Source organism: Anser anser (genome assembly GCF_964211835.1).
Source record: "Anser anser genome assembly, chromosome: 2".
NCBI classification, from domain to species: Eukaryota; Metazoa; Chordata; class Aves; order Anseriformes; family Anatidae; genus Anser; species Anser anser.
Window position 1 is genome coordinate 52,922,480 of NC_139721.1, and position 1,100,807 is coordinate 54,023,286.

Here is a 1,100,807-nt window from a genome sequence, read left to right on the forward strand (position 1 = left end):
ACTCAGCGAGTCAGGAGTCATCCTTTCACTTACCTGCAGTCCTTTGGTAGTAACCAGGACTAGGTGGAAGTCTGCTTCAAAGGGACCAATGGATCTGGTAGAGAGGCAAATTCTTTGCACTGCCAGTGTCATGAAAGAGAGGGAGCCAACTGAGAGACACAGAACACAGATCCAAAATATTAGTCACGCTCAGTTCAAATTCAACACCACACAGAAATTACTTGTGAAATCAGTGTAAGAACTATTTTAAGACTTTCTAATCTATAATCATCTTGCTGTTCTGAGCATTACTGTGCTTCTTAATATTGCTTTAAATTTTGATTTAAATCCTCCTTTAGAGTTTGTAATGACTATGTCTTTCATTTTTAAGTTGCTTTCTCTTTTTATTGTATTGGGAGAATATAAGTATGATTAGAAGAGGCGTTTTGAATATTGAAGTGAACTAATCAGATAGTCAAACCTAAAATAAAAAGACTTTTATATACAGTAAGGGAATATATGTAGTAACTTCCTTTTAACTTTTCTTCTTAGTTAGCATTAAAGTCTAGTCATGAAGGGAAAAAGTTAAACACATAAATATTTATACTGACATAGCAGACTCCACTCTGATGTCATTTACATTTACAGGAATAAAAACTGTTTTATACTGCTATCCCACATTACAGGTCCAGGTAAATCTGGAGAACCATTTATGGATTTGCAATAGCCTAAATGAAACTGAGACCTTAAAAGCTTACATTTCCACTCAGTACTCATTGTACACATGCATATTTCATGATTATCGCTACTAGTCATTGGCCACTTTCCCATTTGCAATGAGCTACTGTGCTGTACATTTCTAATCTAAAACATTTTTCAATCTTCTGCTGAAGATTGATTAAAGACAAGGCTGGTGACTCTTTGAATGAGTACCGAGTGACATAAGAACAGTTGTGTGCTCAGCTGGAAGATATTCCCCTGATGAAAGGACACATTTTTAACATGTGACTGGCAGGTAAACAACAGCAGCACATCTTTAGACACAGTTGTCTACATCCGTAAAGGCACTCCTTCAATTTTCAATACCTCTCATCCCCCTGTGTTGTGGGAGAGAATGATGTTTGCAAGGTAATGAAGGCCTAATCCAACAAACTCAGACATCGAGAGGTATTCATGACTCCTTTGTAAGTGACAAATCTATTGTTAATGATCAAGCAGTTTCTAGTATTAAGGGAATGCTGGATTGAACTTCCTTACCCATTACAAGATCTAGCACTTACCATGTGTTGAGCTCCTCCATACTGAACATGTGCTGTTATAAGTGACAGAGCACTGAAGAGACTGTAAAATTGATCCAGCTGAGGTGATAACATATCCTTTCCCTATTCACAACTCAGTTTTTAGACTCAGCTAATACAAGTGTTTGATGTTTGTCTGTAATGCAGGATGAAGGGATGGTCCAGACACTCAGAAGCTGTAAAATACAAGAAGCGGTAGAAAAGATAGAAGCTTGGTTTAAGAAGCTTAAATCCCTTGGGTAGATGTTGTTTTTTCGTGGTTAGGATTTGCTAATTGAGATGTCAGCAGTTCTACTAAAGAAACTGCCCTGCTGTGAAATCCATCATTAGCAGAATGTTGAAACAACAGCATCTTCAAGAGCCTCTAGCTGAGGGGCCATTCACCTGACTGAGGCACCCAGAGGAAGCATTGGCCATGGGAGCAGCTCCCTTCTTGAAAATGCTCCCAGTGCACATTTTCATTTTCATGCTCTGGTGATCACATGAAGTCCTTGGTATTATTGCAACTTTCTGAAGGACAATGCATATTCAATGCATATTTTAGCAAAATAGTTGCTATGTTTTGCAGATAATTATGTTTTTTAATGGCTTGTCTTAGTTTTTCTGAGCCAGATCTCAGCCAAATCTGTAAGATGTCTATCTTTAGATGTCTAAAAATCTGTAAGATGTCTGTCTTTAAGATATCTGTAAGATGTCTATCTTATGCCTTTACCCTCTATTACCTCAACAGGAAAGATTTCTGAAAGAGAACCAAATAAGCAAGTTGAAAAGCATGATACATTGGCGTGCTTCAGGATTTACCCTATTTGAATCAAGGAAATGGAGGTGAGATTGTGGCTGCAAAAGGTTGCTCAAGATATGGTTGGCAAAGACCTGTCTGAGGTAGGCTAATGTAAAAAAAAACACAAGGTGGGATGTGAAAGGAAGAGGAGATGCAGGATAGATACTGATCTAGAAACAAGAAGAAAATGCAGTAGCTTTCAGTCCTCCCTAAAGTGTTGAGAAAACAGGATGCTGACATTATTGTTCATGATCATTTCATCTAGTAAGGTGGTGAGGCTTAGGGGTTGCCCAGAGAGGTCGTGGAGTCTCCTTCTCTGGAGATATTCAAACCCTGCCTGGATGCCATCCTGTGCAATGTGCTGTAGGTGGTCCTGCTCAGCAGGGGAGTTGGACTCGATGATCTTCAGAGGTCCCTTCCATCCTCGGTTATTCTGTAATTCTGCGATTTTCAATAATTGTAGCTGACTTTGCACTGTGAGGTGGTAAAAATGGACTCATACGTGTCTGTCTCTTGACCATGCAAATGCTTGTGGTTTTGTTTTGTTTTGTTTTTGTTTTTGTTTTTTTTTGGGGGGGGGGGATACTTTCTGCAGGATTCCTCAGGGTTTTGCTATTCTCTCCTTAAATTGATGCTTGAAGACTCATCCTACTGCCTTGGTGAAGGACAAATTAATGGGGAATTATTACATTTATGGTGAGTATATGTAACACTTCGTAAAAGTGTTTACACAATTACACACTTTGTAAAAGCAGGGCAAGTCTGTGGAAAGGGAAGGGGGCGACAACAGGCAGGTCACAACTCAGTACATTTGAGGTCTGAAGTGCTGTGCAGATCTTCAGATCTAGTTGAAAGGAAACACGTCATTCAGGATGAGAACTCGCCTCTGCACCATTGCAGCCTACTGCGTGCATGGAGGAATTGTCCAGCTGCCTTATACAAGGTCATGGGAATTAAAAGACACCTGGCTACTTGGCTAAAGCTAGATGTTTGCAATGTGGGGGGTCAAATTCAAGGTAAAAAGTCCATACCAGTGTTTTCCATCTGATAAGATTCAGTAAGAGTCTTAAATGCTAGTAATGAAAAAAGAAAGGGGTCTCAATCACAAAATAGATAGGGTTCAAATAGAGTTTGGGGGAATTCTGGATTAAAATTTAGTCTTGACACAGACTTTGTTGTAGTTTCTCTGTGATTTTTGTAATGTGTCATTTCAAATTTATCAAGGGTTGCTCCACGGGAGTATTGAAGAATGTTAAACCTTTTAAAAAGCATCAAAAATGCTTGAACCTACAAGATTATTAAAGGAATACATATATTGGCATTTGTGAAACACTTGTGCAAGGGGAATGGGTTGTTTTTAATATTCTACCCACATTAAGATCTGGATCAACCCAAGTAGTTATTTTACATTATTTTCACGTGGTATAGGAGGTGTAAGGCTTCCTGTCATTCAGTATTCTGTGGAGTATGGAATAGTGACAAACAGGGAATGGTTGTTTTCTAATGTTTAGATTTTAAACGAGAAACTCTGCTGATGTTAGTAAACATTCACAAATGGAGAAAACATCTCATGAAGTGTATATCACACTCATCAGTAACTGTTGTCTACCACTCCTTTCCTCTACTAAGAAACTTTGTGGAAAAAAGTTATAGAAAGGAAAGATCATTATAATTTTAATTAAGATCATATGCAATTATGCATGAAATCTTTTAGTCTCTTTCTGGCATGCTGTATGCACACCACTGTGAAATAAAATAGAGTATTATTTGCCTATCCTTCTACAAAAGGTTTCCCTTCAAAACTGTCTAAAGCCAATTAGCTATGTCTCTTTGCCTGCAGCATGAATATCAACACATACTGTAAATCTTCCCAGTTCTCTCATTTCCTTTGGCTGTTTAAACTGTTTTGAGACAGTGAGTAGCAAACAGAAAATATGTTACTGCATTCTGCATGCTTCTGCAATTATGATGCTTTTCTAAATGAAGATTATACTTTTCTACTTTCTTGCTTTGTCTGTCCCTCAACAATTGCTGATTCTGTAGAAGACAACTTTATGCCAGTTAAAGCAGTCACACAGTCTTTCATCTGCAGACAGGTCTGTTAAAACCTGATGCAGCAGCCCTGCCTGCCCAGCCTGCAGCTCCTCCTGTGGGTACCGCTGGAGGTTTACTGGTCCAGCTGTGGCCATGCCCCCTTTCAACTGCTGGTTCCTCCTTTATCTCTCCCCAAGCTCCACTTGCTGCAAACCCTCATGCCTAGGAATCCTGACCTACTGAAGATATCTTTTACAGAATTAAGTTAATCACACCTAGAGTGCTAATTTCTCTCCACAGGCAATGCAGCGGTAGCCACCCGCCAGATTCCTAGATTTGGGTGGTGAACCACACCCAAAATAATAAATGATGTCTTCATAATTTGAGCAGCAAAAATAAGTTTACAGTACACCAATGAGAAGTCCTAGGCTAGCTGTGACTAGGTCAAGTTAGAGTTCGGTCCCTGCAAAGCTGAACTGCCTTTTGTTCCGCAGTTCCTTCCCAGGTCCTGGTCCTGTGTTTGCCTTCATTGCTAACAATTGTTAGCTCACAGGTTCTTTGCCATGACCTGTGAAATTGTCTCCAAAAAGAAATTTATGTAATTTAAGCCATTCTCCACATACGTTGCAGTTTCCAAAAGACAATTTATTCTGGTGGACAACTGGTGAAAACTGAATGAAATTTGTTCTCTTCTGCCCTAGCAAGTCTTCCAGCACTACCCCATGAAATGTATAATCCTTAGTCACCTTCATAAGCTTTCATGCCATACTTCCAAAAATGTATGCAGCATACATTTTGAATTTCACAATGTGAGAATACCACTCTACAATAAAACCTCACATAATTTTGCACTATGGAGCAGAAAAAATCATGGGAAGATCATGTCTTAGTGTCACAGAAACATAGGGCTAAGTGCCTGATATCACAGACCAGACCAGTCTGCTCTCAAGGAGGCTAACCCAAAGAACCAAGTGTGGGGAGCACCCTGCATGGCCTGCACACCAGAAACCATCCCTAGAGGGGATGCATTTGTCAGTGATGCTATAGCAAATGAGCCCAAGTTGCACCCAGGTTAACATTCACCATTGCAGTTAAAAGACATAGAGAATATGGAGCTTAAAATGTTCATATTTATTCTCAGAAGACTGCTGGAGATTTGATACTGGACACTTTTAATCTAGGTTTTATCTATTCTGGCCACTTCTTATCTCTAATATTGGTTTTTATTACTGGTTTGCATCAGTACTGTAATTGCACCTCATGCTTTTATGAACATTACGAGCAGTTTTTTCCCCCGAATCATATCCAATATTACATGTTTGAGGATCTTAATTCAAATGTAAAACATTCTTATTCAATTCAATACCTCCAGCTAAAGCCAAACATTAACAGTACCTCATGTATAGAACCTGTATGAGGAAAACAGCATGAAAAAGCAAAATGTCAATCCAATGCCCAGCAAAAGATGGTCATTAAGAAGCTGCACTGGGGGTGTGGTGTGGACGTCAAAGAAATCACTATTACCACATGCAGAAATTCTTTATAGGAGACCTTTAACTGAGGTAGAAGTCAAAAAAAAAAAAGGGTGGGGGGGGGAAGGAAAGTATAAGTTATGAGACTCCTAAAACATCAGACATAGCCTGACCTTAGCTGTATCCCTCCTCTGGACACCAAGCCAGGGATACTGCTGGGCAGCCCAGTGAGAGGCAGGCACGGGCAAGCTCATGTGTCTTCAGCACCACCCCTTACTTTTTACAAGTGATGATGGAAATCACTTGCTGTCAAACTCAGTGTTTGTCTGAATGTCAGGATTATCTCTACCCATCAGATTTTGAGCATTTGCTAAAGATGAGTTCCAGCGTGGGGGGCTGTGAATGTATAAATAGAGTGTGATGACTACAGAGACAGATCTGAGCACTCTCCTGGATTAAAAACCAGCGTGGACTTAATTCTCCACGCTAAATACCTTGTTGAAGAAGTAGATTCATTGACATCAGTTTGTACAATTATGATATCAGGTGAGCTGTCAACATGCCTCACTGCTAAATTAAGCTATGTCAGGAAGATTATGTCTGATTATAGGTTTAGATGGAAAATGAAATCAAAAGTTCAGTGGTTTTTTGTCATTGATACATTTATAAAACATTTTACCTCTCCTAAATTACAAAGTATGAACAACTTTGAGTTCAATTAAAAAAAAAAAAAAGAGGAAATTATGTACATTTCATTGTTCTTTACAACAACCAGGAGTTTTAATTACAGAAAACACTCATCAAGTATTAGCGATCGAATGCAGATAATATATAACACAACAAAATGGAATAAATAATCTGAAACCTTTCCAGACTAATAACTAATTTATGAATCAAAGAATAATTGAATATTCTCCAGTATCTTCCCTGCTTTCAACTATTTAATCCAAGTACCTTCTTCAAATGAGAAAATCTCTTTCAGCTGAAAAATGCTCATGTTTATTAACACAAACATCAGAGGACAAAAGCAACTGCTAGATAGGAATTTGCATAACTGAAAACTATGATTGTTTCATAATTCTCTTGGCTGGAAGATTTTTTTTTTTAATCATATCTTTTTTTCCTTGACATTTTTCCTTTTCCTTACAATCCTCCATAATTTAACATAACTCACTAGGGGCAGCTGCATGGTCTCAGCACATGCTACTCTAGTTTCAAGTATTTAATTGCTCTCAGAAGTGCAATTAGCTACTGCCTTTTATCTGCCTTTTTATCTATACATTTTTTCCTCAAAATTATGTAATTGGTGTAATATACAAAATATACAATTTCATGTGAAATATCTGTAAGACAAGGTACTGACAAACCTCTCATGTTTAAGAAAAAATATGATTTCTGATGAATCTAAATGAGGAATGTGTACATATTTATAAAGCAAGAGAAGTCTTATTTCATGCATTATTACATTCAAATAAGTAAACAGTAATTAGAACAACAAATCATTTTTTGAAATGTCTGTGGAATGTGTTATCATAAGAAATAAAGTTTTCATTATTTTCTTAGAGATAGGGTAGCATTTCATGAAATACGTGTATAATTTTAGCTATCCATCATAAAACATATTTCTCAAAAGTGTCTCTTCTCAACATACATCGTTTATTTTAGTCCCAGTGTTTCACCCAAAAGTGACAATTCCTGGAAATATAGAGATAAAGATGACAATGTTAAAAAAAAAAAAAAAAAAAAAAAAGACTGCCCTTACAGTTTTCAGCTTGGAATATAGATAATAGCTATTATAGTTTAGATATTTTTAAAGCATGGGCTAAATATTCAGATTACATAAAATAGATCACACTGCTAGTTACATGATCTTCCAACAATCCAATTCACAATCAGCTTTTCTGGATCACAACTGGGACTAATGACCTTAGTATCAGACTGTATATCTTTGAGAACCGTAGTGTTGATTTTCATGTTTCTCTCTCTGTCACACGTGGTCTTCTTTTCCTCTCTTTAAAAGATAAAAATGTATATGTTTTCAGTTTTTAAGTAAATAGTGTGTTATGGATGACCAACAATACAGTTCTATATGTGTTTATCTGCTCTCCATTACTTCTACTTATATTACTTTTCTGTTATAAACTGCATTTGGTGTCAGCCACAATATCAGTTTGATCTGTTTGAAATGAAACATCTGTTTTTTCTAGTTATATAAACCTAGTACATGAACAGATTCTACCTACTGTAGAATGAATCATAGTATTAACATGGTAAACTGAAGGTTAATAGTCTCAAATTTATTTTTCATAATAAGACTCTATAATTGTTAATGTTTTCCAAAATCAGGAATTATTTGAGCAATTTGATCTAAGTCTTTTGCATTCCACACAGGATTCATTTTGTAACAAGGGCACAAGTTGTGGTGTGACACACTCTGCCACATAGCAAGAATTTTTCTGCTTTCCTGATACAGCGACCCACAGGATGAGCAGCAGATAATGGGCGACTGTTGATGACACACTTCTAAAGAGCACAATGCATTGCAAGCAGGGGAGATGAAGTCTCTCTGCACTAAAAATCGATAACAGCTTGAAGGGAACCAGAATTTCTGCTATTACTAAGAAGCAATCCACAGTAACAACAGCAAACTAGTCCTCAGCACAGCTATTAAAAGCAACCTCAAAAAATACATGTTTATTGTTTAAAACAAATCTATTCAGATTAAAAAATAATAATAATCACACTTTTTCTAAACAGCTTTCCTGTAAGTAGAAAAAAGTTTAAAATCTCCTCCAGGATTTAGTGCAGATGCAGACAGGAAGTTTATGGCTGCAGATTTCAGGCTATTGCTTCTGCTTATTTATTCTGCCCTGAGCCAAAGGAAGGGAAAGGAGCCCATGACAAATCTGCTGTGTTTCTGTCTTTCTACACTTGGGGAGGGTGGATGATGCTGGGAGATGGCAACAGCAAACTCAAAAACATTTATTCTTTCCTGGGAATTCAGAGTGAGTTCCAAAAGGCTACAGTTTATACAAGATTTCAGCCCTTGTGGTCTTCAGAATTCCCTGTTTAAATTGAAGAACGGTGCATCGACCCCATAACAAAATGCTGTTGCCCTATGGGTAGAAAGAATTATCTGGTAAACACTGTTGTATGTAGCTTTTAATATCCAGTTGCTGATCAACAATACATCTCTTCAAATTGATTACAGACATATTTATTATCTAAACTATAAAGAAACCATAGCTAATTCATTGTTTTAAACATTTCCTCATATTATAGTAGACTGGAAATTAAATTGGTGGGAATGCTTCTCTAAATCTCCTTTTTCTTTTCAACGTAGTCCTACTTTTACAAATGGTCAAAAAAATTAGGATGTTTCTGTCTCTGCACTACACAGTACTGATTGTCTCATGCTGTAACTTCCTTTCTACAATAAACGTGCTATAATAAGGTGACCAGGAACACTCACCTCATTAAGAGGCACAAATATGCACATGCTATTGCTTTGCTTGTATCTCACACTACTGGTCAAATCAGCTGTTCGATCTGTGCAAAGACTCACATGCTATTTGTTGTAGCATAATTTGTTTGACTGCCTCCAGGGAGCATTTAATGTTATTATTTTTCTGTTTATTTGCTACCTGGGAATGAGGGTAGGATAGGGCCTGGAGCAACACGTCTTCTGCTGTGGAAGCAGTTTTGGTCCTTATGATACAAATGCAAAACACTACTGCAATGTTTATTAGCGCAATTCGAAGTATGGATTTGAGCCAAGCAGAAGAGCTGCTAGAGGCTCCCTGAGAAATAATGCCAAGGATTTCTTTCTTAACATTCAGCATTAAACTTCCAATTTAAAAAGCAATCCAATATGCTGCTCCTTAGTGGTGATCTACTCTTTCCCTTCCTTAACCTCTTTCAAACATAGGTTGGCTTCTATAATTTCTTTCTGTCAGCAGTACTTCTTTCAACCCATCTTTGCAGCTTTCTAACAGTTCCTGCTATTCTTTTCTACATTTCTGATATATCAATATCTTTCTGGTATAGGGATGCCTTGAACTGAGAGAAATTGTTCCAGGTGAGGTCACACCAAGGCTTCATAGAGAAAAATTACTATTGGCACTTCTCTGCTTGATGGTGACATCCTTCACAGGCTGCAATTTTAAATCATAGTGGCCATTTTATCTGTTATATCAGCTTTCATTTCAGATTTAATATGCAGGCTTAACAGTAGCAAAATTACCCATCTGTCAAGGAAATAGGGCTGTTGTGTGCAGTGGGAAGTCATCTGAGACTGTAGAGCCAAAGCAAAGTCTAATTGCATGTCTGCACATACGTATGTTAACTCCCTGGTTTGCTCCTAGGTCCTCAGATGTCCTCAGATGCTGTAAGCAGTACAGCATTTTTTTCAGACTGAGCGAGCTAGCTTCCTTTGAAACAAAACCTGTTGTGGTTTTGGGGACCATTCACTGAAAAACCCATCCTAGAGGTAGCATAAAGCAGACAAATGTGTTTGGCCACCTTTCTTCTTAGGCTTTGCTCTCTCAGTTGCCTTCTACTGAAGAGGCATACCACACTAAGGTATGTCACACTTTGGGGTATGTTGGACATACCCTCAAGCTTCTGTCTTTGAGTTTGGCTCTTATCCTGTGCCATTTCCCTGAGCACCCCTAACTCATAAGCTTGCCTAATTTCTTCTTTAGTGTTGTAGAGGAGAATTTTGTCTCTTTTGTCCTGGATGTGATTCCATTGTATACCTAAGTAGGAGATACATAACGTTAGTCCATGCTGTAAGTATGAGTTTGTAACAGTATTTTAATTCTTCTTCCAGCTATGTCAAGGCAACTGAAGAATATTTTGCATTCTGTAAGGGAATAAAAGCATAGTGAAAAGTTGAAATGCTAAGAATATAAACCAGCAGTAAGCTGAAAACTTTCAGGTCCCCATTTCTCTGCTACCAGTCCTGCTGTTTTTGAGAGCCCATAGTCTACAAGGAACTATCACAAATGAGCATAAAACATGAAAAACACTTTGGACCTCCCTTCTATCCTGTGTACTGTATGATTATAATCTAATCTTTTGATATAATTTATGCACATGTTGAATGAAGCATGTAATATCATCTTAAACTTAAAATGGGTGCTAACCAACAGAGGGTAAACTATGCAGTCAATCATACACAGTATAACTCACCTATTACCTTGTTAATATCAGAACTAAATATTCTACGGAGAAATGTTCAAAGTACAAATGAGATTATGAGGAGGAAATATCTTCACATACCTACTAAATCATTTCTTCTTCCATTTACCCCAATTTTTTATTTTTTATTTTTACTTTGAAAATCATTAAAGGAAAACGCAAAGCCAATGCAAATCTTGTAAATTTCTGTCTGCAGAGAAATCAAAGTGTGCCTGAATTTCCCACCACTAACAAGTATTACTCTGCTGCCCAGACAATTTAAAAGGATTTATGTGGTCACCACTGCTTTCCCTGCTTTAAAATTTTACTGTCGTATCTTAGTAAACATGAGTTGAAAAACTGAGAATGTAGAAAATCAAAACAACAACAGAAAACCCACGGCATGGAAATGGGTTGCTGAAGAAGTCAGAGAAGATAAATTTCAGCAGGAACAATGCCATGTATCAAATAGAAGAGAAAAATATCTTCCTCCAGGCAGTACAATGTATTTTGTTTTTATCAAAAAACAGCAATGGCAATTCTGTAGCCAAAGATTAGCCAATCAAATTCAACAGCACAAATCAAAAGAGTTTTCTAAAATAACTCATAGCAATGATGCAGACTCAAAATGAGTACCAAGAATATAATTCAGGTGCAAACCACTGCAAATCATAGACTAGACTCTGTCCAATACTCATTGATTCACACTGAGGGTGAACCCTGCTTTGTAAAATGATGCAAAATCTTGTTTTTCATCACCTGGCTTTCCTAGGTACTGGAGAGTAGGGCTGGTAGCAAACCCACTCACTCTCCAGGATGAGAGATTGCCAACTGCTGGTGTTTGCAGGGACAGGAGCAAGAAATGGACAGTGTACTCAGGAAGAACCATTATAAAAACCACTAAATTCTGAAAAAGGGCCCCTGGAAAGCCAGGAGCCATCTCTGATCCTTTTTGTAACCTGGCATGAATCAGATTTGATCTAGTCTAGCAGATAGTGAAATCTGTCTCAAACTGGATGTTTGGAACAGCCCACTGGATTCTTCTTAACATCAGTGGGCATTAGGGCTGAACACAAATGAATTTCAGAAACAGGACATGTTAGAGGAATTAATAATAATAATAATAATAATAATAATAATAATAATAATAATAATAATATGTTTAGTAAGTCCACTCTCTTTAGCTAATTTGTGACTGAGATGAGAACATACAACACTCGCTTTATATTTGCTTTATTTTTCAATTTTTTTTTTAAATCTCATTTGTAGATTATTTATTCCCCTTCAGTTCCTTAAAATCACAGAAGTCTGTGATTTTATACCTAGACATAGTGACTAGCATTAACTCTTCTTCTGTTCAGACTTTTTAAACCATTATTGACTTTCACACAAATTAATTTTATTTAGTCAAAAAAATATATTTTTGTGATTAAGTAAGTCTTGGAAGTTAACCAGCACAAATCTTGATTTGCTTAAACACTTTGAAAATGGTGTTAGAAATGGATGTAAACATTGTCAACATAAACTTTTAATTTTAATTTTTTTTTAAATTTTTTTAATTTTTATTTTTTTTTAACTTTTTAAAGTCAAGGAATTATTGCAATAAAACATTAATCTGTGTAACATCACATGTTTTTCTTTCTCTGCATCTCTAATCCTTGCCAAAAAACTTCAGACACTGAAGTAAAATAGATAGCACCAGACTAGTTTTGAACTTGTATAAGATGAAAGTCTCTCTTTGTTTAGAATTTCTTCAGAAAACAGTAATTCAGACTGTAAGTTGCAGAGGCTAGGTAGACAGTACAGAAAAGTAGTCTGGAATGGCTGAAATACAGAGATTTGGCTCTTTACAAAGTCTTAAAACTTTGTCCGAGAGAAAACATTGACATCCGAAAATATACATGCAATAATCACAGACTAGATATTCATATTTCATATTTGACTATTCTCTTCCACCCCAGCATCTTGTAAGTGAAGCAATAAGTGGATCTATATGCTCTAGAAAGAGTGACTAAGTGATAGTCCATTACCACTGGAGTGTAGTAGAAAGCATTGTGGTCTTCAGAATGAAAAAAAAAATAAAAATAAAAAAGGAGTGGGGAGGTAGAAGATCATTATGTTGTTCAATAAAAGGAAAGTAATATCTATGTATAGAATGGCTGGTATCAGAAAGACAACAATTTCTGGAAACAGATAACTAACGAACCACAACCCACTGGTACAGCTGTGTTTCATTTTAAAATCATTCTTATATGCCTTTCTTTGTTCTCTAATTTTGTTATTTAATGTACCCATTTGAGATCTTCTGTACATACATCTGTCAGGTGGAATACTATTTCAGTGTGGTTACTAATCGTTTGGCATAACATGAAGAATAGCTGATCCCTAATGGAACCCTCTAAAAGATTCTTTTCATAGGTAATTCTGCTTAATATCATTTTTATGGCATTGCAGGGTTGTATTCCTCAGCTTCTTTTATTGCTAGGAATGTTTGTGCAAAGCACAATTATATTAGTATTATTATTTTAAATTTGTAGGGCATTTTCCATCTGAGCTATTTCAATGCATTTATGAAAAATATTTAGCATGCAGTAGATGTATGAGGAGAATTTAGACTTCCCATTTCTAGTCTTACTTCTGCACAGTTGGACCCGTCTTTCTCATCTGTCCTGTAAGCTGCTGGAGTTCATTATCACCAGTTAAAAATAGTTCATCATAGAGCCTAGTTCATGTAAATGGACAAAATTATGTGAAATGTGTAATTTAAGTCAATTTACATCAACAGTTGGTTGACATAATATTTTTTCAGGCTGCAGTTTTTACAAACCAAAGAGATTATTGCTGCTTATAGTTGGGATCCGATCCCTTTCTTCCACCATTACCTCCTGTCCTCTTTCAGTATTTGCTTCCTTGATCATTCAGATGGAACAGCAAATAAGGTCCCCTACCAAGATAAAGTTTTGCCTTTAGGAGCAGTAAGATGTACTCTACTCTTTTCGTCTTTGGATAAGAAACATAGAATAATTTAGGCAGAAAATATTTTTGGGTTCAAGGCCCTGCTCAAAGTGGGGCTAGCTCCAAAGTTAACCTGGGCTGTCCATGGCCTTGGCCAGCTGAGTTTTGATTATGTCCAAGGATGGATGTTCAACAGCTTCTCTAGGCAACATGATCCTGGGATTAACCACTCTCAATGTGAAGACATTTTTCCTCTTACTTAATTTGAACGGGTATAAATCTGCTACCATCATCCCGATGGGGGTTTTAGTCTCATTGCTGCCAGTTAACAAGGATGTCTTTTCCTGCCCAGCTTCGTCCCAGCGAGCCAGCCATAGCCTATGTAGGGGCTGCGTGGGCTGTCCCCTCCCACATGCAGGGCTTCACATTTGCCTTTGTTGGGCTTCATGAGAAGCCCATCTCTCTGGCTTTTTGGGGGCACTCTGAATGGTGGCCATGAACCCCAGCATAGCTACTGCTCCCCACAACCTGGTGAGGCCCACTAACTTGTTGAGTATGCATGCTGTTTCCGTTCTACACTGGTAATAAAGATGCTGAATGAGATTGGCCCTGGTGGTGACCTCTGAAGAGACTGTAATCAGCTGCTGATTACACTTGGGACCATCATGCTCAGCAGTCCAGCTAGTTTCTCACCCACTTTAAAGTTCACCCATCCAGTTCACATATCTAAAAAAACAAAACCAAACAAAGCAAAAAATAAATAAATAAAAATAAAAAAATAAAAAAAAAACACCTTCTGCAAGAAACTAACTCTTCAAAGGTTTAAAGGTCCATTAGCTGGACTGTAATTACTCTTTATTCTTTTACCAAACTTACCTTTACAAATCATGATGGATATAGGTAAAATGAATACAGAAAATTAAAATTAATGACAAGAACTGCTTTCATTTACTCCTCCTTTCTTCTAGCTATAGGAAACTATGAGCAAAACACAATGCACTCTCATTGCTTGTGAGGAAGATCATGCTCCTCTGATGTCAGAGCTGAAGGGTTCCCTCAATTCTGGCCATGGCAGAGACATCCTTTGGGAAGGGAACAGATCAGCAGATGAGTTGCTTACAGGTATAAGTTCCTAGAGCATGGGGCTTAGTTTCTGTATTCTTGTTTCAGACCTATGTGTAGTTACAGCACACATCTACTCAACTATACTTGAAGACAGGTGATTAGGTGAAGTAATCCTCCTCTGAAGTGCTGCAGATATTTCATTTAGTTAGGCTTTGAAAAGAGAAGGTGACAAATCAAACCCATTCCATCTTTCAGATATGATATCCCTTGCTCTTCACCAAGAGTACTTCCATTCTTGATTACTGTTTTTTCAGAGTAAGTGCTCTCCTCCTGCTCCTGGAACAAAGTGTTTTTTTCTCAGTTTTTATTCTCCCCTAAAGAAAAAGCCTGTTTCAGTTATATTGGGTATCAAAATTACCATCAAAACATAATTTGAAACAGTATGTAATTATTTTTTCATTTGCAGATCAGTCTTTGACAGACATGCCTGAAGGCAAAATAGATTCATATCCTTATGAACCTTCTAGCAGCTGAAATCAATAAACAGCTTATACAATGTGCAAATTGCTATTTCAACAAATGAGGAAGGCTTAAAATAAATCTCTGAAAAGTAAAGTAACTAAATTAAACTCTGAACAGTGAACACATCTAGTGGCAGAGAAAACTGGGCAGTCGTTTAATAAATCTCTTTTTAATTGCATTCATTTCATTAAAAGAAATATTTACAAAATGAATAAAACGTGGTTTGGTTCCTCTAGATATTACACTAAATCAAAACAAGTACACTGACTAACTTCTAGAAATCATACAAGTTCAGCCATGCCAAGAGAGTAAGAAATGGGAACTTACATGCTATCCAATACCCAATCCTCAGTACCCTTTCAAATTATAAAGGAATTTAGGTACAAATTGTGCTGTAAATAGCCAAAACTCCATTGCACAAAATTGATCTATAGTAGTGATCTATAGTACACTTCCACAGTAGTGTATCCTTTGGGCTTTATACCTGCAAGCTTTGCTAGCACAGAAACATTACTGATTTTGCAATGAAATAGTACATCTAGGAGGGATATTCAAAGAGTTCAAAGTTGAGGCTTTTTTCAGAATCAGGAAACTGGATGTTCTGAAGAATCTGGTTAAAACTAGCATGTGAATCAGTAGGTCAACAAATTATGAGAGAATGTGTTTCACACAGACTGCTAGCTATCTTTAGGACACGTTGATGTCTTTACCTGTCCATAAAGAAGTGTTAAAAAATCCATTCTTAGAATTTAGTGCGAGGTCCTAGCCTTGCAGTCTTTTTATCTTCCCATTTAGTTTATTTGCCCAGCTTCACTAGTCTGAGGAATAGAAAACAGTGTTGAAAAAGGAACAAAAAAAAAAAGAAGTCCAAGTGGAGTACCATTTACCAAGTACTCCTATAAGTATGAAAAAATAAATAAATGAATGCAAATATAAGTAATAAATAATAAACAATAAACAATAAACATAGATATAAATGTAAATGTAAATATAAATATAAATAATATAAATATACAAAGACAAAAATAAAAAATGACATGACTTTAAGACCATCCTATGTATTTACTAAAATGAAAACAAAACCCAAAGTAGGAGACTGATATTGCATCCAGAAATACTTTTGGCCAATGGAAAGCAATATCTTTTGAACCATAGCAACACTAATATTTATCATTATTCTAATTATTATTAGAATCTTTAAAGTCTACATCTGATATTCATCTATGGATGACACTCCAGGTATTAATACTTCTTTTATTATGTGATTATTTAATTTATAAATTGTGCAATGGAAGTTGAGAGCTATAGAAAAACATGATATAAACTCAGCAGTATCTGAGCAGTTTTCTATTACAAGGAGTACCTATATTTTAACTACAATTATATAATAGTAAATCAGAATGTAATGATCTTCCAAAAGACCAAATTTAAATCTATAGATGTATTTGTACAAAATGAAACACAAACAGATGTTTTCTCATTAAAATATATGCTTAAATGTTTTGGCAGACTTTTCTGTTCTCCATTAAGTAGAAAAACACTGTGCTAGTTATGCCTGCAAAGCCTAAAGCATTTAAAGCAGTAGCATTTCTTCAAGATTTAGCATGCATGACTCTCAGTTAATACTCCCTAGCTATTTTAGAAAACTGAATTATCTATTCATGTTTAAATTCTGAAATGTGTTTCATTTAGGTTGCTCATACAAAGTCTTACTGAAGCTTTTTAATCCATTTCAGCTTTAGCAAATGTTCTCCTTAGTATTTCAGCTGAAGGTCTTCCTGTTTGTCTTAATTTACTGTGAATAAATTTGTTTTTACAATTAGCACACAGTCCCCTAAAGCCAGAAATACCCTAAATTATCGTTATGGTGCATTTGGGGATGTAACTTAATTACGAAATCTAAGTACTAGATCTATGAACAAGAAACTTCTTTAAAGTATCAGGCAACTTGCAACACAGAGTTGAACTTTCCTAATGGGAATATAGCAATCTTTACTAGGTTTAACTAATGAAACCTACTTCAAGCAATGTGAGGCATTATGTAACATTCAAAATATAGGAGATATAACAGCTTCCTTTTTCTAAAAAGCTTTTATATTTTTATGATTCTGTTGAAGCATATCTGTCAATTAAGAGTCCTAGTCCTTATTTTAAACTCTTCCAAACAAGCACAGAAACTTTAGTCACTTATATTGTGACTATTCGTGGGAGCAATCAAGAAATATTGTGTGGGATTAGAGCTTTCCTCAACTTGTGGATGCTCAGGTCAACAGACCCAATTCCTCTCTCTATGGTAGTCCCACGTGAAACAACACATGAGATGTACCTGGTACAGGAAAGTATACATTTGACTGGTGTTAGACTGAGGAAATCTGTCTACCATGCTGAAAGACAGAGATCTTCCAATGACCCATGGAGAGAGGTCTGTGGAGCTAGGCATAGAATAACAAACCAGATTGTAGGTTTAGAGATGTGCGGTATGTTTTGTCATACATAGGAACCACAGGTACTGCAATAGTTTTATTAAAAGATTAAAGACAAAATTAGGTATGATGACACTATCTTGAAGTTCCCTGAAAATATATGACTATCACTGAACTACATCAAACATAACAAATTATTAGGTGATAGAGGACGGTTCAAGGTTATCAGAGGCAAGCACAGCAGGAGAAAAATTGATCTGTCCACTCTAACCACAGAAAAGATTTTCTCATCACAAGTAGGCAGAAATTTTAAGTGTTGCTATACAAGAGACTAAATATTACTACTTATATGTCTTTTAAGTGTCACAAGGCAGTGACAACAACAAACAAAATATATTTGTTAAAGCATCCTGTTGTCTAGGGTTTTTGGCATCTGTTGTGATAAATGAACCCCTTCCCAAAGAATGCATGGGGTGATGCCTGCTGTTCTAATTTCTGGGAGAAGAGTAAAGCAGTTTCTGAAAGCCTAGTCACAGCATTACTTTGCTTTCATGGTTTTGTAGCTATGACAGCATTTTAACATCACACATTTTTTTTTAATTTATTATTATTATTATTATTATATTTTTCATAACAGCATATCTTAAATTGATAGTTTCATTTCTTATGTTATAACGAAATTTCCATACATGGTTCCACCTCCACGCATGGCACCATCTGCAACCCTTATTGTTAAAAAAATATTGCCACATTAGTCACTAGACAGTTATGAAATGAATATGATCACAATGTAAGAAACAAAATTAAACAACAGATTGGCAGGGAAAATAGTTCTCTGAAATTTGTATTACCATGACATTTAAAACAGTGATGCTTGTCACTTTATTTATCAGACTTACCTTGCTTAAGTTTTGAATAATGCATTATACAGATGATCTTTTGCTAATATCTCCAGTCTTACGATGGTCTGGAACAGATACTCTAAATATGCCAAGAAAATTATAATATAGTCATACATAGTAAAAACATACAATTATGCTAGTTAGTTCTCCAAAAAGTGAGGTTTATCTGCCTCCTAATAGAAATAGTAATCTGAATGTTACCAGTTTCTACACTGGTGTTTAATTCCTCACTTTGCATTCTCTTGTTCTTTTGATACCAATATTACTTTGTCACAGTATCTATGATGAGTACTTCTTATTAGCATATTGTAAAGAAGTTACAATGATGCTAACTGGTCTGCCACTGAGGTCCCTGGACAATATGGATGGATTTTGACTCGTGTACCTGACTTTTTTTTTTTTCTTCTGAAAGTCAGGACTCAAAAGGGCAAATCTATAGTCTCATTGCACCATGTAGGTGGGACTGTTCTGAATCACAATCTCCTTTCCTGGGAGCTGGGAATAGATGCTGTATCCTGTCTTTTGGACAGAGCCAGGGAATATCATGGATTTGTCTTGGAAAGGTATGGCTTTGCTTTGAATTTTTCTTCATTGACACTCTATCTTGCTTATATATATATATATTTAAGAAAAGAGTGAACAGAGATTTTTTATTTACCCTCTCAACAGAATTCATTGCCTTGATTATTTCTGCCGCAGATTCTTCTGGGCTTTTCCTTTCCAGTACAAGTACACTTTTCAGCATCTTTTAAAAGATGTTCTTGGTACTCATCTCTGCTGTCCTTTTTCTGATCCATCCATTACTAGGGGGAGCTGATTCATGACATATATGATTCATGCATCCATTTTTATAAGGACCGTGACACTTCACTACTTAACATTCCATTTCAACCTTTAGGCATTCTAGCAATATCTTTGATTTCTTAGTGGACGCTGCACATTAAACAGCATTTTTTACTGGGCTCTCCACAACAACATCAAGCCTTTCCACTGTGTGGTTGTAATTAATTTTGAATGAGGTGATGTGTCTGAACAATTCAAATGAACTTGTGTTGTGCACTGTTTATTCACATAGGTTTGTTAGCTTCCAGTGAACATTCAGAGATATTTCCTGGGCTTTTGTAACAAGTATGTGTATGTCATTTGTGAATTTATCATATAACAAATCACTTCCTATACAAAGCATGCAAAATTAATGAAAGCGTCATAAGAAACATACAATATAATAGTTGTTTCAGAAAGGAGGCTTGTGGCAGTCCTATATTGAATGGTTGGGAGAGATACATGATTAATTAGCAAGTCATGTACAATTTCATGTGTAATTTCAGGTTTTGCTTGTAGAGTCATATCAGCGAAAACTGAAAAGTTTCTATATTGGAAAAAAAATCCTCAAAAAGAGAGCATTTTCTTTACATCTCAAAATACTGGAGACAATAGTGCCACCCCCATCTCCAAGTCCATATAAAAACCATGTTGAAGTGCACATGAAAGATACTTTAAACAATCTGAACTTTTGGTCAAAATACGTTTCAACAGTTTAACTTGCCATTCTCTTCTGCGAAAGGGAAAAAAAAATCTTCATTTTCTTTTTGCCTTTTCAAATAGCTGAATCTAACCTTACCACTAGCAATGGTTTAGCTGGAGGAACAGGTCGAGGTTGGAGTACTATATACCAAGAGGGATGCTGATCAATCAGAGCATACCAAGAAATATCAGAAAAAGTCTAGAAATAATGATCTCTGAAAAATGATAGGGTAAATAGAGTTTATTTAGCCTGTTGAAGAAAAGCCTGAAAAGAACATACTAAAAATTTTCAATGCACAATAGCCTGCTTCCCATATGGAGGGTACGCAATGTGTAGAGAGAGGAAGCAATGAACTTAGATTGCAGGCAAAAAGATTCAGTTCAGATATTAGCAAAAGTGATAAAAATAGGGGTTCTCTGGAGTTTATTGTCTGGGAATCGTGCAGTCTCTGCTAATATATCTTTGTGAAGCAGTAAGACAAATATCTGCTAGGAAGGTCATAGATCTTGTTTAGAGTCATAAAGCCAGGATCAAAAGATATTTGAGACACATTTCAATTCTATGACTTCCTGCTTCTAAGTTCCAATTCTTATTAATAGTTATATTTTTTTCTGTCTCATTCCATGACCACCAAGAGTCTTCAATCAACTCCCAGAAGGGAAATTATCTTCCTCTGATTCTTTCCTTTGCTTTTTGAATATTTGATATTTCTTCAGATTCCTGATTTACCAAGGAATGTACTGTCATTTGGTTTTCTGTCTTTGCCTATAACGCTATTCAAAAGTCACGCTTAGAGTTTCTAATTTCTCATTCATATTATTTTACTGTGAATACAATACTGAAACAATCACACTGCCAGAATATACTGTAATGTCCCATAATGTATAATGATTCTTCTAATGGTTCAGGTTTGAAATGAAATAATTTTCCTAGACTAATCACCTCATCAAAATATCATAATAGAAACCTCAAGTAGTCTCTGTAGCCTTGAATTCAAAGCATTATACCAATCTAAATCTTGCAATTGACCTTCTAATGTCCCTGTAGCAGAAATCTCAACAACTTTCAATTGAAATAATATTGCCAATGCATATTCATATATCTCATGTTGCAGCACTAACACAGCAAAGCCTCCACAAAATTTCCTTGATATTCTCCTGGGATTATTATGGTCATGTGAACATTACCCTCATGTGAATAAGGAGTGCATGAAAGTGATAAATACAACTGCTCTCCAAGGGTGCACATCAAAATGGATGTCATTGGATGTTTCTTTTTAAACTGAACAATTAGGCTGTATACACATTCAGCAAATGCTAAACTCACCTTGACCTTCAGTTCTTATATTGTTACTGGAGAAATGCTCAGCTGGTTAATATGGTTCCTATCTGTTTTGCTAATGTTTATGTCTGTTTCATTACTTAATTTAGATCTATGTCAGTTAGAATTAGATACGTCTTTGTTTTGAGGGATATGGAACTAAATGTATTTTGCTTTTCAGTCTTAACCAGAAACTTCCTTTTTTATGTAGTCATAAATAAAAGAAGCCATATGATTTTCCTCATGATAGGAGATGAAATGCCTAAGTAGAATACAAACACTATGAACAGATACATTGAGATGAAAAGTGCTATGTTATTACCCAAATGGTATTGTGCAGGTGCTGCTTAAACAAATATAAAGCTTGCTGAGCACAATGAATTCCTTACAAAGCAGAATGACAGAAAATTGTTGTTGCCTCCTTCAAAGAACAAAGTTTGAAAAATCTCTCAGGAGATTCAACTCTCTTAAAGTTCAATTCTGCCCATATTAAAACAGAATAGTGAACAAAAGTGATGGCATTATTCCACACTGACAATTTCTTTGCCAAACCAAGCTTTCTAAGAAGTTTCAGAGAGAACCATATGTATTTTGTAATGGTAAAATACTTTAAGTATTAAAATAATCCTCTTCATCTCTGAAACCTGAGAAACCTTACAAGAAACTGTGAACAAATAAAAGGATAATTTCTCTGTTTCTCTATATTTATGGCAGGATATTATCCTTAGCCTTATTGCCCAAGGCACAGTCAGAGAAACAGTCAGGTTTTAAAACTCTGAAATATTTCATTTTTGTCAGTTCTAACTGGCAGTGAAGCATTTGCTATGGATACACACTATTAAAATGCAGGAGAAGATACACCACTCTCTAGACTGCCCTTGTCTCTTAATGACTCTGTCAAAGAAATCCACTGAAATATAGCATTAATATAAGGGGCAAAGCAGAAATAATAACTAATTCTGATAATTCCTGTATAATTTAGCAAACAAAACATAACAATGAGATGGCATTTTTAAGATGCTAAAATAATCTCAACGTTGTTTTTTTATTGATCAATCAAATAAATTACCATATAAACACTGTCATCCAAAACAAAATAGTAGAAATAAAGCCACATTTCATGTATAACTCTTATTTAGTTTCTTTCCAAAACCACAGAAAGTGAAAATATCAGGGAAAGGATGAACCAAATCTCTTTTTATTCAAATATTAGTGCTTAAAAGCAAACTTCTCTTACAATAATGCAATTATTAATACTGAAATGATGAATAGACTTTTTTTAAATGGCAGAGAAAAAAGAAGCTCTAAGAAAATACCTATTAAATTTCGTGTTTTGCTAACTGATCTTAACATTCTATTTTTCATACGTATCTATTGTCTAGTAAGTTCTCAAGCCTTGACTCAGACCTCTAGCAGAGTTTCTTTTGCTGGAAAAGGTCTGTTTAATATTTGCATTTCAGGATTTTTGGACACAAATTTGGTGGCAAGGTCAAGGTAGAGGTTTTGTATTCTGAGGTAAAGTACTAATATCTTTTTGATAAAGTCAGAAGATCATACATACCATTCCTTCTGTTCAAATAATCATAAAAGCTTATGTTTAAGCAACTCATCTGTTATATTATTAATTTTGATAAGCATATTATCATTTAAATATGTAACTTGACTAGTTCATTTCTGATTAACCTATTAATGGTTTTGTATCTCTACACTTAAAGAGTGCAATTTTTTCTTCCCCTTAACCTCAAATTTTATTCTACTTTCTCCTATGGTCCCTTCTTCCACTCCTCTACCCCTTGTCTCAGCTGATAATTAAACTTTACTTTTCTGAATTTACAAGTTTCCAGAGCTCTTTGGATTTAATATAAAAATCCAGGTCTGGCTCAAGCATGGTATTTGCACTATGGATTTTCTTTAAAGTCTTCAGTTGTGGGGTCTGAGATACTCTATCTATTTTTAATTTCTCTGTGGATAAGAACGTCTTCTTTTGATCATATCTTTGAGACAGCAAATAAGATTCTGGGTATAATCTCCTAGTCACAGAAAAGTATCCTAATCTATGATTTCTCAAAGGGTACAGAAGTAAGATTTCTCATATAATAGATACGTCACTTAATTCTCTTTTAAATGTCCAGCTCCAACTTCAGACATAAACCTCAGGCCATTTAGCAACAATTCTGCTTTTCAGCTCTTAGTACCCCACTGACGTATTATCTCAATACTTACTCCTTTGTCCCCTGCTTTTGGCTGTAGTGAACATGAAGAGTTCTCTGGCCAGTGGACATATGTTCATATATTTTCTTGTATTTGTCAATATAAAGCATAGCAAACCTTTGCTACCTAGAAACTGTTGTAGTATAAACAACCTAGTATCTTCAGGAACTTGCATGGGTGTTTATCAGGGAAAAAAGAGATACAAAGGGATTTAAAAAAAGGGAGGATTTTGTTGAATCATTTATTGACATTTCAGGACAGCAGTTTATGACCTTGTCTGTCAGTCCAGTTATTTATTCAAAGACTCTTTGACCTACTGTCTTTCTGGACATTTATACAGTTCTAGTAATTAGTACAGTCAATTCTCTGCAAGTTGTTATAGTAGTGAAGAGAACAGATTCCTTACAAAACAATAGTTTCCTTGTTATTACGATACACAAATTATTTCTCTTCTCTTCCCTAACAATTCTTCAATGACCAGTCTCTCCTCAGAGGTCTCTGAAGATCCAGAGAGATGTTTTTCTCTGGTGGAATTGAGATAGCATGGATGGCTTCTGATGCAAAGAATTTTAGAGCATTGGAGGCACCCATGTGTGGTGGAGTTTAACTGCTCAGGAGGGTAAAACCACCACAGTCAGCTCTGGCCAGCAGTGGGTCCCTTTTGGAGCCAGCTGGAACTGACCCTCACCTGACATAGAGCAGCTTCTGGACTCTTCTCACAGAGGCCACCCCTGCAGCTCCCCTACTACCAAACCCTTGCCATGTAAACCCAATACACCATGTCAAATAAGCATTCTTGTCAATGAGTATCCCTTATGAAAAACTTGTTTCAATAAAAGCAAACTTTTTTAATAGTGCAGCTCTGAGTACCTCACTGTCTAAGTGAACTTAGCGTCTGTGAGTCTGCCCCTTGAGCTGCAGCAGACCCCAGGCAGGACACCAAGCCCCACACTGGCAAGGGTACAGACATAATTTTGGAAAGAACAGACATGACCTAGAGAGGCAGACTAAAAATTAATCTTTCATAATCAAGAAAAGAGACTATATAACACAAACGCCAACCAGAGTTACTATTCCTCTCTCACTGGGTGTAGGATAATACAACTACTTGTAATAATACTACTTGTAAAGAACATCAGGAAGCACTTTCACATCTAGAAAATAACTGATCAGAATAAATTGCTAAGGCAAAAAATAGTGATTTTTTTTTTTTTAAGGAAGCAGCAATGAGTAAAGACTGGATTTTAAACAATTAGAGGGGTTCTCTTAATTTACATCAGAAGACCTCCTGTTACCTTCCTCTCTCTAATACTCTCACACACAGTGTAATTCTGCTGTGCTTACTGCTTCCTCCATTCCAGGAGGAAACAAAACAAACCAACCAACCAAACAAACAAAAAACCACAGCAGCACCAGAGCAACTGATAAGTAATCAGGACTAAGATATTTAGAATGACTGATGATTTGGTTTACCTCTACTTTGGACTTCCCAATTTGAGAGGAAGTGGCTAATTTAATGAAGGCATCTGCTGGATTCTGTTTGATAACCATGTCCTTTAACATGGAGCAGTTTGGACATTCAAAACAGAGCCCTAGTAATCTCTCTATATCTTCCTCAGAATGATGATTGCTACTGTGTGCATTTCTGAAGATTCCATTAGATAGAAGTAGGACACCATTTCCCCCAGGGATAAAGGAAATACTCCTCTTTTCTCTTCTACAGAATAAAGTTGTTTCCATAGAAGAAATGGATGTACCATGCTTTTGAGAATAAGCTGCTATGCTCGTTTTGCAATTTTGTTTTAAGGAGGTTGTATGCTTCTTCTATGCACCTTGCCCCTATTGTACAGATGGGAACCTGCAGCTTTATCTCTAGGGCTCAACTGAGGTTGTTAGTCACCAAAGCTGTTGCTTCCTCCAACATGTTGTTACACTTGTCATCCTCTGCCACAGCTGCAGCAACCAAACATGGAGCAGGAGGCCCTCTTCAGGTTCACAATTATCTCTGAAACGTGTCATTTGTAAATAAAGATAGCCTACACCCCATCAGTTCCCTGTGGTTTGTGTTTTCTGTTGACTGGATGGCAGCTCCCTGCCCATTTCTTTATTATATTTTGTGAGTCACCCTTCAGAGGAATTAAGAAGTGACTATGCCTTTTTCATTTACTAGGGGCAGAAGCTTATGTGACATTTACATCATCCAAATTTGGCATCAGACCCTTGAAATAGTCTCTGAAGTTCATTTTGGTTCACTTCAACTAAATCCAAGAGTATAATTCATCCGACCTATTTTACAGTCTAGAGTGAGATGAATCACTGCCGCAAAATGCCTGTTTTTCTCCACTGAGTACAAAAGGTGTCTAAAAAACAAGCTCAGATCTAAACAGCTGTACTGCAGATAGCTAGATTTGTTAAATCTTACACAGTGTCAGAAGGACAGGCACAGTCCTAGGTAGGATTTACTTTTGATTGCCTACCTGTTTGCAGAATATTGTTTTGAAAGAGACTGTGTTTCTAGATGGTCTTTGCAATTAAGCAAGTAATGATAAGGATCATCTTTAAAAAATGGACTTTGGAGTTGTGCCTAAATGCCTAAGATTAAGGGGTCTGATTCAAGGAATGGAACTTGTAACACTTATAGAGACAACTAAAGTCCTTGGTATTAGACATACGGGACAGACATATTGGGAATCACAACAGCCAGTAGGCTCCACTATAGGACCCCTGATGATCCAGCAGAAATGCTGGAGCGACCTGAGTCTGAAGTGTCCAGAATTAAGTTATTGGCCAGTATCAATGTTGTAATTTAGAGCTTGCCCTAAGAAGGCAAATTTACACAGTTTGTGAAAGAAGAAGGCACAAGACAGTTATTCACACTAGAGGGCACTTCAACTGACTCTGCCAATACATTAAAGGCCACAGGTACCACTTTCACACATAATCACTATCACTATTTAAAGGAGACATAGAGCTTGAGGTTACCCCTCAAGCCTTCTGAGGACAGACTAAAAAAATGTAACTAATGTGACTGTTAGAGGCAAAAGAAAAAAGTAGTTTGTGGGCTCTAAGAGGTGAGGTTTGTAAGACAGGCTGACAGTGTGCTTCTCAACAATACAAGGGACAATACAACCTGATGATGCTTGGTGTGAAGGACCAAAGTGTTTCCTCTGTCTCAGGAGGCAACTTGTTTGATATTTAATTTATTTGGGAGATTTTCTATGAAGACCAGAGCTAATGTAAACAAGAAACATTAAGGCAGTTTTTTGTGCATGTATACAAAGGACATGCCTAATGCAAAGATAGTCTGGGCCTTATTAGTACCCAGCTGGCCTCTCTAAAGGCTTACATGTAAATCATGGTACTGGGAATACTGAGGTCCATGAAAGAAAGATGATGGTAATCAGCCCAAGCATCCACCAGTGGAACTGGTTTACTGCTCTTATACACTATATCCATATTACCCAGAAGGTCTCCTCCATTGATGGACTGTCACAGCTCTGCCACATAATGTCATGCTGTGCCAGTGCCCTTCAACAAGACCAGAAATGAGATAATCGGACTTAGCTGACTTAACATTTCTTGAACTATTCCTGTTTTCCAGAGGGGCTGCCTCCCTCACCCTTGTGCCAATTGCACTACCAGCTGAGACAGAGCTTGGTGCTAAGCCCAGACAGCTCCCACATTGGATATGTTGTCCACAAGAAAGCCCTTCCCCAGTCCTCAGAAGCAGCAGTTAAGAGAAGCTGATATGAATGTGTAACCAAACCAGAAAAATAAACTTATTGCTGCTAGGCCTTATTGTAATGAAAAACAATACCTTGTTTGAAGAAAACCCATGTTTCTTAAATTTTCACATATGTGATGGGAAGCACTACAAATAAGTCGTGTTTCACAAAATGTGATAGAAAATAAGTTTAAAATAAAACGCAGAAAAACAGAGACATGTTACCAATAAGCTTAGCAACTGTGAAGAAAACAGGGTTTTTTAAACAAACCTGTCTTTGAAATGTCTATGCAAAAAAAAAAAAATCTACAGAGATGACTAAAATGACATGTGAATATAAAAAACATATTGGTAGTTATGATGGGTAAGAGCAGCACTCCCTGGAAAGAAAGAGAAAAAGATAAGGTGACTGAGTAGGAGAATTAAGGTACATATGCCAATCATTAGCAAACTGTCACTTCTCCTGCCTGGGTCAGTTTTAGATTTTGGCAAGTTTCAGTTCACAAGAGCCAACTCAATGACTTAAAAGCAGTGTTAATTTTCCAAATATCACTTTCACCCTGGAAGGCTACTGCTGTGAAGCAAGGAATTGGAAATGCAAAATCATACCAATAACTGTGTCAGATAACTGTAGAGAAAAGCAATTCCTTCAGGTTCCCTGGGGTCAGCAGATCCCAGACATGTTGTGAAATCCATTTCTCCAGGGACCTTGAGCCCAAACACTAGCATGAGCTTTTGAATTTACATTGGGCTTGAAGTCCAGCCTGTGATTACTGCAATCCCTTTAGTAGTCATAAGCATTATTTTGAAGAGAGCAGATGGTTGATACTTTATTGCCCCAGTGAAAACATTATAGCAACATGGCATGTCATCCTTCTATGAAACAGGATTTTGAAGTTAAAAACTTGGTTTTCTGGATTGTTTCTGTTCATTTATACTTAGCAGTACCTAGAGGAAGATATTGTCTGTATGTTGAAGCTTTTGGAAACAGATGTCAGGACATCACAGGGGACAGGATTCCCCACAGAAGCAGGCAAGGTGGGGCCTACAGTGGTGGGACAATCAACTTTTTACCACTGCTACAGGGCAAACTACTGAATGTGTGTGGAAATCATCAGACCCTTGGTCATCAAGTGCTCAAGTCCTCAAAAATAAAGTATTTATTTTGTGGCCTTGGTGCTCTCTTGGCCAAATAAGTTAAAATGGCAGGCCAAAAGCCTACCTGAAATGTTAATTTCAGTGATTGCTAGAGATGATATGGGGAGGGGGCAGGTGTTGGAAACTGGGAGGAGCAGAGTGGTTCAGGTGCTATCATAAGAGATCTTTAACCACCTGAAGAAATCCCTCTGAGATTAATTGTGCTGTTTGATTACCAGCAGTGCTCTCCAAAGGCAAAACTTCTTGCTCTCCCTGCAGATGGTTTAAGTATTTCATGAATTCACAGCTGCACTCCGAAATATAAATGCAACAAAAATGTGCAGAAAGCTTTTGATGAGCAGCAGACTCCTTAGAAATGAAATAAAGAAACAGTGGCCTACATGGAGTACAAGCTGTCATAAAAACAACATAAGCTTTATTCTCTTAAATGAATATATTGCCCTAGCACAGTTCTTGCTGACAAGTAGAAGGGGTGCTTACATCCAACATTTTCTCTCAATAAGTATTAAAATGTCCAGTTTTGAGGAGATTGTTGTGCATAAAATCATTCACTTTGTCATTCACTTTTTAACTCAGCTTGAACAAAGAAATTTCTTTCTTGAAATTACTTTAATTAGCACTGTGATCTTCAGTGGGGCAACTGTGTTCTGCTTGTCACCCACGTGGCTGCTGTTTCCCTATATCTATAATAGGCACCAGGCATGCTGTGATGATCTCTTGACTTTAAGATGACAAATTTCCAACTTGCCTCTGGAACATATGGTCATCTATCTATGTTTCTAGAAGCAGATCATTAGTTACAGAATGGAATAGAAATGCTAAACACCAACCGAGGATGGTCAAGTGTTGATATACACACAAACAAATCTGTCTCGTTACTTGATTCCTCTGTCTCTCCTGCAAAGGCAAGAAATTTTTTGGCCTGCTCAAACTGGAAAACAAATAATTTTAAGTACCCTACAGTGTGATATTATTTTATTTTATTTTATTTTATTTTATTTTATTTTATTTTATTTTATTTTATTTTATTTTATTAATATTTTTAGTCTACAAAACTCAACTCTTGCACTTGAGTTTAGAGCTTTTACTCTAAAAAACTTTTGTAAAAAAATGTATTATGGACTTGCAGTTTCCAAACAAAATTTTGGAACTTTATTTCTGATTTGTTGAGTGTCAAGTTTGCTCAATCAGTTCAAACACCAGCATGTCAAACTTGCATTTTAATTTTATTTTATTTTATTTTATTTTATTTTATTTTATTTTATTTTATTTTATTTTTCATATAGATCACATAAACAGGTCTTGCATCATGAACTTGGATTCTGAGCCCTTAAATGCTTTTCAGCCATTTAAAAGTTAGTCAAACTTGTTGCCCAGTCTAGCTTTAATAGCCATGTAAACCTCCAAAGGATCATTCTTTAATCTCAGGACAAGTACTTGAGGTAGGTAGGATAAGACAGCTGAGATGTGTAATGTTTATTGAAACCGTCTGGATGTCTAATATAATCTGAACTTCAAACTATTGGATGCATGAAGTTCGATGAAGTCATTTAGTTAGTGACATACAAACTGGAATAGGATCTAGCTCACATTCCCACTGTTGTATTGATTCACAAATGCACACAAGCCACAATAAAGAAGTAGTACCCTTGTTTCTGGCACTAATGTAGTTATAAGCATGTCTGATCAGTCGAATAAACTTATTTTATACAGTAATTTCTGATATAATATAGTGATTTTTTCAGAATACTTTCACACTACTCTTACAGCAACAGAACTGCTCTGAATAAAATGACATTTTGCTGCTGTTTGTATTGGTCTAAGTAAACTGCATAATGTGCTTAATAATAACAGCTCTAGAATGTGTAATATGGTTAACAAACGCAGAAGATTGCAGAGAAATGTTAAACATTACAGATAGTACAGACTGGAGATATCATCTGGATATAAGGTACTGAATAAATAAAGCTTGATGACATAGCAATATAACATTTTAAACAACTAAATATCACTGAGTTTGTTCATACATTTATGGTTCAAATGATGGCAAACTATTTTGTATTCCTTTACAGTTCACCACTCAGTACAATTAAAATAATGGTATTTTTGAGCCAGTAAGCTCAAGATTCAAAGTTGGCAGATCATTTTTAAATTGGGTTCTTAGCTCTACATAATTTGTATTTCTCTCTCTCAGTCTTCATGGCTTTGCTCCTTCTCTGGATAATTGTTTGTCTTTGAAATTTTCTTGCTTTCCATTCCATGCAGATAAACCATTTGAAATGCTCCCTCTGTAAGTAAATTCCTTCTGCTGTCCCTTTGTCCAGCACATATGCTGAGCTTAGCATCAATGCTTTTATGATTGCTGAAAATCAAAGAGAGTAGAATTATTTAGACTTTTTTTATATGGATACATAAATCTTGTTGAATCAAGCATGGTAAATAAGATGTTGCAAATGCATAAAATATAACCATAAAGGGTAGGTTTCATTTCTCATCACTGTAAACAAATAGAATGCAGAAATCTAAATTAGGATGAAAGAACACTGCTCTAGAAGTGATTGTTTCCCTTACCATAATAGTTATCTATAATAGCTATCAGCTGACTAGCTGATCTGTAGATGCCTATAACAGACTCTTGAAGATAGGTATTGTGACACTCACTAGTAGTTTTTTAATTTCTCCCAATCTCAGGTGTTGCTTCGCTAAATATATTTTTAAGAATGACACAGACTATACACCTCACAATTTATCACATTTTATTTTCCCTTTTTTAGCTCAGACTTGCATCTCCACATTTCACTTGGCAGCAAAGGCCAATAAGATGCTTCCTGGAGAAAGAGTTAAACTAATGTTTCCAAAAGCTTTTGTGCAATAATGCATAATACCGGTTGCATATACTTTGGATCACATCACATGTGCCTACATTCATACCCTGAACTCTCTTTTATTAGGTATTATTGCAATATTTTTATATAGCTAAGCTGTACAAATATTGTTGTAATTTATAAGTTAATTATTTTAATTAAGGAAACATTAAGAGAGAATAACAACCTCTACACTCATCTGTTCTAATTCTGCCTGTCTTTTCTTAGTCCACCATGATGTGAACATTATGACTTTATGGGTTAATAACAAGATCTCACTGTTCTCAAACATCCTTTTATCTTTTTTTTTTCCCCCTGAATTATGGTAAAATATTCTTGTTTTGCTTTGTTTCTTTTGTTTTGTTTTGTTTTGTTTTGTTTCTTTTGTATGTGTGTGTGTTTTTGGGGGGCGGAGTTCTTTAAATCTGGCACTACAGTGCAACTAATGATAGAATAAATATTTTGCTGGGCATACAGCTTAATCAGCTGCTTTGAGAACAGGTACAATTAGGTTATTAAAACACTGCAGCAACTTGCTCACTCCTTTAGCATTTTTTGAAAGGTCTTAGTGTTGATGATGTGTGGTTTGACAGGGTGTGCTCCTGCAATGCTGTTCATATCAGAACAGTACTCTAAGGATCCTGCTTCTCTCCAGCAGCTTTAACTGTTTTTTGTTTTTTGTTTTCCTTCACTCCCAAGGTATCAATTATTTTTGCTGTATAGCTGACAAATTTGAAAGGGTCAAACAGGAAGCCAGATATTAAATAAATGAACAGCATATTATACACCAAACAGAAGCAGATGAGTGGGACTTTATACAAACCCAACAGAAGAAGATATGTGCTTTGTGGTGCTGTCTGCTAGTTTCTCACGTAAAGCTGCCCTGACTATAGTGATAGTTGATACAGAACAGCTCATATAATCATTGTCTGGAATGTCTTTTGCAACAATGATGTTTTTATTCAACAACTGTTGCTAATTGCTTACCATTGGTATTACACACAATATTAAGGTTTACAGTAGTTGCTTGCAACATTGTTCATTGAGGATGTAAAAAAATAAATATATATATTTATCAAATAATTGTTGTTAGTTGAATATCTGATAAGTTGGAATAACATCTCAAAGGTGATTATTTCTCCACCAAAAGGAATAGTCTCTCCTTTTATGAACTCTTTTTTGTTTCATAGATCTTCATTATATCTTTCAGGGAATATGCTAACCAGTAGCAGTCTTCTACACATTAATTTGGCTGTAGAAACTGTTTAGCCAAAAAAAAAAAAAAAAAAAAAAGACTCCCACTTGTGACTTGGAAGAGCTTTTCCCTAGAAAACACAAGGCAATCAAGTCACTCATAATTTTTGAAGTAAAAACTCAAAAACCTCTTTTTTGACAAAAATTTTTGAGGAAAAAAGAAAAAGGGTAGAACACATTAGCAACCAGGAAAATTAAGATGAATCACTTAACAAGTTCTTTAGACAAAGATCAACCTAAAGATGTTCCTTAGTGAATACAAACAAATGTCTGATGGCATGCAGGAGCTGTCCTGTCACTTTAGACAAGTAGATACATTATTTTCTTAGTGCACTGCAGAGAATGAATTATCCAGTTGCAGCCCTCCAAAGACTGAGTTGGAAGCTGAGACATTAATTACAGTCATCGTAGACAAATGACAGTATACTTCTGCGGTGAGATGACAAAGTTGAAACAAAAGATGGGTCTAGAATTCCTATTGAAAAGCCAGAATTTATTGAACATTTTAAGCCTGAGGCTTTCTGGGCACATCTAAATTACATATATCTGACACACTGACTACACATCTGAGAATTCACTAAGTCATAATCTTCGCTCCAAGTGGCAAAGAGAATTCAGGTGGCAAGTGTCGCTGTGTCACTGGGAGGCTGTGAAAAGAGAGGAGTGAGGGTAGCCAGGGATTTTTGGCAGACTGCAGACTGTCAACCTGAGATCTAAAGGCAAATAAGCACACTGATTAAACATTTTTTTTCCCCAAAGAAAATACCGCAATTAGCTGGAAAGGTTCTTTCTGTGGTTCATCTGTCAAGATTCAAACTAAGCTGAAAGAGTTAGCCTCATATGTGTTAAAGAAAGAAAGAAAGCAAGCCTGGCTACTTGTTTGGGGCAAGAAAGACAAATACAGAGCAGTAATGCTCTGCACATAAATGTGTCAATTTGAGCTGGAAGAGAAAAAAAATATTTTGATAAAAATGACATTTGATAAAAGATTCTGTAGTGAAAGAGGCTCTGAACTTCTTTCATAAAATATCTATTTTCTTTTCAAGAGCAATGCATACTTCCAGAGGACAACAGAAAGAAAATTCTGTTGCACTAACTAAAAGCACAGGAATACTCATGACAGTATTTCTGTCCTTGGGCCAGATCTCCCTCCAATCTACTAGAATCTTTCTTTGCATAACCTTTCTGCCAGCTTCTTATCTGCAGTCTGCTTCTTCTGACCCTTCTATATCAAAAAGAACATGTGGCATTTCCTGACTCATCTCCAAGCTGCTTACATCGCCAAACAATATATCCTAGTCAGCAGAAATTTCAGATTCTGGAATACCCCCAGTCTGCTGTCAAGGACAGACTTCACTGCTAACATCTCGCTGTCCCAAAGCGTGTGTTTAGTATATGTAAGCGGGCCTAGGTTTGTATTCACTATCTAAACACTACATTTCCTGAAATGACGAGAGAAACCATCCACAATGTTGTTATAGATTATTTCACACCCCAAGACTGTTCATCACAATCAATTTTTAAACTTACAGATTAATTATAAAAGGACCTGTGTATCCCTTTCCCAGCTGCCTACCACAACAACGTCTAGCACAACTCTTTTTGATTCTTTGAGTGCTGAATTACCATCCGATGCTGCTTCATGTGAGCAGTATCTGTTGTGCTATTGTCTGAAGTGCTTGAGTTTCTATTAAGGCATGTGCAGAACATGTAGTTGTGAAAAACATTACATAAATGTGTGATGTGCATGATTAAAAGTGTTATTTTTTTTCCACATCTCATAATCTGGAACAAATAAATAAATAAAACTCTTCCTTTACAGGGAAGTTTTTTTTCCACATTTTATAATCTGAAAAAAAAAAGTCACTTCCTTTAGAGTGCCTACCTGAATGCATATAGGAATTCATCCATGCTATTCAAGATAGCATGGATGTGGATACCACTTAACTAGGTCTTAATCCAAGCCTTGCTGAAATGAACAAGAGTCTTTCTCTTGTTCTTTTCTTTAAAACAGATTTTTAATCAGACCTTTATTCCAGAGTGCAAGTCTCAGCCCCGGTCCCTTAATGTTCACTGGACATTATCACCAATTCTCTAGGGACAAAAACTAGTCCTGTTTTGCAAGCTGTTTTTAAATAGATTCAGCTCTTTTATCCCGTGTAGAATTTCATGTAATTATTTATTCAACAAAGTAACTCGTCCTCTTCACTGTCTCCCTTAGACCTTTCTTTACCTTCCCTAAACGTTGCACTGCCTCCTGGAGGAACAGCCCTGCCTGAAGGTATTGGAAGAAACAAAGGAGGTGTTAAAAGACTGCTAAATGTTATGAGCTCTCACACTCGTATAGGCGTTCAGAGACACATCCTATAGAAAGGAAAAAAAAATGGTTTGGTGAACATCGTTAACAGTATTTTCTATATTTCTTCTGACTTAAAGAGCAGAGTGGCAGACAGATTTTTTTTAAATTGAATTTCAAAAGTTTACATTCCTTATTTCTTGGACAAAAAGCTCAGAAAAACCTATATTCACAAACTTTTCACAGAGAACAATGTCCAGTTTCATATCTTCTGTTTAAAATAATGTTTTGCTTTTTCTGATCATTGTTGGACAGTCCAAGAACCGTCCTGCACATCTACCTCAGGTTTTCAGCTGGGGTAGCTATGTTTTGACTCAATCTATCAGGCAGTGACTACTTTTGCTTTCTTATTTCCCACTGACTAATAAATGTCATTGTCTAGCTCTGCAATTACTGCTTATTCAGCGAGAGAAATGTCTTTCCTTTAAACAGACTTGCAGGGATAAGAAAAAGCATCCTCTGTCTTGTAACCCAATGCACAGTTTCTCTGAGAGCTCCAACTGTCTCAGCACTGCTTTGTGATGGGCCAGTATTGATTCTTTCTCAGTATTCACCAAAAAAAGCCCTTGTTCTGGAAGCCCTGAAAAGTATTGCTTTCAGACTCTAATGTGGCTTCCCTTCTTGGGCCATAGCCACAGGAAGCCTTGCAGCATGAATGCCGCAGCAAGAACAGATTTTAAATAAGAAACCACATATACAGATGCTAATCGCAGTATTGGATTACATAGCAAGATGAATTATGGATTGAAAACCAACTGCAGTTATTTGAAATCAACCAAGTAATATTTACTCATATTATTTCTCACTTTTTTATAATTTTAGAGAAATACTTGTGCCATAATATGGTTTCAGAAAACAAATTTTCTAAGTATGAAAAATGCAATGACTGCAATAACAGCAATAATATTTTTTTTTTTTCTGCAGTTTGGGATTAGTATATTAAAATGAAGAATCAATAAAGAGCAGAATTACTTTTTTTTCAGTTAAGAGTAGAACTGTTTTATTATTAAGGTTAAATGCAATAATGTAATTTTGAAATTCCACTGTTAGCTTAACTAAAACATTTTTCAACAGAACTGAACTTTAAGCTATTTAATTATGAAATTGAATGCAGTTGTCTTTGCTTTTTCAGCAAGATCCCTTACAAATCTTTGTAGAAGAAAAACACCGAAGACTTTGAATTTTTGCCTGTAAGAGATGGCATGCATTTTCCCCTCATTTAGTAGTCGTGTGGGATCACATTACTTCTGTGCTGTGTATCTGTCTCAGGGGCAGGAGAGGCACAAAACCAGTGCCACATGAGTCAGTTCTCTGAGGTTCAGATAGGCCCCTTCTGCAGAGTCGTCACTTCTCCTGTGGTTCTTCTAAAATATTTACAGCTGTGAAAAGAAACTTCCAAAGTCATTCCTCCATCTTTTGGCACAAGATGAATGGGTTAGTCAACTAAAATAATAATGCCTAATCTAAAATAATAATGCATAACAGACTTCTGGAGCCTAAAAAAAAAATAAAAAATAAAAAAATAAAGTTAAATAAAGATCCCTGGTATTAAAGCAAGAAAATTGTCATATTCTATAATGTAAAGGGTGAAATTCTGTCTTCATTAAAAGCAGTGGCAACATGCACACTGATTTCAAAGGAGTTAGGATTTCACTTACAGAAAAAATATAGATATTATCCCATAATATCTGATGCTACACCTTAAAAATCATGCATTACTTTGTATTCATTCTCTCATAGGAAATGTAAAGTGTATTCAGGTCTTTTCATCGGAATATCAGTCAGCAAATGAGTAGGAGTAATCTGAAAATCAGTTCCTAACAGACATGAAAACAATATAATAGGAAACAAGACAAATTGATGCTTCTTTGTGACATATTACTGCTACTTCTTATTGTTGAATGTTTTCAAGAATACATGAACATGAGAAAGTTAAAATGTTTTGTCATGGAAAAGTGAAGGGAATTTGATAATATATATTGCTGAATTATGACAAACTGCTGTACAATTTCTTTTCATTTTCTAGATGTGTGGAATAAGCCTGAAAATTTATATAATAGAGAAAATAAACTTGACGAAATGTTTGAAATCAGAGTATTTCCTAAGCCTTGTAACATATGGTTCTGTCTAACAAAAACACAGTAACATTCTGTAGATGATTTTACATGGAGAAATTTAACAAAGCAAAATCTGCTTTTGTAGACAAGCTTCTTTCCCTCAAGATCTGTAGAGATGCAAAAACATATTAAATGTATGGCTTGAACTTTAAAGCTGTCAAGCTTTTTCAAATTCATTTTTTCATACAAAATTATTTTTTCTTCCATTTATACTATAAAATAAAGCAAAGCATTTTCTAGCTTTTTTTTTTTTTTTTTTTTTTGTGAACAGCTGTGTGAAAAAATAAGTGCATAACTGAGAACAAAACTGCATCCAGGGGCTAGGAATGGAGTTGTACTCCAAAGCCTTTTATAGATATTGTAGACTTTGAAAAATCATTCCAATTCTTTTTGCTTATTAGAAGGATGTTTGTTTTTTTTTTTCTGTTTTTTCTTTCCTTTTTTTTTTTTTTCTCCAATTTATTAAACTCAGTTTAAGGTACCATCCTACCCTTTACCTTCAAAAATGTAGTATGCCAATACATTTTAGGTACACATTATGCCCTTAAGGTTTCCTGAGTTTCTGAGAAGGCTCAATACCATGCCACAAATTTAGATAGCTCTCATAATTAATACATGTAAAGGGGATGTCAGAAGTAATTTTAGCTCAGCATTCTTGGGGAATTCACTAATCTACATATTGCAATACATAGCTGCTGTCAGTTTTTAAAATGTCTTGAAATTCTTTCTCCTCAACTTTACGCTGTTTTCAGGGAAGAGACAAAAAAAAATCTGGAGAAATGTCATAACTTAATCACTGCCTCTTGCATACGTAATCAACAGTGTATGATGTGTTGTTGTGTGCTTCTTCACATGCAACCCTGGAGACAAAGGAAGAAAAAAAAATTATTTTTTAAATCTTGGACCTTTTTCATAGGTCCAGAGCCAGAGGCAAGCATATTCCCCCAACAAAAGGGAGTGGAGATTTCCCACATACCTCAGAGAGAGTCTCAGAAATGAAGAGATGAGCTGTCAAGGAGGTACTATTCTTTTAGAATATGCTTTCCTTTACAAGGTCCTATACTTATGAGGCATGGCTTATTCCCAGGGTCAACTTTTCTGAGCCTAGGCAAGCAGGAGTCTTCCAGGAAAGCTATTGTACATACACAGGAATAGCCCAGGATACATTATTTCATATACACAGGTCCAATCACCTGATAAAGCAGAGCCACCCCAAGTGCAGGTTGCCCCAGGACCACATCCAGGCAGCTTCTGAAGATCACCAATAAGGGATACACCACAACTTCTCTTGTATATATATGCAGAAATAGCCCAGAACTGCTGAGCTGTGTATGCTAGGTGGAACACATGTCAAGGAAGGATTATGTGGGACCTACTTGTACTAAAGCCAGACTCACTGTTTGGGACAGACACTCAGCACAGAACATTCTCTATAACATCAAAGGAAAATAAGGTTAAAAGAGGTGTACAATAAGTCTCTCTTTGGTCCCCCTTCCAAACCAAAGTCAGGATCAACTTATATGCACTGTTTTGCTCCAGATACAATAGGGCTGCTTCAATATCTACTTTTTTTTCCTCCCTTTACTTATTTTAGACTCATACACTGGTTCTCTTTGTGGTTCCTGGCTTGTACTGCAGAGAGAAGACAGCACAGCACAGCACAGCAGCAACCCATGCAGTCTGCTTTAATGTGCACATATCATCAAGCTTCACACTTAATTCAAATATCTGGCAAAGAAGAAGATGAAAGAAGATGCAGGTTACAATGGTTCACACCGATTATATAACATCTGCTATATAATCGGTGGAAAATAATTTGTTTTCCTCATCAATGATATTAGTTATGTTTATATAGAAAAATAAATTGAATGAAAAATAAGTTTCAACCTTGGCAACAGAACTTCACTTCTACTAAAATATAGCAGAAACTGGAGATGGAGGAAGTGTAGCCGCCTGTTGCATAAAGGGCTTTCCCAAATCATGAATATGTGCTGCATTGCTGAACACCACCTGAATTCCCTGCAGAGTGAGACCTCTTCGAGAAGGCTACAGGGAGAGAGCAAAAGCTTCTTAGATATAAAACACAGACCACTATGAACTAAGGGGAAAGAAACTTTCCTGAAATGAAAAATGAATGGTGTTATATATTGTATTTGAAACATCCTGGTAGTTTATGGCCTGCTAATTACAGTTTCACAAGAAGGTATGGGCTTTATGAGGTGCTCTTTTCCACTGTGTTCCACCCTGCTGAGTGCCAAGGGGCAGGCAATAATTCGGCAGGTTGGGCCATACATTTGTTTTATGTTTTACTTGGGGTTAGAGGAAATGAAAACTCTCTTTAAATTCTTGAAATATATATGTCCTAAGAAAATTACCCTGAAGGGGTTCTTCTTTTTATGCACAATATAAAAATAATGTCTTTGAGCAGAACTCTGCCATGACCTATAAAGAGCGCAGAATGACTTTTTGCTGTCGTCATTGTACAACTTTTAAGAGAAGTTCTTTGCTGTGTTAGAGCTGGAATTCTTGTCCAAAGCATTGAGAAGCTTTAAACCTGCCCTAGACACAGGTGTAAGGTATTAAATGTGTTGGGAAGAAACAAGATGGAGCAGAAAACCTCTGCAAAGAAAAACATAGTCAACGCACATCTGATTTAAAAGGAGTTAGTGATGAGTGTTAATATATTCTTTTAAAGCCACTCACGGTATGTTACTTTGGGGAAGATTGCTGCATTCCAAACAGGGCAATCAAGAAGATATTCACTGACAGCTGCCAGCACTAAGTTTTTGCCCATTTCTCTGGAATAAGAGTTATCTAATCACAAATTCATTGTTTTCTTTTCCTTCTGTATGAAAATCAGGCACTTACAAACACTTTTCGTCTCTGACATTTTGGGGTACTTTTGCCTCTGATTTTTTAGTAGAGATAAAATGGAACTTAATCTTTTATTGTAGCTTACTCTCAGATTAAATAATAATGCAAAATGGTGTCTGCTATTCATTTATCAGTATTTCAAATCAGCTAAGCTAATGCATAACTAGATGGTTTTTTTATCGTTCTGTGAACATTTGCACAGATGTACCTTACTCACAGGACAAAGCTACAAACTGCTTGCAAATTTCTACACAATTCTTTCTGCAAAGTGGTATTTCCCTAGTGAACCCAAAAGTTCTGAAGTATACTTTTACTTTTGATCAGCATGGTCTGGGACTGTCCAGTTTATCTTGTTACAGAAGAGATAATATCTGGAGGTCACCACTAAAGATGTTTGCTGTAGCTGAACTATTGTATTAGCTTTCCATTCAGTTGGTGCTAAACTTTAAGGTATATGACAGATTAAAACCAAATCTAAAATTCAAACAGAGGCATCCTTTGTAAAATATTAACTGTAAAGGATTTATATCTTATATGTTTTTAAGCATTTGTTTAAATATCTATATAATCTTTTTTCTTGATTTTGAGTCTTACTAAAATCATGTGGCAAGAAGAGTCAGATATCAAAAACCTTCACAAATAATAGTATCATAGAATCATTCAGGTTGGAAAAGACCTCTAGATTATCTGATTCAACCTTTAACCTCGTACTAAAGTCCAACACTAAACCATGCTACTAAGTACAAAGTCTACACTTTTCTTGAAGACCTCCAGGGATGGTGATTCAACCACTTCCCTAGACAGCCTCTTACAATGTTACACAACTCTTTCTGTAAAGAAATTTCTCGTGATATTCAACCTAAACCTCCTCTGGTACACCTTGAAGCCATTTCCACTTGTCTTATCACTTGGAAATTGGGAGAAGAGCCCAATCCCCACGTCAGTATAGCCTCCTTTAAGGTAATTGTACAGCACAATAAGGTCTTCCCTGAGCCTCCTTTTCTCCGGACTAAACAACCCCAGTTCCCTCAGCCACTCCTCATAAGACTTGTTCTCCAGACCCTTCACCAGCTTCATGCCTCTTTGGACATGCTATAGCACCTCGATGTCCTTCTTGTAGTGATGTTTCCTTGTGTTCCTTATATGTTTCCTTTAACAGTTCCAAAATCATTAATATAAAATTGTTAATATAAAGTGTTTTTCCTTTTTGCCCACAAAACAAGTTTTTGAGCAGAACAATTTATAGCTCTTACACAGAGCTAAATATTCTCTTTAATCTGTGAGAAAAGAGTAAATGGAGAAAATGTGTGGAGGGGGGGGGGGGGGAAGCTTCTGACAAACTTTTAACCTCTATTTTAACTTCTATGCATGTCTCATATTCTTTTTGGATATAAACATAGACACTTCATGATGTGAGGAAATCATTTTATAGCTCACATGATCTCTCTTCTCTCAGCCTGCTCCATTACAATCACCTTGGAAAAAAATGATTCAGATTAAGAATAAATATTTTAGAAAACTGTAATATAGTAGTTTCAGTATTACTTTCTATCACCATACTTATTCATCCTAATGCTCTGGTGGTTTCTTCAACACCTGTGACCTGAGAGCTTTCAAGGAGGTGTCTGTAATGGGCTGGCAGGTATTTTTATCCTTTGGTGGCTACCACTGAAGTGTGAGCACATCAGTCCCACCACTATGACTATCTAGCTGCACTTCCCCATAATGAAGGAGGCAATTTTTCAAGCATTTCTTTAAAAACGTAAGCATGCTTAGCATTAGAGATGGCTTGCTGGCAAGCTGACTTCTCCCTTGCTGATGAAGGGGTCTAGCAAATTCCACCCAGTGTTGCATGGAGAGATGCAAGTGGGCATCCTGCTTCCTGAGTAAAAGGACATCAGTAGTGTTTTCACTGTTTTCCCTCCCTACATCACTGGTTCTAAAGGGGACTTCAAAATTTCAGCTTGAAAGCCCATGCAATCCCCACTCCAGTGGAAAATTCTGCAAGAACAGATGCATTTTCCTGATAAATCGGGACACTTATTTTCTAGATTTGTTGTTGTTGTTGTTGTTGTTGTTATACACACCAATTTAGCTCTCCAACAAAGGAATCTGAGAGCTGACTGGTCACCATGAGGGAATCGCCAATGCTAGTGGTCCTGGTCTTTGTGTTGATCTGAGAAAAACGTGCATACCTCTGGGGTGAATTAGGACTAATTAACATGCTGTGTTTGTCTTGGATGCTAATTACCTTTTTTCTTTTTTTTCTTTTTCTTCTGCTAAAGCTTTCAGCATATTTTTGTAGCTTTTGTAAATATTGTTCCACTTTGCATTGCATGGAAGTAAATGTGATTTTGTTGATGACAGCAATTGTAATTAATTGTTATTGATACAGTGGAAAATAACAACACCGGTTTTGTTATTCTCCACTGGCATAGATAATGCTGAAGCAATCTGCATGATAAAATTAAAAATAAATTAAAAATAAATAATAAATAAATAAATAAAAACCCACAGTGCTGACTACTGTATCATCTTACATGTTTATCTTACCTTCAAACAAAAAAAATAATAATTCCAACATTTTATTATATATTCCTCTTCATTGTAAAAGTCTCATATCTTTCATATTTTAAATTGCCCCAAGACCTTTCAGAGCTTTTCAGTTAGCTTTCACATGCTGTAGTAATATGTAGTGTAGAAAGTAAAATAATAATTTTTAGAATTGAAGATTTTTTCTTCCTTGAAAATTAAAGAAACAATTTTATAAAGGCCTAAGTCAGGACTACTGATATAAGCGAGGATAGGTTTCATTGTGGCGTAAGAGGTTCAATTCCCTTGCCTTAAGGGTTGTGCTGATACAAGAGATACAGAAAACTCCAGCTGGAATAGATCCATATGGATAAGAGTTCAGTCTAAATATAAGGAGGACATAGCTGTGTAAATATTAATGTTTCAGAAGTTTTATTAAATTAGAAAAGAATTAGCACTTAAATCGCACAGTGAGTTTTAATAACATGGAACTACTACTAATTGATATAAGTAAATATGATTCATGGATGACTGTCCCTGACATGAAAAATTTTTAACTGGATAATATACCTGCCATATGTCAAGATATCAGATTTTATTATTTAAGATTAAACAGTAAAATTGCTTTAACAAGTACAGCTTCTAATTTATTGCCTAAAACAATATAGTTTAAATTTATGTCTTTAGAAATAGGCTAGTATTATTTCAATATTGCAGTAAATCTAAACAGTACTTTGCTTTAAATGCAAATGTAGCTATAATGAACCAACAAAACATGTAACCCAGATTTATTGTGGAGATCAGATCTATATTATATAATTTGCTAATAAATATGTAAGTTAGATGTCTTGAAAACATAAGGGGTGATGAGAAAAATTTTTAAGCCTTTCTTGCTGTCAGAATCAACAGTTCATCTTGTTTTTAACTTGCCAAGATTTTAAGCATGAAAAAACTTATTTTTAAATTCTATTAACTACAGTTCTGATTTCTAGCAATGAAAACAATGAAATTCATACTTGGGACAGGAAGATTCTGTTGTACTGACAAAGTACTTGATAGGTTTTTTTGATTGTTTTTGTTCTTTTTTTTTTTTTTTTTAATGATAGTGTTTAATAGGAATCAACTATCAAGTCTGGAAAGAGGATTTTCCAGTGCAACGTGCTCTAGGTGACCTTGCTTGGCAGGGGGCTGGACTAGATGACCTCTCCAGAGGTCCATTCCAGCCTCAGCCTTTCTGTGATTCTGCGATTCTGTGAATTTAAAAATGGATATATCCATGATGGTCTAAAAGCACAGGAGAGAAAATTTTTTGTCAGAGATAACATCTTCTGTTAGAAAGATTGTTATTGCTGGAAAATTTAAACTTTTGTGGACATATGTTTCAAACTGATCAGGATTTTTTATGCTCAAAGGCTTGCCTGACATTTCTAACCATATCTATTGTGCTAACAAAGACGTAGACATTGTCAGACTTCTACTTCCAAACCTCCAAACCTAGTCTTGCTTAAAACCTACACCCAATCTTACTAAGCAGTTGCAGCATCTTAAATTTTTTCAGAGTTAAGGAAAAAAAATGCAAGATTTAGTTTGTTTTCCAGGATTTTATGTAATTGATCATATGGTACAGACGGTGCCTCAGGTAGGAAATTCAGATTTATTCCAGTATATCTGGTCATGAAAACCAACAAATATGCAGGGAAAGTTCTAGAAGAATCAGATAGATATATGAAGAAATTTTTATTGCCTTCAAAGGGAAAAATAAGAAGAAAGGTAAACAGAAGATATGAGGGAAAAAAAAGATATATATATATATATATATTTTTTTTTTTTCCAAAATTGCATGCCTGTCACTGAAAATGCATCAGACTTACATTTCTAACTCCCAAGCTCTCAAGCATCTCTTCTAAATAGTACTTTGCTGCTCAGGAAACACTTTCAAAGTGACTCTTGATTAATAAGTAGCTATGTAAACTATTTAATGGAAGCACTTTTTCATAAGTATCGATACAAGAAATAATGAAACCCATGCCATTACATATATTGCATTAATAATGTTGATACTTGTAAAATATTTTTATCCTCATTTTCAGATTCTCTTTCAGAAGCTAGTGTAAGTATCTTTTCACCTCACTGTTTCCATCAATAAGTAAGGTGTGTTGAAGGGGCCTGGTGAAACTAACTTAAAAACTTAAAACTTCAGTACAGAAAAATAGGATAACATTAAGATTACCTCTAGAGGTGTCTGCTCTCTCAGTTGATTTTAGAGAAACCATGGGATAAATCTAGACATCTCACAGTTACAGTGCTGAAGTCAGATAAAAGAGTCCCAAGCTGGGAGGCAAATTGTTGCATTTTACCTTTCAGTAACTTACATTAATCTCACACTGAGTGACTTTCAATGAAACATAAAAATTTACTCAATCATAGAATCATAAAATCATAGAATCGTAGAATGGGTTGAAAGGGACCTTAAAGATCACCTACTTCCAACACCTCTGCCATAGGCAGGGATACCACGCACTAGATCATGTTGCTCAGGGCCTGATCCAACCTGGCCTTGAACACCTCCAGGGATGGGGCGTCCACAATCTCTCAGGACAACCTGTTCCAGTGCCTCACTACCCTCTCAGTGAAGAATTTCCTCCTCACTTCTAATCTAAATCTCCCCTCTTTCAGTTTAAAACCATTCCCCCTTGTCCTGGAGGTGTTCAAGGCCAGGTTGGATGGGGTCCTGGGCAACCTGATCTAGTGGCATCCTTGCCTATAGAAGGGGGGCTGGAACTAGATGATCTTTAAGATCCCCTCCAACACAAACCTTTCTATGATTCTATGATGCTTTGGAAAGGTTTTGTGTTACTGTCACATTACTTTATCAGCATTGCAACAAACATATCATTCACATTTTTTCCTCATAGATATATAAAATATTTGCCGTTTTAATCAGTGAAGAGGCTTTTAAATTGATAATTTTATGTGGTAGAACAAACAGCATATACTTTATTCACTTGTCTCCAGCAAAGGTTACCCCTTTTTTAACTTTAGAATCCCCACAGTGAAAATCATTTATCTCCTCTGAAAATTACTTTTGGCTTGTAGAAGTTGTTAAATGAAGCTGAAAACAGTTCAGTTGTACTGAGAATTGGCAGAAATGTTTTTCATTTGTTTAGATATGGTTGAATTTTCTACACATTTCTGATAGAACAGTAAAAAGACACATATGAAGAGGCATTTATACTATATTTGTAACCTTAATTTAACAGCTGAGACAGTATAACCAAAATATACGTTCATCATTTGGTACCTTTTCAATTTGTTGTAAATTTCTTGTAGTTGTTGCTTCCTGTTGAAGCTCATAGAGACAGCTGGGCAAATGAAAGTCCCAAGAGATGGGGGCTAAACCAATATAATGAACTACCAGCTCACACATTCCAGGTTTTGGCGATATTTTCTTTCTGTTAACATCACACTACCTGGAAAATTAATAATATTACACTTGATAATATGTCTGACGTTCGCATGTGTCAAGTACCTGAGCAGGTACTCGAATCACTCATCAGATTGGTGTTTGTGTCTGCTCCAGTAAAATTGTGAAACACAAGTGAGTGTACATGCACAAACATACACAAATTTTGGTTTGTGTACAGTACAGAAAGATCCTTGCTAGTTTCTCAGTAGGGTTATCAGCTCTGATTGGGGTCTCAATAAGGAAATGGTTCATTTCCATGCTCCATAAAATAATAAATACAGTCTTTTCTAGTTGATGTTTGGCCCATGGTGGGAGACAAAATGCTATTTCAGGAGGCAAATGGTCAGTTTTCCCATTCTGCAGATGCTGTAGTTTATAATCTCATATATATATATTAGAGGTATGTACAAATATGTAATATCATATGGAAGATTTCCTTTTACTATGGTGTAATGTGTATGTGCACTTCCACAAATTTTATTGTGACAGTTTCCAACAAGTTATCAAAAAAAACCATATATCTCTCAGGGTGTGTATAGTCCATCTAAAATCAGACAGACAATTCAAATACAGTCAGTCAGCTTCATGGCCACATCCTTCATACTATTGGGCTCTTAGGATGCAATCCAATAATGGCTTGATCAACTGGAGAAATGTTGGCTGGTGCCAGTGGTTTTGAGTCAGGCCTGCTCACTATATTCTGTGATGTTTTGTTACTGCCAGGCTGAAAAACTGGCAGCAATTAGGAGGTGCAGCAAGCACCTACGACCACCCACATCCTGATGAGCTGCTTTCAGGCTGCAGAAGTGTCACAGCTGTACACCCACTAGAGGGTTGAATTTCATCTTAGTGGGGCCAGCAGCACAGCCACACAAACAAAGTGGTTTCAGGGGGCAGATGGGTGCCTGTGAGCTAGGTCACCCATTATCCAGAAATGATGTTGAGGGAACATTCAGAGTCGGGTCAAATTAGAAATGATAAAGAGCATGAGTGCAGGGCAAGAGCCAAGCTAGTTACACCTATGTCCTCGTCAGTAGCCCCCCTCCACCACCCTGCCAAGATACCAATTTAATGAGCTAGTTTGTAAGGCAAAGTATTCTTACTCTGACCAGATAAAAATATTCTTTGAAGATTAGTTGAAGAAAGTTGAAAGGAGACCTTTCAGGGAGCCCTGAGCTTCATTAAAGCTGGATAGAATGGTGATAATGGATAGTCCAGGGAAAAGACTAATACGTTACTTAGAGCTGCTGTAACTGGGACACAGCAGTGGCTATAAACTAATTACTCAAGTGCAAAGTTGGTACAGTCATAAAAGACATTGATATTTCACCTAATAATAAGACCTAAGAAGTCTCTTAACGTAATCCACCAATATTTGTGATTAAATTAGTTAGGCTGAAACAATCTGATTTGTGTTTAATGAATAAATAGCTCTTTGCCCACGCATTAGTGGTGAATGTGAACTATTTTCTTATTTCCATTTAGAACAATGAAGAGAAATCTGATTTTGACTGTCCTTTCTTTTCTTGTTATGACAGGAAATAGTAAAACATCATTGACCAAACTAGTTGTATTTTCTTCCCTATTTAATACAGGGCAGCCCAGATGGCTTCATTTAAAAGGATGTTCCACTTGTAATGATAAATCTCTTAACCTCCTGACTATCAAATTGCAAACTGTATGTAGCTCTTCTGCATCATGGAAAAGTCTTTAGTCTGAATGCTGAAGAGGTATTTAACTGAAGCTTCATAAAAAGACAAATATGGACATAAGATACCTGAAATGTTCCATTCCTATGCATGCAAAGAAAGACTAATGTTCAAAAATATTTTTTGAGTTACTGGTGTTTGAATTATCCAGATATGCTTGAGAAGGCTGCTTTTTTGCCAGCTCTAGTGAAACATTTTCCAACTAATAAATGCACCAGTGACACTTATGCTATTAAAATAAGCAATAGACTTTGTGAAATTGATCAATATGTAGGAAATACACCAGTTTCTCCCTGGAACCCATCATTCTTTTTGCCAAATTCATATACATTTTTGCTTATTTTACATTCTGTTTCAGATTTTAAAGTGAGTTCTGATAAAAGCAGAGACAGTGCCAAGTCTTGCTGCATAAATTGTAGCATTTCTTTGCAAAGTTATTTTTATTGCAAATGGCAAAATTATGTTCAGTAGTTAGATGTAAAAGTTGTTGCTAGGTTGTAGGGCTTCCTCAGATTTCTTGATGCATATTACAGTGTTGAATATAACAAGAAGCGAATGAGACCCTGAAAACTTACCATCTTTTCTGGAGAATTTAAATAAACATTCTCTAAAAGAGTAACCTGAAAATTGAAAATTGGGTCATAGAATTTATTCTCTGTTTTCAGCAAGCTTCAAAACTTTGATTTCATTAGGTCTATTAAACAAGGTAAATATCCCTTCCTATTCAATTCACTGTTTATCAGCCTAAATTGAAAAGAGATTTTTTGTTGTTAATTCCTTGATTTTCCTGGAGTGTATGTCTTCTTTCAATTGAAATCTTAATATAGAGCCTAATATAAGATGTAACAGGCCATTCTTTCATGATTAGCTTTCATTCTACTTGAGACATCTGGGTTAAGATTTGTGAGTGTACCAGGTATCATTTCCTATATATATTATGAAGCTTTTTTGTATCTGTATATTGAAAAAAAATAATGATAATAATGTTTAGATCAAAGAGCTATCTACTCTTACATTCCAGACATTCCATATTAATAAAATATTAATCCTCAAACTCCTGAGTGATGTGCAATTTTCACTGTTCACCCACAATTTATTACAATTCGATTAGGAAAAAAAAGTTGCATAAATTAAAAATAAAACATTTAATCCTCTCCATATACTGGAGATTCCCTTTTTATATGACTGAACAGCACAAAAAGCCATTAGATAAGACATTAAAATAAATATATTTATATATATTTAGATTCAAACAAAATTGTCGAAGTGATACTAAGAGGTGTTACTTCTGTGTTTTGGTTAAAAGTATAAGCTTTTGACTCCTTCTAACAAATTTATATGCCTATACTTTGTCCAGCCACAAAAGCTAGGTTAAATTTCTGTGAATCTAAGGGTTTCAGAAAGACCATTTTATGAGTCCAACCAAATATCATTTTATCTGTTCAGATATTTATAAAGAGAACATGGTTACTGAAGAACAATTTCCATGACCCATGCTGCTTAAAGTTGTTAGAACCAGTCGAAGTTACATTTTTGACAATACAGCCCACTAAGTCACTCTGGGTGGGTTTGCAGGAAGATTCTGAGTGCCTTCAGTTCCTTTTAAAAGGAATAAACTTTTTAACAGCAACTTTGAATGGGTGGCTGTCCTTCATAGCACCAAAAACCAGGTCTGTCATCATTATTGTCACACATTGCTCATCACAGTTGCTTGTCTCAGAGGAAAATACATACTGCTACACTTGACACATACCTTCCCCTTGAGGTTTTCTGGCTTGCCTGTCTTGCACTAGCAATTTCCATCCATGGAGAGACTATATTTGAAATAAGGGCCTTGCTTGGAAAGTTGACAGTTCTTTTTTAGGTTGTGTAGTATTGAAAGAAGAGGGCAAGAAGGTTTCCTCTCTTAAAGATTTCTTCCTAAGAAACTTCAGTTACTTTTCATTTTGTTTCATTTATTTTCTTTATGCACATATACTGTTAAAATGCTTTGCTGTTGACCAGTGTGACCTGATCTTTGGTTATGTGAAGTTCTTGATCAAAAATGGTTTGCATTATTCATACCAAAACTCATGGGAGAGAGTAACAGAGCAATTAACAAAGTTCGCAAACAGTGAAGACTTACCCCAAATCTTTCTTGTGAAGGATGAAAAGCAAAACTGTGTAAAGGACAGATTAGGGCACAGTGCCATTTTCTGTCTGTTGATTCTTGCAGTAAATCCCAGTCATTGACAGAAATGTCCTGTATCTCTGCACTAGCCCTAGCACTCCTTTGTTGGTCTTTCCAAAATACATTCATTGAAGAGGAACACACAAAAAGCTGGTAGTTTTAGAGTTATAGGGCAGGACTGACAACTAGTGGGAACCCTCAGTATTTTATCCTGCAGCAAAGTTGTCTATCGATCATTTCCTCCTTGAAATCTACAGGGCTGGTTGGGAGGATTTTACATATATATATATATATATATATAAAATCCTCCCAACCAGCTTTGTAGAATATATATATATGTTGTTTATATATATATATATATATATATGTATGTTGTTTTATATATATATATGTTGGGTTTTTTTCCTACTTGCCTGCACTGCCTCCTGGGTCATTCTGCTCCTAGGCATGGGTTATACCCAGAACTGAAGAGTGACTTTGATCTTATGGAAGGACTTCAGATAAGAATACAGTTTTGTACAATTGCATGTATCAGGAGACAATCTTTGCATTAGGAATCTCTTTCACGCACATTTTAATTGATATAAATTATTTCAATAATGTGTTTTCATTAGGTAAGGACAACCAGATTTTAAAGACATTTAGTCAAAGAAGGACAGAGAAATGGCACTGAAATTACAAAGCAGAAATCATCTGTATATGTACCCACCCAAGAATTTGTAGCACTCTATGCACAGGTGACAAATGTTATAAACAGTTTATTTTCAAGCGGCATTTTTTCAAAAGCTAAAGATTTTGAAAATACCCATGTATTTGTGAGTCTTTAGATATAGATCATGAGAGAGAACTGTAACAAAATAAATGATTCACAAAAGCCATCACCAAGTAACATAGATTAAACAGCTGATTGTATATTAAAAAAAAAAAAAAAAAAGTAATTTCCAGGGAAGTTATAGACTTGCAATTTTTTTTTAAGCTAAAGCCTGCTGATTTTAGAGATGAACAATGAAGTATTGTGTCTGGAACTTGTATGTCAGATTCTTAGTAATTAAATAATTCTGTTCTGGTGTTCATGCACCCGTGGCATTACTTAATGCTGGCAAACTTTAAATTGGAATTATACAGGTACACTGAACTGTAAAACCTGCTGCTGTGCTTTTTAGAATAAGTTGCAACAAAGTAACAAGTTTTCTTTATATTTACATAAATATTTCTTTATTAGTGATTCAATATGGAAATGAAAACAGTACATTTTCTTTCCCAGTGACAAGGTAGTCACAGTTATATTATTATTATTATTATTATTATTATTATTATTATTATTATTATTATTATTATTATTAAACTTCCTTGACAGTTAATAGAAGAGATCTTCTATGATATTCAAAAATCAAATCAACTCTGAAATTTGCCATCTCTATGATAAATTAAATTATCTTCCTCCTAAATTCCTATCACTCTACCCATCATTAACTTCAGTGTCTTACATTAGGTTGTAATTTAATTACTATTTTATAACATTTCATTATATTGTATTCACAGAATCACAGAATCATCTAGGCTGGAAGAGACCTCCAAGATCATCTAGTTCACTCAAAAAAATATTAAGACCTGTCTATTCTACATTAGTTTACCTAATTAAAGGTTAATAGCATTTTACAGCTTTTTAATCTGCTCTTTTGTTCTGTTCACCTCTGGTTTTGTGTGTGCACCCCACTCCCTACAGGCAGCGGACTCTACTCTGCTCTGCAAGTCTTTATTTAAAAGAGAGAGAGAAGGATAGACAGGTTGCTCAGGACAGCCTTCTTTTCTGTGGTCATCTAAAATAACAGAGGCATGTTTGGTTTCAGTCCTCTTTCTAAAGGAAAATACATTTTCACAGAATATATAAAGATCCTTATGAGTTATTAACAACAAGCGCACCAACTCAGGGGTTTTGCTGAGATAACTGCATCTTACACAGTAGTCTGTGTGCCATCATTAAAGGTCATTTCTTTCCTTCAAAGGGAAAGCCTAGACTTTCCATCCATATCATATATTTTTTTGTTATAATAAGCCGGAGACAAAAGTTCAGGCTCTGTTTCGCAGTACTGTATTTTATTTTATTTGTTTAAAATTTATATCTTCTATTTGAAATAGTTGGGTGACAATTCAGAACAGTATTTTAATCTTCAGAGGATTTTGAACTAAGTGATGATACTGTAAACAGTCCCATAGTCTGTAGATCTGATATACCAAAGTGCTATACTTCAATGCAGGTGCAGAAAGCAATGCCTGCCTCTAAGTCAACTGAAAACAAAACAAAACAAAACAAAAGCAAGAAAACAAACAAACAAACAAAAAAAACTTGTTTGAAAGTATAGAAATACTCCATTCTATCAAGTATTAGCCTTGTTTTCAGAGTGCCAGCACTCATTACTTTTCTCTTCTTTAGTTTTTTTTGCCTGAAAGGAATTTTATGCAACCTAGGAAAAAGATCACTTCCATCTTTAATGGAAGACTTAAGAAATCTTTCCTTCCTGTCCCATTGCATGTGAGGTCCAGTCATAATTATATTATCCACACAGAAAGGGAGACAAGGGACTGTTTGCCTCACATCATAATCTGAAGTTGCATCCTCAAAGGGTGTGCCAACATCAGTATTTCAGTTCAGATCAGGAAAGTGTTTTTGAAGTGAATTTCCCAGTTGTCTCCATTTGCAGCACTAGTTCACATTGTAGAGCACTCTGAGAGCCCTGAGATCCCTCTGGCTAAAAGCAAAGACATATCCTAACACATGCCACTGGCCAAAGGGTTCAGCCAAGGGGCCATGCTACAGCTGATTGATGTAAAGCAAAACCTCTGAGGTGTGTATGACATGAATGCCAGTGTCTCAGCAACAGTGGTTTTGCCTCTGAGATATCAGCATATGTTCCTGCTGTGCTTCTGTGAGGCTAATAAAGGGGGCTACTCTATATTACAAGTGACTGGAAGTACTAGAAAGAACAAGATGCATCAGGGAGCTAGTGAACATGTATTTCTGAATCATAAAACCCAATCAAAGGAACAGAAAAATCAAAAATCAAAAAAATCATGCCATGTGTGGAACATTGCATTTCTCCTTTAGTCTTTGCTTTCCAGTGAGATCTCCATTAAACTATGGGTTCCCAGAGCAATTTGGCAGTCTGGCATCCTAAATAATCCAACTGCTTTCTGAGTTTTTCCACAGCAACATCTCTGGGATCTCTGTCCTGAAATTCATAATAGTAATACTTTCTTTGTTAGTAACATCACTTGGTTTAGGTGGGATTTTCCTTCTGGATGGAAGTTGTCAGACTACTTGCTTATTAAATGGTCCAATTGCCTAATGTGGAGCAAGGTCTACCAGAGACCTGAGGTCTTATATCAAAATGTCATTAAAATTATTTTTGTCATATTAAGGAAAAATTCATCTTTATGCTGATTTTTATAAAACCATGCAGAACTAGGACCTGACTGTGAGTTCACACATCCCAGAAAAAGTAAATGTATTCTTCACTTGCTTCAAATCATTCTGTGCTCAGATTCTTTCATATCATCAGTGAGAAGAAATCGTGAACTGGGAGAGCAAAGACTTGTTTGTATTAGCAGCTGTGCTTAAGTTCTCTGTAAAAATATATTTCATCTGGGTGTTTTTATCACATTCCTGTGGGATAAGAAGTGTTCTGTACAAAATTAGAAGTGACCTTTGCCTCTTGAATATTTTCAAGTGCTACTTCCTATATTAGTTCTCAGTCTGGGGCACAAGTCAGTGCCACAGCCACCATCTACATGCATCACTTGAATTGCTGATGTCACGACTGATAGCTTTAGAAAGCTGGTTCTGACAGATCTGCAATGATACTTTATCTTATTCCTTGTAGTGTCTCTTCACTTTCTGCTTGCTGCCATTTTTCCCCAGCTCTTTTTAGAGGACTCCAGCAAAGCAACGTAACTCTATTGTGGAAAGTAGACTGGTCTTGGCAAAACCTCTAGTTCACATGCTGGCCACGGTCAGACCAAGGCAGGCTTCACTGTTTTCCTGTGTTGGTAGTCTCATGATACTTTAGCTGAGAGGCAGTAGCTGCTTTTCTGGAGATAGAAAACTGGATAAATGGAAAAAACAAAACTGTGGTCTGTATTGGGAATATTAATGTCTAAGGACAAAGGGAAAAGGTCATGCCAGTTTATTATTATTATTTATTTTTTTTAGGTCTGCACAATGATAATTTTCTCTCTCTTCTTCTTATGTCTAACCCTACATTTTTACACTAAATGAGGGACTGTCACCCTAAAGGTATGTTAAACTAGTTATCTTCTAATTTCTGTCTTTATAATAAGGGGTCTGAGTAGCCATGTAGTAGTCGTGTTGAGTTGTAGTGTTATTAGTGCAACTGCTGTATCTAGTGCAACACTGAGAGTCCCATACATTTGTTCCTTGTTTCCCACTAAGCCCTTTGGGAGTCCCAAATATTTCTAGCATATCCCAAATAAGCTACAAGGAGGAAGAGGAAAACATGAACAGATTCTCATTTTAGTGTGGCAAGTTGTGAGGCATCATTAATTACTGATAGCAAGGCAGACATCGAGACAGTGTTCATGACACATGGCGCAGGGTTGATAACTGTATGCCACAGACATAGATTTAAAATTGTTCACTTACAGAGAAGGGCTGGATTGATAAATTTTATTTAGATAGCATGAAATTAATCTTTTGTTATTGTATTAAGTTTATTCAGTCTACCTTTCCCAATCTCAGCAAGTGAGGAGTTATTGGCTGTGAATCATGATTTAGGATAGATAAATACACTGAACTTTGGAGTTCAAACATAAAGCTTGACATGCTATAAGAATTACTTCATGGAAAGACTGTAGGAAAAAATAACTTTGGATGTGAAATCAGCAATGTCAAGCACATACATAAGTAATGAAACAGTATGAATTGCTTATTATTTCATAATTTACAAAACTAGCAAAAAATATACTAATAATATGTGATGTTATTTAGCTTAATTTTATTTTCTTACTGTGCAATTTGTTATTAAATATGCATATACATATTTTTCCCCACTAGAAGCAAATTCTAAATACAGAAATAAATAAAAAATCCATCAGATTGCCAAGGGAAACAAATATATATTTTATCTGCAAACAGGTTCTGTGATCATAAGGTTCTTTTTTCCTACTGTAAATATTTCTTTAACATTTGTCTTGATTTATGTGAGGTCTATGGAGACCTTAGATCCTCTTTACTATACTCAAGGAGATTACTGAGGTGTTGTTTGGATGATCTTGTGTATTGGGTTTAAGTGTCAGGGGGTTGGTAGCGGGGAGTCTGCAGGGGTGACCTCTGTGAGCAGAGCCCAGCAGCTGCCCCATGACAGATCAGAGCCAGCTCCAGCCGGCTCCAAAAGGGACCTGCTGCTGGCCAGAGCTGAGCCTCTGAGAGACACTGGTTGGGCCTCTGGGAGAGCAGATTTAAGGAAGGGAAATAAAAGAAAGAAGAAAAAGAAAGAAAGAAAGAAAAAGAAGAAAGAAAGAAAGAAAGAAAGAAAGAAAGAAAGAAAGAAAGAAAGAAAGAAAGAAAGAAAGAAAGAAAGAAAGAAAGAAAGGAAGGAAGGAAGGAAGGAAGGAAGGAAGGAAGGAAGGAAGGAAGGAAGGAAGGAAGGAAGGAAGGAAGAAAGAAAGAAAGAAAGAAAGAAAGAAAGAAAGAAAGAGAAAGAAAGAGACAGAGACAGAGAGAGACAGAGACAGAGAGAGACAGAGAGAGAAAAAGAAAGAAAGAAAGAAAGAAAGAAAGAAAGAAAGAGAGAGAGAGAGACAGAGACAGAGAGAGAGAAAGAAAGAAAGAAAGAAAGAAAGAAAGAAAAAGAAAGAAAGAAAGAAAGAAAGAAAGAAAGAAAGAAAGAAAGAAAGAAAGAAAGAAAGAAAGAGAAAGAAAGAAAAAACTACTGCACAACAACAGCTTGGAGAGAAGAATGAGAACCAGCCCTGCAGCCCCCAAGGTCAGTGCCGCAGGAGGGCAGGAGGTGCTCCAGGCAAGCAGCAGCAGCTCCCCTGCAGCCTGCGGAGAGGCCCCTGGTGGAGCAGGCTGTCCCCCTGCAGCCCATGGGTCCCACACGGAGCAGATCTCCACGCTGCAGCCCATGGAGGAGCAGTTATGGTGGAATTTAGCTGCCCAGCCGGGTGAAACCACCACATCTTGCCAGCCAGCATCCTTGTTGCCTGTGCATCTGTTTCTAATAGATGTGAACAATTTGTCTAGGTGTCCCGAAGGACACTTCTTAGAGTGCAAGAGCTCTCCACACTCCTGTGTAAGAAATCAAGCAGGGAAGGCAGGAAACCAGTGTAGCCGAACAAGCACCTGCTGGTCAAACTAAGGAGTAAGAAGGAAATGCACAGGCAGTGGAAGCAGGGACATATGGCCTGGGAAGATTACAGGGATGCCGTCTGGATATGCAGGGATGGGATCTGGAAAGCCAAGGCATAGATGGAACTGAGCTTGGCAAGAGATGCAAAAAATACCAGGAAGGGATTCTATAGGTACATTGGTCAGATAAGAAAGGCCAAGGAGAGTGTACTCCCTCTGGTAGATGAGAAGGGAGAACTGGTAACAACAGACATGGAGAGGGCTGAGGTACTAAACTTCTTTGCCTCAGTCTTCACTGCCAGTCAGGCTTCCTATGTGTCTCGAGTCCCTGAACCTGTAGATGAGCTCTGTGGAAAAGTCCCACCCACTGTAAGTGAAGAGTAGGTTTGAGACCACCTGATGAAACTGAACAAGTAGAGGTATATGGGGCCTGATGACATGCATCCCATGTTGCTGCAGAAATTGGCTGATGTAATTACCATGCCTCATATTTGAAAAATCCTGGCAGTCTTGTGAAGTCCCTGGTGACTGGAAGCAGGGAAATATTATTCCCATTTTTAAAAAGGATAGAAAGGAAGACCTGGGGAGCTACAGACTGGTGAGCCTCACCTCAGTGCCTGGCAAGATCATGGAAATGATCCTCTTGGAAGCATTCTATGATGGAGTGACTGCATCAGTTGACAAGAGAAGACCGACCAATGTCATCTACCTGGACTTCTGTAAGGCCTTTGTCATGGTCCCACATGACATCCTGGTCTCCAAATTGGAGAGATATGGATTTGATGGGTGGACAGTTCAATGAATAAGGAGTTGGATTGAAGGTTGCACCCAGAGAGTGGTGTTCAATGGCTCTATGTCCAAGGTGAGGGTGATGATGAGTGGTGAGCCTCAGCTCTATCCTGGGACCGGTGCTGTTTAATATCTTTATCAGTGACACAGACAGTGGGATTGAGGGCACCCTCAGCAAATTTGCAGTTGACATCAAGCTGAGTGGTGCAGCTGATCTGGTAGAAAAAAGGGATGCCATCCAAAGGGACCTGGATGAGCTAGAAAAGTGGGCCCACATGAAACGAACTGAGGTTCAACATGTCCAAGTGCAAGGTGCTGCACCTGGGCCGGGGAAATCCCAGACATGAGTACAGACTGGGAGAAGAATTCACTGAGAACAGGCCTGAAGAGAAGTACTTGGGGCTTCTAGTGGAAGAAAGGCTTGACATGAGCCAGCAGAGTGTGCCTGCAGCCCAGAAGGCCAACTGCATCCTGGGCTGCATCACCAGAGGAGTGGCCAGCAGGTCAAGAGAGGTGATTGTCCCCCTTGTCTCTGCCCTTGTGAGGCCCCACATGAAGTACTGCATCCAGGTCTGGGGTCCCCCAGCACAAGAAAGATAAGGAGATGTTAGAGCAAGTCCAGAGGAGGTTTACAAAGATGCTTAGAGGGCTGGAGCACCTCTCTTATGAAGAAAGGCTGAGAGAGCTGGGGATGTTCGGCCTAAAGAAGAGAAAGATCCAGGGTGACCTCACTGCGGCCTTTCAATATGTGAAGGGGACTTATTGAAAAGAAGGAGAGTGACTCTTTGCTCAATCAGACAATGACAGGACAAGGAGGAATGGTCTTAAACTAAAAGAGGATAGATTTAGACTAGACATTAGGAGGAAATTCTTCACTCAGAAGGTGGTGAGGCACCCTCTGAGTGAAGAGGTGGACAGGCTGCCCAGAGAGGTTGTGGATGCCTGAGCCCTGGAGGTGTTGAAGACCAAGTTAGATGAGGCCCTGAGCAACCTGATCTAGGGGGTGGCATCCCTGCCTATGGCAGAGGTTTTGGAACTAGATGATCTTTGAGGTCTCTTCCAACCTGAGCCAGTCTATGATTCTATGATTCTACATGCTGTTCTTAATTGAAATCAGGTTATAAAGAGTCTAGTCAATACAAATATACATTAAAACAATAAAAACATAAATACAATTTTTATATTGTCATTTTCATTAAAAATTTATTCTTTGGTCCCAGTTAACACACCAGTTAATTTATTACTTTATGTCACAGACATTCTTGGTATCTGTATGTTTTTAAAACATTAATCTATATGATTATTTGCTATATCTTTGTCTGCAGTACTAATTAGACTGTAATACAGTAGTATAGATTGACCTCGTTCTGAAGAACGGTACTTTTAAGTGATATTTCACTCTCAAAAGTAGAGAAATCTCTCTAGTACAGAAGCTTAAAATAATTTTGATACCCACATTTATGTTCTAGAGCAGGAGAAGCATAGCTGCTAAAAGTCATGTCATTAACATAACTTTCTACATTAAAGTAAAACAATCAGAGCTGATTTTTTTTTTAATTGGACAACTATGGGATTTCAGACTTCAAAGGACAATGGTTACAATAGTGAAGAGCAATATAGTTTCTATTTGATAATAAACACATATTTATGACTTCCTCGTAAACATTCTTAACACAGTTATTCAGTATGTTGCCCAGTGTGTGTGTGGGGGGGGGGCGGGAGCGAGGGGTTGGGGGAGACCCTTTTGCCTTTTCCCAATAAAACAGAGCACAGAGCAAGAACTATGAACTCCAGTAAATAAGGTGAACAGTAGCTTGAACTCTGGATCATTTCCTTAGTGCAGTTTTCTTAAAATCACTCTGATTTCTCATTTCTTCTAACATAACCACATTTTCTTAGCTTATACACAGATCAGATCAAATCCTTTCAAAATTAGCCTAACAGAGCTATTATTATTCTTTGGAGGACAAATATGTTCCTAATAGAAAGTTACAGGAGTTATTATTAATAATCATATCCTGTAATATACTCCAGGAGTCCCAGGAATTATTGAATCCTATTGTATGCTCCAATATGGAGATTTAATCTTCCCATGATTTCTCCTCCCACATAGATTACTCAGCTAAAGCACATCTCATATGCAAAAGATACAAAGCTTTTTTCTTGTGCTAGGGTCACTTACCAAGACACTTCGTCCCTGAAGAAATTACTACAGTGCTTGACAAGGGGGGAAGAATCAGAATCACAGGGTTGGAAGGTGCTTCTGGAGGTTGTCTAGGTCAACCTTGTGCTGAAAGCAGGGCTAAGATCAGGTTTCTCTTGACCTTGCCTGGTTAAGGTTTGAAAAGCTCCAAAATTTTCAATGTCATTTCCTCACCATGTTGAGTTTGACCTCTCTCTGATTTTCTTTTTTCTCTCTTGCTGAAGCTTGTGACCATTGCCTTATTCTTCTACCATGCATCTCTGAGAAGAAGCTGGCTTCATCTTCTCTGCTTCTCCTTTCTAGGTACTTGAAGACAGTAATTAGATCTTTCCTGAACCTATTTTATTCAAACTGAATAAACCCATCTCCCTTACCTTCTCCTAGTAAAATACATGCTCCATCTCCCTAACCACCTTGCTGTGTTGGACTGTCTCTGTTGATACTGTTGAGGGGAAACAAAAACCAGGACACAACACTGAATATACAGCCTCATCACAGTACCAAGCAGAAGGGAATAATCACTTCTATCCAGCTGATGTTTATGATTCTGCCAATGAAGCCCAAAGAGTTTTTTAGGTTTCATTGCAGGAACACACCAATGGCTTGTGTTCAGTAGCACAAATAGGTTTAACATAACTGGCTTGGATATCAGAGGAAGCATAGGGCGTCTGCAGTCAAAATAACATGTAGGATCAGCCAACTATCAAGGCCTAAACAATCTGAATTAGACCTGGCTTGCATAAGTAGAACTCACACAGAATATATTTTTCTCAATTCTCAGCTACCACAACGAGAAGCAATGATATTAGCTTGAAGACAGATTTAGACCCATTTCATTGGAACGGGTTGCACAGAGAAGTGTTAGAGTCACCATCCCTGGGCATGTTTAAGGAAAGGTTGGACCTGGCACTTAGGGACATGGTTTAGTAGGTGATATTGGTGGTAGGGGGACGGTTGGATCAGATGATCTTGGAAGTCTTTTCCAGACTTAATGATTCTATGATTCTGTGATGATTCTAAGACCATGTCACTTTGTTGGTGAAATGCAAGGAGAAAGGCAGCACACATAACCCAGTTAATGCACAGACACTTGGCAAATGACGTGCAACGTGGTGCTCAATGTGGTGAGTGACATTGAGAACCATTGATGGGGGACACTGCGAAAAGACAGACAGTTCCTGTCCACTGATGTCTGAGCCTGGTGGTTAAGAACAGTACTGCTGCTAGACAAATATGAGCTGTGCTCCATGAGGCAAAAGACAGGACACATACGGACTGGATAGTTATGAAAGGCTGGAAAAGCAAGAAGGAATAAATTGTAATTTATAACAGGGACAATCCTTGCCCTAGGAGCTGTTGGGATGTGGTGACTAGGTAACTGTGACAGGAAATGTTACAAGGAATAAAACTTAGAAAATACTAAGGAATAATTTGGTTTAGCTGTTAGGAGGTTTTCCTTAGGAGCTTGCAATCTTATCTCATCTATTTCCTTGCTCCAATGCAGGCTCAGCCATCATTAAGTCCATTATTCCTGGGTAATATTTGTCTTACCTTCTCTAAAAAACCCTACAATCCAGCAATTTAATTGCTTCATTACCCTTACAGTTAAAAACAAATCCTTAATATCTAATCTGATATGAAGACATCATTTTAGGCTTCCAGAAAAAGATCAGACAGATAACAGTTGGGCATGATTTAGGAGCAGCTGGCCCTGCCTTGGATCAATTTTCACTGACTGGAGAATATCTTGGGGGTTCCTCCAGCCCCACACACCATGATTTCTCTGGTTGCCATGCTGGTTTTAGAAAAATTATTTGACATTCATTTGGAAATTGTCTTTCAACATAAGCCTGAAGGGACTAATAAAAGCTGCCGGTGAGGCAAATGCCATTTAGATACAAAAAAAGCTTAAAAATATGTTGTAACAGTGACCTTCTTAGGAATGGATTTTATATCCCCCTGTATACTGCGTCAGCTCAGTGTTAATGATCTTCTCTTTTTAAAAAGGAAGAATGGTTTGTACTTGTATATCTAGTTTTACATAGAAAAGAAATAATTATAAGATTTATTTTTTTTATCAAAAAAAAAAAGCTACAGTTACCCCAGAAAATGCATGCATACAAGCATTGTGGAGGAAGGAATGTAGTGGTGTCTGTAGTCTGACACAGCAAGTTTATTTCAGAGAAAGCAATCTGAAGGTCTTGTTATAATCTGTGAACAAAGTTCACTGAATTGGATTTACCTCTCCATAAAGTTCTTCCATATCATATGTGGTGTATTTATTGCTGTTATGCTAATGGAAAAGGTACATTACTTCAAAAAGATTAGCATAAGAACACTGAGTTGCTTAAATTATACCTTTTTCAAGGCTTTGAGTGGCAGAATCGCCCTAGGCATTTTACATTTTACAATCAGTTCCTCATAATCTGAGACCAACTAAATCCCTTTGTATTATGTTTTGGTTTGTTAGTTCAGACATATTCAGATATATTCTAAAATTTGAAAGAGTATGGAACAACAGACAAAATGTTGATCACAGTAATCAAATGTTGATCACATAAATTCAATTTATTGTTATTGGCAAATAGTTAATAATGAGGTCATCTTTAATTGCTGATAAGAAGAGATAGGTATTAAAATACTAACATCAGCTCTTGAACAATTGACATTTCATAAGAATTCCTCAGTTAGTCAGCAACTTCTCAAAGCAGTTTTGAATTGAATTCTCATTGTGTTTTAAGCTAAACTCAGACAAGCTTGCAGAGACTTATTTAAAAGCATATGGAATCAAACACTATATACTTATTCTTCATTCCCTTTTATAAATTTATAAATTTTTATTTTCCCTCACAAAATTGATATTACACACACAATAATATCTGTGTTTGATTTCTCAAACTTGGAACGGATGGTATAAAAGACTGTGGAAACAGACACTTGTATTTTAGAGAAATTATTTCATTATATCCATACTTTCTGATAGATGAAGAGGGTGAATGAGCTGTGACTTTGAATGCTGCAGTCCATTCCCCAGATGAATTACAATGTGCCACTGGACTGATGGAGACACCAAACTTCCTTGAATCCAAGGAGGCTGCTGAACCTAAATGAGATGTGCAAAATCCTTTGACGATCTGAGATTTAGGGCTTTAACCAAACTCAGTAAAGCCCAGTGCTGCCCTCCTCCTCTGACTCACTGCTGTGTTCACAGAATACTAGTATTTCTTTTGTCCTCACCCTTAGTGTCTGTCAACTTCTGAAATGACCAAAGCTTTGGGAACAGAAATTGACTTTAGGGATAAATTTCCTCCCATCTATAATTAGGTACATTTAGACATCAACTATCTTTGTCTAGGAAGTCACCAAAGTTTAAGGTGACAGTTCACCTGCCCTGTGGTGCATCAGTTGGGATGAGATGGCTGCTGTGCTGGTCAAGCCATCTTCCCTTTGCTGACCTCAGCAGGGCACCTAGATGGCTAAACTACAGGAGTGTTAAAAACCCCACTGAGCTCTGCTTTTAGGACTGCGTATGAACAGCAACCAGCTGGAGCCATTAACCTGGTCAAAAGACCTTCAGTTAAAACAAAATACTAGATTTTATATAAAGTGGGTCTGGTATCTGCTGTTTCAAATGTATTTCCAGATTATGCTCTAGAGCTGCAGTAAACATGCAGAAGAAAATGCCAGCGCACTACCTTCTTCATCTCTTGTTTCACAGTCTTAATTACTACTTATGAGGCCCTTGGTATCTCAGTCCTCATTGAATGCTTAACCAATATAATGGTTGGTGTAATTTAAATTAATTAAGAAACATTAAACATTCACAGCCCAGATTTTTAATATTATAGTCTTAAAACTGTAATTGTACAAACAGATTTTTTTTTTTTTAACTGCTAATAAGAAGTCAACACAGGATATAAGACCTTAGTAGCAACTCTTTCTTGGCTACCAGACTGTTCTTATTGCAGTCTGTCACAGCAGATTGCCAGTGCCAGCTACAGACTGAAAGTTTTGCTTGATTTATAGATTTCTAGGTAGGAAAAATAAAAAATAAAAATAAAAATAAAGCAAGCTGCTGTACCTTCCATACTATGGCATGCAGATAGCGCATAAAGTGAGAGAATTACAAAATGAGACTTGAAACCTGCATAATCTTGGCAAGTCTCTTTTTCTTCCTCTGTTTAACAATGGCTTAACAAGAAGTTGATATTTCAGAACTAGAGTATGACATGCTAATAACAAGTTGGCAAGTAACAAAGTAATTTTCTGTCATGTAAATGCAATACTTAATGCAAAAAAATAGCTTTTTCTAAAACAAGTAACTTTGAGGGTGACATGATTAAGCAAGTAATTAACTCCTTTAATTCTGAGGGTACAGGACCTATTGAAAGTGATGATAGTTTGCATTTAAATTATCTTTAATCAGATAATACTGATGCTACTTACAAAATTGTAAGTAAACTGCAAATACCCTAGTAAGACAGTTAAATGATAATTAGATCCATATAAACAATATATTAACTAAAAGCCTAGGAAAGTTAACCTAATTTCCTATTTAAGCTCAAGGACAGAAGTTGAGGCAACAGAAGAGGAGCTGATCAGATGGGGATTTGAGGGACATACATTTAAACGCATTGAGATCTAAGAAAACTTAGATGGAAATTGGATCCAACATCCACTGTGTAAGAACAGAAATTCAAAACTGCTCCTTACAATATAGCTTTCTTTCTCTGCTTTTCTGAACTTACTTGAATTGCGTCAGGGATACTTTTGTCATCTTTTCTGCATGAAAATCTATGATGTACTGTTGCTTTTCACTGACCAGACCAGTAAAATATTGGATACATAACTGTTGTTCTCTTAAGACTTTTTGCGAGTGTACCCTGCTCTAAGACATTTTATTTTATTTTATTGAGTCTTGGTTAAAATGATGAGTGATATACTATTTTGAAAAAAATACACGTTTTATTCAAAGGAAACAGAAGAACATGTAGTCAGAGGATAGAAGGAGCAAAATAATTGCTTGGAGGAAAACAGGTATTCTGGGAAAGGGAAGAACTTCAAACTGCAGAGATGTGAAATGGGGATAATCAAATACAAAGAAGTGAAAAAAAAAAAAGGAAATTGAGAATAATGTTAAAGCAGGAAAAAAGTATATAGAGAACATCTCTTCCCCTAAATAATCAATGACTTAGAAAGACAAGGATGGTGGGGATATAATAAAGATGTGAAGGAAAATGGAACAAAGCAAAGAACAAATCGGAAGGAGAATGAAGGCAGGACAACAAAAAGGAAATGAGATATGGATTGAATAGAAATAAGAAGGAGAAGAAGCAATGAAAAAAATAATAATAAATTTTGCACTTAGATCATGGCACATATTTTTAGCACAAGTTCAATCTTTTGTGGCAGCCCTAATTATGTAAAATAGCAATCTGCATCCTAAATATCTAGTAAAAGCTGAAATACTGGTTTACAGTGTTTCAGAGAACACATACTGTGTGTCATAAATTATGACATTTTTCAGCATGATAGCTGTCATCATCAGTCTGTTCAGAAATTCAATGATTAAGATTTAGTTAAAGCTTGTGTAATTTTTGTAGCATTTATATGGCATTGCTCTTGTTCAGAGACAGTGATTTTTAAATGAATGGCTGACACTTGCTGATGTCCTGAAATCAATAAGCTGAAACATCAGCCAGGAGGAACAGAAGAACAGAAAAAGAATTGGTTTGCACTGTTGATGGTTGCAATCATTGCTACATCCTCTCAATGCTTTATGCATGACACCATCTCTCCTCGCAGGAGACAAAAGTGTAAATGAAGCTGGCACCTTAAAAGGCTTTGAAGTCTAAAACAGTAAGATTAAAACACAGTGTTAGTTGTTTGTGAGAAGCTTGACTAAGAGCAAGCCATAGATTCTGTACTGTTGTCACAGTATCTATCCTCTAATGTTTGGTGCATTATTTGTTGTTACACTCAGGAATCATCAGAGGCTTCTCAGTGGACATTACCTAAAACCACTATACACAGGACTGGCAACTCCAGAAGAAATAAAACAACACTTTACTGCCCTGAAGTGTTTAACCTTGTGACACCTACTGGGAATGAAATTGGCAGGGATATTTCCCTCAATACCAGAATTGAGAAGATCTTGAATGTAGCAGTAGCTCTTTACAGCCAGCAGCTTCCATTTTTAAGCAAGTAAAAACCCCAAACCTCAACCCAACTCCAAATGCTGTATTAGAAACAACCAACAACCTATATGGAATATAGGATTTCTATCTTAGCTATAAGAACTGAGTGGAGAAAAAAAAAAAAAAAGGAATAGTGTAGGAAACCAACATGTTTTTTGTTGATTGTTCTAATCACAGGGTAAGTCAGCTTTATCAAATAACTTCTGGTGTGTGGATAGTTCAACATCCAGATGTAGAAAAAAACTTGTGTGCCAAAAGGCAATCGATACTTAAAAATGACCTCAAAACATGTACATTTTTGGTAAAGTAGGATTTAGATAAATATCTTCATCTTCTAAAATTCAAGTAACATATTCATGAAAATAGTGCTGACATTCTCAAGAAAAATAAATACTGTGGTAATCTATTTAGGAAGCATCCATTTCTTTCTAATTCTCTGGTGATGAATTTCAAAAATCTTCATTTGTTGAGACGTGTTAGACATTTCCCAAATATTTAAGTAAAAGGGCTTCATTTATGATTGGTTAAGCTAGGCACATGAGTATTGCTAAAATGGTAACACTATAGATTTTTTTGTCTGCACTAAGCTTCCCAATTCTCTCTTCAAACATTTGAATAGCATGATTAGCATCTTCACTTGGCAAGGGAAAACATTAAAACTGAGATGAAACTCATCTAATTTTTAACACTATATAAATTAATATGCAGCTTCCTATAGAATGGAGTTAATCAAGCTCTTATTATTGTAATATCTGCATATATTTAATTATAGCTTTTTATACTGCACATTTTGTAGTCTGTAAGGGTAAGTAGAGTGTAGCCACTGTCTTTAATTGAAGACCTTTTCTCTGAATATTGTATACTCATTTTTTGTATGGGACTCTAAAATCAGGAAGCAATTTGTTACCTGAAATAAAGATTCCTTCCAAAAAAAATTAAGGTATCCAACACTTTTTCATGAAAATATTGTGGTTTTTTTTTTTGATAAGTATTTTTTTTCTCAATCTGTTTCTTTTCTTTTACTCTTGTTACCTTATTACCGGGTTGTTTGTACCAAATTTGGATACATTTTATTTTATTTTATTTTATTTCATTTTTATTTTATTTTATATATATTTTTTTTACCATGTGTCAAGTCTGACAGGTGTTGTTTTGTTGGAAAGTTTACAAGTTTGCTCTTTAAAAACTACAGTTAACAATGTACTGTGCCTCTGATGCAGGTTCAGTGTAATGAAAATGAAGGAAAGTTGCTACTCCAAACAAACAAAGAAAAAAAAAGGTATAATCTCTGGCACAGCAACTTCTACTGAAAATAAAATAAAATAAAATTTTAGGGGGGAAGGGGAAGGGGAAGGGGAAGGAAAAGGAAAAGGAAAAGGAAAAGGAAAAGGAAAAAATATCTGTAGTCCACTTTTTGTCTATGTCCTGCAGCAAATTTAGAGCCTTGGGACAACTGGCCAGATCCTGCTCCCATGGAGACAAAGACCTCGGTTTCCCTTCATTTCAGCTGGAGGTTGGGGATCAGTATCTGTTTTTTCCTAAGATGTTAATATATGAAAGAGGGAAAAAGCAGGCCACACAAATTCCATTCTTATATTTTCAGAGGAGAAAATTTACCAAAAGCACGCTGCAAAAGATGACAGTTAATTCTGTCACTTGTTTTCTTTTCACTTGTTTCACTTGTTTTCTTAATCATCTTTTCCCCTCTGTCTTCTTCTTCTTCTTCTTCTTCTTAAAAAAGAAAACAAAGAAGAAAAAACAAAAAAAACTACCATAATGACAGGGTTCCAGTAACTCATATTTAAAGACAAAAGGAAGAAAACTACATTGTCAACTTGTGAAACAAAAGAAGTGAGTATGTTTTCCACATATTCTCTAAGAAAAACATATGGAAGCAGAGGGATTCAGGTCATAAAAACAATTTAAACAATTTTGAACCTCTGCCTTGAGGCAGGGCTGCCAGCACAGAACAGAAGCAGAGGCATGACTTTCCAGCCTTTATAGTAATTCCTGTGTCACTTGGATGACCCAGTAGAAGATTAAGTTAAACATGGATGGTCTCATGACTTCAGAAGTGTTTAGGGAGCTGTTTGAGGGAGATCTCTAGAAAATAAAAATATCTGCTCTGCTGAGGAATATATATTACTCCCATCTATGGTACATAAATCTGGAATTAAGGATCTCAGAAACTACATAATGAAAAGCCACATCACTGGTAATGTTAAAGTGAATAGTGGAACTGTTGAAAAAATAACAACTCCAAATTTGAAATTCAACAGTCATGTTGATGAATTACATTAATTTATGTGCATACATATCTCAAGAAACCGCAATAGAATCAGACAAGAACTAAGCAGAACAGTAATTACACAGGACCTCAGAGTATATTAAGAACTATCCACCATAGATCTAAGATTTATTTACTTAATAAAGTGTGGCATTTTACCAAATCACAGAATCACAGAATGGTTAAGGTTGGCAGGGTGCTCTGGAGGTCACCTGCTCCAACTCCTTGCTCCAGCAGGGCCACCCAGAGCAGGATGCCCAGCATCATGTCCAGGTGGCTTTTGAAGATCTCCAAGGAGGAGACTCCACAGCCTCTCTGGGCAGCCTGTGCCAGGGCTTGGTCATCTGCACAGCACAGAAGTGCTGCCTGATGTTCAGAGCAAACATCCTGTGTTCCAGTATGTGCCCATTGCTTCTTGTCCTGGCACTGGGCACCACTGAAAACAACATGAAAACAACATTTTGAAGCTGAGCATTTTGCTGACTATTTTAGGAGGAGAATTCGTTGGCTTTTGTTTCTTTATATTTAGTTTGTTCATTTTTGTATATATATATATTAATAATCATAAATGAAATGTGCTGTCCTTTCTGGAGAAAAAATGTTCTATTGTTTAATTGCAAGTTATAACTGAGTGATTTCCAAGACATATTACTATAGCTGAGAACTTATTTTTTTGACCTTCCAAGGCACATAAATTCCCTACACGTTTCCTTGCAGACAGGGCAGTATGTCTAAGAGATTTCACTTATAGAGTCTTTTCGTTGTTTTGTTGCACAGACAGGTGTGTAGAGGAGGTGAGTAAGCCTGGTTATCAGATCTTATCAAACAAGTTGAAGAAAAACATCAGTTCCCTGCTGCAGAACTGCAGTGACTTCCTCTGAGCTCAGAAGATTCCTTGAAAACAAATTTTAGAACCTCTGCCAGCTAACTCTGAACAGGCAGTGACTTTGAATAAGGAGAAATATCTTACTTCTACTCTGAATCTCTACATTCTTCTAGGTTTTCTGACAGAAATGTCTACAGACATCCTCAGAAAAGAATGCCTTACAGATCCATAAGATGTTTATGCTTTTATTATGTTTTTCACTTTTTTTTTTTTTAAAGTAGCGTTCTAGTCAAATTCAAATGAAAGAAAGAAAGAAAGAAAGGAAGAAAGGAAGAAAGAAAGAAAGGAAGAAAGGAAGAAAGGAAGAAAGGAAGAAAGGAAGAAAGGAAGAAAGAAAAATAATCCCTACAGGTAAATTAAATGTGTATAGACAGGGAGACAGGGAAGGCAGTATCAAATAACAATAGATTCATTGCCTTCCCTGGTGTCTACTTCAAAGATGGTGTATTAGACTAGCAAAATATTCTTGATGATGTTCAGTAAGCGGTGGAATATTACTAGCTGATAACTTCTCAAGTTTATGTTTCTAGTAACTCTATTGACTATTGGGAGTTAAAGAACAGAAGAAAGCTTTGTGGAACAGATTGGATAGGAAAGGGTGAAAAGAAGACTCAGATATCACAGTGAAGCCATGTTTCATAGTTTATTTATCTCATACTTTAAAAATAACATTAGAGTATATGGCAGAATAAACTACATCCAGAAAGGCAGCTTTTCAGATTTATTTTAGAAAGGCACAAACAATGACTCAATAGTGCAGTTTTATTGAAATATAATATTGCAAAATCATATAGTTCAGGAGAGAGCACAACTAAGGTTAAGCAAATATTAAGAGGGACAATTTACATCAGCAAACCATACTACAATCATGTTGGGAAAAAAAAAAAAAAAAAAAAGCAGTTCAGAAATTACTAAGCATTGTCTGTTGTCCGCAGACTTAAGCATATTTCTGAGCCTTCTCAGTGGCACGTAAAGTTCAGGATTAAGTAATCTATAGTTGAGAGTTAGTTAGTGAATTCATGGAATCACTGAAGTGGTGTGGCTATTATGACTACCTAGAAAATAAGGATCCTATTGACTCTTAACTGTGTTAGTTGACATAAAACATCGCACCAGGCTGTAATATACAAAATGTGGAGCAGAACTTCAGACATATAAGCTTTAGCACTTGCTCACTTCAATTTGTGTTATATAATGGTGAGATAAGACCACTGTGCTTCTTGGAAGACAATACCTCCCAGCGTATGTCCACCCACTTCATCAGCACTTTGTGTTTTGAGAGAACGCTACAAAGACTGCCTCTTTCCTTTTTATGTATGTATGTATTTATTTATTTATTTAGGCAGTGCCAAAAGCTTGTTAGCAATTTTTAGTCCCTGTCTTAGCAAAAAAAAAACAAAAAGATTATGTCATGATGAAACATTTTATAAAGTCAGTTGAAACCGTAATAGTGAGTACAATGAGAATTCTGAAATATGAAATAACATGGGGCAGCTGTCCATATTGTAGCTACAGCTTATGTTGAATAGTGTAGGTTCTGATATTTTCTTTAACACTTCATGAGCTATTACATCTACCAGCCTCGTTCATAATCATGCCTGAACTCGCTGTTTCAGAGGAGAAAAAAAGAATTGAGAAAAAAAAAAAAAAAAGAGTTTTGAAGATCAAAATTCATTCAGGGGTGATCCAAATGAATTTTGATTGATTCTGATTATGGTAGGCCCCAAAAAATGTTAAATTCCTTTCATCAAAGGATGAATTAGAAAAGTAAATACCATCGCACTGAACACATGGCTAAAGTGGAAACACATCCCCTCACTGGCATAATTTTATAGTAGGCATGGTCTTTTTGAAACATTCTATGCTCAGGAGAATCCTTAACATGGGTGATATACATGAGATAAATATAGGACTCTGGTGGTGTTTTAGGATAAGGAAAAACAGGGCACAGTTTTATGTGCAAACACCTGGAGAGGATGGAAATTTCACCCTCAAGCATTTCTCCAAGCTAAAAAATACCCATGGTAATTGTAGCACATTATAAAAGGTGATAGACAAAGACTGTAGGAAATACATGTCAGCTTCAAAGAGAAGGGAAGGGAATAATTACAGACCCGTGAGACAGACTGATGTTTGTCCTGTTCAGTTTCAGAGTAAAGCCTTAATCAGAAAAGATTTTGCTTTTTTGGTGCTTCTGAAGCACAGTGACAGGAAAGGCTTAAAAGCTTTATTAAGAAAAAAGGAAACAGTGCCACCTAACTGTAGTAACAGTATTTTTATTTATTTATTTATTTATTTTTATCATTAAAGCTGAATAAACTGATATTTTGTATTGTAACGCTTGGAGGGAGGATCGTTCCATGTGAAACACCATCATCTGTAATTAAAATATTATTAGTGTCTGCCTTTTCTAAAATCATTACAGGGAAAAGTCTTATTTTAAGTAGAAATGTTTTCTTGACCACTTCACAAGTGTTAAAAATTGTGGTTTTATTTATTTATTTATTTATTTATTTATTTATATGTTATTTCTAGACAACTAATCTGAACAGGATTCGTACTTAACTGAGGTTAACTCAGAACATGTATGATGATGCTCAGCTTTAGGGACTCACTTTTAAACTGAATACCTGTATTAATATGAACATAATTCCACATGTGCACACTTTTTCTGTAGTTTTTTTTCCCATGTTTTCTTTTTAAACCGATCATTTCCATATTTATAAAAAAGAAGCCTATTGTGACTAGTTATCATGACAGTCCCTCAACTGAGAACAGAATGAGAGTTTTATGAAACCATCCACTGGTTTCATAAGATGACTGAAAATTGAATTCACACTGCCAAGGGAATCTGTACTTAGTATTGGCAGAGCGAATGTCCGTCTAGACTTAAGTTATACATGTCTTCGTTTCTAAAACCGTTCTAACCACAGGTATCTGCGCAAAAAAACAATACATGTAATTTGTGAGTCTCCTGCAAATGTTCACTTTCAAAATTATCTACTATAAATTCAAATTATAACCATATTTTGATTCAGTTGTTTACTGATTGCAACAAGGTAAAGATGTGACATAGTGAGCCATGGAATTTACATACATGTGTTGTCCTAAACAGGAAGGAAATCTCAGCTCTTTATTGGCATCTTGTTCTTGTACCTCCTTCTGAACCTACCACTCATCTTCATACATGCACATTTCTTCATGTCACAAAATCTCACAAAGAAAAGGGGGAAAATGTGCAGCAAATGTCCATCAGCTCAAATTGAAACTTTTGTTGTTGGTGGCAGTGGGTTTTTTGTTTGTTTGTTTTAAGAATAAGAGCTATATATATATAGCTATATATAAGAGCTAATAGTATGCTCTCAGATATGGGACTTTTAGCTACTTGCTTTGATGTTTTCACTGTAAACAAAATTTAATGTCAGTGTCTGTATCATTTTGCATGATTTTGCCTAACAATGAGCTTTGCTGACTAACGGTATTGTAGATGAGAATCTCTTTACTTCAAAGGATAGCTTACATCTGACATTTTCAAATATCATTAAAGTATTCAGAGAAGCAAAGTGCTGCATATTCTACCACAGCAAGAAGAATTATACTTGAGTTGGATGCTAAGCATGAGATAAGGTATCATTCCTAGATTTGGCATTTGATATATTTTCTTCATCCAGTACAGAAACTTACAATTATTTCCCTTTGAACTTTTTAGCTTGACAGAAAAACACCAGTAAAACATTTCTATTAGCTGTAATATTTCTATATGATCCCTTCTGAAGTTCTCTCTCACCTTTTACTTCAGAAATGTTCTGGGGAAAAAAAAATCTTGGGCTTAATCCTAGAAAGATTATGTGTATCTGAACATCTAGGGCAACCTCATATTCATTTCTGCAATGCGAATGCCATGAATAGAAGCCTTCCTTTTTTAGGGTTTTGTGTACTTTGAGTAATCAACCAAACGTAAGAAAAGAGCAAATTGTGGCTGTAGAAACAGAAAATATAATCTATGTAACTGCTTGATAAAGTTTATTCTCTTCCAGTAAAATTGAACTGTGGTTTTTCATTTGTTTGTTTGTTTAATTAATTGATTGTTGTTTTTGTGTGTGTGTTATTTCTTTTTTGAGATCCCATACTACTTCAAAAGCTTAAAAAAAAATCAATTCCATTAGTTTAATGCAAATAATAGTTTTGTCGTTAAGATGGAAGGACATCAAATTTTACTATTTTATTCAGTTTCTTTATTAGGTGTTGTTATTAACAGCTACAGTGTTAATGTGCACACAGAAAAGATTTCCCTAGGGCTGTAATTTGTTACATTGTTTTTTGACTTCAGTCAACAAATTGGGAAAATGCCACAAAGACAGTTTATGCTGAAGTCTGCGCAGCAAATAGTGAAGAAGGTGATTGTTCAAAAAATCTGATACCAGTGCTGAAATGTAGCACACATCTAACAGGGGCATTTAAATGTCACACTGCTCTTCCCTCTTGCAGTCACACTTTCTGTCTCTCACATTCTGCTGAATTCACCCTCCTCCCTGCCTCCATACAAACACACTCACACACACAAACACAAACACACAGAGTCAACCACATGGTTCATGAGCAACCACAAGATAGATAATTGAATACCACATTCCTTAAAAATGATTTTAAAAGACTATATGACGCGTGCATGTGTATGTCTTTTATGTATGTACATACACACACATACATGTACATACAAATATTGGAATATATATCAGTATATTTCATTTTGCTACAGGAAATAAGAAGTGAGTACTTTCCACATCAGCAAACAAGATAAGCTAGGCTGTAGCATCATGATCTAGAAGTCATAATGTATTTTGTGTGTTTTACAGAAAAAGGACATCTGGGAAGAAATGGCAGCATGTGGTACCCTCTCTTCTGCCTCCTCTCCACACTAGCACTAATTTTCTCAATGACAGCGACCTGATGTAGGCAAATGCCTTCTCTTACTTTGTACAGAAGTAAGCCAACCCCTTTGCAGCAGCCTACATTAGACCAAGAAGCACCCAGTAGGCAACAGTTAGTATCACACATTGCATGTGATTTTTCACCAGAGCTAGACCATGGGTCAGGGTGGAGCACCTTTCATCTGGGAAGTTTCCAGCACTGCTTAGCTGGAGTGCCATTAGCGTAACATACCAGCAGATTTTCTACTTGGAAGACATATGAGGATCGGCTGAGGTCACTTGGCCTGTTCAGGCTGGAAAAGAGGAGGCTGAGGGGAGGCCTCATCGCAGTCTACAACTTCCTCGCGAGGGGGAGTGGAGGGGCAGACGCTGACCTACTCTCCTTAATTACCAGTGATAAGACCCACGGGAATGGTGTCAAGCTGAGGCAGGGGAGGTTTAGGCTAGACATCAGGAAGAGGTTCTTCACCGAGAGGGAACTCACACGCTGGAACAGGCTCCCCAGAGAAGCCCCAGGGATCCTTATGGGTCCCTTCCAATTTGGGATATTCTATGATTCTATGATTCTATTATATTTTTAAAAGCCTTCCAAAAGAGCAAAACCAATATAACTGACAGTCTCTGGTGCCTTGTCTGGTGCTACTTTCTGGTTTACTTTCTTCTCTGTAATTCCCCAACCCACAAGACATGTTCACTCTTAATGGGGGGGCCTTTTTGCCTCACCGGTACTCTTACGTGAGGTTTCATCACGAACTGATTAAAATAAACCACCTGTATAAATACCATGGGAGAGAGCAAGACAGATGGCTACAAAACCTCCTGGTGTTTTTAGATTAGTCTCTTTTGTCTTTCAGAAATCAAAGCAGGTCCTACCCATCTAGCATCATATCATGGTGCAAATCAGAGTTGCCTCCCATTTTATCTCAACAGAAATAAAAATGGGCATATGTATGGACATTTCTGCAGTAATATATAACATATATGTACATTAAAGCACACAAACTTACCTCTATACACATAAGTATGTGTGTGCATACATACATGCATACACATATATAAACCTGTTTTCTGTTATAAAGTTTTAAAATAAAATATAAAGAGGTTATTATACCCATTTCTTGAAAATATATTTATGCTGAAATTCACAAAATAAATAAACAAATAAATAAATTGCCTTATTAGTGTGATGAACAAAATGAACTTCACAAGTCAAAGGTATTTGGTTAATGAAGAATTGTTTTAAGTTCCTCTACTGCCAAATGTATCCACTTAATTTCACTCTGAAGTAGACTTGTGTTTAAAAGAACAAAAAAAAAAAAAAAGAAATGAGAGAAAAAATTTTTCACATGTGACACAGAGCGCCTGTCTCCTTTGCAACCATCTGATCTTATTGTGAACGAAGCAAAAATTATCGTCTGTGCTTTTAAAGTCCTATTAGACTATTCATATTTTATATTATAAAATATATTATTTTATATAAATTTATATAAATTTATATAAATTTATATTTATATAAATAATTCTATAGTTTTTAATATAAATTTATATAAAATATATTATTTTATATTATATTTTATATTCAGAATAATTGACCCTGTATGTATATCATATTTACCTTGATTAACAGAACAGAGAATTGCTGGGATTCAATGGAGAACAGGTGTGTTCTTCTATATTATAGATACTAACAGCTTGAAATTAAGAAAATCATTTTTGGTGTAACTTACTTCAATGTGATCACCCTGATTTTTTTTAATTTATTTATCTTTTTCCTGAGATAATTATTCTGGGATACATTACTCCATGATATAATATTTCCAGGATATTTGAATGACAGATGAAGTAGCATACATTTTCCTAAGTATTTGTCATATCACCTCATGTGATGTGACATCTCAGAATGAGATGCTGCTCATTTTTAACTCATATTTTTGTCGTTTTTTAAAACAGAAAACTTTTCTATTACTCATTTTATTTAAAGAAATGTTACGTATGCTCAGAATTCCCCATGTGCAGGGTTTTAGCACACGTCTATTAAACTAACACTTAGGTGTTGGGATTGCACACAGAGGCTGTTATTTACACTGTATATTTTCTGCTGATAGCTCTATAAAATCTCCCAATTCATTACAAATGTTGCTGCTGAAAAGAGGAACAGAGTACTGGTCAGATCCCAAAGGATTTGTAGAACTCACTATACTTTAATGAGAGTCAGTGGGATGCAGGTACATTGCAAATGCTTATTATCACTCAAGCTGCGGATCAAATTGAAGACAAGATACAACAAGAAATGCTGACTAATGTTGGCAAAAAGGAAGATGGAAAGTCAAACAAAAATTTTCCCTAGAGGTAATACAATAAATATGGAGACATCTATGTCAGTATATAGGACTGGAGCCTGCTGCTTGTCCAGTGAAGCAATCAGAGAGGCAGCTGAACTTGATATTAGAGCAATTCCCTTGGGTAAATGGAATCAGTGGGTGAAAGATAGATAGCAAATCAGAGGTGGAAAAAGTAGAGCTAAAGGCCCTTATGCCACATTGGTTCTTGGCTGCCAAAGTTGTTCTGGTGGGTGATAGGCAGCTGGATGTGAGTTACAACAGTCTGAAACTATTCTCACTTATTATCTAGAACTGGAGAGCTGTGAAGCTGGGTGTTCAGCTGCATTATCTCTTCTCACCCTGCAAATACCTGATCTGATTTCAGCTTGGCTATTCCCATGGGTGGCGACTGAAATAGGACCCAGTAGTGAGACATTCTGGTCAAGAGGAGCTACAGGCTGACACTGTAGCCTTTGTCAAACAAGACACCTCTGAGTCAAGAGACTAAATTTGGGACACAGAGCAGAACAAGAGGTATAAGGGTGGGTAAAGGGCTCAAAGCTACCCAAGCATTATGTCAGGGCTTGTGGAGAGGTCAGGTCACAATAGTAATAAATAAATAAATAAATAAATAAATAAATAAATAAATAGATAGATAAATAAATAAATAACATTCAGGTGAAGAGGTCCTCCTGCCCTTAGCTCTGGTTGAAATCATTAGGAAATTTACAGAATGATTCTACTTCCAAAACTTTGCATCTATTTGTTCCTAGTATTTGTGCATTTCATTAACGACAGCCTGCCTTCCTGCTTTCCTTCCTCCCTTTGTTTCAATTCCATCATGGGTTTTCACATTCTTATATTTCCAGAACATGTTAATGACAGATGAAGTAACACGCATTTCCGCTTGTATCTGTCACAGCACCTCATATGCATGTTATCGCAAAATGAGATGGTGCTGGTGTTTCTTATTTATTATGTGCAGAAGCTCTAGAGATGTATTTTTTTCTGCCAGAGCTGCTGGACTTCTATTTGTTTTGGGTTGTTTTTTGATGCAGTGACCTAATTTCTGTATAGCTTATTCTTTTTGAAAATATGTCAGTGATTTCTGTAGTGGCATTACCCTTACAGTTTTCTATGCTTGTCTTTATGCAGCTCACCAAGAGCTAGATAATACATCCTAATATACTCTGCAGTAGATCTCTGAAGATGAAGAAATGCTGTTGGACATTTTCAGCAATTTTTGGAAAAAAAAAAAAAAGTATCTTTTTAATTCAGATTAATCAAATGTAAAATCACTCCTCAACATCCACTGAATTGCATATGTTCAAACTGAGTTTCACTGGCCATTTAGTAAGGGTTCATTTATTAGTTTGGTAGAACAAGCTGACAAAGAGTGCTTCTATCCTTACTGTTTAATTATTCTTCTAATTTCTACAGGGGGAGTGTGAACTTTGAGGTTACAGCTTGACAACTAAGATGCTCAAGCCCTGAATAATTTGAGATGCATTCCTACAAGGCCAGCTAGGTTTTGCTATTTGTTATATATTCTTCCCATTCATTGCAAAGAATAACATGACTGAGAAAAGAAGAGGGAAAGACTAAAGGCTTTTGTTGTGATATTCAAAATGTAAATCTACTGATGAATGTGTTCTAAAATGCCATTAACCATCAAAGTGTATTTCTGAATAAAAGTCAGCTTCTTCTAGATAAGAAAACAACAATCATTTGTAATAATCACTCTTAGTGGCTTATTGACTGTACAGACTCACAAACAAATGTGAGGTTCTTGGAACCAGCTTCTGGATATGCTATTTAATCCTCCGGCCTTTGTTGCAGAAGGATGTCTACAGTCACATTTCATGACCCTTAGGCCTTTTTCTCAGTATCTTTTGGAGTCTTTCCCAGCAAACATACAATATATATATAATGAAATCCTGATCCCTTTGAAGTAAATCACAGTTTTGTTATGGACTTCCAGGATTCACTTCTTATGTGTCTGTTGTTTAAAAATGGAAAGTAACTTCCTCGGGGAGGTTCATTAAGTGAGAACAAAAAATGTTAAAGCCACTAATATGCTTTGTCTTTGTTTATTAATAAAGCTTTCATTAGTTCTTTATACAGATAGAATCTGTCAGTTGTTCAGAGTACCATATTTTTCTGTTTATTAAAAAATGGGTATATAGTTACATGTATATATGCGAAAAATGATATACCAGGGCTAATTTTATTAAAGTATAGTATGTGTAGAACTGCTTTTGACTACAGGAATTCATATTTCAGAACCTCATTCAAAACAAAATTAGTCCCACTGTACAGCTTTTCAACTATCTCCTTCATGATTACCCTAAAGTCATTTCTCTTGCAACAATGATAAACAATGTTCAAATGGCTACAGTTCTACATATGCACTAATTTTTTGGTTTTATATTATCAGAGGATACTTCAAATGCAAAACAGATTTTTGTGAAGCAGATATCTTTCATGGAGTATTTAACATCCCATTTTGTTCAGTGTATCTATGTTAACAGAAGCTTAAAGTATTAATGTTACTCTTGGAAGATGGCTTAGTTGTTATTCATTACACTTTTGCTGTATGCTATACAAAAACAAAATTAACATAGTTACAGCTTGTTAATATATCTGGCACAAAACATGGATGCTTGGAATTACTGGGCTTTTGGCAGCAAAATACCAGTAGTGCAGTATGACAGGCTTGGTAGCCTTGTGATTATCACTCTGTGACACCTTCAGCATTCAATTTATTCATTCATTTGGCTAGTTAGCAGGTCAGCCACTGGTGAAAAAACTACATACTTAATGTTTTTCCAAAATGCAGTTCCCCACCAAGATAAGTTCATTGAGCTAAAAGGTCCTAGCCATACTTTCTTGGCCAAAAACAATTAGTACCACTTAAAGGCTTGAAAATAAAAAGAACAACTCACTCTGTCATGTCCAGGAAAGTGAAATCAAGATTGCTAATTTTCTTGTCCTTTTTCCTAAGGTTTGTTCTTATATTAACAAAAGAAAACACCTCAGAACTTCTGCTTCATCGAATACCTCTAGATAACATCTGTCGGGTTCCGCTTTTATTTTAGCCAAGAAGTATTTCTCTCTTTCTTGACTTGTATCTTTGAACATTTTGCTTTTACTCTGCTTGGAGCTGTCAGTGATCGCTTTATATTTTCTTTTTGCCTGTAATCCAAAAACAGTGGGAGGCCCAAATAACTTTGATCAGGTTAATAAGAGCAAGAAAACAGTCTGCTGGGACATTCAGTGACATGTTAGTGATGCCATCCTCATTTCTTTTGGTGTTGACTTTGTAAGGAGATTGAATGACGTTCCTTAATTTCAGAAAAAGAAAAAAAAAAAAAGAAGAAAAAAAAAGAAAAAATAAAGAAAAAATAAAATATTTGAGTTGTTCCCTTAACCTTAGATACTATAGAAGAAATAAAAAGAATATGTACACTATTAATAATGGCAGCAAAGGACAACTGTGTTGCATATGCTTTTTCTGAAGGCTGTTACCTAGTGCAGGAATACTTTGAGTTAGCATTGGCCCATACCTTTTAATGCCAATGTAGTATTGTAGTCCCAAAGCTGGGAAAAAAACAAGAAAACCTTGAAGAAGTTTCTTGTAATGGTTCAGAGTTCACAAAATTTTATTTGAGAAGACAGACATCTGCCTGAATCATAATGATTTAAGGCAAGCCTGTTGCATTCAGGCCATTTTTCCAAGGCTCACACACTGAATCCACATACACATTTTTTCCCACTTACTCTCTTGTTTTCACACATGCCAACAAGAGCGACAGTACTTCAGCAAATTCAGCAGCTAAATGCATGTCTGTCCCTTAAGTGCAAAACCCCGTGGCACATATAGCATCAATTGTGCATCTGTGTTTGAGAGGTCATGGAGTCAGGCAAACACCAATATATGTTTGAAAATCAGCCTGAATTACTCCAAGTTTATTTTACCTTTTTCCTGAGTTCCATAAATAAATAAATAAATATAATAATAATAACAACTTTGGATATTTCACTGTGACACTAACACCCCTTTATCTGTAATACTGTTCCACTTAATTTAAAGCTGTGATTGTAAGCATCTGCCTGTATTCATTTTCTGGAGAAGTAAAAGGTTTTGCTGTCTTTGGAATTCCTTTCTTTTTTGTTCTGTAAAATGCAGTGCCATGTTACACTGTTAGATGAATGAATTCTGATTACTGTATTTATATCAAAGCAAACTTCAATCTCTTCTCCAGAGATCAAGTTGCAGATATTATACCAGCCTTATTAAGCAACAGGACCTTTTGCAATTATCATCATTTTTGATGAGAGAACAGGAAAGGGGTTTCAAAGTAGCTGTTTGTTTGTTTGTTTGTTTGTTTATTTTCAGCTTTTAGCTATATATCAATTTTAATCTCACAATACCGGTGTGAAGGGACCTGGCAAGGTCTCCAGTGCAAGTTCTTTCTCCATACTGGGTCAGCTATGCAATTCCTCTGGTTTGCTCAGAGCTTAGACCAGTTGGATCTTGAAAACCTTCAAGGACAGAGACTGCACAGACTCCCTGTGCAGCCTGTGCCCCTGCCTAACTCTCCTGAGGGTAAAAACCTTCCTGAAAATCAAGCAAATTGTGTGAAACTCAAGACTGAACCTCTCTTGTTGTTGTTCATTTTTGCCTGTTGTCTTTCATCTTCCCATCATATTCCATTGTGAAGAGCCTTTTTCTGGTTTCTGGGTGTCAAGGGTCGCTGTTAGGTGCACCCAAAGCCATCTCATCTCCAGGCTGAACCAGCCCTGGTCCCTCAATCTCTCCCCACAGGACAAGTGCTTCAGCCCCAACTGACCTGGTGGCCCTCCACCTAGACTGTAACAGCTTAACATGGATACCAGAACACTGTGGGAGAAAATGTCAAAAGCCCTTCTAAAGTCACAGTAAGTGACATCTGCTGCTCACCCTCGTCACTGTATCACTGAGGGCAGCTGAACTGCTCAGGCAGCACCCACCCTTGGCAGAGCCATGACTCCTGCTCACCTTCTTCTTCATGCCCAGAAGCATGCTACAAGGAGACACACTCCATGATTTTCCCAGAGATCAAAGTGAGTGAGGCTGACTGACCTCATTTATGAATCAAAGTTTACAAATCAAAGGCTTTGGGGTCTAGGAAGGGGAATAACATACAAATATGATGTACTCATGAGAAACATTCTTTGGGCAAGTTACGTTATTTTGCTGAGCAGTTCAAATTTCATTTTCATGTTAGAGCTGAAGGTAGAAAATTTATCTGTGGTTAATAGTAGGGAAGATGTTTTCTGTTTTTTTGTTTGTTTGTTTGTTGGCTTTTGTTTTGATAAGTCTATATTTTTTAAAACATTTCAGAGAATGCTCCTGCATAGACCTCATTCATAATTAGTGCTTCTGCCAGCCTTCATAAAAACTAAACATTTATGAAAATGTTAGAAAATTTTATTCAACCTTCTGCCAGCCTTCATAAAAACTAAATATTTATGAAAATGTTAGAAAAATTTATTCAACCATTTTTACTATGAAATTTAAATATATATAGTTCACACTGTGTGCAGAGCTATTTAAATATTTTTCTTTAAATAAAAACTTTAAAAATATGAATTCTCTATGGTAAGAAATTATAATTAATATAGATTCTATTAGAGGAAGAATTAATATAAAATGAAAAATGGGTGAACCATATCTTTCTGCAGTACCTCTTTCCTGGTTTGATTATCAAGCCCTTATTTCCTTATTTCAAAATATTAAAGGTTTGTTTATTTTATTTATTAATTTTATTATCCAGAAATAATTGCTGAAGGTGAAATATGTTCTTAATTCTGTACACCACTCATATGGATACTACTGAAATGTATAAGAGAACATTAATAACTTATGCAAAATAATCTACGTAGAAGCATTGATTTAAATGCATTTTATTGTGATATTTAGTAACAATAATAGTGATGAAACAATGTAAAATGTGAAAACTACTAACAGTAAGAGTTTTCACATATGTTACATGGCCTTACATTTCTGACCTCAGCTTCTCATGATGCTAATGTGCCATGCTATGTATATTCAAATGTTGTTTAGTAGCTGGATATGTTTTTAACCTGCAGCAATTTCATCAGGAGGCTGTAAGAACAGAAAACCTTTTAATGTTATTTCCAAAACTGAATAGTTTCCTGGAATAGCAGTATGAAAAATAGTATATTATTCAAATGCATAATAAATTAATTAGTTAACTGATGCATCCTTTTATAATTATCATTGCTTCTCCTGAATATTTTCCTTTTTTTTTTTCTAACCCTTTTCATTATGCGTATGTCACTGTCACCTCTTACACATTCCACACACACAGAAGCTAAAGTTTCCCCTTTCCCAAGTGATGGCTAGACAACAGGCTGTAATCTTGATGTGACTATAGTTATATTGTATCCATGGTCTACTGAATAAACTTTGATGATAATTTGTCTCAGTAAGTGAAGGTTCACATCTTCTTACTGTAGATTTTTCTTGACAGTATTTTTTTAACATCCAAAATAACCAAAACATAGTTTTGCCCATGGTTGTAGCTGCTGCTAATCTGGCTGGCTATTTGCCATTCAAAGTTTAACTGGAATGATAAAGAGGAAGTAATCTATTAAACTAAATGAAATTAAGATGATTAAATGTTTACAGTCTCCATAATGTTTATCTTGTGTAAATAACATGAAGAATCACATACTAATAAGCCTACTGTGTAGGCTTCTCAGTAAATTGTATCACATCTATTTAGAAACATTCAGTCAACACTTTCTTGTCTATATATTTAGGCCAAATGTTTTAGAATAAATTACCTCAAACCTGACCTCAAATTTGGCTTACTTTTACAAAGAATGACCATTGATATTTAATAAATAACTGTGCATGTGTTATATAAAATTGAAGTCCTTTAAATATTTTGTCAAATGTGGAAAAGATAAAGAAGCTGAGAAATTTTCCATCATACAAGATGTGGGGGAAAAAAAATATTGTCTGTCCAAATCATCAGATTATTTGCTACTGTTTTTATTATGTGTACTAATAAAATTCTAGCTCTATTAACTGCTGCCGTAAGTAGGACATAATAAACTGGACTCATTATCTATGTACAAAGATCTAGAGCAGTAGGGATGCAATCTTCATTTCTGTGAACAAAAAAAATAGCTCTTGAATTGAATCTGTAATAGGTGCCTGTGTCCCCTTGTTAAGCTATGGAGTAATTATTACTGCTTAGAAGTGAAAGCAAATGAAATATGTATTTTAAATTGACAGATTTTATTAACACAGCTTTAGAAATGAAGGCATTTACTTCATAAAGGTCTTTGTGACTCTCAGTCTAAAACAGAGCAGACTAGAATAAGATGACTAGGGAGATGAATTTCTTCTCAGTTCATGTAACTCCCCAAATGAACAGGATGTAACTTGAGAAAAGCAACTATACAATGATAACAGTATAAAATCAAGTCATTTGGTTGTATATAGGTTTCCTCTTCATACAGCCTTTTTTTCTGATTAAAAAAAAAATAAAATCAGAAAATCTATTTTACCTAATATGAACTGCAAAATAAACTCAACCCATTTTCATTAAAATTAGATTTTTTTTCCACATACATGAACTTCAATATCTAAAAATGTCGCCACTTATCGCTAGAACTAAAACAAGCAAACAGACAAAAAGCAAACAAACAAACAAAAACAGGAAATTATTAATTCAGTACAGTTTCGACCACTAAGAGGAATACTTTAAAACTGGAACGTTAAATGCTGCTCAGATGGAAGATGAAGTCATAGAAAGCAACGACTCTGCGAACTAGGCAATTACCTCAGAATTTCTCACAAGTAATACAATTACATGATTCTTTCTTTGTAATAAAGGGCTGAAGATATCTTTAGCTCTCTAAAAGGGGATGATGGTAAGTAAGAAAGGGGCTTAGCTTTAGGTTGTAGCGGTTGACTGTGCTTCAGTGTGACTATGGAAACTGTAGAAATTTCAAAATCCACTGAAAGTTGGATCATTTCCAATAGTTGCATAAGGACTTTGGTTCATTCAGCTCCCCAAGGAGAAGACCACAAGTAGCTTATGCACTTTCTTTAGATATATGAACAAATACAAGGTCGTAAGATTCTGATGAGCTGTTGAGAAGGTCCAGCTGTTGCAACTAAAAGCTAGAGACCAAACTAATTCAACATTCAACCAGTTTAACCATGGACAGTCATGTCATCATGGTTAAATAGGTCCTCAGTGAGAATCTTTATCTTGAAACAGCACAGCTTTTAGAAAGATCTTCAGTATGTTTTTTGCCTTTTCTTTTTTGGGGGAGGGGCGGAATGGGAGGATGGATTTCTCCAACTTGTGCATGGAAAAATGTATCAGAAGAGTACTAGACAAATAATAATCATAGTCTATCTACGCTTAAAATATGTAGTTCTGAATTTCCTCTGGCATTCATGACATGCTCCTAACACTGGTAGGTCTATGTTAAAACAAGAATTATAACTAATCCTCAAATTCTGGAGTTTCATTCAGTGTCTTGACAAAGCTAAAGAGGATGCTTTTTTTTCCACAGCATCACTTCTGGTTTGCTTCTCTTTTGTCTTTTAGTCTTCCCTTGAAGCATCAGAAGCTGACCACCTCTGAAGACACATTAAAGGGCTGGGTGGCCAGTGGTCTGAGAAAGCACAAAGAATTAATATAACACCATTTAATACTTCCTGCACAACTTTCTGCCTGCTTTGATCTTATTACTTTACTGAACACTTAAAATGTGAACATGTAAGTAAACATTGTTCGGAGACAAAAAACATTTTTGTTGTGATAGTTCAAAACATCTTACTCAATATTTCCTCTGTTTTGGGCTTCTATTTCTTTTTCCTTCTGCTTTCTATTTTGCCCAATGTAGAAAAAGCTAATGTTTAAATCTCTATTCCTGTCAGGTAGCATTTTCCTTTTTCTTCATTTCTTGCTCTGATTTGTTGCAGTGATCTCACCAACCAGGGCATTGACTCTAGGCTCTAACTCATATTCTTTCCCTGCGAATGTGGTGTTATTTAGATTATATTTGTAAGGATAATTTTGTAGCATATTTACAATTTTATTGGTTATGGCATATCAGCTAGTGTGCTTTTATGATTTTATTTATCTTCAATGAAGAATATATTATATATTGTCACTTTGAAGCTGTTTATAGGAAATGCATGTATATGCATTTTTTCTGATAGTTGACTGACTGCTTTTTGTCTTGAGTAGAATTCAACCATGTGGCTAAATTGCTGGATGTATTTATTCACAGTATTTTCTAAGAATTTTTTTGCTCGACTTTACTGTCTATACAAGCCTTCCTACAAGCTAGTATCTAAGTGTTTCTATCCTTTTAATGTAGTTGGAATTTATTTTCTGATTTTGTTATTCAGTAATATTTAAATATGCATAGCTCAAAAAAAAAAAAAATCCACAATCCTCTCTGTTCATATAATGCAGTAATGACTGAAACAGAAGTCAGATTTTGTTTGGTTACAGGGACAGAATTATATTTATAGCCCACAAGGCACATTTTTGCAGCTTTCTTCATAGAGGAAGAAACTAGAAGGCACTAGGGGTAGATCTGGTAGAAACCTCTTCCTTATATGAAGTCCTTCAAAACCTAAATCATCTGGAAAGTCTGGTTAGAGAGAGCGGCACTGGGAAAGTTCTGCAATCTCCATTTGAGTGCTGACTTTAAATGCATAATCCCAGAGTTACTGTGTTCCAGGTTTTACTTAGTGACATGATTGCAGGGAATTAGGCCTAGAAATGGATGGCTGTATGTGTCTCTCAGTAATATTTATTCCTACTTCCTCAACAAAGAAAAGAGACTGTGTGATGTGGGGGGGGAGTACTGCTGTAGGAATGCAATTCATGAAATGCAATTTCATTTCTGTAAGGTACCCACGCATACTTAAGAAGTCCTTTCCCCTGTATGTGACTATTGATACTGCAGCTCTGAATTCCCTTTAAATATCATTGAGAGGATATGGTTGTTATTCTTTAGTAAAGGATACAGACTTCTTTTCAAGAGAACTGAGAGGTGACTGATGAGGAGCTTCTGAAAAGTCAGAAAGAAATACAAACAAATATACAATACAAATAATACAATAATACAATATACAATATAAACAATACAATAATACAATATAAAAATACAATACAAATTTGTATTTCACATAGGTCAAAATTTGCTTTTAAGAGACTAGGGCAAATACATAGTATATGAGAATATTTATTTGAAGACAAGCTGCTGTAAAAATAACTAAGACTTTGTTACAGATGAAAGAAAAAGGGAGAGAGAAAAAAGGCCTGTTTATATTATTGGTGTCCTATATATATACGGATATATTCATGCCCAGCTATTATTCTGAGGAGCATGTATTGCCATTTCGTTGTGTAGTTTAATCAGCAACGTGATATCTGCTGCAACTCTGCTAAACGAAATATCACTTCTCTATCAGTAAAAGAGATCTGACTTACCTCTGTACCTCTGTTAGTGTCAGAAACAGATGACATCTGTTCAGTGCTTCTTTTCTAGAGCTGCCTGAACATCTCTAGCCACCTTTTGTATTGCAGAGTCATATGGATGCTTAATGTAACAATGCTGAACAGATTTTAAATGAAAGGGGATTCCATTGCTAAGGGAGACCTTCCTTGAAATGTGGGATGTTCTGTAAATGCATTTTTAGTGCTATCTTTTCTTAGTGCATTTGACTACGTGCCATTTTGCGAATTGTGGAAGAAGAATGGAATGCCACTGCACATATATAAAGCTTATCCTTCACTGCAAAACACTGCTCATTAAATTCCCACATGAATGTGTGATTTAAAAAGGTTTTGCGTTGATAATACCCGAGCAGCCATCAGTTGCTTGGAGTTATATAGTATTTTGGAGGAAAACAGTCACGTCTAAAAAAACATCTGGTGAGAAATGGCAAGTCCTGGGGCTGTGAATGAAAATAGAATGTGAACGTTGTGTTCAGATGACTGAGTTTTGTTCTGAGAGCAAAAGTATGTTATTCAATAAAGAGATGGTACCACAGCACACTCGTCATAATTGATACCGATACAACAAAAATATACTTGACCAAAATTGTTCTAGGTTCAAATTTTCAAAAGTTTTTAATCACCTGAAAGACTCAGGAAATCTGAATTTTTCTTAGGGTTTTCCATAAGCTATCAAGTATTAAGCACAAGAAAATTAGAGGAGGAACAAGAAAACACCTCTGGGTACCCTCTGTATAAGTAGGGTACATCTGTAGCCCTTATTATGTAATTCTTCGAGGAGTTGCCATGAGCTCTGAGTAGTGCAGAGACACACCAGGAGTGCTTTGATACTCTGTGGAAGTAAAACTCTAATACCATATTCCTTCACACGAGGAAAAAATGTGTGTGTCATTTCATTACCCTTTAATTTGACATTCATTTTCTTTCATCAGAAAAAAAAAAAAACATAATAACAACTACTAGTTCTTGCTTCTTAATAAAGCATGAAGGATGTTTCTATGGATTTTATAATTAAAAGTATCTTCAAACATATTCAAAAGAGGCCAGTGCTATTTAACCAATTAGATCATAATAACCATCACCAACTTCAACGGTGGCTCTCGCAGCATCCCTCACTTCTCTGCTAAAGTTATGAACAATGTCAGTGTAATGTTTTGGGAAGAGAGAGGGGAACATTTTTCAAAGCCCTGAAACTTTCAGCTGTCTGTTGTTGTATGAGACCTTAGTGAAGACTAGATTTATTATTTTTTTTCCCACTTTTGAGCTGCCTAGTTGTTATACAGCCCTTGTTTAGAAAAATGAACAGGCACATAATAACCCCACACAGCCCTGGCCATTGTATGACTGATAACGTCAGAGCTACCTCCCAGACCTGACCAGGTTTGTTTTCATGGTAATAGGTGCTACCAAATGGTGCTGTCCAAATTGAACAGCCTCGTTGAATTTAAAGATGGATAGACAGTCTCTGCCACTTCAGGCTAATGTCAAGATTTACTGTGGTGAAAGGGGAGCATGGGCCAAAGCAGAATTTCAAATTCAATGGCTTATCTGCTTCAGAGTGCAGATGTAATGGTGACAACACTTGCAGCTTCCAGTAACAAGACAAAAATCTTCACCCGTGAGTTTTTCTTGTGACCATTAGGCCTCCTCTGTGATATTTAGGTCCTAACAAAAGGACCTGAGATCCGAGTGGCCTGTGCTGCATCCAGTCAGGGCCCATCTTGTCTGCCCAACACTGAGCACCAGAGGTCCCTGCATGGCAGAGGGGATGGCAAGGGATGGACAAGCTCATGCTAGCTGGCTTACTCGAAACATTTCACCAGGTAGGTTCCTAGGGGTTAAACTGGATATCTGAAAAATTTGACACTAAACCCAGGCTAAACATCAAACATAATCCCTTTGTAGATCTAGAGATGTGGAAAAAATATTTTTCATTCGATAGGCCCTCCTGATTTTAAAACCAAAGGCTGTTAGGGTAAATTATTCAAATAAGTACTGGAAAGAGTATGTAGGAATGTATGAGCACCAAGAATGACACACAGCCACCAGCTACAGTGTTTGTACCATGTTCATACAAACAAATTTCAAGAGACTCACTCCCAAAGTCCAAAACCTCCTCTGATGTAATTCCCAGGCACCCAGTTCAGCTGAGGACTCCATGAGTTTATGCCCAGGAAAAGGATGTCTGATAGTAATACTAGCTTCTACATTTTGAAGCCCCATCTGACATAACTGAGAATATATGCAGAGAAAACATGACAAGCCCAGTGGTGTAGGTACTGAGGGCTCATACAGTTCATACCCATATTAAATCACACTGAAAAATGGACTTCTCTGAAAGGTAACAGCAATTCTAGTTGATTATGTGTTGCCTTTGATGGAAATATATTAAAGCAATGTATGTGCTACTGACAGTGTTTTCCTTCATGTATTGCTGATTTTCTCCTGTTTGCAAGGACAGACCAGAGCAGTTCATAATTCTTTCAAGTACTATCAGAAACAGCATATAATACAGCAATTTGGAAAGGAAACAAGAATTGTATGTGGTTCTCATCTGTTATATATAGCACATTGCTTTATGTAATATATAATATGATATAGCATAAAGTAATATAATATAATATAAATACAGTTGCAGATCCTCCCTTTTCATGCACTAAATAAAGATTCTTTACCTTCAAAAAATGTCTTAGATTTCACATTCATTATATTTTTATGTTTATAAAATACATAATTGAGCTTTGGTCGTGTTAAAACCGGTAGCTCCAGTGTTGTTGGCTTTTTTAATGAATGTCCCAAAAGACTTTTTCACAAGGGGAAAAAATTTGCAGTGGCTCCTAGAAGCAAGAAACTTTTCAAAGTCCAATCTCCCATACCAACACTGTTATTTGCATCTTTATAAAAGGATGTATTTGAAGAGCCTCATGGAACACATAAGGGAAAAAGAAAAAGAGTAGGGGGTAAACATGAAAAGAACAATGCAACAAAAGAATACATCATAAACATAAAGCAAAGGTTCCTCTCACTGAACTTTTTCCAGGGCTGCTTTGAGCTCCTGCCCACAGAAGCTTTGCTTTTATCAACTTTAGTTATGACTCAGGCATTTAGTCTTTATCAAATTTTGGTACTCAGGATGCCACCATTTCACATTTTAGTATAACCTCCGTCTTGTCTGTCCCTCTGTCACCCACCGGTGAGGTGTAGATCAGCACTGATACCAGGAAAAAGTTAAAGCAATAACTTATCTGAGAGATACATAACACTTAATGGAATACCAAACATTTATGAATGTATCTACTGTAGTATAAATACTTGAGTGAGCTATATATTAAGGAAATGATCAGTCAGTCCATAGGAGTCCATAGGACACATTTTCCACACTCCTGCCATAATATCACACAGCACATAAATTGCTCAAAACTGTGTATAATTTACACCCACTACCACCTTCAACATGTAGGGGTAATGAAAAAAGACTACATTTGTTTCTGACATTTCACTTCTGCCAATATTCTGCAAGCAAACAACAGACCACCAAAGTAGCTCATTTTTCATATATACGACTGCAGGGGCTCTGAACTTCCTTGTTTTGCTCTGAAGCTTTGAAATGAATCCTGCTTGTTAACGCCTGTTCTTGTCAATTCTTGTTGACATAGAAGAATTTATTGCTGAGGGGCCAGGTGTGATGACAAACATCTGGAAACTTGACGCTTGTAATTAAATGTTAATAAGATGCAGCTCACAGTGAAGTCTACCATCAGAGAAAATACCTTTTGTTAGACAAACTCATATGGATTGTTAGTGCTGATCAGTGTAGTGTTCATATCACCTTAGCACACAGTGAAGCAAAGATGTTCTTTTAAAATTAGAAGTGTTTGATAAGTTGCCATGTAACATTGACTTCATTAGAAAAGAGCTTTCATCTGTGATGGATACAGTTATTTGAACTAATGAAAATTAAACATTTCTGAATTAGTGCATATCTTGATCGGTATATATCAACAGCTTTTAGTTGCTTAGCCTTGAAGAATATTTAGATTATTTTCAAAAGGGTAGGAAAGACACCAGGAAATTGTTCTTCTCCTTAGGTGGAACTTCAATGACATAAAAATAGCTGTGAAATTTATGATCATAACACCAAAAGGGGGGAAAAAAAAAAAAAAAAAAAGAAAAGAAAAAACTACCACCACTAGATGGCATTAATTCAGCATCCAAACCTAGAAATAGACCCACATTTCAGTGAACACACTAATACTAAGTGCAATCATAATCATTGTAATTTTCTTTTAAGTGTACTCTAGCCATTCTGCATCATTATCTTCTTTCCATCTGTAGCTAGTGTATCATTGGTTTGCATTTCAAACAGCTTCATTGCTGAGGTGAATAAATTTTTAAATATGATGTCAGTGAAAATTTTCATTCTGATGCTGTTCAATCACAGACACTCTTAGTGGAGCCTTAGGAACCTTTGAAATTATCAGGGTTCATACCCAAATCCAGCACAGACTATGGCGAACATTGTCAGCAACTGCAGAAGGTTGGAGGTATGTGTCTTCAGCACCAGCTGTTCCAAGAGCTGCTGCTCTGACTGTCTTACTGAACCTCAGATTTTCACAACCAGAGGCTGCCTCACTATCACTGCCTCCTCTGTGATGTCTGACATGAAGCAAGAACTTACACTTGTTCTTGCTCATTCTATGTCTGCTCTTTAGTGAATGAAAGGATAATGCTTCCTGCCTGCATCTTTCCTGGCTTCATGTTTGGTCAGTAGTCAGCTGAACACATCTTGGTGGGAGGCAGTGGAAAAGAGAATGGTGTCCTTTTTTCTTTTGTGAGTGGCAGCTACACTGGAAGGATATCCTTGGGGTGAAAGTCCTACCTGAAAGGTAATGGTGCCTATGTGACAGACTGGACATAAATATTCCTTATACCCTCTGTGTTTCCAATCCCTGCTGCACCCTCCATAACCACCTTGAAGTTTTATTACTTCCATTTGGGGCTGGAACAGCAAGGACCAAGCAACGAAAGTATCAGGATGACACTTATTTAGGATGCTCTTTGGACCTTTAATGCTGAAGGCATGAGCACACCAAATGTCCACCCAGATGTGCACATAGCACAACTCAGTCTACAGCCCATGGTTACTCTGACTGTGCCCTCTCAGGCCTCTATGCCTTCTTTTGTCCTCTCCTGTGTGCTGGGATGTGCTGTATCAGCAGCCATCAGTATACCACAAAGGGCTAGGTCTGAACTGTCAACCAGGAAAAATGTTGCTGATTAGCAGCAATGCTGCACAATGCAGGAGAAGGAGGGTGAGCTGGGGGCAGGGCAGAGGAATTTGTTTGTTTTCTGCTTCACTCGAAGCTGGCAGGGGAGGGGAAGGCTGTGAGGAAAGGAAACATGATAAAGTCTGTGTCAGCTGCTGCAGCCTGGGAGAATGAGACTGGATAAGAGCTGGGAGGCAGAGCCTGCCCTTACCTCCTGCTGAGGAAACCTCTTCTTTTTCCCAACCTGAGTTGAGAGCTTCTGGCCTATTCCTCTCCTCAAAGTTCCTTTTCAGCTATCAATGATTCAGCTATGAAATGATTCATCTGAGCAAGTGTGAAGACACTCTGAGTTAACCTACTATAACGTGGCCAAAGAGATTTAGATGACCAAGACTCACTTTTAGTCGCGACTTGGTCATGAAGAAGAGTAAATCCCACTGGCATTTAATGAAACCAAGAACAAGGTCTACAAGAGAACAAACATGCCTAATCAGCATCTCCAAATCTACACCCAATAAAGTCCCAAGGGGATGGCCAAACTGAGCCATCCCAGACTTCCTTATGCTCCCAAATTCCTATCAGTATCCTTCCCTGAACACTTTTCTGTCTGCTTCTTAACAAGCTGAAAGCATCCTAAATCTCTGGTAACCGAGGGGAAAGGTTTAGACTACATTAGGTTTCAAAAAGCACCTGAAGGGTCCAAACTGATTTGGCTTTCTCAGACCACGCTTACCCAATATTGTCCTAACAAACTTGTTGTTCTTTCAACTCGTTGTGTAGGAGGCTGAAGGCAGAGCAGATAAACACCTGTATCCTGTGAACTGTAATGAATTCAGAGTGACTTCCTGTTATAGGAAAGGTTTGGTTTCAGATCACTTTTCTCCTTCCAAGGACCTCATCCCTCATGTCCTTGCTGAGGGCCCCAAGTTAACATTGCACTATCAGATTTCTTTTGTGGCTTTTCTCTTTAGTGCCTAAATCAAGTTTGAAAATGGACACAGACTTTGCAAAGCTTGGCATTTGCAAAGGTCTTTGCAAAACTGCACCCTAAAAGTAGTATTAGTTCCAGTAGTTTTGTGGGATAGTTTCCAAGGAATTTTTATCTCATCTTCCAAAATGTCTAGGGTGGTTTTTAGTGTTTTATTTCCTCAGAAAATAGTTCCTAGTATGTTATCGCAGAAGCATTCACCTAGTCTCTTCTACAAAAACAGCATAATCCCAGCTCATAAATTCTGCCAATAATGAAAGCTGAATTTATGACAGATTACAAGCACATGGGTTGAGTGGATAGGTTGGACGGGTATAACGCTGGGGCCGGATGATTACAGGTGCCAAAACTTGCTTAAGTGTGCAAATGAGGTGGGAGAGACATGGAAGGAAAATCGGTTGGATTTTGTGAGGTCTCGGTGTGACTCCTTAGAGCTCCATGGTGAAGCTTTTTGGTAATCAGGAAGTGTTACATGACAAGCATTTATTTCTGTGTTTCCAGATGTGTGTTCTTTGCAGAATCATGTGTGAAGTTTGATTCCTGCCTGGTGCAAGAAACATTGAACATGTGGCAAAGAAAACACTACCCAATGTGCCATGTTCTTTAACTAAAGAAGTGTTAAACCCTGTGTGGGGAAAAAAAAAAAAATGCTCAATGCAGTTTTCATAGTTTGCCAGCTAGCAGTGAATCACAACTGTTTAGAAATTGATTTTATTTACTGTGAATTAGGTAGAGATGATTGAAGATTTTTTTTCAACTCACGCTCACTGCAAACCATAATGCTCACTGGACAATGTCATGATATGAGCTTACTTTTAATGTAGTGCTTGGTTTCTTCCTGAATAGACATTGACTTGATGTCACAGGATGAATATTTATGAACATAATATAATCTCTCTAGTTGACAGGACTTCCATAACCCAGTTTGTTCCCAGCCAGAGAGATTTTCTCAACTATATGCCTTTCAGAAGGCATATAGCAATATTTCAGTGAAGTCATTCCTCTGGTGTTCTGCAGCCTGCATTGCTTAATCTATTTACAAAATAATAATAATAATAATAACAATAATAATAAAGTTCAAACAGATCAGCAGAAATTTTTAGTATCTTCTCCAAATCTTCGGCTTTTATTATGGGAGTTTGTCAAGTGATGTGTTCATATTACAAACAGCCCTGCTGATATTATTCCCAGCAATTATGAGAGCTTTTTTAGGTTCCATATTGTAATTAATCCCTGTCAGTATTTTGTATATCTTGCTCTTCAGATTTCCTTTTATTAGAACAGACATTCATAAGGCTAGTCCTTTAACACATCCTCAAGACACTTTCCATACAGTCAACTATTTTGTATGGAAACTGGAAGCAAACACCATTGCTACAAGAGGATCTAGAGGCTAACTCATAAGCCTCTGGCATAATAATGTAAAACCTAATATATAGTCACTGTAAAGTATAGGAAGGCTTAGTGACTGTGAAAGTGCAAATCATCTGAGAGACATCTATAAGATGGGGGAGGAAGTGCACACTAATGCAAGGTGTAGGTTGAGGAGGATATCCTCTTGCACTTCTTCTCTGAAAAAAAATAATTACTGGCACACACTGATGAAGCTCAGACAGGCTCATATGAAACTTGCCTCAGTGTCTAGCAGCATGAACCCACATATTCCTGTAAAAGTCAGTGGTTCATTTTATAGCCAAAGGGGAGAAAAGCAAAAGGAATAGTGTCTGGGTCATCTCCAGGCACATATGTTGCTGGGTTGTGTGAGGTGTATTTCAGCTGCCTTTGCTCCTGCTGTGGTGACAATAACCACTTTCAGGATGTCTTCATACCCCATCTGCTGTCATGGCCCAGGGCATCAAGGCCATTCCCAACAGGCCGACACCCCCACCTCTGCCGTGGCAGGCAATGCAGCTGTAAAGGTTGGTGCCACTTGGCAACAGCTGGCCCAGGCCTAGGTGACTTTGTTTCTGCAATCCCTTGGCTTCTTCTCCTGAAAGCAACATAATCTGTGGTAAAGCAGGGCATGTAGGGGGCAAACAGGAAAACACAGCTTATCCTTGGAAATTTAATGTGCACAGTATGCTTCCCTGGCACAGAGATGCCCATGCTTATTTTAAGCTCTTTTACACATCAAAACAAGCTGGAAGCACCCGAACTGCTTTTCAGAGATGGTGCCTGGCCCACATGAAGCCTCCCCTCACAGTGCTGTGAACTACTGGCACGGGTCCCCATGCCAAAGACCAGTATAACCTCTTACCAAAGCAGATTACCAGTGTTTCCTGACTACACTTAGCCATAGACAAGGAGAATACACCCAATTTCTAGAACAGTGCATTCTCCAGCTAAAGATACATAGCATTAGAATTAAACTTTGGGTTTATTCCTCTCATAATTTAAAAACAGCTTATCTTACCAACACCAAACAGCTGTAAATATTTAACCTCTTTCTGAAGTATACAGGAATGAAATGTTCATTTGCAAGGTAGTAAAAAAAGAGCAGCCACTCTTGCATCTCTTGTGCATAAATGCTTGTTAATAGCTGCCAGAGCTCTGGGACCCAAACTCACTGCACAAACAACTCTTCATCTCGGTACAAAAATGAACTTCCAGAGTGGTGTAAGAACCACCCATAAACCTGAAAGCATTTATCATGACACAGATGTGACTCCAGCTCCTGCCATAAGATAATTAGATTTAATGCACAAATGCAGGAAGCAATATTACATGGAGACACTTGCAGTGGATCTCTGAGGATGCTTTCATAATTCAGCAGAGGAAGTAAAGCCAATTAAGTCCATCTAATGAATATGCACCAAGGACTACAAAAAGAAATCACAAAGATATCTACATGAATAAGACACTTTTGCCTTCCCATTGTGCTATCCATACATGAGAGATTTTATTTGAATGATCTTTCTTTCATTTCAGAAAATCAACATGTCCTAAGAAGTGTGAAAAGGACTGAAGGAAAGAAAAATTGTGCCTTCCATCACTGAATACATTTGAAGATAAATGCTGATTTGGTCACACTTACCATATTTTCTTGAAAGGTGAGCTCTCCTGGGGCAACGTAAACACCTTGTTTTTCAAAATGCTGTTCACTTGTGTTGAATGTTGCTGAATGTTTGACATCTGCCCCTTTCTTCCTGAGACTAATCACTGACCTCTATGTTCTGCCAACAAAAATCCTTTTTTTTTCCATTTATTTCAGCATCTACAGTATCTGTAGCTTTGGAAAAGTTTTACCTCAGGCTGTTTTTTCTTTTTTGTATTTTGGCACTAGAATTATTATTGTTTTTATGAGTTATCAAGTGCATGGCTACAAAATCAACAGAAATATTTTGAGAAGAAGAGGCGTTATTAATTTTACATTCCCACATTCTTTGCCAACAGTTAGCTTTTTACTTCCAAAGAACAAGGCAATATAAAAATAAATAAATAGGAAATAAAAAAATAACAGTTAAAAGAAACCTCAGCTTTTGACATAAGGGAGGTTACATTTCTTTATTCTCAACATTAATCTTACAATGAAACAGTGATTATCAGCTTTAACCTTCCAAAAAAATATCTGTGACTTGAGGTAAACTGTGCTTGGCTAATGAGATTATCTAATGTAGCCCAAAGTACTTGTCAAGGCTAATGACAGTGCATAAGGTTAGGGGATTTTCACATCAAACTACAAATCTCTTTCACATATTTATATAAATATATATATATATACACACATAATGAAATAATTAACTCTATTGATTGTTAATTATTTTCTACAGAGATTTACTTTATCATGTTCTTTTTTGCTGTCATACGGAAGCAACATACTTAAGGTTGCAGGTCTGCCCACAGCTGAAAGCCAGTTCATTTACAGTTCTGAGGACAGTACAATAAAGCCAACTGACTGTTGTCATGACAGCATTTAATGTACTGTGAATTAAAACCACAGATAATACTTTTTAAGTATGGTGGTTGATAATTCAGAATTTAGGGGACAGAGAGGGCAAGGGAACATTTCACAATGATGCGAGGTGCAGCCAATAAGAAAGCAGAAAATGGGAAGAGAAAAAAAAGTCAAGGATTTGGCAAGACTCACTTGTTAAGCAGGAGTGTGTGTACTTAGCAATGTAGTAAACAAACACCAGAATCTATAGGAAAAGAGAATTTGATTAAAGTTACTGTTTTATGTTGTCATTAGCATAAAATAAGACAAGAGAGTGAAGAAATAGGAAAGCAAGTATGTTAGTAAGAGCTGCAGCTTACAACTTAGAGATATTCATGTTGTCTGTATACATTCAATTTAAAACACACCATGTTAAATGACCATGTATAAAGCTGTCTTAAACATTCTGTAAAAATGCAGCTTTCTGGCGTATGTCTTTGCCTTAAACTCTGTAATGCTTTTTTAACCCACTCCTGTTGGTACAAGGGCTGCCCCCTCCAAAACACCATGTGATTCCTGGGCATGTCTGAGACAGCCTTAAAACAAATTGCACAAGATACAAACTGTTATTTTCTGCCATAAGCTACTGTAGTCTCTCCTCTGCATAGAATGCCTCCAAACCAAGTGGTGAACCATCATATACAGCAATTCAAGAAAATCCTTTTCACACAGAAATAATTGCTAGTAACAATAACAAATGTTCCTAGTCTATGCAATTTCTGTCACATCTCTTCTTACTTGGATTTTGCAGCAGATCATGTTTCTGGAGTGGTAACAAGTTGCTTTTTTTTAATTATTATTATTAAATCTTCCAGCTGTGTAAGACAGCATGTATTAGTACTGCTATCAAACATGACATGGATATGTTATGAAAGAGTGGGACAGAGACTTTTATATATTATCATGTATTCATGTCATAGGATTCTGCTCCACAGTTGTACTTTTCATGACAGGTGGTGCAGCTACATCATGAATTATCACAGTAATATGAAACTTCCAATGAAATTTATAAATTCTGAGACAGACATCTGTACAAAAGCCTAGTGTTTATCACTGGAGCACATCCCATTTTTAGCTAGGAGACATGTACTGAAAATATCATTTCGTCTTCAGTGAATGAGTGAATTTGGCATTTTTCTGACTATAGTATTTCCTTACTTACTAATTTTGATTGAAATGATAATTTTCTCAAATTATACTCTGTGCATTCAGGATTTTCAGCTTCAGGTACATATTTAAATTCTTTTCTTTTCTTTTTTTTTTTTTTTAGGTAATCCAATGATACTGAGTTGATAAGTAATAAAATCTTTTTTTTAAAGTGCATCCAATGCCCCCCCACCCCCCAAATATACTATCAAATTTTCTGCGGTTTTCTGAAAGTATTACAATAAAAGATACAATTGTCTTAGGCTCTAAGAACTCAGAACAATTCCTGGCATCTTTGAGAAAGCTCTGAATATCTTATCTTTTTTTTTTTCTTAATAGGATAAAATACACCAGTAAAACCATGAAATGATGACCTGTAAATATAAGTAATATACAGAATATTCATTTGAAAAGGGCCTGCTACTGATGGAATGTTGTAGTTTTGCTGTCTAATAATTTCCTCTATTGTTCTGACAGGCTTAATTTTCTCACATCTGATAAGGGGAGCAATATCAGAAAAGACAGGTATCAAGAAATATAGCCAATTAAAGAAAACTATATGAAAACGTTTCATTTATTTGTCTGTCTTCTGGCTGATAGCAGTTAATTTGCTGTCTATGTGTTACAAAGCAGATAATAACACATCCTGTGCAGTCTGACGTATTTCTGGGGAAGAATCCAAGACTTTGTCACTGCTAAAGAATGTGCCTTTTTCAGAACTGCCAATAAAAGAAGAGATGCACCAAAGACACTTGAACATGTAAACTAACATGATAGTGTTTTTGCAGAGATTTAGGGGAGGATCCTGGCTGATTATGGCATGGTAGCATTCTGTTGGACCATGGATAGAACTAGTTACAGAGCTTGGCTTCTGAAGTACATCTTATTTTTTCTTAGACAAAATTCCCTTGGTCCCAAGGAAGTCATGGAGGGAAAAAAAAAAAAAAAAGAAAAAAAGTGTATAAATGTAGTTCTAATTAGTACATGTGTCCTTGCTGATTGTAAACATAGTTTACAAGAGGGTGACGGAGCACTGGAACAGGCTGCCCAGGGAGGTTGTGGAGTCTCCTTCTCTGGAGATATTCAAGGCCCGTCTGGACGCCTACATGGGCAGCCTGCTCTAAGGAACCTGCTTTGGCAGGGGGGGTTGGACCCGATGATCTTTTGAGGTCCTTTCCAACCCCTTCAATTCTGTGATTCTGTGATTCTGTGATTTATTTATCTCTGTACTTAGTATGAAAAAGTGAATATATGTGAAACTCAAGGACTTTTGTTACCTCGAGCCTTTTTACTTGGAAGAATTTAGAGATGTTATTTACTGATTTTTATTTATTATTATTTTTAAGAGCATTTGAGTTAAATATCAAACCTAATAACTTTTTCTATGTAAAAGTTGAGAACCTGTAGAAAATTTGCTGTTATTCATAGAATCATATACTTGCAGATTCACAGAATATCCCAGGTTGGAAGAAACCCACAAGGATCATTGCATCCAACTCCTGACTCCACCCAGGGCCACCCAAAAAATCAGACCACATGTTTGAGAGCATTGTCCCAACACTCCTTGAACTCTGACAGGCTCAGTGCCGTGACCACTGCTCTGGGGAGCCTGTCCCAGTGCCCAACTACCCTCTCGGTGAAGAACTTTTTCCTAACATCCAGCCTGACTCTCACCTGACGAAGCTTCATGCTATTCCCTTGGGTCTTACCAAATACCTATATGTAACTGCATTAATGTCCTTCTTTCATAATGTAGGCTCAATACTGCCTCCTACTTCAGCTTGACTAATGTCATTATTAGCATGTTTTTATTGACTTGGAAGCATATTTACCATCAACATTTAAAATATTGAAATATATTGATCCTCATGTTAATTTTATCTTGCCTGTATAAAGAACATACATACTTATGTATCTACCCAGATAGCAGATCATGTAGCCTCATCCAGGCTGTCTGGCCCAGGTTACCACTAAACTACTTCCAGGCTGAATTTGAGAGAGGGCAAGTTGACATTGACAGGCTGTCTGTACAGATGACTGAGGGATAATGCTTGCATATACATTGCTCCTTCTTGGCTTATCAGTACACATGTAGCTAGCTTTATTGGATAATACAGGGTACAGTGACAGGATCAACTGAATGCATTGGTATCACTAGGTACCTTGCACATTCAGAACTTCCTGAAGGTGCTGGTACTTCACCTCTCTAGCATGAAAAACAGCTTCTAGCTATCAGTTTGAGACAGCAGACCACTTTCAGAAAAGGCTTAGATGAAACAGCTTTGCTTAAAGTGGACATTTTCTGAAACACAAAACTCCTAGCAGTAATCATTTAATCTCTTAGTTGGTTTCCTTCAGCTCCTTATTCTGCTGTTTTCTTTTCACCTTAGCAAGAACATCATAGACAAAAATTGTTGCTGCACAATGATTAATTTGATAATTAACTGTTAACTTTATAATTAACTGTTAACTGATTACCAGGCCCAGTCAGCATAGGTGTATGAAAGGCAGGTCCTGCTTGACAAACCTGATCTCCTTCTATGTCAAAGTGACATGCTTAGTGGATGAGGGAAAGTCTGTGGATGTGGTCTACCTTGACTTCAGTAAGGCTTTTGACACCATTTCCCATAGCATTCTCCTCAAGAAAATGGCTGCTCATGGCTTGGACTGGCGTACATTTCGCTGGGTTAGAATATGGCTGGGTAGCCAGGCCCAAAGAGTCGTGGTGAATGGAGTTAAATCCAGTTGGAGGCCGGTCACTAGTGGCATCCCCCAGGGCTCAGTGCTGGGGCCAGTTCTCTTTAATATCTTTATCGATGATCTGGATGAGGGGATCGAGTGCACCCTCAGTAAGTTTGCAGACAACACCAAGTCAGGTGCGTGTGTTGATCTGCTCGAGGGCAGGAAGGCTCTGCAGGAGGATCTGGATAGGCTGGACCAATGGGCTGAGGCCAACTGTATGAAGTTCAATAAGGCCAAGTGCTGAGTCCTGCACCTGGGGCACAACAACCCCAAGCAGAGCTACAGGCTGGGAGATGAGTGGTTAGAAAGCTGCCTGGCCGAGAAGGACCTGGGAGTATTGGTTGATAGTCAGCTGAACATGAGCCAGCAGTGTGCTCAGGTGGCCAAGAAGGCCAACAGCATCCTGGCTTGCATAAGAAACAGTGTGGCCAGCAGGTCTAGGGAAGTGATTGTCCCCCTGTACTCGGCTCTGGTGAGGCCGCACCTCGAGTGCTGTGTTCAGTTTTGGGCCCCTCGCTACAAGAAGGACATGGAGGTGCTTGAGCGAGTCCAGAGAAGGGCAATGAAGCTGGTGAGGGGTCTGGAGAACAAGTCTTATGAGGAGCAGCTGAGAGAGCTGGGCTTGTTCAGCCTGGAGAAGAGGAGGCTCAGGGGCGACCTTATCGCTCTCTACAGGTACCTTAAAGGAGGCTGTAGCGAGGTAGGGATTGGTCTATTCTCCCACGTGCCTGGTGACAGGACAAGGGGGAATGGGCTAAAGTTGTGCCAGGGGAGGTTTAGGTTGGATGTTAGGAAAAACTTCTTTACCGAAAGGGTTGTTAGGCATTAGAATGGGCTGCCCAGGGAAGTGGTTGAGTCACCATCCCTGGAGGTCTTGAAGAGACGTTTAGATGTTGAGCTTAGTGATATGGTTTTGTGAAGGACTTGTTAGTGTTAGGTCAGAGGTTGGACTCGGTGATCTTGGAGGTCTCTTCCAACCTAGACGATTCTGTGATTCTGTGATTCTGTGATAATGAGTGTCACTAAAGGAACTGACAAACATATCTGATGATGTTATGGGAATTTCCATGTACAGAAAATAAATGTGTTCAAATCCTAACTTCATATCAATGTTTACTCAGTAAGTCACTGACACATCCAATATTTTGTCTCCTCCCTCTTGTTTTTGCTTGTAACATTTTTGAATCACAGGCAGATGGTGTCTTCTGTAAGACCCTCTCTGTGCACTGAAGTATGAATTTCCTATTGCTCATCCACATCTCTGCTTCATGGTTCAAAGATGTGTGGCTGTCACATTGCTTTTTTCCTGCGTATTCTGTTCTGTTATTACCTATCCAACTTCCCTCTGTGAGGTGTTACTTCTCTTATAAGTGTGAAGGGAATACATTACTTCCAAACTCTGACACTTGAATCTGCTGGATTTTACAAGTCCTTGCAGTGCAACATCATTGAGCCAGGTTTCTGATAGATTAATCACTCTAACTTGATCTGGAAAGATGACAAATAATTCTATTTTCCCTTCTTTTCTCTAACCACTTCCTCCATTATTTTCCTTTGTTATTAGAATGTCTGGTTATGTGATATTTTCAACTTTTCACTTTTTGCCTCTTCTTAACTGATCTTTTTATTGTATTCTGTCTCACATCTGTTGTCCCTACTTCCTCCTGCATTGTTAATCATGTCTTCTCACACCTGCTGTAAGCTGTTCTTACAAGCCTTAATTCTGCAGTCTTATATTCAGATCAACCAAAGCATCACAGACAGAAGTCAATGCTTCTTACTAATTTGCAATGGTATTTGATTCTCCAAATCCCCACCCCACCCCCACCCCCCACTTTTTTTTCCTAGGTCGCTTTCAATATTTTCCTTTGCTGTGAATTGTGACTCCATTTTCTCTTCTCCTCCTCCTTCTTCTTTATGGAGCCTTCAACTCTTCTAAGATGGGATAAGAAACCCTCACAGCTAATATTGTGGTGCCTATGAGTAATAATAAAGGAGGGTTAAACCTTCTCATAGATACATAAAAGTTTCAGGGTCAAACATAGTGAAAGAATTTAGTGGGTAAGATTGATGGTAGCAGAACAGTTGGACTAGATGACCCTAGAGGTCTTTTCCAACATTAATGATTCTGTGATTTTATGATTCTAAGAGGATGACATTTGCTACTCAGAAAAACATATAGTGGAGCCAGAGAGAGGAACCCTCATGAATGTAATGGATTTTTTCCAAAATTTGCATGTGCAGACATCAGCATTTTTGCATATAGCTGTATTTGTATATATTTGCAGTTCTTCACCTACAGATTTACAAGGTTTCTTTTCTTTTCTTTTCTTTTCTTTTCTTTTCTTTTCTTTTCTTTTCTTTTCTTTTCTTTTCTTTTCTTTTCTTTTCTTTTCTTTTCTTTTCTTTTCTTTTCTTTTCTTTTCTTTTCTTCTCTTCTCTTCTCTTCTCTTCTCTTCTCTTCTCTTCTCTTCTCTTCTCTTCTCTTCTCTTCTCTTCTCTTCTCTTCTCTTCTCTTCTCTTCTCTTCTCTTCTCTTCTCTTCTCTTCTCTTTTCTTTTCTTTTCTTTTCTTTTCTTTTCTTTTCTTTTCTTTTCTTTTCTTTTCTTTTCTTTTCTTTTTTTTCTTCTCTTCTCTTCTCTTCTCTTCTCTTCTCTTCTCTTCTCTTCTCTTCTCTTCTCTTCTCTTCTCTTCTCTTCTCTTCTCTTCTCTTCTCTTCTCTTCTCTTCTCTTCTCTTCTCTTCTCTTCTCTTCTCTTCTCTTCTCTTCTCTTCTCTTCTCTTTTCTTTTCTTTTCTTTTCTTTTCTTTTCTTTTCTTTTCTTTTCTTTTCTTTTCTTTTCTCTCTCCATTTTTTTTTCCCCTGAATGTCTCATTTTGCAGGGTCATTTGAGTTTTTCTTTCCACCAACTACAGAGTTTTACAGGTGTCAAAGAGAACATTGCTGAAGACAGAAGGTTTACAAAGCAGGCCTGAAACCTCTGACTAGCCCATTACTTAAAGCCAGGCCCTAAAATGCATGCACACACCAAAAAAATCATGACTCAGTGATAGTTTTGTTACAGAAATGTTTGAAATAAAATAAAGTAATAAAGATATGAGGAAAAGAAAAATATTTATAAAGTTTCTTAGAAACTCAGGGTGAAAGAAGGCTGTCAGAAAGATCTTGATTTAAAGTACAGAGCTGCTGAATTCTAAAACTGCAATAAAAATAACTTCACATGAGAAAGTACATGAGGGTTAAAGAAATTACGTCTCTCTGTTTTCATCTTATATAGAGTACAAATAATTATGACAATTTATGCTTGGGCTTATTCTCATACATATAGGTACATGCCTGTGCATATGTACAGATTAATGCTATTCAGGTTCGGCTTTGGTTGCTTGGATGCTTATAAAAATGATTTCTGCATTTTTTATACCAAATATTTCAAATATAGGACTGAAAGGAAATACTGAATCATAGTCTGAAAAAAAAAAAAAGTTATGTCTGTATGTCTGTTATAGTACAGGTTTTACTTCAGTTTTGAGCCCAGCTAAATTCATATTGCTGTTACGAGGAAATGATTGTTTATATCTCTCATCCTGTGTGTATTGGAAAATTGGCAACACTACCTTGTAATCCATCACTTGTTGTGAGTCAGGGCACAGTGCATCTTGAACTGCAGGGCAAAGGATTGTATAGAGTCACAAAATATGGCATCCCTCGGAGATGAATTAACCTAATAACAGAAGCTTTACACAAACTTTGCAGAAATATGCAGAACAGTGAGTTCTCAGACATTAAATTGTATTAAAATATTTTTTCTTCTATCCATTTAAACTGACATCATTTTATTCAGTCAACTGATGAGTCACTATTGGAAACAGCCACAATGAAAAAGGAGGCTTTCTGAGAGGGCAGTGCTCAGAGATAGGAAATATAAATAACTTAGCTATTTTTGACATAAAGTTGTAATTTGGTTACATTCTATTTCACACAGTATGCAACAATGACAGTACTCTTTAAAATTCACTAAGCTATTAAATACTAAACGTATTATCTACCAATTGTGCATTGGTAATGTGGTTAATGCTTCACCACTGTCTAAATAATTACCCCACTCAAGAGCAAGGATTTGGTCATTTGCAAAGAAATTAACACTTGCAAGTCAACCCATTGGCCATTGTATAATTTTCAGAAATGTGAAGATATTGTATGCCCCTGAGAAAGGTGGGTGCTTAGGATGTAGCAAACAGCCCCCACTGAACCTTGTATTTTCTGCCTCAACATGAGTGACCAGCTGTTTCTGGGAACACAGAACACATTACACCTCTGAATCTGCTGAAGGAGGTTTCTCTGTACATTCATATTATAGTCTTACACATATCTCAGTGTTCAATTTTTGTTGTCAATTGTCTGGAGAAAAGAACAACATCTTTCCGCAACATCATCTTGCAAATCATTAGTAGGTACTAGAAAATATTAAGAGTTATAATGAATGAAGACTCTGAGATATGAATAGTTATAATTCAAGTTAATGGTGATTATGACTCAGGAAATGTGTATTCCAGGCAAATAGTAGGTTCTCTGTTTAATGATGCCTATGACAATAGAAACAATATTATTACTCCGCTAGCTCTGGCAAATGTAACAAAATCTCATGTCTGGCAAAGAGATTACACATTTCCTGTTGTTTATATTATTTCTTTTTAGGCAAAGAGAAAAGCTTAATTCTAGTTTAATTTTATTTGCTCTTATTTCCTATGCTGAATAGAAATACAAATTACAAGACCTGCATTTTTCTGTCCTGTGAAAAAGGTATTTTGACTACAATTTCACATTTGTAGCATGGCTGGAGGGAATCCAAAATGCTCTCCACCAGCATACAAAGCAAGGTGGGTTTTTTGTTTGTCTGCTTGTTTTTTGTTTTGTTTTGTTTGTTTTATTTCTGTCTCTTTCTCCTTGCAAAGTTGATAGTAAATGATAGCAATAATAATAATAATAACGATCCCTCTGTTTTCATTCTACAGCATTATTTCAACAGATCTAGTCATTTACTTGAAATCTTTACCCACAATTGATATTCACAGGAGTTTCTGAACAACTAAGAGACCACAGTGTATGTCAGCTCCCTACCGTTCTGTTCATTGCTCCTGCCAGTGATTTCTGGGCCACTATTAGGAATTTGCTAAACTTAGCTGGACATGCAGCTATCAGCAAGGTTTTAGCAACCTCATTTTTTGAGCTAGCCATTAAAATGAGGAAGATACTGGTCACTTGGGAAGAGCAACAAACTGTGTGTTCACGTTCCTATGTGCCTCAGTGCATAATAAAGCACTTTGCTTTCAAAAACCCTGTATGCCTTTCTTCTGTCTCTCAAGTGACAGCAACAACATCTCTGAGCCAGCAAGTCTATAACCTGCATTAAAGTGGTTAGATCATCCTGTCACTAATGGAAGAGAAACAGCCAAGCACAGGCCCCCTCAGTCCTGTCACAAAAGCATGGCCACTGAGTATGCTGGTAGAAATTACCATAATCGCATATTACTGGGCCAAGAATAACAGAAACTCTCCCTTTTACATCACATCTGACTTTAATATAAGCAGCTCAGGTTTCTGCAGGGATTATACATTGTTTAGTCTCCAGTAGAAAGCTGGTCTTTAAGTAAATAGTAACCAGAAGAATGTCAATCAGCTTTGTAATAAAATAGTGCATGACAAGTCAGATCAGGAAATTCAGTGTTACTTACTAAGAATGCCAGATCACTTTTTCATGATTTCTCTTGTTAATAAAGTGGTGATTGAATTAATCCTGTGTTCAGTGAACTGTAACATCATGAAAGACCACCAGTAAATGCAAGAAGTAAAAGTTGCACCAAATTAAAGGTCTTATGTTCCCTCAATATAAGTGCACATGTAAAAGTTTAAGAGTCTATTGACATGCTTCTCTGGGAACATACATCCATGCACACATACAAAGAGAACTGAAATATCCCTGCAGAATATCTTCAACACAAAATCCTATTCATTTAGGAAAAAATGGCTAATCAGAAAGGTATTTAGTAACACCCGATATTGCTCAACAAAATTAAAATCCTAGCTCATCTTTAACAGGATTCAGAGAGTTTCTCGCCCTTTTGTCGTCCTCCTTTACTTTGATGAGGGCTGGAGACTTTGGACACAGACAATGATCACAGCAGCTGTGCTATGCAGGGGCTGTGGATGCAAGTGTGGGCAAGGCAGGCTAGCAGGAAAGCAGGTGGGAAAATCATTAGTTCTATGTCCAAGGCCATTAACTGTGTGGGCAGCAAGAAAAGGCTTGATTATCAAAAGAATGAGGAAGAATACCTTGTCTATACCTGGCCTGGATTTTATCTTAAAGTGTTAATGACAAACCATTTTGACTACCCATAGCCTCTTCCTTTGGTACTTTTCTTAGTATTGCAAGGTTCACATCTCTCATGTCTCTGCACTACATAAATAAATAAATAAATAAATAAAATTACTGGTATATTACTTCAGCCTACTGGATTGCATGCAACAGTTAGACAAACAAAATCTTAAATTTAGACCAGGAAAATCTTAAATTCTCATTCAGCGTGATTCATTCAGGGAAGTCCCTACAGACACTCCCAGCAAAATCCGTTGCACTGTTGCCAGTGCAGGCTGTGTCCATCTTACAAAATCTTGTTACAAAAGCAGAGGCGGGGCTGCCCTCGTTGGTCCTACGGCCACAAGCAAGTACCCACCACATCAGCCAAGGCAGAGAGCAGGGGGAGAGCAAGAGGTCAGACTTTGTTTGGCCAATGCTTGAACCAATTACGGGTGAAAAGTGCCAAGTCAGCCTGCTGTTTACAGATGAGAATAAACTTGAGCTACTGCCTCTCTGGGACCCAAAGTACCCCTGCAAGATTATTATTTAGCATAGATCATATTTACAGGGCCTGTGAACCTACGATTTACAGGTGGTGGGAGAATGAAGAGCACAGAGGATTTGCTAGAAGCAAGCGATATTTTGTGGCAGATAACATAGATTTTGTTTGAGCTCTGATAATAGAGGACAGAGCTCCTATTAGTATATTCTCCTGGCAGGTAATGAGGCATTCATAATTATTTCTGCAGCTTGTGCAGCACACGATATCAGATATCCTGATTTTAAGAGACCAATGCAAGGCAGAAGAAAGTGCCTCTATTCCTTGAATTCTGAAGCTTGTAGAAGTTGTAAAAATAAAAGGCAAATTATTTGTTTCAGGGGTCAGGATGCAGCTCTGGTTAAGTTTCTTGCTGAAGTTGCCCCAGAACTGTTCTGTTTTCCTCATTCTCAGTCTGATATGAGTAAGCCTCTCTGCAAAATCTTCATTTCATCTGAAACAAACAAACAAAAAAATAATTTCACTAAAGAACTTTTGCTTGCTTTAATAAACATGTTGCAATACAAGCCTCTACTGCATTTTAAATGTCCTTTCATTTGGAGTGTGTGCTGTTCTGTTTTTTGTTTTGTTTTGTTTTGTGGGTTTTTTTTTTTTTTCAAAGCAGTGATTTCAGATTTTCAATAAAAGTTGTCAAACATTTCTTAAAGTTAAGAATTAGGTAAGTTGGGTTCAGCAGCACTCAGGAGGCCAAGGTTGCTGTCTGTAACTTTGGAAATTAATCCAGGAAGGAAATCTGCAGTTTCACCCTGAGAGAGAGCAAGACAGTCTCATGCTGTGTCTGGGCTTTGGAAATGAGAGTCAGGATGTTACGGGACTCTGCTAGAAAGATATTAAACCTCACGTATAGACCATTCTCCAAAGACAGAATCTTTATGCAGCTTTATAGAAAAGCTTGTAGTTGAATGCAAACTGAAACACTTCTGAGCTAATTAACTGCTCACTGTTAAAACTACTTCATTTGAAATAACCATGTACCTGCAGATAGCTTAAATGGTTAATTGTTACACACATCATATTATGGTCTACAACATGCGTAAATACATTTAGAAGAAATATTATCATGTAAAAGGATATGTAGAAGATTGTCCAGGATTTCCGAGCAAATTAATATACACTATTTTCATGACCTTAAAAGACAATTCATTTAATCCAAACTGTGTAAATTTTAGAGCTTATAAATGCTAGTTCCAGCTTATATTTCACATTCTGTTATTGCAGAGGTCTCTGAAGAATAAAAGTGTTGTATATAGGAACACTGTGTAAAATTTGCACATATCAGAAGCTATTAAATTCTTTATGGGAGTGCTCTGTAATTATTTTTCACCTTCAGAAATGAACCAGCTATTTGTCAATGAAAGAGAAGGATATTCTTTTACTTTGGTGAATGAGAAACTGAGGTAATCAAGTTGCACACTTTATCAAGACACACTCAGTATCACCCCTTCATTATCTTACCACTGTTCAATACCATTTGCCAACAATTCTCACTTAGGGGATTGTGCCAATGGAATTCTGGAATTTGCTCTGATTGTGAAGACTATTTTAAGCTGCATTGCTACATAGCCAAGTGATTTCAATGTGACACCTTCACCAGTTGTCACCTCCTCTGAAACACTAGACTTCAAAACTAGCTGGATCATTTGTGTTGTTCCAGCTCCACCTTATCCAGGATTTCCTTGCATGAGAGACTCTCAAGTCAGTTGTTTGCATCACAGATCTCTCATGGAACAAAATATTCAAGACCCGCCAAGGCTTTCTGGGGAAAAAATGATCAAGAAATTTCTTTCACCTGGTAGTATTTGATATTTTCTTTTTAACACTTCTTCAGATGAAGGGAACCTATATTCAGCTACATGAATAGAAATGTACCTGCTTGGTGACACTTGTACAACTGCCAGATGAAAACTTGTATGAGGTCAATTCCTGTTATGTAGCCATCCTCTTGGTTCCAGAAAACTTGCTCCCTTGAAATGTGTGTGAAAAAGTCTTACCCACATTTTCACGATAAAGGAAATACAAAAAATTGTGCTGAATCATAACAAAGAGCAGTCTAGAGGTTACAGCTGGCGTAAAGAGAAAGGCAGGACATATAAGGCAAGGTCTACCACCTTTCACCTTCCAGTCAGCTGCACTCTTGAGATTTCAAGTCAGAGGCTTCATCAAGAAGATACACAGTACCTCCTTTGAACCTCCTGGGGTCCAGCAGAAGTCCTGCCTCAAGGAGCCTCTCTGCTTGTTCATTCATTAGCTCTATGCAAAATAAACTCCTCACGACTGATGATGTCATGTCATTCAGCAGGAGATGAGCATTCAAATAATCTTACTTTAAATTATTTGACCAAGCAAAACAGTGAGATTGACCCAATAACACGTAGATTGCTGTCATCCTGACTGGTATAGTAAAAACCAGCACATTCATTTATCTTTCTGTATACCTTCACTTAATACAAGAGGAAGTTATCCTCTACTACTGGCATAGCAATGGCAAAAATGTCTTACAAAACCTTTAACCTCACAGTCATGTTTCTCAAAAGAACACAGAGTATAATTGTGTGAAAAGAAATTTGGGGACACTTCACTTTTGCATTTGCAAATAGATTAGCATCAATCATTTTTCCATTCTCTCCTATCAGTTTTTTGTAATACATGGCCAATGACAGTATTATAACTAATGTTCTTTCCCACAACACATCATATTAAATTGAAATATTTAATTATGGATATATTTAATAGCCCCTGAGCTAAGTATATTTTTCATAATATTAATTCTTAGTTACTCTACATTCTTTCATTAATTATAATGACATATTTTATCTGTGGAAAATAAGTCTGTCCCTTTGTGAAGGAGAGCTGTACTGTATTCTCGTCTTTCCTATGCTGATGTTTAAAATAGTGGATTAACCTATAAATATATATATATATATTTAAATAAAAAACAAAAACACTCTTGGCATATTAATAACTGCAGCTGTTGTTTTGTTTTGTTTTAAATTTTATGCTCTCTAAAAGAATAGCTTCTACTCAAAGTTTCCATGAAGCATATTTAGCCTTATTTAGTCATTTAAAAATAATTGTACAATCATTCAGCAGTGTTCCTTAAGAAATTGAAGTGGTTCTTCAGGAGAAAAACCTACTGTCAACAGCACATGCAAGTTGATAGACAGGACTGGACGTTCAATGACAGTGACCAGATGATATCTCAGCTACTAAAGTACCTTTACCATTGTAGTCTAAAAAATTGCACCTTGATCTTTAATATTTAATTATAAGCATCTCAGAATTTTAAAGATATATAAATATTTTGAAGTTTACTGAAAGAACCTTGCACTATAAACTGTCCATAGATTTTTTTCCTAAACAAATTTGTCCAATAGAACAGCAAAAAAAAATACCATGAGTGGACAGGTTGTTGTCTTTCGATATGCTGGATTTTTGGAAGGCTGATCTGTAGCTCAACAGTGTCCTTGGGAGTCTTTCTAGAGCATTTATTGGGTGTTAGAGAATGTTCCAAATATTTAGTTACATGAACAATTATTTTGGATAATAGGCCAAGATTAAAAAAAAAAAAAGTCAGTTAGTACTTGTAATTAGATTCCATCAACATTATGTAGATCTATTGTTTATCCACCTTTGAATAAAACTTATTCTGCATTTAAGCTTATTCAGTAAATCCCTACTTTTCATATTTTACTTTTAATACAGTGCAAGAAAGTTAAACATCAGTAAATACACCTGAGCATAAAGATTAACATGTATAAAAACATATACATGCAGAAAACTTTACTGTGTATTTAGTGTTTTGGTATACTACAGGATTGTTTTAGTGAAATATGAATGAACTACAATCACAGAATAATCAAAGATGGTTCCTTTAAATTAAGTTAACCACTTAGTTTTATTGTTATATTAGTAATTCACCCATCAGAAGAATAATCCCCTGCTTTAGTTCTTTCTCTGTCACTGTAACTCCAGTTTCTGCAGAAATAAAGGTCCTTGAAACAGACTTGCTTATTAGAGCAAGATTTGCTCTATGCATACCATTGCTCCAGATACATTCACTTTAATGTTCATACTCTAATTCATGATTTTAATGAACATTGTTTAAAACTTTATGATAACATTTCCTGTAGTATGACTTTCTGTAGAGCACATTTCTCCTATCCAGCAGAAAACCTGACTAGCTTTTGGTTACATCTGGTTGAATTGTATGTTACATTTTTAAAGTTTAATAGCCCTCTACTTTGTTACGAATACTTTTTTAAAATGATTTTTTTCTTTGAATGTCATGTAGGATGTGTATAGATAGTAATACTATAGGTAGAAGCATACATTCATCCATTGAATTTTTATCAGATATTAATGAAAATGATCCAGATATTACCAATAACTACTAAGAATTCTTAGTTCTACTCTTAATTCTTTATACGGTTCTAGGCCACGTAACAATCTCTCTTGCAACACTAATGGTTTTTTTTCTTTTTAAAGGAACACCTAAGTAAAGGGGTAAATATCTGGATGACAATCAGTGGCATCTGTCTGCCTTATAGAGGTAATGATGGAGTTTCCTTTGACTGCAACCCCACGAGTGGTGGACTGCATTTCATTCATGGTTCATGTTGGAGCTTTCTGTTTGTTGTTGTTTATGGATAAAGTCACCCAGGAAGTGTTAGATAAAACACATATTTTCTGCTAAAAACAACAACAAAACCCTAAAGTTTTTCTTGCATTTTTATATTTTTTTAAAGCTTTAAACAAATCTGTGAGTTTAATTATCTATTGTTTGCTTGTTAAATATGCACATCTTCTGTTTTAACTTCCAGTAATCATCATATTTAATTTAGCGTGTCTTGCGCTCGAGTCAGTAGCACAGATTTACTGACCACTCCATTATACAACTTGCATCACACTTAATTAGGAAATTCTGTCCATTTGTTAGCACAGTGCTTTACATAAGCAGCACATTAAACTATTGAGATCCTCTTTGAGAACCCATCTCAAATGTTTTATCTGACATTAAAAAATTTATGTCTGCAATAAGTGGGTTGCAGTAGTCATTAAAAGGCTGTAGATTTCAAAGCTGTGAATACACTCACACAACCGCATGAAATATGTGTTTGTGAAGCTCTGAAAAACAACTCTAACCTGTTTCTAAAATCATTATTGATTTTTTCTGTCTTTCAAGTTGTTAGCTGTTGCAACTGTAAAGAGTTCTTTAGTCTATATGAAAGAAAGCAGGAAAGGGGGACAATTTATGTCAAAATTTTGATGAAGGGAAGATTTTAATTGTGTACAGAATGAGAAAAGAAAGTGTATTCTTTGAACAAGCTAAATAGATCCTTTCAAAACTTTTCTTCTCCAAAGCAGAAATTTTTCTTTAAACTGACCCAGAAGTAAACCAAAATAAAAGCATACTTAATTGTATACCTTATTACTTCTAAGTGATAAAGTTGTCAGTCAGTGAATACTGTAGTCTTGACCTAGAAGAGAGATTAATCATTAATCTTCCTAGACTGTGAGTTAAATGTCTACACAGTCAACATCATTTATTTTAATGAGACATTTGTGGGCTTAAAATCAAGGTAAACCTGTTAATAGGATTGTTAAATCAGTTAAGTTACCCCTAGTTTAGAGAATATCAGATTCAGCATATGAAAATTGGTATGAAACTGAACCTGTATATACCTAGATAAGGAGCATGCTTTGTCAGTGACTTTTGAGACATTATGACCATGTCAACATTACTACATTTAGAGATTTTAGTATTTTTATGACATGGGAAAACCTGCCCTTTTGTAAGAGAACATGTAGGAAACTAAAGATAATAAACCAAGATTCATTCTCACTCAAAATGACCATTATAATATAATAGATTTTTCTTTATAGGAGAGGTCAAATTTTAGTAATATTTTTTTATTTGCTTCCCAAAGGATTCTTTTTTTCTTTTCAGCAAGAAGAATACTGTTTTCAATGTGTAGCTGTAATTTCAGTTTAATATAAGTATTTTACTATTTCTATTTTTTTCTCTTTCTTAAAGTCATAGTTCCTGCAGTTAGGCAACTATGTCTTAGTTTTTTAAAGCTATCACTCTGCCCTTGCAGTGACAACGAAAATGAAAGTGAACAATAATTGTAAATCAGAAAAAAAAAAAAAGAAGAAGAAGGAAAAAGGAAAAAGAAAAAAAAAAGAAAAAAAAGAAAAAGATATGTAGAGAGAGAAATTCAACAAGAAGAAGAAGCTTTGTTTCTCTGGTGGTGTGCTGTGGAGGTACTACGGTGGCCTCCTCTGCAGCAATGTGTTGCAATTGCCGCCCCTGGCCTTTGCTGCCAAGCTTGAGCAAGGGCACAGGAGGGAGATGAGCCTGAAAATAACAGTGAAGGAAAAGGAAAAAGAAAGAAGGATTAAAAACTAGGCAGGCTGCAAGACTTAGTTGATAATAGTCCAAGGTGGTGCTTTAAATGCTGGACTTTTTTCTATCCTGACTGGAGGGGAAACCATCAGTTTAACGGATATAATGATAGCTAGTACACAGTCACTGCACTAACAACTGTGTTGTACACTTGAGCACATCTAAGGCAAAACAGGTATTTCCTCGAAACTTAAGCAGACTTAGCATGAGATATCTCAGCTATTAAAAATATCCCAGTACAAGCTGACAGCTGAGTAGCAGCTTTACAGCCAAACCAGCAGAGATGTCTCAGGACTTCATAGAAAATGTAGAAAGATATAAAGGCAGGGAAAAAAAAAAAAAAATGAGAAAAAAATCCAGGACTTCTGCTGCTAATTTTTGCCAAACTAAACTGATTTTTTTTTTCAAAACAATTTTCCTTTTAAGTGAGGCTGAACCCCATGAGCAACATGGATTCTGAAATATGTATGTCTCCATGGCATCTGCACCCATGGTATTATTATAGGGCTGGCTATAAGATAAACCCACACTGTAAGAAACTTACCAGGCTCAAGTCCCTCAATATAGGTTGAGCATTAACATGAATTTTTGTTTCCCAGTAATTTAAGATGAGAGCTCTTTCAATAAAAGCACTGAGCTTCTCCTGTAACTTAAGTGTTTATTGAACATAATTGACTCAGCTTCATACTTTTATTTCACAGCAACTTATTTGATTTTAAAGACAGTTTTCTACCTCAGTTATGTTGCTCTGATCAAAGTCATATAATGCTTTATAAGTATGACCGAATTTCTATTTCTCTTCATAGAATTTAGTATGGTTTGTAATTAAGACATGCATACAATTGTTAGAAAATATAAAAATTATTTATTATAATTATATTATTTGCTTGTATTTATTAAAGTCAGAATATCTCTGTGGTTAGTAAAATGGTAATGAGTACAAGGCATGTCTTCTGCAGCAGCAAGGAGCTCACTGGCACATTCATAGTTAAGATTTAAAATTGAATTCAGAATTTTCACATTCCACAACAGGTCAAACAAACAGACCCTCCCAAATTCACAGGAGTGACCAGTGGAGCAGGTGGCATGGGCAGACCATCAAAAACAGCCTACAATCACAACAAACACTGTGTGTGTTCCTCCAGACTGGTGACCACCAAATAGTTTCAAGGTCAGTTCACATTGATAATCATATGAATTCCAAAAAAAAAAAAAAAAAAAAAGCTATGTCCACTGCTAACAGAATGAAAGCTAAGTGAGGTTACAAGGCTCCTTAAGGAAAGAGTCATTACTCAGACACAAAGGTGAAATCAAGCTGTAATGAAGCTTAGTAGAGTGTGGCAGGGAAGGGTACTGCATAATAGAAGACAAAAGCATTTTCAGTTTCATCTTGGTTGTATCTTGCTTTTAAATTTGCATTTTTTGTTTGTCTGTTTCCCCCTACTGTTTTTCATAATAGAAACTGCAAGAAAACACCCAAAGCAGTATCTTTTCATTTCAATATAGTCAAATATCTTCTCCTCATATACCAGGAAAAACCTTATATTTTGTGTATTCTTGAAACTGTTTGCATTTTCAAGGCTTTGTTCTGATTTGTGAAAGTTTTTTTAAGATTGCAAAGTATCTAATGCTCTAAAAGCATCAAGCATTGACCATTGTGATACATTTCTGAAAGGAAAATATTGGAAGAAAAATATCTTTGGATCAGTAAAAACTTTATGTTGCAACAAAATTGCTTCACTTTAGTTTTACCTTTTTCCATAATTTAGCAGACACTCTGCTAAAAGAAGCTTTAAAATGAACAATTGAATAATGTCAGGTGTTTCTTCTGTTTTGCTATGAAATAAATTTCTGGAAACATATAACTTCATGAAGCATTTCCTGTTTAATGGATTACTTTTTATAAGAACAAGCATAGGGAGTTATACATAAGAGCCATTTGCCTCAATATCCTGTCTTGGAAAGTGGTTGGTATGCTTAGGGAAGTATATATAAGATGGAGAACACATAAAGTGTAATATTTCCCCTGGTATGCCATCTCAGTTTCCAGCAATTAGGTAACAACTTCCTGAGCTGGAGATCTCATCTGGACCATCATTCTCTACCACCATTGATGCAGCTACCACTCGAGAAGTCATCCGGTCCATTTCTGTTGAATTCTGTGGTTTTGAGCGTACAGGAATTGGTGTTGTGGGAGCAGCACCAATTTGTGGCCTCATATATCTTTCTTTTTTTCACTTACAAGAAAAGGATTACACATCCGAAACAATTCTTCCAGTTCATGCACCAGTTCATAAAGTCACAAAGAAACAGAAATATACAAAAATGAGGGAGTCTGTGAAAAAGGGAGACTGAAAGGAGGATTGGAGAATATTAAATATATGTAAGCATATTGCATTGTATTAAGAAAGGTTTGAATAAGGATGAGGGAAAGAAGAAAGGCAAGAAAGGAAGCTTGCTAGAAACGTGAAAACAACTTTCAAAAAGATGAAATCATGCATATTCTAATTAATATAACTAAGAGGATGATAGAAACTTCAATATATTAAATGTAAAATGTAAAACAAAAACAAGACAGACCAGAACAAAATCTGAAATAAAAATTCATAGTAAATCCTTCAAACACATCAGAAGAAACCCAGTGCATGGTTAGTAGGGACAGCTGATGACCAGGATTTGATGCTAAACAAATTCTTTGCCTTGACATTCCCTGTGGAAATAACTGACCTCCTTGTTCTTGGAGTGGGCTCAGCAAAGGGCCTGTCCAAAATTGAAGTGATTGTAGGAAAAGCTGTGGAAGAAACTGACAAAATGAACACTAAAACAAATTGCCAGGCCTGGATCGTATCCTCCCAAGGGTTCCAAGAGAAATAGCTGAATTAATAACAGCACTACCTAACCTCTGGTTTAAGATTCCCATAGCACCTGAGGACTGTAGCAAGTGTGGTATCAGATTTTTTAAAAAAGCTCCAGGGGGACCAAGAAACCTCCAAGTCTGAGTTCTTTACTGGGAAAATTAGCACAAGTGCACACCAAGTGCACACCTTGAGAAATATAGTCTGTCTGGGAAAAGCTAGCATGGTTTCACTAAGGTGAGGACTTTGTTGTTCAATTCTCATACACGTGAAAAACTTCAGTTCTCATTTGTTTTATTCTACAAAAATGCAGAATAAACTAGACAAGCAAAATAAATTAAAATATCTTTTTGGCATCTAAGAATTTGAAAAAATATATATTTCCCCTCATAAAATGGATTATACTTTTATTTTTTAACATATTTGTCTATTAATGGTAGATCTTTTTTCAAAGCTCTTAGAAAAGTAAGATTTCCAGCTTTATGAATAATTAGAGGTCAGATTCTTTTCTGCCCAAGGATATTCTTCATGCAAGAAGAAAAGGAGAATGGAAAAGATGCAGAGTCTATTAGTTTCCTGGCCCAGCCCTGACTAAATTGATTTAGCTTCAGGGGCAGTCTACTCCAGAGCCATTACAAGAGACACCTTCACTCTTTGAAAATCTCCAGACCAGCTCTGAACTGGCATTGCTTTCTTTTTCCCTTTCCCCTCTCTCCTGATCTTTCTCTTCATGTCCTGGCCAGAAAGTACAGAATCATCCTGGCTGGAGCCTTCCTAATTCTTTGAGGTAGGTAATTCCTCACAAATTCCTTTCTGTACTTTTGTTCAATTAAACATTAGAATTCTCATTTTATTGAAGCCTCTTGGCTGTATATAGGTTGCACAAGTCACACATATTTTTCCCTGCCTCTCTATATTCAGTGTTTTCCTGTCTGATGGAACTTACAGGGGAAAACTGGCTGTGCATGTTTTGGAAACACAAAAGAGTTATGTTATTTCCCTACAGTTTTACCAGTCTACTCCCTCTCTATGACCAATAAGCCGTTATACACGTTACTTATAAGCACTGTTCTTCCATTTAAACAGCCAGTCTTTATATTCATCTGACACTTTTAAAACTAATTTACAGAGAAAAGGCAATTCTAGGCACCATAGTTTGGGGTTTTTTTGTTTTTTTTTTTTAATCAGGAAATTGGGATTGAGCTGTTGCAATTCCACCTTACAGCTTTATTACCTCTGCTTTAAGGATACAGAATAAGTATTGCACATTTCTGTTCTTCAGAAGAGTTCAGTTGCAGTGAGCTGCTATATTTGCAGTTTGCAGCAGACCTCCAGCTGAACTGGGCTGGCCAAATAAAAAAGCTTGAAAGAATTCATAAATAAGATTTGTTTGGCCAATTAATAATATGTCTTGTTTCTAGCTTCTTTAAAGCTCTCATTTCAGAAAAATCCCTTCTACAATTATCGAGCCATGATTCTGGACATTTCATGCCTCAATCCTGTTGCTTTATTCCCAAACAGTCCTGTATCTCCCTGTGCTTTGGCCAGGGCTCTACAGTGCTGCCCAAAGCCCTTCCTCTTCACAAGTGTTATCTGGAGCAAGTTCCAGCAATGAGCAAAAGGAACAGCCAAGATCTGCAGCAGAACAAAACCCCAGGACCTGACAAGTACATGAGATGGAGAAACCAGGCTGAGGAGCAGCATCCCCATGTTTGGCGGAACAGAGAAAGGGGAAAACTATGTAGCAGGTCTCCAGAGACTTTCTACAAGATCCACCCTCCTCTAAGAAATAGTAGGACATTGATGTGGACAGAATTCCCTGAAACTTCATTGTCTTCTGGCCCTAAGGTTTAACAATACCATGACAATATTAAGATTCTCTTTTTCTCTCAACTGGTGTTGCTAATCACTAACCAATAGCATTCTCTTTAAAGGACTGTAAGTACAGAGGAATGTTCGCTTTCAGAAAGTATCTGTCCACACCCCAAAATGTTTTTACTCAAGTAAACTGTGCATGTCTGAATGCCACAAATTAGAGAAACCCTGTGCTGGATTTGGCAAACATTTATTTTGACAGACAAGTTAGTTGCCTGCCTAGTCCATAATGTCTGAATAATAATAATTAATCTCCATTAAAGAGAACCTCCCTGGTGGGGAGGAGAGCTAGGAGGAGTGAAGGGTTTGCACGAGGGGATCTCATAAACTCAGTATTTTGAGCAGTAGTATGAGAAGGAGAGAGCCTTTATCTCAATGTGCACTCAGAGCCAGAGAGGATCCTGGCAAAGATTTTGGCGAGGCTGACTAAGCTGACCAGGTCATGTTGAATATTCCTATCTGCTATTTACAGTAGACAACCCGGTACTGCTGACACTGTTTTACACATTTGCATCCAGCCTGTCTGTTGGCCCTGGGCTTCATGAACACTGTAGGCTTTCTCTCAACTTTAGCATATCAAGTGCAGAGACCCTGTTTGGCTTCATCCACAAAAAAAAAAAAAAAAAAAAAAAAAACACTTTAGTACAATTGTTTGGATCAATGACACAGTAATCTTGTTTCTCATAATCTTGAAAAGGGGAGATCAGACAAATTAGACAGCCAAATTCAGAAAGAATTTATTGCTGCTAGAGAAAGCAATTGGGATTTTGAAAATCAGGACCTTAGGATTTTTACTTATTTACGGTAATAGTTTTATGCTTTTCTCAAGGCTTACGTTACCAAAAGCCCAGTGAATTCTGTCTCTTATTCAGCTCTGGTGATTATCATAGCACTCAAAAGCTCCAAGGGAGCTCTTGCTTCCCCTGGCACTCTGGAATGCATGGGTGGTTTTTCTCTCACCTTTGTTTCTCATAAAACACAAGCTGCTGAAACAGCTTTGTTTTGTCCTTTGGTTATCCTTCACGTGCCCAACTTCATTGAACTGAAATTTCATGTAGTGGTCATCAAGTTGAAGAAAGTTTATAAAATAATCATGTGGATTCCAAAGAGGACAGGGAAGGTTCCCTCGGGCTTTGTTTCATGCCCCAAGGAATGGATTCTGCCTGAGGCTAGAGTCAGCTCTGTGCCGCTCTTCTCCTCTGAACCACACTGACCTTGGGCAAGCCTGGACTTCTGAGTGGACGTTGCAGAACAGGAATACAAATGCTGTCTCTATAAGGACTGTGAATTTTAATTAAATCTTGCAAAACTCTTTGGGAAATGTTAAGTAAAGCTCTGTGAAGTACAAATAAGTAGGAAAAGGTATGCAAAGGGAGAAGGAATTATAATATATGTGATTAGCAACATGGTATCCTAATGTATTCTTGCCTTCAGATCATTCTCATACAAAGTAATGCAATTTTAAAGGGATTTTCACAAATTATGAATCAACATAAGTAACATTTGTTGAAATTCCTTGTCCACAATCTTTTAACTTACAAAATCATTTCAATATAATAAAAGTTTAAAACTTCTTCACTGAATCCCTAATGAAAGTTATGCAATTAATCACGAGCAAAATACTTCAGCCTGAACAAAATGCAAAATCAGTAAGCGTGAGGAACTAACAGGAAGTTGTAGGCATGAAACTACCAACTAAATTAGAATGGTGGATATGAATCCTTTTTTTCTTTTTAATCAAAGTGACTAATTTGGTTAGAGGGTAAGATGAACCATATCATCATTTCTTATCATTAGAAGACAAATTACAATAATGAGATTCAATAATAGCTGTGATGAAAGCAATGAAAAGGTATTTATAAATAACTCTCCAAAGTTATGATTTGTATGATCCACTACTGTGTTTGCATTAGAACGTATACATACTTAGTTTTGTTCCTTCAATATTCTGCTCCAAAGCAGCTATCAGTGGATTTCAGTAAGGAACATCTGCTAAAAGCAACTTCAATGACTATATCTAAGGAAAACAGAAGCAGAAAAGTTGGCTGATGTGACTCATTACATAGAAATTTTCAAAGAGCAGTCATAGCACAAACTTGCAGCATCAAGTTTTAGAACATCATCATGTCTGCATCATACTTTACAGAAAACTAACATGGGAAGAGGTGAATCTTTCCTGTCTTGTAACAAGACTCCACAAAATGACATAAGCAAGCATAAAGAGGGATGCTCTGTTGAACAAGCTGCAATGATACGATTCCAGATAAGTCTGTTGAAGATAGCTAGACAAACAGAGTTATGTATTTTTAGTACTGTTCATATGAAAGTACTTATATTTGCAGACATTTGTTGTAGACCCCAATAATATTTTTTCTAGCTCCATAGCTGTAGACAGTGAAGCATTTCAAAAACTTTTATTCTTTTTGAGCAGTTATTCCTTCCTATATAGAAAACTAATGTTGAATTATCTAAGTTGATAATGCTTCTTAGCTCTTTTGGTAATTATTCACTTCAGGATCTTTAATATCATTTTTTCCTTAAGGAAGAACTTAGATCTTACAGAAGAATTACCACTTTTCATTGAAAAGAAAGTGTATATTCTTGTGTTACGGCTACTCACTATATTTTTATGTCATTCTTATTTTTCTAAAATGGGTCTTGCTCTACTCTAAACATGGAATAACACTGGAAGAGCTGCAAAATGGATTGGGTGGGATCAACCTGGTGAGACAAATACTGATTATATAAATAATTATTTGGTCATTACTGCATTTTATAGTTCATTTTGTACTTACCTTAAGGTTTTTTGAACTGTAAAACCCTGCCTAATAAAATACAATTGTGTAGTTGTTTCCCCAATGAGGAATACCCCAGTATTCCTCTACACTCATATAGAAGACCAGGGGATAATTCATTTGGTCAACAGAAAGGGTAACTTCATACAGCCATAATCATGTCCTTAACTCTTCCTTGTGAGGTGCATGGTAGCACCTCAAAAACAGAACTTCAAAATGCCACAAATTTTCAGCCCACAGTTCCTCTTGTTTCTGCATATCTTATCAATGTGGCATCCACAGGACAACACCACATCACATCCCAAGCAGACTTGCAAAACTGCAGAGCAAAAAATACTGTCAGGAGCCTATTTACCATTCCTTGGGTTTAGTGGGGGAACCCACAAAAATGATTTGCTCTTCAGTGCTCCAGATCCAGAGCATCTTCTGACCTGTTGTATCTGAGTTTAGAGGGACTTGGAAATATGAGGCTCGAAGCATATCATTATGTTGAAAATAACACCCAGCCAGAAAAAAAAACCAACCATATGTTCCTTAAATCTTTATTGAAAATAACCAGAAACAAAAAATCAATAAAGAATATAACTATGCTTGTAAACTATTAAAATGGAAGAATGAAACACTGCAAAAATATTTTATTCCAATTAGTGAGTAAGGACATCTTAGGAAAAATGCATTTTTTAAAAACAATTTTCTTGTTTTCTAACAGTGGACAGAACAGTAATTGCTTCTTTGTAAGATGTTGTAGGTTCTGCGTGTGTATAAAGAGGATCTGGTCATCAGTATGCCAAGTCTTCTGGCACCAAGAGGATTATCATAGCTAATACATCCCTGAGTCCTCCATGAAGATGTAATTGTGTAATACCATTAATTTGCTGCCTTTCAGCCATCTAATATCCTTAGCAGTGATAGTACAACTATATACGGTTATACATCTTGTACAAACACTACCTTTTGGGCTGTGTTCTGAATTTTTACATCCTTTGGTAGGACTTAGAATGAATCATACCTTGGCTTGTGCCTATTGGCATCAATAGAGCACTCAGTGGAATCCACTCCCATAAGGGGAAATCTACTTTCTGTGGAGAAATAAGTCTGGAGTTTTTGTATATATGTAGGATTTGCTATATACAAATCACAATCAAGAATCTGAAGGTCTCAGTTGCAATTGAGTGTTGACACTGATTCCTTCCAGAATCAGACAGCAATTGTATCTAAAGAGATGTTATTTTTGCAGTTTTTCAGTATCTTCTAAATAACATATTCCTGTCATATTGAGAATAATAATCTTACTGACATAAATAAATCCTGTCTTGAAGCTAAAGAACACAACATCACATAACAATAGCAACTGACATTATCCTATTTAAAATATACAATATGTGTAGGATATTTCTTAGGATAACTCCAATGTAGATTGGATTCCTCTAGATGTGAACATTAAATGAGACATGCTTTATTTCACTATGTTCATAAGTCTGTAATTGCACAAAATGCAATGCATGAGGAAACTTATTATTAAAACTTTTACACCAGTGGCAAATACATATTTTTATCATCATTATATAGAAATGAAGAATGCCACAGAAATAAAAATCTATCTGACAACTAGGCTCCTTGCCAGTACTTGGAGCACAGTTGGTTTTGTTAATTAGTTCATCGCGTTTCATTCCTTGTTGTTGTCCTCTGGGTTCCTCCCTTTTAATTTGCATGAGCTCTTACATGGGCCACTTTAAACCACATATATATGAGGATTTACTGACATAATGTGGGAGGTTCATTCTGAAGGTGTTCGACATATTAAATTCAGGAAGTATTTCTGTGAATGAGCTTTCTTTTATCAGAATTTATGATTAATGTTCAAAATGGGAAAATGTATACAAGTTAGGATAAATACCATGATAATCAAAAAGGTTCCATAATTTCTCACGGATCTGGCACTATTACACATTTAAATTAATAGTCTGGGCAGTAGAGTAAGAAGGTTTTCAAATTTCCAAGTATCACTGACTGGGATTTTAAACAAGCTAGAAGTCAAAATTAGAGTTCAGTTCATAAATAATTAAAATGTTTTTTCATTCATGAAATCACATTGCAGTAAGAATGCTTAGTTACATAAGTAGAGACACAAAAAGGAATTAAAAAAAAAAAAGTCCGTGAGGCTAGTGTGAACCACAAACTGAACTCAAATTAACAATATTATTGCTCTTGAAGCAAGCAATGGGAAATGCCAGACCAGCATTTAAAAAAAAAATAAAAAAAATAGAGTTTATTCTCTACAAGACACAGGGAGATATCCTTTCATTCTCTTCTATATAAGAAAAGTCTTAGCTGGAATATTTCAGCAAAAAGCTGAACCAGATTATCAAAGTTCCTGTTAGATCTATTCCTACTGCTATTATTATTATTGTTATTATTATCATTGAGCCATAGGAACTATTTTGTGTGCTACAGGGAAATCTGTCTGGGCCATGTAATATAGTCACAGGCAGCTACCAAGTCATACCATGTCTTCTGAGGCCTGCCTGTGCTATACCAGCTGTGGCAAAATATTTTAACATGTAGAATATGTCATGTTTAATAGGCCCTTGGGAATCAGGAGGTAAGCACTTGGTAATCAGATTTGTCAGCAGTGGTGCTATGTCACTTTTAAGAACTGTTCAAGCACTAAAATCAGATCCATCAGTTAAATACAATTCCAGATTTCTGGAAACACACCATTTGTATCAAGAAAAGTTACCTGTTTGTCTACACTCATTTGTCTGATTAAACATGCACCATCACATTTGTTATTACATGAAGTGAACGGACGAGAATTCAGTTTCCACCATGCTCACACAGACTTGGCAACAATGATGATTTTGGTTTCTTGAATAATTGTGTGCCTAAGGACCATGGCACTGCTGATGCCTGCAGTGATTTTCCTGGCAGGGACTGTGTTCCCTTATTGCCTTATCTGTGCCTTGCAGAACTGCAGTTTTGCCTTTTCTGCTTCCATCAGCAGTAGCCAGAAATTTCTCAGATGTATCACCTATTGCTTGTACTTTTATCTTCATTTAAGCTCTCATTGCTCAAAATATGTCTATAATAGATAAGAGTATGGTAGGCTGATTTCTTAGACTGATTTTTAACTTCTTGATTTTCTCTTACTCATTGAAAACCTGCCTAAATCCTTCAGCCTGCCTTTATGGTTCCTAACCCATATTGTACCTTTTTTACTGTAATATCTTGCTAGTACTCCAAGATCTGCATGATTGCTAAAAATAATACCAACTGAAATGCAGAATACTTGAATACTACCTGAAACAAACTAGAAAATGAAACCCATCTTTCTAAATGTAAATCCAGCATCTTACTTACACATACTGAAGAGAATTCTATTTCTGTCTGTTCTGTATTTTCTCAGGAAATCTTCTGAGATAATGTTTAAACTATAAAGTTTTATTAAAGTCCGTGTGTATCACTCATAACCTTGTTTTGTCTTTGCAAATACTATCAGCCACTAACTCAAGATGCAGGCTTTTCTATCTTCCCATTCATAAAAGTCTTTGCTTTCCCCTCTTATCACAATTAACCTTTACTCTGCTGATTGGAGGAAATTAATTTTTTGTTGGAGAAGGATTGATGGAATAAATTACATTTTTGTATTTAGAAAACATCAGCATATGTAGAATATGGTCTCTGCATACTAAACATGGTTCTTTGGCATTTACAGCAAACTCAGTTTTAACTGTCTTACTAGAACAGAAGGTTAATGGCTTAAGATCAGGAATGCAACTGCATCTCCTGTTTAGAAGGTGACAAGATTTATTAAATTATATTTGAATAGTTGCACATATTCTTAGTGCTTTTCTGTCTTGAACATGAAATGAATTTTGCTTTAAACTTCTCCATCATTTCCATAGTTAAAATAAAACATAATTTCCCTAGGATAATATTACATTGTACTTTTCTATTTATTTTAAATCACATGGTTCTGCAGTTAGTGTTTGTCTCTGCTGAAGTGCTTCATTTTTCATTACACTCAACAGATCTGAATCATTACGATGTTGTTCCTTCAGCACTGATTGTAAGACTTATTCTCCAGGAAATTTTATCTTTTGCCCATCTGAACAAATGCTGAGTGATCCTGTGGCTCATTTCCTCATCTATCTGATGGAAATTTTGTCAAGTCAGATATCCTTTTTCAGCTGGGGGAAAAAAAAAAAAAATTGCCCATACAGATGTACCTCACTCTCATCATTGGCTTAGAGCAATAGACAACAGACAACTAACTTAAAGCATCTACTTTGTTTTAGAGAGCTAAAATAAGATAGCATACATACTAATATATCCTACCTCAAGCACTCAACATTTCATAGACTTTGTGTTTTTGAGGGATGGTTTCTTGTTTCTGCTGATTCTACAGGCTTGAGTTAAAGTTAAACAAGCTTCCTTTTAACAGTACTCAGCTGAGTGCAATCACACTCTGTAAACAAACCTGGCTTAAGATTTTCTCCTTTCAAAAAGGAGAAAAATGGGAAGATCTATTACACAAACAGGTTGTCTTTTCTCAATCAGTTATAAATGTCCTCTTATGGAAGAGCTACATAATTGCCTATTATACCATTAATAACATTATGTTTCATTACAGACATATAAAAATGTTTCAGGCTATCATTGTCTCTACCCCTATCTGAGCCAAACTGTATTTTTGATATATAACCATGTTCCACACTGGTCTGAATGTCTGTGCAGTTTCAGCTCCAAGACTTACTAAAGTGTCTACACTTTTGTTTATATGGTTTCTTCTATGTTACATTTTTTTGCTTCAAAGAAGGTAGCTATCCCAATTAATTTACTATTTAATACGATAAATATTACACAGTGCACTTTTCAGGCTTCTGTGCATTTTTCATTTGTATTTTCAATCCTTTCAGCCTTAAAACAGCCTGAATCTAAATGTAAGTGGTCCTACAGTTGAAAGTGTATTTGTTTTAGGGGCTGGAATCCCACAAGCTGTGTTTTTACTTCAAGTATAGGTGAGCACAGTGAGCATGCAGTCCTACTTTCTTGATCATATGGACCCTGCATGTGTGCCCAGGCTCCTGTTCAACTTGGTATGGAAAGGGGTAAGTTCATATATCACCCAAATGCTGCCATCCAAACATTCAGACAGGATCTCACCTATGTTCCTCTGTACTTCTGGAATTGTCTCCTCAATTGTGCTTACATTTTAGATATAATTTAAACCAAATTCCATGTACCATATAGGTCCTAGGAAACATTAACTAAATGCATTGGACAGCCAGAAATACCTGCAATCCACAGCCAATTTAGTCTTAAGAAATATATTCCCTTTGGATCTGCTGCAGAAAACCAAACTCTATCAACTGCAGGACTTTCCTTCTTCCTTTAGGTCTGTTTAGCATCATTCAGTAGAATCAAGTTTCTTTATGTATCATGAAAAAAAAAAAATTGAAATCTATCCAACATTGCTTTACTAAAGAGAGTCAGCCATTTCCTCACTGAAAACGTGAAATATTTACCTGATTAAATTATGATGGCATGTGCATCATAATTACCTAAATGAAGGTAATGATTTTTAAAGTACCAAAACTTTGATTAAACTAATTAATCAAAGATAAAGATTTGACCTATGAAAATCAGGAAGATCTTTTCCCCCACACCCTTGGGTAAAGTTCTAACAAAGGAAATGGTCTTAAAGTTCAAATACGACTTAAAGTTCAGCATGCCTTAAAGTTCAACAAATTCCGGACAATAAGAAAACCTAACTCCAGGGTACAAACCTATCAGAAACACTGAGACACCAGATTACTTGAAATGTATTATGGATCACAATTTATTGCCAGACATCAGACATTTCTTGCAAAATTTTATTACCATGAAAATATCAGTGCTTTTCATATGGCTATCCGTTTCTGAAACTTGAGAAGCTTTATGCTTTCATTTATGTTTTTATAAAATTAGTTGATACTTCACTAGTTTTTCAATGCTCTTGAAAAGCTATGTCCCTTTTCTAATTTTGAGGAAAGGTAAATTGATACCTCATTTCCAAAATAAATAAGAAGAAACAAAACAAAATAACAAACAAACAGACAAACAAAACAAAAAAACGAGAAAAAAAATGGAAGCTCTTGGTTCAGTGATTCTGCACTGTCACTTTCATAGAATCACAGAATCATTAAGTTTGGAAAAGACCTCCAAGATCATCTGGTCCAACCATCACCCTACTACCAATGTCACCCACTAAACCATGTCCCTAAGCACCATGTCCAACCTTTCCTTGAACACCACCACAGTGACGCCACCACCTCCCTGGGCAACCCATTCCAATGCCTGACTGCTCTTTCTGAGAAGAAATGTCTCCTAATTTCCAACCTGAAACTCCCCTGGTGCAACTTGAGGCCATTCCCTCTAATTCTATCACTGCTTATCTGTGAGAAGAGGTTGACCCTCAGCTCCCCACACCTTCCTTTCAGGTAGTTGTAGAGAGCAATGAGGTCTCCTTAATGAAGGATGAATCTTAGCTGAAAAATTCTGCAATCAACACCATTTTCTCAAAGAGGCTAAGCATTCAGTAGAGACAAAAGGGCACATGACTGTTGTAAATCCATCCTAAAATTGTGATTTTTTGTTAATTTGCCACCCTAAGACTGTAAAATTAATGGACAGCTATGTGTTTTAATCTCAAATATGACTGACACTTTGTATGTTAACGACTTCAGCTTGTTGCTTTCTGTAAAATCTTATTAAAACTATCTGTTACCACTTCTGTGATGGAAAGGTGATGAAATCTATATAACTATCTACAAAGAATATGAAAAAGTACAGTATACTTTACAAGTAGCTTTTATAAGAAATATCTTTATCTTTTGTATAGAATTTTGGCAAAAGAGAAATGACATCCACGTGATAGACAGCAATGTAACTGTATTATTCAAAACATCTCTGTGGGAAATTCCTAGCACATACTTCTCTTCCTGAGACAGTTGTTCTTTAACAGCCATGAGTATTTCTTGATTATCTTGTTTGTTACCTGTGTGTGAAGAGATAACATCAAACAGAATTGATTTTGTGAACAAATCTACTTCACAAAGTGCCCATGTCTCCTCCTGCAAGTCTGCAGAAAAATCAGAGCTTTTTCTTCTGAACATCTGTCATCAAGAAAAGTTTTGAAAACACCCTGCCACATCATCTGGCTTCTTTTGTAAAGATCTCTTTGTGGATCCATGAGTGATTACAATCATTTTCTTCTCCGGACTCAACTTCCCTTTTAAATGTGGCTAGGATATCAAGCATTCAGTGGAAAAGAAACCTCGATCAAGTTTAAAGCAGGACAGTTTGGAATCACCATTTGTTAACACATCAGCAAATTCCTTTCAGGAATGTGTTGTTCAGCATATTATGCTCCAGGATCAATTTGTTCTTGTAAACTAGGGTATGAATCATTTAATCAGGGTGCGGGACTTCTGAAATCACTCTAGCAGTTTGCAAATCTTGACACGTGTTTTTCCTTTGCCTAGCATTGTTAATGCCATCTTCGAATATAGTTGATACAGATACAGCTGTAAGATTCCACATGAAAAACAGGCTTTTTACTGCAGCTGTAAAGAATTGCCCTGCAGTGCAAAAGTGTGGTATGAACCAGAATTACACACCCATTAATTAGTTCTGAGGTTCCTGGTACCTACCGCATCTGAAGCATCAGCTGCTTCATAGGTCTCTCAAAGAAATCATCTGGAACCTGCATCTCCTGCTAAGACTAAAAAGACCAGCTTCTTCATTTGCACTGTACATTTATATTAGATTATATGAATATCTTTAAACTCCAGTGGATTCACTTACACTGCAGCTGTAAATATAAAGAGTCTCCTACTGAAACAAGTGTCTCCCTGCCTATATTATCTACATGCCAGATTCTCTTTAGGGAAAGCTGCTCAAAGTCCTGTTGATATTTTTGTGATATTATGTTCTCCTAAAACAAGCCTCTGAGAGCCAGTGCACTCACTCCAGCATGCTTGCTCAAGTGTGAAAAGATCTTCAGTTTAGCTCTGTTTCTGAAATAGGAGATATTACAGTTCTGCAAGAAATGTCCTTATCAATCTTATGTACTTTATCTGCATAAGGGGCAATCAAGGGTCTCTAAAACACCTTGTGCCTCTGGACAATCCTGTCACCAGCTGTGGAGGGGTCCTGTTCTCACAGTTTGTTCTTGCTATAGGTCTTCAAAGATGATGAACAGACAGCCCATCTGGAGCCTACACCCAATAACACTGCCTGCAGCCTTCTGACCAGCAGGTGTTCATCACAACCAGGCATCCTCTGTGCAAATAAAACAGAGGGAAAATCATCTTCATAAAGGAAACGGTCATTTTCTCATCAAGCTACTAACACAACTAATATCTCAAGTTATTTATCTTCCCCCAAATAGCTGAAAATGTATTCCTTAGCAGAAACTTGGATAAGATTTTGATTTTACTGGCATAAATCTGTATTGATTCTATTCACAGCCCTGGATTTACTGTTACGTAATTGAAAGAAGAATTGGGCCCTTGATATTAAGACAGCCTTAAGCCAGCTTTCAGACTCTAATTAGGTATCCACTGAAAGGGAAAACATGTTAGTTATGATAAATACTGACAGAAAAGTAGCTACACAAGCCAAGCACTCCCAATGTAATATTGCTATCCACCTGCACCTGTGCCAAACAGAAGGCAAATATAGGACTGTGAAACAAAGGGGGATCAGGAGGCTCAGACAGCAAAGAATCAGAAGGACCATTTGTCAAGCAATGGACTCTTAGTTAGTCAAAAATTGGCTATGAAAAATTCTGAAGTGTAATGGATCTATCCAACAGTTAGGGCTAAAAGACTGAATGATCTAGCACAGCTTCATAAGTCAATTGTCACAGGGAATCTGTTCTTTATAGAGGCTTCTCCTCTGACTGAGAAAAAAAAAAAGAGAACCTAGGATTTGTGCCTTGACTTCTGAAGACTCACTTCTCGCCTCAGATATACACAATTATCAGAAGTTTCAAAGGAAAAATAAAAATGTAGTATTAGGCTGCTTCAGGAATAATCCCAGAAAAGTTTATTTCTACTTTTTGAGTGTGGATTAATTTATTCTTCAGCATATGGAGGTTATATTTCAATCCAAACAATTTTAACCAGCTGACCAATTTAAGACACAATGGACTAATGAAAATCTTAAAGGCAGTTAAATTCATACACATTTCATGAAAACTGTCACCTGTCTAGACAGGAGAAATCCAGTTAATGCTCTTTCTAAACAAAAGTGTAAGCACAAAAGTCATCTTCTATGTTTTTCCTGCTGATAAGCCAATTAGTATATGAGCTGCTGGCCAAGCTTTAGCATGTACTTCACAGACCACTGACGGGGACAAGCAGGGTCAGATAGAAATAGTGAAAAATTCTGAGAATCCTCAGAAAAGATGAGGGAGGATGGATCTGAAAGTGTTGAGGAGAACTGTGGGCAGATTTCTGATGCTGAGATACAGGTACAAAGGACATGAACTGATGGGAAAGCAAGCTGAAAAGTTTGACTTTCTTCCATCAAAAGTCATACAGTAATAAACCATAGGATAAATCAATGTTTTGCTTTCAGTTCTGCCACAGCTCTAATGGTTGTAATACCAGGTCAGTCATCTAATCATCCAGTGCATCAGGTTCCCATAAAATAGGGATAAAATGCTTATTTTAGAGGTTATAGTGAGGTCATTCATTCTTGTTAGAAGACGGCTTTGCAGCATTAGAAAAAAAACTACAGAAATGCAAAGAATATGTGAATGGAACACAGAAGTGAATGTAGGCAGACATTATATTGCCGACTTAATGTGATGAATTAACAGTAAATTGGGACTGGGTTGATTTCTCATCAAAATTCATCCATTGAAAAATCTTCTTGTCATCTTAAGCCAATGAACAGGAGGCTTTTCATTTTTCGAGGCCACCATCTTCTTTGAGTAAGGACCCTTACCCACCATCTCCTCTGACAATTAGGTCTTTAAGGTACAACCACCTGTCACTGAGAGATTCCTTACCCATCCTTCCCAGGATCCTCATGCAGTTTTGAGGTTTTCTGATTTACATATGTGCTATTCACAAATTTCTAAATGTAACATTTTTCTTTATCTGAAAACACAATACAAATGAGTACAACTGAACCTCTTGGCTTGTTTGCTTAACATTTGACAACTTCAGTTATCTCTACAGACCAATGTCCGCTCTGATTTGTGTGGGACAGAGACATCCAGTTCTCAAGATATTGTTATTTTGGTAACCACTAATTAAAATGCGATATATGATTATTATGTAAAATCTGGGAACAAGGAAATATTTTTTTGTCAGAAATGATTCCTATGTATGAACGTAAAGACATTTAGGAGACAGCAAATGTCAGAGAACTAAGTCCAAGTCAAAATCATGAATTTAACCTGGAGCTCAAAATTCACAATAATTAAGTTCACCAAAATATTACGTTTTTCTCCCTCTTCCTGGACAGTTCACCACATTTCTGAAATGATCAAGTAGTTCCTTCATAGTTTGTGTTTGGCAAAAGATCTCTTTCTTTTATATTTGAAATACTTATAGTGGTATTATAGGAATATTAAAAATAAATAAGTCCTGACAACTGAGGTACAGAGAACCAGGCTTATACTACGTCCTTGTAGGCTTATTAAATATCTTTACTATGGTAGCCACAGACAACTGTTGGCATGTGGTATTGGCTGTATTTGAAGATTTGTTAATAATTAGAGAAGTCAATTCTGTAGTGGTTCCCCGTAGATTCTTAAGACTTGGTGGAGGTCATACTTCATACTATTACAACTACCATAAATATCTTTGGTCATCTTTCTAGCTCTCAAATTAGCAGCTGTTACTCCCTTTTTGAAATGACCTTCTCCACTCCGGAGATGCCAATACTCAAAATAGCAATAGTGTTTAAAGGATTGAAATGGTTTGCATTTGAATTGTTCACCCTCAGTGACAAGGGCTTTTCTCATCTAGCCAAAACATTTTTGCTATGGCTTTCTTGTTCTTTCACCACTTTTGGAAAACTTTGGCAAAAGTTTGGAAAGTTTTTTTTTGTTTGTTGTTTTGTTTTGTCTTTTGTTTGTTTATTAGTTTTCTTTGAAGATCTATTCAGAAAAACATTCTTAAGACTAAAAAAGATCATTTCATAAAACTTAGAAATGTAGGAAATCACTTCTGGTCTCAGAGCAATCTCACTCAATTCTTTAAGAACAATCTGAAGATTATACAAAGAGATTATTAATTACAGTAGTAAGGACTATGCAAAGGCTTGTCATTACTAATTCTTTTGTTGGATTGGTAAGCTAAGTCAAAAATATGGATCTTATAAACTACCAACTCATTTATTATTGAAGGGTAATATTATTATATTATTTTTTATTTTTGTCATATTCAGTGGATTTAATTGATTTCATTTTACAGGTTATTCATACCATAGCTTTTGTTCAGTTTAACAAGGGTGTTTGATTGATTTTTCTTAGGTAGAGATCTATCTGCCCTCATAGAGCATATAGCGCAGGACAGCATAAATTCACCATTTTTTAACATTACAAATGGAAAATGTTATGCCTCCATGATGTCTTTATAACCTATATGTATCCCACTGTCCTCAACAAGATGCAACACATCAGACTACTATTCAGTACTCATTATGTTCTGATCAATTATTACCATATTTTTTATAAACTAAGGTTTAATATCAGCCCAGGGATTTTGAAAAGTGTATTAAACTTAATATTTCATGCAAAACTAGGTCATATAATCATTTCACATGTAAAGTAGGTGAACAGATGGATTTCTGCTCCTGTGAGCAGAACTACATTAAATTAGAACTAGATTTGACTAGATTAAATTACATGGTCCTAATAAGGTCATTTAGCAATAGGGAAAAAAAAATCAAATAAAGAGGTCACTATCACAGAAAATGTAATCAGCATGAAATTTTGTTTAATTTTGTTTGAAGAATAGTAATTAGAGCTTTTTAGTAAGTGTCTAGTTTTTATTTTATTTTTTATAAATAGGATTGAAAATATTTAAGAACTTCTGCTCTCAACAAGCTATCTAGTACTGTCATAATTTTCTGCTATAAGAGGTCCCACTTGATGTATGGAATTTTGTCCAATCACAGCTTACATTCCACGTGGCAGATGATTAGCTGTTGTTCATAAACAGATGTTTATATTTGTCACAGGTATTTTAGCCTGCAGCCAGCAATAGCCAGACAGATGTTTTTCAGAAAACCCACATGTGCTTCACAGGAAAAGGGTTGTGTCTACTTACTGCCTAATAGCTGCTCCTCTCAGAAAAAAAAAAAAAAAAAAAAAAACAGTTTTAGTGTTATTTCTGCTACCCCTATCATGTCCCACTAGTTGCATATGAAACTCAATGATTTTCTAAGTCAATATGCATTTTCTTGATCAAATTCTTCAGCATTTTTTCATGCACAGTTGAAAAGCCTTGACAGCTGAATGATAACTGAACAGCAGTAGCAGGGAAACTTGACATAGGCATTACTCAGCTGTTGCTATTTTTCCCTGTTCCCGAACATCCTCATATTTTCAGCAATGTGAAAACATTCTCAGCCTATGGGCTTCATGCTCTAGTACCCTGGTATCTACCATACTGTTCACTTCCCTAAAGCTTACTTCCTCTGGTTATCCATTCACTTTGGCACTCTTTTTCTGAAAATAAATAAATAAACAAACAAATAAATAAATAAATGAAATTGGGGGAACAACAAGGATTGGCTGGACAAGGAACCCTCTAAAGTACATCCAGCCTTTTCAGATATCTGGGGTCACATCCCAGTGCTTCTGTGAAGCAGAACTATGCCATGGAGGTGGCCTCTTCACGAATATTCACTGAACTATGCAACAGAAAAGATTCCAAGAAACATTTGCTATTGTATTTTTATTCCTATGTGAGTTTTGGAGTGCAAAGGTAGTCAGCTGTCAGCAACCAGTGGTAAGAAAGATGGCTCTTCATTATTCTTTCCTTCAGTCTTTGTTACTAAGACTGAGAAAAACACCAGCTGAACCAAATTTTCAAAACCATTAGTTTAACACTCTGTCAGGAGGCTTTCACAAATAGTCTGGTGGCCAGTTTTCCAACTCTTTAACAAACTCTAGCAAATCTAGTACAATCACACACACACACCAAAACACCACTATCTGGTTTCACACTGCATGACACATCAACTGATTTATTTTCGTTAACGTCAATTAAAAGAGAACAGAATTTAAATATTATTTTTATTTAGAATACTGTTTTCAACAGGAAGCATAAACAAGAAAAAATGATCTCCACGTAAGACAACCTATAAACAACGATTTGTATTGTTCAAAGGCATTTTTCACACTGCAACAAGATGAGGACAGAAAACATTCCTAAACAAAAAAGCTGATGTAAATCAGGACATACAGACACAGAATATTGACCTTATTTCAAAAGTTAACTATTTCTAAAGCTACAGTTCATAGCCAAACATGAACATGAACAAACATGGCCCTGCCTTTTGCTCTTTAAAGGTAGTTAGAAAATCTTACAAAATCAGTCTCAAAAGTTCTTAAGATATGTAACAGAGGTGCATAAAAGAACTCCAGATTACAAAGGTTTTGTTTTGTTTTGTTTTTCTCCAAGAACTGAAATCTAAACTAACCATATTATACAGGTAGGTCTGTTAAGAATGATGGGAACTTTTGACTATCACAGCAAACTGCATGTGAGAAAAAAAAAAATTACACAATAATATGGAAAAAAAATAGTCAAAAGAAAAAAACTAATCCTGAAATATATTTGAGAATCAGAACTGAACTATTTTGCTTGACTTACAGTGGGGGAGTTTACCAAAAATAAAAACCCTCAAAGGGGAATTTTTATCTTAGTTTTAGTTTTTCCAGTGGTGTTTTTGGGGATTTATGTTTGGCAAGTAAACTCTGGTTTTGTTTTGGGTGTTTGAAAATGTCATTAAGAACCACACAAAACTCTTGGTGAGGAAGTTCTTATAATTTTGATAATATTGTTTGATCTTCTGGGGAGATACAGAGAGTGTCTGTGATTGGGAGAGAACAAAAAAAATAATAGTGAAAGAGCTCATGGGGAGCAGAGGAGAAATCCTCTTTGCTTTTCAATGCTTAAACAAAGTTATTGAACCAGAATTAGTTTTCTCAGGAAAAAATGAGGTGAAAATTCCTGTCATGCAAAAATGCATTTGTTCTTACTTTTAAAGAAAATATCTAAGCAGGTTTTTTTTTGTTTTGTTTTCTTTTTGTCTGGTTATTTTTATAAGGAGCTTGAATATCAGAGATGAAATCTGTGTTTTAAAGAAACTGTGTGCTTAACCTCTTTAGTTTTCCAGTCTTTCATACCTCTGCAACTTCTTTGACCTAATTCAGAAAGAGCTAAGCAAGTCACATTTTTATCAACATAGTATTGTTTTTAAACAGGATGTCAATGATCCCCCATTGCAGATAATCAGATTTGAGGGATTTTAGTCAAAATATTTTAAGCTATTTCAAATATTGGGGAGGATTCCACAACTTCATTTATTATGTAGTTTTGTGACTTTTTTATCTTTCTCCTTTTGCTGTATTAAGCAGCCCTTATAAAGAAGATAAGGAAAAAATGTTTAAATATCAGGAAACACAAAAGCAATCCCAGCTCTCTCAATTCTTCCACTTGAAGAGAAAGCCAGAGGAATTCCATCTTTTCCATTACTTGTTCTGTGTCTGACAACCTTTCTTGGAAGTTATATCTGCCAGTCCTTGCTGGACTCAAAATGGGCTGATAAAATGGTGAATTTTATCACATAAGTAGAACCCATTGTGTTATGAATCTGTGGTAATACTGTGCTTATCAGAGAAGAGAAAATGAACAGATTGCACAGTTAGGCACTTTATGTACTGACATCATTTTCATTTTTATCAAACTTTGGAAGTGAAGGAATGGGGTTGGGAAAGTTTTAAGTAACATATGTCACTTTTGAGTAGTGGAGGGGCCTAGTCAAGTCTGTTAGTGTTCCAGAGACAGGTACTCTTTCTTGTCACTCATGTAATCTACCAGAATATATCAGAGCATACAGAAGACCAGAAACATCAGGGTATAATGTCTACAAATAGCAGCACGTCATTCCCATAGGCTTCAGTTAATATTTTATAGTTCTGTAGTTTTATCTCAGATGCTATTTTCAACTCAATTAGAAAACTTTATGGACCAGCACCATCAAAAATTAATGGTTTTTGAAAATTAAATAGTGTTAAAAATACTGTATTTGTGATGCTCTGATTGAAAGCCTGTTCAGCTACATCAGCCATGGCCTGTGAACTCTTCATTCTTTTCCAGCTTTTTCTGGAGTGCCCGGAGCAAGGGTAGAAAAAAAAACCAAAACAAAACAAAAAAAGAAAAACTTCATTTTGAAGAAAGCAGGCATTGGAAAGGTATTTGACAGCTGGATGGAAACAATCCTTGCTAATGGACATAAATCTGGGCAGAAAGAAAGAAAAACCAAACTATCGTCCGTCACATAAAGTCTGTGCACATTCTGGTTAAGTGGTAAAAATATATGAGTAAATAGGTGTCATTTTCTGTGGTTGACTTAGAGTTCACATAGTATTTTGCCAACATGTGTGATACCACACTAGCTCTATATTAGTTCCTTACATATGTAATAACAAGCTGTGAATTCCTGCAGCCTTTTCATGGGACATAATACAGGACTGAACCAGAAATAATGGCTCGGAAGACTAAACAAAATGGAATTATACAGATGAATAAAAGTAATTTTGAGACCATAGTAAAACAAGAATATTAATAGAAGCATTAAAAAAAAAAAAGTCATACCTGCCAAGAATGACGTGCTGAGTTTTTATCATTTTGCTTCAGCAAGGTATTTGACACAGGAATGCTTAATGATAGTCAGTGTTGGTTTCTGGTTTATGTTTAACCTCTGAATGTGCTAACCAGGAATGTTGGGAATCATTCTGATTTTGAAATACAACTGAGCAGTTATGTGGGAGGGACTATACAGAGTTGTGGTCATAAGGTAGAAATATAACAGGGAGGGGATTTTGCTGTGGAACTTTCCTGTAACACCATCCTTGAATATTATTCATCTACTCCCTCACAAGCAAATATAAAACCTGCAGACGATGCTTAGAAACTTACCAGCAACTGAAAATACTACATATGATATGTTAAGGATTAAGTCATGCAAGATGCGACTTACCTATATTCCCTGCTGCACATTGGGATTGTCTTTCTAACATTGTCAGATTGGTTGTGAAGGTAATTGCTCAAATGCTGCCATGGGGCCATTGTGTCACTGCAAGACAGGACAGAGATCTCCAATATGCTTTGTTTTAATAGAAACATATGATTTCATATATCACAGGTTTCTCTGACTAAGATTACATTGAGATGCTGTTTAATTACACTTTTTGTCTGCTCACTGTGATGCAGTTGTCACACAAGGTTTCAAAAAAATAGTTTGAAAGTATCAAATTCTGCAGTTTTGTAAAACCAGCAGCTGGTCTAAAAAAATATATATATATAAAAGCTTTGATTTAATGAGATTCAGCTGGAAATGTTGAAGGAAAAGAAAGCATAAGCATAAGGACCATTTTAGGACTTTTTCAGTAATTCCTCATTTATTTACCAGAATTAAAAAAAAAAAAATGTTCTTCAGAGGAACGAACTGTTAAGAGATGTAGCTTGGTGGGGAGGAGGCGGAATCTGGGGGATGGAGAATTTTTAGTTCTTCTTTTTATATGAGTTATTATTGAAACAGGAATGTGATATTAGACTCCTAGCATGATTCTTTTAGATGAAACATCCTTATGGAACTCTTTGTATTGCTTATATTTGAGATGATGTTTCAGGACATATTAATTTTGTACCTACACCAAAGGAAGACCTCATGGTCAAGCCACTATTTACCAGTGCAGTTTGATAATATTGTTTCTGTGATCAGATGACACATCATGAATATTAGTTTCAAGAACTGGCTAAAACTCTTGAGCTTATGTCCTCCTTCAGTCTTTGAAGTCCCAAATAGGAAGATTATTAAGGTCAAGGTTACTGGCCCCTAAAATTACACCTTACAGCTGTGTTTTCATTTCTGGGTGTGTGTTTGTATGAAAACAGAGATCATCTGTGCATTTGGGCTTCTGTACAATGTAAGATAGATTTTTAATTTTCTTTTTTTTTTGACAAATTACCATATGCTTCATCAGAAGGTAAGAGCCTTAACGTGTAGCATTTATATTTTGCGTATATTTTGTCTCTATCAGTTCATGTTGCATATGAGCTGATAATAAAGCCATGTACAGAATTCTGTGAGAAAGCTTTTTGGAATAGGTACCTGAAATTTTGACTTAATTACAGGTTTAGTCTTTTTTTTTTTTTTCTGCTCAATTTACGATACATGACACTGTAAAAGAGCAGCACATCCTATTGGTGTTATGAGACAATACTTCTAGATGAATTAGTTCCAAAACCAAAAGAGAAAAGTTGTTTATCTGCATTTTTAATATAAACATTTTTATGTTACTCTTCTGCTTTTAGGGTGCTTTCGCTTTCCAGGAGGACATAAGGACGCCTCTAGATTACAGTGACTTCTAATGACCCCCAGGTTTTCTGGGAACTGAGGGATTGCTACGCTGCATTTGTTCATTGTCCCAGTGGTGCCCTCTTCAAGCTAAAATCCTTGTATTTTGTGGTGGAGGCTGGTGATCTAGGACAGAGCTCAGCAAGCCTAGGCTAAAATAGACACTATCTGCTTGACAAAATGGGACAGCATGCCCTCTGCAGAGGGTTATGCATCTACTCTGGTGGCAGAGTTTAATTGAACCCACTCTACACTCTGATATCTGAAGAGAGGCATTAAGATCAGTAGTGAACTAAAATTTTCTATTTTAGGCCAATAAAGTCAATAAATTCAACATTTTACAAATTTGCATGAAAAGAACAACCAAGGAATAGTGTGTTTACTTCCATGAAGTAATTAGACAGCTTGTTCACCATATGGTTATCTGAAATTGTTTGAGGCAGCTGAGACCACAGTTAGGCTTTAGTGTTAAGTGATAATGAACTTGTTAGCTGAGACCAATGCAGAGGATGCATTTACAGTTCAGTTTGCAATATTTCAAGAAAGTAAAACAAATCTGCAAATATACAAAGTATACACTTTCTGACTTCTTTATTCTCTGGACTGTGAAGTCTGTGAGATCATTATTTTAGGCCTCTCTAAATGACCTGTGCTAAAAAAGAAAAAAAAAAAAAAGCTATTTTTCTATTTTTAAAAACCTCCCTAATTCTGTCTCTCTCAACCAATCCAGGGAAGTTACCTTTTGGCTGAAAAAGAAAAAAATAAAAAGTAAAAAAAAAAAGTTTTGGTCTGGATATTTAAATATATACAACAATATGTCATATATTTCAAAATGTAGAGGTGCCATCAAGTTTGAATCATAGATTATTATGGCAGACATTGTACAAACAAATTGAGTTAATGAGCATACACTGCCCATACAGCAATGCCAAAGAAAAAGTAACATGCAAACAAGTTTTTGTCCCAGGATTTATTTTATAGCTGTGGAAAACATTTCTCCTGCCACTGGGATAAATCTGTTGCTGAGGAAGTGCTCTCTTCTCAGGTTCTCAGGGCTAGTTAGCAGTAAAGAGCAATCAAGACTGTGCTCCTCAAATCCCCACAAGAGCTAAGCCACTGACACCTCCTAAACACACTGCTACTCTTACTTTTCCTAGACGCCACCCAGCAGCTATCCTTACATTCCTTTATTCCATTCCAAAAGGGAACTAATGTGGCAAAACAGGGTTTACCAGGTTGGTCATAACTCTATGCATATGTTAGAAGAATTCAAATTTTGATTTTCAGGATGTGCTTTCTCTTGGACATACTGGAGTTCACAGAGAGAGAAGGATTGCAGAGCCTTTAAAGATGTTTCAAAACCAAAAGCCCAATGTGCAAATATGAGCATTTATAAATCTCTTTTTTTTTTTTCTTCCAAAGGTCAGAAATGTAAATGTTCATGTGAGAGAAGGAAGTGGTAAAAGGCACCAGACTGGAACTCCAAAGCCGAGTTCAGTTCCTCCTGGCTCTGCTGCAGCCTGTGACTGCAGGCAACTCTTACAGGGTTAACATTTTTCTGCCTCAGAGGGCTGCTCCTAATTCATGTGGGGGCCTGAGGTCTGGGTGAGGAGGGATGAGAGTGGGGAGTCCCTTCTGCAAAACTGCAGCTAAGTTGCTCTCTGCACCTAAGGCACTCCTCTCAAAGGTAACCCGTCTGTCTTTGCACAGCATGCCAAGGGCTGTCCAGGCAGTTCCCTGCATCCTGGCACTGAACTTCACTTCTTTTACACTCTATGAGCTACACTCACTGAAGTTATAAGATTTTAATTTGGGACTATGAAAATCAGTTACTCTGTGGTCATGGTAGGGGAAGAAAAAAGACCTCATAATAGAAGAATGAGGGGATGGATTATTTTTTTTTGTCCACACATATGAATTCAATTTCAGAGAGAAATGAATCTCAGACTGTAAGCACATGAGGAGACCTCTGAGGAGTCAGAACAAAGGGTCTCTTAAATGATAATCAGTCATTCTATCAGCCTGTGATTGTAGCAAAATGTTTTTGTTGTAAAACATTTGTCTGACACATGCTTGTAAACCTGCCAAAAAGGATATCCTACTTAAACAAAACAGACATTAGCCTCAAAAGTGGGTTTTCAGTTCAAGATACTACTGATCTTTTTCCTAACTTTTGTTCAGCTAATGTAAGTGATTGGAGAGTATCATTAAATTAAACAAGAGCGTAATTAAAATTGCTGTGTGATGCTCAAGCAGAAGCAATCAAGCCATCCGTGCCGTAGCAGCCACAAGCCCAGCCAACCTGTGTCTTGGCACAGTGGAGGAGAGAACAGGGAAGTTGCAAGCCTTCAAATGAGGCAGTTGGGAAGGGGTGCCTCCTCCCTGGACATCGAAATGTAAATTGTGCCTGTTGGCCATGCTTTGCAGGGCTGTAAGTCCAGCTTGGTGGAACCAAGGTTGTAGCCCTTGCTTTTTTCTAGCAGGTATTTTGCAATCTCATCTCTGTCTGTGCTTTCCACGAGCAAGCAGTAGTGACCATTTTGCAGAAAGGTCTGGACAAAATCTCTCCTACAGGCTCCATGCAGTTGGAATCAGCTTTGGTGACTGGTTAACTCATTGCTGGCAGAGGCACAGATCCTTACTGTAAACACAGAAGGTATAGAAAAGGAACTGAAAGGTCATCATGAGCTGGGAGGCGCCAGACAGCAGCAGAAATGGAAACAGCCCAGTGGGCCCTTCAGATCAGCAGAGCTAAGTGTTGGACAAATTCTGCACATGCACAGACAAAGTTGCTAAAAAAAAATGAAACTGTTCCAGGACATGTTACAGTATGTTTATGGTTATGCAAGTAAAAAAAAAGGTTAATAGTCAGAGTGAGGAAAAAAGGGAAGGGAAGGGAAGGGAAGGGAAGGGAAGGGAAGGGAAGGGAAGGGAAGGGAAGGGAAGGGAAGGGAAGGGAAGGGAAGGGAAGGGAAGGGAAGGGAAGGGAAGGGAAGGGAAGGGAAGGGAAGGGAAGGGAAGGGAAGGGAAGGGAAGGGAAGGGAAGGGAAGGGAAGGGAAGGGAAGGGAAGGGAAGGGAAGGGAAGGGAAGGGAAGGGAAGGGGAAAACGTTTTAAAATGGTATTAAAGCAGAAAGTAATCGGCTAAATCATTTAATTCCAACTGGTCTTGCCCCATCTATATATTAAATTTTCATATTGGCTGGAATTTTGAAAAGAGAAAATTGGGAGGTTACTATGGGTTTAAAATAACAGAATTATTAATTCTTTATTTTATTTCCATCCTTTGTAGAGGTAATACAAAATGAACTGTTCTCAGCTAGGAATCAGTCTTCAAAGTCAAAGAGGAAGGAATATATTCTGTAAGGTAGGTAATGTAATTGGTTAGTAGAATTTCATTTAAACAGAATGATGTCCATGAGCATTAGTGGCTAAGAAGAGAAGGGAGCCTTTGAACATATATTTTATTTCATTTTAATTTGGATATGAAGTTCACTAACTCGCACTAGATCCCTCAATAAAACAATAAAGACAGACATTTTAAGGTCAATTAGCAAAAATGGGTACATTGGACAGGTAAGATTAGATGGTGATCCAATGATTTTGAAGACTGTTTTAAAGACTTTATTGAAAGCAATTTTAAAGAGCTCTCTGTTAGAGGGATAACATCTCAAGATAGTCAGACTATATTAAAGCAAAGGAATTCAACCTTAACTAACTTGTTGGAATTCTTTGAAGATATTACTGCCATGATAGATAAGGAAAATTCTAGTAAGGTTTTCAGAAGGTAGTCAGCATTGCTCCACATCAAAGATTACTGGATAAAGGTATAGAACAAAGGATTAGAGCTAGCGTAGGATAAAAATTGTCTTCTGAAGAACAAAAGAGAATGATGTACAGCTATTTCTGAAGAGGAAAAGAGGTTACTGCTTATGGCAGGGTTAGTTGCTTTAAACATCCTAAAAATATTGAGGTGTGAGTAATTTGAATAGGACTTTTAAAAATCAAGGGGCATGATGGAGCATGTCTACTTAGTCCCTCACAGCTATCACAAATTCCCTGCTTCATGAAATGTGAAATTTTCCCAGTTGATTAAAATCTGATGTCACAGGAAAGCTACAGATTTCTTACAATACTCCCTTGTTCTGACAATGCTTAAATGGGAAACAGAAGACCAATGGAACAGCTCAGTGCCATGCTGGTTGAAAAGTATGGCCACTAGCAACCGTGGCTATTTAAAATATTTATTAGAGCATCTTTCAGGCTAATCTAATTTGGCACAAGAATTCTAAAAGTCAGCAAAGCTGTAATGCACAGACGGCTAGCAGACTAAAGCTATGTGCTCACTGTCAACACTGCAATTCAAAGCTATGGGCAAATAGATTAGAGCTTCCACCAGGTTCAAAACCTAGATGAAACTGTGAAATATTTCCACCAAAACTACTTTATGCCAAGATTTTACGTAGTGTTAATGGAAAAAGTGTTGGAACTTAAAGACTACCTCAGAATAAATTAGAGGAGCAGAGTGAAGAAAAAGAAAGGAAGTTAGTTTCAGATAAACGAGAGAAAAAGAAGAAATGACTGGGCATATTGAGTAGGACAGGCTCTTCCTGTCCTTGTGCTGAACATTTCTTATGTTGCCTTCTCTGTTTTCTAATCATATACTCCGGCTAAAAAGGCATACTCTGCTCTTGTGTTTTTATTTCCATAAGTATGACAACTGATACTGTTCTAGGCCTTTCCTAAAAAGTAAGTTAGTAGCATCTGACCCAAAAGCAATAACACACAATTCACCACTCAAAGCAGCTAGAGAGCCAAAGCCAGAAGTCCATGTACCAATTCTGGAGATCGTGTCTCCCTTTCTGCACTTCTGGTACACTGTGAAGCAGAATTTCGTAAAGCTTCTTACAGCATTAATTGCAACCTAAAACTGTATATGCATATCATAATTACACTGCCTTCCAATAGATTCAACACACTAACTGCAGTAAGATGTCTTTCTTGCTCTCTGCATATGAACCAAAGTCTGGTGAGTGAGCTCTGATTGACAGAAAGGCATTTTGTGAATGATTTGCTGGAAACAATCTCTCCTGGCTGGAGAGAAGAAAGAAAGAAAGAAAGAAAAGAAAGAAAGAAAGAAAGAAAGAAAGAAAGAAAGAAAGAAAGAAAGAAAGAAAGAAAGAAAGAAAGAAAGAAAGAGAAAGAAAGAAAAGAAGGAAGGAAAGAAGGAAGGAAGGAAGGAAGGAAGGAAGGAAGGAAGGAAGGAAGGAAGGAAGGAAGGAAGGAACTTTGCAAAGAAGTTATTTTATGATTTTTTAAATTTGTTTTAATTGATTTTCATCACATAAGCTGCAATAATGTTGCAGTCTAAATGAGGACATGGTTCTCAGACACATAGCTGCAGAAGTCAGATTACTTAGTAAAGGGCAATTCATCAAAGGATATGCAGCATCATGAGTTACTGTCAGTGCAGAGAAATCCCTGCATTTGTTACACAGCAAACTACATTTTATTGGTTGCCCCCTTCCTAGCTACTGCAAACACAAATACCCATTTTCGTAAGCTTATGAAGGAAAAGTTGGCATCCTTAGACACTCATTACTAGAATGCAGACTGCAGCACAGGAAATGCAGTAATGTTCAATCATTTTCCTGTGTTTTCATCCAGATGTCCAGTAACCTGTGGTATTTGCTGTATACTCACTACCAATTGTAAACACTTTAAAGTTTTATGCGGGTCATCAAACGAGCCTTTTCCAAATTTCCTGAAGAGAATTGCTCTGAATAAAATTCATCATAGAGGGAAAATAAAGAATCGAAACAACAAAACAAATCTGCAACCTTGTCTAAGAGGCTGGAAGAATTACTAAAGAAATGCCAAGAGTCTAGGAAAGTGGTTCTGGACCAAAACTGTAGAGGAAGTTTAGGGTATTGAAGATTTATGCAGACTAACCTCCTCCTGAGCAGTCCAGAATCAGTCTCAGCTTCCGGCACTTGTCCTAGCCCAACCACTAGATGTTGGAGAAGTTGCTTTGATCAACCATTTGCACTAACCTTGTTTGCAGTTACATAAATGAGTAAATCTATTTTTGTCAAATTTAGCCCAGAATAAAACTACAATAACATCTACATGAGACTACAAAGGCCATAGTTTGCAAGTAGTTATGATGCTACATACGCAATGTTTGCCATGATCAAGAGTTTTGCATAATCCATTACTTGGCTTTTAAATCCACAGAAGAGGTATTGTAAAGCTATTTAATGTATTGTTAGCTCAAGGTTGCATTTGATGAGTGTTTATCCTCTAGAGTATTCTCACAGATCAGATTGGGTGAACCAACTGGTAAAACTAACAAAAAAACACTGTGTGCACCCTGGGTTTTCCAAAGCACTCAGTTGTATGGTGGCATACACAGTGAGCAGTCCCAGCATGATGCAGCTATTCTGACTTTCTCTTTTTATTATATCTGCCCTTACTGCAGTGACTGAGATTAAACAGATGGCTCAGCTTGTGGTCATCCCTGGAAGAGTCTTGCCATCACCTGTCACCAAGAGATGTGGCACTCCCAAGCAGTCAGAGTCCTACGGGAGCAACACAAGTCTCAGGTTGACACCAGAGTTCTGGTCCAGCACAGATTTCTCCATTCAGGTGAAAATTAAAGAGTTGGTTTTGCACCAAGGTCTGCTAACACAAACTGCAGCTGGGAACCTTGCTGACTTGAGCACAGATTTAGGAATGTTTTGCTAGCAGTATGGTGCTTGGAAGTTTGAAGGCTGTATTGCTAAAGACAATAGGGTGAGGAACTCCCTGTGATGACTGTAAAGGTGTCTTCATGCAATAGCAGTTCACCCATAAACAGAAACTTTACTTGCAAGGGACATTAATGTTCCATGTCATTCCTGGTGTTTTCTAAAAGTGTTCAGAGGAAATTACTGGCTCTCTGAGTGCCAAATCACAGGGTGTGGAAACAATAGGGGGCCATAAATAAATAAATAAATAAATAAATAAATAAATAAACAAACAAACAAACAAGCATTTTTTCAGGCAGCTTTCTGACTTGCCAAAAGAAAAAAAAAAAAAAAAAAGTTATCCCTCCTGAGTTTAGTGTTGTTCCTCATTAGGGACAGAGATTTAAAATTACAACAGAAAAGTCCTTTTTTTTTTTTTTTTATTTTGTTTCCCCAGGTAAAATTTCTCTGCATTCAGATCAGCCTTCTTGTTCCAGGATCATTTCTAGCCAGAGCTTTTTCCTGAACTTTGAGTCTATTCCTAGTTTTTTCTCTCAAAGAGTGGGTGGCATTTCAGAAGGCTGGGCTCATTTGCTCAGTCACAACAAAGGGAAATAAAAATAACCAGCTGAAAAACTGATGCTACTGGAATGTGTAATACTCAGCATTAAAACAGCACAAAAGTGCCTGTCTATTTATAGTTCTCATTTTGAGAAACAGTGAAGCACACTTTGGGCACTAGGTACAATGGATGGAAAATGCATGGTCTTGCATTTTGTGTGTGAATGCCTTTTTGTTTGCTTGTTGCAATATCAGTAATTGCCTACAAAAATGGGGTTTACTCAGAGGTTCAGTTATTTATTTCATGCAAGTAAATGCCAGGTTTTACTTGCCAGATTGGTCAGCGACTAAAACTTAGATGACTAAATAAAATGCTATGATTGCTGTAATTCAGATTTATTCATATATCACTGTCATTATATCTTTGCTGAGACATAGATACTGAGCATGATTGCACAAGCAATGTGTTTCCAGTGTAGTAAGAGACCCTTAATACCTCAATCATCAAGTGATGAGACTTTGAGGAGGACAAAAGACTCCCAGTTTACTAGTATCTAATCTTTTTTTTTTTTTCCACGTGCTTCATTATCCTTATTCGAGTCATGCTGAATTACATTTAATAAATTATGACTTTGCTAGTTTCTCTCTTTATTTTCAAGTTTCTTTTCATGGTATAGTTTTCCAGTTCAGTAGAATATGAGATAGATTGAAATGTCAGCGAGTGAATGACTGTAGAGATAATGAAATTGCTGTTTGAAAGAAATAAAAGAAAACTATGCTGCACATAGCATGTAGAAGACATCTGCAAAGAGACTGCACTATTAGCAGCAGTCCAGAGATTTTGACGCTGTGTGTAACTGTAAGCCAAGCCTTACTGTGCACCATGTGGACTGATAGCAGACAGCAGTCCTCTGCATAGGAGCATGCAATTCAGAAGTGCTACAAAAGCATATTTGATGGGCCAAGGTAGATGTCTGTGGGGAACTGCATTCATGCTGTCTTTTGGTAAAGCTAGAAGCAAATCCAAGATTTCATAAATTTAGAAAGCAAGCTGTGTTCATAGTCAAGACACACATTTATCCAATACACTCCTGAACAGAATGGCAAGCAGACCCAGAAAGTGAATTTGAGATTCCCCATGGGGTGTCGTCGCTTACCATTGGTGGACTAAAGTTCAAAGGTAGAAAATTGGTGAGTATGTTTTTTCACCATTATGGGCAAACTCACGATACATTTCTACTTTATAACAGCGACTTACTTACATCAGATAAATATGGTAAAAGCAAATATAAGTGGAACCACCATCATAAGTTTTCTTTTTTTATTTCTAAGCTGCATCTGACCTCCAGGCTCTCTTGAGTTTATCCTCCAGCTGCAAAGGCACAAATCTTTCGAATTTCATGTCTCTGACTGAGATACAGACCTTAGTTTTCTTGTAACTGCACATAACCACTGCAGTGAAAAGGATATAAACAGTTCCTTAATAAAATATGTACAACTTATTTCTCCTGGTTTCTTACAAAACAATGTCCCAAATAAAAATTATTAAATGATAATAATTAGTATCTATGTTTAATAGCTGTTTCTCCTTGGGAGACCAAAATTGTGCAGGAAACAAAACCTTATCCTATATATATATAACCTGTATTCTCTCCAGCTTTGTGTCTGTTGTGTTCTGCACTACTTAATAGATATTCATTCTGAGAACAGAGGACCGTGAAAAATGTCCTATATGGTCAGCTCAGAGGTTCATCTAGCCTAGTCCTCTCTCTCCAACAGGAGGTGCTGGTTAGGAAGAACAGATGAGCTGAGCCATTCTTTGTGGGCTCGTCTCCTCCTGCTCCCCTGTACCCACAGCCCCCAGAGAGGGGCTGAGAGGGCTCATCCCTGCCTGTTCCCGGCAGTCCTCTGAGCATCTCCATGTACAACAATTGCTTTGCAAAACAGCTCAAGACTGTCCATGCTATTTTGAGACTGAAACTTATATTTGATCAAAAGTGGGGAAAAAAAACGCAGATGAGAAAGGAAATAAAAAGTTTCTGACAAGACTCTGTGATGGTGAGTCAGCAAGGTACACACTGAAAAAAGTTAATTAATTAATTAAAAAAAAAAAATCTGAACTGAAGCCAAATCATAAATGCAGCCCTGTGGATCTATTAAGGTATATTAATGCTGCTGCTTTTCCATCTGTTCCCTGAAGTTCCAAACCAAAAAACAAGTCATCTGCAGACTTGGCTCCCTCATTGTGTGAAATATTCATCTATTAAATTAATCTGGAGAAAATGGATCCATTTTGTCCCTGGTGGGACTTTGTTTTGTTTTAATAGGGTTACATACCATGGATTGTAGCCCATTGAGGCCACTGATAAATTACATGTGAATAAAAACAGAAACCAAATGAAACAGATAAATAATAACTGCATGTTATTTTTTTCCTCTAACAGAAATGCCTTTGGGATAACTGCAATTTTTTTCTGTGGTGTTGAGAAGGCTAGCAATTTACACTAACAAAATTGGCACAATAACCCTGGGAATCCTTATTTTTCTATGAGCAATATACAATGAAAAAGTTTAATGCTAAATTTCCACATCCTCAAACACCAATATATATTTCTTCTGTGAAGCAAAAGTACTGTTGCCAGTATCACAGAGGGAAAGGCTTATGTTTGACCTTGTTAAGCAAAAAATTGAAAATGTTCTTTGCAATCTCCCACATCAGTAATTCCCGAAAGCTCTGTATTGCAAAATTCCCTTCTGCCACCCTCTGATTGTCACTGCTTCCTCAGATCATCATGGTGACGCAACCAACCTCTTGGAGCAATGGCAAGAGCTATTTCTAGTGCTTTAGAAAGGTCTTTAAGCTCACAGTGTTCAATATAGTGCTTTAAAAGCAGCCTGGAAACATTTGTTCATGTGCTCAGCAAAATTATGTTCCTTTATGTGTTCCACTTAGGACTAATCTGTATGATTTAATAATTATTAGGTGGAACACCCTCTAGTCTCCCTAGACAACCCACCAGAATTAACACATACCCTCTGTAGAGAATGAATTGCTAACCAGCCACTTGCAGGGAAGATGTGGAATTTCTGTGGCTCACACAGTGTGTTCCCCACAAGTCCTCTTGTGGTTCTCTTTCTGTAGATGATTAAATGCATTATCTTTTTCTTCCTTTCCTTTACAAAAGTACTTTCCAAGCTGCTGGTTAATTAAGCTGCATCCTCACATGTGATTACAGCACAGGACTGTGAGTCAGGCAGCTAAGGATCCCTCTATGGCTACGCCATAGTTACCCTGCATTTTCCTGGGAAAGTCAGTTCAGTGTCTCTCTTTTTAAAACACAGTGTTAGTGCAGGGATTAATGAGATATGCCTTTCCCATAGTTAGGTTTAACTTAGCAACACTATAATGTAAATGCATGCCTTTATAGTATGATGTCAAAATGCAAATGGCCATTAATCATTGTGATTTCTAGTGTTTTCCTGCTGCATATTGACTTGTTTAAATATATTCAAACTTTTATTTTTAATGTGAGAGCATTCTCGTCTTAACATTCTTAACTATAGAGGCATCGGAATTAGGATTTAAAATTATAACTTACTTGTCATATAGATTATATCATTATATTCATTTACAGAGATTTAATTAGGTGAAACTAGTTCCTGTTCTTACGGGAGATATTTAGAGCTGGTGTAAGTCAATAGTCAGCTGTTTACTGTTGCAGCAGACCTAATTTTGATGTTACTAATTTATAAAACTGTCTCTATCAAAATAGGAAAATCTCTTGAGCAGAAGTCACTTCATTCTGTGATAACTTAGAGATCTAAAAGGATTGACCAAAACTCAAAATGCAGAATTTCACAGGTTCTTATTCGTGACCACAACAATTTTTCAGTTTATTCAAAAATGACAAATGAGTGAAGTTCCACGGTCAGCTTGAACATACTTGGCTGCACAATGATGGCAATATGCTCGCAGCATTTACAAAAGTAGTACACAGGGTGATTGGATGGATCCACCGAATACAGTGCAGACCCACTACTTGAACGCCTACATCATTGTGAATCTAAGCATACAAAGGTCACAATATTTTTTTAAATCCTCACCTCTTTTCAGTACACACACTGAAATTTCAGAGAAGTTCTGAGCTATCATGTTCGCATGACAAATACATGAATAAGACTCCTCCAGTGACCTCGATTACTACTTTAGTGATGATATTATCACTGTGAAGGAATGAGCAGATAAGTTTTTTCATTTTTGCATGTGAAAGGCAAAAGTAAGTTTAGTATCTTCAGGAATTTAACTGCAGAAAGCCAAAGTAGGATGGAGATATAATACATGAATATTTCAGAAATGCATTGCTCTCCTTGAACTGGACAGGAGAATTTGTGGTTTCTCTTTTCGGTGCAGATATGGGAAATTCAGTTCATTGTTAGGTCTATTGGCTGCTTAATTTTAAAAACCACAGCTCCTTATTTCAGCAGTTGTAGAATGCAATCAATGCTAGACAGCTGACATTGACTTGTCTCTAGATATGTGCCCGAGAAACATCAAAGGCTTGTGCTAACATCCCCCTACCTTGCTTCATCAATTTTTATACATAAACCTAAGAACAGAACTCAAAGTCAGGATTGATTAAGAGAGCAGCGCCCTGGTGACTAGTTCACTCAGTGCAACTTCCCAGTACAGCAGCAGAGCTTTGCTCTACTGCTGCTTTCTGGGAAACAGACTGTTATGAAATGGCAAAATGGAAGAAATCATTGGCATGGTTACAAGGAAATACCAACTACACCGTATGTAAAGTCTTCCGAAGAAATGGAACAATTTGCAGGCAAAAAATGTTACAAGAATCCAAATGTGAAACCACTTATAACAAGAAAGGGACTTAATAAATCTGTCTTCTTAACAAATTTGTCTTCAGATATTTTACTAAAGTAGCACTGTAATGGCAAAGATAGATGTATAAATCATCACCACCTTCAGCAAAATGCATTTTGCTGTTCATAGCATGTAAAAGAACATTCATTGAACACTGATGAAAGAGGAGGGGTTATGTGCATTTTCTAAGAAATTATGTATAAATCCTTATGCATACAGCTGCTAAAGCATTTGATTGGCCCTAGAAAACTTTAATTTTTAAAAGGATAATGTTATAAAACTCTGTCTGGTTGGTTTTTTATGTAACAAAATTTCTTCTTTATATTTTTTCATTATAACCTGAATTGCATAGTATGGGGTATACAAATATTTATAAATACATATATAATTTTAAGCCTCATCTTTCCTATACCAAATGCAAATATCCCAGTTCTGTTTTTTCACAAGCGTCAGGATAGACTGAAAATACTGAAAATACTCCTTGCTGTCCATTGCTTACTATTCCTCTCTTTCCACGCTGCACAGGCCAATTCCCATTTTCAGTTTGTGCTTTGAGAAACATTTCAGAGAAGCAGACAGCTTCTCCTAATGCTACTTTTCCTTAATTGACCACATTACCACCCCTTCATGTAATTTTAACTTACTGCCTCAGAGCAACAACAACAACAACAACAACAACAAAAAGACCATAGCATTCAGCTGTGGATGTCAGCTGTCCCAGCTGAAGCACTTAGATCAACATGGCATGAAGGAGCATGAACTTAATGGATGAATAAAAATATAAGAGCTTTTTCTTAAAGTTAACCTCCAGAAAGCCCTGTTGTGGTAGACAGATTAAGGAAGTTTCCTTTTCTGTACATAACTAACATGGGAATAGCATATGGGAAGTCTAATCTGGAGTAAAGAGAACCAACTTTGGAACTCCCAGAAAATCAGTGAGGGTCATTACGAAGCAAGCAGCTATGTAAACCTGTCTAAAGATTTTTTCCATACTTTGTGTCTTTTTTAAGATAAAAGAATCCACAGTGAATCACTAAATTAAAAAAAAAAAAAAAAAAGACATGTTAAAGTTCATCAGATATGATATATAGTTAAGTTGGACCTGGGACTGAAATATGTGAGGTTATATGGATGTTTAGTGTCATATGCTAATTAAGGAACTTTGAAACACCACCAATTGCTATGATACGTGATTTCTAATCTCTTCACCTAAGTAGCCTTGCTACTTAACAGGTTTGTAAAGGACAAGCACGTGTATTTCAATGTTGTTTTTCATCTCAGTTTGAAAAGTCAAAGAAAGCAGAACAACACAGATTTTCCTCTAATTTTGTTAATTTTTTGTCTTATGAACTTTTTTTATATTCTAAAAGCAGTGGCTATGTTATGATGTTACTGCTAAATCCCACTCATTTACTTGTATTCCCAGATGCCCACACAAAAGCACACAAAAACCTCACCTTTATAGTGGGGAAAAAAAAAAAAAGACCATAATCCTTCTGGGAATAGAAAACACGGAGACTAAATGAAGCATTATCCTACTGAAGATTGTTTTTCATGATGCATAATATCATTTTTAAGCAAACAGCCCTCAAGTCCCAGTGAAAATTTTCCTGACACAAAAGGCAGCCTCTTCTCAATCTTTTTTTTATGGGAGGCTTTGGTACTGAGCAGTAGAAAGTTCACATGCCTCTGTCCTTGACTTTCTTGTGACTTTGTGGCACTCTGTTTTCAGACAGTCCAGATACTTTTTGCATGCACCAACTCTTTGTTGTGATGAGCCTCTCTGCCCTCCACCACCCAAGCATCTTTCCATCGAAATAACAAATTAAAGGTAAGAGATGCCTTCTCCTCCCTCTCCCCTCACCACCAGAAAAAATAAAAAAAGAGAAAAAAAAAAAAAAAAGAAAAAAAGAAACACCATGGAGAAATACAGTGGTTCTCTTTTCACTTTTTTTTCACACAGGTAGAAAACATATTGCATACCACTGCCTAAACAAGAGGGATGAGGAAATCTAGGTGCAAAGCTAGGATGACATTTTTCTGTGTACTGCTCCACTCTATTTCCTTTGATTTAATCAGGGGAAAATGCTGTGCTTAACACAGCTTCCTTTAAAAACTTAACATAACCCAAGTTCACATTAAACTGGTCCAAAATTAACTTCAAAGTTTTGCAAATTCTGTCCAACTTTGTCCTGGCTAATTTAAGCTGGAAGCTAGCAATGAAATCCAATACCAGGAGACTTCTCTGTGATTTGTACTTCAAAGGGGAATTTTGTACTTTCCAGGGCTCTGTGGTTCTACTCCCTTATGCTATAATGGTGTATGCCCTCACCATCTCGGGACAAGAACCCCTAGCTGACAAATCCCATTCCTCTCAGTGACAGTCCCCCTTGGACTTAGCCAGAAAAGGCTGCTTTAAATTTCTATGAAATCTTTATTGGTTCCTTTCTAAGCAATAGCCATTGAATTTCTCACACGAAGATTGTTCACCATGCTACTGCCACAGTGATTACTAATTAGTAGTATACAAGTACATTTTAATATTAGTAACAATAACAACTTTTCCTTTTCATCTCTGTAAGAGTTACTAGTGGTTCTGTGTGGGTTTATTCTCCTTGTATATGGCAGTCACAGATACTCTTGTCGAGCTTTCAGCTCATTTGATATAGCCACTGACTTATGCTTCTGAAACAATAGGCTAATAAGGGTCCCATTCTCAAAATCTGGACCCACAGACCTATATATAAACATTTATTTTTTCAAATTTGTGAAAGTTCTAAGCATGCATGAGCACAATGTAAAAACTGAAAACACAATGTTCTTGACTACCTTGTGTAGACCAGCAAAGCCCCACCAAACTGAAGTGGGCTACCTGATCATGGGTTCACTGTCTGCAAACTCCCCACAGCTTCTCTTCTTGTAGTTTTTGCCTTACCAGTTGCCAAAAAAAAAAAAAATCTTCAGAATATTATTTCTCATCAAACTGGTCTTTCCGGAGTATTTGAAAGTTCTATGGAGCTTTTAGCTACCTGAAAATAAATAAATAAATAAATAAATAAATAAATAAATAATAATAATAAATTAGAAGTATTATAGTCCTGAGTACTCCAAGTATCGAAGGGTATCCTGTAGAAATACATGCATGTTAGACTAAAATGTTTTCTTAATTACTTCTTTAGCAACCAGAAGAATAAATTCACCTTTAACTAGCAGAACTGCACATATAAAAGTGAAGTAGGAATTTGGCCCACTCTGGCCCTACTTTGCCTTGTGCACAATTATTATTACTTATTACTAGTCCAGTTAAAACTTTGTTTAATGGCTGATGTGTATCTCTACTGGATTTAGCATCATTTTCAGTTTTCCATAATACGTATTCATCTAACCCCAAGAGCCATTATGTAAATAAACATTTTTAGCTGTCAGCTTGATATATGTATTTTGGCTGATTAATTTTCAAAATACCTATTGGTACTTATGCCAAACAGCCTGCTATTTCCATACAAGCATCCAGTTTGTACACCAGCACTTTATAAACCTTTAAATAACATCTCCCATGTTTATTTTTCTTAGAGAGAAAATCCTATTTAATAAATGTGGGACTCTATTTTTATACACATTGTACTACTGCGAGGGTAACTGTGCTCTTTTCTAAATCATATTGATTGATTTTTTTATTTTTTTTATGGGAAGAGAAGTTGTTAAAATAATACTAAAATATGTGCCATTTCTGACGTGGGCTTTATCTACACATAGCTTAAAATATAGAGGCATAATTTCCTTGTCTGATGGTACTGGAGAAAGACTACTCTTATGACGATAGGAAGGGCAGAAAAAAAGGCACTTTTGTGGAGTTGCAGCCAGTACTTTGTCCTCAATCTGATCTCCTAAAAGATGCTTACCTCTTTTCTGATGGCATTTGGTGACTTCTACTGTATGTCTTTCTTCAGGTGCTTAGTTTCTTGGAGTGAATTGTGGAGAATGACTCTAAAGGATGTACACAGATGAAATATACTTCCCTCCTACCCAAGAAGAGGCGTTCCCACTTTCTTTTTCAGGAAAAGAACACAAATTCAAGGTAGATAGGGGGAAAATGACACTGACAGCAGCCTCTTTTGTCATTCAGCAGCAAGACATCATCCTGACATTCACTCAGGGCTCCCCGGAGTTCAAATATGAGACCCATAAAGACATCTATCCTAATTTTGTCAGATCTTCTCTCTCTCACCAGTCAGAGAGCACCCTCAGGTCTTCAGTGGTTATTGTATTCACCACAGTTCCTCACAGGTGACACTTCAGGATATGGTCCTGTTGCCATGGGCAGTGAGTTAGCTCACAGCCTTCTCCTTGAAATCAAAATTATTTATAAGGTTACATGATGGCTCTGAGAGGGCCTCTGTGCCTCCAAGGAAGCAACCATGATTTTATCGTGTATAACCTTTAATCCAGGACACATTAACAGTGTAGCAAGAGCAAGCCTAGAGGCTCTGTATGTTCAAATATTTATGCTTCCTGGGTGAGTCTGGCAAGAAGTGCTGCCAAATGTACTGCTATCAGTGTCCTGTGCTGGCTAATTGAAAATTAACTTGGGCACTGCCTGCATGAGTTGCAGCAGCATATTTGATTGGAATGGTTGTGCCCCTCCAGGCAGGATAAGGAGCTCATGGGGAAGGTGGAGATGAGATGAATCATTTTTGTGCCCTTCAAAACCTGAGCTACCTTACCTTGTCAACTGGAGAGACTGCCAGTGCAATTCAGGCAGCCCTTCAGCAGTGCTGGTGAGAGCACCTTAACAAAAGGGGATGTGAAAGAGGACCCTAACAAGCATTTTGCACTGTACCTGTGCCAGAGATGTCATTAGCAGCTGTGGAGAAGATGCACAGGGGCTGCTGTCTTACTCCCATGCTCACAAGGCACTTGGAGACCTGTGGCAGTAAAGCAGTACTCTACAGTTGTAGACTAAAATTAGGGGCATCCTTCCCATGGCTTTGTAAGCAGGGCAATAGTTTTCAGGAACAGACAGAAACACTTATTAACAACAACAACAAACACTAAAGGAGTGGGAGGGGAAAATAAAGGGCTGTGTAAGTTTTGTTATATTATCTACACGGTTTTCTCTGGGTGTTAATTCCTAAATTGCACCCTGATCTTTTTGTTTGCTTGTTTCCTCTTGAGGAAAAACGTTTCATTATCATTTCAAAAGGTCACAAGTAAGCCTGAAAAAATACTGAGCATCTCGGAGTATATTTATTTATGGACTTGCTACAGATGAACACAAACTGTTGTAAAACGGATTCTCTCATTTCCCGGTGCCCTTCTAATTACTTACACAGAAGTATCAGGCAAAATGAAAGCTTCATTGGAGTTCAACAGAAAGCCAGTAAAGTCCCCTGCCGCAGGAATGATCTGGAGTGTAGGAAATCAAGGTTACTGTTCCTTGATTATTTAAACAGAGCACAGCCTACTTTGCTCTCGAGTCTCTCGTGTAAGCGGTTTAAATGTCAGTCCCTGCACTGCCAAACCACATTTTATGTTTGAATAGCTCTCACCAGTCACTCTGCTGCTTCGCTGGCAAATAGCTTCACTTTGCCGTGCCTATTTTGGGAGCACGAGGCGTATCAAGAAATGAGTTCTTAAACAGAAACAAAAAGAAACAAAGCGAGAAGTTTTTCCCGCGGCCGTGCAGTGCCCTGTAGGATTATCTCAGGTTTCTAGTTTCCTAGGAACGTAGTAACTTCCCCGTGGGTTGTTTTGTGGGCGGTGTTTTTGAATATATGCTAATTCAGCTTTCCTGACAGGGAGACGCGCCGTGCCGGGGCTACGCTTCTCTCCTGACAGCAAACGGTGGCGAGAGGCGACTGCAGGGTCAGGCCGCGTGCTCGCTTGCGTGACAGGAGCCCTCGCCGGCCGCCTTTGTCACCGACATGTGCCTATGACCATGGAGATGAAGGACTCGGGCAGCGTAGTCCTGACAGCCTACCACCCCCACAGCCCCGCCAGGATCCCCGGCATGGAGCAGAGCTTCGTGCAGGACGTCCCCTCCAGCCACTCGCCCAGCAGCAGGTAAAGGCCGAGGTTCGGGGATGTAGTGCGCGGGTTGGGTTGTGTGCTTCGAGGCTGCCCAGTTGCTCGGCCACTTGGTAAGCACTCTGCTCTCACACGTTTCTTGCCTCCAGCTGGGAAAGTAATTCAGCCCGGCACTGCTGGTTGTGGCCAGGAGTGGAAAATTCAAGTGCTTGTTTTAAACTGTGTAAATGACAGATTGAGCCCGTTTCCCACCCGGGAATCCCAACAAGACAATCCCCAGGCACACGGCATGTGCGCCAGGCTTCTGCTCAGGTCCTTTAGGGAAGACAGAGGGCTGGAGTGACTGAGGCTGGCTCCCAGAAAACTGGTCCTGACTCCGGATTAGGCGATTATTTGATTCCTTCCCCACTCACCCACTGGGTCAGGTCCAGCCCTTGCCTTTTTGTGGAACTGCAGTTGCTGCTTTGCACACCCCTGTACACACAATGGGAGCCTGCATCATCAGAGAACTAATCTAAATAAGAAAATTCCTTTGTGTTGCAGGAAACTAAGTATTGTCTTAATTAATGCAGTGGTGTGTATGTTTACTTCCCTGCTCTGTATGAATGCATGCATTTGCGCAGTTCAAAATTTTGCACGGTTGGGCAATTTAATTGTTTTAGAAAAATCTGACCTTTCTCCTAAACATAAGTGTCTGTTCTGTGCAGTATTCTCCAGCAAAAGTAGTGTGGAAGTTCATACTGTAAAAAGTTGAACAAAGTAGAAAACATTTTTCTGTGGCTTGACTGAAAGAATCCAAAACTGAAGTCTGAGGAAACAGTAGATATAATTGTCCCCAGGAATTAAGTCTGTGTCTCCTGTTAATAAAAATAATGATATTTACTTCATATTGTTTATTTATAGCCTGATGGTTATTTTATTTTCATTGTCATTATTTAGGTTAGCTGCATCTTCCTGTTCTTTGTGTATTTCCCTGGCTGTCTCATAAAGATAACTTCTTTGTTCTGTTAAACTGTTGTTTGAGAGCAGTACCAAAATACACAATTTCATGTTAAGAAAAGAAACAGAGCTTGGTCTTTTAGACGCAGTAGGAATGGCACTTGTTACTCAAATCAGAGAGCAGTGGTTTGGCATTGAGTTAGTGGGGAACATGTCATTTCTTCCCCAAGGAAGAATGCTAAACTGAGCCTCCCTTTAAGCCTGAGCAACGGAAATGTGGTGTTTTTCTGTGTTGCTGGTAGGTGTGCTCATTGTTTTAAAATGCTCTTGGAACTTAAGCCCAGAATGTCCGAGGGTTTAAATCACATACACATCACCTAAGAAAAGGAGAAAAGGAGAAGTGCAAACTGCAGTTCCTAAAAGAAAAAGAAAAAGAAAAAGAAAAAAGAAAAAGAAAAAGAAAAAGAAAAAGAAAAAGAAAAAGAAAAAGAAAAAGAAAAAGAAAAAGAAAAAGAAAAAGAAAAAGAAAAAGAAAAAGAAAAAGAAAAAGAAAAAGAAAAAGAAAAAGAAAAAGAAAAAGAAAGAAAAAGAAAAAGAAAAAGAAAAAGAAAATGAGGATCCTGGCATTTTGATGAGAAACATGTTTTGGAAGCTCCTGCCATGAGGCAAAGCCACGTGTCTCTCTGTGTATCTGTGTGTGTCCATAAGGTTTTGGTGCTGTCTCCCCTTTCTTGTCTTCAACTTCCTGCAGCTGTCTAATAGCAATAGCCAAATTCTGCCATATGGGCAGTCAGTGACCATCTGAGTTTCCAAAGGCTTTCAGGAGAGGGATTTTATTAACCCAGCATGCAGTCCTCTGGAATGCAGAGTCCATGAAGGCAAATGTACTGAGCTTTTTAGCAAATAGTAAAATAGGTTCTCACTTAATCCCTTCTCCATCTTCTAAGAACTGTTTCCTGGACTGCATTTTCTATACAGTTTCCTCTGCCGCCATCCTAATGCAAGCAGCTTTACTATAACCTCTGTCTGGTGTTCCTTGATCCCGGGGCAGCCGCCCGCACTACAGCGTGCCAGTTCCTTGACTCTAGCAGAATGATTTGAAAAAGCATGCAACAAACAAAGATGTTGTCTATTTTTCTTTTGATAACAAAAGCAATTAGGACGCAGAGCGTGACTTTCCTCTGAATTCTGTTGGCTTTAGTTAGATGTAGCTCTAACAAAGTCCATACTTCAGATATGTAGCTGTATGAACAGAATCAGTCTTGGATTTTAGCCTTTGATTTGATAGACTACTGGTCAGTTCTCTCTCAGCTTAGCAATCAAGATCTTTCATTTTCTTTCATCTCCCCAAAACATGTCTCTAGCTTTGGAGTGATGCTCCACAACTCCACTTGCCAGACTTGGATGTGAGTCTCTCCCAGCTATGTTTTCTCTTACACTTTCACTTTGGGAACCCTCTAAGCGGAGGTTTCTCACAGAAAGGGGAAGCTAGTGCAGCCTCTGTTGGCATTAAACTGCTCTGCTTCCCACTATTTAAGGAGGCCCTGATAAAAAAGTAAAAAAAAAAATAACATAAAAAGAGGAAACATTTAGGTACCTATCATGAACCTCAGAATTACTCAGCAAACTTAATTATTCTTGCCAACCCAGGTATGCAGCTGAGAAGTTCACGGACACAAAAGTTTACACTAATAAAGCAACTTAGATGCATAAGACCACTTGGCTTCAAATTCATCTCCAGTTCTTGAAGGATCAACCGCGTGGACATCCTGTGTTCATGTCTAAAACATACCTGTGCAGCATTAAAATCAACACAAAATATAGCAACCATAAGTATTTTCATTTGTAAACCTAATGAATGGAGAGGGTATCTGCCCAGTTATAGATTAGGTGATATTGGTGGTGGACGGCAAGGAGATCAGGACAAGATGTGCTTTAGTTACTCTGAGTGGTAGATACACCAGTGTGCAAAGGATAGTAAATTCATATGTGTAACAAATGGGAGAGCGGAATGAAAATTTGACTACACAGTGATACCATCACTGATCTGCAAAGGGAGAATTCTATCTTCCAAATTTACTGTTTTGTACTATTAATAAAAGGGTTAAGAATAGAGGCCACTAATTCCATCCATTCTCCAGAACAAGAGAGTGTCAGGGGGACTAAAGATAGCTGTATTTAAATATCTCCTCTTCAGCGATCTGTATCATTCATTTCTATCACTATCCTATTTTTCCACCCCCAGACTTAACTTCACCAGTTTCACAAATGGGGTGAGCTCTGAAAACTGCACTGCTGACATTGTTAGAGGCCCAGGGGAATTCTCCATCCTCATCTTCCTTTAATTCTGTTAATGCAACTATCAAGTTCATTTTTCCATTTTTCTCATGTGACATGTAGGCCTCTTCACTATCCTTGTCATCCACTTTACATGACTGCAATTTTTTACAGCATTCATGTTATTCATATCTTTTTGTAATGTATTGCCTTTGAGAACTAGGTATTGGGGGGTCTCTGTTTTCTTTCACAATTAGCAGTTAGTTTAATTCTGCAGCATATAAGGACAGTGGGGAAGGCTCCTGCGTTTGTGACACTCACTTGTTTTTAATCCCCTTTATTAGAATTCAGATAACACAAGTACCAGTACCAAACACCTCAGAATATCACACTACCCCTTTCATTACAGACACCAGCCCAATGCAAAGGTGAAAGTGTTTATTTGTGTTTAGTACTGGTCACCTTTTCCATCCTCACTTCAGTGAAGGACTTTACAGCTCTGCACAAATACTGCTCCTAGATTATATACAGGAAAAGTGGTGCCACAGCCATATGTCTTCATCACATCTCCTTTTTATCCTGCTTGGTAGAAGAGAGAAGTGAGGAGGAGTTATTCCTGTGCTCAGAGGAAACAGGAATGACCTCTCTACCAAATGGCCAGTGAGCTCTCTAAGGTAATTATGCAATTAGCGGAGTACAAAGCATTCCTGGGTGAGTCATGCTCAAGCTTTCCTTGACTCAAGTATGAGTTAGTGAGTTCCTCAGCCTGTTTGTTACTGGAATATCTACCAGCAAAGAGCTCATCCTGTACTGAAATTCACAAATATCTCCATTGCAATAGGTGGCTTAAGCTTGTATGGGCATGACATCAGAATCAGGGGACAGAAAAGGCACGTGGCTTTGCTCCTGCAGAATGGGTTAGAGCAGATATAAAGGGCACATCCTTACAATGAATAATCATGCATCCTACCAAACCTATGCACATGCTACAAAGGACAAAATGGACTTCAGCACCACTGAACGATGCAGACAGGACTCCTTTCATAGCTTCTCTCCTAGTCAAGAGAAAGTCTGGCATTTCCAGTTGTTTTAGGCAAATGGCTGTCCAATCTCTACATGTTCAGCATGTCTGCCTCCTCCTGATGTCAGGGGGGGACTTTCAGACAGGCATCACTAAACTGTAGACTCAAATAAGAACAGGAAAAATTTCTGAAATTTCTGTGTCACCTCAAATTACCTGTTGACAGCTTCAAGGATCCCTGCCCTGCAAGTCTAGGACTCATGGACTTGTGGCCAATAGTATAATCATTGCACCAGACAAGATCCTTGTGCAATATTCATCCCCTTTTGCTGGCCCCAAGATACGACAGAGATATGTTAGGGTGAGATAAAGTGTCCTGAAATAATGACTGTTGTCTCTGGAAAGAGTAAAACTGGAGGAGAATCCCTTATGCACCAAAACTTAGCTTGTGACCAGAGGAACTGCATGAGCAGTTCAGGTTTTATCCCAACAGAAGCAGATTTTATCACAGTGAAGTAAGGTCTGTATGCCCCGAGGCTGGGTGATCTGGGTTTAATTTCTGTCAGGCTGATTGAGCAGCTCCCCTGCTCAGCTGTATACAAGTGATGTCAAGAATGTCTTCTAAGTGATGCAGGATAAACAACCTTAACTATTTTGGATGTTTATCTTGCTCTACCATAAACTTCCACAGAAGACAAAAATAAAGAGCTGGCTCCTTTTCCACAGTAAATCTTGCAATGGCTTGAGCCTCTTGCAGTAACTTGGACTCAAAACGACAAAATTAAATTTTTAAAATGTACTAAAAGTGGTAAAAGAAAACTCCATGAAACAGAAGTTTAAGAAAATATTGTACTGGCACAGACTGGGCAAGAAGTATGTTTTGCGGAAAAATTAAGACTTTTTATAATTTCCATCAGCTTCCCAAAATATGGTTTTAAAAGTATATTTTTTATAGATGCTAGGAATTATGATTCTTAATAAAGCATTTAGTGAGAGGATGCATATAAATAAGTCAGACAATAGTAGACACGCTTTTCCTGTAGGTTTTAGAAATACCTACAGAATGTCCTCTGGGAGCCTCACTGAGGAATGTAATATTTATAGCCAGTTCCTCATGTTATGGTTGAAACTAGAGTTGGCTTCTCTGGTTTCTTTTTAGTTTGGTGCTCCTGCTGCTCTCCCTGGTACCTCCATATGCAGAGTTGATGAAAAACATCTGGCACTGTCCCTTTGATCATTCTGTTTGGTTGAGCATTTAGCCAGCTGCCCCATTCATTTTTAACTAAGTCACTTATCTCTGACTACATGAGGGCTGGAGCTGCCTGCAAAAAACATAAGACCTGAAAGCCCTGCATGCCCTACACAGACACCTTCAGATTGCATCCGGCACACTGACAGCACTGGCATAGCAAACAGCCAGGAATCAAGAACTGTGAAGTGTTATTTTTGCACAGAAACTCAAAATAATTCAGTGTAAATGTGTGGAAAATGTGCAGCAGTGGGGACTGGAAGACACAATTATGGAATACTAGTAAAAGTCGTAGGTAGGACAGTATCTGAAAAGCATCTGGTTAGCACCGTACAAATATAGAATCATGTCCTGAAATAGTGCTGAGTATCCATAGCAAAGGATCAAGTTAACGTCCTGGATTTTGGCTAACCACAGTACTAGCAGCCACTTGGCCCTCTGCAGTGCTTTGCTCCGGCTGGCAGGCAGCGCATCTGCCATCAGGGTGGGACCATGTGCAGCCTTCAGATACCATCATTTTGGGTGCCTTAAAAGAACGGGAGGGGAACCAGAAGAGTGGCCAGTGACCCAGGCAGACGGCTGTAGCATCCTCCCCAGGTTGTTGGCCCGTTTGCCAGCTTCCTTCTTTCTCTCTCTGTAGCAGCAGTTCCTATCATGGTCCTCCGAGTCCTGCTGTGTGTGCCAGGGACTCTGAAGGGAGAGAAAAAAAGAGAAAACAAGGGACTGAAAGGATGAGGGTAGCAAAGGAAGGCAGAAAGACCTGATTCTCCCCTTGTGTGCAGATAAAAGGAATGAGAAAAGAAACCTCTATCAAAAGGACGTTGTGTGGTGGAGCCGTTTAGAGTCAACCCTCAAGTCCCAACAGAGACATGTGGCAAGGGGTTTCCAAATGACATTTAAGGTGTTGATTTTGAAGTCAAAAGCTGAAATGGTTTAAAAGGTTGTTTGAAAAAGAGCCCCTGCTACTGTTAAGGACTGTTTTAGATGAGGTCAACAGAAGTGCTTGAGTTGGCATCCCTTGTAATTAATGCAAGGGAAAGACTGATGCACTGTGAGGGATCCCTCAGCTCTGTAATTCATTTCTTCCTCCCCTGTCTGTATCTGTTAACTTTCCAGACACTGCCGGAGCCTCTGGTCTCTGAGGAAAGAGAGAGGAACAAACACTAGAGCAGAGAGCCTATTATCAGCTTGTTCGTTTGAAGGCGGCTGTTTTCTTATTTAGGATGCTATGTGTAATATTCAGCTACTGTGAGCCTGTGGGATTTTCAGATGTGTGAAGTCATCCAGTGTAGCATGGACATATGCTGGAGGTTTAAACAGAAAAAGGCTGAACAAAAGAGGGACAGAAGACTCTGCTACTAAGTGTTGTCATTATTGCATTTCCACCTCAGGACTCTGAACATGCTCTGAACATGTCATGAGCAAAATAATGACTACAAGCCTTTTCATGAAGGGTAGGAGAATCCTAGCAGTGCAGAGAGATAGAAGGCAATATGTACTGAAAAACTGTATCAGATGTAGAAGTCCAGCTGGGTTGCCATCATTTATCAGCAGAAAGGTGAGTAAGAGGCAAGCTTGTTGGGGAACTGTGTTTTAAACATCTGTAGGCCAAACCTCGGGACAACTCTCACAGGTTGCTGCTGGAGATGGAAGAATCTCTACACCTGTAAGTTCTCACATTTTGCTACAGCTGATCAGAAGGATACTGGCTTCACAATGGACAGATCTGGGGGAGAAATAACTTTATACAAGGCCTGAATTCATCTCAGTAAGTGCTGTGTTTCTTGCTAACTGCTCCACATCAATGAGTCTGCAGTTACCCAGGCACTGGGTTAGTCTATGCAAATTGTAGGGGTGGAAATGGAGAGCCTCCTCCCCATCAGTTTCTTTTCCTCTAGCTAATGAAAGCTCAGAACAAAATATCATCTAGGCTTATCTTCTGGCCCAGTGATGATCATACCTAGCAGTCAAGAGGGAATTTAAAAGTGAGAAAGTCAGATCATTTTAAGGTTAGCCTTAGTATGAAAGCAATATCTGAATAATTGTAACATTCACTCTAACATGAAATATTCTTTTGTATATATATATATTCTCCTCTAATAAAAAGTCAACAATAAATCCAGCAGTGAAATATATTTTGGGATATAAGCCTTGCTCGTATACATGGATTGAGTTAATGTGTACTTAGGAGATGTGCAGTCAATGGAAGTTTTACTTTTGAATTCACTGGAAATTGGATCAAGCCATCAGAACTCACATTTATTGTCAATAATTTTGCTTAAAGGCAACGAGTGATCTGATTATGCCATCTCTTCCCTCAGCTGAGGCTGACCTCCTGTTTAATAGGATTCTTGCTGAATAAGACATCAGTATGAAGTGCTCAGTAATTAAAACATAATGGTACCTAGGCCTGTCTTCCTTTTGCAGTGCTTCCCTCTGTTATTGAAATACAGTGAAAACTCAAGTTCTAAACATTAGTCTGGATGTAATGAAGATAAATGTAAAATATGTGCTGTAGTTACAGGTGAAACATGAAGCGGGGAAGCCTAGGGCATTCTCCGAAGGTGTTTTGCAGATTTGGCTGTCCTTGGCCATTCCTAGGCCAGATGGTGCCCAGATCATGTGTGTGCAAGGAAGCGAAAGGAAAGAGCAAGCTTATCCTGATGAACAGAGACAAGGGAAGCCTTTGTACTCAGACAGCAGCAGGATTTCACATTGAAAGTGCTCCCTTTTGGAGAGAGGGTGGGCAGAAGGAAGGAAACACAGCTGGCCAAGTGCAGGAGAGAGGTCTTTTAAATATGTGACGGTCTTAAGTGTCCTGCTCGAACTATTGTGACCACCTTCTGTAAGGTCCTTCTTGCATCTTCTACTAAGAGAATTCATTTCCCCATAATCATCAATAACCTGCAGCGATCCTTTACGGCTGCCTTGCTTGCTTGCTTATTTTCCCTCCTCTCTTTCAATTAGCAAAAGCAATAAACTATGAGATTTTAAGGATAACATTACAGAAAACGTGAGGTTTCTGGAAGTATTGATTTATTTCTCTATGTGTGTGTGTGTACAGTATGCACAAGTCTATAGAAGAAGCGTGAAGCTTAGACTACCCATGTGTCACTGGCAATTCACAAAACATATGGCATGCATTAGAACTACATGCCCACAAGTCAAAAATTAACTTGAGTCTTCCTGAAGCATATTTCTTCAAGCCATCTGTTGCCTCTGACAAAGATTGGCAATTAAAAATAAACAAAACAAATGAAACTACTATGTCTCTTTCTGAAAACCCTTCTTCAGCATCCAGAACCTCCATGTTCTGTATTTAGGAAGCACACCACAGATTTTTGGGAGGGACATTGACTCTGCAGCTGTTTTTTGTGGTCAAGATACATTGCAACCTTAATGAGCACCAGCTTTTATGGCTTTTTTTAGTTAGTGTTTTTTTTGTTGTTGTTGTTTTTGGTTTTTTATATAAAACTTAGCTAAGCCAGGAATGATGTTAACTGTGCCATTCTTGGAAATGCAACAAGACCATGCAAACCAAACCAGCTTGCCTCGGTCTATACCGAGAACAAGTAAATCTGGAGTTAATTGTGTTATGTGCCATGCAGCAATAAGTCATTGTAGTTGCAAATAATCACCCATTCATACAGGGAGTTCATTGTCATAGGATATCCTTGGAGGCCCATTTTCTCTTTCCAGATTCAAACATGGGGTATGATATTCATATGGATAATGAGAATCCCTATAATTAAAAGTGTTAGTGCTATCAAGAATTCTAGAAGATAGAGTAGATTTTACTGTTCAGGGTTAAACTTCTACTTATATGGAGACTTACTGAAGCAAGAAAGAGGCATATTGTTTTTTATTTAATTCATTGTCCTTTTCTGGTTACTCTCAAACACAGGACACTGAAATTTGTGTATGCAAAGTATGTCAGGCCCAGACGTGATGCCTACATTTTAATACCCATTGAAAATCTTTATTACAGGCAGAAAGGAAAAAATTAAGTACTGGAAAAATCAAAAAGTTGTCTGACAACACAAGGTTTAGTAGTGAGGTAATAAATCCATAGACTTAGTGAATTACCACAAAATGGTTACAACATAGGAATTCAGAGTATTTTTTGGGGGGCATCTGCAAGCAAATCCAATCTCTCTTTGCCAGTGTCCAGGGGCTGTATAGCTGTGTTACCACAGCATTTTGCCCAAGCAGTGCATGGTTGCAGCTCTACACTGCCACAGCTATACAGCTTCTGACCCTTCTGTGTCCAGCCTACTGGCACAGTGTTGGAGGCTGGAATTCAAAGTGTTTAGACTAATGCTTCAGGACTGATAAGAAAAAAAGGGTATGTTTTTCTGAACAGGCCAGTCTGCTGATTAATAGGTTAGGCTGGCTATTTTCAGGGCTAGATGCTTAAAGTAAATAGGTGAAAAGCTGTGCTGCATTTTTCTCAAATATTTTGCAGGCTGGAGGAGAAACTTTATCTAACTTGCTTGAATCATAACAGAATATCTCATTCATTTATGCAAGTTGGATTCCTAGCAGAGCAAAATACAAGAAAAAGGAGTGGTGCTTGTGATATCCAGTTAGCAAAGTTTATTGACAGTACTGTAAAGGTACCTAAAATTCATCATCTGAATCTGTGCGGACTCCAGCAGAAGAGTCAAGGGTATAGCAGGGAGCCAGAAATAGTCCTGGTGAATAAATTCAAAGATTTAGAAATGTTATTAGGTTAAATTTCTTTCCCCTAGTTTAGCTAATCTGTGTGAAAAGTAGAGATCTGATTCTCCTAGAGAACAAGGCATGAAATGTCTTCTATTTCTTAAACAATAGATAGGCCAGTCAGCATCTGGCTATCCATTAGTATCTCTTTTCTAATTAAATCTCATCTGCTGGATCAGGAATATGATGATGTTCGCAGGCTGAATTGAGCCATATTTAAACACTGTAAACAAGGTTCATAACCTTTATTCTTTAAATACCAGTTTAGCTTTTGGTTTCTGATTCAATTCATGGCACTGACCCAAGGCTGCAGCTTTGCTAAAACAGGCATTGACCACTGCATAAGTGGATGGAAAAACATCATTCAGCAGTTACATGGGTATATCTGCTGAAACTATGTCTGTAATTCTGGGAAGGCGATGGTGTTACTAAGAACAGATTGGTTTAAGAGACTGCATCGAACCCAGCCAGCTGTAGTTAAACCCTCAAAGGCTGACAAAGTGCATTCCTAATTATATCAGTGGAGTGGACAGCTAGATTAAGTTACCTCCTTTGAGAGTATTGGTGATGAGTTTCCATCATAGGGATAGATCTCACATTTTATCCAACCCAAAGGGTACCTCAGGCTCTGCAACTGTTTTAATAGAAATAAACCAAACACTGAATGATACATGTTTATGGGGTTACCCTGAAGTCCGGTGAGAGACACAACCCACAACTTCACTGGATGTTGCAGTAACATTTGACAGGCAGTCTTTGAAGACTTTGAATACATTTAAACTTCTTATTGGATTCATCTTGGAAGTTAATTAAAGCAGTTTGTATCAGGTACCAGAAACAGCCAGGAGGATAATAGATAGTGGAAAGAGTTTTGAAATCTGTACACAAAATATATATTTATGGCTTTGGCCATCTTCATAGGGTCTTAAAACATTCTCTGACGTCAGTATACTTAAGAAACTGGAATAGCGAAAGATAATAAGCTCAGTAGGTATTTTTCTGTGTTTTTCTGTGATATACATTTAGTTTAAATTGTAACTTTATACCACTTTTTCCATCGTTGTTGACAATCCATAAAATGCGTAATGCCCTATAACATGGTTACAACATACCAAATTTAGCAGCCTCTGAAGATAATTGGAAAGCAATGAGAAGGTCTCAAGGATAAACAATGAACAACACAACACATATGCTGAGAGGACTGACATATTCTTTCAGAAGGGGAGGAAACTTCCTAATCCTCAATATCAATTTTCCATGTGAGGAAAAGAATTTGCTCACTTTGCAAAACTGCTGCTGTGCACTTTATGTTTGGGAGACATAAAGAAAAATCCTGTTTGCTTAAGCTAACATTTCTGCCACCATTGGCCTTTCCAACATTTAAACCATGCTACCTAAAGCCAGAGAGATGATACAGTACTCTGTACATGCCACCTGGAAAATCCTCTTTAGAATTACACGGTGTGATCAGCCGATCAGATAAGTCTTGCCTATAGAAAGGACATGTTTGTTTTAACTGTTGAACTGTGGAGGTTACAGAAAGTTGAATCTGTGTATTATTAATGTAGTTGACATCTCACAACATTTAATGTCAGATCCAAAACTCTTCTTGGCTGCAGTAGGCTTCGAGCTTACCTCAAAAGATATAAATGTGTTGTGTCGGTACTCTGCAACAAACTCTCTATCATTGATACATCCTGCAGTGTTTCTTTTTGGTCGTTGATGGTATTTGTTCCATTCTCCTCCTATTTAAAAACTCTTAAATTCCTCACAGGGATGGATCAGTTATTGAAGTTCTCTGTAATTACATTTCTATTGAATCCACTTTGTGCATATATAGGACTTTGATAAAAAACAATAAACTTCAGCCAAAAGCTGCTGAACTACACAGAAAAAGATAATAAAGTGGGGCAATTCTGTAATGGACATTCATGATGGAAAATGTTAGCAAGTTCAATAGGGTTTTTTTCCTCATAGATTCATCATAGACACTTTTTTGGATTGCCCTCAGAGAAATATACTTACGAATGGAAATATTATCAGAAGTTAGCATTGGACCCCCAAATCCAAACTAAACAATGAAGCAACACAGACTTTCCTTCCTATTCTGATTGCGTCACTGGAACCACTGCCTAATAAAGGGATTGTGTTTGAAAAAACTTCCTTCTGTGTTTTTTACAGTGCTGCGTGTCTGCATTCCTTTTCATTTGTATGCTTGATTAGCTGAAATTAAATGCAATGATGTGGATCTCCAAGCAGCTATAAAAGCTCAAACTAGGCAAAGCTAACAGCAAAAAATACTCTGCATCACCATCTTCATGGGAATTGTTCAGCAGAAAGCAGAAGAGCTGACACAAAATCATGTATGCGTTTTTCCTTCTTGTTATTTTGTCATTATGTAATTGCTCAGAAGTTTGCTCTTTAGTAGGCTTCAAATAGCTGTGTGGACAGGTTACAGAGGATGTATTTATTGTGTTTCTGCCTCCTCTGGCTGGCAGATGGAAAGAAGTGGGTAGATTTTAAGAAATTCTGTAAGTATCAAGCTGTGGGATTCTTCCTCTGCCCATGATTTTCTCTATGGTTTTTGTATTACTATTTACTTTTGATGAGTTGCTCTTTTGTGGCCTGGCAATAAGTCCTATAGAATTTTGGAACTAGGAAGGTATTTTGGTCTTTGTAATTGATGTTGTATCTCCTAGGGGTGAATCATTGAATTGATTCTGACCATAGTCATCAATTTAAATGGATAGAAATATGATTTTTAGGTGGCTAAGAAGGTTGGTGGAGATTTATATCCTTCTGTCTGTATTTTTGGAATGTTTAGCTTATGCAGAGATAAAATAAAATAATACAACAACCAATCAGACACCTAACTAAGAAATCCTCCAATCATTAAAAGAATCAAAAGGAACTCAAGAGAAAACTTACACTTGAAGGATATAAAGTGGCTATGGTGGTTAATTAAAAAGGAAATATATGATTAAGACAAAAACATCTAAAGTCTACTTTTATGACAACTAAGCATTTTAATGCTTTTGTTATGAGGATAAATTTTATATCTTGCATTTGTCTTATCATCAACAAAAATTTAGCTAATCAGTCTTTGAAAAGGAGACATGTTAGCATTGGAAGAGATTTTGGTGAGTACATTCTTCCATTACCAAGCAGTGAAGTGATGGATAGACTAAAAACATGATGAAAGTAGATAGAAGATCATATAAATTTCTTTAACTGAAGCTTATTTTAAATGAATCTTGACTTTAACATGTTGTTTTGATGTGGTGCTTTATTTAAATTACTGATTTGATCATGCAATTGTTGAAAGCAAAGCTGTTGAAAAGGTTTGTAATTGGATTATATGGAAAAGAAAGCTTGTGACTAGAATATTAAACGCTGATGGTTGAAATCAGAGCAGTTACTCAGAAGTCTAAACAAGTAACTGAAACACACAGGTGTCACCAGGCATTTCAACAACAACAACAACAAAAAATACACATTCCATATACCAGATTTGATGGGATTTTTTATTTTTTTTAAAGATCAAGTCTGTATACTTCTTTTATGTAACCTTTTAAATGACTAAGGTCAAGTCACTTATTACACTGTATTTGAATTCTGACTATTATCCTATACAATATGTAAATAGGAAAGTCCTGCTTCCCTGCAAATTATGATAAGAGAGCAGCTTCTTGGTTAGCTGTGACCTCATGCTACAATCCAATGTTTGCCTAACAAAAATGAAATTAGTTTATTTTGCATGAAGAAAATGATCTGATAATATCTTGGGTGGAAATTCCTGATTTATACACTGCTACTGACTATACCATAGAATGTTTTCTGACTTGCTTTAATTCTGAGAACTCTGAACACCTTTTGATGGATGGGATCTTCTTAACCCTAATAGCAAGATAAATAACAAGAGCAATTTTGTGGCTCCTTTGAGTTGCTATAGTTGTTTAATTTTCATTGGACGCAAATTTTATCATAAACTTAATCTTAGTGACACTCACCCTGTGTTTCCTGCAGCATTATCTAGGACTGATTCACACATTCTTTATTCATATTCTTTAGCGTATTGAGTTGAATTGTCCTTTGGTTGTGGAGAAACACCTGGGGGAATTAGTTGTGTTGTCTGGCAACTCATGAGGGACAGACTCAGGTGACATCTAAGCTTGAATGTGGGATGTGCCGGGGAGTGCTCTGGGGTCCTCCAGATCCACCTCCCAGCCCAGATCGTTGCCTCAAAGCATTACAATGAGATCAGAAAACTTTCCCTGGCTGTCTTCAGAAATGCAGCTCTGCCTATGGCAGACATACAGACAGAAATTGTAGGAAAAATTAAAAAAAATAAAAGATAGCTGCCCACAGGTTTGTGTAGCTCCTGGAATCATGGCAACTACATTATTATGTCAGTGTTTTCTGGAAGAAACTTTAGAGGAATAGGCAGATCACAAATAGAAAGTGGCTTAGTTTCAGTTTATTCTTTATTTGATAAAATACATACATATATAGTCAAATTCCCACCAATGCCACAAGTGCTATCTGGTGGCCAGATACCTCCAAATGACTTTAATTCCCTCCTACTGTATTAGGACTCAGAAATACAAGCAAGCCACTCACAATGATTTAACAAGCTACCACTTCCACTGTGGGATTTTGTAACTGTTCAAGGACCTGCTCTTAACATGGAGCAAATAAAAAGTAACTTAACTAAGCTTTTACGTCTTTCATGGCAGAACAACTTTGAATTATATCATATTTGCTATGCTCTAAACTTCCATATGACAGTTAATATGGCTCAGGGAACTTTTCCAGCAGTAACAATAACTTTGTTTCTCTAAGTTCTCACAATGAGGTGCACCTGAAAATCTTTCCCCTGGTCTGAAAGAATGCTTGAACTACTCCTAAGAAAGTGATATTTTGGAGTGATACCTGAGTATGAAAAAAATGGCATTAATGCTTTCTGCCTGTCATTCTTAGATAGGAAATAATAATAATAATAATCCATGTATCTCAAAAGTTCTGGGCCATAGTAGTTGCTGTCAACTTCTTAAATAACAGCACAGCATCAGACATCCTTGTTCAAATGATTATGTTATGTCATCCTCAAATGATGTTTGATTTACATTAGCTGTTTCACCGGCATAATCATTTATCAGCGTAGGTTCCACTGTACAAACATCTTGGAAAAAGAAAGCTGCTTGAGAACATGTGCTAAGTTCATTTATGATTTCTCTCCAAGGCCAGGAGAAGATTAATGCAGTCATGAAAGCAAAGGCCCTGGAGCCTCTGCCAGCTCCTTTTCCAGTTGCCTGAGTGCTAAAATGATCACAGAAATTTCCTCAGGAGTCTCACTGTACAGCCCACATGTGCACAGCTCCAGAACAAGTGATGGCTGCAAGCCTGCACAGAAGAAATAGCCCAAACCTGCCTGGCAGCTGGCCGACTTGCCATAATTCAGGCTCTGAGGCTCAGACGTGAGCCTGGATGGCTGTGTCTTGAGAGCCAGCAGTGTCAGCAGCACAGACATAAAGCATGCCCCATGTTGGCTGCTTGCGGTGCCCTCCCTGCAAGAAGGTGGCTCCAGCCCCAGTGGAGACGGCTCCCAGTTGGGCAGCTCTCAGTTTGAAAAACATCAAGTAAAAGCTGGCTGCTGCACAAATTACAGAGCTGAGGAAGTTCTGCAGATAGTTGTCATTGTGCTGGAAAGGAAGAAGTGGAAAGCCAGGAGCTTGTGTGAAAAAAAAAATAAAAAAATGCATCTAGGGTTTTAATTTCTTCTCACTGCCTTCTGGCAGTTGACCTCAGTGGGTGCGTGAGAGCTGAGCAGGAGTCATGCTTCACTTTGAACCCAGTTTATGAACTGGCAGACAGCTGCCTTTTGTTGTCCCTGCTCAGCCATCCTACCTCCCCACCCCACGAAAAACAAGGCATTGGAATAACTTCTGATTCAGGCAGCGGTGCTCGCAAACACAATGGCACACTCACCACACACCCACTGCATGTGCTTGGGGAACTCACTAGAAGGCAGAGTCAGCATTTTCCTCTCTTCATCAGCGTGTCCAAACTCCTGATGGTCCATGTTCGAGCACTGCTGATGAAGCCAGATCTGTGTTACAATCAAGCAGCTCTTTGCCCAGCTCCCGCTTTAACTCCATGCTTGTGAAAAGGCAGTGTGGAAATTTCAGTACATTGTCCTCTTCTCCTCATGCATGTATGGATTGCTTTACAGAAAAGGGAAAAGCAAAGAAGGGGAAAATAAGAAAAAGAGAGAGAGATTAAAATGCAAACCAAAGAGCTTACTAACACAGCAAAGCTAACATAATACCATCTGCTCTATGTCTGGTCCCCATTTGGAGCTTGATCCTGCAGGGTTCTTAGTGCTCAGGCTATTTCCTATGGCACCCTCCGGTGCATGCTTAATGTTAAGTGCTTTATGGGATCATGGCCAGAATGCTGAGCACCCCAGGAATCAGCCCTTGCTTAATTTTCCTGGTTTGTAGAAAAATCCTTCTCAGCTCTGAGCCCTAGCACTTCTGGCTGCAATTTTCCTTCCAGCCCATCCCAACCCCCATTTTTTAAATTTTTTTATGCTGAATAGTCATTGCCAAAAAAAGCCATGGGTTGCCCATGGAGGAAACTGCAGTATAGGCCCCAGGGAGGATGATATTTTATCCTGAACTGAGGTCCTACCTGGAGTTATTCAAAACTCCTTTCACTCAACACGTGAACAAAATGAAAACTTCAGCTATAGATGAGAAGGGAGAGTATGTAATAAATCCTCAGACATTGTCAGCATATATTCCAAAGGAGCAATTGGCTTTTAAATCAAATAATAATAAAATAAACAAATAAAAACTAGGGAAGCAGGCCCTGTGGTGTGCCTGACAATGTGTGCTGTATGAAATACTTCAGTGCCATAACTCCAACCACTTCTTGTCCCCATGACGTGCACCTTTTGTGTACTGGCCCCCGTTTCTTTCCAGTAACACTGAATCGTTGCAAAGAGCAGCTGTAAATTGCATCTCCAAAGCAAATTTTCAAATTGTAGAGCCAGATCTGTAACCAGTCTGAAAACTAGAATTAGAAACGGATGGCAAAGTAAGCAGAGACAGTTCTTGGGAAGTGTCAAGCCTGTTCAAGGTTCTCATTTCAGGGTTAGGATTCCTAATTCCCCTGTGAGCTGATCATTACTTAGTGCTTTAAAAATCAATACATAATGCTTTAAAAACAGCTTTCACCGTGGTATGATCCCTCCTGTGCTCTGTAACCTTTTGTGTGTCCACACATATATGTGTGTGTATGTGTGTGTGTGTGTGTGTGTGTTAGTCATCCCTGCTCGCTCTCCACATCCCCCACAACAAAATCTTACCAGCATTACAAACTTCTGGCCATCTTCAAACAGCTGCTAGATTTTCTAAGCAGCCTGCCAGAAAGAAAAACAAAAATAAAGGAAATATTTACCTCTTCTCCTCAGTTATAAAATTGGCCTAGGGCCTGGGAAAGACAAAGTATAGTCCTGGATCACTGATCAGATTAAGAGCTTGGATGTCCCCATATATGTCCATGCCCTCTGGGGCTAGAAATAATTCTTCACTGGATCAGAGCACTAGCTGTATGCCTGGCAGGACCCTAGATAGCAGCTTTAAAATTGCCATGTAATTGAGTATGGGAAAGACGCTGACTTTTTGTTGTTATTGTTATGTCTTTCTTATACCCCTAAATTTCTGAGTTAATGTAGTGAGAAAAAAAAAAAAAAAAGCAATTCCATCTCTGAAATACAGCTATCTTAGGGGTACAAAATGACATTTTATGCCTAAACTGTGGTCAGGACATGGCCAAGGAGCTTAGTGCTCTACATTGGCACAGGTAAGCTCCTGATGGTAAACAGCATTTTTCAGTGTAGCTGGTACAATGCGCAGCATGCAGGAGGCTTTTCCTTCTGACTCAGACCTCCAGTGCATAATAATAATAATAATAATAATAATAATAATAATGATAACAACAACAACAACAATCTTTTCACTACACACAGAAACAAACACAGCAAGCAGAGGTGGCATGAGCAGCAGACTGAAATTTCATGAGTTTACAAAACAGGCCTCTGTGTACCCTGGAATTGGGCCAGAATACTAGAAACAGCACTGAAGCCCTACCAGGACATGGCCCCAAATTGCAGAAAGATGGGGGAAGGAGGAAGAGGGTATGTCTCTGCCTTCTTGTACTGCCTTACTGGTACAGATGCCCCTTGGGGTATATATGCTAGTCCAGCCCATCTGTTGGTTATGGTCCAGTGGGATTTCCTGGTGGCTCTCTCACATACACACCCCCAAAATGGATGCAAGGGGGGCAGTGGGTAAAGGACATCTTTGTCAGACAAAGTTTGTATGCATCCTTTGTGGGTGACTTTGTCAGATTTCACTGCCACCTTTAAAATGCATGATTTTTCTCATCTACCATAACCCACCGCTAAGTTGATAGTGCATGTCCTGTAAAACGTAAATTGTACTCTTTACTCCTGTGAATCAGCAGAGGAATAAGAACCTGGACCCTGTGAATCACTTACCCACCACTGCATCCAAAGAGTGCTGCCTGCAGCTGGCAAAGGACTACTGCAGTCCTTAAAAGCGCTGCCAGGAAAGCCTTTCTGAAACACCACCTCTTATCAAACCTGCCCCTTTCAGATCCACCACTTTGTAGAAATCGCAATCAGCGATATTATTCCATCTTGCCAAGAAAGCCTGGCCAGTGCAACTGCTGGCACATGGGTGGGTGAGTGTGGTGACATGGACAACGAGGAGCCCAAGTGGCTCGATGCAAGGGACAATGCTGCAGGAGGAAATAAGTTTTGGCTAGTCACCTCGTAGGACTGTATGAAATCTGTGACGTTGCCATATGGCTGGTTTCCTCAGGCCTCCCAGAGGCATTTGAGCAAATGTGAGATGGGCTGAGAGGGAAAAGCTGAATGGCAGGTGACCGCTGGCCCTGAAAGTGCACTCTGCTGTCTACTGCAGTTGATGGAAATGGTGGCTCTGTGTATAGTGGGTTTGGGCACTACTATTGAAGCCAGGGATTTGAAAATCTTGATAAAAGCCTTGATCCTGAAAGCAAGTAGGAATCTCATTGTAGCCTGTGAAGGCATCATTGAGAAGGGGAATGTCCATTTCCCAAACAGATAAAAATGCATTTGGGGGCCTGAGTCTCCACTGCCTTGCACTCAGACCTGCACAGATAAAGGTAAAACACCACTGTCAGTAGTGCTAGCACCAGGGCTGCCGTGGTCAAAAATCTCAAGATTTTGACCACAATACTTGTGCCAAGCCCTGACCCTGGTGTGTCAGGTAGGTCTCCAGATTGAAGTCAGGCAAGGAAGATCTCTGCCTACTGTCACTCTTAATGCTACCGAATTGTGTCAATGGTAAACAATAATATTACACTGACTTTCAAGGGGGCTTATTGATCTTTTTTATTGTTGTGTTATTGTTTGTTTTTTGTTTTTAACTCAGGCTAATATTTTTTTTTGTTTATGTTGAAATGTCTGGTGGCTCACACTGGAGTGGCTATCACTGATTCCTTCTTTTGCACTTGCTAATTAAATTTTCTTTCCTTCTGCCCTCTTTTTTCCTGTATTGTACAAGACAGGCCTCTCAAATTCTGCCAAGCCCAGTTCTGCTTTTATGTCAAATAATTAGTAAAATTTTTAGATTAACCCAATATTTATGTTACACATGGTAATTAGATGTGTCTTTGACTTATGTATGTTGCCGTTTGAAGAAATGAACTTTGGAGATTGAACATTTGCAACTGATTGAGCTTTTTCAGAGCCATAATTATGTATACAAAGTAAAAACTTTTTTCCTTTGTCTGTTTGTGTCCAACAGAGTTTTCAGACTGTTTAGCTAAGGATTTTTTTTAAGACTTTTTACTGGAACACATTTTATGATTTACAGTCCCCCTCGAGTAATATGCAATAACAGTGCTGATTAGATTAGCATTACCTAATGGGTGAAACTAGTAAGACATTTTGTTCAAATTAGATCCTCACCTTTAAGAAGATGTTAATTGGTTGATAGGCCATTAGATGCTCACCAGAAACTCACCTCAGTTCTTAAAATAATGATTACTGGCCAAATACGAATTTGGCAGTTATGGTTACTTTTAAAGTCATATTAGTGAAGAACATCTGTTAACATAAAAATATCCCTGATACATTACAGTGGTTTAACTGTAGTTAGTTTAGCAGTGCTTGGTTAACATCTAAGAGAAGAGGGGGAACAAATGTCTTACATTTGCCAATCAGTAATCCAGGACTTTTACCCATTGCTTGGCTTTGTTTGGGTTTAGACAAAGTTCCTCTGTTTCTGTTCAAGTTGCAGTAATCCTTCATCCCTTTATGTCATGCATTCTGGTTTTCCATACTTTTTATAATACTCTTTGAACCCTCAGACCACATCATATGTTATGAATATTCTTTTTTTGGACAAGAGAAGCAGAAAATCATTTTAGACTGCGGGAGCCCTACCCCTAACACTTGTCTGTGTGCCACAAGGAGCAACACAAAGGAGAAGCAGCAGCAGAAAGACCAGTTTGGAAAGGTGGTTTGGGATGAGGAAAACCAAAATGTGAAAGGATCAGTGAAAAGGATGACTTTCAAGGGTCAGAGTGTCACTGCTGTTGAGGGGTGATTCAAATTGTACCTGAAAATCCTCTTCAGGGCTACAGCTGGTTTGGGGCAGGAGCATGGTCAGGCCATTGCTGCAGAGGAGCAAAATACAGAAGTTGGTCCTGATGAATGTGAACAACAGTAGCAGGCTATCAGCTCATGTCCTTCTTTCCCAATGACAAAACTTTGCAGTACAGAGATACTAATGGGTAATGATTTTCCTTATCTTCTTGCCAGGTGACTGATAGGGCTTCTTACTCATTTGCCCCTCACTCTGTGACCCTTCCACCAGACTGTCATCTTCTTGGCCTTCCTGGCCTTCTTGTTCTGTTTTTGATATGCAGGAATGCACAAAGCTGCAACCCAGGGAGATTCAGACTGGACATTAAGAAAAAATTCTTTATTGTGAGAGTGGTCAAGAATGGGAACAGGCTTCCTGGAAAGGTGGTTGATGCCCCATGCCTGTCAGTGTTCAGGAGGCATTTGGACAATGCCTTCATTCATATGCTTTACTTTTGGTTAGCCCTGAAAAGGTCAGGCAGTTGGATTAGGTGATCTCTGATGATCTTCCAACTGAACTATTCCGTTCTGTTCTGTTCTGTTCTGTTCTGTTCTGTTCTGTTCTATCCATTCCATTCCTTTCCATTCCATTCCATTCCATTTAGCTTTGAAAGAAATGATGTCTCTGAGGGACAGTAAGTGGCTTCCCTTGGGAATTGTACTGTAAATCCTTGAGGTTAGGATAACTAACATCTTTTCTATCAGTTAGTTTAATGTAAGATAGGTTTTGTTATAGGGTCCTAACAGGAGTATATTGTTGAATGTTACCAGCTGACTGAAAATTAAGGTGCAAAATACTGTTTTTCCAAAAATCAGAGAGACACCTGAAAAAAATCCTGTGTTTGTAAATTCATCATAAGAAATTACTCCCAGTCATATGGCTCCACATACTGTTTCCAGTGTACATACGGCCCTGGCGTGTGGCCCTCATAATGGCACTGGAAAACAAGCTCAGGCTCTTCCTGTTAATTTACTTGTGGAGGAGGTTTTTTCCACCAGGCAAGTTCATCTGTCAAGGTGACCTTCACAGCCAACACTGAGCTTCTGCAGATAAAGAATGCCTTGTCAGCTTATTTGTGAAATTCAGTGAAGTGGCTGGCAGCAGGACTCCTGCGAGGTGCAGGCACATTGCAAAACAAAACTCTTCCTACAGGCACTGGGAGGATTTTTCTATTCCACAGCTTTTGTACGTCAGTACTGCACATTTTGCAATCCGTCTTTTGTCATGCTCTATAAACCCTCTTCTCTTGCCTGTCTGGTTTTCTATCTAAATGGTCTTGGGGTTAAATAGTTTCTTTTGAAAAATCCTTATTCTGTAAATTAATGCCCTCCTTGGCAGATCTAAGACCAAAATTAAATCATAATCAATCACAGTTGCAGATAGGAGATTTCACAGATCCCCTGCCAAAGTCCAGGCAGAAGAAGTCGATCTCCAGAGATCTCCTATGAGAAGATTTAATCTTACATGGCATTTGAGGAGCTGAAGTCAAGTCTGGGCTGCCTGGCCACGAATGACTATCTTCTTGCTATCTAAATAGTTGCTTTACAATACATTACTTATTAAGTTTTGGCCATTACCATTTTTCTACCATGAAAAACAAGCCAGATTTGGACCATGTGTGCTTAATATATACCAGTGTTAACATAAAATCCAGCCTGGAGAAGAGCCCCTGATTTTTGCTCGCTAACAGCTGGAATAGATCAATATATAGAGACCCTGGAAATAGCAGTCATGTTTAAGAAGAAACCACCACATGATTATGATCATGCCAATTTAATTTCTGTGGAATAATTAATGCAACAATATTTCTTCCAGTTCCTTCCTTGTAGTTTTATTTTCATGCTTGCCATATGACATCAGTTAGACAAGTCCTTAAAGCAATTCCCCAGCAGCAGTGACCTGTTAAAACAGAAGACTGTATTTAGAAGTGGGACCAAAATAAAAGGATTTTTTTTTTTCAGGAAAAAAAAAATGAGTTGGGTTGATCAGACTAATCTACAGAGCATATTTTGAGCCAAGAAAAAAAAAGGATGCAAAAATCAGAAAAAGATGAAACATTTCATTGCAACATCTTCTAAATGAACTGTTTTGTTTCCAATTTATGCAGATTTAACTTTCAACAGAAAAGTAAAACAAAGTCAAAATCTCTGAGATCAAACTGCTTATTGTTCTTCTGAATTTCTACAGGAAAAGAAAATGGCTTTGCTTCAGATGATGTTTAAATGAAGATTATGTTCAATTACGTGTTTGGCCAAAGCCCTGAAACGTCAGTTATTTTAACAGATAATTGTTTAGGACTGGAACTTACATCCAGATGCAGCAGTGAGCTTAAGCATTTGTCTCATTGTAAGGATAATCTATGTTTTTCTGTAGTCGTAAAATGGAGTCAACAGCACGCCTATTGTATGTCTTGGCATTTAATTTTAGAAAAAAGAATAGCATGAAGCCACATGTGTCAAAATTTAACTGTTGTATGACATTCAGTATACCTGCTGAACTATTTCATCCTTTTGTCCCTTATGTAAACTGTATATGGAATTAGCGCAGAGCTGCCTTTGTACTGACCATGAAACAGAGTACTCAAACATGCATAAAGATCCTGGTGCAGTCAGATCTCTGTGTCGTGCAAATCCCCACCAGCATGAGTGGGACACCTGTGTATATGAGTTCACCACTGTTTATTTTTCATAGGCCAGCTGTGATTAGGGCTCACCATTGTGCTGATCCAGAAACAGTCAGGAAAAAAAAATATGTTGAAGCATAGTTTTGTTTATGCCTGGGCTTTTAACTTAAAGATTTGTTTAAATTGTAGTTAAAGAAAATACTGTATTTCGGAGGTAAAACGTGTTAAGTGCAAGGACACTGCAGGGAGAGGCCCACAGTACCCTTGCTTTCAAGTGTTTCAAGTGCACCTAATGCCCAGTGATCAGTTATCCACTTGCAGCCTTTAACAGCTCTTTAGTGAGTCCCTCACTGTCCTCTCCTGTTATGGACTGCAAGGGAGACATTTCATCCATCGCTGTGCTGAATTGCTCTTTGGAGGTGACTTTCCTTCCACCAGCTGTCATCAGGAGCCCATGGCAGCACAAACCTAACTCACACGTCCCACTTCAATGTCTGGTGTTAGACGAGAGGACCCAGCGCTTACTGAAACACAGAGAGTGTTTTAATTGCTGACAGCAGCCCAAGGGAAGATACTCTCATTGTGAGTTGATGCAAGCGAGCTGGCCTCTGCTTCCTTCCCTCCTTCCCCCGCCGTGTTTTTCCATACCACACAGGCAGCAAGCAGCAAGGGACTTGGTTTGCAAAAGGGAGCTTGCCTTCATATTTACCAAATGCAATGAAATATCTCCTTAATTCCTAGGAAAGCCTAGGTAGGGCACTGTTACCAAGGCTTGCCTAAATCTCATCAGAGAGCAACTTTGGGAAAAGGCAATCCAGTATTGGGAAAAGGCAATCCAGTATTGATATTTATATACATTTAAACTGTACTATACTATACTATACTATTTATGTATATTTAAACTATATTTGAGTGTTTATACAATACCTAGAATTAAGTATATAATTACCTTAATTTCTACATACAGCAACAGCTTAAGGAGAAGCAACGGTGAATCACATTTCTAAAAAGAGGGAGAAGACATCCTTGAAGGAGGGGGGCAACCTTGGGACTATTCAGCCTGGAGGTGGCCTCTGAATGCCTGTAGGAGGTGACAGTATAGATGTTTTTAGCTGGAAGGATACGGACTAGTACCACCATGTCGTTTCATGCAAAACAGTAGCTGCCAGGCAGCTGCTGGTAACCAGCAACACCATCTGGACTTACAGCATGAACAGCCCCATAGTCCACTACCAAACTCATGAGCCACCCTTTTTTCCTGCAGTTTATATTTTAAAGCCTGACCCAACAGTCCCTAAGCAGACCTACAGACAATGGTAAATGACCTGAAGCTTTCAAAATTTTCAGAGATTTACATCATTCTAAAAGCTGACCAGAAGAAACAGAAAGGCAAGATTAAGTCCAGTGTAAAAAAATGAGACAAATTTAACTTCAAGATGAACTGTAAAACAAAACCACTTCTGGTTTTGCTGTTTTCTGTCCCTTCAGGAAAGCTGTGTCTGATTCAGGAAGTCCTTTCCCTTCTCTTTTCCTTTTTTTCTGCCTTTTTTTTTTTCTTTCTCTGCTTGTTCTGATTAAATAACAGGCTTTCTTTTCCCTTTACTCTGCTGAGGGGTTTTAGCCATGTGTTTGGAGGAAGTGAAGAATATCAGAAAGCTCGTAACCAGAAAGTCAGCTTTTCCTCCTGTATGTTGAGCTGGAGGAATGATGACAGGAATGCTGCCAGTTTGACAGCTCAGTTTAAGTATTTCAATGGATAAGTAAAAGTTTGGTGAAGGGAGTTTATTTGACCACCTCAAGTGCTTTCTGTGTTTGAAAGTTATTTCTTGGGCCTCTTTTGACTGCAATAACAGCCTGTGGTAAGGAACTGGTTGCGCATGCTCTCCCCCAGCTGCAGCTCCAGGCATCCCTGAATTTTGAGAATTTTTCTAGCTTGTGGCAAAAAACAATTGTGGGCCACTGTCCGTGCAAAATCCGATGCGTGCTTTTGTGAGTATTCATCTGTGCTTCCCAGTGATCATCCCACTGTAAAAAAAAAAAATAAAATAAAAAATAAAAAAGGCAGGAAAGGATTCCCCATAAATGTTTGATTTCTTAATAGCTGTACTCTGGCTTGCTTCTCTTTCCTAGCTGGCATTGTGCACTGGAGAGAGCTTCTCATTAATTTACATCTGGCCATTTACGATTTTTTGAGTTATGTTAATGGTAGTGTCTTATATCCCTTTAGCAGAAAACACATAAATTGGCTCTGTCTTTTTCTGAGCCACCCCACAGGGACTCTCCTGAATTACAGCACAGCTAGCACTGATTACTTTTTTTATTTCTCCTCTTAGGAAATGGATAAAAGGTTTAAGTTCTGACACAAACAGGAAAACACACTAAGAGGATTTATCCTGAAGGCATCTACTCTTTAAATAGTGATGGAGCAGTGTCAGTCTGTTTCCCACAAGGACCAGAAGCTCCACTGCTCTTTGTTCCCGCAGCCCTTCTATGACTAGAGGCAGAATATCCTATCACAGGCTGTCAGATAGCTCCCAGAATAAGCAACTTTGTGATCATAGGCTGAGAAAGAGCTCACTGCCACTAGGAGCATGAAGAAGTTGAGTTTCAGAAGGACTCTGCCCTGCTGCTTTAAGGATAGCACCAAGGCTTTATTCTGCTGTGAGGTAAGATTTGCAGAATTTTCTAAATCAATAACTTCTCAGCCTCCCAGACCCTGCTCCCTCCCTCTTGTTTTCTTAAATAAGGAGTGACAGGAGGGGGAGCAAGCTGTCAGAGTTATCACTAGTGGAATTTTCCAGCTTTACCAGGCAGGAAAGGGGGGGACAGAAATAATGATCCACTGCAGAAAAACAACTAGACACAGTGCAAGAGACTGCAGAATAGGCATATGAATGTTTTGTATTGTCTCAAGTTGAAGTAACATGAAAATGCACCTCAAAAAACTATTAATATGGAGACCTCTTTAAGATTTTATTAACAAGGTGTGTTTCTGGAGTATTATACTCTGTTGTACAACTTTCTCCTCACTGTTTATGCTGTTTAAAAATGTATGTCAATGGAATAATGTTCCAGAGGGAGCAGAACCTTTACTTCAAATTGAACTAATCACATTTTTCCCCTTTTTTGTTTTTGTTTGACTTGAGGGCAGAAATTTGCCTTTTTCAGCCTTTATCTTTTGTTGCTGTGTAGGTGTTTGTGATATCAATGGATATTTCAGCTCAGTGATATGGCCATAATTTAACTTGCACAACTAGAGGTTTATAGAAACCTAGCTTTAAAGAAAGAAGAAACTTATGATATAGCATTCAATGGGAGGAAAGCCAAGTCTGACAATTTAAGTGATGCATTCATACAGATTACATGGCTAAATGAGCTAAAGTGTTTCTATATTCATGAATACTTTATCCAAATCCATATTTTTCAAACTGTGCTCAAATCTGGCTTGGTTCTGTAAACTTGGTAAGCAGGGATTTGCAGGTAGCACCAGATTTTTCTAATGGACACGTTCAGTTTGAAGGTGTTTATGTCTGGTAACCACAAAAAAATCCAGTGCAGCAGGGGACTGGTGGTGAGCAGCAGGTAAAACTGTTTGCCTGGTCATGAAAACTGGAAAAATTCAAGGGAGCTGGAATCCAAGACTTGTCCACATTGTTTGGATGAAACTGGAAGCTTATGTATGTAGTCTAATTAAATGAAAATACAGACAATAGACCATCAATCCAGCACTCGTGGACAGGACACGTAGGAATTCTAGGGAGTTTCTCTCCTGCTGTCTGGCCAGTGTGACAAACACATCTCTGCACCTCCAGAGCAAACATCAGGAGTGTTTGAGGAGTTGGATTTAGGAAGCTTCTGTTCCCTGATAGCTTGCACACGCTGAAATGGCCAGCGCAACGTTTCCAGTTCCAAAGTCCCCCTGCAGTAAAATATCATGAGCCAGGGTCATGACCATTTGACAGAAATAATACTCCTTGCCTTGGGGGAAACTTTTCAAGGATTTCTTACCCTGTTGCTCCCTTTGTATAGGCAGCACAAGGCCTATACTGAAGATCAAAGGGAAGTCACAAATGGCACAAGATGCTGCAGAGCAACACAATATGATGATCATGATCCAATATGATGAGTACATAATAGATTTTTGTTGACTTTGATCACGATGAAAGAGCAAGTACTTTCTTTTTACCATGTCAGACACAAAGTCTCACAGAAAGGAAATCTAGGCAGCTAACATCCCAGGAGGTTTGACTTTTGCTAGCTAGATTCTTGACTGATTTGTTTAGAAACAGAGAAGCAAATCAGCAGGTTGACTGTGAAATTTCTACTGTATGATTAAAATCCTAGCATTAAGAGATTTTGTTCAGCAAAGAAAGTGTCGTTAGGAGCCACAGATCTGTTCTGTCAGGTTGGAAGAGAGGGCTTACTGGCATCAGGGGCAGTGCCCAAACTGCCTTCTGTGATTTTGTGACTTCTTTTTCATATGTATGGAAGAATTCTGTGGGGTCTCCCATCACCGTTTTTGCTCCTGATTGTTCTCAGTGAAAGTGATCCTGTCCATGCAATGAAAGGGCAGCTAACTCCTAGGCGCTAGGACATTTTCAGGCAGGGCTCTGCAGTGCAATTGAAAAGTGATTCCTAATTCAGAAAATTTCTGAGACACACAGAAATATAGATGGTTCTAAACAGCTACAAATTCTCTGCTGTTGATGTTGTTTCAAGGTAATGACCAAATTCTGATGAAAATGAACCTAGCAACACTAAGCAATAATATAATTTCTTCAAGTTTTAATCACTCTTTAAAAAGTCTCTTAAAATGCATTACTTTTGAAAACATTTGGTAGTGAACTATGCATAAGTGTTTTAATTTATGTCTTTCTCCTACCCAAGAGTCCAATGACTTTGAATATCAAAGTCTGTTCCATTTTTATCTTGAATTAAGCTTCCATTTAGCAGCCAGTCAATGTTGATCCCCTGGTTCATGCCTTATGAAATATTCCATTCTATGTGTTATACGGCTTTTTCACAAAGGCTTTTAGGAGATTGCTAAAATATTCCTTCCCTTTGTTCCAATCTTTGTTGTGTATTCATATAGATATATATTTATTTATTTATATGTATGTATCCATATATATGTATAATAATCTTCTCTTTAGGGTATTGTGTGTATTTCACAAAAGAAAGCACATTACAATACAAACTGACTTTATGGTGGTCTTGCAGAAACTCCTGCCAAGCAAAAGAATAAATAACAGCTGTTTTAATCAAAGCCAAATTTAAAAGATAAAGCTTGAATTTAAGTGGCCAAAATCCCAGAAAATTGGGTGAACTTAATGCCCACAGAAAGAGATAATGAGTCTAATGGTATTCAATGAAGTTGAAGGCAAATTTTCAAACGTCTCTGTGACTTAAAATCCTAAGTGTCACCTTCAAAACCAAGTTTGAATGCAGAAGTATTTACTCTAAGTGTAAGTCCATAGGGTGTGTGCTCTAAACTCTTCAATTGCTTCTGAAAATGAGAGTTAGGTGGTGACTGCCCCCCTTAGTCTTTTTTAGATGCATAACCTGTAGTCACCTGGAAGGCCAAAAAAGATACCAACCCAAGCAGTGGCTGAACACCAAACAAGGATACCAACTGAAACCAAAGAACTAGAGTTATAAACATGATTATTCCCTTATTTTACTGAAAAGCTATCTGGGGTCTCTGTTTTGGATTAAACATGTGAAGAAGTGTTAGCCTGTTCAAAATCCTGTGGAAGCATTTTGAATCAATTGTAACTGATGTAAATATAGCGCTTGACTGGAAATATTCCAGAGTGAGAGAGCTACAACAGTTCAGCCAAGACGCATTATATCAAAAGCATGGATAAGTAATTCAGTGTCCTCGTGGGAAGGATAGCATTACAGCTTCACAACATTCATAAAGTGCCTGTGTTGTGAAAGATCTAATGCGATCATTAAAAGATGGATGAATGCCCTGTGAATCTTCACTTCCTATCATGGATCATGGCTCTTATCTAGGCAGGAGTGGGAAGAGGAGTATGTATTCATGATGACAGAGGACACAACAACAGCTTAGTTGTACCCATTTGACATGAGCATATGAGCTTTCAAACATGATTTACTATGTTTGCATAGCAATATTTATTACTTTTTAAAGGTTATCCAGCCAAGAATATGTACAGGGTTGACAAAGCTCATCTAGAAACTTCAGCCAAGCTCTGTACGACTTACAGAAGATTAGCAGTTCTATTAGTCACAGTGTACCAGACTTTTAAATCATGAACTATCTTTTGTATTTATAATCCTCTTCAGTGGCAAAACATCTGTGTGATTTTAGAGATACCACTTCACCTTCATCAGTAATTCTTATCTGACAACTTCTTGGTGCTCCTGTTATGATGAATTAGCACTTGCCCATATCATTAATTAAATGCCACAGGGGGTAGCTGTTACCAAATTCTTGATCCTGCATCTATCATCCACCACATGATGTTTTTTGACATCTGAGTTCAGATTCCCAGCTGTGACTGAGGAGCTCTCAACACAGATGAAGAGGCAATTCTCCAAAGTCCTTTTTCCATTCTCCCAAGAAGAGTTGGTGCAAGCCTAGTACAGCTTAGAAGAAGTGAGAACGAACCAGTAACTGTCAAAATAGCCAAGAGTAATACCTTCCTGTAATACATGATGTTTATTAAAGGTAGTACATCCTGGCATGGTTCTGGACCATCTTGCATTTGTACTTCCCAGGAAAACATGAATGGACATTTTGTACCTCTGTTAAGATGCTTGAAACTAAGATAATAGTGTCCATCTATATCTTCTGTCTTGAAGACTTCCTTTCAATGAGGGCCCATTTTCCTCAGAAATTTCCAAGATCTACATCTTACTTCCCCAAAGTCAATATTAAGAGACTTGAACTTCCAAACCTTATACATAAAAGTCATTTGCCTGGTTTCAGCAGGGCTGCTTGTAGGATTCAGATTTATTCAAATCACCAAAGAACTGCAAATGAAGGCACCATATTTTGTAAATATTACTAGTCTCTAGCTCCAACAGCTTCAGGAACTGCAATGTATTCGAATAGCTAGCTTTGAAATACCTGGTATGTTGCAGCTTCCCTCAGAATGTTTATGGATGAAATATATGCGATAAACCTCTAAAATAAAATAAGCAGGAGAAAAAAGAAAAAAAAAAAAAGAAGAAAAAGTAGTTGAGGGAAACCAGAAAGATGCTGTATACCATGAGCTGGTATTCCATTTAAGAGGTGATTTTTCTTATTCTGTTATTTGCCTTTTTTATAGACATTGTAGAGAAGTGTAACCTAGTCAAACATTTCCAGCTCTCACTGGAGTCCAAGGTGTTTGGAAGCATCACTGATTCTTTTGGCTCTTTACATAGAAAGGTCATTTTTTTTCACAGGCACATAGTACAAACATTCAAATAAATTAGAAAAATACCATTTTAAATTCAGGGTGTTACCTTGACTATTCCCATGAAGATGTTCCTTCTATCTCTTTATCATGAACCTAGATACCACTTTAAGATCACAGAAAATCTTTTATACCTCATTGATAGGAACTCTATAGCGGAAGTATAAGAAAATGTGGTTGTTTTTTTTTTTTTCCTTTCACTTTTCATTCTTCTGTTGAAGTCTGGAGAATACAATAAAGTAAACTTGATTTTGTAGTCAATTGTTTCCCCTGAAAATGGGAATGTCTGTTGTTTGGAGACCTGTGATCTTGTACTTGGTGTTCCCTGGTTGTTGGCTTTATCTCCTTCAAATTTACCTTACATTCTTCAGCTTTGCTCTGTCCTCTCTTCTGGTTATATCTCCCATCATCTCACCATGACCCTTCACTGTACAGATAATGCTATCAGACTTATCTGACAACTCAAGAGCTTCTTGCCAACACTTTTCTGTGCCTACATTATAAATGAAAATTCTCTAAACAAATTTCCAACAGGAGTCTACTACATACTTTTCTTTAAATTCAGCTTTGTCTTTATGCTTGCACAGTTATGCTTATACAGGCATTGATGCCCCGATGGGAAAGGTTACCAAATAATATATAATTTAATTATAATGTGAATAAAACACCCTAGATTTTTGAACACAAAGAAGACAAGTGAATTAGTGAAAAATTAGGTGTTCATTGTTTGCCTCGCAAATGTTGGTCAAAACTGTTGTAATATAGCTTACTTTTTATGGCTTAAAGGTGAAACTTCCATTGGCTTCAACAGAGTCATAAGAATTTACCTCTGTTAATATGGCCTAGCTGTTTGGGATTTTTTGGTAATTTATTTTTTCAGAATGCAAAGTATGCTTTGATTCTGAACATTTTTTATAAATATTTAGAACTAGTTGGAGAGAGATGCTGGTGCGTGACATTTCCTGATAAGGAAATATGACTGTCATATACCATTGGAGAAAAATGGGGGAACACACCCATCAGCTGCAGTCTCCATCCCTTGCCTGGTGTGTCAGGTCCTCCCTGTGCTGCACTGGTATCTCTTCCATGTGGCTGTGTGCAGAGAGCCCTTCTCAGATGCCTTCCTTGCTCCACCTCTGCTTGAGGTTCTCACCCAGCCCAGCAGCACTCACCTTCTGGAAAACGGAAGAGGTAGGGAGAGAGGAGGGTTTGGGGATAGCTGCAGATGGATTGAAAGGGAGATAGCGGTAGCGATGAGGCTTCATTTGCCTCAAGTCATCCAGAATAAAATCACGGACTATTTTGGACATTAACAAAAGCAATCAACAGGCAACATGCTGAAAATCTACTTTTCTGTATTTTCTGCGTTAGCTGATATATAAACATTGTTCTTCAGATAAAAATAGGGACATAGTGCTTTGAGATAACTCTTCCAGATACCTCATCAACACTTTTTTATTAAGCACTCTAACAAAAGAACAGTCTCTTCAGCAAATTTGGGACTCTTTCCAAAGCAACTCGTATAATCGTTACAAATGTTCTTGAGTGGCGAAAAATAGAATTATGCACACATCTTGATTTGTATTTGGCTACAATATTTTCCAGCAAATTTTTCATTCCTTCTCACTGATTCAGTGTGCCGCAAAGTACAATACACTATGGAAAATACAGTCTGAGGGTTCAGAATTGCCTGACAGCCAACCCAGAGCTGCAGAGAAAAATTTAAATGGTGAGAAGTAAATTTGTTCATGCAATTTTTGTAATCTGTAATAACTCCAGCATTAGCAGTACCACAAAGAAGGATGTTCTGAGTTTAACATAAGGGATAAATTAAACCAGTGAGTTTGTAAAAGTTTATAGCTATCTGAAAATCTGATCCAGGATGTTAATAGTGACAATGTGAAGTTGCTCCACACTCTGATGAAAGATTTAGCAGTATCTTCCCAACATAAACATTGTTTTTCAATAAAATAACTTTAAATGTTTAGCTTAAAAAAATCAAGGTATTTCAGCATTTCAACATTACTTCAGTCCAGTCCTGTGAATACTAATTAGTATGGTGTTCAAAATGTTTTCTGTGGATTGCAGGGTAACTGATAAAAGTCATGACTAAAATGTAAATGAATACATTAGAGACATTCATATTTTGTAGCTTAACCATCTCCCCCCATACAAATTAAAACATTTAAAGAAAATACACTGTCTTACGAAAGTAAGTACTGCTTGTTTGCTTAGTTCCTGAAGCCTTCAAAAAAAAACGTTTACTTAAAAGTGTGCATTAATTATAGGAAGGGACAGAGCAACAGCTGGAGTTCACTGAAAGCAAAGCACAAGGAAAACTTCAAAGACATTTTGCATGACATCAAGCTCCCATTTAGTTTACATGTTCACTCTCTGGAAGTATCTGCCTCCCTTCTTTGGTTATATTAGGGGCTTAAAGAGCTTATACTTGTAATGTATGTAATCACATTAGAAGCCTTCCAATGGATAGCATGGTCCAGTTCTTTATGCTGTTTGCTTAATTCAGCTGAAATGACTGCATTTGTCTCTTGAAGTGCTTCAGAGAGACAAAGTCCTATAAATACTCTGAGCTCATTAACGATAATAATCATGCTGGTTGAAAGGATAGGTCCTTTGATAATGCCTAAAGTAAAAATAAGTAAATATTCTTCCACAGTTACCACATCGATGTAGGCAACATTAGGAGGTGCACTGAGAGCTGTAGCAAGTTTGACCCCTTATATTTCAGTGCTTTTTTCATGACTGACAAGTATTTTCATATTTCTTTTTCTTTAGAATATCTAGTTTGTGATTTTAGAGCCAAAAGTCTCTTAATGCTGTCCATTTTACATCCCGTGTGGGTTTTAATTGGTTTGCTTCTTTGCTTGTTGGATGATTTAAGCTTCATCTGAGTTCTCAAACCTGTATATTTCCTGTAGTTTTAACTGTATCCAGTTGTTTTGTAAATAATGAGTCTGGCTAAGTGTGAGTTGTTGACAAAGGCTCATCAATTTTATTGTGAGAGAAGATCCCTAGTCTGCACACTGCCCCGCACCCTCCTAACCTCCTTAGTATTTGTAGTTGCACATGCACGCATGCATAGTGGCCTGACGTACTCCAGTGGGCTTGAGATGTTGTGATCCCCCTGGGAGTGCTTACACAGCTGTTGCTTACCTTAGAAGTGACACTGCCAGGGCAGTAGGAAGCAAAAGAGAAATACAGCTTTTCCACAGCCTTCCGTGACAGTTTCCTCACTGCCACAGACAGCCGTCTGAGGAGGAACCATGTGAACGTAGCAAAGAATATTGGCCTTGGTGCAGTATCCTAGTTTAGATAGGATCTAATGCAATTGTGCTCCCCCCTTTCATTTTCATTCATGCAATTCTGCTTCATCTTCCCTTGCTACCTGGGGTAATACACTAGGTAGCTGCTTGCACCCAGCTGCAGAATGAAATGTGTCTGCCTTATCCTTACCATACAGCTTAATCAAGCACTTCATGCCAAGGACTGGTATCTTATAGTAGTATCATAGATCTTGATTTCAAATTCTTCCCAAGTCAAATCTGAAGGGTTTGCCTTGGATTTTGGGGTGCTCAGCTACCTAGAAGTCACTCTGGATGACTGCCAGACAGATGGAATTTCTAGAGCCATCTACTCAATATGAGTAGATGAACTATATATTCAGTGCATGGGCATTGAGCCCAACGCTCCTGGAGGTTCTGATCAGCATTAAGGTGTATGTAGAGTGAACTGACAGATTCACTGGGTTCAGTGTTCAGACACAAAACATTTGTACTATACATGCACAATAGATCAAATATTTTCTGGTAGCGTGGGTTTTACTAAAACTACAGTACATGGCCCACGTGCATATGTTTCTTCCTCAAAAACCTTGGTCTGCCCTAGATATGTGGATTTGTTTCATAAAAAATAATTAATTGGGTTTAAGCAAACACCAACAGAACAGAAGAATTTGTCACATTTAACAACAGAAATGTGTTAGAAATTTTTACGATGTTTAAACTGGCTGCACACAACCACAACTTTGGCCTGCTGTAGGCCGTGTCTAGATGGATTTTATCTTGTCCATACCTGTTGAAACTTACATCTACTATATTCTGCCATGATCTGCTAAATCTTAAGAATTCAAAACTAGTGTATCATGCTGCCTCTTAATCTATAAGAAAAGAATTCTTTTCCAATTCACTTGGGAAAAAAAAAAAGGGGGGGTGGTAACAGAACATACTCTTGTTAGTGTTAATCATTTGGGAATCCCTTCTGCCCTTTAGAAACAGCCTTGTTAGGACAATGAAGACAAAATACAGTCACTTTCAGATTTTGACAGACACATTGAAACTATGTAGTGCACATAGTTCTCAGTTGCATCAAGCCAGCTCTGAAATGATGTGATTGCCAGTGTGGAGGGGAGGTCTGGGTCATGTCCCCAAAGGTCATCATTGCCAGCAGGCAATACCTAGAAAGTATACTCCCGCACTCCCCTAGCTCAAAGGGTCTGATTGTGAGAGCCCCCACACTGACACGCACAAACAGAGAGAGATTCTTCTGCAATCTCCATGCTCAGCCGCAGAGCAGTCACAATGTGACCCTTGTAGATGGGGGACTTCCGTGCCACTTATGAAAAAGTTGCGAAAGAGAGCTGAAGGAGCCAAGGTGAAATGCATTTTTAAACGCTGGCAGGTAGCACTGGTGTGCGGACTTTATAGCTGAATGTCCTGACTCCTGCTACTACGTTGCAGGTGAGTAATGAATAAATAAATGAAACTCTTTTAAGTATCGCAAGTCCTTTAAATCTTATAAGTCTTTTCTCTATTATGCCTTTAAGTCTTAATGCTAGTTAAACAAGTCCCTTTGGTCAAAAAAAAAATGCTTGTGGAGACAGAAAAGGATCTTTAAAAATAAAATGAATAGTTAACAGAAGTATATTTTGTAGAATGCTTTGTAGAATACAAAGACATGCCAAGTACCGAATTCATGTGTTTCCAAGTCTAGCTGATATAGTAATGTAATAACTCTGTGTAATAACTGTTTATTTTCAAACCCAGCTTTGTAACGAAGCAATGAGTTAATATGATTTTGGAGTTCTGTTAGGCAACAGGATGAAAAGATTCTTACTGAAATTAAGTTGTATTTTTCTTCTCACTCTGTTGCAAGAGAGGCTCAGTGACACTTCAGGGAAATCAATGAGCATAATATGTTACATATTTGTTATGCTAGATGTTAGAGAATGAAAGGTAAAACTTAAGGGTCCAACTTTCCTAACATCTGCAAAATAACCAGAAAAAGAAGTATGCAGATGGAGTTGGGGGGATATTGTCTGAGATAGACTCCGCTCTGTAATTAGATGCCACTGAGCACAAAGAGAAGGAAGCAAGCAGACAGCAAACAGCAGTGGATCTGGGTTGCAGGAAGGAACCAGAAGACGAGAGATTTGGGGGAAGAGTGCTGCCTAAAAACAAGTCATGAACTGTGAACAAAGATACCATTTCCTCCTTTGCCTACAGCTTGTACATGTTAAAAAAAATAAATAAATAATAAAAAAGGAAATATTGGTACATGATTGCTTCATAAAAATTCAGAACAGACAAAAATGTTCATAACAAAAAGGAAGAAATGTTTTTTTCTTTCTCAAGGCAAGGTAACATCCCTTTTTTTACATTTGGGAAAAGCTGAGCAGAAATAATTATTTTTTGTCAAAAGTTTAACGTCCCTTTTTTTACATTTGGGAAAAGCTGAGCAGAAATAGAGTAATTATTTTTTGTCAGAAGTTGGTGAGTCGTTATGATAAACTGAAAAACAGAAAGACAGGGGACGGACAACTGCACGGTACTCTGACATTGTTGTGTTATGAAGGTGCTACTGACTTCACTGGGCTGACTAGATACACTGATAGAATGATTACAATATGAATCGGTAGCTCTTGGTGTTAAAATGACCGGGAGAATTTACTTTCTTCACCTTCCCTACTCCTGTAAATGCATCTAATTATGGTGAAGCAGGTTCAGAACCTGCTGAATGGAGTGAAACACGGTGAGCCACAAGAGTTAGATGTCCTGTCTTTGTGTAAACAAGGATTAAATACTAGTTTTAACTACAAGGTGTCTTTATTGCTCCTCATCTATTTTATGGATTCTTTACCACACATTACTTAATTAAACCGAAAACACAAGCCTAGCTTTATCATTAGTCAGCCTGGGAGCAATCATTAGGTGTCACTGAACCAGCTCTTCATGCGGTTTGACTAACCTTCGCTTTGGGGATAGGATAAGAATTGCTCATTGGATTTGACATGGCTATCCCAAAATCAATGTGTGCTGTCAGACCCTGAGAAGCTCACTTCTACGTGATACACAGAACATAAAATGTAAGTTCAGTGGGCCTGCTTTGCTATTGCATTTCATCAGCACTGCAAACACAACACCAGTGCAAACCTGGAGTCACATGCTGTTGAATCAGCTTCCTTGTGCCCAATGGAAATACCCAGGTTTGCAAAAAACTTTCCATGGAAAGCCCTCTACACGATAGCATCATGTTTCTCCTTACTCGCACTCTTTAACTCTTTTTTTCTGTGACCAATGCCCAGCAATAGAGGTTTTTTTGATAACATTGGCCATTGTAGTATACTTTTGCCTCTTTTCCTTTTCAAGTATTTGTGTTTGTGTTGGTATTTTTTTTCTTCTATTTGCATCCTGAAAACAGTTTCAGCTCATTCAGTGGAGTCACTGTAGTTTTGTTTCATGTTTTAAGATTCACCCTTTTCTCCTAGCATTTTCCATCTAGGAAGCCAGGATCTGAGATCCCTTTTGTATTGAATTTTAGTCAGCCTTCCAGATTAGCTCACCACTGCATCTGTGTGTGAGGGAGCAAATGAAATGGAGCATGAACTTCGTGATTGCTACTTGTCTAGCAAGACTGCTGTTCAGAATTTCTGTAAGAACAACACTTGGCTTAGTAGAAAAATATATATATATATTACCCTTGTAAACTTCTATACAGACACTGAGGAAAAGGACAAACAAGCCAGAAAGCCTAGAGGGTGAGAAATCTGTTGGGAGCATAGGTTTTCTGCTGCCAGAGTTCCCAGGTGACAGGCAACCTGGGCTTGTTGAGCTGTTTCTGAGACAGGCTTGCTCAGTCAGTGCTCATTGTGTCCTTCAAGAATGAATTAAAAGCAGTGAAGAATATGCTTTGCTTCCTTAGTAGGATTTCTTTTTTCCTGAAACTGTTTTTAGCAGCTTTGGTTGGAGGAAGTGGAGACAACTGCCATTATCACATAAAAGAAAGACCACTTCCACCAGCACAGAAGCTCCAGGTATATGGGTCAAAATGGCAACTGGAGATCTTTTCAAACAAGTCAGTTTTTAATAGCAAGACTCAGAATAATTGGAGAAGGTTTGTACCAGACCAGTGGGAAGCAAATTTCAGTTGTTTACCAATAAGGATAAAACATCTCTGCCTGATCTTTCTTGTTACGGGAATTTCACACAGTGTGATTTTATCTGTACTGAGATAACAAGTCTCAGATATGAGGTTCTCAGGAGACTTTGTTCAGCTGATTTTCCAAATAAGCTCCATACTTTTAATATTGTTGTAAATGCATGTTGATTACCCGGTAACCTTAGACGTATTTGGTAAAGCTGGTTGTCACAGCAGTTGTTGCCAGGCTACATGGTCTGTTTTGCATTTAGCTTTTTGGTATGGTAATATTACAAAATAACATACTCGCTGTGGGGAGAAAAGAAACAACCCGCAAAGCCTCTTTCATCCTAATATGGTGAAATAAAAAGCATTGGTTTGAGTTAGCTGAAGTGCTGATGGAGTCAAAGCCCGGGGATCAGTCTGGTGTGGTGCCCGAAGAGCACAAGGGTCATGGTCAAGACTCACATTGGGAGGGCAGGAAATGTTTAAATTCCCTGACCATGACTAAATGATGGGAGGCAGCAATGCTGTGAGGGAAAAAGCCCTCTTCTCATCCCAGCACGCCTTTGACTCCCGCATGGTGAGAGCTTTTCTTCCTGTGAGTGCTGCTGCAGGAGCTCCGGGCTGCGCTGTACAGCAGATGGGTGGACTTGTTTTAACAAAGGTTTAGACCAACACTAATATTGGTTACCCAGTGGGCAGCAGCCTGGGGCAGAGCCCTGGGCTACAGAGGAAGCCGAGGAGGGACAGGCTGTAGCGGGAGGTCAGCACCCACCACCCGCCTGACACCAGCCCTTGCTGTAGGCTCTCTGCTTCTACAGCGCGGGGTGGAAAGGGGCCCCAAATGTCTCTGGAGTGCCAGGAAACTTTGCCTTTTTCCTTATTTGTGTTTGCTATCACCTCTTAAACAAAGGAGCGCAGCTTTTCGTAGCAGTAAGTGATTGGCTGGTGGGGGCTGTTTCCCCGTCCCAGCCACCTCCCGGCTGAAGGCACGGAGTTTTCCTGGCTGCTTCTCAGGGGTTTGGCTTCTCCTAGCTAAGACCTCTGCTTAGGGACACTCGGCACAGTATTAACTCATGATATCTGAGCTCTGCAAAGCTTGAAGCTTTGTTTCCTTGCTGGTGGTGATGCAAGGAAGGCAGAAAAGCAAACCCAGAAAACAGAGGTCCCACAACCTCCAGCAGCAAACTCCAGCAGTTAGGGTTTATCAGGTACCTTGGTCACATGAGGCTTCACAAACAAACACCAGCTGAAGATCTCACGTCTCCCCAGCGGGAGAGCTCCTCGGAAAGCACGCCAATAGCTTTAACCACATTTGTGTCGCAAATTCTTCTCGTATTTGGCGACTGGGGCTTGTCCTAATTAAAACAACAAGAGTTTCAGTAATGTGTTTAAAAACAGGCAGTCATTTGCTGTTTGTGAGGAAATAAGAAGAAAAAAAAAAAGAAGAAGAAACACTGAAGATGGCACCTCTTTTTCTGGGGGATATTTGTCTCCATAGCATAACAGCACATTTTATTCTGCTGAAATATTGCCACTTGTCTGAAAGCTTTGCTTGTCTGCAGCCGGCTAGCAGCACGTGGGCAGGTTTGGCAACCAAATTGTCCACATCACACCCCCCTGTGTTTGGAAAGAGGCAAAGGCCTGAGCTTTGCTTTCATCAAGCACTGATAACATCAGAGAAGATGGATTTGTTGTGCTGCATTGTATCCACTGCAACTTCCCAACCTTGGGCTCAGACCTAACGCATAGAGAATTGCCTGGGACCACCCAGATGACGGGAAGAGGCTCCAGGAAGCTCAGGGAAGCAGGCAGCCCTTCGCTGGGCAGGGGGGATGCAGCAGCAGCCATGCAAACAGGGAAAAGCATGTCCAGTTGGCTTCATTAAATAACACAATGTTTGTACATCCATTATGAGACCTTGGACAAGAGGGGAAACACTGAAAAGGAAGTGTCTTTTTCTTTTTTTTTTTTTTTAATGGAGTAAAAGTAATGTCTGTGGTTTTAAACAAAGGGCTGTTGGCAGGATGATGCCATAAAGGAAAGGAAGAGAAAGGGAAACCATATTTGAATTAATTCAGATAAGTGAAGGCCAGAAGAGCTTATGACATAATTTTCCATTAATTCATGTAGTCTAGCTCTCTGCCATAATTATGTTACCTCCTGACTCCTTTGTTGGTTGGTATTACTGTTTACTGTAATTACTGTAATTACGCTTACAAAAGCTGCTCATAGTATTGCTGTTTTAATAATGTGAAAAAACAAAGACAAGACTTTAGTGGTGGGTATTTCGTAAAATTTTCTATGAAGTTGTGTAACTATCTTCAGCTGTAAGAATTTACAATGGGAAAAGACAAAAACAAAGGAACAAGAATCTAATTTCTTGGTTTACTAAAAATCCTAAAATAATTTAAGGAAAGGAATCCTTATGTTGAATCATAACTTGAAATTTGATTTTTAGTGAATCAATTTTCTTTAAAGCTTAGATCAAAACCTTCCATTTGACCTGAAACATTATTTTATTTCAAAAACAATTTTTGTTAAAATTTCATTTATTTTAATTTCATTTTAAAAAAATGAGTTATTTTAAATAGGATTTTCAAACAGAAAAGGTAACTATTCTTCTGGATTAAAGTATTTCATGTATGTTTTTTTTCTTTACAATATGCACAGTTACTGAAGTCAAGTTTGTAAAATATTTCAGTGTTCCCAACTCTAACTACTTTTCCCCGAAGAAGTTTTCACTGAAGAATTTCAACAAGTAAGCAAAAAAAGGAAGGGAAAGAAAGAAAAATTGAGACATAAAAAAGTTAAAATATTTTCTCATTGCCTCATTAGATGGGTGGCAGAGTTAGGAAAAGAAATTGAATATCCTGAGTTCCCCTCTAGGGTGTAAACCACTAAAAGTCATTAAAGAGATAAATTGTTAGATGCAAAACAAATTTCAAGTCATAACTGTTATGAGCAACAGAGATCATGAAGACCACCAGAACTGTACATATTGCCTCCAACATCTTGTTCCTGCTTTATTGGTACAGCTATATTTGAAGCCCTAGCTGCACATCTTGTCTACATGCTAGAAAAAAAAAAAAAAAAAAGAAAAGAAAAAAGAAAAAAAAAAGTATATTTCTTATATCCCTCTCTCTTTTCAGAAAATCTCTTCCTCGCTGCCGAAGAATTAACAGGATGCTTTCCAATGAGTCCACGCCTCCTCCTGCATTCAGTCGCTCCAATTCTCAGGCCTCCATGGACAGCACCTCCATGGAGGACTTCTGGTGTGAAGTGGAGAGCATCAAGGAGAGCAGTGAAGATGGGCCTGAAGAAGCAACGCTTTTGGAGTTCAAACCTGCTGATGGTAAGCATGTGAACACCACTTCTTCCTCACACCTTGGCTTTGCCTTGTCTGATCGGTGATGCCCTGATCTCCTTCCCACCCAGTATGAGCAAGATTAAAATACAGACTAGTTTGAGCCAGAAAAGAGAGGCAATAAATGAAAACTTTATCTCCAGCATTAAATAATCTAAACCAAATGCTAAAAAGGGAGCTAAAAGTTCATTTAGTATATTGGAATTTTCCACTTTCTGGCTTTTGGTAGGATATAAAGCAGAAGTTATGAAAGTCTTGAAGCAATTTTTGGTTAGATATCATTCGGTGCTATCAGAAATTTGATAACTGCCTGTTTCTCTGAGATTGCCCAATGTAGATGTAATTCAAGGAGAGATTAGAAATGAGTTTGAATACACAGATGCCTATGTCGTTCAGCCTCTTCGCTCATTAAAATTCATTGATCACTTGTACAAATTATGCTGAAGGTATTATTACTTCATTCTGTTCCCTTAACATTTTCACCTCTCCTTTTTCATAATGTATTTGGAATAACATGCAATAATTTGCATTAGCTTGTTGTTATGCAGTTATGTGTTAGATGATTTGATAACATCTGGAATAGCAGTTCTCAATTTTTTTCCAGTTACGACCCCACTTACAAATGCATTATATTGTGCAACACAAAATACCAGCTCCTACTATAGGGTGAAACTGAATTTCTTCTGGGGTCATGACCCACAGATTGCTGCAGCCCTTTTGTGATCATGACCACGAGCCTGGGAATAACTGATCTAAGGATAGATTTTGAAAGAATAGTGTATTCTTTCCATGCAATTAGTAACATGAGTGACGGTGTATTTTCTTACCTTTACATGCAATAGGATGTCATTCATTCTGCTACCAGGAAAAAGGTTGAAAAGGGGGAAAGGGTGCTACTTTACTCAGCAACCAAAGTGTAACCAGTCGTGATAAGTACCCTACACAGAGGTATCTAGCTCCAACTATATATTGTTCCCATGGGGAATACCTCCAACTCACTAGTTCCGGGTAGAGCTGTCTTGGGAAGACCTCTGTTTACCAAAAGTCGCAGTCTGCTATGAGGGCCACGATCTGTCAGCTTAAGTCTAAACTGCACTTCTTTGTGATGGTCTGTGGTCTCATAAAAAGACAGATCAAGGTGTAACATTGAAACTTTTTGGTTATTGTTATAGTAACTCAGAAAAGCAATCTGCCTCAATCAGTTTGACCTCGCTGGGGAAAGGTGCCCTTGAGGCTAAAAGTCTCTTGGGTGCACTCGGCAAAAGTATTGCCAGCAGATCAAGAGAAGTGATCCTTCTGCTCTTCTCAGTGCTGGTGAGGTCGCACCCAGAGTGCTGGGCTGGCCAGCACAAGAGAGACCTAGACATACTGGAAAGAGTCCAATGGAGGGTTACAAAGATGTTGTAGGGACAGGAGCACCTCTCCTATGAGGAGAGGCTGAAAGATTTGGGACTGTTTGGCCTGGAGAAGGCTCAGGAGGGGATCTTAGCAACATGCCTAAATACCTGAAGGGAAGGTGCAAAGAAGATGGAGCCAGGCTCTTTTCAGCGGTGCCCAGTGCCAGGACAAGAGGCAGTGGGCACAGACTGGAGCACAGGAGGCTCCCTGTGAGTACCAGGCCACACTTGTGTGCTGTGCAGGTGGCCGAGCACTGGCACAGGCTGCCCAGAGAGGTTGTTGGGTCTCCTCCTTTGAGATCTTCAGAAGCTGCCTGGACGTGGTGCTGGGCACCCTACTTGAGGAGGCGGTTGAAGTAGGTGACCTCCAGAGGTCCCATCCCACCTCAGCCATTCCGTGAAAACTCCTGTCTGATCATGCTCTGCAGCTTGGAAACCCCAGAAAGCTGAGATTGTGAATCTCATGGTGACTCCTTCATGCAGCTGTCAACATGAACAGTCTGTGACTTGTATCCAGTGTCAGGGGAAGGTCGCTTATCTGTGAGGTACCAAGCCAGTTAAATTAGCAGGACAAGGCAATACAGGAACCCATGTTCCCAGTTCTCACAAGCTTCTCTGTTGCTCTCATCACTGCTGAACTAAATCTTCACAACAGTGCAAACTGTGCTGCAGTCCCATGTTATCCTTTCTCTGATTATGCCTCATTAAATTACATTGATTTTTTCCTCTCTGTCGTGAATTAAAAATGAGACCACAATGTAAACTACAATACATCTCCACACTTCATTTACCTTCATACTGTTGTTTTAAACACATATATATTACATACACCCACACACAACAAGGGAGTGCTTGTACTACTTATTAACTTCAGTAAAATATTCAGTCTGAGATTATAAATCTTGGAAACAATCATGAGTTGTATTAAGCTACTAATAGGATAATACTCCTTGCCAAGGATCAAAACACTGGAAATCGATGTGGAAGTCCCCAGGATAAAATTAAAACAAATATTTGTCACCCTGTTGAGATTTCTTTGAGAGGAAGAGGTGCAGAATCCTTAGGAAGGAACCAACAGGGTGGCAGCAGCCAGGCACCAATGATATTGTCAAAGCCATAATGCTGCTTTTTGCCAGACAACATGTGCAATAGGAAAATATCTGAGCACTTATTCTGTTGACATGTGTAACTAAGGGCAAGAAAAGTAGAAGATCATAATAAATGACACAAGGGATGAAAATGCAGGGGAAGCAGAAGTCATGGGGTGTTTAAGATGGCAGTGACATGCAGAACTCCTTTTAACACTTAGCGTTACAAAGCTGAGATGGTGTGAGTCATTTGGGCTTACATCTGAAATTCAAACAAAGTCACACCTCTTTCCTAGCAGTCTCTAAGTGAAGGAAAAAAAAAAAAAAAAAACAAAAAGGAAAAAAAAAAACAGAGAGAGAGAGAGAAAGAGAGAGAGAGAGAACTACCAGCCAGAGGGAATCCTCTCTATTATCTGTTTATCTTCTGACGGAGCAGAATCAACCAGTGTCAAGACCATGCTGTGTAAGTTGCTACCACTGCAAAAATAATGTTTTGTAAAATGATGTGATTTTATTAGCCCTCATTTAAAAGTATTTTCATAAAATTTTGAGGATTTCTAATGCAGGAATTCCTTCTCTGTAATAGTTTTACTCCTTTGGTTGTTGTCGTTATTTCTTAGCCTATTGTTTGTGAACAGTTGGAAAAGGAAATGGAAAAAAGCCAGAGAAAACAAGTCACAGGGGTGGCTGGTAAGCAGGCAGAATTACATGTCTGCTTTACTATTTTTCATAGCATCACGAAAGCCAAGTTTGATTAAAAACTAAATTCTTGGAAAGAATATGTCAGGACAAAAGCCAAAATGAATATAATTAAGAAAATGGAACATGAATGGATGTGGCTAGAACATCAACATACAGAAATGAAAAGAGGGCTTGTTAGAGTGAGGATGGCAGAAGTACTACAGGTTCAAAACTGACAGAGGAGGAAAAGGAACAGCCAGTCATCCTGTCTGTGAATGTGGAAAGTATCTGAGTGGAGACAAGCAGTTTCATGGGATACAGAACTAGTCACACCCCAGTCTAACACAGAGCTAGGTTTTTAACAGCAGATATTTTTTTAGAGCTTTGCAAAGAGACAAGGCAATTAACAATGAAGTCAGTGATGGCACTTGTGTAAGTTGCTTTCCCTTGCCCCTGCTGATGAGAACTGTAATTTTCCCTTTTGTATATCTAACTGCCAAAGTGCTGTAAACTGGTGTCCATCAATCTGTCTGCAATCTGGTGGTGTCAAGAAGAGGCAATACAGAAAGAGTGGGAATACCAGCCTGCCATTAAGATCACTTCTGTGAGAGGAACAATGAGCGTATTGACTAGTCGTTTTACAGAACAGTCTGCAAATTAGTCCATTTCCTCTTTGATGTGTTTATTTGCAATACCTTTCCTTCAGTCAAAGCTGGAATACAATTACTGTTTTGATTGCCTTGTCTCAAACAGCATATTGCTGAGCTAGGATCATTCACAAGCAGAATAAAAATGAAGGCCCTTAAAATCTCCTGTGTGAAAAGAGATTTAAAAAGGCAATGATTGTTTACTTCAGAAAGCAGATAAATAAAATGTCAATGACAGCAAAATTTGAAATTACAAAATGAGTCAGAGAAGGTAGATTGGAAGTTTCTCCCTGTCCTACAGTGACAGGAAATATTCACTCAACATAACAGTTAGCAAACCAAAACCCAAAGAAAGCAAGCAATGTTTCACACAGTGCATAATCTCACTGTGGATCCAGTTGGGAAGCAGGAATTGAACAGGACTCGATAAGCTATTAGTCACTGATCTGGGTATCAAGAAACCCTGGGGTGTAGAGTGCTAGCCAGCATTTAACTATTAGAAATTGGATGATATCTAGCGTGCAAAGTTAGCTATTTCTGCACCTTCCACCCCTGCCTGCCCTCTTTGATACCTACCCCTACTTCCTCATTAGTGGGTGGCTCTGGCTCTTAATCATCTTGTCCAAAACAAGCTATTAGACTATGTGGACATCCACCTTTTCTCAATGTGTCCTCTTCATAAAGCGTGTGGTTACTAGCTAGCTGGCTGAGGATTTTTATGCAGCTTAAATCTTCTCATCCTTCATGTGGAAACACATTATTGTATTGTATCACTACTTCAGTATTCTTGCTTATTTGAAATGGAATGACAACTTAATTTCCACCTGCCAAATGGTTTCATCTGTTATGATGTGGTTTAAGTGATAGCTGAGGGGTGTTATGCTCTTGAATGAAGGGTTAGCTTTTAGCAAGCTTACTATATCAGGCTAGGTATACTCTGCTGCCTTCTTCACGTGAAAGCATTAATGCACAGTTTACAGACACCTCCTCTGTTCTTCTCCTAAGTGTCTCCTGTGCAGAGACTGCCAAAACGAAAGCTGGCAGTATGTTGACAAAAATCAAATTAGCTTGCGCTTGTGGCCTAAGAAAGTTTAGGCATGGAGTCTTCTCAATGTATACGCTAATGCAGTGATCCTCTGTTCCACCTCCATTCCTTCCTGCCCCCCTCTCCCTCCACATCAAGCCAAGCCCATAACTTGTTCTCTTCCTCCACAGAAGGGGAGCTGGAGGCCGAGTGGCTGCAGGATGTAGGTCTATCTACACTGATCTCGGGAGCTGAAGAGGAGGATGGCCAAGCCCTGCTGTCTACTCTGACCCGAACGCAAGCTGCCGCCGTACAGAAGAGGTACAACACCTACACACAGACCCTGAGGAAGAAGAACAAGCACACAGTCCGTGACGTGCGAGACATCTTTGGCACCAATGACTCTTCTGTAAGTAGCTGATGCATCCATGGAAATGCTTACGAGCTTAATTTTTATGTGTTTTGCAAGTAGCTCATGAAGGCTTCTACCAGACAGGAGTTTTCTGCTGACGATGTACAGCCAACCAGTAACAGTTCCTGACATTAAGTCCAGGCTTTTAATGCTGTATTTGCTACATTTTAAGAGGAAGGGAAGAAACCAAATACAATAGATGGCGCACAGTTTTGTAAATAACGTGTAACATAATGTTGTATCTGTTGCCAGCCTTTCTCCTGCAATCTCCTATCAAGACTAACATTTACTCCCTTATTTTTTTTGTAAATTGGTGAGTTACTCTTGGCAGTTATTCAAATTTCTGCTGGCTTCTGGGGACACTTGTTATTTACTCAGCAGTCTCAGCAGTGAAGTAAAGCTTCTCTAATGAAGCAACTGGGGTTCAAATATGCATAAGCAATTAAACACCTGCCAGCACGATTGCAACTGGTACACTAGCAGTTACATTTCACTTACATAGGAAACAAAAATCTATTAACAGTCCATTTGTTTCATGGCTTCAGAAACGAGCATTGCCCCTGGTGGCTTCATCCACTTTTCCCTGAGGATAGCTCTAAAAGCACCAGTTCTCCTCACTTCACATTTTGATTTTGGTGAATGCAGTCACCTGTCTGAATTTAGTCCAAAGCAACATGCATGATTTTAAATGTGTGATTCTTGATATCTTAAACAAGAATGACCAATAAGCTCACAAGTTCACCTTTAAGAATTAAAGTTTTTATCATTATAAACTTCTAGGAAACACCTTTTGTCTGAAATTGTTTTATGCTTTTCTACTTGTCCTACCTTCTCTCCAAGGCTTGGCATCCTGAATGAATTCAAAAATAAAATAAATAGCTGCATAATTATTTTAAGATTACAAAAATACAATGGTTGGGGAAATTAATTTTTTTGTCTCTAATTTAAGTACCTGGGTTCTTTAGAACCTCTTGCATATATCCCATAAATATTTCCAGAAGCACCCAGTAGTTTCCTGTGGGCAGACTTTCTTGCATGAGAAATCCTTAGGCATGTTTGCATGAACATTAAAAAGCTGATGGCACTTCTTATTAGATTAATACATTTCTCCTGTTTCAAGTATCTGTAAACCTGAATGCATTTATAGTTTTTAATAATGCTGACAGAGCTTATATTTTCTAATAAATTTAAATCAGCCAAATAAATGTTGTGTCCATTCTCTTGGATGGACACACTATTGATGGTTTTTTGACCTGCTTATTTTTCTCCACTCTTTTTCACTTGCTAAAGGAATCAGAAACTTCTAATCCATTCTCCTTCAAATCATTGTTTTGCCTCCTCAGAAATTCAGCTCACTTACTTGTTCTGCACTTTGAGAACCTGAAAGATAAGGCTGAAGAAGTAATTAAGACTTCTAATTCTTCTTCCCACAGAAATATGCAGTTCTGCAAGGTACTTGCCTAACTGTTAAACACAGATGCACAAACACAGCTGCAGAACCCACCAACACCTCTCTCCAACAGACTACAAAGCAGATTGCATTTCTAACAGCCTGTAAGGTTCCAAACACCCTTTGGGCACTTCAATTGACCATTGCTCCTATCTCTGCTGCTTATTATGGGATTTAGAAAGCCCATCCTAATTATCAGCTCCTCGGGGATGGACGGGTGCATTTTCAGAATGCAGCAGACCCACATTTTAGGGGATGCTTGTGTCCCAAGCTGAGGTTGACATATTCTGAGCAGTCCTGTGTGAGGCAGTCCCAGCTGAACAAGTCCCTTATGCTCTGCTGAGTCTTTGGACATGGCATTACAACCACTGGTGAACCTTTATGATGAATCAGTTTGGGAAAGCGATCTGGATTTAAAAGAGCACAGCCCAAAGAAGAAGAGGAGTAGGGGACAGGGAGGGCAAATCTTTTCAGCACAGCTGCTGCAGAGTGACCGGTAAAAAGATAGCTTAAAGTGACATGCAGGAGATTCTTTACTTTCCAGTCCTGCTTTTTTTTTTTTTTTTTTTTTTTTTTGGTGGTGGGAGAGAGCAAAGGGGACAAAAGAAAACGTGTTGCAAATAGCAAAACAGCTCTAATTGCTTCACATAACTCTATAATCCTCCCCATTAGCAGGATGGATTTACACTTTCTTCCCAACAACCTAAGCATTACAGGAGCCCAGAGGGATGGGTCACAGGATGGATTGCTCTCTTCTGTGGCTAATGATGAGAGAAGAGGTGATTAGCTCACTGGGGTCACCTGAGACGAGATTTACAGGATGAGTGAAGCTGCATAAATAGTTGTCATCCGGAGGGTGGAGAAAGAGAGAGAGAAAAAAAAAAACGGTGGGGGGAGAAGAGAGTGGAAGATTTTTGCCCTCATTTCTTTTCCCTGTTCTGAAAAAGTCTGTCTGGTAGGCTTTTTGCTATTATTGCCTGGTGGCCAGCCTCTGTATAGGTAGGTCAACACAGAGCAAAGGGGGTCAGGGCAAGAGTGTTCCCTTAGCAGTCCAAGTGGACTGAAATGAAAGCCACGTTTCCTTACTTTTTATTCTGCTGGAAAGGTGCAGTGATTACTGAGGGTAAAATCCATCACCCCTGGTACCTTGCCCCCTACTAGAGTACCTCAGTGGAGCACCTTGCACCAGCTGAGGTGCCTCTGCTCTATTTCAGGCAGTCTTGCGCTCAACAGGCTCGACTGACAGCCACAGTACAAGGATTTAAATTGGATGGTTTATTAATCACAGTGGCCTGATTTTCCTTATTGCTGGTACCCTGCTATTACCATCAGAAACTATCAGCTCTGCTAGTGCTCAAAGCCTAGAAAAATCAGCAGCAGAATACAAATGGGGGGAAAAAAAACATTGATTTTATTATTGGAGGGAGGAATTGAAGCAACAAGTTCATTAACAGCCCATCCCTGTATGTTGTGATCAACTAAAACTCCTCGAGAGTTCTCAGAGCATTCTACTTCAGCAATGCACAAGAAAATCTTATCCTAATTAAAGAAGAACCACTAACTAACCCAGAGCTATTTGCATGAGAAGACAATCATGATGACAGCATGCGGAAATATGAATTAAACCAAAGGACTGGCAAGTTGTACCCTGACTAGAGCTATAAGACTACGTCTTTTGCTTTTATTTTCCTTAGCTGGAGGGCTGACAACAGAATTTGCTTGCTTTGGTGCTCCAATTAATTGTTTTTACATCTCCTACAATGAGGGTAACTACTAAAGAACTATCTATCTCATCTCCATCTTCTTCTTGCTGTTCTAGTTTCCTCTTCCCATTGGAAATTCCTGTGTACATTATGCTAGTAAACACTGGGTTCATTTTTAGTACCAGATCATGAGAACTGTCTAATGAATCACTTTCAGTCAGAAATCAGGATATATGAAGTCTTGACTTGACAAGAGCCCCAGCCAAATGAATAAATCTGTCCCAATTTAATTAAGGACAAAATTTGACTGTTGGCCTTTCACATTCATTAAGATATGAGCTTCCAAATCTTTTTAATCTTCATTTTTACTAAAGAAACAACATGGAACTTTAAAATTCATGCAATATAAAGGTTGTATTCCCAGCCCACCCTCTCTTTGTATCATATTATCCTAAGCTTTTATTTAAAAAAAAAAAAAAAAGACTAAAAGGTCCTGTTGATCTCATTTAGAAGAGAGTTCCACACAAGACACAAAGGTTTTTCTTATACTTCCCCTGTGAAGGCTGGGAAATTAAAGCAAGAACGTGATGCTTTTAGTTACCCTGATATTGTACATGGCTCATGACATCCATCTGCCACAAGCTCAAGCAGCCTGCAGGCTCTTGCAAGCACTGCTGGGTGGGAGACAGAGCCGTGTTCTCAACTCCCCTTTTCCAGCTCCCCTGTGCTTAGCAGAAGTTGCTTGCTTCAGCATCTTCATTATTGATTTCACCTGCATATCAAGGCTGCAAGGATTTTTTCCTTAATAAACTTGACTCGCTGTAAATCTATTCTGAATACCGTTTGTAGGGTCAGACATTCTGCACAGTGAAAGTGAGCCAGTTGCTAATCATAGAACCATAGAATATTTACCATTAATTCCTCCATCTGGATCTCAAGCAGATTTTAAGCAAAGTTTGATTTTCCAAAATCGCAGATGCAAGTTTAACCAACCCTTCCACTTCCATCCTCCCAGCTGAAATCCACTTACTTTTTTATGTCTTAAAAATGTTTGTAAAGATGTTATGAGATTTTGTACTAACAACATCCTACAGTTCTCCATTAAAATAAATAAATAAATTAAAATAAAAATCAGTGGTTTGTACAGTCTGCTGGCAAAGGAAGTCCATGTGACTCAAATCCTGTTTGCTGTCAAGTTTGCAGCCCATTAAATGGACTCTCTCAGGAGAGGTCTTATTCATGTTACATTTGACTTCATTACCCAAATAGCTCAGAGGATAAAACTGAATAAAACAACTGCAGTGTTATTTCAGGTTTCCAACTGGAAGAGCTGCCTGCCTCTTAAACATCTGACACATTTTTATCAAGGGAAGACAACAAATACTGCCCTGAGGCATCGCTGCTTGTTGATAAACTGCCAATTTAACAATTCAGAGAGCAATTTGAAGAGCTGTTGCTGGAGGCTCATCGGGGCATGTTCAGCATGTTGGGGGCTGCTCCTTAAGGCCCAGGGGGTGAGGCAGCAAATTGGTGGGCTCCAAGCAGGATAATAAACAGCCAAAAAGAATACAAGGCTGGCTGAGGGCACTGTAGTCATTTTCACTGAGTACAATTCACAGCATTTTTAAATTACAGACTTTTTTCACCCCCAAATGTGCAGGTGAGCTGCAATACCCTCCACACACACACACACACACACATGCATACTCAGATTTGTTTTTATCAGTCCCCAAATTGCTGAGCATAAGGGGCAAAACCCAGCAGCCAGAGAGAGGTGATTCTGCCTGGAAGTCATCCACTAGGCTCAGAGCCCTTTCCCCTGCTTTCACACAGCACAGAATGATTTATGGAGCAGAAAGTAATGATTATTAAAAAGATATTTTTTTTCCCAAAAACTGTATTTTCAGTTCTCTGCTAAGGTGTTAGTATATAGCCTATTGGAGGGCATCCATCAATTAACAATTCGCAAGTGCCCAAATATCCTGAAATGTAGTGAACAGCCTGGTGTCTGCCAGGTACTTGGGATGTTCAGCATGTGTCAGAGAGCCCCCAGAAAGATTTGTGACCAAAGTGATTAAAAGCAGGGTGGATTACAATTTGACAAGGACCTTTCGCTTAGTACAATTACATACAGCAATTTATTTAGCTAATTTCAGTCATTATACAGGGCAGGACTCATTAGCTACAATGAGCTGCAATATCACTGACCTCAACATGATCCAAATCTGTGCAGCCTGGGGAAGATTAATTCTCAGGCTCGGCTATGAAAAATGTACTCTGGCAAATCACAACACGTTGTTTAAAGGGTATAAGCTGAGAATGATTTGCTGTTGCTTAAACTGTAGCAGTTTCTGTCCATAGAAGTTGACTTTCACTGCAGTCTGATCATTTTTCCTTGCCTATCAGCCCACATTTGAGACAGTTCCAGTGTCACCAGTTCCTTCTAATGGTATCCAGCTTCCTGGGCAGAAGCCAGTTTGGAAATCAGTTAGCTGTGAGTATGCCAACATGTAACCAGTGTTCACTTCCTCTTAGAAAAATGGTAGACAGAAAGATCCTGTTGTGGTTCTGAGGTTAGTCCCCTCCTTTGTGTTGGGGCCATGCTACATATATTTTCTTAATATCATTGTCAGCTTATTGTCATGTAGGACCCAAAGTTTCCCATTCAAGACTAGTGTTTTAAAGACAGAGTGATGTCTCTGAGGCATCGATGTCTAAAATGTACTGAATATTGCAAGGCTTGGAATGTGGAAGTAACCTTCAAAGGGTACAGTGCAGAAGTTGCCAAAAATATGTCTCTCAGCAGTATATTTTCTTGTGGCAAATCATAACAAGAAAGATGCATATGTCCTCCATATTTCTTTTCCAGTACTGCAGAAATTGTAATGATGAAATTTATCATCTTTCTGGTTCTCCCCTATTATTCTGGTATACTAATGGTGTCGGTTTGGACACCGCTTAAACATTTTGCCCTGGCAGTTATTGGCAGTGCTAATGAAAATGATAGCTCTGCTCTACTCAGTGTCCGGATAGCTGTCAGTAGCCTTCCAGGGAATGTCCATCTTCTATTTTGAAAGCTCTTTCCATCACTACTGTTCAGGGCTTACCTAAAGGGTTATTAGTAAGTATTAATTTATTGTTAATATAATTATATTAACTTTCACAAATATGGAGTTTCTAAAATAGTCACTTAGATGTTTAACTTTGGATATAGTGCCACAGACATTTTCCTTGGTTGCAAAAGCTGTTAATTTCACTGTTCTACTGATACCTCTGCCCCTCAAGCAGTCGTATTAGAATAGATTGAGTAGCAAATGGCCAGGGCTTCTGCAGAGAGTCTGTGATACCAGGTCTAAGGATGGAAAGAGAGATGAAAAGCATCTTAAAATTCTTTGGCCATTGGGTAACATCTGAGGCCAAAGTTCAGAAGCCAGGCTTACGTTTTTCATACCAGAATTTCAAAATAAATGTTGCTACAACGTGTTGGGAAAAAAAAAATAATCTGTAAATGAAATGATTCAAAAATCATGGGGCATGCAAATGTTTATAAAATATATAATGCTTTTTAATTCACCTTCTGATTTCCATGGCTTTTGAATGCATTTGGGTCGCATTAGTAAACTCATCTCTGCAGTCCTGGGGGCTGAAATTTTACATCACTTTCAATGGAAACTGTGATCTTGTTCCAATTGCATGAGTCTAGGAGCTGGACATTAATGGAAAATGGAAAATTGTCCTGAAATGTGAGAGATCAGTCATGAAAGTTGGCAACACTGGAACTCATGTATATTATCACACTTTGGACTCCATGACAATAGAGTATTTCTGTACTTGACTGTACCGATCTCAAAAATTTTCCTTTGATATCCACTAATTTCAGGAGGTAACTAAACTTCAGAGTTGTACAGTAAGTCATTTCATAGTATCTATCAGAAATTACAGTAAAAATAGTGTTTTTGCAAACAGTAAGATTGTACATTGAGTCCTGTTTTGGTGCTACACACCTAGACTAGCAACTGTGAGAAATGTGAGTACATATGTGTGTGAGCATATAAAATGTATGCACAATGCATATAAAATATATGAACAATGTCTTTTGATTGTAAATAAGTCAACAGTGACCTGAAAATGTGTCAAAAACATTTTTCTGTCAGATACTTTTTTTTCTCAATTGTTCATCACACAAGTGCCAACACTTTGCTGGCCTGGATAGACAAGGACAGAGTACAAAAACTTGATAATTCATGATAAACAGGAAGTTCCAGCTTGACTATCTTTCTCACGAAAAGCAACAAGTTAAATAATCTAAAATGAAAATAAGGATTTTATTTCTAAGGGGTTATTTCCTCCAGACAAAACAGGAACAAGCTGTGTTTTACACTGAAATTCCTCTTTGAAGCACTTCCTTTATTACTTTCTCAAGATTTTTGTTATCTTGGTTCAATTTTTTAATGTCCTGAATGCAAGCATACATTCAGTGTTCATATGCAGTATCCCTTATTTTCAGCTAATAGCTGTCTAGACTGTGGACTAGATAAAGGCAGCCCGTCCGTAACAGAAGAGCTCTCCTATGAGGTCTCTTTCTCAGAATCCATTACGGTCCTTCCAAAAAGCCGAGAGTGGACGAAAAACCAGAGGTTCAAAAAGGAAGACTCTGCTTTGCCTGTAAGTTTGTTCTCTATATATTTCCTCAATGTTTGTGGGTGTTGTTTCTTTTGGTTTGGTTTGGTTTTGTGTATTTATTTTTTTTACCCATTAATTTTCTGCTTTATATGCCCAGCACATTGGAGGCTGTTAAGGTACATTAGCTGTTCTTTGCTATGTGTTCTTTATGGCAAATCCATATATGAATTCTTTATGGATCCTGCCATGCTTGTCTACAGTTTATGACCGATTCCCAGAGAGGTACCAAAAATAAACTGGATATTCAAGCCTGGTTTTCAGATGTACCCATCACAAATTAATATATGTAACTCAATCCACAAATATTGCACCGCCTGCACATTTTTCATATCGAAATGAAGTCGTTACTGGCACTAATACCAGCAATCATTTTCATTACTGGTCTGCTTTCCTACTTTATTCCCCCACAGATTATCTGCCTTTGTTAACACATAGGTTTAAAATTGCTCCACAGATGAAGGAGAGGAAAGCAAGCATTAGTCCTGCAGCAGTGCTGATTGCCTCCAATCAATATTCTATGCAATTACACTATAGGAGACGCTACATGAATGGCTAAAGGAAAGTTAACCATATCCTATCATCCAACAAGACCTACAGTGAGCAGTCATGCCATTTTCTGGAATTATTCATTGAATTCAGTAGATACTTTTCTATTTTCATCAGCCCTCACAGCTTCCATTACTGACAACTGGAGCATTAGGTTCATGCTCCAGATATCACCTCTTTAGTGAGATGTCTGAAATAGCTGTAAATTATTTGGAAGCATTTCCTGAATGTTATGGCATCCTGAGGTCCTGAACTAATCCGAAATTGTTGCTATCCACACAGACATTGAATTGTCTGAGAATTATCCATTTGTCTATCTGAGGCACCACCAAGGAAGCAGAACTTTAGATGTAGAATTAAACTTCCTTGTGGAAGGAGGAATAAGATACCAAATAGATTACAACTGGTATGAAATCTCTGTGTTTTAGTTTAGTTTTTGTTTGTTTGTTGTTTTTTTTTGTTTTGTTTTGTTGTTTTTCTGTGGTGTGGTTAACTTGGCATCCTTTGGAGAATAAGGTTATCTCTACATTTGTCATGTCTCTCACAAACCAAGAGTTCCTCCTTGCTCCTTGCAATAGCAAACCTCAGACTATACTATTAGACTAAACCTCAGCTTTTACTATTACACACACACACACAAAAATTGTTCTCTGCAACCATTCTGACACTAACTTTTCAGTTGATAGATCAGGAAAACTGGTGATAAACAGGGAAGAGAATGTGCCACGTTGATTATTTTGGACTCATGGATGCATAATTGATTAGTTTTAGAAAAGGACATTAGTTTTAGAAAAGGACATTAGTTTTAGAAAAGGACATTATTGTGCTTGCAGTGAAGTCTTCTGCATGCAGGGCAGCTTTCTGTACACTTGGAAGATTACACAAGAAATATTTCAGGTCATCAGAGACATAAACATTCTAAACGTAGTCAATAATTGTAGCTGTTGGTGTTGGCATTTTTCTTAGTTCATGTGTTGCTTAGTTCATTCTTAGTTCATGTGTTGCCACTCATGGTATTTATTTTTTCCTGTAATGCCTCAGACTGTAATGGGAGCCAGCAAAAAATCACCTCTTGGTCTGTTATGCAGACTCATGCTCTTAAGGACTGTCCCAACTTCCTCAAGATGGGCCAAAAGGGACAGACTGAAGTCTACACATCATACTTTTTCTGGTAGCTTTCTTGCATGCTAGTATAATCAGCATCATGGATGGCATGTACTGAGCTACATGTAGAGAAATTATAAAATACCATGTCCTCTGCAGCTTCCAGAGGAGCCAAATAAACATCACTTGCCCCATAGGGTTACATGCAATTTCCCCAACACGGAAACATAATTAATGCGACTTAGCCAAAGATTTTTCAGAATTAAAGTCAGTAAGCATTTCAGGCCTATCTAAGTAAACCATATAGTTCCGTATAGTAAACCATATATACAGAGACAACATGTCAAACAATATCACACACAATCCTTAGTCAAAATAATAGTTCTTTAATTTTCAGAGTACCACAGCTATCTTTGATGCTACATAGCTTGACTCCACTGTTTGTAAGAAAAATCACTGGAAAATTATGACAGAAGACACAACAAAGAAGCATAGCCCCAAACCTTGTGTTAACATTGCATCACATTATTATGACCCTAGAAGTCAACCAGCCAATATGAAAAATCTTTGTAGCTACCCTTTGTAATCAATTTTGGAGAGTTTGTCATTTTGTCTTGGTAAGCGTACTTGCAAACAGACTTTGTTATTCTCTATGTTTTATTCTCCATCCCCTCAGGAAATATATATATACACTGTGTAATTTTTTTTTTTCCCCAAGATGATTTACAGTGTTTTTGGACGTTGTACATCAATGGGGCTGAAAAGACATAGAAATTATTTTTGTTTATCTTCAGAAGGCCATGATCCATGTAGATCCTGTTGTATTATTAAGTCTCAGCATAAGAGTTACAATAGACTTGCTGAGGTTTGGGGAGTAAAGATTCTGGACTAAAATGCCCCAACCATCATGCAAATACATTATTCCATTCCCTGCACTCCCCAGTTTTGATTAACCCGTATTGAAAAACTGTGTGCAATGCAGTTCAGGAAGACCCAGCCTACATGATCTATATGTCCTTTGTCTTCTCCTACTTTTGAAATCTGGTGTAAATTTTTTTTTCCCTGCCTTTTTCTTGGTATGTTTGGCTGGGTTGGGTTAAATATATTGAGTCCAAATTTGTTTAAAATGGAAGGACTGGGAAGAAATCTCCAGAAGCAAAACACTCTTAAAAAATGTGTTTCCACACAATTCCCTGAAGAGAAGAGATTGTTTGCAATGGTGTTTATTTGTACCTCTGACTAACAATTACTGTTCTGAGTTATAACTAAATTAAAAAAATATATATAACACCAAAGTTCCACAGTGCTTTGGAAAGCATGCTTTATACCATACTTTGTTATTATTTCTAGCAATCGTGTCAAAAACGGATGGGTATTTGTTCTTTCTGACATTTGTACAAATGCTTATGGTGTGATCCAATACTCCTGGCTCTGGTCCATGACACTGCAGCTTCTAAAATATGTAGACATCTTCACATGCCCAATATTACTAAATATTTAGTTCAAGCCTACTTGAATAAATGATTTCTTAGCTGCTGGGAGTCATTTCTATGCCTAAATGCTTCTTGAGCAATAAAAAGTACCACTAAAGTGTCAGGTTGGCATCAGGACTAGCTGGTTTTACTGCTGGACTTTCTTCAGATCTTTAGTCTGAATTCCCCTTTAAGACCTCATAAATGAGTAGTATTATGCAAAGCAGACATGTATTCATCCCTCCCACCACCAATGGATATACAACTATATCTGTGATGATATGAGTCCGTTACTTTAACAACAATCAAAAGCATTCTGGGGGAGGAAGAAGCAAAGCGAAGTGTAATATACTGCTAAAACTGGGCAAAGTTTTGTTAGCATGTAACTCGTTCTTCCAGACCAGAGTACAGGCAGAGCACTGAGGTTAACATCTCTGCTCCAGTGACACTGCACTTAGTGGATGAGGGAAAGGCTGTGGATGTGGTCTATCTTGACTTCAGTAAGGCTTTTGACACCATTTCCCATAGCATTCTCCTCAAGAAAATGGCTGCTCTTGGCTTGGACTGGCGTACATTTCGCTGGGTTAGAAACTGGCTGGGTAGCCAGGCCCAAAGAGTCGTGGTGAATGGAGTAAAATCCAGTTGGAGGCCTGTCACTAGTGGCGTCCCCCAGGGCTCAGTGCTGGGGCCAGTTCTCTTTAATATCTTTATCGATGATCTGGATGAGGGGATCGAGCGCACCCTCAGTAAGTTTGCAGATGACACCAAGCTAAGTGCGTGTGTCGATCTGCTCGAGGGCAGGAAGGCTCTGCAGGAGGATCTGGATAAGCTGGACCGATGGGCTGAGGCCAACTGTATGAAGTTCAACAAGGCCAAGTGCCGGGTCCTGCATCTGGGGCACAACAACCCCAAGCAGAGCTACAGGATGGGAGATGAGTGGCTGGAAAGCTGCCTGGCCGAGAAGGACCTGGGAGTATTGGTTGATAGTTAGCTGAATACGAGCCAGCAGTGTGCTCAGGTGGCCAAGAAGGCCAACAGCATCCTGGCTTGTATAAGAAACAGTGTGGCCAGCAGGGCTAGGGAAGTAATTGTCCCCCTGTACTCGGCTCTGGTGAGGCCACACCTCGAGTACTGTGTTCAGTTTTGGGCCCCTCGCTACAAGAAGGACATGGAGGTGCTCGAGAGAGTCCAGAGAAGGGCAACGAAGCTGGTGAGGGGTCTGGAGAGCAAGTCTTACAAGGAGCAGCTGAGGGAGCTGGGATTGTTCAGTCTGGAAAAGAGGAGGCTCAGGGGCAACCTTATCTCACTCTACAGGTACCTTAAAGGAGGCTGGGGGTTGGTCTATTCTCCCACGTGCCTGGTGACAGGACAAGGGGGAATGGGCTAAAGTTGCACCAGGGGAGGTTTAGGTTGGATATTAGGAAGAATTTCTTTACCGAAAGGGTTGTTAGGCATTAGAATGGGCTGCCCAGGGAAATGGTTGAGTCACCATCCCTGGAGTTCTTTAAAAGATGTTGAGATTTAGAGCTTAGTGATATGGTTTAGTGGAGGACTTGTTAGTGTTAGGTCAGAGGTTGGACTCGGTGATCTTGGAGGTCTCTTCCAGCCTAGATGATTCTGTGATTCTGTGATTCTGTCGTAAGCAAGAAGCTAAGCTATGTTTCAGGTGGATGGAAGTAATATCAACATACCAGGTTAATATATAGAGTTGCAGTTCAGCTCTTTGGTGTTACCCATCTACCCTGACTTCCTTTCAAATATGAGCATCTCTTTAAAAACAAAAATTCACATGCTAATTCTAGTGCAAATAAAGATGCAACCGATCTCTACTGTAGAAATTCATTGTTCGGAAAAGCCGGTTTGGACTGACAGAGGTTGGAGACCTCTCTCCTGAAGACATGAAGAAGATCCGCTACCTCTCCCTGATTGAGCTAACAGCCTTCTACGATGCCCTGGGAGTGGAGCTGAAGAGGAACCGCACAGAGAGGGTGCGGGGACGAGGTACTGTACCATGGCATCTGCATGGCAGCCACCTGGGCACTGCTCAGCATTGCTAAAAAGACATGTGCAAGGCTGTGTTTGCTCTCTTTCATATTTGTTGTTGTTATTTTTAAGAAAATGGTCTTTTTGGAGTCCCTCTCGCAGTGCTGCTGGAGAATGATCAAAAGAAGGTTCCTGGAGTAAAAGTTCCCCTCATCTTCCAAAAAGTGAGTATAACGTGACCGTCTAAGCCACTAAGATTGGCATTTCCGTCATTTGCACTGACACCCAAAACACACATCAGATAAGAAAAGATACAAGCTTTGCAGTTTTCAAGGTGTCTTCTACAGGTCTCTGTATGTATGTCGTGTTTTGAACACCTCATGACACACAGACAATTGTTTCTCTTGCATTTTTTCTATGGTGGGGACCTCTTTCCATTTTTGTAGTTGTGTGGCACCATACAGTAAACCTTGAAAAACAAATGTCAGGCTTTCTGTTTCCCTTTCTCCTTAAATTAGAGATGCAGGCAAAATTGTATGTGTTTGTGCAGAAGTAGCACAAATGAATTCTGTCAGAAGTTTTAATTCCATGTGGATTCAAACTGCAGGTATTATTTAGCTATTATTTCCAGAGTGGATGTGGTATCTTCTCTTTGAGGTTTTTATGACAAGATAAACATCATTTATATAAGTCTTTTGACTATACATTGACATCCAGCAGATGTCTTGGAGATAGGTACACAGACACAAGCACACATACATTTACACAGATTTACAAGAACTTGACATTACAAAAAATGTCAATGTAAATACTTAGAAAAGGGGAAGTGGCAAGGAATGTCAGGGGAAAGACTGACAGATCTTGAATATTTGTATGACTTTGCAAGCAGCTTCATGGGTCCTTTGTCAAGTTACTGTTGGAAATTAGAAGGATCCAACAGCTAGGACAGAAAGTAGAGCGGGTAGTGAAACTTCAAAGCTATATGAATAAATACTAAGAAAGGATTTTTTGTTCTCGTTCAATCTAATTTCTGTTAAATCAATTTATTTATTTTTTAATAAAAACTTAGAGTGCAAAGCCTATTGCTCTATTCACAGAAATTTCAAAATAAAATATCTTGTGATCATTTTCTAATCTGAGTTCTCAGGTCCCAGAAACATGTTATCTATAATCCATTCCATTGTGCTCCTCAGGGAGAGACTTAAACATTTCTCTGAGGTTAATTTTCCTTCAAAACACCATTGTGTTTAACCCAGTGTATCTGCCCTTTTATTAATACATTTATGTGTTACTTGTTCTATAGCAGTGCCAAGTCCCAAATCAAGGACAGAGGGGCCTACTGTGTTATCGGTTTTCCGTACTCTCCATATGCCGGATTTCAGGGTCAGGGATATAGAGATCAAATTAGGAAGGCTTACTTACATGATCTGGCTTGTTTTCATTAGCAAATTATTTATAAATGTATCTTTTTCAAGTTAGTTTCAAGGAGACCTAGGTTGAAAAAAAAAAAAAGTATTTTAAAATACTTCTGAGTATTTTCCTGGGTTTTGCTTATTTTCAGCTGCTGCTCAAGCTTGAGGAAACTGGTTTAGAAACTGAAGGAATTCTTCGAGTGCCCGGATCTGCCTCCAGGGTTAAGGTAGATGTTTGTGCTAGTTTTCTGTCTCCTGGACCACAGCTTCTATGTCAAATAACACAGTACACACAAATACTAACTGTACATAAATACTGATATGTGTAGATCAGCATTCCCAGTCCTACCAGTGAAAGGTCAGATTAGTTCCTGGGAACCAATAAATCACAGAGCATGTGGTCTATTGCTTTGCATTTGTTAATGTTCTATATAAAGCATGGACTTGGTGTTGAATTGAACTAAACATTGAGCGATACTTTCAGTTTATCTCTGTCATCCAAAATTGCTGTGATCTTATCTCCTTTTTAATTTATTTCAGAAATCCAGAGTTGTCAAGCTGAGCTAACTTAAGATCTTATTCTATGTCATTTTAACCTTTGTGTCATTTTATTTCTCATTTGTCTTCTGTGATCTTACGATTTCATGTTCCAAGTGAGAGAATTTTGACCTGTCTTCACTGTTTGGCAGCCTAGAATGCTGTATTTTCACAGGCTATTTGCAGGCCATGAACACAGGCTAGCTGGTAGCCAATAACCTTGGCTCTGCCACTACAGTGCAGTAACACTTGGAAATGTTCCTCCAGACCAACTTTATTCTAGAAGCTGAAGGCCTGTGCCAGAGGCAAGATAGGAAATGAAGGTGTATTGTTTTTGTTTTTGTTTTTGTTTTCTGGGCTTTGAAGCATCTATCTCTTTTCCATATTTTTTTTTAATCCAAATCTAGCAACTCCTTATTGTGATAACCTCCCATTCACACTTTCTCACCCTCAAGATAGCTATTCTTGCTTTCTGAAGCAGGAAGGCTCAGCCTGGTGGCACATGCGCAAAAACTAATGTTGGGGATTACTAAACACTGATGGGCTGGGTATCATCAAAAGTGACTGTACAAGAAAAAGCAGCATCATGTGAAATGCACCAAAGATAGGCAGTGGCATCCTAACTCCTTTTGTCTTTCTGGATTGATAAAAGTATTCAGTACCTTGCAAAGTGCCACATCTTGAAGAAGAGAACTCCTAATTTGTCCTGTACTTGTCAGCTTCCTCATTTTTTCATATAAATACTTTTAGAGTATTATTTCACACAATCTCAAATTTCTCAGATGTCTTTGGGGAGATTACACAGCAGGGCTGTGCTCTACCTAATTAAATGACTTTCTTGTTCTTTGCATGTACTGTGCTGTGTCTTGTTCACTCCTTATTCACAGCCTTTACCCAGGGAGATGCTATGAGATATGAGTTCATCTGTAACTTTCCTGTACTGGGTGGTAAGTCAAACTGCCCACATAAATGTTTTAAATTATTTGAGTTTTGGCTTCATTTAAGTCTGTCCAACAATCCAACCAGCAAGAGAGAGGGTTTTTTTTTTCAAAGTAGATCCAGATTTCATCCTTCAAAGCCTTCATACATTATTATGACATTAGGATTTGAGGGCATTCCAATTTTATTTCATTCTTGTTTGGAGAAGAAAAGGCATATGGAAGCAATTAAAGGTTACTCTTCTATAAAACAAAGAATAGGAGAAATAAATACAACTTTTCCTCTCTAATCTAGTCTCTAATTTAGTTTGTAACGAAAGCTCCAGTGAACCAAAACTGCACAATAATCTACCGTGGGATCAGCCATGGTAAAAAAGTGGCCAAAAAGTTTTTGAAAGCACTTAGATGCATGTGTCTGTGTGTGTGTGTATGTTTCTATGTATAAATATCTATCTCTATCTATTCTTACCTGTACATATATGTACACATATATGTACACATATATGTACATGTTTCAAAAGTTTTTCTTTGTATTTCTACTGCTTTCTCAGCAGAAACATGGAAAGTAGTTCTTCTCTCCTCTTGTGATTTTGATAAGGTGAGGAGTTCTGTTCCACATTTCCCAGTCAGTTACCAAGAGAAAATTTAATCCAGGTGTTTGTATGGTTTATGGGCAAAGGATGTGAACAGAGGAAGCTGAGATAGCCCAGATTACAAGAAGTAAAATGTGCTGGTAAAAATGAGATTGTAACATTATATACCAAATCCTGAATGAGTCTCTATTTCCTTTTGTGCCAGCCATTTCACTTCATTATGTGTGACCATATTTGATATGTAATTTCCTTCCATTCAAGTGAGGCATGGTAAACAGAATTCATTTTTGAAAGCTTTTCTGTCCAAATGGACTGGTTTTTGTTGTTGTTGTTTGTTGTGTTTTGTTTTATTTTGTTTTGTTGGCTTTTTTTTTTCATAGTAGTAATGTATATTTGACAAAAGCATGATCTGAAACTTGAATATCAGCTACAGATGTATTTTGTCAAAAACAGTCTCACAAAAAAAAACATTAACAGGCTTCTTATGGATAAGGCAGCATATGGCCAGTAATAATTGTGAAAGCTGTATTATTTATGGATATCCTTACATTACAAGGACTTCCTTCAATCTTATTTAGCCAAAAACTTTCTGACAGAGCTTACATTTTCCAAACAGTGATCTGGGTTTGAAGCCAAATTCTGCTCCTAATAGGAACTTTACTGAATATTTCCCATTCTTACACATATGAAACATTGATTTGTTACCCTCCAGAGCTAAATATACCTTGGTTATAGAGCAAGATGCTAACATGGAGAACAACAGGATTAGATATGCACCCAAAACAGTATAAGCAATTCTATCTGAACTCTCTCTTGGGCTTTTGAGGTGTTTGTTTTTGTTTTGTTTTGTTTTGTTTGTTTGTTTGTTTGTTTTAACATGCATCAAGTGTAGTTTTTCTGATAATTTGATGATGATTTGCTACCTTCATTTTTTTACAAAGTGATCAAATTTAATTATCACTAACCTAAAAGAAAATATCCTTCTAAAGACAGGAAGTCATGAAGTTCAAACCATTTGCTCAGGGCCCCTGGACTAGGATGCCAACAGATTGTCTAGCAATTTCACTGGCAGTGAGGAAGAACATGCCAACTCCTTTGTGATTTAAGGGTCAAAACCTCTGGATGAGTATTTTAATATGTCAAATATGTCACTGGCAGAGATCTAGCTATAGCAAACAAAATTTAGCCTGCATTGCAAAATATCCCCAGGAATCTGTCTTGTTAACCTGCTCTGAACTCCACACAGCTGTACCAGGACCACTACTGGTTTAGGGCTACTTTAATTCAACTGTGGTATAAACATGCCTGTTGTTTGTAAAAAGATTTCTGAAGTGATCTCAGATTGCCAGGTTAGAAGCAATGACTGAAGGTCAGATGTTCCTCTTATCTTTCAGAATCTTCATCAAGAACTGGAGGCAAAATTTTATGAAGACACTTTTGACTGGGACCAAGTACGAAACAATGATGCAGCAGGACTGCTGAAAATGTTTATAAGAGAACTCCCAAGCCCGCTCTTCACAGTGGAATATCTGCCTGCTTTTATCACTTTAGTGGAAAGTAGGTAGAAAAGGAGTTTTTATGAACTGATGTTGATAAATTGCAGCAGTGCAGAAGTAGAAAGAAAAAAAGATCTACTGAGTGGCCTAAGCATTTAATTTTTCTGCAACCGTTCCTTTTTAGACGGGGAAAAAAAATAAAAAAATCTGTGTATTTAGCCTATAGTATAGATTCATTGTGTGAGTGACACAACTGTTTAGTGTGAGATTTTAACCCTTTGAACAAACAATGGTTGAGCAATATCTTTCATATGTAGGTTAATTCACACAAATCACAGATTTCATAAATGAAAATTTCTGCAAGGTAAGTTCAAGTCACTTCCTTTTAGTTAATATTCTGTTAGATCTATTATTTTTCTTAAAGTTTATGTTGAGGTCAGAATATTCATACAAGATGCATGCGATCACAGATGGCTTCAGGCCATCTGTTTTTGTTTACAGTGTACACACGCCGTCTTATTTGGAGTACATTTCGTTCATTTCCATTCCAGGAAGAGTGCAGTAGTACCCTGCAATACCTATTGACTTTATTGTAAATTCACTTGAGCTAGGACAGAGTGAGACTATCAGGATGGTGAATTTATTCGGCAGACTGGTACAGAAAAATTAGAACCTTTATATAAGGCTGCGGCCAAATTTTCTGTCTCCATGAGGTAGCTTAAAGGGCATGGAGAGGTGACCCCTTGCTGCATCCTTCACGTAATTAAGTATGCTCCTTATGAGACCCAGACTGAATGCAGTGATGACCACTTTCCAGTGTGGTGAAGACTGAACAGGAGGTATCTGTGCAAAATAAAGTGACTGTTCTTCTTACTAATAGACACGTTATCCACATCACACTTTTGATTTTCCCCCAACCTCACTCACCCTCCCAGAGTGGAAGTGGATGAGAGTTAGTGTATTCCATTCCCATCTTCTCCATCGCAACTCATTATTGCATTTTGTAACTGACATTTAGCTAGAGTGCTAGATTTGGAACAAATATTTTTTTTAAGTTATGAACAATCAGTCTCCACTCTAATAACATAAGCATTCAGCAAAATACTCAACAATATTAGTATGAAAATTTTCTGAAAACAATTTCAGTTTGAAAGGGTGGAAACTACTTGATCCCTGTACAACACATTCTGACCCAGATATCAGAGGGAATCTGATTAGCACTGAAAAATATTGGGTCCTTGTTATTTAGACAGAATTTTATATAGCCTTGTCTCTGTCTGTGACAAAGATCCCAGATGTTAAGGAAAAACCCACTCATTAAACCCAATTTATGTTTGGGAAAAAAGTTGTTGTTAGTCAATAGCTAAACATGTTAATCTGAACTGGCTAGTCATTGCTGTGTTTCTAGAACTGCTGACCAACCAGGTTTTTAGATCAAACCAATTGTAACTGGGATTTGAAAAATATAATTGTTCATGTTCTTAGAAATCTCCAAGATCAAGTTACAGCTCCAAGCTTTGCATCTGTTGATCATGCTGCTGCCTGAAGCCAACAGGGACACAGCCAAGGTAAGTTCTTTATTTGGTATCACCTGCCATCTGTGGTGCCTTTGACTTCTAAATGAGAGCCAGTTTTGTGGTTTTTTTTCTCTTAACAGTCAATGATCAGAAGTTGCACCATGAAAGTATTCATCTGTGTTTCTTATAATTTTCTTGAAAAGGTGATCAAATTCCCTAGCTGTCATTTCTTTTACAAGCAATTAGAAATAGTTACTGAAGGTATCCAACTCCAAATGTTAGTAAATGGCTCCCAGAGATCATTTATCTTGAAGCATCCTTTTAAAAGAGGCATGTTCCTTGGATAGTTTGGGAAAATAAGGTTCAGTTCCTGAGGGTTCTGTATAACTGGAATTCTCTAGGTTGAAATTAAAAGAGAAGCTGTCCCCAAGGAGCTCGCCTAGAGCACCCCGAGGGCTGAAGGGCTTCCAGTTCACTGGACCAGACTGAAGGAGGTAATCCAAAGTAAAAACTCCTGAAATATGTATCTACAGCACGAATGTCAGGGCCTCAGCCTCAGCTGTTTTGCTTCACAATCCAATGCCCACATCCCTGTACCATTCCATGATACAAACACTGTGCCTACAAGCATTTGGGGTGGTGGGGAGCTCCCAGATCTGGTTAGAGCTGTGCTCTGACCCTAAGAGACACAGTCTGGGTCTTTGGACTTGTTTCCACTTAAAGAAAACCTGGGTGAATGAGTTACCAGGGAGCCACAGATGTTTTATCAGGTCCCCTTCTCATGAAGACCCTGCAGGTTCCCAACCCAAGAAGAACTCCTGTTGGTTAGTTTAGATATAGTTTTATGAACACTTCCAGTACCTAAAGGGTGCCTAGAGGAAAGCTGGAGAGAGACTCTTTGTCAGGAAGTGTAGTGATAGGACAAGGGTTAATGTCTTTAAACTAAAAAAGGGTAGATTTAGATTAGATATTAGGAAAAAAATCTTTACTTTGAAGATGGTGAGGCACTGCAGCAGGTTGCCTAGAGAAGTTGTGGATGCCCTGTCCCTGGAAGTGTTTAAAGCCAGGTTAGCTGGAGCTTTGAGCAACATGGTCTGGTGGGAGATGTCCCTTGATGACCAAGGCAGGGGAGTTGGAAGTGCCCTTCCACCCCAAACAATTCTATGATTCTATGATTCTATGAAACCAGGTACTTTATTTACTTGTATTTATTCATGGGTGTAGGACGTGAATAACAACCATCTTCCAAGTGTTTGAAGGTCTTGCCAGTCATCTGTGAACAATGGGAGTTATTTCTTGTAAAAAAGTCCGTACAGATATGGAGCCCTATATGTAAAACATGCTAGAAGAGTGGCTTTAATTATTGGTAGGCTTTTATACTAAAATAGAAATGATGACAAAACTGAGTGTGTCTCTACTTGCAATCTATAATGAGATTTTAGAAATTTCTCCAACACATTTTCTGTTTTTTAATCCCTTGGTTTGTAAAAATGTTTCAGTAGCAATGTCAGGATACAAAGATATTGGTTTTAATGGTGTTGTCTTGCAAAAGGACTCACTGGGAGACCCCAACTCTAGCCACAGCTACAATCCATCCTATTCAGTCACACAAGTAAAATTCTGGATAAACTGCCCAAAAGGGAAACTAGTTTCCTTTGAGTCTGCCATGCATGTGCAGAAGTGACGTCAGAGAATAACCACTGAGTGCTTCTTGCTTTCATTATCCCAGAACAAAAGTCTGGGGGTTGCTGGCAGAAGTGCCTCAGATTATATCACATATAGGACTGGTGCACATTTGAAGAGACACTGATCACCCTGATGATGGTAACATATAAAATCGTGACCAGATAGATCAAAACGGACACTTTGAAACCTATGAAGAAATTAATTATTCCATTGCAACACCCTTTTAGCTTTCGTGTACTACAGGGTTCAGAGCCTTACTACTGATACTGTACTTGACTTCTATGGATTTGGGATTATGCTCTAAGTGGTACATAATTTATAAAAATGTATTTTGCTGAACTATTTCTCTGTGGTTGATGTTGTAACTGTGACAGCAAGAAATCCAAATTAGAATACAAAACCCCCTAAATTTCACCTCCAAGTGCAAACATGGCAGCTTTCTAGCCATATAGGTAGTGCATCTGAAAATACTTCATTTGGGTAAAATATTTTGAGAGTCTGAGCATAATAAGTGTTGTTTTTCCAGGCCTTTCTTCAGTTCCTGAAGAAGGTGGTTGCTAATGAAGGAAAGAATAAAATGAATTTGTGGAATGTTTCTATGATAGTTGCACCAAACCTCTTCATCTACAAAGGGAAACGTGCAAACCAACAAGAAATGCAAGCAGCTGCCACCACAGCGCATATTGTGCGGCTTTTAATTCGGTACCAGGACATCCTGTGGACAGTGAGTAATGCTGGTTCCCTCTTTTGGTTCCAGTACAGGGAAGGATTTTGCTATATACAGCAGAACTGTAGAAAACAGACTAAACTGAGCTTCTTTCTGAGAAAGATTTAACTATTCTTTAGTAACTGGCTGGAGTCTTACATATCTAGAATGAGATAAAGTGGTAGGTACCTCTGGAAGGATATTTACCTTGCCTATCTAAGACATTCCCTTTTGCATGAATTGCCCTGTAGAGGTACCTATCCCACACCAATTATTTTATAGGAGAATGTATAGGAGAATGATTTAATCTAGATGCCTAGGTGAGATATCTACACTTGAATCAAATGAAATGACTGTTTAAAGTCTAGTCTATCAAAATACGGGCCAAAAGTGTATACTACTTGCTAGACTTCTGAAAGTTGGTGTGAAGATGATGACGGTCTTAACTCTTTTCCTCATGAAAAAGGGAAGTTATGATGTAGATTGCAAAGACAGCTTCGTAATAAAGTTCCTACCATGGCAAACATCACTAAAAAGATTGATATGGAATGAAAGATGAACCACCAAAGGTGGGTTGTTAGGGGGAGCTGCTAAACCCATGTATCTTGCAGTAATAAATAGAGCTTCTGATACATGAAATTTGGTAACTTTTTGAAGACCAAACACCAGTTTTAGGAGGGGGAAAATCAACTGTTTATTCTCAGCTCTGTTTTCCTCCCTTTAGGTCCCATCCTTCCTGATTTCCCAAGTGAGAAAAATGAATGAGGCAGCAATAAACAACAGCAAGAGGCAGCTGATGTTTGACAAAGGAGTGAGAAAACTTCTGAGGAGAAAGACCATGGAGCGGGAGAGACCTGAAAGACCAGAGGTGTGATAAAAATGTAACATATCCAAATGTCAGCTTTAACTAACATCCCTCCTCTGTTATCTCATAAAAGCTTCTGGGGTGTGGGGAGGAAATTCCTATAGAGGTGTTATAAAGCTACTGCTTCTTTAAATATGTCTTCAAATTTTATTTCTATTCTAAGTGCTGCCATCTGGGGTGTGTTAGACCAACATCAGACTTTCATTCTGCCTTTCTCCTTAACTCTGCCGAATCTACATAATCCACCCCTTTGCCCTTTCTAAGTGGCTGACTTAAGTTTGCTTATTGCATCTCTTTTGCCATATATGCTCTCTTCACCATAGTAGTGATTGTCAACATTATTATTTGCCTATGCAGTTCCTCATACATAGGGAACTTGCTCTCAAGAAATTATGGTCAATGTAGTAGATAAATTCTTTAACTATATGTAAATCAAGTGTATTTTAATAGAGAAAACCAGTATGAGTGAAAGTGTTAGAATAGTGGGTTTTATACAAACCTTTAAAATAGAACGTCCCTTAACTTTCCAGTCAGACAACAGCTTGTATATTTTGCCATACAAATAAGCTGATTCCAATCCATAACATTCTGTGATTTTGTGATTTGGGAGCTATCTTGAAAGATGTGCTTCCCATCCCAATATTTTGATAAGACAAAACACTGGGGATTGATTGAGAAAAGGTGATGCACGCAGAATGATTTCTGAAATTTCCAAGTTATAAACTGTTACACACGTGATGTTTTTGTACATGTTTTATAAGAAAATGATCATATGTAGATGGTCCTTTACAGACCTGTAGATATTCTATAAATGCATGGATCTGTAGTTGGGTAATATGATGGTCCATATTAGTAGTTGCACTTACTCATGCTCTGGCCCAGAACACTCGATATTCTCCTTGCAAGTTTTGATTTTACAGCTTTACACTAACTTCCTAAGCAGAAAGAAAATCCAGTTTGCCCTACATAGACACCAAAACTAGGTCTAAATTTTAAGCATCTGATGAAGTAGTTCTCAGGTCTCTATTCACCAGATAGTCAGAGGAGAGAGGTGGATACCTTGGAGGACTTCCAGAGCTCCAGGTCCAGTTCAGGCTTAGGAAAGTCTGATACAAAGATCTTCCTCTGGTTGTCTTAAAACCACCAGCTTTTCTCCACCAACTGGATGTAGAGTTTAAGAACTTACTTGAGGAACACTACTTCAACAGACACCTCAGATGAACATACTTGTTAAGTGTAACATATAAACCAGGCAACTTGGCAAGTTGTACACATCTGTGCAACATATGCAGTCCCTATAGCAGCTTTCATGTGGTACCACCATGTAGTAACTACCTTTGGCAACCAAAACAGAGGCCTTTACGTTCTTTCATGGTGATTTAAAAGAATGGAGATAGGTGAATTACAAGAGGAGTAATCAAGGCACTGGTTGAGGCCCCTACAGATATCAGAGGATAGGCTGGAAGGAAAAAAAGAGACGACAAAGTAGGAAGGAGTGGTATTAAGAGATTGTGAGAAATAGAGAATAAACCACCTAACACAGACAACACAGAAATTGCAGAAGGGAGCATTTGGAAAAAAATAGAAATAGAGGATATGTGTGAATGGTGAATAGGTGCTAATTCAGCTTTTTGGAGAATTCATTTGCTGGCACTGTCTGAAATGTGCTGTGGGGAGGATATACGTTTATGATGCAGATACAGACATAAGTGTTTGTTTAAAAAATAGGTCTAGGTTACTCTGTGCCAAAACCGTCCTCACTCTGGAGCGAGCACAATGAGAGCTTCTAAGGAGAGTGCATTACTGTAGCCCCGCACCTTTGGAAAGACAAGTTCATTGATTGTAGTAATTGGTTTTGCATCTAGTAAAAAGGAGACTAGCCATGGCAGGTAGCTGAAATATGAAGGGTAAATTGGAAGCAAACTCTGTTTGGATAACTGAGTTGAATTTTGAGAGCACTTAACACAAACCCCAGGTCTCAGATGTCCTAAATTACACAGCAGCAGAAACTGGAGAGACTATTGTGCTCTGCTCAGCATGGTATTAACTGGATTAGCACTGGAATGCAAACCTTGCTAATTGATTTATCTGCCATTAATCATGGAAGAGTGCATAAACTTCATAGATGATTCTTTGAACCCTACACAAGGTCAAATTGCAAATTAACGGAAACCATATGGTACTTCAATATTTTACTGTACGTAAGCTTCGATGTAGCTGAAGCTCTAGAAGGTGGAAACAGACTGGATCTTCATGCATTGAGAGAATTTCAGCTTTTAAGGGAAAGGGAAGGCATTCCTATACATTTTTATATATTTTTAAATAAGCTGTTGGTCCACTGAACAATGTTAAAAGAATAACTTTAAAAATCTCAGACAACAACTTGATTCAAACTATTATTGCAGGCAATTAAAATTCAAGGGCTGTACTTTATTCTGCATGCATTTCTGTGATGTTTGCCAAGGAGTTTTTGTCTTTGTGTTGTATCTTACCATACTGTATCTACAAATGTGCAATTATATGATTATAAAATTGTTTTTTGGATAATTAAGTGAATCTATGCCTGTGATTTTTGCAAGCAACCTCAAAAAAGCTGCAGAACTGCTTCTGATCGGAGTTACAGTAACATGTGCCTTAGACTTACTCTACTGAATATTCACTTTAGGGAGCTGTCACTTTTCCCCCATACTTGCAGTCTGACATACCCGAGGGGGTGATAAGAGTTTATGCACCACTGCATTCAAAAGTCTCTATGGCAATTCAACTCAACAGCCAAACAAAAGCCAAAGACATCCTGGCTCGATTCCACTGTGAAAACAGGTGGGTAAAACAGAACATTTTGTTTTTCCTGAACAGTAATGCCAGAACCATTAACAAATAGATAGTCCCCTTTTCAGAGACTCATTGTGTTACAAGAATTCTTTTTATATTCTAAAATTGCTAATTCATGGTTACATCCGTCAAAGAAAATTTAACCACTGATTTTATTCTTTATAGTTTACTTAATAATTGGCTTCCACACAGAATCAATCTGCCCTCTGTTATGCCACCACCAGAAACATATAGGCTTTCCGCATAAATACAAAGAGATTGTATTACATCTGCCCATAAAATGTTGATGATTTTATTTCTGTAAAGTAGTAATTGTTAGCAGCTATGGGAAATGGCAAATTGTGTTTGAATGTCTTTCCTGCAGAATCTTCCAATGTTATCACATAATTCTATTCTTTAAATAAATAATAAACAGTATAATAGAAAGCTTAGTTAACTGTGACATAGTAAACTGCCTCTGCAGCAGATATATTCTGCTCTGTTTGGTAGAAGTCCTTGCGTTTGATGAGTAAATTCACCAGAGGAGGGAAAAAATATCAATTTTCTGCTTAATATAGATGACAGTTGATAGGGCAGAAGTTATAACACAAAAAGCAAACTGAACCTTTTTTTCTCTCCTAGCCGTGGATCTTCACAGAACATGAGAGGCCAGATCCAAAGTTTACATGAAGTTGGAGGAAACATAGGTAGGTCTCCTATTTGCAGATTGAACTCTGAATGTCCTTAGCCTCCTAAAACACCTCAGGTCAGTGCTGTTTTCACACAGCTGGGTCTTTCCTGCCTTCCAGTCCATCTGCAGGAAAGGTGTCTGATCCACAGTTGTTAAAATCAACCTAACGATGCCTGCTGACTCCAGCATGACTGGAGGGGCACCCTGCAGGATAGAGTGACCTGACGGCAAGATCTCAGCAGGACTCCTTACGACCGCTGTAGTCCTGCCAAATTCATCTGACCTTTCATTTACCTCTCTCGTACTCACAATTGGGCCATGGTTAAGAGATCCTTGATCTTCCTCTTGTGAACACATTCTACCTCACTCTTACATCTTTTCCTAAAATATATTTCTGTTTCTTCCTCACTGTGTGTAAGTGTTAACCTCCCAAAATATAAACACGGAATGGAGAATTCGGCCCCTGCCTATATGGATGTAATATATTTGTATTAATACATGTGCTTTATTAATATTATGATTTCCTTGCAGTAATGATTTTTTTTTCTTCTGTGTTTCATGCAGTGACATTTTTGTAATAACAACAGTGGTTTGCCAAACGCACAAAAAAAAGGTCAAAAACCAGATTTTAATTTGATATTGCAAATCCTGACTCTCTCTCCATACATCCTGAAATTCTGCATGATCTGAGTCTTTTATCAGTTGTCTGATGAGACCCATTACTTCTAGGTTCAGCTCTAAACAGTTTCCGTAGAATTATTACAGAACACCACAGACTTATTTCAACAGCAGTCAAGAACCAAAGTCTTTATTATTGCTATGCTCATACAAAGCTTAATTTGACTACTGGTTTGTTTTGGCTGGTTAAACAGGATGACCAAGAGATCCTAACAGAGATGCTAAAGACCTTTTGAAACAATCCTAAGTATTCCAACATGTTCTTGCAAAAAAATCCAGACATTTAATTTATATGTTTTTGTTTTGTTTTGTTTTTAATATAGTCCTAGATGTTCCAGGGAACCTTATTCAATCAATTCATTTATATTGCTTTCACTTGAGTAAAATCATTAGGACCCTAGCGACATAAGTAACTGGACAAAAATTTTACTATCATCATTTGTGTCACAGCAACGTAACCTCACCAGTTAAATGGCTTCATAACCCAGCATAAATCCAATGTAATCCAACAAATCAACTTAACTCAAGCATTTATTGCCTTATTATTCAATTAACGAGCACCAAATGCCTCTTTTGGTGTGAAAGGCAAATTGTGGCAAAGGCAGCAGGGACTCCCCAGCCAGCCAATTCCCATTCACCACCTCATGCAACCTTCAAACTGCCAGACTTAAAAGAGCTTTTTTTTTTTTAAAAAAAAAAAAAAAAGAAAAACAGCAACTGCCAGAAACCTTGCTATAGTCTGTATTTGTCTTTGTGAGTTCCTACATGGGTGGGAACACATGGTTTACAGAGTTGCTTTTTCAGCATTTAAAAATAGCACAGAAACTAGAGAGTTAGAGAGGTGTAATTCCAGTCTAGTACATCCAATGAAAAAAAAAAAAATATATATAGTGGCACTTGCTGTAATAGTGTTGTTAATAGTTATAGAGAAACCATAATATTTGTTTAACATTTGACTAAATGCCTCATCCATAACTCAGTGTAATGCAAGGCATCCCGCCTGGAAGTGGAAGTGAATTATGAATCCCACCAAGTAAATCACTGGCACATTTATCAAGGCCCCTATCTGTAGCCAGAATACATTAGCTTGACACACAAAACTCACTATGTGAACATCAGAGATGCATTCACAGCTGTCAACTTTTGTTTCAGGTCAGCACTGTTTGGATCCAGACGCATACATGTTAGATGTTTACCGTGCAAATCCTCAGGCGGAATGGGTGATAAAACCAAAAGCAAGCTGAAGCCCAAAGCTGCAGCGTACTGGACAAAGGCCAAATGGACAACTGTGATGCCTGTCATTTTCAGAAGCTCTTGCCTCTTGCCAGAGATGAAAACAAAATGGTAGCTATCTACAGGGTATTATTCCTTCCTACCATACTGTCCAACTGATGTTGATCATATACTACTCTCAGTATAAGAATTGTCACTCCAGTTTCTGGCCAATTTGACGTTAACACATCAGTTAAGCTTTCATATGGATTGTGCTTGTGCCAGTTGGCCCAGGAGTTGAGGTGGACAGACCAAGGTACGGAAGCACTGAAAACAACCTGTCGCATATGGAGTTGTTCGTTTCCTGACTTGGCAATAGAACAAGGATCTTTGGAAAGGAAAGTATCCAGTGGCATCTGAGGATGCATGAAACACTACCAGCCACAGCATAACACAGAAGCATCACATTCAAGAAGAAGAAGGACTCTGTCAAGCATGGAACAGAGGAGCTTGACCAGCAGCAGTGCCAAGACATAGCTGTGTGATAAAATCAAACCTTTCTGCTGAAAGTAAACCTGTGCAGTGTGCATTACTGCAATATTTACATCTCTCAATCACTCCTCATGAGTACATGGTGCTGGGGAAGGAGGGGAAGGAGGCAAGGGGGAGAACTACTGTGTAGACAGCTATACTGCTTTACGTATGTACCACTGTATATATTACTATCAGTCTTCTGAAATCGTCTGTCTGGATCTCATTACTGCGTGCATTTGTAGTGCCACAAAACATTTTCTCCGTCCTTCTTCTGTCAGACACACAAGCTTCAGGAGATGAATACTAAGTGAGAAGGGGCACATCCCCTGGCTCCATCTTTTACTTGATACACTCAGATTAAAGTCTGTGTAATGCCACACTATGAGTTATGTGTTAATGGTGCCACTTACTGACGCCATCTTTTTCGTTAAACATTATAGTTTCTTAATTTGTAATCTAATTATTTTTCTTTTGTTTATTTTAGCTTCGATGTGTAAGCAATTTTTATACTATTCAGCTGCATTGAGAAGAAGGATCTTTTTCCAGACCTTGTGTAACACAGCATGGAGAAGAAAAAGAGCTTCCAAGAGCAGAGGGATTTAAGACTTATTTAACATTTGCATACTAAGCCCTTAAGACCACAGCCAGACTAGGCCTAGTTGTGCTAGGGTTTTTACAAATACATAGCAAACTGCAGCTACTTTTACAGGTTGCATGCAGTCTATGAAAATACATAGGATGACAAGAGAACAGGGGGCTGCAACTGCCTTGAAAGTTCAGCACAGCAAATATAAGACAGGATGGTTGGCAGCCAGTCACAAGGGTGAGCATCCTTCCTCACCTAATCATCTGGCTCTGGGCTACACTTTATATAATCAAAGCATGTTTGTCAAGTAGGAAAATCACAAGGCTCCGTAAAAGAGAAAGTATTTTTTCATCTTTGTCTTAGAAAGAAAGTGGGAACTAACACCTTCAACCAACACCTTCAGGGACACCGCAATGTCCCCCCGTCATCACATTAATTAACGTATTGCACAATGGGTTCACCCACAGTGTGATCAGTAGGGCTTGTTCATCATCTGGACACACAGATGAGACAGAAGCTGGTGCTCCAGTTACCAGGTACCAATGTAAAAGCTTTCTGAAACAGATTTTCCAGGTGAACATAAAAGTACATTGTCCTACAGAGAAAGCCTGCAACTTGTGATGATCTGCTGAAGCTCTATGATGATGATTTTCACACTTAAGAAATCCTACTTCTGGTTCAAAGTTAATTGTGTTCTCCCATAGTTAACTTTCTTTGTCAGTGTTCAGTGGAAGAAGTCAACAACTAATCTGCAATTTTACCAGCAACAATAATGTCTACAGAGGGCAGATCCTGCCTTTCTGTTTTTCTTTCTTGAGATTAAAAATGATAAAATTTAGCAACATTATTTTTTGTTCACTTTAAAACACAGTGTAATTTTTATATTTCTAATTTTTGTTTTTCATAACACTAATGGGTGCGTAGTTGCAGCCAGGCTTAGACCAGGACTATTGTATTATAACATGCACTGCTTATTTTGACAACTATTTATTTTAAATATATGAGAGAGAGGAGATCTGTGGTTTGCTTGTAGAACTCAGCATTAATGCTTTGTCATGTGCTTTGTTCTTGATTTCCTTTAGTTCCCTCTGTGGCCATGGAGAATTCCTTCTGCTATGCTGCCCTCCTTTTTTAGCTGTAAAACAGGACTAGTACTTTCCTCGTAAAGGTAATGTGAGAATTAGTTGGAGTTAAATGCTGCTCTCAGCCGAACTCCATGAGCAGAGCAGGAGTTATAAACATCCATTTAGGAAGGACAAACTCAGCAAAGGGATTTTATGTGGAAAGTGCTTTGAATACAAAATGCATAATAGAAATGCTAAGCATCATTGTATTTATAGCCAACGAAAGAGCTTTTATGACTATACAGAAAGCCTGAACATTAACTAGAGAATTTGAAATGTCATAGCAAACAAGATAACTCTTTCTACAGTACTTTCAAACACATTGACTTTCACCGTCTTGCCCACTCCCTTCAGCCTGTATTCTCAATAGCTATGCAAGGGAAAGAAATGTACAGAGTTCAGGCTGTAATTTACTCAGCAACTTACTTCTGGACCTTGAATTGAGGACTGCATCAAAGTGGTTTCCTAAATCTCATTGTACTCTGCATGGGATAGAAAGGGTTATTAAAAGACTTTCACCTTTTACCACTTTGCAACTTAGAAAAGCCAAATCTGATGTAATGAAATCCATTCTGCAAACAGTTGTTTCACACTAAAGTTGCCTATAACTTTATAAGACATGCATGTTAGCAGATGAACTAGATTCTACATACAGTGCCCAGACTATTACAATGTGGCCAAATACCTGCTGTCTCTGAAACAGAATGGTTTTGTTTTTTTTTTTAATACAAACGGACCTAACGACCCATGTGTAATGTGGTTAATACTGTTACACATTAAGTTGTTTTGTGTTGTTGTGGTACACTAACTTGAATTAATATGCAGCAGACAAAGTGAACAATCTCACCAATATTTTTAAATGTGAGGTTTAAACTTGAGGCATTAGATTTCAAAATGCTAGCAGAGGTATCTGGAATTTTGCTCCTCTTTACAGCAGTTGAAGTCAAAACAACGTATGTTGAAAGCAATTAATAAGAAAGTGGTAGCAAGAAGGGAGAGACTTGTTCAAAAAACTCCAAAGATGCCTGAAGCATTTATATACTCCAATTTATATATTCTATGGTTCTACAAAGACAACATTTTGCATATCAACACATACAGAGAGAGTATTGCAAGAAATAGGTTTCAGAAACAGAGTAGAATGCTCTAACCTGTTTATTCAGCTAATGTGTGCGTGTGTGCAAATGTGTCTGTGTCTATGTATAATAAAAACTACCTCACTCTCCATTTTCCAGGAAAAACATTTTGGCTTAGAAGTTTAATATTCCAAAGCTTTCTATTATTAATTTCACCTCTCCATTATTCTTTTACATAGATAAAGTGCTCCTCCTTATAAGGGGCAATATTTTGAAATTACCTAAAAATATACATTAAAAGACATATTTGAGGATATGGATTAAACTTCATCCAAACCATGTTGCCTCAATTACTGCTTGTAATGTGAACCTTATTTGATCACATCCTGTGGTTAACAGGCAACAAATACAAACACACTGTTTCAGTTTTTATTTTCAATTGCGTTCCAGTAATGTGTATCTTCTCTGGAAAATAATACAATGCCACTAATCAAAGCAAAATGTTTGCATGTACGTTTCCCTTAAACTCCTTATTATAATGTTAAGTGTTTTGTTGAAGTAAGCCCACGTATTAGTGTTATTTGTACAGCAGATTGTGTCCATTGTATTGTATTCATGTCAAAAATAAAAGCAATAACAACAAAAAAATTCTTCAAAGTGAAACACATGGTTTTCTGATGGAAGCAGGTGACAGAAATTGCAAAAAGGTGTGATGAATCTGTCTCAAAGGCAATTCCGTTGGTATACCACCTGAAAAAGTACACAGAAAGATAAAAGACCACATTCTGCCACATTTGCTTAAGTGGAGCACTTTTGCTTCAGGAGCTTTTCTCTTGGACTACTCCAATGAACAAAACAAAATGACAGTACTTATAATCCTGCCTCACTGAAATCAGCAACAAAGTACTTTAGGTTTCATTGGAGATAGTATTTTTTTAAAAACTACCGTAAAATAAGTAGAGCAATATTGACATTGGAAGGAACTGTAAACATGCATGGAAAAAGACAAACAAAATTATGAGGCACAGACAAAAACTCTGCTGGTTCAAAGACAAAAAGGAGAGGGAAGTGACTTGTAAAGAACTACATTTATTATAGACGCATGTGTAAGTACCAGACATGTTTCACCACTGGTCAGTGATCCAGTCAGTTGATGAGTACACATTCTTACTTGAGTCAGATTCAGTGTGTAGCCCCCAAGGTATACTTGAGGAGGTGTATGGAATGGAAGTGTCATTTTAGAAAAAGACACAGACACAATAAGAAAAGAGAGAGAGAACTGCTGTCTGGCCTGTTAACTAGGGCATGGAAGGTGTTCCCTTTCATCCTGTAAGAAATACTGTTTTCCCAAGAAAGATGTATTAGTTCTCTTTGCCAAAATACACAGTTGTTGCCAAACCAGATCCCAATGGTTTCTTCACCAGCACAGCATTTCACATGCTTCTTTGTGCTGGGGAGTTGCTGCTTGTCCTGCAGCTGATCCACCTAAGATAACGTGGCTAATGGGGGACAGGACTGGATATTAAGCAGGAGGAAAAGGGATCAGGGTTACCATATAAACTATAAACAAGAAAATTCTATTCATTAGACTCTGAATTTGATACCTTCAAAATTATGCCATTAGTCTCCTGCTCCCTCTGCTGGCACTTGTACTTTTCACTTCATAACCTTACGGCCTGTTTTCTTCTAATTGAAATATATGGATTGCTGAGCTACATGAAATAATGCAGTTTATTGTAGTTTTATTACATGATCCAACATTATTACCGGTTTATAAAATGACCAAGACACAATAAAATGAAATACTGTCAAGTAATCAAGAGAACACATATTGTAAACACAGATTAATAAAAATTCCCAAAAGAAAAATACCCAATTAATGCCATTAACATTGTAGTAGAGGTATTTGTTGTTTAGAAAAAATCTAGTTAAAATTCAGACATAGAGCTTCTTACTAAAAAAGACGACCTGAGTTGGAAACAACCAGAAAAAAAAAAATCAAAGAGATGCAGGTTCTCACCAAAACCTTCTTTTCATTACAAAATGAGAATGAAAAATAACAGATCAACAAACAAACAAAAAATTAACACTCTAATCCAGACCAGCTTTGCTGCTGTTCAGTGCTCAGCCCCAGGGCAGGAATGAGGAAAGACTCCACGCAGGTCAAAAGCTTTGCTGAAGTCAAACAATTCTGTCTGTTGGCCCTTGTTCATCACAAGGTTCCTCAAACAGCCATGGAATGAGCTCTTGCTCGTGAGACAGTTTTGCTTCACATCACCTGAAAACAAATATCAAATATGTAGAACATATCTCCAATGAACTGAAACAACACAAAGATCCAGGTTACTATTTAATCGCTTCCCATCCCTCCCAAACGAGACAGAAAAATAAAAACTGAGGAGCACCAAGTTCCATTCACATTTGGATGATCTCAGACATCCCACCATGGACGGGCATTGTTGCCTTCAAGCATGAGCCATGCACTGGGACAACTTATGCAGGAATAAATTGCCTGAGGGGACAACAGGAGATAAGAGTGGGGAAAAGAGAGGAGAAAGCCATTTTACATGTGTCTTCCGAGTAAAAATTGTAGCTGACAGAATATGAAGCAACAGCTGAGCTGTACACCGTCATGGATTCCCTTTGCAAATAAGACGTGGTACAGAGTTCAACTCTTTTTTCTATACAACCTGTGAAAAATTTCACTCTACACTAAGTTCACTCTATAAGACCTATACTAATTAAGATCCAGTTAATTACCATTAATTCATTTTTCATAAAGAACCAAAACCTTGTCCAACCGAATGCTCTGTAACGTTTTAAGCTATTATCCCTAAAGCTTTCCAAATATTTAAAGGCTGAGTCTGCCCTTCAGATTTCATCACTCTATTTTCACACAAATGGAAAGATCTCAACTGATAAGCTGAAACAGCTGTTTTGATGGGCATTTGATTCTATGTTTAAAGGTACAGAATATTAAAAACAATACAAAGCCTACTTAGTAACGATGTGATACTTAAAAGGCTATAAATAAATGTATTTGTATATGCCTACAAGAAGGTTAAGCTCATGATCATCCAAATTCAACCCTCTTAATGAATAACTTATTCTGGCTCAAATTATCAGCTAATGAGTTACACTATTTAAAGATATTTCAATTAGATATTTTTTGTGTTACTATCTTTTTATACTACCATCATACTACGACCGACAAGCAGTTAATTCAGAAGGAAACACACACACATTGAGGGAGGTATATGTGCATCTGCTTCAGTTTGGCTTCTGCCTGCACAGTCCCTGACATTGAACATTAGCAAAAAATAAAGCAGATAAAAGCACTGTAGAAACCTTACTTAGATGAAAGTAAAGGGAAGCCTTAATATGAATTTGGCTGTAATAGAACCAAATATGAACATACACAGGAACGATGTTGTTAATCCTGAGAGAGACTGTGAAAGACAAGCCACACGTAGGAAATCCTTCTCATGAACTAAGGAGTCGGTTTGTGTAGGAAAGTAAAATGATTCAGCTGATCTAGCCAACACACACAACAGCTAAATGCATTCCTCCACAAAGACAGAACACACAAATATTAATATGCTGTGACCTCAGTGACAATGTGAAAAATGGTAAGTATGTTTTATAACTCAATCATGAACTTTATGACTCTGAGCGAGAGGGGTTGGGGGAGCCGGTTCTTATGAGAGAGCGAGCACACAGGAGGGAGAGTAGGAAAAAGAAATATTATTGTACCTACCAGGATAACCTCCAACATAAATGGGATTGTTTGTGTCTGCAGATGTTGACTGAACGTAGGGATTATCAGTTTGAACCAAATTCCCATCAATTATCAGTGAAATACGATGTTTGCTTTTGTTTGCTTGAAGCCTGTGCCATTTTCCATCACATAAACCATTTGTGACTCCTGGTTCATACGTAGCTGTTATTCTGCCAGCTCCATTGTTGACATGGAATAAAACCTGTATAAACAGCCAGATGCCAAGAAAGATATAAAGTAAGAATAGAAGAACTAATTTCTCTAGATAAAAATAAAATCGTGCTGGTGCAGAGATTTTCATTTTAATAAATGCTTGGTAATTATGCAAAGCTAATGTTTACTTTGATAGATAGAGTATGAGTCCTTACTGAAGTATCTTAAAAATCTAATAGACTTAGATCCATCCATGCAGTGATCTGTTGCTTAGCTTTGTATACTTGGGATTTCAATGTTTCTTACAAATACAATCAAATCCTTTTCTCAGAGAAGCTGAGACTTAAGATCTGAAAGATGATCCACTGTATCTAGTTGAAGGGAAAGAGAATGAACTGAAAGCACTTATCATTGCCAATACGTGTATTGATTTGTTTTCATGACTTTATTTTTCAAAGCAGTAGATGTTTCCTCAGCTCTGTGGTAAGGATTAATATGTAAATATCAACAGAGAAAGTACATCCCACAGAAGCAGTTATATTTAATGCTGTCTCTTGCTAGGAAGCGTTGAATAAAAAATGAGCTATTTCTGAGAAAAGAAAATACTTAAGAGCAATCAAATATGCATTTTTTACTGCAGGAGATGAGTGGTGTACTACGTATTGATTGTTAAAAGGTTTATGGAACATAACGGCCAGTGGATTTAGAGTTAATTGCCCTGAGTATTGCTCATGAATATTGAAGAAGAGATTACAAAACAGGGTGTTTTGTACATGCAAGAATATGCTTAATAAGGACAAGTTTAGCTCTATGGCAGAAAAAGCATTAAACTGCAAGACAGGAATATATTCAGTCTAACATACAAATTATCTAGTACGGGAGGTCACAGTGGCTGCAGGTTAACATAAATTAAAATTAAAAAGGAAAAAGTTCCAGTGACTTCTGCTAATCTCACATTTTATCATGATGATGATGAGAAACCTTGAGACTGACCTCTGGGGATTTGGTTCTGACATTTTGCCTCCATCACATTTCACTGGTGTCTATTTAGTGCTACCCAACAGCCCAGCAGTTCAAGCCTCTCACATTTAAGCAAGCCTTGTGAAATGAGTATGCCAGCACAGAGCAGCCTACCTTGCCATTTACAATCTCCAGTCCAATGGCATCAACCTTAGCACTGCTGACTCCAAGGAGAACACCATTCATGGCTGTTGTACGAAACTCAAGTGTGATGTTCACATCAGACCGGACTTTGTAACCTTCTCTATCTGAAAAAGAGTTATAAGCTTCTAATAAAAGATTTGTAAACCACAGTACAAAGTAGCATTCATACATGTTCACTAAAAGGCCTAAAAAGCACGTAAATTAGTTTGTTGGGATATGATCTTGTAGAAACTCTGTAAAGTTTTTCCAAAGTAATTTGTCCAAAGTCAAAATTCACATTTTGGAAAAGATAAATTTCCAATTTTTTTTCTTTTATTCATGTAGATTTAATATATTCTATCTCATTTGCTGCAGAAACAGTAAAGAGTGCAAATTAATATAATGCTTCATATTATTTGACAATTCCCCTACATCTTTTTTGTCTCAATTCACTTTACGGACCTCAACATAATATCATGAACATAGATATTCTTAGCTGCTGAAGAAAGAGATAGTTTGTTTCTTTCCCCCAAATCATTAGCACTGGAGTGCTGCATCCAGGTCTGGAGCACTCAGAACCAGAAAGATGTGGATCTGTTAGAGTGGGCCCCAGAGAAGGGACACAAAGACGGTCAGAGGGCTGGGGCATCTCCTTTTCCAACCTGAGCCATTTTAGGATTCTATGATTAGGTCCTTCACTTGTGGAAGATCACCCTTTGCAAAAATGGCCACTTGTGGACATATGGATTGAGCAACTCAGTTAGAAATACATATGCAGGGCATATTAATTACATATATTTTCAGCAAGGCCTAAAAGCAGTATGTTTTCATTACCATTAATTCAATAAGGTACTACTTCCATTTAATGATACTTACAAAGAGCAGCAAAACCACTTCCATCAAAGAAAGTCCCTTCCTGCACTGTGACATAGCATTTATTCACAGCAAAGATGGAGACAGGGCTCTCCTTGTCCAATTGCTTACTGTTGATGGTCATACTGCCAATGCAGGCAGGAATACTGTGAGTCACCTAGGCATATTGAAATGCTAGAGTTAATGCATAATAAAAACTTCTCCTATGGTCTTTTAGTGATTTACATGGTGTTACCATAAATTAAAAATTCTTTCAACAAAACACATCAATATCTAAAATATTTACATAATTACATTTCTAGTTATTATATTTATTTATATAAGGTTTTAAATGTACACAATGTCTTATGGAAGCAAAACAAATATTGTATAGGAACACGGTATACACTCTTTATAATGTACAGAAAGAATTGCGTTTGCTTGAATTCAAGCAGGGATATACCCTATGGTTAAAGACATTTCAAACGTCTCAATAAATTAACATGTAAATCAAGATTTTCTAAGACACTGTGCAAGTACATATCACCAGAGTTCTATCCAGCAGTAAGATTCATTTGAATGTCTCTCTATCACTGTTTTCAGCAATTGCAGACTCAAAGTATTAAAATATTTGTTATCCCTACTATGCAATTAGAAAGCAAGGGTGAAGAAAGTACATGTAGGAATTGAGAAATTGACTCTATTGATCTGCTATTGATGCCAGACTCCTCCCTAAGATAAAGGGTTGCACAAGGAGGAAGGTGACAAAAAAATACATTTTAAAAGCATGGATGCTTTACTCTCAGGCAGCTAATCCCAGCCTTTTAGATATTTAAGTCCCAGTTCTTAGTTGAACCCAAAGGATTTAGGTACTGAAGTTTTTGAGGTTCTAGGTCATATTTTTCTCTTCTAGTATTAAACATGTTATATTCTTCATCTGTTTTCAACAAAGAGATTGATAGTAGAAGAAATCCATTAAGAGCTATTGATAAAACACAAGGCTAGAACCTCTAGCTAGAATCAGTAAGCCATAGAAAGCTGGAAAGATTTGTATTTGGTAAAGGGTCATAACTTTCTTTGTTGTTTCTTTCTTTGTTGTTTTCACACACACACACACCCCCCTCGGAGACAGGATACTGAATCAGATGAGTTTGATGCAGTACACCTGTTCTAATATTGCCTACTGTCAGACAACAACAGCCCTTGCCCCTCCTCAAACCTTCTTACATTCCCAAGATTCTTCGCCACATAGTCTAAGGGGAGTCCTCCCACGTAGAGCTTTCCCTCCACATCCAAAGTGCTGCCATCTCCCAGGGCACTGACTGATACCAATTCATGTCCATCCACAATGATGATACCTTTTCTTTTAGCGTATTCTGTCTTTATCTGAAAAAAAAAAAAAAAAAAAAAAAAAGAGAGCATGAAAACAGTAAGCTGAATCAGTCACCTAGTCATCATTTGCCAAAAAAGCACGAAAGACAATTTTTAAAGGTTAGTTTGCTTTGATGTACTATACCGAGGCACCCTCTTGAAATTCGCTGAGGCTGAGTTGCATTTCAGAATGCAACTAAGCAGCTAAACTGCTTTCTTGCCTCCCCAAGGGCCTACACTGATTGTGTGTTAGTCTGCACAAGTTTTTCAATGTCTTCACAATTAATATTTAAAACGACTGGTTTATTGCTTTAGGATATGAGTACATAACTGAGTTTGAAAAGTGGAGTTCTGTGCTAGTCTGCAAGATTGTCCTGCCCACCAGCTGAGCCATCTTAGGAGTGTGCACTTCGGAGAGCTATGCTGCAGTTTTATGATGTGCAGTGATGAATTCGCTATGACCAAAAAGCTGTCCAGTCCTGTCTATCTTGTTCATTCATGCCCCTGTGCCTTCCTTGCACTAAAACAGTTACTCACATGCAGATGAGGTAATTGATTTGAAGTCAGATAACCATTTACTCTTCCCCAGTTACCTGTAGCCACACTCAGAATCCTAATCAGGTTCAACATGAGGTTTCATGAACATTTGTGTTGGTAAGGGGATAAAGCACTAGCAGTGGTAATAATGAGCACATGACAGAACAGAAAGAAAAAGGACTTATTTTGGCAGCAATGCATGCTAGCTTAAATTGACTGTACAACTACTGCAATAATCATCCTCAGCTTTGAAATGGTGTGGCAGCCTTAATCTCACAAAAAGGTTCATGTTTTTATGCTATTTGTAGTAAAGGTAGGTCAGCAGACCTCTCATATAGCACCTGTTCATCTCTTATAAAGGGGATAATGTGAGTATGAGGTTTTATGTAGGTATATTTAATTTTAAACAAGCAACTGTAAATCCCAGAGTGTTTTTCCCTTCAGGGTAGGCAGCAGAGCTTATCTGTGATATCTCTCTCTGACAGAAGTTCATGTTTGCTTTCTTTATGGTAGTTTTTGCTGTTTGTCATTCTACTGCTTATATACAAAAATAGAAATAACTCTGCTGATTCCCTAGGCACTCGGGAAAGGTGAAAATTCAGTGTCATCAATCACCTTGTCCCAGAGAAGCCACTTCCTGGGGTTAAGGCACCACATACGGACAAGCAAAGGGAAGCTTAGAAGGATGAATATTGTCATCCTCATCTGCCCTAAGGAAAACTCGTGTGGTGAGAGTTGCTTTTAAAACTTATGCAGACATCACAGACATTTCTTGCAAAGAAAGCCAGAGCCAACAGTCAGTGGGTTGCTCAGAGGTACTGGGCTGACACAGGCTAATGCAGGGCATCTGTACAGAAGGCTGTGCATGTTACATATTACCTGAAATTTATAGCTATAATTTCTCCCAAAACTCTCCTTATGGCCAAGTCCTCTCCTTCCAACTTCCGTTTATTCCAAATATCTACCTTTCTCTTGTTGCATCAACCAAGGCAAGGAAAGAGTGCTTCCCCATTCACACTAGCCATATGCTCAAGTGCTCATGATGTGAGCACCTATGATGTGCTCAGGTATTAAAGTGATAAGTGGGAGAAAGGAGAAACTGTGCACCCACAAATCCTTTTCATTCTGTCCCACAGTAAATTGTAGGTTTTTGGTGGCACAGTGCATGGAAAGCTCTCTGTGGAAAAGATCAGAGTTTCTAAACCTTTCTGTTGGTTTCTTCTCCAGTGAAGATGACTACTCTGTTTAAAACACAATGGGTAAACTATTTTATTCCTGATTATTTAACCTGAGATACTTGACAGTAATTGGCTACTGGAATCGATGCATAATGAGAATTTTAAATGGAAGTAATTATACTCAAATACAGTTATCTGTATGGTTTAATGACTGGGTTAAATCCTGTTTGCCCTTCAACACAGAAATTGCACAGGAAAGGAAGTGAAAAGCCATCCAAGTAACACCAGGGAAGAGAAAATGGAGTACATGATCAGTGACTACCTACCGTATGCCATTTTCCATCATTGACAACAGCAGGGTGAAATGCTACTGCTTTTCCTCTGCCTAGATCAAATGAGAAATAGAGCTGTCCCCCATGAAGCTGTAGGGCTGCATAATCAACCTGGTTCTGGTGAGCCATGTAGTAAATCAGGCCACTGGAGGCAAAGGTTCTGAGATTCAGCTGGACAGAAAGCCTAGATGACAAAAATTCAGTGTTATTGACAGATACTTTTTTCTGCATCGATAAAAAGCTTCTCTGGAGGCAGAGAACAGCCTCAACCAATTTATTTTTAAGAAAGGACGTTTTTTATTACAAAGGCCAGAGAAGTAAAATTTGCATTGTATTCTATGAAAGCATGACCTATAATGTATTTCATAATACAAATCAGTGCTGTACCTGTTAGAAATGCAAAAAGAACTTGTCACACACTGAGCTGGGTTTTAAGAGGGATGGGCTCAGCTGTTTGCAACTGCAGGCTTGCCCATTGCCCCAAGGAAGGAACAAATTCCATTACTTTTAGCCAGACTTGCTGGAATATAAATGGGAAGAGTAAGAACAGAGGGAAGCTTAAAGGTTCTAGTCTTTGGGTCCCCAAAAGCTATTTATGGAGCAGGCGTTTATTATGGAGACACCAGGTTAGGACTGCATAGCTTCAACCCTCTGCAATGTTCTTATATTTGGTAGCTAAGAAGAAAAAAAGTTCTTTTCTTTTTGCATGCAGGGGCTTCCTAAGCTGAAAGAAGCATACACAATTGGCTTTCAGGCTGTGTTTTGTGGACCTCAAACAAATGAGCCTGGCAAAGAAAGGCTAACACAGATAAGTCTCAAGAGTGATTCTTCTCAGTAGTCTTATCTTCTTTGGTGGCCTGGGGAGTAAAGCAGACATAGAAGGTACAATTGCAGAAAATCCAGAGGAGAGGGCAAGGTGTTATCTGCATCACCCAAAGAGGTAGGGAACAGCTGAGGTCTGAATATGGAAAACGGAAATCCAAAATGCTTACAAGACATACAATAGGGCTCTTAATTCTGAAGGAAAAAAAAAAAAAGCACAACTATGATAAACTCACAATCACAAACGTGTTAGGGACATACTAATTATGATGCAGTGGTTGTGATACCTTCTTCCATGAGGAACTCACAGAAATTGAGGCAAGGTCCACGTTCAAAACTCATAATTCTGCATGAAAACCATCATCCCACTTCTTGTAGCTCAATACAAGATAACACAGGTGTGCATGCATGATTCAGGAGATACTCACTTCTTCCTGACAGTAGACTGATTGAAGAGCAGTGTCAAGTGGCTGCCTTTGGCAAGTCCAAACTGACGGGCACCTTGAACATGATCAGGCAGCTCATCTTTTGCACATACTACCTGTTAATGAAAGGACTTCATTAAGAATAGTATCAGCTGTTTGCCAGCAATGCTGGATGACAGTGCACCCATGCTGAACTTCATAAGAAACAAAACAGAGCCACATGATAATCACAAAGCAGAGAGTAACATCAATTAGTTAAATTCCTAATCCTTTCAAGCTAACATTAGTCTCAGAGATAACTAGTAGTAATGATTAAGCTATGTCTCATGGATAACACTGGCCTTTTCTATTGAGAAATGATTATAGTTTGAAATGTATTCATTCACTTTTCTCTTAATTGATAGCCCTTTTGATAACGAATGCTCGAAGATGGAGTAGAATTTCAGTGAACATCTTATGGACTTAGTAGAAATATTTTCCCACTTAGCGAGGATGCACATTTTTGTTATGATTTCGGGAATAAAAAGCTGAGTAACAGAGCACAAGCCAAAGCTATACTTTAGCTCTAAGAAGGACAGCTTGTTTCTTTTTATAGCCACAGTTGTATGAAATACATAAAATCCTGCTTTCTTTTGCCACAGAAAAATGATTTCAAGATGCTCTGGAAACACTTCATCATAAAGATGTGCAGCTGCAGAAGGAGAGATGAAATGCTGCCTTCTCTCTTGGGAACAGGGACTGTGTGAGAGGAAACAGGTGCCAAGCAAGCTGTGTTCAGACGCTGTGTCTCTATAATGGTTTGTGCCTTGTCCTTGACACAGACCAGAGACTATATGTGTGTGACCAGGAAAATGTGAATGCTAAATTGCACAGCTAATGCAGACCTCAGCATGGTGTCATTTTGGCAGGAACACACTAAAGATAATAGTTACTGTCAAGTCCTTCTGTTGAGGGATTATCACTCCACTTTTCTTTTTAGTGTTGCTGCCTGAACAATGATAAACCTAACTACATTTCCCTTTCAAAAGACCTGCTATACACAGGTTTATATTGCAATTTTTCATAGGAAATAATCAATTCAAATTCACATTCGTTGACCCTCTACATACCATAGAAGAAGAAAATATATACAGCCCATATTTTGAAGATTCTCCACAAAGCTAAAATGCAGCTTTCACCTGAGTACTTTCCTAGAAGAGGCAATAGAGACTTGTTGTAATACATACTTTTTTTGAATCTGTAAGAGGCCTCAGGGGAACTGGTAAAGCCTGAACTTCAGGTTGAATATCAACGTCTTCTAGCTTTATGGCTGGTTTAGGCTTCTCTGACAAAAAGCAGCTGTCCATATCCACATATTCATACTTCATGGAAGTGGTGAAATCCAAAAGTCTGTGTTTTAAAAAGCAATACTTTAAAAAGTGAAATCCCAAATCCCTACATTTTACAAGCACAAGGAGAGTATTTTACAAGGTCTTTCACTAGTAAAAGGAGGAAAAAAAAAAAAAGGAGCAGCAGGCTGGCACAAGGAGACTGAAAATAGTCAAATAATCTGTCCATATAACAATATTCATAGAAAATATTTGTGGAAGACTATTTTATCTATGAATGCAGATGAAACTATAGTAGAGGGTTGCATTTTGTGCATTATCTATATACACGTTAAAGACATTACTAATGTTATTTGGAAATGTAGCTGGTAATACTCAGTATTAATTTTCTGCATGTTTTGATAACAGATCATTAGCATAATGCTTGTCTCATGTTAAAAACCAGACAAATGGGTAATTTCATTACAACAATTACAAACTACAATTACTAATTACTGTACAGTTTTCCAAAACGTGGCAGTTACCACTCTGACTTACTCCTTGTTAAAAATAAGATTGCTGATACAGCCACGAAAGGAGCCAGTTATTTTTAGCCCTAAGAAGCCCTCTCCTGCTGGAATGCCACCAGCGTAGAAGTTGGAAATATTCATGGGACTCATTTCTGCTGATGAACCAAGCCTCAGTTCTGAAGGGGTACTTTCATCCACTTGTACAGTTATGATCCTAAAAAGATAAAGTAGAGAAACATTCAACAAGGGCCTCAGACATTCTTATTCAAATCAACAATATTCCTTTTACCCTCAGAAATGTCCTGTTCTAAGGAATAAAGGTTTCATAACTTTGGTAATCCTTTCAATGCCTAAAACAAACAAACAAACAAAAAAGAACAAAACAAACAAAAAAAAAACAGAAGACCTTCTGTAGATAATTTTTAACATGTAGAGTTTTGTTGAGTATCTTTCTAAGCTATTTTGAGAGATATATTTCTAAGTTATTTTGATAGCTGTATTTTTTCTAATACTATTTAGCATCTTCACTCAAGTGGCCCAAGCTGTCTGGAGATTTCGAGTGCTTTTAAATACAATTTAATCCGTGGCTGTGTGCTGTATATAATTACCATATCAATCAGAACACCTCCATTAACAGCAGAAAAAACACAATTTTGATTATTTCACCTAATGATCAAGCAAAGGCAGTTCCTCAGAGAGTGCAGTGAACTGACAATGGCATACAATAATTAAACAGGTAGAACTGTTCAGTCACATGTACCTCTTATTCCGAATTAGGATGAGAGAGTGTTCTTGTCCATCACTGTACGTTCCATTAGCAGACTGAAGAATTACTTTTCTAGTACTTGTTCTATCTCCAGCATTAATATGCACTGCAAGATGACCATCAACCAGCATGATGGAAAAGAAGGGCTGTGGATTTAATCAGAAGATTATTTTTTTTAAACGCAACTCAATTTCCTGTCACTCATTCAACGTTTATTAAATAGAACATAGTTTGGACAAACTTACCTCCAACTTTGCTGTAAACAAACTTTAATGAAACTCAAAGACTAGAAGGTATATATTTGGTACCTCACAGAGTGCAAAGCTTTCTAACAGGAGACATGAAAGCTGAAAATTTCTCTGGTCACTATAAAAATTCAGGTAAAAAAAAATAAAGTCTTTTGTTTGTATACATATCTTTATTAGAGGAAGGAAATATAAAGGGGCAGGTATTCCTACTAACACTTTGTCCTTGGATTCTAGGAGCGTTAAACAGCCCTCCAGGTATGAGTTCATCGTTCATCTCAAATGCTTCACTAACTGACTTCTGGCTAACAGAAGTGGAAAGTAATACACAGTGTGTCGTTCACGTACAGATTTTTTGTTCCAAAGGTATTCTGGGTCTTTGCAACAGATCTCTGCTAACTGATCCTTCAATCATCTAGTTTCAATCCCCCTGCCCTGGACATGGATACCACCCACTAGATCAGGTTGCCCGGGACCTCTTCCAACCTGACCTTCAACACCTCCAGGGATAGGGCATCCACAGCTTCTCTGGGCAACCTGTACCAGTGCCTCACCACCCTCCGAGTGAAGAATTTCTTCCTAATATCTAATCTAAATCTCCCTTCTTTTACTTTATAAACATTTACATTTATAAACATTCCCCTTTGTCCTGTAATTATCTGCCTGGATAAAAAGTTGCTCTCCATCCTTTTTATAAGACCCCTTTAAATACTGAAAGGCCACAATGAGGTCTCCCCAGATCCTTCTCTCTTTCAGGCTGAACACCCCCAGGTCTCTCAGCCTTCCTTCATAGGAGAGGTGCTCCAGCCCTCTGATCATCTTTGTGGCCCTCCTCTGGACCCGCTCTAACAGCCCCACATCCTTCTTGTGCTGGGGGCCCCAGACCTGGATGCAGGACTCCAGGTGGGGCCTCACAAGGGCAGAGACGAGGGGGACAGTCACCTCCCTCCCCTGCTGGCCACTCCTCTGGTGATGCAGCCCAGGACGCAGTTGGCCTTCTGGGCTGCAAGCACACTCTGCTGGCTCATGTCAAGCTTTTTGTCCACCAGAACCCCCAAGTCCTTCTCTGCAGGGCTGCACTCAATGGGCTCTTCTCCCAGTCTGTGCTCATCTCTGGGATTGCCCTGACCCAGGTGCAGCACCTTTCTCTTGGCCTTGCTGAACCTCGTTAAGTTCACATGGGCCTACTTCTCCAGCCTGTCCAGGTCCCCTTGGATGGCCTCCCTTCCTCCTGTCGTATCATCTGCACCACTCAGCTTGGAGTCATCTGCAAACTTGCCGAGGGTGCACTCGATCCCACTGTCTTTGTCATTAAAGATAAAGATCTTAAACAGCGCTGGTCCCAAGACAGACTCCTGAGGAACACCACTCAACACCGGCATAGAGCTGTTGACTGTAACTCTGTATGCAGCCATACAGCCATCAGAAATATCTGATCAGATATTTATTTCTCATCTTTTGCAAATTACATTCATATAAATTTGACTTGATATTTTAAAATACAAATGGCAAAAACAAAACCAAAAAATATCTTTGTTTTCAGTACTTGCCAAATGCGCTTGTCTGCGTTGTCGCTTCTCCGTTCTCCTGCTGAGTCCAGCAAGGATGATGCCATTGCTGTTCTTTGTAGCAAAAGTTGCCATCAGTTCTGATTCTGGACTTAAAGACTTAGGTTCCAACTCAATATATCCATTGTTCAAGATGTTCACAGTACGAATAGGCTATTTTATGAGGAAGAGAAATAATTACTGGCTTTGTCCTGTTGTAGACCCCAGTGAGAAAAAGTAATTTCACACATAGATTAGTTAGTATAGAATTTTTCAAGATCAGCCCATTTCAACTCACTATATTCTTTCACAAACATTATTATTCATTGTTCCATAATAAGTATCAGATCACAAAACCTAAGGGTCTCCTACCTCCAATACACAGCCTTTTCTTACTCCATATGAATTTCTAAGCAAGTCAAAGGTTGAACGGGATATTTCCAGATTCTTGATGCATCCCACATATGTTCTACTATTCAGACCTTTCCTGAAAGACAAAACAAGGCTTTTTTTCCAAGAAGTAGTACTCGGAATCTCCTGGGAGAAAATATTAAGCTCTTTTCAATATGAAAAAGAGAGGACTTGGTTTAAAGAATGCAGTCAGGTCAGTGTTAGCAAAAATGGGGGTAATTTGGATTTTACCCTTAACAGATATCACTTCTGAAAGAGCCAGGTAGCACTGTACCCAAATAGAAATATGTAAGTGTGTGGTGCTGTGATCACAGGTCAGGCCATTTACCAAAACTTTCACCTGAATCTTCAGCTGAAATGTGATGGCTCTTGTGTGAGAGGGTAACCATAGCTCTATAATACCAAGCAATTCTTTTTCATTTCATAAGTCTGGAGGATGCCTAAGTCAGAGAAATCTAAGACTGTCCTGCCATAATCTCTTCTAGGCTGCTATGCCATTTAAAATTAGCAAGACTACATCAGAGACAAATACTGCCCTGGAATTTAACCTCATTGTTGAGAGCAAGGAGACAGTTTAATTAGTTTTTTTTTTAAGTCATATTTATCCTTTCAAAGTGAATCCACTGGAACAACTGTGGCTTTACAAGTTCAGCAGGGACGTACAATACAGAAAGTCAAAACTAGGGACCTGCATAAAATATATATTTGTAATGTTTTTTGTTGATCTGTTTACATTTAGTTCTCCTCCGTTCGAAGTTCAAAATTGAATTAGAAAAATTCCTTTCTGAAGTAGAACTTTTATCCCAAAAGTGCAGTGTTGACCATAAATGCCAGCTGGAAAGCATGAGGCTCACAGATCAGAGGAGCATCACCGCAGGCAAAGCTTGCTGCAGCAGGACACAAAGAGAAGGCGGCTGCTGTGGCAGCTGCTGCTGTGGAAATCTCCCACAGAGGGGAAAAACAGAAGGTTGTCCATGATCTGAACTGCAGTATCAGATGTAGTAGCAAAAAGCACCATATTAAGAGTTAAAGGTGAAAGACAGGTAATTCTGCAGTATACATGACCATAAGCAAGATGTCAGACTTCACTGACTTCCACTAATTTCAGTGGAATATCAGAGTTTAATGTCTTCCTCTCTGCTTATTCTTAGCAAAGGGGGAGAAGTTGGACCACACTTCACCTCACAGCCCTTGATCTCGGCAGCCCACCAATGAAAATTGGGTCCTTATCAGAGCGGTTCAGGTCTGAGGCAACCCCAGGAGATTCTCCTTGCTTGGTTTCTTTATAATTAAGGTTATATGCATCCATAACTGCCAGCATTCCTGCAAAGAAAAGAGAGTAAAGATCTAGAGGAGGACACTAATAGATTCTTCTATTTTGGCAATCTTGTTTCTAGTAAAGGAAAATGTATGCTTTTAGTCAAACACGTATAGACAATCTTCTATTTCTAGAGTCATTTATTGTACTTCCAGCTGTTCTTTTAATCTCATTCATTCTTCTCTGTCAAAACCAAATCTGGAGAAGTCTACAGCAAAATACATATATGAGAATATGTTATAATTATTAACACACAGCACTTGTAATGGATTACTTCCATCGTAATGCATTATGTCCCAGGCCCCGAAAACTCTGTTGTACAATTTACTAAGAAAATGCCCAACAGAAAATGTGCGCCCTAATATACAGGATTGGACAAAGATCCCTCATTGTTTAAGGACTATTGATATGTTTTCTGGCAGCTTCTGCACTACCTGCTCTTTATAAGATGTGCCAAATTAAGAATCAGATTTGCATTGTATTTCTGCTGCCTTATTTTAGCAAGGTAATATAGGAATGGCTGCTAAAGAATCTCTGCACTGGAAGCGTCCAGATTTGGTTGCAGTGATATTCCCCTTTGGGTGTCTTCAGTATCTCTGTTTGTAAATGTGCAGACACCTGGTTTTTCAGCCTGAAGCCTACCTTGTTTCTTGTTCCGACTGAATGAAATTTTATACCATGTTCCATTATTGTAACGATTTTCTGTTGTAAGAGCAAGAGGTCCTGAACCTAGATCAACAGTCAGTCTCACTTTGCCATCAACAAGCTCAAGGGACAAGAAATCTCTCTGGGAGAAAAGGAACAGAAAAAATATATAAATTAGTGGAAATAAAATCTTCCAAAAGGATGCATACTTGGCAGGTTTAGCCTACTGTGTGAAAAAGGGTTAATATCTCTTGTACCCAGGCTATTTGTTAGGCAGAAAACACTTATCTTTGCTATATTTAGGAAAATTAAATTCTTTGTTCCTCATCAGGATGTCTCTCCTTTGTTTTGTTGTTGTTCTTATTTAAATGAATCAGCAACCTTGATTACTCAGCAGACATAAGTTTAAACAACAAATGTCACGTTTGCTTTCTTATATTTTGATTGAGAGCAATTTGATTTGACTGTTATCATAAAGATCAAACAATACAGTGTTCTTTCTGCAAGATGGAAAAAGCTTCTACTCATCCATTCAGACCAGCAGAAGCAAAGAGTCTTTCTGTATCATATTGAAAGTGCCCCCCTCTACATTGTAAAATTTAAGTCACATATCATTGTGTAATGTTTTCAGGCAGTGAGTACATAAATCAAATGAATTATGTAGTGCCTCTAGAACAATTTGCATCTAAACAAAGCTTTGTTCTCCTTCAGGGAAAGAAAATCATCATCAAAGTATGTGGTAAACTGCATGACGTGACCACGAAGGTCTGGAGATGGGTCTAGGTTATGCTGCTCTTGGAGGCTAAATTTTATTTAATTTATTTCAGTTTACTGAATTCAAATCTCATGGTTTTAATTCAATATTTCTGTTCAATAATATATTCTCTTCTCCTCCTGCAAGCTCAATTCCAAAAGATTTTACATCCTGTCAAGATTCCTCCAACAGAGGAAAAAAACTAAAACAAGCAACAAAAAAAACCTACCACTATCTCCCATCACCCCTACTGCTTCTTGTTCTTGCCTTTAGTTAAATAATAATTAATTTTGCTCTCAGAATTAAAGTGCTGGATAATTCTTTTCATTGCTTAATTCTGGCCTTAGTATATGCGAATATTAGCTCTAAAGAGTGATCTATAAGGTTCTTGTCTTTACTCCTTTGACTCACGGTATCAATCACAGGCAATAATCTATACAAAGATAATAACTTGTTTTAATATAGATAAATTGAAATACAACATAGGAGAAAGTGAGGAATTATCAAGCGATCTAAACACAATTTTTGATAGCTTAAGAATACAATCCATTTTCTTACAGTGCCATTTGAAGTAAGATACAGAAGAAGCCCATTAGGTGAAAAGGTGCTGAAAAATATTATTATCTGAGTCACTGTTGAGCGAAGAGCCTTCTCCACAACTGAGTATCCACTGCCATCAAAATGGAATGAAGTGTCTTCATCCTGTGGGCTATAGAAGTTGAAAAGAGAGCTAAAATGTTAACTGAAGATTTGTGTTTTCCCAGTCATTTTTATATAAAATATAAGAAAATTTAGATCAGTTGGTGCAGGCCCTAGGCAGTATGATTAGAAAGTGTAGAAAGAAACTTGAATTTTGATGTTATGAATAACTAAAGGATTCCAGCCAAAGGCCACTTTCATTATAGAATCTCACAATGCATAATTTAGCCTCAGGGAAGGATATATACAAGATAAAATAATTGCTACAACATACACCCTCTTACTTTAAACTTGTCATACATTTATCAAAATGCTTTGCCTAATGGCATTTACAATAAATGTTCTATTAGCCTCTTTTTCTGTAATATAAGATTTCTTTTAAAATCTCATCCAATCAAGCAGCACCCTCTGCTGTTTCTACATGAAATGTTCTGCAAAAGAGAAAACAGTTAACTAACTCTTTTCCATTCCTTAAACATAAAAACAGCGCAGTCTGCAATACCCTTTCTCTCTGTCACACACAGGAATGGGTAGCAAGCACAGTGGCTACAGTTTTGCTACAGACTTTTTAATAAGAGTGCTTTACACTGATTTTGATCCTTGGAAAGAATAAATGTATCTTGCTACAAATTACTGAAAGGCAAACATTCCAAAATACTTTGATTTACTGGCAGTCCCCACTTTCAGTGCACAAAACAGATCACAGCCATAGAACTGTATTGAAAAAATAAGTATTAATAAGTGATAAAATTATGTACAGTTAAATTATTTGACACCATTAGCACATTCAGATTAACATATTCAGAATTGTAAGTTAATGATCAATGAAGCAATTTGTCTGAGTTTGTTAATTTTAGCTGCAACAGAAATATATATTCTACATGACTCTAAATCTATTTCAAAAGAGTAAGACAAAATACCTTCCAAAACACCCATTGCACTTGCCCTCTCTTTCCATGTAGTTCCAAAGACCGATAGATTTGCCATTCAGGGATGCTTCTCCCATGCACCCTTTAAAATGTGTCACCTTAACAGCAGGTGATTTCTGTAAGTGAAGAAATACTTTATGAATACAATTAATGTTAAGTATTCTGAAAATTATACAGCCAAATTATTGTTTATTTTCCTTGAACTCTAAATTTGTTAGATATAAGTCATAATAAAAGAACGTGGTTTAGCATAACTATTAACAATTACCATTTAAATCATAATAGATTAGATTTGCAGCAAGTAAAAAAGTGGAATAACTATGTCCTTGACATACTTACATTTCTCATTGCATGAACAAAGGCAATCTAAAAGAAGCCATGGAAGAACAAACCAAAAAAGGAGTTCAATGTGTAACATCTATGTATCATACACGCACACAGAGCCTGTCCTGGTGAATAATTTATGCAGAATTTTCCAGGCAAAACTAAATTCAGAATACTAAAGAACTTCCTTACAGCATCTTTGCTTTAGGTTCACAGTACCTGGCATTTCTTGATGAAACAAACAATTCATGCAATTATTGCTAAATCAAAGGTGTATCTCAAACGTCATAAAAATAACATATAACAGAATACTGATTTCAGAACTGAACCTTGATTTGCCCCCCAAGTCCTCCAATAAATATCAGTGTTGATTTGTTAACATCTAGTATGCTGGCTGTCCCAGGAGAGGTTGCAGATTTAGACGAAGACTTCTGATTGGAGTTCACTTCCTCTATGCTGAGTGCACCTGTTTTTCCAAACCTGCCAATTCAAGATAATAATAAATAGTTTTAGAAATCACCAAGTTTAATCCACACATGCTATCAACTTCTCTCTTTAAGGTTAAAAAGCATCTTGTAACTGGAAAACTCAGCAGATGGTTTGAGTGCTTTATGATGAGTTCATTCAATAAGTAGACAGACGTTTCCGTAATACAGCAGTCACATTAAAAAAAAAAAACAAAACAATCCTAATCTCAGTTTCCACTGAACTTATTTCTGATTGTCTTTTTAGACCTCCAGTAATTATGCCATTCACATTTTAATTACCTGGTTGCATGTATTCTGTGCCATTTGTTGTTGTCAATTTGAAGATCAGGGTATTCTACTCTTGTTGATCCAGAGCCCAAATCCCAAAGAAGAGCTACCTTACCACGTCGCATCTCCACTGCAAGGAAGTCTGTCTGAAAAACAGCAGTGGTTATTTTAATACTCCATATTGAACATGCTGCTTCCATTCTAATTTTAATTTTAACATATAGCATTGAGAAAATCTTTCCAGATTCATGCCCCCCACATCCTTGGAGTTTACTTTTAGTGAAATCAAGCCCAGTGAAAGAAAAACCGTTAATGAAACCAAAAACCTCAGCTTACAGACAAGCAGTTGAATCTTTTCTTTATAGATATGTAAAGACATGATAGTGTTTACATGCACATGTATAAATATGCACTTCTTTCTGAGCATATGCAAAGTGACCTACCAGTCTGTGAAAAAGTATTATCACATGATAGTGTGCCGCAAGGAAATAACAGCATTTTTATTAGAATTAGAGAGGGAAGGAAGAGGAAGGCAATGTGACACTAAGCTGTCATGCTCTTTTACAACTGAGTGGATGCACTGTGCTCATGAGGGCCAAATTCAGTCCTTTCTCTGTGATAAGAGACAAAATGCTTGATGTACTTCAGCATGCTATATGAAAACATCACACAGAGTGTCACACTCTGTGAGGTTAATACAGAGAATGGGAAAAGGTGGAGATTCGTGACATGGCCAAGACGCAATGCTAACAAATCAAGTACTTTTATTCTCTGCCTTTGAGGACCTCCGTGGAATCAATCAAAGGCACAAAAATACTTCCACCCCTACTGACCACTTCTGTCTGCATGCAGCCACATTTGGGTTCTTAGTTTGAATTCAAGTAGGAAAAAAAAACATATATATGGCCATTTAAAGTATTTGATTAATATCACCTCCAGTGAATGTACATCAGAAACTTACCTTTCCATTACTACCCAGGTAGAAAAGGAGGTTATCTGGTTCAGTAGTTTTCACATTAAGGGTTAGGGTGTTGTAATTTGTAGATGAAATCTGGGGTTGGTAGGCACGAATACAATCTCTGTCTGCTGATACTGCAACTTTAATCTGCGGGGAAAAGAGGAAATGGAATCCAAACAAGCTTCAGTGTACACAACACATATTTCTGGAATATGTACTTAGCTTCTGACCAACCAATAAAAGCAATTCGTTGAGATACTTTCATGTGACTTAAGTATTGCTACTGGGGTTACATCTTAGCAGTCTCCTAGGTACCACTTGAAAAAAGAGATTCCCAGATAGAGAAGAAAGAAATGTGTCATAATTCACTCATCCAGTTATGAAATTTGAAGCCAATAGATCAAACTATTCAAATACTTCAGGAAATAACAATAAATTTTTGGTCAAAAGCTCGTATGCCAAAAAAGCCAATGTAATGATTTCGGAAAATAAAGATAGAGAAATTCTCAAAGAATCTGTGTTAAAAGTGAAAGTGAAGCCAGTTAAGTCTGCAGCAATGGTACTTACAGATGCTGCCTGCTTGCGGGCTTGGCTGATGAGCTCTTTAATTTCAGACAAATTTCTGCTGAGGTTCTCTTCTAGCATTTTCAGAGGTTTCAGCTTATTAAGTAGAAGACTTGCTTGTGCTTTGACCTCTTTAACTTGTTTTTCAGCTGTGATTGCTGGCAAAACATAAATGAAACGTTGAGGCAGGTTGAAAGAGAAATGCTAAAATATTTAATTGCTAAAATAGTTAACTGATTTCTGATCGTTTTGTTTCAGCAATGTTAAACATCAGTAAGGAATATGCGTACTTAAGGGCAACCCATGAGACTCCTCTAGAGGTCTTTTAAAAAGTTAGCCTGGTTTTATTGAACTGGGATGAAACTTTCAGTCCATCAGACTTATATTTAATGCCTATTAAACTTTAATATTAGTACTGGTTCTGCAAGCAGTGACATTTCTACAGAGTAATGAAGCAGCAAACTTACCAGCTTTTGATGAATCAGTTATAAGTTCACTAGTTTTCCTCAACGTGTCATTAACTCGGGACAATGTAGACGAAGTATTCAGGAGCTTTTGATTGAAGTCCCCAAAGTGGCTTAAACCCACCACGGTGCTGGTGTTTGCAGACACAGCTAGCTCTTTCACCTCAAGCACGTATTTCCTTGTATCTAAAAGACAGTGGCAGTTCACAGACTAAAAAATAAAATCACAGCTTTCATAAATACTTGAGAGTAATAAATGCCTGGCCTGTTTCATGACAACACAGTTATAGCCATAATCAAAACATTAGAAATGCTGTCAGTTACATTCATTTTAAACTAAGAGTTATATTTTCATCTCTTTGTTTATATCAGTTTGTAAGGGGAGCTCCAAACCAAGACCTGTTGATACCTAATTTTGCATAGCCGTTGAATGCCCTGTGGCTTACAGAGTGAGAACTTTACCTTCTGTGAAACTGGAGGGCCAGAGGTAGGCTGGTGCAAACTCCTCTTGCCCAGTCAGTAAGGTGGAAAATGGCCATGGCCCTGAACTAAAAACATGGTAAATGCTCCCATACTGGTGATATAGATATGGATATAGCTATAGATGTAAATGTCTGTTCATACACATATATGTACAAATATAATAATATATTACTCAAATATATATACATAATAGAATATATTAGCAATTTCAGTTAAGACTAGTCACTTTAGATTTTCAAGTCTTTTGATTAAAAGATTAATTAAACTAAGTTTTGAATTCTGGGGGAAAAAATGTTGTTGTTTTTGTTTGTTTGTTTGTGACCAGCTCTGAAAACAATGTAGACACAGAATGATGTGATGGCGAACTTCATTCTGTCTATTCCAACAGGGAGGTTATCTGAATACATTAAGCTTCCTGCTTTTAAGTTCCCTGAATGAGTGCTGGCACCCCAAGTCACTAGTCTGAAACTCACTTTTTGCATCCTGCAGAAAGCTGGCAAGGCAGAAGGCCTATTACACCCATTGTTTTTTGATATGAGCACTTATAAAGTCAGCATACTGCTCCAACTCTCAGCCTGCCCCTTACAGTCCCTGTGCCAGGAATACTGGGAAGATGCTGCAACTGGCACAAAAGGCCCGATTTAGGTCTGCAGGGATCCTTCCTCATTACCACTACCCTAGGCAGAGGGCAATACCATCATTAATCTCTGTCCAGATAAAAAAAAAACAGAAAACTTCAAGAAATAAAACAACAAATTAAAATCCAACAACATTAAGCTATGAGTTAAGGAGGGCTGTTCTGTAATTTTAATGATGCTTTCATTTTTAACGTGTAGCTTTATGTCAGATAGCATCCTGCAATTAATGTCCAGTGTAACTTTGTCACTAATATCACCCTTTAGTGTGAGTTAAGAGCCTGAGCAATAAAAAGGGTATTTTAAAGCTCTGGACTTAGTGTTCTAATCTGGAGATACAGTAAAACCCAACAACCCATGCAGGAGGCCTTTAGGAGTGTTCATTTACCTTAAAAAAAATACAAAATAAAAAATTAAAGTTGGTAAAATATTTCAGACCCTCCTCTTCGCAACATGAAAGACATTTTCTTTACTAGCTTCAGTGAAGCTCTAGGTCTTCTCTTTATCCAAAATAATGACTTTTTTTTAAAGGGATTTTTTGGTTTTGTTTTGGAAAAACACCAAAAGAACGTTTCATCGGCTAACTGAAGTCAGCAGTTACAACTAGAAAACATTTAGATGTACATGATAAGACTCGTTGCACAGTAGAAATGATTTTGAAGCAAGCTATCAAAAGAAAGCAAAACATCACAGTTTCACATATAGTTTCTCTCCATGTGGGATCAAATATTCTAGGACTTCATTCTCTTCTCATACTAGTGTAATTCCATTGCTTTCAGATCCCCTCCTGATTTACAGCAGTTTGAAATGGGAATCAGACTACAGACCCCGTATCATAACCAAGTTATGTTTTATGGTTACTAAAAATGGCAAATATTCCTTGTAAGGCAGGAAGCTAAATGAGTCTCCAGTCTAGTTTGTTGCTATGTTTTTCCCATCAGATGATGAACAGGATTTTATTATGATTGTACTAGACCGTTCTGTAATAAGAAGAATATCAATACCGATTTCACTTACCATTAGGCAATGCTTTTAGTGTCAACAGGGAATCATTAAGCTGGTTGACAATTTTAATAGCACTTTCCTGAATCTTTTCTACCTTTTTGTTCAACCCATTCAATTCAAATACAAGGCCTGTTGGAAGAAATATTTGTGATTTTTCTGTGCGTAAACAAATACCATACAGTCCACACAAAACCTACATACAAGGATAATAAGCATTTGGTTATTTAATCAAATAAAACTTTGTTTTCTTCAACAGAAAGAGTGTTTTAAAAACATTAACCTAAAATTAATGCAGTATGTCCAGATAAACACCTGTGGGCACTGTTCCATGCAAAGCCATCCTTTTTGGACATCTCCATCAGACTGAAATGGTAGAAACAGTCAGGGAGAAAGCTATAAATTAAAATGATTCCAAGATGGCGAACCCCTATAATTTCTATTATGTTCTTGACTTTTTTGAAATATGACAGTAGCAATTGAAAGGAGGAGTAGTGTCTTTTTTGTGAGTTGTTTGCAGAATCTTTTCACTAATAATGAAAATATGTAGAACAGAATGAACAAAAAGGTGTGCATTCTGTCCATCTGAATACATAAAAAGTGTGTGTGTATATATATATATATATATTTAAAAGCCATTGATATTCAAAACAAAGACCATTTTACAGTTACTGTTTATCTCTGAAACATTCGTCTTCCGTCCAGTTTTGTTCACAACTTCCCATAGGGCTAGATGCTGCTCCTAAACAAAGTCTCAGTGTTCAAAATGGTTTTGAACTTCTGTGCTGGTTTCAGTTAGGACAGAGTTAATTTTCCTCCTAGTAGCTGGTAGGGTGCTATGTTTTGGATTAGGATGAGAAGAGCGCTGATAGCATGCTGATGTTTTAATTGTTGCAGAACAGTGCTTACACCAAGCCAAGGACTTTTCAGCTTCTTGCTCTGTCCTGCCAGCGAGCAGGCTGGGGGTGCAGCAGGAGCTGGGAGGGGACAGACCCAGGACAGCTGACCCAACCTGGCCAAAGGGGTATTCCATACCATCTGACATCATGTTAAACAATATATAGGGGTGGCTGGCCGGGGTGGGGGGCTGGCTGCTCGGGGATAGGCTGGGCATCGGTCAACGGGTGGTGAGCAATTGCATTGTGCATCACTTGTTTCATACACATTATTATTATTAATACTATTATCATTATTATTATTATTATTATTATTATTTTCCTGTCTTAATAAAGTGTCTTTATCTCAACTCACAGGCTTCACTTTCCTGTTTCTCTCCCCCATCCCAGAGAGGGAGGGGGGAGGGTGAGTGAACAGCTGTGTGGTGTTTAGCTGCCGGCCGGGTTAAACCACAACAACTTCCATGGTGCAAACTAAAAAGCTTTGGTGATCTTTGTGGAGTAATAACAAACTAAAAGGATTTCGGAATTTATAGCAGGACACTGAGCCAAAAGGCACTTTTTTTTACAAACAGACAGAAAAAAAATCAGCTGGTTATTGTATTTCAACTGTGTAGAAGGACCAAGAAAAAATTATTATTTAGATATATCGTCCTACATACTTGTACGTAATCCATGATCTATTAAATCAAATTGGATGAATGCATTTCTTCAAGAATTACATTTGTCCTTCATCTACTGCACAGTCCCTAATGACTTAATTCATAGCATTCGGAAAAACAGTGATTTAAAGAAAGCATTACTTGGAGAGAAATGAGATATATTAAAGGTCAGCTTTTTAAGTGTTTACTTAACTACATTCTTACCAAAAAAGTAAAACAATACTTGAGTCCTGAACACAAAATTAATCCCAATTGTATAAAAATGCATGTATGTTCATATGCAATATTGTAACTTACTTTATGCTCATTTAAAAACATAAAATAAAATAAATCCATCATAAGCAGGATATGGAAAAAGAAATAGAAGCAGAAATGTGAAATCTAAAGAACTGACCATTACTTTTTTTCTTCAGATTTTTTGCTTCATTTTGAAATTTGGAGCTAAGCAGTAGAGCTTGTTTTCCAAGAAGACTGAGAGACTCCTCTGGCTAAAGAAGAAAGAAAAATAACAGAAATCAGTTGTCAGAAGTCCAACTGAAAACATTTAAGTATCTTTGGATGTCTACTGCAAGTTACTGAACATTCTCACTATTTAGGTGACATTCTATTTATTATTTTATAAAGCATAAATAAACATAATTCAAGTTGCAACCTTTTGTCCATGAGTGTGACAATCTCTGTGAGTCACTTAAAGAAAAAAAAGACTGAAACAAAACCTATCAAATTCTAGTTTGAACAGTGCTACTGGATTCACTGTTGCCTTTTGGAACATCAGTAATTTTAGTTCCAGTTCTAAAAATTTTCAGCACTGAGCCCTTTTAAGTGAAATATTTGAAAATAAAAGTCTTCAAAGTATTCTTTTAACCCATTTCTCCATCTGTAAAATCTGGAAAAGTACCTTCAAGGACTCATGTTGCATGAAATTTTAATAAGACAGAGCGATATAAAATAATATACAAGCACACAAAGCAATACCATTTTGATCCCTATCACACAAATGCATTATAACATATTTGTTTGCAGGAATAATGTGCATGACACATGCAAAATGTAGCTGATTCTTTCCTTGGGTTTACAATCATGAAACATGCAAAGAGATAAAAGGGGGGAAACAGAACAATACGAAAGTAATAGTAACTGGTTAGGTAACTAAACTGGTCGGGTCTTATTAATCTACTGTTTTAATATCAACCTGATACTTTTGCAAGGCAGAGGAATGGCAGATGAGACAAAAATATGAAGTGTCCTCAAATAGGCAAAACAGCTGTGTTTGGGAATATCTAGATAGAAGAGGAATAGGGATAGGTCAAACAAGAAGATGGCTAAATAACTCTGAAGGTGGAAGGGAGCACCAGAGGACTGGAACTTAAGTCCTACAGGTATGCATGTCAGATGACTAATGATAAACACATAGAACCAAATCCAGTCCAGATAAATTTGCATTAGATGTAAAAATCAGAGTAAAAATGGTACTCTGGCAAAGAGGAAAGCAAGGAAAACAGAACATGAAATCTAGTATCATTACTGCCTTGGAGTGCAGATTCAGGATAGAGTACACACTAGCCAACAGAAAAGGCTGCCTCCATCAAGAAGACCCAGATTCCAGCAAGCGCAAGAAACATAAGAACCAATATTCCAAAATGGTAGGGAAGTTAATTAAGATACTAATATCGATACTTACCAAATCCAAGGGGCCATTCACAACTCTAGATGCATCATCTGCCAGACTCTCTGTTCTTTCAATCACACTTTTAACATTGGAGTGGGTGTAGACAGCAGCAGTTGCATTCAGAGTCACATTCCTTATTTTAGAGAGGCCACTAAACAAGAGATTAACAAATAATTCTCTTTTTATGAATCAAGCAACATAAGCAACAAGTTCTACATCTTCAGTTACAACATGCGCATCTTTCTAGAACACATGATGTACTCTAAAAAAATGAACGTACCCAACAGTGACACAAGGGCTTTCCTTACAGTTCATTATTTTGAACCAAAAAAAATCAGTTCCAAATCACCTGAAAACCTAAAGCAATTCATTTTATATTTTATTCCTTGTTGTTTATGGTGAGTTTTTCAATTTATAAAGCCACTTCGCCATAGACATTTTGCATGAAGAACAAACAAATCACATTGCCTAAACATAACATAACAGAAACGCATTCCTAGCTGGAGCTCAAAAGCAAAGCAAAATACAGAATCAAGGAGGAAATATGAACATCTGAAAGCTATTCCATATCAAATTCTGCTTTATTGGATTTGTCTGGCTGCAGCAAAATCAGCAGAGTCGCTCAGTGTTACTGAAAGCAAAGCCTTCTGTTCTTGAACTTAAAATGTGTGTCAATTTTCCAGTCTTATATGAGTTAATTTTTAAACACAAGTCTGCTGATTTTATAAGACAAAGCAGCAAGAGTCTTAGAAGTATTCCTGGGACAAAGTATTTCCATTGAAATAACTCAAATAACTTCCCAACTTGAAAATTCTAAGAGTGCATTTGAGTCCATTTGGGATTTCAACCCACTCATTTCTGCAAGATGCTTTGATAGCAACAATAATGCAGGCATAGCAAGAATAGCTTCTTGATGAGATTCAGTGATATATTGTCAAAGAAGTATTCATACACAGACCACAAGCTTTTCAAGTCATGCCATGATATATTCACTGGGCACTTAATAACTCACTCGTTACTGTGTAAGTCAGCCACATGAAATTCAAGTCTTGTCAACCCCCTCTGTAACGTTTAATAAAGACACTGTGCACTACCTTAAAGGTGAAAAGCAACTGAAATGAAATGGGGGCTAAAAACTGATTGCGTTCCCTTAGTGGATGAAGCTACTACTACCTATTTAAATTAAATCTGACAATATTGTAAATAAAGCCTCTCACGGTTTCATTTTTCTCAAGTTTGTTACCTCTCTAGTGCATCTGCAAGTCTTTGGAACTGGGCAGCGTGATCCTCAGCTCTGTATACTAGGTCAAGCACTCCTCTCACGGACATCTGCATCACCAGCTCATCCACATGGTGTCGCAAGTTGGTACTCCATAGAACTAGCCCATCCTGGTGGACCTCTAGGTTCTGTACAACAAAATGGTTTCCTCTTTTTTTTTTTTTTCAATAACAAAATCCACTTGATAGCGTCAAAAAGGATGTTAAAACTTAAGAACTTACAGAGGTAGAGTTCTTTACATCTTGGACAAGAGCAGCAGCAACATTCACTAGGATCTTTCCTTCTTTAATAAGCATGGTTGAGACTTCTTTACCTTCCTTTATATTCAGCTTTTTTTCCTATAGCATAAATCAATTGTTTTATAGTAGTCTGTACATTAAGCAGTGCAGGTAAGTTCATATATTATATAATCTTTTTGTTTGTTTGTTTTCAAACAAAGGTCTGGTTTGCTTTGAGTTTTTAAGATATTACATAGATTAACATGTTTAAATGTGTACAGTTTCATGAAAGTCAAAAAGCAACTTATAAACGCAATTTCACATTTGACATTTCTTGTGTAACACAGATTGTCCAGCCTTACATTTAATTCTCCCAGGTTGCTAGAGATAAGAGGAAACAAGCGATTGGTCTCATTGATGTTAGCCAGTGCCTCATTCACCATATCCTGGGCATCTTGCAGTCTGCTGTTGTGCTTTGATAAGAGCTGGCTTGCATTCTTTTTCAGCTCAGCAAACTCTTGCTGGGGTCTAAGATACTCTTTTTGAACCCGGAGCAACAAATTTTCTGCAGCTCTGGTAAAGAGAGGAAGTAAAAAATAAATACACTGGAAAGGAGAGATTTAGGCATGGCTTTGTTGTGGACAAAAGGGGATATCCAAAATTAATGTAAATGCACCTTCTTACAATAGTCTGTAATTTTTCCTATAATAGTATGCATACGCACACTAGGTTAGTTACTTATCTTAGCACACAAAAAATGACTGTTTGGGGGAGAAGGAGAGGAATACAGTTCAACTTTCTATGTGGTGATTAGAGGAGAAAGGGGTTAGTATAAATGACATTTGCTTGGACTTATGTGGGATATCCCTCACATCAAAACCTCTGAGAAGCATCCATCTGGGACTTTTATGTGTCTTAATTGTAGTAATTGATATTGTGAATGTAGGATCAAATCATCAATTATGAGCAATGACACTGGAAAGAAGCAACTAGCCAGAACTGAAAGATACATATGCGAGAGTCCTGAAAGTTTTAAATATCAAATAAAAATAAATGGCATCATTAGAATGACTCTTGAAACAAGCCATCTCTGTACTTATCCTTTGAAAACAGTAAGAGATATTATCTGGGTAATACCAAATTTCCCCAGATTTAGACAGTTGTTAATCTCTTCAACTGGTTTATTTGGGAACATTTGCAGATCCATTTGAACACTGCCTAGTACTGAAGAAGTTGAACTGAAAATGATCCTGAAAGTCTATTCCTCTGTTTCTCTTTGTTTCTGCACATATGCTGCACACATTAACTCCTGTGAGTGACATTTTATTTTGACATTTACTTTGTCCCTTTTAATCTGTTTTCAAATCATATAGATCTTTAGCCAAAGTAGAAGCAGCGTAGTTTATATCATGATACATTCTATCTTTTATATCGAATAGCAGATGTGATTTTGCATTTATTTCTTAAAACTAGTAATTCAGAGTCCTCAAACTCAGAAGCTATAAACTTAAAAAGAGTTACAAGAATGAAAGTATTTTACAAGACAGTGATGGCTTCTATTTCAATATATAGTAAAAAGGTTATATTCCAAATGGCTTGGAAACTCTGCCATACATGGCAAACGTGAGGAGACTTCAGTTATGAATGTTGCTTAACAGTATGTCGCCACGAGTTCAATCCACTATAAGCCATGTGGTAACTTCTGCATACCAAAAAATGCTTATTTAAATCAGTTTTGAATTTACAGCTGCACTGCATGATAAATTCTGCAGAGCCAACTCTCTAATAAATCTTATTAACTCTCTCCTTCATTCTGTCAAAGGACTTACCAGAGAACTTTCAGGAATTTCAACAGAGTATGTAATTGAAAAACTTAATTTACGAATGCCTTGTATAACAGCTCAAGCTGATGCTGAAAGTCAGAACATTCTCTTAATATGCTACAGGACATTGAGACATTTTACTAAGTGAAAAAAAAAAGCTATTTCAAGTTCCTAATAAATATAAGAATAAACAGTACATTCCCATGTCATTTTCATGTCCACTTAGCTGCTGTACAGGTTAATATTCAGTACAAAGAAAAGCACAGGAGTCTGTCAAAAAAATCAGATTTCCTACCAGCAAAAGCATTCTGTTCTGCCTAATCTAAAGGATTTAATAAAGAAAAGTCAAATTTTCAGAAATATTCCTGGTCTAAACCTCTGTTGCTTAAAGCCAGTACTACTATTCTTACAGCGTCACTGGAAGCTAGCCTTGGGCAATATTTCATACTTTTGAAGTTGGAACAAAATTTATGCTGACTGTGGGAATAGCCAATGTTTTATATTGCCAAGTCTGGCAATAAACACCAATAAATAATGAATTTTTTCAAAAGCCATTTAGAAACAGTCTTTAATTGCAGGCAAATCAAGATAACAAATACAAATTCTAAACAGTGGCTTATAATGCTGAGGTTTGGTTTGACTTCATTTCATTTGCAAATCTAGTTGATACATATTCCACTGCCGATCTATTATCATGTCCTTCAGTAGATCTGACAACTCTTGGGCTTGCAACTGACTAACTGTTCTACCATGTCTCTCAGCCATAAGGAGATACGTATTAGGGCCAGATCTGAATCAAACTCAGATCTGAATCAAACTGAGATCAGTGAGTCTTTCACTTACTGCAATGCATCTTTGTATCGCATCCAAATGAACAGTCTTTGGCTATATTATATCATGTGAGATGCAGAAATATCTTCAAATAATGTAACTCCAAATTCAGAGTTTGCATAGCTCCAGCAGGGCTACTTATCATAGCACAGCCTATTATTATGGCACAAAATTTCTCCAGATCTCAAAGAAGCAGTATTGCATAGTACAGACATATGCGAAACAAAGTTTCCAGTAGAATAGGCTTACTTCAGGAGACTTGTAGCATTGTAGTGCTGTTGACCAAAATCTTTCTTGCGCAATGCATCCAGCTGGGCAGAAATACCATCCTGAAGGCTCTGAGATGTAGCATTTGGCAGTGGGAGATCCAAGCCCAGTGTTTCATTTAGCGACATTGCAACTTCAGCAAGTACTAAATAACAGAATAAACGACTTAGTCATACCACTAGTAAAAGAGTATGTGAAACTCCTGCACAAATTGCAGCATTTCTGTGCAAATAAATAGTTCTTTAAAAAGTTACAAAAGAGATACCTTTGTAAATTGTGTAAAGAAATGGTGATATAAGCAGAATACCTTTGATGGCTGTATGTACCGTGTCAATAAACGCAATCAGTTCTTTACTTTTATTCCTGGTTTCTTGAGTCATTGTGTTAAGCTGCCAAGCTTTTTTCAAAATTCTAGATGACTGGAATAAAATCAGAGATAATCTTTGACAGTTCTGTTAAAACACTATCTATTTTAATAAAAATTGTTTACAGCTTTTACATTTTTTTCCCAATATTGAGAATACTTTCTGAGAAGAAACAGTATTTTTTTTAATAAGTCACACCTAGCTGAGTCCAAAAACTGACACTTCCATGCTTGCAGATGCCTGCAACTTAATTATTTTAAAAGTTCCAGCCTCTGATATCAGTGAAGAATTGTTTTATCAATTACTTTTTACCTACAATTTACGTAATTACCAAAGCTATTTCTTTTAGCATAAGAGACACCACATACTTTTAAAGACAATCACTCTTAGCAACAACAACATTGCTAGTGCAAGCACCTAGTCATATTAGTCACGCATGCTCAGCGAACTATAGGTACACATGGTAATCAAATGACAACTAAGGGAGAAAGGACTATTGACAATTTTCTATCTAAAGTTTTTCTGGTGTTAAAATGGAAAAAGTAACATAAATGTCGGGTTTTCAGCAGATTTGTTTCTCAGAAATTAAGGCCCTAAAACCGAACAACTTTTCTTCTCACTGGTTCTAGCATGTGGAGCTAATTTAAAATTATGTCACTGCTGAATATTTATAGCATTGTGTTTAAAATAATCAGAACGTTACTTAGCTTCAACAGAAACAGAAACAATATAAATCTCCTGTACAATATCATAAAACACTGTAGCCTGCTGAAGAATTCCACAGGTCAGGTAACTTCTTTCGCCAGAAAGACCACAGAATGGATAGAATTCTTTCAGTGAATTCTATCAATTTAAAAAAGTGTGTGTGTTTCTGTATATATATATATATATATATATATATATATGTCTAAGCAACACTCTGACATTTATATACAATGCTATGAAATCTAAAAAGATCTCTCCACAAAGGCTAAGAATAAAGACGCCAGCACCTACCTCTTCAGGCAACTGAGCAAAACCTCCCGATAAACTCAGAAGATTTTCTTTTGCTGTAGCTAATGAGTAAGTTGGATCTTCTCTAGAAACAACAGACCCCTATAAGAAACAACACACTGTAATTTAAAGACTTCATTCTGTGTCCAGAAAATTTATGGGATGAAAATAACTATGCACACTATTTAAGCTATTTTTATATTCTTTAAATGACTGATCTGCAAAACACTTGAGATGACAAAGTAGTTACATACGTAGAGTTGATGCAACAAAGCGTGTCATTTCTTTAGATAAGGAAACAAATTTCTAGATCCAGCTGTCTCACTTTCAATCAAGTAATAAGAGGGAAGCATAATGTTCTGCTTTCCTGATTCTCCATTTCACCACAGTCCGAGCTGTCCAAATAAGCTACTTTGAGAAGTTCAAAGGCCCATCAAATTAAATGTTTCCATCCAGTCCCACAGCTGCTACAGTTTCAGCAGCTTGTCAAAACAGCTGTATTTAGTGTACATCTGTGAGGATGGCCCTGGAGCTGTTTCAATGTCAAATCCAGTGCATGGCACTCAGAAGTTCAAGATTTTTGGCACTCCAATAACACAAGCAGCCCTGCCCTGTGGATCCTCTCATCAATAATAGTCTGTATATGACTTCAAGGCCACCTCAAAACTGCTCTATATGGCAATAAATATGCCATTGTACCCAATTTTATCATATTTGATACAGTCAAGGCCTGCAACAGAATAGCACTTCTCTACAGATGCAAAGCAATGTAAGGAATCTCTTACAAGGGCATGCCTGGGAAAAAGTTGGGTTTAGATTTCAGATCTTTCAGAGCCAACCATTATAAACATCACAACAAGTATCATTTTGCCCAACTTTTTAAAGGAATATGCAGGATTACCACACAGCCTTGTGTCAAATGGAAATTTCAGAGTCTCTTCCTCAGGGTGAGGAAAAAATAAGTGAAATAAATTGCAGTAGAAGCTGAAGTGCTTGAGGCTCCCGGGATAAGGCACGGCAATATTTTTTTTTAAAAGCTGAGTTTAGAAACCCAGAATTGGACAGCAAATATGCCCAGGCATGTCATGAGGAGTAAATCAGGAGGCTTTAACTAGAAAAATGGAATTACTGATGTCCTCAGATGGATTAGAGGTGCAGACACAATAAGGAGTAGACAGTCTGATAACTTTCTCATTACTGAAAAACCCACACCCAGAAAAGAAGGAATACAAGTCCCTAAGCAACCAGCCTGAGGCAAATATTCAATACAATGGAGGGGAGAGCCCTTCAGAGAATACCTGTAATTCACATAAATAAACCTAGGGATTTTCCAACTTCCAGGGAGAGTTACTTTCGTACAAGTCAAAAAGTAAAGGAAATATTTCACTAGCCAGAAGGATGGGAATACTTGTTTCCAAAACAGAAAAATTATGAGACTACCAACTTATCCTCAAGACTAAATCGCTCAAAGAACATTGTGGCTTTACATAAATAGAATAAACAAAGTCACAAGAGATATTAGTATCAGTTTTAGATCCCTTAAATAGTGCACTTGCAACAGAGTGACAGCTGGTTTTGATTTGATTTTAATACAAAAAGGTATGTATTAAAGGAGAAATTTGAACTGCTTTTTTTGTTTGTTTTTACGTATGATTTGACTGTTTTATAACTGAAGTGCTAAATAGATGTTACATATTGATTAATGTTTATGCTCCCAGAAGATGATGCTCCTACACAAATAGAAAACAGAGAAAGCAAGTCAATTGCATCCTTAAAGTATTACAATAATTTGGTATGCTTATGACTTCATGGCATAAAGGAAAGGAAACATAACTGAAGTTTTGTAACTAAAACGTTAGCATCTAAAACTAGAGGATAAGCCTACCTCTGCTGACACACAAACGTTATTTAACCCAGCTTGTCTTCAGATGTTGTAATTATTAATATTTCAAAGCACGATGATCAGAATTCAGCCTGCCTCATATTTTAAATAGATGAAATTTTAATTCAAACTCTTAATTTGCAGAACCTATCAGCACAAGAAGGCTTATACTATTCTGATTTTGTTGTGATAGAGTGGAATAGAAAGAGGCTATTTTTTCTTCTGTTTTAGAGCATCTCTTGCTAAAGTTACCGCTCAGCAGATTCTTCTTGATAAATATGCTTATTTTAGTAGTCATGAAGAAGGGAATAATTCTGTTTACCTCTGGCTTTGTGCAGAGACCATATTTACCTACAATAACTGAACCTCTAAGACCACAAAATGTGGTATTCACGCTTTGTTTAAGGCAGCAGAAAACTGGGAGGAGAACTTGCAACAAGCAGTCTGAAAGTCTCCAACATAAATATATTCTGCCTGACTTTTGTCTCCTGATAGGAAAGCAAATGGCTGCATCCAAGGAGACCTGCGTAATGGGGAAGCAGTCTGTCAGACTCTTTCTTCCCCAGGAATCTGGGGGAACAGCCTTGGCAGCTCTTTAGCAAAGGGACCAAAAAGGGACCTGGCCAGATGTTTATTTCATTGCTGAAAATTATGCTGCTGACTTTCAGTAAATCTGGGCCAATACTAAGGATCCACATAATCCAGGTGAAACATGTACATATAGCATATTCAACAATCATAAAGATGATTGAAAATTATATTCAGGCATTTATTTAAATGCTAATACAGCAAATGAAAATAAATACAGGAATCTAAAGGGCTTAAGATGTATTTCTATAACAAATGTGAAGGTCTTAATCTTCACTGTCTGTCACTTACAGACACACATATTAAAGCCATGAACTTCAGGAGGACTTCAATTAAACTTCTGGCACATGTGAGTGGCTGCAAGTTTTGCTTTAAAGGTGTGACTAAATATTTCTACTATGTGTGTGTTTGTATTACCTTCAGATGTTTTGTTGCATTCTCCAGCTCTGACAGTATCCCATAGGGCACACGGGCAATACCAGTGAGGTTCACTGAAAGTATGGCTTTGTTGAGATTATCCAAATTACTTAGCAAAACTCCTGTGCAGTTGTCATCACAAGCTAAAGAAACAATTTCAGAAAATGGAAGCAATATTAGTGTTAAAAAAAAAAAAAAAGCAACCAAATGCAGGTGTGATTTTTTTGTTGTTGTTGTTTACAGAGTATGTGCCTTTACTTTTTGTGTTAAAACTGATAGAATTCAATAATTTTGAATATATAGGTTTGTACTATTGCCCTTCCACACCTGCCCCAGAAGTGGACCTATTCCAAGCATACTCTCCTTACGTTAGCACACATTCAAGCCACATTGATCCTGCTGGCTACTGAGCTGCTTGTTATATTATGTGGGTATTGCATCTATTTAGCTGTATTGCTGTAAATACAGGGTGATGCCATTAACATTCACCAAACAGGTTCTAAAGACAGGGAATCCAAGCCCATAGTGCTGAAATTACATTTATACCCTGTTTCTTTTTCACTTGTATAAAGCAAAACCTGAGTTTTTCCAGTTCATTATTCCCAGTTCATTATAAAAGCAGATTACCGCACTTGCTGGATAATTCTGCTATCCATTGTCTCTTACAGAATTTAAATTTGTTTGTAGTACTACCTCAGCCAATTTAAGGATTAACTGCTTGTCTGGCATTATGGTTTGTACTGCAGTTTCCTCTGTGTTCACGAAATCACAGAATGGCTGAGGTCCGAAGGGGCCTCTACATGTTGTCGATTTAGTTTAACCCCCCTGCTTTACGGAGATACTAAACTCTTAATATTCCTTTTCTTTCATAGAAAGAATAGGACTTGACATAAAAACAGTCAGGGAATAATCGTGTGCATGTATCACTGGAACAGACCAAGGCCCATTGAGAAAGTAAACACGTTCACCTACAAACACATTCTTCTTCCACAAGAAGATGCCTCGCTTCACACTCCTCACAGAGCTGTCCTGTGACTCCCTGCTTACAGAGGCACTTGCCAGTAGCACGATCACAGTTAACATGAACAGAGCCACTTGGATTGCATCGACACGGATGGCAGCTGCCTCCAGGCAGCTGAGGATCACCGTAGTAGCCGAGGGAACACCTACAATGGGAGGAATGGGACACTGAACATCAAATGGGATCATCATAAAATCAGATGTTATATTTAAGTTTGAGTCACTGATAGATTTTTAATTAATAGTTTCCGAACAGTAACTAACAAGTCACTCTAAGTCCTTGAGCACATATTCATACGCCTATTTATAAACACTGAATGATCAATTCCAAGTATAAATACATTTTTATTAATCAAAACTGCCCTTGAAGCTTGGGGACAAGTGGGAACAATGTGTGCAACTCACTTTTCACAATATTGTCCTTCATATCCTGGGAGACAAGCATCACAGTGGTAATCTTGGACACCTTTTAGAACACAAGTGGGACTAAAACTGGAGGAAGGAAAAACAAATACCTGCTAGCACATAAATAAGAAAACATACAATGAGACTTTCAGCCACAGGTCAAATTTTGTAAGCAACAGCATCATTTGCTCAATATGATACAATGGGATAGAACGAGTGCTTTAAATTTAAAAGTTTGCTTTCCTGACACAAATCCATTACTGAATAATATGCTAAAACATCTAATGACCTTCAGTTTGAAAGATAAGACAATGAAAAACAGATGCTGCGTAAACAAATTGAAAGAGACCTTTCATGAGTCATTTAATACTAGAGACTTCTCCTACTTCACCCTCCCCAGAGCAGCAGAGAAGTTAGGCCTCTTGTGTGCCAGAATGGAGGCTGTCAGCTATGTCCTGTTCCAGTAGGAAAGTTGTGGTGACAATCATCACCTTAAGGATGCACTCAATTTCAAGTAAACCTTGTCTGTATGAGCCGTTTCCTACCTCTGTCTAGCCCTCTGCATGGCCACTGATAAGCACCCTGAGCATAGAGGAGGTTTCAGATTTTCTGTACTAATAGAGCCCTCTGCCAAAAATACTCCAAAGAAATCAGCATCTTGATTTATATACATTGTTTCATCACCATTTTACAGATGAGAAAATACAAGGGAGCTGAATAATACGGCTATAGTATTTATCACACTGACACTTGCATGAGAACATCAGAGTTGCCCCACTCATGCTCTGATTTAATTATCCCAAAGGAAAAGTACTTTTCAAGTTTCTAGATAAAAAGCACCCTCCACAATGTTTTGATTTTAAAAATAAGTTTACCTGTTCGTCTACCAAATAAACAGATGTGTACATTTAAAAAAAAAAAAAAAGTACCTGTTTTTCCCCAGCAATCATTTCATGAAAAGTTTCTGAATTGACTGGAGATGGCCAAAATCTTCGTAAGTACAGAAGCATTGTTTTCAGAATGATAAAAGGGAACTGCATTTGAAACTAAAATATGTCAGAGCAACTTACTCTCTCTGTTCTCTCTCACTGTCCTATGCGACTGATCTATTCTTAGAGAATAGAATGATATATCTATTAGTTAATCTTTTTATTTTAAAACTTCACGAAGTCATCACTAGATGTGAAAAACTCAGAATGCAAGTTCTATTTACTAAAATAGGTAGCTTTTAGATGACTAAAGATTAAGGACATGTAACAATAACAATCTCCTGTTGCCATAGAGCAGGGGGAGTGGGAGATAGGACGTACATCACAATGCATATAGAATGCTAAAATATACATTGGATTTAATAAGTTCTGGTTACCTAACAGGGTTGGCTCTGGGACAGGCACAAAGAGAGCAGTCGTTGACAGATCCAATTACTTTACCATAGTATCCTGGGGCACAAGCACTGCAGTAATCACCAACTGTATTATCTCTGCAGTTCTGATACACAAAAGGAATTCAGACAGTTTAAAACAACAACAAACAACAAGAGGAATTTTATCTTCTCCCCAATCCATAAATGCCTAAGGTCTTTGACAATCGCCTCTAAATGCCACCACCCATTGGTCAGCATTCTCTGGGTAGAGGGACTTTTTATGCAAAAATAAGCAGAATGCCAGCATATTTTCCATTATGTGAATGCCCTAGCAGGCAGGCTGACCTAATATCTGTTCTGAACTTCCATTAAGGTTTATATATTTCTGCTTCTATTAATCCAATTCAGTCTAGGGAATCACAGTACAAAGCAAAAAATCCTCAAAAAAAAAAAAAAGCAAATGATGGAAAAATTAAATAGGATACCTGGACCAAAAAAGAAAAAAAAAATCAGTGTTTTAGCAAAAGCATTTGACGGCTATAAGCCAAACAACAATCACCGTTAGGATTCACAGACACTATACTTAATTTGAGTATTGATCAGTAGCCAGTGCTATTAATGTTAAAACACTAAATCAGTATTATAAACATAATTTAATTGACTAGTCTCCTAAGTGACTAAAATTCAGTTTCTTTCTTTCTTTTCTCCTTTTTTTCTATGATTCTTCTACTTGTGAGTGTATAGATTTAGAGGTTAGCTGAGTACAGTAAGCAGTAACAATGCGGTCTATTACTGTATGGGAGCAGAAGTCAGAGGTGAAAACCATTTCTTTTGCCTACACTACTCAGATGGAAATCTCAAAGTAGCAATTGTAACATGTGGGTGACTTGCTACCCCTGCAATGAGAAGCTGAGAGGATGAATGACTATTATTCTTTAGTGTGAAAGACCCATGTGTTTTGGCCTCATAGCAATGAGAACCATCATTCTTACTCATGAGATTCATATTTTAGGCAAACTAATAGTTTACAAAAAGCCTGAGGGACTGAGGAAACTTACTTTAAAAAATGGCTTCAAAAATTAAATCAGCAGAAGACTTTGAACTAACCAACTCAGCACTGGAAAAGCAAAGCAACTGAAAAAAATGTTAGGAAAAAAACTTTAGGAAAGAATTCTGGTCATTGAACTGTACCAGAGAACGGACAGCATGTTGTATTTGGTTAACTGACAATTTGCTTTCCACAGGGCTGTCAGCCCACAAGACAAGAGGCAATGTGTTAGTCATAAGTGGGCCCTCTTTGCAACCTTTGTAACAAACTGAGGGAAGTGAAAAAATTAACTTAGCTGAAGCATATCCTTAGCCTACTTTATTCTCTGGAAGTCAAAAAAAAAAAAAGACTAAAAAACTTATTTAAAGAAACTTGAAATATATTCTCTTCAGTAGAGACACAGAATTTGACTTTGACCTAGTCTGTGGTATGGTGTGCCTCACTTCTTCTACTTCACCCTTTTTGTGTGATTAAGCAGACTTTGGCCAGGCCAAGAAAGTGAAGACTAGAAGTATCACAGAAAAAAAACAGATAAATTGAACTGATACACAGAATTGTTTTTAAAATGAAATTAAACCTAAAATAATTCATGATTTTGAAGACGTAAGTGCTCAAAAAACTTGAGAATTTTACTGAATGGACCCCTAAGGAAAATAGCACTCAGATTTTCTATTTTTTTCAGAGATGGAGGGGAAGTTAGCCTTTTTCCAAACAGTACATACACATACTTCTCCCAGAAACTCCTTTCACAGGTTACAGTCATTATATGCTCAGGTGAAAACAATGCAAGAATGAATAAATTGTACATACCAAGCACTTTCCAGTTTCAGGATCACAGGTTTCACTGTGATTGTTGCACTGACATGGCAAACAAGGTGCTATCATAGTATGAGACTCTCTTACACCAAGTTCTGTAGGCTTCTCCCTGTAGTATCCTGGAGCACAGCTCTGTGTGTAAGGGGAGCACAATTAAAACAAACAAACAAAAAAACATGGCTGTCAACAGTTATGAACAAAAACCATTTATGTGGTCTTTTTATTACCTAGCTAATACACACAAGAAAGAATTTGAGTACCTGACAGGAGAATCCAGTATAACCAGCAGGACATCTACATTGCTCTATAAGGTGAGCTCTAGATCTGCCTCGATGCATCTCTTCAAACTTCACTGCAATTTCCATTGAGATATTTGCAATTCTGCAAGATACATGCAGAAAACAGCGTGAACATTTAGAAAAGTCCTAGCACCATTACTATCCAAACTTTTTTATATTTCAAGATGTATATGTATATATATATATATATACACACACACACACCCATACACACACCATACATATTTTTTTGTGATCCCATGAGTCTGTGGAAACATCTGAATAAAATCTGAAGTGTTTTTTTTTTTGTTTTTTTTTTTTTTTTTTTACCTAGGTATGGGATTTCAGGACCTACAGCAAAAAAATCAGAAGTACTTCAAAGTAATATGGGTTGATTTCCACTGGTCCACTAAAGCTGACAAATCCTCCATGCAAGATTATGCAGTTTGGCCTCAGAAATGCTAAACAGAAATACAACAGCTCTGTTCCACAGATGTTTTGACAGATCTAGCAAAAATATAGTTGACAACCTGTGAATCAAATATAATCCCAAATCTGGAGGTGGATCTGCTCTACTTCACAGCTGTAAAGATGTAAGAATTTTCACTGGATGCATCTCTGCTTGTCTTGTTTGTTTCTAAACAAACAGATGGGATGATCATATACCATCTCCTTCCTTTCATTAGCGACTTAGTTCTGTTCAAAACTGCAGCAAAATGTTACAATTCTGAGGTGGGAATACTTTGCTACCACTGTCCATAGTACACGAAGCTACAGGATTGACCTAGATTTGTGCAAACAACTCAACTCAGAGGATCAGGTGTTTCATTTATTCCACCAGAAAATGAAAAACAAACAAAAACTTCAATACCTATAAAAAATAAGATGGGGAAGAAATAATTTAGAAATCTTCTAACTATATTGCCGAACCTGCAGACCACTGCATCAGCCTGTAAGGCTTTATGCTTCTTTATGGGGTTTTCTATCAAAATAAGCAGCAGACATTTAGTGTTTTACGGAAAGAAAGAGAGATTCTGCTTCACATTAAAGGTAATAAATGTTTTCTCGTCAGATGAAGAAGAGTAAAAGTCATAAATAGGAAATTGGAAATTTGTCTAATTTGAGTTAAATCTTTACTGTACGATTCATCTGGGACTATTTCTAAGTCAAATTATAGTCAATGCAGTCAAAGATTGCTTTACCTGCTTTGCTGTAATCCTTGGCCATAGGCTGCCTTGATAAGGATGTATTCAATATTGCTTAGCACAGACATGAAGTCAGAACGTGAGACAGGCTTTTCAGACACAGAATTAAAATACTTCCAAGAACCCTAGGGGAACATGACACATTATTAAAACCATGAGTGTTTAAGCTCACTTAAAGGTAAGGATCTCTTCCTCACACTCTCTTTCAGAAATACAGTCAGTGACTATGTCTATGGCTCTTGGTCCCAGAAAATCCAACATATTGCTCCATGTTAGAACAAGACTAGTTTTATATTATTTTCCTTCTCCTTTCCTTCCCTGCCCCCAGCTTCCACACCCAGTTTCTACAGGACAGCAATCCAGACCTGCACGGAACTGTGTTGGTTTTTTTTTTTTGGCTAGATCTAGAAAACCTGGATAGACAAAGAACGGGGACTTCACATCACTCTTCTTACGTGTAGTTAGAAAGACGCGTTTTAACTGTGTCCTGCCTCCTGTCAAGAAGAGAGATTAGACCTAACCTCAGCCCCATGCAGCAGAAAGTCTTAGGACCAAATGTCATTGTTCTCTCTTCTGAAACTGTCCTGTGAGCACTACTGCAACTTACTGCTCCCGCTAGGATAAGATTCAAGTCCCATGTGATAATCCTGGGCTGAGAGTATAACAGACAGGCTACAAAACTGTAAGACTGGCTGATGGTGACAATACCTGGCAGTATGTCATTTACCATTGAAATCTGAGTCTGTCTTTGAAAAGCACAAACACACCTTCAGCACTTCCAAAAGAGGAAACAATGTCAAAATGTTATCTGCTTCTATAACGAGATTTTTCCAGACATTTTTGTTATAAAATAGACCCATTTTAATCCAAGTACTCTATTTTTACTCAGCCTAGTTGAAATCAAGTATGCATTTTTTATTTACTTATATACATGGGGCTTCTCTATAAAAGCTCAGAGAATATAAATGTCCCCATTTCCACACCAACATTTTAGCTTACCTCCTTCATTTCCACCTCCTTGTCACTTCTAATTCCATTTTCTGGGGAAGGGATGTCTACGTAGATGACCAATTTACTGGTACGACCCCCTTTCATTAGAATTTGGGGCTCAAAATTTGAGGTTCCAAAGCCATCCAAAGCATAAAAAGCAACAGTATACCTCAGCTTGCCTCCATATGCCATGAGCTGTTTGGATATAAAGTTATTATTTTATTTATTCCAAGGTTATAGCTGCTAGTTGAAAATATTTTAATGACATCAGAAGATTTGAAAACCGACAGTTCTTTGATGAATTAGCAATAAAACTTGAAAATTGACTTAAACTCAGCAGTTTTTGCACCAAGGTCAAATGTGTATTTCTAAAAAGCAGGCACAGTTTCTTCTTTTATTCTTTCAAGGTGCGTAACTTTCACTTAATTCCTAAGCAGATCATTCCATGATCTATATTCTGAATCTACTGTCAAGGTTGGAAGCTCTTTCGGGTTTCTAAAATAAAATTGAATATATCACTCTTTTCCTAACATACAACCTCCAAAGAGTAACACAGTAATTAAATATGTGTGCTACCCATTTACAGGGTCAAGAAACATCTCATTAGAAAAAGGTAATGTAAACATGTTATTTGTGCTTGCTATAAATATATATAAACGGCATCCTGGCCTGTATAAGAAGCAGTGTGGCCAGCAGGTCGAGGGAAGTGATTGTGCCCCTGTACTCGGCTCTGGTGAGGCCGCACCTCGAGTACTGTGTTCAGTTTTGGGCCCCTCGCTACAGGAAGGACATGGACGTGCTCGAGCGAGTCCAGAGAAGGGCGACCAAGCTTGTGAGGGGTCTGGAGAACAAGTCTTACGAGGAGCGGCTGAGGGAGCTGGGCTTGTTCAGCCTGGAGAAGAGGAGGCTCAGGGGCGACCTTATCGCTCTCTACAGTTACCTGAAAGGAGGCTGTAGAGAGGTGGGGGTTGGTCTATTCTCCCACGTGCCTAGTGACAGGACGAGGGGGAATGGGCTAAAGTTGCGACAGGGGAGTTTTAGGTTGGATGTTAGGAAGTACTTCTTTACCGAAAGGGTTATTAAGCATTGGAACGGGCTGCCCAGGGAGGTGGTGGAGTCACCATCCCTGGAGGTCTTTAAAAGACGTTTAGATGTAGAGCTTAGGGATATGGTTTAGTGGAGTACTTAGTGTTAGGTCGGAGGTTGGACTCGATGATCTTGAGGTCTCTTCCAACCTAGAGAAATCTGTGAATCTGTGAATCTGTGAAATAAGTTCATTCAAAAAGTGACTATTATACAATAAAGGAGTGACATTTATACAACAAAGAATGATCTACAAAGCATTCCAATTATTTAATTGTCTTACCTGGTCTCCCTGAAACTGCTCTGGTAACCTCCAGTAAAATGTTTCTGTATTTAAGTATTTTCTGACAATGGTAGCATCCAGTAAAATGTCAGAAAATTGTGAAAATACTCCTTCCACTGTTCCAGTCAGGTTACTTGGAGCTACTACATGCAGAATGGACTGGTCAGGAGTTAGGGTTATCTACAACACGAAGAGCAATAGATTAATTTAATGAAAATATTCTATCCTGGTGTAATATACTGTTCACAGCTTCTTTGAGATAGTCAGCAGTCTATTTTATAGTAATAACATCCCAAGCCAAAAAATTGGGAAACATTTTTTAATATCTATTAAAAAAAAGTGAAGAATGAAAGATATGTTTTCAGAAAGAAGACTGCTTTCTTTTTTATTCTGACTCTGTGAGCTAACCTATTGCATTCAGTCTGATTCATGAAACGCATGCAGCCTTCAGCACACTAGAGTGGTACCATAAGTATAACAAACTGCATCCATACATTTATGTCACTTTACTTACGGGAATTCTCACATGATCTTCTACTTCCCAACAAAACAAGGACAGGCCAAAGCAGAAACATGGAGTACAACCCAGTGAATTGTTAGCAGACAGAGCAAAAGTTCCAGGTTTACACTCACTACACTGCAGCCCAAATACATTTTCCTGGAGGAAATAAAAAAAAAAAAAACACAGCAACACACTCATGTTACTTTACTAGCTGAATGAAACATGGCTCTTATTAGAAGAAAAAATAGTGGCTATATAAACTACATAACAGCTAGTCATTTATTGTATCTATTCTGGTTTACTATGCAGGAGATTTTATTACTGTTATTACATAATGATGTTTTATCAAAAATATGGAACATTCAAACAAAACTCATGCATTCAAATTTCTAACTAAAACTAGCAATTATGTATTTTCCATTAAAGACAGAAAAGTGTCTCCCCACCCTCCCTCCCCATCTGAAAAACAGGCTCAAAGCCAAAGAAGCTGTTCAGGATGAATAAAAATCAGGGGACCTAGTCCCATGTGTTTGTGTGCTCAGTTCTCCACTGGTAAATCCAACTTGAACAAACACTAGAAAAACTAGAGTCTGTGTTGATCCCGTCCTTAATAAGAAGATTGGAGAGAGAGGCCTACGTGAGCATACATTTGTTGCACTGAAGTAAGTTTTCTATTACCGAATCTGATACCATCTCAAAAAAAAAAAAAAAAGGAAAAAAAGCATTCTATTATATTTCTGTAATTAATGTTTCCTTTAATTCAATACAACAATGTCCATTCAAGCTACATTATTAGCAATAATACCTGAGTTATTCTTAAGCACTGCTTTGGTTATAGCATAGGAAACATACATTTGAACTTGCAACATAATCAAATTAAGCAAAATGTTGAAATTCTCCATTTCACATTTATTGGTTTCTTCCTATTATATAATTTGGATTTGCAAAAGCAGGCTCTATCATCTGAATTAATATGCTGTTCCTAAGTGTAATAAAACCATGTCTGTATGAGCAGAAAAAACTTCTCTGTACCTCTTTTTTTTTTTTTCTATTTATATAATGAGGATAAGAATACAATAGCTTTTCCACTGGAGTTTTCTAACATTTAATTAGCTTCTTAAAATGCTTTCAAACCTAGAATGAAAGAAGCTGCAGACATGCTATTTATACACAGAGAGTGAAATGATTCACTGTCAAAACAGTAAGGAATTTATACTTTTAAATTAAGAAAGAAACAAACTTTTTTTACGAGATAATGTCTTAAATTCAGAGTTTGTCTTAGAAAACTCAAGATGATATCAATCAATGTGACCTACACTCAAAAATGTAACTCTGACTACAAAGTATTCCTAGACTCTACGATACGAAGGAATAGAATTTCCCTGACTTGAGGTAGAAACATTTTCTTTGCTCATTGAGTCAGAATATCCGTTTTCAATCCTCTGTGTATATTAGAAAAATATCCTTTCAAATAGCAACCCCAAAATAATCCATGAGTTATGAGCTGTTATTGGCACTATTTGCAAGGCAAAAAGGAGGTGTCATAAATAAAACATAAAAACCATGTCATTGAAAACAGTTCAGATGGCATAGTTCTCGTATCAGAAGGCATTTACATCATACAGAGAAATATAGTGACACTGAAGTCTCTAGCACCAGTCTTATATATTGAATAAGGTTTACAAAAATTTTACCCCAGAACTCATGGCTAATGCTTTGTCCTGTTCAAAAAAGGTGTACTTGCCCTTTGTGAGGCAGAAAGAAATCTTGCAGCAAAAGAAAAAGCAAGACAAATGCATCCTCAACCCTCATTCATTTCCACCTTACAGAACTAAGTCATGAAAAATAGGATTCTGAATGTACTGTAAGAATGTGGTTATAGACATTCACTTAACACAGAATAAACGCATAGATTTTACATTTAGCAAATGCAATCAATTTGAATTTAGGTCTGCAGTGAGACTGTTTTCGTGAAATACGCCAACTCCTGTAAAAGACTTGAAAGACAGCAATCAGTGTTCTATCGAATGGACAGTTGTTTTGTAAAGTTAGCAAGGATTCAGCATTAGTAAGTTAGAAATAATTTCTCATGACTAAGGATACAATGGATCTGATCCTGACTTCTTAACACACATCTACCTCAATTCCATGAGTTTTGTCTAAACGAGAACTATAGTACTGTTCTGCAATAATTTTATGACCACAAACGGTCATAAAAAAATAAAATTACCTGGATACTTAAAACCAAACAAAGGGAGGTAGGAGAGGCAAACTGTCTAGTATTGTCACAGGAATTTCTGAGAAGAGAAATAACAATTGCATGTTGGTAATGCTGGTGCTGCTCCCTGCAGCAGCGTCTGCCCTAACTGGGAACCTCATCCAACAGTTTTTAACCCAGCTGACTAATAATAAGACCTGTTTAGCACTGGCACGGAAAATCCATTAGGGGTGATTTAGGTGTACTCAGAAATGTCTCAAAGGAGGGCTGCAGACTAAGTCCTTTTCAGCCCTACAGCTTCCATGATTTTTAGGAAATAAATGATCAGAATGCCCCAGTGCTGACCCAAAAAAGTCTGAATGCTTCACTACCTTGCAGATACAGATGCCAGTTTCTTCTTCACACCCACAAAGTCCTTCAATATCATCACACATTTCTGCTTTGGTTCCACTTAAGTCACAGTCACAGGCAACACAGTCTGGATAGTCCCTGTAGCCTAATGCACATCTGGAACAGTCTTGTCCTCCAAATTCAGCTTTGCACTGGCATTGACCAGTCAATACATCACACTGGAGACTGATTGAACCAGTGTCGCTACAGTTGCAAGCCTTAGGGGGAAAAAATAATAAATAGCAAGTCTTTAAAAACAATTTTGTTACAACAGAAACAGGACTGTAAATTTAAAGTGGCCATTAAAACTCAATGTTTGTCAACAATTACTATACAATATAAAAGGGAAGAACTTCCATATAAACATAGGATTGCTTGATTTGTATTTGAACAAAGAATTGTATTGCTAGTAAACAGTGAATTGTAAAAAGTAAGAAGATTTGTTGATTCCCAGATCTGGGTTGGAAACCAAGAGTTGAAGGAAACAGTTCTAGAAGATAAAATTCCAAAAGACCTTATTTAAAGTACTGCGTTTAGCAAATAAATTACAATAATGCGATATAAACATTAGATGAAGGAAATACATAGAAGTAGAATAATTTTATAAATAGAATAGAAAAATCTTAATACTAACATTCTTGAAAGATTTCAGGGAGCATTAATAGGGTTTCCATCTTGCTCAAGCTTCATTTGTTAATTGACCAGGAACCGAGAATCTCACAAAATCCGAAGGTGCAGTTCAATGCCAGAGGAACACTTATCCCTGGCAGAGTCCACATTTCAATCAGCGATATGAACTTGTTTTAACAAATTTGCAAAGTGGTTGTACTTAAAATTTGTTGTGCTTTTTTTGAGTCAGGCTGGCTGTTATCTTTAGTCTTAGTTTCACATCTGTGGTTACTGAAGTACAATTTTTCTTTGTGGTTATTTCTAATGGTGCAGACAAAAATTTCTTTCCATGTATCCTCACCTGACTGTGAGCATTTTCCTCAACTCTTTTTTTCCTCATAATTTCTTTGAGATGAAAAGCCTTACCTTGTAAAAGCACTCCGCACAAAGGCCCACAATATCTATTAGCATCTTTATCTATCCTCTAGAGTTCTTCACGTTTGCTGTTCACTCTATTTGTATTAAGCAGAGTTTTTACTCTATCAGCACCAGCTAGTACAGTGCATAGTCTAATACGCTTTATGACAAAACGGGTTTACAACTTTGGCTCCTAAGTACCATTAAAAGTCAGCAATTCTGAATGCTAAACCCTATTTTAAGCATCATAATAATAGAAATAATGACTAACTGTATGTGATAAGGATAAATAAGGACTCTGAGGTACAATTAAATGTGTGCAGCACCTGACCTGAAAACAGTTGTAAGCAGAACACGACTGAAGTTCTGCTCAATCACTGCACCCAGGAACGGATGCTGAATACTGAGAAAACTGCAAGAAACATGAAGTACCCCACTCATGCAGTCTATGTTGTAAAAACAGACCGTTGGGATTTCTTTCCCCATTTCATACATCTCAAGAACATGCAGGAGCCTCTCCAGTTTTGCCAGTAGACTTTCTACCACATCTCAACCGTTGCCACTGTTGGCTATTCCAGCCAACACAGGGGAGAGTCTGTTGAGACGAGACTCCTATTTGCAGATCTCAGTATTGTTGCATCAGGAAAGTAACTAAAATACCTTAAAGTGATTCCATATTATTTACTGCGAAGCTGTCATCTAAAGGAATGCTAGCAAATTACCAAAGGTGAGCAGTTACACTTTTAATTAAACTTGATCACTGGCAAGTGCTGTGGAATCACCCTGTGAAAGGAACACTTAAAGGGGTGTTAGCTTACCACCACCACATCCTTACACGAAAGGCATAGGAACTAGCATGCTGTATTTGCAAAACATTCACATAAAGAATAGCAGTAGCTGGTAGCTGACAAAGCAATGGTTTAAAGATTGGCTGCCAAGGAAGTTGCTGTAAATCGCTAAGATGGCAAACCTTCTTCCAAGTTTATAGGACTGTTTTATCATCCTTACTCTAAAGAAGGAAAGAGGAAAAAAAATAATCGGCTGATGATTATGCTTGTCAGGTACTTATCACATATAATGACAGACCTTGTCAAATTTATTATATTTGTGTTTTCTCCATTAAAATTACCCATTATATTCATGTAATTCTGAGGCTTTTTAAAATCTCAGCATTTATAAAATAAAGATTGGCCCAATGCCATATCTGATAGGAATTTACTGGGTGAACCTAGTTGCGTAAATGATTGTTACTCCTTAGATCTGCACTAAGTTTGTGTTTTAGTGATTAAACAAACATTAAACTGAGATAATGGGAGTTACCATTTCTCCATTCAGGAAACATGAACTAACTTATACCATTTAAATTTTAAATACTCAGAAAAAAAGTGTACAATGACTTTCAAAACAAGCTAGAGTTCATTGTTCTTAACAGTTCTTGGTTAGCAGAGAAGCATGTTTCTTGCTATCAATTGTTGCTATAAAACTGCTCTAGCATCACTGTTTATGCAACTAAGAATACACACTTCAGAATTTTTCTATGATCTATGCACCTACTTGGAACAGACACTCTAGACAAATGTTTTCAAAGACACCTTTCTTAGAATGTTCCTCAATAAATAATCTTCAGTCTGGTTTTGTGTTTTTGTTGTTGTTTTTTGTGTTTCCCTTTTTAATGTGAGTATCTAGCACTAACACTTTGAGACAAAGAATAAAGTTTGAGGTCCTTGTAACAAGAGCCCAATTCTTGCATTAGCATATGGCAAACTGCTTTGAACAGCCACGGCTTTTCAGACAGCCTACCATACCTTGCAGCCAAGTTTAGGAGAGAGTCCCCAGTGATTTTCTTCACAGAATTCACATTTTGGTCCCCGAGTGTGAGGGGGACAAATGCACTGACCAGAATCTGCGTTACAGTTGTTCTGAGTATGAGCACAGTCACAGGCTGCAAGAGAAATAGGACCATATGATTAACTTTCTTTGCTTTGACTATATAGAAGAAACTCCATGACTACTGATAATCTTACTTTTCATAACTATTCAGTATGGTTTATCCATTCCACTAGGAACCCCTTGCTGTCCCCAACCATTGAGAAACAAATTATGACCAGGCTGGCATTTCACTTTTTTATTAAAAGTCCATTATTTCTGCTTGATATAGCCTGACTGGTGGTTTAAAAAGCAGCGCTGCTTTTCCACAGGGGAGTCAACAAAGCCAAATAAAATTATTGTGGAGAAAAGTAAATTTGTAGGGAAAAATTTTATTATAGAGGATGCAAAACTCATCAGGGATTCGATAACGTTCTCAAACAGGTGAAAGAATCTCAGGGATGAATACTTTTCAAGAATTTCTTATTAATTAATGGGAAAAGAATGATTTTATTTATATCAACTAACATTATTGCAGGAAGCACTTGTCTATTTAAGAAGCGCAACACTATTCTTGCTAAAAAGAAATTCAGTTAAGCAGGTTTTTAATTAGTTTAGTAACATTTACAAAGTTTTCAAGGCTGAAATGGTAAAAGGTACCTAAGGGATCTTTTATTCTTAGTAAAGACACAGTATGTATGTTCAGAAACACAATCCTATCACATAATCTCGCTGCAGAATTCACATTACTATACTGTGAAAAAAAAAAAAAAAGTCAGATTGGAGAAAAGGTAGGCATTCCTTTGGCTATATTGTGTTGAAAGGGTATCTTATTGACCTGATAAATTTGTGGGGTTTTTTTGATGGCATGTTCTCAGTTTGGATTAATATTTTTCTCTAAAACCTGTACATACCCAAGTGATAATGGGAAAATACAGTCAATGGCATATCTTATCAAAGCAGAAATCATATTTTTAAGAATTAAACAGAAAGAAAAAAAAAAGATAAAAGTCTGTAGTAGCAGTAGTTCTTAATTTTTTTTCCTTAGGTTAACCAAAGCACTAGGAAACCATTTTCCTTTTTTTTTTTTTTTTTTTGAATATTTATCAAAACAACTGAACTTTGCTGCAGTGTAAGATAAAACACACTGCTGAAAGAAATTCCACACCAACCCTGGAAGAATCATGGATTAGAACTTACGTGTACAGCCACCATTCTGGAACGAATGAAAGCCATGAGCACAGCGATCACACTTTTCTCCAGCCACGCCTGGTAAACAGTGACACTGCCCCTGATGACTGCAGACCTCGGAGACTGAGCCAAATTGACTGCAGTTGCAGGGAATACAGCCAAGTCCAGTAAGCAAGCCATAATAGCCATTCTGTTGGACAAGAAGGAGATATGTTTGAGAACATCAAGTCTGTTCTTATTTTCTCTTAGTTACTTTCCCTGCTGCCTGACCTGCATGAATATTGATCAGCTCTGTTTGACTGAAGTGGGAGGACTCCCTGGCCTTATCTATTCCCTGTTCCCAGCCATTTGCAAGTGTGCATTTGGATGAAAAACTCAACACTGAAATGCTCTCATGGTCCTCTAATCTCATTAGTGGGACTTTATGTTTAAAACTCTGAGGTTATTTTAATTTGAAGACTTCCATGAGGACAAAGGAGGGCTGTGCTGGCCAGGCACAGACTCCTGTGAATGTGTATTGAAGAGCAGAACAGAGCATGTCAGTGACCTATGGTACATGTGGATTGAAAAGCATTCAGCTTGGTTGGCACAGGGGCAGTAACTGGGCACAGACTTCCTGCTCTGGTCTCTGAGTCAGTTCCATACTTATCAAAGGCTGAAAACTGCTGTTTTGTCTCACCAGTGAATACCTATTTGTTCTTGCAACAGGCCTGTCTTTTAGCTGAATCCCTTTTTGGTGTTCAGCCATGATGTATTTATTATCACCAAGCCCATTTTTCAGATATTCCCAGAATTCATTTTGCAGAAGCACAGTGCTAAGACCCCTCCAGGTCTGACCAGTGGCCTTCAGTTTTTTTTGTTTTTTTTTTTTTTTTTTTTCAGTAAGCCAATGTGACTGTACCCTGTCAAGCAGTGTGACACTGGCCTCAACAACCTGATTCAGAAGCATGGTGAGTCAACTGTATAGCTCCACATCTGCAAAGAGTGAGGCAGAACAATTCACAACTACAAAAACCTGTCCAGGCAAACCTTTGGTCATCTCTCCAGAACAGGCCTCCCCTCCCCTAAATTTATTTGCTGCCAGTTTCTGCATCTGCTCTAGCCTGAGTTCATCCTTCTTGAACAAAGTTGACCAGAATTTTACACAGCAACACAGGTACCTTACTGGTACAACTTTACTGGTACACTAGTATTATCTATCTCTGCTGGAAATAGCTCATTGACACATCCTAAATCATATTTGCCTTTTCTATAGCTGTATCACTTCAGACAGGGAGAGGAACCTTCTATGGTTCAGCAGTACACTCAGGTCTTTCAACTTCTCAGTCCATCTCAGATCACAGAAGCTTCCTTCTTTGACATTTAGTAACATTTCTGTTTGTTTCAAAACAGAAATTGTTTTGTTTGTATCGAAAATCATCCCTTCCCACCCTACCCTCCAACTCCTCTGACCTAATTTGGTGTCCAAGAATTTCATGTTTTTGTGCCAAAGTCATAAATGAAAATATCAAAAAGACTGATCAAAAGCCTTTGGTTTCCTATGCAGCAAATACAAGTTTGAATTCCCAGAAAATTTTGGAGAATGTGAGATAAACTTTATATTCCATGCTTTCAAGCAGCCAAAACTTTCTTTTTGTATCTCCTCACATTGATGCTGGTATCCACAGAGAAACAGGCAGACCACGATACAAGAAAACACAGATATTAGGAGCAGATAAACATTTGCTTACCAAGCACTTATCACATCTTTGTCCAATCACATTTGACTTGCAGTGACAGAAGCCTGTCTCATGATGACAACTACTGGAAAGGGAACCATTCACGTGGCACTCACAGGCTTATGTTTAGGGGGGGAAAAAAAAAGGTGCAAAAATGTACAAAAATGTATATATATTAACATCTCCATATATGCATTCATTATTTCAGGATTCCAAATTTGTTACATAGTGTGTGTTTCATCAGTTTATATCCTATAGATGTTAATACACTATAGCAATACCCATACTACACATTTAAGCTTAAAGAAAAAACATTTCTGTGAAGATATACATGTAAGAAGTTTTTTTCTTCCAGCCTTATTTGTACTATTCAGAAGTAAGAAATGTCTATAGCAAGTCACTGGAGGGATAGTATTAAACAAGCCAGTAAGTTTCAGGAATACGAAGTGTCAGACCCTAGCATAATACATTCCTTCCTCGGGCTAAACCAACCCCATAGTTTTCATCTTGCACTTGGCAACTCACAACTTAAAGTTTAACACTTTTGGAAAAGGTGCATATCTCCCCACCCATTCTGCAACATGCACACCACATTGTTTTTCTGTTTTTTATGTTCTGAGAGTAATAACAACAGCTTACCACGACAACTTTTCTCAACCACTGCATCCCCATAATACCCGTCAGCGCACTTTTCACAGTGGTGACCTGCTGTGTTCCCCACACATTTCAGGCACTGTCCTGTGACAGTATCACAGTGACCATCTTCCTGAGGGTCTACATTGCCATTGCATTCACAAGGAGCACACGACTGTCCTGGCACGAGTGGATTTCCATAGTACCCATTAGCACACCTGCACCAGAGATAAAAAATTGTATCAAAAACCGCAGAATCATAGAACTATCCAGGTTGGAAGGGGCCTTGAAAGATCATCTAGTCCAACTTTTCATGTAAAAGGGCAGCTAGATGAGATTATCTAGTACCCTGACCAGTTGTGTCCTGAATGCAGTCATGTCAAATACTCTCCCCACTCAAGAGGGTACTTCCTATTAAAATTTTATCTACTGAGTCTCTCACAGGCAAAGACAAAGTGAGGAAAATGTTATTAGGAATCTTTTTTACATGTGGTATAAACAATTCAAAGCAGGTAGCATGATGAATAATTAGTAACAACAACTATACCAAAGGTACCACACATACCTTTCACACTGGAAACCAGTATAGCCTGGAAGACATTTGTCACAGACAATTCCACCTCCTTCCCTCAGCTGGCAAGTGGGACTGAAACTATCAACAGTATTTGTGACAGTTAGTGTTACTGCACAAAAACACAAGACTTCTATAAACATTTAATACCCATTCTTAAAATCCATGCACCTGTCCATATAGCCACATAATTTCTAGTTTTTCCAGATTAACATCAATGTTTTACACATCACAGTATGTCAAAATAGAATTATCGCTTTCAGAAATTCTTCTTGATTTTTATTTCTTTCAAAGGAAAGGAAGATTTTAAAACACTTCCTAAAAAGCTGTCTCTCCTTCTAGCAAATTCGTCAAATCACTGCACCAAGTGCCTCATTTTCAGATGTAACACTTCCGTCCTTCTGTTGTTTTCAGCAACAACATGAAAGATAACTGTGATGTTGCTGCCAAGTTCAAGGAGAGGTATAAGTATTTCTTTGTGTACTTTGTATACAAATTACACCAGTTCACTTGTCCTGTCTTAGCTTACTCGTTCATCTACCCGGCAAAAAAAATAAAAATAAAAATGTTTCTATGACACAGGCTCAAATGAATAGGGAAAGAAAAATTCTTGTCTTTCTCCTTCAGGTTTCATAATGTTTTTCTTTACCTCACATTCCGATTTTGCTGCAAATGCAAAAAAAAAAAGATCTCAAACAAGCAGCTTACTTGTTTGCAGCAGAGCTCAGAGGACAGGCACAGGGCTGGCAGTCCTCAGGAGTTCCTTGGGATGGATTTCCATAGAAGCCAGGCAAGCACTGTTCACAAAAAGGTCCTGTCGTGTTATGTTGACAAGCCTGTGAGACATGGCAGAAAACTTTTTATATTTACTTTTGATGGGTTTTAATCCCTTGTGGGATCTCTGCAGGAATCTGCATGCAGTACAAAATGAAAATTCAAGCAAATTACCAAAAAGAACTTTTAAAATGAGTTATTGTGTTTGTTTTGTGTGTTTTTTTTTTTAAGAGTTATAATAACAGTTCCTAATTGTTTTTTTCCTTCATTTTAGAATGTATTTTACATCACAGAACCTAACTTAAGTATATTTTGTGAATTGCAAACACAGCAAAAAAAATCTTATATATTTCTTACTGGTGTTTAGCTATTGTATTCCTGTGATTTTTGAATTTCAGAAGAGAGTGTGTAACTTCCACTGATGTCAGTCAAGGAAGATTCACATGTATGTATATTCACCCAAAACACTGTTTAATTTTGTTCCTTTCAGGAAAAGTAATACTGTCATCTTGAGCAAGCAAAGTTAAGATTTTTATCGGTCGGTATATATCAACATTTTTTCTTTCGTTCTGATTATTCCACACTTGAAATGGTAAACTGAAACAAACTATTGAAGAACACTTTAACAGAGCCTCTGAACACATACTGAAGTAAACAATGAAAGGCAAAAAAAAAAAAATTTGTACCCATAGCTTTAAATTTTCATACATCATAAACTTGACTCCCAAGGCCAAAATGCTCTCCTAATTTCTACAGATACTTAGAAGGATGACTTACAAAGCAAACACCTTGAATATCACATTCAGTTGCATGCCCATTGCATTTGCAGGGTTGACAAATACCCCCAAATAGTATTCCATCCACACGGTAATACCCAGGGAGACAGGACTGAAAAGAAATGGGGAAACATCAGCAGCATTACATGTGTTAAAAGTACACTCCAAATCATTTTCAAAGAGCCCACTGCTGACCACCCACCGACTTGTTCACATTGTGGTAAACTGAATACTCTTTCAAGTCTATTGATGTCACTACAACTCTTTTCTGGTGGTTGTTTTTTGCTTGCACTGGATGAAGGGGATATGTATTAACTCCACGAAACTTTGATTCATCCCTTTGTACCCCGGAGGCACTTAAGTTTTCTGAACTTGAATATGTGAAGTTATTTACTATGGGACAATAAAAAACAGATGGTCTACCTCCTCTGCAGAATCACGAATGATGCTATGGTACATGGCTTCATATTGAAATTATTTGTCAAAATAATTCCTACTATTCTACAGGTGGTGCTCTGCCTCCATAATCTTCTATTCAGATACCACCTTGCCTTACATATCTGATCCTTGTAGGATCTTCCAAAGACTAGCATTCCTCCCTGCTAAGATTCCTTATTGCCTCCATAAACCTAATGACATAAAACAGAAATAAACTGCACAATTCAGATCCAGGAAAAGTGCTATTCATGAGTCAGGGACACTTAAAACAGTTTCACGAAGCTTTTACAGCTACTCCTTCCGTAACACTAATGCTGTAAAGTCTATCATCATCTTTTAGTGCCATCAAACAGAACTCAAGAAATAAGTTTAAAACCTCATCTAGTATATTTGGAAGAAAACATCTACAGCATTGTGTACAGTATAGTACACAGAATTTAACCACAGATCATATAGTCTTATGGCAGTGTAATTAAAGGCAGCTTCTCTAAAACTAGGTCCTTTCAGAAAGATCATTTTACATATACGGAACATTAGGAGAGGTTACCTCACAGGATATTCCTGTGTAACCTTGAGGACATTCACAGAATTCCACATCTGGTGCTGAAGAAAGATCTATAACATTTGCACTTGCAGTATCCAGGGTTACAGAGTCCAGCCTAGGATTAAGCATGAAAACATCATATCATTTGTTTCCTAAAATTTGATTTTAACTGTTTGGTTCTATGGGAGTCATACCACTGAGTAATGCTCCCTAGAAGCAACAGCTGAGGAAAAGGCAAAAAAAATTTCAGTTGTAAAATATTGTGACGGTAGTTTTATCACTGCGTTTGCAGTTCTCAGCTGGAAGTAGATATACCCTCATCCTGTTATCATTATTGTTACTCCTGTTGTCTTGGTGACTTCTCCTGTGGTGAGGTTTAATTAAAAACTTCCCCCTCTGTCATGATACTAGAGGTATATTGGTGGTGCAGCCTTCTCTTGCAGTCCTGTGATAAGACAGCTTTACTGCATCATGTCTAAACTAGACGTATGTTGCAGGAGGGTAAGCAGTGAGAAACAGCACCAGTTCGTTGCTGGTGCATACAACACAACAAAGCAAAACAACAAGGTGAAATGGCATTTTGCAGCAGGGACAATTTTCTCAGCCATAGGTAAAATTATTTAAATGAATCTTTACAATCATTCCGGAAAGATGAACCTTATATCCTAAATGGACATAAATATCATCACTCCTCAAGGGCACAAAGCAAATTTGTGCTTAACTATGAAGTCCAATGTTGTTGACATAAAATGCTACCAAAGTAGGGAACAAGAAGAAAGGCTAAGGGAAGTAATTAAATAAATGATGAATCATTGAACGGATTCCCTTGAGATCATAAGACTTTATTCCTGTATAACTTGGAGAATAGACAGATTTGAAATGACTTATAAAGACACCGCTAATGCTGACCTGAGACTATGAATGACCAGCTACTCCATCCCAGCCCAATTTTCCTATTAAACACTCCCTTATAGAGGACCATCAGTAACATCTATGGTAACATTTAAAGAAATTACAGTCAGGATCTTTACTGGCAGGTTATCAATAATCAACGATGATGGATTAACTCGCCACACACCAAAATAAGCACACCAGTGAGAGTTTAAGAGAGATTTCCTTCTAACAAATCTGTCATTGTAATAAGGCTTTTAGGCAGTATTCTTTTAAAGCAGAAAACAATGATCCTGCTTCACAACCAAATGCTCCTTTCTGCACATTCCACATGAACGTATTTTGGAGGCAATAACAGTCATGAAAAAAAATCAATTAAAATTGTTTTCTTCTAGAAATTATTAATGCAAAACTTTAGGAATACTGACAGTACAAACAGTGCTTCACATACACAATAGTAGTAGAAGTATACAGATTAATTTGAGTATTTTCTCTCCCTCACCTGTAAACAGCTTTTTTGGCAATGTTGTAGTTGGCCCTAATCAGAAGATGAGTCACATTTACTAGAACAGTCATCAGTCTTTCCCGGTCTATAGCTTTTTTTGTATTGAAGTCTATAAAATTCTCCGACACGAATCTCACTGAATTAGAGTACTCCTCATATGGCTGTAATGACAAGCCCGCTGCTCTTGTGCTCAAAATCTGCCCATTGCCCTGAATGTGGAAGATAGAGAAAACATTTTTCAAATTTGCACGCAAATTTTACTTATCTATTACATTTAGTGTCATATATACATCCAGATAACATAGAAAAGAAACAAAGCAGATTTCTTGCAGTAGGAAAAAATAAATTAAAGGTCTGAATTTTCCATGTATTCAAGAAGATTGCAATCTCATTCTCTTTTGGTTTAGAGACTTCAGAAACACATGCTTTTCTTTTGGAAAAAGAACTAAATTAAAATTCAGAAATCAATTCTGCAAAACAATCTCTTTTCTGCTTTGGTTCTATTGCTAAGTATATATTACAAAATAATGCTTTTTGGAGATGTCTGGATTTCAGTCTTACTTTTCAGTCTTACTTCTAAACTGCAATATAACTAAAAAAAAAAAAAAAGTAATCAGCAAGAATATTCATCCATTTCATAAATATAAATCATTCCTGCTTATTGTAGTTACTTTTGTAAACACAACTTGGTTCATTTAGTAATTATCACCTCACGTTTTCACAAAGGATAGTGTGTAGTATTTTATTATTTAAAAATATTATTATATACCTACAATTTCAGAGAAACAGAACAGAAAATTAGAGAATTGATTAGCAAGAAAATATTGGCAGTGACTTTTAAGAAGGGATTTAAAACTGAGATTTAACAAGGGATTTAAAACTACTATGATAGAAATACTATTTCACTTTTCTTCTTTTTTAACCTATCCATAGATTCCTAATAATGTTTGAGTAGTAGCCAGCTGAAAACAATCTACCTGAATGATGACATCCACGCTAGATACTATATCACTGTCCACACTCTCCATTGGAATGTCGTAAGACACTGTATACTTCAAGTCTCCACCAAAAGCTGTGAGCTGAAATAGTAAAAAAGAAAGCCTTAACAACAAAATAACCTCCAATCAACACAAAGAAGAGGCACGAGACAAAATAACGTGTTTGTCCCAAATTAAGGGATACATTGGTTTACAAACACCACTTTCCAGGGAAAATTTAACGTGCTGTGCGCCTATCAGCACAGGCACAAGTGCTGACTTGTTACTGTGCAGGTGGGGAAACCTAGCTGAAGGCTCTACAGATGATTCAGATAAGTGCCCTCATTCAGTGAAACACCCACAGGACTTTCAACAAACAGCAGGGTTTATGCTACCATCCTAGCCAAAGGGCAGAGCACGTGGTGGGAGTTATTCACATTCCATCTCCCACCTTTCAGGCTCCTTAGCCCCACATCTGCTGCTGACTACTTCAAAGTAAATGAAAGAGTTGTATCAACAGTTATACCTACATTAAATGGATGAGAGATCAGAATTTGAGTGAACATTCCCCTGCGCAAAAACTACTCCCCCTAAAGTTACACTTCTGAATCCTGTGTTCATTTAGCCAGTCACTGTACTAAGAACAGGGGCTGCAGGAGCAAAGAGGCTGGACTGAAAAAAATTAAAGTGAGGTTGCAAGGTCGCCTCTACTCAGAACTGGTGAGGCCACACCTAGAGTACTGTGTCCAGTTTGGGGCTTGCCAGCGCAAGAGAGACACAGACATACCAGAAAGATTCTGGTAAAGGACCATGAAGATAATAAAGGGACTGGAGCACCTTTCACACGAGGAAAGACTGCAAGTACTCTGAGTGTTTAGCCCAGGCTCAGAGGGGATCTCGATGTGTATAAATATCTAAACAGAGGGTGCAAAGAAAATCAGAGCCAGGCTCTTTTCAGTGGTGCCGTGACAGGACAAGAGACAATGGATACAAACTGGTACACAGGAGGTTCCTGTGCACTTTACTGTGCAGGTGACTATAAATACTGGCACAAGTTGCCCAGAGTTAGTAGAGTATCCCTCCTTGGAAGTATTCAAAAGCCATCTGGACATGGTTCCTTGGCAAACTGCTCTAGGTGACCCTGCTTGAGATGAGGGATTAGACAAGATGACCTCCATGTCTCTTCTCAATTATTCCATGATTCTCTTGGATAAAATAAAATAAAATAAAATAAAATAAAATAAAAAATAAAATAAAATAAAATAAAATAAAATAAAATAAAATAAAATAAAATGGGACTCAGAGCTCACAAAAATTAAGACCGGGGCAAAAATTAAGACCAGTCAGTTGGAAACTAATAAATTTGAAATGGAAGATGAGCAATATAGAATATATTGGTCCTGTCAACTGTACTGAACAAGATGTGAAGGGCATCAGCTTTGGGTTGGGAGCCATGAGTATAGGGAATGTGAGCAAGAAAGCTAGTAACAGTCAAGAAAAAGAGGGAGATTTTATTGTGTCATCAAAGATAGGCTGAGAAGAAATTGGGGAGAAGAGTGAGATCAAAGAGAGAGCAAGAAGGGGAAAAACTGGGGACATCTAGCCAGGAACACTACAATTTGAAGAACAGAGACAGGTTGAGAAGTCTGGTAATATCAAGTTTTATGTGTACTTCGTAGTTACGGAAGTTGTGTATATATTCCAAACATATTCATATTTTAATTACTTTCCATAAGCTAATCAAAGAACAGACAAAGCAACTGTGAAGGTTTCAGTGCACAGTAAGAAAGCATTAAACTGAAAGACAAAACTTTATGTCATACAGGAAAGATTTAAAAATAGAGTTCTAGGGACACAGAGGTGAATTTAAGGTATATTAACATCCCAGTAAGTAAATATTTTGGTAAGCAGAAATATATATACTGTTTATGTACAAAAAATTTATTAGAGCAATACAGTATGATTAAAATAGGGAAATGAATTGTTTTGACTCTTTCTAAGAACTCACTTTATTTCCTAAATATGGCTCAGGTGCTGACCAATAGTAAGTATGTTTCAGCACTTTCACAGCCTCAGTGTTGTTGATGCTTATTTGATGGGGGCCATCCAATTGACTTTGCTGAGGTTGCACACCCCTTGCGTTATACAGATCAGTAACAAGCCATCCAGTCATGTGTGTTATCTGCAAGAAATAATGCAAGAAATTAACAGAGTCAGGCCTGGTGTCACTGAAAAAGCAGTCACTAAACTTAACTGATCCCTAGATATTCATTTAAACTGGTGAATCTATAACACTTTTATTAACCCAGTCCAATACACACAAATGGGGCACTTCATCATATGATAAGACTAGGACTGTCTCGGTCCCTGTAAGAGACAGGAATACAAACACAGCAAGTTTGATTTTCATCCTCCCAACAAAATTAGCATAATTTCTTCAATATACAAGGAAATTTTAACAGCATGAGGTCAGAAAACAAATATATGTGTGTATATATATATATATATATATTATTTTTTTCTTTAATCACAGACTCTGCTAGCCAATGCTTCCAGTATTACTGCAAACCAGCAGGGCCAAAGCCTGCACTGAGAAGGCATGTTGACCACCTCAGAGCTGCCAAATGATATTGAAAGTCTATTCCTCTGTACGAAAACACACGCCAGAATTTAGAATTAACTTGGGTGCATGTCAAAGAGAAATACGGTATGTTTTGCAGCTGCCTGAGGAAAGAATATTAGGTCATGGAGGTAACATACAATACCTGACTGATGGGCCATGTTAGGCTGTCACAGACATCAGAAACTCCAAAGCAGAAACACTCTGTGCAGCCCTGAGGATTTCTTTCTTGCAGGTTGTAGAATCCAGGTTTACAGAGGTCACAGTTTTCACCTTCTACATTTTCCTGTCAATGGCACATAACATTTGTTTCACATCAGTATTATTATGGCACCAAATACAGTGGATTAGATAGGATTTAGGCATAACAGCATTCAGAAGGTTCTAAAAGAAAACAGATTTCAGCCCAGCAGGCTTATTGAATAAGACTCAGAGCTTAAAATGAAAACTGATTGGAAAAATTCATTAGAATTTGCCAGTTCATCAAAATCAAAATATACCCTGGTAAAGGTTCTGTTGCAATGAAACTTCAGCACATGGGAAGGGTTTGAAAAGCTTCTGCCAGTTTGCCAGTCTGCTTCTCTGGTAGCTTGAATTTATAGCTTACTCTGGGCATGGAGCTCCCATCTTTACCAAATCAAGAGGTCTTGCCTCTAAGGCTGGCTCCTGGAGCTACCACAGCCAGTTTCAAGACAACAGTTCCTCAACCACCTATTAATACTTGTACCTACCACCACTGCCACCTCGTCCTAGAGGAGTTCCACATACATTTATGCTACTCCTTTAGCTCCTAGCACTGGCCTGCTGCCTCCTTACTAAGCAAGCTGGGTAGTTCACAGCACACTGCTACATACTTCTTTCAGTGTAGTTTTGGGGGTGGGGGTGGGGGGGGGGTGGGGGGGGGGTGGGGGGGCAGGGCGACATCCAACTTTTTTCTTGTAAAATCTGTACAGGCATTATGTATTTATTTATTCCAAAAGTTTAAATAAATGTTGCTGAGATGCAAACAAGTAAAGAAAATATTCAGTAAATAGACAAAAATATTCAGTAAATACCCACAAATTTGTGTAAGTAGATCTCAGTGGGTATTTCTACACAGTGAGATTCAGAACACCTCCTGCTGGCAGGCACAAGTCTCTGACCATGTCCTGTTGTATCAAGGCAAGACCTGAGTACATATCACTCCTCCACCTCAGCCTTTGGTTTCCACAGTGAGAAAACCCCACTGCAAAGGCAAAGAAGACTTTACAGAGCACCCCACAAAGTTCCCCGATACAGATGATTAGGACGCCACGACTGCAGGGCACACAGTGAAGCATATCTGCCTCGCTGTTTTGAGAAGGCCTGTATGAGCTCTGCAGTGTAATTTGAAATGCAAAGCGTGCAGACCAAATTCTGATTTCAGAAGCAGTTACCAGGCTAACATCCTTCCACTTCACCCAGAGAACCACTCCCAATTCCAGCCTTAGATTGGGTTCAATGGAGCAAATTTCAAGCCTACCAGAGAGAAATTTAAACACTACCAACAGTCTCCTCTTGTCGACCAGTGTTTGGCATATCAAGTTTATTGAAGACCTCTCTAAACAGGTAGGTTATATATTTCTGTACATAAAATACATACAATTTCTGCAAATTATACAAAAAATCTAGATGATCCCCACCTCTTATACAAAGGCTGAGGATGCTATTTGTTAATCTTTAAATTTACAGAAAATCCCACGTAAAGGGCCTCCTGAAATAATGAGATTTTAAAATTTTGGATTTTTACAGAAATAATTATTGTATGCTTCCTCATTTCTGTCTTCAGAGTATACTTCGATCACACATTTCATTTTATCTCTGTAACATTGGAAGAAATTATTATTTATTTCTTAATGAAAACCCATTATCATACCCCAATGACTAGACCACAGGAGCTGTTGTGACTGAGGAAAACCATAGGAATAGGCTGTGACTGTGATTAAAACCCTACAGTGGAGGGAGGCTCAGTGCATATGGGCAAGAGCACAGTGCCTATGAAGCTCAGGGAATAATGAAGGGTGTTACTGACTACAGCTGTTGCAAATAAGCTGACTATCTCATCAAAATGGGGACTGGAGAGTGGCCTTTGTTTTAGATAAACAACTATCAACAGTCAACTAGTGATGTAAATGTTTATTCCTGAGTTCATTTTAGAAGTGTGAATGTTTCCCTGAATTCTCCAGATGAGCATAGTGTGTGGGTTTAGGTGTGAGTATGTTGCTCAAAGTATTAAAAAATTTTAAAAAAAGAAAAAAAAAAAGAAAAAAGACAAACAGCAAAAGAATTTTGAAGAGAGCAACAGGCCTGAGCTGGCTTCAACCCATGCGTTCCTCCCTGTTAACTGGGGAGGCCCAATGCTGTGATGGTGGGTATATAAAGACCAGTAATGGGAATCGCGTTTGTACTGTGATCTAACTGTGTATTACAATTGCTGTATTGCACTTGTAGAGTGAATTCCATACATTGCTCTTCTAAATCGATAGTCAATGTAACATCAAATATTTTAAATTTGATTTTGATGTGAAACATTTCCCTCTCCACACGTGGAATATCTAAAAGAATTTGGTCAGAGTATTAGAATCCAACAGCTGTGTTTCACAAATGATCAAACATGAAATTCTGAGTATAAAAGTAAGTTTGCATTACTGTGTTCACAGGGTTGACATAGGCATAGAAATTAGGAATTCTGTCTCTTTCATTTAAAATTTGGAGCACACAATATAAGTGGGCTGATGGCTAGTGACACTCTCAATGATCCGGCATAAAAAATGTGTGCCATGGTCATGCCCATGACAGTATTGAAAGGGGACAGTTTTTCATCCAGTTTATACCAAAATTTTAACCAGTAAGCCACATCGGCTAAAACAGTGTTACTGTAGTTCAGAATCAGGCAAAATGGTTGTATCTTTTTTTTTTCTCATTTAAATTGGCCATTGGAACTATTTCTTTCATCCAGACTCTGGTTATTTATGCACTTGATATTTTGGATCAGATAACTCATGCAAGAGAACTAAGCAGTTTCAGAAAAACTGTCAAACAAACCATGTTTTTCTGGCTCCTGTTCACTGTCATATTTGGCAACAAATACATAAGCTACTAGCTAACATTCGGTTCAGAAAATTGTGTGTAACTTCTTTAAATATTGCCACGCAGCTTGGTAACGAAGTTCAACAGAATATACAGCTGCAAGATATATCAAAAGGGTTGGGTATTTACCAAAAATGAAAGAGGTAGTGGCAAATCTTTTTTGTTAAAATTGTTGATGGTTCATATTTCGTAATCAAATAATTAACTCACATTTCATTCGTCAGTCTAATTTAACTGTTCCAATAATTATTCCTTCCAAATGCATATTGTTACTTCACACAAAGCAGATTTTATAAACGCATCCTTTCTTTACATGTCATCAGTGTCTTTTAAGAGAAACATCAGCTCATCCCTAAAACCAAACCCAGCTAGGCACACTGTCACTCTCCCTGTGATTCTCTCACACTCACATGTGCAATTAGTATTTGATTTTAATGTCAGTCTGGCCCATTTTTATAGAGTAACATACAGAGCACTAAATATCATACAGAACTGTTCAACTTAATTTACAATATTTTCAGTTCAGAGAATAGTCATTTTAAGTTCTAGTTACTGAGTTCTAGTTATGACACCAAGTCACTTGTTATAAAAGAAGAGATCTCTAGTTAATGAATAAATTCTCCTTATTAAAAAAAAAAATCACAAATTTAATCCACAGATTCCCTTTTAAGCAAAAACTATCACTTTAATACTCACTTTGCAAAGACAAGGTTCTGTGCATGGATCTTCATTAATGCTGCCAATTAGGCTGCAGTTACAACGCAGGCAGTTTGGGTAGCCTCGATACCCAAATGCACAACGGTCACATTTTTCTCCTGTGTAACCTCCTCTGCATTGACATTGACCTGGCCACATCCCTTGAAAAGCAAAAATTGATAAACAAATAAGAGCAGGCAGTAAGCTGGATTCAAGATGTCTCAGAGCACGCAAGTAATTTAACATCCCTTTTTTATTTTATTCCATGTTAATTCCACACAGACGCATGACATAATGTCAGTCTCACCATTTATTTTTTTGTGTTCAGAGTACCAGATGCACAGAGACTGCAGCAGAATGGATTTTATGACAGCTATAACAGCATTCATGAACAACAATGTTAGATCTCAATCCTTCATATTGCTTTACATAGTCAGAGCCTTCCATCTCCCACACAAGACCACATTCAGGGACCTGACACATCTTTCACCTCACTTTTCTAAATATTCACCGTTGTTCTGAAATGGTACCTAACTGGCAGCCATTCACAACATGAAACAGTTCCCTCATATTTCGCAGCCCAGACACGTTAGCCAGATTTTAAGTTTAGAGAGGAGATATTTCCTGTTGCCTTACCAAGCTGTGAGTCAGAATGGTGCTCGTCTTTAACACAGTCAGAACTCAAAGATCCAAATGGGTCACAGCCACAGGGATAGCAGGGGTGATCATCATAGGGAGAAACCTATGAGACAAATGTTCTCTGTCAAATTCTCAAGTTATTAACTGGAAAAGTAAAGTTACTTCTGTTTCTTGTCTGGGATCACTGGAACTAGCACAAATGAAGACTAGAAAAACTGGTATACAACAACAGATCAGGGGACTCAATCTGTTTAATTTTAGCAAACAGAAGATGGGGAGATTGCAGTCTAGGAAAAAAAATGCAGGAACAAAATTTGGTCTTCAATAGCACAGGCAAAGGTACAGTAACTCTAATGGCTGGAAGTTGAAGCTTGACACATTCAGCCTAAATATATATCTTTTAGTGTGACAGCAGTTAACCACTGTGATGGTTTGCCAAAGATTATGGAAATGTTTAAGACAAGAATGGATGCTTTTTGCAAAGATACTCTAGTTCAAAGAAGAAGGAAATGAAAAAAATCCTTGGCTCTGTATTCAATGGGTGGACAGATATTCATGAAGATTCATTCTAACTTCATGATCTATACAACTTTGAAATATAAGGCAATGTAACTTATGGAAAGGATTTTCTTTTCTAGAAGGGAAACCTAAAGTTTTCTTTTGAGTACTTCAGATGTAAAGCAAATCAGTAATGACCTATGGATACATATATATTGGCCACAAATTGAATATTTCAGTGCTTCTTAAAACAAGTGAATTAGAGAATCTCAGACTCAGGTTTAATTCTCCTTTGGATGAACTTACCTGCTGTCTAACCACACTCCTACCACTCACCCTTGCTCTCTGCACCCATTTATGCTAGATTTCTAAAGCATGGGCTTTTGAAAATATGTATGAACCTGCTGAAGCAAGACCTTGTGGGGCAGAAATTTAATTCACTACCTTTCTTTATGCAGACACCTCTAACACTGCAAGAACTTCACATTCTGTTACTCATATGTTTAAAAATGTCTTTTGTGGAGACATTTAGGTCATTTTTTTTAAAGAGGGACGCTTGTCAATAAACTGGAAAGTAGACAGGCTCAGATAGACCACATGTTCTACAATAAACATGTCAAGAAGAAGAATTTTTGTTGCAGTATCTCATGACTCAGAGTCTGACCTTAGAACCATGTGATGGTCTTTTTAAACACTGATTGAAATGGGCTTGTATAGGACAGGACATAATTTTAGCACTGCTGAAGACATCAGATCTTCAGTGCTGGCACATTTAGAGCTTTATCCACAGGAGAAATGGTTTTCCTATTACACCTACATTTCCACACTAGGAAAACATATTTACTTATTCTTTTCTTCTCCAACAGCTTCTTTTAGAGCAATTAGACCTGCCATTCCTCACAACTGGACAAGCATTTTATGCTTTTCTCTGAAAGCTGTTGTGGTATGTGATTTATAAAAAAAAATCCTGTACAGTTTTTAGTTATTCTACAGTGGATAACAATACATGTATGAATGTACAAAGAACGTTAAAATGGTATATTCCAAATCTTACTTTGTGTGGTCTAAAATATCCATCAGCACACATTTCACAGTTGATCCCAGTAGTATGTTGAGTACAGTTTAAACAGACACCACCTCCTATATACTGGCCATGAATATCCATGCTCCTTTTCTGATCTGCAATACTCTGGTTGTAATAACAATCTTCTGCTTTGTTATGACAGTTGCACTCTAAGAAGAAATAGAAAAGAAATTCACTTTTTTTAAAATTTACATTACATTACAGTTTCTACAACACTGACACTTTTCAAAGAGGAAATTGTAAGTAGAAGAACATATCAATTCATCTCAAATGTGTGACTTTTTTTTTCCATTAACCATGCTGTATGCATCAGCAGTCTCAAATACACTCAATTTCTTAGCAAGTAAGCACGTTTCAAAAACACTGTCACCACTTCAATAGCACCCTTCTTAACAGTATTCCACAGATCACACTCCTCTCAGGAGTGATGTCAATAGCGATGTGTGCTATTACTTTTAGCTGCTCTTATATCTTCTGTCCTCTGTATTATAGAAGGAAATCTGCCTGATTCATCTCTTATTTGTATTGTAGACAAAAGTCTAAGAAGTCAACAGTGCCGATACGTAAGTATACATTTGATTTCGGTTAGAATATACTTTTCAGTCCAAACAAACACTTCTTTTCCAAACAGTGGCATTGAAAATTGTGTAAAGACTTCTACTAAAAAGAAAATTCATAGTTGCAAATGGAAAAGTATATCTAGTATGTTCTTAATTGGCTGCAACTTGTGCCAGGCATTAGTGGTGTGAAGAGGGAAAATACACTAGCTAGCCCTAGAGACAGTCATCTGTGCTGAACTACTGTCACAGCCTAAGTCAATCTATCAACTAATCTGGAATGTAATTGGCCAGCAAGGATTTTCTTTCAAAAGATTTGTTATCAGAACAAAGTGTTTTGTTTTTTTTTATCTGACAAAATTTATGATCAAGTAAGAAGTTTGCATTTCAAGTAGCTAACAAAGTGATTGATGAAAATCTGCTAGTTTTTACAGGAGTATAATAAATCCCCAAGTCTCTTTTGTCTCATCCTTTCTGAAAGTTTTGCTGCATGACACTTCCATTAGCCAGGCAGTCACATTAGACAGAATATTTAAAATCATCTAAATAGTTAAGGTTTTAAGTAGGCCTCCTACTCCATGAAGACAGTTAGTAGTTTGGGGATATTTGGGGGAATCAGTGTAGATCTGTATGAAAAGCAACCTCAAACAAGAGTGTAATAAGCCTTTATGAAATTATTTAAGCCTTAGTGCATACTTACTCTCACATTTGTTCCCAGCAGAAATGGTTCCTGGTCTCCATGGTTTCTGATGGTACCCAGGACAACATTTGTTACAGCTCTCTCCACATGTGTTGTGCTCACACTGGCACTGCAATTTCTAGGAAACAGAAGAAAACACATTTTCTTTAAATATTTTTTAAATGGATAATTTACTCAATGTTCTCATAAGTCTGCCTAATATCTGATTTATTCCAAAAAATGTCAACACTCACAAATACTGATCAATTAGCACTAGACTACTCAGCCACACTATATCAATTACTGGGGAGTAGCTTTTCTACAACAGTGAAATTCCTCCTTTTGCAACTCAGACTATTGCTTGTAATGCCCTTCAAGTTTTTTAATTTTAATGCCAAAGTAAGAATTCCCTTCAAAAAAGTTACATTACCAGAGACCCAGATATGATTACAAAGAAAAGGAAGAAAATTATAGCAAATAATTTATATGCATTATGTAGTACTTTAGCCTTCTCTTTCCCATTCTCCTTAGGCAAAGACCTGTTTAAATTGGATAAGTTGTTCTGTAAAAATAGATCAATGAGATCAAAGAATACCTTTGTGATTTCATCCAAGGGGCAGCTTCGAGCATGGCCATAACAAATACACATGCCACCAACAGAGATGTCCTTTATTGAGTAGTAGTACTACAAAAATTAAAGATGAAAAAAGAATGAAAAGAATGACTAAAAGACATCTCTCTCTGTATATATATCTTCCCTCCTACATAATAAAATGCCAGCATTCTATTATTTTGTGACTTAAAATATGTCAAGAAAATACTATGAATTTCTGTCACTTAGAACGATAGAATAGCATCACAGAGTAATTTATGTTGGAAAAGTCCTCTAAGATCATCTGGTCCAACCTTTAACCTAGCACTGCCAGGTCCAGCATTAAACCATGTCACTAAGCTCTACATCTACATGTTTTTTTGAAGACCTCCAGGGTTGGTAACTCAACTACTTCCCTGGACAGCCTGTTCCAATACTTCACAACCCTTTTAGTGAAAATAATTTCCTAATAACCTTCCTAAACCTCTCCTGGTGCAACTAAAGGCCATTTCCTTATCTTATCGCTTGGTGCTTGGGAAAAGAGCCCGATCCCCACCTTGCTATAGCCTCCTTTAGGGTAACAATAGAGCACAGTAAGGTCTCCCCTGAACTTCCTGTTCTCCAGTCTAAATATCCCCAGCTCCCTCAGCCGTTCCTTGTAAGACTTGTTTTCTAGACCCTTCACCACCTTTGTTGCTCTTCTTTGGACATGCTCCAGCACCTCAATGTCCTTGCAGTGAGAGGTCCAAAACTGAAAACAATATTTGAGGTGTGGCCTCACCAGAGCTGATTACAGAGGGACAATCACTTCCCTGGTCCTGCTGCCTACACTATTCCTGATACAAGCCAGGATGCCGTTGGCCTTCTTGGCCGCCTGGGCACACTGCTGGCTCATTCAGCTGGCCGTCAACCAATACTCCTGGGTGCCTTTCTGACAAGCAGCTTTCTAACCACTCATCTCCCAGCCTGTAGTGTTGCATGGGGTTGTTGTGACCCAAGTGCAGGACCCAGCACTTGGCCTTGTTGAACTTCATACAGTTGGCCTCGGCCCATTGGTCCAGCCTATCCAGATCCCTCTGCAGAGCCCTCCTACCACCCTCAAGCAGATCAACACTTGCGTCCAACTTGATGTCATCTGCAAACTTACTGAGGGTGCACTCAATCCCGTCGTCCAGATCATTGAGCTGAGGGAAACCTTCCATTTGGGTTTTTTTTTTCCTATGTTTTTCCTCGGTGGTACAAAACAACTAAGTTTTAACTTTAAATAACGCACCATTCCTAAGTTTCAGGAAAGACCACCAACTGTAGCCAAAATGTGCTTGTAAAAGAAGCTTTTTCCACTACAAAATCCATGCAGCATAACAAAATGCTATATTTGAATTTCAGTTTGTGAAGTAAAAGTGTGCTTTCCTAAAATGGGAACTATACCCTCCCTTAAAATCACTTTGTGCACTTCCTTTTCTGAGGCAGTGTATTAGGCTATCCAAACTTTTAGCTTAAAATTGGTGATACAGCAGAATAGAATCCATTAATATTGCAATGTGGTGAGCAAAAGCGCATACATACATAAGGAAAAGATTTAATTTTCAAGGCAAGGAAGAGGCAGGAAATGACCATCTGGGTTCAGTTACAGCTGCACTATCAACGTGGTTGGCCTGTGTGTATCCTGGGAAGTATGTACTAGTACTTCAGGGGAATGAAAAAAAATATTTTTTGACCACACTTCTAAGTAAAAAGGTCAAGACTCTCAGATCTAAAAACCCTACGGTCATCTGCTTCAGGATGAGGAGGTGGCCCTGGGTGGTCAGACCTGCTGACTCCATGGACTGTTATTTCGCTGAAGGATCTTGGAGCTGGAGCAAACTAGCCTCTTTGAATATTTAATTTTTTAGTTGTTTAAATTTTTATTATAACATTAAAGAAAAAAAAACTACAATAATAAGCATGATTTAAGATTAAAAATAAATAAATAAATAAATAAAAATTTTATGACCAATAAGTCCTTAACTACAGAGAAGAGGTCCAGACTAAGAAAGGTAGGAGGATGACCAGAAGCAGAGCTGTATTTCTTAGTACAGAAAAAGCTCATTGCATTCCCTGCTTCACCCCCCTTTCTGTTGTTTTCTTAAAGCTTATACTCTGTATGGCTCACAGCAGCTGTGTGCAGCTTGAAGTTGAACAAGAGACTAATGCTAACCAAATGCTACAGAGAGAAATAAATAAAAGAAGCAAAACACAGAAACAAACCTGCTGTTGAACACTTGGAAAAGTTCTGCATCAGCCCTTTTGCAAGATTGTATACAAGACACCAATAAAACTGGTATCAACAGCTGGATGTAAAGTCTTCAAAAACAATAAAAATGGAATACAGAAAGCTGGAAATGACTACCTTGGTTGTCATTGGTTACACAATGGATGAGACACAAAGTGAGACATCAGGACATGAGAACTCTGGCCCAGTAAAACCCATGTCTTATGGAGATGAAGATGTGTAGCTGTTCATGCAAAGCGGCACTAAATCCTGCTGGGTAAATTAGTACTAAGCCCTGGATTATACAGCAGTGTACGTTATGAAGGCAATGGGTATGCTTATCCTCAGCACCCTTGTTTCCCAAGTAAACTGCATGTTTGTATCTCAAGCCTTCCATTTTGGGGTGTATTTCTTGATATTACAGTATTATGGAAAGGCTTAAATATCTACCAGCCTGTTCCATACGAATATCTCACCTGTTCAGCTTTTGTGTTAACTGCTATCCTACGTCCAGCAAAGCACAGCTGGAACAGACACCTAATCCTCATGCACGCAGTCCCTGTGCTAGCAACTCCCCCACGGGGCAGATGGAACGAACGGAACACCCAGATCTTGTGCTTCTGAAATGCTGCAGCTGAACAGGCACCTTAGATGGAGATGAGAGTGGGGCTGCCTTGAAAGTACCCACCAAAGCCTGCTAAGAGCCAGGCTCCTTTTTCTCTTCTATACCCAGCTACCCAATCCAGTTTCAATATCAAGTGTGTAAAGATTACTTAAAACTCTTAAGTGTTAAAATTCTGGGTGTTTTGCATTATTATTTCTGTGCTTGAAAACAGTAAATTAAAATGGTTTAAAGAAAATGAAGAAAACTCTTATCAGACATCAAAATTCACCATAGCAAGGTTTACAAATAATTCTTTTTATGGATCAAAGCACTGAAAACATATGAGAAAATGTACTGAAATTGAGCTACCTCAAGTGACACTTTCATTAGCCAGACCCTATTTTTTCTTTTTTGATAGAGAATTAGAAATGACATTCCTAGCTTAAATCATTTGAGCAAACAAAATTTAAAAAAAAAAAAAAAAGAAACAAAATTATCTTTAAAATTATTTCTTGAAGTTGTCTCTGACAAGGTATTTTTGCTAATGAAGTCAAAGGGAAGCAAAAAGTAGTTAACAACTTATAAAACAACTCTGTGAATGGCAAGGATCAAGTACTTCCTCAAAGAGATCAGAAAAGGCTTTCCCATTCTGCCACACTGAGAAGTGTTTCTGAACAATCATCTTACCCTTCTGGTAACAATGGGATCTAGTTCTTTAGGATCATGATGGCTGAGAGTCATGAGGTCAGCATTAAGAGTTCTAATACGCTGCAGTCGTAGGCGAATGTATCGTGCAGAGGTAAACTCCAAAAGCTTTTCTGAAGGATCATCAGCACTAGGCCTGCCATTGATCAGTGACGTGTGAATCTAGAAAGAGGGTATGACTTAATCATAAACATAATTATGATCCATTTGCAACAACAAACATCTTAGTGTGAGAATTAAAAACATAGAACTTAAGCTTGTTTTCTAGCAACTGAGGATGGTGAGATGTTGAATTACCTGGAATTATTTTTTATTTCCCACATTCCACCTGCAGGTATAACTCCCACTTCCTGACTGACACAGTTCTGAAACCACCATTCTTGGCTCATCGTAAAGTCTCATGTCTCCTGGACATTTGTGGAGTTAACATATGGAGAAGTGCAGTACCACAAGCTAGTCCTTAATTACCTGGTCTTCCTTCTTCTCCCTTATTGACATGGAACATGCAACTCTGTCCGTACGCACGGTTTTGTCCTTACAGATTTTTCGTAAACAATTTGTAGAGATCTTATTGCAAAATATAATGTTGTGCATGTGCTCAATGTGGAGTCATTAATCCTATATCGTGTTGGGACAGTGCTGCCCAGTCAGCGAATAATACTCAGTGATATGACAGCACAGTGGGAAGCCACAATGCAGATAATTGAAAGCAGGAGGCTGCCACCACGACAACAACCCATCTGGTCTCCATTCCTCCATCTCACACAATCCCAAGTTGGCCCCAGTAAAATGGCTTTTGTTATCAAGCAGTGCAACTTATTCCAGAAACAGCTCCCTCCTCCTTTCCAAAGCAACTTAAAAGCACACAAAGATGTAGTTTCATATGATCATAGAATCATAGATGACACAGTTTGTGCTACATTTTGAGGTAGAAACTCCAATATGAGACCCTAATACCACAAAAAAGTGTTAAACAGTACACCTGATGTCCGCCTCAACTAGTAAAGGGTTGTACACTAGGCTCATCAGATACATTTTAGAGTGCAAAGCACATCCTCATTTATGCAGAGCAATTTTGTCTCATATACTACTCTTGGATTTATAGTTTGACCTTTGTCCAGTATTGTCAAATATTTCTCCTGAAAATATTACTAAACATTTAAAATGGAAAAAAAAAAAAAAGTAGTTTACTTCTGCACAACTAGGGACTTCACAGACAGCAATCGTGTTATTTCAAAAATATACAGAGTCTGGCAACGGAGTTCACACTCTCAGCTATATACTTTTGCCATTTATGGTCTATCACCCTTATTTCTAAATATTCTAATATAACATGTTTGAAGAATTTCACTTTTCTGATAGCCCGTTTAGAAACTAATCATCATCCATTTTCCAACTGCAAAACAACAGTTACGAAACCAAAAACTTTTTCCAGGTCAGATCCGGCAAACTAGAATCACCTTATATAATATTCAGCTCTCACAGAAACAGAGAATCCCTCTAGAATATCTAGACAATCCCAAACCAGGATTAACTAAACTTGTGTCAGATGTTTGACCAATCTGTTCTTGAAGACCATTGTTGATGGTTGCTCCGCAGTCTTCCAAGGCAACATACTACTGTCCTTTCCTTGTTTTATTGTTAGAAATTCTCCTTATCTCTGAAGCATATTTTCCTTGTTGCAGTTTCAGATCACTTCTTTCATCATCTGTCAGAGACATATAGAACAGACTACTCCTTCTTGTACCTGTGTTGTATGCAACTGAAAACAGAACATGCCCACCCATCTCAGTCTGTTTTCTCTACGCAAACTGCTGCAATATATTCATTCAGAAGTCATGTTTTTTGATGGGATTTACGAGACAGAACTGTTGGCCAAATATTCAAATAACATTGCATTGCTTCCACTGTAAAAAAAATATGTACATATAAATTCACTGTACATAAGCCCAACTGTAGCATTGTGGATCATATCCTGCTCTCATTTGGCATTCATTACAGACGTAGAATTTGCTGAGCTCATTGCAATCCTTTCATTTTCATAATGAGAGAAGGATACAACCATGGTGTTAGTTCTAGCATGCTGTGTTTCCTTCTTACCATTTAGGCTCTAGAGATCTAAAGAGACCTAAAAAGGTCTTTTACAGCCAACTGGCCTTACCTCCTGCATGACACAAGCCATTTCATTTTCGATAGTCTCTCCTGCCTGAAGCTCCAGTTCTCTGGGAATACATATTTTCTCTGTTCATGAATAGTGTGTTCAAATGATGAAGAGTGTAACTTTATTCACATTTTAATTCTAAACTTATCTACTGGCCAGACCAGTAGAAGTTCTGTAATAATACATTGTAATTTATATAGAGACAATAGAGGAATCCTTTCTACCAGGAAAAGGAAGAAATAGTAGGGACAGATACTAAAACATTAAGGAAGAAAATTTAAGATTCTCCATGTACACTGCTGTATTTGGCTAAAATACCACTTACATATTGTTTATATATGCCTTACATATGCTGATATACTTCAATTATACATTTTTGTTTTATTTGTCTTCCTTAATTGAAGAACATTTTCCAGCAGTTGTAGTTTGAGCCTTGGAAATCATAGTAAACCCTGACTTCATTACATAAATTTCCAGAAGCAGAATATTCTTGAAGATCTGTAAGAAGATCTTCAAGCAGTATTAATCAGGTTAACAACAGAGTATACAATAGTGCAGTTATACCTCTTTAAACCTGTGAAAAATCTAGCAGCCAAACTGGCAAAATGTCTGATTTAGCTAAATGTTGTTAAGTTATATCCACATTTAGACATGTGGTCATTTAACCTATCAGTTCTTTTACACCAGAGCACTACAAGCAAAGTGCATGACAGCAGCTTGCTAACAAGTACTGGATACAAGACAGGTATCTGTAGACATCAGCTGCTGCGTAGAACTTCATAGAGCCCCATACTTACATTCTATAATTGGTTCTGTCCAATATATTAAGCATTAAATATGTATATTTTTAAAAAAGTGCCAAAGTTCACTAATACAGGTTATGATATTCTCTGTGCAGGAATATTCCTGTCTACTTTTCCAGCTACAATGGAGCAGTCTGTTCTTTGTGAACAACAACATTTATTTATGTAGTATAGAGAAATTTAGTTCTGTCAATTTATTTGTTCTTATGTTATGTTTTTATGCCATTGCACTTAGAAAAAAAGCAATGTTCTGGATAAGGCTGTTGATAATATTTGTGCCACACAATTCTGTGTACCTGAAGAAAAATAAATGAGAAGAAAAGTCACTAATCTGAACCTCCATCATTTCTGGGTTGGAGCTGGACAACCTATCAGCCTATTACAAGAGGCACTGTTTGTACACAGTCAGCCTAAGAGCTTTCTGATTAATTGTGGTAAAAGCCAGGTTAAGTTTCTTTGTCTGTTCCATTTGATCTGTAGGGGATATGTTTACATCATTGAAACAAAAATTTGTTTAAAATAAATGGGACTTGATGTCACCTGAATTTCATTGGTTTTGTCTTGCTGAAACATAATTTCATGTGAAAAAGCTTGACAAAGTTCATCCCTTAACTCCACTCTTTTTTTTTAAGCAATAAATAAATACATGGTGGCTCCTGTGAAGCTAACAGTTACTAGCATTCTCCACGGGATAACACTGCATTTATTATCATGCTCTTACATGATAGCATTCACGATAGAATAACCACTGGTTTTAATGTATCATTTCATTATGTGGCTGCCTCTATGAAATAAATTACACAAATACCATGAATAGAGTTTGCTAAAAGAACGAACAATCAACAGTGAGGCTGCACAACTCATAGCTCTTTTAATTATGCTTCATCCCTGAAACAATGCCAAGGCTAGTTTAGGAGTTCCAGCTGTGCCGAGCATTTCAACGGTGTTTGCAGCTTTATCTCACAACCAGGTGTTCCTAACACAGGGATTTTCTTTATTAAATGAAAAACCTGGCAGAACATAGAGCCTCTGTTGTAGTCTTTCATAGGATAAAGCAACTAATAATTCACAGTTAATAGCCACCATCAAATTATGGAGAGAGAGAGAGAGAGAAAACAAAGAGTTTAGTAATAGGAATGTGTAGAGCCAAAGACATGTTTTATCCCAACTTTTAAAAGTTTGCTATACTGGTACATGATGTAAAGATAGTATCATTGAAGAAGAAGAACAGATCATCTGGTAGTGCTGAGGGCAATGAACTCTGTAATTGGAATTCAAGTGTTTTCAAGTTGCAATCAGTCCGTGTTCACACTCGCCAACCACAAGTGCAAAAACAAACGTACCTCTCCATGTTCCAGGGGAACTAGTCTGGAATAATAGGAGGTGCAGATCACTTCATCATCTCTCTTGTACGTTGGTGGCCCAATTCTTGGTGTGATATTATAACGGGTTAAACATTCTGTGTCACTAATTGCATAGTACTGCCATGGTCTGAACTCTGTGCCATCTATGGAGCGTTCCAAAATCCAGTTTCCAGGTCGTGGAGCATTAGCAGATTTGATGATGACATATGCAACTTGAAAGACCTAAAAAGAAAATGCAAGAAGAAAATTTTAACACTTCATTCTGCTGTGAAAGACCGCAAGAGGCCAACTGCTAAAATTAACTAAAAGTTTAAAGGCAGTATGCAATTTGCGTGGTGAGAGGGTAAAATTTGGTAGACTGGCTCTAGATAAAACTTTTGCATAAGCTTCTGACCAAAGGCCAGATTAATCTTTTACGATAATAACGGAAATATGTATCATTTTTTGTCAAAACTGTAAACATTACAACAAAGCAAACTGAAATATATATATACATATGTATATTTACACACAAAGTTGATTTCAGGATTACTTGGGAGTAACAGTCTTTCTAAGGGAAGTGTGCTATTTAGCTTTTTTGAACCACTGAAGGCTTCAAAGAAGTGGGTTGTTGTTTTTTTTTTTAAAAAAAAAAAAAAAAAAAAAAAAAAACAGCTGCAGCCAAAACAATTCTTTGTTTCACATTCATTTTAGCTTGGAGTTTAATCCTTCTGGTAATAGCATTTATAATAAGCTTTTTACATCCTATATTAAAAATCTCCGTGCATTCCATTTCCATTCTGTGTTGAAGTTATTTAAGCACAAGGCTACTTACAGACACTGCTGAAAATGTACATAGATAAATAAAGTGAATATGACAAATATAAATATGATAATGTTAATTAAGTAGTTCTTTTAAGATATGGAATCTCTCAGCTATATGCATAACCTTGAGGTGTTTTTTTGTTTTTTTTTAACTATTTGTGTCCAAAGTGAAAACTCTATCCCCACAGCAGCATTGCTCTTCACTTCTCTGAGAAGGCAGGGCAGTAAATAAGTTTATATCACCTTTTAAGTGACCTTGTTGTGGCAGCTAGATAACCTGTGCTGAACCCCAACTAGCTACATCATCAGCCACTAGCACTGAAATGCTCTTACTCCGAAACTATCTTCTTCCTTAACTAATACATCACCTCACAAAAGGCTGTCTTTGCAAATTGATAAGACTCCTTATAAGAGTTTAATGTTTTACATGCAGTATATTATGAAGCCACATTTAGAATAAAGAAAAATGCCATGCTGTTTAACCATCGCAGAGGTCTGTATTCTCACTACAGTGGACCACTTGCTTGGTTAGCTGCTATAATTATTGTAATTCCTACAATTTCTTTCAGACATTTTTTAATGTATTGGGGGGTGGGGGTTGTGTTTGTTTTGTATTTTGTTGTTGTTGGTTTTGTTTCACAATACTGAAGAAAGCCAGAGCAAGAATAACACTTGCCATGTAAAAACAGATTTCAGTTTTGTCAAATGGAAAAATAAACATACACAAATAAAGAGTAATTACATTGTGTGCACAAGTGAACAGAGCTTTGCTTAGGAAATCTGCAGACATGAGATGGAAAAAAATGATTACACATCTTCAAATTCTGACTTATTGGATTTAATATCTAAAAAAGTCAAACAATCTTGGTTTTGATTAAAATCAGACAATGTAAAAAGTGATAATCAGCTGGTCTGTTTTATTTTTATTTATTTATTTTTCTGTTTGCTATCATCAACTAAACTACTTCCCTACTTATTACACAGTTGGCTGAACAACAAATGATCTACTTCTGATTACACTGAGATTTTTCAAGACCGATTACATTCTGCAGCTGATGTGGCTAGTTTTAAATCCAGTTCCAACCAGTAACAATGAGTTATCCTTCATCACACAGTAACTGCAGGCAGAAATAAAAGCCGAAGATATTTTCATGCAAGAGTATGTAGATGAAATTTATTTTAAATATCAAGTTTCTTGGTGAGGGGAAGAACCAGATAAAGATAAAATTTCTCAGAGCAACTTCCAGAGCAGTTCATTCTAATCGATGTATCCTTTAAAACCAATGTGGTTTTTTTTCAGAAAAGTAGCCATGTCTGGTTCTCAAGTCTTCTAGTGATTGATTTTTCCTCCATGTACTCAATTCACTGAGAGCTGAAATGAATATATTTGAAATTAAGAACCCAAAAGAGGCATTCAGAAAATAATGGTCTGTAACCGTTTAAGTATGCATAGTCAGCCTGTGTAAAAAAACACTGCCTCTTTTCCCTCTGGATTTTCTTGTCTCTTCCACATATAGCCCGTAAATACCTAAAAATACTTCTTAGGTAAATTCACAGGATACTTGAATGTCAGCAAGCTCAAGAAAATTTGTCAGTCCCTGAAACTATATAGGTTAAATATATAAATGAAAGGATACTGCATAAATGCTCCTGCAATCAAGAAATCACAAGCCAACCTGCCAGTAGAAGTTATATTCTCGGGGATTACGTTCCCAAACAAGAGAAGAAAGCTAGCAAAAGGGATTCAGGTGTCCCCAGCATTTGCAGATGAAGACATTTTAAGGAGTGTCAACTTTGGCTTGGGAGACCTCATATCCCATAGCCTCTGCAACCTAAAATGGACCAGGACTCCCTGTAAGGCAAACTGACTCCAACATCCTCAGAGTACTTCCTTAAAGATTTTTACTTTAATGAGGTCTCCACATTCAAACGTCACTGAGGGCAGTTTCTTCCCACTCTGCACGTTCATTCACTGTCCACAAACTGGCCATGTGATAAACTTGAGCCGTGTGGCAAAAGCTAATGATTTGTATGCTTTAATCTGACTGTATAGCTTTCCCAGGACTCATTTCCTTATTGAGCTACAAGGGTAAAAAGGGCAAGCCAAAGCAGGTTAGCAGTTCCCAAGCAGCCATAGATTAGAAGTGTCATTTTACAGGCATTTCAATCCTGACTGTAAAGATCAGCCAAATAAACCTGTACTGAAGAACACCTTTGTAGCAGCAATACCAACATAACACATCACTTCTACTTTCTTTAGCCTTTCTAGTAACTTTGTTTCCCTGAATGCAGATCCAGTAACATCAGGTGCTATGTTCTTGAAACAAATCTGCAAATAAACCCTTTTCCCCCATTCATCAGGCACTTTTGCCTACTCTTTTGCTCAAGATGCTGCTAGCAGTGACCACACAGCAGATGCTAGCCAAATGTTCCTATTTCCAAGGGCACGGTCAGTACTCTGAAACCTATACAGGTCCTAGCAAGCACAATTTTTCCAGTAGTCTTTTTGGATAAAGACTTCCAGTTACATTTTTCAATTTACTTAGTTTGACAGAACAGTAAGGGAAGATATGCTGTCTATTCATAACTATTTGAGCCCTGGTCTCCACAAGTGAAAAGTTAAAGGGAAAGATAAGTCCCAAAAGATAATTTTTTTCTAAATTTCAGATTAGTTTAACAGATCGGTTTATTCTAATTTTATAAATTCAGCTAAATCTTTCCTTCATGCTGAGTGCAGGAAGGCAATGTAATAAAACAGCTAAGTGTGTTTTTCAAAATGGCATGACATGTCCTGTGGTGAAAATGCTTGTTACAACTAACATTACTCTGTATTTTAAGTAAAACTCAAAAAACCTTTCTGCTTAATGTTGTCAATACATATAGAGCTAGTTACCAAAAAAAGCCTCTTTTTCTCTGATTTCATTTTCCTTTCTGAATCCAGAAAGTCTAAAATGAATGAATCTGTGCGAACACTCAGAGTAGAAGACTACATGAAGGGATATTCTGAGTATCAGTCTGTATTGTTCATGCAAATAGTAAGAATCTGAGACCTAGCAATTGCTTGCTACATTTTGCTCCTGTGCAACCATTGTTTTGGAATAGAAGTTAATTTTATTCAAGCAGTGTATTATAAGAAAGTACAGATAAGCGAGCACCCTGAATTTTGCATCATCAGCTTTATAGCAATAACAACACTTTAAAGAAACTTGCCACATACAGTAAATTAGCATTGATCTAGTCAAGAGAACTGTATCTTTTTTATATCAGCAAAGGGTTTGTCCTGACAGTAACCTCTTCTTGCCAAGTGATTTCAATATGAAAGCTCAGTATATATATCATAATATTATTTACGTCATATTTGACTTTCTAATAGCAGAAACTGCAAATTACTTTCACAGTCTCTGAGTTGTAATCCAGCATTCATGAAATATTCATGAGCTATGACTTTATCAAAGCAGAGATGTTTTCACAACTTCATACTTGAGATCTTCCAAGAACAACTGGTCTTGCTTTACAATTCAAGAACTTTGTGGGATACAAATTTGTGCCATTCTGCTATGCCTAGCACTAAGCACCCTTAAATACTTTTGAAAGTCTGAAACATATTAATAATACTATGGAAAATATTCATTTAATGCTGTGATGGAGAAATATTTTATTATTGGCACAAGCACACAACTGGCATTTGTAATAGTCGGTATTTATTTTAATTCATTATCATTTTGCAAAATAGCTGTCCTGAGAACAGCTGTGTATTTTGTTTCTGTAGAACTGCCAGTGTAGAAAGCATGAGATCATAAATTAAATGTTGGTATCTTGTACATCAATACTACATCTCATTGCTAAACTACTCTTTCCCCAGCTCTGGATCTTTGCTAGACATTTTTAAATGGAAAGGAAAAAAATGTCTTTCCAACTATGATACATTTGGTCCTGGGAAGACTGAAAGGCATGACAGAATATATGTACCTGGTTTTTATGATCCATATGAGCTACAGAACTGTGATGTAGCCACCAGCTACCCTTACAAAATGCTTAGCATTAGTTATAATAGCACAGAAATTCTGAAGGAGAAAGATCAAAACAGCACTTTTGATCTGGAGTGTATTAGTCAGCTCTCTTTTCTTACTGAGATTCCACCAAGCTGCTCTTCAGTCCAAATGTTTTTAGACTAAATAAACTAACTGCAAGGTAGAATATTAGCTGAAGGAATATTCTCTGCCCCCTTCAGCTTTGAGCAAAGAGATGAATACAGCCAACAGACAGAGACTGTGGCCAGAATATATATACGTAAGATAAACTGGGGTGGAAACACAATTTCCACCAGTATGTTCCCCATATTCACCAGCTGACCCTGCACTCCTGCACTCACCAACCCCATTGCTGGCTTGTTCCTCTCTGCTGTACATTAGTAACAATGCCAAAAAACAACCTATTTTTCTTATTGTTATAACTTCTAGTAATTAGTCAAGAATAATGAGCAATAATCAGATTCTTCACATCACAAAGGGGTATTAATCTATTCTATATTCTGCCAAGGAAAGTTAAAGACTTCAATATGCTCTTCGACATATTTAATGCACAAAGCTTGAAATTTAAAAGAAAGTACCAATGCTAAAGAGACAAAGTAATGCATATAGTTAGAGATACTGACTTTCAGAAATACCTTTAAAGGTTCTAGAGGAGTATTTTAGCTCATTCAAAATAAAACTTGTGAAGTAAACAGTTACTAAAATCACTAGGGCCCTTCATATGTTTTTTCTTTGCTATTTTTTACTTGTGCTGACTCGGTTAAAGTAAGGACACCAAGTCAGCTCTAATAACTTATTGACTTCAAGCATTCTTTATTAACCAAATCCTTCCTTGCAGAGCAGCAATTTACATTCACATTGCATAGCCCTAGATGCCTTCTCTCTCTCAAACTGTCTGAGGAAAACACAGAAGAAAGACCCCTCAGGGTAAACTTTTCAAATCAAATCAGTGAAACAGTGTGCAACAGGAGAGGAAAGATACTTATTTGGAGAAACATCAACAGGGCTAAGATTTAGAGGGCAGTTCAGCTGGTCTGTTTCCAAAGTAAAAATGTTCTAGGAGGAAAAAAATGAAATCCTCACTCCCTCCTTCATTTTTCCTTCCTGTTTGTCCATTTATAAACCAAACACAAAGTCAACTATCCAAACAAAGAAGTCCTTTCCAAACCTGTCAATGACAAAAGATACAGTATGATTATTTTCCTAATAGTTCAGCTTTCTAATTAAAGAGGAAACTAGGCACTTGTTTAGCCTATGCTTCATTTTAAAACATGCTTCTTTTAAAACATCAAAGTTAAACCTTCTGTTTTAACATTAAAAATAACCTTCATTCAGAGTCTAGCAATCTTGCAAAAGCTTGTTACCAGCTGTGCACCAAGTATGCATTTCTTAGCTAGTAACAAAGCTAAGAGTTCAGAATTATTAATTTCAATTCATATCGGAATTCATATTAAATGAAGTTGCAAATTAATATTAATTCATATTAATAATCTGTGAATTGCTGACCTATGATATTCAAATAGCTTAGATCTGTTCAAAGAAAAAGAAAAATTAAAGGAAAAAACATTTTCTTCAGAAATTATTTTGTCTTTATTTGGGGCAGGGTAGGAGACTTGATTCTTCCATGCCTAGCACACAAACCAACAAATTAGGGAATCATCTGTGCAGCCTGGCAGCCTCCCACATAAGAATTTTACCAGCTACAAGAAGGGGCAAATACCTCTAAGCTTCTGTTGGTATTTTTTTGTCATTAAGTGCCAAAGCTGAGGAATCAATACAGATAGTTCCATCCTTCCCATGGTCAGAAATCTCTGCTTCAGACCTCTAACTTCTAACTGTGCAGGATAGCTAACATTAAACGTCCACAGAAGGAATATAGAACATTTCTTTCTAATGTTCCTTCTAACAAAAGAGTGACCAGAACCAGTCAGAAGAGAAGCACAGAAAGTGGCAAATCAACTTCTCTTTCAGCAACACTTTGTCCTATTTTATGTGGTCTTCAAGTCCTTATCATATCAAACAACTGACATGAAAGCCTACGTTTCCAGGGTTCTGGAGATTCTGCAGCTGAACTTTTCTGACATTTTACACTTCAATCTGATCATTGTATTGCATTAACAGGTTTCCATATTTAAGATATCTTGAGATCTTACTGTCAGGTAAGTGATGCGAGTACATTTATTCCTGTCACTTAACTTTTCTTTCCTTCTCCTAAACTCAGTATCAGAGTTACAATGCTTATTGATTGGAAGAGTTCATATTTGCAAGTGTATTGTGTGTTTTTTCTTGTAGTAAATGTTAAATGTTTCTGCTATGTTCTACTATGTTCTGCTATGTTCTACTCTAAATCACTACTCTTTTACTACAAGACTGTACAATGATCAGGTGAAAGGCTGATATAGTTTAAAAAAAAAGATGCATCCTCATATATAAAATTTGTGCCTATGACAATTACACCTTGAAAATACCGTTTTCTGCTTGAAAATATCTTCAGTAACTCAGACTTCAAGCAACTTGCATGAAATCAAAAGCAGAGAAAAACAATAGCAGAGGACTGTCAGGGGAAAGATAGCAAGGACAGCCAGAGGAAGGTTATCAAGACAAAGCAAACACTGGTGTAAACTCTTGTCCACACATATACAACTGTTGCTATGCCATGAATTACAACACTCCATGACCTATATTGCTTGAAAACACAGTCACTTCCATTCCAGGCTGATAGGAATAAAATCTTTAAGATGCTCCTTAATAATTGAAAAACACACCTGTTTAAAATCATTTTGTATAAGGTTTAACTATCCAGCTTTAATTATGTGCTGTTAGATTTCTGTTACATATCCAACTATCTAAATACTGAATACCTGCAATAAATTGCATAGACTTATATTGTACATTCAACAAGTGACAGACACTCAGGTAAATGTTACTCACCTGCCTTAGATCCAAGGTGATGGTGACCCAGTGGTACTGCCTCCCGTTCTGAATGCTGGGACTTTGCCACCAATTATTGGTACCATCAATTGCACTAGAAATTGGGTGCTGCTCTGTTTTAAAGAAAAAAAAAAATAAACATCTATTGAAAATACATCTAAAGCTATTTTCTCTGACCCAGTACATTTACTTCATGCAGAGTATAATTTCCTCTGCCACAAAGTAAAAGCTGAAATTTGCCTCGAGACAAAAAGGCTGTCATTGGATTCTGCAGTGCTTAATGGTGATTTAAGGTGTTTGTGCTTTCTGTCAGTCCTTTGCTTAAAGGCAGCTTCACTCATGTGTTTGAGACACTAAAAGCAAAAAGTATTTGACCCCAATGCACTTTGTATTTATGGGAAAGGGTCAAAGAGTACAAGACAAAACAAAGGAAAACAAAAACAAAAATGATGATGACAACAACAACAAAGAGAGACTTGCCTTTGGGATTGACACTGTGACGGTCACAGACCCGGCACTGGGCGTTGCGCAGGGGTCGGCCTGGGACATGCTCAACAAGTTTGCAGAACATCTCTGGTCCTTTTTCCCCACAGGTGGCGTTGGTGGAGATGTGAGCATTGCTGGCCAGGTTCAAAATGGCAGGGAACAGGCCTTGAAATAAGTAACAATTATCAGTCACACACAGTGACAGGGAAGCAAAATTCAGTCATCATTATGAGATAGATCTCTGAATATGCGTGGTTTTATGACAAGCTTCTAGCCTAGAGACAGAGATGCAGAAAAATACAATGAAAACAGATGGTTTTGTGAAAACATCATCATACCAAACTGACAACAGCACATCAGTCATTATGGCCCTGAGGCACCGCTGGTCCTGACCCTCCCTACCTACCTCCAAGGGCTCCTGGGGGGACCCCCTCTGGGGCACCCTGCCCAGAGCCAAGGCCCCCATTCCTTTCCCTGCCCAGTGATATTCCCCACAGACGAGCCCTGCCGAGCCATGAGCCCCACAGGCCTATATCCTGGTCCTGTCAGCAGGGAAGCAATCCCTGGTTGCCCTGTTCCTGGACGAGATGGAGGGATGGGCCTTGGGTGTCAGGCCCTGCCCTGATGGACCCAGGAGAGTCCCCAGCCCTCCTGAGGAACACAAGAGCTAGTAAACTCTCTTCCAGTTACTAAACTTTCTCGCTACATTGTGAAATAATTAAAACCAGGGGGAAAATTGGCCCTCTGCCATAATGGACGAGGAGCTGCACAGCAAGCCCTCTGCCCATGCAGAACACAGCGTTTAACCCAAGCTCCCCAGGGCAAAAACACCACTAGCCTCAGCGACACACTTCCCGTTCGCATGTTTTAAGGACTGCATTTTAGACCTTTACTCTGGGATTTTTTGAAGCCTGTGTAAAGTCTAAGGAAAACTTGGCTTGCAGCTTATTAATCTTTACATACTTTACTGTACTTTCAGACGGTACTGCTCTTGTGCACAGGAGTAATGAAAGATTGCTGTTACCAGCTTCAAAACTCTTAATGGTTTCTGAAAGGAAGGACGTTTTACTTGAGCTTGAAGTCTACTCATAAAATTTAAGGAATACTTCACATGGCAGAAAGAAGTTAAGAAAGCACAACTTCTCAGCAGTTTTGTTACAATTTTCCAGCCTTCCCTCCTAGGTTAAAAAGCTCTAACTTCTTGCATGGTTAGGTTTGCATCCATCAGTAAAACACAGATACTCCATTTCTATTCAGAAACAACTCTGAACAAGAGAACCGATTTGGAAAAAAAAAAATGATCTGTGTGAAGAGATTAAACATGATGGGCTCAAATCAAAGCTGGAGCCTTGCTATAGCATATTAAGAGTGCTGCAAGAATTGCTACTGTTGCAATAGCGAGGTATTAAAATCACATTTCTGAAAGGTTTTTTGTTATTTTTCCTCTGTTATAAGGAATTTTAAAAAATCCAGGTATGTTTAAGCGTATTTGTGAAAACATGCCTTTCTTCACAAGTACAACTACACAAATTATTTTCCTTCATTAATCTACAATATATATTGCAAGATTGCAATATTAATATTTTGTTTTTCTTAGCTGTCCACCTCAACAAGACAGAATTCAATATTCCTTTGATTACATGGCTAAATCCTAACCTTCTTCACCACAGTATGAGTAATAAACAGTGTTTTCCATTGTGTTGAATTGTGCCATACTCAAAACTTAGAGGGAGATGAAGCTTTTTTGTTTTGAATCCTTACCTCATTTAAGTTAAATCTAGACTAGGTCATACACCTTGCTCTCATTATACCTAAATCTGATGCAGGCAATGACATAGAGGACATACTATTGACCATATGGTAAGTCTCTTCTTCCATTGACATGCCTTCTGCACACTCCTCTCATGTTTACTGCAGTGTTGGTGCAGTATTGCTACAGACTTACAGCTGTAGGCAAAGCAGAAATGCAGCCTACATTTTCTTACCAGACAAGAAAGCTCACTGATGGAAGAGGGTACCCTGTTTTACATTACTCTCTAATGATTAAAAAAAATCTTCTGTGTTCAGTATTCACTACTGTTCACAAAGGCATCCATCGTCCAGCCTTCAAGAACTACCAATTAACTTCCCAGGTCATTCATTACCCTTCACTCACGTTACACAGTAGCCCTGCCATTTGTTTCCAGGGTCATTTGTTAGAGTGACATAATTTACCTACAATAACCTTCAGTCAACAGATTTGTGCCAAAGGAATAGAAAAGCTCTGAAGAAAAAGTGCTGATGGTTAGTGCTGTCTTGGATAAGTTTCATTCCAAAATCCCAAGTTCAGTCATGTTCACACACCGTAGCTGTCACTCTAGACTGAGCCCTTTTGCCTGCTTGTCATCAAGCATCTCACCAACTTTTATCAAATTCACTGACTGATAGTAAAATGAAATGCTGGTATGATGCCATTAAGGTCTCATGATGAGTTTTCTGGTCTCAAAGAGATAAGAAAAAAGGAAATTTCAATCCAATTGTAGTTGCACTGGAGTTTAGTCCCAGGATCGAACAAAAAAATAGGGGTTGTTAGCTTTATCCTGGAACATGATGCATCCCTTCAAACGCTAGCTAATTACATTCATCTCTGCTTCTCTTTAATGCAATCAAATTTTAAGGCAATTTCCAGAGGTGTAGCCAGTGATTTCAGTGGAGACTGAACAGCCTACAAGCTGATTTATAAAGAAACAGTAAGTATCTGGAATAAGCAACATAAAAAAGGGGCAAATTTAAAATAAATTAATTGCATTTGCTCCTCTTCAGTCATTCAGCATGTTCTTAAGAAATATTTTAAGAAAAGCTGAGTGCTCATAATGGTGAGATGAAGAAGTCCAGATGCTCCTCTGCAACAAAAAGAGGACTATAACCACCTGGTGAAATACATTTTCACTTGTCTTAGGGAGAAAGTAGGTATGATAAAGATGAATAACCACAGAATCAGTCACTTAAATGAGCCAATTACAGATAAATGTGTGACTGTGATCATATCCTGCTTTAAAATTAAAGTGGTCGTAACTGACATAAAACTCTGCTGGAAGATATCACGTATCATTAAACTGAACTTACAGCAAGTGATATTTGCATTCTTAAAGGCATTAGTGTAACTTTTACAGTTTGCTATCTGAAGTCCAGCACAAACGATTGATTGAATTAGATTTATTCTCACTTAATTCTCACTAGAAAAGAAGGGAAGTGCTACATAAAAAAATCCTCACCATTTCACTGCTAAGCTATCAGGTACCATTATCATATTATGCAATCGTACCAAAGAGGCTTCGAAAGAGCCTTGAGAGACCTCCATACGGATGGCCACAATCTGTAGAGTTCAGCAGTGGCTTCTCACCTGCTTAATCTGGTCTGGTTGACCATATTCCAATTGTTAAAATACCTTGTAGCCAATTTTGCCTTTAAGCACTTGCTACATCACTTTTCTACCATTGAGACCATCTCTGTTTGGAAGTTACCATCCAGCATTTTGCAAGAGACTATGGCAATCGCAAGAAAAGCTGGAAGAATTTTTGAAGAAAACTCGTTTACTTCTGAGTGCTAGCCAACCCTTTTCATGGTAAGGTAGACTCTTTAACTTGATTCTTCCCAGCTACTCAGCAGCCCATTTCCCCAAACCAGAGACTTACACACTACCTGATACCAGAAAATGAACTGCATGTAGATGATAGTTTGACCTTAATACAGAGTAACAATTGGTTCACTAATTCAGCACAGAAATGGAGTATGATTTCATTAAATACTCAAGGAAGTTACTCTCATTTGTAAGGACTTGGTTTTACCCAGATATAGGACTAAAACTACAGAAATGCTGAAAACCTGTGTATCTGGGTGCATATTCCCAGAATTACGCCATTCAGAGCTTTCCTACAGAACAGGGACAGAAAGCCCCAAGCTCAGAGAAAGCAGATGGAATCAAATCCTTACCAAAGTGGTCTGCAATGTGGATGTGGCAGAATTTGTCACATTAACACTCTACAATGTTTGACTCTTAAAGTGACAAGGAAGAATCTAAAGGTTAGACGAATTTGCTGTACGTATAGCTCAGCAGGCAGACCTTGTGGTGAAGGACATAATGTTAATATTTTACCAAAAGTCAGAGAAAAGGCTTGCTCATAAAGAAGTCAGTTGTAACAAACAGGTGGTCAGTGTGCAGTATGGCAGGGAAAAGAAAGTCAGGCAAGGAGCTTTTAGGTAGATGAGGCAATCAACATCTGTTTTATGTGCCTCCATGTGCCTATCCAATGCTAATCCTTCAGAACGAATGAGACACTTGGAGCATGCAGCTTGTGATGACAATTCATACAAAGTCATTATGGATTGAGATATATCATTGTGTGAGCAGTGGATGTTTGCACACAGGACACTTATCCATCTCTTCATTGTAAAGGTCATGGCTGGACGTATGGCCTAGATTTCTTTGGGAATTACTCTACTTGAAACCAGTGTCTATAGAAGATCTGACAAGCTCCTTGTTACAGGGATGATTACCATCATTTTTCCTGGATTCTTAATTCTGAGTAGTTTTATAAGTTTTCCTCATCTAACCCATTTTTATGTATTTATCTATTTATTACAGGTACAAACACCCCTGAATTTTTTCCTGCAAAAAATTTCAAGGACTTGGGACATGCTTCCACAGTTCTGTGTTTCTGGCAGCTCCCCCTAGGGGTGCAAAATTCTGGATATGACCAATGCACATCTGTCAACACATTCTGGATACATCTGATTTACATGACTAGATCAGTTATTCATAGTATTTAGATAGATCTGATGCATCCTGGATTTACTGAACATTTTGTCTAGCTCAAATAGCCTGCCCATGTACAGAAACATCACTGCACTTTAAAGACATTAGACTTAGTCTGCATGCAGGTCACAGCACATAAAAAAACCCATGTAGGTGTAAGCCTTCTCTGTCATTTAGCAAGGGCTTTTTAGACACATTTGATCCCTCACTCATCTTTAAAAAAATTTCCCAGTTTAGAGCCCTTGCCTGCATGCTGTATAGCTAGATCTGAATGAAACCCCAACACCAGCCCTAATTATTTCTTTTTTCACCCAGAAAATTAATAGTCTTTCATCACTGTTCTATTACATGTGAAGGGGGAGTGGGGTTGGATGTTTTGGCAAAATCCATGTGTTGTCTGTGGGTTTGAACATATTTGACGTGTACGGATTTCGTAATGTGATTGACAGGCTGTACCTCTTCCCTTTTTACAGATGGCATGTGGAGAAACTGAAAGATTCCTCAGAATAACAGTTTCCTAGCAGAGGCATAGCTGATTAAATTAAATTTGTTTCTTTTACAAACACAGTTGTACAAACAGAAAGATACATATGGCAGCTCTGCTTTCCATAGGCTTCACTATGTCAGCAAATATGTTCAATAAGCGCGATAAAGATTATACTACTTTTTGTAACATGATAAACACAGCAAGGATGGCAAAACTTCTCACAGGAAGGCCACATTTAAAACAGATTTCCACTGAATCCGGATTAACTGATCTGTATGCTATCCCAATAAACTGAACGAATCTGGAAGGTGTTTTTGTCTGTTTGAAATCAGAAGACAAACCTGATGGGAAATGAATGCAAGACTATCTGAAGCAAACCAAGTACTGAGTCCAGAAGGTGACAGTGTTTTTTTCAGTGTTCATCAGTGTACACAACGAAGACTTCCAACCAGACTTCAGGGAGCAGTTCTGAGACATTCAGCAAAGTAACAGCTTGATTTTCCCCAAGTATTTTGGCTTTTTTGTGCCAATCTGGTAATAAAGAAGTAATTCCAAGTGAACAGAGTAAATGCAACTTAAACATAAGGGCTGATGCATAGAGTAACAATGAGCTTTTTATTGTGTCATTTCTCATATTGAAATACTTGAAGAGGTCTAATCTCATTTGCAAGTTAGTGTTTTTAAAAAAATGTGAGGCAATGAGTGGTCCATAAAAAGCAGGCAATGTTGAAGTTAGCTCACTAGCAATAGATTCATTTATGGAAAATATTTACAGAGGACATAGTGATAGTTGTTCAGAATAGTTTGATGCACTCCAGGAAAACACAAAGGACTAGGAACAAAATGTAATAAAATGTCACAGAATATTAGAATGTATAAAATGTGATAGTATTACACTGCAGAAGTTGAGGTCACATTCTTTATAACATTCTCAGCCAGTTTTCAATGGCACAGATTTTTGTTTCAGTTATTCTGTCCTATTCAAGTTTTGGACTAAGTCAGTTTACTAAATAAAATCCCTGGAACTATCAGGCTTGGGTTCAGATTCTTTGCCTTCTTAATAGATTTACTCTCATTTTATTTCAACAGCAAATGTCCCTAGCTTAACCTTTTCTACATACTTTCATCAGAATCCTATCCTGTAATCACAATGAAAATCTGAGCTGATTTCCCTAACATAAATTGGCTTAAATCCCTAATTTCTAACTGCTGGATTTAAGGCACTAACTCTCTGTTCTTATGGTCAGCAGGAAATCTGTTGTGCAACACCCAACCTGCCTTATAATCCATTTTGTGGAGACACTGCCTGAAAATATGCATTAGCAGCAGCATCAACCCATAGGAAAAGCTGAAAGCTTCACTACAAGTTCCACGCAGGTTTTACATAGCAAGCCACTAAGAAATCATTCGGAAAACTGACCACTCATTTTTCTGTAGCTCTACAGAGAGCAGAATTTCTGCTAGTACAACACAAATTATACATGAGCCAACCAAGGAGTATAGTTTTATTAGCAGCACCTCTACAAACTTTAATTTGGAGTATTTAGATAAGATTATTTCAGATTAAGAATTAATCCTCGGTGCCATGACAGACGTTCTCCTAGAACCTGTTTTCCTTGTTTCCTCGTGCTGTACAGCAAAGCTGACTAATATGTCATTCACAGAAATACTACTCAGTGAGACTTTAATTCAAACCATTTTGAATACAATAATGTACCAAATTTGTCTACTCTGTTCTCAAGAGCTTCCAGTGAGAGGTATTCCTCAACATGCGTGCTCTATCACTTGCAAAGTTACCAATTTTTAGTCATCATTGCTCCATTCATGATCTGTCATGATCTTGATTACAGCTTTTGATTATCTGAAATGCTGTTATCACACACATACTTTTCTCTTTTCCAGACTAAAGAAACAAGCCTTTCAGTCTTTCCAGTCAATTTCCTAAACCTCTTATCTTTCTGAATTCTTGCCAGTTTGCATCTCTCCAGTGTGACTCTTAAGACCTCATCAGCACCAACTGGAGTAAAAAAATGCTTGAATTCTTCACAGTGTCATCAACACACCCCAGAATAAGTTTTGTTTTCTTTGCAAGGCACTACAATTCAGTTTGCATTGTATGCTAAGGTAAAGATCCTTTTCTGTTGTACTGCTTCCTACTCAGTCACAATGGAGACGTACTCTACACCAGCCCATGAGATGAGCTCAGGTTATCTAGGAAACAACCTACTTTACAGGCATTTGCTGAATGCTCATAAACCCCTGATTTCAGAAAAATCTGTTGATTATTTTATAGTTCTGATTCCGTAAAGCTTTTGCAAATCACACTTAAACAATTCAACAGAAACACCAGAAGAAACACCAACAAAAAACCACTACAATGGTTAAGGCGACCAGTAAGCAATATTCTGTTTGAACCCTGCAAGCTGCCAGGGCACAAACAAGCTGGAGAAGACCAAACTCTGTGCTTTCCTCTGCCCAAATAACAGAGAGCTTCTCTGCCAAACATTTTCTGCTGTTGCTTATGTGCATTCAGCATTATTAACAAGAGCCTTAATTTGAGAGCACTAGCAGCAACAAGCATTTGACTACTGAGGTCTCCCCTGGGCTAGATGATGTGCTAATTAACAACCAATGGCTCAGAAAAGTATTGGAAAAAAAGTATAACACTGCAAATTAATAAAGATGCATGCTTGCAAATTCAGACTGGAAACACAGGAGGCAAAAGTTTGCTTTATAACGAATGAACATCAGCTGTACTATTCCCTCACACACCTTAGTTTTCTCTCTCGAGTTTGTGAAGATTAAAAGCAAGTCTGACACAACTTGCATGGTTTCCTTCAAATACTCAGCACAGCAGATAGCCAGACTGATGGCCAAAACATAGTAAATAATTTGAATAAGGAAGAAAATTTGCCCCAAATAACCTAATGTCTCAACTCTAATAAGATACTACATTTCAAAGCATAAGAAGCATGGTAAATATAATAGGCAATGGAAGACTAACAGTAAAGAAAGAGAAGAAAACATTTGATCCTACTTAAGTCTTAATTGCAAGATGTTAACTTTCCCTATATATAGTATCAGAGGATGGTGAGTTAAAGTTAGGAAGTTACTACACTCCCTGGAAAAGTCCTACAATGAAAGAAACCCAGACTTCCAAATTAAACGCTTAGAAAAAAAGGCAGCCAAGCAATACTAACACATCTCCACAGGTACTGAAGTTTGTCACCTCTGTTACACAGTAACTAACACTATTATACAAAGCATGGTTTTAAACACCATAGATGGGTTAGACACCAGTTTAGGCTGAATACCAACATTATAATAATATCCTTTGCTTTATGAAGTCAAGTGCTAACAAGATAGCTAATGAAAACTTTACAACAGCTCATCTTCTCTTACAAATCCCTCATGCTCTGAGCTTGCAAACACAGACTTAAATCATATAGAAACTCTGTCGCAATGAGCATGTACTCCATTTGGAAGTAGAGTTATTAGGATGCAAAGCCATGGGGCAGCATGCAACTGCATAACACCAAAGGAGTTTGAGCAAGCATCCAGAGATTCCTACAAATGAGCTACCTTGCTGCCCAAAGGAGTGTGTGTCACACTTGTTGGTCTAAGGTTGAAAGTACTCAACATTTTGAGGGAATAAAAAACATTGGGAAATATAATAGCTTTAAGAGCTAAAACCACAGCCCTCAATAGGCTTTATAGCTTTATGGCTTGGTCTGCCACAAATCTCACACATCAGAGGCAAAAAAAAAAAATTGACTTTTGCATTCTTGGGGATAAAAAAGATAATCAAAAACTTTAAACAGAAATTTCTAAATAACGTGGCATTAACTATCTGCTTTCTTTCATCAGAACAAACTAAGAGACAGGAGGAAGAAAACTAGCTTTCATGCTAGTTCATGCGTTGAACAGCATGACTGAATATAAAAGTTGAGAAATCTGTGAATACTTTCTACATATATCTTGCACTTTTAAAGTATAACTTATATTTCTTGTGTCCAGTCATGTCTTGTATGTATATTTTTTTTTCCTATCATGCTGGCCTGTTCAAGAATCTGCCTAGAAGTTGCCACAGTTTTTATACCAAAGTAAAAGAGCCAACAGTTGACAGATGGGCAGGCTGCCAAGGAACAACAAACCTGCTAGACCATGAAATTAGTTCTTTCTTGTTCACCAAAAGATTTTTCCACATGTTGAGGAGTCTGCATCATTGTGTTTATTGGTTTGGGGGCTGTTCCGGTTTTGTTTTGATTTTTTTTAAGCACCACATTATTTCTTTTTCCTGAAGTCACCTTAATCTGGGAAACAATTTTCACTCAGAGCTAAAGAAAATACAATTATTTTAGTGTCTTGTTAGATTTGCTTACGTGCAGCCTAAGAGACATTAGCTTAGATAAATATGACAGTAGTACTGGGATTGTGATCAGCATGCCAAAGATTAGGGACCTCAGTCATTCACCATTTATGATGTGTCTTAGTTTCAAAGAAGCAGAACATTTTTGTTCCTATTGATGTTAGATGTAAGCTAGCCTTCTTTCCTACCTTTTACTATGACTACCTCAAGAAATTACAGCTCATCATGTGCTTCTCTTCTATAATCATTTTTTAACCTGAGGCAACAGTCTTCCTTGTAAATGAAAATCATGTCTGGGTTTGACCCTAATTAAATTTGCATGCATAAATGTGCAACATTAGGCTTCATATTGAGTATAATAAATTAGAAGTTATGACCCAAGTATCTATTAATTCTCTCATGATGCTAAATTCATATTTATTACTTGCAAATTTTAAGAGGTCTGAGATTGGAAAAAAAAAAATTTAAAGGTATAGTAGACCCAGCCATTTCTATATGGTGACCTAGTATCAAAACATTATAAAATGTTACTATGTCTTTTCCCACGTAAACATAAATAAGGATCCCTTGAGGCTGCTGGCACCTCCTTGTGATCATAAACCAAGTCTTATAACAACTAGTAGCACTTCAGGGTAACTCTGAAATGCATTTTTTTCATTTAAGCTTGTTATTCACCAGCCATATATCAAAATGAAATTTATATATGGCATTTTTTGCTTTCCTAATATGAGTGCACTACCTTAATTTTACTGTGTATAGCTGCATTAGATGAAATTAAGTGCTTATTTAAAATAAGTGGACTTCTTCCATTAATTAACAAAAGCTATTTCAAGTTGAAGAGCTTTTGGCACCTCTGAACTACCAGCTCTCTGGTTTTACAGAGCCACGAGTTTTTTCAAACACAGAAGAAAAATGTTTTCATTCAGACAGGCACAAAGCCATTATCAGAGCGCATACAGCCCTGTATCACTGCCAGATATTCCTGGGTGGAAGGGAGCACCTTTCCTCTAGCTTGGATGGGGCTGGTATGATTTACAACTGGTCCAACGCTTAGGACATGCAAAACTTTATCATTCCCTTATCTCTACTGACAAGATTTCACATCTTCAATTTAAATGGTTAATTGGGAAATATCCTCTGCAGGGCTTTCTTCAGTTATAACCAACTGTTTAATATGCTATAGGGGTGGTGGCCTGCTTTTTGCAAGAAGTAAAACATACCCTGCTACTTTTTTTCCCCAGGCTTTTTACACTAGGCAACAAGTAAAATTGTGAATTACCTTAATTTACTTACATTTCCCTGTCTTTACGCACAGATTAACAAATACACAGGGCACATCTTGCGTCTCTAATTTAAAAATATTAACAGCAATTCACCTATTCCACGTTTGCTATATTTCAAGCCCTCACCACTTTCAAACCCTCATTATTTTACAGTAAACATCCTTATAAAACAAAAGGTATTTGTGTCACACCGCATAAATTCTTGAAAGTGTAATTTTAAGGACACAAAATTAAAGAGAGGAAAAAACAACACTGCAAAAGAAAAAAAAAGTTCTCTTCTGTATTACCATCAATGCTCAATAACTCAGCCAGCCACATGGAATTTTAATCAAGTGTCCTAAAAGTATTTTGCCTTTGGCCTGAAAACAAGAATGATACATTTCAGCCTAAAGGGTAATTTTTAAAGAAAAATCAAACAGTCTGAAGACCAGGCTTGAGAGTTGAAGTCCTTTAATTTAAAATTCAGCAATGCTACTGTGACACTACAGCTTGCAAAGCACGTTTTGGATCCTACCCTGAAATACCCCAAACATTTCTGCTGATTTACTGTGGGAAGTGAGGCAATTATCTGGGAAGAGGTGCAGAGCGGGAAGCATGTATTTCTCATTGTCCTAAAGAACAGACAAGATGAAGAGGGCTGCTCAAGTTTTAAAGAGAGAGCCTGTACCATCTGTTAATATTACAGGGTATATACAAGGATTTTTCTTTTTGGAGGCAAACATCCTGACACTGAGAAGCCCCTTCTTACCCTCTTTTCCTATTACCACAGCAGGATTTTCAGCCTACCAGCCATAACCAAGCCTGAATTTTTCAGTTCCTGCTGTTCGTTGTGGCAGTGGCAGCACAGCAGTAGCAGATCCTTACACCAAGTGCCTGCAATAAAGTTTCTGAGCAACCTTACTGATTGCTGGAGTAAACATCAGTGTGGCAACCTCTGATCTACGCCAAGACACACGGAATTCAGCTATCGACCAGCAGTCGTGGTTTCTACCTGCTACTTCATTGGTGCCTTCAGATCATACGCTATCTGTTATCACTACGGAAAGATCTGCTCTCCTCTAGTCAACATGCAATTCAGCTTGAAGCTCCCTGCCCAGCCCCATACATCTTTCTCACTGCTTGCAAAGAACAGCTTCCTCCACTTCACAGAAAGCCTACACTGCACTTTGCAGCCATTTCTCCCGTTAGAAATGCCCCCTTCAGAGTATGATGAAATACAAAAGAAATTAAGCTGTCCCTTGTGTGACCACTGTGAAGTGGAGAGAGGTCACCCATTTGACCCTAGTATTTCTGCATGCCTTTAGCAATGATAAACTTCTGGTGGATGTTGGCAGACATGCTGTAAACCTACTTAAAGGAAGATAACTTGTCATAGGTCTTGATATTTGTCAGTTTTAGCTTCAAATTCATGTTTACTTCTAAATGACCATTTCAGTAACAAGCTCATATTTTTGCATGAGCAAAAAACATATGGTTTCTAAAATGCGATCAACTTTTGATGAGATTTATTGTTAATATCAAAAAATAAGCCTTTGAAAGTGCCCAGTTTTATTCACAAGTCATGGAGTTCTAGATAAACGGTAGATTTGCTTTCCATTTGTAAAGATGCTTTTCATCTTGTAAATTAGATATATTACCCTGTAAATGCAAATTGGACAACTTGTACAATTTAAAATGAACATAGTTCAATGCCTTACTGAACCATTGCATTAGTTAGCAACTACTGAAGGAATAAATGAACAATTGTCTGCAGTTAAATGTAAATTCACAGCTATTCTCCCAGAGTCAGTGGAGTTAATTTGATCCCTCCTATTCCCATCAAAAACTTAAATTCTGGCATATTTTAAAGGGCATTTTCTGGTAGAAGTCATTTAGCATGCATTTTAGAGACTCCACAGGCTAAAGCAAATGGATGGAATCCTAGACATTTCAACAGCATGGATTTCACAACCCCAATTCAAACCAGGGTTTCCACAGACCCTTATAATTCAAAGAACCTTCACTGCAAATTTCTGCTATCTAGCCCCTCTGAGCAAATAAAGTAGAAACAATCTAATCACTACAGGCATTAGCAGACAGTTACAACCCTTTTTTGCCTCCTCTCTTACAACAGAGCAAGATATGAACAAAAGAGACCTCAAGAAAGGCAAGTAAAATATATGAATGGTGCGGCATGGAGGATTACAAAACGTGCATTACAAATTCATGCATTTGAATGAGAAAAGTTTATAAGGGAACATTAGAAAAAAAAATAGTGGGCTCTTCAGCAGTGTGTTAGCAGTGACTTCAGGAACTGGTTTCCTCCCTTCAGCAAAGCAGAAACAGGGAAGACATGAGTTGATTAATTGGCTTTCCAAGCCCAGGCATTTTACTGGAGCTGGATGCTCATCAATTCACTCAAATGCTTTTTGTCTGGATACTCCGGGATGGATTCAGAATAACTGAGAAGTCGGTAAGGACTGATCCTACCCTCCCACACCCCGAGCAGCGGCTCTGCCTGGGGAAGAGGCAGTGGAGGAGCAGCAGGGTTTATCCACTTAATCAGGTCTACAAGAAAAAGAAAAAAAAAATCCAATAATCAAATCAAGGCTATAGAAGTTGTTTCAAATTACCTGTATGTGTTCTGCATTGTTCCTGCAGCCCTTCAGCAAATAAAATCTTATACAAACAAAAATGATAAAGGAAGACAGTGGACACGGGCCTATCTTCAAGGTCATTTTACAGCAAAACAGAACAGCAAAAATGTAGGCAAAGCCAAGGGAAAAATAAAGTTTTCACTTCAAGCAGATCGTTTCTTAAACAGCTTTTTAACCTTTATTCTCATGCGGGAATCAAGAGGGGGATTGGAACTCGCAGCACAATAAATGAGCTCAGGAAAAGGAATTACTGTATGCTCGCAAAACAATTTCAAATCTGAGACTTGAATCTAAAATGAACTGGTCAGGGAATATCTCTGATATAGTCATTACTGTATTAAATGGTAGTTTAAAAATTCATTGAAAGCTAACAAGTTAATTCTTCCTGTTTTATCGGCTTTGCTCAAATCTACTCGGTTTACACAAAGTGGTAGCAGATCTTCATGGGGCTGACTGGTAGGAAAAGTGCAGAAAAGACAGGACAAATTAGCTGAGGCCATTGCCACACATCAGCCAGCGCTTCACAGAGCCTGCAAGGTTGGGCTGCTTGCAGAAAGGCAAGGGCTCTGGCCAAGCAGCAGGTGAGCAACTGCCATGCATCCCCCCTTCCAGCTGCCCTATGAACTCACATGGCTGTTAAAACAATCATGATTCTTACAGAGATAATTTAACTACAAAGGAATGAACACAAACATACCTCCTAACCTTTTTTGCTTTGACTCACAACTCCACCCGATGAAGTGTTCACATCAAAACTCAAAGCCAAAGTGCTATACCCACCATACAGTGCCCCTAGGCCCTAGGATCAGCCTCTAGGATATCACTCACATGCCCAAAAACATACGTAAATGGGAGGTTTGATTGATGTGCACCTAAGGTTTATACCAACTAAGAAATTACAATTCTTGCAACCTAACCAACCTCACCTTGCAAAACTTCTCCGACATGCTATTTCTCTGGTCAGAATAGGATGCCTTGAGGACAGCAGCTGTCTAACCCCTTTAGAAAAAAATAAAGACAAAGACAAAGAAGGCATACTCCATCTGAAGATCCTGTGTGAGAGTGCTGTAAATACCAACAACTGATCAACACACTGATAGTCCTGAATTTCCAGAGATGCATTTTCTAAACCCTCAGGGAATAGGGGAAATATTTATGACAGACAAATGTTTTTTTATCTTAATCTTCAGTCTATTTAGCCTGCTTTCATGGGATTTTTCTTTGTCACATACCTTTGCACTCTGAGAAAAGAAGAAATAGTCTGTGGCTTGTTGGTGCTAACTTTGTTTTAAAAGACGGGGGGGGAGGGGAAAAGGAAAGCAAAGTTGGGATCTAGGAGTCTCCAATCAATGCCAAGCACGTTTTCTCCACAGAATGTCCAAGATGTTCTTTGCACACCACCAGAAAAACTGAAATTTCTCATTGTTTTCTTCTTCTGTCCCATCTTCCAGTCAGGCTTCAATCATCAAAATTCTCACCTAGCCAAGATCCATTACCTTTTACATTATTCTTTTTACATTGCAAATTCTTTGAGTATTATCAAGCCCCATTTCTCGTTAATAATTTCCAAAATATATTTGTATTTCCTATTATGAATTTAGTGAACCTTATCATTTTAATGCAATAGTACCTGAAAAGGCTGCATTCCTGGGCATATGCAATGCGGTCTCTATTTGAGGTGACTTGGCAGATAGGTAACCTAAAATTGAATTTGGTTAGAGCACTATACAGAACAAAGTCTAAGTGGAAATATATATGTTCATATACATACAATGTGAATTTCTACAAAATTGGACATTCAATCTATCTAGTAACTGGCCCCTGAATCCCAGGTCTCCCCCTTTACTGGCTCCTGGGCATGCAAGCCTCTAAAGCCAACAGCCTTGATGGCGCACTGTGGATCCCTCCAGTAACTGGCCTGGACTTTCAGCCTACCTAGAAGCTGGCCCTGGCTCTTCTCATCTCTATTTGACTCATGCGCAGATGCTCGTTCATGAAGATGGGTCTCCTGGTCAACGTCTAGATGGTCTTCCCAGTAGCATTGGGCCTTCTGGTTCCTCTGGCTGCTCAATTGCAGACCCTCTGGTCTCTTCAGTATCCATCCTAGAACTATGGCTGCTTTGATACCTGCTCCCAAGCCTCTCATCCTACTTGCTGGCTGGCCTGGTGTGGTTCTGTATGTCAGTGTGATCAAACAACAAACACCTTCTCTGGTCTGTCCAGCCACAGCCACCCAAGACATGCAGGTCCCTGTGACTTGTGGTCCCCTCTCCAGGGACTGAAGCTTCCACCTCCACACTCTGAGCATAGAGACCTCTTCACCCAGAACAGTTAGAAACAGTTTAATAAAGACAGGATAGACTGTACTGATGAGGTACAGGGCACAGCAAGACAAGCATGCTGACTGGCAATCTGCTTACAGCCAACATGTTATCCTCTCATCTCTCTTTTTTACCCCATACTTGTTCTTTCTCAGACCTCCCGGATCCTCCTCTCCTTTCCCTGCCTTAACTTTTCCCCTTTGAGGCTCTTCCCCATAATAAGTTTTGTCCAGTCGCAAAATGTTCTTCCCCTGCATTGCACAAGGAGTCCCACAGCCCCCAGTAGACAGTCACTACCTGGAGAACTTCTCCCATAGCTCCCTCACAGTGATGAGTGTTACCCTGGCCCCATGGGCTGATGGCTATCATCGGACAGCCCTGGGAGGGACTGATTTTTGTACTGGGGTTGCCCCACCTTATTCCTTTGTGTGTGTGAAGAGGAGACTTATCACATAGCTTGACAAGGTAAGTAGAGCTTGGACAGTTGATAAGTACCTTGTGGCCCTGCTACTTAACCCACATGAAGGCGCACGTGGGGCACATAGGTTTTTTTGTTGTTGTTGTTGTTGTTTTGTGTTTTTTTTTTTTTTTAAGACTGGTGGAAACAAGCTTTACTTGCTAAGATACCACATGGTAGTTCTAAACTCTCTATGAAATAATGTTTCATTTCATACAGGAAGTGACCAGCTCATCGTGAAAGTTTAAGAAGATTTTCTTCAAAGTTTTATTGTCATCCTAGTACATCCTAGAAGTTTGGCTCTCAGTTTCAAAAGCGTATGAGGAAATTGTATGTCATCCCATGAAACACGAGGATGTAGTGAGGCAACTAGAACTATACCTAGGTTTACCTATCTAGGCTTGCAGGCTGAAGGCCAGATCTAAAAAAAAGACTCAAATGTCTTGCTAACAAAATCAGACACACCTAGAATTCAAGCACACCAGCTCCAAAGTAAACCTCATCATTCTGAACAAGGCACCAGGAAGTCTATCTGCACTAAGTGGGATACACAGCCATCCTGCCAAGTGACCCAGTAAAAACTGGTGGAGAAGGATACAAAAAAAGCCTTTCCATACTGGATTTAAATGTGATTGTTGCTTGCAACAGAAATAGATAAAAAGGAGAAGGCCAGCTTTTTGATTCTCCTTCCATCTTTGAGTGCTGTGCCAATTAAACTAGAGCATCAGCTTTTTCTCTTACCCATTCTCCTTCTGCACCCTTTAAACTTGCATTCTTGGATACACAGTAGTCTTGGTTTCAAACAGTTTTGGAGGGATTTCATATATGCCTCCCCCTCCACTACCTGTCATAGCAAACTGGTAATAAGGCACTCTATTCAGAAATTGGAGACGTGGGTTCAAACCATCTCAAGCTAAGGAGATTAACCTAAGTCTCCCACTTCCTGAGCAAGTGCTCTAACAATCTGATTTATAAGTAAACCTTATCACTTATGTTTCAGAAAAAAAAATGTGGTTGCTGAACATAATGTCATGATTTGTGTATTAGAGCCATAACTTACACATACTTACTAAACCAGATTCTTAAATCAAAGTAGGTTTGAAACCCAAATGGTGATAAGCATGTGAAATACCTGCATTCAGCTCTGCCCAGAAGAGGCACCCAAGGCACCTTCCTGGGCTCCTTCAGTCTCCTGAACACCAGCACTTAAAGCCTATTGATTCCGAAACCCCAGGCACGAACAACAGAGCAGGCTGCTACAGCACACCAGCTCACAGAACAGACTGAGATGAGATACAGCCAAGGAGATTTTGTCTAGTACAGCTTTGAGAGTTATCGTTGCCACACATTTACAGTAGCAAGATTTTTTTTAATTGTAGAAAAATCATCTGACAGTGGCAGAATCAAGTTTATGAAATACAGGCAATGCTGCACAACTAATTGCTTTCCCTTTCCACTTTGCAGACCTGTATCGCTCTTACACCCAGAATAATGAAGAATGCATTCCAGTGGAGCAAAGCTGCTACAAAAGCCTCTGAAATGATTATTTGCTTCTGAGGTAGTACAACAGCTCTTGTCTGGATCTGGACACTAGAGATATGTGCTTCACAAAGAATAACTCCCATTATTAAATACAAAAGACTCAATTGAAAATACAGACCCAACTTTTCAACATGATGGCGATACTTCAACAACACACCTGCAATTAAAATGCCAAGTAAATTTTATAGGTATGTAGATATTAATCTTTAGGCTGAAAGAACCAATCATTAACCTTTAAAGCTGGTTGCTGCAGTAACTTTACTATTCCGCGTCGCTTTTTCTTAGAATGGACTTCAGCACTTTCTGACAGACCCCTGCAACTATTGTATGCTTGTTTCCTCATCTGCTGACAGGACAAAAGCAGGCACCAACACAAAAACAGGAAATGCTGAAAGGGTTCTACCAAGGTACTCTCCGCAAGCAAGCCAAGATACTTTTTCCCCAAGACTTTCAAATGCTCCTGCAGCGTCCAAGAAACTTTTCTGTTAACACAACAATTTTTTTACATTGTCACAATGCTTAAAGTTTAAACTTCAGTTGTTTACTTTCTGCAAAAGCAACATGGCTATTCTAATCTGCATCACATTCTTCACATTGTTTTAGGTTCAGTTATCTTGAATTCTGTGGGGTTTTTTTTGTAAGGCATTTATCCACCAGGGGGGTTTAATACCAACTGCTTCCTCTGATGATCTGTGCTCTCATGCTGAGAAAAAAAAAAAAAAAGAAAAAATCTATCAACTTAATCTAATAGGAGGAATGGTCTCCTGACCTAATCTTTCAACTAGAAAAAATATAGGGTAATTAATTTAAATAGCCCCAGGAAGGGGGGCTTAGGTACGTTCCAATAAACTCGTTTCTTCAATCACTGAGATAAAAATATGTATTTTATCAAGATGACTGACCACTAGCTGCTACATAAGAGCTGGAATACCAGCACTAAACTCTTTACAAAAGCTGAAGCAGATTACTGCAACGCGATCATTGTAAATTTCTGTGTGGGAAGAAAAGGTATGGGCTCTCTCAGATATATTTGGCCAACTTTAGAAGAATTCTTACCCTTTCAAACTGTGTGCTAACATGCATATATAAATATGAGTGAATAGCGAATTAGAGTTGTTTGATGTACAGATGGTACCTTATGGAAAACAACAGTGAAGTGCAAGTTTTGTGCCACTTTTCATTTGTTTCTAAGAGTAAATTCTTGCAGACAAGACACGGTATATTTATTTACAGGCTGAAATACACAGACTCAGCAACTTGGGTTTGATTTTGTCACCTTGGTGCTGAGGATGAGGTTTTGTACACATAACATTAATAAGCACACTTGCTTTTACTGCAGCGTGCAAACAGCCAGATGCTAATCTCACGCGCTATATCCATCTTGAACGCCGCACTTCACCTTAAACAAAACCAAGTCGCGCATCTGCACAACATATGCCTTCCAACCATTTTCCGTCCTCGGCTTTTGGTTTCAATAGAGACCCGAGGCGGCTGGGGACCGGCGTGCCGTGCCGGCAGCAGCGCTCGGCGCAGGTCCTGCTGCTGGCTCCAGCGGGAGGAGAACCACACCGAGCAGGAGCACCTGGTGGCTCCAGCGCTGTACCTGGCAGCCCAGCACAGCCGGGCGGACCCGTGCAGAGCCCGGCTTGGCTCCTGCTCGCCAGCCAAACTCCCCGGGCGCCGCTCCTGGAACAAAGCGGCCGCCCCGAGCCGTCCGCAGCGGTACCACGTGCGAGGAGAGAAAACTTCGGTAAATCGGCTCTGTTACATCCTCACGCAGCCTCTCCCTCACGCCCGGAGGGGGCTGTTCATCCCCTCTCACCCCAAAGAAGAGAGGCTCAAGCCGGTTTGCATCAGCGACGGCCCTTCCCCAGCAGGGGGGCACCCGGGGCTGCGAGCCCCCCATCTCCCGCGGGGACGGGGCTGACCCGGGGTCCCCCCCGCCGGCCCCGGGGAGCGGGCAGCTCCCGCGTCCCCTTCCCTCCCCCGGCCCCTTCTCGGCGTCTCCCGGCCCCCACAAAGGGAGTGGGCGGCCCGGAGGAGGCGGCCGGGTGGAGTGGCCCCCGCCGCCGCCGCTTCGGGAGAAGAAAGGGCTGCGGCAGCCACAGAGATGGAGGAGCGAGGGGGAAAAGAGCCCCCCACACCCCCGTACCCGCTGTGCCCAGCACAGGCAGGGGGCACCCCATAAACCCCGATAGAGGGGTGGAACAAGCTGGATCCGCGCACCCCACGCCCGCTCCTCCGCGACCCTCACCTCGGGGCTGGCCGTGCCCCGGCGCCCAGAGCAGCGAGGCCAGAGCCAGCAGCAGCAGCCACCGCCGCCGCCGCCACCCGCTGCTGCCCACCACCATCATCATCATCATCATCACCCCGCCGCCGGGAGGGACTGCCTGCCGCCTGCCCCGCCGAGCCGCCCGCCTTATAGCCGCCCCCTCCCCACCGCCGCCCCCGGCCCGCCCCGCACCCGCACCCACGCCCACGCCCGCCCCACGACCCTCCTCGACCCCCCCGTCGGAGCGTCCCGTTTGGGGCGGCCCGAGGGGGGCGCCTGAGAAACCCCAAAAGGGCGTCGTGAGGTGTCACCCCCACCCCCCCCTCCCGGGTGCGCGGAGCCCTTCCGAGCCTCCGCCGCGTGTGGGAGCGGCCGTGCAGCCATGTTTGTGCACCGGGGGGCTCGTCCCTGCGCCTCGGGAGCTGCAGGGTCGCCCCCGGTCCTGCAGCAAGACCTCGCAGCTTTTGGGACCGTCAGCTGCCTCTGGAAACTGGCCCGAAACGCAAAAACTGGGTGTGGGAATTCCTCAGGAGAGTTTCTACATGTTTCGCTCACATTTCCCTCACGTTTGGCTTCCCCCTTTTAAGGATGGGAATTCCTCAAGGATGAGACGTTTCTACGTATTTCACTAAGATTTCATTCACGTTTGGCTTCCCTGTTTTAAGGGTCATCAGTCACACAGCTCATATGCACAGCTACTCCTTAATAACTACCCCAAGTGAGTTGCAGCAAGGTACCACACTTTCCAAAACAAAGAGCTGTGTGCCCAAAATGAGTTGGTTGGGGCAGGGGAACTTCAGTCAAAATATACTGTCTCACCCCTGAGAACACATCCCGGTTACTTTTTAGGAAAAGCTAAGTTTGCTCAGAGCGGTATTGTTTTGTAAATCACATTTCAAAATGCACTGCTATCTATGAGTTGCATGAGCAAAGTTAGGCTGCAAGTGCATTCTTCAAGCTGGGGGGAGCTGCTCATAGCTTTCAGGATGCAGCTTGGTTGTCCGGTGCTTTTTATTGATCAGGGTAAAGAAATTCAGGAAAAGAATGGTAATTTATATATTTTGTAAAAATAATAAATAAATAAATAAATAAAATAAAATAAAGCAATTTCTTATAATGTAACTCAAGAGTTATTAGTTATACTTGAGAATGCATAACATTGTTTATACTCAAAACACACACAAAAAGGAAAAAAACCCAGGTCAAGGAGATAAAAATGAAAATGTTCTGCCACAAAATGGTATCAAAGGCCTTCAAGCCTACAAATAAATAACACTCCACATCTGTCCCTTCCAACAGATCAGTCCTTTGCTCACACCAGGAACTTCTTAAATTTCAGGACAGGCAAGAAGGAGGAAAGCAAAACATCTGTGGAGAGAAAAGTCAACAAATTTCAAGAGCCAAACTGTCATTTGTTCTAAAACCATAGAGGTCAGGTTAAGGAATCCTCTGTGCAGAATTGCAAGTACCAGTTGGAAGCCAAGTACAAAGGAAAGGGAAAGAGGAGCATCTGTGCAACATAAAATCCCACCAGTTTTCAGCTTTATAATTAGTTTAACCATTTCATCAAATTCCAACAGATTGAAGAGTACTTTCTTACATCCGTGCAACGAGCAAGTGCCAGTTCATTATTACACGCATTTATCCCCATCAAAATGTTCTACAAGGGCTAGAGTATGTGTATTGAGGTGCAGCCCTGGACTATATCATCAGCCTCAATTATTATAGCTTAACTAAACATCTGTATACAACTTGTAACAGAAAAGTATACATTGCATTTGTCTGCAGGACCACATCACGGTTATTCAGTGCCCATCCCTGCGAAAGCCGACTCCTCCAATTTCATGTGAGTACGTACCTCTTCTAGGAGGATTACTGTGTTTCCTCTCACTCCTGCTTCCACAGTTCACTGCTGTTGGTACAAAGTACCAGACAATCAGACTGATCCCTGCTTCAGGATATACCACTGCTAATATAATTCTTTCCTGACCTAGGTTTCTAATGAGCTTTGAATGATTATGCCTTTAGATGAGAATCTCAGCTTCCTAAGCGAGTATAACTATGCTGGACGTTTACACTGAGCGTATCAGGTATTATTTGTGGAAGATTAGAAATTTCTTAGTCTTTACCAAACCAATCCAATGAGAAAATGGAATGTCATGGTATAGGTAAGATCCTGAAGGAGTGAAGAACTGTGCAGGAATGAAAGCATTTCAGGGCACTGTAGTCTTTCATGCACATTTATACAGTCCCCATAGCCCATATCCATCAACTGAAACTACGAGCGCTACTATGTCATGTATGCTTAATGTAAATAGTACTACAAAATAAAATGGCAGACAATACTTTTATATTATAAAACAATTAACTTGATACTGCTATAAATTTACATGAATGGAGGGCAGAGATAGCACAAACTTTAGGAAGGATGATTTCTGAATACCTCACAGTTATTTGTTTTACTAATTAAAATTAGCTCCAAAATAAACAAAACAAGAAGCTTGCTATGCAATGCAAGAAAAAAAGTGAGTTGTAAATACCCAGAAAATACTCAGAGATGTGATTACAGGCAACTTAAAATTTTATTTTCTCTCGCCACAACTTTCATGAATTAGAATTGCCTTAAGGACTAAGTGTTTCAGTTGCAAAGAAATGGAGAATACTAATATTTGGGATTATGTAGCACAAAGTGAATACGTTAATCTAGCCATCTGTGGATAACAGCCTATTGATGAAAAAATTGCCTTCGGCAAAAACAGAGGTTTGGGAGAATTAAACTGGAGAAAGACCAAATACACAAAGTCTGAATGGAAGCTCTCTGCTATCCTGCACCTAAGTAAATGCCCAGTGAACACCGAATATGTTTTTTCAGCTTTTGTCTGGGCTGCTGTGCTTAAGGCAGAGCTATTGTGTTCGTGGCAGCTTCCCTTCAGGCCCCTCAGGAGCACCAAGTCACCTCCTGACCCCGAGGGCTGCGGGGGCACTCCTAGCTGTCAGCAGTGCCATGCTTCTCCTCATCCATAGCATTTAATAACTTGCACATCCCAGCATCCCACCTTGCTACCTTCCCTACTTCTAGTGATCCTTTTTTCTTCACTGCAAACCAATGCATTTCTACGCTACAAACACCTTTGATGCAGTATTTGCTGGAAATGCGGTGGGGAATTTGAAATAGCTTCTCAAAGGAGGTATGTTAATGAAACCAGTCGATAATCCCACCCAGAACTACATCTGACAGCTAAGTAAGATTTTTATTAACAGCTGTACTGTACTACAAAGGGCCTTTCTAATTTTTAGCTGCTTTGGTTTTTTTTGTTGGGCTTTTTTGCACACACTTGTTATCCATTCTGTCTTTGTCTCCTTAGCTCAGAAGCACCACCCAAGTGTTCTGAAAAAGTACTCTGGAAATAATTATCACTTATCATCGGAGGAAAAAAAAAGTTCAGTAAACTGCCTGTCTGCCTCTAATAAACATTCACTCGCTACTAAAAGCTGGTTTAGATAACTTGTTATTTTCCCCAGAACCCTTCAAGTGCTTTTCTCCCTCGGAAAAGTCCGTCCAGAGGTTAATAAATCTGAGCTGTGACAGACCAAAGAGAGGGGTAAATTCAAAGCAAAAGGCCCTTCACAGCACACCCTGCCCACAACTTCCTCTCATCAGAGAAAACCACCTTTACAGCTTGACATGTGGGAAGTATGATTCAAGGAACGAGGAGTGGGCTGGGGCAGATTCCCGTTCCCTGCCGGTGTTCCTCTGCTGGTAGCCCAGCACTCTGCTTTGGCAGCAAAATATTTTGCCCTTCCTATTCCTGAAAATGATTTCGAGCCATAACTTGAAATCTGTGTTATGATAATTTGGCTCTGAGATGACAAAGGCTTCCAGGAGGATTAAAGAAAATCTGCTGTTTTGGAGGAAGCTGGGAAACAGCTGCTCCAGCAGACTGCACGGAGCTGTCACAGGCAAGTGGACAAGGCGAGAGTGGATTGAGCGCCTCCAGCCTGGCCAGAAAAGGCACAGCGTGGGCTGCCCTGCAGATGCAAAGTCACCCAAAGGCTTGCCTACTTCATGCTGTGAGCTTTGCTGACCCCAGGAGCTGCCTGGACTTAAGTGCCTGCCAGACAGAAGGTCTAGCTTTAGAGAGAAGCAGGCACTCCAGGATGGTCTGGATGCCAAAAGGGGGGAATGGAGGAAAGAAAATGGGAATTTCTATGTAAATTCCTACTCTGCTCCCAGGACACTCATATAACACGGAGGATTTTTATTTCCTGGGCTACCCCATATGCCAGGTACATGCTCCTGCCTCACGCTGACCACACGTAGGTTTAGTGGTAGCCTGCCCTCCAGGCTCTCAAGGGGCTGTGGACACCCCGTGTCCCCCTCCTATTACCATCCATGATTCTTGCCCAGGTGCTATAGGCACCTGGGGAGAAGGCACCTGGTGCCTTCTGCTGGGGAGAAGTCACCAGGAGCTCCAGCAAAGAGGCCAAAAGCTCTGCTGAGGAGATGTTGGCAGGAGTCAGCACAAGACAGAAGTGTCATTACCGTCTGCTCTGCACCAGGGAGGGGCTGGATTCTTCCTGATCTCAGTAAGGTAGTCACAACACCAAATAATGTAATAAAAGTGATTTTATAACAGGATGCCAATAAGCAGAGGATTATTGATAGCAAGCAATTCTTATTTCTCTTCATTTCTCCATTCATGCAGCATTAGGTGGACCTTATGCAAGCAGTATAGCTGCCCCAGACTCCCTGTTTTGAACTTAAGGAGAGAACTATCTCATTATGTTATGGTAAATATATCACATGCCTGGATCACACCAAGGCACCTACCTGACTGTGAAGACACTTTGTGTAACTCTTGGCCCTTCACTGCAACCAAAGCAGGAGTTGCAGGTAGCAAGAGATACTTGGTACCAGGGAACCGTGCCTGCCAAGGGTGGTATGATTTGGAAACCGGTTAATAGACCAGCACAGGTTCTGCCATGCAAAATACCTGCTGATGTTTTCCTGTTGATTGATTTCTGCTGTTTTCCCACTAGAAGGGACTGAAGCATTGGCTGTGAGAGATGTCAAAGGCAGACTCAGCATGTCTTCTGTGAATAGCTTACAGGCTGGAAATTGTGATTACCGTCCAAGGGGAATGATTGGATGCTATATTGTATTATGGCAAATACATTCTCCCTGAAAATCATGGTAAATTCACATAGATCTTTGTTCTGGTGGAAAAATGGGACCCATACATTACACAGAATGCAATACCATCACCACTGGTAATCGGCAACAGCAATAATGCTCTTTCCAGTCTGGGCACGGAACCTCTCCTGGCATTTTGATTAAACTGTTTGCAAGAGCTTGAAGGCTCCAGTAACCCATGTAGGCAAAGGAATGGCCCCAGGTAAGTTCATGACAGACATCTAGAATGAAGGACTCAGCTTAAAAGCAGAAAATTTAACTCTTACTGATCATCTCCAACCTGATCCTGGATCTGTAGGAAGAGCTTGTGGGACTTGAAAGATCCAAACCCACCACTTCCTAATTTGTATTAGGAAGGGGAGAGAATATAATGTGGCCCTCTTAGAGATGTGCAAGCTGAATGGCTTTTAATTTGTGCCCCTAACAACTAAGATAGTTCTGAGTGGATAGAGAATTTATAGATTATTTAGCTCAATCACAACTGACTTAAGAAAGAAGATTAAAGTTTGTGATTTTTTTGCTTCCATACTGTTTTGCAAAATATATTAAATAGGAGTTAATCACACAGTCTGATCATTTCTTTGGTGAGTTTGGATTTCTTCTCAAGTGTAGTCAGGTATGCAGCTGGGAAAAGATCTGTAGGGTGTCAGTATTGTTCCGGTGGTTGAGCTTTTAACAGCAAGTGCCAAGATTTTGCTGCCCAGAGACATATACCTGTCTATGCAAAATCTGTGTTAAAAGAAGTCATCTTGATGTGAGATTAGCAAGATTTACATCACCTTTTCTGCAGAATATCTGGAGATAATGCAAGAAACCAAACTTCTAGAGAGTAGAAAACGAAAGCCAAGAGCTTAAATATGTGGCCTCTTTTTCCAAATTGTGGAACAATAAACATCTGTGGTTGTCTTTCATAGCTTCTAAAGTGAAGTCATTTATTTATACACCTAAACATGATTTTAATGTCAGCTTTAAGCTTCTGTTACAGAAATTTGTCACAGAATCAAGTTGAAGAGGCAATATAACTTCATTAATGTGGGAGGAAATACGCACATAATGCTATTACTTAATCTTAAGTGCCATTCCTGCTATTGCAAGAAAGTGCTTTACGCCCATCTGGAAAGTCATTATTAGCAAACTGAATAATTTATCACTTCCAATTTTCAAGAAATTATACCCACCTAAGACTCAAACCATTGAAAAAATAGTAATCCAGAAAGCTATGTCAGCTTCCTAATATAAGGTACAGTAGGAGTGTCCTACTGTGAAGTTTCATGGAGCATCTTTTCAAAGCCAGCACTAACTCTTCCTCTCTGTAAAGCAGGTGAACTTGTCTTCCTACTGCCTGATGGGTACCTTTATCAGTATTTCAACCAAATTTTTGTAAGTGGATAAAAAATTGATGATGCGGCCTGAAAATCTCTGTGCTTCACCTTTCTAATGTTATTTAAAGATACCCTCTGCTACCCAAACATTGGCATTAACATACAGAAGGGAAGCAGAGTTAAGGCTTACACTTTATCTTTAAACTTAACTCTGCACTCTTTGAAGTGCCTGATTTTGAATTAAATACACATACATTGAATTAAATTCAGGAAGTGATGGAATCATTGTTTACGTTGTGTTTTAAGTTCTTTGCCTGAGCTGGAAAATTGGAGAACAGAGAAGCCCATTTAACTCATAAAGAACTGAAGAGCAGCAGGCAAAAGGACAAAGGGACTATCTTATTTTAATTACTGACAAGTTAAATTGCCCTGACTAGAACTTATTTTCTGATTCCTTTTTTTAATAATGTAGTGCAAACTCAGTGTTAAATGCTACTGAGTCTGGCTAGCATTTTCTGTCTCTTTTGTGCTGTATAAAACAAACTCTCATCAGTGAAGAAGCAGTTTAACACTTTTTAATATCTAGCGAGGTATCAGCTCCACTTGAAAAAGAATGATGATTAAAAATTCATGAGATACTGGAAATGTTTAGAATCTGAATTGCTTCGCAGGAAGAGACAACTGTGTCTACATAAATATTATCCACAGGATGGATGGATTGTCAGGCTGTATTTACTAAGGTACTGTTTCTATGTAAACACAGTTACTAATTAGAGATTTGTTTTGGAGAAAGAGACACAAAGCCAATCAGTGTGATGAGGGGAGAGCTTAGGAGGTGCGCTCTCTAGCTCGTCTTTGACTTCAATCAAGAAATGCCTGCTCTGAACAAATGAAAACATTATCAAGTTGTAGTCAGTCCTTATCTGCAAAGACATTTCAGCGGTGTATTTACCATCCCTGAATTCTTTCCTGCACTTTTCGGGTTGTCTCCAGGGAGCAGACAGAGGTGCTGTCCTGCAAGTGGCAATTAAAATTCTTCCCCATCTACACAAAGTCCCTTCTCTTTCCCCTTCTTCTTCCATCACCGTGCAGGCTAAGGTGACCCCACCACAGGTGCTCCCAGGAGCCTGCACCTTCCTGGGGAGAGGCATCACCAACCAGCCTGACGATAACATTTGCGGCTCATCTGGAGGTGCCCACAAAACCATCTCTTTCTCTCTTTTTCAGTTTTCTTAATTTGTAAAAGTTGGGGGGGGAGCCCTGACTGGTATCACACACACAATGTAACCAGGCAAATATTTTGCTTTTGCTTTGAAGACTCTTTTATAAACACTGACAGAGGATGGGAAAAATAGCTGTTATTGCAATAGGTTTTTTGGTAAAATATCAGGAACTAAAGAATACTGGAAGTTGCTCCATTGAAAATTGAAAATAAGCCAGTTATAAAATAAACAAGTCCGCATGGAGTTTACGCAGTGATTTTTGGTGAATGTTTTATACTACATCATTTCCAAAGCACTCTATAAACTCCCCAAGTTGATGACACAAGCAATAGGTATGACTCAATTAATTGGCTTGACAAGGAAGAGGAAAGGAAGAGGAAAGGAAGAGGAAAGGAAGAGGAAAGGAAGAGGAAAGGAAGACAACTACAAATCCAAACCAGAGCACTAGCATGTAGGTTAAGTATTTCCTGATGAGAAATAGTAGGCTACTTCAATTTTCAAGTATTGCTAAGTTATTTGTGAGGATGTTGTGCTTTTGTGTATTGTGTTTTTATAGGATGTTTTAAATTTGATTTTTAATTACTTGCTCAATACTAATAGAAGTAATACATTTTTGTTTTATGGATACTTAAAGAATATCAGAGTAAAAACTTGTAATGGAAAGGTCTTAATTACTAAAAAAAAAAAAAAAAGCACCCAGAAATAAAGAACTACAATTACTTATTTGTGGACCTATGTTCTGTCTCATTCAAATCTGTAAATCTCAACTACCCACCTCTGGCGAACCAGAAATCTTCCTGCTTCAGTGTGCCGTTTCCAATTTCGTCCTGCAGTGACAGAAAACACGCACTGGATGGCAGTGCAAACCTGCGAATCGAAACCTTTAACTCCTTTCCTCCCAGCACCCTCTGGGCTGCGCTAACGGGACCAGCGGAGCCCACCGGCTGCTCGTGCTGTGGCCTTTTTGTATTTCTCACATCTGTCACCGTGCAAGCCTGAGAAATCAGGCTCGGCTGTGCTCAGCCCCCGCTGCTGGCTGCTGCACGGAGAAGCATCCCGCTGGCTGTGCCTGGCAGGAGGCTGGCCAGCTCAGGATGCTTCAGGCAGACAAAACAGTCACTCTCATGGAAAAAATGATGAGACCGGCTGTCTGTAAGGGAGTTCTTCCGCTCCTGAACAGTTAAGCGTTAGCTTATTTCATAAAGCTTGAGCTTTACGAGTTTATTTTTCACCTCCCTAATGTAACTTACCGGCTGCATGAATGTCCTCGTTGTGCATACGATGCCTGAGGAGTCACAGCTGCAGGCTTGTTTCACGTGCTGTTCGCCTGAAACAGCATCCAGAGAAGGCTGCAGAGCTGTGGGTAGAAGAGGGGTACAGGAGGCACAGTAGCTTGTAAGAAAGCTGGTTGAAAATTAATGAGAGTACGATGAGTACTTGTTCGTAGCATTTCTCTATATTTCAGATAATAATATTTTTCTTTTGCTTATCTTAGATGCCACGTTTGCCTCATCTCTTTGAAAAACAAAGAACAACGTTCATAGCACCTCTTATTCCCTGAAAATTTCTGATACTTGGTTCGTGCTGGTACCCATGCTGAACTCACTTATTAGCATTTAACAAGCTGGATGCCTTCTAAGTTCATGGGTTTAATTGCTTTGTCAAAGTAACGGGTTTTACTGTTATAACTTTCGTGTAATAATGGCAAAAGAATAAATTCCACATCCCTTCCTGAAGCAAAACTCTCATTAAGGTCAGTTTGAACTTTACCACAGGAAGAAAAAAAAAAAAAAAGTGAATCACTGAGCCTGGAATTTGGAATTAACGTGTGCCAGATTTGCAGCAGTGATTGCAGTAAAGGCAATGAAATCAGAAGAATTTTGCTTGAGAGCAAATGTTTTCGCTAGAAATAATTAATTGATAGGCAATCATTACTAAAGAAAAAAAAAAAGACTGTCTAGGGAAGCTAATAGCTGTTCAGTATAAATCCAAATGTCTTTTTTTTTTCCTCTAATACATATTTTAAAACACCTGTCTTTAAAATAAAGTTCATTTTCTTGCCCATGTGAATTGGCTACGCTTATGAAAGAGCCTTTCCACGAATGTCTGAAACATAACAGCTATCATGACAATTTTCAATAAATCATCCCTGGCTGGGAGTCTCAGAGGAGAAGAAACTAAATGATGATTGAATTATCCTTTTATCTCTAAAAGTGATCAGGACTGAGGCACTATGAGGAAATGGTTTTAGAGCACTTATATTTCTGCTATCATGATTCAACCTGTTCTGTGAATGAAGAACTCCCCAAATTTCCTTTTTTTTTTTTTTTTTTGGATGAAAATTCACAGGGCAGAAGTAGAAAATGGCCAGTGACTTGATGAGGGTTAGCATACAGGCTGGTGGGAGTCATGCAGCAAATAAACTCCCCTTGCTTAAATGCAGCCCATGTGAAACCTAAGTGAGATCCACCAGTGTGTCACGGATGCAGGGCATATAAACCAGTTGTACAGCTAAAAGAACATTAAAATCTCCAAAATAAAAGCTCCAGGTCACACCAAGTTCCCCAACAGCCATGCTTCCAGACACTAGGTTTCCAACCATGCCCACACCACAAGCAGTGCCATCCGCACTGCTTGCTCTCTCTCTGCCCAGCCTGTGCCTTCCTCACCTCCAGAGGCAAAGAAGGGAGAGGCAGATGTAACAGGGAAAGGATTTAAATGCAATCCAGACATCACTTGTGGAGCTGAATGCCCTCTGGCCAGAGTGCACCCACCTATTCAACACCTTTCATTGGCAGAGAGCTGAGCATTTTATTTCTGAGTATATTTCCAAATAGGATCACCTGCTTTGCAAACAGTGAATTCATCGTATGCCATGGATTTTTAGCTTTTCAAAAAATTAAAAATAAAAATAAAAATAAAAATAAAAATAAAAATGTGTGCAGCTCTGCTGCTGGGGCAGCTTCAGTCTGCCTGAAAGAGCAAGGGGTATGGTCAGAACCAGGCAGGCAATGCCCAAAGCTGCTAAGCGGTATTGAAGATCCCAGTGTCAACATGTTTCTGAATGAAACATATTCTGACAACATGTTGCAGTATTGCAACTGGATTGAAGTCTCATTTTTTCTAATCTGGATGCAAGCAGAATTTCAGTATTTGCAGAAAATGCACATCATTGGCATACTTTAAGCATATCATCATTTAAGACAATTAATAAAATCAAAAGTACTGAACGGTACATATGTTTCTGTATATTTAAGTACCTAGTCTTATATAATTGATGATGTATTTCAATAGCTCCCTTATTGTCTGTAAGGATGCTCAGTGGTTTAGAGTAGAGAAATCTCACAAACATCCACAGTAGCAAGCCTTACACAAAGCCTGGCTCCTATACTCCAGTATCATCTGCATGTTCCTTAAAAGTCTTTGAATTAATAGCTTAAATATTTATACTGTGACTCCTCTTCCCAGCTTTTGTTGAGAAATACTGGGTTTTTCATTAATAAATTAGATCATATGTGTTCAATAACATCATCAGTGTGTGCAATAACTTCAGTGAAAATGTGTGCACATATTTCTGTCTTTACTGCCACAACAACAGAACACATGAAATAGATGCTGTACAGTTACTTCCCACTGAAAAGTCAGCAGAGTGCTTAAATAAAATGGAATTAGCTGTTCAGGCATAGTTTTCTATCATCAGAAGGGATGTAATGATGTGATGGTAAGGGTCTGTCCAAAAGCTCTCCCATATCTGAGATACATAGGGGTGTTTAAGATGCAAAGCCAAGGGGCCACATTCCAACTGAGAATTAACAGGTGCAACTTCCAAAATAAACAATTCTGGATGACATCAATTCTGAGTTTGGCCTGTTTAGAAAATATTTTTGGTTGGTTAATGTCACAGAATACAAAATACCTTCACGCAGTCCCAGGTGCTCTTGGATTATCTAAATGCAATGGATTATACAAAAAAAAAAAAATCTAGAACAGAATGATCATTTTAATAATCCTGTTGGAAATGTACAGTGTAACTGACTTCTGTAGTGGCCAGCTACAAAGAGATATAACCAGATGTTACAGAATATAACATTAGAATAATGATTATTTTTTAAAATATATTTATTTACTCTATCACTTGTATTCCTTACGTCTGAAACAAAGCTCACCTGTGAGCATTTGTGTTGGAAGCCCCCACATTGCCTCAATGCCTGAGGAAGCCAGCCTTCATCAGGGGACACTCGCCTTCAAGCCATCCCAGAGTGTGAACTGGAGCTCTGCCTTCGCAAACACGGTGCTGCCAACACTTACATCTCTGTTGAGCTGTGTGATGGAAATTGTGGCCACACACTGGAGAATCACTTGCCACAGGGCACAAGAGGAGTGGGCTGGGGTTCATTTCTGTGGCGTCTTGACTAATGCTATTTCCACTTTTTTTTTTTTTTTTAAGCTGTAATAGTAAAGATTAAAACTTCCTACAAGGTGTGCCTATAGTTGTGGAAGAAGCATAGACTTGTTTGCATTGGGCAGCCCAACTACCTTTCAGAAGCTAGTTCGGAAGAGACTACATGCTCTTTGTAGCCACTGTCTGATGCTGCTGGCTCTGTCCTGTGTTAAAAACAGAGGGAATCTGTGAGGCTTCCCTAATAAGAGCAAAGTAATAAAAAAAATGTTTGCCTGGGTGTGAAAGAGAAAGCGGCTGTTAGACTGTCTTGGCTGACACTCTCACAAATCAGTGGTGCAGAGCTCTGCTTATTACATAGCAACAAAATCCCCTACAAAATTAGTTTCCATTTTTGCAGCAGATGTTATATGCTGCATGTAGATGATTCAAATGACAGTCCATCTTCCAATGCTTTTCAGTGACTGTCTGAATAGTTCAATAAGTTATCCAGATAACCACTTCTGCAAGGACATGTTATGGTCGTATGCCATTCCTAATGGAGACTTCCTCTTAATTTATGACTTCTACCTTTCCAGCATTTTTATTATTATTATTATTCAAAGCATTTATTTGAAAACTAATAAAGCATGTAAGCATTATAGTAATAGCTAAAATTCATTTATGAGATTTATTGGGGAGAGTTTGGGCTGACAGAAATAACATGTCTAACAAGCAGATTATTGTCCTTCCTGGATGACTGATGCAGGAAAACATCGCTGATTATCAATATTAAAAGACAACAGTGCCAGTCCAGTGCTTTCCAACTTACACATGTCCATACTCATACATACCATTTTGCTTATTAAAAACAGAAAAAAACACATTTTGCACCTGTCTTCCTGTATGAGACCTGGCTGGTGCATAGCCCTTTCAAGTCCCTTCTTCAGCAGCAAGATTGCAACAGATACCCTGGAGAAAGGCCAGCGAACCTTCAGATTGGCAGGTCCTTAGGCTGTCCTCCATCTGATAGATTCTTAATCCTCAGCATCTATAGGCTGGCTCAGTCCCTACGGCACTGGCTAGTGAAATCCTCCTAGAAACTCTATGTAAGTCTATGTGATCCTCTATCCAATTTTTCCCCCATTTTTTGCAGCTTCAACTCTTGTGTTTCTCTCTTCTCGTGCTTCTTACAGTGTTCACCATGTACAACAGCTTTGAGATGCACACAAAACTTTTCCATGTATAAGTGCTGATTCAGGGTTATTGTTGCTCTTCAGATGGTGTAATTTATGGGATAATGATGCAGCTTTCCATTGCTCACATTCACCTTTTCCCTCTTATTTAGTAAGCGGCCTTGTTCAGCACAAACGTTCGTACAACTCCTATATGAGAGGGCACATCCTTGACTTATCATCATCGGTGATTTTTTCACTTGACAGGTTGAAAAATGTGTACACCTATTTACTCTGATGGTTCCCTTATCACCGTGGGCCTTCCCGAGGCTAAGTCTGCTCAATCATTCAATTTTGATTTTGGAAGCAATGTTAAGGCCATTAGCTGTGTCCACATAAGGATGCTCTTATAAAACTTGACATGCTTATTAATCATAAATTTGGTAGACATTCTGCTTCGCTCTTCCTACGGTCTGCTTATGCTTCATATATGATGTAAAGTGAGGGTTTGGGGGAAGGTGTTGTATTTTTAAATCAGTATTTGTGCCAGATAGCGGGCAATGTTCAGTGTTTGCATATCAGAGTTTCTATCCAAGGAAGAACAGTTAGCTCTTCTCTGTTGGTATTACACATAGTTTGTTCCCCAGCAAGACAGTGAAAAAGTGCAGTTAGAGAAGTTCAAGAGCAGGTGGCTGCAGACAAATGTTCACTCTGCCTTCTTTTGTCACCTTACATTACCAAATATTACTCCAGCATTACGACACTGTCACTGAAGGGGCAGGAAAAAGAGAAGACTAAGAAATATTTTTCTTGCTGGCCCATTCCACCAGTGCCTTTTAAAGCAAAGCTGCTAAAATTTTGTCCTGAAATGTGACCTGTCTGAACCCATCAAGCACTGGTGGTTTCCAAGCTGCTAGTTAACTATACGTCACAAAGATTGTGCGTGTATATTCATTTTTGGATTGCCAAGCTGACTTAATTAAGACATTTGTAATGCATTGTACGTTCAGTCTGGGCTCGTGAAATGGCTTTGCAAAGTTCATTAACCTTGGAAAACCTGAATCCTCTTGTGAAAAATGCAGAACTTCCAGAGTGGATGAGAGAGGGAATCAGACTGTAACCCTCTGGCAGCATCTGCCAGCATGTCGCTCTGAGCCCACCAGCCTAGGCTGTGTCTGCACCCAGCCCTGGCTGCAAATAAGATTTCTTATCACTTGGAAAACAACGGAGTACAACTCTGTTATAATTGTATTTCCCTCTGATTGCCTACATTTGTTCAAATTCAATAAACTAAAAGTGAAATGCAGTGAGGCAGAAAACGTGTAGATCAGCACCAAAGATAATGTGAATGCAGTGGCCTGTGAACTGAAGCTCCTGAATTTTGCACATGTAGGGGAGTTGAAGACAGGGGGTCAGATTTAAGACCATTGCGTGGGAAGAGACTGGTCACCAGGTCCAGTCTCCACATATCGCAGGCAACCATACCACAGAATGTCTTTCATCAGTTCAGCGAGCGCTGCATGTACGAAATTTTCATGAAAAATGCACAGTCTTGCACTTTTGTTTCAAATGCTGTGCAAATATTGCTTGTGATCATCTTTGGTCCAGAAAAATAAGATTAAAAATAAAACACCCTAATCCTTTCCCCAGCTCCCTCCAGCCCAACCTTCTGTTTTAATTTCATTCTTAAATTTCAGTGTTGTGACTTGCATTCCTTTCAAGCCACACATTATTTTCCACCATCTCAAAAAAATCTCACCTTGTTGTTAGCTGACCTGGACGCATATCAGAGCATCAGTTCTCACCGTGCCCTCACCTCCACGGCTGTCGAACATGCTGTCCTTCCACCTCTGGTGGAATCATTATCTCCAATGTTCCGTCTTCCCACAGTCTGATAAATGCTGAAACCCTGGGGTTGTACACCACAATTAATCTTTTGTGATGTTCAGATACAGAACAGACTCATGTTTGATTCTCTTTATTGGGAAGTTGCTCATTAGAGGCTGTAAAGTAAGAGAGATGACCATTATGGGTGGGCCTTTCTTCCTTCTTTTTTCTTCTTGTTTCTTTTGCCTGTACTTGAGCTTGAAGATCTTATTTGCCCTTTGATTTGCTCCGTTTTATAACTTTTAAGGTCATTTTTTATGCAAGTTGCTTTTCATGTGCTTTTTTTCACCTGCTGGGCTATATTTTCTGTCTCCAGGCTGTGCTCTCTACGGTGCCCTTAGCTCCCTTTAAGTGCAGCTTGACTCAGATCTCACCAGTCTTTGTCTGACCATACAGTGACCCATATTATTTCATAGGATTTCAAATATCACTGTCATACTCATAATACCAAGATGCATTGCTTTACTGATTGCTTTAGAAGTTTTATTTGTTCATTCAAGCCCTTTGAAGCTAAGCATTCAATATGTTTCCTTAAGTTAGAGCTCAGAAATTTAAAAGTCAAGCTATTAATTGTCAGTATTGAGTCTTCAAATGTCTAGAGGGATGCCTGCCCTTTCATTTGATAATGTCTCTGATAAATCCCAAACTGAGACACTGGTATGTGTTTTAGGGAGTTTTAATTAGATTCTGTTTTATCATCTATCAGGCATATGAAGGTAAATGCAGAGTTTCTTCTTATATCAGTAAAATTTGTGTAAGAGTCATGGATCTGGGATTAAGGCTCCACAGTGGCTTTGATTAAATTATTTCCTAAGTTCTTTTTTGCATTCATTATTGTAATGGACTCAGATGGAACTACCAAAACCCCTTCACACTGGGTCACATTGATTTACAGTACTGATTTGCCAGATTTCATGAAGACTAAGATAAAAAGGGCTTGTGCTTTCAACTGGAGAAGAATGCATTCATTTTAAACACAAAATCAGTCATGAAAAACTGGATTCTTTGGTGTCTGATTTTATTTCTAAAATAACTTTAAAACTTACATCTGGCTTTGCCCCTTAAGCTTTTATGATACAGCATTTTCAAACACACTTAAGTGACTAGAATAAAAAAAAAAAAGGGGGGGGGGGGAGGATATTGGCACTGCAGCAATGAACTTCGCAATGCATAGCATTCAGACTCTTGGCCTTTACTGTGGCATGCAGAACCCTGTGGAGCCAGGACACATACACATTGACATTAACAATGCCTGGAGATAATTACTTATTTTAAAAACAGTCTATCAAAATCAGCATATTGGCAGATTGAGCAGGGAGAGTCTGTAAGACTCTTACTAGATAATGCTAAATTAATGGTCTAACTTAAATGCCATCTCTCTCTAATTATAGGCATTATACTTAGAACCCCATGGAAATGTTTCTCTGGGACCCACAAGTTTGTCTCTGCCTTTTATTTCAAGAGCAGAGCATAGATTTTCAAATGCCAAAAAGTAGGTAACTACAGTGACCTGTCAAATGTAAAATACTTAAACAGTCTCTGTTGGAGGGACTGGGAGTTCTGCCAGCAGACCACAGAGTCATGCTTATTTTTGGACTCTCTCTGCACCCACGGATGTTCAAGAAAACCCTGCAAACTTGAGTAACAGCTTTAGGAGAGGTGGCGAGAGTACCTCTCCCCAGAGTGATTTGTATCCCCTGGTTGCCACATGCCTCATAGAGCTGGAAGTTGTACATCAAAGGCAGCCAAACTGAATCTGCTCCAGGCACTGAAAGAAGCCCGGGAGGAATCATAGTCCAAAAGAAAGGCAGCAACAAAAACAGGAATGTATCGAAGCACTTTGCATGAAGGCTGAGCTAGTAGATGTGATGGACATTTACATGATCAGAATCCAGATAGACGTCTTCTTAGATCAGATTAGATTTAGGCAAGGAGAATTCAGGCTCTCCTATTTTCAAAGAGCTGCTGTTTTATTTCTTGTGATGCATTCAAAATGTAAAACAATGCCCATCAAAAGCTGTATGAAAAACCTGTGGCAGAGGTTATGTGGCAATAGTTACATTAGAAGTTACTTCTTCCAGTCTGGAGAATCAGTTCCAACTTTCCTTTCAGTGTGATGGACTCTCTCTGCACCCACGGATGTTCAAGAAAACTCATCAGTTATGAAAGCCACTGACAACAAGAAGTACCACTTGTTGCTAACAGTCACATATACGTTATTACATGGCTGTTTATGAATGTAGATGTGAATGTTCATAAATGCAGCGATTAATAACAGAACAGTGAGTGATTAATGTGACTTCAAATATGCTGTTAAGTAGTGTCAAATTTATCACATTGGCCGTAAAAGGAGGAGAAGGTTGAGACACAGAGGCTGCATACAGGTTACTCAGGGCAGGAGGCTGCCTCTGTGTAATTGGCTTGTACAGACGTAGCCAGACAGACTAGCTATTTGGCTTGTGTACACACAGGGAAACTGTGGCAGATGTGGGAGCTGGCCAACCAGTCATTTATGCATTTTCTGGAATTTCAAAATATTACTGCAGAAGTAATTTTAATAAGTTTGCAGAAAAGAAAGAAAAATTCTTCTAATTCCATGGAACGTGAGAGTTGCTGTTGGCAACTGACTAGTAGGAGGAATTGTGCCTGTCATTTCTAGTCTACACACACAAACAAACAAATCTTCTCTCTTTTTATTCCATACCATGGATAGTTTGAGTTTGTCTTCTGTCAGAAGGTCTGCAGAAAGACTTTGTCTGTCTGCCAAAGCTCTTGTTAAACGAGCCCCCGCGAAGAGTCATTCACCTCTAGATCCAGTTCTTCATGGGCCAGATGATCCAGCATCTCCGCGTGGGATCTCAGTAAAGCATTCCCGGAAAGTTCCATGGACACACAAGTGTTAAAGGCTGCTTACAACACCATAATTAAAAACAAATTAACAGAAAATCTGAAACTGCTTTAAGAATTGTTCTTGCCTTGTGTAACATCTCATAAATCTCAAATTACCTTTGAAATTTGGCTTCCTATTTCAGAATAGCTACAAGATCAACAAACCACTACAAAACAGTTAAAACTTACAAAATTTGCTTTCTTGCTTCTAAGACCAGAGGTTATCTTTGACAGTTTGCATGACACTGAAATTTATACAAATCTTACTTCAGAGGAAAGGAACAGCACAGAGAAGATGGTTCAGTAGCTGCAGTTGTATTGGTAATGAATATTTCTCCCACATGACTGTTGCTTTCTGCTGAACTGGAAACAAATGAACTCTTTTTAGACAAAGCATCCTTCTTGTCACAGAAAGGGTTTTGTAGTTTCTGCAGTCTCATTTAGCTGAGTGTTTATTATAACACCTAGATAATGAATGTAAATGAAAATTTCTTAAGAAAGAGCGTGGGTTGAACTTCCCATAATTTTAGAGAAGGCTGTGCTTAAAGATTTAACCTATTCCTTAGTATGTTAATACATTTTTAGTAAATTAATACATTTCAGTAAACTGAGCCAGAGGAACTATATAAGATTTTGAATCCACAAAGGACATGAAATTTGCTTCAAAGTCAATTACAAAACTACAGGTATATGCTGATGAAATTATAGATATCAATTGTATGTTCACCAATGCAAAAGACAATGACAGAATTTGGTTTGGCAAGAAAGCAAGGATTATCAAAAATTTAAATTCATTGTGTCAAGATGCCTATTATTTCATTAAAAGTCTGATGCTATTGGATGTTTTGTTAAAAGCTCAAGTCCCAAGGAAAGAAATTATGTGATGATGTCAACTTTTATTTCATTTAAAAACAATGTATATGTCCAACCCACCACTGGCTGCAGAGAAAAGCTTGAAAATGTTTCCCAAACATATTATAGAGATTCCAAATCTGAAGGCAAATAAAAGAGCCAGTAGATAATAGACTTTAAAATTCCATGTCTTTGTGAACTTGTCTTGCAGTTTTTTCAGTGCTGACAATCCTGCTTCCTTCAAAAAAAAGTCTAATCATTTGCATTGTCAAAGAACTTCAAAAATATAGCTTGTCATTTTTGTCAATTTACCATTTTTTTTATCATTGCTAGTCATGCAGCGTCTTTTATTATATTAGTTAGGCTGTACAGTTGTTCAGCAAGATTTGGGACATTTTTTTCTCCCCTCCACCCTAAAGTTTTTGTTAAATCCATGAAACAATTATCAATTACACTGCACCATGCAAATCCCAAATCCCACCGATTTGTTCTCCCCCCCCCCCAATACCTCCAAACTTGCACATATGAAATTCATTCACGTATGAAATTCATTCACGTATGAAATTCATTCCTTCATTGACACAGCCTATTGATATGTTTTGCTGGCCAAGATATCTGAGAGGACCAAACAACTCAATCTGCCCTCAGAGCACAGAGCTGCAGGCAGCAGTGATGCTGCCAGGACTGCCAGTGAGGAGGGGTGCTAGATGACCACCAGGTCTTGTTCAGGTGAAAAGACATTCAGAGAATTTGGAGAATGTCGCCAACACTTACAAGCTGAATTTTGCCTTAGGTGGGTTTCTTTCTTGTCCAGGGTGCCTTTTCTGGTAGCTATGTTCACAAGAGTATGGCTGCCAAAAGACAAGAGGAATTAAATTTGACTTAGTTCTTCATTCTTTTGACAAGAACAGGATCTTGATGTTCCCCCCGAAGTCTTTTCAGAAGAATATAATAACATTTTTTTTTTTTCAAGTGCTGGCCTAAAAATCCATAGCAACTCAGAGAAAGGGGAACTGAAAAGTATTTGAACAGAAACAGTCCAGGACTATTTTGTTCACAGACTTAGTTCCTATGATGTCCAGATGAGGCCACTGTGGTTTTATTCTGCTGATTGCAAGAAAGGAATTTAACTTGGTTACCTCAGAGTTTCCCCATCTCCACAACTGAAAGTGTGCTCTAGTGAGCCTGTTTTTCTATTGGAGAACAAAGGAAAGGAAATGGCTATTTTCCCCAAACACACACACACTGGTTACAATACCCACAGAGGCAGGAAGAGAGCTGGACAATGGAAGCTGCAGATGTGGAGGTATTTTTTCAAATCCCCTCTGCTGCTGCTGCCTCACAGGCAGCAGACATAGGGCAATGGAAGATCAGGAACTGCTGCTAGACTGAAGCACAGCAAGCATTTCTGTTTTACAGAGTATCTGGTGAAGCCTTCCAGTAACAGCCAGCCCCAGCCTGTACCAAGCTGTAGCAGAGGCTGAGTTTCCATTAGACCGTGGTGCAAAACCAGGAAAGGGTAGTGAGTGCTTTGGCTGAGTCAGGCTGTCAGGAAATCTGGATTTCTGCGGTGAGAGGCTGGGCCAGCCCCTGCCAAGCCCCCAGGCAGTGAATGCTAGTGCGCAGCGGAGAGCGAGACAAGGACGATGCTCTCATCCAAAAATATCTGGCCAGACATGAGGGGGACTGTGGCTACTGGGCGGCTGCGCAAGACAGCAGCAGGTTGTTCCTTCCAGCCCTGAGATCACAAGAAGGGAAATGTGTAACTTTGTGCAAGCCCTCTTTTTAGGGGCCTTCTTTTCTTCCGTTTGCCTTTGCCACAACAAAAAGGAATCGCTGGTCCAGATCTGAAAATTAGCACATTCCTAACAGCATTCAGGCAGACAGCCCAGAGCCAGTGGTTGTGAGGGGCTCTTGTCTTTGCATGTCCCCTCACTTGGGCTGCAGGGCCACGTTTTAGCCTTAGCTGCCCACCACGTCGTGCAAGGCCTGAGTGTGGCCTGCGGCTGGGCTTCTTCTCTGTCCCTGATGGCAGGGCCACCTCCGCCACATCAGGCAGTGATGTGAATTGGACAACGATTAACTTGAGCACTGAGTCAGAGTTCTGGCTGTGATGGGATGCAATACAACGTTTGTTTGTAAACTGCCAAATATTGGCAGAAGGAACTTGTGAGGGAGGGATCTGTGGCTGTCAGTCAAGCTGCCAGACTGCCCTGACCAAATAGCAACAACTGGCCTCTGTCCTTAGCAGGCTCATCCAGGGAATGTAATACTTCACCTCCCACCTCTGAAAGGACCGGCAGTTTTTAGTTCGTTCTAAATGTGCATGCTTTAATTGTGAGGCTGGCTCATCTCACCACCATCTCGTGCTTCTCACCATGGTCCTGGCTGCTCTCCTGCTGCAGGGCCCTGTTCCCCAGACACATGACACATCTCCCCTCTCCTCCCAGGCAGGTGCAATGCTATGGAGGACCCAAAACTGAACAGGGACTGAGAAGTGCTTGGCAGTAAGAAGGGCCTGTGGGGTCAGACTCCAAAGAAGTTGCCAGAAGGCCATAACTCCCAGTGGCAGCTTTTTGCAAAGTCCTTCGGTGTGGGAACTGTTGCACGATTTTAAGGTGAGGATCTCTGAGATGAGGTGGTGGGGAATGCATCCATCACCAGATCTTCCAGGAAGCAGCAAAGTGTCTTCATCATCATGGGGCATAGAATCATAGAATCACAGAATGGTTTTGGTTGGAAGGGACCTTAAAGATCATGTAGTTCCAGCCCACCTGCCATGGGCAGGGACACCTTCCACTACACCAGGTTGCTCAAAGTCCCATCCAACCTGACCTTAAACACTTCCAGGGATGGGGCATCCACAGCTTCTCTGGGCAACCTGTTCCAGTGCCCCACCACTCTCACAGAAAAGAATTTCTTCCTTATATCAGTCTAAATCTACCCTCTTTTACTTTAAAGCCATCATCCCTTGTCCTATCACTACATTCCCTGACAATGAGTCCCTCCCTGTTTTCCTAGGAGGACCCCCCTAGGTATTGGAAAGTTTCTATAAGGTCTCCGTGGAGCCTTCTCTTCCCCAGGCAGAACAACCCCAACTCCTCCAGCCTGTCTTTGCAGGAGAGGTACTCCAGTCCCTTGATCATCCTCATGGCCCTCCTCTTGACTTGCTCCAATAGATCCATGTCCTTCTTGTGCTTGGGGCCCCAGAGCTGAACACATTGCTCTAGGTGGGGCCTCACAAGAGCAGAGCAGAGGGGGAGAATCACCTCCCTTGACCTGCTGGCCATGCTTCTTTTGATGCAGCCTAGGATACAGTTGGCTTTCTGGGCTGCAAGTGCACATTGCTGGCTCATGTTGAGCTTCTCATCTGCCAACACCTCCAGGTTCTTCAGGGCTGCTCTCAATCCATTCTCCACCCAACCTGTATTTGTGCTTGGGATTGCCCTGGCCCAGATGCAGGACCTTGCACTTGGCCTTGTTGAACCTCATGATGTTCTCACAGTCCCACCTCTCAAGCCTGTCCAGCTCCCTCTGGATGGTATCCCTGCCCTCCAGTGTGTTGACCGCACCATGCAGCTTGGTGTCATCAGCAAAACTGCTGAGGGTGCATTCAATCCCACTGTCCATGTCACTGACAAAGATGTTAAACAGTGTTGGTCCCAATAACGACCCCTGAGGAACACCACTCATCTCCACTTGGACATAGAGCCATTGATTGCAACTCTTTGAGTAAGACCATCCAGCCAATTTCTTAACCACTGAGTGGTTCTTCCATCAAATCCATGTCTCTCCAATTTAAATACAAGGCTATCATGGAGAACAGTGTCAAATGCACAAGTCCAGGTAGATGATGTCAGTTTCTCTTCCCCTATTCACCAAAGCTGTAATGGTGGCCATAGAAGGCCAACAGATTTGTTAGGCGTGATCTGCTCTTAGTGCAGCCATGTTGGGTCCACCAGAGAAGAAAAATGTTGGAAGTCATGTCCTATTTACTGCAATTTTCACCTGGTTCAAATGATGCCTGAAGTCTTTGGATATCCTTTTGAGTTTAAACTCACTGCATATGACTATAGCAATAGAATTTCATCTCATCAGCATCACTGGCTTCAGCTGTTGTCGGGTATTATTATACCTTGCTGCTTCCTTCCTCTCCCATCAGCCTGGAGTTAGATGTCATGTATAGTTTGAGCTATTTGACTTCTAGTCCCCCTGTTCCCCAGGATATCCCAGAAAGACAGGAAAGTTCATTGTGGAAGAAGGGGACATCGAGTGGCTATATTTTCTGCAGCACAAAAGAACCAGACACCCAAAACCTCACTGATAGATGTGAAGTAGCACAGGACATTTAGGACAGAGTAGTTTGGGCAGAACTGTGCAATGTGACTACTCACACTTGGCAACGTGGGTAGCGAGTGATCATCCAAGTGGGCGCAGATACCACTGGAAAATGTCACTGCTGCAGTGAAGGTGGTGCCCTTTCTGCAAAGAAAGAGGCCTTTCCTCGCTTCAAGGGTGATATAAAAGCTAAAACATTTTTACAAGGATTAACTTTTTCCTTTTTTTTAACTAAAGAGAAAAAAAATGACTTCCAGGAAGATTCTTTACCAGCATTTTTACAGCATACAAAGTTTTCTGGTGGATTGGTAACTATTTCAGTGAAATGAGGAACATCAAAATTAAAATGAATTTGAAAATGGCCTTTAATCTGAATTGAGTTGATGGCTTGTTTTCTCCTATAGCTTACTTGTTTATTTTTTTGAAGTCACTCTTGTTAATTGTCCTGCAGCCATGGTATGTACCAGATAGCCAAGAAAGCTGACATGGGGAAGTTATATACAGCATCCTTGTGACCTTTTTGGAGTGAAGATACATATCTGTCCAATAAAGCCCAGGCCAAATGACAGTGACAGCTGCCTCGTGGCATTCAGTTTGAATTGAACAGGTTTGCTCACAAGTCTGGAGCAAGTATTTCATTACAGACTGTGCACCAAGAACAACATAAGCCCCCAAAAGTGAAACTTTCCCTCAGCAGCTATGGAAACTACCCTGGTGGACTGAGATGCACTTCAGAGGCTCCTCCTTATCTCCTTGCTTTGACTTTCCTGCAAGCTGTCAACCTCTGGTGGCATTTGCATGTTGGTGTAGTACTTGCACGGGAAGAAAACCTCACTTGATTTATCAGGAGCAATCCAAGGTGTTATGGGAACCGAGCACTCGAAAAACGAGGGGCGAAGAAGAATTTTTTTTCTGAGGAAAGGTCCGAAGTTGCCTGCATGGGAAGATGCTCTTCTCTCAGGGAAAGACCCCAAGTCATTGCTGAAACGGGGATTGCGTTATGTCAGCTTAAGCCTTATAATGAAAGGGATGACCAGTGCCCCTGACTTCTTGTGGGGACTGCCCGAGGTGCAGAAACTGAACCTCTCACGCAACCAGCTGGTGGCAATTCCTCCTTCACTGGGAAAACTGGACCGGCTCGTAGTGCTGAACTTGAGTGGCAACTGCCTCAAATGTCTGCCGAAGGAGATCGGGCTGCTGAGGAACCTGAAGGTCTTGTTTGTTAATATGAACTGCCTGACAGAAGTGCCAGCAGAGCTCAGCTTGTGCAGAAAGCTGGAAGTTTTGAGCCTCTCGCACAACTGCATCTCACAACTGCCTTCAAGCTTCACTGACCTGACAAGTTTAAAGAAACTGAACCTCAGTAACAATCGCTTTGTGCAGATTCCCCTCTGCATTTTTGCACTGAGGAGCTTAGACTTCTTGCACCTGGGGTCCAACAGGCTTGAAAGCGTTGCAGAGAGCATTCAGTATCTAGCCAATTTGCAAATCCTTATAGTAGAGAATAATAACATACGCACTCTGCCGCGGTCTCTCTGCTTCATCATGGCTCTGGAGCTACTAAATGTAGATTACAACTCCATACAGACTCTTCCGGATGACCTCTACCTGCTGCGCAGGCTGCCCCGCATTGCGTGGAACCCAATGGACAAAGGCCTCCACGTCTCCCACAACCCTCTGTCCCGACCCCTGCCTGAGCTCGTGGAGGGGGGACTGGATGTCCTCTTCAACTACCTCAGGGAGAAAAAGGAGCACCACTGAGTTTCTGCTGAGCTTGGGATTAAGCCTGTCATCACAACTCAGTCACGCCAGAGCGCTTTCCTCAGCAGTCACTTCCACTTCCTAACACTTGGATTTCCAAGACTATGGATGGCTTTAGTAATGGTTGGAAGAAAGCAAGTAAAGTATGATGGTCTGTTTAAATGCGTGAGGAGTAAGATTTTCTAAAACTACCTACCCCTGTAACCTTCAGTGTTGGAGTGTTTGTTTTCGGGGGGGACAAAAGAAAAAAAAAAAAAAGAAAAAAAAAGTGATAAAATGTTTGCTCTTCATTTGACAGAAACAAATTAAGGCAGACTGCTAGAAGTTCAGAAATGTATATTTGCCAGCTATCATGTTGGAGGAATATTAATATATATTGTATTTACTATGTATGATTACAGTTGCACTTTAACTCCTGCTCACTTCTTCATGTGCAGATGCCACTACATAAACAAACACTGCTTATCTAAGTGAATCTCAAGGAAAATGTTTAATTCACTTTCAGCAGTGAGTATATCCTGAGCTATATTAGCCCACGGACAGTATATTACCTGCCAGTTTAATATTATTTGTTGTTTACCCTGCAGCTGTGAGCTGGCCCTATAAATTACAGGTGAAGATGGCCAGCAGTGTGCTGGATTCAGCAGTGTGCTGAATTCCCCAGTTCTTTGGAAGAAGACCCCAACCTTTCCCAGAGTACCTAGTCCCTTGCCTGAAACACAGAGCCTTTTGCACGGAGCCTACAGGGGTGCCAGTAAGTGCATCAGGACCAGCAGGAAGCATCACCTACACCAAGGGGAGAAGTGAAAGTGGGTCCTTATTCCCTCAAACAAAGGCTGCCAGATGAAGTTGCTCGTTGCTAGATAACTGCACTCCTTTCCTTTTTGTGCTTCAGTGCATTTGGAGCCACGGAGTAATTTGACTCAGGAGGCCATATGTCTCCTAAAGGTGAAATATTTCTTTCAAGAAAAGCAGCAGCAAACCAGTCATCAGCTTAAGTAAGAGCTTCAAAAACAAATACTTATTTCTGTGATTTTTGGTAGCAGCCAGTAGCATAGAAGTCAGCTCGTATGTGATTTCTCATATTGATCTTCTGTGTATGTCCACCATCAAAGTTTCATCTAGTAATAAAGACGCAGTATGAAAGAGCTGTTAACAATTTATGCAACTTGATTTTTTTCTCACAACTCTGTTGAATCAACTCTGTTGAAATCAGTTGAGATAAATGCTTCTAATGGCAGCATAAAAGAGGAATGAGCCTGTAATTCTTGAACTAATTAAGAATATTCAAAGCCACTTTTAAAGTACTTCCTATTGTATGTCAGATCTCAGGAATCAATGTTTACTTTCTGAAATGTAATTGGCTCAGAATTATGGATGACTGTGGAAGATTGATCCTGCTTCTAGTGAGGCTAATGGACAGCTGCTGTCTGAGGGAAAAACTCTTCCATCAGCAGTGGTAGAAGTAGTCTGATAAGAGCAGACAATTATGTAATTCATAGACACATGCAAGTAAATGCAGCACCTTTGGGCATGCTAACGTTATCAGTGCAGTGCTGAACGCAGCCACGAAGAATCTGTGCTCACAGACTCTTCCTCTCTGGGGCTGCTCACTGATATTTTGTTATGTTGGATTGTTTTGTGTATCATTTTTTATCTTAATAGAGAATTTCAGTGTTGTGCCCAGGAATTGCGGTTTCCAAGTGTGCAGTCAAGGACAAATCTTATGTTTCTAGCAAAAGAGAAACCCTTTTGAAGGGCGCATTTGCTCAAGCATAAGAAAAACAAACAAAAAAACAAAGCAAATAAACACCAAAGAACAGTTATTTTGCAAGTTTTTCATTTAATATATGTTTCAGATGTTTTTTATCTAGCTTTGCATGCATTTATTTCACCTGTGCAATAGGATTTATAGCAAGTTCCAAGATTTTTAATGCACAATACATCGAATAAATTAATATGTGATTCAATTAGCAACAAGAAATAACCCTGCAATTATTTATAGAAATACCAACAGATAATTCTTGGAGGGGATTAGGCACAGATTATTAACTTTTCTAAATGCTCATTTCATATCCCTAAGTCTTGCATTCACGTAAACACTGTAGTCCCTCAGTAGCGCTTTGCAGGAAAATTAAATTCCTATGACATTAATCACCTGAAAAGACTTTCCACATATCAGTATCCAGGATTATATGACACCAGATAGCCTCCAATGTGCTCTGAATAGAAGGGGTATGCACAGTAATTTACATGGAAGATGTGAGCCTGGACTGTGTGTGTTCATTAGGACACCACTACCAAGGGTGAGCAGCAGTGCATGATTCAAGAAAATGGTCTCCCGACAGGGGATTAAAAGGCAAATTTGACAGAATCAAATGCATCTGGAAAAGCAGTTATAATATGAAGTGCAATAGCAATAATTTAAAATTCAATTATTCAATTGAATAATAATAACCTTTTACTCAAGCTAATAAACCTTTGCAAGCATACGAAACACATAAAAGTCTCTGCCTTTTTAAACAGAATAATAAAATTCATTGAATAAATGGTACTTTAATGTATAATTCAGATTTTAGCACTAAAAAGATAATTTCTACTGAACTGATTTAGTCTTTCATTTCTGAATTAAGCCCCTTATAAATAGGTTTCTTAGAGAAAATGATCTCACATGAGCAAAGGTACAGTTCTGAATTCTTACTGTAAATAGAAAAGTCTGTATATCATTGTTAATGTATAGAAATATGCAGAGGAGGCAAATAAACACGTATGTGTTTGCATCTGAGAGGGTGCAAGAGGCACAGGAGGGAGGCAGAAAGCCTGATGTCATACACTGGCTCTGGTTGTGAGTAGGGCATTAGCAAAGAGTTAGTGGATCTCAGCCTTGCCATCTGACACCAGCTGTACAGAGCGTGAGGAAAAAAAGGTGCTGAAATGCTGCAGGGGCTACAGTCATATCTCATAATATATGAAACCTATCATTTCTATGTGTATATTAAATGATATGATTTTTGGCTTAAAATCTGTCAGAGAACTATGTGCTGAACAGTGCACTTGTTTCCAGCACTCACTGAACTTTCCTCACCGTAGGTCTGACAGCAGTATAACTTTTGATGCGTTTATTGTTCTTGTTGATATTAGCAGTGGTGGTTTTCAAAGGAATGGAGAAAGCAGGATCCACTCATGGAAAAGGATGCTCTCATGGCAGCCTAACTTTTTGACAGCTGCTGCTCAGAGAAGCTCTCAAAGAGCTAAAGGTTAAAAAAATTCTTGGTATGGATGAAATGAAGGGCAAAGCAGAAGAATCAAGCAGAGAGAACAGAGTCAGGAACCAAATATTTGGAAAATGTATAATATGCAATGGGGCTATACAATTTGGTCCCCAGCTATCATCAAATATATTGATGGTACATTTGGTGAGGTGAAGAGCTTCTGTTTTTATTTTAATTTAAATGATTATTATTTTATCATTTTATTTTATTTTATTTTTTAATTTTTAATATATTTTTATTTTAAATCAAAAAAAAAAGCGCATTCTGTGAAAAGTTTAAGTCTAGTAAACATGGAAAATCTTTGAAAACTGGAAGGCTGCAGAATCTTGGATTAACACAAAAGTTTTGGCTTCAAACTTTGACTGAAATGAAAACATTTTAATCTGAAATGTTACTATAGTATCTCTCTGTAAGATAAAGCTGAAATGTGTTACACCTACTGCTCTACAGTTACTGGCCAAACATGCCACATGGGCAAACTCGCTCACGCCGCTTGTGAGTGACCTCCCAAAATACATTGCAAGGCCTCAGCAGCCCCATGAGGCATCACCAGGCATGTAAACTAGCCAGGAACACCAGCCTGTTATGCCAGCAAAGCAACAAGAGCCTGCAGAGACCAATTTCCAAGATGCGCTGGAGTGGCATTTCAAAACACAATCTTTCAGATTCCAGCTGAAGGCTCTTGAAATTCATATTAAAGATTCTGTGACTATTATTTTGGATTAAAAATATTTCTACATTTTTTTTCTGACTATATTTATATTTTTTTAAAATAAAAATTCCTCATTTTTTAATTAAAAAAAAAAAAAGCTAGACTGGTTTCTCAGCATTTTTATTATAAGAACATACATTCTGGAGTTCAGACATTTTAGGATATGAATGAATTGCTTTCCTGTTATTACACTGTAACTTCAGGAAACCATATTTTTTGGTTATTTTTGGTTAACATTTTAAAGAACTTTGCAATCGTTGTTTTACTGAATCAGGATGCATCTAAAAATAATACATTGATCCTGGAGAGTTGAACACATTCTTTACTTTGCTAGGCCAGCACATTACTCGAAAAAACATATCTACATAATAATTTTCACAAGTAGAAAAATCATTCATGGTCCAGCTTATTCCCTTAACCAAATAAAAAAAAAAAAAAAAAGGAACCTCACAGGTCATCAGGCTTTCCAGTATAACCACATGAAAGAGAAACAAAGAAGTCAAAGGAAATAAACTGATCATCTAGTCAGTACAAATTCACTGAATTACTAGAGTAAATTTCCTGCAGAGCCTTCGGACAGCAGATCTTCAATAATTCAGGGAGATTTTCACACCACTTTGCAGGGTTATATTAAATATAATTAACACAAAAATAAATATATGAAATATATATATACAATAATATGTAAAATATTAAGGAAATATGCACATTATTATGTAACGTATGCTTCCCCAATCCACGTGTGAGAGCTGAAGTCCTGAAACAATTACAGCCAAAGGAAAACTTGCATTGACTGTAAAAGTGCCTGCACTTATATAAGAATACATACATTTACCATTCTATATGCAGCAGAAACAGGATTTGAAAACTCAGTAGATGTTTAAATGCCTATGCGGCTTTAGATATATTGGGACAGGGATACACTTTAATACTCACACGTGGAGTAAGCCTGAAAATCCTTTTATAAAATTGCATAATCCTTCCTCTGTACAAGTAAGAGGCAGAATAATAATTATAAAAGATGAAAAAAAAAGACGCTGAAATGTCTCTGCTTTAGAAATGTATTAGGTTATCTGAACACCCTGAATATCCCAAGAGGAAATCAAATTCATATAAAGATTTTTTAAAAGTGGAAATTACATAAGAAATGTTTTTCTCCCTCCCAGCTATCCATAGGAAAGCAGAGTACTGACGTTATTAGTTTTAAATTCTTCTTTTATTTCCCCCCACCACCGATTTCATGCATTTATCTCTCTTGCAATAAAGGCCAACCAGCCTTCAAAAACCATCTCTTAGCACCGTCTCCTGCAGCACTCAGCCCAGCAGTACCAGCAGGGTCCCACACTGCTACGGCCACTGACCACACCAGATGACTGCAGGGTTTGGTGACAAAGCCTGAAATTTGTACTCCAGTGTATGTGGTGTCATGTCATGCATGGCTAAAAAGGTAGTTTCCAGTGAAGCAGGAAGTGTAGCAACAGATTTAGAAAAGGTCACTGCAAATTATACTGCCGCATAAGGGGAGTTTACCCAGGCAGACTGAAAAGAAGACCAAAGGGCAGAGCTCTACATTTTCCTGTGGCTCAGAGGAGTTTCAGATACCATCAATTTATTGATGAATACCCTGTTTTTAATTTTTGCTATGCAGGCATTAAAAAGAAAAATAGAATTCTTTTTGCCATTCGGATACAACTCTTCAAAGGAAATACATGTTGATCCCGTTTCTTCCTTACCTCCAACCTTTGCATCCTGGGTGCATTCACAGAAATAGCAAATTGCTTCTCGCCCCCTACAAAGTCAGTCCTGCTGGTTGTGGGTGGGTGTGAAAATGTGTCCAAGGCCTGATCTCTCACCCTCCGTGCAAGGAGGAGAGGATGGGGGAGGCTTGCAGGCTCCACAATCACCAGTCATAAGACGCGTAACTTATCCAAAATAGGCATCATGATCACCACACCAGCTTTATGCACCTCCTTAGCAGTTTAGGACAGTGGTTAGTCCCGGGACATGGTTTCTGTGGTCAAGAGAGAGAGATTTAGAAGTTTCTTTTGGGACAGCACTGAGAAAGCAACCTGGCTTAAGAGCCCCATGTTGTTCCAGGGTCTTTCCCTGCTGGCCAAAGGGAGCCCCAGGATATCTGCAGCCTAATTTAGACATCTGAAGTAAGGTCAGTGACGTTGTACAGTCACAATACAACTTGCCCTCCACTTGCCTCTGCAGCAAGTGCACTCAAGACCAGAAGTGGCGTCCTTTGACATAAGATAACATTCAGACTTGCTGAGGAGGAGTGGAAGATACGGCAGAGAAACACCAACATGCCAGCAATGCCCCATGCCAAGTGCTTTGAATGACAGAAAATCTTTTATCTCCCTCACTGTTAAAATGCTCTGCCTTGAAATGAGTTTAAACAAGACACATGTAAAAGAAGCCTCCGTACTTTTTAGAAATGGCATTGCAAAATCTGCTAAAAGAAATTACCGAGTGTACCATGGCAAATTGTCAGAGAAAGAATCCCTTCCACCTAGGAAACAAAGTTATTTTCTCTATCCTTTCTTTGCTTATTCTTTGTCCTTTTTGTTTTTAGAAATATAATGGAAGAAGTGTGTGTGTGTATAAATTTTTGTTTTGGCAAGTCTGTGCATGCATACTTATTTCCCCTACAGGGACAGCAGAGGTCCTAAATTGTTTGCCTGTGTGAGCAGGAAGGCCTCTCTGGCACAAACCAATGCAATGCCCTGTGAACAGCACCAGCCCTGGTGGGAGAGCTGAGGAATCCAGAACAACACCTGCACTTTGGAGAATTCATTCAGTGAGCTGTGATTTGCTTAAGATAACACCTTTCCATAGGCATTTCAGTGCCTGGTGGTCCCCCATGTCTTTCAGTACACTTACCTTCTCTTTCCAATTGGGAAATAACACTGTAAAGAAGAGATTGTAATGTGGTGTTTGCGTGTTCTGTCCACACACAAAAGAAGTTACAAAGATACTAAGGAACCTTGAAATTAATTCAGTAAAAACATCCCTCTGAGCCTGTGGGTGTGCCTGTTTGTGCGTGTTTGGAAGTATATGGGAGGTTTTTACAATGCTTTGTGATGCAGTATCTGAGGAATAAGTGTGAGCTGACTGAAAAATTGCATATTCCACTGCAAATAATATGCTGGTGATTTAGTATCAAAGCAGGACTTAAAATACATGTTGGTAAACTATGCTGGTTTTGAATTTTTTACATTAATTTTTCTGGATGTTTTTTAGTGTCAGATATGTCAACATTCCCAGGGACTTTTTATTAATCAATGTGGAGATTTAAAATACAGAAGAATTCTAGTTTTTTGTTTGTTTGGTTGGTTGGTTTTTTTATTGATGAATGATCAGGGAAGAAGATACAATCATTTTCTGCTCCTTAGTCAGTAAATGTTTGGTAGCTTTTGCTGTGAGCTATTTGTAATGCATTTTTTAGCACATCAAAAAAGAGTTTCAATTCTACACAGCCTAATCTTTCTAAGAAAATTTATAGAATTGATTCTAAACTGAATACATTAAAGTTCAGTTTAGCCTGAATGGTTGTAGAAGGGTCAAATGGAAAAGTTTAGAGAATTTGTACATCTAATTGTCTGGACTGCTCCTGGAGGCAAGAGGTGAAATGCAGCTGGTTCAAAATATGGTTCAAATTCAGAAGAACATAGATGGTTTTTGATCAAAAGTTGAAAATTTTACCTCTCCTTATATTAAGCCAGTGTTTCACAGACTTCTAGTCCAGCCTAGAAGGCAAACCTAAAGATGTTTATTTAGGTTGCTCTGGTCTAGATGGTTTCCTAGGGCTGATAGGACTGAAAGCAAATGAATGTTTGTAGTAAGACATCTTTGGTTTTGCAAAGCCCATATCAGGAATGGTTTTGATTTATTTCTCATTTTGCTCAAAATTATGAGTAGTTAAGATGTCTTAACTTCCTTGGACTGGCATGCAGATGCTAGAGTGTATAGGTGAGAAAATTTATTCAGCATGTCCAATCCTCCTGAGGACTAGCCTTAGGGGAAGATGTGGAAATTCACTAGGGACTCAGGGCTTCCTCTGGTGTTTCAGGTGTCCATTAGAGAGGCTGTTTAATGTCCTTTAGATAGGCTAATATGTTGCAAAGCAGTGACATTTCAAGACTTAGCCCTGAAGCTAATAGCTTTTCTGGGTAAGTCATTTTCACATTTACATCAATTTAGTGTAGTCTAGATTTGGATAAAGATAAGCACGGCTTTTCACTTGCCAGTGTTGCCAGGGTGATGAGCCACCAAACCGGGTTTTCTGCAACAATTCTCCTCTCTCTTCTACCCCCCAAACTAGTGGTTGGCTATTCTGAGCATGACCTTGTGTGCATATTCAACAGCAAATACACAGCAGAAACGCCCTACATTTGCCTTGCCACAGTTTGTACTAACAGTAGTTTATTTTAAAATGGAAGATAAATGAAGAATATAAAGGGAGGAGTGAAGAATTGCCAGTTTAAAGGCTAGTGCTACATGTGCAGTCACTTTCATGGGAAGCCAGGACAGTTTACAGTTTCTTCTGTACATCTATCTGTATTTTCACATTATTTCTCTTGCTTTTTCCTTTTCATTTGTCCTTCCTCTTTGTTTTATTATGCTGTCTCTATTCCATTGCTACCCACTCTTCTTCCTTTTTTTGTTTTGCCTTTTTGTTTCTTGTTAACAAGTTTCAACATTTTTAATTAATGTTGTCTGCTTGACTAATGCCAGTTCATCCCTCCTTCTCTGAAATTGTCCTCCAAAACAAGTTAATCATTAGCAGAGGCCTGTCTTGATCAACTGCATGGAGGTTCACTGAGCATAACAAAAGCAAAACAAAAAAAAATGCAAGTAGACTAAGTGAAAAATGGTTAACAAACCTCGGGAAGTAGTAAAGAGCCTGAAGAGCAGCATATACTTTCCACTCAGTGGCATTTTTCTGTGCCCCTGTAACTCATAAATCCTCAGTCTCCAGCATGATTCTAGATGGACATTTATTTTAACCAAATACTGAAGTGCTATTGCAAATATAAAAAATGTAGGAAAGTGTCTAGACACCACCATGGATGATCAAGAATTCCTGTCCTCACCTGGCTTATTCTCCAGAGGTCCCCTCCTGTTTCCAGTGAAGCTCTACATTAATTCACTACTTCTGTTACCTGTGCTTTGGACATGAGGGATTTCAGTCCCCCAGTGTCCTGTTGCTACAGAATGATTTAGAAACATATAAAAGCAGGAATAGATTCTCTTGGCCAGCCCCAGATTTTGCCATGTGCTGTAGATACTGAGATTTATGTCTAGTTCTCTATTTCTGCCCTAAAAATATGCCCGCCTCCCTCCCTTTCACCTGTGTGTAATACACTTCTAATCTCTGGTGTCAGTCCTTTACAAAGCAGGCTGCAGTCCTGAGGCTGGAGCAACGATGCGTAGACACAATTACACAGGGCAGGAACAATTACGCTGCTCACAGAGAGATACTCACTTTAACTTCAGGACAGGAAGAAGAAAGGTAGGATAAAGAAAGGGAAGGCAACAGGATCCAGCACAGAAGCACAGAATCTCTTGCCTGATTGGGACTGAGCTAGCTGATGTGAAGCTCAGCACTGCCCTGCCATGACTGTCAGGAGATTTAGGGGCTCTGCTCACATGGGGTGCTGCTCCTCCAAGCCTCACCTCCCACTGATTTCAGTGGGAACTGCAGGTATGCAGAGGTGAAAGAGGGATGAATTTGATGTACACAGGGCATTATGGTACAGGATAGGATAACAGCATAACAGTGTAATTTATCCACTAGTTCTAGGATGAATCAGGGTTGACCATAAGTTTGTTGCTTACTGCCAGGTGTCTGAAGGTGCAGCCTGCTTCATGGCAGGCAGTGATGCATCAGTTTTGCACTTAAAGGAAATATACAAAAAGTCTTCTGCCTCCAAGGAGAACCTCCTGTTTCAGGATCCATAAAATCTCAGAGGCAGATCTGAACTGACTGCTCACAATCCATTTTTAAGTCCCTTCTCAGCCCGTCACTGTAAAACATAAATCAAACCACTGTACAATATGACTGAACAAATGTAGTTGGAGTCTTATTACATAAAAGCAGGCAAACAGAATGACTAGAAGGGTATTTTAATACATTATAGTGGTTAGTTGGTAGTTTGATGTCAGATATATGAAATATTAAGCAAGATATAATAATCCCTCTAGTAATGTTAAAATGTTCACATTTTTAATCTAGAGATCTCACTGATGAGGCATGATTGTTCAACATCCTAGAAGGCAGCTTTCTAAATTATGCTATTCCCCATGGCAAGTGAAGGACAGATCACAGACTTAATGGAAGGAGCATTTTCGTTTTCCCTGGTGCACAGTGGGATTTACATTTCAGCCCTCCAGCAAACTGAGTTACTCGTGATACCTTCTAAATTAGTGCCACCTTATGAGTTTCACCCAGGATACTTCCTAAATTAACAAGTAATACATTTAGGAATCCCTGAAAGGCTTATTATCTCCTGTCTAATATATCATTTGCACTGTATATAATTTCTGACACACTGTGCCCACCCCTTCTTCTAGTGAAAGATTCCCATAGGTTAAATATGGCACCATCAATGCCCAATTCCGGCTTCCTATTATACTTCTGTACCTGCAGAGGAATTAAGGCTAACTGCAAAAGAATCGTTCCCCTGGCCTTTCAGTTTATGTGCTTTCATAGCTGCAGAATCACAGCAGAATTGCTGGCCCATTATGTTATCATTTCTATTTGATGGTATAAAAGTAAATGCTACATTCATAACCCCACCTGCAGATGAAAGAGAGCTGTCATTCCAAGGTTAGGGTATTTTTTTCTGCATCCTAAGCCCTCCTGGCTGGTTTTAGAAACCTACAGGGCTACAGTCATCTCTGAGCTGCTTGTCCACCTCTGTGTCACCACTCAGGACTGCAGCAGGAAGCAGCAGAGGGATCAGAAATGCTGATGTAACAGTTCCTGTTGGGAAGTAGCTGCTCATTAATATGCTCTCAGGCTGTCATGCTCTGAGATGATGGGCAAAGGTGTTTGCAAAGCTGGAAATCAAGAAATGCTCACCTCTTCAGCTTTGTTCACAGTAGGAATTTAAATCATCGCTGGCAAAACACATTAGCAGCTGGAACAGCTGGAACAGTGCTCACACAGGTCTAGACAAAGCATAGAGATATGGCTGGCATCTTACTTCATCCCCCCAACCCCTTTGAGCTACCCCACTGTCTGCTTCTGAGGCAGAGCATGACTGTGGCACTGGGATCCAATTACTTAGAAAGGCTCCTTTCACTTAACATGAGTGTCAGATGCCTTCACCCCAAGTAGAGGGCTTCTGGCAGCAGCAAGCTGTTTCTAGGCAGACTGGATCCCCACAGGCATTTTCTGTGACAAGGGCACCTGAGACTGGGCATGGCAACCGCTGGCAGGGGGTGCAGTGGTTCCTCACTCCCCTTAGGCAAGTCCCACAGCTGCATCTCCAGCAGAGACCTCACTGAATTTCAGCTGCTTTCCCTCAGCAGGTGTAAGACAGAACAAATGATGAACCCTGTAATTTCAGAAGAAATATCCATAATTTTATTTATCTGCTTTATTATTATTATTATTATTTATTGCACGAGCTAGAACAATTTGCATCTATGAGCTCTTAATATTTTCAGATACAGCTCATAACCATGGCACAAAGGTGCCAATCAACTTCTTGGAAATGGACAGCCACTAGTCTACAAAATAGGATGTGTTTTTTTGTCATTGCTGTTATTGTTTTTTGTTTGCTTTTTTGTTTGTTCAGACTCACAAGAATAAATATATTATATTTCTTTCTGGAGACACCTTTCAGCTGCTGAGTGAGGTGACAAACAAACAAATCCATCCACAGACTCTCTGTTACTTCCTTTCTGAATAGCCACCCCTTGCATTGTAAACATTTTAACAAAGACACATTTAGCTAAATTTAACCCTATGACTTTGATGAGTTTAGTCCATTGACTTTGTGGAGGAAAATACAGAACTGAGTCTTGTTTTTGATTAAGCTCCTGAGTACAAAGAACTCTCTCAAAAATTCCCACTGTGGGAGCTCAGCCAGCAGAGGCCCATAGCCAAACAATGGGAACTTGTTATCACTCTTTGATTATAAGTATCTGTTGTCTAAATATGCACAAAATGCATATCTCTTATTTTTAACAGTTAATCTCGTTGTATCTATTTTTAAAGAACAAAGACTCCACTCTCCATTTTTGAAGGTCTCACTAACTAACTTAAATACGTTAGATCAAATTCCAGAATGACTAAATTTGATTTGGAATGAGAATGAACAGAATTGTCCCAAAGAAATCTGAGAGGGTTCCTCTAAGAAGGTGATGCAGCTGATAGCCCAGATAAAGTGTCTCTCCTCAATGCATGCAACATGGGAAACAAGCAGGAGGAGCTGGAAACCACAGTGCAATTAGAAAACTATGAACCGATTACCATCACGGAAATGTGTTTTGATGAATCACACAACTAGAACACCGCGATTGAGGGCTACAAGGTTTTCAGAAGAGATAGGCAGGGGAGCAGAGGCAGAGATGTTGCCTTCTGTGTTAAGGAATGGAGAGACAGTGAAGAGCTGCCTGTGAGAAACAGTCATGAGCAGGTTGAGAGCTTGCGAATAAAAGTTAAGGAGCAGACCAATAAAGGACACCTTGTGGTTGGGGTTTGTTACAGGCCACCTGGCCAAGGGGAACCTGCTGACAAGGTCTTCCTGCTTCAGCTGCAAGAAGCATCACGCTCACAGGCTCTCATCCCAGTGGAGGACTTGAACCACACAAATGTCTGCTGGGGCAGACATGCTACACAGCAGGTTGTAAGCAACCCAGGAGACTCCTGGAGTGCATCAAGGACAATTTCCTGGTCCAGGTATTGGACAAACCAAAGAGAGGAGAAATGTTATGGACCTGGTGCTCACCAAAGTGGATGAGCTCATTAAAAAGGCTAAGACTGGAGGCAGTCTGGGCTGCAGTGACCATACCCTGGTGGAGTTTGTGATCTCAAGGAATATGGGTCTGGCAAAGAGTAGAGTCAAGACCCTGAAGAGCAAAATTCCAGATGCTCAAAGAACTAGTGGGTGAGATCCGCTGGGAAGCTGTTCTTAGAGACAAAGGAACTGATCAGACCTGGCAACACTTTAAGGACACTTTTCTTAGAGCAAAAGAACTCTCTATGTCCATATGTAAGAAATCAAGCAGGGAAGGCAGGAAACTGGGATAGCCGAGCAAGGATCTGCTGGTCAAACTGAGGCACAAGAAGGAAATGCACAGGCAGTGGAAGCAGTGACATGTGGCCTGGGAAGATTACAGGGATGCAGTCCGAGTGTGCAGGGATGGGATCAGGAAAGCCAAGGCACGGATGGAACTGAGCTTGGCAAGGGATGCAAAGAGTAACAAGAATGGATTCTGTGGGTACTTTGCTCAGAAAAGAAAGACCAAGGAGAGCGTACCCCCTCTGATAAAGGAGAAGGGTGAACTGGTAATTACAGACATGGAGAAGGCTGAGGTACTCAACAACTTCTTTGCCTCAGTCTTCACTGCCAGTCAGGCTTCCCAAGCCGTTCATTTCCCTGAACCTGTAGATGGAGGCTGGGGAAGCAAAGTCCCACCCACTGTAAGTGAAGAGATAGTTTGAAACCACCTGATGAAAATAAACACATACAAGTCTATGGGGCCTGATGCCATGCATCCCAGGGTCCTGAGGGAACAGTTTGATGTAGTTGCTAAACCTCTCTCCATCATATTTGAAAAGTCCTGGAAGTCAGGCAAAGTTCCGGGTGACTGGGCAAAGGGAAACATCACTCCCATTTTTATAATGGGTAGAAAAGAGGACCTGGGGAACTACAGACCGGTGAGCCTCACCTCTGTGCCTGGGAAGATCATGGAACAGATCCTCCTGGAAGCAGTGTCAAGGAAAATGCAAAACAAGGAGGTGATCCAAGACAGCCAGCACAGCTTCACAGAGGGCAAATTGTGCCTGACCAATCTGGTGGCTTTCTATGATCGAGTTTACAAGGGAAAACTGACCAATGTCATCTACCTGGACTTCTGTAAGGCCTTTGACATGGTCCCACATGACATCCTTATCTCTAAAATGGAGAGAGATGGATTTGGGGGTTCAACCATCCAGTGGATAAGGAATTGGCTCCATGGACACAGCCAGAAAGTTGTGATCAATGGTTCTATGTTCAGATGGAGGCCAGTGATGAGTAGTGTCCCTCAGGGGTCTGTCTTGGCACCAGAGTATTTTAATGTCTTTATCAAAGACATAGACAGTGGGATTGAGTGCACCCTCAGCGAGTTTGCAGTTGACATCAAGCTGACTGGTGCAGTTGATAGAAGGAAGTTAATAGAAGGGAGGGATGCCATCCAGAGGGACCTGGACAAGCTTGAGAAGTGGGCCCATGTGAACCATAAGGTTCAGCAAGGCCAACAGCATGCTGCACCTGGGCTGGGGCAACCCCAGACATGAGCACAGACTGGGAGAAGAACTCCCTGAGAGCAGCCCTGCAGAGAAAGACTTGGGGGTTCTGGTATATGAAAAGCTCAATATGAGCCAGCAGTGTGTGCAGCCCAGAAGGCCAACTGCGTCCTGGGTTGCATCACGAGAAGTGGCCAGCAGGGGAGGGAGGTGACTGTCCCCCTCTGCTCTGCCCTTGTGAGGCCCCACTTGGAGCCCTGCATCCAGGTCTGGGGCCCCCAGCACAAGAAGGATGTGGGGCTGTTAGAGCAGGGCCACAAATATGATCAGAGAGGGGGCTGGAGCACCTCTCCTATGAAGACAGGCTGGCTGAGAGAGCTGGGGATGTTCATCCTGGAGAAGAGAAGGCTCTGGGGAGACCTCTTATAAAAAAGATGGAGAACAACTTTTCTCATGGGCAGATAATGATAGGACAAGGGAGAACAATTTTAAACAAAAAAAAAATAATAAAAAAAAGGAGATTTAGATTAGATGTTAGGAGGAAATTCTTCATTCAGAGGGTGGTGAGGCACTGGCACAGGTAGCCCAGAGAAGCTGTGGATGCCGCATCCCTAGAGGTGTTCAAGACCAGGCTGGATGGGACTTTGGGCAATCAGGTCTGGTGGGAGGCATCCCTGTCCATGGCAGTGGGGGTGGAAAAGAATGAGCTGTAAGGTCCTTTCCAACCCAAGACATTCTGTGATTCTGTGATTCTATAGTGCTTATCTCAATGCACATGTCCCTCATCTATGTAAACTGGGAGTCTCGGTCAACTCTGAGTTGACTCTCACAAAATCCCAGAATCCATTATCCTGAGCAGTATATGGAATATTTTATTTTTATTTATAATATATTTCAGATCTCCTGAGGTAGCTGCTACCTGCAGTATCTACTATGTCAGAGCTGTATATCTTAAAATATAGCAGTCAGATACTGAAGCTAATAATTAATGTGAAGCCTCCAGATCTTATAGCTATTCCAATCTAAAGTAATCATATAAAGTTCCAAGAAGCCAAAAGAAAGAAGACAGAAAAATTATTATTGAAAAGAAAGTCACAGGAAATACATTGCTGATACAGCCTATAGGGCCCTGTGTGCTAAGGCACCTGTGATTCATGTATTTTAGTTTATTTATATTTATATAAATATTTTATTTATATTTAGATGGGGTGTGAATGCATTCATTACCTATAGAGAGCAGGATTCAGGTTTTGAACCCATGCAGGAACGGAGTTCACTTCTTGGAGTTCAGCTCTCTACATTACTAAAACTTCATCAGAAGTTTTATCCCTTTCTGAAATTCAAATTTAGACCCTTGATTGCAAAGATCAGGTCTAGAGCATGAAGCATCTCTGAGTTATCTCAGAGCATCTGTTGCCTCAGAATCCCACACTGCCTAGTTCCGAAAGCCTCGCCTCCACATGTCGTTAATGAGTCTGGGAACAGTAGCCAGGGACATAGAGGACAGCTTGGAAGTCTGCAAATTAAGAGAAAACTGAAGTTGGACACCAGCAGCAGACAAATCCTAGGGATCCTGCAGCACATGTGCAAAAAGAATAGGTGCCTGAGCTATGGCCTAATGAGGAAAATGAGTCAGTGCCGGACTCTGTCAGGAATAACACTTCCCCATTTTCAAAGACCTTTGTCCTAGTATGGGGATTTTTTTTATTATTATCATTATTTTTAATGGGACCTATTTAATGTAACACTGCCTGAGATAATTATGTTAGACTACCCATCCTGCAAAATGTTCTTAAGGAGTAATTTGAACATCCGGAGGGAGGTCATAGGACAGGGAGTCACCTTATCAAGACTCTATTCCTGCTCTGTCCTGGATGTTCCGGGGAACTCTTTAAAGAAGTGAGGGTGTTCAGTCTAGAGGCTGAAAGTATTAGAAGCATAAACATGGATGTGTGGATGGCAGGCTTAAACCCACAAGAGTTTTGCATAGACTGGTGGCACCTGTATTTCATGAGTTTTGTCAGGTTCAATCCTTATAAATAAGTTTTTAGAGCTAATGATTCAAGTCATTATAAAATTTCGTAATATTGACTAGACTTTTCTCTTATAATTGCTTTAGATAATATAATGTATAAAAGCATTCAGGGATGTAATGAACATTGTGAGAAGGGCTGAGCAAAAAGGTATGGATTGAAACCAACACCAGACTTGCACAAGAAACAGAAAACCCTTTTACAAGGTGACAGGAATCCAGCACAAAAAAGAGATTGGGCAGCAGCTGTTTTCCTGTTTACACATTCATTCTGTATGTCTCGCTGACAGACTGCTTTACAGCAGATTGATCCTGCACCGAGTGTCTGAGCACGGGGTCCTGTTATACCATGAGAAAGAAAACCTTTATTTTAACAGGCAACAACTTAGTAACGACAGTCCAGGAATGTTTTTTCACTTTTTTTTTTTTTTTTTCTCCCAGCAGACCAATAAACACATTTGGGTAGAATGGGCCAGGGGAAAGGCTGGGTTCCTGCCCTCCTCATCTCAGCTGTACATGGGGACTTGACAGATTTGCTGCCATCACCGCAGCAGAGCAGGAGGCAGCTAAAATCGGCTTCCTGCCATAAGGGAATACGCGGCAGATGGCACTGTTTCTTTAGCAGTCTGCACCAGCCTCCTTTTCCCTTTGTGGGAAGTTCCAGGTACATTTTTCCTCCTTAGCTTCCCTACTTCCATGGGATTTTATCCCATTTTCTGCGATGGGGTTCATCCCCAGCCGGCCATACTGCGGCGGCGCTGGGGTGCCTGGCCCCCCCGTGCTCCTTGCTTAACACCACGCTGACTCCCAGCAGTAGCTTTCTGTAGTGAAAACCTTTTATTTGCATAATAATTTATTCCCATTGGTTCCCTTGTATGCTCAATTTAATTAGTTTGTAACATTTCAGTAGTGTTTTGCTCAGATGTTAATAGTATGTTGGGGAGGCTGATCACGTTTTTGCCATGTCTTTTCACTTTCAGTGCACACAGACTTCTATCTCTTTCCATAACTTTGTTTTAGCACATTTTTTTATTTATTTTTTGACGCTAGATGCCTTGATGCTTGTCTCCTTCCATCTTATAGTTGTTATACCAAAGAATTTTTAAAAAGGCTAATATTTCTAGGTTTCCCTCACCCCTTTATAATCAGTCATTTAGATGTTAAATTAGTTTAGACTTCCCTAGATGTGCTTTAATTAGAGAGACACTTGTTTATTTACCACTAGCTGCATATGCATGAGCTGGCTTTTTAAATGCAGTCCTAACCTGAGAGCTGCTGAAAACTTCCTCTAAAATCAACCAGTATCAGAAACTTATTGTAGATTTAGTCATTAAAAAAAAATAAAAATAAATGAGGAATTACATCTATCCTTACAAATGCTTACCCAAACAGGATGATTTTATTAAAGAACATATGTGGTTTGGTGCCAAAATATGTAGTTCCGAGGTGCATGGCCACCTGCCTGGAAACCAAAGCTCACCATTTGGCACCATTTGTGCGAAAAGAGAGTTCAATGCTTCAGATGGGGAAGGTGAGTGCCCTGCAAGGGGAGTGGGTGCTGCCTCACACCACTGATAGGAAGCTCCAGGCAAAAGTGTGCCTGGATGTCACCCCCAGTGCAGGTCCTGCTGCCTGAACCAAGGTTACAGCCAAGAACATGGATCCAACAGGTAGGACTCTTGTATGAGTGAAGCGAGCCACATTTCTTCTGTGCTACAGCAGGACATGAAGCACTGTTTTTCCTCTGGAACATGGGAAGAACATGAGGTGTGGGTGCTGGAACATACAGAGTATTTGTCCATGAAGTAGGAAACCTTCCCCCAAGGCTGAGACTGCTGACACCAAATTTACCTCTTCCTGTGGATGTGGTAAGATAGTACAGAAAGAAAAGTGGCTTTCATGAAAGATACAATATCAAAGCAAGCCTGACATGAGACCCTAGAAGTTAGGGTCCCCACAGGTGATTGAGGCATTTCTCTCATTTGGACCACAGCTTCCCAGCTCTTCAGGTCAAAAAGGAGTTGCTTGGTAAAGGTGCCACCAGGATAAGGTGACTGGGGTGCAGAGTTCACAGTCACAGTTTTGAAGTTAAGTACTAAATCCTGTTAAGGAAACTAAAGCTAGCTCTGTGCTATGGAAGTCAGCATTTCTTCGCAACTGTTGTAGAGGAAATCCATGGTCATATACTGCTGCCATTTTGAGACAAACCTTGCTGTCCATCATCCTGTCACAGAGCCATTTTGCACCTTGATTTTCAAGCAGGCTGATGAAATTCAACATATCCCACTGTGGATCTGGAGAGGACCAGGATTACTGAAAGTGCTACCTTCCTCATCACTTTGGTTTGTAGCTTTGAGCTAGAATCCCATTTGGGTCCCAACAGTATAACACTGACCAATTTTTGTGTTCATCTGAAAACCTTCTATCTTTTGAAATTGTACATCTAAATGAGTCTTAATGCAACAATGATAAAATGTAATCCTTGGAGATGCAAATGGGGGCAGTGGACTGGTTGAATTAGTAACACCCATGACTGTGGGTACAGGGGCTTCCAGGCTACTCGGACAATGGAAATAATAGAAGCTATTAATTTGGCATGAAATCTCAAAAGTCTGTGGTGCCCTTTTTCACCCTCTAAATATTCAGTCCTTTTGTTAGTTAGAAGAGTTAATTGACATTAAAGGATTTAGAGAATGAAAGACCTATCATTAGATCCTCCTTTCAATTCTCCTAGAAGTACAGGAGCGTTCCTGATAGCATAGACATGTTCACTGTCTTTAGACAAGAAGTGTTGCCCTTTTGGTTTGTTTCTGAGTACAGTTAGCAACAAAATGAAAGAAAAAAAATCTCAAAATCTCAAGGAAAAAAGTGTGTGTATTTGTTTTCTGGGAGAATGAACATAAAACGAGAAAAATCTTGCAAGACAAAACAAAATAAACACAGAAAATTGTGTAGATTAAATTATGTAATCCACATGAACAATATTATTAACAGGAACTATTCAGAAGAGTAGAAGCTCAAAAATAAGCCAGTATCTCATAGGTTTGTTTTTGTTCTAAGACAGCTGGAAAACAATGTATTCTTTAATGATATATGCGTGTTAATATAAATTGTATACTCTTCACTAATCTAATACTCATGAAATGAGCACATCCATCATGGAAATTATACAATAACTTCTTACTTGAACAAATCCTGCAATGAATATGTTATAAAAATAATTAAGAGATAATGTCAATTGGCTAGAACTTTATCAGAAGAGAATGGTCTCCATTTGTAAAATTAAAAAAGCCCCCAAAAAATTGTGGACAGTTGTAAAATAAAGTCACAGTTATGTTTTTTCAAACTATGATACTTATTCTCTGACAACATTTTATTCTAATGACATTGTTTCTATTAAACTAATTGATTGATGGATGCTTTAGACAGCTGACTGACAATTGTTCTTCATATCATTTTGGAAAAACTGGGACCTGATTAGCTTCAATAACGTTTTATTTCCTCCTAGCCAATAAAAAGTCAGCTCTATCAATAAAATAATATTTTTTTTAATGTGCTATATATTTTTGAAGAAGGGGGCTATTTGATTTCTTTATATAGTCAATTAGATATGACATGACATGCTTTGAATACATCACCACCCACTCATTTCTTCAGCAATGTCCATAAGAAAGAAATAAAAGAGGTATTTTCAAGCATCAAAAAACCTCTTGTTAATGTTTGGTTTCAGAGACAGGAAAAGGTTGGTTTGGTTCTTATTTAATCTCAAGCTTTTCCTTGGGGCAGAAAACATTGATATTTTCATTCCTCCTAGGTATACTGAATTTTGGCAGATTTTCTTTATATTGGCTGAATAGACTGCCTCATCTCCTGCACTGCAAAGACAGACAATGTTCTGCAAAAATACAAAGTGCCTAACAGCCTCTGGGAATCTGCACAGAGCTGGAAGTCAGCATTTAACTCCCAGTTCTGCCAAGTCTTGTTTATGTTTCCTGATAGTTCTCGGCCTTTGTTTTAGACCTACAGCTACCACTCGAGGAAGCTAACAGGTTTTAGTCCCTGGTTACAAATAATTTAAGAGAGAAGTTGCACGGGTTTACTTCACATAGAGAAGGAGCCAGAAATCCATATTCAAATTGTCAAAAGCCCTGATGTGATCAGAAAGTATAACACCATACAGAAGTCAGAGTGTTAGCTGGGAGAAACACAAGTTCATTTCTCTGCCATAGCCTGTGAAAATCAAATTCCAATTTTTCATCTCACAGAAAATCCCACTACATGCTCAATTTCAGCTGATTGCATGGAATAACTAAGGCAAAACAGAGCTGGAAAGCCTTAACAATTGTTGGTGAAGCCATTTCATCTTGAACAAGAATTTCATGCACCTGTGAGAGCCATTAGCTCTCATGTAAGACAATTCTTAGCTTGCTTCATGTCACTTCTAGGTGACCATGAAGGTGCTTCTGCATGTGTTTTTGGGCTCTTTTGTATTCACCTTGCATCTTCTCTCTTTTTTTTTTTAATTTATGTGTGTGTGTGTGATGGTATTGCTTCAACAGCAAGGGGAAAGGGATCTTCCACCCTGGATTAGTTTATGCATTGAGCCAGTCACTACAGAGTTTAATTTCCAAGTTGAGACCTTTCAGCCCTAGATGTTCTATGAACAGAAAGGACACATTGTAATTTCTTCTGAATGAGAACTAGTGAGTGTTCTAGGTTATGTAGACAGGGAGCTCTGGGTAATGCCAGCTGGTATTTTCAGAGCCCATCCACCACATCAAGGTCATTGCACATGGGGAGCTCGTAGGTGTAAGTCCCCAGCACCTTGGCGGAGTTCTGGTATCTCTGAGATCTGATGGAGTCCCTGCTAATTGGTATTTGGTCTTAAATCCAAGCTGAAGTTTAAATCCAATCTGAAGCAAGTATTACCTGGTCCAGATGTTCTGAATGTTCTGACTGATTATATAAATGCCATTAATTTTAAAGCTATTTTGTTTTGTTTTGTTTTAAATAGCAGTGTTAATTGTACATGACGAATGATTTGATGCATTATATTTACTTTGACATTGTCTTTAACTGTAGCTATAAAAATGCATTTTACCTTTTTCAAAATACAGGCCTAATCTTGCTTTCATTGAAGTTAATGGCTAAATTGCTATTGACTGTGGTAGGAACAGCTCTATGCCCCTATATATTTAACTGCTGTAAAGTAATTACTTCACTGTATGGATCAGTGTTTGTAATATAGGATTTAAGTTAATAATCCTTTTTATATTGCTATATATGTGAAAGGCAAAGTTATAATATAGAAATAATACGCTCAGTGCTGGCAATATGAAAGATTAAATCATACAACTTACATTTTTCCATAATAAACTTGCAGAATCTAATTAGAACTAAAGTGAGCTCTGTCTATGGATTTATCTTAACTCACAAGGATTATCTTCTGCTTTATAATGTGAGTGCAGCTTTTATAAATTGAAAAAGAAATAATGAACTTCCAGGTTGATTGAAGCTGCCACAGTAACTGGGAAAAGAAAGAGCTTGAAGCCCATTGGCGAAGTGTGTTTTAAAAATATATCCTTACTTATCTCAATTCACATTCTGCGTAATGATAGGCTCAAGACTTCACCTCTGTGAAGGAAAAGATGTGGTACATCATGTAGTGAAGAACATAAGCAGATTTGACAGAAGTCTGGAACTAAGGATGTGCTTTCATGAAAATGGAAATTTAAGGCTACATGGATTTCATTCTCGTCTCTTAAGCAACCATCTTGGACCATCTTCTTTTGGAAGAGATACCTACCACATGTACATTCATTGCTAACAGTTTGGATTCTGAGTTTTCTTGGATTAATAAATACTCCTGAATTTCTAGCAAGCATGCAGAATATTTGGTAACATTGCAGAGGGCCGTTGCAAAGGGACAAATCAGTTTACACAGAATTATTTGTGTAGTCAAAGGAAGCATATATTTGACACCACAAGCCTGAAATAATTTATTATTGAGGTCCCAGGGCATTAGTTGATCAAATGCCCTGTACCAGAGACAATATTTCTCTGTACGGTTTGCTACACAAGTAAATATGCTGTCCAGTAGATAAAGTGGAATCAGAATACAGTTTAGTCAACACACACAAAAATAAATAAATAAATAAATAAATACACTGGAGCTAGTTATCTAGAGACTTCCACAGCTAAACCTCCCATTTCAAGAGAGAGAGGTAGCTCTGGTTTTTGCTGCCACTGCCAACAAAGAGGACAACCACACAACACTGAACTGTTCAGTAACAAAGGCAGTGGCTTACCAGCACAAAAACACTCAAGTACATATTTAGTAAGGAATATCAGGAGCTATTATTCCCAACCCATTTTCTGTAGCACAGTCACTGCTGATATGGTCAATCAGAGATGCAGTTTCCCTCATGCCTTGCAGTGGGGAATCCACCTGATGAAGCATTCCTAAATAAGAAGTTTGGCAGTACCTGTGATATGAATGATCTCCTCTTGCCCCACATGTAAATACAAAAGATGAGGGTGCATTGGATCGTGAAAGAACGGGGTTGCTGGACATGCATTTGCTCCTCATGTACTTGAGCTTTGGGGTACTGGTTTCTGTGAACGTGCTCCTTTAAAGTAAAACACATCCAGTTGTCTCAACCTAAAGAGGTACCTGGCCTGCAGGTATCCAGAAACCACAACTGTGGGTTTGTAGGATACCTTAATACACATAGACATAGAAACTTCATTTTATAAAGATTTCTGTTTATTCAAAATGTCCAGCAATCACCACGATCATACCGTGATCAATAAGGTGAATATATGTATGTAGATAATAAGGTCTACTACCAGGAAGCAAGTATATATTTATGTGGTAAATATTGAGGGAATAGCTCTAATTAATAGTAGCAGCAATTAGAGATAGTAGGAAAGATATTAGATATAGTAAAAAATCAGTAACATAGCAGCAAATATAGATTAACATTATAGATTCAACAAATTTGTCAATAATATGGCAGTGGATATACTTTTTATGGATTACAAACTTATCAATACTATAAGAATGACTATACTTATGATTGTTTATACTTTTCAAGACTATACTTAGGACATGCTATGTACGTATGAAGATTATATATATTTCATAAAATTACTGGTTCAAGGTTCATGAAACCAAAAGTGGGGGCCAAACAACGTAAAAATGGTCTAATTAAGAAAATTAGCCTCAGAAATGGGTCAATAACAAAAACCAGTCTCAGAAGAGACCAACTCCCAGAAGTGGGCCCAGTAAAATAATCAACACGATCTCACTCAGAAGTTGATCCACATCACAGAGTTCAGAGCCAGCCAGGCATCCTCAGTGAAGGTTCAGTTTGTTTAGGAGATGCTGTAGGAAAGAAAAATTGATGCATGGGAAGTTCTCAGAGAGAGAGAAAGGCTCCATTTTATGAGAATATGAGTCATTTTTATATCACAGAGACATGAGGGTGGAGGACACCACCTCCTAGAGCAGCCAATAGGTGCTGCTAATTTCTAAGCTTCACATAAGACAACCAACAGATGATGATGATATTTCTTATTCTCTTCGACAAAATTTTACTTTTCCAGACTATTTTATTTTCTTTCAGGAGATAATTTGCTGCTACAATTCCTTGTTTTTGCCCTCAGTAGTGGTATACTCAGGATGTCTCTGGTTCTTAGGTACTCAGCTGCACTTCAAAGAGGCTCGCTGTGTCTTTCAAGGATGTTCCTGGTTCACAGGCCTAGTTCCCAGGCTGGAAGGCATTTTCCTCTGTCAGTGTTTTAATAGACATTTTCTGTCAACATTTTTCTCATTATAGCCAGGTCGCTTTCATTGCTGTTCCCATCACTAATGCTCTCTGGCGTGTGTATGTGTATTTGCATTAGTAATTACCCAGTCAGAAACTGGTGAGAACCACAGAGCCAGCCTTTACTAGGAGAGTGTAAGTCTATTTGCAGAGCACAAGCCTGTAAGACCAAACCCAATTTTCTCCCTTTCTCTTTCCCTCCCTCCTTTCCTTTTTTTCTCCTTTCCTCCCTCCATTCTTCTCCCTTTCAAAACAAACAAACAAAACAAAACAAAACAAAACGTTTTCTCAGTAGTAGAAGAGCTTTGAGAGCACAGTTGGGAATTTTTCCTTTTCCCTCCCTCAAAAGACGTAGGCTGGCCATTAGGGCATGTCCTAAGACATGAGATGCTCTTCAGGCTTTGGGGTGGGAGAGAGTGTGCTGCTTTTGAGGAAGCATATTCTACTTCCACAGAGATCTGGCTAACCTCTATGCTAGTGAATCAAGAAACAACAAGATAAGGATACTCTGCCTTGCCTAAATGTTTCTGAAAGAAAGGTTGTCCGTGCTCACTTTCAGATGGTGGCAGGCTGCAAACCCTGGGAAAAGCGAGGGGTACAAGTGAGTGCTCTCTATCCACGTCTCTGCTCTCAAGGGCCGCAGACTTGAGGCACAGCTCTGCTCACAAAGCGGCTGCATCTTCTGTCAAAGGTGCCTCTCTTCTCAGAGCTCAGATCCCCGCACTTAGGCACAGAGAGCCTACAGGCAGCTCCTCACCGTATTTCAAAGGCTAGGTGGGAATTAGGGCTCAAATTTTCCATGCTCCAAAACAAACCATCAGGATGCAAACCTGCATTTGGACATAGCATTTAATCAATCTCCAGAGACTGGCAGGGAAGAAAAGGTAGATATATCCTGCCTTCCAGTACCGGTACTTAGCCATGCTCCATGCCATTGAATTAAACTTCCTTTCTGGACCTAGATCTTTATTTACCTAGTCCTTTGGAGTGCTTACCTTAGCAGAATTAGCTATAGGGATATAAATCAGGAGTTTGGAGTGGTGATATAGAAACTGTTTTCTAATTAGTTGTGCTCAGTTTTATAGGATTTCATAAACTTTGGCTTTTCTTTCATCCCAGACAGTTAAATTTCCCATGTGGATAAATCATTTCAAAGAAGCATAGTAACATAGAAAGGTTATATCAGATGGGACTTTTGGAGGTCAACTAGTCCAGCCTCCTGCTATAAAGCAGAAGTGATTTCAAAGTCAGATCAGGGCTGCTCAGGGCACTTACCTGTCAAGCTTTTAAAATCTCCAATGATGGAGTTTCCACAAGCTTTCTTGGCATGTGCTGCAGGACTTAAGAACTTTTGCTGTAAAGAAAAATGTTTTTATATCCAGCCCAAATTTCTCTGAATGACACTTGCTTCTGTCTTTTCACTTCTTGCCTCTGAGAAGGGTTTGGTTTCCTTTCTCTATAAGCCCTGTTTCAGCAGTGGAGGACAGTTAGACCTCCCCTTGACTTTCTCTGCAAACAAAGCAACCTCAGCTTCCCCTCCTCATGTGCTGTGTGCTCCAGCTGCCAGCCACCTTGATGGCCATCCACTGAACTCGGCCCAGTGCGTCTTTCTCTCTCTGGGACGGGGTGGCCTTAAACTGAGCACAGTACTTCAGGTGCAGCCTCTCCAGTGCCATGTAGAGGGGAACGATCATATTCCCCAGCCTGCTGGCTGCTCTTGTGCTAAAGCAGCCCTACATTAGATCAGCTTCCATTGCTGAAAGCATGCACTGCTGGCTCGTGAGCTGTTTGCTGTTCACCAGAGCATCAAGGCCTTTTCTGCAGAGCTGCCTCTCAGCCTGGCCCTAGCCTGTGCTACAGCACAGGATTACCCCACCTCTGGGGCAGGAATTTGCATTTGCTTTTGAATTTTGTAAATCGTCTGGGTTCCCCTGCTAGTGGAGCTTCATGTGAGTAGCAACCGTACCTTTCAGCACACTGAAGCCTCTCCTTAATTTAGCTGTAGGTATGAGCTTGCTGATAGTGCCCATCATTCAGGACAGTGATGGACATCATTCAGGACATGTTGAATGGTATCCACTCCAGTACTGCCAGTTTACTTCAATGAGACTTACATGCCAACACAATGCAGCAAAATCTGAATTTCTGTGGGCTCTCCTTTCTTAGTTCTTAGTTTTGTTTTTGTCTTTTTGTTGTTGTTTCACCTCTACAGCCATAGCAAGAAAATCATGAAATTGTTTCTGCCATCTTTATGATTTTAAAAAAGCAAACTCAGGTCCTCATCACGTTTGACCAAAACATGTTTAGCAGAAATGTAACGGTAGTAGTGGTAATGCTACTGAATGAGATAGTAATTATTTCTTCAAGCTCTAAGTCTTGAATAAACAGTGCATGCCTAAGTACATTTCAGTGCTTTCCAAGAAAATAAGCAAAAAAATTCCTTCTCACTGAAATGGAAAATGAGGTATTTGTGGATGGAAAGGCATTCAGTAAGACAGCTAAAATGTTTTCCAGAGGAAACATTTTCACATAACATCTCACAACTCCTGTCCAGCTACCTTATCTATCAAGATGACAGCAGCAGAGTCAACTGTGTATTGCATTTTTTATATATTCCTAATCCACTCTGCAAACACACGCACACGTGCACATACATGTATATGTGCTTACACTTGCACACTCTTTCATTGTCTTTCTCTCCCCATGTTTTTTGCCTCTTGCAATTGCTGTCATACACAGAAATGTAAAATGATTCATTTCTCTGCTTAGTGCAAACCTGCTTTCCACTTAGTCTTACTACTGAATTTAAATCTTCAGATTTTGGATGCAGAGGGACTCTAAGTTCGGTTTTTGTTTTGTTTTTTTTTTCCAGGTTTTTCTTATTCTGTAGGGGAAAAAAGGCTTCTTGCAAGCTATTATTTTCAGCTCTTAACTATATAATAATAATAAGGTTTACTTTTTAAAATCAAAAGCCTAAAGATTTCTTCTGATTTTGTGTAATATAAACTTTCTCTCTGCCTTCTTCTCCCCCACAAAGGATAAGAATTGTAGAACTTCAGAAGTATCTGCATCTGATACTGTTTTTGTTCTCAGTTTACTTTATTCAAAACCATTTACATCTGCAGACTTCAGCATCTTTATCACCCGCATTTCAAAAACGCTTGCTGCTGTCTCTAGAGGTTGTCCCTAGTTTCACCATGGGAGAGTTAAAAGGTATGAGAAATCATATACCATTAGGCACAATGAAAACCCTTGTTTGCTGAACATTTAAGAGGGAGATTGCTGAGGAGGAGGATGCTCTCAGCCATTCAGGTACCCAAAAGAACAACAGAATTGCTCAGTGCATTCTGCATGCTTTGTGCTCCGATCATACTGAGTGTACCAGAACAGTATACAAGGCTTTATTTTCCCTCTTTTTTCTGTCTTACCACCCCCCCCCCCCCAAGTTTTTGGGCATAAATAATTTAAATTTTTGTGTCATTTTGTTTTCAGGAGCAGATTTGAGATTCTTGCTGATTCGATAAAACCAACAAGATTTCTAGGTAAGGGCTTCCAGTGATGGCTCTCGAGTGCTGGTTGCAGACTGTGATCGCCTTAGAGCCCTCAGCAGCTGCCTCATCCTAGCAGACATCTCTGGAGCAGGAACATCCTGTAGCCATGGCTTTTTGCAACACAAAAGAGAGAAAACTTCCGTCTCCTGTCCTCCCCTCATTTATGGGGATTTTGCAATGTGATATTTCAAAGCAGAGTGATGCTTACTTAACCCTAGTGAAGTGTGGTTTTTGAAGGTTTTAGTCTTCCAGATGGCTTTCACAATGGAAAAAATGGATACTATTTTAGACCAAAAGACGAGACTTTCCACTGTACCTTTCAACTGAGTGTGGGCAGCGCAGCCAGAGGGCCTTGGGCATCAGGAATGCTAGCAATAAAAGCTGGCATGCAGCAACAAGTTTTTATGACCTCCCAAATCCTACTGTCTTTTTTGACTTGCCCTCAGTTTACAAGGAGCCCTGTCTGCCATGAGGCACAGGGAAAAAATATTGTTCTTCCAGTAAATGCAGATCTGTCGGACTGTAAGAGCAGCACATCATCAGGTCAAAATAAACCCTATTAAAAATGAAGTCAACGATGTCACTATCCTGAAGTCATAACAAAAGTAGCACATTTACAACAGAAAACAAAAAACAATAGCAAAACAAAACAAGAAAAAAAAAACACCACGCTACCAGCAACAATGACAAAAACCAACCCAGCAGCATCCCAGCAAGTTTACTGTTACAGCTGCTGCAGATACATGTGTTACTGCTCTCTTTGATTTACATCTGGGACTGTGGCAAATTGAAAGGAAAATCGCATCAGGTTATGCCAAGTCAACCAGAGAAATGTATTGTGTCTCCTTAAATGCATCCCTTCTCCCGGTTTCAGCTGAATAGTACCGCAGAAGTTCCTAGGCTATTGGCAGCCCCGTGTATGTGTTATGCATTGACTTCTGTGAAGCGAGTTACCTTAGAGGAGCTGCCCTTAGAAATGGTGATCTGCTGCTGAACACTGAGCCCCTCCAGGGTACTTCTAAGTGCTTGCCCTGGAGGTGGGAGACCAAAATGTAATAAATCCTTCTGGAAATTCAGGGCACTGTCAAACAAGAGAGATTCAGCCAATTTAAAAGTATTAACCTGCTTGCCATATGTTTTGTGAGCGTATAAAGTAGTATCATTAGCACTAATAAAACTGCCATGGTTACTACATTTGTGATTATCTACTATATGTGGTATTCATTTATGTACATTATGGGGAGGTGTGGGAGTGTTTACAAAGGATTAACTTATTACCAGCAGTGACATCTACTCTGAAAATCAGCTATTATCAGATCCAGGTTTTCAGTTGCTTTTAACTTTTCAATCTTTTCATGTTTTTTATGCCTGAAGCTTGATTTTGGGGACAGGAGTGAGCAAATGCTTCCATTACCAAGCACAGCCATTGACAAAGAGATTGAAGGGAAAACATATCTCTTTGCCCCAGTTTTTTTGTTGTTGGTGGTGTTTTTTTTTTTCTTTTTTTTTTCTCCCAAACAAGTTACTCTATTTAGAAAGTAATAACTCTATGTAGTATTCAAGGTTCAGATGAGCCAACACATAGGACTGTCTGCTGAAGCGTTGGATGCACCAAATACAAATCCACCAGATGAACACATTCCTACAAATGCCTTGACTAAGGCAGGAAACCTAAGGAAAAATCTTGCTGATGCATACACAAAGTGTGTTGCAATACATATGTAGAAGGATGGGAGAAAAGTAAGACTAGAAAGGCAACATAAAGACATCTCTATTTCTTAGGCAGCTCTGGTTAGCAGTTTTCTAACAAAAAGTTTATTGATTCAGAGCACCTTGTAGAGACTTCTTGTGGAAAGTCATTGTTTTTGTCAAAGCTGTCATAAAAAAGGCATCTCAGGGCTGAGGCTAATTTTTCCATTACTAACAATCTGGAGTTGAAAAGCCCCGGGAATGTATTTGCTAATGACCCACAGTGAGAGAAACAAAAGGGTTTTGCTAAGCAGTGATTTGGTCAGAGACAATCAGGTAAAGGGCCAGGGTGAGCTTTGTCTCCAGTATACCATGGATATGCAGTAAACAACCATCAACATCGCTACAATAATGAATGAGAGGCAGAATCTGGAGCTGAGTGGTTAGGACAAAGCAAAACCCTCCAGTGCTTCAGATACATGCAGAGCAGATTGCTGGGTCCCTGAAATACCAGTCTATGACAAACCAAACACTTATTTCTTTCTTATACTCTCCAGCTCCAAGAGAGGGAAATTGAAAAATGTGTATTCTCTAAAATATGAGGTCCTTTGTTATCAGTTTCTTGAGTTTCTCAGTGCTTTCTCTTATTACCTTCCTTTCAGTCTTCTGCTTGCCTAATAGCGGTGCAGACTTCAGAACTCTGCTGAAGCATGACCAGCTTAATGCCAGTGTTTTCTGTATTAACCTCAATGCTGTGTGTCCTTCTGTTGTCTTCTGATTGCAAGAGGTTAAGTTGTAACCAAACAACTGTGCCTTCGTAGCGCCTCCAGCAGGCTCCTTTTGTTTCCCCTGAGCCTGCACTGCAGTCAGGAGCATCTTCAGAAATCTTTTCTTAACCCCATTAACTGGCGAGTGATAAAGAACTATGCTCTGAAATATAATTTGTTACTTTATGAATGCCAAGCTCTTTCAGAAACAGATGGAGGTTAGCTCTCTGGGGAAAAAAACAGCTATTTTGTGATGCTCAATATAACAATTCTTGGAAGAAGCCTCCTTTCATATTTAAAACCTTTTCCTATTTAAACAGTCTGGTACATTTAGAACCACCCAGCCAATGACAAACCACTTCTCTGGAGGTACTGACTGCTTCTCAGGCTACCTGATCCAGAAGTACATGTAGCAGAGTCCTTGGCAAAATTTGTTAATATAATTTTACCTCTTTGCCAGAAAAAATGCTAATCTAGTCCTAGGAGTTCTACTTAACTTTTGCTTCGGCTATAATATTGTCAATTTAAAAGGTGGTGTATTTTGGATCTCCTAAGAAATCACCTTGGATGTAGCATGAAATCTGGAAATCCAAAGACTTAAAAGATATTGGTAATATAAAATTCACTTTTTACTCTATTAGATGTTAGCCTTCTGAGCAGCTGACATGAGCAAAAAAGCAGCTCAATAACGCTGTGAAAGGTAAAACTGAGTTCAAGTGGTAAGGCTGCATTTTCTACAGTTGGTACCCACTATTGTCTCCGTAATACATATAAGTTTGCAATATTTTCTGATTTTATTTGCCACAGCGTAAACTCCAGAGCAGATCAGTTACAAACGTAATTATTTTGGATTTGTCCCAATGTCACCGAACAAAGGATTTATCCTGCTGTCTATTTTGTCCCTGTAACAACAACGAGGATTACTCTAACGAAATGATGGAATGCAATGTTTCTGATTATGCTAATAATAAAACCAAAAGAAATCCTTCAATCTCACATGTACATAAGCAGCAGAACAAATTTTCTTGCATGCACATCAAACAGCAGTTTATTCCCTTTCTCTTCCAGTCAGGTTTAGAAGGTAAGCTGATACAACAAAATGACAGCTGAATCTGTAATGGCTCTGTCTCTGATATCCATATCTGCCATGGTGCTCTACTACTGGGGCAATAGGTATATAGGATATATTGTCATGTCCTTTATATTGTTGTTTTTCACCACTTATTCCATATCAAAAGCATACTTAATACTCTCACACAAACAAACTAGGATGTGATTCCACCCAAAATACAAATAATTTGTAACTACATGCTCCAGCTGAGCAAAATGCCTCTTTTGTGTTCACTTTCACTGGTGTTCAAACAGAGCAGCTGCTCTTGCACGAGCAGCAATGACTGGGCTTTAAGCATGCGTGCTCAAATACATTACCTAGCAGTAGTTTAGTTTATCCTGGATGCTCACACAGTTCACCACTGCTGGGACATCACACTCCCCATCACACTCACCCATCTCAGCATATGCAATTACAAACATGTTAGACACGGCTCTGATCATACCTTTTGCTGGAAGGACTAGTTATTCATATACATTTCCTGTGTACAAATGTGATAAAACAAAATTAGATTCAACCCTGCAGTTAAATCTTAATGCAGCTTGTTTTTTTGTTTGTTTGTGTTTTGTTTTTGTTTTATTTTATTTTTTCCCTATGAATGATGCCTCCAGCAAGTGTGTTTCAATAAGTAAAAGGATTAGCATTTTCTAAAAATTCCAGCCTTTTTATCTACTACCTTTTTCTAAATTGCTAATGCTTCTTCAACTATTAAAGCTGCAATGGCTTCTGTAAATCCACTTTCTGATTATATGAGTTAAGCTATGCATTTGGGACCAAAAAAAAAAAAAAGGCTGAGTGAGTTATGTCAAAAATTACCTTTAGTGCTTCAAATGTAGACTATCAAATATACGAGCACATTGTTCAGGATTGTTGCAACATTAAACAAATAGAATTATGAGGCCTTTACAAAGGTAAATGAATTACAATCTTTTCGCAGGCAAGATAAGGTCTGTATGTGGGAGTAACACCTTTTATTAGACCAACCAGTATAGATGGAAAAAGTAGACAGGAAGGTCTTGTGTGCCAGGAAGATTATCTTCTTTTCCCTTCTATATTAGTTTTTCCAGTAAAGACCTGCAAATTTTAGCTTGCCTACATCCTTTGACCAACACCATTATAACCATAGTAACACAAGGCTTTTAAAAAGCATGCTGCAAACTAAAAATAAATAAAATGAAGAAAAAAAAAAAAAGAACAACAAGAGATCATCAGCCTGCAATGTTTTTGAGCCTTCTCAGCTTCAGACTCCACTGAGGCTATAGTAGGACTGTTTGGAATGATTCTTTATGAGTGCAGGCCTGTGTGCTACGCAGCTGAGAACAAAGAAGCCACATTTTTTTGAGGTCTTCTGGTTACACTAGAGGATATGACAGGAGACAACCGGCCTCTGGAGAGCACGATCGCATGATGCTGCCTCTATAACCTTGCCCTGGCTGGCTGGATTTTTCAGGAAAGGACACATTGGCAGACATTTCTATACCCTTCATGTTTCTGCACAGGATTTAGCAAATACTAATTGTTTGTACATGTTATGCACAATATTTGACAGTAATTTTTTTCTTTATATGGTGAGAAGATGCACGCTGTTGTTCATTTCTTCTGCATTGCTCTGTTCTTCCTTTCACTACATTTCTTCTCTTTTTGCCAGTCTCCATTTCCTTGTTGTAGTCATTTTGAATGCTTTCCCATGCTAGTATATTGGTTAATATGTCTTAAAAAATGCCATGGATGTTTGTCTCCAAAACCATCTTCTCTTTTCTCCTGAATATATTTTGCTTCTTGTCCCAGAAGCATAGAAAGTAAAACAAAATCCAAGTGAGGTGGCATAATTAGGCCACAATTTTATTAATTAAAAAACCACCTGGGAACAGCTGTTAATAACTTGCACAGGAGAGGGCACGGTTTCTTCCCTAATTGCTTCCACCTGCAGGAAGGCTGGTTCCTCCTTCCCTGCCACCGCCTCCCTGCCCTACACGGATCTCCTCCCTTGCTCCTTTCCACGGCTGCTCCCCAGCCTAATCCCGGGGCTCTCCTATCAACCAAGGACTAGAGGCCAGGAGAAGGAGAGATCTAAGGCCTGTGTCCTTACAGGAGTCTCAGCTTCTCACTGCACTCTCAGCTGATTTGGCTTTACCAAGCAGGGTGTCAGATTCCTCATCAGATAAGTGTCTGAAGTGGCTTTTTGTCACCTGCTGAAATGGGCCAGCCTGAACTTACCCTTTCTAGTGACCCTTTCTGGGAAAGGCAGAAGAAATCATCCCGCTTCAATCAATCCGGTGATGGAGGAAAATTACTCAAGTCCTCAAAATGTGGTAATGACCGCAGCAGGCCAAAAAATTATCTGGATACACATCCCAGTGTAATCTAGGCATGAGGGAGCCTTCGCATCTCTGCTGTTTTCTTATCTCGCTTGCAGTCCTTCCACCAAATTCATGTCTGAATACATCTGAGCCATGTCCATAGTCTTTCCTAAAGCCAGGGGACGTGCCTGCTCTCTTGGTGTGGGGCAGGAGGAGCACCGGCTATTTCCAGCTGTCTGTGCTGGGGCTGTGAGCATCCCTTCCACAGGCACCTCCCTGTGCTTGCAGTTAGCAGGGGGAAGGAGGGAGTGGGCTCAAAACCCAGAAAATTACTTTCTCCTGAAAAAAAAAGGTACAGTTTCAGCTGCTGATGTGCTGGATCTTCATCCCTTTTTAGGAAAAAACAAAACAAGCCCCGTGAAACCCCATGACAACACGAGACTGCTGAAGTTAATGAGAGAGAGAAAGACTGCCTGGTTTTGTAAATGTGCCCTTTCCTAGGTGGAATTGCACTGTGCCACCGCCTGTGAAAACAAAACTGGAAAGCTTGCAAATCAAGTCGAGAGAGCAGGGGAAGGGAAATGTGTGAGAGGAAGCAGTTTGGCCAAGGTCATGCAGGCAGCCAGTAGCAAAGCAAGAACTAATACCCTCAGCCTCCTAATTCCCAGTCCTTTCCCCCTGTCATCTGAAAACCCTTTATGTCAGACACTCGCTATCTGCTGGTCTCTGTGGGTCAAATTGGACCAGAACATTTCAATGAAAAACAATCATTTTTATGTCCCAAGAATCACATGGAACAATCCTGCAGCTGAGGTTTCTTAGGTAATACACAGCTGTTAGATGGAATGAAAGTTTGCTGTAAGTGCTTGCTGCTGAAATGTAAGAGTGAAGGATGACTTTGGAGAGCCTCAGGAGTAGCTCAGGCAATGTGTGTCCTCCCACAGATAGAACAAGGAAATTACATAGTCAGGGACAAGGCAAAAATCATAACTGTTTTTTATTAGGCTCTGTCCTCAATTTGTTAGGATTATTGCCTTCACTCTCCTCAAACTATAAATCTGGTTTTCGCCTTTACTCTGTAATTACAACCTTGTTTGGGGGAAGTAACATAACGGGGTTGAAATAATACCCCCAAGTACTGCCAATACCTTAAAGGGAAGAGATGCCTTCTTTAAATAATCTTAATAATATATTTTGCTCCTAATAATGTAGTAGAGCAGAGAAATCTAAAACGTATGGTGGTGGTCTTTCAGGAATGAAAACAAGAGATTTAATTGAACATCTATCCTGGAGCATTCATTCATTCTCTGATATTACATTACACATAAAAATGTCAGGATGCTATTTCAACAACAAGATGTTTCGTTCAGGCTGTGGGCTTTTCCCCTCACACTGTGTATTCCAAGGTCTGCAAAAGCTGGCATAATCATAAAACTATCACAATGATGAATGGATGGTGTTAATTGGTATTAAAGAATATTTATGCTGGACTGACTAAGTTAAAAACTTTAATTGGTGAGACACTTGGGCAATGACATCCATGGAGTCCTATTAGCACTGAATTGATGTAGGAGCTTATCCTTGCAGTTGATGGCAATACCTCACAGCAAAGAAAGTTGCAATGTGGACATAGTGAGAGTGAAATTCTCACCTTAGATTTGTGCTACCGAGAGGTGCAAACCGCGCTACATTCTGCATGGTCTGAATTGCAGATCTCTATTTAGCTGGACAACACAGACCTGCTGTTACAATTATGTCTACAATTACAATGCTCCAGAGTGTGCATTGCATTGTAATGCAGCTATTTACTTTGCTTTATGCTGTACCTTTTTGCTTAAGGCGATAATAGATCAACACACACATGAAAGTCTGAGGAAGTTGCTGTGCTTCGTTACTTGAGAGCTCTGTCCTGAAGACAAACGCAAGACAAACTCAGAGAAATTTAAGTTTCTTCCTACAATCATTCAATGGTAACTTGTGCGCTAATCTTCAGAGGGTTGGAGTGTTTCATTTGTTTGTTGGTGATGGTGTTTTTTTGTTTGTTTGTTTTTTCACAGCAGAACTTGTTATTCCTGCAGTAAATAGCAATGTGTCCCTTCTATTCATTATCTCCAGAATCTTCATCCAAATTTCAGAACAGGTAACTCCAATCCACACCTGGGACAGTGCTGCCTTTGCTGGTAGGCTTGCAATCTGGGTTTCTGCAGATGTGGTCTATAAATAAAACCTCACATATCCTGAAACAGTACACAGCACATTAGGAGCCTTTTGCCTCTGTTTTTCCCTCAGATCTGCCCAGCAGTGATAAGCGTTGTGGCCATGGAAGAGCCATGAGTGACAAAATTTCCAATGCCTTTCTGCAGCCTTTCCAGGGGAGACTTTTCAAAAGCAGAGACCGTACCCTACACTTACTGAAAAGACATAGATAAAAGGCCTCCAAATCCTCTGGCTACCGTAGAAAATTTCACATGAAAGTCCACTTACCCTTCTGCTGCACTGAAGAGCTTTCTTTATAGATGACCTCCAGCGCTGCCAGCCAGCAGACATTGAAAGGTACAGGGCTCTGAGGACAGACACTCAGCCACCATTTCCTACACTGTTTCTCTTAACGCCTCAGTACTTGAAAGCCACTAGTCTGATGTGGACATTGGCTAGAGTTATTTGTCCACCCATGGCTGCACTGAGTTGACTTTCGCTGACTACTCGTCTTGGAAGGGAGGCCAGACTTCCTGGGAATGCTGCACCAACACCCAGCATCGACAGTGATGGCAAAGTGTGCAGAGATCATCAGGCTGCACCAACCGAGGCTGGATGGAAATTTGCTTGGCATGAGCTAGCCCCATTAGCAACACCTCGAATGGGAAAGCAACACGTACTTTACACTGGCTTGGCAAATTCCTTCATAGAGTCCCTCCAGCTCTGTCACTACAGGAAAAGCGTTTAGCAATATTTTGCTTAAATATAATAAGGAAGTTTTGTTTTAAAGTCTTTTTGTTCACTGTTAATGTCTCATTAACTCTGATCAAAAGCAGTCATATACTTGTTTCCTTAATATTACTTATATTTGACAGAAAGCAGCTGCAGGATACCTCCTCAAGTCCACTGATGCTTATCATCACTGTTAGGACTATTAATTCACTGCAGTATACTTTAATGTACTATAACATTTAGAAATGGCATTTGGATGTGCAGTAATATTATTTTGCACAATTAACCTCTGGTTGCCTTCCATATAAGCCTGTTCTAAAGAAATATCAGTTATGCTGTGTTATTTTCAAATTACATTGGGTTTTGTGCCTTTTTCCTAATAGGTTGCCCTTTCCTTAGAGAGAAGTAACACACACTGAATTGTAATAACACTTTATTGTCCTTGCAACACAACACTATAAATCACAGAGATAAAAGGAGATGAACCCATTCCCCAGCCTGAGATCAGACAGCTCTGGACCACAGTTCTAGATCCATAGGCTAGGTTTCAAAACAACTGAGGCAAAATAAAGGAAACCTTTTTCCCTGGAGAGGAAAAAGTAAAAATAAATAAATAAATAAAAATAAACAATTCCACCTTAAAATCTGTATCAAAGATGAAATTGTTCAGGTCAGGGCCATCTTGAACTAGAACTACATGATTTGTTTTATTCTTTTGTTCATCATGAAAATGGGAACAAGAGGTCTCTGTCACAGTGTAGTGCAGAGGAAAATTGTGCAAGATGGCTTGATTGATAAATTTCATCTTTAAGTCTTTTACTCTTTTTCTGAAACTGGTACTTTTCCAGAGACTTAGAGAATTACAAAAGTATAGGATGGTTCTAAAATCATAGAGAAATATTTTCTTGTTGATTTCATGAGAACAGAAATGTGTCACTGGAAGGGAAAGCTCCATAGCAGAGTTGTGGAGGCTGGCGCTGAAATTTTAAAACATTTCAGATGAGGGATATACCATTTTATCTTATTCAGGATATGATAGGCAAAAAAATCCAATCTCATTTATTAATCTCACTAGTGAAATGTAACAACACACATCAGTGTAGCTGATCTCACAGGCCTATCCTTCTGGAGGAGTGAATGGGAAAAATGGCATGTGAGATCTCTTTGGTGACTTACTGCTTTGCTGCTCTAGTCTGTTAAAATGCACAAAATTCTTTATATAGGTAGGAATTTATTTTTTTAACATCAGTCTTAGTGTTTTCTTTGAAGACCTGGTACTTCCTCAAGAGGGAAGCTCTCTAAGGCTTGACAACAAACAGCTATAATTCTGCTTGGTTTTGCTACAGTGTTTTTAAATGACTGTAACTCAGCTGACTGTGTTATTATCTCAATTATAATAACGCATCTGAGATCAAAATTTAGCCCAATTTATTTTTTCTGGTGTTTTATGTTAATAAAAGGAATGGATTTGTTCCTCCAATTATGATTTCTGTTGTTTTATGTGTAACGTCAGCTGAAGACTGTCAGAGCTGTATCTGTGCATCTTCCTGCAGACTTTTGGCCCTAGGGTTTAGAGCTCCTAATATTTACAAAACAGATTACGTACAATTTGCTGACACAAATATACAGCTTTAATACTACAAGGCTTAAAAATTTTATATTCATGCCTAGATACAGGATAACAGTGGAAGTGAAATGAGTAAAATTTTCCTTTCACACTGCCGGTTTTGTGGTAGGGTGATACAATTCAGCATACTTACTCTCATCTGGGTACCTCATTGCATTGAATTTCATCCAGAGTTATGAAGGTTTTCACCAGAGCATGCTCTTAATCCCCTTGCTTCTTGCTGGATTTTCTAATCTTGGACTATTATGTTCAATCATATGTGAACACATTTCTATGGCATTTGAGCTGCACAAAATCTTTTGTGTGTGGTTTCAAACAAGCTTTAATGTGCCGCCAAGTTTGTTCAGTTTATTCAGTATTTCCAAATGGGGAAAAATAAGTTCGCAAGGCAGAGAGGAATTGTTCCAAAGCCAGTGTTTATATAAAAGGAAGAGGTTTAAAACATCATCAACCTAGTTCTCCTCTCAGATATACCTGGGAAAACATTTGGATTTACCTCGCATAACCAAGAGAAGAATCTGGGCTAATGAATTCAACCACGATTAAGAAAGCTACCTAAGGATTAGATTTTACGCAGCACAGATGTGAAATGCTGCATAAAGGCAAGGTTAAAAGAGACGAGTAGGATGGGCAATGCATGAGGACGCTATCCAGCAGGCGGGGATGGCTGCTGGGTGGCTGCCAAGGCTCTCGTGCCTAGCAGGAAAACTCAAGGAAGATCAAATACCCTCACCAGTGGGCTGGGGCTCACGTGGCATTATAAATGCCCATTCCTTGCCCATTCATATGTTTTCAACCCTCAGTAGTTGTGAATAACAGCAAACATGGGCGGAAAGGTTTGAGTGCCCATGTGGGACTTTGCACACCAGCTCGCTGTGGTCCTGCACACCAGCTGCTTGCATGGGGACACGGTGGCTTGGTGCACAACAGGGCTCTGGGAGAAGAGGGCTGTTCTTGAGGTTCAGACATGCAGGTGGGGCTCGAGAGACTGGGAAAGTCTACTATGGACATGCTGGATGGCCTGGGAGAGGATGCTGAGGGCATTGGCTTCTGATGTTTTGCACAGGCACCTACTCCAGCACAAAGCAGGTGTTGCCTGCTGCTGAATCCCACAGGTAGTTTTTCACACTGATGCACATGATGAGCAAGATGCCATGCAAGACAGCAACAAGGGGAAACCCCAATTCCTTTGGGGCTTCAATACTTGCTCTAAAAAAAAGAATCATAAACCACACAGACATAAGGGCGTAAGGAGGAAAAATCTCCTAACAACTGGATAATGTGAATTCCATGGATGTGAATGCCGTCCATGCAACATACTTACATTGTTTTTCTTCTGGGCTCATCCACAAAAAAAAAAAAAAAAAAAAAAAAAAAAAGAAAGAATAAAGACTGACTTTTTATTTCCTAAAACTCTGTGTGAGTTTTTTTTTTTTCAAGGTTCATTAGAGCTACTTTTCTCTCTCTCTCCCCTGCTATCCCTTTTATCACCCACTTTACCCACCTATCTCTCGCTTTTCACATTGCTCTTCCATTTTCATGCTTCTCCTCTTCCCATGGCTTTGGCTATCACTTCTGAAGAGCCTTGAGTGAGTCCCTGGGGTCAGCTTCTGCAGAGTGAGTTCCAGTGCTTCAGGAAGGTGACCGATCAGTAGTTTTAGGCTTGACGGAAAAATCAGCAAATAACATAAACATAGTGAGATTTGTGCTTTGCACCCCTACACGCACAGCCTGGGACTCAAATCCTTAGTGGTAATGCAGCACAGAGGTCTGTGCTTGTGCAGGGGGAAAGAGAGAATTTATCTTCAGATGCATTGAACTACACTGCAGGAATAAACACAGCATTTTTGCAGTGTTTATTGGAAGAAAAAAAAACACAACAACAACAACAACAAACAAAGCAACCAAAAACAAAAGAGATGTGTTAGGTACAGAGAATAATCCGTGGACAGCAACCATGGAGCTGAGCTCTGTGGGCTTGTTGGAAAGAGAGGAGGAGGAAAAATAGGACTTGTTCTGATGTAGAAGAGTCTCTCATGCTGCTAATCAATTCTGTGGCCAAATTTGCTATTGTGATCTGATGGTTTAGCTCTGCCAACTCCTGTAATTATCTCTATTCCCATTCTCCATTAGTGGCCTTTTCAAAGGATATGAGTTTTCACGGTGTCAGATTATGCCATGCAGTGAATACCACACCATCAGTGTGTTACAAACATAATACAGCATAAATGCTTTACAAATATAGCCTCTTGTGGCAGTTGGAATAACACAACGCTTATGTGTTTCCAGGCCTCGGGGTTACGGCTTCCTAACGGGTGACCTTTCCTCCCCTCACATCCCTTTCCTCACAGATTATGGTATGGCAGTCCTATGCTAGCTCATTAGCTAGGGGAAAATTAGAGCATATGAAACGATAAGAAGGCATTCAGATATCTGCAGCTGACAGGTAGCACAGAAGTGCTGGAATAGCCAGGGGACATTGGCCAGTCGTTCACTCTGCTTATCTTTCCCCCAGCCATCATTGCACAAGGCGCCGTTTCAAAGAATGGCGCAACACCAGCCCAGCCTTCAGTACCCGTCTTGGAAACACTGCCACGAAGGAGCAATATTTTGAGATGTAAACAAAACTCACAGAAGCTGCATGACACAGCTACTGAAAGACCTGCTGTAGCTGAGAGTGAGCAGGTGGTATTATGATTGAAAGCACAATGAAATATCTGCTTTAACCAAAGGGATATGTTCTTGTTTCCCAGGAACTAAAATATGCCTCAGGGACCTTTTAAGTGCATGCACACATGCCAAGCACTGTATTTAAGAAACACAACATCACAAACAATATTTAGGAAATGAAACATAACATTTCAGAAAATGAGAAACACCACACTAAAAATTCAAAGCAACGTTTTTTTAAAAAAAAAATGAAAAAAAAAAAAGGCAGCACTGAACAACCAGATGATTCCCAAGAGAATCTGATGATTAACTGGCTAAATCAGGACATCTGCAGGATGTAAGAATAATAGAAGGAAGCGGGAGTTTTGGCTACCACTTTTATAATTAGCAATTGTAATGATCTTAGCGGTGTCCTCCTGAAAGAACCTGAATATTCATGTTGAGGCACAGCATTATGTTTCAGCGCTTTTGGTAACTGTAGCCACTTGCGCAGAGTCAAGCACACACTCAAATCAGGAAGTCAAAATGAGTGTTCCAAATACTTTCTGCTGGAAATTGTAAGGAAAGCTGTTATTTGCATGCAGTAAGATGGGGAAGAGAAGCACGGTGTCCAAGAGTTCCCTTCGCATTTTCATTTTCCTAAATAATTGTCCTGCTTCCACATCTTTATTTGATTGCAGATGAAAATCAGACTTGACCCAAGCAAATGCAAAATACAACTAAATCTGTAAAGCTGGACTTCGTAATTTCAGCCTAGACTAAAGCCAAAGGCACCCAAAGTAGCAATTGATATCTATAAAAAGCCAAGCTTCCATCCTTTCTTCCCGACTGGATGCTAAGGTTTCATAACTCAACTCAGGCTGAGCCTTTAGGTTATACTGTGTAATTTGAAGTCATACTTAATTAGTAGTTTACTGGATAATCTGTCTGTTTCTCAATTTTACCACCTTTATGAATAAGTAGGATACATGTCTGGCCAATGTCCTTTCTTTGTGTTTGAGCCAGAAAGGAACAAAAATGGACGAGATGCATTGCCTCTTCAGAGAAACGTTTAGACAACCATTCCTCTGAGAAGCAGCAGAAAGAGTGTCCCCTATCTGCCAACTGATAGATCTGGCACCCTCAGCAGCTTGCATATGGCCAGGCAAATAGAGGTGATGTGAGGAGAAATTATTTCCTTTGCTCTCTTCAGTTACTGGAAGAAGAGAGCTCAAATGGACCTCTGTCAACGTGAGGCTACATGACTGTGTTTCAACTGTGGACACTAGGCAAAATGTACAACAGCCAAGTTAACAGATGAAAAACATTAAAAAATATCAATACACCTGTGATTTGCTTTGGGGCAATTAAACTATTCAATTCTATTGTAGGAAAGATGGAAATCATCCACTTAGCTGCAGTGTAGCACCCACAGCAGAACCAGCTTGGTAGGGTTATGCCTGGAGAGTGTTACAGGCATCCAACAGGCCAGCCAAGGTCAGATCCACACTTCTTATGGATCAGGGATTGGACTGATTTCCTTCTATTGCTCAAGCAATGAAGGGGCTACCCACAGAAGGACTGTTATTATAATCAAAATCCTACTCGGTCAATAAGAATTTGCTCTTATTACTGCCTTCTGTTCCCCTGCTTAATACAAAACTAAGTAGGCGTACAGCTTCTTCTGGGATTGCATTTAACAGCTTATCTCTGCAGTTCCTCACACACTAACTTCTGTGTGCTTCAGACAGCACCATGCCCTGTGAAGTGCATTTTGGGGAGGGAGGTCAGTTTTGAAACACAAAAGATATTTCCAGGGATGCATGTTTCTTCCCCAGGCACCTGTCTACAAGAGTGGAAGTGGCACTAATGGCGTTTTTCCCTCCAGAGGCTGGTGTTCCCTTCACTAGCAATCTGAGTAGTGATGCCAGTGACTCCAGCAATGCTCTGTTCTTTGGGTAGCTGTTGCATTAGCTCAACTGCTCCTCTCCACTTCAGTTTTTGTTCTAGGGTTCATTTCCATCACTGTCAATATGCAACTCAAGCTCCATCAATGTGAAGTTCAAGTGCCTAGAGGTCCCACTCTTACCCTGGGCTGGCCTCCAAATCTGCCAGGTGGTGAGATATTTTTAATGCTAGTACGTAACATCTCTTTTCAAAATTTCTCTATCCAGCTCAAGGGAGTGCTTCAGTAACACAAACAAGTATCACTGACGGCCTTTCTCTGTCATTTGTGCACCAGTGTATTACACTGGTTTCACTCAGAAGAGCATTTAAAATTATCCTGAGATAAGCCAAATACACTAGAAGCAAGGAACGCTTACCATATGTAAAAAAGATAATATAAATCTGAGAGACTATATTACCCAACAAGTCCAAGAAAATAACGCTTCATTGAAGGACTTCACGTCACAAGCCGTTGCAGAGCATTCTGCATGTCAGGATCATAAGTATACTTTCGGGCTCTGGTGTGTATCCCCCCCATATGCACGAAGGCTGGCATGTAGTAAGGGCCCTTGCCAGTCGGGTGGAAGACTCTGAGCTTCAGCTGCATAATCTTCTGCATCAACTGTTGAATTTTGGTCACAACATTTACAGATGATGGCTTAAGTGAGGAACAGTTAATACTGCAACTTAAGAGACCTAGCTCCCAAAATCTACTTTAGTAAGTCCAGACACATCTGTGCAGAGGAAATATATGTCAAAGCAGGGCAATGTCAGAGATAGAAAGAGTAGGAAGATCATTTTTCCCAGCATATTTAAATCAGAAATTTATATTTGCTCAAATTTGTAGACCCATATTTTTCACTCTTTGTTTGTTCAAGACTTACCTTTAATTCTACAGTAAACAGAGTTTAATGTTTAGGTCCAACTTGTACTTTTTGGACTGCATTCATGTACACAGATTTGCAAACAGCAGCAGTTGGACTCCTGAATACTGATGTGCTGATACTGGAAGAGCTAGCTCAGGGACTGCTTTGCCAGTTCCTGTATTAAATGAAAGTCAATGAGTAAACAAATTAGCAAAAAAGGGGTTTGTTTTTCTGGGTGTTTAAAAAAAAAAAACTTTTTTTTTTTTTTTTTTTTAGCTGTAATACAATTTGTATGGATGAGGAAATAACCCAGTATTTGCATGGGTGACAAAAGCCTATGAAACATCCTACTTGCCCTTAGATGGACTAATCAGGGCCTATAAAGCCCAGCTGAGCTGCAATCACAATATTCAGGGAGGCCCCTCATCCTCAGACAGCTGCTGGATTGGAGGTCACTGGGAAGGAAAAGGAGGAGCATCCTGTCTGCACATATTTCCCCAGAAGAAAAGCTTTGCTGGCAAAGCCAGGAAAGATGCTTTTCAGTGATAGCTCCAGTGTTTATTGTTTTGCACAATATGGCCAGGGTTTGGGAAGGTGGTATCTGCGTAGAAAGATATTGTCTTATAGAAAAGGGTAATGAATGGATCTGAGCTGATAAATGGCTTTGCCATTGTGTAGGAAGATGAAATAATTCCCATAATACACTGCCCAATAACATTTTTCTGCATTGCATACTTGCAAGCGGATTGTGTTAAAAAGCCACAGTGAACTGCAACCAGTCTCTTGGATCACTTCGTTAGGGAATAACAGGGGTGTTCACAATTCTGCGCATGTAAAGGCACAGCAAGCAAAGACTGTTGTTTGAAAGGTCTCTCTCCAAATAATAGGGTACTACATGTTTTCAGTGTAGGATTTTGTCGCTGGTTTGGTTTGTATTGCGATTTTTCTGCTCTCCTCCTAGCTCAGATATTAGAAGACAGAAAAAGCAAGAGAAGTGACATAAAAGCAGGAGAAGTGACATCAAAGCCAGATTTTTGTAAGTATGCTGACACTGATCCATGACGGATTCTGGTATCATACAGCTCATGAGGAGACACAAAGGCAAGGGAGACAAGCACTGGATCTGAATTTAAATAGAAAGCTACTACTACATTTAATGTGTGGATAACATAACTAAAGATAATGAAAATAGTGGAATTACTACACTTATGCACCACACATGGCTCTTGAAAGGACACAGGGTGAGCCAAAGGATACCAAAATTCCTTACTCCACTTAGGGCTCATGTTGAGAAAAAAAAAAAACATAGGAAAGCTGATCCAACAGACCCTCAGGTTTTACCTCCTTTTGAGGCTCAAGGCCTATCAGACCCTATCTCCCAGAGCAGGATGGATCCTTGCTTGTGCTTGTGCTGCATCCGGCCATGGCAGGTGATGGACTGCAATCCTCCAATTATTCCTGTCCTACAACATGCAGTTCTTTGTTGTTTAGCCTTTTTTTCCCTTTTTAAAATGTGACCCAAACAGATCTCTAAACCCCTTGCTGTCAGATGGATGCGTTTCCCCTTGCTCTGAACGGTTCCTTGCACACAAAGTATCTTTCACTGTGAGTCATCTTATCTCTTCCCATGCCTGCTGGCATTTTGACCTCCTTCAGCTTCAGCTTTCCTGCTGCCCTCACTATGCTTCCCGTCCTCTCCACCCGCTTTGGCAGCGCTGCTGTCCAGGTGAAGCACATGGCCTGCCAGATTGGTTGGAGCAGCCTGGCATCCTTTCCCTCATCTCGCTAACAGGATGCATCGCCGCCCCCATCGCCTCCTTTTCTCTGGGAGGACTTTTTGGCTTCTGCCTGCCCTGAGGTGACTGAGCACGAGCTTGTAATGCTTTGATAAAGGGTATCGTAGCCCTGGGAAGACTCATTTACTGTAGTGGAAATAGATTTAAAGCATCACCTTGGGTAACGGTCATGGTAATATAGGTCAGTGGGTGAGGCAAGAATACTCGTGGATAATTTAACTCCCTATATGGGCACACTTTGGCCAGGGAGTGAAAGAGTACGTTAAATAAGGAGAGCCCATTGACTCCGAGGTAGTCTTCTGCACGGATAAGCAGAAGATTGACATGCCAGGGTCAAAGCACAATCTTTTGCTCCTTGAATTGGCATGATTTAAGTGAGGGAGAATGCAAAGGGAGAGCACCGCTCTGGATTGCCTGACAGTAACTTATCTCACAGCTCAGCTCTGAGAGTATTTCAGGGTAAATGTTTTTTTAAAATGCATTTGCTTCATTTTCCATTTAAAAATTGTTTATAAACATGTTTTTTGCAAGTCTTTTTGTCATTCAGAATGAATTACAGTTAGTGAAACTCAAGTTTAGGCTCATTCACAGGCAGCTTATTGCAGGTTTTCAAAAAAGAAATTCAGTCTGATCCAATTTAACACTAAGATCACATGGCTTGCCTTCTTTCCTCAATTGGATAATTCTTTGATTCATTTTTTTTGATGTGAATATCAATTATTCACTTGAATTTTAACATTCTAGTACTACTTGATGCTATTATAGTAGTATATGCTGTTTTGGCAAATATTTCTGTACAGATATTACTTGTCAGAAAATTTATAGCGTGAAAATTAGAACCAAGGAAATGCAGAATTCCTTTCAAAACACAGATGAATATTCATGAAAGCATTACAGTGTTTGCCTCTCTCTGATGTTCAGTGTTGCTCATTCATCTACTGTGGGAAGGATATAAGCTGAGACATGATACTTCAAGAGACCGGTTAAATGAGAAACAGGGGAGATTAAGTTGTAAGTTATAAGATGACTGTAAAACTCCTGGGCATTTTGGGGCTGCAAAGCCTTTATCTAAAATAAAAGAAAATTCTACTGGGTCGAATGTAGGCATTATGTAGACAAGTAGCTCAGAAAAACAAGCAAACAAAAACAAACAAACAAACAAACAAAACATGATATTGAAATCTAAATTACTGCGAGAGCACTGGTCCACCAGTACCTTGCAAATGGGATTATACGGAGAATGCAGAGATTTACCTGGATCTCTGCAGGAACTGAAGCCATCATAGCCATGTCTCCCAACATAGTCAAAATTTATCCAACAGGTAAATAAACTTGTTGAGTAAATTTTGGGTAACATGTTGGGTTAATAAGAGATTGCAACACTAAAACAAATTCAAGTGAGCTGAATTTTTCACCAACTTTGAGGACCTTGTTCTGAGTTGATGACACGGAGAAGTCTACGTTAGAGTTTGATACAACAATAGTTAGGCCAAATGATTTATAGGAAAAAAATTAGGGAAGAAATGGTGTGTACAAATCTCTCAGTAGGTTGCTTTAATAAGAAGAGACCAAGTTGACCAACCAGGAGCACAATGCTAACAACAAAGCTGTTAAAGAATATATTGACTTTGTCTTGAATTATTTTTTTGTTTTGTTTTCTTTTCTTTTTTGTTTTTTCTTTTCTTTTGTTTTGCTCTGTTTTCTTCTAAGATAAGTTGCATGGGAAAGCCTCCTGAATACAATGGAGTCGAGTACATCCTGCAGAAAACTCACAGGTTTGTCAAGTCAAGGGCAAATAAGGCTTTACCAGTGGTTGCACTATGGGATTGTTGGCATTTGAGCCCCGAGTGGTAAAGGTGAAATAGCTGTGCAATTCTATACTTGGTTCAGTCTCTTTGAAACCAATATCTGGAGGAATGTCTGATCACAGTTCCCCACTTCAATACAGTTGCAAAAAAAACCCACAAGTAATTAGCTGTGATTTCTTTCACATGTGGGGGAGCTGATATGAAAGCAACCTCACCTCCACACCCCAAAGAGGGAGCTCAGGCACCCAGGTGCAGAACTGTTTCTCCCCTTCTTGTTCTGCTGGACAGTTCCTGTATCTGCAGGAGAAACCATGGCAAGGACAGAGACACTGAAAAAAAAAAAAAAAAAAAAGGAAGAAGTGAACAACAAACCTACAAAGAAAAAACCATCAGGTAGAGAAGGTCGGGTAGAACAGCTTCAGAGAAAAAGCCTGGAGAGCTTTTGGGCTGGCTGCTAGTTCAAAGAGATTTTTGCTCATGGCTCTGTTCAGTTTTTTTTTTTTTTTTTTAGTTGCTGCTGTTTGATTCCTGATGTAATCAGTGAGAATAAATCAGAATGCATGACGGATACCTAGTTGCAGTATGAATTTCATTTCCTACTGGACAGGGCTTCAGCTAACTCTTCAGATCAGCATACGAGTTAACCTCTTTGGAAACTGAAGGAAATGCAACTACTGTCCTGTACAGAAGAGAGCAATAAGAAGCTATTAATCTCTCTCATGTAACCAGGCAGGTGATATGGAAATTTCCAGATGGTGTATTTGGAACTCATACTGCCCTAAATCTAGGATGTCATTTAGGAAAGTCCCCAGGCCTCTGCTTCACTCAGTGTTTCATCAGCTGACACTTTGAAAGCTGCTTTTTCACTACTCTGAGTTAAATTTGCAATACACCAGTTGTTCTTCAGGATATTGAACACTTTAAAAATAAAAATAAAGGTCTTCTGGGATCCAAAGATGTAATCATTAATCTGAGCCTATAGATTTGGACCTGTATCTCTTTTATATCCTTTTTCCAAAAGATTAAAGGATTTGAATCTTAGGTTCTAGCTTGGGCTCATCTCTATTTAAGACGGGTGCAGGGAAGGCTGCCCCTTCATCTTGTCTCTTTACACAATAAACACTGGATGAAGTTCATACTGCAAGCGCTGGCAGTAGAATCTCTCTCTCACCAGCAAAAAGAGATTAAAAGTGTCTCCTGGCACATCCCATCAGGGGACTTCTTTTATCCCTTGAATCAACAGAAGCTTTGGATCAACAAAAAGAACTGAAGCAGGTGTCTCTTTTACCTCATGCCAATCTATCCTTCTCTCCATCTTCAGAAAATTGTTCTTTAGCTCTCTCAAGGATACTCAGCACTTGGACAGCCATTTGTTTCTGCTTTATCTTGACAGTACAAACCAGAATAGCAATAGCCCCAGAATGCAAAAGGACTCAAAATCATCTACACTTTTATTATTATTATCATCATAGACATGATATACTGTATTAAAAAATCCACATGCTGTGTCATGTTGTCAGATAGTAGTTGTACTCTTCAAGGTTATGTTTAGTGTCTCTTAAATGCAGCTTTTAATCAGAAACTTCTGGCTGTCCAGAAAGAAGTACCTGTTAGGCTGAGATTCTTTTCTCTTTACAAAAGACCTTTCTTGAATCATAGTTTCAGATGCACTTTAAGACTTTGAAAGACTTCTTTAACCTTCTGTTCCTTCCTCATTTACACTTGTTACACTTTCAAGCCTATGTTGGCTCGGCTATTTAGGGGTTTTGCATTGGACTAGATAGGAGAACTAGGGAGCACAAGACAAGGAACTGCTTTTTCCAGTGGCAGTGCTAACTTCTCAGTGTACATGGAATCATGGCTACAGGACATGTTTTTCAAGTCTGTTATAAAGACAAAATTATATCTTGCTCCTGCCACCATGTTCCAGTCTTATATGGTAAGAATAAATGCTGCTGCAAAGCCATACTGTGCTTCTGCATTAACAGTGTAACCCCATTGAAAGAGAGGCTTTGGAATCTGTCCTACTACAGAGCAGGAGTATTCTTACAGTTTTTTTGTTTGTTTGTTTTTTGTTTTGTTTTTAATTTTGTGGAGTAGAACAGTGATTTCCTGCCTACTCTCCCAATGGAGATGCTTCAGGAGAAGCAAAGAACAGGCCATTCTCCCCAATTTGTGCTCTCCCCCTTTTTATGTTTGCCTTTTTCTTATGTATTTTTCTTCCTGTTCCCTAGCCTACCATAACCTACTTCCACACTTCTGCAATCGCTTAAGAAAAAACGTTCTCCCTCCCACTCTTTTCCCATGACTACTTCACCAACTTGTTGCTAGAGTCTCAAATCCTCAAGCACTAAAAGAGGCTTCTTTTCTCAGCTAAATTAACACCAATCTGCTCTTGTTAGCTTGCTGTTCTCCTGAGAGCAGCCTTACAACCTCTTCATTTCATTTCCCTGTCTCTTGCTGCTTAAGAAGTAGCACATCCTCACACCAGAGACACTTGAGTGAATCAATTTGCAGTGACCAGCTTAAATCTCTCCTGGGCCACTCTGGTTCCTTTCATTTGGAGCCTTTCAGTGAAGAAATAGCTGCCCTGTGACGGCTGTAAAGGAAACCTGACAAGGGACAGAGGTGAAGTGCTCATGTTGGCATAACATGCTTGCTCCTCAAGTCAGCTCCCACAGCCTCGGTGGGAGCATCACCAGGCCTGCTAAGCACGTCTAAAAGATTAGCCTTTTTTATGATCCTTCTAGTTTTCTACGTACACATTGGACATTTGGGCATTTGTGTAGAAAAGCAGTCTGATTTCTTTCCTCAGGATCAGTTTCATGCCAGTAATCCCTGCCAAACTTGACACAGGCAACGACTGAAAACCTGGCCCAGCTGAAGTCAATAACAAAGCTTCCACAAGAGCCAGAGCCCAGACCATAGTCAGCTTTTTCTGTAAGAACCAGCCTTCTCATTCAGGCTTGTTGGGGGTCTTTCTGTCAAAAGAGATATTCCTTTCCCATGGAGGAAAAAAGGCCAGAAGGCAAGCAAAATAAGCCTGGTGTGGAGAGGATCTTAAATATGATGTTAGGGCTTTTAAAGATGGTCTTTCTTTCTCTTTGAAAGGTGGGGTCTGCTACTTTTAAATGCAGCTGCCAAGTGTAAAGTTCCCCCAAGGTATCTTCATCACCCCTAGAATGAGATGTTGAGAAAAAACCCTGTAAGAAGAATTGCATATTTTTTCTCCCTCTGCCTTTTCTCTAGTGAGTATTTCTCTGAGAGGAAATAATCTTAAAGAAATTTGGAAACGTGTGTTGTGAAAATCATGCCTCGAGGGGAGGAGCTATCTTACCTCCTTGGGAATTATTCTTTTTTAAAAAAATGTATTTTTTCTTTTACTGTAGCCTGCTTGGATAAACCAGCTTCTGACTGACCTCACTGTCAAGCTGCTGCACCAGCAGCTATCCAATTACTCACTAAATGAGTGCGAATCATTTGGTGTGCTAGAGATGATTTGCAGTAGGTTGCAGACTCCAAGTTAGTACATCTTGCTTGAGAAATTAAAGTCCTTGTTGCCATAGTCTTGCTGCATCTTTTTCATCATTGTGTTTTGTCATTTCCCTACACCCCAAAGATGCAAGTAAAATACAAAATGACATCCTCCAAGATTATAGTATCATCTTGTCTCTAAAATTTCTTGAGGGCAGGGGGAGGAGTCTCTCAATATAATCACAGTAGCATCTGCAGTAGAGAACCAATGGAGGTTTTAAAAACAACAAAAAAAAGGTCAATGCCATTAATAACACTGATCTCCTTTAGATGGACAGTTTGGGTGAACTGAAGACACCATTTGTCTTATGGCTGGAAAATCCTCTAAATTCCTAGAGAAATTAATTGGAAGCATGAGATTTTCATGCCCAATCCTCACTCTCTGGTAAGAATAGCAGTAGCTGTTTCCTTGCTCTTTGTTTAGACTATGCAATCACATACAAATAGCTTCCACATCCTATATTTGCAGTAATTTAAACTTTAGGGGATGCTGGTTCTGTTTGAAGCCACATATTCCCACCAACTGTAGTCAGAAATATACGTGCTATCAAAGGCACAATATTCCCATCCCTGTCCAGTAGACTGGTTTACTGCAGGAAAACTACATACACAAGCAAATCTCCCAGACATGTCAGACTTCAAACAGAGCTATGAATCCTCCTAACAGTCAGAGATACAACATTAATAACCACAACCATAAAACAAATCTAAAAACTGCAGAATAATAATAAAAAAGATATTTATAGAGGCAACGCATGAGATGCAATAGTAAAAGAGCCTCCCTTTGGATCATCAATTCATGAGTTCTGTGATCCTGAATAATGGGCAGGCTTCCAAACGATAAAATAAAACACATCATCTATTCAAAATCACTAACTTTCCTCTTGCGTTCCTTAAAGGTGAATCGCAGCAAATGTATAAATTTTAGTGCGTTGTAACTTGTGTGTCTTTTACTACCATAGGAAGTGAATTTCACAGTATTTATTGGAAATCATTATCTTCCTGCGCTTTTAAAAATTTAATTTAAAATTTGTCACAGCAGCAAAGCTGCTGTAGTCTAATATTGGTGATAGACTGATACTCTCTGAAAGGACTGCATAGGAAGATGTGCCATGATTTGCCAATGACAGCATCTGTAATGATATTTGCTTATCAAAAGCCAGTAGAGGTTCCCAAATAAAATCACATGTTTGTGTCTTAAAAGGACTAGTGGACAAGGATTGCAACCAATAGCAGAAGAACATTAAGTGATCTAAGCAGCAGCATCAAAAAAACAGGTCTCCATGGAAGAGAAATACTCTGCCCTATCTCCAGTCTTCACTGGTTCTTTCATTCTTTATTCTTTTTAATAATTTTATTTGAGACTCAGAGCAGATGTAACCACTTGATCAATTACAGGGTGTTTCACACCTGCTCTACCCAGATTGAATAGGCAAGTTGGTGAAAATCAGGCTCCTGCCTATTCTAATATTTTCAGGTATTTTTTCAAGAGAACAAACATTTTTTTGTTGGTGTTCATAAATATTTCTACATGCAAAACTTCCTTGAAGTTTGCTACTTTATTCAGTGATACATATGTTGCTTAACATGGGGACGTCCACCCCTTATAGTATGAACTGCGTTGAACACCTAAGGGTCTTAACTGTAAAGTATTTGTAAGCTCAGAATGTGATTGATAAATGAAAACCAGCAAGCAAAGGGGGATGTAGTCAAATGCACATGAAATAGGCTAGTCTGCATTTGTGGGTACACACACGTATTTATCAGTTTCGTTGTAAGTGGACAAGAAAGTATTAAGTGTTTCTACCTGACCATCATTGACCAACTGATTTTTCATAGGTGTGGTGGTAGAGATGATTATTATAGGTTGAAAATTGCTTTCATTCCAGCCTGAGGAGTGGTGAGGTTTTTCTCTTTTAACATCCTTCATGTGATTCCATTCTAATTCAAGTAAATGAAGGTTCACTATGAGTTTCATGAAGTTCCTAATAGCTTTTCATGGGCCTTCTGACAAGTGGTGTTCTATGATTTGCTTCTTTTGATGACATCAATTCGTTGTTCTGCAAAATGCTTCTATTTTGGGGTTAAGTTCAACCTGTAATTGATTATTACCTCATACAGGCTTAACGAAAAATGTTGGAACCAAATATCATTGTATTTGCAATGCTTCGCAACATGGTTTAGGATCCCAGACCTCTTACCTAACTGTAAATAATGTTAAGGGGAAAAAAAAAAAAGTGATATTATTAAACACATGGAAACTTCAAAAACAGTAACATATGGTACATATGTAACTGCTAAGTACCCACCAAGAAATCCTTGGGCTATCTCCGTAAATCCTTAATCCAGAGATACCCCTGTAAGCAAGACCCTAAATAACCTTTTAATAACAACCACACACTAAAGAACGGGCTCCATCATCTCTAATCTATCTGAAGGCTCCTTCAGTGTTTGCTTCTGAACCAACAGGAGCGACAAGAAGCAGCATCAAAATGCAAGTGCAACTGCTTAGTTTCTTAAAATCTTTAAGTATTAATGGCATCACAACTAAAAAGTTCTTGCATTCTTTCTCAGATCCAAGCAGGCAAGATTTAATGTGATCAATATATAAAGGTCCCAGTCTATGATCTTCTCTAAGAATGTATAAAAGACAAGTTGGATCTACCAAGATTTTGTAGTTTTAGTTTTATGGAGGTAGACAAGGATTAGGCAGCTACCAGAAGAAATCAAAGATTATTTGTCATTTGACATTTTATAAAGTATCCTGTAACAAACTGTAAAAATGTCAAATAGAGAAAAACATTTGACACTTCCTTGCTGTTCTCCTTTGAGAAATCCACCGCAGCAGGGTTTAGACCTGACACCTTCAGATCCCCCAAGTATCAGTTCCCTCTACTCTGATAAAAAAGGAGCTTGGCCAGCTAATGGGGCTAGAAAGCATTGTCATTTTTCAAGCATCAGGCCACAAGGAGGAACAGATCATAACAACCTCCCCCAGCTCTTAACAAGAAGAGCAATGGCGTGAAGCCCTGTGTGCTTCATGCAGTTTATTTCTACAGGGCTCCATCAGCTATTTCCTTCATTTGGTTTATGTTAACATTACAATTTTTGTGAGCAAGTGCTGAGGTGTAAAGATAAAAGGGTAGCACAGGCCCTTGTTTTTGACACTGAAAACAGCAAGAAACCTCAATAAGAGCTGCAGACTCGTATACAAGTACCGCATGTATTTCACAATGGAAAGATACTGGTTTTCCTTTAATTGTGAGTGATGGTACAGCCCTCTTATAAGTGTCCTAAGAATTTCAGTAAACACCTCGAGTGCCTAAAGCTCCAAATAGAGGTGTGTTTGGGTAGGGTTTTTGTTCATTGAGGTTATAGAGGAAATACACAAAGGCTGTTTGGAGGTGAATCCAACGTAGCAAAGTGATTTAATGGCTTGAATGTTTCTTTCTGTGTATGTATTTTAATTGTACCTCAGCTTTTAAAAACATTAACAACAACAACAACAACAACAACAAAAAACAGGCAAAAACTGGAAGTTCTTCAAGAAGAATTAAAGATAAAGCAATAAATTTCTAAAAATTACTCTTGCTTTCAGAAATTATGTAGTCTAAAACTGTCTGCCTGCCGTTTGGTGTGCGGGCACCTGTCCCATCCTTTAAGGGTAGGATGGAAACTGGCTTCCAGTCACACTTCCACAGAGAAGCATCCAGGGAGAGCACGAAGACATTTTCAGAAGCAAGGTTGATCGCAGGATTTTCAGCCTGCTAAATCAGGTGGGAAAAGATGTTCTCACCATGGCTGCCAGCTTTGCCTCATTCCTCTCCTGACAGCAAACCCTGAAAGTGACGTGACGGATGTCTATGGCTTGTGAAAACGCGGGTGCTTTCGGTATGCGTCACCTGAATCGATGGCCCGAGCGCTCCCAGCTGCTCGGCAGCTCAGCATGCTATTAGGCAGCTTATTACCCCAGCAGGCCCACCTGGAGAGCCTGCCCGCAGGCATTTCTGCAGGCAGTCTGCAGCCTGCTCCTGGCATCTCCTGTCAGATGGGGCAGGACGGGGGCAGGATGGGGGCACATCACTCTTCCAGCCCCTCTGGAGACCCCCCTTCTGAGGGGGGGTGCCCTCAGCCAATAATTCATATTCTGGGAAATGGAGTGAATGCAGGACGCTAGCAAAAATGCTCGTTGTCTTGCTTTAATGAGAAAACCCTGAAAATTTGTCAGTTTTAACATAAAAGCATTGCTGTCTAGTTTTCTGCCTCTGTTGGCTAACTGAACACCGTGCTCCAAACAGCAAATTAGAGATGGCAAACCAGTTCTCTACCTAGGGTTACCTCAAAAATTTCCAAGAGGATGGCTGTGGCTCTTAGTGCCTCTTTGCACTGTGTTTATTTCAGGCTGTAGAAAGAAAGGAGGTTAGAGTTTGTTGTCTGGGTCTAGGGATCTGCCAGTTGCTGAAGAAGAGAATCAGACTCCTGAAATCAGTGCTGGGAAAAGCAAAAAAAAAAAAAAAAAAAAATGTCAGGTACTTACTAGAACCAAAAAAAGAATAGAGTAAACCAAAAAAGCAAACAAACAAAACACGCACAAAAAAAAACAAGCAGCCAAATGTTATTGTATTTTGTCCCACCCCGCAAAAAATATGAAGAATCAATTTGAAAGGTCATCTGCCATGGAAATTAGACAGTAGTCCTGAGGGTTGGTTTAGGAGGCTACTGGGACTATGGTGATCATTAATTATCTACATTTGAAGTTTTTCAGAGTAAGACTGCACTGCCATAAGCATGACAACACGCAGCAGCTAACGTTTTAGTGCTCCACTCTTGAATCATTTTCTCCTTGCTTTCCAGCATTTTGCTTCCATATTGGCTTTAGTCTCAGTCACTGTAATGTATCCATAAATATTGCAGCTAAGCTGTGACTCTAAGGAGGTTTACTGAATTATGCAATATTTTTAACCAAATTATCAAATTCCTTTCCAAAAGTTTATCTGCTTAGCCCCGCCTTCAGAGGGTTATGCTGTGGAGCTTTAAAATAAATTTCTAGTACAACATGGACTACAGTGGTGTCTATAGTTTTTGTAGCTATACACTAATACCTCTTCAACATGAAAAACCCTGCAATGGTTTTAATGGTAGATTAGCATTGCCAGGAGAAATACAATAAAACAGGATAACATAGAGGTTGTTTACTTAGAGCTATTTCATAACTAAACTAAAAATAATTAATACAACTATATTAAAGCAGTGTCATGAACTAGCTTTTATGACAGTCAGTTGTAAATACCATAATAGATTTTTTTTGTGAGCTTAGTAGTCTAAATATCCTAGAAATAAAAGCAGAAGGAATTGCATTTTTTTCACATAATTGTGTTTAACTCTTTTGTAGTCTTGTATCTCATTAAATAACCCCAAACAGGTATCCCAAAAAATAACACTTTTCCCTTGCTCTGCTGGAAAAGGACCAACAAATATATTTATATCTATAAAGAGATATATATATGGAGGACTGATTTGTTTAGAAACTCTCTTCTTCTATAGACTGCAACAGAACCTGACTGAGTAGCCCTATATAAAATGAGGAATGTGATGTTACTTACTTGTCCTTTAGAGCATTGGATAAACGTATTAAACTGGACTTCAGCATCCCCCTTAACAGTATTCCTGTTGCTAGGAAACAGTTATCAGAACCCCATAAGCCCTGTCTTTGGGACTGCTTTCATACTCTACCCAGATCCCCTGCTCTGACATCCTTGAAATTGTGTTTCCATTTTTCAATGTCTTTTCTGCTATTTTTCTCAATTTCTTTCTGCTTACGAAATCCAATTTTGCAAATGAGTAGATACATATCATGTAACTAACCAGCTATGTAAAATGGAGCTCTCTTTCAAAATATATCCTCTTGGTATAGAACAAAGGTATTTCTGGAATAGCTTTTCCTCCTCGCCATTAGTCCTGGGATAAGTGTTAGTGTGGATGGGACTACCCGTGGAAGATTGCCACATTCTAAGTGTTTACTGAAACGTCTGTATTTCTGTGTAAAATAAAATGCTTTCTTTCCTGGCACTGGTCAGGTATTTATTTCACCCCACTTACTGCAATATTATGCTTGATTGGAAGCCTTGTTGTTTTATTAGATGCTCTTTTAGATGATTCATTCTGCATATGAGACTTCCCAGGGATTTACTAGAAGGAAAGGGCACTAGGTTCTCCTGCTTATCAAGCTTATAAATAGCTTGCACGGTTTATCTTTCAAAAATCCTACCAAAGCCAAAATGATAATTATACCTATATAATTATTAAAATGTGTTCCTAGCTGAGCTTGTTATCACCTCTCAAGAATCAATGAAGGAATAGATGCAGTGGATTTGATGACAGGGTTGTTTTAGTGCTTCTTGTTTTACAAAGCACAAGTAAGGAGGTGGTAAAAAGGTCACAGAATGTGGCAAAAAGGGTGAATTCAGCATTCTGCTGCAGAAGGTGCTCTTTAGTATCCTCCAAGGATGTTTCTAAAAAGCAAGTTTGAGATACAAAACAGCCCAAAGCTTCTAGACTTACCCTATTTAACCTTTTACATATCCCTGATTCAACACAATCTACAGATACACATTGCCAGGACACTTTTCCCTCAGTGTATCAAACTTCTGACCTTGCAGTTGCTGTAAGTCAATCACAACGACACATCCTGCTGTACCATGTTATAAATAAAGGTAACTTGCTCATCAAATGCCAAAGAGCTTCCAGGACTATACAGTCTGATCCTGCAGTTCTCACACAGGCAAGACTTCCACTGAGCTAAGACTTTATTTATACTACTGATGGTCTCAGCTCCCTTTTATTCATAGTGGTATAAATCAGGATTCACTCAAATTAAATCATGGGTTTAGACAGAAAATCGAGTGTGAATAGAGAGCCAAAGGACAAATTCCTGTATGCAGTAATCTTTCTGACTTCAGTGCAATCCCTAAAAACTTCCTCAATGGAGAGTTTGTCCCCCAGCTACCTGAAACCCCTGGGAACCTTGCCTTTGTGGGAAGTGGAACTTCAGTGCCACCAAAACTATTTTCTGCATAATTTTTAGTTCTCATTTCTTACACTGCTCTCCTGTGCAGTTGTGTTGCTGCAGCCAGGCTGTACAATCTTTCTTCTGCTTCTTGCAGTTCTGCAGGGTATCACAGAGGCTCTCACTTAGGTCTGCCACTTTGCTTTTCCAAATGGAAATTCAGCTTAAGAAAAATAAATAAATAAATAAATAAATAAAGAGAGAGAGAGGGAGAAAAATAAAAAGTTGGAGGCAGAGACAGCTTGCTAAGAGCAGTTGCTGCAGACTCATCTTGTCATCCTGAAAGGAGGATCCTGATTTTCTCATTCCTGGTTATGGGCCTCAGATCAACCATTATTCAGGAGCTGAAATACTTGATTTATATCACTAATAAGTGATACAAAATTTGTTTTGCTGCCAATGCAAGCCACACAGAATGCACAATGTGAACCAATATACATGTACTGTAGATCACAACAAGCCCAGAAAAGAGACAACGTTGTAAAACAAATCTATCCTACAAAGCACAGTCTTGCCAAGCAAATCCCAGTATTGGGGAAAACTACCCCCCAGTGAATTCAGAAATTGCCCAATGAATGTCTAGCATCAAAAAAACAGGTGTTTCCTTGGATTTTACATCCAAATCAAACTACCTACTGAAAGCCCTGATTTCAGGAAAACAAATTGTTCCAGTATTATGGCTGCCTCTGGGTGAGGTCATTAATATGAGAACATATATATATAAACCAAATCAAATACAGATTTAGTCAAATTCCTGTTTTACTGTGGCAGAGCTGATCACAACTTTATCACTTGAATTTGCTTGGCTGTCATTCATTAAAATATGAGTACCAGCTATTTCACTTTGGGCCTAGTGACAAGGCTAAATAGTGCCACAGTAAAGAAATATATGAGATATGCTCCAGCTGTCCCCTACAGCTCCTCCATCCTAAATATACCTCTTCAGTGGTTTGGCTGACTTAGTTTCCAGGAAGAACTAGCAAAGGTTTAGCTTTACATATGGTTAGCAAACTGTATGGGCAATAAATACAACAGGGTTTCTAGGGAAAGGTTTGTTCTCACAACACAGAATATAGGACTTAAGAAATGGCTTTGCTGTGCCTGTGTGCTGTGTTGAAAAGAATTTCTGAAAAAAAAAAGTATAAACAAACAAAAAAAAACACTTCATAACCTAGAATACAGTTCTTTTCTTGTTTGCATTATCCTCTTTATCCTCAGTAAAACTCTTTTTCTCAACATACCTACAAAAACTTGGCAACAGCCAGGCTTTTGCTCTGCTAAGAACACTGTCTACCAGGCTGGCGAGGGCTGTTTTACTGCCTCCTTGCACTCCCGTTTCCATCTGTTGCCTAACACGTAACATTTAAAGTTTGTGTGGCAGGGAGAGGTCTCACTGTTGTGGGCTTTCGCAATAGGCAGTAGTCCAAGGATAAAGCTCTTCATTCTAAGTTCTATAAATAATCATAGTTTTCAAGGTTTCTCATCTGTGTCAGCAAAGTGGTATTCCTGGCAGCGACAGACACCTTCATACAAAGGGTCACGGCACAACTCCTCTGGCTGGCTCTTGCCTTTCTCTTTGCTCATGATTGCTCTGTGCTGGGGCCTGACCCCACTGGCAGTGAGGAGGGGAGAGGAGGGAGAAGGAAGGGAAGGGAAGCACAGGCAGCCTCAGACCCCAATCCGCTGCCTGGGGTTGCTGGGGGCCTCCCAAGCATCAGGAGGACAGGGGATATGACAGGGCCAGGCTTACCACTATGGTCCTGCCTGTCTGCTGCCTTGGAGAAGCACCCTGAACAAGGGCCAGAGATGCAGGGAGATCTCTCTCTCTAACTCCATGCATTTTGCTGCTCTTCAGTGTATCTCCCCTGTATCTCTAATAAATATTTTTATCCCCGTCCCAGACTTCCACTTCCAGTGGAAGCTGTGGTTAAGCAACAAAGGCAGGAAATAGCAACAGAAAGTCAAAACTGTACCTGTTTCTGCTCTAGAAGAATGGGAGTATGCCATTGAGAGAGAAAGCAAGCTGGACAGAGGATGCTAGTCCCTGGACTACATATCTATTCTTCCCCGGCCGCATGAGAGATCTGGAGTTGGTTTGATTCTCTGGGGTGTATCAGCTCTTTCACAGCAACTCCTCCACATTAAAACCCTTCACAGAGCAAAGACACTTGAGCTGTAGTGCTGGTGAGGGTACTTACATTGGAAGGGAAGTTTGAGACAGCTTTGGGATCCCAACACTTTCACAGTGATGGGAGACTTTGGGCTGATGCCCTGAGACCTCAGGCTTTAAGCACCCTTCTAGACAGGAAAATTCAGAGAACACGTCAGAGGAGACATATACCTAGGCCATTCACCTAGTCATTGTGGACTAAAATGACCGTTTTCATAGTGCTTGTGGGGAGCTTGGATTGCAGCCCCACCTCTCACTAAGATTTGCTGTTTTAAAGTTCCCCGCCCCTGCATTTTCTTCTCACTTTCCCAAGTGCCTAGAGCAGGGCTGATGCTGTTCCTTGGCCAAGCCCAAAGGCATTTTTGTCACAACAAGGATGCCAGGGCCAAGGAAGTCCTGCCTTTGGATTCGCACACGCAGCTTCCATCGCTTTTGCATGCTGTTATCTTGGATCCACTGTCCCGAGTAGCACAGTGGCTGCCGGCACTCGGCCACAAATCCTCTCTCAAGAAAATGCAGGTGGAAAGCAGCAATTAATTCTGCTCAGCAGAGCACTCATTTAGGCAGCATGGCTGCTGGGATGATCACTGGAAAGCAGGGTGCTTTTTATGTTGTCCCTCAAGGCCAGAAAAGCCCTGAGTGATCTGTGACGGTGCTGAAGAAGGTATGTTGGAATAGTTAGCTGGGAAAGAAGTTTTTTTTTCTTTCTGATGCCTTTCCCCCAAAGAGCATTCAGGTTAACAAGGAGAAATTCATTCAGTTGTGGAAGCAGAGGTGGCCTCTGGACTCCTGTGAGCTTCTTCTGCCCAAATGAACTTGTTTAGTGAGGCAGCTTCCCAAGCCTGAAACACATTTCTTTGAACTTTCACACTTTGTGGGCTGGTAATTAAAGATATTAAGGGAAGAGGTTGAGGGAGGGCACAACTGCTCCGTTTTGCTTGCTTGTTTGTTTCTTTGGAGTTCAGCCATCGGAAGCATGATTCCTCTGATGTTTAAAAGAAAGCAGATGATAAAATATCCTATTGCTTTTGTCTCTTGGCTTTCTCAGTTGCAGAGCATATTACTCAGCAGGAGAAAAGGAAGACATGGCTTTCATCTTGGCATCTAGCTACTGGCACTTATGCTTATGTAATCAGCCCTTCACAGAGACTATTGCATTTTAACCATTTTTCCAATTGCTCAATTATCAATCTGTCATTTCATTCAAATTTCAAGGGGGCTTGACCAGTCCTGTTTTCACAGCAGATTCAAAGCCAACGACCTCTTCAGGAGCCTTGTAAACTTCATCTCTGAACCCACTGTTTTCCTACTGTCGGATGGTGTTGTTTTGTTTCTTGGAGGCCCTTTGTCTGTGGTTATTGCTTTGGCTGTCTTAATAAGTAAGAGCCATCTGGAGGCATGGTTGACCGAGTTTGCACCTGCGTCTACATCTGCACTGTCTGGCCACGTCAGGTGGATGTTCACTTAAAAGATCCATCTCAGTGTGAGAAAAAGGAAAAGAAAAGGGAGGGAGGGTGTAAGACTGTTAATTCCTGCCTCACTGCAACAGCAGGTGCACCAGATGGCTCACAAAGTAATTAGGGTGAAGAAACAGTGTCAAGACTTAGTGCAGTGTGGTCTGTAAATGATCATCAAATCAAATTTTTTATCAAAGAAAGAGTTTTCTCTCTCTCCCTACTGGCAAATCGATACACATTTTAAACAGTGCATGTGATCTGCCTCCTTACGTGCAGGCACCTGGAATGCAGACAGAGAAACCTGGTCAAGAGACCGTTCTTGTTAAGCAGCCATCTGTCCTAACAGGCTGTCCCAAAGCATTCCCAGCCTGTTGAGCAGTTCTGCTTCACTTTATTTGAAGACCATCTTTCCTAAAAAATATTTTTCCAGCTCCTTAAGTGGTCACGTAGATGAAATTTTGCTGTGCAGTACACAAGGTAAACAGCACAAAGCTTCCTGGCAGAGACACACTTTGGCAGCAGAACAGGACCTCAGGCTGATTTCATCTACAGACCTGATTATTTCTAAAGCCTCTCTTAGTTTTCCCCCTTTTCTTAGCTTTTCACTTTGTTAGCTCCCTTTGGCACAGGGAGACGCTGTCTCCTGCTGGAATCTGCTGGATAGATCTACTAGGACAAGATTAGTATGTTGGATATCTATTAGCATGCAGTGTCCACGTCCTAGCCCCGCGCCTCAGCCCAGGGCACCTCAGTGGGGCAGCATGGCGGCCCTGCGCTGCCCGTCCGCCATTTTGGAGAGGACCGCGGCTCCACACTGTGCGGTGTCCTTCTCTTTCCCTAACACTCCTCTGAAACGATCACTGTCGTCTTCTCTCCCATGTTTCACAGCTTCGTTCCCCACTTCAAATCCCGCGTTGTGCCCACAGAGCACTGTGCCATGCTGGTGCGACACCCACAGAGACCACAGCTACCGGTGAGCAGTTTAATAATGGGCTCGAGGTTTTAAACACTTTTACAAGTGTATTTCTGTTTATGCTCTGAAACCTGTCTCTGTCACACAGTATTTCATCAAAAAACTATAATAAAGCAATACCGCATGAAAAAGGAGAAGCCTAAGACCAAGCTTTCAGCTGGCTTCTCAGCTAATCACATAGGGGGGTGGGGGCGGCTGTACAAGGCTTTGGTTCTCCAGGATAAACTCTGTAGAAAAACTTACATGCAGAACGAAGTTTTAATAATGTGTGTAACAATAGCCTAGGCCTTGAATCTTAGAAAGACAGTCTGTTGTCCTGCTGGTATTTACTACAAAACTGAATCATTTTTGATTTGATTGTCAGCATGATGTTTATTTTTTTTTTCTTCAAATGATATTCTGCTATGGTGAATTTACAGCTTAAAATTGATATATTTACCTTTCCAAGTCTGTGAGGTTTTGATTTGTTTTGTTTTGTTTTTTTGTTTGGAAAGCCAGTCTGTAGCTGATTGTTCTCTGCTAAAGGAAGTTATGGCCAAGTTAGAGTGATATAAAGTCCCCATGGCACACAATGTGCAGTACAGGGGAGAAGAAACCTCACACGGGTTGCAGCAGAAGGGATTGTGCTGGACTGCTGTAGTGCAGGGGCGTGTAGTCTGGAAGTATGACGCAAAGCCTGTGAACCCAAGAACCATCACCAGAAACTACAGTTGCATTTGCAGAGTTTAGGTACATAAATCTGAAATACTGATTTTTATTTTTTTTTTAATTTTATTTTATTTTTTTAAAGTCACTCAGAAGCTAGCCAGCAGTATCTAAACCTACTGGTCTTCTTCAGCGAGAAAGTTTGGCCCAGCTCTTACTCATTTTCTACTGAGACCCAAAAGGCAATCAAGGAATCAGGGAACAGTATAATCCTCTGAGACCAGTAGGTCTTTGGGACTGGACAGGTGACTGGTGCTCTTCCTTCCTTCACCTCTCCCTGGCTTGGTGGGCCTCTGAGCCCAATTCTTGAAAGCACGCTTCTGCAAAAGGTGCAGTACAAAAGGTGGGAACATCTCCTTGTGTCTTCTCAGGAAGACAACCCAGTTTCTCACCTGAGGTATCACGCTTTCAAGCCTCACCCCATGAAGGGGTCTACGTCCTCTTGAATGGTTTTGCACACAGGCTGAAGTTTAGTCTTCCTTGTTAGCTAGCTGAAAGCAGGGATGTGCTTGGGGTTTTCTGGACCAGCTGGATTTAGTTTCTGCTCGGGGAGCTAGATATTTTCTGTGTTTGGGCAGCACAGTGCCTAATTTGTGGACATGTAAATCCTTTATTGCCTATAGCCCCCAATTTAATATAGAGTCGGCAGTTCAACTTTTAATTTCTGCACTCTTTTCAAACCTAGGTAATTATCTATTCTTGTAATTACAGTGATGAGCAGTGTGTGAGTACCTTACAGGTACATTCCTGGTTACTCAGCAATACCTTCCTCCTCCACTCTAGTAAAAAGGAGCCAAATTTCACCATTGGTATTACTAAAATGAACTTTGGAAATGTAACCTAAGCAAATGAAGCTGCGCTTGTATAACTGCTCTGATCCTAACTATTTCCAAAGCAGATAATGTATTCTGGATCACTTTGTCACATATCTGATGGTATCATATATCTTTGTCATATATCTGGTGGTACCATATACCACCAAATATGTCTTTACTGAAACATTAAAAAATAATCTAACTGTTCCTAAAATATTTAAACCTTCATTTTCCTGTAAGAGGCAGTCTATGAGCTTTCCTCAGATGCAGCAAGCCTTTTTTCCTTTGTTTTTGTAATATCTTCATAGGTACCTGAAAATACAGTTTATTTCCCTACTGCTTTTGATTACTCCTGGTTGGTAAACAATGAAGATTAATTGTTTTCTGATGTAGCAGAAGCAAACGTGATTCTTATTCACAAATAACCTTGGCAGTGTCAGGAGGGGAACTCACAGCCCTGGGAACAATGTTCTTAGCCAATTGCACTTAGAGAGCTCCCATTGTCGCTACTTGTTAGGTAGATTAAACAATAGCAAAGAACTAAGATATAGTCCAAGTCTCATATTCAAATTAATAGCTGATTAAGTTGAAATGCATCTTTGAACTTATTTCCCTGTTTTTATAAAGCTCTGAATTTTTAATGGAACATTTGAGGATCTTCTTTTTTTCCCCTTCTGGCTCTTGCAGGCTTATATAACCCTAGTTTCCATTATCTTGTTGGAAGACCTGTGGCAGGAACATACAAACAGTAATGGGACAATACTTGGGGTAGGTCTGCATAAAAAAGAACAGGAAGCAACCCAGCCCCTCACAGCCCAGGTCCCTGTCCAGTAGCTGAGAGGTGAGCCTTTTCTGCTTCAGGTGCAGTGCTGTGTTTCAAGACTTCTGGAGCTTCTATTTTAAGTTAGTATCAGGGCTGTCTTTAGTAACGTGTGGCTGTATGACCTCGGATGAAACCCACCTCAGGCGCCGTGCTGTGTCCCTTTGCACAACACAAATGTGCACTTAGTTTTGAATGGAAGACGGCACATGTAAATCTTTCTTCACATAAGTATGTAAGGAGGCAGAATAATTCAACTGCTCATGAAATTAAGTAAATGGATATATTTGCACTGGTAGATGCTAGAAAACAAACAAACAAAAATGTTATTTGTTATTTGTTTGCAAATGTTATCTGTTATATGCGGCAAACAGCAAAAGAAAATAAATAGCGAAATCATACCATTAATCTCTTCACTTTGCTCAGTGGTAATGTTTCTTCAAATCAAATTATTCCATAATGACCTATTCAGTGTTTTGCATTATCTTTGAAATAGATTGACTATTATTTTAGAACTTCTCTAACCCCTAAAAATATGTCCCAGCTCTTGAAACACTGATGTAGAAAAGTATCATTTATTTGTATTTCACAAATAGGAAACTGAGATACTGTGATTCTAGGAATCATAGTACTGGTCAAGCGGTCCCGATGAATTTCTGTGCATAATTTTTACAATGGCAAAGACTAACTTAGGGCCAAGATCAAACAAAAATTAGAACAGGACAATGACTGAAGCTAGAGCACCTCACACTGAGCTTGGATTATCCTTCCCTGCTTGTAGCAGGAGTTTTGCCTCAGTAAGAACTATAAAATTAGGTCTTTATGCATGTTAACATTTTTTATAAAATCTTTTAATCATATCTCATAGAAGTCGTATGTGCAGTATTTAATAATGGAGTACTTATTCTCGGTCTGCTTGGGTTCAAATGCCTGTTCAGTAAACTAGTTCTGCATTGTGGGGATGTCATGCCAAAATATTGAGCCTGTTTTGAGCAAAAACCCCAACTGTGCTCAGTATAACTCAGTGCTGAAATTATTGTAGGACTAAGCCCTATGTGCCAGATACACTATTTGAATTAAGAGACTCAGTAGAATATTTTTGCAGCTTTTCTAATTAAAATAATAATTATGTAGTGTCTATTAGCATGGAATTCCAAATGTAAGCCTCAGGGTCAAATGGCTTAGAAAAATGAAATTCTCTGCTCCCTTTGTAGGAAAAATAGGAGACGAGCCAGTTCTGGGCAGCTTCATTTACATAAGCTACAAATATTGCTTACCAATAGTTCCATCTACTGAATTCTCTTTAGTTGGAATCTTTCTGCATAAAGGACAAGAAATTATTGCTCATGCACCCCAGCAACATGCACCCCAGTGCTGGTCAATCACTCTTGTCAACAGGTAATGACTTTGTGTCTGATTGTACAGGATAAAAAGGTCAGTTAGAAGGTGTATAGCCTTTTTCTGAACATGGATAGTGTTCATAGGTCTGGTGCTCTGAGGTACCATGGGTAAAGCTCATATAACCTGGTTAGCTTTGGGACTGAAGAGGCTCAGAGATAGGAGGCCTGTTTGGGAAGACCATACCAAACCAGCAGAAGTAGATTTGAAACCACAGAATTGAGCCCAATTAGCTGCACATCAGAGTAGATGCTGTTGAAGTGATTTTCTTTGAACTGGAGCTGTATGGTGGAGGATCAATCAATCAATTTATAAGCACCTCGAGGGTAATAATAGTCTAGTGAATGAGAATTTGTCAAGGACAAATTGTATCAAACCAATCTAATTTCTTTCTTTGACAGGATAAGTGAATAAGAGGAAAGCAGTAGATATGATATATCTTGACTTCAGTAAGGCTCTTGAGTCTCCTACACAGCATTCTCATAAGCAAATTAAGGCATATGATTAAATCACTGCAGAGAAGGCTCACAGCTGGCTGAGAAAACAAAATCAAACAGAAACTATCAACAGTTTGTTGTCAAACTGGGAGGGCATTTAAAATCAGACTTTTCTGATCCCAGTTCTATTCAGTCCTCTGCTGATCAATGATCTGTATGATGAAATGATGAGAATACTTTTAAATTTGGAAAGAGTTCCAGGAACTGGAAAGGTGCTCCAAAAACAACCAGTGGAAATTTGATAAAAGCAAATGCAACTGCTACAGAAGAGCTTTGAGTATGTGAAATGGGGAAAAACTGGTTAAAAAGCAGTATAAAGCAGGAAAGGAGTTAGAAGTTAGGCAAAAGAGTGACACTATTAAAAAAAAAAAAAAGATATTATTTTTCCACTGGGATGTATACATTTTCATTTTAAAGGCTAAGAGGCTCTAGATGGCTCTCAGTAGTCCTGTTTGAGCAGGAGGGTTGGGCCAGATAATTTCCAAAGGTCCCTTCCAACCTCAGCCATTCTGTGATTCTATGTAAAACTAGGTATTCTTGAGGCCAGTGATAACTCAGTTAGAATGCTATTTCCAATTTCAGGCTTCAGATTCTGGGAAAGATGTAAACAAATAATAGGAGGGCAAAAGGAAAATATGATAACAGGTTTGAAAAAATTGACATCTGAAGTAAGCTGAAAGTGATGTAGTCCATCTCTGTATCATTTGTTGCAGTGGGCAGAAAATGTTCTACAACTTCTTAATGCCATTAAAGCAAATAACTAACATTTGAAGACTTGGAGTTCAACAGATTTCTGATGCATGTTTGGTTTTGAGTCATATTGTTGTGTATTTAGAAGAGTAGCTGTTCTTTGTTTCTTTTTCTCCAACTGAAGCTCCTCATGTTTATCCAGTTTTCTTATCTGCCTTTTTGGTGGTTTGTTTTTTGCATTTGGAAATATCCCTAGACAGCTGAAACTTTGCCCTGGATGTTGGCAACTTAGTTGTTTTATTTATTTATTTATTATTATTATTATTTTATATCAGCTCAGTCTATTTAGGGCTTTGAAATTTAGATAATATTATACAACTTTCTTCTGCATCTCAGTTCTATTGATTAGAGCAACACAGGTGAACTAAATGAGTAATGTTAGTCAAGAAAACACTGTGGCTTTATAGAGTAACTAGTCATGAAGAAAAAGCCTTGAAACATTTCCAGAACTGGAGGCAGAGAATTTATTGTTCCTGCTGGAACCCAGAATAACTACTGCTTTGTGTCATCATTTTATAATCCTTGTCTGTCAATAAACATAACTGTAGCTAGCAATAAAAATGATACAGGCTCAGTCAGGCAACGCTACCCTGGTAAAACAAATTTATGAGCCAGTTAATATTTTTAATCCTGTTACAGAGATGACCTCAAAACCCAAACCATTTATCTAATCCTCCATCCCCTAAAGCAGCACATGTGGGTGTTAGATAAGTGAAACCTGCTTTTGAATCATGTTGGTCTTGGGCTAAGGTTGGGTAACAAGAGGGAGAAAGGGTGGAACTATAGACATCTGTCTGCAAAAACAAACCATCCCCATTAGCGTCTGTCTCCTACCTAGTACAGAGTTGGTCAAACAGTCTTGCAGACTCAAATGAGGCCAGTCATCTGATAACACAAAATTCAGTATGTCTTATTTTTCCCTCCTCCGCATCAGTTATGTGCCAGCGATTATTCCAGTTCCACCATTGATCCAAGATGACTTATCTCAACAGGGAGTCGTTCTGTTTACACTACTTCAGAAATCTCTGAGATGTTATTTGATCTACGGCATCCATTAGACACACAGAATACATTTCCTTCTCTACTGTTTCATCTTATTAGCAAGATATGGCAACGACACTGTCTGCTAATTGCTATCCAACTAGTGCTTTGTGTCTTGTTAATTTTGACTAAGACATTTTTCCTGCATAACACACTGTAGATATTATTAATAAGGGAAAGAAAGGTAGTTAATTGGTGTCATGAGTGTTACACAAATATAAAATTGACTGATAATCAGTTTTTTTTTGATGGAAGGGTTGGCTCTTGTCACAGGCTTCTACTGTCCTTCCCTTCTACACTGTAATGCATTATGTCTTATCCTTGTAAAAGGTGCTGAGATTCATAATGGCTACAAGAAGAATACATGCTGCTGCCTGTAATTTATAACAAATTAATACAAAGGGATGCACACTTTTTAAACCTCAGTCAGGTATTCTTATGAAAGTGAAAACTAGGGGGGTCCTAGGTCAGAGTGCGTTTTTTCACTGATTGAGTCTCCTGGAAAGTCTGCAAGATACAAGGGCAAGACACATTGTCTTCACAACCCAGTTACAGGATCCTCCAAATATAAAGGGGGAGATACATATTGTTCTTATTTGTGGAAGTCAGATCAGGAAGTCTGTCAACCGAGGTTCTGCTTCTAGTCCTACTCTGCCATATAAGGGAGGAAATTTTGATGGTTCCATAAAGAGATCCTTTGAGTCCTGAAAGAAAATAACTGCAAGGAAAAGGCTTTTCTTTCACCCAAACTACTTATAAATTCCATTTGTTCTTGGACTTAGACCCAAATCCAAACCTCCTGCACTGCCTCATCAAAAATACAGGTTGATGTTTCAGTTCTTATGTCTTATGTATGCCAATGTCCTCTGCTGCACACAGAGAGACACATCTGAGGCCAAGAAAGCAATGCCTTTTGCAGAGCATCAGCTAATTGTTGAGATAGGTGCACAGGAACGGCATTCAAATACCCTAAAATAGGAGATAATGGAACCTTTCTGGCCTTGAGGAAATGTATTTATACGCTTGGTCATGTAGAAGAGAGGGCCTGACTGTAAGTTTTCCGTAGATGTCTTTGGAATGTTGGAGTTTCATGGGGAATTAGGGTTCTGCGTCCCCGACTAAAGCCAGTGATGTTAGTATGCACCATCTCTGAAGTAAGGGGAAGGCTGTCTAGCTACTTTATCTGTCTTCATCAAAGGCAAAATTGCTAAGTGTGGAATGCTACACATTGTATTCAATGTCTGTCTGTACTCTTGCAAATGTTTACTCGCCAAAAAATGTTATGGTTTTGACATACACTTTATTAAAGTTTCCATATCTGAAGAACCACCCTCAGACAAATAAGCAGTTAAGTGTAGCAGCAGAAAACCAACCCTAACAAGACCATAGTATACAAGAAAATTGAAGAGAGAAAATGAGTGCAACAAGTCCCACTAGGTTCAGTACAGTCTAGTGACAGATTCTAGATCTATCGTCCTTCAGAACTACAAGAAGGCGATCTGCGATCTTAATCACGTGTGATATGGGTGAGCACAGCTCACAGCAGCTTCCTTGCACTTTTCATTCTGCCCAATGCACTAGTGCTCCAGCACACAGAAGCTGATGAGTTCCAACTTCTCAACCACTGTCTGAACTTACAGACATTATCAATTTAAAAATCACACCTCCATCTGAAAATATTTTACCTATATTGTTATAGTAACACCTACAATTAAAGAGGAGGAAAAGAAACCTAACAATTTTTCTCTCTCTTCTCTCTCTTTTTTTTTTTTTTTTTTTTTTTGCTGTTGTTGTTGTTTTGGTGCATTTGAAAGCAATATGTATATTGTCTGTTTCAGCGTTTGTTCAGTCTGGTCACTCTGTTATCCTGGGGGGAATGGAATAGGGAAGGGGTTGGGAAAGGAGACAGAGAAAACCATCACGTAGCAACAAAGGAAAGGATTAAAAGGAAACAGGGTAATATGATTTTAATACCTAGAAAAAAATAGCTTAGTTTTTTTTGGATGCATCTAGAGAAGGATATGGAAAGTATTTTAATTGACTAGATATTGAGCTAACAGTTCCTCTTGGAGAGAGGGAGAGTTGTGTCAATTTTCTCCCTGCGGGGAAGGCAGAACAAGCAAGGGAGGAAAACAGGTGAGAGCCTCCCTCCCTCCTGTTGCTGCCAGTCTGCGCCTGTGTTGAGATGCGCATGTGTTACACACAGCCTGGACAAAATAACTGATGTACTTTTCTTGTGAGTCTGTGAAGGAGCAAGCACTCTCCCAATCAGATCACTTCCCCTCTGTGTCTCAGTGCAGTTGTCAAATTTAAAAATCACAGGTGTTGCACATGTTTAAGGAATTGCCAACTCACCCTTCTGATTTCCTCCCTCCCTTCTTTTCAGCAGGTGGTCTGTCTTCATTTTCCTCATGCAATATCGCTCCTTGTTTTCTTCCTTCAAATGTAACAGTGACGCAGGACGAAAAAAAAATGAATGTCAGTAGTATAAAGAATACCTCATTAGTTTTGATTTATTATTTTTACCCCTTTCCTCTCCCTTACAGAGAAAAACGTAGATTCAATTTGTGAAGGACCCAACTGGTAAACTGCTACTGAGCAGGAATTCAGCTGCAGCAAAATACAATGCAACAAGAGCAGTCCTGATAAGCTTCCTCAAATCCCTTATCCATGAGCTCTCTCCTCTACTACACAACGCATGACACGATGGTTCTTGTAATTCTGACTACCCTAGAAGGCCGCCTTGAAGTTCACTTCACAAAATACTATTTCCAAAACATGTTTTCCAAACTTTATTTATGATTAGAGAGAGGAGCTGAAAAGTTAACCTCTGATCTAGGCTGAATAACTTTTTGCTGGTTCACCCTGAGCCGTCATTTCCACTGAATTGATTGAAAGAGACAGAAAATGTGAGAGGGGAAAACCTGTTTTCTGAAAATCCTATGATTTTTCCAGTGTCTCACAGACAAGTTGGAACTAGACTACACCAAGCTGCTTTTTAAAATAGCATTTGTATTACTGCAATATTTCTTCTTTTAAAACAGAAATTTTAATGATGCATTTGTAAAAGATGAAGGTGGCCATCTCCCTACCCCCCCTTGACAAAATGTGCAGCAGTCTTTACCAGAAGAGGCTGTTGCAAGACCCTGAAAGAGCTGGTTGCAGAAACATGTTTGGTCCTTGATATGGCTGAAGTGGTTTTATACTCACCACAGGTGACCAGCCCCACAGGGTGCTACTAATCCCCATTCCTTTTGCAAAACTGCTACCTGTGTTTGGGAAAGCACGTTCAAGACTCAGATGCTGAGGGGAATTGTAGTGCCCTCAAGCTCTTGGTGGTGGATGGGTGTTCTGGTTCTCCAAGAGCCCGGAGAGGAAATGCAGCCCATGGAAATGGGTTCTGGAGGGAAGGAGGGAGAGGGAAGAGCTGCAGATTTGTTTTTCCTCGCTCAAGTTGGCACTGACATATCAGCTTTGTAGGACTGAGGCCTGGCTTGCCCTACATCTCTGTAAAGTGCTTAACACATTTTGGACCCCGCGAGCTGTTGCATTAATAATGCCCTTGGCTCTCAAATGGTAAGCAGCTTTAAGCTCAGCTCAGTCAATATTTAACCTGGGTTGGGGGGGAAAAGAAGGTAAAACTCCAAGCCCTGTCCATTTGAGCTCCCAAACTACAAGGAAAAGCTCTCAGCCATGGGCAGATGTTCACATTATGTTCCTGACCACTGCCTTTTTCATTAGCACTGAAATAGTTAGCAGAGAGAATTATTTACAGTGCTGTCTTTGGTCTCCTGATCTTTTCTTCAGCACTCTCTGTGGACATTTTGTTTACTGTCCCCAGGTTTTTCCTTGCAACCGCCGAGACTAGCAGAGATGGCTTAGGAAAAGATCCTTGAATCTAAGCGTGGCACAAAATCCAAATGCTGTACCTCTGTACGAGGGCAGCCCAAGCCGGGTTGGGCTGTATCTGTAAAGACTATGTGCTATTTAATAATCAGTCGTTCATCCGACATGTGTTTCAGGTAGTGGAAATAATTACTGAGGAAGAAAAAAGAAGAAAATGAAGTCCAAAATTGTAAGCTATATTCTCAGCTTTTACAGTGATAATGAGACAAAAGTGATAGGAACTGGATATGATGATATACAGAATTTATGAGGCACTGGAAACAACATGAGATGGTGCAATAATGCTAGCAATAACAATTTGTGTCTTCAAAGTGTTCAGTGCAAGAAGATGATAGAAAAGAATGTAATACAGTTTAACAATCAATGATCTTCAGAATGTAATATTCATGATTTTTTATTTTTTTCTGGGACGATTCTACCCATGATGGTGGAGAATGAGGGAGAGAGAAATTCTGTGTACTGGTTTTAGCTTTGTAAAACAACCTCCATACAAGGAAAATGTTACTGAAAGAAAGAAAGATTAACAGTTATTCACCATTTTGTAATTCTTAAATACAGATGCATTAGGATAATATAAATTATTTTGTTTCTAATTATAAAATGTGCTGGTGTTATAAATATGTCAAGCTAAACATACTGCAGTCAGTATTTGTTTTTGTACTTCCAGAAATTTTAGCCAATGATTACATATTTGTGAATGTGTATTTTGTAATTTTCTAATTTATTTCTGCTAGCAAACGTTGTTTCTACAAATAAGGATTATTTAGTTCCTCTTTATGGAGACAAGATAAATGGAGCCATGTAATGTGGGGGGAGCATTTGTTGTGAATGTGTGTGTGTGTAGGGGGGTATGGCAGATGCAAGTACCAGAAAAATGTAGTAAAATGCCTCTACAGAGACTTCAATTATGGTTTTTCTCTTTGTGGGAAAACTTTTTAATGAAGGAAATGTCCTTTAAATTCAATGCTAAGTGCTACTAGACTGAAGTGTGCATTATAACTTCAGTCTTAAAACTAACAGACGCTTTAACTTTTAGAAGAAAAGAAAAAGCATTTTTTTTTTTTAAGGCTATCAGTGTTAGTGGGTGCTTGTTTACAGCCAGTATCCTCAGAATCCTTAAGGAAAACAAACTTTAACCTTGACACAATGATGGAAACTGAATAAAGAAAAGTGACTGGCTGACCTACTCCATTTCCTTTCAAGGGCCTGGTGCAGCAACACAAGACGTCTTCCTGTGTGACATGCAGAAAGTTTAACAATAGCACATGTGGAAAACTATTTAATTTTTTTTTTTTTTTTAGTTAGTGATGAATTTCTGAAACAATGAATGTTCAGCTCTAACTTCCTTCAACCCCCCTGTTCTTTGTCCCCCTGGTGAGCTTATAGAAGATGTTTACATCATAGCAGGAGATTCAGCATTTCGAAAATAAATCATTTGTATGATGCATTGGGTGTCAATAGGAGCATGAAGGATTGCGGGGAGGTTAGACACTTCTTTTATTTTAAAGCATTTTACTTAATGGTACAGGCTAGTTGTTGAAGACAAATCTCCCATGTGCACCTCTTGCTGATATCTAAGTTCTGCAAATCAAGGAAAACTGAAACACCTGAAGAACCAGGTCCTCATGTAAAGTCAGTGGAGTAAGGTATTTCTAGCAGGGAACTCAGCCCATCCTGAGAGATGTGAAGGATGCACAGCCTTTTCTCCTCTCACCACCACCTCAGCGACCACATGAGAAGCCCAGATGACTTGTTTACAACATTTCAGACTTCATTTTGTATGTGGTTATAGTTAGGTGATACAAAGTCCCTTTTTTTTTTTTTTTTTTTAAAGTAACTCAGAGTAATTTTTAAGCACTGCAGTTAAAGCTAACTTAGAGATGATTTTCCTGGGTCATGTCCATTGCATGGTGTTTTTGAGGAGCACAAAATTGTTGGTGAGGCTCAGATCTGCTTTTCACGGTCATACAAATTGACACGGAAAAGAGTACTGAGCGAGGAAAGCAAAACTGTGCCCCAGAGCATGAAGAGGATATCCTACTTCCACTGACCACACGTGGATGACGAAGCAAACAGGATTTGACTGAAATGGCACAGCCAGTAAAAACAGCAATACAGATATTTACAGCAATACAGTTAACATACAATGTGATGTTTAGGTACCATTATGAATGAAGGATTCTCCAAGCAGGACCATCAGCTAATCCACCTGAGAACCAGTGCCATGTTTGACATGTCTCATGATCACTTGAGTTTTTAGTTTTAAAAGAAAAGAAGTAAAATATTTATTGTAAATTTTTTTTCCCTCACTTAGACCATTCTAATCAAAATGGTCAGAACTGTTAATCTGCATAATTTCAGACCACGAAAGCTGTTAGTTTGGGTTTTGTCTCTTTCCAGATACTCTTCCAGCATTTCGCTGTTCCTTGCAAGTGTTTCCTGTACTGGTTGGCTGCACCTCTTAAAGATTTTGCAGTGAAGATAAAATGTTCCTTTGTGATTTGTGACCTCTACAACTTTCCTAAACATGTGCATGGGAAGCTTCAGAACACAAGTTTGGTCTTGCTGTATGTTAACTGACTTACAAGCTTCCAGGAAAACCATGACCTCCACTGGTACCTTCTCTAACAGGGCCCTCCTCAAATTCTTCCTTTTTGATGGCTTACTTCGTCCAGTGTATGACAATCTGCTCCTCCCTCAAATGCGTCTTTAATTCCCACTTTGTGCTGAACAAAGACTAGATTTCTATACAACTCTTTAGTTACACGTCTGTTCTTTTCTAGTTTCCCAGGTCTTGTTTGTTCTGAGCCATCACTTACTTCCTGCACCTCTGTGACTCCTGTTCATTATAGAAATATCACTGGAGTGACAGTGGTTAATGCGAACACTTCACAGAATTTCTTGACACCAGAATTATGAAAATCTCCTCTCGCTGGTATTTTTCCATTATTCACTATACAAAGTACTGAAGCAATACCTCAAGGAATGTTTTTTTTTTCTTTCTTTTCTTTTTCTTTTTCCTTGCATCATCCGCAGTTTCAGCTGATCATTGATTTCTTCTGAGCCAGGATTCAAATATGTTGGACTCTGTTCCTTCTGGCTCCTGCAGATCTTTTGACTGCCATCTGACCAGGGCCCCCATAGCTTTCATCTGTTTTCACTCCAAATCCTTCTTCTAAAATGTAAAATGATGGCCTCTAGCCAGCATGTTGCCTTTTACTTATGCTGTGGTCCAGACCTCAGTTAAAGATTTAACAAAAGAAAAAAAAAAAAAAAAAAAAAAAGGACGGTTTCAAGCCAAATAAAGGAATAAAATCTAAAAGTTTTCCAGATGAGAATGTTGGACCTGTCACAGACAGCTCATGTACTCTTCATTAATTGAAATCTAGCACAAGCTTTGCTCACATAATAGGAAAGAGCTTTTTTAATATAAACTATTTCTGGAGCTTCCAATTGCTGCATTTTTTCCTTCAATTTATCTTATCTTATAAAATCTACATGAAAGATGAAAGCAAACGAGACTTTGCACCAGTGGAGGCAGACTTCCTGAGCTGCCATCTCTAGTTCTCTGCCTGAAGTGCAGGACCGTGGCAGCTGCTTGTACTTCACTGAAAACCACTCCACTTACCTTCCACTTGTGAGCAGGTAATCAGTTCCCGCATGGGTATACTGGGCTATCCTGAGTTTTCCCCTACCTGTGCAAGACCCCTTCTTTCCAAGGACTGCCATGCCCAGTGGAACATCAGCATCTTATAAACCATGTCCGTACCTGCACAGCAGCGTTTGCTTCGCGTGCAGGCTGACCAAACTGCATGATGCTCTGGGGAATCTCCTGTTTAAAATCCGGTGGAGGGTGGGGGCACTGGAAGCTGATTATTGTACTGTGATCTGTTGTTCGTTATTGTCATGAATTTACAAGGAGAAACTCAAACGAGAGGATAAACTCTTTCCTTCCCACTTAGCAAATGACAGGCCTGCTGCAACATAGTTATATACCATATTCATGCAGAGCTTTTTCACAGAACAAACTATTACTCAAACACGAGTGATTATTACAATTTCCTCTCTCTGGCTCTCAAATACTGTATCTGTAAGTGTCTCTTAATTTGCTGTTTGTGATGCTTCGTGCTGGACAGGATTTTCTGCTGAGGTCTCTGTTGCAGGCAGAGTTTCCCCTCGCTGCACAGTTGTCATCAGTCGGCTGGGGCAACGCAAACCCAGGCTGGGCTGCTTTCAGCCTGCTGGGGCAGGGAAGGCAGTCGTGGATGCACTACTGGGAGAGATGATTCAGGAGGACTCAAGACATGAAAGCACTTCTCTCCAAATACATGACACACGTTTGGAATGTGTGACACTTAGAACTGATCCAGCTGGAGAGTTGTTTTGAACAGAAGATGGTGGATCTTTTATTTCTCAGATGCCTCCGAGAGAGAATGGATTTGCCTCTCCTCGCAAACCACAGACTTCTTTCCTTCCTCCTTAATTCTCAGAACATCTTACTTGGCAGAGAGGTTTGTGAGCCACTGGTGCAAAACTAAGTTTAGCTCATGAAAACAGAATCACAGCAATTACTTGTTCTTTAAAATTTATTTTCAAATAGCAAAAAATATACGTTTGGTTATTTTTTTCCTGTTCCACACGCTTTATCTTAAGCTTGTTACATCTAATGAAAAGCAATATTGTTGTTTTTTTTTTTTTTCTTCTTTTTTCTTTTTTTTGGGGGGGGAGAAAGGGGGGTGTTTTCTACTGATTCTGGCAGACACTTTGGAAGTCTTAACACAAGTAGAATTAACGCAACGAATCATTTCAAAAAATCCTCTCAGTGTTCCAAGCACAGCTTGTGTCCCGAGGTCCCAAATACAGATATTTCCTGTGAAGTTCAAGGGTGACCTTTAATTAAGCTGAGGAACAGGCTTCCTGATGCTGCTTGGAGACTAATATTTTGATGGCAGGTGGGGAAGAAAGTGAATGTGCGGATAGCTATTGAAAGTGTTGGTGTGACAGAAGAGGGAAGAGGTAAGGGAGGTAGAGTTATGTTGAAGGGGGATGACAGGCAGGAATGTAGAGGTATCAGTGAGGAATGAAAGAGAGAGGAGGATTAAGAGGCTCTAGGAAGTCAGTAAAATTTGAAAATGCCCTGTGAAAGGAGATCTCTTCTTATGAAGAAAGAGGAGAAGGTGCAGTATGCATCAGTTAGCCAACGACATGTGGATCTTGTTGCTGTCTGTAACTTCACTGTAAGTTTATTTACCAGGGTTAGAAGAGAATTTCTTAAACTGTAGGACTGAACTTGCCTAAGAGCAAGAAATCTAACCCTGGATAAAATCAGACTGTAAACCGGATTTCTAATTCTAAGGAAGTTTTCTAACAACTAGGTACTGTGGGAACTCAGGTAAAACCTCTGCCTCTTTTTAAGATGGTGCTTGATCACTCTGAAAGCAATTATACAACATGAATCTTCCCAAGCCTGTATTTCTACACCATATTAAATTTACGTGCACATACTTATAGAGCTAGATGCAACATGAAATGAGTAATATGAAAGTTTACATGACCTTCTTGGGTGTTATGGAACTGTGATAATACTGCCACAGCAGTAAATGCTCATTTCATTTGTATTTGGGGAAACTGTTTCTTGAAGACATTTATTGTCATGGAGTATTTCATGAGACATTCTCAATAAGAAACAAGATGTTCTATAAGCAGAATGGCTTTAATATAGCATTGCTTTCTGAAACTGAAATACCTTAGGAAAGATTGTTTCTATAGTAATGATTTGCACAGGAAAAAATGCCCTGAGAATGCTGGGGAAGGAGGAAATGGGAGATGCTGTTGGGTTTCCTAGTTAAATTCAATGAATTACTGAGTGATGTTGACAAGGAAATTAATGGAGTGAATTTTGTTTTTTAGAAGATGTATTCATAAATATGAGAAATTCACTTCAAGTGGAAGCCTCCAGTCTTTGTATGTGCCAGTGACTGGCTCTTTTACGTTTCAGTGCACAAATTAGAGATGCTTATCAGGGTCTTGGAGACAACTCCAGATTTTTGGCAAATTCATCATTAGAACAGTACAGCATGTAGGGACAAACAAAAATTAATTCATAACATTAAGATTTCATTTGTACTGTGGTCTCCTTGCCTTCCTGCTCTTTGTTTTTGTTCTCTTGATTCTCTGATTCATTCTTCTGACATTACTTCTTTCTTTCATAAGCCATTAATTTTCATTGTCTTGGAGACTAGCATATGCTGGCTCACTTTCCACTCTAGCTTTGTCTTCTTATTCTTGTACAGCTTACATAAAATTGCCTGCACTAAATAGGAGTCCTTAACTTATTAAATACAAAAGGGGAAGAAGCAAACACTGTATAAAAAGGCTTAAACAACAACTGTGATAAGTCTTGCACTGATTCCACAAGCATTACTAACCTTTTACTAACTGGGAAAACACATATGAAATGTGTGTGACAAGCAAAATAATAATAAAAAAAATACAAAGGAACAGCAGCTTTAAAAAAGAGGACTGCTTAGGATAGTAATGTAGTTTTAAAAGCAAGTGCATTTTCTACTCATCAAGGGAGATGGTAAAATAAATACTCTTCAAAGTGTTTCAAATAGTTTATTACAGCTAGTCTTCCCTGGGCTTTAAAGCTGCTCTCTCACTTCCATAGTTAAGTAGAAAAGTATCTCTAATGCCTGTTCTTTGTGAACAAAAAAATAATACATCTCAGATATCTAGAACTTCAAAATACCATGAATAAGCACTTGCAAATGTCTTACTAGCTGAAAAGAAGAAAAAGTTACCAAGATCATAAATAGATCATTTTCAGAAGTTGTAGTGATTAACACCATACTAAATCTTAAGAAAAATATCCATTAGACAGTTTCTGCCACCTTTAGGCAAGCTTAATAATAGCTTATTCTGAAAAAGAAATCCCATCTGGAAATTAGTGAAAGCAGATACTTTGCAGTCTGTTTAAGTGTGTCAAAGCCTGAGCCAATATCAGCAGAACTTTTGAGATGCTATTTTTGGCTATCTTAAATATTCGTTCGGTTTGGAAGAGAACAATTTAATAAGCATGAGTCATCGTGGTTTTGTGAAAGGTAAATCGTCTCAGACAAATCATAGTACTTAATGAAATAACTGTTGGTATAGATAGAAAAGGGAGCCAGCAGATTTAACATATTTGGATTTTCACAAACCAGTAGGCAAATTTAGGCATGATAGATTATTGTGTCATGATCTTTTTAAATATAGGAGAGAAGATAATAAAATAAAATAAAATAAAATAAAATAAAATAAAATAAAATAAAATAAAATAAAATAAAATAAAATAAAATAAAATAAAATAAAATGGAACATTGAGGAAGTGAAAAGAAAATGGTTGAGATTTCAAAGGCTTTAGCATTTTCTAAAGAGCAAGGTCCAAGAAGGTTCTCTACTGAGATCAATGTCTTTTAATACCAGCTTACATAATCTTTAAAGAACGATGTCCTCTTATATATGGTCATTAGAATTTTGCCATTAACTTTAGGTTGAGGTCTGATTTAATAATCAAGTTATAGATTATCTGTTTTTGGATGATCTTGCAAGCATGGCCAAACCAGTAACACAACAGAAAAAGATAAAATGTGTCTTAATATTAGGCATTTTGATAGAAATTAAGCATCTGAAGTAGTCTTCACATGGCATTCAAATGCCTTTTGATTTCCTTATATGACTGAGATGAAGATTTCATGTTTGATAACAGAGCAAGTATTTTCAGTCCCACATGAGCCAGGGGGATTGGCTTTAGCCATTCATACATCTGCTGCTGCTTTTCAGTGTTGCTACCTGGACTTGTATGTAAAGGCAATTCCTTTCTGAACTGTGAACTGAATACTGGTGATGGAAAAGGCCCTTTGGAAAAAAACTAATTTACAGCTTAGGACTGAATATTTTTAAGACCTCCAGCAAGAGATTCACGCTTTATATTTTTAGCTGCAGATGACCTGAATCACTGTCTGGCGATATGTCTAATATACACAGGCTTGACTGCTCTCCTCAACGTGCTCTGTACTGCGTGAAGTAGCTGGTGTGAATGCCTCTTTAGACCATTCAACACTTATTAGTAGGAAAATTAAGATTCCTACAGTGGTATGAAAAGTATAACATATATCCAATAAATAAAATTAAACTCCATAATTTTAGAGGTTTTTGGACAGATATAATATAGAAGTGGACAGCTTTAAAATTCAGAAGAAAAAAAATGTACAAAATGTCTCTGTGTGTTATGTTATCTTACCATTGGTGAGGTAACAAAAAAAGGAATTTTTAGCATTTTACAGAAGGCATCATGTGATTATTAAATGTGTAAAAATATTAGCTTATAATGGCAAAAGGTCTTGCTTCCCACAGAGACAGAGAGGTAGTTATCTTATTAGACTACTTCTATATATAAATATGCAGTTGACGGTTAGCAGCACTCGTAGTCCTCTAAATTGAATGCAAATCATTAAAAAAAATAACATTTTGCTTATGTTTATGTAATGTTCCCATTAAAAATTAAATTGGAAACAACAACAACAACAACAAAAACAACAAACAATTTAAAGATGTACTGAAAATAAATATTGCATAATACAGCTCATGCAACATAAACATTTGGATTAATTTACATACCATTGGTACCAACTTACCACCATACGAGCTTACATGCCATTTTCATTACCAAGTATTTTATATATATATATTTTAAGATTAAATACTATTCCACGTGTTCCACACAACTCCCATGGACTTCAGAGAGAGCACAACATGGCTCACTGAAGGTTTTGCTATAATAACAAGTGAGTAGAGAACAACTCATCTCTCAGCACCCTGTCTGCACATGTGATTGAATACCAGTTAACGTGGCAGGACTCTTGACAGAACATTGGGCCCATAACTCCAAATCCAAGTGTATGTAATTAATATATGTGACTCTGCTTAGTAGGATAGGATAACAAATATCATACTGTGGTTTTAAGTGTGGGATTTTGTTTTAATTCAAGATCTATAAAAATGTATCTATCAAACCTTGTTTGTGTGGTATTTCACAGAAAATGTCAATAAACGTCAGCTCTAAGAAATTTTTCTCAAAATTTGCCTCCAGCAAAATTTTGCCACAGCCACTGTAGAGTGAAAGTCAAAATAAGTGGACAAGTTCTGAGTATGCCTGAAGGTCAGCAGACTTGATCTTGGATCAGTTAACAATGGGGTCATCGACCATAAATGCTCCCTCCTTTGCTGCAGATGCTGATTACTGACTCCACTATCAGAAGGAGCTATCTGAACTGCAGTCCTGGTACGCTGGGAGAGAGGGCACCCTTGAAATAATGGAAGGCTGTATTTTACCTACAGCTTTACTTTGGGCACTGAAGTTCAACAGAGCAATGTGCAATTCATGCTGTCCAATAAACAGTCAAGGTTGCCAGACACTGGCTCCCTGTACAGTCAATGGACAACAGCTGCAATGCCCATGTTAGGCACCTGTATGGTATAAATACATTTATTTTGCAGACAGGAGACAAAAAAGCTCTGTCCATAGTCCAAGAAGGTGCAAGTTTCAGGTACTACTCCAAAAAACATTTTATGTGACTGTGCCTAATACAATGCTCAGACTACACGACTGCCCACAATGCCTCTTGGATTTTCAGAGTCTCTAAAGAATGAATAATGGGAATGGAAAAACCTAAATCTATAAATGCTAGAAGGGTATAAATTCCTCTACTTAAGGAAGTAGAGGAAGTAGCTATAAAAATAAGCAGTAAACAAAGGTAGGCAATATTGAATACCAATTCTCTACTAATTCCTCTCAGTTTTTGAAAATCAGACAGTAAGTCATTCAAGAAATCTGAGACAACCTTCTACTACCACACTACATCCTTCTGCGTTCTGTGTTTATTTTTTTCGTATTCACATTTGGAAACAGCTAATCATAATTCTTCACTGTTTTTTTCTCTCTAAGGAAAACTTTCACTGTTCATAGCAGTTAGCATTGAATTCTACTAGTCCTCCAGAGGTTTGCTTTCATTTTCCCAGTAAAACCTTATGCTGTCGATATTGCCCCTTGGTTCTTTAGAAAAATGTGCATAGAATGTTCCTATTTGTTTATAGTGGAGATTTGATTATCTTGTAATTTCCTAACATAGTTTTCTGCTAGGAATAAATCTAGGTTATATTGGCTCTATTTCTTCTATTTCTTATGATTTTGTGGATAATGTCTTCCCTACAGTCTAAGAAAACAAAACAAATCAAAATGCAATTCATACTTTTCTTGCAGTTTTGTGGACTATTTTAATAAACTTTTTTACACATTTTTAATCTTTTACTTGGGAACATAGTGATTTATTTTCTGAAATTATTATCTGCAGTATGTGAATTCTGATAAAGAAAAGACAGATACTGGACTTATTTAAATTCTTTGTGAGCGCAGCCAGTAAATGTATTTAATCATTATAGTTGCAGGAACCTACAGTTGTTATAGGATTTGTTGGTGAGAACAGGCAAGGAAATATGGAGAACAGACGAGGAGATATGGAATAACTGCTTCTGATATATCCTCAAGCTACTTAAGCAAGAGAAACAAATTAAAATTAATTCATACATCTGTAGGTACTAAAACATGCTACTGCTTCAATTCTAATATATTCCTTTGCACTGCCTTTTTCTATATTTATACGAAAAACAAACAAAAAAAAAACAAACAAAAAAAGTATTGCCAAAATGGTTTTCCTTAAAAAGTAACAAAACTACTGGTTTATTTTTCTGAAATATCTACTTCTGGAGAAGCAATCCATTAACCTAACTTCAGTGCTCATCGAAATGCAGCCCTACCCTTTCTACTTTGAACATAAAGCATGTTCATTACGGCGTAACTAGTTTTCAAATCACTTCCTCTTATAATATACTTTGAGTGAAATACACTAGTCTTGATTTACAAAAACATTTCATTATCTGATTATAGATCTTGCTGCTTCAGAGGAAAATCCAAGAGGTGTGCTCCTCCTCCACAGCTCCACCATAGAGAGAGACCAGGCAACATTTCAAGCCTCTCTATTCCTGGTGCAATCCGCTGAGAACATGGGCTACACTGCCATCTCTACATTACAGAGAAGCTTTCTGCCTAGTCCATTTAAGAAATGAAAATAGTGGGATCTTGGAAGTTGAGTCCTTGCACTTATGAAAATCTGAACTCACATATGGACTGTGAAATAGGTGCAAAACACCTGCACAGGTATACTGCCCAGGGAATTGTGGAGCCCAGGTCTGTCTCGAGTAGCACACAGGTAATCAACAGTCCTTTAGTGATCCTGAACAGAACAAACTTTCAATTACACAAGCTAGACTGCACGTTTAGATCACTGAAGCAGCAGTAGCAGAACAGAAGCCCCAGGAGACTTCGAAGCTTAGAGATAACTCTTGATGCTGTGGATCTTGTTCTGCATTTGTGTACTCATGGGCAGTAGCTGAGGTCAATCAGTGTCTCTCTGAACACCGTTCTGTCTCACGTACATCAAGTCAAGATACAAGAAGCCTAGGAAAAAGCAGAATGGTCTTTCCTATTACTTCTCAGCTGGATGAGCTGGCAGTCAGAGTCTTCCCAGATCCTATATAGCTATGACCCTGGGTACTGTATCAAACTTCAGCCACGTATATTGCTCAGATCATTATAGAGTCCAGCTCTCAGCATCTTAGCTGTTAACACTAGCTAAACCCATCAGTGCAATGAAAATACTCAGAACCATACTTGTTCATTTTATATTCCCTGACTCTAAAAGGGTGTTTGACTTTAAGAGAGTAAACTTCAAGTAAAGCAAATCTCATAGTTCGTATAATCAAAGCGGATTTAAAATAAATTTCCAAACTATCAGCTCTATTTAAAACTTCCTTCCTAATAAACAGCAAAAGCTGGAAGGCACTCACTGATGCAAGTCCACTCTATCAGATGAGTTGCATCTGTTTGATGAGAGCAAAATTCAGTAACCTTAGTGAAATAAACTAGATTCCCATTAACACGGTGACAATGCATTGTTCTTTTCCTCCCCCTTTTTTAGGGCCAAACCATTTGAAAAGTGGAATGAATTCTTGGTAACTTGTTTCTTACAGTCAGTCATGCCCTAGTAAATTGTTATGACCTTGAAAAAAAGTTCAATGAAACCACAAAGAGACAGACTATTCATTCTAACTGTTTCAGTTCCCGGAAAAACAGCATCCAGATCTTGCTGCATTAAATAAATTAAAGAAATAAACAAGATGGTGCAATAAATGGTGCAAGAAAAAGATGGTGCAAAACCCAAACTACCCAGAAGTTAAGCATAGAGCTTACCCTGTGCAAATAACTACCAACTATTGTTTATTGAACCTGAATCAAACAAGGACTTCTTTTACATGATTCATGCCAAGAATTAAATAGGATTCTCTCTGCTACAGGGTCCCATAGGCAAAGTCCCACAGAAATGCTTTTCTTCACAAAAGAGGAACAGCCTGGTTCAAACTCTGAATACATGATGAAAAGAAGCTCTTGAAAAAAAAAAAAACTATACAGAGAATAGGCGTTAGGTTTGACTTCTGTTAAACAAGCAGCAGAATGAAATGCTAGTAATTAAGGATGGAGACCAGTGGTTACATATGATAAATTATTTGGCAGTGGTTATTTGCTTTAAAGCATATCCCCTTAAGGAGGTATTTATTATTCTTGAAAGCTTATCTGGGAACAAGGAGAGACTTGGGTAGGAGGCTGGATGCAGTAAATGAAAGAACTTGCTAAATGATTTACCATATAAAAGTTGTGTACAATTTTAAATGTGTATAGTTGCATCAATTTTACAAAGCAATAGCTCCATGTGATTATTTATTGTTCTTTTTCAGTTATGACCAAAAAACATCTATCTAAATTCATTGTTTCCAATTTTTAAGCAGATTGCCACTATATAGACAGGAGGATTTTTTTTTTCTAAATATGAAAAGAATGGAAAAATCAGATAAATTATTTGGCTGCCTGTTACTGAGATTTGGCATGCTCCAGAACTGAGTCAGCAAAGAAATATGAAGCAGTTGAGTTAAAGTCACGTCTGGCAGCCAAAAAGGTCCACCAATTGAGCAGATAGCTGGCATTCGTAACTCAGCAGAAGCATTTCTTTTTCTCTACTTACAAATAATACCCCATTAAAAAGTATATGAGAAGTTTCCTTTTTTTATTGATATTGCAAACGGAATTTGCAGAACTTGGGAATTCAAAATATCCTTCTCACGTTCAGAGTAGTTTCTGAACGGACATGGTTCTACATTTTTTCTCACCCCTCACCTTAATCCCTCCTCATCATTTCTGAGAAAACCGGGTCACAGTGAGGGCTGAATCAGTTTTAATAATTTGAAGGGAAATAACTTCCTTGTTATTACTTAACACACAGAAGCCGAGGCTAACCTTTGCACATGCCTTCTTGATTGATAGCAGCCTTGCTTGCACTCCATGCATGATGGCTGGTGTAGAAGCCAACTAAGCAAGTGATCCTAAGAAGTTAGGAGGAGAACAAGGAAAGAAACATCTCCATCTCCTATACTAAACGTAACTTACTTAAAAAAATATTTCTGTGATGTTTTATTCCACTCAAGACCCAGGCATCATTTTAAAAGTAACAGAGTAAAACCCAAACAGCTTTTAAATTATTTAATATATCTGGGAATGGCAGATATTATCTTAATTCTTCTCTGAAACACATTAGTGAGATCAACTTCCAGGCAAGCTTTTGTAGGCCCTGAACAGCCCTTGATTTCTTCTTCCGTGTTTGCTTACCACAGAATGGTAACACAGATCACCGAGAGTGCTTGTCTCAGTATATGCCTTTGCAATTAGAGTAAGCATTAGCTGTAGATTTGGGGCAATAAGGCACCCTACATTTTATTTCCACAGTAGTGATTTCTTTCTTCCCCATATAATATTTTTACCATTTTCTCTCACCATACAAGATGATTCAGTGACAGGTCTTTACTCCTTTGTCACATTGAGATTCTGTATGTCTATTAAGGCTGGTTTTCCAATTCCTATAAAACAAATACAAAACCCCAGAAATCTGAATTTGAAATGTCTGAATCACTTTGAACATTATTTTAATGGCTGAAGTAGAAGGAACAATTTTCTCCTCTCCTGCCTAAAGAAGAACAATATGTATTTATGATCTTAAAAATACAATATTGTAGCCATGCCAATTTTACAAGTATGGAGGCTGTTGGAAGGAACTGAACACCAAAACACTTTTTAGTTAAACATAGTCTGTTTATGAAGCAGATTGTTTTCTTGGGAAAATTAATGAATTGTTGAAATGCCTGCTTTCAACATTTTCTAGAATAAAAGCAAACTCCCTAAATCTCTGGTAGATTTTTTTTATCATTTTGCCTGGAATACTGAAATATTCTTTAGGAGAGAGAGGAAGAGGTAGAAGGAAAGGGGGAGGGGGAGGGGGGAAGGGGGGAAGCAAGTAAGGGGGGGAGGGAGGGAGGGGGGGAGGGAGGGAGGAAGGAAGGAAGGAAGGAGAGAGAGAAAGAGAGGGAGAGAGAGGGAGGGAGAGGGAGAGGGAGGGAGAAAGAAAGAGAGAGAGAGAGAGAGAGAGAAAGAAAGAAAGAGAAAGAAAGAAAAGAGAAAGAAAGAAAGAAAGAAAGAAAGAAAGAAAGAAAGAAAGAAAGAAAGAAAGAAAGAAAGAAGGAAAGAAAGAAGGAAAGAAAGAAGGAAAGAAAGAAGGAAAGAAGGAAAGAAAGAAGGAAGGAAGGAAGGAAGGAAGGAAGGAAGGAAGGAAGGAAGGAAGGAAAGAAAGAAAGAAAGAAAGAAAGAAAGAAAGAAAGAAAGAAAGAAAGAAAGAGAAAGAAAAGGAAAGAAAGAAAGAAAGAAAGAAAGAAAGAAAGAAAGAAAGAAAGAAAGAAAGAAAGAAAGAAAGAAAGAGAAAGAAAGAAAGAAAGAAAGAAAGAAAGAAAGAAAGAAAGAAAGAAAGAAAGAAAGAAAGAAAGAAAGAAAGAAAGAAAGAAGAAAGAAAGAAAGAAAGAAAGAAAGAAAGAAAGAAAGAAAGAAAGAAAGAAAGAAAGAAAGAAAGAAAGAAAGAAAAGGCAAGGAAACGAAAAAACATCACTTGAAAGGTTAGATGTTAGGGTATCCTTTTACACTAAAGTAGGGTTGCGTTCCAATCCTTGCTCCACAAAATGTCTAAACAAGAAATACTGATAAATGCTGGAATTCCAAGTGTGAATACTCCCTTTTAGTGGCTCAATCCAGTTGTTTTACTAGATGGCTTTGTAAATCCTTCTTTGTATTCTGTTGAAAGGATGTGTTTAAATTATTGAGTCTAAGAGACACATTGTGTCCTGTTTTTTCGTCTTTTCTTCATGTTATTTTAAAATAAAGTGAAAGTTATTTGACCAGTACACAGAACCAATTGGTGGAAAAGCCAAAACATCCATGAAAGTTCTTTAGATGTAACTTCCTTCATGCGGAAATCCAACTGGCATATTATATACCCTGTGATCATTATTCCTTTGCTAGTTTTCTTCTTGACTGTGGGAAAAGAAGACCAAATTCAGATGCTAATTATTTTTGCAATAGCTGAAGGAACTCAAACTATCTCTTTGGTGGTTAAAATGGATTTTTTTCCTCATTTATTTGTCCAAAATATACATCAAAAGAGGTGAGGTGCATGCCAAGTCAGGATGCTATATTTACGTATACCTATGCAGGGGAATATTAATGAAGCAAAAACTTGGGTAAATTAAAATACCACCTCAAAAGTACAGAAAAATAACATTGATGTTCACAACAATAGTCAAGTTCCTTATTTGTGGTTCCTTATTTTTACTTTTAGTCCTAAAACATAAGCAACTCACTGTCTAATGGGTAGTAATGTACAAATTGTGTACTAACAGAATGTGAATATCCCATTAAGGTCACCCTTTAAACTCTAACCTTGCAAGTGTGTTGAACAGAGGTTCAGAGGAGATGAATCTGAAATTGTGTTTAAAATGTCAGCAGTGGGCTGATGGCACTTGAGTTCTATGCCAAATGGAGTTGATCTCATTTAGAAAATAGTAGGATGTTTTCAGAAACCTTTTCTTAGAGGACACAGAATAACAGATACAAGAAGTGAAGAAAAGAGAGAGAAAAGAGAGAGAAAAATGAGATGAAAGGGCAAAGGGGAAAGAAAGCTAATGAAAAAGCAGAGTTAATATAGCTATAGCTTTACAGCCTTGAAGAAAGTTAATATAGCCTTATGTAAGGTGGCCTTTTGGAGAAGAAGATGGAGGCTGGTCTTACTGTTATGACTAAATTTCTGGTGTCATGAGCCCATGCATCCTCTTGGACTGTCCTGTGAGTCCTGGCCATTGTCATCCACCAGCATCTTCTGTGTGCTTTTCCTTTCAAAATAAAGCAAGTTTGGGTAGGCAGAAATGGTGTTACATCGCACATTGGTTTGAGAAAGAAGGGTCCAGAGGCTTGGCTGTGCCTTGACTTCACTGTTTAGCAGATGGCTTAGTCCCATTATAATTTATACATACCTGGAAAAATGAAATACTTTGCACATTTCTGTGCACGTTATTTACGTGGTAACACTAGACACCAAGATCCCCCACAAAATATCAAAAAAATAATGCTCTGTAACAGTACCAAAGATATTAAGAGAAAAACAGGTACAAAGACTGTTGATGCTGATTGAACTGGAAAACAGGCCTCAAAATGTAAAATCTTATTATCCCTATCATGAAGAGTAGTTCAATGCTGTGAGTCATCTTGACTCTAGAGTACTCCTTTTAACATTTCTGACAATGGTGTTTTGTCTCTGAGAGAGCAGAACAGGAGAAAATAAACTATTTTTAGTCTCTGACCTGAGAATATTTAGGACAAAAAGAAGGTGCATCTCATGGAGGCTCTTTTGAGGTTTGCTCCCAGAAAGGGCCTCAGATGGAGAGGTCAGTCCTCTCTTAGCATGGCAGTGGTTCCCTCCCTGATCAGCTATTCCTTCAGGAATGCGTGGAGCTCCTTTTAAATGCCAGCATGCCACTCCAACAGGAGAAAGGCAGATCTCTTCATCTAAGAATGTGTGATGTTCAGGGCTTATCAAATTCAGCATGTAAGGTTTTAGAAACACAACTGTTAAAAAGTCTTCATACTGAGGTTAAGTAACAGCCAGACCCCAATCCTAAAAATTCCAAACAGAAAAGCCTTATTCCTAACTCTTGTCCTGCTCCTCTGATTATGTAAATATGCTGCACAGTAATAACAATGTCCTAAAGAAAACAGCGTTTGTTCTGACTGGAGAATGTTTCCTTGGTACCCCGCTGCGTGCCTCCTTTAGAGAGAGGGGGAGGAATGATGCTGCCACAAGCACAGCAGATAGCAAAGGGTGCTGCTGCAGGCAGAGGCACGGTGGGAAGGGCTGCAGCTGCAGTTAGGCAAAGCACTGCAATCGGACAGGTATCCCCAGCTTCACCGAATATTCAAATGCTCCAACCACCTTGGCCCTGTGAGGCTACGGATCATGTGCTGAACCCCCCGACAAGGGGGTCATCGGGTCCTGATGAGCAAAATAGCCAAAGGCATGGCTCCACTCCGTGGGGAGAGGAAAGGAGCCCTCTGCTCCTTCAGCAGCCTGGTCCCCAACATCGATCCTGCCCAGTCCATCCCTTAAAACCATGGATACTTTTCAGTATACCACAGTTGCTAAATATTTCTGCTGTGACACGCAACTTGCTTGTTCTACCAATCGAACTGAAACAGGCGCTTGGCACATGGGGCTCGAGGCTAGATGGCCATTTAAAGAAAAGTATGCATAATAAAATTCAGTCTCATTTTATGCTTTATCCTCCCTCTCCTCTTTTATCTCCAGCTACCATTAACTGGCTTCTTTTCATTATCCCCCTTCTTATCCTTTTTCCTTCTTTCGCTTTCATCCTTGTTTGTGTCTTTTTCATTTTCTCTTCCTTTAATTTTTTTCCAAATCCTTTTGATCATCTGTCTCCTCACCCCCAGTTCTTTACCCAGCTGTGTTCATGGGCTTTTCCATTTTATATCAGCTGCTCCCTCTCTTCTTTCCTACTTCTTCAGATGAATTAAACCTTATTCCAACAATCCCAGGACCCTGATCTTCAGCATTATCTATAGCAAATGTTAGTCACTGTTTCTTAATGAGTAAATTTGGATGGGAAAAAAAGCATGTGGCTAGAAGGAATAGTGTGGAAAATGGGGTGATGAAATCAGTGGTAGGAAAATGAATTTAATTATATTATTCTTATCATTGTATCATCCAAATGCTCTTTTGCTTTGACAACAATTTTCCTTCAACAAGTGTGACATCTTAGCCATATATTTCATGTATAGCATTGTCTTACATACAGTTAATCTTTCATTTTTTATTAAAAAGCAGTGAAAAGTTTGTCGAATTGAAATCAGATCTGCATTCTACTAGCAGGAACATAATCCTAGGAGCAGGTGATCTTGCCAAGAATGTCTGTATGGGTCACATATACATACATCTGTTTTAATTATTCCCATATAAATGTGCTTGCTTCCTGGAGCTGCACACCAGCGCATATACAGCAGGTAGGTACACAGGAATATGGTGTAAGTTACAAATTAACCTCATTATCCATTAAGCTGGTGCAAATAGCCATTTGCTCACTTCCACATGCTTCCAGGCAAATTACCTCTGCTTTAAGTCCTCTCATAGTTTCTACAATTTCTAGTTCTGAAACTAACACTCCTCAGCTTCAACTTCTTACCTAGCAGCTTAGCATCCTTAACTAACTAACCAGCTAACTAAAAGAACTAGTCTCCCAGCCTCCCGCACTGCAGCATCCGCATGTTGCCAAGCCCTCCAGCTATGCACTGTGACAGAGTGGCGTGCAGATCTGTTTATACTCTTCTATGTGCCTGAAAAACATGGAATTCAGGTTCAGCAAAGAAATGCTTTTGAGTTTAACTTGCAGGACTAAACATCCACAGGTGCTTTGGCACACTTTCTCCTAATCTAAACTGATCTCTTCTCTAAATCTCCTTTTTTTTTTTTTTTTTTTTTTTGTCAGCAAGAGAGGCTGATCAGCCTCTTCTTCCCTCCCTGAGCTTTCTTTATGCAACACTGATGTCCTACTCTTGCCTTCTTGCCTGCACAGCAGACCTCTCTCTGTTCGATGATGATGGAAACATCACCACTGACACTAATCCATCGTTCTCCTGCTTAAATCTGTCCAGGAAAATCACTGGTCCTTGGGGGTGAACGAGGAGTCCTGTGGAACTAATGTCAGTAGTCTGAACTGGTGGCCCTGGGTTCTGTCATTTATGTACGTATTTAGTTATTTATTTTCCCCCGGAAAAGTGTTGAGTGTCTTTTTCAAGCAAGCCAGCTCCAGAGGATGGCGTAATTTCTAGACATAATGTGAACTCAGAAGACCTTCTCACTGTATAGTACAAAGCAGACCTCCTAATTTGATAAAGCTACAATTCACTTCATTGCAACATCTGAAAGAAGCACATTTTTCCCACAACTTGCAGCATTCAAAACCCATTTATGCATGAAAACTTCTCTTTTAATATTGGATCAGTCTTCTGCAAACTCTTTTATTGGTGTATGAGTAATACCCATAACATTCATTTCTTAGTCTTTAAAATAGTTTGCATTTTATAGACTGTAACTCATCATAAAACCAATGCTAAGCATATATTACACATGAAAATTCATCTTTATGATGACACTGACATTTTGTTTCACTCTGAGCAGAGCCAAGAGAATGCCACTGATGTTTTCTGATTTCTTTCACCTAAAGAACTCAGTGAATTCATAAAGATAAATGTCATAATTTATCATCTTACATGATCAATGTAATTTATCAATGTTACATCAGCAATCATGTAACATATATATGTATAAGCAGAATGTTCTGGGTCTTTCATTTATGTCTGGCAGAGCACTCTCCTCAGGTTATTTTTTTTTTCCAAATGGGCTGGACAGAAAGGACCACGAAATACAAGCAGATCACTGCTGTTTCAAATATTCATGTTAGCCACTCATAAGTTCCACTTTTCTGTGTCAGTCATGATTGTTTCTTCATTTTTTGGGTCCCTTTATTCCAAGCCTCTGATTCTTCTCCCCCCTCATACCTTCCCACTCCGTCAGCGGTTCTGTTTTGGTTTTTAACTGAACCTTCCCTTGCTTTGTTTCTTTGCTCTCCTTCCCCTCCTTTTTTCCCCCTGCCTTTTGTATTTTTCCCAGTGTCTCTTCCTAGAAACTGTATCACAGAGAAGAATTAAGAAAGATGAGAAAAATTGTTCTCAAGGGCATCAGGAGCAGCCCAGAAATGTTCGCTTCACAGTAAAACCTAAAATGTTCAGTGAATGTGAGGGACATTTTCACTTATATTTATCTAAGATGGATAGACCTAATACAGCTGGAGTTCTGCTATTAAGCGATGGAAGTCTTGTGGCCATGTGATTAAAGAAGCTGCAGCACATCTATGGCAAAATGGTATTTATAAAGGTCAGAACACAACTTTGGGTGACTGAAGATTTAAGCATTTAAGCATTGGTTTTGGACAAGGTAACCTTAAGTGGGCAAAAATACTGTCAAGTTACGACAGGAGGCATTATATGTAATTCTGTTTTTTTTTGTTTTTGTTTTTGTTTTGTTTGTTTTTGTTGTTTTTACAATGTGAAGATTGACAGCTTTGCAATTTAAACATAAGTGAGGCATAATGATCATTACAAAACCGTAACATTTTTTTACATTATCTTCTTGTGCAACCAATATTCTTAATATTGATGAACAAAACTATTGACAAACCTATGGAAGTTAGATTAATTTAAGAAGCCACTCATTTTACAATTTCAGCCCTTCTCAACTCCTTTTAGATTTCATTTTAGACATATTAAACCAAAAATATTCTTTTATCAGTGCACTTAGTGACAGTTAACAGAACCAAACACACAAAGTTCAAAACCGGACCTAGAAAAAGAACAAACGCAGCTATTTCATTTTTGTATCTTCAACAGCTAACACTGTGCTATCTTGTAAGAGCATCCTCAAGTGATAGCCTTAAGGCCAAACGTGCTGTATAGGTCACTCGTGCTGAACAGCTTCACAACCATTTTCAGACTATTATTCTCACAGTTAGTGAGAGAGTAATGCAAAAAGCATCGAGATCATCCCAGCTAACAGAAAGCATAATCCATGGTCCCACAAATCCACCCTGCTGTAGCTGCAGGAAAGCTATTCCATTCGGCATTGATCCAAGTCTCACCAGAGCTCCCCCTTAGCACAAGGCTCACACAAGCTGTCCTTGTACCAGCAGCCCCAGTCCTGCCAGGCAGAGGACCTTCTCCTTGCCAGCCTAGCTAGGGACAGGCCTTCAGCTCTACTTTCTATTCCATCAGATACAAATGAGTAAGGGAGAGAAATGTTTTGGTGAAGCTCTTCTTCAAAGCCTCATGGATGTTGCTGAGAGATGGAAAACCAGACCCCGTGAATTTCTTTCTGGGACTCCTGAATCCCAAACAGCCAAAATAGACAAGAGCGTGGTATCATCAGGGGTTCAGCTGCACACCTCTGAGGTGGGAGCAAAACAAGAGGAGGCAGAGATAAGATGGAAGTGGGGCTGCTGACAAGAGAATCCAACCGTTCTGACTTGCACCATCAAGCTAGATAGCATTCACACGCCTTCGCTTTGACCGTGTCTGTTGCTGGAAATCAGTTTTTACAAATACGCTTTCTGCTCAAAGTACCATGGAATAATGGAGCCTGGGGTCACCAGGCAGTTGTGACCTCTTGCATGTAGGCCCAGGATGCTTCCAGCCAGCCTTTTCAGCAGGCCAGTAGTGCAAAGCAGACTTCACTGCTGCCCTTCTGCCTAGCCCTTCTTCTCAATCCTTGTTCTACCAAGGGAGAGACCAGTGCAAGCCCTGGTGCCATTTCCTAATATTTTCAAGTTCATGTTCAAAAATACAAAGGTATGCCTTCATCAGAATGCCTAGTGTTCTCCTTTCTGGATACAAAGCCTTTCTGTCGGTCACAAACACTGATGACTGCTTTTTTTCAATCTCCCTCCCACCACGCTGGGTAACCTCATGGAGCTCTTCCAGGCATGCTGCAGCATCTGCCATGGCCCAGATTCGTGCCCAGTGTTTGCTTTCTTTCTGCAGTTTTCATTGTCACTCTGCACAAGATTGGCTTCTTGTGGATAGAAAGTCTGAGTTTCCAGATGTTCCGGGGAGGCTGGCTGAGACAGTGTCAATGCTTGCTCCATGCTAATGATGTTCTCCTGCTCCATACCAGCAGTGATCTACTGCACACCAAAGACTACCTGGACAGACCGGAGGCTCTTGATGAGACTTTCAGTAGTTGCATATTAATTACTCAGATGTTCACTCAGGATACTGTGAACATAATTATCCAGCACCCACTTGATATCCAGGTCCTCAGATTGTACTTTTCCTTGTAATCTGCACAATTCCCCTTGGCTTGGTGAAGTTTATGAGCAAGGAAACCATCTGTCACTGCAGCTCCTCATCAAAGCATTGAAAGATTTAAGTTGGAAGAGACCTGTGGAGGTCATCTAGTCCAACCTCTTGCTGAAAAGTAGTGCAACGTCAAAGTTAGATCAAATTACTCAGGGCCTTGCCCAGCTGAGCTTTGAAAATATCCAAAGATGGAGGTTCCATGTTCTCTCTGTGCTGTTCCAGTCCGATTTTAGGGCAAAAATTGAAGCAGACACCTTGACTGTGGAAGTCTTTCTGTTCATGACCTGTTCTTGCACACCACACAGACACTCCTTTCTGTTACTATTATTATGGTCAAATGTATGCAACCTTGTGTGTTCCTTTTACATCCTTAAATGCTTCATTCAGAGTATTACCAGACAACACTTCATTAAATGTACGATCAGAAGATTTACAGTTTTCAGCCTGAGTCGCAAGTATCCATGCTGCAGGAAGTCCTCATACTCCTGTTTGAGTCCACTTAGCAAGGCTCTATTCCTCATTAACAGAACATTTTGTGTTAAGACAGTAGAGATTTTGTGGCTTTCTCTGTAACTTCAAAATATCTTTCAATGCAGTGGGTCATGAGAAAGTTTCAAGTGTCGTTTGTTTGAATCTTGTTCCTGTAAGTTGCAGACTTCTGCTCTTTCCACAGAAGCCACTGTTCCAGGGATACAAGAACTAGCTGATCTCTTTGTTCCTAGCACAGGAGATGACAGAAGCATTAAAAAAAAGCAACAACAGGACAGCGTGACCAAACCCTAACATAGCCAGGGGGGCCAAGTCTGTGGTCAGCATCGTCTGAGCTTGCATTCAGTGAAACTGCGGGGAAGTTGCCCATTTTCCTGTTTACAGACATTTGTCACATCTTCAGCAAGTTCAGACTGAGCATCACTGGGAACAACTTGGATGAGATGGAGTTGTAAAGAGCCCAGAGGGAGAGGACTGGTGTCATTCATGCTAGCAGACACTGTCCTCGGGACATTTACCTTACCGTACGTTCAGGAGGGATCAAAGGAGAAGCAGCTGTTCTAAAAGAAGCCCTACTGTAAATAAAAGGCACACGTGAAAAGCCACACACTGTGACTTTCTCCAGGGTGACATGCTAGAAAATGTTTTTTTTCTGTGGATGAGAGAAAACAGGTACTAGTCATTAGGGATGGTTCCTCCTCTCTGTTCAGGTCTGATTGGAATAAGAATCCATGACTAGTAAATGTTTATCAAAATGGGAAACAGGAGAACAACTTTTCAGGAGACTAATCAGGGACCTACAGTGTTAACTAATGTATTTCCTAGTACTGTGGCAAGTGAGGGCTTGGTCCACTGCTTTTGTGGTATGGGGAGGACAACCTAAAGTAGACGGAATCCAAAAAGATATGACAGAGACAGAGAAACAAACAAACAAACAAACAAACAAAAAAAGTGCTGTAAGGAAGGCAACTCCAAAAATCATGGCCTTCTGACAGTGAACTACAGCACAAAGATACCTTGAATGAATATTGCCACCGTCACACACTGCTCCATGGATGCCGATGGTTTGGGGAATGGGTTAGGACAGAACCGTGTCTTTCTGTGTGCACAACTGGGCAGCCTATTGCTCCTTATTCTCATCTTGACATCATTCACCCAGAACGTGCATGTCATCTGCTTCAATTAGCTTCTGAGTCACCAAAATGTGGTAGCTCCCATAAGTCATGATGGTGAACTCATGGCGTTCAGGAGCCCTGTGTGTCCTCCTCTTCATGAAGAGACCAAGCGCCCCTCAGCCTGGCCTTTTACTTCTGCCCTTGCCTCATCTCTGCATAGCTGCTTAGTGAAATCAGTACGGACAATGAGGAGCTGTCACAAGGTTAGGATGGTGCTTAATATCCTGAAATGCAGCACAAGTGCTGAGGGAGCTGAACTGTTGTTACTATTGATTTCACTGGGAACAGGATTTGATCAAATAGGAACAGTGTTGCTGGGGACAGAGTTAAGGCAGACAAATCATGCACAGGCTTGTCCTTCTTCTAGCCTGATCATGAAAAAGCAAAAATATTCTGATTTCTCCTTTTGAGTTTTTCCACAGCTACTCTATTACAAAAATTGTGTATCTTGTTTTTTTTTTTTTTCTTCCAGCCATTTCAGAGGTTTTATAGACAAGAGGTAGACAGAAGCAGTTACTACCAAATATGAATATAGATTATTACAAAGCATCAGTGCTCAGAAGGGAGCAATTCTAATCTAGGAAACTCTTAACTCATATCTGCAATGCTTGTGGCCACAAAGGTTACTGTACTGTTCTCTCAGCCATATTTTGAAGAGCTCTGTCAATTCACTGTTTGCACCTGAACCTTTGAATTTGGCAGAGGCAAAGCTCTGAAGTTACATAAGTGCTTTAGTCTAGGAGTTTTATAGCTTACTGGTGTTTGAGTTTTAGTAGTATTCTTTTAATATATATATATATTTTGTACTGTAATAAAACAAGGTTTTGTGATGAAAACTTATTGCCCCTTTGTTTTAGCATCTATCATTTTCTGGAACAATATACCCTTAGTTTATAGCTTCAGACAACGAGTGGTCAGTTCCTCAAGATGAGAAAATTCTTCTCAGCAACCCTTGCATCTGATCCATGCATAAGAAAGGGATAAAACAGCACTGTCTCATTTGCCACAGAGGTTCATCTTTCTGAGAACCGTAACTAATACTGCTATGTAGCCTTTTCAGTTTGGCTACTCGAGACTTTATTATTATTATTATTATTATTAATATTATTGATATTATTAATATTAGTAGCGTTTTTTTGCCCCAAAACACACCTGTAATCCCCATTAGTACTGGCGTAAGGGGAAAAAAAAAGTCTACCAGACTGCAGCCCTCCTGTGCCTAGAATTCCCGTTAACTTTAATCAAAATTCTGCACAATAAGCAACAGCAGGATCAGCACTCATTCTGAAAAGCAAAGTAATATATAATGATTCACCACATCTGCAAAGCCTTCCTGCCTTTTATTTATCATGCTTTTTATTTTGGTAATCATTCTTGTCTCATCAGAATGGTTATTTAAACTTGCGAGAGGAATCTATCTCAGCATTAAATTTTATCACATACATTTGTATTCATCATAATTCTTAATTTAGACTTAATAAAATAATTTAACAGTTAGTATAAAATCAATTATTAAATAATTGACTTTTTTTTAGCACAAATGTGCACAGAACAGAAGAATCAATAGCATTCATGGTCACAACAAATTTCAAGTTATCATTCCTGATGCCTTTGACAAATCAATGTGTAGTTGAATTCCTACTATTTTTTTTTTTATGTGTACCTTGCTAAAAAATTAACCTGCATGCAAATACAGTCATTCTTTGATTGAGTACATTTCTGCTCTTATTCACTCCTGTGCTTGCTCACCCTTTTGTCTCCTCGGGGCCACACTATTTAAATAAGCTCCCATTATTTTCAGTGGAATGACTTGCTAAAGGGAAATATTTGTGTCCCTTCACTGGACATCTGCTGTTGGTATGAAAGCAATCAAGAGGAAAAAATGATGGTATGAAGCACATTTAACTTTCACGCCTCTTCATCATTCTGCACAAACGAACACCAACAAGAATTCAATCATAAATTTATCAAAATACATTCCTCTCCACTTTGAAAAAGCAGAAAAAAAAAATTAAAAAGATAGAACAAAGAATCAGAAAAAGTACCAAATAAGTAGATTTTACATGTGACCTCTTCAACTTGATTGTGGCTCCCCTGAGCCACTATTACTATTTATTTCCAAAAGATCTCCAAACACTTCCAAATACATAAACATGAAATAAATTCTACAAATGATTGCCACTGAGTAATTTAGAATTGTCATCATTATAACATAAATTTTGTATCAGCAACTTTATAACATATTAAGATAAAAACCTGATGTCAGCATGGGCAGCGGTGTGAGAGACTGTACTTACACCTATGCTCATATGCAGCCTCTTTGGTGCATTCTGCATCACTGGCTACTGTGTCTGCCTGCTCAGAACTGCCTCAGATGAGATGGTATCACAGTGTTCTGCAACAGTATAAATTGTTGTTAAAGTAGACTTCGCAGGGGAAAAAATATATATCTTTTTTGTTGTTGTTGCTGTTGAAAGACAAGTACAAGATAAAAAGTACACTTCCTTCTATTCAACTACAGCTGTAGGGAAAAAAAACACCTTAACTTTAAGTTCCAATAGGATCCAGTTTAATAACATCTCATGCATCTCATACGACGATCACGTCAAACTAATAGTAGAGAGTTGTCTAGAGGTGCTGTTGACAACATGAATACTACATTGCTAAATAAGAGCTAGTAATGAAGAAGCAGAAGGAACTCTAATCCCATCTATCAATGACTGTTTTTTAAGACCCAAGAAGAGAAACAAAGAGGCTGTGTACTTGGCTTCTGTTTCACAAGCTCCTAATCAGCTGCGAATGAGCTTTTGGAAAAACTTGATCTTATGCTAAGGCGCAGATACTATTACCTGATGCTAATTCAAAGCTATTGATGAAAAAACATATGTGACTGAATGAACTCAAGATAAGTCCACACGCAGAAAGAAAACTAATCTTACATATGGCCTTGAATATGGCTTTTCAGTTGGCTTTTGCGCCTGTGAATATCTGGTGGAATGAACCTGAGATGTCAGGAATATTTTCTCTGAACTGAACACACCATCTGAAGGGCTCTTACAGATGTGATCAGTCAAAATTAGTACTGATGGCATCAGACATTACTATTCCAGTTGTCTGCTTCACCCCTCTGCCTCATACACGGAAGACATTTGAAAAACAAACTTTTGTCTAGTACTTCTAGGGATTACTGCTAAAGGGAATGCACCATCTGATGGGAGCCTGCAAAGAAACCCACTATGGAAATGGGTTTATTTATGTAGAAAGATGGATTAGAATATTTTTAGCAGAAAACATATAATGCTATAGCTCTGCCAGTGTAACTCAGCGTGTGCTCCTTCCACTACGCACCAAGTGTTAATTTATTTTGGAACAATTGCTCTGTCTTGGAAGACTGAGAAATTAGCTTATTTCACAGTGCTTATCTCCTAAATTTTGATTCTTTTGGTCTCATTCCTTGACACAGTTGATTATAGAAGCACAGAACTGAAAGAACAGCAACTTGAAGCTCGAATAAGTAGGGAGAGGTAGATCAGTACAGAACTTTGAAGACAATGAAATTAAGCCTAAATTTGTAATAGAAGAGGATGTTAACCCAGATGAATGACAAGATCAAAGCAGCGAGTGACAAAGATGATATTACAGTCTGTATTTGTACAGACTTTGAAGACTGAATATATGAATATTTGCAAGTATTTGCATTTGATCAATGCTGTGTTTCTGTCTCTTTCTGCTCCTGACCAATCCCATCCAGCCGTACAAAAATCTGAAGGTTATAAACTCTCAGTTGGCATAAGCAGGTGTTTGTTTAACAGTATTAGGCATTTGAACTATGTTGCTCTCTCGTCTCCTGTACATACCACCTGATACTGTTGACAGAGACATAGCTAAGGACACACGTTTTGGGAGAAGCTAAGAACCGTAGTACAAGAACAGTCAAGGTACTTTTCTTTACAGGAAGTGGGAAGCTGGAAAAAAATAAAAGCCATGAAATGTATTTTGCTTTCAAACCCTTTGCTTTCAACCAGAAAGGGACAGCACTGCATGTAGTATTATTATTTTTTTTAAAACCTTACGTGCTTCTACCTGCCTAGGCTACACTCTATCTTATCCATCTCATTATAGCAAAATGTGAGATTATGAAATTGATATTATTCCACAAACCAACCATGTGTTTTGGGGTTTGAAATAGCAGCTACCATCGCAGTACAGGGCTGTCTGTTGCTCCTAGCTCCCCTCCTGACATTCAGATTTTAAAAGTCTCCCCCATGTTTTCCTTGGATACTTGAGATCTTTTCCTCACTTCTATTTCAATATTTTATAATTAAAAAATGTTTCCCTCTAGTCTTTTAAATACTTTTTTTCAAAGATCTGGCTGTGTTTTCTGTTTCAGTTCCCACCCGTGGTTTAACATCAAGGCCATGAGTAACCAGTAGAATTTACTCAGCTATCATAAAAATAAATAAATAAATAAAAAATTAGCAATTGGAAGCAAAGAGGAATTTAGTTTTTTACCACTGAACTCCACAGTGATCAAGTGAATTAGGCAAGGTGTCCTTGGTACAAAATAGATCATTATCAATGCTTGCACGTATCATTAGCAGTACCAAAAAATAATAATGCAGTCATATTACAGATTACAATATCTAGTAGGGAGCAGCCACAGTTGTGATTAGTACATCCCAGTGCCAAATGAATGACCAGGGATCAATTCCAGTGCCAGCAAGCCCCAACAGTAAGCAAGAAATATGATGAGCCTCTACTGAAGATGAAACACTTTGTAGCAACTTTTGCAGCTGGTTTAGATTGACCTTAGATTCCAAGGAGTTTTCTGATGCTCCTCTGAGGCAGGGAAAGACAGGGTGCAGGGTGGACACGATCTTTTAAGGACACTACTATGTCCTCACTCTACCCCTCTAATAAAGAGTCAGAACTGCCTTTTTGAATGAACAGTAGAATATTTATTCAGAAAGCTACATGTATCACTGAAATAGCTCTTTAATATCAAATGAAAACTTTACAGCATCTATGGATATAGATGTACTTAACACTGAAATACAAGTATAATGCCATCAGTAAATCCTGTCACACAGATACACACACTTTCTTTTTGAAGTTTTTGATATAAAAATCAGCAGTGAAAAGGGGAAGAGTCAAAAGGTGAAGTCAAAATCTGGGTGAGAAGATAAAGCTACCTAAAGATAAGTGAACATTGGTTAAGATGACTACATTGTTCTGTATTTAAGAAGAAAGCGTAACAAGTGGTAAAACTTCTGAAATTTGGCATGTTCTTCCTTGACCTAGAGAGATGGTATGATATTTCTTGAGCAGTCTTCTTGGACTTTCCAAGGATTGGCTTCGTAATTTGACTGCAGCTGCTAAGTAGGTTTAGTGAAAACAGAATTGTTTGAATTACTGTCTTCTTTCTAGCAAAGCACATCTTATTTTCACAAATTAGTAGGGACTGATATACTTACTTAAGAAAATGTGCCCCTGTCCCTTGGAGAAAATTACTTATTTCAACAGTAGGGTCATTGAAAGACTCATGAACTTTTATGTACGTGAGCTTTAGAACATGATGAAGTGGGCTAGTGAAAAATCATTCCTGCCTGACCAGTGCAAAAAATAGCCTTGAGCTGTGAGAGTGATATTATCTGCTGCTTATCCAGAAGATCAGGTGACAGCCTTGTAGCCCACGTTCTTGGCCACTTAATCAGCATTGTCATGGGTCAAAAAAGGAAGGATGTTTGGGCTTTCCTCCAACACTTGAAAATAAGTCTTCACCTTTCTATTTGTGCTGTAACATGAGCAAGACAGTGTTCCTGCTTCATATCATTATAGAAAGGGTGACTTCATGCTATGGATTATGCAGGATGGCTATGTTGCCTTATGGAATTTGAAATACGTTTACTTGTTCTTGTGCCAGTAATATAGAATGAACAGCACTGTGAATATCATTAGTGCCTTAAAGGAAAATTAACAGCTAAACAGATGAACGCAGTATGAATAATTTTAAGGATATACATATGCCTCCCATAAAAACTTTTCCTTGACATTGGTGAAGTTCTTGTTTCTCTGTCCACATAATGATAAGCTTTTGGATCTTGGACCTCTCTAACCAACAGTACTTACACTTCTCTATCAGTTTAGAAATTTTAAAAATTGTTTTTCAAAAGTAGCTCAGAGATTTGGAATATTGGAAATGGATCTGCAAGACAGTGATTAGGAACGCTGGGCAACTGAACCATTCCAGTTTCTGTAATAAACAGTGCAATTACTCATCATTTATCATCAACTTGTTTAATTTACCTCCAGTGGGAAATATAAAAAAATCCATATTTAAAAATAAAGCAAAAAACTTGCAATAACGGTTTTGTGCATTTCCTATCAGGCTACATTAAAATCTAGAAAACAGATTGTTATGCCAACTTCCATATTCATTTTTCTCCTTATCCTATGTCTTACTACTCGACTGCCTCATTCTTTGACCTCTTTCAGCAGGAATAATCAATGATCTTCTACATTCTTGAGCTGAAATGTGTGTGTGGGGGGGAACTGTCATCAGGTATTTGAGATGATCCAGTTCAAGAACAGATGCAAATTATCTGTTTGCCAATAAGAAACAATCAGTAAAATTATTTTATTTTCTGCAGATGCTTCCAATCCTCTTCCAAGTCACAGCTTAGCTCTTAGCGAATTCTCCTCGTTTTCCTGGAGCCAAACCACTAGCGAATGTTTTATGCCTAAAGTTTTCTTGATGTTCTAATTCTTTTTTGTACTGTTTCTGGACTGTTTTCATACACACTCCAGTATCAAAACTCAGTGAAACACAGCTAATGATTACTGATCAGTCATGTGTGACCAGTGTTTACTGTTGTTGTCTTAGCTATTCCCCAGAGCTTAACTGTTTCGTTGATTTATTGTATTTAAAACAGAATGATTATGTCTTTGAAGGTCAATGACTTTATCCCTACTGCTTCTATAACTGTGACCACTCTTACCTACTCTTTCACAGAACTTGGTGACCCTCTGTATCATCCTCTGTAAACTAACATTAGATAGCAGTGGATATAGGCACGGAGTTTTCATTTCCTTGTCAAAAAGATAGGGTCGGAATTAAGGTTGTTTGTCTGAACATGATACTTTATCACATTGTGTTAAGACTGACATTAGCCAATCAGAGCTATATTTTTTGTTTCTGGACACTATGACTAGAGAGAAGTCATAATTAGCATAAGTACTAATTTAATTTAACTGTAGATTTTTTAGTGTCTATTAGTAGATACATTTGAAAATTAAGTTTACCATAAGTTAAATTACTTATGAGACGTATTAAGTTTTTTAAAACAGTTTTGTAGTTACACAAGGAACATCTCCAAGACTAGCTACAGTTTCTAATTTAGAGATGCTGTAACTGCAGCTTTTAGAGAGCATACAATTTGCATAAATTATGCATGGGAGAAAAAAAAGTAGAATTATTATCAAAAAAAAAAAGAAAAAAGAAAAAAGAAAATAGCATAGGTTATCAAGGTCTGAGGGGATTACGAACTTTTCTGGGGGGAGGTGGGAGGCGCAGACAACTAGGAAATTCCAGGCAATTAATAGACGAAGAAAATGCTCACAATTCAAAGGAAAAGTCTGACGTCAGGAAACACGACAATTAATGCTATTCTGCCCCCTTGTGTTAACTTTGGAGGTAGCTGCCTTTACACCCCACACATCTGAAAAAGTTCACGTCCCTTCGTAGAGATGGCATCACGTAACAAATGCGTTGCTGAAACACAGTGTCCTGACAAGAGAGAGGCTGGGGGCTTGCAGGAGGTGATAGAGCTGAAGGCCTAACTTTGAAGAGGACGTATTATGTGTAAATATAATACAGGATACGAATACATCTTTGATATGCGTTGTAAGTTGCAGAACTGCATGGGGGATGGGTAAAGACTTCAGTTGCAACGAGATTGAAGCTAACTATACATGAGAGTATCATAAAAAACAGAGGACCTGCTCTGGAGAAAACAGAGGACGCAGAACCCGACCTTTTGTGTTTTTTTTTTTTTTTTTTTTAATTTGCCAGCTCAAACCCTTAATTGCAGCATTATTTTGATTCTTGTTTTTACCGTTTTGTTTGTGACCCCGGGGAGTAAACAGGCGTTAAATTTGGCCTGACACCTGCACCTGAAATAAATAAATAAATAAAGCTTTAACTGAAAGTGATAGCCAACAAAAATATTTCCACCTTTAGGAGTCAAGTTCGGAAAGAAAAGGTTTAAAACCAATAAACACATTATTGCAGTGTCTAAAGGTTAGGGACTCCAGGAGCTGAATCCCCCAAGCGGACAGGGCTGCGGGGCAGCCGCACTTCACGGGCGGCGCGGAGTAGAAAGCCCGGGACCCTCAGTGTGCGAGGAACGAAAGGCAGCTCCCTTTCGAAGAGATTTTCCTCTCACGGTTTGACGTGTGGACCCCCCGAGGCCATTTTCCACCCCAGGCTGGGCAGCAGGCGCTGTGGGGCCGGCGGCTGACAGGGCGGGCGGGCTGACAGGGGCGGGCGGGCTGACAGGGGCGCCCTACCCACCCGCGGCGAGGCGCTCAACTTTCAGGGGACCCGTTTGGGGGTCTCCGTCCCCCGGCAGCAGCCCGCTGCCGGCTTTCATCGACGACTGGGTCGCGGCCACGAGCAGGGGCTGTAGGAACAAAACAAAACACAACGCTGACGGAAAAACCCTGCTTTCCCTTCTTTTATAGTTACCCGTTCCTGCCCCGCTGTGCCTCGGCGCTGCGCCAGAGCACGGGGCAAGGGGAGAGCGGGGCCGCTGTCCCTGTCCCCATCCCTGTCCCCGTCCCTGTCCCCGTCCCCGTCCCAGTCCCCGTCCCCGGGACAGGGGCTGCGGGGCGAGCGCCCCTCGCGCTTCGTCCCCCGCCGGCCGCGACCCCGAAGCCGCCCGCGGCGCCCAGCCCGCGCCGCCTCGCCCTCTAGCGGGGCCGAGCGGCGCCGCCGCCGGCTGGGCGTGACTTTCCCCGCTCCCTTCAGCCCGCCCGCCTGCCGGGGGGGACCGCGAGTCAGTCAGGGAGCCGAGCTCAACCGGGACCGGCGGCGGCGCCGGGCGGGGAGACGCCGGCATTACGGGTGCCCCCCCACCCCCCCGGGCTCCGGGCTCCGGGCAGCGGCGGGGACGCGGCCCCCGGGGCGAGGGCAGCGGCCGGAGGAAGGCACCGCGGGCTCCCGGCGCCCCTCTCCCGGCGCCCCGAAAAGCCAAAGGGGACGAGGAGCGGACAGAGCGGCTCCGGGGAGCCCGGAGGGGGAGTCCCGGCCGCCCCCTCCCCGCCTGCCCCAGCGGCTGGAGGGGGGCGAGGGGGGAGCCTCCTACTTTGGCAAACACTTTGGCACTTTGCTGGATCCGCGGCAGGAAGGGGTGGAAATATGGGGAAAGTTGGAACTTGCCTGGTTACTTTGGCCGGACTTTTGCTGGCAGCGGGAGCGCAGACGTTCACAGGTAAGGGGCCGCCGCCGCGGTGGCCGGGGGGGGACGGGGACACACTTTGCCTTGGATTTCTCTCTCCTTCAGACCCCCCCCGGCGGGGCTGACACTTCGCAGCCGCTTTGTATACGGTGGGAAAAAAAGTGTCTGAAGGCGGCGGAGAGGGACGAGGAGGAGAGGGACGAGAAGGAGAGGGACGACGAGGAGGAGGCGGCGGGCGGGATGCCGCTGGCGTGCGCCCTGACGGGAAGGGCGCCGAGGGGAAGGGCGAGCGGCCGGCGGGGTCGGGTCGCGCCGTGCCCCGCTCGGGCTGCGGCTCTTCCCCGCATCCCCCTTCCCAAAAGTTTCCCTCTAGCCCCTGCCGGGGAGGCTGAGGGGCGAGGGGAGCCCCCCACGGGCAGTCCCCGGCGTCGGGCGGCCGCGACACGGCGGGGCGCAGCCCCGGCTTTGGGGGACCCCCCCGTGTGTGGGGGTGTCGGGGCTCGCAGGCGGCGGAGCGGCGATCCCCTCTTCCCTCGGGTCCTCGAGTGGGTTTTCGCAGCCCCCCCGGTGCTCCCCCGTCCTATTTCCGTGCTGAAGAAACCCGTAATTTTAGACGGGAATCCGGATTGTGAAATCCCCTTCGCAGCGAAGCGGGCCGAGCTCGCTTCAGGGGGGTGTGTGGGGGGGGTTGTCGTGGGTTGCTTCCAGCACGAAGTTGCTGCGAAGTACGGTAGAGAAATTGAAGATATTTGGTCCTCAGCTCATGCGAAGTGCGCTTCGGTGGGGAGCGAGACTTCTGACTTAGCCGGGTGCGCAGGCTGCTGGATATTTTGTACGCACGCGTTGCTTCCATGCAGCTCTGTGGGTAAGGCAAGTTTTAGGGGTGGGAGCTCGTGGTCTGCTTTTAAACTTGTTTAAAAAAAATACGGGTTTATGTTATGTCCCAGGGACCTTTTGTGTATGCAGCTGCGTTTCCCTTAAATTCTCTACAGCGTTTTTACTGCAGATGAGGCAGAGGGCTCCTGAGCAGAGGGATGTTTTGCACCGAGATGATATATACGAATGATGAAATCTTTTCCAAATACTCGTGTTAGGACGAAGCTGTGCTCTGTAGTGAATTATGGAACTGAACTCATGTATATTAGCCCTATAACTCATTAATATTGGAAGTCTAGTGTCCGAGCTTCAGTGAGAGCTCTTCCTTTATGAAGACAAACCCGTAACTCACTGCTGACCTGCACAAACTCTTGTACTTCTTGTTTAAAGTTGAGCTAGGGCAACTCTTCTTCTGGACATGTAAGTGACTTGAGTGTGTGATACGCTGACGCTATACTGGAGTCAGCATTTAAGTGCCATTCATGTTGTGTTCATTTCCATTGCCACACACGGTCGTAGAAAACACAAACAATTCAGTGATGCCCTTAGGTGGATTTACTGACTTGCGCATCCAGTTATTGCACAAGGCGATTCCAGCACCTCCAGAGCTCTGAGGCAGAGACACCACGATCGCCACGCTGAAACGGGATTGCAGAGGGTGCCGCGGGATGCAGCATCTGGCCTGCTCTCTCCCCGTGCGTCCATATGTGCATGGATGTTAAATATTGAATGGAAAGCTTATCCGTGAAGAGGTGTGTGCATTGTGGTTTTTTTATTTTTTTATTTTTATATATTTTTTTTAATATCGATTCCTGGTACTCAGACCAAAATTGATGAAATTTCCATTTTCGTACTTTACCATTTGAAGTGCTTGCCTGGGAGTCATTTTTGCCTAGGGGAAAAAAATTGCTGTTGCTTTTGTTAAATGTGATGCATCAGTGTCATAGAAATTAAATTACACAAAAATCCGTCCTTGAGCTGGGCAGTTAGTTTTTGTACTAGCTGTCCCTTGTTGCTGGTGGGGTTTGTATGAATAACATGCCAAAAGTTTAAAAAAGGAATTGAAAAAAAAGGAAAGAAAGAAAACCAACTCCACACATATTTGAAGCAAAGAATAGCAGTGGGTGAGTTAAGTCATCTTTGGCATTTCTAGTTCCATTTTTATTTTTACCCTTTCCTAAAATGATTGATTTATTTGACAGAGATTAGTTCTAACATTACCTTCAGCTATTGTTTTATTTGAGTTTCTTATTTAGAGAATAATCACGCTGAAAGATCAGATCTTGGCTTTTTAAGGCCTGGAAGCTTTCAAGTAATCTTTTGAAAGCAGCTTAACAGTTAATAACAATGAGATTTTCTCTGAGTCCTTAACTAAAGAATTTAAAATTCTGGACTCATTGGTTCAAGAAGCAAATGCTTTCAAGAATTTGAATTCAAGAGATGTTGCTGAAAGCACTGTCTTATATGGACAGTGCTGCTTATTTTAGAAAGTTTTTAAAAGTAGCTGGGGTCTTTCTGCGAGAACAGATTGCTTGTTCCTGAGAAACTCTAGCAGACATAAGTTAGATTTTTTTTTTATTTAATGATTTTAGCATATATGTCATTAAGTGGGGCCATGTGAAGACTGAAGGCTAACGTTACAAAGTGCCTGAGCTGTGTTGGTGTCATCCTCTGCCTGAGTATTCCTGCGGTATTCCTTCTGCCATCTCGCCGGGAGCTTATGCAGGCAAGGGGAGGCGATGCACTCCTGCAAGGGATCTAGGTCAAACACGGAGATGTGGAAAGTTAGAAGGGACACTGTAAGCCTAAATATTAGGTCTTCTATAAAATGAGAGGTCTGGATGTAATGAGTTCTGTCAAATACCAGCACAGGTAACTGAAATTGAAGGCAAGGAGATGTGTAATAGAATGCAGAAACTGTGTTTTTACAAAGGCGTCGTGCTCAGATTGATTTAAATTTGCACACAGCCTGAATCCTGAAATTGGTGCTTCTTGCTTATAACCTGAGTCTGACCTAGAGAGGCCTATTATTAGAGCGCTCTATTCTCTTTTGCTATAGAAAGCAATAAGGCTGTGTATTAACACATTCTTCTTGCGGTGCTGGTTTTAAAAGTTTTATTTCTTCTGCAAAGGGATGGCCTGCAAGTGCTTGGAGGAGTGATTTTGTGCCAGGACTAGTGGTGGTTATAAGGAGGAGAACAGGAGGGAAAGTGCTGTACAAAAACTGCAAACTATTTTGCTTAGGGACTGGCAAAGGTTTTCCATGGAGAATAGTAGTCCTCAAGCTATTTCATGGACTTAAAATATAAACCTTGCATTTTAAATAGATGCTGTGCCTCATCTTCCCCTGTTTTGGTTTTGGGTGTAGGCACTCTGAAGGCAAGAATCACACTTTCCGAAAACAAATGTAATGAAGAAACGTGACATGCTAAAGTTGGAACTTACCGTGATGGTGCTGATGGTTGGTGACAGCAAAGAGGAAGGATGAAAAGGAAGAAGATGGGTTACATCTTCATAGGTCCAGCCCCAGCTGAAGTGAAGCTTCTGGCAATCGGGGAAATGTGTAGGAAATAAAAACTTTCTGGTGTAATTTACTCATCTTAAAGAGGTTTGTCAGAGTGTTCAGGGTCTGTATTTGGAAGCCTTTGATAGCTATTCTGATTATTTCGCCAGCAAAGAGCCGTAGGTTTGTTTTATATCTTAATTTAACAAATTCTGCTTCTTCCTGCACTGCTGATTCCACCTGCGAGCCCGTATCCCAGCACTCGCGAGGGAAGCGAGGTGTGCTGGTGGAAGCGCGGCGGTACCAGCGCCTGCAGCAGTTGTCAGCTCGTCAGCACGACCGTTCAGCTGAACTTCCTAGCCTGGACGTGGCCTTGCTGAGCAGCCAGCTGCGGGAGAAGATGCCCAAACCAAACGCCTTGCTGTCAGAGGCTTTTGCTGCTCCTACCACAGCTCTGATTTCCGTAGGTGAATGACTCTATTTGGGTTTACACCCAGGAGTAACTGCATTTAAAACAGTCCAGCAAGTTAGTGGAAGAAAGGTGAAGGATCAGGTTTGAATAGGTCTGTATTTTTAAGCACTTTTGGCCATTTGGAGCTTGAAATAAAGTTTGTGTTTCCCTGTAAACTAGGACGTACTCGAGAATGCATCCAATTAAATGAGAGTCTGGGCTTTGGAAGCATCGGGGTTTGTCAAAAAAGAAACCGTGTGGTGCGGTTTTCTTTTTATATTGTTGAGCTATTCTGGTGTCAAAAGTTAGTAACGAAACCACGCCAGAAATTAAAAATAAACCTTTCAGAAGATTACAAGGATGTAAAAACACTGAAAAAATCCTGTGGTGTTTCTTTGGTCTCTCAATTCAGTGGTCATCAGAATTCGTGAGGAAAATAGATTACAGTGTCCTGAAACAATATAGCAGTATATAATTTACAGAAAATAATCTGTTTAGTGCTCGCAGAAGGTGCTAGATTGACAGCTAGAGAGACAGATTCCTCAAACACATCACAACACAAGTTAGGACAGAGAGAGGAAGCTTCTGGTCACCATCTCACTGACTGGTGAGGTGAGCACAGTAGGTGTAGGATTAATGGGACGAAGTCTGGTGGTGTGGTGAGGTCAGGACCTGGGAACTGATCCTCTACTTCGCACCTTGCACTTTCATCCTGAAGGAAAGATCACTTCAGAGGGCTGCCTCTTGTGTTTAAAGCTTATTAGTACCATTGTCAAACACTTATTTAGGGTAGCTACATCATTAAGTTTTAAAGGTGTTTCCACAGAAAATGACATGCTTTTACGAGCCTTTCAGCTCCCAAGTGTGTAAATAAGCGGGTTTGAAAGTTTTCCCAGGAATAAATTGTTTATTAGTGAGTGAGTGCACCTGAATTACCTTAATTCTCCTCAATTTCTGTAGGAAAAATTGAGAGTCTTCTTTCTTTCATCCGAATTTGCTGATAATTTCCAAATGTGTATTTCTGATTTAATATGCAATGCTCTCAATGTATCGAAAAGCGTTTCAGGAAAACAAAACCAATTTGGAGCGTATAGTAATATGTTAAAAAGAAAAAGAAGTTTAGTAATAAATTTTACTCTGTCGCTTTCCTCGCCCCCTCTGTTCACTTCTTTCTGCTTTTGTAGGGCACGAACATTTGTGCCTTCGTGGGTTTGCCTGCTGTGCTCTGCTGCTGATCACTAGGTGTAGCTGCATCTCTAAATCCACTTTTCTAAGTGGAAGAAGAGGAAGGGCTGGAAGCTGGGCTTTTCCTTGAACGTCAGGATGTTTGGAACTTGGGAGGTGTGAAAATTTTTGATGAATTTTTGCGACCTAGAGAATCTGAAGCCACTGGTGGCTTGTTTGCATCAGTTTGCTTATAACACAAATGAACTTTCTATTATGTATAAAAAGGCTGATTCCAGTATCACTGTTACTGCAGCACTCATTCAGCCTTCTGTTGAATACTGCAATAAAATGCATGAAATTACAAAGAAATTGTTAGTGCTTTCCTAGTGGCTTAAATGCAGGGGTAATAGCTACAGAGGTGTGATAAAGCTGTATCTTAACCACCTCGATTGATCTGTAGGTATGTCTTAAAGAAAAGGCTCAGTGTTGTGTGAGTTAACACCTTGATAATGCGTCGTGGGGAGACCTCTGCTCCACTCAAAGGAATTACTTTCGGAAAGGATGTTGCTGCCAGGGGAATTCTGTACTGATTTTTGGAAGAGCCTTGTGTTGTGGCAATTAAAGGGCACGTCCCTGCCTTTAATATTGCGAGGAGTTACAGAGAGTAAGCCCTCACCCATGCTTTAAAAATGTAGAAGAGACATTTTTATGCCCAGGTTTCTGAGAGTAATGGTAAAAATGAAGGTGTATTTACGCCTGTAACACATACTCATGTCCAGAAGCTGCAGGGAATAGGGAAGAAGTGGCTCAGCCATTTCACTCTGCGTGCCCCTTTGCCACATGAGGAGCAGTGGTAGCAAAGACAGTAATAACCGCATTTGTTCAGACAAAAGCAGGGGAGCATTAGCAGGAAGGAGCTCTGAAAGCAGGTGAGCATTGTGGTGTTTGGGGAGAAGGTTGGGAAGGAAAGCACGACACTGTGTGAAAGAGTGTAAGAAATGAATCTTACTGGAAGGGAAAATACCCTAGGAAAAAGCTGAAGTTGTAAAGGCAGTTAAATGGCATCTGGAAAACATAAATGGATTTATATTTACTCACATTTTCTTATTTTTGTCATCTTTGTTTTGAACACACTTGTCTCGTTAATTTATTCAAGGCTCGAACATGTCTTCTGACAGCTTTACACAGCAATATTTGGTTATCTTTGCACATATGATTAAGTGTAATGATGTTAATGAAACTTTATTTTTTTTCCCTGTGGAGTGGTGTGAAACCCAGATTTCTCACATTTCTCATGAGCAAGGTGGTTTTTCCTTTTTTTTTTTTTCTTTTCTTCTTTTTTTCCTCCTTCTTCCCCTAGATGTGTGTAATCTGCCCTGATTTCAAGAGCAGCAAGTTTTGGTTACAGTAGGGATTTTGGAAGGGGAGCTTGACAGCTTGAACCCTATCACCACTTTATCCGCAATTCTAAAATCCAGTATTGTTTGACTCCTTATTCTATTCAGTTATTTCATTATTCTGTGACTGTGAAAACCACTTTTGTCTGTGGCCCTTTGTTGTAATTCTGTAATGCATAATGGTAGGCTGATTAGGTGAAATAGTGGTTTTTAGTTTTGCTGATGAGATTGTTCTGTAAGACTGAGTATTACGGGAGTTTCTGTGCTCTTCCAGGTAGGTGGACAGCGGACTGGCAATGCCCTGGGGTTTTTGCCATGGAGTTGTTCTTACAGGTAAACAAAGAGAGTGGCTTTTCACATCGGTGCTTCTGGTGAGTATAGACTGGACTGGACGATGAGCATCGTTGTAGTTGTGCGTATGCTTGTAACCTGTGCAGTAGTTCATGTCGTGCTCACAGCAGAGGTAGTTGGGGGAGCTTTTTCTTTTTCCCCCTCTCCACTTGGTGTTAACTAATCCCATATTTTGGGAGCCGATGCTCTGTAATTCTGCCATGGCTAGTCCTGCAGTCTGTGATCACTAAAGTGGTCACCTGCACGCACACCTTACCGTTCCAGTTAGGAAGCCTGTGCAGTTTCTGCGGGTACGTAGAGAAAACGGATCTGGCAGCAGTCTGTTTTTTCACAGCCGGAGATCACATCCCAGGCAGAGGCTGAGATTTCTCAAAAGGTTTCATGTTGTCCTCTATCTGCGTAGAGTCTCACCTGTGGTATTTTCAAGTTCATGGCTTTTCCCAGCTTTAACATACGCTTCTGCTAACAGCTGCAAATAAGCACGAAAGTCAGTTTCCGTCTCCGTGAGCTGCGTTAGGCCCCAAATCAGACACAACTGTTCTTCCTGTAGCTGTTTTGCTATGCTTATTCTCGCTTCTTAAGGGGTGAGTGAATTTGTTTTGTTTGAACAGACAGATTTCATTATTATCTGTTCCCTCTTACATCCTTCTGCTTCTGGTAAATAAAATTACAACAAGAAGCCCAGTGTTTCCTAACAACTCCACGGTCTGTTCAGCGTGTGCTCACGCACTTGGTAGGAACTTGCTTGAGTGAGGAAATGCATTTGTTTCAAGGTTCAACCCTGCTTGCCAACTGCATAGGACTACGCATAATTTATTGCAATTATTATGATATTTCTATCACAGGGTGTAATTCAATATCAACATCACTCTGATCACAATTTTTTGGAAGCTATTTGTATTTTGATAGTGTAAATCTCTTTTTCCTTCTCTGCTTTAAGATGTGCTGTATGATCTTAACCAGGAAATGTTTTTCCTGCTCTACGGGACTTTTTGAGCCTGGAAGTTTTTTCTGGCTCCACATTGGGATGACATAGTGGAACACGAAGTGTGCTGCCGGAGCACAGCATGCAAAAGACAGATGCATATTGTAATTCCTGTTGCTTGGTGATCAGAGCTCCTGCGTAGGTGTGGGAGACCTGGATTTAAGTGCATGCTCTGGCGTTTGGCTGTGGCATGGGTGAGCATCGTCGTAGGCTGTCTTTTCTGTTCTTTTTTGGTGGGTTTAGTTTTGACCATGGTTGAAGTGTTCTTTTTTTTTTTTTAACTGACATTTAAGAACCCCTAAATGTATTTAGAGAACACTTACAGCAGCCATCGGCTGTCACCTGTAACTTCAGTCTTGCCCAGAAACTCAACAGTGTACTTAAATACTGTCACATATTTAGGAGATGAAGACAGTTGTGGACATTTGCAGGAAGTGTAGTACTCAGTGGGGTAGTTTTTATGCTAATGGTGAGAACTGCTCTAGCCTTTTTTCCTCTAATGTTCCATTTTCTGAATTCTGCAGAGTAGATGAAGATTATTTTACAAAGCACCGCATACAACACTTTAATATAAGCACTTTACATAACACATCACTTCAGCTGTTTTTCTTTTTAACTTCTGCAGAGACAGCTATTACTGAAGTCATTTCTCAGCTAGATAAGATAAGTTGTTGTCCCAGTGATAATTTGGAGGTGCCACACAGTTGATGCCCTCTTCCCTGTGTCTGAGGGGTGTCATCTCGATTCGGTCCTAGCTCAGGAGGAAGCCTCCGCAAGCACTTCTCCGAGCACCTTCCTCGCTGCGAGCACCTTTCTGAACATGAAAGCAACCTTCTCGGGCTAGGTCTGCAGGTGTCGTAGGGAACCAGCAAAACCAAAACACAATTAAAGTTAATATTTATTCACAAACCTCAGAAGGTTGGCAGTGAGAGCTGGAAGCCGGTACGTTGCCCAATGTTACTATGCTCTGTTTGTAGTGACAGCAAAGCACGTGGATTGAGACCACACGTAAAGTTCATGAGGTGTGTTTTATTTATTTTTACTTGAAGAGTTGTTGTTAGAATTGCCTACATAAGTCTGGGCTAGTAAGGGATTTATGTGAATTAGCCTGGCATTTTCATTTGGGCATTTGGAAACTACAGGGGTTTCAGTATTTACTTTTAGTGTTTGAGGAAAGCACGCGCCCTTTAGAACAAATATGCAGTGAAATTGCATAGGGCCCAGAAGCCCAAGACAAGTTGAAATACACTCCTCACAAATTAAAAACTGCCTTCCACAGCAACAGTGCAGCAACAGGAGCAGTGGATTGGGGTTTTCTGAAGTCTTACAGAAACTCCAGAGCCGGATCTTTTCCAAACGCTTAACAGAAAGGCAGTTTGTCCGGTGCTTCTTTGCATCTTGACTATTGGGGAGTTCAGCATTACCCACATTAGACACCCCACACAGCTGTGAAAAAGGTGTGAATGTTAAAAGACTCAAAATGTTCCTCAGGTTGAGCCTGGTGTGTAGATTATGCATGCAGTGAAATGAAAGGAAGGTGTGGGGAGCTGGGGGTCGGCCTCTTCTCACAGGTAACTAGTGAGAGGACCAGAGGGAATGGCCTCAAGTTGTGCCAGGGGAGGTTCAGGTTGGAAATGAGGAGACATTTCTTCTCAGAAAGAGCAGTCAGGCACTGGGACGGGTTGCCCAGGGAGGTGGTGGGGTCACTGTCCCTGGGGGTGTTCAAGGCAAGGTTGGACGTGGTGCTTGGGGACACGGTTTAGTGGGTGACATTGGTGGTAGGGGTCATGGTTAGACCAGATGATCCTGGAGGTCTTTTCCAACCTTAATGATTATGTGATTCTGTGAATATTCCTTAGCTACTTCTGCTGCAGTTCCAGCTGCAGGCGGACAGCCGTGTGACTGCGTGGCCTGAGGCAGCGCGTCTGCCCGTGGGGAGTGTGCCTGCCAGCCTCAGCCGCCGGTCCCACTGTCAGTCCCCTTGCAGCTGTGGGGTCTCCATTGCAGACAGGATTGAGGTGGGTGGAGGGTTGAAGCCACGGTTACTGCGTATGAGGACTGTCTGGGCTGTGTCTGGTTGTGTCGCCTTGGTCACTTCGAGGGGAATTAGGCTATGTGAGCTGCATCCATTTGCTGCTCTTGAAATTCCTTCACTGATTTCTTGAAGAGAAACATACAATCATTAGCAATGCATGTCCTCAGTTTGGGAGGTGCCTGTTAGGACTCGGTGGGGCACGGAAACTGAAAGCAGCTGCCTGCTTGTTCTGGTGTCAGGCAGGAGCCACCAGGTGCTGGGCTCAGACTGCAGCCTGGAAGCTTGTGTGTTTTGAAAGTTACTGCTTCCCTGTCAGTCCTGTTGTGGTTGTTGCAAACCTTCAGTCAGTTTCTGATGCACAGCCCAAACTTGCAGACTTTGCAATGAAAACTGTCCATACTTGTGAAGATCTCGGTTTTAAGAATGAATCCAGATTCGCAGCTTCCTGAATTGGTCCACGGTAAATCTGCCTCGGTGAAGTAGTGTCTGGCAGACTTGTTTGCTCGTGGTGGGTGGATCACAGGAGCTTTGGGAGCCACTCACCTCCTGTAAGTGAGGAATCTCACATTTCCAGAACTGGCTCTGGAAGTCTTCACAGCCTGCAGAGTGCTGTGCTAGATTTACAGCCGTTAGAAATGAATTCTGGCTCGTCTGTCAGAAGATGTGTACTTCCAGACTTTTTGAAGGGGAACTGCGGAAAAGTCAGGTCTACGTGCGAGCAGCTGCCGTTGAACAAATAACGTGGTATTCACCAGTAGCCCCATTCACATGATTTCAGTGCTTTGACTCTACGCAGTGGTCTAGCAATAAAAGAAAGAATTGCCCAATTACAGTAATCTGCTAGAGCTGTGTACTCTGGAATTTTGTGCAGAGCAAGAGGGAGGGCTCTTACCTGCTCGCAGTTCTGTCTAAAATGGCACTTTAACACCATCCATTCCCCAGCAAATAACATACATATTTAACAAAGCTGTTAACCACCAGGCCACCTTTAAGAGTATATTGCTGAGCTGCCCCCTTCTGCGCTCTCTCCACCTCCTTTTCCGTGCTCAGGCCTGCCCCCATCCCCATTCTCCATCATCAGGAGCCCCCTGTGTCCTCCTCTGCTGCCTCTTCCCAGGGCAGCCGTGACCCCAAGGCTGGAGGACGATGCCCGGACACTTTGGGGATCAACGGGCACATCTGATAAGGGCACGTAGCCTCTGGGGGGCTGCCACAAAAGCTTGGGGACAGACATCCTGGCTGCCTGCTTATTATTCATACCAAGAAGGCTTATTATTATCATTATTTTTTTTTTCTGAGGCAAATTAGATCAGAATGGTCCCGTGCATGTATTACGACACATGCCGGCGGAGCGTGTGGTTATGAGTAAGTGGTGTAAGCGAGCGGGGTTTAAGTTTTGCTTTGCTTTGCACGGAGAGCAGTCACGGTGAACAGTTCATAGCAACAGCAGGCACTGCTAGTGGAGAATGCGATACCGTGGCCAGATTTAGATTTCAGACCAGATGGACGTTATTCATAATATTATTTGGGTGTTAATGGTTTTTACTAGAGTGCAAAATAAACTGCTTAATTTTTTTTTTCCCTATTTGTTCTTCAAGCTAAAAAGAACTAGCTTGGCACTATTAATACTGGCACTATTTATATAAACACGAGCTCAAAAATTAAAGATGAATATGGTTGGGTTGGAGCATGCGATATAATTAATTACCAAGAGCTTCTGATGGCATAGTAATTGCAGGTAATCAGGTGTTGCACAAGTCAGCATGAACACCCTGATATCAGCATTTTGTAGAAACGGAGCTACATGCACAGCCTTCTGAAAAACTCATCTGGCATCCTTTTCTTCATGGACAGCGGGCCATCAGGCAGTATGCTAGAGGTATCAGCTCTTGGCTGAATCTTTTTAGTACCGATTAGGTGAAGGGGAAGATGCAGAGTCTTGCATTACATAAACCTGCTTCCTTTCTTAAACACAGAATAAACATTGTATGCAAACCTTTAAGAAGAATTGTTGTCTCTTTATTCGAGTCCTGGAATTAAATGCTGTATTTAAGCCAAGGTAGTGATGTATGTGCGTGTTCTCCATGTCGGTGGGCTAATTTTGGTAATAATTTTTACGTGTGGTTAAAACACCTATAAATACATACGCAGTAAATGTGTATGCCGTGTATTCTATGCCGCCTTGAGAGACAATTCTGCAAGTTCGTATTTCTACCAGCTTAAACTGGGCTTTCGGATGAGCTCGGGAGTTCCCAGTCGGTACAGACGATGTGCAGATGATCAGCGTGGTTCCTGCTGAGGAAAGTTGGGTGTGCCAGCAGGATGCTGCCTGCGGTGCCCCGCGTGTTGTCCCGTGCAGAAGCTGAAGTGCCCGGTTGGAGCAGCCAAGGTCTCGCCCCGTATCGAGACCGTAAGGTTCCTTCTTAATCCTCATACGGCTGCTGTCTCTGCTGGAGTGTTAATAGATAGTCTAATTTGTGAGCTAAATTACTAATTGTATTATGAGTCTAAACCTTATTAAGCCTTTTGTGTGGAATTAGATCACAGAGCTTTGGGAAGCTGAATCCTGCTCGGGTTCAGTCTCCTCCCTTTGAAGAGGGGAGGAAGCCCGCCTGGCGTCTGCACAGCCCTGAACTCTTCTGCTGCCGTCTGTGTCGGTGACGGGATCGTAAGTTTGAAAAGCAGGGTAGCTTTGAGAATAGGCCCTCAAGTGGGGTCTCAGTTACCCGAAGGCAGCAACATGCTGCATTTAGCTGAGCTGAGGCCAGGGCCGGAATATAAACGAGTTACTCTGAGCTCGTGTACACGTGCTGCGTGGAGGTTCAGCTGTACGGGAGTCGCTGAAATCCTGCAAAAGCTTTCGAATGGCTGCAGTTATCCATCAGGATGGGGTTTGGTAGAGGTATACTCGTGTAAGAGTTCACCTAGAAGAACTCTTAGCAATCTAATTTGAGCGGCTTATTAAAGTTATTTCTGGAGGTGTTCATAGGCACCTAGAGCTGGAGAACACTTCCCCTGTCGCTCAGCTGTGCTGCCGGATTTCAGGAGCCCTCCTCAGCTGTTCCTCTGCGAGTTCAGCCGGGTCAGCTGAGGCTGTTCTCCGAGGCAGTTCGCGCTCTCCACTCTGCTTTTGCACTGCAGTGAGTGTGCTAATGCAGCCCAGCTGGAGACGGAGCTGATTGCCTCCAGCGGTGGATCAGTAATAAATAAACAAAGGGGGACTTGATGGATTTTTGACACCCCTTGCAATACATTTTTATGTTCATCTGTAAGATGGCTGGGAACTGTTGCGCCTTTGATGCGGGAATGTTGCACCCGTGGCAGTTCATGGTCTTTCAGAGAAGACGTTCACATCTACTCTCCATATTTTCCTGTATGTACACGAGATGCATTTCCAGGGGTATCAAGTTTTACTCTATAATTCCCCACGATAAGCTGCTGTGAGGAACTGTTCTTCTTTTACACCTGAAGTTATCAGAGACTTGCATGTACTTAATGTTTCTACCTTTTACATTTTTTGGCGTTTGAAATGCATAGACAAAATATGAAAGTAATAGGATATGTAGCTTGTCATGTCATCTTTATATTTTGAGATATTTGTATTTTTTAGCATTTATCATAAATTTCAGCATCTGTCCCAAGAGAGCAAAGTATCAGAGGGTTCTGCACCAGTTTGTTCCCTGCACTTGTTCTCTACACCTACACCCTGTGTATTTATTGTCTTCGTGATGAGAGCAGCTGAAAGTTAAGGCTGATCATCTTCAGGTGTGTCTGTAACAGCCAGCTTGTGTTTGTTAGGGAGGTTCTGTGTAGTTCCCAAATTGTATCTCACACTTGTTGAAGTATTTGGGGAGACAACTCTTTTTTGAGAAAGTTTTTGTATGCTTTACAAGAATTTTCTGGCATTTTCTTATTCAAATGCAGTGTACCTTGGGACCAAAGCAGGTGCTGTTTCACAATGACCTAGGTGAGTACAAGCAGGACAGAAAGGAAAGGAAAATCCACAGCTCTGCCCACTTGCTATCTTTTTCTCTCTTGACTCTGTGTCTGAAAAATAGTGTTATGAAGCGTGTCTGTCTACTCTGACTTTTGTCTTGGTCATCTTCTTGTCTGGTCTTGGTTGCCTTTATGTGTTTTGTTTTTGTTTGTTTTGTGTTTTCTTCCCCTCAGGCTGCTAAGGGTAACTGCACATCACAGCATTCCTATGGTTGTTTTCTTTGTGTTGGCTTTGTGCAAGAGGCCACGTTTTCAAAGCAAACAGCAAACGCGAAGAACAAATTAGAAGGGTGAGCATTTTTTTACATCATGAATAAGTACAAGTGTCTGTTACTGGAGGTATTACAGCAGAAAATGGAGCATTGAGTTGTGCTTGTACCTTGTGGCTGTGGTGGCACTGTATGTCACAGCTTCCTTTTCAGCTGCAGCTACTGATTGAAATAGCTAAGGGAACTGTTAATTAATTTTGGTGAGTTTGTATGCTTGGATGTATTACAACACCATTCCTGGATGTGGAGGATAGACTTTGGGTTTTGTGCCTTTGGATGGTAGCGTTTTGAATTTTTCTCTTCTCCTGGGTACTCTTTGGAGCGCTTCCCATATGGTACCTTTTCTGCAAGGCACATCTTTGTCCTGTAGAGACGTAGGTTTTGAGATCTCTACATGGGAAAAGTTGCTTCATCCATAAGCTGCTGTCTTCACAGAGAGCATCTGCTCCAGCAAAGCTTACTTCTTCCCACCACCCCCCTGTAGCCAGAGCTCCCTTTATGCTCCTTCCCTCCCTCCTTCGGCAGCAGCCCGCTTACTGGTTTGACTCAGGAAGGAATAGTTTGGGCTTTGGATAAGCTGTGGGTTTTTTTCTCCTTTTTTGTTTTTTCCTGTAAATAAAGTTTTGGTGATCATGAGGGAGCGGATGGGAGGACAGTTATGACATAACTACCCGCGTTACAGTGCTAATTATGGTGTATATTGATATTAATAGGGAACCTGCCGTTGCCACGGGCAGAATCTCCCAGTGGGAGGTGCAGAAAAAACCTGGTTCAGAGTAGAAAGCGATGGAAAAACCTGGCTCTGATCTTGTGCGTGGCAGCGTGAGAGTTGGTGTAGCTGGTTGAAAGCCTCGTTACAAGCCTTGAAGCATTTTGGGTGGCCCTGTGTGGAGCCAGAAGCTGGGCTTGGTGACCCTCGTGGGTCCCTTCCAGCTTGGGACATCTTCTGCTTCCAAGGACCAGGGCTGGCTGTGCTGGCTCAGAGCTGGAGCAGGGAATTTGTTGTAGATGTTTTCCAGGGATTACAACCGCTGTGGCTGTGCGAATCGCAGGCACAGCTGGCGCGTGGACACGAGGCATTATGAAAGTGTCGCGAGCTAAGAGCGTTTCAAGGTACATTTAGTCGCAGTGCTTTTCTGCTTAGGCTTGCGCATGGTCTCTCTATTGCATTTGTGCTGGTGGAGTTTGAGAGTTGTGGCCTTGGTTGGTGTTTATTCCTAAAGGAGGCAACACTTGTATGCTTAGGAGAAGGAAAAAAAAAAAAAAAAAAGGAAAGGAAAGGAAAAAGCATGACTGCGTGGTTGTTATGTTAAATGAATTTTAAAGTTGGTGAGAAGAGGCATTCGGAGATGAGAATGCTTGGGGGGAGAAATGAAAGTGCACTGGAGCTGTTTCCCCTGGAGGGCTTTAGGCAGGATTGAGGAGAAGTGGTGCATACTGAAGCCTTGTTTATAGTCTTTCACTTACTGTTAATAAAACAGGGATGTTCTAAAAGGTTTCCATAATTAAAATGCAGTCCTTGAGTATAGTGCATTTTCGGAATGGTCTAAAGGCCTGCTGCCTCTCAGGCTGCTTAAATCATTATTTATAAAAAAAAATGCTGCAGTGGACTCGGTGTTTTGAAGTTGTTTTCAGTCGGAATGATGTTAGAAATAAATGTTGGGGATTGAATAAATGAAAACAGAACTTATGGGGAAGCTGATAAGTGTACAAATTGACTGGTTACTAAATAATTACCAATACAGAGATTGTTTTTTTGCTTTCTTTCTCGCTATTTTTTTTTAAATTGGCTGAATATTAATAAATCTGGCTTATTTCTGGGAAACAGCAAGTTTTAATGGTCTTGCAGAAATTCATAATAAAGCTAAGGAATTAGCATAATAAATAATTATTGCTTCCAGGGTTTTTATTGTTAAGATAATAAAATGTTAAAAAGCAAGCCACTTGAGTAGAAAGTAATTGCACTGACAAGCACCACACAGCTAGCATTCACAATAAAGTAAACCTTCCCTCAATGTCAACCTGATTTGCTATCCACATAAATGCTTCCTCACATTATGGAAATGTGCTTTTTCTATCAACAGAGAAGAATAAAACTCCAGGCATCTAATTAATCTTGTCTGACGTTTGATTTCATACTCAGGTTAAAACATGAGGCAGGTGGGTCTATTTTTTCCCCCCTCTATGTGCATGACCACAGGCGAATCTCTCCATTAATGTCAAGCTGCATCTGTGTGTCTGCGACTCTGCCACATGTCAGTCATTAATGCATTAGCGTTGCTTGTATTTGATTCATATGCATGATTCATATGCACCACTTTTCCTGTCTGGAGGGCTTGGTAAATGGGAAACTGCAAGGCTTCAGCCCTGCATCGCGAGCGTTTCACCTTGACCCTCCCTGCAAAGGAAGAGGGGCTCTGTAGGAAAAGGGTTAGGCGCGGTAATTTGTAGCACAGGGAATTTGGAAGTTAGTGTGACCCGGCGAGGGAAGGAAACAAAACTGGGCTTTGACACTTGCATTGATAAAGAACGCTCTTGTTAAAGTCGAAGAACTTTTCATAATACCTAACCCTCTTACCTGCAGTGTTGTGGGCTTGTTGGTGGCAGGACTGCTTTTATAAAGTGCACAGAAACTCCTACAAAACAAGTTGGCTGCGTTATGGTTTTTTTTATCTTAGGAAATTCGAGGTAATGGCTTCTGCCAGAGGCAGCATGCAACACTTGAAAATGTGGTGGTTTGACCTTGAATGCTAAAAACCTGTGCAACTCTGTTGTGTTTTTACATACTTAGGTAGTACAAACATTTAAAAGGACACTGTTAAGAACCCAGGTCCAAAAAACAAGCTCTGCGTGTTCTTGAAAATGAAAGTGATAACCTTAAGAGATTGCATAATTAAAAGGAAGCCATCGAACTGAAAAATATTTTCATGAACGTACTGTATGTATTAGAATATTTTTCTGCAAAATTTCCTGCATGCAAAATCCCGTGGAACTGGGAAATAAATGTTTGCTTATGAAGTCCAAAAGTAAGAGGAAGAATGAGTTTTGTTTTGCTGACTGAAGGCAAAAAGTAGAAGCAGAAGCATCACTGGTGAAGGAGAACTATGTTGTGTTTTTCTTTTTTTTTTTTTTTTTAACCAAGCTTTAACTTTTGTTTCCAGTGTTAGTCTCCTACTTCATAGTAAGTGTGTGACTGAAATTATTTTTCTCTGTATTCCAAATATATGGGCTGCATCCTGCTTGGAATATATATTTGTATAACACTTGCATAGCAGCCCCATCTGTAAATAACTTGTTAATGGTGCTGAAGATCCTCAAAAAAGCATACTACATCAACCAAAAATGCTTATGTATAGCTTTCTTGTTTATGCCAAATTGGTTGCATACAAGTTGTAAGTCACCAGAATTAGGCAAAAACTGTAAATCTGGTTTGAGTAAATGGCTACTTCCCACATCTCCAGCTTTTGAACAGCAGCAGGTAGGAGCCGATGCCAGGTGAGTTAGCACTTAGACCTAAAAAGAAAGATTTATTTGTGGTTGACCTCTTGGTGGCTGTGGCTTTCCTGTGTCATTGTGGTGCTGCTTGGTTGGTGCGTGGTCTGCGGTTGTTTTGGCTGTCTTAAAAGGTGGCCGATCTTAAAAGGTGGCCTCACCAGAAGGAGGTAGGAGATGGAGCCAGGAAATACATCAGTGTCCTCGCTGCGAGGTTCTTACTGTCAGCTTTTCCCTGGATGTTTCTTGACAGATTTTGCCTTTCAGACGCAGAACTCAGGCTCTAGAAGAGGTGCAGTAACACAGCTTTAGTCCACATTTGCTAACGTTTTCTACCTCAAAGAAGGGCTATTACTGCTCTTACAGCTTTTAAGGGCGTCTGAAATGTGGATGTGGAGTTGGAGAATGCCTTTCTGTTCAATAACCCGGGTAGGTAAAAGCCACAGATTTTGTTAAGAGATCAGTTGTAATGCTCGGCATTTCTGTGCTGCAATTTCTTTTTGGCTGCTGGTAGATGGGATGAGAGTCACAGAACACCTTGTGCAGGCAGGAGCTTCAGCAGATCAGCTTGTCCAGCCCCCTGCTCAGAGAACTAACTTCAAAGCCAGATCATGTTGCTCAGTGCCTCATCCACCTGAGTTCTGAGCATCTTTAAGGATGGAGACTCCACAACCTCTTTGGGTTATGTTAACTTCTGAAATAGGAGTTTTAAAAACGTTCAGTATGTTAGCTTAATATTTTTGTAGAAGAGAAAAAAATATCAAGAAAAGATAGTCCAGAGTATATTAAAACTTCAGGTGAAAGCTAAAGGATTTTTTTGTGTGTGTGTGTGTCTGAATGCATTTTGTTTGAAATATGTCTGTCAGGTCTTTCTAAATACCTTTTCGTAGTGTTGTCAAATACTTTTAAGGGTGCTGATAATGTAAACTTTTGTTGCTTTCTGTCTAGCTTTGTTCAGAATGAATGTGGCCATACAAGGGACTACGTCAGGTTTTGTTATTAGAAGAATAACACAATGATGACCTATATCAAGTAAGAGATGGTCATTCCAGAAAACATTAAAACTTCATTTTAAAAGTCCCATGGTTTAAAGGCACACACTTACTACTTGCATAGCAGAGGTTTTCATTGCATGGTGCCAGCATTGTTGTCTAATACCAAAGAAGATGAGCTCTCCCTAGAGATGATGCTTTTTGTGATTAAAAACTTCAGCAAAGAGAAAATACACACTGATACTAAAAAGAAAACAAATTGCAGAACCTCTAAAAGGAGAAAAAATTATAAAATAAATAAATAAATCACTGCAGAGGGAAATTAGGAAAGGGATAAGAGATGCAGAGTTCTGTCCCCAGATAACACTGGCAGGGAGAGAAGTGATGTTACTCTTAACTTTGAGACTCCATTGGGAGTTTTAAAACACTGGAAGGAAGGAGAAGTGGTGCCACTGGAGAGGTCTGTGGAAAGGAACAATGGGCACAAACATGTTTTTCTGCTGCAGGGGAATGAGAGGTTGTTATGCTGTGTCCAAACAATTTTTCTGTACTTTTTTTGGCCCTAGTTTAACTACTGGTGACTTTCACCCCAGGTCCTGTTCTTTCCAAGTGCTGTAGAAATCTAAACTTTCCTGTTTTGTGTGTGTGTGACCAAATTAATACAAAGTCTCATTGAGTTGGGGCCTGACTAGACACGCTTTGGATCCCAGGCATGCTGGTATTCACAGAGGTGTTGATTCATTTGAGACTTAAGCAACGTAAGTCCCCATTGCTGTCCTTTTTCCTTATTTATCTTTTTAGCAATAAATTTTGTTCTTGCCAGCAATGGGCTAAGTAATGAGATGACACATGCTGGTCATTTCCAGGGATTAAAGTTCATGTTTTGAGAGAATTTTAGAGTTTACAGTCACAATAAAAACATCTTTCTGGTAATCACTGAACAGTGAAAAGGTTATGGGTTATTCCATGTTTAAATTAATTACCATGTCAGGCTTCTAATTAGGAGCTGGTGTATTATAGCTGGGATTTCATGAATGCCTAAAATAGATTTGTTACCTTCTTTCTTTCTGTGTTCTGGAAATCTCAGCATGCTCTGTAGAAACAACACCTTAAAATCTATGTTCCAGATGCAATTTTTATGCTATTCAAAATGCATGCTTTTTTTTTCTTCTTCTTCTTTCAAAGTTCTTTAAAACATTGCAAGGAAGATCTTTATTCTTTTTATTAAGCTACGGCTGTTTTAGCTAATAATTTACCAATTCTGTCTTTCGGGGATAAAATGCAGAGTGGCACGCTTCTTCATTTAGTCACATAGCTGCTATTATCATTTGAAGCTGTGTGTACATGTGTTTGGGCACTTAAGTGCCAATTTTAAGAACCGTCAGTTCAAAACAAGACAAAAAGAAGTAGTTAAAAAAAAAAGCACTTTACACTTGCAGATCAATAGAACTCGAATAATGGAGGTGATGCACATAAAACGTGTCTGGGAACATTTCCACGGAGCTAGTGTATTTGACTCAATCCAGCAATGAAATAAAAAGAGAAACATCCTAAATGTAAATCCTTTTTTATTCGCAAGCTTATTATTTGACACTATCAGAACTCAACATACTACTTTTAGCCCTTCTTTTTTTTCCAGCATTAACCAATATGCTTTTTATCATCCTACTCTCAAGGAGCAATTGTGGCTCTTCTGTGGAGTTTTGTTTCCTGGTGGGAGGAGGGAGATCTAAACAGCGGCTAACACTGCTACAACTTCAAGCTTCAAATGCTGGCAGATTTTACAGTGGGTTTGTGCCACAGCCTATTAGTTGCTGTAAAAGGAAATTCATCCCTGCATGGGAGAAACAGAGCAGGCAATGTATGACAATTTGCATTTCTATTCTACAATTCCTGCAGCTTCATGTCACTGGCTGCCAAGCCGAACATCCTCACTGAAGAAGTGCATGGTCATTTGAAACTTTTGGGACATAAGTCTCCACGGCTGTCCTTTTTCCTTACTTATCTGTTTAGCAGTAAGTTTTGCTTGGGTGTTGTGTGAACATCGTCGGATTGTTGGTGCTGGGGAGAGAAAAGAGCTTTGGGCTGGGGTAAACACATCTGTTGATGAAGGCTGTATTGGCAGAGATGCATGAATTTCTGAGCACTGCCAACAGCAGTTCCACACATTTTGGCTATAATTGCCTTATCCCAGAATATTTTAACTGCATTTGTCTGATATAATGTTGTGTTACATCAGAGGCACCATATTTGAAACTGATTAACTACGGAAAGTTAAGTGCTGTAAGGGAGAAACAGGACTGCAGTCCTGGTCTTGATGCTGGCAGGTGCCTAATCAAGACTTCACAAGGACGATGTGTCTCCACGCTTGCAGCACACATCTCTCCCAAGTGCTGGAGAGATGTAGGAACAGTGCAGTGAAAGCAAGGCCTTGTTTCGTGTTTCTTTTCCCTGAATTCCAGTAATTTCCCCTTGCCTTTCCTTTTGTGGTTAGAACCTACAGATTTGTTTTCCAGCACATCGTCATCTAGGTCCCGTGTTCTCTATTTGTTTTTCCTATTAGCTTTAGTTCTTAGAACTTGTCCTACTTGTGAAAAGACAAATGGAAGGGAGAGGCTGCAGGGATAACTGAGAATATGAACAGGACTGGGAAAAGAAAGGGAATAGGAAATACGGAAAACCTTGCAAAGCAGAGGAGCAAGAAATTGTTGAGAACAAAGCCAGAGACAAGAGAAAGAAAACAAAACGCGTGGCAGATATGAAACATAGGGAAGTATTTCTCATTTATTATATGTAGGAAAGGGAAAAATGAAATGGAAGAGAACAAACACTAGACTCCATGTTTTCAGTTTATTTAGTAAAAGCTGCTTACAATATATTGCAGCTGAGCAAGTTACATGATGTCTGAAGAGCTGTTCTATTTTTGGGGCACCTGATGATGCATGCATTTTTGCCTACAGCAGATAATTTGCTTATCTAACAAACATCAAGTTAATTTTCTCAAGTTCTTGTATGCGTATCAGTCATAAGCAGGTAGTGCATTATTTTTTCTTTGCAGTGGGGATATGTAATAATTTACACAGATCGTTTGCCCTTAAATTCTTTAAAATTAGGAAACTTTTGTTTTGTTTTCTCTACCCTTCTTGCAGTCTAGCCCACCCACTGTGTTTTTAATTGAGCATGAAATGAACATAGATTTGTTTCCTGCCTTAGTTGGTGTTATCCAGGCTGTCGATACTGACAAAAGCACATCAGGCAAAGTTTAGGACTAAATCTGTTGCTCTTCTTTCCTTAAGTTATAATAGAAATTATAATTTAAACAAACAAACAAAAATTTGAAAACAAAACAACAACAAAAACAGCGAGCTTAAAAAAAACAAAAACAAACACGTAATTATTGATGCTCAATCCACTTCTCAAGCAGTCTGTACAAAGCAAATATTTGATATTTCAGAATAGGCTGGTAGATCTGCAAATATGATTTTGTGTGTTGTCACTGTCATTATAGAAGGCTGAGATATACTATTGAACTTAAGCTAATACATTCCTGTAATTGTACCTATTTTAAGACATATAACAGGCATTTACATTATTAAAATAAACTGGATTGCCACAGCTGTGAAAGATCTATATATTTACTGTAGGTGCTCAAATTCTTTAGGCGAAGTGGGGAAATACTTTAATCTTGTATACTGTAATTTCATCAGTGAAAAATACTTCTGTTGTATATGTATTTAGTGATTGAAACACAGTTGTGGATGTTATCTGGGTGAAGGTACAATGTATATTTACAATATATACAATATATATATGGTATAAGTTGTTTAATTGATCTTTTGTTTCTTTGCGGCTCTGCAGATGTGTGATTGAGCTGGTGCTTTTAATACGAGTAGGTGCTGTGTATAGCCTTTTATGGGTACATTTATATGGAATGAATTATTTAAAATAGAATTCCGCCTTTTGCAGAAAATGCTCTATATATTATGACTAAATTACCTTTTGACTTTAAATATTTATTAAGTGCAAGAGGAATTCCAGTGGCTCATCAGTTTTGCTGCAAACGCATAACGTGATGCAGTTTAAGGCTAGAAGGAGCCCCTAGATCATGATCTGCTCTGATCTATGGGGCATAGACAAGAAATACTGCCGCATGGTGAACGAGGAACACCGCACCTCTAAGCATCAGGAAGTCAGCGTGTGAATTCAGGTGGCACTAATTCCCTTTTGATGCACGCTGACAATGTAGGTAACTGTTTTAGAATCAAAGTAAACTACCGTGCTTTCAGGATTTGCCTACAAGTAGATTTACAGCAGGCGGTGTTACAGTATGGGTTTCCTTAGGACTGGCAGTTGTGTGCTGGCTGCCAAGATGAGATTCTCAGAGGGCCTCTTTGGTAATGCAGGTGGGTCACTTCGCTGACACAGCAACGCAACCTGCCCCGCTTACAGGTGTTTGAACTGCACTGTGAAAAGTGTCTACGTGGTATTTGTGGTGCTCCGTGCTGCCAGTTCCTTGGCCTGGGATTTCTTGGCATATTCTGTGATGTTCTTAAGTGGGTTCAGAGTTCTGATTTCATTTGACTGTGTGTTTATTATACTCTATTTCACTCTAATTTTATCCTGCAGTAGATGAAAGGAGTCTTCTGGGTTGCTTATATGGTGTTATAGATCCGTCCCCTCTTCCCTGCATCTCTTACTGGCTGGCTTGCAGTGTCTGTTCCTGATGGTGGCATCTTACTAACCTGAAGAAGCAGTAACCACAAAAACAACAGATAGTTCGAAAGATTTATACACAGAAACAAGAGTTTATTGCTGTTGGTGTGAATTACATTGCCACAGCTGTTCAAAGTTAGGTGGGCATGCGTAAATACTACGGTTATTGCAACTGTTTATTTTTTCTATTTTTTTCATGTTTAACTTCCAATGATTTTTTCCCCCTCTTTGAGATATTATGCAGTCCAGTTCTTGTCTCTTGAATTCAAGTGCTGTAGCTTAGGACTTGAATAAGCACTCTCACACTGCATTATTCTTACACCTGTGCCAATACATTTCTGAAGAGCGAATTAATGCGTAAAACAGAAGCTCGGCAATGTCCTTCATTTACTTCTTCAGAAGGTCTCCAGTCAGGAATATTAACTATGCCACATCATCTACCTCCCTTTGAATTTTGTGCCTGAAGTGTAAATAGAAGCCAGACTTCCTGTCCCTTAGTACTAGCCTAGTAATAATCCTTATGGTTTTCATTGTATATATGTATTTTTTATAGGGTATTTTTTAATTAGCCTTCTCTCATGTAGCTGCTGCTTTATATAAAGACATGCATAGTGCTTGTTGGGTGATTCATTGCTGGTAAAGGAAGCATACTTAATTTGGATAGTTGAAGTATTTCTTCTGTTCCTTTTAAAGTTTTTCTGGATGCGGTGGTAAAACCAGGTTCTCTATCAGGGTGATGATGTGAGTGAGGCAGAATCCCTTTAGGGGTCCCTGCAAATACCAGTTTCCAACGTCTACAGAAGGAGCTTTTAATTATCTTGGCTGAGCTAATAGTAGCGACTGAACTGCTGTATTCTGAATACTTTGTAAATGTTGACGATAATCGGAGAAAAGAATGGTGATGTCTTGGTGCTTTCCAGTTTTCAGATGTTTTAGTCATTCTAGTTAAGAAAGAATTCTGCCTTAATGAATAGGCAAAATGTTTACAACTGTTTTAAGAGTGGGATAGCCTTGGAATAAGCAAAAATTTCTGTTGCTGTTTGCTGTCAGTGTGTTCATTGTGAGCTCTTAATTCACTCTAATGAAAAGGTTTTGAGGGTTAGTTTTTAAATATTTTATTTTTTAAATAAATATATTACATGAAAATTTTGCTATTTTAAAAGTGTCTGCTTCTTTAAATATTGTTAGAAAAGTACATAAATGTATCTAAGGCAAGAAATACAAACCCATTGCATGAATTTAAGGTTAAAAAAATATTAAACAGGCCGAGCTGAACAGATCTTAGATAACAAGTCAACTAATTTCCCTTGCCTATTTATTCCCTCTGCTCCCATCATTTCTGTAGACTCCTTCATCAGTAGATCTCAAAGCACTTTACCAAGGAAGATGTTTCCTTATCTTATGGAGGGCTCTTGATCGTCTTGTAGATTAATGCTGCGTTTTTTCCTTTTTTCCTGAATTTCCTTCTGAATTTGTCATAAAAGTGATGAATGTCTCCTGAGCTCTTGAAGGCTGCCATTAATGGCAAAGCCATGTTTTCTTGTCTTCTGCAAGCATTCTGGTACAGTGCCTGTTTGCATGATCAGATATGGCCTTTCTGTAGAGCTTTCCCTTCACCTTGCCCCATGTAGAGATTTAGTGGACAAAAGGAAAGGTTTGAGTCTTTGTGACCATGGTGTTTCCAAAAGTTCAGGTCTTTGACCTGAAGAAATCTCTGTGGACATTATACTCGGTTTCTATTGTAGCATCTCCCTGCACAGATAGGGAGACAACCTAAAAGACTTATTTCAGCTTTCTTACAGGTATCTGCTGTAGCGTGATAACACTGTGATGGAGGAACTGTTTGAGGATGCGTTTCCTGCAGCTCTGTGAAGTCACAGTGTCGACCTAATAGACTGGTTATAACACTCAAAATTCTAGGTCAGACGTATTTTAATCCTTTTGCTAGGTGTAGCTGATATCCCCAGATTCTCTTTCAGATTGGTTTTGTGTATATTTTGTTTTTTTCTGTCTTCATGTTTGCTTTAACCCTTTGGCTGTGCTCACACACGGGTTCTGTAAGGTCATGAGTGCTCCTGGGAGGCCACACAATCCCGTGCAGTGAGGGCTGACAGCCTGGGACTAACATCTCTGGTATTGCTGCGGCCATGTGAGTGAAAGGCTCTGGTAATCCAGAACTGTTGCTTGTTTGGATCGTAGCTGGTAGTAAGTAAGGGACTGGTTGCCAGCACAGGCTGTTATTAACGGTTGTGCGTCTGTGGGGCTCTGCCCCTTACGGTACCCTTGGTAGGCATAGGGTGGGACATGAAGGGCAGTTTGTGGATGTGATGAGGTGGGGAGCTGGGGGTCGGCCTCTTCTCACAGGTAACCAGTGATGGGACTAGAGGGAATGGCCCCAAGTTGTGCCAGGGGAGGTTCAGGTTGGAAACGAGGAGACATTTCTTCTCAGAAAGAGCAGTCAGGCACTGGGACGGGTTGCCCATGGAGGTGGTGGCGTCACCGTCCCTGGGGGTGTTCAAGGAAAGGTTGGACCTGGTGCCTGGGGACGTGGTTTAGTGGGTGACATTGGTGGTAGGGGGATGGTTGGACCAGATGATCCTGGAGGTCTTTACCAACCTTATTGATTCTGTGATTCTATGAACTAAGAGTTAACGGCAGGGCATTTTAAAAACACTTCAGGTAGCCTTGATCTCCACTTCACCACCAGTATACGCTTCTTTTAGCTTCTGTATTACTTTGTATATTCAAATATTCCGGCTTCACGTATTCCACAGCAAAACAGGTTGAGGTTTGCAGGCAGCTACCATGCTGTAAAAGAGAACTGGATTTCTTGTCTTCCCCGCGTCAAAGGAATTTGAAAGGAAATTATAGCCCTGCTGTGTAATTCTGGGGGATGTTTTACTGTGAGAATTATTTATTTCATTTGGGGGATACTGTGGAATAATTTGCTTTACTTCTGCAGGATGCTGTGTGTGGTCATCTGGTTGATATCCCTATTATGTTTTGTTGGTCTTTATGGAATTTGTGTGCCCAGTCAGTTCCATATGACTTCTTGGAAATGGCTAGGAAACAAGCCAAATAAGAATGAAAATAAATAAGTGTGTGTCTGTGTGCGTGTGTAGAGATAGATAGGCTTATATCTCTAAAATGAAAGGAAGGCATTTATAAATGGGTCTGTCTTCTACCTTTTTCCTCATTCAGCAGGCATCTTCTGTGTAGCGGAAGGTGACGTGATGTAATCTTTCTCAAAGCAAATTTAATTTTTAAACTTTTTCAACTCCTCTCAACAAATGCTACACAACAGAGATTAGAAGGCTTATCTGATGCGTCTGGAGCGGAGCGATCTGGGGAAAAAGCAGAAAAAATTAACTTAAATTTTGTTTTAATTAAACAAGCTTTATAGCAGCTACGAGGCTCTTTTTGCAAATAATCTTCTGTTTAAGTATGTTTTACCAGTCTCAATTAAACTATCGTGCTAAATATCACTGCCTTGTAATGCAGCTAGTGTGAGCTCCTAATTTGCCATTAATTCTTTATTAACATAATGACAGGAAGTTCTAATAAAATCAATCAGGCTGATATTAATAATTTGCTATGGCTTTGGTACTCTGTGTGTCGGTGTCTATAAAATTAGCTGTGCTCGCTTTCTGATACACAGCTTGTTGAGAGGATATTTACCATTTTCCAAAAATTGTGAACCAATAAAACCAGCCATCTCATTGGAAGGAAGTTCTGGAGAAGTATAGGTAAGCTACTTGTGGTTTGTCTTATTTGTAAGGGGATTATTTAGAAGGATGCCTACGCTAGAACAGTGATGTGTTTAGAAAGTTTTTCTCCCTGAACTGCTTCAGAATAAAATCTTTGTTTTTGCTCTTTGCCTCGTTTTTTAAGCTAGGGAAAAAGCAACGAGCAAACCGTTAGCTCTGCTGCATGTTTCTGTTTTTGCAGAAAAGTCAAAAAAAAAAAATTGCTCTTGTGAGTATTTGTATTGACTCAAAAAGGGACAGTAACAGGAATTTATTGAAATGGCCCAACAATGGGAATGCCTGCAGTGCTAAATAAAGCATTATGGTTAGCAGTGAACTGGTTATGAAATAGTTTCAGCACAACTGGTAGTGTTCCCCCCCTCCCCCAAAATAGTTGGTGTGCCTGGGCACATAGCCTGCAAGTTGCTGCTGCAATTTCCAAGAACATTTGTCATAAATGTACTCAGTGCTGGAAAATATTTGCTGTCTCTGCTGTATGAACCTTTACATTTTATTTTATGTGAAGTTTTCCTAACAAATAAAGAGTTTTAGTTGTGAGTTTAGTTGTGACAGCCTTAATGGAGAAACGGCTTATTGATAATTGATTAATTATTGATAATTTACAAGGGTGGTACACTGGCTGTATTTCACCCATGTAAATCTGCTGCTGCCTTAGCAACAGCTACAGTATATCATTTAGTGCTTAGGCTGTTTGTGGACTATACAATATCATAATTATAGAAAGAAATGTACAGATGTAGGGGCTTGAATATAAATGAGTTGTGCCTCATGCGGTCGTGAAGTTTTTAGGAGTGATGTGTTTTTATATGTGATGTGTAGGCATCTGGCCCTCAAGTTTCTTGTCCCCCAGTGTTGTTTGCGGTGTAACAGAGCAGTGGATTGCTGATCACCGTAGTGATGATACACTTAAATACTAGGAAGAAGGGCCATGGAGGCATATATAAAGCAGGCTATCTGTTATCATCCATCACGAGAAGCAGGACAGCCAAACAGGTGTTGTGGCTGCCCTGTGCAGACAGAGGAGCGGATGCTTCTGGCCTGGGAGAAGCTGGATGAGCTGAAGGTAAGGGATGAGGTTAAAATGGCAGGGAACAAAACACTGATCACAGCAGCTTTGTTAGAACAACTTCTGAAAAATCACACACAGGAGGTTCTGGTTAGCTGTATCTCGAATTTATAACAGCAGAAATCTATATTTAGCAGTAACCTTCACAAAATTCCAAGTGTATCAAGTGTATTAAGAAAAATACAGCTAAGTAACTGGTTGTTATATATGTTTACAAAGATATTCTTTTTTATTTATTTATTCTGTACTTGGCTACTGTGGGGTGGGGAAATATTTTTATCATACGTTGCAATGATTTTAACTGTTGTTAATACAGATACTACAGTATGGGACTTTGAATATTTAAAAATACCGTGCAAAACCTTGCAAATTCGTCTAACGAAGATTGTTCGCTTTCCATCGGTGCCTTCCCCTTCCATCTCCTTTCCATGGAGGACTTTGCTGTACACATTTATTTGATTTATTGTCATGTCAACTTAGGTTTACAACTCTTCTGTGTAAAACTGCTAATGAGCAAGCTTCTCAGCAGAGCAACATTTCACGGGAAGAATAATGAAAAACTTGGAAGTACAGGAAATATATGGAAGAATTCTCAGAATACTTACCTAAGCATCCATTCACACAAGTCTTCATTTGGGCTTTTCTGTGCATGTGAATGGAATGACAGATTATTAGCTGTATTTTTGTTCTCTTCAAAAGGTGGCTATTTTTTGCACCGCTCTATTATGTGTCATGTTAAGTGCCGTTGTGGAAGAAGCATAGGTTGAAAGAGATTATATGAATTAGAAAGGAAGAAGAACGAGCTTCTTAATGCCAGATTGTTTTTAGAACTTCCTGAAGAGTGGATGTAAGAGAAGAAGAGTGACTGTTAGGGTACTAGCTTTTAATCTGCTGTTCCATTCATAATGTATTCAGCATCAGCACTGAGTACTTGCTTTAGTACTGCTTTAAGCACAACCAAGACGTCTGTAGAGGCTTGACAAGGCAAAAAAACCTTAGAAGTAATATAAAGCCTGGACTGTGCCCATTTCTGTAAGCAGTACAGAACAGAAAAAGGAATTTATTATTTAAATGTTTATGAAAAGAACAAGAATTTTTAATGAGTGAATGTGTAAGGAAAAAGCGAAGAGAGCCTAATTGAATGGTGGGGAAAGCTGCAGCTTTCAAAGTTAGTAGTGGCTTTTACCTGCTTCTTACATTAAATTACGAAGGCGGCTTTCTTTTCCATTAAATAGCACAATTAGCCCCACAATAACTGTCTAAGCGTCTTCACATCTCACGTTTATTTTCATAATCCACTTGTTTACATGTGTGAAGTATTATTAAAATGACTGACAGGCTTTGGTCCCTAAGGGGAGGGCGGGAACACCTGAGAAGATGGGTATCATAAATGACAGTCAGTATGATAAATTGTATGGGAATTGTGTTCCTAAATGCCATCACAAGCACTGGTTTTCAAGGTTCTGATTTTTGGACTTAACTTTCCCAGTGATCACCTGTCCCACATCAGTTAGATAATCCACAGCATGTTTCTTCTCTTTTGCTTCTCTGTAAAACAGATGATTTTCAAACGAGTCCTCTGACATGATGCTAGCTAGTATGGGTTGTTCTGGACATATTCGTTGTGCTGTATACCCGTAGTGTTTTTGCTGTACTGTTTATTGAGTCCAAATCCATGAAATTTAATGAGTGACTGGGATTTAGCCCCTCATTTCTAGTGCTTAGTGAGTTGCTCACAGCATTTGGGAATTTGTTGGCTTAAGTAACCCTGTAAAACTAATATTAGCCCTGGTTTTTCTCTAGCACTGCACAGGACTATGACAGCTTTTGCTATGAATTGCTGCTTAGTGATGTCCCAGCTCCTTTTGTCAGGTAGCAACTGCTGCTGCAGAACAGAACTTCGTGTTTATTTTAATTCCATCGTTATTCCGTGTTTGTATTGGTTCACATTCTTTCATAAAGAGTAGGATGAGGCAGTGGATGCTCAGGCTACGTGGGTAAGAGCACTGCGGGTCAATAAGAGAGTACAAAGTGCCAGGCTCCTTGAAAAACTCTGGAGTTCTTCCACTTTTGAATTAACCTGAGGGAAGGTGTGAGACTTTCATTTCAATACATTCCAGAGTGTACCTAAGAAGCTTTCCTCAATATTACAGTGTTTGATTAACATACATATTGCTAACCCAAAAGAAAGCTTATGTAAATCTAGTAAAAGCAGTAAAAGCAGTAAAAAAAAAAAAAAGCAGTAAATGTAGTAAAAGCAGAGTTGCAGTATTCTGTAATAGATCAATTGTGTTTTCCATAATTAAAAAGAAAAAATACTTACCAGCAGAATGAATGCATTAATGACTATTTTGGTTTACCTTAAAATCCCAATTTGGGGAAAAAAAATAACCCCCCCCCAAATCCTTGCGTTATTAAAGTTACCACTGCAAAATCTCTAGTGTGGGTTATAGAAAATAGAGTTGTTTGCTAACCAACTCTATAGCCCTTATTAAGTTTTTTCCATTCTGTAAAGGCAATAGCTCTGAAATACAGAAGTGATTGCATTAAATCCTTGGCTGGCAATTTTGTGTGGGATTGAGTATTGAAATGCAGCAAAGCAAATAATGAAGGCATATGTTTACCTATAATTCTTTTTACCTTGGGAGAAGGATTAAATAGGAACAGTTTGGTTGTTGTCAAATTCTTAACAGTTGCTTTCAAGCATGAAACAGTCCCCGGGCTCTCCGAGGATTTACTTAGTAGTTTGAATAGAGAGGTCTTTACTGCTAATGGAACTGAGATGGCAGGCTTAAGCAATGGGGTGCTTTATAGCCTCTTTAGCCACTTGAGAAGATGTAACATCAAATAGCTGAAATCGTCTGGGTCTCCACTGGTGTTTGGGAAGTTGCACAAAGATTGGTGAATAAATAATTCAGAGTTGCAAGAATGTCTTGATGCCAGAGTGTTGCAAGGAGCTATCTAAAAGCTCGGCTCACACAAGGTTTAGTGCCAGGAGACATTCTGTAGTTTTTACGTGAGCCTTGCCCCAGGGAACAGTTACTGATGAGTCCAGAAAAAAAAAAAAAAAAATCTGTCGGGATTGACCGGGGTTTGTATGGAAGTATTTCAGATTCAAAAATGTTCTTCATAAAAATGAATATTTTATTTTTGTGCAGATGGCCTGCAATTATTATATTGTTTCATAGCTTTTAATTTGAAAAAGTTGAGATTTCTTAGCATCTGAGACACATTTGCTTTTAAATTCCTTTACTGTATGATGATTTTGATAAATAGTATTTAATAAGGTCTTTACTAAAACATGCAGAAAACCTGTAGACAGTCTGTGATTGTGGATTCATCCCCAGTCCTCCCTATAGATCAGACTTTCAGTTTTGCTTTCAGTTAAGGATTTTTTTTTCTTTCAAGATTTACTTAGTAAATGGAGTGTATCCTTTTCTTTTAAACGAGGAGGCAGCAGAAAGGCTAATAGCATTGGAAGAATATTAGGTTTACATATTTTAGGATTTCTTTTATTTTCTGCTAAGTGGAACAATGTTATTTACAATTTGACAAAACACTTCTACCCCGATACTTTTTCCCCCCCTCCTTAAACTTCCCAATGAAACTGCTAATGGGACATTTGATATTTAGAAGCTTTACTACAGCAATTGTAGTGTAAAATGAGAGGTTGTTCTGGTTCAGTAGCCACAAATCTATAAATGAATCTGCTCTGTTGACCACAAACGGTTTTCCATTATATTTTGCCCTTTTTGGACCTGTATGTGGAAACGTACTGATACAGAGAGCCCGTTTGATGGCTAATAAACCAGACCCTGAGGTAAGTTGTTTCAGCAGCACTTAGAGAATTTAAATTAATGCCTATTCCTAGTCTGAATTTGTCGAAGCTTCAAGGTTTGGCCCTGTTGTACCTCGTACTGCATTTTTGATCGTTCAATTATTGGATCATTTTCATTTAAATTCTTCAGACCATGAGTAAGTGGCTCTTAAAGTTTTCTGCAATAAATAATTATTTGGACTTCATTGGTATCATGTCAAAGATGGATTTTCCAGACCTTCATTAATGCTTGCAATTCTTCTAGTGATTCTTTGTTTTCTTCTGCCAAAAGTGTCTGTTCCACACCAAAGTCTGCTAATTTAACTGACCAGAATAAGTGACACTGGATTTTTATTGGCGAACATCTTGGTTGTAATAGCAACAGTAAGTTTTTATTTTTTTTTTACCTTGGCTTCATGTTTTTAACCCTTTGGGTTGTTATTTCCCTTCAATTATTTTCCCTATTTCTGAGAGAAAGCCATATTAATGAGGGGGACACTGAAGAAAAGGCAAAAAGTTTTCCTTAAAAGACTTTCAGATAATATCTCAAATGTCTGGCTGTATATGCACTCTGTGCTGTAAGGGTTCTGTCAAAATGGTAGATGAATTCACACTTTCCATGAGAGAATGGGAAAATCAAGTCCGTCTCCCACAGTCTTTGAAAAGCTTATGACCCGTTGCTAGCTTTTAGTCACTTTCCTGCTTTTTTTTTTCCCTTTGGCCCAGAGCTTCCTTCGATTAACAACCCATTTAGTGGCCTCTTGCTGAGGAAGTAGGGCACTTTTGTTCAGGTTGGCAGACCTGGTCCTGAGCTACTGTTTCATTTAGTTGCTTTTTAAAACTGCGTATCTCTTCAGGGACTTAACTAAATTTTGAAATGCTCTTTGGAACCTAAAGCCTGGTCACCTCCTGGTATCCAAGAAACAACATACTCACAATTCTCTTCGTGTTTTCAGGCATGGCTAACTTCTCTTTCCATTTAAAAAAAAAAAAAAAAAAAGCAGGGCCATTTTGCAGGTCAAGCATTCTTCTTCCAAAGCTGTGAAGCGAGGCACAAGACTTCTTCAAATCGAGAATATGAAATGGGGCAGGTTTGTTCTGTTTGAATCTTTTGGGAACCAGAGCAGGAAGGCATCTTGTAACTGTTTGCCAGTATCGCTGCCAAGTGTTTGGGATGAATTCCTTGTGGATCAGAGGTTTGGTGAGGCTTGGAGTCGGTGGGAAGGCAGAGTGCTTCCTCAAGTGGCTGATCTTCACCTGTAGGCTCACAGGCAAGGTATGATTTTAGGGATTATCACACGGGTTTGCAGAGGGTTAAAAGATCAAATTGTCACTGATGAAGTAACCAGACTAACATTAAGAAGTCATCAGCAAAAAGAAAATGTTCCACCTGCAGTGAAAGTACATGTACAGTAGGGAATTTATTTTCTTAAAGAAATATGGACTTCTGAAACCTTAATCTTACAAGAACAACAGTCTATGTCCTCATATTAGGTTGGGCAATTAGTGATCTGACCATTACAGGACTCTAATGCTTACAACCTATCAATCCCCAGTGTACTTGTAAAAGAAGAGGGCGGGAGGGGGTTCTTTGGCAAGACTCCAGGCAGCACTTGCTCTCTCTGTAATGGATGTTGAGGTCTGTCACAAAAATAAATCAGGGTAACTAATGCTGCTGAAAGGAACTCAGTTAATTCAAATATAACAGCTATTCAGAGAAATCAGTACATGGATATTCCACAGCGTTATTAAATTTACAAAAGGGTGAGTATTAAATGAATTAAAAGAAGTGAATTGTTCTTTACTTTGGAAATGTGAATTGCCAGTATACGCAGGTTAGTATGCATACTCTTGCTAATACTGGACTCAGTGACTCCCTCTGTTTCTCTAAAATGCAGTAGTAGAGCTTCTCTGTTTGCCAGTAACTAGCAGTGGATTTGAGAAATAAAAGTTTGTCTTCCATAAAACCACCTTTCCGTGCGTTGCTTTATTTTAAGTTAACCGATCAGTATATGCAGAATATTATTAAGCGTAAGAAAGGACTGCTTCAGGTATGTGTAGAAACTTCAGATAGAAGACATCAGTGTTGTCTGGCTCATTTGTTTTCTGGCATTTTAATGCTAGTGGAATAAGGTTGATAGCTAAAGGTAGGACTCTTTTCCCCCTATGCTCTAACATTCCTGAAAGGTCCCTGGTGGGACTGCTGAAGGCTCATTACAGCTATAAACAGTTCTCAGAATACTTGGGAGCTTGTGTTGCCACCCCACTCCCATCCTCTAACAGCCATTATTCCTTCCCTACATCCAGACCAAATGGTGATTCCCATATCTGTATCTCTGAAACTTCTGGTGATTAGACAAATTTTACATATAACTCTTTTTGGTAAAGCGGAAACTTGTGCATGTATAATAATGCGTACTTAGTGCTTAGTTTGCATACATCACGGTGGCATATCTGTTGTTGGAAGCTGCTAGAGCTCATGAAAAAATCCAGCGGATACCAATTATATTTCTGCCTGATGAATATGTATGATTTACAGGGTTGCCCTCTTTTATAGCTTTTCATTTTTCTGTATTTCCTTGCTTTAATAGTATCCACACATTTGACCCCTGCATCCTGTGTCATGGCTTTACCGAAATTCTGTGTAGAAATTCTTCCATGTTCTTTGCTATGATGAAAACCTGTAGAGATCTCTCTCTTTTTTTTTTTAATATTATTTAGAAAACCAGCATAATTTTGTATTGTTAAAAGTTGGTTTTACTAGACAAGGGCCATAACTCTGTTTGGAGTTTAATAGTAAGCTGATACTGAAAAGTATACCTGAACAAGCAAAACTGAAGGCTAAGAGATTATAAATGCCTGCTGAAGACTCACTTCCTCCTTTTGTTTCTCTTTCCTTTCAAAGGAAGCTAGTCTGGTTTCTGGGTTATGGAAATTTTTACACGGATTTGTAGATTATATTACCAGAAGGGCTTTGTGTAGCGGGGATGGGATGGGAGGGTTGTTCCGACCGTGTAGGCCCTCTTGCCCGTAGTGGTTTCCACAGCTCGGGCCTACCTGAGCCCTAGCATTGAATGCCCCTGTAGTTAACTCCCAGCTTCTGTTTGTGTGTGTTTCTTCCGCCCAGCTGTTCTATGAAAAACCCCCATTTGGCTGACTACCTGTTGTTGGGGTTTGATTTTCTTTTTAGTTTTGTTTCTGTAGGTCCTTCCTTCCTTCCTGTTACAGTGGCCCTGATTCTCCATGCTCATCTTTTGCTCCTAAATGCAAGGTTTTGTATGTTTTCTTTAAAGCTATCATTTACTAGCCTCTGACTTACTGATTGTTACCGAAGCTGCTGTGTGACACTTCATTATTTAAGTGTTTCTTTCTCAGTCGTTCTTCAAAATCAATCTGGGGATGATGCAAGCTGCTGACATTGTCCTGTGCAGCATTTTGGTTGAGAGCTCCCACTACAAGCACACCTAGGTAGTGCTTTTCTTTGAAATTACAATTTGAAATGTCTCACTGGATAGATCATAGTTGATTTAACATGTGCCTTGTAGATTTCTTTGTTTATCATTCTGATTTTCTTGCACTGTTTGAAAGCCCTCATGAAATAAATGTGTTGCATCAGAACTGTTACATTTTGATTACATTTATGTTTAAAATCACACTGCATTTTTTTCAAGGTATTCTCTATAAACTGGTGCTGGTTTATGGTAGCTTGATTCAATCAAACTTTGAAGCAGCTGTTCCCTCCCTGCGTATTATTCCAGGACCCAGGAATAGATTGAGAGGTTTGTTGTTCACGTCTGCCTTTTTGAGTATTGTTGTGGCTTTATCTTCTGCAATTCACTGGTATTCTGAGGCTTCAATTCTTGCATAGTCATTCAGGAAATAACTTGACAGACTCAGAAATCATTTGAGTCATCTCTGTTGGAAGCTCTGAACTGTATGATCTTAGGAGAGCTGTTGGATACTAGTCATCTCTTAACATTATCCTTCATTGAAAACATATTTTTGTATTGTATGAGAAGAATCCCTCTTCTACCTATGACATAGGTAACCTGTCTTCAGGCTTAGCTGCTTTTCCTAGCACTAATTATTTATAGAAACTAAAACAAGTCTGTAAAACTGAGCCGTAGTTACATCTTCATTTAATGAACTGGGTAACTTGACGTCATTTTCTGGTTTTGAGTTCTTCAGCACTAGTAAGTGACCAAAAGCAGTCAGTAGCTTCTTCAGGTTTGTCAGGCACTGCTTGGAGTTTAGTAATACAGCTGAGTAATTTTAGCCAAGTTCCTCTGGAATTTGACCAGGGAAATGCAGTGGAAGCAAATAAAGGTATGTGGGTCTATACCTGTGTGATTAATACCGATATAACTATAATGAAAGCTGCCGTGAAATCTTGCACTCCACTGTCACAAAGTGTGTTATTTGAAGACAAAAGGTCGGGAAATCTCAGACATAATTAAGGATGGATTATCTTGGCCGTACATCCTTTTTCTATAAACCTTGAGTCAGAAACAGGAGATTTAGCTTTGCCAGATGCCATGCATCTTCACCTTATTGTCCCAGGTGGTGAGGGCTGATTGCTCTGCATGTTCCTCTCTGTCCCTTGTGGCAGCTCTGGAACTCACTTCTCTGTACTCAGCAGTTGAAAAAACCTCAAAGGTACCCAGGTTCCTATTAGTTGCATGATAATTTGTGACTGAGTAAAGAGGAAGAGATTCAAGTTAGTGTTTGTGTATCTGGGGAAGTGGCTGCTGCAGAAGCTCATCCTTTGCCTGCTTGCACACCAGGGGCCAGTCACTGCCTGATCCCTTTGCTCGGCTGATAGGAGAGAGGAGACAGCATCAGTGGTGGTGAGCTCAAAGGTACAGCTCCGGGGAAGTTGTGATGGGCTGTGATATTTCGGGGCAGGAAATCCTGGAGTGTTGCACCTGGACTCCTTGAACTTGCACATGTTCCATTGTGGAAGAAACTTAAGTGCTGATTTTCTTCCTTTAACTTTGATAAAACTCAGATATGCAAAACAGTATTTGTTTTAAAGTAGCATGTAGCAGAGAACATAGTGGAGAAAGGTATGTTCTTCCTTGTTCTGTTTTCTTTCACAGCTGTTTTTTAGTGTGTTTAACATTTTGATGAGGCCTGAGGACAGTTCTTAAGCTTTCTCTTTGTTAACATTATTGGATTAATTATTATTTTCGTTTGGACTTAAGCACTGCAAAACATAATGATCATTAAGTTCATTCACCTGAGGTTGTACGTTGACAAATACGATTAGCTGGTCAGCCTGTCACTGCCTTTTCAGCCTTGGTCTAAAAAAAATAAACTGGAGGACAGAGTAATAAACCATGGATTATATATTTTATATTTGTGGTGGTTTAAAATATAAATACAAAATACAGAGATGGTTTGAATTCCTGTCAAGTTTCATTTATTTTTGAGGAAGTGATGTTGCTTCCCTCCCCATCCTGCCTATTGAGAAAACTGCTCAGGGGTCTTTTTATTAGCAAAACTAATTTTGCATTAGTCAGGAGAAGTAAAGGTCAGGTAGAGATGCAGTCAGAACTCAGTTTTTTGTCTGAAACTAGCTAATTTGGACAAAAGCTGAAGTGAAGTTTTCATTCAAGACTCAATTGATACCTGTGCAACTGAAACACAGTAAAATGATAAAAATCCAAAGCATTGCTCAAGCTCCTGTGAAGAAAATTTACTCTATTTCAGCCAAAACTAGGACCCAAGGCTTCGTATAAAAGTAAGCTTCACATGGTTAAATATAAATATTAGATGAGTGATCTGACTACTAGGTTGTAGATGGAAAAATGTTTGCTTCCTGTTGCGAGTGACTTAAAATGGAGAAGGTGAATTCAGTGTTGATGGGGAAGATGACGCCTAAGCCCTTTGCCGTGGTGGAACTGTCGCCAAGATGCTGCCTCCTTGGTTTGCCTTGCAGACTGCGTGGCAGCTAAGGGGGGGTCTTTATGGAAGCTGAATTATGGTGTAGGAATTTCTAGCTTACTTCTGTTAAATCATCCCTGAACTGAAGAATTCCTTATAAATACAGACATCTGAAGACAAATTTTTACAAAAGAAGAAAGGCAACTTAAAATACTTGGAAAAAATGTTATCCTAAAATGTTTATCAGTCCATTAGCTGAAATGTACTATTAATGGTATGCAAGAAATAAAAAAAAAAATATATATTACACAAAACAGCAGTCATCAGGAAAGAGAATGAAAGCTACAGGCCCTCCTGATCTGCTTGTTCACTGTTCTCTCCTTGAAAAGTCCTGAGAGAACCAGAATGTTTTGCATCTTTTCATGAAGGTCAGCGTTGTGCATTTTTGCAGAATCAACCAATTTCAGAGTTAGGCATCCCCTGCTGAAAAGCCCCGCCAGAGTATAATACAAAAAGGAAAATGTTTTCCTAAGAAGCTGACTTCAAAAATTAATTTCAGTGCTACCAATCCCCATGCCTCCACTCCTCTGCACCCCCAACAAATAACTCAGTGAAGCCTTGGAAATCAGCTGCCGTATAGCAAAGATCAGAGACTGTATGAGCAAATGGATGAGTCCTTTTGTGGCCAGTATAACACCACGACTTTTACAAGAGCTGCATTAGAATGTGGAAAAGAGACATAAAAATAAAATGCATAAATGAGGTTTTGGCCATGAGAGCATCAGCCACAAGGGTGGCAAAGAGCAAGGAAACAAAGAACAATATTCAATGTAATGACCTTGGTAAGAGTGCCAGTTGTGAAAGTGTGGCTTAATGTTTACTGCTGTTATGAATATACTTTTGTGCTTGTTACCCAAGCAGATGCGGTATCTTCAAGAAAAGCAGAACAAGAATCTAAAAAAAAAAAAAAAAACAATAGAAGGCTGCCTACCAACAACAAAAGAAAGAGAAATCCAACGAGGAACTAATAATTAAAGGCACTAATTGGGGGCAGCAAGCCCATCCATTAATAAGCCTACATCAACAAAGTAATCAGCAGATTAAAGTCCAAATAATGAAAACATTAGGACTGCAATACTAGTTTAAAGATTTGAATGAAGCAGAGGAGATGTTATGTTTGTCTCTGAAGATTCATCCTATGTATGTGTCCTCAATAATCAAACTGAATTTTTAAATAATTAAATAGGTTTTACTTGCCTAAAAGAAAAAAAAAAAAAGATCATCTACATATTTTGTGGTTAAGTTTTGCTGAATAATAGTAGGTTGGTTATATTCCACCCACAAAGCTTTAACATCAAAACGTAACCATTCTAGTCAGGATGAGATATAATACCACAAGTAATTACTCTAAATATTAGTAGGTGATGTGGTTGCTCTGCCAGAACAGTAGTAAAATAAGAAGGAATAATATCTTTTTGGTAGTTCACAGTCAGATTTTCACTAATAAGTGTTTCCCAGTAGAAAAGGTATTTCCATCATAGTGTGATCTGAAAAAGTCTGGAAGAGAATTATGACAAATAATGAATATTATTAGGCTTGAAAAGACCTTGAAAATCTGATCTTTGTGAAAAGACAGATTTGCCATATTTGGATGCTAATTTCAGTTAAAATTACTGCTTTATTACATGGAAAGACTAGGAGAAATGCAATGGCACATTTATGAGTGTTCTACTAATTCATCTGTTGATTTAAAAAAATGAGGTTTTTTTTTTTTTCAAAGCAGCAAAACAGGTTGTCTTGCTCAAGTATTAAAAATTACAAATTTTCTGATTTAATGTATTTTTTTTAGTTTAACTGACACTGCAGTGTCACTTTTCTAGCTTTTTTCTTTTTTTTTTTTGTCCTGAACATTTTTATTTGGCCATAAATTTTCTTTCCATTTATCAACTTGTACCAGCTTAGTCATTTACCGTTCTAATTGTTTATGCCGCTATTCCCACAGCAACAGGCTTAGAAAATAATTACTACAAAAATCAACTCCAAGTGTAGTCTGGGAAAGAAGTCCCAGTTCATTTTAAGTATTTAAGTCATAATATTTGGATATAGGCTAGAATGTGAATTAGAAAATTGCTAAAATAGCAGCATTTTTTTTAAAGGCTAGATGCATGAGGTCAGCTATTGCTCTCTCTTTAAAAAATAATATGTTTAAAATATCTTGGGTAGCTTTCTGTTCCTAGCTCTTCAGTTACTGAAGTTGCACATCTGTCAAAAGTTCAGTATGGTACAAAGATGAAGATCGTGTGACTTCAGGATCCTAACAGTCGCAGATCTGGTAAAGAAGGAAGCAATACGATGAAACCACTCCCACAGCTTGTACAACTCCCATTTCCAACCTTTCAGTTCTCTGGGGTCTGGAGACTGCCCCGGCGTGGAACTGGGGATGGTTGTGGTCCCTTCTTGTACCTGTGCGACTGGAGTCCCATCGCACCGTAGTGAGGATGCCTCTGAGCCACTCAGCGACTTCTCCCCTCGGCTGCCTTCTGTGCCTGCTCCATGCTGCAGGCACATGTGGTGACAGCCAGCCCCAGCCAGATGCTCCAGCGCTTGCTGGGTCTCACACCTACCGCACGGCAGATCTGCAGAGCAGTCATTAAAGCAAAGGCTTGTTGTCAGATTGCCATAGCCAAAGGGTAATTGGCAACCGAAAAGACCGGTACGTATTTATAAGGAGTACCCGAGTTAGCTTAAGTTTTGAAAGCACACTTCGCCTGTACTTAACAAAATGTTATCTTCCCGATTTCTGCTGCTAGCCAAATGAGCTGCTGAAGTGCAGCAAGTCCCGTGACGCAATTTAAGTCAGAGCTGCAGCCTATCCTCAAGTCTACTGGCTGTTTCCTTGGTACTCTGTTAGTACCAGAACACCAGGGGAATAATTTCAGGTGAGTTAAAAAATAAAAAAAAAAGATAAAATCACCTGAGTTCAAGTAAATGTTCTCAAGAAGTTCAGTGTACTAGTTTAGTGTCATCCAATGATCTTATCTTCAGTAATCTTCTGTTTTCCAAAATTCCCTTTTCACATCCTAATCTGCTTGTGTTTGGAAGTGACAGCCAGAAGTTATGGGACCTCTGGCAAAAGACTGCACGCTGTAATACTGCTGGGAATCTCAGTACATGGAGGTTGCCTCTAGTGCATCATTTCTAAGTGTTAAAATTTTCATGACTAGGTAGTTTTTAAAAAGCAATATAATATATTCAATTATTTGGAGTTTAGCTAAATTCAGGCTTTTGGAAACTTTTTTTTCAGCCTATTAGAGCGTGTTTTCAAAAACGTTGTGGTACAGCAAGTATTTGTACTTCAGTCTTTTTTTTTCAAGAGCAAAGCATCTTAATCCTTTTTTAATCTTGAGATAGTGTTTGATTTTGCAATAGGTGAGTTCAGTTGTATTAATTGATTTCTAAGATGATATTTCATCATTGAAGCATCAAAAAATGGAGCAAAATACAAGTATAAAGGCATTCGAATGGTTGTTTAATAGAGAGGCGTGCGAAGAGAGAACTTAAAATTTTAACATCTGTGTTTGCATTATTCATTTTCTTGGTTTTGATCTGTGGACCAATTACATTGGCAAATACTTTTTCCGCCCATTCCATTCTAGTTCTTCAAAACACTGACAAGACATCTAACCTTTACTGTGTAATATCGTTAAGAAGTAGCAGATTTTTTTAACACTTTTTCTAGAGTTTTGACACTTGTACATTTGTTTAATTCCATTAGATGTTCTTTGAGATGAAGCAGAAGTGCTGTTTCAGAAGATCTGTTGCTAAATTCAAGTTCTTAAGTTCACGGGGGAGAGTTTCCTGGGCAGTAATCTATTGGCGATGGAGACTAATTTCAACCACTTCTGGTCATGAAAAGCCACTAGAGTTTCTACAGCAGACCACAGTAAAGGCACTGATAAAGGCTGAGAGATTCACAGGTTTTAAGTGCTGTAGCTTTTGTGGCTACTTCACTTTGCTGAACATACGGACCTGGTTTTGCAGTGAGCTTAAAAACTTGGCCAGTTTGAAACCCTTGCAGTTGGAGACTGAGGTGCTTCAGTGCAACTTGCAGGCACAGGCTCCTCTCTATTTCTTACCTTCTTCAGAAGCATTGTCTTGTGCTGCTTTGGCATCACTTAACTGGCAGACATTGGCAGTTTGACAGATTTCTGAAATCTGGAAATCCTAAACTACCCGTGGTACTCGAAAATCAGTGTTACGTCAGCTTTTCATCAGTTGAGAGTTAGGAGTGGATTTTTGCATGTTAAGGTCATTGCAGGAAGATGTGAGGAATTAGTTGGTATGCATATTTTATTAATCGGTGACTATTTGCCTTTAACTTAGAAACAGGCCACATATATGTTGTATTTTTGTTCTATTCAAAGTCAGGTCTCTTTAAATCTAGTGTGTGTGTTACTCTGTTTTTAAGCATATTTTCCCATAATTACCGAATAGCCATTTAGATGAGTGGCTTGTCTGTATCTTAGAGTGGTACTCTATCCTTTCTATTCACCTGCATGGTTTCTGGTTGTTGTTGCTTGTTTTTTTTTTTTTTTTTTTGCTTTTATTGTTTGTGATATCCCAAGTGAACACACATATTGGTGTTTGTTGCATCACAGCAAATTATTGGTATTTTTTTCTTTAAATATGAGGAAAATCTCTTGCATACTTCTCTGTAACGTTCATACTTCCATCAAGTGTCTAATTTCTCTTTTTTTGGGGGGGGGGCAGGGGGGGGAGCATTTTTTAAGGGGCTCCAGTGCAAGCTTGATCCAAATATACAAAACTTACTAAGCTTGTAGGTTGTTAGTGGATATATCAGTGAGAACATGGAAGTGCTTAGTACTCTGATTATCAGCCACTGAGGTATCTGTATTTAGAGACTTTTTCTGGTCATTGCCTCAAAACAAAAGAAGGCATCTCTGCGTCCTTCACAGGTCTTGACAATAAACCAGTGCTTTTTGACAATATAAGCTGTGATTTCTACTGAGTGAAATTGTCTGTCTCCCTGCCTTTTTGTCTGTTGCCCAACTCAGCTTTTTATGTCAGTAAAAGTAAGTCTGGTTGATGCATCCATTCAGTTTCTTCTGCCCTTTTTCCTAGGGATCATGCCCCAGTGTTTGATGTAGTTTAAGAGTTATTAGCCTCTTCCTGTATTTATGCACAATTCTATGGGAAGTAAATATGAAAGCTTTTCTTCATTCTTCATCTTCTGCTTTGTTTCAGTGTTTAGCTTCTTGAGTTGCTAGTAACACAGCTGTTTAAACCAAAGAACACTTAATATGGAAAAGACCCACTTTGTTTGGGACTAAGTGATAAAGCATATGTTTGGTCTTTCACAACAGGACATAGCATGGATGATTAATGTAGTGTAGAAGGAAGCTAGGAAGTGCACGTTCTCTCTCTCTGCTAGTTTTATATTCCTGTGATTGCCTCAGTGCCGTAAGTACTCCTGTGTCAGCAATTAGCAGTAGCAGCGTTTCATTAATCCGTCCGATTTCTGATGCAGCACATTCTAAGAGGAAGAGATAATAGAGAATCATTGGTTTAAACCTCAGGATTAGCCTCCGATGCATCGGGCTGCGGTGTGTCATTAGCAGGAGTGGCGGTGGAATTGTCAACTGAAGCAACTACGTGGCATGTGGCCAATGCTCTAAAATTGAAGGATGATTTTGCTACCTTAAGCAACAACACCTACACAGGTAAATAGGTATTGCAGTTTACGTAATTTCTAGTAATAGCTGCATATTTATGATAGTATTTAAATTTCTGTGTTTTGTGAATCACTTGATATCCTGTATTCCCTCTTTCACAAAGTTAACATAAACCCAACCCCACAAAGTAGCCTTACAAAACATCCATGTATACCAACAGACTGAACTTCCACAGAGCTTGCCAGCACTTACATTTGAAAGTCCCTATAGGACTTATGTCTGAACAGCTTTGTACACATACATAATCAAGAAACGTCATAGGTGGTTATATTAAATGTAACCATAACACATCTGATGTTAAAATTTATACTGAAATCAGCTTAATTTTATTTTTCATAGTTATGAATGCATTGTGAATGCAATAGATTATTATTAATGCAAAATGCTTTTTAAATGCCTGGTCCTTATAAAACACAGCAGTAATACTAAAACAGACCAGATTTTATGTTCCTTGTAAGCTTTTGGAAGGATCTGTTTCATTTCTCTGTAGAAGTGCTAGCTTGTAAGAATGAGAGCTCTTCAAAATTCTAGCAGTTGATTTAATTTGTAACTTATACAGTGTATTAAACTTGAAGATTATCGTGCCCTTACACAGATGAAAGAGGATTTATAGGTGCATTCTCCTTTCGATTGACTGACATTTGCCAAAGAGCAGTGTAAGTGCAGTAGCGGCGAAGGTGATCAGCCCTGCTCTCCCGTCAGGCTCGTGTGGGGATAGGAAAGGTAGAAGTAGATCACGTAGGACTGAAGAGCAGGCAGCAACTTGTCTGCAGTGGAACCACAGCCAGACATAAATTAGCTCCTGTTGACATGGATTTGGGAGTATTAGGTCCACTCTGAAGGAATCTGAGCCCCACACGGGGGCTGTGTTTCAGAGAGTTGGGAGAGGTTGCCTGCTGCGGCCAGAGCTGTGGGTCAGCTGCTGGCCTGGTCCCCAGGCCCGCCAGCCTCTTCAGATCTTTGGCCACTGCCACCAGTTAGCTGGCTGTCGAGCTCCCCTTGGCATCACCTGTCAGATACTCGATAGAGCTGATGAGGTTGCAGTGAATGAAAACTACCATTTGCAGCCCAGCTTGCTGTCCCTGTAGGCCGCAGCGAGGGCCGTGAGGGAGCAGACTGTCCTGTCTCACCGAGGCCTTACCTGAACCTCTTCTGGTCTTCAGGAGGCTCGTGGTGACTTAGCTGAGGACAGTTCTATCCTGGTCCTTGCAAATCCGTGCTTGGACACAGGGGAGAGGTGGGTGGGAGTGCAGGAGGCCTCATCTCATCGCTTTCTTATCCTGAGATAACTCAGCTGGTGTGAAGGCATAACCATCTGCACAGCTACACAGAATTTCATCACGCCTCACTGCTTATTTCAGTGCGTTTGCCTATTACGTACCCTGCATTCTTAACTGGGAATTAGCAACAACTGCTCGAACGAACCTTTGCCTTCTAGATTCTGTTACATTTTGAGTTCATTGACATCGACGTGACATCCTTCTGCACTTCTGAATAGTAAGATTGGATTCATTGGCACTAATTGTGCAAATGTGGTTAGTGACAGACAGGTGTTACTTTTATAAGGGGACCTGCAGATATTTCGAACCAGAATCCTATTGGTATGACCGTGGTCCTGGTACAAAGACATTAACAATGTTAAAAAAAAAAAAAAAAAAAAAACAACAACAAAAAAAAACACTAAGATAAATGAGTGAAAGCAGTTGGTCATCTGAGATGAGAGTGCTCTTCATGTCGTTCAGCAAACATACGTGTATTAATTTTGAATTATATGCTCATTGTGTAAAAACTGACCATTAATGTTAACTTCTTACCAGTAATAAAAAATGGTCAAATGCAATTTTGTCATGAAAATGTTTCAGGTCTTCTGTGCTCCTGGTCTTGCAGTATGCCCAGAAAATACCCTGCTAAGTGTTTATCCGCTCTGTACCTGCAGCTTTGGCTGCAGCAGCATATTTACTGCACTTGCAGTAGCATGGCTTAAATCTTCGTAGAAGAATGGAGAGCTTTCAGATAAGTAAATGCCAGTCTGCTTTGGGATTATGTAAGTGCAGTTGGTCATCAGTGTAGGTGGAAATGGGTTGTTGTGAGAGGTGCCTGTTGGTACGCGGGCTGCAGAGCTCTGCACAGAGTTCAAAGTCATTTCTCACTGTGGGCTGCGTTTCAGCATCATCTGCCTAATACTGGGAGAGAGAGGAAGGGATATTTGTTTCAGTGTTCACATTTGGAAGAAAAATGAATACTGTGTCTTGAGCATATGAACCACAAAACTGTAGTTTCTAGGTCGCCTTTCTAGCATTGGTCTAAAATGTTTCATGAAGTTTCACAACTTTGTTTTGTTTTTTCATTTTTCCCTCTGAGTAGAAGTGCATAGGAAGAAATACAGTCAGTGTAAGACTGTGTGCAAATGTGCAAGTTGTGATGCACAGTTTTATTGGTTCCCTGTTTTTGAGTGACCTGTTAACTGCTGTTATGTATAAAGATGAAAGTATGGTAGTTTGTTTTTTCTCATTTTGCAAAAATACTGATTTAAAAATTTAAATCTTTCAACTTGCCGACTCTACCTTCTGATTCTTTTTTCCTGTTGTAATTTGCTTCTGTAATACTGACTCTTAACAGGCTAATTGCATTGCTTAGCAGCAACCTCCTGTCAACAGGTAGACAGCAGGAGAGGCAGAGTAAGAAAGAATAAAAGAGTCAGACCTTCTGGGCAAGGAAAGGTAGCTTACTCTTGTCTCTACTGAGTTGGCCTTGGCCTTGGGGAATAAAAATAACATGAAAAATAGATAAAATTTAGATTTTTTTTAAAAGAAAAAAGAATGGAAAACAGATTAAAAATTAGATTAAATTTTAAAAAGGTAAAAAATTCCTTATTTTGTCATTTATCTACTTAATGCATAGTTTTCACTTCTTTCAAGATAATTGATCTTAGAAATAGATAATATAATAAAAGTGCTTAGTGTAGCTGAAGTTGATAATGATGTCAACCTTAATTTGAGTAGCTACAATCTCATTCTAACCCTTGACTTTTTCTTGGTTGATGGAGAATATCTGTGCATTTCTTAAATAGCCAAATGGCACCCTGAAAGTGAGATCATGCAGGAGCTAGGTAAGTCTGAGTTTAAAGCCATGCCTTATAATGTGAAGTTATCAGTGAATAATGAAAGAATGCTTGCTGAAATACAGACTATCATCAAATGAACAAAACTTTAATGCTTAGGATTTGATGATATAACTCATTCCTTCTACCATCTCAAAGAAAAACAAAAATCACCAAATGAACTGGGCAGGCTGTTTAAGAAAAACTCTTGCTTTGCTTTTTGCTTTTAAAAGTTTTTCTTTCCCTTAATTGTATGCCGTTTCTCCTGGTTCATGTTTAATCTGATTTTTAAATACTAGAAATTGGAACTGTCTTTTCTGCTGTAGGTTTTTCTCACCTTCTGATTTGAATAGGAAATAAATTAAGGAAATTAAACAAAAATTTGAGGTTTGAAGGTAATTATTTTGGTCGGCTCATGAATTCTTAAAGAAGAAATACGGAAACAAACTTGTATAAACGTATACCATGCTTAAGTGTTTTATACTCAGGTTATAGTTTAAATGAAAGCTGTACTTTCAGGAAGTAAATAACAATTCAGAAGGTTTTGTGGAGTCAGCAGGACCTTGACATGGCAAGAAGTCCTCTTGATGTGCAGTGTTTTCATACAGCATTATGGTTGTTTTAATCAGTGAGGCTTTTCTGTCTGGAAATGATTAGTGGACTGTACTCAGCTGCTTGTCTTCTAAGTGACTTGATTCTGGTGGAATCGTATGCGTGCTTTCAGATATTTGAGGCAGATTTTTGGAACTCATTTTAGAGGTTGTTTTTACTTGCACTTTAGTACCATTAATACCTATATCACTACTTGAGAATGTTAGAAACCTTCATCAAATACAATTATTTATGCATTAGAATATGTTTTGATTATGGCTTACAGTTGCAACATGTGATATTTTGTTTGCTTTTGCAATATTTCCATATGACGAGATGTTTTAAACAATTAACTCTGCGGTTTTAGTTGTGCGTAAATAACACAGTAAAGTAATTACTTTCAGGAAGCAGAAAATGCAAAATACACTAGATTTTAAAATATTTACATGTCCATCTGTTTTCATAAACTTGGTCATTACTTCCAACTGATAAAAGAACCAAAAACAAAGTGATGTTTAAAGTCTTCTATCTTCTGCCAATTCAAGAAATGAAAAAAATTATCTTCAATTGTTTTCTTCCCTATCTGATAATTGTCCATAACTTTAGTTTACCCCTTGTCTGCCCCGCTATTCCAGGCTATCCTTTACTTCATTTTTTTTTCCCCATGTAGCTTATTCTTTGTATTATATCTGCTTCTTCTCCTCAAGTACTTTTTACATTTATTCTGTACTTTAAAAAATCTTTGTCTTAGCTAAATGATCTTTTATTATTGCATTCAAAGCATCTATAATGTGGTGGTTGTTTTTTGTTTTTGTTTTTTTGAGTTTTGTCCTTTATATCTCTAAATTGGCTCTTTGCTGGGCAAAAAACTGGCTGGACGGCTGGGCCCAGAGACTGGTGGTCACTGGAGTGAAATCCAGCTGGTGACTGGTCACCAGTGGTGTTCCCCAGGGATCAGTGTTGGGCCCATCCTCTTTAATATCTTTATTGATGATTTGGATGAGGGAATTGAGTGCACCCTCATTAAGTTGGCAGGCAACACCAAGTTGGGGGAAAGTGTTGATCTGCCGGAGGGTAGGAAGGCCCTGCAGAGGGACCTGGACAGGATGGGTGGATGGGCAGAGGCCAGTGGGATGAGGTTCAACATGGCTCAGTGCTGGGTCCTGCACTTTGGCCACAACAACCCCATGCAGCACCACAAGCTTGGGGCAGAGTGGGTGGAAAGCTGTGCAGAGGAAAAGGATCTGGGGATGCTTGTCGATGCTCACCTGAACATGAGCCGGCAATGTGCCCAGGTGGTCAAGAAGGCCAGTGGCATCCGGGCTTGTATCAGGAATAGTGTGGCCAGCAGGACCAGGGAGGTGATCGTCCCCCTGTACTGTGCTCTGGTGAGGCCACACCTCGAGTACTGTGTTCAGCTTTGGGCCCCTCACTACAAGAAGGACATCGAGGCCCTGGAACATGTCCGGAGAAGGGCTATGGAGCTGGTGAAGGGCTTGGAGCACAAGTCCTGTGAGGAGCGGCTGAGGGCGCTGGGGGTGTTTAGTCTGGAGAAGAAGAGGCTCAGGGCAGACCTTATTGCTCTCTTCAACTACCTGAAAGGAAGGTGTGGGGAGCTGGGGGTGTCAGCCTCTTCTCACAGATAACTAGTGATAGGACTAGAGGGAATGGCCTCGAGTTGCACCAGGGGAGGTTTAGGCTGGAAATGAGGAGACATTCTTCTCAGAAAGAGCAGTCAGGCATTAGAATGGGTTGCCCAGGGAGGTGGTGGCATCACCGTCCCTGGGGGTGTTCAAGGAAAGGTTGGATGCGGTGCTTGGGGACCTGGTTTAGTGGGTGATATTGGTAGGAGGGGTATGGTTGGACTAGATGATCTTGGAGGTCTTTTCCAACCTTTATGATTCTGTGATTCTCTCAGCATAATCTTTGTGCTTCAGTACTACGGTTACAATTTCTGCATCACCTTGGTTTGGATGATGAAGTTTGATGGGTTGCTAATTTGAACCTGAAAGTTCCCATCTTGCTAATAATGATTTTTTTGTTATTATTATTTTTCTTGGAAAAGTATGGAAGCATCTGACTTGGTAAAACAGCCAACGACGAGACACTATACCAGCAAGTAGAAGTCTGTGGGAAGCTGGTGGTCACCCCGCAGTTCCTCAGTGTGGGCACTGAGAGCCGACCCTCACGGGTGGCAGTGGCTGTGTGTGCCTGGCCCCCTGAGAGGGCCCGTCCTCGCCGTCCCCCTGGGCACACTGCCCTCCCCTGGGGAGCAGCAAGGTGTGCATGCTCACAAGTGGGCTCCAGTCGGGCTCCTACCCCCAGCCCCAAAGCTGTTCTCATCCCTTTCGGAGTCTGGCATTTGCAGAGCTCTTTGAGTTGGCCCCGAGGGGTTCTGTGACATTAAAAAACAAAGAAAAAAGTCGCTACAAAGTGACCTTTTCATTAGCTAGGACCTTAAGCAACGTATGCGAGCTGCTGAGTAAAAGCAACACCACAGTTTATTGAAATTGAAAATTGGTATGGTTGGATTTCCAGTTCTGTACCTATTAAGGCATTGCTTTGTGCACTAGCTGGCTATAATTCTCCTGGCTGAACCCTCAGCTGAAGCCTGGGAGAGGGTATCCAGTCTTGGAGAACAGGTGACTGGTTAGAACATCAAAAATAAATGAATAAAATATTACAAAGCACTCAATAAAAAGGCAGCAGAATATTTTTATGATCACAGTCTGCATACAGTGGAACAGCTGTCAGGATTGTTTTCCACCAGGCCAAATAAAAAAGCTGCATTTCCTGATTTTCGCTTATTTGTGAACCTTTCTCAGCTTCACTTAAGGCAGCTGGGGAGGGGGCTGTGGAGTGTACTTCTCACTCTATTGCTGCCTCGGAAATGAGCCCTTCTTTCTGCCGCTGTTGCATTTAGGAGGAACAACTGAGCAATTTGCTGTTTACTTGTATCTTCTGGGGCTTTCTTTTTCTTTCAGATTAAATTATATTAGTATCATAAGATCCTTGCAAATTCATCTTACCTGAGCTGAGCTGGTCAGTGATGATCGTATTATGAAGATAGATACATAGTTATGATGGGATGAGGGTGAAGCTGAATTACTTTTAAATTCAGGATGCTATTTCTGCACCTGGGAATAATCCACTAAATAAGAAACAATTTTATTACATGTGTTCAGTAGAACTCTATCTATAAAGCTATCAGGCTTAAAAAGAAACAAAAAACAACCTCTCTGATGGATGGTGAATCAATAATCTCCTGCTGTATATGAAGTGTTCCATAAAGAAGCTGCATCGTAGTAGAGAAAATGGAGATTAGTCCTGCTATAGGAGAAATTTTGTGTCATAGGTTATCCAGTCTGCTTATTTCCTTTTTTTTTTTTTTTTTTCGCCTGTCTGTGCTCCCCTTCTCCCCTCCTCAGTTTTCCTCCCTTCTTCCCCATGTTTTGCTGGCAGAGGGCAAATGACAAACCTAGCCGTGTTACTGCATTCAGTCTTTCTGTGGAAGTCATTGCTGAGAGAGCGTTGGGGAATTCCTAAAACGTCATCTGGTCTGCAGAAGACTACCCCCTCCCCAAGGATGTTATCGGTGGGGCTTGTCAAGCTCATGCTGCCCCGGCTGCTTGTGGAAAAACAGAGTGCTTGGACGAGCTAGAAAGAGGCAGTGAGGGGCAGAGGAGCAGCTGAGAGGTTAAAAAAAAAAAAAATAATCCAAACACCCTGTGACAGGTCAGAGCTGGGGGAGCAAGTTGGGGGTCAGCAGAGAGAGAAGGGGGTGTTGGGTCTTTGTAAACTTTCCTTTTCTGTAGTAAAACCAACTCTCTTGCAGAGGCAGGAGTTGGTCTGTCTGGATTTTTTTGTGAATAACACCCCCCCCCCCGGGTCAATGGTTGAAGATACACCGTATGAGATTGCTTCAGGAGCAAGGCATTTTATAATGTGAATGAAGATGTTAAAATCGAGCGCAGAGCTGTTCTAGATCCATATCAGATAATCCAGCAAATTTTTATTTCTTCTGTTTTCTGTGGCAAATATATATATATATATTTTTTTTTTTTCAGAAAACCCCATTTTGGTTAATCAGAAGATCCTTCTGAATTTAGGTGTAAACTGTAAAACCAGTGTGTAAATAGCTCTTTCTTTGAATTACCTTCCATCTGAGCATTTTGCACGTATCTAATACCTGTAAATAGGTTACAAATTCTTTTAGTAATGCTCATGTTGACAAATTAAACTGTACAGTCTTTCCATGTTTGTACCAAACAGCAGCAGCAAGGGAATCCAGAACAGATCCTCATGCTGTGTGATGGTCTTCCACCAACAGTTTTATCTCCTCTTTATATGCAGGCACTACACTGGAAGCAGTGCTCACCAGGTAGGGGAGGAGGTGAAAACATGGCCTGCCTTGGGGCAAAAACTCAAAAGAAATACACAGTCAGCTTCCAATGAGTGTATCGGATTCAAAGCATGTGTCTTTGCCAAGGTATAACCTATGCCAGCAACCATTTAAGATCCTGGAGGTCATTCAAAAAAAATCCTTTTGATTCTGATGCAGCTGCCCTAATGACAGCGACTGCTCTGGGTGCAGCTAACGTGGATTCCTGCTTAAAGCATCTGCTTAATTGGAGATGCTTTAATACGAATCCCTGGAGCTAGAGTGTTCATGTCTGTGTTTTCAGCATCTCTTTCACCTATTCTTTCTGTTCTGTTGTTCTTGTGTTCTTGTGTATTTTTGCCTGGGCTTCGGTGACTTGTTATAGAATGGGGAAACCTCCCATTTTGCACAAGTAACAGTAGGCTCTGCTGCAGCATCATCTCCAGTCCTAATTCTGTTGCATGTAAAACCCAAAAGATTCCTGTGAAGGCCAGAGCTCGTCCTTGTCACGTAGATGTAGAGTTCAGGTCTCAGATGCTTTAAATAGTGATTTACCACTGGTGCCACTGGGCTCAATGGTAGTCTCACTGTTCAGTAAAAACAAAGGTAGGTCTAGGATGCTTTGGAAGATAAAAGTTGTGAAAAATTGCATTGTTGCTGTTTACACAGGCAGTCTGTAGAAGTTACATGAAACCATTTCTTAAATTCTAAGCTGGTTCTAAGTGCAAGTCTGCTTTGGAGGTTTTAAACTGAAGTACGACTTCCCCTATTCTTATTTCCCTCCCACCCTCCAAGTTGTTCATCTCCCTGTTTTTCCAAGATTTATTTTCTGGTCTGTTTTTAAAACCAAGCTTTGCAGGTCTAAGTCTGATCAGTTATGCATTTTCACAGATTCACAGATTCACAGATTTCTCTAGGTTGGAAGAGACCTCAAGATCATCGAGTCCAACCTCCGACCTAACACTAAGTACTCCACTAAACCATATCCCTAAGCTCTACATCTAAACGTCTTTTAAAGACCTCCAGGGATGGTGACTCCACCACCTCCCTGGGCAGCCCGTTCCAATGCTTAATAACCCTTTCGGTAAAGAAGTACTTCCTAACATCCAACCTAAAACTCCCCTGTCGCAACTTTAGCCCATTCCCCCTCGTCCTGTCACTAGGCACGTGGGAGAATAGACCAACCCCCACCTCTCTACAGCCTCCTTTCAGGTAACTGTAGAGAGCGATGAGGTCGCCCCTGAGCCTCCTCTTCTCCAGGCTGAACAAGCCCAGCTCCCTCAGCCGCTCCTCGTAAGACTTGTTCTCCAGACCCCTCACCAGCTTGGTCGCCCTTCTCTGGACTCGCTCGAGCACGTCCATGTCCTTCCTGTAGCGAGGGGCCCAAAACTGAACACAGTACTCGAGGTGCGGCCTCACCAGAGCCGAGTACAGGGGCACAATCACTTCCCTCGACCTGCTGGCCACACTGCTTCTTATACAGGCCAGGATGCCGTTGGCCTTCTTGGCCACCTGAGCACACTGCTGGCTCATATTCAGCCGACTATCCACCAATACTCCCAGGTCCTTCTCGGCCAGGCAGCTTTCCAGCCACTCATCTCCCAGCCTGTAGCTCTGCTTGGGGTTGTTGCAGCCCAGGTGCAGGACCCGGCACTTGGCCTTGTTGAACTTCATGCAGTTGACCTCAGCCCATCGCTCCAGCCTATCCAGATCCTCCTGCAGAGCCTTCCTGCCCTCGAGCAGATCGACACACGCACTTAGCTTGGTGTCATCTGCAAACTTACTGAGGGTGCACTGGACGCCCTCATCCAGATCATCAATAAAGATATTAAAGAGGACCGGCCCCAGTACCGAGCCCTGGGGGACTCCACTAGTGACCGGCCTCCAACCAGATTTGACTCCATTCACCACAACTCTCTGGGCCCGGCCATCCAGCCAGTTTCTAACCCAGCGAAGCGTACGCCAGTCCAAGCCCCGAGCAGCCAGTTTCTTGAGGAGAATGTTGTGGGGAACGGTGTCAAAAGCCTTACTGAGGTCAAGGTAGACCACGTCCACAGCCTTTCCCTCATCCACCAAGCGCGTCACTTGGTCATAGAAGGAGATCAGGTTCGTCAAGCAGGACCTGCCTTTCATAAACCCATGCTGACTGGGCCTGATCGCCTGCTTGCCCTGCAAGTGCCGCGTGATGACCCTCAAGATAATCTGCTCCATGAGCTTCCCCGGCACTGAGGTCAAACTGACAGGCCTATAGTTCCCCGGGTCTGCCCTCCGGCCCTTCTTATAGATGGGCGTCACATTGGCTAGCCGCCAGTCAACCGGGACCTCCCCCGATAGCCAGGACTGCCGATAAATGATGGAAAGCGGCTTGGCCAGCTCCTCCGCCAGTTCTCTCAGTACCCTTGGGTGGATCCCATCCGGCCCCATCGACTTGCGCACATCCAAGCTCCGTAGCAGGTCGCCAACCATTTCCTCATGGATAGCGAAGGCCACATCCTGCTCCCCATCCCCTTCCACCAGCTCAGGGCACTGGGTGTCCGGAGAACAACCGGTATTGCTGCTAAAGACTGAGGCAAAGGCGGCATTAAGCACCTCAGCCTTTTCCTCATCCTTAGTAACTAGGTTTCCCCTCGCATCCAGTAAAGGATGGAGATTCTCCCTAGTCCTCCGTTTCGCGTTGATGTATTTGTAAAAGGATTTTTTGTTGTCTTTAACGGCAGTAGCCAGATTGAGCTCCAGATGAGCTTTGGCCTTTCTAATTTTCTCCCTGCACAGCCTCGCTACATCCTTGTAGTCCTCCTCAGTGGCCCGCCCTTTTTTCCAAAGATTATAAACCCTCTTTTTTCTGCTAAGCTCCAGCCGCAACTCTCTGTTGAGCCAGGCCAGTCTTCTTCCACGCCGGCTCATCTTTGGGCACGTGGGGACGGACCGCTCCTGTGCCATCACGATTTCCTTCTTGAGGAGCGCCCAGCCTTCCTGGACTCCTCTGCCCTTCAGAACCTCCTCCCAAGGGACTCGGCCAACCAGCGTCCTGAGCAGCTCAAAGTCAGCCCTCCGGAAGTCCAAGACAGCAGTTTTACTGGTCCCCTTCCTGGCCTCGCCAAGAATAGAGAACTCTACCATTTCGTGGTCACTCTGCCCCAGACAGCTTCCGACCACCACATCTCCCACCAGTCCTTCTCTGTTTGTGAAGAGAAGGTCTAGCGGGGCACCACCCCTGGTAGGTTCACTGACCAGCTGCATCAGGAAGCTATCTCCCACGCTCTCCAGAAACCTCCTAGACTGCTTTCTCTGTGCCGTGTTGTGTTTCCAGGATATGTCCGGGAAGTTGAAGTCCCCCACGAGGACAAGCGCCGACGATTCTGCAACTTCTGTCAGTTGCCTATAAAACTCCTCATCCGTCTCCTCATCCTGGTTCGGCGGTCTATAGCAGACCCCCACCAGGATGCTAGCCTTGCCGGCCTTCCCACGGATCCTAACCCACAGGGATTCAACCTTATCATTCCCAGCCTGGAGTTCCACAACATCAAAAGATTCTCTAATGTAGAGAGCCACGCCACCACCCCTTCTGTGCTGCCTGTCCCTCCTGAAGAGCCGATAGCCAGGCAAGTGGATTTTAAGTGGATTGAAACCAGGAAGGAAAAAAAAGAAAGAAAAGAAACCAAATGGCAAAATGCAGTTGTTTCAGCCGGTTACATGCTAAATTAACGATAACTCTCTCTATCGAATATATGCAGACCCCAGTGTGGTCTGTACTTCTGTAAAGGGTTGTGAATTTTAGGGTTTCTGGGTAAAGCACAGTCAGAGCTGTACTTTGGCTTTGTGTCTGCAGATGGCTGAGAGATGACTTCTTCCCTGATTTGTGCTACTATTGTAAACATCCCAGGATATTTAATATGAATAATGTGCCATCATTTATTAAAAAAAAAAAAATCTTAGCAAATGTAAACATAACTCTTTAAAAACCCCATGTATAAGAAAGATTTAATGAAATAAAGTCTAAATCGCTGTTTTCCGATGAAATAGGATATAATCCTCTCAGTGAGTTTTCATGCTGTAAAAGCAGAATGGCCGTTCTGAACTGAACACTCATACAGACCCTTCTGTTTTACCTTTACCTCAAACAGCCAGCACCACATATAAAAGTAAAAATATATTAAAAAAAAAAAAGCAGAACTAGGATAAACTGGGATTTACCTGACATGTTCACATTGGCGTCATTTGTAGAAGTAGATGCCCTGTGTGCTTTTAATCAACATTGTTCTCTTGCTCATCTCAGAGAGCAATGGCAAGCATACAGCCGGTTAGTTTACCTCCTGCTTACCATCTCTTTCCCTATTATGAAACAAGGGAGATGAACCACCATGCAGGAGCTGCAGCACGTTTCTGTGTCTCTCTATTCTCATTTTTTAACTATTTTGACTGACTTCCTTCTGTTATTCCAGTCCGTTCTTAGTGACAGTAATGACAGTGCTGCTCCTCTCCATTTTACTTTTCCATTAGGACTTCCTTTCATGTTCTAGCCCATTTTTATATTTCATGGTCATTTGGGCCAACCACTTCCAGTCATCCATCCTCTTATCTCTCATCACCAGTTTGAGTGGAAAATGGGGCAAACCCATACACAGAAATGTATGTCCGTGCCCATGCTGTGATCCCACCTGAAAATGCCTATAATCATTGTTCCATCATTTGAAAAAAAAACCATGCACGGTCTTTATTTTTGAAGGCTACGAGTCACATTGGATTTCAATTCCTGAATTTTACATTGACAGGAGGCAGATTGCAGTGAAGACCATAAACTGACAGTTTAGGGCAAGCAAGCTATTGCCTGAGGCAATCAAGGATGCAGACCACTCCATCCTTCTGACTTAGGACATTCATCCCTCCTGAGGTTTCTTGTCCTTTGTGATGATAGATTGAGAAAGACAAGCAGCACATGGGTAGACAAACACCTCATCCAGGCACTTGGTGCCATTTAACAGTTTCTTCCCACATTTGACATTTTCATTTCCTTTCTTCACCTCACTCATCACTAACTGTTTGGATCTTGTTTTCTGTACACAACGCTAATACAGAATGACAGAATACAAATACAAGCTCCATTACTCATTTTATATGCTGTATATTCTAGCAGAATTATATAGGAAGCCTCACCAGCTGAACCATGAAAGGGACGCTTAAAATTTAATTGACGTTGACCTTATGCAAGTATCACTCAGCATTAGGTGGTTTTTTGTTGGTTTGTTTTTTGTTTTTCATGAAGCATAGATATCCAAGAACGTGCAGGTATTCAGTTTATTGCTCAGTAATTCTTTTCTGCTTTTACTACAGTCACAGTAACACTATCAAAATACGCTTTGCATATAAAGGAGTCTTCCAGGTTCTCATGTTTATTATGTGTTATTATGTGTTATTACCATGATTTGCTCAGGTGGGATCTTAGTAAAGAAGTTGGGAAGTGCAGTGGAAAGCAGGTTCCTACACAGAGCAAATGTGTGAGTGTTCCTGTGTTCTCCCGTGTGCTTCCAGAGAGGTCTGAGAAGATATAAGCTCACGTTGTACAGGGAAGAGTCTTTATGTGTTAGTTTTATGAATTTCTGTGGTTCTCCCTCTGGTACTGTATTCTACACCTTTGACATGAGGAGGGGAGTCTCGAGTGTAGAAGACAGAAAGTTGGCCAACTCTTTACATTAAGTGGGCAAGAGGAGAAGTGCCTTGGTGACCTCCTTAGTTCTAGCCTCTGATAGGGGTCAAGGCGATGCTGGCTTGATGCTCTTCCTTGCAGCGTGAGGAAGTTGTCCGACAAGCCACAGCCACCATGTGAGTCACTGGGGGAGGTGAGTTCCTCACTGATGTATTCACCAAAATCCTCGCTGTCACGTTTGGTACCGGCTTGCAAAACGTGCCGTTCTTTCCATCGTCGTAGTGCTGGCACCCAGCCACCCCCTGCTTCTTTCACACCTTTTTTCTTCTTTTGCAGAGCAGTGTCCCTCATTGCTGCTGCTTCTAGAACTCTAAAATAAGGACAGATTTAAATAGATATAATTGTAGTAGGTATAGTAGATATAATTACAGTTTATGTTAGTAGCACATGTTAGTGTATGGTTTCGATTAACTGGGAAAGATTAGCTAAGACCATTAACTGGGAAAGAGATATCTAGGGGTCTTGGGTAATTCAAATCACCGTCTGTACATATTTCAGCTTGCACTTGGCTTGAGGTTTACTTTTTCACTGGTATCTCTGAGGATGTTTTCCTTCAAACAGGAAATACCGAACTAATCAGAAATCCGCAGCCAAGTGCTCTACCCCTTGCTGTGAGAGTGGGTGTAGAGCTTTGAGTCTTACTCTGGAAAGGGAAGGTAGCTTTTTGGAATAGGAAGTAGTCTCAATCTACTCAAACCCACTGGAAATAAAATACAAATGGCACTGATAAGGGTGAATTAAAAGAAAATGAGTCTTTCAAGTGGTAATGCGCTTTCTTTACGCAGTTCGGAGAAATTCAAATCGAGTTCTACTGGATTCTTTAGGCAGAGGGTGCCCACCTGCAGGCTGTGGACGAGATGTCGCCTGCTCAGTGATAGTGGGTTTGTGTGGGTTTTTGTATTGTTTTATGACGTTGAAAATAAGGGGCTTGCCCCAGTTGAAAGCTCATCATCTGTGGATTTTGATTGTTGAAGGACTTAGCTATGCATGTTCATTTACTCAGGGATTGTGAAGAGCTATAACGGTGTTGCTCTTCAGTAGCAGGACAGAAATGAGAGCATCTGTTGCCTTCTATCGTAACCTCCTGACTGTAACATGGGCATGTCTTGAGAAATAATGTGATACTAAATTAAGCTCATTAGAGTTGCTAAAGGTGTTTTACATGCTGGAAAAGATGATTCTTCATCCTTCATATAAAACACAAAGTCAGTTTTTTGGGGGGAGGAAGGGGGCAGGGGGAGTTGGTGTGTGACTAACTACATCACTGTCTCCAAATCTTCATTTTTCAAGGGTCTGTATTTATGCCATTCAATCCTCTTGTGTAGTGAGCTGCTATGAGAGAGAGATCATGAAGGCAGAGAAAAGTTCAGGCATTGTATAGATATTGCAAGTGTGTGCATATTTCATTTATCTCTAATCCACCATTCTTGAAAATATGAAATTTCTCATATTGTCTGTTATTGCATTGAGAAATTCATTATACTGGGTTATGAAGCTCTGCTGATCAGTGTAATTGCTTTGGTTCTCCAACTTTATTGTATGGATATAAGCTGTGTGAAACATGGCATGTTCCCATAAAAGATACTGCTATTGCATGTTTAGTGTTAATACAGAAAAGCTGTTCAGTGAAAAATATAAAAGGAGGACTACCATTGTGAGCATTTGCAGATACTTTACTGTGAGTTTAAAAAAGGATAGGATGTTGGATTTGTTCAAGGGGAAAAAAAAAAAGGTTATTTTTTTATAATGGTCTATAATGTTACTCATAATTTTTCCAATTTCTCTGCTACTTAACTTCAATACATTATTTAGAACATAAAAGATATTAATTTCAGAGACTGATCTCTCGAGATAAGCCAGCTTTCCTTTTTAATAAACCATTTAAAATACAGGGTGCGTAGCAAGAGTTTTGCAGATAATATTTCTGATTGCATTAAGATAATTACTTATTTCAGGTTGTATTTTTCCAGACAGTTGTACTCTGAGGAGGTGTACATGACAGAGTATAGATTTCATATCTGATGATATAGCACTAGATTCCCATACTGAAAATCCACATTTCTTCTGGTAAATTATAAGGTTTAGTTTCTAGTATTTATGCAGTAAGGTGCTGCATGCCAGAAATGTGTGAGACCTTCTCTGTGTTGACTCCTTTATTTTTTTTAATGTACCCTCCCCAATCTTTTCACTTCATTACAAACATCAGTTAAAAATAGATATTTTTTTGTCTTCTAGGTGGCTTTGCTCTGCTTTGCAGCTCATTTGCTTTTAAATGCATATGAAAACGGTGGCAATATATTATATTTGCTTCATCGTAGATGCTCCAATCAGACATGCATACTTCTCTGTACCTGATGCACGTATGCCTTACTTTCTGCTTAACTTTCAGAATTCAGAAGTATACAAAAGTTACTCCATTAGATGACGAATATCTGGGTGAGAAAGCAAAACTAGTCTGCATGCAGAAAAACAAAGTTTTGAATTTTTACGCAGTTAGGAAGAATTGGTGGTACTTCATATCCAAAAATGTATTAGAATTTGCTTGCCCCTCTGCATCTCGTTTCGGGAGCAGGTAGTTGCCTTCCCTGAGAATGCTCAACTGATGACTGGCACTTAGCACAGGGGTCCACGGAATACTTGAGTTTTGTGAAATATATGTATTCCCACATGATTGCTAGCATAGGTCAACATAGAACTGGCCAACACTTTGTGAAATAGCTAAATAAATGAAATTCAGACTCCGCTTCTAGTTAAAATGGTCTCTGGTTGCTACGCTGAAATGTCAGCGAGGTGTCAAACACTTCTTCCATTGGGTGCGTGGAATCCAGTTCCCAATTTCCTCGCTCAAAAGTAACTCATGAGTAAGGACTAATAACTTGGCTTCTCGCATCACCTAGCATTTTGTTGAAGTTAAGAGTGAGGAAGCATGGGTTGGTGTAAGCAAAGGAGACCAGTCTTGCCTGAGAAGAGGATGGAGTTACCTGTTTGCTGGTTGTGTGGCGGCCCTGACTGCCGCAGTGCTTTTTTACAGAAATTGCACAGTAGCTGTGGATGGTCAGCAAGTGGTAGCCCCGCCACCTCCCAGGTCTGCCGCTTTTCCACTGCAGTATTTTCAGTCTTTTTCATCCTGTGCCAGATCATAAGGCTGCTCTGCTAGAGTATGCTTGCTAACTGATCATTAACCAACATGAGATTACTTTAAATAATTTCTTGAATGGCTACTTAATCACTAGTGATAAAAAAAAAATCGGTATTACTGTAAGAGGTTAAAGGTTTGTTGCCATCTGTGTCTTCTATAACACAGAAAATGTTAGGCGTCATATGCAGTATTTCCCATTTAAATTGCAATTACAAAGTGGTACCAGAGACACAGATTATTTTTTTTTCCTCCTATATAAGAGAACTGTCATTCACACGAAGTTAAGCCAAACTCCTCTGAATTGTCTTTGCATTTAGAGCTCTTTTTGTACTGGTGTTTGCTAGGATCTGGCAGAAGCTGGTGGGTTTTGGTCCTGCCATCTCTCCTCATGACATCCATGCCTGTTCTGCTGGAAGGGTAGGAAGTGGGTATACCACCAAGGGAGTCATTACACGGAACAGCATCTCTCTTTCTTATGCACTGAAGATAATACACAGGGATACCCTGCCCATATTTTTTTCCCCAGTTATTATATGTGTATTATTAATCTTGAGGTTTTCTTGTGGTGTGCCACAGGCAATAGATACCTGTGGAGGTTGGGTTAATGAAGATGCTTGCGCTGCTGATTCAGAATTCAAGTAGGATCATTTTTGTTGCTTCTCCTCCTGTCCAAAATTAAGGCATTAAGGATTTTTCCTACTTTATATCACAAGCGGTATGTATCTGTGTTGTTTCTCCCCTTCCCTTCCCTGAATAGGTCTCTAAATTAAGAATCTTAAATATTTGTTTCATTTATAACAAAGAGGATGCTACAGCTTTGATCATGAAACCAGCCAGTGCACTTTAACATTATAAGCAACTTAAGCATATGCTTGGATATGATGTAACATATGTTTGTGGAAGGAGATTTTTGTATGAGTAATCAGTCTTGGAGCAAAGTGGCAAACAGTAAAGGCAAGAAAGCACATCTGGAGTCACGTCCTCTGGCCAGTGACCTTTACTTTTTTGTAAGGGAAGTGGATGTACTTTTCAAATGCATCAACAGCTTCCAAGTAGGGTAGGTATTGCTCACCGCCTTTTCCTGGCAGGAGTAACGCTTACTAAGTTTTGTCATCGGTCCAGAGCTAACTTTGTTTATAAACATCAATATTTTTAGTACATGCTCAGTAATTTAAAGCACTAGTAGGATGGGAGCGGGTCTGGATGACGGTAGGCAAGATGCTTAGCATTACTAGAAGATCCTGAAAGGGAGGTTAATACAGCTCTCTCCAGTGCGTCAGAGAGTAGTCCAACCTCTAAAGGCCTTGGTTTTTTTTAAAAAAGGATTAAAAATGAATGGTAGCAGGAGGTGGAGGATGTTAGGACAAAGGAAGTTATTTTAAGGGGAAAACTTTGAGTGATTTTTTTTTTGTATTTTGACTAGAGACATTGTTTTTTTTTTTTCTCCTTACAACGTTTACCATCATGTCAAATTTTGTGTCCAAACCACCCTTTTTCTGTGCAGAAAGAATACATTGTTCTAGGCATGCCGTGGCTTCAGTGCGGGTTTGAAGCACGTGTAATCTTTACATCTAATTGAGCTGGGTTTTGGTAATTGCAAACTCTGGATTCTCCTCTCTCCAGGGGTTCCCTTGCTTACTTGTCTCACTCTTTCTCCTAGCGTACTGACGGCATCATCTGCTTCCTTCTCCCTCTTCAGAGAGCTGAGCTATTGAGTTATAATTAGCAAAATGTGGTGGGTGGAAGATAGAGCTATGTCAGTGCTTTGGAGGGTTGTCAGGAACCTTTCCTTTTTAATTTTTTAAAATTTATTTTTAATTTTCCTCTTTTTTTCTTTAATTTCTGAAGAACACTGTAGTGTACCATGAAGGTATCAATTGAAGTATGAGGAAAAAGGTAAACTCCAGACTGGAATTAAAGTGCAGAGCAAAGCAGTGGACATGTTTTTGAGATTATAGGTTAAGCAGAAAAGGATTCATGCATAAATTTACAGGCTTTGAATATATATTTTCTGGTGGTAGTTATTATTTCTGTTGCATCTGGAGTAAAAAGGAAGAAGTACTATGAAGACAGTAAACATGTTAGAAACAAACCAAACCAAAGCGCTTGTACTTTAAAGCCCAACATTTATTAAAAGATGGCAGTGCTGTGAATGAATAATTTATGCATAAAGACCGAAATGTGTTTTGCAGAAAATATTTTGTTCTTGTTTATCTCTTTATATAGTACTTCTCTGGTCATGAAGTGTGGTTTTCTTTGCTGTGAGACGAAGTGCTGTGTGTTTACAAATATGCACAATGATCTTGAGAGAAAGGACCTTGTAGTCCGATTGTGTCCCTCCTAGTAGCTTTTTCGTCTTAGATTGACTAAAATTCACTATAGGCCAAAATAGAAAAAAAGATGGGGCTTTTTTTTTTTCCTCTTTATTTTATTTTTAGTATGTGTACCAAAGACTATTTCTTGGCAAACAGGACTTTCAACAGAGAAATGGTATGTAATTGTTTCCCATATATTGGTCAGAAAATAAAACATTGGAGCTATGAGTCAAGTTTTTGTTTCTGAAACAATGTTGTATTTTTAAAGCTAGTGTGGTGTGGCATAAGCACGGTGGTTTGGGCTTGGGCTGCATGGTGTAATTTCTGTGCTGCTGGGAAAAAGAAGATACTGCCTTTACCAGAATGTAGTCTTGAGTGCCTTAAAAATTTAATTGCTGTTAAGATCAATATATAAAGTAGTTAGTCAATATTTCGCAAAGCTTAAAGGAAGTTGGGAGTTACAAGATTTTAAGGAATTATTGAATGTTACTTGAGGGAGAGAGATTTAAATAAACGAAAATTTCTTCTTGTTATTTTTATTAAAAAAAAAAAAAAGGGTGCCATGCTCTGTTAACAGAAACTTAAAGTATCCTAAGGCTGAAAGGCTGTTTGTGCAGAAGTGACTTACCAGGCATGGCTTGCCCCAGAATTATTTGGAATGATCATATTATAAATGCGCAGGCTTTCAGGGCTACATGGAAACTGCATGCCATCTCATGAATTATTCATCATAGCCCCCCAGGTATAATTATTCAGAGAAGTGAAAATGAAGAAAATTATTTCCTATTAATGTTTGCTTATTCAGATAATTATTTTACTTATTTTTATTCCGTTTTTTGATCCTAAGTTATCTGAGTCCAGCTCGTACAATGCGTGCGTACTTTGCATGCGTTTTCTTTGTGACCTAAAAGCTATGAAATGCACGAATCTTTTGTGTTAAAAATTCTTCACCAAAATATATATAGATATATTATTTCAATCTTCTGTGTTGTGTTCCCAAACAACAACTTCTCAAGTGGAGGGTACAGACTTGGCATATTCTGACGTGAACAGTAATGCATTGGAGGATTTCAAAGAGGTGCCAAGGTTGAAGAAAGTGAGGCTCTCCAAGCTGCCATGAATAAAATGAGTGTAGTACGTGGAAAAGAAAAGCCATCTGAGTGAAATGGAATGTCAAGTAGAACAAAATCACGTTAAGTCTCATTCTGCCAACAGCCTTCATATGCGATTTTTTTTTTTAATAATGTGAGTAGTCCTATTGAATAAAATTAATTGTGTTTGGTATTTAAGACAAGGACTCAGCCCTCCAACCTCTCCAGAACAAGAGTGAAATTAATGGGAGCTCTTCTTGTGCTCTGCGATGGCCAGTGCAGGCGATGTCTTGGAGTCAAGACAATTAGGACAAGGGGTAATGGCTTTAAACTAAAAGAGGGTAGGCTTAGATTAGATATTTGGACTAGATATTCGTTACTTTGAGGGTGGTGAGGCTGTGGCATAGGTTTCCTAGAGAAGCTGTGGATGCCTCATCCCTGGAGGTGCTCAAGGCCAGGCTGGATGGGGCTTTGGGCAGCCTGGTCTGGTGGGAGGTGTCCCTGCCCATGGCAGGGGGGCTGGACACAGGTGGTCTTTAAGGTCCCTTCCTTCCCATACCACTCTGTGATTTTATGAATCTCAGCACAGCTGAGGCTGGCAGGGCCCTCTGGAGGCCACCTGCTCCAAGCCCCTGCTCAGGCACGGCCACCCAGAGCAGGATGCCCAGGCCCATGTCTGTGTTGCTTCTCTGTTCTTGTAAAAATTGCTTCAGAGAAAGAAATTTATTATTTTTTAAATAGATTTTGGCCACCTTATTCCATAATTTTTATAGCATTTCTGTGAATGGCAAGAGCCTTGACTTGTCAGTATATTTTTTTCCAGTATGAGAAAGAGCTAGAACTGATTTTTAAGTCAACTTTCAAGTCTGTTTTTTTCTTCTTTTGAAGCAATTTCTTCTGTTTGTAGTTAGAGCTGCTGATGAAAAGTTCTCCGGTGCTGCAATTAATAGAAAAAAAAAAAAAGCCCCGCTGTTCAGTCTTGTGAATAGGGGGCTCATTCATTTCTTCTGACTTCACGTGTCTTAAAGTCAGACATTTTGTGTAACCCAGCTATTTAGGCTTCTCCAGTTGTCGGTGGCAAGAGACATCTTGCAAGGTCTCCCTTCATCTCACTTGCCTTGGCTATCTTAGCATGGGATCAACTACCTTACAAGAGTGGCTGTCCCCTCGTTGCTATAGAGGGAGTGCAAACTTACAATAAATACTGACTTTCAGAGAGCTGAAGATCAGTGAGTGGTTGCATTGTTACTTTGGCAATGTATAAATACACTGGTAATTATTCCCCTGGAATCCCTCTTCAGCTACCGCGCTGCGGGTGCCCGGTGTCCCCATCACTGCCGTCACTGGTTTCATTCATGCGTTGGATGCCTGTAAAGCAGAAAAAAAATTAGTGCTCTTTCCCCCTTCGTGGTCCATCCCTGACCCTGCCGGCACTGGAATTGGACGGCAGTTGTCTTTTAGGAATTTAGGAAGGCACAAAAATAAATGAGGAGGGCTGCCACCGCAAGCTGTGTCACCCGAACCGGCATCTCCCTGTGCTGCCCCGATGATAACATCAGCAGGGATCTACGACCGCGCCTGGCTCTTACATTTTTACCTCATCAATTATCAGCTGCTCTGCTGGCTCTCAGGGGCCTCGGCAGCCCCTTACGATGCGTCTCGCCCTGTCCTGTCAGCTCTCGTTCATATGGGCAGGTTGGTGCCAGCTTCCATCCTCTGACGAGTCAAACGGCGTGTGTCAGATTGCGTGACAGTTTATCCATCTCCGTGCACTCCGTAAACCTAATTGTCAGTAGACGGCTGTCATCAGATTCGGATGTAAAAATGTAACGTAAAGTAATAGAAGACTCCCAGAATAGACTTCTCTAAAAATACCTTCAAAATGTTGGATCCCGTGTTGGACCCCCTACATCCTGAGAACGTGAAGCCTGGGGGAGCAGACAGGCTGTTCCAGTCCAGAGTACCCTTGAAGACTTCCCATGGCACCTTGAAATGCCACTTTTGTGAAACCAAAGCCCCAAATTAACGTGGGCATGATGTGCTGGGTCATGCTTATACAATGGGCTATAAGCAGCCGTGCCTGCAGAAAGAGTGGGACGCCAGGGCAGGGCCCAGTGCTCCGCTGAGCTCCACTGTTCCTCAAAGGTCTTTGTGAAACAGTTCGGGATTCTGCCTTCTCTTCTTATTTCACAGCCTTTAGCTGATTTTACTTCCTTTCATGGCTCCACACCCTGCCCCATTTCTGCCTTCCACTCACTGCTTCATCATTTTCCGTATTTCTAGATTTTGGGAAAGGTTTGTTCGTAGTAGAGTTCTGCTGACAGTGTCCCTGCTCGAACTCCTTGAAGTTGCAGCATATGCGAGGCAGCTCCTGGGTTCACTTTTCTCCTGTTGGTGTAGATGGAGGTGGGCAACCTGGCATATAGTCAGGTACCTGATATAGTGTATCAATATGTAGTATTACTTTATATACATATATGTTTGTTCTCAAAGGTTGAGGTTTTTGCAGACAGCAGTTTGTCACATTGTCTCTTTTTATATGTTTTTGAAGAAGTCCCAATATTAAAGACTTAGTCTGCTGTTGAGGATAGTGTTTTGTAAACAGCGACTTCATGACTTGTCCTATTCTTTTGCTTAAGCTGATACTCTGAAGGATATTAGTAAATCCATTTCTTTTAAAAGAATGGTATCTTATTTTCCTAGTACTGTTTTCTAACGTTCATTCAATCGTTCGTTCAATCAAATGTTTTACATCCATTTTTGAGTTGGACAGGTTTCCCAGCAGAATTTTATAAGGAGAAAAAACTTCTCTGTAAGACTTCAGAAGTTGAAGATGTGCAACAGTGTTCGGAAATAAACAAAAACTTAAATGTGCAACTTAAAAAAAAAAACAACAACTTTGAAACACATACAGAGAATTCGGAAAAGAAAGAAAATTTCTCAATTGTTTTCTTCCTAAAAGTTTTTATTTAGGGGGGAAAAAAAAAACAACAGTTATTTTAAAAATGCAAGGTATGAGAACTGATTTTTTTAAATGTTTCTAAACTTTAATGAAATGTGAAGGTTCATCCTTAGGCATTAAAATCTTATTGTGCCTTGGTCTGGTATCTCTCATTTGTCTACTTCTTTTGCTTTCCTCTTCACTTTAACGAGTGATCACATGTGCACCAGCTAAATGTCTGATAAATCTCCAGGCGAAGCTGGGCTGACTTGTGTGGAACTGACTTTAAAAATATTTGATGGAACATTGCTTCAGTCTCTGAATACTTGTCAGCTTAGATTTATTACAGCTGCTCCCATTACAGAGATGTGCACTTTGGTCCTTAGGGATCTTTCTCTCTCTTTTGCTGTACAGTCCAAGCTATTGCAGTGTCACAGCCGATCAATTATTCACTTCGACACTTTCAGTCCAGCCCAGTGTTGTTAGAGTAACTTACCACCCACCATAACTTCCTGATTACTTCTCTTTCGCACGTAGGAATACACAGGAATATGTTCTTGAGTGAAAACACTTTATTTTTTTAGGTGGATGAGTGCATATTACACTTTTTTAATTTGGAGAAAAAAGCCTCCAGTGTCTCTTGAAGAATCACCCGCTGTGTTTCTGTGAAATAAATGTGTCAGATGCCAATAACTCTGGCTATATTATATTATTATACTATGCTATGTTTTATATATATATATTATGTATCATACTTACATTTGATTGTATTTTATGTAGTCATATCCCAAGTTTCTGTGTGCATAGGTGGATAACTATACACAGATTTTGTGGAAATAGAAATGATGGGAGCTTGTTTTGGAAGATTTGTAATAAATATGTCAACTTCATGAAATTATTTTCCTAGGGATGACCGGTCCTTTATTTTCATAACTTCAACAGGAAATTCAGAATTTCTGTAAAATTATAGCTGGTACTCCTTACTGCTATACAACTCATTTGTTAAAGAAAACAATATTTGAATATATATATATAATATGTATTATACATAAAGTATATAAATACATCCTTAAAGATGCTTTCTAACTTTCTGAAGCTACTATAATCTCAACGGACTTAGATATCAGCAGGAGACATTCATTTTTCACAGATAGGAGTGGGTCCTTACAAGGGTATAAGCGTAAAGGATGACTTAGTTATGCATCTTCTGTGATGATAATGCTGTGAACGAATTGCTGGATAAAGAGAAAAAAAGTTCTTTAAAAAAAAAAAAGTGCTGATGACTTCTGGAGTGGAGTCAATAGGAACTGGCAAAAAAAATACAACAATTTTAATTAAATTGAAAAACTCTGAGTAGTCATATACTAGGAAAAATTATAGCTTATCTATTTCCATGCTTGTTTCTCACATGGTCTGAGGAAAACTTCTGGACAGTAGTCAAGCTTAAATATGCAATAAGTATGTTTATTGCTTGCAGTAACACGAAAAAGTGGATTTCCTAATGTCTTGACTGAAAGTCTCATTCTCAATCCACATCTCTTCCCTGCATCAGGACAAAACTCCCCCCACAACCCCGCCTTTTCCTGCATAACAGCGTAGGTCAAAACAGCAGAAGCTTTTAGTGTTACTGGTCAGCTGTGCTATTTAAAGTCTTTTTTAGAGTAGAGCTCCACAGAGCAGGTCATTTATCACTTTAAAGTGGACTGAGTTAGTATAAGGTCAGTTAAATGCTCTTTCAATAATTTTCTTCTGTTCTCAGCCTTGGGGTAAAAGAGTAATAGTTGACTTCTTACCAGCCCTTGTCAGAGAAACTGTGGTTGACAAACTTGAAATCGGTTATGATCCTGACATACAGTGCTAAGCCATCCTCTGCTTCACGAGCAACTGAGATTCAGATTGACCCACTTTTCCTTTATCTAACAAATTCTTGATTTTTGTTCCATTCAAACTGAGCTAATTGAAAATTCATTTTCAGGAAGAAACAGGGTGAGGGTTTTTTGTTTGTTTGTTTTCTGGAACCAAATGTGATTGATTGCAAATGTATTCTCATATTATTTTTCTAAAGGTGTTTATTCTGTGCTCTGGGCTTCTTCTGTCCTGTGAATGATCACAGAAGAAATACACAGTAAAAGAATACTTTTTTTTTTTAGTTTTAATGAAAGAAAGTTGTCTGCAAATATGATAAACTTAAGGATTTCAGCCTATAGACTGAAGCTGAGGTGAGATGGAACAGGAATTTGGAGAAGGGATCGGGCCTTATGTAAGGTCTGTGAGGCTGTAAGAAGAAACTCTAATGCTAGGAATGGAAATGGAGGGGAAAAAGTACCAATATTAATAGGCTTTTACAGTAAATTTTCTCATATGAATTCTCTCCTGTCTAAGGACAGAATGCATCTGTTATCTGGTAGAATCCTGGACTGAGGAGGACATGTGATCTCTAAGGTAACGAGACCATCTGAGGATTTTTTACAAAATAATATTACTAATTTGAATTTCAGCTGGAAATGTAGTGCCTATCTGACGTTCTGAATTTTATGGTGTGGAAATCCTCTTGTTAAGCAACAGCAGCATCCTGTTCAAGCTTCAGTTTCTGTGTTGTCTCAGAATGTGGAGCGTAAGTGGACCAGTCGATGCGGCACGGGCACAAGCCACTGCTGTACCCCTTGCAAGGTCGGCCAGTTACTGCTCGCGTGTTCTCAGCGATGAGCATTTATGGAGCAACCACAGCATTTTCTCCTGCTTCCTTCAACCCACAGTTACTATTTTAGATGGGCACTCAATTAAACCTGTTGTCTTCAGTGTGAAACCACTTATGGTTTAGTCAGTGCCCGGTCTACATTTCTGACATTTTTTTGTACTGTGTAAGCTGGTTCATTGTCCTTTACGGGTACCTTAGGCTTTCTGTTGTATGAAAGGCACTTCTATTGCATATTTCATACCAGGGCTCAGAGCAGGCTTATCTGGCCTGCTGTATCATGTTTGTTTTCCTGCTACCTCATTTTTCCACTAAGACTTCAATTGGAACATCTATACTCGCAAGATTATCTTGATCTACTTAATTTTAGTGGATGTCCAATATTGATAACGTAAAGCTGTGTTATGAAGTGGATTTGTCTCATTCTCTCAGATGACTTCAGATCGCTATTTAGTGAACTTCTTTCAGCCACCAGATAGGATCTGCAGAGGGTGGGATATTTCCTTTTGGGAAAATGTGCTTTCTGTAGTCACAGTATTGGACTGCAAGTTCTGAACCGGAGTTAATTCTTTCCTCTGTTTTTAAAGGCTTCCAACATCCTGCACTCTTTTCCATCATCTTGGCTGTTTGTTGTTGTTTTTTGATTATGCTTAAGCCGCCTTTGAGAGGTAAATGTCAAGTTTCGCATTTTTTTCTCCTAATTAGGAAAATAGAATATTCATGTACAAATAGGTGATTCCTGATGACAGACATTTTCTAAGATTTGAAGAGTACAACCTGGATTTAATGGTGTCCAAAAATTTGCTGGGCAAGGTGATTCAAGTTTGCAGTTATTTAGAATGCATTTAGTTTCTTTAGGATCTGGAACTAATGCATTATTTTTAAACTACTATTTCAAGCCATTGAGGGGCTTTTACCTGTCTCCGTAGTGCTATTAATTGTCCTGGTTTATTTCAGTCTTGCAGATGTAGTTAGTAGTCAGCCAGTAGGAATGGTGACAGAAATTTTTTAGACAGCCACAAGATGCAAGAGGGGTATTTGTCAGCAGTTAGTCAATGTTATGAAGGCAGAATTTGGTATACATTCACATTAATTTTTTCTTTTTTTTTTTCAGCTCTTCATTGTGAGGAGCAGATGCTTAGAGCTTCTTTTGATATGCTTACAAGGCAAACTTAATTAGATAATCATTCACCTGCTACTTGTGTGAAACTCCATAAATTATACTGCAGACTCCTATGCTTCTGATGCTTTCTGTAAAGGGTTTGCGTACTGTCCAATTTTATACCTGTATTATAAGTTTCAGTTGCTTCATACCAAGCTTAAAATCATAGTTAAGTAAATCGATTTTGGATTTTGCATACAAGCTGAGCCAATGTTTGGATATTGCTCGAAGAGACCAGTGCTGTCCGAATACGGCGAGGTTAAGGGAAGTGACCAAGTACGTGTCGTTAGATTTGGCATTGAACCTTGCATCCGATCTGCCCATTTCTCTTCTGTTAGTGCCCTCCTCCCTCAGTAAATAACCATGTACTTGAAGTCTCAACTAAACAATTCCTTTTAAAAAGGAAGAGACGTTTCTCTTCCCTTCCATGGTGCACCTTTGGTTGAAGGCCTTCTCTCAGATGTCAGCAGACTGCCTGCTGAAGACCAGGTGCTGAAGTATTTCAGCTCTTTCCTGGGTGGTGGAGGGGGTGTTCACATGTCCAGGCATCACGTTAGGTTATCGCATTTGGAGGTGGAAGAGAAGGCTTTTCCCTAACTTCCAGTAGCCAATATTGGTGAGCATTGCCGGGATTTGTTACTTCGTTCACCTCTGTAGGTTATGTGGCAGTACGTTGCTTATTCAGTTCTGTGCTGTGTTCATTAGTGCCAATCTTATTTTATCCTGTTACCTATTTGACATCCTGTGATCTGCCAGGGTGTTCAAATCTTACGGCTTAGCTAAATTCTTGAACTTGGTATAAGGGCACAGAGGTTAAAATGCTTGCTGTGAGACTGGACCAGTCCCCTTCAGATGGAAGCTGTGGGGCACTCTACAGGGTGCAAAAGAAACTATGGTAAGAAATGCTTGTCCTTAGAGAAGTGAGATATGAAGCAGTGTTGTATTTGATGTTTCAAGGGATTGAAAGGTTCAGTGTTGTGCGTAGCTTTATGTTTCTGATGAGAATGAATCTGGCTGTGGTGCATTTCTCCATCTTTACAAGACTCCTTTTGTGTTTGTTCTGTCATTAATCACTTTGTATCCTTGGATTCTTGTAAGTTCATTCAGGAAACAGCAAGATTTACAGTAAACAGGGCTGAAATCCCAAAGGTTGTAGAGAGTAAGGCTGAATTGCTGAGATGGATACCTGACTTTGTTCCTCCCACAGTGTTGTGGGTTAATCCTGGTAGTAGCTAAATATCACACAGCTGCTTGCTCTTGTAGAAAGCAAGAACACTTGTGAGTCAAGATAAAAATAGTTTATTAACTGAGGGGGAAGTGGAGGAAGAGAGAAGCAAAACAAGTGATGAAAAGGCAATCACTCACCACCTTGCCCTGATGCCCAGCCAATTCCTGAGCTGAAAACTTCCCTAAACCCCGTTTCCCTTTTTGCTGCTGAGCATGATGTCACATGGCATGGAATATCTTTGGTCAGTTTGGATCATCTGTCTGCTTGTGTCCCCTCTCAGCCTCTTGTGTACCCCCCAAGCTAGTCACTGAGGGGACAACGTGAGAAGCAGAGAAGGCCTCCACACTGTGCAAACACTGTTCAGCAAGACCTAAAACACTGGTGTGTTGTCAGCGTTATTTCAGTCACAAACCTAAAACACTCACGGCACCATAGGAGCTGCTATGAAGAAAATTAACTTAATCCCAGGCAGACCCCAGTGCACACATTAAGTTTAAGAACCATATATTGCAGGAACACCCACGTTTGCTGTGTATCAGGGCATCCCAAGGCCAGGTGCCATATAACTTTCAAGCATACTGCTGCATGATTACTGCTTCTGGTAGGATGACCTTTCAGATAGGAGCTTGAAATTCTGTTTGTTAGGGGCTTAGTTGTACCGCCTTCTGCTGTGTGATGTTCACTGATGATTTATTTCCATACTATCAGTGAAGAAGTTGCTAGTGCATAAAATGAAACCTTGAGAATACCACAGCTCTGTCTCAGTGGTAACATTAATTCCTCCAGACCAATAAGAGAATTGCAGATTTTGAAGAGATACATGAAAATTAAACTCTTCATGCTTAAGTTGATTTTATGCTCGGTCCATCTTGGCAAGGTGTTATTGGGGAAGCATTTTAAAGAAAGCTTTCAGAAATTCAATAGCACCCAGAAAGATGTAGGTGGTAGAGCTGGAATGCAGATCCCTTGGTAATCCTTCTGACACCTGTTACCTCAAAATACTCGGGACTTTTCTCATCTTGGAAGAGCTGTGCTTATAATAGGTTTTCCTCCCTTCTAGGAGACAGGAAAAACACGGGGAAGGAGAATTTCCATGGGGTATATATAATAGTTCAGCTTTGAGAGCTTTTTTGAGAGAGGCAAGGGAGGGTGCAAGATCTAAGAGGTTATAGATTAATGTCAGCCTTTAGAGGTAATTTTGTTAGTGATTAAAGTTAAATTTAGGGAACTGGGGTGATTCTTAAGAGCTTTGAATGCTTGCTTTTAGGTCTGACTGTGCAGGCAACTTCATCTGTTCTCAAACTGCAAAAAAATGCTTTGCCTCACCAGGTGTTGCATCTACCTAAAAAGGTTCTGTTTAGTTTTAGAACTTAAATTCTGGAAATACGGGCACAGTGTTAAGAAGGAGGCGTTCCATGTTGACCAGTTAGGAAATGTTAATCAAGGCAAGTATACGTGAAATTGGTGCCAAACTTACAAACCCAGAGTATCCCATAAAACATCCTCCTTTCCTTCTTTCCTTCCATGTCTGCCTTGCCCAGTCTTACCAAAGACCCAAACTCAACTTCCAGAAGTTTTCTGTTGGCCTCTCTTCAACCTTAAACAACCAAGTCACAATTATCTTTTATTCATCTATCAGTTCAAAGTTAAACTTAATAAAACAAAGGTTATTCACTTCCCCAAAGACTCCTTCTATGGACAAGTTGAAAGACCTCACGTAGCTAGCAGCTCGTTAGTTATTACTACACTGATTAGTAAACTGGTTAGTTTTATTACACTGATACAGAAGCTGCTCAGCATGACGTGGAAGACCAAAGGATCTCTGTCTTGATGAACTTTTTTTACTGAGTGGCAGCTAGCTTCGTGGTGAGCTCCACTGATTGTATGTTGTCACAATCTCTTGAGTATGTGATACAGGGAGTGTTCTCATGTTGAACCAGTCTGCAGGAAGAAGTTTTCTGGAACTTACATGTTAAAAAGAACTGTTCAGAAGTAATTGCCTGAAGTATTTAGGGAAAAGGAGTAATGTAAATGTAATGGACCTCTTACCATCTTCCCCTTGGCCCTGTACATACTGAGCAGGTGAAAAGTGCTTTCAGCCAAATAAATTCTCTTGTGGATGAGTGTAACATTAATTTTGTGGTATTATAGTCAGCATATTTAGAAGTGGAAGGTGAGCTCAAGAACTATTTGGAAAGTTCTTGTCATTGTCAGTGATTAGGGGAAAGGGAGTTTCTGTATTGAACAGGAAGGGGTTGATGCTTCAAATGTCTTGCCAGAAGGCCACCTACTGTTCATTCTGTCTGATCTTGGGATCTTTCACAACTTCTAATGTACCAGTCCTCCTGAGCACTTTCAGGAGAGCTGCTTGTACTATTGTTTTTTTCAGATCTGAAGCCACCGACTGAAGGACTAAACTCAAAAAGTTCCCAAGTATAGCAGTGTTATCTAGAAAAGTGAGATATGGGTATTTACCTATTTTAAAGTGTGACTAGCTGGTACCGCATACACATTGTATAGCCTGTGTATTCTTTACCGCTCAAGTGCTGAAATCCAGTGTATGTGCAGTTACACTGGAACTAAAATGCTTTTGCTAACAGTTTATTTCCCTTGCTTGAATGAGTGTGAGTCACCGGGGCTGGCAGAGCTATACCAGCAAAATTTTCATCTCTGGTTTTCCCTGGGGACATGGAGGAAGCATATCGCAATGGGCTGTACAGAGCAGCTGGTTCGCGAGTCCCCAGTGAGCACATGTTCTTGTGTGTGTTCTCCATACTGTCTGGAAAATCAGGAGTAAGTGAGAAATTATGTTGATTGCACTGAAATAAAAATGTGCTTTATCCCTGGCAATGAGTTGCAGAAGCTTGCTTATGTGTTTAGTCAACTAAGGAGTCTCTGTATGCTTAAGATCTTGTACGTCTTTCACTTCTCTCTGAGACGTGAATTTAAATCCAGCACTCAAGGATATCATGCGGATTTGTACACTTGCTGGTGGATTGCAGTTCCATAAAACAATGAAAAGATTATGCTTATCCATGCTTATTCCATCTGTTACAGCTGTAATATTAATAATATTTTTTAACTTAAGTCACCCAGCTATAATCCAGTGCAAATTAACTGAAGTTAGAAATATTCTCCATGTTAGCGTTTCAGTGCACGTCAGGCAAGAGAATGATTGGAAGGAGCATCAGTTGTGGAAGGTATTGAGATAGGTACATTCCTTTTTGCATAGAGCATGATTTTCAGTGAAATGAAATCACATTGAGATGTGTTCTTTCTACTGAGACAGGCTTTCTGGCACATTGACCAAGCTGTGCCTTTTGCGGTTTTCTTATTTTTTGTGTGATGCAGAATCTGGGGCTTTAAACGCATAAAATTCAGGAGTGATAGGATGTTGTTTAGGCTCTCACTTAATGCTATGGAACATTCCCTCAACCATGCAGACTTTTTCTGTAGCTGAATTGTTAGCATAGTTGTCTCTTGCAGCCTCCTACACCATTCTCCACTCTAAGGGATAAAAAGCACATTGGGAAAGGAAGTAAAAGTGATATTGCTGTTATTTCTAGCAGACTGATGACATGGTCAAGGTTAAGTCTGGCTAGTATCCCACATGTACTTTAAATTTCTTATGTGTTTCCACTGTTTGTAATTGAAAAGCCTGAGATACTCTACTGTTTGCTCAGGTAGATCAGCAGGGCCATCTGAATTTGCTCTTTCTTTCTTCTTTTTTTTTAATAAAAATATTAGTATGTATTTTCATCACTAAAGAATTAGTTATGAGTTTCTGTTATGAAACACATGGTCCACAAATACACAGCATTTCTCCTCTGTTATTGCACCTGTTGGTCAGCCAGATCTTAGACATCAGCGCAGGCATTTTATATTATCGTTAGCATAAACCATTTAATTACTGTCCTAAATTTCTAAATTGGTCTATAGATGAATGCCTTACTTCATCAGCAGCTGAAGCAAGATAAAATGAAAGGCTAGTACACCAGGTGCACAGATTTCTAACTCTAATACTAGAATGCTTTTGTCACTTTATCATTCTCTAAAGAGGATTTACTTTAGAAGTAAAAATTCAGGTATTATTTGGGATATATTTTAAAAGAATAGTTTTAAAATATATCTAAATAACAAACAGCATTTCCCAACGTACATCTGTGTGCTGTGCTGAGAACATGGCTATGTTACTGTCCACTTCGTGTAACAGGATTGCATATATATTTACCGAATGCTTTAAAATAATCCTTTTTTTATTATTTTGCAATATGATAATATTTCTTTGTAAATGAACAACATGTGTGTCCAACATGGATTTCTCAAAAGTCAACAATTTCCATGAAAGCTATCATGGTGTAATAGCATTGTATGAAAAGCTGCTTTTCTTCATAAACCCTTATATTTAATCCCTCAAAGCAGCAAGCAACATGCTGGCCAGGGAATTAACTTCAGATTGAAGATAAAGAGGAGGCCAAAGTTAATGACAACTAGAGAAAGCTGAAAGATATAATTCAAGCAGGAGTGTAACAGCTTGCAAAACAGGTTGCAATATTTGCTTTAGGAAGAGTAGCTAGTGCAAAAAGTAAGTGTATTTTCTACAGAAAACTACATTTTCTGGTAAACCACATTGTTAAATTAGTACTCTTGTGAACATACAGGAAATAAGTTGGGCTGATTATATTTGGGATGATACAGGCCAGCTATTAGAATATAAAATATAATGCTGTGTAGCATAAAATTAATTACAATGGTCAGACTTTAAGTTTCTATTCCAGGTAAAGAGATATTCAAATAAACAGGAAACCTGTTTACTGGGAAAATAAATAGATCTTATTTGCAGTTGAAACTTCTAATAAGAGGTACCATATTATTAGAAGTCAAAAAAATACTGTGATTTTCTTGACTTTTCCCACGTTGCCACAGAAACATACAGTAAATATGCTGTAAGGTCATCAGATCGTACTCATCAGTTGTTTGCAGTCTTGTTTCATCAGGTCCTTCATTTATGCATGAATCTGTTAGGTCTTAAAATTGATGTGATGCCTCAAAACATGCCAGAAGTTAAGGATGATAAATGACACAGGAATCCACAGTAGTCTTGACTGCTTCAGAAAATGTTTGAAAAGTTGAATTTCTTCCTACAGTAGCTGAATTTCATCTGACTGGGGTAATATAAAATACTGTATGCATTTCTTAGCAGTCAGGGTAGAAGAACTGATCAGGTCTACAATGGGCAAACGAGAGCAGGGTGCCCAGCACCACGTCCAGGCGGCTTCTGAAGGTCTCCATGAGGAGACCCCACGGCCTCTCTGGGCAGCCTGTGCCAGTGCTCGGCCACCCGCACAGCACACAAGTGCGGCCCGGTGCTCACAGCCTGTGCCCGCTGCCTCTTGTCCTGCTGCTGGGACATCTGTGATCCTGTGATTCCCACCTGGGTAGCCCCATAGTGTTGCTTTTCAGAGAAAGTACACCTCCGTAAGAAAACAAATCAATCTTCCCACCGTTTTTTTTTTTTTTAAATGTATGTTCAGGTTGTTCATCCAGCATAGAAGAGCATGAGTTACTTCATTTCCTATTTATATTGTGTGAATTCAGAGCTGAGTGTCTGAGGCCTACTTTACTGACAAAACCATATGCCAGTAGAATATTAACAGTGAAGTGCTGTCTCAAGTCCTTCTTGGTCTCCTCCTCCATCATATCTCTGCTTCAGTTGGTCAGCATTGCTTCTTGCATAACCTGAATTTTTAGATTTTCTCCTTCCTTTTTGTAGCGTGGATATTTGGAGATGAAAAAATACACAGCAATTTCCGACCTCTTGGCAATGGAGTAACACTGAAAGCTGTGGTGGATAATCTTAACTGGTGAGACCTCTCCTCTGCCCCAGCTCGATGCTTTTCTTTGGTTGTAGGCTTCCAGCCTGAGATTGGGGAAAACTGAAGAGCTTTTTTGGTTGTTCATGGCTGGATATTTGTATCTGACTCTTGCTTGTACTGTGAGTCAGTGCTGCAGGAGACTGCAGGAGATGACAGAATATGAGCACCTTTGTCCTTAGGTGTAGGTGCCGTCTCGGTGGGGTGGTGATACCGTGTACCCATTCCTCTCTGGGTCTACAAGGTTAGTATTGATCATGTTCTGCACGCTGACTGGCAGGGGAAATAACGTGAGGCTCCCTGCAGTAAACCGGAGTTGTTCCTTAAAACATAGTGTAAGTACATTGTAGCAGGGTTCATCTTCCGTGGGTACAGCATTGTGAGTGTAAAAATAAAATCAAAGTCTTCTTTGGAAAATGTGCACAAAACCACATGATGATGTGAACACAGAACCATGTTCAAGCAGTGAAGCTGTCAAGATACTTTCACAGGCCGAAATAAAGACACTTTCATCAATTCTCCTAATAATTCTTTATATCACAATCACCAAGAGTAAGTACAGGACCTTTATCCAAAGTACTATTTTTTCTACTTAGAATTTAAACAGAGTTTTCATTGTTTACAGAGGGTATCTGTGTACCACAGTTTGCTAGAAAATGCATCATAAGTTAATGCTGCATTTTAAAATGTGTTTAAATTGTACGATTTCTAGATTAAGTTTTATCAGCATCATCTGAATCTCTTGGACAATGAAGCCAATACAGTCTTGGAAGTTAAGTAGGGGTGCTTATGAAAACAAATGGAAGTTATCTATTCCAATCTTCCCTAGTCTTAGCCAGCATGCTGGAGCAGGAATAAGCACCACATAAGGGAACACTTTAATGACAGAATCCTCTTATGTCAGAAACCAAGTAATAAAAATAGTTATTATTGTCTGGAGGCAGCTAGCTTAGCCTTGGCATTAAGTACCACAAATAGGAATCTGCCTTTTTAAAGAATGGCTGACTTGTGCTCTATAGGCTGGGAGGGAGAAAGCTGCAGCTTTGTTTTGTGCATAACTTCCTACACAGTTCAAAAGGTAAAAGGCCAGTAATGAGTTTTTTTGAAGAATTCATGAATATTTCTTTTATAAACTTTTAATACCAGCTTACTCAAGGCTCTTACCAAACTAGTTACTATTGTTATACCTGGTAATGGAAGATTGGTATGGCTTGTATATTAGAAAATTCAAAATATTTTTATCAAAGAGCAGGTGGAAACGTAGTCTTACGCATATTGTATGAGAACAAACAAAACTAGTCCGTCTCTGAGTTCATAATGTTCTGCATTGCTCCTGTGAAAAATCTGATTTCTGAAATGTTTCCATGTATGGCTTAAGCTACCTGTTTTGTTCTGATGGATTTCAGGATGATGAGTATTGGCTTCTCTCTGGAGAGAATCTCTGGAGAGGTGTTTAAGCTCTAGTGTTAAGCAATTTGAAAGGAATTGCAGATTAAAAGTTTTTTAATAAAAACTTTTGGCCATAGGAATTGGTGACTCACCCCATTCAATTTATTTTCAGGGAATATGGTGATTTTTTTTTTCTTTTTCTCTTTCCCCTCTCATTACTTTAGTCTTTAGATCCCAATTAAGCGAAGTACTCTAGCACAAGCATATTGCTATGTGAGCAACACTGTTAAAGTAATGAGGCTCTTCAGATCCTAAGTAAGCATGTTTTGAACGTGGGCCTATATTAGTAATATGGAAGACTCTACTCGAAGGACAGAGAGGCATAGTTCTTCAACTGGAAGTAGTTCTCTCAGTGAAGACAAAAAATAATACTGTGGAGTTATTTAAAATGGCCTTATCTACCCTACATAATAAAATTTACATAACATACATTATTGTTTTCCACAGAATTCAGTCATTACCCTTCTCTCTTCCTCTGGCTCTTCTCTATTACTTCCTGAGCAGGTAAAGTGAAGGGGAAGGTGCCGGTCTCTTCTGCCTGGTCACCAATGGTAGGACACACGAGAACAGCATAAAGCTGCACTGGACATGAAGAAAAATTTCTTTACTGTGATGGTAGTGAAACACTGGAACAGGCTTCCTAGTGAAGTGGTTGATCACACAGAATGGCTTGGTTGAAAGTGACCTTAAAGATCACCTAGTTCCTCCAACTAGGTGCCACCCACTACCAGGTTGCTCAGGGCCTCATCCAGCCTGGTCTTGAACACCTCCAGGGATGGGGCATCCAGAAGATTTATGTCCCATGCCTGTCAGTGTTCAAGAAGCTCTTGGACACTGCTCTCAGTAAAATGCTTTAACTTTTGTTTAGCCCTGAAGAGGTCAGGCAGTTGGACTGGATGATCTTTGAAGGTCCCTCCCAACTGAACTATTTTGTACTCCTCTTTTCATATTGTCAATACATAAGTACTAACAATTTTATTTTGCATGGTATGAATATTCCTAAATACAGGTCAGTACCCTAGACTATGGGAAGCCAAAGCTGTTTGTGCCTCGATTGTGTCACGTGCTGCTGCTGCTGCTTCTGAGAGATTCAACATATCCCTCTCCATGAGGATGGGTTTTAAGGATTAGCACTGACAAAAGGAAAAAGTTCGCCTTCAAATTTCATTTACCAACATGTCAGCTTCGATTTAGGTCTTGGAATCATTCATCTGAGACTTAGAAATGCCTTACCAGTGCTGGACTTTACTTTCTGCCTTACGTGTACAGGTCTGACTCCCTTTGTACGTTCAGACAGACTGTAGTCCCCTGTGTCAGCTCTTTTCTACAGGCTGGTTCTAGGCTTCAGCCACGCTTTCCTAGAAGAAAACAAAGGAAACTTAATGAATCTGTGCAATTAAAATTCTGACTTAGATATGCAGCGTTATTTTGTATTTCTGAGCTTGACAACTCTCTGTTTAGAGTTAGATACAGCAATGGTAATTTAAAATCTACACTGCCTACAGTTGTGTAACACCTACCTACTTTATCTTGCTGAATCATCAGTAGCATTTGATACATGTCTTTTAACTTCTCCCCTTCCAAATGCACTTCGGATTTTGTTGAAATGATTCTCTTCCAAGTTTCTTGATCTTTTCTTGATCCTTTTCTTTTATATCCTTTCATCTTAGGAGGAAAAAAAATAACCTGCCAAGTTATTAGCACAATCTAGGTTAAATAAAATCACCTTATCTTCAGGACATTTCACATACCTTGTTATGAATTGCAGCATTGGCACTGAATCACTTCTTTCACTTAAGTGCTGTGGTTCTTGTTAACAGAGGCCATGTGATTAGCAAACTGAAATGTTCAGAATTACAGATAATCATCCTCCAACTTTTCTTCACCTTTCTTTTATTTGGTGCACTTGTTCATTCTTCTGAGATATTAAAGCTATTTTGGTAATAAGTGAATCCCTTTGAAATTTACACATCTTTATTTCTTAGAAAGCATTACTATAGCTTCATTAGTAAATTATAGTCTTGAGATTTTGCCATGGGTTGCCAGTCAGTACTGATTTTCTTATTTGATCATTAACTGAATTTTGTAGTTAGCCAAACTTTTGCTGACTTAGATACCTACAGCTACTGAGAGAAGTTCAAAGCCATTAACTGTTTTGGATGACCTTGGGTTCACAAAAGCACACCCAGTGCTTCACAAGATTCTCTGGTTTATTTTTTTGCCATGGGGATGGGCAGCCGTGTGTGTCCAAATACTTCAGTTCAAAGCATTTGTTCAGTTTTATATAGATAAAATATTCAAAGATGGAATATCTCTTTCTTTCGATCATTGTTGAAAATGCATCGTTTTTATAAATGATTCTTAGTTACAGTATTAAGTTGCAGAGTAAGTCTGTTATGAGCAGCCATAACACTATCTGGGAAACTGCTTATTTCATGTACTTTGAGTAGCCTGTGGGGAGGTTCTTTCCTTTTTGCACATGCTGAGGCATTTGTTTTGTGCTGAAAATGGAGTAGCATATTACGCTAAATAGGAGGGGCTTCCTGGCTTTCAGTTAAAAAGATTTGCAGTCACTTAAGTTTCTACTGGTCTAAGTGACTTTGCTTTCATTTCGGTCCCTCAGAAGTCAGTAGTTAAAATGACTTACGTATGTTTTTTTTAAAGTGGTTTGTGGTGATGGGTAGCTTCTGAAAGTCACTTCTTAGTGATGGGGGTTAATGTTGCTAGGTAGTCATAATTAATCTAAGTAATATTTTTGTGTAATTAATGGGAAAGCTATTATCACTAAGAAATCAACATTATTTGGAGAACTTATCTGAAGTAAATTAATGTTGACAGGAATAATGATACCTATCAATGCTTAAGGCCATAAGAAATGTTTAGATGTGATACAAAGTCAGCTGCTGCTTGAATTCCTTTCTGTGTGCCCCATGTATCATTGACAGAACTACTAACATTTGAATTTTCATCTGACGGGAGTAGCTGTGTACTGATTTAATTATTTGTACGGTTAGTGTTGACATTTAGTGTGATAATTTAAATATCCCAAGAGAGCAGTATGATACGATCACTTCTTCGTTGCACTTAGTCCAAGTGCAAGGTGCAATCCCAGAGATGAGCACAGACTGGGAGAAGAACTCACTGAGAGCAGCCCTGCAGAGAAGGACTTGGGGGTTCTGGTGGACAAAAATCTCGACATGAGCCAGCAGTGTGTGCCTGCAGCCCAGAAGGCCAACTGCATCCTGGGCTGCATCAACAGAGGAGTGGCCAGCAGGTGAGGGAGGTGACTGTCCCCCTCTGCTCTGCTCTTGTGAGGCCCCACCTAGAGTGCTGCGTCCAGGCCTGGGGCCCCCAGCACAAGAAGGACGTGGGGCTGTTAGAGAGGGGCCAGAGGAGGGCCATGAGGATGAACAAGGAAGGGGCTGGAGCACCTCTCCTGTGAGGAACGGCTGAGAGAGCTGGGGGTGTTCATCCTGAAGGAAAGAAGGCTCCGGGGAGACCTTGTTCTGGCCTTTCAGTACTTAAGGGGACTTATAAAAAAAAAAAAAAAAAAAAAAAAAAAAAGGAGAATAACTTTTTGCTTGGGCAGATGATGATAGGACAAAGGGAAATGTTTTTAAGCTAAAAGAAGGGAGATTTAGATTAGAGGTTAGGAGGAAGTTCTTCACTCAGAGGGTGGTGAGGCCCTGGCACAGGCTGCCCACAGAAGCTGTGGATGCCCCATCCCTGGAGGTGTTCAAGGCCAGGCTGGATGGGGCTTTGGGCAACCTGGTCTGGTGGGAGGTGTCCCTGCCCATGGCAGGGGGGTTGGAACGAGGTGGTCTTTAAGATCCCTTCCAACCAAATCCGTTCTATGATTCTTGAGCCCGCTTATTTATCAATGTGGAAACTACTCAGGTCTTACAGTACACCTTCCAGAATCTGCATCCTCTAAGATCACTTCTCCAAAATGCAAACTTTTTGGATGCAAATTATTTAACCAGTTTTTGCCTAAACACTTCGAATATGCAGGTTAGATGATATGATGAGATCATGGATAAAGTAAGTATTGAATCTTGACTTTTCAGTTTAGAAATTGGAGGGTGCATATTTCTTTTCATACCTTGTTGTTAAGTCCCACTGTGTTAACTTCAGATTTGATTCTTTGAAACAAGAAAGAGGTTATATCTTGTACAGTATTCCATGATATTGATAACACTGGTAATTTTGTCTTTCATGTAGTTGTACATATGTATACAGTATTGAAAGTGCATCCTTGTTAAGTAGAAGAGCGAAATATACTGTATAACTGATAGTTTTCTCAAAGAACATTGTATTTCCGAATTTATCCTGTTTATGCTAATCATACTATTGCTGTATATTCATTTTAGCAGATTTTCATTCCATGCCTGTTGACGTGGCTGTTTCAACTTGGTAGATTTTATGTCTGAAGATGATCCATAGAAATACAAACAAGGAATCGTAGCAGCAGTATTTCATTACCAAAACTGAGGGATGTCAGACATAATTACCGAGACTAACATCTGGAATGGTATATTGAGGGGAAACCTGCCAGGATTGTTAGCGTACACAAAGCAGCATTATCCATATGTATGAGGCTTTATAACTAGAGCAAGTTGGGTGAATAGTGCAAGTAAAAGGTATGAAATGCAACAAAGATAACTTATGAATGTACCTGCTGCAGTGATGTGTTGGATTAAACTAGTCCAAGAAGCTGCATCTCAGAACTTTCCGAAGGAACGAGTACAGTCCATCTACAGAAGACACTGCAAAAATCTTCAGGATACAGATTAAGTTTGCAGCAAAGAATAACTTTTCAGGCTTTCAAGGTACAGGTTGCAAGCTCTTCCATTGGACTCTCTTTGTATATTCACGTAGTGGGGAAAAAAAATAATCATACAGTCTAGGGTTAAATGAAATTTGGAACTCTTCAGCACAGAAAAGGTCCAAGGGAGCATGTGCTTGTAGGATGGGCAGTTGGATTTTGTGGACTTTTGTCAGGCCACTCATAGGCTCCATTAATGTTTACTGTACTTGCTGAGTGTGTATATATATATATATATATATTATATATATATAATTTTTTTTTCCAGTTTTTGTAAGCTCCAGCCATTGTCTTTTCACATGTGCTTTTTCATAGTCTCTCCCTACCAGCTGAATGGGGGCTAACGATCTACAAGTATTTGGTAATTTTAATTAGTATAAAACCTATAATTTATTTTTGACAATTGATATGTAGGAAATACTGAGGAGGAAACTGAGGAGTTTTGTTCCATGAACTTGGAAATTTCCTATCACCTTTTTAACGTTTTCTGTATGAGGGTTCCAGTAATGGATGGGATTCTGTGCAACTTCTGTTCAACACAAGGCCTTTGTAGCAGACTCCTGTATTACAAATGTAAGCAAATGTATACACATGTATTGCACCTCAGTGTGGAGTTTTGTAGTATTTTCTTCTGGTGATGATTTATACTAGTAGCAGCCATTAATATTCATAGGAAGATAATCATGAATCCCCCTCTACCCCATGTGTATACTAAGAGGTGTAGGAGAAATATTTTACAGTAAAATGTTTGCTCATGGGAACTTGCAAAATAATCTGCTTTTGAAAAGGGATAAAAACTATCTGAATTTATTTTTCAATGAACTGCATAACATATTCATATCATAATTTGGTATACATAAAATTAAATTCATTTACTGAGCTCGGACCAAATGCTCAGACATAAACGCATGTGTTGCTGTAAAGTTTCTAGTAGTTGCTATTTGCAGAATAGGCAGTACCCTGTTTTCTAGATAACTACAGTAAATATGTGCTTGCAGATCTGCCCTTAGCAAGAGTTTCATTCATATTTAATTATTAAGAGCAATTAAGTCCCGAGGAGAGGTCATGTATTTTGTTAGATGTGAAAAGAAATAGAGCACTATTCTAATTACTTCACTCATTGATTCCTGTATAGGAATATAGCCAGCACACTGGGAACATTGGTAGTTTGTTGAGAAAATGTTCGTCGAATAATCTTAAAATGTTTGATTTTTATTTTTCCCCCCTTATTTTTGGCAGTTTTAAGAAATCAGATAATTCTCAAGGAAGCTTTAATTGTAAAATATCCAGCTGCATTAGAATAAAGTAATACCCCATTAATCTCATGTCTGAGGTTAGTATTTATATTTAATAGTTTAACTATAGTGCAAGTCAGTAATATGATAGTGGGTACGGTACAACCAGTGTTTGTAAATAATCATAGTAATGCCAAATAATACTGAGGGTTTCACCCTTGGGATGGCAGTTGTAGATTCTTAATTTTGGGGGTGGATGCACTGAAACCTGGTTATTTGCAATGTATGAGAAAATCCCATTTCTTTAAAAGGAGTTTGCTTAAACAAAGACATGTATTTACTTTCAACAATGAGTGAAGGTAAGAGGCCACAGTGGATTTAATCTTGGTCAATGCTAAATTTTGAAACTTACACATAACATATATGGGTCATGTGTATATAATAATAGTCACTTATTTGTTTTATAAGTAATAAATAGCATAATTCATTACACTGTTATGTCTTTTTCATAGGAAGAAATACTGGAAATATGGTGCTTGACAGTCTTATGGATAAAAAATGCAATATATAATGTGCCAGTTTGGAACTGAAATGTCTATTTAGTGAAGCTATGCCAGTGCAGCAGATTTATGTTGCAAACAAATCTTCCTTGTGCATTTGAAGATGAAGTTAAGCACTTGTTTTATTTCCTTGTACATTACTGGTTTCTTTTTGCTCAAAATGAAGTATGTGGAGCATTTATTACAGAAGCTAGAACACAATGCAAGTACAAACTTATCAGTTACATTTCCAAACAAAATGATGATCATCAACATTATTTAAAAGTGTGTTCCCCCCCCGCTACCCAAGCCCCTTTAATAACCTTCATGTAATACTTTAATCCTGTAAGCTTTTATATAGGACTTTGTATATTTTGCCAGACCAACTTTCTTTCATTACAGCATCATCAAGGAATTGATATCTGACGTGCTGTAGCGTACAGGGAGCATTAAGGACATTAAGTGTTTTTTTGTTTGTTTTTTTTTTAACAATTCCTTCCTGTCACTGCTTCGCCTTTTGTACATAGCAAGTTATTTTCCTCCTGCTTTTCATAATGTATTTGAAAGGTTAAGTGTTAATGGTTTGGAGGTGTATTTATAAAAATCTTGCAATTTAATATTTCACCAAAACTTTCATAGTGAGGAATAACTTTACAGTTGATCAGGAATGTCACGTAACTCATTTCATTAATTTATGGTCTAAGAATTCTTTTCTTAGTGTATAACAAGCTGACCTTTTTGCAAGTTGCCAAGACAGAACGAATAAATGACATTGCTACAATAAAAAAGATGTATAAAGTGAGTGTGGTGGTTTCAGTTTTGAAGGCTGAATGTCTGGTCATGTTATTTCTAAGCTTTCTTAGTGTTTGATAGAAAAATGATTTTCTAACGATTAATAAATTTCCTAATTTCCTAAATAACTTGATTGTTATTTTAATAAAAATGGTCCGTTGTAAAAATGTACTGTTTATGTAAGTACTCTGATCTTTATTCAAGACAAATCGTTAAGCTGTTCAAGCAGTTATTTGAAATAAAATGTGTGGATTATATTTTTATTAATGAGATTGAAGTGAGCAGTAATGCCCTGCTGTTGCAAATTCTTGTATTTGTTTTATGCTTTATGAACAGAAAGAGTGTATGCCTTGTATGAGCTTTCTCAAGAGAGTCTTAGGGCAGGTAAAATCCAGCGTTTTCATAAACGTCGGATGGTAGATTATTGGATGGATACACGTACGTATTCTGATATGGATACACGTACGTTTTGCAGCTATCTCCAGTGACTAGAATTACTGGGAGAGGTGTGAATGTAGGAGGACCTAGATGTAAACATCTCTTCCTCGATTGCTCTTGGTGTCCTCCAGTGACGCCAGGCATAAGCGCAGAGGAGCATCTCCAGTTCTCACCGTGCGGATATTAGTCTTCTGAAGACTAATTCTGACTTTTTCCCCGCCTCTTCCGTGAACAGGTATACAAGTTCCACACCCATCTCCACGTTACGAATTTCTGCGTGACTTTTTAGGGGAAAAAAAGTATCCTAGTAGCTGAACTAACAGGAAGTATGGATTTCTAGGCTAAATTTGGTACTTATTTTATGACCGTGACTTATGTGCAACAAAACTGGCAGTAAGTAAAGCGTTTGAAACAAATTGGCTGCAACTTCTTTATGTTAAATTAACCTGTTCTGAAGGTCTGCCAATTATAATCAAGCTTCTTTTGAACAATTTACTGGAGATTACATTTTCAAGAGAACAACTTATTTGATGATAATGTTTTTATGTTATTGATTTATAGTGCTCCTTCCATCATTATACGGAAAAAATTTGGCCTACTGTTTGTCACTGCAACTGTTTAACCTATAAATTATTGCGGTGCAATGCAATAAGAGTTGAAATAGGCCTAGACTATTCACAATGAGATTAAATTGTTACCTCTCTTGCTTTTGGGAGGAAGGAAAAAATCGTGGAAAGCACATACAAAGGAGGAAAAATTTTTATTAAACCTTAATACAATTCACATAATACACTTTTTTCAGTGTGTTAATTTTAGTTTTAGTTCAAATTTCAAATAACTGTTGAGTTGATGTTGGTGCATTTCAGTGATTAGTCATTGCAGATGGAAAAGGTGCTTGCTGGTTTTATTCCACCCATGTCCTGTTCTTTCAAAAGCTCTATTTCAAAGCTAATTCAAATAAGCTTATCTACAGCTGTATGATTGAAAGTTGGAAAGAAACAAAATTATTTAATATAAATATTTTTATTCATTCTAACATTAATTATGCTTTAACACTGATGCAAATGGTAGGTTTTATAAATTACTGTATTTCACAGTTTCTGAGAAACTGTTTTAACTATTGTTTTAACAATTGCTGAATAATTGGTTTGCATACTTGCCTCTTTTGATCTCCCTGTGCATTCTTAAGTTTCTTTCTAAGAAAGGAAAGATCTGAGGACTTTACTTTCATTTTTAAAGCCTATATTGGTTTTTCAGTATGGATGTCTGAGCTCTGGCAAGACTTCTGTTATCTGGCAGTCTTGAAATGAACTTGCTTACCAAGATCACTGCATCTCACTTCCTGCATTTCCAGCTATGAAAGGATTTCATTTCCATTTATTTATTTATTTATTATTAAAAGAGGCCTTCCTGTTTCTCTCACTCCTGTTCAGAAGAGATAGGCTAATTCCTTGATATTTGGGGACCTCAGTTATAGGAATTAAGGATGAGTGCAGTCTGTTATGGTTAGAGACAAGGAAGAAATATTGTCTATTCCATGGGAGAGAAAAATCCAAATGGATTTAGTGTTTTTATTTCAGTGAAAATTCAGCACATTCATTGTAACGTACAATCCAAGGACTGATCTCAGTGGTCTACATGGTCTAGGTCTACATGGTCAAGGACTGGGATATGTTATATGAGAAACTGCTGCGTCTGTTAGATCAAATATTATATAGCTGTTGCAGGACGGAAAGAATGGCAGATGGTTTTCCTGTCCCTCTGTTCTTCAGTCAACCTAGACAACTAAAAGGGTGGTCTTGGTAGAGAAACATGTACCTCATATCCTGGGAAGAGTTTTAATATGCCTAAGTGGATATTATATGCTTATTGACTGGTAATAACTGAAGGTGGCTGCTAGATGAAGAAAAAGCTATCCTTCATGTAGAAACTGACAATTTCCTGCACCGGGAAACTTTGTAAATTAATAAATATCTGAGAAAGCACAGAAGAAGGTTACAGAACTGTGAGAAGCTGCTGAATAATAAGATGTGATGAAAAGGTCAGGAGAAAGAAAAGGAGAAAACTGTGCTCTGTATTCCTCTACTGTAGGGTACGGTAAAAAGGGGAAGATAAAGGCTGCTCAGTCTTTTTCTTGACTGGTACCACAAATCGACTGAAGCCAGACAGAACAAGCAGTGAATACAACTTATCAACAGGCTGTGGTCTTCCTGATTTTCAGGGCCTGGCATGAGAAGCGTGTTGGGTTGAAATCCAGTAAAAAATAATTAAAAGCTGTTAGGTGTCACACATGAGCTTTCTGGGTATTGCAGTGAGATGCTGGACTCTTACAGGGTGTGCAGGGTTTTTGTAATACACGTGAGGCATGCTGTATGGGACGTGGAGAAAGCCAGGCGTCTTGGGACGGCTGGCAGGGGAGGGTAGGCAGCTTCCCTAGCTCACTTTGCCAGACCTGTTTAGATCTAGCCAGCAGGGAAATGCTGAAGACAAATGAATACCCCAAAAATTTCAGCAGTTCTTTTGGCACATGCATTTACTTGACAGTCCAGAACTTGCTCTTTAATGCAATTGTCTGCTGCTTCTTTTTCTGGCTATGCTGTTTTTTTTTTCCTTTTTTTTTTTCCCCCTCCCTTCTCAGTATATAAGAGCTTAACGGTTTTCATCTTAAAGATAAGCTCTTTGATCATGAGGTTGTTGTATCATCAGCAATCCTTACATCACCTTTTCTCTGGATCAGTGAGTGTTGCATCCTTCTCTGCAGTACATTTTCTGCACAGAGGTATATTTTAACAAGAGCATTGGAGAGTGTCTTCCCTCAAGAGAATTTAGGGCCTGCGTTGGCCAGTAAACTGCAATCTAATCTGTCAGCTTAAAAACGGGGAAGTGGCAAGCCTCTGCTGCTCCTTTTTGAAAGGCGTCTACTGCTAGGTTGTGCGGCGTTACTCCCCCGTGGTGTATGCTAGGCATGGTCTGTCTTACAGACAGAGTCTCAGAAATATGCAGTTAAAAAAAAAAAAAAATCTCACTTTGGGATCTCGGTAGGACTGATAGCATCTGGCAGAGGTTAGGCTTGTAGAGGAAGAGTGGCAGGGCTGAGCTTGTACCTGATAGCTCGACTGAGCTCAGAAATAGTCAGACTGGTGCAAGGAGCCGAACGCAAGTATTTCACATTCATACATCGCTCATCAAGTTGAGGCAGTCTGGGACTACAGGGCAGCTAAGTAGGGACAGCCAATAACAATTGGTTTTTATTCATGCAATTCTCCAAATTCTCTTTAAACCTAATTCAGTTTTTCCTGCGAGTTGACAGTGTCCCCACTGCTATCAGAACGTGCTTTCAACTGCATGCATAGCTTTTGTCATCAAAGCGAAACACAGCAGGACAAGGAGGTATCATTTTGTTTAATTATTTGTTCAATGAATATTAACCTCTGTAAGGAACAGGAATTTGTTTAGTCAGGAAAAATTAGAATGGTGAAGGCACATGTCCAAAAAAAAAGTATGCTTCTACCTGCTCCATATGCCTTAATGGGAGGATGCTGAGAAATTCACAAAAAACTGGAAATGGGGCTTTAAAATCTATAGGAATAGCTCTTCGTACTTTAAGTATAGCATCACTACAGCTGCACTCTGTAATTACAATGTCACTTGAGAATTGCTTAACAATTTTGATGCTTTAAACCGTGACAGACGTAATTCTGAGCCACGTTATTTTAGTTCTGTGGCACTTACAGTGGTGCACGGCAGCTTGAGATTCCTGAATGTACATGGTTTTCTTAGCAATCAGAGGCAAAAAGGAACCACTGAAATGAACTGTCAAGCTTCCGTTAAGGCAGATGATTCAGATCTAACCTTCCACAGGAGGTGGTATCACTAGGGATGAATGAAGAATTCTGCACGATGTATTGCCAATTTCACAAGCAGGAAAACACATTATATTTAAGATAAAAATGCTCTTTGAAAGCTCCTGGCAGACTCAAAGTGACAATGTAGATTCTAGGCTTTAGGGTCTGCATCAAGATAGAAGACATCAGAATAAGAATCTGGGACAACATATTTAAGGAGAAACAAGATAAAATGAAAAGTAATACAGAACGAATTCGTCCCGGAGAGGTTTTTTTGCTCAGAAATCTTGTAAATGTCACATTTCACGTTTTTGCAAACTTTACTTAAAAAAAGATTCCTTGTGCTGCAGTGCGTGTAACTGTCAGGATGCATTTGTGAAGCTGTACACCTGTCAGTCAGACTGGCTCCCTGAGATTTGACAGAGCTACTGCCTCGTGTCTGCACTCACATAAACTTTTCATAAATCCCTTCTTCAAAGATCGAGAAACTTGCTCGTGAAGATAATAGTCTTGGTTTTTTTCCTTATTCTCTGAACTATCCATTCTAGGCTAAGTCCTCCTTCCAACTATGTTTGATGAAAACCTGCTGTGGAAGATACCTCAGGTTGGCTGAATCGTGTACATAATGCTGTTCTTCAGCTGTGTTAAATTATACCTCGCCAACAGTTAAAGTAAATACCCTGTAATTTTTGAAATGCATGGCACTTAGTCAAATCAAATCACTTTGCTTTCTTGGTTTTGTTTTCTTTTACGTAAGCCTGAGGGGTACATTTAAAGCCTGATGAGATTTTTTTTTTTTTTTAGACTTGTCCTTCACTGCTCTACCTCCATGGGTTTTACAGACTTTCTTCTGGCATCTGAAGTCAGAAGCTGTTTCTGTTCATCTTCCAGTACATCACTGTCAGGCATTTTAGAACAAGAGGAAATGGCTTCAAGTTGCACCAGGGGACTTTTAGGTTGGATATTAGGAAAAATTTCTTCACTGAAAGGGTTGTGAGGCATTGGAACAGGCTGCCTTGGGAAGTAGTTGAGTCACCATCCCTGGAGGTATTGAAAAGATGTGGTGCCTAGGGATGTGGTCTAGTGGTAGGTTTGGCAGAGCTAGTTTAAAGGTTGGACTTGATGATCTTGGAGGTTTTTTTCAACTTCAGACATTCTGTGATTCCATGATTTTGAGTTGCAGTAGATCACTAATACACGTGAAGGCATAGACTGTCTTTTTCTAAAGAAAAATCTCTGTATTGTCCATTTTCATTTCATAAACTCCTCCAAATTAAGGAGCTTAAGGCACATCAGTGATTAAATGAAGTACAGTCCTGTTGAAAGACATCACTCAAGGTATGCAGACATTCTTCCAAAATGCCACACTGGGAGAGCAAGAATACTGAAGGGGCTAGAAGTCAGATACATTCACATGCAACAATTATTGCAAGATAAAAATCCTTTGAAAAAGTAGATAGTATGGATTTTATTTTTTGCAGTTTAGTGCTCTGGGATTTTGTGTTATGCATTAAAATGACAAATTGTACATCCTAGGAGGCTCAGTGCAGGTGTTGTCAAAGAGCAGATAATTACCGAATGGCTGCTCAAGTGAAGTTTTCTTAGAAACTATTACAGTATACTTAGAAATATTTTTCTTGTTTTTCTTATGTTAAAAAAAAAAATTCTTTCATAAAATAATTTTTAAAATGTTACTTTGATGCCAAGGTAGGTAATAGCTCAAAAAAAAAAAAAAAGACAACTCTCCCCCCCCCGCCCAACCTATGACTTTCCAAGTTTTGATTCATTATAGTTTTCCTTCCCCCAGAGTTGTTCTCATATAGTGCTAATAACAAACATTTTTTTAACAGATAGAGGCTCAGTTAGTTTATTTAAAACAGAGATAGTAGCAAATATGTTAGTAGTAGCTACATTACCGCCATGCATTTGTTGTTGCTCTGAGTGCCAGGGGACTTCAAAACATTTTTGGCCTTCATCATCTTTACCATAATTGTAGACTGTAGTATTGTTCTGGTGGAGATACATTAAAACTATTTGTTCTTTGGATGTTTTTCATGAAACATGAGTGGTGAACAGAAAGCATGCATTGAAATTCAGTAATGTGCATAATTCATCTATCATCATTTAACAAATGGAAAAGACTAAGACACGCTGCCATCTATCACAATTATTTAACTACACTCTAGGGTGTGTTAAATTGTATTAAACAATTTTTGGCTTAACAGATTTGGAGATATTGAGCAAGTTGCATCTTTCCCATCAACTTACTGCTACTGTACAGTGATTTACAGTTTTGACATTTGTTACAAAACATTTAATTTGAACTAGGGATTTTTCAGAGCTGTTTTAAAAATGAACTTGCACAGATAAAGCGTTATGTGTATCTAGCACATAAATAGCAGCAACCAAATCTAAATTGGAAGCAATAGTATCATATGTCTAAATTGTCCTTCTGAGGTACCTGCATGTTCCCTGGATTAGGTAGTGGGGGTTCAGGGCCTTAAGGGGATGAAGTTTCCAGTTTAGTCAGTTGTGTCCAAAGTCAAGGAGAGGTCAATCCTCTTGCAGTCTTGAGAATATTCAACTCCTAAGTTCTGCATGTGCCTCAGTTTCTTTCTTGCCTTGTTGAGATGAGGAAACTATTGCATGTTGCTGGTATGGTAGCATAGCCAAACTAGATTTTCTCCCTTTTAATGAGAAACAACTTAAATCAAGATGAAAATCCAGTTAATGAAGTGCTTGCTGAGTAGTTTTCTAAATACTTGGCAACTAGCCATCTAATGAGATGGGTCATTCATTTGGTGAAAAACAGGTAATGTGTTTTTCTGAGTTCAGATACTCCACAAGATACTGTCACAGGAAAGAAATAGCGTCTCGTGAGCGCTGAAATCCAGGCCTTGGCATGCAGCATTTTAGAGCGAGTATTTGCTTCTGGACCATGTCCCTAATTGTGAAAGCGACTAGCAAAAATCAGTACAAAGTATTGAGAGGATACAAGAACAGCAGTGCTGATGGTTGACTCTACCGGGCGGGCTGCACCAGCTGTTGGACGTAGCCCAAATCTTCAGCTTATGGATTGACGTGTTGCAGCAGCGTTGCCAACTGCAGAGTTAAATCTTTGTCCTCAGCCCATCTTAACAGGATGTGAAATATGACAAATCTCAGCGCCGTCAGGATTTCTGCTTTCAACTGTTGGAATGTGGCTGCCGTCGTACCCAGTGTGTCAGCCTGGAGATCCTGCTCGTTGTGCAGAGCTGTGTCCCTGGCTGCCAGTCGGTGTAACTATGCTGGCGTGATTCAGCAGCGCTACTCTGCGCTGTCTGGCTTGGCTTGAACAAGGTCAGGACCTGCCCCTAGACATGCTAGAGGGAGCAAACTGCTGGGGAAAATGATCCCCTGGGGATTCTGCTGGGAAGCCGTGCTCAACACAAATCTTGTTTCTGAAATGTAGCTGTTATGTTTTCAAATGAGCTCCTAATTTTGAGTGTAGGGCTGAGGTTCTTGCACTTGAGCACAATATAGAAGTATCTCTACAGGGAATTTTATTTTTTATTTTTAAAAAGTGCAGAACTACAACTTGTGGTTATTGAACTCAGAGTTGTCTTTGATATATTAACTACATAAACTCAAATTAAGATAGCTTTGTTTCATTTTAATTGTAAAATGTCATCCTCATAGATTTACCTTGGTGTTGGTTTAGGGTTTTGCTGTACTTATTCTGTTGTTAAGTACCTACTGAATTAGCAACACCATAAATGTCTGTGAAACGCTCCTGTGCATTTTGCAGAAGATGTTTTAAAAGTTCTGTACTGCTTTCAAAATACCCATATAAATTCTTAAGCTACTTCCACATGGTGGAATTCTTAAATTGCTATAAATATTTTTAAAAACTATATTGTGTTTCTTCAATCCTTGTAATAATATGATATAAAATTAATAGTTTTAAAGCATTGGTTTTACTTTTTATTTTTAAAGAAAAACAACCTTTTTTTATATCTAATTGTTCCTTGTCTTATTTCCTGTCGTGAAGCCTATTGTTTGTAGAAGATTCCAAAGAGGCTTCCATTCCTAATCCAGTCCTTTTCTTCTTTCCTGTATTATCTTCTTTACTTTATAACACAGCACCATTATGCTGAGGAAGCACCACTGATGCTGTCTGAGATAGGAGGGTCAGTTACCTCCTCCTAATTGTTGTTTTCTCCACAGCTTTGTGCTATTGCCCATTTTCCTTGATTCATTAGTCTTTTTTTTTTGGGGGGGGGGGGGGGGGGGGGTATATCTTCAGTGCTTTCTTATGTTCCATACATGCACACCATCTCTAAATATTTGTGTTTCTTTTTAATATTCCTATTTTTTTCGGTGTTCTTTTCTTTCTTTTGCAGTAGACCCTTTTGAATGCCATCCTGACCACATGTATTAGTTATGGTGATACCTGCTGATGTTCCTTGGAATAGCCCATTTGAAATCCAAAGTCACATTGCCTGTTGTCGCACAAGAATACACGTTCTTCACACTGCAGCCTTTCCCATGACTTGCCTTCTTCACTAAAAACTTCTTGGTGTCAGCTTTTGTGGATTATCACATTTGTGTAAGTTTGCTGTTGGCTGCAACTGCATCTTTCTTCTCCCATTCCTTTCCTTATACAACGCCTGTTAACTTTACCTACCCACTACTCCAGGTCTTCTTGTAGCTGACTGCGGGCTATCTTCCATGCCTCCTAGGCAAGAGACTTCTTCTTTGTGCTTATCTTTATTCAAAAAAAAAGACAACATCATCTAACCCGACACTGAGATTATGTGCAAGTAATTAGTCAACTGATTAGGTGAGGGGCAGTGAAAGGCAGCCTAAGATGATACTAATTAGGGGCTTTTGGCAATGTAGTGAAAGATGAACAAAGATGATTAAGGAGAGATGGGCCTTAAAGGCAAGGATTTACAGTGTGTAGTAAAGGATTTGCAGTACAGAAGCTGTTGTTGATTTGCCATCTGTGAGAACTGCTACAACGATGTTAATTTGAGATGTTATCTTGGGCCTCTTTTCACATGTGACAAGGTGTGATAGTGGTGGGCCAAACATGGGGGGACAGCCCCTGAGTTGACCAAGGGAATCCAGCTGATGTAATCTTTCTGGATTTCAGCAAAGTTTTCAATACTGTTTCTCACAGTATCCTTCAGTACAAAATGTCCACCATACAGCTAAGAGAGAAACATAATGTGGTGGGTGAAAACTGGCTGACAGGTCCAGCTCAAAGGGTTACAGTAAATGGAGTTATATCAGGCTGGCTGCCGGTCTCTAGTGGGGTTCTGCGGGGCTCCAATTTGGAGCCAGTTCTCTTCAGTGTTTTCGTAAATGACTTCAATGTAGGACTTGAAGGTCTACTAAGTAATCTTGCAGACAACATTAAACTGGGAGGAGCTGTTGATTCTCCCAGTGGTCAAGAGACCTTGCAGAGAGATCTTGACAAATTAGAGGTTGGACAATCGCCAACAATATGAAGTTCAACAAGAGCAAGTGCTGGATTCTGCACCTGGGATGGGGCAACCCTGGCTGTATGTACAGACTGGGGGATGGGGGCCCGGAGAGCAGCCCCTCAGAAAGGGATTTGGGGGTTCTGGTCAATGTCAAGTTGAACACGAGTCACTGCTGTGCCCTGGCAGCCAGGAGGGCCACCCATGTCCTGGCACAGCACGGCTAGCTGGTCAAGGAACGGGATTGTCCTGCTCTGCTCTGCGCTGGTGCGGCCTCACCTCGAGTGCCGTGGGCAGTTTTGGGTGGCACAATGTAAGAAGGACATAAAACTGTTAGAGATTGTCCAAAGGAGGACTACAAAGATGGTGAAAGGTCTGGAGGACAAGAGGTATGAGGAGCGGCTGAGGCCCCTTGGTTTGCTCAGCCCAGAGCAGAGCAGGCTGAGGGGAGGCCTCATGGCGGCCTGTAGCTCCCTCACGAGGGGAGCGGAGGGGCAGGCGCTGAGCTCTGCTCTCTGGGGACAGCGACAGGACCCGAGGGAACGGCATGGGGCTGGGACAGGGGAGGGTCAGGCTGGGGGTTAGGGAAAGGTTCTGCACCCAGAGGGTGGTCGGGCACTGGGACAGGCTTCCCAGGGCAGTGGTCACAGCAGCAAGCCTGCTGGAGTTCAAGAAGAGTTACATTGGGTCTGCTCTAAGGAACCTGCTTTGGCAGGAGGGTTGGACCCGATGATCTTTCAAGGTCCCTTCCAACCCCTTCAATTCTGTGATACTGTGATTTTTGGTTGGTCCTGTGTGGAGTCAGGAGTTGAGCTCAATGGTCCTTATGGGTCTCTTCCAGCACAGGGTATTTGATGATTCTATGACTTAAATACAGATCTACAACTGAAAATTATCAGGGGAAGAAAATGATTTTAGTGTTAGTATTATGCTTTCTTTCCCTTAAGCAAGTGTCTATTATGCATGATTTTGAAACTGAACCAACATACATTCCTAAAAAATTGGAAGGTTACTACACAAACCAACAATAACAGAAATAAGAAATATGAACTTTGTATCATGTGTATGCTTTTGATTACTTTGTGGTTGTTTTCAGGCTTAGTTGAAAACTAAGTTCTGGGAAAAAAAAAAAAAAAGAAAAAACAAAAACTACCTAAGAAAACTGTAGAAAAATATATCTGAATGTAAATTCTGTGCAAAATGTGGGTTGCTTGCCTTGTAAATGAGACAATTTTCTGCAGAAGGGAAATTGCAGAGCTGATAAAAGTGGGCCTGGTCCTGTCAAGTTACACAAATCCCACAAAGGTCTGTAATACTCCCTTGCCTTTATCTCCTGGAAAGTATTCTCAGAATGTTGTGGTAGGACCAGGGGAGTCTGAGCTGGTGTAAGAGCTAAGGAGAGCATAGTGGAAAGGAAATACTTTTCCACTGTGAGGGTGATGGAGCACTGACACAGAGAGTTTATGGAGTCTTAATCCTCAGAGACCTTCGAAAGCTGCCTGGACATGCTCCTGGGCACCCTGCTCCAGGTGGCCCTGCTGGAGCAGGGCTTGGACCAGGTGACCTCCAGAGGGCCCCGCCAACCTCAAGCAGTCTGTGATTCCGCGTGTTGTAGTACTGTTAACAACTGTGGAAAAGCAGAGGTGTATTTTGTCAACTGTGGTTTATATTTTACATCTATAAAATAACCTTCTAATTAAAGCAAAACAAAACAGTAAAACGCACAGTGTAAATGGCCGTTCATTTTGTTATTATTACTCTCAATTTTAAAGAGCAAAAGCTTATTATCATATTTTCTCCAGAATGTTCCTATTGACAAAGTTTCCTGTCTCTGTGAGTGTTTGTTTAACCAGTTATTTACATCTTTTGAGTTCTGTTTTTGCAGCCCCATTGTTTGCAGGTCCATGCCTTTCTAAACAAAACACTATATTTTTTAGAACATTGCTAATAATTTCATTTCATAGGTGAGTGGTATTACAAAATTCTTTCCTTGAGAAAAAAATGAAGTGTCTGAAAATGGAAGGGAGCAATAAGGGTAGAAAGAAGTTCATTTTAAAGGGTGGTGACTTCAATGGTAGTGAAGACATTCTCTGTTATAGGTGGTTGTTTTGCATCAATATTCTTAGTGTATGGCTGAATATTTTCATGAAGTGTTTTGGACTGATATATATATCAGATATTTTATATCTTTATAAAAATAGATGATTTATTGTTTTATGTTGTCTTCTTTTTTTTAGGGAGAATAGATCGGATACAGAATTTTTCTTTTTCAGAATTCAGAACTCTTTTTTAGGTTAGGAATTGCCCAGTACTGTTCTCACTAGTGTTGTTGGCAATTACTTACTAGCATCATAAAACTGCATGTGTATATTTGTGTATATACTTATCATGCCAGTAAGACATTTTTTTTCCAGCAGTTCCTAGGTGCTTGTTTCCACTTCCAGAAGTAATGTTGACGTGGGAGCGGTAGAGGAAGAAATAGTCAAACTTATATGCAGCGTAATTAATTGCAGTAGCAGAATTGTTTGTTTTATCCTTGTGAAGAAGGGAGAAAAAGTGAAATAGGTTACAAAAACGGAGAGAAAGTGAGTGAAAGAGGGAGAAGGAGGAATGGATAGCTATGTGCATTTAAAAAAAAAAAAAGGAATTTTGTAGAATTGGTAAGGTAAAGCATTAAATGCAGACATTGATTCAGTGTAGAATAAAAGAATGGCTTCCTGGGAGTCAATTATGTTAAATACCATTAATTCTTTCTTGTTTAAGGTTGATCAACACAACATTATGGGAAATAGATGCTTTTTCAAGGTAACATGATGTCTTAAGATATGACATTTTACAAATATTCAATATTTTATTAGGTGTAATTGACATGTTGGTTTAGAAACTGGAATGATATAGAATCAACAACACACATCAAGTGTGTGTAAAAATCCTGGCTAATAGGTCTCAATAACATAATTGTAGTCAGTAATCAGTGTGATTATGTGACAGTCCTCTGAGGATTAATTTTAGATCTGACAGTGTTTAACCTTTTTATTAGTGATGAGGGAGAAATGTAGAATCATTAATGATAAAAGGATGCAGATGACAACAGGGCTAGTGCCATGGTAAGTAGTGATCAGAGAAGAGCTAAGTGATCTTGAAAGCTGAAGTGCAAGAAAGCACTGTATGTACTGACACAGAAACAAAGACGTGCATCCAGCCTAAAGAAACACTGTCAAGGAAACAGTGATTGAAAAAGACTTGGATGCCATGCTTTTTGATGTTAGATTAGAAGTATCAGAAACAGGAGGAATACTTGGCATTATTATAATGTCATTGGAATACCTTATTCAGCTCATGTAGCATCACAACTCATGAAGGACAACAGACTTGAGGGATTTCAGAAGAAGAACTGTGTTGAACCATTAACTATTTGGAAAGACACCTTTAGAACTCCTTGTATCTGCCATGAGAAACTAATAGATCAAATTTACAGGTCTGGGCCTGAAAGCATGTCACTGCTTATTACAGACAGCGGCTGTTTAATAATTGAGGGGACCCACTGAGTAGCAGACCACTAGAAAACCAAGCTTGAATGACTAAACAAATTTAGGTTGAGAATTAGGTAGAGCCAAATTAGGTACAGACGCCCTCCCTGCTCCAGAAAGGAGTGACGCATTTTGGTTTTGGGAAAACCTTAAGGGTTGAAATTGGATGTTCCTTTGATACAGATAGTCCCGATGTGCTATGGGAGCCGATGTCATTGTGAGGCCATTCTTAATACCCAGTGAGTGATTCGAGTGACTGGGAGAGATGCTTGAGAAACAGAAAGCAAATTTATTCCTGTCTTAAAGAAGGGCAAGGAAGAAGACCCTTGGAGCTACAGGCTAGTCAGCCTCACCTTGATACTTAGGAAGGTGATGCAACTGGAATCCTGGAAACCATTACCAGACACATGAAGGATAAAAGCATCATCGGGAGCAGTCAGCATGAATTCACCAAGGGAAGTCATGCTTGACCAAGTTTATGTTCTGTTCAATGTTTTCATTAATGATCTGGGTGATGGGGCAGGATGCACACGCAGCACGTTTGCGGATGACACAAAACTGAGAGGGGTGGCTGATACACTGAGTGTAAAACCGAGTGGGTTGTGCTGCCATCCAGAGGGACCTTGTAAGGTCGAAGAATGGTCTGACAGGGACCTCTTGCAGTTCAACAAGGAGCAGTGCAAAGCAGCTTTGCAGAAGAGAACCTGGGGGTCTTGATGGGCCTTAAGTTGAACTTGAGCCAGCAGTGTGCCCTTGCCACAGAGAAGGCTAGTAGTACCTCAGACCATTACCAGCAGTTGGAGAGAGGTGATCCTTCCCCTCTAATGCGCATTGGTGAGACCATACCTGGAGTATTGAGTCCATTTCTGGTCATTCCAGTACAGGAGAGACATTGACGTACTGGAGAGAGTTCAGTAAAGGGCCACATGTATGATGAAGTTCCTGGAGCGTTTCTGCTATGAGGAGAGGCTGAGAGAGCTGGGACTGTTCAGCCTGGAGAAGGAAAGGCTCAGGGGGATCTCATCAATATCTATAAATACCTGAAGGGAGGGTGCAGAGACAGTGGAGCCAGGCTCTTTTCAGTGGTGCCCAGTGGCAGGACAAGAGGCAGTGGGCACAAACTGTAGCACAAGAGGCTCCCTCTGAACATCAGGAAACACGTCTGTGCTGTGCAGGTGACCAAGCACTGGCACAGGCTGCCCAGAGAGGCTGTGAAGTCTCCTCCTTGGACCTACTCAGGAGCCACCTGGTCGTGGTCCTGAGCAGCCTGCTCTGGGTCAGTGGTCTCCAAAGTCTTTTGATTACACATTGTAGCAGTAAAATGTTTTTAGGCATGCAACTCTAATATGTTTATATTTAGTTATAATTTGTATACATGTACTACTGTGTTTGAAGGTCTGGTTCTAAGTTGAGCTTATTTTGATGCTGATAATTTCAAAAAAGTTTGGTCATGTTCTTGTCAGATGTGATTAGGTTATCATTGTTTTTGCCTCGTAACATGGCTGACAAAGAGCTTGTACTAAGGAGAAATGTCAGCTGTGCCATTTTCTTGTTGTTTGGTTGTGAATGCTTTATTGTTATTATCTTCAGTCTTCGGTTTCTTTATAGAAATGTTTTGAAGCCACTTGCCCATTTTGTGAAGATTAGTTTAGTTAAAACTAGATAATAAAATCCATAAATGCACTTAACCAGGCACACTGAACTGCAATATGTTGCAATATGTTGAAAGTGAATGAGCAAATGCAGGTGGCACAGTCACCCCCTCTACATTGTGGAGCACCCACTATTCCTCCAGGACACCTTGGTGCAGAAGGTGGTGTGTGACCATCTGATGTATGGACCAAGTGAGGGTGCCAGTGTCAATCTGTATGTTAAATAGTAGTAAACCTTCATTTCTTTCTTATTTTTGAGATAAAACACAAATATGTGTAGAAGTTCCAGTATTTTCTTTCCACACCCTGATGGACTGTCATTCACACCCCCTGGTGTGCACCCCACATTGCAGACCACGGCTATAGGTGATCCTGTTTGGGGCGAGGGACACAAGATGACCTCCAGCAGTCCCTTCCAATTTTAGCCCTTCTGCATTTCTGTGATTCCAGAGTCTAAAAGTGCTGAGAAGTATTTTACAGGTACATTTCAGTCAGTACCAAATTTGAGGTGATGATGTGGTTACAATTGGACTATTCTATCTAAAAGTTAAAAAAAAAAAGTCCCAGAAATGCTAAACAGATAAACATTATGGGGAAAAATCCACACATGACTTATTTTGTTGAACTCTTTCAAGTTAGTCTTACCAAATAATACTTCACTTTTCCAAGCTGTTTTGGTTGTAGCCTATCACTCTTGGCTCCAAACAGAGCAGAGAAGCTGCAGGATGTGCATAGGTTAGGCTGACTGAGAACAGGATAGGGGATGGCTGCAGTCCATGATCTCATGTGATGGTAGGAGAAATACCAAATTCTACCCATGAACTAAATTGGGAGCTAAAACCTGAAGTGATGCTCGAGTAGATTATGAAAGAGGAGACTGCAGTTAGCTCACTAACTCTGACATCTCTATGATTTAAAACATCTAAAATCTGTGATTGCATATGTTGCTGAAAGATGTACTCTAGTTCAGGCAGGAATTAATTATTTTAAGTCCTGAGGTCTGCACTGTACGTTGGGTTAGACAGGGTGATGACAGATTCATGTATGAATGTCTCGCATCCAGCTGAATTATCCTTGTACTTGGACTGCGTTGGCACTTGACACAGTTCTTAAGCAACCTTTGAATACTTTAGACCTATCAGCTAACTCAAAAAATAAAGGCCAAACAACTTTCGTTAAGATTCTCGAACACTTACATAATATACATTTAAATAAGGAGAAATTTGTTCTAAAAACTCAGCTGTTCATTGTTTTCTCTGCAGTTAATTAGAAGGTAAACTAAAAAGGATTCCTGAAAAATGCTTGTAAAACTATATGTGTACACATTGTATGTAACAGGTTATCTAATATTACCAAGATACTATAATAGTAAGTGGGCACTCTCAACCAATTAAGCAGAAAACTCTGAGCTAATATAACCTGTCACAAATCAGAGATAATGTCCTAATATATACTGTTTGGAGACACAAGCATACAACCTTTGGCTTTATTAGATTATCCTATCCTGAAGTGGACTTTGGCAACCTTCCCAATTGAGTAATGTACTGGGGTCCCATGAATATCAGATCCTTTTCCCAAAGGAGCAGAGATGTTTATCCCAGTGTTAAGACCTGGGCATAACATCCTTTTCATCGGGCCTGGAGCAGGAATTAGTAGAAAGCAAAATAATTTGAATCAAAGTGACTATCTTTGGGTTTGCTATTACTTGGGTACTGCAGTCACTCATGTAGAATAGAACAGAATAGTCTGCTTCGAAGGGACCTTCAAAGATCATCCAGTCCAACTCCATCCTCATCACTTCAGGGCTAACCAACGGTTAAAGCATATTAATGAGGGCATTGTCCAAACCTATCTTGAACACCAAGAAGTGTGGGGCATCAACCACCTCACTAGGAAGCCTGTTCCAGTGTTTGACCACCCTCGCGGTAAAGAAATTTTTCCTAATGTCCAGTCTGAACCTCCCCGGACACAGTTTTTCCATACATCCTATCATTGTTGACCAGGGAGAAGAGACCGGCACCTCCCTCTCCACTTCCTCTCCTTGGGAAGTTGCAGACAGCAATGAGGTTGCCTCTTAGACTCCTTTTCTTCAGCCTAGACAACCCAAGTGTCCTCTGCCTCTCCTGGTAGGATATGCCTTTCAACTGAGGTGCAGAACCCAGCTTTTTCCTTTGCTGAATTGCTTGGTGTTGCTGATTGTCTAATGCTCCAGCCTATCTAGATCCATCCTCAAGGCCTCATCCCTCCAGAGAGTCAGCAGCACCTCCCAGTTTAGTGTCATCAGCAAACTTGCTGAGGATGCATTCCGCTTCTGCATCCAGACCACTGAAAAAACGTGAAGATCATTGCAGACGTGAAATGATTTCCACAAGGTTAGAAAGCATCGAGCTTTGTGTGGCCTTGATTTGTCTTTTTGTTGCGGTACAACGTTTAAGTGAGTTTAGTACCGACGTAATCCTCGTATGAACAAGAATTGGAAGTAATTATTTCATCCAGACAGCGTAGTGGTAGTGCTCTGTTCTGTGTGGGAGATTCAAGAGTTCACTCCTTGGGTCACGTAAGCTTGGGCAGGTCAGTGTTACAGCTAGTTACAGTAGTGCTGCTTTAATACTCTCAAATGTGGGCCTCTTTTATAGTTGATCAGGCCTTGTGAAAATGTCAGAGGTTTCTAAAATTAATTATTTCATCTCCTTCTGGCAGGAGGTTATAGACGTGATGAATGAAATAAAGTATAATTTATTGCAAGAGATAATGACTAAAAATGAGGGGGAAAAAGCAGTAGCTAACTAACTACATTTAAAAATAGAAGGTTATTTATACTTGTAGCACAGGGAAAGCCTGTTGTGCTGCCTGAATTTAACAAGCAGACCTGGGATTCAGCCTTGGCGCTGCTAACGACTGGAGGCGTTATTGATGTAGTGAACTAATTACCCGTGTGATGAAGTTGCCTGCTGGAGGTTTTTGACTGCTTCATCACTGTGGCACCTCCTACAGGTTAATTCATTGAGCAGCACAGGTAAAGCCTCCAGATGGAGGTCCTGCTCTCTTTTCATCCAGACACACAGAGTTGTACTGACAGCAGTAACTAAACAGAGACGAATATTTTCCTGAATTATTGATCAAGTAGCTAGAGATATATCATAGAACTAAATGGTTTGGGATGCAGCTGTAGCCGTTCATAGGCACTGCAAGGTAAAAAAGCATACACAGTGGCTTTGAAAAGAAAAACAAAATGAGCAATAGCCTTTCTCACCTGAAGGGAAGCCCCCAGATAAAATGAGGAAAAGTACAGCAGAAAACCTCTAGATAAAAAAATAAGGTGAAAAGCAGAGGGCAATGCTTTGATTGGCAGGCAGGGCAGGGGCTGTGTGGGCTTCACGGTTTTAGTTCTATGTATAAAATCATTCTGTGGCATTTGTTCTCAAATGTCTCAGTACACACATTAAAAATGAGAACATAAACAGCTCTTTTCATTAGGTGATAAACTCTTTCACTATATTTTTAAGGAAAAGTACCATCTGTAATATAATAACCAATGGAATGCATACCAAGGTATCCTGTCTGTTTGCATCTGTCCTGTCTATTTATGAGGTAGAATATAAACTTCAGTATATTCTGTCCAAATTTGGACTTCTGATATCTCAAACAGAGGAAATATAAAATATGCATTATTAGTTTTATGAAAGTATTTTAAGGTTGTAGAACCCCTTATACAGAAATGCGTCCTGTTTGGGGTCTTTTTGACTGCATTATAAATCAGGAGCCTCTGAGACCAGCAGGGCTAATGCTGCCTTTGTTCTTTACTTAAAACTGGAAGTGTGTTGTAAATAGTCTGGATTTCTCATCCAAGCTTAATACGCTGTTATCTAACAGGATGCATTAAGTGTTCTGTTACAACTGCAGAACTCATCAAGCAAATGGAAAGATTACCCATGAAATCAAGCTTCAAACTTTTATTTTCTCACAATCAACGGGAAAGTAATGCACGTTGGATTTATAATGATATTGAGATTGACTGCTTAAATCCTTTTTAAAGTTCAAAGCTTGAAACAGATTGTGTGTACAAGCAAACCACAGTAGAGTTTTTAAGCAGGGGCTTGTGATAAAGAAGTGAAATTGGGTTTGACTGAAATGGCCCATCAGTCCCATATGGGTTTAGCGGGAAGATTTCAGGCTCAAAAAGACAGTGCTTTGGAGAAGCATCAAGCATTGGTTTCACATCACCTGAGATTGCTCTGTGGAGGCTGTCTTCTGGGAGACATAAAGACAAGAGGCTCATTAAAAATGAGCAGCACCAGGGAGGGTGATTGAGCTTCAAGTACACTTGTGGTTTTTTAGCTTGAAGAGTTTAAAGGTGAAAATACATTTTAAAAGCTCAACTGGCAGATGAGGAGAATGCTGTCTGTCAGCTTTCTCAATGAAATGCCTTTATATAGAGATAAATACCATAGTATAGTGTTTTTTTTTGACAACAGGAAAAAAATAAAACCAAAAACTTGCTCAGCTCAGAATGTCCTGATGGTTGGATGAAATGATAATTAATCTCTCAGCTATCAAAACTGAATTTGATAAAATAGATTGTCTTCAGTCCTACTGGCTGGTAACCTCAGAGCCAATATTAACCTTCTGAAAAGTTGGGGAAGCTGGAGAAGAAATCTTGGGGCTCACTTCAAGGATAATCTGCGTTGCACTAGCAATCTAGCTGTGGTATCTTAAAGTTTGCTTTAGACCCCTCAATTTAGAGCTGAACATTTACTTATTCCAAGACTCTGAGCCACTTTGCACGTCTGTATTTATTGATCTTAGAAAAACAATAATACTGAGCTTTAAAATGAGAGCTTAGTTTACTCGCTGCTTGCCCTGATGTAAGCTGGCACACTGTGCTGTTAATGGGTACAGTTACAGTAGTTAGCAACTTTCCTTTTTCTTGTAGTTTCATGGCATGAAAATTAGCTGAAAGCTGATTTGTGTGTGAAAACAACTGTGTCTTTTGACAACTCCACGGACAAAAGAACAGTGGCTGCTTACCATGTTGCTTGTTCATGCCTTCCTCTAAGCACATCCATTACAACGTTATCACCTGGTAATTGGAAAAAAACTTTTGGGGGAATAATTGAATTGTATATTAATGTCTAATCAAGAACCACGGTGTTGGATTTTAGTAATTCCGTAAGAAAAACAGTGCTATTTTTCAAAATTATTAAAAAGTACCTTAGTGGAAATCAGGGTGTGCTGGGATCAGGATCTCGCTGGCTGTGTGCATGGGATGGCCGATGGCGGTGGGGCCGGCCTAGGTCAGGCTCATTGCCCACAGCTCTTGGGTGGAAGAGGCCTGGAAAGGCCTGTCTGCCTCACAGGCTGAAAATCTAGCACAGCGTTTCCTGAACGGATGTTGGGGAATGGTCTGGTGTGGTCTCATAATCAGTCTTGATGATTGTATGTTACTTAGGTTATGCCGTGTTTCCATTAAGGTGAAGTGTAGGGGTGAGGAGACCCTTTATGATGATGGGCCTTGGATGCGAGGTCTGCATTTCAATCCCTTCCTCACAGCTCCCAGCTGGGAACAAGAAAAAAAAAAAACAAAACGAAACATAAAAACCAGAAAGACTGAATATCCCCACCCTGTTCCTTCCTTCCTTTTAAGTTGCATTTTATTTCATCTCAGATTTTCCAGTATGTATGTTTCTTTCTTGAATCTCACCTGTGCAGTTTTGTATTGTTTCCTGCTTGTACAGTTTGGTTTTGTTTCCCAAGTGCCTTCCCCCTCCCTTCCTCTTCCCCTCTCATGGGCAAAGCCTTCATGGGCAGCTCTACCGTGCTGCATTGTAATGGCGTACAAAGCTGTGCTCAAGTGAGGTAAGCAGTTCTTCAGGTAACCAGTTACCAAAGCACAATTAATATGGAGCTACTGAAAGCAAAAAACTTTATTTCCTATTGTTGAAGTTTGCCCATCTTCAACAGATTGGTACAACTGCTTTACGTTGCGTCATGTGTTTTACTGTGGTTTTTCAAAACAGAGATGTAATTTCCAATCCATTAAGAGGTACAGCATGTTAACTTGTAGAAGACAGTGTTACCTTCTGCATGTATTACTGCAGTATGTACGTCTGTTTCCCACCCTCCCAGTATGGCCTTGCTCTTCTCCATTCTAAGTAAATGGGGAAAAAATAGCACTGCCAGACCTCTCTCCTGCAGAGCATCTCCTTGCTTTGACAACCCAGATGACTGAATGCTTTCATACGTTTCATAAATATGAGGCCTTGTGCAATCCTAGGGGGTAGTGATAAAATAAATTAAGTGAATACGATGGTATAAACTATTTGAAAGTTCAGTTGCATTTTTGTTTTTCTCAGGAAGCTTATTCCAGCACCACAGTATCTTTTGAATTTTTAATTCTATGAGTATGAGAAAAGGTTTCTTTTTTCAGTTACTTGTAGGTCAAAGGTTTAAGCTGAAACATTTCAGGGAGGTTATACAAGTGACTTCTACGTTTTGAAGCATAATTTAGTCATGTATTTGTAATAAACAGCATGCAAAACATATGGGAAGTCTGCCTTTTATTTATTCATCTTGGTAGTGGCTTTGACCACAGTCCAGAATTTCTGCATGTTTCCAAAGCACATGTACATGACCCATCTCCCTTTTGAAACCAGTGTGCCCAGTTTGCTCATTTTAATAAGCTACACGTATTTGTGGCTTAAGTATATATGTTACAAATTGAACTTATAATTGTTCTTGAAAAGCTGTTTCAAAGTACTTATTTAATATTCTGTGGAATCTTTTTTTTATGAGGTATCTTTCTTAGAATTTGTCATAGTGATATTTCTTACACGTATAAAGTGGATTTTCTGATCAGGAGCTTGATTTAAACATTAGATTAATAATCAAAAAGCTATAAAATAGTCTATATAAAAGGGAATTAAAACATAAAAATTAAAATAAGTAAATGATTTATCCACAGCTGCCGCAGTTCCTTTGTACAAGGAATATCTCTTTTAGTATTAACATGGCTCGGACTAGAAGAGCAGCTAGTAGTTCTAATGCTCAGAATAACATCCATCCTTACTAATAAAGCATAAAATCCAAATGACTTTTGCAAACATACTTGTTTTAATAATACCTTTTGAACAAAGGTTTTCTAAATATATTTCTAAACAATACTATTCTTTCTTTATCAGATTGATTGTTTGATAATTTATTTTGGTAGACATTTTCTAATTCTTGACAGCTGCAGCAGGGATATAGTTCATGTATGGGAGCGTGCACGTGCACTTACCAACATAAGCCATAGCATACATTAAGAAAAGCTATCAATAATATTGGAAAATTAAGTATCCTGACATTAAAAAAAATGCCAGAAATAAGTTTGCTCACTAAATGGTAATTTGCACCCATTTTCCCATGGGCCTCATAAATATTCATTGACATAAAAACAGCACAATCATATCGATATTCTTTGCTTTCACGAGATAGGTGGTAATTGTTTTAGGAGCATTATATTCAATATTTTGTCCTTTATCCTTAGTGAGTGGTGTCTGTTCCTATGTCTTGGTATGTAAAATGAGTTTAAACGTGCATTTTGAGAGGAAATTGTTCTGTGTTTCAGGGCTTTTCCATAAAGAGTCTGGGAGTCCCTGTTTTGAATTCTCAATATCTGTTAGGCAAGTGTACCTTTGTAGAAAATGTTTAATTTGGCTAAACTTGGGTGGGTTTCCAGGGGAAGTTAGAACTGACAGATGTCTTCCTTAAAATGCAACTTTGCTGCAGTAACCTGTGTCACCAAAACTGAAATGGTTTTGGAGATGTTTGTGTTGATTCAGTTGCTGTCAGGTAAGTGGAGGGAAAAGAGAGAGAACAATTGTAAATGTTTTATGAACATACGTCAAGTTCTTGAAGTCTCATAAAATAGCAACTTTAAGTGTTTATCTGAAACTTTTTTTTTCCTGTATCCTGTCATTACCTGCAATACTGTGGAAATTGGGTCCATGAATTCAGGAGTCTCAAAAATTCTTCAGCCACCTTTTGCACGTATCTTAGCACAATTTAGAATCATTTTCCATCTGTTATTCTCCCTTATGCCCAGAGTTAATATCTGGTCTTTCTTAGTTGCAAAATACATCCTTTTACCTCATCATCTTTGCTATAGCTCATGAGATTTTTTTCCTCTGCCTTTTCCAAAACCCTTTCTGAGCACAGCCACAATTAGAAAAGCTCTTTAAATTGTAAAATCTGCTTCTTCTGGTTCTCCCCCCTTCCCCCTACACATACACGTTTTTTCCAACTCCCTGGCCAGTAATTGGATAGCAGCATTGTTTTACAGCTCCAAACGCTTGCCTTTAGTATCAGGCCAAAGCTCAGTGTGCTTCGAGAGGACGTAAATGTTCTGTTTTAAAAGGGATTGTTTCCGCAGTGGAAAGCTGCCTGGCACAGCCTGTCCAGGACACTCCGGTGGCTCTGTGGCACTGCAGATATGTGGCAGCCCTGAGTGCACGCTAGGGGCATGCAAAGACGGGTTGGTGCTGCTAGATATCTCTGAGCTAGCATGTCTGGAAAGTCCTTCTAATGTGTAATGCTGTTATAACTGTTGAAAGGACAGGTAGAGCCTTTTTTTTTTTTTTTTTTTTCTTTTGTGAGGATCAACCCACAAAGCAGATAGCAAGGTTGTTTTATCCAGTTTTTAATAACTTCTTAAAAGCTTCTGTTTGCATAGCTGTAGTTATTTTACTTGGAACTTTATGGGCTCAACCATTTATTGGTTTCACAGAGGTGAACAGTTTTGTGTTGGACAATTTTTGTCTTCACCCTATCTTTGACAAAATTATTGCAGCAGATGAGGACTGTTGTACAGGTTTATAGATAGCACTTTCAGTTTCTTATGTGAAAAATTGTCCCGATTCCTACCCTTGCTTTCTGTGTTAGCCAGTCTATAATTTATTTTCCACTTCAGGATTTCTCGTCCACCTCCAAAGGAGCTGTTTTTTTCCCTCTGGTTTGATGATTCGACATCTAGGGACCCAGGTCCTTCTGCTCCTACTCCTGCGCTTCTCCCAACAGCTTTAACTGTCAAGATATGATAACATGCCTGAATGCCATGGTTGCCCCAAAATCTGCAACTCCAAAAATCCAAAAGGAAACGTGAGGCAGCATCACCATCATTTTCTTGTGCAACGTTCGCTAGGTGTCCCTGCTTGGCAGGGGCATTGGACCAGGTGATCTCCAGAGGTCCCTTCCAACCTCAACCATCCCATGTTTCTGTGATACCTAAGCAGGGAGTCCCGAACCAAATGTCTTGGGGCTGAAAGCTGACTCATTCACAGTTTAGTCATGCTTATTGGCTGTGTTTTGTCACATTTTTCAGTTCTTTGCCTGTTGGTCTGCCTTGGTGTGTTAACCCAGGTAGCGCTTGGTCCCTTGCCGTTGGGCGCGCGGGTGTTCACCAGGACAGGAGGTGATGCTGCAGGCTGAGGGGTGGCAAATTCACCAGTGTGGCACCAGCTCTGCTCGTCATGCACAGGAAGAGAAGATCCATTGCTGTGTAGGAGATTAATCGCCTAACAGGAGATTAATCCTTCACTTCTCAGTCAAAGCCCCTGGATACTGCATGTGTTTGAGACACCCAGCTCTCTAATCAGATTTCAAAACCTTTAATTCAGCTTCAGAGAATAGCGGCGTTGTACTTAGAGTATATCGACCTAAACACATTGCCAGTATTAAAACACAGAAGCAACAGAATTTGTAATGCTTATAAAATGAGATGAAGTAGAATACAAATAAAATGATTCAGTAAACTCAACTTCTGAGGTCACCTATTATACAACAGAATTCATGGTACTCCAGCAGACCAGGAGCCATAGTTTTCTTGCCCTTTTTTTTTTATGGCAATCTAAAGACTGTCGTGTCTGGCTTAGTAGGCCTATGCTAGTAGCACTTATACTAATAAACATTACAAGTTTCAGCACTTCTACATTCGGCAGCAAATTTTTCATAGAAACTTCAAATTGATCTGACATCTTTGCAGTACATAAGACCAACAGAAATAAAGAAGTGTCCAGAATTGAACTTTTTCTATATTAGTTTTTGTCAATTAATCCAAATTCTTTAAGAATGCTTCATAACACATATCTTATTTATACTTTGTAACACACAGAGTACTTTGAATTAAACTTGATTCACATTAGGAAAAATATTGTATGTTCTTTATACCATTTAATTAGCTGTTTTCATCTTAAATTATTTTCCTGGTTGAAGCTCATCAAGTTTTCAAGATATAAAGTAATTTAACCCTATAAAAATAGAAACATACAAAAATGACTACATTTGGATTTTGGTGTAGTTATGTTGAACTGGCTTCAGTGATAGTTAAAGGATGATTGCATTTGAAAGAACAGTAGGTTGTAATATGTTGTGTTGCATCACGTACATTCATCAGTTCAGTTCCTCCTAGGAATGAAAAAATACCTATAAAACAGAGAATAAGCCAAAAGGATCTTCACAGGCTACGTATCTCCTGGGTTAGTTGTAAATATTTCAGTCAGTCTAAAAATCATCCTTTAAAATACAGTTTTGTTATCCAAAGTGTAATGACAGTGTAACGTGCAGGGAAATTGCTTAGCTTGATTAAACTGTATAGCAGACAATATGTATTTTGATTGGTAAAATAAATTCTAATGATTAGCAAAAAAAAAAAAAAAAAAGAAAAGATTTTCCAAAGTATTCTAACTGATTAACAACAATCACCTCTTTTGGCAGTAGCTTGTGTTTCAAAGCAGTGCAAACCATGGGGGACATTAAAAACCTTTGATAATTTTTCAGATTTTACTGTCTCTATGTGGTTAATGTTTTATGAATTTGAAGCCTTGTGCAGTAAGAGCACGGTGACTAGCAAATAGGCAAAGCACTACAGAAGAAAGCAGGAGGGCACAAGTAGATGCAAATGTAGGGTGTGCAAATGCTTTGTCTGGTTTGGAAACAAATTAGTTTCATTTGTAAGGGAGTAAAAGTGAGAGTCAGCACCTTCAGGAGGAGACATCAGCTATTTGAACTTGGTGGTTACTCTGTTGTTACCTGGCTAAACTGGCTAAGCTTTGCTGTTGTTGTTCCAGGTAGATTTTTCTGTGTTGCTTTTAGTTTAGTCTATAAACTTATCTATAGGTACTTCCAACACTATACCTAACCATGTATACTAACTTAATCTACAAAACACTTTCCAAAAAGTCATGACTGTGCAAAGCCTTCATTAGTATTCATCTTCTCCTTGGCTTGGCACCTGTGACATTCCAGATTGTATGTACGTTGATCGATCCATTTTGATTACCGGTGGTAATTCTTGTTGTTATAGTTCGGTTGGTAGTCGTGGGTGCAAGTGGCCTAGGAACAGAAGGAGGAGTTCAAAAGTTCCTCCAAAACTATTCCTGGAGCAGATGTGAAGATTAGATACCTGTTTTGAGGGAGCTCTAAGGTAGTAAATTCACAAATGTTCGAAGGATGTAAATGGCAAAGACGAAAAAAAAAAAAAGAAATCCTGACAGTGATTGAGCTATAAACTCACAGGAGAAGGGAAGAAAAACAAGTGATGAGAAACACTTTGTGTTGATAGACAAATATCCAGACAAGTAGCACTTTCCCATCATCCATAGTTCTATTTATCCGTTGTTTTGACATCTGCGTAACTAGCGAGGGGGGAGAAGCCTTTAATAACCATGTGGGATCACAAACCCTTCCCTTTTCTCCACTATTGCACATTTTGCAGCACTTGGCTCAGATTTTGGGTTTGACCAAGAAAACACATTACACTTTTTTATGGCTTCTTAGTGTGATGTAATGAAATAAGGGAGCTTTTATGTAAATTCACCAGCCCTGTGTTTGAACTGTGAACCCAAATCTATGCTTGATTAAATTAAAGTATATGTTTTTTTGCAAAGCTTGACTATGTTGTGCTCTGTATAACTTGGTATTTATTTATGGCGTGGTATCATTTGCAAAACCTTTGCAAGGAAACTACCTTTTTCTTCACCTGTGGTTTGATTGTTTTTCTTTTATAAAAAACACAAGTCTGTCTGCAAAAACTTAAATTTTGCCTTTATGTCTGAAGCTTACCCTGTGGCACATTTTAACTGTATCAAGTACAATTTATGCAGGCATGAGAACAACTGTGCGAATGGCTGCCCAAAAGTCTAACCCTTCCCCCTGGAAATGTTCCAGGTGTCACTCAATGTACTACAAACATACCTATTTTATTTCTGAATTGGTTTCATATCAGGAGAGAGACAATTTCTGTCTGTTCTTACCATTGAGGTGAGGTGTCAGAGTGTGGAGCTGCAAGTTCCTTCCCGGGTTTTCCATTCCCAGTGGGCTCACTGATTGAAACCCGTGCACCTGCACGAGTATGGAAAGGCAGTAGCCAGAGGTGCTAATTTCCCTGACATACCTCGAGCTAATGAAGACTTGCTATAGAAAGACGTTTTAGAACAGAGCACGGTATAGGATGACCTGTATCCAGGCTGACAGGGCAAATGGGATATGTTCATAAAATTAATTCCCATTAAAGATTATATGCGTGCTGAGTGCTTGTCATAAATGTCAAATGTAGTCGAGGAGTGTCTGTTAGGAAGGCTGGGCGTCAGTTAGGTGAAGGTTGTCAGGTAAAACGATATTTTGGTTTGCATTATCGAGCTTTCCTGATAAGGTATCCTCCAATGCCGTTCATGCTCTAGGAAACTTTTGGTTTGCAAAGTCTTTTTTAAAGCTAGATTTTGTCTGTTTCCTATTTTAATAAGACTTGGCAAGACTAAGCCTGCTGTTTGTATGGACAGATAGCAAGATGATGAATAACCCTGAAGCTTAGTTTTGTTTGAACAGCTGCAGTATTTACTTTAATATGGGCTGAAAGATCCATGACTAGGGTTATATTTGTTTTCCTGGATAGGAAAGATGTCATTCTTCACTGGAGTGAAACATCAAAGAATACACAGAAAACAGGGTATTGTAACCTTGCGTTAGTCTGCAGCTAGGGGAGAAAAATTTGGGAAAGCTGGGCAAGTTTCCATGTGTACCAAAGGAAAAAAGCAAAGTTTCTCTGTGTTCTTGTGGGTAATGTTAGATTCCAGTGCTCTAAATTCTTGAGATTAGATTCATCCTTGCCCTAGTCTGGGATACTGTGAGCTCTTATAATGTGTTATTCTTTTCTAAATTACTTAGAAGAGAATGGGGAAGTGAGAGGAAATAATGCTGTTTTCTTTCAGAGTTTGAGTCTGTGCATAGATCGGTGTTTTAAGATGGATGTGCTGCATTGTCCCCAAGGTGCTGCTAATCCCACATGAGCCCGGAGTGGCTCCTGTTTGCAGCACAACGCGATACACCTGGGAGCCTTCCCTTCCTTGAAAACCAACATAAAGGAATGGGAGCTGATGTCTCTCTACTTAGGTTTTTCTTCTAAAATGTAGATTCTCAGACATGCGATAGTTTGTTTTTCCTGAAGAATGCTAATCATTCCGTCTTCTAATGTTCTGAGTTTGATTGCTTTTTATTTTGCTGGTTTGGTTTTGATACCTGATGTTTGTATCTTGGGAGAGAATTTCTTTGCAGTTCTAAGTTTAGTCTTTCACCCTTGAGATTTTTTTTTTTCATGGCAAAAGGTTTTATACCCTCTCAGAAAGTGATGGTTAATAAATATATGATTGTTTTTATTACAGTATATTAAAAAAATTGCACAACCTATATTGAATTCTGTTGAATTTGTTAGGATGAGATTCATAATCTGTTACCTGCATGCCTTGTTAAATTTTTATCTATGTGTTTGTTTCACAGGATGCTGTACTTTTGATGAGCCGTTTAGCTCCTGTGGCTATAGTCAGTCGGATGATGATGATCTTAACTGGGATCAGGTGAACACGCTGATAAAGCCCTCCTCAGATCAATGGATGCCATCTGGTTGGTCTTTTATTTTACTTTTTTTTTTTCTCTCTTTGATATTAGCTTATGCATTTACTCAGCATTTCTTGATAGTGTTATTATTAGAATGTTACTTTGCCAAAATGTGTTTAATTGCAATACCTAAGTCTTCAGAGTGAATTTTATGATGGATATTCTGCAATGCAAAGGTTTTCTTTTGCTGTACGGTTTCTAGCATAAAGGTTAGAAAGTAGAAAGAGAAACCTGGCGTCATCAGGGAAGGCAGAAAGAATACAAAATGATGCTGTGAAAATGAAGATGTAGCAGTACTACAACCAGGCAGACAGGACTATATAACAGGAAGACCTGAAGTGAGAGAGAAGACAAAGATGACTTAAGGCATTTTTATTGGAAGAGATACTCAGCAAACTCTGCTCTGAAAAGAAATGGAGAGTGAAAAAGGAGTGAGAGAAAAAAGAGAGGATAGATATCCCAGAACAAAGTGTCTCGAAATATTGTGCATGTTCTGTTTTAAAGATAGTAGTGATGCTATTACTTGATGTGCTTTCTGTACTGCATATAGGTGAACCTAATTCCATAGCAACAGCCCTTGCGTTCTGCTGAACTATAAACTTCTGGTAATACTCTTCTGGCATTCTGGTAATACACTTTCCTTTATCACTTCAATCACATAAATACACAAAAATCTGACCACAGTTTTAAAAATACTCAGTGTAAAATTTATCAATTATTCTTTTTTTTCCAGATTTTAGCTGGATATATTAAGAGTTCCCCCCGTGTACTGGGGCTGATCTCCAGGATATCTCCTGGGGGCTGATTGCATCTAGCCCAGCTCAGAATCTTCCTTTGCTTTTAAAGGCTGAGCCTCCTGTGACTATTGTCACCCAAAAATAGCCAAAACAAGAAGACCACTTCCTAAAATCTGATCATAGCATCATGGGACTTCTCCATTAGCCTTATAATTTTGTATAAATACACCCAGAATGCTTAAAAACCTTGCAGATGGATGTGATGGATGTGCTAGTATTTCATTAGTATGTTTCAATTAGTTCTTTAAAGCACTTGTAATGTAGTTTGGGGTTTACATAAAATCGCTTTAATAGTTGTATTTCCCAAGAAAATGTTCCTCCCATATTTTTGAGAAATAGGAGAAAATTAGGAGAATTACAGGAATACAGGAAATTAGGAGAATTAGGAGAAAAACAATGTAAAACTTTAGGAGTGACTGTATAAACAAAACCTGCACACGTGCACTCATCCCTAGTATACTAATACATACACTAATCTATGATATGCACTAATGAGCCTTAGATAGAATTCACTTTTAAAAATCCTCTTAGCAGTCTTTGTTGTAGATTTTTCACCATTGCCCTGTGTTGTGGACAATATCATGTCCAAGTTCCCTCAAGCAAAGGTGAGACTCCACTTGAAGAGAAATGTTCGGTTTGCCTGCGCTTGGTCATCATGCTAGACTGAGTTCATCATCACAGATAAAGAAGGATTTTGCAGATTCCTTCTGAAGTGGGCTCTTGTCCAGTGGTCTTGGCTCAGACTGCTAGATTTTTTCTGGACTATTTCAGCGCTTATTACTGTCTCTCAAGCTGGAGTTCATACACATGGCTTATCAGTCATCTTGGCTTGCAGTACAAGCTATACATTCTTTTTCTCAATCACACCACTGGAAATTCTCTTTCTGTTCCAATTTTCATTCACTCGTTACTTTCCCCACTTGGATTTTGCGGAAGAGGTTGTCAGTATATGTTGCTTAGTCTTCTTGGCAGATGGAGGAGGTTCAACTCTATGTGCTTTTCTGAGATGATCAAAGACTTTAAGATTTTCTTTTTCTTTTTTTTTTTTTTCCTCCAGGGCAAGAGTCCAGACAAAGTAGGGACTGGTATTTTTATGGAAGGAAAATGATATCTATGTAATTTTATTTATCAGATGTCACATGGCTTGTATTTGTCTTCCTGCGTTTTTATCAGAAAACTAAAATAACATTCTGGTGATCAAGTAGAAAGATATTAAATTTGGAAGTAAACTATATTTAGAGTTTAGGGAGTTTTATTTCTGCCCATAAAGGAACTGAAATATGCTTTGGGGGTCTTGGGTCAGAAGATGAACGCGTTAGTCTGAGGAGGGTTGTTGATAGTGGTGCCTTAAAAGGTCAAAAAGGTCTTTGAGAAGGAAAGAAATGTTCTTTTTTTTTTTTTTTTTTTTTTTTTCAAACGAGAAGCAGTGGGTCTAAGGGCACAATTCAGCCAAGTGGTATCTAATTTCTCTCTTCATTTCATTCAGGCATTTTTTTCCTGTTCTTGTTCAAATCATTGTCTTAATGATTTTAATTAGTTTTCAGTTAACCTTAGCCAGAGAGTTACGTGATACACTTAAAAAATGATTTCAAGTAGCTTGTAAGCATTTTCTGAGCGACATATTTTAGAAAAAATAACTTCAGATAATAATGAATAGAACATGTTAGATTACTGTTTTCTGGAGAATTCTTGGCTTGAAAAGAAAATACTTTATGCAACAGTGTTGTAATACTAGACTGAAACAAGTACTCTCAGTTCAGCAGTCCCTTGTCAGTTGAAAAAATTAATGCACATAACATTCCTAATTTCAGGGAATATGCATCAGTGAGTTGATATCAATATATAATATTTTGTATAATTTGGTGGCAGTGAGGGGGGAAGTATGCTAGTTATGACATTTGATTTATTTTAACCCACATGAGACTGTTCAGAGAGTAGCTGTAGTTCAGTTGGGTAAATATTTTGGCTTTATATGTTATTTCAGTGGGACAAAAGTGTCATATAGTATATGTGCACCTATGTGCACATATTAATGGACACGTATATTTATATTTTATTGAATATTAATAGTTATTTGTGAGATATAGTCTTAGGTGAAAATTGTTGAGTTATATAAAAAATAATGTATCGTTAAATAAAAAAAGTACTCAGTACATTGAGCTTTAATCCTTGCTAGACTGTTACTATAGTAGAAAAATATGAGGCTATTGTTACTAAAGTAGGGCACTAGCACTCTAATTTTCTTGATAAATATAAGCGTGACCTTTAGTGAGCGGTACTAATCTGAAAATACATTAAACAGAGCCAAAAAAGGAATGACATATATATATATTTGTATGGATTGAATGAGACTGGTTAATCCACTGTTATTCAGTTTAAAGGGTCTCGTGAGTCAGCTGGAGTAACTACTGTAGCAAGTGTGGCTGTTGACTTTTCTCCACCTCTTTCTCCTTTTCTGTCTGTTCAAAGAATATGTGTTTATAATATTGTTCAAAAATACAATACAAAAACACTTACTATTAATGCCATCTCACCTTGTCCTGTTGAGCAGTTAAAGCAGGTACTTTGATGTTAATGCATGTATATAACACACATTTACAATAATACAGAACTGTAGACCCTCTGGCTGTACTACACTAAAGGTACCTTCAGAAAAAATATGCCAAACCAAACCAGTAGATCACTGTGTCTACATGGCGAGGTTTTGGTAGCAGGGGATGTCTTCAGGGATAGCCTCTGTGAGAAGAAACCAGGGGCAGCCCTGTGTTGAACACAGGCAGCTCCAAAAGGGACCCAGTGCAGGCAAGGCACAGCTGAGATCATCAGCCACAAGTGGGGAGCCTATGGGAAAATATATCAAAGAAAGGGTAAAAAATACTGCACAGCAGCTGTGAGAGAAGCAACTCGGCAGATACCAAAGTCAGAGGAGAGGAAGGGAGGGGGTGTGAGGTGCTCCAGGCACGGAGCAGCAGTTCCCCTGTGGCCTGTGGAGAGGCCCCTGGTGGAGCAGGCTGTCCCCCTGCAGCCCATGGGTCCCACACGGAGCAGATCTCCACGCTGCAGCCCGTGGAGGAGCCCCCGGTGGAGCAGGTGGATGTGGCCTGGAGGAGGCCGCGGCCCATGGAGAGGAGCCCATGCTGGAGCAGGTTGTCTGGCAAGAACTCTGGCCTGTGGGGGACCCATGCTGGTTCAGTCTGTTCCTGAAGGACTGTACCCCATGGAGATGACCCATGCTTGAGCAGTTATTGAAGAACTGCAGCCTGTGGGAAATACCCTTGTTGGATCAGTTCACAAAGGAGTATATCCTGTGGGAGGGACCCATGCTCTGTAGGGGAAATGTGTGGGGAGGAGGGAGCAACAGAGAGGAGCTGTGATGGACTGACCTCAATACCCACTCCCCATCATCCCTGCATTGCTTGGTGCCGGGTAAGGAGGGAGGTAGAAGAGTGGGGAATGAAGGAGTGAAGTTATGCCTTGGAAGAAGTGGGGGTGGGGAGAAGGTGCTTTTAGTTTTTTCTTTGTTTCTTGCTATCTTACTCTAATTGGCAATAAATCATTTTAATTTTCCCCAGGTTGAGTTTGTTTTGCCTGTGATGGTAATGGGTAAGCAATTTCCCTGTCATGGCCTTGACCCATGAGCTTTGTCATCTCGTTTTCTCCCCCCGTCCTGTTGAGGAGTGGGAGTGAGATAGCGGCTGCGAGGGTGCCTATCAGCCAGCCAAGGTCAACCCACCACTGTTACTTAGGAACTGTTATGTGTGTCTGACTTCTTACTAAAGATACTCCCTATCCAGTATATCACTTGGATGAGATTTTCCTCCATGATATTCTTGATCACTGTGGATGTGCTTACATCACAGCAGTGGCATCTTCAGACTTGGCTTTTAGAATGTGATAAATCTAGAACGTAATGATCTGTGCCAGATTCTCGCAGATTCATGCCCAGAGATACCTACAAACCACATATTTGCATTTGGGATGTAGTTGTGAAGATTCTTTTTCCAAACCAGCTGCTTTGACTTTTTTGATTTCTACTTGGGTTTCTCTTTCTGCATTGCATCAAATACGAGCTGCTTACCTCAGTTCTTTCTGCTGCCTCCTTACTTACCTCATGTTGATGTAATTATCGATACACCAGTTCTACTTTCTGCTACACCATGTTGTCAGTCTTCATCATCTTGCTAAGTTTGCTAAGTTTTCAGGGAGAGATCTTTGCACTTTCCTTCATGTTGCCTCACTGTTGGGAAGATGCTCCCTCTTAAGCAGACATGACTGTCCCACTGTTATTAATGCTTCATTTTGCCACTGTGTCTATTTAAGAAAAAAAAGTGCCTAAATCCCTTCCCATTGTTCTAGTCAGTGCTGTTGCATTATTTCATTGTTTTGCTCCATCTTTTATTTTCTTTTTGTAGAGCAGTTCTTGTTTAGTTCTCTGAGAGCCTATGATAACGCAAACAAAGTGTCTGTTGGAGCTTTTCTTCCTATATTTCTATTACTATTTTTGGTTGATTCTCCAGATCTTAATTTATTTCTCTGACCTGTGCTGGCTCTGCTCTTACTCCGCAATCCCATTTATACTCAAGTCTGGTCAAATTCATCATGGCCTATCAGCATTTTGGAGTTGTGGTGTTCCCATGGAGTGCTCTGGTGCTTTACCTGATAACTCAAACTCCTGCTTATCCTGAGTTGTTGTTAGTAAGGAATGCATGCTGAGTAGGGGAGACTGCAGTAGTGAAGCCATTTCTCTGATACCTGGCAGTCAGTCAGAAAAATATGGGTAAGTAATTTGTGCCCTAGAAGGCAAGAACAGAAGCATCAAGAGCAACAGAGTTGTTGGTTGGATAAAGAACAGAGGGGGAAAAAAAAAAGGATGTAAGCTTTGGAATGAATATGGATGTACATATATATGTACACATACACACATATGTACGTATGCCAGATTGCTGATTGCACTCTGTGTGGCAGTTGCTCTCACTGAAGAGGAGAGAATGAGAATACGGGATCAGAGCTGTGAAACAGGTTCTTGAGAGTGAATTAGGTAGGATCTGGAGTCTTCTGAGGAATTATTATGGTAAGAGCTGAGAAAGGTCAAATGAGTTAAAAATCAGACAAACAAACAAAACCCAACCAACCAAATATCTTCCCCTACCCAAACCAAAACACGACAACAAGAAAAAAAAAAAAAAAAAGAAAAATACACAGAGAAGAAGGCAAACTTTAAATCAAAATGTATTTTTTGAGGTGAATGTGTTGTTTGCTTATATACTGCTACAGCATGTCTTGTCACTGACAGTGATGCAATTAGAATTTTGCAGATTACTGTAAGAAATGCAAATATTGTCAAGAGTCTGCTCTGTTCATCATGTACTGGTTATAATTTCTGTTGTCCACGTATTTTGTTACAAAGCACTGTGCTCAGTTTTGTAAAATCCTTCTGCAGTGTCTCACAGTTCCAGTTAATTTCCAAGGAACAGTAGCATCATTTTTCTTCTGTCAGCAGTTGGTTTGATACCACTGAAGGGATGTCACTGCATTTACAGTGAGTCACTGGCATCAGCCTTTCATTCAGTTTAGAATTGTTCAAAATCAGTTATAAATCAAATCTTTACAGACTGCCAGCATTCACTGGATTGAAAGGATGCTTTGAGCAATGAAGACTTTTATGTTTGATCCAGTGTTGGTCAAAGCCAGGATGAGGATTCTGTTCGTGCTTTATGAGGTGGTAATATATAATTGTAATGACTGTATGTACATATCGAATGGCCTAGTATGGTTATTTGCATCCTGAATATCTAGTGTTACTAAATGTTTAGCAGTCTGTGTAGTGTCTGTAGAAGATGCATATAATGTTTATATAAATGATTGTTTAAAATAGCCTTTTGATGCATAGTTAGCAGATACGCATAGCTAGTGGTGTTTGCTATTACAGAATGTGGTTTAGTTGATGAAAAATGTACGTTATTGTTTAATTGTGTGTGGAAAGGCTGAGATTCCTTACAAAAAGATAAATCTTAAAGCAATCAGTTGGGTAGTCTATATTAAACCCAACTGCATTGTCTTACCATGTAAAGTTTTTGTGCTTTGACTTTCCAGCGTGACGTGTATTTTATATATTTTAGTACTGTATCATGTTCTTCTCTTAACAGGGATGCTTTTGTTCTGTTTGCTTTTGTATAATAGAGAATTCAATATGTTTCTTATTGAATGCTTTTTCTCCCAGATTACTTTATATAGCTGCTTTTTCTTAAATTCATTTGAACGCTATCCAGCTATAAATTACTATCAAGTCGTGGGAGTTGCACCTTGTTCACTGTGTTCAAGTTAGATTTTTTTACAGAATTTTCTAGGCCTGAAGCACTAGCATGTTTAGCAATTTATTGCGTGCTCAGGTAGTAGTTACAGGCATTGAGAATGTGCACGCCTCTTCCGTAAGCAGCTCCAGCTCGTGCTGATGCATCCAAGCCAGTTTCCAATTAACTGTGTAAGCTAATATCAGTTGCTGCTAATGTGGAGCAACATGGAGGTCAGCCCAAGCAAACCACACGAGTACAGACCCGCTAGCTCTGTGCTGCCATGGCTACAGTGCGAGCACCAAATGAGTCAGCTACTTTAAATACGTAAAAACTTAGTAGTGCACTTAATAGGTTCGTTCAACAACCAAGGCAATGCCACCAGCTGTGGTGAAGGTATTGTTTGTTGTGATGTTTTACAGGAACCTCACGGTCATTTTTAACCTCTGAGCTGACTTACAGATTTCAGCACCCGACCCAAAGCCTGGAGTTGCTACAAATACTGTGCATACAGTAAGGGAAAGTACTCTTTCTCAGGAGAAGTTCCCTTTTCTTGCAAAGGGAAATAAGAGATGAGTAAGCATCAGAATTGCTGGTTCTGAATCACTGAGGAGAATGTTCCTATCTTACTTAATAGGCAACTAGACAAGTTCCTTGAATGTATTTTGCCTACATGCCTGGTAGATTTTTTGGTAAACCGCTGGAGTTAATATGCTAAAGATTTATTTAATCTTTTGTAGTAAATATTCTCTATATATGACTTTCATTTTACACTTTTTTCTTCCTTTGCGGAATTAAGTATTTTGAGTATAAGCAGCGTGATTCCTGAGGTAATGCCTAAGGCAGAAAGAAGACTTTCTGGTTTTCATTTCAAGCAATGAGTCTGCTGTAGTATTTTGGTAACCATACTATACCAGGAGGAATATAACAGTTGCCCTGTTTTCTTATGCTTCACAGCAGCTGTCTGATACTTGTGTAGAGAATCAGAGAACATGCTGCAACTGTTGGAAGTGAGTGGGAGATACTGTGGTAGGGTCCACCAGTAGTTGTTTAAGATTTTTTGAAGATGTTTGATAAAAGATGATACGGTAAATTATGATTTATTTTTGTTAATCTTTGAGAAACTCTCCTCTTCCACAGAAGTCAGACAGTTTGTATGAGAGGTCTGTGGAATTCACTTCTCATTAAGCCAGAGTATTCTCAAAGCAACCTGGAAGATGAAGCTGACTGCTGAGGGAATTTCTGTGTAAGACCGCACAGTGCCACACACTGCTAAGCAAGCCCTCCAGCCTAACTCATTTACCTTGCTGTGATTACAGTTTTCCTGCTGGGGTTATATATAACACCTGCAATAATATATGCTGAGCAGCAGCTAACATAATAAGCCAGACACCAGAGCTGGGTTTGAAATGGATTTCCTGACAATGAAAATGTTTAGGATTGCAGAGTTTTAATGTTGTGTATTGGACACCCAGATTAGTCTCTCTCCCGTCTTCCACCCATAGTGCCAGCCGCTATCCCGCTGGTTAAGTGCGTCAGAGTCTTGTTCCTGAATCCCCTGCTAAATTAGAAGTACCCTGGCTAACCACGCTTTTTTTTTTGTGTGTGTGATTGTTTCCCCTCTGCGGAGTGTTTATGAGGTGTTCCTTCAGATGAGGTAAGAGAATTGTGATGGGAGAGAGGGAAAGCGCTTCTTGTCAAAATAACCAGGAATAATGATGGAGATATTTTATCTGGGGCTCAGGACAGTTGCCTTCGTGTTACATTCTGATAAACTGACATTTTCCAACTTGAATTGTCTGGAAAAGAAAAATTCAGTTAGTTCTGGCGGGGGCTCTTGGTTCAGAGACCATGCAGAATGTAAATCTTCTTTCCTGGGGCTATGCCTGAGACATGCAAATGTACCTCAGATAGCTTTAGTCTAGGCAGTTTGGGACCTCATAGCAATAGAAATGAAGTAGCACAGGCTTTAGTATAGGGGTCCCTAGGTACTCACTCAGTGCTGAAGGCTGTTACCGTACCTTCAGTGCCAGGGGTACCTTGCTCAAACTACTGCTGTTTGTGCTCCACTTTCAGCAGAGCTGCATTAAGGAGCAATACATTTTTTGTGCTTGTTTCCCTGGCTGTTTTCCCCTATTAGAGAGTGAAAATACTTAGCCAGTTTGAGAAAAGCTGTGACCAATAAAAAGCCTATGAGGACTGTGGATAAACAGTGAGTCAGAAAATGCTCCTCTAGGATCTGCACTCACTGCATTGCAAGAACAGGAGGAAGGGGAATAATCAGAGTATCCCTAAGTAAGCTTTTTCTTGTTTAGTAATTAATCTACTGGAAAAAAAAAGCCTCTTAATTTCTTGCAGTCTTCAGGGCTTTTCTTTCAGTCTCATGCTTATCCCATTAGATTTCTTTTCATCCATCCTGCCCTTTAGAAACTAATAAAGAGTGGATCAAAACCTTTTCCTTGCATCTACAGGCTTTAAAGTGTGTAACGTGACTGCCTCCATCTGAAGGCCTAAGCCAGTTACTTCCTGAGTCGGTAGTTTATTTTCTAAGACAGTTCTTCTGTATGACGAGAACATAGTCATAGCCACAGTTAAAACGCCAGTGAGCTGGAAATGGACCCCATCACTCTTCTTCAGGAGTGCAAACGTGATTCTTCAGGGAATTATTTTCTTGGCACATTATTTTAAGGCTTTTTGCTGAAATTAAAGAGGGAATTGTTGTTTCAATTATATTTATGGGAGATGTTTTTCATCCCCTATTACAGCACTTAATTTGTTGGCAGGCATTGATGACTGATAGCATTTTGTTAGCAGCTTGAGCAGTGACTGTAGTACAAGTGGCCAAAAAGTCATTGATTTGAGTGATTTGAGGCAGAGGTCATTAAATGCTGCATCGGAAAGCTATTTGGCAAACTTGTCATTCATGGAGTACTTGTTCTTTGGGTTGAATTTGAAATGACTGTGAAGTACGAGACAGCGATAAAGAAAGCTCCTTCCTCATCGCTGTCAAAACCAGGCCTTTATTCCAACCAGAAAAAAAAAAGTTACAGTTTAAGAACAGTTTGTTTTTAGCATCTGCCATTGTGCTTCTCCATTGTGTGGTTTAAATTGCTTCATTAACCTTCATCAAACCTCATAGGAAATACTCTATGTAATTTTAAAAAATCTGAAATACAGAAGAAGTGCACTGAAAAATGTCAAGAAATGGCACAGAGTGAAGTTTCTTCACTTAGTGCATAGGCATAAACATTATTTTTCAATGGAAGTAATAGGTACAGCCAAAACATTTAGGGGGATTGCATATTGCCACCTAGAATTTCTGCCTGCAGTGTGTCTTCAGGTGTTGCTGGACATCTGGACCTGTTGGACTTTTGCTTCCCTGCTGAGGACAGTCATGTGGCAGTACATCCAGTGGCAAATGCGCCAGTGGAGCTAGGTTAATACACAGGCAAAATAGATGGATTCTTTTTCTGTGTGTTGAATTTAAGTCCTCTTGTATTAGATGCAATCAGATTTTCCAAAATACCAGACGTAGTCTTAATTCCCTTGTATATGTTTGCAGAATTTGGAGTCACAGAAGAAGCAATTAAAAGGCTTTCATGAATTCCATGATCTGAATTAAAGAGCTCGGTACTTTTGTTCTCAGTGTTAAAGCGATATAGTTATTTCCCTCACCAGCTGAAATGCATTCTTCATCTAGAAGTCACAACATTTCTAATCAACTGCATTTCAGTAGCACAAAGGAAAAAAAAATACTGTCTGGACCTCATTGAAAATTTAATGATGTACACAACCATTTAATTACGAGAAAACAGGTGCAGGTAATTATCCAAGTCATAATGTTTCAGCGGCTAATAACATCAAATATTTGTGATAATTGCAAGCACCGATTGATCACACTTCTTTGCTTCTCACATGATACATATTTAAAAGCACTCTTCAATACATACATATTCATATTGGATCATGGATGCTACAGATGCACTTTTCTTAGCAGTAACCACATATATTGGGATTTTGCGTTAAGTTCAAATATGATTACACTGTTGCTTAAAATTCCACTATGTCATATCCCCCCATATGACATAGTGGAATTTTAAGCAACAGTGTTTTACCTCAGTGAGGAGGAACATCCTTCTGCCAGTTTCGAGTTCCTGATTTCCCCCATACTTGTGCATTCTTGACCTCTCCTCAACGTCCTGGTAAACTCCCGGGTCTGGTCCTGGTTCTGCTGTAGTGTGGCTCAGTAGGCTGTCCTTCACAGTTCATTAGCGTTCAGCTCCTCCCAGCATCACAAACTCCTTTGAGATCAGCAAAGGATGAGAGGAAGACCTAGTGCTAAGAAACCCACAGTGGTGTAAGAGTGAAGTTAAGGTGCACAGGTTCAAAACAATGATTGTGGAAAATCCTTGACAGAATTACGCACTTGGAGCATCATCACCCATCCCTGGAAGCACCTAAATATCATGTAAGTGGCTTGGTAAAGAAGGCACTTGGAGAAATCCCCTAGTACATATGCAGCTGAGCGGTATCACTCCAGCCTGAGCTCAGGAATTGGATGTTCTTTCCCAGAATGTGCGTCTCATGCAGTTGCACAAGGAATGCACCAAACACATGGTGACAATGGGATGATCCTTAATGTATTCTCTTGCTTGTCCTGTTGAGGGATACAAAAGAAAGAAAGAAGAAACAGGAATTTGAGAAAGAGGCTCTTTTATGCAAGACCTTTGTGATCAGAGCACCGCTGAAAGGAGGTAGTTCCTTGGCTTTTCCTGACGAGGATTCCTTATTAGGCTGCCACACGTCACATGAAATGCAGTAGCCTTTGAAAGCTCTGGCTTGGGCTGATGGAGGTCCTGTTCTGAGGAGGTCTCTCCTGAGCAGAGGGATGTCACATACACACTCTTGAGCTAGCACCTATGGAACTGATGCATCCAGTAAGTATCGTGCAGGTCAACATGAAGATGCTATTTGAGTTCTGGAAGCTCGCTAATTAGCAGCACCAGCAATGATTGCATGCCTGAAACTGTAAATTATCACGTTCTAGAGTGGACTTGGTCAGCAGCAGCAACAATTTTTCTTCACAAGTGTTTAAGATGCTATGTTAAAATTAAGGCAGCCTGTGAGCCTAAATTTTTGCAGTGGAATAAATTGTTGTTGCGTGTATAAAGAGATGAGTTATCTTTCAGCAATGCAATTTACGTCTTACGTATGCTGTGGTGTTTTGCTTGCCATGTTTAATTTTAGCATGAAGCATGTTTGTGGAAGCAGGAAATTGTTTGCAGAAATTACTTTTTGTGGAAAAATATCAATTCAGGCATTTTACTCACATGGCTTACAAAATATAAGCAGCTTTACTGCGTGCAGGGCATTTTTTTCCCCCTGTGTTTTAGTGTAGCAGTAACAACAATTATATAATTAGTAAGAAGTTTATTATTATTTTAGTTACAGCAAGGATAAACTATATTTTGCAAGGGCATATTATAGGGCCTATTGAATTTAAATTACCTATGCTAACTGTTTTAGTTTGTCTATATCTAGCTGTACTTTTACCTTAACATGAAATAATTAGAGACCATTTTTTACCTTCTGTGAAAATCTTTACAGAAGAAGAAAAAAAAAAGCCAGTGGAAGTGGGTACGGTATTTATTCATCAGTGCAGTCAATCATAAGGACTTCCACATGTATAAGTTGGATTTATATGAGACATAGTCTTCACAGGTGCACAGCACCGGCAGGATGACAGTATTTCTGTTGTGGTATACATCCATGTCCAGTAACCTTGTACAGCAGGATTTACTCAACTTTCTGCGTAGCCTTAATATTCAGATTAGATGCATCTTTTTCTATCAAGTTATTCACCCTGACAACTGGTAGATATAATTTTTACTAAACAGAAGTGATGTTCTGACTCAGCAGCAAATGGTCGTAAAAGAAAATCTTCTCTGAGTGAATTACTTTTGAAATCTGAAATCTATCATTATTATAGTCTCCTGAAAGGTATCCAGCAATGCATGTGTGGAATTACCCAGACATAAATAAAAAGTTTTGTGTTTTTCTTTCCCATTAATGAATTTGCCGTTGAAGTTCTGGGAAGGAGCTCCCCTGAGATCTCTATTTACTCATACCATTGTCATTCAAGTGAAAGTACTCTTTTGGAAAAGCTAGTTCTCCACCAGCAATATGGAAATAAAAATTGATACCTCAATGATGCTTCAGCCACTAGAGCGATGCTATTTATCTTTTGTGTTTGGCAAATGGAGCCCCTCCTGTGTAAGGGAATATAGAAAATCCTCCTGTATAATCTCAGGTTATCTGGTTTATTTCACTGGTGAGTTTTGTTCACATTGAGAAGAAAAGTGTTTGAACTTACGTAATTTTAGGTCACTGTTTTGCATGCTAATGGATAGACTTCAGATGACCTCTTTTATCATGAAGGTGTACATTTCCTTTTTTTGGCAGTTTGACAGTCTTTCCGTACTATTGCAAGTGTAAAGCCCAACATACGTCCCATTTTTTTGTATTACAAATCTTAAATAAAAGATATTTGTAAGGAAAGCAAGTTAATTGCTAAAAGACTTGGTCATTTTTGTTACTTTGAGATTCTGGGGTTTTGTTACTTCAACAGTCTGTTCTCATTCCTATTCTGTACAATTCATGTGCCATCATGCTTCTTGGGAGAATATATTTATTTGCAAGACTGTCATTCTCTTTTCCTTCTGCTTTAAGCTCAGTATGTGCATGAGATTTCTGCAGTCAGGAAGTCTTCACAGTGATTCTGTAAATTCTGCTGAATACACTAGCCATGAACTAGTCTTTGCCTCAGCTGTCATGTTTGTTACTGTATGCCAGATTTCTCTTTGCTACCTCCAACTCTAGATGCTTTTTCTGAGCATTATTACTATTCACAGATTTATTTCCTAACGAGGGCTTTGTTGGTGTGCTGCATTTTAGCATATCAATGATACAGAGTCTAGGGAAGCACAGACTGTCAAATTCCCTAAAGAATTCTGGGATATCCTTTTTTACTTAATAGTTGCCTGAGCTTTGCTTTGCCTATTAAAATGTGTTCCTTTATGTTTTTCCTCATTTACAGAAAATTTGATGGAACATTTGAAGATAGGTCTAAAAAAGCACACACATTAATATTTATGGCTGCATGTATTCCAGCTCCAGAAGGCCTGACTAACAATTGGATATAACCACATTGATTATTTTCAATACATCTGCTGAGCCACAGGATATTCTGAGCAAGGTAGTTGCCTCTGCTTTGAAATGAACACATGAAGAGATTCCGTTTCACTTGGCTTCCAAACACACAGATGCGTTACATTCAGGATAAATGATGTTAGTCTGCTTTTTTTTAAGGCGTTCTTCAATACTTGATAGAAAGCTTCATAACACATACTTCTTCCCATGTCAAGGTTAAATTGTGAAAAAGCATGTTTTTAGAAACTGATGGAATCTTTCTGCAATTTTTTGTTGCTAATTAAATGCAAATAGCAGCAGATGACACTAAGTTTTGCCCTCATCCGGTATTCTTTGTCTACAATTCTGAAGTTTGTTATACAAGATGTGTTAATTATAGCACAATAATTAAAAGTATAATTACTGTTTTTCTTTATTCAGTACATTCTTTGTTATGGTATCAAAAAGCATTATGCCTCAAATATTCTCATGGTCTTTTAAAAGAGCCAAATCCCATTGTTAGAAATGATGTTTCTAAGGAAATTATAAAGTGTCTTTTGGAAGAGAAATGCTGTATTGAAATAAAACAAAACTTCCTGATGGAAGCTATTAGGACAGCATACTTAGGAGTTCAGTGACACGTGTTGATTATAGTAATGCATTGTATCCGACGAGGGGCTGAAGTTAAATTACACTTGGCCTGTCCATCACTGCCATTAACTTCATCTTCACCTCATTTTCTTATGCTAGGCTAGATCCATGCAAATTCTCACAACTGAAGTTGTGAAGGACTGTATTGTGTATGCATTGCTTGTAATTCAGAGAAATGCTAAGCTTTTAGGAAGGAGTCAGGGTAAAATGAATTTTCTGTATCATTCTTTCCTCTTCGGCTTTACTACTCCCCCCTCTGTAAATCAAATGATTTACATCATTTACTCATTGAATGGTTTACATCTTTTTTTTTTCTCTTTAATAACAAAGAAAGAGTAGACTATTCTGTTGCAGTTATTTTACGTTAGTTTGAGGGATTGCATTTATACCTCTGTCTTACACTGAGGAAATCTAAGTGTAGCTTTATTTTGCAGTTGCAAAGGGTTTATAGAGATCCCTGAAATGTTTCTGCTTTTAGACTTGAGCAGGAATGTAGTTCTTAATTTTATTAAATTTTTGGGGGGAGAAGAGAAGGATTTTTGTGTGTGCATGTCTGTTTCTTTACATGGAACACACTATGCTTTAATATTCCATGCACTCAGACAATGGCACTTTCCCAGTATATAGAAAAAATACAAGCTCATCTTATGGTCTCATGGTATGTACCAGATTGGTTTTGTTGGTGTCAGGCTTTTTCATGGGACACATCTACAACCTGCCTTGAAGTCTAGTTCAAGATACCTTCCGGTTAATAAATGTTGTCCCTTTTTATCTTGTGATAGGAGCCAGAAGAATCTGTGCTAGATAAGCAGATGAGGATCGTAGGTTGGTCTGAGGGGGGCAAGTCAGTAAATCATGCTTTGTGGTCAGTAGAATTGATAGCTGTTGGAAGAAAATTTGTAGGGCAAGAGACATTTCAGAAATAATCAAAATATCTACTAAAATGTTGGGAGACTATGCTAACATTCATTCAAGTCCAATGCATATTAAGATTCCCAAAGCAGTTCTTTCTGGTATTTTCCAGTAGTGTCATTTTTTACTAAAGCAATTTAAAGTTGCAATGAGGCCTTCCTGGGTTCTGTCAAATGAATCCACCTTGCTAATCCTGAAACACCTTTCTTTTGCCTTTTGAAACGAAGTGAAATAGCTCCTGCTTTTAGAAGCCTTTCAAGATCAGGTTATGTTTTCAGCTACTATTTTCCTGTACTGTCACATCATCCTTTGTAAGAAATGTAATGGGCCACACAGCTATTCTTTTCTGTTTTGGAGGTAGACCGTATCAGATGATCACAATCGGTTTTCTTGATCTATTGGTAGCATGAGATCTAGGAGGGCCATAAAGGTTTTGCTTACAATAGATAAAGGATCAGCAGTTATTGAGGCAGGGATAGACATCTTGTATCAGCTCTCTGAGCTTAAGTTCATGAAGAAACGGCTCTGTTTCAATGGGAACATTCAAAATGTGATGCAAGTATTTGATTTTGCTATAAATGCTTTTGCAGAAGATCTGAAACACTAGCTCTTTGTTTCACTAAGTGCTATCTCTCATAACAAATGTGAAATTTTAAACGTCAGTGTTGCTCAGGATTTCATTTCTTACTGAGACTTGTACAACCAGAGAGGAAGAACATACATTATTATTTCCTGTGGACGAGCTGAGATGATGTCTGCTTTTTGGGCAGTAGTTTCACACATGCTTGTATGAATTTGACCAACACCTTTCCTACCCCACTAGGGAGCAGTGAGAAATGTGTGTACCATTTTCAGTCGCAGTACTGGTCTACAGTGGCTTAAAGAGTAATTTAAACTGTGGCCTGATTTGCCTGATTCTTCAACAGTATGCTCATTTGAATCAAGGCAAATTCATGGTTCTAATGAGGAAACCTGCAAAATAATTAATTGAAATGCTTCCAAGCCTAGCGTCTGCATATCTACCTGGTAGGTTGCCTAACAGATTGTTTATCAGTAATAGTTGAAAAACTTCGTTATCTGTTTCAAAAAACAATAACATTTGTAACAAAACTTCATTGCGTACCAATAGAAACTAAAGGTTATTAAAGGTTATACATTAAAGAACGCGTTTCCTGAGAAAAGACCTTTTGGTCCTTCTGTCAGCATGATCTCTTTTCTGTTTGTTAAAAAATACTGGAAAATTAAAACCTGGAAAATAAACATAAACACTAGGTTTATTCCTATTTTATTCAAATAAGGAGAAAAATGAAAAGCCCGGAAAAAAAATGTTACTACTAAGTTGTATTCTATGAGTCAACAAATAGAAGTGCATTCCTTCAGCACAAGTTGGTTACCTTGATATCTCTTATGCCCGCTAATGCTAGATGTTGCTTTTACATGTGTAGTAAACAGTCTTTCCATTTCTGGCTTCAGGTAATAACAATAATTTGTCCAGTGTAGCATATGAACAGCTTCACCGAGCTTGTTTTTAACATACCTGCCAAATAAATGAAGGCATGCTGTAAACTGTAAGATGAAGAGGCCTCTCCTACATAAACTGGCTAAAGTGGCATAGAAGTTTTTGGTGTCTCTCCAAGATTTCTAATTAATTTATATTTTAATTCAGCTCTCATTTCGTAGTGACACCTATCTCAGGGTCAATTACACAGATGTCTTTTCTAGAGATGTTCTAGCTACTACTTCTGTTATTCCCATCATCATCTTCAAAGTTTTTCTTTCCAACATGCAAAACAGTATTACAAATCCCTCAGGAAGAAACATTAGGGAGATAGATACCCTTTGTGTTCTGGGTGAGGAAGGGAGAGCTGAGCCAAGAAGGTGCGTTAGGAAAGTGGCATTTTGAGTCATGAAGGTGGAAAGCATGGCATGTTTTCTGTAGTGAACAGTAAGTGGTAGATGGGAGAGTGTAGGATATTTACCTCCAAGTAGCTGAATTACTCTTTGCTTGGGAGATTATATTTTGGAAAATGTTAATTGTATAGCTAGATTATTTCTTAATATTTTCAGCAATATTTAAACATATTTGATGATTTCAGATCCACAGAATTCCAACCAGTGTTGTTGAAACAAAGTTAAGAGAGAAAAGTTGACAAGTGAAACTAGTTGCAGCTCTTCTGTGTCCTTCATGAAACTGAAGTTACATCCCTGTCTTGTAAGGATGAGTGTTGGTCCTGCTTGATACGTATTTTTTCAAGATAACATTGGAAATTACGATTAATAGCTGTCCATCACCCAATACTCGTTAAATGATTTATGGCGACAGGGACTTCAGGAGGTCATCTGACCCAACATTCAAAAGCAAATTGAGCTTCACTGTTAGATGCTATCTGCAGCGTTTTGATTTCCTTCAAGAAGGTCAAGACAGTGGCTCCAAACAGTGACATCTGCCACCCAAGCGGCGTCTTTTAACTCCAGTCATTGATTCAGCAATGCTAACTGCTGCTGTGCCAATCCTCCACAGAGTTCTTGTGGACTGATCACACTTGTCTTTGCCATGCCACCTCCTCCAACTTCTGTGCACTGTGGAAGAAACACAAAAGCTTGTGTGGGACATGAGTTTCTGTGGATTTTTATGTCAAAAAAAAAATGACTAAAAAATACGAGTTTTCTTTAATCTCTGGGTTCTTAACATGTGAATAGTCAGGATAACTGGAGTAGACTAATCTTGACCTCTAGTATAGAAGCTATTCCCAACTGGCTCAGGTTTCATCATTTGTACTTAATATTTGCCATGGAGAACTTTTATATTAATACATTTGAATTTAATTTAACAACAGTCTTATTCTAATAAAAGTCATGAGCACCTGTGAGTTGATGCATCAAATAATATCCATATTCCTTTTCAGGAAAATATTTGATGCCCCGAAGCAGTTTTGACAATGCGCTGAAGCAGACTGCATTCCCCCTTGACCCTCCTTACCACCCCTCCCCCCCCCCCCCCCCAAGCTAAAATTGGACACTCAGGAGGAGAAATGTTAGTTGTTATCATCATCAAAATTATAAGGGTACATAGTCATCTTGATGTGTTGTGATTAAAGCTTCAGCTTTACTAGAAGATTCACAAGTAGGTTACTAACGAAATACAATCCCTTGTGTATATTTATTTTTGCTAGAGCTATGCATATTCAGTAGAAGCATAGCAAGTAAGTATAATGATCCTGTGAACACGTTTGTTACCCAACAAGTGTGAGAAGTACCACTGAACCCAGTGGTTATTAATGCCAACAAATTCTAAAATTTTAAAACATTACCTTCATTTGTTCCCTTCTGTTGATCAGCATATATTTTCTTCTCCCACTCTGTTTAATATACATGTTTTGAGCAGTCATCCAAAGTCATGTTCCTTTGATAAATACTTGTGTAAGCTTTAATCTTTTAAATATTTTAGTACTGATAGTGTTGCATTGCAAGACTTAAACATAAGGAGCACGTATTATGATCTAGATCCATCTATGTAATTGACGTAATAGTTTATAGTGTAGTGCTTCCTCTTAAAAAATTATATAAAGAAGGGAATGTAAGAAAATAACCCTTGAAAGTTGTTTACACATTATTCTAGCTTATGTTGAGCTATGTCTAACTGGAACAGTAAGTATAGTCTGTTTCCTATTTTAGACAATTTTAAAGATCCTTCCTTCCTTCCTTCCTTCCTTCCTTCCTTCCTTCCTTCCTTCCTTCCTTCCTTCCTTCCTTCCTTCCTTCCTTCCTTCCTTCCTTCCTTCCTTCCTTCCTTCCCTCCTTCCCTCCTTCCTTCCTTCCCTCCTTCCCTCCTTCCTTCCCTCCTTCCTTCCTTATCTCCTTCCCTCCTTCCTTCCCTCCTTCCTTCCTTCCCTCCTTCCTTCCGTCCTTCCTTCCCTCCTTCCTTCCCTCCTTCCCTCCTTCCCTCCTTCCTTCCTTTTTTTCGTAGTATTTGGACTCAGGGAGTATGGTTCTCCTTTTCAGGAAAAAAAATATAATTGAGAACAGTGATAATGTATAAAATGTTACTTTTAAATGTTACTTCTTTTTTTTTTTTTTTAGCTTTCCAGAACAGGATGTGCATTGTATCTCATTTTTGTAGATGCCATGTTTTTGTTTCAGTTCTTCTGTGTGAATTGACAATTACTGTCCTTGTTTCATGCCTCTTTGGAGAACTACTAAAAGCTTGTAAATATGATAAACATCACAAGGATTGTGAAAAGCAACTTTCACCACTGAGGACTATTTGGGAGAATCATTTGTCATGCAAAATAACCACAAATGGCACATAGCATGTAGATTGCCCTCTTATAAACTAAGCTCTTGTTAGCTGATAGTAATAAGATTTACACTCATATTTATCCAAGAATGTCAAATGTTCTTACAGAACTGAACAGCGCCTCATAACTACCATGAGACTGTGGTATCCTGCGTAATTTACAGACAATCTAATTGACCTGGGTAGGTTAAGTGACTCACTTGAGATAATGAGTCAGTGGCAGAGTGTGAGATAAAGCTGAGAGGTGCTCACACTGGTTGCTGATTCCTAGCAGTGTCCACGGTCCACGTACTCCTTTCTACTCTAAAACGCCAGGGCTGACCACTAATCCACCTTTAACTCAAACTTCCATTGAAATAAAAAATGACCTTAATGAAAGAACTATTGGTAAAATCCAAACATTTTGTAATAGATGTTTGCACTCATCACTGGGCAGTTACACTAAAGAAATGTACTAGAAGCAATTCAGGTAAGATGATAACTGTTGATTTTTCTTCTGATGTTAGATATTTGTCTCACTGGATCTATTGGTTGATTCAAGCAAAGTTTCTTTTTATTAACGCAGGGTCAGCAAAAGTCCTAATGCTTTAGGGAATTCTGTTTCAGAAAGCCTGAGTACACCTCTTCAGCCTTTACCAAGAGATCGAGCATGGTATCAAGTGCTCCATGTTTGAGGGCTTCTCTCGATTCATTTTACTTTGCAGTTATGCATGGAAGTTCGTAATCTTATATTACTTGCCTATAGCACCTTTTTACAGATTTCTATTATCAGGTCAACTTGTAAGCATTTACATTTTTCTACGTGAATAATTGGAGTAGCAAGAATGCCTTGCTTCTCTTTGTTATGCAGATTACTTTTGAAGGGCTAGAGATTTGCTTTGGCAATTGAAATCTCTAAATGTCCATTTCCAAGTCTTCAATTTCAGAGACTGAATCACCGTGCAGGTGTATATTGGTATTAGTCTTAAGTTTCAGCAGCTTTGGTGGTGATACGCAAGTCATGGGAATCTCTTCTTACCTAGGATCAATTTGACTATTTTGAGGCTAAAAGCTGCAAAATTTTACATGAAGATCTGTGGCAAAACAAAGCAGGAGGATCAGGAAAAAATTGCAGAGCTTTTAGTAGACTGTTCAGTAGAATTATTTCCTCTGGATTTTCTATTAAAATACCACCTAATTTTTAAAAATAGTGAATATTTATGTTACCCTATTATCATGTTATCTGAACTTTCATGACACATCCAAACCTAAAATACTACTTACCTGTGCTATTTAAGTATTGGAGCCATTATCTAGTAATTACAGTACAAAGTATCTATTCCTCCTTATTCTCAGACATAAAAAAAAAAAAAAAAAGGTGGGGGCAGTGGGATTTGCAGGTTCCTGTCTACATTTCAGTAACTTTACTAACTGAAGTTGAGTAGTGTAAAAGGGAAAATAGGACACCTCTACATCCTTTCATATCTGAGACAGATGGAAAGTAATAAATAATAGCAGAATGACTAAATGTTTTATGGTAGAAATTTGTAAGGAAAGATAAGATACAGGAAAATATGGGTTTCAGTCTCCCTGCAGATATAAGCTAAGTATTAGAGAATGTTAGTTATTTCTGTATCATCTCAAGTTGGTATCATATCAAGCGCAAACAATGTTTTCTGTCTGTTTAATAATGCGCTATATCGTTGAAGGGAATAAAACACTTTCTGCTTTCTTCCTTATGCTTGATTAAAAAGTAATTTCCTGGTAGTGATGATTTTCTTGGGCTTTTGAGAACCCTTAGGCAACATTCACTAGCATCTCAGAAAATCCTCAGTGTTTTGAGAGTTTTTTTTATTTTATTTTTATTTTTTATTTTTTTAAATTGGACCGAAATAATGTATTACTCTTTGAAAGGATAAGAAAAAAAATCTTTTTAGTTGCTATGAAGTGAAAACAACAATACAGAGAATAACTGAAGTGCTGTAATTTTGGCTCAACTATTTTTTTAGTTAGAGAATAATTTAATATTTTAAAGGTATGAAATATTATTGTCGTTGTTTGATCCAAGATTAAAATTAGTTCATCTAAAGGATGCTTTTCACATGTAGTTTATTATATGTAATTGGTGGATAGATAACTGATGGATGTAAGGATGTGAACGCTTTCCATAGCAGTCAAGCTTTAAGATCCTGATCATGTGTTTAGGTCAGGCATATGATGTTACTATTTGCTTAGTTTCTTTTAAACTAGAAACTTAGAAACTTCTTTTAAACTAGAAACTTAGTTTCTTAGTTTCTTTAGTTTCCCTCGTTAAGTTCAAAGGCTCCATGTATCTTGTAGCAATATGCCTAGTACCCACAAGGTCGGGACAAACCAGACAGTAAGATCCAGGTACAGTTTTAGAAAGTCTGATAGCCATGGGTGCGATTAATAGAAATTAAGGAATTGGGAGTCAAGGTGGAGGAAACAGCAAAAATCAACAATTTAATTAGCCTGATAACGTATTAAGCATCTTCTCAAACTGTTATAATTGAGTAAAGAAAGGGGGTGGGTTGTTGCACGTCGTGTCAAAGTGAAAGTACACAAGGAGATGCAGAGGAGGAAACTGAAGAAATTGATGAGGTTGCATCCTTGGTGGATGGTCAGGCGTAGTGTGGCAGGACAAGAAACTCCAGAGATTTGAAGAAAGAATTAGGCACACAAATTCTGAGAACTTAGATTTTGTAGGTCAGAAATAAATATTATACACGTTAGTAATAATAACATGCTGAGCTAGACTGTACTCAAAAAGGATGCTTCCTCGTGAGTCCAAGTTGTTCATAGAATTATATACTTCTTACAGGTTCGAGTTTTTAAAGGAATTAGGTTTTATAGGATTTGATTCTTTTCCTAGGCCTTTGTTTCTTCCTTTGCTTTTTGTTCTGAAGGATTGGAAAACAGTAATTACGGACAAAAGATGAAATGTTTACTCAGGGTGTTTCCAGACAGCAATTTTTCTAATCAAGTTTAAAGATTTTTAAATCAGTGAAACTAGGCTTATAAATTGTAATCATTTTAAGTTAATTTTTGGTGCTGATCATGTTTTGTTTTAAAATGCATGACTGAGAAAAAAGAAAAAGGAGACAATTATAGAGAAGAGTTCGATTATTCCTTGAGCTAGAGCTAGGGCGTAAGCTAGAGTTACAAAGCCATAGGTGGATCCTGAAGTAGCTGTTGTCAGAGGATATTCCATAATTTTTGTCCATGGATTATGAGAAAACAGGAAGACTCATAACACATTCTTCTCATCTGCCAAACAAGGCTGGAAGTTAAATTACTTCATATTAAGCAATATTGTCAGCCTCTACGGCTCGAAGTAGTTCTGGATGAAATCTTTTTTTAAAAAGGCAGTGAGAGCTTGTCAGCCATTGACGTTTTTCAGTCATTGCATTTTCACTTTCCCAGTATGACCTCTCTGAATTTTATTACTGAAATACAAGAAAAGGTGACAGAGTATTATAAAAAGATGAGAGGAAGCAGTATATTTGTAAGAGTAGACTAGTTCATTTTCACTGACCTCCATTACAATAATGATATCAGCCAGTCCACTGAAGTGATAATGAAGTAGAAGTAATTAGGATTTAATAAAAATCTCCCTTATGTTATTCTTTCAGGAAATTAACTTACACTCTGTTAAAGCCTAGTGAGTTCTACCTCCTATATCATGACAAGCTTTATCAAAATGATGAGCAAAGAGTAGGAATAGCCTACATACATTTAACTATTAATTGTTCATCTTATGGTGATGTCTGTCAAGTTACAGCCTGCATAAAAAGTCGAGTCTGAGTATGATGAAATGGATGATGGTGCTGCCTAACTGGAAACTTTCCTTTCTCTTAAAATAAGTGCATTTCAAGTAATAACAAACCCTCCCTAGATTTACGAGAGAATAAAAAGAGGATTAAATTTCATCTGATGATTTTTTTTTTGAAACAAGTTAGTTCAAACTTTAAATGAAATGAGAAGAAGTGCACAGCTTTTTTAGCATGACAAATAATTAATTCTGTGCATGAATGGCATTCTGTACATAGCTGCTTGTTGTGCTTCACATGGCAACTTCTGTGTCTCAGCAGGCCATTTCAAAATATTTGTTTAAAATACCCATATACTTCAAGAACTATGCTTATAAGGATTTTGTTTTAAATGTTCTCAGTGTGCTCATAAATCCTAGTCTCTGATCTTGTCAATGCATACTCGTACAACACGTGAAAAAGATTTCTGACATCTGCTAACATAAGTGTGCGTTTGCTTTTTGGTAGACTATTCTCAACTTTTCTCAGGAGATGATAAGAAGGAACACAAGGCAGAGGACTTGGAAAAGTAAGACAAGTATAATGAAGAGAGAGAACTGCACTTTGTGTTCAGATTAGTCCAACAGAGTTTGCAAAGAATCCAGTTTGCCAAAGCATCTGGGCTTTTCCCTGTGTTTCAGAGAATAGGTGTTTTCTAAAGAATACCTTTGTAGTTTATTTTCTACCTTTTCTGAAGTACACACTTAGGAGTTGGGACTGTTAAGGAGTCTGGGTATCTATGACAAGAGCAGACAATATCCAAAGTAACTTTAAAAAGTTTATTTATGGAAAAACATCTATTACTGATTTTTTTTCTCCTTTTTATTCTTCCTTTTTCAATTCCATCCTTATTTTGGTTTGAATATATAGCTTGAAGCCTGTGTTTTACTATATACAAGGTACTGTCTAATACACACAAAGTACACTGAAAAATGGGGGCTATATTGTTTTTACCTTTGCTAAGTATTATAATTATAGGTAGTACTTTCGATAGTTACCAATATCTGAAAAATATCTGGGCTATAAATGAAGCTTTTTATTTTGGGTGTGTTCTGCCACTGATATGATTTCCTTGGCAAAAGATTTGATTGAAAGATGTAGGCTTAGGGTTTTTTTATTTATTTTATTTTTTATTTTTATTTAATGTAGATGTCTAAATAGGAAACCTATCATTTCCATGCTCTGACAAACCTTCACTGAAGTCAGTGGTAAACTCCAAAAATCAATCTACATAAAAGGTGGTTAAAACAGCTTGTTGGTAACCAAATTGTAAACTCCTTGTAAAAAGGAGTAAAAAACCTTGTAAAGGTACAATAATTATATCAGGCAAAAGAAGGAGGCAACAACTGGGATGGGAAAAGACCGGATAAGGAATTCTGCAGTCTCTTGGTAAAGCCAAGTGATTCTGTTTGCTTGCCTACAAATCAATTTCTGTCAGTATGTTTTGTGTTCCTGCTTTTGACACCAAGCTGTAGTCTAAATGAAACACTAAGTATTTGTTATATTGTAAAGGATAATTGAGTCTAGCAATTATTCATTTTAGCACTTTCAATTTTCCTTTAATGTTTTAATGTAATCTGGTTCATTATGATAATGTTTCATAATATTTCTGAAGATTTTTGTCTCATAAAATGCTGTTGAAGTATAGCTTATTTGGTTATGTGAAGCAGGCTTTGAAAATAACAAAAAAGGTCTGTAGTAGTTCAGAAGTTATATTAAAATGATTCATGTTTGCAGACAATGAAAAGAAATTTAATGGAATTGAGACTTAAAATGGTATTTTAGCCAGACAAACTAGACTACAGTCAGACACAATAACTATAACTTTGCTTAGAAGCTAATTTTTTAATTAAATGTTAAAAATACAGCCCAATTAGTCAGTGGCATGGCATACCTGCCACAAGGCTATTTCCTACCTTGCTTGTTTTCCCGGTTACCTGGATACACCGCTCAGCTTACGGCCGCCTGCCTGTACATTGCAATTTGCTTTTAGTATTAGGGGGGCAGAAATAAAAAGCTACTGATGTGAAACCCGTTAATGATGAGTGACAGGCAGAAACATTAAAGCATATTTGTATTAAAACCCTGCTGTAGCTATCGTTGCTGCGGTCAGCCTCAAGCTGATGGGTGGTGTGCCAGTAAGGGACGCTTTGTGCTGCTCAGCGACGTTTCAACAACCATTAAACCAAAGGAGCAATTCAAAGAGGTATTAAAAAATATAAATAAATTGGTGAAAAGTGTGTAGCGTCGTAGGAGTGGGGAAGAAAGGGTTAGGGGCCAGCGGTGAGGGTGTCGCATGCAATGCTGCCTTCTCTCCTGCTCTGAGATGTAGGCTGAGGGCCCTGTGGACATGATGGAGGGGACTGGCTGGCATCCCACAGCTTTCATTGCCCCCCTGCCTGGGAGGCAGGATCTGTCCTCCCACAGCAGGAAAAGCAAACTCCAGGCTCCTTCCCTTTGGCAAGAGTTCACCCCTATCATCAGCCTCCTGGCTGCTTCCCCTTCCCGCGGGGGGATGCGGCCCTCCTTCGTCCTCCTGACCACCAGGCCCAGCTTGGCGGGTGGGAGCCATGGGAGGAAGGACAGAGCAGGGCCTGTGTCTGACGGCCCAGGGCTACCGAAGCTGACAGGGGGTTGAGATTTGGCCTCAGAGCAGGGGACAGGCAGGGGTCTGCTCTCTTGGGCTGGGGCTGGAGTTAGGAGGTGCAGGCAGTGCGAGAGGGGAGCCTTGTAAAGGTAAGGAAAAGCAAAACTGGGCACAGCGGTTCTCAAAGGGAGAGACACGTCTCCATGGGCAGCACGGAGAAGCAGCTTGCATCGTGAGGGTACTAGGCTAAAAGTATTGCAGAAAGCGACGAGAAGATCTAAAAATGGCACTTTAGTTCCCTAGCTTTCTTCTGAGTAATATATAATTAAATGTGGGGGTTACTGCTTTCCTGTCCAAGTTTCAGCCTAGAAACTTTAAAGGTAAGAGAGTATCATGGAAGAAGAAAAGGGCAGAGCACGTTATCTTTTTGTTTGGTTCCTAATTTGTTCTGCTTTGTCCTGCAGCATATTTAAAATACGTGTAAATCCAAATTCCTCTTTCATAGCACTGAAAACAATCATTTATCACTCCTCCACTTAAAAATCACTCAGATGTCTAAGTATTGATTATAGTCTTAGTATTTGGCACTCAGATTAAAATCTGACTAAAATTTTCAAGTGTTTAATTCAGTGTTGTCTGGACCTTTTTGGCTTAAGTACTGCTACCAAGTCATAACATTTTTATGGGCCACTAGCCACACTTAATATGAAAGTTATCTGAAAACACCATACAATTCACTTACTGAATATGGTTCTGCATGGTTCATTTACTCTAGCTCATTGGGGAACTACAAGTCTGCTGAGAACTGCCTAAATAGTGTTGAAAAAGTAGTTTCAGGACTTAGGAGTCTGAGTTTTGCTGAATTAATTAGCACTTGCTTCTGGGAGCAAGAGTTAGTTCAGATGCTCTGCTAATATGTGCAGTATATATTTGAGCCAATATAATTTTACAGCTTGCAGCTCCTAAATTGCTGTCTGTAGCTACTGTGTTTTGTTGACAAATTAGTACTCATGAAATCAGCTCCAGGATTTCTGAATCACTTAGGTATTTCTGAAAACTGTATCCTTGAAGACAATGATATTTCAATTAACATTTTTTAAAGAAGATGTGAAATGTCAGGTTCCTGCAATAGCTGTAACTTAAAACTCCAGAAGGCATCATACAGAAATATTATGTATGTACCTTCTCAATTTTTAATCCCGTTGAAGTCAAATTAAGTATCTAAGTGCTTTCCTGAATAGTATCTAAGCACATCGTTAAGCCCTTCAGTTAATTAGAGTCTTATGCTTTCCTTCTTCGAAAAAGAACATCGACCCTGTTGTTCTCTTGAGTGACAATTGAGTTCCTGGGATCATGAATTGTGAGAACTGTAAGGCTTATTTCAGTGATGAATCATGTTAATACCTTTATTGAGTCTCCAAGCAAAGATCTTTAATGAATCTCCAGCAGACTAGAATTTGAAAAAGGGATATCAAGCAATATTCTCACTGGGACTATACAGAAAAAAAAAATCAAAAACCAATATATGGTTCCCTGACATAAATATGTTACTTTCATCATGTATACTGGTTAAATGATTTAGGGGTGTTTTCTCCTATAATTAGGGTGTATTCAAGTTAATACTAACTAGGACATAGAAAATAGCTGCAGTAGTACAAAACTTAAAAGCGATTCCTCCTGGGGCTTGGGAAAAGTCTCTTTAAAAGAACAACAAGTGAAATTCCCACTTTCTCAGTATTCAGATGGCTTTGGAAAGTCTCCCTGTTGCCACAGTGAAGGAAAGTATTGTATGAATAAGTACAGATAAATTGGCAACCCGCACAGTATTCATTGTTTGTGACATAGTCTGTGACGTAATCTCTTTTAGATAAGAACCTTCAAAAATAGATTCTACTGTAATGGTTAACATGTCTGGAATAAAATAGCCAAAAGAAAGTCTTTTTTTTTCTTCCTGGAATGTCGTGGAGTTTTTTGTTTGTTTGTTTTTTTGTTTTCATGAAAAGAGTTTTATTTTAGAGATTAGATTTCCAATTTTGTGGAAATAATAGTAAAATATATTCTTTAACCAAATAAAATCCTCATGCCTTAATTGCTATTATTTTTTTTTTATTTCTGTCATGTACTGAAACTCCTTCATGTAACCCCTCCATGTAATATACACTCTTGGTAACAAATACCCCTGTAATTTTTACTTGCTTTAGAATTCAGATGTCAATGGGGAAAAAAGAAATCTGAACACTTAAGTTATGTCACTTTGGTCTCTATCATCGTTAAGTTTAACAGGATCACTAGGAGGAGAAAACCTGAAAGAAATGAGGCTTTATCTACCAATTTGTAGAAAATACTGTCAGCTGCTTCTGTGGCAAAGCATTAAGAAAAAGAAGGCGTCCAGGAATGGAGATGTAATGCGTCTCATCTTAAAATCATTTGTAGTTTAACTGGGGAAAAAGCCCACTACCTGTGTTGTGTAGTATCAATGAGTGTTTTAGTTCAGAAGAACGAAATTTAACAGTATCTTTTAGGGAAGCACCTGCGATTGTACTTAGATCTGTGAGCTTTGGATTGCTGGACAGTATTTTTTACATGGAAGTAAAATAATTTAGGCTATATATGGCTTGCACTAAGGGAGCTTTCAAATGAGTGTATTGAACAAATGAGAAAAAGATGGTTACTTTGATTCAATAGAACAGGTTAAACACTACATTGTAAGTCTACTGTAGATCTGTGGAATTCCTTTCTTTTTTTCTTTTTTCTACCCTAGTCTTTGATAGATAAGGTAGATTTCTTGTGAGTTATCTTTGTTGAAACTCATAAAACCAGGAGTAAATTACTCCAGTAAGAGAATGGCTCTTGAGGCTAATATGCTCCTAAAATTACTGATACATCAAACAAGATTTCAGAGGGCTCTGTATGGTTGGGAGATTTAGTGTGGTAGGCAGTAGTAGTGTTTTGTTTTCTGTATTGCAGGTCTGTGACATGCTATCAGACACTGGGTGCCTCTGGAAGTGGAAAAGAAAAAGATGGATGGCATTTGTGTGCACTGTTACTGCAGACACTAACGTAGGCAACACCTTGCCAGTAGTTCACACACCTGACAGTATTATGATGACAATTTGCCTTTATCAGTGGTTGGGAAATTGGCAATCAGGCAGGTGGCAGCACTTTTTCAACGGAATATTATGCACGGAAAGTGTAATGATAGTTTTTAACTGAAAAGTAACTTATTGCTGAGGTAGTCTAAAGTTTTGGAGAGTATACTTAGGTATGATCATTAGCCAAACATTAACCCAGCAACCTCAAGCTGAAACAAAATTGAATTTCTATTAAAGTTATAAAGCTCATGGTCTTCAGGCCTTGAGAAGCTTTTTATATTAACCTCTGTGTTTAACAAACCTTTCAGCCTGTCACTGGCAAGGGAGAAGCGTACCAATAGCACTTAACCCTGTTCTTGGAGATGGCCCTTTTCAATAAGGTCAACATGCAGCGTCAACCCATGTTTTCTCCCCCCCCCATACAACACACTTCTGTTATTTTTACTTCCCCAAAGCTTTTACCTGAAGAGTAAGTAGGTTTACCCTGGGAGCTCACCTGAAACATGTTAAAACTGATGCCAGTTTATCTCCTGGGTATGGTTTCTTGAATGCTGAATTGCATGGTTGAGTGGTTTACAAAAATACATACTAATATTGTTGTGCTGTAACAGAAAGAGTGTGCTTATAAAAGAGAGACTTTCTGGGCTACAGCATTAATTGTTGGCGTGTTTAGTTTAACAGATATTTATCTTCGCTAACAAAATAAACTGTCTCATGCTTTGAATGCCAAATTATAATAAAATAAAAGTTGATAGGTAAGGGAATCTTTGGAAAGCATTGCTTGGTATTTTACTTGCTGCCCTTGCCGCATATGCTACCTGTCTGTAATGTGAGGACCAAAGGCAGGAACACAGTTGGACTGGGGAGGAACAGACATGGGAAAACAGAGGGATGAGGGGATAAAAGTCTCATCAAGGGTAAATAGGTGAATATTCGGTGTACTTGCATGACTGTGTTTGGTGCTGGTAAAAGCATTGTACTTCTGTCTCTCGATCTCAGCAGCCAGCTCTGCAAGTGTGTGTGTGTGTGTGTAGGAAACACCATCCTATTTTCTTGCTAACAGAAGAAACACGCGAAAACCTTCACGCACACATTGACATTCTGCGTGTGCCAAACGAGGTAGTGGTCCAAGGTATTGTCTGAAACTACTTTTTGTATGCATGTTACATGCTGTGGTAAGTCCGTGGTTGGTAGCTGCGTGCTTTTTGGCCAGGTGCAGTTCTTTGAAGGGGAGGAGAGGATTTCTTCTTTGAGAGCACCTGGCCATGGGTGAAGCTGTTCAGGGAAGAACAGGGCAGGCAGTAATAGATGTGCTGACTGGAGAGCTTGCACTTGTAGAGGATTCTTAGAATAATGGGGAACAGACATAAAGACAGGCCAGAGATGAAAATGGGAGATTTTTCTATTGACCCAAGGGAGAACAAGTAGAGCTATTGAAAGTTGCTGGTGTGAAGAGCGGGTCTGGAGGAAAGGGTCCTTACTGCAGAGGCACAGTTGGGCAGAAAAGATATTTGTTTTCAAATGTCTGTGTTTTATCATTTTCACCTGAAGAATGTAGGTTTTCAAACAGAAGAGAGCTTGTTCAAGTTTATCTTCTAATAAAACATAGCTGCTTCAAAGACCGTTTGGTATTTTTTGGTGTGTTCACTTTAAAGACAAGGTGCAGACAGGTCTGACTCAAAGCTCTGGCATGTCTGAGATCCAGTCATAGCATAAAAGTTAAAAAAAAAAATGTTATAGCTGGTAGAAAGCGTTAGGCCAGCTTTAAAGAAAGCCAGTGTGTAGATTTTATAAATCAGTTTACTGCTTTTGCAGTGTCTAGCACAGTTCTCACTGTCTGTGGAAGCTGTTGCTGGAGCTATCAGAGCGTATCGTATCAGGCCAAACATAGGACGAGTGATGTAGCAGAAATTAAAACAAACAAGAATGTTGTCCTGTGCCAAATTTCTCTCTTTGAAGCCCAATTGGAGCACAATTCCTTAAAAACAAACAAACAAGAAGCACTCCTGCACAGTTTTATACCGCGGCTAGTTAGCTGCCAGAGTATTTTTTGAGTGACTGCAGCTGGCATGGAAAGCGGTGCGGCTGCTTGGAGACTTCATTCCCCTCTGCCACTTCTAAACAAAAGGAGAGTTACCTTGTAAGTGGATTTGCCTTATATTCAGGCAAGTTGGATTGCTTCCTGTTAAAAAAAAAAAATCAAAACAAAATCAAGTTGCTTTCATGAGTGGGATTGGAGTTCAAATGTTGTCCCTTTTTCCTGCCCTTCGGAAGGTTTTATACAAACCCTGTATTAACTTGCCTTCATTGATCATAAATCAGTGATCATAGATTGTAGAATGGCTTGGGTTGGAAGGGACCTCTCAAAGACCACCTCATTCCAACCCCCCTGCCATGGGCAGGGACACCTCCCACCAGACCAGGCTGCCCAAAGCCCCATCCAGCCTGGCCTTGAACACCTCCAGGGATGGGGCATCCACAGCTTCTCTGGGCAGCCTGTGCCAGTGCCTCACCACCCTCTGAGTGAAGAACTTCCTCCTAACCTCTAATCTAAATCTCCCTTCTTTTAGTTTAAAATCATTGCCCCTTGTCCTGGCATTGTCTGATTGAGCAGAGTCCCTCTCCATCTGTTTTGTAAGCCCCCTTTAGGTACTGAAAAGCCACAGCAAGGTCTCCCCAGAGCCTTCTCTTCTCCAGGCTGAACATCCCCAGCTCTCTCAGCCTTTCTTCATAGGAGAGGTGCTCCAGCCCCTTGATCATCTTTGTGGCCCTCCTCTGGACTACACCCTCAAGGCTGAGGCTAGAGGAGCCTGTGATATGCTGTAGTTACAGGATCTTTAACTGCAAGTCGCATTCATTCAAACCTCTGAGTTTTTCTTTTTCCTCCCAGTAACACTCTGCATGCTGTTTTTAATTATCAGTTATCTTCAGTATTCTTTAAGTGCACATAATGGTTCACAAGGCAGAGACTCATCATTTTCTGCATACCAGCCATCCAGCTGTAGGACAAAAATGTTGGCTTCTATTTTTTTTTGGCATAAACTATCTCCAGTCCTTTGTCAGCAGTGGAGGGTGGAGGAAATGCTTTACAATGCATGGTTTCCCCTAGTTCGGATGTGTATGTTCAATGTCTTTGTTCTTACTCTGTGTACTTACTTGAAAGTGGGCTGGGGGGCATCCACTGTGACAGCCCCATAGGGGGGAACGCCCTCATCTTGGAAACGCAGAGCCCCCTCTGCTGAACGCTGTCTCCCTTCAAGCTTGAGAGTAGAAATGAGTCCAATCCCTTTTCATATTACTCTATGTGAAGGAGACTTTGGAAGGATCACCGTTGTTGTCTAATTTCGGCTAATTGTAATTGATAGTTTCGTATGTCTACCTGCTCCGTCTGTAGGGTGCTCAGCCTGTATTGGCCTTTTTCAGTCCCAGCGAGATGCTGCTGGATAACTTTGTGTTTTAAAAGTCTCCCTGGGTCTTGGTCTGTCTACCCTGGAGTTGTGAATTTTTTCTTGATACATTTTCCCTGATAAATCACATCCCCCTTTCCCTCACTTCATTTTCTTTTCTTCACCTCTAACCTTCATGATTTTATTTGCAGGTAAACTCTGCACCGGGGGATATTTTTGTTTGTGTCAGTTAGTATGCAGTGTGCTCCAACATATGGATGCTTTGCCTCTTCTTGCTTTGCTTTCTCTTTTTTCTAAAATACAATGATCAGTTCAGAAGTTGAATCTGAAACTTCTGGCAGAATTCTGTCAGAATTTGTCCATATGCAGTTGTTTCCTGGAATAGCTTCTGAACCTTGTGCCTATGGACTTTGTATACATTGCTTGCTTGTTGCAAAGAGGTAGTATTAGTCATATAAGAAAAAGCCTCCAAAATATCAATATAGTGTTTGAAAATGTAGAAGAGTCATGAAGGAAACAGAACAAAGACTATAGAACAAATAGCAAAATTCATTAAATATTGAAAAGGGTTGGAAAAACAAACAGCGTTCTTCAGTAAGCAGTTCTTTCAGACGTTACTGGTTATTGGAAAAGCGACTGTAGAAATGCATGACTCAGAAATATGTGATTTCATGTTTGTATTTGATCAAAAGAATTTCGAACAAAATAATGGAAGATGTGTCTGTGCATATTAGATGAGGAAGAATTTGAAGAAACTGAATTTGGTGAAAGAATTATAAGGCTTATTAGTTGTTCAGCTGAAATGAAGATGGCATTATGGGTAGAAGAAGATCGATCCATTTTTCAAATAGTGTACAGGATTTATGCTGGAATGGTTGAAAGATTTTTTCAAGAGTGCTAGTAGTTGAACATTTGGAAGAAACATCTAAATAGTTGGGATGATTTTTTTTTGTTTTGGATTGATAATTAATAATGGTTAAAATTATAACTTAAAATTTAATGTGAATAAGTGATACTCAAGAGAAAGCTTACGATTCAGCTGAGGAATGAATGTTTTGTAAGTTAATTAACAGAGTTGATAGATATTGAGACACTGAAAGGAAGACTTTCAACTGGTGTATTTTGGCACACCTATTTTCCCATTTGAGGGTGCAAATTGCACTGATTTTTATGTAGAGTTATCTACAGCGTGGCATCTGCTAGTGATACATCCGAGCAGAAGTCCCTGGTTCTTCAGGTACTGTTGTTAGCCATGCTTTGAGAAGTTTCCCAAATTACATCAACACCAGAATTTCAAGTGCTACCTGAAAAGCTATTTTCCTTTATCTGTAAACATAATAAGTTGTAGGAAAAAAATACTGAAGAGCAAAACTCTTCTGTTTACTGGCTTTGGGAATTAAGAGTGCAAGGTTACCTGTCATCAAATTCAGGTTTTCTGCTTTCTGCAGTACTTCCAAGATGATCCATCCATGTATATATACAAAAAACATAATGAATAAAAGAACAGATATATTGACTGCTCTATCTGAAAGTGGGACCCGTTATGCTTGAGCCTTGCAATTCATCTGCGAATGCACAGCAGTTCCAGTGTCTTGGGCAGTCATGTCTAGTCTTGGGCACTGACAGTAGTCGTGGTAGAAATGATACCATGGTGGTAGCCACCTGCAGCGAGTGACAGCTCTAGGGCTGGCTGGCATTTAGGGAATGCTGTTTAGTTAATGAAGAATACCCTTTGTAACTACGTAATCAGAGCATTTTTGATGATGGGGCTTTTCGATACCTTTCAGCCTTACAGAGAAACATTTCTGTACCTGAAGGTTGTTTTGTTAATAAGGTAATACACAGAATATCCATGATTAAAATCAGAATTTCTGCTTTGCTTCATTTAGCACGTTTTTCAAATATTGAGAGCCAAAATCATCAAACATTGATGCTTACATAAGTCAAACTCCAGTAGTATTTTTCTTCTATTTATTATTGTATCAGTGAAATCGCAGTTCCTGGGTAGGTTATGTCTGTTACAGTCTGGAAGGAAAACTAATCATTTGTGCTCAACCATGTATAGGACTTGTGAAAAAATCAACAAAGTAACTTTCTTTGCTCAGTAGTCACTTTTTCTTCATGCATGAAAAACGATATTGCATTCAATTTCATCGGATTTGACATTCCAAGTATACAAAGTGTCTCTTAACAAGGTGATGTGACACAGTAAAAACTTGCAGAAGTGACTGGGAAATCTCTCTTGTGCCATTTCCATCATTTTTGTAGAAGTGTATATTGCTTTTCCAGTTGTCAGATTTTTATTTTTTTTTTAAACACGTACTGGGATTTTTTTTGCTGTTCTTGTATCACTCTATCTTTTGGGCATCTTTTTGTGTACAAAACCCTAATAAGATCTTTCACGATACTATTTAATGCTGGGTAACTGCTGGAATAAATATTGTAGGATTTTCATTTTCCTCCGTGCTTGCCTCACAGAAAATTTCCATTGACGTTAATGAGAATTACTGGGACATCCAATTGCCTGTTTACTCTGGACCAACACTAGTTTGCATTGTCTTTCTCAAGTGTTGTATCTTCAAATTAATATTTCAGTGTACCAAATATTTGCTGAATTACTGCTGGAACATTGTGCAGGGGGGAACTGTAAACAATGACAGTAACCGTAGCAAATCCACCAGTTTGTAGATTTAAACCCTCTAGGTAAAATGATGAAATATGGATGACTTAGCAACTCTGTGGCTTTTAATACATGTGGATTAAAGAAGCCTGAATTTAATGGATGCTGAGGACCATCAGCTACCTAGGTTTTATTTGTGTTTGATTTCAGTGTGTCGTTTTGAACGTTTTGAATCTGCATTTAGTTGAACTATTAATCTGCATTTAGTACCTAAACGTAGCGCTAAGCGCTACACCCAGGTATATCCCTTTTAAACTTTTTGACTAAGGAAACTATCATCATCCATGTGTTTAAACATGAAAGTTTATCTAGGGAAATAATTCAGTTTAAAAGGAATATACTTATGGTAGTATGTGCATTTACTATCTCTTCTTAGGAGTACTGCGTTGATTATAATTTTGAGTGTTTTCTTATTGAAATCTTACTCTAGCTCCCATTCCCTTACAGGTAACTGTTGCCTAGTTGATACACCAGTGAATACTTGAGTTTATTTTTTGCAGTGTGTTTGTCAGGTGCCCAAACGTGGAATAAACAACGCTGGAGAACCAATCTACTCTCTGCTAACGCTCTCTAGCAAAGAAAGTATGTCGTGAGTTTTTTTCTTTTCAGGGCTGTGAACTCCTTTTTTTTTTTTTCAGTCAAAATTAGGTGTTTAGGTATTTGCATATGGAGTTTATCCACATGTTTTAGATTTATATAACCATCTGGTATAGTATTATTTTAGCAATCAGTTTAACAGATGACAACAGTAAAAATTGTAAGAGAACATTTCTACATGACTTAACATTGAAGAAAAGTTGATCTAAAAAAAAAAATATTGTAAGAAAGATTTTAATGGATTCAATTCATTTTTTTCTTTCCTTTGCAGACAATGTATGGTTTCAAGTAAAATGCATGTAATAGTTTCTGTCCAATGATTATGCCTTTTCTTTTTAATGCATATTAGTTTGTTTTTCTTTCTTGTGGAGAGATCCAAAGTTAAAAGTAGGTGTAGAAACTAAGGTCTAAATTCTAATGCATTGCGCATCAAGATTTTTGCCTCGATTTTACAGAATTTGCTTGCACTTACACCTGATTATTTCATGGTATTTTTACCTCTGAAATTTGATCTTTATCAGAGTTCCCATGAAGGGAAAGATGGGTACTGCCAAACAAAACAGATAGAATTCCTTTGTGAGATGGCCGCCTTTCAAGGGTAAGGGCTAATAAAGGGTTAAGGAGCCAACTGGGGGCTTCCATGACATTTATTACCCTTGTTTTTTTTTGGATTAACTTTAGTCACACTCGCAGAACATTGGTAGCTTTCCTCTGACGTTTAGATTTGCCCATGAGCTGCAGGTTGGGTGTACCTGGGGCTTCTTGTGCCCGTGCTTCACATCCAGCTGGCCTTCTGGAGAAGGAGACCTAAGCATTTATCTTCACAAGAGCTGTGCTGGCTATCCTAGGCAGCCAGCACATTCTTGTACTTCGAGCAAAGCACGCAATTCCAAAGTTTTTCTTCCTTCGCTAGCTTGAAATGGCTGTGCATTAAGTGGGCTGATTTCAGGTAGCTTAAAGTACAGGCGTTTGGGGGTTTCTTTCTGGTTCACACTTGCCATGCCCACACCTGATACAAGAAGTCTCTTCTGTTGCTCTCTGTTCTGAAGCCAGGATCTTTCTGACGCTCAGGTGTTCCTGTATTCACCTTCTAACATGCCTGGTTTCATCGGCAACATTACCTTAAGTGCTGTCTAGAGGCTTTGTTTAGGCTTAGAATAGAAGTTGCTATGTTTGAAACAGCACGCTTATCACAGTTTACTTAATCAACTCGTGCTAGATGACTGAATACCCCAGATGACTGAATGTGAGTGAACGTGCTGTTGCAGATGTGCTGGAACAAAAGAAACTTCAGCTTCTGGAAGTGTTGGTTGGTGAGACCTTTGCGACTGGGATTAGACTGTCCCAAAAGAGCTGCCCGGTGGAGTTTAGGGGCACTTTTGTGTGTCTCATTTCCTGAGATTCAGCCCGTAGTTCAGTTAAACAATTAAAAGGATGCATTTACGTCACTGTCTCCTACTCCTTGCCTCATGAAGTAGGAAGAGCTTGCCAGATACTTCCTAGCAGAAAAACTAAAACAGCGTATCTGAAAGATACACTGCAGCTTAATTTAGTTCTCTTAAAAGATTCTGTGTTCTTACAAAGGGGAAAGTAAGATTTGTACTGTTTACGGTGACATTCTTTCGTACTTTTTCACTTTCAACAGGGGAGTTACAGATATATTCAAAATAGGCTGACCATATTCCTTCTCTTAAGCTCCTGATAATTTGTCACATGGTTCAGCTGTGCAGTCCATACTTCATTATTCAGGATGATAGAAGCTAAATAGTTCTTAACAAGATACTTCTCTCAAGCAGGTATAAAATTGGTTGGGTTATCAGGTAGATGCTTGTTTGAAATTTCAAGGTGGCTAAGAACAGATGTACTTTTCTCCACAGCATTCTTAGTGTTAAGATAGAAAAAGCTGGCCAGATAGTTTTTAATGAACTCACAAACACTGTAACTGTTGTCTTGATAGCAAATGATAACTATTTCAAAGGTTTTGTATTTTAAGTTGAAATGAACTAATTGAACAGCAGGGTACATCCTAAATGATGGAAGGAATATTGGTTTATTTCCTGCGTGCTTCAAGCAAAGATCCACGTGGCTAAACGTAAAATTTATGTGCTTTCTCTTTATACCCAGATATACTTTAGTGGGCTTTATTTTAAACCTTTTGTTGTGTTATGGAGAAATGTGTTACTGGTAATGTAACAGGAATAATTCTTGTTCTAGCTGGCTGCCTATTCATTCTTCACCCTTCAGCATCCTAGTTAATTATTGAGCAACAGGATCTAAAATACCAGCACAGGGAGATTTTGTACTTTGACCATCCCAAGACCATGCACAACTTAGGAACCATCCTACTAAAGAAAGGAGTGGAAAGACCGAGTACTGCTAACTTGGTTAGTCTTCTCTGTACACACGAAACTGAGGACAGGAGTCTTCTTGTTGTGTCTTTGCAGCAGTTAATTTCATGCTTCCTGGACTGAAACATTTGAAGATGTTTGTGTTAGAAGTCAAAAACACATAGAGCATGCTGCATGAAAGTGGTGTGCTGTTGTGACAGGCTGAAACAGGGAGAGCATGTGTGTGAAGCCAGCAGAAATAATAAATAGCATTCCTTACTGTCCTCGTGCCACTAGGTCAGGAGCAAGGATACCACCTCCTGGCTGCTGCATCTGCAGTGCTTGGGGGGTGGGGGTGGGGGCTCTTTTTTTCTCCTGATTGGGGCCCTCCTTCATTTTAGACTACTGAAACACAGCAAGGAATAACATGCTATAGACGTACGCACTGGAGATTCAAGGACACTGTAATCAGATGCCTGTAGAAACCAATCCTTGCATAGAAAAGCACTTGAAGAATATTCCTTTCTTTCTTTCTGCTAAATTGAAAATTAAACAAACAAACAAACAAACAAAACAAAACAAAACAAAAAAAAAACAACTTAGGGGCATATGAAAAGCCAGTATTAGGAACCCGAAAAATTGAAATTAATTTTAAATGTAGTATGAGATTTTAATTGGAGAAGCATGTTCAGTGACTTTGGCTTACATTACTAATGCATAAGGAATTGTCCCAGTATGTTATTTTGCCTTTTAGGTAGTAAAACATTCAGATTCCTTTGTATCACATTTCATTTAAGTTTTTGTCAACTTTAGAAACTCAATTATTTTGTCTGGATTGAAAATTAATGAGAAGTTATACTTGATAAATAATTTAGAGTAGCTGCAAAACTGTATTATTGAATAATTAAACCTACTTAAGATAAAGGTGCAGTCTGGATGGAAGTTCTCGATACTTACATTCCATTTCCAGAAATGACTTAAGAGTTTGCATCCTATTCAAATTCCAGGGTATCATTGCACATCAAATTGAAAAAGAAAAAAGGTTGTTTTCTGGTAACTGCTTGAGAAATGTGTGTGCTTGCATTTTTATAAAAGCATGTAGTTATGGATTTTTAGCATGCATCTATAACATATCCATTTTCTTTGGACTTCTATGAAAAATGCAGGGTTTAACATACCTTTTTATTTCTATGTTTCATTGTGTTGCATTGAGAAGTCCTCGTTTGAAAGTAGACATTACGTTTAATTTTATTTCCTTCTATGGTATCTCAGTATACGTATTAGTAGAATTCTTTCCTTTGGCTTTGGGTTTTTTCATCACAGTGATATGAATGTCTTGAAAATCACTTTGTATTATTCTAATTATTCTAATGAAATGACTGTGTAGTCATTCAGATTTAAAATTGCACATCTGTTCTGTAAGTTGATTATTTTGAAGGTACACTTCAATAAAATGCATTAATAGGCACTAAAAAGTAGAGCATAAGTTGACTGGATGCTCTTGTGAGGGTTGTTCAAGTGTTACTTTATGTATGCCTTTGTTTATACCTTTACATTTCTCGTTGGTTTTGAAGTTAGGATCCTACTGCAATATTCCCTCCAGCCCCACCCCCCCCGCCCACCTTTTTTTTTTTTTTTTATACAACTTAACAATTTGCTGGGTATTTTCTGTTCTTCCTTCTGTTCTCAGCTCTTGAGACCAAGGGATAATTAAGTGTCCACACTTCGTTTGTAAAGGAAGTAGCTGGTGGTAAGCTGGAGTGTGGCTAAGAACATTTTAGGCCACATCTCTATTAGCTACTGCATCCCAGCATCTATGCACATAAAATTGTCCCTGATTTCACTGGGACTCAGCATGGGGAAATGCTCAGATAGTTGCCACCTGCAATTGATTTTCTCCTAACATCTGTAGATTCAGTGCAGTGAAGATCACCGCAGGGGGGGTTGTTGTTTTATTTTCCTTTCTTTTTCCATATGTAAAATAAGGATTCTAATATTTACTAGCTTTGGAAAATTATCTTGAGATTCGCAAAAGTAATTTGAGATTAAATACAAATTACTATTATATTAGCAGAAGCAAGGCAAAATGATCATTTGTTTAATGATGCTTTAATTGTGAATTGTTGTAATAGGAAGAAGAAATTAAAATAATGAAGAAACTGAAACAGTGACTTTGTTTTGCAGGTTCTTTCATGTTGGTGAATACATCTGGGAGATTTGCAGGACAGAAAGCTCACCTCCTGCTGCCCCATCTAAAAGAAAATGACACACATTGTATTGATTTCCACTATTATGTTGCAAGCAAGAGTGGATCTAGCCCTGGCATTTTGAATGTATATGTGAAAGTTAACGATGGTCCTATTGGTAACCCAGTCTGGAACACATCTACTGCTGGCACTTGGAACAGAGCAGAACTGGCAATTAGCACTTTCTGGCCCCATTTTTATCAGGTATGCTCTATTTTTTATGAATTTTTGTTCCTCATAGTAGGCACCTGCTCTTAATTACCATTTTGACTTTAAATCAAAATATGTTTCAGTGCGTTTTGTTGATCTTTATCTTAATTACATTTTTGCAGATGATGCTAAATGTTTTTACATGAATATGGGTGTGTTTATATGTTTACATATATTTATAGAAGTGTATGAGATGTATGCACACACACACTTTAAACGCAGATGAAATAATCAGATTGAAACAATTCAGAAATTTTGCCATTGATTCCAGTCAATCACCTTGGTTTCTCTATAATAAATTCACTCATTCTTTCAGTTCATAGGGATGCTGGAATTGAATGTCGATAGATTTTACTGCAGTAGAGTCTTCAAGTTTGATTTAGATGGGCAATACTTGTTGCTTTAGAATCAGCAGAGTCCTTTGAATCCTCAGTTTGAGTCTTCAGTTTGAATGCAATATCCATTTGTTCTGTCCAATGCTAATCGTAAATAGAACAGTTACTATCGTAGGAATGTGTTTCTGATTACGTCCTAAAGATTTAGTGAGAATTTCACTTGCCAGTTCCTTAGAGTGCTGCTTCTCTGTAGGAAAGTTTAAAGATTATAGAGTTATTTACTGTTGTACAGTAGTTCAACAATTTTTCTCCTTCCCATGAAAATACAGTCTTTGCCTACATGAGCAAGTGATTTGCTGTAAAAGGAGCAGACCTAAGTTGTTGTTCAGGCTCTGTCATCTTCACTTGCAGTGTGGAAAGCTTGGTTTGGATTTAGTTTGGTCCCATGGGCTAAAATTTGTCCCTATACCTATGCTTTGAAGCTTTCTGGAGGAAAGCTATCTCAAAGACAGGGGTTCTTTAGCTGCAGACCTCCCTAGGAAGTGCAATGTTGTCCTTCCACGGTGCTTTCTGTGTGTGTGTTATGCAGAGGGTGACAGCATCTTAATTCCTACATCGATGCCCCGACCACCAGTATCACATGTGGTAGAGTCCCACTTCTGATCCCATGTGGCATGAGTGACCAGGTGTTTGCTGCCCCATCCATATTTTCAGAATGAGTTTGGCAGTGTCCAATGGAAGATACTCTGTGGGGTAATAGTGGACTTTCTTTTCTGTCTGCAGCAGCTGATTTGTGAATATGTCTCAAGGGAACTGAAGCTCTTCCTTTTGAACCGTTTTTTTTCTCAAAGGAATAAAACAACACACAAGCTGAATTACTTTCTGGCGTCCTTTCCCCTGTGATTGCTTCACCCACAATTGACCATTGTGTCCTTGGAACATGGGATACCTGGCAGTGGGTGCAAAAAAGACCCAAAAAAGCACGCTGTTGAGTTGATCTCCTGTCGGATTGCACCACAACTTTGCCATTCTTGTGTAAAAATTCAGGATCCCCGAACAAAGTCCCACTTTCCTTTGTTTAAGAGTGTGACTGCTCACTGTCCTTGCAATCTATGATTCATACTGGTTGCTGGCTAACCAGCTTCAAACTGGGCAGGTGCACTGTAGCGGTGACAGAGATCTGGGAATCGTCATTTCTTCTTGCCTCTATTAGTGTGTTCCTGGGTTGTGTAGGGAGTACTGACAGGGTACGTGTTCACACCCAGTGCGGGTTTCTGCCCAAGGTGTCTAGGAATCACTACAGTTCATCAAGGGGTTCTTGAAGGGGATCCAGGGTAAGTTTATGGACAGTTCAGCAAACTTCACTGGAAGGACTCATGGTGTTGATCCTCTGTAACTGGACGTAGACTCGATGGAGGGATACTGGCACCTTTTCCAGAAGAACAAAGCACAGGTTCTCCTCAGCGTTGTGGGAGAAACTGTGTACTAATTGCCTCTCTGGAGCATGAGGCCATATCCCGACCACAGAGTCCAAGCTTGGTTTAGCCACAACTTTACCTCTCACAAGCTGAAAGGGCACCTTTCAGCAAGGTTGTGGGCCCTATGTTACGATTCTGATGCCAGTGTTGAGAATGTCCTCCAGTGGTGTCAAAGAGCCTTTCTGTCTTGAATGAAATGAGGAGTGGTCTGTGTTGTTAGCCTCGGTGGACAATAGGAGAAGAGCAGAGCATCCCACAGACAATTTCGTGGCTGACATGGGATATAACTGTGTGCTTGGTAACATGGCATCTCCTGGGGGGATTTGTGAGCTTTCTGTGTGGTTCAGGAGAGTTAGACGGTGTGTGTATATTTTGCAGGTGCTGAGTGAACATGCGACTGTGTCGCTTATGCCTTGGTCTGGATCATAAGTACTGAGTGCTTCAGTTGGGTCACAACAACCCTGTGCAATGCTACAGGCTGTGGGGAGAGTGGCTGGAAAGTTGCCTGGTGGAAAGGAACCTGGGGGTATTGGTTGATAGCTCGTTGAATAAGCCAGCAGTGTGCGTAGGTGGCCAAGAAGGCCAACAACATCCTGGCTTGTATCAGAAATAGTGTGGTCAGCAGGACCAGGGAAGCGATTGTCCCTCTGTATTCTGCTCTGGTGAGGCTGAACCTCGAGTGCTGTGTTCAGTTTTGGGCCCCTCACTACAAGAAGGACATTGAGCATGTCCAAAGAAGGGCAACGAAGCTGGTAAAGGGTCTAGAGAACGAATCTTATGAGGAGCGGATGAGGTAGCTGGGGTTGTTTAGTCTGGAGAAAAGGAGGCTTAGGGGAGACCTTATTGTTCCGTATTGTTTCTATAGTTACCTTGAAGGAGGCTACAGAAACGTGGGGTACAGGCTCTTCTCATAAGCATCAAGTGATAAGACAAGAGGAAATGGCCTGAAGTTGCACCGGTGAGGTTTAAGTTGGATATTATGAAAATTTTTCACTGAAAGGGTTGTGAAGTATTGGAACAGCCTGCCCAGGGAAGTAATTGAGTCACCATCCCTGGAGGTCTTCAAAAAACGTGTTAGACGTAGAGCTTAGTGACATGGTTTAATGCTGGACTTGGCAGTGTTAAAGTTGGACTAGATGGTCTTAGAGATCTTTTCCAATCTAAATGATGATTCCAACGTATGATTCTGTTATTCTATAATGTCCCCACCTGGGTTTGTACTGAGTTAGTAGAGGAAATTCCAATGTAATTTCTTCTGAAAAGAGTCCGGTTTGGATGCAGCCAAACTGCTCTGTGAACAGTCAGTGAAAATAAAGAATATGCTTCAAAGTCTCGCTAAAGCTCTGAACCAAAATGATAATGTGGACAAGGGAATTTTAAGAGAAGAAGCCTATACTTTCACTAGTAAATTTTAAGCTAAATTAAAATTTTGATAAAAAATACAGCAAGCCCAAAGAGTTTTAAATCTGTTGTTGGTAATAATAATAATAATCTGTGTCAGATTTCTAACAACATGATACATCTAACTGATATCTGAGGAATATGGATATTTGAACATTGAAATAGAAAGATAACCTTACTAATCCAATTCCCCCCTTGAGATCTGAACTGTGTACGTTCACCCTTATTCATAGGTGAACCCTTATACGCTTGGATCAGGTACTGCGGTTTGAGAAATTACCATGCATTAGCTGATACGTAATAGACACCTGAGTCTGTCAGTAATGGACTCCATGTACTTTCTTAGCTTCTGAAAATATAGATATTTTGACACAATCTGTACTTTGTTCACTGAGGAATATAGTAACTCATTTTCTTTGCATTTGCTGCATATGGTCTGAAATTATACCTGCTAACATACTGCAATTTAGCTGATGTGCCAAAATGTCTTATGCTATAGCAATATCTGTGGAGGCCCAAGGAATTAGTATAAAATAGTATAGCTTCACTGGTTTTTATGTAGATAAGATAATTTATTCTTGAGGAAGCTCTCAATTTCATAGCTTGTGGTCAGTCACCTCTATTTTGGTTGCTTCTGTTCTCTCAGAAATCTCTAATGCAATTTCCTCACTCACCTGGTGACACTTGCAATTTCTCATTGTTTCTCATAGAATCATATAATCACAGAATATCCCGAGCTGGAAGGGACCCACGAGGACCATTGAGTCCAACTCTTGCCTCCACACAGGGCCACCCAAAAAACAGACCCGGTGTCTGAGAGCATTGTCCAAACACTTCTTGTACTGCAGCAGGCTCGGTGCTGTGACCACTGCCCTGGGGAGCCTGTCCCAGTGCCCGACCACCCTCTGGGTGCAGAGCCTTTCCCTAACCCCCAGCCTGACCCTCCCCTGTCCCAGCCCCATGCCGTCCCCTCGGGTCCTGTCGCTGTCCCCAGAGAGCAGAGCTCAGCGCCTGCCCCTCCGCTCCCCTCGTGAGGGAGCTGCAGGCCGCCATGAGGCCTCCCCTAAGCCTGCTCTGCTCTGGGCTGAGCAAACCAAGGGACCTCTGCTGCTCCTCATACCTCTTGTCCTCCAGACCCTTCACCATCTTTGTAGTCCTCCTTTGGACACTCTCTAACAGTTTTATGTCCTTCTTATACTGTGTCACCTGAAACTGCACACAGCACTTGAGGTGAGGCCGCACCAGCACAGAGCAGAGCGGGACAATCCCTTCCCTTGACCGGCTAGCCGTGCTGTGCCTGATGCACCCCATGGTTGGCCCTCCTGGCTGCCAGGGCTCACTGCTGGCTCGTGTTCAGCTTGCTGTCAATAAAACCCCCCAGATCCCTTTCTGTGGGGCCACTCTCCAACATCTTGTCCCTCAGTCTGTACATAAAGCCAGGGTTGCCCCATCCCAGGTGCAGAATCTGGCACTTGCTCTCCTGAACTCCTTTTATCTGTTGCCATGCTCTTTCTTCATCGTGGAGTCTGTTTTGGGGGGAGGTGAGAAGTTAGCTGCATCACCTGGGAGAAGAGCAGGAGGAGGAGAAAGGATGTATGTGAGCATTGTGAGAACATGTCCAAGTTAGGTGGGAGCTCAGATCGCTTAATGTGTGGTGGAAGGAAGCAAAGGGCCTATCTGATATGTGTCTAGCACTGGTTCTGTTTCCTAAGCTCTTACTCTTTTGATTCCAAAATTCTGGGCTCTTTTGTCACAAAACCATGTGTTTTTTACATAAAATCCAAAAGCTACAAAACTTTCTCCCAGGGATTATCTGCAGCTGGCTGACCTTATTGCACAAAACTAAGAACAGTCTGCTGAGAATAAGGAAAGATAGCAGCCTTTTTAACTTTTCATGTATGAAGGCTAGTAGTTTCCTAGAAGTAGTGTTCAGGAAAAGGCTCTGCTTTAGTAGATGAAGAGAGAAAACACTGTAGTCTTCTGATTTGCTTTGCTGTGTTTTAAATTGCGTATTCACATAGGCATCTGCATATTTGTGAATACTGTATAGTTCCAGTCCATTAATAGGACACCTACAAGGTGTCTAGCTGCAAATGAAACCAAAATGTACTAGAGACAAATTGTATGGTAACATTCCAGAGTTGTAATATTTATGCAACCCAGGATGCTTAAAAACACAATGGTGTTAGTCTATTTTGCTGTTGATTCATGAAGAACATAGGCAAAATAACTCCCACTAATGGTAGCTGAATAGAAATTAGATTGTGTAGTGTGGAGTGAATTTTAATCCAACTTCTAAAGATTTATTTGTTTAAACCACATATTATTAACACATATATGCAAAGCATTCAAAAGATTTAATAATTAGTAGTGTTTTATTATTGTAACACCAGTTATCCAAGTTTGCTAATACCTTTCACATTGGGTTTCCATTTAGAATTGACTCTTTAGAAGTACAGTCTCTGAACAAAGACATTAATTTCTCTTAGTGTACACTTTTCTTTTTACTGTGTAATTATTTGTGTAGGTTTCACCCCATATGAAAGCTGTACTATGTATATAAATCACAGTGATAACCTGCATGTAACAACACTAATTGTAGTCTAATTACTGCATATTTAAACTTAAATTGTGAAGTATTCTGCTGATTAAGATACATTAATTCCTTAATTAATGGTCTTCTAAGTGCTACTGCTTAACATCTATCTGCCTTTAACTTTAGGGTATGTCTACACTGCAGTCCAGCTCCTGATTACCGTATAGTTGCAGTAACACAGGTTCAAGCTGCCAAGCACCTTTTGAGGGTCAAAGATAATCAGCACAGCTTGTTCTTTTCTGCTGTGGCTCCTGGTCTCTGAGCTATTTGTTTCATAGTAGCTAAGATTTTTCTAGAGGAGCTAGTCTTTGTGTTAGGGAAGGAGTTCATCATGCCATTTTAGGTGGCCTGCAAACAGTAAGGCTTCTCTGTCAACCTCCTCCATACTGGAACAGAATTAAGATGTACACAGAAAAAGAGGATTAAATGCTATGTAGATGTCTGTAAGTAGTGAGATTGTTTTTAGGTTCTTGGGGTCCAGTCTCAGTAGGTCGAAAGGCCCTAAAATTGATGGGTTTTGATAAAAGTTAGTGCTGAAAAGGTTACTCCTCTAATGAGGAGAGGGTGGGAGATTTTTGGTTTTGTTCCCTTTAATGTTTTGATTTTTTTCCTTGTTTGAATCCTGTAGTGGGAGAAGAAAAATGTTGATTTCAGAGTTGTTTTTTCTCCTCTCTCTTTTTTTCTTTTTTTACTTTCTGGTTACTTAATGATTCTCAGACCAATTTGTAGTGTTTGAAATATATTTTACATTTTTCAAGCATTTACAGTTTTATATCTTTATAATATGTGAAATGCCACTGCAGAGTTGAGTTTGGTGAGAGACTTGTGTTTCCAGCTCCTAACCCTGCAAGCAGGCTATGGGGCACAGCACCATAGCAAGTTACCCACTATCCCCCTATCACTTTCTATATTTTGAATTACTTGTTTTGTAATTTGCTGGGAGTCAGTCATGGCAGCACTGAGCTGAAACAAATCTTGATTAAATAAAACAACAAACACTGCAGTTTTAAAATCCAGAATTGGAACTGAAATGATTAAAAATAATTTCCAGTGGAGTACGCTACTCTATATGCTGCTACACCTTCTCTAAACATAATTTCCTCTGAAGCTGAAATTAGAAAATGAAATAAGTGCCAGGTAGTAATTCCTGAATTCTTTTTCAGTAAGGACACAAAGAAGTTATATGATATCACTTCACACTAAGATGAGATTTACCCTTTACCAGTCTGACACTTTCCCCTGTAAATTAGGAGTTTAGGGAATAAGAAGCAGTAGATCCGACCTGCCTTTCAAATCTGGACTTAAACTTTCATTTCTTTCAGACCCTGCTTTATACAGGCTGTACTTGGAGTTCTGTTCATGCAACGTACTTCAGTCACCAGCTAGGACAAAGAATGAAGCTTCTTGCGCAGTGAAGGTCACGCTCACGTTCTCATGTGTTGCATGCGCTGCATTAAACTGCACGCCTACGGTCCTTGAACTGTGCTTTGAACTCAAACTTTGAAATGCGTATTGCCTTTTGAGCCACTACTGGTCACAAATCTTAAATAGCTCTTCTTCACTGAGTTGTGTGATTTAGGAGTAGGTATTTTGAGAAGGATGCGTCACGGCAGACCACATATCTAAATTTAAAAAAACAAAGCAATGTAAACAGGTCCAAGAGTAAGCAGACATGCTTTTTTGTCATATAAACAAGGACCTGGTATTTTTTCCCATCCCTGGTTCCTAAACCAAGAAAACTTCAGTGCCTTCAGTAGAGAAATGTTCAACCACAACTGATTTAAAAACAAACAAGAAGAGCGAGATGTAATAAGCCTGAATATTACAAGCTCAGTTTTTATTGCTGTTCACCCTTAAGAGGTTTCTGTGGAGTCTCAGGTTGGCAGCAACCACCTAAATGTTGTTTAATATGCTGAAGTGCTCTTTTGAGTGCTGAATGGTAGTTGTGTAGGAGTGATAGATGGGGGCACAAATGGCATACAATAAATTCCTAACCAGTGAGGCCTAACCACGTTGTAGGTGTGGCAATGCTGCTGAGAGCCCAAGTAAATAAGCTCTGAGAGGTTTGTGCATGGTCTGTGAAGGACCAGGTCAGAAATCTCCATTGAGGTGGCTTTGAAGAGGCAGCCGTAGCCCCAGTAACAAAGGGGGCAGTCCTAGGACAGGTCCGAAAGGGGAGAGAGAAGCTGCTCAACCCTCAGGGCCACAAGACATCACCACTTCCCAGCACCTTTGTAATCGCTGGTGTCCAGTATAACCAAGCAAAAGCACACTGTGGGGGTAAAGCAGAGCAGGCAGCGAGGAGAAGGCAGCAAGCACGTCTCGGCCCGGTTCCCGGGGAGCAGAAAAGGAGCCTGACGTTATGGAGCTTTCCCAACAGTCCTTTTTCTTCCTTGTTTTCACAAAGCACTATTTTAAGTCCTGTGAAGTAGGGAGTGTTTACATTAGGTACAATCCACCTTTTGACTAAAAGCATTGTGATTTTGCAACAACAAAGGCAGGAATTTATGAAGCGATGTTGTGTGCTAACAAAAACTATTTATTCCTATTGTTCTGGGGAGCGGGCAAGTTATCGCGAGTCGCACATTTTCAGGAGCAAGCGTTCACGTTGGTGAGCAGCCCCTTTCCTTTGTTCATACATAGAAGGGGGAAGCGGCAGGAACGAGAAGCTAATTTTGCCCTTCGGTGGAGCAGGGACGCGCCATGTTAGGCCGTGTCCCTGCTTCCTGTTTGGCAGGCCCGGGAGGCAGGCCTGGGTGTAAAACAGCTCCCAGGCCAGCACTCGGCCCAGGTTTTTCCTGAACAGACGGATTCGATGTTTTAACCAGTTGTTTCCTGCCTGATAAGATGACGGAATAATGAGGCTGAAGAATCAAAGGGCTGCCCAGCCTGCTGGGATGTCGCCTTTATTTTGACCAGTCTGTAATATTGTCCGCAGGTGTTGCAGAAGCTGGGAGGAAATGCAGAGTTTGGTGTCTGGGGTAAAAAGGCAAAATTTTGCTAAACGAGTGACTTTTAAAATATGATATGTTAGAGAAATCTGGACATGAAATAAGTTGCTGGGTTTTATTTCTAGGGAAATTATTAGCAAAACTGATCTGGATTTGTGAATAGTCCTGACGGCCCTGACAGCTTTTCAGTGGAAAAATGAGTTACCACGAGTGCTTCTAGGTCCAGTCCTGAGCACTCCCCTACAGCAAGCAGTACCCTCACTGGGGTTTTCAGAACCATGCCATCTGTAGCATCATATTACTTTTTTCACTGTAAAAGGGGAACGTGCTCATGTAAGCAGATTTTTTAGTCCATAATCTTAATTTATTAATTTAAATAAAACAGAATAGTGGATTTGGATACAGAAGGTGATAGTATTTTACAGCCTGTGAACAGATGGGAAATTATATTACTTGTGGTATGCATCGCATTCTTGAATACATGAAGAAAAAGGCATGTCAGTGATGTCTTTTTGGCTATGGTATGTCATTGCTGGCTATAGTGTCTCTTTCCATTTGCTAAAAAAAAAGCATGTTTTCTGTCAGAAAAGACCCAAACTTATGGTCAGGTAGATTGATATCAGCTTGGATATTGCTCATAAAAGAAGCCTGATTAACTTGACAATATTTCAACCTATATTACTTTTCCTTGGAACTTGCCCTCTTTTGTGACAATAATTGTAATTTAATATTATGTCCAGTTGACAGTTCCTTCATACATTGCCTGGCTTATTTGTGGTAATGACATTTTTGGTATATCGTCTAGAGATAAAGCAGAATATTTTAGATCACTCATTGAGTCATTCAATGTTGTCATAAGTATTAAGTCACAAGACTTAGTTATTTTGAGGTTGTTGTTTCTGACAGTGAACCAAATGAACTGGTTTGTGTTCAGGATCTACAAGCTTTTTCTGTGATTATATTGCAATAATGAAGTACTTAAAACTTATCAGAGAACCTGTAGCTAAGCTCCCCAATTATGAATTGCAGAAATTATTTTGAGATCTTCTACTTAGGTATTTGGTTTTGTTGGAAGCCAGATAATTCTTTGTAAAAGGCCCTTTTAATTAGCTTTGTAAAAAATTTATTAAATCCCCATTATCTGACAGTAATATTTTTAGCAGAAAACTTAAGATTTGGCTGACTGCTTCAAAGGTATGTATGTGCAAATACCTCCTGTACTTTTGTACAATTTAGCATATCTGAAAATGAAGAGCCTGAAAAAACTCCTGTCCTCTGCAGTGATAGGATTATAGTTCCAAGTAGACTTTTCAGGTGGCTTTGTGAAGACCTCCTTGTAGTCAGTTTCCCAAATGAGATAAAACAAAAACAAACAAACAAATGTTCTATTTCATTAAAAATTAGGCAGTTAGCTTAGTTTTTTCTTCTTGTTCTTCTTGTTCTACTTCTACTTTTTCTTCCCCTCTTTCTCCTCCTCCTTCTCCTCCTTCTCCTTCTCCCTTTTTTCTTTTTTTTTTCTTCTTCTTCTTCACAGAGGAAACTCAAAGCAACCAGGGAATGCAGGAGAGAAACAAGAAGATTTTTACACACCTGTCCCGAGCCCTCTGGGTTTTTGTAGGCTGGTCTTTGCCTCCCCCCTTGGATTGAGTGTGCTCAGTGACGTTCTTAGTGGCAGCATATTTCCCCTGGCACTTTTCCACTATTTCTGAGACCTGGCTGTCTACTCCCTGTTCTTCACTGCTGTGTTGTAACATCCCTGGAAGTAACTGCAGTTTCCCAGCACTATGCAGTAATTTTCATGCCCTAGAGTCTTTCAGACCTATTCTGTTTTGAGTAGTCTTGGTAGCTCCTCAAGAAATGTAGCATTCTCCTCCTTCCTCCAAAGGCACCAGCATAACCATTTTCTTCAGTCTTGTGCTGTCATTGAAACTCGAGGTTACTTTGTGCAAGTCACCAGTCTTTCTGTATTTTTATTTCAAGCCTGCTAAGATGAGGGTAATAATGACTATCATTTCATAGGCTCTTCCAGGTCTTTAAATTGAAGTTATTCTTCAAGAAGTATGTTCTCTTATTTCTGCTTTCTGAGGTAGTTCCTCAGGCTTGTTCCACCAGAAAAGTGTTCTCTGTAGGAAAGAGATACTTTGAAATTTTGAATGGTCTTGCTATGGGTACTCTACTGCACACAAGGAGCCAAGTACATAGCCTGTCCACTCTGTTCCTCTGGATTGGCAGTTATCAACTTTTAAGTGCCATCAGAGTGCCTTCAAGCATTTAGAAGGCCACAGGCAGGGGTTTGTGACTGAGCAATCTGTCATGCAGAACTTGTTTCTGCAAAAACTGTGTGGTGGATGAGTTTAAGAAAGAGAAACAGACAGACAGACAGAGTTTAGGAAGAATCTTGTGATATTTGGGAGAAAAGAGGAGGACTGGTGTCCACTGATGAGGCAACAAGAAAGACTGGAGAAAGCAGAGGCAAGAGATGATAAAAGAATTAGCTTACCTCAAGGTTTGTTGTAAAATCAGGATCAGGGTTCTACCAGCAGCAGGAAACCATGATATAATATTATGGGGCTGTATGTTGTCCTTGCTTGCATTATGTATCACCTTCTGCTGAAATAAGTGCAGTAAAGATTATGGTTCACAGTGTCCTTCTACATTTATTCCAAGGTCAAATGTAATATATACGTGAAAAGTAGTTTCAAAACTTTACTGTCCTCAGTGTGCTTCATAAGACTAGTTAAAAGAGGAAATGAGGGTTAACTTTCCAAGCAAAAGGAAAGTATTTTTAAAAAAGGATAATAAATCACAACCTGGATTTGAGCATGAATTTCTTGTCCATTGCTTTGGAAATGTACCTGCAAATGTTACTGGCGTGTTTTCTTCTATTCCACATAAACATTCTTGGGCTGTTAAAGCTAAGGCTGCCAAAGTTTGGAGAGGTTTACTTTTGAGTGTGCTTAATTCAAATGACAAGAACAGTCCATTTATTTTGTGACCTATTTATAGCCATTAAACAAACTGTGGCATATGGATCTGCTTAACTTAATTCACTGCATTTGGTGGAAGATTAAGAGCGTGGAAAATACATTCATGAAAATAGGTATGCTTATGTCTGATACTGTATAAAGCTCTGTATACTGCAGAATTATCATTTATTAAATAAAAATAGGACTGTGTTCCACAAGTGAAAGAATTAAAAATAAAATATGAATTTTAATGCTTAAGATGATTTTTAGATAACTATTTTAGCAAACCAAATATAAGGGGGAAGAGAGCGTAGTTATTTCTCTTGTGAGCTATATATGACCACACTGGTAAATCTCCAAAAACGGAATAAACACAAAAATGTGATTTATGTCCTGGCCCTTTTTAATAACAACAACACATTTTGAAGCTTTTCTGATTGTGCTTCTTTTTCAAGGAGTTCTCAACATGTTGAAAGAGTTGGTGTATTTTTCCATAACAAAGTATTTTTATATTTCCTCTTTTACAAAACTGCTAACTGAAATTCTCTTCTCACTTCTCAGGTTGTTTTTGAAGTGGTAACTTCAGGTCACCCTGGATATGTGGCTATTGATGAAGTGAAAGTTTTAGGACATCCTTGTAGTAAGTACCTACATACTATTTTAAAGTCATCCCTCTAAACCGAATGTGCTACTGCGCTTCCATAAATGTTGAGCAAATGATACTGAAATTGTCAGAAAACAATGTCACTACTGTAAAAATAAGCTGAGTATGTACATAATGTTGCTAGCATTTGAACACCACACTGGCTGAGAAAACATACCCTATATGCGACTTGTGTAGAACACTAGGCATGAACCCCAGACCCTACCTGGGTCATCTAACGACTCCTTCAGAACAAGAATCATGAAGATTTGTAGAACAGCTTTCTGTCAGCATCAAAAATTCAATAGCTATAAGCTGAGGCATTAATGAGGGGGATGAAGAATGCAAGAGCTGAATTGAATGTATGTGACTACTTTTCCAAAGCGTAAAAGGAAGAAAACTCAGATGGCTCATGGCTGTAGCTTTACTAAATAAGATTTAGGATACATTTCCAGGTATACTTCAGGATAATAGCTAAATTTCTGCATTTTTTGCATTCCTTATTTTTCAAATATGTTTAATTTCCCCCTTATTAAGGATGTGTAACACTTAACTATCCTAAGTTCTTTTAAAACTGATATAAAAATAAAACCTTGTGAATTAAAGCTTTAATATAATAATACAGGTATCTTTTAACAGACTACTTAGAGAAAATTATTTCATATAATTGCTATCGGTTAAATAAGACTTACTAAGGTCATACATTAACTTGTAGGTTGTAGTCTTACTGCCAAACAACCAAGTGGGGAAAAAGGCACCAAATTCTGTGTAATTGTTCACCCTCTTTTTATGATATATTGTAACTGTATGCATTCTTTGTGGTTTATAAGTAAAAGCTGCAATTTAAAATAAAAAGTGATTTATCAGTTAATATTAGAGCACCTTATAAAAATTGTTTTAGTGTTAGTGGCAAGAAGACACAGACATTTCTTGAAACATGGAGACAGTTATGCAGACTCAGCAGCTGTTATTTCTGAATCACTTAGTTCTAATAAACACAGCAGGCTCTCATGTTGTTAGGCAGTATTTGTGCTTTTGCAGTTTGAATTTATATCTTTGGTTTGGCTAGGGTAAGTCTAAAGCATCACTTTATCAGCATAGTAATTTTTCTTATGCAGATTTTGAGAAGTTTGATCTGTGCATTTGTTCTGTAAACCTGCAAGTAGCTCTCACTGATGGGGAGACCGAGTTATACCCCATAGTTTGTAGAGTTCTAATTCGACAATGATACAATACAGAAGCTTTAAGAAACAGTTCTTTCCTACAATCATAGAATCACTTAGGTTGGGAAAGACCTCCAAGATCTTTTCCAACCATTAAGACATCAAGCTAGTTACATTTTCTACAAGAAAATTGAAAAAAGTGTAAGAATTGGAATTAAACTATCTTGTAGATAAAACCTTGCAAGACTTGTAATGATTATTCTTCCTGTATATTGCCAGAAAAATACTTTTTGGAATGATTAACTTTTTAAACAAAAATTGCAATGGGAAAAATACATACTAGGGAGTTGTCAGGGTAGCATGGGCAAAGACCAAGTAGTAAGCAAGCCTGCATGTAGACACAAAACGCATGTGTTGTGGTGATTGGTTGGTTGGAGGTTTTACATCAATGTGTGTGTTTGCTTTTTTAAAAAAAAACTAAAGACCCTTTCTACTTACACCATACCGCATAATTCAGAAAGGCATTCTTCCAGAGTTCAGGAGGACTGAGTTAAAGATAAGTGGGGTAAAAGCAGATGGGAAAGAAAAAGAAATAGAAAAAGTGACTGAGAAATAGGGAACTTGATGGAGAATTTTACTGGATAGTCAGACTGTAATAGTCTGGTAGGCAAAGAAGAGGATGACTTTGGCCTAAAGTCTGTCAGTCCTAATTCCATTGGGAAGTGCTTAAAAAAAAGAAAAGCACCATGTCTAATAAATTTGCTAAAAGAGCAGTTGTTATGAAAACATTTCCTCCTTTAGTTAAATATTAACTTGGGCGATTTTATTCCATCTCCTGCTTCTTATACTGTCTTATGCTGGATATTAAATAATGTGTTTTCTGGAATTCTGGTAGCTGGTTGTTTATATACTCCTGAAAAACTGTAATTTGTCCCAGTGATAAGCTCTTCTAAGAAAATGTCATCAACACTTTAAACAGTTGCAATGCTCTGCTAGAAAGCATGTGTTTGGTTTCTTAGTTTATTGCTAGTACTAACATTTCCATGACTGAAAGCAATGTTCCGTGCCTAGCTTATCTGCTAGTATAGACAGTGCAAAAATTCTCCTTGTCTGCAGTAGGATTTGAATGGCTGGGCAGTAATGCCTTTTCAAGGGTGAGTTTCTGTGTCAAATTTCTATCTTTTCTGTGTCATGTTGTTGACTCTTTCCAGTAAAACAAAAATACACATGCTGTCTTTCCTCCTTCAGTAGACATGGTTCTTGTTTGAATATCGGTTTCATTTGTTAGGTTATTTGCAGCTGTATTGCTTTCATTTTCACTGGGAGTGTTTTCTCTTTCTAAATGAAAAGTAAGCATTGGCATGGAGAATGCATTGTATTTTGGCTTTCTGCAGTGTTGTTGAAAATAATTGTATTTAAAGAATATAGCTGTGGTTGATGAGAAGTGTTATGTTGGCATTCTAGCTGTTTGGTACACTACAATTCTAAAGCATCTCCTCTGTAGATACTACCTGGTTAAAAGGAAATACCTGTTTCCCTGACAACATCACTCAACTTCTTACTGTTTTGTCTAGTCAGTAATGTAAGTATCTAATAGATTTTGGTTCAAAACATCAATTAGTTTTCAATATCATCTGTATTAATACAGTTTGTTATTGCCAAAGAGATGCTGAGCTAAGGTAATTCACACAGCAGGAACAATTAAATAGCACCCTTCTGTTCTGCTCTTTCCCAGGTATAAAACAATAAAATAATAAAATTAAAACAATCTAAAATATAATGTCTAGTCAGTGATTTGAATCTTTTAAAGTCGGGCCATTAAATACGTTCCATGTATTAATCATAGCCAGTATTTCCATGTTGCATAAATTCCTTTTTTTCTTCCGACAGCAAAAACTCCCCATTTCTTGCGTCTTCAGAGTGTGGAAGTCAATGCAGGACAATTTGCTACTTTTCAGTGTACTGCCAATGGGAAATTCAGTTCAAGTGACAGACTTTGGTTACAGGTAATTTATTTCTTTCCTAATACACTGAGGTCTGGGGGGGAGGGGAGTTCTCCACTCTGGAAGGACTGTAAAACATGAAAAATGGTAGAGCTGTCTGTTTGATCAATACTTTATTTTAGAGTGCCTTTGAACTGCTGTGAACTGCTATAGGTGTGTAGTAGAAAATGATATTGGTTTTGTTTTCATGATTGGTTTTTATTCATGATCTATGGAGAACAAGAATAAATGCTAACTCCACAAGGAAGACCACATCGTTTTCTCCTAATGTTCTCTGGCTAACTGCAATATCACGTGTAATAATACCCTTAGCTTGCCTCTACCTCTTTTTAAGCTAGTATTTTCAGCTAAAATTGTATTCTTTCTTTTCAAGTTTGGAGAAGACCCGTATGGCAGTCAAATCTGACTTTCTGCTTTACAGAGCCAAAGAATGTCATTGAGCCCGTAACTTTTACTTATTCATTAATGTAGCTTCTAAATAGGTGTCAGATCTTCATTTAAAGGCTGCCTCACAACTCCTTGTCTGTATGTGTAACCTTGCATCAAAAAGATGCATCTTCCTTGATCTCTTTTAGTAACGGGATGCAAATTCTACTGCTGTCTTCCTGCTATCATGTCAGAGTTGTCTGGTCTCCATTGCAAGCTGCTTGTAGTAGTCTGTATTTGGATTTAGCGTCAGGGATATACCAACCTCCAGATCCCTCTACCTTCCATATGTGAAAAACATGCTAGAACTGAGATGTTGTCTCTGAGAAGGAAATAAAAGCCTGCCTGTGGAGATCAGTCAGATGGATCTGTGATACGTGGAGAGGGAGGGATAGGAGAAATGGAAGCAATAGTAACAGGTGGGACTGTGAGATGAAATTCTCTATTTTTGTTTTTGTAATTTAAACAATTTAAGGCTTTTAGTATAGCTTGCCTTTCACCTTGCACTTGGTACACAATTTCATCAAGCATTTTGGAAACGATTCAAATATGTGGGACAGGTTAAAAAGCTGGGTAGTTATATTTCTCTCTATATACTGAAAACTACATGTGGGCAGTTACAGGAAACCTAGCATGCAAATAAATAAAACCACCTGAAAAGCAAAAACATGTATTTATCTGTATATGAATGATGAACTGTTAAGTCTATACAGAAGGAGCCTGATCAAAATGCAATGGCAGTCTCCTTTGTTTTTATTGGCTTTGTATGGGCATTTTCAACCTGTGCTGATACAAGGCTGACATTTCTCTAACTCTCCAGCCATTTAAAGACAGTATTATACTGTTGAAGTGGGAGAATTAGACTCCTGTCTTCCCTAAGCCACTGAGATTTTGTGAAAGCATGACTTTCCAGTCGTGAAAAGAATTTAGCACGTATGGGGAAAATAATAGGTTGTTATATTGTCAGTGATAACCTTTCTAGAGCCTTTGAACTTTTGCATAATGCTCTTCTGTCAAATTGAAATTAGAATTCATAATAGGGAAATCCTGATTCAATTCTATAGGTTTTTCTATAGGTTTCATGGCAGTGTAATTTCAGCAATACTGATTCCAGAATATCTTTGCGGAAATTAGTTAAGTGATTCTTTGCTTATACATGATTACAAGCAGATTTTTTTCTCCATGTGAAGGATAAAAAAGTGGTGACAAACTGCTGCCAACTATTTTTTGAGGAATTTCATCTTCCTATGTGTCCAATGTTTTTTTAGCCTGCCCATATAACTGCAGTTCCCTCTGGTAATCAGTCCAAGAGTGTGCGGCTTCCAGGTGTGCTCTTGTATAAGAACAGTTTAAAAGTTGACAGGATCTCCTGGATCGCTTGGATTTGTTTTTGTACTTGTTTGCCAGTTTCCACAGATGTCTGCTTTAAGAGTGGTCAGACAGCTCCATGTGTGGGATACTGCAAATCAGGGCTAAGAGATACACTTCCCAATAGCTGTGTGCTAGCATACTAGGTCACTACGGGGTAAAAGATCCCCAGAGCTGGAGTTCTCCCTCAGTCAATGAAAGCATCTGGTTTCATGGTGTGTTACTGATGAATTTATGTATGCCTGCTTGTAACATCTCATGCCACTGCCACAGGACCACGAGTACAATGCAGCTACCTGTAGCAGCTATCAGAAAACACGGTATCTTCGATGTCGTATGACTGGTTAAATAGACATTAAAGGTCCTTTGGTTGCTGATAACGGTAGAATCAATATTCAGTTAAAGAACATCTTAATAAAGGAGGTTCTTATGTACACTAGAGGCAGAATAAAATGAGCACTGTTCTGTAGAAACATTTAAGCTAGCACTCAGGTAATTCAGGTTTTAGTGGTACTACAAACAGGTTGTGTAATCTCTCTGATATGCCGACTTTGTCCGCTGGTAATATAAAGCCTTTTCTTTGTTGAATGGTTTCCTTATATTTTTAAACCCTTAAGGGAAAACTGTAATAAATAAGTAAATAAATACAATTGTGTGATGACAAAAGGAACCCCCATTTTTGTCAGGGGCCTTTCAGCATTTCTGCCACATACATCGTGTCCATATTTCTGATGTGTTTGGACATGGCACTTGCAAAATATCATGAGATAATTTGCTCCCAATTATTTTCAATACCTGTCATTTTTTTCCAGATTCACATTGTTAGTCTGAAGTACAGGTAAATTGCCTGTGAAATCACAGAACCACTGCATTCAATAACATTTCTGATTGCTTCCAGTGCTGGCAGGATTTCCCTCTTGTACTTCTATTTCTTTTGTACAGTAGCCCCCAGCTTGTATGCAGGAGTAGACGTCAAGTGTAGTAGTACAGGTTTTTCTGGCAAACAAATATGTTACTTTTTACACTCTGCTGGACTGTTAGGGATATAAATTCCTCAAAAGAAATAAATAATTGTAACTTGGTAGGTTATTTTAGTCTTCTTGTCTTTGCTGAGTAATTGTTTCTAATGGCATTGACTTTCTTAGCTTAATAATGCTAAGGACCTGAAACAGTCCTAAGTGAAATCCATAGGTCATGTTTTATTCACCCCTCACACCTTTTATATATATATATATTTATTATTATTATTTTCAAGCCTATCCCACTTTTATTCCCTGTAGAACATTGAAGTCTGGAGTATTATAGAAGGTTTTGCAATTGAAGTGGTGACGGGGTACCACAACTCACAGGTTATTATCAGTATGGGATGACTCTTTCTATTCTATTGAATGATTGAGCAAAAATGTCATCCCTGTGCTGTTTTGCTCCCACTGTAAGGAATGTAGCAATTGATGTAACTTTTTTTTTTTTTAATTGAACTAATTTCTCTTTGAAACTACAAATTCTGGAAGTTGACACTAACAATAAGATAAAGGAGTAGGCACTAAACGAGTTGGGAGTCCCAAGCAAAGTAAATACAATTCAGAAAAGAAAGAAAGATGTGTTTGTAGGTGGGAGCCAAAGTTAGAATTTGGAAGGAAATGAACATGTGGAACACAGACCAGTTAATGGTCAAGTGAAAACAGCTGAGGCATTGTCTTCTGAAAAACTTGTGTTAGAGCCAGTATTTAGTAAAATGGCAGAAGAAAAAAAAAAAAAAGTATTATGGGAGAAAAAAGGGTAGAATTCTTTTTTGAAAGTAACCTTCTTCTGGTTCAGCCTTGCATATTGAAAGAACAAACATTTTGCTTTCCAGCACCAGCTTTCCGCCAAGAATTTAAACAGCAGTTTACAAAGAAAAATAAAGTTTAGAAAATTGGGGGCTTACTTAGAAACAGGTAGGTATCTTCCACTGCAAGCCAAAGATACACAAGTACACAGATTTTCTTCTCTGCAGGTGTATGAAGTTTGAACTTGCACGTATTGAATATTTAAATATACAAAATACTATACTCACTAGTAACTGAAATTAAAATTATTATCAAATGAAAACTGGTTAAATATTAAAATAATTGTTTTTAAGGCTGTACTTGGGAAAAGTTGTGTCTCTGCAGCCTTTTTCCATAGCGCTTTCCTTGCTCAGTGTCCGCTGATGTTACTGCAACAGCAAGTGCTCAGTACTTCTGGGAAATGACCTGAAAGATTTAAATTGGGTACCTCGGAGGTAGCCTTTCTTGAGAGAGTGGTTCCTCAGCCAGTGGAATGCTACATTTGATGAAAGAAAGAGGTCATCACTTCAATGAATTAATGTGTTTTTCCTAGCCTCCTTCTAAAAGTGGTTGAAAATCAAATAATTACTTTGAAATATTATTCTGAGACACATTTCTTTACTGGAAAAATATAGACCTGAGAGTAAAACTTTGTCAAAATAACAACAGGATCTTGTAATAGGAGATGTCTCCAATCTGTGATAAGTGACAGCATCAGATGTACCAAAAGCAGGAGGCTGATAGGTGCTCTTGGAAGGGGAGAGTATGAAACCTTTCAAACCTGTGGTTTATACATACAGAGTATGTGCTACTGTATTTGCAGACGAGAAGGCAAGAACATTATCTCTCTAGTGGCAAATCTACCATATGTAAACAGTCTATCGCCTGTTAATAAAGGATTTGGTGTTTTTTCTTGTCTCACCTGAAAGCTGTCTTCCACCTTATCAATTTTCTTAAATAATCTTCTGCTGAAGGTATGAAGAAGATGAAAGATTTTATTCCCCTATACACAAAACTTGTGTGCGTTATTTATTATTTATTCAAAAGGAGATATAAATTCTGTGTCAGAGAGAGTTCTGGAAAACAAATTGTTTTCTTAGAAATATGTATATGCACTCACAAATGAGAACTATTGAAAACATCCTTCTCAGAGTGTAGAACCAATGCTATCACTCCTGGCAAATTATGAAAACAAAATATGTTTATAGGATGTACAAAATATTTTGTGTGTTGGTGTGTGCCTGTTCTTGATTATGTGCATTGCATAAAATATCCCAGGAGATGAACCCATTTGCTGGAGTTTCATAAGAATTTTTTGTTACGGTGTAAACTTTCTGAGGCTTTCATTTAATTCCATTTTCATGGATAAGTCTAGAAACACTTAAGGAAAAAATGTTTCAAATATTTTTCTAGTGCTAAGATCATGAAGCAGCATTTTACCTGTTAAAATGAAATCATACACGCTTGTAGCAACTTAGTAACACAAAAAGGTGGAACTAGTAATGTAAATTGAGCAAAGAAATAGGCCTCAGGAAGATGTTCTTTGGAATATTAAAAAAAAAAAAAAAAAAAGTTTGATCTGTTGGTGCTTTTGTGTACTGTGGGAGTGCAAGAGGTCCCTCTTCCTCCTGCTCATAAACATCTCAGTCTTCCGAGACTGATCAAACTACCTTGTGCATGGCAAATTGCCGTGAATCCATTGATTTGAGAAGAGCTTTAACAACATGTAGCAACTAAAGGTTTCGCCATGTTTCCTGATGTATGTGCATCCTAGTGTGTTTTCTTTGTAGAGAACCAGAGGTGGTTTTACTGTTAGAATGATAATTAATGCCCTGTAGGAAGGGGAGAAGAGGGTGTTAATGAACAGATTTTTTTTTTTTTTTGAATTCTGGTGATGTTTAATATTGTTTCTAGTTTGTGGTGTGTTGATTTCTTTGTGTTCCTCTCTCTCCCACGGTTTATATTTAGTGCCTTTCTTGCATCCTGTGTTGTATCAGCAAGTTCACAGACAGCACAAAGCTGGGAGGAGTGGCTGATACACCAGAGGATTGTGCTGCCATTCAGATGGACCTTGACAGGCTGGAGAAATGGGCAGAGAAGAACCTTATGAAATTAATCAAAAGGAAATGCGAAGTCATGCCCCAGTGAAGGAATAACCCCATGTGACAGTACATACCTGGGGTCTGACAGGGTGGAAAGCAGCTTTGCAAAGAACCTGGCAGTCCTGGTAGACAAGTTGACCGTGAGCCAGCTCTGTGCCCTTGCTGCAAAGACCAACAGCCTCCAGAGCTGCATAAGGAGGGTATCGCTAGCAGGCCGGGGAGATGATCCTTCCGTCTGCTCAGCAATGGGGAGACACATCTGGAATGCTGGGTACAGTTCTGGGCTCCCCAGTATAAAAAAAGACATGGCTGCACTGAATGATGGTTAAGGGACTGGAAGATCTGACATAAAAGGAGAGAGCTGGGACTTGTCCAGTATGGAGAAGGAAAGTCTCAAGGGAAATCTTGGAGGGAGTAGGAATGACATAGCCAGATTCTTCTCCAAGGTGCTTAGTGCCAGGACAAGAAGCAATGGCCACAAACTGAAATACAGGAAATTGCACTTAAACATAAGAAAAAAAGCTTTTTTTTTTTTTTTATCGTTAGGCTGTTCAAACACTGGAACAGGTTGCTTGGAGAGGCCAGGGAGTCTCCATCCCTGGAGGTGCTCAAAATCTGACTGGATGTAGTCATGAGCAGCTTGCTCCTTAGAGCAGGGGGGTAGGACTGCCTTTCTCCAGAGCTCGCTTCTAACCGTAATTATTTTGTGGATTTGTGATAGCGTTCCAAAATTACTATAGCTGTCTGTAGCATTTAGCAACTTGACTGATAAGGAAATTCTGAAATGGAATTTCTTGGGTGAGATGAGATGCGTGTCAACGTACATGCACTGTCTTTAAGTAGTTGACTAGATTCCCCTGTTCTCCCACTTTAACATCTTGGACTGTCTTTTCTCTTAATTCCTATTTGTGTCAGTTTCTACTTATTTAATTATTTACTGTCTTTTTTTTTTGTTTTTCGTAAAGAGTCAAGAAATGCTCAGCAATACGAGCATACAGAAGAACAGCAAAGCAGTTAGGATGGGGATTTGGCTATCAATGAACACTGATCTGCTAAACCTCTGATCCCACTCAAGTTCCAGCAATTCAGGTGGACGTTGTAGTATATTGCTAGGAGATTGTCAGAAATAGAAAATCATCTGCTGATGCAGAGGCTGCGGTCTAGTACTGTGTATAAAATGGCAGTGGTATAAGTGGCAAAAAGAAACTCTTTTTCCTATGATTTTTAGAAGTGAAGAAAAGAAAATTCAAGTAGGTATTTTGAAGCATCAATGGAACAATGCAATGTTACCAGTATATCCCTGTTTCTCCTCACTTAAGTATCTTTTACAGCCCGATTTTATAAACAGCTACATGCAATACTGTATTGTTTATTTGGATTTGTGTTTATTTTAATTCCACTTGAGCTTAAATTTGCACAGTCACAATAAAATTTTAGGAGACAAACTTCAGTTTTTCTGATTTTCTGCATTTTAAGAACTTTTATAAAACATGATAGAAAGATTTAGTTTAACTTACATATTCTTTTTCCCTAAAGAGAAGCATAAAAAAGAAATGTAAGAAATCTCAGCTTTCTAAATATCAATTCAAACTTGATAAAATTTTAATCATATGTATTAGAGATCCCACACCAAATACTCGCAACAAGATATCTATATTTAATTGTTCCACTCTAACTGTGAGCAAATGCATGTACTGCATGCTTTATGCCTTTAGACAGTATATATTTAGATTGTACGAGAAATCGAATATATTTTTCCATACATATACCATAATTTCCAAAACGGTTCCTCTAATAAAGGAGTTGTTAGGTTAGGTGCTTATTCACTAATGCCTTGCTTATGTGAAAAGCTTTGTTGCAAACAGTTACATCACTTTTGTCTGAGCTATAGGGCTGAAGGCTTCATCATACTTACAGCAATCCTTTTCTCTATTCTTCTTCTATCTATTGGGATGCATTCTACCATCAGTGATAACACCAGCCAGGCTTTTTTTCCTGGGCTTGCTCATTTTATTCTGACATATATGTAGATTTGATGAATCTTTCTGTGATGCTAGGATTTTTCAGAGATGATTCAGTTATTAGTGGTACCAGAGCCTAGGAGAAGTTATACAGTCGTGAAGAGTTAATGATAAATCCGAGATAATATATGTAAGAAACAGAAAAACATTTTGATATCGATGTACCTGTGAAGTGTTTTGACTTCAGTGACATTTCAGAGCTGACCAGCAGAAACAGTTGAGCCTAGTGTTTTTATTAGTAAACTATATGTAGCTGAATTTACAAAATGTATTTGGAGTGTGGTAAGAAAGTATAGTAAAGGTGACTTTCCTCCTTGTATCCCACCTTTCCTTTTTACGTTAGTGTCAGCAAGGCTGAGTGGCCCATGAAGTGCTGTGTACTCTTACCATTGGCATTATTCTCTGAGTGCTGAGATTGCTTTGAAACTAAATTCTCAAAATCAGGGAAGTGGTATACTGTCAGGAGTCTTGGAAATGAGTATTGCCAGCTCGCCACCCTCTTGTTTTTACATCCAAGTGTAGTGAAATCTTTTCCCCCACAGCAGTGTGCTGCCCAGGCTGGTTATTGCAAGGGATTTCTGAATGTTCCTTAGAAAAACAAACCATTGAATAAACAGAAGAATAGAGGCCAACTTGCTAAGTCAGTGCCCCGCTACAAACACTGATGGATGTCCCAGTTTTCTGGATATACAGTTTTCAGACTGACATCTTATTTCTACCCACTTCCCATTTAGCACAATGGTGGTTCACAGAGCTACTGTGGCCAATGAAATACACAGCTGGAAAACTAAAATGCTTGATGGTGCAGAAGCTACTGTGAATCTACATGCTAGCCTTACACTACTTGTATGAGACTGTAATAGTGGAGATAAAAATAAATCTTACGTTTCTTCTGCTCCAAAACGTTCCAGAAGCCTGGGTAGCAAAGCTGTTTTACAGGGTAAGCCTCCTAATCTACCCAGAATACCCTACCAGGCAGAAGAGCCAACTGCTGGTAACAATGAAGAAATGTCAGCATGTTTTGTTATTAATATCAAATAAATACATAGGTAATTGGAAGAATAAAGTTCACTCCTAAACCTCAGAAACCAGTTCCACCATTCCTAAGTGATGAGGATGCAGACCACATTTTGGAAGCTTAAAATGTTACCTAAAATATTTGATTTCCAGTGAAAATACCTGACAGAAGCCACTATAAAGTTTTACAGTGTGGCGTCAGTCGAAACATTTGATAAATCAGAGACTTTTTAGACCACGGAACAACACGGGCCTCACTGACAGTGATACAAAACAGAAACTAAAAACATTTGGTGTGTGCATATGAGCAACTTTGATTATTTTCTTGCAAAAAAACTAACCAGTGTTTGATCCTGTGCAACAAAGAGTACTGTAAACTGAGGGGAGAGAGCCGCTTAGCTCTGTAGTGCCAGTCAGCCACTGGATTGCTAGGAGTGACACTGAGTGGTGTTCTTCAACAACTTCCTTCATCACCCGCCTAGGAGAGGTAGATGCTGCTCTGCCAAGAGCATGCTTCTGACGCTAAAATATGTATTTTGGTTTTGACTAGGTTATCAACTGTTGCTGCTTGTGTAGAGAATGTAGAGTGTGGAAACTTGTAATATAGTTGTTTTTTTTTTTTTTTTTGTCCTGAAGAAAGACATTTTATCACAATATTCTTCAAACTCTTAATCCTCTGCTTGGTAATCTCCTGTGACCAAAATATATCTTTGCAGAAAGGTAAATTGGAAAGAATTATGGCTGTAGAAGTTTTGCTTTTGGAGATACACTGGAAACTGTATGGAATCCACCAGAGCCTTGGTTATGGACAACAGAACAAAACCTTAAGGGAGTTGGGGACAGTTTGGCAAAGTTTGTTTTCAAGTAATCTGCAAAATTAGTAGATTTTGCTCTTCCTCATTTGCTGAAGATGTCCCACTGCACCTTATATCTATAAAGAGAGTCAGAAGTGCCACCTAAGGGAGCCATAATTATTTTTATTTAATAAGGATTATATGAAACTTGGACTTCAGACAGAAAGCTTCTGGTAACAGGTAGTTGTTCCTTCTTCCTTTTTCCCTGTTTTAGAACTGTCTCAAGTACTCAAACACTGGCAGTTATTAATAAATTAACTACTTAAATTAATAAATATATACATTAACATGCAGGAAATTTGCATACCTGAAGACATGTATGGACACATGCAAGTTATAGGGGATGCACAAGTAGTGAATTAAATCTGTCCCTCTCCTCCATCCCAATCCATCCCCTGACATGTTTTCATTTGATGAAGTGACCCGTAAGAAAAGTTGTTCCGGGATCGCCTTCAGCAGCCTACCCTTGTTGCTATTCTCGTCTGAATTTGAAAATGAAGTGACCGAAGTATTGTTCTTTTTTCAAGAGCCTCCGTGTGATGTGTTAATCTCCCGATTATTCTGGAGTGTTAAATAATATAGTAAATGGTGATTGGCAGACTTGAGATAATGAAGCAGTTGACCTGTGCCACCAGGGGGTGGTTAAATTCAACTTGCGTTTCAACAGCGTGTTAGGTATGCCTGTTTCTGGGCCCTGAAGACTGCCTTGATACGGAGCACAGCTCAGCAGCAGCAGAATCACTTCGGGACACGTACAAGTTAGGCAATTGATGAAGTAAATTCAATAAGCTTTCCATGCTCTGCTCTTGGACCTTTGGGAGAAAGAAACAGTGACCTTTACAATGAATACTGTAGTTAAAATGTACAAACTTACAGCTGGGAGGCATAGTGTTCAAATTGGAGTTGAGTGGAGGCTGCTTTTTAAGACCAAGGGCTGTTTAAGCTGTTTGAGGCAAAGAGAACTGAAGTAAAGGCTAAATTAAATTAAACCCAGAGGGAAGATGATAGGAAGGATACAGAGCACTGGGGGAGGCCTGGGTTGGGGGTGGGAGTTGTCCAACTATAGGACCGATGCAGTAATTAAGAGTGAAACACCTCCAGCTGGACCCCTCCACTTGGCTTCTCTGCTACATGAACTGACATGTACGTTGCTTATTACTGATTATTACTGCTACGACTGTCTTTATTTGCAAATTACACTGTGGAGCAGTTTACTTTAGCTTTCTTTAACCATTGGTGTGTGTTTCTTCTCGCTATTCGTTCCTCCCACTCTGACCAGTCAGTTCAGGAGGCAGCTGTCCCAGCGTGAACAGGGCAGTTTCTCATCGTGATATTTGTGTGTGTGTTTATTTCTTGGCTACTCTGAAGGACTCATCATTTGGTTTTGCCTGCTACTCTGCTCATTTAAAACTTTGAGTTTTTAAGATTAAGACTACAGGTTGTCCCCAGAACTTGAATGCTGGACTTTTATTCACATGCCTGGCACTGGGCACGAGCACAATGTTTTTATATGTCCTGTTACGTGCTTGGATAGAAAAGACAAACAAATGCCCACATCACTTTCCATTCTACGTTTGAATGAAAACTATTCTAATGATCTTTTCTTTATAATTTTCTCCTAATCACTTTGCACCTTCCATATGCCTGGCATCTGCAAAACTCAAAGCCAGAGTATTGAAAATCGTTTACATATTCTCTTCATTCTTCAGCAAGGTGCTCATCCTAACTCTTGGAATTTTTAATACAAGTAAAACTATGATGAGAAGTGCTTAGTGTTCTGTGTTTCAAAGAATTAAGGTATGGAGTGAGATTAAATGACTTTATAAACAGGTCTGTGGGTTCAGCAAAATGCTTAGCAGATACATGGACTGTTGCCATAATTTCTTTATGAAAAATAAGCTTTTCCTTTAGAGAGAGATTTCCTAGTGCTCTGTTTTCTCCAGATGTTTCTGAGAACATAATTCCATACAAGTGGTTCTGTATTCTGTTGTGTGCTATTAAAGAAAGTTTGGGATTTTTACGTATTTGTGAGCACTGAAAAATTGTTAGAGAATGTTAACACTTCTCAATCTGGAAATTCATATTAAAAAAAGTGATTTTCTTTGTCTTTTTTCTTTGAAAATCTCTATGTAGTTTTGCTCCTGTCACAATGATACAAAACAATTTCAGTATGTAAGTACTGAGTAACTGCTTTTGTTAAATTACTTTGTGTTTAGTGGCTCCATAAAATGCAATAATGTCTTTTTTTACTTTCTGCATGCTTAATTTTTTCTTCAAATACATGTCATTGCTTAATATTTGATACTGTGACTACTTGATCTGCAACTTGTGTATTCTACAATATTACCTGGCAGCTCCAGCAAGCATTTATATTTAGTCATAAGAAATAGAGATTTATGGAGAGCTATATCATTTGAAGAAAAGAATCAGTTAGCAAACATTAAAATATTGAAACAGGAAATCTTTCCTGAACAGTAAAATAATAACATTTTGCCTGAATGCCCATTAGTTACATGCAGAGTGCAATTCTAGCTCATAGTAGAGTAATTCCAAACAGGACAATAATAATCTTTTTTTCCAGCATGGCCTCATTACTTGAATGAAGTACACTTGTTAACTTACACAGATGGAATAAATGCAGGATAATCACAGGATCTGTGGTGGTTCTAATCTACAGTGACAAGCAGTTGTCTTGGTTATGAAAGCAATTCTGGAAATTCAGAGGTAGAGCCAGCTATCTAAATTATTAGAATGAAAAAATATCAACTCTGTGAAGCAATTTTGTTGAGGTATTAATTGCTATTTGATTTAGATTTTATACATATTTTAATCAAAATTACTTCTGGCACTGCTGATGTTATCTGAGATCCCACTGGTACGACTCTAATCAGGATTTTATAAATGTGCATATCTGAAAGTGAGATAATGCAAACCCTTTCTTTTAATAAATGTATGAAAAGCTGTTTAATCTACCTGTATGGATAGGGGGTGACTGACCGGTGTTTCCTTTTAAGTCTCTTCTGGCAAAATTGCTGAAACATGCCTTGAGAATGATTAATTCAGAGGTAGTGCGGAATATAACATCCCAGGACTTCAACCCCTTTGAATTACTGCTGCATTTTTGTTAAAACTATTTCTGAAGGGTTTAATATATATCTTGTTGCTTCTAAATTGCTGTTCATTTAGGAGACTTAGAGTTAGTTCATTGCCTAAAAGGGACTGTGAGTCTAATTTAAATAACCATCAACCTATTTCTTTTCACTCTAGCTTGGCTAAGATGGAAAAAATAACGTGAATATTTAAGGTGCTTCAAGCTGTCTCTGCTTTAAGCTGTGTGCATTTAGTATGGTGGTACTAGGGGTATGGATTTTCAAGCTGTGTATATCCTGAGGTGTTAAATTAAGATACCTTTTTTTTTATACCCATATATATTAAATAACATGTTGCTTTATAGAAAATGTATTCTTGCCAGTGACTTACCAGTTAAATATATTCATTATTTTGCTTAAATAGCATTCTTGAACATGTTTTTTTGTTGTTGTTGTTTTGGTTTGGTGGTGGGGGTGGGTTTTTTTTTGTTTTTTTTTTTTTTTGGAAAGTGTTCTCCAAGCATTTGAAAACATGGGGGTTTCTCAGCAGCTGGCAGAATATGTTATTTTCACTTCTGGATCTCAGTACCTTGCAATCTTTCTGTGGTCAAAATTCTTCTGCACTAAGAAAGCTACATAGCTCTACGCCTTGGGGACGTAGCCTTTGTACTCCAGGCAGGTCTAGCATTAAATGATTAAGGCAGATTCCTCTTTCCAAAGAATGAAGTGTCCTGTTCACACAGTTCTCCAAGTCCCAGTGGCAGAAAGAGCTAGCAGGCTTAATCGGTAGTAAAGCCTCAATCTTTCACATGGCAAAGCAGAGCTACCAAGCAAAGTAAAAAGAAATTTATCTATCTTGCTGAACTAGATTTAAAAACAACAATAAAAAACTAGGAGGATCCTGTAAAGTTGCTCTGACAACCTTTTTTTTAATGGGTTTTAATATATACTGCCATAAAGTTTCATTGTAAATCGTGAATTTTATACCATTTTCTGCATCAGGATTAGAAAATTACAGACCTGTCATTTTTTGTTTAATTTTCAATAAGACATGATGTATTTGTGAAGACTTCCACATAAAGACTGTTAGTTTGCAAGACCTATTGGTAAATTTCAGCATCTATATTAAAAGAACTGAGAGTAAGTTTTTAATTACTGTAATTACTAAAGCAATAGATTGTAAGCGATCTCTTTCACTTATGGGACTTCAGAATTTCACATTAGTGAGTTTTAAGAATCTTATTTTTGTTGATGCTGCTAAAAATAATACTTTGTAAAAAAGTTGTAGAGGGATCTGCTAATAGGTTTAATAAAGGAATGCTCATTTGATATAAATATGTTATTTCTAACTGTTCTAAGTAAAATAGCTACTCACAGTTCTGCCGTGGAGAGCTTGTTGTTTATCACAGAATATGCTTAAATGGACCCATAAATTGTGGAAAGGGAAATGTTGATGTACTCATATACGTGAGCACTGATGTACTCTCAAAATGGGGAGAGATGGATTTGAAGGGTGGAGCATTCAGTGGATAAGGAATTGGCTGCAGGCTGCACTCAGAGAGCGGTGGTCAGTGGCTCTGTGTCCAAGAAGAGGCCAGTGACGAGTGGTGTCCGTCAGGGGTCTGTCCTGGTACCGGTGCTGCTTAATGCCTTTATCAGTGACACAGACAGTGGGATCGAGTGCACCCTCAGCAAGTTTGCAGATGACTCCAAGCTGAGTGGTGCAGTTGATACAGCAGAAGGAAGGGATGCCATCCAAAGGGACCTGGACAGGCTGGAGAAGTGGGCCCACATGGACCAAATGAGGTTCAGCAAGGCCAAGAGAAAGGTGCTGCACCTGGGCTGGGGCAATCCCAGAGATGAGCACAGACTGGGAGAAGAACTCACTGAGAGCAGCCCTGCAGAGAAGGACTTGGGGGTTCTGGTGGATGAAAATCTTGACATGAGCCAGCAGAGTGTGCCTGCAGCCCAGAAGGCCAACTGTGTCCTGGGCTGCATCACCAGAGGAGTGGCCAGCAGGGTGAGAGAGGGGATTGTGCCCCTTGCTCTGCCCTTGTGAGGCCCCACTTGGAGTGCTGTGTCCAGGTCTGGGGCCCCCAGCACAAGAAGGATGTGGGGCTGTTAGCGCGGGTCCAGAGGAGGGCCACAAAGATGATCAGAGGGCTGGAGCACCTCTCCTATGAAGAAAGGCTGAGAGACCAGGGAGACCTCATTGAGGCCTTCCAATAATTTAAGAAGAGGGCTTATAAAAAAGATGGAGAACTTCTTGCTCAGTCAGATAATGACAGGACAAGGGGGAATGGTTTTAAACTAAAAGAGGGGAGATTTAGATTAGAGGTTAGGAGGAAGTTCTTCACTCAGAGGGTGGTGAGGCCCTGGCACAGGCTGCCCAGAGAAGCTGTGGATGCCCCATCCCTGGAGGTGTTCAAGGCCAGGCTGGATGGGGCTTTGGGCAACCTGCTCTGGTGGGAGGTGTCCCTGCCCATGGCAGGGGGGTTGGAATGAGGTGATCTTTAATGTCCCTTCCAACCTGAGCCGTTCTGTGATACTCCTGTAAATTCCAGAAAGCAGTCCCATTTAAGTGAGCTCTGCCATACCTCTGCAGCTTCCTGAAGACAGTACACAGTGAGTGAAAGAGAGAAGAAATGTGAATCCCAAATAAAAGAGAGAAGCTGGCCATGTGGGTGCAGTTAAAACAAAAACCTCTCTGTACTCATATATGAAATGGTAAATAGCATTTTTCAGACTAAACATCATCTTTAGCCATTTGGCAATTGCTGAAATGTGTTGAGATGGGCTTTGTAGGTTTGGATGGGTTCTTTGCCTTGTTCTGTTTTTTAACCCTCTCTTATTTTTATTTTTTTAAGCTCTCTTCCGGTGACTGTGAATTGAACTCTTCTTCATCACTTTTATTACCATTCTTTTATGCTCAGGCTTAAATCAGTTAGGCTGATCTCCTACTTGTTTGCTGTCATCCCCAAAGAGAGGGAAGCCTTGCTCTCTTGAGCAGTATTTTTCCTTGTGAAAAGTAAATGAATGATGTTTCTTAGTCTCTGTCTAATCCAAACACAACATTTTCCTTGAAAATATTTTTTCCCAAAGAGACTAAAGAAAAAAAAAATTACCTTTGAGTTCCACTAGGAAATGTCATGCTAGTGATTTCTTCAGGACTGTTTGAGTTCTAACATATAATTAGACACACCGCACTTTGCCTCTGTGAGTTTGTAATGTTTAAGAGAAGTCAGTCAAGATAATCTGTGTTAATAATAATATCTCACATATACTTTACAGGTGCGTTATAATAATAGTAATAAAGGCTTTTTATTCTGGAGCTCCTTCGTGATTTTTGAAGGCACCCACAATGATTTGTTTCACATCTGGATTTCAGTGGGGGGTGAAAAAACCCTGAATCCTCTGTAGAGCTAGGCTGAGTTCTCCTTAAGGCTCGTGGTGCTTGTTATTAGAGCAAAAGGATGTGTCTCTATGAAACGTGATAAGGCTTCTCTCTTTTTCAGTCAAAATTATAGACGTGTGAACAGATAGCATGTGTTGCATAGCCATATAGTTGATTATTTGATCAAACGGAGTTTTTCTGTTTTAGAACAGCAGGCCAGAAGGGAGTGTGAATGCATTGCACTTTTCCTTGGTCTCCTCTCTTCACGTGCTTGGCTTTTGCAGATTAAGGCAGAAACTATACTGCCTCATGGCATTGCCTAGCCCTTTCCTTTTGCCTCCTCTTCCTCCCTTTAACAGCATCCTGTAGCTTTGTCAGATCAATAGAAGAACAGCAAGAAAGAACTCTTAGAATATTGGCACAGTTTTTCAGTTGTGTTGTAACTCACGAGAACCATGGAACAGCTTGGGTTGGAAGGGACCTTAAAGACCACCTCGTTCCAACCCCCCTGCCATGGGCAGGGACACCTCCCGCCAGACCAGGTTGCCCAAAGCCCCATCCAGCCTGGCCTTGAACACCTCCAGGGACGGGGCATCCACAGCTTCTCTGGGTAACCTGTGCCAGGGCCTCAAGCCCTGCACTGAAGGGCAGGCGTGCAGCACAGCTGGAGGGCAGAGAGGTTCTTGTTCATGCTTGGAATGCACTGAGCTAGTTACGGTGCTAGAATTAACCAGGGTGTGGTGGTATGTTGTTCCTTGGAGAAAAGCTTACTGATTTCTTGGCAAGATGAAATAGCCCGTGTAGAGCTTCCTGACGCTGTAGCTAGAAAAAAGGAAGGAGCTGGCGTGGGTGGATGTAACATAAGCACAGGACTTGGCTGTGCACAGAGTCCTTAAAGTCTGAAAGCTGAAGAAACACATTTTAAAGGTGTGTGATCAGTGACTGCTCAGCAGCTCTTATAGTTAGGGCTAATTGGTCATTCTTTTTAGGAAAAAAAAAAAAGTTGCCTTTAAATAATGTTCATTCTCCAAAATCATAATTAACCTGCTCTGCTTGCTTCCTGCTATCTCCTGTCGTTCTTGCTAGAATAATACCAGTAATGAGACCAGTAAAAATAGTAGTTTTGCAATAGTGGTTGGGAAGGCTTCTTTCCAAGTCTTATGTTCAGTCAGTTTAAAAAGTCAGTGTGCCTGCAGCCCAGAGTTCTGGGAATTGTAAGGAGCTGGCAATCATCTGGTGTAATTCTCAAGTAGCAATTTCAGATTGAGTAATTTTTAAGGCATGATAGTGCATTCTTTGGGCATTCTACAAGGTTTTTTCTCTTTTAAATAAGCTATGCATCACCCAGATTTATTTTTAAGAGGAAATAACACTACCATTCTGTGTTATTAAGAGAATGAAAATCAGTATTTACTGTTACTTATGCTGCTTCTTTGGCATTAGTAGCATGATTAACTTTGACTTGGTTTTGTGATTGTGGACAAGTTTAACTTAACGTGGCTGTTACTTGTAGCTCTCTGGTTAGAACTGTTATTTTAAGGTTATTTTCAATATGATGACAAGTGAAGGCCATAACAAATCGAAGTCAGCATTTTCTATATAGGTCTTAAATTCTGCTTGATAAACTGTAAATTCCAGGGCAAAAAAAAAAAAAAAGAAAAAAAAAGAGACACCTCCAGCTGTGTTGATGGTTTATGGAAGCTAGGTAGTGTGGGACCCTTGCAAACATCTTCTGAGAGGTGTTTGTTGGGGTTCTCCACAGTTTCTCCTGGTGCTTCAATAAAGTCTGCAGTCTTCAGTTTGTTGAAATGCATATGTTTGTGTGGAAAGTACACCTTTCTTGTTTGAATAAATGTTGCAAGTAGATCTTGTATAAAACATTTCCAATCAGATGTAGTAATTGGCTTATTAGATTTTTCTGAAGGTTCTTTGGCCGTTCATAGTGGACCCTGCCCTGTTTCATGGGCAGATGGAGCATGAGTTCTGGTGAGAATCTGAAAGCCAAGTCTCTCAGCCCTCATCTTTGCATCAGAGGACACGGCAAGATGTCATCTCTGTACCTTTCTGTCTGCTCTCATCCCCTTTTCCTGCTCCAGACACGCACTGGATCACATGAGGGAACAGGCTGGTGGCGTGGGACTTAGGAGCCTTGTGCTCCTGAGATCTTACGTAGTTCACTTTCTTATGCTATACATGCAGTATGTTTAACTGAGGGCAAGACCTTGTGCTGGGGTAGAAATTGCCCAGTTCCTGGTCCTGTGTTGAGGAAATGGAGACAACTTCAGTCTTGCTGGTCATTCGCTTGGTAAATCTGTGCCTAGCCTCTTCCACCTGAGTTGCTGATAATCGATAATCCCGTGTGTGGGTGCTCCTGTATGAGAAGCATACACTTAAATTTCCATGCAAGCTGTGCAAAATGCATATGCTGAATAGTGCATGTAGAGGGGAAGAGGAGACAGAAATGGTGTATGCTGGGTCATGCTTATTTTTTTTTAAAAAACAAAACAACCTTTAAATATTTGTGTAAAGTAAGCCAAGCAAGTAAACGTTACATTGCTCTTCAATCTTTCTATTAGTTAATCTATAAAGAGTTGAAAGCAGCTGTTCCAGCTGAGTGGCTGCCCACTGATGATGAATGTTTTAACTCACATGGGAAGGCAGTAGAGTCTCACACAGTGTAAACATCTGTAAAACTAATGCTACAGACTTCTGCCTTTACCTGGCCTCCCCTCTTGGGGACCTTATGAGAACTAGATTTGTTTCTCAGTATCTTTGAAAATATGACTAACAGTGTTTTCTTTATTTCTGTTTCTTTGTGCAGGGTATTTACGTAAGGGATGCACCGTTGAAGAACATAAAAGTGTTCAATGTTCGCCGATTTGTGGCTCTTTTTAATGTGGTAAATGCCACGAAGCGGGATGCTGGCAACTATCGCTGCATGATTCGGACAGAAGGAGGGGTTGGTGTATCAAACTATGCGGAACTGATAGTCAAAGGTATTTCACAGAAAAAACAGTATTTGCATGCTAAGTGTATGAAATAAGGACCTGCAATCACTAGTTCACTAAAGATGTCACCCATCATTTGTTGAAGTTGATAAGATGTTTAATAAATAGACTCTGTTTATGTAAATTGTGAAAGTCTATCCAGCTGTAGCAAGGGAATGACAGAAGAAGCCAGGGCTAATTAACTAGTTACTTGTTGATTGTTTGTTTAGATATTTCCCCCAGATGCACTGTTTAGAAGGTATTTCTCTATTGAAGAGTATATTTATCTTTTTGGAGGATATGAATATAAGATTAGCTATTTACCTCCATGGTGGAGATTGCATTCTAAAGATGTATTTACTTCAAAATTTGAAAACTTTACAGTAAGAGAAAACACACATATTTCAACATCTGAAGGGATATTTTTAAAAACAGCAGGAAACGCCTTTGAATGGAATGCATATAAAAATGTCCATCCTTATAGAAAACCATGCTAAAACATTTTCTTAACATTATTTGTATTTAAAATGCATTTTGATCGTTTCTTACTTTTATAATAGCATTTTGGAGGAACATAGTTTTATTTTTGTTCTTTCAAAGAAAAACATATTTTTTGTGGAAGCCGTGCTGTGTTACATGTTTTCCCTTTCCGGTCAGTTCTGCGCCTAAGAAACAAAAATTGAGGTGAAGGACTCAAGTCCCTTTTTCTCTTCACCAAAACAATTTGATCCAAGTTGGCAAGGAGAGAGCAAGTGCCCTAGAACAAAATCTACCGCCGGTGTGGATTTTTCCCCTGGGAATTAGGAGGGACACAGTTGTGTCTGTTATGAATTCTCTGATTTTAGAAACACTGTCCTTTGTTAGATAGGACTTTTTTCTTTCCATTGTGATGGGCTATTTAAGAAACATGCAGGTTAAGGAATAACACAAGTAATAAATTAATTCTTACGTAGTATTTTTGCCACTCTGCTTTCTAAATTCTGCTCTAGGTTTTATCTTTTGGTTTAAGATACAAATTAACATTTCTTATGACTTATACTGCAGTAGTTTTAGTTATAAGAGTTTGCATGGCTCTGTTTGCATACAGTAGATAAGGAGCTTTATTATTACTTGACCTTGGAATCACTTTTTCTTTCTCCTTACTGTTTAATAATTTTGCATACTTATAAACATATGTAGGATCTTTCAGGACTTTTTAAAGATGTAATCCTCTTTCCAAATTTATTATGATTTTTTCAGGTAACTCACATAATCAGTAAGCAAGGTGTGGGATAACTGTTCCATCTGAAAATGTAGCATAGATCTTGTTTCTGAAAGCAACGCAGAAAGTATGTGTACGAGAAACTACCAGTAAAGGAGGGGTTTGAAGGACAGAAGGCACAGTTGCATAAATGAATAATGAAGCCAAAAAGTTAAAAAAGCTAAACTTTTTTTTTTTTTTTTTTTCGGGGGCGGCGGGGGGAAATGAGGCAAAGTGAGGAGGACAATAGAATTCACATTGAGAAGAGATACAGGAAGGTTGGCATTCAGACTGTAGGGAATTATGAATTAAATAACATTTGAGGGGGGAATAATGGAAAGGTGAAATGTTTAGAGCAGTGTTTGTGAGATGTGCATGGGTTTAGGATTTTTATTTTTTTTAAGTTGATTGGAGAGGAAGAAGCTTGGGCTATGTGTTAGACTGGGAAATAATTGGTCACCAGTGGAAGATGCAAGAGAGCCTTAAAGAACGAGGAACTGTTTTCCAAAAGCAAGAATATGTTTTCAGTTGATGTGCTTTAGAAGCAGCAGGACAAGACAAGGAGGAGGAGGTTGCAAATAACCAGTGTATGGAGGTAACATGACAAAAAAAATTTTAGTACAAAAACTCAGACGAGCTATTTGAACAGACAGAAGAAGAAGGAAACAAATAGAGAGGATGGGATGAATATGGAATTATAAGGCATAGTGGAAAAAACAAGGGTTTTTGTTTGTTTTGGTTTGTTTTAGTTCAAAGAAAGATAACATGAAAAAGAAAGAAAAGGGGTGGCCAAAAATGAAAGTGTTTAGGAAATTTAGGAAAGGTAGAAAGAAAGGGTGAAGTAAAAGCCCCAACAGGAATGATAAAGCATCTTTCAGATCTTACAGCAGTGGAAGCCAGGGGAAGAAGGGAAACTATCTGAGTGAGGCAGATGGAAGATTGACTGCAGATTGACAGGAGGTACAGAAAGCCAAAGTTGTTAGGTTCTGTCAATTTGGTTGATTTAGGGTGTTCTAATTTATTAGTGTTTCTTTTGTGGTGTAGTAGATGAAATTATGAAGCATATCATTAAAGCATTTGTGCTTATCCAGATTCTTTCAGGAAATTTGCAGTGGGCCCTGCGAACAATTGGATAGCCTTAGGGTGTAATCCCATTAACTACTTGTACAGTAGCAAAGTAATTATGGTAATCCCTGTTGCCTGTATTGGAGCTTTTATGAGACCACCTGCAGGTCATTCCTTCTGACCTAAAAAGACCCATTTTAAACATTATGCTGTAAAACCTTAGGTGACTGTACTGAAATAGCAGCATTAGGGGATAATTAGTAAATATGCTTTCTTAGAGTTTCTTAATTATACACCATCGGTATTTCCTATTTTTTCAGCAGCTATTCTGCAATGCTAGTCAGCAGAATTCAAATGCAATGGATTGATTTATCTATCAACTGTATCTGTTTTTCATCCATTACCACCAGTAAATCATGAGCAATGTATGTATACCCCTATTGGCACCTAATGCTTAGTCTGCTCGGGAAGTACTGATGGCTTAATGATAGTATGCGTAGAAACAGTGGTGTAATTACTCCCCTCTCTTTGTTGGAAACAATGAATCTAATTCTCTTCTCATTTACACTGGTGTAACTAAGCTGACTTAAGTGGAATTTCACTGGAACTACATTGCTAGGAAGATGGGAGTTAAAGAGAGTCAATTTGCCACACTTATTGCCCTTTGTTTCATTCTGGTTACTGAACTTGTAAATCAAATTGCAAGTAAGTAAATCCCATGCTGGAGTTAGGATTTTTTTTCAAAATATCTTTGATTTCAAGATCTTAACTTAAAGACATCTTCACAGCAGAGTGAGTTACAACTTTGTACAACATTCCTGCTACTTCATACTTCAGGCATAGTTTCACTAAATAGAAGTTTCCTGTAAGTAATTTCCAGTTTCTTTCTCACGTAAACCTCTTTAAGGTTTTCAGTGCTGCTGTGGCATGTTATTGTGCAAACTGAAGACCAGATGCAAGAACTTTCCAAATCAGAAGACCGTTAGCATCAGGCATTGCGAACCAAACCTGAAATCACAAAGGAATAGGAATTAAATCTTGATTTTTGAGGATGAGACATATGTAAGAAATGGCCAAATGTTCCTTTTTGGTTGTTTTTACCTGAACAGATATGATTCTAACAAGGTTTAATCTCTGTATCTCTGTGGGGGTTAAAAAAAAAAAAAAAAAAAAAAGGCAATTAAAAAGCTGGCAGTTAATCCCATGTTATCTTATTAAAGAACTGTAAACATGAATATTGTCTAGTTAATGAGCAAAAAGCCTGTCAATGAACAATTAGCCTGGCCCTAAACATGAAGGAAAAAAAGGTTTTTTTTTTTTTTTTAAAAAACGTGCTTGTGTTACCTTATATGCCTTTTAGAGGATGGTGAAATAAAGTATTGATTGCTCTATTTAAATAAATCCTGAAGGGGAGGTTTTCAATTTTACCCAAGTGTTTGTTCTGATAGGAAAGGCTGAAAAGACAAGTGCCTTGTCATTGTGCGTGTGTTCAAACTACACAGTATCCTCATCTAAGTTTGTCAGAGAATTGGATTGAAATGTCACTTTATCTAATGGGAGACATGAAAGTGGCTTTGTCAGATCACCCACTTAATGTAAAAAAAAAGAACAACAAAACCCACAAAACAACCAAACAAAAGACAAAACAGCAGTTTGTTTATAATAGGTGACATGAAAGTAATCAAACATTGAGCAAAAGGAAAATAGCAGGGTGGAATTGATTAAATGTATTTGGTGAAGTAAATTAGACTTCTACATACAGTCCCTCGGTTGAATTTCTCTGGTAGTGGGCAAGTCCAACACAGATTAGATTCAGAAGAACAGAATGAGCCTGTCTGAGCAGACACCAGATTATTACGGAGTTCAGACTGCTTATTGAGTTCAAACAAGGTAAACCGAGGTGTCAATTTGGTTAAATGAAGTTTTGTTAGGTTTTTAAGCAAGGGCACAGAGAGGTAGCCATCTGTAATGTTGGCAGCTTAAATGTCTGCATCTTTTCGAATGGAAGATTTAAGACCAGGAACAGAACTAAAGCTATTCTGGACCTCCAGAACAAAGAATATATTCTGGAGAGTGAAACCATTTTGAGATGAAGACATGGGAAGAAAATATTACAAATTGCTTGTCTGAGGTATCAGTTGTTCTCCTACGTTAAATATACATGGATGCTTATATCTCTTTTCTTTGTCTCCACCAATTCATCTTTCATGCTGGATCCATCAATCTGCCTGTGCCTTTTTACAAACAGTGCTGGTATTACAACTTACTTTTACAGTTGCCTGTCACGAAGTTCTGCTTTTGGATGCACATAATTTTGATCAACTGACTTCAGGATGATATTTTCCAGTATGAGTGTGTGTCTCAGCCTGAAAGTTTAGAGAAAACCTCCAGTCAAAACAGCCGAGATAGTTCAGCCATCTTAGCAGACGTTCCATAGGACAGTGCTGAAGACACCAGGCTTTGAAGCAGGAACTTAGGATTTTTCAGGAGGGTAATAGATGTGTCAAGAAATCTGTTTGCAAGTATAGTCAATTTACAAGCTACGGAAAAACAAAGAAATAAATGCTTCTGATGTGTACAATGGAGACTTCCCTGAGTTTAACTGAGAAATTGAGATTTCTCCCCAAAACTCTAGACACAGTTTGGATGTCAGTGCTGATCTGAGCTCCTCTACATCGGGCTGGACCCAGGCACATGAATCCAAAGCTGGGAGCTTAGCAGTCCTGTGCTTTTAGTATGCAGCCCTCCACCTCTCTGAGCCGTTGTACTGTGAAGCTGTAATGGTGTGAGATGCATGATGTGGAGAGCGAGTGGAGCAAGAAGCTGCATACTTGGATGGGGTTGTTAGTATTGGGACTGAAAGGTATGGCAAACTGGGAGGTGTTTCAAAGTTAGAGGGGAGGTAGACGAACATTGGGGCTACATGAGCACTAAAATCTAGGAAGAGAGAAAGAAAACCAAGGGCAGAACAGAAATATCTGTCCATCCATATGTATATATGCACAAACATTTTTATATGTGCATGCAGGCATATATATATATACGCATAGGGGTGGGAGTTGAGGCAGGGGCCAGTGAAGGGAACTGGCTGAAAGGCCATGGACCTGCAGGAGGGGACAGCAGGCGTTAGGGAGAAGCTTGGTTAGAAGAACAGAAACGGGCCGAGCTTTTAGATACAGCCTAGGTCAACAAATAATAAACCTGGGTGGGAGTTAGAGATGTTTGGAATGGGAGAATGGTGACTGGGGTGTGGAGAGAAAACAACAAATGAGCAAGGGTGAGAATAGGAAGGAAGGATCGGTTCAGACTGCTCGGGTAGGAGCTTAGAGTGAGAGCAGCGCAGACGTAGGTGCCACTGGCTTAAAGCAGAGAGCTGGTGGCTCGGGAGTGGACACGTCAGCGATCGGGTTTGGGAGGATTCAGGTCTGGGGAAGGGAACAGTTTGTGCCTGGTTAAGGATGGATACTGCTAACAATAATGCAGGGTTTAGCAGGGTATCTGCTAATGTCCAACTGATTAGATTGTACCTGCAAAGTACACTTGTTTTCCAGAGGACCAAAATAATTTGCTTGGTCTGAAGATGAGCACAACTATGTATATAGATGAGCATAGCAAGATATGTAGTTATGTATATATATAGTAGTATATACAAAGCTGTTTAGTTGATTTCAAGACTATAAAATAATAATGATTAGTTTAATAATTCTAATAATTAGGTAAGAAGTTATTAATGTGGACATAGCATCAGAGATTGATACCGTATCTTTACCATTTCATGTATTTGTGATGTGCTGAACAGTATAGCATGGGATTACCATGACATTCTTTAACAGCCACTGTTTAATTAAAATTAGCTTGCAAGATAAATATTTCTTCCCTTTTCCCTCTAAATGTAGCATGGTTCTACTCTCCCTTTTTCTTCAACAAAATAATAATAATAATAAATGTTATTGCTACTATTAGAGTAGAAATTTTCATTTTTTCAAGTGAGCTGTTCTGTGCCACAGACAAGAAATGTCTGTTTTTATTTTTTTATAAATCAGTCAAATCTCAAAGATTTACATTATCTTCACTGGCATCTCTATGTGGATATCTTTCCCCTCCCTATTAAAATTTTAAAAACTGCAAAACATAAAGTTGTTAGGATCTTACAGAAAATGTTTGGGAAATCTCTCTAATTTAAAGCACAAAGCAAAGTAAATAAAGGAGGTGCTGTTTCAACGATGTTTGCAATTAATGTTACAGTGCATAGGAATAAAAGGTTTGTATGTGTGTGTGGCTACGTTTGTATTTATCTTATGATAAGGAGCAGCCCTTCTCTTATGCAGGAGGCTTTGTCTTTTTCACGTGTTTACTGTAACTGGTCAAGTTAACGTAGGGTGACATTAGAACATCTGCCTAAAACCTTCTGTCATCTGCAGTCATTGGAGCTAGACATCTGCCTTGGCAAGGTGGCCGGTATTTTCTTTCCATGAGGGATTTTGCCCATTGCCGTTGATCACGGAATTCAAGAAGAGGTCACGTGTCTGTCTAAAAAGCATTAAATGTGAACTTGTGTATAAAATTCCTTTTTTATTTTTTTGAGTTAACATTCCATTTAAAAGCCTATCTAAAAGGTTGTACAGTACTAAACAGCTCTTTTTACTTCTGTTTCCAAAGAGATCTGCAAGGAAGAACTCTTTAAACTAAACCATCATCCTAAAGTACCACTGCTACAAACTTGTTTCTGCAATCACTTAAAATTCCTTCTCTGAATGTACTTGGATACAGAGTCACAGATCTATTGAACCATTTTTATAACAGTATTAATGGGAAAAGAATTTTCAATGGTATTTATTTGAGACTACCTCAGTGTCCACAATAAAACTGCTCTCAGTGAAAGATGGCGGTGCTGCAGTGTGGTACTTACCTGATTAAGTGATTCTAATTTTTCAGTAAAAAAGCAAAACAAACTAAAACCCACTAATGCTGACTAAAGGAAGAATAATTGAATAAGCCAGAAGAAGAGCTTTCTTATCTGAGTCATGAAATCAGCTCATTGTATTTGGTAGTGCACCTTTTTGGATTAAAGTGTATGCTTAACTCCTGGACTCGTGTTTTTAACCAGTAGCTTAATAACAAGCATCGTATTTATAATGAAAGGTTCATTCTGCGTAACCTTGATCTCCAATAAGAACATTACTTTAATACTGGAAGTGCAGTTTAATAGTAAAACTGCAGCGTACGCCGGCTTTGCTGAAATCATGCAGCTTGAATTAGCCTTTTGCACTTTGGCCACAAAGGAATGAAAAATATGCCCCAAGGGATAAAAAGACAATAAAATACTGTCTATTTCGACTACTTGTAATACTTTGAATGAATTGGTGTAACCACTAACCTTAGTGACCTAACTCCTGAGTTCGCATTTTGAATGGCACTTCAACAGCCTTTAGTAGCATTTGAAACTTGAAAGTAATTAACTGTTCTTTCAGCATGGCTAAGTAAATGCCTTAGGATGCTCTATAAAAGTTCCATTTCACGTCTTGGTTCACAAAACGGCCTAATGATTTAAATTGATGCTAAATCATTTTGAGTCAAGTCAGAACTGTTTCCAGGCATACTAACGCTGTATGAAGCCGTAGTTTATACGGTTCAGGAACACTAGTTTCAATCAAACTGCTATATGTGCCTAACCAAGAGATGACATCAGTTTACCATATATTTCTACTGATGTGAAACAGTGGTTTCACTACTGATTTGAAAACGCAAACAATATTCCTCTCTTCTGTATGCACTTCTATGCCAATCAGTAACGACTAGTAGACGTCTTTGGAGACGTATCTGATTGTTGCCAACTGTACCGTGTTCTTCACAATGGTGATCAGTTAGTTTTATGAAGATGAAAATACACAGTGTGGTGACCTGTATTTGCGATTTTGTGATCTCAGGTTTCAGCAATCGCTAGCAGATTGCGTAGTTTAAAGTTTATATAAAAAGGAACGGTGCTAATTAGAAACACCACTGGTCTGTGAGGATCATAGGTGATCTTCAATATACTTAGTGCTCTGTGAGTTGAGTGCTCTTTCTGTAAGTGAGGAAAAAAGAAAAAGAAGGTAGCATATGTAGGATAATTACATGTTTGTTAAAATAGCGATTCTACCGTTTCTTGGGAAATATTAATACTTATTTCCAGAGTTCCTTTCTCCCCCTGTGCCTCATTCTCTTTACTTTAAGTCTGACTTTGAAGTCCTTGGGAAAATGATGAAATATATGAATTCAGCTTCTTTTCTGTTTAACTACCTATATCTCAACATTTGGGGGAATGGTTAGCAGGAGAGGATAAATCTGAATCTACAGCTTAGGGAAGACAGATGTTCTACTTTTCATTAAGTATTCTGTGCAGCCTTAAGAAGGTGGCAGTGTTTGCTGATAGATATGTTAAGAATATTGGATCAAACACTGCCTTATTACAACAGCATGGTTTCATTCTGCTTGAATATATTTAACCAACGGGAAGGCAAATTTTATGCAGATGTGATGCTTGAAACAGCAGAGTAATTCTGTGGTTAATCAGTAGGAAAAAAATGAACGTGTTATTTAGCTTTAAAAAGAGATGATGTCTGCAAATTATTTCTGCAGTCCAACTCAAAATTACATGTCCATTGCTTAATAAATAAAAAAGTAGTTTTAAAATCTTACTCACTTTTAATATCTTTAGAATGCAAACTCGAGATCACATAAATGCTCTCTTAGTGCAACAGAATACTTCTGGATGTTAGTGAAAATAAGCTATTGCAAGAAAGAGACAGGCTCATAATAAAGACTAAAGAGTTCCCCCAGCTCTTTTCTAGAAGCTCTTTCTGTTTAACCAGGATACAGGACTTTGAAAAGTACTATATTTATTTGGCTTACACAGAAATCTGATGGCTGAATATTGCAGTCAATGAGAAGAAAAAATATTTTTTATTTTCAGGCAGAAGTTACTGTTCTATGTCTAAGAATAGACTGAAGTATCAATTTTAACTTTTTAAAATCAATTTTTATTAATTAAATTGTTATTAATTAAATGTTAATTTTGAGTAGACTATATATTTACATACAGGAAGAACTGTATTTTGATAAGAAAACCTGAGATCAGCTTTCATTTTAAATTGGAAGTTAAAAGATGTCCTTTAATATCAAGTGAATAGGAAAACTCTAGTCACACCCAGTTTGACGTTACTCAGCAGAGAACATAAGCTTCAGGTTAAAATCACTAGGTGCTTAAACAGAAGACTGCATATTGCATTTTTTGGAAATAAGTTAATCTGTAGTGATAATTTCTTCATATCTATATTTTTATGCAGACTTCAGCTCTAATATAGCCTGAAATCCATTGCTGTTTGAATATTTTAGAAGCAGAAAAATACCTGTATAATAATTGCTGCTTTTTGTAACTTACTGTGCCTCAGAGCCACCAGTTCCCATTGCTCCACCTCAGCTGTCCTCAGTTGGTGCGACATACTTGTGGATACAGTTGAACGCCAATTCCATTAACGGAGATGGACCCATTATTCAAAGGGAAGTCGAGTATCGAACTTCAAGTGGAAGCTGGTATGACATACAACCTGTGGACTCCACGAGCTATAAGATTGGGCACCTGGATCCTGACACAGAGTATGAGATCAGTGTGTTACTTACAAGACCAGGTGAAGGAGGAACGGGATCTCCTGGCCCAGCTCTAAAAACAAGAACAAAATGTGCTGGTGAGTACTCAAAAGCGATTGGAAATGTTGCAAGCATATGCCTAGGGCTGAAAATGTAAGTTGTTTTAGTAGCAGTCTTTACTATCTACCTTAAACCAGGAGTTAAGACTGAATGCTTTTAAGTACAACATCTCAGCATTTGCCAGTATGATTTAAATCATACCTGTTCATGCCTTAAAGTGGTCAGCGTAGCGTGCTGCATAGATGAGTGCGTTCAGGTATGCTGTATTCCACTGAACACTCTTCATTTCATTACACCCTGCTCTTGTTAGTGTATGTTTGGGACGTCAGATCAGTTATCAGTTCTTCTTTTTTTTTTTTTCCTTCCCTTCTTTTTTGGCTGCTGTTCCAAGATTGGGAATAATTTTGTTTGGTTTGGATGAAGTTTCTTTTTCCTTTTTTCAGTGTCAGGTATATCGTACTTGTAGAGAAAGTGGAAAAAGATCCTGTGTAACAGCAAATGTAGTCATGGTTATGACTCAATTAGCAGATAAGGTTTAGCCGAGGACTGCTTTCCTGAGTGACTGACAGCATGTCTTTTCATTAAATGAGATAGTGTGATTTGTCATGTTGTATAGCAGTCTTGGCTCCTATTTTGGATGCTATAATTAATAGTGCTGACCTCTGACTGTAAAAAGATACAAAGAAGACCTATTATACAAAAAACAATTGCACAGTAATCTTCAGGAAGAGTGGCAGTGATATTAATTTGGGATGCAGCTGCTCAAAAAATAATAGAGTATATTGTGACCTGGATTTAATTTTTTTTTTTTTTTGTCATTAGTGTTTCCCCCAATATTTTGAATCTTCTTTCTGCTGCTGTAGAGCTGGTAGAAGATGGTCAGACGTGTACCTAGAGAAGTGTGACTAAGCAAATGGTATTTGCTTATTGATTGTAGTATTTTAAAGAACTGATTGGTGTTGTTTGCCTTTTTAACAGTACCAGGAAAAATTATATATTTCAGCAGAAATAATGGTGTATTTCCCTTGCATATGCCAGTAAAGTTAGTTTTCATAAAGTCACTTGGCCATCTACCAGTGGCTGAGTGGCATTCAGTTGAACGAATTGGTGTGATGCCAAATACAGAGTAAAAAATTGTTGCTGTCAGAATCACAGTGTTATGTTTTGAAGATGCAAGCTTATATAAATTGTAACTATATGATTTTTTTTCTTCCTCACATTGTTGGAAATTTAATGAAAAATACTAAGTGGCAGTACACAATGGTGAACTATTTAATATTTGTAAGGTTTTCTTTATTAGACTAAGATAACAACAGTTTAGTCAAAACTGGGGCATAAAAATTAATTAGAGTTCCCTTCAGGAGTGTGTCTAGGTCACTATGCCTTTCATAATAATGTAAAATTATCTGTCTAGACAAGGTATGTATATATTTAGTACGGAAATACTTCAAGCATTTTAAAATTAAACCAGTTTTTCTCATAGCTTGGTTATGTGCTTATCCAATGAGGTAATGTAACATCAGGTTCTGTGTAAGTGAGCCTGTTTGCACTGAAGGGTTAGAGACTGTGGTGGGTTGATACCAGCCAGCCAAGCACCCACACAGCCACTCGCTCAGTCACCTCTGTCTGGGGACAGGGAGAAGATAAAGTCAGGCGAGAAGACCTATGGATTGACATAAAGGTAGTTCGATAGGCAAAGTAAAAGCTATGTGTGCAAGCAAAGCAAATAAGGAATTTATTCACTATTTCACATCAGCAGGCAGATTTTTAGCTACATAGTGGAAAGCAGGGCCTCAGCACACTAAATGGTGACTTGGGAAATGTCATAATCATGAACATCCCCCCTTCCTCCTCCTTTCCTTGAGCTTTTATTGCTGACCTTACATGCATCCTTACGATGGGATATCTCTTTCCAATTTGGGTCAGCTGTCCCAACTGTGTCCCCTCCCAAACTCTTGCCTACTCGCTGCAGGGGAGGGGTGGGTAAAGTAGGAAGCCTGGACAAGGAAATTAACTCTGTCCCAGAGAGACCCAGTACAGAGAAAGAAATCCAGAATGTTAGTTGTATTTGAGAACATCATATGCTTGCTAGTCGTTTCAGTGGTGCGTACTGTTGAGTATTAAAACATGCATTCAATCTCATAAAACACAGCATACTGGAAGTATTTTATTACCTGGTAAAGTCCTGTAATACATCAACATTATTTGTGTTTTCATTAAGCTAAACAGTAACCTTCTCAAATTAAAAGCAGAAAGTGATGTCTGACTGAAAAATTTAAATTGAATGATGATATTAAATCTGTCTCTACAAATTGCCTTTTTTATAGCAGAAGATACTGCTTTGAAGGTGTAGTGGTTATTGGTTAACTGTTAGCAAGTGACATGCTAATAACTGGCCCGAGGGGTTAAAGAGAGATGCTGATAAACTAATGACGGTATAATTAAGCTGGGTAGGAGTAAAATAATGCCAGTCTCCAAAGTATACCATAGAATTAATAAAACAGGAGTCTTTAAGAGAAGAGTCATTGCACCTTTTTAATTACTGTGATAATTGTATGCTGCTTGCCTGTTCCCTAGGGGTCTAGTGAACCACTCTGAGACTCAAAGCAGTATGCTAGACATTCAATAATCTTAACGGTTCTCCAAAGCATTTGAAATATGTTTTCATTTTAGCAGAACGAGATTTCGCAGGCTTGTAATAGACAAGTCCTATCTGTAACTTTAGTAAATAAAAGCATCTATAATTAGAATGCAAAGAAAATGAAGAAAAATCATCTCGCTAGACTTGGCTGCATCATCCTCAGTGGAGCAGTTACGTACTTTCTGAAGTGCTTTCCTTCCTTCTGATGAAATGTAATATAAATGTAAGTGCTCTTTCAGTGTAATGTTGAGGAAGGCTGAGGAATTACGTTCAGATCTGGTTTAGATTTAACCTAGAATGTAGAGTGCAGGTTTGAAAAAGAGGAGGCTAATGGATTTTTGGCAATTGTAAACCACATTTGAATCAGACTTACAAAAAAAATTGTTGCTTTTTTTCCCCTAGATTCAAGGTCTGAAACCAAGACCTCCCTTGTTTGTCTGGAATTTGAATCACCAGTTGCTGTGTTCAAAGCTCTCTCTTCCCACAGTTGTGTCATATGGTGTTACGAACTTAGAGGAGTGATGCTATTATACAAGCACTTCAAAAAAGGGTGGGGGTGTGTGGGGAGAGATGGGAAGAGGGGGAAGGAAAAAAAATAATCAGGAGATATATGACAGAACATTTCCGTTACACAGTGTATCTCAGATTACTCTCATATACATTTTCACTCTAGTATATTTGTAAAATGATAATTTCAAAATAGTAGCCCCCAGTTAGAGTTCCTCACAGTTCAGATGGCATTATCTGAGGCATAAGATTGCTAGCTTGGTGTCAGGCTCACAGCGCCCACCACTGCTACAGAGACCGTGCTCACCCACACTCTATCCAGCCATTGCTTGCAGCTAAATAGCTGCACAAATATTTGAACCAAAGAAATCACCTTATATCTGAGCACAGAACCAACAGCTGCTCTGCCACGTGGGATATAATAAGTTCATGGATCTGAAAGTCAATGGTCATCAAACAAACCAACCAAGCACCCACCGAGCTGTTAGCCCTCCCGTACCATTGAAGACTGTGAATCCTCTGGTGCCTGAAAAAATCCAGAACCAAATCTTCTCTAAATCTGACCCCAAACCGGTGGAACCATCCATAATAAAACCTGAGTAGGCTAGTTTAAAGATTAATAGGATAGAACGTGTTTTATAGTTTTCTTTTCCATATCAACATTTCTGTGGACAGAATTATTTATTTCTGTGCTTTGCAACAAGTTTTGTCTTAAACACGCACTATACGGTAAAAATCTTGATCCCGTATGTGTCCCTGCACTTTGAAGGAGAGACAATGCCCAGTGAAAACTGAACTAGAAAACTGTAGTGAAATTTAAGAAAACGATTAAAAAAATTAAAAATGCCACAAAAATACTTACGATGGATTATCCCAAAGTTATTTTTAACAGTTAGAATTCCACTTCTCTGTGTTAAGATACAATTATTGCCCTGTATTTGCAGAAACAATTGCTGCCAATGTAACCAACGATTTTCCAGGCAGAGAATTCAGACGTGCTCAATATATACAAAGAAGCAACAGGAATATTTTAATTAAAACTGTTCTTGCTGTCCCTTCTGCCCCCTCACCTGAGCTTGTCAGGAGGAAAGCTGTTACTCCCAGGTCTATTGAGCTCTTGCATCACTGCTGCAGGTTAGTTGTAAACTGTCTGTTACTCCTAGGTGGCTTGTTACATCTGGAAGAAAGGAGCAGAGGAACGCTTTAAATCCCTACTTCTAAAGATTTTTCTTTTTCATCTTCTTTCTTTTCCTCACTGCTTTGGATCTAGGGGGTGGTTTTTCAAGGTGCCAGAATTACTCCCCTACTTCTTCACTGCCCACTGATAACCACTGGCACAGTGAAACCATCTACATGTGCCAAAATGTTCGCTGATGGAATGAGCCTTATCTTTCCTCTGATCAAATAAGAGCTCATCTCCTGGTACCAGGCCCTGAAAATGATCAGACGTGGACCAAACCCTGTTTTTCCCTGGGAATGTTAACTAAGTTCTCTGTTTCTCCTTTTAATTGCTAAAAGGGATGCATGACTTAAAAGTATATAGGGTCTATAGCCAGTTAGTAAAATGTATGGAAATACAGTATTTGCATAGAAAACATAGGTTCACTCTGTTGAAAGCTGTAGCTTGATCCACAGCCAAAATGTAAAACTCTAATCTCCCTCCAGCTCTTTATTTCAGGGAGACTATACAATTTACATATTACTTTGCATCAGGTTGAAACAGACAAAGAGGCTGAAATGTGCAGGCTGTACAGGCTGGCGACTGTCTTGACCCAAGTCAGCATGCTCTTGCATGCACAGGTTCAGCAGTTAGCACTCCATGTCACCACATTTCTCCTTACGCATGACAGGGAGCACTTGTCATCCATCTACAAGACAGACAGTCCTCAGGCCCTAATGTATCAGATTCTTTGTACTCAATCATTTTAACAGTTGGTCTTCCCCATTCTCCACCCTCATATCTCATTCCCATCTTCTTTTGTCATTAGTTCTGTAGTTAGTCTCTCCCTTTGACAGTGTTCATGCCCTGAATCTCAGTGGTTATTTCCATGCCCTTCCCCATTGAAAATCACTGTTAGGAAAGAGGAGTTCCTTCCTAAAAACAGTTTCACAAGGTAGAAATGGGGGCTGCCTTTCACAGTTTTTGCTGGCTTCTTTGAATCTTTGACCTTTTTGTCTCAAGAGAAGAGGAAGGATCTTTGTGTCATTGGGAATTAAATTCTTCCTTCTTATTCCTATACCTTGAGGGACTGCCTGTGAACAGGTCAAGGTTTTTTTTCCTTTTTCTTTTTTTTTTCCTGGCATATAATGAAGTCCTAACATTGTTTAGTTTTGTGATCATGAGAGAATTCAACTGGAAGTCATACTGCAAGTACTTTTCTACAGCACTTAGCACTTTCCTTTCAAGTATGAACCAAGGTTGTACGGCTGTGTTGTATCGGAGCTAGACCTGAAATCACAGGCACCTGAACCCTGAGGAAAAGGGTAGCAGGTAACATGCCATTTTATTTTCTGGGCAGAAAAAACTTTTCCAGCCAGAAAAAACTTTTCCAGCTGTGGAAAAGTTCCAGTATTTCTAATGTTACCGTCCCAAAGCTGATGCTATAATAAGCTTTAGTAGGAAGTTGTGTTGATTTACCACAAGTTCCACATTACACTTCTACTTCATCTATTGTTTTCATTGCAAAAGTAAATTACAATTTCTATCAGAAATTTGAAGTAAAAAATAGTTACTGTATCATCCTTTCTCCTAATGCCTTTCTGATATAAAAATGATTCCCATCTAAGGTCCATTTGCTTACAAGGGTGAAAAATAGTATTGAATTTTCTGCGGTATAGGGGGTGAATCAGTTTTGGGATTTGCAGAAGATAAGCTGATAAATTTTAACAGAAGTCCAAGAAAATATTAACTAGTGGGATGCACGTCCATGTCATTTGTCCCCTTCTCTGATTAGAAATCCAAAGGAATTCATCTTCTTTGAAAGGGCCTGATTGAAAAGACAAATAATGTTCAGCTGTGGCTGTTACATGAAAGTTCTTCCTTGACAGCCACTTGCCTGGGAAACACACAGGCTGTTCCTTACTGAGCTGATCGCTCTGTTCCTGTCTTAAAGAGTAGCTTTCCTCTTGTGTTATTGAAAATCGTGGGTCAAGAAAAAAGCAAAGTAATCCAAATTCCTCCCTTAAAAATCGACTTAAATTCAGTTCTCCTCTTTGTCTCACAGTCTAAAATTGCCCTTTGGTATTTCTTTAAATACAAAAAGCAAGAAAGCTGCAGTAAATGACAGCAAATGCAGCTGGAACAAATGCCACATGTATCTTCAGAAAGAAGACCAGGGAACTTACAGTCCAGTCAGCTTCCCCTTGGTTCCTGTGAAGGTGATGGACCAGCTACTCCTGGAAACCAAGCACATGATGGCAAAAAAGTGATTGGCAGAAATCATTATGGATTCACAAAGAGGAATTCATGCTTGATGAACCCGATAACCTTCTGTGATGAAATGTCTGGCTTGGTAGATGAGGAGAGAGCAGTGGATATTGTCTACCTTGTCCTCAAGAAGGCTTTCAACATGGTCTCCCATAAGCTGATGGGTGGACAGTGAGGTGGATTAAAAACTGGCTTAATGGCCTAGTCCGGAGGGTGGTGATGAGTGAGTGACATGAGGTCTAGTTGGAGGCCAGTGAGGGGCCGCAAAGGTGATGAAGGGCCTGGAGCATCTCTCCTGTGAGGAAGAGGCTGAGAGAGCTGGGGCTGTTCAGCCTGGAGAAGAGGAAGCTCAGGAGGGATCTCATCAGTGTCTGAAAATACCTGAAGGGAAGGTGTAATGAAGATGGGGCCAGGCTATTTGCAGTGGTGCCAAGTGCAAGGACAAGAGGCAGTGGGCACCGACTGGAGCACAGGAGGCTTCCTCTGAACACCACAAAACAATGTGAGGGTGACCGAGCACTGGCACAGGCTGCCCAGAGAGGTTGCGGAGTTTTCTCCGTGGAGATCTTCAAAAGGCAATCGAGCATGTTCCTGTGCAGTTTGCTCAGGCCCTGCTTGAGTGTTGGGAGTGGGGGGTGTTTGGATTGGGTCACCTCCAGAGGCCCCTTCCACCCTCAGCCATGTGATGATTCTGTCTTTCTCTCAAACTCGAGGAAAAGAAGCTCCCATCACAGTGCCTATTAAACTCTCCTGGGCTCTGCTTTCACAAGCAGGGATGTATCGTGAGGGCTGTGCTGTGTTCCTGTCCTTCCCCAGGTTTGTGTGCACAGCGAGGTAGTGCACGATGGAAGTATTTTTATTCAGAGGCTTTGGTTCTGCCCCATCGTATCTGATGCTTGTTCAGTTCTGTGGTTACCAGCGATAGGGAGCAATACACGTTTCCTTTTAGAAAATAAAATGTTATCAGGGGTCTGCCCTTCCATCCCAAGAGTGTCTTTCCTTTGCAGCGCTGATCCTGGGTCAGTTTCTCTGCTCAGTAAGTCTTCAGCCTCTGCACACAAACATGTTCTGTAACATCAGCAACCAAGCGAGCTGGTGTTATGTAGAAATTAGTAATCCCTGCACTTTTGTGTCTTCACCAGTCCCTAAATACATATTTTCGGTTCAGTTGCAACACCCAGAGGTCTCACTGGAGGAACAGAACATTTTCCTTCCCCACCACCTGAAGGGGGGAGTACCAGCAGGAGGAGGACAGGCAGATTCCTGCCTAGATCTGGGTCTGTTGGCCTCTGTCTGACACACGTGCTGAGTATAACAGGAACACAGACAGCTTCTGGTGATGATAAAAGACACAGAGTATGAAACCTGACTGTCAGTTTGATTTGAGGAGCTGCTCATTACAATGTGGAGGGGCATTTAGGTTGGTTTTTTAGTTTCTTGGGGGGGAGGGCAGGGGTATATTTTTTTAATGGCAATTACATCAGAATGCAAACTGAATGTTTGTAAAAAGAAGTGTCAAGCAGGACTGTCTTCAGTCATGTGAAAAGCAGTCATATAAACGGAGACTTAGTTCTTCACTTTATTAGTTTCCCATTTCAAAACATTTGCAGAGGAAGAAATTAACCTGCTCTTTGAGACAAATGAACCTTCACCATTTTATAGCAAACCTGAGGGGCAAAATTATTAATTTCACATCTGCCAAGTAGAGGGAATGTGAAGAAAACATAATGACCCTTGAGAGAAAGTAGATAATGTGATTTCTCCTATGACACTGCTCCATCTCCAGATTTGTTGCAGTCTCTTACTAATTATAAAGATAAGTTAAAAAAATAAAAATCAAAAAGAAGATTTTATCCAGCTTTGATTTAGAAAGGATTCCTGGGTGCAGACTGAAAAGAAACCAGCAAGTTGGTAGTGTACCAGCTGAAACAGAAGACCGATATGTGGGCATCTTTAATAGAATAGGTAAACTAAGTACAATAGACCAAAATATTAATAGGGCATTCCTTGGGATTATTTGGTTCTGAACAAAATGAACATGAACTGTTCCATGGATGCTTTGGCTTTCTCTTTTCAGAACTATTATTACAACAGATTACTGCCGATTTAAATAAATACATTGGTAATCTATTATTAAAAGCAGTTTTGAAACACAGAATAGGGAATGCTTTGGGGATAAATGCATTCCCTGTGAAGTTCCATAGGTGCCTCTTCTGAGGACAGTTTTCACATCAATTACTCCTAGAGTAGGAAGCGATGCCATACTGTGTTCCAGTTAGAGGCAAACTTCATTATTAGTAATGCTGGACCTTTGGCAAAAACATTAGCAAATGTGATAGGAGGGAATGCTTTTTCCTTTGACTTAGCCAATGTAGAAAGTCTCATGCAAAAACAAAAGAAAATCTTTCATACGTTTGAAGTGGTCTAGGTATATTCTCTTCTTCAACTTTTGTCTAAAAACCAAAAAACTAATTATGCATGATGCGAAGCTTTAGAAATGCTGTATTAACTCCCCAAGCTCATGTCTATTATGTATGCTCTGCTAATGAAGAAAATCTCCATTAATCTGGAGTTTTCAGAAGTACAGGAAGCACATTTATCGTAGCCTTTAAAGGAATCCCAATGGCGCATTATGCAGTGCTGTGATTGCTTTTGTGCGCCTCAGTCACTGTCTGATAGGAGAAGGCATTTCATGCAAGAGAGATAGCAAAAGGTAACAACCTCATACGCTAATGTTTTTGGGGATTATAGTAAAGAAAAAGGGACTGCTATTTGAACACTACCTAGCCATCAAATATCTAAAGAAATACACATATTTATTTAGACAGAAGTCTAAATAGCTAAGCCCTACTGAATGTCTTATGATATTACCTACCATGCTGTGTTGAGTTTCACTACAAAGATTTTGCTTTTCTTTACTGCATTTTTTATCAAGAACAGATTTTGTAGTTAAAAAAAAAAAAAAAAAAAAGGTCTGAATGAACTTCTGAGTCACCTGTTTTGGGAACCAGGAAAATAAGTGATCTCATAGAAAATGGAAGTCCAATTTCTGAAGGATTTGTCCACTAAGTATTGCCAGTTTAGGATGATAATCCTATTTTTCCCTGGTCTCCATGTCTTTATGAGATACCTGCAAGGCAAAAAGCAGCACCCAATTAACCAGGAATTTGCTGTCAAATGGATTATTTAATGTTAGGCTTCTGCTTGTTTTCCCTGAGCCTCCTGAACAAGTGCACTAGATTGCCTCTCTTACCTTCTAGAATTAAATTCTGGCAGGTCTATGTTGAATTTATTTAAATTCAAGAGTTATTTGGTTGAAATTTGAGAGTGATTTTAAAGGGTATTGAGAGCTGCAAAAGCATGAACAAACAGGCATGCTACTGTATTTTATTATTTTAGTGCTCTCCTTTTCATCTGAGATTGTCAAAACATGCTGTCTGGCCCAGCAGCTTTGGCCAGTTGCAAAGACACCTAACTTCATACTTGTGTTGGAGCATCTGGGAAGCATGAAACATCCACATAGGACCACTGAGTATTTACATTTTTGAACCTTCTAGTTTTCTTTGCAGAAAAATTGCTTACAAAAAAGGAAGCCCAGAAGTTTGCAGAATGAAAGGTGTGTTAATTCTACCCTGCTTTAAAGAAAAACAAGTGATGACGCCACTGGAGTGCTTCTGTTTTTTTGTTTGTTTGTTTGTTTTCAGTGATTGGGAGGCATTTTGTTTGTTTGTTCCACAAATGTAGAATTGTTGTGCACAGAATTTGGTCAGACTTCATGAATGTCTCTAGGAAGAATAGCTGGTACTGTCAGTTCTGTTTTTTCTGTTACTACTTTTTGCTACAAAGTACAACTTTATAGACTAGGCATCTAGTTTGAGACCTGAAATCAGGGAAGATCCTGATAAGGAAATATCCTGGCATTGAAAGAAAAATAAAGTTTCTCTTTCTTGTCAGGCTGTTGGGCCACTGCAGCGCTGCAGACAGGTAATTCTGTCCTACACTCCAGTGATCTCTTCTGGTCAGCAAATCTGCATCGTGTTTCTGTTTAAAATTTTACAGAAAAATAAAGCTGAGAAAGTTCAAAGAGTGCTAGACTTCCATTTCTGTAGCTTTAGAAGAGAAGTTGCTTTCTGGTATCTCATCTAATTATTGCTGTGTACTGGTTGTGCAAGGAGCAGCATTCATGAGGAACTGAGATTCTTCCAGACTCTTCTATAGGTAACATAAGTTTGGGGGAGGAAATCTGCTATATGTAGTTTTCTACTTCGGACCTAAATTACTGGATGGATCATCACCCAAATAAATTAACACATTTGACTGCAAAGACAATGATCAAACAAATGCTTGCTTAAGTATCTGAAAGGAAATGGGAAATAAAATTGGGAAATGCAGTGCATGACATTCATGTGAAGTACTGTATTAATAAAATGGAGATTAAAATAGGGTTGCCGATATAGTTATGATTTAGTGCTCTTGCATTCCAGTGCTCATGTTCTTTCATCCATGGGATGATCTTTTTTAGAATGAGAAGCATGACCAATCATCTAAAATATTTTTAACACTCTGTTTTCAAAGTTATAGTCCTTACATCTCTATTTAGTTGTCTTTCAATGTTCACCATCCTTGGAGATCCTTTTTATTATCTTAAATATATTAAAAAAAATCTGTGCCTTTAGTTCATGCTTATTGATTCTGTTAAGCTCTATTCAGTGCCTTGTAAAGTAAAAAAAAAAAGGGAGAGGGTTCTTTTAGGAAAGGGAAGGGTCAGTTTCATCCATTAATTCATGATTCATAACTGCCCAAAAGCTCTCTGAAGGTGTTTTGGTCCAGAAACTGTGCTGTAGAAAATGATGTTTAGAGTGGACTGTTATCTTTTAGTATTATCCGTATGGGAAAATGCATGTAGAGCAAAAAGGCAATAATAAGTGTTTACTCCTGACATGCAGAAGTGCCTTTTCATTTCTAGAAATTTATGTACTTTGGAAAAAAAAAATCAAGCTGCCTGTCAGTTGCTCTTTGTTTTGACTGTTGCTGCAGATGTTTTGTTTGCAATTAGCAGTAAAAAAAAAAAAAAAAAATCAATAATTTACTTAATTACTGTTGTACGGTGTTGAATTTGAGAGGATGACCTGATGTGTAACTGGCATGTTTGGCCAAGTAAATGAAAAAAATAACTTTTAATGACCTGAGCATAATTATAGATGACTTTGGAATGATAACTGGCAAAAATTGTACTATAATTAAATTTCCATTATAAAAGTTTCATCTTTTTTTGTCTGACATGTAAGGCTAGATTGTGAAGAGTATTCATTTATAACAGGAAGAATTAGAGAGCTATAATTTATAATTCAGGATAATCAATGAAAGCATTTCTTTTGTCAAGGAACCTTTCACTGGCAAATAACATTGCATTGTTAGTTGCTTTAAAAAGAAACTAAAAAATCTTTGCTTATTTATTTAATTTACCGCAAAAGGAGATGAAAAATTCAGGTGGTTAAATCAAGTCTTGCAGTAATTCAGAGTAATGTTATGCAGATAGGGCTCCTCAGTCTGTTTTTTTTCTCTTTAGTAGCATTAACCTTGTCTCAGTCTAAATCTAAGACTCCTTGAAGGCCATCTTATCAAGGCTCTGTTTAATCTTGAACAGAGTTTCTAATAGAAGAAGTTAATAATTTATTTTGTTTTACAAACTTTCTGATTATTGACTGAGATGGACGCTTTGCTGTCTTGTACTGGTATCTCAGTACCCTCTTCATACCTACATAATCTTTCAAAGGGAGCTTCAGCAAAGATTAATATATATTTTTTTTAAGTTTTGTCACCAGTTTTTTTTCAAGGACTAATGCCAAGCTCAGAATTGCTCTGATTTAACTAAAAGATGCTTGATCCTTCCTTGCACTCATTTAAACTCTGCATTTACTGGAGTATTTTGTATGCTTTTCTGTTACTTCTTTAATTAAAAAAAAAAAAAAGTTTAAAAAAATTTTAAAAAGTTAAGACTTGAGGCTACTCATCGTATAGTAATTCTTCTTACTCTACTGTCTATTATTTAAACAAAATGTATATGTCATTATTCACAAAATATGATTCTTACATACACAGAAAGAAGGACTCTTAACTAAGTAGAAATGTCTTGGTTTTATGTCTGAATCCATTCAAACAATGAATTTCTTTCTGCTTTATTAACATCACAGAATAGTTTGGTATGAATTTTCCAAAGCTAATTTATTTTATTCTGTATTGCAGCAACACCAGCTCTGTTAAACAGTTAATGCACAATATTGTACTGAGTACGTGGAACAGCTGCCTTGAAAATAAGTTATTTTCACAACGGTAATTTTCAAAGACTGTCTTCTAAAATTCAAAGTGGTTATTTACTTCTGTGTGTTACACCACCTTACTGTTCGGCATTTGACTTATAGACCACTGCCCATGAAAACGGTCAGTATTCATATCTTTAAGTACAGAAAAGTACCACTCTATATTAATTTCCATGCTCTGCAGTAGCTGCTTCTTGGACATTGCTGCAAATTTCTGGGGCCATTTTGTGTATTTCTTTCTTTTGGTTCAGACAGCAGGCTCTAGTCTCTACCACCTGATTTATGCCTTGATTGTTACAACGTTTTTATTTTTTTTAGTTAACACCTTAAGGTTTTCTTTCTGTGAACCTGAGTACATCGCAGGTCAGTAAAACGTTTAAGTCTTTCTTCGCAGGGAGTAGCACAGTATTGATGTGGTGCATCTAGTACAGGTGTGGAACTGCTTGGAGCAAATCTTTATGAAGGTCTTGGACCACACACAAAAGGTGACTTATTTCTCAGACTGACAACTCATAAATCTAGGTTTATTTTTATGAACACATGTAAAGGATTTCTTTTTTCTTCCCTCCCACCCCTGATTTGCTTCTGGTGCTAACAGGTGGTGGAGCTATTAATTGATGAAGAAACATCTAACATTGCATAAACTAAGTTTAATCTCATTATCAGAAGAGGCTGGATTACATTAGCTAAATTTTTCCAGCCTGATGAAGGAGCAAAAGTCGTCATTTCTGTCTAAACTGTTAATATTTGGCAGTTACACAAACAGCTGATAACAAAATCTACGTGACAGCTTAACTATGTGCATTGCTGTCTGCAGGAGTGTACTTGCTCACGCAGTTTCTCACACAAAAAGGCCAGTTTCAAGATTACGAGATTAATTCAGAAGGTATTTAGTTGCTTTAACAGGAAATGCCTAATAACTGCCTAAAATAAAATGCATTTAATATAATTTAAAGTAGTAGTGAATACCCTTGTTTCTATTCAGTATTCAGTGTTACAGAATATATGCTGCTCAGATACTCTAAAAGAATTTTAAGCGATGTCATTTGCCTTGGATAGTACTAGATATACCGTGAACTGAAAGTGGCTCTGTTTGAGCAATTTTGTTATGCTGTAGTAAACGCACAGGGCTCATGATGTAGAAGAGAAATAATTTTTGCTTATTTTCAGCTCTAAGTTTCCATGGATTGCAGATATCATACTTTTTGCTTTTTGGGAGGGGGAAAAAAAGTAAAAAAAAGGCTTCAGCAGTATTACAGTGCTATTAGATGTCAAGATTATGACTAGAATCACTTTTCCCAGTGAAAAACAGTAGCTGAAATGTGCTGCAACTTGGGATTGCTCTAGAATGAGACAGCCTGCGGAAAGATAGAGAAGCTGTCATGGGTCAGTAAGCCGTTACCTGCTCAGAGCTGAAGACTCACAAGAGCTGACGCTCTTTGCAGCCTTATCCTAATTTCATGCAGAGAAACAAAAGTGAAAAGCAGAATTCTTCTGATGGGTGGGTGGGCAGAACTGAATATGGTATCAGTCTGCTGTTGAAAACTCACTCAAATAAAATTTTTCAGGTGGGGATCAGGAAGCCCTTGAGTCTTTCACTTTGGCAAAAGTTGCAGTTTTGCTTTGGCTGAAGCTCATTAATCCAGTCCAGCTTGGGCCCACATTTTTGCTGATTTCCAGCATTTTCTCTTGCTTATACCCATGGAGAAAACCTCTTTCCTCCTTCTCATTAACTTCCCATTTTATTCATCATGTTTGATGGCAGTTTGGGGCAGTATTTCATGTGTAAACCATATTACACGGTAGGTTATGTAGGCGTAGTCCTGAGAAGCACAATTGATTAAACAATAATTCAAATAACATTTGATTTTTTTTTTAACCTAATAATGATCTATTGCTGAAAAATAAATTCTAAGGTATTTATTAGGAGTAATCAGAGAAGTAAAGTAGAAATGTTTGTTTTCAAGGAACTAATAAGTAATCTGATTATGCTGTATAATTGTACTGCCATCATGCAGCTATTTCAAGTAATTTTATTTTGGGGAAAGTAAATACAAGCCAGTAAGACTAGACTAATTTCGCTTTCTGTGATCAAACTTAGATGGAAAGGTTTTGTCAATATCTTTGTAGTAAACTTAGTGCTGACTTTGCCCTAGAATTACTGTGAGTAATTTGAGGAAATACTATGGTTCCGTAGAGAGCTTAGTGCCTATGGATGTCATAAATATTACTCCCATAATATTATTTTCTAAGATATGCAGAAATACGGGTTGCTAACTGAGAATTACCTTCAGCTTTTACATGCACTATCAGGAAGTGTGCTTGTGCTGCTCAGTGTTTATCTTCAGTAACTTCTGTAGTCAATGTTGAAAGACGGGCTTTGCAGGATGCTGACGCAGAGCAGGATCCAAAGTGTTCTTATTCATCTCCTGAATGAGCTCTTCTGTCTGTCCACTGATGAAAAATGCTCCCAGGGAGACCAACCTCCTGCGTCTTTGTCAATACCCAGGAGTCCCTTTGGTGCTGATGGTAACACATTCTAGGATGAAGATTGCTGCTGCTATAAAATACGTGTGTGCCAACTGGTACTATACATTGACATGGTACTCATGTCAGTCCTAACATCCATTGACCAAGGACTAAAATCAGTTATTTTCCTAAAATCGAAATTTTCCTAAAACCTTATTTAAAGCTTCACTTTTAGGCCGTTCTTGATTAACTTCTGGGTTACGACCTGAGATGGTGCTTTGACCTTCTGAATCCGAACAGACCTCGCTCTTACTCGGCGTATATAAGATAAATGTGTCCTTAATCTTCCTGATTGTGTCCATTCATTTTTCGATGGGCCATTGCCAAGGTTAAAAGTATGACACTTTGACTTTCTGTCTCAACAACTGTTCCAAGGGTATTACTAGTTATTATGTCGGCAGAGTTAACAGTTGTCCAAACATCTAATATAAACAGGGAAATTTCCACACAAGAAAAAACAACCAAATTCTGAGCAGTTAGTTGCTAGGGATTCTGTGGAACTGATCTCAAATACTGGGAGAGATGCCAGGGAATTGTGCTGCTAAAGGATAAGCTGACAACGATAATCAGCAGAGTTATGTGTTCTGGAAGAAAGGAAAATATATTTCTGCCCTTTTTTGAGAAAGATTGGATCTTTTTGTTTATTTGCTGGTTTTTGGTTTTTGGTTCGGTTTTTGTTTTTTACAATTTTTAATGGAGGGTGGAAGTTATTTGGATGGTCAGTGTGTACAAATTTAGTGAAAAAGACTTAACGATGCTCCTAAAAATACATGTTGCTCCAGCTAAGTCTGCTGCCAGATTGCACTATGTCAGTAGTTTACCTATATGCCCACGTAATTAAAAAAAACCAACACCACAAAACAACAGAGAAGTATGTTTTTAGTATAGGGTTTCTGTAGGCAGTACAGCTAAATGGTGAAAATGCATTTCAGGTACATAACACTGCTAGCCAAAAATAGACAAGAAATTATAGTATATCTACTGAGATAACTTTTTTTAAATGTTATTTTGGTGTTCTGAATGTTCAAAACAAGGTCTACTTTATACTTAGACGGTGACGTGAAGAAAAAATCTGAGATTTTAGCCACACCCCCTCCAAACCTGATGGGAGAGATGAGGAAGGCAAGTAAATAGACTATAGGGGGTTGAAAAAAGAGTGACACAATGGAAGAAGAAAAGATAGGCATGCCAGATCTTTCCCTTCCATACCAAAATACATACTAAGTTCAGTAGGTTCAAATCTGAGGTGCTTAATTTTTTGCATGTTGCTAATGTTTAGCAAATCGTGCTGCCTATGTCTTGCTACGTCTTCTTGTGACTGCTTATTTTCCCTACAATCTTTCCTTTTTCCTTCTCCTTCCTCTGCTGTGTATTTAGCTTCTGATTTGGACAATAATTTTTCACCCATCCCCCTTTAGCAAGGCACTTAGGGTCACATCACATGTACATCCCACTGAAGTACATATGCGTACCCGAAAGGATGTGATAAAATTTATGCTGTTCCATTTTATTCTCTTTGGTGTGGTAAGACTGAACAGAGTGAAAATGTTGAAATGTACCTTACTTTAATACACAGGCAGTTTATTTGCCTTACTCTTAGTACCCCGTCCACTGGAAATGGGAATTCTAGAAATAAAGCAGATATCTGATGATATGTGATGAAAGATATTTTTATTTTACATCTTTGTATAGGTAATGGTTTAACATAAAATGTCGTCAGACACATACGAGATTTTACAAATTTCAAAGTACCATAAATGTTCAAACAAATTTTTGAAAAATGTAGGTTCTTTTTAAAGATATTTTAATGCTTTGCTTACAGAGTTACGAAACTTTTTTATAATGTTTTAAGGAAGCAGTTTGAGTTATCACGGGATAGCAGAGATTTGGCCATAAAATTGCATAAAAATGCTCCCAGCCTTAGACACCTAACAATTTGACTGGGATGTTATGGATCCTGCTATGAGCACCTCCGTTTCTCCTTAGTTCCACTTTTTGGGGCTAAAAACTTCTCTGAAGCTGTAGCTAAGTGAGTCAGTTGTGATCCATTGTTCCTGGCCAACCAAAGGCTGCTTTCCTCCAAAGGGAAAGCCCATCAAATAGGGGAGAAGAAGCTCTTTTGTCTCCTGTGTGGAAATTACAGTTCTCACAGGCTTTCCTCGGGTGGTTAAGGCAGAATTGTCCTATAACACGGATCAGAGGAGCCCCAAAGGGAGTACAGTCAAAGGAATGAAAGAAACGAGGATGTCCTGCATCATCTGGTTAATCTTCCTTGTGAAATAAAGAGCTACTTCAGAGTTGAATTTGATCCAAGAAACTCTGGATAGTTTCTTTGATGTTTTTTCAAACCAGGGAAGATTTTTTTTTAACCAATAGTTTTAGCATTGAAAGGGTATCTATCATTGATACATACATACCACTTGCCTTCTCTGTGATATGATCCCAAGAATTTGTAAAGCATATTTGAAACTTCTGGTGGTGAACTTTTTTCTTCAGTGGGATTGCACTTTTCATCAAGCCATCATCCAAGAGCAAAGTAATTTAGAATATAACCAGGGTAAATTGTGAACTCAGCACACATTGATTTGCAATAAATCTAGACAAAAGCAATCTCATCTACAATAGAGCACATTCCTCCAGGGATTCAGATGAACACCAAAGGAGACAGAGCTGCTCTTTCAGGAGTTAGATTTAGAAAAATGAAAGCTGTATTTCCGCGCAGGTTTCCAGAGACGCGTTGTGTTTGGGATTATTCAGAGTTAACAGTTTTTTTCCCTACAGAGATACTGCGCCTGCTCAGACAGAGCTAACTTCAGTACCAAAGCATTCCCAAATGCAACGGGGTAGCTGAGATCCAGTTCAGAACAGTTTTCTAGTTGACTATCCCCTGTATGACACTGGCAGACACCAGCCTTTTGGATTTCGGACCACATTCAGAAAAGGAGTAAACGTAGGAATTTGGACATCAGCCAGAACAAGGCACAGCCTCAGTATCTTGTAACCTAAGAGTGCAAAATCAGTGAGGAAAGTCCCTGGTACTTAGAAGTCTTTTAGGAAATAGTTCCTGGACTGAGTTTCCACTAGCATTTTTGCAGGAAAACAAGAGGGCTATTGGCTTCTCAAAAGGCTGGATTCTCTCCCCAGAGCCTATGCTTTCCAATATTTTTTTTCCCAGTTCCATGATTTCTCTAGAAATGTGGAGCTGAAGACTATCATGCAGATAACCAAATGTCCAAAGCAGATTTAGCCACAGATTCTTTCGCTGGATATACACAAGCCAAGATATTTGCTTGGAGATTTTTTCCTTTTTCACAGACCAATTTCCTTCAGTCTTAACTGCTTTGCTTTTAAAAGTCAGATTTTGAGAGAACTGAGATATTCAGAGAAAGCTGTTTTTGGCACCCAGTCTTTTAAGAAAAAGTCTTGAAATCGGTATTTATGAAAGGGATGATAAGAGTTTTGCACCCTATATAAATCCTATTAACATGCAGATATATAGTGAAATCTCTCTTACATCATGGACTGAAAGATCTTTTGAAAGTACAGAAGTGATCTGTTCATGGAAAAAGTTAGCAAATTTATTCAGCCACTTTTTATAGAACCAGGTTGTGCTATAAAAAGTTACAGGATCGCCACCAAGTAGGAGCAGCACCTACAAATCTTATATGTAATGGATTATAGCATAAATAGTGACCTGTCTAGAGATGTGCTGTCAAGATACATTTACACAAAATGTAGCTATGGTTTGGAAAATTATTAATAGCAAAAAGAAAAACAAAAGTGGAAATACGTAATGATCCTTTTAATGATCTGCAAGTCATAATATTTCATGTTGCAAAACCAACTTTCTGTTATATTCAGACAAGCAGTAAAGAAATTACGGGCAGAGAGATGTAGCTAGAAAAAATGATTTTGTTTTCTTTACGCTCTTTCTTTAATCTTGGAGAGGCTTGGCATACGAAAATGGCAATTCCAAGAGCAAAAACATCTAAAATATTTCATCCAAATGTATTTTAACCACATTTATATTTTCCACATCTTGGACTGATATTAGTGCATTGGCACTGAACTTTTCTGAAGTTCATTTGTTGCGACAGAAGGAACACATGATTAAATTCAGATGTTAGTACGTTTCCCCTGATGGCTAGTCTGTGGTTTGTAGAGCTGCAAATGTTTCTCTCCTCATAAAAGAAACAATCCCTTAACTTTAATTACACCTGTAGTTAAGTGTGGTTCCGAAACACGTAGCGCTAATGATGTAGAAACTAATTACACCATGTGAATTTCACCTTAATAACTTGTATAAAATCAATCTGTGACTTAGTCGTGGATCTTATTCTTCACGTAGTTTTCATGGTTCTGTTTTACTGTGCTTGATACTGTTATCAATTAGTGATTTCCTCTTAACCATTAGGTATCTGAAAAATTTATACTGTGTGGTCCTTTCCTGGCTTTTCCATGACTATACCGGGCTAGTGCTGAACTGGCTGTGCTAGACTGTAGCCAAAAAGTGCAGGTCCTGAGGCTCCTCCTGTGAAGGAGCTGTGCTGTTATCGGTGTAATTAACATCACCATGACCATGAAAAGACTCAGGCCCTGATTGCTAATGGGTATCAGAACCGCCCGGTCTCAGGTGCAGGTAGTAGCTAGAAGCATCTCTTGTGCAGGGCTGTTGGCAGAGGGATAATTTCACTACTGCCTTGTTTTTAACTGATCTTATCCCCCAACAATGGCCAGCGACCTCATGCACTGCTTAATTTCAAAATCAGTCTTTGAGATAAGGTGGTCAGAGCTCTTAATTTGTACTTTCATTGTTGGTAAATCAGATAACCTCGAAATGATTAAAGTCGTAGGAGAAGGCAAAAAGTTTAACGATTCTCTCTTCTGGTTGGGCAAAGCTCAGCTGAGGGATTTTTTTTTCCCTCCGTACACCTTTTAACAGCTGTGCCATCACTGCATACCGCACTCTGTGCAGAACCCAGGCCTGCCGGCTGGAGGACCGCAGACAAGTAGTTGACGGAGCCCCAAGAACCCCAGCTAAGAAGCACGGCTTCTGGTGATCCCTGGAAGGGTTTATGGTAAACTATGTCACCCAGGTTAAGACAGATAGCAGCCATACATGAATCACAAATTTTGTAAGTCCACGGGTCTGTTATCTATTGCTTATGGTATGTTTTGTAGCAGATGGTTCAGACCTGGGCTGAATTCTGTTCAAGGAAGCAGTGCTGATGCATCTCCTCATTTATTGTTTCTTAGCAGAAGCAAGACTCCATAGATATTTTTGTGTGACCACCTCCGACTGACTTTGGTTCAGAACAGCCTGGATTATAGGGATGTACTGACTAGAGAATCATGCAAGATACAGAAAAGGGAATTATATTGTTCTAGGAGTAGGGGGGATAGGTATGATTTCTGTTAGTCCAAATTAGGTCTGGATATGTGCTCCTAAGAGAGAGATGCCTGTGGATTTTGAGGTGGGCTAAAGCTCTTTGCCATGTTTCTGTTCTTGAGCTTAGAAAAACACTGAGTGGGTTTGGAAAACCTCTGTCAGAGTGCTGTTTTGCACTCTCATCGTAGCACCTCAGGTGGAGCACTGCACATCTCAAAACTCAGGTGGGCCAGCTGCTGCATCACACCCGGTAACAGGAACCCTCAGAGCTGCAAAACAAGACCAGGGCTTTCTATCTAAGGGCCTGAATTTTGGGACACTGTGATAAGGTCAAAGATTTGTAATAAACATGATACAAACATTAGGCTTTATTTACTCTATTTGCTGTAAAACATTTACAATAATATCTATTGTACCTAGAATAGCTCAACGTAACAGGTTTCCTCATGTGAATGTAAGGGTTTTCCAAACTTCAGACAAACGGTTTATGCCAGGATTGCAGGTCATAACTGATATTTAATGTTAATGCAAAATATATATATATATGTTCCATATGGTAATCCTTGGTTAGCAAGAAGCATTTAGATACTTGTGCTGTCAAGTTTTTTGGTCACTCTTCGTGTATTGTGGTCCATACCAAAACAGATGTTACGTTGTGCATAGAAACTACATGTGAAAAACAGGTGAAAATTTGGGGAACGCACTGTTGCCATGTTTGTATTTTGTAAAGTATGCTATGAGTAACATTTCTGTAGTAGAAGGAACGGATCCTGACAATGCTCGGAGCTTGTACAGTTGCCTTAGACATCAGACAGTAATTTTTGAAGAGTAAAGTTCTTCCAATACAGTCTTCCTGCAAATTTGTGTTGCTAACTCTTTCTAAAGTATGTAAGATATGTGCCTTAATAATGAATACAGGTAAAGTTTTGTTTATGCTGGCGTGCACCAATGTCTTACCTCGTTAATTTGTTCTTTCTTGACAGATCATTTATAGTTTAAAAGAACTTTTCTATTTAGGGATGCGGTATTTTTTCAATAAACATTCAATCTGTGCTAGAAGGATTCAGATTCTTTTCCATGAGCAGAACTCTCTGAGTTCTTTCACTCTTCACAGAGTACAACCTCAGAAGTTCAGGTAGAGAAAATGATAGGGGATGATTTCCTCATCTGTTCCCCCCTCATCCTTCAAAACCAAAATCCCATACATGCCCCTGTTAACTATTAAATCACTTAAAAGGCTAAGGAAGAAAACGAGTTTCTAAAGGTAGGCTTATGCCTAAGCAGTAATTATATGGGTTATAAAATCAGTAGCTATGTTATATAAAATAGGTATTTGGCTATAAGGTTATATTTTAGCTATATTATTAGCTAATATTATAGCTATAGTATATAGCTAAAAGTAGCTATATTATCTAATGTTAGTAGCTTATTATATATATTGAAGGAAATGCGTGATGCTATGTGACATACAGACTAGGAAGGAATTCCAGGTGAAGCCCACAACAGTAAATATTTATTTGACGTATACTGCCTTGGGCTGTTTATTTCTCAGCTGGTATTATTCTAGCAATTTTTCTAGCAATCCATAGCTAGATTATTCGACTTCACAGTAGGTTGTGCCAAGAATGCAGAGACCTGAGTTGGCTGCCCATGAGTTAGCTGGGATCTGGAAGCAGTTTAGCCGTGTTTGCGTAATTTGTGCAGTGCGACCTCCAGGCTGGATTGGCACTGCCTCCTGAGCCTGTTCTCCACCGTCTGGCTCTTCTCTATTACACCCATGTTGCACGTTGACATTTGAACTCTCCAGTGGCCTGATTTGTACAAATATTTTGTAGCACTTAGACAGTTTTTATTCTGTCTCGGTTATCTCGTCTTACCACTGGTGTGAACAATAGAGACTTGATTGCATCTTCATTTCAGCTGCTCACAGCCACACAAACTCGACTGGCACTGTAACTTACAATAGCCCTGTAAGGCTGTACTAGTTCAATTGGAGTTCTGGCTTCAGACTGGTTTTTGAAGCAGGAACTACAAGTTGGCCAAATGCTGGTCAGACAGTATGTCAAGATACTGTGCAGCACCGTTAACCTTGTGTAATGTTTAACGTAAGTGTCTTACAAGATGCTCTTCATACAGTTTTGTATATGAGCCTGCTGTAGTTTGAGTCAAGTGTATGTGCGTTCTCTTAATTTTCAGATAGTTAAGGTAATTAGGAACATTTTTAGGATAAATAAGCCATTCTCAAGCAAATATGAACAGAGGTCTGGCCTGTTCTGTCTGAACTGGTGAAGCCTTACATCTTGACAGTCCTCTGCTTATTGTGAGGATTTTTCATTCTCACTAGTCATGAAAACTGCTTTGGTCTTTTCCGGTTGCTGGTGGGACGCATCCTGCCTTCTCAGCCAGCCAGATGGGGACAAGGTCTAACCTGGGGCAGTTTCCACAACCCTAGTCAGGTGGTTTGGTGGAATGCTATGTCGATAGACACTTGAAAATGGCCCATCTAACCTGAATTATATTTCCTTTAAACCTGTTATAAAGCGGAACAGCATCTAGGCTTTTAGGTGTTTTTGTACGAGCTGTGAAATCCTGCTTATCAGTTTGGACTTAGTCCTGCAAAGAAAGAACATGTCCCTGGGGACGTGTAAAGCATTAAAAGCTTGTTGTCCTTAGGAAGAGGCATATTCGCACATTCTCTGTTCTCAAAAATGGCTTCTTTGGTTAAAGAAGAGCTTTGGCAAATCTCCTTCTTCCTGAGCAGTAGGCTCTAAATGGTGTATGTAAGTGTGATGTATCAGACTCACAGCTTCTGCTCTAGAGGTCTGAGCAGAAGCTTTTGGATTGCTAAGCTTGGTGGCATGCCATGGAATCAGACACGTACTATGTAACTTTGTCTTTTCAGTACCTTTTCCATCATGGCATGTAATCGGATTTACCTCCAGTCTGCTTTAATGAAGAAACCAAGAAAGGTACAAAATGAAAACAAAACTGATTTCCATATAATCATTGCATCCTGCATACACAAACTACAGTAGTTACGTTAAAGAACACAGTCAGATAATGCTCAAAAGAATTTTAGTTTTTACAGTTTCTGAACTAACAGGGGTATGTTGCGACTCTAGGGCATATGAACAAACCAAAATCCTTACTTGGAGGAACCTCTGTAATAGTAACTTAAGTATGATGATGCAAATTTTCTCAGAAAATAAAATATTTTAATTTTTAATGCTGTCAAACATCATTGCAATGTTCAGAAAACAGAATTTCAGTGTGCTTCTGGAATATTTTCGCAAAATTATCTAGCATCCAAGCCTGGTTACTCAGACTGTAAATTCTTTAGATAGCATTTGCCCTGACAAGTGCCTTCAAAGGATTAGGAAGCATTTTAGTATGGAGCTGATCGATAAAATGTAGGTGGATAGTTTTCAACCTGTTGTGATGTGAGTATTTGGTAAATTAGCAGAGCAATATTGCAGTAGAAGTCTTTGCCAACTTAGTGAGATGCTAATATTGCTGCCATGTTAACTACCAATATCAGGTCATCCTCCTACATATCATGGAAATTGCAGACTCTCAGATATGTACAGTAGGAGGTTGACAACGAAGTCCTGTGCAATGCAAAACTGATGTCGAAAAAATCAATAAACAACTGCTGACACACTATGGGAAAATTAAGGGGTGGAGAAGAAAGGTGGTGAAATGTTTCATTGTTAAGCTTAGAATAAATTTTTGAGAAAAGAAAAACTGTTTGTATGTATTGTTTTTAGAACAGAACAGGAAATTAAAAGAAAATCCTCTTCACTCGTCATTGTGAATGTGTTAAGAAACAAATATTTTTAAATTATATTTTTATGAAGTATTTAAGAACATATGGTTTGTTTTTCCAAAGTGAATGGCTTTCTTTTCCATGGAGTAAAAGTAACAGAAATTATTTCAGGTTCTTTTCATAGCTTCATTCCTTTGCAAAATGGCATTACACTAAGACAAACAGTAAAAAATTTCTCTGCTTGTTCTACTGCACAAAACTGCCCGTGCACACCTATCTATATGGCTTTCTGTTGCACAAAGTCTTGAAAAACTTGAGTGTAAACATTAGTTCAACCTACTTAGTTTGTGTGCGGGTCTTTGTTGCATATGCTGCTCTCAGGTTCAGTTTGTGGAGCTTGACTCACAGCAGGGGTTTCCCAGAACCATGGCACAAAGGAAGGAAGACCTGTGAGAGTCCAGCACATTTAAAAAGATCAGCATTTCGCGGCTTCACCACAGACAGCTGAGAGCAGGCTTCTATCCTATGGCTTCAGAATATCTTATCAGCATCCAAAAAGCAAAATTAGGAGGTGATTTGTTCTTTGTAAATGCTTTTGGACGTGGCTATGGGGATGATGAAAGAAACATAGCTGAAACAGCAAGGTATGTTTTGATAATTCATTCCAGCAACCACATTTCAAGCAGGCAAACACAATAACCTGCAAAGGGCAATGTGCACATACCACAGTGCATTTTCTCCAGCAGTGTGGAATTGCGTGTTATGTTTGGAATCAAAATTTTTCTCTTAAAAAAATTAATATTGATGATATCTGTATAAAATGCAGTTTTGAATAGCAGGAGACTGAAAAAGAGCTGCATAATTTATTTACTTCTTAGTCTTTTGCTTGTCTTAACTTGCCGCCACATTCAAAATAAAAGGCTAACTTTTGTTAGTGTGTGCCTCTGTTCAAGTGCATTCATTTCACTTTCACACCTGGAATTTTTTCTAGCCAAACACCTGTAGCATTGTACTTTGTTGAAGCAAAACTAGCACTTAGAGGAATTCTTCCCATCATTGTGTAGGTTGTTTTGTTAATTTACCTTTGTGATTTTGTGAAGAATGGAAGAAAAAAAACAAAGCAATAGTGGATAGGGAAGGAAATCATGAACCAAGGAATGTACACAGATAAGCTGGGATTCTCTTGTAACTTTGTCTGAGTTGCTTCCCTGATTCTCTTGCATCATTTTTTCTGCTCCATTCTGTCCACTTGGTCAAGATAGTCCACAGATATATTTGCTCAAGTAGAGCTAATGTTGTTCAAATCACAATGTTCTCTTGGTGCGTGCAAGTGTTATAATTATTTCCTATTTTTAATTTTTTGTTCTCATTATACATGTAATATTGAAAAGAATATATTGGTTTGTAATAAAAATGGTAGTCTGGTGCAGTCAAACATAAAATTAATTGAAGGTTTTTCTCGTTGCTTTTAGTTCTTTTTGTGTAAGATTCTCATAGTGTGGGCTCTGTGTATGATAAAGCTTTATAAAAACAGTGTTAACTAACTGTGTTTGCTTTGTTTACCTTTAGTAGCAAAGACTCAGGTTAGTTCCCTAAACATAAGCATCTGGTGAGAGCCTTGGAGATTCCTCATAGTATCACTCCTGGTCTCCCACTGCTAGTCCAGAAGGGCAGGGGTCTCCCATGGAGTCTGTCTTACCTGAAAGCTGGGTACAAGTAACTCCGAGATGCTGGAGTAGACACCTATGTTCAGACAACTGAGCCAAACCCAAAAGCTTTCTATTGACTCATGCACAACTAAGTTGTTTGGATGAATTTGTTGTTCGTGCACTTATATTTTCAGATTTTGCTGTTTACTTGCGTGGGTGAAATCTTGATAGATGAGTGCAGCAGCATCTTCATCCTCATATTGCTTCTGTAGAAGGCAAACATTTCTATTCTATTACTTTTAAGTGCAGAAGTATTACATAGCAATTAGAACTGGGAGGATAATTGCCTCTTACGGATACATTATGCTGCAGTTGTTTACTGCTAAGTGAAATGTGAAAAGTTGATACCAAAGTAGGCAATAATGAGGCAGAGAGCTTGACAGAAGGGGACCCGTTCCTTGCAGTTTCTGGGTTCTGAGTGAGGAAGTCATTTTAAGTAAAAGGAGTGTGAGTCTGGAGTCATGCAAGTCTGTAGATCTTGTCAAAAAAAAATCCCTTCTGCTGTGGCAAATATACAGCGTTCCCTGTGACTCTTCAGCATGTATGTGGCATCCTGGTAATGCATTGCTATGAATGCAGAGAAAATTTGTCAATTACAAATATCCACTTGCATGCTCTGGTAACCAGCCAAAGCCTCGAAGAAAAGGGCTTTGCTCATCTCCGTCTTTCACATTTCATTTTGAAGAATGCTGTGCAGTTTCATCTGCAAAACTTATTCCAATAAGCTGAACTGCTGAAATTGTTTTCTTTCAATAAATCTACAATTACACATGTTATTTAGAGCATTCGCTGCTGACTAAATCACAGTACGAAAGGGCCCCAAATGTGTATGCAATAACAGATACAATGTGTACAGTTCCTTCTACACTGACCCCAATCACTGCTTTAAAAGAACACTTTACTCAACATTTACCACATACTAGACAAGATAATCTACTGTTACTCACAAATCCTGTTATTATTTTCCTTATTTCATTCTGAACAGTAAAAAGAGTGTAAACAGATTTCTCAGAACTGTTTTTGGATCATCTGTAATGAAGAGTTTCCCTTTTTCCAGCTTGCTCTCCAAAGGAGTTTAGAGTAGAAATTTTTGGGAAACATAAAAATGCGCCAAGATCTGTGCAGTGAAAAACTTTTTTTTTTTTCCTTGTGTCCGTGGCTTTTGCTGAAAGAAAGGAGAATCACATGTAGGTTTACTACATTACATATTGTACCATGTGGAAAGGAAAAGGTAAGCATGTAGCCCAAACACTCCTGTGGAGGAGAGGATTTGGTGCTGAGGGTTCTCCTTTCCAGTGCTGTGCTACCGTCCTTTTCCCTGGTACTGCACCAAGATCACAGCATATGCAAGAGCCCTGCATAAGTACTGTAGCAAATATCTTGAGTCAAAGTCAATTAGAGAATCAAGTCAGGCACACTGGGGAATTTTTTATTCAAAAAAAAAAGTACGTGAGAAATATTTTCTTAAATATATTCTGTATAATACTAAGTATTTTAATAGACAATCCAGAATAAAAAACAAGCTCATCAGAATCTCTTCACATCTAAATCCATAATATGCTTTATCTACTATGTAAAAAGAAATGAGCACCAAATTAGATGTAGTTATCCAGGAGAATTGTCAGAGACATGTATAAATATGTAATTGCTTTTGAGTTTTAAAATATAGACTATGGGGAATTTTCCTTTTGGACATAGAGTACACGTTGTATACATAACTAATATTATCTCATTTTTCACTTGTATTCTGTCATCCCTGTATCTGAATCTGTTCTGTGATTTCTGGTTTTATCATCCATTTGACTGAGATTGTAAATAGGGGACAGGTGCTCTCTTTTAATTTTGTACGTATTTAGCTCCTAGGTCAGCGGACTATTGAATAATTATATATGCAAGGCCCACTAGTAATATAAGTGATTATTATTATTATCAATGTTAGATTAGGCACTACTGAAAGAACGTCTGTTTTGTTGCTCATTTAATGATATAACATTATTATTTTTAATTATTTAAAGTGTCATGTTTTTGTTAGTTGGATGTTGTTGAAAACTACATTCATATAGTATGTAAAGTGTTTGTTCCCTTTGAAAATATATTTTTTTCCTGCAAGGTTTTACCACTTGAGTTGCCTTGTTGCTATTTTTTTTTTAAATATAATTTATTTCTGTTTGTACACTAGTCCATTATCCTCTCTGGAAAACCAGTGTTGCATTTTAAACCAGTCAAGTGAGTCAACTGGATTTGGCGGTGTACGTGTGCGGAAGGCTTGAAAGGAATGATACAATTGATTCCTTGTATTTATCTCTATTATCCCCCTTCACTTTTGATAGATGCCTGTTCAGGATATGAGTAGGGGGTCAAGACTTTAATAAAATCAAGAAGTAACTGTTAAGTATATTAAAGGTTACAGTGGTGATTTTTAATATCCAATCTTGATAAATTATTACTGACATTCTAATGCAATATAAGTAGGGGTCTATAAGTTAAATAACAAAGGAACATTTTTAAGTAGGTAGCATTGAAGAAATATTACTTGTTTTTTATTCCTTCTTATTTGTCACACACCATTAAACGTCTTTTCCTCTAGGCTAAACCAGACATCTGCTACTTTGGCCTACTTAACAAAAAGAAATGAAACTTTTATTGGCATGACATCATTACATTTAAGCTTCTGTAGAAGGCAGAAAATACCAACTTGAGGGATCTAGGCTGCCAATTAATATCTAGGTAGACTACCTCCTCTTAGCAGAAAGAAGTGCTAATTTGATCATTGAGGTCTGTGCACCCCCGCGTGCATTCACCTGCACGCACCCATATGCCCCCAAAAGTTTATATCCCAAGTTTTGGCATCAGAGTGGCCAATGACCTTGGGAAGAAGGGAGAATAGCCAGTGAGCAAGAGCAAGGAGTTAATGATGTTGATATGTAGACACATTTTAGAACTAAGAATGTATTGACATCAGAGTAGGACTTTAAGTCTCCTGAAGCTATTGTTTTAAAACACTGGCAGATTAAAAAAGAATGTGCAGTTTACAGGCTATTGCCCTCAGTGTGATTGTCTCAGAACTTCAAATGTGAGACAGCTTGTTTGTTTTTTAAAACTAAAATTAAAACTTGATTTTTGGTACACAGTCATATTGGTAAGTAGAATTCTGAAGCTGCAGTCACAAAATATACAACGCACTACTGCATTCCACCTGTCAGCCTGGAGCTCCCACTTTTCCCTATTCATTACATACTGCAGTCTCAAAGGAGTCCGTAACATTTCCTTTGTAATGCTGGTGTCAAGTATTGCCAATGGGCAAGCTACACTTTCCTTTGTCTAGAATTTTGGAAGCACTAGATATTTAGTCCATACATAGCACTGCATTTCAAAAGGTAAGCATGGAAGAACTAATGACAAATTAATGACAATTAATGACAAATTTCTGCTAAGAAAAAGCAATTATCTGTTTCCTTTTTAAACTTCCTGTTTTTTACCGAGAACATTTTTTCAAGAGTACAATGTTGGATCAAGTTTCTTAGTAGTTCTCCCAGAGCAAAACACATCAGTAACTGAGAGCAATGTTTCAAAATGATAGTGCAATACTAATATTTGAATATTCCTTAGGAAAAGATTTCTTCTTTTTACAACAAAAATAAGAAATTTTAGTAATTTTTTGCAATTCCACATGTCACCGTGGTTTACTTTTCATATAGTCCTAAACTGGGAAGACTGTCCAGAGGCCTTCTGTTCCTTCCCTCTCCTGAAGTACGCTATATAGCATGGCAGCTCTGTTTCTATTGTTTGTGACAACTTTTTGTCTAGCTTTCTGGAAGATCTCAAGTGAATGAAATTTTGTAATTTTTTCAGCCCACCTATTCCAGCAATAAATGCTATTAGAAGTTTTCTTAGTTTCTAAGGTTTATCTTCTTTGCTGCAGTATAAATCTGTTATTTCTCAGCTGTTGACAGAGAGAAAAGGTTATTCTCTTCCTCCTTGTAACAGATTTTTACATATCGGAAGACTGTTACTGTATTAATTCTCGGTCTTCTTGTTTTGAGCAACTTTTTCATGTGGAAGGTCTTCTGTGATTTTTCTTGTTGCTCTTTCTAGACCTTCCTCCTGCCTAAAATTCAATCCACTGCAGTGCCTTAGACAGAACATTGCATTCTAGTAGAGTCCTAAGTGGTCGCTGCAGTGCTGCTCTTTTCACATATGATATTACTGCTAGGTCATGAAATCAAAGAATCATCACAAGGTTTTGTCTGGAAGGGATTTTTGGTGGTCATCCCAGTAATATCACCATCTCCAAGCAGACCTTAAAAGTCTGACACAGGTTGCTCAGGGCTTTTTTCCAATCATGTTTCAAATATTTCTAAAGCTGTAGATTACACAGCTTCTCTGGGCAAGCTCGAGAAGCTTGCAGCACTTGACCATTGTGAAGATTTTTTTTTTTAATAGTTTTATAGCAAACTGGAATTTCCAAGATGAGCATCACCTATCCTCCTCTTCGTTTCTTTCTACTCCCATATGGAGTAGATAGCAAGGGCATACATCCTGTCTCCCGTTCATCTCTCCATCCAGCGGGATCTCTAGATTTGAAGAGCTGCTACAAAGCCAACTAACTGGTCCCTGACCAGTCCTGATAGACGTGGTAGTTCCAGCCTCAGTGCAAGACTTTGCATCTTGCTTTGTTGGACTTGAGGTTGGGCAATTACATACCTAATTTTCCATATGACATGTTCTTAACAATTCTCATGTTGACTTCCACTAATTCGGTGGGGCTGAGGGGGAGTTCTGTGTTGTTCCTCATCTGATTATTCATCTTACATGTTGATAATTCTTCATATATCTTCCTTTAAAGGTCTTAGAAATATCCTTTAAAAAACAACAACATTATTTGTGCATTTTTGAGATCTTAGATATGTTTCCCAGAATAAATGCTAATATATTGGATACACCACCAGTCAATTTTCAAGTAGACAGGATGAGCAACAGGCCTAGAGCATTTGAAAATATCTAACTTATCTGAGTACCCTTCAGCATGCCTGTTCTTTCCCTACTGTAGGCTAAAAGTTTTACACCCTGGATTTGTATTTTTAATAACCGCTAGGTCAAAGTTGAATTTTTTTTTAATGGAGAATAATACAAAAACAGGGCATTACATACTTCAGTTGCCTTGATGTCCATACTGACTACTTTTTGTTTCATAGCAATTCTGCTTTCTCTTTGGTATTCTTTTTGCTACACTTTGCTTAGTTACACAGTTCTGCTGTGCCCTATTGATTGTATCTCTGTGTGTTTCTGGCAGGCATCTGTGCTTAGTGATTTGACCAACTTTCTCATATGCTTCCTTCTTGTGTGCAAGGTTTGAAAGTACAAGGAATTTTCCAGTTGTTTCTCACATTTTTTGATGGAGAAAATTAAGGTTCTGGCAAGAACTCAGATAACTCCTTAACCATCATTTGCTCCAAAGAAGATGAAATCTCCTTTTCAAGATTTACAGACCTGTGAGAATTGTATAGGTTATTAAAAGAATTAACAGTCCAGTCTCTGTAAACAGACTTCTGTTGCAGATTAGGACCTTGTTGCGTATGTATCTGTATTACTCTTTGGACTCTTGGGACATGTTTCATACGCACAGTCCAAGTGCAGTTTTTCTGCAAGTCCCCCACTGCCTCCCCCTACTTCTGTATTACAGTATTGATCCTCTGCAGCATTCAAAAGAAAAATGTCAGTCCGTCCAAGCATAAGCTACTGCACCGGCACAGCAGAATAGAACGGAGCATAATGTTTTTACAGGTTGCAAAATATGTATTACGGGTTGTAAATTGAAGGAGTAATGACCTGTCTCTCTGGTTTTATGGACAACTCTGTCAGTCATAACGAACACTGTGCGTTTTTCTTGGGCTGAAATGCGTATCAACATTAGCAGTGTAAATGGCTTGCATATAATCTGAAAAATGTATGCATTTTTGTTTCCTTAGGAACCTGTACAGTACTGTCTGAATTTTATGCAGCTTGCACACAGTCTACATGTTTCAGCACGGAGATCTCATCTAACTATTATCTGTTGTTGATCTCCAAAGAATTTTGAGTCTGTCCTTATTAAAGGGCTTCAGGATATTGTAGAGTTAGACGAAAATGAATAGCCAAGATTTAGCCTTTTTTTCTCATAGTTATTTGTCTTTTGTATTTGTGTGTCATAATATGTGATTAATGAATGAAATGTGTTTTTTTCTGTATATAATATGAAAAGTGCAGTGTGAATGTATAGGATTTGCATTCCTAGCTGTAGCATTGTAAGTGCATTATAAGTTCAACTGTAAGTTGAACAAGTTTGTTAGTTAAATAAATTGCATAAATTAATTTTAGATTTACATTTTAAATATAAAATAATATTTTTTTCCTTTGAGTAAGTGAAATAACTTCTTTATTTAAGTAATAAGATGAAATAGAGGAATTACATGGTATAGGGAGGAGATGGAGAAAGCTTTCTGGGATGACATAATGAGAAATGTGTTCTTATACATAAATAGAGCCCTTGTAATGTTGGCATATACAAGGTATTGAGAGTTCAGATTCTTCTGGGATGTATGTTTCATGAAAATAAACTCACAAGTCATTATAAATTGCCATTTATAATTCTACTAGTTCATGTTTATAGATGACATGGTTCACACATCTAATATGTACATTCCCATGCATTTCTTTGTTGAGCTATAATTAACAAAAGGAGAGGTTGGGCCAAAGAAGTTAAGCTTCTGATCCTTAGTTTAGGCACTTACATGCCTTTTGAGTCAATTAAATCAGAACAGTGAAATTTATAGAAGTAAAGACTATCTGTTACTTCTGAAAATCTCCCACTTTGTTCTTCAGGTGTACAATTGGCTAATGGTGATGATCCATAACTGAAAGGAGAAGCAATTATTTATTTAAGCAGAGTAGAAAAACAAGAGTACTCTTGATCTCTTAGAGGTCTTGTTCATCCCAGAGGTGCACAGTGTGGTGGAAAGTGTCCTTGTGTGTCTAAAACTCAGAAGAGCTTTCAGTCATAAGCTGCCTGGCAAAGTGCTCTGCACTTTAGCAAGCTAATTCTGATCCTGCTTTTCAATAATCATAAGGTTATAGGCCCAAGTTTTCAACCTGCACATATAAAATAAGGCAGCTGCTGAAAAGATAAAACATAAAAAATGTTGTAGTACCATTCAAGAGAGTGTTGTGAAACCTTTCCACAGTAGCTAACTAGCATCATGACCCTAAAGAGCAACAGCAAAAAGGGCTGGGGATAGAACATGAAAATGGTGGCAAAAAAAAACAAAACACACACACACTCCAAGGAGAGAGAAAATATTGATCCATGCCAAGAACAGTAAAGGAATTGAGATGAAGAAGATAATTAGTACAAGTTTAGTGAATGGGGAGGGAATTAGGAGGTCTTGATTGTAGAGATACTGGTGTAGGGCAGATTAATATCATGGGGAGGTTAAATATAATAAAATAATGCATGGGAGACTGAAAACAGCATATATCAGGGTAAAGAGAAGAATATCAGAAGGTGATTTTGCTATTTCAGGGGAAATATAAGAAAAACGGAGGCCAGAGAGGTAGGATTCTGTTTATCCAGAATGACTTGGGCACATAGGCTTTCAGAAACTCAGGGACTGAAGTTGGGTTTTGGTAGTACCGCAGAGACAGAGAGAACTGGCCTTGGTGATCAGCTGAATGTACAGTGCCTTGAAAGGGGACGATGTGGGAGAGCTTTGGCTTCTTTCATGCCCTGCAATTTCAAGAGTTATGGTCTTTCCTTGTCAACTTCTGCCCATGTTATTACTTAGCTCTGAAGTCTGTGTCTTGCTGTTGTCTAATGTGATGATGAGTGTCTTGTTCTTTGACCTTAAACAGGTGCTTGTTCATTTTCATTTCTCCCCAATTATGTAGCAGTAATTATTTATTCATTGTTTTCTTTAAACTTTAATACATACATGAGAGTCTAGCTAACATTTTGCTTGACATATGTTAATGACTGCCTTACATCTTCATCTGCTTGAAGATAACTAATGAAACCTACTGGAAATTAAGGCAATAAATTTACAGTTAGGGATTTCAGTGTTGCTCTAATCAATATTTCGCTGGTAATGGTAACAGTTTATTCTTATGAAATACATTGGCTATAAGGTGGAGAATCAATGTCTGGAAATGAAAAACAGGTGTCAGGTTTGACAGGGACATTACTGTCATGATGTCTGGAGGGCAGTGGATTGTGTCAGCAAACATAGCAGTAATTCTGTCAAATATGGTATGTGAGGAACTAATGAAAAAAGTTAGAAATGCTGTTTCTTACTTGTAGTCTTGAGTCCTTCAATAATATATTAATCTATTCTTGTTTTTATCTCGCATCTCTTATCCCTCTCTATTCTTTCAAGCTGTAATTCATAATACAAAATAAATGTTCTCTACCTCAGTCTTTTCTGTGTCGGCTCCTGAGAGCTGATTTTGTTTCATTGTGGCATGAGGAGAGTGGTACGCTTTGTGCAACCAGCAGTTCAGAACCAGAGCTACGTGCCATGCAAACTCAAAGCGGATATTACAGTGTTTAATTTTTGTTTTTGTAAAAGAGGGACAGAGAAAGGTAACATACAGAGGATAAATGTAAACACATTTTCTTTATCAGATCTATAGGCACTAATGGAAAAATGAGAAACTTCTTCTAAAAATATGATTTGTAATTAAAAAAAAAATAGTGTCATTAAACTAAGAAATAGGAAGCTCTTCTCCAATGTATGAGAAGGCATTTTAACACAAGAGAAGAGGCTGAATAGAATACATCTTTGCTATTAGTTGAACTTTCTAAGCTTAGGAAATACTTGAGATAATGCGATGAAAGCACACTGGCTCATGAAAAATACTCCTTTATAGTAACGCTAACATAGAAGTAATGGCATCATTTTGGAGAAGGGGCATCCTGAACTCCGAAGGGCTTTGCAGCTCTTCTGGAGAGTGCAGAGAGTTCAGGTCTGGCACCAGATAACAGTGGCTGTTCCAGATCAACCGCTCACATTATGCTGGGGGTTGCTCATCATCGGAGCTATCCTGCCATCACCCGTCGAGTCTCCCTTCTCTCTCCTCTGGTGATAATGGGAGGTACCCCCGCCGCTCCATCACTGCCAGCTCCCGGTGCCACCAAATGCATCAGCAGCTGCTGCAGCTCTCACCTACAAATTGTGAGAAATATCAGCAGTGTGATACCATGCTGGTTCTCAATGAACAGTGTTGGAAGATGTCGGTCACATGCTCCCAGCTGACAAATGGCATGTCTGTACACTTGCAGTGCTTTGCAGCAGGCATGCTTGACCTTTAATTCTAATTACATGTTTATAGTGACTAAGCCACAAAGTCTGGATATTTTAGCACAATGCTACTTGCAAAAGCAAAGCAAGACATGGCATATGTGCAGATCTGCTCTCTCCCTGAAACTCCACGTTTCACTTGAGAAATAGAGCTGGCTTGGATATGCCTGTCTTTTAAATGAACCCGAAACTATTGCCTGCTGTCTTCATCAAAGCTGCTAATAAATGAGGAACTTTTGCTAAAGATGTCTACAGACCTCCAGTTAGGCACCCGGTTCACCTTACTCCAAAATAGTACCTTAGGCATCTGAAAACAAAGCCACAGGGCTTTTAAGCAATTCTCACTTTATACATTTAGGTATCATTACCTAGTCAGTAGGCTGCTGATGAAAACTTTACAGTGAATTGAAAAGGGGGAAATATACTCATATTTCCATCCCTTCTAGAAAAAGAAATCAGTGTGTTCCAGAAACAGTTATCTTCCTGGTGTATCTATATGCCTGCAAAGCAAAGGTTGCACATATGGAATGAATTCTGCATCCAATTTGTGTGTCTTTATGGCATTAACTTCAAGTGGAGTTGAATGGTAATGCCTTTTCAATGCTACATTTACAGTCTTAGACTCCCTGGGGAACCTTGACATCCATCATGAAATCTCAGTCTTCAGCATTCTTTGTTCATTACTGTTTTGTTTTCCAATAGGATGATCTATAAACTTAATGCCTTGTCTTCTATCACATGTGGGAGCCACGTGATTCACATAGATTATATCTGCTGCCCGGTGGATAAATGTGGATCTGATGTTTCCTCTCAGAGCTGAACCAGTGTGCTCCTCTTTGGTAAAGGACGTTGCCAGCCTTCTATTTGCAGGAAAATGACCGGCAAAAACTGGCTTGTTCATAGGAGTGGAATTGCTCTAGGAAAATGGCATGACAGATTGCAAGACTAAATATGTCATCGGTCTGGTGGCACAGCCTCATTGCTTGACTGTCACAACTATCCAGTCCTCTTACTGTCTTTGCTGTGCCGTTTCCTGAAGAACATCAGAGCATCACATGGGAGCACATACAAGACAGGAATAATGTTAGCGCCAAACCTACTACAAATCAATCTGCTGGAAGTCACAAACTTTCAGGGCTGTGTTGCCAAAGAAGCAAGGATAGCACAGCCTGGGAGGACTGAAGATGTTTTCCCAGGCAGAGATGCCTTCAGATTGAGTTTACAGACTAAATCAACTGCCAATGTTATTTTTTGAAGACAGAGAAGGTAGATACGTGGAGGCTTCGCGCTGCTTCTAGGGACAGGGAGTGTAGTAAACTCTTCCATTTGATAGGGAACACATTTATAACTTTTGTTAATAAAATAAACAAATGTTGTGTTGTAGCATAGACAATTCATTGCCAAAGGCATTAAAAGAATGGATAGAAACAAAGCTCTGTGCTCAGGTCTTTGGTGTGACATATTAAATGCTCATGCATTATTCTGAAGGAATGCATTTCTCAGATACAATTCAGACTAGTTCTTCTGTATCACAAAACATACCTAGCTAAGTTTTAAGGTAGAAACAATTCTTGGTGTACTTAGAGGATTTAACAAAACGTACAAACCTACAGGACAAGTCATAGAAACTTTTCACCTTGTGAGAGCTAAGTGATCATCAAATATTCAATGGAATTGGATGCTGACAGTGTTTTATCATGCTGGAAATTGGTATGAAAGATTAAAGAACCATAATGTAGAGTAACGGAAATCCATTAGGTGAAAATATGAGCTTAACGAAAAAGAGAACTGAACTGAAAAATATTCCAAATGTGCTGCTTTTTTGAAGATACTGGGGCCTCGGGGCTGCTGTAGGTACAGGGGCCTCAAGTCCTTCGTCGTCTTACGTTAGGACTTGTTGGTGAACAGGTTGCAAGCAGCTTGCAGGAACCCAAGGCAATATGCTTGGCTTAGCTTTGTAGCATTGTAATTTGTCTTCTGTTGAAAGGATAGATTTATTCTTTCACGCTCACATGGCTGAATTCTGCCCCTGGATGTGTGCATTAGGTATCCAGTTGCCTGAGTCAAAAGGACAGAGTGTGTTTTACTATAGGCAACATTTTACTATACAAGATTGGGATGTCAGCCTGTAAGTCACAAGGTGAGACATTTGCCATCTGATGAAGATGTTTGTTTTTTGGATGCAAGTGAAAGAAACACATTTTAGAAGGTAGAGTGAGTTGCAAAAGGAGTGAAAACCTTATGAAGTACCAGTTTTATTTTGCCATATGCCTCAAACCATAAATATCTGATTTATATGAAGGTCTTCTGCTCTTCTTCAACCTCAGATATTATACTATAAAAATTAAGTTTTCTATTTCCACAGCAGTGCCGAAAATTATTTTATTTGCAGAAACAAACTCACACTGAAAAGCCATGACTATGCTCAGCCAAACAAGCATATGGATTGTGCTACCCATATACTTTTCAGATTGGAACAATAGCTAAGTGAAGTTGCTAGATTTTTTTTTTACAAGTCCTTCTGTAAAGAAAATATATTTTTTTTGTCCTTTGGAATCTGTCTGACAGCATCCGTTCCTTAAACTTCAGCCTTTTCTTTGCTACTGTTTAAACTCTGGTCAACAGCAAGGATGCTCACCTGTTGGTGCTCAGTGTGGCATAAGGTGGCGTTTCCTCCCCAGAGGCTGGGAATGTCTTCCTGCCATTACAGCTACTCTAAGTTATAGTGCCTAGACCACCAAGCTGGCTTTGATTTGCAGTCTGCAATGACTTAGGACGGTTCTGTAAATCAGCTGTCATATGAGTAGCACATTTTTTTTCACCATTGCTTATCAATAAAGAGAACTTGATAGGAGTCAAGATCCTGAATCCTGTAGTTTGTGAAACTGTTTTCAATAAAAGCAGAGTTTTGCTGTGCTAACCTTCATCCTGATTGCATTCCTTCTTTTCTTTCCTTCAGTTTGCATTTTCATACAGCCTGTGGTTTTTCTTTACTTTCTTTCCAGAGCTCATATAAGGATCCAGTTCTGTTTCAACCAAACAGCAAATTGTTTTATAGCTGTTTTGACCATTTTCAAGAAACTAGACAAACACCTTAATTTCTTAATATATAGCTTTTCTATATTACTTAACAATAGAGTTCAAGATAAAAAATGAATATACTGACATTTTCTCATTTAATTTTTGGTTGTGTAGATATATTTTAAAGTGAAATGCAATCATTAATGTTGCCATATAGACTGCCAGACTTAAACGCATATAAAAACATATTTACATATCTGCAGATCACAGACACATTTCTGTACTAGTAAGACAAAAAGCTATGCCTACCTCTAAATTTAATACCGATGTCATATAGACGAGATAAGAATGGGAGCACTAAGACCCACATTGTTTGTGCACTGTTATAGCTTTATTGAGAAACAATGAAATCCTTTAATTTTTGCAATTAAAAAAAAAAGAAATAAAATGAATTTATGTTTTCAGTGATGTCTGTGATACTGTATGGCATTTTTCTGACTGATAATTAAGTTTTAATAATGGCATTTTTGTTTGTATGGTGTTCTTAATAGTTATTACTGTGTCTTATGGAGGGAGTTCTGCATTAATCTGTTTTGGCTGACTGCCTTCAGAATATTTCAGATGCTTTCCTTCATTCTTCTTCACTAAAGGAAATGGAGAAAGCTCAAAACAGTTTTTAGGAATTTTCTTCCAGGACATTTCCGACAGAGCCCCAGGCAAGAATAAGTAATTTTGTGTTTATGTAAGACAGCCTTCATGCACCATTAAGGGCGGGCCACTGAGGAGGACTACAAGGATGTAGCAAGGCTGTGCAGGGAGAAAATTAGAAAGGCCAAAGCTCATCTGGAGCTCAACCTGGCTACTGCTGTTAAAGACAACAAAAAATCCTTTTACAAATATATCAACGCGAAACGGAGGACTAAGGAGAATCTCCATCCTTTACTGGATGCGAGGGGAAACCTAGTTACTAAGGATGAGGAAAAGGCTGAGGTGCTTAATGCCGCCTTTGCCTCAGTCTTTAGCGGCAATACCGGTTGTTCTCTGGATACCCAGTGCCTTGAGCTGGTGGAAGGGGATGGGGAGCAGGATGTGGCCTTCGCTATCCATGAGGAAATGGTTGGCGACCTGCTACGGAGCTTGGATGTGCGCAAGTCGATGGGGCCGGATGGGATGCACCCGAGGGTACTGAAAGAACTGGCGGAGGAGCTGGCCGAGCCGCTTTCCATCATTTATCGGCAGTCCTGGCTATCGGGGGAGGTCCCAGTTGACTGGCAGCTAGCCAATGTGACGCCCATCTATAAGAAGGGCCGGAGGGCAGACCCGGGGAACTATAGGCCTGTCAGTTTGACCTCAGTGCCAGGAAAGCTCATGGAGCAGATTATCTTGAGGGTCATCACGCGGCACTTGCAGGGCAAGCAGGCGATCAGGCCCAGTCAGCATGGGTTTATGAGAGGCAGGTCCTGCTTGACGAACCTGATCTCCTTCTATGACCAAGTGACACGCTTGGTGGATGAGGGAAAGGCTGTGGATGTGGTTTACCTTGACCTCAGTAAGGCTTTTGACACAGTTCCCCACAACATTCTCCTCAAGAAACTGGCTGCTCGGGGCTTGGACTGGCGTACACTTCGCTGGGTTAGAAACTGGCTGGATGGCCGGGCCCAGAGAGTTGTGGTGAATGGAGTCAAATCTGGTTGGAGGCCAGTCACTAGTGGTGTCCCCCAGGGCTCGGTACTGGGGCCGGTCCTCTTTAATATCTTTATCGATGATCTGGATGAGGGCGTCCAGTGCACCCTCAGTAAGTTTGCAGATGACACCAAGCTAAGTGCGTGTGTCGATCTGCTCGAGGGCAGGAAGGCTCTGCAGGAGGATCTGGATAGGCTGGAGCGATGGGCTGAGGTCAACTGTATGAAGTTCAACAAGGCCAAGTGCCGGGTCCTGCACCTGGGGCGCAACAACCCCAAGCAGCGCTACAGGCTGGGAGATGAGTGGCTGGAAAGCTGCCTGGCCGAGAAGGACCTGGGAGTATTGATTGATAGTCAGCTGAATATGAGCCAGCAGTGTGCTCAGGTGGCCAAGAAGGCCAACGGCATCCTGGCCTGCATAAGAAGCAGTGTGGCCAGCAGGTCTAGGGAAGTGATTGTGCCCCTGTACTCGGCTCTGGTGAGGCCGCACCTCGAGTACTGTGTTCAGTTTTGGGCCCCTCGCTACAGAAAGGACATGGACGTGCTCGAGCGAGTCCAGAGAAGGGCGACGAGGCTGGTGAGGGGTCTGGAGAACAAGTCTTACGAGGAGCGGCTGAGGGAGCTGGGCTTGTTCAGCCTGGAGAAGAGGAGGCTCAGGGGCGACCTTATCGCTCTCTACAGTTACCTTAAAGGAGGCTGTAAAGAGGTGGGGGTTGGTCTGTTCTCCTACGTGCCTGGTGACAGGACGAGGGGGAATGGGCGAAAGTTGCTACAGGGGAGTTTTAGGTTGGATGTTAGGAAGTACTTCTTTACCGAAAGGGTTATTAAGCATTGGAACGGGCTGCCCAGGGAGGTGGTGGAGTCACCATCCCTGGAGGTCTTTAAAAGACGTTTAGATGTAGAGCTTAGCGATATGGTTTAGTGGAGTACTTAGTGTTAGGTCGAAGGTTGGACTCGATGATCTTGAGGTCTCTTCCAACCTAGAAATCTGTGATACTGTGTGATACCTAATCCCGTTGTTTCCCTACTATTGCTGTATTCATTTTGGTGGCCATGTGCCTTCCTCTTGACTTAAAAAATAGCTTTACATTAAGATCAAAATAACTATTTCTACTTTTAAAATTTGAAATTAGTTGCAAATTCTGCTGAAGCAAATGGGTACACATACTGTAGTTTTAAAGAGCTTTCTTGTTGTACTTAGAGTAATATTGTGATAATTTCAACAACACACAGTCGTGTATGTAATCCTGTCCTTTGCTGAATGTACTTTAAGGAATAATGTGTCCATATCAGTAATTAGGCTTTACTTTTATGCAGCGATTCTAGCAACGTCATAAACAACAGGTTTGAATCTAGAGTAATTTTTTCATGACATTGGAAACAGTAGATGGAATTACTGCCTTATTTTATGTGAATTCCTGGGGAGTACTTTTATATATGGATCATGATTAATGCTTGTGAAGCTGCCAGAAGCCTCCCAAGGATTTTTTCTGCGATTTGTAATTAACTTCTTGTATGTATTTTTACACTCATTATTGAAAATTTATCTACAGAAAATTTGGGTAAGTGATTTGGAATAAACTGGTAAAATAGGTGCCATAATTACACTTTAGACTACCCTCTGTAGAAGACAGAAACTCCATAATCATAGTTCCATCTTTTAAGCTTTTTTTTTTTTTTTGTCTTTTTAAAGCCCTCTTACAAATACATAATGTGGCTTTGCACAGCACACATAAACACTACCTGTTTTGGTCTTTCACCTACAGCATTGACATACAGTGCTTCCCGCTAGTGACAGGTGACATTTTGAGCCAAATCCTAATTCAAATAAACAGCCTTTATCTTTATTCAGCTGTTTCTTCATATGTCTTGAATCTGCTAAATTAAACTATCAACTACTGCCGAGAATTGGCTTTCTGATGAGATGTGGCACTTCTGGTTCTTATCACAGACTCCAGTTCACTTGAAGCTTTCGCTAAGAATGAGTGATGAGAAGTTTCTAACTAAGAAGTTTCACTAAGGATGAGAAGTTTCCTGCATATGACAGGAGGTTAACCTTATATGCCTCAACCTCCTGTTTTTAGCAACAATATCACATTTTGACTTTTCTTGGTGACATTTTCATATCTGATGGGAAATTTGGGAGTTCTTGAGACTTGTCTGTCTTACCTCTTTCACCTACAGTACCATTTCTCCCAAATTCTTGTTTTGTTAAGACAAAACTTGCCTTTCATAGCCTCCTTTCACTAATGGGCTTCAGAATGGGCTGGGAACTGTTAAAAACCCACTGCTGTAGGCAGAACACCACTACAGGCATCCTTTAGCATCTTAGGAATCTGTGGGGAAATGCTGTGCTACAACATGCTGGAGAGGGTAAGAGATATTTGTCTTCTTAACCAGATTTTCTCCATTGATAGTTTTCTGGCTAGCTTGTTATATTATTGAAGAATGGTATCTCTTTTGTTATTCTCGCAAGCTGGTGTTAGAAGAAGCCTCAGATCAGTAGAGTTAAATCAAGAATGCATTTATACCATGCTAAACATTATTATATAAATTACCACATGAGCAGCTCCATACTGTAACCTACTAAGTTTTTTCTCCACTCCTGAGCAATGACTGTGTGCATCATGAGGGACCAGTCCCTCCAACCCCTATTCACCTGTATTCTTAATTGTGGTATTCAACGCAGTGCTCATTGAAAGGGCTGTGGTGGAACTAAATGCTTCAAAGGTATCTGAGCACCTTCTGCTTTAACTCTTAAAGAAGGACCTGTTTTTTTTATGGTGTGTTTGTTTGTTTGTTTGTTTTTCTTCCCCAGTTACAAACTGTTCCTAGTAGAACGCTTGCAAATACGAATTAAGGTAATGAAATCAATACCAGGAACAGGAGAATCCTGGTCAAAATGTTCTGTCAGAGATCTAACAGTGATGTGCTTAAATGCTCCTTGAAGTTCTGTTCATGCAACCTCCCTGTCTAATTCTTAATTGAAATCATAATTCTGTGGCATATTCAACTAGCTCTTTAGCAGGAATAAAAAATGTGTGTCTTTAATAATTTTGCAGGCTTACAGAAATGTAGTTATCAGAAAAAAGATGTTCTTTCTTGGATACTTCCTCTTTATACTTCTTGAGTAGTCTTTTCTATTTTTTTTAAATAATATTGTTTTAATTACCATGGTTACATGCTGCTATTGCTGATACAACAATTTAAAATGATTGCTTTCTGCTTAAATACTTAATACGCTGTGAATTCATCAAAAATTAAACAAAAAGTCTTGTATAGTGTGAAATTTCTTGTCTATTTCAGTCTGCTATTTACAGAGGCCTTGATTCTTTATTCTTCATTCAGGGAACACTCACTTTTAGCTGGATCAGACCTAAATATTCAAAATATGAAACCCATCTGTGGTGGGTTAACCTTGGCCAGCTGACAGATGCCTATCTAGTCACTCTTTTGCTCCCCCTCCTCAACAGGGTAGGGGGAGAAAATAAGGTGGGCAAGCTCATGAGTCAAAATAAAGACAGGGAGATAATTTACCAATTGCCATCATGGGCAAAACAGACTCATCTTGGGGAAAATCGATTTAATTTATTGCCAACTGAAATAGATTTGGGTAGTGCAAAACAAAGGCAAATTAAAACAACACCTTCCCTTACCCTCTCTCCCTCAGTCTCAGGGTCAGTCCACTCCAGCTCCTTTGCTCACCCGTGCCCCTGATGTGGGGTTGTGGTCAGTCTGTAACAGTTCTCTGCTGCTCCTTCCTCCTCACACTCTTCCTCTGCTTCAGTGTGGTATCATGCATGGGCTGCAGTCCTTCGAGGAATACCCACCTGCTTCAGCAAGGGGTCCTTCACTGACTGCAGTACATATCTATTCTTCCATGGCCCTCTCAGTGGGCTGCAGTGTGGATATCTGCTCCGGCACAGTCCTCTCTGTGGGATCAAAAAATCATAGAATGGCTGGGTTTGGAAGGGACCTTTAATATCATCTAGTTGCAACCCCCTGCCATGGGCACAGACCGCAGGGAAGTACCTGCTCCACCATGGCGTCCTCCAGGGGCTGCAGGGGAATCCCTGCTCTGGTGCCTGGAGCACCTCTTCCCCTCCTTCTCTCACCTGGGTGTATGCAGGGCCGTTTCTCGCCCCTTCGTGTTTAGGAGGCTGTTTCTCACACATTTTTCTCTCACTCCTCATGGCTGTGCAGCGCCTGAGGCACCACCATCTTGGCTTTTGGGCCCAGCCGGGTCCAGCATGAGGCAGCCCTGGCCTTGCCTCACACAGGAGCCCTGCAAGCCCCCTGCCAACGCCTGGGCTCCTACAGCCAAAACAGCATTGTATCTACCCTGTTTGTCTTGAATTAAGCACTTAATTGCGAATTAAGTTTGTGTACATTCCTGAAGTCGTGCGTTAGTGAAGCTAACTGAACCAACAGTGCCCATTGATGTTTAGCTTCAACACAGTTGTATGAATTGGCTGAACTAGATGATCTTAGAGGTCTTTTTCCGACCTGAATGATTCAATGATTATATGAATCGCTGAGCATCCTCAGCAACGGAATAGCTAGAGACGCCCTGATTTTCACGTTCCTTTCCTTTTAACTTTCAGAACATGCTGAAATAATAGTAATACCTTCTTCTGATGTACCGTCTCTAAGCCATAAATAGCCAAGCGCTTTACAAACAGAGGATTTAGTTATTCTAATTTGAGGTGTTGAGTGGGATTTTTACAATCTTCCAGTGGCAAGTGCCTGGGCCAGAAACTGAGCCACGGTTTCAAAATCCGCAGTGTGCTGTTCTCCCCACTAAGCTGTATCACCTGTGTGAATAATACCTATTCACATAGACTTTAGCTAATGGGCTGGATGGGGCAGGTGAGCAAATGAGCTTCTTTTCATTTCATGTCTCTACTATATTGTCTTTCTGTCATTTTTCTTTCCAATTTCTCTCTCTGTTTGACCTTTGAGATCCAGCCAGGATAACCTTACAGGAATGTGTGCACCATCTAGTACAGCAACAGCAATTAATGTTTATAACATCATACTAATAGCTATGTTCTGGTTTTTCAGGTCACCTACTAGAAATGGAATTCTGAGTATCCTGATCTCATTTACAAGTCAATGAAATTATTTGTTCCTATGAATACAACTTATTTTAAAATGCGGTTCTGCTACTGGCAGACTTGCACAAGCATAAAGCAGCAGCTTGGTTGTCGAGAAACTTCTAGCTTAAGTTGGTTATACATCATATGAATATTTCTAGATTTTGTGTGCATATGAATACTAAATCCAGCAAACCATTTTTATGTGTATGTAAATTACTGACAAAAAATATGCATCATCATTATTCAAGATTCTCAACTACTAAGCTATTTTGCAAATGCAAAAGCAGTAGCTTTTCTATTGTTGTCATCTCTTATGGTTGAATTCTGAGTTACAAATTTGCTATCATGCAAATGCTAATTTTGATACTTAAAATATCTGTAGAGTTTCTATCTTTCTGAATATTTCCTATATGCTAAAATTAAACTATTTTAAAACTTTAATTTGTAAATGAGGACAACCCTGTGGATATTCTGTGACAGAAAACTCTGGCAGCTGTTGATTTTGAGATCTTGCGAGCTCTTGTTGTGTTTTACTATTTGGGGTTTTCTTGCTTCATTTTTAATCCCCAAAATTTGTTGAGTGAAAAGCACCCTTAAAGATGAATACCTGAGCACCTCACAAATGCCATGTAAATTATTTTCCTGAATTTTTTACTTTCAAGGCTCATGATAGTGACAAGGGAAAACCTGTAATCAGAAATTTCTGTGCTTGGAAGGAAAATGTACGATTTATAACAGATGTCAGCAATTTACAAATTCAAATTAGAGTAAAGTATAAATAGTGACTGTATAACACTTACTTTTTTATTACCTCATGTATGACCTTTTTCAGAGTAGCAATTATTTTCCATTAGTTCAGTTCAATTGGAAAAAACAATGCTTAATGGACTTTGAATCCTGGGTCACTGGTGATAGTATTAGACAGTTTTCAGATTTATGTAATTACTGTCATATGCAGCTCCATAATTTGCCACTCCAGCTTATATCTTGTAGACTTTTGCCAATCACCTCTTCTGTATTTTCCTTGAGCTGTGTGTTAAAATTGTGATCTGGGGCTCCTGGGTGGCCTATGGAGCTGGTGTATGTCTTGACAGTAAAGCAAGCACCCATCTTTGACCCATGAAATGGGCCCAGTCCTGGCCCCTCTCCCTCATTTAAGATCACAGGTACTTCAACAACCTCTCATAACCTCCACTTTCCTGAATATTTGATAGCTGCTTTGTGGTCTTCCACGTCAGTTACGGTTCTGGCATAAATGCAGTCACTCTTTAATCCATTTGACAGGACCGAATTTAGAAGAGGGAAAGGAAGCAGAAGGACATAGCCAAATGCAAAGTGACCTGTAGCGATTAAAGCGGGGAAGGCTGCAGGCAATGTAGGGAAATGTAGTCCTGATAAATGTTTAATCTTTATGACTAGAGAAAGCAAATCAACAACGCGGTCACAAGACTGTGTGGAAATAAAGCATGGCTTAACTAACCAATAATACATACCATGCAAAAGCAAGTTTATCTTTTCTCCTTGATACTGTGCTGGTAGTACTGTATCTCTGTATCTGGGGCTGATATCTAAGTCCCCGGTATATGCATTTCTGTGAGAATCTTAGGACTCTGTTAAACCTTACAAGGAAAAAGAGGATTAATTTGAAGCAGTTCACCTACACCCTTTTCCCGGCTTTTCTCCTTGCTCCTCCAGTGGAAGTCTCTTTCCTTGCTGCAAATGTGTCAGAGGCAAATATGGGCTCATTTCCTCTGTATTTCATAGTAAACAGCATAAATACACTTCATCAGCAAGCATGTTTGCTTGTTTGCTTTTTACAGGGGTTGGTATAACAGAGAAATAGGACTTGCACTGATGGTGAATAATGTCCTCAACCATCTCAGGAAGATTCAAAGAAATCTGCCAGAAGGGTATTAGAGAGGGAGCAATTCGGGGGAGTCCTTCAAATAGTTTTATAGATACTGTGATATAGCAGGTAAAAAAAAGGATGAATGTTTGACCCAACAAAGTCAAAAATAGTCAACAACAGTCAACACTTACTGTAGGTACTCTTCAAATACTTTAATATATAAAGGCAATATGCATAGTTATTGAACAAGAAAGATAATGAATTGGAAATTCTTTTCATACTAGGTGGCCTGATACATAAGGAAAACAAAAATGATCATACCTATATCATTGATGTCAGCTCTTACATCATTCTGAATTAAAACATCCCAAACTTGATGAGTTATCCTCATAACACAGAAATTTGTACTTTGCTTCTTTTAAGAAAGTCTGAGTAAGGTACTGTTCTCATATGAGCTATCTTGAGAAAGGAAGAAGAGTTCAACTTACTAATTATTGGTAGTGTGCAAAGACAAAGATGGCATTTAGATTGGTGAGGGAAAAGCACCTTCCTTTACTCAGTAACTACTGACTCCTCAGGCTTGTGGGAAGCTCCTGAAAAAGTCCTGAGAATGGGCTTAACCTGAAGAACATTAAATGTTGTATCCAGACTGACGCAGAATTACGTGTGAGGTTCTTTTGAGAAAAGGGTCTTGTCACAAACTTAGCAGGTAATCTTCTTGCATTTACAGTACTTACCTCTCATTTGATATTGTACCTATGCGTTAATAGTAGCCAGCACCTAATTGTGTAGTAGGAAGACAGAATATCCTGTTCCCTTTCGACATGTATATAAGTTCAAACTTTATTTTACCAGTTGATACAAAGAATTTCATTCATTTATCAGGTTTATGCATTTGAGAGTTATTTGTCAAAACTGATCTTGCTCTACATCACTTGGTTAAGGTTGATTGCACATGCCAGATTAGAAAGAATGGTAAATATTCTTTATAGACGAGTAACATTGATTGGTGGCATTTTCTCTTTTACATAGATTTATATGACTGTGGAATCCTGTCATCTGGGTTCAATAGAGGCTTGTCCTAAATCCCCAATTTAGCTACCACCACTGTACGTAATGGCTCTGAATTAACGTGATTTGTCAGTAGCAATAGGCCACAGTGATAACCAGAACACACTGCTGCATCTTATTCTGACTGATCTATGAAACAGCATTGCCCATTTATTCTTTTGCACAACATAATCGAGCAGTCTCTGGGATTCTACTTTCACGGCAGGTATTGAGCAGCTAAAACCTTCACTAATTTACACAACGGTTTATCTTTTCTCCGCCCGACTTCTGGGGCAACTCAAGAAGCTGTACCATAAAATGTAATGAGTTCAAACATCCTAATGTCTGGCACAACTGAGCAAACAGGGCATGCTTTACCATTACTATTCGTCGCAATCACAAGCTGATTAGGGCACTCACTGTACAAAACCACATGTGTTAGTGTATAAAGAGAACAGTTTGCCCTACTACAATGATATCGATCTATTCTAGGCATATCCAGGAAAACAGGCTAGAAGAAAGATTTTTCCCCCACACCAGAACTTCCATGTTCATGCTATCCTCCTAGGTTCCCTTTTTTGACCGGAGTGGAGGAATGCATGTTATGTTAATGCCATTTCCCTTTTCTATGGCGTGTTTGTTCATTGTGCGTGGCCAAATTATGTCTGTTGTTCTCATGAATATGCTTAATGATGCATAAATGTCTTCCTTAATTATGAGCCAGCCACCTGCACCGTCTCTTCGTGTATCTGAAAGTTTCTTTATTGACCCTTCATCACCAGATGGTTTCACATTCAGAGAAGACAACACTGTTGCTTGGTAACTGCGTGAAGGAGGTATGTCAGGTGGCCACAGGAGCAGCTCCTCAGACCTTCAACTTCCTCTGTGTTGCCTGTGGCTTCTCAAATGCGTGCAGCATCTGGGCTGTAGGCTGTATAAATTGGTCTAGAAGTCTTCTACCTATGCCCTCTTCTGAAGGGTGCCACAGATGTGGAGGTGTGTGTCTGGCCAAATGGTGAGAATATGGACCCGCGTATCAGATCAGGTAATAATGATGTCTTCTTCGTCAACGTAAGATGGACATGTGATAGTTAGGGTCAACAATGACAATGTAAAACAGCCATGTGATCAAATCAGAAAAAGAGTAAAAAGCCTGTGATAGATAATCTATCAAAAGGGACAATTTATGCAACATGGGTCATTTGCCTTTAATACTCCTCAAAGATTATTTTGATCTAGGTGTCTACCAAAGGTGTATCTACCACAGGTAGTATCTACCAGAGAGGCTCTTCCTTTGCCATCTTACCGTAGTCATTCTTCTTAATTTGTTCAGAGAGGTATTTATCAGCTTTTCGTTTCTTGTTGATTTACATACTCACGGTGGTTCCTGGGGTGAGGTTGGGATAAATTGTCATTGCCATATGTGTGAAGTGAAAAGTATATGTCTACACTCCTTTATTTTTCATTTCTCAGTTAGATGTATGCTTTCTTCATGCAAAAGAAAGAAAACCTTAAGAACACATGCTTGTCTGTCTTTCGAACTCTCTAGAATTAGCTTGTCATGAAATGTAAAACTAATGTGTAGTTGTAAAAACCGCTGCCAGCTTTTTCCTCACTACTGGCTGATGGCTAAGTAGATTTAGAAATGAAAGGGGTTATTATAAAGTGATTACTGAATAGCTAGGTATGTCATTTTAAACAAGCAACTAAAATCTCTGTTGCAGATTCAGAATGTAATCTTGTTTGTATCATTCATAGGTAAAATCTGATTTTGATTGTGAAGGAGTAATCATATAATGTAGGTAATTTGACAAAAATATATCGAATGATGTTTTTCTTTCATTCCTTATTTAAATATATTAGAATTTAAATGAGTCACTACCTAGAGTATACCTATAAAATGACAACATAAAGAAATATAAGGTTCAATTTTCTTTCAGATTTAAATTTTACTATGCAGTGAGAAGTTTGTATCAGCTCTCTCATGTATAGAAACTGATACTTAAAAAAATACTAATAACTTTAAAAGTGTGTTATTGATGATTAGGCAGATATTTTGGAACTGTGAATTTCAGTCTCAAGACTTATGCCTCAAGGGATATATATAGCCATGAACTGGAGAATAAGAGCTGAAAATGTTAAGGAAACATTCTCACGCAGAATTACAGCACTCATCTGTGTTTCTGTATCCAGCTCTTGTGATAATATATCACTAAAAGCTTAAATCCAATGCCTCATCTGGTTTTAAGCAACAGCTATATTGATTTTTTGTAAATGGTGAGCTGATGTCTTGGGTGCTTATCAGAATGTGCTTTCAATGAATCTTCTGAAATTAGCTAAACGTCTTGGTTCTGTGCCAGGAATTTGTATATTTTTAGCTTGTTTCAGCTAGAAATATCACAAAAAGAATTCTTCTGGTGATAAGCTGATATTAGTACTTCTGATCCTTCCTGAAAAATGGAGACCTCTACTGTATCTCACATTTTAATTTGAGGAGAAATGGGTGAGAATTCAACTTGGCTCATTTTAAGAATTCTGCCTGCTCATTTTACTGCTGTCAGCTATGAGTATGCATTTTAGCATTTTCTGAGCTCCCGCATTTTGGAACTAACGAGTTCTGGCCACAAAGCACAGAAAAATTGGTTGAGTAGTACTGTGTTTTAGTGGGTTAGAAATGAGACTGAGAATTAGGATTCCACTGCTTTTGTTGGCACTTCGTAACCTCCAGCAGACAATTCATTTACTTCGAGCTTCAGTTTATTTGTATCTAAAGTAAGAGAAATACTATTGCAATGTCATACAAATGTGTAAGGTTTAACTACACAATAGTTCTGAAGGATATGATAAAAAATACATATGTTAGTGGAAGCAGGTTCTCGCATCTTGCTTCATCCACACTGAAGAACTCCTGTGCTGGTGTTCAGTTCCTGCATTCATATTGACAACAGCATAGTTTGGGAGATGCTAGCTTTTCTGTTTTGCCCAGTAGACTGCTGGCATGTCTGGCAGGAGAAAGAAGGCTGAGCATGGGCACATGCCATGTGGGACCATCAGTTCCCAGGTGCTAGGAATTGGTTTACACATGAGACTGAAAGCTCTCTGAGATGAGTTTGTCCTGAGATGTGTTTTTTATTAGTTAAGTCTTGTCCTGTTGGCACTTCCTCACCATTGTGACACTGGATGCTGATCACGATCATAAAAGTGCTGGGGAAAATGTATGCAGGAAGCTTATTCCTGCCCCTCAGAGATATTAAGTCTGGAATAACTTGGAAGGGTGCAGAATGGATCCCCACAGGCCACTGCTCAAGGTGAACAACTTGCTGATAACTATATGGAACATTTGCTGCTGGGTTTGTCTTCCTTCACTGGCATTTAGACTGTGGAAGAAATTCACCATAGGATGATATTAAAAAGAAGACATTGGTTCCAGAAGTTGCTCAGAGAAAAACAGGGATAGTTCAGTATTCAACCATTACTCTTATACATGCGTGTAACTGTTTATTCCCTCCTTTGGATTGCAGGTGACTCTCAGTTCGGTTTTGCTGTCTCATAGCTCTTTCTCTCATTAGCTCTGAAGCTCTGCAGGGCTTGCATCCCGACAGTTTTTAAAATGTCAGGGAGTACGTTAAGAAGACCGATGGTAGAGCTGCTTTTCCGTGGGAGTCATGTATTTTTGCAGAAGGAGGGGCATGCTCTTTTGGAAATGCTATTAGCAAGTAACAGTGAAAGATTGGTAGGAATCTTAAATACTGTAACTTGAAATCTTTCCAGGAGATTCTGGGTATCTTGTGCAGTCATTTCCTTTTACCTGAATAATCTTAGTAACCACTGCTATTAATTTCCATGACTTCTCCGTGAAAGGAAGTACAGATTGTCAGATGAAACTAACATTTCAAGATTTTTACAAATTTGCATTTATTCTTTGCTTCTTTTAATATCTGTTGCTTGCTGGCACAAATGTCATGTCCTTAGATAAGTAAAATGACCAACCACCAGTGTGCCCTTCTTGGAGGGTTGTTTCTGGATCCTCAGTAGCTGTATGCACACTGGTAGCACAGTCTTTGGTTACACTTTAAAATAACTGGACTCAGCAGGGCAATAACATCAGCAACATCATATTAGGATTTTGATTTTACTAATGTTTTTGTTAAATATATATACATATATATATATTAAAATCTGTGAAATTACACCACTCGAAATCTTGCCCACTGATTCTTTCCTCTCTGCACTCTGCAGTTTTTGGTATATTGGAAGCTGAAAAACCCTGATCTGTTACCAGATTTGATCAATCATGGTATCTTGCGCAAGATGAGGCTTTTTGAATTTCAGTCTTATTGAAGAACTTGTAGAAAAAATAATTATGCTAATAGAAATCAGTCCATCTCATTGAATGTGATCTTTCACAAAACTGTCCAACCAGGTTTGCAAACAACCTCACACAGTTTGCAGCCTTATACATATTGGATATAATCAAGTAATCCAAACAATTAAAACATTTTACCTACTTCCTTGTTTGCTGTTGACTATAGATATACAAATCTCGAGAATAGTTTTCTAAAAAATAGGCAAATGTTGTTACTTTGATAGCATCGAGGTCGTAACACAGTTCTTCTGTAGATGAAAAGATATTTCATTACCTTGCGGTCTATGCCCCTGAGACATAACATGATACTGAGACTGCTAAGGAGTGGCATCGTATCTACTTAGCTGGAACACTGTAGCATAAGTAGAGAAGTCTAACTTTATAACCTCTGCAGGTGGAGTTATACCAAGTAAGGAGAAACATGGATTAAATACGGTGTGCATAAATACATATAAAGCAAGAGCTGTGATCTCCATTGTTAAAAAATCTTCAAGTGTTTAATGTTTTAGTTTCTCTGCAGGGGGAAGTGAACTTTCTGTCTCCTCCTCAGCTTTTCTCTTGTTTTTCTCTGGAAGGTACTTCTGATTCAGTAAAGTGCTCTGACAGCTTGATCACTTTTACCAGTGCTGGTGAACTCTTAAAGCGTGTGTTTGAATTAAAGCATAAGTATTCCTGTTTGGAACAAAGCAATTGTCTCAAATTGTCTGCTGAATCAGACGTAGTCCTGAGTCAGCAGGCAGAATCAAGTCTAAAGCATGCTTATGGTCTCCATCACTGCAGTATGCAAGCTCTTTGCTTCACATTAAAGAAATTATATGCGACATTGATACTAGTCTACTATGAACTCCCATTTATCTCAGAAGGAATTGATGTGAAAAGATGTTAAGAAAATCTGTGACAAAGCCGGGAGATCCTGGATGTCATATCTGTATATTCAATTACCATTATTTAAATTTGGTTTGAAAGTGCTGCGGTAGATGACATCTTAAATCTCAGATGATTCTGTTTTCATTGTAAATGTTTGTATTTTCTGATTTTGTTCATCCTTTACTTCTGTGGAAGGATAATAGAGACCAGTCTGGAATTTAAATCGTGAGAGTTATTACAGAGCGAAACCACATGAATAATTTGCCTGGACAAGAAATAAAGTCTTCATTCCTGTTGTTCAGGTGGTCCTCTGAATGTGGTTCAGATGGAGCCGTCTGAACATGATGGTTCATCTTCTGAATGGTACCCAACACAGGTCAGATCTCTGCTGCTGCTGGAGTGTCATGGAGCAGCAGAAATTCCCCGCACCACTCCTGCTTCAACTCCTTTCACTGGGTCTGCAGTGAAAGTCTGTGTGAAAAGACAAAACTCCCACTCTGAGTTTTTATTCTAAACCCAAGTTTTGATGATCAATGGCAGGATGCTAAAAATACACCTAAATGTCTCTCTGTGATTCTGAAATTGAGCTTCTGAAAAAGCATTGTACTTGTAGTAAGAGGTAAAGTGTGAAGTTCCAGAGAAATGAGCTGTGAATTGAAGCTGCAATGGAAATTGATCCTATCTGTCAGTCTCTGCTCCATATTCTGAGGAAAACAGAGCGGAGCAGAGAAGGAGCCAAGATCACCGATTAAATGGGATGCTAAAGTGCCAGGGGCTAGAACTGGGCTTGCTGGTCCCTCAGGTCAGAGCTGCAACTGTCAGACTTCACTGCCTGCTACCTGCTGAAGCTGGCAGAAGGAGAGCAGTACGAAAAAGGCTGCAGGCACCGTCAGGGGATTTAGTAAGAAGTACCTGGCGAGGCTTCAGGCATGACAGGCAGTGCTCTCCTCTGGGAGGGCAGCCTCATCTTTTATGAACTGGTAGGCCTTATTTCCCCATTTTGCCTCATGATTTGCAGCAGTGAGGCAGAAGAAAATAGCTGGGATACTGAGGAAAAACAGAGCATCTGTTCATCTAGAGAAAGGCAGAGTGAGGGGAGAGGTCTGGCTGTATAACCCCTCTGCAGGTGGGCTCCTTCTTCCCATCCTTTGTTACAGAAACTGGTATTTTTCATGGCTGTCTTTAGCCACGTTTTTATTCCAAAAAATCCATTGTTAATTTAGCCTCTTTTTCTCGTTGAAAGTGAACATTTTTCCCTTCATTTTGTTCCTCCTTACAGTACGGCTTAGCTGATTGTAACCAAAAAGCGTTGTGTTCTTGGAGAATACAGATCTGTTCTGACTGAGAACTCAGCTACATAGAGCGTGGTCAGGGCTGGTATCCTCAGGTCTGTAATGAAGGCATGTCTGATAAATCAAATACGTGCAGCATTAGAAAGAAAAATAACATCAATGAAGTAGTGGTAATTCAAGTTTATTTGATTAAAGAAATAATGAAGCATATTCTATTGCACTAACTAGGTCCATTCTGAGACTTTAAAAGCGGGATCAAAGAAACCCAGTGTGTGAACACTTGGGAGTGCAGCCCAGCATCTTCAGAGGCTGCTTCATGGACAGACCTCTTTGGAATATTCAACCTCACTTTCTCAGTGGGAACCTGATGTAATCCAGCAGTTATCCCACCTGGTGCATATGAGATCATGCTTTATTTTTCCTTAAATGTTTTTCTGTGCTCTGTCCCAGTTCCTTTTATCCTACCTCTCCCTTTCTCCTTTCCATTTAAGTGCTGGCACTGGCTGGTTCACACCATGCTTGTCCCACAGAGGGATGCCCTCTCAGTTGCATCACCTCTGAATGAATGGTGAGAAGAACAGACACAAACTGTGAAGCTATCTCATACTCCAGATTACAGAATCAAGTCAGGAACCAAAGCATGCAGGGTATTTGACTTGTCTGATAAACTTTATCCTGTGAATATCAATGAAAGCCGTATAATTTCCAGCTTTTCCAGTCCTATCTCTTATTCCCTTGTCTCTTTTATTGAAGGAAGAAAGTATATGTCATTCTCATAGCAATGACTTCAAGATCTAACTAGAGGGCTAACTTGTACTTTTTACTGAGATAGCGGGACATAAGAATATCTTTCTCCTGGGCAGAAATCTTGGATAGGTTTTGATCCTTTTTTTTTTTTTTTTTTTTGTATAGCCACTTGATTTCAGCTTTAAAATTATATGAATTAGTTTTCTCTCTCTAATAAAAAAGATTTCTCAGCTCTCCTGGGAATTTTCTGATGTGCCTACTATGAAACTAAATAGGCTGGCTGATCCATATTCTTGCAGCTATGATCTTTGTTCAACTGCTTAATGTTGTATGTCAGGGTCACCTTAATTTTGTTGATTTTCTAGTCCTATTTAGCCCATCCAGCTAGCAAGACAGTTCCACAATACCAATCGGATGCCCTTTGCTATTCATAGTCTCACCTGAATAAAGAAAAGCTGATATGAATCCAAAAAAGGAACATTCCTTTTTCATGAGATTTATGTCTCAATTACACAGAACTAAATGCTTAAAAAATATATGAAACTCTCAGGGTTTGCCAGTCTTCAAGGTTTGCCTTTCCTTAATCTTAACTGTTGTAGCAATAGAAAATATCCCGAACATCAGGTTTCTTTGCTGGGGTATCTGAGTTCGGAAGCAGGTAAATGGCTCTGTACCAATTCATCCTTTTTGAGGAAATTTTTACCAGTCTTGTCATCAGAAAGGAGACTAGGATTAGATCTATTACTGAATTTGTTTTGCTCTGCCATTTTGTCACCAATTGGGAAATATTCTACACTGGTGATCAACACATTTGGGTAGTGGCAATTAATTAAAAAACAAAAAACGGAGGATTTGAAAGCGAAAAAAAATACCCTGCTTTGTAGATGTACAGAGAACAAGCAATTTCTTAACACCTTTTCTTCAAGGAGCTAAGATGAATAACATCTTTGAACAAATATTTTAAGCATGCAGGGATTTTATTAAAAGGAAAAAGATGAAATCCTGTATAAATTGTTTAGAACATTCCAAGTGAAGACATGTTGATTAATAAACATAAAAGAGGGAAGATGCATATTAATTTGTTTACGTATAAGAGGCTTCTAGCTCATTAAAAGTCTCTTCTAAGCATTTAACTAGTGAAGCAGTGGATAAAACCAGACGTTGTCTTTAATCTTGTTGAGGGCTCCAATATTAAAAAAAAAAAAAGCAAAAAAAAAAAAGCATTATCACTAAATATGTATAATAGCTCTACTAATAACAGTGTTTTGAAAATGTGAGGTGTGTGCCAACTCAGTGGTTGTGCTGTAATATGGTGGAAATTTGGGGTCAATTTTGTAACTCAGTTGCCGAGACCAGTAGGAATGGGGAAACTTTAACTTCCTCAACAATCTTTGGATAATTAAATTATTGAAAAACTTCTTGTTTATAAATAGCCGTAAGTTCCTGGGTATGATTTTGTTAGATGTGATTTATGTCTGGCTGTCAGCTAGGATATCTCTAGGAAAGTTCAGGTGCAGTAAGATATCAGCTGACATGTCTTCTGCCGGTTTCTTTTGATTCTCTATTAAACCACTACAATGAACTGGGGTATTTACACTGCTTTAGATGTTGTTAAAACTAAAATAAAGAAGCTAGTAACAACTAATATTTATGGGAGAAGAACCCTATGGACTATTTTAAAGGAGTTGGAATATTAACTTAATGTCCTGGCTAAATTGAGATTGAGTAATTGCATTCAGTCTAGCTTAAAAACAAGTGAGTAAGAAATAGCTGAAGAACCAGCTAACACTTTTCTTTGTATAAGCAGTCCTGGGAGAAAATCAGCATATATTTGCAAGTTTTCCCTAAAATTACCTTTTATTTTTAGATACTTCTTTTGCTCTCAGCAAAATGAAGGGTTTTGCTCTAAAAGTTTTAACACATTAATTTGTAAACAAAATAGCTCTTTTTTTTTTTTTTGCAAGCATCAGATAGGTAAAAAAAAAAAAGCAAGCATCATTTAAACTAGTTTGAGTTTAAAAAGGATAAAAAGTTTCTGGTTTTTTGTTTGGTCTTAATTTTTCATCACAGACACTTTCTCTCCTTTCCTCAGTGTTTTTTTTTCCTGATGTTTTATTAGACTTTTATTGTCATTTGCACTGTGAGAGATAAAGTGGTGAATTTCTGTTTCTACTTACACGTCATATTTATAGAACCGTATAACTTCTTATTGCTCTTACTCTTATAATATGCATCAATAATCATACCAGAGTTATGTTGGGAATTTTTCAGATCCGATGCGTGGGCCACGGAAACTAGAAGTTGTGGAGATCAAATCTAGGCAAATCACCATTTGCTGGGAACCATTTGGATATAACGTCACACGTTGCCATCGATACAACCTCACAGTCCATTACCGTTACCAGGCTGGAGGACAAGAGCAAGTGAGAGAAGAAGTAAGCTGGGATACAGAAAGTTCACATCCACAGCACACAATTACTAATCTATCACCGTACACAAATGTCAGCATCAAATTAGTACTAATGAATCCCGAAGGACGAAAAGAAAGCCAAGAACTTGTAGTACAAACTGATGAAGATGGTGAGTTTCTGTATTTAAATATACATATACATTGTACATGTATCCTAAGTGATATTCAACATGTTTTTCTGTGTGTTCTATTTTCACCATCTTTAAATTTTTTTCACCAACTTCAGCAATTTTAAGGCAGTAAAGGGACTGTTAAATATTAAGTAATATGATTATCTTTTACATAAACTATAATATATATAATTTAATCATTTCTTCAGCAAACTCATAACCTCTGCATGAACTATGTTCTGCCTCTTAAAAGTTCCAGTTTCAGTTTGAAAAAATTTCAGGTGATGGTCACAGTATCCTCATGTAAGATTTTCTCTTGAGTGATATGCTCGACATTAAATACTCGTTCCTGAGTTGCAGTTTCAATTTCTCTAGCTTTGGCTATTCACCCACTGAATGCTGTTAGTTACTTATCCAGACAATGTCTTTTGTATGCATACATTCAACATACTCTATCCCCTTTTGTAATTTTAAGCTAAAATGAGGTTTTCAGATCTCTTCATTTTTTTCTTTTGAGCAACAACATAAATTGTCAGTCTTTTTTTTTTTTTTGAAGTATGCACATCAGAATTGGCTACTGTATCTCAGTAATGCTGTATGAAAGATGGTAGTATCCTTCTGAATCCTATGTGATATTATTGTGTCTATCCACACAGGCAATTTACTGCAGCATTGTTAGCTACTACACCAAAATGGGAGTTCCTTGTTGAATTGGTCATGTGTCAGGAGTCAGTACCACCTTTTCAGAACACTTGGCACTAATGTATAGCCCCTTGGTGCCCTTTAGAAGTGTGCCTTAGGCTTTTTGACTGTGCTTTTAGGCACCTTCATTTGTCTACTGTTTGAAAAAACCTTATCAAATGTCTGGGACTGCTTTATATAACAGATCCTTTTATGGATCCTTTCTCCTCCCATTTTTATCATCTGCAGTCTGAACAGGAGTGGCTTTGTATTTTCTTTCAGATCAACGATAGACTTACTGAAAACATTCTGGAAAGATTTCTAGAAAAGAACTTCAGCAGTGATGAGTTCCCCTTGTAATAAATACTTGAAGACTGTCATTTAAACCTATTAAATCATTTAATATATGCTGTAATGGTTTTGGGTATTACTAATTTCTAATCAAAATATATGAGGAAATAAATTAAACAATTTATGAATGTATAGTTGCTAATGCAACGGATTTGACCAAGCATAGCTAACATAAAAATTGTTTAATTGTAATTAATTTTGCTGTCATCCTCTAGTTTTGATTCAGTTCATTTGTAGAATGACGAAGTTAAAGACCTTACTGATATCTGGACCATTTACGTATTTTCTTTAAAATTTTACATAGTATTTGCTTATTCCTGGCCCTCTGGAACTTTACAGTATTCCAAGTTCCATGTATGTATATGGAACATATTCGTATATATGAATGCCAGGGACAGTATTTTAATATTCTTTCCATAATATGAATCAATTTTGAAATACCAAGCCTGAAAACTTATGATTCCATTACTGTGATATTTTTGCAAGTATTAAAAAAAGAAACAGAGTTTTTGTATACTGTACACTTTCAGTAAGGCACATAAATCCATAAATCTGGGTGCAGCACAACAACGGGATGTGACCCATAAGATCATTATAATTTTTCAAATCACGTGATCATGTAGGTTGCAAGGGCCATATCCAGTTGAGTTTCGAGTATCTCCAGGGATGAATATCCCACATCCAGGCAACCTCTTCCACTATTTGATCTCCCTCATGGCATTACTGTTTAGAGTTTATGGCATTCAGATAATTTTAGAAAGTTATCACGGTGTTTTGCTATCCTTCGAACTTATTCGCACTATATTAAATTCCTTTCCTTTTGCACTTAAATCATTAACCCTATGCTTCCAAATGAGTTTGCTGGTTCTCTCCTACATGGAAGCAAGGCTTATTGCCTAGACCTAAGGTTGCTCTAAAGGCATGGTTCTACTGACCCAGTTAGGACTGGTAAGCAAATTCAGAAGTTATCACTGTGTCCTTGGAGCTTTCCCTTGGCAGAGGATTTCCTACAAGGGACTGTGCGGAGTGATACAAAGATGTGCTTTTAAAGTCTCAAACTATTTAAATCCTGTAGTGGTAGGGAACAGAAGCGTTTCAACTCCCAGACAAGCAGCATAGAGGAGTAGGAGGAGAATTGTGGTCTACCAGACCTAGTAACAGGAAGGAGTCACCATGTGTCTTGCTTATAGGTCTTCCTATTCTTTACCTATATGGGTAAATCTCATAAAGGGGTCTGAGAAATTATTTCAGATGTTGCAGAAACTAGTTTCTGACTGTTTTTTTCACATGCACTTCATGTAAGTGCTAACCCATTAATGCCTTATGCTTCGTAACAGTCCTGTGTGCATTTTTCAAGATTTTCTTTTTACGTTACGTTTAATGGGCTATTATAAAAATAAAATCGCAGATACATGTCCACATGCTAGTTGCACATCTCCTTGTCTGAAAACTGTGCTGACATTGGCACTAGGATAAAGTGATTGTTGTAAAACAAAAGGAAAAAAGTAGCTATCTGAGAGCAGTTGGCACGTCTTTATCAGAAACTTCTTACGTCCCTGACTGTTCAGTTTATTCTCATAAATTAAGAATCTTTATGAAGGATGAATAATGTTAGGTTTTCAATTTGGCTGCATCACCATTACTGTACGTTCACCCTATTGTGGGGCATCAGGCCTACAGTCAGTGAGCATCACCATTGCAAAGTGCGACTCATCTTTCCAATCTAGCCATTCTAGTTCAGTAAGATAAAATAATACCTTGTTACTTCAATGTTTGTCCATTTTCAGACATGACAGTTTAATATCTTTCAGTATAGAACAGTAATACTATTGGTAAGTAGGTATTACAAGTAGATTTTATTTACAAGAATTTATCCTTGAGACCACTTAATTCCTTATAAAAAGTTGATTGTCCTTTTCTTTCATCAGTATTGTTTTACTGGAAAAATGCAAGCCTTACTAGTTCCTTTTTATACTGAAGGTGACACAAGTTTCCTTAATGGCACTATCTTGTAAAAGAAATCATTCTCACTGCTAAGCTACCCTGGTCTTTGTTTCAGTCTTGGGGAAGTTATAGTGGGTAGTAGAAGTAGTAATGAATAGTGGTTAACAGAAGTAGAGATGGAAAAGAGGAGGTTATATTTACATATATATATATGTGTGTGTGTGTGTGTGTGTATGTATATATGTATATATATATATATATATGATCTGTTTAACAAATTCCATGGAATATGAACTATACCCCAACAATGGATTGAGACATGATGGATGGACTGTTTTTTTGCCTTGACAGCACAAGTACCACACAGTGTCTCCCTCAGAAACTTTTCTCAAAACAGCATTTTTTCTTTTTTTTTATACATTAGTCCCAAGTGCTGTACCACTTGAATCCATTCAAGGGAGTACCTTTGAAGAGAAGATTTTTCTTCAGTGGAGAGAGCCAGCGCAAACATATGGTGTGATTACTTTGTATGAGGTATCAAGCATTTTGTCATATTTTCACTTTCATGTATTGTATTGGCTTTTAGAAGTGCATAATTAATAAGAAATTGAAAAAATATTTTTTTCCTAATTTCTGTAAATATTCTTTTTGAATGTAGTAGCACTTACAAAGTAATAAAATCAAATGTGTAATATAGGAGTGAATTACTGAAAGTCTCCAAAATGTTCTGGGTTATCAGCTTTAAGAAAACTGCTAAATTTAGAATGATATGATATATCATTCTGTCTAGTAGTCTGGAACAAATATTTAAAAGACTGAAAGACAGATCTTACTGGTTGGTTTAAAAAAAGAGGAGACATGACAGTCAACATCACATTTAGGTGAGACTCATCACAGGAAGTCTATTGTAATAGAAACAAGCAGGCATAAATAATTTTTTAAAAAATACAGCATTTTTTAATGCAAATTCAACAAAATTATATGTTGTTAGATGCCTAAAAATCGCTGCTTTTCCTCGTATGGAACCTCTGCCTGAATACCTTTTAGAAAAATTGACAAAAGACTGCACAGATTAAGCTGTCAGACAGTAATCACTGTTAAGCCTCTTACCTGACCTTACTACAAAATTGGTATTGGAATGCTTTGTTTAAAAAAAAAAAAAAAAACACCTAAATGAGGTATAGTGTAAGAGAAAAGTTAAATTGAATGCTAACCTATTGATACTGTTTTGAAAACTGTTTTATTGTAAGAATATAAAATGTTATGAAAAAGTATGGATTGATTTTTGATAAGGCTAACTACTTTCCAGCTACTTCAACAGTTGCCTATCTTGAAGGATCAGGGTGTTTTAGTTAATATGTTAATGTTTTTATTGATGTTAGGCTTAATGTACATAGAAACACACAGTGTCAAATCATCTTTCTGTTTATAAGCATGTGTGCATGTCATTACAGTGCTGAGAAGTACATGCAGTGTATACATGCAGCTCATTCTTAAATATGTATGTATAACTTCATCAGCCATAATGGGAGTTGCACAGGGATATTGAAGTGAAAAAAATAGCTTGGCCAAACTTTCTAAGGTATTCAGCAAGTCCTTGAATATCAAAAGAATGTAGCATTCCAACAGTGAAGAGAATATTGAAAAATAAGATAAAATAAGATAAAATAAAATACTGATATCTCCTTCTGCTATTTATCTAGTAGAGATAGCTCTACTAGCAATAGCTCAACGAAGAGATGAAGGAAGTAAAGCAATCATTTAAAGCATAAGCCTGGCTTCATTAATTTTTAAGTGACAGATACTAACAGTCTGATGCAACCAAACTTGTTCTAAAGATGCCAGCTCAGTCCAGTCAGGTGGCTGAATATGAGCCATGAAGTTGCTGAAGACCTGTTTGTCAATACTTTTTCTCCCTTGTCTTTTGCTTAAAAGCTTAAAGTGTACCACAAAGTTTTTTATAAATATGGCTGGCAAACTACCTCAAGGCCAACAAATATACACAATGAATCACAAGGACATTTTACCTATTGGGAATGTGGAGTATCCAGGTGAAATATAAAAGTATACTTCAGGTATACATTAGGTAACTGAACTGGCTCACAAGGTAAGATCCAGACAAGCTGGATGAGGTTTAGGTAGCTGTGTTTTATCAGTTAGTTTAGACTATCCATGATATCTCAGTAGGCCCCTCTTTGGCTGATCTTGGAGCTGTCAAGATAATGCATCCAGCACAGCTCCGTATCCCCCTGGCTTGACAAGCAGGGTGTCTAGCTACTGCCTATGCCTTACAGCAAGCCAGAGTTTAGACAAAGAGTCATCTGAGCCTTGGTTGTAAGCACATCAGCAGTTCTAATGTAAAAAGTGTAGATTACTGGGTGAGACAGAACTGCAAGTATGTAAGCCCGAGTCAGGCCTAGGAGCAAGGTTTCTCTTTCCCAGGCAACACCTTCAGCTGGTGGCCGTTTTTTAAAGGGTCAGCCCTAAGACCGCAGCAGCGGACACCTTATTTCAGAAGAAGCTCCCAGGGTCTTGATCCCAGTAGGCGGGCACACCTAATGTGCAGTCGTGAGTCTGCATCCTTGCTCCCACAGAGGCGGCTCAATCACACCTTTCTGTCAAGCATTTCTTAATCTAAGAACCTAACTTTCTGTGGTATTAAAAATCTCATTACTTAGTCTGTGTTCTGCAGACAGGCATATGTTTTTAGTGCCTGAAGTAGGTGGGAAAAAACTATTCAAGTATTAAGTTACTTATTGCTATTGTAAAATCAGGAGCAATTCAATTATTTTACCAATATTTATATGAAAAAAAAAGCTTTTAGATGAAGAAGTAACATAAAGTCTTTATCACCAATACAAGTCCACAGTTGTAGGAATAAAGGGATTTGGATTTTGTGCAAGATTTCATCCAAATTTGATAAAAATAGTCAACAACATATAGTCAACAACAGTGAGAACATTATTCTCCTTCCATTTTTTCATCACTGCAATGCTGAGCTGGCACTAGCAATGGTAGCACTGAGAAACTGTTTTTCAAAAAAAATAAAATAGGAATAGTCTTATAAGTAGGAGTAAAATAAAGAAACACTGCAAGTTCATTTTAACCAGGCAAAACACTTCTTTTTTACTGTGTTCTGCATGGCCCCTGGGAGAACATATTTCATTATGGGACATCAGCCACTTAGCTATCTAGTAATTAAGCACTGTACAAAAATGTATAAGAATCTAACATATAAGAATCTAAGCTAAGTCTCTGACATCCAGGTTTTACTTCAAATAAAACTCACATGAGATAATAAAAAATCCAGTTAAGAATTATCAAACCATAGAAAACAGAGTTAAATGGAGCTGCAAGAGTTCATTTAGTTCACATATCTGCTCCAAAACAGGATCAGGTTTATATAAAACATGGCTGCCATGTAGTTGTCTAACCAGTCTTTTAAAATCTTCAAAAACTATTTGGCCCACTCTCCCACAAGCAGACAGAACAACACTTACTATCAGAAAAGGGGATTCTATTAGGAAACGTGTATTTGGGAGGTGGGCAGGAGGGAAGAGGCAAATTGGGCAAATTAATTGATAATTAATTTGATAAATTGATAATTAATTTGATAAAAATTTAGATATTTGGTAGTTTCATCTGTTTTCTCTTAGAATTGGGAGGTTAGTTGAGTGTTTTTTAATGTAATCTCAGTTCAATTTATGGATGAAGAATTTTAGATCTGCCTATGTCATGCAAAAAAAGTCAGAGTTTACCCAGATAGCATCAAAGGGCTTTATTACTTATTTTCAGTACTTCATTGATGTTATATTTAGTGGCTCATTTAGAAATCAATTTTCATTGTCAGAGGTTTTAGGAAATGGCAACTATTAAAGGTGTATAATACCAACACTTGCGTGCTTCTAAGTTTTGTTTTGTGTATCTTCTTAATTAGAATGATATGGAATATAACAAAAAGAATGTCAGTTATCACTTTAAATAATAACCATGTTGGATTTATACATATTCACATGCAAATGAAACTTTATAAGTAAAAAGGAGGGATGAATCATTTTTAATTTTTTAATGGATTTCTTATTTTTAAGTTCTCATTACAGTGCATGGAAATTAGTAATTAATATAAAAATCTGGATCAAGTTTTGCTGTGAACTTATATTAACATTTCTAATGAAAACTAAAAATACTGTTTGAATCAAAGAGGGAACTGAGGATACAGTATACATTTTGCATATATTAACATTTTATCTCCCATTTCCTCCAAAGGAGAATCTGACCTAGGTACAATGTAATGACCTGAAAATTTCCAAATTAGCAATTACAATATCTAAGCTTTAGACTAAAATATAAGCTCTACCCACATCCTGAAAATTTTGCCTTAAGCTGCCCTTATCATCTTCTAAGGATAATCTCATTCAGAGCAAAGTGTAGTTACAGTCAAGTCAGCTAGAACTGGGGGCCACCCCTTTTGTTATTTGTTTATGCATTTCTGCCGGGTTGTTTTGGTTTTGTTATTGTTGCTGATCAAAACCAACAGTAAGATGAATTCAAAAAATGACATTGTTAAAGCCAGCATCTTGAAGGAATTAATGCAAGCCTGAACCCATCCTTTAGAGTTGTAATCTAGCTGCCTCTAAGTCTCTGTATCTATAAAAGTAATAACTCATACCAGTTACGGCTGAGTTTCTGTGTTCCTTCATGGGATTCAGGATTTGAAGGGTATAAGAGAGTAAGATAGCTTATCATAAAATGTCTGACAGTGCATACATCAGGAGGGTTTACTGGATAAAGATGCAATCTTTGTCCATCTGCTCAAGACAGTTTATAACTTTCTTATTCTTTTGCAGATCACCTACAAAGCAGTCAGTTCCTTTGACCCAGAAATAGATTTATCCAATCAAAGTGGACGGGTCTCAAAGCTAGGAAATGAAACGCACTATCTCTTCTTTGGACTGTATCCTGGCACTACCTACTCTTTTACCATCAGAGCCAGCACAGCTAAAGGTTTTGGACCTCCAATCACAAATCAATTCACCACAAAAATATCAGGTATTTGTTTAAAGAGTATTATTGTTTGCTTACAATATAATGACATGGGTAATTCTTTCATTGCTTATTTCTTCCTCAGGATTTTACAAGCAGCAAATTGAAAAAAAGTAAAATAAGTGTTCATCCCTGAAGATGCAAAAGTGACATACCTGAAAAACTTCCAAGTGCTTAAATATCTGCTAGTACTTTGAAATTCCTATTCACAACTGTAATTTACCACCCAAGATACCCTATGAATTATGTGCCTACAATCAGTGCCAGTTGCTATTGCAACGTTTAGCATAGGGTTTTGGGGACATGAGGATGAGGGTTCCATTCAGAGCTTATTCAGCCTTGACATGATTCTAAATTAGTATAGTAACAGTGCTGGAAAATCTCTTTAATGAGCCATGAACAATTGAGAGTAGAGCAGAAATACTGTATGTCTAACGCTCTCTTAGGAAGTGCAGCTGACTGCCAGCCAGCATAAGTTCCTAGCAGGCGTGTGGACTGAGGTGGATATGAAACTGTATTAGACAAGAACATCAGGAGTAGTGGTTTTCAGATAAGAGCAGCATGACTCTGTCAGTTCTGCAGATCCATGAACAATATTTTAAAGCCCTCCCAGAGGCAGAGGAACACTATTTCTCTAGCTAATGGGTTGCAATACTATTACATACTCTAAAATGCTTATGTAATTGATGACAAAATGTTTTGCAAAGTTACAGTTGAAATCCCTTTGCTCTTAACTTCTCTACAGTCTCCTTGGGAATTAAAGTGATGGTTGAACTATGGCTCTTTGGTAATGTTTAAAGAAAATTGCCTTATCTATTTGTGGTCAAATTTGCTTTTCAGAAAGGATAAGGGAAAGCATTTGGATACAAAATCTTCTTTCTTTTTACTCTCCGTCTGTATAGTTTTCCCAATCACTCATTTTCTGTCCTCACTGGAATGAAAAATAACAACTGTTAATCAGGGCAATTTCTTTTTATTACAGGAAAGGACAGTTAATGTGAGGTGGGAATTACTGACTGTAGACTGTAGAGAAAAAAAAAGCAGGTGATAGTTTTCAAATTAGAAAATTATTCTTAGAAGAATGCATAAACACTGATTAGTAAAGATGGGGCTCATTCTCCATCACTTTTCTCACATTGAGCAAACCATTCTCTGTCAGAAAGCAACTTCTGACATAACAAGACTTGATATGCGTTAGGATGGCAGAATTAGGCCTTATTAGAGTGAGGAAGGGAGGAAAGTATTGAGAATAGAGGAGAGTCTGGGCATTTGAGAGTAGTTCTGTCGTTTAAATTGTCGTTCTTTTCTAAATTTGGTATGTCACCAACTGAAACTCATTAGTGTGAATGGACATGCTTGAAATGAGACAAACCTCCAAGCAACCATCTGGTGAGGTTCTGCAAGCTGTCTTGCCTGCACCCCACTCTCTCATTACTTCATGTTAGTTACTGTGCTAACAGGAATGCTTAAGACTTGTCCTTGGGTAGTTAAAGGCAGTCTCTTGAATTTAAAATAGAAGCAGAATACATGCATTTCTTAGTATCGTTGAAAAACCACAACTGAAATTTTAGCTGGTGAGTATGGTGTCCTTTTCGCAGTGATATAAGCCTGTAATCTCATTGTCTCACCCATAAAGCTTTGAGGCTCTGTGTGTGGCCAGTGTTCTCCATTTTGAAAAGATATGAAATGAAAATCCTGAACATTTATGGATAAAAGATTTCACAGAACCTTTTTAGAACATATGAGGTGGCAACAGTACATTCTGACCAATTTCTAAATTGAGTCATTGCATTTTAATTTGTCTGGCTCTAGACTGCATTTTCCTAGTCTTAATTTCCTGTCTTAAGTTGATGAGTAGTACTATTCTGTACTGTAAATAGTTGCCATGTTTCATTCTACAGTTGTGTGATTGGCATTGATGGATGAAATGATCTGTATGTAAATAAGCGTTACTAAAAGCAGAGCTAGTAGCCATGCCTTCTATCAAAATTGATGGGCACTCTATTGGAAGACTCTGTTTTCTGTTGCATATAACTTTGTGAAAAGACAGCTGTGCAGGCTGAAATTTTTTATGATGCTTTTCTCACCCAGAAGAATTTCATCCGTTTCAGGAACATGGCTGACAAACTGAAAAATTATTGTGACCAACACATTACTGAAGTGTTTTCAAACAGGGTTTTGAATATTTAGTGAGAAGACAGACATTAATCTGAGCCATCACTCTGAAAATCTTTCCAGATTTGAGCAAACTATAAATGTTACAATTTGCACACAAACTGTGGAAACTTGACAGAACTGAGCAGCTTGAGATGCCATCCTCACTAAATAGATTCAGGCTCTGAGCTTAAAGAGTCTTGCCTTGTGTGTACACCAATTCAGTGTGGCCCACCACAGGTACATAGCCTTTAAAATCTTTACCTTTTACTGGGTCTGAGCTTTCTGCTGCTGAAGACCAGGGAGTGCAGTTGCAAAAAATGCGAATAGGAACAATGTCTCCTGCTTTCTCTATTAATAAGCTCCTTCTTCACTTGTGCACAATGTGGAAGAGGAAGAATACTAACCTAGATGGAACAACAGGAAAAGAACAGATGTTGTCCCAGTATCTGTGGAGAGAAGAAGTAGCCAAGAGTCAAAGGTGGGACTGATAGAACCGCAGCTTATAGCCTAGGCTGATGAATACCAATGAAAAACGATGAAGATGTTACTGGTTTCACAGCAGACTGAAGAGTTGTGGACAAAAGCATTAATGCAGACCTTACATAAATGTATAGGGAAATAAGGATAAAGGCAAGAGAAGTTCGTACATCTTTCAAGTAGGTGCAGGTAATAGTGGGAAGGTGCAAAAGATGGGAATATACACTTTAAAGAGAGAGTGACTCATGTTGCTGGAACTATTTAATCTGCTAGAGGAGTTTAAGAATTATACAGCTACCTAACAGGTCAAGGGAGGTGATTCTCCCCCTCTACTCTGCTCTTTTGAGACCCAACCCGGAGTACTACATTCAGCTCTGGGCCACCAGCACAAGAAGGACATGGATTTGTTGGAGCACATCCAGAGGAGGGCCACGAAGAATATCAGAGGGCTGGAGCACCTCTCCTAGGAAGAGAGACTGAGAGAGCTGGGGGTGTTCAGCCTGGAGAAGAGAAGGCTTCAGGGTGACCTCATTGCGGCCTTTCAGCACCTATAGGGGGCCTCCAAGAAAGCTGGAGAGGGACTCTTTTATCAGGGAGTGTAGTGACTGGACACAGGGTAAAGGTTTTAAACTAAAAAAGAGTAGGTTTAGATTAGATATTATGCAGAAGTTCTTCACTCAGAGGGTGGTGAGGCACTGGCACAGGCTGCCCAGAGAAGCTGTGGATGCCCCATCCCTGGAGGTGCTCAAGGCCAGGCTGGATGGGGCTTTGGGCAACCTGGTCTGGTGGGAGGTGTCCCTGCCCATGGCAGGGGGGTTGGAATGGGGTTGTCTTTAGGGTCCCTTCCACTCCAAACTTTTCTATGATTTTATGATACTGTCTGTATGTGGAGCATAATGTACTCTGATTAAGTAATTCACCGTGATACACAATGTGTCCAGCATCTGGAAGATGAAGCTAAATGAATTCAGATGCCACATAAATTTTCGTGTTCAACAATGAGTGTAATTAGCCACTGGGAGAACCCAGAACTAAAGAAAAGATCTTCTCCCCACAAAAATATATTTTCTGTTTCAAGCAGGAATTAATTTAGGAAAGTTCATTGTCCTGCATTATTCCTGTGGTCAAAAAAGGTCATTGCAATGATGACTTTGTGCTTCAGTAGCCATTAAATCTATTAATTGTGTATCATCATTAATAAGGGGACAATAAGGATACAACAGACTGCTAAACAAGCAATTAACTGAGCAGTCTTCCATTCAATATAATGATAAAAATGCAAGTAGGTGATAGAACTGAAAAAAGTAACAACAGTAAAAGACAGTAACTGAGGCATCATTTATTTTAATCACAGCTGTAATTCCTTAATGAAGACACAGTTTGCAAAAGTGCCATTAAGTGTGGCTTCAAACTATGATAAGTTCTCATGGTGATAATCCTTTTTGATTATTGTAAATGATTCCTGTGGTGGACAATAGGCCTGTGACAGCTACAGCAGTAGTTAAAATTGCAGAAATGACAAGTTCTGAGAGTGTAGCCTAATACCACAGACACATTGAGAAAGCTGGGCTCACAGTTTCAAAAACTATAGCCACCCTGGCATGCACATTTGCAGATGCTCTTCTTGAAATAATTTCAATTTTCATTTCCAAGTCAGAGACTCTCAGTACTTCCTGAAAACTTACCCTTATTAGGAACTGTTGGCTATCTTGGAATTGACAGTGAGCTAGGATTCCTTTAATTTTTTCACTGAAGTTATTTAAAAGTTGTCTCATATTCGTAACTGAAAGCACATTAGACCTATAATACTGTCTATATTTGCAGGAGTCTTTTGAATTAAATATTCAAATAAAGATACAACTCCTGAAAGAAGAAATATGGGAATAATGATTATTTTTGCCTCTTTTCTTTTCTTATTCTAGCACCCTCTATGCCACCATATGAACTCGAAACACCTTTGAATCAAACTGACAGCACTGTGACAGTCTTGCTGAAACCTGCACAGAGCAGAGGCGCTCCTGTCAGGTACTGGGGGAAAAATCTTTATAAAATTAAAACCAAATTGATTAATTTCTTGAACATGTATTCTGGGGATTTTCTACACAGCAATCAGTGTCTAAATTCATGTCTGTATTAGCTCTAATTAAATTAAATAACTGAAGAAAATGAAAGTGCTTTGATGTTGAGTGTTCGTGTATTGTTTAAAGGATTTGATCCAGATGCAAGTGGCTTGTTCTTTGAAGATAAGGAACAAAGCCATAGTTCTGTTGTGTGGGTGGCTTCTTTAAGGTAATTGCTTACTGCAGTGTTATAAGTTCAAGGGCATATCACATTTTCTATGCTGAGCTACTGTCTGTAATATTCTCTCTTCTTGTTTACTTCACAGATTTAAGATAATCAGCTCTTAGTAAGTTAGCCAATTCAAAAAATATGTACTGTAACATTCATAAAGTATTTACTTTTAATTGACCATGAAAGCAGAAGTAGGGGACAAAAAAAAGGAAAACCAGTAGCTTAGGTTTTTTAGTGTTATATAATGTCTGCTAATGAATTTCCAATTTGCAGTGGTTTATTTCACGGTTTTACACCTATTGTAGTAAAATATGCCTGCTTTTCAGTGAGGAAAACAGAGGATTAGATTATTTTGAATGATAACAAATAAGGAGCTCAATACTCTGAAGAGAAGAAAATACAGATGAGTGAAATACATTTTTTTCAGAGGTTTAAGATGCTTTTCCTTTTGACTAACGATGGAGCCTCAATAATGGTCAATCCTTTTGTTACTACTGAGAAACGTTTCCAGCTGTAGTGAATGACTATCAGTTATTTCCATCTTGCTGCTGAGGTTTTGGTAATTTCTCTTAGCCTGGAAAATACAGATCTGTTATAGTCATATATACATAAATTAACATTTTGGAGGCATTTCATCAGAATATTCCATTTTATTTTTTTTTTGTATTACGCAATATTCATCATTGCATTACATATTACATGTTTGTATAGATGAATGTATGTATGTCTGTATTTAGGAAATGTCATACTGTTGGTCATTCAGACAACTTTTTAAAAGGAAAGTATAGCACTTTGAGGAGGTCTGAACAAGCTGAGAAAAAAAAAACAGAAAGCAATTACAGCAGATATAGTGGAACTGTTTGATTTAGCAAATTAGATTATAAACCGAATGATTTGATATTTGTCTTCCTTTATCTCCTAAAGTGTGGTATAGTCTTTCTGCATTCAGGCATCTGGATCAAAATAATACTGTTTGGACTCATTTTTGTTTAAACACAAATATGCAGGACCATAAATAAAAAAGTTTCATTCCTTCGAACTGCATCATGAACTAAAGATGATTGACTCCTATAGCAGTAGTGACACATCAGAAGCTTCACTGACAACAGAAAGAAGCTAGTTAGGAGATTAAAGTACACCAAATAAGGGGATGAGTGGTTAAGAAAATAAGAAGAGGGATTTAAAGTAACATGAAGATTTAGAATTGACAGAAACAGATGAACACAGCAGCAAATTTACTGAGGTCCTTTGCAACAGGTCTTAAATGAAAGCTGACTGCAAACTCTTAATGTAAATACTTCGTGAAGCAGAGAATGAAAATTAAAGTAAGAATTTCTCAATACTTTTAACATTTTATTGTGCATTAGACTCTCAAGTATATTGTCATTGCATAGCTTGCAGAACACATTCTGCATATGGATGTCATCATCTTAATCTATATTCATTGGGTGTTAAAAGTTTAGTCATACTTCATTTATGCACATCACTAAGAATGATGCCTTGTGTATTGATTCTGCTACAAGCACCAGCTTGGTTAATGCAGGTTTTTGAAACTGCACTAAACTTGCAGTGTAAATGATTGTTGTTGTTCTATTGATCAGCACGTCAGCCATGTCACATAAAATTCTTTAATTCCTGAGATGGATAAGGAGTGCACAAATTCTGCCATTCAAGGCAATGAAGCTAATACCTGAGGTCACTCAGTATTCCAGCTTTTTTTTTTTCTGTGATTAAATTCTTTTTCTCTAATCAAATATGAAAAATCCTGATATCTCCTACCTTATTTAGAATCCTCTCACAACCACCACAACATAAAAGGAGAGAAAGGGCAATGCTGCTTGTTTAAATGTTGCTTCAAAAAACAGACTTTATAGAAATATTCAGGAAGCTCTGTTTACAATGATAAAGTACACATTAATCATGAAGGCCAAATGGCATTCCAGGTTGTTTTAGAATTTGTAAGACTGGACATGATTAAAATCTATTTTGTCAGAGTTTTAATACAACAAATACTGCTTGCTTTGTCTTCAATTTCAGGTCTTAAGGCAGTTGCTGTGTTTATTTCAAGGAGATTATTTTGGAATTATGTATGTTTAAAGCAGTAGTGCATTCAGTAATGATGCATATATGTATTTACTTAACAGTTGGCTAAGCTATTCTGATTTCTAGAATGATTTTAATTTGCAAGGCTTTTTTTTTTTTTAATTTAATATGATGTCTCTTTGGAAATTGTGTGATATATGTGTAATTGTGGATTTTTTTCCAGAGATACATGCATATAAGAGTCAGTAAAGTTCTAAATAATTTGCGTAAAAAGCATACAACTGTGAATATTTTTATATAAGGGCTATTCAACATATGTTGAGGTACTCACACTTTCATGGCAATATCACTTTTACCGTTCACTTCTCCAGTGCAAATTAGTGTAACATTTGAAAGATCCTGTGGCCAGATCTTCTGCAGGTCCATAGGTTGGTCAGTTCCAGTTACTTCAAGTAAGGAATGCTAATTTATTGCAAAGATCTGGCTCATACACAGGAATGAAAAATGTAATGCTCAATGACTGCATGCATTTAGTGTTATTTATGTATTCATCTATGTTAGAAAGAGCTTTAGATTGTTTGCTGCATTCCATTATAAAAGGTTCTTGTGACCTTCTCTGGAAAAGTTTTCTTGCAAGCTTTTAGCATCAGCGGCAGAAGCAAGTCTTCTTTGTCACATAAATTTCCATTCAGTCTTGCCACGATAAAGGTTGAGTGTTTCCACTTCTTTTATCTGACTAGCATAATCAGCAAAATGCTGTCACCATACCACCCTCCTCCTGCTATTCAGAGCCACATCCTTAAAAAGTGGTAAATGTAAATATCCCAAAGATTTTGTCCCAGATAATACCGGAAACACCTGGTGATAGCAAGCCCTCTGGGAACAGCACATTGGGGGAAGGAGCAAGAAGGATAAAAGACAAGGCAAGACCATCCAGGCTCTGCTCTGCCTTCTGGTCTTTGGTGAGTTTGTGGATAGCACTTGACCCTTCTCATCTTACAGTGCAGAGCTTCTCTCAGCAGGATTTGCCCCATAAAACTCTTCCAAACAATTAATGCCCCATTTAGGCACTCTTTCTGCTCTTGTAGACACCACAAACAGCTGGGACCTTCCAGCCAGAAGTAAGAGAAGTAGCCAAACAGAGCTAATCGTATCAGCTAACCACATCCTCGATGCCATGCTTGGCATTTTGGATGCCTGAGTATTTTTTGCACCGACTGGGGTCAGTCTAAAGAAACCATACACAGATAAAGTGAATCATGTGAGTTGGGAGCGTGCTAAAGTGAAGGCAGTCTTTTTATTTTTAATTCCTCCTCTTTATCATTGGTGTGCCCAACTTCTTCAGCACGTCGATTGGGTGACCTAAAAAAGGAACAGCTCTTACTGGGAAAATGAGTCAAACATCTCTTTATTTGAAGTGCTTGATTTTGAAACTTAACTTACCTTTAATCTCTCTTCCCTGAAGAAGTAATTTATATTATATTTCAGCTCAAAAGGCTATATTAAGTTATTAGGTATTTTGAAGTGCAGCTGAAAACAACCTTAGAAATTTCAAACTACATGTTATCTAAAGCGATAAGCACTCCTTTCTACTACTTAGTTGGGTAAACATTTCATGGCATGCTCAAATTGTCTAAATTCCACAGAGATTAGAGCAATTAGAACAATTTCTTATTGGCCTAAGCCAGACCTTTAAAGGCACCCTGTAAATACTAGGTTCATTGTCATAGCTGGAATTAAGGCCCTCTGCATATAGTCCCAGGGATGGGAACAGCATGATTCGTCTTAAGATTCATAGTGTAAAGAAACCTCTGTCAGCTCGAGCGCGGGTAGCATGTCATTCTGTATGTGGCTTAGCCGTTTCAGCACCACTCGTAGTATAATGGCTCTTCACTGAATGACACAGGAGACCTAATTCCTACCCACTGGCTGGCAGTAAGAAGAAGTAAATTAAACTGAGATTGTCACCTTTGAAATGCAAAGACTCCTTTGTAACACAGAAGTTCCCCACTAGAACCACTGTGCACTGCACATGAAGCAGAGGTCACAGTTGCTCTCATCCCTGCCACACACATTGCAGGGAAGAAAGACGTATCTTAGGGCCTCATCTCTTTCTTCCAGCATCACCAGTGCTATGAATATCAGCCAGATAGGTGTTTGGCCACCCCCTTTGCTTGGTCACTGTGTCTGCTCGCTTTCTCATAGGATGACAGCAGGAGTTTGCAGTCCTTGTGCCATGTCAGTTAGGACATGCGATACAGCTGAGACACTTCCATCTGAAGAAGTGGGGTCATCTGAAGCCTGAGAGACAGCTCCTAGAAGCCTTCTTTTGGGAAACAAATCTGACAGTCAGCCTTCTAGTGAAGCCACTAACTTCCTGTATCCTTGAAGCGTGTGGTCTTCACAAGAGCACCCGCCTGGTCAACAGATCAGCAGATTAAACGGTTTCGCTGGCAATCAAGAAAGCCAGCAAGCTTTGCATGCTTGCTAGTGTACACAAGCTAGCAAGCCAGCCAGGCTGTTCAGAGACCAGCGACAGATATCATTAGAACTCAATAAGCAGCAGGGCTTCCAGCAGCCTGAATGCAAATGTTTCAGGGTATTTTCCATAGCCTTGAAGAGACCGTGGGGCACTGACGTTATTGTGAGTACATGGCAACCACAGAGCTGGGCCTCAAAGGTGCAAGCCACTTTTCAGAGAAGAGGTTCTGCAGTCTGAGTTTCTGTGTTGCGTGGTAAAAGAGCAGGATCCCATGCATGTATTACAGAGGCAGACATCAATATTATTATAAATTCAGGATAAGTGAACAAATGAGCTTTGAAATAGGAGAATGCTGGTTTACACAATGAGAGACATGTTAGCACTCTGTGTGGACAAAAACACGGCAACCGCAAATGCAAATAAAAGCATTACAAAACCTGTATTTTTAGCTCTGATCTCTCACAATTCCTACTTACTGTGTTATGTAATACTAGCATGTTATTGTAATTTCCTTCAATTCCCAGTGACATGACAAGGGTTGTAATGCAGTAATGAGAAAAAAAGCAAACCTCATGTAGACACAGCTGAGGAGAGAAATATCAAAAGTATACAGTAATGGGAAAGACTTGGAAAGCTTCCCAATAAACTGAAAAGTGAACTTTGGCCTTTCAAGAGCTCACTGATAAAATAGTCCAGGTGATGTTTGGTGGATTTATGATAAATAAATAGTTATGTTGAAATAATGTTACTATACATGTTCAAAGAGCATTAGTAACTCATTAGCGTTCTGAAATGTCATGTCCAAAATACAGCCTTTTGAAATACTGTGAGACCACTAGGCCTAAAGAGCATGAAGGGAACTTACTGTCTGTTCTTTTATTTGCTTGTCACAAGCATCCTTTCTATAGTTTAAGGGTCTGTAAACATAAAGAGTTGAGTTGTGTGCTGTAGGGTCAGCTCCTACCTGCAAACTGTATTTCGAAATCATAGCTTTACAACTTGTAAGGCAGCCAGTAAACTTTTTTGAGGATGTCTGTGATACAGCAGGGATGAGGTTTTATTGATGCCCGTAATTGTCACTTCTTTATAGCAACAAGTATAATTATTTACAGCAGAAGGGTCAATTTCAGTTTCATTGAGGGAACAGTACAATAATTGCTTATGCTGTAAAAATGCTGTAATTCTTTTTTGTTATGCAGTAGAACTTGTCCTTGGGTTTTTACTGTGACTTGAGTTAGAATTTATGGTACGTGTTGCCTGGGCACGAGCAGTGCAGTTTCACATGTCCTGCTGACTTATTCAGAAATTTCCATGGCCCTTTTACTGTGATGTCTCACAGTCCCAGGGTAAATGGAGCATTGATTCCTGTGTCAATGAGAACCCAGCACAACACTATCTGTCATTTAGCAATGCGATTAATAGAAATTTATCTATTATAAATAAAGCAAGCTAGCTGGAGCAATTCCAGAACAAAAGAGAGAATAGATTATTCTGTTTCTCTGAAGAGATTATTTTTCAGTTTCATAACTCACCAATACTTTCTCAAGGGCTTGGATATAAATTGTCATCTGAAAAATTTGCAACACTGTTATGATGCTCTGCTTTTTTTTCATTTGTATTTTGATTCCTTCCTTCTACATGCTGGCCTTAAGTAGGATGCAGTGCAGTGGAGATGATACATTTGCCTAATTCCTAATGATAGTCTTTTCTATGTTGCTCACCTCTCGCTCTGACAGCATGCCAATCTAGTTCAGTGAGGCTCTTCTCCACTAACATCCTGTGGACCATTGGGTTTTTCCAGTCTCCCTGGTGAAGGCTGAAGTCCCATAGCAATTCAGCTTGTGAATAATAACCTCTTGGAACTCATACCATTTTCACTAGCTCTGGAATGCCAACTTCAGTCAGAATTGTTAAAACATGTTTTTATTGAATCTACTTATTAAAATGAATGGCTCAGACTCTGAGTGCACACAGACCACTGTCATTTTTTCCACGGCCACTTTCCAAGGAACATCTACTCAGACCTTTGAGAGCCATATTTAGCCTACCGAAGTTCAGACTTTAGGTCAGCATATTTACTTGTGAATTTTGGATGCCCTGTACCATTTTCTAGTACTGAGGCCAGCTGGCTGACATCAGCCCACGTTCAGCTCCCAGGCAGAAGGACCATCTACAGACTGCCAGTTGGGAAAGGGCCCTGATCCATATCCAGAAATTTTGGTGAGAGTGAGTGATAAATGGCTGATGCCAAAGCCCTTCTGGAAGCCATTCAAACCATTTAACAGGGAGGGTGGTGTACCATTGGTCTACTTAATATCCTATTATGCATATAGCCTAAGTGCGTTGTAGGCAGCTCAGTCCTAGTAAGTCAGCGAGCCTGTTCTCAGCCATTCCTATGTTCTCAGTAAACCAGTAGAGATCTCTAAGTGGGAGTATAAAGCTCCTCCTATGCAAAGCAAAAGACCTGAAATCCTGTTCCTTTCTCCCAGGACTTCTAATATGCTTTATTTTAGATGGTCATTGAATAAAAACAGAAATGATTGACAAAATAAGGAGAGTCTCCATTTGATCAGACAAATTCCTTCATGAATGCTCGCTTTCTGCTTCTCTGATTCTTACACTTCAGGCCAACCTTAGTAGGAGAAGACTAACACAATCTGGGTGGTTGGAAGTTGGGAGTGGTATGGTGAAAGCCTCTCAGTTTGAACATGGTGTTGAACCCTGGTCACTAGGTTTTGAGAACACTGCTCAGACCATTGGGTTATTGTGGAAAGAGCAGGCCTGACTGCCACACATCTCTGCGGAGAGACCTTGGAGATTTCTGTCTTAAGCAGATGTAGACCTGTGCTATAAAGCCCTGAAAAAAGAGTGCCTTTTAGGTGTTTAAATATAAGAATCTACTTCTGGCTGAGCTTAGGCAGTTCCTCTTTTATAGTCACATTGATCACCTGGAAGAGACTGCATGAGAGGTAGAATCCTACCTTCATCTCTCTGAGTAGCACTCTTGAGTATTTAAAAAACACGTTTCTCTTTCTCAATGAGGGTGTAGGAGACTCAGGTGTATTTCCTGTGCACTTTCCTTGAAAGAGAAAAGTGTTTAGTTTTAAAACCAGACTGAAGAATTTAGGGACCATAACGGAAGAGTGATGAGTATCACTGGAAGTTACTGCATTGCATGGTGTAAAAAGTGTACTCAGTTGATACATACCTGAGTTCCAACACAGAACAACCAGAGCACTCCTTGAAAACACAGGAAAGAGATACCGTTGTCCTGTACTTACTGAAGTATGCCAGGGATTTGTTTTCATTTTACTGCGTGCTGTGGAAGGATTGAAGAGGAAGTAAATGAAATGTGTACATTCCATGAGTGAGTGTTCAACGGGATTATGTGGGGATGTACTTTCTGGAGACACTTCAAAGTCATTTTTTGAAGGGAAGTATCACAGTAGCCCAGTGCCGAGTGACCCATTCAGAATTCCTATAACACTGTGGTTAGGAATTGTCAGACACATATAACCCACTGATGTCCTGGAAGCTTTCACTGTTGACAGTCTGTGCATTATGCATGCGCCATCTTCCTGTATCCATCATGTCAACGTGAAATAACATTTTACAATTTAACACTCTATCACTTAGCTACAGGTATATTTTCATGGACATTTGAATCTCATCAGTGTTTTTGCTCTTGAGTGCCAGATTCTGTAATGAGAGATCCCAGGTAAAAAGTGTAGAATCACTTTTAGTGATCGTTCACCTATTTGACTAAATAAGCACTCAGGTCAGTCTTGAAAGTCGTATTAGAAGTTGCTTGGTCCCTCTAGATACTGAAGCCTTGGCAGTGTTTCACGTCAATCTTTCTATCCTTTAGCCATGTCATATGCTTTGTATTTTTCATAGTTCTTGATATTCAGTTGCTTTTCTTTCATAGAATTTAAATTAACTATATATTTTTAAGTGGCTCACAAGAGCTCTAAACCAGTGGCCATGATGTATGTATATATTCATTGTGCTGTATTGTGAAGTGTTGAATTAACGATGGAGAGGTGTCCAATAACATTCTGCATGTTCTGTTCATAAGTATCAAATATAAATGTAACACATTGAAAACCACTTGCCAGTAAAAACAGATCCTACAGCGTTGGATTGGAATAATGTACAGAAAGTACTGAATAGCCTTCAGGATTAACTTACCACAAATAAGATGAAATGCAATGTTTTACATTTACAAGCTAATAACAAGGATACTTGCTGTAAGATGGAGGATTATTTTTGGAAATAACAGTGGAGAAAGTGTGTATTGATGGCCTGTGGTATGACTGTGAGTCATCAAAACATGGCATGGCTGTGGAATAGTCAAATAGACTGCACACAGCAGGTAGGGTTTCCAGCAAAGGTGACAATCTATAAATGACATTATAGAAGACACTGGCAGGAATTTATGTGAACTGCTGTGCACAGCTCTGATATACCGAGAAATACTAATTTATATACTAGCACCATAGCAGCAGAGTGTTATGGCATGAATGATCACGGAACTGTTAAACATGTATGTGGAGGGACTCTGAGAGCTAGACTTGTTTCAGCCAGCCAGATAAGATGAAAAGAAGATATGGTTGTTTTCCAAAAAAAAAAATAAAAAAAATCAGAGCAATAAATAGAGGAAAAAGAACAATTTCAGTTAAGAGAGCACCTAAACAAACATGTAAATGAATCAAATTTAAAGCCTCTACTCAGTGGTGAACTGAAGCTCTGGAACAGGTATAGATATAAATGTCAGGAAGGTGATGCAAGATAACTTTAAAGAAATGATTATGTGATACAGTATTTTATGACAGATGGTCACATGGCACTGTAGTTCCCAAAGTCCTTTTTGAGTTTTCTGTATATGTCATCCCCCAATAGGGCACAAGCTTTGTCAAGAGGGTCACACATACCAGGGCTGTCTTCATCAGGGAGCCAGAAGACTTATTTTTTAATATAATTTAGGTTACAACATAGAAATAGCCTGTACTATTTAAATGCTTTTTCTGTAGATTCTGTTACAAGGGTACATCTTCATATTTCAGTTGACCTTAGTTTTTTTTTCCTTCTGGTATTATTTTTTATGAGGAAGTTTATATGAGCCTTTTATTCACTAGCAAACACTAAATGACCACCTTAAAAAAGATTCTGTTACCAATACACAAATGCGTGGGAGGAGTACTGTGGTTTACAGGACAAAATAATTAGGGGGACTTCCTAACTGTTAGTATAAATAATATTTGATTGAATCATTCTGTGGGCACTAAAACATTTTGATCATGCATTCCATACAAACAAGTGAATGCTTTTATATAATGTTAAGTAATATTAAAGGAGACAAAAGACTAATGAGGAATGCTACCTGGAAAGAGGAAGAAAAACTATAGATGTTCTTAGAGTGAAACACTGCCATTTCCCATACTGGATGCTGAAAGATTATTCATTTTCCTGAACATTAACATGAGGACTTTCTTTCTGTTACAGTGTTCATTTAAGCAGGAAAGAAAACCAGTGGCATTTGCAGCAAGCATCATGACTCTAAAGCATTGCTAAGTAAAAGCTAATCTGTTCAACTGGATTACATTAAATGACATAAAGAAACATTAGAGTCACTTACTCAGCTGTACAACTGAAAGCAGCAACTGTTTAGTCAGGAGCAGTATAAATGCCTCAGCCTGAAACAGTCTCAGAGAATGGTAGGCTAGATGTCTAAGGCACTATAAAGATGTTGAATTTGGGGAGAAATTGCCATGGGGAAATAAGATGAGGGAGAATGATTTAACTGTATTCTCACATCTAGAGCTGAAACTGTTTTCAGGATTGGTCTCATGGGGTAGTAGAAGCACAAGACCTGAATCTGATCTGTATTTAACATCTGTTCTAATCCTAAACTGTGCAAAATCTTTTATCTACGGCCAAATTTCCTGTGGGAAGAGCCATACAGTATCATGCTGCCAGGGTTTCTATGCCACCTAATCCTTCCAGAATCATTCCCAGTGCAGGGAGGAGGAGGAGTTACACCTTCACTCACAGAAGAGAAGGTCAGACTTGTATTTATCCACACAAGTCCTGAGAAACTGGGGACAGTGCTCCAAAAACTGGTTTTCTGTATCTGCCTGCATCATTCTGCACTGCTGATTAGAGTGCCCTGACGAGCCTTTTTGTGCAGAAGAAAGGACAAAATGAACACAGAAAGTAATCTCCATTTCCAAACTGCTGGACTAGGACCCACTGCATTAAAGTTGTGGAAAGAGATGATAACATTGAGAGATGAGAATTTTGTTGTGGTTATTTTTGCTATGGTCCCGCTCTCCCACAGCAGAGTTGGCAGGAGTAAATGTATCTGCTATGCCTTGGGTTGCCTAAGTGATAACACTGGTCTTTTCAGTTGCAACCAAAGCACAAGCATGTGCTGCTTACCACTGAGTCTCCCATGAAAGCATAGCATCTGGTAGAAGGAGAGAATGGACAAATGAGACAACATCTTAAAACAGCGCAGCAGAGCTGTTTGAACTAGTCTCTCAGTGCTCCATGTTGTATCCCCTGGTTGAATAGATGAAAAACTTTATATCCTCTGCGAGTGCTTTAATGAGCAGTAAACAGTTTTCATGCTTTGAATAATAATAATAAAAAAAAAAAAAAAGTTGAAATTGGCTCGTGTATTCATTTAGCTGTCTCAGCAAATATTTTTTTTCTGTGCTGCAAATAAGCCAGCAGGTTGCAGAGCATCCTTGAAGCATTCTCCCTCTACTTTAAAACCACTCTTTTTAATACATTTATTTGCTTTATTCATCAGCCCAATTCAGTAGTAGGTTTCCAGTGCACAATGCTTTGTGGAATATAGAATGATCTTACTGTTTTAGCTTTAACTTTGTATCATAAATCCATTAGCTGATCTGCTGTTCTAAATACTAATTCTTCATTTCTGTGTAATATTCAAGCTCCTTCATCAGTTTGCATGTGTGTATTATTTTGCATTCGTAAATAAGAGCTATGCAACTCCATACAGTTAGACATGTGAATGTTGTTATATTTCAGTGTTTGCAGGAGATCATGGTTTATTGGAAAATATTGAAATAGATTATTCCTTACTTGTAATCCATTTTTCTTAGCAGAAATTATTTTTTGAATTATAAACCCCTAAATATATTGCAGTAGATATATAGATCTTTATGCTGTGATTTTACATGTATAAGCCATATGTTTGTTTTTCTTACATTTTGCAAACTGCGCATCCCTAGGAATTTGCAGAGAACAGAGTGAAAAACACTGCTCTGGATGCAGCATCTCATATAATAAACATAAATTGGGAGATGGATACAGGAGAATGAGCAATAGTATATATTACAATTTCTGCATGGATTTAGAAGTGAGGAAATCTTCCTATTCTTTAAGACTTAATCACTTAATTTCTCTCTTTTTTTTATTTTTATTATTCTTTTGTTTTATCTTTGTGCAGCTATTGATTACCTTAGGGGCTATTAAGGTAAAAAGTGTGGTTTGCAAATGGCCCTGGACTTCTTTGAAAGTAGAGTTGACTTGAGTAGGCTCTTGCATGAAGACTGACCCTTCTGTTACTCCATTCCTTTTAATTCCAGTACAGTGCATTGTCATACTACATCCAGTGACTCTGAACATTGTAGAATGATAACAGCATAATATAGTATTTCCTAAAACATTCCTTGAATCCCAAAATTCAGTCAAAAGAATGTTACACATTCATCCCATGTAGATTTAAAGAACTAGCATTGTCCTTGATAAATGGAGGTCTTCTCTCCTGTTGTGTTAGGAATCCAAGTGAACTGGTCATAGAATCATTGCATCACACAAAATATCCCAAGTTGGAAGGGACCCACAAGGACCGTTGAGTCCAACGTCTGGCTTCACACAGGACCACCCAAAAAACAGACCATGTCTGAAGCATTGTCCAAACACTTCTTGAACGCGGGCAGTTCGGTGCCGTGACCACTGCCCTGGGGAGCCTGTCCCAGTGCCCGACCACCCTCTGGGTGCAGAACCTTTCCCTAACACCCAGCCTGACCCTCCCCAGTCCCAGCCCCATGCCGTTCCCTCGGGTCCTGTCGCTGTCCCCAGAGAGCAGAGCTCAGCGCCTGCCCCTCCGCTCCCCTCGTGAGGGAGCTGCAGGCCGCCATGAGGCCCCCCCTCAGGCTGCTCTGCTCTGGGCTGAACAAACCAAGGGACCTCAGCTGCTCCTTGTACATCTTCACCTCCAGACCGACCCTTCACCATCTTTGTAGCCTTCCTTTGGACACTCTCTAACAGTTTTATGTCCTTCTTATACTGCGTCACCCAAACTGCACACAGTGCTTGAGGTGAGGCCGCATCAGCACAGAGCAGAGCGGGACAATCCCTTCCCTCGACCAGCTAGCAATGCTGTGCCTGATGCACCCCAGGACATGGTTGGCCCTCCTGGCTGCCAGGGCACACTGCTGGCTCATGTTCAACTTGTTGTCAACCAGAACCCCCAAATCCCTTTCTGTGGGGCTGCTCTCCAGTCCCTCATCCCCCCGTCTGTACGTACAGCCAGGGTTGCCCTGTCCCAGGTGCAGAACCTGGCACTTGCTCTTGTTGAACTTCATGCAGTTGGTGATTGCCCAGCTCCTCCCAACTTAGTGTCATTTAGACCTTGCTAGATCTATTCTCTGTCTAGTTTGTGAAGGCTGGGGCACAGCACTGTATCAAATTCTACAATAATAGTAACTAGATTGTTTCCTCCTTTCATCCTGTCTTATGTAGCAGGAACGAACCAGGTAGAGTCTGATGGATCACAAATCATCAGTGAATTTGTTGGAGCTGAAAGTGTGTTGTAATGAATTTTTCCATACTAGTCAGAAGCAGACCTACAATTTGCAAGCTGTAGTGAGCTTTGCTTGACCATTAGAGAGTCAGGCATACACTTTCAGAAATGCTACTACTGATTTTTATAAGATGGGCTGCATGATGTCTCAGGTAGCTGCATATTGGTTTGCCTGGGTTCAGACTCCTAGAATTTCATTGTTTCTTCCTGGTTGATCTATACTTTAATAGCATTGTGCATTAATATTTTATTTCTCCATGACAGATTGAAAAGAAAGGATCAGTCAGCTCTGCCATGGGTTTCAGTTTTAAATATTTCTTTTAGATCCCTTCCAACTTCATTCTTTTTTAAACTAAATGATTTTAGACAGTTTCGCTTTTTAAATTTCTTTTATTCTGTGACAAGACTTTACTTTTTTATTCCATGCTTTCCAGTTGTTTTATAAATTGGCCTTGGCAACCTGAAAACTGGTTAAATGGTGTAATATTGGTTTATAAAAGCTTCTCACTTGCTGTATACCAAGATATTCTTCTCTCCTTGTATTTATGAACTTATCATTTCCTTGTGTTCTTTAAAAAAAAAAAAAAAGAACATAAAGCTGATTAAGAAGCTTTGAAATGGTTGTTGGATTGTTGCAAGTATCATAAATGTAAATTCATTGAAAATATGTTTTCTGGCTTGGTACCAAAATATATTGTCATAGTTTCAGAATTCATTGAAACAGAGAACACTGTTAAAAAGTTAAGCCTTCAAGGATTCAATTCTTCAGACAGTAAAAATCTTATTTTATGATATAATGGCACATTTTAGCCTGCAATAATAAATAAGATTGCTCAGTTCTTATGATTCACTACTAAACACAGGATCTCAAGGTCATATGATTTGACTTGGACTAACTTTGGCTCACTGTTGTGCTTCTTTACAATCTGGTCACATTCTGTTAGATCTTTGGTAATTCATCTGAAGTCATTCAGGTAAATTGAATGGATGAACAGAAACATATTTATTAATAAGTCTTAAAATAACTTATATTCCACTGCTGGTGTTTTTTGTAAAAAAAATCCTTGGCTTTCTAAGAGGATAGGACCACATCTGCAACAGCTTGGTGTTGAGAAACAGCCAATCTGACTGATTCGAAGACATTTAGAATCGACTGCTAGTTATTATCTATTTTTGTACCATATAAGGTGATACATTTGTACCATGTGTATATCTAACCTTTAATTATAATTGCTGTGTCCTTCTGCTTATTACAAATTTCTAATTACTAAATTGCAATGATATCAAAGAAAAAAATGCTCAGATAAAGAAATCCTTAAATTAGTTAAGACCAAAAAAAAAAAAATCAGCAGAAAAAATCTTCAATCCTGACCTAATTTACCTGAAATTCTGTCCCTGATGTGCAGATTAATAACAGGTGGCCTTTTAGGGAGCACTCAGCTTGAGTCTAATGTTCTAGTTGTTCTTTTATTATCCCAACCCTCTATAACGAAAGGATTTTTTTCACCCTGCCCTTTGTTCACAATATGGGACTGTAATTGAGTTCATATTTCTCACCCAACCTTTCAGCTGTAATTAATATTTTATTATATCAGATTTTATCACTAAATAGCCTAGCAGCAGGGTATTGAGCCACACACGCTCTCACACGCGTACACACACAGAAGCGATAGTGACTTATTGATGCCAAGCAAGTTCCTTGTAATGAGTTAGGGTTGAGAGAATAAAAAATACATTCATCGTACCCAGCTAATATTCCAAAGCAATTTAGGACTGATCTTATCTTGATCAAACCAGGACAATGAGAATTAAAGTTACAAGAATGAAATATTCAACAGCGTGCATCTATTTATTATATCAAACGTGGCATCTAACAAAAATTGTCTGTGCAGGACCAGCTATTATCTGTTTTCATTATTGTTTTTTATGAACAAGAGCAGTTTAGGTTATATGCTTTTTGCACTAAGAGTTACATGCTGTTCTCAGAGGTTTGCTAAGCAGGAACACGTCCACAGCATGACAGATGTAAAACTGAGCATTTAAGTTGCTATGCTACTTGTTCTTTAAAGCAGAATAAGCCAAAATGCATTCTACGTACTGAGATTTTTTTTTTGTTCACTTGTTACTTTAAACTATTCTGATAGAAGGAAGTTGTTTTTAATACAAGTTTTGAAAGGTGGAGGCAGTCTTATCATATAAACAGCTGTAAACCAGTTTGGAGAAAAATGTTTCCTGAAACTAAATAACTTTGATGATGGGGCATTTTCATTATAAAAGCCTTCCACATAATTTGGGACTAATGGATGTTTTTATTCCTGACAGGATTTCACAGCAACTTTCCTCCCCTTTGCCTCTCCCTCTCCGTCTCTCCCTCCTTCCCTCTGTATCTCTCCCTTTCCCCCATCTCCCTCTTCCCTCCCTGCTTCAAATAGGTGATTGCTGGAAAAAATATTCAAATTAAGATAGAGTTCACTAGCAGGCCACTATAGAAGAAAATGTTGTATTAATTCTTTGGTATCAGCAAAAGTAACATCTTGAAATGTATCTCTGCAACATCTTTTAAAATGAAATGTTAGTACACAGTGAAGTAACCCAGATCCTGACTTCTTCCCTGAGGGAGAGCTCTGTTGTAGCAAAGAAAAGCATCTAAGCCTCTTCAGACAGTAGGAGAGTGGTGACTGTGGCTCTGGTTACTGAAAACAGTAGTCTTATTCCTATAGGAAGAGTGGCCTAGAAGATACTGCACTGGGGCGTGATGCAGACGAGACCTAGGTTTGATTTCTGGTTCAGGTACAGACATTCTGTGTAGCTTTCTGCAAATCAATATATCATGCTCACTCCATTCCTATCTGTAGAATGAAAATAAATTGAAGTAATATTTTCCGCTTTAAAGGAACTGTGAGGAAAAATATCTATGTATGGTTGTGAATAACTCCGCAATTGTGGGAAGTGCCATACATAGTAAGCAGCTGTATGAACAGGTTATTGTCTGGAGAAAGTTCTTTCTTTTTTTGGGGCATCTCTTTCATGATGTCCACCACAAGATCTCAGAATAGTGGCTTTGTGGAATTTTTTTGTGGTATTATTATCCTCACAATTCCTCCCTGGTTTTCATTCTTTTTATAGCCATGTTGTGAGCAGACTGCAAAGGCAGAAGGAGGCGTCCCCATTTTATTCTGCTCTGCAGTGAAGTCAGTCTCAAAGCCCTGGAGAATCCAAAGCCTTAGGTTAGTTCAGTTTAGACCAGCATCATTTAAGTTAGTGCTGCTGCTGCTTAGGCTTTAAATTAAGAGCATAAAGCCTTGTGGAGTGAGATCAATAGTATCTAGTGTCTAAAGGGACTGAGCCCTTATGCTGAGTAGGAATAAAACCTGTTCACTAGTCAGATGAATGAAGGAAGCACTTCTTGGCTTGTGTGTGCTATATATTCTTACCCAAGGTAAGAATTGAACTGAGTTAAGCTTACACCAAAGAAAACAAGGCATATGTGTTGTACTGTTCACCCATCTGGCCATGCCTTCCCTCCTCATTAATACTGGACCTCTTGGAAATTTTCAAGCACATTTGACGCCTTGTAAATGTTGCATAGGCAGTAAGTTTCTACCACATTTTGGGATCTCTCCATACAGAGGAAAGACCCGGATTAGTATCCATGCTGGAAGTTAAGCTGTGTTATGGCATGAACTTATTAGTTCATATTGTCCATCAGTTGAGAGCTGCAAATACCAGCAAGCCCATATGTAGCCCAGAAACAGCCACAGCATGTGTTGCCTCTCTTCCAGACAATATTTGGGACGTACTAAAAGGAGCTGAGCATATTGAGGGTGGGATCTGGGTATCACAGATGATGTGTGGAACATAGACAGGATTACGGCATGTTCTTGGGTAATCGTTCTGAACTTCTCACTGTACAACTCACAGTGTCTTAGTCTATTTATACGACTCCTAAGACTCTTCTGTTTTCAAGTGGCATTTAAAGAATGCAGTACTGGATCAATGTAAAAGGAATGTTGTTGTCTCATATACATAAAGGAGACCTCAGCAGAGACATTTTATATAGCCAAAAATAAAATGGTGACATACCTAACAGAAGGCTTATCGCCTTGTGTATATCAGAGCTATTTATGGGAGAAGCCGAATATCAGTAGGTAGAACAGTTCCAAAAATAGTCAGTAGATCATCATGAACATAAAGAGATCTAGTAGCAGCCATTCTTGGTTAAACAATTGCCCCCCCCCAAATCTTACAAAAGTATATGATATGACTTCATAACATAATTATGAAATCAAACACCTTTTACAAACATATTGCATGTGATTTATAAAGAGTAGCTGTACGTAACTTGTTACAAAATGCTTTGTTTAAAGCATATCTTAGATTGGCTTCATATTTATTTTAACTTTCCTCCTTCTACTTTCTCTTTCACTTCTTATTTTTCAAAGGTGATGGTACATCTCCACCTATTTTCAGTGTATTCCCAGTTCCTTTGCTTTTTCTTTTCTTCTTTCTCTACATTCCTGTGCAGAGCCATATGTAGTCTTTTTTATTCTTACATCTCAGTCTTTTCCTGGTTTTGTTTCCTCAGTTTTCTTTCTCTTTTCACACACATAGTTACCTACCTGCAAGCTAAAACTATTTCAATGTGTCCTCACATCCTCTTCATTCTAAACATTTATTTTCCTAAAAATAGCAATAAATACACCTCCTGTTGCCTTCCTTAGCTTGTCACTTGCAGTCTGTATTTAGTAGCTAGATCTCAGTGATAAGTATGGAGCACGTTAGGGGAGATCTGCAATCAGAGATGTCTTTTACTCATCCAGCAAATACACCATTAATGCCTGAGAGAATTTATGAATACAGAGCCAAATGCTCTCTTCTCTTGTGTTAGTTACACCTGTAGAAAATTACTTTGAAGTCACGTGAAATAGTCCCTTTATAAGTAGGTTTAATTTTATTGTCATTTTGCACTCACTTCATCCTGTTCAGGACTACATAATATGTACAAAATCTGTATATTTTCCTGGCGTTTGGGAGTTTGAAGAATAAGCTGCCTTGCGTGAATCCATATTAAATATGGAAAGTGCAAGTCACAGAGAGGATGTAAGTGGTTCAGAAAAAGTGAGATGCTTCTGATCATCATTTTTCTTGAGGCCTGCAGTGGTTTAAAACATATTTTTTTCAGCAGAAGAAATAATAAGAAAAAAAAATTACTTTATCATTGACAAAGGGAGGTATACACTCATCTTTATAGGACAAAAATATGGGTAGAATTATGTGGTTATTTCTAAGTATGGAGAGTTACTAATACTTTGTCCCTCATCAAATTGACTGTATCAATATACAGTAGTAGTCAGCCACTTGGAGAGTAGGATTAGGGAAACTATTTTGGGATTAAGGAATTCCAGGTGCAGAAATCTATGTAGCAGTTGTGGAGACATAATTGGATCCATGTCATCCTGTTCTTCCTAATTCTAACATATAATGTTAGGTCAGAGGTTAGACTAGATGATCTTGGAGGTCTCTTCCAACCTAGATGATTCTGTGATTCTGTGATATCTCTTAAGCTTGTGTAGCCGTGTGGTAGTATCACTTCCAAGTCAGTCCTAACTGAGCACTAGCATTTAAATAATCAAAACATAATTAACCACAGGGCTCTATACCCAGGGAAAAAAAGACAAGAAGGAAGGAAGGGAGGGAGGGAGGGAGGAAGGAAGGGAGGAAGGGAGGAAAATAAAAATAGAGAAAGAAGGGGAAAGAGAGAGAGAAAGGAAAGGGAAGGGAAGGGAAGGGAAGGGAAGGGAAGGGAAGGGAAGGGAAGGGAAGGGAAGGGAAGGGAAGGGAAGGGAAGGGAAGGGAAGGGAAGGGAAGGGAAGGGAAGGGAAGGGAAGGGAAGGGAAGGGAAGGGAAGGGAAGGGAAGGGAAGGGGGATGGAAAGGGAAGGGGGATGGAAAGGGAAGGGAAGGGAAGGGAAGGGAAGGGAAGGGAAGGGAAGGGAAGGGAAGGGAAGGGAAGGGAAGGGAAGGGAAGGGAAGGGAAGGGAAGGGAAGGGAAGGGAAGGGAAGGGAAGGGGGATGGAAAGGGAAGGGGGATGGAAAGGGAAGGGAAGGGAAGGGAAGGGAAGGGAAGGGAAGGGAAGGGAAGGGAAGGGAAGGGAAGGGAAGGGAAGGGAAGGGAAGGGAAGGGAAGGGAAGGGAAGGGAAGGGAAGGGAAGGGAAGGGAAGGGAAGGGAAGGGAAGGGAAGGGAAGGGAAGGGAAGGGAAGGGAAGGAGAAAAATTTCATCAATATTTATCCAGGATTTGGGTGGGCTGGAAGGACTAGGAGAACGTTCTGATTCCCTTGCCAATCAATGAATCTGAGTTAAAGTAGCGCAGGTTCTTGTGTCACATTTATTTTTGGCATTATGTATTGTCACCATTTATATAAGTGGTGATCAAATGGTTCTTATCAATTTTAGTACACTGTTCTAGTAGTGAACTAACACTTGCTTTGAGTAAGGGTAGGTTAGCATATGTATTGAATTTATTGATTTTGCAAAGGATGAACTGAAGAAAGTGAAAACTGCAGGCCATCATATGTGTTTTGAGATGGAATACAGACTACTGCCACTTACAAGTTTGCAATCTACTGTCCTTAAAACAAACAAAAAAAAAGTATTGCAAACTGAATTCTGAATACCTTAAAAGGTTTTTTCTCTCTCCTCTTCTCTCTTTGATGTATTTGCCAACAATACCAAATTGTACCTTGAGTCATCATTTATGTTAACTAAATCTAAATGTAAAAAATCATAAACTCCCAGCACTTCACAAACATTTTATGAATGGTTCATGATTGTCTAAGATTAAAAAGCCAAAGATCTGCTGGACATTCTCTGCCCCTGACTTAGTATTCTTAGATTCTCCAAGACAGTGAATCTGTACTAGGAACTAAGGAAAAAAATGAAATACACTATGTCATCAAGATTACGTGGCACCCATCTGGCCGCAGGAAGGTAGAAGGAGCGTGTGTCATTGTCTCATATTTCTTTCGTTCAGATTTTCTTCTAAGAATTTTTGGAGCTCAGGCTTACGTGTCTCTCTGAAATCCTAGAAAGTACAAATTCACAAAAGAGATTTTTTTCTGTGTTTGTAAGAAACATTTAAATCCATGATGAACTTACAGTGACTAATGCTTTACCACTTTCAGAGCACATCTCACTTTGCTGCAATTAAGATATCATATAGCAAGTGTTTTCATTCTCCAGGGAACTGAATGCATTGTCATATACTCCCCTGGTGACTATCCTTGGAGGAAAGAACAAGCAAAATATCTTTACCTTTCAGTGACATAATAGTCCCCACATGAGACCTGTCTGGATTTCCTGTATATATATACACAGGAATGCTAAAAAGAGATTTGCTTGGATGTATTTTTTCCCAGAAAATCCCTTTTGTAAATATTGACTTTAAAGTCTTTGAGACTGTCCATATGAAAGAGTTGGACAGTGACAAAGAAGCTTAGGAGTTTTACATTAAAAACCAGATACCATTCCCCAATGGACTTAGGTCTGTGAAGATAAAGCTTTATTACAACACCTGAGAGCTTACATTTGGCAGTATCTTTAGGGGCTGAACCTAAGCTGTCTTATCTCCTCCTTTACAGCTGTTTAGGTATTTTTGCTTTGATTGATCTGAGAAATAGGGCTCCCTGCATGACAATGGAGGTGCTGTACTGTATTAGTCCCTGTTGTGTTCACTCTAGGTCTGATTCAGAAAGTTTTGTGGCTCTCCGCAATTTGAATGTGGAACTTTTGCCACGGGCTGGAAACTTCAGTTGCTAGTCACAGTGTTTCCTGAGAATGAAGATAAATCCTGCCTTGGAGAAGTTAACCAGACTTATCTCTAGGCTTGCAAAATCAGAAAATAAAGCCGGGTGTGAAAGTAGAATCATTCCATTCAACTTCCAACAAGTAACTAGCTCAAGATATTTTTGCTTTCTGCACTTAAGTTTGAACAGTTGCAAGAATTTTGATTGCTTCCCTATTGCCAATATTATTTGCAACATTGCCTGGTTTTCCTTCTTACTCCATACTGCTATATCATAAGCTTGAAGTTTATGCAGTCACTGATCTCCTCTCTGTCCCACCTGTTGCAGTGCCTACTCACTTTCAAAAATAAAATAAAATAAAAAGATTCAAATCTCATAGACATTGTTTCACATATGCATGGACAAGCAAAGTCACCCCTCCCAAATAAACTGCACACCTTATGTTCTTTCAGACTACTCTTATCCCAAGACAATATCCTCCCTGGGAACAATTATTCCTGCTCCCAATCCCCTCAGCCTGTAAAAATTGATCTTGAATATAGCCGTGGCCTCTGTTTGACATGCACAAAAAGCATAGTTTAGCAACATCCACCTCGCCCTTTGACAAAATGTGCAAAATTCAGCTGTGTTCAGTTGGTTCACTCATTTCATGTCTGTACTGAAAATGACAGCAGTTGGAGTATATTCTGATCAGTATATATTATGTGCTGCTGGACCTTCCAACCCATTGACAAAGCCTAAGTCATGATTACATTGAGGCACCTGGTAAATCAGGGATATTCATTATCACCTTTATTTAATACCGCCTATAATAAATACATAGAGCCTTGCTCAGTAGGAGGAGAGTTAGCTCTACTTAGCTGATAACTATAAATTATAAATCCTATCCTTTAAAGAGTAATTGCCCTTTTTTCTATTTCAAGACATGGTTTACATATAATATCTGGTATATTTAATTTAATATTTAAGGTTTTGGTTTTAACATGGGCTACAGTAATACAGTACAGTGTATGGGCAGGTGTCAAAAAAGGAATAGATCAAAATTTCCAATGTTACTCCCTATGGATATGAGTTATGAACATCAGAAACATCTGATGTCAGAGATCAAGAGGAAGTTATATTGAAGGTTATATCCAAAAATTGCCCAAAGATTTCCTTTTTCAAATAAAGAAGCAGTGTTGAATAATAAACTTGTGGCTTAACACATGATATATGAAAACATAGATACAAGAATATATGAAGCTTTAGGTGCAAGACATGGATAAAGCAACTGATTTAAAAGTGCTCGAGGCTTACATGGCAGGACTGTGTCTCTGACAAGCATCACAGAAGAACTTTAATAACACATTTTCACTTCACATAAGTGGTGAAATTTCTTGTTGATGAAAGTATGGGGACCCTGCAGACTGTTACGGTTTGAGCAATTGAGTTTTTCCTGGACATAAGACTGAGATAACAAGGCAGTTTTGGGGTTTCTTAACTTTGCTGTCTATTGTAACTTCAGTATTTTAGCAGAAGAATGCAGTGAAGTGATTCTAGCTTACAGATAAAGTAGTGTTACAGGAATAAATAAGTGAAATAATGGTCAGTATGTACATTAAAAGTAATTCTATTGTTTCAACCTGATGTCATTAAAAGAAAGCATGCATGCAAGTCAAGAGATAGAGATCTATAAAATGTACCAGTTAAATATGTTTACAAAGAAGAATGAAACTACAAAGAGCCCTATCATAAAGAGCAGAAAAATTCAAATTAGACTCCACAGTGTCACTGTTAACAAAATCTACAAAAATAGCCCAACAGTTTACACAGCTTATCAGGACAGCACTAGTGGAGCTTAACAGCTTTGCAGGCTTTGTACATTACCTAGAAATTTATATATATATTCAAGGATAATAGAAAAGAAGGTCTTGAACTTCCATGTCACAGCTAGAAAACTGAGGCACAGAATTGTTTGTTTTCTTGCCTAGGATCACAAACAAAGGTTGTATTAATACCAGTAAATAAATCCAGATAACCTTAGTCCAGATGAAGGTCCTTGGGCCATCTTTCTTCTGTAAAATATATATATATATTTAATTTCTGATGGCTTCAACAAATCGCATCCAGCTAGGTGAAGCATCAAGACTATTTAAGAGAGAAAAAAAGGGGCAAACGTTTCAAGAGTGAAGTAATCAAGCTTCTTTTCCCTTTGTATTCAATTTGGAATTACTTTTGGTTGGAGTTGTAATTACAAATTCATCAGTTTCAATTGATAGGAAATAGGAAATACGCAGATAGTGCATCTTAAGGACTTATGGATTAAGAATCCTGAAATCCATTCTTGTATCCAGTAGGCCTTTCTGGAAATGGCTTTCTCTCTTTGAATGAGACTTTAATTAAATAATACATGATTTACTGCATTCCAGTAATGTAATGTAATTCCTGATTCAGAAAGTGACTAACACCCAGCATTTCATGTACTTAAGAACAGATGTAAATATACACTTAAGTCTTCTTTTGAGTTGTTTCAGTGCCATATGTTTGGTTTATTTTTCTAATATCTAAATGTTCTTAGCATCTTTGATTAATGTGTTAAAATATCTTCTTTCGTCTTTCTTACCTTTTTTTCAGCTTTGTCTGAAAAAAAAAAACACTGTATATTTAGGAGGCATTGAGAAATCATTTTAATTTAAGCAACCCAGTTTCAGTAAATATCTGAGAAGCCTGGTATGTCTAATTGCTAACCAAAATTGCAGTCCTCGTTATGTTTAGATCTGTATCTCTGTATAATCATTTAAATTTGGAACCGTTTTGCAATTGTTAAAATAAAACACAGTTTAAAAATTGCATCTTTTTTTTTCTTTTTTTTTCAGATACCTTTTTTAATCCTCAAATTTGAAGTGCTTAAATCCTAAGTTAACAATAGTTGTCATGTGTTCCTTTTTTGATGCAACACTAAGTTTCAGCTTATATGAAAGTAGGTTTTGTGTTCAATTTCGAAGGCATTGGAATTCTACAGTAGAACTGCATAATGTGAATTAAACTCAAATGACATTTCTTTCCTTCAGAAAGTTCAATTTAAGTCCTACCAATAGCTGATACACTTTCAGCACCTTTCACTATAGTGTAGATTTTATTTTTTGGATTACAGGTAGGAAGACTTTATCCTCTGAAATGTAGAGGTGTGGAAAAGGAATAATGCAACTTCAAATAAGCAGGAAATATGACTAATACCTCAAAGGAATAATAGAGTTCTGATGCAGTGCTAGCTCAATTTATTAGACTTGAACCCTTTTCAGCATAGGCAATTGAGCTGTTACGTATTAAAGAAAGCAATTTTAACAATAAGAATTAGAGAAAGCCTTTGGATTATAATTGTAATTGGGGTAATTTTTTAAAATTCATTAGCAAGATGATCTCACTTATACAAATGTAAAAGGTATCACTCAAAAAGTTCTGTCAGGTTTCCATTGACCCAGGTGCTTATAATGTGTTAATTTACATCAGAGAAACAGCAGTATGTAGCAAATGGGCAGCAGATAGGATTTAGTTATTTTTCATTAGCACTTGGACTTTGATAAAGGGGAACAGAAAAGAGCTGCTTGACCTTTTAGTTCTTAAATTATTAAAGAGCAAATAGATTTGAGGTCTAGATGCTTGCAAATCTAATTTGTCTTGTGGAGTAAGGATGAAAAGGCATCTTGAGTTTGAAATTGCTCCAGTCAACGTAGCTCTTTCTTTAGTGTATCTGAAGATGAATAGATGGCAAGCATTTAAAATGTAATATACAAGGAGTAGTGCATGCAATATAACTAATATGAATTGCAAGAGGAAAAGGAGCAATTTAATGACAGGTTTGTCTCTAAAATATCTGCAGTCTTTAGTTATAAGCGCTGAGTGAAAAATGAAAAGAGTACACATTTCAACCACTACTGAAATAAGTCATATTACTTAGTCTGGTCTGAGGTCCTTCTTACATTCAGTCCTGATACCATAAAGAAGGTAACAATACTCTGCTGAAGGCTGACGGCCAAATCCAAAACTTAATGTACTGTCTGTCATGCTTCAGTGAAAACAAGGGATTCTTATCTTTGCTGTGGTATTAGGCAGGTGTGTCCGGTTTCACACTTTGCAAGAGCAGATGTTTACATCACTCTACATTTTTTTTCCCAATACTCCAATTCTCAAATAGTATTTACTGTAGATTCACTGTAAATTGGTAGCTAGAGGAGTCAACACTCTCTCTTCAGAGTAGCTTGAAATCCTACTTCTAAGCAACTATATTTTTTTCTCGAAAATTAAATGCTAAAATCATGTCAAATGTTGATTTGGAAGAGAAAAAACGTTACTGTAGTGACTGATTAGTTTTTAAGCTTATATATTTCATGGTTAGTTTTTACAGAGCAGTTCTCATAGGATCACAGGAAGGTTGCCATGTATTGACCTTCATTTACTACGCAGCATGGAATTAATCAGCTAATGAAAATCTTTCTGCTGGATACGTAGACTTCATTTTACAGAGCTGCAGAATGTACAGACGTTGGTCTCCAAGTGGGCCCTGAAGGCACTTGTTTGTCTCCATGGCTGTACCTAATTTTACTTATACATAAGCAGATTTCTGCATGGGATTCAGATTCAGATTCAAACATCTAAAATTAGGTGTCCACTTGCAGATTTCTACGTGTGAGATGAGTATTACTACAGTCAGTGGAGAGCTAGTCTGTACAGGCAGAAGACCTTAAAGACTTGACGAACCAGCAGGTATCTTCTTTTGGGTCAGCTGAATAGCTTTCTAGGCTCCACTGACTTTAATGGGAGTTTACAGATGTATATACATCTTCCTGAAGACAGTTACGGTTAATATTAAACTAAATGTTGTCCATCCTGAAGAAGGTCTAATTCAGGCACAATAAGAGGTAGTAAGAATTCTGTTCATTTTCTGGGCATTTTTTTGTGAGCATAGAAAGTGCAGTGTCTCCTACAGGAGATGGTAAGTCTTAAAAACATAGTGAATAGGGCCTGTTCTGGTAAACAAACAAACAAACACAACCACACAAACAAAAAAGCAGTAAGAGGGCCAAGAGGATTGGTGATAATCAGGTACGAAGGCTCTGCAGACCTAGCTTCGTGCTGTCCTGGTGTATGACTGAGATTCCAGTTGCTGTATCATTATAAATTTACTATTAAGATCATCATCAAAACATCATTGCAATCCTTCATTTTTCTCTATCTATAGCCATACCTGGGTGTTGATAACTGGGTCTCCCCAGCCAGAAATCAAAACACAGCAATGCCACTCCTTTAGAGATGATCTTTCGTATCCAAAGCTGTCGCACCTTTCTCGGTGTTGCATTCCCTGTCCCGTCCAGTTGTAGGGCATGTAGCTGTACAAGCACACAGCGTTGCCTAAGCATGCAAAGGCAGTGTGAGGGCAGAGGCGTTGTGTTAGGCAGGTCGTGCTCTGAGTCAGTAATGTGGCCGTAATGAGTGCAGGGGCTTGGAGAGGTCCGTGCCGCTGCTCGGAGAAGCTCGAGTGTAGCAGAGCCCCAGCGGGTGCAGGAGCAAAGTGGGCAAGAGCTGGCATGGTGACTGCACAAAGTCAGCTCTTTTATTTCTAAAGCAGCTTTACCTTCAGAAGGTGAATAGTCACGGTTGTGCTTATATATGACTAGGCTTAATAAGCCCTGCTTGGTCCAGACTGACCCAGAGAAGCCCAGCGCAAGCGTCCCTGTACTTTGGGCAGAGTCATGCATCTACCTACAGATGGTGGAGTGGGGACAACAGATCAGCAGGCTGTGTGGCTATTTCCTCATAATGGAGCATGCCCTACCCAGAGATTCCTGGGTTTTATGAATTAGGGACTTGAAATATCATAAACTGTATAAATAAAATAAATGTAGATGACACGCAAAAATGTGGACACATCGTCGCTTTAACATTGGTTACTTGTACTGACTTGCTTATTCAGATTCGAGATTCCAGGAGACAAGTAATGATTAAGAATCACTGGTCCCCAGTGAAGCAATAAACTCGCAAGCAAGTCCTCTTTAGAGACATGGACTTCCCACTTCACAAATCTGAAAGCACTGACTCAGACTTTTATAGCAACTGCAAGGGTATAATGATTTCACTGTTTGCATATACAGCAGAAATCACTATTTCTTTGTTCCTGCCTGAATGTCCACTGCACCTTTACAGTGGAGAAGAATGGACTGTTCCCTCTAGGTCCCAGTACAGCGAAGCATACAAGTACAAACTGAATTGCTTTGCGGAATGCAGAAACGCTTAAAAACATGGTTATCACTAAGATGTGTTAAAAGTGCTTTGCCGAGTGAAAATAACATCCATCAAAAAGTGCTTCGTTCTTGCTCAGGAACAGTCAATATGCCACCAAAATTTTAAAAGACTGTAATTTACTCTGTGTGCTTTTATAAATAGTTATAATGTCAACAGTTAAGAAAATACTGTTCCCTGTCTCTTTATAGTTTATTCATTTTTATATTATTATTTCATTTTATTTAGAGAAGATAAACAGGTTAGAAGATGGATTCTATAGCTTTACATTTATTTCTGTGAACAAAATAATACTTAATTCTATGCTATAGCACTAATCAAGAAAGCTTTTTCTGTACAAAAGAGTTTTTCAAGTTCAAGAGAGGTGTTCTGTGCATTTGCTGTATGAAGAGCTGTGGTGTGTATGGCTAATTTTATTTTTGCAAAACAAAATGCACGTATTTGAAAGCATGAATCTATTCCATAAATTCATACACGTGAATACCAAAATGGCATTTTCTTTCTGTGTCCTTTGCTTTTTACAGGTATATATTTTTTTCCATAACCACTGGTATTCTATATCATGGTCTTAGAATGAATTGACTACCCAAGTCTTAAAATAACACGGATTTTTTTTTCTTTCCTTTCTATACTCTTAGTGTTTATCAAATAGTTGTTGAAGAGGAACGCCCACGGAGGACCAAAAAGACAACTGAGATCCTGAAGTGCTATCCAGTGCCCATTCATTTCCAGAATGCCTCACTTTTGAATTCCCAGTACTACTTTGCTGCAGAGTTTCCAGCCAATGGTTTACAAGCTGCTCAGCCTTTTACTATTGGTGATAACAAAACCTACAGTGGTTTCTGGAACACTCCTCTTCTTCCTCATAAGAGCTACAGCATCTATTTTCAAGCTGCTAGCAGAGCCAATGGGGTAAGTCTTATTGCAGGTGTGGTTTTATACACTATTTGTGTGAGAATAGATGATGGGCACCAACTAGCAAGGTGCCCAATGTAATTGCTAATGAGAAAATGAAGTAGCCGTGAAATTTAACACACCAAATTTTAAAACTAACAGTTTTCCTGACACGTTATTGCTTAATGATTAAAGGTTACAGGAAAGAGGAAGGGAAAACAGCACATTTTGTCAATAGTGAACAGGCAAAGCAGTGCATTATCATTCTGTCATTATCTAAAAGCTGTCCAATGAGCCTAGTTGATCAGCTTTTTTTTCTTTCCTTTTTCTTTTTGTTTTCTTGCTTTAAAGAGAAGAGTATTGTGATTCCTTTCGTTAAGTTTAAGCCAAACTTGATTGTGGGTTTTAGCACATCTGTCTTGGCCTGTCCAACCCCATTACATTAGTTTATAATGTGTTCAACTCCCATTTTCTCATTTGGTTGCCCTGACTGAATTAGATTTTTTTTTTTTTTTACTCTTTCTGCAAACAGTAAAAGAAAAATAAGTAGATGGAACTGAAATGAAAAGTTTTTAAAAAGACCTTCACAGATCATGTTTCATCAGGCTAATTCTTCCTGGAATTGTTTTTCATTTCCTGCACAGACCTACCCAGAGCCCTTCAATTCTTGATAAGTTTTGGCTGTCTGTGCTGACAGCCTGGAAATGTTTTCTGCCAGAGACCATAATGGTCCCTCTTTCACAGTGCACTGACAGTGCAGAAATGTGAAACACCATTGATTATTTTTTCTTTCTAAAATTGTCTAGCATGATGCTTAGAACTATACTTATCTGTAAGAAAAAGAAAAATCTCCCAAGGTCATTAAGTTGCCAAAGGAAAAAGCCGAATGCCTGTCTGTGCTTTTGAGAATCTTTCACGTATTTTCTACTTTCAGAAGAATGTTAACTGAAATGTTTATGTAACATACTGAAGCAGTGTTTGTCCATATTATGAAAGCACATCAGAGTTGCTTAATAACCAGTTAAATACGTAATGAGGAACATTAAATAAACACTTCCCTCACATTTTATCAGTACTTTCAAGAACAGAATCATGGATGAATTTCTGTGCTTAGAAACACAAGATGTGACCTTTTTCCTCTTTATTTGACACAGGAAACCAAAATTGACTGCGTCAGGGTAGCCACAAAAGGTATGTTCATATTATGTCATGTATTCTGTATTTTGGTCTGTTGACCTTTCCTTCACATGGTCTTTGCAAGCTTCCAGAAATGTTTATATTACTAAAAGGCATCACTAAACCTATCCCAGAATTTTAAAGGATTCATTTGCATCTCTAGCTGAGATTTAAGAAGTTTGTTTGTTTGTTTGTTCTTAATAATAAGTGTGTTGCTAGTTTTTAGTTGTTTACTTGAACACGTATTTTTAAAATATATTCTGTGGGTTTTTATATGATCTCACAATAAACAGTTCAGGAAATTTTTATATATAACAGATTTGTAAAATTGCCAATTACGGCGTGCATTCTAGCTGCATATTCATTAGTAGTGAAAATGTTTTTTCACCCCTTACTCATAAGCAATTATCCTATCTTTATTGCTTGATGAAAGAAAAATGGAGAAATCATGTTCTTCATTTTCATGGTACAGAACAGCTCGGTTTATTGGAATGTCAACACATCATGCTACCATTTATGAGACAAGGTGGTATAATTGAGGCAGTGCCATCTAGAAGTTTGATCCCCAAACAGGAAAGATAAACATATTGCTGATACATTTAACTTTGAAGGCTAGGACTTGTCTGTGATTATCTTTGTAGTCTCATCTCTTTAGCACCTCTAGCTGGTGCCAGCTTCAAGGCATGAAAAATAAGTGCTGGGATAGTATGGTCGTGTGGAGATTGTAGCAGAGGAAAGGGAAAGGAATGACTGCTGAGTAGGAACAGATAACACTGCCATGCAGTTTGGGCACCTGGTAAGAGTATGACACAAAAAATTCATCCCTGTGTGCCAGTATTGCTTTTGGGAGATCATGCGTGTCCCCTAGTGACTGTCCTTAATATAACTGGCTCCTCCAAGATTCCCTTTACATGCAGACTTCACAATTCTCCCACCTCCACTATATCTAAATATGATGGATGAGAATTTCATTACTTAAAGTAGCTGAAATGTTAGCATGTAGTTGCCTGTGTTGAATGGCTGGATCTTCCCCAATGTGACAATGCACTTTTTATGTCTCTTCCTATTTTTTTCAAAAACAAAAGGAGTAGTTTCATTTCTAATTTACTAACTGGCTGCTTATTAAACCATAGCAAGCTTTCAAATGTCTTCACTAACCTAATAAAATATAAAAGCGATTAATTTCAGGTCAAAGTGGAATCCTGTGTTGTTTTCTGGGAGTTTCAGTGTTACCAGGAATGGATTACATTACCTAACAAACCGTGATAGGTGAATAGGTGATTAGGGAATGGGTTTTAGATTATTTGAAGATTTGTATTCCTGATCACTAATGGATGTTCAGCTATTTCAATTACTTGATCGGCTGAAAAATCTTACTCTCTCATTTGAGAAGTGAGGGGTAACTTCATGAATTGGAATAGCTTCCATAGCAACAAGGTAGCACGTTTGGCAATGGAGATGTGAGAAACGCAGCTTTTATTTTAAACAAATCTCCATGCTTTTTTTTCTTTGAAAGCCTGTTTCCGAATTTTTCATAATACCTTTTTGAAGCCTGTAAAATAATGCAAGTGGTTGTTGTGAGAACATTGAAGTCAGAAGTGTCCTCTAAGTCATTTATAGCTCCTAGTGCTAAACTTTCCGGGTGGGCTTCTGTAAAGCACTTATCACCATGCTTATAAACCAAATGTCTCTATTATATTTTTAAATTATATATATATATATATTTAAATAAAATGTAGACTGTGACATATTGTAATACAATATAAATCATACCTGTATGTACAGTTTTTTTTCCCTTTGGATCCCCCAGAGAAAAGCAGACTACTGTCCCCTCTGTGGACTTACCACACATGGAATAGAAAAAGTAGCAAAAATGCTTACTGTCTGTAGGTCAGAAGTCACCACATCTGCAGTGGTGTCCCATTCTCTGCCCCCTTCTGTCCACATTCACCACCACCACCACCTTTTTAGAGATCATATAAAAATCCTGATTCCAATAATTGTGATTGTAATTTAGGATCAGAATACTGGGTTTTGTTTTCCTCCAGCTTCTGCTAAAGTCAGAGGGAACCTTTGCCACTGACTGTTTGGAGAAGCATCTGACAGCATATTCTTATGATGCAGAGTCTTCTGTTCTTAGTTTTCTATAGAGAAAGCCTTCTAGGACCTCTGTGAGTATTTGGTGTATATACAAATGTGGAGACTGCAGGGTTTCCACTCCCATTATTTTTGACAAGATAATTAAACAAACAAACAAACAAAAATCAGGAAGAGATTTTCATACCAGTGGTAATAAAGGTTGTCGTATTTTGCTTGAAATATGGCCTTCATATACCTCCTCTTTCTTCAAGCTAAATGATTGTAAAATCTCAGCAGACAAAGTTGAAAACATTCCAAAACCCCTCCAAGTTTATTGCTATCAACTTTGTGGTGTTTTGTGATTTATATTAAGACTATATTTCCTGATATGACTTACAACACTGTCTGGATAGAGACATCTTGGTTATCTCCTAGGATTCCAGTTCTCAAGAGGGAGACATTATTGTTCTAATTTTGCAATATTGGAAGGCTTTCATTAATTATGAGAGAGAAAAGGATATTATAATATTTTAAATCCAATAGCAACAGTACTCTAGCAGCTACTATCAACACTGCATTTCAGTGTTGCAGAGGGATATTTCAAAATATTATGCAGCAGCAGTTTTGAGTTTAATTGTCTGCAGATGGTAGATGATCTATTTTCCTCACTCGTTGCCACATTTCTAATAGCACCCAGGCTGTTCTATGTAAATTAGTGATCTTTCATATAATTTTCTCCTTAATTTTCCAATATTTTTTCTTTGCATCATTCTCCAGCTGCATCATGTTGGATCTGACCTTTTAATTTTTTTTTTATATTTCTTAATATATATGTATCATAGTGTGCTTAACCATTTAGAGACAATCATAGAACTGCTGGCAAACAAAGAAATGTAGTATCTTATTACTGTGAGCCATGCTAATAGTTGTATGTACCAGTCAGGGATTGTTACAGAAAATTGAGAATACTTGAGGCACACAAACAATTCGGGTTTTTCAGCTTTTTCTCGTCTTAGTGGTAAAACATGAACACACGTAAAACTTGGACCTCAAACAGTTGCATGCACACCTAACTCAAAGCATGATGACTGTCAGTGGTCCTTCTGTGTAAGCTGAATGTTAAGTATATGGTTAGTCTGTGTATTTTCAGAATGAAGACCTTAGCAGGTAGAACAAAAATAAATCTAAGCTAGCTCAAGAAAGTTTTACATGAAAATTATCTTAACAAGAAATATAGGAAAAATATACCATGAGAAAATAAGAAAACAAAAAGAGAAATTATTAAAAATTACACAGAGAAGTTAAGATTAGAAAAATCTGAGTAGGCAGTTAAGTTTCACTTAGAAAGCCCGGTGCTGCAACTAGCAAAGCCAGACAGTCTCCAGTTTCCTCAAACACATTATATGTAAATAATGTGCTTTGAGTCCTCTTCCTGTAAGTCACATACAAAAGCTCATTAATTCGCAGAATAACCAAACTAACAACAACTGAGGATGAAAAGGAACTTGTGTTTTTTTTCTTTTTTTTCTTTTTTGTTTGTAAGAAGTTCACACAATAAACTATTGACCAAGATTCTTCTTGCTGGCCTAGCTTCAGTCTGGCTTTTTTTTCCCTCATGCATGCTGACCTGGAAATCTTCCTTTGCCTTAGCTGCGATAATCGTGACTCAGCTTACAACACCATACATTCGCATCGCCCCTGCTGCAGGCGACGACCAACTAACAGGTCAGATGTTCAAGTATAGACAAGTTATCATGCCCATTTTTGTCTCATTTTCTTTGGCTCCTTTTCCCTGATGATTTCTTCATTCTCTGCTCATAAATAGTTTTCTGTGTTAAAAGTTTCTTTTTGTTTAGAATTTTTTTCTTCGGCTCAATTAAATTAAATTGTGTGCTTGGCACCAAAATGTACACACACATCCCTGTATGTACAACTCCGCTGCATGTTTCCATTGTGTGTGTGTGATCTGTGGAATGTTCCTTCAAGCCTGATTTTGTGAAGAGATCTAGCCTTGCTCCATCCATAAATTCAGTCACAATTTGAATATAGATATATATCTGTGTATCTGTTTAATTTTTTTTCTATGTTATTAGATCAAGACACAAGATATCTAAATCATTTATTTTAGGTTCATGAGTTGCATGTGTAAGCTAGGGCTAAGATCTTGTATTAATTATTTTTTTCTGCAGAGTGTTGGGAAGGTCATATTTTCTGGCAACATTTAAATATGCATAAATTAAAAAAAAAAAAAGGAAAACTGCCTCCCTCATAATTATGTCATACATGCGTTCTAGACTGAAAGCAAAATAACCTGTGATGTGAGACATAAAAATGAACAAATCCGTAAGGTTTTTTAGCCTAATTGTCTAAGTAAACTTAGTGCACAAGTGAGACAATTACTGTGGGCTCAGTGTGGCTTGAAGACCAGTTCTGAATGTACCAAAAAATCTTTATGAACTTGGGGAAAGTATTACTTTTGTTGGCAAATAAACACGTGTAAAGCTTTTGTGGGATTTGCAAGCCTTTTTATTTTCAAACAGAAACAAAGAGCACTAAAATAATTTCTAAGATCTAAGGTGAGTTTAATGGAATATGTAGGAGGGCAAGTTAAACCTAGTCCATCAGCATTTAGCATATGATAAAATCATTGCCCTTTTCAAGAATACTGGCTTAGTTACTTGGGGAGTATGTAAATATTGCTACCGGGGCATCTGAGGGACAAGGCGAGTTCAGATCCTTAGCATCTGGATACTGCAATAGTTAACAAGAGGCAGGTAAATAATTCAGCCCAAGAAAAGAGGATTAGTGGCATGCTTACTAGTGGCACGAGGGAACACATCCTCCCAACACGTTTCTCCTACAGACTCCCAGACCGTGGAAAGGATCTACATGTAAAATGACTTCTTTATGTGGAAATCATATATTTATTATATCATATATCATATTGCCAACTGCAGTTACTACAAGGCTTACAGCTCTGTTAAGTAACATTACAGAGCATTTTCTATTTAATGCCTTGTCCTCGCTTTTTCACCCAGCACCAAAGTTTAAGACCAATAAATTGCTTTTGTCTTTTAGCATTTGAGGAGATACGTAATTGGTGGTGGGGAGGGCAGGGTAGGGATTTTTTTATTATTATTTTTTTTCTGATGGGAAGTTGGTGTTTCTTGCATAATGAAAATCTAGAATCTTGGCTGCATTCCTAAATATTGTTACTGTTTTTGAAAGATTGTCCTTTTCAGAAAATCATGATAATACAGCCTAGCTTTCAAGCCGACTCACATGCACTTCCTCCATCATCAACTCAACCTGACCCTTACTAATGCAATTTATAAACAATTAATTATTAGTTCCTCCTTGTCCTTCCTTTCCTCCTCCTTTTCATATAAAAGTAAGATGACTTCTAGCTATAGGATCACTTGCTATTTGCCCTAAATATCTTGACAGCACCTTCTTGCTTCAGTACTCCTTTGGAGGCCGTAGCAAGGGTAGTCTTTTAACATCTGGTGGCCAAAAGAAAAGACTATGTATACAGGAAGCATAATAGTCCTTGCAATACAATCTCCAAGTTTAAATAAACAAACGTAATTTTACTCTATGGTTGAAAGCATTTAGAGGATTAACAAAGAAGTTATCACTTATAGGAGACCGTATGATCTTGACTTTAAAGTTGAATCATAAATGTATGGTTTTGAGAAATCTGAAAGCATCTGCATTTTGCTTCACTATTTTCTAAGAGACATTTCATGTAACAGTTTTAAATTGTCCATATTTGGTATTCACTTGGCCCTCATCTATTTTGTTCTGTCTGCATTCTGATAAAATAGCATGCTTGGAATTGTGATTAGGATGTTCATTCTTTCAGGCATTTTCTTAATTGTTGAAATATGTCTGAACTACTTATATTTAAATTAAAGTATTTCCATTTGTGATTTACTGGAGCAGCCACCACTTTGCTAGATATTATTAAGACTGATTTCCATAGAACGCCCTTTTTACTACCCATTGTTAATTACACATGCAGCTGGAAGTGGGAGTTCTGTGCTATACAGTCTTCATAGATAAAATTCTTGGTACAAATCAGATACGAAATATGTCAGAAATTTTGTAGAATGACCAATACTTAAGAATTAAAAAGATTTTTTAAAATGATACTGACAGTCTTAAAGCTTATATGAATTTTACCCTGCATACCTTAAGGTCTAAATGAGCAGCATTTTATATAGCCATGTTAAAAGCAGTCATAAAATAATTCTAATTGGTTTCTCCTCCTTTACGAAGTTAGCTGCATAATAAAATATACAGATTTCTTCAGATATGAATTCAATATGTGAGATGTATTGCTATAGTCTGGGTCAGATTCTGTTATCAGCCATTCCAGTGTAAAATTGAAAAACATCAACTGAAATCATAGATCGATTAAATTTCAGCCTCGTTTTTTGTTGTTGTTTTGTTTGTTTCTTTTTTCCCTCCAGATTTATTGCTCCATGTCTCATCATTACTGAAAACAGTTTGTTTATTAACACAAAAACAGCAGCATGTATTTGAGAAGGACCATTTTTCCATTTATCTAGTTTGTTGAATAGAACTGGGGTAATTACTTTATCGGTATTTGTGGCTTCTCCTTTACAATGTAATTTGAGGTATAGTAGCATGGGCTGGACAGACATTCACATTCATTTTTCTCCATCCTGAACCATGTAGCATTGACTTAGATGTATTTTGACATATGGAAGCTGGAAGTGCTGCTTTGGGTAATTGAGAATCCAAGATTTCCTAGTTGACGCTGCAGTGCTGTTTGTAATAACAAAGCTATGTGCGGACATTTCCTCAGAGTGAATACACAGTTTTAGGACCTTATTCTTCCCTTGATACTTCTGATTATAATTTACATCAGTGGGAGTTGTGCATTGTTATTGAAGGGAGAGCAAACACCTGTATGGTGTAATGTCAAAGCCATATTACAGTGCCATTGCATGGCTGAGTGACAAGGAAAGCAAGGTGAGAACGGATCCGACTCTTCAAAGTGAAACTCCAGGCCTGTTATTACCTTGTAGCCCCAGCATTTGTTGTACCAGTTTTTCAAGGATCCTGATCCTCCTGCTCAGCTGGGCAGAATGTAAAGCAAGAGGAAATCTTCCCACTTTCTGCAGCGATGGCTGAATGCATTTCAATGGGCCGGAGTGTCACTTGTGATTTATTGCCCATTTTTATTCTTTTATGTGTTATATTTGTCATTTTTGCAATGACAGTTTCATCTATAAAACAGTATAGTTACAAGAAAATGTTAAGAGGATACAGCAGTGGCATGGGAGCTAGTGTTGCCTTCTCTCCTTTTTGTTTTTTTCCCTAGTACATTACAGAGTCAAATGTCAGGTTTTCTGTTTTTAAGACAGTGCAGCCAAAGCAGCTCAAATTCTAAATGTAAGTACATTTTCCATAGAGCAGATGAGGAAGAGCTGAAGTTAAACAGTTACACAGAGGGTCTAAAAATAATTCTAATAACTATTCACAAATGCTGAAACAACACATAATACAGTCTCTTTCCAGCTGTAGACAGTAGAGAGCCTGATCTGATTAGGAGTCAGTTACTGATGTGATTCTATTAGTGATATTAAGTACTCCTGTTCATATTTTACAGTAATAAGAATTCATACAAGATTTTCTGAAAATTAGCTGACAGCCTTAGTTTTGAATGTGTTCGAACTATTACAGAAAAAACAAAGGCTCTAATTGAGGATTCAGGTCCTCCTCCCAGTCAGCTCTGGTTACTCCTGGTTACTCTGAACAGGTTGGACTGGAGATGGTGGGATCTTTGCAACTCTCCTGTGTTAATAGGAGAGCAGAGAAGATAAATTGTAGAGGGTCACAGCAGCAGTTCTGCTCAGGCTATTGATGCTAATGGTTGGCAAAAGAGATCTGCATTCATCAGCTACCCTGGCACTGCATGGTCAGAGCTAGTGGTGTTACAAACATGGGGTGGGAACAGCTGGAGAGGATCCCTTGACCTAGAAGAAAATATTAATCACTTGTTATCCTTCAGGAAGGACTAAATAGCCTAAATAGTTACTTTCTGCACTGTAAAGACTGGAGTTTGTCTTTTATTCAGAAGAATTAAAGAGATGGGTGCCACCGAGTTAATAGTCATTGTAGTACCTGTATTACATCCCTCAAGTACATAACTAACTGATTAGGAAACGTGAGTGTCCCAATCCGTAGCTGAAAGAACATAATGCCACGTGTCTATATCAAGCAACTCTTTAGTGAAGAGATTGACACAAAATTTAATTCCAGCCACTAAAGACAAGTCCATGCAATTCATCCTAACTCAAAAAATAATCTATTTGCTCAGCAATGTGTAATCTTCATATGAGAATATCTTTGAGGCTGTCTGAGGTTGGATGGGGTAAAACCCAATTGTAAAAATAACAATATGAATAAACTGACAATGATAAACTCTTAACAAATTTAAGAAATTTCTGCCATCTCTGCAGTACCAGTCACTATCATATCTAATCCAAAATAGTTCAACATCAGCAATCGGAAGAGAAGAAGAAAATACAAAACAAAACAAAAATATTAGTAATTTAGAACATGCTTGTATGCAGTGTGGTGTGCTATTACATTTCTGTATCAAGAAATGATGCCTCTGATTTTTGCATTCAAAGCAGAACATGTTTTGCATGTACAACAATGAAAAATTAAGGAGAGACAAGGGAAGAGAGAGAAACTCAGAGATATAATTAGTAACTGAAAAAACCTGTGAATTTCAATGTTTCCCATCTGTAATTATTGACTGTATTCATAAAATGCTAGGCAATTAGAATTTTAATTTGAAAGAAAATGTGGGACCGGTTTGGGGTAAAATAACCTGTAGTTCTCGGGTACTGCAAATCTGGTGTTGGTATCTCTGGAGAGTTATCAAACATGTAATGCGATATTACATGGATTATATCTGTGTTAATGTACAGACTAACATTACAGTGTATTGTGGTTAGAGTGGTGTACAAGGTGGAGGGTAATACTGTGAGCTTTAATCAAAAGATGGAATATACTACTTTGGGCAAAATAATGTTTCAGCAATTCACTCACTTTAAGATTCCTTGAAATAACTGAAATTTCAATAAATGCCTAAGCAGCATTTGTCTGCTTAGAGTAATATCTCAACACTCTGCAAGCCATGAGTATAGTTACTGTTGGGATTTCAACAGTTACTTCTCCAGACTTTATATTAATGTCCTTTTCTGCAGTAATGGGAGTTTGACTGCAAGAGCAAATGATTTTAGAGATGTGTGAGAGGCATTCAAATATACTTGTGTATTTTCAAGCCTTTATTTTTCAAAAACTTTGAAATTTAATGTCCTTCTGCTCATCTGATTTTCTGTTATTGCTGGCCACTGGGAAGTTTTCATGTAAATAGAAAGCACCTGTACAAATGAATGTTGAGTCATAGTTTTGCAGAAAAGTGGATGGGAGTTGCCGTCTCACATGGTTTTAAGATGAGATCAGGAGAAGTACAGTAGTTTTAGGTTCTGTTTCGTCTTTTGAGTTCACATCAGAAACACAAACAGAGGGGAAACAGAGGAAAAAATGTAAATCATCATTGATCAGAACCAAACATTAAATATTTTTGAAGCAAAACACGGTTTCCAGTGTGCTGCTGTTGAATTAATTTGACAGCTTCTGTTTATGACTAAATGCGTTGATAATTAAAAATCATATGGAAAGGATTGAAGAGAAAAAATGACTGTTTAAGGCATTCTTAATCAAATATGACAGTTGGACATCATTTTTCTGTAACTCCTAAAACCTACAGGAAATACATGAAAAATGAAATGTAAATTAATAATAAACATTCATAGGAGGCCTAGTCTATTCTTGTTCCTGAACTAGAATCTTGGTTTGTCTAACACTGCTTCAGTTTGGACAGGTTTTTATTGGCAATACTGTAAATGCTTTTGAAATGTGAACAGAAGAATTATTGGTACAAAAATTATACTGTATTGGTACGAAGACAGGTTTAGAACTCCATGGAATTATTTCTCCTTTCTTGTGCTGATTCTCCTTTCCAGTTCCTCTAATGAACCTCTCTGTCCCAAAAAAAGTGTTGAATATGGAAATGTTTTTTAAAAAAAGTTTTTTTCTTTGTCCTGCCTTTTATAAATTTATAGCAAATATATTTTTACCTTGCATGTATATATTTTTACCACACATGCATCATCACATATATAATTTCATGTATCTTTAAGTAGAATGAGCTATATGTTATGATTTCCTCCAAGAAAACAGGTAGGTGGTGAATAACAATAAGTAAATTCTGTTATTGAAGGATTTCTGAAGAGCACTTCATTAAGGGATACAAGAGCTGGGGAGGCTGGTCATGCAAATCAGCCTCATCTATGAGCCAGTGGCAGAACAGGCCAGAATGGATGTACAGGCCTACCACTGGGATTCCTATACTGTGTTGTCCTTCTGCCCCCTGCACACCACACCAACACCATTCCTCCTAATGGCAAAGTAACTAAGCCTTCACTGACTTTCTGTTTGAAACTGTTCATTAATGTTCCTATAACCAAGTCCTGAGGGGCAGCAGCAGTAGAAGGCAGTACCTCACATCACTCCTTCCTACCCTTAGTTCCAGATTACTCAGTTCCCATGCTGCATGTGATCCCTTGCGTTCATGGATGGAAAATAAAACAGTTATGTTTGTCCACTGTTGTGTTAGTCCATTCAAAAACTTCAAGTTCTATACCTGAATTTCACCGTGAGTAGGTCAGCTCCAAAATGCTGCTGTGATCTAACTTCCTATCTTCCCTGCTAAGTGGAGGCCAACCAGGTACTGGCAAAACCATGTTTTACCTCCTCTGAGGGCGCAGAGCCCTCTTCAGGCTTCAGTCCCACACCTTTCCTGTTTGTAGATGACAGCTGAAATAAATTTTCAGGGACATCTGCTATTTCTTAGCACTTTTCAGTATAGTTTCCTGAGTACGTCTGGTGTTGAAAACAGAGAGTTAGCCAGAGGTCACTTTTGGCAATAGGTGAAATTCAAATGCTCATGGTGAGGGTGATGATAAATTAACCACTACTTGAATACGAGTGACTAAAAAGTGATGCTAATGTGCTTAGAAAATTCATTATGTATGGACAGGATCAGTCTGGACTGACTGCTTTCATTTCTTTAGAGATAATTTGAGAGAGTCACTCTTCTACCCACAGTACTGTTGATGTGAGTTTATCTAGAGAACCATAAGATCAGATGTTTTAGGTCTGAAAGCTCACCTTGTTGTACATTATACTCCTAGGTCTTGCAGGAAAGTTAAAAGTTCCAGTGTATTCACAGAAGTCAGACTTACATGATGCTATTGGACTTCCAATGGCTGCAAGTGGGACCTCTTTCACACTGTATTAGCTGGTAGCTAACCCTAAATCTCAAAGTACTGTGAGATACCTTCAGTTCCAACCCTTCCCTTGTTGGTGCCTCTTTCTCGGACCTCCTCATCCTCATTCAGTGTGAGGCCTACATGTATACACCTAATTTCATGCAAATATGTTTTCATTGCTTCTCAGTCAACCTTAAAATTTGCGTCTCGTGGAGTCATACTGACTTCTGTTGTGTTTGGGTAATCAGACAGCAGATAGTAAAGATGTCTAGTTTCTTCTTTACATAGCAGTCAGGAAGGCCGTATTGGGTCAGGAGGATTTAATCTTTTTTTTTTTTTTTTTTTTTTTGGTGACAGAGAGGGTCTGTCTTTCAAATATGGTGCCATGACCTCTCCCTTTGTTGACATGCAGATCTGTGATGTACCCCATTGTGTTTGCTTCTTTGGCCACAGAATATGAGTTCCTACAAATATGTAATCAGATTCTTTTCCAAGTAAAATACAATGGGGAGTGCTCTTTAGGGACATTTGAAAGTTTAAGGTTGCAAAGAACATTTATAATTTTTCCTTAGAAAATTACTGTTTTCCAAGAACAAGATACACCATGTCTGTATTTTCTATACTGATTATTAATTTCTGGGTGTGGTGTTGCTGTTGAGTGTGCCTTAAACATCTCTTAATGATCTCTGCTATTAAGGTGCAAGGAATTTGACCTTCTTTCTTCTATTTTGAATGAGGGCTTTGAACTGTTAGGATGACCACTGGAGAGGAAGTTCTTTATGAATTTTAATTACTTACATTTTCTTTGGTTAAGAGAAAAGGGAAAAAAGAGCTAGTAGAAAGTTTTGTTTTGTGTTGTTCCCTGAAGAAAAATAAGCTGTTTATGAAGGCGTGCTTACTTGTTTTCTTGCAAGTCCTTTTTTAAAAAAAAACACAGACGTGGGAAAAATCCACCGTAAGAAACCTGGTTTAAAATCCCATTAAAAAAAAATATTGTGGTGAGACCAAAAGACGTGTATCAAGCTAGGAGCTTTACTTGTTTTAGGCATGTTTTGTAAAGAATGTTATTATTCCTGACAACCAGAAACACAGATGTTTTTAAAAAAAAGTCTTTTTGCTCACATGCACCAACATGAATCATCCACCAGTGAGAGATACTGTTCATTCGATAGTCAGTTAAATGAGTCATATTCATCAGTGAAGTAGTTCTTTGCATTTCTTTTCATGCAATTCTTTGTTGCTCATATTTACATTTCTGTAAAGAATATCACAAACAAAATTAATAATTCATAATTATTGTTACATAGTGGAGCCTTATTTTGATAGTCCCTTCTGTGCATAGATCTTTTAACAAGACAGATTTTTCCTTCATTTAAAAAACACCAAATAAACAATATACCAAATCAGCATGGTTGTCTCATGAAAGTACAGAAATCTTTTTTAGGAAAGAAGATCTCTGCACAGCAATATGTATTGTACTGAAGATCATAAATTACAGATAAGATACTCTCCTGCTAAATTATGAGTGCTGTTTTTCCTGTTTCTCAGACATTCAGGAAAATAGATATAGTGAGAGCTAACACATCATAGGAGGGAGAACAAGGATACATCAATTTCAACGCTTAAATGGCTTCAGCGTTCAGCAAGACAGAAAGAAACCATAATCCCTGCCCCATGGAAAAAGCAGTTTATACGTAAGCATTTCCAAAAGAAGCCAGGAAAAGAAAGGGAAAATATTGTAAAAAGAGAAGTAAAGCAGACCTTACCTGAGGCATTTACAAAACTAATATGTTTGAGGCATAGAGTAGAGAGAGAATACTTAAAAAAAAAAAAAAAGATCAAAACCACCTTCTGTCACAAATTATACCCTGCCCAACAACACCTCATAACTTGCACCATATGGACAAAGAAGCAATACAGTTTCAAAGGAGAAGTAGGACCACTGATTGGAAAGCTCACAATGATGAAGGGGAGGGAGAACTTTCTCCCTTAGCTGGAGTTCTACCAGGAGCAATAAAACAAAGACTTTCGTTAGCTGAATACATGCTGGCTAGCAGATGAGGACTGAATGCCAGTCACTTACAGTATAAACACTCTAGCCAGGGTGGTAATTCATTTAATCTAGAAATGTGTATGTGTTTTGGGTCTTCTCCAAGACAGTCTCAAATCCTGGCATCCGGAATTAACTTGAAGCTCAAATCAAAAGCATGTTATGCTGGCTTATCTTTTCATAGCACTGGTAATGCTGCTGTAGACTTAAAAATGAGGGCACAGTTGTCTGCAGTCGTGGAGGTGGGAGGGTGGAAACACTGAGGAAATTCTTCTGGAGGACACTGGACATTTTCCACAACTGTACCATGTCAGGTGTATTTTGCAGTTTGTGATAGGGGATTGGAACTAATGTTGATCATTTAGCATTTATAAGAAGGACCTATGTCTCTGGAGCACCCTTTTTCACACCAGTAGCGCAGACATATTTGTGTGCTTTCTTGTTTTGTCATATATCATTTTATCCCAGCCCTTTACTTTCGGCGTCTCTTTGTCTGCTTTCTCTGTCTTTATGTTTATGAACCTTTATGTTCCTTCCTTCCTTGGAACACCCTAACCGATATCATCCTTAAAAATGTTATTCCATCTTTCAGATAATCTTAAAGATCTGTTTCTACTGTTATATTTACTGGAAATGATGAGTGATGCTAGTTAAATAGCAGGAAGCATAGAAGAGTTTATATATTACATTTTCTTATGACTATTTGCCTCCCTCTCCCACCTGTAATTGCTACAGCTGCATATTACAGCCTCTGTCAGCTAGATAGTATGTTTTTGGTGGCAAAGATTGCTTAGCCGTGTGCTTCCACTGTCTTAGTACAGTGAGGCTCCCAATTTGATAGAGAGTTTCTAGATCCTACTATCATACAAATAATAGAGATTAATAAGGATATTAACTGTTGCAATCACTCCTGTAATTTTTGTTGACCATGGATAGTGTGGGCAGAGTCTTTAAAGCCAAGGTCTCTGATCTTTTCAGTCTCTGACTTTGTGGCAAGGACCACGGGACACTTGTGATGGATGTTCCAAGGAAGCATCGCACTTCTGTGCCTCCATTCTACCTTGTAGCATTTTGCATGATTTCAGCCACCTGATCACAGTGTATCTGTCATGCAGGGGTATAATGTTTCATTTCCTGACCCACTCTGTGAAATAATTTAGAAGTAGGTGCTGAGATGTGATAAGAGTTGAATTGCACTGCCTGCATAATAATTTGATTGCATGCCTCAAAAGAATCTGAAGTCTTGTAGTTGTGATCATTTACTTTGGTCTAGAGAGAAGCAGTTTCTGTGTAGTAGAGATCAATAGATATCAAAAAGAATAGGCTGCTTACTAACAAAACAAGTTAGTCTTAAGTTTCAGTGCAGACTGGGACAATCTGGCCTAACTCTATGCTTACTTTAAAGCCTTTAAAAGTTACCCATTGCATCAGTCACTGGGAAACCTATAAATGAAATTCAGATGGAAAGGCTCGCAAGAGACTTATCAAGCAAGTACCTTTTGAGAGCTTAAAGCTCCAGAAAGGAAGTAAAAAGGGCAGCAACTGTGGTCAGCCTTGAGTGGGAGAAATCAAAGGAGACCAATCTAGTTAATTAAAGGAAGGGGTTATTTGTTGCTCAAATAGGAGGGTAAATGTCTGGATTTTTTAAGAATCACTTTAGACAAAACAATCTATATCTCGTTTTGGTAGTGACTACTTTTATCTTATTCCTTTGTTTGTAAACATAACTAGCAGCTCCTAGACTATTGAGCCAGGGTTATTTTAATGGTAATTCTTTTCTATACAATGGCCAGTCAGTTGGTCATCTCTAAGTACGGTTTTTGGAAGGGACTAATAAACATTGAAAAACAAGTACAAACTTTGTTAATATACAAAGAGAGAAAGAGAGGTTTTGCTGAGTTTGGTAGAGGTCTATTTCTGTTACAGAAGAAAACTTTCATTGATTTTGAAAAATAAAGCTTACATGTAAGTTAAAAGAATTATATTTTGCTTGGCTATTTCAGTCAGTGAATAGTTTTAGCTTCCATTTTAATGAATAATGGTTTTGCTCAAAGTTTTCTATCCCTAAACTACCTACAGAGACTATTGTGTTGTTTTGGGTTTGATTAATAACATGGCACTCATGCCTTCCGAGCAAAAAAGGAAGTTTTCCACCGAAGGAAGTGGCAGAGCCATTTCCCCGAAAGCACAAATTATTCCTATAATACTAGTACCAGACCTGTATACCTTAAGTAAGAACTAGAAATTTTTAAAAGAAACATATTTTTTTTAACCAAGTATTTTAGCACATGGTACAGAAGTAGAAATTTCACTGCATGTAGAATTCACTATACAGCAGACACTAAATATTAATAACGAGAATATAATTCACATCTCAGTCCAAAGAGGAGGTAGGATGCCAAAATGTGGCTTAGTAGTCACTAAATTTCAGAGAAGGAGATTTCAATATAAAGAAAAAGCTAGTAGAAGAGGTCTGAATGTCAAAAATAAGTGAAATAAAATATTTAAGTGTTTTGTAGTACTACTTAAAAATGTAATCATTGCAAGGTACTGAACAAAAGGAGACCCATGAGGGAAAGTCATAAATCAGGCCAGTTGAAGAATGTTTTTTCCAAGTTAAGAAAAAAAAAAATCACATTTTAAATGCTACTGTAGGGTAGACCACAAAGAATGAGGAATAAATAAGGAAAAGGAAAATTGGAAAGTCTGAGATTAACTAAGGGTAAATATCTAAGGGTATGGAACCAAGCATTGTTACTGTCTTTCAGTTAATTCACTGCAGGAAGCCTGAGGAAATAGTTCACTGGGTTTTGTAGCATCTTGGGGTTTGTCTATAAGTGTATCTCTGTTTTTCACTTCTGGCAGGAAGCACTCTAGTTTGTTCTCATCAAGTAAGGACTTTCTGAAGTCAGCACCTTAATCCTTTTTAAACTGTCAGGAAACATTTCCTTGTCCTTTCATTTCCTAAGCAGCTCCCTTGAGCTGTCCTGCACTCACTGCTTTTTACTGACCTATTGCCTCTCCAGAGGGGGACCACAGTATATGTGTCACTTTGTCCTGATTCTTCTGACGCTGTTAGCCCAGACAGGCTCAGTGAGGAAACAAGTGAGGTTACTGTGCAAGGTTTAAAGTCAGGCTGCTGTGGACCCGGGTAGAACCAGAAGGTTAAAAGTCAAGCAAACAAAAACCAGTAAGTCATTAGGTCCAGTGTTGTAAGGAAAATGCAGTGGGCTTAACTCAGCTGTTGGCAACAATATGCATTCTGTCATTAAAAACATATGCTCTGCTGGAGATGCAGGAGTCCATCGGTATGTTAAATGCTGTAGTGTGATCAAGGAATTTAAAAATGGCTATATCAGACAAATCGGTTGAAACAACAATAATAAATAGAATAAAATGCCAAGACTATAATATCATGGTACAACAGAGTACAGTTAATGCTAATGCTGTAAAGAAAGATTACATTTCACTAAGCTTTTTTTGGACTGTCAGTACAGTAAAGAAAAAACACAACAATTTTTTAAACTTGCAACAGTCATTTTCCAAATCTCTCTTGAAACCTTACAAACAAAACTAAAAGCATGAATTGCCATTGCAGTTTATCAAGTGGCAAAAGGAATTTCAGAACTACTGCTCCTAGCTGCTTGGATCCCCTTACACAGTTTGCCTTTCTCTCCATAGTGCCAATGCAATTGCTTGTGTGGCTACAGGTTAAAAGTCAGTTAAGTAACTGAGGTGAGAGACAAGGTTTTACTTTGGATCAAAAACTACCTATCAGACAGGAACCAAAGTAAACTGCCAGCTTTTATCATAGCTAATGTACTTAAGGGTTTAACATTGCATGGTCTACAGTATGTCTATTAAATACCTGGAAGAATCAGTGTTGGGGCAGCAGCTCTTGAGTATAATGTTAGGTGGTGTGGGTTAGTCGAATTTCATCAGGGCAAAACCAAACCAAATAAAGAGGCAGTACCAATCTGGTTCTTCTACCCAAGAGGATTGTGGAACCCACTGGCGCTAAGAAAGGAGCAACATTCTTTTAGGGAATCATTGAGATGCTGAATGAGACCAAATGAAAATTCAGTTAATGCCAATTTAATTTTCTTGTAATATTTAATGATAGGAGTTTTTAAAAGGTGGGTTGTACGTCATACTTCCACTTTAAGACAATCTCTTGTATGAGTCAGGCTGAGTCCATCAGGGTGGGAAACTGTTCAACTTTGTCCTCAGGGTGGCATTATGTGCAATTTTCTTAGACAATTTATGAAGATCCCTCAACTGGGTAATCACTATATAATGCAATATGGGAGTTTCAGACTCCTGATGTTAGGCTTTATATTTCTGTTTGTGTAGGTTTTGTTTTGAGAGTTTGCAATAGGGGTGGATTCCGTAGCTTGTAATGCATTAACCAGAGGGTAATGGCATTTCATGGCCATGGAGACAGGACATGTCCTGGAGACAGGACATTGAGATAAAATGCATAGGGTAGTTGAGAGTTGTAGGTTAAAATGGAGCAAGGCTGCCTTCACTTCTTTTTAATGTTGAGCATGCCAAAACTCACACTGAAAGCCATAATGGAAGGAAAGAAACCATAAAGAAGATTTCAAGAAGGCATTAACGTTAAGTGTTCCAGTAGGGTGAGGTAGCCTGAAGGAGGTAATGATGAAGAGATGGTAGGAAGGAACCAGTCTTAGAAGTTATATCTGAAAAGATACTGCTTCTTCTTGTCTGCATTCTTCTTTGCTTGGGTCTTCAATTTAAAAGAGGACTGCAAAGTCCATCTCATTTCTTACTGTTTGCATCATACTGTTTGATTCACTGCTCCCTGTTTGCCAAGTTCAATTCAACAGCTGCCTTTTGCACGAAGAGACACTAGATGTCTTCTAAATATCTGACCCACTTCTGAATGCTGTGCAATTACAGCAATACAGTTTAACAAAATCGTTTATGTACGACACAAGGAAAATAAAAATAGAACTGTTTATAATAGAATTGCATACATATGCACTGAAGAAAATACAGACCCAGGTTCTTTTACCATTACTCATATGGAGTAAGAGTTGTACTAATGCAGCATTGCAGTGTATTGCCATGCAAGTAACTCTCTGGTGGCACTGGGCACCAAGACGGATAGCAGATCACCTGCTCTGGTGATCACACAAAGTGCCATGACCAGAGTTTTCCAAATAACTTGGTATATGAAGTTAGCTCTAAATATATTTTGGTTAAGGGTTTGGATATTTCCTGGCACCGATGCAAATTGCCAGATTTTCCTGTCATTGCTAGTGGTAAGGAGTTTTGAAGATGTAGACCAAAAGAGTAACTGTGGGCAATCAGAATCTTAGAATATCCTATTATCTATTAGAAGAAACATTGGAAATTTTTTCATTGTACTTTTCAGAAAATGCGTCTGCATGTAAATTAATCACCAATTTGCATTCTTCACCCCCCCCCCCCCAAAAAAAAAAAAAAAGAAGAAATGAAGAAGAAAGTAAAATGCACTTGGTGCTTTTCAAACCTCTGTGGAACCCAGACAGTGAGATAAGAATGTGGTCTTAAAATAATAGACTTCAGCTAGTCTTTACTCCTCTTTCCCTTTTCCAAAAAAAGCTATACCAGGAGAGTGATACATAAATCCCTGTGTCCATTTTATGGCATGGTGCCTCAAATGATGAATACTGTCACATTTTGATTAAAAAAAAATGGAAGTCCATAAAAAAAATAAATTCAGTTTAGTGAATTGAATGTTGCTTCCTTAACATTTTTCATCCTGAACTCATTTAGTAGAGGGAATGGATATTTCATCAGACATGGATTTGACGTTCCATCACATTATACAGTAAACAGTACAAACGATGTTATTTTTTTTTTAAATGGAGAAGCTGGAAGAGCTAAGACAGTAGCTGCTGTAAGGCACTGGTTATCTCATTTAAACAGATATTAAATGTGGGTGCCAGTGGTGTGATCATCAGCTGCTTCCCACTTTGTGAATAAATTGCTTAGAAGGAGTCTTTTTGCCTACCAGATGTGACCTAGATTTAGATTTCCAAAGGCAAAAAAAAAAAAGTCTATTGTGTAAAAAACAATTGCGGGTAAAATGCATGGTAAATGAGCTTATCTCACTTTTCCAGGTGTTTAAGCTAATATGTTATGGAATTACAGCTTCATTTATGAAAAATAATTGAGCAAAATGTTCCAGCAAATCAAATTTGGTTAAAGGCTTAGGATAGTTATTGTGTTGTGAGTAAGTTTCTAAATGACAGAAAGAAAAGGGCGGCAGAAGAGATAATAAAAATACAGAAATTTGTGGATCTGTGAAGAGGCTCTTATAAAAGGGTCAGGCCTGGCTGTGGTATCCCACCTGTGATGTGGTCTAGGAAAATGTCATGAAATAATATGAAGAATTATATTCCTGTCAATGCATATGAAAGCAAGATTTTTTTTCTAGAAAAATCACGCACACATTGGTATCTGTTGGCCCTGGGTAAGATTAATGACATTGGTAGGTTAAATACATTAGAACTGAAAGAATAACATCCTTATTCTTTTTCTCTCTCCTCCCTCCTTCACTGTTACTGATTCCATAGGGGCTGCCACTCGAAAACCGGACCCAGAACCTGAGAAGCAGACCGACCACACTGTTAAAATTGCTGGAGTCATTGCAGGCATCTTGCTGTTCGTCATTATATTTCTGGGGGTTGTGCTGGTAATGAAGAAAAGGTGAGCGATTAGTAGATGTTTTCTATGTACATGTTCATATCACAGCATCTCCTACAGCGGTTCTCAGTTTGATGTTGGCAAAAGTACCCAGCCACCTTAGTGCCCTTTGTCACAGTTCAGGAAGTACTGCTCCCTCCCACCCCTCCAAGCTTCGTTGAGATTTTATAAAACCACCATATCTGTTTCATCCCACAGCATTTTCTATGAATTAATGTTTGTGGCTTTGTTATAAAAGAAAAACAACTGAAGGTTAATGATTCTCGCACTTTATGCATTAGTACTGCATGATGGACTCTAATAATAGAACAGCATCTCTATCCTGAAAGGGTGTGTCTCCACTCTATCCAACAGATCAGCTGAAAGTTAGATATAGTTTTTTTCTTGACTGTAAAAGAAAGCCTTAGTCAGGAGCTAGAGCTAAGGTAATTTGTGCTAAGAATAGGGTCTGTGTTGTTCTGCATAAACTTCATTCGCTGAAAACAAATGAAAATGTTATGATGGTGCTGAATGTTTCCAAATGCTGGTTCAACACACGCACACACTGAGATTGTTTTGCTTTGAAAATCATTTTGAAAATCATTTGAAAACTGCTGCAGCATTAGAAATGTAAGGCTTTTAAATCTGGTTGCCTTTTGCAACACTGTAAAAGGAAAAAAAAAAAAGGATAAAATATCTTGTTGCTAGGGAGGAGGTACAGGTTAAAAAAAAATACTTGTGATGATAGAAGCTAAGTCAAGATTGGGGGAAATTCATTAATAGTGTCAAGATTTTAGGTTGTATCTGGAGGTACATGAGATTTGCAGCTATAGAGGTGGGACTGAGGACGTGTGTGAGCTGTGCAAAGGGCCTGAGTCACTAATTCTCCTTCCATATCTGTCAGTCATCTTACTGTCCCATATCCCCTCTCCTCCTTGCTATTCACCCTGTATTATTCCCTCCTCTTCCTTTGTGAGCAGTCTTGGCCTGATTCTGCTCATCCCAGCACTCGGTGATTTAATTGTATGTTAACTAGTTTGGCAGGTCTGAGATAGACCAAACCCCTTAGCTGCCTGAAATTCTTCCAGAATGTGAACACAGGAGGTGCGCAGTGAAGGAGGCAGCTGCCTGGCAGTGCCTCAGGGCTAGCAACAGAAGTAGCTGCTTTTCACTTCCCTTGAAGACAGAAGCAGGGCCACGAGGTTGAAAGGGTGCTATGCAGGGAAAGGTGATCTGTGGTCAGGGCAGAAGGCTAGGTCACAACAAGAGGTAGGAAAAGCAGTCAAAAGTTGCCATATGGAAGAGACTGAGACTTAAGCCCCAGGGTAAGTCTGGCTGGGGCAATGAAATAGAGCCAGTAACCAAATCTCAATAAAGTACAGTGTAGCAGTTAAAACCTGTTCTGATTTTTCAGTACTTTTTTTTCTTCCCACTTCTGATATCTTGCATCATTCATACCTTCCATTTTAACAGTTGAACTCCCAAAGTCCTCCCTAGGGCCAGAGACAGCACTTGGCATGCAGTGAGGAAGGCTTCTCACATTGTCTGGCCAGTCCTTCTTCACATAATTCCTGACCAGCATTCATCACTCTCTCTCTTCCCCTTCTGCGCCTCTCCTTAAGCATCTGCACCGAAGGTAGAATATATTCACCCACAAGACACAAGTTCTTTTTAATCTTGAAATGAGAGCATTGCAAAACGATCCAAATAGTTTCATTCTGAACAGGATGTCAGGCTCTCTGGCTGAATGGATGCTATACTGGCTCGTGCTTTATTCACTAGGGAAAAGCTCTTTGATAATCTAATTGTTAGAGGCAGGAATGCTCAAATCCTGAGTGTTTGGATGTTAATGCAGAAGGATACTTGATTTCTTCTGTCTACCACAGTGCAGTAATTATTATTCATAGTAGTTCTGTTGTTAGGAAAAAAGTTCCTTATGTGAACTTCTTTGGGGTTTGGAATAAATCTGGTGGTGACAGAGATGAAACTATTGAAAGTCCAAATCTAAGAGCTCTGTTACCAAATATGCACAATTTCATTGTGCACTGCAGAAAGAATTATACAAATAACTTAAATACGTCCCACAATCATGCTACAGCCTTGAACAAAAACTATAAAATGAGTTGAGGTGAATATTAAAAAGTAAGAATGGTTCATCTGTGTAACGGGATGTGACTAGGCTTTAATGAGAATATCAGGAGATAGGAATATTGTGTTCCAGGCCTCTAAAGCAGATGCTGTAGCATAGAAGGTCTTCAATGCAATTACACTCACGACTTAAGCAAAAGATGAACCGATTATTCAATAGATTGTTATTGGTGCATTAATTCACTATGCGGCTGAGAGCCCCTATGGTTTCACCTTGGTTCAGTTACTGTGTATACATTATGCATTTGAAGAAAATGTGTAAATCATGCTGCGAGCTTAGTGTAACTGTAGTGTTTTTGCAGTTTTATGATGCTTTAGGTGCTACTTTGTGAAACAATCTTATCAAGGTAGCATATCATTTGACTACTGCACTTCATCATTTTATTTCATTTACTTTATAAGGAATTTTACTGGAGTAAAGAACTGATCAAAAAGTAAAATAGCACCTTGTAACTCAGTGTAATTTTTCCCTAAGAACCACTTTCCTCACTGCACTGTTACATGCAGACTCTTTGGGCTACAATGCTAGCTAGGTTTTACCATGTTGAATCTACGTGCTCTGAAACTTGCCATGGTTGCAGTTTACTACAGTAATTTCACATTTGACTAACCCAAGGCATATCCCAAGGCATATACTGTCTGTTACTTCATTCTTTCACTGCACTGGGTCTTTGTAGACTTGATCTCCAGCTCTCACCAGTAGATTAAATTTGCTCTGTCTCTGGGGCTCCAAGTACTTAATAAACTTAATTGCAAAACATTCTTTCCGTTGTCAAGAGACTTGGAAAGCAGTGTCCTTGTACTTGATAACCATGTCTTTGTCCAACATACTCCTTTAACAGCTACCTCAGTTGAGCTAGCAACCATTCCTTGCTTGGTCCATGCCAGGCACCACAGGTTTTCATGGATCAACCTCTTGGGCATTAATTCAGTAGCAAAAAGACCAGACCAACACTCAAAGCAAAGTTTTCAGTGCAGCACAGATATGCTTTGGATATGGTCACTGTCTAAGTTGTAGGTGCAGAAGTTCTACAAACAGCACTAGTCGTTAGTCACCATTATTAATTTTACTATATAATGGTCTTCTGGGGTAGTTATATTGTAAACTGGGACACAGAGAGTTTAGGGAGCCTAACTGCTCAGAGTACGGTGTAGAGTCAGTGGCGAGGGTAGAAATAGCACGGTCACTAAAATATTTCCTGTGTGGACAATTACACTTTTGACTAAAGTAAACCAGATTTGTGTGCCCATCACTTGGATCAGGTTAAGAATGTTAGTACTTTACTGTTTTTTTCCCTGCTTAGTTGTTCAGTGCTCTTTATCTGTTTTGTTCTATTTTTCCTTTATTCATTCAACCACATTCCTGCATAAAGATGTCATGTAATGTAAACTAACAACCTGCAAGCTATTCCTGATACCCTTATGGTCATATGAATGAGATTATTCTTCTCTGTGAAGTCAGAGTAAAGCCAGGAGGCTTTCCTCTCCTCAGCTGTGCTCTGAATCTCTCATATAAGAGTTAACACAAAGTCAGTGGAAACCAATACACGTGTTTCCAGAATGTTACTTCACAGTAACAGGGATTTTGTATCTGATCCTGAATATAAAATCTCAGGAAAGGCCCTTGATCTCTACCAGTCTTTGATACACCTGCATGGGACTTTATAAAAAATAAAAAAATAAAAAATAAAAAATGCAGCAAGTTCACCTTTTGGTCAACATGAAGTAGAGCAGTGGAAATGAGAGAGCTGTTCCTACAGCCTTTGGAAAACCAATAGCAATTAAATCAGGAGTTCAAAAAATCAGAATCTTAGGTTTTTATTCTATTCTCTTTTTTATAGTTTTGCTTTTATATTCAATTTCAGCTAAGGTTAAAAGAAAAGTATTCACAAGTTGAAAAAATAGATGGATTGGTCCGATGTTTGCTTAAAAGAATAAATGTCTTTGGCGTAGCAGGTTCTTTCTGGGCTACCTGCTTGCTGCTGCAGTGGGAGTGCAGCAAGCAAGTGATTATTAAAATTTGATTACATTGGTTTCTGCTTCAGTTGTAGAATGAAGTTGGTCTGATCATTGCATTTCTCCATAAAAAGGGTGGCTTTTTTGTGCCTATCTTTAGTTTCTGCTTTCAGCTGTCTCTATGCCTGAACCTTCCAGTAGTTTCTAATGTATGTAATTGTGGCATCTGTTTAATGCAGAGCCCCTGGTTCTTGGCAGTGGATAAGGAATGCTTTTGTACTCGGTGGAGCTGGGCTGGGAATGCATTGGTCCAATTCCCTGGTAGTAAATCAGGCTGTTCAGTTATACACCTTTGCCAACAATTTCAAGTAGTTAGGATGGAAATTGGAGATAATAGGGCTGAAGGACAATTCCAGTTTTCTCCCAGTGCCCTCCTGTTTTCCCCTCTAGGCCAGCTACAAAAGAGAGACAATGAAAGAAATCACTGTGGTAATTACACAGTTCCAGAAGTTTTCCCATCTAGTGGGACAATCCTCCTGTGGCCAGCTGCATTGCTTTTGATAACATTTTATAGAGAGGCCTTATTCTACAAGTAATATTTATGAAATTTATGTATGTCTTTGGTCCCAAAGGATATAAAAGTGCTTTATATTTTCACTATACACAGAAACGGTTTATTGACATAAAATAACCTCTCTAATGGAAAGTGACTGAAAACCTATGCATGGTTGTACAGAAGAAAATTTGGCCAAGGCCAAATTATTTGGGTCATACTCTTCTACAGAAAGAGACTTTTCCACACTTTTCATACATATATAGAGAGAAAGTCTGTATACTATATGTAGGAAGTAAAATGGAACTTGTCCTTATTTCTTTAAAATGCTACATTTGTTCAATTAGAAATGGTGTTTTTTTCATGTGGCCTGAGAACCTGCAAGTCTAAAACTTTCTTACATGCAGGTTTCAAACGTAAGTCGTTTTAGCTGTTGTTTTTTTTTTGTTGTTGTTGTTGTTGCTTTTTCAGTGTCTGGTATTCTTGAGACTCAAAAACCATGACTATCAAGGACTTTCATATGGAAAATCTCACAACTGTAGTATTCTAAGAATAACTGGAGCTTGAGACTTTTAATTTTGTTCATCTTACACAAATTGTTAATGGGACATTTTCACACAAATTAAAGCTCCTGGATTTTTAGTAGTTTTCTCACACAGAATTCATCTCTATAATGTATTTGGCAGAATTCTGCATTTAAGTACCAGCAGTGCTTCTCTGATTAATTGTATTTATTGTTGTTTCTCAAATTATTATACATCTTCTAGAAGTATGAGAACATTTGTACTAATTACATTAAATCTCTGCAATGGCAACATATGGCAAGAAATAGGGTTGGCAGTGTCATGAGCTTCTAAATGAGTGAGAGAATGAGTAATTCTGAAAAGAAGGGCAGGGGGGATATAATTACTTCTGAACAAGATATGAAAACAACCCTTTGCTAATAGAGCAGATAGGTTGAACTGCTTTGGTAGGATCTGATTCTGTACTCCTTACTGAAGGCAAGGAAATATGTGCTGGTGGAAGAAGTGTACAACTGTTTCTGCAGCTTTCCCTTTACTCTGTTGTTAGACATCTTTCAAAACCCAGTTTTAACAGGTGTACATTTTTGCAGATTGCCACGTGATTAAATATTCAATATCTAGCCTCTCGTGTTTGAACAATACTGTTTCATCAGAAAAATGGGAATGAAAACTGGGAAACATCTCTAACGGCATCTTCACACAAAGAAGATGAGAGAGAAAGTTTGATGAAAGCCTAGTTTTCAAAGGGTTGCCTGAAGCATGTAGCTAGAGGCAAGTTAACATTAGTTATAGTCCTTTGCAAGGCCTGTTTACATGTTTCCTCTGTAGTCAAAGGGCGGTATGTATATGCTTAAAAATTAAAAGTGCCTACATGGTTTCTTTCAGTCTTTTATCTTACCAACATGTGAATGCTGCTTGACACTATGCTCTGAAATGTTTTAAGATCTCAAGCCTCTTTTTAATTCAATATATGGAATTCATTTAGGTTGGAACTTAGCCCTTTTGGAGAGTTGTAGTCCTACTTGCAGGAGACTTAAAACGGAGGGAGAGATGTAAAGCAGAAAAGCATAACTGGAGTGCTGATACACCGTGTGTTCATGCAGTCCGTGTCTGGGTGGAGGGTCTGGCTGTGTAAGAGGTGATGCAGGAAAGACAGGCTGGGTTCGTATTTTCCCAGGATTGTGGTGCTAGGTCTCCAGCTTCTTCTGTGTAACATTCACATAGGCAGAAGTAACAGGGATACACGATCAATTCTTATGTTTTCCTCTGCCACATAAGGAAATACCACCAAAATCATTTTAACCAATAAGGACAGCCGTTCTGCTTCTGTTATAACATGGGAAGTTTTCACTCAATGTGAAGTAATTTAAAGGCAGTTGTAATAACAATTACGGATATAGCTGTAGACGGAAAGCACCAGGAAGTAATTTTTTCTTCAGAATTTAAATAGTTATTTAAAAAGCTGAAATTTATTTCCTTGTTGTCATTGATTTTCCCTTGTGGAAGCAAGTTCTAGTGTCAATGTCAACTGATTTCTTTAAGAAGTAAAGGGATATCCAAAAATTCTGTAGTCTTGTGACAGGAAAAGAAGCTAAATAATGTATACTCTGTAATTCCTTATGGTTGAATTTCTAACATGTAGAAATAAATTCCTTATACTTATTCCTAATCTAGTTGAAATATAAACTGAAGGTGTTTTATCTCTTCAGTTAGGAGTGTTTGTATATGTATTATATGCAGGGGAAAATATACATAAAATATCTAACATTACTTAGTGGATGTGCTTTAAAGTGATTTGATTCAACAGTTGGAGACGTATTATGTATTGTATTATTTAAAGTTTTATAGAGATGGATATGTCATCTGTCTGTTCCAGACATGTTGCATGATATGCCCAGATATGCATTCTTGCTACCTTCCATTTGTGTCATCAGTTCTGGTCTCAGTTTCATCTTGATTTTTCATACATTAATATTTGGCTTTTCTTTCCTTCCATTTCATCTTTTCCACCACTGCCTAATCCTTCCACCATCATGGCAGAAGAAGCTATCACTCCTACACTTATTACCTGTAAGTAACTTCTTTGACATCAGAGACACACTTTCTGCCACGTTGTTCCATGCACAATTAGTGAATGCTAAAATTGCAAGTTCCTTTATGAAAACCAAACCTTAAAAAAATTTTACCAAGATAAAAAGAAAAAAACAGCATGGTCAATAATGTAAAGAAATACTTAGTTTTACAGAAGTTTCTATGTCTCATACTGTGCATTAGAGTCCTTTGAATATAGTTACATAATGAATTTTCTTAATTAAAAAGTAGTAGGTATAAATATCACCACCATGTCTATGAGAAATTTTCATGCCTAAGTAACAATTTTTAGAATTTATGTAGTGGTTTCTTTCTTATTTGTCCTGATGAAAATATACCATTGGTTAGAGATGTACAAGCATTTCCGTTTGTTGCTATGTACTTAATACTACTTTTTCATGAATAATGATCATGCAAAAACATCATGCATTGCCATTACTGGGGTGGATTTAAAAGGAGAGAGATAAAAAATGAGGGCATGATGAACCATAACTTTCAGTAAGTAAACTATCATGTTGATACGGTCCCGAGTAATACCATTATATGATTTTTTATTTACCCAAAGTCTTTGCTTCATTCTCTGCTGTCAGCAGGTGATGAATGAGAAGGGTTCTTCTGTGAATTTAGCAAATACCTTTCAGAGGTTATTCACCTGTTCCCACTTCCCAGGTACACGGAATACATGGTAGTTTTTGGTTTAGCAAAATATTAGAGATCTTGCTTAATTGCAAAGTGAGATGCATTTAAGATTATTTAATCTTGTTGGCCACCAGTAGAAATCAATGATCTAACAGATACGTGTCTTCTTTAAAGCTCAACTTTAAAATTCATAGGAAACTTGAAGATATTTTCATATAGTTACTGAAGATGGGGTGTTACTTGCATGAGACATACTATACTACTAGTTTTCAGGTACATTTGGTAGTTGAATGCTCTTGAAAAGAAAAAATCTCAGTTATGTTTTTGTTCAAACGTAATACTAAGTTTCTCTTGTTCCTTTTTTAGTAGCTCTTCATACTTTTTAAATAAACATTTTTTCAATGAGTATATTGAAAAAGCTTGAAACGTTCATTTATGGAACTTATGGAAAAATTAGTATATGTTTTCTAAGTTGAAAACTTAGGAAGCAGAACCATACTTCAAATGAATTAAAGCAACTAAAATTTAAACCTCTTAGCTCAAATTGCCTAAGACTTCTGAATATATTGAAACTGCTCATTTGCTTTGTAATTCATATTTCATATTACATTATTTGACACTCTACATATAGTGCAATTTTTTTAAACTGTTCATTAAAGCACTGTATTAATGTGAAGGTCAGAAAAAATTCTCTCTTCCATAGATACAGTATTTCAAAATTTGTTTCTGTTCCTGAGATAAAAAGACCATATTTTCCATGAAATAGGCCTTCAAGAAAACATTCAGTTGGGACCATTTAACTGTTGTTTTTAAAATGTAAAACTAGTATAATATAGTAAGTCATAGAGTATATTGTTGCCATAACAAGTAAACATATTTAAATTAATATTTTAATATGATTCATGTCTCAAGGCTAAGTCAAAAACAAAAATTGAAACAAATGAAACATTAAATGAAGCACTGTTTCATTATTCAAAGATATTGGAGTATACCGTTTTTTTTCTTTTTTTTCACTAACAATGAAAAATGTGTGAATTGAAATGTTTCTATAAGCTTTAGAAACAGGTTTTGTCCACAGTTTTCAATCATAGAGGCTATTAATAGTGGACGGAATAGGGTTTCTTTTTATTCGGGATAATCTTCCAGTGTCTTCAAAAAAAGACTTGTGTTTTTGTTGGTGTGATCCAAATGTAGTAACTTTGTGGCTTGGGTACATTGACTCTTCTAAGAGAAATTGTGTGATCTTGACTGTATGTTGTTTTGCTGGTTGTCTGGAGAAAGAAGGAAAGTAAGAGCCCAGAAAGGAGCAGACAAGATCAGCCCACCATATGAGGAAACATTCTGGATCAAATTCTACACCTGTTTATGCAGCATGCAATTTCACTGAAATTGGTGGAGATCTTAGATGAATGCAGAATTCATTCCAGTTTTATTTTTAGCTGAGGAAGTTGGTATGGATTATAAAATGATCTATATTTTGAGAAACATCATTTGAAGTGCTCTGCTATTGCTAATTTACCACTTCTATACTGAGTATCATATTCAAATTTACTGATTAGTCATTGTAAATGCAAGCTGTGACATCCAACCCAACATCTATGCACTGAAATAGTTACTATTGTCTTGTGTGCTGCTTTCCTTATGTGCTGTGGGCTCCTTTTGCCTAGTAGACTGCAATCTCTGCCACTTCAAGATCCATCCTAAATTAAAATTAAAAAAGAAAAACTTGGCAGATGCTTAGTGCTGCTGATGAATCATCAGAGGTGGACCTACAGCTGTGCATATTTGGCAGAGAATTATTTCCATTTTATCTTGTGTTTACTAGTTAGCCAGTTAAGAGACATTACAAAAAAGAAGCTGAGTACTGCTATTAAGAATTATACTTCTTGTTAATGGGTTTAAGTGCCTCTGCCTGCGCCTTTCCTCCCACTTTTGCTTTCCTGCTCACTGGTGCATTTTTTACCTTTCACCTCAGTCAGGAAGCAGATTTTGTTTTTTGTCTGGCCATAGTTAGTTCTTTATGAATTCTTTTGTTCTTAAGATTAGAGCAAGTTTCACAGCGCTCATTAACTCTGCAGCAGGTCTTTTGACTTCCTCATAAATTCCAGGTGGGGAAAAAGAAGAATGGGGTCGATGTCATTAGTGACACTTGTAATGACTGGTGTTCACAGTGTGGCAGCCAGCATTGCCATGACTCTACTTTCTCCCAACACCTCTTTGGATGGGCAAAACCCCAGCAACACTGGCCAGAGAAGGAAGAATACATTGGTAGTTTGTTGTGTATTCGTGGTTAATGAACTAGACAAGCCTCTTGGTGAGGTGAAAATAAGCAGCGCCGTGCTGATCGGTGATCATTATCTTTTATATTCAAGATTTTCATTTAGACAAAGATTTAGGTAGAGGCTCTGTCTGCTTTGGAGATCATTAATCATTATTAGTCGGGAGCTAATATAACTAAATTCATGCAAACTCAAGCATGAAGGCAAACAGAGTGTTTCTTCTCTCTGAATTTACTGAAGACACTGGCCTCTGATGGGCAGTTTGGGGAATTCAACTTACCCCAAATTCCGGGTCAGATATTACAGATTGTAACTGTTCATCTTGTTTTTGAGAAAAGGCTTCATTACCTTGCTATGGGTAGGATGTATGCCCAATTAAAATGCAAAGTTTTGAAGGTAGTTTTTGATGTTGTCCCTCAGTTTGAATTTGATATCAAAATGGTATGGTATGGTTATTAGTGAAATTAGCTACTTATGCAACAATGGTGCTACACAGCAGTTAGGTGCATAATGTTATTCTATTTTTATGCCTTATTACAAGTCATTTCAACCTGTGCTAAAGCAGGGAAATAGGAGACAATTATTACCAAGTATTCCTAGAAAATATTAATCATGTTGGGATCTTAATAGCATCAAATCTAGCTGATGTTGTCTTACCCAGCACTAATCATCTAGTTAGGTGACTTAGCACGGGGATGCATTCCAGGTACATCTCCTGTATAGAAATCTCAATCCAGAAGCTTAAAACATTGAAATATTATTAAAATGGACTGCATAGAACAACAGCTCCTACTGCCTAATACTTTTAATGTGACTCAGAGAGGACAGAACTTTTCCTGCAAGAAAATTAATTCTACAAACATCGAGCTTTTTCATATAAACGAAAATAAAAACGTACCCTCCTTTACATGAGAATTTGATAGTTTGGGGTGCAGTTGATATCTGACTTGAGCTCACGAGTCTGGAAAAGTGTTCTCAGTTATTTCTGTGTCTCTTGCTTTGCCAGCAGATTTCCAGTGCTGGCTTCTGGATCTCTGTACAGAGACTTAATTCGTGGTTCATTTCCCCAGTCTGACTAGGAACAATGCAATCGTCCTAGCACCTATGGCAAAAGATTAGCAGATTGGCAAAATGACCCTAATAATCAGAGTCATAACATTTTCAGAAAATCAATGTTGTTTAAATTCTTAGCAGTGATTTCTGGATAGTTCCAGGAAAGATGTGGTCATAGCATTTAAAATTTACATATGAGTTTGAAAATACTGAGAGATGTTATAAACAGTTTGGTATTCCCAACTGCAGCTGCCTCTGGAACTAAAATAAGTTCATCCATTCACATCTTCCAGGTAGAGGAGAGCTCTGAACAGAAAAATGTGAATGTGTTTGAACTGCCTGATGTGTTTCATCTGTTAGACGAAGCCTATGATCTCTTCTGGATCTTTAAATATGCATAGTTACATAGACTTGTATCATAGAATCATGTAACCCAAAATAAATGTGGATTTCTGTAATTGTCTTGTAGGCTAGACTTAAATCATTTGGGGATGTCCCATGAGTTTTGTTGCATCTGGTAAAGTCTATAATGCCAATATGCAGTGCCCAAAATAGCAAGGAGAGAGTTTTACTAAATCGGCATAGCTGAAAAATACATTAGTGGGCTATGTGCCATATGCTTTGAGTATGGGGGTAAAATATCTAGCTTTCATGCAGAGATACTCAGCAATCTCAGAATTAAAATTGTATTTTTAATTAAAATACACCACATTATTTTTAAAAATATGTCTGAAGTCATTATTTCTTACACTGATCTCTTGTTCCTTCTGATCCTTTTGAATGTGATTGTATTGCTGTATGGCCAAGGCTTATGTTCACGTTTCTCCATAGCAAAATTTATAAATAATCCTTAACACTCAGACCACCAGTAAGTAAATCCTTTTTCTTTATTAGCTCTTTCTAAAGTTTTGTGAGCCCCTCAGGACAATGATCTGACTACATGAAATAGCTTTCTTGAGCTGTGCCAGAGATCAGATTAGCACAGGTATACACACAGAGGAATAGCTCTGCTTCAGTTGCCCTTTTGTGGGCATATTTAGATGCTCACTCCAAGTTACTGTTCTAGCACCTACAAGTAGGAAACCCATAGTCACTTCTAAAGTTACCCAGAGTTCTCAAAACCACATTAGGACAGAGGTGTTGAGTGAGAAACCATAACCTGTAATGTGCTGCAAATGTGGATTTTTCAAAATAAATGAGTACTAAAGAGAGAGTGAGGTGAAGTATCAGAAGTGATTAATTGCTATGCTGGTCACACAATCACATTCAGTTACTGTCCTTGTTCCCTCAGTGTCAAGCAGTAAATTTGCAGATGAGCTAAAGGTTTGGAGACTTTTCTGTCCTTAAAGGGGCAGTTTCATTTTCAGTTTACACTGCTTTTTTTTTTTTTTTGGAAGTTAAAAGACATTTAGTGTGGAGACCAATATGACTGTAGGAAAAATAAACACTTATGTAGTCTAGAGATGTCTTGGTTTAATAAGAGGTTTGTCTCCCTTTTCTAAACTAATACACAGGGATTTGAATTGAATGCTGAGAATTTTTTAAGAAATTGTAGATTCCATATACTCTTTGTAGGATAAGCCTGAAAGCCTATCTTTATTATACAGAAAGCTGAGATATAATACGTACATTCTGGAGGGGAGGAGAGAATAGAGACAGGTATGTGTATTAAAGAAGCTACCCTCTGTATTTGTGCATTTGTATTGCTGTTCCATATTGAGTCGTGTTCAGTTACTGTGACCTGTTTACCAGAGTGGATCATTCTCTCTGTAAAATCTTGGGTTGAATTAATCCTCAATTAGCCTGTTGACATTGTTTGTAGTTTGCTAAAAATTTGGTTCCCAAGTCAGTCATGCTTTCTGTCAACAGCAGTCATTCTAGTTACTGAGATTTTACTGTTATCTTCCATCATTGTTGAAATAGACTTTAAAAGAGGGTATAAGATGAATCATTTTCATTCACTTTGTTTAAGGCTAAAATAGAATCTTCTCTCAGGAAAAAGGTGTGATTCATGCCTTTTTAGCTCTGAAATTGCATTTCTATATACATTGATAGCTAGACACTGACTTCAGATTCTTTCATTTTATCCAAATGGAAAGCAGAGTTTTTCACTGTTTTAGTGTTAGTATTTATTGTACAAGATGGGTAATGACATTGAAAACTTACTCTCTCTAAACCTAAACCTGCCATTACACTTAGTGTGAATGTAAAAGCGTTAACAGTAGAGAAGATAAACTGCATATTAAAACCAAAACTCACATCATAATTTATATTGCTAAAGGCCTTTATTTTTTCTTGAGGTTAGTTAGATTGAGGTGTTAGTTTTCAAAGTGGTTTAATGAAATACTGAAATGAGCAGTAGCAGATGACTGCAAATGGTAGGACTACAAGGAACAAGGTTAATGTGGCTTTGCATCTATCCTGGACTCGAGGAGGACCAGCAGCAGAGAAATGCTTAAAGAAAAAGGGATAGAAGAAATCATTTGGTGAATCTAGCCTAAGACTTCTTTGCTCCAATATAGCACAGACTTAATCACTTCTGCAATAGAGATAAGAACAACTATAACAAGGTGTTTATGTCTGTTGAATGATGTCAGCACAGGGCACTGAGGTGTTATAGTCATTAGTGTTGCAATAACTTCTACCGAGTTATTGTATTTTTGTTTGAGCTTCTAATCTGTAGTCTTTTATCTAACCCCTGAATCCCATGGGAGATTCTTCAGCTGAAATACCTTTTTTGACCCTCCTTGAAAAGAATGTGGCCAGATTAATGATAATCCATCTCCAGGTAGCATGTGTCAATGTTCTCACTTAATTTCGCAATGAAACTGTTCTCATCTTGGCTCCCGTTCCTTCTTTTCCTCTCCATTTGTTTCCTTACCTACAGTATTCCATGAGCTTCTTTAAAGTCTACATTTCTAGTTCCCTGATGTAGAGAACATTGGCCATGTGCTTTCCACAGTGTCTAGCAGACCGAAAACATCTTTAATTTCCAAATTTTCTTTCTGTCATTTTTCTTGGTCATTGTTTTTCTGCAATGAAGTGCCTAACTCTGACATGGGAGAATAAGAAACTATGCCTCAGTTAGTTTCTTGTGCCACTTCTGGTCACTCTGGCCCTCTGCCTCTGCCTCCATTTGTGAGAGTCTGTGCAGGGATTCTGTCTGATCAGGGTCCTTCCTAATTTCAGAACAATAGACAACATGCAAAGTGTAGCTAATGAGATTGCATCATCTGTGAATATGAGACTCACAAAAACAAAGCAGATAAGGAAACAGAGGGAGCAGGCTGTGCTGTGTGCTTGCAAAGCCAGCAAAGACTGGCATTTCATCAGTTCCGGACACCCTGTTACAAAACAAAATTATTTTTTAAAGATTTATCATAGGTATTAGAATCAAAGCTGTGTTTCATTTACAAGTGTGCTAGAAAGGTTTTATTGTTATTACTACTATTATTATTAAACTGTAGCTTTTAGTGTGTGCTATAGAGAGAAAACTGTAGGACTGTCAAAAAAGTCTTGCATAATTGTGGTTAGTTCCTGTGCCAACCTAACAGCAGCAGTGATCCAAATAAAACAAGGTGGTAGCTGGAGCAGAGCAGGGCTTCATAGGGCTTGTGCCAGCAACTACCTGCTCCTTTAGAGTACCGAGCTGATAAAACGTAAAGAAGCACACTTAGTTTTCGTTTTAGCAGCAGAAGCTCAGGACCACTTCTGCTGAGGTTTCTCACACAAATTATGAATTTCAGATCCATTGGCGAGACATAGAACCACATGGCTTGGGGGTATCTAGATTATACTCAGTGCACCTGCAGAGGGAGTTTGCTTCTCTCCTTGCTCATTCTCTGATTCCTCTAATCATAAGACACAAGTTTGAGGTGCCAGAGACATGAGCCATCAGTGTGCCCAGGTGGCCAAGAAGACCAACGGCATCCTGGCTTGTATCAGGAATAGTGCAGCCAGCAGGAGCAGGAAGGTGATCATCCCCCTGTACTCTGCTCTGGTGAGGCCGCACCTCGAGTGCTGTGTTCAGCTTTGGGCCCCTCACTACAAGAAGGACATCGAGGCCCTGGAGCGTGTCCAGAGAAGGGCTACGGAGCTGGTGAAGGGCCTGGAGCACAAGTCCTGTGAGGAGCGGCTGAGGGAGCTGGGGTTGTTTAGTCTGGAGAAGAGGAGGCTCAGGGGAGGCCTTATTGCTCTCTACAACTACCTGAAAGGGGGGTCAGCCTCTTATCATAGTTAACTAGCAATAGGACTAGAGGGAATGGCCTCAAGCTGCGCCAGGGGACGTTCAGGTTGGAAATGAGGAGACATTTCTTCTCAGAAAGAGCAGTCAGGCATTGGAACGGGTTGCCCAGGGAGGTGGTGGCGTCACCGTCCCTGGGGGTGTTCAAGGAAAGGCTGGACATGGTGCTTGGGGACATGGTTTAGTGGGTGACATTGGTGGTAGGGTGATGGTTGAACCAGATGATCTTGGAGGGCTTCTCCAACCTTAATGATTATGATTTTATGATCTCTTGCGTGTCTGAAGGAAAGGCAAAGCAAAGCATTCTCTCACCTGTGCATCTCACCATTGTCCAGGAATGAGAGGATCATGTGGTTTAGAGTAATTGTGCCACTCAGCATCTCCCCATGCAAAGTGGCAGTGTGCTGTCCTCCTGTGTGGTGATGTCAGTAGCCAGAAGTACGTCTTCCAGTATGGACTTGTCCAACATTTGTTCAGTTATAATAATGGATGCATATTGGCTGCAGCAAGTTACAGTTAGGGTAGGCTAGACAGGCTTTTACTTAGCTTAAAAATGTGTTCTGGGTTATGTTTTAGGTGTAAAGGAATTTATGTTGCAGTTTATGGTCCTATTTGTCAATTGCCCATGGAAGGGTCTCTTCAAAGGGACTAAGGTTCATGACTTACAGTGTATTTTCAAAAGCTGTTGAAATACTGAATGCTTGGTATTTATTTTAATAAATACATAATATACTGAATGTTTTGTATATATTTTAGGGTGAGATTGTCATGTTTATGATACCTCGTAGAATAGGATCCTGATCCTTAAGCCGTAACATAGGGGTGTTAATGGCAATAGAACTTTAAGTAAAGTTGAGAACAAGTTACTGACTCTGGTTGTATGTCCAGTCCTAGTACAAGTTACCAGCAGGAATGTGATGTGCTTTTTGCTGAATAAGGTACAACAGTTTCAGCTGCCTTTTGCTGGAACTCAAAGCACTGTAAACCTCTTTTGAGGCTGGAATACTGGACATTCATAGGATTTTCTTGTCCAGTTCTCTGTCCAGAGTGGATTTCATTTCACATGCTATTTAGATCCTACTTTCATTGTCTTCCTTCCAGCTTATTTTCTAATTCTTCTTCAATTATTCTACTGACTATTTGCTTTTCCATCTCTTTTTTGTAATTCCATTTATTTGTTGTATTTACTAAAGGGCTATTGCTTAGATAGAATCAAAGAATCACAGAATGGTTTGGGTTGGAACATAGTTGACATTAAATATCACACAGTTCCACCCCCTCTCTGTGACAGAGACACCTTCCACTATACAAGGTTGCTCAAAGCCCCATCCAACCTGGCCTTAAACATTTCCAGGGGAGGGGTATCCGCAAGTTCTCTGGGCAACCTGTTCCAGTGCCTCACCACCCTCATAGTGAAGAATTTCTTCCAAATATCTAATCTAAATCTCCCCTCTTTTAGTTTAAAGCTGTTATCTCTTGTCTTATCACTACACTTCCTAACAAAGAGTCCCTCCCCAGCTTTCCTGTAGGCCCCCTTTAGGTACTGGAAGGCCGCTATAAGGTCTCCCCTGAGCCTTCTCTTCTCCAGGCTGAACAACCCCAATTCCTTGAGCCTGTCTTTGTAGGAGAGGTGCTGCAGTCCCTTGATCATCCTCGTGGCCCTCCTCTGGACTTGCTCTAATAAGTCCACATCCTTCTTGTGCTGGAGGGCCCAGAGCTGAACACAGTACTCCAGGTGGGGTCTCATGAGAGCAGAGAGCATTACTTCTCTCAGCCTGTTGGCCACGCTGCTTTTGATGCAGCCCAGGATACAGTTGGTTTTCTGGGCAGCAAGTGCGCGTTGCCAGTTCATGTTGAGCTTCTCATCTACCAGTACCTCCAGGTCCTTCTCCTCAGGGCTGCTCTCAATCCATACTCTCCCGAGCCTGTGTTCGTGCTTGGGATTGCCCCGGCCCAGGTGCAGGACCTTGCACTTGGCCTTGTTGAACTTCAGAAGGTTCACACAGGCCCACCTGTCAAGCCTCCCAAGTCCCTCTGGATGGCATCCCTGCCCTCCAGTGTGTCGACTGCACCGCACAGATTGCTGTCACCTCATACTTGCTGAGGGTGTGTTCAGTTTCACTGTTCATGTTGCCGACAAAGATGTTAAACAAAGCCAGCCCCAATACTGACCCCCGAGGAACACCACTCATTACTGATTTCCACCTGGACATTGAGCCAATGACTGCAACTCCCTGAGTGCAACCATCCATCAAATCCATGTCTCTCCAATTTAGAGACAAGGATATCATGAGAAACAGTGTCAAATGCTTTGCACAAGTCCAGGTATCTGTTATCAGATGAAGTTGTCTCTTCCCTTATCCACCAATGCTGTAACCCCATCATAGAAGGCCACCACATTTGTCAGCCATGATCTGCCCTTAGTGAAGCCATGTTGGCTGTCACCAATCACCTCCTTATTTTCCATGTGCCTTAGCATAGTTTCATGGAGGTTCTGCTGCATGATCTTGCCAGGCACAGGAGTGAGACTGACTGGCCTGTAGTACCCCAGGTCTTCCTTTTTTCCCTTTTTAAAAATGGGGGTTATGTTTCCGCTCTTCCAGTCAGTGGGAACATCACCAGACTTCCACAACTTCTCAAATATGATGGGCAGTGGCTTAGCAACTACATCTGCCTCAGGACCCATGGAACAGGTTGCCCAGAGAAGATGTGGACGTCCCATCCCTGCAGGTGTTCAACACCAGGTTGGAAGAAGTCCTGGGCAACCTGATCTAGTGGGTAGCATCCCTGCCCATGGCAAGGGAATTGGAACGAGATAATCTTTAAGGTCCCTTCCAACCCAAACCATGTTATGATTTTATGATTCTATGATGTATCTCATTAGGTTCCATGGACTAGTGCACCTATAGGTTTCTTAAGTAGTCTTGAACCTCATCTTCTCCTGCAATGGGCAGTTCATCATTCTTCCAATCCCTGCCTTCTGGGGCCCAGACTATGTGGCTAGATCTTTTGCTGGTGAAGACTGAGGCAAAAAAGTCATTGAGTACCTCAGCCTTCTCCATATCGCGGGTGGCCAGGTCTCCCATTTCTTTTGGGAGACGACCCAGTTTCCCTAATCTTCCTTTTATCATTGATGTACCAACAGACTTAGATAGACTTAGTCTGTGGGAACATGTATCATGATAAAATTAATGAAAGACTAAGTTCAGTGTCTAAATGAGTAATTTCTGTGTTGAACATTGTTTCTTTATTTTCATGGGAAAAAAGTCAGCTGTTTTCATTTTATCATTTTTTTTCTTATATAAAATTTATTTTGCTAAGGCTTTAAAAATGTTCACATCCACATTGAAATTTAGCATGCAATATTTTACGTTCAAAAAGAGAAATTGTATCTTAAGCAATTGAAAATGATGTCACCGTAGAAATTCCAATATAACATTAATTATAGGAAGTATACTTGAACACCCACAGTACTGTGTATTTACTTATGTCAAAACAAGATAATGCTTACTGTATTAAGAATAGCTTTTCATTTTATGATTGCCTGTTGTTTTTTGAATCATAACCTTCACTTGTTTCTTTAATTTAGGAGAAAAAGCCATTAAACATAGAGACTTCCTGAAAGCGTGTGCTGCATGAAAGCTTTAATTAAATCTACAAGTAAAGCTTTAAAAGAACAAGATTCAAATTAATTGCAACAAGGACCATGCATTTATTTCTGTGACAGGCCTTTGCGCGTTAGAGAAAAGGCAATCTGTGTACCCTTATCTGAATTAGTAAACTCAATATCACTTTTCATTACCATGGTAGGTCATTGCCATGCGTCTTCAGTGTGACACTGTTTACATGTTAATGACCTCACAAATAGAGCCTGTTCCAAACAGTTTGCAGTAGTAGAAAGTTGTAAATCCATGAAGTGGAATAAACTGTCCTCAGCTTTCTGCATCATTGCATCTTGTGAGTTCCCCTCTAGACTGAGTTTCATAATTAGGCAGCAGTATAATTAAGGCAAATTCGGTAAATGCAAATAGGGCAAAAGGATTTATAGCTGATTATGGCTGTTATAGCATACCTGAAGTAAATTAATTTCTAAGCTTTGTTATTAGCTGACTTCAATGACATGGAATCTAGAAGTAGAAAGTATTGTTCACAAAAAGTGTTCATAGCTAAAGTCAGCGAGTGGTAGACCAGGCAGATATATTTAGATTTAGTAAGTGCTCAAATATACCCATGGAAAGATTCAGTAGAACACATTGCTTTAGTTGTTGGTGTATGATTGCTTTTGAATTAGATGAGATTTTTAAGATCATAAATATATTTTTCTCCCACTGTATAATGTAATGAAATCAGCATGCTCCCTCAAATCATATCCTTAAAGGAAATGTCATATTTACATCTGGTAATTTGACTAGATATTGGAAAGCTTCACTGCTTCAAAATCTTGGAATGCTAAAACAGACATCAAATGGGTAAAACAAACTGAGCATAACCACTTAAATTTGACAGCCTAAAATATCTAAAACAAGTACCATTCTGTGGTATCTTGCTATGTGAATTCAAATGCTGAATGCCCTCAATTCCTGTGGACTTCAGCAGAATCTTGCAGAATCTTGTCCAACATTTGGATGTCTCAGCCTTGCCTTAACAAAAAGCCTATTTCTCACTAGTCATATGCAGCATATACTGGATATTGCAAGACTGGTTCTGTCTGCAACAACCTTGGGAGTTGCTTTGCAGACAGAGAGTAATGGTTTCTACTTTAGTTGCTCACCTAATATGCAAAGCAATTTTAATTATATGCTGTCCAACCCTCTCTGCTATATATTTTTCCACTTGCTGGTTCTGGATGAAATACATACTTTCTACGTGCAAAGGTTACTAGTAAGTGTACACTGCCCCTGAAAGCATTTATGGCTAATTTTGCCCTAAGCATGCATAATGTAGCTAAGTACTAATTAAAGGTTAAAGAATGGGGATCCATCTTTTCTCTGCCTGATGAATAGAGGAATGTGTTCTGCATGTGGTCAGATGCATATTCTACTCTCAGTTGGACAGAATTGCTAGGATGCTGCAAAACCAAACTATATCAGACTACAATTCAAGAGACTCCACATTTTTTTCACAGCACAACAAAGGACTAATAAATTACTGTCTTGTGTCGTGTAATAAATTAGCTGTTTTATTGTGTTTCCTATAAATATGTAATACTGCAAGGCATGCATGGGTTGAATGTAGTTCTGATTTCATAAGGGACTTTTTTTTCACCCTACATACTGACCTTAAAAAGTTATCTGTGGACAGGTTGTATATTTTGCTAGTAAAGACAAAGGGGCAAGGCAATAAAGCCACCACCAGTATTACAGCCCTTTCTCAGGTCCTACTAATAGCTGATTAAAGCAGGTTTTGATCACTTCTAAATATTCCCATGACTGCTGCCATGCAGTATAAGAGAAAGAATAGTGATAGAACTACAGTGGCAGATGAAAAATGTGGCTGTATTCATAGTGCTACAATTTACCTAGAATTTCCAGAGAGTTTGTGATCTTAATAATTCTGCAAAACCTTCATTCCAGAATGAACTAAAACTTTGTAGTTCTTTGAAATCATTCTTTCAGAAATCCTGGTGTTTACTTCTTTTCTGCGGGCTGCTTCCTGCCATAAAAATGTACTCACAATTGCTTTTTAAAAAAGTTTCCAAATAGGTTATGGAAAAAGCATGAGGCTAGGAACCGAGAAGTCTGCTTTTTGCCAGTAGCTTGGTGATGAGAGCTCTTAAATCTTTGTGTGCCATGTTCTGCACATTTATTAAATTCTGATTGCTATTAACAGATGCAAAGAAGGGATATCATGACTACTGAAGGTCTGATATCAGAGGGGTAGAGTTCATGCTTCCTTTGCCACCACTTGGATTTGAGAAAAAAATAGCTTTTTGTTTCTGAATAGAAAGCCAGCGCTGCCTGAAAATGTATGTCATTGGAACATTAGTACCTGAAAATCAGTGATGGAATTGTCACCATCTAAGACAGGATTAGTCACATATACTTGCAGAACACATATTCTCATATGAGTAGCCTTAGCAAAAGCACCAGGAGAGGTATAAAGTCTTTTCTCTGATACTGTCTGCTTTGATACTTCAGTGGCTGCAGAACTGCCTCCTTTCCCACCCTTAGAGTAATCAGCACATGAGCTTTACTGCTTCAACCCTTGTGCATGTGGATTACACTTTGGACAATAAATTATTTAAAGCCCAGGAACTACACTGGGAGGTTCTTTGGATAAAGCTATGAAAACACTACAACAGAATAATACAATAATTTAGCATCTCATGATTTTCAGAAAAGCATAAATAAAATAATTTAGCACACTATACCACTTAGAGTATAATCATTTTCTGTCTGATTAGAAGAAGTTAAATAGTCATAGGGTGACAATAGGATGGAAAAGGTCGTATGATTAAATTAGCTTAATTCACACAGGCATTACTTACAAAGGATTTTTGCTATGATTAAAGAAGACCAACAGTAAGTCAAGCAAATGAGATCAAGTTAGTGACCCTCAGAAAGGGAAATTAACCTCAAAAATAAATAAAAGGTTACTGCCCGCTACAAGCACTCCAAGATATGCTGCTCTTGGTTAATCACATCTTTTACATTCACCTATGGACTCTGTGTGTGACTGCCATTCTATTTGCAGAGGGTTGCACATCTTTAATACAGACTCCAAATATTAAAACTTATTTTCCCTTTCCTTTTAACTCATGCTGCCTTTTAGTTAACGCAAGAAATGACTACTGCAGTCCTAGTGCTCATCCCATTAATATCCTATCAAATTCGTCATGGATTTTGTATTTTGTTGTAAACATTCATCTGAGCAATGCTGCATCACTTAATCTCCTGTAGGTGTTTCCAATCTCTACATTATTGTCTCATGGGTTAAAAATATTAACAGTTTGACATTTTTGTCACATGATTCTCCCTTTTTAATATTTATTTTTCCTTTTGTGCAGATTCTTGGGAGCCTAGTTGTTTTTGTGCGTCTTGACAGAATCAGAGTCCAATGAAAATCTGCACTAAGCTCTTAGTGCAGGATTTTCTTAATATATCTCTTGCATTTGAAGCATGGAGAATCTAGACTATCTTAGTCAAATCGTTTTGTTTCCTCAGAGGCTTTTCTTAGAGGAAGTGCAGTGGTCCAGAAAGTTGTAAAACATTGTGAAAAATCACTTGGTGTTATTTTGGGACCTGTGAATTTGCTGTGAATGAAAAACTGCTCTGTCTTTCATTCTCTGAGATACAAGAAATGCATATAGCTTGGATTAACTGACCAGGAAGGAAAACACAGCAGGAAATATCACTGTCCTGGTTCAGGATTGCTGATTAGTCTCTAGAAATTCGACATTAAATTGGCCTGTCTTCATCTTCCCTGTATCTCATTAGCTTCCACAGTGCCTGTGATCTAGGATTTTCGTGTTGTGGTCTTCTCTGTAAATATTCATGTAGATCCTATCTGTGGGTGACAAAAAGGATCTCCATGCATATTAGCCATTGGCTGTCATTTTAGTAACTTTTATGTGCTTGCTTTCAATTTGGTGTTGAGAAATGTCTGCTTTGCAAATGTTAAGTGGGCCATGGCAGAACTGCTTTGCCTTTCTGAGGAAAGATAGTGATATGGTGTTTCATTTTTTGTTGCATATTTTGCTGTCAGATACTTACCAGATAGTAGATCAGATAGACTAGGCTGCATATTTAAGAGAGATGCATAGTTACAAGGAAATAAGAAGTAGAAGATTATTCAGAATTTGTACATTTTGGAGGGGCATCATCCACTCAAGATTGAATAATCCCTGAGAAATTGGGTTCAGATAAATAAACCCGTATCACTTGCTACTTTGTCATTTTGAACCAACAAAATGTTTATGCCATGGTTCCTCCTGCTCTCTGCAAGCTGTTGTTTTATTGCGTTACATCCTACAGTGATAGTCACCTTTAAAGAAAAAATCTTATCTTTCCACATGGGTCCAAGGTCAGTAAGAAGGAGAATACTAGTTTGTGTCATGTGCATGCAAGTCATTGCTCAGGAATGAAACGTTATAGGAGAGACAGAATAGATCAGCAAGTGTCCTGAAAGTTCAGATACTGTTAGTTTGCCCTTGCTTTAGCTAGTGAGCATGATTTGACAGCTGTACTTTGTAGTTTCTTCCTTCTGGAGCATGTGATCATGCTTTGATAGCAACCCTTAATCTATTATTAATGCAGTTGTATGTAGATCAAAACTAAAGATCCTTAGTCACATCAGAAAGTAATGCAGGTCTATTTTTATACCATTTGAGGATGTATCTGAAGTGAAGGAAATCAAATGCTGGAGTACTAGTGTCAGGTATTTCTATTCCTCTATGCAAGCTGTAATATTAATCTCTGTAGGTGTGCGTGTACATGTGCACTGCACAATAAACCTCATTTTTTTTTTGCACCAAGAGCTAGTAAATAAATGCCTCCTTTGAGACTTTCCCATTTGTTGATTTTGAGCTGTGGCATTTTTACAAGCTTTGAAGAACAAAAATTGAGACTTATTTGGGTGCAGTCTTACTAAGTATCTAAGTGCTAGCATTTTGATGATAACACCTAGACACCAGCTTTCAAAATTAAAGGGGTTAGTTTAGTTCTGCAACTTTCTCTAATAGCATCATTATTGCAGGTTAATGTAGAAGTAATGCAGTTTGGGTTATGTTCACTTTCCCATTCTGAAATGAGATTTTTGTGGGTTTAAGCCAATGTGACATGCTATAAGATTTTACTGCAGAAGGGCACTTTGCCTGCTATTGAGCTCATCTTGGAAAAGGCTTTCCCTTTTCTTTTATTCATACTCCTTTTAGCTCAGGTAATATCTGCATGTATGATCATTAAAAAAACAAGATGTTCATCTCTTCACATTGCTGAAAATTTGGAAGCCCGTGCTGGGGTACTTCATGGATTTTAATTCTGCTTGTGACAAGTCTCAAGACATAAGGTATTTACAGTTCAACAGCTTTGTTGCAAAGACACCTGAAGCAGCATGTAGGCATTGACAGTACAACATAAGACAAATGGCTGTGAACAGGTTAAGAGCCAATGAGCCATATCATGTCAGTGACATTTTGCTGTCTTCCTGGAAGGCTAGTGGGTCCTCAGCCACCAGGTCCCTCCTATAAGAACTCCATTGACCAAGTGTACATTGCCATACATCCTAGTTTTTTGAGTATCTTGGTTAACTTGTATCTGCAGCCTACACCAGGTTATCAAGGCCCCTGGGCTCTGGGATGACGTCTCCCAGTTTCACCTGAGAGTCAGGATGAAGTTAGGGCACGCACCTGGATGCTGGAGCTAATGAGCACTCCTGGGTTTCTTGGTTTAGCCATGTGCTGAGACTACTCAATGCTTTATCAAGGGAAGAATGTGCCCCAAAAGGGAACAGCTAAGGGAAATAACTGTCCCAGGAGGCAAAGCAGAGAAAATACATATATATATGTCTGTGGTAGTTCTTTCAGCGGAAGGAAAAGCATTGAAAATTCTCAGATGACAGTGCCTCAGATGCTGGCAGATTTCCCTCACAGCACAACACCCACAAGTATCCATTTTACAGGGGATATAATTAGCTAGTAGCACATGGACTGTAATTTTTGGTGATACAGTAGTAAAGGTATGCTGTGTAAGGAAAAGTAACCGAGATCCTTCTCCTCTCTGGCATGATAACCCACCCACCTTCTCACAAATTCTCACAAAGGCACTTACTCTTCTAGTACAGCTGAAGTGGAGATCGGTACAGCAAGAACCTGCTACATGTTGTGGCTTGCCATAAGCTCCTCTTTTTTCCTACGACAAAAAGCTTTGAAGAGGTCCCCAGAATCTTCAGAAGGGTGCAAATTTGAAGTTGCAGCTCTTGATGTTTAAGTCTGTAACAAAATGCAACAAGACATTTTGCTGGTACATTCTGCCTTTGCAAATCTAAGGGCGTGGGACAGGTTGTTGTGGTCCCTTCACCTTCTAGTCAGCTCTACTACAAGACAGGGTCATATCTTTTATTTTATTACAAATACTGGAAAGTTTCCTGCAGTAGCTAATTTACCAGCGAAATATAGATATTTAAACAAGTCAGCTGCATTTTTTTCATCCTATATGCATCTTGGAGTTTTACAGATGGCAGTTTTACACTTATATCTAATAGCTATTAAAATTTTCCTGTGCCTTATTTCTTTTGAATGTCTCTTTACCAAGCCTGTCAGCTTTTCATTTCTGAAGCTAAAAATAAATGTTTATACAGAAATCAGAAGAGATTGAAATTATGGGTTGATTCACAAATAGAAAAAAGAAGTTACACAGCTTTCATTAATTATTCCATGGATACTTTTGCTTGTGAGAGTGGTATATTGAGCATCTTTTTTTTTTTTTTCAATCCTGAAGAAAGTTAAGTAGCTGAGAACATGGGATTAAAGAGAAAGAAGCCAAAGTTGCACATTGCATTTAATCATAAGAAATATCACTCTCTGTATTACACTGAAAGAGGGATTGCTTATCCACAGCTGGAATTTTTGCTACCCTTCATTGTAGCAGCAGCAGCTGCCATTTTTCTATTCCATAGCATTAAACCAACCCATAATTTTGCAGCAAGTTCTGCCAGAAATGTGCATGTGAATACCGATATTCTATAGTCAACCAGGCCTCTAAATCTTTGTGTTTTTCTGGACAGCATGCAGAATGTAAAAGGAAATGGCATTTTCATGTCGATGTGGAACAGTAACAGTACAAAGTCATGTTCTTGTGACATTTTCAGGTGGCAAATGAGTTAATGAGGAGTAAGAAAGATGAGTAGTTCCCAAGTAAATAACAGCACAGCCATAAGGAATGCAAAAAGCACTGTATTTAGGCCTTTCAGTGATCCTACTGTTGAAGATGTTCATTTTCAGAAAACGCCTTTTTCATATCATTATTTAGTTACATATGATAATAAGGTTAAAAGTGTGATGTATGAATCAGCTGCTAGAAGTTAAGTTGATGTAGCAGTATAAAAGGCTGCATCTCAGCAACAAATTCCACTGAGGATTTTAAAAAGAATGACGTTTCGCAAAGAACATCAGAGGCAAAGCTAGAAGCAGAGTTCTGCATCTCAGTCTACTATTCATATAAAAAAATATTTGAGCCAACCATGTCACTCAGCCTTCAGCAGTTGAATGCTTGCCTTCCTGTTTATTTTTCATGTATGTGTGGCTTGCAGATGATGCAGTTCCTGTGTTCAGTGCTCAATCTTCATCCAAATATAAGAACATTTACTCCAGAGACAGAAAATTCTTGACTATTAATGCTGTACCTAACTATTATTTATGAAGGTTCTTCCTTATCACTCCATTCAAATAGGCGCAGCACTATTTCAGGCATCTAATGATTATTCTCACATATGCAATTATGCCAAACAGATCTAAGATAAACAAATCAGAACTGCAAACGAACCTAGCATTCAGCCAGCTCTTCAGCAGGTTGCTCTTAGCAAAGAAACAGACCATCTTTCTAAAGAGACATGTTAAATTGCAGAAAAGCTGAATCCAGCTAGAACAAGTTATTAAGAGAAGCAACCTACCGTGGCGATTTTGTAGTACTGGTTTGTTTTGACACCAACTATTTTTCTCTTGATAACTGTCAGTGAATTCATGTTCACCTGATATTTACTCTCATTATACAGCTGGCACTTAAAAGGCTATACAGTCAGGTGGCTGTATCTCATCTTCCGACTATATTTAGTCCTCATTGCTTACCCTTTTTGTTTGCTAAACACCTCACTTTACTTGCAGACATTCACAGTACTTGGTGGTGTTGTAAGGCTGAAGTATGTTTTCACAGAGATTATTTTTTCCGTTGCTTGGAAAACAGTTAATTGTTTGAAGACCAGTTGTGTAAATGGCATTTTCAAATCAAGTATGTTTGTGTTTTCATGTCAGCCAAGTGGAAACTGAATTTTTAATACAGTATTTTATTGTGGGGTTGAATGTCAGCAGATGTATAACAAAAAGAAGAGAACACTAAAATAAATCATTGTACAATGTTTCATAAAGTTACATAATTCCACAGTCAACACCTGCCCTTTTAACAAGTAGCATAGCAAAGAGCAGGATACTTTCAATCCGCTCTGTTATGAACTACAAGGGCATAATATGATGGAAGAAAATGTACACAAACTACTTTATGAATAGGAACTCCTTGACTTGTCTGAAGTAGCAATGGTTATTTGTTAGGTGTTATTTATTTGCTGTTATTTTAGCAGAGGAGTGATTTCTTGCCTACGCATTCTGAAAGTAACATAGGCAAGGACTTCGGCAACTGATAGGTCTCCACATTTCCCATCTGATGAGAGTCAGTGTGGAACACCATTCCATGACCAAACCTTTCTGGCACTTCATTTAAAATACTTATTTAGTCGAAATGGGACTCTCCTACACCATACAGTGCTAATGGCATGTACTTAAAGTTAAGTGGTGCAGAAAGCCACCATAATCAAATTGTTTTCTCTCACTGGTGCTAAAAGGAAGGGTAAACTTGTACAATATATCTGTGTCTTTCTACTGTCCTTGAGTGCATTATCAACCCAGGTAGATGAAGATCCTGTTTTTGGAAAAAAAAAAAAAACTAAAAATCCTCAGTACAATTCTTATTTTTGCCTATATTAAAAATACCTGGTTTGAGTTCAGTCAGAACAAAACAGAATGTCTTAGTAGGGTATTTGTAGTAAATAGAATGGCAAGTGGATTTTTTCTGAGCATTTTTCTCCCCAGCACTGAGGAACCGGCATTGTACAAATTCCAGCCAAACATCCAGACCTCCAGAGAGGAACAGTGAAACTCCTGATAAGCCTTTTTAGAATTCTTCATTTATGTGTAGCCATTTCTGTGAAGTCTTTGGACTTTCTCAAAGAATATTCTGAATACCCGTGTTTCGGGGAACCATCCCCAAAGCAGGTGTTTTGCACAGTCAGTCTCTTTGAATCAGAAAATAATGAAAGTCATTTTGTCGTAATTAACAGAGCAAGATCTATTGTACTGAACATTGCATTAAGACTTGGTATGATAGTTAGTTACCCATCTTCTCAATATTTCTGTTACACCCACAATAACGTCAGAAAGTAGTATTAGGCAATACCAATAACATAGACAATATTAGAAAACATGATTCAACTGTAGCAGGCCTTATTGGTTGTTTATTTTAGAACATAACCATTTAAGTAGTATATGTATATATAAATTTCTTCAATCCTTCATTCTTTCAATCCTTTGATTCATTTCTTCAATCCTTCCATGTTTAAATACATATCACTAGCACAGAGAAATAAATTCAAGGTCTTCCACTCTTGCCTTCTGACTGACTGACTTCATGTTAAAATAGCAACAAGTGTAAATAAGTGTTGAATTCAATACGTCTTGAAAGGGCATTTTAAAGAAAATAAATCCTAGTATGTACATTGTCTTTTTTAAACTTCATAATGAGAGACTTAAAGTGGAACCGGATATAGCTAGAACTTCAAAGCAGCCACTCATGGCAACTAATAATAATACAACCACATATTCCTTGTTGAGCCTGAAGGTGGTACTGGTCATTGCTCTGAAACCTTTGTTTTTATTTGTAGAAGAAAATTACGCTTAGAAGGTGCTCCAGGGCATATTTTACTCTGTGTTAGATGTTGATATGCTCATAAAAGTGCAATTTACATTGTGATATAGTAATATGTTAATGCCGAGTTCATAAGATTAATCGGGCCACATGCTGTCTTGTGATTCTGCTAATACAGTTTTGAGTAACATCAGCATTTTCATGCTTTTAATTTGCAAATGACCCTTGTACGGCAATACATTATGTAAGAGACATCTCACAAGAAGGAATTCTCAGGGTCCATCTTCCAGACTGTGCTGCAGATTCCCTGCATCTTTACCTGCCTCTGCAGTTTACCCCCAAGCTGCTATAAATTTATTAAAGAGGAACATGCTAAGACTTTCAAAAAATGAAGAATTTTGAATAAAATAAAACAAAATATGTAACTCAATTAACTTTCTTTTACATAGATCATGAATTAAGGCATGCTTTTGACCATCTCTTTAGTTACATGAGAGCCCATTTTCCATTTTATATCTGAGTCCACAGACTTTGTAAACCAGCACAGGATATTTTGTTCAATATTAAATCTCAGAATGCTGAAACAATAGTTGCTTACTACTGCAGTTGGTGTAAATAGGTGAAAATATGAAAATAATAAATTGAAAAAATAAAATAGCTTGTGTACATGCTATCTATTTAAAATAGGGACTGTAACTTCACTAGAGAAAAAATAGCTTCATGGAAGACAATTTATTTTATTTCATGTTGTCTGTTATTTACAAATCACAAAGTCCATTCCAGCATCCTAAAATTCCCTCCCAAATACTTTAAGACAAACTTGTGGTTAAAAATAAATATACTTTAAACAAAGGAGAACCTCATTATAATGTTGCTATTAAAGACAAAATACAACTGCAAAGGCCAGGTTTGCTAGTACACTCCAACTGCTTTGGGATACTTTGCAGATTCAATTCAGCCATTAACTGGACTTAACTATCCAGTTAAGTCAATTTTATGGTTGTTTTCCACTGCTAGAGCAGAAAAATGCAGTGAGAATGTATTGATCCAGCAGATATAAGTAAGATATCTGAGAGGTAAAGCCTTTATGAGCAGCCTCAGCTGTGATTCTCTTTGTGACTCTTTTTCCACTGCTCAGAGGAGGTGTTTTTTTCCTAGGATTGTCCCAGTCTCCTCCTGAGGAGTAAGAGGGGAACTGTCTCCTTGATCCCTGGAGAAAAATAACTGGTTTAGTCAAGAAAGGCGTAAATCGAACTCATCTTTGTATATGTCACAAATCCACTTTAGCTCCTCAGCGTAGGCACAACACTTTGAAAGTAGAACCAAACTGCAAAGACTGAGCTTTTGTAAGCACATTTTAGAGGTTTGCTCTGTTCTCTTGTGGCTGAATTCAGTCTTGAGTGTAGATTTTACAGTATTACTAAATCACCAATGCCTTTCACTCATTCTCAGGCAAAAGTATTGAAAGAGACCTGAGGGTGTACAACTCTTGCTATAAGTCAGGGATGACTGGAAATCTGTGATTTTCAGCCATATGCACCTCATGATGGGGAAAGATATTTTTTTTTAATTGATATTAAGGATATACTAGATTATATCCTAATGTGATACAATATGATCTATTCTAAGAATACAGCCTCTTGTCCTTAGGCTAGCTATGGGTTAGATGCAGGGGTACAGAACACACTTGGTGTCTGGACACCAGGCATGGTGAATTACCACATCATGCAACCTCCTCGTGCAAAAAATTGAACTAAATTCAAAACTCGTTTGTGATCAACATTGCTCAATTTATACCTTGTTTATGTCTGCTACTGTCATTAGAAATGTATGTCTGTCATGAATCAGCCATGTTTCTGCTGAAAATCGTCACAGAGGGCCGTACTCGCTAAGGTCTTAGTGCAAGTCTTGTGTTTGGAATAAATCAGACAAGAACTGTAGGTAGCATCTGCCCATGCTCATTAAAGATACTCTATTTAATCAATATGGACAGCCCCATTTAACCCAAATGCTCTTCACTTAGTTTCTAGTTTTAATTGAATTCAGCTGTAAGATTCAGTGACAATGAGTGAAATCTCGGTAGCAAGCTAAAGGTTTATCATGTTATATGTATTCTACCTTCGTTGTACTTAAATTAAGTACTGTCTTTTTATTAGTTGTGTGATAGCAAGGTTTGGCCCATTTGGGTGTTTTTTTCCTGGTTGAACTGCCAAAAAAAATAACTTATAAGTGTAAAAACTTAGTTAAAATACATCAGATTTACATAGTTACTTAATAGTCAAATACTGGTCCTCAATCCAGTTCCAGCAGATAAACATACAATTAATCTATCCACAAGGATTGTGTATACAGAAAACTGTATCTTGCATCCTGATACGGATAACTTGCTTTGTCAAGTTGCACAAATCAATACAAAACCACATGCACAATGTCATACATGAATATCTTCTGCTTTTCTGATTATCACAGCACATGAATTTCTAAGAATGTAGGATCCTCAGTCTGGAGGGCTCATCAAGTCTAATCTCTTTCTAAATAATAAAGTCATAAAATTACTTTCATAAATTTATACTTAAAGCCTCCTCCATTTTAAGGTTGCTCCATACATTAGCTCCTTTTGTGCTGGAAATACTTCCAATGCATAGAGTTCAGAGACAATTTTTCTTGTGCCAGCTTTGGCCTCCAATTTATGTGGTTCTTTTTGTTTTGAAAGTGTTAGTTATATAAAGCAGACATATAGTCCTGCCTACCTGTAGACGGGCTTAAAGTGTCTATCTACATATCTGCATGCATCACATGTGGAACTTGTGTCCTCATTGGTCCATGTTTATCCTCTTTTAAAGCACTCCACTGTTAAATTAGGTCTCCATTCTAGATAACCCAGAAGCCTTTTTTTTGTACCTGATCCAATTTAATTTTAGATTGGTTAATTTTTTCTTGACAATGGCAAAGGAGGAGTCCACATGAGGTCTTGTCAGTGCCTCGTACCCTGGCATTAATACTTATCTATCTCTGGATAAGCCTGTCCTATTAAAACACAGAATTGAATTTCCTTTTTTTAAGGCTGCATCATATTGATGGCTCATAATAATATTGTTATAAATAATACATCCAGGTCTTTTACTTCCTCTGTCATTTCCATGTTACGTGCTCTCAGCTTTTACCAGAAATTCTTGATATTGACATTAAGTGTGTAACTTTGTAACAAATCATAGGACTTAGAATAGAAAGGAAAAAGCATTTCCACTTGAGGTCCAGGGCTTGCACAACCTGTGCTAAAACATCTGGCTCTGCCAAAATCTTTCTGTGTGTCCTGGGACAGGTCAGGCTTTCTGTGCCTCTAGGGAAAAAGAGAATGTGATCTTACAGAATCACAGAATCCTAGAATGGCTTGGGTTGGAAGGGACCTTAAAGATGACACAGTTCCAACCCCCCTGCCATGGGCAGGGATGCCACCCACTAGATCAGGTTTCTCAGGACCTCATCCAACCTGGCCTTGAACACCTCCAGGGATGGGGCATCCACAGCTTCTCTGGGCGACTTGTTGCAGTGCCTCACCACCCTCACAGTGAAGAATTTTCACCTAACATCTAATCTAAATCTCCCTTCTTTTAGTTTAAAACCATTCCCCCTTGTCCTATCATTATCTGCCCTAAGTGTCTCTCCATCTTTTTTATAAGCCCCCTTTAAGTACTGAAAGGCCACAATGAGGTCTCCCCAGAGCCTTCTCCTCCCCAGGCTGAACATCCCCAGCTCTCTCAGCCTTTCTTCGTAGGAGAGGTGCCCCAGCCCCTTGATCATCCTCGTGGCCCTTCTCTGGACCCTCTCTAACAGCCCCACGTCCTTCTTGTGCTGGGGTCCCCAGACCTGGATGCAGGACTCCAGGTGGGGTCTCACAAGAGCAGAGCAGAGGGGGACAGTCACCTCCCTCGCCTGCTGGCCACTCCTCTGGTGATGCAGCCCAGGACGCAGTTGGCCTTCTGGGCTGCAGGCACACTCTGCTGGCTCATGTCGAGATTTTCATCCACCGGAACCTCTAAGTCCTTCTCTGCAGGGCTGCTCTCAGCGAGTTCTTCACCCAGTCTGTAGTCATGCCTCAGATGCAGCACCAGATGCAGCACCTTGCACTTGGACTTGTTGAACCTCATTAGGTTCACATGGGCCCACTTCTCCAGCCTGTCTGGGTGGAGATGGCATCCCTTTGGATGATGGAGATGCCCCTTTGGATGGCATCCCTTCCTTCTGGTGTATATTCTGTTGTAATATTCTACATCAAAGCACAGTGGAAAGGAATATATATATATTATCTTCTTAGCATTACTCAGATGGAGGGTTAGTTGAAACAACAGAATCAACACAATTAGTGTTCTTCACAAAATAATTTCCTTTAGCTCTTAGTTAGGATTATTACCACGAGCTTAAGTTACTACATAACTCACCAAGGAAATCATCAATGATACAAGAATAATAATTTGAGCCCTTCAACACAATATTTGTTCTCTGTTCATGATTTACTTTTCTTAGTCCATTTCTTCCTGGACTCCATGCTGAAGGGAGTTTCTTGAACTAAGACTGTGTTTGTATCTTACGATCATGGATACATGAGTATAAATGCCTGTCAGAAAGAATGACTGACATGAATGAAGGTACGGAAATGGAAATTACCTCTGTAAGTTGGAAGCAAATTTCAAAACTCTTGATGCAGCCAAGCTGGAGGAAGCAAATGATCCATCTTCTCAAATTCTTAAAGAACTGTCACATGAAATGACAGGTCCATGAGCAAAAGTCTTTAATAGAGCTATTGAGTCAGAGTGGTTTTGTATGACTGGAGAATATTGAATGTAGTGCCCATCTTAAGAACAACAAAAAATTGCATGAGCAACTGCTGACTCAGATAATCTCACTTTTATTCAAGGCTTTGTTACAGATTTTAAAGAAAATTATTTGGACATGTGGTTAAATAAGATATAAGTAGGATCACGGAAGAAAAAAATATCAAGGTAGCTCATGTCAAATTAATGGGATATTTTTACGTAATAATATAAATGATCTACGCAGTGGGAATTTAATTGGTTAGTCTCTCTGGAATTCAGTAGGACAACAGGGGTAGTGTCATTTGGAAGTGTATCAGTTGAACTAGATGAAAATTATTACAGGAATGGTAAGACACGTAAAGGAGAGATTGCAATGTTGGTTACTTTAGTGACCAAACTTCCTTTTTGACAGAGGGGCTTCTCAAGTGTCTGTCTAAAGACTGATCATTTCTGATTTGCCAGTACTAGTTGGGTCACAAAAAAAAGAAGTGTGCTAATGAAGTTTACTGATGATTTAGCAAGCAGTATAAATATATTGGAGGACTGAAAAATGAGGGTGAACTGGGGACTTTGGGGACAAAAGCACTGGAAAGAGAAAGTTAGAGTTCAGTAGTAGAAAGTACAAGATCTTATATTCAGTGCCTTTCAGCATATTAATTGCTAGCTAAGAGACCAAGAGGTGGCCAGGTATGATGGTTGGCAACATTGTGCATTGATCCCTAGGCTCCTGGGGACTATAATCAGTGTTTGTGCAGCCCTAGGTCTTTACTTGGACAACGAGATTTCACAGTGAAGAGCAGAATAAGTCGTAACTGGTTCATTGAAGCAAGTCACACTGATTCCATCTTTAATTTAGCCGACATGCCGTTTTCTTCCAGATAGTCTCATTTATTTCTCCTGTCTGCACATACAATCCTGTGTTAATCTAATGCTAAGTAAAAGGTAGATATTTTGACAGCAGAAAATAATCATTTATCTCTGTGTGTGCTTTGCAGTATTTAGATTACTCCTTTGAACTGCCTGAAGTCATTACAACACAATGCAAGCGAGAATAGAATAGATCCCTGAATGGTATAGTGCATGTACTGAAAGCATCTTGTGTGATCAAAATATCTTTGCATTAAAGCAACTGAGGTTCCTGCTAGCGTTGCTGGTGTGATAAATAGGCAACTAATTAAATGTTCTAAATTACGTGGAACACACCTTTAATGACTGAAATGCAGTCTTGCCATATTTAGTTCCTTGCAGATTGTTAAAAATTGTGTTTTCAAGCCCAACCTTCATTATATACATACAGGAGTGATTTTTTTCTTTCTTGGCTTAACTGTCTATAAATGTGTTATTAGTAAACATACTGTCATGAAAACAGGTAAAGAAAGGCACTGAGGAAATCTAGTGGCTTGTACTGAAGTTGAAAGTATCCTTCTCAGATTATTTTGCAATCATCTCTTTAGAATAGAGACACTCTTCGAAGATATAAGAAAAGAGGGTACAAAAAAAAAAAAGAAAAAAAAAACTTCAAAATCTTCAAACAGTCTCTCTACTTATTTAAACTGCCATTGCTATTTTGGAAGGAACAGACAAATGCTATCACTGTGTTGTGTATGCCTAGCAGACAATAGTGAACTCATTTCTGTTGTTTTAACATTAGCTAGTATTTATCCTAGATGCACAGTTTACAATCGTAATTGTCACATTTATTCTCCTTCTCTTGGGGGGTGAATGTGCATAATTGTTGTTGTTAGTGCCCACTTCTTCCTGTCCTTCCCAGAGGTTTATCCATAGCTGTCTACCTAAATGTGACATTTTTTGATTGGTAGTCACTCACTACACTTTGGGATATATTATATCCCTTCTTTGTGTGTGCTGAATAGCATGGTAGGGTGAATTGAATCTTGACATTTTGAAGTGAAATAGGCTTGTTTTCTTTTTCAAATCCCTGAAGTTGTTTAGTGAAATGCTACAGTCTAGGCTTTTTCTATTGATATATAAATAGAAAGAAGATTAGTTTTGAAAGCACAATGGCTGCTTACAGACTACAAAACAGTGGAAAAAAGGGAAGAGCATACCTTTATGTCAGCAATGGTTTTCTGGGGGCGGGGGCTGGAGGAGGGGAGGGGAGAAAGGAGGGAGAGGAAGACTCAGAGATGAAAGGAGATGGCTCTCAGCCTAGTGTCTGCATCAGTGAAGTGTGCCGAATGGAAGGTATTGTGGAAAGAAAGGTCATTCTTCTGTAGTTCACTTAAAACTTGTCTAAAGCTGTATTTGCTCCAAATTCAGAGCAGTGATTGGATTGGGAGTTCTGTATCTATACATCATCTTCACCCTATTATTCCATGTATGCTGATTTATTCCTTTCAACATTGTTTCATCCTAAGTTACTTTTATTTCTTTGAATTCCCTCAGTTCTTCTGTGTGATGTATAGTGCTCAGGTATAGTAATGGAGATAGCCATGGCTTTCAAAAAGATTATATGAAAACTTTTAAAAGATTCCTAATTTATGAGATTGCTTGAACCTGTACTGCTTGTACTGCTGCTTTATGGAGTGCTTTCTCTGCCTTTGTTGACCCAAATATTGCCCACTTTAAATGTGTACTGTTTATTCGCTTTTTAATTACATAAGCATAGTAGCCAAAAGAGCAAAACACAGTGAGTGTTCTCAAATGCTGAGAGTGTGTTGTAACATTTAGAGAACTGAAATACAGCTTCCATTAAAAGGTGAGATGTGGTAAGAGCCCAATATACCAAACCATCACAGTACTAGTTATTTGTCACAGAAATAGATTTTGGTGATATCTGAAACAAGCAAAATTACAATTTTCAACGCCACAGTTTGATACTGTTCAATTAGCTCCATCTACTTCATCATTCATCCATTGCAGATACACAAACATTCACACAGCATACACACAACCTGAACAAGGTATTCATGGACAAGATTTTACTAGCAAGAGCTTTTTGCAAATTTTCCAGCTTTCAACTAGCTGCTAGGTACACTTGAAAATTTCAAAATCCCAGGAACTTTAGAAACACCTAGAGATAAAAGAACAATTTGTTTGCACTAGAAGTGGCCTGAAAGTGATGAAAAACCTCATCTATGTCAATTTCTGCAGAGAATTTACATCCAATCCAATCAGCACAGCTTCAGTCCACACCCTTCTCAGGACACAACAGTGAATGGCTGTACAGTACAAATAAACATTCAGAGCAAAACAAGAGAAATTTTCTTTAGACCTGTGCCTATGCAAGTCAGCTTTGAAAGTATGAAAATAATACCGTGGCTCTAATTCTGTTGCTGTCTTGAGGTACAACCAATTGAAATTATAGGGCTTCCAAAATTTTTGAATCATAAATTAAGTACTTGTGACTTATCTATAGCAATGATAAATGTTTAAATTAACATTACTAGAATATATACACTCTGTCCAGAGCTTTCTGCACATTTCAGACCAAGACTTTAGATTTTTAAATCACTTGTTCTAAAAGGAATACAAGAGAATGTGTGGAGAGATTTATTCAATTCCTAAAAACTCTAAATGAGTTGGTAAGTGGGCTGAATGAATAATGCAGTATGGTAAAGAAAGTTCAATAAGCTATAGCTATTATAAAAGCAAATTTTCTCATAAAGGATTTGAGGTACACACTCCCAAGATGTGTTGAGCATTTGCACACATAGCTCCCACTCAGGTAGTTAGTAACCAATGCAAGATTTTCACTCATTCTCTGTAAATGTCAGTGGAAGAGCAGATTCACAGGTTTACATTTAATAGACTTTTGAGAGGCAAAATACAATTTACAATACAATAATGGCCTAGAGAACATTTAAGTTTATGGAATTATGAATTAGTCCACTTGGAAAAAAAATTAAAAGAAGCCTTGAGCATCATCAAATTAAATATATAATGGTAAAGTCAGTTAACTGTGGTATAGCCAATTTGCATATAATGTGAGTTTATAAATAGAAAAGCTTGGTTAAGATGATATATAACAGGAATATAGAAGGTCATATTGTATTATACTGCCTTGTACTATTAACCAGCCAATGCAGAAAGATGCACACACAATGACATATATATACTATACATACATACAAAAATAATTTGACACATCTGAAAAAAGACCGTTTAAGCTGTGATCTAGACTGCCAAAACTGAATTCCTCTGTTTATTCAGTTACCTTTCATATTTAATTGCCTACCTAGTCATCTGTGGACATAATGTTGGCATACTCTGTGTAATATGATACAGTCTCATTTTAGGTGTATAATGAACTTCAGTTTCCTAAGTGGAATTAGGTGACATTTTCCTTGTGGAGAAAATTGCATTTCTTTGAGAAGAAGCTTTACGGCAAAAGATTAGAAATCTAAGTAAGTTTTGTCAGTTTTAGCAAAACATTTGCAATGGCTCACAGTTAGAAAGCGTGCTAAATGCTTTGGTGGTGGATTCCCATAGACTAAGCTGGGAAGATACTATCAGAATTTTATAACTTCTTGAACTCCTATGATTTCTGTTGATTGTACCTCAAAAGAGTGGCACAGTTAGAGTCAAGAACTTCTTGAATGGCATAGGAAATGAGATGCTGTTTAAATGAGGCAGAAAGGAAAAAAAAAGCACTTTGTTTTATGTAGAATTCACCAGACTCTTCATAAATTTCATTTCTGCATTTGGAGTGCAAATGTCGAAACAAACCTTTGACATCATGCAAAAATAGGAGCATTTTAAGTGGAACCTTCAAACTGGATGTTTTATTTCACAGTTGCCTTTGTCTCTTCTGAAGACCATTCTCACAGAAGTTAAAGGTCTCTTGATTAGAGCGTGTCACTTAGCATGAAAATGCCAAGGATTTAATTATTGCTGTTCTGTTGCCACAGCAATTGTTGTAAATTAATTTCTCCCTTAAAAGTAGGGCAGAGGGGGGGAAAAGCAACTGGTAAGTGCATCCAGTGTAATTTTTCTCCTCAAGAAGCTGCATAACACTCACGATTGAATAAAGTAACCTGTTTTGATTTCTCCAGCTTGTGACATAATCAGAGGGAGGAAGTTTATGGAGAGGGAGGGCAATCCAACTACCAGATGAAACAATTGCAGGTGATCTTTGTGATACACAGAGCAAATCTTATAACAGATTTCCCAATGAACATTTGTAGTCTTCATGTTAGAAGTCTGCTAGACTGACCCTTGGGGCAAACTTCAGATGGCAAAGAAACAAAAGCAACTGTCTAGTTCACAGAAAACCTTGCAATCTGCATGCCCACCATGCCCACCACAGATACAAAACAGATTTTTACAAGCCCCCAACACTTAGGGAAAGCAAATACCAGCTTGTTTTGACACACGTAAGAAAACTGAGCATTTCCTGTATATATATTAGCTTTTCAAATGAGTGTCTGGCTTTCCCATCTTTCCCCATCTTGGGAAAATTTGATTCCCCGAGGAGAGAATGGATTTTATATCCTTCTAGTTCACCCAAGGGAAGAAGTCCTTCTTCTTGCCATGGTGATGCTGAGCCAACAGAGCACACTAATTACATATGAGGGCCTACCAACATGTCCTTATGACCCTTCAGTTTTACTTGAAGTCCATCTTAGCTTTCCGTTTATGTGGAAGAGGAGAAGTTAACAAAGTCAAGCATTACTGCTTAGGATTTGGAAAGAAATATATTCTCCTGCTGTACAAGTTTCTCTCTTAATTTGCTTCTGCAAAATCCAGCTGTTGTTGTTAGACCATTTCAGAAACACAAAATGCTTTCAGGCAGCTTCTCAAGAGTCTGTACTGCGATCAATCTCATAACAAAGTGAAAGAATTCGAGCTAGAATAAAGTAGCGAAAGAATTCAAGCTAGAAGTTATACAACTCTAAAACTGCTCTTAATTTGGTCAGTCTTCATGTGTAGAAAAGAGTATTGAAGAGGAAGAGAAGTTTCAGAGTCAGGCACTGAAAATAATTACAGTCAGGAAAAGTACATGAGCACAGAGCAAAAGATTGGGCATTTAAGGAAAAAAGATGAAAGTAGGCACAGTAAAAGTAAACAAATTAATGAACTGTAGATCCTACCAGGAATTTTTGGTCTCCATAAGTCAATGAATAGAAGCATGAAGAGAATGGGTTTTTAAGTTGACTTACATTTAAAATAGTGGGGAATCTTTTAACGTAATGCATAAAGCTATGAAGCTGACTGTCACCATTGTGCTGCCTGGGGTAAGAATATAGTAAGATTCAAAGGTTAACTGATCATCTCAGTGGATTTGAAGAATATACAGAGTTCACATTGTTAAAATTTGATATAAATGCTGCTAAAAAGCATTTTGGAAAGGAAGTACAATTTCATATTTTAAAATTAATGTCAATCTCTTGCCATTAAGTTATCAGAAACAGTTTTTTTCACATCTGCATTTTGTGGTATAAAAAATTCCCCATAAAACATCCAGAACTTCACAGAAACAGGATATTAGACCAATTGGGCCCAGATCTAATCCAATATGGCACTTCTTACCTTATGATTAATGACATTCCCTTTATCAACAGCTGTGATTCTGACCTTTGTGGCTCTGCTGGTTATCTTCTGATTTATACATTTTCATAAACTGCTTCCCTTTTAGAATAAAATAAAAATCTAAAAACCTTTCATTCAATTGCTATAACCTTTTCAAATATTTGCTCTTAACAGAGACATTCAAATAATTTGTTCACAGAAACTGAGATTGTACATCAATAGCTCTGTTTTAAAATATAATACTCTATTAAGCCATTTTTGTATGCATTCATTATGAAAGCGAAAATATGCTCTGACATTTAGGAGAGAGATAATGTAATTTTACTAACTTCCTTGCATCTAAAACTTGAATCTTTGTTTTGGACACCCACTTTTAGAAACGCCATCTCTTTCCTTTAGTGTTGTGGCAGGGTTAATAGTGTTCAGAGATCCCTTTCCTGGATTGCGATGCTAGCGTGATTCAGGACATGTTAGCTTGATGAGTTATAAAATGAGCCAGTTTATCTTTAGTTTAGCCTGTGATCAGTGGGGAGAGCGCTTTTCCTTTGGGAACTGAATGTAAAATAACTGAAGCAGATTGAAGTTGGCAGTGACTAATGAAGTCTTGTGAAGGAGTCAGGAATCAGTGGGTTACTACATAGGATGGATTGAGAAGAGAGTTACAGCAGCCTCTTTGTTGAGTCTATGCTCTTTGTTTTTGGCATTCTAAGTGCTTCTGTGAAGGAAATCTCTTCTAAAAAAATAAAATAAAACCCTGATGTATGTCTCTGAAGCACGCACATTTGCACACACATTTGTTACAGAGGAGATAATTCTAGACTTCCATGTTTAATGAGCCAGTGTGGTTGCCTAAAGGTGTTCTACATGTTAATAATTTTAATCAGTCACGCAGAATTTATGGAGCTGGAATTCCAGTTGAAATTAGCAGGAGTTACAACTGCAGTCATTTATTTCTCTGAGAGCTCCCCCTACTCTGCCCGTTTGATAATATGCCCTATTGTCACAGAGTCTGGCACAATAAATCAGCTGTAATGCAAACGCCACCAAGCAGCCCGCTATGGGACTCATGCACAGAGCGAACTGCTGTGAGTAGAAAATCCTGCAATTGTCTTTGAATTTGCTGTATGTGTAAATTCTGTGGGTATGGAGTGAAGGCTGAAGGAGGGTGAGGAGGAGGAGCACGCCAGCCTGGCCTTGAAGGGAACGGAAAAGGGGCAGAGATGGCACAGACCAGCCAAGCCCCCTGCCCTCAGCCTGACAGCTGACCCAGGTCAGGAATTGCTCCAAAATGGTTCTGCTTTAAGCCCATGATTAATTGATTTGAATGACTGCCTAGCCTCGACTCAGTGTAAAGCAGGATGAAAGAGGTCAAACGCTGAAAAGTGGAACATGCCCTCTGTACGCAGTCTTTGGAGCTGGGCTTTCTTCTGTGGGCAGCGCTGTGGCAATGTTACAGCCCGGACCATGGTTATGGGAGATTTTCAGCAATGCTGCAACAATTCAGAAAACCGCTGTGGTGCTACCTTATTTTTGTTCCTGAAGTGTTAGGTTAGTGGAGCCTTTTGTTGAACAACATCTTTAAGACTTGGTGTTTTTTTAGACGCCACTATCTCACATAACTTGGGGATTTTGACTGAAGCATTGTGAATCAAACTGATTCAAGCTCTCTACAGTCTGACTGTCCCAGCCTGTGCACACAGAGAGCAACAAGATTTGTGTTTTCCACCTCATTAAACTGACAGCAGAAATTAGTTTGTGGTATTAAAAACTAAAAAGTTAAATTACAGCTACACATGTCCTTTTTGCAATGGGGCGTGTGAAAGATGTTTGGTTTTAATGTTTGCTATAATGGAGAATTTAAATTGCAATGTTTGTCAAATCTCTAATCTTTGTTTCAGAGTGGAATATTAATTACGCTTTTAACTATGAGAGGTAAATAAAATGAGCATCCACTGCCTGCCTAAGGGTAAATTGCAGATTACTGACAACGTGACATGGCGTACTAAATGTCAGTTTTGTCAAACAAATTTAGAGGAACAGTTAAACTATTAGCTTCCTGTTGTTAGAGGTTTTTTTTTGCAATGAATGACTGTTCCTAGCAGCAGGGGCACTGTACCATATGGAACACTAACAGAGCTAAATTGAATAAGCGAGATGAATGAGGAGATAGCATTACAGACGCACTCAATTAGTTTATAACTGTCTATTAACTTCTGTTGGTGGTTTTGAATAAACAATAGATTAACTATTACACTCTTTTTTTTTTTCTTTCTGAAACCGGTAGAAAGACAGTATGATGATGGCACACAGTGAAGAAGAAATTAAGCAGTTTCTTTTTTTATTATTATTATTTTTACCTCCTGCTTCTTAATGACTCAACCTGTGTGTTGTTGGAAGGACAAGCAAGAAATAAAATGCATTATTTCCAAGAAGCAGATCAAAATAATTCAGATGTGGTTACGCATGCAAAACAGTTCTTTGAATACAACTACCAGGAGTTACTCTGCCTGCTTCTTAGGACCTAGTTTAGCAGCAGTGAAGCACTAGTACAGCATGCACTCCTAGCACTGTCATGGTGATTTATTTGCTGGTTAAAAGGAAAAGTGCTGAAATAAAAATATAATTAATGTCTGCCTATCTTTCTGTGCATAATCAGGCATAAAAACCCCAAACCACCTTCAGCCCCTAACACCTTTAGCAATCCATTGCTGATGCATTAGTGTGCCACTGACAAGGGAAACTTAAAACGTGTTTGATTTTGTGTACAGGATTATGTTCCGCAAAAGTCATTAGTGTTTGATTATTTCCAACTAATTTAAATTATAAGAAAATAAATGCAATACAAGATGTCCCTTTCTTCTATTTCAAATCATTGGAGATAGACAGGGATTTTTAGAAGGCACTGAGCTTACCTCACATTCTATTGTGATATTTTTGTACATTGTTGTTTAATTTAAAATTTCTGGCAAATAAATGTCTGAGGACATCAATCAAGCTATTCCACATCGTGCTTTCACATTAGGTGTTCAAGCACCTAATCAATGAAGGTCTCACCACTTACGAACCTGAAATCCAGAGCAGCAGACATAGAAGGCAAACAAAGTATGTGAAGAGATGAGCGTTGGACTGAGGGGATAATATAAAAAATACAGCAAGACATAAGTAGCTTCCAATCTGTCAATGAGAGTGGTCTATAATTGCCATAAGCCTTGTCATTTTGTGATTGCATGAAGTTCAGCACTTTTAGATGCAATCCTCTGTCAATGGGAAATGTTGGAGAGGAGGTGTTGAGGGTCCAAAGGAGTGCAGGGAATAATGTGCAAGTAGTTAGGGAATGCGAGACATTAAGCCAAAGGAAGCTCGGCTCCAGTAGTTGTACTGCTCATAAATAAATTTGTTTGAAAGTGCAGTTTCTTTTTCCTGGACCAGCCCTTCATTTAGGTAATAACATTCATCCTACTAAAATCCTTTCATCTGCCAGCTCAGTGCAGTCTCATTCTCCATTTTCTGAGTAAAGAGTAACACTGCTGTCAAACTACTCCTAACTTCCTTCCAAGATCCATTTTACTGACAAGTGAAGTGATTTCTGGCTGTACCCGTACCATATGTATTTCACAGGCAGTGATGTAAGTTTTAATTAGTAAAACTCCATGAAATATTTAAAACTCCTCAGGTTATGTTAATGAAATGGAAAAATAGCTTGGGACACTTACATCATGTGGGAAAGCGAACTTTGTAGATCAGAACAAACGAAGAGGCAGAGACAAACTCAGGGGCTGGGGTTGAACAGGGGAGATAAGATGTTCGTATCAGATGCAGGCCACAATATTAATACATTCCTATCCATATACAATCTTGATATGTAAAAAAAAAATATGCCAAATTATGAAAATATTTCTGCCTGTGTCTGGCAGAGTAATCTGTTTTTTTCAGTTTTACCTGCAAACCACCATAATTGAGTGTTGTGTTTGAACCCTGGGAGGCAGCTCAGCACCGCACAGTCACTCGCTCACTCTTCCCAGGTGCGATGAGGGAGAGAATTTGGAAAGGTAAAATTGCAAGAAGTCATGGTTTGAACTACAGCCAGTTTATCATAGAATCACAGAATGGCTCAGGTTGGAAGGGACCTTAAAGATGACACAGTTCCAGCCCCCCTGCCATGGGCAGGGACACCTCCCACCAGACCAGGTTGCCCAAAGCCCCATCCAGCCTGGCCTTGAGCACCTCCAGGGATGGGGCATCCACAGCTTCTCTGGGCAGCCTGTGCCAGGGCCTCACCTCCCTCTGAGTAAAGAATTTCCTCCTAACCTCTAATCTAAATCTCCCTTCTTTTAGTTAAAACCATTCCCCTTTGTCCTATCATTATCTGCCCTAGTAAAAAGTTGCTCTCCATATTTTTTTTTATTGCCCCCTTTAAGTACTGAAAGGCCACAATGAGGTCTCCCCAGAGCCTTCTCCTCCCCAGGCTGAACACCCCCAGCTCTTTCAGCCTTTCTTCATAGGAGAGGTGCTCCAGCCCTCTGATCATCCTCGTGGTCCTCATCTGGACCTTCTCTAACAGCCCCACATCCTTCTTGTGCTGGGGGCCCCAGACCTGGATGCAGGACTCCAGGTGGGGCCTCACAAGGGCAGAGCAGAGGGGGACAGTCACCTCCCTCCCCTGCTGGCCACTCCTCTGGTGATGCAGCCCAGGATGCAGTTGGCCTTCTGGGCTGCAGGCACACTCTGCTGGCTCATGTCGAGCTTTTTGTCCACCAGAGCCCCCAGGTCCTTCTCTGCAGGGCTGCTCTCAGCGAGTTCTTCTCCCAGTCTGTGCTCATCTCTGGGATTGCCCCAGCCCAGGTGCAGCACCTTGCTCTTGGCCTTGCTGAACTTCATTAGGTTCACATGGGCCGACTTCTCCAGATTGTCCAAGTCCCCTTGGATGGCATCCCTTCCTTCTGCTGTATCAACTGCACCACTCAGCTTGGAGTCATCTGCAAACTTGCTGAGGGTGCACTCGATCCCACTGTCTGTGTCACTGATAAAGGCATTAAGCAGCACTGGTACCAGAATGGACCCCTGACGGACACCACTCATCACCAGCCAACACCTTTACCTTTACTAGGTGAAGCCTTCACCCTTGTCTTTACTAGGCAAAGCAAAAGCCACGCATGCAAGCAAAGCCAAACCAGGAATCAATTCGCTGCTTCCCACCAGCAGGCAGGTGCTCAGCCACTCCCAGCAAAGCAGGGCTCAGCATGCAGAACGCTTTTTTGGGAAGACAAATACCATCACTCCCAATGTCCTGCCTTCTTCCTTCTTTACCCCAGCTGTTATTGCTGACCATGACCCCACACAGTGTGGGACATCCCCTTGGCCAGCCTGGGCCAGCTGCCCTGGTTGTGTCCCCCCCAGCTCCTGGTGCACCCCCAGCCTCCTCGCTGGTGGGGCAGCACGAGGAGCAGAAAGGTCCTTGGCTCTGTGCGAGCACTGCTCTGCAGCAACTGAAACATGCCTGTGTTGTCACCACTATTGTCATCAAAAGTCCAAAACACAGCGTCATACAAGCCTCTGTGAAGAAAATCAACTCTATCCATGCCAAACCCATGACACTGAGAAACTATACCTCATTTCTGAAAGTACCTGGTACAGTAGAGGAAATAATTCTGTGCTGCTGTTTACAATTCTACCAAACGTGCAGCCAAGTGCCTGAACCAGGTGCCCATGTATATACTTCAGCTTGCATTTATAAAGCTGTTTCTTCAGAAAATTCATGTTTACTAGCTTTTTGTTGCCATAACTTCTCATCTAAAGAGTAGACCCTCTTCACCTGTAGTTCACCTGCCTGTCTCAAAATATTCTTACAAAGTCGTTGACAGCCCTGGTGTTACAGTGTATTGAATGAAGACACTCCTTAAATAGTGAACGTGTGTCCCTAATGAATTGCACAGATGTCCATTTATATCCTCTCAAATTATTTATTTTCTTGCTGTTGGGGAAACCATCAGTATACTATTTTTATCCAGTGTTTGTAAACTTAAATGTTACTGTGTGACTGTTAAGAAGCAACTGTTAAAAATTGCCACCCAGTCAGGGCCATTGTCATTCCATGAACTGATCTGAGGTTTGGTGAAAAGCTCTTGTAATTGCCCATGATGCAGCAGTTAGGTCATCTTTTCATTACTGAATTTACTAACTTACTAAGGTTGATGTACACAGTAAGAGCCCGTTTTGACAACTTGTTTTGACCAAGTAAAAGTTAACAGAGGGAAGCCTGTTAGCTTCTTCAAAGAGGCAGCACTCCGTTCTTTCAGGGAGGAAATGGAAATCACCATTCTGAAGCCCTCATTCTCTTAACTCTCCACTGAAGTCAATTGTAAGGAGCCTTTCTTTTGTAATTTCCTTAAAAAGATACAGCTTTTTAACAATTTGCCTAGATAAGCTAGGAAATGTCAATCTAGTCAAAACATTTGCTCAGTGTCTGATCTTAAATTTGTTATCCTTTGAACCAAATAGTGCATTAAAGAGAAATTGTCATGTTCTAGTTTATGAAAGAGAGATATTTGAAGTTGTGTGATCACATTTCTTTAGTTTTAGAAAACAATCACAATGCTATAGGTATCTTCAGGTGATTTTGTATAATTAAATACCCATAATGTATGTATTATAGATTACTCATCCTAATTCAGTAGAAAATACACCAACTCTTGTGCCAAAACACTAAGAAATATATAAAAGCTGTTCCACAGCAAATACTGTACTATTTTAAGAGCATTCCTGCTCACTGCATTTTTTTTTTCAGTGCAAAAAAAGCTTTCAGTGGTTTCTCTAGGCAGATAAGATAACCACATACTCCCATATGTTAACGAGTAGAAGTGATGTCTTGCAAGTAAATATCCTACTAACCTCTGTTTCTGATTTCTATTGCTGGGGATTCCTATTCAGACCTGTCTCCTGACCTAGACCGTGGTATGTTACATGCAGAAAAACCCTCCCTCTCAAGTACAGTCTCCCAAATCTTGAAGAACTAGCACGAAGAATTCTGTGCAAGATATATTATTCAATAAACTGCTAGAAAAGATATTATTAACCATTAAATTCTTCAGGAGTGCAAAATCATTTTTATGGAACTCATGTTAAATTTTGTGGTGGAGGTACTCCTTTCTTCATTATCAAATGCTGATGTTATTTTTTTTAATAAAGGAAGAGCAGCTTTCCATGCAGCTGTCACAGTTTACATCCTTTCTCTGTAAATAATGATTTGGAGAGTTAATTTTAGCACCGCCACATTTTATCTTAGAAATATCATTATTGTTTGTGATTAAAGAAGTGTGAGAGAGTAGCTTATGGTCTTTTCAATGAGAAAATACCATGCCAGAAAGCCTGTTAGCTCTGTTTCTGGCTTCACTGCTGCCTCTGTGTGACACTTAAGACAGGTCTGTGTGTCTCCATAAAACTCAGTATGCTTACTGTATGACATCAATAAAGTAAACTGTAATATCTCAATATATTTGAAGCACTGTGTATTATGAGAGCAGCAGCTATCATTGCTGTTATAATTGCAAATTCCAACTGACTGATATTTTTAGTGCTGTAATAGTATTTCAGGGTTGTTACCTTCTGAAGAACATCACAGCACCTAGCAACTCATGTTAATGCCTGTAGTGTTCTTGGAATGGGTGACTTCAGCATGGGATGGGCTGTGATATTGTTTATAGCTTCAAATCCATTTGCTCAAAAGGAATTTTACCATGTAAGCTGTATTCAGAAGAAGAAGACATCATTCTTTTATGAGGGTAAAAGATGCTAGCATGTCTTCAAAAATATTTTTTTATGTAGTTTGTGATTTGATTTGAGAAAAAGTGCAAGTCATTTATTTTGTCTTCAAATGTGTTTCTGTGCAGTTTTAGGTAGTGTGGTTGTGTGTAAAAATTTTGATTCCTTAGTCTTTGGATTATGCTGCTTTTTGGTGGGAAAACTCTAAGTAAAAATCCCATATTAAATGCAAACATTTGTTAAAATTATTTTCAAATGTTATTGTTACTAAAGATGTAACAGCAACTTTCCTTGACTCTTTTCTTACATTTTTTAATTAGGAAAGCTTTTGTTGTTGGTAGGTTCAAGTTTGACAGATTTAGAAATGGAGGGATCTAAATACATGTATTTGAAATATTCTTACCTAAAGCCACCATGGTATGCTGCTTTATCAGCTGCCTTTTCCACTGTGGTATAAAGGGCCCTGAAGTGGATTAATCAACCTTCCTTGCCATACAAGCCTCATATTAACGTCTTTGTTACAAACCACTGAATATAAGACATAAAGCCTCAACACATCTACCTGCTGAGAGAGAAATAGGGGCTGGACAGCATCATTCGCTGTTTATAAAGGGGGAGGCTGACAGTTTCTCCCAGAAGCCACATTACTGTGCGTGGGATAAGGCTGGATTGAGGGTGCAGCTGCATCTTAGAGTGACCAAATAGTGTCAGCCTCACAAGGGCTCAGCTGGACCACTTACTCCTATAGTCACAGCTTTGGATTACCAAGCAGTCCATCTGGCACTGCAGTCCCACTGCCAATTAGATACAATAGCCATGATTTGGGAGAGCACTTGAATCATTTACAAGCCCTGTGCTGCTTAAGAACCACTGCTTAGTGCCCTTCCTTCCCTTAGTTGGGCACAGAGCACTATTAAATTAGAGCATGCTAAGAACGTGATGCTCAGGGTGTATCTTCATGCATCCCACTAGTTGTTCTACCTGGCTTAAGGGCATATTTCAGCGTGGACCGGTTTCAACATTCCCGTAGGAAAAAGTGAATTTCTTTCTTACGTGGCTGAATATTGCCTTTTCTGAGTTTTTAGTCAATGACTTTTGGTGAGACAGATTTCTTTTTGTGGAAAGGAAGGGAAATGTATTCCTATAAAAGGCTGATTAAAACTCTATGCAGTTGAATATTCTGAGTTGCTGAGGTGTATTGAATATTACAAAAGCCTTGAAGGAGGGAAAATGGATTTGGGGAAATAATTGCTTAGAAAAGTGAAAGGTGCGTGATGGAGGTGGAGTGTGGGTAGCACATCAAAAATAACGTGTGATTTTGTGAATGTTCAGTACCAATACTAGCAAATATGTTGTAGAGGGTTTTGTCTGTATTGGGATATAAAGAGGGAGAAAATATTGAATCGAGTGAGGAAGTATAGGACTCTGGTTTGAAAGTCAGAGTGAGCAAGGAACACTGTCTTGCACAGAAGACAATATACCCAGGAACTGCAGAAGTACCACCCACAGCAGGATTTACATCAGAGCTAGGACAGTGTGCTTATCTATTTGCCAGAACATCTGTGCTAATACAATGGAATTTTGCATCAACAAAAAGCCTTTGGCTGTTTTGTATTCTGTTACTGGTGAGCAGAAGCAATGAATGAGTCAGATTAGATTAAGCCTATCAAAACCTATGCTTTTGGCTTTGCAGTACACCGCTACATGTATTTGGGCATATATTTACATATATGCATGTATGTATACAATATGTACAATATATTTACATATATTTAAATGCCAAACATGCTAAAGGGAATTCCTTAAGAAAATGTTTTGGAGAACTTTAAACAATTTACTTTGACTGTATTTTATGTCCTTATGGTAAAGCGAAATGCCTTAGTTTCTGCCCAGTGCGAGAGAGGTCAATGCAGAGATCTAAATGCCTCGGGAGAAAAATATTTTCTGTATTTAAAACTGTCACAGCTACTACTGCTTTCTATTAACTTGGGACTATGCAAGCCTAGAAGCAACTAGGTAGATGCCATACAAATCTGTGAATCTGCTTCCTTCACTGGGACTTGGAAGACTAACCCTGTAGTGAAAGTACCAAGTTATTTCACATAGAAAATGCCTGTCCTATACACATGTCAACCTCAGGTGCACTGTAGAGTTAGTGATTTTCTGTTTGTGGAAGGAACCACTTATGTGGCACGTTTACTTGTAAAGATAGGCACTGACCATGCTTAAGGAGCTTGGAATATGGCAAATCTCAAAGAGAGAGTCGGGTGTGCAGTTGGGTGAAAAGATGATGAGTCTGCCATACAGCTCTGTAATTCCCCACACTGAAAGTACCTCTGCAAATCTGGTGAAAACTTGGTGTGGGGAAAGTCATCCTGGAACAAGTTTTCATCAGTTTAACACCACCACCTGCTTCAGTTTGTGAAAGCAAAGGGAACGTGGACACCTCTGGTGCACACCACCCCTAGGAGCTTGAGGCTTTGCTTAAAACTGACAGCTATGGGATAAGAAGGTGTTTTCTTTCATCATTAGCCAGCCTTTTATAAATGTTAATTAGTTTGAGGAAGAGAATTTCAAAATCTGTCATGGATTTATTTCTGTGAAAAGCTTTCATGTTTGTGTTGTCTGGCACTACACATCACACAGCTACCTCCTCCTGAGTAGGCCTCAGTGTTGTCTGTTTATTTCTTTATTCATATCATATGATAATACTATGGAGAAAAAGAAGAAAAAAGAAAGGCTGTTGAGACAAAAAGGAAGATTTTTGCAGTGTCAAATGCAAAATATATTTTTTAAGCAATATGTTAAGATGCAGTATTCTTGTACCCTGTGCAGTCTTTAATACCCATTTACACAATACTATGAAGGAAATAATCTGAAAGCCTGATATGACATACACATCTTTCATTCATCTCAATTGTTTACGAGTTCTCTCTTAAAATGAAAGTATGTATGGGTATATTCATTTGCATACAAAACAATCTAGGTATTCTTGTTAACTCTATATTATTAAGATGGCATATATGGTAACAAAAGAGAAAGTCCAGATTCTGTGTAAATTTCGTTTACTGTTCTTAATAGAGTTAGCTAAGAATATGAATTTTCTTTCTGTGGGGAAAAAAGTATCCTCAATCAAAAGGAAAGGTCAGGTGCTGAATTTTCCTGTGAACATACCTTTCAGAACAGAATGTCTTCAGAAACTTCAAATACTTCATTTCAATAAAGTTGAAATAGTGTAGTAGAAAGGATGTAAAATAATATAATGTCTTTTTAGGGATATATACAATTATTATAGCTAAAATTAATACAAGTCAAATACAGTGGAAAATGGAACACTTCAATCTTCATTAAAATGAGAAAGTATATTATTAATACTACATTTGAAAATCAAAATATAATTTACCTTTTTGCATGGAAAAGGGTCGCATTCTCATGATGCAGTTGAATGTGAATAAAAGTAACTCTCTTATGAAAAAACTTTATGGATAAATATACTTCTGCAAGTTTTTTCTCCTTAAGTTAAAAAGGTGGTTTAGTTCATGCAGCGTAAAAAATTATAATAAATAACTAAATATATGTATATAAATAAATATCTGAATAAATAGCTAAATAAGTAAATAAAGTAGCCAAAAAGAATCTATATCTTTAATTATTTGACTGTATGTAGTTTTGTTAGTATTACCATAGATTGGTTATGACTGTACAACTCACGTGTAGAACATTTCTGAAGGGGCACAGTCTAGGATTGTGTTCAGATCTGTAATCCCTTAAATCCCTGTGGTTTCCTTTTATGAAAAAAGCCCTACAACTAGAACATTTATGGGAATAATAGGATAATTTGCATCAGAAGGGACCTTTAAAGATCATCTTTTCTACCTCCCTGCTCAAAGCAGATTTAAGTTAAATCAAATTGCTCACAACATTGTCGACCAGGGTTTCAAGTATCTCCAAAGATGGGGATCCCGCATCCTCTCTAAGAACCTGCTCCAATGCTCAACTACCTCAATGGTAACAAAATTTTACTGATATCTAGTGGGAATTTCCCAAGTTGCAATGTGTGTCTAGCGTACCTTGTCCTTTCATGACGTGTAGTGTCAAGCTCTGTCTTCTCTGTACTCTCCAATTAGGTAGTTTAAAACAGCAGTAAGATCTCCTGTAAGCCTTCTCTTCTCCAGGCAGAAAGAGAATGGATTCAATTCCCTGCTCAGCCAGGTAGTGTTTAAAAGCCTATCTCCTTTTCTGTCACAGAGTCCTAATCCCCATGGTTCTTAAGAAGAGAGGGAGAACTCTCTAAAATCTTCAAAAATACACTGCTTTGAAGAGAGTAGTTTGAGATTGACTGGACCAGAGAGTATGACTGGTTTAGTGAACAGGACAGTCAGCTGCAAGAGAGAGCTGGGTCCTGTCTGTTCCTACAACAAAATCTATGGTGATATTTTTTAGTACAGTGAACTTGTTTCACCCCTTACTGCCTACCATGATTTGACTGCTCCCAGATGCCCCAGGTCTCTGCCTTCCTCACTATCTGTGTGTTTTTCTTATACATTTTTACAGTTCTGGAGGACCTATCAGTCCATTAAGCATTGTATTCACTAGCTTCTTGATTAATTAGGAGATAGTAAGAACCAAAACACAAATCTAAAATTCATATTTCAAAATAGTCGCATTTTGAAACAAACTCAGAGAATTTGTGGCTTTTCATTTTTCCTCTTAGTTCAGTTAAGTAGACTGGTACATTTTGTTGCCTGATTTATTATTTATAGTAAAGTCATGTTCAGAATTAGATAACGATCAATTCTGAAAAATGTCACTGCTCTCATCTCCTTGCTGTTCTATTTTCCTGTTTAGGTAGTTGGTAGTTGGGTTTTATTGTGTTTGGGGTTTTTACTTTTTTGGGTTTTTTTTTTGGATTTTTTTTTTTAAAGCATATGGGTAGATTTCTCTGAAGACCAAGACCAGCGACTAACTTAAGCCAGAAATAGTGCAGCCAGGAGCTTTCTAAACACAGTTCTGCCAAAGCTTCTCAAATTCCTTATACTTATACTATACTATAAAAGCCCAGAGCTTTTCCTGAATAGCCTGACAATCATACTAAAATTCAGTGAGGTCTTCTTAGGTGGACAAACAAGAACTAAACTGTAACCATAAAATTAATTTTTGCTATGAGCTAGGACAAGAATCATCCAATTTCAAATAGAAGTTGTTGCATCAATCTGACATACCATATAGCTACTTTTTTTTTTTTCACTGAGCATTGGGCAGTCACCAGTGTTCCCTCTGAGCCACTGCATCAGCAAAGAAAATCTGTCAGTGTGATGCCTCTGTGACCTGAAGTGTTACTGGGTTTAATTCTATAACCTTCCCTTGCAGAAACTCTGATAACCTGATGCAGAAGTTCGTACAAAGCAGAAGAATCAAATAAGCACAGTTTTTAATGATGTCACTACAATTGAACCTCAAAGCATGTGCTGAATATCAGAACTGAGGGAAGAATGTTTAGTAGAAAGAGTCTGGCTCTTTCAAAGAGATCTGGCTGTGTACCTGTGGCTGAAGCTGCCCTGTATTTTTCCATCAGCTTTTCCTTCTCTTTTCACATTCCCCTCCATGTTTTCTTTTTCTCTTTTCTGATCCACACTGTCTTTAAGTCATGGCACACTTTACCTGTGACATACTGCTAATATTTTGAAAATGGGATGTAGCTAAATATTTTTTCTTTATGCTTTGTCATCACTTCATGCTAGTGAACTAATCTACTTGCAACAAGTGCAAAAAGATCGTTAAAGCTCTGATAGGCAATGAGAAAAAAAAATTAAAACTTTTTGTTTATGCTCATATAAAACAAAGCTATTTTCCGTAACTTCCAACATCACTAAAAAAGTTTGTACTCTTTTTGCACTCAAGCCTTGTAACTCTGTAAGATAAATGACTCCCCCCACCTTTTACTCATTGTCCTTTCTCCTCCCTCTCCTGCCAGTACTGGGAGGCTTTTTTGTCTCCCAGTACTAATTTTGATGTTATTAAAAGTACTTCTATGTCCCTGCGGCAAAATGAAATCCACAGTGAATGAAAGGGGGGAAAATGAAACACTATGATATCAGGTACACTGTTTTCCAAATTCTAGAAATATCACAGCATTTAAAAAAAAATCATTCATTTTTCTTTATCGGAGAAGGCAAGAGCATAGTAGAAGTGAAATGAATAATGTTGCCACTTGATCTTACACAGGAAATTGATAACAAAAACAAAGAGGAAGCACCTAAAAGACATTGTAATAAGCCACCCATTTGTTAAGTCGGGTAAAAAGACATGTGCACCCTGTGCTATTGTCAAATATTCGCAATCTGTGCTACAATCTTCCATACTGTTGCATCTTTGCTTTCTTGTGACGCCAATGCAAAATATATGTTGGATTTCTTAGGGCAAAGACTAATTTTATAACCTAATACAGGCTTACATACTAGGAGAACCTTAGCAAGAACAACACTATGCAGCAGGATCCTGCCTATCTTTTCTCAGTTTAATTTTCTTGAGAAATACTTTCCCTGTGGTTGTTCCCTAGAAATTCTAGTTCCCTGAAGTGGGGACAACTTGTAAAGCATTTTATTAACTGTTCGCTAGCTCTTGCTGCAAAATTTAGTGCCTTTATAAATACTTCCCCTAACTTTATTTCCTGTCTGATAGAGTGTACACAGTGTAATGGCACTGTGAAATTGCATTTTTGAGCATTCTACATTTCAGTATAAAGCATGTAAATGTGAAATTTAACAACAGAAGTTTGCTATGAGCAGAACTTCACTATCACTGACACCACACTATTTCTATTTTGCTTCCTCACTTGATTTCAATAGCTTGATATTTATGTCTCCACCTATTCAAGGGAGATGGAAGGAGATCCGTTCAGACTGTTGGTGTTTTGATAAGAACTGTAAAGCAGAATAGAAGTACTTATTACTTCCAATGAAAGTTGTTGAATATGGCCTAAAAAAAATTACCATTTTGGTTGAATTGGATTAGATACTCAAGTTTCTCAAACTTGTTTTCTGAGAGGATCAGATAACAATAAGAAGTAACATAAAGAATACAGATGAGGAGTTGGAGACTTGAGGTACGTCCTAAAAGGATATCTTAAATGTAGAAAGTAGTGTTTTTGACTTCCTCACATAGGTTAGAATTATACACAGTGTTACAAAATGTGTCCTGTTGAAAAACAGAAGCAATAGGCTAAATACGAATTCCATTTTACACATGTAATTCTCATAAATTTTTGTGATGTGTGTTTTTGTGTCTGCCTTACAGAACCTGTTTCCTGAAGATGGGGAAACAATCACAGTTATTGACAAGGGTTATTTTGTTGTCAAAGGAAAAAAAAAAAAGTGCAACATAATATATAAAAATCTATTAAAATACAATAAACAAGAATTAATTCAGTTACTTTGAATTTCTTATATGCGTTTTGTGGAGAGCTTTTATTAGATGATATTTTCAGACTGAGTGTCCCTGAATCAGTGATGCTCTTTAGATGATTTCAGATTAAAGCACTTTTTCCCAAAATAATTATGAGTCTTCTTTCAGCATATCACAGACAGTGAAAATAGATGGGCAAATTTCAGTTCTGCTTGGGATAATATAAGTAGCCTAAACAATGTAAAAAGGTGACGAATTCTAAGTGTTAGGAAGGCAAATAAAGTATTTACATTGTTTTTTGCATAGTCTCCTCAAGGAGTTGCCTTGAGATGGGCAAAACAAGGAGTGTTAATGTAAGCAAAATTGCATCAAATGTTGGATTAAAAGTCTTAGAAAAAGACTTAAAAAAGACTTAACATCACATCTGTGTCAGTGGCCAGTAAAAAATCATTAGAAGAACATACGAACAGAGCAAAGCAATGATAAAGTAATGCAGTCTCTGTCCTCCCTTCAGGCCTTAATGAATCTTTCTTTTAGAAAAATTTTTAGTTTTGGTATCTCTAGAGTCCTGTGGTGATGTGTTTCATAATTATTTTTGTGTGTGTGGAAGTATTTACTTTTGTATTTCAAAAAAAAAAAAATCTGTATACCTTCCTTTTATGGTTCTTACATTGTCAAGAAATAGTGTTTGGGTTTTCATTGCATACCTTCTCCAGGCTTTTCATGTGTTTTTAGACTTTTAGTGTATTCCCAGTTGAACTACCTCTTTTTTAAACTGAAGACTCCTTATCTATACAAGGACTACCATTCTTCTGGTAGGATCTATTCCTTCAATCTTCCTATCATCTCTGTCTATATTTTCTAGTTCAAGAAAATCTTTCTTTTTGGATAGGCATATGGCAGAACTGCATGCAGTTCTGTGTTTTTATTTTATTTTATTCCTTTGCTTGAAAGAAAGAAGACATATAAAAATGGGAGCACCACTCATTCTGAAATTGGAAAGAAGGAAGTGAGTGTTTTGCTTGTTTCAAATAAATATGGTTTTCTCACTTTTCCTAAATTAAGATGGAAGGCTCATTTCTTTCAGAGCTTGAGTTGGTTCTGGTTATCAGCCCCAGTCACACACACACACTTTTTTTAAAATTTTTTCTTTTTACTGTTCTTATGCTTATCTAACTATGGTAGTGGCCAGTTGTGTCTCATGTTTTGTGCCTAGTGCTTTACAAACACAGACAAAAGGCAATCTACGTACCAAAGACTTTTTTATTTAAGTCAAGGCAGAAGAGAGAAAATGGATACAGGTAAATAGATGGAAAATTAACCAAACAGAGTACTGATAATGTAGCAGCATCTTAGCAGTTATTGGATTGGTTGTTGGAGGAAGGTTTAGGGGAGGCATCACAGAGAAGGAGGATTTTGAGAGAGGAGTAGGGTCAGACTTGCAGACGTTTTACAGGGAGACCTCAACAGGAAGGGACAGTACAGGGGAAGATTGAGCATCTGAGAATTTCACAGTGGCTGTTAAAATAGGGACAGATTGTGACAAAGCCTTTAGCTTATTATTCTCCTAGGTTGATTTTATTAATAATTATTACAGAACAGAATAAATGACACCTAAAATCTCACACAAAGTATTTCTGGGAGTCTGTATGGTTGTTTGCTCTGCATTTTACAGTACTGTTACCATCATACCAGTTTAAAAGTTATCACCATTTCTTATGCCTTAAAAATACCAGTAGTTCCTAGCTAATCTTGAAATTGTTCTGAGTATCAGGTTCCTTTTTTTTGAGACTGCTCTAGTATATTCTTTTTCTTTATATAGTGATTATAACACTATTTATGTGAAAACCTAATCATTTTTCATTTCCTTATGTAAAGAATTTTGTACTAGGTAATCATCATGGGAGCTTCCATCTGTTTTGTTTTTTCCTTTGGTTGTAGCACTCTTCCTTTAAGAAGGAGGGAACATCAGAAAGTAGCTATGAAATATCTTTTCCATGAGTCAAGGTGATCAAATATTTAAGTCTTTTTTTCCCCTCATCCCCCCCCCCCCCAAAAAAAAAAAATGACTTCAGATCTAAGAGCAAGAATGGAGATGATAATACGAAGTACCATGGTTTTATGTATTTCTGAAATTTTATATAGCTAGAGCTTCCTGGGGATCAAGAGATCCAAGGAATGGATGAGTTGCAGATTGTAGCACTAAGCGATATTGGAAAATTGCAGATGTAAAAAAATGTTATGTTCAGCTAAAGTTTACTTGACTAAGTCCAGTGGGTATTTTTGTTCACAGTGCAAAAGTCTGGCTGGTGTCTCTCTCTTCCTGTAGCAGTTGTTTCAGATTTGAACTTTTCCCACAAGACCTATTTCCAGAATTAGATTCAGATTCAGAAGTACTATACAGTTGTTACTGCCATAAAAACAACCTGCTCTAGCTTGATTATGGGACCAAAACCAAAAATGAAGGAAATGAGAAAATGTCTGTAATTTCTTAACAAAAATTATCCAATGTTGTAAAATCTAAGCTTCATGTTGTTGGTGTAATAAGCAAAAACTCTGGATTTCCTTGGGAAGGATACAATTGTCACTGTAAAATAAAGGATGTTCCCTGTAACAGCAGGTTCTTGAGATGTGCACCCTACAGAACATGTAATTTTTTAGAATCACACTGAGTGGCTTGTGTAATGTATTTCACCATATTGTGAATTTTCAGATAGGGATCAGTATCACTATAACGATGCCCAGGGCAATTTTCTTAGTAACTTTTCTTTAAAAAAATGTTAAGGAAGAGTTGTTGCCAGTTCAGTAGTACATTGTTCACATGCAAGAAATTTTGGAGGAAATGCTGAGCTTCTGAACTTGATAGCAAGTAAAAGTTTTGTGAATAGAGGTAGCACTCACAGGTTTACCGATGAACAAGGAAAGGTCACTATACACTGCATTTTGGCTTCTTTATACTGCGTAGTGTCTAGATAGCTAATCAGGTTGATAACTGGTCAAAGAGAACCTGCTGACTTTTGCTCTGGTGCTGAATTATCCTTAGTATTTTCCTATGATCTGCACAGCCATGAAATAAAGTACAGTATGTGGCTTATGTGTGAAGTTTCAGTGACCACACTGTGTATGTTGGCCACAGCTGGCCAGTATTCAGGTTTTGGATTCACAACCCAGCTAATGGACTTCCATTAAGTTGTTTATGCATTAGGAGATATGCCTCAAATTAGGCGCACCCCACATTCTACTGTATTGCTTATTCATTTTGATTAGAGATGAAGGAGGGGCAGATGGAGGACACAAAGCTACAAGATAGAGTGACACTTCGCTGTCTCTGATAAGAAAGAGTTCAAACTACATTATCTAATGGTCCCTCAGAGTTTATGAACTGTGAAGTAATAAGGAACTAGTTCTGCTGTCAATGTAAACTATTGTAGATCAGAAAGGGACTTTTAAATTTCTTCCATTTAAACTCCTTAAATTAAATTAAAATTCAGAAATGAAACCTTTGTTTAGTACAAGTCATTTTTTTCTGTCTACCACTGATATTCCAAATGAGAAAATCAGGAGTTAAACTTCACCTACAGGGAGGATGTAAATTGTTGTTATTTATTATCTTGACAACAGCCTTACACTCCTCCTTAGCTGGACTTTAGGATTATCATTAGTAAATTTTGAAATCCCTAATAATGAGCATTTATGGATGAGTTTTTGTTGCACATCTAAATGTTTAGTGTAGGATAGAGTCTCACAAGTGGCTGCCATTCAACTGACCATAAGAGCTCTCCAGCTCTCCTTTTCAACATCAGTCACAGTCTGAAGTGTGTTCATGGTGGCTCAAGATAATGCAGGTGACTTCTAGGCTGGGATTAGCAAAAACACTACTCATTATTGTAGTTCCTATAATAGGTTTTTAAGGTAGCATACTTTAATCACTTTCAGTCATGGATGCTTGCCCTGATGAATGGAGCTGTAATCCAGCAGCATATTGAGGACCAGATGTGACCCTTCATACTTTTGTATGCAATTACCTAATACTTTTGTATGCAGTGACCCTGCGCTTATAATTACTACTATTAACAGTGAGACTTTAGTTTCAAAGCCCTTTAGTTACGGACTGAGATACTGTTGAGCTTGGTACTTTACAGGTACAGAACACAACTGTGGCTCCTGCCCAAAGAGCTTATTATCTAGGTGTGAAGTAAGAGCAGGTAGACAGATGGAGAGCACAGGAAGACTGTGATGCAATATTGATCAGCATAGCGGGCAGTAGTATCAGTACTTTGGCAAGTATGTCTGTAGGCAGGTTTGGAGCAGAATAGTGAGCCTTCAGTAGGGACGTTTATAGAAAGCTCTTCCCGTATGCTACTACTGTCAACATGACAGGAAACACACGTGCTTGTTTGTAAATCCAGTGGAGGCTGGTATATTTTTTTGTGTGGTGGAAATAGTTTTTTCATACTGAATGAGAGCTGACAAAGAGAAGGGCTTTGAGAGTACAGTTGGTTATGCTTGGTGCAGTAGACCTCAAGAACTGGAAGGAAACTTAGACAACATAATGAGTGTCTGTTGGTTTTGGTTGAAGATACTTAAAAGACCTTTCCAGCAGTTGGATATGAGCTAGTTCATTATGTTTTTGACAGAGAAAAAGTTACTGAACTTAGATATGAGAAAATCAAAGTCTGTGGAGCAGTCATTTCTGTGCAAAACCCATACTTTGAAGATGCTATACCCAAGGGAATTTGGAAAACTGTAATGAAATCTGTAGGTAAGTGCTTGGAGAAAAGCTTAGTTTAAAACAGAGTCACAGGCCAGGGAAACAAGCCAAATGGATGTAAGATCCATCCTCAGAATCACAGATGTCCTGCAGAACTTGATGGAAAAATCAGGGGAGTGGTCTTGGACATGTTATATTTTGGTGGTATCTAAGCACAATTAGATCTGGGGGAGACTGGGTGAGATTTTAATTTAGATGGATCTTAAAGGGATAGGTCTGGAAAAGAGAAGTACGTATGTCCGAAGCACTTCTGTAGTTTAATGACTCCCTATTATTTTATCAGAATCAAGATCTTGTCTCTGACAGACCATTCCTGCTCAGAAGCAACTAACTCTTGTGCCTAATCCCACTGAAATCAAGACAAGAGTGACAGAAAATCGTCTTTAGAAATGCAAGTCAGTTTGAAATGTCACTTGCTTGTGCAAAGTACGTAAGGGATCAAACACAGAGTATTATGTACAGCTGTATTATGTGTTGTCTCAGTGAAACAGCTCGGGGTGTTTCTACGCATGTGAAGTGGAAATTGTTACTGATTTGTCAGTCCCAGTGAAATCTTGTCTTCTATCATTTTTCTTTACATATTTAAACAGATGTAGTCACTGATATAGTAGCTCACAGCACCTTTGTATCTGAGTATTACACTCTAATTCAATGGTGCTCACCAAGGATTAAGGTGCTGTTCCACCATAAGTCAGGGCATTGGCAACTAGCCCTAGATTGTCAAATGCTGTTTAAAGATGCAAGTGTGAAATCAATTATGTTTTCAGAAAACTAGGAATAATTGCAAATATGTTAATAATATGTTTACAAACTATAATACTGGTCTAAACAACATGAAGGCTGTGTCTGCTCACTGGATTTTGTTGTTGTGTTGTTTTTTTTTTCTCTTCTCAACGTTCATTTCTTAAGAAAATTGGCTAAAAAGCGGAAAGAGACATTGAGTAGTACACGGCAGGAAATGACAGTGATGGTGAATTCAATGGATAAAAGCTACACTGAGCAAGGCACCAACTGTGATGAAGCTTTCTCTTTCATGGACACGCACAATCTAAATGGGAGATGTAAGTCTTTTCTATTCTTTTTCTTTTTCTTTTTCTTTTTCTTTTTTTTTTTTTTGAAGGTGGAAGAAAGGTGCAAATGGTTTTTAAAATATTCCTTATTACTCAGTCATGGAAAATCCATGGAACCCAGACTCTCCTACTGTGCAACACATTACAGTGTGTATTCGAATGAGCAAGACAGTCAGACATCAAGAATAGACTTCTTTAAAAATAATAAGGATAATTGAGCTTTTTTTTGTCCATCCTTTTCTTCTGCAGAAGAGCAAAGACATTACTGAAACAGCTGTAGTTTTACCTTTCTCCAATTTCTATTATGTTAAAAATGTTATATCCCTCATGCTGTCCCATGTCCTTCAACTGCTATCCCTGCTCATTTTTTTTTTTGTAGGCAAAATTTATTTTTGAATGTCATAACTTAATAATGGTGATCCAATTGTCTTATTATTTCCAATTCTAGATGATGCTCTTTCTGTTGCTTGTGCAAAGGAAGAACACAGCTGAATTATCCGCTCTGCAATTTCATAAGAGATTGTTGAAAATTCTGCGTCTTCTTGGATCTACCCTGAAAATAAATAGAATTTGGGATATATTTTTTTCTCCATTAAAATTTTAGTCAAGGACTTACACCTGTCTGGAGGTTAGCAATGACCAAAGACAGGGACTGCATTAGTTTTTTACAGCTGTTAAAAAGAATAGAAAAAGAATGACTACGTTCAAAAAACATTATATTTTTTGTAGCACAAAACATTCTATTTTTTGTAGTTCTTAAAGAATCTCGTCTTTTTCTTATATACCAATGTTTTTTAACATCTTCAGAATTTATCAAAGATTGAGTTTTGTTTCAAGTACTGACAGTGTGTGAGGCCCAACTCCCACTCTTTAATAATAAGCTTAAGAACTTACCTTTGACAAGCTCAGTTGTACAAACACTCTGTGAGGTTTATACAGTGAGACTTCTCTCAGCAGCATTAGGCTCAGAATTTGCAATGTTAATTTGCATTTGTGTTACTTTTGAAATTGCTTTGAAAATATCTTTCAAAAATCTGGCTTGCCATTCTGGTGAGACTATTCCATTGCAGTTAATGAGATCTCTTACTTTTGTGAAGAGATCAAGAGGTTTGACTTCATCTTCTGCCCTCATGGTGTAGTCTTTTAATGGTGTTATTGAATGGTCACAATAACCAAAGAGGCTTCAATGAGTTCCTGTGACTACATCCTCTCTTCATGTGAACAAACTTAAATCAATTTGACATTCTTGGCATGTCAAATATTTTACACCAATTGAGGGCTAGAACCTCAAATTCAGACTTTCCATAATAAATGTGGTCACCAGAAGAATTGGCTTGACAGTCTTTAGGAAAAAAAATTGTGTAAGACCTTGTTCTCAAGAGATTTAAGGCATTCTTGCTTCCTATAAAAGTTTATTAACCTGGCTGCATTCTGTATCTAGACAGTTTTATTAGCTGCAGCAACCCTGACATCAGCTAGTCTCTACATCCACACCCAAAAGGAATAGCACTCTGTCCTTTCTGTCCAGTGACTCAGGAGACATAATCAAAGGAAAGCAGACTCAGATTCACTTTTAGGATAAATGATACCATCTGGCATCATTTAAACCAGTTTCCATATAACTCCTTCTTAATAAGGGGTGGCAACTGTATGCCCTAGAAGATCAACAGAAAAAAAAAAAAAGGCAGATCAAAGCTAGCAGGAGTAATCTCACTGCTTCTCATCCAGCAGATTCTGTCTTCCTTAATTCTGCTTGTTTCCCAAATTCCTGTTAGTCTGCTTATATTCTTATCCAGAATAAACTTACATTCATTGATCTGTGTGAATATCATCAAGCAAACCTACCACAACTAAGGTTGAGTTTGAAAAAGCTTTGCTTAAAAGCCTTTAATGAGTTTTTGGGTGAACATTTCACCCAAAGATAAGGTTAATTCTCTCTGTGCTTACAATATCTGTGCTTACAATAGTAATTCATGTGATCTATGTATAACAGGGAATTAACTGAATTTAATTTGTTTCATTGTGTTTTGCTTTTATAACTGTTTAAATCATTAAATACCAATGCCAGCATTGGTGTATGTATCACAGCCTGAAAACCATTGTTAAGCAGAGTGATATTCAGGGCATAATAGTATCTGTGTACACATTATCCACCTGTCTGAACAAATTGAAAAACAATAGAGGAAAAAGGAACTACAGTAGAGTATTTGCATACAGTATTTACTGTATTATTAGGTAAACTTACTAATGATCAAAGCTTCTGTCAAAAGCACCTGTTGTCACCATGATGTCTTCATTAAAGCACCGGTGTTTAGTCTAATCTTGTGATTCGAGAAGTGTATTTGTCATCCCTGATCAAAATGCTTTATCTGATTACATTTCTTTTTAGGGAATTGATCGAATTCAATGAGCCATTTTATTCACTAGACATAGCTGCTTTTCCCTAGGTCCTGATTCCAGTGCAACAAACACATCAGGACAGACCCTAAACCAAGTCAATCACACATTCCGTGTCACTCAGCTTAAATAGCCACATATCATTTTGCTGTCTCTAACTCGCTCTGTTTCTTTTTTCAGCTGTATCTTCACCATCTTCATTTACAATGAAAACTAACACATTGAGCACAACGGTGCCTAACTCTTATTACCCAGGTAACCAATTTTTTTTCTTGGTTTCAATTCTATGGAGACTTTTTCATAACAAAAGCATATGTAATTACATTATTATACTCCTTTCCATGGAAATTTAATAAATATTACATGTAACCAGTTGCTTACAGTAGCTTTCTGAAAGAAAACTCAGGAACATTTATCAATCATTTACTGTTCTTTCTCTTTTTACCTTTTCTGCATTGACCTGCTTATGATGTATGACAGATCCATTTGTGCCAACTGCAATTTTAGGTGAGAACATTTCCCTTTATCAAAGTTTATTGCTGAAGTAATTTAGAAAGTCACAGTTCTTGGGATACAGACAATAGTACTCAAAAAGCTGTAGTTTTATGCTCAAGGGAGGGATGGTAGGCTTGTCTACACTGAGAGTACTAAAGACAGTTATCAGGCTTGATTTCTACTGTCATAGTGCAAGTCAGGGGAGAAAAAAGAGAAATAATTTTAACAAGTGGATTTGCGAGGAAATGTTTATGCATGTATTTGGAGTGACACAAAAGAATTTGATTATCGCAGCAATTGAAATACTTTCCCTCATTTTTTTCCATTTTTTCTCAGAACTGAAGATGTAACTTCTTAAAAATAACATTTTGTTTCCTAATTAGGCTATTCATGATATAGAAAATCAGACAAAATACAGTTTTGGCCATCCCACCAGCTCATTTCTTCTCACAATGCCACAGTTTCTGACATGATTGTCAAAGAGAAGTTTCAGAGGAGAAATGGTATTTTGAACAGCTAAATGATAACATGACACAGTAACACAGTTTATTATGCATTAGGTGTCACAGGAATGAAATGAAATGGTAGAACTATAGGTTAAAAACATACAGTTAAAGTATGCAGCATTTCCACTGGGAATTTAGAAAAACCTGCTGTTGCCCAATATCAGAAAGAAAGGGGTTTCTGCACAGTAATAAAACTGTAAACGTGAAGCACTATTGCATTTTCAGTGCTTAAGTAATTGACCACATTGTGTCTTGTATTTATTTACGCTTCCCATACTAACTTTAAACAAATTAGGGAGACATTTTAAAGTAATAAAGCAAAATACAGCAATGTGCTGTAGCAAGAACTCAAACTCCAGTGTTAAACCTCTCTATTTACTCCTTTTACTATGATTGATGTTTTTACAACAAGTATTTTTCCCTCTTCTCCTCTTTCTTCAAATTATTGAAAAAATATAAAACTAACAACTAACTCTAAACTAATTATTTTCTCTAAACCACAAGTTAAACAGGCTTAAGTAAAAGTAGAGTGAAGCATATAAGAGGTAGAAGTTTAGGAAGATGATTTTTGAAAACTTGTTGTTGTAAAAGAAGATTGAGCAAAGTGCATTTCAGTGTTTTAACTTTGAGAAGGAACCTGTGCATTTTTATACATTATGTAAATCTGGGAGAAGGTAATGGTAGTGACTGTAACAATGTAATAATCTGCATGCAAATGAAATTTGCAGTGCCTTTTAACTGCCTGAGACGTTAGATATTTTTGTGTGCTTTAGCATTCATTCAACGCTTCATCCAGTAGCTGTTCTGACCTTGTGGGTGGGCAGGGTAAAAAGTACTATTATCAGGAGAAAAACTTCGAGATTTCTTATCTGGATTATTACGTTTTAGTTAATATTTTCTCTGATTTTTTTGTTGGTTTTTTTTTTTTTGGTTTGGTTTGGTTTTGGTTTTCAATCCTTTGTCCTGTAGTAATGATGGTAAAAATATTTGTTAGCTTTTTTCCACAAGAAATAATCTCTAAGCAAGCAGTTCAGATAGCAAACACACACTGAAAAATACATATATATGTTTTTACTTATCCTAAATTTGTAAAATCTTGATTTAGCTTGATATATATTTTATGGTCTAATGCAGCAGCCTGCACTCAGAAAACCTTCCAGTTATTTCACTGTAGAAAATGAATATTTTGGTAACCTTACATGTTAAAAGTTTAGTACCCTTTTATGAGTGATGTCCTATTCAGGCATGGTTTATCTCCCAAAAGGTGTTTATAACTGTTTGTATAGGGATACTATTTTATCTCAGGTAAATCAAATCAGCTATGATTGAGTCAGTTGAGGAATATAGCTATTAACTAAAGTGATGGGTTTCTACTGCAGCTAATACCTGCTGTTGCTGTTTTTTAGGCTGTAGGGTCAAGCATGTAGTTAGAATTAAATAAACTTTTCAATGTGACCTCCTTGGAAGGGTACAGGTCTGATGAATGGCTGAATTCAGTTTTCAAAGCCAGAGACTGCTAGGAAGTCCACAACACACTTGCCATTTCCAAATTTCTGTATAGCAAGATCTTTGTATTATTCATGCGTATTATAAACTTCACCAATTAAAAAAATAAACTGAAATGTTAATAATTAATGGTAAACTCCATAACTGGTGCAGAGGGCGACAATCTTACTTCTCAGTTTCAGATATCAGGAAAATTTCATACGCTTGAGGAAAAACTTCCATGCTTATCCTAATAACCTAAGTGAAAGTTTGAGAGCTCAATAAAAGCTTTACATAATAACCATTAAATTTATAGTTGGTGTAGGTCATAAGTGTAGGTCATGTTTGTCAAGTGCCAGTCATATGTATTTCTGAAAATGGAGAAATAAGAGTGCCATCTCAGAGAACATACTGGGTTGAGTTTGCCTTCAATGCCATAAGTTCATACAACTGGTAAATAAATATAAGTTGTATTAAAAGTTGTTCAAGTGTTGTACAACTGTATGGGAATCAGTAAGTGGAAAGTAGACAAACTGCAATTGTAGGTGTAGTTAAGATGGAGACTCTTCCAATTCCATACGAGCACTGCAATCTGGAAGAGCTCACCCTTTGAAAAAGAGTGAAAATGCTGAAAAGTTCATGCTACAGTGCTCAAAAACAAACCAAAAAACTATGGCTTCATAATGTACCATAAAAAAAAAAAAAAAACTAAAAAATTGCTCCCAAAGAAAGCAAACAGAATTAATGCAGCTATAAGAGATAAAGAAGTCAAGAGAGGAAAATTAGTCTAAACAAAGGAGCTCATGGGAAAGAAATTCATAAGGATTAAACTGCTGCTTTCATAGGACAAGACCCTACTGTCTGGTAACTTTGTCTTAATCATAGTTACTAAAAGTTTGTGTTAGAGCTTCTCTAGTTTGAGGGGACAAAAAAAAAAAAAAAAAAAAAAAAGAAAAAAGGCAAACTAACTTTCTAACCTGCTTCTAAAATAGAAATAAGCCACTCAAAAATCATGATCAGCTTATCAACTTCCTACACTCTTTCTGTCTTTTGTGTCTTAGCCACCTTGTAGTTTTCAGGTGCCATTTCAACAGCAACATACTGTACCTACACTTGTATACCACGTTCCATGCCATGCATCCCAAGGTGCTTTGCAGTACAATTTTATCACACATGAGACAAAAGTTGTCAAATTTTATGACTAAATGATGAATCTGTTTTCCTCTGGATTGGATCAGGTTAGCAAACAAGCAGGAAAAGTAGTGAAATACACATACTCATACCCATAAATTGTTCTCTATTATTTTTGGTTTAGATTTAAATGCACAGTTCATACTGACTGTATGCTTACTGAGGACCAGATTTCATACATCTTGGTATAAGTATCAATTGACAGACCCTGAAATCATTCTTGAAATATGAGCTTTGTGGCTTTAACATCTATTTCCAGTTGTATAACTAAGACCAGAATCTCACCTTGAATGAGATGTGGTAGTATTTTTGGTATGCATAAGAGAATCTGGGATCTTTTCATACAGAAAATATGAGGAACTTTCTGTTATAATTTATTTAACTTTTGAATGTGAAAATATTTTTAGTGCTTCCTTTTCATATGTTATTTTTTACATTTTTTTAAAATAAATATATTATTTTTGTAAACCCCTTGTTTTGGTTAGTATGCTGCCATTGAGGAGTAGTTTGGCAAAGTCGAAGCGCTACATTTACGATTTCATTTAAAAATCAAAAACTCTTTGAGATACGCAAAACTATTATTTGGGTAAAAAGTTTGATGATAATTTGACCTCAGAATTTGGGTTGTTTTTTTTTCTCTTGTCAAGTCTGAACTAATCTTAAGAACTCCATCTAAATAGGAAGAAATTGATACTGCTTCCTTAGGTAGCGTGCACTTTCACATCTGTCCATTTATTGCTAAGTATAAGTTTTGATCTCAGTTACATCTGTGTGAATTGACTCACAGTAAGATACCTTGGTATCAGTACAGTTGATTTGTACAGTGAAACGGAGATCAAAATCTGATTCATTTAGGAAATCACACTGTAAAGACTAAATTACAAACATAAAATTACCTGTAACTATTAATGTAGTACTGTTGCTTATGCCCTGTTTCCTTTTTCTCCTCCTCTTTTTTTCTCCTGATATGTATCTTCTTAAAAGTGCCAATCAATGGTAAGTTGCCCACTTGCCCCACGGAAGAGATGTGGAGGGTTGGGAGAGTACGTGTCTCATAAAAATTTTAACCAACCCACTGGGTTCTCTTGTTTGTTGGCCTGCATGTCAGTTGGCATATAACATTTCATGCCTAATGTGATGGCTCATGATATACCGTGGTCCTAAAGCATGTTCAGCAGCCAGTCAAGACATTTTCCCTGATACGATGATCCTTTGCATTTGTCCTCTTGTAGTTTGTCTCCAAATGTTGTATCAGATCTACATTTCCATTGCAGTCCTAGCTTGATGAAACCATAAGCCATTTTGTGCATCTTTTTATTTTGCTCACTCCAAACATTTGCTCTAAATTTGCAGTTTAAAATATTGCAGTTAACTAATCTAAGACTACAAGTCCTCTTCTGTTCTGTAGGACTTGTTGAAGTTTCAGAATGAAACTTCTTCGCAGCTTAGAACCAAATGCCTAATCTAAAACTCATTTATGATCAGCTAGCATTATTTAAAGCAATATTATAGTTCGGACTGCTCTGCAATGCTTCCATTGTAGAATCATGGAATTTGCCTCATTCCAATCAGTCTTGCAATTTCCCTGTGTAAACTGCTCCATGGATTTACTGTTCTTCTGGCATATAGCCTTCACAGACAGAAGCAATGTTGATGGTGTCAGATTTCTGCCATTCCTCTAGAAATCTGTGTAATTTGTATTTTTGTTAATAAGTGAAAATGAGCCAGTACATTATGAGATACTCTTTTCCTAGATGAAACCCATACGATGGTCAGTGACACAAGCAGCCTGGTTCAATCCCATACCTACAAGAAGCGAGATCCTGTGGATGTTCCTTACCAGACCGGACAGCTTCATCCAGCCATCCGTGTAGCTGACTTGCTACAGCACATCACCCAAATGAAGTGTGCAGAAGGCTATGGATTTAAAGAGGAGTATGAAGTAAGTGTCAGGTCTAATGATCTGATTATTATGTCTTCTGCACTGTCGGCTTTATCTGTCTGGTACCTGTACCACTGAACAGGTGAGAAATAATTACTCAACCCAGAACAGGAGAACAGGAGAAATAATTACTCAATCCAGTAAGCCAGCTGCCGTGTGAGGGAAGATATTGAATGGAAAGAATCACGTCTACAGTGAGCAAAGTTTCTGGTAGAAACAAGGCAGGGTGAAGAGTGAGAAGTAAAACCTTTCTTGGAAATCTCTGCCTAATTCTAATTGCCTAAAGGTGTATATTGAAAAAACAGGCCCACTAGTTTTCTCCTGAAACTTGCCATATTTTTTCTTCTGCTACTCTCTAATCACAGTTGCTCTGTGATAGTTTGGATATCAAGTTCTACAAGCAGTATTTCTCACAGTATGTGAGAATGTACATGATATAATGTACATGATGTATATGATGAATGGTATTCATCGTAGTGAGGAAGTACGTAAATATTCAGAGAATATTCACAGTGCTATAAAGTGTATTCTGTGCTTCTGTGCTTCCTGAACCTTTTCTCACTGTCTGGAGAACCCAGAATCTCTAATCCTCATTATTTTTCATATGAACTTATGGCTTCTCTTTGTGTAGGTTTTGTTTGTTTGTTTTGTTTTGTGTTTTTTTTATTATTATTATTTTTTATTCAGCTCCTGTTTCTTCATTTCATGCTACAGTGACCTGTTCCTCCCTGTTACCATCTGTGTTTTAAATGTCATGAACACTACATCCTGGCAAAGACTGTAGGAATACAACATCATTGCACTGCAGATCCTGTCTTACTTGTGAGATGAGTCAGTTTGTATAGGAAAAAGGCAAAACAAAAGCAGACGTTGCTGTCCTGCCCAAAATTATGGGTAATAGACCTGCCTTCAGAAGTTTAGTGATGTTGAAGAGTCTCAAGAGCATACCACTCCACATCCAAATCACATAGCAGATTGGGTAGATAATGACAGGACACAGTCTTAAACTCAAAGAGGACAGGTTTAGATTAGACATTAGGAAGAAATTCTTTACTCAGAGGGAGGTGAGGCACTGGCACAGGCTGCCCAGAGAAGTTGTGGATGCCCCATCCCTGGAGGTGTTCAAGGCCAGGTTGGATGGGGCCTTGGCCTGCCTGATCTAGTGGGTGGCATCCCTGCCCATGGCAGGGGGGTTGGAACCAGGTGATCTTTAAGGTCCCTTCCAACCCAAACCATTCTGTGCTTCTGTGATCTCAGCCTGGGTTCCTTGTCTAATGTGAGTGTGGTTTTGAGACCCTTTGAAATCTGCCAGGTCTTAATTTTAATTGCTAGAACATAAAAATGAATGTCATTATTCCACTTTTCTCTGTCTTTTAGCTCAGAGCTTAAGGGTTTTATTCATGTAAATGGTTTTCATATACATGAATAGGATAGAATGGTTATAGTGAGTAGTGTTTCTCCTAAGGTTACAGTTCAGTAGATTTGAACCCAAATAACAAGTAGCAGAAAAATATTACTTCACAGAGGAAAAATACGTAAGATTGATCCACAGGGTTGGACTACATATCATGAAAATTGTCATAGGAATGTGTGAGAATTTGTGAAACAGTTTTTCATTGCTCAGGTACGAAGTTGCACTCCATAAGAACTTGTAGAGTCTGATCTGTAGGCATATTTGAAGCTGTCACCTCAAAACATTCTGATAACTTTTAATACTTTATATGGATTGTGATCTAAGATGATATCGTCAGTCTAAAAAATAATGATAACTGTTCCCTGTGCTGTGGTCCAGGAAAGGAATAGTGACCACCAGCAGCCCACCTCCATGTTCAAGTAGTGTTCATTTGTCTATGGAGGGACTTGTCCAAATTGCACTGCATCTCCAGTACACAGTCCTAAATTTTCTTTCCTTGGAAACTAGGATGTGAGAAATCAGAGGAACAGGTGTAAATGGCTCTTGCTGTGATGTGACAATGGCATAGCCAGCGAGAAGCAGAGTGATACAGATGTGATTTTAACTCTGTCTTCTCAAAGGAGAAGACAGGAAAAAAGATCCCTTCTCATTCTTTCATCTGATAGAAAGAGAAGGGAGTAGGACAACCAGTAGAAGTCATTTAAAGTACTTCCACCCTGCAAGGGAAGCAACATTTTCTGTTTTGGGCATGCACAGATATGCACTGCCCTAGAGACTCAAGATACCATGCTGAAGTTTTGAAGGCAGTTTTGAAGGCATCATTACTAATACATTGCTGAGTTTTTACAATTGTGCATATTGCTTCCTCTTTGCAAGAAAAGTTTTTTTGGTGGTTTGTTGTGCATTGTCATGCCAACTTCATGTTATAAAAACTGCTTAAATATGTAATCGTTTAAATTGATGTTTGTAGTATTATACTTTCAAAGCCCATGCTTCAGGCCCTTTCCAAAGTCACTTATGACAATTTTTTTCCTCTCGAATGTAGAAAACAATTAATTCCCAGAAGGAGCTAATCACTTGTCAACTTTCATTTGTGCTGCTGACTTAAACAAGTTTGTTCCTTTGAGTTTTTTATGACACTGTTATTTAAAAATGGTAGAATTGAAAATTCTTGTCTTTGGAAAAGATTTGCTCATCAGCCAAAGCCTTTTATATCAGCATTAAGCCTAGAGGAAAGCTACAATTAATTTCTTTAAAAAAGAAGACTAAAATGGAATTTATAATGCAACCAATGACATGGCTTTTTAAAATAGCGGATCAAATGATGCTACAGAGAAACAGTTTCCAGGAAAATCACTTAATTTTGAGCTTATCAAGCTGAGGAATGTCATCCCATTACAGACAGTAGGTATAGTCATGACTAATGACAGTAGCTGCAATACATTAGGGTGCAGTGTGTTAGTTGAGGAAGGGGGACTTAAAATATTGCAGCTGCATCTGAAAAAGTCTGCTTTGTATAGGGAAATCATTTATAATGAGTGAGCCATAACAAGCTGAATATTTGAGGGTTTTATCCACTAGACTACTGCAATATTGCTTTTATTCCTCCATATGCAGTGGAAAACTGCCCAGATGTTCTAGCACTGCTAAGTTTGAGAATCTCTTTGTTTTTGCTGCTGTCAGACTGATACTGTCCTCTTTACAAGGTTGAACTAGTCAACAGAAGAACTTTTTCCTTACAAATTATCAGAAGGATAACTGTCCAGGTGAAAAGGAAGAAACAGTTTGGCAGGGGATTTGTTTTGAATGAAGTCTCATAGATGATTTTTGCTCTAACAAGACAGCAGGATTATATAGTCTCAGCAGGGAAAGGGTTTGAATCAGGAGAAATTCATACAGGATTCATTCTGAAAATAAAACTGTTGAACTGATCAGAAAGTGAAGTAGCACACTACCCACTAGCAGCACTTCAGAAGAATGAAAGGATACGGTGAACTCAGTGTCATGCATAGTTATAAGTGCTTTAAAATAAAACTTCATAATTAGGACCACAGTTCACAATAATTAGGGCAAAAGTTCACTGTCTAAGCACATCTATGTAGTTTTAAGTCCTGTTAGCTTCATACGTGAGTTTTTGGAGTAACATAACAGACAAAGGAAAAAGGTTGAAAATTCATCTTTAGGCGATGGCAGGCTGGTACTTAATCAGTCTCTGCTCAACTCTGCAATATGATTGCCCACTTGAGATGCAGAGTACCCTTAGGTCCCAGTGTACAGAGAGGCTCGAGAGAACACAGCACTTGGCAGAATGGTGCCCTTTTGTTCTCCTTCTGGAAGGAGCTGAGATACTTTGGCTCTCAGCACTGAAAAGGTTGTGCTTGAATATTAGTAGCGAAGCATCCCACAGCCCGGTCCTGCTCCTGCTGTGGCATGTGTGGAGATTCCTGTTCCCTATAGCAGGATCAGGCCCTGAACCGAGGCCTCAGCAGCACATCGGTGACAAGTACACCACCCATTTTCCCATGTGTTTCTCAGGTGTGGAAATAGCATGGACACTTTTCTGTCAGCTGTGGACTCAAATGCAGGCCTTCATTTTTGGCCTGGTGGAGTGTGAATGATTGAAAGGGATTGCACAGAAACCCTTAAACTCTGGGAAATTTCCACACAGCTCGTCTACAGTAGATCTTTAAAATCCTTTCTAACCCCTGCCAGACCCTTTAGAAAGGAAAGGTTTTGGCTTAGCTCCAGCAATGTTAGATTGACAGAGTAACATTGTCCTGATTTCAACGCCTCCCCCCACTAATTGTGCATTATTTTAGCTGCTCGCCACTTCTAGAGCATGAAAGCTTTTACTCATCATGGAGTAGACACTTTCCTTATCTCCTTTATGCATTACAGAAACAAAACAAATAGGAAAGGAGGATGAAAGTGGTCTCTACAGTTGATTGCTTTTTTTGTCCTTACACCTGCCGCCTATTTAGACTTTGTAGTTTCACAGGGCTTTACACTGTATCATTTCAGAAAGACAGGTATCTGTCAAAAGGCCTTAAACATTGCTGCAAGAAGTGAATTCAACTCCTTCCTAAGCAGTTGGAGTAGGCTACTCTAGGCCAGCAGAGCTTAGCACAGCTAGGGTAGAAACAGAGACATTCATTCAAACTTATTGTTTTAAATAAGTTTTATTTTAAAACCTATTTTTGAATCTTTCGATCATCAAAAAAAAAAAAAAAATGTGCCTATTCAGTGTAAATTGGTTCTTTGCCAAATTAAGCTCTGTTGGCATAAGACAGTCTCAAATCGATTTCGGAGTGTCCACACAAGAGCTTGGACTGGTTTAGCTGAATTGATTTAAAAACACACCTTTAATTAAACCAGTGCAACTTTGTGTAGATAAAGCCTTGCAAAATCAATTCCACATTATGTTCCATGACAGGGACTTCTGAGCTTCCATTATGTCAAAAACAGAGGTTCCTTTGAAAAGCCAGGATTTGCAAAGGGTATCCTTCTCAGATCAGCCTCACTTACTGTCACTAACAGCACTGTGTCGATAACAGAGTTTAAAAAAAGCTCCTCCGTGTAGCTTTAACCTTAAAGCCTTTACCCCCACTGTCTCTCTCCTTCCTTCTCTTCCCTTCCTGTCACACGTTTCCTTTCTCAAAGTTTTGTGGCAGTTCAGCTGTTTCAGTGAAGAAACAATTTTATACTGGTATCATTAAACCCATACTGTTCTGAATTTGGTGGAGTTATACGCTGTCAAAATACACTGTACTGATCATGCCCCTTTTATGCTGCATGGTCTCCATTCCAAGGGGTTGCATCAATGTAACTATATTAATCTCTAAATCACTGCAGTTAGACAGACGGATACCTATGTGGATACAGGCTCAAAGGGCCTATCAAGGTCAGGAACATGAAATATATAATCTAATGTATGTAAAACAATTCATTTTCTTTTAGCACTTCTTAACACCTATTATAGATCGGTAGCAGTATTTTAAAACAGGTTACCTGGTAATGGTCACTGTTCAGTTATACCTTGGGGGATTGTGGTCAAAGGTGATCACAAAAAATGGATAATTGAAGAGGATTTGGAGGTGAGTGTTGAGAATAATGGACGGTATGAAAGAAATCCTGTCTTCATAGCAACATATTCATTGAAATGGAACTTCAAAAGATGCACAGGTAGATGTGCTGACTGTCAATAAAAACAAAGAGTTTTTCACTCAGTGTGCTGCTGGTCAGTGAAATATCTGGAATAGTAAAAAAACAGCCTTAAAAACAGGAAACAAAACAAGAAAAAAAATCTCTAAAAACAGCATAAATCTTGGGGTTTGGGAGCAGAAAATATTGCAGGCAAGTTTTTCATGAAGGAAGTTTACCCCATAGTTACCCACTTAAGATTTTGCTTTCTCTAGACCACTGTTAGATAAATGTCTGACATAAGACAGAAACCTGATAGTTTCCTTTTTTTTTCTGTCATGCAAACGCACAACAGACTTGAATCCTGTCACCCCAACCCATTGCTCTGCTGCTTTTCTTTCTTTCTTCTTGTTTCCAGCTGGAAGACAAATGCCATGCCACATGAAACTTATAAGTCCTTTGCTCTGGGGTCCCTGTTCAGAAATCTTGGGAATAGTAGGAGAAATAAGTGTTTTGCTGATGTTAGGTTGGTATCACTACTGGGAGAACCCAGTTGGTGCTGTTTGTTCCATGTTCATTCATTGCGCCTGCAACTGGCCTGTCTCTCCTCCAACCTGTACATTTTTATCATGCCTTTTCCCTGATTTTATCTGATATTTTGCAGCACCAGCTGAGGCAGTCAATACCAAAATCAGTGCAGGTTATTTTCTATCCCGCAAGACACAAAGTACAAAGAATGCAAAAAGGCTCTGGAACATTGGGTGGGAATGGGGGCATTAGTACACAGTACAAATACAGGAAGGACATCATCTGTGTCCTTCAGAAATGGGAGAAAGGTAACTGTTAGTTTCTCTTTCCTTTGTCTTTCTGTTTTTGTAATAATGAGAAAAGTCATCAGAAACTGGAAACCTGATAGAAATCAAAACATAAATAAAATAGTGGGAATTTGTTCTGTGAAAATGGTGTGGAAAATTGTTGGATATACTCATCTGTAGTGATAATTACTATTATTTTTTGTGAAATCTCATCTGTTTAGATGGGGCTGAGGACAATCACCTGAATGCCCCGTGACATCTTTAATACCAGGAAGCTGCAGTGGTCTGATTATAGGCGATATAAGTAATCTCTCCCATGCACAATGAAGGATAACCATGGCTTATGGTGATACAAAGGTTTTTATGTAAGATAGCTATTCTTTTATCAAAGGACTGTGTTCAGAACACCCTAGTTTTTTTCAGGTTGTCACAGAATCATCAGCAGCCTTCTATGAATCTCAGATAACTTGTTCCTGCATGGGTTCCAGGCTCGTGGACCTTGGAAGCCTTGGCACTAAAGAGATCATATATAGGGATGTCAAAAGCAATAGTAAAACCAAGCAGGCACCATGTCCATAAAACATGTTTTGGTTTGGAAATACTAAGGTACTTCAGATCAATACCAAACTGTTGAAATAATGTCATCCCAAACCAGAAGCAACATTTGCTAATAAATAACTCGCATAGTTAGTGACTCAGCTTCCCAGTGCATGCAATAGTCCTTTAATTCTTTAATAAATGTCACAGCAGACAAGGTAGCTTCAGTTGTTTATCTGCAGGAATCAACTGATAACAATTTTAGCCAGATGGCAGTTGATAAGAGTTTGTTTGTTTGTTTCAGTTCAGAGACACTTTCATTTTGCTAAATATGTCAGTTTCTAAGCCAGTTTTATGTGATTCTGAATCTATCCTTAGTAGCTGTGAATTTCTGCTTTTTAACAGATTTTGAATGTATGAAAAGTGCCCTCACAGTACTTAGTATCATTCATATGGCACTGCCTTCCTGCCTTGTGCTGCAGCATGGCTCACTGCACAGTGATCAAGGTGTCTCAGGAGTTTCTAAATCTCTCTTTTCTCCCACTCTTCCTAAATGCCTTCTCCTACAGTTTAAATAGATGTGCACTTATATGCGGAAGCAGCTTTCTGGTTTGTTTTTGTTTAAGCAGGCTTAATTAGAATTTATTCTTACCACAGATTATAGATTTAGGCAGGTCGTGGCTTCATTACAAAGGCTTTGGGGTTTCATCTGTTTGAATAATAAAATTGCAGAGGAGTATATACTAGAATGCTTCCATATCCTTAGGATTACTTTCAGTGCCGTGTAGGCGGCTGTTTGCTCATGCTGTGACATGGCTGGTTTTTGGTAATGATTACTCTGTGAGTTACTTGGGTGTGGACCTCTGGTTTTCCTCTCCTTAGTAGCCCGAACACTGAACTGTACTATATGATCTTAGGCAGCCAAGACGCCTAACAAGAACAAGGATGCCTAATTCATCCCAGTGTTTTTCTCTGTGTGGTTCTACCAGAGTCTTGTATGTAAAGTAAAGTTTAGGATGTGTCCTAAGAAAAGTCTATGAGCTTTTAAGTACATCTTTCATAACGATTGCATCCCTTTAGGCAATGACAGTTAAAACAAGGCACTAGTAACTGAACGCAACTTGTTTTTATGTAGGAGCTCTGGCAGCTATTTTAATAGCAGTCTCTGCCCCTGCTGAGTCTAGTGGTCCTGTTGCATGTGGTGGTAATCACATTATGAATGAATACAAACACTATCGATAAAAAACAGGCTGTAACCTGTCAATGTCATGGTCCTGAAGATGTCCTGGGACTCTTGTCCATGTTTGGGTGTTTAGCAGACATTCCTTTCATATGTCAGCATAACTGGCCTCGACATCAAAAAGTGATTCAAAGCGTGATAAACACCGCTGATGCTATTCCTGATCTATAATGGGTGAGTCTACTTAAGTATTTAAAATGCAACCATTTTACTTGTTGCATGCAGTTTTGTGGATGTTCCTCATGTCCTTTATTATCACACAGCAATAAACTTTAAATCTAGGTTAGAAAGATTTTTTTATTGTTTTTGTTTGCTTTTTAGTAGTTTTTTCCCCATCTTCAGTCCAGTTGCCACAGCAGTCTTTCAAAATTTACTTTACTTTTGCACCCCTTTTTCCTGACCTTTGACTCCCTCATTAGGATCCTATATTCTCTGCAGGCATTGCAAGATCTTGCTCAATTTCTTCTGGAAAGATTTGTAGGCATGTGTAATGCCAAATTGGAGCAATAAAAGAAATAGCTTCCAAGTTTTGCTGACTGTTGTCAACTTGGCAGCAAGCAGAACTTTTGAAATCCAGTATCCACATCTGATAACTCCAAGTAATTAACACAGGGGTTGTGCTTTTTTTTTTTTTTAATGGAAAGAATCAACATTTTCCGTTGTGCTGTTTTCCTCATGTGTTTTGGATGTATGCAGATGCATATGTTTATTCTTTAATAACCCCAACGCTCGCACATCACTATTTTAGCATGTGAAATCTGTCACATCATTATTCTCCAGCCTGCCTCGTCTTCTTCCCCTTTGGCAGCCACAGGTTGAGAAACTGTCCAGCTATACTAAGCAGACTTCTCAGAATATATTTTACTCTGGTTGTCTGTTAGGCAAGTCATTTTTGCTGCATGATCTTGATACTATGCTTTTGCTAGTATCAAATCTATGCTGTGTACCTTTTCAAATTAGGGTTCAGTTTCAGATTTAGCCAATCTATGCACCATTATGGGTTATTGAACACCACGGTAGGAAACTAAATGAGGGCACTGAACTTAATTTCACTCACAAGATGAGATTCCAGAGGGAAATCTGCAAGAGCAGCTCTAACACTCACAGCTCTAAGGTGATAGGTTAAACTTTCTAAATGCTTGTGACATGTAGGATTCGAAAGAAAGAAAAGTTTATGAAACTATATGCTGTATATTGGCACCAGGCTGTCTTATTAATTATTCAGATAAGACATAGAATATTTGATCAGAATCTGTAATCCCTTCCTCAGTTAACATATTATTTACTTTTGAAAACTGCTGATGTACCATACTTTTCCCCACTGCACCTGCAAAAATGAATTGGTCCAATTTATGTGCACAGAATAATATATTGTGCTTTAATGTTCAAGATATTATTCATTATTTCCTACTCATATAAGCCTCCTTACCTCCTTCATATTTTATTAGTGCCCTTTAAAAAGACATAAAAAATGAGTCATGTAGTTATTCCATTTTAAATTATGCAAATGATGTTAAATGCAATTATAATCTATTCTTTATTAATTATAAATACACCCTATGTGTTTTCCATGGCTTGTATTTATTTGCTACAAATAATTACGCATTTTAGTCCATTGCTGGTTTCATGACCAGATCATTAGTATTGGCTGTTTGTAGTGAGAATAACACTTTTCAAATCAAGTTAGCATAATTTAGCTATTAGGAGTTTTAATTTAGCATCAGCTTATCCACAACATACCTAAAATATGCATAATTTTCTACAAGGCATTTGTTTTAAGTAAGTTGAAACAGCCATTATGAATTTTTCTAGAAATGAAAAATTGTATTCTTCTGTAGCCTATGGCTCGGTGTATCTTTTAAAGAAGTTTACTAACTAGAACAGAAGACTTTTTCTTATACTTTTGCTATAGTGCTTTAGCAATTGTTCTGTTAATGGAAGAGATGATCCTGCACTTCTCAGCAGGAATGATTTCTTTGTTACAACATACTTGATAGGCCCAGAAAATTCTGTAGGATTCATTAAGTACACTGAAATTGTGGCAGGCTGTAGGTGGGCATGGCACAGTGGGTTAGCAAGCCTCCTTTTTCCCCTCAGGTTTCTTGCCATCATCTCTGTCCAGCTCTTGCATGTCTCCTGAGAGGCTGAGAGGACCTGGCACGTCAGGCAGCCATGAGAAAGATGAGGTCAGGCAGAGAGAAAGATGAGGAAGGCTACTATGGAATAAAACTGGCCCCTGGGCCAAAGGTGGTGGGGAAACTGGAGCGTCTGTGGAAATAAGGCAGCTCAGGAGGAGGGCAGAAGGAAAAACAGGCTGGCTTTCAGGACTTGCTTAATACTGTCAGTGAGAGAACTCAGTATTTCTGAAATTGTATGATGGTAGCATCTACCATGGAGAATTGTTGGAGTTAGTGGGTTTGCAGCTTGGTTCAGGACTGATGGAAATTCCTAATATTGGCACTTCTTCACAAGACAGAAGCAGCAGGTTTAGACTTACAGCATGGTTGCAGTCCAAGGCAAGGGAGGACCGTAAGCATGAGCTTAGGTTCATTTAGTTTCAAACAGATGCAAAGGGCTGTTTAAAATTTGCCTTTAGTATACATTCCTTCCTTCCTTCCTTATATTCCTTCCTTATATTTTACCATTCACTTAAATGGAAGCAACACCAACGATGTCTTTTGTTTCCACAGGCATTGGGCACATAATCGCTTGGACACGTTCATGCAATAGTGACAAAGCTTGAATATCTGTCCACCAAGACAGTGCATTTTCTTCTCCTTAAGATCTTAAAAAGATTCACGATTGACAGCGCTGTGCTTTGGTCTATGGAAAAGATATGCAGTGTGTGTTTATGTAGGGTTACAGTGCATCTACCAGCTGAGGTCAGATATTATCCATCTAGCTTCCTAGTGCTTGCCTGTGCAATAGTAACTGCTTTTCGCATGTAACAGAAAAGAAGCTCTTTTATCTATGAAGGAGATATCTGAGTCTCCACAAGACAGGCTATCTCCACTCTTACACCACGTGCCAAAGGGAGGCGAAGGAGTAAGGACCTTCCTTGATGCACAGGGTGGAACTGTTCAGAGGCAGGCACAGCCATGGATGTCTTTGCTAACAGAGGTAGCCTGCAGTGAAAGGGTTATAAAGTGTCCTCTCTTTAGTGAAATTATAGATTTTTTGTCTTTATCTTACCTAAACGCAGACTCAGGGTTTCCTTTCTGAATGCCTCCTAGTGCTTGCTCTGGGCTGGTAGAAGCTCAGTAAAGTGTTGGCTCCTGGAGTAAGCACAAAGTTTAAGCGTGTGATTAGTCTGGGTGACAGCAACAGGAATATTTTGCCTTTGATGCTTAAATACTTGGCTGTTATCACAGAGCTTAGAGTTTTGACATGAGAAAATATTACCATTCTGATCGTTTACAGTAAATAGCTACACATGAGCGATCTTTGTGGTTTTGCTTACCAAGAATGGTGACGAAGCAACAAAATTCCGGTATAGCACAGCAAATGTTGAAAAAGTAGGGTCAGATCCTGTATCTCCTGGTCAGGAAAGAATATTAAAAGCAGCCATCTCCAACCCCTTATGAATAATTAGGAAAGAAACAAGGCGACATAAATGGATGGGGAAGAGCTTGTAGCGCAAAGCTCTTTTTAGATTTGCGGATCTTCCAGGATCCTCTGAATCTAGGTAGCACTGTTAAGTTGAGACATATGCTTTGTAATCTTGAGAAAGACTGCACACAACTGTTACTCAGTCTATTGCGGTACCAGTGTTGGACTACCAAGTGCTGTCTGCCATTTTTTACTGCTAGAAGGGTTTAGTGTGGTGTCTGCATGAAAAGTATTTCAGCACATTATCCCCTGCATTAGGCTGTGATATCAGCTGAGATTTTGTTCACATAGCCTTGGTTTTTACCTGTGCCTGTGTCTGTTTGTCATTGGTGTCTCTGGTCAGTTGGGACAAATGACTACAGAAAAACTAAGTATTTCTGGTTTGTAGTTTTTCTCATTCACCCCCCATTCATACTTCAACTCCAGCTTTTATGCTCCGTGTAACACCGCCAGTACGCAGCTTTGTACGGCTGGCATAATAAACCAGGTAAGGAGTCTGTGAGTAAGGAAATCCTTAAAGTGGCACAGAGCCACTTTATCAGCTCCAATACCAAGTCTCTACCTTGTTTCCAGGATAGTGAAATATCACTCATTCCTGGCTGCTCTAATACCCCCTCCGGATATTCTGAGTTGTGCCAGAGATCAGTGTTACTTCTGCAATGCCAACAACTATTATTCATTATTTCTTATAATACAGGAAATCAGGAGCACCCAACAACGCTATTAAGCAGCAGGTTTGAAGTGAACAAAAGGAAATATTTTTCACACAGCACATAATTACATCGTGGAGCTCATTGCCTCAAGATGCTGTGAAGCCAGAATTATAAATGGGTTCAAAAATGGGCTAGACAAATTCATTATTAAACACAATGGCTGTGTGCAGTCTCTGGCTGAGGAAGAGATTGCTCAGGAAAGCCATTGATTGCTAGAAGCTAAGAGGGTATGGTGGAGAAAGACTGACTCTCTATTTGCTCTATTCTTCATACTTTTTTGTAAACATCTGCTACTATTCACAGAAAAAATAATGGCATGTGTGGACCTGTAGTTTGACCTAGTGTGGCTGTTAACACACATAAAGAAGAAGACATAGACACAGAAGAATGCTTCTGTATAAACAAAGCAAACAATATGTTGTGAAATTGTTATTTATTTATTTTTTAACATACCGGTAGTCAATTTTATATCCCTAACATCACTATAATTTAGAAAGAACATAACAACTTCTCTAAGCTAGCTTGCATGCCCTGTGTTTTTTAGTTCTTCACTTCAGCAGCTGTTCTGACCCACTGTCTTGCTATTGGACTGTGAAATGTAGGATGATGGCACTGTAAAGGAAAAGAGGGGGGGAGAAAAAGAAATTCAGTTGTAAAATGGTTTTTATTTAAAATGCATGTAGCTGCTATGCTAAAGCCTAATCCTTGAGCCTTTATTCTGAGTAGTGCTTTATTTCACAAAGAACTTTGTTTACATTAATTAGGCCCTTTCAGCAAAGTGGTGTTACTTACAGTGCACAGAGGTAGGGGAATTAAACTCCTAGTCTAGGCAATAAACCACTTCTTGCCTTTTGGAGAACAAATGGGGGACACTTACATGATTTTTGAAATTTAACAGACTGAGCTTCCAAACCACACAAAAGCATTTGCTTTCATTTTGCACTGGGACAAACATTTCAAATTTAAGCAAATTTGGTATCTTGCTGCTTTCCTAGTCGTTTCATACACATTTCAGTTTTACCACTGAGTTTTTCATTGTCTCTTCTTTTACAACATCACCAGCTTGAATTTTACGTTTTGATGGTTACATTGTGAATCAAGTCTATAGAACCGACAGTAGGTAGAACATACAAAAAGGTTTGAATCAAGGAAAAGTCATATAAATTGCTCATGCTTTTTATATGTTTAATTGTAGATCTTGTTAAAGATTGACATATTTTCCCCCTATTTGTCAGTTCTGTGCACAGCATTTGTGTTTATTTTGCTGATATTTACTATGCACATGTATCTGTGCCACACAAAGAAAGCTAAGAAAGGCCATGTTATCTGCAGCATTTTGGGCTGCTATAAGGTTTAACTGTTTTGTGGATTGCTTTTTGTTTTCTGTGACTGGGGCTATTTATTTGGATTTTTTTTTTTTTGAGACTTTTTTCAAAACTGTCATTATGCCATAAGTTGGTCTTTTGAGTTGCTAAGGTAGAAGGACAGCCTGGTTGGGGAGAAAATGTTTTTCCTGTTGATATACCTAGGAGTATGTTTTTGTTGAGCTCAACCGTGTGAGATTGCCTTAAAAATCTTGTAAGGGGTCTGGTTGTATCATGATAAAACAGCCATGTTCCAGGGGCCAAGAAATGACTGAAACAAGTAAACTTTTGTCTAGCGGCACACAGACACAGAGATCCACTTGTGCTTGCTCAGTGTTTACCCTCCTTCCCCAGAAGTGTTTCCTCCAATACTAGGAACCTTCCCCACAGATAAAACTTTACCTTCCACAACATCCCCTCCTATTTGTGGGAACTCCGCTGCTCACCTGCTGACTGCCGTAAGAGGGTAAGGTGAGCACATCTGTTGTCCCATAGCTATTGCAGGAATATTTGAAAGCACTGAGACAGTTACAGTGATCATTACACAATTACGAAGTACGCCACAATTTTTGTTTTTCCACACTTGGTCCAGCCCAGCCCTGCCCTGCTTCTCTCACCCATGGTCTGCCATTGCCACCTCTTTCTCCTGAGCACAGTAGGCAGGACAGCATGGGGAGGGACGTCCTCCCTAACACTGGGAACAGTGAGGAACACGAAGATGACTACGTCTGCTTTACTCCAGTCATCCAGCAGCACTCTTCTCTTTCCCCCAGAATGGCAGAGCTGGTGGGGGGGCCAGGGTGTGGAAACTGATGTGCGAAGGAATTTTACTAGGGCAGGAAATTCTGCATGTCTGGGATTGAGGGAGAATAAGGTCATCTGTTGATGTGTCCTATTTTCCCAGTTTTGCAGAATAGCAAGTCCCAGAGTCCCTGGAAGCCTGACTGACTAATCTAGAAGTGTAACGGTAACATGATTTTTATGGTGTCACAAAAGGTTTGAATCGTGCTACCCACATGACTGCTTTAGAGTGGGGGAGCCACGTGTTGGAGTGCTCAAGGCAAGTAGTACAAGTACTTAAAAATAAGCAAAAAAGATAGCTTTCCTCTGTTATTTTCTTGGAAAAAAAGGGGGGAAAATACTATAGAAAGTATTGTTTTCAATGCCACTAATAGACACCATATCTTGAAAAGCTGGAAATGCATGTGCATAAAGCAATGAAGTACTCAGTTTGGCCCTACATAAACCACACAGTTCATCTGCAAAAATTTAGGTATCTTCTAAAGGAAAACAGGAAAGTTACCTCACTTTGTGCCAAAACTCATTTCATTTGGTGTCAGATCAAGTATTGATATTTTAACTGATATGGCACGTTCAGATACCAGCTATCATCACTACGATAAAGTTGCTAAGAATGATAATTTCCATGCCCAATATGAAAAAGGCAAATCATGTTTATTCTGGGTGTTGTCTCACATATGCTTTTAAACATATCCTTATGGAACTAAGCCTCAGCTTACAGAGGTTGACTTGAGGCTAGGTAAGGAGCCAGAATGTGACATAGGACCACCACGTTGACAGATTTGCACTAAATCCAGGCAGCTTGCAGTTGCAGTTTCCCCTGGAACCTTAAATGTTGTTAGCAGCAGGATAACGTAAGTGTGGCAGAAAAAAAGTTTCAAGTTCACTGAGCCTGAATCAGTTTTCATGTTTTTAATATCTTACTAGCTTTTCCTATCTTCACTATTTTTACCATCCTTGTGTCCCAGGAGCCTATTTTGTTTTCAAAGACAAATCCATTATTGTAACTTATGTTAGGTAATTCTAGGACATTTCTAGGTTTGGTGCAATTTGGGCTGAAACCTGATTTTGAAGAATATCTTGTCCATTGTCCAGCAAATCATTAGTATTGGGAAGGTGTCCTAATCACCAAGCTGTCGGGTAAAATTGTACTACCACAAACTGTGTTCAAATAACTTTCATATCCAGCATTAAAAGAAATTGAGAAATGCAATTCCAGAAGTGTCAACTTCAGAGAGTCCTCAGAAGCAACAGATCCTCCCTTACTGCCTAAAGTTTGATTCTGCTGGCCCTAACAGGGACTTTTTTTCAAGACACATGTCATAGTCACAGAATGGTTGAAGTGGGAAGGGACCTCTGGAGGTCAACTGGTTCAAACCCTCTGCTCAAGCAGGGTCACCCGGAGCAGGTTGCCAAGGACTGTGTCAAAGTGGCTTCTGAAGTTCTCCAAGGACAGAGACTTCACAGCCTCATTGGGCAGCCTGTGGCAATGCTCGGTCACCCACACAGCACAGAAGTGCTTCCTTATCTTCTTCCTCCTGTGCTCCAGTTTGTGCCCATTGCCTCTTGTCACTGGGTATCACTGAAAAGAGTATGGCTCCATCCTTTTGCACCCTTCCATCAGGTATTTATATACATTAAGATCCCCCCCCAAGCCTTCTCTTCTCCAGGCGGAACTGTCCCAGCTCTCTCAGCCTTTCCTCGTAGGGGCGGTGCTCCAGGCCCTTCATCACCTTAATGGCCCTTTGCTGGTCTCTCTCCAGAGTGTCCACATCTCTTTTGTACTGGGCAGCCCAGAACTGGGACCAGCACTCCAGGTGTGGTCTTGCCAGTGATGAGCAGAGGGGAAGGATCACCTTGCTCCACCTGCTGGCAATGCTTTGCCTAATGGATCCCAGGATGCCATTAGCCTTCTTTGTGGCAAGGGCACGTTGCTGGATCATGTTCAGCTTCGTGTCTGTCAGGTCTTTTTCTGGCAAGCTGCTTTCCAGCTGGGTGACCCCAGCATGTCCTGGTGCATGGGACTGTTCCTCCCCAGGTGCAGAACCTTGCGCTTCCCCTTGCTGAACTTCATGAGGTTCCTGCCAGCCCATTTCTCCAGCCTGTCCAGATCCCTCTGGATGGCTGCACAACCCACTGGTGTATCAGCCACTCCTACCAGTTTTGTGCCATCTGCAAACTTGGTGAGAGTGCACTCTGACCCATCACCTGTATCATTAATGAAGGTGCTGAACAGGTTTGGACCCAGTATTGAACTACCCTAGCGCTCCAGCTGTATACTCCCTAGTATATGTCCTCGCTCATGCTCCAGCTGGCAAGTCTAGTCCCTCCTGAGCTGAAGTCTCTGAACCTCATAGCAGTAAGTCTTCCCCTGTTGTCTAAGTGTTTAAATTGTTGGGACTTACACCAAGGGTCAGGACTAGAACACTTCAGTGCCAAGTCACTCTTGTCAGTTTAGTTCAATCCTGGTAGTTTTCTCTGGTTCTCCTAGCAGAATTTGGCTTATGGAGTCTAACAATACTTTTATTAATAAGAAATCTGGATAAATAAGGACTTTATTGGACAACTAGTAATTGGCTTAATGAGAGACAGATGCCTGGAATCTTTGTATTGTCTTATAAGGGAAATATTTATATAGAGACTCAAATTTTAAAAAGTTTTGTTTTATGGAGGGATGCAGAGAATAAAGGCATCTGCTGCTATTCAACAGAGCTTTTATAATGTTGGCTTGCCTCAATTAATCTAGCTTGAGCGCAGTATTCTAATGAAAGAAAATGTAGAATAAAAATGTAGAGCTGCAATGTATATAAATCTTGAAATGTCCACGAAGAGCTGATAAATTGCTGTATTTTGCTCAGTTTATGCAAAAGAGAAAATGAAGAAGCAGATTGCAAGAAACAAAATTATACATCAAGCCATTAAACCTCAATCTTCATTACTGAAGAATTGTTTTGATACTCAGCAAGATCAGGGACTGAACAAAAGACTAGCTAGGTGACATGTTTGCAAGGGTCCTGCACATCAGGAAGAATTCCACATAATAATGCCATAGGTGTGATCTAAGTTCAGAACTATGATTATTCCTTTTCTGTTCTTAGAGCTGTGAATGTAAACAGTATCTTGCACTATTTTTCTCTATGACTAGCCCTTTATTTGTTTGTTGAGTTTCTTACTGGTTTTCGCAATCCATCTGCAGTATTGCATGGACTTCATAACTTTTCAGTTTGCTTCCTTACTCCATACTGGCTTTTATATGTTTTTGGTGAATACTATGTTTGGTTTGTTATTTTTCTAAAACTGTGCTGTTACTTGCACATAGTGTGAAACACCATGAGAGTAGAGATATACATCCTTGTTGCACATCTGTCCTGTAAGTAACTAACGACACTCAAACTGACATCTCCAGCATTATTGTTGGCTATTGATCTCTTTCTGTTAGTTAGTCCAATACTTACTTCACTGGCAGAGGATATCGAACGATTGTATGCTGTGTGAGTGATAAGGAAGAAGAAGGAAGAAGAGAAATTTGCACTGGGACTTTTGGGGATCTCCATTGTATTGCACATGGTCAATACATCTTTTAAATCTTCTCAATCATCTAAAAGCTCTTTAAAATGTTCTTTCTCAGGCATCAGGAATATTCCATGGAAATCCAGGTGACTGTCAGTAAGGTTTTGTGCATACATGCTGAAGTGAAACTGTAGTTTGCGTATTGTATGTTTTTACTGATCCAGTGGCAAAATACTGGCACCACATATGTGATGTTAGATTAATGAGGCAGAAGTGGCAGTCTTTAGGAACAACAACCCCTTTTCCCCTCCTTCATTGTTAACCCTGAGAACTTCCACTTCCCTTTATCCATTAGCTGAGTCTGGGTCATTTCAGTAGCCTGGGATCCTGTGTGTTAGATACTTGAAAGAACTGTCTGGTTTTTAAGCCTGGTTGATAAATTTTTTCAGAGATACCTCTCTTGGAATTAGAGATGTGCTGTATATACATTTCAAATATCAAAATAGGAAATTTGAGGTTGGCAAGCTGCTGCTACTCATTAGTGCATCTAACCAGGCACTCTTCCTTCTAACAAGTAGTCTTGGGGCTGTATTAAAATGCTGCTGTCTGTCAGCATGCAGTAAGCATGCTAAAAATGATTAGGTTAAAAACTGACAGCAACACTTGTCATCATTGTCAATCCCTTTACTACCATGACTATTTTTATGCTGTTTATCTTTATATGCTTTTAAATACTCTGCATTGTACTTGCAGTATAGTTCCTCAGAGCGATGTGGAATTTGCTAGGACCACCAGCATATTTTTTCAAAGTTTTTCCCCCCTCACTCCTTTCCAGTAAGTATGGAGCTGTCCAAATGGAAGATGACTGGCAGGAAGCAGTCACAGAGTGGCAACCTGCGGAGGGATGTTTGGGAAAAAAGAGGCATAGCTTTAAAGCCAGAGCCAGGAGTTTCAACTAATGAAGGAACAGGAGCTCCCACCACTGTGGAAACCCTCAGTGGCTCTGCTGTGATCTATTGCTGCACTCCCCTGAGCAGAACAGCATAGCAAGCAATAGGCACAGGGGCTGGATGCCAGCCAGGCAAAGTGGGAAATAGACACATAGCTTTACACATAAAATCTTTTTCTTTAGAACAAGGAAAATGATGGACTAAAAGTCGAACTTAGAGGAAGGAAAAAGTATCTTTGTATTTGATAGCAGAGTGTATTTGCAAACAAGCAAAGCAGACACCAAGGCACCAAAGTTTCCTGTGAAGATCAAAAAATGTAATGAACCAGCACAATGAAGTGCTATCATTTTTTTGAAAGGGCAATGCAAATAGACCCTTATTATTTATTTTAGCCTAGCCTAGTAGTCTTATTTCCCTTGAAAAGTGTTATCTTATCCACTGGGAAAAACAAAAGTTTGTGTTCCATCTGTGCACACCAGTGTACTTGGACTTTTATCTTGTAGCTTATGTGGATATAAGGGTTGCCCCTTAGCAGAATTAAAACCTTATTATGTGAGCTTTGTTTCTTTCTTATCTTTTGTCCAAACTATATGAACTGGAGTGGCCTAGATACACTCATGAAAACCCTCGAGGCTCACTTAGTGAGCAGACTCTGAGGGGTGCTTTATCACTTCTGAAAGGTTAGATCAGCTGTGTGTACATTACAGCTTGGCTAAAGATAGGAGGGGTTTTGTTCACTTTTCAAATTCAACATTGATTTGCTTTTGTTTCCTTGCCCCACATGCTGTTTTCTGTTACATTAGGGAATTTTATTACATTCAAGGCTATTCCAAATTGTGTGGTTCTAAATCAGAAACAGCATGTCTATACAGAGGATTTTTAAATGTTGCCAGGTTTTCTTTGCTTGGGTCAGTTGATAATTTAAAGAGTCAGGCATTTCTTGTGAATTCTGAGCTCGGCTCAGCTGCCTCAATTACAGTGACTTATTCAGCTAAAAACAGGAAAAAAATACTACTGGTTTTGCTATAAATGTGTCATAAGTCACCTTTCTTATCATTGTTATGTGTCCACCAGTTCAATGTTGATCACCTTTTATTAGAAATAGTATTCAACAAGTGGATGACAGAAGTACGCAGGTATTAAAAAAATAGTACCTACTCAAATAATATAGTTACTCAAAGAGTAGTGTCCTGGCCTACAGTGTTGATCAGGTCCTTTTGCCATGAAAAGTAAGTATTTCCCCTTAATCCAGAGAGAGTTCCTTGGAATCCTTAAGCCTTATTTTATTCATTACATAGAATACGTAGGCAATAAGTAGAGTAAGTCTTATTAATCACTACATAAAACATGAGTGAACACAAAGTTATGACTACTACAGAAAGCCTACTACTTCAACTAAATGCATATTATTTTCGTTTGATGACTAAAAATACTTTCACATCTTTTCCTCTTCTTCTTCCTCTTCCCACTTCTTCTCCATCTCCTTCTTTTTATCTTCATCCTTTTCTTTCTCTTTGTACTTTTCCTTTTTTTTTCTTTTTTGGTGTTTTAAACCAATTGCAAACTCTTCTTTTTACTATAGGAAGGAAAAAAAGCAGTAGTTCATGCTTATTTTTTTTCATAACACGTTGTATCTTATGTTCTGCTTTAATAGCATTTCATTAGCTCTTTGAAACTGTTCCCTGGGGCAATCTTTTATTATTTGTAAAGTAAATCAAACATCACAATGATAATTTTTATGAGGAAAATGCCAGAATATTTAAATCTTCAATTAATTTTTTGAATTAAAACTTGAAGCACTCAGAAAGATCCAAAACAGTATTCTCAAAGCTCTATGGCACCTAAAAGCTCTTTCTAGAATCCACATGCTTGCTCACATTTCCATGTTTAACAGAGAAAATCAAGGAGTGCTGTACTTCTGAGTTCCGAGCAGTGTTGTGGGAGGAACATTTTGCTTGGCATAAAGGTACTTGGAAAAGAGTTTCTTGATTAAAAATTGGAAGTAAAAACCAAGCAGCGTTACAAAGAATTCATCAAAAATACACTTTTCCAAATTCTAATAGAGAATTGATGCACAGGAGTATAGACAGCCTTATTTAAATGCAAGTAACTCTAAACAGAGGGAAAAGAAATTTGATTAAACTGCAAGTTTGGCAGCAACTCTTCGAAGCACCAGGTAATAGCTACTTCTCTATTAGTAGAGATAAGGTATCCTTTAATGGAGGAAAGTGGGGTAACTTTTCGAAGAAGACATCAAAAGAGAGAAGTAGTAGTAGTAGTAGTAGTAGTAGTAGTAGTAGTAGTAGTAGTAGTTTCATTAACCTCCCTGAATTAAGTCATAGTTAGATGCCTGCATTAGCACAGAGTTGATGTTTCAGCCTTCATCCATTATCTTAAGATACTTCTCCTTTTTGGCCTCATTCATCATAGTGATCAGGCTGAATACTTTCTTTTTGTCCCAGTCATTTGAGGCATTCATGTTACCCTTCCAAAGGTGATATAAAAAGTTTAGAATTTGTCATAAAACCCTTATCCACACATTCAGTGCACTCTGTAACCTTGACTCCTGCCACTTTCTGTGTAAATACCTGCATCTTGGTAAACAGGAATTCTCATTAAGAAATAAAATAACTCCGTGCCATCTTTTAGTCATGTAATGTGCAAGTGACACGTGTAATTGCATCCTTTTGAACAACATAGAGAGTAGGGAAGGAGATAGAAAAGTTAGTGAATAATGAAGCAGATAATTTTGTTCACAAAAGGGTGGGTAGTGCCTTTGTGGTGATCAATGTTCTCTCTGTATTTTCCCAGAAGAGGTTTCCTATCAAAGCACAGAAGTAGTTGGTATTCAGTGGAGCCTACATAGGTTCACTTTATTGTTTTACAGACGTTACAGTCATGAATGTTGCTCAAGTTCACTGTCTTCTTGAAAATGTACAAGGTATGATAGTTGTGTACAAAACTTTTAATTACATGATGTTTAAAAAAAGTGGGGTAGTAATAGGGAAATTTACTGATAAAAAAGACGTGTTGTACATAAAAACTATTAAATTCACTAAAGCAAGAATTGCATTTTCACGAGAGGAAATAAGCACTTCTTGAGACCAACTTTAACTTTTTTACAGATAAGTTAAAAATAATATATCCTGCACATGAGATACAGTGCAGGTGTGCATATTTTACCCAGAGGGTCCTTTCTATAAAAAAAAAAGGATCATAAAATCCCATCAACATAGGATATTTTTCCGCTGGAGATAAATCAGGAAGATTAATGAGGTTAAGTTATTGCTATCTGGTATGCCAGGGAATAAGCTCTAAATTAGAATTTTAATTGTATGTTCTATTGCAGTCCTTCTACTAATTCGCATTTCACCATATTTCTAAAATCTTTCCATATAGGGAAGTCTTAAAGAATTTTAAAGGAATGAAAGTAATGGAGTTTTTAAAACTTAAGTAGGTAGAATAGAAATGGTTCGGAAAGCATATAGAATCTAGGTTATCTATCAAATTTTTAGATGAATCCACAAAATCTTTAAATATTTATATTCCTGCTCTTTAATCGTGCAAGTGAACTTCAGGTGTAGCAGTGTTAGATATGAAATTACATTGATAGATCTCATAAATAATTTGGTTTTAAAATTGGAAGGAAGGTAATTCGACATTTGCTTTTACACTATTGTTGTTGTTTGAGACCAAATGACAGTGTGGAGACAAAATGGACTTAGATACCAAAGCACTTCAATCACAGATACGTCCAATTTTACAAATTACATGACTTCCCTGTTCTGCAGGAGAGAGGACGCAGTCCAATAGAGAAGTCGGGTGGGTCTGCATGGTCGTTGCAGCCCTGCCATGCACCCTACTGCAGCATCTTGCAGAAGGCGCCTCCCTTGTCCTCTGGGTCCTTGCCCCGAGACATCCTGGCCAATGCCAGATATAGGACCAGACAGAGAATACCCAGTTCTTAATTATCTTGTTCAAATGTACTTGATGCCTGAAAACTAGCCGTCACCACGGCTGACACTCATGATCTGCAGGTCCTGAAGGTATTCGACAGCTTCATGGCTTCCCCAGTGATGGGGGGTCACTTGCATTTAAGTTACCTTTCTACTCTTATAACTCAGCTACTGTCTTATCCTGTAGCATTAACTAAAATTCATATACATTTGCTAATGCGATAATCAGCTAGGGCTAGCTCATGCTAACAGCCACAAGTATATCTATGTTATTAAAAACAGTATGCCAAAACAGTTTAATCATTTTAATATGTTTTCATTATGCAGCTACAGCTTAACTAGACTGGCCAGCTTTCAAGGGAGTACCACAGCCTGTGACTTCAAAAATACAAATGTGCTAGAAAATACACTAATTGAAAGCATCTTGCCTCTGAAAAATGAGCACACCAATACAGCTTGTACCATATTTTGTCTTACCACATGGTTTTGTTCCTGTTTTTTAAAATCTGAATTGGTAAATCATTCTGCAATTGGAGGAGGAGGTGACAGTTCCCCTTCCATTTCCTCAGCATTTAATGTAGGCAATGACTATGATGTTTAGTGCCTCAGAAGACCAGATAGTCTTTTGCTTTTCTACTCTTTCTCTCAGGTGTTCTGTAAGCTAACCTAAATGCACCCAAGGAGGAAAAGACTGTTTCCTGCTTCAGGCAACTCTTTATGCAGGCATTTATGCATCTGTTAATTCATGAATGTTTTTGTTTGTTAGTTTTGGTTTTGGTTTTTGGTTTTTGGTTTTTTATTATTTTGTTTTGTTTTGTTTGTGTTTTTTTTTTAATTTGTTTTTGTTTGGTTGGTTGGTTGGTTTTTTTCACATTAGTTTAAGAAGTCCTAACAACATAAAGGAGCAGCAATCAGGGATAATACCAGAGAGTCGCTGCTGTTAGGATAATAATTGTGTATCTGCTTTAGGACTGGTTTGCACCTTTAATATCACACCCAGAAAATGTTATGTACACTATCAGCCTAATTTTTCCAGAAAATTCCTAGCAGAACGAGTCTAGGAGATAACACCAATATATTCTATTTGCGGCATTCTTTATTGTTTTTTTTGTTTTTATTTCTTCCATGTTCCGACCTAGGTTACAGTAACACACTGATAAATGCTTTATAAACGCTGAAGGCAATTTACATTGATTAGATAGATTTTTACATTGGCTCCTGCAACAGACAGTTTTCAAGGGCAGGCATAGTAAAATGTTTTTTAAAATTCCATTATTTGAAAACTGGACATAATTCTCAGTGATTGAAGCTGACAGAGGAGGAGAATCTGATAGTGAATATATTCTCTGGTGACATGCTGTCATCCACAAATTCTTTCAGTGACCAAAGCAATGATTGAAGTATGAAGAGCTGCTTGCATACAGTGAGTTGCCATCAGTGAAATCATTTACCACTGCTCACAAACACTTGGGGTGATCTATTACCTGCAGGTGATGCATTTTCAATGATAAAATCTTCCCTCAAAGTGACTAGAAGATTAAAAATGTTATTCCATAGCTTGGACCTCTCTGCAGTTTTCTTTAATGTAATAATCCCACGACTCTTCCTTCTCAGTTCCTTAATAATCCGAATTCTCAGTTATCATCAAAATGAGTATAATGATTTCACTTTCTTGTTTCAAAATCCATTTGACATTTTTAAGTAACAAGAACATCCTCATGTGCCAGATATTTTGCAGGTTCCAAATGAGAGTTCAGATAATGAAAAAACAATGAACTGACAGATGTACAGACCTTACAAATGTTGCACCGTTCATTAAATGAGCCTGAAGATCTTTGTCCTCCAAACATTCATGGAACTGCTTAAAATACAGGGTGTATTTATTAGGGTTTGTAAATACAGAGAAGAGCCTAACACAACAATAGGATCTTAACTCAGAGTGTAATGATTGCATTTTCTCCATCTGTAATCTCCACATATAAACTGGGCACAGCAGCAGTAAAGGGTGATATATATTTGGGTAAAACTAGTAATGTGTCTTCACTATCCAATTCAGGGCATTTTAGGGATCTAATTTAGATGCGACTCTAAGGACCTATAGTAGAAATGTGAGTTTCTTACATAGCTAATTCAGTTTAGACAAGGACCTCCATTAGTTGCCTGTTCTGGCCTAAATTAGCGTGCGTAACTCAGCATGTAGCTTGAAAAAAAAACCACCAGAGACATTTAAAACTTAATAGGTCAAATTACTCAATTTGTTAAAGTACATCTCAATCTGATCACCTAGAAATAGAAATGGAAAAATGGACAGTAGCAGTAGAGAAACTTAGGGTCATTCAGGACAATCAAACACCATACTGACAGCATAAGAAGTCATACCTTTAAAAACAAATCCACAGATCAGACTTAAGATTGTTACACAGGGATGTATACATTTCTTTGTACTTGTGAATAATACGCTTATTTATTAAGTAGGCAGAGTAAGAGTTTTGATGTCCTTAATTTCTCATTTCTTTGCTGGTGATTTTGTAAATGACATTGTAGGAGACTACACCATTGTCACCTAGCAACTATGAAGTATTTTTTTGAAAAAGTTGTCTTGGCTTTGGATTAATAATAAAAATAGTAATTGCACTCAACATTTTACATTTATAGACCTTAAAATGCTTACAAAGATACATTATTTTTATTATCCTTAATTTGAAGCATAAAAAACTAGGATGGAAAGCGCGATGCCAGAAATGACAATCATCAGAGCCACAAATTGTATTTTGAAGATCTCACCCATATTCCAGACTCTTCAAACTGTACTTTTATATAGGTCCCTTTTAATATTTTCTGGTCTTATGAATTTTAAATGAGAAAAGGGAATCATTTTTAAAAATCGGTGTTTGCAATGATTATCTTCCCCTCTTATTTGAGATATTGCAGTTATTTTCTAGTCTGAGGGTCACAGTGAATTAGCCCTTGGCAAATATTTAATTTTTAATGGAAACCGCTGCAGCATTGAGTTAAAGCAAGTAAAAACTTCACATTCATCCTAAGATGATCCTGCTGCTGCATCATTGACCAGTTCTCAAGTTGCATGTACTGCAGTTCTGTATATTTTGGTTGTTTTCAGAAGCAGTGTTTTATCTTGATTATTGAAATAATTTCTAATAACTGACAGTAGTCATTGCATACTGAAATGCTTGCTACAACAACAGCTGGTTTGAAAAGTATTTCATCTTTCAAGTACATCACAGGGGCTGGGTAGCCAAGGCTTTGTGTGATTTGAGTTAAAGAAATATATATTTTAAATCATTTGAGAAATGTCCTACACACATTTTCAGTTGTCCATTGCCCTTGCCAGACATTTGGTGGAATGAAGCTGGTTGGGAACGTATTTCTTCCTAATATTGCACATTTTTAAGAAACTTTAAGGGATGAATTAGAATGAATAGCCACTAAGATAATGTGTGGGCTGCTGTGCAGCAGTGTCCCCAGAGAGTGATATGTCAGGAAAGACATTAAAAAAATTCTGCAATGAAACACATATTTCTCACAAGTAAGGAAAGATCTTGACAGATCATCTGTTACAAGGTATCTTCTCTGTTCTTTACTTCTGGGACAAATGGGATTTCTCCTTGTAATTCATTGTGGATTATCGTTCTGTTGCAGTTTGTGTAACAGTAGCACATGGGGAATTTAGGAAATGACACTCCAGCTGTCTTTTACAATAACTGTTTCTTTTTATGCTTTCCCACTGTAATACCTCTCCTTTCAAATTATCCTTTCTGTACACTTCCCACTGAAATACCTGTGTGTATCCCAAAAAGAATTTTTAAAAATGGATCTACTTAAAGTCTATTTTCCCTATGTGACAGATTTTATTTCAGCCACTAATTTATTGATTTATATAGATATATATACACACACATACATCTGGAGTTATTTTTCTATAATACACGTTCAATAAAGAAAGTGTAGTCAATATATAGGACCTGGAAATGTAAATCTGTCTCCTAGTTTTCATTACTGTGTAAGATGTGATATAGATGTATTCTAAAGAACAAAATTATCTACATTGCAGATAAATTATCAGGAGATATTTTATCTGTAGGGCTCATTAAGCCCTATAGATTGTTTTCTGAAGTTCCAAACAGGTGGGATAAATTGAACCAATACATTTGCAGATGAGAAACAGATGAACTGCCCAAACCAGTACATTTCCTATCATATATCTTCCCTGAATTTAACACCATACAAAAGTTTCCTCATTGTCTCTAGAGATTTAATCTAATCGATTGGTTTAAAGCAATTTTTTGAAAGTTCATTAGTGGGACATGGAGAAGGGGAAAGTCCCTGGGAGTATATTTGGGCCCTCCATATTTCAAGGTGTAGACTTGGAAGCTGTAGCAGTAGGACTTTTCCTCTGTAACAACACATGTAACGCTTAGTGAGTTAAACCCAAAACCACTTGCTGGCCTGTGTCTTATGGATCCATTCTGTGAACTAGCCTCTAGGAGAGGGACTGTAAGAAGACTAGAATTTTCTGCATTTTAGCTGCCTGAAAGGCAAAATCCTGAATAAGGTAGCTGGCCAAGGTCTAGATAGGATGAACGATTAGCTTGTTTGTTCTGCCTTTGGAGCTCTGTTGCTGAACATTTGCATTTCTATTTTGCCTTAACTGTGTTAATTGCTCATCTTCCAGTGTTGTCTGAAAGTAAGTATGAACTTTGCAAGAAATTGCGACATTGGTCATTGTCTTTGCCCATGGAGAGCAATTCCTTGTTCAGTGTGCCCTGACCTGTTGCAAAAGTATTTTCCATCTAGCTTGAGTTGAGGGTGCTTTGAGGTTGAAGGGCTTGCTTAAGACACTGTTGCCCAATAAATAATCAGATAATCACTGACATTTTTGGCAAACAGCAACGAAGTTGTAAATCATCTAAAGATTTACAGGGTTCCACTTCTCTATCCTGGCAGGTAACTGCATTTCTCAGAGCTATACCCAATAGTGATGTCCCATGGTTAAGAAGAAACTTACTAATAATAGTGGGTTTTAGTCATTTCAATTTGTAAACCTTTAAATTCGTTCTAAGGAAGTGCAGAGAGATGTAGGGCAAACCAATTGAAGCCATTTGGCAAGGTTTCTGTTTTTCTCAAGTTATTCTTTACAAATATTTTAAAAGCAATCCTTGTATTCCCAGGAGTTTTCAACTCATCAGTTGGAAATGACCACTCTAGTGAACATATTAAAAGAAAACTTACTTTAGACATCAAATGCCCCCATGTTCTGTTGACTTCAGCAAGAGATCAAGGGTTTATTTTGACTTTTATTCTCTTTACTAATGGTATCTCTTGGATTTGAGCAACAATGCATTTTAAGTATGAGGGCAAAAGACACTGATACTCTATTCACAGACATTATTTTAAACCACTCAGAAAGTGCTGAGGTCTTGTGAGAGGCACAAGCTTCTGTACATTTTTCCCTGTTTAGCTTGAGAGTTAGCTGTTTCTGACTTCTGATACTGAAAAAGTAAATCATGTGCATTCTTGTTCCTCTTGAATCAAAGATGAAATGTTACTGATCATTCCAGTGGAAATACCAAAACATGAGTTATGGTCTGCCATTGTCCTGGTAGAATTCCACTGGTTCATTTGGCAAGTAAATATTTTTACCCCAGAATGAATGTTTCAATATGAAAGGATAAAATGCATCTACATTAAACGACTTACAAATGCAGTGCATAAATTAAGAAATTGTGCAAATGCTGTATGTCACAGGCTTGCTTACTGCCCCTTTGCTAGCTTCTGTGTTTTATGTAAATGTAAATACATATTTTGAGCACCTTCAACTTTCTCATTTTTATTGAATTTGTTAACTGTAGCACAAAGGTTGTGTGAATATGAGATAGATTATATCTTTCACAAAATCATATTTTTATTCTCTGACAAAAAAAATCATCTTGCTGGTATAAATTGTGTTTGTAGAAAAGACACACACATGATAGTTGAATCCAACTTTTTAAAAATATGTTTAGATGCATGAAGTATCTGCCAAGAAGTAACCAAAAATTGTGGATATGACGAAAAATAAAATCTGTTTGTACAGTGTGTAATTGTGCACTCAAATACTGGAGCAACTCCAGTACTGATGGTGGAGCTATTTCAGCTTCAGCTGTGTGTATAAGAGAACTACACAAAGAATCTGGATAGCACAAGTGAAGGACTGTTAGTGTTGCAAGCACGCAACTTTGGAAAAGTCCACTAGCATTTCACATGCAAATAATTCTTCTTGCTGTTACACAAATAATCTCTTGGCAAATTTTAGATAACATTTGGAGCTATACGTAAAAACCATTTAAATAGGAGAACTGTATTTTTGCTCAATGAAAGAATCAGTTAAATGACACTTCAACAACACTTGGGAGTACTGTTTGCCCTTCTCCTTGGTTTATCCATAAGGCAACTGTCGCTGCATGCATTTCTTAATGTTACTTTCCTTCCTTTTTTTAGAGTTTCTTTGAAGGACAGTCTGCACCGTGGGATTCAGCTAAGAAAGATGAGAACAGAATGAAAAATAGATACGGGAATATCATTGCATGTAAGTGTTGACAACATAATTGTGCACCGTGTTAACTTCCTTTCAGAACTGGATGAGAATGGCCACCAGCCTCTTGCTCACATCAGGCTTATATTGCTTTTCCCTAATTAAGAACATAAAAGTGAGGGAAGAAGTTACATTTTTTTGAGAAAACTGTCAGATTTAATGCATTTTCTCCACTAGCCTCCTGTATACCTCCCATCCTGTGATCTACATTTGGCTAATAGAGAATGACATCTTTAACCAATGCTCAACTCTGACAGCTCCCAGACTGCTCCTGGCAGCTTAGTGGAAGAGTACCCATGGTCTCATGGGTTGATCTCTTGACATTGGATGTTTGGATGATCGGATGGTTCTAAATGTTGTAGGAATGGACAATACTGCTGCTTAAGTGTTCCTTGATAACAGAGACAGCCATCCTGACTTGCCTTCTTAATGCTAGATGGAATCTAAGGAAAAAAACAGGGTATGTTTGTTTTATTTGAAACTAAGTTTGATGAAGATTCAGTATGCTGATAATCAAATAACTTTAGAGGATGAGAGTGTGCTTTGGCGAGTGACCCCTAAATCTAGCATTATGCGATTGCAAAACACTGTGTCAAGAGATGCTGTAAATGAACACCAAGGCAGAAAATACAATGCTACTTACTGAAAAATAAATAAATAAATGAAATCTTCTAGGGAAATGTGAATATCATGATGGGCTGTAGCATATGTAAAGGTGTTTACTCTTCATGGTTTACTAGGCATGGTTTTGGTTTCTATGCAATCAAACTTTAGTGTAACTAACTTGTAATTTTGAGAGGATATAGCAATACATTAGATGGCTATCCTCACTTAAGTAAAAATACTGAAGGCATAAAAAAGAATATCGAAGAGCATTCTCCAGCTTTATGTTTACTCTTCCTTTGTGAACTTTTTATTTCCAGTCCAAGCCTGTGAACAATAGGTCTTCTCTCTTAGTCAGTGTTTAGCTTTGTCAGTCCCCTCTTTAATGTCACATAATACATTGCCTTTTGCTTTGACTCCCTCTGGCTGAAGTAAACACAAGACTGATAGTGCTATATGTCTGAGGAAAGGAAGTGATGAGTAGCAAAGGGAAAACAAGTAAAAGATATTAGATACACAAATCAATGGCAATTACAAGTAATACTGAAGGCTCTCTGAGAGGGCAAATGTTACTGTGATCATTTGGATCTCAATTTACTTTTAATGTCATCAGTATTTAGCAAAGGGAAAGAGTTAAATGGAATTATCAGTAACATTTCCTATTTATGTGTCTATAATACAAATACAAAATTAAAATTAATTAGAGTAAAGGGCAGTATCTTAAAAGAGAGGCTGAAACTGTCCACAGTTTGTCATCTGTTAAATAGATGTATGTAAATGAAGTAGTTAACTGTCTAATTACTTTGTGTAGTTTTCTGCTGATAAATGATTGCTTGGCTTAGAGTCTAAGAGTACAGTTTTAGCAGTCCACTTTTGAAAATTCATCCCAGATAGTTGTTTAAAGTATTGGCTTTAGCTTTTAAAGCATTTTACTAAATTGCCTTTTTATGCTGTGTTTAAAGAATTAAAAATACAGATAGTTTAGATGCCACAGATTATGGGTATATGATTATAGTGAAATGTATATTTTTTTCTGTAAAGAGTTTAATGTAGCTTTTTCTGTCCATTTATCCTCTTTGTTTAAATTTTCCCCAAGATACTGTTGTTACATTATTGCTTGTAGTCATTATTGTTCTCTGAGGGAACTAAAACAAAAGCACCAAGCTACCAGCAATGCATGAACTTGTCAAAATGGCAACATGCTTTACATTACCCAAGTGATGTGCATTTAATTGGCTACAAGCATGCCCTACCTACTGTATGAAAGTAGCTACAACTTGTGAGCCTCTGTTCAACAAGCTGAATCATGCCCACAGTCCAGTCCCCTACACAAAACATATTCCTCCTTTATTGAACACAAAAGGCTTTGTGTTTTCTTATTAACAACTAAAAAAATGGCATGAATCTGCTAAATGAATCTCTTTTTACTCAAGAAAAAATTTGTGTCCATGTAGGGTTATGCATGGATTTTGGTAAAATCTATTTTTTTTATTCCTCTGGAGAGATCTGGAGGTAATTTCAGGATGGAAGGGGTTATGTATTTATTTTTACCTAACTCAACATTGACTAAATGAGAAGAGGATATTGATCACAGCTTTTAAAAGCAGCTAAAGATTTTAGCTGAGACATTTCTGAAAGGCTTGATTTGCAAAGAATCAGCAAGGCACTTCCCAAGAAAGTGTCATTGGCTAGGCATGCTAATCAACTGGCTACTCAAGGGGCTTGTTAGAGTTCACAGTCTGCAGACTGGCATACACATGTTGTAGGTAACGTGACGGAAGCAAGATTAAAATGTGCATATTCATTATCTATTATCGCCTTCTATAAAGACAAATGAATTCTAACATAACTCATTTTGAAAGCTTAAGTGATCAGTGCAAAATTAAATTTGATAGAGGGTAACAAAATAACAGTGGAAAAGAGAGTATTTAAAAGCTACAAAAATGTTAAAGAGCAAGCTAAAGTATAAAGGAACAAAATAACCTAAAAATCTACACAATTAACATTGAGGCCATTTAAAATCATTGTACATGTTTGAAGAATATCTGGCTTTGTTACTTCTTACGCTTACTAAGACATAAGCTTACCTGACATAAGCATGGGCATACACACAGAAAGAATTTCTTGTTGTTGACTAAAGAATTTTTTTCAGGTTAAAAAGTGTTGCCATGCACCAAGGAATTAACTGGAGTTTTCAAAGCAATAAAAAAGGGAGTCACTCCAGCTCCACTGCAAGCGAAAGGGTATTGAACCGTCCATTATTTGAAGAATTCCCAGAAACTTAAGTGAGAATACAGGATGTATGTGAAGAAAAAAAAGGGCAAAAAGGTTATATGAAGATACAGTTATGAAGTAACTTACTTTGTTTTGCAAAATCTGAAGCAAAAATAATTGCAAGGAAAGAATAGAGTAAATAATAGAAGTAATAAAGTAATAATAATAATAATAAAGGATAGTGCTGAGTATTACTCAGTGGTATAAATCAGTCTAAAAGAAATAACAGGAAGTTGTCGTTTTTAAGAAGTTACTCAATGGGAAATTTAAGCTTGGTTTGCCCAATATGGAATTCATTGATACACAAGTCATTAAAGACAGGATTTAGTTGTCTAAACATAGCAGTGCTATTTCAGGTGACCTAGGACATCTGTGCAGGACCAAAAATGTGACACAGTTCCCACAAGAGATTAGTGCCATTCCATATCCTGGGCTGTGTAAAATGGCATGAGTGCTTGTGTTTGGACAATTAAATCTGACCCTAAGTACTCCAAGAAATATAAAAGTGGAGATATTTACTAGCCTGAGTTGTCCTGGTAAGAATGCTTTTAAGGAAATGATGCATGAAATGATGAAAATATGGATGAGCAATGAATCCAATCTAGGTTAACTTCTGGAGTCTGTTGACTTCAATAGAAGTTGGATCAGGTCCCAAAACCATAAAAACAGCAGCCATGTCAGAAGATTAGAAAGTTCCTAATGTAGTATCTTTCTTAAGTAAGATGGGCTTTTAGAATTAAGGACCTGTGAGCTGAACCTCTGTTCTGAAGAAACTGATAAATAGCTTAATTAAGCAGAGAATAGCACAGCACTTGAATAAGAGTAGCTTGATAAGGTCAGGCAGCCATGGGTTATGTAATGGAGGATCACATCTCTATAAATTTTTTGTCTTTGAAAACTGAATAAAAAGGCTGAAAAGGATGACCTGATGAACTTAATTGATTTGAATATCCCAACGTCTTTGGAAAAACTCATTCTCAAAGACTGTTGGCTGAAATAATCACAACAAACTAGCAATATACTAGGTGTGTAGAATCTAGAGCTGCAAAGCTGCAAAAAATATATATTTACTGTATTTGGTTTACAGCTATGTATGCCCTTGCTCTCTCCCTGGGGAATCCCACGGAAGCAGACTAGGCTCTGAGATCTGTAGTCAGTGAGACTTAGATCATAAAAGAGGTTGAAATCAAGAATTTTCCTCTTCCTTTCCTACTCATCCATTTGAAAACCTTTTGACTTGTAATTCTGAAACAATGTTATTCTAAGAACCACTTGTCCTCTCCTTCCTCCTCCAGAACATGGGCAAATATTACGCTACTTCTGAAAAAAAAATTGTTTTTAAAAACTCCTTCTTGTTCTTTCATTCATTTTTTTTATCGTTTTGGATTTTTTTGAGGTTGAAAAAAAATAGCTATTGAGAACATGGGTGGCAAGTTTCTCTTGTGCTCTATGCTTATTTCCTTTACAAGAAAATAATGACAATCAGTAAGGTCTGTAGTCAGTTGTAAGTCAGCTAAAAAGTGCCATTCAAAAACAATAATATATAGGTATCTAATTAGCAGGAGGAACTTGTAAATAAAGCAGCAGTAAAGAAACTATTTTCTATGTCTCCATCCTTGAGATCATTGACATCATGCCCTTAAATTTCTTTAAAGTATTGTTTTATCAACAACTTGTGTGGTATTCTAGAGAAGCCATTGTGCTTGGTCACTTTTGAACCAAGAGAAGCATGTTCCAAATTCTCAGAGAAGAAGAAGCCCTACCAGCATACTGAGAAGCTTTTATGAGGTGGATGTAGCCTCTAGCACTTCTTAATCACCGCTGCAGCATCATAAAGTAAATGAGGCAGCTGACAAGAAATAAATTCATGCCCTGGTGTTTTGGACTGGAATTTGGAAATTAGAGTTGGAAGTGTTTGCTAACAGGTAGGATTCCTGGACAGATACAGATGGCCACCATGGAGCAAAATTCAGTGACAAAGTCATTATCTGACTACTTGTTTTTCGTCATTACTTTATTTTGCTTTCTCCCTTACTGTAAACATAATGAGTTTTTTCTAGAAGCTGTGAGGTAGCAGTATGTCTTGTAGAATGACTCCAGCTTATTTTGAGTACTGGCAGAAACATTTCCAACTGAGTAAAACGTAGACAACTTAATGTTAATTATTTTTCTGACAAAAGGTTTGGGGGGTTATTAAGGCAAAATATAATAATAATAATTGCAAAGGATTGCAAATTAGAAATATTTAAGGCATTCAAATTGAAAATCAGAGGTAATTTGGAAAGCCTCATGAATGACCAAAATGAAGATTCATTGTCTATACAATTTTTTCATGGCCAACAAAACAATCATGAAGTTGGCAATAATGAGATTTTAGTTTGACTTTAAAGTAAGATTTTGATGTCATATTCATTACTGAATGTCTTTAATTGCTTTTTTTTCTCTCCCTTGTTCCTGTTTCAGATGACCATTCTCGAGTGAGATTGCAGCCCATTGAAGGCGAAACAAGCTCTGATTACATCAATGGAAATTATATTGATGTGCGTATTCTGATGTAGTCAACAAACTAGTCATTGTGTTCAAAGAGTCAGCTCTTATTATTCTCGCATTATTCATAATTTCTATTAGTAGATATCACAGCTAATATCAGCTGCTAAACATTGTCGGAAAGTGCTCTCTTTGAAAGCTAGGTGTTCACTAAAAGAAAAAAAAAGGCCTCAAAGGTTTTGTCAATAGGCAAATGAAAGGAGCTATTTCCTCAAACTGCCAATAGACTGAAATCTTGCCAGCAACACTGTATGGCTACTTTGCCTGCTGGTGCTTATCTGGGCTAACAAAATGTTATTTTCACTTCCTGTCAACAACTTGGCATCATTCCACATTTAAAAGAAAGCTGTTTGCATATTAATGTGACAAAACTCTGTAATGCCTAATGCAGGGATTTGCAATCTCTTGTCATCTCTGCACTTTTAAGTTGCCTTCAAAGTATATTCTGCAGCTGTTAACCAGTACTTCTAATGCAAGCAAGACATTTCATTAAATTTGTAGGCTGTTTAATTATTGAAGGTGGCTTCTTTGTTCATTCTGCATCGTGTTAACTGAATGTTTTACATTAGAATAAATTCTTTAAGAGACAAGGTGTTTTTGGTTGAAAGAATGAACTCAAAAGTAGCATTGAAAATCATTAGAAAGTCAATACTGTCTAAAGTCAGAAATCTATGGTTAGCAAAGATAATTATTATTCACATGGAATGCTAGATGTTTGGGTAAGTGTTGCTTCATAAGAAACAGTGTCTGCTAAAGATTTCTTGTTCAGCAGTGACATCTTTGAAAAACGGTGTCATGGTTCACAGTTAAATTTAGTCACCAGTATGAAACGGGAATGTAAGAGATGTTTTTCGGAGTACCAGAGGAACTTGAGCTGTACAAGAAAGTAGGTTTACTTCAGTTTTAGCAATCTGAAGTTGTAAGTCTGAGGATAACTCCTTCAATTGATTTTTGTTAGTACGCTCAGGAACCATTAAGTGAAACTTAGATTTCTGCTCAGCCCCTTTTTGTATGAAAGAATAATACATCCACCAGAAGCTAAAGGCAGATATGGAGATGCATTTAGTAAGACATCTCACTAAAATCTGAAGGGAGTAATCTCTGTCATAAAAAGAAAGAGAGAGTTTACATTGAAGAGCTACATTTGAATTAACTTTCAAACTTTCTTCAACATTCAGGATTGTTCTCATTTTAGGCTACTAGTGTGCTCTTGGGTCAGATTTGTTTCTCATTCTAAAATATTAAAAGATGTGAGGAAGAAGAATTTGCACAATAGCCTATTGTAGATACTGATAAAATAGCAGCATAGCAACCCTTTTTTGCCTATGGAAATAATGAGAGGAATAGAAAAGGAGTATGGAAAGAGTATAGCCCTGAAAGACATAATGGGTGAGAACAAAAAAAAATCTCTTCCTCATCCCAGCAGATGGCTTCATTGCAAAGTTTGGAGGTTTGCAGACATCTTCCAAAAGCAACTTGAGCATAAAACACAGCATTTTTCATTTATAATCTTGCTAGTCAGATTTCCATTGGAAATTCTTGTTTACTACTACAGAAGCAGATGCTATTTTTCACTTGCATGGAGTTATTGTTGCTGTGTTGTCAGAATAAACGTGTTGATACTATGAATTTTTTGTGCATAAATGAGAGGGGGGCAATGGCTATACTCTATTTTTCCCAATGCTTTTTTTTTTTTTTCACTGAGAAACTGAATCATTTAATCGAAGCCACTACGGATGTTAGATAACACACAGCAGAAAAAAAAAATCGACTCTGTAGCTATCTGAAGAGTTCTCAGTTTGTACAATTCCAGATTTTGCTTCCATGACATGTAGAAAAATCAGTTCTATAATTTTTGTTATGTTTTCTGTAATATTCAAACTATTTTCAATTGCTTTGCGTCTTTCCCACTTTGCTTCACTACAGTCCCTCTTGCTCTTTTACAGAGAAATTGCAATGGCATGAAAGCTTGAGCTTTAAATTCTTGCCTTTCTTGACTGACAATGGAACCTAACCATTACAGAAAGATTAAAAGTGGTATAACTGAATTTATCAACATACTAGTGCATGATCTAAACCTTTGGTGACACTCCCATCACATCATAAACTCAAACACAATAAAAGTGGTATTGTTCCCTGTCGACAACCTATTCAATGTTGTGAAGATCCATGGAGTATTAGTCTTTATTGCACAGCCAGCTTGTGTTTAAGTTGTTCTTGCCATCAGAGAAACAAGGAATTGCTTTGTTTTTCCCATTTAGAGGTGAACAAGTTTATTCATACCAAACCATTTAGTCAAAGAATTTGCCCTCTTTTTTAATGTTCAGGAATAAATCATAAACAAATCACAGAGGACAGAGTGAACATCCCACCACCCTTTTCAGGGCTGAATGCAAATCGAGCATTCTTTAGCTGTTAAGAAAGGGACAGACTTTTCAATAAATAGCAGTAGCTTGAAGGTATGTATCAGCCTTCATGAGCATCTCACACTATTAGCTGCAAGTGCTAGAGAGGATTTCATGCTGTTCGTGTTCAGCAGATCCAACAAGAGACTTAAAGAACGTATTACTTCTGTACCCTAATGTACAAGGATGCAACTTCAGTATCTTGCAGAAAACACATTTGCTTCTTCTTCCCCTTCTCTCTTGCTCTTCCCCTGCTGGAAAGAAATTTTGAATTTAATATGTCACTCTTACTGTTGTGATTTTTATTGAAAACTACTCTAAATGAAGTTTCACTAATAGCAACAGACAAGGTGCTTATATTTTTTTTTCCAATTTATTTTAGGGTTATCATAGGCCGAATCACTACATTGCTACACAAGGTAAGTGTCTTACCCTTTGGTTTTTGCTATGAGAAGCTAAGAGGTCAGTATTCAAGAGAGAATAAGTTCAAACACCTAGGTAAAAGCAAGCAAACTGGATTGTTACTGTCTTATTTTCACATATTTCAAGTAAGTAGTCCTTTATGTTTGTATTCAAGTAGATTTTGTGTAGAAAAGCAAAATACATCCTTTTTAGCAGAAGTTATTCAATATCTTGTTACTCATGAAAAAAGAAATAAGTCAAGGTGGAAACACTTAGTAAATTTCAGAGTGACAACAGTGATAAGAAAATGTATATTCTTGTATTCAATGATATCTAGGCTTCAGGTCTTTAAACTGGGAAATACTTTATTTGACAAGTTTTAGTAGAGGACCCAAAGACATTGCTCTTGCAGGGCAATTCTTCAAAAGGATCTAGAGAGAGAATTTTACAGACCATCTTTTAAAAGTTTGTTTGTGAACAAGAACCAACAAGATATATTTGCCCATTCTGGTGGAGTTCTTACATATTTTTTGGTCAAGTTCAGAGCTGTAACAGGTGGGAAGGATGAGTCTTCTGTGACTGCTTGATCATAGTATTGAACAACATGCCAGACTCTTGCCTATATGCTAAGATAGCATATGTGTGACAATTTGATCGCTCCTCCACTGCTCAGAGGGATTCTCCTCTGCAATAAGTATTCTGTAACAAAGCTTCCTGGATTTTTCAATGGACCTGAAGAAGTTGAGCTACACCCATGTACATTATTTCAATATATGTCCAGCCTTCTAAGAGTTCCAGCTAGAGTACTGAGAATAATATACTCGGAATAATTGTACCATGTGTTGGATTTAGAAGTGATATATACTTTTTAATGACATTTTATCAATGCAGAGAAAAAGTTGGCCTTGTCAAATAAGAGCTCTTATTGTGAATTAATTTGCACCCTAAGGGGGGCAAAAACTCCACTGCAGCCCCCAGTCCCTACTTCTACCAATGGGAGGCTACATATCTCTTCCTTTCTGTACTTCTAGTTCTGTACTACTAGCTCTGGCTAGTCCCAAATGAGGTGCTATTGCTTTACATGATGGGGGGCAGGATGCAGGACTGCCTTACCACCATCTTACAATTTTAGACCAGAATTAGAATTGGAGATCTAGACCTTGAGCCATTAAATGTGCTTCATTTTTCACTTCTGTTAGCCACCCACCACATCTTTCTACATATAAGCAAGAGAGTAAACTAGGACAAAAATAGAGCATGTGTTTAATTCACTTTAGGCCTTTACAGTCTCCTTTTCTGAGAAGTGGATTGTTCCATTTAACCTTTACTTGATGGTGCTGTTGTTTTTCACCTTTAGCTGAATCCTAAAATGAAAAGATACATAGCTGGCATTTTACTTGCAGTGTGTAATACAGTTGTTTTCATCAGAATGTTCCGCAGATCCTTCTGACAGCTTTTTGGTATGTCATTCCTATCTGAAGCAGGTTTAAAGGCAGCATTATCACTCATCACAATACTTGAATAACAAATACCAAGCTTGAGGGTTTTGTACTCTAGGTTTTAAAGACAAGTATTGGATGCAATACTGTACTGAAAGTCCATGTATCAGATCCACTGGCAAGTCACAACAGGTTCTTAGCCACACCTTTTTCCTGTTAAGGTGGCAAGGAGAAGTGTCTAGTCAAGAAGGAGAATAAGGGAAGTAGAAACAGGTCATCTTCCATGATGTAAAGAATATGTGACTGTCTGCAATGTTGTGATAGATGCAGTTGTGTAAAGACTAGTTAGTGTTATTCTCATCATCCCAGCTTCTTGACAAAGCCTTTGCACAGCAGTCTCTGCCTTTTGCAAAGGTGATAAGGTAACTGGGAATAATCTCTAAAACTCCTTTAAGGCTCTATTAGCTGTGAAAGGAAAGGTATTTGTTTCACATGCCAAAAAGACTTTGTCTCTGTATGTCTTCCATGCTAGTAAGCCTGTCATGTGCCATAGCTCACAGATATAGCCAAAGATGTTCATGCTCTGTTTTAGAACACATTTTCACACAGATATGTATAAACACATCAATACAGCACAACAGTTAAGCTACGTGTTTAATTCCCTTGATGTCTACTTTACATCAGTCTTAAAATAGCTTTTCCCATTCTTCCTTTTCTCTTCCACCACATCTTTCACAGGTGCACATGCCTATTGTTCTTTGAAGGAAAACATCATTACATGAGTCAGTTTTAAATCTCTGAGGAGTTAGAATGATTGATATTTAATTTTCCTATGTTCTTCTTAAGCTGCGTTCAACATATCAAGTGTTAATGAGCAAATATAATTGTTTGAAGTGAAAAAGTGGCAAATTTAATCAGTTTGTAATAGATTACCAATCTGCTTTTAACAGAGCTGGGAGTTGCATAATCACCTGTTTATTAAAGTGTTACTGTCTTCCATACTAACCAGAGTTTGACACACAGACTGGTATCTTCCACCTTGGTATTCATAGCAATCTGCTGCTAATTTGAATAAGGGAGAGAAGCATTTTTTAAAAGACATACCTAATGGAGGCTTTCTCAACTAATAATCAAAAAAGGTTTTGCTTCCATTGTAGAAGTAATGTACACAAAGTGTGCAATTTGGATTGGAAAAGTAACATCATTTTTCTTTTATGTGGTAAGTGTAATGTGGCTGATAGACTGAATTTACAGCTAGTAAAGACTTCTGGTGATCTGCTATAATTGGCATCAACAGATGGAATCCGCACCTCAGACACCATGATTAAAAAGAATCCCTTGTCACAAGCCAGAATATTGGGTCATGCAGAACCAGCAAGCAGGTGCAATTTAAAAATCTGTGCTTTGTTTTATGTATCCCTCGTTCCCATGGATATAATTCTTTAAAATTATTTTATAGCAGAATGTCAAGCTCTTTTATGATCTGTTCAATTTACTGGTAGCTTTTTTTTTTTTTTTTTTTTTTCAGGAGTTAGGTAATCAATGAATTTTAACCAGGTCCTTTACTGGAAGCAATATGTTGAATATCTATACAGTACTTAGTTCCACACATACTGCTGGATTTTCTTATTATCAGATGGCAGTTGTTGATCTTGCATGTCTAACCCTGATTACCAAGCAGGAAAAATCTTTTTTGTTTTGTATGTTCTCTGTCTTCTGAAGTTCACCTAGTTAATTCAGCTATGACTTAGCTTCTTCTAGCAAGTCTCTATCAATGGCTTTGTAATGCTTCCTCCACCACTACACCAGCTAACGTAAATTATGAGGGACAAATGAATGTTAATACAGTGCTACAGCATCTCTCGTTATTTCTACCAGGGCTAGTTTTCAAGCAGATCAATCATGTGTGAAACAGCAGATACTCACATGCAAGCTGTATGTCTTTGTATATGAAGTACATTCATTTCAGCATCTCTTGACTTCTGAATAATCCTCATAGGTCAGGCTCACTGAATCTCTCTGCTTGTTGCAGCACACCCAGGAACATGATCTAAGATGTTTTTTGCAAGTATTTCAGAGCATACTTAATGACTGTAAAAAGTTACTTTTTAAAATAAAGAAGCTTTAGATTTAATGCCTCAATTAAGCCTTTCACCCTCTTGTCTGTATTTAATTGTAAAGCAGACACTAAACTGTTTCACTTTGTATATTGCTGGTTATAGAGACAGACATCAAGTCAAGTTTCAGTCAGAAGTTTTTTAAGTACAAGTTATAAACTTCTGAAAATAAATATTTACAATGGAAGTGTTTATACAGTCTTCACTGCAGCAGCATAAACTTGCCACTGTAATAACCCCTTTCATTTTCTTTCTCTTTTCTGCAAAATGCATCTTTCTTCCACACACTACTGTATATGTTGTGTGAACATTTTAATAAGGGTTTTCAGAAACAAAAATACATTTTCTTTCGAACTGAAAGTTCCCTTTCAGGCATCTGAAGCAGAAATATTGCTTTGAATAATGGTACTCAACTTCCTTGGCACATTTTTTGTTTTTATGTAGCAGAAAGTTGTCAGAACTACAGCAGTGTGGAAGCTCCACACTTATCTTTACAGAGAAACTTTTGCTGCCATGGTTTTAGCCTCCAGATGAAAATTAGCATTTGAAATTACTTGAGGGAGAATTGAAAAACAACAGAGCAAGATAATTCTACACAATTTTTCAGCTTTATACATGCTGTCTTTCTTCACGGCGTAGGATAGTCAGGCTGATTTTCTGATATATGCACAAAGTGAGTGAATTCTGTACCCCTATATTAATCTTGAAGATTCAACTATGTTTAATGGTGTTCTTTACTTCGGAATCATCAAAACATTAAAAGTGGTTGAAGCCATACATCTTCAGTGAAGGAGATAAACCCATTCTTGAGTGCTGCATTGAATTGGCAAGGCTTTCTGAGACATGTCCTTCAAAGCAGTTACCTTTTTTCACACCCAAATGCATACAGAAGTAATACACCCTTTACATGCGGAAGTGATATCTACAGGTTATTCTGTGAAACCATATGGCAAATTCACCAGAGCTGTCTTACTACCATTTCCCAGCTGAGGCTGATGATAACAATCCCAGTTTTTGAGGAGCATTTGAAATCTGATACTTATACTAGTGTTGAGGACAAAAGGAGACAAAGTTCTCCTTTCAGATGAACCTTTCTAGGTTCATCCATCTGGACTTATGCAAAACATTTGACACTGTCCCATACAACATCCTTTTCTCTGAATTGGAGAGACATGGATTTGATGGATGGACCACCCAGTAGAAAAAAAAAAACGTTGGATGATTGCACTCAAAGAGTTGCAGTCAATGGCTCAATGTTCAGGTGGAAACCAGTGATGAGTGGTGTTCCTCAGGGGTTGTTATTGGGACAACTATTATTTAACATCTTTCTCAGTGACATGGACAATGAGATTTGAGTGCACCATCAGGAATTTTGCAGATGACACCAAGCTACATAGTGCAGTTGACACGCTAGAGGGAAGGGATGCCATCCAAAGGGACCTTGACAGGTTTGGGAGGTGGTCCATGAACCTCACCAAGGCCAAATGCAATGTCCTGCACCTGGGTCAGGGCAGTTAAAAGCATGAATACAGGCTGGGTGATGAGTGGATTGAGAGCAAGTCTGCAGAGAAGGACTTGGGGATGTTGGTGGATGAAAAACTGAATATGAGCCAGCAATGTGTGCTTGCAGCCCAGAAAGCCAACCGTATCCTGGGATCCACCAAAAGAAGAATGACCAGCATGCTGAGAGAGGTGATTCTGCCCCTCTACTCCACTCTCATGAGACCCCACCTGGAGTACTGCATTCAGCTCTGGGGTTCCCAACAGAGGTCTAACATGGACCTGTTCGAGTGAGTCCAGAGGAGGTCCATGAGGATGATAAGAGAGCTGGAGCACCTCTCCTATGAAAAGAGGCTGAGAAAGTTGTGATTGTTCAGCCTGAAGAAAAGAAGGCTATGGGGAGACCTTATAGTGGCCTTCCAGTGCTTAAGAGGGGCCAACAAGAAAGCTGGAGAGGGATTATTTATCAGGGGGTGTACTAATAGGACAAAGGGAAATGGTTTTAAACTAAAAGGTTTAGATGAGATATAAAGAAGAAAATCTTTACTCAGAGGATGTTGAAGCACTGGAATAGATTGCCCAGAGAAGCTGTGAATGCCCCCTCCCTGGAAGTATTTAAGGCCAGGCTGGATGGGGCTTTGAGCAACCTGGTGTAGTGGGAGTTGACCCTACCCATGGCAGGCGGGTTGGAACTAGGTGATCTTTAAGGTCCCTTCCAATTCAAACCATTCTGTGATTCAATGATTCTCACAATGTGTAGTAAAAACTGGTAACTATCAAAGTCATCACTTTCCAACAGTTGCCACATTGTGTTACCTGAGAATAGCTGAGTTTCTCCCCACCTCTTTGTTTATTATAGGAAATTTAATGATAATTGTGTTAGAACAGTTGGTCTTTCAACATTTTCATGACTCCATATTTTTGTCTTCGTATTAATCATCTCTTTAGTAGTTTCGACAGTATAGGGAATGAGTTGCCCCTGTTGCTTTCCATTCAGCGTAGAAGGCTCTTTTCTAACAGATCCAAAGTTGGCTTAGGCTCTCTTGCAGTGTGTTACTTCTCAAAGTTTTTGTGTGGTGACAAAGTGGAATGGGATGTTATCAGGAAAAGTGCTGATGGATCCAATACTAGGCAGAGCCTAGCGCTGATGATTTTTATGTCCACTGTCAAAGCTAGAGAGGAAGAAAAAAATGATCTTTCTATCCTCTCCCACACAAAGACTGAGCAGCCAGAAATCAGATATAAAGCATTTTTAGAACTCCGTCTCAAGGACAAGATACTGGTTTAATTTCTGTGTTGCAAAGTCAGTCCAGAATACCCATGACGGACTTTTGCATAGCTGAATTAAGTAGTAAGAAAAATGAGAGACTACAGTAATTAAGTAGACAAATAGATGAATTGTGTAGGCGAAAAGAAACGTTCCAAGGTCGTATTACAGAAAATAGAAGATTTTGTGAAAAGTAATATATTTGTCTTCTTTTTAAAAATATGATTATAAAATATGTTCCGCAAACAAAAAATTATGATCTTTCTGAAACTCAAGAGCTGAGCAAACTGTTCTTGTGAGCCAGACACACTTTGGACATTCAGGAAGTTGACATTTATTGTTATAGCTGCTGTTCAAACTCTTAATTATTGAGATCATGCACTATCCGTGCATCCATTTTTTGTCCAAGAAAGATTTATACAAATGTACCTCATCTGTCCATGTTTTTAGGGGATGCAAATTATGAAAAGCTAACGTTTGATTATAGGGTGTCCATCCTCAATAAGGAATCAACCATAAATTGGACTTGATGGCGAAGGTATCCGGCACTCTTGATGGAGTACTTTTAACAGGCCTGTCAGTCACAGAGTCTAATGCTAAGGCAGAAGAGGGAGCAGAGAAATGCAGTTTGTCAGGAAAATCACACAGTCAAAGCATCTTTTTGTCTATGAAGTCTATTTTCCAGCCAGTCTTCAGCAGCCTAGAGGAAGCTTAGCAGCAGGTCTGAGAAGGCTTTTGGTCTTCTCATTTGCTGAAAGAAAAGGATGCAGCAAATTCAGAAACAGAATGTTTTTCAGAAACAAATGTATCCAGAAACAAATAAGGTAGTTTATTTTTCCCTTCAGTATATCAAAATATTTGAAACCTGTCATCTTTTCTCTATTCTATATCCTTTGGTGGCAACTGAAATCTCTACATTGATAATGCCACCAATGCACATGAGAGTCTGGGTGATTTTGAAGCACTGCCTTTCTGAAAAAAACAAACAAACAAAAAAAAAACAGGCTTATTGGATTAATTTCTTTCCCTGTGCATCTGTATTCTTACATGCAGTTGTACTAAGCATATATCCAGACCACATGTTAGAATTGCTTTCCTTGTTTACAGTATGCATCACATATTGCAGCCCCCCTTAAAATATAACCAAAAATAGAATTAAAACATTATTATTGCCCTTTCCTACATGAAATGCTGAAAATAACCAGTGTGCTCCTCAAAGTAGTAATAAATAATGGTGCTGAGAGAATTTGTTGTCAGGCAGATTTCATGTTTATCATAATTATGCTGAAATTAAAAGGAAAAATAACCAATACACATTTATTTGTTAATGACCTTCACATGCATCTTGATGTGTCTAAAATCTGTTGGGTTTTGAGTATTTCCCTGACTTCTGAGATATGTTAAAAAATACTAAGCTGACTGAGGAAGAAATTAAATTACCAATGTTCTCCAGACTTAACTAGAAAAATATATCATGAGTGATATATCTCACTCATGAGATACCTATAAGGATAATATTTAAAAAAAAAAAAAGTTTTGCTAGCATTTTTGCTAAAGTTTTAATGTAGATTAAATTGTCTTGTTTTCTCATCTGGGTAGAGTGTTCATGTTAATACACTTAAACTTCCAGCACAAGTTTAAAGAATACAGCATGTGAATATCTTACTCAGAAGCGTGAGTAACATTCCTTCACAATAAGTTCCTTGGGGAAAAATAAAAGAAACAAGTCGCCAGAATCAACTCGTATTTCTGAGCTGAAGAATAGTGATGATTTTATTACATCCCGATGCTTATGATTGACTCAACATGAAAATAGAAAGTAGAAATGGAAAAGACTAATTAGGTTCTTTTGTCCATTCCCTAAGGAACCTTCTAGTGAAGGGGATAAAATGATCTTAAGTTCTCATCCATCGTCAAAATTGATTCTGCATTACAAGTTGATATGAAGAGCCCAGTCCAACAAATCAATTACCTAAGACTTGCAATCTGGAAAATGTTACAGGGAGCGTATTTTTTTCATAAAATAATTCTGTATTTGTTAGTCATCCCAAGCTCAGATGGACTATTTAGTGATATATAGGTATTTCTATTTCCATGTTGTAAGTCACCCTTATTGAGAAAAATACACAGATTAGAAACTAAAAGAAGAATACACTAGTCAGAAACTAAAGTTTTCATACTGGAAAGCATTGATTCAGCTAAACTGAAACTTTCTGTTGGACTGCTTTGACAAAGATCAGGTTTTAGGCTCAAGGCTCCTGAAATAATCCTCCAGTCAGAGCTTTGACTTCAGATGGGGAGCCAACATCTCATGTTTTTACTTGATCTGATTCAATTTGAGTCTGTGTCTCAGTTTCCTAGGAGTCCCCTGTTGTTTTCCTGACATGCTTGACTGTACTTAAGCAATTAAATGTCAAAAGGGCATATGGAGAAAGAGAGTCCATGTGTGAGTGAGACCAACTTTTGCTGTGTAGCCAGTATACTCCACTGGAAAGTAGATCAGGGCCTCTAGTTACAAGTACAGTTACTCAAAGTATTCCTGTTTCACAGCAGAAAAAAATGAAACACTTTCTGCAAGTCATTGCCTAGCAGTGCTCCCTTAAAAGCTGTGCAAGGTAAAGCTTTGAGACTCTGGCCTTGTTCATGTAATCCCACAGCCCTCACTAGGGAAAACCTAGCCTCCAGGGGTGCTGCATGGTCTATCCCTATTGCTGTAGTGCAAAATTTGGAAGATACGGGATTCACTGAAGTCTGAAAAAATGTTAATGAAGAATGGACCATTTAACATTCCTGTTGTGTAGCAAACAAACAAATCACATGAAAGAAAGAGGTTTTCAATTATACTGGATGAATATGATTTTTTTTTTTAATTTTTTTTTTAAAGATCAGATCAGAAAAAGATCTGAAGAAGCAACTTTCTTGAATGGTATTATGACACAGACACAGCCAGTAGTAGTATGTACACAGCTTTTATTGCATTCAGCTTTGCCTAATCTCAGGCTAACTGGATAAATCTGGACCATTTCTGTGGCCAGCAGTTCCTCTGTTCCTAATCTGCAGTCCTTCTGTGAGTAATCAAAAGGTGTTATGGGAACATGCTATTTATTCTTTGAAAAATCATATGACATTTTCATTTTACTTTGTTGATACAGAACAAACTGAGCTAGTATTGGAAATTTAGCCATGGAGAAATGTCAGTCAATAAGTGTGTAACACTTTATTAGATGGAAAGTTAGCTGGTAGCATTAGCTACCAGCGTTACAAAAATGTCTTAAATAGCACCTGACAAACCTGGTCTCAGATTTAAAAGCACATTTAAGTGCAGCAATGGCTTGTTTCTGAACATGGTGGAAATACTAATGTGGAGAAGGGGCAGTTAGGATTATTCAGAAATGGCAAGGGAGCTGGCATATTGTGACTGCTGTGTATTATACCAAACCTGTCCGATTCATTCTGCCCCTACCATTGTCTCTCCAGGCATGTTTAGACTGTGACTGTGAGAGGCATGAACACCTTGTCTGTATTCATGTGCATTTAGTATGCAAGGCAGTTCCCACTACAGTGGAGCTCCAGTCCCAGACTAGGATTTCAAGATGGCACCGTAACACAGACAAAATAATGCATAGAGATGTGTGCTGTTCCAGCCTGGTTAGTTCTGTATCAATAAATAAAATGCTGTGTGATATTCCGGAGAATAAATACCACGTACCCATAAAACTTTCTGACTACTCACAGAAGCACTGCAGAGTAGGATCAGAGGAAATGCCAACAAGAGAAATGATCCAGCTGTAGGCAACGGTTGGTGTGTATACACATATACACACATACACATATATATATAGAATATCTATTTTAAAGCTGATTATCTAGATTCTGAATTGAACAATTTCAAAGAAAAAAATCTCTCAATTATCAGCTTCGTCATTGCTCAAAGGATATTTTTGAAACATCTCCATATTAAACTGGGAGTTTAGTGGTTTTCTCTAATTTCAGCTGTCTATGAAACATTTGCATATATTTCATGAAACAGTAGTGCTGTGGCTTATGACTACTGGACCTTGTGAAGGGCTTATTACAGGCCAAATGTTCTTATGTTCTTTTTACATTTGGAAAGAGATGGGGAATTTACAGGCCAGTCTCCTCTGTTTCTTCATCCTGTGGATGATCTAGTGCTTACTCCTCTAAATGTAGGAGGCGGTGGTATAGAAGGCCAGTCAGAGCACTGGTCAGTCTCATGGGAGCTATAGATAAAATTTCTCCATGCACCTCAGTCACTTAGTAGCCTAAGCCTCATTGGAAGCTAATGGGACTTGAAAGCACTTCAAAAATTCCATTTTGTGAAAGCCAGTTTTCACAGAGAGCGATCTGCAGCCAGCAGTGCTTGCTGACTGGCTGGCTGGAAGCAGGTAGCATTTAGTTTGTGCTTGAAAATCAGCCAATTACTATTCACTGTGCTGTCCCTTAGCTGATAATGAGAGAAGGCTGTATTTTTCTGAAAGAAGGATACAGTAGAAAGCATCTACATTGCCAGTAGCTGTATTGGGCAGGATTTGTCCCAATAAAGTATTTCAGCTTGCTTTATGAGCAGTGTTTTCCTGAAATGTCAAGCTAACAAGATTCAGTCAGATCTGTTTCCTATTGACAATCCATCTAAGGTGAGGAAATCGTGAAAAACACATTTTAAATTCATAGCTCAGTCCTGATTAACCCGCCTGAGTCTAGCTGAGGTGGCTTACTGTGGAATACTGTGTCTGCCTACTGCTCTCTTTCTTTGGATTGTAAGGTAGTACCATTACAAAGGGCCAAAAAAAAAGACAAAAAAAAAAAAGAAAGAAACGGAGGACTAGCTACGACTCAAATATAGGTAGTGCATGTGATTGATATACACGTTATATTCTGAAGTGTGGGTTTACAGCTGGTGTTAGGAGCAACTAAACATGTTGTTGTTTACTATTAAAGTTCTGGTAAATGTGTTCCTTACCAAGTGGTGTTCTTTGCAACCTAAGTATCAGTAAATTACTGCCTCTACAAACAAGTGGCTTCTTTCTGCCCCATCTCTGAATTTGCCACCGTGGAGGAGGAATCAGCTAAAATAAGGTCTAAAACGGAAAGGGAGGTTTTTTCCATGCCTCACGTAAGAGTAACTGTTGCCTCAGGCTTCCTTGCTTGGGCAGCCTGCTGGCTTAGCATACTTAATGGGTACCAACTTTGTTGAAAGCTCATCTGCAGCTTTGTTTATTTGTATTTTTCCAAGGCAAGAGAGATTTCCAGGAAGGTTTTATCAGGAAGGCCAGCATAGCTGTATAATTACAATATAGCTCCTGCTGAAGATTACCTGATAATTAATATTTGTAAGGCTAAAATTAGAAAGTGCATTTCATATACCGTCACAGTCTGCATCAACACTATAAATCAAATAAAGTCATTAAAGCAAGATTGTGTTTCTTCAGCTCATTACAGGGTTTTGTTTAATTTCATTGAGGTTCTCCAGTGCACAAAATGTCTGGGGCTGGGATATGCAGAAGCGACAAATAAAAATTAATACTGAAGTATGGTGGCTAGAAACTAGCAATTAATAAATAACACTGAAGCATTTATGGCCAAGTTCAGCCAGTACAAATGTCTATTGCCTTTTTCTATGCTAATTTTTACAGTGGCAGGCCTATAGGAGACTTCACTGAAGGTGAATAGATATGTTGCATTGGGGTACTTTTTACCCTCTCCCCTGCTTTGGTTTCTTGAGCAGACTGGCAAGGATATTAATTAAAGCATTAGAAGGTTATATGACCTGATTCTTTTTTGTCATAATTTTATTGGCACTTTAAAATACTAAGCACTGATCTGTATGCCTTTGGTAGCTATTGATGAGTGTTGGACCCACAGGGTTTAGTGATATCTCAACCACAGTTTTATCTCAGACCTTAAAATTATCCAGAGTATTGGTAGAAGCATATGTACTGTACCTATAAAAACATACTCCTGTATAAGCATTTAGAAGTAATTAAGTCAACTGAAGTGTATCTCTTATGGTAGAGAACAAACATCTAAACCTACTTTGAGAAAAGCTATTCCAGAAAGACTGCATGATCACTGCCTGAGTTTTTAAGTTTGGGTGGTAGAGCTTTGTTCTGGCCTTCACTGGCCTCCATGGAGGCACTAAGCCCTTAGGAACTCCTGGAAGGGTGAATAAAAGTTAAATACTTGCTAGCATATATATTTAACAAGCATATGGTAAAGACTGCTCGACAAATCAGATTATCAGCAACTGAGTATCTTCCGTTCAGAAACTAGCTCATTTGGGGAGGGCACAAATGACCCCAGCATACAGCTGCGCAGCAGTGGTTCTGCAATTACAAAAAAAAAAAAAAAAAAGACTGAATGAGGTTTTTGTCTCACTAGTTGGTGTGATTGTTTTGACTAAATCAGCACAACCAGAATCTATCTTTTCTTTCTGGTATGCTGGCTATTTTAGAAAGACCAAAACTTTTTTTTTTTTTTTAATTAATATATATATATATATATATATGAAAAAGTGAGACCTAATCTTACGCACCTTAGTCTAAACCTGGTCACATAAAAGAGTGTTCGTGTTTTTAGAGCTGCTGACCACTGAAGAATGTCTTACAAGGTAACTGAGAGACTGATAGAGCTGAGAGCTCATGACTACATGATCACATGATAATGTGCCTATAAATTCCTGTTGATAAAATTTTGGGCATGTTGCCTTACTCAGTAAAGAAAAAAAGTATTTCAGGTAAGAGAGATGTACCCTTGCCTGCAGTCAGTGATATTTATAGTGTAAAATAACATTTAACTGCAGTATTTTACATAACTTTTTTTTTTTTTTTTTTCCTGAAAGGGAGTTCTGCTCTTAACTCCAAATTCTAGCATGGTTACAAGAGCAAATAGCATGTGCTTACAGATAATCAGATCACTGGACTGGCAGAGCATTAGTAACCCTGTAATTTTGCTTCCTGCTGTGAAATTCTCAGTAAGTTATTATACTAACAGCTAGTTTGTCCCATTTAAATGGGTTCATTAGGAAAAAGAACATTCTTCAACTTTTTAATCTATTCGCTTGCACTGTGTTTTCCCAGTATTTTTTTTTGTTTGTTTATTTGTCTTTTGTTTTACTCTTTCATAAGTATGTTGAGTGAATTCTGCTACATAATGGGCTTGCAGTTTTTTGACAGTGTATTTTCAAAATTAATCATTGCTTTTGGGCTTTTTTTGCCACACAACCATATTTGTTAATAAGAAAAAAAATTGTTGCACCCCAGGTTCATTTTGAAGGGACCATAAAAAATGAGGGCTAAAATGCAACTCCCTCTATGCAGGCATATTCACTAGTTGTCATTGAGTGCCAAGGTTGTAGGCAGTCACAGTGGCAAGGAGCAAGTTATGCGTCGGTAAGAAGTGAAGACAGTGCTCATTGCTCCTGGAAACTGCAGTAACCGCTAGGAGAGGGGTCCATTTTACAACCTCGTACTCACTGGAAGGAGGTTTATTGCACTCTTTGTCAAGGATCAGCTTTTGCTGCTGCAGATACAAGTCTTGCATCTTGTTAGTCCATTGCCTCTGTCGTCACATGCTAGTGGCTGCCACTGCCCAGGCACTGCCCTGGGGGAGCCTTTGGAGCTTACAGGTATCTGTTCATTTTCTGCATGTTTCTAGCTTAATAGCTATCAATGAATTTGGTATCAGAAGTACCAACCATTTTGTTGTGGATTTAACATTCTGTGCTGCAAAACGGTTTTAGAACCTATTTGTTCATTAAGTTGCTTGCCTTTGTAGCAAATGAAAAATTGCCCATAGATTTACAAGCCCCAGTCTGAGTAAGTGTTGGGGACATTTCAGGGTCCAGGTTTTACTTCTATCTTCGTGTGTTAGCTTTTTTTTCCTACATGTTTACACTATTTTTCTGTATTCTAGGGTGGTTTTTAATGTTCAAAGTGATCACATATCCCAGTAGTAATGCCAGTTGTTGGAACTGGGTCTCACAACAACAAGCAGAAGGAGGATCCAGAAAGCTCTGTGTACAGAAGCAGCTTCTTAAGAGTTTAATCCATTCTTAGAAACTGTGATTTTCCATTTCCTAATATGTTGACATTCCCACAGCAGCAACTAACAACTACTAGTAATACAGCTAAGAGTTGTGATATATTCCACTGATCATTTCTTTTGAGTTTTTTTCGATAATGCATTTAATTAGCTGGGGGGTTGCAAGGTTTATTTCTTTTTCTTATTTTCCTTTGCTTTTCATCTTCAGAAGGCAGTATGTTGTTGATTTCTTTTTTTCACAGCAGCAATCTTTGATACCAACTACTATATTGTGTAGCTAATGGGGTATGCCACAGGCTTACTGCTTAGCAGCGCAGTACCTTCTCCTCAGACCTTTTCCTCCCGCAAGAGGGCAACTGCTGAGAATAACCTTCCTGCCTGTTGTGCACATCTGTTAAGCTGATGCTTAGAACAGTTATAGGCTCTTTTTCTCCCTACCATGAGTCTCTGGAATCAAATTGTTCAGTTCTTCATGACAATAAATCCTCCAGCCCTACCTAGAGCCTCTAATGCTTTTCAATACTGGCTGGAGACAAGTAATAATTTATTCATATGTCAGAAAATAATTTGAAAAATGTCAAGAAGAAAAGAAAAATGGGGTGGAAAAGAATTACTTTCTGAGACTTTAAGGTAGGTTTTTGGGTATTTTTTTCCTTTCAGTGTCCTGAATGTCAAAGAAGTTTGGAGGCTAGATATAAGAATTGGAGAGAAAAAGCAAGAAAAACACTCAAAAATACTTGAGGAAAGCGGGAAATCCTGTCAAGCACTTTTAATTATCATTGTCTTATCATTTGGATAGTAAGGTTGAGAAGAGCATACTCAGCACTGCAGAACAGGACGTTCTAGAAGAACATTTGGAATCAAACTTGAAAGACTTGTCAGAGCCCAGCTTTTTCTCTGGCCTGAAAAGTGTATTACTTCTTTCTTATGATGTATTTCTCTCATAATTTATTATTATTATTTTTTTTCTTTCTGAAGAATGACAAACTCAAAATATTTAGGAAGAAGGTACTGTTTAGCATCTCTGACCTGTTGTGATTTGTGACTTAAAGATCTGAAATGTAAGAATCTTTAAATCACAAGACAAATTATGTTGATTGTGGAGGAAAAAAATCAGGAATGATTGTTGCCAGTTATCCCAGAGCTGTCAGAAAGAACTGACTTTACGAAGTAGGGCCCAACCATCTCTCTCAAATGAATCAGTAGGGAAGAAAACTGTCTGAAATAATACACAGAGAAGCTTGCTACATTGTCCCTTAGTTTCTGGCTTCTTGCATGAGGAAAATAACAGGGCTGTGTGGACAGGATTTTTTTCTTTCACCTTTCTTGTAGCTTTGTGAAAAACATATTCAGATGAACACTCTTTAAACATCACATAATTCTGTGGTGACAGAATGCAGTGGAGCCATTTAGATTTTCTCCATTAAACCAGGCTGTGAATAAGGATTCTTGAAGCCGTTGTGTTGTTATTTTTTGTCCTTAATCAAGCTTAAATAATCTTAGTAATGTGTCATGAACTTGCAGACTCCTTCCAGGACATTACTCTGTGGAAAATTGCCTCTCCCTAATCCTATTTTTAGCTACATTCCTTCAAAGGTGACAGCAATAGTAATTCTGCTGAATATATTTTTTGAGATTTGAGAGGAAGGAAAGAGCTGTGCAGAGACAGCATTTTCCTACAGTGAGTAAAATAGGCTCCTTCCTTCTACCTATAGGAGAGGTTGGTCCAAAACCTTTGTAATGCTGCTGTGACTTGAATTGCCAAGAAAGCTATATTGAATCCTGCATTATTGAAACACAAGCAAGCTAAACATTATGATGTATATTAATTATCTTACTGTATCATCCAAAACTGTGCTTGGACAACTTCTGTTTTGCACATCCAGGACACTGATGTAGAAGTAAAATACTTATTGTAGATTTCCACATGGTGGAGAGTGACTTAAATCTGTCATATTTGCAAATGAAATCTCTCAAAAATATCAGCTCTTCTATGGTTTGTTTTGTTTTGTTTAAATAGTCTCAGGTTTTGCAGTCACAACACCAGCTTGAGTCTAGTAATTTCAGAAACTGTATTTTTAGATTCTGCTATTATTTCTACTCTGTGGCTTCTGACATTTATTGTGTTCCAACAGGCATAGCTTCCTATTGTTTTAACTGGCTTTTTCTCCTGTTATGTGAACTACCAAAACAAACAAAAGACAAGTTGACCGACTTTAGGGGAAACAGTGAAACTAACTGTTTATGCAGTGTTTTTAAAAATAGGAATTAAGAAAGAGGGAGAATACAGAACATTTTTAAATGGTCAGTGCAAATTGTGGATGATAATATGCTTTGAAATTGCTGAAAATCAAAATGTTTTATAAAAATTCACAAGTTTTAAACTATTACCATCCTTTTTCTTAAACTTGCTCTCTAAGTTACATGACAATTATGTTAATGGCCTGATGAATTGGGTTTTACTTGCTTATAATATTATTACATTGTTCAGTAAGTACTTGACTTTCAGAGTAAAAGCTGCATTTTCAAATGGAAACCAAAGTAACAAAACTTGGATACCAAACTACCCCGATCTGTCGACGTAAGGTTTTGTAACGCTTTAGAAGTGTTTGTTTCTTCACTTGAGGAACATTTATTGCCAGTACATTATCTATTTGTCCTCCAATGAATTGATTTAAGGCATTTCTCTAAATAAGAAGCTAATTGCTTACTGCAATGTGGCAGTTCAGTAATGGATTCAACATGGATGTTAACTTTGTAGTACTTGATAGTGTTTTGCTTTTGATTATTTTTATTGGCCCAGTGATTTTAAACCAATGGTTTCAAATCAGGGTGGCACAGTGAACGTCACGTAGACATGTAGGACGTCACATAGACACGTGGGCTGGAAACAGACAGGACCAGGCACATGTGAAAGCTGTGCTTGTTCTCAGTATTTTATATTTCTGTCACTGACATTTCCTGTGCTCCTGTGGGCTAGTGGCCAGTCTCAGCATGATGTTAAAAGAAGCCCTGTGTCTATGGAAGAGCTCAGATTGTTCAGAGACATTTTTCTCTGAGAGTACAGCAGAGGACATCACTGCCATGACACACAAGGGTTCTTTACCGCTTTCCCCGCTGCTTTGCAAAGTGATATACAGCAGCAAGAAACTATAACTTCTGTCTCACTTCAGGAAGTACAATTTAGGAGCTGGGGTAATTTGATGGATAGTATATACTAAGAAAAATATTAGAAACCGGGAAAGGCCACATAGTCCATTGTGGCTCATTTCATTCCAAATACACCTTCCCTAGGTTATCATCCAATTGTTAAGAGAAAGAGTAATGTTATCCATTTTTTATAATTCCACTTTGGGGTATTACGGAGATAAATACCTGGATGTTGGAGAACTAACTTTCTTTCAGAGCACTATTTCAGGAGAAAAATACTTAAATGCAGATAGGTGAGATGACAGAAAGGAAATTGACCCTAAATGAAAAATATGATGATAGTGATATGAATATATGTGGATAACCATGATTTCTCAAGCTTCCCCAGAGACAAGCTTCCAATCATGAGACTTTCAGAAAGTAACCTTTCCTTTGATTTATTGTTTCAGGACCAATGCAGGAGACAATATATGACTTTTGGAGAATGGTATGGCATGAGAACACAGCCAGCATAATCATGGTTACTAATCTCGTAGAAGTGGGAAGGGTAAGTGATTTTTGTACTTAAAAAGATGAAAGACTTCCAAGGTGTTTGCTTTTGGAAATTAAATAGCAGACCAACAAGACGCTTATATACTGAGTAAGGCACATAAAATATTTATGACTGCCTCTACTAAGAGGTTCATTATCAATTACTTTTAAGCATGCTTTGGATGCTTGGCTTTGAAAACATTAACACAATGAAAAAGTAACTGTTAAAGTTGCACTCTGTACAGCAGAGTCTGCAAAGACTGCCAAAGAGGGAAAGTGTCATATCTTTGTGTATATCTCAGACATACTATTTCTGTTAAAGGAAACCAGGGAATTGGTTACGGGGCAAGGTATGGAGTCACCTGTTTTTTAAGGGTGGGTAAAGAGGGAGAGTAATTCTGGGACAGATTTCTTTAAAAAGTATTTAACCTATGAAATTACATTTCTTTCACAGTATCCTAGTCTAAATCAATCTGGTTTGTTTGGGCATTCACTTACAGACTAAACTGAAGAAATTAGCTTTACTCATTTGTACACAGTACTCAGCGTTCAAGTGGCATTTGGATAATGCCCTCAGTAATATGCTTTATCTTCTGGCTAGCCCTGAAGTGATCAGGCAGTTGGACTATATGGTGTTTGAAGGTCCCTTCCAACTGCTATTCTGTTCTGCTAAATCTGTTGACCAGAAGGTCTTCTTCAGGACCTGAGTAGCAAAGGAAAGCTTGAGTTACCTGGTTGATAATGTGTACTTTTCTTACTTTGCTTGATAATGTCTAAAGAAGGTCTCTTGCTCAAGTTATTATGGCTAATTTTGTTTTCAACAAGTATTGAATTGAACCTTTTTTTTTTTTTTTACAACCATCAATAACTAAGTCTTAATTTACTACTTTGTCTATGCGTGATGTCGTAGTTTTCTAAGTCTGAGTCTTAGTCTTCTTTTTTTTGGTGACAAAAAAAAAAGTCATTGCTTTTATTGCAACTACTGCATTATTGTAAATCGAAACATTGAAATAAGAAGTCAAGTGCACGTATCTTGGTGTGAGCCACATGGTTTTGAGATGTGTTTTTAATTTCACGCTGATGGAATGGCTAATATCCCTCTGCCCTGTGGTGTTTGCACCAGGAGAGAGAGCACTCTTTATGCAGCGAGAGACAAAGGGCTGTATCTTGTCTCCTTTTTAACAAGTCCAGTTTTACAAACTCAGTTTATTCTTCTTTATGTCCTTGGTTGATTGCTACTATAAACCCTAACATTTAGATATCTGTGTGACCAAGCCTGCCAACAGATCAGGTGCAATTATTATTTTTATGTATTTTTAAAAAAGTAGGATTTGTGACAGCAATTAACACCTGCTGCAGGAACATGTGTACAACTAATTGGAGAGACAAAAAAGGATCATGGAGCCTGCTTTAAACATTCAGTCCCTTGATTGAAAACGATGGGAGAAATAGTTGGGTGGTCATCTATCAGTTCAAAATGGATGAATCTGTACAAATAGAAAACTCTCCAACAAATTTGTTAAAGCTTTATACACATTCATAAATAACCAAGCATGCAAAAAATGATGCTCTTAGGGGATGGATGAACAAACCTTAGAGCAAACATTGCATAGTATGTGAAACCACATACTGTTTTCCTGAAGTCCATATCTGAAAGCATCAATTAACATGACCTGTCAGGTGTCACCCAGGGAGGTGCCAGCCTTGCTGCCAGCACTGTGGCCTCCACTCACAACATTTAGTTATGTTGCACATTCCCTTAGCAGCAAGCAACAGTTTGTGCCACTGTGGAGATTTCTTCAGGGTGCAAGATTTCTAGTGGGATACCGACCTGCAGCTTTCTTGTTTCTGACAGTGGTAGAAATGATTTTGTTCTTGCTTTCTCTGGAGGCCAACATAGGTGAGATAAGACAGCAGAAATGAAAATGAGCTTTTAATGGAAATGAGATCATATGAGCCACAAAACAACACAGTCACTTCCCTCTTGGTGCTTCTGTCCCACTCCCAGGGTGGGAACCATCAGCAACAAGGAGGCATATTACTAACACACCATCTCTCCCTCAGTCCCAAACACAAGCTCTGTGCCACCTTGATTAGTAATGATTTTAATGGGCTTTTTGGTAGCATTCCTGCAGGGCAAATCTTGTAACCTTCCTGACCTTGAGGTTTTCTATTTCAAGTGTTGTTGCTGGTCTAAGATTTATAGGGGCTTATTATTTTATATATTTTTTTAAATTCTTGCCCAGTGTAAGTCAAGGAGGAAAATTCCTTTATGTTTTCAGAAAAGAGGAATATCTATTTAACATGTTTGCCACACAATGTATGTCCTTCATGAATTAATCATTGAGGGGGCGTATGTGTATTTGTTTACCAGGACTGGCTGGGTAGTCATTAAATCAGTGCTAGGAACTTGCTTCTTGCCCTGGAGCATTATGCATCAGGACTGTTTTAATTGCGGATAGAGGAATCACCATGAGGCTGTCCCCTAATGCAAGCACCTGCTGCAAATGACTCAGTCCCTGCATTACCCTCCAGCAGGGTCTGGGTACATCTGCCAATATCTGTCATTATCTGAGGCATACTTGTCAAAACCATGCATCCCTTTAAGCTCTTGTGTGTTCCAGCAAGGGACCCTTGTCAGTGTTTCTGGCACCTGCAGACTGCTGTGCACCTGGTATTTAAATGGCACGGAAATGTGTTTTGATTGTTTTCTCTCTTTAATGAACCCACCTGAGGGACATTTAGCTCTTTATCTAGTAGCCTGTTACCCAGTCACTCACATTTACACTGCTTGTGTGGAAATTCAGAACTCACTTGTGCTGTTATACCAATCCATCTGCCAGAAGTCTTATCACAAAATCTGCAGGGCTCCCTAAGGAGACTTTTGTACTGGTAATTTAAGCTAATGATTTCTAAACATATTTAGTCAGTTTTATGAAGACCTCATTAGAATGTGACTGTTTATTAAAAATCTAAATGAGGTCTCACAGTCATTTAGAAAAATCATTGCTGAGTTGCATGAACAGTTCTTTGATAACAGCTGATGAAGTGGTTTTTAGTTAAGATTGGTCTAAGTTGACTTAAGAACTTTTACAGAAAAATGAATAAGTAGTCAACCGTTGTAAGACAGAGATAAAAAGTCTCTGTCTTCTTCATGCTGGGGTCAACAACTTTCCTCTCTCAATGAAGTGTGCAAGAAGAGCATGACAAGTAATTAGTGGTATAATATACCTATATTTTAATGCAAGAATTAACATTTTCCAAACCACAGACTAACAGTTAAGAAGCAAGAACAAGACTCATAAAAATAAATCAATGTGACCATAGGCCATTAAAAAAAAAAAAAAAAGTTGTGTTTTAGTTTACAATAATGCAAGAGACTTCCGTGCTCCTGCTACTAAGTGATGGAACAACTGAAGATAGGAGTGTAATTTCAGACATCTTTTCCTGAGATGTTTAGCATAGTATGGTGGATTATTGTAGAAGAAATGAAACTTTTTATCCAACCAGCACAGGTATGTTTGGTTTCCCAACAAAAGACACGTGAGAACATCTAGTTTATTCCAAGAGACTGCTCTTATAGCTGGATCCTTCTTTGGGAAGCAATGGGAACTAGATCAAAGTCTTTATGTACTGGCCAAAGTCTCAGGTTGCTTCTTGAAATGTTTCAGTGTTTGTACACATAGAAATTTTTCTTTCCTCCTTAAAGAGTTACATTGGATTTAGAATATATTCAGTTGTGTCATCTTGCTGTCACTTCCATCTTTGCTCTTCTTAGGTTGGTAGTGATACTTGGTTGGCGGAATCAAACTTGGCATGTCACATCATTTATCATTTGTCAGTAGTCACTTTCTCTCCCACTCCTTGTTTTCGCTTGAGGCAGGAGGAATTTAGTAATATCTGATTAATAAATGGTGAAATGCACTGATGAAATTTAGTGGAGGTGGTTGATATATAAATGCACTGCTAGGACTCATGATTGTCTATCATGCTTTTAATATAACGAAGTATTTACAAAAAATCACTAGAAATGATTATAAAAAATAAAACCTCACCCCAGGAGCATCATAATTACAGTAATTAGAGTTTCACAATTATTATCCAGAATTAGAAAACAGACAGTGCTAATAGTGTTAATAAGCACACAAAAGACCCTTTTTTTGAAAGGAGGCAAGGTTGACAACAACAGAATGGATGTGAGGCAAACAGGGGAATGAAGGTCAGCCATGGGATGGCAAATAGCCCGTACTCCTGCACACATGGCTTAGCACTACCAAAACAGCCTCTCACCACCATCTTATCTCTGAGGAGCGTTGTGCTTTCCCAATAGCCATCTCACACTCCTCTAGGGTGACTTTCCCTTCCCAGGAGCGATCAGGGCTGTAACTGCACAGGGAAAAAGAAAGAATGCCAAAAGTTGGTGGCTTAGCTGGTTGTTTGCTTGTTTGACTGGACATACATGGCACTTTCGTTGGCTTTGCTGCAAAAATGTTGATGGCTCTGATTCTTCATGCTTAAAACATGTGGAGGTCTACACGACAGTGAAAACACCCATAAAAGAGTAAAATGGAGCAGCTGACAGAGAGGGAGCATCTCCTTACTGCTGGCTGGTTTAAAAAAAGTGTTCTTTTTTGTAAGATAAAATCAGAAGAGTCATTCTTCACAGGAAAGAATCTGTGTGGGCCCAGTCCTCAGCAGTCATACATGCCTGTGCTTGGGCCTGGAGTACTCAGGATGTGCAACCTTGGTCAGCACTCAGAGAGACATTTCTAAAAGAAATACCAATATGTTTCCTCAACAAACAAAATCCAGAACTCTTCATCTTGAACCGAGTCTTCCTCAGATCTTCCTGGTGGTCTATTTCTCAGACATCCAAGAAAATTTGTCAAGTAAAGTCCTGTCCAAAGACTTCTCACTGAAAACATATTGCTATAGCCAAACAATGAATTCATAGGCAACTCCATCAACACAAATAGTAGCACTGTATGAAATTTCCAGTGGACTTGCCTGCTGTTCTTAGAATAAAACAGGATTATTTTGAAACAAACCTATTACGAAGCTCACAGTTACGTACTTCAAAGTTTTGAGAATGTTCATACAGAATAACCATCTAATGAACAAAGGTAAACTCAAACTGTATTTAAGATTCAGATCACCCATTAGAAAGATATCGCAGAGGTGATACAGAACAGCTCTCTAACACGTCCCACAAACAGCACGTTTGTGTTTAGTATAAATGGAAGAACACTCCATATAATTGAAACTGCCTCTAAATGTGATGAGCCAAATTACCAACATTGGTGTTAGTTCAAGATACTGACGTTAGTGCTCCTTAGGAAATGTGCCAAAGAGTTTGCTAGCATACTGGTGACTAAGATTTCATTTAAACTTTTCTCCTGAAAGAAAGAAAACACATTTTGTACATGAGAAGGAGAATGCTTTCTGCATTAAACCCTTCCCTACTTCTACGTAATGCTAGTGTCAGCTTCAAAAAACAATAAATACTGTCCTTCCCCAAAATAGAGATATTTTAATTCTTAATCGTGTTTATCCAGAAAATCTGGGACCTGTTCTTTTCATACATATATGTTCAGTCATTTTGTTTTACTTTTGCTTTCACTGTAATTCCAGTATCTGTTGTTGGATACAGCAGAGGCTGTAGCATTACAGAGTATGAATGATAAGAAAGTAAACAATTGTAATTTGAAACTATTGTTAATCTTCCAAGTCAGTGAACCCTTCTAGTAGTCAAAACAGATTTCAGCTTTCTAGACCTCTAACCAGAAATACCAAGTTGGCATTATTCCTTTGTGTGCTGCAGGGGAGGAACCCTTAGGGAAAAATTAATAAATAAATAAAAATTGGCTGTTGTTCTCCAGGAAAGAGAAGGAAGGACTCTATAATCACTTAATAAAGATGTCCCCAGATTAGCAATGTTAATATTATCAAACAGGACATCAACCTACGAGTGTTCAGCACTGTCCCGTGTCACTCGCAGCAGACATGGTTTCAGATCTCAGTATTCTGATACTTTCTCGTTTCCAGTAAAAGCTATACTCAGAGAATACTCATCAATGAAGATTAATATCTCAGCGCTCCTTAGTTCAATTAAGATGATTCATTTTGCGAAATAAATATAAGAGGTTTAAGGATACGCAAATACACGGACCCCTTGTTGGGCTAGCTGCTGAAGTACTGCCAAGGTATAGGATGCAAGTAAAAGTACGGTTTGCAAAGAGGTCTTGAAGTTCCACTTTGAAACGCCGTGGCTAACAAAATGGCTTCATCACTGCAGGTCTGCTGAACTCAGTAGTCTCATGAAATTGATCTCTTAGTCTCTCTGTGAAGGAAGAAGTATCCTAGAGACGCCAACACGGTTTTACTGTGCTCCATAAAGCAGCACGTAGAGCTTTCTAACTTGACATCAGATGATCAAGTTTTAGAGCCAGAAGGCAACCAGCTAACTCAGTGGTGCTCTGTAGCTCAACTTATGGAATGATTTTGTCCTTGGAACAGAAGCATGATTCAGTGCACGGGCTGTTCTGCTCAATGCAGGCACGTCAGGTCCTTGGAGCACAGGATCTGAGCAATATGCCCATGATTTCACAGTTGTGTAAGGGATTAAGACAAGCTTGAGAAGCTCCAGATAATTCTTCATCTTGGCATGAGACTACACTTCTCACATGCTCTGTGCTCAGCCTTTTTTCCTCTAGGGCTGTACTAAAGTGCACTAATTTACAACCTTTTTTAATAAATAGTCGGAGACAATTGCCTAAACGTAAGCAATGAAATAGGGGCAATCATGTTCTTCCATTTTACTAGCTACAAAGGCAGGAACACTACAAACAGCTGTACCTTGGGTCACCTTTACCCTAAAGCAATTTTCCCAGACTATTTCTGTTTGATGGCCAAAGTATGGCCACGCCATCAGCCTGTCATCTTAATTTTACCTAATCCAAGCTGTCAGGCTGATGGTATACTAACAGTACATGTGATTTTTAAGAACAAATGGATTGCATTGATCCCCCCAGGTGGAAAGCACTAAGTGTATTGCTACAGCTGGGCATGTCCCGACAGCCAACTATCCTGGGCAGAAGCTAAATGAGAGTGCATCCACTAGGCAACCTAGGGTTGCACTGCTTGGGTGACACAGTGCAGCAGAAGGTAGAGAATGACATCAGCTCTGAGTCATCACTGGAAGAAATTAGACTGAGCTAGTAAAATTCATAGAGATCTCTCACCCTCTGGGAGTCGTGAACCACAGAAAGACTTTTGTCTGCCTTTATAGAGACCCATTCATCTGACAGTGCAGAACAGTATCCTAATTTTTGTATTTCACAATATTCTTCCATACCTCATTTTAGAAAAGTGTAAAATGAGGTATAGATCAATTAACTGACCTGTTCAAAAGCAAACAAAGAAAATGAAAAAAAGGACTGGATTTTATCTTCTGTCAAAGGTGGTTTTATAACTAATAAAATGTTCTTAATCACAATACGCTTTTGTTTGAAAAGTATTTAAATAAAAATACTTTCAATTTTTGGATGTTCTTTTATTTCAAGTCAGCCAAATAAAAGTATATGAAGTTATCTTAGTTATATCTGCAAAACCTGTTTAAAGTTTTCAACAGTGAGCTTGGTTGACTATTTCATTTTATATCCTAGAGGTTTCGCTTCAAAATTTATGTCTGACTTATCATCATTACTTAGTCTGGGATTAACTTTAAATTAGAATATATAATACTGCTCTTCACTAATGACAATCCATGCAGTGCATAGCCAGTTATACCACCTTTTTGCTAAGAATATTTCAGAATCAAAGGAAATTGGAAACTTTGAATAATCACTGTTATTTAAACTGTTCTGTAGGAACTACAAAGTATATTTCACAGCCAGCTCACATATTAATTCTGTAATATTCCTCCTATTCCAAACCTTTAAGTAAATGAATTACTGTCCTGGCTTTCATACTGCCTCTAGCTAGATGTGTCACATTGCCAAATGGCTAAGTATACAGCTTCGGAAGTCACAATTTGTGTTCATTATCTATCTACTGCCTGCATTGTTTGTTATATTTAGAAGTAGCAAGAACAACTTTCCACCTTCATTTTTAATTCTTATTTTCTCACATTAGACAATTTTGCTGGGGGATTTGGGGGGGGGAGGGGCAGGTCAAAGAAGATAATCATATTCTCCAAATTTCTCAAATTATTAGTAAAATAAACATGTTTGGAACAATTGGACAGTGTACCTTGGGATGAATAGATTAAATCAGAGCATTTTCATTATGTCTCTGGCAATCACCCTTTTTATCTCATCTTGTGATGAACATCTGTATTTTTTGGCAACATGTTAGGATGTAAATGTGGGGTGTATCTGAACAAACTCTCAATTATAGTTCTGCTCAGATGAGATTTCAAAATTATGTTTTCTACTTTGTGGCCGGTATTTACTGTTATGATAGCAACTGTGTGGAAAAAAATATCTAATGCATTTAATATTCAGGTTTGGATTCATGTATCAATTATTTAGCTAAACCTTCTGTTAGTAGTTTTTTTGTAAAATATGTACCAAATGTTTATAAAAAGGGAAAGAGATTCATCAAGACACAGTAGCTAAAGCTGTGCTAAAAAGAAAAAATGAACAAACATATGTTGCCAGCAATGTTTCTCATACTTGATGAATAAAACCATATTCTATTTTGTTGCAATTGTCTTCCCTTGTACAAACAAAAGCCCTGGTCCAATAAACATTTATAAGTGTGATTTCAGTTTACACTATTTAATCTACATGTTTCTTTAAGACCCTTTCGTATTTATTTGAGAAGCCCTGGAGGGGATAGGAAACTGGTCTTTAAGCATTTACTTAACTTTTGGCTCATCAGGAGTCCATAGAGTTCCCATGTCTAAAGCACAGCACGTGCAGCAGCATTGCAGAACAAGAGCCAAAACCAAAAGTAGGAAAAAAGCTCAATTTTTTTTTTTTTTTTTAAAAAAAGGGGGGAAGAAAAAAGTTGTTGTTTTTTTCCTCACAGTGAGTGAATCAGTTAGTGTTGGTCTGTGGCTACGACTGCGGCTCTGGCACCTTTCCCACAGCTGTTACAGCCCCTATTCCACTTGGGAGAGTTTTCAGGAAATTGTGTTGTCATGGATCCTTCTGCTCTGCTCCAGTCTGCTCTGTGCCCCAAATCCCCTGTGCTGCAGAGTATAATATCCCCTACGGGCACAAGCTGAACGAGTCTATAACTTCTGTGCAACATCCCCCCAGTGCTTCCCTAATTATTCCATTGGATCATCTTAAATAAAATTTAAAAAAACGGGAAACAAATCCAGCAGTTGAGGCATAAGAAGGTGGGGACTACTGTGCTTTTCTAAATTGGTCTTTCCAAATGTTCCCGGTTCTTAGTCATAATCCAGACTGTCTAGACTTACCAAGTTAGAAACAGGCATGTTTTCCTTCAAGGCTGAGCAATTTAATTCAGCCAGGGTGTTTTTTCTTTCCCCTGATTGTTTATTTTACTAAACTGGAATTGTTTGAGGATGGCAGGCACCCATCAGAAAGAAACAAGGCTAAAGTTAGCAACAGAAAGACGTGCTGATGAGTAGTGCTGTTACCAGGATCACCGCAGCAGCTGTTTCCTCCGTACGTGTGTTGGCCGTGTTTGCGTGGTTCATGTTCCACCTATGGAAAGGATAACTGAGCAGGCAGGAAGAGGAAATTTGGTCCAGAGATGGGGTGCTCAGTGGGCTGCTCCAGGCCAGAGGCAGCATGAGTGGCCTTATTCTGCGTGCAGAGTAAAAAAACTCATCTTTAGTCATAGGTGGGAAAGCCCCATTTCAGAGAGTTCCCGACAGCGACCGTAAAGGCTCAGTTTGCTGGCCTAAGGGATTTGAACAATGCCAATTGTCTGGATTCTTTTAACAATACAAACAAAACAATGAACATTCAGTGTGTTTCACTTAGCTTCTATTGGAGAGTTTTTGGAAATACGTCTAAACAGGATAAGATCTGAATAAATATCAAGTAGACGCAACAATAGATAGCAGTAGCAGCTAAGAAACTGCTTGCAGCAACATTTAATGCTTTTAAAATGGTTATTCATTGCTTATCGCTGGTCGATGTGCTTTGGAGGTGAACACACATTTGCCAGCAATCCTGAGGTTTAGGGATTGTCCCTCAGTGTGACAAGGGGCCTTGGCTGATGGAAACGATCTTCTGCAAACTGATGCCCTGCCTGGTTTTGTGCCGTTGAGCGTGGTGGAGGGAGTAGCTTGCCCTTGGTACAGGAGTGCTGAGCACTGTGAAGACTTTTCCAGTGTCCCACCTTCAAGCCTCTCCCTATGGAAAGCATAGTATAACCTGGTGTTTGCAAATTGTCCTGCAACTGTGCTGAATACCAGATGAAATGTGAAGAAAAAACATGTATTTATTTATTTATTGTAGCCAATACTAATGTGGTTACTGGGTCTGAAGACAAACATAGAGAAATAAATAAAAACCTTCTTATAGCTGCCTGAACTTCAGATGTGCTCTCAAGGAGCTTTCCATCAGCTCTGTAAGCAGGAATAAGCTGTTAGGATGCTTGTGCAGTTCTGTGGCTGAGAGCCAGGCCTCACAACCAGAGCGTTGTGCTGAACTCTTTTTACCTGGGAAGGATCCTGATGTGGGGTTGTGTTCTTCTATCCCTTCACACAGTTTTATTTGGATTTAAATTTTATCCTGCTAACGAGTCAGAAAAAGGGTCAGAACTACTTTGCCCTGACAGACTTCTGAGGTTATCAGCTGATGTTGCCTGTTTGCTGTCCAGACACTAAAGAAGGGTTATAGGTGATGATCAGCTATGTCACTAGAAACTATTTGTGATGAAGCACTTTCTTCTGCCCGACAGGACAAGGTTTGGCTGCATAATCCTTTATATACTGAACCTGGATTTGGTATAAATAAATCATTTGAATCATGCTTTACAATTTTCACTATGCTTATATGTGCATACTTCAGTTTTACCTTCTACTCGTGACTGAGCATGATAATAATCTGAATATTTTGGCATGAAAAGGGGTTTGAGAAATGTTCTAACAGTTGTGAAGTTTAATTTTTTGTTTTCTTGTGCCAGTTTTCCATTCAAAATTTGAAGTTTGTGTTTTGACCCAACAAATTTAAGTGTATATTTAAGCAAACCTGTGGATTTACATGTATTGAAAGATCAGTTTTAAATTTTCCCTTCAGTGAGAAAGAGAGAGAAAACGCTGCACGCAGCAGATGTGTAACAGATGCTACTCCTAGCCCATACTGCACTACTGGACAATGGCCAGATGCAGTGATAACATATCTATTACCGTGATACAGCAGAATAAAACAGATAAGAAAGCAATGTGTTAGCTTCCCCACCCACCACCTTGTCCACCCAAATGAGAAGGAAAAGAATATTCTTAACTGTGTCAGCTAGCTGCATTGAAATATACAATCCCCACAACTACCCACTTTAGACAATAACACAATCCATGTTTCCTTTTTGAATATGCCAAATATTGTGAAGTTCATCTCATCTAGACCACACCAGGGTGCAGAAAATCTTAAATACGTTTTGTAAAAGCCACCTTCTTTCCATCTGTGACATGGAGTTAGAGGTATTGGTGGATGAAAAACTGAATATGAGACAGCAGTGGGCGTTTGCAGCCCAGAAAGCCAACCATATCCTAGGCTGCATCAAAAGAAACATGGCCAGCAGCTCAAGGGAGGTGATTCTGCCCCTCTGCTCTGCTCTTGTGAGACCCCACCTGGAGCACTGCGTTCAGCTCTAGGGTCCCCAGCACAAGGAGGACATGGACCTACTAGACCAAGTCCAGAGGAGGGCCATGAAGATGATCAGAGGGCTGGAGCACCTCTCTTACAAAGACAGGCTGAGGGAGCTGGGATTGTTCAGCCTGGAGAGGAGAAGGCTCCAGGGAGACTTTATAGCAGCCTTCCAGTACCTAAAGGGGGCCTACAGCAAAGCTGGGGAGGGACTCTTTGTCAGGGAGTGGAGTGATAGGACGAGGGGCAATGGTTTTAAACTAAAAAAATGGTAGTTTTAGATTAGATATAAAGAAGAAATTCCTTACTCAGAGGGTGTTGAAGCACTGGCACAGGTTTCCCAGAGAAGCTGTGGATGCCCTATTCCCTGGAGGTGTTCAAGGCCAGGCTGGATGGGGCTTTGGGCAACCTGGTCTGGTGGGAGGTGTTCCTGCCCATGGCAGGGGGTTTGGAACTGGATGATCTTTAAGGTCCCTTCCAACCCAAACCTTTCTGTGATTCTGTGATTCTGTGATCTCCATATCCCAGGGTAAGGTTGCCAAGAGCACGCAGCTCCAGAAGCCAACTGAAATCAGTAGGTGGGAAAGGAGGTCATCTCACCTAATATTAGCCATCAAGCCAAACACCTAGGCTAAGGCAGTTGACTAGACTCTTCTCATAGTTAACAAAAATAAAGGCACTTCTAGAAGGCATTCATCCTACTCCTAATTTGAGCTAAGTGAGATGAATCCCACCAACAGTGTTTGGGGTCATCTAGCAAATTGGTTTTAAAGCCCAGACATAAAACTCATCTCTTGACTTCATGTGTAGAGTTTTGCCATTTGACCTCTCAACAGGTCCTTCGGAAATTTAAGCTGAGCAAACAGATACTTCTCTGACGGTAGAGGAGATCCTTCCTTTCTTAAAAACACATTTTCATTTTAGAAGGCATGAGGTATTTTTGAAACAAATCAAAAACCAGAGACGGGGGAAAAATGCGTCCCTCTACATGTACACCCTCGACGCACCCTCAGTTGGAAAGCATGGGAAATTAACAGTTTCTTTATCTGAGTTACGCACAGTGTAAGTATTTCTTGTGCACAGTACAAATTCACCGTACTTTAATAACCGCAGCACAAATCTCACCTGCAACACAAAAATGCTGTCTTAAAAAACGAGTTAATGTCCCTTAAACATGAATCATTTCCACATGTAGAAAGTGTGACTGTTTTGCATATGATTGTATTTTAAAACATATATCACTGCAAAGAATACAGAACAGATTCAGTATGAACCTTCTAAAATAAATGATCCTTAATTATTTTTTTTTGTATTTTTTTAAAGGTTAAATGCTGCAAATACTGGCCAGATGACACAGAGATATATAAAGACATTAAAGTTACCCTAATAGAAACAGAACTCCTCGCTGAATATGTGATTCGAACATTTGCGGTAGAAAAGGTAAGTTTCGAAATTCATTTTTCTTAAGCACTGTGGTATCTGCCGAAGTAACTTAGATACATATTCAACATGGGTAAGTTCTATTTGTACCTGACATCCGTTTCCGTAGCTATTTTTTGGGTAAACGCCTAGCGCCCTCTTATGGTAGACTGTTTTTTTCGTTAAATGCAGCCACTTCTCTGCGTTTTTCCATCACTCTTGGCCCCTGCCTGAGTTAGAAAAGTGATGTTCCTTGTGTAGGAAAAATCGAAGCCTCCCTTCCAGCAATCAATTTTAAAACACATTCGTGCTGTTTTCCCATCTTATGTTCACCACAATCATTTTTTGTCTGTACCAGAGGCTACATGCACCATTATTCAGAAGTCCATGGTTGTGAATACGGTGATCTGTTGGACCAGAGTGTTCCTGGCCAACAGTGAGACGTTTCTGAAACAAAGTAATATGTCCTCGAGGCAAATTCATTTGTAATGCAGAATCCATCTTTATATACAGTTCCAATCAGCATTTGGTATTGCTATTTATTAGAATAACGTCATGTATTTGTTTGACGCTTCATAGATCTTACAGCTCTCTCAAACAGCTTATAATGTATGGACAATATACAATTAACAAATAGGGTACCTGCTGAAAGTGAAAACAAGCCGGGTTACTTCATGTGGAAGAATATTTTGCATTTTGTGTCAATTCAGCCTTTTTATTTACAAGTTTCATTAAAGAACAGAAGTGTTTTGATTGTATGTATCAAGACATATCTGAGTTGCAGAACAAGGCGGAAATGGCCTCTTTAGAAGACTTGATATTCCAGATGGCATACTGAAGTAATGTTGCCTCAGTGTCTACATGAGTAAACTTTCAAGTAACTATATTAGAAAACTCCCTTTGATTTCATTGCAGTACCTGGGATATACTGCTTCTCTCTAATGATGAAATAATATTCAGTTGTGGTGCTGAAGAACTTAATCTTTAGCATCAAAGAATCCTGCAGCCAGATAGATGAAACTGCCAACAAGATGGCCCAACAGGGTCTCTGTACATACATACATTCACAGTAACAAAGGAAGAAGGTTTTTGTCCTGTTTTATTCTTCAATCTAATACTTAAATATGCATCAGTACAGCAACCCAAGGGTAATGATAATAGAATTATGCAGTTTGAATGAGCTGAAATATTGTATCATGTTTACCGCTATACATATTGTACATTGAATTCACTCAAGTCTGTTGTTTCCTTGCATTTAGATATTTTTAATAAATAGATGAGAAAGAGTGGCTATACTTTGAAGTAGATGAGGCACTCGTTGATTTCTATTCTGCAAATTTTAAGCCATGCTTTGATGTTAGCTTTTCACTTCTTAACTAGGACTGGGAAAAAAGACCTAAAGGATTTTACAGTTGATCGTAACCAAACTGTCTTGAATAAGTGCATTAAAACAGATAGAGATAAAAGACACTAAACATTTTATTTCTATAAAAAAAAAATCTCTATCTGAAAAGATTTCACTTAGACACTGCTTTTTAATAGTTGTTAGTTTTTTAGCAAGCCTCAGAAAGCAGTGTTAGCGTGGTTTAAGTAAAGTACATTTGTTTTTATTTTGCTTTCCATATTTTTTCACACTTTTTAACTTCAGGAGGAGGGTAGTGCAGTGCAAATTACCCAGAAATGTTTTGGAATCATCATTCTTGTATGTCTTCAGAGCTTAGCTAGACAGAGCCACTGGTGGCCTGTTCTAATGTTGGCCAAAGACCCATTCTGAGCAGGAAGTTGGACTGGAGACCTCCAGAGGTCCCTTCTGACCACCTTTCATATTTTTGGATTGACGTTCTTATACCTGCTTCTAAAATACAATTTCAGTTGATTAGTTTGGAGATAAATTGATTGGTTTTCTTATTTTTATTTTTCAAATAGCTATTTATTAATTATAGAGGCGTAGGGGAATAATACTAAGAAAACTGAACATGAATTTATACTCCGATTCTGGGGAACACTTCCTAGATGTGCTTTACATTGTGCACATAAGCAGTTCATTTGAAATTACAGCACAACAGTTAACACAGATGAATTACCCAAGTAGTAACATACAACAGCACCATAAGTATTTGTTGGATTAAGATCTACATTTTTTAACATCCTAGGGTTTGTTAGCAATGTACACCATTTTCTGTTTGTTTCAGCTGAAAGAAAAAGTGAAAAATATGATCTTTCCAAGCAGAGCATATGCTTTTATGATTCATGCAGTTGTGCTGCTATTTTGGGTTTTGAAACCAGCAGGGAAGCTACAGACATGAAAATCATTCTTTTGTAGGTATAATAAGCAAACTCATTATAAAAGTACCCTATATGCAAAATCTTTTCTAAGTAGCTGAGCGTTACCAACAATGATAGACAAAAATGCAGTCAACATGACAGACAGCATTTTCAAAACTAATGCACAAGACACACAGGACATATTCTGATCTGTGCAACAGCTGTGCACATTATTTTGGATGGGCATTTTGTATTTTGTGAATTGCTTGAAAATCAAGACTGTCTACAGCATGATGATTTTTGTAGTAGGGTATTCTTTTCAGTCCTTGATTTATATAGCCATGTCATGGCTTTTTGGTTTTTTGTTTTTTTGTATGGGATCTTTGTTTCTTGGGGGGTTGTGGGCAGTTGTTGTGGGCAATATAAAAGTGTTTGGGACATGGATAGCTCACCTGTGCACAGGTATTTACAGACTTGGAGGCCATACTTAACATTAGCAAAAAAATTTTGTTAAATAACACACACTAAAATCCCCAAAATACAGAAACCAAATTGTATTTGAATGTGTTTGTTAACCAATCCTAAAATACAAATTACTTTGTCTGTTCCTGAGCTTTCATATGTTTTAAAATTGTTCTTTAGGATATAAGGCCATTTCTGTTCCAAGGACGTGATCTCTTCATTCTACACCAGTGTTGCACATTCTCTTTGTCTTCTCCCTTGCTGGCTTTTCTGTGCCACTGTTTCCATGAGACATGAGAATGGGCAGACCCCTACTCTGACCAGATGCCCAGTCTGAGCTGTCAAGGCTCCAAAATACACCACAGCTAACTCCACTCAAGTAGCACTGGCATGGTCAAAATTTCTCAGCCATTGAAAATCCCCGACTCTTTCAGCTTGCATACTAGCAATAAATTAGGGAGTTTATATTACTTTATTACACAAAGAAAATTAGACCTTTTATATGCAAACCAGATCAAGACAGGAAATAGATCTTTAAGAAGAAAAAGTATAAGCCACTGGTTATTAATATCATTGACATTTAGTCCAGCCTAGAGATGATATGTCATAATTTTGCTGTTTGCTTATGAAATATGTATGATGGCCTCTGGTCTGTAGATTTCTAATGAGAATGAAATACCGGCAGCTACATTTTTAGAGGGGGAAGGGGAAATACAAGCACTAAGAAAATCATACTTAGCATACACACCTTTAATATCCAGACTGCTCCAGAAATTCACATGGGAAACCACTTATACGATTGGCTCCTCATTCATACCTGTCTCACCATATCCATATCCTTGTAGACTGTGGTAAATCACTTGCAGAGTGAGCATGTGGAGGTCTACAAATCCAGCCTCTATGACTGGAGGTGCAAAAAGGTTTTCTTTACTATTCAACTGTTTCTTTCAGAACAATGAAGGAGACAAAAGATAAGGAAAATTATGCTGAAATTCTGGTTCCCTGAAGTCAGCAGCAAAACTCCTGTGGAGAGCAGTGGGGAAAAAAATTCATCTGTGCTAAATGTTCATGGCCTTGCTGTTGACCTGTTTGTTGATCATGGCGTGCATCTTAAGGTTACAGTTTTCAAAGCAAGCTAGTGCTTAAATAAAGAGATAAGCCTCAATCTCGTTGCTAGAATTTTCTAAACAATCTAGTGATAAATCACTCCATTTTCTTGTAAGGCTTTGAAATCAGTTGATATGTAGCCTTTGAACTTGCTTTCCAGCTATCAGAAAGCTCTCCAACAGTCTTGTACAGATATGGGTATTGGTGGGGGGTGGATGTTTCTCAGCAAGGCTCAAGCTTTAAAAGTTACATTCTTATGATGTCTCTTGTCCAATTTCTTACACATTCCAGCTTGTTTTTCTTTTTCAACCCTTGTCTTTTCAACAGAGAGGTGCTCATGAGATTCGAGAAATTCGGCAATTTCACTTCACTGGCTGGCCAGACCACGGTGTACCGTACCATGCAACAGGCCTGCTGGGATTTGTACGGCAGGTCAAATCCAAGAGCCCACCAAACGCTGGACCTCTGGTTGTTCACTGCAGGTAGGCACAGCAGAAGTCCCTCCAATGTGCTGTCTCAGAACATACTTCTGCTTCTCTTGTGCTATGCGGTCCCCACACAGGTTGCCGAAGCCACTCTACTCAAAATAACTTAATGCCTGAAATATAAAAGAATGGTAAAACTGATTCTGAAACCCTGCAAGTGGCTGAATGCAAGGCCTCATTTCAGCAGTAATCCCACTGGTCAAATACCTGCAAGGTGAACCCTGACATTTAACGTTTTCCGATAGACTGCTGAACATTAACTGTACTCTTCTTTTACTTAGTGCTGGTGCTGGCAGAACCGGATGCTTCATTGTTATTGACATCATGCTAGATATGGCAGAAAGAGAAGGTGTTGTAGACATATACAATTGTGTGAGAGAGCTTCGATCTCGGAGAGTCAACATGGTCCAAACAGAGGTATTGTTAATCTAGAATATTGCCTTACATTTTGCAATAAAAATTATTGTTCTAGCCCATAAAACTAGAGCCTGTTTGTGGTAAGCACTATCCAGAAGGTAGTTTATTCAATCGCATAAAAGAAAACAGTTTACACATAAATCTGAAGAATTTCTGTCCAAACCAGGGCACAGTTATGCTGCATTCAAGGTGTTTAAAAAAAAAAAAAGTTTTACAAATGTTTTAAAAAATAGATGGTTTTTAAAAACAGGTTTAAATTATTATATTGTTAAAAAAAAGGAAACTCAAGAGGGTTTCTCTCCAGAGAGGATTCATTCTGGAGTACATCTTGTTGAGGCTCAGTTATGTAATAGTACCTACGGAACTGTGCAAGGGAGTGAGGAAACCAGAAACAGTCCAAGTTCATTACATTACTGCACTTCTGTTTGTAATTGTAAAGGGTTTCAGTCAATCCTTCTATATTCATTTCTAAATGAGTGGGATAAAGTTTTGTGAATTGCTATTGTTCTTTCTGGTTTTGCTTCAGCGCCTGTAAAGTCAGTAAGAATTAATGGGCCAACCATATTAGTTGTTACTTTTTATTTACCAAATTACTAATAGCATATTCTCTCTGTCAGTAATTTTTTTAATTGCTTTACCAGGAACAATATGTATTTATCCATGATGCTATCCTGGAAGCCTGTCTTTGTGGGGACACATCTATTCCAGCTTCTCAAGTTAGGTCTGTTTATTATGAAATGAATAAACTGGATCCTCAGACTAACTCCAGCCAGATCAAAGAGGAATTTAGGGTAAGTGGCTAGCAGTGCATAGAAGCTATACTTTTCAGCTATACTAAAGACTTAAGTGCTGACTTATAACCAAGTGAATTTGAGACCAACCCTTGGGGGGGAAAGGCCACAAAAAAGGAAAGATAACTTGTCACTAATTGCTATTGAATTATGCTAAATCATAAAAAAATGTATTGAGGTAGTAGTAAAATCTTCATTTTACTCACAGGAATTATGTCAATTTCTTCTGCTGTCCTTTCTCCAGAAAGCAGGTTACTCTGCAGTTATCTTTGAGGTTGTTTTTCAAATATGTTTGCTTCCAGGATTCTTGCTTCCAAACCCTGCTGACTGTGATGTGTTTTCATTTCTCTGCATATTGATTCCCGCTGAAACTGAATGCTGACTTGATCTATTCTTAAATACTTGGGGATGCTTTCACTGCTGTGTTAATTTTTCTGTTGTATTGTTTACTCTTTTTGAAAGACTTTAAATATGGTGACTCCAACGCTGCGTGTGGAAGACTGCAGCATAGCACTTTTGCCACGAAATCATGAAAAGAATCGCTGTATGGATGTTCTGCCTCCAGACAGATGCCTGCCTTTCCTCATAACGATAGATGGGGAGAGCAGTAACTACATTAATGCTGCACTGATGGATGTAAGTCTCCACTACATCATTAATAACTAAAAGGGAATAAGGAGCCCTCCAAACTGAGCAATGCCAGAAAGTGGAGTCAGCACAAGGCTGAAATCCTTCTAGCTCATCTTCCAAAAACATGGCACAAAATCTTTAAGCTCACAAGCACATTTAGGATCCCACATATGTTATGTCAAAGCCAAGGTTCCAAAGCCATGCTCAGGGAGCAAGTCAGGGTGTTTTGATGAATTAGATGTATCTAGATTTCTCCCTAGTGCTTGAATTTTTAACCATCTGGCTTAGGAAAAAAAGAGTTACCTATTAAGACTCTAAGGCACTTAAATGGGATAATAAGGTTTGCAGCAATATTTCAGTTCCCTTTGTTTCTAATTTAAACAGTAATTAACAAAAAAAAATTGTCTGTCAGCACAAGATAGTACACAAGCCATTACTTCAGTCTTTCTGTTTATTTCTGTTTGAATGAATGGTTCCTCTTCATGTGTGTGTGGATTTTTTTCCTAATGCATCTAGAGTAATTCTAATCCTGCTAATAGAATATCAGTAAAAAGACACTTAAACTTCCTTCAGAGTCTGTAGATATTTATAGCCTATCTTTGACAATTTAGAGCTATAGTAATTATGGTTGTCACACACACATAAACAACAAGAAAGCAGAGGTTAGAAAAGAATGAGCACATTGTAAATGGCCTTTTTGAAAAGTGAAGCTAGAGTAATAACAGTTTATATCATTTTTTGCATTTCTTTCCTTCCAAGTTCTCAAAGCATTTTCCTAAAATAAGCCTAAGTTCAAAACACTCCTGTGAAAAGGTAAATGTATTATCTTTATGTTTATCTACTTAGAGAAACTAAGAACAGAAGTTTAAGTGACTTCTCTGGGTTCTCATCATAGGTCAGTGGTATCTTCGTATTAGAATGGTGCTTCCTTGATCTGAAATTTACAATCTTGCCGTTAAAGTGTCTTCTTTCCCAGAGAGTTCAGTGTGGTTTTGTTCTGCAAATTAAGTACTGCTCAGGGAGAGCAGTGCCTCCGTATTTGCTTTGAAAACACTTGCCTTCTTTACTCTTGAAACAATGAGCTGGATCCAACAGTGTGTCTGTGCAAAAGGCTCCAAGGAAGGGTTGCTTTCTACCCAAAGTACCCTGGTCAGGCTCCTGAAATATACCTGCACTAAAGGACAAGAGCAGACATTTGTCCCTCTCTCTAAACTCTCAGTCTCCATCAGGCACGATGCTGCATTTCGCCCACTAGGTGAAACCTGCACCTCTGGCTCAGGTGCAGTTGGATCACCTCATTTATGAGCCTTTAAATAAGCTCACTTCAAGTAAAAGGGGCAGCAAGCGTGGTTTTCATTATCCGGGATCTGAATGTTTGAAAACATTTCAGGACTCTAAAAGATGCAAATAGCTGATCAGTTTGCACCTCTGTTGCAGTACAACTTCAGTTCAATGCATGTAGAGGCTTCCCTGCCCTCTTTGATGGCAATGACAACCCCTCCCAACAATTGCCCCAGATGGTCACGGTGGCCTTTAACACTGAGAAGGACATACCCGAAAATGCTAGTATGAGAATCACAATTTAACAGTTCCACCAACAGCTTAGTCAATGACATACTCTGGTACTAAAAAAAAACAAAGAGCACAGAAATGTATCCCCTGGGTATCTTCACTGCTGTTGCACAGACCAGAATTTGAACAATGTTTCTGAAAAATAACTAGATATTTCCTTTCATAGGAATCATTCAAATTAACAGCTCTGTGCAGACGGCCAAGATTAATCTGTCCATTAATAGCTCAAACCAAAACTGTAGCTCAAAATGTTGTAGGGGTTGCATTGGAGGCAAAATCCTCTGATGATTTTACTCTATGCCTGTGGCATAAAATAAGTTTCAGAAATATAACATCTGCACAAGTTATGTTTTGCCCAGATACAGTTTATTAATTTTCAAGTATGTAAGATCTCCAGAAAGAATGGAAAATAATGTATGAATTATATAGAAAATATAAATAATGCTTTCAGTCCTAAAATTTTGGGGCTCTTAAGGGCATTCTGCTAAACAGCGTTGTTTTTTTTTTTTTCTTTCCATTCTTCTCTTACCATCTCTTGTTATTTCTTTGCAGAGCTACAAACAACCATCAGCCTTTATAGTTACACAGCATCCCTTACCAAATACTGTCAAAGATTTCTGGAGACTGGTCCTAGATTATCACTGCACTTCAATAGTTATGCTGAATGATGTGGATCCAGCACAAGTAAGTCCAAAAACTGCTCTATTCAACAGAGAAGTGCCAGTGCCTCAGCATTGCAGCACATCTGCGCTTTAGAACAGCTTTAGGACGTAATTAGTTTTATAAAATAACATTAAATACTAATATACTAAAAAATTGATTTGTAGCTTACGGGTACATATAGGGAAGGAGGAATAAATCTGAGCATCACATCTTCTCCACCAAAATGTTAATGCACATACACATAAGTGCGTGCATCCATAATTTATTCTGATAGGAAAACATGCTTTGGGAAGAGCTGTTGAAAAACAAAAAACATGTGGTTGTAGATTTCTGGCTCAAGCCTGAAACACACTCATAACCAAAAGTCATAAACAGAAACCAACAGCTACTCATTAGCTTGCCTGTAACAGGTCAATGACCTTGGTGTGCTTACCAGGGATCGGTGTTCCCAGCTTGAAAATCTGTGTTATGTTTGACACAAAATTACACTGTTAGCAAGGAGATAAGAACTGAACAAGATTGGAGACTACGCATCCTTCCAAGAGGAAACGGGACAAAGAAATGCATGCTGGAATGTAATTACTTTACAACAGAGTTGTGCATGCTGTACATGTTCTTTAGAAAATTGGAAAACCGTACCTACTGGATTGGCAATTTAATCACTAACATTAATCACTAAGCATCCTAGAGCCTGAATGCAACTGTGCAATTCCAAGTTTTTATATAGATATAATTGCCTTGGTTTCGAAGAATTGCGCTAGCCCTCTGCCGGATTAAGGTGGCAGTAATCTAGATCCTTAATATGTAAATATTTGCTAATTTTTGGTTAAAGTAAGAGCAATTTTTTTTTAATAGCAGACCCCATGTCATTTTTGTTCTTGATATTATCCAGAATCTTTTTAGTTTGGTTGAGTACTGTTCATACCTTGAAAACTGCTTCCTTTATTTCTTTTTTAACATGAAGAATTTGTTTTAAAAACATACTAATCTCCAGTTTTGTCTTTCAAAGGAATGTGTAGGAATTCCAGACACCATTTTAAAGACTGAATTTCTGATTTTAAGCCTTTAACTGTCTACAGGGAGAAAAATAGAAATGAAAGACAAAACTTTTATTCATGAGTCTAAGATTATTTTCTGAGTGAATAAGGAAAGACTCAAGGGAGTCAGACTGCTAGGGACTGCTGAACAGAGTTCTTTTAATTTGTGGGCTGTGTTTTGAATTTACAATAGTGCACGGCAATTTCAAGCATTTATTAGCCTCACAGGCTTTTAAAAGCTATTGGGATATGCAGTTAATACACCTGCCTCTGCAGTATGTTAAACCTTTTCCTTCTAATGTGAGTAACAATCTTTTCATTAGGAATAAATCTCAAAACCCTCAGAGCAAACAGAAGTGGAAAGAGGGCAGAGTTTATTAAAAACACACATTCAGATTTATTAATAATTACTGTTATCATTATTATTTATGTATATATGAAGTGTTTACATTTCTGTTTAGATATTACAATTTATGTGGATTGTTATGCTCTATTGGGAAATGAAATTCAACCCTTCACAGTGACTCTGACTTAAAGAGAGTCGCTAGCATCACATGCATGCAAAATGCTCAGACCTAAATGCTTTTGGATTTCTTTAGAACTTGAAAATCTTGGCTTTCTAAAACATCACTGGCAAACAGCTCTGCTTATTATCATTTAAGCATTTTTCAAAGATCTGTTTGAACAGTATTCCTATGTATCTGAAAGATGCGTACGAAATTGTGCATATGTTAAATGATGTGAGCACTGGCATTTGCATTAGCTGTATGCATGTCAGTATTGTATTCTGCTATCCTGTACACTAGTGTATTTCATAATAAAAAATTGTGGAAGGTTTAGGCAATATTTGGAAAGTAATTTGCTCAGCAGACTGAATCAAGTGGGGGTTTTAAAATAAATGAAAATAGATTTTCCTACTAGAAAATTCTGTTTTTAACGTGTTAAAGTGAACTCCTGCAAATCAGATTCTGTTCTCTTTTTAATTGATGTAGTAAATGATTATGTTTTCCTAAAATGTAGTCATTTCCAAACGGCTTTGTTGAGGAATAAGTGTTATAAGAAATGCAAAACAACATCTGGAGGAGATATGATTTGTCAGCTCAGCTCTGGATCACCAACAGCAATGCAGCAGAATGAAGACCACAGCTGTTTTACCGAATGAAATAAAGTTCAAAATACGAGATCAATGCTTCTGCAAGCAAACAAAATTTCATGAGTTCATACTTAATTTTGGAGAATGCTTGCAAAAGCTATATGCTTGAACTGCTCTAGATATCCCTGGAAATAAATCATCAGGGTTTTTATGGAAAAAATTGGAAAACAGAGTCTAGCTTCAAGTAATTCCAAGCAAAGTGTTGTTTTAATCTTTAAATTATTAAGAGAGAGGATAATTGGTTCCAGGATGGAAGCATCGTAGTTTTATTAGACAATAAAACTGTGCAAGATAATGCTAATGTTAATTTGTGATCTTTAGATAACTAGAAGTAATGTTTCCTGAGCACTAAGGAAAGCATAATTACTATTTTCAGGTGGCGTTTGTAAGATGAAATTAAGCAGTTGCTGAAAATTCAAAGCAAAGCTGATATTATATATATAAATGCCAATATCCTCAGTCACTGATGAAATAGGTGTGAAATTTATATCCTGAATTTTGAGAACCGATGTAGCCTTTATAATATAAAACCCACATTCCTATGTAGTTTGACTTATTATCAACTTTGGGAGATAGTTGGAGGCCTTTGGTGTTAGGCTTTACGCTGTCTCCAAGATACGGTAATATTTGACAGCATTCCCCTGTCCTGTCATGCAGTATTGAAGAATTGATGTTGAGTGTCAGAAATGTGCTACTCCAAATACCAGAGAATGGCAAGTAGAACAGCAAGCAATTGCATGGTCAGTTAAGTGAAAAGACATTTGTTTAAACTTGTTCTGCACATGTAAAATTAGAGTGCTTGAAACTAGTGGAGGATGGTGCACTGTGTATTTTATAAAGATAATGTGTAAGAATTTCTGCAATTAATGTAGCACAAAAAAATATCTAGAAAAGTATATTTGAGGCATCATTAAATTAAAAGTAATTATCTCTGTTTTTTTGTGTTTGTGGTCTTCTGTAGTTGTGTCCTCAGTACTGGCCAGAAAATGGAGTACACCGACACGGTCCTATTCAGGTGGAGTTTGTATCAGCTGATTTAGAAGAAGACATCATCAGCCGAATATTCCGAATTTATAATGCAGCCAGAGTAAGGATGTTACTTTACTTGCAAGTCAATTGTGCATCAGTAGTTGAGTTGGCTGTACTCAAGTCACAAAAAAAAAAAAAGAAAAAAAGAAAAAAAAAGTTAAACTCGCTTAAAACCATTCTCATTTTTCAGCCTACTTATTTGAGAGCATTGATGGGATAATGGGTCACACCGTTATCATTGAGAAGAAGGCCTTGTGTGTGTAATTACAAAATATTTTAATGAATATCTCAAGTGCGTTAAATGCAAATGGAATAAATGCAGTATTCAGATTATGTGGTAGCCAAGAAGCAATGCAATCAGTGCTGTTTTAAAAATTTTAAATAAGTCATCTTGCATATTTGCATCCTGTGTCATGCAAAGGCCATACATCAGTACCAGGCATGTTTTTCAACACCAGTCCCAGGCTTTTAGTGAACATCTTATTCCACTAATCACATTTTATAATAGATGTAAGCACTTCACAGGGACAAGTAAGTTCTCATATCCAGCTTTTATGCTACTATAAAGTTGACAGAAGACTCATCTCTTTAAGCTGAGTGGGGAAAAAAGATTCAGCCACAGACCAGATATCTCTTCCCATCCAGTTGGAGAGAGCTTTTGCAATGGTCTGATATTGGTCACTGAAGAACCATAGCCAGGAGAAAGCAGCACTCTACTCAGAAACATCAGGAACTGCCCTGCAATCCGGTAGCTGTCAAGACAGTGAGAGAAAGGCCCCCAGAAACACTCCCTGTGGTATTAATGTCCAAACAGGGGAGCAGACTGTAAGCTTCAAGATACGTCTTTTGTATAAGCTTCAAGATACGTCTTTTGTATTGTGAAGGCCTTGCATTGCCAGTAAATGTGGCAACATAAAGCCAGAGACTCCAACAGTGTTAATGGGAGCTTTAGCAGGCGCTGGGGCTGGCTGATGCCATCTGGGGAGAAGGGGCACTCAGCTGAAAGAAACTGGCCAGGAAACCAGTAGAGTCCAAATTTTGACATAAAACAGACAAAAGCCATTGAAGAATACATCTAATGCTGCATCCACTTTGGTTTATTCCTTTACTGTGTTAATATTACATTCTCTCTATTACCTCTTACTCTAGAGGAAAAACTGTAATGTCAAAATTTCTGTGCACTGCTCATTTTAAAAGTGGCACTAAAATGCACTCACGTTGCACAGAAGTGAAAGTAGCAAATCCTAGGCTACAAAAACAGTTTTCATGTGTGTGTTTATTATGCCCTTTTCAAAGGACTGTAATTTTCTGCCACTAACACTTGTTCTATGCTCCTTTTTTATTTTAAATCACCATAAAGCAACTGTTCAGTAACATCTCACCAGAGGGGTTCTGACTATTTCAGTAGCACACAATAAAGTAAAATGTAGTTAGGTTTTTATAAGCAGGAAAAAATCTGAGGGTTTCATTTGGTTTTTAAAATATTTCCTACTTCAAAATAATCTTGAGAGGTTTTGACCTTTCTTGTAAAAAAAAGACAGAAGCACGCAAACATTCTTCAAAATGCTGAAGCATATGAAAAAAAGGAGGTCATATAATTGTATTGCAGCACTCTCTTTCCTGCTATGATATTAATTAATTATTTGTTTGATCCTGCAGCTGTACTGTTGCTCTCTTCTAGACTATTTGTATAGCCCTCTGTTTAAAACCTCTTGTTCTAATAGCTCAGTTGGAAATTAAAAGTCATAACTCCTCAAGGGCAGTTGAAATTGCATTAGTAGTTTGTCAGCGGTGATCTGCTGAACAACTTTCCTCACTGATGCAAACACCTAAATTACACACCATTTGAATAGACCATAAGTAATGCTGTTCCTTCTTGTTCCTTCTCGTTCCCTGAATCCCTGCAGCCCCAAGATGGCTATCGGATGGTGCAGCAGTTCCAGTTCCTGGGATGGCCCATGTACAGAGACACGCCAGTTTCCAAGCGCTCGTTCTTGAAGCTCATCCGCCAGGTGGAGAAGTGGCAGGAGGAGTACAACGGGGGAGAAGGGCGCACAGTTGTACATTGTTTGTAAGTACTGGGAACAGATGAGAGGAGGTGAGGGAATGCTATTATCATAGCATTTGTGCTGGGTTTTAAAGGTGAAAAGGTGAAAAGGTGAAGAGGCATCCATCAGGAACTGAATAAATAATACAGCCACTCATTTAAAAGTTTTGAAGACACAAGGAATTGTACAGTTTTTAATGTAGATTCATGAGTTCCCCTCTCTGTCCCTTGGTAGACCCCTGTGAAAAGAGGAGGGGTACAAGTTAACCCTATTTTATATAAAGATGTCCAGTGACTTTTGCAAATGAAAAGGTGTGTATTTATTCCAGGTAAATCAAAACTGTACCTTCAGAACAATATAATTTTATTTCTACTGGTGAGGACTGTATGCCAGCTACAGTTCCTTGGTGGAAGAAATAAGAAGTATAGGAGGGAGTGATTCCTCTTCCAGAAATAAGTCACAGAAGTAAAAGTGTTGTGATAGACCAGTTATGATGATCCTTTAATTGCCTTACCTTTCTCTAATAATGGTATATATTTTTGTCCTCCTGGGACCTGTGTGCTCCACTGGTACAGGTTCTCATCCACCATCCTGCCTTGTGATATGGCTTACTACATGTAAATGCTGTTTGCTCTCAGCAGTATATAATCTTTTCAGACTGAGTCTTCAGTGCTTGAAGTTATATTCCTCTCCCCTCGAATCATAGAATCCTTTGGGTTGGAAAAAACCTCTAAGATCATCAAATCCAACCACTAACCTAGCACTGCCAAGTGCACCATTAAACCATGTCCTCAACCACCATAGCTATGCATGTTTTGAAAACCTCTTGGGAGGGTGTCTCAACTACTTCCCTGGGCAGCCTGTTTCAATGCCTCACAACCCTTTCAGTAAGGAAAATCTACTTAAAAGATGCTGCCATGATGGAGAAGGGACATGTTAATGGGCAAAGCACATGCTATCGTGCTTTCAAAAGTTAGAACCCAAGAGTAGACAATAACTTCCTGAGTTTTGGTTTGCACTTAGACAATGTTACAAGTATGGAGGAAAGTGTATTAGTAATTCCCACTATCGCTGACCTTGAACAAGTCATTGCTCTTTAGTTTCCCCATCTGTAGAATGGGGATAATAATACTTTCATCAAAGGAGCATTGTGCAGTGTGATTAATTAATGTTTTGAGATCTTTAGCTGAAAAGACCCTTTTGAAGTGCAAATTACTGTTATCTCTGAGGTGGCTGATGATATTAAATAGTTGTACAACATCACACATGCGTCACTTCCAGGCAGTAAAGAAAGAAAAAGCTCTAATATAATCCTTTTAAATGACTTTATTTTAATTAAAATTCTCAAAGAGTCCCACAATATCAGGCAATGTTTTGGCAGCAGAGAGCATTCTTTTCATACTGCCTGGATGTGACAGATGTGCGACGTTGTAGCTTCCTTTGAAAATCAGCCATTTGCGAAGCTGGTTTGAAAGACCTGCTACCTAACCAGGCTGCACTCTGGTAATTATTAAGGTTTATTATTTTCGGTGAAGTGCAGCCTAAAGATTCTGATTAGAATAGCTGTAGAAATAATAGGGTTTCCAGAAAGAAAGAGATTATCTCAAAGATTAAATATAACTGGGGATAAAGTATTATTAAATGCTGTATTTGATCATGCATATGAACATTTGTGCCTGGCTTCTTTGTTAGCAAGTCACTTTGGGTTCTTATCCTCTGATACTGTGGGTGGAGAAGGAACACAATCACTTTCAGAAGCAGTCATTCCCATGCAGCCAGTCCCTCTGCCTGCTGCTGCGGGGTGAGCGCATCAGCCACCGGGACATCGCAGCACCGCCTTGTGCCATGCTGAAAGCACAGCCACCAGAATGGCTCGTAGACAAATTGGACACCGCTTTTGCTCTTCCTCTGAAACACCTTTGGGTCCAGGAAGAAGGCACTAGGGTTGGAAATAAAAGAACTTGAAAGATCCACTTTCCCTATAATATTTCTAGCCCGATACTCATTACAGCCTTGTGCATTAACAGTACAAAGGGGTGTTGAATTGAATCTAAAAGTACCTTGTCCTTATTTTAGCAGTCTTTTCGTGCTGCTTCAGAAGTTCAGTAAAGAGAATGGCACAAAATTCGTCCATTCAATTACCTTCAGGCTTTCAGCCTCCTGGATTCTGAATGATAGGTTGGAGATCATTCAGCCCATTAATTCCAATTAAAAACAGTGCTCTGCTTAGAGTTCAGCCTTTAGGGGCGTTAATGTTCAGTGGCTTCTCCCTGGTGGAACTCATACCTTCTGTAGCCATTCCTGGTGTTGTAAGAACTTGTAATATGAAGTCAGTTGTAACTGAGCCATTTTATCACTTTTATTTTAGGAACGGAGGTGGCCGCAGTGGGACATTTTGTGCAATCAGTATTGTTTGTGAAATGCTTCAACATCAGAGGGCTGTTGACGTATTCCATGCTGTGAAGACACTGAGGAATAATAAGCCTAACATGGTGGACCTTCTGGTAGGAGCTTTTTAACTGCACCACTAAATAGAAAATGTTCCTTTTTCTCAGAAGACTCAGTAAGATTTCCAAGATTTGCAGTGGGAGTTGTTCACAAAGCAAGCAAGTCATTTTCAAAGGGGATAATGAAGTCACTTCACTTGTAAGAGTATTTTTACACTACTTTCTTCCCAAGGAGACTTTGTCTCTGTTCATTAGAATTTTTTAAGAGTTTTAAACTTTCAGCCGAACATCCTTATTAATTTTCTTTTCTAGCAGGCTGAGCCAAGTGGAGAGCAGCCCTTGCAAGGGGTAGGAATAATAGTTATGTAAAATGAAATGCCAGATTTTCAAATTATATATTTTATAAATAGCTTAATCGCCTAATATTTATCAAAGCCATGAATTTCAGTTTGACATCCAGAATATTGCATTTAATTATGGTTGCTCTATCTCATAGAAAGATTAAAGAAGTTCAGAAACAAGAGGCCATGTGCAATTATTTTCTTAGAGAGTATTTTATGGGCTTTTTTTAAAAATGGAGAATTGCTAAAGTGCCAGCTGCTACGCCACAAGAGCTGCAGAACAGCTTAAAGCAGCAGGTTCTTACGCTCCAGTGTGTAGTTCTGTACTTGGAGACGGCTGAAGCGTAACACCATATGCTGATGCCTGGACCATAAAGACACCGTTTTGCGACATCTTCGTATAGACATGGCTGCTTGAGAGGCAGTTGTATTCGAGTTAGCGTCATAGGCAGGAGGAAGCAACATCTGGGCGGCTTCGGGGATGCTAAACTCATCTGAACTAATGTTGCAAGCTTTGATTAAACAAGTTTGGGTCATCAAGACTGTTATATTTCGACATCTCTTCTACAGAGTGCCTAGGAAGGATGCAGGTAGCATCTCACAAAGCTGGTCCAACCTCTTGGAATTTTAGGAGAGATCCCTCCCTCTCAGATGGGTTGCTGAGATCTGGGTGTGAAATACAGGGCAAAAGGAATTTGTCTTGGGAAGTGCGAGACTTCCAGGCTCATGTGTAGATGGGTAGGACCATCCTCTTCCCCACATCTCACTGTACCTCATGTGTCCCATGGAAGAATGGCTACTACCTCATCCTCCTTCGCAGTGCTCTCATCTAGGCTACCTGTGAAGTCAGCCCTTCCCTCAGGCGTTTTTCTAGCTAGGCTTAGGGCTTAGGGCAAAAAGCCAGATGCTGCCAGCTGTGCAAAGTGAGGAAGGAATTTACAACAAGCACCACAGGACCATAAATAAGCAAGGAATGTGAAACTGTGAATCTTGTATCGGTGAGAAACTATCAAGCTTTCACAATGGTGGGAGGGAGAAGTTTATTTGGCTCCTTTTCCTCTGCTTTGTATTCTCAGGAGGAGAATCACCATGCTGAGAACCATACATTTTTATTTCCTAAATATTAAGAAAAATGTCCTACTTCTTCATTCAGATAGCAGAGTTTTGGATAGAGACTTGGCAGGCCTGCTGTTCTCAGTTCTCCCAGAGCTTAAGTCCACAGAACTCACTGATCTCTTATACATTTATTTGATAGAAATAAAAAGAAAATTACTAGTGTGAAGATGTACAGTTGAAGAAAATGCTGTCTATAAATTCCCATTTTTGACAGTTCTCCACGTATAGATTTGTCAGGTAGCTGTCTCCATTCTTCAGCAATGATTTTTTTTTTTTTAATCAAAAGCTAGATATATTATTTTAGAATATAAAAATAACCTTTACTAAATTGGGGGTGGTACTGAGAATATCTGGATGGTATTGAGAGGCCTTGTAAGGCTTTTTTACTAGGAGATTTCAAAGCTCTTAGGAAGAAGAGCAGTATCATTTTCCTTGTTTTACCAGTAGAGGAACTGAGTCGGGACAATCAGGATTTTTCCCATTATCACTTAATCCACTGACAAAGCAGAGTCAGAACAACATCTCTTCAGACTTACTATTTGTAGGAACAAGTACTTGAATTAGCAAGGGTTCAAAGGAATTTTCACACAGATTGTTTCATGGTAAAAAGGGAACTAGGACACTTCAGTTCTTTTCCTGATCCTGTTACTAACTTTATCCTTTTTGACCTTTATTATATAAATGTTGCTTTGCCTCAGTTTCCACATCTGAAAAAAAAAAAAAAAAGAGAACAAGAATATTCATTTACCTTTGTAAAATGCTGTGATAAGAGATGAAATGCTCAGAGTTATAATGGTATTTGACAAGAATAGTTTCAAGACTGCTTTATGAAAACCTATTATACACTTTCTGACCAGATGAAGGGCAATCTTGGCCATCCATATTTAGAGATTCATCTCTTACTTTCATTGAAACCATTGGTTTTCCTGCAAGTATAAAAATGTGAATGCCACATCCATTCAGTATGGAAAATCTATGAAATTCTTCAGCCATCATACAAAAGTAACACATGGTATTACAAAATGTCCATTACAGCATGTCCAAAGCATTTTGTAGTACATGGTTTTGGACCTACCAATGATGTCCTAGAAAAAATATAAATATTCCTCTTTAAAGCTAGCTAACATAAAGAAACTTTTCATATTCACCATCAAGTGAATAATAAAAATGTACAAAGGACACACATGAGTGAACACAGTGGGAAATAATAAAATGTCTGCTATTTAGTGCAGGTATTGGGTTTACTAAAAATGACAGTTCTTCTGCTGGATCAGTAAATCAGCATAAAATGAGCAAGGAAAAATGGATGAGTGGCTGATCTCTTGTTTTGATCTCTGTTATGTAGTTATAGAATAATTGCCATTTATTTAGAAACATACACAAGAAAAGCAGAAAAGGAATAATTTACATAATACTTATTTCTTTCCTTTCTTCTTTTCTATCTTTTCTCATCCTGAAAAAGAAACAAGCAGTTTATGGAACCCTCAGGATCTTAAAGCCTAACATACATCTCATTCATAACTTAGGCAATATAAGCACCTAGGATTTGTTTTCTTCTAAAGTGACAGCTCTAACAAAAGAACTCATAAATAGTCTGTGCTTGTTTCTGGCTTTTTGATTGCTGTAATATTGTTTGGTCTCTTGCATTTTAAGGTAGACTCTCTTTTCAACTAAAATGTGACCCAAAATCTCAAGTACAGGCCAACACACTTACTCCTTTATAATGTCTTCATCAAGGAAAAGGAGAATATATGTAGGGTGTAATTGTAATCTACCTACTTGGGATGCTCAGAAGGTGAAGACTGAGTGCTGTCCACTCGTTAAGTTGTGGTTGTTACTGTGTAATATTGCATGCTCAACTATCATTAATTGATTAAATTTTATAAGAGAAAGAGGCACTTCAGTGGCAAAAATAGTCATAAAACTTGGCGGGGGGGGGGGGGGGGGGGAGAGGGGGGGATATTTCCAAATTGAATTGTTAGAATCCAGAGCACTTTCATTCAGGCAACCCACACCTACTATTTCTTCCAGCATTTTTGTTTCATTTAAATGCTTGTAGCATTGCTAATGCAAGTAGTAAGAATGAAAATAAAAGAGGGCTGTGTCTGTGCACACAAAGTTGTTAAGTCCCCAGGTACAGCAACCCTTGAGGCTGCACGGTGGACAAGGGTCAGTCAGAAACATTGGCCTCTGCGTTCCACTTAAGATGTGAAGGGCATGAAGTCACGGCTCTTCATCTCAGAAGGATGCAGATGGAGCTTGAATGCCAAGGAAAGAGAATTTCCCTGGGACTGGCCCAGTTTCCAAACCTTTGCAAATAAAAAACAGCAGTTCTGTGCTTGAAGCACAGGACTGGTACCTGGAAACACAGACTGGCCAACAGAAGAGCTGTTAAGGGCCTAGCATGTGCATCACCATTAATTGCTCAAAAATTAATTGGAATGAATCCAATTAATTTAGCTCTGGCCCGGTCTCCCTGCCCTACTGCACAGAGAGAGCACAGTATTTCAGTGCAGGTTTGAGCTGCACCTAGAGGAGGAACAGTAAACAGCCTTCGTGCTGACATGTAGCAAGAGTATGAACATCAAAATAAGAGTTATGATCTGGAAAGCACTAGACACTGAGTCTGTTTTAAGATAAACATTTCCAGGGAGGAACTTCAATAACTCCAATTCCGGTAAAGTGCTATGTGAGCATTTTGACAGATGACTGAAGGGTTGCAAGTCAATCTGCTTATGTGTAGTCAATTTTTCTCATACAAGTGTATTAGAGCAGCTAACTACACATCTAATATGAGCAGTACTGTAAGTTACCGTGTGCGTAGTGTCTATTGTCTGGTTAATTTAAAGATTTTCTTATCTGAATATAAATTGGATTTGCAAACTGGTTCCCATTGACCATAGCTGGTAGTAACTAATTTTAACAGAAGAGAAATATTGATCCCCTTAATTAAGTTCCTTCAATAACTGACTTTGTGGTTTTCTTTTGATTTTTCAGGATCAATACAAATTCTGCTATGAAGTGGCTTTGGAATACTTGAATTCTGGCTGATGGCATAAACAGCACAGACACCGTTCCTCCTTTCACCACCACAAACAAAGCAAGTCGTTTCATGATATCTGTGTAAATGAGATGAAGACTTCTCAATGTTACGCTTCTACTGCTTTGTATAATTGGCTCTTATTAAGAGCCCAAAGAGATGTTTATAAAACTGCTTGCACTGCCCATTTTCCACTATTAATGCCGCTGCTTGACACCCATATGAGCGTACACCAAACCACATGGCAGTTGTTGAACACTGTATTCATACGTAGCCATCGATGTGGTGAAGCAGCATAGTCCTCTGGTAAATAAGAGAGCACAATTATATTCTTATGAAGGAATTTGTACTTTTCTGTTATATTTCGTTGCCTGTGATTCTCAGTTATTGTCACGGCCCAGTGTACATTTCTGTTCTGTGGAGAATGCTGTCTGGCATTTTGATAATATATGATTTTACTTATATTTGTATTCTAACACGTGCATAATAAATGAATCATATGTAGCTTATCTGAACTAATGGAAAGACGTACCAAATCATGTTAACTTTGTTGACTTGTAATTTCTATCCACTTTGTACCATTTCAGAGAGAGAATCTTGATAGAAAAAACGTTAGAAAATGCAAAATACAGGATGCTCAGATTAATATATCCAAAGCTTTTTCATTTGTTTATATTGTAAATATTTTTCGATTTCATCAAATTATTTATTCATTAAAATGAATTTTTTTGTGAAGCACAGTGAGTGACAATCATTTTTATTAAGCCCTGGAAATGCTTACTGTATGATAATATAAACATTTGTTTACCTTGTATGGATTCTCAGCTCAATAAATGATTACATACATGATAAAATCTTGTTTAATTTAATAGCACTTGCCATCTGAGTGCCTTCCAGTAAACCTCTTTTCAGATTAATTCCTCTAAATACTGATCTACCTCCAAAGCATGCTCATTGTGTGATCTAATGTTGATCCAGCCAATGGCAAGATGTGCCATGCCAATAAATAAAAAGAAGAGGTGAATTGTATGTGTAAAGCTGCACATGCACAAATGGAGAACCTGAAAATTGTTCTCCTCAGTGAAGAAGAGATGATGTTGGGCTTGCAGTACTCAGCCTGGTCGCAGCATGTTCATGCTTCGTGTTCATGGACACAGTGCGGGAAGTGCAGCAGTGGAGCAGCAAGAAAGGGGACTGAAGCAGCAATGGCTTGCTGTACTGGCCTTTGGATTGCAGATCTTTCCCACCCAGCAGCATCAAGGAGAGATTGCTGAAGCTTTCCAGAGCTATATGGAAACCCAGTGCAAGGAAGTTGCAGACCGCAGTAATTTCAGCTCTTAAAAAGATCATTTTAAGATGCCATCTGGGATGGGGGCAGCATCTATATAAATGTATCAGTCAAAATGTTTTGAGAGCCTGTAAATCTAAGAGATCCAGCCTGGATAGAATGACTCACAGCTTGTCAAGTGCCAGTTCAAAACCACTGCAAAATTCAGATCTGAAGACACGAGGATTGGCTTCCTCTGCAGCTGGAAAGCCTCTTTTTTAAAAGAAAATTGCTTTTAAAATGTAGCTGACAGCTACAGGCCATTGCTATGAATTGCACAGAGGTATTGAGGACCTTGGGAAAAACAACCCCAGCCCTGAGAAGAATAATGGTCCTCGGGTAAGCCCTGTAGCTCTTCAGCCCGTTGCAGAATATGCTCTGATTTGTGTGGAAACTTCAGTGTTAGGTAAACAAAACCAAACCTCTAATATATTCCTCACAACCTTCTTGACAGACCAGGTAAGCTAGCCGAATATGTTTCTTCATAATAATTGTGAAAAATTTGATGTCCACCATGTATTCATTGAAATGTCCAGTATTTCCTGATGGTTTCAAGGCTTGTAAGACAGTTAAGCACACTGAAGGAGCGCTAGGACAGAAGGTGACATAGGCAACATGATCCCAGGTGAGAAGATAATTTATTGAAATGCAGCAAGAATTATGGCAATCTCTCCCAAGGACAGAGAATGCCAGACATTATTTAAGGTACAGGATTCCTCAAGACATGCTTTGCACGGGTAGGTCTTGGGGGAAGAGGGGTGAAAAGAGACGAGGAGGAGGGAGTTCTGCAATGTTGCTTGTTTCGTTACTGTTGATATGACTAATTTTTTGTTGTTCTTCTTCTGACATAGGCATAGTCAAACCCATGTTGCAGAGTCTGTAATGTTGTCCCAAAAGGCATTCTGTGAACTGCAATGCCTTAAAATTGGAGCCAGCTCAAGAAAACACAGTAAGCTGCTTTGTGTCCTCACTCATACTACAGCTGCCAATCAATACAAATGATAAAAAATCCAGGCTTAGGTAAGATATTTTAGCAAGAAGGGAAACAAAAAAAAAAAAAAAAAGACACATAAGGACTTCAGGAGCTGGGGACAGAGAAAAAGTAAAGAATCAGAACAGAGCAGAAAGAAGAGACAAACGTGAAGGGCAGGTATTCAAAACGCAGTATGGAGCTTATGAAGGTTACCTGGAGGGTGCTATTGCAAAGGAGGCAACAGAAAGAAAGCTGCAGTGACAGCCATTTTAGGTGTTCATAAACCACTTTTTAGGAGAACTTTGTAATATCACAAGCCCAGTGCAGCTGCAGAACTTACAGAGACATCAGTCCTAGTTTGGGAGGAATGGAGGAAGGATGTTTTCTTCAATCCCCGCTATATAAGTGATACATAAATGAATAAAGAGTTTCTTTAAATGGTTAGCCATATGTATTGCCCAATTCATCATCTCTCCAGGGCTTGAGGTGGATGATTTTTGCTAAGCTCTTCCAAAAGAGCAGCAGAGCTGATGATGGTGAGAGAGGTTATCACATTCTCTGTCTTTTTAACAGCAATGCTCCCAGCAATCCTTCCTGGGCTTCTTTATCAGCAAAATGAGTCTATCACTGGCCGGGTAGCTTCACGGAGCACTAACACAAAGCTTAAGAACTATGTATAGTAAGACTTAAAAATAAGTAATGGAAAATACAGTTCATGCTGAAATAAAAAACTTCCCACCTAGCTGTACACACTGAGACTCAAAAGGTGTCTGTGCCACAATGGCTTGGTCTTTTCTGATGGCACTGTGCAGCATCAATACCACCTTCATTCTGAATTTCTCCTTCAGCTGGTTGGGACTCATCTTTAATATATCTGAAATGATCATTTCTCGTTTCACTATCTGTGGACACCCCCCCAGGTCTAACCGTTTACTGTATATGTCCACCCTGAGTCAACACTGTTGCTTTGATAACACATAGCAAGTGACAAACAGATTTTTCCTCTTTGATGTGTGGCAGTGAGGATAAATGGAGACTTCCAGACAAAGCTATTCCAGGCAGCATCCTTTCATGGGGCCTGGAGAGGCCGTACTAGTGGCAACCTAAAGTCACTTGGCATTAGCCACTCTAAAACTCACCAGTGTCAGCTGCTGACATTGAATTATGGGGTACAGTTGGGTGGTTGTGGTTGTCTTATGTTTCCACCCCCCCCAATTGAAGGATGACTAAAGGAAGCCAATGACTGTTGCCCTGTTTGGGGCAGAGCACCAGTGACAAGAATTTAAAACCTGACAGACCATGTGAAAAATAACACGGTTTTTGTTGGAGCTCATTTTCTGTTGTTTGCTTGTTCGTTTTTCATAGCCTAGACTTTATCTAGGTTAGGGTTATATGGTGAAATCCCATGCTCATGTGTGAATTTGCACTGCCTCGGTCACCCCCACGCTGTCTGCAGGAGACGTAGCCACAAGCTGCAAGCAGACCTCTGCTCACCTTTCACGTCCTCACCTCCAGGGCACCTCTCCAGCTCCTCACCTGCCCTCAGGGCAAGGCTGTTGCATCTCCCAGGCCGGGCAGAGCAGGAGAGGTGCTGCAATGCCCTGCACTGCTTTCAAGTCTGTATCTTGCAGAAGAGAGTGGCACCACAATGGCCCTCCTGGAAGATGCATTGCCCTCTGGTGTCATGGTCCCACCTCTCACCCCAGGATCATGTATAACCTCCACCGTGAGCCTCCAGCCCACATCCCTCCCGGTCTTGTCACCAAGGGACGTGATGCTCTCTCTGGGTAATAGGCATTTAGACAGGTAGAAAGGAGACGCAAGGCTGGAAGAGGTTGGACAGAGCCTGACGTGATTTTTTATTTTTTTTTAAGATTGTTGATAGTACTCGATGCACAAAAGCACAGAAGAGGTATGCTTTGACAATGAAGAGTGAGAGCTGCTTGCTGTAGCTTGTCTAAGGGAGGGTGTCAGGGGAGATGAATATCTCATGTTCACTGACAGGCTTTCCAAGCAATAACATTTTTACTCCTGAAAATCTCCTACTGTTGTATTTTCAGTAGCAGCTAGAAGGCTTTTAATTGTATCTCTACAGTCCTGATATTTCCGGTAATTGTTTTCGTTGTTGTTGTTACTGTTGTTTGTTTGGGGGCATTTTTTTTTTGGTGAAGTTATGCTCAGAGGCCACATTAATACTACTGCCAGGCCAGAGTACATGCAGTCAAAACTCCCAGTCGTACAAACGCTTACATTAATATCCCCTTGTCTAATCCCACTTGTGCACAAAAATCAATCTGATAGTCACATACATTTTGCATTTGAGCTCATCCATCCTTGTACATGTCATGTCCTGATGGCGTACCGGGTCTGGCTGGTATCAAGTTAATTTTCTTCATAGCTGGGCGTAGGCTGCTGTGTTTTGGATTTGTGACCAAAACAGTACTAGTAACACACCAAGGTTTTAGGTATGGCTGATATGGCAAACTGCTGTGTGAGGCTTAGCTGCTGGACAGGGTCACTCCACCATGGATGGCACAGGGGTGTTTGTAGGACTAAGCTCCACAGCCATCAGTCAACAATATGCCTAAACAGTTCTAAATATGGCCTTGCTTGTCTTAAAATGAATAGGGTTGCTTCCTTGCATAAAATTAAGCACATGATCTAAGCATGTCATTAAAATAAACCTAAATAAACACCAACGTCAAGAGTCTAGACTGAGAGCATCAGCAAGGCATTCACTTATAACCAGGCCTGGAGGCAGGCTGACCCATTCACTTAAAATGAGAAAGAATTGAATTGAGTGTGGCAGAAAATTTGGGGATGATACTTGGCCTTCTCTCTATCCACACAGTACTCAGCAGCTTTCAAGCGTTATCTATAACCAGCAGTTACTACAACAAAAGCTCTGCTTGTATTTCTGCTCTGCCATGAATGAATGGTACAGATGCATAAGAGCCCTGCCTGTGATCTCCCAGACCTGCACGAGTGTAGATGTTGTACAAGGAGGTGGCATTTGACCCTGACGAGCTGCTTCCCCAGAAACTATTAACTTCAGATAACTCAGAAGACAGAGCACCATGCTGGATCACGTATTTAATCGCATTACACATGGGGTTAGTAATTACAGCCTCCGAAGGGACACTGGGACGTATCCAACCTCGAGTTACTCTCTGTGCTTGTAACTTTTAGAGGTTCACTTGAACTCACAGAGAACCAGCCTGCTGTTGTGCCCCCTTGAAATTCTGATTTATATGGCATATAACAATCAGCCTATAACATAAAGCCTTCTGGGGATGAGAAGTCTTGGGAGTGAAATATAGTTACTGCCTTGCCACATGCGAAGCGGGATTAAATTTGATGCCGGTCCTTGAAGACTTCATTATCCGCAGGTCTTTGTGCTCTTTATTCTGTGCAGGTCAGTGCGAATGCCTGTGAAATTCTCGCAGACCCAGGCATAAGGAGAATGACCTTTGTTGGCCATGTATACAGGAATTTCATCAGCATTATGCGCTACATAAACCACAGTGTAGCTTGGACGTTTCTTCATACGGCCCGGTGATACTGGAGGAAGGGGAGGGGAACGGCACAGATGCGGCTACGTTGGTGGATTGCAGCCTTGTGTTTGGGAATGGTTACAGTCTCCATCTGAAAGCAATCAGTTCTTGAGCAAATCCTCAGGGACAGCACCAGTAAAAACATCTGCCAAAGGATTGCAACTCTTTTGCTTCATTATTTTCAATTTGTGTATACATTGGCCTTCTCCTGGTGAAATATGAGCGAGGTACAAGCCATTCCCCAAACAAGCTATTCTTCACATCCTGGTACTGCTAACTCTCCTGTAACAACCTCTGTCGTGATCTGGCAAGAGGATAGCACATGCCCAAATCCCTAGCTCTTTCAGTAACAATAAATGAATGACCAATTTGCCTTCTGCCTTCTCCAGGCTGCCTCACATGGAGCTATACCACTGTCTGACAGCCAAAAGGGGCAGCGAGTGAGTGCTGTTGTAATTGATTTGAGTAAAAGCTTCTGGTATGTTACACTGCGCTGCCTTCCTACCAGACGACAGAGCTTGCTGGTCACACTGTGCTCCCCCCCCTTTCTGTTTGTATTCCTTCCTTCCTCACCCTTGCCAACGTCCTCTCTTGCCAAATTGCTCTGACCCACATTCTGAATCTCTGAGTACACTTCAAGGACCAGTTTGTGGTCATCTCGCGTCTGTTTCAACCGACAGCTTTGCCAAATGTTTCTTCTCCAGCTAGGGCCCTCGTTCACGTTGACAGCACCGCTCTTCCGCCCACTGTCCCACCGCACTTGTCAGCCGGGCAGCGCATCGGCTGCTGGAGATGGACGGGGTTTGGCTGGCTCGGGTGGCGTTTACCTTCCCTACCCTTAGACACAACGTTCCCTCCCCTCCCAAAATCTCCTCTGTGAATACCCTCTTTCAACATTCATGCTTGCTGCGTGAGGTTTATGTTTAGTTGCAATGCTTGTGAAGAATTAGACGCCCTCTTCCAACTGGTGCTGCTGCGACAACTGTATATTTATTTGTTACACTTCATCTCAGCTACCCAGACATAATTTAGTCCAACCTTGCACATAAAGCTACTGAATACTTTTTGTAACCAAGCAGTCAGAACAATATTGCGATGTAATTTTCCACAATCAGCTGTGTCAATGTGCTGAGGTTATGCTGGTTACCTCTAAAGGCGTCCAGACAAGAGCAGCATCTTCCCATTACAACTGATAAATGGCTACATGATTTGGCACCAGATTATTCAGGCAGACAAATTAACTTCAAATATTAATACATTCAGCAGCCAGGCAGATAAATTGCTCGTTCTGCTCGTGTCAGAGTGGTCATGGGAAGGGGTTGCTTCTGCTTTCAGGAAACCTAACCTTCAGAGCAGCGCTCAGCCAGGCCAGCAAGGCCATCAATCAGATAACGAAGTTGGCAGCCATTAAATGGATCTTCGTTTCTCTCTGGAAAAAGAAAAAAGAAAAAAAAAAAAAGACTCAGCCAACCTGGCTGATGTGTACCAGGACTGTCAGAAAGCTGTATTTCAAATGAAACGCACGTGCCAAGGCTCTGCCCAAGGAGCCTGCAAGAATCTGCCTACCCTGAGCCTGTATTTTACACCTAACTTCTCTCAGAAAGGATGAATCAAGGCTCAGTGAATAGATTTAAAGCATTTCTGTTTATGATGATATGATTTAAACAATTAGGAAATGGAATAATTGTGACTATATATATATATACAATTATATAGAGTTCAAATTTGAAATGCTGTGCTCAGCTGATGAGATTGGAAAATCCCTGGATAACTTTAACTCTTTGCAATTTTCAAACTTTGGCACACTTATGTATTTTTTATCTAACAAAAATGCTCTCTTAAAGCTGCCAGCAACTGAGTCGAATATAGAATTGGAAGCCAGTCTATCAGTGTAGCATATCGCTAGATCAAATAAACTAAAAGGAAGAAAGACATTAGCACACATGACATGATACTGGCTGTGTTAAGTAATTATTGTGCTCTTTGTACTCATTTAATTGTCTGGTTGTAGAGCTTCAAAAAATACTTCTAGTGAGGGAATATTTGAAGAAAGCCTTTAGGGGCGAATGTAGAAGCCAAGTTGACTGTTGTAACACAACCAAGATAAGATTACAGATATAAATTCTGTGTTCAACAGGCGGAAAATGTGTTTATAATTTTATCATTGTACTCAAGGCTTCCTTACAATTTATATCTTGGTTGAGTATAAATACATTTTATATACAACATATGGCACTGAATTTAGCCAATCAGGAGGCATCATTTGTGCTGTGAGTGCTAAAGCAATTTCATAAATTATGCAATATATTTTGTCAGTAAATGTATAGATGGGAAAGTCATTAACATCACAAATCACCCCTTATTGCTGTATATGTTAGCATATTTCTTACTACAACTCACAGGTGCAAAGCTCTAAATACATTTTGCATGGTGATGAGGTATTGCAGTCGGATTCCGGAAGACTTTTAACGGGACCGACCTACTGGCACGGGCTTGTTCCACCACCGGACCTGGAATTACTTGCACTGCTCCTCCAGAGCCAGAGGTAAGCCAAAGCACACCATGCTCTGCAACCACGGGGTGCATCCACATCACTGACTGCTGCCACCCACCCCATGCCGCCTCCTGGGGTGCCACGCAGGACCCTCGGGGAAGCCCCTTGGCCAGCCGCTGGGTTCCAGCTGGGGTGGTGGGATGGGCCCTGGCTGCCAGAACCTGCCCTAACGGGCCCACGGGGACACACAGTTCGGCCCAGAGCTGAAATCAAGGTTTCTGTCTCCAAACTCTTCCATACAAGGACCACTCTGCAGGTGAATGTATCATGCTTTTACCTGCTTCTGCTCTGGGGTGGTGGCAACAGAAGCTGTTGACAGGAGCCAATGGACAAAATGGACATCGCTGGAGCTTCAGAGGACAAGTGCAAGGGCTCGGTGGTATAACCAAGCATATCCAAGGCATGAATACGCTTGCAGACCTTGACCTTCCCGTGTCCGGGGCTATAGCAAATAAATATGACCAAGACTAGGTGTATATCTTCTCCAAACTTGGTCCCCACACTATGGCTTTCTTTAATTTAGGAGATGTAAAGAGCAATGATGCGGAGTTACTTTAAACAAAGAGTTTTTATATCTCTAACAGCAGGGATATAGTACAGAAGATCCGTTTTTCGAAAAACAAATGGGCAATGTGCATATTTAATTTGATTAAGAGATTGCCTTCCCTCAGAATAGACTGCAACGAGGCAAAACCTGGACTGCCCTGATTGCTTGAGACCAGAAGTGCAGTTTGGTGCCTCAGGAACATGGATGCGATGTAGTGCAGGGTGTGGTGAAGAGCTCTGAATCTTCACAGCCCCTTTGCTCTCTCCCTGGCCCCGGATCCCACTTGGAGAAAGCTGGCCAGAAAAAACAAAGGCAAGACACTGCAAATACCTCCCATCTTGCTGAAGTTAGTGCTCAGACTGTTAGGACATAGCCTATTCAGGATGCTGTTGCAGACAGATCTGGCTGCAGGTCGCAGGGCAGGCCCTGCAGGCCCGAGATGCAGCACACGAGGCACAGGCCCACGGCACTGGCACATCTCCTGTCACAACAGTGGGCAACAAGGGGACCATGGGGAGCTGCAGGTCCCCCGAGGGCTCCTGGTGATTCCCGGGGGCAGGGTCCCGGCAGCAAGGCCAGGATATGGAAAACCATCTTCTGCCGCTGCCCCCAGGAGTGCTGGCAGCTCCTCGTAAAGCAGGGAGTGGGCAGGAAATGCTGCGCTGCACTGCACACAGCATGTGGACTTTGTTTTCCCTTTGTGGGGTTCGTGCCACTCGCTGCTGTTCTTCTTGGCTCCTTCCCGACGTATTTTGCCAGCAGCTATGCAGATGCTTTGTGGAAAGAAGGGGTAGCATCCAAATTAAACTCTCTCTCTGCAAGGCACCATAAATTGCCCTCATCCTCTTGCTGGCATCAGACTGTGTAGTGCTGCCATTTTGGGGTTCTTTAAATGCAGCTCACTTACCCTAAGCACATCCACATATATCTACATCTATTTTGACATAGATTTTTTTGCTTATGGAAAAGGGCAAGTGCATACGACTAGTTTAACTCATTTGTATTACTTGCTGCCCAGACAATTCTTCATAGATTTGTTTAAAAAAAAATGTTGTGACTTCTAATATTTATTTCACAGGAAATTATTTTTTCTATATGTGGAAAATATATCATTATATATTATTTTTTCTATATAACTATAGTTTCCACTGCACGCACCCCTACCCCATCTATTCTAGTCCACAAACAAGTTTTATTTCTTGTTTGGAAGGAGAACCCCACCACCACCATTCTTGAAACCATGAGCAGTCTTCAGAGTTTGATTTTAAAGGAAAGGCAGTGGGGGAAAAAAACTTCGAAAATTTTCACGGGAAAAAGCGTTGCAAGCACCCCCTTGTGGTCCAGAATTACCAGACCTGAGACAAGCTCACATTTCTGACTTTGTTTCTGGGAAGCACCAACACAGCCTTGCTCTTGTACATAAAACCCGGAGTCATCAATATTTTTTCCGACAGATATTCACAGTATTAAAGAGTTTTAGAGAGATATCAGTCTTCAAAGCCTGGCCTTCATCAGTGAAATGCATTTACAGAAATAGCCACTTCTCTGATTCCCCATCTCCCGGGTTAAGTAGCTTTGAGCCTTGAGTCGAGGCAAGAGGGAGGTCAAAACCACCCAGCTTCATAAGGACACTTTACCTCACTGTATTGCACAGTGTTTGTAGCTGATGCCAGCCTGCTCAGCTGGAACAGCACCACTGATGTGAGCAGCGTGCTCCTGTTTGTAAGGACTTCTCTGAGCATCTGACAGCAGCAAGGCAGCTCGCTCCTCAGTGCGTCCCCCCTGCCCGAAGGCTGCAGTGGGCTTCACTTGGTGTTGCGTTGACCCAAAGGGAGGACATCGCCATTTGCTCAGCCTGAAGCAGCTGCAGTGGTTTTGTGGTGCGAAGCACAGCGTCATGTCCTGGGCTTACCGACCTCACTGATGAGTCTGATGAGAGACTCCTGGTGCCGGCACTCGGCCCGCCAGCACCCGCACCCTTGTCCTGTGCAGCAGGGCAAAGGGAGAAGTTTCCCCTCTCGTACACAGCAGCGCAGGAAACACTTCTGCTGCTCTGAAGGATGGCTGTGAATGATAAATGACATAAGCCAGAAATGTTGGCAAATTAAAAAGTTTAATTTATGATGATGCATAATTCTAGCTGCTTAGCAGGTGCGACGCTGCTGGCTTATTTGCAAACCGGGCAAGGTAAACTAGATGGAAACGTGCTTTTCAGCGAGGTGCTAATCAGGACAGACCCCTGGCTCCTGCCGAACCCCATGTTCGCACCCAGCATGCTGTGCCACCAGCAGAGCTCACCGCCGACCCCACAGGCTCACGGCTGCCCACGAGGGCTGCTCGCCTTGTTGGCTTTGGCAGCGGCTGGCAGGTCTTCAGCTAGCCAGCTTTCCCTTGGAAGGGCTCAGCTCCTACAGCATTTTCCCCCAGCACAAGAGCTGATGGCTGATTCTCAGCAGGAACTGGCACGGCTCCTTGGCTTATTCAGTATCCTACAAATAGCTGCTGAGTGAAGCGATTCTGGAGAAAGACAGAAAATAACCGTCTGGAGCCATTCCCTCCCAGTGTCACAGCAAAGTTCATCAGCCAAGAGATTTCTTTTGTATTCATAAAGAATAACATTAATCTCTGTAACAGAAGAAAATTAGTCTCTCTGTGCAGCAAGGTTTTACTGCCACTCCTGGTTGCTTCTATACTTGCTCAAAAATCTAAAAACACCTGAAAAAAATGAGTCACGAGAGGTCCAGGACCTTCAGAATAGAAATTGCTACACCACTTATGAGGAAATAAAAGGCACTTTTCAGGTCTACAAGTGGCTGTAGCCAACCACACTCCAGATTAAGTGTTAATATTGGGAGGGGGGAGGGAAATAAGTGCTTATAAGAAGCTAGAAGACACTGGCATTGACAGCTCATGTGAGGCATCAAGGGCTCAGGGCCGTGCTACAGACCCAATCTGGTCCTTCAGTTTGGTTATTTCACCTCTTTTCTCCAGCTGTAGGACACAAAGAAAGAAAAAAATACCTACCCTATTTAGTAATTGCTTGGGAGAAGCAGGTAGTGCAGAGGGCATGGGCGCAGCCATGAGATATCTTTAATTCAGCAGCAGTGACTGCAGGAAAGAGCAAAGCAAAGCGACCGCTCGTGGCATGGTGGCTTCCCCTGGCTGGGAGCAGGTCAGGCACTGCCACCCTGCCTGGGCCAGCTGAGGATGTGGGACACCTGAGTGCTGATTCACAACAAGTGCTCTTTTTAAAAGACGCAGCTTACCTGAGAAGTGGGTGGGAAGAGGATGCCGTTCATTATTGAAGAGACAGAGAAATAAGAGCAAAAATGAGTACAGTAAAAGCTGCATTGCTGCATTTGAAGTTGGGTTTCATCAGCACTCTGCAGGCAGGACCTTCCTGTGACATGGTATGAAACATCCCTGCATACTCCTTAAAATACCCTCTTTGGGTGCTGTGAGAGTTGCGTTGCATTTTCCTTCCCTTTGGTTCCCATCTCTGCAGGTCTCTGCTGGCTCATCAGCCTTACAGGCAGAGCACCACTGTCGGATGAAGAAAGCGCTGAAAGAAAACCAAAACCCACCGCCCGGAGGGGGCCCAGTTAGAGGATAAGATGGGTTGAGTGGGTGGTCGGCCAGTCAGGAGCTCTCCTCTCATCCTCTGCACAAGGCCTGCCACACTGCTCCTTCCAGGCACACCACCCAACACTTCAGTCGGGTGCTCTTCCTTCCCCTGCTCCCCGTGTTTGCTTTGGTTTTGGTGGGTGCTGTCACTGAGCGAGGCTGAGGCTGAAGGGCAACTCGTCTTCCTACCAAGTCCTGCTCACATTTCTAACTCAGCTGAATCTCCTAATTACTGTCTCCTCCACCTCCCATTAGCAGCTCCCTAATAGGGCATGAAATAGGAGTGAAACGAGCACTGGATTTTGGAGAGCTCAGAGTAAATTCCTCCTTCTGGTTTGTCATTGTCATTTATTTTTGAACTTTCTTTCCCACTCCTTAAGTCCTTGATTCAATCCTCAGCTCCCATGACACTTTCTTTGCAGCCCAGATGGATATTCATTTTTCACAGAAGATTTTGTGACACACTATATCAAATACCTTACTGAGAGCTCAGAACTGTTTAATCGATTTCATTCCAACCATCCATTAATTTAGTAATTCTATCAAAAAACAATCCAGCTTGGGTGGTACAATTTGTTCTCTCTAAACCTGCACAGATTATTTCTTGGGGTTTTATATCTCCCAGACATTTATGGAGCTCTTTTCCCCTTAGTATTCCATTATTTAATGTCAGACCAGTCCTAGACTCACCAAAAGGTACACTCTGACAGCTCTGGCAGGTAAGGAGAGGTTGCAATATCCTTCCCATCATTTTACTGCAGTATGGTGGGAATCAGCAGACTCCTGACTTCAAGACAAATGATGTCCTACAGCACATGGGGAATCCGAAGGTTTCAGTCCTGTCATCGCAAGAATCCCGATTACTGTTTTTTCTCCCGAGAGTTTTATATCTAAGTCCCCCCTGATTTTTTCACCACCTCCTGAAATCCAAGCATCTATTTCATAACACACTGCAGAGACCTTGCTTGTAATCCCATAGAGTGACACTCAGTGTTCCCAAACAGCAAAGCCTTCTGGTATTTTCATCAGACCATCAACAGAGAGCAGTTTCTAAGAGGAGCATTTTTAAGAGGAAGTATTTTTGTTTCCTTACACTGAGAACTGGAGCGTACCAAGACAGGATAAACACAGTAAGCTTGCAGACATATTTGATACTCTCGTACACGTTAGTCAAGCAGCTTCAGTTTTATCTTCTAGGGGAGTAAAGCACCATAAAGCCCAATGGTGCAGCTGAGCAACGAACTGCGAACAAGCAGTCCCCTTCACTTCATCAGACTGCAATATTTGGACTCTGTTGTGGTATGGGCTCTTCATTTCTCAGCCAGGGTACTGAGCAGCCGGGGTGTTTCACAACCAGGCTCTCAATGGTGCTCACCTGTGATTGCACGCACTGTCGCGCAGTGTTGACCGCCGAGCAACTTAACCTGCAGTGGGTCGTGTCTGAGCTATTTTCTTCTGGCAGCCCGTAGAGAACCCACAAGGTGGGATTAACAATTTTCAAGCCCAATTATTCAGGTGGCAGGTCTGAAATACAATTGTTGGAGGGTGAGGGCTGTGTTTTACGCTCCCATTAAAGAGCAGGAGCTGATCGCCACATTGACGTGTGTGGGAACAGATAAGCCCGGGGCTTGGATCTTGCTCTGAACTCTGCTGGGTAAGGAATTACAAAGATGAGCGCCCTCTGTGAGGTTCTTAGTTTTGTCAATAAGAAGACTAGAATGACTCCGTACCAGGTGCCTGGTTTATCCACCAGCTAGAGGAGCACAAAAAGGGCTCTTTGCTGAACACAGTCCAAAGAATACAGATTTGAGGGGCCTGTGATCACTGCTCCTCCTGAAGAGCAGGAAGAAAGGAGGTCCTGCATCTTGTTTGTTGGCACTGCCTTTGGGCTGGTTTAGGGCAGGCTGGCTGAGGTGCAGATAAACTCACTCTTAGAGAGAGGTTCCTACAGCTCCTCCTGATCCAGAAGCAGGTGGCACAGGTTAGCGTGGGCTTAACAGCTCAAGTCAGAGTCAGCTTAGGAACCATCGTGCTCCAGTTTTGCTGGCTTTATTTCCTTTCCCCATTTTATTTTTTTTTTATTTATTTTTAATGAATGTTCTGATAGCTTAACAGCCATATGGTTTGCATTAGCTACGTTTTTGCTTCACACGGGACATCCTACATCTCTGTTAGTATGGGTAATCAAGAACTGCTTGCATGATGCCGTGGGGGACAAAAAAAGTTGAGAACAAATGGTCTATAAAGCATGCCTTATCCCCCCATTTCCCTTTGCTGTTTTCTGGTCCCAGTCCAGATTTTTCTTCCCCCTAGCTAGATATTTTTGAGAACCAGTCAGCTTGAAAAGCACCACCAGCACAGTGACTTAAGCCTGGAAGAGTCTGAGGAGTATAGAGAGCTGAAAGAACAGAGCAGGGGGGGAAGCAAGTGCATGTATTTCTCAACTCTCACAATAACTGGAGAAAAAAAAAAAAAAAAAAAAGATGGGCAAAAGGGTGGAAACTGCACTTGAAAAGATCTGTTAACATTTTATTTCCAAGGTAAATTTTCCCCCACATCTTCTTTTGACAAGACCAGAGATGGTTCATGTGTACTGCAGAATCTGATGTAACAAAACACATTCATGCTGAACAACCATTTTGATTTCTGTATGCTGTCTCCTTGTCATACAGAGACACTATCAACACCCGCGTACAGACCATGGACCTCAGCCCAGCAGGAAATCCAGAGGCGCTAACAAATCTCATTTAGCCTCCCCAAACTTTGGTAGGAAGCTGTGATTTTCAGTGTAAATAACAAAATGGCCTATGCACGCTATTTCTGAAATGTGAGGACGGCGAGACCTGGGAACTGGCTGGTGCCCGGCCTGATGTTTGCTATGACTTTCTGTAAAAGATCCCCATTGGGAAAGAGATTGAGAGCCCTCTTCCTGGGAGCGAGCCATCACAAACAGCACACTCGCTCCTTCCTGTCAGCCAGCTTCGCAGAACTTGCCTTCTGAAGCTCTCGAATAGTTCTGCTCTGCTTATTTGCACAGCCCATCACACAGCATGGTGGGAGGCATTAACTATCATTTATCCTCCTGCTTCCCCCGCGCCTCCGCAGCTAGGTTAACGTGTGTCTGAAGGGCAGCAGAACCATCCCCCTGAGCCTCGGAAGGGTCCCCACAATGACAAGAGGCATTTCCAGGCTGGGCTGAACTTATTTTATCGTTCCCTCTGGCCCCTCTTTCCTAGGCCATGGCCTTTGCTGGGCTGTGCTCCCAGAGACGGAGGTTTTTCTCAGGAAGGTGCAGACAGCAATGCCTGGATTTTCCCTTTTCATGTCAGAATGGCTCCGGGCTTGAAATGATTAAAGGTGATTATTCCGACCACTAAGGCATTCGCTGCAAGCTTGCCAACTGGATCCCATCTGATTTTCGTCAAGAAAAACAAAGCAAACCACCATTTCAGTGGCTTAGACTGAGGTGATGATTTATATTTATTTCAGTAGAAAATTTAAACCTTCATGAAGAGGATAAACTTCTGCTGAGACTGAGTGACAGATCCGAACATAAGAAGCTTTAGCATTTTATTCATTTATAAAGAGTATTTGTATTCACTGTAATGTGCAACAATTCCAAATAACCATCTTTTTTTTTACGTGAATTTATTGAAATAGAAAAAAAAAAATATGTTACCAGAAGCCTGTGTTCAGAAATCCACTATTTGCAACATATTTTATGCAAATAGCTATCTTCAAGGCTACTGTCTGGGCCGTCGCTCTTCAAAGGAGGGGAGAGAGCTGTTGCCAGAGCGAGAGGCCAAACCTGCCACCAGCAGAAGTGGGGCCAAGTCCTGATTTCACCTTGGTGCAGGTGATGCAATGCACTGACACGAGTGCTGACAACCTAATGCAGGTTTAAATAGGTTTGCAACCTTAAGAAGTTTCCCTTGCAATCGTATTACTACCACTTCACACCGTGTCTCTGCTCCAGTTCTGGCCTGCGTTTCCTCCTGCTTTTTGTTTCCTCCTGAACTGTGGTTTATGATTAAATAAATAAAATGGGCAAATATGAAAGGCTAAAGTCTTTCATCCAGTTCTTCAGAGGTGAGGAGCCAATGTCCTAACCAGCATCATCACACAGTAGTCATCTTGAGAAAAATGAACAGAAAATAGGAGGAAACCAACGTTTTGAAAAATAACCCATAACTTCAAAAGAACATCAATCTCCCTACAGATAAAAGTACTGAGGTTAGAGAAAACTGGGGATGTTTAGTGATTCAGTGGGAGAGCTTTTCAAAGCCAAAATTGGAGCAATTGCCTCCCAGACATTCTTATTTATTATTATTGTTTTTATTATTGAGTATTTGTGCTTCAAACTTTCTTCTGCAGTACCTAAAAGAGATGATGACAGACACTAAAGGAAACCCTAAGATAGATATTTTAACTAAAAGGATGTGAAAAAATAGAAGCTGATTGCAGAAAATCAGCTACATCATCTTTTTTTCTGTGTGTGTGTCTTAGATGCTGAGTTACATCTCCAAACTAAATGTCTCCAAAAGTTGACCGCAGGTTGACACGTCTGTTTTGTGGCAGCAGCTCTTCAGGTTGTGACATTTATTGTTGCTGCTGATTTTTTATTCTGTACTAGGATAAAAACAAGCTGTTTCTTCTGTTGTTTGCACAAAATGGAAGTGTGTTAAAGTGCCTGTTTTGAAAAGCAAAGTTTCTGGCTTGGCACGTGTGCAGCTGTGATTCCTGGCGAACACGGCGCTGTCCTGGGACGTGGGCTCTCCCTCTTGTCTTTCAGACCTTCAGAAAACCTCTCACCAAAACCAACACCTTTCTGTAAAACGTCTGGCTGTTGAAGCAGCCTATTTCCCATATGATAAATGAATAGCGTGTCCTAACCAGCCGTAATGTGCAGGATATGGGTGAGTGGCTTGAAATTGGTATAAGAATAGGAACAAATGGAATGGACTGAGGGATAGGAAAAATGCCCATTTACAGTGCATTTCTTGTCACAAGAATAGAGATGGATTTCTCTAAGCACAGTGATATCTCTTCTTGCCCCAGTGATAGCATTTTTTAAGAGGGTGTTGCCACTGCAGTCCCTGATTCAATGGGAACTGAACGAAAATCACACCGAGCATATTTAAAATTCACATCCCAAATATTTTTCCTTTGCATATTTACACTCTTGATTGGCATTAGCATGCAGTCTGGTACCAGATGAAAGCACAGACTAAGTTCATCAAAGATAACAAGTAATTCTGAGTAATGACTAAATGGCACTCCCAGGTATCTACTTTTAAAAAATGAAATGAATAGTTCTGGTGCTAATTACCAACTGGGGCTCCATATACAAAGATAGCATTTATGAATATAGAACTAGGCTCTATTTAGCTATGCTAGGTATGTGTCAGTTTACTTTCCTAATGCAAAAAATTTAGTCATTATCACTAGAACTGTTTGTTAAAGTTGAAAGTAGATAAATCATTAATAGAGATGTCATTTATTCATTACAGTTAAAATATATATATCCACTTGTCACTTTGATGAATCTAGTTTCTTGCCTCAGCTTATTGACATCACAGATGAAAAGAGCTTCCTTACTGCATTCCTGTTGGAGCTTAAAGCCTTTACAATGGTTTATTGATGAACTACTATTTTGAAAATCAAGACTGCTGAGGCTTAAGATTGTAGTGACAATTACATGGTGTTTTGTTGCTAAGCTAACAATTTGCATGGGACTGATGATAGCTTGACATTAAGCAAATAAAGTATTATTATTGTAATTTAGTACAGAATTTTGCAGAAAACACTCTCTTGGACCAATGCACAGACGTCAACTACAGTGCTATGGTATCTCTTTCATGTGAGAATTTAACCACTTAGACACCATTACACTTGGCATTTGTAACTGCATGATGCAAATAGAGAACTGCTGAGTCCTGTAAGCACTGAGGCATGCAAGCAACTACTTCCAGGAGATTAGTTCTGCTGCAGGTTATTTATCTGTATAAAGCAACTTGTGCACCTCTATGTTTAGAGGCTGGCCCTGGAAGACCTGGTAGGAGGGTATTTGGCAGCATACGAGCCTGAAAGATATTGTTCCTAGAGTAAGAGATTTTTCATATTTTTTTTTAGTCCATTTACTGCTGCCTCTGCTAATAGCTATATCCTCACTAGAAAACCCCTCCAATACATTAATTATACTGAATATACTTTGATAGAGCACTGGTTTTAAAAGTACATCTGATAATCTAGGCACAACAACAGAGAACCAGGCAAGACCTGGTAGCACCCAACATACCCCGTATAAGGTGTCAGGAATGGCTTTAAGACACTCCAGGTAAGTCTAAAATATGTCTGTCTTTATACCTAATGATAAGAAAACAGAGGTACTCAATGCACAAAATATTGTGCACTAAAGCAGGATAAAGCCTAGGATATTTGAACCTTATCTCTTACCCCTGCAGTTCTTTCACTGATGAGGAATTCATGTTGTAGAACAGAAAACATTTGCTCTTTCTCAGGAGATTCAGTTTGGGATTCGGTGCCACAGCCTCTTGGCTTTTGATACATAACCTTCATGAGTGATATAGGCAGTCCCATTCAGTGCCAATACTTTTTATTTCTCCTAGCTGCATAAGTGAGAGAGAAAACCAGAAGAGCACTGACCACGCAAGTGCTACTTACTCAAGACCAGTCCGATGGCGACGTGCACCTTCATGGAATGTGTTTTGATGGCTCAGTGGTGAGTTGGCAGTCCAGCCTTTAGTATTTCATCTCCTTACTGAAAATTAGCAGCTCTGATGCCTGATCAGACTTAATCGTATGAGGAGGTATAGGCATCCCAGGTCCCAGTATTGGTCACAGGGAAACTGTCCATTCCATGTATCCCTTGAGTGAACATCTTCATCGATATCAGCTTTGAATTATATCTTTTAATTAAATTTTGGCATGTGCTTGTGACACTCATAAGCCGTAACAATGAACAAAGAAGGGTCTCTGGTGCCCTGTCAGCTGTCTAGGAGCATAAGCGCCCCATGCAGAGCAGGGAAAAAACGTTGCCTCTTCTAATTCTTATTAGTGGTGTGACAGCGTCCTGGAGACTGCCAGATCTAACAAAATACACTTTGATAAACCACATGCATCTACATAACCTAGTGTGGCACTGGGGGCATGTATAGATATACAAATCTCGCAAGATGAAACACATCATGTAATGCTTTAATACCCTGAAAATATTATTCACCCCTGATTAAGTAAATAGATTTTTTTATTTTTTTTAAGAAGGAAATATTTTTCTCAAGCAGGTGTCTGCACTTCTGGTCCCCACACCATCTCTAAAAGCAATGAGAACACCTCCATAGTTTTGTTTCCTCTTGTTCCCTACTCTTTCCTTATGTGTTGATGCTATTTCTATGTTCTGCACAAAACTAGACGTTGTTTTGTGCTTTATCAATAAAGACTTTCAAGTATCATTACCTGAGTCACAGAATGTAAATTTCACAATAGAGGGGTGATACCTTTGAACCTCATTGATGAGATTGTGTTTTACTTTCATTTATAGTTAATTCACCCAAATAGCTGATTTGTGAGCATGCAAAGAGTGTATTGCTACACTTTATTTACAAGGCATTGTTACTGTTTTCATTATTAATATTCTATTATGCAATCATAATTTTAAAAGACATTTTTCCTTCATTTAAATCTGGAAAGATTTCTGAATTTTAACCTATTACAGGATTATGAGATTTCTACTGTATCATACATTTTTCCAGTCCTCTCAATGACACACCAGCTGTAATGACAATTTGTCATGTGCACTCCAAAGCATTGCTTGACAAAGAGCAATGCACCATGTTCCAGTTGTCCAAGCTACCACTGTCATTTTAATTTCCAACATAAAATTGCTGAAAAGAAATAAATGGAACAACAATGTAACGTATTTATCACGTCCTTTATCCTTATCCTTTAGATATCAAAAAAATCCATTGTTCTTGTAAATGTATGGCAATAGATGGGAAAAGTCCACTTGGATTTACCAAAAATAAACACAGGAGAGGGCTGTCACATCTTAAAGACAACAAGTTTGCTTCGGATCACAACACAGTGCTGCAGCTACTGTGCTTTCTTCTTTTCCCATTGCAGCGACATCTGGGCCTGGGAGCCCTTATGCAGTCTGTACTGCATATTGTGCAGATGATCCAGCTGGTTACAAAGTGCTCTGCTGGGTTTTTGCTGAAGTACTTTCAGGAGGGATGACAGACAGGTGTACAAGTGGATGCAGGGCCAGGTGTCCAGGAGGAATAAACAGTCTGGTCTTGCAGGGAATAGGGTTAGAAAAGTCAAGGCTGACCTGGAATTGAACCTGATGAGGGATGTGAAGGGCAAACTTGATGCCTTCTAAGCCTCAGTCTTTACCAGGGAAACTATTCTTCAGGGATCCTGGCCCCTGAAAATAGAGGGAAAGTTTGGAAAAAGGAAGACTTACCCTGGTGTAGGACCAGCTTAAGGATTAGTTAAGCAAACTGGATGTACATTAGTCCAGGGGGCTTGACAGGTGGCACCCATGAGTGCTGAGGGAGCTAGCTGATGTCATTTCAAGGACGCTCTCGATTATTTTTGAATAATCTTTGAATTGTTCATAGCATTTGGGATAAGTTTCTGAAGACTGGAAGAGAGCAAATACCACTCCCATCTTCAAGAAGGGCAAGAAGGATGATCTGGGAAACTAAAGGCCAGTCAGTTTCACCTTGGTCCCTGGGAAGGTGATGAAGAAAACCATACTGGAAAGCATTTCCAAATACATGAGCACAAGACGGTGATGGGGAGTAGCCAGAATGGATTTATAAAGAGGAAATGATGCTTGACCAATGTGACTGCCTTCTACAGTGACATAACTGGCTTGGTGGACAAGCAGAGAGCAGTGGACAGTTTATCTCAAATTTAAGAAAGCCTTTGACACCGTCTCCCATAGCATCATCATACACAAGACAACAAAGTATGGGTTAGATAAGTGAACAGTGAGGTGGGTTGAAAACTGGCTAAAAAACAGTCCCAGAGAGTTGTGATCTGTGGTATGAGGTCTAGTTGGAGGCAAGTCAATAGTGGAGTACCCCACAGATCAATACTGGGGCCAATACTGTTTAACACTTTAATTTATGAGCTGGACAATAGGAGAGAGAGTGCACCTGCACTGAGTTCACAGGTAATCCAAACCAAGGAGGAGGGGCTCCTACACCAGATATTTGTGCCACTGTTCAGGGAGGCCTTGACAGGCTGGAGAACTGGGCATAGAGGAATCTCATGAAGTTCAACAAGGCAAAACGCAGAGTCTTCCACATAAGGAGGAATAATAAGGAGGAATAATCCCAGGCACCAGAACACACTGGAGAGCAACTGGCTGGAAATCAGTTTTGCTAAGGAAGACCTTGGTGTCCTGGGAGACAACAAGCTGACCGTGAGCCAGCAAGGCACCCTTGTGGCAAAAAAAAAAAACAATAGTATACTGAGCTGCATTAGGCAAGGTGTTGTCAGCAGGTAAGGTGATCGTCACTCTACACAGGACTGGTAAGGCCACGCCTGAAGTACCGTGTCCAGTTCAGGGCTCCATAGTACAAGAAAGATATGGACTTATGGGAGCAAGACCAGCTAAGGGCCATTTAGATGGTGAAAGGACGGTAGTGCCTCTCCTATGTGGAAAGGCTGAGAGAGCTGGGACTGATCAGCCTGGAGATGAGAAGGTTCAGAGGGATCTATCAATTTATACAAATAACTTACAGGAAGGAATGAAGATGAGCAAATCAGGCTCCTCTCAGTAGTGCCCTGGGACAGGATGAGAGAGGAAGGACACACGTTAAAAAACATGAAATTCCACCTGAAAACAATAAAACATTTTTTTCTGTGAGGATGGTCAAACGCTGGAGCAGGTTGCCCAAGGAGGTTGTGAAGCCTCCATCTGTGGAGCTATTCAAAGCATGACTGCAGATAGCCCTGGGCAACCAGCTCTGGGTGGCCCTGCCTGAGCAGGGCACCTGGACCAGATGGCCTCCAGAGGTCTCTTCCCACCTCAACCATCCTGTGATTCTGTAACAACATACATAATCTGCCTCTTCCACCCCACAAATCGAGGGACTCTTTATGCTGCTGTACCACCAGAAATGGCCATTTTCATCAGACCAAGTTCACAACAGATTGTAAATGGATGCTATCCTTTCAGTGAAGAGAGCGATCAGGGTGTTACAAGAGTAGTAGGGCAGGAATATTGTGTGGAAAATACAGCTGTGACTTCCAGTTTAATCCAGCCCTTTCAGGGTCTCCGTTGGTGTCAGCCAACAGACATAGTCTATCCCATAATTTCCCTTGGGCAACCAAACAATGCTCACATTATAACAACGTAGGAGAACTCTCCTAGCCTTGCCTGTAACCTTAGCTCAAGACAGAGCAGGTACCCCCATGAAAAGATGATTTATCTGAAGGGCAGTAACAACAGAGGCCATCTCGGCAGCAGGAACCCGTTATGAGAAACCCGGACAGGGTTGGGGTTGAGGAACTGCAAGGCAGAGCTTTTATCACAGTAATTTTGCCGGACTGCTCCACGGGGAGTAGTGCAGACTGCCAAGGAGTCTCAGAGAGTTTCAGTTCTGTGGATCTGTTGATGTTTATAAACATTTTGCCTGAACCAAAGTCTCCATTCAGAACACTGCTAAACTTCAGGAAAGTCTGGATCCCATTTTATGTGGCTTAGGACCATTTCTTATTAGAGCTGGGAAGACTAGATATAAATCTCTGTCCAAAGCAGTAATCCTCTTATATTTCATTACTAGCACCACAAGCCTCTGTGAAATGGTCTCTATCAGAACCATAATAACAATGGGTTGCGGCTAAGCTCTCTATCCCAAGTTCAGTCACAGCAAACACACTAACACATTGAATCTGTGCCTGCCTTTGATTTATTAGCACCCACTAAGCCTTTCCACACAGCTGCAGTCAGGTAGCAGACCTGAGGCAGCAGCTAGCAGCTGAGAGGGAAGAAAAACTAGATTCTACATCACATCTCTGCTACGCCTGACTATGGGAGCACTTCATTTCAGGACATGTTATCTTAACAAGCTGCTGAAGATAGTTCAAACTAATCTGTTATTTTGCTTTGCTATGAATTGGATGGGTATAACTCTTAGCTGAGAGCTGTTAACTGACTACAAGGGCTCTTCTGCTCCATCTAGGGGAAAATTCAAACAGGTGAATTTAATCCATTTGATTTTTGTCCTCACATGGAACAGAATTGCTCACGTGGGCAATTACTGAATTACAGCCAGCAGCCATGACGAACAGACGAGAAGCAGATAAGGACCATTTCTGGTTTTATCCTCTTGGTTCTGTGTATCCTGACCAGGATACACAAACAAGAAGGGGAAAATCAGCCTTAGATGTTGAACCTGTTTCTTCTACTGCCCTGTTAATTTTGCACGTAAACTCCAAGGTGAGTTCAGATAGATAGACTAGCCAAGTCAGCCTAGACTCTTTGCCTTTTGCGTGTCCAGCGCTTGGCACCACGTAGACCTGAAAATGTTGACTCCCTTAAAAGAGCTGAAGTTTGCTTTAGCCGTTGCTACAGGCAGGCAAGTTCTGCTTTTTGGCAGTAACCTATGAGATGAGGGATAAAAATAGAAAAGTTTCTCATGTCTAGCAAAATCAGTGTATGCTTTTGGGAGATGGCCTTTTCTAGCAGCTACTTTGGATCATATGCACCTAAGACTACTACTGCACACAGCTGTGGTTGATACTTTTACTGGGTATTTTCAACATGCATATTCTCTCTCCACACTTTTGCACATATGTATGTCTTCTTTTCCAGCAAGTAAATCTGGACATTGGTCAACTAATAACTATGTATGTAATTTCAGTAAATAAATGGAGCTTGGAACATGCTTATCTTCCTTTCAAAACCATAGTAGAGAACAAAATTGTATAATTTAAGAACAAATGTTTCATTTTTTTCACTCTACATTGGGCATAAATTATTTTGAAATTATTCTTCAGCTAATAATGCCAATGAGTTCTTGTGCTGTTGCACTCAGCATCCACATAACAAATACGCTCTTAACTTGTCACAGGTAGGCATGGCTATTTACCGCTGAACCTCTGAGTGCTATTATATCCTAACTGCTTCCCGTAAGCAAATAACATCATGCAGGATTGGGGGGGTACAACGAAAACAATGACGCATTTGATATTGTAGGGGTAGCTAAGCTGTCTTTCCTGAGCTCCAACAGCACCACTCACAGGTCTGTGCCCATGAACTTGCTCCCAGTCAGAGCTCAACAACTATTTTTAAAACTAGCTTTGGATTTATTTTTTTTTTTTACTATTTTTGTTGTTAGAGAGCCATCTTGTGGTTTATCTTATTAACAATAAATAAAAGTCTATTATGGTTCAGAAATTGTGGTCTACAAAGACTCTGGTGGTTTTGCATCTTCCACATACCCACTCTTCTCAAAGCTCCTTTTGAAATGGAAATAACCTAGTCTCAAATTGCATTTCTGAGTCATAGTAATATTTGTTAGGGACTGGGGAGGTTGACATATTTCTCTTTGCTTTTTTAAAATGCTGATTTGAAAAGATTTGGAGTGCAAACAAATAGCTACAATTTACAGTACAGATTTATCCCTTCCCTAACAACTAATGCATTGATCAAGGAAGGAGGCAGATGGTCTAGGTTTATTAATGCAATATGTAGAGTGTTTTTTGCAGCCAAAAGACTTATTAAATATTCCAGAAACTGCTTAAATTCAAATACTATCTGTTGTTACTGGAGTTATATGAAAATTTGATCTTTTAAAATAGCAAAAATGCATATTGAAATGTTATTTGGGATGCATGCAGATTGCAAGAGTTTTCCAGCAGCAATAAAATTTTATATCATTCTTTAAATTCCTGTATTTCAAGTCTGTGGTTAAGCAAAAAGGATAGATCCACCTGAACTAGAGCCAATAAAACAATTCCAAAAGTGCTTTGAATGTTGGTAGTTTTCTCCTTCTATAAGATGGAAATCCACACATAACGCTAAATAACACAATAATGCAGTGTGCAAAATGTTACTGAGCCTCTGAAAAAAACAATGTTCAGAGGAAAAACAAAAACCAAGTCTGTCCATAAAACAGAATGCATCTACACATTGAATGTTTTCCCTCTGAAGCTTTGAATAAGATGCTAATGATTTTTTTTTCTGTATGTATATAACAGTTCTCTTGTCCATTAATAAGCTGTAATTATCTTTTGTCCTTTCATTGAAAAGAAAAAAAGCACTGTGTAGCCAAAGATCATTACTGGTCCACCCTCTGCTATCAGTTAAGTCACTGAAAATGAAAACGTAATTACAGAGTGTCCTTAAACTAGTATACAATAATTAACACCTTCTCTTAAAAATTCAGGTTTAAATTTTAAAAAGTATAATATTATGCAGGTGCCTCTGCAGGACTTACTTAGTTAATCTCCTTTGCTCATCTTTTCTGATGTTTGTTCTGGGTAGAAAATAAGGCTTTCATAAAGAAAAAAAAAAAAGTCACAAGATGAAGACCATTTAAGAATCAAATAAAGAAGGGAAAGCACAAGGAAAAGGAGCAACTGTGGGGTGAACTCCAAAAAGTTGCTTTGGGACACAAATTGGGGGACTGGAGAGATGTGATGCTCAGAAAAATGCTGAAAACTTTTAGCTCAGACTTTTCTAACCAAGTAATGAACAGTACACTCAAGTGAAGCTGTGAGAATAAGGCCACTGGTAGAAAGGCATTCTGCTTTCTTTCAACTCCCTACAAGTTACAAGTCAATAATCCAAGCATGGATAGCCACAGACCTCATCACAACATTTCCAGGTGGCAGAGGCACCCAAAACCCACCTAAAGACAACAGAAAGAAAAACAAAGCTTTCCAAGATAGACCTCTGAGCTGAAAGGAAGACCCTGAAATGCTGGAAGGAAGACCCTAAGTTTTCTTGTTGCTTAAGGAACTGAAGTCCAGCAGAACTGTCTTGCCTTCATGGCAATGGCTAAGTGAAGAGCCGGGGAAATATAGATATGGTGGAAATGCAGCAGTCCCTCAGGATGTGTATTTGTGGTTCTGAATAACCAAGAATATGATAATCTCTATCTGAACGATCTCTGCTATCTTAGAGGATTCTTTGAACAAAGAAAGAATGTTCTACTTAAGACTTGGCTTTCTATGTAAAGTGTAATAAATTACCTTTCTAGTGTGTAAAATTACAAAGCTAAGCCATTTCATTTAGGAACTATAAATGATGAGAAGCTGAGACACCTTAGCTCCTGCTAAGGAGCTGTTGTAGGGCATTCCATCCGTGTATGAAGTACTGGAGGGGAGAGAATCCTGTTGGTGCCATCACTGTAAATTGGCTACAGTTCTAGTTTATTCAGTTGTTCAAACCCATCCTTTCTGAGTTAAGCGGAACTCAGGGTAAATTCATATAAAAGCACACATAACAAAGATAATCCTGTTATATGATCCATAGTTCTACACAGGTTTGAGAGGCTTGGCTCCAGTTTTAATGTAGTGTTTGCTCCATTGTGAAGAATCTGAAAACAGACTCCTAGATTTTTTTCACCTCCTAGATATTCTAAACATTGAGTATTACTTAATATTTTGTTGGAGCAAGTCATCTTTGAGGGTACAAAATGCTTCTAGTTTCACAAGAAGGTAAGAAGGAACGTGCACGTGGGTGCAGGAGGTAGACGTGCAGTGCTGATCCTCAGCCAGCAGAATGGCCTCTGCAGACTGTGGCAGTAGGGGTAGGTAATATCTGGAGATATACATGAGACATTTCCTTCCCTTACGGCCCAAAGATTCTCATGCCCAGTCACCCAGCTGTACTGCATGTTGAATTCATGTATGCAGCCTTAACCATGCACAGGAACTGTGTTTGGTCTATGGACAGAGCGCTAGTTTTTCCATGTGTAAATAACAGTATCTAGTGATTGAATTTCTCTCTAATAAATTGAATACCTTGAACATCTGAAGTCTTACATCACAAAGCTGTTTCCCAGAGCCTATACTCTCATTATGCTCTGTACTCTTCCGTATCCTTTAACTAGATTACCTTATCCTTCTAGAAAAATAGCTATGAAAAATGGAGACAGTATTCTAGTAATGCTGTTATGATTGATATACATGCTGTCAAAGTCACTTCCCCATCTCTTTTTGCTCCTTATTCCTAAAATCTAGCATTAAGACTTGATTTTCAGATGATCATCTACAGTGAATTTCAACTCTTTCGAGTCACTTGTCTACCAACAGAGAGTAAGCAAGCCTACAGAACATACCACAGACATAGCTGAGGTGGCCCCTGAAGAGTTAATTTGAATACTAGAGACAGCATAGCTGAAAGCACAGGGCATCTAGCCAAGACCAAGTAGCCCTCCTGAAGAGCAATCAAAACTGGCTCCAATTTTGCTGTGCCCTGTAGTGACTTCTATTTGCAGATGTGGCTCTTCTGAAACACAGTTCTTTGTCCTGGGTAACTGCATTTAATTAGGTAACTAATTCTTGTTTTATAGCCTCTTATATTCCTTATCTACTTCCTGGACAATCTCTGTCATCTTTAAACCATTCAGGTGAAGGTTCTGCATCATCATCTACACAATCGATTTATTTATTTTTTAATCTATAGAAAAGAGTTGTTTTGATGACCTCTTCAAAACCTGCTGGAGACACACAGCTATGTCAGCTTACTACCAGTTGCACTTCAGTAATCTAGTTTTAAATGTATATACTGTGCATGCTGGTTGTCCAATATGGAGCACATCTTTTATTCAGAAGGTTTGGTGTTATATCAAACACACCAGAGAAATCAACACGACTGCATCAATACTCATCAGATGCACAGTTCACCCTAAAATAAACACAACAAGTTTGCTTGGAAAGAAAGATCTATCTTCCCTGAAAATATGTTTATTGACAGTTTAAGTTTATAATGTTAATAAATCAACTGTCTTGCTACCTTGCATGGGATTTAATCAAATAAGTAGATCCTGAGTTTCCTTCACTTTCTCTAGAGCAATGCTGGAAATCCTCACTAAAATGTCTTCAGAATTCTAAGATAATTTGAAATTTGGTGTTATTTAATAACATTTCAAGAAGATTTTTATCAGTGCAAGAATTATTGATAGAAATATGTTTAATTTTAGAAGATGCTTCCAGTTTGTTACAGTGATCTTACCATCACTGTCATAAAGAAGCCAGCTTCACTACAAAGAAAGGTCTAAACCTTGTAACTCGGGCAACAGTGTGATCAGACACAAGCCTGGCATTTAAACGTTAATCTCTGAACAGTGACATGCACTAAGCAGGTCCTTTGGTCAAGCTTGTCATGTGTAACTGAAAAATAACCCACTTAGATAGCTGATGGGTTTTCAGGAGCTTGGAATTTAAAGCTCTGACACCATACAACTGGTCGCCGTTGTTCTTCAGGGCAGGCTGTGCCACCAGTACCTCTTCAGTACTCCAAACATGATGTAAAGCTGTTTTTTTTTTCTGGCAAATACCCTAGAGAAATGAACGATGCGGACAATTAGAGTCTTCCCCAAATCATGCTCATCTTCAGAGCTGAGAAAGAGAACGTGCACTACAACAAAGTACTGACATGGAACAGATGAGCTTGACTGCTCCCACCTCCAGTACATACCATTTTTCTTTTGTCCACATTTGTATAAATGTCACGCAACGCTGCCAGTATGAATAGTTGATGCCAACTCTTTTGCTCTGCAAAAGGAGAGAACATCTGTGGCAGAGAATACTGTGACTGCGTGGCCCCAAACCTGGCTGTAGCTTTGAAAAATGTGAAGTGTGGTTGGGAATGTCATGCCTGCTCCACACAACCAGTAGCAGCCCACACTTCTTATCCAATGCTTCAAGTGAAAGAAAAGCCAAAGCAGTGATGGATGAGACCTCGCTTGACTGAAATCAGAGGTGAAATCCAATTAGCTTAAATGGAGTTGGGATTTCTAGCAGATAAATATAACATGGTGTGTACTTTGATTCACATTCCGGATCATAGCATCATTCTGGGTTGTATGATCACAACACTATTAAAGAGAGGGGAAACTGGAAGCTGAACATGCAGGATTTTATGGGTTCTAAACCAAAAATTCTTTCTTCAGAATCTTACCTATTAACCTTACCTTATTGCTAGCCTGCTCTCCTGAGTGTTCAGTCACTTGATTACTTATTCCCTTCAGACAATCTTTACATGAGGCATTAATAGACAGATTTTTTTTACAGAGGTGTTAAATCTCTTTACCCTGGCTACTAATTTACTGTATTTATTGTTTACTCAAGCATTTCTTTTCCAAACCTTGCAAGCAATATGGGTACAGCTTCAATCTTAGCATCATTCTACTGACATTGAGAAAACAAGTCTTGCAAATTGTTATCTGAATCTTTTCATAAACTTTTGATAATGCTTGGTCTGTCTTTCAACATCAGTATCACATTTCCGTTATTCTTGCTACCAAAAAAATGGTCAGTTTGAGTCAAAGGAACAATGAAATGTCATCTCTTCTACACTAAAAAAGAGAACAGTGATATCAAACACAAAACAGCAATAACTCTGCTATCTTCTTACTGCATGTTTTACTTCAGTAGCAGTTTCATTTATCGTAATATGCTAATATTGACACACTATCCATGCGCTTATTTCTATTTCTTGCCCCATGTTTATTCTCAACACAGTCCATCTTCTAGAAGATAGGAATATAGGTTTGTTAAGAACAGCAAAACCACAAAATTTTCCAAGCTGTTTCATGCAGCCATGAGCTTCCATTTGCCTGTGGATTGGTTACTCACATGTTATGACTGCTATTGGCATTTAATTCTTAAGCGTATTTACAACTATTATAGGCAGGCTTCTTTAAAGCTAGAGATTTGTACTACTTCTTTCTGTTATAACCATGCAGAAAAACTTCCTTCTTCTATTGCTGCCTGTCCTTAATCTGCAGTTGCATGTACAGAATTAGTAGGTAACGAAATACATTAGGAAGGATTGAGCGTTAACTGTAAGAACCCAGCTCTTTGCTTGTTATTTAAGAAACAATGGATGTCACATTTAAGATGATAATGAGCGTCAGAGCTGAAGTTAGATTAGAAACTTTTAAGTGAACCTTAATTACATTTTTCAATTTTCAGTAATCGCCTGACAGCAAATCCCTACTATGCCAGTCAGACCAGAATACGAGAGGGCTTTTTGTGTTTTCCTTTCTTAAAACATTGGAAGGGCTTTCTGCAGGATTTTCTTGATAACTTTTATTCACTATGTCACTAATTAAGGGTTCAAAACTAAACGGCTGAGAAAATGCCTCCACTAATTACACATCATAAGCCCTCTGCTGTATTTTTAGCTTTATTCTCAGTTTTTCAGACTACATTTGGAAGCAAAAGGTCTCAAATTCAGTTTGGTACTGTGAATAATTCACATATTTCCTCTTACTGTAAGAGACTGCTTAGGTTTGATATACTGCAGTGAATAGGCAGCACCTAGTGGTCTTGAAATGCATAAATATTGCAAGTTCTTAACAGTTCAAGATCTTGAAATACTGATTATCAAACCTGAGAGATCATTTCTGTTAAAATGAATTAAAAAAAAAAAAAAAACTGTCTAACAAATAACTCTCTGGAATTGCTGGGAGAAGAATAGAAGAATATAATTGAAAGGAGGAAACTTGGTCAGTTAAGCTTATTATAAAAACCTGAACTCCGTAAGATTGCATACCTCGAAGGTATGTTTCGTGTTTTATCACATTACAGTAGTCACAACGTTAACTTTAATTTTATTCCAAGAATTTGCTTGGAAATCCATTTATCTGTATGATTTTTTTTTTGCTCTCTACTTAGTTTCTCACTTCAATAGCAAGTGTATTATATCTGAGTCTATTTGAAGCATTGCTGGAAGCAGGACTGAAGTAAATAGGCTTGCATCTGCAAAACCATTCTTTACATTTTTCAGTGCTCTTCTGCAGTTTATTGCAAACTTTGATTCAGAAAAAATAAAGCATGCACCAGTATAAATCCAGTCTGATTCCACAGAGGTCAATGAATACAGTCTCTGTTTCCATTTTTGGGTACCATGGAGTGACCAAGAGAAGAGCGGTAAAGCCAGCTTGACGTGGATAGATGGATGAATGGATGGAGTTTCACATTTCTTTGACATATACTGAAGCTTTCAAAACCACTGTCTTCTTTTAAAATGAAACTTGTTACATTTAAAATAAATATAAAACTGGAAAACTGAATGTACAGCATGACTACAGAATTAAGGCCAAATCTGAAGCCACTGTGTAATTATGAAGTCATTCCACTGAAACCAATGAAAAGAAAGATGTTGCTCCTTTATGACTGTAATTCTCTGTGAACCAAGGAATTCAGCAAAATACCTTTTTAAGATGCCTTTTCATTGGGGTTGGGAGCTGCTTGCCTTTACAAAACAGCCCACAGTTCTTGTGGCAGACCACATAAATCTATAGCAAAAGCTAAAGTGTATTAGGTGTTCTGCCTTCCCATATTCATTAAATACAGGGACTAAGTACCCGTTTCTCCTATCCCTTATCTAAGTATGACAGAATCATAAAATCACAGAGTATCCCAAGTTGGAAGGGATCCACAGGGATCATCAAGTCCAACTCCTGGACTCAAGTCCAACAGGACTACCTAAAAATCAAACCGTATGTCAGAGGGCATTGTCCAGATGCTTCTTGAACTCTGGCAGGCTCAAGTTGAGGCCATGCCAGTGCAGAGCAAAGCGGGACAATCCCTTCCCTCGACCGACTAGCAATGCCACGCCTGATGCACCCCAGGACACGGTTGGCCCTCCTGGCTGCCAGGGCACACTGCTGGCTCATATTCAGCTTGCTGTCGATCAAAACCCCCAAATCACTTTCTGTGGGGTGCTCTCCAGCCTCTTGTCCTCCAGTCTGTACACACAGCCAGAGTTACTCCATCCCAGGTGCAGAATCCAGCACTCTTTCTTGCTGAACTTCATATTGTTGGTGATTGCCCAGCCTCTAATTTGTCAAGATCTCTCTGCAAGGCCTCTCTGCCCTTGAGGGAGTCAACAGCTCCTCCTAACTTAGTGTTGTCTGCAAACTTAGTATGCATTTGAGTCTTGCATCCAGAACATTTATAAACGCATTAAAGAGACTTATTTCCTTCCAGCTCTCCTAAGGGTCCCCACATATATAGAAATCAATCCTGATCCCAGGATGATGTGGAAATCTGTGGCATTGCCTGTTCACTCCTGCATAAAGAAAGGTATGAATTATACGTGTACAGCCTGTTCTCCCTGTGCATGAGCTGCACCATCTGTTAAAGGAAAACTCGTTCAGAAGTGAGTGATCAGAATATAACCCACTGACTCTCACACTAATAGTAGTAGTGAAAAGGCCCTCCCTCACATAAAATCCCTTTATTGTCTTTGTACAAATTTTGAGGTGCAATCAAGAGGCCATCTCATACTATTGATTTTTAACCAAACTCCCTACCTAAATCAATGAGAAGACCTGCTTAAAATCAATAGTGCAATAAAGACTGTGCAGAGCTGTTTGCAGCAAGACTTTTTCTAATTTTTGTTTGGTTTCTACTTTGATTTAATCATACTTAATTTGACATGCTGATACTGGATGATAAATATCCCATGTGTGTATGGAATCTGTCTAAAATGAGAACAATATGGATGCAATAATACTAACATTGAATTTTCAGAGAAAAAAATATATTAAGGAACTGAAATACAGTGTGATATCCCTCAAAACCGCTAACCTTTCCAATCCAAGAATGGGTTCTGATAGCCTAGGAAACAGATTCTTCCAGTTCACTCAAACGGTAAGTAAAATATTCAAGTCTGGAGAGAAACAAACATATTAAAAAGGGGTTTTATTGCTCAGAATAAAAATCATTCATAAAGTGTATCTCAAATTCACAAGAGAATAACATCCCTGTAAAAGGATGGAAAACTATTCAGAGTAGATGAAGTTTCTGAATGCAGGAAAAAGGTAATTGCTTATTTCTAGCCGTCTTCCCCCTCCTCCTCCCACCACCCCCCCAAATAAAAAAAAAAAAAAAGGAAAAAAAATGTTGCTGAAAGACACAGACTGTTGATATCTTTTCACAAATTTACAGAACAGAATAAAAGCAATGAAGTTAACAGAAGATAAGATTCAAGCTTGCAATATAGAAGTCACTGACTTCAGTACATGTGAGAAAAAAATTGTCTATTAAGCACTCATTTGTCTGTTAAGAACACTTTTTTTTTTCCTTTATTTTTCCAAGCAGAACACTTAGGGTATTAATCTAAGAGGGAGGATCTGGATTCTGCCTTGGACCTCGAAAAAGCTGTCTAAAATTTCATGTATGGAAGAGATGCTAAGTATATTTCTGTGCTCAGCCTTTCCTCTGAGATGCTCAAGACAACTGTTTCTTGGATTGCTCTTCTGAGGTGCTGTAACTTTTACCACATACTACACTATAAGCCTTAAAATCCTGGTTTTAAACTCCACTCTGGTGGCATGTGCAACTAAGCTTGCGGCCCCTCTCTTGTATTCATTTTGACTGCCATAGTCTTAAAAAGCATTTTGCCGCCCATTCCAAAACAGCAAGTTCCAACCAGTTTACAATGGAAACCCTCAAGACTTGGCACATAAAATAATCACCTAAAATTTTTCAAGTCAGTGTAAAATGGTCCACAGCCAAAACACCAGTGCCTCCGTCTCCCATCTATAAAATAGGCATGATGATACCTTAAATAGGTATTGAAAAGATAAATGAATTATAATAGTAACATAGTTCCCATCAGTATTGCAGAACAGACTATGGGAAAGATTGATTAAGGAGACATATAAATTAACTGTACTACTGTCCTCAATTGAGTAGCAAGAGTTCCTTCCACTGGAAAGACGACCGGTCTGTCAATAGTCCATCAATATCCTCCAGGCTGAGCGAGGCTGGTTTTAACATCCATTTAGGCTGCTCTAGCTAATCAGCCCTGTTCACCCCCACTTCCCAAAAGAATCCTTCTTCGTATATTTTCTTTTAAATATTTCTCTTGAAATAAATTCAACCTGGGTCAAACCTGAAAAAGCACAAGACATGGTGGATAGTGAAAAAATCTGCCTGAAAAAAAAAGAAAAAATAGTCAAAATATCTGAGGCCTAAAGGGTGATAGATAATATATGGGGTCATACACTAAAGGCTGTACAGTGGAAACTATCTGCATAGATACAAAATGGTATCTCCAAACACCTCATCACATTGCAGCCCTTCATCTGTCACGTCTAAAAACATAAACACATGTACTAGCTGCACTATGGGTGTCTAGGACGTAGAAGAGGGATGGGACTATAAAATAAAATTTGTCCTACGAACACAGCTCAAAAATACATTAAAACAGCCTTTTTTTTCCCATACATCTACTTATTAAGATTTTTGTTTTGTTTTGTTTTGCATTTTTTTTTTCTTTTGATTCTTTGCTTTTCAAGAGGTTGGAAGCTCTTGTTCTCTGTCAGCCTGTTCTCTGTTGCTGTGCCAATCCTGTGAGCTTTGCCCCAAGCTTTTTTCTGCTGGCCAATACCAATTTCATTTGTAATGAAAACATTGCAACTCCGACTGCACTGCCTACTAGCATATTGATTGTTTTTCACCAAACAATTATGAGGAAATCAAAATTCCATCTCTTTCTCTGCCTTTTGAGCTAGTTTTTGATTGTTTTCTTTTTCCACGTTGATATTTTACTTGCATGCATAAATGAGTTGAAGTGTAGGCCAAGGTATCCATAAAAGTTGCTCATCTTTACCGGAAATTATCTCTATAGTAATATTAGTACATTCTTCTGGTATAGATAAGATTCTACTCATGCACATATGCTTAGTACATCGTACATACACACTCCCATTTAGGGAAAATATACGAACTGTACCAATACAAAGCTCTGTAGCAGTAAAACAGTATTCACAGTGTGAATGGTAACCATATTTAGTTTTAAAAAAATCATACCCTCAGTCAAATCGATCCACGTTATAACAGTGTGCAACTCAATTCCAAGCCTTTTTTTTTCTCTGAAATGAAATACATTTTTAAAACTTGGAAAAGTTAAAGAATCTCGCCTATGATAAAGTGAACTAATTTAAACTCTATTTAATCCTAATTCAGAATAATCTCTTTATGCCATAGAGCACACTTTACAGTTCCTAAGTGTCATCTACAGTTCCTAATTACCATCCCTTTTCGGCTCAGCCAACAAAACCATTCTTTGTGTTTTCGATAATGATTTCCACTAATGATTGCTTTCTGGTGTGGGTAGGAGAGAAAGGGATCTAGATGAAGGCGTGAGCCTCAGCTCTCGCAGCCAGAGAGATCAAAGTGCTGATCGGGTCATCCAAAGATGTCAAGCAACACCAAAAAACTAATACTGTGGAATATCCAATTCCTTGGATAAGGAATTACATTGCACGCAATGAATGACGTTGTCTGACATACAGCTGCAAAATTCAGACCATCTTGAAAATCTGTCCAAAAATCTTTTCTGCCAGCAACTACTGATCACCTGTTTTTTTAAAGAAAATCCAAGCCAAGGAATTAAAAAAAAAAAAAAAAAAAAAAAATAGCAGTAAAAATACTTGTTCTGTTTGGAGTAAAATAGTTGAGGAATGACTAACTAATTTCTGCAGTATTGTGGATTGTCCAGGTGCTCTTTATTCTGCCTGATGTTTGTAGTTTGACCTTGACAAAAGAGGACCTCTTGCTATACTCTGTAGCTGAGTACACATCTCTGAGTGGGAAAGCTGAAAACAGACACTGAAGGAAAAGTTTTGGTGCCTCAAACTGGCTAACGTGAATAATTTATACATGCCTGCTGAGGTTGTCCCAAGAAATAGCCAGAGAGGAATACAAAAAGAAAATAAGCTAGAAAACACATGACAGATTGGAGGCACAAAGGCAGGCACTTGGCTCATGTGGGTATGGCACCGCTGTTGACTACCCAGGAAAAAGCTCTCCTGCTGAACAGAACCGCTCAAAAAATACCACGCACGCACGGCTACGCAATTGAAACCTGGTATTCACAGTTTGCTTCATCTAATGAGGGACTGAAAACGAGCACTGATGTTGCTGACTATGTGCAGGTACAGAAATAGAGCAGTCAACCTGGATTTGTTTGAATTACCTTGTTTGAATGTGAGTTAGTAGGACATAAAATAATACGTGGAATTGGGGCTACTCTAATGACTGAAAACAGATGTGTGGAAACAGACTACACAATGCCTAGTGATCTGCACAATTTAAGGAAATTTGAGCAATCTTGAGAATCTGTCAGAATCAGAGATGTGCCAGAGTAAATGCCTGATTTTGGAAAAAATTATAATTCTAGAGGAAGGGCCTAAGAAGAAAAATAAATAAATAAAATAAAATAAAATAAAATAAAATAAAATAAAATAAAATAAAATAAAATAAAATAAAATAAAATAGTTTTCTGTTACGATGCTCTGCTTCCTAGATTATTTCACTCTCGGTGATGGATTGCCCCTTTAAATACCTAATCATAGCAGTGGAAATGATCAATAAGATGGTGGGAGGAGAGTAACGCACAAGAAGTGCTGGGATTGATTTGTTAACTCTTGTGGTTTGGTTTTTTTTTTAAGTTTTAGTCCTTGTTTGCTTGTAGAAGTGCCACCATTTCTAGTGATGTAAATTGGTGAAAATTAAGAATTACGTTAAAATTGTTCTTGGTCTCTGTTCTTTTTCCTTTGTTCTTGACAATATGGCCTCACTGTCAAGCTGTCTCGTTTCTTCAAGAAAATTAGCTCTTGAGAAAATCACTCCTGTGAAGCAATGGTTCCTTAAGTGTAAATCCCACTTTTGTTATTCCCTTCTGGAATTGTGTAGCTTTAAAATCATAGTGAGAACCTAGGAAATTAGACTAAATCTTCCCAAATGGCCACTAGCTTTGGATGCTCGTAACTGTGATGCCCAGAGGAGCACGGCACCCACCTGTGGGCCAGTTAAAACTGAATTCCCCACAGCCCCAACAGGCAGGCCTGTACCTTTGTAGGGGGCAGTTCTGAAAAACCCAGCTCCTGTAACCCCTGAACAGTTAGGGAAAGGCGAAATTTCCTCAAAGTCATGGGGAGCAAACGCCTGTTCTGATCAGTTGCACCGTTCGTGGCATTGCTTCACCCAACACTTTATTAACTTTCCTTGGAATTAGCATTTGAGGTAAATAACCTAGTGTGTGTTGTTGGGAAGAGGTTCGTGTTTACAGAGGTTTGGGTTTGGCAGCGAAGCCCACCCCGGGCGAACAGCGCCTCGGTGCCGGGACGGGCAGGGAAGGCACCCGGGCCACGTCCATTTCGCCACCTCAGGATCACGCCCGGGGCCCGGCTCAGCCTGCAGCGGGCTGTGGCAGACCCCACCACGACCCGAGGGCCTCAAACCACGGCCAGGCCTCGCTCCACGAGCACCCTGACCGCGATCCGTGCCCTGCCCGCGGGGCGGAGCCGTGCGGGCCGCCCCCCGCCCCCGGCACTGCGGCGCGGGGCCGCGGCTCCGGCGCTGCAGAGGGCGCTGCGCTGCCGGGCCGGGCTCGGCGGCGGCGTCGCCACGGAGTTGTTCCGTTCCCGTTCCCGTTCTCGTTCCCGTTCCCGTTGCCGGCGCCGCTCCCCTCGGGCCGGGCGGCGGCGGTGGCGGGGCGGCCGCGGGCGGTGGTGGCTTGTGGGCGAGCCGGGGCTGGGCAGGGTACGGGCGGAGGAGGGCGGCGGCGGCGGAGGCGGGGAGGGGGAGCGGGAGCGCGGCGCCGCATGCGGCGCTGATGGAGCCGGGCTCGGGGCTGCCGCAGCGCAGGGTGGCGGGGGGCGGCGGCGGGCTGGAGCTCGGGGCGGGCTCGGCGGGGGGGTCGCCGGCTCTGTCCGGGGGGCAGGCCCGCCGCAGGAAGCAGCCGCCGCGCCCCGCCGACTTCAAGCTGCAGGTGATCATCATCGGCTCGCGGGGGGTGGGCAAGACCAGCCTGATGGAGCGCTTCACCGACGACACCTTCTGCGAGGCCTGCAAGTCCACCGTGGGTAAGGCCGACCCGTCCCGCCCCGTCCCGTCCTCGCCCCGCCGCTCCCCGGGCCCACCCGGCGCTGTGTGGCCGTGTAAACACCGGCCCGGGCCTCGGTTCCTCGTCCCTTTTGCCCCGTGGCTCCCGGGGCCGCCACCGGGGTGGGTTGGGGGGCGGTGGGACACCCCCGGGGGGCTTCTGCTCCCAGGGGAGCCCCTGCGCAGGGCCCTTGTGCCAAACTTCACGGCGCTCGGTTATGAAGGTGGTGGGGGTCCTTGGCGTCCTAGCAAGTTTGGGCAAGGTGTGTGGTCTCCTGCTTCGTTCGCGCTAGCAAAAAAACACAGTTTAAAGAAGATAAATTAGGGGTGGTTGGTGAGACAGGTCGCTGTGGTGTCGTGTGTGAGGAAACAGGAGCATTTCAGGAGCCGGGGGGTCGTGCGACACGTAGCTGGTGGGACTCCAAAGGCTATTCCAGGTGATAGCCCGGTTAACTCCAGATTGTTGTTGTTGTACCTCCATCAGAAAACCCTCCGCAATATTAGATCGGAGGAAGCTAATGGTTTATTTCTTGAAGAGTACCTCTCGAGCATACTGCACCTTTTGCTCCAGCACAGCAAACCGGAGGGCGACTTCCTAGTGTTGTAGAGCAGCGTCTTGCGCGTGGTTTAGTCACTGGTGCAAGCCCTTGAGGTAGCGTAATGCCTCCTGTCTCAATGCCTGAGTGTGTAAGGGGCGGAAAGCAAGGTAGTGAGTCCGCGTTATTAGAGACCTGCTCTTGGGACTGAACTCCTGAGTGTTGCAGCGAGGTGGTTGTTAAGTCTGTGTCATTGTAAAGTACGTGTGCGTAGCTTAATTGCAGCTTGAAATGTGAGGAAGGGTATAGCATCTGATGGAAAGTGACTGTATCGCCTTTTAGAAACTAGATTGTTACTTTTCAAGATGATCTTCCTGTGACAGAATAACACAGTTATCCTTGTTTTCACTTTAATGTGTGTTCTGTCAGTTCTTTTGTTCTCATTCTTTCCTAGGTCCTTTAAAACTCCAAATCTGATAGAGCTGTGGCTCCTCTTCTTAGCAGCCTGTTAGTGTTGACGTATTTAAGCCAGTAACTTAACTTTTCAGAAGTTAGAAAGAAGTGATAACATGTCAGAGACGTAATCCTGAAGCGATGTGTTGTCATGAAGAAACGCTGAGGGTTTCTGTAGATGGGCTGGTTTAGTTAAGCATATGGTGAGCTAGGGAAGAACTGACAGTGGACTCTGTTCTTTATTAATTCTCCAGGATTATGTATGGTTTTGAACTCGCGTGCATCTCCTTTGGGCTGACCTACATTCAGTGCTCTTTTGGGGCTGGACTGCTCTCTGTTAACTCGGGTTAGTTTCCTGACGCGAATCTTGAGACCTGAGAGGACGCGCCCTAGACCCCAGTCCAGACTTCCAGTCTGGTGCCTTGTAAGCAAAACTGATTTGCTAGATAACCGAGACAGTGACTGAGGCAGAGAAGCTTCCTTATTTTCCAAAAAAAAAAAAAAAAAAGGCAGGAAATAAATGGTGGTGTGCTGCTAGACAGAAGATTACGTAATGTATAATGTACAAAGTGTGCCAACATAAAGCAGCATAGGGAAATCAGCTTGTGCCAAAACACATGGAAGAAAGACTTGACAGTAATGGCATTCTTGCAAGGCCCTCTGACTAAAGTTGAGAGCTGTTGAGGTTCCCCCAGATCCTTCAACTGCTAAATGAAAGAGCTTTTCGCAGTCAGGACTGAAAGCTCGCACCCCACTGTTTTGCACCGTAAAGTAAGAAAAAGTAACCTCCGCTGCTTACGTGTTAGGTGGATGGAAAATAACCCACACTCAGAAATGATCTGAAGTCAGACTTTGATACACAGTTGAAATCATAAAACTCTTCCTTCCTAACTACTTACTGCAGTGATTTTCAAGAAGTGTAAGTGTAGAATGTGTTTTGAAACATTATTGAAAACCGTGTGACTGATCTCATTTCAGGGGAAGTTATGTAAACAGAATATACCTTGAGATTAAATTTGAAATGACTATTATTAAAGAACGGTTAAAATTTGCTGTATCTACCTATCTTATTGAAGGCGTATTTTAAACAGAACCCTAAAATACATATTAACTCCCTTACATTGGTTAGTGGTCTCCACCTTACTTTGTATGTTTTTACTAAGCCTCTGGAAGTATAGGCCAAGCAGAATATTTAACACCTTAACCTCTTGCATGGAAATGTGCAGGCTACTCAGAAGTCTTCTCTGACAGCGATGTCCATAAACTTTCCTTGTCCAAAACGTATTAGAAGTGACCGGGTGACTTTTGTCTCTAAGTGCTGCTTAGGATAATAATGCCAGGTAATTGGAAAAATTGAGTGTTTCTGCATGAGTGGGGAGGTGTGGATTCAATTAAAAAAGATACAGTACTTTAATGTTAATTTACAAGGACTAAATTTGCCAGATTGGTGAAGTAAATTCTGCAATAAAAACATATCAACGTCTTCTGTCTCATCTCAAAACACTGAAGTTCTTTGAAAGTGTTCAAAAATAGCTTGGCAGATTTTGGCACATTATTCATAATGGCACACGATGTGCTGTTGATCTAAAATTCTTTTGATGTATTTATTTTGGGCATTAAGTTGCATAGAATATTGTGTCTACTTAATCTGCTATTTACACAGTACTGAGAATACTCACTGTGCTCAAATATTTACTGACTTTTGCACACTGTTGTCAAATGAGAAATAGAGGCTGCTGTTTCCAATTTTACATGCTAGGTTTGAATATTTGTTCTTATTATTAGGTTATAACTTATTTTTATTATTTCTTTGGGCAGAGAAATTTTCTTTAGGAATGTTACTCCGTATCTACAGTGATGTAAAATTGCTGGGTTCATGCCAGTGTTAAATCCAAAGTAGTTAAGGTAACTTCTTTTCCATGGTGGAAGAATGCTTATTCAAAGGTAATATTGGCATTATATTAAGTTTGTCAACTATATATCTATATGTGTGTGTGTATATATATATATATGTGTGTGTATATATATATATATATACACACACATACACACTTTTATTTTAAAATGAAAAAATTCCTCCGATTTATGAGTCTTTATCTGATCTCCATGCACCTGCCTTTTTCACAAAGGAGAAAGATCCAGGACTATCACTTGGAGGTTTTTCAGACTCTTGACAATGAAAACCAAATTTGCCAAATTAGGCATAAAAAAGGGTGATCTTTCCAGAGCCAGAGGAGAGATACTCACTGGCATGGTTGTGAGGAGGTTTGAAGATGGGTGGTAAAGGAGAAGTTTTTGCCTTTCCTTCTTTCCCCCCTCCCTTACTTTCCCCGAAGTATTTTTATCCCCAAAAAAATACATCTTAATTCAGATCTCAGTAGTGATGTTATTATAATTACTATAATAAAGAGTCCTCTTATTTTTCAAAGGCCTCTGTGTGCCCTTTAACCCTCAGGACTGTCTGCCCTATCTGTATCTAAGTCTTCGCTCATTATCAATCTCCATGCTATTTTTCTTCCACGACAGATCTACAGAGCTGTACTCAGTATTATTTCCTCTCCACCCTATTTTGCCACAGGCAAAATTCTGGTTTTAATCTCAGAACCTGAGGTTCCTGCTCACCCAACCCGGAGGCCCTGCACTGACTCACTTCTCAGGCGGCTGACTCTCCTGCTCCTCCAAATCAAGTAGAGCTCCCCTGCTTGTGTTTTCTGAGCTGGCCAAGTATGTAAAGTTTCTGAGGCCTAGTCTTACCCTTCAGCTCTTCTCGATCGTGAAAGCATCCCAGGAAAGAGGCCTTGCCTTTGAAAATGTAAGAGTTCAGGTGCCCTTACAGGCTTGCTGCCAGCTCCTTTTAGCAGCAATTCATGGGACACCACAGTACCGCTTGAAGAAAATGCTAAAGCTTCCTTCAGTACTTTTTTTTGTAAACAAAATCATAGCTCGAGCTACTCGGCTAAGTTTGTGATGGGAAGTTTTGTTGTGGATCAGGATGGGAAGGTTGCGATCTGCTTTGGACTAAATTGTAGCCTGTTGGCATGCTAATGTGCTGCGGTGAAAGACTCCTTTGACTTCACAAAAATTGCTCTTTGACCCTGTTTCACTTTGCTTTAATGTTAGCGTGAAACAGTATGTTGGTGTGTACGTTGGGAGCTCATTAGGTTTACTGAGCTCTGTAGCTTTTTCTTCCAAGCAGTCTCTTTCCTGACATTTCTTTTTAAAATACACAAGCAAAATGCCTAACTTCCACAAATAAGCAACAGCAGTGGTGAAAACTTTAGGTTAAACTTCTATCAGAGCAACTTTAAGCAAGGTATCTTCTGTTTTTAATACATACGCATGATAGATCAGTACATAGGTACACATACGTGTGTGTGTGTATATGTATATTTTTGGTTTTCTGCTGTTAATTCAACCTCCTTCATTGGTTTTTAGTCTTTAAAAGTTGGACTAACAACGTTCGTGTGTAGTTTTCATTCCCATAAGTTTTTCATACAATATTAGTTATATTCACTTAAATTAATGGCCTGATTATTTTTTTAGTATCAATTGTTCATTTTTTCAGAACAGCCCTTTACGTTCGTCATTTTTTTTTACTTGTCGATATTTTACACTCACATGCGATGTGAACGTGGTATGTCCTATTAACCACTTGAAAAATAATCTTTCGGTAAATCATGATAAAAACCTGTGTTTTAAAAGCAAGTTTAGTAACTTGCTGTAATCTGAGATGAAGAACAATCTACATTCAATTTTCTGAAAAACCTCCTGCATCAACTAGAAGAGTAGCATTTTTTGTACATTTTTGCTACACTTATACGCGTCCATGAGTTCTTTCTGATAAGTATAACTCGTTTTAATTTGTCTTTGAAGATTTTTTCCCTTCCGTAAGGTGGCACTGAAAACTTAATTGGAGTGGAGAGAGGGAGGAAAGGATAGAAATAGACGTCTTTTGCTTTACCACATCGTGATAAAGTAGCGATCAGATAGCCTTTTATTGGCTTTGTACCCCACATCAGCTCTGTACTTACTCTGATAAATCTTTGCTGTTGTACAAAACAAAAGGAAGAAAGTTCTGATCAATGATATTAAATATTTATGTGAGAATTAACCCTTATCTTCATTTTTCCAGGATATTAATGTATGTCTACTCTTATATACAGGCTTTTTGGCTAGCGTAGTTTAGCATAAATAAAACTAACAAATATCTCATTGGTGTTGTGCTGCAGTTACTCGACAAACTACAAATAGCAGAGAGCGGGAGGCTGGAAACTCGCACAGAAAACAATTTAACCTTACACAAAACCTTGAGATAATTGGGGAGCGTGTAGTAACTCGCATTGTTTGTTTTCAGCTCTGTAACCATGGGTTTAGGAAATGCATCTTTGAACAGAAGCCTGTGTTCCCTGGAAACTGCCTTCCACCTTTTAGGAGTAGTGCTGTCACTTGTAATCGACGCTGGAGACCACAACTGAAAGAAGCTAGCAAGTAATTGTTTGCCGAGTATGTGTCAGCTAAGCATGTTTTACAGCATCTGGTGGAGTCAGCAATTATTTTCCACGCGTAACCATTTGAGCCCTCATAAGGGGCTCAAAACTGTGTTTTAAAATAGGAAAATGTAGTAGCAAGGTGGTATAAATTATCAGGGTTCAGGAGCAGGGTATTGGGGAGCTTTTTTCTTTTTTTTTCTTTTTTAATTTACTTTTATTTTTTATTTTTATTTTTTTGAATTACCAAGGAGTAAATTTGCAATTGATTTTGTCATTTGTAAACCTGCTGCTCTAAACTGGTACAAATGTTCAGCTACTGGGTTATATCAACACTGCAGAGCTCTCCAAATATCTCGTGGTCCAGTGTCAGTGAATGTATGAGAATATGCAAGTAAAAGAACAGAAAAAACCAAGAGCCCACTTGAGTGGTGTCGCATGTGGAGTTTGGTTTGGAAGGAGAGTGGAATGCAGCTGTCAAACTCAGTCTGGGCTGTGAACAGCTGAGAGTGTCAGGAGCAAAAGGAAAAAAAAAAAGGGGGCATGTGATTCTGTTATGGACTTTCGTATTTCTTTCTGGAAGTTGTGAACTCAAATGTTCCTTTGGTGAAAATAGCGCACGCACTTTGCAGAATACTCGTGTTTTCAGCTGAACCATGAAATGGAGGAGATTCTCTGTGGAGTGCCTTTCATCACAAAAAGCCTGACGTGTCTGAGACGCTTCTCTTCTGGGCTGTCCCTAACTGAGGGAGAGGATTGATGTTCCCGCTTTTTAAGACTGCACCTATTTAACAGCATATGGCAACACTTTTACAATTTATTTCTCCTGGCATCTAAGGAGTGGAAAACTCAGTACCCAAACCAAAATCCTAAATTCAGTCCCATTTTGGAATAGATTCAGCCTTTTTAAAATCTGGAGTTCTATTAATTAATTTTTCTTTCACAGTTGATTTTCCTTTCAAGGTCAGGTAGTTGTAGACCAGTAGCTCACGATGTTTTTCTGTTCTGTAATGAGGAGTTTTGTAATATTTTTATCTTCAAGAAAGCCCAGCGAATCTTATTCATTCCATTATCCCCTTTACTTCATTGTGTTTATCAAAATTCTGGTCCGTGCTTTGAAGTTAGCACTGTAAATAGTGTAAAACGTTTACGCTTTCTGAAGGACTTCGCATTCTCACAGACAGTAAAATTATAAACAAATGAATTCCTCCGTTCTCGTTGAGTTTGGAAGTACCGAGCAACTGAGACGTCCATAAACAGTATATCAGGCATTCAGAAATCAACGTCAGATTCCCAAAAACTCATTATAACTGTACCTTTAAAATGTAGTCGCTGCATGTATATTACTTTTTTGTGTGTTGTTGTGTCTGTTTCGTTTCGGTCTGTAGCGCAGTTGCCAGTCGAGGTCCGTGTAGACTTTTATTTTAGGCGAGCAGTCTCAAGTTTCCGCATGTTAATGGCTCTAGAATTACACTGCAGAGCTTTGCGGACGGCGTGCTTTACCTGCCTCTAAAGCAATCCCCAAACTGGCTCATATGTGACTAACGCTTAGTGCTTCCACATCTCTTTGTGATCTTTACTCTTATAATGTGCGGTTTGAGAGGGGTACTTCCACTTTGGTGGTTCTCAAAATTACCTGCATGCCTTCCAGCTTCCATTAAAGTTAAATATGACGGTTTATTTTTTTTCCAAAACAATTTTAGTAACCTTCCTCCGCTCCCCTGTGCCTTGTTCTTGTCCCTCCTCCTCCCCCAGCAAGAGGGTAGAAATGAGCACTGAAGCCACTGAGTGTCTTTTCTTTGACTTCAGCAGTTCCTAGAGGCTGCAGGTGCAAGAACTGCCTTGTGGTTAGTGCTTAGTCACAGGGCAGGGCTGGATTACAGCAGACACTGTGCAGACTGGTGACAGAGGTGGTTCTTGCCTTGGGAAGCCCATGACCTGAGCCATGGGCTGTAGGGAAGCAGGAAAACTTCTCTGTGCAATGCTGTCAGATGCCCAAAGTAAACAAACCGACCCAGTCTTTGAATTCGGTCGCTTTTGGCTGGTTCTTCAGGACACAAACCCTGGGTTTTTAAACCGATTGTGTTTCTTCAGATATGGTCTGATTATTTTTCACTGATTGAACGGCTTTGATGCGCATAGCTAATGGGTCTCTGAAAATGTCATCTATTGGAATCGATTTTAGCTGGAGGCAGGGGTTGTGTGCTCTGTTTCCATCTGTTTTCCCAGCTCCTGCTTGAACTTTGTGATCAGGAAATCTTGGCCTCTTAAGGTCACTGTGTGCATTAAGCAAAACATTTCCACTTCCTTTTTCTGCCACTTAGGCAAAAAAAAAAAATAAGATTTAATTAAAGCTTAAATGCAGAATGCATAGTGAGAAGTTTCTTCGGTGTTTATTTCGAGACAAAATGTTTTAGCTTTAAAGGGAGAAACAAGACACAGTTATGTGTGTTTCAGTTTATGCTTTAGTAGGTAACTTTTCATTCCTGTTTGGGGCAAGAAATGTTAAAATCTATGTTAAAATCTGTTCCGGGCTAAATTTTTATTGGATTTTTTTCAGTCTGGAACAGTGTCAAGTTTGGGGCAGTTATAAGATACGTCATTGTCACTGACTTGCCCTTATCTAGAACTTCATTAGGGCGCTTCTATTTTGAGTGCCTGTTCTTTCTTTTAGGGCTGTTTATTTTGGAAGGGAGCACAGACAGTTTGCTTAGCTGTGTGTTTAACAGACTCAATAAATTAATAAGCAAATAACCCCCCTCTATTTGCCTTGTGGTCTAGTAGCCCTTTATTTTTCCTGGAAAAAGCATTACTTCAGTTGAGTGCATGTTTTAGTAGGTGCTCTTATTTGTATGAAGTATACTTTTAATCCAGAGTTTACCTGCTTTCACCACAAAAGCACTGTGCTTTGTGTAAAATTTTCAAAATACCACTAATAAGCTACAGAGTAAGGTAAAGAGAGACCTTTAAAATCCTAATAAGCTACAGAGTAAGGTGAAGAGAGACCTTTAAAATCCTGTGCCCTTGTAAAATGCTTTTTTCAGATTTGGTGCTGTTGCCAGCGGTGATTATTGATCCCTGGGTTTTCCTGATCTGTATGTAACTGGGAACAACTGTGCATTAGGAGCTCTTTGAAGCAAGGATTTTAAAGAATTTGTCAAATATTCTTGCCGTCAATACTGTAGTGTTACAAAGCAGTTCCTTAAAAATAAAATAATAAAAATTTAAGAGCAGACTTAATACCTGCTCTGCCATTAGCTGAGCGGAGGGGCTTAAAAGGACTGCTCGCAGTTATTTTTCTGAAGAATGGGAGTAGCATGTTCTACAACTACAAGTATCAGAGCACCCGAGACTGCTCTTCGTGCTCGGTGTATGTGAATGGGAAGACCCAGCTGTCTACCTCTGTGCCATGTGTGCCTAACAAGTATTTGTTGTATGTAACAGTGGAAAGCATGAGTTTCCTGATTGACTTCCTGGGACTGTTAACAGTTTTTCCTCTGGTTTTTAGTAATTGGAGAAATTAAGTAGATAGCAAAGCTTCACATGTAGTTATATTCATAGACCTTAGTCAAGCTAACTTGTTTGTTTCGTTGAACTTTTTCTTATGATGTTTGAAATTAAAGTGGAAGACCAACGTATGTATTATTCTAATTAAATTACGAGTTTGTGTATGAACTCAAAGCTGTACCTTTGGCAGGTATATGGTGAAACACAGCACTGGAGTCTGACAGGCTTAGGGATTTATTTCTTCATTTGCAAGAGGAAAGTTGCCAGTCTTTTCCTTCAGTGTTGGCAGACGGGAAGCTTTGGTATTGTGTTGATGCTTGCTGAGCATTACTAATTATAAAAATCAGTTGAGCAACTTTTGCTTAGCGCTGGCAAGCTGTCTGATTTAAGTATTAAACGATTCAAACAGTTCTATAGAAGAATGCGCTTCTCTTAAAACTTACTAGTTTGCATTGTCTGTTGCAAAGTAGAAATTTTTCATGATATGACTGTTAAAATAATTAATAGAAAGACCTGCCTTCGAAATAAGAGTTATTATTGAGATAGTATTTATTTTGAAACAGTCTTTTTCGTCTGCAGGCATTTTTCTGCTTGATTTCATTGATGTAGGTTGTGCCCAGTGGTCCCAGGAAATTCTGAGTTGAAATTTGCTTTTGTTAGAACAGTAGTATATTCTCTCTCTAGTTCGTTACCTATTTTTCCGTTTAAAAAAAAAAAAATAAGGGGTGAGGGAAGCATACCTACATACCTTCTTGTTCCTTGGTTTTACAAGACAGTGTATATAAACCGGTTATTTAATAAATAGGAGATTTTGATAACGAATTGGGTGAAACATGCATGAAGTTCTCATGATGATTTTTGATACATAGTTTTGGATCAGAGGTGATAAAAGACTTCTCGTGTGACAATGGGCTTTTCCTTTAGCAGAAACCGTATTCTCTCTGACCTTCTGCTTTGGTCAAGCTCCTCTGCAAGTACAATTGTTAAGCTAAGCCAAGTCCAAGTATGCCCCCTGTATGAGTATGGTAGATTCTTTCTCTATTTAGATTTCAGCAGGATGGTGAAGCTAGATTTATTTTTATTTTATTTTAACTGGAGGTCTCAGATGAACGGCAGATCGCATAGCATGCTGTGTGAGAGAGCGGCAGTGGAATTCGAGGTGAGACGTTGGGGCGGTTGTATTCCAGCTTCCTCGAGGAAGGGAGAGGTCTGAAGCGATTTCAGTTAATACTGATTACCTCCTCTGCCAGTAAATCAGCTGTCTTGTTGTAGACAAAGTTGTGACCATTCAGACAACTGCGTTTTATAGTTTAAATGAAATTATGTAGAGAAAAGGCATTTAGTAGTAGAAATAGTTAACATTTACACTAACAGAAATGTTGGTTTTTCAGAAGTGCCAGAAAATGTTTCTTAAAGTTAGGATTAATGAATGTTCTGAAACTTTACTTATTGTAATACGTTTTCTCAGTTTGCATATGAATGCTTGAAAATTGCTGTTAAAATTGTAGACAAATCAGTTTATTACTTTGGTTCTTGTATTCTGTAAGAACCCCACAGGGGTATGAATGGGGTACATTTCGGTAAGCGGAGCATAAACATCACATGTCCTGAGCAACTCTTAGACCTGGTGAATAACTGTGCTAGACACTTTTAAGGACATGCAGAAGAATAGCTGTCGTGGTGATAACCCACACGTTTATCACTCTGTAGTACACAACTGCAAGCTGTTTGAAGGGACTTTTGTCTAGGGGAATGAAGATCAGTGATCCTTTTACATATTTAGTCTAGCTAAACAGTGACAACCTGTTTTGCAAATTAAAAGTAGAATCGAAGCTATCTTTTTATTTCCATTAGTAAAATATAACTAATTTTTCTAAACTTATTCCAGTTTAGCCAACAGCTTTACAGGCATGACTGTCTCTAAAAGCACTTTGAAATAAATGCCAAGTCGACAATGTGTAACTGGTTTTCGGGATGTAAAATGAACTTTTTTTTCTTTATAATTAAGTTTTTCAGGACTTTTGGAAAGCTTAAGCAAGGGCCAAATTCAATTCCTTCTGTAGAAATGATAGTCTGGTCTTGATTCTAGCAATATCAGTAGGGGCACTTGGCTTTTACCAGGAACAGGCGTTAGGAAATGTGTATTTTTCTGTTGGAGGAAATAAAAATCTGTACTCCTGTATGTGAAAGAGAAAAGTGTTTCCAACACAGTATGCTTCTACACTTCTGTGTGAGTTTAAGTGTACCAGTCTGAACCATGTTCTCTTGTCTTTTTATTTCCCTGCTTTCTGATTTAGCTCTGTTAGAAGGGATGGTGTTCAGCAGGAAGAACTGAGGCAAAAATCTTTACACAAATGTATACTAAAATGATCAGGCAAACAATGTACAAATATGGTGATATTCTAGGACGTTTTTCCCCTGAAATATTTTTGTGGGAGAGGTGGTATTCTTTTGTGTCTAGATATTGTTTGACCATAGTATGTCTTATGTGTTGATTGCCAGCAGTTTTTGGACTTAAAATATTTCTGTATAACAAGGTCTTCATGGTTCTGTCTTTGATATTTAGCATGCATTCAAAATGTGCCTGGAGTTTTGAGATGATGGATGAAAGTACCACACAGGTATAAAAGGAATTTTAAAAGTCGATCTAAATCTAAGCAGTTTGTTTCTAAATATTTGCAGGAATTAAGAATGACGGTGCTAACAAGCTGCATAAACCAACCACAATTCCAGCACTTGTGCTGTCGTGCTTCACAAATGTCAAACTAAGCATCCAGCTTGGGGATGGATGTGTATTGCTCCATGTCACAGACAGCAGAACTGGTGTGGAGGGGACGGGGTTTGCTTCATGCTCCAAGGCGTCTGTGCCAGTTGAAAGTAGAGCAGGCTTGTCCTTGGCAGTCGGTGTGAATAAGGGAGAAACAACCAACCGTGCCCGTTGTTTTACTCTTACGTTGGGTTTACCTGCTGCTGAGAGTGGTGCACAAAGTGGAAGGTTTATGTTGTGATGCTGCCAAATTGGATGGCTCACAGACTGTACAGCGGTTGTCAGATCCCCTTGATGTTCCCGAGGTGACCCATAGGGTTGCAAACCCTTCTGCTTGTTCAGACTGTTTAAATTTGATATTTAAAAAAAAAAAAAAATCCAAAAATAGTAATAATAATTACACCCTCGTTACTTTTGCTTCTTATTCCTACTTTTCTGTTTACTGTATTTTATTTATAGGTGTTGATTTTAAAATCAAAACAGTAGAGCTAAGAGGAAAGAAAATTAGATTACAAATCTGGTAAGTAAAACAAATGTGCAACCAGCAGTATGTTTTAATTTTTATGTTATAGCATGAATCAATATGCTTGTCTAATACTATTAACTGTTATAAGCTGGTTTAGCTCTTACCCTTTTGCTCCTCTCCTCTATTCCCGTAAGACTTAAGCAAAACCAAATAGCTCTTAGATTTTTGTGAGGATAAAGGAGGAGAAAGATAAAATTAGAAATAGGACAGGAGTGTAACTACTGAAATACTCATGCATCACAGAGGTCTCGAGCCCTTTTTTCTAAAAGTGTGAAATTGTCTGCATGAGATATAGGAGTTCTACAAACAAAAGGAACCATGTTAAATAGATGCTAGAGAAAGTTGTTTTTTGTTTGTTTGTTTTTTAATTCTAGACCATTCAAAATTGACTTTTGTTATAAAAGCAATTATAAAGCAACTGTAAAATATTTCCTAAACTATTTTTATAAAACTTGGTATAGGCAGTGCTGTTTCTTTGACGCTATATTAAATAACTGAAAGCAAAGGGCATTCAAGACCGAGTAAATTATACCCACTATAAACAGCACTGAGAAGTAAAATAATTCCATACAACTAAGACCGTACACTTTAACTAGAACTGATGTCCTGCTGCAGAAAGCTCAACGTCTGAGCTCAGCTTTTCTTTTTTGGAGTAGGTTACATGTTTCCTCATAACAATTCCCCATGCCAAAGATTAAAACAATTTATATTGCTTAGGAATTTTTGAGCTTAAGAGCTCCTTTGTTTCGCAGAGTAGTGCAATACATAAGCATTGTGACGAGAGAATAAACCAGCTATGTTAATATACATTAATCTTATATGCTACTATGTAGAAGCTTAGCTTTGTTTATTAATAGTGCTTGATGCATAATTGGCATTGTAGTTAAGCTGTTAAAGCTGCTAACAATCTATAGAGGGGGAAAAAGCTCTGAATAACTCTTCAATGCACTTTGGGGATATTCTGATGGTTTCTCATTCTTAACTACATGGATGCAGTGAATTGAGCTTACTAACTCCTCTTGGCAGGTCACCATCAACTCTGTTTGTCACACCATGTGTCTGTCTTGCTTCCCTCTGAGTTAACTGCTGCATCATCTTTGGTGTCATCAGTCACCTAACACTTGAATGTTACTGGCATGTCTCCATCCATCACCTGTCCCTGTTTGGAAACCTGTGACCACAAGGCTGGCAGTTGAGCCAGCAATTGTTAGCCAGGGTCTGCTGAAGCTGACAGAGGTAACAAAGAATTTTGATATGGAGATGCTACCGTATGCCTAATGTGAAATTTTGCTGTGAAATGTGCAAAGCTTGTCAATTGATTTCTTCAGGTTGAATAAATACTTCATAGAAGAGAAGTTTTATTGGAAAAGAGATGTTTAAACCATTATTTTCCACATATTGAGAATATGCTAGTAGGATATAGGAAACTTAAAACTAAAAATTGATAGGTTGCTAAAATGTGACCAGTATTCCTGTGCAAAGCCCTGCTAAAATGGTGAACAAAACACATTGTAAAGAGAAAATATTTTAAAGTACTTTAAAATCCATGAGTATGACTTCCAGCTCCCACGTGTCACTTTCTCTCCAACAGTTGCTGTTAAAATGCTCTTCTTACAGCTAACCCTTAAACCTGTCATGGCATACTTGTAAATTTTTTGAAAAGCAATTAGATAACCACTCCTTTTGCTAATTTATCCTGAAGTATGTTGTATATGTTGTTGGGCTGATTTATTAACTCTTTTTGTACTTTCAGTTGGTAGATGAAAAGAGGAAAGCAATTTACAAAGTCAAACATTGGAAATTTAAAAACGCAGACTTGAGTCACGCGTGGTTGACCCTAATGCAGTCTCCTTTCATACCTACGCAGAAACAAGGTTGCCTCATATTTCCTGGTGGTCTTACTTATAAAGGTCACAGTAACTACTACAGAAACATGTATTTTCCAGTAAACCATTTACAAAATTTTTGCACGCGTTTTCTAAAAACGACTAAGATGACTAAGGTTGCATTTTGAGGCATCCAAGTTTATTTATCTTTAGTTGTGATAATTCCACTTCAAAAAATCAAACAAGTTTTTTTTTTTCTTGTTGTTTTTTTTTTCTTTTTTAGTTTCATTTTGGTATTTCAGTACCGCATTGGGTTTTCAGTGGTCACTCAACCTGTCTCTTCATTGACTGCCCTGCCAACAGTGTTCTCAACAGACCTCTGCCACTTAAAGTTAGGGAAAAAACAGCAGAGAACTATGTTGGATATATCAGTCAACTAGGCGTGCAAGACATCCGTTTGAAAGCTGCTTTCACCTGCTTGCTGTTAGTACAGCAGCATACAAATTGGTCTCCCATGTTCCTTTCCAAGTGGATACTGTGCACTGAAGAATCATGGAGGCTTCTGCTCTTGCCGCTAGCTTACTTGTTCCTATCCAGTCAGTCCCTCCTAACTACAGGACCTCTTTCCTGATTTCCCTTTCAGTCAGGAAACGACCTGCTACTCGTTAGGATATAAAATAGGAGAGCAGCACCGAGGATGCTAAGTAGCATCCATCTTCTCTGTTCTACCTGGATGGCAGCAGCACCCCTTGGGCTGCCAGAAGCAATAGTTCTGCTTCTGTGCTGCAGTTCTGGGCTGAAAGGAGTTCGTGTTCCCTGAGAAGCAGCGTGTGGTGCAGTTAGGCTGTGGGTAAAGCAACTGGAGCGATCAGCTAAGTTGTGAAGCGAATCTGAGCAGCTGTGCTTTTTCAGAGCTTGAAAACTGGAGGAAATATAGGAAGTGCACCTTCACGCTTCGAAGCGTGGTGTGCCAGGGGCTGCTCAGGAGGACAGCAGGGGATTGGAGTGTGCCCTGTACCCTGAGCCATCGGGACACTTGCCTAAAACAAGAGTTAGCCAGCCCCGGCTACCTGTCTGAAGGCACCTGGCTGCTGGAAGAGGTGGTGCCGTGCCACTATGCTGTGTCCTGCCAGTCTGCCAGGGGAGCCCTCTGGTATTTCTACAAATTTACTGGCCTGGCAAGAAAACAGTCTGCTTCTGAAGGTAGTTTGGGCTGCTGCATTCTCCTAAAGAGTTCTGATTCTGCCAGCTCAGGGTTTCCTAATGGGCAATTACCCTCTTGGAAAATTTCTGAGGAAAAGATAATCTGTCCTGAAACTTAACAGAATGTAGTTCCTGCTGTTTAGTACCTCTGAAATAAATTATTTCATATCATAAAAGATTATAAATACATTTTTTTTTAATTTATGGGAAGGAAAAGCTCAGCTTGACAGGTAGAATTCACCTCTAAAATGACATAAAACATTTTTAAAATGTTATCTTCAAGTTCCATAAATGCACAAAGCATGAGAAAGCATTATTTTTTAACTTGTTTAAAAATACATCCCCCTCTATTGCTACTTTGCACCACCACTCGTTAAAAAATGAGTCTAATTTCAGAGGCAAAGACAGTTTTGAGTCTGTCTTTCAAGCAACTATTCTAGATAGAGAACATTTATGTAAAACAAAAATTATCCAAAAGTATCTTAATTAAGATCAGCTGTATTTGTATTGTGTTCTATGCAGTCTGAAATAATGGGAATACAGCAAGTCAACACTTGAAAATGGGCTTTGTGCGTTTGTTTTTTTTTCATTTGCTTTTGTTTGGTGTAACATTTGTTTGCATTTTTGGAGTGATGTCTAGTTTCTGTTGCTGAAGCAGAAAAACAGTCAAGCGAGGATTTTTTTTAATTACAGTTTGTAGTTGGTCAAGGAGTCATATGTCGTGTGTTTGTGAGTACGATTTAGAAATATCATTGTTTTTTCCATTAAAACAAGTTCTTGAAAAATCAATAAAAGAAAACTGGTTTTAGTATTTAAAAAAAAAAAAGCAAAGGACTCAGCTGTTATATTTTCTCAGTGATGACAAATCACTGATCAAGTTGTAGTAACTTATTGTTTGGACTTGTGATGTTTGAATGAAATTGGACTGAGTGATTCTTTTCTGTCGATTCTTACCAGAGAAAAAAGGAACTAGCAGCACTTAGTGTCATTCACAAAATTCATGAAGTTGCATACTGTTAGAGCAGTTACATAATTCTTGTCTTTTCTTGCAGCTTTCTATTGGTTCTTTAGTAGCTATCCTTAAAATGCTCTGGCTGTGGGAGTGTGATATATTGATGAGAATAGTATAACAAACTTAATTTCTCCAGCACAGTACGTGAAGGGAAGGCATCTAAGGTGGATATACTTTTAACATCAGCTCTGCTTTAGGACTTACTTTTTTTTTACTCACTGGTGGAAGAATTTAATGCATTATTTTTTTTTTTTAAAGAAAAAAAAGACCATAGCACCTGGTAGAAGACAAAAGTTTCCACGTGTAAGATCAACTTGATTACTCCATCTGCAGCTTACTCAGCCAGCTTGGGGTTGCATTCGAAATTAACTGCCCCCTGTTGATTACTGCTTATTCCAGAGATAATTTTCTCTAATACCGTGTTACGGTAATGTTAGAGACCACAAATTCAGTTTATTTGCTTCCGGTTTTTGAAGGAAACGAGGGTTTTAAGATCATGCTTGCGATCAGAAACCTGTTGGCAGGTTTCATTTAAATTTGATGCAGCAGTCGGTGCGTTGGTTACGTGAAGTGTGTGGAAGTCTCCGCCTGTTAGAGCAAGGCAAAGAAAGTCAGCCATAACCCGCTACGATTAGTGCGACTGGCAGGTGACAATTAGTGGCCATCTGGCCATTTAACACGTGTAGTGGGTCGCCAGGCTGTCTGTGGGTTTCTTGAACTAGCCACAGCGTGCAGTGTGTCTTGTTTAGCCAGCAAGACAGACTACAAAGTGTGGGATATTTTGAGGAGTGCAGGACCTGAGGGTATGGCGGCGGAGAGGAGCAGCTGCTGGGGAATGCTATAAACGTTTCAAGCACCTGAGGTTGTGGGGTGAGGAGAGGCTGATAACACAAGATAGACTTGGAGATAAAGCACTCAGCAGGCTGGGGGAAATGTGGGGCTGGAGACAGCTGGAGTGGCGGAGAGTGACGTTGCGTAGTTGACTCCATCGCTTACACCTCAGCTTATCTAACGTGTCGATTAGTCTCTTCAGACAGGGTAGTTGAGCATTAGTGTATTTATTTTCCTCCTGTGTTTTTCTAATGTATGAACGAGTGACTTGGTACTTCAGCTGTAGCCCCTCTCTCTTAGGAATTGCTAAAAGTCCTCGGCGGGGACCTGCAGGCCCAGCCAGGCAGCTCTGAAATAGCTCCTCTATTTCTTTGTTCTGAGAAGGGCACACCGAAGAGGGGAAGACTGGCCAGCGTAAGAGGCAACTTTTTTCATTAGTCTGGCCACAACTAGACTTGACGCATTCCTTCTGCCACATGGGGGATGCCCTGCCACCTGCCAGCCGGCTATGTCTGCGCAGAGTGATGGAGCTGGAGGGATCCCATCCACACCTGGTCTGTCGGCTGGGTGAGCAGCAGCTGGCAGAGGCTGCTCTACGAGATCCTAATTCTGACAAGTCTCTTCATAAGCACGGAAGCAATGTTATCCATATGTGGAAAATCAACGGTTCGTAATAGAGTTCTTAAATCCTTCGTGGAAGGAACTTCCAAAGGACCTGTCAAAACCAAATCTGACCATAGCAAAGAAGGGAAGAGAAAATCAAATTACTTGTTTTGAGTAATATTTATCTGTGTGACTTCAGCTGCCGGAACTTGTATTGCTTTAATAAAAATGCTTCATTAGTGATAAGAAAGCAAGCAATTAACCATCTAAAACCGCTCTGACATACTAAGAGCTTAATCTTTTTGAAACAGGCTACCTGTTTTTACCTTCTGTAGGGTCCCAAAGGTTTGTTTGGATGTAATTCTTAGGTTTTGAGTGGAGAATGGGATATGACTAAAAACAAAATAAAAATGGACGCAATAGGAATTTGTTCTCTTCAGCCTCCCTACCCCAAGCTATCACAATGATGTTGACTTGCAGTGAAGTATTAGTCAATATTTTTCCACAGGCTGCGAGGCAGACGTTTCAAATCTCTTCCTAGTAGACAGTGTTTACTCTGTGAAATCGCTAGCAAAGTTTTGTTGCTATCAAGTACACTTCTGGCAATTTCAGGAGAAAGTTAAGTGCTTCGTTTTTAAACCTGCTTATTTAAGATCCTTAAAGATTTTTTGAAGAGCAAGATAGGTTTGTGGTAGTTTTTTCTACAGCTTATGTTGCATAAACCTTAAAAGAATTCTTCAGGGCAATCAATGTGGCATTTTGTGAACATAACTTTTTTTTTTTTTTGGTAACAAGTGTTTTCAGCTCTCCATTGTTAATCTCATTCCCAAATTCATCCTCCTTTTGTCTGAAATGTGGCTGTTGAATAGAGTTCCTTTTGAGCTTCTGAGCCCCTGCAGATGCACGTTTTCTCCCATCCACTCTGAATTTTGGCCATCTTTTAACTTACAGTAAAAATTAAAAATTACCCATTAATTCTGGGGGCTGAACTCAAGCAGCAAATACTCGATCACTTTGTAGCACTGTATAACTTTCCACTCATGATAGCAGTCACATTTTAAGACTTACAGTATACACCAGCTTTTTTTTTTTTTTAGTGTATCTGCCAAAAATCTTCAATAACAGTGTTCAGTAAAAAAATAACTTTGTATCACCTACTTTGGAATATAAACTATAGCTAGTACAGGCAAAGCACTATCATTTCTGGAAAACGGTCTCCTGTGTAAAGTGCAACCTGATAGAAATGCCTGTAATTATGAAAATGAGGATTGGAAGTGCTTTTCTAACACCTCAGATGAATAGGTCTAAGTGTGAAAGCCAATAATCTGTTTTCAGAAGCCATGCCATGTAGTGGCTGCTTGCTTCTTTCATTTACTTCTGCCAGTAGCCTCTGCATTAGTCTTAGAACTACGGCTGAATTGCTGTGGTTGATCCAAAAAGACTCTGAAAGCTCAAATCGTAATGATTGATGCATTGCTCATTTTATAGGTGGATGTCCAGATGTGTTAGTTTGATAAGCATGTTTCCATTTCTTTTTTCATTTTTTCAGGGCTATTAAAAAATAACAATAACAGCAAAACCCACAAAAACTTCATTTCATTGGACAGCTTCATTTTCAGATGCATATAGAACTGTTTGGTGGCCTTTCTTGGTGAAGTTAGTATGGAACAAGTAGTTCTGATGTGAAAACTTTTTGTGATTGAAAGTACTGCTCCATTTTTTTGCCTGAAATTCACACATATAGAAGGAGATCTTCAATATAGTGTCTAATGAGTGGGAGGGGTGTTTTTATTAAAATAGAAACAAAGTTATTGTGTACTTTGCAAATCAGTGAAATGTTTGTGCCAATGTTTGCTGCTGCTTCTTAGGGACACAGCAGGTCAGGAGAGATTCAACAGCATTACCTCAGCTTATTACAGAAGTGCCAAGGGAATTATTTTGGTGTATGATATCACCAAGAAGGAAACATTTGATGATTTACCAAAATGGATGAAAATGATTGATAAGGTAGGCTCTAAATGTTTTTTTCATTTTTTTGTTTGAGAAGCTTTTTCTCGAAGGAACGCTATAAGACTTTTAACAGTATATGTGTAGGATTATTAAACTAACGACTGCTAATTTATGTTAGATTCTTTTAGGAGGAATTTAATAATTACGTGTTTTGTTGCAAAATGGTTGTCAATTCCTGCATCCTCAGACTGGAATTGTCCTAGTTAGAATTGCCATTGGAGATCTGTAATATTATGCATTTGCCTATGCACTGGGGTATGAATAAATATTGTATTTTGGTCTGTGAAATAAGTCACCATGTTCACTCATAAACAAACTGGAACAACAACTGTTTCTCAGTTAATGTTTTAAAATTGGTGTTTAAAAATTGAAGTTGAAAATTCTTGAAATGTTTCGGAAGTACTTTGCCATAATAAACTGTGTAGAATGAGTCCTTATATATAGTAAAGGAATTGCCCTTTTTGTTGTTAATATTGTGTTGGCATTACAAAGTCTTATCTTTCTAGGTTTAGTTAATTAAAATGTTTTACTTGCAGTATGCGTCAGAAGATGCAGAGCTTCTATTAGTCGGAAATAAACTGGACTGTGAAGTTGATCGAGAGATTTCTCGACAGCAGGGAGAAAAGGTAAGAACAAGTATAAACAGATTTTGAGTTACAGCTATAATCAAAACTGCTGTGACATTGCTGCGGAGAGTCTGTGGCTGTTCTTGTTTCAACTGTTAGGCCTAAGGAACATACTGAGTGAGAGTGGTGATGTTCTGTAAAAATCCATATGATATTTACTACTTTTTATACAATGTGTGATTACATGCTTTCTTACTGGAGCTGTATGGCTTTGCTGTTTAGAGGAAAAAAAAAAACCTACAGATCTGATTGTTGGCCCCAGTACACAGTAGTGTAGATGATACCTGTCTTTGTCAAGTAGACTGAAAAAGGCTATAGTAAAGACTTGAAGCATAAATAGCGATATGCCCATTCAGACCATCTTTGTCTTCTTCCAGACATTTGCTTTTCAGTACTATTTTAGGTTAGGCAAGAGTGCTACTCAGTTCCTTAGCTCATCTTTGCTTTCATGTTTTTTTGTTTTCTTCCAACTCCAAAAGTACATACACTTTCATACATTTGAAAGTTAAGAATTTTTTTAGGGAGTCAAGGCTGATTCTTATATCTGTACTCCCCTTTTCTGCATTTAATAATAAGGTTGAGAATGAATCTTCTGAGAAGTTATTACTCTTTGGCAATCTGCGGTAGTCCATGTCAACTGAAGACATGAATTTCTCAGATTTAAGTCTGGAAAAATGTAGCACGCTTTTCCATTAAACCAATTCTAAGTGAAAATCAGCTATATCTGGCAATATTTGCTGTACCTTAGAGATTCAGGATTATTAATTGAATTCAAGTTCCTTCACAGATTTCAAGAAAAGTTTTTAAAGGTTTTATGAGGAAAGTATAGTTGCTGTTTGTTGCTGTTTGTGTAGTTACCTTATTTTCTCTTCCATCAGTTTGCACAGCAAATAACTGGGATGCGGTTCTGTGAAGCAAGTGCCAAGGATAATTTTAATGTGGATGAAATATTTCTAAAACTTGTTGATGACATTCTGAAAAAGGTAAAATACTGAGGTGGTAGTTTCTGTGACCACATGAATGGTCAGAGTTTAAATACTGAATCACTGATTGTATTTGTTGGGAGGACATGAAGGGTAAGTGCACACTGTCAGGAGAGGTTAATACGTAGTGGGCATGATGCAGTTTACAGACTGCTGTATGTTTCACTTAATACTGATGTTGAATTTGGTAAGCATCTGCTCCTATTTGCTATGCTTCCTATTTCCTATAACTTCACTTATATCAGTGGCTGACTGTACATTTGCCTGTTTTCACGTGCAGGCAGTTCTCTTGTAATGTGTCATTATTTTTAGAAAGTGACTTTATTTCAACAGGGTCTTGTAACTTCTGAAAGACGTTGTTAACACAACTTGCTTTAATGTAGTTCACTAATTAATAAGAACTAAAAATCCTTAAATGGAGGCTTTGGGTGACTGTGAACTCTTGAAACTATCTCATCCTGCTGAGTTCTGTGCAGATGATTCTTTACAGGTGATTTTTTCTTTTCTTTAAGATGCCACTGGATGTTATAAGAAATGAGTTGTCCAACAGTATCCTGTCCCTGCAACCAGAGCCAGAAATCCCACCAGAACTGCCTCCTCCAAGGCCACATGTCCGTTGCTGTTGACTTGTTGCTCCATACAGAGTGAAAAATAGGAGTGGGAGGGTAAAGAAAGTATCTATAGTACTCTGCACTACAATCATTTGGCAGTTTCTTGTTGCACTTTGTTATTCGAGTCAGAGCTACACACTAACTTGTAAATATGCAAATATGCAATCCTGTGTAGGATTCAGCTATATAACATTTAATTATTACCCCTCTCCCTCACAATGATGTTTCATTCATTGCCCCAGTGTTATAAATACTGTACAGTTGGTTGGGATTTACCACACTTCCAGTTGAGGAGGAGGAGAAGTTAAATCTATACCTATTCTTGACATAAATGTCGTAATAGTTCTTGTTATTATAAACAGGCAGGCAGAAGCTCTTCTGGTATGAAGATAAGTATATGGTGCTTTGCTAACTATTTTAAAGACAATTTTTTTAAAACAGAGGACTTTATGTACAAAGCTTCCATAATCAGCATTATGTTTCATTTTAATGTAGTGAAAACATTTTTGGCTGTAGCATCCTCTGCTGACTGGATTTATTGAAAGCTAAGTTTAATTTTTGGCAGCCTTATTTATTTTGTTTAATGCTGAACCCTTTCTTTGTGTACTAAGACATCACATGTGGTGCAGATCTAAGATTGCACTCTCAAATTGCATATATAATTTTCTGCATAAGCATAAACTTAATTGCAAGAATCAATTAGTTTAAATAAAAGAATGGAGATATATTCAAGCTCTAAAAGAAGGTATAAAAAGCAATGCTGCTGTCCTAGACAAATTCTTTAAAAAAAAAAATTAAGGTAATGCATTTTCCTGTGTTAAGGAATATATGTGTGTATTTGTCTGGACATCTGTAGGGTTGGGGGAGGGGAAATTAAGGTGAAATGATTTTCTTTCCTAATGGTGGAAAATATTCCCATCAAGCAAATACTGTGTTAGGTTTTTGTCTGATAATGAATTTGTGAATTATATCTTTGGTATATCTTTTATTAAAATGCACTGTTTAGTTTAGCTGTGGTAAATCAGTAGTTACATATTTGAATAACTTGGTGTGTCCTGAATGTTGTGGTATTGAAAAACATTGTGGTCTTTCTAAACTAATGAAGTGCAAATAAAATTTTGTATTTATGAATGACAGTGGAACTGCACCTGTTATTAGAATGGCAAGTATCGAATGATGGGTAAAAGGTAAAATCTAGAATATGTAACAACTCTCGTTTTAATTTCCTTACTATTTAACTTTGACAGTTCCTTTAGGTCTTGTTAAAAGAGCAGCAAGCATTAGTTGTTCACCTTGATACTTGCTGTCTTGAGATGACCTAGCCCAGCCGATATCTTCAAGTAGCATGTGACTGGTTGTCATGCTATCTTAGCAGGTGGTTGCAAAACTATTAATTACACTGGCAACACAAATATTAACCAGTCTTTTTCACACTACAGCTTCTCTACTTCTCATTCTCTGGTGCTGGAACCATTTTGTCACCTTTACCACTCCTCTAGCCAAAACACTGGCACTGAACAGTAAGCTATACCACTGCCTGAAGCAGCTTCTCTGTGTTTTATGGAAGGAAAAAAGACACACAGAACTGTAAACATTTTAAAAAGTAATAATAAAATTTTTGATCCCTTATTTCACTGAGTGAGCTCTGACATTCTGAATACAATACCATGCAGGTCTTTAGCACATTTTGATTTAGACTTACAGATTAAGGAAGCATGGTTGATATTTGTGCTTATGTCTTCTGCCACCTTGTGCCTAAACAGTTTGCTTTTTTACATAGTAAACTTATGGTTTACTATCATATTGATAAGATGAAATCAATTTCTAAAGCACTTGTAGGATTTCTGATGACACTGTGGGCAATAGCAGGGAAGGAAAATTTATGGAAACCGAGTTTTAATTTGACAACCATTCTATTTTAGCTGATTTGTTTTTATATGTACTTAGAAACTTGTGATTTTTTTTTCCTGCAGTTTTTGGATTTAATAAAAATTAAGAAATCTGACTTAGATAAACTTTCTTCTTGTAATTGTTCTGTTTGTATGTAGGTAAATTGGGATTCCAGTCTCTTGTATCAAAAACGAAAAATCATTGCATTTGAGAGACCTATTTATGTAAGAGTGCTTGTATGTACTTATTCATTGGAAATCATAAAAAGTTCAGGAAAATTGTTTGCTTCAGATCCATTATGATATGATCCTAAAGTGGGTTTTGTCTCCTGACTTGTTCCCCGCAACTTTTACGTGAGTCAAAGTTCATTTACATCCTAGCAAGCATTTGCAGTGTGGTGTGGAAGGATGGGTGTGGGGGGGGAAGTATTATTGCTTTCCATTTCCTCATACAGAAGTTCATCTGTCAGCCCAACCCTTGTTGACCTCTTGTGATGGACTCTTAGAATAGCCTGCACAACCATTAGGAGATCACAGGAGGAAAAAAAAGGGAAGCTGAGAACTAGCTGCAGTTATAGATCTGTTCTAGCTTGTGCTAGCAGATCATGGTTCTTCAGGAGCCGTGGTTAGAAGTAACCCATTTCTGTGCTCCCAGGTGTTTGTGGAAATGGTTTCCTTCTAATACCAAGCCCAACATGCTTTACCACTACGCTTGTCAGATGCTGCTAGGTCCACTAGTCCCTGGCAGTTTCTTCATGCTGACAAAAATACACAGCAGTGTCTCTTGATAATCTAGCATAGCAATCAGAAATCAAAGAAGTGTCTGAAATAGGATAGTAACGTCTGCTCCAAAGTAACAGTGGTTTCCTGACTTCCATGAAAAAATGGTGGGTGGGTCATGGCCATGTAAAGGTGTTTTGCCACTGATTTCAGTGCAGTTAGGATTTAATCCAGTAAGTGACTGAAATGGCAAAACTTCAGTGGTATTTCCAGTTAGTACTGTGTGTTCTACCAAAAATTAAGTTCATCTCTATCAAGAGACTGATGTGATACTCGATTGTTTCTGAAGAGTTTTAGATCTGCCTATAATGGACATTCAACCAGTGGGCTGAGTTACCAGGTCATTTCTTTATAGATGAATAGAAGGAAAGTAGGAAGGCTGGAAATTTTTCTTTTGTGTAGTAGTGAGTCACAATACAGAAAAAAATGAAAACTGTTGGCTTACTAGCACATCTTGATTTACTCAATAGGTGTCATGGCTATTTCCTCAGGACTTGTACGGTCATGCTGTGTGTGCTGCAGGAGCAGTGGCGGTTGCTTCTCCTGCTCACCAGATCTTTTGCCTCTTCAGAACAGAGATACACAGCTGATTTCAGCATTTGCTACCTCTAAAGAAGGAGGAAGAGAAGGCGACAGAAGAAAGGACTGGGAGTTAAAAGCCAGGGTATGGCGACTTTCTAAAGCAAACTTAGGACTGCATGTTTGTGCCATTGCTGGACGCTTCCATGTTCCTTCATTTATGTCAATGCTTAATTTACGTCACTCTACTGAAGGAGTAGAAGTTTTTGGCAATGAAGGCTTTGCCTTAATTGGTTTGCATTTTTGTCGTTATTGTTTGTGAAAGTGATGCTGTGAACTGATCACTACTTGAAGTGCTAGATTTAAGCAAGACTGGAAATGAAGTAGGTCTAAATGTGTGAAGAATTTCTTGTGAATCCAGTTAGCTTGGAAGCCAATAGTTATCTTATGGACTACTGTTATAAGTTGCCTGAATGGAGCATTGTGATCCTTTTGTTTGATGCCTTTACCCCTCTGCGTGTCTAAATCTCAGTGAAGTGGGAAGATTTATAGCAGCTCCATTTCTGAGGTGGGAAGGTTGATAGGAAAAGTGGAGTACAGCAGTGAAGCTAGTAAAGAAAAAAAACGAACAGAAACTTTTGCCTGAAGAGGAATAGGGAATGCGGATCATTTCCAGCTTGGTTACTTTCCTGTAATGAGAGTTCATTCACACAAGCTCATCTCTGCTGTTGGTGAATGAAAGAAAGGGATTGCTCCAACCAGCATGAACTTCTCCCTTCTTGTGTTTGTTTTTTATTCAGTGCAAATAGTAGTAGTTGTACTGAAGCAGAGAATCCTATTCCTGCAATGAAAACTGCTCATTGCCATACTATTGGCAGGTGTAGTTACTTACAGGAGAGAAGGTAGAAACCTTTGCACTCTATCTTTCAAATTACTACTGCTGTTTATAAAGGCTCTTGACTGTGCTGATTGCAGATCTTCCTTTTAAAATGGTATAAATGGATCAATTCAAAATGTTGATTAGGCCTTAACTTTTTGTGTGTGTGTGTGTGGAAAGATGTAAAACCACTGTGCTCTCGTTTTAAAAATGTTGAATTAGCCTTGTCATAACCAGTCGTCAGAATGACTGCATTAAATGTAGGTTTTATTCACCTATAACGATGTTCTTCTTTATATTTCAAATAGCCAGGGTATGATGGTGGTATCCTAATAGGTGGTACACTGGTCTTGAATGGGGGCTGCAAATGTGTCAAAGAGCCAGAGTTCGTTTTAGGCTGGAACAAGAAGTTTTCAGTACTGTGTGTTTTTGCAGCGTAGCTTTGTTTTTTTTTTTTTGTTAGGGGCAGACGCACTGATGGAAGTTGTCCATTAGGGGTCACTGAAGCTCCGCCAAGGAAGAAGTCAGAGACCTCTGCTGTAGGGTTAGCTGCTGCTGCTTTCTTCCTGCCCAGTAAACGTCTGTTGCCCAAACTCCTTTTTCAGAAGCAGCAAAGGAAAGCATAATAGTAGTGAATAGCTGGAGACACTGAAAATATGGCTAAAGAAATGCATTAGTGTGTTCCATTGATGCCAGGAAAGAATTATTTGAATGTTTAAAAATAGAATGTTTTCTTTCTATGTTCAAAGTTGTGTGTGCTTAGGCATCATCTTTGATAGAAAGGATACTTTACCTAATTTCTAGTGATCTGTATGATAAATGTAACTTGTTTATTTGTACTTCTTGAGTGCCTACTTCTATAACTTCTTTAAAAATCATCAAGATTTCATACCCACTTGAGCCTTTTATTTTCTAATAAATGAATTGAAACGTGCCCCCTCCCCACAATGTGATTTATACTTCTGTATTTTGACTCCTAATAGAAACACACTCACACACATATATATTGCTTTAGAATTGCCTCTAAAACCTGTTCTTTATGCTACTAACTTGATTAGATGTTCTTGCATGAAATTATTTGTACTTCCAACTCTGGCCACAATATATGTGAATGTTTCTGGTGAAGGGTGTTAATCCTTAAAATCACAGAGGGCAAATTTTGATTTTTAGAGGCATTTCAGAGGTCCAATTGTTTGTTTAAGGACGTTGTTCTGTCATAGAAGATCACAGGTTCAATGCTATTAAAACAAATTTTTTTGTCGGTCTGGGTAAGTGCCAGCTCTAACAAAAGAATCAAGCTTCCTGTGGATCCCAGCAGATAGGAAACATTTAGATCTTATTTTATTTATAATCCTAATTTTGTATTTCCTGAAGAGGATTTTGATCTCTCAAAAATGAGAATTTGTTTGGTATTGGCTATGATTTTTTTCTTACGAGGAAATGAAGATGTCTTTTAGATTAAAATTGTTGTTTTCCTTTTAACCCAGAGCCCTTTATCCCATTCTTTAAATGTTGCGCATAGGAGTTGTAAAATCTACCACGTGTGCCTCAGTTCTCTAGCACTCACAATCCTTCAGACACCTTCGCTAGCTGGGTCTCTAAAAGCTGGCTAGTACTCAAGCAACCAGTCAGTTTTCTCTCTCAGGGACGGTGATGAAAATTCCCAGTAGCTACGTGAGCACAGGCTTTATGGAATTGTACAGGCCTGCATTAAAAGTGGGGAAGAAGGCAGTAGGTCAACAAAAATCCATTACCTGCCAAATTATAAAATGACTTTATACTACTAGCTTCTGAACATAGTCACCACTCTGTGGAAGATGCTGCAGCTGCTGCTGATGGGGTTTCTGGTGGGATGTCAGGAGGAGGACGAAGTCCAAAGAGCTCTGATGACCACCAGAAAGAGGAGACAAACATCCATCTGCAGCCAGTGGTGACCCACACATAAGGGAGTGGCTTCCTTTGTTCCAATACAGTTTTGAATTTTTTAAGAATGAGGAATTAGAAGGGATGGCTCAGACTGCTTTAACTCAGTCCCCCGTGATTATAGACAAACGTAAAGTGAAGTTGCTGGTTTTTTCCTCACTGCTATCTCCTACTAGAGAAGGATTAAAATAAAGTACATTTTTTTCCCAACTGCACAGGACAACTTGATGATACTTCTGCTGTCCCTCACCTGAAGTATCTTAATAGCGCAATGGATTTTTCTTCCAAGAACTGGTCTGATCAATTGCTTACAATTTTGTAGACCCATGTGGGTTTGATACCTGCAATGTACTGTGGTTTTACAGTGTAACTATACGCTAGGGGAAAAAGTGCTTCTCTCTAGTTTGGATCTATAAGCTTCTAATTCACTTCATTCCCCATCTTTCTCCTAGTGGAAGAAACAGTGAACAATTGTCTCCTTTTTACCTTTTCGAAGTGACCTGTAATTTTAAGATCTCTTAGCAAGTTTTTCCATCAGTCATATCTTTTCTAGTCTTGACAAGTCATAATATCTTCAGTTGTTCCTGTTATTGAAGTCATTTCATTCTTTTAAGTGTCCTTACAGCTCTCCTCTGTACATTTTTTTTACCTTCTTTTTTCAAGAAGGCTAGGATTGCTTTCAAAAATGTGTTTTCTGCATAAATGTACACAACTTTTTATCATTTAATCAGGAATTTATTCTAAAAAGTACTGCTTCTTTTATCCTGTGGCATCTTAGTATATCTAAGAGCCTTCAGGGAGGGACATGGCTGAGTGGCTTTGGTAAATCCAGGTAGATTACATCAAGTGGATCTCCCTTTTCATGCGGTCTGTGATGGCTGAATATCACAGATATTAATAGATCCCCAGTATCATTTTATTACATGTCTTCCTTGATTACAGGATTTACCAACCACCCAAAATCAGCATCAGTCTGATGAGCCTTAGAGAGCTCTACTCAGTGGAATTTGCATGGCAGTGCAGACAAGATAAAGAAAGGCACAGGCAGGTTGCACTGTTTCTGCCAGTTTAAAAAGCAGATTGAAAGCATTTTAAAAGCAGTGCAAATCTCCATGCTGACACATTTAAAAGTTTAAACTTACTCTTGCTGATCTTGCATGATTAGCATTGTTCTAAATAGAAATCCATAACAAAATTACTCACCTTCAGAGGTTCCTGTGAATTCTAGGCATCCATACAAATTATCTGATAGCAACAAAATAAATCTTAATTGTAATCAGTTTCTTACTTTCAGAATCCTGTTATGGACAAAAAGGGGAACATACCTCATATACAAAGCCAAGAATTTATTGTTGGCCTAATTGCAAACCTTTTTTAAAATAAAATGCAGTTGCTGTGATTAGTCCAGTTACTATATTTCACTGTCCTCATCATATAACTAGTTCAAACTACATCTCTATTTAAAAAGTCAATTTAAACTTGCACAAAAACACATGAGCACATGCGGACTCACAGGGTAGAGTGATATCAGTGGTGGGGTTTGCTCTGGTTCTTTAACAGGAGGTGTGTGATGTTGGTGACTTCTTCACCACCCTAGGTTACACTGGCGGCTGTTTTCACATTTCATACACACGGGCACGTTGTGTCCTTTCTTAACTGGTCTGCAAGCGTCTTACAATATACAGTGCATTTTGCATGTTGGATTCTTCTTCACTGTTACTCCTGGAACTTATTTTGTTCTTATCTGTACTTCTCTTTCGTTGACTAGTGGCGCATACTTACATCCTCAGCATTGTCCTGAGCCCCCTCTGTCATCCGCCCAGGCCTGTGTCTGTCTAAATCACATCCAGGGCCTTCACTTGGGAGGCCTATCCTGTCATACCTTGCCTCTGTGTAACTGCAATGTTCACTGTATCATTACATATGAATCCTTAATATTTCTTTCTACATAGAGACATTAGTGATGTTTATTGTATAAAAATCAGTATATTGCATGGTTCAAATAAGCTTAAGTGCACAGACTGGGTGGTAGCTGTCCAATCACTAGAAAAGCTGCTTTGACATCTGAACAAGCTAAACCAAAGTTTCCAGTCGGGCTGAGACGAGTTCAGCCAAAGCCTGCCAAGCCTCAGTTGTGATGCCTTGCAGAAAAAAACACCTGGGAACTCCATGAGCCTAAACAGCGTGGTCTCAAAAACTAAGATGCATCCAAAATACCCTGCACCCCTTTTTTTCTATCCCAGAAAAAGTCTTATGTCACAAAAACTGAAATGATGATATATTAACAGGCAAAATATAAGAACTACACAGAAAAGTTCCTGAGCAGAAAAACAAAGTATGTGTGACTTGCCTTAGAGAGATGATGGCTTGAAGAAATCGTAAGTCTCTTTAGCACTCACAGTTACTCTTCAAAAACACTTGAGGGATCTGAGAGGTCCTGGAAAGTTATATTCATGTCCATCTCTGATCTTCAAAAGAATAAGAGGAGAACCTGAGTCAAGTTGACCCAAGTCAAACATCTGATTTAAGAGGCAACATCATTTACAACAAAACTGTCAGTGAAAAAATCATGTTTTAGATCCTCTGTCAGTTCTTGAAAGGTGTCATCAGATTAAAATAGGAGAAAGTGGTATATGCTTATATATATGCTGTGGCTGCTATGTCAGTCTGAACAAGTAGCGAGGTCCAAAGTGAGCAGATCCGTGTGCACTTGGTGCTGGGGCTCTGCCACAGGCACATTGCTAGGGAAGGGATTGCTTTGCACTTGCTGTGGTCTGGCTCTTTTTCTCCTTCTCCTTCTCCTCCTTCTCTTCTTTTCTTGTTTAGTTTCCTGTAGAAGAAATCCATTTCCTCCAACACAACTCTACCACATGAACTCTAGTGCAGTAAGAGGGGATGATCCTAATCTGAATCGAAATACTCCCATAGGCATGTCTTCTACGGGATCAGAACCCTGGTGATGAAAGGTCTTAAGTGGCATTTTGTATTTCCTGGAGCATGTTCTACTAGCAAAGGGAGAAAGAAACAAATAGGGACTGGAACCAGGAAAACAAACAAAACAAGTTGAAGAACGTGAGAAGAATATGAAGTCACATAATAAATGCACTCAGCCAAATATTGAGATGTTTCCGCAAGCACTGTGATGAGATACGTAATGTAGCAGTAAGAGGCCAGGGTCATCTATACTTAAATTAGATCAAGCTTAAAAATGCAAAAGCTCTATCCAGAGGCTTGGGAAAAATACACTGATGGTTTAATGGGAGGGAAAAAAAAGAAAAGAAAAAAAAAAGACACAATGTAAAAAGACAAGTGTCCTTAAAACTAAATCTCATTTTGCTAGCTCCAGTCCTTATTTGTCATGTCTTGATCTCTTTCACTACAGTTGGAGCAAGATGTACTAGGCTATATAAAATGTAACCAAACACCTTGAATTATGACTCTGGGAGGCAGGGAGGAAAACAAGATCTGATTCTGTGGTGAAACCATCCACCAGAACATGCTTTTCAGTGCAAAAGTAACAGTTGCGTGCTATTAGCTGTAAACTGTAAACCTACGCTTACATAATATTGTAGTTCTTGCCACCGTGTTCCTGATCATTTGCGTTTCTTTAATTTCTGCACGTGCTGCTTTATGCATGTTCCCTTTTGCCACTTTGCTACTTGTTGTCTGTGCGGCGATGCCTTTTTCTTAAGCGTGCAGGATTATCTCTCAGCACTATCTAGCACTGGGTGGCATTTGCATGCTACTCTTATCCAATTCAATTACTGGCTGTCCACAGGGCGGTAATTGCAGCTTCAGGAAGCTAAGGTTAATGAGTAAATTGAGTTTTATGTCTTCCTGGGTCATAAGATACTGAAATGTGTTTGGATAGAACAGATTTAAATTGTTGCAGTTGTGCTAGGCTGTGCTAGGAGCCCGTAAAGAAAGTTTAGGTGTCTGCTGAAATTTAAAATATTGCTGATAATAGTGCTAAAAGGAGGATGGAGGAGAGATATCGGGACCAGTTAAACCTTTCTTTTCCCCATTAATGCAAACACCATGCAATGAAGTCAATAAGGAGGATTACAGGTTTTCTGCAATAACATCAACTTTTGCATGCATTGCACAACTCTAAATAACTTGAGTAACTCACTCTTAATGTTTGAGAGAGAAAAGGCTTACAAGAGGGTTTTGACTCAGGTGGTAAACAGTTGTCTCCAGGTTCCTGCCAATATCTGAAGAGGTCAGAGAGCAGTTAGAGGGGCACAGAATGGCTGAGGCTGGAAGGCACCTCTGGAGGTCATATCTGCCCTGATTCACTTGGGGCATTCCTTGCCTTGTGCTTTCCTTCTTCTTTTACATCCCACCTGCCTCCTTTTGAGTGGCTTCAGTGATGGTGACCAGAGGGAGCTGGGCCTGTTGCCTTCCTCCTCTGCGTACGAGACGCATCTGGTCAGTCTGATCTTTGATCTCCCTTGACAGCTCTTCATCAGAAAGCACGTCTCAGTCATAGCTAGCACCTTGACCTCTCTCCCCAGCACGTGGCCCATTGTGTCCCCTTCTTTCTCATTTAACTCCATGCTGCAAAGGAAAAGGCTGTTTTAGCAAAGGCTTGCTAGCTCAGTAACCATTTATATGTACTTCAATTGCGCAGTGTGTTTGGCCGCTCTTGCTTCTTGCTCTAGGCAAGAGAATTAGAGGAGCATCTGGGGAGAAAACAAAGAGAAAATGGAGACTGGATATGAGTACATCACCGGTAGATTGAATTTAGATGAGAGTGGAATTGGGGGAGCAAAGGGAGAAGAATTGCGACTAAAGAAGCAGATATTAATGAGATACTGGAACGGGAAATTGTGCTCATTAGTATTAAACCAGCATTGTCAGCCTGTCAGATCAAGCGGGGGTGATGCCTACTTTGTCAGCACCAGCTGAGCTGAGCTGAGCTCCTGGTGTGCCCAGATGAGCCATCAAAGCGGTGTCTTGCCAGTCAGAAACAGTAGCAGAGCACCGTGCAAGCTGCACACAGGCATGCCCCAGCACCTACAAAATAGGGTTAACAGGAGCCTCCAGAGCACTGGTGGATGTCAGAGCATGAGGCTTTACGGGATTTCAGCAAGGGAGGATAAATTAGGGATTGTGGGGCAGGGGAGAAATAAATCGGAAAATTGTGTAAGAGGCATGTCTTGGGAATATGGAGAGGACAAGTGGTGAGAAAGTTCAAATGGAGCATTGTAGAAATGGAGGTCCTGTGGAGTACAAGTAGGAGGCAAGCAGCCCGGGGTGGGATGAAAACTATTGAAATGGGAGGAAAAGGATTAGAAGGGGTGGAGCGGGATGGGTAAAAAAGAAGAAAGAAGCAGACATTGAAATGGAAGAGAACCACTGGAACAAATGTTGATACTATTAAGAATATACTCTAGGTCTTGCCAACAAAATTATTAGTTTATCACTGGAAGCATCTTTCAACTAGAATTTAACTGTACTTACTTTTGTTGTTTCTGAAGTATATATGTAGGGCTAGACCTCTACTTTTCTTAAAACCGTGCCAGTAACAGTAGCAAAACCTCTTTTTCTAGCATTGCAATATTTGACTTGACATCCCATCTGCTGCACAAGACAGCAGAACTGAAAGAGAGATGGATTCATGTAGATAAGTATTTTCTGCATGGGATAAACCTACATAATGCCATTACATTATACCTTCTTATTCCTCCCCTGTGGATACACGACCACCTAAACATATGTGAAACACTGTGAAAATGTTGATGCTAATCAGAAGGGCCGTGTCCTTGACCATTCACCTCTGGCAGAGCCATAAGGAATTCCTCAAATTCTGCATTGGAATTATAACTGCATTTTCTCCCATTTATTTGTATTTTATGGTACTACAACACAAAAAAAAAAAAGGTCTCTCTTGGCCTTTCTTTGCCCCGCCCACCCCTTTTTTTTTTTCTTAATTTCCAGATAATATTGCCTATATTTCACAATTAGCATATGGTCAGATGAAGGTGCTCTTTCTTAATGACTAGTAGTTATTTTCTAATAACCTTAATATTTCCATATCTCAGATGGATGTTGCTAAGGGAATGACTACATGAGTGCTTGCAGCTGTGTTCAAAACATAGTACAGCCAAGCACGGCCGTGAGTATGTGTTACACACCCAAAACTCAGTTCCAAACAGTGTTGGGGCTGCATTTCAAGAGCTCATTTTAGTTTTAGACCTCTCCATGAAAACCAGAATTCTTGTTTTTGCGTGAGTAGTCAATGTTAAGACCCAGATGCAAGGTGCCTTTCCTCCCACTGAAACTGTGGGTGGAGATCTGGGTTCACATCTGGGTTCACAACTTTACTAACTGTTCTCTGTTCTTGGCCAAAGAAGAATGGATTGGGATTGGGATTGGGATCCTGAACCTGCTAAATAAGCATTTAGTAAGGTTCTGGTTTTGTCATTATAGACACAAATTTCAGATCTGGGGTTCTGACATGTGCGGAGCTCTTTCTAAGGCTATCTGTGATTATATTAGCTCATGACTGTAGTCCTGAAGAGAGTGTAATTTCATCCTCATATTTCAAAAGGTTAATCTCTTCTCATTAGCAGTAAGAGGTCATATCACATGGTTAAAAAGTAAATAAATAACATATATCTGAAATTCCTACTTGTGAGCAGTGGAAAAATGGAGTGAGAAGGAGTCATCGCGCCATACACTTAACTCATCTAAATCTGAGTGCTTAAATCATGTTCCTACACCAAGTACTTCTCAGGAGAGAGATCTCATCTCGTTCACTGTTAGGAAAGTCAAGAGAGATTGTGCTCATAATTGATATATCAAAATATTTGATTGTATTTGATTATGTATCAAATAACTTTAAAGGGGCTGTGAGTATCTCTTCTTCTTCCCAGTCTTCAACTTCTTAAGCTGCTAACTTACTGATCCTGCTGAACTTTCAGAAGTACACCAGAATGTCTTCTCTTGGGCCCTAGATAAAACATGACCAACGAAGAAACTTCAAGAAACACAGAAAGGTGATTTTTTCAGGAAGAAATCCAGAGCTGAAGAGAAGGAGCTGCAGGCGGGCCCACAGCCACAACAGGAGCTGCTGTGGCGGGAGCTGAACTCTCAGCCCACATGAACTGTCAAAGCTTAATGAGCAAAACTGGCCGTGCGTTTAATAAATGGGCTGAAGGACCAAAGAACATGAGGTTTTGAAGACGTAACTACAGGCAGTCTAATTGTGGTGGAGGAAATGATGTATTTCCATGAGGGAAAGGCACGATTCTGGCAGAGCCAGGCGAGAGGTACCACAGAAAGGGCTGCCGAGCCCAGGGCCCATCCAAGCAGGTGCCAGCGTTTCCTGTGGGGCTGTCAGGGACCCCATGCTGCTGCAGCTTCACTGCTGCTGGCTTCAGCAGCCCCGAGGCCGCAGAAACCTTTCATCTGGCTCTAGGTAGATGAAAGCCACTGCAAGTATACCTAGCCACGCTTGTAATGGCAGCTTGGATTACAGTACAGGTACCTTGTAAAATAGAAGATCTCGACGACTGATGTTGGGATGTGGTTATAAGAATTACAGGCTTTCCCAAAAGCACCAAGGAAAACAAGCCAAATGAGAAACCCATTGATTCTTCTGTTCTAACCCTGGTGACCAGCTGCGTCAAAATACCTGCCAGGAGCCAGTCCACAGTAAAGGAAACCCCATGTGCTGGAAGCTTGAGTTCGGTGAGTCGGCAGGAGGCATCGGAAACCTTCGCAGATGAGAAAGGAGGTAAGGAATGTGGCACTGGCCTCATTGTCTCTCCTTTGGCAAATGACTAGCTCTCAGAAAGCATAATTAAGGTTCTGTCTTTAAAATGAGATTTCCATTTGCTCCCTAAGGTTTAAAAATAGCAAAATGATTTCAGCAATTGATTACGCTCTCAGCTAAATTAAAGCATGGAGGAATTAGAAGTTGCTTGTGTTGGTTTCACTTAGTAATGGACTGTCCTTTTCTTCTCGCCCTTGCAGCAGGACACTGCCCTCCCAGCCAGCTGCAGCATGCCAGAGGCCAGCCATCCATGGTGCTCAGAGTAAGTTTTCTGATGCTTTTTGATTCACGTAATATTTGGGGCCCTTAGACCAGTTTTACCCACGGGCCTGCACCTCCTGACCTTTCTTGCCTATGTGGTCTTGTGAAATGGAAACCATTTTGCCTTTATGGACATTTTTCACAGCACTTTAACTTGGCTGGCTCCAGTGGAAATCCTCTAGAATTGCACTGCTGTGATCTGAACCAGGCTCAGGGGATCTATGAGTGTGGGTTATGCATTGCTTCAATGTATGTGGGCAGTGTTGTCCTCTGACTCAGAAATATCTCGGTCATGGGAAAAAAATAATATAACAAATAATAATTCACAGACATCACCTCTTTAATGTTGCCTGATATTTGTCTTAAAACAATGGATTGGAGAAATTGATATTGGATGTACTGGCTATTGACATTAAAAGATTTATCATTTGTCTCCAGTGAAGGCCATGAATGACAAACCCATGTTTTATCGCTGTATACTAATTGGGCAGCCATGTGATTAAATACTCCCTAACTCAAAAGCATATCACCTGCTCTTGATATGACAGCAGCAACAACATATCTGTGTACTGTGATTCTGGCACAGTTTCAGCCCTTCCACAGAACTTGAATCGTGACCATATATCCCAGTTAGCTTAGGCTTCAGGCTCTAACAGCTCACTGTGAGTAATGAGGAGAAAGCAATTTGATTAGCTGGTGGAGCTGACTACAAGGCACCTTCGTTACAAAGGAGGCAAAAAAGGAATAAAGCTATGCAAAAAGGATTAAAGGTATAATAGCAATAATAGTATCAAGCTGCATAGCAAAGAAAAACGTTTGCATTCAACTGAAACTAATATTTAATAGATGGCACAGTGATGTCCATGGCTTTGTATTCTTCTGTTTTAATGATCTTTACCACAGCTGGAGGTCCTTTGTCTTGTCCCTTTCTCCTGACATCAGCTGGAAGAGAGGGAGATGAAAACAAGGGTAATTTCCCCATGGTCACTGCTTGGCACTGTTTCTGCTTTGCTCAGCAGTGAAGTGAAGTTTAAAGGATGAAGTGCTGTCACTCAAACTGATTTTTCCCTCCACCCTTTCTTACCAGGGTTAACCACTCGGCTGGTCACCAAGGAGACGCGTGGCTCCCTTGCCCATCTTATTGCCACCCTACAGCCTCATATTGAGAACGTCGCCATAATCTCATTAAGGGGTTGGATTTGCCATTGAAGCTTGAATTCCCATAACAGGAGGGGAGTGGACTAATGCAATTAAACAAATTAGCGTTTTGAGCCATTGCATGATATTTATCTAATGCCATCAGAAAAGATGAGGTAGTTTTCTTTCTCTGATGGAAATGTTAACAAAAATAAAATAAAATGCCCCAATAGCTTTCCCTTATGTTACGTTCAGAGAAATATTGTAGCTCTCTCTCAGCTGTAAAGGCCTTTGCATATGTAAAGATAATTATCCACTTGACTGAAATCCCGAATTGTCTCCCCCTCTTTTTCACAAGCCTCCCATCACAGTGGTTCTGGTTATTATTTTTAGCTGTGTAACATTTGTGGTGTTAAAGGTAACGTAGGTAAAAAAAGGACTTCAGAGACTTTAAATAGTAACTAAATTATACTGGTTCTGTATCCTGGTGTGGTTTTGTGCCTCTCTTATGGTACGTTGCAGCAGGTACTGGATCAGAACAAAGCTCCCATTGGTTTTCAAACTATTTTAGTGTGAAATGTTTTTAAGTGCTATGAATTACTATTTTAAAATATGCCGACTTTTCTGGAGATAAGGCAGGCATATTTAGTAATTCAGTAGAAATGTAGATTATTAAATGCCTGAGGCAGAGCTTTTCTGCCTTTTGTCGTGGGGTTTCGAGGCTAATCCAGTTCCCTCCTCCCTCCCTCTCCCTGCCAAGTAAACAAAGCAGCAAAGTGAACTGTAGCAAGAATCAGGAGCCGTAAATCTTCAATATCCTGCCATGTGGGTTTCAAAGGCAACGTATTTCTCCGGGAGCCTGGGGGAGGGATGGGGACAGCCTTACCCTCCTGCAAATGCTGCTGCCATTTCTGTCGTCGTGTCCCTTCCTGGGAAGGTGGACTGCTGAGTGACAGGGAGAGGACCCAGGAGCCTCTTATGCATATCGATTACCAAGGAGCACAGGAGGCTACACCGCTGGCTGCTTGCTGTCCTCAGCTCCCAGTAAGAAAGGCAGCGATACCGAGTGCATTTCAGTAGATGTTATTGTGCTGTCACTCCTGTTCTCTCAAATAAATCCCAGTCTGCTACTGGGCGCTACAGGCAGAAGGACTGTGAACATGGTTTATTACTAAATAAGGGCATTGGTTATAAGCTCCGCTTCAAATAAAATATGGTCTATCTATCCTAAGCTGCTTACAAAATAGACATATATTATGTAGACAGCATACGTAGTCCCAAAGGATAATGTAATGTTAGTGGTCTTGCCTGAAAACATAAGTAACCTCAAGACTGAGTCTGTACTGGGAATATCTGTCACAAACTTAAAGGTAGAATACAGTACAGATATAATGCTGTGGTTATTTGAGAAGCATCATGGAGGTAAGTATTTCAGTGGTCACAAACTCCCAAATGTTAGAGCTGAAGCACAGAAGAGAAATGTATGTGCTAAAAGAGAAAAGACGTGGCTGAGCCTTACAAACAAAATGAGCTCGCCCCTATGATGACTATTACCATACAGTATGGATTAAAGTATTTTAGTATTTATGGTATCAGATTAGATAACAACATAAAAAGGGGGAGGGAGGTTAATGCTTTAAAATATCTTTTCTCCTCCCAGTACCATTACAAGATAGAAATAAGGAATGAATTATTTCCCCATGTAAGTACTTACGTAACATCAATATAAAGTAATGGTGTTTTGCCTATTTATTTTTTTCCTTTTGTCATGTTTGGATTTAAATGTAGCCTTAATCCTGCATATCCTGCTTTGAAAAGCTTAGATCTGTAATGTGTTGTGTAGTAGTCTTTAAAAGGTTTCGCTGTGCCGTGTGTGGTAGCCTTGAGTTAACAGTATAGATTTCAGTTCTTCATAGTTTTGCTTGGATAATATTCTTCATTTCACACCATGTAAAAACCGTGAATACTAACTAAGATTAAAAAAAAGATAATAATACCTTTATTTAGTATCACTTATTAGATGAAATATGAAGTAGTTATGCAGCTTTATGGGTAAATTCACAAAGACACCAAAGAATATAAACTAAAGCATGCCATCCAGTAAAGCCACGTTAAATCCTATGGATTTTTCCTGTATTCAAAAGAACATTTACCAAGCAGTTGAGACACAGTCTGTGAACATGGGCTGTAGCTTAAGAGCTGATCTCTGAGATGGCGGGACTGTTGCAGTGGGATCAGTACTACATGAGGTGAGAGCAGCAGAGCTTGAGTCCAAGCCTTCATGGCTGTGGCTGTGGTTCCTCCAGGAACATAGGTTACCGAAGGGAACCCTTGGCTCATCACATGGAGCAAAACCATCAGATGTGGAGGGGCAAGTAGCTGACTTTGATCTCACAGTGAACATGGAAGAGTTGCTGCACTCTGTGCTGAACCTGCCCGTGGTCTCTACAATCACAGCGATTAGCCAGAAGAGCCACTGATGTCTTAGCAGAACTGTAACACGATTTCTCTTGCCATATCCCATGCACTTGGTAAAATTAATACTACCTACATGGAAAGGGAATGTGTTACTCCATTTTTGCAGGTAATCTGAGGGGATGAAAAAGAGGTCTCAAAAGGTGGTTTACACAGCCCACCTCAACTACAGGTCAGGCATAAAATATACACCAAAAATATACAAAATACACACTTTGCAGCTGCATCTCTGCCTCGAGATGGTTTCAAACCCTGTGTGCTTACAGCATCTTTCCTGACCCTAATCACATTTTGTGTGTTGAAAGGAGCAGGAAACATGGGTAAACCCATGAAGATGGGAAGATAAGACCTTAAGAATTATGCTGCTGGCAAGAAGTATTTGAAGAGAGAAGTGACCTGGCCCGGAGGGCAAAGGTGGTTTTGATACTCTGGATGAGTAGGAGTTAGATGTGAAGGAAGAGCAGGAGATAAAGAAAGACACAGGCGTACATAAGGGAAACAGCAGTAAAAGAAGAGAAACTTTATGCCTAGAGCAAGTCTGCCTTTTTTTTGCTCTGGGTGTGGATTTCTGTCATGCAGTCACACAAGCACAATAGGTGTTTGCCCACACTGCAGGATTCAGTTATATCTTTTTGATCTCTTCTGGAGATTGTTAAAACTGTGCTCGAATTGAGATGATGAACTCGTTTCTTGAATGGAGGAAGTATAGTGTACAGAATCTATAATTAAAGCAACTAAAGAGACTTTAAAGTTACAAATGATGATAAGCTTAAAAATAATTAGTGACAAGTGCCAATTTAATAGATGTTTAAGATCTTCCTCCTGCTTCAAAGTACAGAAGTGTTATAAAAAATGATGTACATCTCCGGAGTGTGCCACTGCAGATTCTCAGAAAAGTCCAAAAGAAATGAGGACACAACGTGTTGTGTGGCATGCAGAAGCACTGCAATACCCCAATACTAATATCTGTTGATACAATATCTATATATCTAATATCTAATACAAATATCTGTTGAGAGGCAGCAGAAAGGATGAGTCAGGTGCGTATTGTTCTCCACTCGAGAGATGGCTGTCATACTGTAGTGCTTCGCATTATTGTTCCTTGCGTATTACTGAAGGGAAGTGGCCCCAGTTTTAATATCAACACTTGGTCTGAATAATCCCACACGCCTGTTTTTTGGGAGAAGCAACATTGATTCCCGTAGAAAAGGCAGAAGTGACTAACAATGAAACAGAACAGGGTTGAAAAAAATGATAAAAATAATGGACAATAAGGGATCCTTTTACAGGGAAGGCTCTATTCATGATGCAAATGATACAAAATCCGTGCATCTGTGACGGTGAATTAAAAAGGAGAGGTGGCACAAGTATAAACTTGCCGTTGTTAAAATGGAGCTGCGCTGCGGTGCTGCCATTTACTGCCACGTTAGGCTGGCAGTCCTCCAAACGCTGCTTACCCCTAGAGGGGGGGCTGGCTTCTTCACCACTTAACACAGAAAGCAGAGGGACATCCTGGGATCTGCAGGGTGGGTTTGTCAGGGGGAAGCGCTGTCCTGAGACAGGCAGCAGCTATTGCACATGGCCACGGTGTCTCATAGCCTCCTCCACCCCCTTCCTCCTCCCTCCTCTCCTTCTCCTGGTTCCTTTTCGTCCACTGGGAAAGGACGTGCAAAGTAGAGGTAGAGAGAAAGGTACAAGTCATTGGCAGACTGCACTGGGATAATTTTCCAAATATACTGTAATAGGAAGTATGTCCTAGACCTGGTGTGTTTTTTTATTAATTGTTGGAAGACAATTTGATTTGTAAGCCCACTTCTCTTTTTCTCATCCAGATTCTTTCCTTTTTCACCACAATTTTGCACTTTGCAATGTGATGCTAGATTTACAGAAATCTAGTTTCATAGAGTTTCATAGAATATCCCGAGTTGGAAGGGACCCACAAGGATCATCGAGTCCAACTCCTGGCACCACACAGGTCTATCCAAAAATTCAGACCATATGACTAAGTGCACAGTCCAAATACTTCTTAAACTCTGACAGGCAGTTTATAATCCAATACTAGTTATCTATAATGTGTGCCAAAGCAGGGTTAAAACAGATCTTTTTGAGATGAAGAAAGGTTGAACAAGTTCTTCTTTCCAAACTATTCTCAGCACACACCGTTAAAATTCCCATTAGCCCTAATGGCTGGGGTTTTAAATACCGTTGACCAGCATAGTTTTCTTTCTTTTTTAACCCATAGAATAGTTCATTTTTAAAAGCAAACTAACGTTATGTTCTTAACTGTGGAAATCTTTCTTGGCCGTCCTGATAAAAGGACAACACTGAAGAAGCTCCAGTGACAATAGACCAACCATTTGGGGTCCTGTGAACTCCCTGGGGTTCTCTGTGGTCTTTCTCTGAATTTCCTTTAAAAACACCATTTTTACTAGGATTGAGTCCCCTCCATTCAGTATTTACTCATATAATTGTCTAAACCTCATTTTGTATTTGTTAGCTTAGTTTTCCTGAGTGCTGCTAAGTTCTGATACAGAAAATTCTGGTGAGACCCATCTTGTACAAAACATCAGAAGAAAAGCTGATCCATATTCTTTGCCTTGTAATTACATCTTCTACTCTACCATACATTTCTCTTTCACTTTCCTTAATTTAGCTAATTTTAAACTTCTTTAGCTAATTTTTAAACTTAAATGAAGGGTGCTCTGGGGCTAAGAGCACAGAAATCAGTTTGCATTGCTGTTTCTAGATGCGACCAACCTGGAATTAGGAGTCAGGGCATGTGTTTTGAGGTGAAATGGCCACAACTAGCTATAAGCAATTTGTAAATTGAGAATTATTCATAACAATTATGTTAGGAATGACTGAAATAAGTAATGAATTTTGGAAAACCATAAATACATCTTGAGCAATTTCCAAACATAAACAGAAGCTAAATATACTTAATACATTTTAGAAATAATTATTCACTCAGCTCTAGTCCCCAGTCTTGCATGGGTATAAATTTAATTTACCACAAAATTGTCTATTACCTAATTTCATTAAGGTCTTCGTACAGCCCGTCACAGTCCTGAGCTATCAGCATAACATTTTGCTATTGGCAAATTCGGTGAATGTGGACTACCACTTCCTGTTATAAATTGTTAATAAATAGATTGCAAATGACAATTATATTGTGGTAGTCCTTGACAAATTCAACAATTAACTGCTTTCCATTTTGCCAGTTATACCTACATACTTCCCACCTTGCAGTGAGTTTTCAGCTCTTTACAAGATGAATCGTCAACAACCCCCAGAGACAGCTTTTATCAAAACTCTTCAGAAGATTTTCAGTATATTGCAGCTGCTGTTTGCCATGCATTTCATAAACACTTGGTATTTAGAAGAAGGTTGGCTGTTGTATGACGGCACTGTTACAAGAAAGACGTCAGCGTGAACTCGTAGGTCCTCCCAGACCAAGCCACATATCCAAGAAACTGAGCTGTTGGATTATTTTGTCTCTAAGGCAAGAAGACCTTCATATGAATATTGGATCAGTTATACACAAGTAAGGCATTCAAATACATTTAGCATCTTAAGACCAGTCAGTGCTGGCACCACTGTAGCATCACCGCTTCAAATAGAGAATATTAGAGCTTTATTTCCATTACCAGGCAAGAAATTGAATGAAAAGGTATTTCTTCCTTCAGAAGCTAGTAAACAGAGTCCAAACACTCTTACAAGACAAGCCAATCCGAAAACTGTTCTTCCTCACCTGTTTTTCCTGCACTGGCATGTCAGCATTTTTCTGAGATGAACCCTACAAATGAGATGTGGGAATTAAATTATTTATTAGATTATATCTTATTCTTTACAAAATGTGGGCAGTTCCTTGTACTAGCTAACATATGGAGCAGCTTCAAACCAGCCAAAAAAAGAAGAGCCCCAAAGTGTTGTGAAGCCATAATAGATGTGTCATTGTCTGATTTTTGAGTTTGTTTTCTGAATTCTAATCATTCAGTGTTAAGGACATTTCTGCCTGGTTATGCTACAGATCTGGAGATATGTTTTTGATCTTAAAACATGTATTTATATGTTATTATTTATTATTTGTTTTGTTTATATTTATATTTATTGATCTGTGAAAATATGGCCTGAAAATATTTTTAGTGAATATTAACTCCCTGTTTTAGTGAAAAACTTTATTGTTGGACCATTCGTTACAGTTTAGGGAAAACTGACCACTGTTGGTTCTGCTACTGATCAGACAGAAGCTGTAATACACTATGAGACATGTTGACAAAGAAAGCAAAGCTTTTCTTTGACTTCTGACTAGGCAGTGCCAACAGTATTTATTTAAGATCACAAATTGAAGTAAATGGCTGATTTCCTAAAAAAGCCTGGAATCCTGAACAGACAAGTAATACTATTTTTGGAGATTTCTCTATGCCTTTGTACTTCGATTGTGCTTCCGTCTTGTCCTACAATCGGTGGTCCATCTTCCAAGCATCCCTCTGGCATGTGGAAATCCACCTTACTTGCTTAGACTTCTCTCTGTGTCAAGATAATAATTCCTACTCATTGGCTTCTGCGTCTTCCAGGCCTTTGGGTTTTGATCCGTGGGCACTGTCAGGTGGGTGAGAGTCTGCATGTTTCTTCAAAATCATTGATTTCTCAACTGGTTGCGGAGCCTGCTCAGATGAGTGCAAACTGCGGGAGGTAACTTTGTGCTTGCCTCAAAGGTGCTGCGTAATCCAGGGCTCGACTGTCCCACAGTGATGCCGTGACGTGCCCCAAGCTTGGATGAGAGAGTCAGAGAGGAAATTGCGTGTGAAAGCACTGCCAGGGAAGCAGACTTCAGTAATCAGCTTTCCTGAACCCCAGCAGAACAACAGATGCACTGAGGACAAAGCCACTCCTAAACCACCACAGCCAGAGTGTTTGTGAGAAGCAATTGTTTTGGGTTGATAGAGACAGAAAAAAACTAGGGAGCAGCTGTCTCGAAACCCAGACTTAAATCAAAGACAGCTACAGCTTTGAAGGAACTCACAGTAAAGCCTGATGTCCTAAAGGTTTAGGATCAGTTGAAGGTAGATTAATTGAAATTACTGGAAAGGGACAAATGCAGTGTGTCTGCCTGCAGCATCTCAGGAGGAACTGAAGTGGCAACAAAAAAGAAATTTGGATTTAGTTTCTGCTGGGAACAGCGTCCCTAATCGGGGTCAGAAAAGAAGCAGTTGAAGAGGTGATAGAGGTAGGAGGAAATAATACAGTGGGAACGAAGCACTGTGGAAAAATACTGATGCTTTAATTGCTAAATTTGGCACAGATATATCTAGGAAGCTAATCCTATTGAGTGTTTGCTATATTTGGATATTGGTTAGTTATCAGAGGGGTGTGTGTGTGTGTGCGGAATATGATATTTTCTGCAGCTTTCTTCAGCCAACTGTACATTACAGATGGATAATTTATAATATTCTAAGACTGGTGTTTTGCTTATTGTAAGGTGACACATTCCTTGATGAATATACAAATTAATAGCACTGCCAACCAACAGTCAGCGTATTGGTCTGCTTCCTCGGCTTTTGAAATATGTTTCATAACTCTGTGGAACACTTCTGGTGCTGAGGTAATGTCAGACTACAACTTACAAACAGTATATCCAGTAACGTGTATCAGTTGCAACAACCAGAAGCTGTGAAAAGCTTCTGTCTTCAGTAAATAACAAGTGTATGACTTTTCCTTCTTTTCCCTTATTGAATATCTGATAAACTAACACTGCGTTTCTGTGCAAACTCCTTAGTGGCTATGAAGGAAGACAGAAAATGCGCTGTTTCTCTTTTCGTGACTCTGATCCAAGCCAGCCTTTGTTTCTCAGTGATTTTTTTTACTTACTTGGTCTCTCCCTTTTGAATGCCACCAAACATCCAGGGCTTCAAATGTTTCATGGCTTTGAAAGTCTTGATATAGTAGAGTGAGAAAAGAAAGAAAAACACACCAAAACTCAGTAATTTTCAACTGAGCTGAACAGCACCTGTAGCATGTAAGGGTTAATCAGAAATAGCAGAAGCTGTGTTTTCTTTACTTTGAAAGACAGACTTGATGAAATGCAGTAAATCATTCCCTGAAAGTTAAGAAGCTAGAAAATGAGTGGTACACAGTAGTGCTGTGCTACAGACAATAACCATACAAGAACCTAGGTGCTTGCGCCTGCAGTGGTGAGCGGGTGATAAATTCTGAAGTGTGTGTGGGGGTGTTTATTGAGGTCGCAGGTGGTTTGTGAGAGGGAAAAGTACAAATCCATTAACATGGGAAAGTGCATGTTTGACTTGCTTAGTTCTGAACTCTGCACAACCCTGATAGGATGGTATGTGCTGCTTGGTGCTTGAGATCCGGAGATGCCCTTTAGTATAATAGCATGATATATTAATTTTGGTGGTTTCTTTTGTTTGTTTGTTTGTTTGTTCCCCCCACATTGGACATTACAGTTGGCTGTACTATGCACGCAGTCAGACGGGAGGGCAGATTTCAGCCCGGGCAGGGGTGCCCAACCCAGAGCTGGCAGGACAGGGAGAGGGGGCAGCTCCGTGCTCGGGAAGGGCAGGAGGGCTTCATCCGTGGGGACCCGGCATGGGCACCCACATGGGGAAAGCTCTGGTTGTCCGTGGAGCTTTACAGCCAAAATTAAGGCAGCCAACAGGGCTAGGTGCCTGTGGGGGTGGGTGACGGGTTTGGGGGGAATCACAGTATTGGATGAATGTGCTTAAATTCTGCCTAAGCCCTTCTTCTGGTACTGAGGTCCTTTACAGGAGCTAGTTCATGCAATTATTTCTGTTCTCTGATTGAATTCTGGCACTTGGTAATATTGTAACAGTAAAGAACTAAGACTTTTAATAGCAGGGTTTTGTACAAACAAGGAGCAAGCAGTCGCAATCTAGATATGACTCCAGGGACCAGGAATAAAGCTTTAAAAAAGGTCTTTGGAGCTTTGGATCCCCCAAGGACAGAGAGCAGAGGAACAGATTGAAAAAAAAATAGGGAAAAAAAAAAGATTTGTGAACTTTCAATGTCACACATTTTCCTGTTGAAGCTATTCATGGGTTTTGTTGTCAATGCGTTACTGTAACACCTGCTGGCCACTGTGAGGATTCCTCTGGGAAGGTATAATCACAGAGCACAATGTGGCCACAAAGAAATTACAACTCATGATCTGCAACACATAAAGGGGGAATAATGACAGACTCAAGGAGGTATACGCTGTCTTCTCCACACGTACAGTCTGGATGGGTGCATTTGTGTCTTCATTTAGCATTTGCGTTAGTTCTGTACACACGAGTGCTCCCTTGCAGCTCCGAGTCTGGCCATTACAGGTCAGCTGCTCTTAGGGTATCATTCAACTAGATCTGAAATAGGGATTTGAAATAGGAGAAAATAACAGTTTAGGCTTAGGCTACTGTAAGCTGGGCCGGCTGAGGGACAAATTTACATTTAGATTGAGTCTCTTCACATCTTCTCCAAGTAATTGTAAACTCTCTTGTGCCTCAGCCCTAGAAAGGAATTTAGGGAGCCCCGCACTGCCAAGCTGTGCCTTACACTTTGTAAAACATGTGATAACTAATCTAAGTAGTCAGGCTTAGCATCTACTTTTCATAATTATTTGTGCAAATACTACTCGGTTATCAAATGTCTGCATAAATTGGACAAAGGATATCAGCACTGCCAAAATAAATTTGTTGTAGAAGTGTTATGTCTGATTATTTGTATTATTCAACCAACACCCAGGCTTCCTATTATGTTAAGAGTCACACAAGCATATAAGAAACTGTTCCCCCACCAGGGAGTGTATGACTAATTTACGATAAGAGACAACAATTGGACATTGCAAGCAAATAACAAGAATGGGAGAGGAGAATTAGGTTAAGCGTGATAGTCGGTGCCTGCACGTTCCTATGAGAACCATCAGTGAGATTTAAGTAAAGGGAAAAAATGGTTTGATATAAATAAATACGAAATATGATATCAGCAGCCCTCACTGGGCATTTGCCTAGCCCAGCGGAGATTTCTGCGGTATGTACTTAGCTGTCATATTAGGGTCCTATTCTCACCCCCGCCATGCCCATTTACGCCACTCTTCCAGGGACCTCCAAATGGCGTTGGACACGGGCAGCAGAGGATGGGGGAACCCAGCCAAGCTGCCGCAGCTGGGCTCAGGCCACAGACACCTGCCATCTGCACCCAGCCAGGCACGTGCCCGGCAGGGGTTCCTGGTGCTGCACGGCTTTGTTACTGAGCGCTTTATACCGCCAGAACAACCTAAAGGGATCTTGGCGTGACCGAGCATTGGTCTCAGCCGAATGTGTGCTCCTGCTGTATGTTTTCGGTCCCAGGCTATTTTGTGCGAGCATCAATGTAAATGAGGCAGTTTGTTAAGACGCCTCGTCGGACTGGTGCTGCCTCTGAGCGCAGGGGATAACCAGCCTTCCTGTAAGCTTCAAGGAGAGGAAGGCGCACACAATACAAGGGTAGGCGTTTATGGAGGTGTCTGCTCTCCAGTCCCCCTCCTGATCCAAGGCCACCCTGCCCCGCTGTGAGCTTGTAATTGTTCTGAGCCTGGCTTCTCCATTTACTGGGAAGCCGGGCTGAGTTCAGCTCCTCATCCTCACCTTTGGGAGCTCGTGGCTGATGATACACAGGCATACAACAAGACCCTTCAAAAATAAAGCATTTAGTATTTGAAACAAAGCATTTGTTGGGGGAAAAAATCATAAAATAACCAAAAATAATCTATATTCACGTATTTGTGTAAAATTTTCAAGGTAACCAAAGCAAACTGGACCCTGTCAGGCACTGAAGTGTCTCGGATTAACTCTCCCAGCTAATTCCCAGCCTTTTGTGAATGTGCTCCTTTCTCCACCTCCCTAATTCTTTTCCCCTCCAGTGCAAAGAAGCCTGGCACTGTCTCTCAGCTATTGTTTGCAGGAAAGTGGCTTATCTTGAGCCATACTTTTTCCTTTCATTTTCCTTTTGATTTGAAGTGTTATGTTCGTGGGGCAACCGAGTCAAACCAGAGTACTCATAAACCAGTCCCGAGCAGTTCCCCTTTCATCACGGGACTAAAACACATTGCAAAGCTAAGAGGAGAAGCTGGAATTACGGCGTATTCTCGAAAGTTGTAACAGGACCCAAGGAAGAGTGGCAACATCCTTTTCTGATTCCTATCATCCATAATATTTAGTATTCTCGTAATAATATTTCTTAGGATGAAACGCAGCAACCATCATCTCTCGCTCCAGGGTTTCAGAAAAGGAGGCTTGTTTACGTTGCCCGGTAGCTTCTTGGTGCTAAAACAAACCGAAGTAACCCCGCCACCACCCCCGGCACGTCGCTGCTGCCCCGCGGCGGGGCTCTGCCCTCCTGCCCCCGCAGCCCCGGCTCTCTCTCGGGTCTTTTCTCCCCCGCTGCAGCAGCTCTCGCCAAACGACGTCACTTGTTGCACAATGACGTTGTCGGTGGCGTCACCACCTGCCCGTGGCACACCGGGGAGCCGAGCGGAGGAGCCCGGAGCATCCCCGCCGCCGCCGCGCCGCTTTCCCACGCTCCGGCTCCTCTCCCTTTTTTTTTTTTTTAGGGGCTCTCCGGGCGCTTTGCAAGTAAACGCAAGGGCTCCGATCCCACGGCCCCGCGGACCCCGAGAGGACGGCCCCGTGTTTTTCACAGCCCCAGCCAGGAGCTCGCTGGGGGCCCGGGATGCTCGGCACTGCCTCTGGGCGAGCCGGTGCCTGCCGCCAGCGAAGAGGTGATGCGGCGGCTGCTGTTGTGCTGCTGCAAGGCGCCGGAGAAAGGGTTTTCGCCAAGTCTCAGCTGGAAAAAATAAAATAAAAAAATAGTAAAAAAAAATAAAATAAAAAATAAACCAACGTGCAATGCCGGTGGCTGGGAAATACAAACTCCCTCCCCAGCCCGAAATCAGTGTTTCTGGCAGCAAGCGGCTGCCGGCAGCGCCCCTGCGATGAAGGCTGCGGGGAGCTGGAGGGGAGCAGCAGCTCGCAGGGAGCCTGGCGCCGTGACAGAGGGGGCGGATCCTGCGCACAGGCGGGGAGCGCCGCGCCCGAGCGGCCCCGGCAGCAGCGGGGCTATTCCAGGAGCCGGAGCCGGGGCCGGCACCGGGAGCGGGGCCGGGGGCAGCGGCGCCGGTGGGCTGAGAGGGGGCGGCCGGGCGGGCAAGGGGGCTGCGGGTCGGGTGGAGGGGAGAGGGAGGCTTTGGGGGCTGCAGCACAAGTTGAGCTGAGCCGGGCGGAGAGGGGAGCGGGAGGGGAAGGAGAGGAGGAGGAGGAGGAGGAGGAGAAGGAGGTGGAGGAGGAGGAGGAGGCGGCGGCTGCCGCCGCTGAGGGATTTGGGCTCGTTTCGCCGAAGCAAATCAGTGCTCGGGAGAGAGCGGCGAGGAGGAGGAGGAGGAGGAGGAGGAGGGGGTGAGGGGGCAGGGAGAGGGGGCTCGGGCGAGAAAAGTGCGAGGGCTGTGTCTGGGCGAAGCAGAAGTGATGAGAAAGCCGGCGGGGAGGCTGCAGGAGGCTGCCGCCGCCGCCGAGCTCCGCCGCCGGCCGCCCCCCCGGCGCCCCCGGCCCTCGCCATGGAGGCGCTGAACGGCCCCGGCCCCGGCCCCGGCGACTCGCTGCGGCCGCCGCCCGGCCACCACCACCCGCACGCCGACAAGAAGCGGCCGCACCGCGCCCCCTCGCCCGCCAGACCCTTCCTCAAGGACCTGCACGCCCGCTCCGCCGCCCCCAGCGCCGCCTCCAAGCCTCCCCCGGCGCCCCCCAAGTCCCCCGGGCTCCCCGGGCGGCCCTCCCCGCCGCCGGCCTCGCCGCAGCCGGGCGCCCACCACCCGCCGGCCGCGGGGCTGCTGGCGGCGCAGGGCCGGCTCCCCCGCCGCCCCGCCGCCCCGGGGGCCAAGGCCGCCGCCGCCGCCGCCGTCCCCTCCGCGCGGCCGGGCGCCAAGGCCGCCCCCTGCGCCAAGCGGGCGGCCCGCGGAGCCGAGCCGGGCCCCGGCGGGCGGCCCGGGGGCAGGCAGCCCGGCGGCGAGGGGGCCGCGGCGGGCGGCAAGGGCAGGAAGGGGAAGCGGGGCGCCGCGCCGGGCGGCGGCCATGCGGCGGCGGCGGTGCTGGCCCGCGTGGGGCACACGGACAGCAGCTCCGACCTGTCCGACTGCCCCTCCGAGCCGCTCTCCGACGAGCAGCGCCCGGCGCCGGCCGCCAGCAGCGACGCCGAGTCCGGCACCGGCTCCAGCGACCGCGAGCCCGCCGCCGCCGCCCTGCCCGGCCCGGCCCGCGGCGCCCCCCCGCCGCCCGGTCCCCGCGGGGAGCCCCCCCCTGGGCCGCAGCCCGGAGCCGGGCGAGCCCCGAGCCGCGGGGAGCCGGCGCGGGCGGCCCCCGAGGAGCTGCAGCGGGAGGTGGAGGAGCTGCGCTCCGAGAACGAGTACCTCAAGGTGGGTGAGCAGCGGGGCTGGGGGGCTGGGGGGGGGCCGCCGCCGGTACCCCGGTGCTGGCAGCCTGGGCTGAGCTGCCCGCGGGCTCGGTCGCTGCGGTGGTGGCTGGGCAAAGCCCAAACTCTTCCCAAAGCGCCGGGGAGCGAGGGCTTGCTTTCCAGGAACTGCTTTCCTCAATGCCGCCCGTTAAAATAAGAAGGGACCGGTTTCCTCATTCGGTACGGAAAGGCCGGCAGCGCTGTGTCCTCCGGTTCTTCTCTTACATTTATAACAAGGCTCTGGGTGGCTTAAAACAGCACCCGTAACGGAAGGTGCATCCTCGGACAGCTCTGTGCATGCATCCCCCGAGAGGCAGGAGAGCTAAATTCAGGCGTGCTGTGCTCCGAGCCGGCTTGACCCGCAGAAACCTTTGGTTGGACCTGTCCCTAGAATATGAGCTTTTGGCACAGCGAAGAGGCTACATCCATAAAGAGCTATAAATAAACAAACTCGGATAATCGCGTAACCGCGGGTACTGTGCCGCTTGACTCTGCTGCTGGTGAAAACAACGTTTGTTCCCCGATTTTGCAAACTCCGTTTAGTCAAAACAACCACGCAAATCTACGGGAGTTTTGCTCGAGTAAGGGCTGGAGCTGGGTGTAACCTCGGGAGAGGGGAGGGTGGCAAAGATGTGAACTGGGCTTGCCGAGGGGTTTTGGCTAAGGGACGAGAAACGATGCTCAGCATAGCAAAAGGTTAGCAGCAGGGGTGCCGCAAGGTTCTCTGCTGGGTCTGGTGCTGCTTAATGAACTGGAGAAAGGAGCGAGCAATGATACAGCAAAATCTTCAGACGGCATGAAGTTTTTCTTAATCTGAAGTCAAGTCCAGCAAAGACTGGGCAGAACGTGATCGGAGGCTTAACCATGGTGAATGAGTGAGAAATGAAGGCAGAGGACAGGAAATAAATCTTGATATTGAAAATTTGAAGCGCTCAGAGAGAAGGACTGAATGTGCACTTTTCTAGGTTTTAAGTGCCTTGTGTTAGCTCAGGAGCATCCTGCGAGAAGGAGCAATGCAAACCTCTGCTCAGTGTGAAAGTGCAGGGAAAATATGTTTGATTTCATTGGGAACTGAACAGAGAATAAGAAAGAAAATATTATAATGTTTTATAGAGCCATGACTGTTATGTGGATCAGTGGGTGTATGTGAAATACTGTGGGCACCACCGGTTGTCTAGAAAAGGATAACACAGAACTAGACCAATAAAAATGATTGGCAGATAGCAGAGCCTTTATAGCACTCATTTGTTGGAAAACTCTGGGGTGTATCAGGGAAATGTAATAAAAGTCTGTAAAATGGTGAGTGACATAGAGAGCCTTTATCAAAAGCTTCTGTTTTACTTGACAGCCCAGAAACAAGAGGAGATGTAACGAAATCTGGGTTGGTAATAGGAATTGCTTTCAGGAGTAGGCAAACTGGCATTGCCAGCAGAAGTCTTGGAGGACAGGAGTGTAGAGTACCCAGAAAAGCATCTCTTTGGACATCTCTTTGTGTTACAGGATTTCCACAGTTGTGCTTACACTTTCACCCAGTATGAAGAAAGTGTTAATCCTCCTGCTTCATACTGAAGACAATTTGTAACTGTGGGAAACTGAAAATAACGTTTGTCTGAATTGTCTAGGACCAATTATCATTAGGGTTTGGCACTGGCAAGTCCTAGCTGAAGAACTTTATTCCACATCGGTTGAAACGTCTATCTCTGCGTGGCTTCAAGTCTTTCACCTTGGTGTCTTCATCATCTGCAGCGGTCAGGTCCCAACCCTCCTTTGATTTGGGCTGTAACTTTTTCAGGCCACAAGTATTTCAGAGACCAGCAGAGTAATGCAGGCTGCTTTCTGAGTGATGTAGTTGACTTCCAGTGGGCATTTACTGGTGCCTGGAAAGCCTTGAGCTGGCACTGTGGCTCTTCTGAGGGGAATGATTTGCCTTTTCTCCCTGGCCACCCCAGTGTGTAAAGTCTTGGAAGCGCTGCTCCTCTCCCAGATGGGTTGGAATCAGCCTGACAGCTCAGAAGCCATCGGGAGAATTCCCAAACTTTCTTTTCCTTTCCTAGGGAAACTTATTAAAGCACTTCTCTAGTCTTCTGCAAATTAAAACCACAGCGTTGCGCGAGTTGTTGACGTGTGGGTTTGTTTCTTGTGTTTCTTACACGGCAGTTCTCTTGTTTGGTGAAGGAGCGAGCTTTGTTTCTTGTTTAACTGGAGGGGGTTAAGGAATAATGGGGAGGCTGTCAGCTGCGAATAGACAAATGATTAGATAAATCCCAGAAGAAAACGTTAATTTCCTGAGCGTGTCCGTATGCTGAATTTTACAGAGTTCACTCCTTCTTTTCCCTCCCTACATCTGGAATGCAACAGTAAGTGCACATAATTTTAAAGCCTATACCAGGGAAATTTCTCCTTCACATAGAAAGGACTTTCACATATCAGGATATATAGAGAGTGTACTCTGTGTGTGTGTATATATGTTCACACATTATATACAAAGACTTATTTAATTGTAATGATTACTGGAGATTAAACGGCTTCTAGAAGAAACAAAGTGAAAACAATCGCATGTCTTTATTTCTACTCCAATACTAGAAAGTCTCCCAAAATGCTCTGTGGAAGCTTCGCAGAGCAAGCTGTTGGTGCTCCAATTGTCTGAAATTTCATATACTGTGAGCCTGATCTCAACCTGATATAAAGTTTCCACCTTATGTATTTCCTGGCACTGTGATTTTTATGCTAGGTGAGGCTTTGGCTCCAGAAGTAGCAGACTGTCTGTAAAGTTAAGCATACACATGAAGCAGCTCGGGATAAGTGTTCACACGGTGCAGTTTCCCTTTTACTACCTCTGTGAAATTTCTTTGTTGATTTCAGTTTCGTGAGTTTCTTGCATAACCTTCCCGTGTAACGTGCTGAAAGACTGTAATACTACAGCAGCAATTAAAAAGGTGTCGCTTATTTGTTGAGGTGAAAGAGTGGAATTTTGTCATGGTGGCTGCCTCTGTGTAGTCAGAAGGTCACTGGTAAATGCTAGCGGAAGGTATAGGTTTAGTTACTGCTGTCCGATCTTCATCTGTAGGAGCAAAATACTGCCCATGGAGAACTGTTGTGCACTGTGCAAGCACTGGGAAACTTTGAAAGAGGCTCTTCGTGGTGCAGATCCCTCTAAAGGATCAGGGATCCTCAGGGAGAGGGACCAGATTTTAGCAATTAAAGATGTTCTTGCTTTATCTTGGCAAAAGTTTGTTTCAGACTGTTTTAATTAAGTAAGCTTGTTACCAGAAACAGCAGTGATACTTGACTTGTGAAATACGAGTCTGACATGTGCTTCTTTTCTCTTTACATCCTGCATGGACACTATTTGAGGGAAAAAAAAAAAAAAAAAAGCCTTGTCCATGAAGTGCAACACTTCTCACTGTCCTTAAATGAAACCGGTGCTTGCTTTGCTTTACTGAGTGTTTGTGAGTGTCTTGGTACAAGTTCACATGCCCTAGATGCTACTACTGTGCAGACTAGCACAAAAATATATTCTAAGCTATCTGGGATATCTTAGATGATCACCTTGTTTATCTTGCTTTGTCTTATTCTTTCTACTTTCATTTTTATCTGTGACACAGGGTGGGTGTAAGGGGAATAAGTGGCCACTCCTGGCACCTTACGGCACTCTGATATATCTACACAAAGCTCGTTTTTGTTTAAAACTGCAGTGTGTGTCAAATGAGGTTATCTTGTATTTCTCAGCTCCCTTGAAACTGTAGGTCCTTGAGTCTGTATGCTTGAGGTGAACTGAAGCCTCACTTGTGTATCTCAAAGGATCTTTGCCGAGCGAAAAACAATGCAAAGTGACAGGACCAAATATTTCCTTTAGAGAGGGTGTCAGGGGTCAGCAAAACAAAGGTTGCCCCCGTCTGTGTGACAGGTGCCTTTTCTCACCTGGTACCTGGTGTACCTGAAGAGAACAGTGGCAGTAACCCTGCCCTGGGCGTGCAGCCTCTGTGGTGGGCCTCGGCCTATGGGTGGCTGCTGAAGGGAAACATCACTGTGGGGGGGGAACAGGGGAAGGGGACAGGGCCTTAACAGCCCCACCTGCATCCCCACCAAAGCCCTGTGCTGCCTGGAGGGTGGAGGAGGCGAGGTACCAGGGCACAGCCATCTGCAGCACTCGGGGTGTTTGGTGGTGGTGGTGCAGCCATCAGATGACTGCTCCCAGGGCTTCAAGCGCCCCAGCAGAGGAAGCGCGCTGGCACAGTCGCAAGCCCGGTGCTTGAGGGAAACAGAAAAGCTGCCAGACGCTCCTCTCTCTCTCACATCCTGCACACTCCAAGCAGCCCTGAAGTCAACAGCTGCTCACGACCGTATGAGTTTTCGGTTCTCATCTTGTTTTACACCTCCGGTGCTCTGCCTTGGGAAGTCGTGCGAGCTTCAGGCAGCACCGGGTCAGTGCAAGGCTATTTTGAAGTAGTTTGGTTTGAGAGCTAAACAATACGATCAGGGGCCCAGGGACTTTCAGTTCCTTAGCATATTTTGCAAGAGGCAACAATAATGGTTGTTGCTTTCTTCACAACCAAAGCCTTTTAGAGCGTATTTATCCCTACTGCAGTTCTGCTGAAGTGGGTAAAGTGATAAGGGGGATGTGTTTATTCCTTAGCAGTAACACCGTCTCCTACATAAAGACGGTCTGAGATATTTAAAAGACAAAAACAGAGATTACATAAAATTGCAGTTCGTGAATCTCAGATTTTTCAAGGCCTTTCTAGAACTCCTGGATTTGCCAGTACCATAGCGGTTACCCACTGTAATTTCCACCCATCCTTTCTTCCTCGCTCTCCCCACATTTGATTTAACATATTTTAAATAACCTTTTATTTAGAAAAGCTACTGGCATAAGCTATAAATATGACCTCTGGCTAAACTAAACAACACTTAGATTTTTTACATAGACAATTGAATTTCATGCTTTGCTTACATTTGCTTAAATGCTGTACTTATTGGTTTTGTATGTTTGTTTTTCTACTCCTTGTTTGCAGATGTTACCAAGTTAGTATTTAACTTCTGGGCACTGATGCATTCCTAGTTTGCAGATATTACCATCTAGACGCTGATGTGTTCTACTTCAACGGAGCCTCAAAACTTTCAGTTTGTTGGTATACATAACTGTAAATGCATAGGAAAGAATTCAGTATCTATACATCCTTTACTGAGGTTTTCTCATCCGTACTGAGGTTTCTACACCCACTGGGTTTCCTGAATGAAACGTCTCTGTCATGCAGGTGTTTTAAAGCTGTCCAGAGGATGCAACAGTAATGGAGCACATTTGGAGCACCCTTGGAGCGTAGTTCTCTGGGTGTTTTATTTCCAAAGGAATACAGTTCGTGTGTGCTCCACAGGCTGTGTGGGTGCAAATAGGATTTGGTGGGGATGACTGGAGAATTTGCTTTCAAACCTCATTACGGATCTCAGCCAGACTGGCCAGGTAGACACCGCCAGTCAGTTGTGCAAGTATTCCTGTTCCCTTCACTGGGAATGACTCATATTATGAGTACAGGTTACTCAGTGTAATAGCTGCAAGACCTGACTCCTCTCTCTCTCTCTCTTTTTTAAGAATCCCAAACAAGGCATATTCCTATAATTTACTCTTAATTATACTTTGTTATAAATTAAATCAATATTTAAAAAGTATGACATCAATAAAGGTATTAATGGGGTAATGGCTTCTCTTCTGACAGGCAGGTCTTCAATTTGCGCAGTACCGATGTGAAATTACACCATCAGTATGTATTTGGGCTATGCAGCAATGTAAACTGAACACATTCTTTCCCCTTTTAACCAGTTCACCTTGGCTTAGTGCATGGACGTGGCAACAGTGAATCCTAATTCTCTTGCTTTTCCACCGGAGTCTAGGGGAATCCCTCAAACGGAGCAGCTCTTTATGCGTATCCCTGCGTCAGGGCAGCCACCCAGTGACCTCAGATGGGTGATCCCCACTAGACCCCAAACAACTGGCTTTTAGGAAGTCATCCAAACTGGGTTCCCTAAAGCACAAGCAGCCAGACTCAGGAGCACGAGCACAAGCAATTTGGATTTCTACTGCAAATTTAGAAGGAGCTGCCAGTTAGAAAGTGGTTTCATTTCCCACACTTTCCGCTTTTCCTTTCTTATGACCAGCGTGACATCTGGAAAGAAAAGCATTTGAGCTTTTTCGTAAACAATGTTCTCTTGCAGGACTCTCTGCCTGCTGCTGTTCTTACTGAAGTCAATAACATAATTACCAGTAAATTAAAGGGGATCAAGAGGAGGCTCTCATCCCCTGCAGGAACGTACAGCGAAGTGAAGCTTCTTCTGCCTGCACTTAACCTTGCAACTTCAATTGCCAGTTTGGGATCTTGGAGCAGGTCCTGCCTGTTTATGGCAGGGTGCAAACTCTCAGTTTTTTACATGCACAAAGAGGGATGCCTGCTTTCTTACTTGTTTGTTTATTTTAATTACTCTTAAGTGCCTATTCTGGTCTCTCTCTTCAGTTTTATGAAATTAAAGTCCACGGTATGAAACTCAACACCTCCTGAGAGAAAGAGCTGTAATTCTCACTCACAATAATAATAGTAATAATAACAATACGTTTTAATGGAGTCAGGGATTGGGATTATATAGTATTTCCAACCGCCTTGCAGTGAAAGCACTTTGTTTTTTCCAAACTCCTGAGTTTGTGATTTCCGAGGTTCTGGTTTGCCTGCATGTGTCTTTGATTGAACAAATGACTGACATGTTTTCCTCCAGAGTGGTGGGGTCACCAGTTTTGTAAGTAGGACCATCACAGTTTCAATTGTAATTTTCTCTTCCCTGTGTCTTTTCTCCATGACTGTTGTGAGGCCTGCAGATCATCACTTTCAGTGTTCGCTTCCTCTTGGTGGTTTTGAATAAAACTCTTTTCAGCTGGAGTCTCTGGCCAAACATCCTGGCCAGCCTTGCATTTGTGCCTAGGAGATCCCACCAAGACAGCCGCAAGGACAGAGAGGTGGCTGGAAGATGTCTTCTTTCCCTTCCCTAGCACCTGGGGCAGTTTTACATGGCCAAGGGTGTGAAAAAAATAAAGCAGACTTTAACTGAGCTTCCGCTCTTTTCTGTGTACACATCACTTCAGAACAGGACCGTAAGCTGCCCTGGTTTAGTAGGTGCAATTTTAACAGCTGTGACTTAGCGGATGCTGACACAAGTTTTTGGTGTCTATGGCAGAGTCACAAGGACCCGCTGAAGAGAATTAGCTGTTGTCAGCTGGGAGCGTCTGCACCCTTGCTGCTATATCAAGAGCGAGAGTATGTCTTTGCTGTAACTAGTAAAGACTATCCCAGTAGCCATAGCTGTGTGCTGTCATACAAAATCTGAACGACCTACTGCTTTCCTGCGTTTCAAGAGACGATAAACCTGAACCTGCTCCCATACATGTATTTTTAATATGTGAAAATATCTTCATCTTGCTTCTCAAAAAGACCCAGTCTGACCCTTTTTTATTTTTTCTGCGTTGGCTGGGGAGACCTGGCAGGTACGAGCTTAGGGCAAAGCAGCAGCAGTACAGCAGAAGGCAGGCTACCAGTGTGTGCAGCCTGTACAGCCAGTTTTTTGCTCCTTATACGGTCAGACTTGTTTGTTCCCTTGTTGTGTTTGCATGGATGTTGCCGTGTTTTAAAACTCCTCCAAAGGCTGCTGTATTCCAAAATACAAGGGCTCAGGGCACATTCTGATTTCTAAATAAAAGTTTGGGGAGTGGGAAAAAATGTGTACAAAATAAGCTCAATTCAGTAAAAAAAAATCAGGGGAGAACCATGAATGGTTTTAAAATACAGCTTTCTTGATTGTATCCTCAATTTCAGTTTATCTGCCAAATTGCACTAAAGAAAAGGAGACTGTATTTATATAACCAAAGAAAAGCAAACTGTGTATTTATATAACGAAAACCAGAGGAAAGCATAAGAAAAAAATCACTGATTTGCAAAGTCAGAGTTGTGCTGGTACGGGAAATTGAGAAAACTGAAGTTTTACTGGAGGTGAAAGACATGCCTCTCTACTGAAATACAGCTCCTGCCAATGCTCGCAACTTTGGGGGGAACTCCTTTGGTAGGAGGAAAGGCACTGGATTCGAGCCTGGGTTGGAGACAGAGTTACCCTGAAGGCTGTGAGAGATTCTATGCCCACCGAGGGGATTTGGGACTCTTCCGTTTCAGTGGGATGCTTGTTTCAGGGGACTGGGTTGTTTGAAAGGATGAGAGATTCACTTTCCAAATTTGACTGTAGTAAATACTTTGAAGTCAAATGTAGTGGGTTGTTTATCTTTAGAAACTGGCCAGATTTACTAATTCCAGAAACTGATAGACAAGGAGTAAGTTTAAGAGATCAGCAATAAAATTGTAATTACTCTTTGCAGACCACGTAATACACTAAAGCCATTGTTTGTTCCTTGAAGTATAAACATAGTAAACTTGAAGTAAACTAGATCCCATTAATTTGGTGGTAACAGATATTTTCCTTCATTGTGGAATTGTGTTGCAAAATTCTCCATTTGCAACCAAATTGTCAATCTAACATTTGAGTTCTGAAGATGCCATTAAAAGACGATTGAGCTTAAATCTAGTTGTACGTGATTCAGTTCCTGAGCCTGCAGACAGCCTTAAGCAATAACTCAGGTCCTGTTCATGCCATAGGGCTATATTAGCTCTGACAGCTACAGACTGCAGTTTTGGAATCATCTCCTTAGCCAAAACAACTAGCTAATATACTGGTAACACAACAGCGTACTCTTTTTCTCAGGTTCAAAAGTCACTGCTATTCTCTAACCAATTTCTAAAACCTTGCTCATTAGGGAGTCACCCGGGAGCTTCTCATCCACCCAAATGCCCTACTCCTGCAGCTGCCCCAGGGAGATTACAGGGCAGGATGTTCCTTAGCTTTAACACCGTAGAAATCCGAATATAATGAGAATGTATAGGGATATTGTGGGGTTGGGAGAAAACCTTTCTCCTAGTCCGTCCTTTCTGAGCTTTTAGGGAGAATTGCATGGAGCTCAGAGTGTTTGTTTTAGAAATAACAAGCCTTGGGCTTACCCAAAATTTGATGCTGGCTCAGCTACTTTGACTTAAAATATCATTGTGTAAATACTTGAGTTTTTGTATGTTGATGGAATTGTTGCGGGTGTAACACTCCTATTGTAACATAACCACGCCGATGAGGCTAAAGAAGTTGGACATGTCTTCTTTTGGTCGGTTTGTAAAGCTCGAGGGGAGCAAGGTGGATATGGGGAGGAGCAGGGCTGTCCGCCCAGGGTGGTCGTGGGAGGGGGGAATGGTGGATCTGACTAGCGGGGGGATGTCGGCAGGCACGTTCACCCCACTGTTTTGGTGGACAGGGCAGGGATGGTCCAGCTTGGAGAGGGCTTTGTCAGCAATGCCAGCTCCATAGTTGCATCTTCTCCACCTGATGCAAGCATGAAATAAGCTCCAGCTAGCGTATTTTGGGTATTTTGAGTGTCAGACACAAATCTGAAGTGAGGTGGCAGTGCAGCTAACCCCCATGCAAGTTTTCCTTGAATCTTATTTATGTTTTCCACAGAAAATGTGGTCTTTTTAACATCAAATGCAATTTTAAAGAAAACAATTTAAAAATTGGTGGTTTATTCTTCTCTTGTTCTTTTCCTTGATTTGTTTTCCCAGCTTAGTTCAAAGCTAGGAGAGATTTCCTCCCATGCAGTAGTTTAATGGCTTGTACCCCTGAGCCTGGAAGACCTTTATAAGAGTTTTAACCTGGAGCTTCAGTCGTGCACAGATTAAACAAATGAGAATGATAGAGCTTATCCTGTTCAGCCATAAATCTTTAAATCTGACTCGAGAGAGCATGTGCTGCTCATGGAATAAGGTGGGACTGGGATAGCTCAGGGTGCCCAGAAAGGAATGCCCAGGCTACATTCCCAGGGGCACAGGTTTTATTTTGTCCTTGTGGTCCCTGTTATTCAAATGTACACACACAATCAAAAAACATTTTCTCCCACACCCAACCCGTCTGTCATTCAAAATGTCCGTGGCGCTGGGCTCAGGTGGGACAGCATTTTCATATGGAGCAGTTCAATATTTGGCAGAAAGTTCCTATGTCAAAGAATCATTACAGTTTTAAAGGGACAATTTCATTTTTAGGAATTGCTGGTTGTTAAAAACGCACATCACACAGAGATGTTGAGGTACTTTGTTAAGTGGGTTTACTGTAATCTAAATGAAGCAAGGAATCAGTTCAGACAGTGGAAAAGTATTATGCATTTTTTCTTTTTATTAGAGATGGAAAAATGAAGGTATTACCAGTTTCAGGAAACAGATAAGCATCTGGTCTGTTTTTAATTATTAAAGCAATTGTAAGAAATGTATCAAGCGTTCATTGGTCCAGCATAATTATTCAATGTTGGGATAAAACTTTTGTTCCTATGGCTTCTGCAGATGCTTGTTGCAATCTGTATCGCTCTATTAGCCTGGTATCCTAGCGAGCGTGTTTCCTATTTGCTCCCGCGGGTGAGATTTAAAGGTATGATGGAGCACTGTTTTGACTTTTCACAGGATGAGCTGGATGAACTTCGAGCTGAAATGGAAGAAATGCGCGACAGTTATTTAGAGGAAGATGTTTACCAGCTGCAGGAGCTCCGGCGAGAGCTGGACCGGGCAAATAAGAATTGCCGCATTCTGCAATATCGTCTCAGGAAAGCAGAACAGAAAAGCTTGAAAGTTGCACAAACAGGCCATGTGGACGGAGAGCTCATTAGGAGCTTGGAACAAGATTTAAAGGTAGGTGAGAGATTCATATTCACAGTGAAAGATAGCAGAGCAGGGTTTGGCTCCCTGTAATGGAAGCAAAGGTGACATATGAAACAGGCAGTAGTTCTCAAAATGTCAGGACCAATTTCCTTCTTCTGCGGTGGAAAACAAATGTTCAGCTTATCATCATAAAAAGATGTGTTAGCAAGTAAAAAAACATGTGCTTAGCCTCAAATGAAAGAAATGCTGTCAAGTTAGATCTGTGCACTTGAAAGATTTAAAGGGCTTTGTTTTACTGGCTTTACTCAAAACTTTAGATTTCCAAAACTGTATAAACAAAACTTGATATGCTTTTCCCAGTTCATACTGTTTCCTTCCTTTCATTTCTTGCTTAAGTCAAATAACTGAAAAAAACTTGTCAAAGGCGCATTTCTTCTGGCCTAACAAGCTATTCTTTTTGAGTCTCATACAGGAGCAGACTGTTACAGCAGTTTAGGAGGACAGATAGAGAATAAAAATACTATTCCCATAACTCAAATTCCTGTAAAATCTGTTCATACTGAAACAGTCTTTATGTTTTTCAGAAATGTTTCTGTTGAGGCTAAGATTTGCATAAGCATGATGCTTATCTAGCTTTCCTTGTTATCTTTCTGACTATTGCTATCATGCAACTGTTTTGAAAATATCTCACTGCTGGAATTATTAAGCACCTGGTACTCGAAAATACAAAACATAAAACCTTCTGAAATTGGAATTATTGGTTCCCGGCAGTGGAAATCCATGTGATGTATCAAGTGATCAAACCTTTCAAAACGCCAGACACAATTTTTTCTTTTATTGTATGAAATGAATGATAACCTTATCATAATAAAAAAAAGATACATTATTCAGTAAAAACCTTGTATGGAAATCCAAGTAAAAGAGATACTGAGTTTCTTTGTTTGCTTTGTTTTTGCTGAATTGTTGTAATTCAGTAATTCATCATTTCTTGTGATGAATCACCATTCTGAATGTTTTTGGAGTAAATATTCTTTCCTGTTAGGCTGGACTCAGAAAACCTAAGCTAGCATATATTTCTTTCTTATCACACTTGCCAAGTTGTGATTGCTGCTAGGGAAGCAAATTTGGGCGAAAGACACTTCTGCCTGGATGTGGCTTTGATCAATGACCTGTCAACTTTACAGCACAATATCTTTTGTTTTATCCATGTGTTATGCTGGGACTTTGATGTGCTTAGTATCTGCTTAGTATCTGCTTGTTTCCTCCTGCTGTCCATGACATTGCCTTAGCATAATGTGGAGGGAGAGCTGGAGATGTGTAATCAAATATATTTTCATCTTGGATTTCATTTTTTAGAAATGAATATTCATTTTGGTATTTGGAAGGCTCGGAGCCTTTCATCAGCAGTCTCATAATTGAATTGAAAATCTCTTGGCTGTCTCTTGGATGTTTTCTGCTGTAGAAAACATGTTGTAGGTGTTGCTCCTCATGGATCCGCTTCATGTGGTTGTACTTTTCTGACCAGGTAGCCAAAGATGTTTCTGTCAGACTGCACCATGAGCTGGAGAGTGTGGAGGAGAAACGCGTTAAAGCAGAAGATGAGAATGAAGTCCTTCGACAGCAAATCATTGAGGTGGAAGTATCAAAACAGACACTGCAAAATGAGCTGGACAAGTTAAAAGAGGTAAGCAATAATCTGGAAAATCATGCAGAACGGTGTTGGTAGGTTAGATGGGAAATTTGGCACTCAAGTGTCTTAGACTAATTCTTTCATGAAATGCCTGCAGATGTTGCTTGTACAGTTGTCTTGAAGCTCTCCTCACCTTTGTTGTACATCCCAAGTGTGTTGGTACTTTAGAAGCAATAGAGAGGTAGGTGAGTGGTGTTAGGGGTTTTCTCCAGGGCTTCTCACAGGGCTTCTGTCCCATTTTAACCTAGTTCCTCACGGCCTCTTTCTACTGAAGCAAAGCTATCTTTGATTCAAGGCCAGCTATCTCTGACTCTCCTTTACCCAGACTGGGACTTCCACCTATTTTAGAGTCAAATGAAGTGTGCGTGACTCATCCCTCAGAGGTTAGTTCAGATAGGCGAGCCGCCGTTTTGGCTGGTGCTCTTCAGTGGTGACAGTGGGAGCCACCAGCATGAGTTAGGTGGCAGGAATGTGGTCTGTAATGTATAAATAACATTTGCACTTCAGGCGCAGAAACGCTGTCTGTTGAGAAAAGGGATCACCGATGGGAGCTGACACGTAGTCGTACTGGGTGAAGCGAAGATCCTTGGAAGCAAGCGAGCTGAGGTGCAGGGGACAATAAAGGAGAGCCAAATACTAAATGTGGTTCTTTGCTGGAGCCAGTATCCCAGTCTGTAGCAGTATTTCTGTTCTCTTACCTATACAGCAGATTGGCAGCTCACGGTCTCTGCTCTGTTTTAAACGAGATTGAGATAGAACATTTAAACTTAATGAGGTAAGGCATTTATCTGCTGAGCCCTGGTCAGATTTAGAGAGCCAGTGCAATTATGTGCTATTTTAATCTTTCAAACAATGCTTGCAAGTCAACTGGCACAAAGCCTGATTCAGTTTTATAAGGACAACCCCTATTTTATTTCTTTGTGCATTTGAGTTATGAGGATGAAGGAGTCCAGAGCAGGAGTTTTGGAGCATTTTGTACATAGTGGGGAAGATTGTCAGCAGGTGTAAACATCAGTGTTGTTATGATAGTTTAGATTACTTAGGAGTAATCTAGGAGTGTCCTCTAAGGAAGACACAAAAGAAAGGTCTGGATGATGTTTTATCTGTTCTTTCTCAGTGTTATTTGTGAATGCTGTGCTTAATGGACATGGTGCCATGTTAGAGGGTATGCAATATATATTCCGCACAAAAATACCATGTCATCCTCAGTACCTGATGGCTTGTTTGATGTCGATTAACTCACAGTCCAATAGATACTGCTTGATGGTCTGGGATTAAACCATTCGAGAAACTAGGTTGTGGATGTGCGTTCTCAAAGTAGCTGTAACCAGGCTGAATTTACCCTGCTCCTTAGATTGCTGCAGCCAAGCAGAAAGGGGAGGCCCAGCTAATTTGTCTACCTGTCCCTCTGCTGCTCTGCAAGTAGAAATGATGTACTCTTATTTGGGAAGCAGACTTCCCCACCTAAGATGCCTTTGCATCTTTGCTGGTGGAGAGCTAGGAAAGGAGAAGCAGGCAGGTGTAATGATGATAAGCACTTATGTGGATCTGGACACACAGCGAGGCATAAGATGTAATAGTCCTAAAAGATGTATTCTGCTTTTTCATACCACAAGTGGTGTTTTTTTCTGGGAGGCAGAAAAAAATTTCACAAGGTCACTGTGGGTTAGAAGATGGAAGTTTAGATCCTTGGCAGGTCACACAAGGACAGATGAGCCAAAAGTTTGAGGAGCATGATGACAGCTGTGCCAGATGAGTGTGTATTTGCAAAGTTGTTGACATTGCTGAAAAATACAAATAAAAAAAATAAAGCAGGGTTCTTCCCTCAAAACGTGTTCAACTACCTACCAGAAGTGATTCCTCCTTAGAAGCATTTAATGTGTACAGAGCTCTAAAAGAATATGTTACAGACATGCCAAGAGGAAAAATAGCTCTTTATATGTCAGGAGAAAAGTGACCCAAAGGCCATATAGCTTCTTCCCATTCCACTCTGCCTGTGCATCTTGTCTATCCACAGGCTGACACTTTGAAGGGATATCTTTCCTGCTCTGTCCTGGAGTGTTGCCCAAGACCCAGTTAAGCAGTGCTTGCTCTCTGATACAGCTTGCTGTCTCCATATGCTTATTTTCTGTAATATCCTTGACTATTCACAGCCCTCTTCTTCTATCTTCTGATCAACAGAAAGATTTTCTCACATCTGTGTTCATGTTCACTGTTTAATTCAGTGAAAAACTTCTCCTTTGTCCTGTTATACAATTCCCTCAGGTCCAATTTCTTACTGCAGTGAAAGGCATGTATGTTGATTATCTTTAATGCATTTTTCATGATGAAATGTCTTTAAGAATTGTACACATCTCTGAAAACACTCTTCCTTTAAAGCTATCTTCATTTGTATTGTAATTTTCTGAGGAATTCCTTAACATTTATGATGTTCAGGGCAGTTACATATTCTTTTATCCCTGTACCTATTTCTATCTTCTATGATACTTTCAACAGGATTTGTATCTCCCTCAAAAAAGCCTTCCAGTTTTAACTGGGAGATTAATTTTTGCCTCTTCCTGACCATATAATTTCAAATTGTTGTATTAAGTAGATACGAGATAAGCTTACCTCTTTAGACACTAAATAACATTTCTCAGTATGTCTCAGCTTTGCAATTAATAGAAGCAAAATTACTACAAAGAGGAAAGGTGACAAGAAGTCACCTGCCACGTCCATCACACTGTCCTTATCTCCTGCTCTGCTGCCATGCTGTAGCTAATGCAATTCTCTTCCGAGTCCTGGACACTTTTGAATTCCTATTTCATGACATGCTTTCATAAGCTTTTGCATAATCTATCAAAAACACACCTAGATTCTTTTGTTTTGTTCTGGCATCTGCCAGGTACTTCCTGTCATCAAAACGTTCTGGTTTTCACTCATTGTTCCAATAAAGAACTTCCAGATCACAGGTGAGTGACAGGTTTTTAAGTAAATGCCACCTCTCTTTCTTCTTCCTTTTTCCATAAGTGTGCTTCATCCCTCCAGTCTTTTGCAACATTTCCCATAGATGTGTTTTGAGGTAAGATATGGATCAGTTGGGGCTTTTGACCAGTAGTCGTGTATTTTATCTAATTCTGAGGTTTGCCAACTAGATACCATTCTTATTATTCTCTAAACATTTTCATCAGCACCCTGATGTTCACTTTGTTTAATCATGCCACTCTACTTCATTATTTCCAGTCCTCTTAGCCAAAGAGCCATAAGATGATAGGGTGTTTTCCTTTCCCATAATTATTTTCTCCCCCCCCTCCTTTTTTTCTTTTTTTTTGCCACTACGTAGCTCGGCACTCTTGCCCGAAATACTTCTACTGGTTCTTTTGAAGCTATTTTTTCTGCTGGGTAATAATATTTCTCTGTATATTTTTTAACTTTATAGACTGTGCCAAGTTGTTCTAATTCTGTCTGTTCCCAGTGCTGCAGCACTGTGGTTCATTGATTTTTTTTTTCCACAATTACATTCACCTGCTTTTTCAGTTTCCCTTCTTCAACTCTTCCTTTTTTATTACCATAGCCTTTTCAGCTGGTTTTAGGCCTCCCTCTGATGCCTTTTTTTGTGGCAGCTGCTTATTACTTTCTTCATCAGAGCTTCAGAGTTTTCCTACTGCTGTGAGCACTTCTTTGTAGCACATCCTTTGCAAAATTGGCATGTTCCTAAGAGCTGCGTCTTCTAGGAAATCTGCTAGGATCTTCTGTGTCTCACCAAAGCTGCTTCTTCCTTAGAGCTTTAAAAGCAAAGGCAGTGCATGCTCACAACTTGGATAAGCATGCATATCACTGCCAAGGCTTGCGTGCTTTTTTCTCTTGTTGTCTAGGTTATTAACACGGACATTCGAGGTAATAGACAGCCAAAAGAGAAAAAAAAAAGTTACTCTATCACTGACATAGTACCTCAGAAGCATCCCTTCAACTGTTCTTTTTTCCTTCCTAGTTTCCTAATGCAACTCATGAGAAATACTGGTGTAGATTAACAATCTAACTTGATCAACCATCAGGCATTCAGAAAACACTTTGTGAAGTTTCCTTTCTTTGGGAAAACGATGAACATTTCAGAAATAAATATACAGAGGGATGTAAAATAAATTTTTCAGAAGTTATGACAAATCCAAATCAAGGTTGCTTGTGCAACTATAATTGTAAATCTTCATGTCTATTTATTAGCATGTGATTTTTAATTGTATCATCAAATATATTTACTACTGTGTCCCTGTCTCATATGGCTGATGGTCACTGGATGATTTCTACTCATATGTTAAATAGAAGATAAGCTTTCTTGTCTACCAGTGGTTGGTTTTCTAACTCTGGACAAGCTATTTGAAAATATTATGTGAGGAATATATTCTCTATGCACCAGAAGAAGAGGCTACCACTGCTTTAAAGGCTGCAGTGATTTCCACCAGTTCAGTGAGCTGAATTCCTTTTAAGTTATGTGAACAAATACATACATTGCTTAATATTAATTCTATTAATATGAATAAGGCAATAATTTATTTTTTTGTACACTTAAACTTAGTTTTACCTAAATCACAAAAGAAATCATTTCCTTACTCAAAGGCCTGTGCCCATCGCCACAACGGCTCCACTAACAATTGTGAGGAAATCCCTGTTCCCTCCCTGCAGCCCCCAAATGCTCCGTGGTGCAGGTGAAGCTTGAAATAGAGGAGCTGTGAGGAGAAGGTGCATGTCCTATAGTCAGGGGCTATAAAGCACCAATGTGAAGCCCACACCAGTTCTCTCCTGAGCAGCTGCAAAGATGCTGAACCTTCTCAAAGGCTCAACTTTGGCAAGGGCACGTGGATTTTCTTTGAGATGTGAGCATCCTTCACTCAGCAGCTGACCCATCCTAAATGCCACTTCCTTGGAGCCAGGAGGGCATCCTTAGGGAATGTCTTCCTTTTAGGGAGGAGGGTGAGTTGGTCTCTTCCTCGCAGCTGCTAAATGTGTATTTTCGTGTGCCCTTTGTCTGGGCTTGGCGTCGCAAGCGGGGGAAGAGAAAGGGAGGCACTGCTGCGGGAGCGCTGGCGCTGCTCGGGACGGGCAGCCCCGCTGGGCAGACAAAGAGAGGGGAGGATTAGGGATGGGGGCAGCAGCTGCAGGAAGATTTGACGTGAGCGCTATGAAACGGTTTAACATGAAATGAATGAGAACTGTGTAACTGGGAAGAAAGGGGCATTTATTGCTTGGGGGACAGCCACACCGAGCAGGTGACAACCTCTTTATTGCCACGGCAAGCAGCAGGACCAGAGGGGAGCAGCCTGGAGGTGCTGCTTTCTCTCTCACAAGGACCTCTCGCCTTGCTGCCATCTCCTCTGTGATGCTGAGGGTTTCCAGGCCAGCAACTCGCTGAAATCATTTGTGCTTCCAGGCTGTCAGGACTGCTGTGGGCAAAAGTGCTGTTCTCCGGGCACAGTTGTTCAGGAAATCACTTCCAGTTGGTGGAGAGGCATTGCTGCAGCTCGCGTCCGCTGGTGGTTTTACAAAGAAAGGCAGAGGCCAAATGGGAAGGCAAGAAAAAAACATTTCCATTAATTTCCGCATGAGAGGAGAGAAGTGAAAATCCACATAAGTAATGTCTCTAACATCTCTCTAGGACACAGATAGAGATGAGAACCAGCACAAGCAGTAAATGGGATTTCCCAGGTTACCCGTGGACTTTTCGGGACAATGGCTTCTCCCCAGGCTCTGTGATCACTTGCTAACAGGGATGCTGTCATGCCCGAGCTTACACTCTCCTCCTCCCCTGCAGCACTTGGTTGTGGAGGCACAGTTTGAGAACCGTTGTTTCAAAGTCATTTTTTGTTAAAATATCTGTTCCTTTTAACAGAGTGAAAAGCTGCATTCAGATGCTTGCAAAAACGATAGATATATATGAGATGAAATATCTTTCAGGCGTAGTATTTAGAGACAATTTTGCTCCAAAATACATGTGCACTACTCCATTTAACATTACTAGATGAAGAAAACATTTTTCTGATAGAAGGATATAGCTCTCTCTATATATAATATAGCAAAATAAAATCTGGAGGCTATTTTCTGAAGCTGAGCATGACAGCTGATTTGCATTGCCTTGAACCTGTTAAGTAGGACATAATACATACAGCATATGTTTAAAGCATAATTATTCCAATCTGAAATCACTTTTTCCTCTTCTCTCTCTGATGTAAACACATAGATATAGTGTGAAGTAATACACAGAAGGTAGAGAAATTATTCTTAGCAAAAACTTACTTGTTTGTAGAAAATATTGCCCACATTTTCATTAGCTGGAAGTTCATTTGTGTATACTAAGGTGGCGCATAATGTTCTTCAGTCATTTCTCAAATTAAACTGTCTTACTCATCAGGGTGAAATAGGGCTATACTGTGAAGTATCTGATTTCTCTAGTGTATGGCTCTTCTTAGTTGTCAGTGATTTAAAATGATGGGAATTTGCTGAGAAATGGGGAAAAGAGAAGATTTTGCAAGCTACAGATTAAAATAATGTAAAAAGGGCTGAGCAAAATCACTGTGTTGACTCAGTAACCCTGCTTGGAAGTTACTGCTTCTGACAGTCCTAAGTAATGAGTTATTCTGCAATAATCATAGCTAAAACCATTAACTGGTTGAGAGTTTTACTGAAGCACCACTTTGTCTCCAGTCTCTTTTTTTTTAAATAATGAATTGTTACCTAAACAACAGTGAATGATTTATAATTGTTATGGCATTTCGGGAGCTGTACAAGTAGTGAAATGCTCTGCTCGGTGTTCATACCCACAAAGAGGGTGGAGGGAAGGTGAAGGATTGGATGTGGCTCAACTCAAAATGTGTAGCAGACAGGGAAGTAGTCTCTGTGAACAGAAACTTTTTTTTTTTTTTTGAGAGGAACTATACTTTACATCTTCTGATGAACTCTCTGTATCTCTTTTTTGGAAATTGAAAAAATATATTTAAACAACAACAAAATTTCAAAAAGTTTTGTGCCAGTATCTCATGCCAAAATGTTTAGTGCCAGCCCCATGAACATTACACACACAAACACTGTAGAACTGTGTCTGCACCTGAATTTATGTTTTGCCAAATAAACTACCACCAAGCTCTATCTAGTCTCTATTTTCTAGCTATTTTATATTTGACCACACTTGCAGCAGTCATCTGGCACTGCTTCCAAATCCTATTACGATGTTTGAGGTGAGGGTTTTCGAAAGAAAATTATAGTAATGCTGCTGATCAGACCCAGAGTTTTAGATCATGCAGAAAACCTGCCCTCCACATCACCCCCATCATCGCCCTGCTCCCGAGCACCGTGGGGGACCTCACTTGGCCTTTGTGTATGGAGAAATATCCTTGAAGTGCAGCAGGAACCTACCTCAGCTGCAGGACTGAACAGATAGTTGCTGGAGAGTTATAAGGAAACCATCTTTGTAAAGTAACTAAGTATCTCTATGCCCCATTAGTCACAATTTTTTCTTAGAATATAGCAGAAGGCTATCATTTGCTGAAAGACTGCTACTCTTGCAACAGCAGAAGCTGGCATGGAGATAACCTCTGCGGAGCTCAGACTGTGCATCCTTCCCCCATCCTCCACCCGGCTACCAAAAATAATCCTGCTGTGTGTCACATGTGCCTCAGCAGTGACAGTGCAAACAAACTGTAGCCTGTGTGACATCTATATAAAACGTTCGGGGGAAAAGTACAGGCTTATTTTTGATTCTGGCCCTTATTCTATCAACAGCATAATTAACAGTTTTCTTTAGCAAGCCCTCGTAAGAATTAAGTAGCAAATCCACAAGTGCTGCTTTTTGAGGAGGGAGATAAGGCATGGTCTCCCAGCTCTAAATCACGTCAGTGGATGAAGACAGCACTATTTGCTTTCCTCGCCAAGGTGTTGGCAAGACTTGGTCCCAGGGGAAACACATTTTCACAGTTTTTGGATGAGCACAAGCTAAGGTTTAAAGATGGAATATCCATAGCTGAGCATACACTGAAGCTAATAAAGAATATCCCTCACCTTGCTACTTTCTGGTGACACTCAGATCAGAAACTGTCTGGCAGCTGCTGGCATGGGATGCATCACGTGGTGTTTGTGGCGGAGATGGGCAGCCGGGGAATATGCGTTTTGGGGATGCTCTCGCACCTGCCTCACGCTGGGCTCAGAGGATCCAGCACAGATCATGAGTGAATCTGGCCTCAAGCACATCAAGGAGCTCCAGTTGAACGAAAATGGGAGTCGAAAGCTGTAAAAAAAGCACTGTTGGTTTGCTGGGTGAACTCAGTGATGCTGCTTCTGCGACATGCGGCTGCCGTGCTGCGCTTTGGCTGCCTGGTAGCGAGCGGACGCCAACTGTTTTCATATCACGTCCCCAGTAATTTCATCCTCGCATCCGGAGCTCCGGGGAGCGGGATGGAAAGGAGTAAGAGGCAGCCTGTCAGAGTGAGAATAGGAGCTCTGGGAGATGCATGTCTTTGTACCTATGCTCCTGGTGCCGGCAGGTGTTGCAGTGGCGATGCTGCATGTAGGACTAGGTGTCAGCTCGGGGTGCTGGTAGCCGTGGGGCAGTGCTCTCTGGAAATGCCTGTGTCATTATTCCCTTTTACCATGGGGAAAGTCAGCACCATTGATTTTTGTCCTTCTTTGAAAGGGTTAATTGATTATTTCTCTTCCCGGATGAATTATTTACACTTGCTTCTCCAGCTCCATTTTTGAAAGGAGGATGTAACTTATTGCACAGAGAACTTATCTATTATTAACATCATACTACTCAAGCCGTCAGAGCATGCACGAGGGGGTAAGAGCTGACCGCCTTGCCGAGTTGCACTGCTTGGCACTTGCCTTGCCAAGCACTGCACTGCTAAGCACAGCTCCACCACCAAAGCCTTGCATTTCTTGGACACCCACCTGCTTTAAATTCAAACAGGATGGGGCGAAGCCACTGAAAGGAGCCAAGTGAGTTGCCAGTCAACTCAGAAATACTGGGGCTGAACCGCAGTGTTAAGGCTGTTTATTCCTTTGCCCTTTTCCCCCCGGTGCCTGCAGTGAGCAGAGTGGCAAAGCAGAGTGAATCAGTGCAGGTGGGGCAGGAAAAGGGTTTAAGTGGCAAAGAGGTGGGACGGAGCAGCTGGGAGTCTTAGAGCAACCAATAAACAGCACATTTTACTGCTTTCTGCAAATAACCCGTTCCTTTTGTGCCAGAGATGAAGATACACCCATCCCGCTTTACACAGCTCAAGCACATGCCAAAGCGGTGACATGCGTGGTGCTTCAGCCCCTTCCCCGTCCCCACGGGAGTGCTTAGGAACCCACACACACCCCACACATCCCTGCAGCTGGATCACAGGATGATCTGTTTTCAGCCCATCCCCACACCCGGACTGCGGAGCAGAGCACGGGACGGAGGCGGCTCCTGGTGCGGGGAGGATGCAGAACGAAGGCTGCGCCTCGGTTGGCTTGGGTTTTGTGCCTTGACGTGAGAAAGCCTGCCGTTTCTTTTAGCACCTGTAAGGGAGAAGGCAGTGGTTCATTCAGCCTAGAAAAATGACAACATCTGGGTATATAACCATGGGTATCCTACCCTGGGTTTCTGTGTTTCCTTTTCTTTTTACTGTGTATGTGTTGCAATGCGGCAGCTAAAGCCCTAGTGAATGTGAGTGTTTTAAGCTATTCGTACCTGAATATGAAGATTTTAGATTCTGCTCCAGTGCTAATAGCTGCAGAGGGTAAATTGCGTTGGTATTTAGGGACGTCAGCATAATGTCTATGTGGGCAGAGGGAGCACAACGATCCATCTGAGACTGCCAGATGTACATATTGGTCTATTTAAGGCCTCTTTCTCAGGGATCACTCCAAAATAGTTGCAGCTCAATCTCTTCAGCAGGCTCTTGCTGCAGTCCTCTCTGCTGGAAGAAAGTGGGGCTTGGGTGGAGATGGGTGAACGCGGCTCTTCTTGCCAACACTTTGCTCAGCGTTCAGAATAAATTCCCGTCCCTGAGTTCAGTTGTGCCAAAGCAGCAGATTTTGAAGTGACAAAGGAGGGAGTAAAGCATTTAAATGGCATGATGAACGTTTGCAAGGCAGAAGTGCCTTGGCCATGTGTCTTTTATGATGACTTTATTCATTTGTTGATTATTCCCAAACTGGAAGATGTAGTGCACGTTGCCACAGATAGCACAAACTGGTCTTTTACTATAGGGAAAAATTTTAGTCCTCAGGCCCCCACCCAAAGAGTCTCCCTTTTGCTGTGCCATGGGTAGGGAAGGTAGAAGACTAGTGGAGGGATGAAGAGAGAAATCACTGTTGTGCCTTGACCATTGTGAATCAGGATTATGGAAAGATAGCTCTTAAGTTCTTCACTGTGTCATGCTGTGGTCAGCGGTACGGGGTTGTAACTGGAGTTTCTGAGCTGTCTTCACAAGGAAAAGGGACATGAAATTAAGGTTAGTGTTGTAAAAAAAAAATTGGAATGCATCTTTGAAATGCCCAGTGCACCTGTGGCCACCACTGCTCAGGTCCTTGTGTCCTTCACCTGCTCAGGTGGCCAGCCATACCATCCTTTCACCCTCCTCTTCTGAAATTGCCTCCTGGGTGGGACTCTTGCATGTTTTGCTCCTTTCACACGTGCTTCTTGGCTTCACTGACGCTGTCCTTAGAAGCAAAAGCAACAAAAAGGCTGTGGATGTGACAATCCACGAGTGATGCTCCGCGAGTATCCACAATGTAATACTCCATGTGATGAACAATGCTTCTTCAAAGAATCTGGTGTTAATAGGAATATCTCAGAAGCACAATGATATGATTTTTCACAGCAAACAACAAGTGAAGGGGAAAAAAAGGGTTGCTCCATTCATTATACGTTCAGTTTCCTAAAGCAATCAGCATGTAATTCTTAGTGTATGAAGACTGACAATGCTTTTCACATTTCACTGGGACTGGTTACTAATAAAGGCATTTTCGCAACTGAACCTGACAGTCTGTTAACTAGCTTTAAGTGTGGGTGTTGATTGGATCCTGACACTTTTATTCCAGGTCATCAGCTGACGTAATTGAAGGGGATGGGAGCACTAATTGGAATGCAAAGGTTGTCATTCTTACCATATTACAGTCTGGTCTTTAAAACTGAAGCTGGCTTTTTCATCCATTTCACTTTTTTGGTGGTTCACTTGGTCATCCTGCCCCTTGCTCTGAGGCCCTGCGACTTGGCTGCTCGGAGAGGGGAATGGGAAGAATATGAGATTTCCGGAAACGCTGGAGCAATTGTGAGAGGAAATAGCTCAGATACATCGCCCACCGCCAAAGTCTCATTTTACTCTCGTCTCACAAGCAGGGGCTGCAGGGAGAGGAGGATGCGGTAATAACCGCTATGGGGCTTGCAGGGGAGGAAGAGAAATAGAAATTCTTGGAATACTTCTGGTTTAGTCTTAATTTTCTTTTCAGGGGCATCTTGTGTTGCAGTTACTCATAGCTGACATCTATAATCAAGATATTTCATACAAAGCCATTAATAGTTATATTTCTACTCCCCCTCTGAAATTCTTCACAGAGGGTTAAAACCTGAAACCAGCTCGTCAGTTTGACGCTTGCAAGAAAAATTGTTTTTACTGTCTAACTCTGCCAGCATAAACGAGAGTAGGCATCATTAAGGATTTATTGAGTTTCTGTTTTCTCCATTAAAGTAGTGACTATTATTTTCAAATGAAAGATTTACCACAATGAAATCATCACAGTGATGGTGCATTTAGGGGTAATTGACAGCAGCCCCAGCTATCGTAGCAGAATAGTCGCACTCTGCCTCTACAGTATGCGTACCAGGGAGAGTTTATCTTTCCATTTTTATTTTCACCAAAAGTGAGCAGATGTCCAAATGGTCATCACTACCTGCAGGTCTTTTAAAGCTCGTTGGTGAAATACCTCCTTGGCTTTTCACTTTGTTTTGTTTCTTTAATTGAAAACCTAGATTGTAGGTGTTTTTTTTTGTTTGTTTGTTTTGTTTTGTTTTGTTTTGTTGTTTTGTTTTTTCATGGCTGAGCATGTGTTAACAAGGCAGCTTTGGGTGGTGATGTGATGAAGACATGCAAAGTGAAATACCATCATACTGCCTGAGCAAGGAAATTCACTCCATGTTATGCTTTATAGGCTTTAGTATTCAATTCATGTGAGTGTTAAAATATGGGAGAAACTGATGACAGTACTTAATGCTTACAAAGGACTGGAGATAGGGGAATTGGATCCCTGGAGCTGTCAAAGGTCAGATCACTGCCTCTCTGCAGTTTGTAAGAGAAGCTGGCTCTGCAGCAAGGGCTTGTCAAACCTTCCCAAGTACGGCCACAATCTCTGGAGGCAGACTGTGCAATAAAAAGTTTTTTTTTTCTGTCTCAAACAACTCATTATTCTTACGGGGCCTAAGGAAATGTTCCTACTAATATACAGGCATCCAAGCACCAATTATTTTAGTTTGGCATTCAACAGCAAAAAAGTGTGTGAGGCTTGATAGGGTAATTTGAATACAGCCAAATAAAATGTCAAGGTTTCAGTATCTTGCAGCTGCGCGTACTCTCAAGCATTGGATTTACATGGGCATTTCTGATTTAAAAAACTCCCATTAGCATCTTCTGGTGGAGTGCCTACTCCTACCCCCGTGGTGTGGGAACCAGTCCCTTTCCCTGGTCCACGGTACCGTTTTGTCTGCTCCAGACTGTCAGTTCAGATCTGTGGCAACAGGTAATGAACCAAAATGCAGACTAGGTGAGGTTGAGCATGCTCGTTTCAAAGAGTATTTCTGTTCTCGAGACTTGTACGTAAAGCAGCCTCTGGGGCTCGCTGTTTGATCCAGCAGGCCTTCAAAGTAAATCTGTTTAGTTTCCTTTCTGATTGCCAGTCCCAGAGCCTCAGCATGGGATCGGGTTTGTTCACAAACAACAGTAAAAATGACGCTCTGCTGAGCAGACTGTATTCCTTGGCACGGACCTACTGCTCTCCGCTGTAATCAGCGGAGGTAGCCTGTTCTTGCAATCACACATCTGAGGGCACCGTCCAACCCGCCAGCTTCTGCCTTTGGTGGCAGCTGCGTAAGTCGTTTGTCTGCTCGAGGCATGGAAGAGAAGATGTGTCCTCGCCTCTGCTCGCTGGAGATGGGGGGGAACCAAATGTCCCAATGCTCCCCTGCCGAACAACCGTCAGTGACCGTGCAGCTGAAGCCAGGGGCATTTGCAGGACACTTCCCTATTTACTCTTATCACAGTCGCAGGTTGCTGCCTCTCTTCATCTGGCTGCTTCTGCTTTTGGTATTTTGGGAGCATTTACTGCTGAAGTGAGGGATGCTGGAGCCAAGCTCGTAGTGAAAATTCACAGGTAACAGTGAAAGTATGTCTTAATTCTCAGATTTAATAGCTATCCGGGATCCTCTGCATTTTTCCATCACAATTTTTTGCAGAGCTTTCATGAAAGGGAATCAGGTGGGGGAAGAAGATTATAATGCCCAGATTTTCAGAGGCTGATGGTACAAAGAGTGGGACTGTAGAATCAGAACAGCTCCTCAGATATAAGACTTGATAAATTGCATCAGCATAATGATGCTCAGCAGAAGCAAGTGAGTAGCAGAAAAGGAATGTAATTTCAATTATGCCATAAATTCACTTTCAGCTGGCACAAAAAACTATCAGAGGGCAGACAGAACTTCCTTCCTAACTTTAATGAAATACAAGCACTCTGTTTTTCATTTGCAACTGGTATGTCTTCTCTGGTGCAGCATGGGCTGGAAGAGGCCTCCCCTTTTTTTCAGTATGGAGATGATTTGCATGGAAGCATTCATCTGTTAGTGCTATTCATTCCCTACTTTTTTGCTACGTGAACTTCCTGTGATGATCTCATAATGTTGACAGCATTCCTTGTGATGGCATAAACAGAGACTGATGCCTTGCTTTCATATTTGGGTGTGTTCGGGAATAGCCATGTCCAAATTACTGCTCGGGCACATCCAGGGAGTCTTATCTAATGGCAGAGTGAGACTCATTTCAGACACAAGGTAGATCCTCTGCTAATGCCATCACACCTGAGGACAGTCTGCACTGAATTTCAGGGGGGTTTAAACAGTAGCAGGAAAAAATACCTGAATGAAGAAGAAAGAACATCTTGAAAATAAATTTAAACTACAATTTATTACTATTACAGCTACTACAAAGAAAAGAGTCGTTGAGAAAAAAATCAGGATTGCACAGGGCTGTCTTGTGTTTAAGAATTTCTAGCAATTTTAAACAGATTTTTAGCCAATATAACTACTTAGAGTATGACTAGCTCTTTCACACTCATAAAAATGAAAAAATATAAAGGTATTTCAGAGTGTTTCCTGACATTTAGTATTGTACATGTTCTTAGTTGGATACCTTTGCTACAATTCACAGAAGTTAATAAATTACAGCATACAGTTCTTGGTGTGACTTACCCCAGGCTTACCGATGAGTAGAAGTGAGGCACATAATTATTTTAAACATATGCTATTTTTGTTGTTGTTGTTGTTTGTTGTTCCTGATCTCTTGAGTAGGGATGAGGCCCAACTAATATGCAATGAATTCTTTTGCTGTTAGTGCAACCACTCAACTACTAAGTTTGTCCAGGGGTATGTTTGAAAGCAGCTCTATGTTTTGTATTGGTTTTCAGCTTGCAGTTGTAATATTATGTGTGTGTGGCTGAAGAGTTTCTGCCGTGTTTGGTTCTCCTTGCATTGACAAATCACAGCTTCAAATCACAGCTTTTAACAACGATGTTTAAACCCCCATTAGTTCTATTCAGTGTTTACTGCAGAAAAAATATTTCTGCTGTTCCTTACTTTGCTGCCCCCTTCCAAGACCAAGGGATTTTTCTACAGGCACAGAGGGTTGTCAGAGGCAGAAACTATTCCAAAAAAACTTGTTTGGTAGACAGTATAAACAAGTCACCAGCCTTTGAAACTCACTGCTACATGATTCCCACCCCAGGGTAAGGATTTAGGGAGACTCATGAGAGACTAAGCATGCATCTGTATGAAGTGAGCAACCGGACCTGTAATACAAGTAAAAATATTACCAGAGCTTTTACGAATGAAGGCAACGCTGGATTTAGGATTTCAGTGAATGTCAAATTTGGAGATTTACCTGGGGTGTCAAAGGGATTTCCTGCTGGATTTTGTGATGCTTTTTCTTTGGGGCACCACCAGTGATCATCCCCAGCTTATTTCCCAAAGGGAACATATAGTCATAGGGTCATGGGGATTTCTCTCTCAGTTTGATATGCATAACCTTACTAAAAACAAGATAAATGGAGCGGAGCAGCTTTCCAGAGCCAAAATCTCAGCAGAAGGTATGGTACATCTGAATCAGGCCTAGATTGAAAGTCCAGGCTTATAGTTTTCATTCATCTGAGTTACTAGAAATCCTTATTCAAATGTCAAAAGTCCATCCCTGTAATGTGTTCTGGCATCTGTTTTTTTTTTATTTTATCTTATTATTATTATTCTCAATGCAGCTTCCAGACGTATCTGGTTTTCTTGGTTGACGCTTATGTTCTCCTTGGGAACTTTAATTAAAATTACTACATCCTAGTAATTCAGTTGCTCGTATAATTTTTCTCTGGCAAAAGAAATTAAATTTAAGTAGGCTGTATCATCTTGCTGCTTACTGTTGCATTTTTTTTTAATGGAAACCGCTAGATGAACATATAATTTGTAATTCAACCAAACCATGGTCTTTATTTTTAATATTTTCTCCCAGTGGTGAATGAATCAAAGATAATGTTATGGAATTTCTAGGAAGTCTTGGAGTCCAGTTTTTATCTGATGCATGACTTTAACAAGGCCTTTTAGCAAGATTTAGATTATCATCAAGGATGTATAATCTTAATCCTGACTATAGTAAAATAGGATTTAGCGCTGCTCTGTACCTTCCCAGCAGAGATGGAGTAAACAGGATTTGTGTGGGTAGGTATCTGAAGGGAACAGCTGCAAAACAGATCTGCAGTCACTTGTGGGCTGCGGCATCAGGGAGGATTTCGGCTCTGGCCTTACATAGCGGCAGAGCTGCTGCTCAGTGCCCCATGCTCAGTGCCAGGCTTCTTCTCTGGGACATGAAGGGATCAACATGGTGCAGCAGAGCTTGGCACAGCCTGATGGGCACTGCTTTTTGTGCTGGGAGTGGAGGAACTGGAACCTAGCTGGGGACAAACTCTACACTTGAGGAGCGTAGTCCTTTTCCTTGATCATTGACATGAGTTAGAAAGTGTCCACATTTTTATCTCCACTGGACAGGGTTTATATAAAGTCTATTGATCCCCTCGTTACACTTACTAGATCTAATGTAGGAAAAACAGGAATATTAAGTATGACCAAAGCATAGGAGTTATTCTCGCATGGGTAGAAAGTGGAAGGAAAGAATTAGACAAAGCAAGTGCTACATGTGTAGGTTGGTGGCACTGCTGAGGAAATGAGGACAAGAACTAATGACATGCCACCTCAGTACTGCTTGGAAAACTGAACCAGGAGGATTTGGGAATGCTATTATATCTTTAATAATTGTTATTCTGATTTCATACTGTGTCCTGAGTCACCGGGAGAAAGGACCGGTGGTGTTACTCCTTAACCTCCTCAGGCTAGACGAGCAGGTAGGACTGAAGGAGATATATCTAAGTTCAGTAAACAGAGCAGTGCTTAGTTGCTTCCCACAAGCTGCAAGTCTCCAGGCAGAGCTTCACAACAGCTCCTTGCCTGCCCTCTTCCTTTTCACACCAGTGAAGCAGATAATGTCATCGGTTGGTCCCTTGACTGGCCTGTCACTCCACCAGGTCCTGGAGTGGCTCGCCTGGGCTCACCAGGATGCCTCCTGCAGGAGGCCGCACACCTGGTGGGTTGGTGCTGGTGGGACCAGGCCTGCAGCATGCTACATCTCCAGGAACCTCGCCCATCCCCACAAAGGAGGCATCCAACGTGTCCTCCTAATGCCACCCTCGTTGAAGCATTGCTCTGTTAGGAGAGGCAGCACTTCCTGAGGCTTATTCCCTCACCCATGTCTGTTGCACAGGAAGATGGAGCAATGCTAACGTTTGCAGCCAAAATGGCTCCAAGCCCAGGCTGGAATCACTTTTCCCTGCAGTAGCAAGGAGCTTGGAAATAGACAATCTTGAAATGAGATTTCTGGTCCCATTTGTGGGTAGGATTTATTTAGAAGTCCTCGCTCACACATGTCAAAGAGTAGGTGGTGGCATGGAGGATCTAGAAATTGAAGGCTACCTAAGAAGGAAGTATTCACTTCTTGTCACACCCCTCCTTTTGAATTCAGTTGGTTGATGAGGGATTAATCACTTACATTTTTAAGTTAGTAGTGAAATGAAGTTTTGTTTTTCAGGAATTTGGTATGCTTCATATGCCTACTTCTGACTCATGTTCTTTGTGTTCATTAGGAATTCAAGCAGTAGATGGGTAGGGAAAGCTTTACCAAGAAGCTGAAAAAGGCAGAAAAAATTGAATGTTTGAACTTCCTTGCAGGCTATTCCTCTGAGGCAACATTCAAGGACGTGGAATAGCAGGAAGTTACTGATATCAACACCAAAGCTCTTTTGACCCTCTGCTCACTACTTACTGCTTGAAAATATGTTTGAAAAGTTTGTAGGGTGTGAAAGTGCTTGGAAAGATGCCTGTATTTGTACCTGTATGTTCTTGAGGGACGTGACTTCCTTGAATGCAGGCAAATCCCCACTGGGCTGTCATGTATCACCTGAACACCAGCTGTGATGAGCTCTGCTTGGGGAGCGTGGAAAACAAGAAAATGGGGAAACACACTCTATTTCTATGCAGAGAAATTCTGTGTGGCCTTCTCCAGGTGAATACTGAGATGTGTACAAGAGGCACAGAGAAACTTGCGTGAGAACCATCTGGAGCTGTTAACAAACTTTTCATTCTGACGTTCCCATTCCTTAGACCTTTGCAAACACTGAGAGTATTCATCTGAGGACACAGAGATGAAATTAGTCTATATTCAAGCAAATCTGTTACAGTATGCAGTGGATGCTAAACAAGAAATTCTTGAACAACTGGAGGTGGAAGGTCTTCAACATTTTCCATTCCAAATGTTAATGTGTGTAGCAGACAGAAGGAGTATTATACAAAAAGTTAACGCTTTCAGATTTTTCTGATGCTGACCTATGGCAAGAAGGCCAGTATTTGCATTATTTCCATGGTATTTTTTTCATAAGGAAAGGATGAAAGCAAAGAATAGAGATTTCAATTTGAAGCCAATTGTTCCTGTGAAAGTCCCATTTAAAAGAGAAGTGAAAACCTGTTTAAAATTTGAAAGGGATGAAATCAAGAGCTCTCAAGGTAGAAATGGTTTTGATTATAGATAAAACTTCCAGTTAGAAATATTTATACCCAAATTCTTCTGGAACACTTTTCCTATCAGAGAGACCATTAAAAGATGCTAGGTTTCATTACCTTGATTTCAGAGTTTTTAGAATCAGTTTATGTGGCCTCCAAATATCCCAAACACTACATAGAAAAGGCAGAAGCCAGGTTCTCCATCATAAAGACCCTGCAGTTTAAAAGTGAGGCTTATGTTAACTGTTTTATCTGCTAATCAATAGTTTTTTAAACCATCAGTAGTGGTATAAATTAAATTTTAGTAATGGTAAACCTTCTAATGTTTTCTTGAGACATACAGTGGAGCATAAGTATAATGTAAAAGAGGATTTATGCAGAGAAGACAAACTTGTTTTTGGGTATACCCTGAAAGGGACCGTAATAAACTCATGCTCAAAGCTTCTGTGTCGACTCATACTGTGGGCAGGTCTCCTACATACATGTGAGTCAGGGGAATTTATTGCCAACTGTGAAAAGGAGAGCAATGTTTGCAAATCTCCATCTTCCAACGATTCTCCTGTAGCATGTCTGCTACATTGTTCTCCCTAGAAGACTATCTTTCTTAATTTAGCAGTCATAAAGTACTTCTGTAAACTAAGAATTTTCATGCTGACCTCCGGCACAATGACAATGGTAGCTTAAAAAATGTAGTTTCAGTCTTGGATTTATTTGCTTTTTTTACATTCTGGTAGAGATTATTATGTCTGTGTTCCAGAAAGCTTGCATATACTGAATGTGTTGAGATTTGCAGCCATGTGGCTGTGGTTTAGATAGTTTGTGCTCCATTTCCATGGTTAACTCTGTGAGGCTCTTGTCCAGGAAGAGCAGAAACAAATGAATCCAGGTCAGAAGCAGGGACAGTGCTTGTGAGAAAGCCCAGCTGGAAAGCAGAGGGTGCTTTTCTCTGTGGACACTAGAGTATGACCATGTGGATGGGATCAGGGACATTTGCTTGCCTCCAGGAGTCTCTCAACTGTTTGAGACAGCGGTTTACCAAGGTGTGAAAAAAGAGACCTTATAGTAGCCTTCCAGTATTTACAGGGGGCCTACTGGAAAGATAGGGAGGGACTTGTTATCAAGGAGTGTAGCGATAGGACAAGGGGTAGTGGTTTTCAACTAAAACAGGGTAGATCTAGATTAGGTATTTGGAAGAAATTCTTTACTATGAGGGTGGTGAGGCACTGGAACAGGTTGTCCAGAGAAGCTGTGGAAGCCCCATCCCTGGAGGTGTTCGAGGCCAGGTTGGATGGGGCTTTGGGCAACCTGGTCTGGTGGGAGGTGTCCCTGCCCATGGCAGGGGGGTTGGGATGAGGTGATCTCAAAGGTTCCTGCCAACCCAAACCATTCTATGGCTCTATGATGCTATGAATGACTCTGTGAACAATTATATGAATGTCTTACGTGGTATACAGATGTACAGTGTACACAGATGTAGAGAAATCTCCTTACATTACGTCTCCGTTCTCAGGCCAGAATGGGTAAAGTCCTTGTTATTTCTCATATTCTGACCATAATAATGAATTAAGTGGAGAGAGGTTCAATTAGCCCTTTCAAGTTAAATCAGTCCTTTCAAGTTACATATCCTCTTAACCTACTGTAACAATTCTTGATTCACAGTCCCTCTGTAAAATGACATTCATAACCCGAGGTAACCTGGTTATAACCTGAGGTAAGGGATTGTGTTTAGTTCCCGTCTGGAAGAACAGAAACTTCAGAACGGGATTTCCAGCCCAACGTTGTGGAAACTGGCATATGCTTTCCATTCACTGTATGCAAATAGTAGCCTCAATTTTGTTTCTTCCAATTAATTTTCATTCCTGGAAACTTGTGTGATAAAGTCTTTTGCTCAGCATGAGCACAGAATAGGTGAACCTAACTGCAGCCCATTAGTGTCAAAATAAGATGCTGAAGTGAAGCTGAGCATAGCTAGTAAAGACTGTAATGGGTAACTAAAAGTATCTGTGCTGTCTTATTCAGCCCTGTAGATAAAATACACAGAAGTAGGGCGTGTAGGATAAAGAGCCGTAGTGCTCTTTATGCCTTTATGGATGCATCTGTGGAGATGTATAAGCAATGCTGAGTTAAAAAAAAAAAAAAAAGGGTTGTCTAGTGAAACCATCTCTCTCACTATACTTATTTTTCTGCCCGTTTTAAGCAGGTGAGTCTGCAAAATTTGATATTTCATCTTCTCAAGCTGGCAGACCGCCAACTGGATCTGTTTTACACAATCCCCCAAATTTGCTTCCCTCTGCATACCATACTAAGCCCACTGCCCCTTTAGACAGTAACCCCATAGTTTGCATGGCAGTCCAGAAAGAAAGTTTCTTCTCCCCAGCTCTTTGTGGGTTCCCCTCCAGGGACAGCTGTTTAATCCTCCTCTTTGCTGGAGTGCTCCTTGTGCTCAGTTTTCACTGACAAGATTACTTGGGTTCCCCCACCTATCATTGTTCCTCTTATCCTCTCCAGGTCTTTAAGTTTACTGTAATACAGCCTTCAGTCAGATAACATTACACCCTCATTTTTTTGTTTTATAATATTTCCATTTTGTGAGGTGTAGCTTTTTTATAACAGTAATAGCCTTGGCATTCCTGGGTCAGCCACTCTCAGACCAAATAAAATTATCAGTCTGGTGGTGGGTTCCAGTGGGTAATTAGGCTGCCTTTAATCCTTTTCCCTCCCCGGTTGCTCTGCCATTGGTACTGTCACTTCATGAAAAAAAAATGAAATTGGCATGTAGTTTCAAGTTCCCCAAAGGAAAAACCTAGAATAAAACTGCTAAGACATACTCTGGGCTGTTGTCAAGGTTTAGTTAGGCCTTTATCCTCTTCTACTAGATGGTAAAACCAGAAATATGTGTTCAGTCGTTTGAAGAACACATGCCCCTGAAGTATTGTCTTTACTTAGAGGAGCAGGAAAATTTGCTCCATCAGTTCTCTCTCAAAACTCCGGCATCGCTACTGCCTAAGTAGCTTATTTGTAGTTTCCATTATTGCAGCTGTTCACGCCTTCAGCTGCATTTTCAGTACTTAGAGAGACAATAATAAGGGAAAAATGTCTGTGTAGGAAGTACGTTTTCCCAGATCTGTTCAGACTTAGCATTCAGTTGCAGTAATGAGGAACAGATGAATGTTAAGAAAATGTTTTCTGAAGTCCCCTTTTCAGTTGGAGCAGTTATCTATAGTGCCTTTAGATGCAAGTGGACATATTCAAGATGCTTTGAATAAACAGGGAGATAAACAAGAGTTGCTTAAGCATTAGTCATCAGGATAAGAAAAGTTTGTGCCAGTCTGGTTGCTTTTAGCAGTTTCTGTTGAGGTGTCTTAGGCTGCTTGATCAAAGAAAAAGATTGGTTAATGCTAACATTAAGCAGTGCTTTAGCACACTATATAAAACGGGGGTGAGCAGCTTCTTCCTGTTCATACAGTGGTCTGATCCAGCCTCCTGCTGTGTGGGACTGCTTTTGTTAAGCATAAAGTTATTAAAAGAGCTGTAGCCCTTGTGCCATGGTGATTTCTGCATTTGGATGTCATGTGCTGCTGTTGATCCCTAGCAGCTAGTTTGCATCCCAGAGACATCAGGGCTTTTTATGCCTCTTTACTTTGTGTGTCACAGACATCTCCAAAGCTGGTGGGAAGGTGTCAGGCTGAAGGAACAGGGGCTGCATATAGCTATGAGCTGTATGTTCTTGTGAGCCCCCATTCATGGCCTCAAGATGTTTTGGTCCTTTCTCCACACATCTCTTTGACTCCATAAGTCTTGCAGTCTGAACTTCAGCTTAAATAGCACAAAATTTTGTTGCTGACAAAGCTCCTCTGCAAATCTATTTGTCTGGGGTAAACGTGTGCCTCACTGAAGCCCAAATGTGAGTCTAAATGCAGCGTTCTTCATTTATTACCTGGAAGAAAACCATGCACAAAGATCATCTGGGTTCAGCTGAGATGCAGATGAACATCAGAAGGAGGTCGGGGAGATGCTATCAAGTTATATCCCATCTTTGGGGATGGAACAAAAACAGCCCTCCCTGAATTCACTTCTGAGGTCTGAGTTACCGATTTGGGACAACAGATCATAAGGTGTGTGGATCCAAAAAAGCCACTCATGTGTACTCAGCCCACATTTTGCCATTCATTTTACTCTTTTTTTTTCTTTTTTTTTTTTTCCACATTTTAGTATTCACATTTTAGTATTTTCACATTTGAGTATTCATATCTGCCACAAGTGCATAGACGTTGCCTCTCTGCTAGTATTTGGGATTGTAATGGCACTGCTTGAAAACAGACAATTAATCTTAGGTGAAATTCCTGAAAGGGCCATAAAACTTCGTATTTGAGATCTGAAAGTAGTCTATAGCCGGTAAGAATAGCAAGTAAGGAGACTTCCTTGCTGGGTAGGCTATCCCTATTAACTTTCTACAAGGCTTCTTACCCATTTCTCTGAAACAGCTGGTGTTGGCTGTATCAGAGACATGATACCAGAAGATGGACAGACAACCTGATTAGTCTCCATATCCTCTTCTTACATTTCTGCTAAAATGGTGTTCACATTTACAGGCATTCAAGGACAGTCTGCTGTCCTGAAATGGACCCATTCCTTTGAGAGACCTAAATTGAGTAAGACAGACTAGGGAGACTCTGTCCCAGTTTATGTATTTATGATAAGCTTTTGCCAACAGTTTTTCTAATTTATATTCAGCGTTTTTTCATTTGTGATAAAAGAATGATCCCATATGAAGAATTCAGCATTGGTCACTCATTTCACAGCTGTGGCTATGGTTCTCTTTAAATGAATGTAATTATTACCAGCGAGGCTTGTTTGTGGTAGGACTTCATGGCTTGGATAGTTTGCATCTGTTTTATCTTATTGGCCTTGCACATTTTTATTTTTCCAGTTGCTAAGGTAGCTACAGATATCTTCAGTGCTATTTTTTTTCTACCCTGACAAGTGCTAGCATTAAAATTAAATTACATTACTTTAAAATAATAAGGTCATCAGCAGAGAATGTGTTTGGGGAAAAGGAAATGTCAGAATAAATAGCCAGTTTTCACAAAGAAGACAGACAGATGGTTCACTCATTAGCAAGAGACTCCTGAAATGCCCTCTCCCTCTTTTCCTTTATTCTGTAGCTGAGCACCCTACTGTTTGGTAGATCAGTGTCTGGGGGGCTGACTGCTGGTCTTTAGGAACTTTAAATTGAATCCTGTGATTGCACAGCATTCAGGAGAGCTCAGAGCCACTGGCGTCCATCCACCTCCTTCTGTCAGGTGGGAGGAGGTTAATCAATCAACTCCCAGGCAGAAACCCCCTGGGAATCCACCCAGAGCTTCGAGGGCCCAGCCCAGCGTGGGATTGATGTCAGACTTTGGTCCACGGATAAGAAGGAAGAGCGTTTTGCTATTCTTGTGATGTGGAGATTACACGGCGTGTTACAGGCGTTTGCAGAGAGCAGAGACGGCACATTTCCCTACCAAACGACGTGGTTGAATAATGCGCTCCCTCGCTTCTCCAGAAGTGGCTTGGAAGAACTGGTAGGACACGGGGCAGCTAGTCTGCTTATGGACCAGCTCAGCAGCAGCGGTGGAGGACCCTAAGTAGCCTAGGTAATTGTTGGTGAGAGTGTTATTTCCAAATATAAGGCTATTTTAGGTGTTTAATGTCTCCTACTGCCAGATAGTTCTTGCTGCTGTCATGCCACACTCTTCACTTACACAAGTCCCTGGTCGCTCTTGCCTTTGTCGCTATGTTGACCTTACAACTGATCTCCTCTTGGAGTCTTCCCTAATGTGGGTTTCCAGACCATAGACCTTTTCTTTCCCAGGCTAGGCTATCCACTATAGACTATATCCACTTCCAGATGAAGGGAAGGGCCCTTTTGTAGGGTCAGTCCGGAAGTAGGCCCTCAGAGCTATAACCCTGGCCGTTGACTTTTGCAGGAAATCTTACCCATACTGCATTTTTTTGCCTTTTCTCTACACAACCACCTTTGATTTAGTTCTCCGTCTTCAAGAAATCTGCAGTATAGCATTAAATAGGGGAGCAGAATTGCACAAATTCATCATACGGATGTAAAACTGGCACATTCCTGGCTCGACAGAGCTCTGAACCGACTTCATCTCTGTTGGAAGCATCTGTGTCATGGCTGGCTTATGCCAGGCTGCACCTATTAGCACCAATGCTGAATTTGGCTCTTTTCCAGGATAGCTGCCATAACGTGAAATGACATATGTGTTTGCAGTGTGTGGTAACAGCAAAGGGAAATGAAGAATAAATTATGACTGCTATTTGTGGAACTGTGAAATCAGCTGAGGTACATTTATTTGTAATACCTGCCTGTGTTTTAAATTATGCCAAATTATGCACAAATTTTATCCAAATATAATAGTTTTTCTAAATGCAATGTAAGATATTACATGATAGCTATCAGCTGATCTTTCAGTTTCTATTGCCTGGAAAATCACCAAGTGACCTTAATGACAGCTGTTATTCTACGTATAATATGCAGAACATTTCAAACCCAGATTTAAATATTTAATCCTGGCAAAGACTTAATCCTTGCAACAATCCTGTGAGATGCATATGTGGGCAAACTGCAGTCCAGAAATTAGGCAGTGCAAAAATTGGTGCTAAACTAGAACTTGGTGTTCTTGCAAGCACAGATGTGTGCTTGCATCTGCTGCTTCAGTGATCTGTCTGTATGGGGTGGAAGTGGAGCTTTAAAGAAACCTAAATTGTGATTTCTCTCACAAATTAATCCACTTGTTCTGCTCCAAAGTGGGGATAGTCCCAGGACATTTTTCTTTCTTTTTCTACATGTCTGCTGACCTTTACAACTGAACTTTTGGACTCTGCTGACTGTGCAGCCTCTTCAAGGCTTTTCAAGAAAGCCCACATATTTTAGGGAGTGTTTGCATCATAAATATCCAATTGTAATGAAGAAGAGAAAAATCTATTTAATTTTTTTTTCTTCATTTAGCAACTTTTTACAGCTCTGCACAAAGATCCAGGCACGTATGCACAAACATCCAAGCATAGTAGGGTGTAAAACTTCTGTGGTTTGGACAAATTTACATCAGCACTCCAGGCTCTGGAGCACTTTGTTGCCAGTTATCCCTTCTTGTTTGAGGTACTGTAATGCGCTGGTAGTAGCATGTGGGAAAGGACAAAGAGACTTGAGTGGATTCTGAAATTTCAGCTGATCTCCCTGTTCATGGCACATTGCCAAAGAGGAGAGCAAGGGTGGGATTATAAGGAAATAAAAGTGCAAACTTAAAAATTTCCAGAAGAGGTGGAAATGCCAGCCTCTCTCTAACCTGGAGCAGCCGTCTGACAGGATACTTTCAAGCTAGTGTCCTAAGAAACACCTCAAAACCACAGGATTTTCTACACTGAGATTACTCTGTTTTCACTTAAAGGCAAGTGAAATATCCAAGTAAAAGAGATGATTTTAAAGACTAACCCCTTAGGTGACATTATCGCACGATTGTAGCCGGGATGTTGATTCGGAAAGAGACGGGTTGTTTTTTAGGTTCTCATGATTTTAGGTTTTCATGATCAGTGGCTGAGAAAAAAAGGCTTTTGAATCCAAGGATTTGAATAGAAACATTCATCCTATAAAAGCCTATATGCATTTGCATTCATTGTTAAAATCCAGCCGAAAGGAAAACACTGCTTCTGCGGATTATTCCCGCATTAGACCCTGTGCAGCTTCTTGCTGTGAAATACATCCAGAAATACCGTTCTGCATCGGGAACGTGTTAGTGCAGCCACAGTGGTGGAGGCGTCCATACCTCTGTGCAGCCCAGGGGGACACCTGGCATTGTGGCCGGTGTCCAGCGCTTTGGCTATCAAAGCCTTATTATTCTTAGGAAAATCTGCCTCCCCTGGCTTCTACAGGGAGCAGTGTTTGAAAAGAAAAACTTTGGAGGAATAGCAGTTGAATCAGAGGAAAGCTTTTCAAAGCTGCTTTTTAAAGCGTTTCGTAGAAGTGCAATCAGCTGGTAGCCTGGAGTATTTTCAGGCTACTATTTCCAGTCCGTAATTGCAAAGTTTGAAAAGTCTCTTCCATTGCCTCAGCTCTTACCCTGCGCTCAGCTCTTTAGCTCTTGCCAGCAAGTGTCCTTCCACTGCAGGTTCATTGTGTGACCGAATATTTTGCCCGGGGTCTTAATGAATATGTCTAGGATTCCCTGTGAACACTGAGAAATAGTATATGCGAGTTTGCTGAGAGGCTCCCTGGTTAAATTCACACTTATTATGAAAAGCAACGTAGACATTAGAGGGCAAAGGAAAGAAAGAAGCGCCTAAAGAGGAGAAAAGCAGGGCCAAAAGAGAGCATGTCATTCAGACAGGCCGTGTGAAATCTGACAAGTGTGCATAAGTATTGGGCCTGACCATAATAGGGCTGTGATTCTGCAGCCCTCACTGAAGAGAGGCCAGTGGGATGCCTTGCATGACTAACAATGAACCACTTGCATTAGTGCGTGCAGCACAGCTTTTAAGCCTAAGGAGCTGTGAATACTATATAGTCACGTTGCTCTGTAGAAATAAAAATGATTATTGAATTTTGGGTTTCTTATTATTGTTATTATTTGGGGGGATAGTGGTTGTATTTTATTTTATTTTATTTTATTTTATTTTATTTTATTTTATTTTATTTTATTTTATTTTTATTTTCTTTTATGCCTCAGTACTGGTGAGTGATGTTCTGAAAAGTTTGTTTTCAAAGAGAATCCCTGCCGAATCGTTTAAAAGGAGTGTAGAGCCTACTGATCTCATCTTGCAGTGTCTGCAAATCACTATTGGAATCGTAGCAACAAGTGATACAATGATACAGATGCATGATGCTGTACAGAAAACAAGGAAAAAACAAATTATCTTCTTTAAGCACCAGTCAGAATCAAAGGTTTGTTATTCCTACAGCATGAGTAATTTTATTACTTTAATGTGGGAGGGTATTTCAAGTAAGCATATGCCTTCTATTAAACTTGATACTTTATACCTCTTAGAATCTAGGGTTGCCACAAGCTTTCCTTTTAGTTTTTGTTATAAGGGGAGAATTTGGTCAAGGCATGCCGGCTTTATGTTGACAGGGAGATTAATAGGGAAAGCCTGAAGAGGACTCATCCAAATGATTTTTAGTTCTAAGTCATTAAAATAATTATCTCAATTAGAATTTTATTTTGTCTAACTCTAGATCTAATTTTGCTTAAAGTTCCTTGGTCTCCTTCTGGGGCACAAACAGCTTTCTCAGGTTTTCCCATGTAAATGAAAATGCATTCAAAATTCTTATTTGTTACATGCAAAATAAAGAGAAAATAATGAAGCCAAACCGGGAAATTGTGTGCTGTCCGGGGCATTTGGGGTGGTCAGTAAGAACTTTTCCAGCATTGCCCCTGGTCCAGCCCCACAGCACGCGGAGTGCTTGGGACAGGGGCAGCGCCTGGCTGCTTATCTTCTGTGGGCATCATTAAGGGAACTGTTTGTGCTCTTATTTTAAGCGCTGACACTGTGGCACCCTTTGCGATAGGGTGGGCTCTCAGCTGAGAAGCAGGTTACCTGCAAGGAGCTGTTTTTTCCAGATGGATGAAGATGCAGAGAGAAAAGAGTGACCAATGACTTCAGTGGTGGAGAGAAACAGTTTTTGCATTTCAATTAGAAAAATGAAAAGTGCATGAATTTCCCATTTCAGTAGTTTCTGTCATCTGAGAAATAATGATCTGAAAAAAAATTGCAGGTCTCTGGCAGTCCCTCCAGCAGGCTGCCATTATTCACTCTAACACATACGTGTTATTCATCATCATTAATCTTCTGCTCCTGGGCTAGGATATATCCTATTTTGCTGCGAGCTGCCATGTTTCAGGTCAGGAGCTGATCCATCGATGGGGCTCGGATGCCTCTGCTTCACAGCAGGGTGTAATTTTGCTGTTGGGGACCCCTGTGAGGGTGACCCTGTGGGAAGAGGGGTGCTGGGGCAGCACCCAGCACAACATCCCTGCAGCACCGCCGTGCCTGGCACGCGACGGCCGGTGGCTGGTCAGAGATAAGAGGGGAAAGGTTATCAGGTCCCCCAGAGAATCTGCACTTGCTGTTTCTTCAGGCTTGGCAAAACAAACTCCGGTTTGTGTTATTGCCTGATGGGCTTAGTAGGGCTTCGTGACGTGACTTGGTGATGTCCTCTTATCAGGCATCCCTGCTTGACTTACTTTTAATCACAGCAGCGCGACGGTAGTCGTGGACCAGTGACCATTAGATACCTGTCTGCAGCATCTGCGACATGTCGTCTGGTCTCCTAAAAGCTTCAGTTTCAGAGGCTCAGCTTGCACTGCCTGAGGCCCTAGTCCAAGACTTGCTGAAGTTAATGAAAAACCGTTGAAAATGGAGTTTGGTGTGATTTTGGCACAGAAGTATATTCCTCAGTAGAATCTGTTACTTAGCTATTTGTATATGGTTAAATCCCTGTACTTCATGTGCTGATTTATAGTAAAAAAACTCGCCTCTTTGGCTTTTTTTGGCCAATAAGTATAATAAAAAGGTATTTCCCCAGAATATTTTCTCAGCCTGCACTCCCCAGCAGGAGCACGCCATTGCAGCTTCACTCTTCCTGAGTGTTTTGCAAGGTTTTCCACATATGAAGAGGTTCTTTGTAGTAGGCAAATCAAATACGAAACACACGAGGATGTTCCTGCTCTGATGTACCTCAGCGTGCCAAGTACCCAGAGATCAGAAGGACTTTGGAGTTACTGTCTAAAAATTATTTTTCATAAGCTGCGTCTCAAATCGTCTTCAGACACCTCTTTCGCTAGGCAGCAGCATCAATACAATGTGCGGATGGGATCAGCTGAGTTCTTCCCTGTAATTTATGTATTTTGGTGCGTGGTTCAACCTTAGGACACAGCAGCTGGCATCAACTGTCAGGATCTTGTGAAGGCAACAGCGCTGCTCAGCTTTTTTATTTCATTCTGTATTTGAGCCTGGGTGCGCAGCATCACAAGCCAGATAGCTGTAGTAGGTTTTTTCCACTTCATTGAAGAAACATACATATTCTCAGCAAAATGTGCCTTTTACAGCAGGTACATAAAAGTGCAAAGAAAAGGGCATAATTTTATAGTCTTTGAGAGAAAGTCGTCAAAACCAAGTGCTGTCACTCTTCGTTTGTTATCATAATAATTATCATAATAAAAATACCATGTAAAACGTGACTAGGGTTACAAAATCAGTCAATTGAAAGGTTAGGAAATAGGAGAAGAAGTGTTTCCCAAGCAGCCTAGCACGTTGCAGATGCCATCCCTTGCTGCCTGCTGCCTCAGACCAGGGCTGGTCCTGGCTATGGTGACTTTCCTGCACTGCTCTAGCAGGGCCTGCAGTTTCTGGAGGGCATGAGGTTTCTCAAGCAGAAGAATCTCCTGAAAACCAGCCACAGTTGTGTGCCAGCAGCTCACCCCACACAGGGAATGGATGTTTTGAATTAGACTAAACAAAACAGAGAAGTAATACATAGCAAGGAGACAAAGCATGTGTCTGAGCAAAGATGTCCTAGTCAATTTTTCTGATGTCTGATTCATACAAAAACTTAATATAAGAGGCGATGATCCAAGTCTCTTATTCCTGTATCCTAAAATCAATATGTTGCTTGAATAAAGGTTGTTGCCTGGGGTTGTTGCTATTGGAGTGGTCTGGACTGGTAAAACTAATCTTGTGGTTTCAAGGGAGTATGAGCGGGTCATCCTCTTTCCGTCTTCTCTTCTGTTTTGCCTGCAGATAAAATGTTATGTTTGGTAAGGAAGTCTGTATCCCAAGGAAGTACAGCAGCTAGGCCCCACGTAGGATGCAGCTAGGGAGGGCTGAATACCAGTAAAGATGAAGCAGCAAATTCCTCCCATGGGCAGGAGCTGATTCCCCCAGAGATCAGCTCCCCATGCGCTGGGGAGGGCTGGGAAAGCTGAGTGTCTTGGGCAGGGTCTACAGAGCAGACCGAGGAGCATTATCCCACCCCACACTTTCGTACACCTCCCTAGGAGCTGCTCCGAGAGGTCAGAGAGCTTAAAATGGGGATTTTGCAATTATACCATCTCTCCTAATTAATAATTTCTTTCCCTACTGGCCATTTCCAGCTGAAATTGGGATCCTAGGTAGCCTAACACTTTTCTCCTGTGATGGTAACTTAAGCTTGAATTTTATTTGTATAATTGATGGCCTTGTTCTTTCTTTGAGAACTCATATTTTTGTGCTCGAACTGTGACTACTCCCATGGTACGCTGAATATGCGTGTCTTTGGGGTGATGCATCACCTGTCGGTAAACTGTTACGTGCATTGGATGTTATATAGGGTGGTTATATAATGGGTGTTACAGGTAACACTTATCTGAGGGTCAAAATTGTCATCGGTTACAACTGCATGCATTTACCATCTTTTTGTTATATCTAGATGAAAAATAGAAACCCTTTTTCTGAGGGCAGTGCGAAATAATAGATGGGCAACTGAGGATTACAAGGCCTATCTGGGCCATGTTCACTGGAGAGCATCTCAGTTGGCCTTTAATCTTTCTGTTTCTTTAGAATTTTGTTTAATACTTCATAGAAACAGCAAGTTGCTCTAATCCAGGGGCGATTGAATGTACTTGTAGTTATAGTTGTCTGCTCATGGAAAAAAATTCTTTCCATCCCCAATGACGAAGACAATCCTATAGCTGTTGATCCATTAGTACAGAAAGTGCAGATGCTGCACAGCTTTGTATATCTTTCTCTGCTAAAAGTTCTAAAAATACTCTTTTTTTTTTTTTCAATTCTGTGCAATTTTCTCTTTACACCTATTCCCTGGGCACTACAGAGATTTCAGAGCTGTGTGTTTTCTCCCTCTCCTGGTACTGTAAATTGCTGCAGTAACCTCCCGACCCTGTAAGAGCTTGGAGCTTCACCCGGCTCCCCTCCTCTCCTTTAACAGCACCGTCCAAACCACAGCTCTCTGCTTCACCTCATCACCCTGAAACTCAACTTTTTGCTTCTCCAGTGCACTGAAACCTGTTCAGAAACTGGGACCATCAGCTATGTAGCATCGCTTTCAAATGCTCTTGGTGGCAGGGAAAGGATGAAGTCTATCTCTGCAAGCAATTGGGAGAGCAGGTTGCTGTCTCCGTGTGCATACCACTGTTCTAGTCTTCTGAAAAAAAAACACATTTATGCCAATAATAGATCAACTGTTACAGGAAATGTGATGCTACGTGTGCATTGATCAGCAGTAAATGCTCTTATGTTGTCTTCCTTCGGAAACGTAAACTCCAAGTCCCCTTTCTGAGCACTACCCCTGCAGTGTCGTAAATCCAGCCCTGGCTGACTGCTGCTCAGCTGCTCCCAGTGGAAGGCCTGCAACAGGACAGCAGGACACTTGCTGCAGCCCCTCATAAAGGATTTGGGTTTTAAAGCATTTTTCAGGGAACACAGGAGGAGAGGGCAGCTCTGTCTGTGTGTGTGTACAGCACCCGGCACGTTTTCACGGGCTGCCTGCTGCACTGTAACACCAGCAAGCTCAGTCAGCGTCAGCACAGCACATACCTCTGGGATTATGCCCCTGCTCCTGAATGAGCTCTTTCCAAAAGGGTGCAAGCTGATGTGGCTCACGTCCCGTTTGCAGGGCCAGGGGCAGGGCGATGCTCAGCGGCTGAGGCTCAGCTGATGCTGGTCTGGTCTCGGCATGTTAAAATTTCCTTTATATATTGTGGCAGGTGTGATGTAATTTGGGTATCTTATGTCCAAACAAAGAGGGACTTTCACACAGGGACTTTTAAAATACATTTTAATGAATTTAAGAAGTTATTAACAAAAGCAGTAGTGCATAAGACAATGACACCAGTCAGAGTTTGGGATCTCAGCTGTCTGTTGCAGGATTTCAGTTATTGTATTAATAACGCCTATTACATCACTGTGCTATAACTGCTTACCTGTTATTACTATAATGATAATTTAGTAGTTACCATATTGTTATAGCTGATTACATTGGTTTCAGGTCCCCTCGTCAACCTCCACAGGGCAAATACTAAGGGAAGCAGCCTGTTTTGAGGCGGCCCAGCCACCTCTCCCATCCCACACGCTGCCCTCTCGGCAGCCAGGCCTCCGGGCTTCCCCTCCGCAGCACCTCCCCGATCTGTCACACCGAATTATTTGCAAACACCCCTCCAGCTGGTATCACCAGGGGATCAGTCCACATGCAAGAGGCGCTGGGAAGCCGCGAGAGACAACTGATGCCGTGCGCTGGTAGTAAGAGGCAAAAGAAAGAGACTCCTCCAAAGCCCCCATTCATAAGCTTAGCACAATAGGGTAAAGAATGGTTAGGGAAATTTAAGCTGGTGCTGAAAGCTGCTCTGCTTTGCTGCTTTTTTTACAAAAGGGGTGGCTTTTATTCTGAACCGCAATGCTTATGATACTTCAGACATGGCCTGCTTCTCTAGGTCATGTGAATGATGAGTATCACCGCATTTAGAGGTTTCCAGTAAATGAAACACACATGGGGATGAATGCAGATACCGATCGCTTGCGTCAAGCCCTGTGTTATCGGGGCTTGGTGAGATATTCTTTTCAAGGGCCTACAGCAATTGAAAAGTGATTAGGATTTCATTGTATTTTCCAGTTCCACCCCGTAGATATGTATGACAGCCCACATGGAAAACCTGACGCCGTGCTGTCACTGAGTGGCCAGTGTAGTATGGAAGTGCGGGATGGCAGCTAAGCAAAATTCCAGTTGTACACCTGGTATTTAGAGATATATCAGGCCTTAAGATGGAGTGGAAGCCACCCTATCCTACCATTACAAAGAAGTATGTTGCTGCAGAAATGGGAAATGCTTCCTTTTCAAATAGATAAGTAGCAGTACTGGGAAATAGGTGCACAGTGGGGCATTTTTAAAGAGTTTACTCCTTAGTGGTTTGAGAGTAGTGTCCCTTGGCTTTGTCACCCTCTGCCATAACCTTCCCCTGTGGTCCAGCACGGTGCCCAGAAAACATCAGCAGTGAGTCCTTCCTGAGCAGCAATTAGTGCTGCAGTTAACGAACACTGCTTTACATTACGTGGGGATAAGTCCCCCCTCTGATAGCATGTTGCGAGTGGGCCCGTTTTCCTTCTGACTCACATTCTTGCCAAGCAGAGTTGCCTTCATCTAAATCACTGGTGCTTGGCGGGGTGTAACTGCTGTGAAGGGGTCGGTAGACTGGCCAGGCTTTAGAGTCATCCACATGCTGTGGGGCAGAGGTTACGTCTCACTGGATGTTTTGCTCATTGCTGGACCTGAGGGGGCTCAACATCTGAAGTTAGCTCTCGCTGGGGAATGCCAACATGCAACTCTTAAGCTTTTACCTTACAGACATCAGTAAGCTGAAAGCAGCCCGGGTAAGCTACTGGTGTATTTAGAGGAAGTGGGTTTGGTCACTCATGCGTATTTTTTTTGAAGTACTGTCAGATCTCTCGCAGGCAGTATTTTCTAATGAATGCAAATGAAATTTGTGATAATCCATTTCAAAGCGATCAGTAGCAAGCCATCATTGCGCAGGGAGAGAACATTATTTATACAATTCATAAGCCACAGTAACGCTCGTGCATAGTTCTTCACACATCACAGTGGCAGAAGTGGCCTTCGGGCCAGGCTTTCCAAGCCAGCCTCTGTTTTCACGTTGCAGACATTGTCACTTCAGTGGCCAACTACTTGATTTTGCAGGCTCAGTTTGATGCACATATGATAGCAAGCCCACACCTGCCTGCAGATGCCAGACTGCACCCAAAATGACTTGCTCCTCTTGGTAGCAGTGAATAAAATGGCAGGCCAGTAGCTCCAACAGGCTCTAAATTCTCTCTTCTTTTTTTTCCAAGTATTTGTAGCCTGCCTCCTGTCCACAGCTCTATTCGCAGCCTTCCCAGTGCTTACCTCAGTGTTAAAACTAGGGGCATATCTTATGTTGACATTCATGATTCCTCTTAGCTCAAGCTTTATTTCAACGTCTTACTGAACCTCTAATTCCAGTGTACTGACTACCCCTTGCTGTCCCCCACGCGTTGTCGCACTCTCTCCTTGCTCTCATTGCTCACTTTGCTGCACTCTTCTCAGATCTGCTAAAACTAGAGTTCACTGAAAGATGAAAATGGTCTCTTCCTGTCATCGCTAGGCTTCTGGGAAAGTGGAAATAATTGTGTCTCTTCCTGCTGTTAATACTGTACTCACTACATCCAATGATCTTTTGGGGAAGTTTAACTTTTAAAACACCAGGCAATTTATTAATATTCATTGAGTAACCTCTTTCCTGAGACACCGATGTTAACCAAAGGACTAACAAAGTCTTGTTCAACCACCACAGAGATACTTTTTAATAGATGGCCAACTCTGGTTGGTCTCTTGATTATAAAAGGTAGCACAGAAATGTTCCTCGCAGCATTAATTCATATCAGCTTCTGATACCACCTTCCTGCACATCAAAGAGAAATGCTCCTCTGCTGTACCACTTTTAATTTTAAATCGCTTAGGTCTGTGGTGCCTTCCACCTATTTCTTTTTGCAGTGGCACCCTCTGCCCTCAGTCCTACAGAAATATCAGCTATATTGGTTGGCGTTTCCCATGCACGTGCAGCCTAGTCCCACAGTGGTACATTGGAGATCTTTCATTGCTCTCGTATAGGGTTTTTTGGTTGGGTAGCCCCTCGTGGTCATCCCTCTGTTTCCAGTCCTGCATTGACCAGCGGAGGTTTCTCCCTATCGTCCACTGATAGCTGCCAGAGGTAGATATTGCAGTCTTTCTCTTGCAGTCAGCCTAAAGTTGAGTCCTTGCATTATGGAAATACAGAGCCATCTCCCAGCCCAGCACTGATCAGAAGGCTGTTACGCAAATCCGAGCAGGTCGGTGTGAAAATGCACAAAGCGAGGCCCTGTCCTGTGGCATTATGTTAAACACTTGTTACTCTGGATCTGTGAAATCCATTTTTTCAGCAAGAAGCAGAGTTTACAGCTCCCAAAGCCAAATCACTACCTGCCGGTTTCTCATCATGCTTTTTTCCTACTTATATTTTATTTCCATTTCCCTTACTTTCCAAGTATTCTTCCTTGTAACTGAGCAAAGGCTGTATTACTGTCCGTCGCACACCACAACCCACCATCCTCCTGGCTTCTCAGGCTTTATGTTTCCAACTGTAGCTTTTTGTCTTAGTAAAAGCAAGAAGTTTTTATGATTTGACAGAAGGTTTTGCATCTCCAACATGGTTGGTACTCCTATGCTGCAGCAGTGCATGGAGGCCTCTGCAGAAACTGATAGGCTCATCCGTGACACCAAGGCCTTGCTAATTGAATGCAACAACCAGATGACATCCTCTTGTTTGTGGTACTCTTGCTTGAAGTCACACAGAAGAGCAATGGATATGAGGGCAGAGCTGTACCTGCAGCTTTTTAGCTGTATTGACCCGTCTTGTGTACCAGGGTAGGTACCGTGGCTGGTGGCTGCTTGCAGTTGCATCTCTGTTTCCAGAATAATGCCACACTGAAAACAGAAAAAGGGGAAACAGTAACTGTTTATCCTGGCTAAACTTGTGTAACAGGTTTTCATATGATGTTTGCAGTGTTTAAAATCTTTTTTTCATTAAACTGTTTCAGTATCCAGAAAAAAAAAGTATCTCTTACTCAGCTTCATTAGTTATAGGAATTCATGAGATTAAAGTAGAGAGCAGATTAGCAAAAACAAACTGTAGTATGTCTTGGGCATATGGTGCTGCGTATGAATGGGTTTTAACTACTTAACTGTGTATAACAAAGACCAGAAGAGGAGATTTGTCTTAGCGTGCCATAATTATAATTCGCAGTAGCCGCATAGCTTAACAGTCAGGAACAACAGAGGCACGGAAAGCTTTTGCTTAGATTTGCATGGTATGTGTCTGTGTCCCTGAGCTCACACCGTGTTCTCCACCAGCTGATGGCCAGGCATGAGAATGGGCTTAATTAATTAGCAGTATGCCTCTCCTTCCTTCCTTCCCCTTCCTCTTCCCTGGGCTGGAGTTTTGCAGACCGTTTACTGCGCCTAGCTGAGCTCAGGAGTACAAGGTTGCATCCTCGCTTACGCACCTGTAAGCTCCACATGCATCCTGAAGATGTGCGGTGCAGCCCTGGGCTAAGGTAGGGTGCAGACAGGGGTATTTTGCTCCATGGATGAAGGAGCTGGCACCAGTGTGGGTGAACCTGTGACAGCTTTGGGTTCACCTCAGCTGGCAATTGTCCCTCGTAGTGCAAATATAAATAGAAGTAGTCAATGAAAGAGGCCATTGGGTTGTTCATTAGGGACTGTCACCCTTCAGGCTTTCTTTGCCTTTCTTGAAGGAAAAAAAAAAAACCAACTGTTTTCTCTTGGGTTGTGCCGAAGCCTGCTGTGTTGCTTGTTGGAGGGGTAAGCATGCCAAATAATTTCTGTGCCCAAAAGTGCTACAAGCCCCTGAGAGCCATATTAGAAGCAGTGGCCTAAACCACTGCAAAAGGGACCTGGAGCTGGCAGAAGGGGAGGCACTGCTGGTTGAAGTACCCAATATTTCCTTCTCCTGTGTGTATGGGGCAGGTTCAAGGGAAGCTGAAGCTCTGGGTGCCAACAAAGCAGTGCAGCCAGCTTTGAATTCAGACGATTCTGTAGTTTCCAGCCTCCTGCTTTTTTGCCTAACATCTGCTGTTCTCCTCTGGTACTTAACATACTTCAACCTACGCAAGTCAAATTTTTGCCATTTCTAAATAAATCCAGGTCACACTGGTTTGAGCTTGGTCCTGAAACACAAGCTTGAGAGAATTAGTGCAAATACCAGTAAGGTGGCTGTGCTGCACCTGCCCCTCCTGAGGAAAGCTGTGCGTTTCCATTTGAGGGTGGGAGGTTTCGGAAAACCAAGCAGGGGTGATGACATCATTTCCACGTCTTAAATGTAAAATTGTGTCTTTAAAAAAATGCTTATAAAGTGGTGTGAAGATTTGCAATGCCAATCAAATCAAATGTTTGTAGTAAATTCTGAAATACATGAAGAGAATGACTTTTTTCTTTTCTTGGTTTTTATCTGGGCTCCTTGCGTGTTTGCTAGCAAGGACTAACCAACAATGTTATGCCACATAGCTTTAATGTGCGTGACCTTCCTTTTTTTGTGGTGCTTTCCTCTGAGGTTTCCACAATGTGTTTCACATCCACTGTAAGTAACATTCTTGGACTTCTGCCCTGGATTAATCAAACATAAATCATTGCCCCATACTGAAAGAAAGTTTTGCCAAAAATTGTGGTGGTCCAGAGGAGAAGAAAAGGGTTTTTTTTTGCCTCTGTGAACTTTTAACTGATTTTATTCCTTTCTGTTTTGTGTGTGGGAAATATTGTGCACCGGAAAATCCAGTGACAAGGCCCTGATCATCTTGTTTTCTCAGTGATTAATAACAAAAATTAAATCCCTCGCTGCTCAGGAGAATATCCTCACTTTCTCCTCAATTAGTTTTGTGGCGGTGAGCTCTGCCAAACTTGCAGGCTTTGTGCTTAGCTTATCAATAACCCAGCAACACTTCTGTTTCAGAGTTCCCTGAAGAGAAGAGGCAGCAGAGAAATGCACAAAGAAAAAAAAACACTCACCCAGGTACGGTTTTCAAGAACGTGCAATTTGTAGCAAAATCACATGACTGAACTCAAAATTTCTTTCTATGGGTGTTGACAGGGCCATCGGGCACATTAACTAGAGTGCAATTAGGCTTTAATCTACTGAGACCTCCCAGAGATAATGTAGAAGCAATTTAGGACGCAAGCATGGTCTCCAAACCACGCAGCGTCTCGGGTTCGTTGTGCACGCTATCAGCAGGGCCAGGCAGACGGTTTCCTACGAGAAGAGAAAATGACCTTGCCTCACACAGTAATTGGATCACAGTTTAGGGACTGGCTAAATTTGTACGTGGTGCCCAAGTTGTTGCACTAACAAGAGGCGAAGCAGCCAGCACGGTTCACAGGCTGCAGCAAGGCCCGTGCCGCAGGCTGGGGCTCGCCCTCTGTCACATCAGGTGGGCCACTCGTGACAGTGGGCTTCCCCCTGCTTGGATAAAGGGCAGAGCCCGAGCTGGACCCTTTGTCTGCCTTTGGACAGTGGTTTTATTGAAGTCTTCTGGGCTGGTCCTCCTCGGGAAAGCGCTCTGCACTGTTTCCTCTGCTCTTTGTGCTGACGGTAGGAGTTGAAGCCTTTCCCAGTACCCACACAGTTACTGTTTATAGACAGAGAGATGGGGATAGTGTTTCATCTCCCTGTGAAAGGAGCCAAGAGTGGCATCATTATCTTCACTAAAGAAAGGTTGAGCTTTCCCTGCTGCCCCTTTGGCAGGCTCGGTGCTTGCAACCGAGACGTATGGCTTTTCTCAGAGTCGATGGAGTCTTAAAATCCCATTGATTCGTAATAATAGCTGTAATAAATTAGAACGTGCTGCACTTGAAATGGGCTCCATGTGCAGCTGAAGGGGTGGGGGTGGCCAGCCTGGGGGCTGCAGCCTCCATTCCTGGGGCACTACAGAGCGAGCATCCCTGTGGAGCGAGGACAAGTACTGAATCAGACCTTAAAATGGGGCACGAGGCTTTCTTCCTGCATCGCCTGTTATGAGTAATTATTGAAGTTATCACCGAGGTCAGAAAGTTTGTTTTCCTGTAAGTATGTAAGATGTACCTATGAGATATATACACATGGAAATTACGAGTGAAGATACATGAAGGCATGGTCAGGTCCATTGGGGTTTGTGGGAGGCACTGTCCTTCCTTTCCTCATTCATGGAAATTCAGAGAAGTGCAGAGAAAATAGATTCATGTGCTTGCTTTCCCCACTCAAATCCAGACACTGGAACTCAAGAGCACAGGAGCAGCTCTACTTTGCCTCTGAAAACCTTACAAAGGACTTCACAAAATTAATGGGGTAACCGTGGGTCAGCTCTGCACCACTCACAACATGAGGAAGTGATCCCAGAAACCACCCAGGAAAAAATAAAAACCTCTACACCGTACTCACACATATTTATACATCATGCAAGCAAAGGATTTGTGTTTGAAAGTGGCTGTCCAGATTTCTTCAGCAATTCTTTAGGGTAGGAAGGATGGAGAAACAATCTTGCATACTCACATGTCCTAGCCTTTCAGCGCATGTCCTAGCCCTCTCCCAACTCTAGGACATTAGACAGAGCAGTCTCCAAACCTGGTTATCTGCTCAGAGTTACATGCTGATTGAGACCAGAGTGCACCATACCAAGTGCCCAACCTGGTCCAGCAGCCTCTGGGTCCTGGGGTAGGGCTCAGAGGGTAAGTACAGACACAGCCGGGGAGGTTTGAAGTGCTGCTTTTCAGGGGCAGCCACCCTAAATACCTAAAAGAGGTTCAAATACCTAAACTGAGACATCTTAGGCCAAATGCTAAACAGCTTTGGAAATGAAGGCTTGACTTACTCAAGCCAACGGGAGGAACCTTTTTGTCTTTTTTTTTAATCCCCATTACAAGTTTTTTGACTGAAAAGCAGCCACAGACTTAGATTCTTTAAATCTGTGCATCTGCATACTTACAGATATGTATAACATACGGCAAGACCGGTGTTTTTATGTACTGGGAGCTCATCATGAAAATTAGTGAGAGTATCACATCCACTGCAGGGCACAGCGTAAATTCCCGTGAAACTAATTGTCTTGAAGTCATGTAAAAGCAGAGTTGTTAGTCGTGCTTACCCGCCTCTAGCAGTATTGAAGAAAAAAGTTTTTATTCAGCAGAATTGCAAAATGGAGCTTCTCGGAAAGTACCAGGCACCAGGCAAAACACAGAGAAAAGTGGTTCTCCAGCGCAAGGTAGGAGCGAGTGCTGGTGCTCACCTGGTGCTTGGGTGCTGGTCGTACTGCCCTGTCGTCAGACTCACAACCCCAACACGCTTACCCATCTTCTGCCTGGCAGTCCCCTGAGACGGTGGTGGTAGAGGAGATGGTGGTGGTCTCTATCTATCTTTGTGTCTTCTTGCCAGAAAAGAAATATCACATTTGGGAGTTTTTGATCAGCTCCTCATTCTCATCACATCATTTACATCGCATAATGAATTTAAGTTCATTTCTTTCATTTAAGTTTCATTTGTTTATCTCAACACTCTACATTTGCCTAAATTAGACTGCAGACTCTTTAGGGAGGAATCTGGGTTTTTTCTTTCTGCCTTTTTTTTTCCTCATTAACATCCCTCTGTAGTGCTATACAGAGTTGTGGTGCTATGGCATCCAAATATGCACTACCAGTAATCATTAATTTCCCATTTATCCTTAATGATCCTTTAAGTCAGTGACTAGCACCATTAATGACTGAATATTTTTGCACTGTTGTTCCTTCTTTCCTTTCAAGACAGTCTGGCCTACATACACCTTTTAGGAAAGTGTCCACATGCTGGATGTGAAATACAGAAATACAGTCAGGCTGTGCCATAGCCCAGCTTTCAGCCCTTGGGATTTGAGCCTCTTGTTCCTACAGAATCATGTAAAGACTATGTTCTCCTTTTTTTTTTCTCCTTTTTTTCTTTTTTACTTTTTTATTTTATTTTTGGCTTTCACTTTATTTGTGATTTAACTTGTAACAAACTATTCCTAATTTCTGTGATTTGGCCTCACCTTAGTTTGCCTTGTATTTCAAAACTCTACTTGCTTAAGTGGGTCTTGCCCCCTTGCTGTTTCCACTTGGTTTCAACTGATCAAGAAATGATTGATATTTCTGTACACAAAGTTTCAGAGGGACAGATGCATGAAGGTTGGGGTCCTACCCTTCTGGCATGCTTAGATCTTGCTGATGAATCTCTCCTGACCATTCTTTTCCTTTGGAAAAAAGCTGTCTGGGGAATGGGAGTTTCAGTAGTCATGTTTCCTGGCAGAGAAGCAGGGAAGATCTAGAGCTTTCTCACCTTTCCAGATGGGATCCATATTTAGTAGGCGAGATAAACATTCATCAGCTCTGTTGTTTCCTATGAAGCTTGTGTTTGTTTAATGAAAAAAATCTTGTTTGTTTCAGCTCTTGCAAAAGACAAAACTTATAAATGCGATACTTTTTTTTTTTTCATAGACAAAGCCTAGCAATAAAGAACTGCTATTATAAGAATAGTTAACTGTTTTTGTCCTGCTGTAATAACATGCTAACTCCATGGAAGCACTGAGTTTGAGTTGTGCAGTGATGCAGAGAAAAAACATTGGGGGCCTGACACCAAATCCACTGAAGCCCTTCCCTTTTCTTCAAAAGCTTCAAAATGCTCAGTGTATTGTCTCTGTATGAGACAAAGTATGAGGCAGTGACTGCTATTTGTATGGATTGAAATACAGCCGGGAGAAGCTCCTGGGAGAAGCTGCCCCTACCGCTCACAGCCATGGGCGAGGTGTGCAGGCAGGCTGGTCATCATCACGGGAATGGTGCAGCTGCCTGCAGGTGGTGGCACTGATTGTCGGGCTCTTGCAGCCAATGTTAGACAACAAGCATGGAGAAGGACGCTGGATCACAAAGACATAATAAGGAAAATGTCGGATGTGATTATTTCCAAGCTTTTAACAGATAAATAAAGAAATAAAGAATAAATAAAGTGATCACCCCACCTGTGAGTGCTGATTTGCAGCACTGGTCTGGACGTAACTTTCCTTGTAGTCTCTGTATTTCCCTAAAAGCGAGGCCTACAGCAGGAGGGATAAGCTGATTTGTGATGACAGAAAACACAAAGGTAATGTATCGTGCAGTCCCGACCAAAGATGATGTTTTAATCTTACACCAGAGCAACCTACATTCAGAGTGACTCCAGAGCAAGCTGCATTGAGTTTTGCAAGATTTTAATGCGATATTTAATTTACAAGGTAGATCTATAAAGAGAAAAGTAATTTGCACATGTGTTTTGTAATAGTGTGGAAAGGAGGTGTGTATGTGAGAAGACAAAAAAAAAGCCCGTCTCCTGGAGGCTCTGCTTGCAGTCAGTTATATGCATCTTGTCTGCATTCACAGAAGACTCACATTACAGGTGCCAGAAACACAATGACGGGAGTTTCAGTTAGTCAACTGACTGCAGTTTTCTTTTGACTCCTGGTTATCACTGAAAACAGAATATTAATAGAAACTTTGGCTGTCTTTTAGCCATGTCTTGTTAATACCATGTAAGATAACCTTTTTGCTGTTTAAGATTTAAAAGTCGCATCCTGCACCAAGCAGAATCAGTAGGAAAGCTGACTGAATTCAGAAATAGACAATCAATTACTTCTCTGTCTGTTTTTGTATTAACAGCTGAAATGAAGACAATTTATAATTAGTATATATTTAAATAGGATGAGGAGAAATTAATCTAAGTAACATAAAAGACACCAATGTGCAAGGATGTGTACTTTAGAAATTAAATCATTTCCTCAGATTGCTGAGCCATAATTAGTTTTGTAATTTATTATTTTTCTCTAATAGGCAGATCTGGGTGAACAGTTAACATCAGTCATGTTTTCTTCTGGATTTGGTTGCCATTATTAGGAATTGTAACAAAATGGTGCTTGTGAAAGACAACAGTGCTATGGAGACTGAAATGAAGTTTCCATAGATAATTGCACATATGTCCACATGGCCTAACAACAATGATGAAATCTGCTGTCTCAAGAGATCATCTTTCAAAGCCTGCCTTCCATTATGCTGCTAATGCTGATAAATGTGTCTCTTACGAGGCCAAGTGCCTGTATCTCCATGACAATTCATGAAAGTGATTCATGCAAAGAAATTGTTCACCAGCTTAGAATTTACTTAACCTCATCTCTTATTTCAGCACAATGCACACTGGAGTTTTCATCTGAGTGAGATGCAGGACTTTAAAATGCCCGACTCCAGAAAAAAAAAAAAAAAAAACCAATAATAATTAAACTCTCATTTAATGCCCTGATGCTTCCAGAAAAAAAAAAAATGCAGGTTTTCACATGGGATGGATTTGGATGTAACCATGGTTTAATGATTTTTTCATTCTTTTTTCTCATGTTTTCACCAATCTCCCTTGTGAACAGTTGTCCATACCAGAAAGAGTGATCACATTCTGTTCCATCCTAATAATAACAACACCAGCGACGACAGTAGTGCTCTCTATTCTGAAAGGGAGTTAGG

At 39.0% G+C, this 1,100,807-nt stretch overlaps 6 protein-coding genes and 3 long non-coding RNA genes across 29 annotated transcripts in view; 6 read left to right on the top strand and 3 right to left on the bottom strand.

The window, feature by feature from the left end:
- Positions 1-141,631: 141,631 nt before the first annotated feature.
- Positions 141,632-147,787, top strand: LOC310893827. The gene is made up of 4 exons (XR_014579337.1): positions 141,632-141,882; positions 142,314-142,388; positions 145,503-145,669; positions 147,410-147,787. It is a non-coding gene; the product is annotated as an uncharacterized lncRNA (long non-coding RNA).
- An 8,975-nt stretch (positions 147,788-156,762) lies between these two features.
- On the top strand, positions 156,763-237,747 carry ARHGAP28 (Rho GTPase activating protein 28). 4 transcript variants are annotated; one of them, XM_083822699.1, is made up of 16 exons: positions 156,763-156,896; positions 156,988-157,252; positions 198,791-198,993; positions 204,034-204,251; positions 209,814-209,901; positions 211,915-212,072; positions 217,048-217,213; positions 217,328-217,419; positions 218,757-218,834; positions 222,070-222,232; positions 223,657-223,739; positions 225,901-226,098; positions 226,805-226,948; positions 229,611-229,765; positions 230,399-230,463; positions 232,278-237,747. In XM_083822699.1, the coding sequence occupies exons 2-16, from the start codon at positions 157,122-157,124 to the stop codon at positions 232,367-232,369; spliced, it is 2,034 nt and encodes a 677-aa protein (XP_083678825.1). In that variant the 5' UTR covers positions 156,763-156,896; positions 156,988-157,121; the 3' UTR covers positions 232,370-237,747. The 4 variants fall into 4 exon arrangements, with proteins under 4 accessions (XP_083678825.1, XP_083678824.1, XP_083678827.1 ...); XM_083822698.1 differs by lacking the exon at positions 156,763-156,896 and having other exon boundaries at positions 156,975-157,252; XM_083822701.1 differs by lacking the exons at positions 156,763-156,896; positions 156,988-157,252 and adding an exon at positions 169,606-169,787.
- Positions 237,371-342,906, bottom strand: LAMA1 (laminin subunit alpha 1). 3 transcript variants are annotated; one of them, XM_083822695.1, is made up of 63 exons: positions 342,743-342,906; positions 322,593-322,763; positions 322,113-322,225; positions 314,326-314,568; positions 310,001-310,180; positions 306,462-306,551; positions 305,888-306,005; positions 304,601-304,779; positions 303,046-303,151; positions 302,410-302,570; positions 298,751-298,891; positions 297,994-298,167; positions 295,986-296,087; positions 295,006-295,217; positions 293,616-293,727; positions 292,632-292,742; positions 291,789-291,916; positions 291,075-291,161; positions 290,516-290,727; positions 289,889-289,995; positions 288,168-288,348; positions 286,907-287,043; positions 284,057-284,293; positions 281,480-281,623; positions 280,966-281,145; positions 279,609-279,794; positions 278,607-278,734; positions 277,387-277,507; positions 277,121-277,258; positions 275,266-275,387; positions 273,900-273,986; positions 273,447-273,640; positions 272,475-272,617; positions 269,591-269,689; positions 268,537-268,648; positions 268,212-268,374; positions 265,671-265,881; positions 265,312-265,428; positions 265,055-265,218; positions 263,824-263,962; positions 262,537-262,630; positions 260,600-260,716; positions 258,468-258,650; positions 258,004-258,158; positions 257,440-257,583; positions 256,491-256,624; positions 256,053-256,203; positions 255,391-255,515; positions 254,330-254,480; positions 253,015-253,159; positions 252,236-252,377; positions 251,016-251,130; positions 250,647-250,817; positions 248,846-248,997; positions 248,114-248,299; positions 247,475-247,637; positions 246,252-246,364; positions 244,996-245,185; positions 242,811-242,969; positions 241,608-241,761; positions 240,723-240,856; positions 239,415-239,637; positions 237,371-237,935 (listed from the first exon to the last, which is right to left on the bottom strand). In XM_083822695.1, exons 1-63 carry the CDS (start codon positions 342,852-342,854, stop codon positions 237,775-237,777), a joined length of 9,324 nt encoding a protein of 3,107 aa, XP_083678821.1. In that variant the 5' UTR covers positions 342,855-342,906; the 3' UTR covers positions 237,371-237,774. The 3 variants fall into 3 exon arrangements, with proteins under 3 accessions (XP_083678821.1, XP_083678822.1, XP_083678823.1); XM_083822696.1 differs by lacking the exons at positions 302,410-302,570; positions 303,046-303,151; positions 304,601-304,779; ... (5 more) ...; positions 322,593-322,763; positions 342,743-342,906 and adding an exon at positions 300,500-300,642; XM_083822697.1 differs by lacking the exons at positions 302,410-302,570; positions 303,046-303,151; positions 304,601-304,779; ... (5 more) ...; positions 322,593-322,763; positions 342,743-342,906 and adding an exon at positions 299,106-299,249.
- Positions 342,907-366,338: 23,432 nt separating this feature from the next.
- LRRC30 (leucine rich repeat containing 30) lies at positions 366,339-368,936 on the top strand. The gene has a single exon (XM_083826244.1). The coding sequence runs from the start codon at positions 366,883-366,885 to the stop codon at positions 367,777-367,779; it is 897 nt and encodes a 298-aa protein (XP_083682370.1). The 5' UTR covers positions 366,339-366,882; the 3' UTR covers positions 367,780-368,936.
- Positions 368,937-401,538: 32,602 nt separating this feature from the next.
- On the bottom strand, positions 401,539-402,252 carry LOC310893362. The gene is made up of 2 exons (XR_014578934.1): positions 402,161-402,252; positions 401,539-401,852 (listed from the first exon to the last, which is right to left on the bottom strand). It is a non-coding gene; the product is annotated as an uncharacterized lncRNA (long non-coding RNA).
- Positions 402,253-473,404: 71,152 nt separating this feature from the next.
- Positions 473,405-955,888, top strand: PTPRM (protein tyrosine phosphatase receptor type M). Of its 12 annotated transcripts, XM_083826618.1 has the most exons (35): positions 473,502-473,925; positions 477,137-487,624; positions 589,208-589,330; positions 630,143-630,408; positions 642,703-642,781; positions 645,838-645,953; positions 664,851-665,025; positions 674,752-675,045; positions 732,872-733,180; positions 736,581-736,690; positions 741,004-741,205; positions 745,756-745,858; positions 774,208-774,481; positions 775,618-775,654; positions 779,369-779,443; positions 795,736-795,868; positions 803,066-803,095; positions 857,107-857,258; positions 859,845-859,919; positions 860,145-860,171; positions 865,096-865,283; positions 894,831-894,918; positions 900,265-900,341; positions 903,136-903,172; positions 921,139-921,236; positions 934,336-934,452; positions 938,593-938,747; positions 939,032-939,167; positions 939,809-939,958; positions 940,421-940,594; positions 942,713-942,844; positions 945,975-946,100; positions 947,950-948,113; positions 950,459-950,594; positions 954,992-955,888. In XM_083826618.1, the coding sequence occupies exons 2-35, from the start codon at positions 487,576-487,578 to the stop codon at positions 955,043-955,045; spliced, it is 4,461 nt and encodes a 1,486-aa protein (XP_083682744.1). In that variant the 5' UTR covers positions 473,502-473,925; positions 477,137-487,575; the 3' UTR covers positions 955,046-955,888. The 12 variants fall into 12 exon arrangements, with proteins under 12 accessions (XP_083682743.1, XP_083682745.1, XP_083682746.1 ...); XM_083826617.1 differs by lacking the exon at positions 477,137-487,624 and having other exon boundaries at positions 473,405-473,925; XM_083826616.1 differs by lacking the exons at positions 473,502-473,925; positions 477,137-487,624 and adding an exon at positions 588,661-588,700.
- Positions 955,889-962,769: 6,881 nt separating this feature from the next.
- LOC310895249 lies at positions 962,770-967,392 on the bottom strand. The gene is made up of 3 exons (XR_014580583.1): positions 967,256-967,392; positions 967,014-967,097; positions 962,770-966,053 (listed from the first exon to the last, which is right to left on the bottom strand). It is a non-coding gene; the product is annotated as an uncharacterized lncRNA (long non-coding RNA).
- Positions 967,393-993,388: 25,996 nt separating this feature from the next.
- RAB12 (RAB12, member RAS oncogene family) lies at positions 993,389-1,017,721 on the top strand. The gene is made up of 6 exons (XM_083824232.1): positions 993,389-993,712; positions 1,005,941-1,006,001; positions 1,013,351-1,013,489; positions 1,014,029-1,014,118; positions 1,014,997-1,015,101; positions 1,015,614-1,017,721. Exons 1-6 carry the CDS (start codon positions 993,463-993,465, stop codon positions 1,015,725-1,015,727), a joined length of 759 nt encoding a protein of 252 aa, XP_083680358.1. The 5' UTR covers positions 993,389-993,462; the 3' UTR covers positions 1,015,728-1,017,721.
- Positions 1,017,722-1,044,378: 26,657 nt separating this feature from the next.
- MTCL1 (microtubule crosslinking factor 1) overlaps positions 1,044,379-1,100,807 on the top strand; it is a 103,575-nt gene continuing 47,146 nt past the window's right edge. For 4 of the 5 annotated variants that reach the window (XM_083824227.1, XM_083824229.1, XM_083824230.1 and 1 more), the window contains exons 1-5: positions 1,044,379-1,044,814; positions 1,055,427-1,055,651; positions 1,057,147-1,057,305; positions 1,095,241-1,095,300; positions 1,097,447-1,097,521. In XM_083824227.1, coding sequence (XP_083680353.1) covers positions 1,055,454-1,055,651; positions 1,057,147-1,057,305; positions 1,095,241-1,095,300; positions 1,097,447-1,097,521 — 492 coding nt within the window. In that variant the 5' untranslated portion in view covers positions 1,044,379-1,044,814; positions 1,055,427-1,055,453. The remainder of the gene's footprint in view (positions 1,044,815-1,055,426; positions 1,055,652-1,057,146; positions 1,057,306-1,095,240; positions 1,095,301-1,097,446; positions 1,097,522-1,100,807) is intronic. The other variant, XM_083824228.1, reaches the window with a different exon arrangement.

Excerpts from the sequence above, each read along its gene's own strand:
- RAB12 (XM_083824232.1), top strand. The coding sequence starts at position 993,463 with ATGGAGCCGGGCTCGGGGCTGCCGCAGCGCAGGGTGGCGGGGGGCGGC. Across the intron at positions 993,713-1,005,940 it reads GGCCTGCAAGTCCACCGTGG|GTGTTGATTTTAAAATCAAA; the intron begins GTAAGGCCGACC and ends TTTTATTTATAG. Across the intron at positions 1,015,102-1,015,613 it reads TTGATGACATTCTGAAAAAG|ATGCCACTGGATGTTATAAG; the intron begins GTAAAATACTGA and ends CTTTTCTTTAAG.
- ARHGAP28 (XM_083822699.1), top strand. The coding sequence starts at position 157,122 with ATGACCATGGAGATGAAGGACTCGGGCAGCGTAGTCCTGACAGCCTAC. Across the intron at positions 157,253-198,790 it reads AGCCACTCGCCCAGCAGCAG|AAAATCTCTTCCTCGCTGCC; the intron begins GTAAAGGCCGAG and ends CTCTCTTTTCAG. Across the intron at positions 198,994-204,033 it reads GGAGTTCAAACCTGCTGATG|AAGGGGAGCTGGAGGCCGAG; the intron begins GTAAGCATGTGA and ends CTTCCTCCACAG.
- PTPRM (XM_083826609.1), top strand. The coding sequence starts at position 474,133 with ATGCCGCTGGCGTGCGCCCTGACGGGAAGGGCGCCGAGGGGAAGGGCG. Across the intron at positions 645,954-664,850 it reads GTGACAGACTTTGGTTACAG|GGTATTTACGTAAGGGATGC; the intron begins GTAATTTATTTC and ends TTCTTTGTGCAG. Across the intron at positions 859,920-860,144 it reads GCCTAACTCTTATTACCCAG|ATCCATTTGTGCCAACTGCA; the intron begins GTAACCAATTTT and ends GATGTATGACAG.
- LRRC30 (XM_083826244.1), top strand. The coding sequence starts at position 366,883 with ATGGGAACCGAGCACTCGAAAAACGAGGGGCGAAGAAGAATTTTTTTT.
- LAMA1 (XM_083822695.1), bottom strand. The coding sequence starts at position 342,854 with ATGATGATGATGATGATGGTGGTGGGCAGCAGCGGGTGGCGGCGGCGG. Across the intron at positions 298,892-302,409 it reads CAGAACCTTGTCTTTGCAAA|GAAAATGTAGAAGGTGAAAA; the intron begins GTGAGTATTAAA and ends TGCCATTGACAG. Across the intron at positions 275,388-277,120 it reads CTGAAACTGGAAAGTGCTTG|AACTGCAGAGATAATACAGT; the intron begins GTATGTACAATT and ends TTTGTGTATCAG.